At 40.7% G+C, this 1,074,642-nt stretch overlaps 15 protein-coding genes, 3 non-coding genes and 2 pseudogenes across 49 annotated transcripts; 9 read left to right on the top strand and 11 right to left on the bottom strand.

Moving 5' to 3' along the window:
- Positions 1 to 53,702: 53,702 nt before the first annotated feature.
- Crtc3 (CREB regulated transcription coactivator 3) lies at positions 53,703 to 162,985 on the bottom strand. 2 transcript variants are annotated; one of them, XM_027920047.2, is made up of 15 exons: positions 162,724 to 162,985; positions 152,239 to 152,337; positions 103,804 to 103,923; positions 93,444 to 93,505; positions 91,905 to 91,967; positions 89,872 to 89,972; positions 82,940 to 82,975; positions 79,408 to 79,493; positions 77,937 to 77,986; positions 70,979 to 71,196; positions 66,527 to 66,825; positions 62,048 to 62,248; positions 61,878 to 61,958; positions 57,971 to 58,073; positions 53,703 to 57,134 (listed from the first exon to the last, which is right to left on the bottom strand). In XM_027920047.2, the coding sequence occupies exons 1-15, from the start codon at positions 162,853 to 162,855 to the stop codon at positions 56,926 to 56,928; spliced, it is 1,860 nt and encodes a 619-aa protein (XP_027775848.1). In that variant the 5' UTR covers positions 162,856 to 162,985; the 3' UTR covers positions 53,703 to 56,925. The 2 variants fall into 2 exon arrangements, with proteins under 2 accessions (XP_027775848.1, XP_071464703.1); XM_071608602.1 differs by lacking the exon at positions 162,724 to 162,985 and adding an exon at positions 113,418 to 113,493 and having other exon boundaries at positions 152,239 to 154,319.
- A 17,082-nt stretch (positions 162,986 to 180,067) lies between these two features.
- Iqgap1 (IQ motif containing GTPase activating protein 1) lies at positions 180,068 to 287,179 on the bottom strand. Of its 2 annotated transcripts, XM_071608601.1 has the most exons (39): positions 287,017 to 287,179; positions 285,042 to 285,141; positions 250,643 to 250,799; positions 248,717 to 248,794; positions 247,175 to 247,207; positions 244,373 to 244,449; positions 236,943 to 237,010; positions 235,139 to 235,252; positions 234,042 to 234,220; positions 232,870 to 232,954; positions 228,298 to 228,461; positions 227,219 to 227,303; positions 226,050 to 226,213; positions 225,697 to 225,857; positions 224,139 to 224,263; positions 221,017 to 221,180; positions 211,796 to 211,886; positions 211,443 to 211,610; positions 210,052 to 210,194; positions 208,172 to 208,342; positions 207,398 to 207,481; positions 207,232 to 207,303; positions 207,066 to 207,135; positions 206,530 to 206,738; positions 204,785 to 204,940; positions 204,386 to 204,549; positions 203,706 to 203,930; positions 199,725 to 199,865; positions 199,547 to 199,631; positions 198,239 to 198,471; positions 197,527 to 197,659; positions 196,270 to 196,372; positions 195,653 to 195,788; positions 195,155 to 195,242; positions 191,719 to 191,931; positions 190,948 to 191,114; positions 188,546 to 188,668; positions 185,313 to 185,421; positions 180,068 to 182,497 (listed from the first exon to the last, which is right to left on the bottom strand). In XM_071608601.1, exons 1-39 carry the CDS (start codon positions 287,069 to 287,071, stop codon positions 182,384 to 182,386), a joined length of 5,007 nt encoding a protein of 1,668 aa, XP_071464702.1. In that variant the 5' UTR covers positions 287,072 to 287,179; the 3' UTR covers positions 180,068 to 182,383. The 2 variants fall into 2 exon arrangements, with proteins under 2 accessions (XP_071464702.1, XP_027775864.1); XM_027920063.2 differs by lacking the exon at positions 247,175 to 247,207.
- A 6,248-nt stretch (positions 287,180 to 293,427) lies between these two features.
- Trnal-caa (transfer RNA leucine (anticodon CAA)) lies at positions 293,428 to 293,500 on the top strand. The gene has a single exon. It is a non-coding gene; the product is annotated as a tRNA-Leu (tRNA).
- Positions 293,501 to 305,905: 12,405 nt separating this feature from the next.
- Znf774 (zinc finger protein 774) lies at positions 305,906 to 902,089 on the bottom strand. Its single transcript, XM_071608600.1, is given in 8 exon segments — positions 305,906 to 307,323; positions 570,669 to 570,675; positions 900,293 to 900,733; positions 901,048 to 901,170; positions 901,173 to 901,341; positions 901,343 to 901,398; positions 901,401 to 901,794; positions 901,796 to 902,089. Coding segments are annotated over 8 exon segments (2,448 nt in total). The 3' UTR covers positions 305,906 to 306,359.
- On the top strand, positions 309,437 to 309,540 carry LOC114081227 (U6 spliceosomal RNA). Its single transcript, XR_003580748.1, has one exon. It is a non-coding gene; the product is annotated as a U6 spliceosomal RNA (small nuclear RNA).
- On the top strand, positions 340,288 to 368,591 carry Zscan2 (zinc finger and SCAN domain containing 2). 4 transcript variants are annotated; one of them, XM_071608586.1, is made up of 3 exons: positions 340,288 to 340,396; positions 344,164 to 344,672; positions 365,876 to 368,591. In XM_071608586.1, the coding sequence occupies exons 2-3, from the start codon at positions 344,267 to 344,269 to the stop codon at positions 367,303 to 367,305; spliced, it is 1,836 nt and encodes a 611-aa protein (XP_071464687.1). In that variant the 5' UTR covers positions 340,288 to 340,396; positions 344,164 to 344,266; the 3' UTR covers positions 367,306 to 368,591. The 4 variants fall into 4 exon arrangements, with proteins under 4 accessions (XP_071464687.1, XP_027775921.1, XP_071464686.1 ...); XM_027920120.2 differs by lacking the exon at positions 340,288 to 340,396 and adding an exon at positions 341,061 to 341,155; XM_071608585.1 differs by lacking the exon at positions 340,288 to 340,396 and adding an exon at positions 341,061 to 341,155 and having other exon boundaries at positions 344,161 to 344,672.
- LOC139704739 (uncharacterized) lies at positions 374,160 to 388,161 on the top strand. 10 transcript variants are annotated; one of them, XR_011706713.1, is made up of 7 exons: positions 374,160 to 374,216; positions 375,327 to 376,035; positions 376,824 to 376,895; positions 378,461 to 378,586; positions 379,154 to 379,254; positions 382,416 to 382,508; positions 387,445 to 388,161. XR_011706713.1 is itself a non-coding variant. In XM_071608589.1 (5 exons), the coding sequence occupies exons 1-5, from the start codon at positions 376,721 to 376,723 to the stop codon at positions 387,532 to 387,534; spliced, it is 585 nt and encodes a 194-aa protein (XP_071464690.1). In that variant the 5' UTR covers positions 376,057 to 376,720; the 3' UTR covers positions 387,535 to 388,161. The 10 variants fall into 10 exon arrangements, 7 of the variants coding, with proteins under 7 accessions (XP_071464690.1, XP_071464693.1, XP_071464692.1 ...); XR_011706714.1 differs by lacking the exon at positions 376,824 to 376,895 and having other exon boundaries at positions 378,503 to 378,586; XR_011706712.1 differs by lacking the exons at positions 374,160 to 374,216; positions 375,327 to 376,035 and having other exon boundaries at positions 376,057 to 376,895; positions 379,154 to 379,262.
- Positions 397,633 to 411,494, bottom strand: Wdr73 (WD repeat domain 73). The gene is made up of 8 exons (XM_027920144.2): positions 411,403 to 411,494; positions 410,684 to 410,751; positions 410,285 to 410,373; positions 408,266 to 408,354; positions 407,618 to 407,682; positions 402,116 to 402,280; positions 401,426 to 401,791; positions 397,633 to 399,581 (listed from the first exon to the last, which is right to left on the bottom strand). The coding sequence occupies exons 1-8, from the start codon at positions 411,441 to 411,443 to the stop codon at positions 399,346 to 399,348; spliced, it is 1,119 nt and encodes a 372-aa protein (XP_027775945.1). The 5' UTR covers positions 411,444 to 411,494; the 3' UTR covers positions 397,633 to 399,345.
- On the bottom strand, positions 412,354 to 419,183 carry Nmb (neuromedin B). 2 transcript variants are annotated; one of them, XM_027920164.2, is made up of 3 exons: positions 415,190 to 418,256; positions 414,410 to 414,582; positions 412,354 to 412,626 (listed from the first exon to the last, which is right to left on the bottom strand). In XM_027920164.2, the coding sequence occupies exons 1-3, from the start codon at positions 415,344 to 415,346 to the stop codon at positions 412,495 to 412,497; spliced, it is 462 nt and encodes a 153-aa protein (XP_027775965.1). In that variant the 5' UTR covers positions 415,347 to 418,256; the 3' UTR covers positions 412,354 to 412,494. The 2 variants fall into 2 exon arrangements, with proteins under 2 accessions (XP_027775965.1, XP_027775974.1); XM_027920173.2 differs by having other exon boundaries at positions 412,494 to 412,631; positions 415,190 to 419,183.
- On the bottom strand, positions 424,877 to 463,801 carry Sec11a (SEC11 homolog A, signal peptidase complex subunit). 2 transcript variants are annotated; one of them, XM_071608584.1, is made up of 7 exons: positions 463,418 to 463,801; positions 446,518 to 446,627; positions 438,413 to 438,562; positions 432,422 to 432,541; positions 431,736 to 431,773; positions 425,883 to 425,940; positions 425,259 to 425,401 (listed from the first exon to the last, which is right to left on the bottom strand). In XM_071608584.1, the coding sequence occupies exons 1-6, from the start codon at positions 463,466 to 463,468 to the stop codon at positions 425,915 to 425,917; spliced, it is 495 nt and encodes a 164-aa protein (XP_071464685.1). In that variant the 5' UTR covers positions 463,469 to 463,801; the 3' UTR covers positions 425,259 to 425,401; positions 425,883 to 425,914. The 2 variants fall into 2 exon arrangements, with proteins under 2 accessions (XP_027775958.1, XP_071464685.1); XM_027920157.2 differs by lacking the exon at positions 431,736 to 431,773 and having other exon boundaries at positions 424,877 to 425,401; positions 463,418 to 463,786.
- On the top strand, positions 498,794 to 550,162 carry Znf592 (zinc finger protein 592). 5 transcript variants are annotated; one of them, XM_071608597.1, is made up of 11 exons: positions 498,794 to 498,880; positions 511,516 to 511,621; positions 519,688 to 519,762; positions 527,364 to 529,614; positions 534,571 to 534,749; positions 542,610 to 542,786; positions 543,066 to 543,225; positions 543,335 to 543,622; positions 543,901 to 544,013; positions 544,625 to 544,760; positions 546,242 to 550,162. In XM_071608597.1, the coding sequence occupies exons 4-11, from the start codon at positions 527,383 to 527,385 to the stop codon at positions 546,767 to 546,769; spliced, it is 3,813 nt and encodes a 1,270-aa protein (XP_071464698.1). In that variant the 5' UTR covers positions 498,794 to 498,880; positions 511,516 to 511,621; positions 519,688 to 519,762; positions 527,364 to 527,382; the 3' UTR covers positions 546,770 to 550,162. The 5 variants fall into 5 exon arrangements, with proteins under 5 accessions (XP_071464698.1, XP_071464699.1, XP_027775893.1 ...); XM_071608598.1 differs by lacking the exon at positions 519,688 to 519,762 and having other exon boundaries at positions 511,516 to 511,546; XM_027920092.2 differs by lacking the exon at positions 519,688 to 519,762.
- LOC114081317 (U7 small nuclear RNA) lies at positions 532,550 to 532,614 on the bottom strand. The gene has a single exon (XR_003580776.1). It is a non-coding gene; the product is annotated as a U7 small nuclear RNA (small nuclear RNA).
- Alpk3 (alpha kinase 3) lies at positions 561,834 to 617,583 on the top strand. 3 transcript variants are annotated; one of them, XM_027920083.2, is made up of 14 exons: positions 561,847 to 562,009; positions 568,444 to 568,482; positions 571,464 to 571,585; positions 581,772 to 581,889; positions 582,489 to 583,752; positions 602,032 to 604,117; positions 605,032 to 605,179; positions 605,543 to 605,670; positions 605,796 to 605,831; positions 609,186 to 609,466; positions 610,053 to 610,141; positions 610,899 to 611,122; positions 614,338 to 614,386; positions 614,919 to 617,583. In XM_027920083.2, exons 1-14 carry the CDS (start codon positions 561,867 to 561,869, stop codon positions 615,259 to 615,261), a joined length of 5,070 nt encoding a protein of 1,689 aa, XP_027775884.2. In that variant the 5' UTR covers positions 561,847 to 561,866; the 3' UTR covers positions 615,262 to 617,583. The 3 variants fall into 3 exon arrangements, with proteins under 3 accessions (XP_071464697.1, XP_071464696.1, XP_027775884.2); XM_071608596.1 differs by lacking the exon at positions 610,899 to 611,122 and having other exon boundaries at positions 561,834 to 562,009; positions 614,919 to 614,937; XM_071608595.1 differs by lacking the exon at positions 568,444 to 568,482 and having other exon boundaries at positions 561,836 to 562,009.
- Slc28a1 (solute carrier family 28 member 1) lies at positions 630,198 to 681,806 on the top strand. Of its 3 annotated transcripts, XM_071608581.1 has the most exons (18): positions 630,198 to 630,461; positions 632,363 to 632,474; positions 633,383 to 633,471; positions 634,685 to 634,776; positions 638,724 to 638,907; positions 641,516 to 641,657; positions 643,559 to 643,672; positions 645,582 to 645,659; positions 659,118 to 659,198; positions 660,630 to 660,710; positions 663,558 to 663,683; positions 670,914 to 671,044; positions 672,315 to 672,483; positions 672,601 to 672,798; positions 677,843 to 677,924; positions 679,190 to 679,288; positions 679,378 to 679,489; positions 679,759 to 681,806. In XM_071608581.1, exons 2-18 carry the CDS (start codon positions 632,379 to 632,381, stop codon positions 679,829 to 679,831), a joined length of 1,947 nt encoding a protein of 648 aa, XP_071464682.1. In that variant the 5' UTR covers positions 630,198 to 630,461; positions 632,363 to 632,378; the 3' UTR covers positions 679,832 to 681,806. The 3 variants fall into 3 exon arrangements, with proteins under 3 accessions (XP_071464682.1, XP_071464683.1, XP_071464684.1); XM_071608582.1 differs by lacking the exon at positions 660,630 to 660,710; XM_071608583.1 differs by lacking the exons at positions 677,843 to 677,924; positions 679,190 to 679,288; positions 679,378 to 679,489; positions 679,759 to 681,806 and adding an exon at positions 677,347 to 677,438.
- Pde8a (phosphodiesterase 8A) lies at positions 712,843 to 879,143 on the top strand. 5 transcript variants are annotated; one of them, XR_011706711.1, is made up of 22 exons: positions 712,844 to 713,689; positions 806,337 to 806,393; positions 807,915 to 808,105; positions 821,867 to 821,923; positions 823,025 to 823,079; positions 832,158 to 832,246; positions 837,515 to 837,593; positions 839,387 to 839,524; positions 845,822 to 845,910; positions 847,742 to 847,793; positions 848,109 to 848,151; positions 856,005 to 856,079; positions 858,924 to 858,994; positions 859,249 to 859,413; positions 860,583 to 860,631; positions 860,849 to 860,984; positions 862,165 to 862,363; positions 864,187 to 864,404; positions 868,208 to 868,340; positions 870,535 to 870,702; positions 871,192 to 871,448; positions 877,080 to 877,161. XR_011706711.1 is itself a non-coding variant. In XM_027955601.3 (22 exons), the coding sequence occupies exons 1-22, from the start codon at positions 713,483 to 713,485 to the stop codon at positions 877,907 to 877,909; spliced, it is 2,508 nt and encodes an 835-aa protein (XP_027811402.2). In that variant the 5' UTR covers positions 712,844 to 713,482; the 3' UTR covers positions 877,910 to 879,143. The 5 variants fall into 5 exon arrangements, 4 of the variants coding, with proteins under 4 accessions (XP_071464680.1, XP_027811402.2, XP_071464681.1 ...); XM_027955601.3 differs by lacking the exon at positions 871,192 to 871,448 and adding an exon at positions 877,803 to 879,143 and having other exon boundaries at positions 877,080 to 877,209; XM_071608579.1 differs by lacking the exons at positions 871,192 to 871,448; positions 877,080 to 877,161 and adding an exon at positions 870,898 to 871,169 and having other exon boundaries at positions 712,843 to 713,689.
- Positions 741,305 to 741,931, bottom strand: LOC114108039 (general transcription factor 3C polypeptide 6 pseudogene; annotated as a pseudogene).
- A 40,157-nt stretch (positions 902,090 to 942,246) lies between the features above and the next one.
- Positions 942,247 to 945,554, bottom strand: Rps17 (ribosomal protein S17). Its single transcript, XM_027921356.2, has 5 exons — positions 945,492 to 945,554; positions 945,073 to 945,224; positions 944,500 to 944,605; positions 943,968 to 944,033; positions 942,247 to 942,373 (listed from the first exon to the last, which is right to left on the bottom strand). The coding sequence occupies exons 1-5, from the start codon at positions 945,492 to 945,494 to the stop codon at positions 942,293 to 942,295; spliced, it is 408 nt and encodes a 135-aa protein (XP_027777157.1). The 5' UTR covers positions 945,495 to 945,554; the 3' UTR covers positions 942,247 to 942,292.
- Positions 945,555 to 947,426: 1,872 nt separating this feature from the next.
- Cpeb1 (cytoplasmic polyadenylation element binding protein 1) lies at positions 947,427 to 1,010,195 on the bottom strand. The gene is made up of 11 exons (XM_071607350.1): positions 1,010,027 to 1,010,195; positions 972,548 to 972,739; positions 961,600 to 961,820; positions 959,542 to 959,794; positions 957,549 to 957,662; positions 957,179 to 957,268; positions 956,267 to 956,403; positions 952,446 to 952,644; positions 951,089 to 951,183; positions 950,463 to 950,543; positions 947,427 to 948,902 (listed from the first exon to the last, which is right to left on the bottom strand). The coding sequence occupies exons 2-11, from the start codon at positions 972,699 to 972,701 to the stop codon at positions 948,792 to 948,794; spliced, it is 1,455 nt and encodes a 484-aa protein (XP_071463451.1). The 5' UTR covers positions 972,702 to 972,739; positions 1,010,027 to 1,010,195; the 3' UTR covers positions 947,427 to 948,791.
- Positions 978,726 to 980,038, top strand: LOC139704629 (septin-7 pseudogene; annotated as a pseudogene).
- A 25,320-nt stretch (positions 1,010,196 to 1,035,515) lies between the features above and the next one.
- Positions 1,035,516 to 1,070,481, bottom strand: Ap3b2 (adaptor related protein complex 3 subunit beta 2). 4 transcript variants are annotated; one of them, XM_071607347.1, is made up of 27 exons: positions 1,070,369 to 1,070,481; positions 1,058,918 to 1,058,993; positions 1,058,708 to 1,058,782; positions 1,058,288 to 1,058,383; positions 1,054,732 to 1,054,892; positions 1,054,240 to 1,054,306; positions 1,053,924 to 1,054,106; positions 1,053,540 to 1,053,823; positions 1,053,235 to 1,053,289; positions 1,052,810 to 1,052,881; positions 1,051,493 to 1,051,555; positions 1,051,035 to 1,051,167; positions 1,050,657 to 1,050,766; positions 1,049,852 to 1,050,028; positions 1,043,631 to 1,043,817; positions 1,042,437 to 1,042,555; positions 1,042,238 to 1,042,294; positions 1,041,857 to 1,041,965; positions 1,041,376 to 1,041,499; positions 1,040,790 to 1,040,973; positions 1,040,582 to 1,040,642; positions 1,040,249 to 1,040,355; positions 1,039,835 to 1,040,063; positions 1,039,318 to 1,039,402; positions 1,038,970 to 1,039,067; positions 1,036,067 to 1,036,205; positions 1,035,516 to 1,035,928 (listed from the first exon to the last, which is right to left on the bottom strand). In XM_071607347.1, the coding sequence occupies exons 1-27, from the start codon at positions 1,070,479 to 1,070,481 to the stop codon at positions 1,035,778 to 1,035,780; spliced, it is 3,315 nt and encodes a 1,104-aa protein (XP_071463448.1). In that variant the 3' UTR covers positions 1,035,516 to 1,035,777. The 4 variants fall into 4 exon arrangements, with proteins under 4 accessions (XP_071463448.1, XP_071463449.1, XP_071463450.1 ...); XM_071607348.1 differs by lacking the exon at positions 1,042,238 to 1,042,294; XM_071607349.1 differs by lacking the exons at positions 1,042,238 to 1,042,294; positions 1,058,288 to 1,058,383.
- Positions 1,070,482 to 1,074,642: the final 4,161 nt, after the last annotated feature.

The raw sequence follows: 1,074,642 nt of genomic DNA, 5'->3' as shown, positions 1-1,074,642 counted from the left end.
CTAAGATCCAGCAACAGTTAATTCTATAAAATTGAATGATTGTAATCTCAGCGGCTCTGGAGACTGAGGCAGGAGGATCTCAAGTTCAAAGCCAGCCTCAGCAATGGAGAGGCACTAAGCAACTCAGTGAGACCTGTCTCTAAACAAAATACAAAATAGGGCTGGGGATGTGGCTCAGTGGTTGAGGTCCCCTGAGTTCAATATCTGGCACTCCTGCCTTCCCCCTCCCCAAAATTAAAAGAATGTTCTAATGGGCCCAGCAGAAGAGGCTGTTTTTTCTTCAGAAGACTAATAATGGAACCACTATATGATCCAGCTATACCACTCCTTGATGAAGAATTAAAGTCATCATATTATAGTGATACATGCAAGCCCATGTTTATAACATACAATTCACAATAGCCAACTATGGAACCAGTATTCATCAGTGTATGAATGAATAAAGAAAATGTGGTAATATACACTCAAGTTTTATTAAGCCATAAAGACAAATATTATGTCATTTGTAGGAAAATGGATGGAACTTGAGAACATTATGTTAAGTGAAATAAGCTATACTCAGAAGGTCAAGGGTTGTATGTTTTCTCTCATATGTGAAAGCTAGAGAAGAAAAAGGAAAAGAAAGTTGGGGAGATCTCATGAAAACAGAAGGGAGATTAATAGAGGAAAGACACAAGGGAGGAGGGGAGGGAAAGGGGAATACTGGAGAAAGATATTGATCAAATTACATTGTAATATTTTGTGCATGTATGAATATGTAATAATAAATTCCACCATTATGTACAACTATAATGCACTGATATAAAATATGGAAAAAAATAAAAAATTGGTTTTATAGATAGAGAAAGACTGAAGAAAGCAGAAACAAACAACAAAAAGTGGATTGGTCTTTTCAAAGTAAATTTCCTTGTAAGGCAAACAAAGAAATACAACAATAGAAAAGAAGCTGATTCATTTTAACATCAGGTTACCTCAGATTATTTTTTGTAAGGATTAAAGGATTAAAGGATGAAAGCAGAGGGAACTTCAATTTCATGCCAATTGAAACTTGCCTGTTTAGGAAACTTGGCTGTTTCTCTTTCTCTCTCTTTCTAGCTCTCTGTATTTCCAGGAAAGTCAGACATAGAACCTCAGCATGAGTGACTTCATTTTGAGGCCCAATGCAGGAATTTACTCTGTTTCCTGTAATTTTTATTTAACAATGTCATATATAGAGAGAAATTATATGTGATACATGTGGGTTACAAGTATGTATCATGTATAATTTATTCTGTGTTTATGTTAAAACAGATATTATATACATACATGATTTTTTTACTTTTTATTTTCTCTTCCTCTACATAGGGCACCCCACACACACAAACACTTTTTTTCTTCCTATCTTAGCCTTTTATCAGCCTGACAGGATGGTTTTTAGTTTCTGTCTCAAGCTGATAAGAGGAAAGGGGAGGGGAAGGGCCTGGAGCCACAAGATGCCAGCTTCTCCTGAAGTGGCCCCTATCTCCAACGTATTCTGTCCTCTTTTTTTTTTTTAGTCTTAAAGAAAATCTTTTTTTTAAAATATTTTTTTAGTCGTAGATGGAAACAATATCTTTCTTTCTATGTGGTGCTAAGGATTGAACCCAGTGCCTCACACATGGGAGGCAAGTGCTCCACCACTGAGCTACAGCTCCTTAAAGAAAATCTTTTTTTTTTTTTTTTTTTAAAAAGAGAGAAAGAATTTTAATATTTATTCTTTAGTTTTCGGCGGACACAACATCTTTGTTTGTATGTGGTGTTGAGGATCGAACCCCGGCCGCACACATGCCAGGCGAGAGCGCTACCGCTTGAGCCACATCCCCAGCCCTCCTTAAAGAAAATCTTTTAGAATAAAAACAAAAGTTTTCATTCCCCCCACTCCAACTGTCACTTTTTTCTTTTTGTCTCCTGTCTGTCCCCAACCAATTCTTCCTCACCTTCCCTTTGAGTATTTACTTGATAAGCTCCAGTTTGTTCCAAGCAGCCTCAGTGGAAAGCATTCTATATCCAAAAGAACAATGATGCCATAGCCTCATTTGATGACAATTTGGCTTTGTCAAAAGACACACAACAAATTTAGTTTTAACTTTAATTGGTTTTTAAAAATTAGTTGTTAAGCAAGGCACCGTGGCATATACCTATAATCCCAGTAGCTCAGGAGGCTGAGGCAGGAAGATCACAAGTTCAAATCCAACCTCAGTGACATAGTAAGGCCCTAAGCAACTCAAGGAGACCCTGTCTCTAAATAAAATATGAAAAAGGGCTGGGGATGTGGGTCAGTGTTTAAGTGCCCCTGAGTTCAATCCCCAGTACAAAAAAAAATAAAGTGTCAATGAATATTAATCATACAAATTAGCCAGCCATGATGACACATGACACATGCCTGAAATCACAGAGACCTGGGAGACTGAGGCAGGAAAATCACAAGTTTGAGGCCAGTCTCAGCAACTTAGCACGACCCTCAACAATTTAGTGGGTCTCACTAAGCATGTTTAAAACTAAAAAAAACTAAGGATTGGGGCTGTAGCTCAGTGGTAGAGCACTTGCCTAGCACATGTGAGGCACTGGGCAATCCTCCATATCATATTAAAAATAAATAAAATAAAAGTATTATGTCCATCTACAACTATAAATAAATAAATAAGCAAACAAATAAATAAATAAGAAAAGAGGGTTAGAGATGTAGCTCACTGGGAAAATACCCCAGGGTTCAATCCCCAGTAGCAAAAAAAAAATGTACAAATTAGCGAATTTCCTAATTGACTTTTTAATTCAGAATTCACAAATAAAGCAGCATTCTACAGAACTAAATGATGGCTCCCACCGGGCAACAGCAGAATGATAGGTTTTGTAAGGTAGGAACAAGGAAAGAGAACAGTAGAAAAATAATTGGTTAACATCAGGTTACTTTGGATTACTTGTTGTACTTTTTGGTATTGGGAATGGAACCCAGGGTTGCTTACCCATTGAACCACGTCCCGGTCCTATTTATTTATTTATTTATTTAGGTGGTGCTGGAATTGAACTCAGGGATTTAGTGCATGCTAGGCAAGCACCCTACCAACTGAGCTGTATCCTCAACCCCCTTTTTATTTTTTGAGACAGGGTCTCACTAGTGGCTTAGGGCCTCAATAAATTGCTGAGGCTGGCTTTGAATTTGTGATTCTCCTGCTTCAGTCTCCCAAACCACTGGGATTACAGGCATGCATGGGCTACTACACTTGATTTGGATTCCTTTTTGTGAGGGTAAAACCGAAGGGACTTCTTCATTATTCTGACTCAGACTTTGCCCTCATGAATAAATTGATGCATTATCACCGAAGTGGTTTAATTATCATGAAAATGGGTTTGTTATAAAAGTTAATCTGGAGCCTGTCCTTGTGTTGCCTGCCAGTAATCCCAGCAATTTGGGAGGCTGAGACTTGAGTTCAAGGCCAGCATGGACAACTTGGAGAGACCCTAAGCAATTTAGCAAGACACTGTCTCAGAATAAAAAATAAAAAGGGCTGGGGGCTAAGTGGTTAAGCGAGCGTCCCTGAGTTCAATCTCCAGCACCAAAGATAAATAAATAAATAGGGCTGGGTTTGTGGCTCCGTGGTAAAGCACCCCTGGGTTCAATCCCCAGAAAAAAGAAAATAAGTGAATTTGGCCCTCTCTTGTTCTCTCTTGCCTTCTTTCCCTTCTGCCATAGGATAAGCACTCAACGTATATAGGCCTCTTGATCTTGAACTTTCCCCAAACTAATTATTGTTATCCCTTCTCTTCTTATCCTAATAGATTTATAGTTTAAAAAAATACTTTACTATAAACTACTTTAGCAGGGGTTTGGAGGGAACAATCTAGATGTCCATGTTTAATGTGCAAGGAACTCCTGTACTTCCTAATTCTTAAAAATGATTTACATAACATTCCCTGGAAACTGTTCTCATTCAATATGTTAGCAGCTTTCTGTTGGCCTCTCCCTCATTAAAAGGCCTCAAAAGAGATTTCTTAATCTGCCTTTCTTTGCCCTTAAGGGCCACAAAGCTGCTAAAATAAATTACAATTATGCTTGTCCCAAGCCCATTACTTGGACATGATAAATCAGTGAAAAAGAGACACTCACTTTCTTCTAGGGAACTAGCTATCCTCAAAGGACCTGGGCTCACCACAATTTCACAAATGCCTTTCACCTTCTTGGACATGCCTTGCCTTTGCTGACAGTCAATATTAAAATATATTTCAAATACAAGACCTCTATTACATTTAAAAAATTTTTTAGTTGTAAATGGACACAATGTCTTTATTTTATTTGTTTATTTTTATGTGTTGCTGGGAATCAAACCCAGGGCACATGCTAGGCAAGTGCTACTACCACTGAGGCACAACCCCGGCCCCAAAACCTCTATTACATTTTAACTCCAGCTAACAGCATTAAATAATAGCCTTGGTCTTAAAACCTAAGAAGTTTTTTCTTCACTTTAACAAGTCCTTGCAATCTGAGCAGTAGGTATTCCTGATTACAGAAAGGACTTTGTTCTTTTCTGCTGTTGGAAAAAAAGGGGGGGCGCTGGGGTTGTGGCTCAGCAATAGAGCACTCACTTACGACATGCGAGGTCCTGGGTTTGACCCTCAGCACCACATAAAAATAAATAAATAAATACATAAATAAATAAATAATGGTATTGTGTCCAACAACAACAACAAAAATAAATAGATATTTCTTTAAAAATATTTTTTAGTTATAGATGGACACAATATCTTTATTTATTTATTTTATGTGATGCTGAGATTGAACCCAGAGCCTCACACATGTGAGCATGTGAGGCAGGTGCTCTACCACTGAGCTACAGCCCCAGCCTTAAAAAATAATTTTTTTTTTTTAAAGGAGCTGGGCATGGTGGTGTAATTCTAGCTACTTGGGAGGCTGAGGCAGGAGGATCACAAGTTGAAGGCCAGTGTCAGCAACTTAGTGATACCCTGTCTAAAATAAAATGGGCTCAGTGTTAGAGCACCCCTGGGTTCAACAATCCCCAATACAAAAAAAAAAATTTAAATTGACCTTGGTCATACAGATCCAGACTAACAGAGCAACTCCCTATTACCCCCTTGTAACTTGCCCTTTTAGCATCTCCTGTGCCCTCAGTCTATGTTCTGTGGTGAAAACATCTATCCTGGTCCACTTCCCATTAGTTCAGTTTTCTTCCTGGATCCCCTCTAAATGGGCCTGCTTACCTTAAGTACATCTTTTCATCTAAAAATCAAAACATACTGATGTGATAAACAAACTTAGAGGTAAATTAACAGCATGGTTATCTTAGCCATTGCTGTCAGTTACCTTCAGACAAATATCAAAAAACTTATGATAAATTTTGTATTTCTTTGCACTGTATGATGTTTTTATGTATTAAAAAAGAAAACAAAAAGTTAAAAAAAACCAAAACCACAATTCTTATCTACTGAGTAAATAAATATTGCATTTTACTCATCTTTGCTGATAATAATATCCTTACGCAGGCACCAGATAAAACCAGCATCTTTACTGCTAATGCCAACTTATTAAAAACCTAAAAATTGTTTTGCAGATTTTTTCATATACTTCTACTTTCACATATCTTACCCCCTTTTGTTGGGGGAGGAGAGGGAGAGGGAGAGAAAGAGAGAAAGAGGAAGGAAGGAAAGAAAGAAGGAGGGAAGAGAGGGAGGGAGGGAGAAAGGGGATGAAACCCAGGGGTGCTCAACCACTGAGATACATCCCCAGCCCATTTTAATTTTTTATTTTGAGAAAAGGTCTAGCAAAATTGCCTATGCTGGCCTCGAACTTGTGATGCTCCTGCCTCAGCACCGGGAGCCACTGGGATGACAGGCATGCAGGCCACCACATTCCCATCTTTTTTGTTAACAAAATCCTGATTTTTGTCTGGACATCTATGTTCCCACCTCCAACTGAGGCTATCCCCAGCTAAAGGGCAAGTCTTTTTTGTTGGTACCGGGATTGAACTTGGGGCACTTTAACCACAGAGCTACATCCCCAGCACTTTTTGGTATTTTTATTTAGAGACAGGATCTCACTGAGTTATTTGCGACCTCACTAAATTGCTGAGGCTGGTTTGGAACTCACAATCTTCCTGCCTCAGACTCCGAAGCTGCTGGGATTACAGGCTTGAGACACCATGCCAGGCAAGGATTGGATAGGCACTCTCTCCTGGGTGGGGATTAGTCCAGCCTAGACATGTGATATGGTTCTAGCCAATGAGATACAAGAGCAATCTTATAGTGAGGCTTCCAAGAAAAGCTCCTACACTTCCATAAACAGACTCCCATTCTCTTTTTCTGATCAATGTTGGGTCTGAATATTGTCCCTGGAGCTGTAGTAGCATTCTCGTGGTTAGGACAGAATCTAGTCTGGGGAATATAGAGGAAAAAAGACAGGATTCTGGGTCCTCCACAACATCACTGAATATACCAGCCATGGGTATGCCCTGTGTCAGGAAATCTTACTCAATGAGGTAATAAATTGCACTGGTTTGTTTATTTATTTATTTATTTGGTATCAGGGTTGGAACCCAGGGGGGCTTAAACACTGAGCAACATCCCCAGCCCTTTTCATTTTCTATTTTGAGACAGGGTCTTGCTAAGTTGGTGAGGCTAGCTTTGAACTTGCAATCCTCCTGTCTCAGCCTCCCGAGTCACTAGAATTACAGGTGTGTGCCACCACACCCAGCTTGCTCTAATTTTTAGAAGCCAAGTTGAAGTTGAGAATTTTATATATATATATACACACACACACACACACACACACACACACACACATATATATATATATATATATATATATATTTTTTTTTCTGTTTGAATCTTTAGATTCTCTTTCCACTCCTTCTAAGAATTGGTAGGTTGGATTTGGCCAGTGGCATGCATATGCTGTAGATCAAAGGGTAGGAGCCAGGTCATGGTTCAACACTGACCACATCTTTGACCAAGGTTTAAGCTCTTGCCAGATCGCCTTTCTAGTATAGTTATGCATCTTAGTTTGTTTTATGTTTTCATAACAAAATACCGGAGGCCGGGCACTTTATAAAGAGATTAAAGCTGGATGAGGTGGCACATGCCTGTAACGGTAGCTACTCAGGAGGCTGAGGCAGGAGGATTGCAAGTTCAAGGACTGATGGCAATATAGTAAGACCCTGTTTCAAAAATAAAATAGAAAGGTCTGAGGAATAGTTTAGTGGTAGAGCACCCCTGGGTTCAATCCCCTGGGGAATGGGAAGAAAGAAAGAAAAGAGGTTTATTTAACTCACAGTTTTGGAGCCTGAAAATCCAGATCAGGCAGCCTCAGCTATTTGGCCACTGGTGAGTGTCCCATGGCTATGTCACAATATAGCAGAGAAGTCGAAGGGAAAGAGCCAAGCCATGGTGTGGTCTTTATAACAACTTGTCCTTGTGAGAACTAACTCTGTAAGGACCATCACTCATCCCTTTTGAGGATCATGCTTCCATGATCTAATGACTTTCCCTCAGGCCCCACATCTTAAAGGTTCCACCACCTAAATTCTGCCACAGTAGGGATGAAGCCTCCAGTACACGAACATGTGGGGGGACATGGTCAAACCATATACCACTCATAGCATTGTCCTTCTCATCGGATCCCAATAATCACTCCTTTCCTTTACCCTGTCAAGTGTGGTGGTAGCTTTTATCTATGACCGGTTCCATCCCTTTTTGATTCCTTGACCCTTTCTATGTATTTATAAATAACCCCTTCCTCAGGGGAAATGTCTTCTTTTGAGTGTGTCATCTGTTTTCTTCTAGGACCCTGACTGGTATGTTGGATTACTGTCCACCTGACTGAACCTGTACTGGCTTTAAGGTCATCTTACAATCATCTTTTACATATATGGATCTGTTCCTTGGTTTCAGGTCATGAGATTTCTTATATTCTGCACAGATGGTGAATTTATTGCTTTCATCAAAATATGTACCCTTCCAATAAATCTGTCAATATTTTTATTGATTTCAACTATAAATTTTGGGTTGCTCATGCTTATGGGAAAACAACGAGGAGAAACAGAGCCCCAAATATCTTTGGATTCATGACTTTTACATGCCTATAAGTGTCTTCTAAAGAAGCCTTCTGAGATGTCCCAGATGAAAATAGATCGACTAGGGTTTGATGATGACATTTTAGATATGACATCAAAGACATGATCCATGAAAGAGAATGGACAAACTGTGCTAGGTGTGGTCATGGTGGTAGAAACCTGTAATTCCAGCTAGGCTGGAGGCTGAGGAAGGAGTATCACAAATTCAAGGCCAGCCTGGGCAAGACCTTGTCTCAAAGTAAAAAATAAAAAGGGCTGGGGACATAGCTCAGTGGTAGAGCACTTGCCTAGCATGTGTGAAGCTCTAAGTGTAATACCTAGTACTGTTAAGGAAAAAGAAAGAAAAAAAAAATTCGGGCTGGGGATGTGGCTCAAGCGGTAGTGTGCTCGCCTGGCATGCGTGCGGCCTGGGTTCCATCCTCAGGACCACATACAAACAAAGATGTTGTGTCCGCCGAAAACTAAAAAATAAATATTAAAAATTCTCTCTCTGTCTCTCTCTTTAAAGAAAGAAAGAAAGAAAGAAAAAAAAAAAAACAAATAAGCTGGACTTCACTAAAATTAAAAACTTCTGTTCCAAGATCCAGACTGTATGCTCTTATAGTCTCTGATATTGAGGAGGCTGAAGCAGGAGAATCACTTGAGCCCAGGAGTTGCTGGCCAGCCTAGGCAGTGCTACAAAAAAAAAAAAAAAAAAAAAAGCTGCTTTGTGATAAAGATACTGTCAAGAGAATACAAAGACAAGTCACAGACTGGGAGAAAATATTTGCAAAAAACATATCTGGTATTAGATTGTTATTAAAAATATACAAAAAGGGTTGGGGTTGTGGCTCAGTGGCAGAGTGCTCATTTAGCACATGCAAGGTCCTGAGTTTGATCCTCAGCACCACATAGATTTAAATAAATAAAATAAAGGTATTGTGTTCAACTACAACTAAAAAATATTTTTAAAAAGTATACACAAAAAGCTTTAAAAAATAACAAAAAGAAAACAATCTGATTTTTTTTAAAGAGAGAGAGAGAGAGAGAGAATTTTAATATTTATTTTTTAGTTTTCGGCAGACACAACATCTTTGTTTGTATGTGGTGCTGAGGATTGAATCCAGGCCACATGTATGCCAGGTGAGCGCACTACCGCTTGAGCCACATCCCCAGCCCCACAATCCGATTTTTAAAATATTTTTTATTTTAATTTTTCAGTTGTAATTGGACACAACACCTTTATTTTATTTTATTTATTTATTATTATGTGGTGCTGAGGATTGAACCCAGGGCCTCGCACATGCTAGGTGGGCGCTCTACTGCTGAGCCACAACCCCAGCCCCAACAATCTGATTTTTTAAAAAGGCCAAAGACTTTAACAGACACCTCCCCTAAACAGATGGCAAATAAGCATATGAAAAGATGCTCCACAATATATGTCATAGGGAAATGCAAATTAAAACAATAATAACTACCACTACATACCTATTAGAATGGCCAAGATCCAGAACACTGACACTACCAAATGCTAGCAAAGATGCGGAGTTCATTCACTGCGGCTGGAAATGCAAAATGGTACTGTTACTTTAGAAGATAATTTGGCAGTTTCTTTTCTTTAGTTTTTTCTTTTTGGAGGGAGTGTGTGGGTCGGGGGAATGAGGATTTAACCCGGGGGCAATTTACCAGTAAGCTACATTCCCAGTCCTTTTTTAAAAAATTTGAGACAGGGTCTCCTAAGTTGATTGGGGGCCTTGCTAAGTTGCTGAGGCTGACATTGAACTTGCAATCCTTCTGTCCCAGTCTTCTGAGCTGATGGGGCTACAGGTGTGCACGACAGCTTCTTTCTTCTTTCTTTCTCCTTTTATCTTTCTTCTCTTCTTCTCTTCTCTATTCTCTCTTCTTCTTCTTCTTCTTCTTCTTCTTCTCCTTCTTCTTCTTCTTCTTCTTCTTCTTCTTCTTCTTCTTCTTCTTCTTCTTCTTCTCCTCCTCCTCCTCCTCCTCCTCCTCCTCCTCCTCCTCCTCCTCCTCCTCCTCCTCCTCATCCTCCTTCTTTTTCTTCTTTTGTACTGGGAATTGAATTCAAAGATGCTTTACCCCTGAACTACATCTCCAGTTCTTTTTATTTTTTATTTTGAGACAGAGTCTCACCCAGTTGCTAAGGCTGGCCTCAAACTTGTGATCCTTCTACCTCAGCTTCTTGAGTTGCTGGGACGTTTGGTAGTTTCTTATAAAACAAAACATAGTCTTCCCATACAATCCAGCAACTATATTATTATTTCATCCAGATGAAAAAAATATTGATCATATAAATAGAAATGTATGTTCAGTGATGTACAGAAATACCACCATATGCAAAATAGAATATGCCTTTGTCATCAAAGAGTTGTTAAAAGTTTTCATACCTCAGATTTGAAATAGCCTGTCCTTTAATGTAACTGGATGTACACTTAATAGGTCAAACAGGAAAGAAAGTCTGTGAATCCCCTCAGACATAATAAGACTTTCACTATACATTCAGCTAAGGTGGGAGGGAAAATGACAAAATAGGATTTTGAAAATTAAATTGGTTAAGTAACCTGATTCAAGCAGCCTAGATCTTGCCCAAAGTCCCTGCAAGTACAAGATGCATATTATCAAAGGGCCAAGACTTTTTCATCTTGAAATATTCATAGATTGGCCCACGACACTTCCCCACTATACTCCCTGGGGAAGCAACTTAAAAGAAATCACATATTAAATGACAGTCTACTAAATTACTGCAAAGCATTTTTTAAGAAGTGTGTCAAGGGCTTCTGTCCCCAAGTCCTGCTGTAGCAAATGCTGTTGTCACCCCTTTGCCCCTGAACCCTTTTACCACTTTTGCTCTGTTATTCTCCAGCTTCTGGGCCTTTTGATTCTTTTCCTTTTCACTCTTTTTCCTTAGTGCTGGGGACTGAACCCAGGGCCTCATGCACTGAACACTTTGTTTCCAGTGGCTTTTGTAGCCTTGGGCTACTTTGCTTTGCACACCAACACGCAGAGGAAGCTGGGATTGCCTGAGAATTTATGGGCCCAGCCTCCCAGTGTCCAGGCCCAGCTTCCTTGTTCAAAATGGAACAAACTCTGAAGCGTAATAATCCCTTAAAAGCTCCCCCAACCCCAATCAGACTGAGGTTAGGACTTGGCTAACATCATGTCCTTACTTGGTTTCTTCCCTTCTTCTACTTCTTTTCCCCATTCCTTTAATTGTGTCTCTTAGGAGCACTTCCTTACCAAATCATTTACACATGACTGCTGTCTCAATATTTGCTTTCAAGAACCAAACCTAAGAAACCAACCATCCCAGGTAAACCTTGCTGCTGTGTAGCCTAATGCTGGTATATACATCAAAGTTCTCCAGGAAGGAAAAAAAAAAAAAGGACTTCGTTGAAACTATACTATAGGGATCTCTGACCTTGACTCCATCACTGCAAAAGGACTTTTGTTCCCATATGGGGAGCGGGGAGTGTAGAGGCAGCACAGTGTGCTTACAGCTTTGCCCCTAAAAAGCAAAAAACAAAACAAAAACCAAGAGCAGCTGGGGAAACAACCACTGCTGTTATTTGTGCTTTGTGAGGCGCAGTCACCAGGGGCTGTCCGTGTGCCTTTACTCTTCCTTATTGCTATGGATGATCCCAGATCTTTATTTCAACTTCCAATTTGATTGAAGAGGATTTGCAACCTCAAAACAAAGATATTTTTGCTAGCCCAACAAGTTTGTGAAAAACCACTGTATCCTATAGTGTTGGCCACCCACTTGGTTATAATTCTCATTTTTCACTCATCACCTCATCAAAAAAAAAAAAGAAGAAGAAAAAAGAAAGAAAATGATGCTTTGCTTTGACTGACATACCAGCATACTAAGAACTTTGACATTTCTGCCTGTGTGTGCATGGGTGTGGTACTGGGGTTTGAACCCAGAGGTGCTGTACCACTGAACTCTATCCCCAGTCCTTTTTATTTTTCATTTTAATACAGGATCTCACTGAGTTGCTGAGGGTCTTGCTAAGCTGGTAACACTGGCCTCAAACTCCTGCCTCAGCCTCCTGAGTCACTGGCATTATAGTTGTGCACCACTGAGCCAGGCTATACATCTTTTCTTAGTGGCTGTGTTCACATAGGACTTACAGTTCTTGGATTCCATGACATGAAATGTAGACATTTTCATATAACAAAAGCTGAAAGAATTAATTCTTATCAGACCTGCACTATAAGAAGTGCTAAAGCTTGCTCATCAGGCTGAAGGGCAAGGATAACACAGAAAAACTTGCATCCACAGGAAAGAATAAAAAACATCATATATGGGTAATATAAAGCACTGTATATTTGATATTTTCTTTAAAAGATACCTAACTATTTCAAGCAAAAGTAGCAACTATTTATGATAGGGTTTAAAACATGTGAGAGTAAAACATGTGACAATAATAGCATTGCATAAGGAAGTGTAAATGAAATTTTTTGTTGTTGTTACTGAGGATGAACCCAGGGTACAGAGTATTGAACTCAGCGGCACTCTACCACTGAGCTACATCCCCAGCCCTTTTTATGGTTTATTTTGAGACAGGGTTTCATTAAATTGCTGAGACTGGTCTCAAAATTGCAATCTCCTGCCTCAGACTCCTGAGCCACTGGGATTACAGGCATGTACCACTGTGCCTGCAATGGAATTATTATTCTTTTTACTTACTTATTTATTTGTTTTGTTTGTTTGCTTGTTTGTTTGTTTTTCTGTGTGTGATATTGGGGATTGAACTCAGGAGTGCTGTACTACTGATCTACATCTCCAGCCCCTTTAAAAAAAATTTTAAGATACACCCCCCACCCCGCCTTTTTATTTTGAGACATGGGTCTTTTCTTTTTCTTTTACTTTCTTCTTCTTCTTCTTCTTCTTTTTTTTTTTTGTGAGACAGTGTCTCCCTAAGTTGCTGCAGCTGGCTTCAAACTTGCAACCCTCCTGCCTCAGCCTCTTGAGTACCTGCGATTACCTGGAAGAATCATTCTTTTTTAGGTTATAGATTTTATGGAAGTTGATATAAATTAATTGTAAGTAGAATGTGATAAATCAAGGGTTAATACTATAATCACTTATTGCTAAACTGATAATATTATATAAAGAGTTGGAGCTAAAAAACCAATAGAGAAAGTAAAATGAACTCTTAAAATATTTGATAAGTTGAAAGGAGGAAAAGGACAACAAAAAAATGTGAGGCAAGTGAAAAACAAATATCAAGTGGTAGATTTAAACACAATCATATCAATTGTTGCATTAAATGTAAGTGGTTCAAACGCTTAAATTAAAGGACAGAAGATTATCAAACTAGATAACAATAATCCAAATCTATTCTGTCTTAAGGAACTTATTTTAAATATATAGAGGCAGATAAAGTGAAAATAAAGTATGTTATATAGACCTAGTACAGGAAATAAAGAAATACAAAAGAATGAGAACAAATAAAAAATCAGGTGTGATTATATTTATATCAAATAAAGTAAGCTTCAAGATAAGGAGAGAGTTTTAATATTGATAAAAGGGTCAATTCACCAAGAAGACTTAACAATTATTGTGTACAATTATTAACTGTACTAGTTTTCTAGGGTTGCTATTACAAAGTACCACAGACTGGGTGGCTTCACTAACAGAAATTTATTTTTCTCACAGTTTAGACACTTGAGACTGTGAAATTGGCAGGGTTGGTTCCCTCCGAAGGCCACCTTCTCCCTGTACCTTCACATCTTTTCCCCTCTGTTGTTGTCTGTGTCCAGATTTCTTCTTCTTATAAGGATACCAGTAATACTGGACTAGAACCCATGCTAATGATCTCATTTTAACAATTTTCCCCCCAGTACTGGGATTGAATCCAGGGGTGCTCTACCACTGAGCTACATCCCCAGGCCTTTCAATTTTTTATTTTGAGACAGGGTCTTGCTAAGTTGCCCCAGAATGGCCTTGAACATGCAATCTTCCTGTCTCGGCCTCCTGAGTCTGAGTTTACAGGCATACACCACAGTGCTCAGCTTCATTTTAAACTTAATTCCCTCTGTAAAGACCTTTTCTCCAAATATAGTACAAATGTACTTGGATTTAGGACTTCAGGAATTTTTAGGGAGGGCATTATTCAGTCCATAACAGTAGTGGAGCTTCAAAATACTTGAGGCAGAGGGGTTGGAGGTGTGGCAAAGTGGTAGAGCACTTACCTAGCATGTGCAAAGCCCTGAGTTCAATTCCTCACAACCACTAAGACAAAATAGACAAACAAATAAATAAACAATAACAAAAACCCCACAAGATATGGGGTTTTGCCCCATGTGAGGCAAAAACTAACAAAACTAAAGAGATAACTAGACAATTCCAGAGCTGTGATTGGAGATGTTAACATTGTCAGTAAGTGATAGATCAAGGAAACAATAATCAGTAAGGATACAGAAGACTTGAAGAACCATAATTAACCAGCTGTTAGGTTCAGATATGAGGTGTCCCCCAAAAGCCCTTTTGTTGATGCAGGAATTTTCAGAGAGGAAATTATTGGATTGTGAAAGCTGGAACCTCGTCAGTCCCTCTTAAGTTTAAATGGACTGGGTGGCAAATGTAGGCAGGTAGGATGTGGCTAGAGGAGGTGGGTCACTGGGGTGTGCCCTAGAAGGGCTCATCTTCCCTGTGGCCTCTTGTCCCCTCCTTCCTCCCTGCTTCCTGGCTGTCATGAACAAAGCAGTCTCCCTCCACCACACCCTTCCTCCATGATGCTCTGCCTCACCTTGGGCCCAGAGCAATGGAGTTGGCTCACCATGGACTGAACCTCTGAAACCATGAGCCAAAATAAACTTCCTCTCCTCTAAGTTGTTCTTGTCAGGTATTTTGGTCACAGCAGCACAAAGCTAACACGGCCTACTTGACATTTACAAAAAAATATATATATATGCTCAATAATTGTAGAATGTACTCTTTTTCAAAGACAAATGAGTCAATATGCTGAACTACAAATGAGTCAATAAATATTAAAGGATTAACATTTTATAGATTATATTCAAAGACCATCATGAAATTATAGTTTCAAATAATAGCACACATCTAGAAAAGCCCCAAGTATTTGGAAGCTAAACAACACACTACTAAATAACTAATGGGTCAAAGAAGAAATCATAAGGAAAACTTAAATATCTTAAACTAGCATGGTAGCTCATGCCTGTATGTTCAGCTACTTGGGAGGCTGAGGCAAAAGGATCACAAATTCAAGACCAGCTTAGACAACTTAGTGAGACACTGTCTCAAAATAAAATAAAAAGGGCTAGGGATGCAGCTCAGTGTTTCCCTAACATTCATGAAGCCCTGAATTCAATCCCCAATACTGGAAAAAAAAAAACACTTGAACTAAAAGATAATAATAATATATTATGCCCATATTATGGAATGCAGGTAAAGCTGATTTTAGAAAGAGGTTTATAGCTTTAAATGATTATGCTATAAAAGTTTCAAATTAATGAATTTGATATTTCACCTCAAGTAGCTAGAAAAAGAAAAATAAATTCAAAGTAACAGGGGGAAAGGAAATAATAAAAGCAAGGGCAGAAATCAGTGAAATAAAAATCCCAATAAGATTAGGGAAAATAAAATTTGGTTCTTTGAAGATTAATAAAATTCATAAACCCTAGCAAGACTTAGAAAGAGAGAGAGAAGTGAGGGGTGGGGAGGGAGAAAAATAAAAGTAGGACCAGCACAAATGCTCTTCAGTGGTTCTTTGTACTGTTATTGCAATGTTTCTGTATGTTTGAAATTATATAAAAATAAAAATTTAAACAAAATGGGCGAAATGTGCAAACCTATACTATGATAGGCCTCCAATTTTGATCAAAGAGATTATCTTTTTCTGCTAATATGAAGACAGGAGTGGGAGAAGCGTGGGAAGGAGTTATGGTTGAAGAATTAAGAGGGCTGGGTCCTTAGATGCACCCCAGCCATGGCGGGGACTGATTTCATTCCAGTGCACAGCCTTCTGACCTGGATGCCTACATCAGCCAGGTGCGGCCCTTGCCACATGGAGTTTTCTGAGCTGCATTAGGGTTCCATGCCATTTGCATTCTCTCCTTGAAGTTTCTTAACTTAATGCTTAAGTTGCTCCTGCAGATCTAAACATCATGGAAAGCCAATTTTTTTTTTCTCCTACAATATTATGGAGGGAGAGGATTAAGTTTTACAGGGGGAGAAGGCAGGCGTTTAAATTTAGACATTGTGGATGAAAGCAAGTCTCATGTTGCATCGGAATCAGAGACAAGGCAGAGCCACTTCTTTATTCTAAAAACCAACAGCTGCTCAGAGACGAGCAGATTGAACCACTTCCTCCCTGCTCAGAAATTCTGGGAGTACACACACACTCACACACACACACACATGCACACTTACATACACATATGGTTAGAAGAACAAAGAAAAGGAGCAAAGAGAAAAATAATTCATTAATGATGTCACTTGCAACTTCAGAGCACAGTTCTGTATCCCATATCACCTGATTTCCTGCAAGGTCACCCACTTTATGAGTCCAGGCAACTCTATCAAAGCAAGAAGTTAAGGATTATATTGCACATAAGCATCAATCAATGAATCAAGATGAAGTGGTTAGTGGAGAAAAAGAAAACTTTTTTTATGAAATATCTCAAACATGCACAGAAGAATAGTGTGACAGACCACTCATATACCCACCACCCAGACTCAACAATCCTGTTCCACTGAGTGGGAAAGAATTATGAAAGAGGAAGTCTGCAGTAGGATCTACAGCAGGGCAGAGTTAAATTTAGCTTTACTGGGAGCTTGCTTCGACTCGATTAGTCAGCTAATCAAAGCTCTTTGTTTAATTCATTTTCCTTATCAGTAAAGAAAGGCTATTCACGACTCACCAGCTGCAGCAAGTTTCATAGGTCGTGGTCACATACTTAGGCCCTGTTCAAGATCCTTTGTTTTAGTTGATCCCTTTTTAATCAAGAGAAAAAAGAAGGCTTTGTATTATTTTCTACATTTTTCAACAAAAGCGAGACTTCTATTTTCTAATTCTATAATCTGCTGTGTTTAAGACGGTGAACAGGGCATCCACATGGAGACGATCATTGGGCAAATAGATCCATAAACCTGGATCACAAGGGAGAGTTCTGGGATTGGAGGTCTCTTAGAGGTGATAGTTCAATAGTCTGCATCAGGTGTGGTGGTGCACACTGTAATCCCAGCAATTCAGGAGGCTGAGGCAAGAAGATCACAAGTTTAGGGCCAGTCTCAGAAACTTAGTGAGACCCATCTCAAAATAAAAAAACACAAAGGGCTGGGAATGTAGTAGTAGTAGTAAAGCATCCCTGGGTTCAAACCCCACTTTGGAGACTGGAAAAAAAAAGTGCAGAAGGGGAGTAAGGCCTAGGTAGACCCCTGGGACACTCCCAGTCAGATTAGAGGAGGGCCGTGAAAGAACTAGACCACGGAACATATGGTCCTGGGAGAAAGGGGAACTAAAGAGGCTAACCAGAGAGAGAGAGAGAGCAAAGGTGCTGAAGTCTCTCAGAATGAGGCAGGAGAAGAATTGGCACAGCTGGGTGTAGTGGCATATGTCTTTAATCCCAGTGACTCAGGAGGCTGAGGCAGGAGGATTTCAAATTGGAAGTTAGCCTCAGCAACTTGGTGAGACTCTAAGCCACTTAGTGAGAACCTGTCTTAAATTAAAAAATAAAAAGTGCTGGAGAGTGATTCAGCATACCTGGATTCAATCCCTAATACCAAAAACAAACAAAAAACCAAACAAAGAGCTTGGAACAAACAGGATGGGACAGAGGTAAAAATCTAATTTCTTCCAGCTTGCCTCACCCTTCCCCCACTTGCCTGGGGCAGGTCCTTTCTACTCTGGAATCTCTTCCTTCCAATCCTTTTTTTTTTTTTTTTTTTTTTTTGCAGCATTGGGGATTGAAATTCAACCCAGTAGTGCTGTACCACTGAGCCGCATCCCCAGCCCTTTTTATTTTTTATTTATTTTTTTACTTATTTTTTATTTGTTCTGATTAGTTATGCATGACAGCAGAATGCATTCTGACACATCAGACACGAATGGAGTATAACTTCTCATTCTTCTAGTTGTATATGATGAAGGATCACACCAGTTGTGTAGTCATATATGCACATAGGGTATTAATGTCTGATTCATTCTACTATCCTTCCTACCTCCATACCCTCTCCCCTCTGCCTAATCCAAAGTACCTCTATTCTTCCCCAGCACCCTCACCCCTTTATTGTGAATTAGCATCACATATCAAGAGAAAACATTCTGCCTTTGATATTTGGGGATTGGCTTATTTTGCTTAGCATATTCCCCAGCTCCATCCATTTACTGGCAAATGCCATAATCTCATTCTTCTTTAAGGTCGAGTAATATCCCATTGTATGTGTACGTGTGTGTGTGTGTGTGTGTGTGTGTGTATATATATATATAAAATATTTTATTTATCCGTTCATCTGTTGAAGGGCACTGAGATTGGTTCCATAGTTTAGCTATTGTGAATTGAGCTATTATAAACCTTGATGTGGCTGCATCAATGTAGTAGGCTTATTTTAAGTCCTTTGGTATAAACCAAGGAGTAAGATAGCTGGATCAAATAGTGGTTCCATTCCAAGTTTTCTGAAGACTCTCCATACTATTTTCCATAGTGGTTGCACCAATTTGCAGTCCCACCAGCAATGTATGAGTGGGACTCACCAACATCCTCACATCCTCACCAACATTTATTGTTGCTAACATTCTTGATAATTGCTGTTTAGACTGGAGTGAGATAAAATCTTACAGTAGTTTTGATTTGCATTTCTCTAATTGCTAGAGGTGCCGAATATTTTTCATATATTTATTGATCAATTGTATTACTTCTGTGAAGTGTTCAGTTCCTTTGCCCATTTATTGATTGGGTTACTTGTTTTTTGGTGTTCAGTTTTTTGTGTTCTTTGTATATATTAGCAATAACAAAGCAATCTAAATGCTATGTTATACTAACATAACAAGTTGTGCTTTATAGGCTGCTATGAGATTGCATAGTTGGAATCCCCAGTATAGAGTAGTGTTATGGAAGACTTCCCAGATTAAATGATATTTGGATTGAGACCTGAAGAATTAGTAAAGATAAAAACAGTGAGGAGAGAAGATATTCTAAGCAGAGGAAAGTCAAAGATCCAGATGATGTATGTTCCTCCAAATAATTTTGCTCTAAGTTTCTAAGGCATTTTATGCACAAAAACAGTAGGATCTAAGTACTATCCTTAGGGGAAAAAATGAGAAAAAGTGACTCAAATAATTTTCCATAGGACTTAATTCTCTTACAGAACCCTAGTTGAGGAAAGTAGGGAGAAGAGCATGATGTGTTTGCTTTTGAGGCATTTGTTGGTGGTTCTTTTGTTATTGAACCACTCTTCTCCTCTTACTTTGATACCACACCCTTCTGGATGTTATGCCTCTGGTCATTTCTCATTAGACTACTTCAGCCATTCTTCCTCTTCTGGCCACACAGAAGTTTTGTTCCTCTGACTCTGTCAGCCCTCTCTCTTCTCACTCTACTTACCCCAGATGGCCTGGTTCATACCTTTTTTTTTATAGATGGGTGGAAGTAGCGAAAGCTTCTCAATATGTAGAGCTAGCCAAAGATCTGCAGCTAGAAAACTCAACTCCTCCAGATTAGACTGAGAGAGCAAGGGCCAGAGAAAGCCATGCATTTTCCCCCACATCCTCTCCAACCTGTGCTTTAAGTTTTTCTTCTTATTTAGGGACCTTCCTCTTATAGAGAGGAAAGGTTCATCTTGGCTCAGTTTCAGAGGTTTCAGTCTATGTTGCTGGGCCCTTTTGCTTTGGGAGCATGTAGCAGAGGTGACTCATGGCAACCTGGAAGCAGAAAAAGCCTTCTTTATTTTTTTTGAGACAGGGTCTCACTAAGTTGCTTATGGCCTTACTAAGTTGCTGAGGCTGGCCTTGAACTTGCAATCCTCCAGCCTCAGCCTCCCAAGTTGCTGGGATTATAGGCATGTGTCATTACTCCTGGTTCCTCCAATCCTTTTATCATCTCCTTCTCCCACACTCCTCCTCCTGGACCAGCTAATTTCTACTCATCTGCTACACCTCAGCCTAAAAATCTCTTCTCTGGCTTCCAGTCAGATCAGAGTCCACTGTATACACTCTGTACTTTTCCTCCATCAATCATCTCAGTTGTCATTGTGTATTTTTACGACTCTGACTCAACAGTCTATCTCAGTGTCTGGCCCAAGTTGTGCTCTATAAAGATATTCTGAATTAAGGAGTGAATGAATGAATGATATACAAATGAATGAAAGTGAGGAGATTCTGACACATTCCCAGTGTCCAGGTACTCTTTCTGGAACTCCTCAGAAGATCCATTTTATCACCTACAGTTCCCACTAATAACCCTGGGTGGCGCCAACTGCTACCTTCCCCTGCTGCTGCCCCCGTGGCCGGTTCATCCAGGGGTCTCTCTGGCCTCCTCCTCTCCAACCTCAGCTCAGCTTGCTGGAGATCACTGGCCATCTTAGTGAAAGCTGTTTCCAGGGATGGATGAGGGAGGAAGCCAGACTGGAAAACTGTGGGAGGTGAGGAAAAGAAGACCGTAGATCCAGACGGCTTTTTTACAAGTTTGACTTCGAAAGGGAGGAGAGATTAGGATGATGGCTGCAAGGAGATTTGGGGTCAAAGTAGTTCTTTTTAAATTTCAAGAGAGATTTAAACATGCTTGAATGTCAGCAGGAAGGTTCCAGTTAGGAGGGAGAGGTTGAATAAACAGGAGTGAGAAAGAATCCTGAGAGGAGAGGAGGTGCCTCTAATGAGCACTTAAATGTTAGCATGAGCTTCTTTCTGGTTCTTACTGCCTTGGAGTTGGCTGAGGCCCCAGACAAGTGGGCAGCCCCTCCCCAATTTCAACGCAGGATGCTAGACCACCTAAGCAGGATCTGGAAGGGAAACAGCTGAGAGCTCGGTTTGAGTCACTATCTTGACCACCCACCTCCAGCTTGTAAAGAGGCTGGATCAGCAGCCATGAGAGAGACGCAGAGACCATAAAGTCAATTTCTTTAGGAGAGACTTGGATGGTGGGGCTCATCCCCTAGCCACTCTTGTGGGAGGCATGCTAGGGATGTTCCTCAAATCACTGGAGAGGAGGGCACCTGGAGAACATGAAGGGTGGTGCCTAGACCCAGGGAGTCCCAGGGTGTCTCACCCACACCTGGATATTTACAGAGATGACGTGGCTGTGGCTTCCTGTCACAGCCCACTGGCTTTGAAAAGGGATCTGCTTGAGAGATGGGTGAAGATCAATCAAATGCATGCATTTCCCATGGAGCAGATGTGGACCACAAGTGCAGGAGAGAGTGGGGGTGGAAGTTGATCCGGAGCATTTGTTTCTTACCTAGGGTGATTTTACACCCAAGGAGACATTTTGCAATGTGCAAAGACATTTTTGATGATCATGAATAGGAGGTACTACTAACAGGGGTCATCTAGTGGGCAGAGGCCAGGGAGGCTGCCAGATATTCTCCAGTGCACAGGACAGGGCAGTGGAGAGGGGAGGAGAGTGTAGGGTTTGTGTCAGTAAGCTAAAAGAATCCTTTTTTTAAAAAAAAGTACTTATGTTTTAGTTATAGATGGACACAATATCTTTATTTTATATTTATGTGGTGCTGAGGATTGAACCCAGTGCCTCACACGTTTTAGGCGAGTGCTCTGCCTGTGAGCCACAATCCCAGCCCCCTGAAAGAAAGAGTCCTTGAATGATGGAAACTTTTTCATGGCACATAGGCTCATCTTCGGCTGGATGTGGGGATGGGAGGACCCTGGGGGCTTGAGAAAACAAAAAATTGAAATAGTCATTTTTAGTAGTAGTAGGGGAGCTAGATGACACGTGGTAGGGCTGCCAAAGTGTAGTGATGGCCACAGACAACATGTGAGAGAATGGAGGGGTGGGGAGGTGGAGCCAGAACCGATTTCTGAAGATCATCTGGGGAGGGACCTTCTATGGGACCTCATTGCAAAACCTCTGTGTACTGGTGTTTATCACCCAGGACCCTCAGCATAGCATGGCTAAAACTGGAGTGCCACTAAGGGTTCTCTCTGTTAATAGTTTCATCTTCTCTTGTTGAAGGTCTGAGTTGTCACTAGTCCAACTTCGGCATCCCTCACTAGCCCACATCAGATGAGTCAGTTCCTTGATTAGTGCTAACACAGTCACTGCAGGGGGCCCTCAGCCTCCTTTCCTTCATTTCTGCCTTTCCAAAAGGGGAGACCTTCTGATTTGCATCTCATCAGTGACACTGAGCATAGCTCTAGCTCTCATGTTCCCAACTGCTCCTGCATAAGTCTAGATGCAGCCGTGGGTGCCTTCTAAGGAAATGGAACAGCTTGATGTTGGGGTGGTAAGCAATAGACATTGAACCTCACCACAAGGAAAACTAGCTGGAAGAATGCGGAGTCCCTCATAAAATTAAAGAACCTGGTCTAGAAAGAACAGAGGAGGTCCCAAGGACCCAGAACCAGGAGCTGACAGTCCTGTCTGGCCACCTATAGGGACATGCTAGCTCCAACTTCTCTGCCTTTGCTTCTTTCCATTAGCATGCCTAGATGGGTCAGTGCTAACCCCACCCCACTTCCCCAGAGAGGACAGACAGAGCTTTGGATTCCTATAGACAATCAGAATGCCGTTCCCAGAATCCAGGGAAATAGAAGCAGGACTAAGAAAACAAATGTACAGGAAGCTCACGGACTTCTTTGACTTTATCAAAAGAATTCTAGAATGCTTGTCTCCTGGAAGACCTCCTACCATTCCCTATAGTCTCCTTCCTCCACAATGGAATTAAAAAAAAATTAACCCATTTTTCATAGCTATAATGAAATACCTGAGTCTGTCTGGTTACTTTATAAAGAAAAAAAGTTTATTTGGCTCATGGTTGTGGAGGTTCAAGAGCAGGGATGCCAACAATGCTTGGGCTCTGGTGAGGACCATGTGGGGGATGGTAACAGTGGTAAGAGTGCATAAGATGGGGAAGGAGAGATCACAAAGACAAACAGGAACCAAGAGACTGGGGTGTGGCCAGGCTTGTTCTTTTATGAGAACCCTCTCTCAAGAACCAACTGAAGGTCTCACAGAACTTCCTTAATCCCATCGAAGAACAGCACCTCCAATGACCTAGTGGCCTTCCACTAGGTCCCACCTCTTCTTTTAACATTGCCACACTGGGGACTAAGCTTCCCACACATGAACCTTTAGGAGATAAACCACCTCCACCACAGCAGGAGATCACTAAACTCTGAGTTTTAGACACCTTGGACGAAATCAGGACTGCACAATAGTTTCAAAGGCTCACTGCATCCTTGGTCTAGAATCCCTCCTTCGATAGCCTGTCAACTGCAGGTAACCAGCAGTTTAACTCTTTAACACTCTCTGATAAGCAGGACCCTAAGCCTCTTCTTAACCTTGTGTTTCTTTTTTTTTTTTTTCCCCTCTAAAAGGGCAAGACACTATTTTAGTCACTGTTTTGCAGGGAGAAAAAAAAAATCCTGTTTGTCCTTATGATTCATTTTGGTGGTTTTTGGGTGATGTTGTATTGATTCATGACAACTCACTCAGCATCTGGTATGAATTAAGTGGGACTTTCTCTTGGTGGCAGTAAAATGAAGATCTTAAACAAGGCTAACATTAAGCAGAGGCCTGGTGGGAATTTAGGAGTTTGAGCAATCTTTAGGGCCTGAGTCAGTTCAGTCAGATGCTGTACCGTCTCAGCAAAGTTAGCCATAAGCGACATGCGGCTGCAGGGTGGTGCTGCTTGTGACATAATGTCTGCTTCTCACTGTCACATGGATGACTCCTTGCAGGTCAAATAGCTTCCCATAATGAGGTTGTATACTCTGCAACCATTATCTCAATTAGACAAATGGAGAAACTGAGGCAGGAAGTTGTGATGAATTTCACATCAGGAGCCAGATTTTCTCTGGTTTATTCCAGGAAGTCTTCCACAGAATCCCAGAGGACATTCAGTGGTTTTTAATGAGGGATTATTTTGCCAACCTGAGGGGCACAGGGCAATGTCTGGACACATTTTTGGTTGCCACAGCTTGGGAGGTGCAGCTGGCGCCTAGTTTTGTGTAGAGGGCAGGGCTGCTGCTGGTCATCCTGTAATTCAAACATCAAGCATTATTAAGCCCACAGGTCAAGAGTGCTGGGATTGGCAAACCTTGCTCTAATCCAAACTGACCCCAAATCCCAAGTGATGTGATGATTGTCAGGCCACTGACTTAATGGAAAGGTCTACCTACAGTGAAAACATGAAAAATGATGTGATTTTATTCTGTTTAAAAAGAATATGTGTCTTGCCTAGACCTCAGTCTCTAAACACTGTTCTCCACTAAAAGGAACCAGGGCTCCTGAGCAATGGCTGAACCAGGCCTGGAACCAATGAATGACGAAGGCATCAGAGACCACAGGGCTCTGTCAAAAGGACACAGGGAGCTGGGTGCAGTGGAGTATGCCTGCCATCCCAGTGGCTCAGGAGGCTGAGGCAGGAGGATCATAGGTTCAAAGCCAGACTCAGCAATTCAGCAAGGCCCTAAGCAACTTAATGAGATCCTGTATCAAAATAAAAAAAATACAAAGGATGTGGCTCGGTGGTTAAGTGCCCTAGGGTACAATCCTTGGTAGCAGAGAGAGAGAGAGAGAGAGAGAGACAAAGGACACAGGAGTCAACATGAAGGGGTTTTGTCTCTGGCCAAACACAGAATTCCACCAGGCGACCAGCACACTGGTTTCATTAAAGAGGTTCGTGGCATAAAAGTTAACTAGTGAGATAAAAATAAAACACACAGACTCAGTTACCTTTTTCTATGACCAGGTCCAAGACGGCTCTCACCTCTCTGGTTTACACCTTGAACCACCCGGTAGGGCAGCAAGGCTTACTCAGGGCTATCAGGAGAGAGAAAGAGAGAGCACGCCAGGGAGTGGCCTTTTATTGGGGAACAAGAAATTCAGGGGAAAATTCCATCCAATGAAGGTCGAGGGGGGCAGCATTCCGAGGTCAGGGTCAGTGATTGGCCTCAGGGTCAGTGGTCAGTCACACCCCCACACGGACAGGCTCTCACACCTGGAGAGGGTGGGGAAAGCTCGAACACAGTTTAGCCAGAGCGCCTCACACCCAATCTGGGAGGTGCCCAATCACGTGCGAGAATGGCTTCCCACACAGAATGATTTGAGAAGCAAGAATAATGCAACTATGTTTTAAAATCCAAGTCTGCAAATTGAAAGAGGAGCTTGTGATAAAAAGGTGAAAAGCTACCTCAGAATCATATAACCTGTAGACTGTTTCCTTTATTAAAAAATAATGCTTCCATTACCCTTTTGTTTTTATTTTTTGGTACTGGGGATTAAACCAGAGGCACTTTACCATTGAGTCACATCCCCACACCTTTTTATTTTTGAGATAGGGTCTTGCTAAGTTGCCCAGGTTTGACTTCAAACTTATGATTCTCCTGCTTCAGCTTCCACAGTAGCTAGGGTGACAGGTGTGTACCACCATGCTCGGTTCCCTTTTAAACATAGGTAGTCTCATTTTTCTTCAGTATTATCAACAATGGAGGGAGTGAAGTCTGTATTGCCTCTGTTGAGCTCATGTAATTAGCTTCTCTGGAAAGGAAACCAGAATGAGGATGCGCATTGATCACGTAATCACTGTCAAACCATGATTGAACACATACTCTGGGATAGTTGCAGGGCTGGTGTGGGAAAGAGAAAGAAAGAGCCAGATCTGGGAGAACAGATGATTGCAGCACAGATGGACACTCCATGATAGGTTGCTTCAATTGGAATCTTCCCTTTATAACTGAAAACCCAACTCAAATAAATTTAAACAATGAAGAGAAATTATACACTCATATAGTCAAGAAGCCAGATAGTGCTATTCAAAATATGGTCCTCAGCCTCAGTGGCCCACAAACTGTTTTTCCTCCACAGTGAGAAAACTCCATTGTTGAAATATCCATTGCATGATCATCTTTCTATAAACTTCCTTTCCTCCATTTTTGATAATGCTAAAGAACAGTGAAAATACCTTCATTTAAGAGGTGATGGGAGTGGATTAGGCGGAGGGGAGTGAAGGGAGGAGAGGGGGTATGGAGGTGGGTAAAGATGGTGGAATGAGACAGACATTATTACCCTATGTACATGTAGGATTGCACAAATGGTGTGACTCTGGAAATAAAAAATAAAATCACTATTATCACAAATAGTTTAAAAAACAGTGGTCCAGGGTGGTTGGGCTGCACATTAGAATCCTCTGATGAGCTTTGACAACTCCTAATGTAGGGCTCCTTCCCAGAGATTTGGTTTAATAGGCCTGGTGTGGGGTTGAGGCATGGCTGTTTTTTGGAAGCTGATCAGGTTCTTCTAATGTGTAGCCAGAGCTGAGAACAAATGGTCTGGATTCAGGGTGCCCTCAGAGAAGCCTTGATCCAATGGTCAGGAATGTCATCAAGGCCCAGTGTTCTCATCACACTAAATGATTATACTAGAAAAGAAGAAAGGTCTCAAATCAATGTTCAGCCTCTACCTTAAGAAACTAGAAGAAAAAGAGCAAATTTAATATAAGTTAAGCAAACAAAGAAAACAATAAAGATCAAAGAAAAAAATCAGTGAAATGGAAAAACAGAATAATTGAGAAAATCAAAGAAACCAAAAGCTGGTTCTTCGAGAATATCAATAAAACTGATAACTCTCTAGTTAGACTAATTAGAAAAAAAAGAAAATACAAATTACCAATATCAGGAAATGTGTTAGATTTCTGTCACTGTGATTGAATATCTGAGATAATCAACTTGAAAAAAGGAAAAATTTATTTTGGTGCATTGTTTCAGAGGTTTCAATCTATGCCAGGTGCAATGGTGCACATCTTTAATCCCAGCAGCATGGGAGGCTGAGGCAGGAGGATCCTAAGTTCAAAGCCAGCTTAGGCAACTTATCAAGGCCCTAAGCAACTTAGCAAGACTCTGTCTCAAAATAAAAAGGGCTGCAGATGTTGCTCAGTGGTTGAGGATCCCTGGATTCAATCCTTGATACAAAAAGAAAAAAAGAAGTTTTAATCCATAGTCACTTGGTTCCATTGTTTGGGGCCTGTGATAAGGCAGAACATAATAGTGAGTACTGAGAAGTGAAACTGGGGAACTTGGACTCCACTATTCCCTTCAAGGGCACCCCACTCAATGACCTAACTTCCTTCCACTAGGCTGAAACCCTCTACTGAAATCTTCGCAGTAGCACCAGTCTGTCAACCAAACATTTAGCATGTGGGCTTTCAAGAGAACATATAAGATTCAAACCATACCAGGAATGAGAGGGGAGACATCGCTACAGATTCTACAGATATTGAAGGAATAACAAGAAACATAAACAACTTTATGTCAACAGATTGATAACTTAGGTAAAATGGATATCTTCCTTGAAAGACTCAAACTACCAAAACTCATTCAAAAAGAATGCCCTCTACTTATAAAGAAATGTAATTTGTAGTTTTTTCCCCAAACTGTCATTGAAACAAGTATTAACCAAGACACCCAAAACAAACACATTCAAGAAAATATATGGGAATTCTTAAAATCCCACTACCTGCTAAAAAGGAAACAGTTCTTAAGACATTAATCACTCATTGTTTGCCCCCACAGCTGTTTTTTGTTTGCTTGTTTTGTTTTGTTTTTATGTGCTAGGGACTAAACACAGGGCCTCCTCACACATGCTAGGCAAGCATTCTACCACTGACCTACACCTCTGGCCCCTTTACAGATTTTTTGAAAAATAATTGTCCTCACTCATAACCTGGCCCTTTAATAGCCTTAAACTATACTGTATGATCTCCATGGTTCCAGGTCTTTGAACCCAAGGGCAGCCATTTAGCCTCTTTCTGGAATTTGGCTTGAAAAGGTGTGCTGGAACTATTCAGATACTCTCTTAGAAGGTTGGTCTAAGAGATGCAAAGTGAAGGAATAGTTGACTATAGGAGCTGAGGATGGAGACTCTTATCAATCAAGTAGCTGTAGCATTGGAACCATGAGGAGAATAGAAAGGTCTGAAGAGATGAATGGAGCAGATGCATAGGTACGGGCAGAAACTGCCTGAGAGAACAAACTCACTAAGGATTGGGGAATACCTCATGGGTCTGTCTTGTGAGGCCTAGGGGTTGAGATTCTCTTGAATTTATTCTTTATAGCTGAGCTACACTGTGAGGACTTTTTCTTATAGCCAAAACCACCCCAACTAAACCATTTCCCTTCCTGCAAGTTAAATCCTTGGAGTTAGTTCTCAGCCTAAGGATACCATGGACTACCGTCTTCATTCCTGAAGGCCTCAGAGATTTAATTGGTTTTTCCTTTCTTCTTCCTTCCTCCCTTCAATCCTTCCTTTCTTATTCTCCTTTCTCTCTCTCTTTCATGTGTATATATTTGTTCATTTAGAAAAATTTAAAATGGAGGCATAACATACACATAGTAAAGTACATATATATGAAATTCATTATTTCAAGAATTTTTACGTACACACTACTGTGGTTTGGATGTCTCCCAAAAGCTCCCTGTGTTGATGCAGAAATGTTCAGAGGACAAGACTGGATTGTGAGAGCTGTAGCCCCATCCGTTCATCCTACTTTCAATGGACTGACTGGGTGGTAACTGTAGGCGGGGGTGGGGGTGGTGGCTGGAGAAGTTGGGTGGTTGGAGAGGTGCATCTTCCCTGAGGCCTCTTCCCCCCTCCTCCCTCTCTCTGCTTCCTGGCTGCCATGAACAGAGCAGCGCTCCTCCACCACACCCTTCTGCCATGATGCTCTGCTTCACCTTGGGCCCAGAACAATGGAGTTGGTGCACCATGGACTAAACCTCTAAAACCATGAGCCAAAATAAACTTTTTCTCCTCTAAGTTGTTTTTTTTTTAGGTATTTTGGATCACAGTGATGAAAAACTAACACGTGCATGTGCATGTGCATGTGCATGCACACACACACACACACAATTTAAGTACCACCCAGACAAAACATTTCCAATACTTAAAGGAGGGTTGCTCTTCCTTTTCTCTGTGGAATTGCAGATCATATTATAAACAAGTGGTTGGGTTGTCCATTCACTATAGACTGAATTGTGTTCCCCAGAACTTCATATGTTGAAGACTTAAGTTTCAGTGTGACTTTATTTGGAGATGAGATCTTTAGGAAAAATTAACTAAGGGGCTAAGTATGGGGTGTCCTTATAAGAAGAAAAGAGAATCCATAGGATTGGTATCCTTAAAAAAAAAGAAAAGAAAAGCCAGCACTGTCTCAAGGAATACACAAAGGAAAAATCATGTGAACACACAGTGAGATGGTAGACATCTACAAGCCAAGAGAAGAGGTCTCAGAATGAAACCTAACTTGCCAGCACCTTGACCTTGGGTATCCCTGTCTCCTGAGCCATAATAAAATAAACCATTTTATTTAAGCCACCCTTTTAATGGTATTTTGTTATGGCAGTCTAAGCATACTAACACACCATGTGCCCTATATCAAAAAGAGAGGAGAAAGAAATATGTAACATAAAACTACCCTTGCTGGGAGCTTGGGCATCTGACCCACAATCCACGCTGGTGATGGGTACCCAGCATGGAGTGGGAGGAGAGTGCTAGTTGACAGCCTGGAGGGCGGGCAGTAGAAGTCCAGTCCACTTCCAGGCTGACTTGGACAGATTGTAAGAAGATGTTTGATCCATTTGGAACTGTAGTTAAATGTCAACCAACAGCCTCTCACCCATCTGTCCTTGAGGAAGTGCTCCAAGACATCCCAACAATCCAATAGAGCCTCATTTTGCATTCTTGATCCAAGCGTGAGCCTGGTGGGTAGACCCATCTGAGCACTGACTTGTTAGGAAAAACTAACCCACACCTTGGAATGAACCACAGTAATGTACCAGCCAGCCAACAATGAGCCTTTGAAAACAACGTACTGGTATAGCCACAGCCTCCCTTACCTGAATATTGGTAAAACTTTGGACAGAAGTATCTCAGAGGGGTGAATCTTGGTACAGCCCCCCCCTTACTTCTTCATTGTCCTGTGCGTTATCCCCTTAGCAGCTTCTGTGTCCTAAAAAAGCCCTCTCCTCCCAGACTTGTCACTCCAAACTTGTCACTGTGTATTAATGTACTAATGATAGAAAGCTTTTCATCCCTTTCTCTGCAACTACATGTATTTTTATCTCTAAAGTGGAGTTTTCATTTCTTTTTTGTTGTGTCCATGATTCCTCTTATTTTTCTGCAATGTTGCAATGTAGTCTATTCACCCACCTGCAACACGATGCCCCAAATATTGGTCAGCTTTTTGTCTCTGTGATGAAATACCTGAGAAAATCAATTTAGAGGAGGAAAGACTTATTTTAGTTCATGATTTCAATCCATGGTTGTCTGGCTTCATTGTTTTGGGCCTAAGGTGAGGTAAGACATCATGGTGGAAAGGTGTGGCAGAGCAAAGCTGTCACCTCATGGTGACTGGGCAGCACAGAATGAGTCAGGAACAGCGACAAGATATATCCTTCAAGGACATGCTCCCAGTGATGGATTTTCTCTAGCTAAGCTCCACTCACTAAAGTTTCTACCACCTCCCAATAATATTATTAGGCTATGAATCCATCACTGGATTAATCCTCTGATGAAGGTAAAGCCTTTGTGATCCAATCACTACTCAAAAGCCCCACCTCTGAACATTGCTACATTGGGGACCTTCAACACATGAGCCTTTGGGGGACATTCCAGATCCAAACTTTAATACCCCCCATGGAGGACTTCTTCTTGTGCTGCCGTGGTAAGACCAGGTGAAAGGATGCAGTCAGGGAGACATTCTAGGGGCTTCAACTCTCCCCCTAATGTTTTCTTTAAATGGGGTGACAGGGATTATGTGGGTGTTTTTTATTTATTTATTTATTTTGGTGCTGAGGATTTGAACCCAGGACCTTGCATATGCTAGGCAAGCTGTCTACCACTGAGCGACCTTCCCAGTTCTCTATTATTTTTTATGCCTCTTTGTATATCATATTTAATAATAGCTCTTACCAGGTGTGGTGGCGCATGCTTGTAATCCTAGTGGCTCATGAGGCTGAAGCAGGAGGATCGTGAGTTCAAAGCCAGTCTCAGCAACTTACTGAGGCCCTAAGTAATTCAGTGAGACCCTGTGTCTAAATAATATATTTTTAAAAAGCTACGGATGTGGCTCAGTGGTAAAGCACTCCTGGGTTCAATCTCTGGTATAATAATAATAATAATAATAATAATAATAATAATTCTTTAAAAATTAATAGAAAGAAAAGTCAGTGTACAAGAATATCACAATGTTAAGCAACATTCACATTGTATTATGGTGCAGAGACCATCATCTCTCTAACTTGGCCAGGTGCTCCTCCTCTCCTCTCCTCCCAGGGGGGCCATGATACCAACAGGGGCAACTTACAGATTGGGTCCTTTGATGCTGCTGGAAACTCTTGGCAAGTGGATTCAGAGTCTTGGGAAATGCAGCCCCTGGCACAGAGAAGGAAGCTTGGGCATTTGCTGGAGTCCATAGTCTCCATCAGAAGTGTAGTGGGGCCTCTTGAACCCATCAAAAAGGAGGTCTGTGGTGGATATGGGGGGCCTGGGAAGAAGCGAAGTAAGCAACAAATAACAACAAACAAAAACTCCAAACCTGTCCCTGATCCTTGGGTGACAATGGAAGAAAGGGAGCCACCCTACTCTACCTCCCTGGTCAGTTCTTTTTTATTTTTATTAATTAATTTATTTTTGGTACCAGGGATTGAACCCAGGGGACCTTAACCACTGAGCCACATCCCCAGCCCATTTTTAAAATATTTTATTTAGAGACAGGATCACACTGAGTTACTTAGTACCTCGCTAAATTGCTGAGACTGGTTTTTGAATTCACAGTCCTCCTGCCTCAGCCTCCTGAGCCTTTGGGAGCACTGGGCCACCCCTCCACTGGCCCTAGTCAGATCTTTTCTCTTTCCTCACAAAAGCTTTGCAAATCTCTTAGCTCAACCCTTGCCCCCACCTCTCTGAGCAAACACTCCCTTTCCCATGCACCGAGCAAAGAGAACCCCTCTGGTTCTTTCCACTTCTCCTCTTGTCCCCACCCTGCACTTAATCCTCTGCACCTACATCCTTTTCTCCCTATTTAAGGCCAGTCCCTCCCCTGAGTTCTCCCATTTCCTCCTGTTGGTCTGGGACCACAAAACCAACATGTCTCTCCCATGTCTTCAACTTCTTTCCTCCAGACAGTGTCCTTCTCATTTGCATTTAAACATGCTCAAGTCTTTCCCATCTGGGCTAAGTAGCCCAGAATAGCCTGAAAACTTTTGAAAATACCCCATTTATTATTGTTGTTATTATCATCATCATCATTATTATTATTTTATTTTGTGACATTGGGAACTGAACCCAGGGGTGCTCTACCACTAAGCTACCTCCCCAGTCCTTTCTATTTTGAGACAGGCCTTGCTAAGTAGCCCAGACTAGCATGAAATTTGCAATCCTCCTGCCTCAGGCTCCTGAGATGCTGGAATTACAGGTATGCACCACTGTGCCCTGCTCCCTATATTAATTTTGAATAAATATGCAAGACATGTCTTTGTGAGAAAGAGTCATACATATTGTGGAGGGATTTTGAATCATGATCAAATTGTTCTGTTTCTTTTTCAGGGAGAGGAAAATCAAATAGTTGCATAATGGTATCACCCAGGCTTTGGGCTTTTGGAGGAAAATTTAATCAAGGCCCTCCTGGGATATCTTCACAGTAATTTCTAGAAAGTTTTGTGTCCTTTGTGCTTTTATGTATCTCCTATTTTTTTTAGTCCATTCATGCTGCTAGAACAAAATACTATAGACTCAATGACCTATAAACAACAGAAATTTATTATTCACAGCTCTGGAGGCTGGAAATGAGATCAGGGTACCCACACAGTCAGGTCCAGTGGGGATCCTCTTCTGGGCTTCAGATTTGCTGATTCCTCATTGTATCCTCACATGGTGGAGAGCAGAGGGAGGAGGAAGAGAGAGATACCTGGAATCCTTTAATATGGGCACTAACCCCATTCCTGAGGGTCCCATCCTTATGACCTAATCAATTCCGAAAAGTTCTACTTCCTAATACCTTGAGGTTAGGATTTCAATAGATGAATCTGGGGAGACAGCAGCTCTCCCCTCAGGCCCTGCCAACTCCTCACAAGAGCCATAAGACTCTCTTCAGTTCTTATCATTCTCAGCCTCTTTGTACCACTTAAATTTTGGGTCTTTTCTCCCTTGAAATCTTCCCTTTCCTCTCCATCTATGGATCTGCTCTCTCCGGGCAGCTCACACACACAGGCCTTAGATGGCTTAGACCTCCTAACCTTCTCTTTCTACCCCAATCTGGGGACCTTGTCCACTCCATGTCACGCTGGCACAATTCAGCTAGGGGTCCCTATCCTCTTGAAATCTAGGGAGTCACCAATCTCACAAATGGCAGAACTCAAGGCTTCTCCAGGTTACTTCTGATTCCTAGGAACTCGGGCCTCATCTTCTCTTAGTATCTGGCTTCCTTGTGTGCTGCCTGTTTGCACCAGATTGAGTCTGATGGACACCTCAACCTTTTCTTTTCTTTTCCCACAATTTAATCACACTCCACTGTGGGGTCATCAGATTGTGCCAAGGATTTTGGAGGAGGGTGGCATTCCAAGTCTGGAGGTCTTGTTGGGCCTTGCCCAGCCTCCCACCATCTTGCTTTCTTTCCTTCCAAGTTTCTCTTTCCTACCTTTCATTTGTTCTGGCAACTCCCAAGTCCTCCCCATCATCTGAAGCATCTTCATCTCCTCTGAATCTCAAGATCTGACTGGGCCCCTGGAGAGTGGGAGTTTCACCATCTAAAGCAAGAGCTTAGCAAGCTCTTAGCACGACATTTCCCACACAAAGTCAATTTCTTAACAGAAGTTCTGAAACCAACTATTAATTAAAAAAAAAAATCTCCACCTTGTTTCAGCCCTTCTTTTTTTTCCCTTTCAGCTCCAGCCCCACATATCCCACAGGAACCTCAGGCTCTTCTTCCTTCTGTCTAAGCCAGACTTTTCTCCTTCACTCTCATGATTGGCATTCTCCTCTGACCAGATGCTCGTGGCTCCCTGACTGCCACCTCCAGGCCAGTGTCATTTCTTACCCAGGTAACCGTTTCTGGGCCACCCCTCCCATCCATCCCCAAGGGGTACCATAGGCCTCCCCAAATACAAATCTGGTCTCCACACAACTCTGCATTCTCCTCCTCCAGGTTCCCACTTTTCTAAGCGCAGGTGACTCCCTGCTGACCTCCCAGCTGTCGCTCACTGCTCCCCAGCCACTGCCTCCCCTCAGCCTCCTCAGGAGACCTTGCTTTCCTGCATTCTCTGGGCCTCTGCACTGGGGTCTCCTCTTTTGCTCTACCTGTCCATGCACCCTCCCCCCATCCTCTTGCTATCTTAGGCTTGCTTGTTAAGCTCACATTCTCTGTCACTTGTTCTGGAAATGTGTCCCTGATTGCACACTTAGGGCTAAGTACCCTTCCCACGATGGTGTCTGTGTGTGTGTGTGTGTGTGTGTGTGTATTAATAGCACCTTCTATAGTACTGATATAAACACTATTGATTTAATTAAATATTGTGATATTTACAAGATGAGGAGAGGAAAGGTGTGTTTGTGTGGTGCACGGGAGTGTATGGGGGAGGGTGCCGCAGTCTGGCTCGGCAAAATAACCGGGAGGTGACAAGCAACTTGAAGGTTGAAGCGGGAACTGCTTTATTGCGGGGGAGACTCAGCAGGAACTGAGCGGGAACTCAAGGTAGCCGGCACCCAAGGTAGCAGGAGCCGCCTTATTGCAAAACCGCAGAGGTATATATACCTAACTGGTTACACACAGTTTGACTCAATTAGCATCATCCAGTTATGGCAATCAGCCAATAAGGAATCTCCATCAACTTAATGGCTTGGTGGCATTGTTTCACAAACCACTCCTCCTGGCAAACTGCCAGGCGTCATCTTGACTTGATTTGCGGTCCCCAACAGGAGGGACAGGGTATATGATAAGAGAGAGTTTAATCTTCATCTTCCATAGTAGGAAGTCAGAAGTTAGATGACGATTCAAATAAAAATAAAAAAACAATAGTCGTATAAGCATAGTATTTAGAATGACAGAAATAAATACCAAAATAGAAATTAAGAGTTTGACCTTTGCAGAACTGGATTAGGGAACCGTTACTATTAAACTGGTGTTTACAACACAACTAATGAAAGAATTAAATTAGGAAAATAAGTGAAACAGATTGAATTGGAGCTGCTTTGCTTAGAGTTGGAGGGCAGACCTTGGCCCCTGCCTATCCCTGAGACTCTCAGAGTGCCATGGGAAACTGGATGGATCCCATGGGTCTCACACAATTCTCCAGGAAGAGTGAGAACCATCCAGTGCCTTGGGTGAGAAATAGCCACTTAAACAACAGTCACTGTCTGTGGTTCAGGATGGCAGCACTTGGTTGCATTTAGTTTCTACAAAGAAGCCAATGCAGACTTCTCTCTTTTGTGGCTAAGTCAACAGTCAAGAATCTGGAAGCTGGAATCTCCCAAGGCCATTGTGCCTGAAAGCTATGAATCATCCCTTGCCCTTCACCTCCTGTGGGCAGCTGTGTCTTTCAGATGGTTTCTTTCTCCTCCCCACCGCTAACTCTTTTTGAATTTGTACTAGGAATTGAACCCAGGGGCCCTCTAATACTGAGCTACACCCCCAGGATCTTGCTAAATTGTTGAGGCTGATCTCAAACTTGCAATCCTCCTGCCTCAGCCTCCAGAGCAGCTGGGATTATAGGCATGCACCACAACACCAATCAGCCAGAGCGGTTTCGGCTGGCTGCTCATGAGCCTTCCTGGTTCTTCATAGAGATTCAGGGAGGGTATCTTCAGAAAGAGCCAGGAAAAGAGCTCTGTTCCCAGAGCTGTCTCTAACAACATGAATAATTTTTTTCCTGACAAAATCTTGGCCATATTAAATCAAAGAAACTGCATATTTTGATTAAGTTATTCCCAGGCCAAGTTTTTACATAGAGTCTCAGCAATGTCAAGCCATGATACATAATTATAGTATCTTTAAATTAAGAAGAGGCTGTGTGAGGATGCTAATGCAGCATACTTCACTTAGAAAACTTCCCAGCTTGAATTATGGAGAACAAGAACATCTTTTTACTGTATTATTTCCAGTCACATGTGAAGGTAATCTTTGATAAGTCTTAGGGATATATATGTATTTATACAATCTGCAAAAAGGAGCTGGGTGTGGTGTGTACACCTGTAATGCCAGCAACTCAGAAGGCTGAGGCAGGAGGATCACAAGTTTGAGCCCAGCCTCAGCAACTTAGCAAGGACCTAGCAACTTAGTGAAACCCTATCTCACAGTGAAAAATAAAAAGGGCTGGGGATGCAGCTCAGTGGTTAAGCACCTTTGGGTTCAGTCCCTGGTACAAAAAAAAAAAAGCTGGGGATATAGCTCTATCTGATAAGTGCCCCTGGGTTCAATCCCTAATAAAAAAACAAAACAAGACAAAAACTGAAAGAAAAAGAAAAGAACAAAAAAGGTTTTACAAAGCAATAGGAGAGTTGCATGACATGACTACATGCAAGTCTTCCCCAGACTTCTAGAACACCTCTCTTTGTGGAACTTTTAACATTGAAGGTTTTTCCTTTTTTGTGTGTGCGTGGTTTTATTTTTTATTTATTTTTTTTAAAGAGAGAGAGAATGTTAATATTTATTTTTTAGTTTTCGGCGGACACAGCATCTTTATTTGTATGTGGTGCTGAGGATCGAACCCAGGCCGTACGAATGCCAGGTGAGTGCACTACCGCTTGAGCCACATCCCCAACCCCCGTGGTTTTATTTTTAATTAATTTCTTTTGGTACTGGGGATTAAATCTAGGGGTGCTTTACTACTAAGCTCCATCACCAGCCCTTTTTATTTTAAGATGGGATTTTGCTAAATTTCTGAAGCTGGCCTCGTATTTGCAATTCTCTTGTGTCAGGCTCTCAATCACTGGGATTATGGGCAGGCATCACCATTCCTGGCTTAATTTAAATTTTTAAAGACTTTATTTAGAACAGTTTTAGGTTTACAGTAAAATAAAGAGGCAGGGGCTGGGGATATAGAGTGCTTGCCTAGCACGTGTAAGGTTCAGAGTTCAATCCTTAGCATCACATTAAAAAATAATAATAAAATAAAATAAAGGCATGCTGTCCATCTATAAGTAAAAATAAATAAATAAATAAATAAAATAAAGAGGCTGGTACGGAGAGTTCCTATATTCCCCTTCCCCAGATATGCATAGCCTCTTCCATTATCAACATCCCCCACCCAAGCCCATAGTTTTGGTGCATGCTTTGTAAAACCTTTTTTTGTTCTTTTCATATAGGTTTGGACAAATATATAATGACATGTGTCCACCATTATAGTGCCACACAAAATGTTCACTGCCTTATTTAGATAGAAGTCTTATTTTGATGTGTACCCCAGGTTTTCCCCCTGTATCTAAAAACTCTCACTCCAAGATGGGTATGGAGGTGCATGCCATAATGCCAGCATCTCAGGAGGCTGAGGCAGGAGGATCACAAGTTTGAGACCAGCCTCAGCAACTTAGACAAGGCCTAAGAAATTTAGCAAGACCCTGTCTCAATCAATCAATCAATCAATAGAGCTGGGGATGTGGCTCATTGGAAGAGCACCCCTGGGTTCAATCTTTGGTATGTCACACCCACTGCTACTCCCAGGACTGAGCTCTGTCCCCACTCTAAACATACTTGCCTAGACTCACAGCAGCCTTAGGACAAAAGGGACAACTGATCCAGAAGGAAATATCCCAAGGCTGGGCCAACTGCCCTCTGCCCTGGAGATTTGGAATGGGGACATGTAATGACAGGGTCAGTTAACATATGTAGGCACCGAACTTGTTAGGGATATGAGAATATTGGCTGGTCTGTAGAGCCAGTGGGGTGGGAAGCAGACGTTCAGGGAAGCAAGGAGATGACTCTGTCCTGAGATCCAGAGATGGCTGGAGGCAAAGTCAAAAAGAGAGAGACCAAGTGCTGGGCTCAGTGGCACACACCTATAATCCCAGCAGCTCAGGAGGCTGAGGCACAAGGTCGGTCAGTTCAAAGCCAGCCTCAGCAACTTAGCGAGGCCCTAAGCAGCTTAGTGAGACCCTGTCTTTAAATAAAACGTGAAAAAAGGATGGGGATGTGGCTCAATGGTAAAGCGCCCCTGGGTTCAGTGCCTGCTACCAGAGAGAGGGGGGGCCAAGTGATGGAGAGATGGGAGGACAAAGAGAGAGAGACATAGTAAGAGGAAAAAGAGAGAGAGATGATGCCAGGAAAATCAGAGAAGAGACAGAGGCACAGATTGAGAAAGACAGAGGGACAGGAAGACCCTGTTCTGGCTGCCCCACATCTCTGCCCTCAGCCCAGGATTCTGGGAGCTGGCCCTGCTGCCCCACTTCTTAACCTGGAGGAAGGGACTCTGTCCCTTGCATCTGCACATTCCCTGGTGACTCAGCCACCAGACAGTTCTTGGGCTCGTGGGGAGCTAAGCTGCTGTTGTGTGTCTGTTCCGGTAATTTATTTTTATTCTTTTTGAGGGTGGGGATGGGCATTCAGTGCTTTTTTTCCCCCCGAAGGGATGGGAATTGGCATGTCAGTCAGGATAATAAAACTTGCTAAGTATGTCTCTTTGTTCAGACACGGTTCCCCGCCATCTCCAGTTATGAAGTCAACATTGCTGTAGGAGTGACACTTAAGTGACTGGGTTTTTATTTTTGTCCCCAAGGTACAAAAAGTGCTGCCTACTTTCTTAGTGAGCACAGGATGGGAATGTGGAGCAAGGCTGGGGAGCACTCAGGAAGCTCAGAGCAGCTGGTCCCATGCAGAGGCTGCCTTGCTGATCTCTGTGGAGCGACAACCCCAGGATGACAGGTTTGATGAGTGTTTTGTCCATCAACTCATTGTCATAGTAGGTGCTCAATAAATACAGGTTGAAAGCATGAAATTGATGTCCCCAGGGAGGTATACCGGCCACAGCAACAGGAATGGATGGGAAGGTAGCAGGGATTGAGGATATGGGCTTCAGGTCTCCTCCACTTCCAGGTGTGTCTCTGGGGGCACCCCCCCTTTCATGTGGCTGACAATGAAACACGCCTGGGGAGGGTCCAATACCTGGACCCATCATGGACACTTGGGCTCGGGGGAAGAGAGATTAGGCCGTTCAGAGAAAACCAGCTCACTAGGCTGGGATCCAGAGAGGGGACCTGAGACAGGGACCCTGGCAGCCCTTCCCTCCTCATGATAAACACCATGCTGGGCTGATGGCCTTCTCTCCCTACTTCCCATCCTATACCCTTCACTTCCTGGGGGCTCTGCACGTACACATCTGTGTCTCAATTCTTCAGGGGGAGGTGTCCAGGCCGAGCCTTATCCAGTGGCATGTAGGGTCTGGGAAGAGTATTCTTTAGGTTACCAAGAGGCCTGCAATGTCCTAGAGCTGATGCTGCCCAAGGTGGTGAGGCTACAACCTCCCAGCTGCCCTGCCAGCCCTGACCTTACGGCAGGGGCCGAAGCTGCCCTCTGATCGCTGATGTTCATCTGCTCATTGGCCACCTGAGTCTGGGAGAGAACAGGGGCGGGCGGCCCACAGTAGGCGACCCAGAACCAGGGGTAGAACAGTGAAGTGCTCTTCCTTCCAGGGGTCCTTCATTCTCTGGGTGTCCCTGGAGTCTGAGAGGCATTTTTCTGAGTTTCCAGGTTTGAGATTTCCTTCAATTGTCTTCCTGTGAGGTTGACATCACTGCTGGCTTCGGGAGTCCTGGGAGACATTTTTCCCTTAAGGATTGGATACTTTTCATCCCATTGTCTCATGCATTGACTGCTGTTGTGTGAAGTTCAAGGCTGTCTTGATCATTATGCTTTGAATATGAGGTGTCCCTAAAAGCTCAGGAGACAATATAGCATGAGAGGTAAAACGATTAGATTAAGAGTGTAACCTCATCAGTGTGTTAATCCTTTTGATGGGTAAATAATTTGCATGGATTGATGTACTGGTGATAACTGTAGGCAGGTAGGGTGTGGCTGAGGAAGTGGGTAACTGGAGGTGTGCCTTGAGGATTATACCTTGTTCCTGGCTCCTCACTCTCTCTGCTTCCTGGCTGCAGAACAGATAGGCTTTCCTCCACCAGGCCCTTCCGCCAGGATGTTCTGCCTCATCTCCACTCCAGAGGGATGGAGTTGCCTGATCAGGGACTGAACCTCTGAAGCCATGAGCTCAAAATAAACTTTTCCTCCTCTAAATTGTTCTTGTCAGGTATCTTAGTCACCGCAACGAAAAGCTGACTAACATAATTAAGATCTTTAAAAATTGCCTGTTTTTTTTCTCTTTCAACTTTGGGAGAAATCTTTATTTTTATACCAAGCTCAAGAATTATAGGTGGCACATGCCTATAATCGTAGCATTTGGAAGGTGGAGGTGGGAGGATCCCTTGAAATCAGCAACTTGAGACCAGCCTGGGCAACATAGCAAGACTGTATCTCAAAAAGTAGATCAATAAAATAAAGTCTTAGGGTTGGGTTGCCTTCTTGATTGGTACAAAATGACCCATCTTAGTTCATTTGAAATATCTTTTACTCATTTATTTGACAACTGTTTACTGAGTGCTTACTATATGCTAGGTACTGGTTTAAGTTCTAGGGAGATAGCAGTAAGAAAACAGGCAAAACTTTGTCCTTGTGGATTTTACAATTATGGGGTGTGTGTGTGTGTGTGTGTGTGTTTGTGTGTGTGTGTGTGTGTGTGAGAGAGAGAGAGAGAGAGAGAGAGAGAGAGAGAGAGAGAGCAAGTGAGCAGGGAGGACAGAGGGAATAACCAAGTTTTTGATTACTGATTTTGTTCTATTTGGTTTATCCAGAAATTTAAGGTTTGTTTGCCCTGCCCCACATTCTATCTTCATGCTTTAATCTAAAAGCCTGGAATTGTCCCTGCTTTCTTTTCATCTCTTCATTAATATCCCCACTTGCCACAGAGGTTCCTCTTGTCTATCTTCTGTTTAATAATCCAATTTCCTGGGAGCCCGTTCATCATGGCTTCCAGGGACAATCTAATATGATGAAGCACCCACCTGCCCTGCGTGTCGTTCGTTGTCTGATCTTGTTGAGAATAGGAAATAACTGTGTTCTAAAATCACCTTGCATTTCATGTGAGAGATCTATCTCAGAGGATGGGATTATCAATATGGTTTTTCTGCTTCTTTTACTTCAATGCTCAGTGCTTTCTCGCTGGGATCAGATTAATTTTCTTCCTCTTTTATTTAGACTTCCTTGCAATTCACGTGTGAACCCAACAAGAACAAGTGGATGTTAAAAAAAGTTGCTAAACTTTGCAGTGTGTATGTGTTCAAAAGAGGAAGAGGAGAGGAGGAAAGAGAGGGAGGGGGGCAGAGCATTTAAATAGTGTCTGAGATTCTCCTCCCTGTTCTGCTCCTAGAGACAGAGATTTGACCCAACTCTGCATCTCTCAGTGGTTCTCACGTGGTTCCCATGTGCCTCTTACACTGGGTGTCTCATCATGAGACGTGTGACTCTAATGTCTAAAGAACTATATTTTTCAAACAACATGACCCATAAAACAAACCATCTACTTCATCTGGTGCTCAACCAAAGAAACAGCCATCTGTCCTCTTTTTGGAAGAAAAACTGGCTGAGCTGGATTTTTGATCGTTTGGTACTGTGTAGTATAGACATTTATGGGTAATTTAAAGAATTTGCATGAGTAACTCTGACCATATGGGATAAAGTTTTACACAGAGATGTTAGAATCGATCCTCAGATAAGATATGACCCCATTGTACTAGACTTGTTAACCACAGTGTCTGGGAGGCCGTACCCCTTCTGACTGACTAGTAGGCAGACATCTCCCCCCAGAGCCTCCACTTTATAGATCTCTGACAATCTATGGCATGACTTGGTACAAACAGAACAGATGAGCTAATCAGATTCCTCTTTTCTGGGATAGTACATGAAAATATCTAAACAATGAGGCCGTTAGCCATGGGAGCTGAGGCTTCAAAGTCACATATTGTCATTTCTGTAATATCCTAGGGTCAGCCCTATTCAGTGTGGGAGGGAATTTGTAAACACAGTTCATTAACTGAACATCCATTTGGTGAGGACACTCAAGCAGCCCTTCAGAGAAGCCCTCTGGTGAGGCGCTAAGGCCTCCTGCCAACAGCCTTGTGAGTGAGACATCTTGGAAGCAGATCCTCCAGTCCCCGCCAAGCCTTCTTCAACCACCATCTTGACTACAACTCCATGAGAGACCCGAGCCAGAACTACCCAGCTAAGTATTGCCAAATTCCTGACCCATAAATGTGTGAGATTGCAAATGTATGTTGTTTTAAGTCACCAAGTTTGGGACTGATTTGCTACCTCTCCCTATTATTCACAGCTAGAGTGTGGTCTGATTGGTGGGTGCCCATGCATTAGTAGTTGGTAGGTATTTTGACCATCAATCCTGCAGTTGAGTGATGACATAGGGTAGTAAGTGAGAGGAGACTAAATGGTGGAGGCAGAAAGATCAGCAGCAACCTGGGGAGGCCTGAGTCGCTCATGTTATTTGGAGGAAGACAGAGCAAAGATCTGCAGCCCAGATTAACTATGGTCTTGGATCTTACTGCATCCCAACTTCTATGTCCTCACTGTAAATACTACACAACTTGGGCCTACATAGGTGAGTTCTCTTCCTCTCTCCATCCAGAGCAATTCCAGACCTGAAGCTGGAGGGTTGGGCTGTTGTCCTAGTTATCTTAAGTGGGCTGGGCACAGGCCCTGGCCCACAGGAGGAGTCACTTTCTCTGTATCCTTAGTGCAGTGGTGGATGCACCCTGCCCACTATTAGTCTCTCCAGTCAGGTGGGATGGGGCTGTGGGAACAGAGCCCTCCTCTCTTTCCTTCCCCTTAGGAGGGGCTAGAATATATGGATTCAGGCTTCTGAGCTTGGTTCCTCCTCCTTTGTTCTGACTGTGCTTGAAGGTTGGATGTCCAGGGCATTTTCATGGGATTTAGGGATAGAGGTGCCAGAATCTCAGGTCATTCTAGAAACATCCAGAAAGTCAGATATACAGCAACTTTTTGGGTCATCTTCCCTTTTAGTATTAATTACAAAACCTATGAAATGCAAAACTATTAAAAAAAACTACCTAAACAATACAAAATATGAAAAGTGAATACCCTCTTCTCTTCCCAATCTTTGATTATTTAGATTACCCCCAATTTTTCTCTAATACAAATAATCCTTGATGTGGTATGTTTGTTCACATATCCAAGTCCAACTGAGCTGGGATTTCCAAAGGATGAACTGCTGTAAGTCTACATATTTGATGTTTGATAGGTTCTTTCAAATGGCCTTCAAAAAACTACATCTGCTGGGTGAGATGGCACATGCCTATATTCCCAGCAACTCAGGAGGCTGAGGCAGGAGGATCGTAAGTTTTAGGCTAGCCTTGGGCAACTTAGCAAGGCTCTATCTCAAAAAAATAAAAAGGGCTAGGGATGGGGCTGGGGTTGTGGCTCAGTGGTAGAGCACTTGCCTAGCATGTGTGAGGCACTGGGTTCGAATCTCAGCACCACATATAAATAAATAAAATAAAGGTTCATTGACAACTAAAAAATATTTTTAAAAAGGGGGGTGTGTGCTAGGGATTTAACTCAGTGGAAGAGTACCTCTGGGTTCAATCCCTAGTGCCTTAAAAAAAAGTCTGCAAAAAAAACCTACTAACATAGAATGCCAGCAGCATATGGGAGGTCTCTTTCTTTTGCCAGTGGTAGATATTATCAGTTTTTAAACTTGCATTTCTTTGATCTCTAGTGAGCATAAATCTCATTTCTCAACTGCTGACCATCTCAACTGTCTGCTCTTGTGAATTACCTGTTCTTATCCCTTGACCATTTATATATGGGGCTATAAAGCTTTATCCTTTGATATGAAGGGACTCTTTGTATTTTAGGGTTATTATGCATATTGCACATTTTGTCTATCATTTGTCCTTTATCTTTGTTGTAGTCTCTATCTCTCTAGAACTTTTCAATTTTTATGAGGTCAAATCTGCTTCCCCCCCCCTCTTTAGGGCCTCTAGATTTTGCTTAGAAAGGATTTCTGTACTCCACCAATATAAAAATATTTTAACTTGTTTTCTTCTAGGACCTCAATCATTCTGTTTGATAGTGATACCAAATTGTCCTCCATAAAGGTTGTGCCAATTTACATCCCATCAGCAGTAGAGTTCTCCGTACCCTTGCCAGCCCTGAGCATGGGCAATCTTTTAAAAATCTTTGCTAATGTTGAGCAATGTGACTCTCATAGTTGTTTAAATTAGCATATCATTAATTATGAGTGAAAACCAGGATCTTTTCATATGGTTATTAGTTATTTGTGTTTCTCTCTCTGTGAATGTCTGGTTATATCCTTGTCCTGGTTTTCTTTTGGCCTGTGAAGCTTTATCTAATTGATAAAGGGCTCTTTTGTTTATAAAGGAAATGGAGTCCTGCCTGAGTCCTCATCTGTGTGGTGAATAATTTCTCCCTCAGTTGGTCCTTATCTCTGCAACATGTTGCCAACTGGGTGGTGGGATGAGGGAAGAGCAGCCCTTGTCCCACCTCACCAGTCAGTCACCTCGCAGCTGCCAGGGCCTCTGCTGCTTCCTGTCCTGGCCCTGCTCTTTACAGGAGTCCTCTCCTGATCATAAGGGCCGGATCATTCACCTTGAATTTATTCCAGCTATTTGCCTTTCATTTTTGAAGGTTCTTTATTCCTCATCATTTCTGAACTGAAAACATCCCTCTGTGTTTTCTAGCCCCATTGTAGATTTTAAAGCTACATATTTTTTGATCATGTTTAGAGATTTGGGTTGAGATGGGAAAGCTGGAACAAGTGTTCAAGCTGCCATCTTGATTCACTGTCTCCCTTGTTATTTTTTTTTAATATACAAACATATAACTGATATCTCTTGTTTTTTGCAATTTTAAAATTTGTTTTTCTCCAAACTTATAATCTTGGAAACATGTCATCTGCAAACAATGATAATTTTACCAGGCATTTGACTAACGAGCTTGTATTTGTGAGTTATATAAATGGGATGCCCAAGCAGGAATTTAAAAAAAAAATTTTTTTTTTAATATTTATTTTTTTTTAGTTTTCGGCGGACACAACAGCTTTGTTTGTATGTGGTACTGAGGATCGAACCCGGGCCGCACGCATGCCAGAAGAGCGTGCTACCACTTGAGCCACATCCCCAGCCCAGCATTTTTTAAATTAAAAACCCAAAATCAGCTGAGTGTGGTGGTGCACGCCTGTAATTCCAGCAGTTCAGAGGTTGAGGGAGGAGGCACGCAAGTTCAAGGTGAGCCTCAGTAACTTACTGAGACCCTACCTCAAAATAAAAAAGAAAAAGGGCTGGGGTGTGGCTCAGTGGTTGAGTGCCCCTGGGTTCAATCCCTGGTACAAAAATAAGTAAATAAAAATAAAAGAATAAAAACAAAAATTGACTCCTAGCCTTTGGCTACCAACGGGTAGGTAGGTGATGGGCTGGATGCAGGGTAATGGTTGTTGCAAGGCAGAGAGAGGTCACCAGGGGGAGCTCTTCACTGGAGAAGCAACAGAACGGTCTCAAGTGTGCTTTCTTGGCCATTCATTTACATTATATTGACAATCAACAGATGAAGCCTAGGTCCATTTGGTCCTCCATGTTGGAAGCACTGTGGTGTCCTCTTGTCCTTTTCTTGTTTTTTTTTTTTTTGTTCCATCCTTTGGTCCTTTCAGAATCTCTAATTCTCCCCTGTCATGCCCTCATCCATCCCTACCTGTTTCCTTGCCTTTTCCTGTGGGTTCTACAGAAAGAATATTGGCCCAAGGAGGCATTCCAGAGAGAAAGGGTTGAAGGTACAAATAGGTTGAGAAACGTTAACAACCATGTCAAGGAGCCCAGATGGCAGGCCAGCCACCCAGGCCAGCATTCCCAGGCCTTTCCTTGGGGAATTCTGTCTTCCCAAGCTGGTAAGCTGAAGCAACTTGGCCCCAGGGGGACCTGGGAGAAAGTTAGTGGAGCAGCACCTAGACTCCCAGGAACTGCTGAACAATCAGGCCTTCCAAAATCTTCTTTCCAGGGCATTGCCATTAATGTGGTTCAGTTTTTATGACTCCTAGACTTTGGATCTCTCCCTTTCAAGCTTCAAACTCCTGGGAGACAATATCTGATTAGCCTACATGGACTGAAAAAGCATCATGAGGTAGGTTGACACCAGCCTGGCTTCTGGGAAGGGAGGGGCCCAGGCAGACTCATGGTTCCACCCTGGAACCAATAAAAAGGCCTCTGGAGATTTGCAAATCTCATTGAAAGGAAGCAAAGGCCCCTGTGAAAAATCAATGGATGGAGATTTAGTTCTTAGAAGATCAGGCTTAGAGCAAGTAAACAGTAAGAAGTTGATTGTGGCTCCTGGATCTGAAAGCTGGGCCTTGAGAAGATGGAGGATGCCTGTGGCCACCCCAACCAGACTGGCTTGAGAGGACGGGGTCAGGCTCTGACAGAAGCCTCAGTGTGTTCAGAAAACTGTGTTCAGTGCTCCTCTTAGAGTATCATGGGCTTGGTCCTTAACACATTCTATTCTTGTGTTTATGAGGTCTAGCAATAATGGACCCATTTAATAGAAAGCATAACAGCAAAAATGGTAGCCAACATTTAGGAAGTGATTCCTAGGGGCAGGCACAAACTCACAATGTGGGCATCCTCATCTACATTTTATAGATAAAGAAACAGAGGGCTGGGATTGTGGCTCAGCCGTAGAGTGCTCGCCTAGCACATGCAAGGCCCTGGGTTCGATCCTCAGCACCACATAAAAATAAGTAAACAAAATAAAGGTATTGTGTAAATCTAAAAAATAAATATTAAAAAAAAAAAGAAACAGAGAATCCACTGAGTTGCCTCTTCTTCACAGCCAGGAAGGGTGGGACCCAGATTTCTCTAACTCCAGGGTCTTGTTATTGTTAGCCAGATAGTCCCAAATTCCCAGGCTCAAGTGATCCTCCTGCTTCAGCCTCCCAAGTAGCTAGGATGACAGACATGTACCATGGTACCTAACTACAATTCATAAATGTAAAATAACTTTATTATAGTATACTGGTGCAACTGTTCTGAATTATTATTAGTTGTTGCTAATCTCTTACTGTGCCCACTGATAAATTTTTACCATATGCAAATATATTTTTACCATATGCAAATATAGCCAAAAGCAGAGTTTATATAGGGTTTGGTACTATTTGCAATTTCAGGTATCCACAGATTGTCTTGGAACCTACCCCTGGTGGATAAGGGGGGAATATAGTACTTAAGAAGGTCTTCCCTTGTTTTCATGCATGAGTTTGGTCAAGAAAATAGGCACTGTAGTCCCTGGTGAGGGAAGCAGTGCCTGAGTTGTTTTCCCCAGGGGTGATACCAAAACTCAGGAACATTCTTGACCAAATTTTTAACATTCTTGACTGAATTTGCAGGTAAGTCCTGGAAGCAGAGGCTCTCCTGGGCTCTCCACTCAGACTGAGCTGTCCTGGACAGGATGTAGACGGAAAGGATGGAAATCATGACACTGGATGTCTTTTAGTTGTGTACCAAGGAGTCAGAACTAAATCAAACATAGTCTTTGCCTCAAGTGACTCAAAAACCAGTGAGAAGGCAAACTAAAATAAAGTCAGCTCTACAGTTAAGAAAGAGAATCCTTGAGAATCCCTGAGAACAAAGTGAAACTCAAGCACAAAGAGGAAACAAACAGAAAGTGTATCAAACAACTATTTGCAGTGCTGCATAACAAATGGCCCTATAAATTCAGTGGCTTATTATTATAAGCATTTATTTCTGGCTCATGTGTCTGCAAATTGTCTGGGGAAGCCCTGCCAATTTCAGCTGGGTGTGACTAGATTGGCTCCTGGGCACAGGCTTGGTGGAGGTCTGTCCTGTCTTTCTCACTCTTCTGAAAATAAGAGATACACAGGGGGAAGCATTGCTCATGGCAATTGCAGAGGTACAAAAGGACAAGCTGTGCCACTGAGTCCACGTCAAGGCTTTGTCCTGGGACATGTCTCTAAATATCTCATTGGCCAAAGTCAGTCACAGAGCAAAAGGACCTGGAGGCAGCCTTTGGGGATTGCCATAAAGCCAGAAGATGCCTACTGTCTGGCTTGGGAATTAAGTGGATACCAGACTGCCAGATCTATTGACAGAAAATCTTTTAAAAAGATTGGGGGTGCCGGAAGGCTTGAGACACATTCTTCCCACAGTAAATATTTGCCAAACAATAATCCAAATCTCACAGAATGTTTCACAGAGGTGGCATTATTTGACATAGGCCTTGTCAGAGAAGTTGAATTTTTCCCAGTGAAGATGGGTTAGGACACTACCTTCAAAGGGGGTGTGTATGTTGAGAGGCGCTGTTAGAATAGCAGGGTGAGTCCCCGAAGTGTCCTTTCTTTGAATATATTATTCTCTAGGCCTCCACCCCTGCCATTTTCTTTTTCTCTTTCCCTCCCTCCCTCACTTCCTTTTTTTTTTTTTTTTGTACTAGGGATTGAACTCAGGGGTGCTCTACTACTGAGCTACATCTCCAGTCCTTTATACTTTTCATTTTGAGACACAGCCTTGCAAATTTGCTGAGGCTGGCCTTGAACTTGGGATCCTCCTGCCTCAGGCCTCCCAAATTGCTGGGATTTTATGTGTATGTCACTGCACCCAACTCCAGTCATTTTTTAAAAATTTCCAAATTCTAAACTTCCAACTCCATGTCACCAAATACAAGTTCAAGACTCAAGTTTTTTAAGCAAGTAATCATATTGAAAGGTGTAGTGTTGGTCCCTTTTATGTAAATTCCACTGGGCTTAAGTTAGTCAGTCTTACAGCCCACATACCAGGCTTCAGGGTTGTAGCCCAGTGACTGTGTCTAGCTCAGCCATTTTTGAAAGGGCTCTTTATGTCAAAGCTGCAGCTGTGGGGTGAAGAAGAATAATCAGGAGTGGGAGCCTGGGGTGATGGTGCATGACTGTAATCCCGGTGGCTTGGGAGGCTGAGGCAGGAAGATCAAGAGTTCAAAGCCAGCCTCAGCAATTTAGCAAGAATATGTCTCTAACTAAAATATTTTAAAAAAGAGTTGGGGATGTGGCTCAGTGGTTCAATCCCTGGAACCAAACAACAATTTTAACAACAACAACAACAATAATCAGGAAATCAGGATAGGCAGTGAGTAGGGAATCCACACACAGACCTGAGGTCAAACAATCGTGGGAAAGATGGTAATGGGACAGGATGTAAATAGTATAAACTTTAACAATGTAAAAATATAAACTCGCAAAATTTGGGAGGGGAAGGAGCTAGGAAGTGGTGGTGAGCTCATTTCCTCGGCCTAAATTGCAGGTTGTTGAGCAATGCCATCTACAGTTGAAACCTGTTGAAAGGACAAATCCATATAGCCACCTACTATTTTTTTTCTTTTGAAGAAAGCATCTAGAAACAAAAAAAGCAGCATAATTATTTGTGGCTTGGCAATTTCTTTAGTTTCATTTAGGTTTCCTTTTGTTCTATTTAATTTAAATACTTTTACTAAAAGGAGCATGTACTATAAGAGACCATTTTTGTAAAAACTTCCAACCATCTGTCCGTCCTTTTCTCTGAATATATGCATAGAGAGATGATGTTTCCATTGATGTTCTCTGAGTGGCAGTCATGATTATTTTGGAGGTGCTGGTTTTCTGGACCACTTAAAAATTTTGTTTTGGTACTATTCAGTATCACTTGCATTGCTTATAATGAGCATGCACTATTTTATAAAAGCAAAACTTTTTTTTTTTTTTTCCATGCTGGGGATTGAGCCCAGAGATTCATGCATACTAGGCAAGTGCTCTACCACTGAGCTACACTTCCAGCCAGTCGTAATTTTTTAGAAAAGGCTTTGAGGGACTGGAGTAGAGCACTTGCCTAGCATTTGTGAGGCCCTGCGTTCAATCCCCGGTTAATGCTTAAAAAAATTTTTTTTAAAAATTAAAAATTAGGGCTGACTGAGGATGTGGCTTGGTGGTAGAGTGCTTGCCAAGAATACACGAGGGGCTGGGGGTGTGGCTCAGTGGTAGAGCACTTGCCTAGCATGTGCGAGGTGCTGGGTTCGATCCTCAGCTCCACATAAAAATAAATTAATTAATTAAATAAGGATATTGTATCCAACTACAACTAAAAATATTAAAAAGAAAAAAAAAAGAATGCATGAGACTGGATTCAATCCCTATTACCCTGCCCCCAGCAAATAGTAGTTATGGCTGTGCACAAGGTTACACACCTGTAATTCCAGCTATTTGGGAGGCTGAGACCAAAGGAACACATGTTTGAGACCAGCCTTTGCCATTTAGCAAGATCCTGTCTCAAAATAAAAGATAAAAGGGCTGGAGATGTAACTCCATGTTAAGAGTCTCCCTGGGTTCTATCTCTAATATAGCAAAAAGGAAAAAAATAATAAAAATAGAAGTTTAAAAAAGTTAAAACACATTTTTGGAGAAGCAGGGGAAAATGCACTCCTTTGGTAGGCCCATCTCACTATTGCCAACTGCCTTGCCCAGAACAACACCTAGGGTGCAAGCTGAGCCTGCTCCATGGGATCATTTCCAGGCCTGCTCAGAGCCTTCCTCTGCAGGGTGAGGGGTACAGTTCATTTACTGGTGACCCAGTGGTAGAGATACTTGTTGACCAGGCAGAAGCCTCAAGGTGCACTTTTAAGTCTTGAGAATCAATGCTCTGGCAAGTGGGGAGGAAGTGTCCAGAGGCCTTGGAAGTCAGTGCTCCCTGGGTTCAGGGCTGTGTGACTCCATTCTTCTGCTCCTCTGGCCTGTTTCCTCATCTGAAAACTGACGGAGCCATCCTTGCCTGGCCTTACATTCATGCTGACGTGAGGGATGTGACCAGTGCAGTGCCACTGATAGTCTGTAATGGTCACTAAGGATACGTAACGACTTTCTATCATCACATTATTCCACTTTCACCAATACCTCTCTCAACCCCATCCAAAGTCTTAAGTTATGAGGGGAGGGTGGCTCTATCTGGTTGGTTTAGGGTCCTAAGAGCCACTGCTATAGTCTCAGCTCCATCTAGTGTCCACATCAGGACACAGCTATACATAAGAACTTGCTGCAAATCTTAATTTCCACACTTGCATTGAGCACTCATTAAGCAAAAGGGACAAAAATAATATCAGTTTAAAAAATTCTTCCCAGTACTAAGCTTTGGGGTGTCAAAGCAGGTATTAGAATGTCTAAGGTTTTGTGTATACTGTCTTTGAAAGGATAACAGATTTATGCAACAAATAATAGTTAAATATTATAATAATTGACATTTGTTGAGCACTTCCAATGTGCTGGATAAATTCTAAGTGTTTGAATTGTGTAAGTTTGTTTCACTCTCAAAATGCCATGAAATTGGGTGCTTATTGTGCTATTTTAGACATAAGGACACTGAGGAAAAGAGAGATTAAGTAAAAATTGTCATTTGGCTAACTCCCAAGGGAGGCAGAGGCTGCCCGGAGGGGCAGAAGATGAAGAGGGAGCTAGACAGAAAAAGAGTGCAAGACCTGAGAGAGAGGATGGGGGTCTGGCATGGTCCACAGGGTCTCAGACTGGAGTTGAGAGGTGAAGGAGAAGTGTGGAGTGTGGTTTGCTTTCCAGCTTGAGCAATAGGGTGGAAGCTGTGATCCCAGAGGGAGTATAAGTATAGGATCAATAGTCGGAAGATATTTATGGAGCATCTACTGCATGCCAGGTACTGGGATATAGGATTCAAGTACACAAGCATGGCCCCTGTCCTTGTAGATCCAAGCCCTATGGGGAAGGCAGACGTTAAAGGCTGCTGATGAATGCTTACTGTGTTATACAGATCTAAGCAGAAGGAAGGTGGGTGGAGTGTGGATGAGCCTGAGCTGACAGGCAATGGGGATTGGGGCTGGAGGTGAGGGTCACCACTTTGGAGGACTGGACAAGATAGTCAGGGAAGGATGGTTGATCCAAAGAAGAAAAGATGGTGGAGAAGGAGGATGCGCTGAGGAAACGTATGCCCTGAGTGGTGGAACAAGAAGAAAAAGTTTATTGGAGTCAAAGACAGGATTTGGTGGGAAAGGGAGTGGACAAAGGGTTCTTGTGTCAGTGAAGCATTGGGCAGGACAGGCACTGAAATTGGACAGGACTTGGACTTGGTCAGAGGAGTTCAGAATCGTGTTGGGCAGAGGGAGTTTGCAGATGGGGTGTGGGCAGGAAGGGACAAGAATGGAGTGGAACATGAGTTCCTCTTCCAGGAAAGGAAGGAGACAGCTTGTGGTCTGAAGAGAAGCTGAGGTGAGGACAGAGCTGTTTTCTGTTTTAGGAAGGAGGAGACTGAGACATATTCAAGGGCTAGTGGGAAAGAGCTCTTGGAGAGGGCTAGATAGAAGTCCTGGGGGAGTGGCAGCATGTCCTTGGAGGAAGATCACATCAATGGCAGGAGTGAGAAACGAAAACACCGGTGGGGCAGAGGGATGAGGGGAGGAAGAAGTACATTGGAGATAGGTTTGAGTAAGTTTATAGAGGAGAGGGAACCAAATGGGGAGCAGGCAGGAGGTGGGAAAGCTGGGCCTGCTTGGAGAGGACTTGCAGAGTTTGATGAAGGCCTGGAGGAGGGGGGGGTGCAGGTGCCTCAGTGGGCAGGAGATTGGATTAGTGGGCAGAGTGGGATTGCTGAGTTTTTCTGCAGGGAAAGGCCAAGGTGTGGCGGGTCAGAGCAGGAGGTGGGTCCTGAGGACATAATGGAAACCATTATAACCCAGTGGACCCCACTGGGAACAGGGAGAGGAGTCAGAAGAGGACAAACTAAGAGGAATAAGGGACAGAATTCACAGTAGGATCAGCAAATGAGGTATGTGTGGGGACTAGAGCAGAAATGGGAGCCTGGGGAATTTGGGTCAGGGGTGGGATTTCATTTATTTATTTATTTTTTTAGTTGTTGATGGACACAATACCTTTATTTTTTTGTGTGTGGTGCTGAGGCTCAAACCCAGTGCCTTCTACACACAGGCAAGCACTCTACAACTGAGCTACAACCCCAGCTCCAGGGTGGGATTTCTGAGTAAGGCTTTAGGAATCACCTTTACGACCAGTGCTAGGCATGGCTGAGGCAGAAACTCTGACGGAAATGAGGCTATCTGACTGGGGAGGGCAGGCAGGATGGGCAGAAAGTGTGGGGAAGATGTGTCCAACCAGGTCCAGGACAGAGCAGCTGGAAAAGAGGGGAAAGACTTCCATCAGAAGAAGGACGGAGGCAGAAGTCTGAGCCACCTCCAGGGTGCCCTCTGTCCTTGGCACCCAGTTTCAAAGGAGTAAGAATGTGTCATGTGAGAAGCTTCATACCAATTCACAGCATCTGAGGCAGGAGAAAAACACCAAATGCAGATACAACCTTATTGTGCTGCTTTTAATTACGAAAGATGTAAAATGATGCATTATAAAACTTGGAAGCTATTTTATACAAATTCCAATCTTTAAATATCGTTTAACAATGGGCCCTGGGATCCAGGACACTGGCAGGAAGTCTGATTAGCTGCTGTGATGGTCCCATCCATGAAGAAATGGAGACACACTAGGAACCACCTGTGCATAAATCAGAGGAGCCACCAAGGGTTAGAACCGAAAATGTCTTCAAATATACGCATGGACTTGGATACACAACATTTCAGCTCAGGTAAAATACAGTAGACTTAGGAGAAAGGAAATAGGACAAAGGAGAATTGATTTTTGTTGTTGTTGTTTTGTGTGTGTGGTGCTGGGGATTGAACCCAGGGCCTTGTGCATGAAAGACAAGCACTCTACCAACTGAGCTATATCCCCAGCCCAGAACTGATGAAGATCTTGATCTGACCAAGAAAATTTTCTCCTAACACCGTATGTCCTAAAAACCACAACCATACAGAAATTAAAAACGGAAACAAATAGGTTTTTAGTACTATGATTTTTAACTGCTAGTAAATGAGAGTAGTATGATTGATGTCTTGTGACAACACTAAATATTCAAAAATAGTTTTTTTTTTTTTTCTGAAGTCTGTAGCTATTTCCAATGCTAAGGACCAAGGCTGGCTTGTTACAAAGGCAGCAGTGAGTGCAGGCTTACATGCTGAGGGGCAGGTAACGCTGTCCCCGGTGTCCCTAATACCATCTAGGTAAGGCGGGCTTTATAATGCCCAGAATCTTTTCACAAGAAAAGACCAGACTGATGGAGCTAAGGGCAGATTTAATTCAGTGCTAAACCACATTGTCCTCATTACTGACTTCCCCTGGGTGTCTACACTTCTACAGTAACCTAGAAAATGTCCCAGGGGCAGTGCAACTCATCCTGTGGGTCTTGGGGTCTCTGTTGCAAGGCAGGGCTGCTGTGTAACATGAACTGGGACTCTGATGCCATGACTCCCATGAGTAAGGTACTATGCAAAGAGCGGATTACGTTGGGACCCCCCTCTCCTCAAATAACATACTCTTATGACATCTGTACCATTCTCTGTCTGAAAGGCAAGATCTGATTTGGGGGCCTCTGACGTAGGAGCTGGCTTCTATTAGCACACTGGGGTTTTGGGTAGCTTTACAACTGGAAGGCACTTTTATTTTAACAAAAAGTTACTCCCCTCTGAGATCTACATAAAGGGATTTGAAAGTTTAATTGGGAATAAGGCTTGCCAGGGGAGGCCAAGAGCCCCTTCCTGAAGCAGAAATCAGGCAAGGAAGACTTGGTTGGTTTCCTAATTTAACAGCAGATTCAGGGAAAATGGTAAAAACAGGAATTCTTGGGTTCCAAAGGTAGGTGGAGTGAAGGCACCGTCAGGGTTGTTTGAAAAATCAGAGACAAGGCCAAGGATTGAGGTCTGGAGAGCCACCCAGCCAGGGTCCTCTACCAGACTCTTCTTGCCACAGGCACAGAGGTGTCAGATTCAGACCCTCCTTGTGTAGTCTTAATTCTTCGGGTGGGAGCAGTCCAAGCAAAGGTTCTAGCATCTTATCCCTCCTCCAGGGCTCTCTTCCTCCCCATGCTGTCTTCTCATTGCTTAGCTCTTCCCTTTCAGTGCTCTGTGGGCAACGTCATGTTTTCCGTTCAGGGGCTAAGTTAGAGGAGGCAGATGGAAATATGATCAAACCATTTTATGATAAGGTATTAATGAATAACCATGAACCAAAACTTCATTTACTATAAAATTACTTCTTCTACCTCAAAAGCATGTTTGAAGCCATTTACAGAAAAGCATGGATCTGAGAGGGAAGATCTTTTGAGGTGGAGGCCTAGTCAGGATCCCTTAGGTACCAGCACTTGGGGGCCTTGCCACCTATCTGCTATGGAGCATGATCCCAAGTCTAGTGGTAGATTTGGTCACCTAGTGTTAAAAGCATATTAAAGTGCATGCTTAACTTAAGCACAGGCACAAGCATTAGAACAGCTAAAGCTCTGAGAAGATTTGGTAGGGAGTGGGGATAGCTATAGATTAGACTGCCTTACAGCATGGCAGATCTGTTCATTCATTCATTCATTCATTCATGCTCACGAACACACGTGCGTGTATTCAATACACAGTCACGAGGCACTTATTCCATGCCAGGCACTTTTTGGGTACTATGGGTTAAATAAGGAATAAGGCACAGCCCCTGCCCTCTAGGAGCTTATGGTCTAGACCCACAGAGAAGCCACTCTGGGGAGGACAGGGAAATTCAGTTGCTGGGTGAGTGAAAGAACCTCCATCTGCTCCTTCCAGCTGGTGTGTAGGGAGAACTGTGCTTGTCTGGAGTTTGTCTGGAGGTCATCCTGTGTCTGAGATACCTACAGTCCCCTCTCTTTCTTGCCAAGTCTCCAGGAAGGAGCATGTTCTACTCAGGCTCATCCATTACCAGGGATCTTTTTTCAGTGACTGAATAAAATAGTCTTCCTTTTCCTCCTGTCCATAAGGAAAAGGTGTATTGAAGCAGCAGTAAAGAGATTACAAACTGGGATAAAAACTAGCAGTTGGTTTGCTGAACTCAAGCCTGGCCTTGGACTTGTGGTTAAACTTCTTCATATTATAAGTAAGGCATCTGAGAGAAACATGGCTCTTGCCTAAGCCCTGGAATGTCCTCCAGCTGGAGGATGCCTGGCCTGAACAGCCAGATCGAAGAGGGCATTGTGGTGCTTTGGTACCGTTGCACAATGCTGAGCCAATGCTATGGGCCCACAGCCTCTGCCTGCCTCTGGTGTCTTCAGTCCCATGTCCTGTCTTCAGTGTTGATTGAGATCAGTGGTTCTGAGCACTACATGACACTACTGAGGCCTCCCATTACATGATATTTTCTACTTTTATGTATTGACCAACTAAACGGCCAATAAAAAGATGGAGGGGGTCACAGGATGAGCTTTCCAGTTCACTGGAAGCTCTAAAGCAGCCTGCCTGCAGCAGCACAACTTGTGCCACAGGCCTTGGAGGCAGGACATAGCTGTGTCTAGAAAAAGCCATGGAGTCTGAAACTGAACCTCAGCTGAAAGCCTGGAACCATGGGGTTGATTCCTTCCATGTCGAGATAACTGAAGTCCAGGGTGTTCATTGGCTCTGTTCTATTTTGCTTTGTTTTGGCCATTTCAGGGATTCTCCTGTTCTGGTGCTTTCTGCTCACAGTCGGTCAGCTCGAAATGTCTCTTCCACAGAGGGGTCCAGCAGACCCATGCTGGAGTCACTCAACATGCTGAGTCCGTCCAGGCTCAGGGGTTCAATTTGGAGCTCCTCTTCCAATGGAAATGGAGTGTCCACATTCAGGCTGACCTCAGGCATGCCTGCTAATGCACTGCTCAGGTCTTTGAACAGGCTGGTGCTTGAATCTTCTGCAAGGAGCAGTGAGAGAGGAAAAGAGTGCTGTTTAGGAGGCGTGAAAGCCCCAGGCTACTAGGAGAAGAACTGACAATAATCCCCAAAATGTTATCCTACCAACTTCCCAGCCAGGACATTAAACACCCATGTACCCATCATTTATAGGACCACACCTCTTGCCCTAGAATCAACATTCTTTGTTTTGGTACTAGGAATTGAATCCAAGTTGCACTACTACTGAACTAATCCCTAGTCCTTTATATTTTATTGGAAACAAGGTCTAAATTGGCCTCAAACTTGCAATCCCCTGCCTTGGAATTACAGGTATATGTCACTATACTCAGCTTGGAATTGACATTCTTCTTCTTCTTCTTTTTTTTTTTTTTTTGGTACTAGGGATTGAACTCAGGGGCACTCCCCAGCCCCCTTTTTTGTATTTTATTTAGAGATAGGGTCTCGCTGAGTTGCTTAGGGCCTCACTAAGTTACTGAGGCTGGCTTTGAATTTGTGATCCTTCTGCCTCAGCCTCCCAAGTTGCTGGGATTACAGATGTGCACCAATGCATCCGGCTTGGAATTGACATTCTCAACAGTTCCACAACTGGCAATTTTTGCAGATTTTCTCCTTTACAAGGGTTGTCAATCAGCTGAGACTACATATTTCTGAAAAGTTTTGACCAGTAGGCCCTTTCCCTACTATCTCACAAGGTCTGGGGCTGAACACCTGCATCTCCAAAAAGTAAAGCTGAGCAGGGGATTTTTGTTTTTTGCTTTATCTAATGTTAAATGGCTTAAACTATCTGTAAAAACCCAGCAATCAGTGTAGAAGCTGAGGGGTGGCTCACACTCACCTGTCAGGATTGTGTTGGGGAAGTTCCCGCAGTTGGAATATAGGTTAGGTCTCAAATGAAATGACTCCGGTTGTTCTCGATGACTTTGTTGCACCAGGGGCACCTGGAAGCAACAAAGGTCACATTGTGAGGAAGAGTCTCTGCTTCTCAGAGAGAGGGAACAGTGTTATGTGCTCAGAACAGCACCAGACATGCAAACTGACTCATAGTCCTTCTTTCTAGGATCCCAGAGCGCTCTGCTGACATGCTAATTAATGTAGGCATACTATTTTTTTAAACAATAACTCTATTTATTTATTTACTTTTTTAACAATGACGCTATTTATTTATTTATTTAAACCCAGTGCCTCACGTGTGCTAGTCAAATGCTCTACCACTGAACCATAACCCAAGCCCAAAGGCAGACTATTCTTGTCAGGTAGGCAGACCCTGCAGTGGTGGATGGATTCCTGAGGCCCACACTGTGGGTGACTTATTCCTAATCACAACTGCCCAGCCCACTATATAATCCCAAGAGATACCAATAGTCATGGTTTCTGCAGCACCTCTGGGTCTCAGACACCCCTTCTATTCATCCTAACAAAGGCCTTTGCAAACTGCCATTGGTGGAAACCCTTCAAAGGCTTCATCTGTAATCAAGGAAGTAATGTTCTCCTTATCTCACTGGGTTCTGGAAAAATGAGAAAATGGAAGCCTTTCCCTTTTACATAGAGAAGGAGGGACCTCAGGCCATTGCCTCTCTATGATAAAACCTCTGTGAGGATTGGTTAAAATTAGGATCTACTTTAGGTACCTTTCCTAAAATTAATTTTTCCAAATCATTTCTTAAAATGTCTCAAAAGGAGTTTCCATCGTTTCAGGAAAATGTTGATTTTCCACTGAAATGGACTGTTTAGAAAATAGGGAGACAGAGTTGGGGTGTAGTGCAATGGTAGAGCACTTTCTTGGCCCTGGAGTAAATCCCTAGAACCATCAAAATAAACCAACAAACCCCCAAAACAGAAAGGCAGGGACTACTGGTTCTTTCCAGACTTCACCATGGCCTACCTGGGAAATAGCTATCTTTGTTTTATTAAGTTCTGGAAACTGCTTAACTCTTCCTTTACTCCTTAATCCCTCCTGGAGCCTAGCCTGATCTATACTTCCCGAACATTAAAAAATCTCCGAATACTAAAAATGATCACTTAGGCAGAACTAACATCATCAAAATGGCGATATTACCAAAAGTTCTCTATAGGTTTAATGCAATGCCAATCAAAATCCCAACGGCATTTCTTGTAGAAATAGAGAAAGCAATCATGAAATTCATATGGAAAAATAAAAGACCCAGAATAGCAAAAACAATGCTAAGCAGGAAGTGTGAATCAGGCGGTATAGCGATACCAGACTTCAAACTATACTACAGAGCAATAGTAACAAAAACAGCATGGTACTGGTACCAAAACAGGCGGGTGGACCAATGGTACAGAATAGAGGACACAGAAACCAATCCACAAAACTACAACTATCTTATATTTGATAAAGGGGCTAAAAGCATGCAATGGAGGAAGGATAGCATCTTCAACAAATGGTGCTGGGAAAACTGGAAATCCATATGCAACAAAATGAAACTGAATCCCTTTCTCTCGCCATGCACAAAAGTGAATTCAAAATGGATCAAGGAGCTTGATATCAAATCAGAGACGCGCCGTCTGATAGAAGAAAAAGTTGGCTACGATCTACAGTCGGTGGGGTCGGGCTCCAAATTCCTCAATAGGACACCCATAGCACAAAAGTTAATAACTAGAATCAACAAATGGGACTTACTCAAACTAAAAAGTTTTTTCTCAGCAAAAGAAACAATAAGAGAGGTAAATAGGGAGCCTACACCCTGGGAACAAATCTTTACTCCTCACACTTCAGATAGAGCCCTAATATCTAGAGTATACAAAGAACTCAAAAAATTAGACAATAAGAAAACAAACAACCCAATCAACAAATGGGCCAAGGACCTGAACAGACACTTCTCAGAGGAGGACATACAGTCAATCAACAAGTACATGAAAAAATGCTCAACATCTCTAGCTGTCAGAGAAATGCAAATCAAAACCACCCTAAGATACCATCTCACTCCAGTAAGATTGGCAGCCATTAGGAAGTCAAACAACAACAAGTGCTGGCGAGGATGTGGGGAAAAGGGTACACTTGTACATTGCTGGTGGGACTGCAGATTGGTGCAGCCAATTTGGAAAGCAGTATGGAGATTTCTTGGAAAGCTGGGAATGGAGCCACCATTTGACCCAGCTATTCCCCTTCTTGGTCTATTCCCTAAAGACCTAAAAAGAGCATGCTACAGGGACACTGCTACATCGATGTTCATAGCAGCACAGTTCACAATAGCAAGACTGTGGAACCAACCTAGATGCCCTTCAATAGACGAATGGATAAAAAAAATGTGGCATTTATACACAATGGAGTATTACTCTGCATTAAAAAATGACAAAATCATAGAATTTACAGGGAAATGGATGGCATTAGAGCAGATTATGCTAAGTGAAGCTAGCCAATCCCTAAAAAACAAATGCCAAATGTCTTCTTTGATATAAGGAGAGTAACTAAGAACAGTGTAGGGACGAAGAACAGGAGAAGAAGATTAACATTTAACAGGGATGAGAGGTGGGAGGGAAAGGGAGAGAGAAGGGAAATTGCATGGTAATGGAAGGAGACCCTCAGGGTTATACAGTGGAGGAGGTAGAGAGAGAGGAGGGGAGGGGAGGGGAGAGGTGGGGAGGGGGGAGGGTGGAGGATGGGAAAGGCAGTGGAGCACAACAGACACTAGTATGGCAATTTGTAAATCAATGGATGTGTAACTGATGTGATTCTGCAATCTGTGTATGGGGTGAAGGTGGGAGTTCATAACCCACTTGAATCAAAGTGTGGAATATGATATGTCAAGAAATTTGTAATGTTTTGAACAACCCACAATAAAAAAAAAAAAAAAAAAAAATGATCACTGAGAGGGGCTGGGATTGTGGCTCAGCGGTACAGCGCTCGCCTAGCATGGGCGGGACCTGGGTTCGATCCTCAGCACCACATAAAAATAAAGGCATTGTGTTGTATCCATCTACACCTAAAAAAAAAAATGTTCACTGAGAGGGAGAGACAAAAAAATGGCTGAGGCACCAGGGTTGTGGCTCAGTGGTAGAGTGCACGTGTGAGGCCCTGGGTTCAATCCTCAGTACCACATAAAAATAAATAAAATAAAGATATTGTATCCACTTACAACTACAAAAAAAACTTTAAAAAAAATTTTTTTAAAAAGTGGCTGAATAAAAACATCTTACAGAGGAACTATCCCCTACTCCATCCCTGGACTGGGCTTGCCTAATGTGGTCACTTATAGTGCTGGGTGTTCCAACCAGGCCTGTAGGCACATTGCTGTGCCACTTTCTAAGTCTGTTATTGGAGCCAGGTGCTGCCTCTCCTTGTGCCTCAATTTCCTCAACATGAGATCAATCAGTAGCTATGGTCTTTTCCAGTATTACTGATTCAATAACCCTGCTGTGACTACAGTGTAATCAAAAGTCTCTGGAACTTGAACTTGTTTTTTTTTTTTTTTTCTTTTCCTGTGGAGCTAGAGATAGAATCCAGGGCCCCGCAAATGCTAGAAAAGGACCCTACCACTGAGATACATCCCCATCCCCAAGTCTCTGGCACTTGTTCCTCTGCTGAGTCCTGACACTGAACAAGTAGTCAGCATCAGCATTCTACGGTGAGGGAATGTTCCAGGGTCTTGTAGCCACAGAACACATCTGAAACCAGGGAAAGCAAGTACCACATTTATTTGGTTGTGGGGTCTACACATCAGATAGCCTAAATCATGCCATTTATGTACCAAGGAAGGGAGATGCAGGGGGTGATCACCTACCTGTTGAGGAAAGGCTGAGCCTGGCCTCACAGACTGCTGGTCAAAGCCCACATCTGGGAAGAAGTTGGTCAAAGACGAGCCCTTTAGGGAATAAGGAGGTGACCATTTAGCTTGGAACTCAGAGCAAAATACTCATTCCCTCCTCACCAATATTTCTGGCGAGGACTTACCTGGGACGTGAGAAGCTGGAAGTCTGATTGTGGCAGGGATGAGGCTGCCTGGGGCTGCTGGGCAGGGGGCTCTTGAGTGTGGGGCTGCTGTAGGAGAGGCTGGGTGAGCTCCTGGGGTGTGGGGTAAGGGGGTGGTGGGGATACTTGAGCTTGAGCTTCTGTGGGCAAGAAGGAAAGTGGGCTTCGCTCTGAGGACACCATCTAGAAAACACACAGACCAACAATGGCTTGAATTAGCTTCTGAGTTCTAGCAGTAAGTCCTTTGGGATTAGGAAATGTCAAGATGAGAGAAAAGTCTGAGATTGTCCTCACATAGCATTCTATGCCCTGCTGTGAAAAGCCTGTTCCTGATCCCTCAAGTATAACATCAACTTTTTTTTTAAGGCGCTAGGGTATATGTGTGGGCCTCACACAAGCAAGCACTGTACCATGGAGTAAATTCCCAGTCTTCCAAGTGTAACTCAAATCTCGCTTTTCCACAAAGCATTACCCATTCAATGACATTTCTATTGTCTTAAAAGATAAACAAGAAAGAATACAGCAAATTTAACCAATTTTCTCTTTGCTTTCTCTATGAAAATTGTGTTTTGTATTTAATGCTACCTTCTAGTTGAAGATAGAAGGTTGAAAAAGGCACTTAGCTAAGCTGTCTTCCAAACCCCTACTAAGTCAAAACTAAACAATAAACATTAAACATCAACAAAACAATAGTAAACAACACTAAAATGATAAATAACATAGGACAGGGATATCAGGAGAGAAGAAAATGGCAAGAAAATCTGGAAAACAGCTGAGTGACAAAGTCAAATGCTGAGTTGGCAGTGGGGAAAAAGTGAGAGTGATTTAATTTAATCACCAAATTCTTGAACAGCTCTGGAGCTGGGGACAGCAGGAAGCAGGAGGTGAGGCTCTACCAGGTGGGTCTGGTCAAAATTTCTATAAGGGGCAGAACTCTCACCTCATGGCCCCCCACCATGGCCTTCCTTCCACTTGCTAGGAGATTGGAGGGCTGGCCTCTGGAGAGAGTGAGGGTAGGGGACCCTAGAAGGTGAGGCTTTCTACTAAAAACACAGGGCTTGAGAAACATCTCACCATCAGATATTGAGACCTATGCCTTTCTTTCCCAGATCGGTCCTCAGGATGCTAGAATCTAGACATGCCCACATGTCACCAGTCAAGAGAAAACCCAAAACTTTATGATAAGCCACAATCAAGCTTACCCATCTACACATAGCTGCCAGTCAGCTTTTCTGTGCTATGTCCTTAACCATGAGCAGAGCCCAAGAACTATAAGGCCATGAGAAAAGCAACTGGAATGACAGAGACCAAGGTAGATACAGAGGGAGAGAAACCTAGAGAGACCTATTCAGGAGAAGTGGTCATGAAGAAACAAAATCATCACTATCATATTTAAGTTATTAAAAAATCCTTATCTGTTAAAGACATATATATTGAAATATTTATGATGTATGCCTATATACAGTTTTGGGGGTAGTTCTGGGGATTGAACCCAGGGGCACTCTACCACTGAGCAACATCCCCAGTCCTTCTTTTTTTTTTTAATATTTTGGTTTTAGTTGGAGATGGACACACAATATCTTTATTTATTTGTATGTGGTGCTGAGGATCAAACCCAGTGCTTTCCACATGCTAGGCAAGTGCAATACCGCTGAGTTACACTCAGCCCCACATTCCCAGCCCTTTTTACTTTTTATGTTGAGACACTGTCTTACAAAATTGCCAAGGCTGGCCTCAAATTTGTTGTCCTCCTGCCTCAACCTCCTGAGTCTCTGGGATTGTAGACTTCTGTGCCTGGCTCTATATCTACTTTTTTTAAAAAAATAGAGATGTTGATAAAACAAGATAATAATGTTGATTGAGGCTGGATGACGAGTATAGGAGGATTCATTATATTAAGTTCTCTACTTATATGCAATTTGGAAAACAATCCCATCATAAAAAATAAAAATAAAAGAAACTGAAACAAAACTACCACTAAAAACCTCAAAGACATGAAAGATGATGTTGCATTCATAGAACAGGTTATGATGCTATATATAAAAAAGGAACATTCAGAGAACAAAAAAGAATTCTTGTGAATTTAAAAATGAAAGCAGAAACGAAAAACGAGTATTAAGAAATTCTTCCAGAAAGCAGACCAAAACAAAAATGTAAGAATGTAAGGGGGAAAAAAAGGAAAGAAAAGAAAAAGGGGGGAGGAGAGAGAAGAAAATATAAGGAGTAAAAGAGGAAAATGAAGCATGATAGTCATATAATAGGAGTTCTAGACAGAACAGAAAACTAAAGGGAAGAAATAATTGAAGAAATAACTAAAGAAAATTTTCCAGAAATAAATGTTCCAGACTAAAGTAACCAGACAAACACCTAGTCTCATGCATGCTACAATATTTTGAAGTTTTAGAGCACTGAGGACAAAAGACCTGGCAGGGGAGGAAAAAAAGGAAATTTGAAGTATTAAGACTCAGAGTGGAATTAGCAACTCTCAGTAGCAACTCTAAATAAAAACTAAACAGCAATGAATCAACAACTTCAAAATTCCAGGGGAAAACTATTTCAAATTTAGAATTCTATATCCAACCAAATTAATTAAATGTCAAGCAGAATAAAGATATTTTTTTCTTTGTACCAGGGATTGTATTTGGGGCACTTGACTACTGAGCCATATCCCCAGCCCTATTTTGTATTTTATTTACAGACAGGGTCTCACTGAGTTTCTGAGGCTGGCTTTCAACTTGTGATCCTCTTGCCTCAGCCTCCTGAGCTGCTGGGATTACAGGCGTGCGTCACTGCGCCCCAGCAAAATAAAGACATTTTAAGTTAGGCAAAGTCACATGCACTCTTTCTTATAAAGCTAATAGAGGATTTACTTTTAAATTTTTTGAGAGGAGAGTCACTTAACTGCAAGAATTTGGAGCTGAATTAGTAATGCATACACAGAAAACCAGACTAACAACAATAATAAGTCAGATATTTATTAACTCCCAAAGGAAAAGGAAATGTTCATTTTATTTCATAGTATACTATATGGTTTGGTTCTGACTACATTAGAAACACCAAACACTGAGTATTATTTTAACCATAGTTATAATAAATGAGAAGGGTAAGTAGTGTGTGTGTGTGTTGGGGAAGATGAGGTTGTAGGACAGTTGAAAGAGAACTAAGTCCTAATCTTTAAGAGTAAGATGTCATTAGATAATACCTAACACCAAAAATTTAGAACAAAATAAGGATGAAATAACATGGTCATACCAAAGAGATTAGCTAATATGGTTGAAAGTAGTAATTTTAAGCAGCCATCTCTAAGCAGTGAAAAATATGGTTAATGGGAAAGGAGAAAAGACAGCTGTTATTTCATAACAAGTTCTTCAAAACTATTTGCCTTTTAAATCATGGGCATGAATAATATCACTTTAAAAAATCTAAATATTAATCAAATGAAAACAGTAAGAAGATTACCTTCATGTCCTAGAAAATAATCTTGCAAAATAAGACTAAAGGCAATCCAATAACAAGCACAGAATCTTCAAAAAACAGTTACAAAACAGCCTCTTTCCTTCCTTAAAATGGGATTACTCATATAGTCGAGGTCCCATAGCCAGTAACTGGTAAAGAGTGACTAATATGATCTTCTAACTTCTTCCCGTGTATTCTATCAACTCCTCCTTGCTAAACCATTATTCATTTACAGTGAAGTGGTGAGTAGTTAATGATGTTATAATGTATCTAAGGTGTGACCAGTAAGTTAAAAATATATTCATTGATGGTTACCGTAAGGAGAACCACCCCAAGAGTTTAGAAAGAAAACAAAGTCAACAAGTCAAAATGTGACATTTCAACTCCTGTATTTCTATAACAGGCTGTGACTTCAAAATGTGCCTCTTTCTAAACAGTCTTCTTTTAGTCCTTTTACAGAGCTGTAGTCCTCATTACATCTAGTATTTCACGAACAATAAAAGTATTGTTTCTCAAAATCTGTAGTTGTAATTAGGGAAGAGGTCTAATCCCATATTGAAGCTTCAGGAAGGTTTTAAGTGTTTTCATTGGCTCTCCCCTGTGGCTTAATGTATTTATACAGTCAATAATTGATTTTCCATACCAAATTTGAAATCCTAACCTGGTTTCCCTTAGCTGCCTCAGACATATCTGGACTGTATTCTCTATACCTTACTCTTTCCCTAACACAAAATTCATGAGTTAATAACTGAAAATTGTTCAATATTTGCTTAGGAGTAATCAACACAGTAAATCTGCTATTATACAGTCATTAATGCCTTCTGAATTATTCACACTTGTGTTCTCTCTCCTTTCACATATAAGAATGAACTGTGCATTTGAGATCTCATGGATGCTTGGACCTAATCCAAAATTGCCTAGAGAAAGCAAACAGCTCCTAGATACTTCAGCCTGTTGTGCTATAGTTTGTCTGTGTCTTTTTTTTTTTTTTTTTTTTTTTTTTACCTGGGAGGCAGGATATGGGTTCAGTGGGCTGGTTGAAGAGAGCTGTCTGCTGAAACCTTGATGTGCTTCAGGGCCAGGAGAAAGTGTGAGAGGGCTGACGGGAGGCTGCCTGCGCCGAGAAGGGCCACTTAGATTTGTGGTGGGGAGAGATGGGTTGCTAAGGGAAAATAATCGGAGTGAAGGGTGAAGAGCAGATGCATTGGCAACTGATGTCTGTGGGTGGCTATTTAGGGAAGAGGAAAGCGCGATCTTATTGAGCGTGGCTTGGATGGAAGGGTTACTCCGAGAACTCTGGAGACCTGGAAGACAACAAATTCACAAGTTACTTGTAATTTCAGACCAAATCTTTTGTTTTCCAAAGATGAAAGTTTTCTTCCCACTCTTTAGATGTGATGATGATTTTGAATGTGATGACATTACCAGAAATGTTTCAGATGTACCAATGACAAGGAAAAAATGCACCCATAGTTAAGAGGGTGCTTATCTAGCATGAGCAAGAAGAGAATTTTTCCAAAGAGGAATGAGATCTTGCAAACAACTGCTGGGAGAGCAAGACTAGGTAAGGAGAGGGGGTCGGAGGTGAAGGTTCAGAGTGCTCAGCTCCAATCTAGGGCCTGGAGACTAGGGCTGTACAACAAATGCTGTTTAGAGTCCTTAAATGGCTCTGTCTTGGGCACACTCCCTGGATCTTCTGCTGCCTTTGGAGAACTTCCTTTCACTGAAAGCTGTGGCTCTCAAGAAGTCTTCCCATTGCTCTCAGGAGTCAGGAAGGGACACTCTCCCATATCTCCCTTTCTAGGGTCTCTCTCTCTTTTGTTTTTCAGGCTCCTGGGAAATTGTTCGTCATAGTCTATTCCAATTCAGGGAAAGGAAAGTTTTGCTGGTCCCGTGTTTCTTTTTTCAGGGAGGGCGAATCTTAGCATGAACAAGGCAGTTTGGGAAAAGTGTTTCCATAGCACAGGCTGCTAGTCATGAGCTCCATAAAACCAGGACCCTATCTTATGCCCTGCTGGATCCTTAGCACCTGGCAGGGCTCTAGTCTGGAGCAGTTTCACTCCATGAATGAAAAATGCCGCTGTTGCTGCATATATCTCAACTGGCAATATCTATGTTTTAAGCTTCAGCCCATCATTCTTGTGCCAGCAGTTGAGGTGACCAGAACTGTGTGTTGTTTTGTATTGGTAAAAAATGAAGTGTTTGATAAAAGTTGGAAATGAAGAAATGACAAACTCAGGCATTTTAGCTGGCAAAATTATTTTTTAAAGATAGGAATTTGTCTATGATAAAATCCAGGTCATTATTCCACCACTCAACAATGCATGAAAAGGTCACAGATTGGGTTAGCTCAGGTAATAATTAGAGCTAAAGATTTGAATTTATATTTTAAAAAAAATAGTCATTTAGAAAAAAGCTCAAACATCTTTTAAAAATGTGTACTATGCATTTAAAATATTTTTAAAATTTTTATTTGTTCTTTTTTTATAAAATTTTTTCTAGTTGTAGATGGACACAATATCTTTGTTTTATTTATTTATTTTTATGTGGTGCTGAGGATCAAACCCAATGCCTCACGCATGGGAGGCAAGTGCTCTACAACTGAGCTACAACCCCAACCCTATTTGTTCTTTTTAGTCATATATGACAGTAGAATCTATTTTGATATGTTTACGCAAACATGGAATATCTTATTCTAATTAGGATCCCAGTCTTGTGGATGTACATGATGGTGAGATTCACTGTGGTGTATTCACTGTGGTATACCATGCATTTTAAGGAGTATATAGAAACTATAAAAATTTGACACTAGTTCTGTTGTGTTCTGGGAAAAAAAAATGATGCTTTTTCTTTTTTCTTTTTTTGGTAGTGGGGACTGAACCCAGGGGTGCCTTACCACTGAGCTACATTCCTAGTCATTTTATTTTGAAACAGGGTCTTGTTAAGTTGCTGAAGCTGGCCTTGAACTTGTGATTCTCCCGCCTCGGCCTCCTAAGTCGCTGGGATGACATGATGCTTTTTCTGAGGATAACAGCCTATGATTAAACATGAGATTTTCAGCTTGAAGCAAAGCATCCAAACTTATTCTAAAAAACGCCAGCTTCCTCAAAACCCAGGGCAATTATGGGTGATGTTGTTGCTTTATTTCCATGACCCTGGATATCCTTGTTCACTGAGAATTCACCCCAAAATAATTTCTTAATCCACAAATCCTAAAGATTTTGAGAGCTTGTATTATGAAATAAATTAAGTAACCTCAGAGCCGAGAGGCGGGGCTCTTTTCTTAAAAAAGCAGCGTGGGGGCTGGGGTTGTGGCTTAGTGGCAGAGTGCTTGCCTAGCATGTGTGAGGCACTGGGTTTGATTCTCAGCACCACGTATCAATAAATAAAATAAAGGTCCATTGAAAACTAAAAAAAAAAAAAAAATTCGGGCTGGGGATGTGGCTCAAGCGGTAGCATGCTCGCGTGGCATGCGTGTGGCCCTGGGTTCAATCCTCAGCACCACATACAAACAAAGATGTGGTGTCTGCCGAAAACTAAAAAATAAAATATTAAAAAGTTATCTCTCTCTTAAAAAAAAAAAAAAAAAGCAGCATGGGCCCCTCAGAACACATTCCCTGAAACACTCTGGATCTTTTTTTTTTTTTTTAATTTATTTTTTAGTTGGACACAATATCTTTATTTATTTATTTTTATGTGGTACTGAGGATCAAACCCAGGGCCTCCCATGTGCTAGGCAAGTGCTCTACCGCTGAGCCACAACCCCAGCCCCATACCCTGGATATTAAATAGTGCCATGTGGCTTGGCCACTTAACTTTACATTAGATTCACCCATACATGACTGACTTGATTTCTAAAAATTAAAACCCAGAATCAGTATATGAAAGACTTGTTTTCCCAGTACTGGAAATTAAACCCAGGAGTGCTCTACCACTGAGCTACATCCTTAGCCCTTTTTTCCCTTGCTTTTTTTAAAAAAATTCTAATTTGTTATATATGATATCCTCAGCTCTTTTTATTTTTTATTTTGAGACAAGGTCTGGCTAAGTTTCTGAGGCTGGCCTCAAACTTGCCATCTTCCTGCCTCAGTCTTCAGAGTCGCTGGGATTACAGGCATGTGCCACCACACTTGGCTCAAGACTCACTTATTACTTTTTTTCAAGACTAACATTATTATTATTATTAATATTAATATTTATTTTTTAGTTTTCAATGGACACAATATCTTTATTTCATTTTATGTGGTGCTGAGGATTGAACCCAGTGCCCTGAGCATGCCAGGTGAGCGCGTTACCACTTGAGCCATATCCCCAGCCCAAGACTAACTTATTATTAAAGATAATAAAATGATAACAAAAAACACCAAACAAAAGTAAAGGTGGTCTCTGAAATCAATTCTGCAAACCTGAAATTATGTTGTACAGAGCATTGCTGCCGCCACTAGAGAAGCTTCCAGGTTACTGCCCTGAAGAGGACCACTCTCATTTAAGTGGCAAGTTCTGATTTGCTTGATTAAGTCTCATTTTATTCAGAGCTGAAACCAGCAAACATTTCCTCCATCCAAACACCATTGTGAAGGGTTCCTTTCAAATGGAACGCTACACAACGTAAGAGGACCATTATGACCAGGGGCTGCACTGTACTGCTGAGAGTAGGAGGGGTTCAAATCTTCCCTAGACACTGACAAAAGTATCTGCAGGTTCTAGAAAATGTAGACAGGTTTTGACACTGAGCTGTGGGCAACAACCCATGCAGTAATACCCAAGCCACATTATGGGCAGCATTTTTAAAAAATATTTATTTTTTAGTTTTAGGTGGACACAATATCTTTATTTTACATTTATGTGGTGCTGAGGATCAAATCCAGTGCCTTGTGCATGCTAGGCGAGTGCTCTACCACTGAGCCACAACCCCAGCCCTTTGGGCAGCATTTTAATACAGCTAATGCCATATCTTTAAGCACTTCTGAAAATGCAAATGAATAATTTTGAACTGTAGATTTCTATTTAATATACACATACTAAGTATAAATAATTCTATCATATCCACTGTAAATTTTCTAAAATTCAAATACTCTCTTTTGAAATCCAATAGAAATTGGAAGAATCAATAGAGATAGCTTAAATGATAAAACATCACCATACATTGATAAGAGATGCTAACATTTTCCAGCCAACGTAGAGTGGATGCTTATTTCTTGATTCCCAAATCTTCTTCCTCAAGACCACTTAATACATGGGTTTGTGACAACAATGAAGAATGAGGTTCAGCAGAGCTACCCCAGAGCTTATCAAATAGAGCAGAAATAGAACTTCCAAAGCAAATTGTCAGCAGGGAGGCACACTACCACCACTCACATTCAAAGATGCATGGAACAGATACTACATAGCTGGAGACACAAGGGATTAAGCACCAGGGAGAACAACCAAGGTCCTTCCTAAGCAGGGAATACTTACCAGAGGAGCTTCTTATCCCCAGGTGAGTCACAGCAGCTGGGAGGTTGCCCACACTATTCCCCACACTCATACTACCAAAGAGGTTGTCACTGGTATCCAGGGAGGCAGGCAGGGGCACCGAGTAATGGAGGTTGGTTAGATCTGGCAATGACCCTCCAGTGTTCAGGGTCCCCAGAAAGGGTGAGAGGCCTATGTTTTGGCCATTATGTGGAAAAGCACTATAAAAAAAGAAAAGAAAAGAAAGATAAGCATTAATTTCTGCAATGCATTTGGCTGTTGTCAAATAAGAACAGTGGCTATCAAAGATCAAAGTCCTAGAGTAGGCTTTGCCTCTCCCTTGTTTTGAGAACTGGGAATGCGGGATTAATCTCTCTGAAATACAATTTCCTTACCTATTAAACAGGAGTAATGATGTCATCTATGCCTACTGTACAGGAATATTTTAAAGACCTGACTACATTATGGATGCAAAAGAATTTTGAAAATTTTAAGCTACTATATAAAATGTGAGGCACTACTTTATATTTATAGTTATTTTTATTAGATTTATAAATCATTTATAAATTGTCTTTCCTACCTCTTCCCATTACCCCCGCCAAAAAAAAAAAAAAGAAATTTATGAGCAACAAGTGACACTGGGAGCATGAAAGCATGTGTTGTCAGTGTCAGGATGGGTTATGGAGATGAAGGCTTTGCCAAGGACATGACATAATGTGTTCATGGAACTGCAACTGTAAGGAGTTTAGCATGGCTGAGGTGTCAAATGTCAGGGCAGAGTACAGGGAAGGGAGGGTAGCAGGAGATGGAGTGGAAGAGGCAGGTAGGTGGAAAAACAAGATATACTGTTTCAATTATAGTTTTCAAAACTTTAAAATGAGAAAAATCAGCCAGGCACACCTGTAAATCCCAGCAATTCAGGAGGCTGAGGCAGGAGGACTACAAGTTTGAGGCCAGCACCAAAAATTTAGCAAGACCCTGTCTTAAAATAAAATGGCTAGGGATGTAGCTGAGTGGTAGAGCACCCCTGGAGTCAATCCCCAATACAAAAAAAAAGGAGTGAGAAAAACTTGTTGCCATCCATCATCGATCGACATCTGTTGGCTGGTGACTGTGTGTCAGGCACTGGGCTCAGTGCTAAAGGTACAATTATGAACAAGCAAGGTGCTGTATTCACAGTCAGGCCTGCCCCTAACGTTTGCAGGCCTGGGGCAAGATTATAAATGGAGGCCAGCACACCATCTGTTCCAATTTGTAGAAGTTATAAATCAAATGAACAAACCCTTAAATGAACTTTGTTCTCTTTGTACCTTGACAAATAATACCTTCATAATAGCCAGATTCAAATATAGACTTCTCCAACTTCTTAGTTCTCTGCACTAGAACACAGAGGGAGAGGCAGTCCCATCCTCAGACCACACCCCTCTCTTCCTGTCACAGCCCTGTTCTATGCCTCAGGGCACACAGGTGGCTGGGGTGGGGGGGCAGCCTCCACAGCCAAGCTCTGGCCACACCCTGCATCCCCCAACCATTCGGATTAGGGTGAGTGCTCTGTGGATCTCTGTGACCCCTTGAACTCCATTCCATGGGGGTGGGACCCTCTAAAAGGCAGGGCCTCCAGCCCTGTTCTGAGAGGACACTATTCTTGGTGTTCACACACTGGCAGGAGAAACAGAATGGTCAAACAAGCAATTGTAACATGGTAGGAAGCATGCTGTGCCAGGTCTGAAGGGGGCCGGTACAACCAGGAGTTACAAATGACACTGGGAGCACAAAAGCATGTGTTGTCAGTGTCAGGATGGGTTATGGAGGTGAAGGCTTTGCCAAGGACATGACATAGTATGTTCAAGGAACTACAAGGAGCTTGGCATGGTTGAGGTGTCAGATGTCAGGGCAGAGTACAGGGAAGGGAGGGTAGCAGGAGATGGAGTAGAAGAGAAAGGTGGGTAGGAAAACAGGAAGGAAGACTATGTACTGTTATGGTCTGGGTCAGGAACTGTACAGCAATGAGGGAACCTAGGGCAAGCTAGAGAATGACACTGAGAAATTCTACTATGGTTATAGAGTGGAAGATGGCATAAGTGAGCAGAAAGAGTCAGGGAGAGAATGCTCCTGCAGTGGCCCAGGTCTGATCTAGGAAAAGAATGATGTAATTGAAGAAGCTCTGGCCACACCCAGAAAGCACCATCAGCCAGGAACCTGGGACTGAGGATACTTCACTCAACACAGTGACACACAGTAGAGCACCAACCAGATACAACCACTGGCATTAGAGCCTGTAAGAGACTCAGACAAAGGGAGATAGCCATAAAGAACGTGGTGCAGTGTAATACAACTCAGCAGTAAAATGACAGGCTGGTAGCACCTGGTGGAGGAGGCTTCCTGGAAGACTCTGAACTGAGTTTGCAGGCTAATCCAGGTGATCTAGGCAGAAAAATCACTCCAAGAAGAGTTCGCAGCATGGGCAAAAGCAGGGAGGCATGAAGCCAGCAGTATGCCCTAGAAACTGTGAGGACTAGGCCACCACAAAGGGTCAAGTTTAGAAGGGGTAGATAGTGATGAGAGGTGATATTGGAGGAGGAGGCCTTGAGCACCTGAGGCTGGAACTGAAAGCAAGACAAGAAGCCAGGGGAAGGCTGAAAGCAGAGGGGAGATGGATCTAGCCTTTTTTAGGGCAATGTGGCTAACAGACCTTGGGGGCAAGCACAGCCTGGAGGCAGAGAAAAGCTGTGACATGAGACATTACAACAGCATGGGGATGCAGAAGCGGGGATGGATTCTAAAGACATCTATAGAAGGTCAAGAATGGTCCCTGGGTTTTTGGCATGGGGACTGGTGGAACCACTCACTAAGATAGGAACCCTGGAGGCATACAAGTAGACCAGGTGTAAAGGTGGGGTATGGGTAATATGATTGCTATTTTAGGCACTTTTTTGAGGTTTTTCATATAGTATGATATGAGTGAACCTAGGGCAAGCTAGAGAATGACATTGAGAAATTCAGTGGGATGTCTCTCACTCAGTTAAGTTCTAGAGGAGGTAAATGACATCCTCAAGGACAGTTCCATTAGAACAGTGGAGGTGGAAGCCAGGCCATGATTGGTTGAAGAGCAGATACTGGGGGGAGGAGGTGTGTAAATACTGGTTGTAAATACGGTGTGTGTGTGTGTGTGTGTGTGTGTGTGTGTGTGTGTAAATACTGGGGTTGTGGCTCAGCGGTACAGTGCTAGCCTAGCCTGAGTTCTATTCTCAGCACCACAGAAAAATAAATAAATAAAAATAAAGGTATTGTGTCCAACTACAACTAAAAAATGAATATTAAAGAAAAAAAAGAGTAAATACTCAGGACTGGGCTATAGCTCAGTTGGTAGAGTGCCTGCCCCACATGCACAAGGCCCTGGGTTCAATCCCTAGAAACCCCTCCCTCCCCCACCACAAACATACAGTGAATATTCCTTTGAAAGGTGTGGAATAATAAAAAAATAAGCAAAAGGAAGATAAGTAGCGGAAGGAGAATGAGGGAGGGACAAGGAGAGAGAATGAGGGAGGGACAAGGAACTAATATGGAGTAAATCAAATTCTATGCATGTGTGATTTTTGTCAAAATGAACCCAACATAACTTAATGCTCTAAAAAAATAAATTTGTCTAATGTGGGAGGCCAGCCTTGCACGTAATTGAGTTACCTCCCTGGCTGGGTGTGAGGGGCTCAGACACTTTTCCTTTTCTATGTGTTAACAGCTTTCCCCACCCTTCTTGGGTCTGAGGGCTTGTCCGTGTGGAGGCGTGCTTAACCACAGCCCCTGAAGATCCAAACGTCTCACCTGACCTTGGAACAATGATCCCCTTAATCTTCATTGGATGGAATTTTCCCTAGAATTTTTTGTTCCCCAATAAAAGTCCTCTCCCTGGCGTGTTCTCTCTCTCTCACTGGCCTCTTCAGTAAACCTCGCTACTTTAATGGGTAGCTAGAGGCTGGGGGTTTGAGAAGCCGTCCTGGAGCTGGTTTAAAGGTAAATGGAGTCTGTGTCTTTAATTTAAACTCCCTTAGGATTTCCCACATAGCCGAACCTTCATATATATTGTCTGTGCTGGCCGTGGACTAAAGTCTAAGAATTTTGGGAAGCAGAAGGAAGAAGTAGTGGAGATACCTCAGAAGGGCAAAGGGGATAATGGTGGGGAAATAGAGAAAGCCATCCTTCTTGAATAGGAAGGACCTGTGTCCTGAGAGTAAAAAAGGAGGATGGTATACCCTAGAGTCAGCAGTAACATTCTAAACAACTTCTTGTGGGGCATGGTGGCACATGCCTGTAATCCCAGTGACTTGGAAGTCTGAGGCAGAGGGATCGCAAGTAAGAGGACAGCCTCAGCAATTTAGCAATGCCCTAAGCAACTTAGGGAGATCCTGTCTCAAAATAAAAAAATAAAAAGGGCTAGGGTTGTAGCTCACTGGTTAAGTGGCCCTGGGTTCAATCTCTAGTACCAAAACCAAACCAAAACAAAAACCCCAACTTCCCTGCAGATTAGAGGAAGAAAGACAAATGGTCAGTTTCCAAATATCGTTACTATCTATGAGAGTCATCAGTGGACCTGATAATAGGCAGGTAACATTCTCCCTGGCTCAAAATCCTCCAATGACTTTCATCTTCTCTGAGTACAGTTCAGGCTAAGCCAGCCTCATTGTGTTCCACATCCAATCCTGCCTGTGGTCTGCCTGGAACCTTCTTCTCCTCACTTCATTCTAGATTCTGGGCACATGTCATCCTACTAGAAAGTTCTTCCTTATCACTCATCATGGCCCATATCCTTATTTTTCTTTTTCTTCATTTCATTTCCCAACATATGACACACATACTATTGATGTGCTGATTTGTTTTTGCCTATCTTACTCCACAAGAACATTAGCTCCTTGTAAACAGGGACTTGATCTGCTTTGTTCATTGTTCTACCTGGCACCTGGAATTAGGAAGTCAATAAATATTGCATGAATAGGAGCCACTGAATGGAATGCTACCTCTAACAGAAGAGCAAGAAAGCAACTTTCTTTATCTAAGAAACACTGGCTTTAACACTTCAGGGTTAACATATCATAGCTCAGTTCCATGACATCAGCCTCCAGAGCCTGGAGCATCCATTTGTCTGAGGGTTTGGCCAAAACTGTTCTTGAGGAAAATCTTGGACCTCTCTGAAGACAGGTCCTGCACCCCGGGTGGGCTGGTCTCCTTGTCTTTCTGGGTGCTTGGCAAGCTTTATGACTTTCTGAAGAGAAGGTCAACTCCCTTTACAGCTCAGCAGGCTGCTAATTACTTAATTTATATTTAACCAGCCAAAAAGAATGTCTGGGTCCCAGGTATTCAGTAGGGAGTGACCTGAAGGCACTTCTGGAAAGCTTTTTTAGGGAACAATATTTAAGGATGGCCTGAAGTTGATTTAGTTCACCCACAGACCCCCTAACATGTGTTCTTGGACCAAACCAGATCATACCAGGGTCCCATTTTCACTTCACACTGTTTTGGCCCTGGAAAGACCTGCTGTTCCTGCTGTTTACCAAGTAAACAAAGAACTGTGCATGGTAGGCAAGTGCTCTACTCCTGAGCCCCAACCCCACCCAAGACTGGCTATTTCTGAATTGGCTTCAGTTCCAGACTGTGGAACTATACTGAGAATGCTGTGACAAAAATCCCTGCACTGATCTCTCAGTGTTCTCTCAAGACAAGCAAGTTCTCTCAATTGCCAAGCAAGTCCTAAGGGGTCCTCTCTGTAGACCCATGGCAGAGGGTTCTTCCAGTCAGCCACAGTAGCAAGAGGTGGCATCAGTCCTTCTTTGAGTGTCTGCGAATACCTGGATTTCATTAGTCTCCTTTTTCTTCCTTAGTCTAAACTTCCTCAAAAACCTCTTCTTTTTTTTTTTTTTTAATTTCTTTGTACTACATATATTTTTATAAATTGCCTCAATTTGGTGGGATGAGGTACTGGGGATTGATCTTAGGGGTGCTTTACCACTGAGCCACATCCCCAGCCCTTTTTATATTTTGAGACAGGATCTCCCTAAGTTGCTTAGGGCCTCACTAAGTTGCTGAGGGTAGCCTCAAACTTGTGATTCTCCTTCCTCAGCCTCCTGAGTCTCTGGGATTACAGGTGTGGGCCATCAAGTCCAGCACTGCCTCATACTTTTTAGAGAGTAAAGTTGTATAGTATGAAATTAATTAATTAATAGTTTCATAGAAAGTCTTTTTTTCATATGGCAAATCTTCCCATTTATTCATTCTCCATTTGTTTCTTCAAAATTATGGTATTTATGTACCATAAAATTTACTGTCTTACCCAGTTTTAAGGGCACAAGTCAGTGGCATTAAATACATTCACAGAACTCTCTTAATCAACTTCTATATAAACGATTTCCAGGATAACTGATGCTTTCTTTTTCTCTGGACAATGTGTCAGCTATGCCCATGTTGGGCCATAGGCAGGAGGCTGGTGGGTTCCCTTCAGCCCTTGCCTGCTTCTATGGCTGCCAGGCTAGTTGTATGCCTGCCCAGGGTCAGTTGTGTTATTCTCAAATATATATAAGGCCATTTAATTGCTATTGCAGTTACAGAATTGAATTAATGTACATGCAATATGAGTATCAAAAGAGATGGCTGTGCTGGGCGCGGTGGTGCATGCTTGTAATCCCAGCAGCAGGAGGATCTCAAATTCAAAGCCAGCCTTGGCAAAAGCGAGGTGCTAAGAAACTCAGTGAGACCTTGTCTCTGAGTAGAATATAAAATAGGGCTGGGAATGTGGCTCAGTGGTCAAATGTCCCTGAGTTCAATCCCCGGTACCAAAAAAAAAAAAGATGGCTGTTTTTATGAAAATGCAGTTGACTTTCAATTTACACATAGCCATAAGTTTCAGAGTTCTGTGACAAAGCAGTAAGACTTTCCTCTTGGGAAAACCTTCAGCAGAATGAACATTACTTACTTGCCACCTCCAACATCACAGGATCGAGGACGCCCTGACAAGGACTGAATCTGGGAAGAGACAAAGAAAACTGGGCTCACTTACCGCAACGCTGAATTCAAATTTTTGAAAAGTATCTTTGTGGGGATCTTGGGACTCCAGTCAGCACAGCTGAGAGCAGTGTTCACCAAAAGCAGCCTCACAGAGCACCCATTTGGGTTCTGAAGAGGCTTTTAAAATTCTTCAGCTTCCAGACACAAGGGAGATATAACAGTAATATATTCTCTTACTTTGATGATGCTTTATTAGTGTATATTCTAGATGAATATTATTTCCTTCAAAAAAGCCAATATTTTACATATAGAGCTTTTAAGTAAACATTTTTTCCCAATTGGCTTGAGGATAAGAAGGAAATAGAAAAGCAAAATATGGTAAAGAAAGATGAAATGAATGTCAAAAGAAAAAAATAATTCAATTAGATAAACTCTGGGGGGGCGGGATTGAGTACTATAAATCCATAAGAACTGAAAAAGATGAGCACCTCTTCTCAGAGACAGCAGCCCCTGGTCCTCAGGGGGAAAGCCAGTGCTTGCTTGGCTAGAGAAGTCAAAGCCATCCTCTGATAAAAGCCTCCAAAACCACTTGACCAAAAACATACCATACAACTGCTTCTCCTATGCTTAAATATGTAAATTTTAAATCATAGCTTTTTATCCCCCCAAAGATTAACATCAAATACACCTTGACTTTATTAAAAATTTGTTAAGCCTACTCTAATGCTAGCAGAGACTTTGGTATGGTTGGTGGAAGAAAACGGAGCTAGACCAAAGGGATCCTAACAGGTTAAGTACAGAGACAGTATAAGTGATTACAACAGAGCATCGTTAAGGGGTGGAACAGATGAACTTTTCTTTCAAAATCAAGACAGCTTCCTTACAGGAAGGAAGGTCATATCAAGTACTATGGGGCCTCCCTTTCGCCCACAGTGGGTGAACAGGGTGGAGGTCAGCTAGCACAATTTTAGATACAAATGCTCAAAGGCTCATCAAAATCACAGTAAAACAGATGACTCATTTACTGGCTCCTGGAGAATACAAGTCAAAGAAAGGATTATCTGCTGCAATAATAATTCTGGACATAAACTGGAGACCAGAAGAAGGCGATGGCTTACAAAACAGAGAGATCAGCTATGACTTGTTACCAGGTTTCAGAGCTTTTAACAACATGAATAAAACACATAGGGCTTAAAAGGTTTCTTTTTTTGAATGAATAAATTCCCATGAAAATCAGGAAGTCAAAGATCAGTGTACTGATTCATCAACACAAATGTGATCATTTTTACTTGAGAAATCATTCCCAACTATATTTTTCCTCTCTGTCTCCCCACTCTCTTTTTTCCACTCCTCTTGTTTCCGCCTCTGCAGGATTTTATAATACCTCTGGAGTGCAAACATCCAGTGACAACAAGCATAGTTAAGTACTGTTCACCCACCTCCTTGGTCTCCCATAGTTGTTTTGGCAGTGGCTTTGGAACATTTAACAGATTTTCTTCTTTCAATGGGCCAGGGAAAGATGCCACTAAAAGGGGGGAAAGAAAATTCATTGCATTAGAGGGCAGCCATCCTATCTTTGGATAAACAAATTATCTTTGTAAAAACACGATTTATTTAAAAAATATTTATTAACTGTTTACAAGGGAAAGTGCTTTCAGCATCACTGTGGGGTTGCATAGATAGTAAGCAGACATGGATTCAACTGTAAGGAATTTGTAACCTAGCCCATATGAGGTCAACACATAAATAACACCACTGAGAGAAGAAACCAGGGGATGCCCAGGAGAATCACTGGTACAGTGCTGCTGCCTTACAGGAAAGAATGAATCCAGGGAGGCTCTGGAGATAAGTGTTCTGGGCAGCCCTTTAAAGACCCTGGGAAGACATTCCAAGGAGGAAAAATTAAGAAAAAGGCCTAAGGAGAGAGAAAATTATGGGCAACGATAGCATCGAGTAGTTCTTATCATGTGGAACATAGGCTAGGTAAAAGAGTGGTTGGAAATAAAATGTAAAAGATTAAGACTAGGTAGGGAATGGCCCTGCAAGCTTGGAAAAAGTGGTAAGAAGAGGCACACAATAATCTAGGGAAGAATGAGACGGAAAATAGAAAGAGCATGTGGAAGCCATGATGGCAATGAAGGTGCTTGGTAATGGGCTAGGACAGGGAATAAAGAGGAATTAGTAACCCAGCAGATTTGAGGATGGTCAGCTGAGGAGTCCTAGCGGCCTCAAAAGCTCTAAAACAACCTGGCTGTGTGTGAAGGGCCCATACCAGGGCCTTCTGCTTTAACACTATCAGTCATTCCAGGTAAAATAAGAATGCTGATCCACAAAACAAATGAAAGCTTTCTGTTCTCAAAGACGGGCCAGAGGACGAGGGCTGACCCTGAGGAAACACAGGATCTGATGTTAGGAGGGGAATCAGCATCAGATGCTGGTTGACTGTTCAGAACGAGGAATGCTGTTATGTTCTGGTGACCATGTAGCTCCACTGTGTCAGGACTGTCTAGTCCTAACCCCACACAGCATGGATAATGGACCCCAGAAAGAAGTCACTTAAAACAGGAACCAGACTGTAAACCCAGCAACTTGGGAGGCTGAGATAAGAGGATTTCAAATTCAAGGCCAGCCTCAGCAATTTAGCAAGGCCCCAGCAATTTATTGAGGCCCCGTCTCAAAAAATAAAGAGGGCTGGCAATGTGGTTCAATGGTTAAGCACTCCTGGGTTTAATCCCCAGTGCCTAAAACAAAACAAACCAAGGGCCAAAATTTCAAAGTAATTTTGAGAAAAGGGTTTAAAATACTTTAAAATAAGTTTATTTCTATTTAATGAAACTTAGGATATAATTACAATCATGAATTCCTAGAATTAAGTATGGATAGAGTGTATAATTCCTCTGATAGCACCGCAAGGGAATGATACAATGATCTTCACAGTTAATCTTACCAGCATCATCACCACAATGTCATTTCTGCAAAAATAGCTCACGCTTTATCAATGTTCCCAGGTGTCTCTCAATCTTGATATTCAAATACCCCTCTCCCTCTCTTTTTAAATGGTGCTAGGGATTGACAGCCTGTGATGTATGTGCTCACTCTACAATTTAAGCTGCATCCTCAGACCAAATTACTCTTTTGAAGGGCTTATTTTGTCAACATCCTTGTGGATTTTCTTTTCTCCTGATGTTACCTGGTCTAATCATTAATATAAACTGCTTCAGAAACTTCACAAGGACAGGGCCAGATCTATGTTTCACTGGCTGTGGGGAGAAACTTAAAATAGTGCTTGGGAAATTTGGATCCTAAAACTGTCTGCCCACAAACTGGAGGACAAGAATAACAGGTCTTGAGAGCCTTTCTAAACCAGGACAATAGGAAATCAAGAAGAAAAAAGTGATCTGGGCATGGTGACACAGGCCTATAATCCCAGCAATTTGGGAAGGAGAGGCAGGAGGATTGTAAATTCAAGGCCAGCTTCAGCAATTTGATAAGTTCCTATGTAATTTAGTAGTACAGCAGCACCCCTGGGTTCAATCCCCATATAGACAAAAGGGGGTGGGGGAAAGGGAGGGAGGAAAGTGCTCTCATAGGTGTCGGGACACCAGGAGAAGTCCTAAGGGTTAGACTCAAGGCTACCAGAGAGATAACAGGGATTGTTTTCTGTGAGAAGCTCATTATTTTTTATTTGTTTTCCACTTTTTTTTTTGGTAGTGCTAGGGATTAAACCCAGGGCCTTATGCATGTGAGGCAAGCACTCTACCAGCTGAGCTATATCCCTAGCCCTCATTTGTTTTTCATCCAAAATTTGATGGGAATTCTTCAAAGAATCCACGGGATATGTGTATGTGTGTGTGTGTGTGTGTGCGCGAGTGCGCGCGTACGCACGCCTGTGTGCAAACAACCTTGAAGGCATTTCTTCATTTCTATCCTAATGGATTATATGCTTATTGATATTTTCATGCTTTCATTTAATGCCTGAAACAGCTTGTTCAGAAAAGGAGTTTGCAGGATGAGAGACAACTGTGTCTCTCAAGCAGGATTTTCCTCATTTATCATATTACCCATGAGCCTTATCTCTATGACATATAAATCTAATTTAGCTGTTCAGCTTCAGTTCATGAAAATTAAATTTCAATTTATGAAGATTTAGGGAAAAGAAAATACTGCCTGGTCCCAAATGAATAAATGAAGTGTTGGACTCTCATTTATCCAAGGCTTTGAGTGTCATTTCAGCAGACCTCCAGCATTATTTTAATTGGCTTTATAAAGAAACTCAGTATCGCTGTGCACAGTGGCGCATGCCTATAATCCTAGTGACTTGGGAGGCTGAGGCAGGAGGATCACGAGTTCAAACACAGCCTCAGCAACTCAGTGAGGCCCTAAGCAACTCAGCAAGACCCTGTCTCTAATAAAATATAAAAAAGGGCTGGGGATACGGCTTGGTGGTTAAGCGCCCCTTGGTTCAATCTCTGGTACCCCCCCCCCAAAAAAAAAAGAAGAAAAGAAACTCGGTATCTTCTGCAAAATTTATCATTTCATTTTGTGATCAATTTACATTTTCCTTGCATTTCTTATTTAAATCTGTCAATTACTGAATCATGAAGACTAAATGGGCAGAGACAATGTTGATGAGAGAGGGATATTGGAATAACTAATTATTTAACTGATGGGTTAATTCATATTTTTATGCAGTTAAGACTTTTGTTCTCCTGCACAACCTTATGACTGTGGGGACTTGGGTAACAATGAAACTTCACAACCTAATCACCTATTTCCTTTCTTAAAGTTTTGGTCATGGATACTCATAATTTTCTAGAAGAGCATATCAGAATAATATACAATCAGTGGTCATCAACCTTTGCAGGGGAGTCTTAAAAATATGAGTATTAATTAGTTCAACTGTTGAAAGAAGGTTATGCATATGAGGACCAGCATCCCACTCCAACACAGGTAAGTAAAACCGATTCATACCTTCCCGGTGTCCATCATTCTCACCATCACAGAAACCTGGTGGGAAAGAAAAAAACACTTTTATGTGGTGCTTTAATTTTCATTTATTCATGAATTAGTAACTTTCTGATTTGTAATACAATTTTTTGAAAATTCTAAAGCAGTTTTAATATATCAATGCTTGTTCAATGTGCTTTAGTGTTTATACTAAAATTAGATGTAGTCTGAGTCTAAAGTTGGTGCCTGTCTACTTTTCTTTTCCTTTAAGATTGTCTGTCTGAAATTTTCTTACTGCCTCTGTCCTGAGAGAACAACTTTTATGAAGCCTGAGAACCTCTCTTTGAATCAAAAAGAAGTCTGGCTTGAAACTCTTCCAAATGTAAGCTGGGGGAGGGTACGTATTTTTAAAAGACCATGTCACTGTCTTAGACTTAATATGGGTGTTTATAGGAACAAAGTGGAAACTCCATGCTGGATGTTGTTAATATATATTTCTTACAAAGTCAAGTTAACTTTTTAAAAAATGTACCTGGAGTCAAAGTCATTTTAAAGGGCACATGTGATAGCTATTTCCAAAGTTTTAAAAATTTGACTTGGAATAAGTTCTGGCTGAATAAAGAATATTTAATCCATGAATTATCTAGTGGAGCCTAAGGGCCAGGGCTACACTGAGAGTCCCCAGAAGCACTAAGAGATCCTTAAATTAAGCACACAAACAAAGACAGAATTTCTTTCCAGCCCATAGGAACAGAATCTAAGTTAGTGATTGAAAAGTTTATTTTAGTGCACAAAAGACCTTTTGGGTAAGCTTGTTAAAATGCAGGTTCTTGGGTCCAACCCTAAAAGACGTTGACTCCAAAAGTGTGAGAACTGGCTGAGGAATCTGTCTTCAATAATCATCTCTGGGGACTCTCCTGCAGAAGGTCATTGGCTCACTCTTTAGAGAGACTTGGACTAGGCTGCCACTTACTTCATCAGTAATTTAGCACCTCTAAAGAAAAGCCATGTGAACAGGAGAACCTTAAAAAGCCAAGTACAGAAAGACAAAAGATGTAGCCCTGCTGTCAGCACTGTCAAAAGGAGAGGAAGGAAAACTCTTGATTCACATTTTGGCTTTTTGGGAAAGGGCAGGGAAACTTGACCATTCTGATCAGTAAAATGTGATTGCCCTGGGGTGTGGTAGTGCATGCCTAAAAATAATCCCAGTTACTTGGGAGGCTGAGGCAAGAGAACTTCAAGTTCAAGGCCAGTCTGGCCAACTCAGTGAGACTTTGTCTTATAATAAAAACTACAAAGAGCTGGGAGCCAGGCACAGTGGTGCACACCTGAAATCCCAGCAACTCGGGAGGCTGAAGCAGGAAGAGTTCAAAGCCAGCCTCGGCAGATTAGTGAAGTACTTAGCAACTCAGCGAGATCCTATCTCTAAATAAAGTATAAAAAAAGGGCTGGGGATGTGGCTCAGTGGAAGCCTTTTGGGCTCAATACAAAAAAAAAAATGTAGTTATCCTACTAAGAATTTAAAACTAAGTTCTATATAGTAAATTAGTACGGTATGTGGAATAATATCATATTCAAGATACCGATTAAGACTGACTTGTCCTTGAAACATGAAGATGCAACTAAGAGCTACCACGTAAAACTGTCAGAGAGGCCATCAGATTCCCCACGTGACATCCCATTAGTGCCACCCTCTCCATCAGACTGGGGCAGAAGGAAGGCTTCATGTCTGAGTTAGGCATTGAAGGACAATGAGAAAGATGATAATAACAGCCAGCATTATTGAGCACTTATGATGGGTCAGGCACTTATCAAAGATGAGTTCCGGTAATTCTAGCAGGAACTCTTTGACATAGGCGCTATTATCATGTCCGAGACCACACTGCTGGTTCTAGGACAAGGACTCCCCTGCAAAGGTTGATGACCGCTGATTATATTATTCTTCTGATAAGCTCTTCTAGAAAATTATGAGTATCCATGACCATGTCCCAAGACAATTTGTTGAACCAGAAGGATTTAGACAGTTGGAAGTAAAGTTGATTATGAAATGGAGACAGGAGGAGGAGTGGGGAAGGGGTATGGAGAAGAGGGAGGAAGGGAAGAGGAAGATGTGTATGTAGGGCAAGGCAGAGGATGGGGAAGCCTGGCTGCAGCTCAAGGGGGAAGGAATGGGAGATAAGGCTGGAGTGAAGAGGTCTTCCAGTAATTGGACATGAGTTGGGGAATAAAAGATTTTAGACACTCCTCTTGCAGAAGAATGTGAGACCAACTGAAAAGAGAAAGCCTCAAGGCAGGGAAACCTGGCAGAAAACCAATATAATAGACACAAAGTGGGGTACTGGCAGTGAGTACAGAAAATAAGAAGAAGGCTTGAGATTCATTGCAGGGATAGAATGATCAGAATTTGGCTATTGTATGGGTGCAAGGGGAAATATAACTCTTAAGTGTTATCTTAAACGATTAGAGGATGAGGATGGTAATAACTGATATGTTAGCACCAAGTTAGCATAAGCAAAATGTCCAAGGCTGGATTCTTCCCACCAAATAAAAAATACCAGAAGATATAATTATAAATTAAGGGTTAAAAATTTAAAAAGGAACCAGTTGTGACTGAGTATCTGAAAACAGAGGGAATTAATTCACTTCAGTCCCACAGGGGATGGGACAGCAATGACTGAGGCTGTATCTGTGTTCCAGGAATTCTCACAGCGCCGGGGCCTCAGAGAGCTGACCTAAGTGCATCTGAGACCACGTTCCTTCTGCACGTTCCCATGCCTGGCAAGTCTAATATAACTCCTCACATGGTCTTGATTTGAGGTACAAGAGAAGTCAAAAGGCGGATCCCTTAATTAGAGTGAGCTCTGGAATTTCAGCCTCCACATCCTGGGCCCTCTTGCCACCTCAGCAACACTCCTTTTGCCCCTCTTCAGACCTGGGATGCTTGTGCCAGACAATCAAATGTCATTATTAGGCTTACATCTCTTAGGGTTATTTAAAACCTTCTTCTTAACTCTGCAGTCAAAGTTTATTGCCAGTTGAAAGGTCACTGAGGTACAAAGAATATCAGCCCCTCTAGAGTAGGAGCAAAGGACTGTACTCCCCAAAGATGGCGATATTCAACTCCTACTGCTCTGGGTGTGAAGACAAGTCACATGCTCTTCTGTGCTTGACCCTAGACTGCTCCTTGAGAGATCAAGGCCTGCTCCAGCTCTCTCCTCCATATGCTGGCCATTAGAGGAGAGGAGTCTAGGGATAGCCCCAGGCCGTGAAGCAGGGCAAGTGTCACAGAGAGCCCTAGTGCTTGCTATCTGCATGGGTGTGCAAAATGGTAATTAAACTGCACATGCTGCCAGGGAAATGGTCAGTCCTTCTCTTTATAGATTCTGCCTACTTAAACAAGAAGACAGAAATTATAAAAATCCCATTTGATTGTATAAAAGTTTATTTCTGGCATTTACCACTGCTTATCACTGCTAATTATCATGCGAGTTAAAAACCATTACGAAAATTACTAAACATGTATCAAACTAATGGCTTTATTTTCTGGGGACATGAACCTTCACTTACGAATGTATCAGAGTTTCCTGCTCATGTAGTTAAGCCATTGTGCAGATGCTCCCTTATCATCTGCTCCCGAAAATAACAACAACTAAGTGGGGTCCCTCACTACACTGAGCAAAGATTCCTAGGGAAACGTCGGTTATTATTGCTCCCACCACAGAACCTAGTTCTGGGCTCCAATTATATTTTCCCATCCCCTTTTTAATTTTTACTTTATTTGGTTGGTCCTATAAAAAGAAATACCTTTTTGTAAAGCTAGTTGATATTTTTAAAATCCTAAAGGAAAGAAAATGAAAAACTTCAATGAATTACAGGGGGAAAACACATAAAACTATTTAAAATAGCTCCCACCAACAAATAGAATTCTCCAGAAATAATTCCCATCCTTAGAGACTTGAATAATATTTTAAACACACTGGCTTTCCCATGTAAACACATCCATATTTGGATGTGTTTCTGAGTTCTGCTGTACTTGCAGGGCAATTGCAGGAGCAGGCACACGGTTCAGACATCCAAGCTGGAGAATGGCCCACCTTCCATGGTGGTCAGATATTGTGGCCCTTTTCTAACTTCTGATTTGAAAAGGTGAGATCATCAGATTCTCATGTCAACTCAGGAGCCCTGCTTCAGAATTTTCTCCCTTCCTGTCCCCTAACCCCACCTTTTGGAACTGAGAAACTAACCAGGAGTGCTCTACCAATAAGCTCCATCCCCCGTCCTTTTTTATTTTGAGACAGGGTCTTGCTAAGTTGCTGAGGTTGGCCTCGAACTTGCCTCAGCCTCCCAGGTATCTCTTTACTTCTTTTATTATTGTTCTGCCTATCTGTATCAACATGTTTTTTTCATTTTTCTTATTCATATTCACATATTCTGACTTTGTGTGTGTGTGTGGTATTGGGGTTTGAACCTAAGGGCACTCTATCACTGAGCTACATCCATAGCCTTTTTTTATATTTTATTTAGAGACAGGGTCTTGCTAAGATGCTAAAGGTCTCACTAAGTTGCTGAGACTGGCCTCTAATTTGCAATCCTCCTGCAATTCAGCCTCCCGAGTCATGTGGACCTGGCCTGGCCTGACATTTCTCATCTCAGGCTAAATCACCCTTAGTATAAATACTTCCAATTCAAGTAACCACTTTCTTTAATTACTTTCTTTTCTCTTTGCATGCAAGCCTCAAAAACTCCTTAAATTATCTATGGTTCCCTTATTCTCTTGAGGCCTTCAGTCCCTTCTAAAGAAGCATAAACTATGCTCAAAATGCAAAGGCCATGCAGATGTAGAAACGCATGAGTTCCAGGGCAAAGATCTATCAAGCTGGTTTGCTCCCAGTCCAGGGACACTAAGACCTGCTGTACCCACAGGTACTCCGCTGATTATATTCTTGGCTTTTTTAGGCTTTGTTTATATATTCCCATCTACCTACCCTGAAGCTAAACTGTTCCATCTTCCCACATATCCCACTTCTATAAGTAGGGAGCAATCGACCCATATCCAATTTCAACATCTCCTTCAACTTCACTCTCATATACCCATGTCCCACCAATTCTGAAAGACCTCATACTTTACAAGAAATCATTTAAGCAAGTGGAGTCTTTTCTAAATTGTACCAAGGGAACAAATACAGCAACAATTGTTATTAAAACCCATCCCTACGATATGCAAAAAATATAACCATGAATATTCTCCTTGGAAAGAACAGAGGCTATTAAGACTTTAGTCCAAAATAAAGAAAACTAGAAAAACTGGTACTTTAGTAAAAGAATATTTTTTCCCAATCCTCTTTCTCTCAGTCTGTAGATGGATTGGATAATTCAAGATAGTAGTTCTTTCTAGATTATAAGCCCCCCAAAGGTGGGTGTGGAATGTGACTAAATGAACCAGACTCATTTCAGGTGAGGGTCAAATGTCAGTGCCTAACATGTTTTAGCAAGTGCTCTGAATGTGTGAGCCACTGTGTGTTTTCTCTGCCCTTCTCCATTATGAGGATTCCTCTGTGCCAGGGACTGTTAGGTATAAGAAAGAACGTGACCAGTAGATGTTGCCTTTGAGAAATTTCCCCTAGGAGAGTGAAAGAAGCATGTGTATGAAAAAGCAGTCAAGTGTCCCAGGTGTTAAGTCCATCTGCAATTAATACTTCAGGATGTTAGAAAGACAGGGGTAGTTGGGGGCCAACAGAGATAGGAAGGTTCCAGAAGGCTACACAGAAATGCTGACACAAGTTGAAGTTCACAGTTGAAGTGTTGGCCAGGTGGACCAGGAACGAGTTACAAGAGGAAGAGATGGGAACAGGATGAAACAGCAGAACTCCAAGGCTGACTCAGGGAATGAGGCTGGGGAGCAGAGGGAAGAGGCAGGCAAGTGCCCAATCCTGGGGTACATGTCACTCCAGAAGAGAGATCTGGACTCTTTCTCCTAGGGGTAAGTAAGTGGCACTGCTGGCTTTCAGGACAGGAACAAGAGTAGGACTTGGGTTCAGATGGTGTGAGTGTGCCTTTACCCCACTCCTTCACTCTTGGCCTTTCTCTCCTGGACTCACTCTGGCCCAAAGGAGGAAGAATGGTGATCTGAACAGCAAAATAGGGAAAGAGGGAGCAGGTAGTGCTCAGCTCCAGTTCTGCTCCCTCTCTTCCTCCTTCCCAGGGGCAAGTTTTCCTGCACAGAGCACGAAAACTTCTCCTCTGCTCCTCCCTGCCCAAGTCTTGTCTGAATACTTCTCCCATAGGGGAAGATCTTGCACCAGGGCTGCCAGCCACTGGAGAGTCTGCCTCATCTTTTTTTTTTTTTTTTTTTTAGAAAGAGAGAGAGAATTTTTTAATATTTATTTTTTTAGTTTTTTGGCGGACACAACATCTTTGTTTGTATGTGGTGTTGAGGATTGAACCCGGGCCGCACGCATGCGAGGCGAGCACGCTACCGCTTGAACAACATCCCCAGCCCCGAGTCTGCCTCATCTTGAGCTTCAGTCATAAAAGGTCCAGGGATCCAGGAAAGGAAGCCATTTCCTCCAACCTGGTCTTATCAACAGAGGAGGACCCTAAGAGAACCTAACAGAAAACTGGATTGACAGGATATGAATTGGAAATAAAGAGACCAGTTAGTAAGTGATTACGAAAGTCTATGAAAAAGATAATCAGTGCCTAGAAGAAGGGCAATGCCATGAAGGAGGAGGAAGACCAAGGGCCAAGACATGCCACAAGGGACCATTTTTCACAGAAGAAGCAAGGAAAAGATACATCCTAACTTCATCATGAACACACCCACTTCCCCTGCCATGAGCTTCTCTGAAGACCACCAAACTAGGGAAGTATGTGCTCCTCATAAGCTTTTCACTCTCAGTTCCTACAGACAGAATGAAAAAGCACAGATACTGTTAGCAGGGCCCTGCGTGTCTTACCCATGTATGGGGCAGGCCAGGCTGACTGGCCCCCTCCTCCATAGGGGTCCTGGGGCTTGGTGCTCAGAGCACTCGTGTGAAGAGCAGAATCAGAATTGGTCCTAAGGAAGGGAGGAGAGAGTCTGGCTGAAATGCAGTATTCTTTGCTGAAGATTACCAACAGGAAAGAAAGGCAAGAACAACAGACTTATAATCATCCAAAAAAATGAAGGGTCAGGACCTACCTGTAATGCCTTACATCAATAGCAATCTAAGGATCGCCACTCCAAAAGATTTTAATTTATACTCACATAGCCTTATACTTTGAAGCTCAGCATGGTGAACTATTTCAACAAGGCAGTTCTCACATTCATGGCTTCCCTCTAAGACCTTCCTTTTCTTCTTTGCCACTCAGAAGATGGCTATGACGCATACAATATGCAGCTCCATTAAGTTTTCCCTATCTGAAAGTGCCCATTCTGAAGTGAAGGACCCCCCAGAAAAGGTTCTTTTAGGGTAAATGCAAGGTCAAGACTGTTTTCAAAATAACACTACAGAGTTCCTGGCCTTTCTGGTTCACCCAGTGCAGTTTTCCCAACAGCTGTGTGATATGTGAAGCCATCACAGATTGAAAGCACCAGCAGAGAAGCCCGCTGCTTTCAAGAGCTTTGTAAAAGGTATAATGATGTAACTATTCTCAGCAAATTTTTTTTTGTTTTGGAAAATATGATTGTGTTTCTTTAAAAGAGATATATTTATATTATTTTTGAATGCATTAACAGGTATTTTTTTAAATCTCTCAATTTAAATTTTAATATCAATACATATTCACATAAACAAATATTCTTTGAGGGCTTCCATATTTTTTAAGGGTATAAAGAAGTCCTAAGACAAGAAATATGGGAAATGCTGATCAATAGCAAATTTCTGAAATTCTCCTTTAGTTTATATAGAGCCTCTGTTTCAAGAGACAATTATTTATCTCACCCAAGGGTCAAACTGTCTGCCACAAGAAGTACATGTGAGACATGTCAAGTTAGTCTAAAATGGTTTTCTGTGGTCCAATCCAGGTGACAGCCTCATGTAACCATTAAGCCATGTGGTTTCAGACAAGGGACTAGACCAACAAGATAAGAACCCATGTGATACAACAGGATGAGCGTGGGCTCTGGGAGCAGAGACCCAGGTTCAGCTTCCATCTCCTTTACAGATTCAAAGAAACTCAAGAGTATATCAATCAAATGCAGACAGTTGTGAAAATGTGAATATAAACTGGATATTAGATGATGTTAAAGAATTATTGTTAATTTTGTTAAGTGTAATAACAGAATTTTTCTTTTCTTTTTAAGATTTCTCATTGGCCTTGTTCTGGTAAGAGATATTTGCAGGTAAAATATTTTATCTAGCCAGTTGTAGGTTGGGGTATGAAGTGGAAGGTAGAGAAGAAACGAGACTGGTGGAATGCCAATCGAGACTGAATTGAGGGATGGGCACAAGGGGCCCCTTACAATATTCTCTTTTGTGTATGTTTAAAGTTTTGCAATATTAGAAGGGATTTTGCCTTTTTAAAATTCCAGTCCTTCACATATTAGCTGAGGGAACTTGGACAAGTCATTTGGCCTCTTAAAGCAGAAATTTAATACTCATTCTTGCCATGTATGAAAAAAATGACCAGATAGAACATTTACTTACGGAGAAGAATCCAAAGTGATCATGACAATTGTTGATGCTACACTTATGCTTAAGCATACACTTATGCTTCTCATGTGTCTTTTTATCCTTTTTAATCCTCATAACCATCCCATGATTTATAATTATCTACAGTTTTCAGATAAGCCAATTGAGGCAAACCGAAGTTAATCTACTCCAGACCTCATGTTCTTACACTGTGCCCTGCACACTCAATAAATGGTGAACTTTTTGTTTTGTTCTAACACTTCATCACAATAGGCATAAACACACTTGGCAGCCAGATAATATATAAAGAATACCAGAACAATCAAATTGTTGGGCCTTCTTTAAAATCTACTTCTAGTATGAAACAGCCCACGTACCTGTTAAGTGCAGATGTTAGCCTGAACCCAGGATGCTTTTCTTCTTTCCAAGGAGGTTGCTGCCTTTAAAAACCAGAACAACATAAGCATACGAGGAAAAGAAGTTTAATCCACAGGAGCAAAAGAGAGCCTTGGATCTGGGTTTGAGAAAAGGTCTCTACACACCTAGACCCATAACCTGAGTCACTTAAAAATGCCCCAGGCCTCATTCACTTTCTCATTATTGTGAAAACAAGGCTAGACTAAATGATTTCTCAGTACCTAGGAGCTCTAATATCCAGTATAACCACCCCAAACCTACAAGAATAGGATTTGCTAGCTGAACATATAAAACATTAACAAAAGGGCAAATAAACATCTCTGAAAACTTTTTGAAACTGGCCAACTGCATGACTGAGTCCTCTTTAGGTGACATGAGGTCTTACTCTAGATGTGTAAAAATATTAATCCTTATCACATAACTTGATTATGTGTAGGGGGTGCATAAGCAATCCTGGATACAAATATTTTGCATTCCCATTTGGATAGACATGAAGAGAACTATAATTGTTATAGTCATCAAGAGAATGAAACTACTACTCTGACTAATCCTACTGCTCTGGAAAGCATAAGACACTTTATTTGTTTATTTATTTATTTATTCTAATTTGTTATACATTAAGATACTTTTTATTGGATACATGTAAGAAAAGTACCAGTTTGGAGATATGCTTTTTCTGATTTAAAATAATATGCTGTATTTATCCAAAAAACTTGAATCCTAAGATTCTTAAAAAGATTCTTAAAGGTAATTAAAAACCCGCTCGAGATTGGGGCCAGCTGTTCCTGTCTTTATTTCCTTTTCCAGATCGGGACTATATATCAGTAGTAAGTGCTTGGTCAAGATTTTCCCAGAGAAAAGACCTCAACCCAGAAAGCAAATTTTTAAAAATATATATGTACATTCCAAATGCCTCCTAAATGAGCCTTGGTGACCTGAGAATGATATCATGGGGCTGGGGATGTGGCTCAGTAGTAGTGTGTTGCCTAGCATGTGTAAGGCCCTAGGTTTGATCCTCAGTACACATAAACATGCACAAAATCTGAAAATGAAACCATACAAACAGATGCAGAAGTCCTTTTCAGTTAATTTTTTGTACACAAGTACTCAAAGAGATCCTAAGTCAAATCACTGTGCATATTACCATTTTAGGAGTTTTTTATTCCTTTTAGTTGCTTATGAAGACACCCTGAGAAAAGGCATTTATTTTTCCATGTCTCAAATAGAAGAATACCCAGTCTGAGTATTCTGTTGGCAAATATATCCCAAATGTGTTTTTATTTGATTTTTAAGTAGGAAGATCTAGATTTACTTAATTTTTCACTTTATACTTTCATACAAGCCCATGATTATACATCAAAAGACTTAAGTTTTATAAGAGAAAACCAGACTCTCTTTTATTCTAAAACAACATTCAAGGTGAATGAAATAAAGTAAAATCATTTTAAAAATAACATCTGTATATCTTTTAAAATATATTTTAAATGTAGCTTGCTTACCTTGGCCAACTCTCATCCAGGGGCTGTGAAGAGTAATTGGCTCCAAAAGTACTACCATCAAAGTAGAATTTTTAATAAAGGAAAAATAATGGAAAGTTGAAGCAAAATTAAGAAGCTGAAATTGTGAAGAGCTAAAAACTGTGTCTTTTGCTCTTATCTTCATCTCTACACCTGACAGTTCTTTCTTTATGCCTTCTCTTATCAACTTCCTCTAGGACAGTCTATTCTTTTTATCTTCTAACCAGTGTTTTCTTTGCATGATTCATTTGAGGCATTTCTTATTTTTCTGCATGCCCAGCATCTTCTGTTTTCAAGAACAACCTCCATACCCACCCCAAACCCAGTTAGGCTGCCATTCTGTGCAGGCCTCCCCATTCCACGGATGGACCCAGTCAAGGCACTTCATCTCCCTGGAAACAATGATTGGTTCAAGGATGGGCTTTTGACACAAGCAGGACCAAGGAAGAATGCTTTTTTGAGGGGGTGGTACTGGGGATTGAACCCAAGGGTGCTTAACCACCACTAAGCCATATCCCCAGCCCTTTTATATATTTTATTCAGAGACAGGGTCTCACTGAGAGTTGCTTAGGGCCTGGTTAAATTTCTGAGGCTGGCTTTGAACTAATAATCCTTCTGTCTCAGCCTCCTAAACTGCTGGGATTACAAACATAGGCCACCCACCTAGCTGGAAGAATGCTTCTGAAGGGGGAGAAAGGAGTGCCACAAATAAAGGTGGCAAACCCCCAGGCTATTTGAGTCTGACAGCTCCCTTTGGAGAAAGCCTGCCAGTGCTTGAAGTCAACACAGGGGTAGCACCACAGAACTACAGAACCCTGGATCTAGCTCTTGAGTTTCTAGTGGCAAGCCAATAAATCTCCTTCTTCCAAGTTAAGGTGAGTTCATGATACTTATAACCAAAGACAGGTGCATTAGACTTATGGAGATACTTTCATAAATTCTGTTTTGCTCCTTGGGTCTAGCATGCCTTAGAACATGTTCCAGATAGAGTAAAGAAATGGGATGCTGCACTGTACATACCAAGTATAGTAGAGCTATCTGCATTTAGTTAATTGTACCCAAGGGATTGTCTTAGGGCATTTTAAATCATATTGTTCTCTTGCATTGAAAACCTTTGATGATTCTCTTCCACCTGGAAGGCAAAATCAAATTTGGCTACACAGTACTTGTTTGCTCTTACCTCCAGCTGTCTGGGTTCCACAAATATATCCTGTCTTTCCTGCCTCTTTGCCTTTGCTAATCCATTTCCCTCTCCTCTGCTCCCATGTGGAACACAGCCTCCTCAAAGACCTGGCTCTCCTCCTTGTCACCCTCACCAAAATCAAGTCAATTCTTTTTGTCTCTTTTATCACTGATTGGATAAAATGCACCAATAATGCTTTTGATCCCAAACCACATCCCCAGCCCTTTTTTAATTTTCATTTTGAGACAGGGTTTCACTAAGTTGCTTAGGGCCTTGCTAAATTGCTGAGGCTGGCTTTAAACTTGCAATCCTCTAGTGTTGGCCTCCCAGACCGCTAGGATTACAGGGGTGTGCCACTATGCCTGGCTCCAAACTCTTCTTCTTCTTCTTTTTAAATATATATTTTTAGTAGTTGATGGACCTTTATTTTTATTCATTTATTTATATGTGGTGCTGAGAATTGAACCCAGTGCCTGACACATGCCAGGCAAATGTCTACCACTGAGCCACAACCTCAGCCCTCCAAATACTCATTTATTTTTTTTTAAAATATTTGTTTTTAGTTTTAGATGGACACAATATCTTTATTTTATTTTTTTTCATATTTATTCTTAAGCTTTAGGTGGATACAATATCTTTATTTTACATTTATGTGGTGCTGAGGATCGAACCCAGTGCCTTATATATGCTAGGTGAGTACTTTACCACTGGGCCACAACCCCAGCCCTATCTTTATTTTATTTTTTATGTGGTGCTGAGGATTGAACCCAGTGCCTCATGCATGCTAGGCGCTTAAGCACTCTACCACTAAGCCACAACCCCAGTCCCCAAACCCTTATTTCTTAAAGTAGAAATAATAAAGAAGATACAAGTGCATTAAGACATCAGCAATGTGAAAATGGACACAATAAGCTTATACTATGTGCCAGGCCTATGCTGAATTTGTCCTTCAACTTAATTGTAACCATCCTGGGAGGGAGATGATTTTATCTCCTTTTTATAGTTAAACAAACTGAGGCTTAGTCCTAGAAATGCTGAGCAATCCAAGGCAGCATGCATGGCAGATGAAGGGTCAAATGTACAGCTCACTGGCTCCAAAGTTCAAGAGCTCTTCACAAAGTCACACAGTAAAGACTGAACTAGCACCAAGTGCCCAGAAAATAAACTATATATACCTGGAAGGTTCTGGGAAGAAGGACAGGTGCTAGAAAAGAAATTATCACTGGTTTGGACTCAGGGGGGAATGGGATTCTTAATGGAGAAGGTACCTGTTGCGTATGCCTAGGCTGGGCATCTCAAGGGAATACAGAATCTGGAATTAGAAAGATATGGGTAATAATGAGTTCTTAATGATTTAGCATAAAACATTCCCTTTGCCAAGAGAAGCATTAAATTGCAGTTTCCTCTTCTAGGTATTCATTTTCTTTGTCATGTCTCATCATCTTCTTTCTTAATCTGACCCTGAGCTAATACAATAAAACAGATATTTTCAAGAAGGGTAGTTCTTCAACTTTTGCTATTAGGCTTAATGTATGTGAAGTAAAGGTTAGAGCAGATCACAGGAGGAAACAGAAGAGGAAAAAGTGATAAAGAAATCCAGGGCTAGGGTTGTGGCTCAGTGGTAGAGTGCTTGCCTAGCATGCACAAGGCACCGGGTTCAATCCTCAGCACCACATAAATATAAAATAAAGATATGTGTCCACCTAAAGCTTAGGAATAAATATTAAAAAAAAAAAAATCCAAAGGCCCTGTGAGACAATGAGCACAGCTGGCAAGGCCATTAGGGAGTCTCACAATCTGTGGTTAGCTGCTTTTTCTTGTCTGTAGGATTTGATGAATCTGCCCAGAAAAACTTAATTCCATGAAGCAAATGTTTACCATTTTCCTCACTACACTGCCATCCTTAAAACCATTAAGTCTGACTACACAGTATTGAGAATTCAAATTAGAATGTAGTGACATAATTATAATGACCCAATATTGGTTATTTCAATGTTGAGCTATTAGAGAGCATTTCAACCTTCCTGATGTCTATTAACAACATGAAAATGTAGTAAATTCCTGACATTTTTCACATGATTAAGATGAGGTATCAAAAGTTAAAAGATGTAGCTGGGCACAGTGGTGCATGCCTGTAATCCCAGTGGCTTGGGAGGCTGAGGCAGGAGGATCGAAAGTTCAAAGCCAGACTTGGCAAAAGCAAGGCACTACACAATTCAGTGAGATCCTTCTCTCAATAAAATACGAAACAGGGCTAGGGATGTGGCTCAGTGGCCTAGTGTTCCTGAGTTCATTCATCCCCAGTACCCACGCCCCCTGCCAAAAAAAAAAAAAAAAAAAGTTTAAATGTGTGACCTCTGAGCTCTATTATTTCTTACTGTCTCATTTATTTTGGTAGGTATTTTTAAAGCCCAAGTGTGGGTACCAAGAGAATCACTAAAATTACAAGCTTACAGTTAAACTCAACAAAAATAAAACTTAAAAAATATGGGGACTAATGAGTTCTTAATGATTTACCATTATTTGTAAACTTAAATTTGTTTTTAATTCAACAAGCAGCTTTGGAGGGCTTGCTAGTTGCTGGCATACAAACATAAGAGAAGCACAAGATACAGAGTGATATTTTGTTCTTTCTAGGGATAGAACACAGGGCCTTGTACATGTTAGGCAAGCACTCTACCATTGAGCCACCCTTGAGCCTCCCTGCTAGCCTCCAGGATATGATTTTTTGTTTGTTTGTTTTGTTTTTTGGTACCAGAGATTGAACCCAGGGGTACTTAACCACTGAGCCATAGTCCCAGCATTTATTTTTTATTTTTTTATTTTTAAGACAGGGTTTCACTAAGTTGCTTACGCTAAGTTGATGAGGCTGGTCTTGGATTTGTGATCCTCCTGCCCAGCCTCTTGAGTCACTGGGATTACAGGAATGTGCCACCATACTTGGCTAGGTTTTTTAAGAAGTCACACTGGCTCCTTCTTTAGTACCTCCTTCAGCAGTTAAGCTTAGTTAGCTAGTTAAGTCTTAAAAAGTAAGCAAGGAAGAGGTGGGTGCAATGGATAGAAATAGAAATTGAGTCTAAAAAAATGTCCCTATACCTACCATGAACATTTTATCTTCCCCTCCTTGGCTCTTACTCCTCTACCTTCCAACAGATGTTCCCTGAGGTCCTGCAGCTTCATTCTACAATGACTGGCATTACTTTCCAGGGACAGGATGGGACTACAGGGTACCAAGTAGTGTGGGAGCAGGGGGAAGCTAAAGCCTCTGACCAGTGCCCCCTTGGGTGGAGAAGCCTACCTTCACTGCATCCTTACCTTGGGAACTCTCAAATCCATGCCTCTAGCTCCCAGAAGTTCTTGTGAACCACAAGTCCCTATTTCCAACTGCCTACTTGGTTTCTATTCCAAAATCACACTGGAGGCTGTAATCCCAGCAACTCAAGAAACTGAGGCAGGAGGATCACAAGTTCGAGGTCAGCCTCAACAATTTAGTGAGGCCCTAAGCAATTTAGCGAGACCCTGTTTCAAAATTAAAAATAAAAAGGGCTGGGAGGGCTGGGGTTTGTGGCTTAGTGGTAGAGTTCTTGTCTAGCACACATGAGGCCCTGGGTTCGGTCCTCAGCACCACATAAAAATGAAGTAAAGAGAGGGGGGATAGTAGGGGATAGGAAAGGTAGCAGAATACAACAGTCACTAATATGCCATTTTGTAAAAATGTGAATGTGTAACCGATGTGATTCTGCAATTTGTATTTGGGGTAAAAATGGGACTTCATAACCCACTTGAGTCAAATGTATGAAAGATGATATGTCATGAGCTTTGTAATGTTTTGAGCAACCAATTAAAAAAAATGAAGTAAAGATATTGTGTTCACCTACATCTAAAATAAATAAATATATATATATATATATATATATATATATATATATATATATATATATTAAAAAAAAAAGGGCTGGGTTCAATCCTTAGTACAAAAAAAAAGTACATCAGACACCTCACATGCCACCTAAAATTCAACCAATTGCTACTCACCCTCTCCCACCCGCCATCTGCCCTTCTTCTTATGCTCCATCTTATTCAATGAGGGGCCATCCATTCAGTTGCTCAAGCTGGGATCTCAGAATCACCAGTCTCTCCTCCCTCTCCAAGTCTCTGTGGTCAGTTGAAGAAAATCCTTCTAAAGTTCAATCCATGGACAAGGAGACCCAACTCCTCACAACAAGAGGGTGTTAAAGGAAACAGCTCTCATTCCCTCTTCCCCAGAAGGGGAATAGCTCTTCTTTTTGTTGATAAGAGAGGCTCTGTTGGCCATTTACCAATAGTGGGCGGAGTCACTGAGCCACAGAATCTCAAAACAAGTTCCACCCTGTCTTTTTTTTGTTTGTGTGCTGCCTGACTAGTCAGGCTGACAAGGCCTGGGTTCTTCTCTTGGCTTCCAGTCTCCATTTGGTAATTGCACCTGGGGCAGACTTAGAACAGCCTTCTGGAGGTCAACCATTATCTCTTCTACCCTCTTAAACTCTGTTCTCCTAGGGACACACTTTGTGGCTGAGGCCTGTGACCTTCCATGCAACTGGCAAGGTCAGTGGACTTGGAATCTGCTTAAAAGAACCCACCAACCAAGACAAATTCCAGAGTCACATTTAATATATAAAACTGGTCACAATTTTTTCCTTTCTAATTTCTCAGCCATGTCTTTACTGTTACCCCACATCCTCTTGTCCCTTAACTTCTAACTATGTCCCTCTTGAATACAACTTAAAGTCAATTTTTTTAAAAAAATAATTTTTTAGTTGTCTATGTGTCTTTCTTTTATTTATTTATCTGAGTGCTGAGAATCAAACCCAGTGCCTCGCACATGCTAGGCAAGCACTTTATCACTGAGCTCCAACTCCAGCCCTTTAAAGTGAATTTTAAAGGAGGTATATGAGCAGAATCTTTTTGAGTCTTTGCATCTTCCTGTTTCCCTCCTCATGGGTGGCAATAGGCTTCATGTGGAATTTTAAGTCAAGAACATTTTTCCCTTAAAACTCTAAAGACTAATAATGTTTCCTTGTCCCTTGATATTATGTGAGTGTTAGGCGTATGGAATACAGCATGCTAACTGACCTCAGGGAACGGGAGCAAGAAGGGCTATTAACAGCCTGGCAGCTGTAAACAGGGAGAAGAGTTTGTAGTCTGAGCTTTCCTGCCCAGGCCCCCGGCCAGGAACAAACCCTGGTGGCACCTCTCTGCCTGTGGGGGGCCCAGCCAGGGCCCAGCTGTGGTGGTGCCCTGGCCTTTGCTTGTGGCAGCCACCATGTCAACAGCACAGCCCACTACTCTAGCCCTTTCTGCAGTATGGCCGCCCACAGTAGGAGGAATCTCTATGTCTGGGATCTGCTTGTTGTAGCTGCCCACTCTGGGAAGAAGCTGGATTATTTTTTGAACAATGTTCGTTTCATTTGTGATTATTATATCCCTAGATTGAACTCTTAGCTAAGACAGTCTGCTCATTCTATAACACCCAAACCAAGAAAACAAATGTGATAACAGAATTCTGAATACATTTTTTCCTATTTCTATCAACAAAGATTCAAAACAGTTTTCATATTTTCAAATGATACAACTTCATTAAAAAGGTAGCAGCTCAGTAGCAGAGCACTTGCCTTGAATGTGTGAGGCCCTGGGTTCAATCCTCAGCACCACATAAAAATAAATAAATAAAAATAAAAGATTTTGTGTCCATCTACAACTAAAAAAAAAAAATTTTTTTTTTAAAAAGGTAACAGAGGGGCTGGGATTGTGGCTCAGCGGTAGAGCACTCACCTAGCATATGCCGGGCCCTGGGTTTGATCCTCAGCACCACATAAAAATAAATGAATGGAATAAAGGTATTGTGTCCAACTACAACTAAAAAAATAAATATTAACAGACATGTGAAAGGCAACCATTTTAAGCAATTTATTTCATAAGCAACAGAAAACAGGCCATGTAAGTAAAGGACTTAGGCTTCTCTCCTCCAAGTTCTCCTGAATAAATTAACACCTTTGATGTAAAATCATAATCCTGCTTTTATATTTTACTTGAAGTTCATGGTCCCTTGATTCTTTAAGAGACTCACTGCTTCATCAGTGAGTAGCCGGACTAAAGAACTAAGCTAAAGAACTTTCTTTGTATCAGCAAATGTCCAGTCCCAGGACCCCAATTAGGGACCACAGAGAGAGACCTGATGATCAGTGAGTCAGACTCAGATTGTCTGCTGAACAAATTTACCTGTATATTAATTTGGTTTTGGCCTCTCCTTCCCTTAGGAGTCTATGAGCTTTGCTGATGCTTTCACAAATATGTCTTTTAGTCCTGAGTTCATTGAGTCGTTTTTGCTGATGCTTTCACAAACTGATTTGTATATAGAGTCAGGTTATCCCCTAGACTATATTACCTGGGAAGAGACAGGATTCCTTGAACATTCAGCACAACCCCTTCTGCAACTTTGTTCATTTCCGTTCCCACTATTGAACAGTCCCTGCCCAACTGCTTACTCTCATATATCACATTTCATTATCTGAAATCACTTTCCTTAATTTCATTTTTTTTTTGCCTCTTTGCTATCTGTCATCTCCCAAAGAACCGGAAACTCAAGAGGGTGGGTAAAGTTTATCACTGCATTCCCAGTGCTTAGGACAATGCCTGGAACAGGGAAGGTGCTATATTTATCTGTTGAATAAATGGACACATCAACCCCTTCTTATTCACACTCCAAGCCTCTGATTTCCCTCCTTCTCTGGTTCTCCAGGACATGTGAGCTGCCCCTCCTATGTATCCACACTGCTCCGGAGCTGCCTCAGTTCCAGCACCACACTGTGCTTTGGTCACCTGCTGGTTTCACTGCCACTCCCACTAGACTAAAAGCAGTTTGAGGACAGGGACCACAGTACTTCCACTGTTATGACTAAAGTGTCTAAAATGGTGCCTGTCCACTAGCAGACACTTCACAAATAATTTTGAAGTGAATGAACATTCTTCTCTTTCTCTTTTCTTCAATTCCCTCATCTATTCCTATGGTTAATAAAGCTATATACATATATACATACATGTATGTGTATAGACTACACATTTTTTAGAAAGTACGTGAGATGGCCATACACATACATATTTACACAAATACATACAACATATGAAAGAACACTGACAACAGAAAGAGGGGCCAGATGTGGTGGTGCACACCTGTAATCCCAGAGGCTCAGAGACTAAGGCAGGAGGATCCCAAGTTCAAAGCCAGCCTTAGCAAAACTGAGGCGCTAAGCAACTCAGTGAGACCCTGTCTCTAAAGAAAATACAAAATAAGGCTGGGGATGGGATGTGGCTCAGTGGTCAAGTGCCCCTGAGGTCAATCCCTGGTACCAAAAACAAAGAGAGAGAGAGAGAGAGAGAGAGAGAGAGAGAGAGAGAGAGAGAGAGAATATTAAGAAATTTAAGAAAAAAAATACACTGTGTGTTTTTTTTAATATTTTTAGGTTGTAGATGGACATAATATCTTTATTTTATTTATTTATTTTTATGTGGTGCTGAGGATTGAAACCAGGGACTCACATGTGCCAGGCAAGTGCTCTGCCACTGAGCTACAGCCCCAGCCCTACACTGTGTTGTTAAATCAGGCAAAGAAACAATATTTTGCCTGAGAATTCCAAGCAATTTGGACCAGCTCTGATAAACTACTCCATCCCCACATGCGCAATCAGCTGAATTGCCTCAGTCCCCTTTTACCTTTTGCATTTTGTGTTAAAGTTAGCACACTTTCCAGAAAGGAATCAAGATCATGTGTCACCTTCATGTTCCCTGGTAATGGCCATATAATGTACAAAACTAGAAGGGACCAAATGTGTTGTTCTGGGGATGGGAGAGAAGGGAGAAATCACATTCCCTGGAGTCATTATCCTCTATTCCAAAGACATTAAAAACCAGAAAAGCCTTGAGGCCAGGAAGTTGGGGATTTCTATGTATACCCACCACAACTCTTCACACCAGAGTCACTCTTGTACCAATGTAGTCCTCATCACCAGTGAACTTGGGTGGAGGGCAGGAGTACAGCTGGGCGTCAGCTGGGCTTCAGCTAGACCTAGATTGATCCCAGGCTCCTCCAACCACAGCAGTGGAATCCTGGACCAGTTACTACAACACTCAGTTTTCTCATGGGAAAATGGGGGTTAAAAAAATAAACGACTCAATGAACTCGGAGGACTAAATGACATATAACTTGCCCAGCACAGTGCCTGGTATGGGTAGGTGCTCAGTAAGCATAAGTGCCCTCCCCCACTTCCTGGTTTCTAGGCTTGTGAAGCCAGCCCTACCATCACTGCCAGGAATTCAGCTCTCTGCGAGATTCACCACGCCTTTCTTCTCTTTTCTCCACCCCTGTGCCTGTGTTCTGAAAAGAGTGAAGGGATACAGAGGCCCTCCTGGCACACCTTTGTGTCCTCTCCCAAAAAGTCCATCTCATTTCAGTATCCCCAAAACCCTCAGAACCATGCTGGTCAGGCAGCAGTACCTCCATCCTGTTCTTACGCCCACCAATAAGTACTAGTTAAATAAAACTATAAGGTGAATTTGCTTCTCCTTGTCTTTATTGCTACTTAGCAACACAGAGTTTGGTGTCAAGTATATATCATGATATACTATTTTTCCTAAATACCAAGTTTATATTTTTGTTGTCATTTATTGAATTTGAACATCTACAAATAGAAAATTGTATGAGATTTCTTCTTTCAGTTCCAAAATCAGGTCACCAGGTCAACAGAAATACAAATGAATCACAAATCTATCTATCCATTTTTGCTGGGTGGACCAAATCTCTCTAACTCAATTCAAAGTCAGGCTTAACTCTCAGGTTGACAATTTGTGAAGAAAATGCTGAGAAGTCTCGGGATTAAGCTGAATAAATCACATGTTGTTTATATTCAGTTATCTCATGAAACTGAACGTTATCAATGCTTTCATAAATTAAACACCTAAAGCTGTAGAGATGTTTCTAGTTTTGAATCATTTACTTTTATTGCCTCCATGCATCAGATAAAATGAAGATTCTGAGGTTGCAGGAGAACTATAGGGAAGATAAATTCTGAAAATCTTTCAAACATTTCAAAACTTACACTCCCTTCAGACAGTGATAAAGGATATTTGTCGTCCTGGCTTGTCCCCAGACCTTCGGTGAAGGGGGTGGAAGCGGTTTCTGGCTGGCCTCTCCACCAACCCATGGTGGCGGGTTCCACGTATGTTATCAACTTGATGAAATGATGGCTGTAGAGATATGGAAAGAAGAATTAGCCTCTGACTTTGGAATTGCCACTCACCCTCAAGAGCAAAAACTAGTAACAACAGATGAAAAGACTGAGATTATAACGTTCCTATTGTACACTGGCATGCGTTCAGTCAAGGTAAATAAAATAATGTAGTGAGTGGCACTATTTCTACCCAATTACAGAATAGTTTAAAATAATTTTATCAGGTTAAGATGAAAGCAGAAAGAATGATACATAAAATTGTCACAATTAGGAGGTGGAGAATTGGGGATTCATATACCCTGTATTATGAATTCATGTACCAAATCCCCAAAACACTGATGTATGAGACATGTAAAAGAAATATATTTAAGATAAAAATACACTGATAAGTGATGGGATATCAACTTGTTCTGCACAGTCTTTTAAATTTTTGATTGGATTCACAATGTTTAAAAATTTGGATTTGAGGCTTCTAGGGAAAACTCAGAACATTGTGGCCATATCGATCCACAGTCCCACATGGCTGAAGCTAACAGTAGTGGTTCCCTGTAGGTGGGACACCCACACTCCTGCTTTTAATACTCACACCAGGATCACCTCCCTGACTCATTAGGTCAGACATCTAAGTTTGCAACCTTGAGTTAAAGAGGAAAAAAAGGAATACTGCCTAAATATAAGTGGAAAACACGCAACTCTGTTTCCCAAAGGATACAAATGAAACTATAAAACATTTGAGGCAAATCCATGGTGAATAAATCCAAAATCCTTTGTTAAACAATGCTTGAGGTACATTGCTTGACATTTTTGAGGCTGCATCATAAAGGGCAACCTTTTTGGTTGTCCAAGACCAAATTCCAGGCTGCACCATTAAATATTACAGAACAGGGCAATGTGTATACAACATTACATAATAGATGTGTTGTTAACTATATGAAACCCACCCCTATATTAAAACCCTACCCCTAGTTTTATTAAGGTATAATAGTAAATAAAAATTATATAACTGGGCACAGTGGCACATGACTATAATCTTAGTTACTGGAAGGCTGGGGCAGGAGGATAACAAGTTAGAGGCCAACGCTGGCAACTGAATGAGATTCTATCTCAAAATAAAAAATAAAAAGGGCTGGGGATGTAGTTCAGTGGTAAAGCACCCCTGGGTTTAATCTTCAATATGAGGTAAGAGGACTGTATATATTTACAGCATATAATGTGATGTTTTGATACATGTATACACTGTCAGATGAATAAATCAAACAAATTAACAGTCCATTGGGTCACATACTTATCATTTAAAACATATTTTATTTTAGGTAAATTGAATCCTACATAAATTAGCTAGCTTACCAAGAAAGGAATTCTATGAGAGAATGTTTTTATAAGGGAGCTTCCTTAGTTAAGAACTAATTGCTAATGTTTCTTTGTTAAACATATGGATTTTCTCATATTGGGAATTACTCCTATTTCACTTAAGAGGGCTGATAAAGTCTAGGCTAATTTAGTTTAACAGTTCCAACCTATTTCCACAAAGCAAATTTATGATTTTGTAAAATAAAGAGATTGTAGTAAGGAACAATTTCAGGGCTAGAAGAAAAACATTTATTACAACAGATAAGCTGGATTTAATCTCATGTAACAGGGCATACTATTCTAAGAAATAACAAATTGAAATACCTATAAAATAATAGGACAAACCAACATCAGGTGCTTTGAGGAATGATGCCACGAGAAGTTCCCAGCATCACTCATGAACCATCAGACAAGCCCCCACTGAGAACTATTCTGCAGAACAAACAGCCTGTCTTCTTCTCAAATTGCAGTCATGAAAGACCACAACCAAAACAACCCCAAGGAACTATTCTGGATTAAAGGAGATGAGGATATATGGCATGTTATAAATGACAATACTGACATAGTTGGCAAACTCTGAATGTCTATACAGTAAATGATACTGACATTAATATAAAATATCATTTAGTTGATCATTATAGCGTGGCCATGGTTAGGTAAAAGAATTCCTTATTGTTAAGAGACACAGGAAATAAGTAGACATAGCATGTATACACACATATTAAGAGAATGAAAGAGAAAGAAAATGGGGCAAAATGTTAACAATTAGTGAGTTTATGTGAAGGGGTATACACAAAATCATTGTTCTATTCTTGCAAGGTTTGAAATTTTTTCAAAATGAAAAGTTTATAAGTCTAAAATCTGATAAAGGCACAGATACTGAAGCAGGACTTACCTCTTTTCTAAAATTTGAATGACTTCAAAATCAAATAAATCTTTAGATTGACTTAAAATATGATCATTACTTTTGTTATTTTTTAAAATTATTAAGTCTACCTTGAAAAAATAATTACAACATTATTGACTTGGGCAAAAATACATAATCTTTAGGCTACTGTCCACATAAAATTTATCCTTTTATAATTTTAGGTTATAGGGCCTAGTGATATGTGGGATAAGAGATGTTTAATGATTTTTAACTATGTTCATGTTGTATGGCAGGAAATATGACTTAAACAAAAATATATCTAAATAAAAATACTTACTATTAATACAAAAATGAAAACATAGAAATGTTTTTGCTAATTAAGAGGATTATGCCTGTAGCATATTTTATTATCAGAAACCTGATTCTCCATCAGGTGCAATGGCACATGCCTGTCAACTCAGCGGCTCAGGAGGCTGAGGCAAGAGGATCACAAGTACAAAGCCAGTCTCAGCAACCTAGAGAGGCCCTAAGCAAAAGTGAGACCTTGCCACAAAATAAAAAATTAAAAAGGCTGGCAGTGTAGCTCAATTGTGAAGCACTGCTGGGTACAATCCCCTGGTATCAAAAAAAAAAAAGAAAGAAAGAAAAGAAAAAGAAACCTGATTAAGCAAGATTGAAATAATTTTAAGAGACAGATGCTTCTATGCCGAAAAGCTGGAGAGGGTCCCTTTGTTAAATATGATGATATATTCACTACAATAGTGTTAAATGTAGTTAAAAATATAGAATTTTCACTGAATAGTCTCAGGGCACAGTTACTGACAGACTGGCTCTGGGAGGCCAACATATACAGCTGAGGGTCTTTAGAAGGGGTCTCCAAAAGCAAAGAGCTCTGAAATGTCATCTAGACTTCCTATCATGCCTATATTTTCTATTTACAGTTGCCTCTTTAGCATTAACTTCTGCTGGCTCAAATCCCTTATTACTACTTGGACTCAGTTTGCAGGGAATAATCTCGGTTGACATTTGATATTTTCTTCTCTTCCTCACCATGGCTCAACCTCAACTATCTCTGTAGTATCTGATCTTAATCCAATCTAAACTATATTTGGTTTTAGTCTTCTCAATTCACAGGGACCTAATTTGCTCATCAAATGAGGTAGAACAGTTGTTCAGCTAGGGAAAAGGGCACTGAGGAGGTTGAACAGTGAAGAGGAGGGAGCTGGAGGTATAGCTCTTGCCTAGCTTGTGCAAGGTCTTGGGTTCAATCCCTAGATTAGCACTGCAAGAAAAAAAAAAAAAAAGAATGAAGAAGTCTGTCAAACAGCATGGTTATCTGCCAGTTGGTCAAAGCCCCTAAGTTCTTTTTTTTTTTTCTCGGTGGTTTGGGTTTTTTAAATGTTTCTGCCAGTGCTCAGCCCCTAAGTTCTAAAAAAATATAGTGACAGACACATAATTCTCCTTTCCCCACCACGTTTCAATCTCTTGTTTACTGAAAGTTAAAATTTTGTTATTTAAAAATGTATTATTAAGTCAACTTTAAAACAAAATAAATCTTTCCTCCTAAAAAGAGAGAAAACTCTACCACCCCAAAAGGCCAAGTACTTCCAACTTTTATATGGTTATACCCACAGAGTATGTATTCTTTTGATATCTATTTTTGTACTTATTATTATATAAACAATTCCCCATATATTTCATAATACTTATATTTGTTAATTCAATAATTATATAGTATTCCATTTCTAATGTTCATAAGACCAACATTCCACGTTCAAGCTCAGGGTCCTCCACTTACAAACAAGTTACTTCATCTTCCTTATCCATAAAATAGGAAAGATGCTGATGATAACTTCCTCACAGTCTTGCTGAGAAAATAAGATGCCGTCTCCCAGGAATACCTGGGTATTAGCAGGAAGAAGGAATGTCAGCATTGTCCTCAGGTTGGATTTACTAGGAAGGATCATGTCAAAGTCACCCTGAAGACCACTTTTTGTGATCTGGAGGAGCAGCAGCAGCCTTGTTAGCTTCCCCAGCATTCAGAGCCGCCCCCCGCCCCACCCCCCCGCCCAATCTCCCTGAAGAGACCTACAGTGAGGCACTACTTGTTGCTCACACCTCATCACCTTGAACAGCTGCAGCCTGGAATGATGGCTGGAAAAAGTTGAGTGGGTTTTATGGTATGGATCTGGAACATTCCCCAAAGGCTCATGTGTTGAACACTTGATTCCCAGTGCAGCAATATAGAGAGGTGGGGATTTTGGAAATGATTGGATCTTGAGGGCTCTAACTTCATCAATCTAAGTGGATTATTGGAAGGTGGTAGAAACTGTAGGCCATGGGACCTGTTCATAGGGAGTGGGTTCTTGGAGGAATGCCCTTGGGAACTGTCTTGTCTGTGGCTCCCTCCTCTCTCCCTCCTGCTTCCTGGCTGCCACGAGGTGAGTCTCCACCATAATGTTCTCCCAACTATGATGTTCTTCCTCACCATGGTCCCAGAATCAACAGAACCAAGTGACCATAGACTGAAATCTTTGGAACCATGACACAAAATAAATCTTTCCTCCTTGAAGTTGTTTCTCTCAGGTATCTTGCCACAGCAATGAAAAGCTGTCTAACACAGGGAACCACATGACTTGTTTTGGTCAATGGCTTATGAACAGATATGATGTACTTTTTTTTTTTTTTTTTTTTTTTTTTTTTTTAGCAGTACTGGACATTTAACTCAAGGTGTCACATAGGCTGGATAAGTGCCCTATCACTGAGCTACACCCTCAGCCCATGATATATACTTGTTCAAACAGAAACTCATTCTCCTTTCCTTCTGCCATGAAAATGGCAGGTTCCAAATAGAGGATGCTCCTTCAGACTCAACTATAGAAAAAAATACAAGGAGGAGAGCTTCAGTAGGTGCTGTAATATGAGTGAAAAATAAATGTTCAAAGTCCCAGAGTTTTTGGATTGGTTGTTACTGTAGTCAAGCTGGCTGACAGAGCAGTGATGGCAGAGAGCGATGACACTGAGATGGAGAGCCAAATTTTTCTTGACAGGCAATAAGGAGGCATAAAGTCAAAATCAGCACCTATATACTTTGAGGAGGCTGTGGCCTCAGGCTCTGAAAAGCACTATTCTGTTTCAGAACATTAGACCCAGATACCTGTTAAGAAGGGAGGGAGGCCTCTGTGCTTCTGTATACAAAAGCTATTCCACTCAATGTCTGGGATGCAGACCACCCAAGGGAGACTGAACATGTGCTCAGAAGACTAACATGGCAGAGGCAACACTGAGGAGGAAAAGTCAATTTCAAAGAATTTCCAGTAATGGTCCAAGCATTCCTTGTGGGAAGAATAAGAATTTCACTGAATTTCTTTAGCTTTTTGTTTGCTTTTGAATGGCATTCTAGTTTTTATTCTGAAATACATATAGTGAGGGTAGGCCCAGTATATCTGAGAACCTGGGGCCAGCATAGGCCTTAGACATCAGAAAGGCTATGGCCCCATGGGAATAATGCTGTAAGAAGCAGCCTGAGACAAAGTAGAGATATCAGTGTCAACAGCCTGATAGGCAGGTTAGCACTGGGAGGCGCACACACCTTTGTCAAGGGCTGGCCTACTAGATTCTGCTTCACAACACAGCCTAATTGCTGGGACTGAACATGAAGTAATGACTGGGTGGTAACCCAAGGCAGGGAAAAGGTGGATTCTGGGTCTGAGTCACCAAATCTAAGGGAGGGCAGACTGAAGATAGAGAACAATTCAAACACCAAGGTTCGATGGAACCTCATGAGGCAGGCAATAGGGTGAGAGTGATATCAGGGTGGGCAATAGAGGGCTATGGCCAAATCTTTCTTTGCTTCTATGAGTGAGTTATGGGGGAAGAAGGCATGTCCAAAGTGAGAAGTAGATGTCGAACTGTTGAAAGCCCTTGTCTCAGGCTCTCCTTATATTACAGGATTACAGGCTCCTAGATTTCTGGTTTGTTTTTGTTTTTGTTTTGGTGGGGGTGGTGGTGGTAGTGGAGAGTACTAGAGACTAAACCCAGGGTGCTTTATCACTAAGCTATATCCCAGGCAGGCATACACACACACATTTTTTTTTTTTCCCTGAAATACATAAAAGGATGGTAGACCCAGTAATCCAAGAACAGGGTCTCCCTAGATTGCCCAGACTGACCTTGAACTTGTGACACTCCTACCTCACCTCCCAAGTTGCTAGGATTATAGGTGAGCCACTGTACCCAACCTTTTTTATTTTTGGTGTGGGGGAGTACTGGGGATTGAACTCAGGGACACTTGGTCACTGAGCCACATCCCCAGCCCTATTTTGTATTTTATTTAGAGACAGGGTCTCACTGAATTGCTAAGCATCTCACTGTTGCTAAGGTTGGCTATGAACTCGTGATCCTCTTGCTTCAGCCTCCCAAGCCACTGGGATTACAGGCGTGCACTACTGTGCCCAACTACAGTATATTCTTTTTTTTTTTTTTAACATTTTTTGGTAGGTGTTTATGGACAGCATGCCTTCATTTTATTTGTTTATTTTTATGTGGTGCTAAGGATCGAACACAGTGCCTCACACATGCTAGGCATGCACTCTACCACTGAGCTACAGCCCCAGCCCCAGTATATACTTTATGTGTGAACAATAACACTCTTTTCTTCTGTAGCAAAATAGAAAAAAATCAACCCTAGCATAAGGTTGTATCTCTATACAATTATGAGAAGCAGAAGAAATGTGATTTGCAAATATCTTCAAGTAAAATATGGGTTTCTAAGTGTTAATAGGATGACCAAATAACATTATTGCATATAAGGAGTTATATCAAGGTTGGGTGTGGTGGCACACTCCTATAGTCCCAGCAACTTCTGAGGGAAGAGTATTGCAAGTTCAAGTCCTGCTTGGTCAACTTAGTGAGACCCTGTCTCAAAACAAAAAGTGTTGTGGTAAAAGCACATCTGGGTTCTATCCACAGTACTGGGAGAAAAAAAACAAAGTAGTTCTATCAAGTTTTTAAAAATACATTGTACTGGGGCTGGGGTTGTGGCTCAGAGGGAGAGCGCTCACCTACCATATGTGAGGCATGGATTTGATCCTTAGCACTACATAAAAATAAAATAAAAATATTGTGTCCATTCATAACCCACTTGAATCAAAGTGTGAAATATGATATGTCAAGAACTATGTAATGTTTTGAACAACCAACAATAAAAATTAAAAAAAATATTGTGTCCACCTATAACTAAAAAATAAATATATAAAAAAATACATTGTACTCACTTAGCATGCATAAGTCCCTAGGTTTGAGCCCCCAGCACCAAAAAGAAACAGAAAAAACATGCATAAAACCAGGGTTAAGCCTACACATGGCTCATTGAAAAGTATGATCCAGAATATAACATAATATCAGTGTATTTACAGAGAGGTACCTAATCAATATTCTCGCACAGAAGTAATTCTATATAAGACAAATCTTAGTAGCTTAATTTATAGAAATTTTGATGAATAGAGGTCAAGAAAAATTTGATAAAACTCCTTCAAGGGCAACAGAATACCACTATCAATGCTAGAAACACATATTGGCATGAAGCTTCAATATTATAGAGAGTTGCACTGGATGTGATGTCACCTTTTTATGCTATGAGGACAATGTGTTAGCCTGACCTAGGGGGTCATTTATATGGCAACTTCAAACATCTCAGCAGTGAACCAGGAAGCAAATAAGTCTTCCAGAAAACAGAAGCAAAGGGGAAACCTAAAGGAGAGCACTGAGAAGGGAGTATTTTGTCACCTTGTTTTCAACTCACAGTCCAGAAAACTAAGGTAGGACAGGCAAAGCAAGGGAGCAGGGGCTGGTGGCTTTACACAAATAAGAGGAAGTACTGCTGACCACAAGAAAATTCAGTTCTGTTTTTTTTTTTTTTTTTTTTTCTCCTACAGATGAGAAACCAAGATCCAGAGGACAGTGATTTTTCTTAAGGTCACATGGCTAGTACATACCAGCCTGAACTCAGAGTCCTAAGCCTCATTAAACGTTCTCTTCACTTTGCCTTCTTTGCTAAGTAGGGTATAAAAATAATTATTGTTTGAGACTTTAAGGGGATATTTTGTTGATATATATGGAAGAAAGCAAAAAAGATGACTTTATTAAGAATTTTTCTGGGACAGGACTATAGCTCAGTCATAGAGCAGGTGGTAGGCATGCACAAAGCCCTGGGTTCAATCCCCACCACCACAAAAAGTTTTCTTTCATTTAAATTTTATTGTGTTCTTAAAAATTTACTGACAAGCTAAGATTCAAAGAAAGGATAATAGTCCTGTTATGATATGTGATGATATTACAGTTTATACAGCACATGTACAGCTTGCTATTATATCCAGTTATCTGATTTGGGTTAGTATCTAACTTATTTCATAAATGGTTAAAAATCACAACCTATGCTTCCTCCTTTAAAATTAAAACACTACCTCAGTCATTCTAGATTCTTCCATATACTTAGGCCCACATCTGTTTCTCACCTTCCTAATAGGTAGGAGGCTGGTGAGAGGTTAAGCTGGTAGGAAGGGTACCAGATAGAGTGAGTTGGGCCTGGCCCTAAGGTCATACTTGCACTTATTAGTAAGCTTTACCAGACAACCTCCTGCTCACCCAGAATGGTGTCTGTTTCTGTTTCTTTAGTTCTTGTTAAATGTCAAATATTGGCCCCTAGTAGTAAATAAATTTCTGTTCGGGAAGAGTAGAGACTTAACAAGTTTAGATTAGGCAAGTTCCTTAAGCAGGGCTTTTCACTGATACATAGACTAGTTAGTGGAAGATGTTATAGGCTATCTATTTTATTTTATTTTTTGGAGTAGCGGGGACTGAACTCAGGGGCACTGTACCACTGAGCTACATCCCCAGCCCTATTTTGTATTTTATTTAGAGGCAGGGTCTTACTGGGTTGCTTATTGCCTCGCTTTTGCTGAGGCTGGCTTTGAACTTGCAATCTTCCTGCCTCAGTCTCCGAGCCACTGAGATTACAGGCGCGCACCACTGCGCCTGGCTAGGCTCCCCCTTTTAAAAAGAGCAAATGTAACCAAGAAACAACTTTGCCTCTCTTGGGACCCCAGCAAATCATTCTAGCCACAGCCAGCACCTTTTACTTCCCAGAACAAGGTGGGGAGGGTAAGAAGATCTGGCCACACACACACACAAAAAAAAAGGATGCGTCTGGCAGAGGTAATTAGACTCTCAGAGCCCTGAACCACCTGGATAGGTAGGCTTTTTTTTTTTTTTTTTAAACATAGAAGGTATACCTTTTTTGACTGACTGAATTTGAGATCCATTCTTCTCCAAAATACCAAGGAGTCCTGCTATGAGCAATGAAAGGAGCTAAGAGAAGAGCAGACCAGAGAAGGGGTTAGCACCCACCTTCTGACTTGAGACCCTGCCTGTCATCATATTGGTATCCTTTGTGTTGCCCCTTCTTAGTTCTATTTTTATTGTTATTATTAGGTACTGGGAACTGAATCGATGGCACTTTACCATTGAGCTACATCCCTAGCCCTTTTTATTTATTTTGAGACAGGATCTTGCTAACTTGCTTAGGGTCATGTTAATTTGCTGACACTGGCCTCGGACTTTCGATCCTCCTGCCTCATCCTCCTGAATCACTGGGATTACGGGAATGCACCCTGCCTTAGTCCTATTTTTGAATGATATATAAAAGGGAAGCAGATTATAGGCACAAGCCTATAATCTCAGTGACTTGGGAGGCAAGAGGATCACAAATTTAAAGGGAAGTCTGAACAATTTATCAAGACCCTGTCTTAGAATAAAATAAAAGGGGTTGGGGGCATATCTTAGTGGTAGAATGCCCCTGGGTTCAATCCTGGTACCAAAATAATAATGATGATGATGATGATGATGATGATGATAAATTAATAAAAGGGAAATAAAGTTAAATAGATAAACTAAACTATAAGATTACTCCAAAAAATGACAGAGAGAAAACAGATTTGGGGGGTTAGTTGTTTTTAGGTTGTTTTATGGTCAAAATCAAACAATCAGAATGACGGCAGAGAGCCAGACCAAATACTCTGTCAAAATAAGAAATAACAACAAAGCATAAAGCATGCCCAGAGCCTGGGGCTCAGGTTCACACTGAGAGCTCCTACTCAAGAAGTGGAAGAGAAGAGGCCAACATCTCTGGGCCTCTTACCTGGAGAGATCAGATGATGTTCCCCTGGCTGTCAGCAGTGAGACCTCAGATCTTGTCTTCTGCATCTTCCCTCCAGCACCCCACACAGTGCTGCCACATAATGGGTTCCAACATATTTGATGAATTATATAATGTTTCTAGCTAATCAGGCTCCAAAGTGGAGTGTATGCCTTTCATGGGGGATGGGTATGGAGGAAACATTAGAAGTTCTGTTCTCACTTAGTTTCCTATTCTTTGTGTATATAACAGTAAAGAGGGATATGTATAAAATTTATAAACAAACAACATACAAAACTCTTAACACTCTTTCTCCCTCTCCCCCCAATCCCTCTCTCAGCACTGGGGATTGAATCCAGGAGCACTTAACCATTGAGCCATATCCCCAGTCCTTTTTAAAAATATATATTTTATTTTGTGACAGGGTCTTGCTAAAAGTTGCTTACCCTCACTAAGTTGCTGAGGCTACCCTTGAACTTGCAATCCTCCTGCCTCAGCCTCCCCAGCTGTTGGGATTACATGTGTGCCACCAAACTTGGCACAAAACTTACTGCTAAGATCATGATGAAAAAAGTACAAATGGCATTATTAAAACTGGCAATGCCTATGTATGAAAGATTATTCTATTCTTCTTACTTTTCCATCATGGTAAGAAGAAAATCAGCTGCCTCTAGAGATCAATGGACAGAACTTATTTACCCAGAACAAATTCCTCCAGTTGACCTATTAGTATCAAAGTTAAAAGAGGAACTACACTCAATGTTTAAAGGAAAGGCTTCCCTTACTACCCAGCACATCACCCCAGGCAGGCAAGGGTGACTATTTTCCATAATACAATGAAGAATTTCAACTCTGAATCCTCAGGGATAGCCAAAGCAGGGCAGGGGATAATGCAGACCCCTATCTTTAAAGGCATTTCACTCTCTTCAGGGCATGCTGCCCAGGCCCCCAGAGAAGTACAAGTTTTAAACTGCCAGTTCCCACCCCACCTCCTGGCCTGGGATAATGTGTTCTAATGAGGGAGGCCTTCTGTTGAGTGTAGTTCCCCTTTGATGCTAATAGGATAATGACCCGAGAAATTCGGTCAGGGTAAAAAAGGTCTGCCCATTGATATCCAGAGGCAGCTGATTTTGTTTCTGACAGTGATGGAAAGAACTGTGGAAGAATTGTTTTTTGTTTGTTTGGTTTGGTTTGGCTTGGTTTTGGCTGGGTTTTTTTGGGGGGTTCCAGGGATTGAACTCAAGGGCATATCCCCAACCCTATTTTGTATTTTATTTAGAGACAGGGTCTCATTGAATTGCTTAGCGCCTCACTTCTGCTGAGGCTGGCTTTGAACTCGAGATCCTCCTGTCTCAGCTTCCTGAGCCTCTGGGTGTGTGCTACAGCACCTGGTGGAAGAATTGTTTTTTGACATATAGATGCTTAAGCTGAGCCAGGGCAGGGCAGAAGAAGTGAGAGCTAGAAGTATATTAAAATAGGAAGGAGAATGGAATCCTGGAAGGCCCAAAGGTCAGGTGGGTACCTTAGGTCAAGAAGTAAAGCAGTCAAAGTACAGGCCTTAGGAAATGGGAGTAGGAGACAGTCATGGGGCACCTGTCCTGCTCCCCTCCTTCTGGTCCCACTGCATCCAAATCACACCAGATTCACCACTGTGATTATGCTTGGTGAAAGACTTCATTGAGTTTGTGAGAGATCTGTAATTTAGATAAAAAAAAAAAAAACTAAGGGGACAGATGAAACAAGAAAGGCAAAATGTCCTAAACTAGTGATGAGTATACATGGGAATTCTTTACTCAATTCTCTACTTTGAAACATATATATAGTATATGTGTGTGGTGCTTTAGGAATTAAACCCAGGGCCCAGGCATGCCAGGCAAGCACTCTACCACTGAGCTATATTCCCAGCCTTGAGGTACATTTTAAATTTCCAAATAAAAAGCTTATTTAATTAAATTTATAATGCTATAACAAATCAAAGGTATTTTTCAGCTTTTACCCACAATAACGTCTATCTACATTTTAGAGAGAGAAAGAGAGAGATGAAAGCCAAGTTTTCTACCATGTAGTCAACAACCTTTTCCTCCATACTATTAATGTCTTTAAAGAATAAAATAAGTATATAATTTCACAAAGTAACTATAAATGTTTAAGAGAAAATGTGTCTGGAAATAATAAATCTGGAATATTTAGTTAAATAAAACAGAACATAATAATTCTAAATAAAGCATATTGGATTAAAAAAACTTATATCCTGTTTTTCATTTTAAAGAGCATAGGTAGTTTTCCTCATTTGGCTACTTCATGAAGAGACATACAAGGTATCCTGCTGGATTCACACAGTTACGAGAATTAGGAATGACTTCCAAGTCAGCCAGGTCAACTACACAGCATCCTCACCAATGGTCATCCAGCTGCTACCAGAACCCTTTGAAGATGGGATCAGCCTATGACATTCCCAGCAGGCCACTTCTTTTTCACATAGCCATGCTTCTGGTATGTTCTTCAGGCTATAAAGTGTCCTTACAGAATTCATCATCTCTTGAGGGTATCTGCCCAGATAAGAGGATGCTAAAAATCCATCTCCATCAGATCATTCATCCCCATGAAGAACCAAGCTACCAAAAGTAGAAGAATTGGTCTGGAGAACCAGATTCTCCATTTAACTTGAGTCAAAAGAACAACTGGATCTGGCTGCTTGCTTAGAGAGAATTAAGCTGGTATGACAACTTAATTCAATTTCTTTTGTCAAACAAAGAGAAAAACTGGCAGAACCCATATGAGGGAGCTTTTTCCTCTCCTCTAGTCCCACTTCTGTCTGTAGACATGGAAGGGAAAGCTGACCATTCTGACTGTTGAGAGCTACTGTTCTGAGCTAGCCCTCTCTTTTGGATGGGCTAATGTGTTAACAAGCCTGGCTGGAGTGCAGAAAGCTTCTTGGTTCCTGACAGTCTCAGCAGGCTCTCTCCCTGGCAAAGAAGGTGGACATTCCCCAGCTCCTCAGCATGCAACTGAAGAGGGAAGCCCTGTTAGCCCAGCCTCTGCAGGTTTAGCTGGTTCACTTTGGGAAGAGGAAGGAGGGAAGACAGTTTCATGTTGATCACAGAGCCCAGCCAATGGGGCTTTCAGAGTTACTGAGCTGCCAGGAATAAAGCTAATAATTTGATTTTCTATGGGCTTCTTACAGACACCTTATCAGTGATAACCCAGACCAAGGAACAGTGATTAAACTACTTCTTCAAACTCTAGATTTATGATATTTATAGTTCAGCTGAGGATTTTAATCAGTGAAATTTGAAGTCAGATTAGGCACCATTAAATATAGTACAAACTACACATATTCTCCAAGTCAGGGGATCTACTTTACTTGGTATGCTAAAAATGGATGAGGAGAAATAATCATTAGTGAATTTGGTTATTTTTCATGGATTCTTTATTTGTTTCTTTTCTTTTTTGCAGTGCTGGCCTCCTACTTGTTAGGAAAGTGCTTTATCAGTGAGCCATACTCCCAGGCCTAGAGTTGAATGTTTTGAGGTTTTGTTTTGTTTTGTATTTTGTATTTTGTTTTGTATTTCTGCTAATGCTCCAAAGTAAAGGTATATAATCAGCATGGAATATACAAATTAAACTTTAAATGTAAAATGTTTAGTTCGTGCAATAATCTAGATATTTTCTCTAAAACCATAATGAAACTTAATGAGAAATGCTGAAAATTTTTAATCCTTTTCTGAATATCTTACTTTGATTTGTTTTTAGGGAAATTTTTGAGATTTTTCAGTTTCTGGGAATGATTTATAATAGTAATGGGAAGACCGAAAAATTGCAGGATTAACCATCACACACATGTGTCATAGCTGGAAGGTAGAAAACCAGCATGAGGTGTTAGCCTGCTTCAGGATAATAACTGCCCCCTTTCGTTTTTCATTCCCTGTAAGCCTTAGACCCACTCTGCCAAGCTACAGCTAACAGAACCAGTATATTCCAGACCACAGTCTTCTTCCTTAACCCAGATCCAACACTGTCTGTTTCCCCAAAGCTGCAAATCCCTATGCGGGGAGAGTGGAGCAAAGGTAGAAGTCCACACCTCAAAGGCACAAAGCAAAGGTTTGCTTCTTAGGAGCTCTGAGATGCATAAGAGCAGACAGATCACAGACACACTTAGAGTTATTAGTAATGATTCAGGCTCTAGAATCATTACTTTGAAAGATAACTAAGCCAGGTGCAAGGCACACAAGTGTAACCCTAGCAACTTGGGAGGCTGAGGCAGGAGGATCACAAGTTCGAGGCTAGCCTCAGCAACTTAGCAAGGCCATAAGTAACTTAGCAAGACCCTGTCCCAAAATAATAAATAAAAAGAGCTGGGGATGTGGTAAAGGGCCCTTGGGTTCAGTTCCTAGTACCAAAAATAAAGGAAGACAACTAGCTATTTTAATAAATAACATATTCACATTTGTTGTTGGTACTGGGGATAAAACCCAAGAGTACTTTACCACTGACTTACATTCATAGTCCCATCCCCAGCTTTTGCTTTAATTTTGATACAGGGTCTCACTAAATTGCCAAGACTGGCCTTGAACTCATGATCCTTCTGCCTCAGCTTTCCAATTTGCTAGGATCATATTTATATTCTTTTTTTTTTTTTGACACAATACCTTTATTTTATTTATTTTTATGTAGTACTGAGGATTGAACCCAGGGCCTCCCATGTACTAGGCAAGCGCTCTACTGTTGAGCCACAATCCCAGCCCCCATATTTATATTCTTAACAAACAAAAATTATAAAGATGGACAGTGACAAAGCAAACTTCTTGTTTCCCTTCTATCCAGTTCCCATCTCCCAAAGAATAACCAGAGTATTAGCTTTTTGGAAATCCTACTAACATTGATTATGTGTGTAAGCAAATTCATATTTATATTACTTCTGTTTCTTTTTTTATATATACAAATGGTGTACTAATACACCATTCCCATGCTTTTAATCTCCCATTAAATTCTTAAGGCTGATTCCAATGTCTTAGACACTCTGTGTATCTCAAAAATATTGGAAAACTCAAAACAAAATCTAGTCAAACCTGTCATGGCACACACACCACACTGTTAAGTGGATCACTCTCTTCAGACAGATCATGTTAGCTAATTTCTCTAAGCCTTATATTCTCCCCAGTATTATCCAACCCTCAAACAACAGGAAGACGAGCCTCTTTCTCCTCAGTTCTTTCCAGGTGCATTTAACCATGGCCAACCCTCCCCAGTGTAAAGCTCGGGGCAGGAGGGTAATGTGATTTGGGGAATGGTTCTCCTCCTCACCTTGTCTCTCCTACTCTGAAGAGCCAAGCTTCAAGGTAAAGGAGGAGCTCAACTCCTATTCAGCTCTCAACTCCCAACTTCCTATTCCACTGAAATTTCCTGAGGTAACTGTGGTCTTTCCTTGCTACTAAGTCCAAATGGACTTTTTCAGCTCATAAATCACTTGATCTCTTGAAAGTATCTGAAATTATTGGCAATTTATTCTCTTTTGAAAACATTCTTCTCCTGAATCCCAGGACTCCATGCTATCCTGTTTTCCTCTCTCTCTGGGTGTTTCTTTCTAGATTCCTTTGCCAACTCCTGAATGTCCTGACCATCCTTTAAATGCTGGGTTCTTTTCTGGGCTCTGTCACACAACTCTGTATTGCTTCCCCATCTCTCCAGAGTTGCAGACTTGTACATTCAACAGTTGACTGGACAACTCTTATAGGACTGCCTGCAGGCATTTCAAACTCAACACCTTTAGAAGTAAATCTGCCATCTTTCTCCTGAAATAATCATGCCTTGAAAGCTTTGAATTTCTGGGAATGGTACTGCCCAACTGCCTAACCCAGAGAGTTTAGGATTATTCTTAAATACTTTCTCCTTGCCTCCCTATCCCAGTCATCATCAAAGTCTGGTCATTTTGATCTACTAAATACCTCTCAAACTGACAATGATCCTCAATTACCCATCTATCTTCTTTCCCTTGGGTAACTCAAACTTGTAATTGATATTTTTGCTTCTACTCTGTGTCTTTCAACTTAGTTTTGCACACTGAAGTCAGAATAATCTTCTAAAACACAAACCTGATCACATCATTCAGATGCATAAAACTTATTAAAGCTGGGATTTCTTAGAAGACTCTAACAAGTCATTTTAAAGTTCATTTGGAAAAACAAACATGCAAAAATAGCTTGGAAAAATCCCTGAAAAGCAGCATAGAAACCAATTAACCCTTCTTGATTTTTAAAATGGAGTACAAAGCTATAATATTTAATTAAAATATAGTACTGGTACATGAGAAGACATATAGATAATAAAAGCAAATAGAAAGTCCCAAAATATAATCAAGTGTGAGAATTTAGTGTATCACACAATAATCTCCAAAGTAAAGATGATTATTCAATAAATGGTATTGTAAAGATGATTTTAAATTAGTAAAAATGATTATTCAATAAATAGTATAGGGACAATGAGCTAGGAAACAAAAAAAAATTTAAAGACAGAGCCACACTCCATATCTTATATTAGCATAAACTCCTAATAGAGCAAACCTTTGAATTTAAAAATAAAGGCATAAAGTGTTGCAAGAAGCAAGAGAAGACAATTTTCTAACTATGACCAAAAACTTAGGATTAGGGACATAGTTCAGTGATAAAGTTCTTGCCTAGCATTAGAAGGCCCAGGATTCAATTTCTAGCACTGTAGGGAAAACAAATAAAAAACTTAGAATGGCATAAAATTTTATTACTTGAAAATTTTGATACACAAATTTTTTTTAGTTGAACATGAACACCATACCTTTGTTCTACATATTTATTTATTTTATGTGGTGCTAAGGATTGAATCCAATGCCTCATTGTGCAAGGCAAGTGCTCTACCACTGAGCCATAAGCCCAGCCCCCAGATTTTGACAAAGTTTATATGTCTGCTTGGAAAAAAAAAAAAATCCTATGACAAAGAAAGTCAAATGACAAATGGCAAACTATGAAAATATTTACAACTCACATCACAAATAAATGATCACTTTTTTCAATATTTTAAAAGCTCTTTAAAAATACAAACAATTACGGGCAAAATACAGAAACAGATTATTTAATGTAAAGATAATACAAATGGCTCATAAACAGGAGAAAAAACTACCTCACTCATAAGAGGAATGCAAATTAAAACTACACACAGATGTGATTTTTCAACTGAATTAACAAAGATCAAAAAGTTTGACAAAATACTGAGTTGGGAGGATGTGGGCAAACAGGTATTCGCAGAAAGGGAAAGTAGGGATGTAAACTGGTACAACTTCTAAGGAGGATGAACTGACAATATGTAAATGCATATATTCATTGCCTCAGCAATTCCACTTCTAGAAATTCTTCTTGCAGCTATACCTGCAATGCATATACAGGTATATACGTACAATGTTCACTGCAGCATTGTGTGTGCTTGTGTGCATGTGTATGTGTTTAATCTGTACATAGAAAATTAGTTGAGTAAATTGTGGTAAATTCCTATAATAGAAGACTGGGTACTCATTAAAAAAAATAATAATGCTTTTTGTAAACTGATAAAGAAAGATCTCCAAAGTTTATTAAATGAAAAAATGCAAGATACAGAAATGTATATGGTTACACCACCTTCTGGGTAAACTAATGGATTATATATTCCCATCTGCTGATATGTACATAAAATATCCCTAAGGGAATAAACAAACATGACACTGGTTCTCTGCAAGGAGTGAACTGTTGTTTAGAACAGAGACAGAAAAAACGCTTTAGACTATACATTCTTTTGCTTATTTTTAATTTTGGATCACATGAATATGTGTGTGTGTGTGTATGTGTGTTCATATATATCTATCCAAAATGCATATAACAAAAATTAAAGTCAAGACTATATTACAAAGCTACAATAATGCAAAAATATGGAAACACAGTGGAACAGATTGCTGTATCAATGGAACAAAACAGAAAAAGAAAAGAAAAAAACAAAAGAACCATATTAAAAATAAATCATTCAAAAATTAAGATAATAATTTTGCCAGAGAGGGGAAAAAAGTGGGATCTCTGCTTCAAATCTCACATTAAAATACATAAATAAATTCTAAAATAATAATAGGATTAGAATAAAATATGGGTTATCAAAACAAGGTAAACATTTACAAAATCTTGGAGTGATAAAATCCACACTAAAAATACAACAAACTGTAACACAGCAGCTACAAAAAAGACCAACACATTTGACTCAAAAAGAGAGCAGAGTGGTGGCACATACTTATAATTCCAGCCACTCCAGAGGCTGAGGCAGGAGAATCGTGAATTCAAAGTCAGCCTCAGCAAAAGCAAGGCACTAAGCAACTTAGTGAGACCCTGTCTCTAAATAAAATACAAAATAGGGCTGGGGATGTGGCTCAGTGGTCTAGTACCCCTGAGTTCAATCCCTGATACCAAAAAAAAAAAAAAAAAAAAAGAGAGAGAGAGAAAGAAAGAGCAGAAAACTCCTCAATATTATTAATATGGTGAAAATATTTGGAATACCCCTGGAAGATTGTGATGAATACACACTAAGGTGTCCCCAGCAATCACATCTTTGCAGAATTCCCTGCCCTTGAGTGTAGGCAGGACTGCAACTTCTTTTTATTACTATTATTTTTATTTTTTAGTTGTAGATGCACACAGTACCTTTATTTTATTTGTTTATTTTTATGTGGTGCCAGGGATTGAACCCAGTGCCTTATGCATGCTAGGCAAGCACTCTACCACTAAGTCACAGCCTCAGCCCTGCAACTTGCTTTTTTTTTAGAGAGAGAGAATTTTTTAATATTTATTTTTTAGTTTTTGGCAGACACAACATCTTTGTTTGTATGTGGTGCTGAGGATCGAACTCGGGCCGCACGCATGCCAGGTGATCACGCTACCACTTGAGCCACATCCCCAGCCCTGCAGCTTGCTTCTTACCAGTAGGTTTCAGCAATGAGGGTGGACTGTCACTCCCACGACTATTATGATACTTGTTAAGACAATTCTTGCTAGCAGAGGCACTAGAAAGACACCTCTCCTCGATGGCTGTGAAGAAGTAAGCTGCCATGAAGTGAATGGACATACTGGAGAAGGCCACATGGCATAGGAATGTGAGTACCCTGTAGGAGCTAAAAGGAGATACCAGCAAAAACTGACCCTCAGTGTCACAAGAAAATGAATTCTGCCAATAATCCAAGGAAGCATGGAAGCACATGTCCAGTGGAGTCTCCCATGAGACCACAGTCCCAGCGAATATCTGAATGGCAACCTGGCAAAACCCTGAAGCTGAGAACCCAGTAAAGCCATGCCTGTGACTTCTTCCCTACTGAAACTGTGGATGTAAAATGTGTGTTACTATAAGCCATCAAACTAGTGGTCATTTAAACATGGTAATAGAAAATGAATACACAAAAGCCCATTTACTTAGCATATAATAAAGAGTTCTTATATGACAATAAAAAGATAAAGTACTCAATAGAAAAATGAGCAAAAGACTTACAAATTCAATCTACAGAACAAGAAATACAAAATGCCATAGAAACATAAAAGATGCACAAACTATCTTGTGTGCTAGCTAGATTGCAGCAATTTAAAACACTGTCAGACACGAAGGAGTCATTCAGTATTTATTTGTTGAATGAATGAATAATAAAAGAAATGACAATTTAAACAATAAGATGCCATTTTTAATCCATAGATTCTTGGCAAAGATAAAAATGGGTAAAACCTAAATAAACATTTCTTCAAAGATGGTACACAAATGATCAGTAAGCATGTAAAAAGATATTCAATTTCGGTAATGACTTGAGAAATGCAAATCAAAATCACAATGAATCACTTCATACCCAATAGGATAGCTACCATAAAAGACAACAACAACAAAACACAGTAACAAACAAACAAACAAACAAAAATAGAAAATAACAAGTAATAACAAGGCTATAAACAAATTAGGACCTGTATTCATTGTTGGTGAGGATGTAAAATGGAGTAGCTGCTGTGGAAGACAGTATTGCAGTTACTCAAAAAACTAAAAATCAAGCCAGGCATAGTGGCATGTGCCTGTAGTTCCAGCTACTTAGGAGGGCCATATAAGCTCAGGTGTTTAAAAGACCAGCCTGGGCAACACAGTGGGACTCCATCTCAAAACAAACAAACCTAAAAATAAAATTAGCATAAGATACAGCAACCCCTTTTCTGGACATGTATCCAAAATGATTGAGTCTCAAAGAAATATTTCTATAACCATTTTCATAGCAGCATTGTCCACAATAACCAAGAAATGGAAACCACCCAAGCATCCATCATCGGATGAATGGGTAAACCAAATGTGGTACATACATACAATGGAATATTACCAAGACTTAAAAAGGAAGGAAATCCTGTCACTACAATGTGGATGAACCTGGAGTACATTATGCTATGTAAAATAAAACTGGTCACACAAAGAGAAAAAATATATGATTTCACTTATGAGGCACCTAGAAGAGTCAAATTCACAGAAACAGGAGAATGGTGGTTATCAGAGACAGGGGCAGAGAGAGGAGGAACGGAAAGTTATTGGTTAATAGATGAAAATGTTATGGAGATCCATTTTGACCCATGTTAAGTATACTTAACACTCTTGAAATATACACTTAAAAATAATAAACATCTGGGGCTGGGGATATAGCTCAGTTGGTAGAATGCTTGCCTTGCATGTACAAGGCCCTGGGTTTGATCCCCAACACCAAAAATAAAAAATAAAAATAAAAATCTTAGATCCCCAGTATTACAAATAATGGTGATGATGATAATGATGATAAAAAGATAATGTTTTAAGTTATGTGTTCAATTAACCACAGTTTTTTGTTTGTTTTTGTAGTACTAGGGATTAAACATAGAACCTTGCATGTGTTAGGCAAAGGCAAGTACTCTACCACTGAGCTACATCCCCAGCCCTTTTTATTTTGAGACAAGGTCTCACTAAATTGCCCAGGATGGCCTTGATCTTGTGATCTTCTTAAGTCACTGAGATTATAGGCATGTGTCTCCCAATGTTGGTGAGAGTAAAAATTGGTATTAACTGTATAAGGGATAATTTGGTACTATCTACATTAATTGTAAACATATATACTCACTCAGCTCTTTTAACTCTAGGAACCTATCCTAGAGACACCCTTAGATAAATACCCCAAAATATATTATAACAAAGATGTTTGCTGCAGTTTTGCTTTGTAATAGTAAAAAACTAGACATAATCTAAATGTCTCTCAATAAGAGACTAGTTTAGTAAATGATGGGACAGCTATAGATACAGTGTTGCCATTATAGACCGCTGGGTATGGTGGTACACACCTGTAATCCCAGCTAGTTGGGAGCTGAGGCAGGAGGATTGGCCAGCCTGCACAATTTAGCAAGACTCTATCTCAAAATACACTTTGGGGATGGCTGGGGATGTAGCCCAGTGGTAGAGTACACACTTAACTTATGAGAGGCTCTGGTTTAATCTCCAGCATGGTGGGGGAAAAAAAAGAATATAGATTTTTATGTACTGATATGGAAAGATGGCGAAGATATATCAAGTTTTTCTTGTTTTAAGAGGGAAATTATTTAGTATGGCATGATTTCATTTGAGTAAATACAAAGTGTGTATATATACATACATGCCTGCATATACACAAAAACTTCTGGAAAGATACAAAAGACATACTCAGCAATAGATACTTCTGGGAATTAGAACTCAGGGAGGGTATGACAGAGAAAAAGGAAGATTTTTGCTTTTCATTTCACATGTTTCTATATTATTTGAGTTTTCACAATAGCAAAAAATAGGTTTTGGGCTGGGTGTACGCCTATAATCCCAGCAGCTTGGGAGCCTGAGGCAGGAGTATCACATGTTCAAAGCCAGCCTCAGCAGCAGCAAGGCACTGAGCAACTCAGTGAGATCCTGTCTCTAAATAAAATATAAAACAGGGCTGGGGATGTGGCTCAGTGGTACAGTGCCCCGAGTTCAATCCCTAGTACCAGGAAAAAAAATGGGTTTTGGTCCTGGAGATTGAACCCAGGAGTGCTTTACCACCGAGCTGCATCCCTACCTCTTTTTTATCTTTTGTTTTGTTTTGAGGCATGGTCTCACTAAGTTGCTGAGGCTGCCCTCAAATTTGCGATCCTCCTGCCTCAGCCTCCTCAGTCACTAGGATTACAGGCATGTGCCACTGTATTTAGCAACAAACATTTATTTATTTTTTTAACTTGGAAGAACACATAAATGAGCAAGCAGGCAACAAATTAATAAGTATTCTCCTATTAGCTTTATGTTATCCTTAAAGTCAAAATTTAAATTCCTTAATAAAAAAAATAAGTTTTTCATGATCTTGTTCCTGCTTTGCTCTCCAGCTTCATCTCTCACCACCCCCACATCACATATTCAATATATATTTGAGTATCATAAAACTTTCAGTTCCTCAAACAAGACACGCTTTCTCCTATATCCAGACTTTCTATGCCAAAAGCTGTTTCTTTTGCTTAGAATAGTCCCCATTCCATCCTTTAGTTACATAGTCCCCAGTTGCCCTGAGACATCTCTTCCCCCAGGAAGCCTTCCTGGGTCCCCTGGCCATGGTATGGGTTAGGACCATGCTGAGTGCTCCAGCCTCTCTCTGAATTCTTCTATTGTGGGGTTGTGACATGGCATTACAATAATTTGTAAAATCATCTGCTTCTCCCACTGCACTGAAGTTCAGCCAAGCAGTGACCATGCCTATCTGGGTCATTGTATCTCTAGCATCAAGCAGAGTATCTGCAACATAGATTGTGTTCAATAAATATTTGTTCAAGTATCTTCTATCACAAGAGAAACAGACAATCTAAGAACATAAAAAGGGGAGAGGGATTATATTCAAACTATCCAAATACAACCGCTGTTTGTATCCAGTGTTTTTGGTTCCCTGTTTGTGTTTTTTGTGGTCCAGGGGCTCAAACCTAGGGCTTCTCACATGCTAGGCAAGCACTATACCACTGAGCTACATCCCCAGCCCCCTGTGCATGTTTTTGCATAGCTGTATTCCCAAGATGGACATTTCAATAAAACCCTTCTGACACAGTCAGTTTGGTTAAGGAACATTTTGCTGCACCCCTTGAAGCATGAGCCTTTTGTAAACCAAAGTAAAGATCACTGTTTTCATCATCAAGTGACGTGTTCAATATACCAAAGGCAGCCCAGACCCATCCTTACTCTCATTTCTGGGGACTTTGTACTTCAGTAATTACTAGGGTGCTTGAACTCTCATGAGGATGCATTACAATAATAATATTTTTAAAGCAATGAATTAGTTTATAGCTTACTGAGTTAGCATCTAAAATTTTCCCAAAATGATCATGATAAAGGAGTGTTATTTGAACATTAAAGTAACGTGTGTGTTACTGAGGAAACCATTAGGAATTTCTTTAAAGATGTGGTGATATCAAAAGTCAGAGATCAAGGGCTGGGGATGTAGCTCAGAGGTAGAGTAATTGCCTAGCATGCATAAGGCCCTGGGTTTGATCCCCAGAATCATGGAGAAAAGACTTTAAAAGATTTTTAAAAGAATAAGAGATCATATTTACATCGATGCCCACATATCCCTCCCTATTTCCTACTTGTGTGACTTTTACAAAGAGAGGTTCAAGAATTTGAAAAGGCCAGGTGTGGTGGTGCACACCTGTAATCTCAATTACCTGTGAGAGGCAGGAGGATCACAAGTCTGAGATCAGTCTAGGGAACTTAGTGAGACCCCGTCTCAAAACAAAAAATAAAAAGGCCTATCGAGGTAGCTCAGTGTCAGAGTGCTAGTCTAGCATACGCAAGGCCCTGGGTTCAATCCCCAGTACTGGGGATAAAAATAAAAACACAAATAAAACTGAGAAGAAACCCACGTAAGATGCAAGGGAATCCTTAGAGTATCTCTGAGCCCTGCATCATCCCTCACTACTCCTCAGCCCTTACCACAATGAGGGTAAATTGGCAATGGGGATGAGATTTGGGTGTGGGATTAGGTTCATTACTTGACAATTATTTTAGCCTCATTTAAAAAATGAGTAGTGTCAGAGTGGCAGTGTCAAAAAGGCACTAGAGACAAATCAGTTATGTCCCAGCAGCTGGACGAAAATTTCATATACTCCCATAATCATCAGTTTATACAATTTTGTACACCTTTTTAAATGTTTTGCTTAATATAACAATACAATTATTTTTTCATGTAGCTGTAGAGTCTTTTCATTCGTAAATTTAAGCAGCACAGAACAGATATATTATACTGAAATCAATTATATACTATAATAAATAATATCGCAAGCTACCAGGCCTAAAACTTTCATATCTTGGATTATTAGGAGAGTACTAAAAGTAGAATCCATCAAAGAATACGAATATAGGGCTGGGGATGTGGCTCAAGCGGTAGCGCGCTCGCCTGGCATGCGTGCGGCCCAGGTTCCATCCTCAGCACCACATACAAACAAAGATGTTATGTCCGCCGGGAAAAAAAAAATAAATATTAAAATTCTCTCTCTCTCTCTCTCTAAAAAAAAAAAAAGAATACGAATATCTTAACATTCTTTATGCTAATATAAGCATAGTCCTAAATAGTTTTTAAAAATATGCATATCAATTTACAATGTTTGTAAAAATGTATACAAGAAGTTTCATTACTCCCTCACTAGCAGTGAGTATTAATTAAAAAATTTTCCTTAACTTAATGGATAAAAAAGTTAAGAAGGCTAAATTTTTACTTTGATAATAATTAAATTTTATTGGTATTTACAATGTTCCAGGCATAGTGCTAGATAATATACATTCATCTTTTTCTTTCTTTATTTATTTACTTTTTGGTACCATGGATAAAACCCAGGGGTGCTCAGCCACTGAGTCACATCCCAGCTCTTTTTATTTTTCATTTTGAGACAGGGTCTTGCTAAGTTGCCTAGTCCTTGCTAAATTGCTAATGCTGGCCTCCAACTTGGGATTTTCCTGCCTCAGCCTTCCAAACCACTCGGATTATAGGCATGTGCCACTGCGCCCAGCTACACATTCATTATCTTATTTAAATCTCACAACAACCTCATGAAGTGATAGTTATTATTCCCGTAATACAGATGGGGAAAATTAGGCTTGGAAAGCTTAAATTCTCAAATGTAAATCTCATGAAGGGTGGAGACAGCCTTTGAATCTTTGTTTAACTCCTGAGATCATACGCCAATCACTTCTACCTATGTGTTTCATTAAAGTTTTAATCCACGTGCCATTTCCAAAAGTGAGAATAAACAAACTCTCACATTTTTTGCTAGTTAAGCTTCCTATTTTCCAATTTTTTCTCTCCAAAGCAAATACCAAACAAATCCAAAGAGTCAAGGTAGCTTGGAAGTTAGGATTCCATAGTTAAGGTTTTGATAATGGGCAAGACAGCATTAATAGCAAAAGCTAATGTGACAGTAGCTAGTAAGGGTCCTAGTGATGGCACAAGGTTAACACATGAAGAAATCAGGAAATGGTTTCTTTTTTCTTCAAGAAATACTCTGGTTGAATTTCCTTAATGGGTTTCAACTTCTGCATTCAGAGAAAATAGTTGTTTCAGTAATCCAACAAAAAAACAAAAAACTGCTTGAAGGATAACTAGTAGTTACAAGAATGAATTCCAACATCAAAGAGCCCAGACTTGACATCTGACTTCACCACTTAGGACTTTGTGGTCTAGGAAGTTATTTAATCCTTCTTGTCCTCCCTCATGCCCCCTATAAGTAGGGACAGTAATAGTACCTACTCTGGGGTTACTAGGGGACTAAATAATGTAGGCAAAGCATTTAGCATAATGCCAGATACACACTGAGTATGGTGGTAGTGACATAAATGGTAGTAGCATTAAATACTAATAGTAGAAACCTTGTTTGAAAGAAAAGGAGAGAGAAGACAGAAGAAAAGAAGTAATTTTTTTTCTGTTCCATTCAGAAACAAAGGAAAATATAGTGATCAAATGGTCTGCAGGGTTTGAAAAACTTTAAATTAAGTGAGCAGAACTTGAGTTCTATGCTATTTATAAGTTGAATAACTTTAAGCTAATTACCTAACTTTTTCCCCCTTGCTTTCAGTTTTCTGACCCATGCATCCAAACATCCAAAGAGCTTCAGGATCCACTCTTGTTCTACAAATTGTAATTTGTCTTCCAGGGAAACAAGTCAAAATGGAAAGATGTTTGTGCCAAACTGGAGCCATTCATTATTGGCAGAAACCCAGTCAAGGCTATGCTTTGCCTCTCATAAATGCTTCCCTTTAAATAGTCTTCTTTCTGCTTCATAGAGTTACATTTTAAGCTATAAACTGCTTCGAAAGTTTTAGTCTTTTAGCCAGGCATGGTGGTACACACCTGTAATCCCAACGACTCAGGAAGTTGAGGCAGGAAGATTGCAAGTTCAAGGCCAGCCTGGGAACCTTAGCAAGACCCTGCATCAAAATAAAAAATAAAAAGGGCTGGAGGTGTAGCTCAGTGATTACCTAACATATATAAGGTCCTGAGTTCAACCCCTAGTACCACTAAAAAACCCCCTTTTTGTTTAATTTTTAATTTTATGGGTACTTTGCCACTGAGCTAAGTCCCCAGCCCTTTTTATTTTTTTATTTTCAGTCAGTGTCTCACTAAGTTGCTTAGGGTCTCACCAAGTTGCTGAGACTGGCCTCAAATTTATGATTCTTCTGCCTCAGCCTCCCAAGTTACTGGGATTACAGGTGTGTGCCACCGTACCTGGCTACTTACCAAAACTTTTAAATAATAGTTCTAAATTAATTAACTATAAATGAACCTCATTTATATATTACATCTGAGACTGAACATGCACAGACCAGTAGAACATGTTCTTTGAGCAATTTTATGAATGACAAGATGGCAGGTAAGAGATACTGAGAAGAGATAAAACAGAGATTAAAAGCACTCAAAAGCCAAAGCTTCGCAGAGTGATATCTATGTAGCTACATCTGCTCCTGTTGACCCAACCTCACTGGCCTTCTGATCTTTTGGACCTTGCTTGCCCTCCTGGTCTGGCTTGCTCCCTTTTGTGTTAATTGATCCCCTCTTCCATCTAAGCTATATTCTGGCCTTTCCTGACCAAGTTCCAGTATGAAATTCTAGAGCGTTCAGGGGAGAATTAAGTCTAAGCCAAGGACTGAGCTAGGCATGGTGGTTCATGCCTGTAATCCCAGAGATTCAGGAGGCTAAGGTAGGAGGATCCTAAATTCAAGGCCAGCTTTGACAATTTAGCAAGACCCAGTCTCAAAACAAAACAAACCCAAGGACAAATTTCTTTGGTAGTCAAGGAAGAAAAGTTTTCTTAAGACTAAAAGTAGGATTACACTAACAAAAAGATTTCTCAGAGGGCTGAAGGAGTAAATAAACAGAATATAATCTAAGAGAAGGAACTAACCCAAAGTGACACTGAACTGGGCTTCTGAAGGCCCCAAGGGACCAGAAAAAGGCATTTATCCACACTGAGAAAAAGAAGGAATAAAACCTCTTTCCTAACTGAAAATGAATTGATTTTGTTTATCTATACTTGTTTAATTTGCTAAATAAGAGCAAAGGCCTGGGAAAGATAAACCTCGGTTAGAATTCTGACGCTGTCACTTGCCACGTGTGTGACCCAGAGCATGCTACTTTTTAAGCATCAGTAAAATGGGGATGATAACAACTATCTCAGAGAGCTGAAGTGAAGATTATGTGACACAGGATACACAAAGTCCAGCTTTGGTCCTTAGAAACTGCCTACTCTTCTCACTCATGCTGAACGCCTGCCTCTTGGCTGGGGTGTGGCACAAGGGGTAGAGTACACTGGAGGCCATGGGTTCATCCCAGCACCAACAAAACAACTACAAGAAGGGGAAAAGAAATTTAAAACCTCCTAACTTCTCTGGGGAAGTATTCTTCCTTGTGCTCCAGAAATCTAGCATAAAAGAAGGTGGTTACTGTGGTGACTGCTTCCAGAGAGGTTTCCAGGAGAAGATGGGAGGGGAGAGCTGTCTGAATTCACATCCCAAGAGGTTGAGGGTAAAGACAGAAAAAAGCTAAGACATGAGCTATTTGTTGTCAGGGCAGCCAATTTCTATACCCAGGGAGCTCCTCAAAGTGCAGACTATTGTCTTTGAACAGGAATTAAGGCCTGTGTAGAATCTTCCACAGATGGTATTCTGATTCTTGAAATATGTCCAAAGTAATAATCAACAACTAAAGCCTTGCTTTAAAGTTTAAAGTATAAAAACTGACTGTTTCATAACATAGGGACCAATTCTAACTCCTGACTATTGTGAAATTTTGTAGGGAATTGGAACAAAACTTGTGCTTATTCAACTACCAAAACATGTGGCGACTTAAAAGTTTAGAGACAATCCCTACTTTAAAATGTAGGGCCTCGTTTCCCTATCTTTTATGACCTGACAGACAGAGACTGGGTTCAAGGACAGAGGCAAGAGTACTGCTTCATATTAATATGATTTGAATTTAAATGGACTAAAAATGTAAGTAATCTAGAAACCTAGTTTCCATCCTGGTCCTAGCTCTGCCACCATCCAGGTATGTCTTCTCTCTGGATATTTTCTCTGCTTCTCCTTGAAGCTACATGGTATCAGGGCATTAATATACAGCCTGGCTGACCTCAGCACAGGCCAATTAAGACTTCAGCAAAAAGTATTTTTATCTAGCCATTGAGGAATTACTAGGATGTAAGTAACTCGTATCAAATTTAAGAAGCTTTATATAAATAGCAAAAGCTTATTTCTCTACATGGGGGTACCTGCATAGAGAGGAAAAATTACATCAACATTCATTGGAAACATTAGAAAGCTAATATGCCCAGTGTTTCCCTCAATAGAAGAGTTTGTACAGGAAATTTGCAACATTTATTGGTAATAACTATGTGTTGAGCATTATTCTGGAAAGCACATGCATTAACTAATTTAATCTTCACAAATTTATCTTAGTAACCACAGCTTATAGATAAATGAGCCAAGGCACAGAGTGGCTAAGGATCTTGTCTAAGGTCCCAATGTTACCTAGTGGGAAGCTGGTAATGAGATCCCCACAGTATGTTTTAAGGATCCATTCTTTTTAAAATATATGTATATTTTTTTTATTTGTAGATGGTCATAATACCTTTATTTTATTTATAAGTGGTACTGAGGATCAAACCCAGTGCCTCACATGTGCTAGGCAAGCCCTCCACTACTGAGCCACAACCCCAGCCCCTTAAGGGTACCTTCTTTTTTTTTTTTAATATCTATTTTTTCAGTTTTTGGTGGACACAACATCTTTATTTTATTTTTATGTGGTGCTGAGGATCGAACCCAGCACCCTGCGCATGCCAGGCAAGCGCGTTACCGCTTGAGCTACGTCCCCAGCCCAAGGGTACCTTTTTGACCACCATTCTAAGACACCAAAGAAGAGAATGAAAATTTGATTTATTTTATGCACCAGATAGCAAGCTAAAAAGACTTATAGAAGAGATTCACTGAAGCTGCTTTACCAAGAAAATAACTTGTTTGGTGTTAAAGGCATCTGAGAGACCCATTTTATTGAACTCCGAAGTGGCCTACAAGACAGTTCTTGGGGGGCTGGCGATGTGGCTCAAGCGGTAGCACGCCCGCCTGGCATGCGCGCGGCCAGGGTTTGATCCTCAGCACCACATACAAACAAAGATGTTGTGTCTGCCGAAAACTAAAAAATAAAATATTAAAAATTCTCTCTCCCTCTCTCACTCTCTCTTTAAAAAAAAAAAGACAGTTCTTGGGGCTGGGTATATAGCTCAGTTGGTAGAGTGCCTGCCTTGCATGCACATAGGCTCTGGGTTCAATCCCCAGCACCACACAAAAAAGCAGTTCTTGCAGGAGACATCAGCACAAATCAAACTTAGACCTGGAGGGTGAAAAAACAGGAACGCTGGAGATTTATTCAAGAGCCTTTTATGTATTGTTCAGACTCAAACAAAACCCATAGCTCACTCAGGTAGGCAGCCTCGAGGTGCTACACTCATCCCCCAGTTCAGCAACAACCAGAAATTGGAGATCTGCAGAGCTGGTGGTCTGATAGGAAGCCACATGATTTCAAAAGAGCCTACCAGCTTTCAACCATATGTATTATGTGTCTAGATTCCGAGGCTGCCTTTGGAGTTCACCCCGCAGAGGACTGAAGCATTCATCATCTGCCCTATTCATGGCACACAGTTGAGGGAAAATAAAGCATGGTGAAAGCAAACTACGCACAGGGAAGACATTGTATGCCTGATCCTAGTAACTTAGAGCTGAGTCCATAAATTCCAGAACACTTTTGAAATTTCTGATTATGTGGCCAAAACCTGGGAAATGTTTGGGGCTACTTGGCTCTGAGAAAACACATTCTCTTTCAAGAATCTGCTAAAACTAAAGCTGAAAGCCACCATCAGTTATGTGAAGTAGAAGTCAGGATTTGAAGCTGTCCTGACTAAATGAATAGGCCACAAGTTCTGGCCTTCAGTAAATTTTTTGTGAATGAATAAATCTGTATTCTCACTGATTTGATTGATCCCTAATATAGGACCTCTACCTATATGAATAAAAAAATTTGCAAAACAGCATAAAACAATAAATTAGATAGTGTGAGGAAAACTTTTTTAAGACAACATGTATCTCTAATATTCAAAAAGCTCCTACAGGGGCTGGGGATGTGGCTCAAGTGGTAGCACTCTCACCTAGCATGCGTGAGGTGCTGGGTTTGATTCTCAGCACCACATAAAAATAAAATAAAGATATTGTATCCACCTAAAACTAAAAAATAAATATAAAAAAGCTCCTACAACTTAATTTTTTATAAAATCTAGGACAGTGTCACACTCCTATAATCCTAACTACTTGGGAGGATGAGGCAGGAGGATCACAAGTTCAAGGTCAGACTGGGCAACCTAGCAAGACCCTGTCTCAAAAAAAAAAAAAAAAAAAAACCTAAAATATAGCTCAGTGGTAGAGTACATACCTAGCATGCATGAGGCCCTGGATTTAATCCACAGTACTAAAAAAATAAGTAAAAGGATCACTCAGATGGCATTGTTGAGAATACACTGACATGGGATAGGACTCTCCTAATGCAAGTCCAGTAGGGAGGCTATTACAAGAATGCAGGGAAGAGATGATGGTGGGTCAGATCAGGGTGATCAGATTTTGGATATAAAAGCTCAGAAGTGGAGTATGAGAGAATGAGAGGAGTTAAGATGACTCCAAGGTTTTGGCCTGAGTAACTGGAAAAATGGAGTTGCCATTTACTGAAGTAAGTGTCCAGAACAGAGGCTTCCTGACTGCAGGCACTGCAGAACAATGAGAAATTTAAGGTGCTCTGGAATCCAATCAGAAAGGCAATCAGAAAAGCACATTGGACAGAGTTTCAAGACAGGACTTTAGTCCCTGGGAGGGAGGCTGATAAAAACAAAGCATAGAGAAATGAGGCAGGTTACCATGGGATTCTGGCACAGAGAAACCAGACAAGAGTCCAGTTATCAGAGCTGAGGCACAAGGCCAACACAGCGACTTGAGGCCAAATTACAGAGTGTGCAGTAGCCTCAGTCCATCTACTTCAGATCAGGCTGCAATCTAGAAATGGGAAAGAGGCTAGTGACTAGTAAGGGTTAGGAGCCTGGGGAAGAAGGCAACAAAAAAAGCCAGAAGCCAGAAAGAATTGACTCCATCTTCTCCAGCACTCATACCATAGCATAAGGGCGATATTGGATTATTATAGATTGAGACCATGCCTTGAACAAATCACTATATGAAAGGACCAGACAGACAGAAATGTGAGCCCCTCCAAGAGGGGTACCATTTCATATGTCTGATACCTTCAGAGGGGAAAAGATGGGTCTGGGATAGGAAGGACTTGGGAGTGTTAGTTGGCCAGGGAACTGTGAGATAAAAGCAAGAAACATTTTGGGACCAGATGGGAGGCAATGTAGCTACCATTATCTCCCTGTCAGCAAAGGGAAGGAAAGCAATCTCAAGAAGGATGGTTTTAAAAGTTGGGGAGGGGGAAGTTGCTCTCAAATTGGGGGCAGGCAAGGTGGGTAGTTCTTCTTAAAAGTGTAAAGTTGAGCAGAAAAACTAAGGTGAAATTGGACTAAGTAATGTCAGTTTGCCAAATTTGTTTTTGAATTTCCAAGACATACTTTTCTACACCCTTTCTTTCCCACCCAGAAAATAAGACATTTCCACCAAAATACAAAGAACTTCTTTTAAAATTAAAGCAAATAAGGGGAAAACATCTACAGTGGCTCACTGATATTTTCACTAGTGGATTTATTTTTTAATAAAGATACACCTATAAAACCATTTTATGATTTATTATGCAGAAAATAATTTGTTTAGTTGGCACTAAGAATGAAATTGGGTTTATTTTCTAGAAGTGACAGGTTAATGCACACTATCAAGCAATTAGAAAGCAGTAGACATTTGCAAACCTCTGGTTGGAAGTGTCTGTATAAACTCCTGACTTTTTTCTTGACCCACATTTCTACAACAGGCAGATTTCCTATACATATGCATATACCATAAATTAATAGCCTCCTCAACTTTCACAAAAGTTCTCTATATTCAAAAACGTTAGGTTTTAAAGTCAATATATGACAGGTATTGCAGAGAGAGCTATGAAGCCCAGTGACAACATTTGCTAGATAGTGTTGGTAACTCACCAGCCTCTTAGCCCGTGTGATTAAATTTTGTGCTTCAGTAAATATGCAAACTACATTATGTCATGAACTCTGGAGTCATTCTTGAATAGTCAACACATACTTTGAATGTTACATCTGAAAAGGCTAAGGATCTCCTGTTTTAAGAGATTTATTTGTCATAAATATATATATATATATATATTTGTCATAAATATACAAATTCATAAGTGTGAAAATTTTTGATAAGTTAAATATTATTGCCAAAAAGCAATGAAACCACAAAGTAATAACTTTGCAACGATTTCTACCCTTTGACTAATTCTACTTGTGGGAATCTATGATTAGAAATATAGATGACTCATGCATAAATTTGCGTATTATTACATTGTTTATAATAAAATGGCCCAAGCCTGTAATCTAGCTACTTGGGAGGCTGAAGCAGAAGGATTGCAAATTCAAGTACAGGCTCAGCAACTTAGTGAAACCATGTATCAAAATAAAAATTAAAAAAGGCTGAGGATTTAGCACAGTGGTAGAGCACCCCTGGATTTAAAGCCCAGAAGTGAGGATTGGACTTGTGGGGTTAAAGGTAGAGTGCTTGTCCAGCATATATGAGGCCCTGGGTTCGATCCTCAGCACCACATAAAAAGATAAATACATAAAATATAGACATTGTTTCCATCTACAACTAAAAAAAATAAAATAATTAAAAAAAACCTCAGAATCACCCAAAAAAAGAAAAATCAGAATCTAATGAGGAATGGTCATAAATTGTAAGTCAAAGATAGTAAAATATTATTGAGCTATTAAAATTATACATATAAGGTCTTTTAATGATGTGGGGAAATAATTATTACATAATGGCTGAAATAGAAAAAAAAATTACATAAATAGGGAGAGTGAGAGCTGGAAGTGTAATACAGTGCTAAAGTGCTTACCTAGCAAGCTCCAGACCCTAAATTCAACCCCCAGGACCATAAAAAAAGGCATATATAGACAGAATGATATCACCTGTATGAAAGATACATGACTAAAATAAAACACTAAAATGGTAATTTCCAGTTAATAAAATATGGCTAATTTTTCTGTTCCTTTTTAATTTTAAAGTATCTTCCAAATTTTATACATGAGCATATATTATTTATAATGAAAAACAAAGAATTAAAGATCAAGTTGTAAATGACCACAATGTAAAAATACAAAAGCAGTAGCTAAAAAGGTAAAAAAAAAAAACAAGAGTCAATGAGTTTTGTTTTACAATTATTATGTATGTACTCAGTCTATCATATTTGGCTAAAAGCTTCTTAAAGAAACATTCTCTAAATCATCTTCATAAATCAAATAATACTTATAAGAAGCACTTGATATTAATTAATAAATAAACCCATGGCAAATTATAATGGCTATTTAATGTAATAGAAAAAGTGAGTTTAATAGTCAAAACAAGTATTTTCCTGGTATATAAATATGTCTGGAAAAGAAAAACATTTGGGCTTTGGAGCATTATGGTGCTTTGGTCTGGCAATCAGTAGGAACAGAGGTATACCACATAGAAGAAAGTGAACATGGAAGCACATAGATAGTGTTGGTGGCAGAAATAACAGCACCCCAAGGCTTAAAACTCTCAAGCTTGTTTTCTGTCTCCACACAAAGCACTCTCCTATAGAACCCTTGTCCCCAGGGGTATAGCCAAGATGTGGCCAATCCTTGGGGGGTATAAGATTCTCAAAATGGAAGATAACAGCAATAACGTGATGGTGGGAACAGCTTTGATTTAGCTCTATTATTTTTGAAAATAATTCTCAAGTACTAGTACTTCATTAGTAAGAACAAATTATGTGTGACACAACTTAGAACAGACTGTAACACTATAGCATAAGTGACTCCTTGGTTGAGAGCTGCCACAGTGACAACAATAACATCACCAGGTACAGTGGAGCATACCTGTAATCCCAGCAACTCAGGAGGCTGAGGCAAGAGGATCGCAAGTTTAAGTCCAGCCTGAGCAACTTAGCTTAGAGACTCTGTCTTAAAATAAAAAATAAAAAGGGCTGAGGATATAGCTCAGTAGTAAAGTGCCCCTGGACTCAATCCCTGGTACCAAAAAGAAAAAGTCAATGCAATAAATACTTATTATAACAGGCACCATGACCACTTTCAAACAAGGAGTTGCCCACACCAGAGTGTTGGTGCATTTCAGGCTGGAGGGTATAGCTCAGTGGTAGAGTGCTTGCCTAGCATGTGTGACAACCTTGATTCAATCTCTAATAGCACAAAAAGACTGAATGTTAAACTGCCCATTTCAGGACACTCAGCTACTGAGTGGCAGCACTAGAACTCTAACACAGGGCAGGACTCCTGCCTAGGTTGCAGTAGCAGCAACAGAGGGAACAATTATAGCAGAAGCAATTCCAACAGTAGTAGCAGAAATAGTAGTAACAACTATAATCATAACAGGAAACACCTCTAACCTGCTTACCTCTTGCCTGTTCTAAAGGTGTTACGTATGATAATGTTTCATTTATACTTCAAAACAAAAATGCCAAAGATATTGGTATCACCACTATCTCCATTTTACAGGTAGGGAAATTGAGGCAGAGTTGCTAAATTATTTGGCCAAGGTCAAAACCAGAAAGTGACAGAGGCTGCATTTGAATTAAGAGTCTGACCTTTTGCCTGGCTTACTAGGTAGTGTATACTGCCGTATAGGTTTTATTTTAAAGCCAAACATATGTTGTTGCTTTAATCCTTATGGTATTTCTTTTAAAATAAGACACTGGTTTTATCCAATGGACAGACTTTGGAAAAGAACTTCCCATCTCTTCCAACTTTTCTGGAATAAAGATTTTAAATTAAGAGAACATAACCCAGTCCTTTCCCTTTCTCTCTCTCTCTCTCTCTCTCTCTCTCTCTCTCTCTCTCTCTCTCTCTCTCTAGAGACCAGGTCTATGTTGCTCAAATTCTTGGGCTCTAGAGATCCTCCTGAGTAGCTGGGATGAAAGGCAGATGCCACCACAACTGATTATACTTGGTCTTTTAAAGCACCCTGGCAAGTGACCTCAAGTACCTATGTCGTCGCTGACCCTATACTGCATTAAGTATTGTAAGCACATGGAAGGCAGAATGAAAATAGCTATATTCCATTTGTTCAATGTTCTGACTTAAGCTCTTATGGATACAGATGTTCCTAATTCAGTGTGTCGGGCCAACATTTCCTTGCTCCTTCTGTAATTTCAAATAGGGCTTTATTCCAGACTACTAAAGATTCATGAGTTGTCTGTTTTCTCCCTCATTCTATAAGTCTTTTATTCAACACATATGGTTAGATAAAAAGAAAAGAAGAAAAGAAGCACAATTGAAATTGGTATTAAAAAGATGACAAACATATTCTTGGTCACAGTTCCTATTTTGGGACAGATGTACATTCCAAAACTATTAAGTAAGTCACTAATTTTCTGTGCTTCTATTTCCTTAGCAGCAGAAAAGAACATGCTGCTGGATGCAGGGCACACGCCTATAATCTCAGTTACTCAAGAGGCTGAGGCAGGAGAATCACAAGTTGGAGGCCTGCCTTGACAGGTTAGCAAGACCCTGTCTCAAAATACAAAAGGGCTGGGGAGATAGCTAGGTGGTAGAGCACCATGGGCTCAATCTCTAGTACCACAAAGAAGATTTTTTTTTTTTTTTTTTTTTTTTGGTACTGGGGATTGAACTCAGGGGTGCTTGACGACTGAGCCACATCCCCAGCCCAGCTCTTTTTTTGTATTTTATATAAAGATGGGGTCTCACTAAGTTGCTTGGCACCTTGCTAAATTGCTGAGGCTGGCTTTGAACTTGTGATCCTCCTGTCTCAGCCTCCCGAGCTGCTGGGATTACAGGTGTGCACCACCGCAACATACTGCTAGAAGTAAAAATCAAAAGCAAATAGGGAGCAAATCAAACACAGAGACAGAAGAATCATACTTGCAAAGTACATATAGTTTGGGAGGTACAGACTCCTATGAAAAATTTAAGAGACAAGGTCAGAAAATGTCATTCTCTGGAAAAGAAAGTAAGACACAACATAAAATAGCTGACACCGGAAGTCAGTGGAAATCTTTCCTGGAAATAATTCATGCTAAAATAATTTATAAATGTGGTGTTCTGAGTCTCATGTAGAGACTCAAGGTCACTGCTCTATCTCATTTTATCTAATAGTATTTGGATGAAAAAGTATTGTTTCAGGGTTGGCAGAGAGCATGCTGTACCCAATAGCCGGGCTGGCTAAGGTTTATGACCTTGAGAACAAAATTCCCTCTCACTTTTAAGTTTTGAGCAGATGACTCTGCCACAAAAGCCACACACTATGACAAATGAACAAAGCCAGTTAGTGACTTGGTAAATATCAGTTATCTTTACACTCTAGTTCCCTCAACACACTCCAATTTCCAAAACCGTTGGTCAATGCCTCCATGTCTCCCATGACCTCAGTTTATTCTCTCACCCCTTCTATATATACAAAAAGGGGGCCTAGAGAGGTTGAAGAAATACCCAAAAGCATAGATCAAAGTAATGGTGAAGTACCCAGATCTGTGTGACACCCAGGACCACACTCTTCATCACACCATAGGTCTTCCTCAACAGTACAGAAGAAGTAGAGGCTTAGAGCAAGTCACTGCCAAAATTCCAGAAGACAAAGGAATTACATGAGAGATACTCAGGAGACACAAGGAACTGGGCGTCAACCCTAGAGATATAGACAGACTTTCTGAAGACCATGAGATGGCACAAGAAGCTATTCTGAGGTCTCTGGAGAGACTCTGAGCTATGACTCAACACAAAACCACTCTGGGATAGTGTCCGAGATTCCAAGGTCATTTGTGGCTTAAAGCAGAGCAGCCCTTCTTCAGTAAGGGGCAGTGGCTGGACATAGACTGCCTAGGCCTCTGATCTGGACACAAAGCTGACAATGTTAAATGAGGATCTAATATGCATAATATGAAGCCTGCCACTATAGCTGGTGCTTGAGAAACATCTGCAGCATTTATTTCTTTTAGAATGAAAGGGAGGGGCTGGGGTTGGAGCTCAGGGGTAGAGCGCTGGCCTAGCATGCATGAGGCACTGGGTTCGATCCTCAGCACCACATAAAAATAAAGGGGGCTGAGATTGTGGCTCAGCGGTAGAGTGCTCACCTAGCATGAGCAAGGCCCTGGGTTCGATCCACATAAAAATAAGTAAGTAAAATAAAGGTATTGTGTCCAACTACAACTAAAAAATAAATATTTAAAAGAAATAAAATAAAGGTATTGTGTTGACCTTTAACTAAAAAATAAATATTAAAAAAAAGTATTGTGTCCATCTACAACTAAAAAAAAAAAAAACTTAAAAAAAAAAAAGAAGAAGAATGAAAGAGAAAAGTAAAAGTACTTAACTCCTCTTTCAGAGGAGGGAGGGAATAGGAGAACTGAAAACCCTCACAGGGCAGTTTGCTCATCTTGACCACCAGTGTGTGTGGTGATACACAGGTGATCCCTGCCACACAACCTTACAGAACCACTGCTACCTTGACAGTGTGACAGTCTACTAGCAGCGATTTGATTTTGCAGGTGTCCTCTTTTGAAATGCATGTACCTGAAAGTACTTAGGTGCAACATAAAAGTTCTTGATATGAAATTTAATCAAAGCACTTATTAAGCTAAGATATAGAAATCTGATTGGCGCAGCTGGGGTTGTAGATCAGTGGTGGAACATTTGCCTAGCATGAGTGAGGCCCTGGGTTTGAACCCCAGCACTGCAAATAAATAAATAAAAGAATTCTGATTAAAAAAAGAAGAAGAAGAAAGAAAGAAAAAATCTAATTGGCTAAAGAAGGAAAGGAGGGAGAGAAGTATCACCTTAAAGCTCTGGGCTTTTAGGGGAAGGTGAGGACTTAATCTGTGGCTGAAAATGGGAACTAGAGTGCAGCACGAGAATGCTAACTGGGGCAGCTCCATCCAATACAGCAGCCACCAGTCACATGTGGCTATCAGCTCTTGAAATGCAGCTTATGCAACCAAGGAACTGAATTTCTAATTGTATTTAATCTTCTTTCTTTCTCCCCCTACCCCCATCTCTTTCACAGTGCTGGGGATTGAACCCAGAGCCTTGTGACTACTAGACAAGATCCCTACACTGAGCTCCATCCCCAGCCTGTTTTTAATCCTAATTAAATGTAAATAGCCATGTATGGATATCGATGAACATTGGATAACACAGGACTTGTGGGCGGGGGTGGGGGGTGGGGGGAGTGGGGTTAGGTAAGGAAAACACAGGAAGTAGAAAGTGATAAATACAAACTTTCTACTTCAAAACTGTTCCTAAGCCCTATTTGCATTACTATACTGCTAACTTGCTTAGGACTTGACAGTTTTCTAACATCTGCATTTATTCTACATTTTCAAGATCTTATAACAACCCTATCAAGTAATTGTCATTATCATCATTTATAAATGAGACTCAGAGAATTCTGAGATTTGCTTAAAGAGACTCAGTGAAACAGGGCTCTGGTCATTTAACAGCAAAGCTGTCCATATGGCAAGGATTTCACCTCTTTCTTTAGGAAAAGGGAAGTATAGGATGGACCAATACCTGTCAATCTCATCATTTTGTTCTACAAAATTCTGAAAATATTCAGGGGCTAGGGTTATGGCTCAGCGGTAGAGCACTCGCCTTGCACATGCAAGGCCCTGGGTTCGATCCTCAGCATCACATAAAAATAAACAAACAAATAAAGTTATTGTGTCCAACTAGATCTACAAAAAAACCTTTTAAAAAATTCCGAAAATATTCAGTGAGAGTCAGTCTCTTTTTTACTCCATAAGCTTCTCACCTACTTGGTATTCAGCTCCTTGGCATTAGGCATATTAGGCTGTGAGTGGGTAGAGGTCATTTCTCTTCCAAACCTGTTTCTGCTCCCCTTTTCCAAACTTGACCCCTCCACACACACACCAGTGAAGAGGACAGAAACCTGGAGAGTTCTAAAGAGGTTAGATTCCACTGTGGAAAGCAAAGGTGTCCCATATTATACATGCTGACATCTTCATGCCACTTACATTATAACTCTGAAATTCAAAATTGCAGGTCTCAAGATCTGACATGAAAATATGCATGTGGGACTGGGTTTTATCACGAGGACAACAGAGATTCCAAACGCTGCTTGACAATTAAGGGGGACAATGACAAAGACACAGCTATTTCAAACAAGTTCTTTCTGCCTATCATTGTACCAAGTTACTAAAATGTTTTCTGCAATCTTCCTTCAGATATTCTCTACAGACTCAGAAACCAGGTAGAAAAAATATAAGGGCAATGATTTTTTTATATTTAATATAAATTTGTAAATGTAAATCATCCTAGGCCGAGGGCTCTTGTCATGGGATAAAATATACACAAAAATGAGTGTAAATATATTTGAAATTTTCCTTAGTGAAAGGTGGGGGGAAGGGGTACTGGGGATTGAACCCAGGGGCACTGTGCCACTGAGCTACATCCCTAGCCCTTCCAATTTTTTATTTTGATATAGGTTCTTGCTAAGTTACCCAAGCTGACCTTGAACTTGCGATCCTCCTACCTCAGCCTCTCAAATGTCTCTTTACTTCTTTTATTATTGTTCTGCCTACATACATCAATATTTATGTTTTTTCCTTATTTATATTCACATCTTCTGACTTTTAAAAATATTGGTTCAGCCATCATAATCTGCGATTATGCTATTGGCATGTTATTACTTACCAGGAGTTTTTGTTTTTAGCAACTTATTGCTATGATATCTCATCACATTAAAGTCAAATAATGTTATGATAATTACCAAATACATATACCAATCCCAAAGGGATTCTGTGAAGATTAAATAATCTATGTAGAAAACATAACAGTGTCTGACACACAACCCGAGCTTAGTAATAGCTGGCCAGTAGAAATAGCAGCAACAGCAGCAGTAGTAGTAGTATTCTGAGATGAATATTCCTGCTTTTTTCCATTGTGTAAATTTTTTCCTTTTCTTTCTTTCTTTTTTTTTTTTAATGTTTGTTTGTTGGCATTGGATATTAAACCTAGGGCCTCCTGCATGCTAGGCAGGAACTGTACCACTGAGCTACATCTCCAATCCTCTTTTAATTTTATTTTGTGACAAGGTCTCACTAACTTGCTAGGCTGGCCTTGAATTTATGATCCTTCTGTCTCAGCCTGCTGAGCAGATGGGATTACAAGCCACTGCACAGCTCCATTTTTTTTGTTTCATTGTTTTTGTTTTTGAACCTCATAAAAATTTGAAAAGGCCTGGAGGTAGGGCCCATGCCTATAATCCCAGCAACTAGGGAGGCTGAGGCGGGGGGATCACAAGTTCAAACCCAGCCTCAGCAACTTAGCAAGGCCCTAAGAAACTCAGTGAGACCCTGTCTCTAATAAAATATTTAAAAGGGCTGAGGATGAAGCTCGGTAGTTAAGTGCCCCTGGATTTAATCCTTGGTACCAAAAAAAAATTTTTTTTTTGGAAAGGAAATGCAATAATGGAAAGTCACTGAGAGTCAAAGATTTGATTTTTTTAAGTCCTGGCTCTCTAATGTAATTGTTATGCAAATTCTGGCCTCATTATAGAGGTAGTGAGTGTCAGAAAAATCACCCTTTTGGATCTGGCCCTACAAGTCTTTGCTGCCATGTGAAAGAGCTTTCTCCCTTGGCCGCTATATTGTTCCCAAAATTAGTTAGAACTTGTAAACCCTCAAGTATAAAAAAGATCATGCAATTCTGTTAAAATGTAGAAGTCAAAAATGTAAAAAGTGCAATCGTTTTTCAGTGATATATTTTGAAAGGGCTAGACAGTTACAAGAAGGCTATGAAAAGTTAACAATTATACCCATATAGCCTTATGCAAAGAAAAGCACTCAGTACCTATTTCTGTGGCTGCCCAACAATCAGGACAAAGAGACAACAGGTACCCTAGCTGTTATTCAGGTTGGAACACACTAGTGGAAAGCTTATCCCTCCCCTAACCAAAAGGGACAATCCTAGCCCTCAGAGAAGGTACTGTGTACTTCCTCCTCTCTGTCTTCAGTGGGCATGTGCCAGGTCCTGCCTAGAGATCCAAGGGCTTTGACCCTAACCACCCCTTGACTGATGACCCGCCCCTTGCTAAAGATTCTCAGAAAATAGTCTGCAAAGCTTGTATTTTTTTTAAAAACTCATTTGTTAAGCCTGAGTTCTCTGTATAACAGCCCATTGAGTTAGAGGAAAAGAATGTGCTTTTAGATCCTCCATTAGGAATAGAAACAATTTTCTATAACCATATTAATTATAACCAAATTAATTTTCTTTAACCATATTTAAACAGTACTAACCAGCCAATGTTATAGTAATAATCAAGTAAAATAACAAGTGTAGAAGCATTCTGTAAACTCCAAATAGTTCTACAAATACAAAAAGAGTGGACAAGAGAAACAAGTTCATTGTACATCATGGTGACTAGAATTAATAGTAATATATATCATATTAAAACTTAAAAACTGCTAAGAGTAAATTCTTATCACAAAGAAAGGATAAGGACCAAGGTAATGCAAATGTTAGTTTAATTTAGCCATTCAACTGTGTATACATACATCAAAATATGTTGTATAATGTAAATATACATACGCAATTATTTGTCTATTAAAAAATAAATATAATAAAGGAAAAAACACGTAAAGAGGAGAATTGTATATAAATAATTATATGCAGATAAACTTGAATCAAAATCTGTGCTTCTGTACCCATGTTCAGATTTGGAACCATTTCAAGACTGAAGACTCCATATTAATAATAAGATATCAATTATAATAATAAGATATCAATTTCCCCAACCTGTCCACAGAGTCTTGTAAGCCCATTTGAAATCCCTGCAGGTTTTTAAAAATAGAAATCAACAAGCTGATTCTAAAATTTTATGAATAAGTAAAGGAAATAAAATACATAAAAGCAACTTTAAAAAAGAACAAAGTTGGAGGACTCTCACCACCTGATTCTAAACTTCCTATAAAGTTACAGCAATCAGACAGTGTAGTATTAGCAAAACGATAGACAAAGAGGCCAACAGAACTGAAGATAATGTCTAAAAATAGACTCATATGTATATGGTCAATTGATTTTCAACAAACATGACAAGGCAATTCAATACAAAAGGAAAGTCTTTTCAACAGACAGTGCCAAAGCAATTCAAAACCCTATCTGCAAGGCCTCAACACATACTTTATGCCACAGAAAAAAAGATAACTCATAATTATCTACATGCAAAACCTAAGACTATAAAAATTCTAGAAAACCACATAGGAAAAAATCATAGTGAGTTACACGAAGAATTCTTATATATGGCACAAAGAGCCTAAATCACAAAAGAACGACGAAAATGATAAACAGAACTCCATCAAATGTAAAAATTCTGCTCTTCAAATTTTTATTAAGAATATGAAAAAATTTGCCACACACTGGGGAAAATAAGTGCAAAACACATATCTGATTAAAGAGCTGGTATCCAAAATATAAAAAGAACTCTCACATCTCAATAATAAGAAAATTAACAATTCAATTTAAAAACTGGAGCAAAGATCTAGAGACATTTTACCATACAAAAAGATACTCGCCATCATTAGTTATTAGGAAAATGCAAAATTAAAGCCACAAGGAGATACCACTACACATGTACTAGAAGAACCAAAATATTTAAAACTGAAATACCACCATCTCACACCTATTACAATGGCTATTACTGGGGTGGGGGGGACAAAATACAAAACATAGAAAGTTAGGACTATGGGCTAGGATGCAGAGAAACTAGAACCCTGTGTTCTACAGGTAAGAATGTGAAGTGAAGCAGCTGCTATAGCAAACACTGAGGCAGCTCCTGAGATAATTAAAACTGTACTACCACATGATCTAGCAACCCCACTTATGGGTATATGTTTAAAAGAATTGAAAACAGAATCTCAAAGAGATATTTATACACCATGTTCAGAGCAACACTGATCACTAAAACCAAGAGATGGAAAAAATCCAAGTGGGTGAATGGATAAGCAAAATGTGCTAGACACACACAATGGAATATTATTCAGCCTTAAAAAGGAAGGAAATCCTGTCACATGCTACAACATGGATGAAACTTGAGAACATTATACTAAGTAAAACAAACCAGTCACAAAAAGACAAATAGTGTATGATTCACTCAACATGAGGCACCTAGAGTAGTCAAATTCATAGAGACAGAAAGTAGAACAGTGATTGCCAGAGGTTGGGAAAGTGGGAAAAAGAACTGTTGTTTAATGAGTGCAGAGTTTCAGTTTTGTAAGATCCAAAACTTCTGGAGAGAGTTTGCACAATATGAATTTACTTAATGCCACTGAACTGTACATTTTTAAGTGATTAAGATAACAAATATGTGTTTTTTTTCCACCATAATTTTTAAAAACTGATACAGGGGCTGGGTGGTAGCTCAGTGGTAGAGTGCTTGCCTAGCACATGTGAGACCCTAGGTTCAATCCTCTGCACCACATAAAATAAATGAATAAAATAAAGCTATTAAAGAAAACTGATACATTAAGTGCTGGAAAAGATACAGAGTCACTGAAATTCTCACACCTTACTAGTGGAAATGTGAAATAACAGAGCCACTTTATTTTGGGTTGGGTGTAGGTGGCTTTTTTGTTGTTGTTTGTATGTTTTGTTTTATTGGTACTGGGAATTAAACCCAAGGGCACTCCACCACTGAGCTACATCTCCAGTTCTTTCTAATTTTTTAAAAATTTTTTTAAATTTATTTTTTAGTTTAACTGGACACAACATCTTTATTTTATTTATTTGTTTTTTTATGTGGTGCTGAGGATCGAACCCAGGGCCTCACATGTGCTAGACGAGCACTCTACCACTGAGCCACAACCCCAGCCCTAATTTTTTTATTTTTATTTTTTAGTTTTCAATGGATCTTTATTTTACTTATTTATATGTGGTGCTGAGAATTGAATCCAGCCTCACACATGCTAGGCAAGCACTCTACCACTGAGCCACAACCCCAGCCCTAATTTTTTTATTTTTATTTTTTAGTTTTCAATGGATCTTTATTTTACTTATTTATATGTGGTGCTGAGAACTGAATCCAGCCTCACACATGCTAGGCAAGCACTCTACCACTGAGCCACAACCCCAACAATTTTTTTTTTTTTTTTGAGACAGGTTCTCTCTAAATTGCTGAGATTAGCCTCCCTTTTATTATTTATTTTGAGACAGGGTCCCACTAAGCTACTGAGGATCTCACTAAATTGCTGAAGCTGGCCTCAAACTCACTATCCTCCTGCCTCAGCTTCCCAAGAAACTGGAATTATAGGTGTGTGCCACCACACCTAGCAATAGTGTCTTTATTAATAATAAAAGGTGGAAAACAATCAAAATGCCCATCAACTGATGAATAGGTAAACAAATTATATACACCCATACCACATTAGTTGGCAATAGAAGGAATGAATAACTGATAAAAGCATGTAATAGGTTGAATTATGTCCAGCCCAAAAAAATGTTTCTGGAGAACTTAAATATGTTTAAGTCCTAACCCCCAGAACCTGTGAAAGTAATTTTATTTGAAAACAGAAACTTGGCACTGAGCACACCTATAATCCCACAGACTCAGGAGGCTTGAAGCAAGAGGATTAAAAATTTGAGGCCAGCCTCAATCACTTAGGCACATCCTGCCTAAAAAATTTAAAATAAAGCAGAGGTGGGGGCAGGGGATAAAGTATCCCTAGATTCTATTGGAAGAAAGAAAGGAAGGAAGGGAGGAGAAAATAGAACCTTTGTAGATGTAATCAAGTTAAAATGAGGTCATACTGGATTGGCATGAGCCCTAATTTCGTAAGAGAAGGTATCTTTGTAAGAGAAGAAAGAGGGAGATTTGCTAACAGAGACATACAAATACACACAGAAAGACTCACACACTTTTGATTTCCAGGACAATCTGGAAAAGGCAAAACTACAGATCAGTTGTCCCCAGAGACTGAAGGTTGGGGTGGAAGTTCATTATCAAGGGACAGAAGGGAACTTTCTAGGATGGCAGACAGTTCTGCTTCTTGATTATGGTGGTAAAGATTATATGGCATAGAGTTGTAAATTGTACCCCAAAGAGATTTACTTTAAAAAAATGGGGGGGGGGGAGGAACTCCCTTTATTTCACCAGTATGTCAAAATTTTTCTGTTTGGAAGAGAATTCCTATCATGTAAGAATTCCTATTATGTAAGCATTGAAATGAAAATAATTTTAGTTATAGACTAAAATCCATTGAATAAAATAGGAAACCCCCATAAAACCATACTGGGAGATAAATAAATAAGTGTAAATTGAAAGTTTAATGAAGATCAGGAGAATGTATTGCCTCGCAAAGATGTATCACCTCATTACAAAGGGGAAAAGAGTTACTTTAGAGTGGAGAAGCGTGACAGATTCACCTTAGTTGACAGATCCACCTCAGTTAACAGGACCACTCAAAATCAGGTGCCTACTGGATATAATAACAGAAGCACTCTATGTTATTCCTGCCAAAGAGGCATAATCTGGATCTAATCACAAAGATACAACAGACAAACCCCAACTGAGGGACACTCTGCAAAATAATCTTCAAAAGTGGCAAGGTCCACAACAGTCAAAAATAAATTTTTAATGTCAAAAATAAAAGACTCAAAACTATTCCAATCAAAGAAGACTACAGACAATAATAACTAAATATCTATGATTCTGCTAGATCTTCTTAGACCCAGTTATAGAGGACAATACGAGGCTATTTGGTAAAATCTAAATGAGGTCTGAGGATTAGATGGTAATAATGCATGGCTATTAATATTTTTTGATGGCTATATTTAGTTATATAGGACAACATCCTTGCTTCTAGGATACAACTTAAATATTCTGGAGTTACAGGGCATCACATCAGCAACTTATTCTCAAAGGGAAAATGTTATTAGTACTATACTCTCAATTTTTCTGTAAGTTTACAATTGTTTCAAAGTAAAAAAAAACAGTACAGGTTAAGTATTCTTTATACAAAATGCCTGAAACTAGAAGTGTCTAAGATTTCAGAACTTTCCAGAATTTAGAATGCAAATATAGATCTAGCCAGCTGAACATCCTTAATTCAAAATTCTGAAATCCAAAATGCTCCAAAATACTTCAGATTATCTCTGAAAAAGTGAGCACAGTTTCTACAACAAAGACAGTGTTTTAAAAATGGAAAGGCATCCAAAGGAATCAAGTTTTGCTTCACCTTAAAGGCTGACACCAAATCTTAAGTTATGTGATTAGAATGACAGGCTCCTACTTTTTCAGAGACTGAGATATCAGAGTGGGTCCAATTCAGATCTTAACAACAGTATCAGAATACCATTGTCTGAAACATTGATTCCACATTGTTTTGCATGAGGCTCTTGAAGTAAATGATTAAAGCATGTGATGACGCTGCACTAAGCTAGAGGCAATACAGACCACTTATCTATGCCTTAGACCTACCCTGTCCAACAAGGTAGCCATTAGTCACATGAAGATAGGAAAATACGGTTAATCCAGACTGAAAAGTGCTTTAAGTGTAAAGTACACAATAGATTTCAAAGACTTAGTACAAAAAAAAGCATGTGAAACATCTCATATTTTTTATGTTGATTTACATGTTGAAATGATCATATTTTGGACATATTAGGTTAAACAATTATTCAAATTATTTAAATGATATTAAAATTAATTCTATGGTTTATTTTTTTTTAGTGTGGCTATTAGAAAATTCCAAATTACATTTGTGGTTAATATTATTTTTTATTTTTATTTTTATAAGATTTTTTTTTACCTTTATTTACTTATTTATTTTTTATATGGTACTGAGGATCGAACCCAGGGCCTCACACATGCTAGGCAAGCACTCTATCGCTGAGCCACAACCCCAGCCCCATTATTTTTTATTTTTTTGCAGTGCTAGAGGTGAAACCCAGGATCTAGAGCATGTTTGATAGTGCTGTCTTTGGTCATTTGTGAAATAATATTACTTGTACTATAGGAACTACAAAAGAGAATATTGATAGAATTCCAAGAAAAAGACTAAACTGTATATAGGCCCAGTTTATCCTTCAAAATCTAATCTTTTTAGAGATAATCTTTGCCTAACTTTTTACACTCCATTCAGCGTCAAAAAAGTACATATCTGAAAGTACCTGAAACTCTGAGGCACTGCTCCGCAGCTGGCTCACATTTGGTAAGGATCCTCCATGATACTGTGTAAGGCGCAGTTGCTGAAGCTTCTGAAACTGAACCTGGAAACAAAACAATTTCAAGACTGTTCAGAGATGACAGCAAGCATCAAAATGCGTTATTTTGTAGTGGAAAAGTCCAAGAATGAGTCTTGGTTTCAGTTTCTTCTCTACTTAAATGAACATAACCTTCAAGTTTCCGGTGCTTTCTGGTATTTGATTACTTCTCCATTTTTGGAAAGAACCTACCCATGATCCAAATGTCACCTGCCAGGACAGTAAGGTACTCTTGCAAGGTCTTTGAGTGTATAAGTGTAGTCATTGAGGCATAATCTTTAACAATAACAAAGAATTTCTTAAAAACTAAGCCATTATCTACAACCCTTATTCCATGCTCTTTCCCAGTCTCCATTTACACTCATTTGAAGTAACTCATATTTGAGATCATAAGTACAATTTTGCACCCTTACATTACAAACTTTTCTATGTCAACAGATAATCTTGTTTTTTTTTTCTTTTCCTTTTTTGAGGGTATCACTGAAACAATACTCAGCCTTTTTTTTTTTTTTTTTGAAACAGGGTTTTGCTAAATTGCTGAGGTTGGCTTCCAATTTTCAATCTTCCCACCTCATTATCCCAAGAGTCACTAGGATTATAGGCATGCCCCTATATGTGCCTGGCTACACAATCATTTTTTGTAGCCATATAATATTTCTTCTTCTGAATCACTGCCTTAGAACATATTCCAAAGAGCAATTACTAAATCTCTAGATATGGATTGTTGGTTGTTTTTTTTTTTTGTACTAGAGATTGAACTCAGGGGCACTCAACCCCTGCGCCACATCCCCAGCCCTATTTTGTATTTTATTTAGAGACAGGGTCACACTGAGTTGCTCAGTGTCTCTTAGTTGTTGAGGCTGGCTTTCAACTTGTGGTCCACTTGCCTCAGCCTCCTGAGCCACTGGGATTATAGGAGCGCACCACCATCACACCTGGCCTGGATTTTTTTCTTTTTAACTTTCTTTTTTTTTTTTTTTCTTTACTGGTGCATTACAGTTATACGTAATCATGGGATTTACTATTACATATTCATTCATGCTCACAATATAATATAATTTACCAATATCACTCCCCAGTATCCCACCCCTGGTTCCCTCCTTGCCTCCCTCTCCTTGGTCCCTTTCCTCTACAGATCTCCAAATCTACCCTGAATATGGATTTTTGTGAAGGAGGCCAAGTCAGTAGGTATAAAATGGTACCCCACTGATTTAATAAGCCTTTCTTCTATAAGTTCTTTCTTATATTTCTTTACAAAAGGCAGTAAACTAATTACAATTCTTAAAAACCCCAAAGTAATCCAGTCTGGTCTTATGAATTCTATTTCTAAAGTAATAAATTAGCTCTGTGGTTATATAACCCTTGGTACTTATAATTCATATAGGAAGAAAGAGGTCATAGATGAGAGCCTGAGGCAGATTTTGACTCTTTCATTACTGTTTATTAATAATAATAAAAACTACCAGATCTGAGCTCCTAGGATGGATGGGGTGCTGTCCTCGTATGCTTTGCCCACTTCGTCCCTAACCTTCCCTAAAACCATGCAAGGGAGAGTGCATTACTCTGTTTTTTACTGACCTGGGGTCCCAGACTCAAGGAAGTTCAGTGACTTGCTCAAGGTCAAGCCACAGTTACCTCACTCAAAGCTCACGTTCCTATTTCGGCCATATTCTTTTCCTTTCTCCCATTTCTCTCAGCAACTTCACTACTTACAGACTCACAAAAAGGCCAGTGAACTAAATGTACTGCTGAGCCTATAAAGCTCTCTGATTTTAAAAAATATTTATCATGAAAAATTTCAAATACATACAAAATAGAGATGAATACAATGAAACCCCACCTGTCCATCTTAAAGCTTCAATGATTGTCAAGTTAGGTTCAATCTTATTTCTTCTTTACCCCATCCATTACCCACTGAAAGAAATCCCAGATAGCTGTCGTGGTGGGGCACACATGTAATTCCAGCAACTCAGGAGGCTGAGGCAGGAGGATTTAAGTTTGAGGTCAGCCTCAACAACTTAGTGAGAGCCTTTCTCAAAATTAAAAATAAAAAGGACTGGGGGTGCTGGGGATGTGGCTCAAGTGGTAGCGCACTTGCCTGGCATGCGTGCGGCCCGGGTTCAATCCTCAGCACCACAAACAAACAAAGATGTTGTGTCTGCTGAAAACTAAAAAATAAATATTAAAAATTCTCTCTCTCTCTCTCTCAAAAAAAAAATAAATAAATAAATAAATAAAAGACTGGGGATATAGCTCAGTGGTAAAGTGCCTGTGGGTTCAATCCCCAGCAGAAAAAAAGAAAGAAAGAAAGTAAGAAATGAAATCCCAGACATTTTATCATTCCATATTTCAATATGTACCTGTTTGGAAATTTTTTTTTTTTAAAGAGAGAGGGAGAGGGAGAGAGAGAGAGAGAATTTTAATATTTTATTTTTTTTAGTTTTTGGCGGACACAACATCTTTGTTTGTATGTGGTGCTGAGGATCGAACCCGGGCCGCACGCATGCCAGGCGAGCGCGCTACCGCTTGAGCCACATCCCCAGCCCTTGTTTGGAAATCTTAAAAGCATATAAAATTCTTTGGTATCTTTAACTTCCTTATACCCATAGTATCTGATTTCTCCAACATACGACAGAGGGAGATAGTTATAATATATTAATCAAAATCCAGATCTCAGAGTCAAATATGAGAAAGAGAACATGGCAAGCTTTTCCCACCTGTGAGCTGAGTTATAAGTCTCTCAGCCTTCAATCTTAACATTCTAAAAGCATTTACCAGAAACATTTGACTCCATCCATCCTTGAAATTCTCCAAACAAAACTCTTGAACACCTTGATCTAAAGCCTTTGATTCCTTCTTCAAAGGATCAATCAATCCATTTATTCACTTGTATAAAAACTTTAACTGTGTGTCAGTAAGTAGAATGCCAGGCACTGGCTTACTAAAATGATCATATGCCAAAGTTCCTGCCCTCAGAAAGTTCTCACAAAAGCTTCAACCCTTACCCCAAAACCTCAATACTTCAACCAAGCTAAATTCTAACTCCAGTTAAGTACCTGCCTTCAACTGAGCTCAAGGCCCTCTCACAGTGCCCCATTCCTGCTCTCCCTCTCAAGGGGCCTATTTCCAGAGACTGTTGCCCTATAGTATAAAGAACACTGAATTTGGAATCTAAATACCTGACCTTGTAACCTAGAGCTTTCATGTAGTTGGCCAAATTATTCTGGTGCCTCCTTCATAAAGAATTAAGAGAGAAAAGACATAGCCAGGCACAATGGTGCACACCTATAATCCCAACAGCTCAGGAGGCTGAGGCAGGAGGATCACGAATTCAAAGCCAGCCTAAGCAACTTAACAAGGCCCTAAGCAACCCAGTGAGACCCTGTCTCTAAAAAAAAAAAAAATTAAAAAGGGCTTGGGATGTGGCTCAGTGGCTAAGCACCCTGGCTTCAATCCCTGGTACCAAAATAAATAAATAAATAAATAACATGATATGTAAAGCCCTGGACAACTTCTCAAACCAGCTAAAACTTTGAGTTATATTTATATTTTCCTCTTTTGAAATTTAGAATCACTGAGCTAAAGAAACTTGAGTCTGTATTCAACATCTTCATATTCACAGATGATTGAAAATGAAGACTAAAAAATGATTAGCCTAAGATAGAGGTCACAGACTGACAGCCTAGACAGAGTTCTGCTTGAACCACAAGATGTTAACCCACTCAATGTTTTAAATTTCAATTTTTAAAAAGTAGAAGACTGCATAAAAATCTAGACTTCCAACTTCTCTTGACTGAAAGTTCAAAAACACTGAATCTATATGCTTGCATGGCAACACTGGATAGAGCCCCAAAGTATCAAGTGGCTCGGACAGGGCTTGGGTTGTCCTGTTTGCCCAAATCCAAGGCATACTCTATTATTCCTCCATTATGGCCAGGATAATCCACCATTTATCATCTCATTCCTGGCCCCTCTACTCATTTTCCTTACAGACCTCAGCTTATAACTTGAGTTAGGAACCTATGGTCACACACTTCAGCGGAATTTCTTTAAATACCTATATTAAATGAGTCCAAAGCCTCCCAAATTCCTTTCTAGAAAAGTCTCACAATAGGGCTGGGTTTGTGGCTCAGCGGTAGAGCGTTCATCTAGCACGTTCGAGGCCCCGAGTTCAATCCTCAGCACCACACAAAAATAAATAAATAAAATAAAGGTATTGTGTCCAACTACTTCTAAAAAAGTAAATTTAAATAAACAAAATAAAGGAATTGTGTCTAACCAAAAATAAATAAATATTTAAAAAAAAAAAAAGAAAAGTCTCACAATAGCAACACAATTCCAGTCAAAATTCCAGCAAGAGGGCTAAGGGTAGAGCCCAGTGGTAGAGCACATGCTTAGCATGCTTGAGGCTGAGGCCCTGAGTTCAATACCCAGCACCAAGATCAAACAACAACAAAAAGCAAATCTTTTTTATTGAAATTGATGAGATCATTCTAAAATTATAGATATGCAAATGATCTAACTAAAATAACCAAAGCAATTTTTAAAAAGAGCTAAACTGGAGGACAAACTGATTTCAAGACTTACTATAAAGTTACATAAGCAATCCAGAGAGTGTGCTATTATCAAAAAGAGAGATCTATATACCAATGAAACAGAAGAGAGTACAAAAATAGACTCTCACATATATGGCCAACTGATCTTTTACCAAACTGCCACAGCAACTCAATAGGGACAGAAAAGACTTTTCAACAAATGCTGCTGAAACAACTGAATGTCCTTGTGGGGGACATTTTTGAGTATACTGGCATTCAACATGACAGGCAGATTCAAACCCTAGCTCTGCCATTTACCAGCCATGTAACCTCTCCAAATCTCTAGATACTCCTCCACAAAACGAAGGAAATTCTCAATACAGACTAGAGGGTCATTCTCAGGACTATAGGAGATAACACAAAGGGATTAGCCCAGTGCCCACCAAAGGACAGCACTCAATATTTAGCCCAAACCTAATCTTTCTAGTCTTCTCTGTCCATTTTTCTCTCAGAGGCCTCACTATTCTATAATATTTCTATGGTTTATTTACTTTAATATAAAAATAATGGTTTTTCCAGCTAGACATGTTAGCCAACACCCGTAATCCCAGTGACTTGGGAGGTAAGGCAGGAGCATCCCAAATTCAAGGCCAATCTGGGCAATTTAGGGAGACCTTGTCTCAAAATAAAATAAAAAGGGCTGGGGGTGTGACTCATTGGCAGAAAGGCTCTGGGTTCCATTCCCAGAACCACAAAATAATGATGATGATGACAACTACAACAACAACAATGATAATGATGATGATGATGATGATGATGATGATGATGATGATGATGTTGTTTCCCAAATATTCAAACCAAATTAACATTCCATGTTGACGTGCTGAGTTTATCCTGTAGTTTTTTCAACACAAGCTGCCTTTCACAGCCAAACTTCTTGAACAGTTTCCAACCTGTCTCCATTTTCTCCAATCCTCAGAGCCTCACAATGAACCTTCTACCAAGCATCATGTAAATGCTGTGGCTCTCACCAAAGTTACCAGTGACCTCCACATGGCTAGACCAAAAGACATATCCTCCTCATGTCAGTTCAAGTCAGCAGCACTGGGCACAGCTGGCCCACTTCTCTCCTCTTCACAATAATCCTTCTGGTGTTCCCCACCCCTGCCTCTCTGGTTGTCCTTCAGTCTTCTTTGCTGGGTCCTCCTCCTCTACTTCCCCTTTAAATGGTGGGGCTCCTTGGGTTTCTCCTAGGTCCTCTTCTATGTTTTACTTCATAGGAAGGAAACAAATTCGAATGCCTACAGTTGCCAAGTAGAAAAGATAAGCAAGTAAAGAAGTCTGGAATCATGAGGAATATCATAGGGAGTGGCAGGTACTGTGGCAAACTGAAGACCACATACATGCCCTATCTAAAGGGGCAGCCAATATTCAGCTCCCAGCAATTGCTGCCATGTAGAAATGTGGGGTGTGTCACTAAATGATCTCATTTTTCAAAAGAAGCCAGAGTCTAGATTTTAATGTAAAATCCCAATACTCATTGCTGGTCCTAATAAAAAAAACAAAACACAACACAAAAACAACAACAACAAAAATCTACATTTGGGGCTAAAGAGAACAAAAATAAGAATACATGAGAAAGCCAGAAATAAGATGCAGCAATATCTGTTTTACAAATTCTTCATAGGCATCTGAATTTCCTGTGGCTACACACCAAAGACCCCCAAATTTGTATGGTTAACCCAGCCTTCCCTCCTGAGCCCCAGGACCAGTTAAACAACTGCCTGCTGAACCATCTCCACTTACTGGCCTCACAGGCACCGCAAACTCAATATCCCCTCACAGACCAACCCTGCTGCCAGTGTCCGCTTAATGAAGGACACCCTGAAATGGCTTATGCCTAAGGCTAGGAAATCACTCTTGAGCCCTCCTTTCTTACTTCTCCCATTCGTTCACCAAATCTGGTCCTTTGTACTTCCTAAGTATCAATCTGTTCCCCTCTCTTCTCATCACTACTACCCTAGTGGATGCTACCAACACATCTCCTAGACAAATATGGTAGTTTCTCTGCAGCTACCTCTTCCTTGATTCTAGCCACCATTATGGAGTTAGAAGGATCTTTTGAAAATGTAAATCTCCCTTGTTTCACCTCTTAAATGACCTCCCATTGTCCTTAGGATCAACTCCCAAATCCCATCTCTACAGTCTGATCCCTGAAAAGTCTCCAGTCCCATCTGAAATCACCCTCCTCATTCCCCCATGAACCTCCATTCTCTGTGCCTGCAACACTCCCTCCCTTAACACATACACCTTTGAATGCCTTCCCCATGCCCTCTGATCCTTCAGGCCATCAGAAGAGGCGAGGACTCTCATACCATACAAGCCCAGAGTTCTATCTACTTCCGTTTGTGTATCATTTATCAAAATGTGGCCTTTTTTGTTAAATGTCTTCCCCACTAGATCCTAAAATCCATCACAAGACTGATTTGCTCACTCACTACTATATATCCCCAATGACCATTATAATCTCTGGAACATACTAGGGACTCAGTATTTGTTGAACAAACTAATAAGATCTTTAAAGGGAAGCACCATGTCTTTACCCCCTACACACACACACACACACACATTATTAACTACATAATTATTACTCAAATGCTAACAAATAAATACATTAATGAATGAACAACACGATAAATAGTCTTTCCCCTGACATACCTGCCTCCACTTCCTTCCCATCCCAGGTACCATCTTGGAAAGAATCCTCCTACCACTCCCTTCTCAAAAATCTCCCAATATATCCTGGGCTGGGGATGTGGCTCAAGCGGTAGCACGCTCGCCTGGCATGCGTGCGGCCCGGGTTCGATCCTCAGCACCACATACAAAGATGTTGTGTCCACCGATAACTAAAAAATAAATATTAAAAAAAATATATATATATATTTAAAAAAAAAAAAATCTCCCAATATATCCTGATAAGGCTGAACCTCTAAAGCTAGAATAGAAAAAAATAATAATAATAATCTAGTTCATCCCACCTACTTGGAGAACAGGATTTAAGACCAACTCTGAAGGGATCGGCTATGATTATAAGAAGACAAACTTGAAGTCCAACACAAGCTCAGAGTAGAAATTAGAGTATTTAGATCAATTAGTGATGTCTATCCCCCTGATTACTGTGCCTGACATGGGTTAATAATAGAAGGTCAGGATATTGCCAACCAATTTATGAACTAGATAGATTCTTTTCTAGTTAGCATCTTTGGAGTTTTGGATGTTATAGATACATGCTTGGGGACCTGAGTTTTCTATAAGAAGTATTTCAGTTTTGTGATTTCTTTATGAAAATAACCCTTAAAATTTTTAAATCAGTAAAAATTAGTAGGCAAATTCAATGTAATCATTTGCATGTTTATGAATATAATGGATCCAACTACTAATATTTTTCCTGCAATTGGTGAGGGAAAAAAAACAAGAAGAATTAACATGTAAATGACTCTCTGTACTGAACAAAGGGTAAAGTAGCATCATAATTAAAATAAAATAATGACTGAATTATCACATGGGTCATAGTTATTTACGCGTGCTAAATTCACAATATTCACACTGATAGCTTCAATTCAGTATAGCAAAGTAGCTTTCGTCACATTAATGTTAATTTGGATTTACTGCATTTGTAACACACATTTTGGTTTATGGATGCTCACAGCTATAAGCAAAGGACTTTATATATGAGTTTATGCTTGAACATACAGGAGTAATATAATCAAACTAATTTAAATTAACACTGAGGATCTGTGGAAAAAAATTTTGCCTTTAGGAGTCTGAGCCAGACCAGGCACCATGATACATGTCTGTAATTTCAGGAAACTGGGAGGCTAAAGCAGGAGGCTTGCCAGTTCAAGGCCAGCCTCAGCAATTTAGCAGGAATCTAAGCAACTTAGTGAAATCATTTCTCAAAAAACAAAAAAGGGCTGGAGATGTAGTTCAGTGATAAAGGGCCCCTGGGTTCAATCCCTAGTACTAAAAAACAAGAGTCCGAACCAGGCTCATGGATACACACTATACTCCCACCCAGTTACTAGGGAGGCAGAGACAGGAGGATCATAAGTTTGAGGCCCATCTGGGCAACTCAGTGAGACCCAGTCTCAAAATAAAACTGAAAAAAGGATAGGGATGTATCTCTAGGTAGAGTGTTTGCCTAGCGTATGTGTGAGGGCCTGGTTCAATCCCTAGTTCTGCAAAAATAAAAAAAAAAGAAAGTCTATATATTACTCATGACCTCACCGATGAGAGGGGATTTATGAATTGGGTGGGAGACTGGTTTCAGACATGCACATTGCATGTATTTGTACATAAACTATATAAATATCTATATAACACATAACAGCACAGACCTCAGTCTTCATCTACCCAGTTTTTTCAATCTGCTCCAAGTTTGTCAAACACATCCCCCAATCTAACCAAGGTCACAAATGTAAATGCCTATGGATACCAGCCCATAATGAATGAAGCTGATCAGGGCATGAGAAAAAAATTTCTTGAAATACTGGGCCTTCTCTATCCATAGATAGATAGATAGAAGCTAGAGATATACATTATTTTTTTTTCTCAGTGTGATAGAAACGTAAGTACAGAAAATATTTTACTTTCCTCTGAACTTCACTAAAACACTATAATAAATATGATAAATGGCCTCAGCATGGGGGACCTGCTTGGGGGACTGAAACAGGGAATGTTGTGAACTATAACAAACTAGGGTTCATGCTCCATTTGAGAGAGAAAACCACCACCCAGCAGGGTATTGTCACAGGAGAATTCAGGATTAGTGTTATCAGCTCTTCCAAACTTTAATAGAAATAAATAAGTAAATTTAGATTTTATGTGGAAATCTCCCAATGAAAAAAAAATCTGGCAACAAATTCAAAGTTTTTCCCCAAACACTACGCTGACCAAAAAAAGTAACTCTTCAGCCAGAGATCAAGAGACCACCAGTTTGCAACTCTGCTGGCAGTTCTGCTTTGGGCTCCCCACTTCACCCCTGGCCCTCAGCATCTACACATCCTCCCTGTGGTCCTTCAAGGTCAGCACTCAGGATCCTCAAGGCCTGCACCGCCCATGCTGACCCTCTTCTGGCGCTGGCACTCCTGTTGGCTCTCCATCTTCCTCTGCTGCAATCCAGTCACCTAACCTTGCCAGGTGTTAGTCCTTGCTAGAGCCTTATTTATTCCTCTGGGTGCCTGTCATTCATCAGCCACTCTGTGCACCTTGTCAGTCCACACTAAATATCTAGTGCTGAACAAAGCAAACTGGATCTAATAAAATGCCTTCAAAGCAAAGGAGGAAAGTCACAAACTCGACAGACTCGCATCGTGGTACCAAGACCCCACGCTACCACGGGGTGGGCCCTGGATTTACTGCTGTGTGCACCAAGCTCCCCTGATGGAGCGTGTGGGACCCTCGGGCCCCGCGGCCTTCCACGCCACAGTCCAGGAGGGCTGGCTATGGTGGGTGACCAAGCAGTGAGAAGCCCCACTGCCCCGGCTCCGTCTGGCCTCCGCGCCTTTTGCTATTTCCTCTCCGCGCTCCAGGTCACCCTCCGGTTCAGGCAGCCCTCACACCGCCGCCGGACTCCACGGAGCCGGCCCCTTCTCCGACCCCAGCACCCAGGCGGGCGACCCTCCCACTCCTCGGAGATGGCAAATGGCAAGCGGGTGTCGGAAGGCTGGGTAGCGCCGAGGCCGCGGCCGCCCCGGCGCGGCCCCCGCGCGGCCCCGCAGTCGTCTCAGCCCCTCGACCTCTCACCCGCCGCGCGGGTCCCGCCCGCGCCCGCTTCGCTGCGCCGCCGGGGCCTCACCCGCGACAGGGTGAGGTCGGTCATGAGCTGCTCGAAGGCCCGCGTCTCCTCGGCCTGCCGCTGCGTGTGCAGCGCGATCTTCTCACTGAACTTCCGCGGGTTGGCGCTGCCCGAGCCCGGCGAGGCGGCCATGGCGCGGGCCCCGCGCTGGCAGGAGGCGAGACCGCAGGCGCGGGCCTGCGCCTCGACCCACCCGTCCGTCCGCAGGCCACCCAAGCCGCCGCCCGAAGCCAGTCGTCCGGCGCGACCCGGCAGAGGAGCCGCCGCGGCCCCGGAGCCAGCGAGCGGCAGCGAGCGCACTGAGGCCCGCCCCGCGCCGGGCCCCGCCCCGCCCTGCCCTCGGCGCGCCCGGCCTCCCGCCGCCCGCCTGCCTCCCGCCTCCGGCCGGGCCGCGCGCCGGCAGCCCGGCCCTGCGCGGGCGGACCGAGGGCCTCGCCGGTGCTCTGGAGCCTGGCTCAGGACCCGCAGCCTCTGGAGACCCGGAGAGCGGAGCAGAAGGGAGCCGGTGTGCGGCAGCCGCTGGGGACCACTCCGCTGCCACTCCCCAGCCTCAGGGATGGCCCTTGGATTGACGTGCCTCGTTTAGAAGAGTTTTGTCCGTATCCCACCCTCCTCGGGCGACCCCGATTTAACTTCACGGGTGAAACTTGGGCGACCTAACCTTGAATGAGCCTTTTCCTCAACCCTCGCGTTGGGGGCGCGCTGATTCAGCGCAGGGCCTAAAGTCTACCACCGGTCCTCCTCCTGTGCCCGCTTCCCTCCGTGTTTCCCAGGAAGGCCGCCTTGGAGCTGGAGCCACCCCACCACTACCACCAAATCTTCCCCAACCTGGATCTCACTTTTGCACAAACACCCTCCGGCCGGGCGCAACCCTTTCCGTCCGCAGCCCTGGCCCATTTCCCAGGTTCTTTCCCAAGTGACCCTATGGCCTCTCCAAACCCCAGCTTCTGCAACATGCCAACCTCACTTTTTAAAACCAGCCCAGTGGCCTCAGCTGATTTCCCCTTCTTCAGTACAGAAACTGCTCTCATAAATGTTGATGTGTATAAAAATGTCCTTGCGGGGGCGGGGAAGGGGGGGGATGAGGTCGTGGCTCAGAGGTAGTGCGCTTGCCTAGCATACATGAGGCACTGGGTTCGATCCTTAGCACCATATAAATATAAAATAAAGATATTGTGCCCACCTATAACTAAAAAATAAATATTAAAAAAATGACCTTGGGGGGTTGGGGATGTGGCTCAAGCAGTAACGCACTCGCCTGGCACTCGCCTGGCATGCGCGGGGCGCTGGGTTCTATCCTCAGCACCACATAAAAATAAAATAAAGATGTTGTGTCCACCGAAAACTAAAAAAATAAATATTAAAAAATTCTCTCTCTCTTTAAAAAAAAAATGACTTTGGGAGCCCTGACTGTGTATCTGAGTTTTGTAAATTAGGAAGGATTAGAGACATGCAGAAGAGTACAAAAATACACATCTCTGTCACAATTAAATAGATATCAGCCCGGCTTGGTGGCTGCAATGCCAGTGATTGGGGGAGGCTGAGGCAGGAAGAACCAAAATTCGATGCTAGCCTCTGAGCTGAGGCCCTGTCTCAAAATAAAAAATAAAAAAGGGCTGGGGATGTAGCTCAGTAAAGTGCCCTGGGTTAAATCGTCAGTACCAAAAATATAACAATAATAATAAATAAACAGACATCAAAACATTTTGCAAGGGCTGAGGATGCAGTTCAGTGATAGAGCGGAGGCCCTAGATGTCCGCCAGACACAACAACAATAAAAATTAAAGCCAGTGAAATCCTTTAATCTCAGCAACAAGGGAGGCTGAGGCAGGAGGATGGCAAGTTTGAGGCTGAGAAATTAAAAAGACTGGGGATGGAGTTCAGTGGTAAAGTGCCCCTGGGTTCAATCCCCAGTACAGCAAAAATTAACTAATTAATTATTTTAAAAAATTAAAATTAAGGACAGGCCTGTATCTTAGTGGTAGAGGCTTGCCTAATATCCCAATGCCCTGGATTGGATCCCCAGCAGTGCAAAAAATAATTTAGGGGCTGGGATTGTGGCTCAGCGGTAGAGTGCTCGCCTAGCACTAGCAGAAGGAGGTTCCATTCTCAGCATCACATAAAAATAAAGGCATTGTGTTGTATCCATCTTCACCTAAAAATAAATAAATAATTTATTTATTTTTTTTTAATTTAAGCCTGGGGCAGTGGTGTTTCCCTGTAATCCCAGCAACTCAGGAGGCTGAGGCAGGAGAATCGCATATTCTATGACAGCCTCAGAACATATCAAGGCCCTAAGCAATTTAAAGAGACCCCGGCTCAAAATAAATAAAAAGGGCTGGGATGTGTGGCTCAGTGGTTAAGCACCTCTAGATTCAATCCCTGGCACACACACACACACACACACACACACACACACACACAAATAATTAATTAAAAAGGCATTTTGCCAGGGCTAGCATTGTAGCTCAGTGGTACAGCGCTTGACTAGCGTGTGTGAGGCACTGGGTTTGATCCTCAACACCACATAAAAAATAAATAAAATAAAGATATATACACACACAGAGACACACACATACATACACACAGATGATTTTGCCACATAAACTTGGATTTATTTTTAAAACATTTTTATTTTATTTACTTATTTATTTATATGTGGTGCTGAGGATCGAAACCAGCGCCTCGAACATACTAGGCAAGTGCTTTACAGCTGAACCACAACCCCAGCCCATAAACTTGGATTTATAAAGACACTAAAATTAAACATAACTAAAGCTCTACCCTTTCCTTCTTTTCCAGAGGCTTGCTGTGCTCAAGTTGATATATATCACTTCTGTTCTTGTTTTTATGCTTTTGGCTCTAATAACTACATATAGAATACCAAATTTGAAATTTTAACAAAAAATTATGCTGAATAATCTTTTTGCAACTTTATCATTTACTGGTTTTCTTTGTGAGGATGGAGAATAGGGGAAGAGAAGGAGGTATTGTAGAATGAGCCCAGGGACTCACACATGCTAGACAATCATTCTACCACTGGGTTACATCCCAGTCCTTTTTATTTTGAGGCAGGGCCTACCTAAATTCCAAGCCTGAACTGGAACTTGTGGTCCTCCTACCTCACCCTCCCCATCCACTGGGATTACCCCATGTGCCACCATACCTAGCTCCTAAATTTAGTTTTTATTCAAGTAAATACATGAGAATTATTTAAAACAATTGTACAGGCTTAAAATTTTTATAAAAGAGCTAGGCATGGTAACGTGGGCCTGTAATCCCAGCTACTTGGGAAACTGAAGCAGAAGGATTGCTTTGAGGCCAGTCTTGGCAATTTATCAAGGCCCTATCTTAAAATAAAAAATAAGGGCTGGAGTTGTGGCTCAGTGGTAGAGGACTTGCCAGGCATGTATGAGGCCCTGGGTTCTATCCTCCGCACGGCATGTAAATAAATAAATAAATAAAAAGATCCATTTACAACTAAAAAATATTTTTAAAATAAAAAATAAAAAGGATGGGGAATCTAGCTCAATGGTAGAAGTTCCCCAGGTTCAAGCCCCAGTACTAGGGGGAAAAGAAGAAAGAAAGAATGAACCAACAAAAAAATAAATAAAAGAGGTGATATCTTGAGACTTAGTGTGTGCACAGATGTTGTTTGTGTGTGTGTGGTGTGTACATACCACATTTTTTTATTTTGTTGGTTCTTCTTAGTTATACATGACAGAATCCATTTTGATAAAATTATACAAGCATGGGATATATCTTACTCTAATTGGAACCCCATTCTTATGGGTGGGAACAATGGTGGGATTCACTTAGATATTTTAATATATGTACATAGAAAAATTATGTTAGATTTATTTGATTGTCTTTCCTATTCCTATCCCCTCTCCCATTCATTCTCCTTTGTCTATTCTATTGAATGTCTCTTCTCCCCCCACACACATTTTATTGCAGTTTAGCTTCTACATATCAGCAAAACATTTGACCTTTTTTTTTTTTTTTGAGATTGGTTTATTTCCATTAGCATGATATTGTCCAGATCTATCCATATACTAGCAAATTTCATAAAGTCATTCTTCTTTATAGCTAAATAATATTCCATTTTGCACATTATCACAATTTATTTATTCATTCATCTATTGAAGAGCATCTAGGTTGGTTCTATAGCTTAGCTGTTGTGAATTGTGCTACTATGAACATTAATGTGGCTCTATCACTGAAGTTTGCTGATTTTAAATTCTTTGGATATATACCAAGGAGTAGAATAACTGGGTCAAATGGTGGTTCCAGTACTAGTTTTTTGAGGGATCTCCATACTACTTTCCAGTGGGGTTGCACCAATTTGCAGTCTCACCAGCAATGTATGAGTGTTCCTTTTTCCCCACATCCTCACCGACATTTTTTCTTACTTGTTTTCTTGATAATTGCCATTCTTACTGGAGTGAGATGAAATCTCAGTGCAGGTTTAATTTGCATTTCTCTAATTGCTAGAGATGTTGAACATTTTTTTATATGTATTTGTTGTCCAATTGTATTTCTTCTTCTGTGATGGGTCTATTCAGTTTCTTTGTCCATTTATTGATTCAGTTGTTTGATTTTTTTGGTATTAAGCTTTTTGAGTTCTTTGTTTACCCTATCTAAATTGCAGGTGGCAAAGATTTTTCTCCCATTCTGTAGTTCTCTCTTCATGCTCTTGATTATTTCTTTTTTAAAGTTTTTTTTGTTATAATATGTGAAATACCTTTATTTTATTTTATTTTATTTTTATGTAGTGCTAACGATCCAACCCAGTGTGTCATACATGCTAGACAAGCACTCTACCACTAAGCTAACTCAGCCCCTTGATTATTTCTTTTGCTATAAAGAAGCTTTTTAGTTTGATGCCATTCCATTATTGATTTTTTATTTTATTTCTTGTGCTTCAGGAGTTTTGTTCAGGAAGTCAGTGCCTGAAGTTGAAGTGTTGGTTCTACCTTTTCTTCTAGTAAGTGCAGGGTTTCTGGTGTAATTTCTAGGTCTTTGGTCTGTTGAAGAGTTGATTTTTGTGCAGGGTGAGAGATATGGTTTAACTTTCATTCTATTACATATGGATTTCCAGTTTTCCCAGTACCATTTGTTGAAGAGGCTGTGTTTTCTTCAATGTCTGTTTATGGCACCCTTGTCTACTATGAATGTGGGTCTGTCTCTGTTTCTTCTGTTCTGTTCTGTTGGTCTTCAAGTCTTTTTTTGGTGCCAATACCATGTTGTTTTCTCTGTACTATGATTTAAGGTCTGGTATTGTGATGTATCTTGCTTTCTCAAAAGGGATTTCTCTGGCTCTTCTGCACCTCTTATTTTTCCAAATGAATTTCATGACTGCTTTTTCTGTTTCTATGAAGAATGTCATTGGAATTTTAATGAAAATTGCCTTAAATCTATATAGTGTTTTTAGTAGTACAGCCATTTTGACAATGTTAATTCTGCCTGTCCAAGAACATGAGACATCTTTCCATCTGCTAAGGTCTTCCTCAATTTCCTTGGTGTTCTGTAGTTTTCACTGTAGAGATCCTTCACCTCTTTTGTTAGATTGATTTCTAAGTATTTTATTTTGGGGGAGGCTGTGTGAATGGATTGTTTTCCTAATTTCTCTTTCAGCTGATTCATTATCGGAGTATAAGAACACAACTAATTTTTTATTTTACCCTCATACTTGATTGTCAGTTTGTCTAAGTAAGACTAGTTCTCTTCATTTGAAGTCCTTCCTAGTTAGATTTTTGAATGTTTCATTTCACTGTTTTCTCATAGTGTTGTTACTAGGAAGTCCATTCACACTTTGTTCGTGTGTGTGTGTGTGTGTGTGTGTGTAGGTAACCCGATTTTTTTTTTTAAATTGCTTATTTTTGTTCCCCACTCCAACCCCACATTGTCTTATATTTTTTATTATATTCTTTGCTCTTTCTTGAATTTTTTCCCTCTGAACTGAGGTTGGAACCCAGGGCCTCAGACATAGAAGGCTATATTCTCAGCTACATCCTCAGCCCTTTTTATTTTATTTTGAGACAAGTTCTTGCTAAATCCAGGAGGCTGGCCTTGAATTTATGATTCTTCTGCCTCAGCTTTCCAAATCTCAAATCACTAGGATTATAGGCATGTATCACTGAGCCCAGTTTCTTTTAGTTAGTTAATGGGTGTCCCAGATTGCTCTTCTCACTTTCTTATCTTCTCTTTTCTAGTCTCTATTGTCTTTATCTTTCCCTGTAGTTCTGTTTCCCAATAAACTTTCTCAACTTTATCTTCTCCTCTGTTGAACTTTTATCTCTGTCTCTGTCTCTCCCTTTTTTTTTTTGGAGCACTGAGGACTGAACCCACTAAGTTATATCCCCAACCCTTTTTATTTTTTATTTAAAAAAATTTTTTTTTAGTTGTAGATCAACACAATACCTTTATTTAAGCAGTGCTGGGGACTGAATTCAGTGACTCATATGTGCTAGGCAAGCATTGTACCACTGAGCCACAACCCCAGTCCCTCCCCAGCCCTATATTTTTTTTATTTTGACACAGGGTCTTACTAAGTTACCCAGGCTGGTAACTTAGTAAGATCCTGTGTCAAAATAAAATAACTAAGTTACTTACTAAGTTACCTAGGCTGGCTTTACCTTGCAATCCTCCTGCCTCAGCCTTCTGATTCACAGGGATCACACAGGGATTCACAGGGATTATGTGCCACCATGCCTGGCAGGGTGGTGGTTTCAGAGATTGAAGTCAAGGGTGCTTAACCACCAAGCCACATCCCAGCTCTTTTCATTTTTAATTTTGAGACAGGGTCTTGCTAAGTTGCTTGGTCCTTGCTAAATTGCTAAGGCTAGCCTCCAGCTTGGGATCTTCCTGCCTCAACTTCCGGAGTCACTGGGATTACAGGCATGTACCATCATGTCCACCTCAAAAAAATTTTTAAAAAGATATGCCTAAGAAATGCTGCCTTTGGAGGGCTGGGGTTGTGGCTCAGCAGTAGAGAGCTCACCTAGCACATGCGAGGCCCTGGGCTCGATCCTCAGCACCACATAAAAATAAATAAATAAAGGTATTGTGTCCAACTACAACTAAAAAATTAATATTTAAAAAGATGCTGCCTTTGGAGAATATAAAAACTACTGGGAAACTTTTATCCTCTACTTTATACATTCCTAAACTATCTGCATTTTTTAAAAGCAAATATTATTACTGTTAAAATGGGGAGGGAGGGGATAATAAAGAATGCCGTTAAGTCTAAACAACTGAGCAGCAGCTGTGTGTGTGTATGGTTGGGGTAAGGGGGAGTTCTTGACTGGTGAGCTTTGAGTAGAGACCCAGTTTTTTCATTGTTGTTCCATAAATAGCAGTATCTCTTAGTTTGTGACCTGTTTTTTGTTTTCTTTTCTTTTTTTTCCATACTGGGGGTTGAACCAAGGGTGCTTAACCACTGAGCAACAACCACAGCCTCTTTTTATATTTTATCTTAAGACAGGGTTTTACTAAGTTGCTTAGGGCCTTGCTAAGTTGCTGATCCTCCTGCCTCAGCCTCCCCAGTGGCCTGTTTTTTCATTTGCTTGATGTTTTTATTTGTTTGTTTTCTCCCCTGCCTGAAAAGCCCTTTAATCTACTACCCAGGAGAACAAGCCTGGCTGCTGGTGGTCTAGGTGCTATGGGAAAGAGAAAAGGGAAACTGAAGGTCTCACTATTCAATGTGCAGACTTTCTTTTGATGCCCTCACTCCAAGCTTTTGCTGTCTCACTTGAAGTCCTTTTTGCCCAAAATTCCCCCGGGTTGACCTCTTGTCTACTGCCAGAGAAGAAAGGGTGATCCCTGGTTTGTGGACTTGGGGAGGGGATCTGGACATCTAACTTCTCCTCACACATACCTCTCATTATTCTATGTGTTTTCAACCCTGTGGCTCCTGCCTTTGGGTTCCTCTGGGTCTCTTTCTGTAGTCCTTTGGTATAAATCAGCTTGCTGATTCTTACCTTTTCCCCTTCATCTTTGGTTTGGTCTTCTATGTTCTACTTTGTTGATTACTGACCTGGATGCTGCTGGGGAGGGAAAGGAGGAGCCATCTTAGAGTGGGCCACGACAGAGTGGGCCTGCCCCTGGGAGGCCTCTACTTGGACAGAGATTAAAAGCTAAGGCATAGGGTCAGGGGTCAAGCCCTGGAGCTCAGTGGTACAGGACTTGCCTAATATGCATGAGGACCTGGGTCCAGCCCCCGTCCTGCCAAAGTAAATAAATTTTAAAAAGTTAAGACATAGGCAAGGAGAAATTGCACAAGAAAGGCACATCGTGAATTTTAGGATTAGATCTGGCTCCTTGGCTCTGAATCAGGACCCAGATGACCTGGCTTACAGAGGGGAAAAATGATTTCCCTGTGTTACACTATAAGCTTAGTTGTTTTCAGGTATTAATGCGGCTGCTCTGGCAGAAGATAGAATTCAAAACCTGAGAGGTTTTTTTTTGGTTGTTTGTTTTGGTTGATTATAGCACCTGGGGCATCCCCCTCTGGGGAATTGAAAGGATATTCTGGGAATTCCTACTCAGATGTATCCTTTGCCTAAGCAGGGGCTGGTCAACTGTTTTTCTTTATCTTTTCTTTTTTGGTATTGGGGATGGAGCACAGGGACACTTTACCACTGAGCTCCATTCCCAGTCCTTTTAAAATTTCATTTGGTGGTGCTGGGGATTGAACCCAGGGCTTTTTGCATGCCAGGCAAGCACTTCACCATGGAGCTACTACATCCCCAGCCTTTTATTTTTTATTTTGATGCAGGATCTCAGTAAGTTGTTGAGGATCTCGCTGTGGTGCTGAGGCTGGCCTCTAATTTGTGATCCTCCTGCCCCAGCCATCCATGTCTGAGATTAAAGACATATGCCACAGCTCCCAGACAAATTTTTTTTTTTCTGTAAAGGATTATATAGTAAATGTTTTAGAGAAAATGGTCTTGTCTCCCAAATAACTACTCACCTTTGCCATTGTCACATGAAAGCAGACATAGGTAATAACATAAATAAGCAGATGTGGTTGTACTCTGATAAAACTTTATTTAGAAAATCAGGCAGACGGGCAAATTTGGTTCACTAACTAGCTTGCTGACTCTTGGTCTAAGTTGTTCTGATCCATTTTCATCCTTGATAAAGTTTGCAAGACAATTTTTCCATTATCTGTATCAGTTATTTGCAGGTCAAACTCAGAAGGTTATAGTTGATTTTTGTTCTGGCTTCTTTTCTGCTGTTAGTTTAATTAATGTTACTTTATAGATAATGTGTCTCTTGTCCTTGGTTATTTTGCAGTGTTGTTACTGTATATCAAGATATTAAACAAGTTGTCTCTGTTGTTGCAGCAGAGGAAAGTCAAAGTAGAGATGGTGGAAGGTCCGAACTCTGTGATCCAGCATTTTCCTAAATTGTCTGCCTTGAAGATTTGTGTGTGTGGGTGGAGTAGGGGAGTGGTACTGGGGATTAAAGCAGGAGCACATTAACACTAAGACACATCCCCAGCCCTTTGTATTTTGTTGTTGTTGTTCAGACAGGGTACTGCTAAATTGCTGAGATGGGCTTCAAACTTGGGTACCTCCTGCCTCAGCCTCCCAAAGTGAGCCGGGTGCACTGGCTGGGAGGAACTATTCTTTAATTCCCATCTCATCATCCTTTCTCCCTTATCTCCAGATTGTGGCTCCACTGTTCAGATCTCTATGCCTCTGTATCTATAGGAATTGGACATGTGTTTTTCTAACGACAAAGGCCAGCGGAAATGAGCAAGTACAGTAAACTTATGAAGCATACTTTTTTTTTTTTGGTCCTGGGGATTGAACCCAGGGGCGCTTACCTACTGAGCCATATCCTCAGCTTTTTTATTATTTTATTTAGAGACAGAGTCTCACTAAGTTGCTTAGGGCCTCACTAAGTGGCTGAGGCTGGCTTTGAACTCTTGATCCTCCTGCCTCAGCCTCCCAAGTCATTGGGATTTCAGATGTGTGCCACCATGCTCAGCAAGGAAGCATACTTTTCTTATTCTTATCAAAACTATATTCTAGATAAATAAGGACAAAAGTTATATTTAACCAGTATCTACAAATTTAGACCAAAAGAGTTTGTTACATTGTTCTTTGGTGTTGAGAATAGAATCCAGGGCCTCATGTATGATAAGCAAAAGCTCTGTCACTGAGCCACACATTCCCAGCCCAAAGCAAAATAATAATAATAATAATAATAATAATAATAATAATAATAAACAAATTAACAAATTTACCAAACTAGAACAAAGTCCAAAGTTCTAAAGCAAATGTGACACACAAATGCACATTTGTGCTTTTGTTTACTAAGTAATATTTACCATTTATTGAACACCTAGAGTCACATTCTGTTCTAGCCTCCTCTTTCTCCAGATTTCAGAGTTTGTTCAATGGAACATGAGTTTCACTGATCACTAACAGGAAGGATGTGGGGGAGATCTGGCTGCGACATCTGTTACCCTATTTTACCTATTGATCTCCAGGGTTGATGGCTAGCAGGAAGCTTCTGGAAGAGTAAGAGGGATGGGATTATGTGGTCAAATACATTTGGGAAAGCTAGGTAATAAGAAGTTCAGCAGGTTTCTCTCCAATAGGGCTTCTCAGATCTGCTGGAGTTGCTACTTCCTTTTCTTTTTGGAGGGTAGGGTGGGGTATGTACTGGGGATTGAATCCAGGGATGTTCTATCAGTGTGCTACAACCCCAGCCCTTTTTATTTGATTTTGAGACAGGGTCTTGATAAGCTGAGTAGGGCTTTGCTGAGTTGCTGATCCTCCTGCCTCAGCCTCCTGAGTTGCTGGGATTAGAGGGATGCACCACCATGCCCAGCTCAGAGCTGCTGCCTCCTCCTCCTCCTCCTCTTCTTCTTTTTAGTTGTAGATGGACACAATACTTTTATTTTACTTATTTATTTTTATGTGGTGCTGAGGAATGAACCCAGTGCCTCACACATGCTAGGCAAGTGCTCTACTACTGAGCCACAACCCCAGTCCTCAAAGCTTCTTAATGTGTTGTGACCTTCGATAGGGAATGATGAGATATACACCTTCCCAGTTGTTTTGGTCACACAATAGTCCCTGAGCAATGCTTGTTTGTTTCAGTGTTTAATTTTCTTTTCCAACATCCAGTAAATAATTCTACTTCCTAAAAATCTTTAAAATTTATTTCTTTGTATCCAAAGACACAACTGAGCTCACAAAATCCCTTGCTAATTGAGACCTTAATTGGTCCACTTGTGTATTAGTCAAGGTCCCAGCAGAAAACAGGTAGCACACTCAAACTCAGTAATTTAAGAGAAGTTCATTAAGAGATAGGGCAGGGATTAGGAACAACACAGTACCAGTGGGGCTAGTTCTAGCAGGAATCATTAGTTCTCAAGCCTGAGGGGACTTGTAGGGGGACTGCTTGCTACCATGAGAAGTGATTGTTTGGAAGGAGCTGCCTGTAGGAGCCGGAGCAGCCACAGCTTTGGTAAAGGCAGTCAATTCAGAGACCTGGCAGAACAAGTTCTAACCTCCTCCAGTTTCTTGGTGGTACCTCCCACTGGCCAAACCTAACAGGAAGCTGCAGGGAGACAGTGATGCACTGTCCATGTGGCCAACTTCCCTGGGCCGAGGAGGGGAAGGTATAGAGAGTGAATCCTAAGGGACAGATATAAGCTATTCAATATAATCTGTCTTAAGTTTTGACTCCCCACGCCCAATCCATGTGTGTATCTCCCTAAGGATTGAACCCAGGGGTGCTCTCTGAGCTACATCCTCCACCCTTTTGGTTTTTTGTTTTGTTTTTCTTTTTTGAGACCAGATCTCACTAAGTTGCTGAGGCTGGCCTGGAACCTGCACTCCTCCAGCCTCAGCCTCCTGAGTCACTGGGAATAGGTGTATGCCACCATACCTGGCCCATGCTCTATATTTCTAAAGCCCACATCTCTGAACCTTTCTTGCTCTTTAAATTAATTTATCAACTGCTCCCCATTATCCTTGAAATAAAACCAGAAGTTTACTAGTTCTGAAAAACTGTCAGTAATCTCTTCCCAATTCTACTTTCAGAGAACAAACTGATCTGTTTGGTATGTTAAAATCAGCTCTGGGCAAGAATTTACACTATAGACTTGGCAAAACTACCAATCAAGGCATTTTTTTTTTCTTTTAATGAGCTGAATATATTGATTTTCCCCCCCAGGAGTAGTACTGGGGATTGAACCTGGCGATGCTCTACCACAAAGGTATATCCCTAGCCCTTTTTATTTTTAAACAGGATCTCATTAATTTGCTGAGGCTGGCCTTGAACTTGTGATCCTCCTGCTTCAGCCTCCCAAGTAGATAGAATTAAATGTGAGTACCCCTGTGCCCAGCTCCTATATTCTCTGAATACTATTTCCCACTAAAAGTAATCATTACTCCTCAGAGAAATGGCTGATTCCAGGTCTGGGTGAGAAATAGAACATAGAATGAGATGAACTGGTTCTTATATTGGAAAAGAAGGAAACTAAGATTCCCAGGGTCAGGTAAAAAGAACTCAAGAGTTACCATGTAGGTATTTCTACTGGCCAAAAAGTGCACAATTTGAACATTCAAAAATATGTGTTTAATATAAAAAAACAAGAATATATATATATATATATATATATATATATATATATATATATATACACACACACACACACACACACACACACACACACACACACATTTATATTCATGTTTATATATATATAAAAACATGAATTGAAAAACATTAAATATATTAAATGTCTGGGAGCTCATAATGATTTTTAAAAAACAAAACCTCATTGGTTACCTTTGGAAGATGGATGCTAGGGAACCACTTATTCTGAAAACTGGTAAATAAAGAGAATCAAACATTTGCCATCTTTTTCTGTATGGATGTTTCACAAGATAATGAAATAGGTGATGAGAGGCAGGTTCTTTTTAGAAGAATTCTGATCAATGAAGAAGGAATGACAGGGTTTCACCACTTTGCAAACCCTGATGAAATCAGAAATCTAGGTGGTCCTTATTTGCTGAATCCATTTGATAAAAGATGAAAAGCTGATGGAAAAAAAAAATATATATATATTTTACTTATTTTTCAGTATTGGGGAATCAAATCCAGGGCTTCATACTTCTATGTAGGCAGGCACTCAACTACTGAGCTCCAGCCCTGATAAGAATCTTTATAATGAACAGGTCAAACTGGCAATATCTAAATCCAATGATCAGTCTTTACATTACATACAAACTGTGGCTGAGTGCAGTGGTGTGTGCCTATAATCCCAGCAACCCGGGAAACTGAGGCAGAAGGATTGCAAGTTCGAGGCCAGCCTCAGCAATTTAGCGAGGCCCCTTCTGAAAAGAAAAAAAAAAAAGGGCCGGGTAGGAGGGGCAGCACTGGGGATGTGGTTCAGTGGTGCTAGTTCAATTCCTAGTGCTGCAAATAAATAAATATAAAACCAAACAAAAACTGTTTAAACAATTTTAAGATAAATGGAAAAATCTCAACACTGACTGCATATTTGATATTTTTTAATTTTTAAAAAAATGTATAATAGTATGAGGATTTCCCCTCATCTGTAGAGTAGAGCTTCAACAGCAGTCACTACTAACATTTTGAACTGGATAATTCTTCGCTGTGGGTGCTATCTGGTTGTACTCTAATGTTCAGCATCACCCTTAAACCCTCTACCCACTAGGTATGCTAATAGCACTCCTTTGTGAGACCAGTGAAAGCTATCTCCAAACACTGCCAAATGTCTCTTAGGGAGTAAAACTGCTCTTTTTTTTTTTTTTTGAAATCTTGAGTCAGGGTCTTGCTAAGCTGCTAAGGATCTCATTAAGTTGCAGAGGCTGGCCTTGAACTTGCCACCTTCCTGCCTCAGCCTCCAGAGTTGCTGGGATTACAGACAAAATTGCCCCTGTGTCAAGAAACAGTGCTAGAAATATATACGGAAGTATTTATGATTAAAATGATATTATACCTGGGATTGTCAAAATAACCCAAGGGTGTTATAGGCAGAAGTAGAAGTGAAATGAGTCTGACCATGTGTTGACAATTGTTGAGGCTGGAAGGTGGACACATGGGAGTTCATTATATTGTTCCCTCTGTGTTTATGTTATTAGTTTTCCAGAATAAAAGTTAAAAAGTGTAGTGCCAAAGGAGTATTATTTTCATTTCCCCAAAGAAGCATTAGCATATTGTATAAAACAAGCTGATTTTAAATCAAAAGTAACTAATTTTTAGTTATAGATTATGACAGAATGATAAAAATGTTTTCCTCATGTAAAATTCATAGCCATTTTTTTGCCAGCTATGGTAGCACATGCCCATAACCCCAGCAGTTCTGAAGGATGGGGCAGGAGGAACTCAAGTTCAAGGGTAGCTTCAGCAACTAGCAAGATGGTCTCAAAATTAAAAAAATAAAAATGAAAAGTACTGGGGATGTAGTTCAGTGGTAAAGTCCCTGGCACCGCCCCCCTCCAAAAAAAAAATCTTTTAAAAGTCTTGGTCAAGACCCTTGTCTACTGCTCAAGTCCAAGAAAGGAATAATGACTGAATAATAATTCCTTTTCCAATTCTGATAATTTTCTTTTTTCTTTTGTGGTGCTGGGGATAAAACCCAAGGCCCCACTTGTGCTAGGCAAGCATTGTGCCACAGAACTACAACCTAAACCTTCATTTTTGCTATCAACAAAATTGGGGATTCTAATCAGGCTGTACTTTTTTTGTTATAAGTCATTAAGGGTCCCCCCCGCCCAAGGAGTCTTAAGAAATAAGTAACACTGCTATAATAAAACACCAACACCTCAATGTTTTTCAGGGCTTATATTTATAAACATGAAAAATTGGTCATAAACTTTCTCATTCTAGTAAGAATATATTTATTCATAAATTTCTTTTTTTTTTTTGCAGTACTGGGAATTGAACCCAGGGCCCTCAGACATGCTAGGTTAAGTGCTGTACACTGCACAACAACTACAGACTTTTTAAAAAAAATTTTTTTTAGTTGTAGTTGGATACAATACCTTTATTTTATTTATTTTTATATGGTGTCGAGGATCGAACCCAGAGCCTCGCACGGTGCTAAGCGAGTGTTCTACTGCTGAGCCACAACTCCAGCCCTCTAGTCCTTTTTAACAACTATTTTTTTCTTGCCAAGTTGCTGAGGCTGGCCTCGGAACTTGGGATCCTCGTGCCTCAGACCCCCAAGTTACTGGGATTACTTTTTTAAAACAACATTTCACTTTGAAAAAACCATTTATCTCAAGAAATGAATTCCAAATACTTTTTAGAATCCTTTGTTAAGACAATACACTGTTACTATGATCAAACATGTACTAACAATAATTGTAATGATGCAAAATATTATGATCACAAAATAAGTTTTTAGCAATTATGACAAGATGATAAAAAATGGTTTTGAAATATTACATTAGGGGGCTGGGAATGTAGTTCAGTGGTCAAGTGCTTGCCTAGCATGCTCAAGGACTTGAGTTCCATCTCTAGTACCCAAACAAAACTAGTATAAAAGTGTGAGGGAAGTGGAATAGAAACATGAATTTAAAAAGATACAAAATTTCTAATTAGCCAAGAGCTTTGTTTATGTACCTTTAAAAATGAATGATGGTGGGTTCCATTTCTTACTTCCAAGTAATTTTTATCTCAGAATTCACAATATGTTTGCAATGATACACTCATAATTTTTTTTTTAAGTTGTCACACTTAAAATGTATAGAGAACATGTAAGTTTTCCCAAATTCTTTTCAGAGCTAAATGGGCAACAATTGTGCAACCAGCACTGCTGTGATGGCTCTGGGCAGCCCAAAGATTCTGATCTTCACTTCCTTTACCAGTGTCACTCCCAGGTTCCATGCAACCTTCCTATTTTGATCTTCCCTGTCTTGTTTTCCTTATTGAATGTTAGCCCTGGATAAACACCTCACTCCCTTGAAGGAAAATGTAGAGCACAAGTCCTTAAAACCTACCTGAATTTTCAATAACAAACATACCATGCAACACTATCTCAGTTCCAGAAAAAGAAAACCAAAGATAGGGATAAATTCCTAAAGGTCCCCCAGCAGGGAAAGACAGGCTCTTTCTCAGAGCTGTCGGGAGTCATTGCCAGCCACTCACACAAACCATCACCTCCCAACTCTTCACATAGGCCTACTTACAGTGTGATTCAGTTTCCCTCTAATTTCATACTAATTTTCCAACAGTTTGGCTGGTGTTCAAAGACAACAGGATGCTTACATACATGCATTTTTAGGTAAGGTTGCCTTTTAACGAGGCCATTTTTTCCTTTTTATTATTGCTGTTTACTTTTTGTCCCCAACAGCCCCCAGTCTTCTCTGGTGACTTGCACTTAACTTAGCAGAAGCCCCCACCTGGAGAAGCGCATCATGACTGCATGCTCAACACCTGGTGTACTGCTGCCCGTAGAATAATGTAAGGTGGGCATGACGGCACATGCCTGTAATCCCAGGTACTCAGGTGACTGAGGCAGGATTTCAAATTCCAAGGCCAGCTTGGGCAACTTAGCAAGAACCTGTCTCAAAGAAAAAAATTTAAAAAGATGGTGGCGGTAGGGGATATAGCTCACTGGTATAGCACCTCTGGATTCAATCCCTAGTACCTGCAAAAAGGTGAAAACTTGCTGCAATTTAAACCTTTGGTCATTAATTAGCCAATCAGAATTTAAGTGGCATTAGTCTGCCCCCCACATTTTTTGACTTTTTTTTTTAGTTGTAGATGAGCACCATACCTTTATTTATTTATGTGATGCCTCACACATAAAGATAAACTCTACCACTGAGCCACAACCCCAGCCCATCCCCACATTCCTTTTAAGACTACTTTAAGTGTAATAAAATTTAAAAGGCTAAATTTGCACATTAAAAATCACTTAAGGAGCTGGGCATTGTGGTACACATGCTTGAAAATCCTAGCCACTGGGAAGTAAAGGCAGGTGAATCCAAATTCAAGGCCAATTTGGGCAACTTTGCAAGACCCTAACTCAAAATAAAAAATAAAATGGAGGGCTGGGGATTTAGCTCAGTGGTAGAGTGCTTGCCTAGCATGTGTGAAGCCCTGGATCCTGGTAAACTTTACTTTGAAATCTAGTGCTCAATCTATAATCCCAGCTACTGGGGAGGCTGAGGCAGATAAATCAAAAGTTCAAGACCAGCTTCAGCAACTTAAAAAAAAAAAAAAAAAAGGCTAAGGATGTAGAGGAGTTGCTTTTGTTGTGGTTTTTAATTATTAAATCTCACCCTAGTCAACACTGTTTAGCAGGAACTGCTAACAATGAAACTGAGAAAAATAAACATAAACAGGAACAAATGACCTTTTATTTCATACAGAGATATAAAGGCAATTGTGTGTAGTAACAATCTGATGGGCAGTTCAAATTCTTGGGAGGAAGTAAATTCATGGTAAATGTCATGATGGTTGGTCAAAGAGAAGGTCAAAGAAAAAGTGAGATGAGACAGGGAATGCTACCGCTAAAAAAATAAAAATGCTACATGGTGTCAGTGTTGCGACTTCAGAGCTTGTTGGAGTGATACCTGTGCTATTAAAACAGTAATTCTACACATCTGGCACCAAAACTCCTGAAGTGCATTTGGGTTACTTTGCATTAGAAATTGTTATTTTGGGAACAAAATATTTAAAATAATTGAGTTATCCTATTTTATTAAAGGAGATGTAAACTTTGTTCATTCCTGTCTTGGAAGCAGGTTTTGGGACGTATTTGGGATGGGTATCCTCTTTTAAGGAAACAGGGTTGACACGCTTTTTTAGTTCCAGTTTTTGAGGTGATGTTGGTTGTAAGAGCATCTTCTTTTCATCTGAGGAAAACATTTGCTAAAAAAATTGTCTTCCAAAAACAAGGACAGGGCAAGTGGCAGATCCCTGTGGGCTGTACCCAGGCTGCACAGACAGCCTGTCATGCAAAACACTTATCCAAGACTTAACATTTGTCATAGGGACACACCACATAACTTTCTATTCATCAAAACAGTTTATTGGCCTTAAATATACATAAGTAAAATTTTAAATGTTAGTTCATAATATGTTTTATGATTAAAAAAAATACTGAACCAAAACTTCAGAAAAAAATGGGAGGCTCAGTAGCATGATTTCAATATTTTTTCAGGATAAACAGATTAAGGTGGGGGGCGTGTAGCACTTATGACTTTTTATCCAAGAACCAAAAGCTTCCTAAACTCAATGTTTGGAATTGAATTGGTTTTAACTAAGCCTAGAAAATTGGGGTTCATAAAATAAAGGCACAATTGTCAACAGCAAGAGAAGAGAAAGAAATGGGAAGAAAATTTTATTTTAATCTCAAGTATAATATAGGTTTGCTGATTTTTATTTTGGCTATTTAAGGCAGGATTATCTCTCTGCAATACTGCAGATAAAACCTAGTGTTTTAGCTATAAGAAAGTTTCAAGAGTTCAGATATACAGATAAAACGATTTTAAAAAACCTTTTCTCAAGAGTATTCCAAAGACTTTTGAAGCATTATATAAATCTTTAAAATTCCTATCACTCACATTTTAAGAAATAAATGTATGCTTTAATAAGGCACGCTGAAGACAAAACAGTTTAAAAAATAATTACCTTCTACCCTAAGGCTAACCCATTCCTTTCGGATGGAGAAGACTTTGAATTAGTTAATCTCTGCACATGGGTGTACACAGGTGGGCACTCAGCCCACTCTGTGTCTACTTAGACAGCTGAACATTATCAGTGGGACTCTCTCATCCAATGGAGAAGGGGATGTACTAACAACATTGCCCAAATTTGATAGTGAAGTTTAAACACAATTTTTTTTCTAAACCTGTTTTATTTGAACAGAGAACAGTGATTTGTATTAGCTCCTGCCTACAAAGAAAAAAAGAATGGAAGAGAATCAATGATCCTCTATATCCTTTGATTTTACTGGTGGGACAGAAATATAAAGGAGCCTTACTTTTCTTTTTTTTTGGTACTACTGGGGATTGAACCCAGGGGCACTTTACCACTGAGCCACATCCCCAGCCCTATTTTGTATATTATTTACAGACAGGGTTTCACTGAGTTGCTGAGGCTGTCCTCCAACTTGTGATCCTCCTGCCTTAGCCTCCCAAGTTGCTGGGATTACAGACGTGCACCGCCATGCCCAGGAGAGAGCTTCACTTTTAAATGACAACCTAATAACTGTTGATAACCTGACATTTTGTGTATATGTACTTGTTATTGATGCTAATAACTTCCACTTCTAAATAACAATAATTTGAACTCCACTATCCTTATTACTAAGTAAAACAAACACCAAAGCTTACAAAATAGTAATACCACTTCAAAGGCTATAACAACAGCAAGGGATTTTGGTGGAGTTTCCACTCTTTCCTAAATGATGAAAGAAAACAAAGGAAGCAGAAGGGTCATACTAAGTCTGAAATACAATTTCTCTATGAAAAAATGGGCAACAAATGTCTCTTAGAGTGAAAGAAGATAAAATGGGGCATTGGGAGAGTACTGAAGTGGGCATCATTGTGGGGTGAGCCTCTGCTTCCAACGAGTAAAGAAGGATCCTAGAAAGAAGCGGTGAGGTGTTTCTTTCCTTCACCCTTCTGGGCTGGCAGCAAATGATCAATTACTTCCCGTAGAACTTTTTGTTGAGAAGGAAGATCAGGAGGTTGACATTTACTTTAGCTCTATCAAATAATTTCATGACGGCAACTCCTTCATACTGTAGCTGCAGCAGGTCCTAAAAACAAAACAACACAACCATTTTGACAGTCAATCAAATCTGTGGAACAAGAAAGGACACAATGTAGTGAGGGATCCAGAAGGAATAAAGCATGCCTCGTGTGCCAGATGCAAAGCGGGGTGATACAGAAGTTTCTAGATACAGAACTATCTGTCCCCTGCACAGCTACCCTGGGAGCAGGAACATATAGACAAGTTGGCCAAGGGACCTTCTGGTTAATCTGGCAATAGGGAGACATTCTGTTTATATTTAAAACACACCAAACATGAAAAGAAAAAGTATGTTCAGTTATCACGCATATGCTTTTAAGCCCTTTTTATTTCAGGGGGCTAGGGATGTGGCTCAGTGGTACAGCACTTGCCTACCATGTGTAGGACCCTGGCTTCCATTCCCAGCATTGCAAAACTCTTTTTATTTCAGAAGTTAAAATGACATTTTCCCACTTCATTTCATTGTGGGTCACCAGGTTTAATAAATCTAGAAAAGGTAGAAGCATTGCAAGACATGATGAAATATACTAATCATTGAAAGTGAGGCAAGAGGGGCTGGGGCTATAGTTCAGTGGTAGAGCGCTTGCCTAGCGGATTGGAAACACTGGGTTCAATCCTCAGCACAACATAAAAATAAATAAATAAGTAAGTAAAGGTATTGTGTCCATCTATAACTAAAAAAATATTTTAAAAGAAGAAAGAGGGGCTGAGGATATAGCTCAGTTGGTAGAGTGCTTGCCTTGCATGCACAGGCCCTGGGTTTGATCCCCAGGACCAAAAAAAAAAAAGGTGAGACAAGGCTAGTAATGGCTTCATAAAATCTATCAGATTCTTTTTTTTTTTTTTTAACTAGGGATTGAACCCAAGGTCTCTTGCATGCTAACGTGTGCTCTACCACTGAGCTATGCCCCCTGCCCATTAGATTCTTAATTAATTTCCGTTTCATGTGAGAAATTTTTTCTGTCTTGAAGGCAAGAGATAAAACATTTATTAAGGAGCCTACTCTGTGCTGGCATTGTTTAGGGACATTATATAGTATGTTTTTAAGTCCTCACAAAAAACCTATGAAATGAGATCACACCAGGTTTGAAGATGATCTCCTAAGGCTCAGAGATGCTGAATGATGTGCTCAGCAGAACAGAATTGGTCATGTTGACTCCAGACCTGATTTCAAAGCTGCTGCTTTCACTACTATTGGTGTAGTCCTCCCACCTGTACACTGTAGAGGAGTGGAAATGCAAAAGCAAGGGTCAAAGGGCTCAAAGGAACCCAAAAGTTCAAAATTCATCTTTTGGATAAATCTTAGCAGTTCCAGAGAGTGGGGACCATTGTGTCGCCTATGCCTAACATAACACCTGGCACCCCACATCAAGTCTGGAACTTGAGCAGGAATGAATAAACTACCTTAGGCAGACTGGTAGGCCTATATGCATTTGGTGAAAATGAGGGAAAAAGTGGATCCTTTTTGTGTGGAAACAGTTAGCTATTTGTATTACAAAATCATTTCACATTTGTTTGGCCAATATACTTTGAGAGGCTACTGGCTTCTGAGAAAGAAACAAAGATGACTAAGATATACTACCTGTTCTTAAGGAGTGGCACAGTTTTGGGGGTTGGGAGGGAAATGCGTCAACATGTACTATAAACAAAGGATGTCTCTCAGGGCTACTAAGGCAAAGGGGTGACCAACTATTGCAGTATGGCTGGGGACAAGTATTCATTATTAGATGGAGGAATAAAAGGGATGGGAAGGGGAGGAAGGGCGCCCAAGTAAAGGGAGCAACATGTTCATGTGCATGTTTACAGCAAGGCACCCGCCCAGTTGACAGAGTGTAGCACTATGAGAAATGGGACAGTAACAGCCTATAGAGCCTGGGGTGCAGCTTGGTGGCAAAGAGCCTGACCAGTATGCATGAGGCTCTGGGTTTGATCTTCAGCACAGAAGGAAAACAAAACAAAATTTATAAAGTGTTACACATTGCTAGAAATCCTCTCAAATGCCCTAATATATTTTTTAATATCTTTATTTTTATATGGTACCGAGAATCAAACCCAGTGCCTCACACATGCTAGGCGAGCATGCTACCACTTGAGCCATATCCCCAGGCCCCCTAATATTTTTTAAATGTGAAAATATTAGATTTTTAAAGTAAAAAATCAGGGAATCCCTGCTGAGTTCTTTTTGAATTTAAAATGGGACTCAATTTACAAAGACACAATTTACACACACCTCATCAGAAAACATCTAACCCTACCTAGCAGGGTACAGTGGTGCACGCCAGTAATCCCAGGGACTCAGAGGCTGAGCCAGGAGGATCACAAGTTCCAGTTCAGCCTCAACAACTTAGTGAGACCCTGTCTCAAAATCAAAAATAAAAAGGACTGGGGATGTAGTTCAGTGGTAAAGAACCCTGGGTTCAATCCCCAGTAACAAAAAAAAAAAAAAAAAAAAAAAGACAAAAACTAAACTTTAAGTACTAATATCAAATCAAAGAAGAAAAAAAATTCAAACTATACCATCAACCCTTACACCTAAGCCTTTCATTCAAGTCCAAGGTATCAGCTCAATTTATTGGCGACACTTAGATGGAAGATTCCTTTAAACACTTCCTGAAGATTTACACATCTTGGAAAGCTCTGCAGAGTACACAGGCCAAATCAGACACATTGAGATACTTGGCTTCTTTTGGCTCTTTCCCAAGCTCAACTGAACATAGACAGTTTTCCTCCAAAGGGGTCTTCTTTTTATCTCCTTCTCCCACCTTGATAAGAATATAACTTACCTCACAGAGAAGCTTTTGGTTCTACCTGTGCATACCCACCTGATAGTGTAGCATAAATGTCTCCATTTGAACTCCCATGAATTTGGCTTTCACTTCAAAGTCTCCAACTTCTTCTGTTGGATTGATTTCAAAGATAACATTTTTAAACCTGTTGAAACATAACATATGGGTGCGCTTTTTATGTTCTCATAGAACAATATTCTGCGAACTGGGAAAAGGGATGAATTCAGTCTTCATGGGTGAAAAGGGGCAGAAGTACAGGTTCAAAGTCCTGCTGCAGGTGAAGGAGCATGGACTGCCATTGCTCGGTACCCTTTGTTTTGGGACCTGGAGGGAAGAATGGTGACCTCTCTCCACAGCATTTGCATTCTACTCAAAGAGGAGCCACTGGGGAATACCACAAGAGACCTGTGAAAGGGTGACATCAGAGAATTCCTGGTCTTCCATATGGCCACTGCTGAAACTTGGTTATAAACGGAGAACCAGGAGGAAAGTGGCTGGAGGGAAAGCATCTGTGTTTGGGTGCAGGATGCATGCACATTTGAGGATTGGGAGAATTGAGTAAGTAAAGCAAAGGGAGTTAGTAATAGGAACAAGAGGAAGAGGAGGTTTTCTGGAAAGGGTAGGTGCTATATATTTAAATGCACTGAGAATGACCAAAGTAAAACTGCTATTATTGTATTACTCAGTCTAAATACCCACAATTTTAAGGAGATATTTTTAACTATTAAAATTAAAAAAACATAAAAAATTATCTTATTCATTATTCAGTGGTGGCAAGGAAATAGTGAGAGAGGTACTCATATATACTTCAGACACTAATGGGAAATATTTTGGCAACATGTGTTAAGAGTTTATATTTTTCCTTCAACCTCATAAATGAAATCAGAGTACACAGGCTAAATTAGACACACTGAAACACTTGGCTTCTTTCGGCTCTTTCCCAAGCTCAGCTGAACAGAGACAATTTTCCCCCAAAGGGGTCTTCTTTTTATCTCCTTCTCCCACCTTGATAAGAATATAACTGGAAAACGGTATGACAGCTCCTCAAAAAATTTAAACTAGAACTGCCATCTGATATAGCAATCTCATTTTAGGGTACATATCCAAAGAATTAAAAGCAGGATCTCATATCCACATTTGTTCCAACACTATTCACACTAGCCAAGAGGTGGAAACGACACATGCATCCATCAACAGATGAATGGATAAACAAAATGTGGTAATACATACAATAGAATATTAGTCAGCCTTAAAAAGGAAGGAAATCCTGTCACATGGATGAACCTTGAGACATTATGGTATGTGAAATAAGCCAGAAATGAAGATAAATAGTGTCTGATTTCATTTATGAGGTAACATGGTCAAATTCACACAACAGAAACTAAAACGGTGGTTGCCAGAGACTGGCAGGAGGGGGAAACAGGGAGATGCCATTTAATGGGTAGAATTTTGCAAGATGAAAAACTTCAGAGGTCTGTTGCACAACAATGTGAATACATTGAACACAGATAAACTGTACCCTTAAAAATGGTTGATAGCATTTTTTATAATAAAATAATTTTTTAAACTTATTTAACCAGAAATTCCATTTCTAGACATCTACTATTTAAAACAAATACTAGAGTGGTGGCATGGGCCTCTAGTCCCAGTTAGAGGGGAGGACTGCTTGAGTCCTGGAACCTAAGACCAGCCTGGGCAGCATAGCAAGACCTTGTCTCCTACTCCCCCCACCCAATATAACCAATTTAAGCAGTTTACAATAGGCTAAATTACTGGCATGTGTGCGGCCCGGGTTCGATCCTCAGCACCACATACAAACAAAATGTTGTGTCCGCCGAAAACTAAAAAATAAATATTAAAAAATTCTCTCTCTTGGGGCTGGGGATGTGGTTCAAACGGTAGCGCGCTCGCCTGGCATGCGTGCGGCCCGGGTTCGATTTCAGCACCACATACAAAGAAAGATGTTGTGTCCGCCAAAAACTAAAAAAAACTAAATAAATATTAAAAAATTCTCTCTCTCTCTAAAAACAAAACAAAAATAAAAAAAGATTACTTGATAATAAACAATATCATACTAATTTACATTAAGAAAATAAGTAGGGGAATGTGGCTCACCTAGTATGAGTGAAGCACTGGGTTCATTCCTCAGTACCACATAAAAATAAAACAGAGAATGTGTCCATCTACAACATACATATATATATGTGTGTGTGTGTGTGTGTAGGTAGATTAAGTGGGGCAAAATAGATATTCTTCATGTGAACAGGGGAACAGAAGAAAATATACTAAAATGATTTTCAGTGGTTCTCTCTCACTTATGGGAATAAAAATGCTTTTTCTTTTCCTTTTTGCTTTATCATATTTTCAAAGTTCAATAATGAATAACACATACATATATATGTGTGTGTATATATATTTATATTTATTTATTTTTTTAGTTTCAGGTGGACACAATATCTTTATTTTACATTTATGTGGTGCTGAGGATCGAACCCAGTGCCTCGTACATGCTGGGCAAGCGCTCTACCACTGAGCCACAACCCCGGCCCCCTGAATATATATTTTAGAATTAAAAAAAATATAAAAGTTTCAATTTTTTTTTGTAGTTGTATATGGACAGCACACCTTTTATTTTATTTATTTATTTTTATGCAGCTAATGATTGAACCCAGTGCCTCATACACGCTAGACAAGTACTCTGCCACTGGGGACTGAATCCAGGGCTTCATTCATGCTAGGCAAACATTCTACCACTGTTCTACATCCCCAATCCTTTTAATTTTGAAACAGGGTCTCACTTAAGTTACTAAGATGCTGAGATTGACCTTAAACTTGAGATCCTCCTGCCTCAGCCTCCTGCGCAACTGGAATAACAGGCTGGTGTCAACAAGTAAATGCTTCTTATTATTGTTATCTTATTTTTGGTCTACACAGAAGAAATGGATTCCTGCTTTAAAAAGGAAAAATTAAGATGAGGCACACACAGAAACAAGTGTGATTGTGCTCTGAGACAAATGTTCCACAAAGAAGAGAAATACATTTTCTTTTATGACAAATTAATTTTGTATGAGGCCAAATCCTTTGCACATAAAAAAATTAGGTGTATATATTTCTTTATATGTATATTTATTTGTATATGTATATGTGTATTAATACATAAAAAATACAAAGCAGCCACCAGGAAAGAGAAATAAAGGCAAGAAGAAGTGATGAATGCAAAAATTTAAAAACCAACAAAGTAAAAGGGGGGAAAAAAGATAAATACTCACTGATTCACTTGTAGGTCCTCAATCTCCAGAAGAACTCCTTTTTCATGAAGTCTGGCTGCTGTATATTTCAGAGAGATCTTTTTGCTTTTCTTTCCCTTCATTTCCCTAGGCTTTTTGGAGACTCTGTTTTTTTTGGGGGGGGAAGTCATTTTTTAAAAATATTATTTTTCAGTTGCGATTGGACATAATACCTTTATTTATTTATTTATTGGTGCTAGGGATTGAACCCAGGGCCTTGTACATGCAAAGCAAGCACTCTACCAACTGAGCTACAGCCCCAGCCCAATACCTCTATTTTTATTTATTTATTTTTATGTGGTGCTGAGGATCGAACCTAGGATCCCGCACATGCGAGGTGAGCACTCTACCACTGAGCCACAAATCCAGCCCATATGTCACTTTTTTATAAGTAACTATTTTCTATGGGTCCTAGTCACTGGTCATTCAGAAATGAGGCCAGAAAACTCATTACATAAGCCTAAGTAACACAGCACTTGTAGAATGGTGAACAGTGTTGGGATTTGTCAGGGTGGTCTCGGGAGGGGAAATATTACTATACTGCTTCTGCTTTAGTTTAAGTTATACTTGAGAATACTGTGATGGATCCAACAGTGTCTTAATGCTTCTATGTCCTTCTTGGAACCTAGACATCTAACTAGCAAGTAAGCAAGCCTGAGGCAACCATAACAAGTCCCTGGGTTAAGGAGTAACTCCAAAACCCTAGGATATATGGGGAAAATTTTTTCACACAAATAATTTTTAAGCATTTAAGCCAGCATAGCAATCACAGAAATGGGAGTAAGGAAAAACAAACAGGTATTAGAAGACTATTAAGATAATCAAGTTGTGATAATATCTTGATAATCAAGATATGAAGTTGATAAGTAAGCAAGGGAAGGAGAGACAAATGAGATCTATAGATTTGGGGCTCCCAAGGGGAAGGTTTTCAGAAATGCTGGTAAGGAGTGCAAATGGGAACAATTACCATGAAAGGTATATAGAAATATCAAAATTATGGTTGCAAAGAAATTCTGACTTGGCAATTCCTCTTCTAGGAATCAATTTTCAGAAATAAAGCTCACATTTGCAAAATGACAAACATACAAGTTTATCCAGAGAATTAATTAAATAAAGTGTTTTATCTGTCTACACAATGGATTAGTATGTATGTAGTCATTAAAAAAAGAAATGAAGACCTGGCTATGTCTGCTTAGAAGGTCTAAAAGCAGTGGCCACTTGGGCAATGAGCACATCTCATTGTTAGATATTTTTGGTTTCTAAACACCATTAACTAGAATTGGTGATGATGCACAAATAATTCATTCCAGGTCCAGGGAGGCAAAGCTACAAGTTGAACTTGAAACACCATGTGCCAGACAGGCAGGAAATGTACAAGGAATGACAGACACATGTCAAAAAGACACAGAAGTCAGCTCTGCAAGCTAGATTAGGTGAGTCTGGTTCCCATCCCTTAAATATCAGCCCTGCCTCATTCCAGAGAAACAACGAAAAGTATACCTATGTAAGAGTGAAGAAGTCACAGAGAAGCAGACGCAGCAAAACATGAAAAACTAGTGAATCTAGGTGAAGGATACATGGGTGCTTATTGTTCTATTCAATCAACCTTTCTGAAGTTTGAAAATTCTTTTTTTTTTGTACCAGGGATTGAATCCAGGAGCATTTAACCACTGAGTGACATCCCTAGCCCTTTTTATTTTTTGAGTCAGGGTCTTGCTTAGTTGCTTGGGGCCTTGCTAAGTTGCTGAGGCTGGCTTTGAACTCGTGATCCTCCTGCCTCAGCCTCCCAAACCACTGGGATTTTCAACATGCACTGCTGTGCCTGGCTGAAAAATCTTGAGGTTAGAGTTAAGGGTGAAAAGTAAACCAACCTCACAAGTAGAACCTGCACTCATCACCTCACTTCTCTGGGTGTTCAGTCTCTCCCTGTAATGAGTATGCTGATGGTTTGTGACTAGCTCTAGGAAAGCTGTACCAGATTTTCCTCAGATTCTGATCTTGTCCCCAGGGGCTAGGGAATCCAAATTTGTCTAATATTCCTTAAGAGACTTGAAAGCACACTTAGATTTTGAGACCACTAGATGACCAATCTTCATGATTCTCTAATTTTTATAAGCTCAAGGAGGTATTTTGGAACTAGGAATGCTCTGGTGTAAGCATCCTTGAAATTACCCCCATCCTCTGCATTATTTCCATCATACACTAGTGAATGGAGGTAGCCAATTATGCAAATAACGAGAAGCAAAATAGAAAACTAATGTGATAAACAGATCCAGGCTGTGTTAGGTAAAACTTTTCAATGTCACTTCAATAGCCTGTACTCTTTCCCCACTCAATCCTATTCTTTCCTTGGATTGATTTTTTTTTTTTTTTTTAATACTCACTTGCCCTTGCTGGCTAAGTTATCCAAGCAGGTTTTGATATAGCTTTTATAGTAATCCACCTGCTCCCCATAAAAGGTGGCTTTAGAATTCAGAGCAGCATATGTTTGTTGCAATTTCACCAGTTCGGCCTTTCTCCTTTGTCGGTATCTCCGCTGATTCCGAATGTCCTGAAACATAAGTATTAAGATTAGGAAAATAATGATACCATGTGCTTCTTGAATCATCGTGGTTTATTCAGCACTAGACCCCAGCAATGCTTAACTCTGTCTTGAGCATGAACACACATTCCTGACAGGCAGCAATCTGGGTTCACAAATTAATATATATTGTCAAGAGAGAGAGAAAAGAAGAACATCAATCACCGAGTTCTTAGGTGTGCCTGGTATCCTTAGTGCAATAACAGAGAATGCCTAAAATTCTCAGCTTACGTTAGAGCCCCTCACTTGAAATGAATCATACAAATCAAGGATCTGATGACCAACTTTATACTTCATAGTAACTATGAAAAAGATCTGAAGAATTCTTTAAGGCCAAGGACAAGTTTAGACCCAGGAAACTCTAATATAAGATCCTCTCCCTGTTAATTTAGGCTATGGAATAATCTATAGCAGGACAAGCAAGGTCCTCAAGTCAGAGTCAGAAACAGTTTCTCAGAGGGGAAGATGATAATTCGTGAACTGAAGCTTTTCTCTGAGCAACTACTATCCCTTTACGAGCCCCTGAAATAACTTTAAACAAGGCAAGGCCATTACTGTCCCCCAAATTCAGTACCCTGGCAATGTCGTTAATCAGTTCCTGGTATTTGTTCTTTGGGTTCACAGTCCCAAGTTCCGTTAGCTTCTTTAAGCCTGTCTGGATCTTCTCTTTCTTCTCCTGGAGAGTGAGGTTGTTGTCTTCCTTCACAGTCTTTGACTTTTTCATCTTATCAGGAGTTTTAGCATCACGAATAGCTCGTCTCTGCATGGCCCTCTGATGTTCTGCTTCCTACAGATGAGAAAAACAATTTCTTGGCAAGGTTGCCACACTGATTCTAAAATTGGATTTACATAGCTTATTTGTATCTGAATTTATACAGTTCTCAAATTTCATTCTAGAAACAGAGGGGAACAAGTTATGCCCCTCTACCAAATGACAAATGAGAAACTTCATGAAGCAGAGGAAGGTAATCATAGATACCATGTGCTTTTAAATTTTTCAAAACCTGGCTCCACAAATGTCATAACTACAATAACAACATCAGTGACCAGTAAAACCTTGCTAATCCTTTGGCCACCTTGTCTAGGCTGAATCAAGCCATCCCTCTGCTTTCAAACATACTGCAAATGACAATATCTTAAGAAGGGAAAAACCTTCCTTGGAGGGCTGAGGCTGTAGCTCAATGGCAGAGCACTTGCCAAGCACTCATGAGGCACTAGGTTTAATCCTTAGCACTAGGTTTAATCCTTAGCATAAAAATAAACAAGTAAAATAAAGACATTCTGTCCATCTATAACTACAAAAAACAATAACAACAACAACAACAAAACAACCTTCCTTCAATTCTGCCATCTTTCCTTGTTATCATTCATTTGTCAGTTACATCTCTGCCCAACAAATGATCTACACTTGCTATTCCAGTCTTTTAGCATTTTCTTCTTCAACAACTTCAGTATCTACAGCTCTCATCACCAATTACCATTCTTCCACCCCAAATCTAATAACTTTTCTTGGTTGTCACTTTGCTCATCTGCTCTTTATTTTTTCTGCATGGGTTTGATACTTCCAAGTGACCCATGACCATTTCTCTTTATATATTTTCAATACTTTAATGATCACCTTTATGGTGATAGAATCCAAATCTTTGCAAAAAAGGCTCTGGTGGCGCTTTTTGTTTTGTTGATACTGGGGATTTAACCCAGAGGCATTTTACCCCAGTTACATCCCCAGTTCTTTTTTTTTTTTTTTGAGACAGGGTCTAAGTTGCTTAGGGCTTTGATCTGCCTGCCTCAGCCTCCTGAGTCACTTGGACTACAGGTGTGTGCCACCATGCCCAGCCAGTATGTTTTGAACTGCTTATAATGGGAAGTTACATTTGCAGTGGCTTGTAGTTCAAATTTGTAATTCCTCCCAAATAGAGTGATTCCCTTTCCCCTTTCCCACTATCCCTCTTTCTTCTAATGTCAAGACAACTGTGCATCCCATAATGCAAAAGAATGCAGCCTCTGGAGTCAGACAGACTGGATCCAAGTCTGTTTTTTTGCAACAGGCTGGTGATCTTAACCTGTAAGGGTCCTGGTTTCTTAATTTGTAAAACAGGGATGAAAAGACTCACCTCATAGGGATAATGTGAGGAATAAATGAAAAACAAAAGATAATAGAAGTACTAACAAATAATAGATTTTCAATAGAGGATGGTTCCTGCTTTCCTACTTCAAATTTCCTTCCAGATTAAAGATGCTGCAGTTATTGGGCATACCTTTTCTTGTCCCTCATACACACCTAAGTAGTAATACATTGTTTAATAGCTGAGAATTCATTTAAAACAGTGGTTTTCAAACAGTTCTCTGTATAGCCTTGAGGATTTCCCAGAAGTACCATGAGTCCTGGAGGGCCAAGTTCCAGGTGCCCTGTTCTTGGAACTCCCAAAGTAGCTCTAGTTTTACTTGCCCTACCCACCCCACCCCAGTACTAAGGATTGAACCTTTAAAAGGTCCTCTACTACTGAGCCACATCCCCAGGACTTTTCAAAAATTTATTTTGAGATAAGGTTTTTATCAACTTTGCCCAGGATGGCGTCGAACTTGTGATTTTTCTGCCTCAGTCTCCTGAGTAGCTTGGGTTTCAGATGTTCCCACCATGTTTGGTTTATAGGGGGCTTTCCCTACCTCTTCCCACATTTTCACTGGTGGATTGTAGTTGTATATAATAATGGGGTTTGTTGTTACATATTTGTACATGCACATGATTTATCTATGTAATTTGATAATATCACTCCCCACTACCTCCCCCTCACTCAACTCTTCCCGTTCCCCCCTGGTCCTTTTCCTCTACCAATCTCCCTTTTATAGTGGGCTTCTAAGTAAGTTATCAACTTAATGAAGAAAATTCCCATGATTAAAACATGAAAAAAAAAAAAATGACTTGACCAACTTTCTCATCTGACAAATGAGAAACAAGTTTTAAACATGAAGTGGACCCACCAACCCTTCCCAAAGCCTACCTCCCCATTCCACCCCTCACTCTGAGACTTCATCACACATTTAGATAATTCAACCACCATCTTCCCTGACAACTTTGCCCAATTAATCAATATTAAATGACCTCAGGGTTTACAAACATGCTTTAGTCCTTATCTCTGCAGGGCTAAATTCCTGTCTAGCTTTTGGGTTCTAAATAATTTGGTCTTGTGTGATTTTTTTTTTTCTCACTACTTCCTTCCGCTCATATCTTCATCCTAGATATGTAGTCTGATCACATCACGCTCTTCCTCTCCTTTGCACCTTTGTTCATGTGGGCTCTCCTGCACAGAATGCCTTCTCTTGACTTAAATGCACATCCAGATCCTGCTCATTCTGCAAGTTCCACTTTTTCATGGAGCCTTCCTGATGCCCTCCTCCTCATTCACCTCTTTCCTCAAACTTATATCATTTTTATACTCTGTATAGAGTTAATTTTAAATGGTTTTATCACTGTTTCCAGTATATAGGTCACATTTCCCCAACAGAATCTTTTTCTTTCTTTTTTTTTTTTAGTTATCGGCAGACACAACATCTTTTTTTTGTATGTGGTGCTGAGGATCGAACCCGGGCCGCATGCATGCCAGGCGAGCGCGCTACCGCTTGAGCCACATCCCCAGTCCCAGAATCTTAAAATCATTAAATTTAGGAGCCACATTCTGTACTTTTCTTCTATATACCAAGGTTGATAGAATTCCAACTATAAAATATTCAATAAATTACTAAATGAACTCATTGATTCTGCCCCAGGTTAAAATGACTCACTCTCTGCATGTACGTGTCAGAGAGCTTTATGTCCTAAGAACATTTTCTGGATGTTCTGGAACTAACAACTTTCTCAAACTAGTCCTAATTACCACCATCCTCTGGTTAAATCCAGAGTCACCCTAGATCACAATCTCTTATCTGTGTCCACCTCCTTTAACCCTGGCATGCACTTACAGGAAAGCTTATCTACTTAGGAAGATGTTAAGTTAAACCTAAAATTTTACCTGTTCACTGGTGGCTGGTATTTCTAGGATTTCAGTTAAGGTCTCTCCTGGCTGGAATCGGATGACATCCACAATTAAACGTTTTGTGCTAAAATGAGATGAGAAAGCATTTAAACATTATACTGTGTATTTTGCTTCCTTTTAAGTGAACCGAAGCAATAGCAATACAAATATCATTTCACAGAGATGCCAGCAGACAGCTGGTGATACAAGGTACTTGAGGCCCTGGGCTTATTTACACAATTACAACACAGTAGGTACCAGGGTTATGATTTCTGAGATTTAAATTTTATTTTAGAACATTAGCAAAGTAAGATAGACAAATACTTATACAAATAAGGTATTAAAATGCCATGCATAACATAAGAGATAACCAGAATTATGATGGTTATGAAGGCCAGGAGGATCATTTCAGGTACAATCCAGTTTGTTCTCTCACCAAAAGTCCAAGGATCTTTGAATTATATTCACTTCATTCTTCCTACTTTCAATACTCACTTCAATAAGATGGTCCGAGCATCCATTTCTGCATTCTCATCTCCAGGCACATCAAACTTATTAGTCAATGTGAGAGACACTTCTGTCTTAGCCAGTGCCTCCTTATTTGGGTCATTTAAATTGCCAGCGCTTTCCCCTGAAGGTTTGGGGGTGGGGGGAGAGAAGAGAGTTAATATAATAAAAGGAGGAGATATTTGGGCGATAGTATACAAATAAAATATGCAAATCTAAGATGATACTTGAATAAGACAACATAGTGTGGCAAGAATATTTTTTACTCAGAAATAAAAGAAAATATTATGCCAAAACTAAAAAGGCAAAGGATCCATAATGAAATAATTTCATAAATAGCTGACAAATAATTTTAACACTGTAATATCACAATTCTCTCTCAAAATCTCTTCCTTACAGGACTTTCTAATTGTATGATTATTTATACTTAAAATGATCTCTTCCATTGGACTTCAACTTCTCACAGAAAGGGGCCACATTTGTTTTTGTTTCCCAATACATATCCAGAATTTGGTAAAGTGCAAAATAAGAGGAGGTGATGACAACACAACACTTTTCTGTCGTGTTCACCTCTCATCTTCTGGGCAGTTAAGTCAGAACATTACCTATCAGGGACTCAATGGTGGGCACCTCTCCAAGGTCGTCCAGCAGTTCATGGATTGGATCATTGTGCTCTGGAGCAATGGCATCCTGGTGGTCTAACAGGAGCTGAAAAGATCCTATTTTCAATGCCATTTTCATACCCAGCTGTCTAGCCCCTATCCCCACCCATGATGCCTACCAGTGATCTATACAAAGGAGGCCAGACAACAAAGCTCGTATGTTCAAAACACTGACAAGCTAATCCTCAGCCAATTAAATCAAATAAAAACAAAATATATTAAGTAGCACAATAGGCTCCATTGACTGATGTATGTTATGATGTATGGAGAAGAAACACTGATACTCTTTAAACCTCACGGCCCCAATGAAATCCATAGACTTCAATATCTAAATTCACCAATATAGCCTACTGCCAGTTCAAATAACTCACATTCAGACTGTAAATGCTTCCAGGGTAGAGTATCTTGTGGGCACCCTAACCCCCACCGTGGGAGATCAAATGCAGCCAGTGTATAATATCGGTTTTTTTTTTGTACCAGGGATTGAACCTAGGGGCACTTAGCTGGTTTTGAACTAGTAGTCCTCCAGCCTCAGCCTCCTGAGCTGCTGGGATTACAGGTGTGTGCCACCATGCCTGGCACAATATCTTTTAATTCAGTGAAAAGCACACCAAATGAATATTTCATTATCAAGCCCTCAAGATGGTATTATCATAGGTTATATTCTCAGAAATGACAGTCCCTGAAATTTCACTTATATTTCACATACATCCTCATTTTTTTTTCTGCATGTCCCCAAAGGGGAAAGAAATTATTTGAAAACTCTATGGAAATAGGAGCTTCCAAGGGTGGGGGAGTCACTCCAAGGCTACAGAGAGGAAGAAATTGGTATTCTAGATAATGTTTTAAAAAATACAATTTTTTCAAGCCACTAGATAAGTGCTCACAATGTACATTTTGGAGCCCAGGGATTCTGACTCACTCAGTCCACCTGTGGTGGGGTCAGGTAACTTGATAATTCTAATGTAGGTGACCTGGGAATAATTTCCAGAAACTAGGCATGCAAGAGGCTATAGTTTTGATACCCAGAATTGTCGGGGAGTAGGGGAGAAGCAAAGGAAGAAAGACAACAAGATTTGGTGTCATTAACATTACAGGATGCTGAGACACTTGACCACCAGACATAGTAAGCAGCAGCCAAGGAAGATAATTAATTAATGACAGAGTAATGAAATTAAGTAATTAAAGAAAAATACTTACAGTGTGGGTGTTGATGATTTCACCAATGGAAATGTAGATAACTGGTTTGGTGAGGGTTACTAAATCAGAATACTCATCCACATTAAATTTATCCTGCAGCTCTGGGACATCACAAGCAGTTTGGAAAAATCGTCTGAAAATAAACACAGGAGGCAGCCCCCCAACAAGTGACACACACATGAGAAGCTTGCAAGAAGACAGTCCACAAACCTTTCAAGCAATGAGTTCAGACAGAAGCTAGTGAAGAGAATTAATTCTAGAGAAACTACTGCATATTTGATGCTTTGGGATACTGGTTCAAATAATTCTGTTCTATATCTAGTTTTAGTTCTGCCCACAAAAACCACTCAACTACAATTTAAGACAGTTCTCAGACACCCATGCCATTTACCTGTAGGATAATACTCTGAAGCAGTGAATCCAAAACTGTTAATTAATCAAAATTAAGAGCACTCAATTCTTCTTTGATTACAAAGAAACATGGGCCTAACCTATAACTACTGTTTTTATATTAAGTACTGTCTATGTCATAAGAAAATCTTCTTCAAAACGAATGCACCATCCTTTGGAGCCCTGAGTATATCAAACATGTATCTTGCGATATGGCAGCTCAGTCCAGGGAAAGCTAGAGGTGGTATTTAACCTTTTCTTTTCCCTCAGAGATTAAAATATGCTCACAGAATCTTTCAGATATTTTGTGCCTTTCTCTTACCTAAATTTCTGGTAGGACTGGGAAAGATACTCATTAATGATGCTTAAGTGGGCATTATCTCCCAGGAACATCTTATTGGAAGCTGCATGTTGGAGCATCTTTGCAATGGAGCCCAGATTTCGGCGTTGGTCAGTGGTAAGTTGGCCTCCTGCTGACAGGTCAATGATGTCAAAGGCATCAGGAGCAACAATGGCTGGATTCATGTATCGGTAGTAAAGCAAGTTACCAATAATCTGGAAACAGATAAAAAATAATGCTGGCTATTAAAAACCATATCACCAAGTACACCACTAATGACTTTGCTAGCAACGAAAACGAGAAAATGCAATCCTGTGAGGAAAAAAATAAAACACATACACACACACGCACATGCACCATGCATAGATAAACTTTCTCTCAGGGCCTAGAATTAGAATAAAAATTATTTTGTTGGGTGTGGGGAAAAAAGGGAGAACCACTACCAGTAACTGATGAAAGAAGAGATTCGGAAATAAAAATGATAGACTTAAGGGCATCTTTTGTTCATATATCATGGTAGCAAATAGGGCTGCTGTCATTCACATGCACTTTTTACTTTCACACAGGTGGGCTTTTCATTATAAGAAGCTAATAAACATAGTTAAGATAAGTACTTAAACACAATCTACTTAGCATAGTGCAAGCTGTCCAACCCCCATCATCCTCATGCTGCAGACTTCAAAGGCAAACTTTATGCCTCTGAAATGAAATCACTCAACATACATCTCTATTGCAGAAGAATTCAAGGATAGTCACAGCATTTCCCCTAGAGGTTTCATTCAGAAAAAATAAAATTAATTCACCTGAACAGAAAGTCTAGAATCGAGGCCTCACTGTGGAAAAGCACAGAACTAGGAGAGAGAAGAAAAAAGCGTTCAGATTAAAAAAAAAGAAGAAGAAAAGAGTGTAGCTGAGTAAGAAAGTTTTTTCAGCAATAGCTTTAGCAGAAACAATTGTGCTTGCTATTTTTCACCTGGCCACCAGCAGAGGGAGCAATTCTTCAGCGAGAAGATAGAACTCAGAAATTTAATGAGACAGGAAAAAAAATCCATCTTTCTCTACTTGTGTTTAAGGTACACTGAGTGCCATTCAAATTGAATAGGAACTGTTTCATACCAAGAGAGCCATGATTTACTATTTACAATTGCTTTCAAGAGTTCACAATCAATGGTGAATTATGCCAGAAACTATGCTTAGGCACCCACTAATGGTCTGTCAGGACTAATTTTGTAACTTTTTCTTCAAAGGGCTATTAGAAGGGCAGGATTCTGTCGGTTTTCAGACTCTTACCTTCAGCAGCTCGTCCTCACCAGCATCAGGGAACTTCTCATGCAAGGAGTCCTTCAGCACTTTGGCAATGAAGCGCATCCCATAACTGTGGGATGGATAAACAGTGAGAAGGGTCAAACGAACAGCAAGACACTAACATTGGGCTATATTTGGGGTCATAAAAACTGATAGCACTCACGGGATTTTGTCGACAGAGCTAATGATGGCTGAGAGGAACTTGTCTGTCACAGCCCTCATGTTCCTAATAGAGTTGTCTAGCCGTGTCTTCACTTCTTCATGAGCCAGAGCCTGCTCAGGGGTCACATCATAGGGCAGTTTGCTGGAAAAGCAGAAATTCCCCCCAATTATGTTAGACTGACAGCCAGGAACCATGACTTTTATACACAGAAAGATCTAGAAAGGTTAGGTAACTTACACTTATGCTCACAGAGCTGTTAAGTGGTAAGGCTAGAATTTTTTTTTTAATATTTATTTTTTAGTTGTAGTTGAGCACAATACCTTTATTTCACTTATTTATTTTTATGTGGAGCTGAGGATCGAACCCAGAGTCTCGCACATACAAGGCAAGCGGTCTACCGTTGAGCCACAACCCAGCCCAAGGCTAGAATTTGAACTCAGTTTTTCAAATTGTGAATTAGGTGTCATGAATTTTGTGCCAGCACTATGATAAACACTTAGGATTAAAGACAAGATATATCTTCTCTTGATAATCTTCCAGTCCCGTGGGAGACACAGACAGGGATCAGTATAAACAAACAGAAGTTGACCAGAAGTGCTGCAGGACTACAGACTACCACTCAGACTGCAGAAAGCAAAGGTGGCTTCCAAAAGGAAGAGACAACTGAACTCAGGAAAAAGAGAGAAGGGTCTTCCAGGAATGAAGATCAAATGCAAAGAAAGGGAGGAGGGACCTGCATATACACTAACAAAATCTGGACTTGTTAGTAATCAGAAGCCAGTGGAAACTATCAAAAGTTAGGAGATATGCATTTTGAGGAAGACTGCTCTGGTAAGTAATGAATTAAATACGGACAGACACAGATGAAAGAGGCAGGAGATCAATGTCACAGCCTGATGAAGAAATCCTGAGCATGACCAAGGGTGCAGCAGTGGGGACCAAGAGAAAAAAATCTGATGGATATAAAGTAGATAAACTACATTTAATAGAATCTGAGGCCTTTTGGATGCTGAAGGGAGTAGACAGTTACATACAGGAATCGGAGCCAGAGGCACTAATGAGATTACTTAAGGAGAGGGCACTGAATGAGTCAGAACTGGCATGGGAACAGTAGATGTGCTAGAACGGCTTAACCAGAATGGGAGGGAGGACAGAGGAAGTTGAAACACAAAATGAAATGCAGAGATCATGGTTTTGGTACTTTCATAAAGTCAAAAAATAGTAACAATTATATTGGATTATCCAGATGAGCCCTAAGCCCAAGGGCCTTATGAGAGAAAGGCAGAGGCGGATTTCATATACCCAGAAGAGGAGGAGGCAGAGACCAGCAATATGGCCACAAGTAATGGGATACTAACAGCCACCAAAAGCTGGAAGAAGCAAGGAACAGATTTCTAACCAGAGCCTCCAGAGGGAACACAGCCCCGCCAGTTCCTTGATTTCAGCACAGCAATATTGACATCAGATTTCTTGCCTCCAGAACAGTGAGAGAATAAATCCCCCACTTCCTTCCCATATAGAGGATTGAACTTTACCATGGAGATACATCCCTAGTCCTTTTTATTTTTTTAATTTTGAGACAGGTTCTGGTTAAGTTGCTGAGGCTGGCCTGGGACTTCTGACACTCCTGCCTCAGCTGCCTGAGTTGCTGGAATTACACCCAACAAACCAGGCAAATTTCTATTGTTTAAGAAATCTGTGGTGATTTGTTATAGCAACCCTAGGAAACTAATACAAGTAGATAGGGTTATGACTCTGTCATAGTGTCAAATACTCCACAGGTAGACTATAATACATGAATTCAGCTCAATAGTAACATTCAGTGAGAAACAATAAGCAATTTGGAATTTATAAAAAGTTGTACTATGTATCTTACTATTTAATATTAGTAAAATCTATAATAGCCTTATTATAGTGGGGCTAGAATGTAGCTCAGTGGTAAAGTACTTTCCTAACTATACACAAGGCCCTGGGTTCCATCCCTAGTACAGAAAAAAAAAAAAAAAAAAGAAATATATATATATATCTCAAGTGCTCTGCCAATGAGCCACAACCCCAGCCCCCCAAAATATTTCTTTAATTAAAAAAATATAAACAAGGAAAACAAAGCAATGAGCAAAGGGAACAAAAGTACTAAAATCAATGGTTGTAGTCAGAGAAAAGATTAAACCTTTTAAGGTTTCAGAGGTGACCATTCTTCCCAAGAGGTGACAAGGTCATGGCCTGCTTGTGTGGTAGCTGCAAGAGGAAGGCTCTAGCCTTTGTGATGTCCACACATAGGATGGTTCCCACCACACCTCACAGTTACTGGTATCAAAAAAATATTAAAATCAATTTCCATTTTCTGAAAAGTAAAAGGAAACAAGAGTTTCTTACTGATAGCCATAAGAGAAAAAAAATGGCCACAGGAATTCTGATCTAAATAGCACTGACTCATGGACCATCAAGGGGAATAACTTAGTACCCTTGAGCCATTGTCCATGGGCTGTTAACCAGAGAAGCTCTAGGCTGCCAGCAAAACTTCCCAGACAAGGCTAGGGGTGTAGCTCAGGGCTACCATGTGTACCTAGTATGCATAAGGCTGAGTTCCTTCCATACCAGAAAGGAAAGGATAAGAGGGACAGAGAGGTGGTGAGGGAGAGAAGGAAGGAGAAAGAAAAGGGTCGAGAGGGAGACATAAAAGAGAATGAGAGGGAGAAGGAAGGAAGAGAAAACTTCCCACACAAGTATTTCATCACACCAAGCAATGATCTGAATCCTGGTGAAAGACTAAAAGTACTGAGAACAAAAATCAGATGCCAAATGATTCCCAGCAGGGATAAGTTCTTTCTAGGAGTCAGCATGTTCTGTTCTTCACGGAGGGTACACTTCCTCCTTTGCATGGCGTCCAGATACAAAGTAGAATGATGTAGAACAGTGTTATTCAAATTGTGGATCAGTGCCAGTCTTTAACCAGTGGAAGACAAGATGAGGAGATTGAGCCAGAATGAAAATCAATGTACAGTTTTCCTCATTGAGAAACGTCAGCTGAACTAAACTGTTACACACAAGATCTCCCATAACTGGCCTGCAAACCACACTTTGAATTGCAATGGTGTGGACTCCCGGGAGCTTTATGTATGAGCTAACCCTACTCTATAAGAAGAAAAACACCAGACATCAAGCTGCTCTTATCTCCATTCCTCACTCAAGCTCAATAAAACCTGAAACATTTTGGCTTTCTTTAACTTTGTTTTACCAGTATTACCCATATTTGACTGACAAACCTGTGCTTTAGGTAAGTTAACATTGGTGGTTAAACTATAGGCCTGGCACAGAAATCTCCTATAATAAATTAATTTAGTTAGTCTCTCAGTGTACCAGGGCAGCTGGCCATTCACCCTATACCATTTTTAAAATTTTACTTTAATCAAATAGGATGGTCTCACCCATCTGCAGCCTTCCTGTTCATTCAACTGAATCTCTAGTTATATCAGGATCCTTTCAGGTCCTAGACCCTCCACTGTAGGGCACTGAGGCATGAACACTCTGTACCAAGGCCTCAGCCAAATGAAATTCCACCTCCTCAGTCAGAGTCTCCCTAACCACCCTATCTACACTGCTTTCTCTTGTATTTTCTACTATAGTACCCTACATTAAACCTCCCAAAACTTCCCTCGATTTATCATTATTTTTATGTATCTATTTGTTGTCTCTCTTATCTAATAAACTATAAAGAGAGGGCAAAAAGCATGTTTGTTTCTCTCATTATTATATGTTTTACTATATGTGTATCTAACACAGTGCCTGGGACATAGTAAATACTCAATAAACATTTGTTAAACAAGCAAATTTGTTACCAGTTTAGCAGTTTAAAGAACAGGTTTTCTAAGGAAAAGCTATTAGAACCATTATTATTTTGTAAATCAAAGGTGATTACATTTTTTAAAAGGCAGAGAAAGTAATAAAAACAGGAAAGAAAAAGTGGTACAGCTATCATACCTTGCCTCTCCTGTCTGGGACTCCATCTGGTTAACCCAAGATTTGTAGATGTCCACAGGGTCAGTTTTGATGTTGAGAGATTTGTCATCCATAATCTCTTTCACGACAGGGGCCAAGATCTGTCTCAGTGCATTCTGGCCCCGGGCACCACGGTTGAAACTTACAACCATCTTAATAACTGTAGGATTTCCTGTCACAATCTCTTGAATCTGATCTACCTTTGACCTATAAAACATCAGATACAATTCAATTTAATCTCAGAATTTATCATCTTAAAGAGCATTCCTATTTATAGATTCCCATATCCTTGGGAACAGAGCAAGTTGAAAATTTTCCCAACACTCATGGGACCTTCCTGCAGCTATATACTGACTCATGGAGTCATGATGAGGGCCTCTTAGACAGACATATGGGGCCATTATGTTTGGATCAGCTTTATTTGGAATTGTATCTGACAATAAAATATTTCTAAAATTAATTTAGCAAATATCTTATTCTCCCAGAAGCAAAACTTTATATTATATACTTTATATATAATTTTTAAAAAGTGGATGCTTCTTTAGAAAGTACTTCTCACAAATTAACTGAGATAAAGAAAAGGCCTGGGCAGGACTGATTCTGAAACTATGAGCATCTGTGATGGTTGGAAGGGGCGCCACTCTGCAGCAATCCCTGCGTACTTGATCTCCTCCTGGAGAGCTGTCTTAAACAGTCGCAGTAGCAGGTACTCCTCTCGCTGATTGGATGCATAGTTGTAGAGTGTGAAGATTACAGAGTCCATGAACTTTGTGGACTTGTTCTGGGGCATCTGAAAAATCAGCTTGGCCAGATAGGTGGGGTTGGTCTGAAATAAAACCAAGGGATAAGTAATTCCTAGATAACATGAAGACTGACAAAAAATATTCTTTTTTTTTTTTTTTTTTTAATTTGAAGGGTTAGATAAGTAAAGAAAAATAAGACAGCCCTGCACATACCCTCGGTAGAAATCAGAAATACTTTCAAGAGATGTATGCGTAAGATTTCCTTGTGGGAAAGTAAATGAACTAAATGTTGCAATACCAATTTAAGGAGCCACTCACCTGCAGTAAATAAAACAGGTGCTGATAAGCTTCTAACTTCTCTCTCTTCTCCTTGCTCAAAGCCTTGAGACCTCCCTTCTGTTTATTTATCATCATCATATCAGACAACTGTTCCTTATTTTTTTTGGTAAGTTTTTTACTGTGGGAAACCACATCCTATAAACAGAAACCAACACACAGATTGAAAAGTTTTCTAAAAGGAAACTCTGGGCATGTGAAAAGGTCTTTTAGTACTTGCACACTTACATGAAGGTCTTCTATGCTGGCAGATTCCCACTAAATATTTTTGAACCACTAAAATATCCTATTTTAGCCTAGTATTCCAATCAACTCCATTCCAACTTCTGCCTTCCTATAAGGAATATGAGCTATATGGGTGGTTTTTCATATAGGCTCAGGGATAACAAAAAAACAAAAAACAAAAAAAGAACAGTCCATGGAATCAGGAAACCACCTTCTAGGAATTTATCATAAAAATATAGAGCACCCTGGTTCAATCCCCAGTACCTCCCCCCAAAAATAAAATAAAACAAAACCACCACCACCACCAACAACAACAAAGCATCTTAAGCCAGTCATGGTTAGTATATGCCTATAATCCCAGGTACTCAGAAGGTTGAAGCAGAATGGTCACAAGTTCATGGCCAACCAAGACAAATTAGCAAGATTCTGTCTCAAAGAAAGAAAAAGTAGAGAGGGCTGGGATGCAGCTCAATGGTAGAACACTTGCCTATGTACAAGGCCCTAAGGGGAATCCTAGTACAGAAAACAAACAAGCAAGCAAAAACAAAACAAAACAAAACAAAAAACCCACACACAAAAAAGAAAAACAAATCTTGTACACAGTGATAGTCCCGGCTACTTGGGAGGATGAGGAAGGAGGATTATTTGAGTCTAAGAGTTCAAGGACAGCCTGGGCAGCATAGTGTGATCCCATCTCAAAAAGAAAAATTCAAATATAATAAAAACATCATTTGAGATATTAACCGCTATTTTATTTATAATAAAAACTCGGGAAACAACCTAAATGTCAAAACAGTAGGGGAAAATGAGGCAAATCAAGTGTATCTTTTTTTTTTTTTTTAAGAGAGAATTTTTTAATATTTATTTTTAAATTTTCGGTGGACACAACATCTTTGTTTTTATTTTTATGTGGTACTGAGGATCGAACCCAACACCCCGCGCATGCCAGGCAAGCGCGCTACCGTTTGAGCCACATCCCCAGCCCTTCAAAGTGTATCTTCTAATGAAGTATTATACTGCCCTTAGATTACTTACAATATTTATCACATGGAAAAAGAGTCTTATCCTCTAACATTAAAATGTAGGAGGACGTATGAGGCACTGGGTTCGATCCTCAGCACCACATAAAAATAAAATATATTGTGTGCACCTACAACTAAAAAAAATATATATATATATCTAGGAGGCCTGGGCATGTAGCTGAGTGGTAGGGTGCTTGCCTAGTATGTGTGAAGCCTTGGGTTGATCTCCAGCAGCACAAAAGCAAACAAAAACAAAACAAAAAGTAGGATAAAAAATGATTACGGAGTAGTGGAATTAGGGGAGGATTTTTTATTTTCTAAAATTCCATTATTTTACTTCATATGAAACTTAAAAAAAAAATGTCATTAGCTGAAAAAAAGTTATAAGCCTCTATGCCCCCTGAGGATCAGAAAAGGTAAAGCAGAGGTGACAAAGCAGGACACAAAGTGCTGTAGGGTCCCACGGGCATTGGGTCATACCTGCAATGTAATTTTATTTTTCACTAGCAGTCCAATTTTGATATCCATGAGATTGAGGTCATTCTCTAGTTGCTGGTTGGAACGAATGAGGGTGATGACTTCTTCCCGCATCTTCATAAGATCAAGCTCCTCCTGAAAATCCTGGTCACTTTGGTCCAGCAGGTGGACAAATTTTCGAACCACAATCATAGGAGGATCCTCAGCATTGACTGACAGAAGGAAAAACATATATCACACAAAGAACAAGAGTTATCAAAAAAAGTTCTAAGGTCCAGGAAGTATCTGCATTATCTTGAAAATTTTTGAGACGTCTTAGATATATCAAGTGCAGTCTTCTCTATCATACTATTGCTATGTTACAACAATGGCTAACGCAGCAAGCAACAAGACATCTAGCCACATTAGAAAAGGGGCTTAAATCCCAAGTAGTACCTTCCCACCAAGGCTTGCCTTCAGGACAAGCAAAGAGATCTGTGGTGAACACCCAGAACCTGACGGCTCCCAAGCACTGACCCAACTCCTCCCAAGTTACTCACTGAGAGTCTTGTAGTCATCACGAGCTTTGTTTGCCCGAATAAAAGCCTGGATTTTGATAATGTCATTTATCTGAGAAGCAAAGAAAAAGAAATGCCTTTGCTCATTCTTCTAACAAATATGTAGTAGAAGCAATATAACTGGCCCATGTTACCCAAGAGTACTTACATGGTCTCGGAAATACTGTAGGCGATCTCTATAGCGCTTTCTAGCTTGATGCATCCTTGCCAGGGACTGAATCTGTGGAAAAGGGATCCTGGAACTTAGAAGAGTCCTTCTTTAAACATGCCATGTTTGCACCCCACCTGGAGGAACCTCACTCAGGCTACCATACCTTCACAACTTCATCTTTATGGGAGCGCAGGTAAGCTAAACGGTCTTGATATGCCTTCTTCTGCTTGTATCCTCTCCACTGCGACTGCAGTCATCAAATATTATAGGTGACATGTTATTTCCCAAGGATCAGTGGAAGTTAAAAAAAATCTCATCCTGACATATCATCCAAGTACAAGTTCATGATGAAGCTTTAGAAAGAACTGCTTCCAGCAGTGACACTAGAAGGAGGGCCTGGCCACACCTCCTCCAGGAGAACGGTGGCTACATTCCACTTCCTGGACATCGTTTAAAGTGCAGCATAAAGACTCGCTGACTGGTTCCTTAACAATAAATCTATTAAGGAAGCTAAAAATTAGTATTCCCATTCTACAGATGAAGAAGCAAACTTAAGATTCACCAGTGTCTGGTATGAGTGGCACCATAATTCCTAAGAATCCTAACTCAGGATTCTTTCTGTGATGACACTGTGCTACCATGTTATTGAAGCAAAACCAGTTTTTTCTCTCAAGATTCAAATTTTACACAAAGGCATAGTGTTAGAGAGAAGAAGAGGCCGCACAAGAACTGCCACTGTACCATCATTAAATACTAAGCACACATTAAACATTAAGCACACTGATTACAATGGTAGCAAAGAAAATGTATTTGTTAAGAGGAGAAAAAAAGGTCAGAAGTTAAGAAACACACTCACACCTTTGATTTTAGGAGCTGACAGTTTATTGCCCCTGATCTAGAAGCCTTCTTGCTGTGTGTATAATACACTCTGAAATACCTGAATGCAGGTGATGGCAGGAATTTGTTTCTTCAGGAAATTCATTCTGGACCGGAATTCCTGTCGAACTAAGTAGCCACGGCAGCAAGCTTGCAGCTTGGTGATCAAGCCTTCATTGGCCAACCAAAGCTGTTCTCGGTTATATGCAGCAGTCACCCCAGAGATGGAACTCTGAAAAAACAGTGGTTCACATTCAAAGATATCCAAAATTGAGAATGGACACTAATTTTACCAAAGTTTCATTCAAAGCACAAATCTAACCCTCACTGCTTCCTAAATCTCTATTAGATTTTCACCTGAGCAATAGAAATAAACCTCAGGTGTGTTTTTTCAGGGCCAGCTTGGTCTTCTTTTACAAGTTATCTTTTATCCACCCAACTATCTCCACTGTACTAGCCGAGAAGGAGTCACTGTTGACAGGAATATAGTGATTGGTACCACTACAGGGCTGTGTACTCTGCACAGGTGGCCCCCAGGATGCCAAAGTGTGGCATCCCTACACAGACTGCAAATGATCTTAAAAAGCAATCTAGGTTTTGGACTGTTGCTGTAGGAACTGGAGAACCAGAAAACCTTGAAGCAAAGAAATTAACGATCAGATTTATTTAAAAAAAAAAATAATACTATTAGAAGAAAAGCTGACAGAATGGAGTGAGGAGAAACTTTAAGAAAGTGAGTGAATCAGAAAGCTGCCGTCATAATGGAAGTGAGAGGACCTGGGCTTAATGAGGGCAGCAGCAGTGAGAATGGGGAGGAAGAGCTTCTGGTTACCCATTTAATACCTACATTCTCCCTTTTCTGTGGTGTTAGAGTCTTCTCCCCTCTAGCATCCCCCACACCCCCACAACACCATGAGCATTTAAACCACCCCTGCTTTGAGTAGGCATGGTTAGGTGAGACCTTTGGGAAAGCTCCTGAAGACAGGGAGCTGGCAGTATGCCCTGTAGCTTTTCTTCCCCTTCTTACATTCTGTCTGGACTGCTAACTTGATAGTTGGATCACTAAGGTCATGTTCATAAAGCCAGGTAATATCACCCCATCTTTAAATTCTTAGGTCCTGACATACCTGCAAAACACTAGACATGAGTGTTTCTCTGGAGGTAAGATTCTCAAAGGCACATGACCCAGCAAGGGTTACACACTACTCTGGTAGAAGATGGAGCCTGGATTTCTCAGGATAGTGCCTATTAGACTGTCCCCCTCTGCCTCCTTTAATGCAGTACCATCAGTATGCCAGTCAACAACACTAATGCATTAATCCTTAAATAGTCTATGTTCTTTCTCAGTGCCTTTCCCCACATGTCTTTTCTGCCCAAAAGGGCCTTTCCTCTTTTTCTGACCTGCTAAAATATTGCCTATAATATCTTTTTACAGCACAGAATTAACTTTTCCTTAACATTTCCATCACTGTATTATTAGAGCCCCTACTTTTCCCTGCCTTACACTGCTGGACTCAGTTCTGTGTCAGCTGTTTTCACAATACTGTGAACAAATGAAAGGCAGATAATCTCTGGATCAATCAAATTTCCTTTAATAAGCACACAATTTATCTCACTAAATTCTACTATTCAGATGTTTTACCTTTAGTCGTCCCCCAAGCCACTAAAAAACATTACTCTGGGCCTAGGGTTGTATAGCTCAGTGGTAGAGTGCTTGCCTAGCATGTGTGAGCCAATGGGTTTGATCCTCAGCACCACATACAAAAATATAAATAAATAAATATAAAAATAAAGGTATATATATATATAAAAATTACTCCAAAACATTATATAGCTGAAATTTAGTCTAAGACTTCTGACCACATGTCCTTCTCCCCTCAACTAATATTAGTTCTAAACACTTTCTCTCAGACCCTTCTCAAATGAAGAAATGTGACTTACCTGGATCTCTTCCCGAGAAAGCTGCACAGAATTTTGCACAAAGTCTGAGGGTTCATCCCATCCTCCTTTCCGGGTCTCCAGATTGTGGTAATAATAATATCCGCCTTTCACCCAATGCTTCACCCACTTGCTATTATTATCTCCTGGCAGAAAATAAAGGAAAGATAAGGAGTGGGGTTGTGGCTCAGTAATACAGAGCTTGCATAGCACGAATGAGGCACTGGGTTCGATTAGAAGCACCATATTAAAAAAAAATTAATTAACAAAGTATTGTGTCCATCTACAACTAAAAATTTTTAAAAAATAATAATAATAAAGGAAAGATAAAAGAAACCCATAGCCACACACACACACACACACACACCACATTTATATGTCTAATACTATAGGGTTATTCTAGTCAGGTTTTAACAATATGAATGAAAACCATTCCCCAAACTAGCTCCTTGGATCTTTGCAAGTAAAGGTTCATTCTAAGACTACATTAAATAATGGTTATATAATATCTAATTTAGTTTATTCAGATCTGTATTATAAAAAGAAAATACCTATGAAGTCAAATTATGAAACTAACCATGATTGGCTATCCTTTCCAATGTCTATGTCTAAGGCCTGTGTGCTGGAAAACTGTTCTGATAAAAGATTTGCAAATGCCAAGTGTGGTGGCACATGCTATAATCCCAACAACTTGAAAGCCCGAGGCAGGAGGATCAAAAGTTCAAGGCCAGCCTCAGCAACTTAGCAAGACTCTGTCTCAAAATTAAAAAATAAAAAGGCTGGGGATGCAGCTCTGTGGTAAAGCAGTCCTGGGTTCAATCTGCAGTACAAAAAAAATTTGCAACCATTCAACATATCCAGTTAAGAAACAAAGGGCCATAAAATTGTCTTATTTTTGTTTTCAGATACACTATTTTTAACTGCCTATAAGTTAAAGATAACCAGAGGTATTGAAATCCTATAATAGATAAATGGTCAAAAATCCTTTCCACATTCTCATAAAAATAACTAACAGCTCATTTGCAAGGAAAAAAAAGAGTATTTTCAAAAATTGGGATAATATTTGCTCTAAAGTAAGAGTAATCAGGTGTAGTGATGCACACCTGTTATCCCAGTGACTCAGGAGACTAAGGCAGGAGAATTTCAAGTTCAAGGCTAGCCTGGGCAACTTAGCGAGATCCTATCTCAAAGTAAATATAAAGGGGTGGAGATGTAGCTCACTGGGTTCAATCCACACTGCTGCAAAAATAAACAAATACATAATAAAATGAGCCTAAACACTGTACTTCTACATTAAAACATCTTTCCATAAGATTGTTCCCTTCTTCTATATCTGTCTCTTCACATACTGAAGTTCTTAGCTTTAGGCACATATGCACTTTTCCATAACGCACCTGCTGACAGTTTTTTCTTCTTGACTTCGGCAAGGTCACTCTGGTAAGTTTCACCACACTCAGGAATGACTCCATACAAGCCAACATCAGGGGAACGAAGGGCACTCAGTGTTTTGCCAACATCACCACTTTCTACTGCCTCATTAATGGCAAAGATTCCTAAGGCAACTATCCCAGAAAAGAATTGTTAATAACCTGAAACTGTTTGAGTTCAAACACTAGTTCACCTAATAATACCTACTGGCCAACTATTGCCCCCATATCTATCTTGGTCAAGCTGAACATGGAGATATGGAATACCTCACCACCCATACCCTCCACAAAAAAACAGAAATAAAATAGCTGATACATACACTTCTGTGCTTCTTGGGTGTCTTTGTTGGACTGCCAAATTCCACCTTGAATTTCATCCAACCATAACACAGCTGACTCATCCTGGGTTTCCTACATATCATTAAAAGCAAAACGAGAATCATGAAACCAATGTACAAGTGATGAGGGGGGCTTCTGAGACTCAATTAGATATGGAGGAAGAAGTTCCAAATATATTAGTCAGATGGAAGAAGACAGGCATCAAAAAACTGATAAAGGTTTTAAGGGGTAATGGCTCAGATGTAATGGAGGACAAATAAAAATGCACGGGGCTGAAGCTCAGTGGCAAAGCACTTGTGAGGCACTGGGTTCCATCCTTAGCACCACATAAAAATAAAAAAATAACATGCTGTCCATCTAAAACTACAAATAAATAAATAATGAACTCAAGTGGTTGAAGAAGTCAAGAGCAGCTAGAAGGTGCAAAATGAGCAGAAAAACTGGGAAAGGACCCAGGGACTTTGACAAAGACTAAAGCAAGTATATGAATATGTAGCACTTTCTTTAGAAAGTCTCCTTTGTTTAAAATATTCAGAGGAAGTTAATATTCTCTGTGATTACCAATGCCTGTCAAGTCTTAATTTAAACAGAACTTTTTAAATTACCACATTTAAAGAAATGAATTACTACAGGCAATCTAAACTTATCACCAGATTATATTCTAACATTTTCATGTTAAATCAGTTCTTGGGAAATTAAAAACACATTTTCAGAGAAACACACCAATAAATGATGATTAGTTTCCTTAATATGCTCAACAAAAGCTCATTACCCCACAATGTAGTTTGAGTTGACTACTGGGAACAGAGGTGATGTCATAGAAATGACTTATTTCCGTCTTTCTAAATATAGCTTTAGACCTTTCTTTCTTTTTTCGTATGTATATGGTGCTGTGTATCAAACCCAAGGCCTTGTGCATGCTAGGCAAGTGCTTTGCCTAGTCCTCAGCTCACAGACAATGTGTTATGGGTATACTTTTTTAAATAGGATACTGGTGATTATGAAAGGCACTGGATTACCAGAAATATCTTGCTCTAATACCTGCCAATTTTCACAAATCTGGCTAACAAAGTACGATTTAGTAAAGTAGTAGGTAGTAAAGTAGTAGGTAGTACTTCTGTTACTATTAGTTAGCACAATAGATATTCTATTGTCTACCTATTCTCAGTCTGAGAGTCAGAATTGGAAACCACCTCTGACACCTACTTAGATTTCAATGGTTGGACTTATATAGCTACATAAGCTACCTGTTCCAAAAGAGTGAGAGTGCTTTGTTTTATAAGATGTCTCTAAAATCTTTATACAGAGCATCAATTCATCAGATGACTGTGGCAGCCTTCTTCAGAATGGGCAAGACACCTCAGATTTTTAAATGGCCAGGTTGTGAGATGCACATTTATGGTGATCTTGGCAGGCCTAACAAAATTACCATGCTCCTGAGGATTGTGCTAATAGCAATTGGGATAAACAGTAGTTCAAACAACCAGTGAAATTACTTGATGTGAATATAGTTTGCCAAGGCACCAGTGAGGCAGAATAAAGAACTTAGTCAATAATCTTGACTGTGTGGCTAGATGAGGCAGTGTCTGGGCTTTGGGGCAAAGTGGAAAATTGTACTGCCCAAAAGCTGAAGCCACAAAATGTTAGGGGAGACTGGCTTTCTTCCTGTCTTATTGTAGAGAGTAACACAACATTTCACTCAGCAGAGCAGAGCAGCCATATCCCTGAAAGCTATAAAGACTGTTGCTGAAAGGGTAACCCACACCCCACCAAATGTGAAATTGAGAGCATTCATATTTCTCAAATATGGAGTTTTAGAAAGAAAGATCATGGGGCTAGAAATGTGGCTCAGTGGTAGAGCACTTGTTTAGTATGCACAAAGCCCTAGGTTCGAGCACCACAAAAAACAAAAACAAAAATCCCAAAGTTACAGAGAAGATCATTTAACCAAATTATGTGGGTGGCAGACCAGTCCCAATTTTAAAAAGTTCATAGTCTTGAGAAAGGAAAAAGAGTAAACTGATAAAGAGAAAGAAAAAAAAAAAAAAATCACCGAATAGCTACTAGACTCTCCTACCCACTAGCCACCTTCTGTTACTGAAAATAGAAAATGACCACACACAATCCCCTAGAGTCTTAAAAGTAAGTGCTGGAAATGTGAAACAATAGATCCAATGTGAAACTACTATGAGTCAGGAACAGGCTTGTGAAACTGCAAATTGAGAAGTCATAAGCAACAGGCTAAACCTCCAGTCTCCAAGGGAAGCAGCCTAAAAACACTTGCATTAAAAACAAACACACAAACACACACACACACACACACACACAGAGGCATTTCCACAGAATCAAGACACTTTTGGTTCACTTTTTGCCTGATCCCATAGTGATTATCCTTGAATAAAATGTGCTATAAGCAAAGCTCTTTCCCTCCCTTGCAGGGAGAGGAAGGCAGAGCTTTGGAAGAATTCTGTCTTTCCTGCCCCATGCAAACTAAAGTAAAGTGATTAAGGTAAATCTTCCATACATACTCCTCTAAGAAAGAAGCAATAGAGTGACACTGTCAAAAGCAAGAAAAAGAGAATGGATTAGTATCTCAAGTATGTTCAGGAAACATGTTAGAGAAATACCTTTCAGCAGACTGAAGAGAAGAAAGACAGCATATTTCACCTCATCCCAGTGTAAAGGAAGAGCAGGTTCTTATTGCTCCAAGTACATTGAATAAGATCAAGTAAGATCATAAAACTCATGATCAGTGAAGTTTGTTCTAAAGAGATAATCCAAGATTAACTCAAATCACTGAGGATGGTATTAAAACCCTGAGCTAGGTATCACAGAGAATACTGAGACAAAAAAGATTTAATGTGAAAATGCTATTCAAAATAAAATACAGCCCCCTAACAACTCTGATAGGCACTTAGGAACATGATTACATTTCAAAAGAGGTAAAGAGATAAGGACCAGGGTGTGGGGTTGTGACTCAATGGTAGAGCACTTGCCTAGCACTTGTCAGGCACTGGGTTTGATCCTCAGCACCACATAAAAGTAAATAAATAAAAGCATTTAAAAAAAAAAAAGTTTGTACCTTCGGGGGTGGGGGTGGATGGATGGATAAGGACCAGAAATAAGAATTTTTAAAAAGGAGTGAGCAATAACTGGAGGTGAAAGAGGTAAAGGAGCCAAGCATGGTGGCACACACCTGTAATCTCAAGCTATTTGAGAGGCTGAGGCAGGAGGATGGTTAAGTTCAAGGCCAACCTGAACAACTTGGCAAAATCCTATGTCAATTTTTTTTTAAAGGGGAGGTTGGACACATAGTTCAGTGGTAGAGTGCCCCTGGGTTCGATCCCCAATACTATTGGGAAGAAAAAGTGGTAAGAGAGCCAGAAAACATGGGGAAAGGAAAAGAGAAGGGTAAAAGAATGGCTATTTTATGTATATATGTATATATGTATGTATGTATGTATGTATGTGTGTGTGTATATATATATGGAAAGCACAAAAACACAACTCTATGGGGTACTTCTTACCCCTTAAAACTTTCTTTAAACCCTCTCTTTTATTATGTGACATGGTTTATGTGTGTGATAGTCAAAATATTACATATACACATGTACATAGCCACAGACCTGGACATAACACATACACATTAACACATATGTGACTCTACTTAACATTTATCAACTACACAACATAAACTATCAGAATAGAGCATAACCCTTTTGGTTCCTGCTGGTTAGATATTAATCCGTTAGTTGCTGCATAGTGGAAGTTTAGAGAAAGAGGTATAAAAGGAACAAATACAAGGAGAGGAAAAGAGAATCAAATTTTTTAAAAAACGACGGTGATTAATCAAAGGCTTGCAGCTATTGGGAGGGCTAACTCAAAATAGTAAATCTTGGTAAGAATATTCAGCTTTTAGTAGTAAGCTTTTAACTGTCATATTCCCACCTGTCCCCACCCTGACTTCAAAGCTCCCCCCAGAGAACTGTCATTAATTGGCCTGTTTGGTGGTTCCCTGGAGGATCACACTTGCCTGTCTGTCCTTATTTGACCTAACTAACTGTGCAGACTTTCCTCCTGGGGCAGTAAGAGGTAAATTCAACATCATGGAGACCTGCAGCAATGGATAAGAGTTTGGGCAAACATAGACTAACCAAAAAGCTTAGAAGGAAAAGCTTGATAATATATCCAGGGAGAACTTTAAAAATGTGACATATTCCTGGGATGGGAATCTAGAAGGTCATAGTGAATTTGTGAGATTTGCACATACTCAGAGAACATATGATAAAGCTACAAGTCTCACCTTGGGCGGACCTTGAGCATCTGGGCAATATGAAGTGAAGGTTAAGACAGAATTACAAACTGGTTTAAGTGTTGAAGTTGTGCTCCAACATGTGCACAGAGCCCCTCTGCAACAGCTGGGAGCCTTATTGGCTTTGGGATTGAAGGAAATGATTTAACATTAGTTCACCACTAGCTAACCCAGCTGACATCAGGGGACCCATGATAAGAATATGCCTTACAGAATTCAGAAAAGTCACTGAACAAACCCTCAAGAAGGAGTGAAATTTGATTTCCAGGGTTGCCACATTTGATTAATAAATTGTCTAGTTTCCAAAAACATAAACAAAGGGAAAGCATCCTTAAGGAAGCCCAAAATTAGACTTACAAAGGCTTAATTCAGCTATTTTAAGTATGTTAGAGAACTAAAGGAAATCATGTCTAGAGAATTAAAGAAAAGTATGTCTCACCAAGAGAAATCAAACTACACTAAAACTGAAATTCTGGAATTGAAAAGTACAATAGCTGAAAGAAAAATTCACTAGAGAGGTTCAAAATAGATTTGATCAAGTGAAAGAAAAAATTAGCAAACTTGGACTGGGGTTGTAGCTCAGTGGTAGCACGCTTGCCTGGCATGTGTGAGACACTGGATTCAATCCTCACACCACATTAAAAAAAATAAACAAATAAAACAAAGGTATTGTGTTCATATACAAATAAGAAGAAGAAGAAGAAGAAGAAGAAGAAGAAGAAAACTTGAAATAGGTGAATCGAGATGATCTGAGAATCAGCAAGAAAAATAATAAAGAAAAATGGACAAAGTCTGAGATCTGGCCACCATTATGCTGAGGTGCGCATGATGAAAAGAAGAAAAAGGGGCAGAAAGAATACTTCCAGATAATGTAAATTGACTGATGTCAAGCATAGAAGCAGAATTCATAATCAAACCCCACCCATCACCACCAAAAAAACCCCCTACAACCCCAGGGTCATATGGCTTTCCTGGTGAATTCTATCAAATGTTTAAAGAACAATTAACCAAACCTTTAGAAATACTTCCAAACTCTTTCTATAAGGAAATAATTCCTTATAGGATGATTTCCAAATCACTCTATAAGACCAGTATTACTCAATACCAAGAGTATACACAAAGATACTACAAGAAAACAAATGAAGGTATTTTGCTTACAAAATTTGGAATGCAGTGATATTTATTAGAATTTGCAGGGAAATGGATGGCACTAGAGCAGATTATGCTAAGTGAAGCTAGCCAATCCCTAAAAAACAAATGCCAAATGTCTTCTTTGATATAAGGAGAGTAACTAAGAACAGAGTAGGGACGAAGAGCAGGAGAAGAAGATTAACATTAAACAGGGATGAGAGGTGGGAGGGAAAGGGAGAGAGAAGGGAAATTGCATGGAAATGGAAGGAGACCCTCAGGGTTATACAAAAGTACATACAAGAGGAAGTGAGGGGAAAGGGAAAAATAATACAAGGGGGAGAAATGAATGACAGTAGAGGGGGTAGAGAGAGAAGAGGGGAGGGGAGGGGAGGGGAGGGGGGATAGTAGAGGATAGGAAAGGCAGCAGAACACAACAGACACTAGTATGGCAATATGTAAATCAATGGATGTGTAACTGATGTGATTCTGCAATCTGTATATGGGGTAAAAATGGGAGTTCATAACCCACTTGAATCAAAGTGTGAAATATGATATGTCAAGAACTATGTAATGTTTTGAACAACCAACAATAAAAAATTAAAAAATAAATAAATAAATAAAAACCATTCCCAAAATGACTCATAGAAACTTGGAAGAAAAACTGAAGCTTCAGGGCTAGAGTTGTGGCTCAGAGGTAGAGTGCTCGCCTAGCATGCATGAGGCCCTGGGTTCGATCCTCAGCACCACATAAAAAAAATAATAATAATAAAGATTTTGTGTCCACCTATAACTAAAAAATAAATATTAAAAAAAAAATCCTGAAGCTTCAAAAAGACAATTCCACCTACAGTGCAGTTGATGAAGCTGGGACCTGACAAAGTTAAGCAAATTTTTCTTCAACTCTACCCTTCCTCCACTTTGATGAACTCTGAAAAGTTATTCCACAGCAAAAGGAAATGCTTCAAACTCCACTCACATCCTCTTAAAGTTTAACTCCCATGATGCAAACAAAAGGAGTAAACAAAGCCAGGCAAAGTGAAGCAGACCTGTAATCCCAGGCTACTTTGAGGGGCTGAGGCAAGAAGATTGTTAAGTTTGAAGCCAGTCTTGACAACTTAAGGAGACCCAAAAATAAAAAATAAAAAGGGCTGAGGACATAGTTTGGTGGTAGAGAACCCCTGGGTTCAACCCTCAGTACCATTAAAAAAAGAGCAAACAGCCTTACAACATGAGTGAGGACTATGCACATTCTGTACTATCTACTTTCCTCTTTAGATATGGAGCTCAACCTAGTATATTCTCCCAAATTCCACTCTTCTGACAGTCCGATATAAGGCTCCTTTGGACATTCCTGAAAGCAAACACTATTACCTCCAAACTATACAGAATCATTGCAGCCAGGCCCCACAGCTGATATTCTAAATCAGTAGAATTAAAATTTAGAAATATGTATTTTTAAATTACTTTTCTGATGATTGGCAAGTTCAATGAATAAATGAAAGACTGAGACCTCAGATTCTAGCTTCTCCAAAGCCAACTCCTTCTTACTCAAATACATGAAATCAGATGATCCCTTAGTCTCCATTTCTTGCCTGTGAAATAGGAGTTGATTCAATGCTCTGCATGGGATCAGGTGACATTCTGCATAATAATGTGCCTCTTAAAGAAAACCTACAACCACTACACTCACGTGTTTAGGACATGTAAATTGTCAACTACTCTCATAGCAAGGGAATCAAAGGAGATCATCAGTTAACACTATAATATTACCCACAACTCTTTCACTCCAATCCAAATTTATAGTGCCTGCATGGTGTCAGTGTATAAGCAACTCCTCCCATACACTAGAGCCTTCAGCTATTTTTTTTTTTTTTAATCTCTGACTTCCCAGAAAGAATCCGACTCCTTGAATTAAAATTTCCTTTTAGCTTTTCAAGTCCCTCTAAGAATATCACTTGAGGGATTTTCTAAGACAGAAAAGGAAGCCATGGTTCTTCCTATTTAGCTGTTATTACTTAGAAAGAACTTAAAAGATCACAATTAGAAAAATAGATGTAATTATGTTTTAATCATGCAACTAATACATGAGGCCTACTACATACAAGGCAACTTCCTAGACAACAACAGCATAAAAAGAAGTATAAATTATTTTCAGTTTCCCCAACAAACTAGCTAGGAACCACAACCAATAAACTTTTTAAAAGATGGGTTTATACAATTAATTTTAAAAGCACTTTTATAGCAGCATTATTCCTAATAGAAATAAAGTAGAAATAACCTATACAGCCATTGACTTATCAATGAAAAAAATAAAATGTCTGCAACAGAATATTATTCAGTAATAAAAAAAATGAAGTACTGATACATATTACGGTTGAATAAATCAAGCTACATCTAAGAAGCTAGTCACACAAGACACAGTAGTGCATGCCTGTAAACCTAGCTTTTTGGGAGATTGAGGAAAGAGGATGGCAAGTTCAAGGCCAGCCTGGGCAACTTAGTAAGACCCTGTTTCATAATTGAAAAAAGGGCCTGATTGAAAAGAGTAGCCCTGAGTTCAATTCCCATTACAGGTGGCGGGGGAGAGCAGCCAGTCACAAAGGAACATATATAGCATGATTTGGTTCCTTTTTAGGATGATGAAAGTTTGAGGCCAGCCTCCACAACTTAGGGACACCCTGTCTAAAAAAAGTGTCAGGCATGTTCACACATGCCTGTAATCCCAGCAATTCAGAAGGCTGAGGCAGAGGAGGATCACAAGTTCAAGGCCAGCCTGGACAATTAAGCAAGACTCTGTTTCAAAATAAAAAGGATTAAGGATGCAGTCAATGGTAAAGCACCCCTGGGTTCCTTTTCTAGTATCAAAAAATAAAATCATAAAATAATTAAATAAAATGGCTGGAGAGAGAGCTCAGTGGTAGAGCATCCATAGGTTCAATCCCCAGTAATGGGAGAAAAAAACCAAACAAACAAAATTTCACCAATAATAGAATACATCATTGTACAATAGGATAGTGTAAAACAATGAGAATGAATAAACTATTATTACATGTGACCACACAGATGAACATCACTAACATGTTGGGCAACAGAAGCTCAATACCAAAAGAATACATAGTGTATGGTTCAATTTAAATATAGTTTAAAAATGGGCAAAAATGAGCTATGGTGTTAAAAATGAGGATAGTGGTTACCACCAAATGGCAGAATGGACAGGGCAGCAGAGGACATTAAGGAGATTTGAGGGGTGCTGGTAATGTTTCCTATACTCTGTATACCAATTACACAGGCATGTTAAGTTTTAAAAATTTATGTAACTTGAATACTTATATAGTTTGTGCATTTTTCTGGATCTTATATTTCTTTTTTTTTAATTTTTTTTTTTAATGTTTATTTTTTAGTTTTCTGCGGACACAACATCTTTGTTTGTATGTGGTGCTGAGGATTGAACCTGGGCCGCACGCATGCCAGGCGAGCGCACTACCGCTTGAGCCACATCCCCAGTCCTGGATCTTATATTTCAATAAAGAATTTACCCTAAGAGAAATGTCTACAACTAACAACAAAAACAAAACCCCAAATATGTGAAATAGCATGAACTTCAGGAAAGTGGAGTCTCTAATTCTCATAGCTCACTCTCTCCAGTGCTCTTAATCTATGGGGGACCAGAAAATTGTCAATAAATACATCAAAGAGACATCCCATCTTTACAAAGGATGAATTGCTCTAAACAAAAAGAATAAATCCAATACTGCTCACCTGGGCCTTTTCTCTCTTTGCTCTAATCAGTGTATCTTGGTAATGCTGAGCTACTTCTGCAAGAACTCCTTCAAGTTTAGCTGCAGGAATTTGCAGGGTCTGCAGAGTTTTTTGGGCATCACCTTCATCCAGGGCTTCATTAATTAAACCAATGGCCAAAATCCCTAGATATACAAAGAAAAAGGTTATTTTTTAAAATTACAAAATGTATAAACAAATCAATCCTATCCAAGCATGGTGGTGAACACTTGTAGTAGCAGTTACTCAGGTGTCTGAGGGGGAAGGACCTCTTGAATCCACAAGCTCAAGATCAGCATATGCAATATAGTGAGACTCATTTTCCATTTTTCCCCATTTTTATCGGTGCATTATAATAGTATATAATGGTGGATTTGTTATTACATATTAGCACATGCACACAATAGAATAAAATTTGGCAAATTTGGCTGAGACCTCTTTCTAAAAATAAATCTTGAAACATGCTAATCATATGTCCACCAGAGTAACCATGAATCAGACCACCATTTGTTACCCAGTAAGAAATACTTTTTAAAAATAATTTAGTGTGGGCTGGGATGGTAGCTCAGTGGTCAAGCACTTGCCTAGCACACGTGGGGCATTGGGTTTGATCCTCAGCACCACATATAAATAAATAAAATAAAAGTATTGTGTCCATCTACAACTAAAAGAAAATGTTTAAAAAAAATAATTTAGTTCTTATTTAATCTAGAGTCCCTCATATTCATTCCTATTGAAAGCCAAAGTTTTTTTTTTTTGTTTTGTTTTGTTTTTTTAATTCTTCTAACTTAAAATTGACAGGGAATTTTCATGAAACTGGCTTTATAGCTTTCAGGTACAATCAAATATGTAATAGGGCTGGGGTTGTAACTCAGCAGTAGAGTGCTCACCTAGCACATGAAGGCCCTGGGTTCGATCCTCAGCCCCACACACACACACACACACACACACACACACACACACACAAATAAATAAATAAATAAAGGTATTTTTTAAAAATTCAGTATTGTGAAATATTTGCATTTAAAAAAATGTAATCAACTACTCCTGACTCATAAAAAGTCAGAGTTTAAGGGTTCTTAGTGCTAGGTGAGCACTCAACCACTGAGCCACAACCCCAGCCCCTAATTAAATATTTTTATAGAAGAAAAGAGAAAGTTTAAGAATCTTTTCTCTTAAGATAATATATTAAACAAGAGGCAGATGGAAGATTTAAACCTAGCCCCCCACCACCACCACCACCATCACCACCACCATTCCAAGGCAAATCTCTTTCCCTCTGAATGAGCTGTTATTTCTTAAAGGAAAGTAAAATGAGAAGTATTTAGGCAACTGTGTATTTTGATAAGGACTCTTATACATGCAAAATTTGGCTGGTCTTTGTCCCTAGTTCCTGGGAGGGAGCCTCTAAAAGCCTTAGAATAACCTGAGTGACAGGTGTATCTGTGTTCTTTATAGTGGATCCTTACACCAAAACTGCCTTTATGCGAACCAACAACTGCTAGTGGGCCTCTAGGTAATTTGAGGATGGGAACTAGCCATGCTGGAAAGATCAATCACATTATTTTTAAGACTGGGGCTTAGAGTCATGTGATACCAGCCTGGCCTCCTGATTGCCAGGAAGAGAAAGCAGAATGGGTACTGAGTTTAATCACATGGACAATTAATTCAGTCAACCATGTGTAAATAATGAAGCCCAAATAAAAACTGCTCAGGTGAGCTTCTCAGGTGGGTGATATACATCAATATCAGGAGGAAGACACGAACTGAAGAGCCTTATATTTGAGACCCTCCCAAATATTGCCCTATGGGTCTCTTCATTTGATTGCCCTAATTTATATCTTTGTAATAAAACTATTATCATAAGTCTAGCACTTTTTCCAGTTCTCAATAGCAAACTATTGAGCCTGAGGGGACAGAAGGAACCCCCAAATTTATAGCCAGTTGTTCACAAGTGCAGTGACCTAAGAACCCCGCCTGGAACCTAAGACAGGTATCTAAAGCAAGAGGATTCTTGTGGAGGATAATGCCCTCGACCTGAGCAAAGCAACACACATATGTGTGTGTGTGTGTGTATATATATATATATATATATACACCACACACACACACAAAAAAAAACCCCACCAAAAAATAGCATTTAACAGTAACATATCACATTCAATTCACCTCCTGAAAAATTTATTTTTTAAAAAATATTTATTGTTTTTAGTTGTAGTTGGACACAATACCTTTATTTTATTTATTTATTTTTATATGGTGCTGAGGATCGAACCCAGGGCCTTGCACGTGCTAGGTGAGTACTCTACCGCTGAGCCACAACCCCAGCCCCAAATTTCTTATTCTTATTGTTTTGTTTTGTTTCTTTGGCAGTAGTACTAGGGATTGAACCCCATGCATGTTAAATAAGTGTCCTACCACTGGAGCTACATCCCCAGTCCCTCAAACTTATTTATTAGATTCATACCTAACTATAGCAATTGCCTAGTGTTTTGAAAACAGTATCCAATGTTAGCTTTTTTAAAAAAATATTTTTATTAGTTGTTCATGGACCTTTATTTTATTTACTTATTTATATGTGGTGCTGAGAATTGAACCCAGTGCTTCGTACATGCTAGACAAGTGCTGTACCACTGAGCCACAACCCCAGCCCCCCAACCTTAGCTTTTTGAGTTTTATAAATATTTTTCTCTCAAAAGTGATTCTAAGGGCTCAGTTGGTAGAGTGCTTGCCTTGCAAGCACAAGGCCCTAGGTTCAATCTCCAGCACCATACATACACACACACACAAGTTATTCTAGCAAGGTGTAGAGCACATGCCTGTTATCCCAGGAGCTTGGGAGGCTGAGGCAGGAGGATTACAAGTTCAAAGCCAGCCTCAGCAAAAGCGAGGCACTAAGCAACTCAGTGGGACTCTGTCCCTAAATAAAATATAAAATAAGGCTGGGGATGTGGCTCAGTGGTTGAGTGCCCCCAAGTTCAAGTTCAATCCCTGGTACCCCCCCCCAAAAAAAGTTATTTTTAGCAACGATATCTAGAACCAGTTCGTGGAAATTGCATCATCTTTAATAGTGACATTACTTGAGGAGCAGGATGATTACTCACGTTCATGTTCCTCTTGTACCACCAGGTTCACATGGTCCACACAAGCTTGGATATCATTCCATGTGATGAATTCATTATTCTCTGCATGTGCCTGAGCTTTCAGTTTCATCAACTCATCGAGATACCTGCCCCCAACCCCAATCAAGAACAAAAGACCTTCAGGATGATAATAGAAATGAGAAGACTAAGGAACAAAGTACTCAAAGAACAAAGGACTCTAGGGTACCCCAACTGTTTGATATAATCTATAGGCAAGTTTGGGGATTGAGGAGTTCCCTTAAACAAAATGTGAAAATGTAAGGAAGTCACTTATTCAATAGCTTGTTATATATAGAATCAAGGGCAACAACTGAAGCAATTCCTTTAATGACCAAAAAAAAAACTGGGTGTGTAGCTCAATGCTAGAGCATCTGCCTAGCACACATGAGGCCCTGAGCTAAATTCCCAGCACCTCCTCAACCAGACACATGAGCATGTAGAAGCAATGACAGTTGAACAAATCATTATTCAGCAACTTTTAAAGTGCTGATTTAAGCAAAAATTCTCTATTGGGTTAAAAAATATTCTGTGAACAGTTAATGGGAAAGGAGCACTTTGATGTTGTAAAAGGTTCAAAAAGAAATGATATCCTGGGGCTGGGGATGTGGCTCAAGCAGTAGCATGCTCGCCTGGCATGCGTGCAGCCTGGGTTCGATCCTCAGCACCACATACAAATAAATATATTGTGTCCACCGAAAACTAAAAATAAATAAATATTTTAAAAATTCTCTCTCTCTCTCTCAAAAAAAAAAAAAAAAAGTTTTTTAAAAAAGAAATGATATCCTGTTGTTAAAGGAAAAAATATGCAATGGTGTTTAAACTGTCTCCCTGACCCAAGGATAAAATCTAAGAATCTCAAATAAAAGAAAAAATAGATCTTATATGTCAATTTTGATATCATATCATATTCACATCACAAAAATGGTGAACTAAATCATGTTAAGCCTTTAGATCCAATTTCCAATTTATAAGAATAAGCAACATGAGAAAGCTCCTAGAACTATACATAAGATGAGAAATTTTATAGAACAACTAGCCCCATCTCATTAACAAGTCAGTGTCATGAAAAAGAGGACCTATTCTAGATTAAAAGAAACCTAAGGGACATAAGCCAGATGCCACACATGGTCCTGGTCTAGATCCCGGTTTGAATAAACCAGTTATAAAAGACAGTTTTGGAACAACTGAACAAGAATGAAAAAAAAAAAAAAAAACAAAACTAAGATTTAGAAGATATTAAAAGAAGTATTAATATTGCTGATAGTACAGTGTTATTTTGGCTATATAACAAATTTAGATAAGCACATGTATTTAGGAGAGGAACATCATGGTATCTGTAATGTACTGTAAATGCTTCAGCATAATACAGAATAAAAAGAATCAAAGCAGAACAACAACAACAAAAAAGAATGATTACACTATAGTCATAATGCCTGCAGAGAAAACAGAAGAGAAGATAGATGAAATGCAGGGATATCAGGTATGTAATGGACTCAATGCATTTACTGTGGGCACCCACCTCTGACAGTTTTCTTCCTCTATGTTGGTAAGGCCTGTAACTGAACTGCTCAATTGCTTCCACACTGTACTAATGTCTCCTGATTCCAGTGCCCTGTTGATTAGGGCCACTGATGATAGCATCTCCACAGCAACAGAGAGCTCTGGATGGGTGAGGTTATGCTGTACAGAAAGGGAGAAAGAAAACACAGTAAGTGGAGGTATTCTCCAATACCAAGAGAGACGGAAGTTTAAATAAACTATAAGAAAAGTAAGTTTCTGGAAAAACATTCTACCTAAGCTTACTAAGATGTGGGTATTAAATTTACTTCCACCCCATTTGGCTTACAAACAAGAGAGGATTGACTAACTTACTTCAGGACTCTGTTGCTGCAGAGTAGCAAGTTCCTTCTGATAAAGATCAGCAGCAAATGGATACACCTGGGGCAGCTGCGCTTCATGATTCATTAGTTCCAAAACAGTCTTCTCAGCAACACCCTTCTGGATTGCAGCATTAATTGCTGCCACTGCTGCCAATCCTATGCAGAAAATAGGAGGTCAGAAATGCAGCAGGCTTAGACAGCCCTATGGGAAAGGAGGTGACAATTTTCACTGAAGCTATGAAATATCAGGCTATGAAGCTTGAAGTGGATCTTTCATCTTTTAAATGTTGCTTCTTTTGCATGATGTATGACATGTGAACCATATTTCAATAAGGGCAGCCTCCTAATCATTCTCCTCATCAGTGTTTTCTTTCTACTCAACTCATCCCATATGCCAATATTATCTCCACCTAAAACATCTTTTCTTTCCCCTGGAGTCCAGCAAATACATCTTAGGCTACAATTCAAAGCATTCCACAGTCTTTTCTAACACTTTGTCTGACTTTATTCAACCCAAAACATATATAAAAATTTTATTCTAACCACCATTTCCTTAAATGAATTGCTCACCTTTTGCACCCCTGCTCCCACTTTCTTCCTTATTGTTTCACATAAGGAACATTCTTCTTTTCCTCATTCACAATTCAAATTTTACCAATCTAGTATCTCCTCCTCTAGATATTTCCCTGACTATAAAGTGCTTATTGGCCAAAGTGAGCCTGCATTAACTCTACTTCTACTCTTAAAACTGGAAGAACCCATTAGGCGCAGTGGTGCACGCCTGTAATCCCAGCAGCTCTGGAGGCAGAGGAAGGAGGATTGCCAGTTCAAAGCCAGCCTCAGCAAAAGCGAGGCACTAAGCAACTTAGTGAGACCCTGTCTCTAAATAAAATACAAAATAGGGCTGGGAATGAGGCTCAGTGGTCAAATGCCCCTGAGATCAATCCCTGGTACCCACGCCAACACTTCCCACCCCGCCAAAAAAAAAAAATGGAAGAACCCTACAGCCTCCCAAAGTACTTGGTAGTTATTATGGCTAGTAGGCTTGGGGCAGAGGGTGAGGGGAAATAGATGCTAACCTCATACCCTTATTGACATAAAGCCACAAATTTCCTCCCTTCCTAAATATTTCAGGGGACACCCAGCTGAGAGGATTCTTACTTCTCTGATATTGCTGGGCAGCAATGTTTGCAGCATCTACTCCAGATTGTAGCTCCTCTTTTTGCAGGGGATCAGTATGACCACTCTGAGAAAAGCAAAGGACATTTATGAAGACATTATTCATGCCTATGCCTCTAGACCTGATAGTTTTCATATCTTAGCAGCAGACACAGGGCGAACACAAGTGACATCTACGGGCTACATGGAGCCAAGTATCAGCTTGGCTAGAGACAAATCTGGACTAGAGTGACTTTCCAGATATCAGCACATTTTTTAAACTATTTTGTGAAAAGCATCAAAATGTTCTGAGAGAAAATGTTTATAGAATCATTAGAGCACATTAATGCTACTTTCTCTAACCAACATACAGAGAATTTGTAAAATGTATATTTGCCCTTATTTAGACAAAAAAGAAAGCCCTTCATGTTTGTTCTTTAAAAAAACAAAAACCCAAAACTCCACAAAATTTAATTCCACATAATCTACCCATAGAAAAAATTAAGTATTTTCCCAGTGTTGGCCAAGGCAAACTAGTGTGGGGTGTGTGTTTGTTTTAAAGTGGAAATTCCCAAGTAATAATGTAAAAAAATTCAGATTTTGTTTTCCTTCAAAGGCTTTTTCTCAGGGAGGAGCAGGAGAACTGAAGTGAAGAAGTGGTTAGATTCAGGGTATTAATTATTTTAAAAGAGGATTCACAGCTCTAAAAGCAAAAGAGGGCTGAAGATAATGTGTAATTTAGCTAAGGAAAGTTTTTTTCAACTAATGATGGAAAAGAAATTAGGAATAAGAAAAGGCCATATCTTTAAATGACAGCATGAAATTCAAATGGATGTAAATAGCTGGGTGCAGTGGTGCATGCCTGTAATTCCAGTAATTAGGGAGACTGAGGGAGGAGGATGGCAAATTCAATGCCAGCCTCAGCAACCTAGCAAGACCCTGTCTCAAAATAAAAAATAAAAAGGGCTGGAGATGTGTCTCGATGGTTAATGTACCTGAGTTCAATGCCCAATATCAAAAGACAAACAAAAATCAAATGGATGTACAGGAACTCTTGCAGGTTCCACCCAGAGTATGTTCACCTGTCTCTTCTGCTGCTTATCACTCAGGAGCTGCTTGAAGTACCAGTCACTGTTCTGTTGCTGGAGTCCTCGAAGACCCAGAGCAGGAGACTGCAGAGCCTTGAATAAGGCCAGGGCATCTCCCTGCTCTAAAGCCAGGTCAATATTTGCTAATGCAGAAAATGCTGAGGAGGAAGAAAAAGACAAAAGGCTTTAAAAAGAGATACCATATTAGTATAATAGCCTCAAACTCAGTTCCAGATTAGGGGAATATTATTTGGCCTTTATCTGTAATATTTCAGATTTTAGGATTAGAAGATAATATTTTTTTGCTTTTATTGGTGCATTATAGTTGTGCATAATAGCTAGCTTCATTTTGACATAATAATTTATGCATGGAATTTATATTTAGTCCATTTCAGTCCCCAGTGTCCCCCACTTTCCCTCTACCTACTCCCCTTCTTCTATTCTACTGATCTACCTTCCACTCATTTATATATTTAATTGGCACTTTATAGATATACATAAAGATAGAATTCACCTTCCACTCATTTATATATTTAATTGGCACTTTATAGATATAACCTAATTTTGTGAAATTCATTCTGTATTTCCTCCCCTTTCTAGTCAATCTCCTACTCTGCTGATCTTCCCTCTGTCTTTTTTTTTTTTTTTTAATATTTATTTATTTATTTTTAGTTTTCGGCGGACACAACATCTCTGTTTTATGTGGTGCTGAGGATCGAACCCGGGCCGCACGCATGCCAGGCGAGCGCGCTATCGCTTGAGCCACATCCCCAGCCCCCCATGCCCTTTTTTTATTCCCCTTACTTTGCTCTAGCTTCTGTATGTGGGAAAGAACATCTGACCCTTGATTTTCTGAATCTGGTTTATTTCATTTAGCACAATGTTCCCCAGTTTCATCCATTTACCAACAAATGCCATAATTTCTTTCTTCTTTATGGCTAAGTAAAATTCCATTGTGCATTAGAAGATAATCTTAAAGTTATCCAGTCCAGGGGGTCTTAACCAGGTTGTTCACCAAATTCCATACAGATTCCTAAGCCACACCCAAGCTTACTTAAAAGCTTCCAGATGTAGATAGCTTGGCACTAATAGAAGCCACCAATCCAGACTTTCTAAAATGCCCAGTAGTTGAGCAGATCATGTTTATAGACTATTAAACAGATAAAAGTATAGAATATGACAATTTATTACATTTTTGACAATTTTGTTTCAAAGACTTTATTTAAAGTTCCCATCCTAGAGTTCACACAGAATGTATTTAACTCCTCTGGCTTCCTATGACAATGCATTCCTTACCAAGAGCCTGAGTTTCTTCAACCATTTCTTATATAGCATCATTTTGAATCCATTCATTATCCTGATATTTCCTGAACACTCTCAAGCCATGGTAGTCAGTGTCCAGACATCAAGTGCAGAGTGGAAGGAGCTGTCTTCCCCTTCTCAACCTCTACTTCTAGGGCTGGGGTTGTGGCTCAGTGGTAGAGTGCTTGCCTGGCATGCATGAAGCACTGAGTTCCATCCCAGTACCACATTGGAAAAAAAAAACACTAAATAAACACTTTCTATTTCTAGCCATAGACTCCAATGTCACACAAGTTCTTTAATGTAACATCTGACAATGGAAACCCAGATATTCATTCATCTGAATGTAATAGTAAAGGGTGATTTTTTTTTTTTTTAAGACACGGTATCTCACTATGTTGCCCAGGCTATTTCAAACTCCTGGGTTCAAGCAATCTTCCTGCTTCAGCCTCCCAAGTACTGTGGAATATAGGCTCATGACATCATGCTGAGCTGATAGGGTGATTTTTACGATTAAATGAAATACTCATGAAAGCCCTTCATATATTGTAAAATGAATAAGGTGTTATTAAGTTCAAAGTTAGAATAATTTCTGATTTCAGAAATTATACCCAGTCAGAAATCATACTTACTTTATTGTTTGTGTTTTTTTTTTTGTGTGTGTGTGTGTGTGTGTATTGTGGTGCTGGGGATTGAACCCAGGGCCTTGTGCATGCTAGGCAAGCACTAAACCACCGGAGCTATACCCCCAGCCCTCTTTTTTTCTAAGTTCTTAGAAAGACAAAACAACTCATGGGAAAATAAAGTCTTAAATAAAATGGAAAATGGCGGCCCTTCTCCCCTCTGAGAGGACCCAGTATCTCCCTCGCAAGTGTCCCCTTTCCCTTTTCTTATTCCTTCAATAAACATATGCCTGTTACTATGGGGGTAGGGAGCAGGTACAACCAATAGGGGAGAAGCAAAACTAATAAAACCAAAAGGTAAAAGAAAGAAAAAACTGCTCTGGATTTATGATCTCATTGTAGGTTCCCGGGAGACTGCTTATTTCTTTCTAATGATTATGCCTGTAATTCAACTACCTGAGCCCTGAGCCAAGGTATACATAATCTTCTTGAATCACAGCTGAAGGTCTACATGGCCATTATTCCTTCCACAATATTCACCGAGGTCCTGCGATATGCTGTGAAAACAGCAGTTAACAAAACAAATATCCCCATCCTCACTGAGGTTTTTTTAAATTTTTATTATTTTTTTATAGTAGGGGCAGAAAATAAAATCAATTCAGAGAGCAACCAGATTTTGTCTAAGTATGAACTACAGAACCTGAGTATCTGCTACAAAAGCCTCTAGTCAATTATGCTTTCTTTGGAAGCATAAATTTACCATTTTCATAGGTAAAAATATGAATAGAACATTTAAATACTTTCTCTCACTGAACTTTAATTATTAACTTTAATTTTATTATCCTACTTAACAAAAAATAAAATATTTTCTGCTTTCTAACTACTCAGCCTGCAGATCTCCTCTGGGGCAGTGTTAATGAGCAGTGTTGCTGGTTCTCATACCCTAACAACAACAACAACAACAACAAAAAAAAACCCTCTATCTATAATTACATTAAGATGAAAAAGTCCCTATATCTTCGTAAGAACATAATATTCCTCATATTCTCAGTGAATATTTACATGCACTGAAAACTTACCCCAACCTTGAGAAGTTACCATTCCCTTCTTTATGACTGCACCTCATATATCTTTGCTACCTTGTTATAATAAAGCTGTCCTGAAATTATTCATTTGCATAGCTACCTTCCCCACTATATTGAGTTTATTTGAAAGAACTTCTATGACCATATCAGAACAATGTGCATAGAACACCGAGTACACACACTTATGATTATTTTCTTGCAAGTTTATAATTCTCATATAATTAGCAAGGAAAGCAATAAAGGTTATAAAACCCTGAACAATATTGTAGGAAAAACTCCTTAGTAAAGCAAAAAAATATTTTATATACTCTATGCAACAGGAAACATGCTGGACTTTCTTCTCATACAGAGTACTAAGTATAAGCACAGTCCAGTTTATATTTGCTAACCTAAGTATTCAGAGAGATACAGCACAAGAAATCAATCATACTTGAAGGGAACTATTACTCTGTTCAGAAGGTCATTATCCTAAATAAATGAACCATAATATAATAGAATACAAAGAATCTTGGTCAAGATTTAGATCTCTGTATCAAATGGAGTTGATGAAATTCTTCCAAACTCCTCTCTAGTTATCAAGAGTATTATTAGTTCAAACAACAAATTAGAACCTCCAATAAATAAATGATTAGTATATTATTATCTTGAGCAAAACAAATCAAAATGCGGTCTAATTGGTTATAATAAAAATTTTTGTTCTTTTGTTGAGTATAACACTATGCTGGGAATTATAAAAATTTCAAAAGAAGCAGAATAATCTCTAACTGAAGGAATTTACAAAGATGTTCAAAAAAATGAGGAGCTGGACATGGTAGTCCACACCTGTAATCACAGATACCTAGAAGGTTAAGGCAGAAGGATTCCAAGTTCAAGGCATGCCTCATTAACTTAGTGATATCCTAACTCAAAATATTAAAAGTAAACAGCTGGGGGTGTGGCTCCATGACAGAAGTCACTTGCCCTCCAACTTGTGATTCGCCTTCCTTGGCCTCTCAATCCTCTGTTGGGATTACAAATATGCTCCACCATGCCTGGTCAGAAAACATGTTTTTAAAATATTTTTAACAGGATAAAATAATCAAAAAAGAAAGCCCAGAAGCCCTTGCAGGTATAAGAACAAGGGTCATCTGAGGGCAATGATAGTTCAAACAGACACAAGAATACACAATACTGTAATAAATAATCATTCCTAAACAAATCCACTAATGTCTACAATTAAACCATGTCTTTTTTTTTTCTTTCTTTTTTTTGGGGGGATGTGGGTGGGTGTGAGTACTGGAGATTGAACCAAGGGGCAGTTAACCACTGAGCCACATCTCCAGCCCTTTTTTGAATATTTTATTTAGAGACAGGGTCTTACTCAATTGCTTAGGGCCTCACTAAGTTGCTGAGGCTGGCTTTGAACTCCTGATCCTCCTGCCTCAGCCTCCAGAGCCACTGGGATTACAGGCATGCACCACTGCGCCCAGCTAAACCATGTCTTAAGTCCAAGAGTAGAACAACACAAACATTATTCTGTAATATCCCCTTAGGTGCTTATTCAAGAACATACTTACTGTTGACTTTATTTATATTGCCTTGAATTTCAGCTTGAGTGAGTAGCTCCTCATAAACGTCCCTTTCTCTCTCGGAGTTTTCTGTCTGAGGATGAGTAAAAAGTATAATTAAATTAGTTCAGGTCTCTAAGAAGACCACAGAAATACATTTGTACCTCTCTACCACCATTCAACACAATTAAGAACAAGTGTGTATGTGACTTCAATCCTTTGTAAAAAAAAAAAAAAAAAAAAGAGCAGAATGCTGCGTGATTACAACTAAAAACCTGACTAGATCTACTTGTTAATAAGCACTGGGATGTTGCAGAGCTAGACAAGTGAAGGAAGCACTGGATAAACCCTGTGAGGTGGTGGGACTAATGACCCACATCTTGCCTCAGACATGAGCAGAATGGGCACACATGGGTACCAATCTTGAAGCTTCACTGGTGGCACAAACAGGGGCAGGGCTGCAATTACAAATCTGCAGATCAATTGGGCACCTGTTTTGGGGGTTGAAATCCCTGCTCAATGATAAGAGATTTAAAGAATATTCTGAGAGCAGAGTTGACTTCATTTTATCATCTGGATACTTTCCAAAGAACTGAAACATTTTAATCATTAATTTCAAGGGGTGAATAAATTTGAGTGAAGTCTTATAGGACATTCTTAGCCTCATTTTTCTTTTTCAAGTCAGAATCATTCAGCTAACTTCTACACAGTGATAAAATGGTTAAAAAAAAAAAATTCACTCCAGAGGGGCTGGGGAAAATGATTTGGAAATCATCTTTCCAAAGGATATAATTAATTTTTAATGGCCACAATCCAAAACTTCATTTGCACAAAACTCAAAAAGAAAACAAGAGGTCAAAATGGAACCTAATACCAAGAGACTACATATTGTATAACTGCATTTCAATGAAATTCTAGAAATGGTATGATATAGTGAGAAAAACAGGTTGGTAGTTGTCTGGAGGAGGGATGGGCAGATGGAGATTGACTGCAAAGAGGAGTCAGGGAACTCTTCATTGAAATAGTTAAACAGCCACATACATTTGTAAAACTCAAATTGTATACTTAAAATACATGGATTTTATTGTATGTAAATTATACTTTAATAAAACTTTTTTAAAGTGGAGTCATACCGAATGATAGAAGAATATAAATTAATTATAAAAATATTCCATTTTTACCCTGTTTTTAGCATTTGTCATTTTGTCTTGCTTGGCCTGATAAAGTATGTCCTGGTAAGTAGAAGCCAGAGGCTCTTCAAGATTTACAAGCATTGCGTTGGGGTTTTTCAAAGCTGCAAACGTGTCAGCTGGAATTCTACGATCAATAGCTTCATTAATAGCAATAACAGCAGCATGTACTAAAAAAAAAAAAATTCAAAGCATAGAATACTGAAATTACTAAAGGATATATACAGATACAAAACAACATTGCATCCCCTATTACAGAGAAAAACTTTTTTTTTTCCTGTACTGGGAATTGAACCCCAGTATGCTTTGCCACAGAGCTATGTCCCCAGCTCTTTTCTTTTTTCTTTTAGTTTTGAGACAGAGTCTCACTAAATTGCTTAGGCTCGCCATGAACTTGCAATTCTTCTGCCTCAACCTCACGAGTTGATGGGATTATAGGTGTGTGTGACCACACCCAGCAAAAGGTTCCTTTGCATAAATAAGAGTAAAAACACTTGGAGCTAGAGGAGTAACTCCCTAGATCCTGCAAACCTAGTCTCTGATGCACAAAGCCACAGCTCTGCCTATGATCCATGTTGAATTTACAGTCACACAGGGAAATACTCATGAGGGAACACTAGAAGGAACATTTATTTGGTATGGAAAATGTTCACCCTTAATGACCTAGTGAATACCATAAAGAAAAAAAGAAACCCTTCAAAAGGCAATGAAATGGAGGCTGGGGCCGGGGCTGGGACTCAGCATTAGCACACTTGCCTGGCATATGTGAAGTACTGGGTTCAATTCTCAGCCCCGCATATAAATAAATAAAATAAAGGTCTATCAATATCTTTAAAATTTTTTTTAAAAAAGAAAAAAAAGGCAATGAAATGTAGAACTCACTTTCTAAATGTTTTTCTTTTAATCAAAATTGATAATTCATTTCCAAATAACAATAGCATGGAAGACTATAGCAATGTTTAAAATCCCATCTATAGACTTAAACTTGATAGCAGAATTCCTATTGTCCAAGATCATCACCACAGTATTAATCACTACAAGTTGTAGTAACAATCCCACTTGAACCCAGAAAATCTCTCTCTTCTTACATGCAGCTTCATCCACAGACAGCTCATTAGCCAGGATGCCCCCAATCTTGCTGAAGGCAGGCATCTGGATCCCATACTTCTCTAGTTCAATCTTCATGTTGTTGATTTCTTCTTCTACAGAAAAGAATGAAGACCCAACCAAGCAAATTAAGTACCCTTTCACAACTCAGAGAAGGAAACGGATTCCTTAGCTATAAAATGAGAGAAAATGGCATCTACTCCTTAGGGTTATTAAAAGGATTTAATGAAATAATACATGGGAGCATGTAACATAGTACCTACTATATAATTTGTAATCAATAAACATTAATTAGGCATTGAACGTTAACTATAAAGTGAGACGACCCTATGGGAAAGTTTCCAAAACTGCTACTTATGGCATTTCCTACAATTAACTTACAAATGGAAGCTTTAAAGGGAGCTCAAGAAGTGAATCACAGTTATCTCAGTCTTTAAAATCCAAATCAGTAGCTGCTACTCAATAACTTTGTTTCTAAGACAGAAAGCCAAATGATAAAGAAAACAACATGTAAGGTTTGACCTTTGCCCCACATCTGGTCAACAACTTCCCTGGAAGGAAAAATGTCACAGATAAAAGCTTTCTTATTAATTCTTAAACTCCCAGGCCTAAAAAATAATCACTAGTTCAAAAAACTTGAATCTCTTTTACCCCTAACCAATATTAACCTCTGCTCTTTTTCTCCCCGAGCATCCTCTTCAAGCACCTGACTACAGAAAATACACATAATGCTACCAGTTTGTCTAAGGGGTTCATGTGTTAAAGGCTTAGTACTAGGTGCAATAATGTGAGAGGTGGTAGAACCTTTAAGAGGTGGCATCTACTGGGAGGCTCTAGGGTCACTGGTGATACTGCTCTCAGGACGCAGGTAGATCTGGAACTAACCTTGAGTTAGTTCTCAGAAGACACTGTTAAAAAAATTCTGGCCCCACCTAGCTCTCTGGCACCTCTCTTGCAAGGTGATCCCCTATTCACAGATATGCTTCTGCCAGAGGCCAAACCAAATCAGTAGGGTCACCTGATCGTATATTTTCACCCTACAAAACTATGAGCTAAATAAGCCTTGTTTCTTATATGTGGGGGGTTGGGGGGTACGGGTAACTGATGTCTGAACCCAGCTCTTATCACTGAGCTACATCCCCAGCCCCCCTCCCCTTTTTTTAAATTTGGAGACAGTCTCGCTGAATAACTAAATTGCCAAGGCTGGCCTTAAATTTGGGATCCTCCCTTAGCCTCTGGAGTTGCTGGAATTACAGGTGTGCACCAATGTGCCTGGTAGCCTCTTTTCTTTATAAAGCGTCTAAGGTATTTTGTAACAGGAATAAAAGACTAATATGTATAAAAACACCCACCCAAAGATGGTTAAACTTTAAAATTACTAAAATGCTATCTTTGCATCTTTTCACTTCCTATTCATTTGCCTTTGCTTTGCCCATAATAGGAATGGGAAGGACTTATAAACTTTCTTTTTACCATACATGAACATTTAACGTTAGATGTTAATACAATTATATGTTTTATATATATTACATATTAAAATTACTCAATTTACATATGAGAAAACAGATTTACTAATCATACCTAGGTTGTAAGTGAAAGAACACAGCCTGAAATTCCAAGTTTAGTGTTCTGTCCATCACATTAAGAAAGGCAAGTTATTTATATTTCTTTCATCATTTTTTCCAGAGTATTTTTAAAGCCCTAGTTCTTTAAAATTGGTGCTGCTGACTTTCCAGCCTGTTTCAAATAAATCAAACATTTCCTGCCAAGCATGTAGCTTCTTACCTGTGAAGTCAACTTTTCCATATAGGTCTTGAATCTGAGGAGCCAGGCCTAGTTTAAACAGGTACAAACTAGAAGACATAATATACAAGAGTTAGGCCTCCCAGCAGTACCTACCTGCTGCTCTTAAAGAAAACTGGCAGTCAGGGAAATCAGCAGACATAAATTCAAATCCAAGTTCTGGCATAAACATAATGTATAATTAGGTGTTAGTATTAATTTTAACATAACTAATATTAGTGAGGTCTCTTGGTTTCTGTTTATCTTCCTATAATCAATAACTTTTAGGTGACACTTTAAAAACTGTCATGAAAAATTGTCATTCTGAGACAGTAAATCTTACACTGAATTCATATTACTGATATAAAATTTTAATTCAGGTAATTCAAGAGTTTTAATAAAGTACATATTATGTACCTTAATCTTTAAATTAAACAAACAAACAAAGAAAAGAAATTCATTAGACTCTAAGCTCCATGAAAGAAGGAACAATAAAAGTCTCATTCACTAATATCCACTCAGAGCCTATAGATCATAAACATGAATCAATATCTCACAGATATAAAAAGTGTCTGTAAACTTGGGTAAGGTTAGTGTATTATAACACTATAGCAGACTAGATTTGATTAAGTTAGAAGAGATCAAATGGACAGTTCACAGACATTGACAGTTAACAATAAGGGAGAAGACAAAAAAATACATCAGAAACAAATCCTAGAAATTTAATTGTCTACAGATTTTGCAAATTATCTATAAACTTCAGCATCATTTAAATATATATAGGCATCATGCACACTGCATTCACAGAACTGATCAAAACTTAAATTGTATACAATAAACCCAAATGTAGAACTGAAAACACACTGAATTTTCTGTTTATATATCCACAGCAGTTAAATATTTTCTCAGAGAAGTGCCATGTATATGATTAAGTGCTTTCCTTTGGGGCAAAACATTCAAAATGAAACCATATAAAGTTGCTCTCTCAGAAGATTTTATAACTACTCAAGAAGTTTTCCAGAGCAAAATAAAAATAATCAATAACTTTCTATACATGTAATAGGTCCCCTTATATATTTTCTCCACTAATATGCCTGACTTATATTCTGATTAATAACAGTATTTAATCTTTTTTTGTACTGGGGATTGAACCCAGAGGAGCTTTACCACTGAGCTATATCCCTAGCCCTATCTATCTGTCTATCTAATCAATCTATCTATAGTACCAGGGATTGAACCCAAGGAGCCACATCCCCAGTCCTTTTTTACATTTTATTTAGAGACAGAGTCTCTGAATTGCTTAGGGCCTTTCTAAATTGTTGAGGCTGGCTTTGAACTTGCGATCCTCCTGCCTCAGCCTCCCAATCCTCTGGGAGTACAGGTATGCACCACTGTGCCCAGTAGTAAGGGTATTTTCTCCAGGAATTTCTTCCCCTTTTATTCCCATTATAAAATAGAAAAATGGTCGCCACATTTTATAAAACTTAAGGACATTACTTTCATAGCCCAAGAGACATAAAATGTCACTTTTAATGTCATCTGATGGTAAATTAAAAGTGTACAAAGATACCACTGGCTGATGAAAAAAGTAGGAGTGTGGGCACCATCTTTCTTGTACCTTTCCTTACTTATTAGGAAGTGTTTAGGAGTATTTTATGGAAACACTGGAGCTATAAATAGAATCATAATAGCCACTCAAATACTCTAATCCAGCACAAAAAGCACTTAGCTTCAAACTCAAAACTTAAAAACCCTACCAGTGAACATTACTTCCCAACCTTCACTCAGGCTGCTTCATGCTTCTAACTAAAAACACCTGTATCTGGTCAGCATGTCATTAAGCTTAGACTTTTCTTTTTCCCTATTTAAGCTACACTTTGTAGCAATAGCAAGAAGCAAGCTGTGTTGGCTAATCTTGATTCCAACTATCTTTGCTGACACAGAGTAAAATAGAAATCAATAAACTAATCTCAAAGATTATTAATAAAAACTCTTATGACAGTTAATTAGCAAACAGAATCCATACACAGTCCTTTATCTAAATTCTTTGAGCCAGACATGCATCAATGTAGAAATGTTTCAAATATTAAAAAGATTCTATAGTGTACATGGTATTAGAAGACATTCCCAGGATGTGCTGGGGCAGCACCCATAATCAATACATTGCTTTTCTGCAGAGAAACATACAAGTATACATAAATATTCTAAATAACCTCAATTAATCCTTACCAGGTTTTGCCAACAAAAGAGCTTGCACTAAAACTTTATTTTCAGAAATATTAAGGTTTTTTTGTTTTGTTTAAAAAAATTTTTTTAGTTGCTGATAGATCTTTATTTTTTTAATACGCAGTGCTGAGAATCGAACCCAGTGCCTCACACATACCAGGCATGTGCATTACCACTGAGCCACAGGCCCAGCCCCAATATTAAGTTTTGTTTTTTTTTTTTAATTTGGGATTATGGGCCTATTTGACCCCCAAATGAATTCTTTTTTGGCAATACTCGTGATCAAACTCAGGGCCTCCTGCATGCTAAGCAATTGCTCTACCACTAAGCTACACACCCCCAAGTCTCCAATGTATTCTCAGAATAGCAAAACTTAGGGGGAAATGGAAAGTATACAAATATATTAAGAATAATGAAGAATAGAGTGTTATCTTTAAAAATAACTATGACTGTGGAAAAAAAAAAAGCATCTTCAACAAATGGTGCTGGGAAAACTGGAAATCCATATGCAACAAAATAAAATTAAACCCCTATCTCTAACCATGCACAAAATTTAACTCAAAATGGATCAAGGACCTAGGAATTAAACCAGAGACTGCGTCTAATAGAAGAAAAAGTAGGCCCAATCTTCATCATGTGGGATTAGGCCCCAACTTCCTTTTTTTTGTTTTTTGTTTTTTGTTTTTAAAGAGAGAGAGAGAGTCAGAGAGAGAGGGAGAGAGAGAGAACTTTAACATTTATTTTTTCAGTTATTGGCGGACACAACATCTTCGTCTGTACGTGGTGCTGAGGATGGAACCCGGGCCGCACGCATGCCAGGCGAGCACGCTACCACTTGAGTCACATCCCCAGCCCCAACTTCCTTAATAAGACTCTTATAGCACAAGAATTAAAACCAAGAATCAATAAATGGAATGGAATCAAACTAAAAAGTTTCTTCTCAGCAAACAATCTGTGAGGTGAACAGAAAGCCTACATCCTGGGAGCAAATTTTTATCCCTCACACATCACATAGAGCACTAATCTCTAGGGAATATAAAAAAGCTAGGGAACTCAAAATGCTAAACACCAAAAAAACAAATAACCCCAATCAACAAATGGGCCAAAGACCTGAACAGATACTTCTCAGATGAGGATATGCAATCAATCAACAAATATATGAAAAAATGCTCATCATCTCTAGCAATCAGAGAAATGTAAATCAAAACTACTCTAAGATTTCATCTCACTCCAGTCAGAATGGCAGCTATTATGAAGACAAACAACAATAAGTGTTGGCAAGGATGTGGGGAAAAAGGTACACTCATACATTGCTGGTGGGACTGCAAATTAGTGCAGCCAATATGGAAAGCAGTATGGAGATTCCTTGGAAACCTAGGAATGGAACCACCATTTGACCCAGCTATTCCTCTCCTCGGACTATACCCAAAGGATTTAAAAACAGCATACTACAGGGACACAGCCACATCAATGTTTATAGCAGCACAATTCACAATAGCTGAACTGTGGAACCCACCTAGATGTCCTTCAGTAGATTAATGGCTTTAAAAAATGTGGCATATATACACAATGGAATTTTACTCAGCATTAAAAAAGAACAAAATCATGGCATTTGCAGGTAAATGAATGGCGTTGGAGAAGATAATGCTAAGTGAAGTTAGCCAATCCCCTAAAAAACAAATGCCGAATGTTTTATCTGATATAAGGAGGCTGACTCATAGTGGGGTAGGGAGGGAGAGCATGGGAGGATTAGATGAATTCTAGATAGGGAAGAGGGGTGGGAGGGAAAGGGAGGGGGCAGGGGATTAGCAAGGATGGTGGAATGTGATGGACATCATTATACAAAGTACATGTATGAAGACTTGAATTGGGTGTCAACATACTTCATATACAAACAGAGATGAAAAATTGTGGTATACATGTGTATTAAGAATTGTAATACAAAAAAGTACATGTATAAAGGCATAAATTGGCGTGAACATACTTTATATACAGAGATATGAAAAACTGTGTTCTATGTGTAATAAGAATTGTAATGCATTCCACTGCTGTTGTGTATTTTAAAAAAAATCAATAAAAGAAAAAAAAAAGATCTTCAGGGAAAAGTCCAAGAAGGGCAATAGCTGGGTCAAATGGTGGTTCCATTCCCAGCTTTCCCAGGAATCTCCATACTGCTTTCCAGATTGGCCGCACCAGTTTGCAGTCCCACCAGCAATGTACAAGAGTACCCTTTTCCCCAGCGTACTACAGGGATACTGTTACATCGATGTTCATAGCAGCACAATTCACAATTGCTAGACTGTGGAACCAACCCAGATGCCCTTCAATAGATGAATGGATAAAAAAAATGTGGCATTTATACACCATGGAGTATTACGCAGCACTAAAAAATGACAAAATCATAGAATTTGCAGGGAAATGGATGGCACTAGAGCAGATTATGCTTAGTGAAGCTAGCCAATCCCTAAAAAACAAATACCAAATGTCTTCTTTGATATAATGAGAGCAACTAAGAACAGAGCAGGGAGGAAGAGCAGGAAGAAAAGATTAACATTAAACAGATACATGAGGTGGGATGGAAAGGGAGAGAAAAGGGAAATTGCATGGTAAAGGAGGGAGACCCTCATTGTTATACAAAATTACATATAAGAGGTTGTGAGGGGAATGGGAAAACAAACAAGGAGAGATATGAATTACAGTGGATGGGGTAGAGAGAGAAGATGGGAGGGGAGGGAGGGGGGATGGTAGAGGATAGGAAAGGTAGCAGAATACAACAGTTACTAATAGGGCATTATGTAAAAATGTGGATGTGTAACCGATGTGATTCTGCAATCTGTATTTGGGGTAAAATTGGGAGTTCATAACCAACTTGAATCTAATGTATGAAATATGATATGTCAAGAGCTCTATAATGTTTTGAACAACCAATAAAAAGAAAAAAAGAACTCCAGAATATAAAAAATAATAATAATAATAATTTAATACATCTAAATCTAGTAGTAATTTCTGAAATCAATTTAACAAAACAAATGAAAAATTCTTTGTGACTTTACCAAATGCATTTTATAGAGCTGTTCAGTTTTATTGAAACAGCCAAATTATTAAAGATTTGAATTAGCCAATTTATTTCTTTGTTTAGAATCTGAATGCATGATTTTTTTTCTTACTAATTGTTTTTGATGAATTTCCAAAGCCTTGGGGGAAAAAAAGCTTTTACTTTCAATCTTTATTTTGAATAAAATTATTTTCATGTCAAAAAAAATAAAAAGAAAAAGAAAAAAAAAAGAATTTATTTCCATTATAATGAAAAAAAAATTTAAAAAAATAACTATGACTGAAGTACAATGATCATGCCTGGAATAATGCCTTAACAAATGACTTTTAAAGAGGGAGGGCGGGGCAGAAAGAAAACAGAAATAATACTTCTTTATCACAGTTGATCCAAAGGGAGGTGATGCCACCCCCAATACGTGTGAGGTGAGGAACATGCCTGGAACACTGTTGTGTCTTATGGTAAAAGAAGAGGCTCTGAAAAATTACACACACTTCCTACTTAATCATCAAGTAGGAAGTGCCCACCCACTTTCAGGAAAAACACCAAATGAGAGGAAAGAAACTATAAATCTCAAAGCAGAACACACTGCTCTGTGTAGACTTTCTAAGCATAGACTGCATATGCAAGAGAAATGGAAAACAATAGTGGACCTCCCCCTTTTGTCATTCTGACTCCATCATGAGAAAGGTACAGTTAATCCTCATCTGTATTTCAGAGAACTGAAGCCTGGGACCCTGGTTACATTACTGCTATAGTACTAGTAGAGAGAAATTCTGCCAATTTAGCCTCTGCATTTGCCAAGTTCAGAAAGCCATTATAGGTACAATTTTAATAAGGTTATTGACAAAAAATAAAATTAAAATTAAAATCATCAATACTGAGGACACTAAGCCAATCACAATCTCAGAATCAATCTGATTTTGGCTTAGACACACGCACATATGAAATTGCTATATTCTCAATACAAGAGTACACTAGTCCTTAGCTGTATTCATTCTTTTGTGTGTTTCACATTGGTTCCAATGATACCAGCATTATGTGTGGTCAACACACTGTAAACAGGCTGGAGTTGTAGCTCAGTGGTACAGTGTGTACTTAGCTTGTGTGAAGCCCTAGGTTCAATCTCTAGTACCAGGAATAAAAATGAAAGAAGAGAAACTCAGAAAAATAGGTTTCTTTTTTTTTTTTTGGTAGCACCAGGGATTGAACCCAGGGTCTTGTGCATACTATGCAAGCACTCTACCACTAAGCTACACCCCCAGCCCTTTTTATCTAATTTTATTTTTAATCAGGGTCTCTCTTGGTTGCCCAGGCTGACCTCAAACTTATAAACCTCCTATCTCAGCCTCCTGATGAATAGCTATGATTACAGAGTGCAGCACCCCATGGAGTGACAATAGGCTTCTTATAGATCAATATTATACAATACCTTCATTCATGTAATCAACATTTATTAAGCACACACATAAGATGCTATCTAAAAAGGTACAATCCAAACAAAGAAATCTTATATTCATGTCTCACTCACTTTTCCCATCTTCTCCTTTAGTCCTGTGGCCATCAAATAAGTCTACTAAAATACTACATTATTCTACATTACTGTAGTATATGATAGGCATCCCCTCTCTTCCCATTCCCCCCTCCCTCCAGAGATATCGCCTTTTCCTTCCAATCGAATACACCTGTTGATTCTAAGAATGAGGGATATGAAATTAAATCATGTTCCCAATTTACCATGAAGCTGTGCAAAAAATAATTTGTTTCAGTTCCTATTATCATATTTATGTTGGTATAAAAATTACTGAATGAGTGAACAAATAGCTTAATAAAGGCAAGGACCTAGATGACTAAACAAAAGACAGCACCGGCGTGAAATGCGGAGGTCACAGAGACACTAGATCAATAATGAAAGATTTTGCTGTGTTTTTACAACAAAACTATCTGTTATTATGGGAATAAATAAATCCATTCTCTTTACTCCCTGGAAAAACACAGCTGTTTCTCACCATTGTGTGAGGTTAGCAGCTTTCTATACTATTTGAAAATCCTGAAGCTAAAGAAAAAATGTGTTCACTCTTCCAATGGACAAAGACACACACTCAATTGAGATGTCACTCCTAAACTGCTTATTTTACCAAGAAAATCTAATTACCTGAGTGCATGAATACAGTAGATACATTTTGGCATGTTCTTTCGATCATAGATATCTGTGGTTTCTGGGTAAAAAATCTAGGAAGAAATAAAACAAGCAGAGTAAGTTATCCATCCACTGATTTCATGTAATCATTCACCAATCATCGATAAAACAAATAAAACTATGGACAATTAAAAAACATTGTTGGCATTCAGAAAATCACTTCATTAGGTTGAACAAACATTTCATCATAAGCACTGCAAGGAGTAAGATGTGGCAATACATAATGAAAAGTATTTGGGGAATCCTTATTTGGTCAACCCACTGAATTTCATTAGACGTGTAAAAAGTGATTTAGTTACTTCAGACCCAGACACAGGTAAAAGAAACCCAAGTTCTATTTCAGTTTAAATCAGTGGCAAGTGTATGAGGCGTTAAAGGACCACAATCTTTTTAGTTACTATGTCAGATTAATACTTCAACAACAAACACTACATGCTTTTTAGTGTATGCAAACTACTATATTTAGACACTAAAAAAAAAAACATTAAATATGAAATGTACTATAATACTTTGAAGAAGTAGAAAGATAGAAAAATAAAGTATATATAGTAGAGGGTGGATATGGGAATGTAGAAGACAGGTATTTTTCCCTGAAAGCACTTAGTGCAATTAACTAATTACCTATAGTTATCGGTAATGGCTACTCCAACAGACTAAAAGCCCCAGAAAGGCAGGGAACTAGGTCTATGTTACTGCTAATTTAATGTCAAATTCAGAGCCAGGGTCACTGAAACACCTCTATATTTGACAGGTTAACCAATGAGGTAGAATAGCAACAGCATTAGGTTTAGACTGGCAATAGCTTTGAATTTGAAGACCTATTCTCTCGTAGAGTGGCACCATACAACCCAATCTGTGATTTAGAGAAATAAAGGGTAACAGAGGATAGGAAGCAAAAGACTGAATAATGAGTTGATTAGAAGAATCTGGAGAGTAATAAAGACCTCTAGGAAAACAGACTATGAAGTCCTAAACTAATGAGTGAATCCTAATAGACAGTAAAAGATTTTCCACCAAGAGAAACTATAAGAACAAATGAAGCAGAGTTGGGTGTAATGGTACATGCCTATAATCCCAATTACACAGGAGACTGAGGCAGGAGGATCACATGTTAGAGGCCAGCCTCAGTAACTTAATAAAAAATAAAAGTAACTTAATGAGACCCTAAATAACTCAGACCCTGCCTCAAAATAAAAAATAAAAGGACTGGGGGTATAGTTCAGTGGTAAAGTGCCGCTGGGTTCAATCCCTGATACCAAGAAAAAAGAATAAGTTAAAGCAATAATAACCATATTTGTGAGTAAGGAAATATATAGCCCATTGCTTTCAAGAATATACAGAATATCTTCTAGAAAGTAATAGAAAAATAAGGTTGGGTCAGTATGATGGAATCAGATTACTATGAGCAACTTAAAAGCCAGACAATTTTGATCTTGATAAGCAGGACATAAAGAAAACCCCTAGCTTTGGAACTAAGGGTAAGGATAAAAACAGCTTTAGGAAGATCTGACTGGAGACAGGACATAGGATATATTGAATAATGAAAAGACTGGAGCTGGAGAGGCAGGCTGGGGAGTTCTTATATATATAAAACAGTGGATGGATAAAAGAGATAATCTCACATAAATGAAGAAGGTTTTCGAAATGACTGGTTAGACTAAGATCTCACCAAGGTTCTAAGCTTGGATGACTGTAATAATGATGACATGGTCTCACTTATCATAGAGAAGGGCACGTTTACTTGGGGAAAAGAAAGGTTTAGTTTTAGATATAAAAAATTCTAGGTGATAAAAAGCTATCCAAGGAGAAATGATCGCAACCAACTGAAGGTACCATGTTCTTCTTATAGCAAATGAATCTTAATAACGGAAACCACAAAAATGGGAGAAATAGCTTTAAAAAGATTGCATCTTTAAAAATGCCCATTGACAGAGTTAGACAAAAGTGGAAGAGTTCAAGTAATCACGACTAGTTGGGCAAATTAAAAACAATTTAAAAACTCAAAATCAGAAAAGATTTCAGGGAGAAGGTGGCCAACAATATCAATTACAATAAAAAATCAGAAAGGACAGGAAGAGGGGCTGAGGTTGTGGCTCAATGGTAGAGCACTTGCCTAGCATGTGTGAGGCACTGGGTTTGATCCTCAGCACCACATGAAAATAAAATAAAGATATTGTGTTCACCAATAACTAAAAAAAATATTTTTTTTTTAAAAAAAAGAAAGGACAGGAAGCAAAAGATCATTGTATTAATTTTCTATACTTATCATAAGGAGATTAAGAAAGACATCCCAAAACACTACATATGTACTGTAAATTACACACCATACATTATTTTATGGGTATCAATATATTTTTAGGCTGAAGTATCTTTAGTTCATGTTACTCAGAAGCCTTCTGGACCTACATCATGTATGGTAGATATTCCAAGGCTACAGACATGATTACCATGCTGTCCCTGAAAGCCTTTGGGGAACTCTATGTTTGTTACTACTGTTAGTAAACAAACAAACAAAAAAGTAATTAAAATTACATCAATAAGAAGGCATCTTATAGTAATAACACTACCAGCAGTAGCAAATATTAAAAAAGCTCTTAGTACCATTCAACAGAAGTTAAATTGTCATTGACCACTGGCGATACACTATATAAAAAAACAGGAACAGGAAGTTACAGGTGCACAGAAAGGCCAAGCAGCTGTAAACATTTTGACACATTGCATTTCCTGACATTTGTAGGGCCTAATTCTCAAACATACCAGTGGCAAGGAACAGAATTTCAGCACTCTGCTCTGAAAAAAAGAGGATAAAAGCTGGTCTTCTACAAAGACTCAGCTCTGGATTTAACTCATTTCAACAGACATGAGCTAATACTGAGCTCAGCAGTACACTAAATATCAAATATTCATTTCCAAGTGGTGTAAGCCACTTTCTGATACTTCACACATCACTATTCTTATTCTTTCTTTAGTTATAAACATTTGGACTCCACAGCTACATATAATGAAAATAAAAACCACCTCTTAATCCCAACACACAGAAATGAGTTAGCCGGACACAAGCTCTTATAACCATAAACTGGTTTCCTTCCCCCTACTTAATACGTGAAGACAGCTCCTTTGTCTACATAAGCGGACATATAATGGCACCCATATTTGACTTTAACACCAATAGTATCCCTAGTGAAGGAACAAGTGATTTGCTATCAATTTTTCTATTATAAGCAGGCTGGAAAATCCTTACAAATACATCTTTTGTGTTTTTCTAATTGTTTGAGGGGAAATAAATTCTTAAAAGTAGGTCAAAGACAAACTTAACCATGCCTCCAAGGACGACATGGCCTTTATGGGTATCTAGTGAGTAGCAATTTCACTAATAGCAGCACAAAAATAAACTCCTGAGAAAAAATGCAGAATATGCACATTGCTATACAACCACCACCAAAAACAGACACAGGGAGAAATGTCATTATATTGCCTTGACAATTTGAAATATAAAATAACCTATGGATTTTGGTTACTCTGAAGCTGGAAAATGACATCTCTAAAATACTTCCACATGTGTGTGTGTATATATAAATATATATTTTTTTAATTTTGGGGGGATGGGTACCGGATATATAATCCAGGGGTGCTTTACCTCTGAGCTATGACCACAGACTTTTTTCTTTTTAATTTGAGACAGGGCCTCACTAAGTTGCTTAGGGCCTTGCTAAGTTGCTGAGGCTGGCCTTGAACTTTTAATCCTTCTGTCTTAGCCTCCTAAGCTGCTAGGATTATAGATGTGCATGACCACACCTGGCCTAACTTCATATTTTTAATGTAATAACTTGTGAATAAATAAAAGCCACTATCTGTACACTTTAAAATGATGAAATTTAGAGTATGTAAATTCTATTTAAGAAAAAACACTTTAATATAAGTCTTAAAATTAATGTAGTAAAAGTAATTATCATCATAGGGAATTTCACTAGAGTAAAACAAAACAGGTATAAGAAAATAAAAAAAAAGAACAAATTGAAAAGAAAAAAAGAATCTTTAGCATTAAACAAAAAATTAACCACCAGTAAGGAGACACATTCCCATAATCCCCACCTACTCATGAGGCTGAGGCAGGAGAACTGAAAGTTTAAGGCAAGAGGCTATCTTAAAATAAAAAAGGCTGGGTATGAAGGTTAATGGTAGAGCACCCCTGGATTCAATTGCCAGTAGCACAAAACAAACATCCTGAGAATAATTTTATAGATAGAATGAGAACTATTTTACTGAAACAGGCAGAACTATGAATATCAGGCAAGTTACCTTAGGCAATCCAATATCATCCATGGCATTCAACCACTGAATTACATTATCAGTGTGTCTAAAGTGTAGGCCAGTTGCCTAGAAGAAATAAAAGACCATTAAGTACTATTGGCAAATACTAAATAAAAACTCTCCTGACAGAAGTTTCCTCCTGAGAGTTTACAAGCTCCCCTCAAATTTAAAGTCACTATATTCACATTCCAATACCAAGAAGCCAATTTATACATCAGCTCCTCTCACTTAGGAATCACTCAGAAAACCATCCTGTATACAGTGTGCTTCACAGAATACTGGCTTTGGAGTTTCACAATCCTGGATTCAATTCATGGCATCAACTGGTGACATAAACAAGTCACTTCACCCTTTCAGTCTGTGGTTCCCCCTCTATAACACCTACCTTATATATTTATTGAAAAGATTATGAGATAAAGTACATAAAGCAATTATTGTGTCATATAAAAAATAGAAGTTACCAATAAAATGATAAATATTATAATACATCAATCAGGGTTTTCACATTACACATAAAAATACCCTCTTCTAAACATCTTTTTCTTTTTAAAGTGGTATGGTTTGAACTCAGGGCTGAGAGTACATTAGTCAAGTGCTTTAGCATGGAGCTACATATACCCACTGTCCCTATGTCTGCTGTTTCTGAACAAGATTTACTTTCAAGAGTAAATCCTTACAAAGAGAGGATATTTTTTAAAAAATCATTGCTGTGAAGTTTCTACTCTCCTTTATTATCCTTCTATTTTGTCTAAAGAACAGCTCCAGAGTTGTCTTCAGAATAACTGCTTACTTAAAACTCAATGTGTTTTGTTTTTTGACTAAGAAAAGTTTCTGTTTAAGATATTAATTTTGGTTTAGGGTCTATACCTTCTCTATTTTCACCTGAATTTCAACACACAATGTAAAAATCTTTCTTCACATCATCTGTAGTCTGAGCTCATTATGATGTATGGCCCAATTCTGAGAGTTGACCACTCTTACATTCACCATTAGCTATGCTGTCCTCCGCCATTTTTTTCATACTCATGCTGTTACAAGTAAGAGCTGATGAGCAAAGTCCCTTTAGGAGTTCTGTAGACAACAAAATTTGCTCCTTATCAATATTCCAATTTAGTTTAATAGTCTTTTTCAGGGCCCTGAGTCACAGAAATCAAACCATTTTATTAATTTTAATTTTCTGAAATTGAGTCATTTTTGCATTTAACCTTGCATATTACCTGATATTACAGAGTAATGCTTTTGCCTGAAGTTGCTATGGATTTCTATTTGCCAATAAATCTCAGCACTTGGTTAAAATTAGATTTAAAGAGTAATTTCCTACTGGGCACAGTGGCACATACCTGTAATACCACCAGTGGCTAGGGAGGCTGAGACAGGAGGATTGCAAGTTCAAAGCCAGCCTAAGAAAGGCCATGTTTCAAAATTAAAATAAATAAATAAATAAAATAGGGCTAGAGATGTGGTTCAGTTTTTAAGTGCCCCTGGGTTCAATCCCTGGTACCTAAATAAATAAAAGTAATTCCCCTAATTACTTCCTCTACTTTCCAAGAATGAAAAATTTCATCTAGGATTAGGATTATGAAAATTTCTGGACACACAGCAACATAAGAATTCTACTGGGGCCAGGGTATATAGCTCAGTGGTAGAGTGCTTGTCCAGCATGAGTGAAGACATAGGTTCAATTTCTAGCACCAAAAAGAGAATTCTAACAGAAATACAGAGAGACAAAGTTCTTTTACTACTATATATTTCTTTTGCACTATTTCCTCCATTCTTCCAGGTATTTTAAAGGCCATACTTTATTGGAGCAAACACATCTTACACATACTTCTCAACTGCTCTCAGAATACAGTTCGCTAGCCTTCTTTCTCAACTTTATAGAAAAATCTAAGCACCAAGTAAAGTAGAACTCACCTTGTATCTGGTCTGCTCTCGATCATAGATTTTTTTCAAAGACACCACTTTCGGAGAGAAGAAGTTTCCTAGTTTGGCAAGGTAGACCCCATTCCGAAGCCCTTCCTCCAGTTCTGTGGTGGGTGGCAAACCCTCTCCTAGGCATGCTTCCATCCACCTGCACAAAAAGCAGGAGAGCACATGAAAAAAGAGAAGGCAAGTCAGAAATCTTTCTTAAGAAAGTTTATGCTTAACTTCCACTTTCTCTGAAGTTTTAAATTCAGTATATCAACACTCTCTGGTTTTGTAGTTTGTTTTTTTGTCTGTTGCAATGCTGGAGACTGAACCCAGGGCCTCACAAAAACCTTGTTAGACAAGAGATCTGCCACTCAGCTACACACTCAGTCCTAGCAACTCTTTTAAGACCCATTTCCACAAAGAGCCGTGAACCATTCAGATCTATGAAACAGAGCCAGGTACAATAGTCAGCAACTCTGGCAGCTGAGAGAGGAGGATCACAAGTTCCAGGCTAGCCTCAGTAGCTTACCAAGACCCTGTCTCAAAATTTAAAGGTGGTGGTGGGGGAGTGGCTAAAGATGCAGCTCAGTGGTTAAGTGACCCTGGGTTGATCCCCAGTACCAAAAAAAAAAGAAAGAAAGAAAGAAAAAAAAATCTGCAAGGCAGAGAACTTAGGAAATGCCTGATCACCAATGCCATCTTCTCTACTTTCACTTTCCCCTGCTACACCAATAGAGCCACTGACTCCCCATATCCTTACTATCCCATGAATGGCAGACTCTTTCCTGAACCTTTACTTACTTCCTGAAGAAGTTCTTTAAAAAAAAAAAAAAAAAGTATGACTGAAACCACCATTCTAACTGTTCAAAATCTCCTATCTGTTGCTTATGTTCTTTTTCAGTTTCAGAATTCAGAATCCAAACAGTGAATTTCTCAGTTCAGATTTTGAGGTGGCTTAAGGATTATCAAAACAGACAATTAGCTAAAATACCAAAAGAAATTCCTATGGAAGCAGTAAACAATTCTTGAAGGTGATTTTAAAGGCAGAAAAAAAGGTTGTAAAGAGAAAAGAAAACAAAACTTTATCTTTTCCACTCAAATATTCAGAAAAGCCTAAGATAAAACAAAGGAAGGTTTAGGTACACCTATCTATTTTTTTTTAATATTTATTTTTTAGTTATAAGTGGGCACAACATCTTTATTTTACTATTTTATTTTTATGTGGTGCTGAGGATTGAACTCGGTGTCCCAAGCACGCCAGACGAGTGCTCTACCACTGAGCCACAGCCCCAGCCCCAATACCTATCTATTTTCTAACAACAGAAATGTAGGTAACTAAAATTCCTTTACAGCAATGGTTTTTAAACCACTTTTTAAGCCACATTATCCTATGAATATCTATAGACTGTTCTGCAGAAAAATGTTCATACACTTAAATTTTACAAATAATTTCAGACATTTCATTGACTTTATGAAACCCAGATTAAGAACTCCTAATTTAGGGAAGAATGAAGGAACTTTGGTTTGTGTAGAGGAGAGTCAGGTGAGGGGTGGGGCTGTGGGGATGGGAAGAACAGTAGAAAGAGACAAACATTATTACCCTATATACATGTATGATTATAATAGTGGAGTGACATTGAACCGTGTATAGCCAGAGGAATGAGATGTGCTCCATTTGTGCACTTCATGTCAAAATGCATTCTACTGTAAAATAAAAAAATAAATAAATAAACCCCTAATTTAAAAAAAATTCCACTCAAATTTTATAAGGTTAATATTATTCTCACATTCTTTACCATACTAAGAAAAATGTTTCCAAAACACTGTGTTTTGATTTTGGACTGTTTGACCATTATAATAAAACTTTGAAAGCCAAATGAAAAAAACTCAAGTGGCTCAATGGTAGAATGCTTGCTTGCCTACCATGTGCTAAGCCTTGGGTTCAATCTCCACCAAAAATAATAATAATAATAATAATAATTACTGCCACATAAAAATGAAACATTTATAATGTTTACTGATACACAGACGTTCCCTGTTTTTGTTTTTGCAGTGCTGGGGACTGGAGCATGCACTCTCTACCACTGAGCCACATATATCCCCAGCTCTAGAATTTTAAATTATAAAGCAAATAAAACTGAAAAAAAAAAATCTAAATATGTCATAATCTCCGCCTTCACAAAAATTTGTAAAACACCGAGCCAATAGAAATACAGGCCAAATAACATGTAAATGCATTTATTATTCCATTTATGTTTTACATATTCTTTGTATTAATAAATTGTAGGACTATAGAATATGAATTCATCACACTTTTATTATAAGTTGTTACACTTAAATTCAGAATTCAATTTCCTTTATCAATTCTACCTTTTCAAATTGAAAAAAACGTTCAGAATCTTAAAGAAAAGCAACAACTTTCATTTTCAAATCTATTTTACCCTTAAGGCAGCTAGTATACTGCCTGAAACACAGTAGATACTTTTTTTTTTTTTTTGGGGGGGGGGGGGTATCAGTGATTTAACCTAGGGGCACTTAACCACTGAGACACATCCCCAGCCCTTTTAAAAAATTTTGAGACAGAGTCTCATTAAGTTGCTTAAGCCCTTGCTACACTACTGAGGCTGGCTTTGAACTTGTGATCCTCCTGCTTCAGTCTCCCAAACTGCTGGGATTATAGGTGTGCACCACCACACCCTCCATCCCACCCCGGCTCAACCATTTTAACTTTGAGATAAGGTGTCATTAAGTTGCTGAAGCTGGCTACTGGTAGGTACTTTAATAAAGGCTGGATAGACCTGTGAATAGAACTGATACTTTTCTAGTTGTTTCCTATACCCAATGTCAGAAAGGGGAGGGAAAAGAAACAAGTTTTCCAGAGGAGCTGCCAGAGTAACTAAATTATATACCAATTTGCAACAGCTACAAAATCTGAACTATCCCTCTTCAAGAGCCTAAAGACCAGAAGAGCAGTATTAAAACAATGGCAGTTGTTGGTAAGAAAAATAGCAGTAATCCAAAGACATGTATCATATAATTTTCTTTCCAATATTTTACTGCTAAAAAGGATATGGATAAAATCATTCTAGCAAACAACTGCTGGCAACCCCACATCTCAGGGGACAATCAATTCAGGTTCCTATTAACCTGAATGATAGTCTAAGCCAAAAACAGCCCTCCAGCATATAAACACACAAAGAAAAAATTATTTTTTTCTCAAAATGAGAATATGTAGGGAAGACTATGGTAAAAGGCACAATAGATATTTTGTCTTGAATCAGTGCCAGAAAGAGTTACCAGTGAGACCCTCAGCAACACAGATCCCGTCTCAAAATAAAAGGGCTGGAGATATAGGAAGTAGTTAGGTTCTTCTCTGAAATTATCAGATTAAAATTTTTTTAAAAAAGGAAGCAACCTAGATGCTCTTCAATAGAGAATGGATAAAGAAACTGTGATACATATACACAATGGAATATTACTCAACACTAAAACAGAATAAAATTATGGCATTTGCAGGTAAACAGATGGAGTTGGAGAATATCATACTAAGCGAAGTAAGCCAATCCCCTCCCCCAAAAAAATGAATGTTCTCACTGATAAGTAGATACAGATCCTTAATGGATTGGCGGGGGGGGGGGGGGGGGGCGGGGGGGGCATGGCGTAGGGGGAGAATGAAGCAATTTTGATTGGGCAAAGAAGAGAGAGTGAAGGGGAGGACATGGGAGTAGGAAAGATGGTGGAATGAGATGAACATCATTACCCTAGGTACATGTATGACTGCATATGTGGTACGACTCTACATCGTGTACAACCGGAGAAAAAATTGTGCTCCAGTTGTGTACAATGAATTGACATGCATTCTGCTATCGTGTATAACGAATAAGAATTTTAAAAAAGAAGGCAGTCATTTCTTCTGAAAAAAATTATTAATGTGATTGCTATTTTATAGCAATCAGATTAATAATTTGACTTGTAACTTTTCTATAGAGAGGTAGAATTCTTTGCACATCACATAAAAATCAGATCAGAACTGTGACCTGATGGAAGTAGATAAGCAGAGGAAGAAAGCTAGAATAAACAGGCAAAATACAGAAGGTGGCCTCCAAGTCACCACAAGTGTGGCTCACCCTCCAGTAAAAATGCCTCACAATGGAGTACCACCTGGCTTGTTTATAAAAATAAGTTAAATCAGGATAGAATACTTAGAAAAAGTAGGGTGCCATACTATATAACTTCAATGTTAACTTAATCACATAATCACAAAGTACAAGAGCCAGAAACCAAATGCACTTCTAGGGTAAATCCCTTTGATTTTGTTTCTTCATTTTTGTTTTTAAATATAATACAAACCCATTAAAAAATTATTTAACATTTCTCAAAATTGTATGATTATTTCCCATGTTATTATCTAGTTTCTGAAGAGTTTTAAATTACATGAAAATCCCACCAAGTGCATAATCAGTCACCCTTTGTTGGCCATTTATGTCATTCACAAATGTTTTGAACCATTAAATAATCAATATTGCAAGGAATATCATTGTGTACAATGTTCTTCTATATTTAGAGTTAATTCCTTAGGAGAGGCCCTAAGAAGTATAACTCAGCTGGGGAAGAGGGGGTGTAAGCTCAGTGGTAGAGCACATGTGTGTGGGCCCTCCAGTACTAAAAAATACATACAAATATGAATTATTAACTTTTTTTTTTTTAGAGAGAGAGAATTTTAATATTTATTTTTTAGTTTTCGGCAGACACAACATCTTTGTTTGTATGTGGTGCTGGGGATCGAACCCGGGCCGCACACATGCCAGGCAAGCGCACTACCGCTTGAGCCACATCCCCAGCCCCAAATTATTAACTTTTTAAAAGTGCTTTTTTATTGCCCCAAAGCCTACCCCAAAGCTGTACCTCATTTGCACAATCTCATTTACAAACAAGAATGAAGTTTATTCAAGGCTACCTGCTAGTTAAATGGCAAAGGTGGAGTAAGAAGACAGATTTCTCCTTTAAAAACCTCCTCACTATACCAGTGTGGTTCTTACCTTATCACGGTAAGTCCCTAACAGACTGCATTCCACAGGGTTGATTAAATGGAACAAATTTTCAGACAACCCATGCAGAAAAAGGCTGCTCCACATTCTGTCCACTTACTGGGGTTCTAAGCATTTTAGCTTAATTATGAATATACCACCAATTCTTAACTCAGATGCAAAACCATCTTATAAAACATAAGCATTTAATTCAGTTTTATAAATACATTTAAAAATAAATCTCAGCTGGGCATGGTAGTACACACCGTAATCCCAGTGGCTCAGGAGGCTGAGGCACTAAGAAACTCAGTGACACCCTGTCTCTAAATAAAATACAAAATAGAGCTGGGGATGTGGCTCAGGGGGCTGAGTTCAATCCCTGGTACAATCAATCAATCAATCAATATATTCACAAAAGAAAAAAAAATCATTGGCCAATCCAATTTTTTTTAATAACCATATTAAAAACCATTTTTTATAATGTATGGACCAAAGATATAATGTGACCAGCACTGGCCATAAACTTAGAAAGACCTAGATTTATATTCTGTCTCTGGCACCTATAAAGACAGCAAGCCATCTACCCATCTCTTCACCTTCCAAACAGTTTGCTGATGAAAATTAACACTGCAAGTAAAGCAGAAGGTAGTACAGTGCTTGATTGGTTATTGAAAAAATACTTATCCAGTCCCTCCTCCTCTATGATGCAGGCACGTCTGTCAAGTACAATAATTTCAGATCCTTCAAGTAGTATTCAAAACTAATAGTAGCATTTCCCCACAGAATATTTAGGAGGATTAAGGAGAACACAACAATATACTGAGAATAGTGCCTGATGCTCAAAAGTTTACCTGGGCAGGTCATAGTGGTGTATGCCTGCAATTCCAGCAGCTTGGGAGGCTGAGACAGGAGGATCACAAGTTCAAACCCAGCCTCAGCAATGGCAAGGCACTAAGCAACTCAGTGAGACCCTGTCTCTAAATAAAATACAAAATAGGGCTGGGGATGTGGTTCAGTGGCCAAGTGCCCCTGAGTTCAATCCCTGGTACCAAAAAAAAAAAAAAAAAAAAGGTTACCTGGTACTACCAGGACTGCAGGACATGACTCCCTGATCCTCATGTCTTTCTAACTCATCTCTGAACATTCTCTGACTGAACCCCAAGTTCCAAGTATGGTCCAACCAGCCCAAAACGGAAGGGGACTATCACCTTCTTCATTCTAAACACTCCAGAATCACAAACAAATCCTCAGATTAAATTATTTTATTAGACTTTTCCACTCAACAGAAATTCTTATTTTTTCCAAGAAGAGCTGCTTTAATTCTATATTAAAACCTCACTTGTAGCCAGGTTCTGTGGTACACACCTTAATCCCAGCTACCCAAAGGCTGAGGCAGGAGGACCATAAGTTCAAGGCCAGCCTCAGCAATTTAGGAAGGAATTAAGCAACTGAGGGAGACCCTGTCTTAAAATTAAAAAAAAATAAAAAGGGTTGGGGAAATAGCTCAGTGGCAAAGTAACTCTGGGTTCAACTTCCAATACCTGCCCCCTCCAGAAAATGTTCTTAGAATATCATACAGAGTGACGACATCAGAACACTTACATGTGACCAGGACTCTCAGCCACTGCCAGAAATAGAGCTTAGTGCAAAACTCATACTTGTGAATAAAGTGGAGAGTAGAGTTCTTAGTTCTTCTCACAAAGGATATAAACACTCAACAATTTCTCCTCCTGAGTTTAACCCCAAAACTGTTTTAGCAAATCTAACTAAAATGCAAATTATTTTTAAAGTGATATAAGATCTGAAACAACTACTGAACAGGAAAACAGCAACATCTGAATAGTTCATTTTCAACATAAATAAAACTTCAAACAATTTTTTTTTTTTTAAGCCAGCACAGTGGCACATACCTTCCAGCTACTAGGGTAGCTTAAGGTAGGAGGATCAAAAGTGTAGTCAGCCTGGTACACTTAGGGGGACTCTGTTCTCCAAATAAAATAAAAAGGGCAGATACATAGTTCAGTGGTAGAGCACTTGTCTAGCATGTGATCCGGAGTTTGAACCCAGAACTGGGGGGAAAAAAATCTAACACCATATAGCAGATATAATGCTACATATACACATTATCTCACTTGATGTTTGCAACAACCTTTTAAGTAGTAGTATCATTCTTATTTTACAGATAACTGGAGTTCAAAAAGTAAAATAACCTGTCCAAGATTACTCAACTAGTAAGCTCACCCTCGAACCTAAGTTGATTTAATATAATACTATATATAATAACATAATATATAATAATGTAATACTACATATTATTTGACAATATAATTTGCTATAATACACCACCTCCTTTAAAAATATTAACAGCTACCACCTACAGAAAGCTCAATAACAAAAGCTCAAGCTCTAAAAGAGGGTTCCTGAGGTATCCCACAGTGCAGCATATGACCACATTGACAACCCTCACTCTACCAAGCAGAGAGAGAGAGAGAGAGAGAAGCCTATTAATAGGTTGAGCTGACAGAATTAGTGTGAAAAATGAGTGCCTAAACAAAAGCCTATCTTTAATATAATTATCTAAGAATCTTACTTTCCTTTTATATTTGGTCTGTTTTTATAAAGTTTTGTTTATTTATACATCTTCTAAATCAATTATCAAAAAAAATAAAATAAAATCCAGTGACACATATTCACTCAGGAAACATTTGTGACTCCTCTGGGCAACACTTATCAGTGAAGTGATATGTGCTAAATAGCAGTCCCTTATCTTCAAGGAATGTACTCACTGGGAACAGAGATGCTTAAACAACTAGTTACAATAGAAGATATTTGAATTCGACTTTGCAAGTTAGATAAAAAATAGGGAAAGGAGACATCTAAGACAATAACAGCAAAAACAAAGAGCAAAAAAGTATGAAATCAAAGAGCATACTCTGGGAATGACAAATCAATGTAGTAGGGGACTAGGTGAAGATGTATTTGGACTATCAGTATTTTATCCTGCAGGCAGCAGGAACCACCAGAAGTTTTCCAGATTAGTGGCCTGGTCAGATCTGAGAATTAGAAGTTTAACTAGGACAGAACCATGAAAGACAGATTCAAAGGAGAAATATTATACAACTATTTCATAAACTCAAAAAATAATAAGGTCTTTGAGGCAACTACAGGGACAAAAAAAGGATAAGGAACAATTACAAAGTTAGAATTCATCCCAACTGACGGTCTGATAGGTGGAAAAGAAGGAGGGTAGTGAGGAAAATGGTTTCATAGACAACTGGAAAGGTGTGGGGTTTAGCTAACTCTTGATCTCACATTTTGCAATTAACATGAGCACTAAGTGGATTAGAGATTTAAATATAATAGAAGTGTGCATTTCTATATATGAATAGTTGTGGGAAAGAAATTTATTAAACACTGGAAATCAGAAAGAAAAAGATAAATAAAATGGCTATTTAAATTTCTGTAAGGCAAGTTTTATTTATTTATTTATTTTTGGGGGGGGGGTTGGTACCAGGGATTGAACCCAAGGGCACTTAACCACTGAGCCACATCCCTAGCACCCCTCCCCCCACTGGCGATGCTTTATTTTAGTTGTAGATGGACATAATACCTTTACTTATTTATTTTTATGTGACACGGAGCATCAAATCCAGGACCTCACACATGCTAGACAAGCCACAACTCCAGTCACCCCACCAGCTTTTTTTATACTTTATTTAGAGACGGGTCTTGGGAGTTGCTTAGGCCCTCACTAAGTTGCCAGGGCTGGTTTTGCCTCTCCACCTGTAATTAAAGCAAGTTTTAAAAACTAAAACTTTTAAAGAACTGGGCTAAGGATGCAACTCAGTGAGAGAGCCCTTGTCTAGTGTGAGGTAGACCCTGGTTCAATTCCCATCACCACAAAATAATAATAATAATAATAATAAAATAAATAAAAGGCAAGGAAAAGAAAGAAACTGAAGGGGGGAGGCAACATACAACAAAGAGCTAACAAACTCCTATAACCTTTATATGTAAGCTATATATATTTTAAAACTTTTATATGTATTTTTAAACATTTTTAAATATTCAAAATAAATGAAAAGACAAGGGCTGGGGATGTGGCTTAGTGGTGGAGCACTTGCCTAGCAGGCATAAGGCCCTGGGGTCCACTTCCCAGCACCACTCATTAAATAAATAAATACTGAAAAAAAAAAAAAAAAAAAAACCAATGACAAATAAAATCACAAATATTTCCTTTGAAAAATAGTCTAGAAACAAATAGACAACTCATAAAAGAAGAAACAAATAATCACATGAAAATGTCTCAATCTTACTACAAATCAGAGACATGCAAATTAAAATAACAATATAACTATCTTCAGCTATCAGATTACCAAAGGTTTTTAAAAGAATACTTTATTATCCAGTGTGTGTGGAAAACACACATTCTTACACTTCCAGAAAAAAATCTGGCACCACATACCATCTACAGCAAAATTACAGAAATTTCTATATAAGGAAAAGGAAAACGTTTTATTTTTAAAAACCGACTTGGTGGCTGGGGGCATGGATGACTAAATAAAAGATAATGCCATTAAACAAGACTGGGACACCCACAGAAGAAGATGATGCCATTGAACAAGACTGGGACACCCACAGAAGTAGAGGATGATAAATTCATGACTGAAACATATTCAGCTTGAAATGTCAAAAAGACATCTGGGTAATAACATCCTGCAGGCAGTTGGAAATACAAGTGTGAAACTCAAGAGGAAAACCTGAGTTGGAAAAATGGCACCATTTTCAAATCTGGAAAGGAGATGAGATCCTCAGGGAAACAAGTTAAAGAGAAAAATATCAAAGACAAAAGACTGTGTCTCAAAGACACCAATATTTGACAGATGAAAGTCACTGTGGTAGGTAAAATGAGAATCAGAGGAGAGTCACATAATGGCAATCAAGGAAGGAAAAAATTTCAAGAATCTGGAGGACAGTCATCATCTTTGAATGCTGCAGAAAGACAGGTAACAGAAAGAAAAGAATGTGGCAAATAAAATGGCCTTAGTGGGCTGGGGATGTGGCTCAAGCGGTAGCGTGCTTGCCTGGCACGCGTGCAGCCCGGGTTCGATCCTCAGCACCACAAACAAACAAAGATGTTGTGTCCGCCGAAAACTAAAAAATAAATAAATAAATATTTTTTTAAAAAATGGCCTTAGCTTCAAGGAAGCAACATACACACAGGTCCTCTAAATAAAATTGAAGAAATATGAAAAACAAATAAAATGAGAAAAAGGATGTGGCAAATAGGAAGTTCATCTGTAACCTCTGTAAGGGGAGCCTCAGTGGAGTGGTGAGGGAGGAATCAGAGTACAGTAACTAGACAAGTGATCCTAAGTAGAAAAATAACTAGATGTGGGGAAGGAGAGAGAGCAAGTACAATCTTCTTTATCAAGTTTAAGAAGGGAAAAAGAGTTTTCTGGTATGCCATCTGAAGTAGTACTGCAACCACAATGTAGAGTTTCATAAAAAGCTCATTGGGGATAAGCACATCTGTAATTCCAACCACACAGGAGGCTAGGGCAGGAGGATCACAAGTTTGAGGCCAGCCTCAGCAATTTAGCAAAGCCCTAAGTAACTTAGCAAGACCCTGTCTCAAAATTTTTAAAATAATAATACACAAAAAGGACTGGGGATGAAGCTCAGTGGTAAAGCACCCTTATTCAATCTCCAGTAACAAAACAAAAACAAAAACCTTACTGAGAAGCAGGGTTTGGTGATGTACTCCTATAGTTGTAGCTGCTCAGGAGGCTGAGGCAGGAGGATTCCAAGTTTTAGGCCAGCCTGGGCAATTTAGTGAGATCTTGTCTCAAAATAAAAAGGGCTGGTATGTAGTTCCATGGTAGAGGACTTGCCTAGCATGTACAAGACTTTGGGTTTAAACCCCAGTACTGGGGTGGAAGGTGGGGTACACATTCTTATTGAGAAGACCAATAAGAGAGCTCAAAGCTTAACTCTCAAATACTATAGAAAATGTAAAGGCCAAGACCCAGGATATAAAAGGCATTCCTCCTCATCAGCAAAGGCTAATCTTTGCTGGCAGGAAACTAGAAGATGGATGCACTTTGTCTCACTACAACATTCAAAAGGAGTCCACTCTTTACCTTATATTGAGACTTCGTGGTAACACTAAAAAAAGGAAAAAAGTCTTATACCACTCCCAAGAATGAGCATATGAGAAAAAAGGTTAAGCTGACTATCCTAAAACACTACAAGGAAGATGATAATTGCAAAATTAATCACCTTGTCAGGAGCACCCTTCAGAAGAATGCTGATAGAGTTTTTATGGCCAGTCACTTTGACACACATTATTATGAAAAATGTCTGGCTTATTGTTTCAACAAACCAAAAGACAAGTAATTGTGCATGAGTTAATAAAAGATATGACCTTAAAAAAAAAAGAGAGAGAGAGAAGAGAAATTAGGGGAATGGAGAATGGGTTAGTCTGAGATGGTGGCATGTCAAAGGGAAGGTGTTTTGTTTTGTTTTGTTTAAGTATTTATTTTTTAGTTTTACGTGTACACAATATCTTTATTTTACATTTATGTGGTGCTGAGGATCGAACTCAGTGCCTCAAACATGCTAGGCGAGCACTCTATCACTGAGCCACAATCCTAGCCCTGTTTTTGTTTTTAATGGCTGTAGAAGAAGCACATATTTGTACAGCCTGTAAAAAAAGAATAAGTAAAGGAGGTACCTAAAATACAAGAATAAAAAACAGGGCTGGGGTAGAGCGCTTGCCTAGCATATGTGAGTCACTGGGTTCAATCCTCAGCACCACATTAAAAAAAAAAATAGTGAATAAAGTAAATGCATTCATTGTGTCCATCTACAACTAAAAATATTTAAAAAAAAAAAAAAAAAAAAAGACGACGACGAAGACAAGGTTCTGATGAGCAGAGAGGTGGCAGCTTGCTACAGAAAGAAACATACCCCTACTTCTTCCCTGAGAAAAGAGGGAAGGAAATAAAAATGAGCAAGAATAACATGTTATCTAACTGACCCCTCTGACCTTCCATTTCCTGACTGTAATTCAGTACCAGGGTAACACCTAACTTCATAAAGTTGTAAGGATTAAATGAGATATGTGAAGCACTAGAAGGCTCTAAACAATGTTAGTCATATATATGTGCATGTACACATGAGTGTGTGTGCCAGATCCCCAGAAATAAACCTACCTCTAGAGTCTGACACACAGAAATTTACATAATACCTGTCTACCTTGTCCTGCTGATAACATTTCTCAAAGGGAGTAAAAACAGGGTCCTACCCACTCTGCCTCAGCAAAACAAAGAAATAACTATACTGAGAAGGTAAGCCTTAAAACAAGCCCAGGCCAAAGGCATATGTAGAAAAGAACTGGGTGGGAATCTGAATTAGGGGTCTGTGAAGAGGAAACCAGCTGAACGAGTTTTGCAGAGCACATGACTTCAGCGGTTTCCCTGCTCTGCAATACAGAAGCGGAACATACCAATGCCGGAACTGACTCTCCAAGCCACTGAGATTCAGTTCCTCCAGGAACAGCTCCTCTGCTACCACACCCATCCCTCAGTGCTTTCACCCTTCCCCCAACGTCAGGGTTACTCTATGCTAAAAAACTCCCAAATTTGGCTGTCTTCTCCCACAATTGGGACTCCACTAAACCACTAACACACCGGAGCACCACCGAGGTGGTGGTGCTAGCGATTTCAATATTGTGTGCAAAGTGCAAGTCTTGAGAGGAAGAAATGCAGAATACTCATTCTTCATCATATGATTCTTCATCATACCAGAGAGAATGGTATTTAGGCCTGGAGGGACTTTATGGTGGTGACAGAGGAGAACATATCACTCCAAAGAAGAATGTGTAGACCCTTTGGGGATTTGAAACAGGAAGGAACGCATAGCTTTGAGTTAAAAGATCATTCCGAGCTGTATGGATTAGGAGGAGCCAGTGGGGAGAAGAGGCACTAAAGAAAGTACTGCAGTAATTCAGGCAAGAGAAGATAAAAGCTTCTATTTCAACCCATCTAGCAAAATGAAAACTCTCAATAACATCAATTTTAAAAGAAATTTCTAAGTATCAATTAAACAGATTTGAAAAGCTATAGGGGGACAGGTTGTGGCTCAGTGGTAGAGCGCTAGCCTAGCACGGGTGAGGCACTAGTTCAATCCTCAGCACCACATAAAAATAAATAAATAAAATACAGGTATTATGTCCATCTACAACTAAAAATATTTAAAAAAAAAAACTACAGGAATAAGTAAAAAAACAAAACAAACAAAACCCCAGAAACAGTCTTTCTTCTCTTAGGTAATATAACTTCTGTGTTTATTTACACCTAACACAGGCCCATCCCTGAGCAAACCATTTCATTACTAGCTGAATTAGGTAAGGGTAAGTCTTCTTGCCAAAATTAATGTCTAGTTATTATCCAATTTCAATAGGGTCCCTGAACAATAGAATGAGACAGAAATTATTACCCTATATACATGGATGATTACACTACTGGAATGACTGCACCATGTACAGCCAGAGGAATGAGAAGTTGTGCTCCATTTGTATATAGTATGTCAAAATGCATTCTACTGTAAAATAAATTAATTAATTTTTAAAAATAGAGTCCCTGATCTTATTAATCACTAGACTTTGGTAATGTGAATTGTACATTAAAAACAGTTGAATTTTGTGATATGCAAATTAGGTCAATAAAGTTTTTAAAATGTTAACAGTTAATAGGATTAACAACTTACACCCAGATCAAGACTTACAGATCCAGAGTCTAGCAAAACATTACCATGTCCATTCTGTCTACCTATCCATCTCTGTCTCATTTAATATACATCATAAAACATGAAAGATCTTTTAATCCTAAGTGGAAAAAGAAACTGCTGAAATCTAGATGATAGCTAAGTCTCTGCAGATCCAGACTGGTCATTTTGAGCAGCTCTTATAAAAGACGTAAGTCCTCTACAAAATGGAAGACAGGTACACAGGTCTTTGCAAAGGCAATCCTCTGCTAGAGCCCTGAGGGGAATCTCTTGACATGCAAGTATATATCAAAAATTTAATTTCAGATCCATTACTTAGACTGTATTAGGCAGAGCCCTCTAAGGGTCACAGCATATTAGGAGAAAAAATATGTACAAGACACTTACACTATGAAAAATTATAATAAAGATAAATAGAGGGGGTTATAGAACACAAGAGAGGAGCATCTAACTCAGAGCTGGGTAAGGGCCGGTATCCAGTTAAGTTTCTTGAAGTAATACTAACTAAATTATCATCATAGGTCAATACTTCAATATACAGTTCAAACTTTAAAAAGTATGAAAAGATATTCACGTAAAGGAAGAAAATAGGGCTGGGGATGTAACTGAATGGTAGAGCATTTGCCTAGCATGTGCAAGGTCCTGGATTCATTGCCCACACTGCAAAAAAAAAAAAGAAAGAAAGCAAAAAAGAAAGAAAGAAAGTGGGAGTCAGGAAGACTTCACAGAGTGAACAAGTAAGAGTGGCACGTACAGCAGATATTAACTGACTACGGAAAAAGTCCTACAAAGCAATTAGTGGACAAAGCAATTAGTGATCAGGGTGAGAAATTTCATTGAGTGAAAGAAAGGTACAAGAGTCACACCCATGTGAATGAAGAAGTGAATATAGGAAGTTTTCCTTGAAGGAAGACATGGGTCAATAATCAGAACAGTTTAGAATTAACAGAGTATATCTTTAAAAAAAAAAAAAAAAAAAAACATTTTTTAGTTGTCAATGGACCTTTATTTTATTTATTTATATGCAGTGCTGAGAACTGAACTCAATGCCTCACACATGCTAGGCAAGTGCTCTGCCAATGAGCCACAATCTCAGTCCAACAGAGTATATATCTTGAATGGATGAGAATGTTTACATGCTGAGAAGAAACAGCCAAACAACACGTATGTTAAGTCACACTGGAAAAAGAACCCTAGAAGACAAGAAGGACCACAAATAGAAAGCCAAGTATTAAAAGGAAAGAGATTTCTCCCACTGCTAGAGGGAAGGAGGCCAAGATGGCATGTTAAATGAATTGTGATATATATTTTTAAGGCCCAAATTTGAAGAAGTTTGTAGAGAAAATTAGGTCAATGAGCCATTGACCTTATCACTGTAGGAAGCTAAGGATGGAGTTGTATATTTAATAAAAGTAGACATTGCTTATCAATTCAAATATTACCTTCAAAAATCACCTCCTCCATGAAATCTTCCATTATTTACCCCTGGAAATAATCCCTTCTTTCCCCAAAACTTTCTATAAATTTTCCTATGGCAGGTATTTCTTTACCTCCTAAAACAGCAATATGTCAACATATGGGTGGAATTATTTTCTAATTTATTTTTGAAGCATGGTGCTCTAACTTGGAAAGATACAAGCCATCATTCTCTCTCTTTTTATTTTTATTTATTTATTTTGCTCTTAATATTAGTTTTATCATTGCTCATTGAGGCATTATAAAATGTTTTAAAATAATATAATTGAGTTATTAGTGTTTCACAATCACAGATTTATTGAAATATTAATTCATAGAATTAACTATGGGATTAGCTATTGGGAAAATATGTGTGAAAATTATCATGTAAAGGATAACATTATGAAAAAAAATCTTGAACCACCTATACATTACCATCGTTCTCTCTCAAAGAACATACTACTCCTGGTCTCAATTCTAATCAAATAAGAAGAAAAATAATCATAAAATTATGCCAAGTTCTTATCACTTTACTACTGCAGTTACAATACCCACATTTCATACAACTTTGTGCTAATTCAACAGAACCATATTCCTGAGCATCTACTTTGTGAAAAGCACTGTGATAAGAGTTGCTATTGGGCCTAGCCCCATGGTACAGAAAGGCTGAGGGAGAAAGGTTCAAAGTTCTAGGCCAGCCTGGACAACTTAGCAAGACCCTGATTCAAAACAAATTAGAAAGAAACTACGAATAAATAGAAGACCAGTAGAGTAAAGGGAAGAGAAGGGGTGGGGGAGGAGGTGAGGGAAAGGGGAAGTACTAGGCACTGAACTTGAACAAATTATAATCCATGCTTGTATGTCAAAATGAATCCCGATATCATGTATAACTATTATACATTAATTTTTTAAAAACTTTTTTTTTTAATAGAAAGAGCTGGGGATATATCTCAGCAGTAAAACATACCTGTACCCAAAAGGAGGGGGTGGGGTGAGAGATACTATTGGGTACCAAGAAATAGAAAAAGATAGTCCCAACTCTTAAAAAACACAAAAGAATATGTAAGGTAGGCTTTTGCTTTCTCTCCCATACAATTTCAGCTTCTCTTGCAAAACCCAGTCATAAAATAATCTTTTCCTCATCTAAACTCTCACACAGTGACAGTTTGCATCACTTCTTTAGCAATCATATATATTGCCTTGTGACATTTTTTACTTTTCATTCTTTACTGCTAGGTAAATTTTCTAAAGTTTATGCTCCATCTGTCCAATTAATCTGGAAACCTCCCAATGGCAGGACTAGGATATAGTTTTGCATCTTTTCCAGTTCTACCAGGATGTTCTGAATAATAGAGAAACTCCAAAGTGTTTTTACTTGTTTTAAAAATAGTAATTTGTTTCACTGAAGGCATTTTCCCCAATTCTTTAATCACATCAGAAAAAATGAATAAAGGAATACTATCAAGTCATTCAAATTAAAAACAGCTATTAACTATGCAGAAAAAAAAGAAAATAAAAACTTACTTTTAAATAACTTGAGAAAATACTTAAAACATAATAATAACTTCCCATTAAAACTACAGTCAGTTCTGCTACATGGATTTTCCCAAAGCAGCTCATTTTTTGGCAATTTCTTGTTGTTATTAAGTTCTTCCTCATATTAAGCATATTCATATTACCTAGTTTTGTTTGCCTGGTACCACACAGATGATAAACTGAATCTCTCTTACATTCCACAGTAATATTAAATATTAAAGAACAAGTGAAAAAATTCTTATACTGGCTGAGAGGCTGAACTTCTGAGATTCAGATTCTATGTTCCCTCTAAATCTTGTTTTCTCATTAAATAGCCTCAGTCCTTTCAATTATTCTTTATAAATCACAATTTATAGACTCTTCATCATCAGGATATGCTCATCCAACCTGCTCTCATTTCTAGAGCAATAGTCAGGTCTCAACTAGCGGACCAACACCTGATCAGATCACTGATTAGAAGTGGCTCTTCCGATTCTATGTTGAAAAGGACTCTGATCTATCAGTAGTGTTGGCTGCAGGTAGAAGGAACCAACCTCAGATACACCAGTCCTGCTCTAGATTATCAAATTCCCCTTTGTGTGTATGGTACTAGGGATGAAACCCAGAGCCTCCCAGCATGAGGCAAGTACTCTACCATATGCCCAGCCTTCAAGTTCCCTCTTAAAGTATGGCCTCCAGAATTGAACACCAATTTCAGTCAGTTTTCTCATGAATTCAGAAGGCACTGAAAACATCTCTTTCTTTGCTGCAAATATCACATTTCTATTAGTGGTTAATAAACATACCATATTTCTTTCATTTTCTTTTCCCATTAGTGCTACCTATCCTGTAATTAGACATTTTTTGAACCCCAATGTAGAAATTCACATTTATCACAATACCTTTAAAACTATCCATTTTAGGGTATTTAAAAGCAGAATCTGTGGGCTGGGGTTGTGGCTCAGCAGTAGAGCACACCTAGCACGTGTGAGGCCCTGGGTTCAATCCTCAGCACCACATAAAAATAAATAAATAAAGGTATTGCATCCAACTACAACTAAAAAATAAATATTTTAAAAAATAAAAACAGAATTTGTCATGCAATTTATTAACGATCTCTTCAGCACCCCAAAGTCAAGTCCCACCTGGATCAACATATCACTGATGCCTTCATATTTCCCAACATTTTATATATAACAACATAACACATGCCAAAGATCTTTTTCTTGAATTAAAAACCTAATACTTCTTTTTGAAAATAAAATTCAAGTTCACCTTTTTAAACCATTTTAAAGCATGCAATAGTGACTTTTAGTATATTCACAATGTTGTAAGATCATTACAAATTCCAGAACACTTTCACCACTCCCATTAAGCAATCATTCCACCTAGCAGCTTTATTTGAATCTAGTTTATTCAGCCAGTTACAATTATCATTATTGTTGTTGTTGTTTTTATTATTATTGTTTTGGCAGTACTAGGGAGTGAATCCAAGGCCTTATGCATGCTAGGCAAATGCTCTCCCATTGAGCTGTATCCCTAGCCCGTTATGAATCTTAATTACATTGTAATCTAGTTCATATTTATCCAACCCTGTCTGCAACAGTATCATAAGACATGCTTTCAAATGCCTTGTTACAATCTAGACAGTACTGTGTTTTTCTCTTGACTCACAAATCTGATGACCATGTTCAAAAATAAATAATAATGTGACATGGTTTCTTAAGGAGTCCACGTTTTCTCCTAAGCATCATTTCTTTTCTCCTTAAGTGCTCATAAATTATATATTTGACCATACTCTAAAATTTTGCCAAGTTTTTGTTTTGTTTTTGTACTAGGGATTTGCCAGGGGTCCTTTACCACTGACCTATATCCCAGTCCTTTTTAATTCTTTTATTTTGAGACAGAGTCTTGCTAAACTGCTTAGGGCCTCACTAAATTGCTGAAGTGAGCCTCAAACTTGCAATCCTCCTGCCTTAGCCTCCCAAGTCACTGGGATTACAGGTGTGCACCACTGCATCCAGCTTTTGCAGGAAATTATTAAAAAAGAAAAGATAGATGTCAGAATTTGTAATATCTATTTTTCCTTTTAAATAATTACTACATTTGTATTCTGTTTTAAAAAAAAAAAAATACTCCTGTACTTTAGAGTGGGTTTTTTTAAGTTTTTTAAAATATTTATTTTTTTAGTTGTAATTGGACACAATACCTTTATTTTATTATTTTTATGTGGTGCTGAGGATCGAACCCAGGGCTCTGCATGTGCTAAGTGAGCACTCCACTGCTGAGCCACAACCCTAGCCCCTGTACAGTGTTTTAAAGATCACTGACTACGTTTAGCAATTACATCTAACAAATTAGGGCTTTAATATAAGCTATTAAACCCAGAAAATATGAGAACTCAGTGGAGAATTTTAAGAAATTACAAAACACTGAGTATGGTGACACATGCCTATAATCCCAGAGACTTGGAAGGCTGAAGAAGGAGGATGCCAACTCCCTGGCCAGCCTGCACTACCTAACAAGATCCTCAGCAATTAAGAGAGACTCCAGCCAGGTGCAGTGACACATACCTATGATCCCAGCAGCTCAGGAGGCTAAAACAGGAGGATCAAGAGTTCAAAGCCAGCAACAGCGAAGCACTAAGCAACTCAGTGAGACCTTGTCCCTAAATAAATTACTAAATAGGGCTGGGGATGTGACTCAGTGTTTATGTGCCCTTGAGTTCAATCCCCAGTACCCAAAAGAGAGAGAGACCCTGTTTCAAAATAAAAATAAAAAGGCCTAGCTAGGGAGGGCTGGGGATGTGGCTCAAGCCGTAGTGCATTCGCCTGGCATGCGCGGGGCGCTGGGTTCGATCCTCAGCACCACATACAAATAAAATAAAAACGTTGTGTCCACCGAAAACTAACAAATAAATATTTAAAAAAAAAAAAGGCCTAGGGATATATTCAGTCATAAAGCAGCCCTGAAATCTACCCTAACACTGAAGACAGAGAGAGAGCACATGTGCCAGTTGAGAGAGAACAGCATTTCCCAGCTTGGAACACTAGTACTAAGAGAGGCAATCTGTGAGAAAAGAGTCTGACAACTAAGTTTGAGGAATATTTACCTCTCCCTTAGAATTCAGAATGAATCCACCCATGATAAAGAGTTTTAGTAACCTGCCAGTAAAATAATCATCTTATTTGGTATATTCCAGTATTTCTGAAATTTATTTTACCACTAAATTCTTTCTTCTTTAATACTGAAGCATTCATCAATACAACATACTTCAAGCCAGGTCTGGTGGCACACACCTGTAATCCCAGCCATGAGGGAGGCTGAGGCAGGAGATCACATGTTGTATGCCAGCCTCAGCAGCTTAACTGAGGTCTGGTCTCAAGAAAAAGAAAAAACTTTTTAAAAGGGCGAGGGATCGGGATGTAGCTCAATGGTAAAGTGTCCTTGGGTTCAATCCCCAGTAATGCCAAAAGAAAACTGAGGCTAGCTTGGGCAATTTAGTAAGACCCTGTCTCAAAATAAATAAATAAAAAGGGGTATATAGTTCAGTTACAGACCTGTTGTCTAGAAAGTCAGTCACAGTTTCTTAAAGTCCAAACTTGTACTCTCCTTTAGCACAAAGGCTCTGTTCTGTTGGTTTTGCAAGTCTGCTCATCTCTTCAAGGTCTTCAGAAACTTTTAATCCCAAACCAGTTTCCTCAAGGCCAACTTCATTCCACACTATTAATCTGTTTAACATCACAATACAACTTGCTTGAAAGCACTCTAGAAAACTCTGGCCAATTTCCCTCAAAGGATGTGTAAACCATTTGTTTCAAAAATCTCAACAGCTGAAGTTGCCTTGTTGGGGGGAGGGGGGTGGTTAAGATATCAGTTCACACACCATACATAAGTTCACATATATACTGCACTCCAGACTTGCATTTCATAAGAAAGTTGCCACTGATGCTAAAAATTTTATACTGCCAGGTGTAGCGGCACAGGCCTGAACTCCCAGCAACTTGGGAGGCTGAGGCTGGAGAATGGTAAATTCAAAGCCAACCTCAGAAATTTAGCAAGGCCTTGAGTAACTTAAGGAGACCCCATCTCAACATAAAAAATCAAAAAGGGGCAGGGATACAGTTCAGTGGTAAAGCACCCCAGATTTGATCCCCAGTGAAAATAAATAGAGAAGTCTAAGATATTATCCAAAAATTATCTGGAGAAAAGTTAAACAATAGGATCTCTACCCCACTCCTCACATAAAAATAAATTCTAAATGGCTCACTGAGTGAAATGCTGAAACTCTTTTTTTTTTTTTTTTGGTACCAGGAATTAAACCCAGCGGCACCTAACCACTGAACCACATTCCCTTTTTTGTATTTTGTTTAGAGACAGGGTCTTGCTGAGTTGCTTAAGGCCTCATTAAGATACTAGAGACTGGCTTTGAACTAGTGGTCCTCTGCCTCAGCCTCCTGAGCCTTTGGGATTATAGGTGTGTGCCACTATGCCCAGCAAAATGCTAAAACTTTTTCTATCCTAGAAGAAAACTGAAAACATATGTCCAGAAAAAAAAAAAAAAAAAAAAGCAAATTTTTGGTTTTTGTTTTCTTTGGAGGGGCAACAGGGATTGAACTCAGGGGTACTCGACCACTGAGCCACATCCCCAGCCCTATTTTATTTAGAGACAGGGTCTCAACTGAGTTTCTTAGCGCCTCCCTTTTGCTGAGGCTGGCTTTGAATTCATGATCCTCCTGCCTCAGCCTCCTGAGTCACTGGGATTATAGACATGTTCCAGTGCACCTAGCATAGTTGCAGTTTTGATAAATATTCTCTAAAAATTACCTCTCCCCCTCCAAAAAAAATCCCAAATGCAAAACTAAAAAATTAATAAATTCAAATGTTTAAGAATTCTTCATTATTTCAAACAGCTTACACAAAATCAAGATTTAAAGAATAGACTGAAATATTTACAACACATATAGCATATAAAGGGCCAATTTCCTCAATATATAAAAAGCTCTTACTAATCAATACAAAATATTTAAGAATCCATTAGAAAAACAAGCAAAGAATTCTGCCAAAAGTTCACAGAAAAGGATATTCAAATGACCTTTAAACATATGCTAAGCTTCACTCATAAATAGATAATCTAAAAATGAAACTACTCAGGCCCAGTAGGGCAAGCCTATAATCCCAGCAGCTCTGGAGGCTGAGGCACAAGGATCCTGAGTTCAAAGCCAGCCTCAGCAATGGCAAGCCACTAAGCAATTCAGTGAGACCCTGTCTCTAAATAAATATAGGACTGAGGATGTGGCTCAGTGGCTGAGTGCCTCCCCAGTACCAAAGAAAAAGAATAATAATAATAATAATAATAATAATAATAAAACTACAATGAAGCAACCGTTTTCACCTATGAAACTGTCAGCTATTAAAAAAAACTATAATACTCTGGGTTGGTGAATTTATGTGAACTATAGTTATTTTATACATTTTTGATAGAGAAGCATGTAAATCAGTACAACCTCCAAAAAGTGCAAATTGGCAGTATGCATATTCCCTTTGCCCAGGAAATCCCACGTTTAGCTTACACATGCACAATGGTACATACACAAAGCTACTAAACACAGTATTGTTCATAATAACAAAAATTAAGGGAGAAAATGTCCATTGAGGTTTAAATCCAAAACTAAAAACTAAGCAACTGTGAAAAATAAAAATGAGGCACGACACTGCATTCATGTAGAATGAGTTTCAAGATAACAAGCAAAATGCGTAGTGTGCTTCCACTTCTAAACAAAGAAAAAAAGTGATTTGTATGTACATGCACAGAACCTCTCTGGAAGAGAGAGGTAACATAATCATAACAGTGGTGCCATATGGGGAAGATAACTGAGAGACTTTAGAGAACTAAAGATACAGACTTTTGGGTGTATGTGGTGATGGGAATCAAATCAAGGGCCTCTTGCATGATAGGCAAGCATTTTACCACTGAGCTATACCCTGCCTTGGAAGATAGATATTTTTACACTGTAGATAGATATTTTAACGCTGTATATCCTTACATAGCTTCTGAATTACACGTCATGTCCGGGTATGTATGTATGTATGTATGTATAGATATTTTTACACTGTAGATAGATACTTTTACACTGTAGATAGATATTTTAACGCTGTATATCCTTACATAGCTTCTGAATTACACGTCATGTCCAGGTATGTATATATGTATGTATTTATTTATTTATGGTGCTGGGGATTGAACTCAGGACCTTGTGCCTTCCACTGAGCTATGGCCCCAGCCCCATCTAGGGATTGAATCCAGGGGTGTTTTGCCACAGAACTATATCCCCAGCCCTTTTTTTTTAAATTTTGATACAAGGTCTTGCTAAGTTGAGGAGGCTAGCCTCGAACTTGTGATCCTTCTACCTCAGTCTTCCTCATTTGTTTTTTGTTTGTTTGTTTGTTTATTTGTTTTGGTTTTTTTGGCACTAGATATTGAACCTAGAAGCACTTAACCACTGAGCCACATCCCCAGCCCACTTTAATTTCTATTTTGAGACAGAGTCTCACTAAGTTGCTGAGTCTGGTCTGGACCTTGCAATCCTCCTGTCTCAGCCTCTTGAGTTGCTGGGATTACAGAAGTGTACCACCATGCCCAACTACTCATATGTTTTTAATTAAGGAAAAAATGCTTTAAATAAAATATTTTTTATTAAGACCAAATTAATCTAAAAAAAATTGCAGGGATTCTGAAATTTTTTAAGGAAATCCCCAAACCTTTATTAAGTACTACTCTTTACAAATTACTAATGTCCAAATATGTATCACCCAAGACACAGCATATGTCTTCAAGGCAGAAAAATATTTCCTTGTGAATCAGTTAAGTAGAAGGTAATTTTTATTTGATTATAGCTATTTTAAGAATCATCTGAAATATGTATATGTTATGAAATGACCTGTTATTAGTGACAACTGCATATCTGTGAGACTTTTTCTATTTACATTTTATCATTTTCCTATCTTTAATGATCCTATTTTTTCCTTTCCAACTTTTCTTTTTCTAAATTTCCCCATTCCTCTGTTATTCCTCTGTTTCTCCTATCTGGTGTTTAAGATAGTCAATTAAACCCAATCAAGAAATTTTTTTGTTTCTTATGTTGCTGATCAATGATTCCAAGCAACAATTTGATACTTTTTAATGTTATGGACAAAAACCTATCACAATAATAGTACTTCTTTCTACTACAAAAATCTCACAATTCTTAGAGCCCAGCATTCTCTCAGTCCCCAAATATCTGTCACAACAGCAGCCAAGCCCTGGGCTGGCAGCTACCTCTTCAGTGTTCCTTCTGCTTTTCATTATGATTTCCAATGAGTCAACAGGAAGGTATTCTCTGAGTAAAGAAGAAATACAGGCCTTTAGACAAGTCTTTCCTCCACCCACAATGCCCCCCCCCCCCAATACAGTTCTTGCCAAATGATCCCAGGCAATTTCCAATACAATTTGCCACTCCTGTCTGTATGAGGTCATTATTCAACAAATGAGAAAGTGATAGAAAAGAAAAGTCTAAGCGGAATCCAATGCAGTCAACTGGTTATGAAGAAGAAAAACAATCAGGAAAAGTCCAAAAATCTAATTAACACAAAAATACATGAGACAAATTGGAGACTTGCCCTCATGCAGAGTGGTAGGTTAGGAGATTCTGTAATAAGAGGCAGGAAACATCTCTAATTCCATCAGTCACTTGACAGCTAGACCAATTACTAATGTCTCTGGGTAACAGCTAACTTGATTGGACTTAAATCTTTCCCCTTCCATGCCTACAAAAGTTAAGAGCACTAGCATTGGTGTTACGCAGTCCTGGGTTTGGATTCCTCAGATAGTTATATAACCTTAGGATAAATGACATTAACTCATTTTTTCCTTTTAAAATAAAATGAGGAGGCTGGGGATGGGGCTCAAGCGGTAGCGCACTTGCCTAGCATGCGCAGGGCACTGGGTTTGATCCTCAGCACCACATAAAAATAAAAATAAAGATTTTGTGTCCACCAAAAAATAAATATTAAAAAAAAAAAAATTCTCTCTCTCTCTTTAAAAAACTAAAATGAGGGGCTAGGGTTGTGGCTCAGTGGTAGAGCGCTTGCCTAGCATGTGTGACACACTGGGTTCGATCCTCAGCACACATATAAATAAATGAATAAAATAAAGGTCCATCAATAATTAAACATCAACAACTTTCCTGCCTTTTATAAAAAATATATTTATATATAATTTATACATATATATATATGTGTGTGTATATATATACATATGTGTGTGTGTATATATATATATATATACACACACATATATATAGGGGGGCAGAGAGAGAGAGGAGCTCAATGGTAGGGCAGCTGCCTCGCATGCTTAAGGCCTGGGTTCAATCCCCAACACAGCATAACATCACATAAAAATCATGTCTATCCCACAGTACCGTTCTATGTACATTTATCATTCTGCCTAATTAATGATAGTTACTACTGTTGTCATTTGTAGAAACAGAAGCATTACTACAATAGCAGCAAATTGACATGGTAGTTAAGAGCATGGGCTTTGGAGTGCTTGCCAAACCTGAAATCTGGATCCACCACTTATGAGATGGGTGACTAACCTCTGAGTTTTGCTTTTCTATTTGTTAAATGTAAATAAGAAGCACCTCATGGCATATCAAGAGCAACTAATCAGATAAAAGCATATAAAGTGTTTAGCACAGGGCCTAGCACATTGTAAGTACTCAATAAATGGTGCTAATGATGACAATGAGGAAGAGGGGAGAAACAAGAGGAAGACATTGACTTTGGAACATGGGACATATTTTCAGTCATGATGGCCATGTAAATGACACAGTCGGGTGGTATTTGACTTTGGAGGGAACTCTGGCTTCCTTTTAACTACCTTAAAGGTAGAGGATTAAGGTTTCTATTAAAAAAAAAAAAAAAAAAAAAAAGTCTTACTGAAATAGCCAATTCTTCCTAACATACAGTTATAAGAATTTTTTCAATCAAACTTAAATAAGTAAACTCTTACTTTTCAAAATAAACCGCTAACCAGATTTTTTTTACTTATGTTTAATTTTTTTTTTTTTTTTTTTTTTTTTTTTTACTATCGAGCCACTGTTAAGAGCCTTGCAGAAGAAAAATATCAAGCAGTAGAGGTCTAACTTGATCAGGTAGGCTAAGAGCCCTAAGCATATTCAACTGGTACTTCACTCAGCTTGCTCAAAGATATGGTCTCTAAGCAACCAAGTCCCAAACTAAACAAACAGCCGCAGGAATATGAATCACTTCCGGAAGGTCTCATTTTGCCTACCAGCAATTTCTTACACAAATACTTGTCAAGAGGTTTATTTAGGCAGCCCTGACTGGAAACAACCAAAAGTCCACCACATAGCTTAAAATGTTCAAAACAAGACCTGCTCCCAACAGGTAGTCATTCCTCCATTGCTACATTGTGAAGCAGAAGAAATTATACAAAAATCAGAGACAAGTCCGAAAATGAAATTCCTAGAATTTGGCAAATTTGGACTTCAAATATATTTTCATTATTTTGTCATTAGGGATTTAAAAATATATGATCACAATTACTACTTTGATCTCTTAAGACCAGAAAACATATTTGCCAAATTAGGTCAAAACTAATGAGCCACTTAGCACAGGAAGACTTTCCCAACCTTGACTGGTGGACAATCCATACACTCAACTGGCCAGTTAATAGTAGTGTCTTGTGGTCAAATCCATCTTAACTCCTACTGATTGTAAGGAGAACTGGTAAAGTACTGAACCTAACACCCTTGATAAGCCACTCCTTCTTTCTACCTCAAATAGGATTTTTTATGTATCACACTATTCTTCATAAACTAAACAAAGTCACCTATTCTATTTACCAGAGTAGAGAGGGAAAAGAACTTAATAGTTCAAAATGAAAATTACAATAGGAAAAAGCAACTACCAATAACAGTAGCAAGAAAAAAAGACTATAGAAAATCAAATCAGTGAAACAAAAGATATACGTGAAGCACACATCTAGAATGAATGTTCTACCCAGCAACTCAGGAGGCAGAGGCAGGAAGATCACAAGTTGAAGCTAGCCTTGGGAACTTAGCAAAACCCTATCTTAAAATAAAAAATAAAACGGGGCTTAGTAGCACATGCCTGGAATCCCAGAGAGAAGGGAAGCTGAGGCAAGAGGACTGCAAGTTTAAAGCCAGCCTCAGTAACTTAGCAAGACCCTGTCTCAAAATAAAAAATAAAATGGGCTGAGGATGTGGTTCAGTGGTTAAGCACTTCTGGGTTCAATCCTTGATACCAAAAATAAAAAATAAAAAGTACTTCGAAAAAAGAAAAAAAAAGAGAATGTTCTAGATGATGGTTTATGTTAAATCATCATTGTTATGATTTAACATAAGCAAAAAACTGGAGAAACATAAAAGAAACAATGCAGACCTCACTCCCAAGACAGAACTAATGAGTCAAAACCAATTATTACAGGTATAATGAATAAATCCCTAGAATGAAAATAAACAAAAGATACTATAAATCAAGAAAGATCTTTGGTTGGGGATATAGCTCAGTGGTAGAGCACTTGCCTAGCATGCATGAGGCCTTAAGGTCAAACCCCAGCATCAACACACACACACACACACACACACACACACAGTAAACGCCATAAAATTTTAAGCCATAATGAAACAAAAAATGGAAAATCAAGGAACAATGTTTGCAACAAATATCAGAAAGTTAACATGCATATTATAAGAGAGATCACAACAGTTAATATGACCCTGGAAGAAGGAAATTTGCCTAAGAAAATAAAATTGGTAAACAAATGTGTAGGAAAATGCTTAATTTCTCCAGTAACCAAAGCAATAGAATTTTAAACTGAAATAAACCTAAACGAATTATAGATATTGAATAGACATTGAAAAGAATAATTAAGCAGTGCATGGTGGCACATGTCAGAAATGCCAGCTACTCAGGAGCCTGAATAGGAGAATCAAAAATTAGAAGACAGTCTCAGCAATTTAGGAAAGCCCTAAGCTGCAAGATCCTGTGAGACTCTGTCTCAAATAAAATAACAATAATAAATAAAAAGGAATGGAGATGTGGCTCAGTGGTTAAATTCACCTTTGGGTTCAAACCTCAGTACCAAAAAATAAAAATTAAGAAACAGCAATTTAGCCAGGCATGTAGAGCACATACCCATAATCCCAGCAACTCAGAAGGCTGAGGCCAGAGGATTGCAAATTCGAGGCCAGCCTCAGCAATTTAGCAAGGCCCTAAACAACTTAGTGAGACCTTGTCTCAAAATCAAAAGGGCTGTATATGTGGGTGAGTGGTTAAGCACTGCTGGATTCAATCCCAGATACAAAAAAAAAAAAATTAAATAAATGAAACAATAATAATTAAAATATTTGAATTTGTGATTATATTTTTAAATTATGTACTTACAGGTTTTCTCTTAATCCCTTCCCTTTTTCTTTATTATAACATTAATTATCATTGTAAAAAGCATTTTTACATAATAAATAAAAAGTAAAAGTCTTGGGATGGGGACTTGGTTCAGTGGTTGAGCACTTGCCTAGCACTGGGAGGTCAGGCATTCAATTCCTAATACTGCCAAAAAAGGAAGTCTTCTCACACCCTCCACCCCCATTCTACTCCTTAGAGGTATCCTGTTTCTGGTGCTTCCTTTCAGACTAAAGTTTAATTAAGTCTGAAGTGAAAAAACTAGGACTACCAACTTTTAGGATCTTGAAAATACACAGACTATTCCCCCCAAAAGTATACTAACACCTCATTATCTTAATATTAAATCTGCTTTTGCCAATAAATGTGTATAAAAAACACATTTATTGGGCTGGGGATGTGGCTCAAGCGGTAGCGCGCTCGCCTGCCATGCGTGCAGCCCGGGTTCGATCCTCAGCACCACATACAAACAAAGATGTTGTGTCCGCCAAATACTAAAAAATAAATTTAAAATTCTCTCTCTCTCTCTCTCAAAAAAAAAACACAAAAAAAACCCAAAAAACATTTATTGAATATTTCTGTATTAAACCATGCCAGGCACCTAAAAACCCTGCAGCAACTCTGTAAAATACATAGTATTCCCATTTTGCAAAGTACAAATGTAAGCTTACTTTTTGAGGTTAAGCAGCTTGCAAAACCAGAATCAGAAGGCACACCTGCCAAAACTGAAAGTCTGATTCTTTTCATTTAACCAAAATATCCCAACATTCAAGATTTGCAAGGACATTTTATTTAACTTTTTTGAATTTCTGTTTTAACTAATTATATGAGTGTAGTCACATGACTTTTGTTAGTAATAATGGTATCTACCAGCTAACAGACTGCCTTTTACCAGACTACTCTCCACCTTTTTGTGAGGAGGAAGAGAGGATTCAATCTAGGGCCTCTATACTAAGCATGTGCTCTACCCCTGAGCCACACCCCCAGCTCCACATTTCTTTCTTTTAAGTTTTAGATCCACATTTCTTAACCAAATTTTGCAAAATGTTTCAGCTATGACTTGGGGTAAAAAGCTTTTGATGACCACACTAAGAACTAATACTTAGATTTGTTACATTGTTACTATGTGAGAAAGCACTTAAGTTTCAAGAACTTTAACAAATAACACTTTTAAATGCAACCCATTTCTTGGGGTGGAGTTTGTTCAAGGCAACTGAACTAAAATGTTTCAAAAAAAAAAAAAAAAAAGAATGGTGGTTTCCTTCTACAACACAATTTCAAGAATTAAGGATAAGTGCTACTCCATATCTCTCCTTGCGAATGATGACTACATAACTGCATCCAGTTCCTAGTCTCAAAAAGGGCCATTAAGTAGTATATGCCATAGATTCTGAATCACACTACTTCTGTAGAAATGACTAGTTTTCTCGCTTATGAAAGGAGAGTTTGGGTCAATCTCCTAAAAATGATCTCCCTCAATATTTGCCCGCCCATACACACACACACACACACACACACTATACTTGCGATGGAACCCAGGGCATCACACATATTAGTCAAACACTCTACTGAGCTATATTTCCAGCTCTCATTCCCCAACCCCCCCCCCTTTTTTTTTTTTTTTTTTGTATTAGGGATTGAACCCGCAGGCACTTTACCAATTAGCTACATCCCCAGCCCTTTTTATTATTTTATTTTGAGACAAGTCTCTCTCTGTAAATTGTTAAGGCTGGCCTATAACTTGTGATCCTCCTGCCTCAGCCTCCCTGATTGCTGAGATTACAGGAGTACACCACTGTGCTTGGCCCCACCCCTTTTTATTTGAGACTGGGTATCACTAAATTGACAAGGCTGGCCTCCATTTGCAACCCTCCTGCCTCAGCCTCCCAATTAGCTAGGCTTACAGGGGTACAACTCGCTCAATCTTTAAGTGATGCTTCTCATCTGAAAATCCTAGAAGGTGGTGTCCATGGTATTCTTCCTAGTTACCTCACCTATTCATGTGTTCTTGCCTCTTAAATGTCTTAACTTCTGTTTCCATGATCACAGAGTGCCATGAGGGAAATATCAGATATTCCTGGATTCTAACACCATTTAGAGGGAGAGGAGATCTGAAGAACACAACCCAGAAAATGTTCTATGCCAATAAAGATATGTACACAAAAGAGAATTTGTTCTCAAGAACTGATTTCTTTCCAAGTACTTTTTCAATTTCACTTAATTACAGAGGGAAAAATGCTTGTATTTAGCGCTAAATTCTGTTAACTCTGTAGTTTCTGACACTCTCCAAAAAACCATAAGTCCGTACTTTCCTTTCTACAAGGGGAAGAAAGTAGAAGAATCCATAACTGCAAAGCAGGAGAAAGGTGATCCAAAACAGACATACCAAGTCTCTGAAAGAGGGAACCCTAAATGAACCAGCACAGCAGGTGTTATAATAAACTTTATCCCAACGACCTTTATCCTAACTGAATTTTCTTCCATTTCTAGAACCATTCATACTTCCTCCACACCTACAGTCTTCCCTATTCTGCTTTCCTGATGTGTTCTCCTCTTGGTTTTTTTTCTTTTCACTTGAACTTTCTTCTTCTGATCTTTCTCTATTACTTTTCTCCTATCTGAGATCTGAGCACCTACATACCTCACATATTTAAAGATCACCTCTTTCAACTGGGCAAAAGTGGTATTCATCTCTCCCATACAACTGCTCCAGAGCCAAACCAAATGTAAAGTTCAATCAGAACAAGCAAAAGAAGGAAAGCAAATTTATGTACATTTAAGCATAAATAATAACTTAAGATGTCTCTTTTAAGTCCTTGTTCCACAGTCAGCCCTTAGTAAAAAGCCTTAAATCTTAGAACAACAGCTTAATTTCTGTATTGAAACTACCTTTCAAACAATAAAGAAGCAGAAATATCTATATATTCTACTTCCCAACCATTCCCAGTATATACTTTTATGAAATAACTATTAAATTTTCCCACTTAACCCATACCCACAGTCTCCACATGCTCATACTCACTCTACACTCTCTCCTCTCTCTTTCTCAAGAAAGAGCTCTATTAAAGGTACAGGGGGGGGATTAAATTAAAGGTGAGTGCCCCGATACACAATGGGGCCACTGTACTAAAAGGTGGAATTTTTAGTGGGAGGAGTAGAGACATTATAAATAGAACTGAAGAAGGAAACCTTTTCTCCCTTGGATTTCTTTGATCTTTATTTCTGCCTTTGGAGCCGCTATAAATTCCAGGCCTTGGGGCTCCTTCAACTTGAGAGAAAACTAGACCAGGCCAACCCAAAAAGGCAACTTTAGGCCTTGTGCTAAAGAGGAAAGAGGAGCCCTAGGAACACATAATATGTGCAGCCCAGCTCCTCAGGGCAAACAACTAGGAGATGAAGCCCTAGCTAATAACAAAAAGCATGCCATTCACCAGTGGGCACCCAGAAAATTTTTTAGGAGTAGCAGCAACCACGTTAGGTAGCTCATAGGGCTCCTAGTCCCCCTTTTCTCACCACAAAATTCCCAGACTTCCTGGTACTATTTAGTTGTAAAATCTAAAAAGGTGATTTTCTAATCAAAGTTTTAAGCAAAAACAAACAAAAATCACATCCAGATTTTTATGATTGCCTACATGAAATAAAGCAGGGGCATTTCCACAATTCTAGGCCAAGAGCAGAGTGTGCCAGAGCAATATTGCAAGTATTATGACCTCCCTTTTAACCCAAAGTATAAAAAACAAAGACTATCATAAATGTCTCCACTACTTGAATCACTTCCTAAGCACCCAACTAAAAAACACACCACAGGATAATAGCCCTTAGATGGATTTTTTTTAAAGCAAATGGGCCACTTTTCTATACTGGAAAAAAAAAAAAAAAAAACTGACAGAAAAGAACATACTCTGGAGTAGATGCAAATGAAATGCCTTGCAGCACCTGAGGAGGAGAAATATGCTGAAGAGTATCATTCTATCCTGGCTAACATATCTCAGTATGAGGCAGAGCTCTAAAAAAACATATATTTTTTTTTTTTTTTTTTGAGACAAGGTCTTACTATGTTACCCAGGCTGGCATCAAACTTACAACCCTCAGCCAGGCACAGTGATGCATGCCTGTAATCTCAACAACTCAGGAAGCTGAGGCAGGAGAATCAAGTTTGAGGACAGTCTTGGCAACTTAGCCAGAACCTGTCTCAAAATAAAAATTAAAAAAAAAACAAAAAACTGGGGAGGTGACTTGGTAAAGCACCCCTGGGTTCAGTCCCCAGTACTAAAAAAGAACTTGCAATTCCTTTTCTTCAGACTCCCAAGTAGCTGGGATGGCAGGCATGCATCACCACACCCAGCTCTAAAAACATTTTAAATTCTGTTTCTCAATGAGGAGGAGGACCATCAGAACCACCAGAGGCTTTTAAAACACACAGATGTGGAGCTGGGAATATAGATCAGTGGTAGAACACGCTTGCCTAGCTTGCACAAGGGCCTGGGTTCAATTCCTAGCACGCAAACACAAAACAACAACAAATAAAATATATGAGTATAACCCACTCCAGACACACTGAACCAGAATCTCCGTGGTTAGACCCAGATATCTGTATTTTTTTAAATTATTTTTTTAGTTGTCAATGGATCTTTATTTTTCACTTGTGGTGCTGAGAATCAAACCCAGTGCCTCACTTCTAGGCAAGTGCTCTACCACTGAGCTACAATCCCAGCCCTCTGTATTTGTTTTAAAATTCTCCAGGTGATTTGAATGCACATACCTAAATAATTACTGCACAAAATGATGGAAACTATTCCCTGATCAAGAAACTACAAGTAGACCAAGAAAACTCAGGCCTCAGTTTTCTAAACTTCCATTTAGAAAAGTAAGCATCAATATCACTTATCCCAAGTTAAATCATTACTAATACTCCTACCCTGATTTCCTAGAAGGACTTTAAACTCAGAAAAGCAACCTAGATTCAAGAAGGCCCACCCAAATGCATGTTGGTGGTTACCACACAAAGGGAAGAATAGGACCAAAGAGGGGAACAAAAGACTATTACTTTTTTCTTATTTTTTTCATTTTTTTAGAGGAAGGGAAAGATCTGAAGGGTTAACAGGTTAGTCCTAAGATACAAATATGTTTGTTATCTTGTTCTCTGGACTATCCTGTAATATTTTATCTTCAGAATTAGCCAGGAGCAGTGGAGCACTCCTGAAATCCCAGCAACTCAAGAGGCTAAGGCTAGACGATTGCAAATGTTGAGGTCAACCTGGGCAACTAAAAAGAGACTCTGTCTCAAAATAATGGGAATGTAGCCCAGCAGGAGAATGCTTACACAAAACCCTAGGTTTATTCCCTAGAACCATAAAAAGAAAAAAAAAATTTTTTTCAGAATTATTAAAACAAAATATCCATCACCACTCTTGTTCATTAACCCCATTTGAAACATCCTTGATTTTCATTAAACTATGGTGACAAATACCTTTTATTATCCCTCACTAGACTTCCACCAAAGCTCACTTAAAGAATACATAATCTGAAATTACTTCTCCTGGGACATTACAAAGGAACATAAGCACCAGAACAAAAGAAATGAATTACTGATAGTAAATTGACACCCTTAACACAGGTCTTGGGCATCTGAAAATGAAAAACTGCAGTTGTACATTCACTTCACAAAGAATACAGATGATGTTGTGTGGACCAATATCCACAACACTACCCTCTTAAGCCTCCCAAATCTAATACCCACTCCATAAGACATGGTGGGAGGAGACTCATTCATATATAAATCAAAACCAGTGAAGAATCAGAAAAACATTAAGATCAAGAACTTCCAAATTCTAAAAATGCTATTTCTCTCAGATAGCTGACAATACCCAAAACAAGCACCATAAGCATAAATGCAAACAGCAAAATATAGAAAATGTTCAGGAAACATAAATGCTCATCACAGTGTTTCATGATAAGCTACCATCAAGGCGACTTGCTCCCACTAATAAATGCCCTATCTGTACTTATCCATCAACTAGAAGCCTCCCAAAATCCCACATACAAAATACAGAGAAATCTTTATCTCCGTTCACACCATATCCGTTCCCTTCTCCCAATCTTTTCTCCAGCCAGCCCATCTTTACCTTTTGGCTTCTTCCAAATGACAAAGGTACTCATAAGCCACATTCTGACGTCTCCTTTCATCCATCTCCTCTGCAGTGAGTCTCTCATTATCCAGGACAGCTAAAACATGAAAGAAAGACTGTAAATACCAGGCTCTGTAATCTTCCTCAGTGATAAAAGAATGCCACAGCCATCAAATTCCTGCTAGTCACCTTGAAGGTCAGGTGGTTGTGTGGATAGCCAGGTGTACAATGACTTTCCCAAAAAGAGACCTATGGGAGTTGTATGCAATAGTGCACACCTGTAATCCCAGCTACTCAACGTGGCTAAGGTAGGAGGATCACAAGTTCAAGGACAGACTTGGAAATTGAGCCAGATCCTATCGCAAAATAGAAAAAGGATGGGGATATAGCTCAGTGCCCAAGGCCCCAGCATGACAAAAAAAAAAAAATTACAGAAAGACGGGGAGAGACCTATAGAGTTTCAACTACATTCATCTTGCCCTTTTTTAAAAATGTATAGTAATATGAAAAATACAGACTTGAGATTTGGGCCTGCTTTTGTTCTTGTGTCAGAGCTCATTCTAAATACAGATCTCATCATATTTCCCCCTTTTATTAATAACCAAAACCAGCAGTTATTGAGAACTAAGTGGTAGTAATTGTGCTAAGCATTTTATATGCATTCTCTCCCTGAAGCCCACAACAATCCTGTGATTATCAGCTTTTATTTTACAGATGAGGAAATTGAGGCCTGTGAGCTCAGCCCCAGGGCTAATTAAGAAGAGGGCCCTGGGTTCAAATGCAGACAGCCTTCTATACCCAAGGGCTTAACCTTGAAGCTACCTGCCTCCTACACTAGCATCCAGGGTATTAAATTCCTAACTCCTTGGGAAGGCAATCAAGGCCTTTCGAATCTGACCTCCACTACTTTTAAAAACTTTCCCCCTTTCCTCCTATCACTGTGCACTCCACACCACTCAGTTCCACACACCACACACACAGTGTACCTGTACTCTTCCACACTCTACCTGGAGTCTGGTCTCTTGCTCCATCTGTCAAACTTTTCTGTACAGTTTCATTCAAGAAAATTCAAATGTCACCACCTATGTTTACAATGACTACCCTAAACCCATTTTCACATTACTCTGTATGCCTGTTATCGAACCTCTTGTCTTTATTGCACCTTATTATCACTAGCTTGTACACCTATATCTGATTAAAAAATTCTTTGAAGGCAGGGCCTGGTCTTACTCATGCCCAATTTCACAAACGTGGCACCACATTATAACTGTGATAAATAAAATCACCCTTTAAAAAAATACCATTATTTCCATAATGTAAAATAAAAATAGAAAACTTCGAGACCCCAAAGTAGATTCCAGTAGCCAATGGTAACCACCCCACCTGCAGTTCATTGATATCCCAAGGATGACGACAGAAAATAAAGAAGTCAGAGGTTTTCGGTGGCTTTTTTTTTTTTTTCTTTAACTTTTGAAATCCTGACGAAGGAACTAAGCCCGAGAAAGCCGAAGTGACTTGCTCAGGACCGTACCGCACCTCGCCTAGCATGGAGCCAGGGAGGTCTGGACCCTGAGTCGGCTCGCAGGCACCACTCGGGGCATACCTTTCCAAGAAGCCAGAGCAGAGCCCCAGTCTCCGGTCCCGGGACACGCCCTGCCCCGTCCTCCTGCCACCTCACCCCAGGCCATCTCCCCCAATCTCGGCCGAGCTGGGTGGCGAAAGGGGCCGGGTGGGCTCCTTCTGCCGCAGTGGGTGCCGAAGCAGTGAGACCTCCGGGGTCCTACCCGCCTCCAAGCCGGAGGGGGCGCGGGCCCGGGCCTCCAGCCCTCCACCCAGCCAAGCCGGCTCTTCCGGGTCCGCGCAGCCGACAGCCGCCCTGCCCCACCCGCCCGGCCGAGCCACCGGGAAAACCTCGCCTAGGAGGCAGGGAGCCCATACCCAAAGCCCTCGCGCAGCAAAGCCCCGCACTCACAGCCATAGTGCGGCCGAGCCACGCCCAGTCCATCAACCTCGTCCGCGACGGACATGGCGGCCGAGCCCGGGTCTCTGCTGAACGAGCGGTGAGACCTTGAAGACACGGGCGGCAGCAGCTGCAGCTCCTGCCGCGTTCGCGGGCTGTAGGGAACCTGAGGCCTCGCCTGGCGCTGTCAGCCCCGCCCCGTAGGCCCCGCCCAGCCGCGCTGCCCGGAGCTGTCGGGGAGGCGTGGCCAGAGCCTCTAGGCCCCGCCCTATATATGCCCCCCCTCACCTCGACCCTCCCCCGCATCCCTCAGCACCCTCGGCTGCCGGAAGGAAGGAGGCGGGGCCCGCCCGCCCGGCCCGCGCTCCCGGGGGCTCTACCAGGAAGGCTGCCCAGGCCTGCAGCCCCGCCCTGCCGGCCACCGCCCCATCCCCAACTCAGACCGCGAAGTCAGAAGCTTGAAATCAAAACCTTGGGCCGCCTCCCTTGCCCTGCCAGCTAAGTTAACTTCCGCTACAACACGGATCATGGAAGGCGTCTTTACAGATGGCTCAGGGTGTATTCTTGTTGGACACACTACCATAAGGGATTCCAATCCCAGTCAGCACAGTCTGTCAATCTGGCCTCAGTCCGCCCAGATTTGCCAGTAGTATCCAGAGTAGAACTGTTCAGTCTCTCACGTATTTGAAACGTTGATTCTTAAAGCAGAAACATGTTTACCCAAACTTTCTTTTGATTCCCTGCCGTTTTTCTTTGCAAGTTCTTGTTTGAAGGGGGTCTTTGCCCTACTGGGGATGCCTCTTTCCCCTGCACCTTGTAAACCTCCCTGAAAGCATGGTAATGCCCTACACCTTGTAAACCTCCCTGAAAGCATGGTAATCGAAGGAAAAATTCTTTCTTTCTTCCTCTCTTCCTTCCTTTTTTAAAATATTTATTTATTTATTAGTTGTAGTTGGGCACAATATCTTTATTTTATTTTATTTTTATGTAGTGCTGAGGATCGAATCCAGGGCCTCACACGTGCTAGGTGAGCGCTCTACCGCTGAGCTACAACCCCAGCCCTTTCCTTCCTTCCTTCCTTCCTTCCTTCCTTCCTTCCTTCCTTCCTTTTCTTTCTTTGTTTTCTTTTCTTTCTTTTTTTTCTTTTCTTCCTCTTTCTTCCTGTCTTCCTCTCTTTCTTCTTCCCTTTCTTTCTTTCTCTTTCTCTCTTTCTCCCTTTCTTTCTTTCTTTCTCTCTCTCTTTCTTTCTTTCTTTCCTTAAATATCTATCACCAAACCAGACTGTCTGGAAGCCCCTCCGTATATTCAGCTGTCTAATGAGCACTTTTATCTGTTTATCCTGCAGATACTTCAAATTCCATGTGTCAAACATTGATCAGCTTTTGCTATAGTCTCTATTAATGGAAGTACTCAATTCTCAGTGGGACACACCAGGCTCCTTGTCTCATGCCCTACATCTAACATGTGTTATTTCTGAAATGTCTAGCTTTTGTCTCTATGCCCCTGTGATTACACTGTTTAGATTATCATCATCTCTGTTTTCCCTTCTGCCAACTAGACCCTCAAAGTTATCACAGTGTTCTTTCCAAAGTGCAAATGCAATGTGTTCATCTTTCAAATCTATACTTTTCCTATTACTTCAGTCACAATATGGTCCAAGTTCCTTAACATACCAAATAAACCTCTTTACAAGCTGACCAGTCTTTTTGCTTTAGCCATTTTCAATTTGTTCACTCTTCCTTTAATTTTTTTGTTACAGTGCTGGGAATTCAACCCATGGCCTCACACATGCCAAGCAAGCACTCTACCACTAAGCTATACCCCAGCCCTCAAACTATGGAAGTGAAATACTTAAAATCCTATAAGAACAAAATATCCCCATAGAAATAAAGGGGCAAGGGTTTAATTTATTATAGCTACAAAATCAAAAGTTATTTATTTATTAAGGGTTTTTTTTGTTTTATTTTGGTGGGGATTTTGTTAGTTGTTTTGTTTGTTTTTTAAGATGGGTCTTGCTATATTACCCAGGCTGGCCTATCTCTTGGGCTCAAGCAAGCCTCCTGACTCAGCATCTGGAGCAGCTGGGACTATAAGCATGTGCCAGAGAGCCTGGAGCATTCTTCTTAGGCTTTTAGATTAAGCTTACAAGTTTTATTATTCTAAGTCTAGCACTTTTTACTAATCACTGTTTAGAAACCAAATCATTTTTATCCCATTCATTAACTTAACCCAGCATCATCAAACATTTAAAATTATGTTTATAACCTAAACGTAATTTTAACCTAAACCTAAAAATATTAGATTTTCTTTTTAATTCCTTCACTTGTCTGACCTAGAAACTTTTCAAAGTTTTGTTCCTTACAAATCAAATATATTTACAAATATAATGAAACTAGGCAAGTGAGGTAGCACACACCTATAATCACAGCAACTTTGGAGGTTAAGGCAGGGGATTGCAAGCTCAAAGCCACCCTCAGCAATTTAGTAAGACCCTGTTTCAACATACAAAATAAAAGGAGTTAGAGATGTAGATCAGTGATAAAGACTGTCTCAATGTAAAAAATAAATAGAGTCAGAGATGAAGCTTAGTGGTAAAACACCACTGGGTTCAATCTCTAGTAGCTCCTCACCCCCACCCCTACCCACCCACCCCCCCAAAAAAAAAATATATATATATATATAAAGATAATGACGTTAGCCGGACACATGCCTGTAATCCCACCTGCTTGGGAGGCTGAAGCAAGAGGATCACGAATTCAAAGCCAGCTTCAGCAATTTAGTGAGACCCTGTCTCTAAATAAAATATAAAAAGAGATGGGGATGTGGCTCAGTCGTTAAACGTACCCGAATTCAATCTACAATACAAAAAAAAAATATTATGAAATTTAGATGATCCACTTCCATGCATAAACTTGGTAAGGTTTCAACTCAAAAACCTAAGTCTGAAACTATGTATTTAAAATAGGTCTTGGGGCTGAAGTTGTGGCTCAGTGGCACAGTGCTTGCCTAGCATGTATGAGGCACTGGGTTCCATTCTCAGTGCCACATCTGAAGCTGCAGACTTTGAGAGCCATTATTATTTTTTCCTTTGGATGGGGGTCAGGTGGTGGATACTGGGGATTAAACCCAGGGGTGCTTTTTATTTTGAGATAGTCTGACTAAATTGGGAAGAGGCTGGCCTGTAAACTTGTGATCCTCCTGCCTCAACCTCCCCAGTCACTGGGATTACAGATGTGCTGTAATCCACCACACCCAGCCCAGAATCTTCTTTTCATTATGCCAGTTGTTTGGTTTTTTGTTTGTTTGGGGTACCAGGGATTGAATTCTGGGGCACTCGACCACTGAGCCACATCACTATCTCTATTTGGTATTTTATTAGAGACAAAGTCTTATTGAGTTCCTTAGCATTTCCCTAAATTTCTGAGGCTGGCTTTAAACTTGCAATCCTCCTGCCTCCTCCTCCTGAGCTGCTGGGATTACAGGCATGGGCCACCTCGCCCAGCCCCAGCTGTCATTTTAAGCTCCTCTTTATATTATGTTATGGACTTCAAAACTCATTGCATTTCCAGATGCCATAGTGCTCTAACTATTATAACTTGAGATACTTCTTCAACTCAGATCAGGAAGATGAGGCAGGAGGATGGCAACTTCAAAGCCAGCCTCAGAAACTCAGTGAGACCCTAAGCAATTAGCAAAACGCTATCTCAAATAAAAAAATTTAAAAAGCAGGGGGTTGGTGGGGAGGCAGGGGCTAGGAATATGGCTCAGGGTTAAGTGCCCGTGGGTTCAATCCCTGGTACTAAAAACAAACAAACAAACAACCTCATTGCCTCCGCCTCTGACTACTGCCAGAAATTTGTGTGGGGTGGTGTTTGCCTCTTTGAATTTACCAGTTTTTTACAATGAGCTACAAGAAATACTGTTTTTTCAGTAAATATAAATATGAATAAAATTAATAAATATGAAATGAACTAGTAAAAAAATGGCAAAATAACGAGCTATATGGTCATTCTGGGAAATCAAATTTGTTCTTGATCTCAAGGAATTTACAAGCTGGTGGGAGTGGAGCAATATACAGAATAGATTGAGATAAGCACCATAATAGAGGTTTCCCTTGGCTTGGAATACCCTTTAGCCTCTTATCTGCATGGGAAACTCCTACACAACTTCCCATACTAGACTCAAATGTCACCTTGTCATCCAGACAAAATTAATCACTTCCTCATGTGTTTCCCAGTAGCATTTTAAAAACCATATGTCTTCAAATATAAGTCTCAAGTTTTTTTCACATTTAAATGCTTCTGAAATCAGGATAGGCCTTCTTGTAATCAATATTTTAAAAACCTAGAACTTAGAAAAATAGATAAAGAAGTAATATACAGTGGCTTGGGAGGTTAAGTCAGGAGGATCCCAAGTTCAAGGCTAGTCTCAGAAACTTAATGAGACCCTAAGACACTTAGCCTCAGAAACTTAATGAAACCCTAAGAAACGGTCTTAAAATAAAAAATAAAAAGGGCTAAGGATGTGGCTCAGTGGCTGAGTGCCCTTGGTTTCTATTCCCAGTACCAACATAGAAGAAGAAGAAAGAAGAAGGAGGAGGAGGAGGAGGAGGAGAAAACCAATTGATATTGCTTGCAAATGTATGAACTTAGGGAACTTTCAGAGTTAGAATTGATATCAGATTCCCAGTTTAGGAGTAACCGAATTGAAATAGAATTAAGTTCTTCACAAAAACTTTGGGTGCTGGCTGGGGTTGTGGCTCAGCGGTAGAGTGCTCACCTAGCACGTGTAAGGCATTGGGTTTGATTCCCAGCACCACATAGAAATAAGTAAATAAAAATAAAGGTCCATCAACAACTAAAAAAATATTTTTAAAAAACCAATTTTGGGGCTGGTATTGTGGCTCAGCAGTAGAGCGCTCACCTAGCACGGCAGGACCCTGGTTCAATCCTCAGCACCACATAAAAAAATAAATAAATAAAGGCATTGTGTTGTGTCCATCTACACCAAAAAATAAATTAAAAATAAATAAATAAAACTCATAAAAGTTTAAAAAAAAACCAATTTTGAGTGCAACTTCAAAGAAGAAGCTGATAAGTAATTCCTGTAATAAATATAGGCTGATAAGTAATTCAGTCAAGTATCTTTGCTGTTGTTGTTTTGGAGTTTGTTTGTTTGGGGAGCTGGAGATGGAACCCAGAGGTACTTTACCACTGACCTACATTCCTGGTCCTTTTTATTTTTTATTTCGAGACAGAGTCTCCCTAAGCTGCTAAGGGTAGCCTTGAATTTATGTTCCTGCTGCCTCAGCCTCCTGCATGTTTGTGATTACAGGTGTACACCACTGTGCTTAGCCAATTTTTAAAAATATATATTTATTTTAATTGTCAATGGACCTTTATTTTATTTATTTAGATGTAGTGCTAAGACTCGAACCCAGGGCCTCACACATAAGAGGCAAGCCCTCTACCACTGAGCCACAACCCCAACCCCTACATAGGCAATTTTTAAAAATATTTTGTAGATGGACACCATAACTTTATTTTATTTATTTTATTTTTATGTGGTGCTAAAGATCAAACCCAGTGCCTCATAAATGCCAATCAAGCACTCTGCCACTGAGCCACAACCCCAGCCCCACATAGCTATTTTTTGTTAAACTTTAAAGTGTTATACATTGTTCTCCTTGCTTGAAGAAAATATATTTTGCCTTGTCCTTCAGGTACTCAGATATTCTGAATCTTATGGATCTGACATAGCTCCTGCCAATAAGATAACTTTAGATACTTCTTCAATTCTTCATTTTTTCAAAAGGAACAAAAGTTTTTAAACTACCTGTTTGTAATCAAAGCCATTTACTCACTGTTTACCGTGTTCCAGAACATGCTAGTGCTTTAGATATACTTTCTCACAACAACCCTGTAAAGAAAGCAAGATTATCCTCATTCGGCAAATGAGTGTTTGCTCACTCAAAACAGGTATTTTGCTTAAGGTCAGAGGTTTCAGGGCTGGGAATCAAGTCTAGGTCTTTCTGATTCTAAAATCTCTGGCAAATCATTCAACATCACCGCCTGGTTTATGGCAGCTTATCAGTAAGAAGAAGGTGTCCATTCTTTTCTGCTCATTCACTTCCCAGTTGTCTCTGGAAATCTCCTTTGAACATTTGCAAATACTCATGTCCTGACCTAGAGACAACTTACAAAAACAGAGAGGTAGAAGTTGCAGGAGGAAGCAAGGAAGTCACCCATAATGGAACTAGGGTATTAGTTTCATGATTGGGGTTAAAACAGCCCACAAGTTCCTATTGATGTCTCTAAGCTAAAGACACAAATCAAATCTATGATCCACCAAGAAACATGGTTAGGAATTGTGAGCTCAGCGGGTGGTCAGACCAAAGTATAAAGAAAAGAGAGGTTGGGGGCTGGGGATATGGCTCAGTTGGTAGAGTGCTTGCCTCAAATGCACAAAGCCCTGGGTTCAATCCCTAGTACCACCAAAAAGAAAAAAGAGAGGTGGGTGGGACAAGAAAAATCAAACTCCATGTTAAGATTTAAGATCTGGAGACAAGCCTGCAAAGGCAGGGTCGCCCATGGCATGCCTCTTAAACATCTATAGGAATGACAATGGGTCACAAGTAACAGTAGCTAACAAGGCACTCCGGTACATGGTATAACATCAGCAACTTGGGAGGCTGAAGCAAAAGGATCACAAGTTCAAGGTCAGCCTCAGCAATTTAGTGAAGCCCTAAGCAACTTAGTGAGACCCTGTCTAAAAATAAAAAATAAAGAGAGGCCAGGCACAGTGGCAAACGCCTGTAATCCCAGCAGCTCAGGAGGCTGAGACAGGAGGATTGAGAGTTCAAAGCAAGTTTCAGCATCAGGGAGGCACTAAGCAACTCAGTGAGACTCTGTCTCTAAATAAAATAAAAAAGGGCTGGGGATGTGGCTCAGTGGTTGAGTGCCCCTGAGTTCAATCCCTGGTCCCAAAAAAATAAAATAAAATAATAAAAGGGGTTGGAATGTGGCTCAGTGATTAAGTGCCCGGGCTCAATCCCTAGTACCAAACAAACAAGAAAGCAAGTAACAGTAGCTAACTTGTAATGAGTGCCCTGTAAACTCAGTTCTAAGTATGTGCATCGCCTCATTTGACCTTCACGATAGGTCTTTGAAGTAGAATTCTCTAATTCAAAGATAAGTCCTTAAGATTCAGAAAAGCTAACTAATTTTCCAAAGATTATAAAGTAGTTAGTGAATTAGCCAGCATTAAAACTGCACTTGACCCAAAGCCCATGTCTGTGAACCCTACTCTCCACTTATGTGCCACTTCCATCCAGGTATTAGCTACCTAGAAAGCCAAGTTGAAAGATTTGAGAAGTCACATCCACCAAAGAATGTAATGGACACAAAGATGACAAAACAATCTCCAGGAGCTTTCAGACATCAGGACATAGATCTGAAAACACAGATAAGAGAACAGTTGATGCATGACTATAATCCCAGCAACTCAGGAAGCTAAGGCAAGTGGAATGCAAGCGTGAGGCCAGCCTTAATGAGTTAGCAAGACCCTGTTTCAATATAAAAAATAAAAGGTTGTGGTAGAACCCATGGGGTCAAGACTCAGTGCCCCCCAACACCAAAAAAAAAAGGAAAGAAAGAAAATGGTCAATTTTTACTGGATCATACAAGGTTTCCTAGAAGAAGTATTATTTAAACAAGTCCTCCAGGGACAACCAAAGGAAAGGGTGAGAAAGGGCACAAGTTGAGGAAACAGTATAAACAAAGCCAGGAAGTCATGAAGAGGTATTTTGTGTGGGTGTGTGCTCATGTGATTGTGCCTTCTCTCTGCCTAGCTCCCTTCTCTCCAGCCTTCTCAAAGAGCGGAAACCAAACAACAATCCAAAAGTTCAAGTGGAACCTCTTTGGAAAAATGCCCCATCCTTGGTAGAGGATGGAACCTCCTCTTTCCTCAGGGACCAGATTGCTGGGTGAAGAATGGGTGAACACTTGGGGTGAGAGGGGTTGTAAATACCTTTCCTCTTGTTACTTCTCACTCTCTCTAGGATTGGAATTTGGATGACAACTGATATCCCTGTGGAGTGCCACTTTCCTATAGGTTCCTCCAGGTATAGAGTAAAGAAAAAATCTTACTGGGTCTCTCTCAGGAGATTATAGACAACTGGGGACATTTCTGCTACCACTAATATTGCCAGAACAAGGCAATGTAGAATACTGCAAGACTTTGTTCACCATTGAGATATGTAAAGACCAACACACAGACACACACACACACACACAAAGACAGGGGAGGCCTGGGGACAAAACACACCTATACAACAACATTCCTTCTTAAGACTCCAGTCAGTTTTCTTGGCACAGTGGTGCATGCTGGTAATCCCAGAGACTCTGGAGGCTGAGGCAGAAGCATCACAAATTTGAGGCCAACCTGGGCAATTTTTTTAAAAAAAATTTTATTTTATTTATTTTTTAATATTTATTTTTTTAGTTGTAGGTGAACACAATACCTTTATTTTATTTATTTATTTATTTTTACCTGGTCTGAGAATTGAACCCAGTGCCTCAGGCATGCTACCAACCTGGGCAATTTAGTGAGATCCTGTCCCAACATAAAAAATAAAAAGGGCTGGGGACATATATATATATCAGAGGTTGAGTGGCCCTGGATTCAATCCTCAGTTCTACAAAATAAGAAGACTCCAGTTAACTGACATATGTCCAGTCTGATAGGAAAATGGCCAGGTTGTAACTGACTTCTCACAGTACAGAACTCTGGAGAAATACAACATGGGGTTAGATCTGTATTCATATATTTTCTGTCTATGCTTCTGACTCTAAAGAGTGAGGACAGGCCTCATTAGGGCCTAGATTCAAGGATTAGGTGCTGAAGGTAGCATGCTTCAAGTTACCTTAATTAAGCCCAGATTAAATGACAGATTCTGGGGCTGGGGATGTGCCTCAAGCGGTAGCGCGCTCGCCTGGCGTGTGTGCAGCCCCGGTTCGACCTCAGCACCATATACAAACAAAGATGTTGTGTCCCCCGAAAACTAAAAAATAAATACTAAAAATTCTCTCTCTCTCTCTCTCTCTCTTTCTCTTTAAAAAAAAAAAAAAAAAAAATTCAGTACAAAAGCCCTGCTCAGTAAAAAAGCAAGTTTCTGGTTTCAGCATCTTTCTTTCTTTCTCTCCCCCCCCCCCCACCACAGATTGAACTCAGGGGCACTCAACCACTGAGCCACACCCCCAGCCTTATTTTTGTACTTTATTTAGAGACAGGGTCTCACTGAGTTGCTTAGCAACTTGCCATTGCTGAGGCTGGCTTTGAACTTGCAATCCTCCTGTCTCAGCCTTCAAAGCCTCTGGGATTACAGGCATAAGCCACCATACCTGGCTCAGCATCTTTCTTTTTAAAATCTTTTTATTATCTTGGTTTTATAAATTGAACCAAACCCAGGGGGCATTCTACAACTGAACTACATCCTCAGTCATTATTATTATTATTATTATTTTAAAACCTGGGAACATTGAGTCATAACCCCAGCTCTTTTTATTTTTTTTTATTTTGAGACAAGTTCTGTCTAAATTGCTGAGGCTGATCTCAAACTTGTGGTCCTCTTGTCTCTGGGATTACAGGTTAACACCACCATTTTTTATTAAATTTTAAATTTAAAAGATTGGGGAGGGGGACTGGTGCTCAATGATAGAGCGCTTGTCTCACATATGCAAGGCCTGGGTTCCATCCTCAGTATTTCAAAGAGAAAAAAAGAAGGGCTGGGGACATAGCTCAGTTGGTAGAGTGCTTGCCTTGCATGCGCAAGGCCGTGGGTTTGATCCTCAGCACCACCAAAAAAAAAAAAAAAGAGTGGATAATAGCTCATAGTAGTTCAGCAGGAGTAATTGAAGTAAGAAGTCCTTCTAGAGACAAGAAGCTGTACTCTAGACAGCAGGCTGTGTTCAGGGAACAAAGTGTCATCATCTGCTTGGTGGAATAAAGAGATTTTTTAAATTTTATTTTTGACATAAGAGTGGCAACTTCCACTTGAACAGCATCCTGTACTTTATAAAACATTTTCATACATGCCAGATCATTTAATTATCAACATGAAGGACCAGCATCCTCATTTTATAGATGAGAAAATAGGCTCAGAAAGATTAGATAATATATTTATGTATATTGCTGGAAGAGAAAAAAGTTTAAAAGGATATGCAACAAATAATAGTGGTTATATAGAATGAGAGATACAGGTGATTTTACTCTTTTGTTTGTTGACTTAACTGTAGTTTCTGATAGTTCTATAAATGTAGAAGCTTAGGAAGTAAGAAATTTGAAAAAAAAATAAAGGTGGGAGGAGGAAGATAACAGGAAAAATGTAAACAACTTCCTCAAAATCAAATGGTCAAGTTTTTATTTTTATTTTTTTTTTGAGAGAGAGAGAGAGAATTTTTTAATATTTATTTTTTAGTTTTCGGCGGACACAACATCTTTATTTGTATGTGGTGCTGAGGATCGAATGCAGTGACACGCACATGCCAGGCAAGTGCGCTACCGCTTGAGCCACATCCCCAGCCCCAAGTTTTTATTTTCCATCCTGCTCTGCGGACACACATGGTTAACGACAGAATACAAGAAAGTAGCTAAAGTAAGAACAAATTTCAAAAGTAATCACATCACAAGCAATCGAAGATATGCAAATTAAAACAATACACAAGAATCATCAATTATGTTAACAATACTGTTTCTCAAAGATGAGGGTGTGGTGAAATTGGTAGTCATTTACTGCTGATAACATTGTAAATTGGTACAATTCACTTAGAAAATGATTTGGCATCAAGTAAGTAGAACTGTAAAAATGTTCACACCCTGTGGAAATAATCTAAAATGTGGAAGCATTTTTTTCTGGAGGAAAATAAACATGTTTATATGAACATTATTAATGTAGCAGGGCATCCTCCATTCAGACAGCAGGTCCTAGTTTGGCTATTTATGGATGGGAGGGCCTGTAACCTTTTGAACATTTAATTTGCACTGTTACACATAAGTGGGTATGGCAGTGTAGTTAGTTCAGTGGTAGGGCACTTGCCTGGCATGCAAGCCCTGGGTTCAGTTACCAGCATCATATACACAAAAAGATATATACAAGGGGAGGGGATTTTGAAATTTTGTCTGAAAGGAAAATAAGAAGGTGTGCGTATAATCGAGAGAATGAAGGGTACTGGCCTAGTGTCTGTTGAGGGTTCAGACACTTTAGATTGTCTTTTTTTCACTATAACTCAACTTCATGAGATTTAAGAGGGAAAGATGAGTCTTTACAAGAACATCATTTTCTTGTGTTTTTTTTTGTGTGTGTGTGTGTGTGCGTGTGTATGTGTGTTTTGGTGTTAGGAATAGAACCCAGGGCACTTAACCACTGAGCCACACCCCCCTCCCTTTTTTGTATTTTATTTAGAGACAGGGTCTCACTGAGATGCTTAGGGCCTCGCTATATTGCTGAGGCTGGCTTTGAACCGATGATCTTCCTGCCTCAGGCTCCTGAGCCACTGGGATTACAGGCTTACAACACCTCACCTGTGTGTGTTTTCTTGTGAAATAAGAAAAGATATAGAAGTTATACACATTAATTAAAAGGATTTTTCCCTTTTTTTTTTTTTGTGGTACTAGGGATTGAACTCAGGGGTGCTCTAACCATTGAGCTATAACCTTAGTTCTTTTTATTTTTTTTATTTTGAGAGAGGGTCTTGCTAAGTTACCCAGCCTGTCCTGGAACTTGAAATCCTCTTATTTCAGAATCCCAAGTAGCTGGGATTATAGGTGTATGCCACCATACCCAGCAAACATGATTTTTGATGTTTATCTGTAGTGGTACATGTAACTAGAGTTTGTTTATTTTCCAGTTGTATAGTATTCCACTATCTGAATGACCAACTACAACAGAGGTAGAATTCATATTTGAATAAGCACCCCAGGTAAGACTGATGAAGGTGGTGGTTGTTTCACATTTTGATAATTAATGTCTTAGAGAATAAAGTCTAATCTCTTAACTCTCTGTCTCCTAACTCCCTAAGCCTTTTAATTTTAAACTGCTTCTCTACCTTTTCCAAAACCATTTGGTTATCTATCTTCATCTAGATAATTTTTATTCTTCAATTCTCCCATTAAATGGTAAACTCCTTCAAGGCAAAGATTATCATCTTTCTCATTGTTGACATTGACATTTACAGAGATACTGTACAAAGAGTTTTATGTGTATTATCTTATTAATCCTCACCCAGCCCTATGAAGAAGGCACTATGATTGTCCTCATTTTACAGGTAAGGAAATAGCAGTCAGAGAGAGGAAGTAACTTGCCCAAAGTTAAACAACTTTTAAATGTGGACCTCTTTATCTTACACATTTTTGTACCTCTGGGATTTGGTATGTGGAAGGCACTTCTTATATATTTGTTGAGCTGAACTGAAAGGAAAAGCCAGGAGACCAAATGGAAAATTGTGGAGTTCAGATGATGGCAGTGGGAATGGAAAAGAAGAGCTGGAGGCAAGACGTGGCATGCCAAACTGTTACAGAGCTGGAATCCAGGGAGAGGGACTAGAGGAGGGACAAGAAAGAGACAAGACCTTTGCATTCTTTTGCTTTGAGCACTTCTGTCTTTTTTGGAAATCTTTACAAGAACAAGGTGCTTTTGCAATTTAAAAGTGTGTGTGTAGAGGAGGACAGACAGCAGAGGCAGAGACTATGTGACTTGGTACCAGCAAAAAATAGGAAATGAGGGAGAAGAATCTCAAGTTGACCAGCAGTTTCTGGGAAGGCTATGTAGAAGAGTATAGAATCATTTGAAGAAAAACATCATAGGATGCTTTGGGAAGAGATATTGACTGTAATTTGGATATTCTGAGCTTGTGAATTGGTGGGTCCTCCTTATCTACCAAGTAGCTGAACTTATAGGTCTGAAGTTATAGAAAGAGGTTGGACCAGGCTCCTGTTCTGAGAGATGATAGTCGAAGATACAAGACTAGCATGCAAGCCAGGAGTGGTGGTGCTTGTCTGTAATCCCAGACATATGGGAAGCTGAGGCAGGAGGATTGCAAGTTAGAGGCTAGCCTGGGCAATTTAGTGAGACCTGTCTCAAAATAAAAAAATAACAAAGGGGGCCTAGGATTGTGGCTCAATGGTAGAGCAATTGCTTAGCTCGTGTGAGGCACTGGGTTTAAAAAAAAAAAAGAATAAAAAAATAAAGGTATCATGTTCATGTACAACTAAATAATATTTAAAAAAAAACAAAAAATAAAAAGAGTTTAGTGTGTAGCTCAGTGACCTAGCATCCCTGTCCCTGGATTTAATCCCCAATACTGAAGAAGAAAAAAGTACCTAAAAACAATAGCTCTGAGAATAAGTATGTGTGAGTACAAGTTTGACAAAAGGGAAAGGAAAGGAATATGAAGATAGGGTCTAGGAAGAATGCATGTGAGGTGGGGAGATAGTTTAGCAATCTCACCATGGTGCTTTGTGATAATGACCTCTTGTAGGAGACTCGCTATGTGCCACTGTGCTAACCCCTCTTCATCACGGACTGTCTCAAGTCTTCAGCTTTCTTCTCTGTACTATGACCCTGATGTAGCAGCCAAGTCATCCTTTTATGAAAAACCATTAGTGATGACATCTCATTCCCCAGAGAGTAAGATCCAAACTCCTCAGTTTGGCTATTTAGAGACTTGTTGGTGTGACTCTTCACATCTTCACCTCACTGTGCTGCCTATGAGCGTGTATTCATTCATTCATTTTTTTTTTTTTTTTTAGTACCGGGGATTGAACTCGGGGTCACTTGACCATTGAGCCTCATCCCCAGCCCTTTTTTTTTTTTTTGCATTTTATTTAGAGATAGGGTCTCACTGAGTTGTTTAGCACCTCACTTTTGCTGAGGCTGGCTTTGAACTCAGCCTCCTGAGCTGCTGAGATCCAATAAGTTTTTATTGAGCACTTACCATGAAAGAATGTGTTATGATTTGAATATGAGTAACCCCCACAGAACACCTGTTAATGCAGGAATATTCAGAGGCAAAGTGATTCGATTATAAAAGCTGTAACTTAATCAGTCTTTAGTTCAAATGAATTGATTGGGTGGTAACTATAGGGAGATGTGGGTGGTTGGGAGAAGTGGGTCACTGGGGATGTGCCCTGAAAGGGTGCCTCTTCCCTGCAGCCCCTTCCCTACCTTGCTTTGCTTCTTGACCCCACCACAAGTTGAGCAGCGCTCCTCTGCTGGGCCCTTCCCCCATGATGTGCTGCCTCACTTTGGGCCCAGAGCAGTGGACTCAGCCCTCTATGGACTTAGAACTCTGAAATCACAAGCCCCAAATAAGCTTTTCCTCTTCTAAGTTGTTCTTGTTGGGTATTTTGGTCACAGTGATGAAAAAAAGAGAATGGAAACAAGAGAAATGCTCCTTCCTGTCATGGAATTTACCAAAATAAAATAAATTATCTGGCAGGTACTAAGAACTTTGGTGAAAATGTGGTAGAGAGTGACTGTTGGGGGAGGAAACCTAATTTAGACAGGATCATAAGGGAAAGTCTTGGTAAGGAGTTGTGTTTAGGCTGAAACCTGGTTGGAAAAAAAAGAAGCCTCTACAAAGATCTGGGCAAAGAACATTCTGGGCAGAGAGAACAGTTAGTACCAAGGCTCTGTGGGTGCACACAACCTTGGCATGACTTAAGAACAGAGAATGCAAGTGTGCTGAGGCATAGCAAGGGAGAGGAAGGCGACATCAGAAGAATTTGAAAGGGGAAGAGTCCAAATGACAGGGGCTTCATAGACCTGGATAAGAGTTTGGGTCTTTATCTTAAAAGCAATGGGAAGGTGCTGATGTTAAGCAGATAGGTGATATGATTAGAGTTAGGATTTTCTGGCTTATGTAAGAGGAAATTTGAGCAAAAATAAAATTGAGATAAGTTAGTAGGCTGCTGCAAGAGTTCAGGTAAGAGACGTGGGTGGTTCATTGTGGGAGAGTGGCAGTGGAGATGGAAAGGTTTGATAATATGCTTGAGAGGAATCTAAGAGGTAAAACTGAGAGTGCTATGCAGTGACTTAGAATTTGTAGAGAGGACACAGGGAACATATGCAAGAAGCTGATTGTCCAGTCATAGGGATAGGAACTAGGAAAAATATTGAAAGACAGTAACCTCCACTCCCACCAATAGCATTTAATAGTTCCTGTTTGAAGTTGAGCATGGTGGTGCACTCAGAAGCTCAGGAGCCTGAGGCAGGAAGATCACAAGTTCAAAGCAACTTGGAGAGGCCCTAAGCAACTTAGGGTGACCCTGTCTCAAAATAGAAAATAAAAACAGGGAGGGGGATGTGGCTCAGTGGTGAGCATCCCTGAGTTCAATACCTGGTATAATAAATAAATAAAATAATAATAGTAATAGTAGTAATAATAACTCCTGCTTGGGTTGGAGATAGAGCTCAGTAGTAGAACTCTTGCATAGTATGTGAAAGGTGCTGGATTCAATTCCTAGCACTGCCAAAAAAAAAAAAATCTCTGTATTGGGAGTGGCACAGAGAGGACAGAGGAAGGTGGGTGGCAGGTTCATAAGTAAGTCACACATTACCACTCAAGAGCTCACATCTCACAGCATAAGTGCATCAGTAGATGTGCAATACAAAAAACAAACTCTTAGGAATAAGACTCAATATATGTGACAAACCATTAAGCTCTGTCTGCAAAATACTGTTAGGAAGTAGGAATAGGAGAGGCTAAAGGCTAGGTTGAAGTGGCGTTTAGTTGGGAAGGAATATGCCAACTCTACTGGCAGAAATAAATTTTTACCTTTCCTCTGAGAATATGGGGGCAAGCCAAGGAGCAGGAGAGGAACCAGAGATTCAGCCTACCTACTTCTGTCCTCTCTAAACATGAAACTTCACACATGGAAGAGCCTGCTCCCAACATGTGACACCAGTAGGATCTAATTTGTAAAGTTTAAGAGCCAGAAGATATCAGATATCTGGTATAACAAATACACTAAAGCCTAGAGTGATTAACTGACCTGAAAAGGAGAATTGGCTAGTAAATAACTGCACCAAAACTAGAAGCTGGATTGGACCCAAGGGTGCTCTACCACTGAGCTATATCCCCAACCCTTTTATTTTTTATTTTGAGACAAGGTCTCCCTAAGTCACTGAGGCTGGCCTTCTGAGTCACAGGGTTTACAGGCCATTATATCTAGCTAGAAGTTGGATCTTCTAATCCCTGGTTCTGTGATGCTCCCAGATCCTGCCAAAAATCTAGGGTCACTCACATAAAAAAAAAAAAAAATGCACAAATCAGGTTCCTAACTGGGTTTGTGGTTATGAGTCTTTGTGGTAATGTCTTGTTTCTCTTAAATTCCTCTAACAGGCTCCCTCTTGTGGGACACCCTTCCAGGACATCTTATATCAATCCACTGCAAATTCTCAAAATGGCTCTTCTGAGGGACATTCAATTCTGTGCTTTCTCATTCTAGCCTCTGGCCAAAACATTTCCATTTCTGGAGAGATGAAGCCCCTGAATCTCATGTAAATCACCCCTTACCTCTGCTTGCTGGGCTCCTCTTTTACCTTCTCATTTGATTTTTACAAATGTTGTTCTTTTATACATACCGATGGCATTTGATTTAGAACAACACTTGGATAGGCAAAATAAATGAAGATGGCATATTCTCAATTTACAAAAAAATGGGATGTAAAATCATTCCTAAGTAATAGGGATGTAGTTTTTCTCTCCTGATTCTGGCCAGGAAAGTATTAAGAAATATTAATTGGCAAGCTAGAGATTCCATCCCTAAGAAATCACTCTTTAGCACAATGTTTTATGAGGGACCTAGACAAACTAGAAGGAAGTACGGGAGGAAAATTATTATGAGATTTATGCATTTAGAAATTTCCCATCAGACAGGGTCTGTCAATGGAAAGGGGCTTAGAGATGTGGGTCATGGAGGCCAAAATTTAGATGGCAATATTAAAAAAGTCAGAGAGTTCTAATCAGGCAGCTACTTTTTTATTTTTAAACTGGGGATTGAAGTGGCCCTTTACCACTGTGCTAAGCCCCTAGTCCCCGCTTTTTTTTTTTTTTTTTTTTTTGAGATAGGATCTCACTAAGTTACTGATCACCTCACTAAGTCACTAAGGCTGACCTTGAATTTTCAATCCTTCTGCCTCAGCCTCCCAAGTCACTGTGCCTGGTTAATCAGGCAATTATTGTGCTATTCCTATGCAAACTATATTTCAAAGGAACCACATAGTAGATAAAGGAGAGTGGTCTTTATAGAAATATTCCAGCTAATAAATGAAGAAGAAATGATTGGAATAAAATGTTACCATTTGGCAACCCCAAATAAAATAAGGGATTACCAATGGCTACTAACATCATAAGAAGAGAGAAAAGAAGGAGGGTGTGGTGGTGGCACACACCTATAATCCCAGTGATTTAGAGGCAGGAGGATTGCAAATTTAAGGCCAGCCTCAGCAATGTAGCAAGACCCTGTCTCAAAATAAAAAATAAGAAGTACTCAGTGGTAGAGCAACCAAGGACTCAATCCCCATTATCAAAACAAAGGGCCCCACACCACCAAAAAAAAAAAAAAAAAAGCGATGAGCACTCAGTTCCCTCCTTAGCTCATTGCACCCTTAGCCCTCCATTCTTATTCCATCAGAATCAAAGACCCCAGCCTAGGATCCTGTAAAGCTCCCTCAGAATTGGACTACATCCCTCAGTCATTTCTAAATCCACAGTGCTTAATGGATGGAATATGGTTCCTCCAGTTCCGTGTCCCAGAGGCACTAACAAATCCTAGACCTGGTCTGGTCCATGTTGTTGAAGAGAAAGAACCGCAGATTGGAAACCTAGTCACCAGGAACCAGATCTGGCTCTTTTATAACCATGTGAACTAATGAGTCATGTCATTTAGCATTTTTGCACCTTAGTTTTCCAATAGATTAAAAAAAAAGTTCCTCATTATAAGACTGAGGGACACCTGGAGACATAGCCAGAATTTCCTGGAAAAAAAAAAGACATTAGTAATAGTAGTTTAACAAGAAACTCTAGAGACATTACATTTATAATTCAACAACAAAATGTGTGTGTGTGTGTGCACGAACCCGCATGTATTTCAGATAAATAAAACCTTGGGCAGAAGGTAAGTTAAGTATCACTCAGGCTTGAGAGGAGATAAAAGTCTAGCAAATTTAAGGGCCAGGGCTAGGACTCAAACACTTTACCTTCTCAATGAAGTCAGTGTTCTTTCCAATAACCTGACTTCCCTTGATTTATTTCAATTAAATATAGGAATGTTCTAGTGCATAAAATGAATGGCCCTACAAGGGTCAGAGAGTTGCATTAACCTAAAAGTAAAGGGACACAATGACCCAGCAAATTAGAAAACAAGATTGCTTCCTTTAGCTAAATGCCAGGAAGGATTCCTGTAATATCATTTGACATTTTCAGCAATTTTGCTTCCACAGTTTTACAGTCTTCCTCCAGGTCCTTCTGGCTTGTTCATCATTTTCTATGCCTCAAATGACAGCAAACCTATAGTGGAAAAACCTCACACACTGTCCTACAAAGAGATCTGAGATTCTTTTAGCCTCTAAGTCACAAAACCACAAACATCCTCTATGGTAATTCTGCCTTGTCATGGTGATGAGACATCTGGTGACTAAAGCCTGTATAGCACTAGTAAGAGAGAGTTTCCATTTTATTAAATTTAGGTGTTCAGACCCCAGACCTTGTAAGTTCTGAACTAGAGTGGCTTGAATTATAAATTTCTTATTGAGTTATAGACTGTATTATATATATTATATTATATTATATTATATTATATTGAATATCTTTTAAGGCCCAGACACTGCTTTTAAGGACTTTATATAAGAACTCAAAAAATATTTTTTTTGTTTTTGTTTTTGTTTTTTTAGCAGTGCTGGGGATCAAATTCAGAGGCCTCATAGACAGACTATACCCACAGCCCAAGACCTCAAATATTAATCATTGAGCACCTACTTTGTGCCAGGCACTGTACCAGATGGTTTACATGAGATCTCTAGGCCACATTCCTTTCACCTCTAGTAACCAGACATTAATCATTTAAACACATATTTCCCTAAGGGTGAGTTACATACACTGAAGTAATGTCTTTTGTGTTCAGAACATTATTTGGACCCTGTAAGTTCATCCTCTTCATTGTAACACAGAAAAGAAAGAGAACAGATTAGGGTCTGACTTGAGTCACCAATGCCCAGGTTTTCTCTATTTGGGGTATCTGAAGACAGTAGCAATGGAAATTTGAAAAGTAATAGCAGAACCACTAAAGACCATTTCCTAAATCAAATGGGTGTTTTGATGGCATAAGAGATGAGCTTTCTGCCGGAAGCTCTTATCACATTTACTACAGTGAAATGGTTTTTCTCCTGTATGTGTTCTCTGGTGCGTGAGAAAATGGGAACGCTGGTTGAAGGTCTTGCCACATTCGGGACAGGGGTAGGGTCTGTCTCCTATGTGAATGCGTTGGTGGGTAGTGAAATGGGAGCTCTGATTGAAGCTCTTTCCACACTCGCCACATTTGTAGGGTCTTTCTCCTGTGTGGATTCGTTGGTGCTTAATGAGGGCAGAGCTATCAGCAAATCCCTTCCCACAGTCTTTGCACTTAAAAGGTCTCTCACCGGTATGTGTCCTCTGGTGTGTAACCAGATGGGAACTCTGACTGAAACTTTTGTGGCACTCAGGACAACTGAAAGGCCTTTCTCCTGAGTGAGTACTCATGTGTGCTACAAAATGAGAACTGTCTCTGAAGCCCTTCCTACACTCTGGGCATTTAAAAGGCCGTTCTCCTGTGTGGGTTCGTTGGTGCTTAATCAAATCTGAGCTCTGGCTAAAACTGTCCCCACAGTCGTTACACCTGTAAGGCTTCACGCCTGTGTGAATCCTCTGGTGGGTGATGAAATTTGAGCTTCGACTGAAGCTTTTATGACATTCGAGGCACGTGTAGGGCTTTTCTCCTGTGTGGGTTCTTTGGTGCATTGTGAGGTGTGGCTTCCGTCCAAAAGTCTTCCCACACTCTGGGCACCCATAAGGTCTCTCCCCTGTGTGGGTTCTCTGATGTTTGATGAGAGTTGAGCTGTCGCTGAATTTTTTCTCACACTTGCTGCATTGGTAGGGCTTCTCTCCTGTGTGTGTTCTGCGATGAGTGACGAGGTCTGAGCTCTGTTTGAAGCCTTTCCCACACTCGATGCATTTATAAGGTCTGTCACCAGTATGGGTTCTTAGGTGTCTTATGAGATAAGAACTCTGGTTAAAGCTTTTCCCACATTCTGCACACATAGGCTTCTTTCCTACATATCCACGCAGGAACTTGTTTAAATCCCTGGCCTGTGCAAAGGGCTCCTGCTGGCCCTCTCCTGGAAGCATTCTATGTTGCTCTCCTACTTCAAGGGCCCTGTCCCAGTTTCCTCCCCAATTAGGAACATGAGAAATATTTTTATTGGTCCTTTCTGAGGATGTTCCACATTGTTCTGTTGTTTCAGAAATGTCCTGACTGAGTTTTGCCACCTGATGGTCAAAGTCTGAAAAATTAATGGAAATAACACAGAATAAAGTTATCAGTTGTAAGAAAAGAACATAAAAAATCAGTTAAGAATGATTAAAATTACAGTAGCAGTAGGCTACACTTAATTTGATCACTCTGCTTGTTATTTTATTTGCAAAGTTTGTTGAGGACTAAGTGTGGCTCAGGGTAAGGTGCTTGCCTACCATGCATGAGGCCCTGCATTCAATTCCTTGCAATGGAGAAAAAAAGGTATACCATATATTGTCAAAATTGGGCAACTTCCTTTAAAGATGTTATAGTATAGATAAAGTGAAATGCTTACTCAAAATGAAGTCAATTTCTGACTGACTGCCCAAGAAATCAAATGTAAACTTTGCTAATAAAAACAAAAGTCTAGGGCAAGAGTTTAATACTCCTGTGACTTAGGTTATTATATATTTTTGCATTTTTTTTCCTGGAAAAAAAAAGTCAGGGAAGCAGTCAAAATTTTTCATCTAAAGAAGAGCTAAAATTCTAGATTTCCTCCTACTAGGTAGCACTAACGTCTCACCTGTGTGACTTTTCCTTAGGATTGTCATTGTTTCAAAGTTTTGTAGTGGTAGAACCCATGGTGCTTCTTTCTGCTCCAGCTGGGAGATTACACTTGGTCTAGAAATCCTACACAGGAAGATGAATGAACATAGGATGTGAATATAAGCCAAGCATACAAGGCCTGACCAGACACCAAGCTCTCTACTTTCCCTAGGTAAAGAACATAAGTGGACTGTTAATGTGTGTTTGGGCTCATTAAAAGGGCAACCAGAGTGTGGGGCACATGCCTGGAATCCCAGTGACTCGGGAGGCTGAGGCAGGAGGATGACAAGTTTGAGGCCAGCCTCAGCAACTTAGTGAGACCCTGTCTCAAAATAAAAATTAAAAAGTGCTCAATGTATAGCACTTCTAGGTTCAATCCCCAGTAATGGGGGAAAAAAAAGCAACCAGGTGAAGTGCTAATAGAGAATGGTTGCTACAGGAGGCTAAAGGGGAAAAAGCTTTTTTCCTCTGATTAAAAACAAAAACAAAAACATGGGGCTGGGTAACTAGTGGTCGAGAACTTGCTTAGCATGCACAAGGTTCTGGATTCGATTCCCAGCCCTGGGAAAGCACATGCATGCATGCGTGCGTGCACATACACACACACACACACACACACACACACTCACTCACTCACACATTCACACAAGCCAGACTTGGATGATAGACACTCTGGAATAAGCACCATAATTCATTTCTGAAGACACAAGGTTAAACCAATGTAGAACGATAAACTCATCAGAAACAAAGCTGCCATAATCTAACCATTAAAAAGAATCAAGGGAGTTAACAATAATGTTTGGCTTTACAATTTTCCCAGAAAGGCAGCTGTTGATACAGCCATGAGAAAAAGACAAAAACTTGTTAAGGGGAAAAAAAATGGACAAAGAATGTGAATAGGGGGCTATAGTTGTAGCTCAGTGGTGGAGCACTTGCCTGGCATATATGAGGCCCTGGGTTTGAGCCAGCACCGCATATAAATAAATAAATTAAATACAGGTCCATTGGCAACTAAAAAAAAAAGAATGTGAAGAGGCAATTGGACGAAAGAAAAAAAGCAGCCTATAAATGTATGACAAACCCTTAACTTTACCATTGACTGAAAAAATTCAAATTAGAACAATGATCTACTTAGGTAATACAGTATAGAGGTAAAGAATACAAACTCAAGAGTCATATGCCTGAATATGAATGTTAACCCTGCCATTTACAAGCTGGTGACCTCGGAAATGCTATTTAAATTCTGTGTCTCAGTGTCTTCATCAATAAAATAGGGTTAGTGCTCACTTCAGCAGCACCTATACAAAAATTGGAATGATACAGAGATTAGCAAGGTCCCTTCCCAAGAATGACATGCAAATTTATGATGTGTTCCATATTTTTAAATAAATAAATTAAATATGAGCTGGATATAGTGACACATGCCTTTAATCCCAGCAACTATGGAGGAGGAGGAGGCAGGAGGACTGCAAGTTCAAGGCCAGCCTCAGCAATTTAGCCAGGCCCTAAGCAATTTAGCAAGACCCCCCCCCAAAAAAAAAAAAAAAAGATAATAAGGTCTACATTAGAGGATTTTTCTTGAGGATTAAGTTTAACTCTTTAAAACACCCTATCATTGTTATTTTACCCCAACTCTTAAATTAGAATATTCACTCTCATAGATAAAATAGAAAGAAATGAACATTTTCATTTACTGCCGTGGTAATATATAATTGATTCAATCTTCTTGTAAGGAACTTGGCAAACTACCAAATACCTTAAATACCTTAGAAATGTATCCACTCTCGGGCTGGGGTTGTGACTCAGTGGTAGAACACTGTGTGAGGCACTGGGTTCGATCCTCAGCACCACATAAAAGTAAATAAAAATAAAGGTATTGTGTTCATTTACAACTAAAATAATTTAACAAAATGTGAAGTGGTTATGTTAAGTAATGTACAGAAAGATATTATTACCAAAATATACATTCACAATATAGGCACAATTGAATGTACAGTATAATTCAAATATTCTTTTGTGGTTTTGGGGTTTTTTCCTTTCTCTCTCTCTCTTTTTTTTTTGTACTGGCAATGAACTTGGGGATGCTTTACCACTGAGCTACATCCCCAGCCCTTTTTATTTTTTATTTTGAGATATAGTCTTGCTAAACTCCCGGCTGACTTTGAACTTTTGATCCTCCTGCATCAGCCTCTAGAGTTGCTAGGAATACAAGCATGGGCCACCAAGCTCAGCTTTTATTTTTTTGACAAAGAGTCTCCCCTGTGTCTAAACTGCTCTTGAGCCATGATTCTCCTGTCTCAGCCTCTAGAGTAGCTGGAATTACAAGTATATGCCACCATCCTCATTTTTTATTTTGTTTTATAAATTTTATATATGCTTATAAAAAGGCTGGTAGGGAGCTAGGGATATAGCTCAGTTGGTAGAGTGCTTGCCACACATGCATAAGGCCCTGGGGTTCAATCCCCAGCACCACAAAAACAAACAAACAAATAAATAAATAAAAGCTGGTAGTTAGTAACTCACTAGTGATAGGATTAGGGGTGACTTCTGTTTTCATTTTGCCTGTCTTTTTCATCAGTGAGTATTAATTTTTTTACTGGGGATTGAATCCAAGGCCTTATGCATGCTATAAGCAAGAGCTCTATCAGTGACTTACTTCTCCAGTCCATTGGTATTTTAGAAAAAGCACTGGAAGTATTTTTTTTGTTTAAGTGATAGGTAAAAACCCCATGGGGACAGTCCTCCCTTTTCCACAAAGACCTGGGTTGGATTTTTACCTCTGCCCCTTCTGAGTGTCAGTGTTCTTCACTAGAAAAAGAGAACAGTAGCAGATCTATCAAAATATTATAGTGAGATAGTAAGAAAATGATAAATATCAAAGATATCTGTTGCCAAGCACAGTGGCCCATGCATGCAATCCTGGCTACTCAGGATGATGAGGTAGAAAGATTACAAGCTCAAGGCCAGCCTGAGCAATTTAGCAAGATCCTGTTTCAAAATTTAATTTTTTATTTATTTTTTTTTAGGGCTGAGGATGTAGCTTAGTATAATGCTGGGTTCAATCCCCAGTATCGTTTAAAAACAAACAAACAAAAAAAACCCCCAAAAAACACAACCCTGAAAAACATAAAGTGCCATAAAAATATAAAAATAGAAGTCACTCTTAGTCTTTTTCTGCCAAGGAGCAACAATTAATTTCAGATATGTCTAGGAATCTAAGAAACCAGTGTCCCCAGATACCACTCAGACTTGGGCCCTTTCAAAATATCTAAATTTTAAATTTTGGTGGGCAAGGCAGTCCCGGGGATTGAACTCAGGGGCATTCAATCACCAAACCACATCTCCAGCCATATTTTGTATTTTATTTAGAGATAGGGTCTCACTGAGTTGCTTAGTACCTTGCTTATTGCTGAGGCTGACTTTGAACTGGCGATCCTCCTGCCTTAGCCTCCCAAGCTTCTGGGATTACAGGCATGCACCATTGCACCTGGCTTAAGTTTTAAAGCTTAAGGAGAGTAGCATCCTTACCCTTTGAGAGCCCATTCTTCTAACTGTGCTGGGTGGCATCCCTGAAGAGAATTCTTTAAGCAGTGTCCAGGTAACCCACTCTTCCCTGAAGTCCCCAGCCACATCATTGAGGGTCATCAGTTCCTAAAGCAAGAAACCTCAATATGCATCAATAGCTCCCTAGATATTCTCACTATTGTCTGAAAACCAAAAGATGGACACTGTATACCCAAACCAAACAAAAAGCCCCTTGACTAGAACAGTCTTGAGGTAAATTCTGTCAATGACAGAAGAGTTGCCTTTCTTTCTTTCTTCCTTTTTTTGTACTGGCAATGGAATCCAGGAATGCTATACCAATGAGCTACATCCACAGACCTTTTTTGTGTGTGTGTGTGGGGGGGCGGTACTGGGGGTTGAACTCAGGGGGAACACTCAACCACTGAGCCATATCCCCAGCCCTATTTTATATTTTATTTAGAGATAGGGTCTCACTGAGTTGCTTAGCACCTCACTGTTGCTGATGCTGGCTTTGAACTTATGATCCTCTTGCCTCAGCCTCAAAAATCACTGGGATTACAGGTGTGGGCCACCATACCCAGCTCTTTTTATTTCATTTTGAGACAGGGTCTCTGGCTTCGATCTTGCAATCCTCCTGCCTCAGCCTCCTGAGTTGCTGGGATTACAGGTATGTGCTACTGAGCCTGGGGATTTCTTTTCTTATTCTGTTTTCACATAATCCTTCATATAGCCAACTTTCCCATCACTAAGAGAGGTCTGGACCTCCCAGATACGTCTACAAAACCCTCAATCTTTTTGATAGCTTAACTTTTTAAGGAACCTAGTGTTCATAATGGAAAAAGATAAAGGAGAGAGATTGCAAGTATAATTCAATTTCTGAAAAGCTTTCAGTTCTCTCCAACTACATTTTACTCAGCAAATTAGAAAATTGTGGACTTTTCTTATTTTAGTTTGAGAATAGCAGACTCTTCTTGGCTTATAGATTTGGGATCAACCTCAAGGAAAAGACTATGCAGAATCCCAAGGGGAATTTTGCTGGGAACCATTCTATTTCAAGGTTTAATGGCTTCAAAAATGAGATGTAAAAATATATGGGCTAAAAAAAAAAATGGATAAGTTGTAAAATAAGTAAAACTCAATGGGGAGAAGCACAAAACACATCCCTTAATGCTGAAAACTGTCATAACATTGACAGCAGTATCATGAAAAGATTATTTTGAGGGAGAATGGTAGGAGTTATTACTGGATAAATCTGTAAATCCTTCCGTAATTAACATAGTGTAAGGCAGTAGGAGTTCCCCCTACCGCTTAAAGAGTTTTCAATAGAAACCCCAAGTCAGCCAGCTGGTGGACCATCCCCTACAAAGAATTCTGCATTTCAGTGGAAGAAAAACCAGACTGGAGTGAGGAGGTATTAGTCTTTCACATCTTTTTGTTTTGCTTTTGTTTTTTGGTCCCAGGGATTGAATCTTGGGGCACTGTACCTAAGCTACTCCCCCAGTCCTTTATTTTTTTAATATTTTAAAGTTGTGGGCTGAGGATGTGGCTCAAGTGGTATCATGCTCGCCTAGCATGGGTGAGGCACTGGGTTCGATTCTCAGCACCACATAAAAATAAAATAAAGATGTTGTGTCCACCTAAAACTAAAAAATAAATTTACAAAAATATTTTAAAGTTGTTGATGGACCTTTATTTTATTTATATGTGGTGCTGAGAATTGAACCTAGTGCCTTATGCGTGCCAGGCAAGCTTGCTACCACTGAACCACAACCCCAGCCCCAGTCCTTTATCTTTTATTTTGAGATAGGGTCTCCCAAAGATTCTGTGGCTGGCCTTAAACTTGCACTCCTCTTGCCTTAGTCTCCGAAGTGGCTGGGAATACAGGCATGAGCCACTGTGTCAGGCTCTTTAACATCTTTTGTTCCACTAAACAAAGTACCTGCTTACTATTTGAATATACACCGTTTTAATAGAAATATTTAGGTATTTACAGACACTGCTATTGCTCATTTATATTTTTAAGGATCTAAACATTGTAGGAGTACACTTCATCTCTCTGACTTAAAACCTTATCAGAAATAATGTCATTAGGAAGTAAAATTTATAAGTTTTGACTACAGATTTTATTTCTACATTCATTACAAAACACATAACTGCAGAGCTCACTTGCAGTAGATAGTGTGATTGAAGGAGAGATCATTCTTAGCTATGTTTTTATAAAAAAAACAAAAACAAACAAACAACAAAAAAACTGTTTCCCACCCAGTCTCCTTTCTCCTGTACAAGTGACCCCAAAGGCCTTGGAATGCTAAGGTGCTATGACTAAGTGCCATTGTGAGATGTGCGAGTTTCCTCCTGGGTTTATTAATAGGAACATGACCGCACCGGTGGGGCTGACACCCGTTCTTCCTCGCGGTGCTCCAGGCCTTAATCAGGGTGCAGCGGTCATAGGGTCACAGAGATAAGCTGAAACCCGGGGACCACCACTAAGGAGCAAGAAAATTGACTAAGATGATGCACTATATACCGAGGGTGGTATAGAAACTGCATCTCCCCACAGCTCAGCAAGACCAGGGGCTCCTACAGGGCGAGAGCCTGGACCTGGCGTGAACAACGTCGGGTAGGCAGGCGAGCCCCCCTCCACGCCCCTCAGCAGCTGGTGAGGTGTAGCCTCAGACTCCCTCCCTGGATCACTCACCGCCCCAGGCCCAGCCGGGGATGGAGCAGGAAGCAGGAGTCCGCCGCCGAGCCGCACCCAGCCGGCAAAACTGAGCAGGTCCTTCCAGAACCTGACTGGGATTCGTGTCAGGGCTGTAAGGACACAGGTGGGACTCAGGGTTCGACAGCCAGCAGCCGGAAAACGCCGCCCCTGGCTCACTCCATTGGTTTCTCTGTTACCACAACTTGAAATTCTCCTGAGTTATTGGGCAATTAGCCGTCAATCATTGCAAAGCCTCCTGGGAAATGTAGTCCTTAACTAGCTCGCAAAGGATTCCGAGTTCTGTGGTGCTCAGTTCCAAGTGCTTGACAAGTACTAAACCCATTTCTCGAGCTACTGAACCACGGGAATCGCCTCTCCAGAGCCGAGGGCCAGATCTAAATGCTGTACCTCAGAGGAGGATCTAATGCGAAACTCCAGGTCTCACCGGACTACTATGGAGCAGCCTGGTACCCTGGCGGTATCTCCCTGGCTCTTACACTTCGCCCCTACCAAGCAAGAACAGCTCATCGCTCTGCCTTTCTGCAGATCCTTTCTGCCACGAGTCCTTCGCCTCACTCTGGGCAGCTAGAAACTGCAGAGGCTGTGTGTTGCCGGCCGAGTTCCACACCAACTCGGACTAGGCATAAGAAACCCCCGAGACCCGCCGGGGAAAACCGTTAGTTAACAAACAAACAAACAAACAACGAAAACAGACGTTCTGCTTCCTTCCATTAGCCTCATGCTTCCAGACATATTCCGTTTCCATTGATTCATACACCTATTAATAGAGAATGCAGACGAGGACGTCAATGGTAAGTATTGTGGGAAATGTGGTATCGGGTTCCAAACTGGAGAGGCTCCTGAGTCTTATGTGAGAGACAGTGAGCATTTTGGTGAGAGAAAAAGAAGAAGAAAAAGGAGAAGAAAAAGAACAAAAAGAAGGGGGACGGGGACCTGTCTACTCTGTTAACTCAATGCAATGAAAAATAAAGTGTTTTGGTTTTGTTTTTGTTTGTGAAGGACTCTAAGATACTTAGAATTACCAGACAAATGGCTCCTGTGGAAAATTCCTTTGATGCTAATTCCACCAGTCCTTCAACAAACAGGCAAGGTACACCCTCCAACAAACACACATGGTACATCCTCCAACAGATATTTATTGAGAACACTCTATAAACATTCTGTATTTAAGATCATTCTGAACTCTGTGGTTACCCACAGGAATCAGCATGGCCCTTGCTTTCATGAAACTCACAGCCTAACAGGGGAGATCAGCCACAAAACATATTAAAATCAACCTGGGGGCATAGTAGCATGTACTTGTAATCCTAGCTCTCTAGGAGACTGAGGAGGAAGGATCACAACTTTGAGGCCAGCCTGGGCAAAATAGCAAGACCCTATCTCAAAATAAAAAATAGAAAGGGCTGAAGATATAGCTCAGTGGTAGAGAGCTTGCTTAGCATGAACAAGATCTTGAATCCAATCCCAAGTACCACCAAAAATAAATAAATAAAGTAATAATAAAATAAAAGATTAAAATGCCAAGAAATGTTTTTCTTTCTTTTTCATACAGACAGTGGCATCTTAGTTATTTAGCTACATATTTATAGACATTTATAAGATAACCATTAGCATTTGGGGGATTTTGAACACTATAATCATATATCTGGTTTTGGTTAGCAGTTGTATCTTAGTTAAATGAAAGTGAGAAATTGTGTACATATATGAATATGTAACAATGAATTCCACCATTATGCATAATTATAATGTACCTGTTAAAAAACATGGGGAAAAATGAAAATGAGGAAAATGGAAATCTCACAGGACCTTAGGAGACCTAGAGATCACCAGGCCTCATGTGACTATAACATAGTTCAGGACCTGGAGAACTAAAGGCATCTCCAGGCCCCTAAGGAGTCTTTCTAATATTTTGTTGTCAGGTAGATTTTGTGGCTCTTCAATCCATTCACAGTGAATAGGAAATGGAGATGAATGAAGATTCACAAAATCTGGCTGTTGTCTATTCCCTGCCTCTCTTTCATTCCTTCTATCCCTATTTGTTCTCTCATCATTTCACCACAGAGCAATTATCCAGGAGGGGAAGCTTGATCTCACAACAAGTCAGTAAAGGAAATAAGACCTTGTATCCCAGGTGGCCACATAAAGAAAGGACCATGAGATAATGGAAGTTGAGTGCTTACTGGTGTGGAGAAGAGGAGAAAGTAGAGGAGAGAGAGAAAGGATTTTTTTTTTTTTAAGATGTGGTCTCACTATATTGCGCAGGCTGGTCTTGAACTTCTGAGTTCAAGTGATCCTCCTGCTCTATCCTCTTGAGTATCAGGGACTGTCATCTTATACCACCCTGAGTGATTTATCACTAAATTATGAAAGAGAGGGTATATATCAGTTATTTGTTGCTTTGTAACAATCCACCACCAAACTTAGTGGGTCTATTTATCTATCTATTTATTTATTTATTTTTGAGACAGGGTCTCACTGTGTTGTCCACGTTGGTCTTGAATTCCTGGACTCCAGTGATTTTCCCCCTCAGCCTCCCTGATAGTTGGGACTGCAGATGCACAGCACTGCACCCAACGATTTAGTGGTTTTATTTTATTTATTTATGTTTTGGTACTGGGTATTGAACCCAGGGGTACTCTACCACTAAGCTACATCCCAAGCCCTTTTTACACTTTTTAAATTTTGAGGTAGGGTATTAATAACTTGCTTTGGCTGGCCTTAACTTGCAATCCTGCTTCAGCCACCTAGTTGCTGTTATCACTGGCATGTGCCATTGGACCAGGATACTTAATGGTTTTATATAACAAACATTTATTAAGTATCACTTCTGTCAGTCAGGAAACTGGAACAGTTTAGTTGAGTGTCTATGACTGACAATATACCATGAGATTACAGTCTAGACACTGGTTGGTGCTGTAGTTATCTAAGGCTTGCTCAGAGCTGGAGGATTTGATTCCAAACTCCTTGGAGAAGCTGTTCCCACTTGTGGTCTCTTCTCACAATACAGCTAATTTCCCCAGAGTGAGTGATTTAAGAGAGAAAGACACAGAAGTTATCTAATCTTGCAAGTGATATACCATAATTTCTGCCATACGTGATTGGTCACACCTTGGTACAGTGCGGGAGAGGACTATAAAAGGACCAGGGGCCTCTTCCCAGGAACTACATCCCCAGTCCTTTTGCTTTTTAAGTTCTGAAACAGGGTCTTAAAGTTGCTTCGTTCCTCACTAACTTGCTGAGACTGTCCTCTAACTAACAATCATGTGCCTCAGCTTCCCAAGAGAGGGTATATATTAGTTATCTGGGATTATAGGCATGCACCACCACACCGAGCTATCAGAGGGTTTAAAGTGCCTTGCTCTGTCAGACTCCTGTGATACCTCTTTAGGAAACTTACAGTAAAAATAAATAAATAATAAAACCTATATGTATGAGGAGTTAACTCAGAATGTCTCTATAATTGAACTAAGATTCTTCAGGAGATTCTTATTATTGTGCAGTTGTTCAGGTTACCAGGTAAAAATAAGTCTCCTTGGGGATTTAAACAGACTAATTTGGGGTAAGTCTTAGTTAATTTAATGTTCAAAAGTCTTAGAAGAGGGTTGGGGTTGTGGCTCAGTGGTAGAGCGCTTGCCTAGCATGCATGAGGCACTGGATTTGATCCTCAGCACCAAATAAAAAAATAAATAAAATAAAGGTATTGTACCCATATTCAACCAAAAAACAAACATTAAAAAAAAAAAAAAAGTCCTATGAGAGTTGTCTCCTCCAAAGTTTCCTTTCTACTTCTTCCTTCCCATGACATTTTCTAGGTGTAAAGGGCCTGGTTCTCCACCCTGGGGGAAAGTGTCACAGGGAAAGGGGTCTGGGGAGGTCCCCAAAAGGAAGAGGGAGATCTCAACTTGGTCCTAGCAGGTTCTTATGCCTCAGAAAGGAATTTCTGGACACATCAAAAGAGAAACAAAGATTTATTTAAGAAAGTAAAAAGATTTGTTTAGGAAAGCTATAGAGCAGGATACATACTCAAAGGGAGGAATGTGGGCACTCAAGGGTGAGGTGCTATTTTGAGTCTTGGGCTCTTTTTTTTTCCCCCCATAGTTTTTTTATTGGCTGGGGCTGGGGATGTGGCTCAAGTGGTAGCGCGCTCGCCTGGCATGCGTGTGGCCCGGGTTCGATCCTCAGCACCACACACAAACAAAGATGTTGTGTCCGCTGAAAACTAAAAAAAAAAATAAATAAATATTAAAATTCTCTCTCTCTCTCTCTCAAAAAAAAAAATTTATTGGCCAGGTATGGTGGGGCACGCCTATAACCCTATCTGCTCTGGAAGCTGAGGCAAGAGGATCGCAAGTTCAAAGCCAACCTCAGCAATTTAGTGAGGCCCCCTGAGCAACTTAGTGAGATCCTGTCTTAAAATAAAATAAAATACATAAAAGGGATGGGGATGTTGCTCAGTGGTTAAGCACCCCTGGGTTTAATCCCAGCTGCAAAAAAAAAAAATAGTACATGATAGTTATATATAATATTGGAGTTTGTTTCAACATAATCATACATGCATAGAAACTCTGTAAACAGTAAACATGGGAAGCATGTGTGTAGGGGGGATGATGTCAAACTGATGAGTTCAGTTTTCTTAATTGTAGAGCACAGGGCAGGTCATGGTGGTCTGGTGCTTTCAGGATTTCGAGATTGATGTCATTCAGTCAATAGATAATGTTTGGAATATATCCCTATCCTAAGTTTCTAACAAATTTTCCATTGGTTTATTTAATCTAAAGACAATATATTATGTAAACTAGCAATGTATGTAGCCATTTCTTATCTGGACTCACAATTCAACCTAAGATTCAAGGTTTATTTATTTATTTATTTATTTAACAAATTCAGGCCTAGAAGTAAAAAGGCTTGGGGAGTAAAGGTAAGGGTGTTTGTGGAGCTTCTCATAATTAAATTACAGAGTTCCTCCCTTCCTTTCTACCTATCCTTATTATTTTTTATTTTTATTTTTTTTTCTACTGGGGATTAAACCCAGGGGCACTTAACCACAGGACTACATTCCCAGCCCCATTTATTTATTTGTTTTAATTTTTTTTTTTAAAGAGAGAGAGAGAAAGAATTTTCAATATTTATTTTTTAGTTTTCGGCGGACACAACATCTTTGTTTGTATGTGGTGCTGAGGATTGAACCCGGGCCGCACGCATGCCAGGCGAGTGCACTACCACTTGAGCCACATCCTCAGCCCCTTATTTGTTTTAATTTTGAGACAAAGTCTTGCTAAGTTGCTTAGAGCTTTGCTAAATTGCTGAGGCTGGTCTTGATTGTGATCCTCCCCTTTTAGCCTCCAACTGAGTTGCTAGGATTACAGGTGTGCACTATGGTGACCCACACCTCATTTATTTTATCCTCTCAGAGAAAACTTGGTTCTCTAACATCTTTTCCATGAGCACCCACTCACTCCACTTGAGATTCAGCTAAACTCGCCAGATCATTGCATGACCTCTGACCTCATCACAACCCTTATCGACCCATTTAAGCCTAGTGGCCTGTTCTCTTTGGTGCCCACTGAGGCTGTTACCCTGAAGCTGTGGTGACAGTTTCTTGGAAGGCCCTTAGTCATGTGGGGATCATTTGGGAGACTTCTTAGTTTTCAACTTCAGCTGTTCCTATTACCCTCATTGGGAGCACTTGGAAACTTGTAGAACCCTTCATGCTACATAGGATCAAAGAAATCTCTGATTTTACCTCTGACTTAATTCAGGCATGGCTGCCATGTCTACTCTGCTGCACATGTTGGCTCAGGGGAACTCTGTGGGCCCATTTCCTTTAACAGTTGAAAAAAAAGTAGGTGTTGGGGGGTGTACTTCAATGGTGGAATGCATTTGTAGCATGCCCAAGGCTTGGATTTGATCCTTAGCATCCAAACACAACAACAAAAAGTAGGCTACAATTTCCTTTATTTCAGCTTCTCTTTTGACTTCTCCCTCACCCTCCCCTTCCCACTGATAGATTTCTTGGCTTACCTTTAACAGTAGAAGACTGTCAGGAAATATATCAAGGTGGCACATGCCTGTAACTCCAGCAATTTAGGAGGCTGAGGCAGGAGGATCTCAAGTTCAAACCCAGTCTGGGCAATTTAGTGAGGTCTTGTCTCCAAATAAAAAATAAAAAGGACTGGGGATATAGCTCAGTTGTAGAGCACCCTTGGGTTCAATCCACAGAAGTGCAAAAACAAAAACAAAAGAAAATTGTATTTAGCCAGGTATGGTGGCACAGGTGCTTATAATTCCTGCTACTCAGGAAGTTGAGGCAAGAGGATTGTGAATTTGAGGCCAGCCTGGGAAACAGAGAAATCCTATCTCCAAATTTTTTCAATTAAAGAAAAAAGTATATCTATAATGAATGGCACCAGCTAGTGTGGTGTAGCCAAATCAGGGATTTTTTTTTTCATATGTATTAAGAAGTCTAGAAGTGGGTAATACAGGACTGGTATAGCAACTCCAGGATACCATCAAGGACCTGGATGTCCTCTGTCTTTCTGCTTTGCCAGGAAGGTGTGTGGCTCTTGTTCTTGAGGTCATATCCAATCATTGTGACTATATTCCAAAATAGAATATTATTCTGCCATTAAATACCATTAGCACCGAAGTTATATCATAGAACATAGACAAATGAAAAATGTAGAAAAGCATATGGCAAAACATTTACAGAAAGTATGGTCCTATTTGTATGTGGTGAATAGCTGTCATTTGTCTACCAGTATATTATCTTTCTATGGGAGATAACATCAGATTTCTTTCTTTCTTTTTTGGTACTGCAGATTGAACACAGAGGCACTTAACCACTGAACACATCACCAGCCATTTTATTTTTTTTAATTTTGAGACAGGATCTCATTAAGTTGATTAGGGTCTCACTAAGATGCTGAGGGTGGTCTCAAGCCTGAGATCCTCATTCCTCATCCTCCTGAATTGCTAGGATTACAGGTGAACATCACCACTCCCTGCTTGGCTTTTTCATTACAAATCAGCATCCTGTGGTCTGAATGGGAGTTGCCATCTTACCTGATTCTGTCTTTCCATCAAGTTTGGGTTAAAAAAGTGGGCAATTGACCCAGTTGTAGAACCATGCCACTTTGATCATGATGAATTGTCAGGGAGAGCAAGTGACTTGAACAGAGCCTGTCAGTGATTTTCCCTGGGATATTTTTTAAGAGAATATTGTTTTTAAGAGAGAGAGAGAGAAAGAGAGAGAGAGAAAATTTTTAATATTTATTTTTTAGTTTTTGGCGGACACAACGTTTGTTTGTATGTGGTGCTGAGGATCGAACCCGGGCCGCACGCATGCCAGGCGAGCGCGCTACCGCTTGAGCCACATCCCCAGCCCTCTCTGGGAGTTTTTTTTAAGGACTTTTTTTTTTTAGTTGTAGATGGGCACATCACCTTTATTTTATTTATTTATGTGGTGCTGAGGATCGAACCCAGTGCCCCACACATGCGAGACAAGTGCTCTATCACTGAGCCACAACCCCCATCTTTCCCTGAGACTTTTTAAACAGGAACTCTCTCCTAAGAAAAGGTATCTCTAGGAAAGAGTCCAGAGGAATTCCTTGGTGAGAGGAGAACTTGATTCAGGACCATCAGGATCCTTGACATATGTATGGAAAAAAGAATCTTAGCATATGTCAGGAGAGGCACAGAGATTTACTTAGGAAAACAAGGACTATACATTCAAAGGAGAATATAGGCCATCTTGAGAGTGAGAAATGTGCTTTCAGGGTTCCAGTTTCTTCTTTTAAAGGAAAATTGTTGAGGGATGGGTATGAAAAGGTATGTAGGTCTAACATCAGACTGGTGATTGACTACAAGATGGTTTATAGTGGTCTGGTCACTCTCAGGATTCTTAGACTAACATGGTCTCCATTATCTGATTTGTAGGTAACACTGGAAACTCCTAAATTATAGCTTTCTCAAAATATCCTATCTCTCTTTGCTTAATCTATTTATTGGTGGACTAATTAAAAGTGCAAAAGGTAATTATCATCAGTGAGTGAATTTATGGTTAACTTTAAGATTTATAGATTTCCCAGAAATTTGGGAGGTATAGGCCTGGAAAAATATGTGGAACTTAAAATTATATTTTCTTGTCCTTCCTGTATGTCTTCTCTCTACCTATTTTTTATCTCTTACATTCTACCTTAGAACCCAAAGAAAAAGATCTTTTTCTCTATGGAGGTAAAAATGGGCATTCATAAGGTGTGGGCTATGGCTGTTGTGTTTTTATTTTATTGTTGCTGTTTTTCAGTACTGGTGACTGACCCCAGGGGTGCTCTACCGTTGAGCTACATCTTTGGTCCTTTCTATTTTCGTTTTTATTATTATTACTTTTTTTTTTTTAAACTAGGATTGAACCCAGGGATGCTTAACCACTGAGCTACATCCCCAGCCCTTTTTTATATTTTATTCAGAGACAGGGTCTCACTTAGTTGTTTAGGGCCTTGGTAAATTGCTGAGGCTGGTATGGAACTTGCACTCCTCCTTCCTTAGCCTCTTAAGTCACAGGAATTACAGGTGCATGTTACCATGCCCATCTAGAGCAGCTGGATTTCCTGACAGCTGAGCTATAGTCTGAGTGAATGAGATGGACACAGAGAGGGGAAGTGGGGAGGAGAAGTTGAGAGAGATACCAGAGAACATTTGAGTTCTGGGTCACTGAGGCCAGAAATAACTCTTGACTTTTTCTTAGGTTTGTTTTATGTGTCATTAAACTTTCCTTCCTTACCTAAGCTTTGAGTAGTAAAATTCAGTCACTTGCATTTTTCTTTTCAATTTTAGAATTCCCCACTATGCACAATTTCTGTTTAAAAAACAAAATCCAACCATGTGTAACACACGCACACACGTAAACTCACATACATATATGTATACATGTATAGGAATAAGGTAAGATAGAAGACATAGGGATAGGTAGAAAGGAGACATGTGGGACAAAACAAGAGTGGCCATGATTTAAAGTCCACTTTCACAAGGGCTAAGAGTCAAGATTTAAAGGTCACTAACAGCACTGTTAAATCAGTTATTAGACCTTATCCACAGGCACACCAATGTAGTACTGTTTAAATTTACAAAGCAGAACACATTAAAAACAAAGAAGAAAATGACCCTTCATTCTGGTAATGGTCAACATGCCTAGTTACCAACACAAAGGAGAACTAAAAACACCTTCTTAGGTCATGTCTCTCCTGCAGATTTTACATGTATTTATATATGCCTAGTTAAGATATACCTAGCACATTCCTCTGCAATGCCCACGCCCCACCCTGTCTCTCAGAACGTGTGCATCTTTCTTTCTCCCAATAAAACCAATCCATGCCACACTTTGACCCATCCTTAAATTCCTTTTTCCAGCTATGGTCTGAGTCAAGGACCACCTTCATTTTAGGGGACCTCCTCAGGACACCCATCCTGGTGATAGGAATGTTTTTCTATATTTTTAGTCTTCTTCAATGAACACATTAGTTTTAATTCAGTTTAAAAAGAATTACCCACTTAAATCTACTCATTGTAAAGCATTTAGATAATTTACACAAGAAGGAATAAATTAAAAACAAAATGAACAATTTTTATTCTTGCTAATAATAAAATAATAGCAAAATTATTTTAAACCCTTTTTAAGCTGAACCACTTCCAGGATAATCAAGCAATTCAACTCCTTGGTAGAAATTCCAAACAAAGCATCTAATGCCTATGCCTGAGTGATAAAAATAACCAAGTGGGGATTATTATAAATTGGTACAATAATGGGAAAGTTATCTTAAAAATGATCCCTCTAAAGGCTGTGGTTGTGGCTTAGTGGTAGTGCGCTTGCCTAGCATGTGTGAAGCACTGGCTTTGATCTGCAGCAACATATAAAAATAAATAAATAAAATAAAGGTATTGTGTCCATCTACAATCAAGAAAACTCTTTTTTAAAAAAAAATATTATTTTTTAGTTGTAGTTGGACACAATACCTTTGTTTCACTTATTTATTTTTATGTGGTCCTGAGGACCGAACCCAGGGTCTCGCATGTGCGAGGTGAGCGCTCTACTGCTGAGCCACAACCCCAGCTCCCTCAAAACATTCTTTTTAAAAATGCTCCCTCTAGCCAAGTGAAGTGTCCCAGCCCTGTAATCGTAACCACCCAGAAGGCTGAGCAAGAGTATTGCAAGTTGAAGCCAGCTTCAGTAATTTAGCAATGCCCTAAGCTTAACAAGACCCTGTCTCAAAATAAAAAATAAAAAGGTCTGGGGATGTAGCTCAATGGTAAAATGCCCCTGGGTTCACTCTCCAACTCACAGACACACACACACACACACACACACACACCCCTCTAAACACATGAGATGTACTAACTGTTTGTAGTTCTAGCTGCTCTAGAAGCTGAGGCATAAGTGAAATGTCCCCTATGAAGTTGGGGGTCCTTCAGAAATGGAGAACAACTTGATTAAGCTGAGAGCAGAGGCTGAGGGGCTGCCTCCCTGGCCTGATAATACCAAGGAAGCTGAGAGTGGGAGATTGTCCCCAGCCCTGGCCTGTGTAGCACAGGCTAACTCCATTTGCACATGTATATTTCCTGTCTTTGGTCTCACTTTGCCAATTTTTCTCTTCCCTCAGAGCCTCTGAAGATGGAAATTTTATTCAAAACTGGTTTTTAATAAAATTCATTTTCCTGTCAATTTTACTCCAAATATTTGTAGAGCACCAAGTGATATAGCCTAGCATCCTGCTTCCCCAGCCACCATATATAATAGTCTGAGGTTAGCATAAGCAAGAAAGCAAGACACACAGCCCCCTTTAAGGGGAAATTAAAAAAGAAAGAAAGAAATTAAAAATAAAAAATAAATAAGAATGCCACCTCTTTGTAGATAACAGGTTAGTATGACATCATTTGATCATTTCAGGGAGGGAAGGCTGAGAAGATTTCTAGAGAGCCTCCCCACCAACTCCTGCCAAAAATCTTAAAACCAACTTCCTTTCCTGTCTCTGGAACCACACATCCCTATAAAAGACTTCTCAGTGTACTGAGGTCCCCATGAGGAACATTTTAGGACCTTCATGATTTTTACAAGACAGAAATGATCTGTTTAAACTTGTTTTTGAAATCACATAGTCCTTCATCATGGGGAGTTTCTCATTTCCTCTAACAAAATGCTTTATTTTTTATGATTTCATAAGAAATATAAATTCTGTGGATTTTTTTTTTTTTCAGTTCTAGGACTCAAACTCAGGGCCCTGCACATGCTATGCAAGCACTCTACTACTGAGTTACATCCCCAGACCCTATACACTCATTTAAAAAAAATAGAAGTAAGGTAAATAGAAATGAAAAATCCGACCACAGGGGGAGGGGAAACACCTCACTATTAAAATATCTCTCCTGTAATAGAAAACTTGGACTGAGCAGAAGCTAGAGTTCAGACACCTCTCTGGAGAAGGGGAGACTCCTTGTTTTCCCAACTTCCTTTGGAGCCCTCTTAATGTGTTGGTACCTGGCTTTTGTTATTTTGTCTTTCTTTCTTTCTCTCTCTCTTTTTTTTTTTTTTTTGATTTAAAGGAGGAGAGAGTTTTGGTGCAGATGTGCCAGGTGAGAAAGGAGGAGGATAATCTACCACATGACAGCAAATGAGAACAGAGGCTGCATAAGATGCTGGGTTCCATGGGATCTTTGGTACCATCTTGGGTCAATCTTGGCAGGCAATGCCATGCAACTCGGAACCTGAGGAAGAGAGGTCCTCTCCCAACCAGTCACAGACTGGGGTGGAACCAACATCCTTAAGGAAAATAGCTGTTGCAGAGGCAGCAGGGAGAAAGAAAAGAGACTGGGAAGAAGGACATGGTTTGTTTTGTTCTTCTTGTTGTTGCTTTTTCTTAGTACTGGGGATTGAACCCAGGGGCACTTTACCACTGAGTTAAATTCTCAATCCTTTTTATTTTTTATTTTGAGACAAGGTCTCTCTAAATTGCTTATGGCCTCCTTAAATTGCTTAGGGTCTCCCTAAATCGCTGAGGCTGGCTTTAAATTTTCCTTCTGCCTCCACCTCTGGACAAGTTGAAGACATTACAGGTGTGCAACACCAAGCCCTGCTGGAGGGACTTTCTTAATGTGTGAAATAGTACCACATCTGAGGATTCTCAGAAGAGGAAGAACTTTCCAGGTGAGGGTGGGGAAGGACATTGAGTTCTTGAAGATTGGGAGGTGGTGTTTCTCAAATTATTTCTCAAACTTTAATATACAATGAATCATCTGGGGATTTTGCTTTAAGGGGAACAAAACAAAACAAAACTTTACCTCACCCCGGTGCTGAGGATTAAATCCAGGACCTTTTTTTTTCTTTTTTGAAATCCAGGACCTTTTATGTCAGGCCAGCTCTCTACCACTGGACTACATCCCTACCCCTGATCATTTTGACTTTTAATGATGTCAATAGCAGCATTTAATTTATAGAGAATCTGTACAAAGATTTACAATAAATTCACAGGATTTTTGAGTGGTGCTACTCAGGGAACAATAAAAAACATGGCATTCTCTTTAGAATATGACAATTTAAGCTGTGGGAACAAAAGGAAGTGTATGTGTGTGTGTGTGTGTGTGTTCTTTTTTTTCCCCAAGTGAGTGGTGATTAAACCCTGATGTGATTTACCACTGAGCTACATCCCCAGCCTTTTACTTTTATTTGAAACAGGGTCTCACTAAATTGCCCAGGTTGGCCTCAAACTCATGATCCTCCTGCCTCAGTTTCGAGTAGCTGGGATATCAGACTTGTGCCACTGTGCCTGGTGCAGCACATTATTTTCTAAAGATTATAGACAAAGTACAATGTTGGTTTTAGTTTTTTTTTTGTTGTTGTTGTTGTTTGTTTGTTTTTAATTCACAGCATAAGATTAAAATTTGGGGGATGGACTAGGAGTGAACTCAGTGTTGAGCCTTTGTCTAGTAGATTCCCAGCACTGAAATAAATAAATAAATAAATAAATAGATAAATAAATTTCGATGTTTTAAAGCCAGCTGGGTGTGGTGATGCATGCCTATGATTCCAACAACTTGGGAGGCTGAGGCAGGAGAATTGCAAGTTGAGACTAGCTTCAGTAACTTGGTGAGACCCTGTCTCAAAATTTAAAAATTAAAAGGACTGGGATGTAACTCAGCAGTAAAGTACTCTGGGTTCAATCCCCAGTACAAAACAAAAAACAAGCAAGTGTACTAACTCAGTGATTTTTAGTTTATTCACAATGTTATGTAATCATTACTACTCTTGAATTCCAGAGTGCTTCTATCACTCCAAAAAGGAATTTTGTACCTATTATCAATGTCTCCCAATTTCCCCCTTCCTCTGACCCCTAGGCAACACTGCTTTCTGTCTGTATGGATTTGCCTATTTTGGACTTTTCATATAAATGGAGTCATGTAGTTTAGGGTCTACTATATCTCACTTTTTTGAGTTATCATAATATCGTCAAGGTTTATCCATGTCTAGCCTTTATCTGTATTTTGCTCCTTTTTATGACTTAATAATATTCCACTGCTTGGATAGACCATATTTTATCCATTAATGTGTTGCACCAGGTGCAGTGGCACAAGTTGATATGGGAGCTTGCATTTCAAATACATATTCTGATTCAGTAGGTTGAGGATGGGACCTGAGATTCTGCTTTCTAACAAATTCTCAAGTGTTGCCCAATAGTGTTGATTTGAGGATGACACTTTGAGTAGTGAGGATTTAGACTCTTTTTAAAAATTTATATATATATATATATATATATATATATATATATATATATTTATATATATTGGACACAATACCTTTATTTAATTTATTTTTTTATGTGGTGCTGAGGATTGAACCCAGGGCCTTGCACTTGCTAGGCAAGTGCTCTACCACTGAGTCACAACCCCAGCCCAGGATTTAGACTCTTAAGCCTACAATCTAGAGCATAGCGATTTAAGATATTAATGCAAACATGAACCTTTGACATACTGGTTAAACACACTTATATACATTAAAAAACAAGAGTAAAATCATGCTGTGAATAGTATTTACTAACTTGTTTCTTTAACTTAACCATATTTAAGGACAAAATGACTCACACAAATAAATGCATAAAAGGATCATGACCCATCAGGTCTAAATGCAGCCAGTCTCTGAATCCCAGCCCAGGCCCAGTAGAGGCCCTATTACAGTAACTTCTTTTAGAAAGGCTAATGAAGTATTAATCTTTAGCTTGGAGTTCTGCCTTCATCCAAGCCATTACTCATCATGAGCACATGAAAGAACTTCTGTTTCACAGCCTCAACTTGAATTTAGCAACCTTTTTTTTTTTTTTGTACCAGGGATTGAACCCAGGAGCATTAATCACTGAGCCACATCCCCAGTCCAGTACATTTAAAAATTTTTTTTTTTTTTTTTGAGACAGGGTCTCACTGACTTGATTAAGGCTTCACTAAGTTGCTGTGGCTGGCTTTGAACTCTTGATTCTTCTGCCTCAGCCTCCTGAGTTGCTAGGATTACAAGAGTGTGCTACCACACCCATCTTAGCAAACATTTTTTAAGCACTGATACCTACAAGCAACAATATAAAGTCATATTAATTGTCATGAATGCTTATTATAGACAATGGAACTATAAGATCCATGGTTTATGAAATTTGCTAATTGCTCTTCTTTATTATATGGATCTTTTCCATTGGAGATGTGGAGGCCTTTTTGTTTTGTTTTGTTTTTAAATATTTTTTTTAGTTGTATTGGACACAATACCAGGACACAATACCTTTATTTTATTTATTTATTTATTTTAAAATTTAAAAAAAATATATATATATATATTAGTTGTTGATAGACCTTTATTTTATTTTTTTATACATGGTGCTGAGAATTGAACCCAGTACCTCGCACATGCCAGGCAAGTGTGCTACTGCTGAGCCCCAGCCCCAGCCTTATTTATTTTTTTATGTGGTGCTGAGGATCAAACACAGTGCATCACATGTGTTAGGTGAGTGCTGTACAGCTGAGCCACAACCCCAGTCCCTTTGGAGGCCTCTTTTGTGAGAACATTTCTGGACCAAAGCTATCAAGAAACCTGTTGATACATATCAAACTAAATAAATTACATTGTTTTATTATGTGCCTAAATAAATTCCATTATTTCATTATTGTACCTAAATAAATTCCATTATTTCATTATTGTACCCCTGAGAAAGAGAACAGAACTGCTAATTAAACTGACACTTGTAAGATTAATCCTGATTACAGTAATGCCAAAAGGTAATAAAAGCCATGTCTTAGGATGAGTGAAACATGGCAATGTTCCCATATGTACCCGACATACTTTGTATGCCATTACAAATCCTATATTAGTCTTGCTTTTTGACCAGAACTCTGGTAATGCCTACTTTTATGGTGGCTGCTCCAAGTTCCTCATATCCTATGAGGGCATTTTAAAATAACAGCACCTGGTCTCATACCACCATCTCTTTCTGCCATGTGGGTTAATATATTACTATTGATGTAAGAGACCCCATGGACCACCTCAAAACCACACACGCATACTGGCTTGCCCTGCAAGTACATGCTTGGCTACAGAGGATTCCACTGCTATCTTGAGTTCTATCTTTCTCTGTGGCTGCTGGAGGACTCAAGCAGCTCAACTATGAAAAAGGAGGGCTAGGGTTGTAGCTCAGTGGTAGATTGCATGCTTAGCATGAGCTGAGGCCCCCTAGGTTCAGTTCCCAGCATCAAAAAAGAAATGAAGAGTTGACACCATGAGGGGCAAGTTTGACTGAGATGGCACACTGAAGATAAACTGATCCATCTCCTTGCTTTCTGCACACCTCTCTGTGGCCCCACACACTATTCACAAATGCGATACTTTTACCTGACTTCTCAAAGATACACACACACACACACACACACACACATATACTGGGGAATGAACCCAGGGGTGCTTGACCACTGAGCCACATCCCCACTCCCTTTTTATTTTTTATTTTGGAACAGTGTCTTGCTAAGTTACTTAGGGCCACTCTAAATTGCTGAGGCTGGCTTTGAACTTGCAATCCTCCTGCCTTAGACCTTTGAGCTGCTGGGTTTAGAGGCCTGCACCACTGTGCCTGGATCAAAGATATCTTGAGACTGAGGAAGAATTGTACTCACAGTTGTGGCCAGCAGAATGATGCTTGGTTTTATACTTTCCTTTCCTATTTCCTTGCATTACTCTCCAATTGACTTTCACTCCTGTTTTCCTGAGATTACATACCCCCATTAAATGTTAGTATTTCAGCAAAACTAAGCAAACAGGCTAAATCATCATCTGAACTGACACATTTTGTGAGGATGGAGTCAGGTACCAATGAACACAGGAAAACAGGGGTGTGAAGAGAGAAGACAGGTAGCAGGGGCATATTAGAATTTTTCAAGACATCAGTACCAGGACTGAATGATTTTTCATTCAAAAAATGTATTAGATATAGAAGACTTTTTTATGCTGAGATGAAAAGCTACAGTATTACTTAAGAAGGAAAGAATAGAGCCAATATCTGATCTCTTAAAGATTAATAGTAATAATAATTAATGATAATAATAGCTCCTTGGACCCAGCATTTCCACTTCTAGGAATTTACCTAACAGATACTTAAGAATGTGCGTTAAAGATGTGTATACAAGATGGTGACACATGCCTATAATCCCAGCAACTCGAAGGCTGAGGCAAGAGGATCACAAGTTCAAGGCCAGCCTCGTCACTTTAGCAAGACCCTGTCTCAAAAAAAAAAAAATCTGGGGATGTGGCTCAGTGGTTAAGTGCCCCTGAGTTCAATCCCCTGTGCCGACCTCCCAAAAAAATCAAAATTTTTTTTAAAAGGAGAGAAAGAAAGAAAAGAAAAAACCGGAAAAGAAAAAAAAATGTAAAGGATCTATATACACATTTCTAAAATTCACTGAGTATCCCTGGAAGGATTCATAAGAAGCTGCTAAGAAGTTGGGCACAGTGGTGCACACTTGTAATTCCAGCTACTTGGGAGGCTAAGGCAGGAGGATAGAAAGTTTGAGTCCAGCCTGGTGGACAGTTTAACATGACTTTGTCTCAAACTAAAAAAAAAAAAAAAGGCTGGAGATGTAGCTTAGTGGTAAAGTGTTCTTGGGTTGGATACCCAGTACCACAAAAATTCAAAGAAAATAGAGGAAAAAGGAACTGCCAACAATACTTACTTCTGGAGAAGGAAACCCGAGGCATGTGGCCTGAGGGACAGAGGTAAGAGACTTATTTTTTGTTTTGGTACTGGAGATTGAACCCAGAGATGCTTAACACTGAACAACATCCCCAGACCTTTTTATTTTGAGACAGGGTATTGCTAAATTGCTGAGGCTGACTTTGAACTTGGGACCCCTAGTGCCTCAGGCTCCCAAGCCACTGGGATTATAGGCTGCTCCACCTGCCAGGCAGGAAGATTTACTTTGTACTGCTTATTTTATCTTTATTTTTTTAAACCAAGTATATTATTACCTAATTGCCTAATTTTCATAGAGTGCTTATCTCTCTCTCTCTGAAGTGAGAACTGTTAGTATCATCATTTTGCAAGGAGAAAACTGAGGTGTGACCTGTTGAGGGTCACACAGCTAAATGGCTGAGCCAGGATTCAAAACCAGATCCAGCTTCAAAACTGTACTTGCAGTTTTCTTTTTCTTTTCCTGTGCTGGGGATTAAACCCCAGGTGCTCTACAACTGAGCTACATTCCCAGCCCCCTTTTTAAAATTTTGACACAGAGACATGCTAAATTGCTAAGTTTGACCTGGAATTTATCATCCTCTTGCCTCAGCTTCCCAAATCACTGAGATTAGCTTCCCAAATCACTGAGATTATCAGTGTGCACCACCACGCCCAGCACATTTGGAGTTATCAGTTTTTCCTTCAGCAAAGCATGGTACATCACCTTCTTCCAGTCTTTTCTCATTTTTGTCCAAACTCACCCCTCTGCACTCTCCATTCCATTCCTCTTCTCTGCTTTCATTTGTTAATTTTTTTTTAATAGTACTGAAGATTGAACACAAGGGGCACTGTACCATTGAGTTACATACCCAGCTCTTTTTATTTTATTTTGAGACAGGGTCTTACTAATTTGCAAAGTCTGGTCTTTATCCTCCTGCCTCCAGCTCTGGAGTCCTTGGAATTACAGGCTTGTATCACCATGCCTGGAGAAGCTGCTTCTAGTTTTTTTTTTTTTTTTTTTTTAATATTTATTGTTTAGTTTTTGGGGAACACAACATCTTTGTTTGTATGTGGTGCTGAGGATTGAACCTGGGCCGCACGCATGCCAGGCAAGCGTGCTACTGCTTGAGCCACATCCCCAGCCCCTGCTTCTAGTGTTTTTTTTTTTTTGTGTGTGTGTGTGTGTGTGGTACTAGAGATTGAACCCAGGGGTGCTTAAACATCCCCAGCCCTTTTTATTTATTTTAAAAAATATTTATTTATTTTTTTTTAGTTTTCGGTGGACACAACATCTTGTTTATATGTGGTGCAGAGGATTGAACCTGGGCCGCATGCATGCCAGGCGAGTGCACTACCGCTTGAGCCACATCCCCAGCCCCCCTTTTTATTTTTTATTTTGAGACAAGATCTCACTAATTTGCAGAGACTAGTCTTGAACTTGCAATCATCCTGATGCCTTAGCCTCCAGAGCCCCTGGGATTATAGGAATGCGTCACTGCACCAAGTGCTGCTTCCAGTTTAACCTCCCAACTCCACCCTCCTAGTCATATTTCCCTCTTTCTCTTATACTAACTAAAACTGCCTTTTTTTTTTTTTCCCTTGCCTCGACCTCTTCTGCTTCCTTGCTTATTGTTCCTTTTCTATCTTTCCAAGCTTGGGTCTTCAACCATGTTCCTGCTAGTGGCCAACTTTCAAATCTACCTACAGTATCATTCTCTAAGTGGGGGATTCCCGCCATCTACTTCTGCAACTTTCAGGCTGACAAAAATGGCCTCAACATTACCCAGGCAGAGGGGTGTGACCATCCAGCACAGCTCTCACCCTAGTACCATTCTCCATTTTCTTTCCTCCCAGCTGTCCTGGGCCTTGCCATCTGACTTGCCTAAGGAAGTAAGGAGGAGATGGGAAAATAAAAGAGGAATGCAAAATCTGGAGCTAAGATCAGAGCTCTGGGCCACCTGCCATGGGGGAGATAATTGTTCTGGATGTATTTCCCCTGCATTACCTTGCTTTGCTCTCTTCCTCTTTGAGACCTACTGGATTCTCTTATATATTCGTAAAGACTTCAGCGTCACTAGGGAAATTATTCACAAACATTTTGAGAGTAATTTAAGAATTTATTACTAGAAACTAATGAAAAAAGTGATTGGCCCCCAGAAACTCTCCAACTACTCATAGGCATCTCCAATGATAAGGCCTTGAAAAGAGGGTAGGAAAATCTCCACACAAATACAAACAGTAGCATGTTTCTGGGAAGCTGAGGCAGGAAACAGGATTCCAAGTTGGAGGCCAGCTTGGGCAACTTGGTGGGACCCTCAGCAACTTAGCAAGATCCTATCTCAAAATAAAATTTAGAAAAGGCCTAGGATGTAATTCAGTGGTAGAGCATGGCTCAGTAAGCATGAGTCCCTGGGATTGATTCCCAACACCCACAAAATAAATAAATAAGTAAATCAGCATATTGTCCTATATATAGGGTGTTCACGACTTTACAAAACTATATGCACAAGCTCCAGCACTGCAATACACACACACACACACACATTTTATATATATATATAAATATATGTATATATGTACATATACATATATATATGTATATATGTTCATATGTAGCACAGATATTTACTAAGCATGTAAAAATTGGGGGTTGCATTTTCCTTACTCTAATAAAAGATGCCAGAAAATCTTTTCCTGGGCAGTTGACTCCAAGAAAGGTCCTCTTCCTCTGGGGGAAAGAAACAGAATTAGCTGTTATGAAGACTAGGCTCTGCTGAGGGCAATCAGGTCCTATTGTCAGGGAAGGTGGGGGACCAGTAATGATCCTTTTGTGTGAATACAGCACGGAAAGAAGAAGGTATGGAATACCCCAAAACTTATTGGAAGTCACTCTTGGGGGGCTGGGGTATAATTTGGAGCTCTATGGCCCAGGAGGGAAGTAGAATAAACCCAATCTAATTTAACTGTTGAAAACCTCTAGGCAAGAAAGAGAAAAGTTGTTAATTGTCTGGAATTGGTGTTCACCTAAGCCAATACCGAGAAAGCACTGGGGGTAATGTGCAGGCTCAAAGGGAATGGGTCCTGAAAGGTTAAAAATTAAGCCTGGGAACTGGTAAGGATCTCTTTGTTATCTGGTACTAAGAAAGAGGAATTCTTCCCAAGGATCTCCCAGGCCTGTGACAAGGACTGGCGGCAGTCACTTCGGTGGGAATCAGAGAGTGATACCTTGTGGTGGTGAAGGGTAATGGCAGAAACAGCCACAGCCCAGCTTCTAGGATGTGAATGTCCTTGGGACTCCTTCGTGTATCACTCAAACTCTGGTCCCCCACAATCCCAGAGAAGAGGCAGCTTCAACAAGGAGGTAAGTGGCTAATTAGGGTAGTTTTACTTCCATTTATTTTGGAAAAAAATTTAAATGCATCGTGATAGTGTGATCACATTGGTCACACTTAAATGCATAGGGAAAAAAAAAAAAAAACAAAGAAAGGAAACATACCACAATGGTAACAGAAGTTATTTTGGGTGTTCAGTTTATGCATGACTTTTATATCTTTAAAAGTTTCTGTATTTTTAAAGTTTCAACATAAGCATGTGCTACTGCTTTTTAAAATATAATACAAAAAGTTTGAAGAAAAAAACCTCAATCCACTATTTTTGTTAAAAAAGAAAAGAAAGAAAGAAAAAGAAACCAAATCACCATTACCACTTTCTTGTAGATGCAACAAGAAAAATTTGTTAGAAATCTCTTGTATTTTGCTTTTTTCCTCCATCTGAAGATCTTTCTATATTAGAATATAGATTTTTTTTTTTGTGTGTGTGTGTGTGTGCTGGGGATTGACCCCAGGGCCCTGTTGTATGTTCTATCACTGAACTACATTCCTAACCCTCAATCCCTTTTTTTTAATTATTGTTGAATAGAATTCTGGAGGTATACATGTTCAAAATATTTTTAACTAGGCTTTTGTCTATGAACATTTAATTTATTTTTATTCTATTTGTTGTAAGTACTGCTATAATAAACATTCTTGTATACATCTTGGCATATTTTTATGATTATAAGATATATTCTTGGCAATAGAATTGCCCATCAAAATGACTATTCATTTATAATATCACTGACAGTATGAGAGTGAATTATCTTCCTATTAACTCCACTGTGTACTATCACACTTTTATTTATTTATACAGAAGATTGAATCCAAGCGTGCTTAAATACTGAGTCACATTCCCAGCCCTTTTTTATATTTTATTTTGTGACAGGGTCTTGCTAAGTTCCTTAAGGCCTTTCATTAAATTGCTGAGAATGGCTTTGAACTCACAATCCTCTTGCCTCAGCCTCCCGAGCCACTGGGATTACAGGTGTATACCACTACACTTGGTACATTAATTAGTGAGGCCAGGCATGGTGGTGAATGCCTTTAATCCCAGTAATAGAGGGATTGAGAGAGAAGGATTGCAAGTTCAGGGCCAGCTTCGGCAATCTGGCAAGGCCCTAAGCAATTTAGAGAGACCTTACCTCAAAATAAAAAATAAAAAGCACTGGGGATGTAGCTTAGTGGCAAAGTGCCTCTGGGTTCAATCCCCAGGACCTAAGTAAATAAATAAATAATTTTTTAAAAAATAATAAAATAAAAATTATTAGTGAGGTGAGCCCTTTTTTCCTCTCTCTTTGTGACTTTGTTATTATTATTATTATTTTAGATGTTGATGGATGTTTATTTTATTCATTTCTTTATATGCAGTGCTGAGAATTGAACCCAGCACCTCACACATGCCAGGCAAGTAAGTGCCCTACCACTGAGCCACAACCCCATCCCTGTGACTTTGTTATCATTATACTTTACCTATTTTTTTCTGTCCAACTTTTGATCTTTTTCATGCTCATTTATATAAAGTCATAGTTGATTAGGAAGTAGCCCTTTGTTACATGTGTTGTGCATATTTTTCCTATTTTTAAATTTTGCTTTTGATTTCATTTATGGCCTTTGATGTGGTGCAAATATTTTTTATTTTGTGTGTTCTAAATTATTGTTATTTTCTTCCTTATTTCTGAGTGCATCTGTTTTATAATTAGAAGAAAATTCAAGTTGCTTGTGTGAGTGTGTATGAAACAAATAGTAGTAGTAAAAGCCCATTAGGGGAAGAGTCTTTGACACTAAACAATTCCTTGAGGAGGTTTCAATTTCCCAGGCCATGTGGCTTAGTAAATCACATGGTTCTCGTGATTAGCAGCTTTAATATTTGTAATAGTAATGGCTTAGAAGCAGCAGTCTGGTTTGACAATCTGGTTAGAGAACTTGTCTGAAAGTTGCTTTTGGTTTGCCAAGTTCATTGCTTCTACTGAAGGTTGCAATATATATTTTTTCCTTTCCTTTTCAATGGCTAGCAGACTATTCTAGGCATAATTTTCTTCCTACTTACCAAACAATGTAGGGACTATGCCTATGTATTTAAAAATTCCACTTTTCCTTTTTCTTCCTGTCTTTATAACTAGTTTTTACTTGTAATAGGGCCATTGCAGATTATGGAGAAAAATTCCCTCTAGAGCACACTCTGTCCCAAGACACCCCTGATTCCACTCTTGTCTCTGTGTCTTGGCAAGGACCACCCCACCGGGGGCTGCTTCTGCGGCATTTTGTGCAGACCAGAACACACTTATGTCTTCCCACAAATATCCTTGAATAGAGCAGTTCAGAATAGGGCATGGGAACTGGCCAGAGGTTGTAAATGCATTCTCCTCCCTCTTCTTGGCACGAAGGGGGCTGGAACAGGGCCTAGGGTGTCCAGTCCCAGAGAAGCACAGGCCAACATAAGACAACTAAGAGAAAAGCCAGCAGCCCCCAAGGAATAACACAAGGTCCAAAGGCCCAAAGCCTAAAGGCCCTTCCTCAGTCGCACTAAATGCAAACCATTAAGAAAAAGCAGGAAAACATACTGGCCTTGGGGAATGGAAAAAATTTCACTCTTAAAAAAAGTTATTATTTTTACATGGGTATATGTCATGTGATACTTAATTTCACAATCGTTCAGTGATATTTTCTTGGACTGAATTTCACTCTTCCCTCTTTAAAATAAATATTTCCCTGATCTCATTCTCTAGTTTCCTCTTTCTGTCGGGGCCTTCATATGGTAAGAGGCCCTTTGGTCTTTTCCTTTTCTTTAAGCCAGTCTAACCACTTTTTCCAGATTGTTCATTTAGTCTTTCCCCAGTCACATTAAGTAGCCCATGGTCTATGGCCTAACTAGCAAAAATGAGATACCCCACTGTGTACAATCAGAAGAGACTTTTTTCCTGCTCTGAAATTGAAGAAGTAGATTGTATTAAGAAATGATGATGGAGGTCTTAGGTAGAAACAGGTACTTGCACCTTTTACTTACTGAAGGTGCAAGATATTAGGGAAAGCAGGTTCTCCCCATTCCTACAGTCATCATCTCTATCAATTCTGATTGAGCAAAGGGTCTGGAAAGTCTTAGGCTGGGCATTTCTTGGGGCAACGTCCCTTTGGCATCTAAAGATAAGTAGTGGCACACATAATTTTTGCCTGTCCAGTTTTTCTGAATTGGCCTTCAGTCTCTGGAATGGAGAATCTGTCTTTTTGTGATTTAGTAAGGAAAGTTAGGTGCCAAACTGAAATAGAAAACTTAAAATGCTCTTTCTTTGCATTTGGAAATCAGAATGAGGAAGACAGAAAAACAGAAATGGCTATAGTATCACCAGGGTTCCTAATGTGGGCAGGATGGACTGTTTATGATAAGAGGTTGTTGTTGTGGTTCTTAGGGCCTTATACTTTGTTTCATAGTTCCCAATTACTCTCAAGCTGGATCTTTCAGCTTCCATCCAACCTATGAATTTCTTGACAGTCATTCATTAAGTCCCTTTTGCTTAAATTAGCCAGAGTAGTTTTCTGAAGCTTTAACCAAGAATTTCCCTTGCTAGGACAGAGCTTCTGTGATTTGGCCAATATAGAAAGAAATTACTTGGAGAAGAAACCCTGAACTTGGCTGAGTTTCTGGGATTGCCCTACAGTTCTGGGCTAGTCTTGGTAACTGGCTTGGGTACCAGAGCCCTTCCCAATTGGATCATTATGCCATGAATTTGTCTGAAACACGACTTTCTCTCTGTCTTACCTAGGACAGTTGACATTGGCCAGGACCAGCTTCCCAGAAAATCAGGCCCAGAGCAGAGACATCTGGCTTTAGGACTCTCCTGTGGTGAGTTAGTGCCTGTTCTTATGGCCAATGGTTGACTTGGGATGGGAGCAGAGATAAATGGACTTGGGCTGCTGGAAATTTTCAGCTGTGCATCTCCCTATCCCCTCAAATCGTTTGCCTTTTGCGTGAAGTTCATTGCTCTTAAGGATAGAAAGTGGAGATACAAATCTTTGTTAATTCAAGGTCTTCCCCCAAAGTCATCATCCCTGATCATTTTTCAGATCTCCTAGGAATGCTGACAACTTGAATAAATGTTGGCCAGGAATTTGCTTCCAGAAACCTTAGTGTAGACTTCTCAGTGTGGCCTGGAGGTGGTGCTGTTTGCTTGTATCAGTTTGAGCTAATAAATTAAGATGCTACTAGAGTGTAGCTATTGGTGGCAGGATTCAATCCAGTCACCCAATGGCAAAGCTGAATGTTACTTTGCATCTTTGTATTTGAATTAATTAAGAAGGTTAATTAGTGAAAAACATGTGAATTTCAAATGATCTTTGGAGTGGGGCAGAGGACTAACACAAAACTCAGAATCTATAAAAAAAAACACACCAAGATTAACAAATTTGACCACATGAAAAATTTAAAAAATATATTTTTTTCTTTTTGAGTTCCTTTCTTCCTTCCTTCCCCTCCCCCCCCTCTCTCTCTCTTTCTTTCTTTCTCCTCGACCTCCTTCTTTTTCTTCTGTTCTGGGGATGCTTTGCCCCCCCTTTAACTTTTGAGACAGGCCTTGTTAAATTGCTGAAGCTGGCCATAAACTTGCGATCCTCCTGCCTCAGCCTCCTGAGTAGCTGGGATTACAGGCATACATGCACAACTATGTCTGGTGAAAAATTCAAATTTCTAAATTTAATAAACACCAGAAAGTAAACAGCAACCTGAGAAAAATAGCAGCAACTTCTGCAGCAAAGGAATACTTTTCTTAATATACAAAGAACTTTTACAAATAAACTTGATTTAAAAAGTGGAAAAGGATGTAATCAATTCACAGAAAATGAGATTAAAGTCACTAGTAAGAAATGAAACACTCTTAAATAAACAAAATTTAAAATCAAGCTGAACATGGTGGAAAAATGCCTGAAATCTCAGTTACTCAGGAGACTGAGGCAGGATAATCACAAGTTCGAAGTCAACCTGGGCAATTTAAGGAGATTCTGTCTCAAAATAAAGTTAATAGGTTCAGGGATATAGCTCAGTGGTAGAGTGCGAGTCTAGCATGCACAAGCCTGGGGTTCAAATCACAATACCTCAAAACAAACATACATAAATGCAGCATTTGATTGTGTGTGCCTCCAGTAATTACTCTGTACAAACACATACAATTATTCTATCACAGACCATTAAGAGTGTGTTTCTCTCCTTTCTTAGATTCCCACTTGGGTTTCCGGGAAGTATTTCCACTGTTTTTATGTAGTGTTGGGGCAATTATTTCTTCAGCAGCACCAACCATGGGAATACCAAGACAGAAGTCAAACTCTTACTCCTACACACCCACTGCTGAAATTAACAAGCAATTCTGTAAGAACGAAACGGAGCTGTCAAACAGGTATTCTTGGGAAGGTATCTCAGACTAGGTAGGTGATGATGGGGCAAGCTTCAAGGAGGATCCGAAAGATAGGAGGCAGTGAAGGCGGGGCGGGGCTTTCCCCCGACGTAGAATCACCACGTGTGACAACAAAGGGGTGTGCGAAAGCTGGGTGCATGTGCAGAGTTGCAAGTTGCGGGGAGAAGAGCCAGGGTGAGCGTTGAGTCCTTTTCCTGCACGGATCCCTTTCCTGTTCAGAGTCTGTACTCGCCTGTCTGGGGTGCCAACATCACTTGCCATACAGTTCTCTGCTGAAAAGGACTTTTCCCCCATCCAACTTTAACTTTTTATAGACAAATACAGGGAGGACTTAGAGAAGTGAAATAATGTGTCTCAGGGTACAGCCTTGGCACACTGGGGTACCGACAACCAGTCCGCGGATTTTTCTCTATTGCCCTTGGGCACCGTCTAGGCTATCTACCCCTAACTCGCTCCCGGAGGGCGATTTGGTTGTCTCCGGATGCACTACATCTCCCATAATGCCTCGGGCCCAGTCTCCCTCCCGCTGGTAGACTGAGCACTGTCTCCTCCAGTAGGAGAGCAGAGTTCCCAGGGGCCATCCTGTACAGCCAATGAACATGGCAGAGGGCGGGCCTCTCCCGTCCATTGTTCTCTGTGCCCCACGGGCTTGAGCTGAGGTGAATTCAGAGGGGCCGGGCGAGCCCGGGGGCGCTTTTGCGCGAGAAGCGGCCGCCTGAGCTGGACCTGGACTCTGGGGAGGTGAGCTGGAGAGGCAGGCCTGAAGCCGCGTGGACCGGGGAACAGCCCGCGGCGAGGATAACGGGCCTGCAGCCAGCTGCGGCAGCCTGCTGGGGGAGGGGCGTGGGTGCCCTGTTCGTGCCCGCTGCCGGGCGCTTGGAGTTACGCGCCCGGCTCTGTGAACGGACCGGGTCTTTCTCCCCGGCAGAGCTCCTTTCACATCCAAGCGGGAAGCGCAGGATTTTGAACTGAGAAGGGATGTTTGACCACGTCCTGCGCAGCCTCCTCATTGTACAAGTGGGGAAACTGAGGTTCAGAGGGGGCGTGTCTTGTCTTGGCTTAGACGGCGAATTGGGGGTCTCTGCGCATTGTACCCGGTTCCCAATTAAGAGTTCTGTTATATTTGCATTTCATCTAGTCATTTGGGTAAATACACGTTGAGAGCTTCGGTTTTCCCACTAGCTTTTCTTTTTGTTGTTGCTATTGTTTTTAGGTTTTCTTTTTATTATTTTCTTTAATAATTCCAGGGAGTGTTATTTGAGTCTTTATGATGTAATGCTTTTTGAAAATGTTTTTTATTGCTTTTAAAATATTTCATTTAGTTCTTTGTAATTCTAGTTTTCTCAGTATTTTCTAGAGTTGCTGACCAGGTCCTCCTTTTTCTAGTGTGTGTTTATTTTTAAAGGGAAGTGGGTTCTTACTGTCTATGGTGTTTTACCTTTCTGGTTTTCTTTTTATACGTTATTTTCATATCAGGAGAATTATCTGAAATAATTAATGATTAATAATCTTTGTCAGTGTAATTTTAAAAATATTGGGCTGGTGATGTAACTCATTGGTAGAGTGCTTGCCTACTTGTGTGAAGCCTTTTGGCTTAATTTCCGTTGAGCCCCTTCCCAGACAATACCACCTATTATCATGTTAGATGTATGTATGTATGCATGTATTTATTTATTTATTTATTTATTTATGTGATGCTAGGGATTGAACCCAGAGTCTTGCACATGCAAGACAAGTGCTTTACCACTGAGTTACTCCTAGAATACCTTTTAATATATTTTACTGTATAGAGGTGCTATTGATTTTTAACCATTTCCCTGCTGCTGGATTCCTCACCAGCTGGATGCTGGGGATTGAACCCAGGCCACTCTATCCCTGAGCTACGTTCCCCTGCTCTTTTTATTTAATTTTGAGACACTGTCTCACTAAGTTACCCACGCTGGCCTCTAACTCACAATCCTACCTCATCCTTCCAAGTGGCTTTTACCACTATGCCCAGCACTCCTACTGCTAGAGTTTAAAGGTTATCAACTTTTTGCAATTAGAAACAATGCCATGGTTGTGTATCCTTGCAAATAAATTTCTTTTTGCAAAGATGTTATTTTTAAAAAATTATTTATTTATTTATTTATTACATATATGACAATAGTGGAATGCATCACACTCATTATTACCCATTTACAGGACAAGTTTTCGTAACTCTGTATATAAAGTATGTTCACGCCAAATTATGCCATTATACACCTACTCTTTTTTTTGCATTACAATTCTTTTTTTTAAATATTTATTTTTTAGTTGTAGTTGGACACAATACCTTTTATTTTATTTATTTATTTTCATGTGGTGCTGAGGATTTAACCCAGGGCCTCGCACATGCTAGGTAAGTGCTCTACCGCTGAGCCACAATCCCAGCCCCTGCATTACAATTCTTAATACACATATATGCCACAATTTTTCATATTTCTGTTTGTATATAAGGTATGTTGACACCAACTTCAAATCTTCATACATATAAAAATGTTATTTTAAAATTAAATTCATGAAGGGCCAGGACTGGATGGAGAGTATGAACATTTTTCCCCCTCCCTGGACAGGGAATTGAACCCCGAGGCTCATGAATACCAGGCAAGCTTCTCTACTACTGAAGTACATGCCCAGCTCCTTTTAAATTTTATTTTGAGAAAGGCTCACTGGGCTCAAACTTGTGATCCTCCTACTTCAGCCTGTAAATAACTATGATTACAAGTCTGCACCACCATGCTTGACTGAATGTGAACATCTTTAAAATTTCAGTGGGCCCTCTGTATCCTCAAGATCAAAAATACTTTAAAAAAAACCTCTGTATTGGACATGTGTAGATTTTTTTCTTATCAACATTTCAGTACAGATAACAACTATTTGCAGAGCATTTACATTGTATTGGGTATTATGTGTAATCTGGAGACGATTTAAAGGTATACAGGAAGACGTGCACAAATTATATGCAGATTCTATACCATTTTATGTAAGGGACTTGAACATTCAGATTTTGGTATCTGCAGGGGTTCCTGGAACTAGTCCTCTGAGGAATCTGAGGGACTAATGTACTTTAAAATATGGTAATGAGGGCTGGGGATGTGGCTCAAGTGCTAATGTGCTCACCTGGCATGCACGGGGCGCTGGGTTCGATCCTCAGCACCACATAAAAATAAAGATGTTGTGTCCACCAAAAACTAAAAAATAAATATTAAAAAATTCTCTCTCTCTAAAAAAAAATACATGGTAATGATACTTGAGATATTGCCTTCCTTTCAGTTAAATTAAAAGAGCCTCAGCATCTGATCCATTGCTAATCCTTAAGATGTCCCCATAAGAAGGATGAATGTTATTATCTATATTTATTAGGTGGTCACTGAGATCAAGTGACTAATTTGTATGTTGGTCAGGTCAAGGTCACTTACTCTGCAGCAAGTCTGAACTGATGGGCAGGAAAAGTCAGTCCTTTTTTTTTTTTTTTTTTTAGAACATTGCATTTCTGATACTTTGGTTTTGAAAGAACAGTGTTGTATATTTTGTGCTGGTGATACTTCTTTACTTCTTACCATAGAGAAATATATTTTCAAGAATAAGGAATTCTTCTTTTAAGAGGGCCAGGAACTTCTTTTGGTTTAGGGCAGTAAGAATCAGTTGGTGGCCTGACCTGGGCTGCTATGAGTTAGATTGCTTTAGGACACTTACTGATTCTGGTTCTCTGTCTTATGTCTCAGCAGGTCTTTTTGTTGAAGGAGGGAGGTGTCTTCTCAGAGAAGTGTGGCTAGAGAAGATTGACGTTCAAGGCTTAAAAGCCTGAGTGATCACCCTAGAAGGTGGATAATGGCTGCAGACATGCCAACAGTGACCACTCCTCTCAGTCCTTTGGTCCAGGTGCCGCAAGAGGAAGACAATCAGGAGGAGGAGGTCACCACTATGATCCTGGAGGATGACTCCTGGGTGCAGGAAGCTGTACTGCAGGAGGATGGCCCTGAGTCTGAGCCTTTTTCCCAGAATGCTGGCAAGGGCATCCCTCAGGATGAGGCAATAGCTGGGGGACCACAGGGTGCACTTGGTCGCCTCCGAGAACTCTGTCGACGCTGGCTAAGGCCAGAGGTACATACCAAGGAGCAGATGTTGACTGTGCTTCCAAAGGAAATTCAGGCCTGGCTGCAAGAGCATCGACCTGAAAATAGTGAAGAGGCAGTGGCTCTTGTGGAAGACTTGACTCAGACCCTTCGGGACAGTGGTAAGATGCAGAACCTCATAAGGAGAGGGTGAAAGCACCATTCCTAGGTGGAGAAATGTGATGTTTGTGGAGGAGTAGTTGATATACAGGATGGTGCCCTCCTTCTGCTCTGTGTCCATGGCAGACAGGGTGTTCATTATCCTTTTAATGCCATCATTGGGTGCAGTGGTAGCTACAAAATTTCAGTACAGGAGGGGCTTAACAGACCATTCCTGGAGTTACATTTGCACAGTAAAGCCATTTTTTTTACTTACATGTTTATTTGGAGTGGTTGGGAAGTGGATAGAGGTAATGGGGAGAGGAGTTGACATATAATCCTTTGCTTGGCATCTTTACTAGGTTATATAACAAATATTCAGGTAGTTCCAACAATTAGAAAAGAATAATCTAATTTTTTCAAAGTGATTATTTTTATGAATCCAAGATAAAAGACAAGTAAACCAGCTAATACCAAAGGACTTTCTGTGGTATAAAGTCATCCTGGACTCTTTTAAGAATCATTCCAAATTTGAACTCTTTATAATAGTTACTGTTTGTTTCCTGTGTTGCTAGTAATTTCCAAAATCCTAACATGCCATTCAACTACTGTTTCTCCATTTGGCCTTCACTTGACAGGACATGATCACCAAATATTTACTCCAGGTCTACCTGTGCCATTAAGACAATTTCAGGGCCCAGGGAATATAACTGCTTTTGCATTGACCAGAACTTCAGGGGTTAAGAGTGTGGAGAGGAGAGGGGAGAGCTTAGGTCAGAGAAATCTTTACAGATGACATGAAAAGTGAGGGAAGGTTGCAGGATGAAGTAGTATTTGGAAAGTCATAGGGCAGGGAGGAGGCTGTGGCAACTGAGAAGGGTGGTCTTAAGCCAAGGCTTTAAAGAGAGGGAACCAGCATAGTGTCTTCCTTCAGACGACAGTGAGAAGGCCCGGCTGATGGAAGTGGAAAATGTGTTTTTAGGAAGTGGTAAGGATTTGGGGGAAGGGTAGATGGAGATTTGGACTGAAGTAGTTGGCCTCAGCAAGTTCTTGAACCAGTGGCCATAGGAGGAAGCTGAGTTTGGCAACCAGGATATAGGTTTGATTAGAGTAGGGAGAGCCTAGCTGGGCAAGGTAGTGTATACCGGTACTCCTAGCTCCTCCCAGCTACTTGGGAGGCTGAGGCAGGAGGAATGTAGGTTCAATGGCAGCCTCAACAAATTAGTGAGACCCTATCTCAAAATAAAAAATAAAAAGGGTTGGGGATGTAGCTCAGTGATAGCACAACTATGGGCTCAATCCCTAGTAACACACACATGCACGCACGCACACACACATAAAAACACAAAGAGTGGGAAGAGGTTAGAGATAGAGAGCAGCCAGGAAGTTAGCTAGTTATAAGGTATACAACGATGAGGGTCAGGCTAAGATATGAATAATAAAGGAAGTGGAGATTGGACACGTCGGAAAAAGAACTAATGGAATAATAGTAGCAATCACTGGCATTTATTGAGTTCTTTTTGTAGGCTAGGCAGTGTGCTTAACATCTAATAGGCAGAACTCTTATAAATTTCACCACCTTGGGAGATAAGCAGGGTTATTATCACCAGAGAGGTCAGGTGACTGCTTTAAGATCAGCAGCTAGTCTGAGGTAGAACCAGGATTCAAATTTATGTGCCTGAGAACGTGGTGCATATTCTTAAGCATTTCATCACATATCTGATAGTGACAGTTTTTAGTGGGGTGTTGGAAGGAGGGGATGCAGAATAGGAAGACAAGGGACTAACTCAATAGCATCTAGTCTGGAGGATTTAGAAGACTGGCTGGGAGGGAAAGGAGTGGTGGTTTGAGGCAAAGGTTCTGACAATCTCCTGGGATCAAGTGATATAATTAAAGTCATCTTCTGGTGAAAGGGACTGACAATGAAGGCCAGATGTGACCCAGTACTGCACCAGACACCTTACATGTGCCCATTTCACTAAGAATTCTTGTGAGTTGGGTGGATAGGAAATGGAAGCTCAGCAAGGTCATCGTTATTAAGTAGTGGAGCTGGATTAACTCAGGAGTGTTTGCTTCCACATGAGTTTGGTAGGTCCTGGATTTTATTTGAAGTAAGTACTGGATTTTCTTTGGCCCAGAAAAGTAACTTTGTTTTCTTTTTGTAGTGTTGGGAATAGAAGCCAGGCCCTTGAACATACTAGCCAAACACTTTTCCACTGAGCTACATCCTCAGCCCAATAACTTAGAATTTTATTATTTTTTTAAGAAGGTATTCCAGTGACTCAGAGGCTGAGGAGAAGGAGTTCAAGGCCAGCCTTGGCAACTTAAAGAGACCCTATCTCAAAATAAACAACAAAAGGGTTGGGGAGGTAGCTCAGTGGTGGAGCACTCTGGGTCCAATCCCTAGTACTTCCCCAAAAAGGAAAGAAAATCCTCTCATTCTGTTTCTGAGTTTTGTTACTTGCTTCTTGATGGATGGGACAAGTTTGTAATGAACTTCAAGATCTCCAGCAGATACTATAGAGAGACTGAGTGCTGAGGAGAAACTTCTGTGTTGGTTATTTAGTTGGGGAGATCACAGAGCAGAAGTGATTACAACCCTCAGCCCCTGGCTCATTGTAGGGTCTTTGGTGCCTTTCTTCTTTTACTGGACATCTGAAATGGGGACCCCTCTCCCCGCAGAGGAGTGGGTTTGTCCTCTGATTTCTGACTTTGAGATTGTCTTTGTTGGCCTTTCATTTATTTAACAAATTCTGCCCACTTTTCTCATAGTTGTTTACAGGAATATCTGTACTTTATTTCATCCCAGCTCAAACATTCACTCAGCATAGGATCACTTGACCTCTATTTTGTTTGTCCAGCTCAGGATCTTTGGACATATTTACCCAGCACAGGACATTTCAAGGCCTGGTTAGATGGTGGTGGCTTAATGTTTGACTAATAGGCACTTCCAGATGCTCACATTTAAAGTCTTTTAATTTCAATCAAGATCAGACTTGTAGTACTAGTTTACATGGTAAAGGTCATCTCTATTTTTGAATGTTTCTCAAGGACATTTTAATCTCATACCCAGTCCTAATTCAGGCTCTTAGGATTTCTTACCTGAATTTTTGCAGCAGCCTGCAAAACTAAGTTCAGTCCAAACTGAACTTGCCTTCATTCTTTTTCCCTTTCACTGCAGCTCTTCCACTCCTGCTGGGGTGATCTGTTAAAAAAATCTTCATGAGTTCACCAGTGTTTACCAAATCAAGCATGACCTCCTTGTTTTGTGTAGAACCCATGGCTCTATGTGACCTGGCCCAGTCCTCTGCAGCCTGGTTCCTTCCCTGATCCCTTTGCTGTAGCCCTTGTTCCATTCAGATAAGATCTTGCTGTTTCTTGAACATAGCGTGTACTTTCTAGCATTGACTTTTGCTCCTGAATTTTTGTTTGGAATGTCTTTGTCCCATCTCTATAGGGTGAAATCCTGGTGTCCTTTGAATTTATTTATTTATTTATTTATTTGTGACACTAGGGATCAAACTCATGGACTGAGAATGCTAGGTAAGTGCTTTACCACTGAGCTGTATTCCCCAATCCTGAATACTCACTCTTGGAGACCCTCTCCATAAAGTCATCCCTAATTCCTTTTCTCTCCCGTCCCCAGTTGCACACACATGGAAGTGTCTTTAATCATATCTCCCAGGAATTGGATTCTTCTTCTCTTTTGGCTTTTATTATTGTCCATCTTGTTTTCTATTTTCTATTCACATTTTCTATGTGAATACTCATTTCTTCTAGGAACCTGCAAAATCATGGAAAGCAAAGAATCTGCTTTTCTGCCTCCTCCTTTTCCTCCTTTTCTTCTCTCTTGTCCTCTCTAACAGTGCCCCACACATAATGGGAATTCTGTATGTATTCTTGGGATGAATAACTGAATCCTCCCCCACTGGAAGTTGGGAGAGGTTCATCTGCTCAGCCCATGAAAGAGGCAGACAGACAGCTACCTCATTCTAGCTTCATTGGTGGAAACAAGGAGCCTGACATCTGCTTTTTCTCAAGAAATCCAGGCTAAGCTTTTATTTTAAAGCAAAATGGGGTCAATCTCAAATTCAGCAACATATAACCAGGGATACTTCTGAATCTGCAAAAGGGAGTAAATAGACTTCAGTTTAGACCTAGGGAAATACTCAGGCCAGTAGATAAATCAGGCAGCTTAGTCCTGTAAAGGAGCACTTACTCTTAGCCTTCAGGGTTTTCATTTAAGAATAAAAGCTATATTTAATCATTTGTTTATATTCAATCAACCCAATGAATGTTATCATTTGTGTTAATATGTTTTTTTTTAAATAGGATATTTCTGAGTATGAAGGTGTGTGCTATTCCCACTTCTCAAACTGCAAAGGCTCATGAAAATCATTTTTACCTGACCTAAATATAAACCAATAGGTAGTCCTTTCATCTGTTGTTATCTATTCTGACTGCAGGCATTGTGTTTGAGTTGGACAGCATTTATTTGAATAGGCAATTTTTGAATTTGGAAACCTAGATTATGGTGAATCCACACTGGTAGGGGAGGACATTTGCCTGAAGCTCTCTGGGGTTGGGGGTATAGCTCAGTGATAGAGTACTTGCCTAGTAACCCAAGGCTCTAGGTTTGATTTCCAGCACTGGAAAAAAGAAAAGAAAAACTTAAGAACTTCACTGGCAAGCCTCAGGAGAACATCACTGCTCCTGTGGAGATTATTTTTCCAGTGACTTAGCCTTTGGGTTTAGACTAGCTGACCACATCATTCATGTCTGCCTGCTGTGTTTTCAGTCTGCTGGAGGTCAGTTAAAAGACCACTTATAAAAAGTCTTAGTAACTCTATTTTTTGGTTACAGGTTAACTGTTGCAAAAACCAGAATACTTCAGAGTGATATGGGAAATGACAACCCAGATTTTCTAGGACAATTCTGAATTTTAAATATTTGTCTTTGTAAATCATCAAAACCAGCCTCACATTTTAATAAATTAGCAGCTAACCCATACCATTCATACCTGTAAGCCTGGGGCAAGGAATCATTTATCAAATTGTATTTCCTGATTTTGGGTCCCAGAAATTTATAGAATTGAGACAGTTTGTCTCTGAACTGCTTTTTTTTTCTTTTTTTCTTTGGTGCTGGGAATTGAACCTAAGGGCACTCAACCACTGAGCTACATCCCCAGTCTTTTCTACTTATTAATTTTGAGACAGGGTCTCCCTAAGTTGCTGAGGCTGCCCTTGACCTTGTGATCTTCCTGTCTCAGCCACCCAAGTTGTTGTTATTGGTGTGCTTCTGGGGCTCGGGTTGTAGCTCAGCAGTAGCGCACTTGCCTGGCATGTGTAAGGCATTGGGTTCGATCCTTAGCACCACATACAAATAAATAAAGATATTGTGTGTCCATCTCCAACTAAAAAAAAAAATTTAAAAAAAAAGGTGTGCTTCTGCACTGCTAATTGCTGTACCCAATTTTATTCAACTTTTTTATATGAGGTAGCAGAAAAACACCCTCAGGGACCAGGAGATCAGTGAATTCATGCAACAGTGGCATCTCTCAAATTGCCCCAGACATCAGGGTTTTTGCATCATTATGATTATTTATTTATTTATTTATACTGGAGATTGAACCCAAGAGCTCTCCACCATGAGCCACATCCCCAGCCATTTCTATTTTTTAATTTTGAGACTGAATCTCACTAAGATGCTGAGGCTGGCCTCAAAGAATTTGCAATTCTCCTTCCTCACTCAGCCTTTAGAGTCACTGGGATTACAGTGTGCACCACTACATCCAGCTTATTTGCATCATCAGAGTGGAAGGGGAAATGATACTCTCTTAGCAGAACATTTGATATTATGGAAGCCCATTACCAAAAATATACTGCTGCCATCAGAGGGGGGAGCAAAGGTGAAATTTGGGGTCTCAAAATCGATAAATTCCTAGGAAGAATCCTTTGTTGGCTCCTTCATTTGGAGATCTGCCCATGGCCGTCGAGGGTACTTTCCTTCACTCCAGTCCAGGTTGCCATTTCTCCCATAGAAGGTTTGTCTTCCATTGATAGTACTGGAGCCTGGATCATGGTCTCTATGTTTCCCTGAATGTTTACACCTTCTTAGCTGCCAGGAGAATCCCACATTAAAGACAGACCCAGTATGGGGCGGGGCTGTGGCTCAGTGGTAGAGCGCTTGCCTAGTATGTGTGAGGCACTGGGTTCAATCCCCCACATAAAAAAACAAATAAAATAAAGGTACTGTGACCATCTACAGCTAAAAAAAATATTAAAAAAAAGACAGACCCAGTAAACATTCAGGGAAACATAGAGACCATGAGCCAATTTCCAGTACTATCAATGGAAGACTGACCTTCTATGGGAGGAATGGCAGCCTGGAATGGAGTGAAGAAAAGTTCCCTTGACAGCCATGGTTTAGGCCTGTAGCTGTGCAGATCTCCAAATGAAGGAGCCAACAAAGGATTAAATAAGAAAGCAGGTGCTGTGTCTTGTGAATTATACAAATGTAAGCTATCATTGTTATCCTCATAATTATTTTGTGGTGATTATTATAATGTGTATAGTGTACACATTATAATAGAGCCTTCCACATGGAAGACATTACTGGCAGAGGCTCAGGAAATTCACATCATTCTATTACTGTCAGTCTAAGATTCTGTGGCATAGGCTCCATGAACATTCCTCTTGCTTGTATGATTTAACCCCATGTTTCTAGGGATGCATTTTGGGAGCCTCTTTGCTTTTCCATTCTTCAGAAATCAGGTGTCTGTGTTCTCCTTGGATTGGGTTACCCTCCTTGTGTGTGATGAAAGATGACCTATATTTCAAAACAAAGTACTGTGTTGTAATAATTTGCCTGGCTTACCAGGCATCTTTTATCTAACTTGATAACAATGGTCATTAGCAGCCTTTGTTAATGATAACCTAAAGTGGTAATATGGTACTCATAAGCAATGTTCTGTAAGATAGAATAAACCATCTTGTGGCAGGGTGGGTGGGGAGGATGGGAATCATGTAGGACTCTTTCTCTGAGATTCTGATTTTCTGGTTTAATTGGACATAGGTTATGGCCCAGGCAAGGGATGTGTGTCTGTAAGTCTGGGCACCCATGTCACACGCTCTGGAGATTGAGCCTAGGGCCTTCCACATGCTAAGCAAATGCTCTACCACTGAGCAACAATCCTATCTCTAAAAGGCAAGGGGATTTTTTTCCCACCCAGGACTGAGGGCCACATCAGGGCCTTGTGCATCCTAGGAAAACACTCTGCCCCTGAGCTAAACTCTCAACCCCAAGCAAGGGATTTTCGAGAGTTCTCCAGTGACTCTATTATGCAGCAGAATTTAAAAACCACTTTTATAGAGCTTTTTAACTCAAAGAGCATTCCTAGGACCAACACCATTAACATCACCTGGGAGCTTGCTATAAATGTAATCAATCTCACCTCAGCCCCATGAAGTAGATCTGCATTTAACAAGATCTTCAGATAATTGTTAAGGACTTTTAAGTTTGAGAAGCCTATCCTAGACTAGAGAGGAATGGAGGTCGTCAACTTGAAACCTTCTCTTGTCCAATAGTTGAGCCAAAGAGTCACAGCTGACCTCCCGGCTATCCTGAGCATCATTTGGTGTTCAGTGGTTACAGCTTGCTGCCCCAGCAGAATGCTCCTTCATGACACACACACACACACACACACACACACACACACACACATACATATTTATTTTTCTTCGCAAGAAAGGTAATGGGCAGTATTGGAAGGCTGTAAAGGTATTTGTCTCTTTTTTAAATTTTTTATTTTAATTTGTTATAATATATGACAGCAGAATACATTACAATTCATATTACATATATAGAACACAACTTTTCATATCTCTGGTTGTATACAAAGTATATTCACACCATTCGTGTCTTCATACGTGTACTTAGGGTAATGATGTCATCTCATTCCACCATCTTTTTTACTCCCTTGGCCTCTCCCCTCCTCTTTGCCCTATCTAGAGTTTATCTAATCTACCCACGCTCCCCCTTCCAACCCCACTATGAATGAGCCTCCTTAGAGTAGAGAAAACATTTGGCATTTGGATTTTTGGGATTGGCTAACTTCACTTAAGCATTGTATTCTCCAGCTCCATCCATTTACCTGCAAATGCCATGATTTTATTCTCTTTTATTGCTGAGTAATATTCCATTGTGTGTGTGTGTGTGTGTATATATACACACACACACACACACACACAAACATTTTCTTTATCCATTCATCTACTGAAGGGCATCTAGGTTGGTTCCACAGTTTAACTATTGTGAATTGTGCTGCAATAAACATTGATGTGGCTGTGTCCCTGTATTATGCTGTTTTTAGTTCTTTAGGTATAGACCAAGGAGTGGGATAGGTGGGTCAAAAGATGGTTTCATTCCAAAATTTCCAAGGAATCTCCATACTGCTTTACACATTGGCTGCACCATTTTGCAATCTCACCAGCAATGTGTGAGTGTGCCTTTTCCCCACATCCTCGCCAACACTTATTGTTGTTTGTATTCTTAATAGCTGCCATTCTGACTGGAGTGAGATGAAATCTTAGAGTAGTTTTGATTTGCATTTCTCTAGTTGCTAGAGATGTTGAACATTTTTTCATATATTTGTTGATTGATTGTATATCACCTTCTGAGAAGTGTCTGTTCAGTTCCTTGGCCCATTTATTGATTGGGTTATTTGTGGGTTTTTTTGTATTTATCTTTTTTTAAAAATATATTTTTTATTTGTTGATGGACCTTTATTTTATTTATTTGTATGTGGTGCTGAGAATCGAACTCAGTGCCTCACGCATGCTAGGCAAGTGCACTACCACTGAACCACAACCCCATTCCCTGGTGTTTAGCTTTTGAGTTCTTTGTACACCCTAGAGATTAGTGCTCTATCTGATGTGCACATGGTAAAAATTTGCTCCCAAGCTTAGGCTCTTTATTCACCTCATTGATTGTTTCTTTTGCTGAGAAGAAGCTTTTTAGTTTGAATGCATCCCATTTATTAATTCTTGCGCTATAGGAGTCTTATTAAGGAAGTAGGGGACTAATCCGATACGATGGAGATTTGGGCCCACTTTTTCTTCTATTAGATGCAGGACCTCTGGTTTAATTCCTAGGTCCTTGATTCACTTTGAGTTGAGTTTTGTGCATGGTGAGAGATAGGGGTTTAATTTCATTTTGTTGCACATGGATTTCCAGTTTTCCCAGCACCATTTGTTGAAGAAGCTGTCTTTTCTCCAGTGTATGTTTTTGGCACCTTTGTCTAATACAAGATAACTATAATTATGTGCGTTAGTCTCTGTGTCCTCTGTTCTGTACCATTGGTCTATTAGTCTGTTTTGGTGCCAATACCATGCTGTTTTTGTTACTATTGCTCTGTAGTATAGTTTAAGGTCTGGTATAGTGATCCCACCTGCTTCAGTCTTCTTGCTAAGGATTGCTTTAGCTATTCTGGGTCTCTTATTTTTCTAAAGTTTTCTTTTTTCTTTCTTTCTTTCTTTTTTGAAATTTTCTTTCTTTGATGTGTCTTTGCCTGGTTTTGGAATCAGGGTGATATTGGCTTCATAGAATGAGTTTGGAAGTGCTCCGTCTTTGTCTGTTTCCTGAAATAAATTGAAGAGTATTGGTACTAGTTTTTCTTTAAAGGTCTTGTAGAACTCGGCTGTTTATCCATCTGGTCCTGGGCTTTTCTTAGTTGGTAGGCTTCTGATAGCATCTTCTATTTCATCACTTGAAATTGATCTGTTTAAATTGTGTATATCATCCTGATTCAATTTGGGCATATCATATGACTCTAGAAATTTGTCAATGCCTTTGATATTTTCTATTTTATTGGAGTACAAGTTTTCAAAATAATTTCTAATTATCTTCTGTATTTCTGTAGTGTCTGTTGTCATATTTCCTTTTTCATCACATATGTTAGTAATTTGAGTTTTCTCTCTCTTTCTCTTCATTAGCATGGCTAAGCTTTGTCAATTTTATTTATTTTTTCAAAGAACCAACTTTTTGTTTAGTCAATTTTTTCAATTGTTTCTTTTGTTTCAATTTCATTTATTTCAGCTTGATTTTAATTATTTCCTGTCTTCTACTGCTTTTGATGTTGATTTTTCTTTTTTCTAGGGCTTTGAGATGTAATGTTAAGTCATTTATTTGTTGGCTTTTTCTTCTTTTAAGGAATGGACTCCATGCAATGAACTTTTCTCTTAGCACTGCCTTCATAGTGTCCCAGAGATTTCAATGTTGTATCTGTGTTCTCATTCACCTTTAAGAATTTTTAAATCTCCTCTTTAATGTCTTTTGCAATCCATTGTTCATTTAGTAGCATATTATTTAGTCTCCAGGTATTGGAATAACTTTGATTTTTTATTTTATCATTGATTTCTAATTATATTCCATTATGATCTGATAGAATGCAGAGTAGTAGTATCTCTACTTTTTTATATTTGCTAAGGTTGCTTTGTGGCATAATATATGGTCTATTTTAGAGAAGGATCCATGTGCTACTGAGAAGAAAGTGTATTCATTCATTGAAGGATGTAATATTCTATATACGTCAGTTAAGTCTTAAGTTATTGATTGTATTATTGAGTTCAGTACTTTCTTTGTTCAGCTTTTATTTGGACAATCTATCCAGTGGTGAAAGAGGTGTGTTAAAGTCACCCAGAATTATTGTGTTGTGGCCTATTTGACTCTTGAACCTGAGAAGAGTTTGTTTGATGAATATAGACATCAATGCTCCATTGTTTGGGGCATATAAATTTATTATTGTTATGTCTTGTTAATGAATGGTTCCCTTAAGCAGTATGAAATCTCTTTCTTTATCCTTTTTGATTAACTTTGGCTTGAAGTCTACTTTATTTGATATGAGGTTGGAAACCCCTGCTTGCTTCTGCAGTCCATGTGAGTGGTATGATTTTTCCCATCCTTTCACCTTCAGTCTGTGGATGTCTTTTCCTATGAGATGAATCTCTTGGAGGCAGCATATTATTGGGTCTATTTTTTAATCCAATCTGCCAGTCTATGTCTTCTAATTGGTGAGTTTAGGCCATTAATATTCAGGGTTATTATTAAGACATGATTTGTACTCCCAGCCATTTTTGTTTATTTTTGGTATTTAACTTGACTTGGTTTCTCCTTTAATTAGTTTTTCCTTTAGTGTAATATCTCTCTTTGCTGATTTTCATTGTTGTTTTTCAGTCCCTCTTCATGAATATTTTGCCAAGGATATTCTATAGTGCAGGCTTTTGAGTTGTAAATTCTTTTAACTTTTATCATGGAAGGTTTTTATTTCATCATCAAATCTAAAGCTTAATTTTGCTGAATATAATTGGTTGGCATCCATTTTCTTTCAGAACTTAATATATGTTGTTCCAGGATCTTCTAGCTTTCAGGGTCTGGGTTGAAAAATCTGCAGATATCCTAATTGGTTTTCCCCTATATGTAATCTGATTCCTTTCTCTCATGGCTTTTAATATTCTCTCCTTATTCTGTATGTTAGGTATTTTCATTATAATGTGCCTTAGTGTGGATCTGTTGTGATTTTTGTACATTTGGTGTCCTATAGCCTCTTGAATTTGGTTTCCAATTCATTCTTCATGTTTGGAAAATTTTCTATATTATTTCATTGAATAGATTGCTCATTCCTTTGGTTTGGAACTCTATTCCTTCCTCTATCCCAATAACTCTTAAATGTGGTCTTTTTATGCTGTCCCATATTTCTTGAATATTCTGCTCATGGTTTCTTACCATTTTCACTATGTTGTCTACATTCTTTTCAAGATTATATATTTTGTCTTCATTGTCTGAGGTCCTGTCTTCCAAGTGGTCTAATCTGTTGGTGATGCTTTCAATTGAACTTTTAATTTGATTTATTGTTTCTTTCAGTTCAAGGGTTTCTGTTTGTTTACTTTTTTTATTGAAGTAATCTTTTGCTTCCTGTATTTGTTTATGTAGCTCTTTGTCAAAATGGTCTTGCTGACTATATTTGCTCTCTTATATCATCCTTTAATTTGCTTTCAGCGGTGGGCTGTTGGATCGTGTGCGGGAAGCCGAGTGATGGCTTGGACGATGAGTTCAGAGAGCTTTGTGGCATGCAATTTGTGGCTGTGGCTGACTTAAGAGCCTGTGTGAAGTCCCTGGGTGCAGTCAGGCTACTGTATGGAGTATCTCCACTGCTGCTGAGTTCCAAGATGGCAGTGACGGGGGAGCCCCATGTTGGTAGATGGGGTCCACACGGGAGTGGAGGCCGGAGTTCCTGCATGTGGGAAGCTGCTAGGTGTCCTGCATGTAAGTGGCTTCGGTGATTTCTGCTCCGGTACGTGGCCAAAAGTTCTATAGGGGTGTAGATGGTGCCCACTCAGGTACCCCGTAGTCCAGTGTGGGCAAGTAGTTAAGTGATCTACTCTGTTGCTGTGGCCTGGAGCCCTGGAAGGGCATGGTTGTCATGATTCCTGTGTGGGAGCAAGACTATCACTGACAGAGAAGTAGTATTCTCACTACTTGAGTCCCAGATCATGGAGCAACACAGAATGCTGCCTCTTTCTGTCCTGCCATCTTGGTATCTGTTTTTTTAAAGTACAGTTCTTACCTTCAAAACAAAATTTTAATTTTTTTTTTTTTAGAGAGAGAGAAAGAGAGAATTTAATATTTATTAGTTTTTGGCGGACACAACATCTTTGTATGTGGTGCTGAGGATCGAACCAGGGCCACATGCATGCCAGGCGAGCGCGCTACCGCTTGAGCCACATCCCCAGCCCCAAACAAAATTTTAATTCACTTAAAGTTTTGAAATGTAAACCATCCAGAACTCTTAGGGAAAGTTAACCTTGTAACAGTAAAATGTTTGTCAGTCATTCATTTACACACAACAGAGTTCACTGCTGTTTTTATCAGTGGTTAGTTTTTCAGGCAACCAGAGTTTAGTTGGAACACTGCTCCAAGTCTCTCAGGCAGGTTTCTGCCAGGGTTTCCAGGTTAGGGGAGAGCTCAAGTCAGAATGGAACCTACTTTGGGCCTACTTTGAGTCAGAATCACTTCTGTATTTTAAATCAGTGGTTCCAGCCATCGTGTATGTCACAATCTGGCAGGAAGGACTTTGGAAGGATTTTGAGCCAAACATACACTAAAGCATCAAAGTTTGTGACCAGTTTATTTCATTGTTATAGATTACAGTAGTCTCCCTTTATCCACGTGGGACTCATTCCACGACCCTTAGTGGTTTTCTGAAGTTACAGATAGTACCAAATGTTATATATACTGTTTTGTTTCTTATAAATATGTACACAGCTATGATAAATTTTAAGTATGGCAAGAGTTTGACCACAGTGACTAAAATAAAACAATTATAGCAATATACTGTAGTAAAAGTTATTTAAAACTTATGAATGACCTAATTCTGGAATATTTCATTTAATATTTTTGAACCTTATTTGACCAAGGGTAAATAAAACCTTGAAACCTTAGAAAGTAAGAGTGGGGATTAGAAGAGACTGTCCAGCAAATTCAAGTTTATCCCGCTACTGACATAAGTTTCTCTTATGCTCATTCTGGTATGCTTTCTATCGTGGGTCAGAAAAAGGAGGTCTGTGGCATGGCAGAAAGTACACAGAGCTCTGTGAACAGCCGTAGAAATGTGATGTGTCCTGGGGCTGGAGTTATGGCTCAGTGGTGGAGCACTTGCCTGGCATGTGTGAGGCCCTGGGTTAGATCCTCAGCACCGCATATAAATAAATAAATAAAAGAAAAGATCCACTTACAACTAAAAAGTATTTTAAAAAAAGAAAAGAAAAGAAATGTGATGTGCTCTTGAATACAGAGTGTGTGTGAGGGGTGGGAAAGTACAAAAGCTATTGATTTAGACCGTGCTACAATTGCAATTTTTGTGTACTAATTGATAAGAGCGCAATTCAAGAACTGTTTAGTGAATGCTTTTTGAACAGTGGTCTTATATTTTTGAAAAAACAAAAATTGAGTCTGCACATAGCAACTTAAACAGAAATAGACTCTGCTTCACAAGTTACACAAAAATAAATTCAAGTAGATTATAGCTATACTATACAAAATCTAAAATGATATATAGGAAAATATTTTTGTAATCTTGGGTTGGAAAGGACTTTATAAGAATTACAGAAATCATCAAAACTAGATTTGACTCATGACACAGAAGAAAAATCCTTTATATAAGAAAGATACCATGGGGGCCAGGCACAGTGGTGCATATCTATAATCCCAGCACCTGAGAATACCGAAGCAGGAGTATTCCAAGTCTTAGCAAATTAATGAGATCCTGTCTCAAAATAAAAAAGGTGATGTGATGGTAGAATGTTCTTGGGTTCAGTTTTTTCTACTTGAAAGAAAAAAAAAATTCTTGATCTACAAGACCTGTAAATTTATAGGTCAATCCAATAGGATAAAAGATGTTAACAGTCAATTTTAGAATGAAGAAATTTAGATTATAAACATATGAAAAGGTGTTCAACCTTATATTGGGGAAATACCCATTTAAGCAAGATACTATTCTTTTGCTTATTAGACTATTAAATTTGAGTTTTTCTAAGAATTCACTGCCCTTGTGAACTTTACACAATCTTTAAAAATTAATTTCATGGGCTGGGGGTTTAAGTTAGTAGTAAAGCAAGACTGGATTTTATTCCCAGCACAAGAAAAAAATTTTTTTTCAGAATTTTTCTAGTAGGCAGTGACATATTTTAAATTTGATAGAGTACATAAAATTGTATGTTGGAATTATATATTCTTTGTGTATTGTGATAAAATATATATAGCATAACATTCGTCATTTTTAGGTAGCCAATTGAGTGATATTAAGTACCCTCAGTTCACATCGTTAAAGCATCCATCTCCAGAACTGTTTCCTCTTCTCAAACTGAAACTCTATACCCTCTAAACAGTAACTCTCTGTTCTTCCCTCTCTCTAGCCCTTGGCAACCACTGTTCTATTTTCTGTCTCTATGATTTTTTTTTTTAAAGAATTGGGATCTTGCTATATTACCCAGGCTGACCCTAGATTCCTGAGCTCAAACAATCCTCCTGCCTTAGCCTCCTGAGTAGCTGGGACTGTAGTGGGCCTTCACACCTAGCTTATATTATGATTTTGATGACTCTGGGTACCTCATATAAGAAGAGTTTTTTTGTGTGTGGCTTATTTCACCTAGCATAATGTCCTCAAGATTCATCAACATTAAAGCATGAGTCAGAAATTCATTCCTTTTCAAAGATGAATAATATTCACTATATATACCATATTTTGTTTGTTTAACTGCTGATGGATATTTGGGTTGTTTCCACCTTTGACTGTCATGAATAATACATGAACACACAGATACACAATTATCTGTTCCAGGCTTGGCTTTTGGTTCTTTTGGTATACACCCAGAAGTAGATTTGCTGGATCATATGGTAATTCTATTTTTAATTTTTTTAGGAACTCCCATCCTGTTTTCCACACAGTATGTTGTACCATTTTACCAGCCATGCACAGGGGAAAACCATCTATATTTTTTAGTCTGTCTCAGGAACAGACTTTTGTTAATCTGTTTATGCTTTCTGCAACCTAAATTTAGTCATTGACGAGTATATATATGCTTCATTGTGTTATTGAGCAAGAAATTGTTATATCCAAGAACAAGTTTGTTAATTGTGTTTACAATTAAGCATAAGAATAAAAAAATGGATCAATATTGTGTGGATAACTAGTAAGATCAGTTAGAATGGCATTCCAATCTTGGCCAAATGTTATCTCCAAGGATGCCTCCAATTGTTTGCTTTTCACATTACCCCATTTTATTTCCTTTTAATACACTCTCTGAAATCAGATAACGTGATATATCTGTATTTTGTGTAGTAGAATGTATATTTTGTGAGGTTCATCAACTTTCAAACTGCACAGGACAGTCCAAAGCCCTTATTTAAAGTCTCTGGATAGATAAGCTGACTTCCTATCCACTTCAGTAGTTTGGGGGGAGGTCAGTAACATTTAGAAAATGAAACCTTTTCCTTTCCATTTCCTTAGTAGGTTTTCTCTACTGGAAATATGGGCCTCCCAAACAAGCCTGCCTCCCTATATCTAGTCTCATCTCTTTATAAAATATGCTCTTCCTGTTTGTACCTTGGGATAACACTATTTTTATCAGTAAAGTTCCTTAAAAAAAAAAGATTCCTAACTCCTACCATCTCATTCCATCTCCACTCTTAACACGTTGGTGAAAATACTTATCTCTGGGTTTATTTTATTTATTTTTTGGTACTGGGTATTGAACTCAAGAACACTCTACCACTGAGCAACATCCCCAGCCCTATTTTGTATTTTATTACAAAATAGAGACAAGGTCTCACTGAGTGCTTAGTGTCTCATTTTTGCTGAGGCTGGCTTTGAACCTGCGATCCTCCTGTCTCAGCCTCCCGAGCCATTGGGATTATAGGCATGTGCCACTGCACCCAGCTAAAAATGATTTCCTTTTGTGTGTGTGTGTGTGTGTGTGTGTGGTGCTGGGGATTGCCTTGTGCATGGGAGGCAAACACTCTACCAACTGACCTATATCTCCAGCCCTTATCTCTGACCCAAACCAGTTTTTGAGTTTTCATTTTCCTAATAATTGGCTACTAAGAAAGGAGGGAACCGAATGCACTTTAATGTGCTCTACTTTGTCCTGTTCACTTGAAATTCATAGTTGCCTGGCCTTCCTGAGTAGGCGTTTGGAAGGAGCCAGCGTTTCCTCATCCTTCCCAGCTCTGTGACTTTTTCCCATTTGAAGAACATCAGAAGGCTGCTCTTTTTTGTCCTTAGAAGAACTCCTGTGTCTCTGTTACCAGAGGCAACTTCTAAACTTTGCCCAACTTTCCTTTGGTTTTCCCTGGAGTACATGCTCTAACCATCTTTATATATATATATTTAGTTAGTTAGTTGTAAATACCTTTATTTTATTTATTTTTATGTGGTGTTGAGGATCGATCCCAGGGCCTTGCACATGCTACGTGAGCGCTCTACCACTGAACCACAAACCCAGCCCCAACTCTAACCATCTTGATGCTTTGTCTATGTAAAAAAATAATAGGATAGGCTTTTAGTGAGGAGTTAATTGGGGCAGGATTCTGCTCAGAAGATGATAGAAGATAACTCCACAATTTATCATATTTGAAGTGATTTCAAAGAAATTTTTATTTAATAGCTTGATTCTGTTATTTATTTATTGGCAATACTGGGGATTGAACCCAGGGACACTTTAACACTAAAGTTTCATCCCTGGCCTTTATTATTTTTTTAAATTTTGATACAGGGTCTCATTAAGTTGTTCAGTCTGGCCTGAAACTTGCATTCCTCCTTATCTCAGCCTCCCAAGTTGCTAGGATTGTGTATACATCATATTATGCTGTGCCCAGCTCTGTCATTTCTTTCTTTTACATTTAAATTTTTGATTCATTTGAAATTTGTCCTAATATAGGTCCAACTCGAATTTTCCCATTTGGCCTATCTAGCTTGATTGCTTTATTTATTTGTGCTGCGGATTAAATGCAGGACCTTGCATATGCTAAACACATGTTCTACTTCTGAGCTACACTGCCCCCACTCCTAGATTATTTGTTGAATGTTGGGTCTTTACATGGATTTGACAGACCAAATATGCTAAATTCCCCTAGTCATTATATCAATAACTTTTTCTGTTCGTGGTCTGCATTTATGTGTCACTGATATAAAATTCAATATTCATATGTTAGTTGAATCTATTTATGGTGTTTATGTTCAGTTTTTTTTTTTTCTTTTTTTTTTTTTGCGGTGCTGGAGATTGAACACAAGGCTTCACACATGCTAGGAAAGTGCACTGCCACTGAGCTAATCCCTAGTCCCTATTAATGTTTTAATTGCATTTCATGTTTTTTTTAATATTTATTTATTTGTTTATATGTGGTGTTTATATGGACCTTTATTTATTTATTTGTTTATATGTGGTGCTGAGAATTGAACCCAGGGCCTCACACATGCTAGGCAAGCTCTCTACCCCTGAGCCCCAGCCCCAGCCCATCATTTCATGTTTTAACATCTGACAGAGATAGTTTTTCTCCTCCCTCTCCCTCTGACTTCAGTTAATAATCTTTCCTTCTTAATATTTATTTTTGTACATTTAAAATTCAATTACATTCTCAACACCACTTAAAAAAACTAAATAAACAAAATTCAGTTACATGATTTATCAGTTTTAAATGTTATCCTTATTATAGATGAGTACCTTTTCTTGTGACAATAAACATACTATATCCTACCTTATGACCCCCACTCCCAATTTTAATTCATGTCATTTCTTTTCTTCTCTTTTTTCTCATTTGTTGGGGATTGGAACCCAGGGCTTCATAGATACTAGGTATGTACTCTACCACTGAAATAATTCCCAGCCCCAAGAACAAATTCTTAAAGATATAATTTCTAGGGACTGGGGATGTAGCTCAGTGGCAGAGTGCTTGCCTTGGGTTTGATCCCCAGCATCAAGAGAAAAACAAAAGAATTTATTCTGTTCCTTTGTTGTAGTTTTCTTCTTTGAGAACTCCAGTAAGTTTATTGATTTTCCTATTGGCTAACTTCTGTTTTATCGTTCTCTTTAACCGTTTCAACTCTTTCTTTGTTTCCATTCATTTAATTGCTTTTCTCATTTTGTTCCTCTTTTCTGTGCTTTTCAAGATACTTAGTTTCCTGTGTTCCTATCTTGTCTTTATTTCTCTGGATGATATTTCCCTTCTTTCCCAAGTCCTTCACATTTCATGAAATCTCTTTCTGTCATCTCACCATCTCTTCTTCAAGTTCTTTAGTTCTACAGAGGCAGTTGCTTCATTTACCTATTTTGGTTGGAAATGATCACTTTTCTCAATAATAATAAGTTCCCTGATTAATGTTGCAAGTCAAAGGCTCTCTCCTTCTCTGCTTTACAGAAACAACTTCCTGCATACACGGCCCATCTGTGTGATTCTGATTGTAGCCTCATCTCCTTTGCTTCTCTGAACCAAAGAAGCCAGCTCTGGTTACCCCAGTTTCCAAATGCACTGTTGCACTGGAGGGTGAGTCCCAAACCTTCAGGAAGTGATTTTCTGCCTGAACTTTCTGAGATCTGCTCCTGAGCACCTCTCACCCACTCCCTTCCATGCTTGTTCTCTACACTTCTTTTCTCAGTGCTTCTACCCAGTCTGCTATTTTTAGAAGCCTTGACATGTATTTTGGTCTCTTCAAATTATATCTTCCTTTTAATTTCATTGAAAATTAAGTTTGAATTTTTACTTGTTTTCCCTGTTGCTTCTTGAGTTCATACTAAAACCAATTCTGATTTTAAAGCATCAGAAAAGCATACCATCAGGCTACATCCCTATCCCTTTTTTTTTCTTTTGATACCAGTGATTGAACCCACAGGCACTCAACCACTGAGCCACATCTCCAGCCCTTTTTTGTAGTTTTATTTAGAGATAGGGTGTCACTAAGTTGCTGAGGGCCTCTCTAAGTTGCTGAGACTGGCTTTGAACACGCAATCCTCCTGCCTCAGCCTCCTGAGCTGCTGGATTTACAGGTGTACACCACTGTGCCTGGCCCCTATCCCTTTTTGTTTTTTATTTTGAGACAGAGTCTTACTAAGTTGCCCAGGCTGGGCTGGCACTTGCTATACTTTTGCCTCAACCTCCTGAGTAGCTGGGGTTGTAAGCAGGGCCACTGTGCCTGGCTTTTAAATAGGATCTTATCTTGATTAAAGGCATGACTGGAACCCAGGTTCTCCCTCAGAAAGGGATGCCACTAAGTATGTGGAAATTTACACATATAATCACTGAATTGAATATCTAATCCTAAATTAACTGTTATGTTAGTTTTATAAATGGAAATGTCATTATGAAATTATTTTAGTAATTGTCTTCCCTACATTCTTAGAAAGTCTGATGTTGGGGTTTAGGAATAATCAGCCTCCTGAGTCATTGGGATTACAGGAAAGTATCACGACACCCTGCTAAAAATTAACCCACTATTCTTGCTCTGAGCTTTTGGCTCTGAGCTTCCAAGCAGGCAAGACAAAAAGAAATCTACAACCACTGCCATCAGGAAAACCCAGATCAATCATTCAGGATAGCTCTTTTTGGTATTGAGGTCAAGAGGAAATCTTCCTCTTCGTGCTCTTCAAGAAGACATTGTGTGATGTAAGCAATGTCATCAACAACTTCCTAGCAACATTATTTCTAATGATACTTCCTTTGGTGTACATCAGTATCATCCAGGGCCATTAAATCAACATACAGTCCAGTAAACAGTTCATCTGGGGGTCAGAACAGAGTGATCCAATCTCATGGATGTCTGCTGATCTAGCTTCATCCTTGGGTGGATTTTAGAGTCTTTTATCTAAGGAAGGGACTATATTTATCCAGCAATCCTCCCTAATTACTTCTTTCATTAAAATGTTTGCCACACATTGGGCAGTAGAGGGTTGACAGGTTCAAGGTATTTTGTATTACCAATTAAAGTTCTTTCTACTGGCTTCCATTGTAGACAAATTTAAGTTCCCACTTGTTTTCAGACATTTATGTATAGACACATAGGATCCTTGTTGCAGGGGCTCTGTCATCTTGTTTGTCTAAATTAAATGTTAAAAAGATTGTAAACACCAGACATATTTTAATGCAAGAGATTATTATATAAGCTCTTTTGGAAAGGAAACGCTATAGGGATCTTTCTGTGATACCAATAAAAAACATTCATCCTTTTGTCAACTTTAATTGAACACCTACTAAGCATCAGGCACCATGGTGAGAGTTGGGAATCATTGTGTTTTTTATTGCTGTCCTTCAGTTAGGATTTTCAAATACCTTCCTGACCTCATTTTCAAGTGGAGAAACAGGTAGACATATGAAACCCAAATCTTTTAAGACTTTGGAAATCTGGATGATTACCACAAATATAGGAAGCCTGGCAACTAAATAAGCCTGGATTGATTGATTGATTTTTTTGGGTGCTGGGTATTTAACTCAGGGCCTTACAAATGCTAAGCATATGCTCTTCCGCTAAGATACATCCCCATCCCTAAACCTGGCTTCAGGAGTTTTGAGGATTTTCTAGCTTCTTTATTTTCACTAGAAATGTAATATTTTTAAAGTTCCCTTTGGTTTCCTTTTCTCGTCATGATAGGGAATTGAGTGGCCATTGTGTTTTTTGTTTCAGATTTTGAGATACAGAGTGAAAACGGGGAGAATTCTAATCAAGATGTGTTTGAGGAGGTGGAATCACATGAGATGTTCTTGGAAATGCCCGAAGGGGAAGGTGGTCAGCAGTCTGATGGGGAGAGTGACTTTGAGAGAGACTGTGGCTCCGGGAGGCCTCAGGGTAAGGACCGCAGGCAGATGCCATCCAAGGGCAAGGAAGTTGGCCAGCTCATTGGCCTTCAAGGCACCTACCTGGGCGAGAAGCCCTATGAATGCCCTGAGTGTGGGAAAACCTTCAGCCGGAAATCTCATCTAATTACCCATGTAAGGACCCACACAGGAGAAAAACACTACAAATGTGACGAATGTGGAAAGAGCTTTAGTGATGGCTCAAACTTTAGTCGACACCAAACAACTCACACTGGAGAGAAACCCTACAAATGCAGGGATTGCGGGAAGAGCTTTAGCCGGAGTGCAAATCTCATAACCCACCAGAGGATCCACACAGGAGAGAAACCCTTTCAGTGTGCCGAGTGTGGCAAGAGTTTCAGCAGGAGCCCCAATCTTATTGCCCATCAGCGCACTCACACTGGAGAGAAGCCGTACTCTTGCCCCGAGTGCGGAAAGAGCTTTGGCAACCGGTCCAGCCTCAACACGCATCAGGGAATCCACACTGGAGAAAAACCCTATGAGTGCAAAGAGTGTGGTGAAAGCTTCAGTTACAACTCCAACCTGATCAGACACCAGAGAATCCACACAGGAGAGAAACCATACAAATGCACCGACTGCGGGCAGAGGTTTAGCCAGAGCTCAGCTCTCATTACGCACAGGAGAACTCACACCGGAGAAAAACCCTATCAGTGCAGCGAGTGCGGTAAAAGCTTTAGCCGCAGCTCCAATCTGGCCACACACCGGAGAACCCATATGGTGGAGAAGCCCTATAAGTGTGGGGTGTGTGGGAAGAGCTTCAGCCAGAGCTCAAGTCTGATCGCGCACCAGGGCATGCACACGGGGGAGAAACCCTACGAATGTCTGACATGCGGTGAGAGCTTCAGCTGGAGCTCCAACCTCATCAAACACCAGAGGATCCACACAGGAGAGAAGCCCTATAAATGTGGCGAGTGTGGGAAGTGCTTCAGCCAGCGCTCCCAACTGGTGGTGCATCAGCGGACCCACACGGGGGAGAAGCCCTATAAATGCCTCATGTGTGGCAAGAGCTTCAGCCGGGGCTCCATCCTGGTCATGCACCAGAGAGCCCATTTGGGAGACAAGCCCTACAGGTGTCCTGAGTGTGGGAAAGGTTTTAGCTGGAATTCAGTTCTCATCATACACCAGCGAATCCATACAGGGGAGAAGCCCTATAAATGCCCTGAGTGCGGCAAAGGCTTCAGCAATAGCTCCAATTTTATTACACACCAGAGAACTCACATGAAAGAGAAACTTTATTGAAGTGGCAGAGAGGGAAAGTGAGGCAGAGACTGGCCTGGGAAAGGGAATTGTCAGTGCCCCAAATAGTGATTTCCCTCTAAAAGAGCCATTTTTCCTTGAACTTTCTTTGGAATTTTTTGCCAAAATCTTTTACCCCTGCTCACCCTCACATCTAGGACACTGTCATCTTAGTTGGTTGGAGTCAAGCCCCTGTTGGTTCAAGAACAGAGCATAGGAATGGAAGGTCCAGAAAGCTGGGTCTTTATCTGTTACATTTCATTATTTGATTGACTGTCTCCTGATTCCTCTGTGCCTCAGTTTCCTCTTCAGTAAAATGGGGAAATGTTTCTCCATGTGGAACTCATGTGGCCTCCAGGCTATCTGAGTCCTCAGAGAAATACTGGAAATCTGTATGTGTGGTTCTGGTTGTTTTTGTTGCCACTTTGTTGGGCTAAGGTGCCTTTACGCCAAGCTGCTAGCGTCCCAGGGCCCCTGCCCATGTAGTGTCTTGATTTCAGGTCAATATGATGGGACTTCTCCAGTTTTGAATCATCTACATGAAGGTAAAACTATTTTCTGTTTCCAGAAAGTGTCGGGAGCAGACTAGCTTGAGGAAGTATGGCCTGGAACCTGTGTCCCAATGTCTCTTCCATTATAAGAGGGACTGGGGTCTGCCAGGAAAGGTATAAACTGAGATTTGTGTGCTTGCTTTTGTCTCTGCTTGCTGTCCTATGGTGACTCAGCTGCCAGGGGAGCACACTTGTTCTCATGGGGTTTGGGTTTGGAGTGTGAAGCCTTCGACCCCCAGCTGTCCATCCATGGTGGGTAGCAGTTTTTGTACCATCAAGGGGAAAAGTCCTGCACGCTGCATAATTATTTTTCAGTTTTCTATGCACTTGTTTTATCCCTGTTCTTAAATTTTCTATATATGCAGATCTAGAATTCCGTCTGATAGCTTTTGTAATCTAAGAACATATTTTTAAGGAAGTGTTTATTTTGAGGATATCAAAATCCCCTGGAGAGATTTGGGTTGGAACCAGGAGTTTGCCCTGCAGTTACATACTTGATCTTGGTTGCCATCGTGGCTTTGTTCTTGGAATTCTGAGCCTTGAAACAGTGAAGATGAGAATGACAGCAGATGAGAGGGTTTGTTACAAGGAAAGAGGAGAAAATATATAAGGCATCTTTGGGAAATGTGAAACTGCCACCTCCTATATATGGAGGTGGCAGTTTCTGTGCTCAGAAGAGACCTTTTTCTTATAGGATGGATACTCAATATTGCCTAATAAAGTAGAGTCCCATTCTTTTCCTGGGTCTGCCTTTTAATGTGTGTTTTAAAACCTGCACTTGACTATTAACAAACATACACCTCACTTCCTCACCCCACCAGCCTCCTACCCCAGAACCTTCAGGAACTGAGTCACTTCAAAGAGCACACCTCTGGGTGAACCTATACCCTTCCCACTGCTCTTTGCAAAGTACAGTCTGTCGACAAGATTTGATGCCATGGCTTTGGCTGAGGAGTCACATGGCATCCTGAGGAGACCATTGGGAATCATCTCTATCCAGAGCTAGTAGAATTAGACACATGATAGAAGTTCTAGTCAGTGATGAGGGTCAAACTAAACCAAGTAGGCTATGAAATGCCAATTGCTAATTCCATTCCTTCACTTTTTTGGCAAATATTCATTGAGGACTCACTGAGCAAGGTACTGGGGAAAGATTGTGAATAAAAAAGTCCCAAGACTTGTCCAATCAGACAAGGATTCTCATCCTTCTGTGAAAATGCAAGAGCTGTCTTGCTAGTAAGAGAGAACAGATAGGATGGTTCCCAGCTGAGATTTAAGTTCTATAGCTTGATTATTAAGGAAACTTTCCCCCACTCCTCCTCTTCTGTTTCTTATGTCCATACCCATCCTGAAGATCCAAGCTCTTATCTTTAGCACCAGCTCAATGCATGCAATGGAAACTCAGTAAATATTCACCAATTGGTTCTCTTCATGGAGCTATTTCAATCACTGGGTGAAAGGAGTGTGTGTGTGTATGTGTGTGTGTGTGTGTACACACACACACACACACATATATACACACATATATATATATAAATATATGTGTGTATATATATCCCTTATATATGTATGCAAGAGACAGATGGAGCTCTCCCCTACATTTTCCTTTGGTAATATGATAAATATGTTGATTTTAACCTTAGTGTCTTCTCAGTATTTACCCACTTAAGTTACACAGCTAAAGACTTATATCCACGTAAGTTACACAGCTAAAGACTTATAAAAACCAACAAGTATACTAATGAAATGACTTATATTTTTGAAATGTCACAGATAATCAAAAGCTAGTGAAACCACACTTAATTTTTTTTTTCCACTACAGGGGATTGAACCCAGGGGTTCAATCCCCTGTAGTGGACCCAGGGGTGCTCTACCACTGAGCTACATATCCAGCCCTTTTTATTTTTTGAGACAGGGTCTTGCTAAGGTATTGGCCTTAAACATGTAATCCACCTTCTTCAGCTTCCCAAGTTGCTGGAATTACAGGTGTGCACCACAGTACCTGACTATACACTTTCATTATTGTAGCTGAGTCTGTGGTTCACCATTTGGATGTTTTGTTTCTATTTGGATAATCATTGAAACTTAAGACAATTTATATTATTCTTACTCCTTAATCCAGTGTATTCATATAACTATATCCTGAGATGGTTCCTTTTATTTTCAACTTTTTACTGAAATATAGTTGAAAAGTGCACAAAAGCGTCAACAATTTGAATTTTTGTAAATCACACATACTTGTGTAACCAGCACCCAGATCAAGAAACAACCGAGGGGGGGAAAAAAAACAAGGGGGAGAAATGAATTACAGTAGATGGGGTAGAGAGAGAAGATGGGAGGGGAGGGGATGGGGGATAGTAGAGGATAGGAAAGGCAGCAGAATACAACAGACACTAGTATAGCAATATGTAAAACAGTGGATGTGTAACCGATGTGATGCTGCAATCTGTATACGGGGTAAAAATGGGAGTTCATAACCCACTTGAATCAAAGGGTGAAATATGATATGTCAAGAACTATGTAATGTTTTGAACAACCAACAATAAAGATTAAAAAAAAAAAAAAAAAAGAAACAACCGAGCAGCTGGGCATGGTAGCGCAGACCTGTGATCCCAGTGGCTCAGGAGTCTGAGGCAGGAGGATTGCGAGTTCAGAGTCAGCCTCAGCAACTTAGTGAGACCTCAAGTGACTCAGTGAGACCCTGTCTCTAAATAAAATATAAAAAAAGGCTGGGGTGTGTGGCTCAGTGGTTAAGCGCCCTTTGGTTCAATCCCCACTACCCGCCCCCTCCAAAAAGAAACAGTTGAGCAGCACCCAGAAAAGCCCATTTGTACCTTCCCTCCAAGTCCATACCTTGTTTCTCTCCTGCCTTGCCCTGCCTTGCCCTGAAGTTTGTGGAGTTGTGGATGGGGTATAGAGAACTGGACAGACCTGGTTCTAGACTAATTTGTCACTAATTACATACCTTCAATTATTAGAGATTTTTGAGGTAGGTCATAATGTGATGAATTTTTTTCCCCATAGATCCTTTTAGGTTGTGTTTATAATTTGCAATAAGTCATAATAGCTTACAGTAAAGATATAAAGAGCAGTTACTATGTACCAGCACTGGGCCAAGGTCTTTAACATGCTATCTCAATCCTGACAACCACCCTGGGAAGTGGGTAAGTAGACTCATTGTACAGGTGAGAGAAGGGAGATTTAGTAAGTAAATAACCCAGGTTCTGTCACTTAACCACTCTGTTCAAAGCCAGCCTCACAGCCTCAGAAATTTAGCAAGGCCCTAAGCAACCTAGTGAGACCCTGTGTCAAAACACAAAAAGGGTTGGGGATATGGCTTAGTGGTTTAGTGCCCCTGGGCTCAATCCCTGGTATAAAAAAAAAAAATACAGTTTTTAGTCTTTTTCCCTCATTAGTAACAGTACTATCTACAACTGTAAATGGTCTATCCTTGCATGAGACAGGTGGTCACCTTTCCTGGCCCTTTAGCTCTGATGGGGTTGGTGAAGGGTCCTGTCTCATAATCAGGAAGTTCTATAGGGGTCCAGTGTGCTGGGATTGCTGCATCCAGTCTCTCAGATAGCCCTGGAGATTTTCACATGGAGAGCTCAGCTGAACTTTTTCAGATCTTTGACAAAATTAGTCTTTCCTTTTTTTATCCTCTTGACAAAATGACCCCAAACTCTAGGGAAAGTGGAAGAATTGTGTGGGTGAAAGGAAGATTTTGAGTTAGAGGGGTTCTTTTTGGCTTTTCACCAACAACTGTTGTTGCAACTGAGCTCATGCCTCGAATCTGAGCGAAGGCTGTGGCTCCAGGGCCCACCTTCCCCTGAATCCCTCCCTGCTTCTCAATCTTATCAGTGTTCCAACTCAGAATTTTCCATCCATCTGCCTGAGGCAGCTGCTGGAGAATCTGCTGGGAGTAAGAGGGTTTCTCACCAATGAGTACTTTGCCCTGGGTCCCTTGCGGCTCACAGATCAGGTGAAACACATAAAAGCAGAGCTAATCAGGTGACAGGAGGATGAAAATCCAAAGCTCTTTTCTAGGCCAGGCCTTTGCCTCACCCAGCTGGTGCGAGTCAGCTCTCTGAAACTTCTGGACTGGTCTAGAGGGAATGGTTTGGAAACTAGTTGCATGTGCAGGTCAAAAGTGCTGGCCTGAGGGTCTACATAAGATCAGAGAGAGGAGGAAAAATTCTCCATGCCCACTGACTCTCTGGAGAGTCTCTCCTATCAACCTGCCGGTCCCTCACTTCTCCACAGGCTGCTTGCTCTTCCTGTGGAGGGAAGAAAAAAACAGCTTCACCTATTCACTTATCTTCAACTGTGTTTTGGACCTGTTATCTGTTAAATGGGAAGTGAGAGGGATTTGGGAGTATCCCCAGTGGTAGAGCACAAGCATGCTGCCTAAGGCACTGGATTTAAAATGTGTAAAGTAGATACTTCCTTTCCCCATTCCTGAGGCTGCACCTTTTCCCCTTCTGGGCCTTCCCAGCATTTCTTTCCCAACATGTACTTTTTTTTTTTTAATTGTAGATGGACCCAATACCTTTATTTATTTTTAAGCAGTGTTGAGGATCAACTTAGTGCCTCACATGTGCTCAGCAAGTGCTCTACCACTGAGCTACACCCCCAGCTCCGCAACATGTACTTTGAATATGCCTGTATTTTGCACTAAGCATCCTGCATTGAAGTTATTTGAGTTGTTCATAGCACCATTCTAGAGGAGCACTCTGCCCTGGATTATATTCCTTAAGAGGGAGTGTTTTGCTTTTTTTTTCTCCCAGTCACCAGAGCACACTCCTGGTCCAATGCTTGGTCCAAAGTAGATGTCACACATTTGGTTGTTAAATGAATTGTCAATGTGTTGAACCCACAACACAAAGAAGAGACCACTGACCCCAATTTTAAACCAAATTAAAGCAAGCTTATATTGCGTACACAAAGAGAGCTGGCCAGCAACTGTCTCAACCGAAACCAGGGCCAGAGAACAGTGACAACTCCCAGGAAAGAAAGGTTTTTAAAGACAAAAAGTTACAAAGTGAGTGTTTTGGGAACTTAACAGCTAACAGGGTTCTGGCAAGCGTAATACAAAGGCAGATAGCAGGTTAATGATCTACATGGCTTAACATTTCATGGTAGGGAGTAAACTGAGGTTCCAACATCAGAATTTATGAGGAGCTGCTGAGGTTTTAGGGAGGGTTGTTATCTGGTCAAGGAGAGCCAGGCCTGGGTGAGTTCAGAACACAGGCAGGAATTCCAAACAAGTTTAACCATCAGAGTATGGTCAGGCCAAATAGAAATAAAACAGAAAGGAACTTTTTATGAGTTTGTGATGAGATGGCTCCCAATCTTAAAATGGAATCAGGGGCTGGGGTTGTGGCTCAGCGACAGACGGCTCGCCTAGCAGCGTGCCAGGTGCTGGGTTTGATTCTCAGCACCACATGAAAACAAATTAATAAAATAAAGGTATTGTGTCCAACTACATAAAAATAATTTTTTAAAATGGGTTCCTCAAATGGTATTCATCTTGGACCAACCTAAACAGTGCACACAATAGAAGGAGAAAGGGAGAGTGGGAGAGAGGAAGGGAGGGAAGGAGGGAGGGAGAAAGAGTGACTGACTATGTGTGTATGGTGGGCAAGGAGGAATATTGTGGGGATGAAGCATTACCATAGCAAGCATCCACGCCAAAGGAGGACACTGTCAAGTGACAAAAAAAAAAAAAAAGTCGGAATTGGAATCCCATTTCCATGCCAAAGGAACTCCCGCCCAAGTGACTTCGGTTTATTTACGCCCACAACAGGGATAACAGCCGCGCTTAACCCTAAGGGAAAACGTTTTGTAAAGAGAGGTTCCGAGCTGGGAGCGGTGGCGTGCTCCCCCATAATCCCAGCAGTTCGGGAGGCTGAAGCAGGAGGATTGAGAGTTCAAAGCCAGCCTCAGCAATTTAATGAGGCCTTAAGCAATACAGCGAGATTCTGTTTCAAAATAAAATATAAAAGGGGGTAGGGATGTAGCTCAATCCCTGGGTCCAATCCCTGGTAACCAAAGAAAGAATGATTCCTGTAGCTCAGCGCCAACAGGGCCCGGTAGAGCGAGCCAGGCTCCAAGGAACCAGGGCCCACAGACACCCACCGGGTCAATTATAATTGCAGCGTAGTGTGGGAAAATTCCGTCCCCTGTCAGTGATTTGTCTGAAGGTCATAGGCGCCAGAGACGTTCCCACACTTTATTGGTTAACGCTGCTGTCAGTCTAAGGGCGGAGACCTTTGGGAAACGTAGTTCCGACACACCGAGTCCTTCCGAGGCTCGAGTTTACGCCGCCGGGGTTTTGTGGCCCTCCGAATGCCTGAGCTTCGGGTAATGAGCTCGCATTTTTAAGTGTCACGGGGGACGTTGTGTGACTTCGGAGAAAGTGCCGCTTGGCCGAGTGCCCCGTAGCCGCCGGGCCTCAGCTAGCAAGAGCGGCTCTCACCTGGGCCTGGGCCTGGGCCGCCCCTGCAGGGTGAGCGAGGCAAGCTGACGCCTTGGGCGGTATGCTCTGGGCCCTGGCCCGGCGTCCTGCAAGGATGCGCCCCCTCGTGCTGGCGGCCTTCTTCTGCTCACCACCCACGGTTCGGAGGGCATGTCCCTGGCTCTCTAGCCTTCAAAGCAGCCCGGTTCACAAGGACTGCATTTGTTCCCAAAAAGCTTCCAAAGAAGATGCCCCGCATAGCAGAATAGTCTTCCAGTATAAGTTATGTTCTGCTGGCCACTCGTGCATTTTCCTGCGGTAAACCAGCTCTATGACCTTGGGCAAGTTTCTGGGGATCTCTAAACCTCGATTGTATCAGGTCCAAGAGTTGAAGGTAGAGTTAAATAATAACTTTCCTTCCAACTCTGACATCCTGTGACCCTGTATTTTTATTGTCCTTGCTTTTAGAGCTTGTAGAGTAGATCACACTGTTGGTAGAGAGTTATGATGCTAGGGCTAAGGGATCCTGAACAGGGTGCTAAGTAGAGAACCTAGCCAGGGGCGAGTTTGGAATATTAGAATTTCTGGACTTGGAGGCGGCAACACCCAGATGCTGCTCTCCAAGGTGCTGCTACATTATGCTCAGTCTGACTTTTACTGGACCTTCACTTTGTAACACTCTTATGATTCTAAAGCCCAGTGGCTTGGGAAGAGAGGCAGTTTATTGTCTCATGTATAATCTCCATAAACTCATCCTCATTCTTCAGTGTGGATAACTGGTATTTTCTGAGCCTTAAGTAAACTATTGTGCAAATACCTTTAAGCCCCCCTCCTTTCCCATCAGTTACCAGCTCTTGACCACTTTTATCAACCTTATAAAGTTGCCTCCTCAGTGATAGAGAGCCACATTCCACAGGCAGCAGGACATGGAGAGAGGCAGATAGGAAGGCTGCCTTCTTCAATTCTGTTAGGCTAGCACTTGTGATTTTCACTCTAATATATGTCTTCGGTTCTAGGATTTCAAGAGAAGGTCCACCTAGTGACTCAAGTAAGGGTGACTTCTCAATGAGACAAAGAGATTTGAGCTTTATAGTTGCAAGGTTCTCTGAGCTGAATAAGGGCTGTAGCTGTGACTCAACAGATCCAGACTCTTCAAGTGCAAGAAGGTTGCAAGTAGAAACTAGAAGATTCCTGCTGGGAGCAGGAAATTTCCTTTCAAGGGAATGACTCTGTGCTGAAGACCTCCTGCCAGAGCTTTTGGCATTTCCACTATCAAGAAGCATCTGGCTGTTGGAGGCTAAGGCAGGAGGATTGCAAGTTCATAGCCAGCCTCAACAATTTAGTGAGGCCTTAAGTAACTGAACAAGACCCTGTCTCAAGATAAAAAAATAAAAGAAGGACTGGGGATGTTGCTCAGGGATTGAGTGCCCCTGGGTTGAATCCCTGGTACAAAAAAGAAGGAGGAGGAGAAGGAGAAAAGAAGAAAGGAAGAAGGAGAAGCTGGACTCAAGGAGGCCCTTATTCAACTCTGGAAGATTTTTCACCAGTGGCTGAGACCAGAAGTTAATGAAAGAACAGATCCTGGAATTACTAGTTCTAGAACAGTTCCTGTCTTTCCCCCAAGAGATCCATATCTGGATTAGACAGCAGCATACAGAGATTGGAGAGGAGGCCGTGGCCCTGGTGGAAGATTTGCAGAAAGAAATGGGAAGACAGGGGTTACAGGTGAGATAAGGAAATAAATTTCTGACTGGCCAAAGTAGAAGAATGTGAGAGACAGCCTCCATGGATTGTCAGCTGTGTAGATGAGGCTAGTACTTTGCTATTTATGTCAAAATGGAGTTTGCTTGTTCCCTGATCCTGGTCACTGCAGCTTTTCTTCTCAGTGCAGACTATCTCTTCAAAGAATATGTACATTGGCTGCTCTGAGTATTGGTTTCTGCCATTAAATAAGAGAATTTCTGGGGTTGAGGATGTAGCTCAGTTGAGGATATAGCTCAGTGGTAGAGCACCTTCCTAGCATGTACAAAGCCCTGGGTTCGATTCCCAGCACTACACAGAATTGCTGAAAATGCCAGTTCTCATTTTCTGGGTGAGCTGGAGGAAGCAAGTTACTTTACTGGTCATTAGTGACACTATTGAGCTTATTGCAAAATAGTTGAATTATTGGTCATGCCTACATATTTTGCTTACATGTTGGCAAGACAAGTAGGAGCATGCTAAGGAGAGCTGGATGGTCAGGTTGCAGTGGGCTTGGGTTCTAGACCTTATCTCTGTGAAATCTTCCACATATGCACATTCTTTGCTGCTGCAGATATTTGTACAAGACTTACTTTTGCATTTTCTTCTTTGAATCTGGAGATGTTTCAGTTTTAGTTCCTACAGGATTTTGAGCACTTGCAGTCCTTGAATGGAGATTGTCCTTTCAGAGGAGAATGAACCCTCAGAATTAGTACTGAGTTCCCTAAACATCTACCATAAGCACAAACAACCCATGTGTCTGTTTCAAGCAGTGAAGAACTGGCATCCAGAAACAGAGGAACAGTCAAGCCGCAAAATAGAGTTCCCATCCTTCCATGGTAATGGTAAGCAGTAGCTAATGGGGTTGGAGGGGGCACTGACTATGGAGAGGGCGTGAAAGCACCCTCTGAGTGCAGGATGTAAGATATAAGATACAGCTCCCTTCCACCTGGAAGATGCAGCTTGTAAACTGAGGCTGATGGTGTGAATCTGTGAGAGCCTAACTAGGTACCTCCAAAGGGAAGGACTCCAATTGGCATATTTTGTAAAATCACTTAAGAGAGCCTGCAGCCCTTCTGTTTATATGAGTGAAGAGTGATAGTCCCATATTATGGTGGGGACATATTTTAAGGTTATTTGGTAGGAAAAGCAAAAGATAATGTTAAACTTAAGTGTAATAATCCTTAAACAGGTAATTATCCCCAGATGAATTCAGATGACTCAAGTATATTACCCAAACTGAAAAACAGGTCATAAAATCCTGACTGTCAGTGCCTGGATGAATATGGAAGAGAAAAAAATCTAGAACATTCAACTTAGAAATGTATCATTTTTTTAAGAGTGAAAGAAGTAAAATTCATTCAAGTGTGAAGAATAGAAACAGAACTCTTGCAGGGGCAAGATAGGGGTTGCCCTTATTTGGGGTTTTTGCCAGTCTTTCTTTGATAGGAAAAAGGAGATACAGAGAGTCTTCTGTTCCTGAACTCAGTCAGGCTTGTTTCTGAAAGGAATTAAGAACCATATTCTCTTAATGTTCTGATTCTCTTCCCTAGCCCTGCCTGATCCTCTAGCTTCCTGCAGAAAAGCACAATGGTGACCAGGGGACAGTGAGCAGCAGTTGATGAATCATATTTTTCTCTTATTTAGATTACCTTTTACTACTTGAATGGGGCTCTCTGCACTAAGAAATTCCCAAAGAATTTTACCGAGAAGGGAAGCCCAGTAACTTATACAATAGACTCCAAAATTTCATCAGACTACAAAAGGTTGCCCAAATCTCCATGGTACTGAGGAACTGTATTTAAATTGCTGTTTTTCTTGATTCTAAAATCATCATATTATATTGATTTGCTTGTTTGCTTTAAAGGTCCTGATTACTTCCTTCATTCTCTATCCAGATATTGTTCAATGGCTGAAATATTGTGTAGTGGGGAAAGAAACAAAAAGTTAAAAACTACAGTTAGTCCTGAGTTCAAATTCCAATAAGTCCTGTATTAGCTGTGTCACTTTGAGCAAATATGTAAAGTTTATAATATGAGTGTTCAGTAAAAATTAGCTTCTTTCTTTCTTTCTTTGTTTTTCTCTATTCCTTCTCCCTTGTCCTGTTTTCTTTATTGCATATAAAATCCAAAGTACTCCTTTCTGGTTTGTTATGTGTGTTTTGTCACTTGCCCTCCTCTGACTCAGGTATTTTGTCCCAATTTTGTATATGTGGGATATGGGGAGGTTGAAAATTCTACCACTGAGCCACACCCCCAGGCAAGGTTATGTGTTGTTTTTTGTTTGTTTTGTTTTTTAGTACTGTGGATCCATCCCAGGGCCTCACACATGCTAGGCAAGTGCTTTACCTCTGAGCTGCATCTCCAGTTCCCAGGCATGTGTTTTGAGGAGGGGTATTATGTTTCTTCAGGAGCTGGTGACATTTGGTTATGTGTCTGTGTATGTCTCCCAGAAGGCACAGGAGCAACCAGAACCTGGACAGAAGAGCCACCTAAAAATAACTTGGGAGAATTCTGCAAAGGGGGCATCCCACTAGGTAAGGATGTCTAAAGGAGTCTAAAGTTAACTGAAGGGTTTCTGTAGTATTCCCTACCTCAGACATTTTTGGGGTTGAATTTTTCAAATTTACTCCCTTCTTTAATTCTACTTGAAAAGAAACAGAAATCCAACATCATATTAGCATCTCTAGGGATGAATTTCTTTTTTTTAATTTTTATTTTTTTTAATTGTAGTTGGACACAATACCTTCATTTTATTTATTTATATGTGGTGCTGAGGATTGAACCCAGGGCCTTGCATGTGCTAGGCAAGCACATTATCTCTGAGCCACAACCCCAGCCCCTCTAAGGATGAATTTCTTGAGCCCAAAAAGACATTAGATTGGAAGCTCATCTTAGTTTTATTTATTACACAGTACGTGAGCATGGGTCTGAATTTTTTTTCTTATTGTTCCTTTATAGTCCTTAATATTATTTTCATTGAGGCTTTATAAGAATTCCCTTAGACTTTTTTTTAAAAAAATTATTCTCTTTCCTCCCAATTCTGTAATGTAGTTGGGATTAGATTCACCAAACCCTATGTCTCTTTGTCTCCCTACAAACAGATTTTCCAATCTACAGGCCTAGAGTGAGCAGGAGTAATTACAGAGCCCAGATCTTTACCACTGCAGAGAGAAGGAGAGAGGAGAGTGGGGGAGAGTGCTCGGTGAGTGGGTAAGAGCCAAAGCTGGCCAAATACCTTTTTTTTTTTTTTGGTACTAAGGATTTAACCCAGGAGTGTTCTACCACTGAGTTACATCCCCAGCCCTTTTTACTTTTTATTTTGAGACAGAGTGTCCTTAAGTTGCTTAGGGCCTCACTAAGTTGCCAAGGCTGGCTTTGAACTCAAGATCTTCCTGTGCTGGTGGGCTTGCAGGCATGTACCACCACACCTGGCCCAAGTGCCAATCTTGATAAAAGCCAAGGCCTGGAATAAGCAGAAGTGACAAGGCCTGGAGGATGGGACTATGAGGAAACCAAGATTTTTCTGGGAATTCTCAGTGAGTCAAGGGTCCATGAAAAATATTATATCTGTACCAGAACTGCTAGGTATGTCAGACTGTAGCTAAATGGCTTTGAGAATGTGGCTTCCTGTGGATCCTGGAGCAGTTCAAAAACCAACTAGTGCAAAGCCAGGAGCACCCATATGCCAGGCATCTGTACCTCTGTGATGAGATGGATACCTGGATGTGCCCACAGGTTGCCACCCCCATCCCAGAGGTGGCAGGTTGTCTTCTTGGGCAGTACATTGTGGAGCAAGAACTGCTCAAGGGTTGTTGGGAACAGGAGATGGCAATGCTGGATAAAAATGTGTCAGAAGCTGGGTCAGGGAAGCAGGGACAGAACCTAGGTCATACAGCAGCATTTTTAGAAGAATAACATGTGGGAGCCATGACAGCAGATTCTGAGGGGGAAGAAATGGGGGGCTGAAGAAGCCTGGAGAAGCCCTGGTTTCACAGCCCTGTTTCAGAGTCCTCCTGGTAAGACCTTGTTATCACAATATTGGGGAAGTAGGGTGTTAGTTAACAGGATTGGAGAGAACCTCATCCCAACCAGTTCTCTGCTGGGCACAGTTTGTAATCCCAGCTACTCTGGAGACTGAGGCATGACAAGTTTCAGACCAGCCTGGGTAGCTTAGCTGTCTCAAAACAAAATCAAAAGGGAATGTAGCACAGTGTAAGAGTACTTACCTCACATGGCTGAGGCCCTTATTTTCTCAGGGTACAACATGCATTCATGGCATATTGTAATGGTTTGGGAAGAGCCAGGAAAGACTATTTTTATATACAAATGGAAGAACCATTTGTTTGCCTGAACAATGGATAAAAAGGAGGAGCTGTGTTACATAAGAATAGTGTTCATATGTCTAAAAATAAATATGTGCATGTTGTCACATCAAGTCTTGTAATAGAGGGAGAAAACCCATTTGTTTGTTTCTTAGGAAATCACTGAAATGCTGTGGAAGGAATGTGGAAGAGTGTCTTCTGTCATCTTTATTATAAAACTGGGGTGTCATCCTGATTTAACCACTATCCCTTTCCCCTAGGTATGCATTGGGGGTATAAAGAAACTAAAATTTACCTGAGAATTCTTGTAAGCCCTACATTCATAAGAAACTTGCAGCTGCATCAGAGCCATCAGGTATACCAGATTGTGGCTGGGCAGCTGTGGGATAATGTGGCTTTTTGTGGACGCTGGAGCAGTGTTGCTACTGGTTCAAAAACTTTCAGAACAACAAAGCCAAGAACACCCATATGCCAGGCACCTGTGCCTTCTATGATGAGATGGATGTCCTGATGAGTCCCGGGACCCTAGCTAATACCCTTGATGTCTTAGAGGTGGCAGGAGGCCTCCTGCAGGATAGAGGGCAATCCCAAGGGATGTGGGAGACAGCATCAGAAGGTACAACAGGACACGGTCATGAAATAACAGAGGAGTCTCAAGATTATCTGAGAAGACTTAGTCCCTAAGGATTGAGGAAGGATTCCAGTGGCAAACTCTCCTCCCCAGAACACTTCAGAACAGTGGCAGAGATGAAGTCCTATGGGAGGCATTGGAGATTGGGAGTCAAGAGACATAAAATGATTATTGTCCTGGCTCTGCTGCCTCTAGTCTGGAATGACCTCATCAGGAGTAAAATGGACATGTCTTTGAGAAAATGTTGTTTACTTCCTATCCTCAAACATTATTCAGCTCAGCCCTCTGCTGAACTAGTAGTCCAGGCTGACTCATTAAGAACATTTTGTGTAGGAATGGGTTCTTCCCGACTACTTTCAGTAACAATATAGTAGATACAGAGAAGATAAAAGTTGGAGGTTCTTAAAGTTTTAGTCCTTTGTTTTCTTTTTCTTTTCAGTCCTTTGTTTTCATCTAAAGCACCCCATAGAGGTGAACTTTGCTTATATGTTGATCACTTAAAGACTTGTCTAGGGTTGGGCATGGTGACACACAACTGTAATCCCATAGGCTCAGGAGGCTGAGATAGAAGGATTGCGAGTTCAAAGCCAGCCTCAGCAGCGGTGAGGCACTAAGCAACTCAGTGAGACCCAGATTCTAAGCAAAATAAAAAATAGGGCTGGAATGTGGCTCGGTGGTTGAGTGACCCTGAGTTCAATTCCTTGTACCCCCCCCCCCCAAAATAAAAGACTTGTCTAGGGGCTGTGGGTATAGCTCAGTGGTAGAGTTTGTGCTTAGCATGCACGAAGCCCTGGGTTCAATCCTTAGCAGCGCCCTCCCAAAAAAGACGTGTCTGCTAATGTTATATGTAACTAATTAGAACTTAAATTAAAAAAAAAAAAAAGACTTGTCTGTTTTGGGGCAAACTGGTTAAACATTCTGAGCCTCCATTTTCTCATCTTTAAAATGGACATAATGGTATCCACCTCACTGGATGTTACTAAGACCTGACACATTGTTAGCGCTCAGAAAATGTTAGTTATCATCATCATTTTTTTTTTCTCCTTCTGGCACTAGCGATTAAACCTAGAGGTGCTATTTCCCCAACCCTGTTTATTTCTTATTTCGAGACAGGGTCTCACTAAGTTGTCCAGGCTGACCTTAACTTTGTAATCTTCCTGTCTCAGCCTTCTAAGCTCCTGGGGTTACCATGCCTGGTCATTAGAATTATTTTAAAAATAGATAAGTTCATTGTCATATACTCCTCAAGGGAATGAAAGAGGGAAAGTTTCCTGAGTTATTAACTTTTTCTTTTGAAAACTAGACCTTTCTGGGAGGTATTTCCATTCTCATTTCATATACCACTTCCAGATAAACAAAAAGTGAATTAACAGAAAAACTCAATGTTCCTTCTTGCTTTTCCTTGGATAGGACTTCCATTTCTACTCCAAGCTGAAGAGGAGTGAAGCACTTTGGAATGGTCATCTCCAGGACTTCAAGGAAATTTGGAAACTTCCTGCACAGGTAGAAAATGAGTGGGAACTAGCCCAACAAAATAGTTGGCTGACTACCAACAAAGTAGCCAGCCCTGGAATTCTGGACATGGACAAGCCAACCCTGGGAAAGGAATTGTTTTAGTCAGCTTTTTTGCTGCTCTGACTAAAAGATCCGACAAGAACAATTTTAGAGGAGGAAAAGTTTATTTGGGGGCTCACAGTTTCAGAGGTCTAAGTCCATAGACAGCCAGCTCCATTCCTCAAGGATGGAGGTGAGGCAGAATATCACGGTGGAAGCATGGTGGAGGGAAGTAGCTCACATGATGATCAGGAAGCAGAAGGAGAGACTCCACTCACCATATAAAAAATATATGCTCCAGCTGGGTGTGGTGGCACACGCCTGTAATCCTAGCAGCTCTGGAGGCTGAGACTGGAGGATCACAAGTTCAAAGCCAGCCTCAGTAAAAATAAGGTCCTAAAGCAACTCAGCGAGACCCTGTCTCTAAATAAAATACAAAATAAGTCTGGCGATGTGGCTCAGTGGTTGAGTGCCCCTGAGTTCAATCCTTAGTACCAAAAAACAAACAAACAAACAAATATATATATACACATACATGCACACACACACACTCTCCAAAGGCACACCCTCAGTGCCCACCTCCTCCAGCCATACCCTGCCTGCCTTCAGTTACCACTCAGTTAATCCCCAACAGGGTTAAGACTTTTATAACCTAGTCATATCAACTCTGAATGTTCTTGCATTGTCTTCCACATGAGCTTTTGGGAACACCTAATATCTAAATCATAACAGGAACCCAAGCTCTTAATGTTCTCTAGTTTATCATTAAAGAGTTGAGAAATGAACAGAGAAGCAAATGGCACCCAGATAAGCTTGTTTCCTAGGTTGAAAATTTAGTTTCCTTGGAAAAAAGATAAAACCAAATTCTGAGCTGTAATTTTCCTCTTAATGGGCTGTAGCTGTAGCTCAGTGGTAGAGTGCTTGCGTCACAAGTGTGAGGCACTGGGTTTTATCCTCAGCACCACATAAAAATAATTAAAGATATTGATACATCTACAATTAAAAATTATTTTTTAAAAATATTTCTTCCTTTCTCTTTCTTTCCTCCTTTATTCTTCCCTCCCTCTTCCTCCTCCCTTCCTCCCTCTTTCTTTCTTCTTCCCTCCCTCTTTCCCCCTCCCTTTCTTTCTTCTTTTTTTCAGAATACTGGGGATTAAACCTGGAACATCATGTATTCTAGGCAGGCTCTCTACCACTGATCTATGCCCCTAGCCCCTTCTTTTAAATTTCTGTCTGAATTTTATTGTATTAATTGGTCAATTGATTGATCGTAGTGCTGGAGATCGAACCCAGGACTTGGCACATGCTAGGCCAAGTGCTCTACCCCTGAGCTACATCCCTAGCCCTCTATCTGAATTTTAGCTAAAATTAACTATCACTTGACCAGGTCAGTGGAAAAAGTGAGCATGGATATGGTGGGGCATGCCTCAGCTGATTAGGAGGTGGGAGGATCAAAGCTTTTCAAGGGCAGCCTGGGCCATATAGCAAGACCCTGTCTGGAAATAAAAAGGACTGAGCATGTAGCTCAGCTGGGGATAATTTCCTAGCATGTGTGAGGCACTGGGTTTGATTCCCAGTACTGCAAGCACAAAAACAAAACAAAGCAAAGTTTAAGAAAAAGTGAGCATGGAAAACTCCAAATTAAAACTATAGTCAACCCTAGATTATTGATGGGATGAATTTCTTATTGTTAAGATAAGTTCCCCTCCCTAGAGGAGAATTTTAGGAATTTTGTTGGAATTTAGGGGGTATTCTTCTTCTCCTACCCAGAATCTAGATCAACTGGGAGAGATTTAAGAGTTAGACATTGAGATGAAAATGGCAGCTTTAACTGGGGAGACTGTTGAGAATGCAACTGAGGCCTGTGGCCACAGAGGGCTTCCTAATAACCCCAGGATCCAGCAGATTGACTTACTCCAGCCACTAGCAGTATGGACTACCCCAGCCTCATTCTTAAAAGATAAAGCCTTTGCTATTGGTCTCTGAGCCTTGTATGCCCAGCTCTTCATTAATCAAAGAAGCCATTTCTCCCACTTCTAAGTCAGGGGATGGAGAAAGGCCAGTAGAATTAGTCTAAGGAGTATCCTTTCACCCCAAAGACAGTATCTAGAAGAGAAAGGTGGCTTTTAGTATTTCCTGTTGATAGGTGGAGATGGGAGAAAAGGAGAAGCCATACTTGGGTCAGAGCTCCTGAGGAGGGGGTAGCTGCTCTGGCTAACGAGGAATGGTCTAGAATCTGGCTAATGAGGAATGGTCTAGATTCTGCCTCCCTCCTTTTCACAGATTTTGTCCATATGAACTTGTCTAGAAGCTGGAAAAATGAGTAAGACCCGTAAGTCTATCCACATTGACCATGGTTCCACTATACTCTGGTTTATTTGATCCTGGTGAATGTAAAATTGACCATATTCTGTCACCTTCAGTAGCTTATTTTTAAGCATCCAGTGAAGACCTCTTTCACCTTGTTTCCATTTTTCTGGTTTCAGAATATAGGTTTCAATTGTAGTTAGTCTCATTTCATTCTTTCAGCTCTTGGAGCAAGAACTGAGTATGAGGAAAATTCAAACCAGGGCATTTCAGGGAAGGTGGAACTACCGAGGGTATCATTAGAAAGCTCCCAAATGGATGTTTTCCAATACTGTAATTGCTGGAAAGACTGGGAAAACAGATATGGGGCAGAACAGCAATGGGGAATAGCCCTGCTGCAAGTTGGACTAGAGTCAGTCTCTCCTCCAGAAAGAGATGTAGATAAAGTCATAGGTCCTCAGGGTACCTATGCAGAAGAAAAATCCAGTATGTGTTTTGACTATGGAAAAAACTTCAACCATATCTAGCCATCCATAGGTCAGCCACACAGGAGAAAAGAAACCTTATGAATATAGCCATTGTGGGAAAAGCTTTGCCAAAGCTCACATCTAATCTGCCATCGGAGAATCTACACTGGGGAGAAGCCTTCCCAGGGCCCTGAATATGAGAAAGGCTTCTGTGATCATTCTAACCTCACAGGACACCAGAGAATCCACACAGGAGAAAAGCCCTATAAATGTGCAGAGAGCTGGAAGTGTTAACCAGAGCTCAAACATTATTATGCACCAGAGAATCCACACAGGAGAGAAACCCCATAAATGTAATGGGTATGGAAGAAGATTCCCCAATAGCTTGCACTTTGATTGGGGAAAGTTCACTAAGGGTTCTGTCCTCACCAGCCACCAGAGGATCCATAGGAGAAATCCTACAAGTATCTCGAGTGTGGGAGAAGTTTCAGTGACTGCTCAAGCCTCATTACCCACTGGTGAATTCACACTGGAGAGACCCTATAAATGTGGGGAATGTAGGAAAAGCTTCAATCAGAGCTCAAGTCTCATTATACACAAGGAGAAAAGCCCGATGAATGTAACAAATGTGAGAGGCAATTGGACAGCAAATTTTAGCCACATTGGAGAACCTATGTGGGAGAGAGACTCTGATGTGTCCGGTATATTGGGAAAATGTCTTTAAAGCACCAAGTCTGGCAATTCTAAGGAGTTTGTCCCATAAAAGAGTCTTTTTTGCCTTTAATTCTATAACCTGTCACCAACCTGAGATAAGAATTTAAGTCCCAGTCCAAAAGACTTTGTTTTGTTTCTCTCTCTAAATGCTTGGCTTATGGAAATATTCCTCAAGGTTTCCTTATCTATGCTGTTGCAATGGAAGCCAATTTCCAGAGAATTCAGAAACTAATTCTGAATTTGACTATGTCCCCATTTCAGTGTGTCTTCATTGTGATTCTGTGCCTTAATTTTTTCATCCCTGAGATCCTCCCTCACAGATAGACAGGGCACTGTCCTGCCCTGATCATGTTAATGGAGATGGGTCAGCTATGGATCCAGCAGTGTTTGGGCACTAGACAAACGTTTATAATAAAATTTATAATGTACCATTGTTCTCCCTGTGGGAGGATTGGGGCTCAGGATGCATACATTTCCCCACCCTCCTTAGGATTTGCAGGAATTTATAGAAAATTTCTAGATTCATAGAGGAAAGTGCTCTATTACATGGGGGAGGGAAAAGGAAGAAAGAACAATGTTAGGTTTGGCTTTCTAAACTATAACTTCCCTCTCCCAAAATATTAGATTGAACCATATGAGATTGCCATTGCTGATCTACAAACTAGCAATTTTATGATTCGATCTAAGTAGAATGTCTGCAATTGTGTTCCCAATGGCCAGCAGCTCATACTGAATCCTAAAAAGGTGAAGCTGGGTCTAGAAGATATGAAGCAGGATAAAGAAGTGGGTAAAGACCTTTCTCTTTGTAGATATGCCCAGAGCAAAAACTAAGAACCATGGTATTAAAAAGTCCCTAAAGGATTTACTTTTATGTCACATGCCTTTGACAAGCCCACTAATTCCTGTCTGTGCTTCAGGCTTCTCAGAGCCAGGGTATCCTGATCCTTCGGGCAACAGATTCCCATAGATTTCAGTCTCTGCACAAGAGCACAGCAGAGTCCCTGGATAGACTCTGACGCACAGAACAAATGGGGCTTAGAAAAAAAATGGAACACAGTTTCTTCCTCTTAAAATAGTACCCATTGTGTTTGATTTTTAAATATTTTCCCACAACCTCCCAGAAACTCATTATAAAACAAAGCACAATCTACACATATTACAATTGTACCTAATTAGATTAATAATTATTATAATAAGGCTAACTCAGTAATAAGGCTTCTTTTTAACATAAAAACACTTAGCCAAATAAATGTCTGTCAAAATTGGTTATTTAATGGGCTGTGGACTTCATGTTATTGTGGTTATTCAAGAAGTTCTTTTGAGTTTTTCTGTAGGATTTGACTACATGCCTTCCCAGCATGTAGGGTAGTTAATGTCTTTTTTTTTTTTTTTTTTAGTTTTCGGCGGACACAACATCTTTGTTTGTATGTGGTGCTGAGGATCGAACCTGGGCCGCACGCATGCCAGGCGAGCGCGCTACCGCTTGAGCCACATCCCCAGCCCCCGTAGTTAATGTCTTATACGCTAGAAAAGTTTAATAAATGCTGATGGAACAAACACCTTGTTTATCCAGCCTAATCATCTGTCTTATCCATGAGACTGGGCTCTACTCAGTTTTTGCTTTCCAAAAATAGAATCTCTTCAAAGGATGTCAATTCACTGCCATTAAGGAGACTTTTCAGAGTCTGTTGTTGGGAGACAATTTTCAAAGAGGTATTCCAGAAATTGGAATTTAGAATATTTGTCAAGGCCAGGAAATAAAATTGATATGGATCACTTGATATTATTTTACTCTTTCAATGAGAAATTCTTAGGTAGAAATTCATCCTACTAATACCTGAGGTAGCTCTGCATTATAAAATGACTTTGGAGACCAGGTGTGGTGGTGCATGCCTGTAATCCCAATGACTTGGGAGGCTGAGGCAGGAGGATCAAAAATTTGAGGCCAGCCTCAGTAATTTAGTGAGACCGTGTTACAACAAAAAATAAATAAATAAAGGTGCTGGGGATGGAGCTCAGTGGTAAAGTGCCCCTGGCTTCAATACCCAATCCCACCCCCTAAAAGACTTTGGGAACAACCAGATTCTCTTTTGAAAATTTTTGACATCATTTTTCTTTTGGATGGAATAAGAAGATTCAAATATATAGAAATATATAGTCGATTATGGGCTGGGATGTGGCTCAAGTGGTAGCGCGCTCACCTGGCATGTGTGCGGCCCGGGTTGGATCCTCAGCACCACATACAATCAAAGATGTTGTATCCGCCGAAAACTAAAAAATAAACATTAAAAAAAAATTTCTCTCTCTCTCTCTCTCTCTCTCTCTCTCTCTCTCTCAACTCTTACAAAAAAAAAGAAAGAAATATATAGTCATATAATGTCATCTCATATATTTTCCCCTTAATGAAATAGTGGAGAAATTAAGCTGGAAATTGTCAGTATTCCATAAGGATCTTAGAGGAAGACATGTTAGTTGCTTTAAATAATGTTTGCTATCAGTCTTCCTAAATGGGATACTTACAGCAGTGAATTGTGGCTTAATAGTTAACATGGAGATGTTTCTCATTGAATCATGTGATATGAATTTTACAGTGTCCTAATTTTTATTTGAAATGGTATCATCCACCATCTTATTCAAAAGTGTTTTGATTTACTTTTTTATCTACCACTCTATGGGATGAACAGAGTTCTGGAAGCTCGTTTTATTTATTTATTTATGTTAAGTTTTGGAACTGGGGTGCCCAACCACTGAACCACATCCTTATCCTTTTTTAATATTTTTATTTACAGACAGGGTCTTACTGAGTTGCTTAGGGCCTCACTAAGTTACTGAGGCTGGCTTTGAACTCATGATCCTCCTGCCTCAGCCTCCCAAGCTGCTGGGATTACGGATGTGTGCCACCATGGCTCTGGAGGCTCTTAGTTTTAACTCAGTACAAACTAACAGTTATGGCTTCTAAGTATGTGAACAAGACAAGCAGCAGTGGCTTCTGTAAGTCATTTTCTTGAAGATATCTCAAGATGAAGATGGTAATGATGAACCAAAATAAACCTTTCTTTCCTCTTTTTTTTTTTTTTTGCATATATGCACAAGTGAACCCATCCTTTTTTAAATTTACATATGACAGCAGAATGTATTACAATTCTTATTACCCATATAGAGCACAGTTTTTCATATCTCTGGTTGTATACAAAGTATATTCACACCAATTTGTGTCTTCATACCTGTACTTTGGATAATAATGATCCTCACATTCCACCATCATTAATAACCCCATGCCCCCTCTCTTCCCCTCTCACCCCTCTGCCCTATATAGAGTTCATCTATTCCTCTCATGCTCCCTTTCCCTATCCCACCATGAATCATGTGGCATATATACATAATGGAATGTTACTCCTCTTTTTAAAATTTTTTTTAGTTGTAGATGGACACAATACCTTTATTTTATTTGTTTTTATTTTTATGTGGTGCTAGGGATTGAACCCAGTGCCTCACGCATGCTAGGCAAGTACTCTAACACTGAGCCACAACCCCGTCCCCTAATCTTTCCCCTTTAAAAAAAAATAATGAAAGATACAGTTGAGAGTGTATAAAGTTCACTTATATTACTAAAATATTGCAATAGATTATACATTTTGTTTATCAAATTATACATTGAAAAAATTTTTTTTTACTCTGTGTGTGTGTGTGTGTGTGTGTGTGTGTGGTCCTAGGGATGGAACCCAGGGCCTTGTGCATGTGAGGCAAGCACTCTACCAAGTGAGCTATATCCCCAGCCCCTGAGAAATTTTTGTAGAAGAAACTTACAGCAAAAATATTGATTCTCCAGAGATATGTGTATAATATGAATTGTAAAGCATTCTGCTGTTATGTATAACAAATTAGAATAAAAAATTTTTAAATATTGATTCTCGCAGGGTGTGGTGGTACACACCTATAATCCCAGCAGTTCAGAAGGCTGAGGCAGGAGGATCGTGAGTTCAAAGCCAACCTCAGCAAAAGTGAGGTGCTAAGCAACTCAGTGAGACCCTGTCTCTAAATAAAATACAAAACAGGGCTGGGGGTGTGGCTCAGTGGTCAAGCGCCCCTGAGATCAATCCCTGGTAATCCCCCCCTGAAAAAAAATTGATTCTCATTTCCATTTACAGCTAGCAGGAAACACTAGCATTGGATTTCCAGGCACTAATCCTGCTAGCAAAAGCTGATGTAAGTATATTAACCCATTAGATAAATTAATTCCAAGTGAATCCTGTGAGTGGCATGGTCAGAGGAGGTGTTTTGTTTTAATCAGATTTATTATTAGACTCTAAGCTTCTGGACAGAGACTGGTATAAGACTGATATCTGCAAAGAATATAGAGGCCATGATGGGGACTTGCAAATACCACTGTTGGTGGTAAGCGTGATCCAGGCCTCCCCTGTGACTCACTCCAGAACAGGAGCCTCCCTCTCTGTGTCCCATGAATCTGCTCCAATCTCCCAAATGATTTTCTTTCTTTGTTCCTCTCCAGGGCTCTGATTTTCCAGGTTCTTCACCACAACACAGTTAATCAGTATTCATAGTGTGTCAGATTCTGTGCTAAGCACTTAATCCACAGGGGCTCAGTTAACCATGTCAGCCACTCCATGAGCTTGTACTCTGATCAGACCCATTTTACAGAATGGAGGGAACTGAACACAGAACTGGGGCTTGGGCCCTGGTTAGTCTGACTCTTCCACTGGTGTTTTAATCATTATGTTCTGTCAGACTCCTAGACTCCTCTTCCTCCTCCCCTTCTTCTCCTCCTTCTCCTTCTCCTTCTTCTCCTCCTCCTCCTTCTCCTCCTTCTTTTCCCCCTCTTCCTCCTCTTCCTCTTCCTCCTCCTCTTCTTCTTCTTCTTCTTCTTCCTCCCTCCTCCCCCCTCCTCCCTCCTCCTCCCCCCTCCTCCCTCCTCTTTCTTCCTCCTCCTTTTCCCTTTCTTCTTCCTTCTTCTTTTTTTTTGGTACCAGGGATTGAACTCAGGGGCACTCAACCACTGAGCCACATCCCCAGCCCTTTTTTGTATTTTATTTAAAGATAGGGTCTCATTGAGTTGCTTAGCACCTCGCCATTGCTGAGGCAGGGTTTGAACTCACCATCCTCCTGTCTCAGCCTCCTCAGCAGCTGGGATTACAGTCGTGCACCACGGTGCCTGGTTAGTTTATCTACTTAATTGCATTCCAACTCCCCTTGCTCCCTGGGCTGGGGCTGTGTCTTTCTCACTTCTGTCTTTTCATATGTTGATCCTTCTGCCTGGAAGAACCCACCTTCTCTTCTGCCCGAAGGTAGGAAACAACTCAGAGGTCACGTGACCTTCCTTGTTCATACATGGTCTCTAAGTAAGAAGTGTTCCCAGAACATATGACCCCTTCTCTCGCAGGGTTCTCCCCAATTGCCTGCCGGCAGAGTCATGTTTTATTTTATTTTTTAAATTTTTATTTATTTAAAAAATAAAATAAAACACATTATCACATATCTTTGCTCTTCCTGCCTAGTGGAATCAAATAATCCCAGTAACCATCCAGGGGCACTTAACCACTGAGTCAAATCCCCAGCCTTTTTAAAATTTTTGAGACAGGGTCTCACTGGGTTGCTTATAGCCTTGCTAAATTGTTGAGGCTGGTTTGAACTTGTGATCCTCTTGCCTCAGCCTCCCAGGCTGCTGCTGGGATTATAGGCATGCACTACCATGCCTGGCCAGAGTCATGTTTTATATAGCTCCACACTTCCCATGACCTAGCATCTGTGTGGTACATAACACAAAGCAACTCTCAGAGAGGCTACTTGAGAGAATCATAACCTATAGCATCACCTCTCCAACTGCCAGGGAACACCTGCCTCCTTCCCGAGCCTCCAGTAACTGGGTGCATTCACACATAATAGCCAGTTGCAGAGACTTCTGTGGTAGACTCTGTTCATTCCACTTTTGTTGCATCCATTCTCTTGTCCATTTGTCTCATGCTGCTGTTTTCTTTTTCATGGCTGCTTTTCTCTTCACATGCTCTGTGGCCTGGCTCTTTCCTCAGGCTCTGTTCCTGCTCCCCAGAAATCCAGCCTTATACTTGGTGGATTTGGAAAGTGGGCTGTGCCTGGCTCTGAGTTACTCCATTTTGTAAAGTAGTAGTTTGCCAGGAGTTAACTCCATTTTTCTTTTTCTGTGGTGTTGCTGGGGATTGAACTTAGTGTTTCATACATCATGCTAGGCAAGTGCTGTACCACTGAGCTACATCCCCAGCCCTGAGTTACTTCATTTTGAGTACAAGTGCTAAGGTAGAATGCCTCTATACGTTGTATAAGTAAACAACCACCAACAGGACTGTGAAGGTAGCTGAGTGGTAGAGCACTTGCCTAGCAATATGACACCTGGCTGCAATACCCAGCACTGTCTGCACAGCACAGTCATAGGCACAAACTGATAAATTAATTGTGCTATTAAAAATGGCCACCCGTAGCCAGGCGTGGTGGTGCACACCTGTAATCCCAGAGGCTCAGGAGGCTCAGGCAAGGGGACGGTGAGTTCAAAGCCAGCAATTTAGCGAGACCCTGTCTCAGAACAAAATATAAAAAAGGCTGGGGATGTGGCTCAATGGTTGAGCATCCCTGGGTTCAATCCCTGGTACCAAAAACACCACCACCACCACCAACAACAACAAAACAAAACAAAAAAACAGCCCAAAGCCAACAAACAAACCACCTGTGAAGTTACAAATTTAAATCAGAAGCAAAAATTAGGCCTGTGAGCTTATCAAATGCACCAGACCACTAATGAAGTAGCCCCCTCACCTGGAACACATTAAAGGAGAAGCATCCCAAGACTGTTTGTAGCAGCACACCTTGGCATCAGGTGAACAAGTCACAAGTTCCCCTTGAAAGAGTCACAAGGTCACAAGGTCAAGTCTCCAAAATTCTGGACTCTCCCTGGTCTTCAGCTTAGCTTGCTCTCCCTGCTTGATGTGGCCCATTTTGAAACCACATGCTGTTTTGAAATGCCTCTCACCTCCAGCTCTGCCACTGAACGGATTCTTTGGTTGGTTCCTAACATTATCTGACCACCCGCAGTGATTCTTTTGCATTTGTGTCAGCTCTCCAGGGCTCTCCTCCTGAGCCCTGGGGCCACTTTAACCCCTCCTTAGCCTTTTCTTACTTTTATCTATTGTTGTATGTGTGATGTGTAACTTGAGTGTTACAGATATTAGCAATTAAAATTGGAATAAGAGAACCTGTGATTGCCTGGCTTGTGACTACCAAGTGACACATGAGTACGTGGTGAACTGCAACCTATGAAAGTGATGTAGCTTGTGAATGTGTTGTTATTGAATAAATTCTGACATGACAGACACAAACGTGTTGGGTCTATGTTAGTGGCTTAGTTCGCTCAGAACAATGCAGCTGATCTTGGCATTTACTTCAGCTCTTTAACTTACATCCTAGTGAGTTAAAGATGTCAGATGTCCAACCCTGATGCAAGCAGCTCTGGCCAGGTGGACTAACACATCCCTTTAAAGGGTTTGTGTGAGAGGCAGTTCTAAGGAAGGGAATTTGGGCCTAGCCCCTGGAGATGGGGCCTTTAAGAACACCCCTCACTCCCTGTATAAGCCCCAACATGCCCCTCCCCTGATGACATCCTTCTTTACCTAAACATGTTCTATTCTAGAACTTCTTTATGAACACACACACCTGCAAGAAATACCCCAAGCTGAATTATTGTCGCTACGTGGCAGATTGCTGGATTTCTTGTGCCTTCCTCTTTCACTCCCTTCAAATTGCTGCTTAGTTTTTCTATTAAATTACCTTGAAATTTTGTGAGACCGAAACAGTTCCTGAAGTTTCTCTCATTTATATGCTGCTGCCTCCTCTGTCCCAGCTTGCAGCTGGACTGGAATCCGGTGTTGACATCATTGTGAATGATTTATTGGTTTTTTTTTTTTTTGGTTCCTTTTAGGATTCTCTGGGGCATCTTCCTAGAATTGCTGAGAAAACCTGTTGTGAGCATGCTGTCATTAACGTAGACCACACACGTTTGTGCCTTTCCATAACATTAAATTCATAACAGTAACTCACAGGCTAGACCACTCTCACCAGTGGCAGTTCACGGAAGACTTGTGGGTCACCTGGTAGTCTTAAGCCAGGCAATCACAGGTTCTTTTTTTTTTTTTTTTTTTGGCATTAGGGATTGAATCCAGGAGTACTTAACCACTGAGCCACATCTCTAGCCCCCCCTTTTTTTAAAAAAATATATTTTTTAAATTGTCAATGGGCCTTTATTTATTGATACATGGTGCTGAGAATCGAACCCAGTGCCTCACACATACTAGGCAAGTGCTCTGCCACCGCGCCACAATTCCAGCCCCCCCCCCACTTTTTTTGTTTTATCTTGAGTTAGGGTCTCACTAAATTATTTAGAGCCTAAGTTGCTGAAGCTGGCATTGAACTTGTGATCCTCCTATCTCAGTCTCCACTGAGATTACAGGCATGCCCTACCATGCCCAGCCCAGGTTTTGTTTTTAATTTTTGTTTTGTGGTTGTAGATGGACAGAATGCCTTTATTTTATTTGTTTATTTTTATGTGGTGCTGAGGATCAAACACAGTGCCTCACGCATGCTAGGCAAGCACTCTGCCGCTGAGCTACAGCCCCAGCCCCCAGGTTCTTTTATTACAATTTTAATTACTAGTATCTGTAATACTCAAGTCACAAATCACACTTTACACAATTTTATGTGTGTGTGTGTGTGTGTGTTTGCATTACAGAAAGGCTGGGAAAGGATTAAGGTAGCCACAGAGGTTTAGAGAGCTGAACACAGGGCAAAAAGTGAATGCAAAGAGTCACTGTAGGTGGTCAGATAAGATTAGAACTAGGAGCCTGGAGGTGGCCCCAAGTCTGTAATCGCAGTGGCTCCAGTGGCTGAGAGTATCAGTTCAAAGACAGCCTCAGCAACTTAGTGAGGTGCTAAGCAATTTAGTGAGATGCTAAGCAACTCAGTGAGATCCTGTCTCTAAATACAAAATAGGGCTGGAGATGTGGCTCAGTGGTTGAGTGCCCCTGAGTTCAATTCCCAGTCCAAAAATAAATAAATAAGTAAATAAATAAGATTAGAACCAGCCAAAGAACTTGGGGGGGGGGGCAGGGCGGGGCTGGGCAGAGTTGTCAAAGAGCAGGAACTTACTCAAGGCTATCCTTAGCCTCTTTTAGGTTTTATTTTGACACAAGGTATTGCTAAATTGCTTAGGGCCGCCTTGCTAAATTGCTGAGGCTGGTTCTGGTTCAGTGCTGGGGATATTACCCAGGCTTCACATGTGCTAAACATGTGCTTTAACCCTGAGCTACACCCCTAGCCCTTAATATCCCCTTTGATGTATCCCTGGAATGATTGTCCTTTCTTGAGTATTGGATAATTCTGATTTCCTGCCAAAAATTTATAATAAATTAATCTCTGAATTAATATGTAATTATACACATTCTTAAAATCCTTGTTCTATTTTCTACTTTGTTGTGTGTGTGGTATTGTGGATCAAACCCAAAGTTCCACACATTTTTTTTTTTTTCCTTTCTTTTGTAGTGCCAGGGATAGAACCCAGGGCCTTGTGTATGTTAGGCAAGCACATAACCAGTGCGACACCTTCGGTCCTTCCTTTTTCTTGGTTGTTGAGGTTTGAATGTGGTACTAGTCATTTGTCTTTTCTCCTCAGATTCATTCTGGGTCCTTCTCCAGCTCTGTTTTGTACTGCAGGGGACCGTCTCCTGCTCACTACCCTCCCAGAAGTCCCTTGCCAATAAGCCCCATGTAGGTTTGACCAATAGCACTAGCAGGATATTGAAGGGGAAGGAGAAAAGCCAGGTGACTCTGTGCTTCTTGTAGTCCTCAGATGTCTCTTCTGCAGTTTTAGCACCTTTGATGTAGCCCCCTGCCCCATGACCCCAGCTCTGGACAGATAGGGTTCTGCTGTTTGTCACCAGGAGGCCAAACCCTGGGTTCTGGCCACATCCACCACCTCTTTTTATCCTTGTATGGCAACTTCCTGCCATTGCTCACTCAGAGTGCCTCGCTTTGCTTCCTCTTTCAGATACCTCATCATTAAATTTAAATTCTCTCAACTAAATTACTTAGTGTGGGTTCAGTCTTCCTGACCAGACCATGACTACACGTTTTGTCAATACACTTCTGCAAAGCAGCTTTTAAATTCAGGCAGCAATTCTACTATTTTCTAAATTACTCACTTGTGATTTTACTTGGTGAGATTCTATAGCTTAGTCAGTGGCATGCTGGTAATTCAAATCTCTGAGGGAAAAACAAAAAGCTCTGCTTTATAATATTTGCCAATTTCTGATATGTAAATATTTCTGCCATGGCCAATTTCAAGCTGTCAGTGTAATATCACTGTACACACAGCTAGAAAGAGAGCTACAGAATCAATTCTTAGGTGGAGGGAGGAATGATTGAGGCGGCTTCAGGAAATGGTTAAGAATGATCACATCTTGAAATTGGAAAATTTAAATGTCCCCAAAATGTAATATTCCATCAACTTCATTGTTAAATTAAGTAATCAAAAAATTCATTTCTGAACTGTACATGGTGGCATATTCCTATAGTCTGAGCTACTTAGGAGGTTGAGGTTGGAGGGTCACTTGAATTTCCAAGTTGGAAGATAGCCTGGGTAACATAACAAGATTTTGTCTCAAAAAAGAATATATATATTTCTTTTAAAAAATACATGTTGGGAGGTTGGAGATGTAGTTTAGTGGAAAAGCAATTGCCTGGCATGAGTGAGGCCCCAGGTTCAATCCCTAGAACTGCTGAGGAAAAAAAATTCCCAGTGCTATGGACTGTTGTGCCCCCCTCACTTAAATTGGTATGTTGAAGAATCAACCCCCAGTGTGACTGCATTTGGAGATGGGGTTTTATGGAGATAATTAAGGTTAAATGAAGCCATCAGGATAAGGTTCTAATCCAGTAGGACTGGTGGCCTTATAAGCAGAGGAAGAAAGGCACTTGCCTAGCATAAGCCAGCCTGGGGTTTCATTCCAGTGCAACATGGTATGCACGCACCCCACACGAGTGTGCACACACAAACAAAAACAAAATCCAAATTGTGACTAATAATCAACTAACTTTCCACCAGGCGACCAGCATGCTGGTTTCATTAAAGAGGTTCGTGGCATAGAAGTTAACTAGTGAGATCAAAATAAAACACAGACTCAATTACCTTTTTCTATGACCAGGTCTGAGATGGCTCTCCCCTCGAACCACCTGGTGGGGCAGCAAGGCTTACTCAGGAGAGAGAGAGAGAGAGAGAGAGAGAGAACGCCAGGGAGTGGCCTTTTATTGGGGAACAAGAAATTCAGGGGAAAATTCCATCCAATGAAGGTCGAGGGGGGCAGCATTCCAAGGTCAGGGTCAGTGATTGGCCTCAGGGTCAGTGGTCAGTCACACCCCCACATGGACAGGCTCTTGCACCCGGAGAGGGTGGGGATAGCTCCGACACAGTTTGGCCAGAATGCCTCACATCCAATCCAGGAGGTGCCCAATCACGTGTGAGAATGGCTTCCCACATAACTTCAAAAGCAAAATTCATAAAAAAAACCCCTTTAATAAATGCAACAGTGAGATATTGTATACAATAGGGAGATGCATATAACTTTAATATTTGCTATGGATCCCCAAACAGAAATGTTTGTGGAGCCCCCAAAAGGAAATGCCCCTCATGTGGATTCCCCTGGGGAATAGCATAGAAAGTACCACCCTGGGGAAGGCTGTGTTCTAGTGAGGGACAAGAAGACAGCTAGGATCTGTTTGAACTTCTTGTGTTGTGGTTGGTGCTGAGCACAAACAACTATTTTCACACTTTGGCTTGGGATTGAACCCATTAGTTTTAACCACTGAGCCATATCCCCCACCTTTTTTTTTAATCTTTACTTTGTTGATTTATTTTTATGTGTTGCTAAGGATTGAACACAGTGCCTCACATGTGAGAGGGAAGTTCTGCCTCTGAGCCACAACCCCGGCCCCTCCCCTGCCCTTTTAATTTTTTATTTAGAGACAGGTCTTGCTAAATTTTGCTGAGGCTGGCTTTGAACTACTCATGATCCTATTGCCTCAGCCTCCCAAGTCACTGGCGTTATAGGCACACACCACCATGCCTGGCTGAAGAGTACCAACTTCTCAAGAGAAATGCATACTAAGGCTATGAGTAATGACTTTTCATTCATCAGACTGGCAAAGGTCAAAAGCCACTAAATAGACTTTGTTAGCAAGGATGAGAGAGAGGCATCAATGTTTGGGGGAAAATGACATACTCTCTAAGGAGGGCACCTTGGCAGTGTTTCAATATGCATATATTCTCTGCCTCAGCAATTTTATTTTTTACAAATTTATCCTAAAAACATATTGTTTATGGAAACAAAAGTTGTTCATCACACAATAAGAAAGGATGAGGAAAATGTAACTGCCCTTTAATAGGGAGCTGGATGTATGTGTTCTGGTTCAAATGCACAAGGTACAGTATACAGCAGGAATGAAGAGCCTGCCTCTCCTGCGCCCTTCAGAGTACCACAGAACCTCCATCAGCTGCTCAAAGCAATAAGGCTTTGATATTTGGCAATCTGACAGGCAAAAAATGGTACAATCTTTTCTTAATTTCTACTGGGGTTGATGTTTTCTTCATGTTCACTTGCCCTAATACATTTTTTTTTTCTGTTAAAAAAGTTCACATAACACAATTACATCCACAAGCTCTTCTGATTTTTACTCTGATACTGTGAAGAAGGGAGGGACAAAATACTGCCACTTCACACTGGGGAAAGTGGAGCCCTCAGCTACCAGGTAATTTATTGTGCCATGTGTCCTACAAAAACTATTCTTTATGTCACTTTTAACTTTCCCAATAACTCCGCAAAGTAGTCTTTTTTTTTTTGGTACTAGGGATTGAACCCAGAGAAGCTTAACCACTGAGCCACATCCCCAGCTCTTTTTAATTTTTTGAGACAGGATTTCACTAATTTCTTAGGGCCTTGCTAAGTTGCTGAGGCTGGCTTTGAACTTGTGTCCTACTGCCTCAGCCACCCAAGCATCTAGGATTACAGGTGTTTGCCACCAGTCCCAGCAAGGTAGTTATTTCTTTCCTCATTTTACAGAAAAGAAAACTGGGGGCAAGAGACAGACTGACTTGCCAAGGCCATACAGCTGGTAGCAGGGATCTGTAGTCACTCAAGAACTGAATCAGTGCCCCTGCCACTTCAGCATCTCCTTCTCTTCCTAATGGCCAAGGCAGGAAGATGCTGGTGTCAGCAGGAAGCACAGAGGTCCACCCAGTCCCACACGTGCAGGGAGGCATCACTTGCTGCTGATAACAAAGTCCTGGGTTTGCAGGGGTGCCAGGTGTGGGTGGTAACCTGTGGTGCAGTATCCATTTTGTTTTCATCGTGGAAGAGGTGACCTCTGTGAGTGAAGAGAGGTTCCACCTGGATCCCTGTTCCATCCCAAGATGTGACATCATAGACCTGAACAGTCCCATCAAAACCTGAGGAAGAATATAGAAAAGGAGCATCAACCCTGAATCCCTAAAACAATGCTATTTGCTCAATGGCACCAAAACAGGCTAAGGATGAGTTCTCACATAGTAGTAGCAAGATACTTAAAAGCCAACTACTGGAAATGCGACCTCTGCCCCAGTGCTGGCCTCCCGGGCATGTCACCATGATCATCTGTGGTTCACCTGTTACAGACCAGGTCCAGGGCTGATCCTGGACATGCCCTATCTCTTAATCCTTACAACCATTTGAAGTAGAGACTATTTTCCCCAGGAAATGGAGGCTTAAGAGACTTATCAAACCTTTCTAACTTGTCCCAAATTCCAATCTCCCCCATGCTTGTCCCTCTCAGCAAATGGCCTTAAAGAGGGAAGTAGAAGAAGCCTTAAGAGAGGCACACTCTCACGTCCCCCAAAACTGAGTTACATCTGCACTCACGCTATCCTGCCATCTTCCTGTTCCCTCCACAGAGCCTGGTTCTTTTTTTCTGCTCTTTATGAATCCTGGTGCTTTCTTTCCTGTGCTCTCTTCTATTCTTTCAGCCCCTCCCCCACAATGGATCCTCCCCATTGGCATCTACTGCCCTCATTCCATACTCCATGCAACTAGATTCCACCAGGCCCAGGAGCTTGACCTGGCTGGCTTGCATAACTTAAAATGAAAGTAGGTTGAGAAGCATCCTTGAAATCCTGTCCCTACACTCATACACTGCTGGTGGTACTGCAAATTGGTGCAGCCAATTTGAAAAGCAGTATGGAGATTCTTTGGAAAACTGGGAATGGAACCACCATTTGACCCAGCTATTCCTCTTCTCAGACTATACCCAAAAGACCTAAAAACAGCACACTACAGGGACACAGCCACATGAATGTTTATAGCAGCACAATTCACAATAGCTGAACTGTGGAACCAACCTAGATGCCCTTCAATATGTGAATGGATAAAAAAAAAAAAAAATGTGGCATATATATACAATGGAATATTACTCAGCACTAAAAAATAATAAGATCATGGCATTTGCAGGGAAATGGATGGCATTAGAGCAGATTATGCTAAGTGAAGTTAGCCAATCCCAAAAAAACAAATGCCGAATGTCTTCTCTGATATAAGGGGGGGTGACTCAAAATGGGAAGAAGATTACCTCTACATAGGGAAGAGGGGTGGGAGGGAAAGGGAGGGAGAAAGGGAATTGCATGGATGGTGGAAAGAGACCCTCATTGTTATACAAAATACATGTATGAAGACATGAGAAAAAAAAATAGCGTACCTTAGATTAGGTAGAGAGAAGTGATGGGAGGGGAGGGGAGGGATTGGGGGATAGGAAGGATAGTAGAATGAAACAGACATTATTATTACTGTGTGTATATATGTGAATGTATGACCAATATGTTTCTGCAACCTGTATACTCAGAAAAATGAGATATTATATCCCATCTGATTCAAATATATGATACGTCAAGGTCACTGTACTGTCATGTGTATCTAATTAAAACAAAACAAAACAAAAAAATCCTGTCCCCTTTCTGGTACAGCTTCATGGCTATCCCAGCATTTTACTATCTGCATTTCTCTCAAATGATCAGAAATCTGAATCCCTGCTAGGCTTGGAGAGGCTGGTGTTTGTGCATGGAAGTTTAGAGGCCAGGGCAGGGAAGGGCCTACCACTGAGGAACCTGAAGAGTTAATCTGGAGCTCTCTTGGGCAACTTCTAACTTTTGGAGCCAGATTCTTTTGGAACCAGATTGATTGTGGGGCTGCAGTCTTCTTCCTGAGCACTCTACCATCCTCAGGAAAAGAGAGATCTAATAAGACATGACAGCCTGTTCAGCAGTACCTGAAATGGCTAAGCAGTTGTCCAGGGCTGGGGCCCACGTTACTCGCAGCAACTCTGGGTTGGGGCTAGGTGTGGACACTGGGCACTGGACTGAGCTGACAGGATGGCAGAGATCCCGGGGGTCAAGAAGTTGGAGCTGCCCCTCTGAGCCAAGGCTTGCAATATAGGATCCTGGGCCTTGGCCCATGCCCCTAACTTTTGCACACCATCTCTCTCCACCAGACCCAGGGTTCAGGCTGATATTCTCCAATGGTGCCCACTTCTGGCGGGTATCGACAAGCCCCAGATGACCAGAGGTGCAGCAGAAAGCAAAAGTGTTTGCATCTAGGACCTGCAGGCTACTCAGCTCCTCACTGTCACTGGTGTCTGGAAGACCAAAGGCAAAGAAGAATTAGACAGGCCAGGCAATTTGGCAGGGCTTGCTGGTCACAACAGTCCTAAGCAAAATGAATCATTCCCCTCCTCCCACTCATCTTGCCATAGTCTGCTTCACTGGGTGGTTGCTGGTCCCTGGGACTGCCCCTCCCCACCCCAGAATGGGAGCCCTTCAAGGCCAGAGCCTATCTCTTATTCAGCAAGTTTCTCCAGCACATGGAACGGACAGTTTGCATTAGGTTTCAAATGTGCTGAGTTGGGCCGAAGGCCAGATGTTGGCTGAAAGAGCCAGCAAGAGGTGAACTACTGCAGTACCTGAGCTATACGTGACCTTCTGGGATTCCAGATCCACAATCTTCAGATCACTGAGCCGTGCCCCATGGAGGACTCCAGGAACCATTGAGGAGAAGACATCCACTCTAGGCCAGAGGTTTCTCTCTTTTTCATGAACTGCAATGGTGCTGACAGCCTTAATGACATCTAGGAGGAAAAGGGAAGTAATGAAAGCCCAGAATGTTAATGACGGTTTTGAAAAATGACATGGCATAGGCCAGCCATCTTATCCTGGACATTGAGAAGGTCAAGAAAGAGCTGGGCAAAGTGGCACATACCTGTAATCCCAACAGCTCAGGAGGCTGAGACAGGAGGACAGTGAGTTCAAACCCAGCCTCAGCAATGGTGAGGTGCTAAGCAACTCAGCATTGACCCTTAGACCCTGTCTCTAAATAAAATACAAAATAGGGCTGGGGATGTGGCTCAGTGGTTGAGTGCCCCTGAGTTTAATCCCTGGTACCCACTCACCCCCCCAAAAAAGGTGGTTAAGAAAGAAAGAGAAGCTGGGTGAGTGGCATACACCTGTAATCTCAGCAACTTGGGAAGCTGAGGCAAGAGGATGGTAAGTTTGAGGCCAGCCTTGGTAACTTAGGGAGACCTTACCTCAAAGTAAAAAATAAAAAAGGAAGAAAGAACTGACAGTTTGAGAATGTTGAGTCATAAACACTCTGGGTTATATTTACATTTTTCAAATAGTCAGAATCACTTTAATTTCTTTATAACTTATCATATGAATTATTTTTGCAAATGGGAAATTATGAGTCATTGAATTTCAAAACTCCACAATCAGTTCTTGCTCTTTATAATTTGGTAGAGAGCAAATAGAGGAAAAGGAATGAACATTCACTACTGATGTCACTTACACCTTTGGTGAAAAGTAACAGGTACAAAGTTAATGAGCTAGTATTATTTCTTTTAAAAACATAGTTCATGACCTGAAGCAACTTGCAAGTAAATGTTACACTGCAGATATCACTGACTTAAAATGTAAACTAGACAATAAGAAAGACCACATTTTTTTAAAAAAGTAAACGGAACAAAGACATATTGGGCCTCAAGTAGGAACAAGTTTTAGTTTTGTTTCCACCTGCTTGGTTAGCAGGCCAGTTCTCTTTTCTGCTTTCTGTATCATTTGATGCTTCTCTCTCTCTTTTTTTTTTTTCCTTGCAGTATTGGGGATTGAATCCAGGGGCACTCTACCACTGAGCTATATCCCCAGACCTTTCTATTTTGAGACAGGGTCTTGCTAAGTTGCAGAGGCTGGCCTTGAACTTGCAATACTCCTGTCTCAACCTCCTAAGTAGCTGGGATTACAAGTGTGTACCGTTGTGTCTGGCTATTTCCACCCCCTGGTAATGGGGACTGAATTCAGGGCCTAGCACATGCTAGACAAATTCTCTACCGCTGAGCCACACCCCCATCCCAGTTTCTACATTCTTTGAAGAAAATGAACATCTGTGTATTTTTTCAACTCTGAAGGAGAGGCATAAATCAGAATGATGAGGGCAGAATAGATATGAGGATACTCACATAGTTCATCAAGCCAATGTGTGGCTACGAGTTCCCTCATAACAGTTCCCACAAAAGACATGCCCAGAGGGACCTACATGGGCTGGGTTAGTACTCAGAGGGCCCTCCAGTACTGCTCCCAGGGCCCACAGGCCTCTCAGTGCACTTAATCAGACTGGCTGAATCTGACTGTTCCAACCACATGAGCTGTGGGGGTTTGTCACAGACACAACAGCTGGGCCTTAGGGTCAGAGTTTGTCTCTAGGGAGTGCTGATGAGGCTGCAGTTCAAGCCATCTGGCCAGAGCCTGCCTGACTCTCTTGGGTCACATTTAAATCAGTCCCTTCTTCCCCTTCCACAGACTCAGAAGAGTCTGGACAATTCTCCCAGAACCTGCTACTCTAAGCCAGAGGATGGTTCTCAGCTATGATCTCTCCTCTCTGGAAGGAAGGAGATCTATTTCAAAGATTCAGTGGAAAAACAAAGGCTTAAGGGCCTCCTAACTAGGAAGCTGCTCTATAATTATAGTAAGAAAGAAATCAGAGGGGTTGGGGGATATACCTCTGTTGTGGTGCTAGCCTAGCATGCACCAGGCCTTGGTTTCCATCCCATAGGTCTTCTTCTCTAGTCAGTGGTACAGTGCCCTCTCCTAGGAAATCTACACCAAATTTACCAAACTAGCCCCAACTAAAAAGGCAAACTACTCCAAATGAAGGCAAGACAGTGAAGTACCTCCAAGAACTTGGAAAGAAAAGGCAGGTTGTTTCTAAGAACCAACACAGAAAGCATCAGAGCAGAGGCAGGCAAAGGCCCTTAGGAATCAGGGCAGCTCCAAGTGTGATAATACAAGTAAAGAAAAGTGGTGTCCATGAGAGGGGGCTGTTGAGTCAGAGGCAAAGAAAATACTGGGCTTGTTCAGAAGAGAAGCCACACCATGAATAAGTTTCTTTATTTTTTTAATTTGGGTACTGGAGACTTCACCCAGGGGCGCCTAACCACTGAGTCACATCCCCAGTCCTTTTTATTTTTTATTTTGAGAGAGGGTCTTGCTAAGTTGCTTAGGGCCTCCCTAAGTTGCTGAGGCTGGTCTGGAACTTGTGATCCTCTTGTCTCAGCCTCCTAAGCTGCTGGTAGTACAGGAGTAAACCACCAGGCCTGGCTGCATATTTAAGTTTCAAGTGTTTCAAGTGGAATGAACAAGTGACATTCAGCTGAGACCCTAGCACTGTAATCATCCAACTCAATGGTTTCTACATCCCCAGAGCTGAGAGAAGAGGCTTTGGCTCCAAGAGCGGGGGCAGCATAAGGCTCAGGCAGCAACGTGTTCACAAGTTGTCTGTCTTATGAAAAAGCAATTTGGAAATCTCAAGAGCTGACTTCTCTTGTTCTCACTGCGTTTATCATGCAGACTCTGAATAGGCTATATCTTCTCTAAGCAAAGCTTGTTATAAAATAGAATAGTCCATAAAATATTTGCTTTTTCATTGTAAACTAATAAAACTGCATGCTGATATATACAGCAGTCTGGTGAGTCTAGTGAGCACTGCCTCTATTAGCTTGTTCTGTATGTGCTCACAAAATCAGCCTTGGGCTGTGGGTCAACAGCAGACTTCAGAAAACTTACCAAGATAACATGAAAGCTGCTAGAAAAATAGCAGACAAAGTCTTCCCTCAGCTCTGGAATATTCTTGCACTAATATCTAGAGAATAATGACTCTGACTTTCTACACACTTTAGTGTCAGAACAAGTCCCCTTGACCTGTTAACTCTCCTAGGTCTACACTACAGACTCTACGAGACACCAGTACTCAAGCATTATCAAATGATTAGTAAGACTCCTTCTCTCTTGTCTTTAAACCCTTGCTGCCCCATCTAGACAATTTTGGGGAAAAGATTAAAAAAAACAACTGTAACTTCCTGGCATAAGTTTGGACACATAAATCAATGGAACAGCACCCAGAGTCCAGAACTAAATCTTTGTATTTATGGTAAACTCATTTTCAACAAAGGTGCCATGGCAAATTAATGGAGAAAGGATGGATTTTTCAGCAATTAGTGTGAGAACAATTGAAAATCCACATGCAAAAAGAATAACTTAGATCCTTACCTCACATTATACACAAAAATTAACTAAAAATGGATCATAGATTCAAATGTTGGACCTAATAACAAGACTTTTGGGAAAAAATATAAGAGAAAAATTTATGAATTAGGTAAAGAGTTCGTAGCTATGAAAAAATAGTTCAGGATCCCCCTGCAACAACAAAAAACCATGGATAAACTGGACCTTATCAAAATTTAAAGCTTTTATGCTTCAAAGGATACCTTGAAAAGACAAGTAACAGACTTTGAAAAAATATTAGCAAAGTATACCAAATGAAGAATTTGTATCTAGAATGTACAAGGACCAAAGACCAACAACCCAATAAAAAATAGGCATTTTGCAAGATAAATGAATGGTTAATAAGCACATGAAAAGACACTCAACATTACTAGTCATTATGGAAATGCAAATGAAAACCACAAGGACACAAAAAGACAGCGACAAATGTTGATGAAGACATGGAAAAACGTGGACTCTTATACACTGTGATGGGAATGTAAATAAAGCCATTTTGGAAAATTTTGAAAGTTTCCTTAAAAAAGCAAACATAAATTTACCATATGACACAGCAATTTCATTCTTAGGTGTCTACCCAAGACACCTAAGACACATTTGTCCACATGAAGATTTGTATATTAATGTTCTTATCTGCATTATTCATAATAGCCAAAAATTGGATCCAATAACTGGTAGACAAAATATGAGATACATCCATACAGCCATAATGGAATACTATTCAGTCATAAAAAGGAACAAACTACTGATACACACTATAACATGGATGGACTTTAAAAGGATTAAGAGAAAGATGCCACATATATGTTCCCATTGATATGATATGTCCAGAAAAGGCAAATCTAATATATGGGAATGGGGATTAACAGTAAATTCCATGAAAGTATTACTGGGGTCATGAAAGTATTCTAAAACGAATTTATAAGTGATGGCTACAATATGTATTTTAAAAACATCCTGAACTGTACACTCAAAATGTGTGAATTAAATGACAGATAAAATACACCTCAGTAAAATTATTTAAAAAAATAAACCACTACAACTGCTAAGTAAGTGATATAAATAAGTAAAAACTATAGCATAGGACAGGTGACAAGGAAAACAATAAAGATAGCCCACAGGGCCAGTGACCTCAGAAAGCAATAAACACAAGAGTACTTTTCTGCAGCAGTGAAGCCTGGGGAGGGACCAGCAGCCACCAGGCTACTTCTGGGAACCTTCCAACTGAGGCAAAAAGGGGGCACACACACTTTAATGCTGGAGGAGGGAGGGAGGGGACTAAATCAGGTCAGAAGGCTGCCCGCTCTGGTGCCTGCCTGACAGAGGACCTGCAAATCTCCACAGCTGGAGGGAAGCCTATTCCCCATGAGGGAACTTCCTTCCACTTCGAGAATGGATAGGAAGCAGAGTGACTTCTCTGAGAAGAAAACTGGCTAGTCAACCTTGCTCATTAGCTATTTTCCTTCCCAGGGAACATGTTGTAGAGAGAAATAACTTCTTTTTTTTTCTCTCTCTCCCATCCTCCTCCTCCAAGAGGAAAGCACTTCGGATTAGCCCTAGTTCTGCCCTGGCCTCCGTCTTGCTTAATGGAGAGGCCTGTGGTTCTCTGGGCAGTCCATCTATGGCTGGGTTGGGTAAACTCAACTCTTGGAGTAAGTTCAGGGAAGATTCGTTTGGGGCTTGTCTGCCATGCTGTGGTTGCTAATTTGTCTTTTTGCCACCATAAAAGTAGATTCTATATTCTCCTGCCCCTGACTCAGAGTCTACATATTTCCTGACTCAAGAGTAGGAGGCAGGAGTGTGTAAGTCATATACTTTCCTTAAACCTCAACCTCCACCAGGTGAAATTCACTCACCACTGTCTTCTGCAAACTGCCACACCTGCAGATAACAACCTGGAAGGCCACTGGTCACCAGCAACCTATTCAGGATAGATAGAAAATCAGTCCAGATACTGGGGAGCTCCTCCCCAAACCCCAACAGCTTTCCCCTTTCCAGTCCACATAGCTTAGGATCTGTTCACCTCCCATAACAAAAATTTGTACTGCAGGATCAAAACCAGCCATCCTTATTTAACAGATGAGCAGCTTGCTCTGCTTTGCGGATGGGCCCACAGCTCATAGAGAGCCATGGGACTGAGCTCAGGCTCAGCCATCTAGAGAGGACACCAATGAGGAGCCTGAACACACAACTCTGACCTACAAACTTAGCTTCCTCTAACTGAGCTAGTTACACAAACTATCTAATACATCAGCTCTCTGAAAGATTAAGAGCATCCTTTTTATCCTGTATCTATCTAGTCCCTAGAGCAATTCCAGTGACCTGGTGGTTACATTAATCAAAGTAGGTATGGAGATAATGGTTTTATGTTCTAGATCTGTGTGCACATTCACATGTCTGTGTGCAGTTAGAGCTGAGGAGGCAATAAAAAAGCAGGACACCCCTGGGTATTTTCAGCCATCCCATCTTGAAATGGAAGGTCTGAGTCATAGAACTGACCATACCTGGTATCTGGCACATGCTTTAGATCAAAGACAGGTCCATCTGAAAATCCGCCATGGCGCAATTTAAAATCTCTTTCTGGGAATAAGCCCTAAAATACAAAGGGTTGGCCAATCAGATACAGTCTGCTCTTCAAAGGAACACTTGGCATTTTTCTGAGCTTTACCTCTTGAAATTCTAATACAATCAGTCTGGGAATGGGCCCAGGAATTTGCATTTTAGCCAGCAACCTTAATAGCTTGGATACAGGTGGTCTTCAGGCTACTGTGAGAAACACTGGGCTATGGCTGCCTGGGACTCAGCCTCTCCTGGTCTTAATAATCCCTTTATAGGTTCCTGTTTACCTTGTCATCTATTCTAAACCTTCAGCTTAACTATGCCATGGTTACCCTGTAAGATAACTTGGTTTCTTATTAAAGAATTTTAAAGGGCTAAGGGTGTAGCTCAGTTGTAGAGCATGTATAAGGTCCTGGGTTCAATCCCCAGTATTGCAAAAACAAACAAATAAACAAACATTTTCAAATTCCTGTTCCTACATGGCCTTTCAGTTATTTAACTGTATGCCTCACCCTTCCCATTTTGGGGAAGCAGGATCTTTTTTTATCACTGGAGGTTAGGATAATTTTTTTCCTGTTATTCCCTCACTCCTACATCTACATTCTCTCCTTCTTTAAGAGCTACTTCTCCTCAGGTTGTAACTCTGCTAACACTTCTGGCTTTAGGAAATCCTCCCTCTTCAAGTCTGTTTCTGACTAGTTATTGTTCTGATTTCTTCCCTTCCTGCATCTCCACTTCCTCCTTTCTCTCAGTCTTTGGCCCTGACCATCATTAAAATGCTGTGCCAGAGGTCACCAAGATCTTCCCAATTGCCAATCTAATAAACAAACTTCAATCCTCACCTGAATGATTTTATAGTAACATTACATAGTTATTGACTTTTCTTCTTTTTTAAAGAATTTGACCTTTATTTATTTGTTTTTATCTGGTGCTGAGGATCAAACACAGGGCCTCACTATACTAGGCAAATGTTTTACCATTAAGCTACAACCCCAACCCTATAGACTCTTCTTGACATGTTTTCTTCTTTTGCATTTGGACCTTTTCTGAAACTCCTCCTACATTAAAGACTATCCTTAGTATTTCTTGTGGGTTCCAATTCTTATACCTGTCCCTTTAACTGTGTCTCCTGAAGTTCTGTCCTTAGCTGTCTTCTCTTAATCTAATATAGTACATATTATTCTAGGCAATCTAAACTATTCTAAGGACTACAACTACTTTCTATACCCTAATGGCTTCCTAATCTATCTTTTTTGGTGGTGGTAGTGGGTATCAGGGGTTGAACCCAGGGGCACTTAGCCATTCAGCCACATCCTGAGCCCTATTTTGTATTTTATTTTATTTTTTTAAATATTTATTTTTTAGTTGTAGTCGGACACAATACCTTTATTTTTATGTGGTGTTGAGGATCAAACCCAGGGCCTCGCACATGCTAGGTGAACACTCTACCACTGAGCCACAACCCAAGCTCCCTATTTTGTATTTTAGTTAGAGACAGCATCTCACTGAGTTGCTTAGCACCTCGCTGTTGGTGAGGCTGGCTTTCAACTTGTGATCCTCCTGTCTCAGCCTCTCAAGCCATTGGGATTATTGGCATGCATCATCTGGCCAGCCCTAAATCTATTTTTTTAAAATGTCTTTATTTATTTATTTTTATGTGGTGCTGAGGGTCGAACCCAGTGCCTCATGCATGTGAGGCAAGTGCTCTACCACTAAGCTACAGCCCCACCCCCCAAATCTATTTTTAATAAAACTGACCTCTTCCTCTAGTAGCCCTCTGTGAATCACATGAGATTGTATAACACTTATCTCTGTTCAAACTTGTCTCCCTCTAGTAGACTGTAAGGGCATGACCACTGTGTGTGTGTGTCTCTCCAGCATCCAGGACAATACCTGGTGTGTAACAGGAGTTTTCAAATGCTTAATAAATAAAAATGAACATATATACTTATATTTCAAATTACCTGGTTTTCCTTTACAGAAAGTCTGAGAGGTAGTATCAGATGAAGAATCTCATTTTTTTTCAGGCTTTCATAGCCAGCAACAAAGACTCCTGGAAAAAAGAAGCAGCTGTGACAAATCATTAGGAAGATTATTATAGACAATGGGTGGATCTATAAATTCCTGCCAAATCCGCCCAATCAGGGATAAATTCCTTCCCCATCAGTGTACAGCCTTGAATCAGGGGATGGAGGGTCTTAATAAAAGGAAGGTAAATGCTGATGGGGCACCAAATTTCAACAAGTGACCAGTAGGTCCTCAGGCTCCCAGAAGAGTATCCTGGGTCCCTCTAGACTGAGCCCCTGACTCTCAGCCTGAGAAATGTGATTCCATTTCCTTTAGGGCCAGGCAAGTTTTATCACCTTTGTCACCAATCCATTCAAGGACTCGTGTGGCTCCTGAGAGGTCGAATGCATGGAAATCCTGGTACCTGCACAAAAGGGACATAATCACACGATGCATGGAACTGTATAGCTGACAAAAATAACAGAATTCGGTGGTTAGGGACCTGGATCTGGAGTCAGGCAGACAAGGGACTGTGTCTTTTTTTTTTTTTTCCAGTTTTCAGTGGACACAACATCTTTATTTTATTTTTATGTGGTGCTGAGGATTGAACCCAGCACCCTGCGCATGCCAGGCGAGCATGTTACTGCTTGAGCTATATCCCCAGCCCAAGGGACTGTGTCTTAGTTCCTATTTTACACCCCGTGTGTCTGGGACTAGGCCAAACACTAGGCCCTGAGCTTCGGTTTTCATCTCTGGAACTCCCAGGACACCCAAAGTTGATGTGAAGATCCAATTAGTTAATCTGTGTTCAATGTTTAACCTAGAGGATGGAGCAAAATAACTGATCATCTGTGTTGGTATTATTATCCATCACTAGCACAGCTCTTAACACCACTAGCACGCAGAACGGGCCATTTTCCAGATAAAAAATCCGAGGCCCAAGAAGAGTCATTCCGCATAGACCCAGCCACGCGTCCCCCTCATACCAGGATTCCCTAAGTGCCTCCACCCACACTCATCCGCCCACCAGACGCATTTCAGGCCCAGGCTCAGCTCCCAATCCCTCACGATTTACAAGCGCAAGGATTCCACAAGCCAGTCCTCCGCGGGATCCATGGCAACTGCCGCTTCCGGCACCCCGCTTCCGCTTCCAAGCCTTCCAGGACATCCGTGGCCCTCTCGCGAGGAGAGGGCGTGGCCTCCCTCTGGCGGGCGGGGCCCGCGGTGTCCCAGCTGGCTTGCCCTTGCGCCCCGCCCTCGCTGGGCTGTGCTGGGAAATCTTTGGGGAAAAGCTCCCGGAAAAGGGAAGAAAGACTCCGATGTTCGCTCGGAGCAGGGCTGGACGGACCAAATACCTGTTTTAGATCCAGGTATTTGCAGCCCAGAAAACGGCGGTCAGTATCCCAAGGCCAGGAATATTACAAAACCATCCGGCTAAACTGAAATTTCAGATAAACAATGAACAATATTCTTTGTGTGAGTATGCCCATGCAATTTTTAGGACATTTTACACGAAAATTTTTTTTTATCTGAAATTCGAATTTTACCTGGTGTCCATTTTTTATTTGCTAACTCTGGCAACTCTACTTAAGTTCAGAGAAGAGAGCAGGCAGATAGCGGGGTCTGGAATCTCACCAGGCTCTCTCTCTCCACGCATTAGGTATTCCTCTAGAAACTTGGCGTGGAAATGAAATATGATGAGATTAAGTAAAGCCCAGTAGTGTAGTGTTAGTATAGTGTAGTACCCTCGTTAGAGGCGAGGAAACGGAAGAGACATTTGCCTGCACCAGTAGGTGGCAGAGGCGAGAGAAGAATCCCGCAACTGGAAGGAGACCCAGCATACAGTGGGCATTGAGTAACTCCTTGCTGAATGAATGGAGTAAGAGCTCAGTCACTGCCAGGCTGATGCCAGACATGGGGGTGTCCCGGGCTTTTTAGAGCCCACCCCATTTCACTGAACACCCCACCCTCCAGTTCCCTTCCTCTTCCCTTCCCTTAAACGTGGCTGGAAAGAGAGGACCATGCATTCTATATATAAACAGCAGGGTTTTATTCACAACTTCATCAGAGAAGCAAGAAAAACAGCAGGAACATAGGTTGTGTTTGCAACTGCAATATTTCTGGCGAACCAAACGGAAATCACAGTAATGGAATAACAGATTCAAGCTCAGGATTTACATCCAGATGGGGCCACCACTAGGGTTCCATTCAGCAACTTGCCTGGGTGGGCACAATCTAAGCCATGTTGTGTCTGCCCCATTACTGGCATCACTTCTGCAGTATCTGCACCAGCAGCCTCCTGTACTGAAGGAAAACAAAGAGAAGAAATGACCTGGGGAGAGGGGAAAATGATAAAGCCATGCTGCCATTTCTAAGTGCTGGGTGTTTGCAGATGGGGGCAGAGACAGACTCTCAATTGAGGCAGGCCACGGAGCACTTTCTCTCTGAAAGTCCTGAGAGGAATTAGGGGTGGTGGTTTTCTCAGAACACAGCCCCAATAGCACAGGGCAGGCATGACAATTAAAGGAGATCATGGAAGTCAAGTAAAAGTATGGTGTCTGGCACTGGGCCATTGTCAGTGTCCTTATTCCCCCTACCCCAAGCTCTGCCCAGACCTCCCTCAAGTTCCCCCAGCCCCATAGCTAGGGATTCTCTAGTTAATCTGTACGTTTTAGGCCTTCAAATTCCATGGCCCTAGAGGTGATAACAGTCTTCCTTCAGATAGCCAGCCCAACCTCCTAGTCCTTATTATGTGAGGTTCCCAGGAGCTATGCATCTGAAAGTCAGGGATGTGGGCTGGGGCTAGACCTTTTCTAGGGAATGCCCCTCTCTTCTTTCAACATATGCATACTTTATGGTAGACACAGTGGCAGATACAAAAATGAGGCACCAACAGGTACTGCCAGAAAGTACTGGTAAGTGCTCCTGTTTACTGAGGGCTTTCTATGTGTCAGCACCATGCTGCACAAATGACATAATGGGAGAAGGGACTGTATTTCCACTTTATGGATGAGGAAGATGAGCCTTTGAGTAGGTAAGTGACATTCTAAGGTTATATAGCTATTGAGTAGCTAGGTTTTGAGCCCAGCACAGTGGCCAGAGCCCACATTCTGCCACATCACACTGCTTTCTGCACATGGTAACAGTACCAAGGAGGGTGTGTGCAGTAGGGATAGCACTGGGAGCAGCAAATGGAGGAGCAGCCACCCACCCTTGCTAGCCAGGAAGGGTGGCTTACTTCCAGCTTTAGGACCTTGAACCCCATAGATCGTTGGTTTACCACCAAGAGTGATTTGCCCCACTCTGGGAGACACTTGGCAATGTCTGGAAGTTTTTTTTTTTTTTTTTTTTTTTAAAGACAGGGTCTTGCTATGTTGCCCAGGCTGACCTCAAACTCCTGGGCTCAGGGGATCCTCCTGCCTCAATTTACCAAGTTGCCAGGATTACAGGTGTATACCACCACACCTGGCTCAGAAATAATTTTGTTTGTCACAACTTAGGAGAGGCAAGGTGCTATTGACATCTAGTGGGTAGAAACCACAGACATGGCTAAACATCCGACAATGTGCAGGGATGCCCACAGCAAAGAATTATCCAGCCTAGAATGTCAAGAGCACTGGTGAACGTGAACAAGGTTTTAATTCTGTCTTGGTTGCTGACTTCTCTTGCCCTCTCTGGTTCTCAGGGTCCTAGCTCTGGTCATAACCATATGTAAGGCACAGCAAATGTACACTTGGTTTATATAGTAGGGGACATCTGGAGTGGAACAAAGCTGTGTAGTTAGGGGAGAAGATTCTGCTGCCAAGAGGCCAGCCTGTGACTTTAGACTGAGGATGGGGAACTTCATTCCCCTACTTCTTGCTCCATGGAGTCTGGTGGGAAGGTCAGCTTCCTTTCTTTGGAGAGTGTCTCCTTTAAGCCTTGGGACACAGGGAGGGCCCAGAATCCTGGCTTTCTGGGGTTTATACCCATTATGCCCTGGCTGTGTAATCACACCCAATCCTGGGTGGTAATTCCTCCATGCTGGATCCTAGGTGGCCTTAGCTAAACCATCCTGGTATTGGGGTGGAGGCCTGGCTCACCTGGGTTTGGGGTGCTGGGCTGCTGAAGCTCATGCTCAGAGCTTTCTTTATCTGTAGGATCCTGAGCAGATCATGACTCAGCTGCAGTCTCTGGTCCCTCAGGGAGGTATGGGGAGTTGTCCCCAACGGGAATGCTCTGGGGGACTCCAGACTCTTCTTCCCCATGAAGTGACCTAGAAAGGAGGTGCCCAGGTACATGGAAGTCAGGGAGTGAGGATCCTGCCCCAGTGGGAAAGTTCCCCATCTTTCCCACTTTTCACTTCTCTTGGAAGGAAGACAGGAAACCTTCATTCTCTTCACCAAGGAGCCACAAAGACATTGGGGTGGTGACAAAGACTGCTACCTCAGCTTTTCCTGAACAGGTGTAGGGACAGCACAGTTGGAAGGAAGGTGGGACAAACTAGGACCAGGGGGAAACTGCCAGTTGTACTGCTTGCTTGGAGGAGGGTCAGAAAAGGGCAAGGAAAGAAGTAGGGAATGAAGAGGTGCCTGGAAGATGAATGTGCAGAAAGACACACCAGAGGTTATAAGCAGTCTTGCTTAAGGGAAGGACACCGGTTGGCAGTCGACCTAGGATTCAAACCCAGCTCTGCCTTAAACTTGCTAAGAGATCTTAGCCAAGTTACTATCTTAGCCAAATTACTCAACTTCTCTATCTACTAAATTAGATGATCCCCTAGTATCCCCACGTGCTCGGACACTAGGAGGGGCCACAGTGTTGAGAAAGAAACGGGGCCAGAGCGGGGTGAGGGACGCTTGCTGGGGTCCCCTAAGACTTACCGGTAGCCCAGAGGTTGCCCCGCGGGTGCACTCGGATCTTGCTTGTTCGGCCCCGGGATTCCGGAAGATCCCAGTTGAGCGGGGCGACACCGGCTGCCAGCAGCGCGAAGAGCAGGAGGCCACTAAGCCACCAAGCGCCCCCCGCGTGCCGGGCCATGGCCGTACCTACAGCTCCGTCTGCCAGCCCGCGCCCGCAGCTGGCTCCAGGGGCCCGCCTTCCCTCCTTTTAAACCTGCGCCTGGGGCGGAGCTGCAGCAGGAGCCCCGCCCTGCCGCCGGTAGCGGCCCCGCCCCGCACCTGCTCCTGGCGGGGTGGGCACTGCCTCCTCCATGGGTCCTGGATTGAGCCTCCTACCCTCCCGCCGCCCCCGCAGCAAGACAGTTCCGGGACCTTGCTCGCCACGGCCGCTGGCTTTTGGCCACCAAGTAATAACTTCAAACCCTGAGCTTCTCTAGGAGACTAAAAGTGGGGCAAAGAAGTCCTCCTCCTGCACAGCACGGGCATCTTTATGCCACTCAGGCAAGTGCCAGGCACCAGAGGAGCTCCATAATTAATTCTCGACACCCCTCATTCTTGGAGCATCTGGCTCGTCCCACTCCCGGGAGAAGGCATCCGCTGGAGGGCCCGCCTTAACCGTAGGCAGGAGGCAGACATCTGTGGGTCCGGGGAGAGGAAAGAGCATTGGACCAACTCTACTTCACTTTCAAGTATAAAATGGAAATAACCACATCGCCTTATTTTAAAATTTTTTTTTAGATGTTGATGGACCTTAATTTTATTCATTTATTTGTATGTGGTGCTGAGAATCTAACCCAGTGCTTCACACATGCTAGGCAAGCGCTCTACCACTTAGCCATTACCCCAGCCCTAAATCATCTTTTTTAAAAAAATTATTATTTTTTTACTTGTAGATGGACACAATATATTTATATATTTATTTTTTATGTTGTGCCGAGGATTGAACCCAGTGCCTGACATGTGCTAGGCAAGCGCTCTACCACTGAGCCATTACCCCAGCCCTAAATCATCTTTTTTAAAAAATCATTATTTTTTTACTTGTAGATGGACACAATATATTTATATATTTATTTTTTCTGTTGTGCCGAGGATTGAACCCAGTGCCTGACATGTGCTAGGCAAGCACTCTACTACTGAGCCACAACCCCAGCCCTCGCCTTATTTTTTATAGTTTTACATAAACACAATTATTTTGTGGCAGGAAGCAGCAGTTTTATAGGACCTGCCCTTTCACACCCAGCACTAACGTCCTCCTACTTGAAAAGAACTTTTGGATTAGTGGTATCACTTAATGAGAAGAGAAAGACACTATGCTCCAGAATAATCCCATTTATTTTTTTCTTTTTCTTTTTTTAAAAATATTTTTTAGTTTTTATAGTTGGACACAATACTTTTATTTATTTTTATGTGGTGCTGAGGATTGAACCCAGCACCTCACACGTGCTAGGCGAGGGCTTTACTGCTGAGCCACAACCCCAGCCCCCATTTATTTTTTCTTAAACATTTACTGAACACCAATAATCAGAGCCCCATGAATGCCACAGCAGGAGGGGAGTCAAATTCCCTACTCCCAAGAGAGCTATCCCTCTCACTAGAAATGGTACAAGGAGAGACTGATGGAAGAGTGGGGTGTGGGCCAAGCCCTGGGCTCCTTGCTGGACACTGGACAGTATGAATGTGACAGAGCTTACTACAATTATCTTTAAGAATTATTTTTTCTGACTTAATAATGACACCTGCTATTATTACTCTGGCCCTGGCATTTACACCTCTCTGCTTTCTTGTCACAGATCCCCATGGTGTGCAGATATAGCTCTTATCACCTTCCTATAATAATCATTCCCTTTGCATCCATTACACTCCCATCCTACCTTCTCTGGTCCATGGATGTAAAAATTAGTGGAAGCTCATATTTAGTGATTCTTACTTGCTTAAATGCTTGAACGAAATTATTTTATGTTTCTCTCCCTTAACTGGTGGAAACAGGATGAAAGAGTCACTTGCTTAGATATCTCACTGGAGTCTGGCTTCAGGTCTGTTGGGATCACTGTATCAGGTCCCCAAAGCTGTGAGGGCAGATACAGATCTCCCCAAATTCTCAGACCCACTCCTGTTTTACCATCCCATTTCAACACCAAGTTGGGCTTCAATTTCTCAGGGAGGAAAGGGAGTGAACACTGTATTTTTTACTTCTTTCCTGACAGTGACCTGTGACCTTTTCTTACAGATTTATTTATATTAAGCTAAGCTTCCTCTAACACAAGCCCAGGTTCACGGCTCTGAGATTGGCTCCAGAAGCCCTCAGGACTATTTGAAATGTCAGCCCAGCACAGGAAAAAAGGGTCCCTGAGGACCCAGAAAAAGCAGCAGCTCCAAAGCCAGCTATATAACACTGTCCAAGAGACTGGGCTTCCCTGGGGGAGTGGAAGGAGCTACCGCAGAAAGGATGGCTAGTCCAAGGCAGTGCTAGGCTTTGGGTTTAGCATGAGGACTTCAACTGCTCATCACATATATTCCCTATATACATGCTGATGACAAGGGAAGACCAAAGGTTTCATCCCACGGGGAGAGACTCACAGTGTGTTTTCATATCAAAGTATATGGGTTTCATCATATCTTCAGGGTTTACTCATGACCCTTCCAGAATTCTACAACATTCAAGAACATCCGTGGAAAATGGGGAGAAGATTCACAGGATGATCAAAGGATAACCAAAGGGATGAAAGCTATATGGCAAATCCCATTATAACTAGCATCAACAAAACATTTAAAGTAGCCAGGTGCAGTGGTGCATGCCTATAATCTCAGAGGCCTGGAAGGCCTCTGATACATTCAAAGCCAACCTCAGCAAATGTGAGACTCTATCTTTAAATAAAATACAAAATAGGGCTGGTGATGTGGCTCAGTGATTGAGTGCACCTGAGTTCAATCCCTAGCACCAAAAACCAAAAACAAAAACCAAACCTTTAAACTGCACCAAGTTTTAAAATCCAAAACAGTTTGAAATAAAGGACATAAATATTAATGTTTTTTCATGTCTTCATTACATTGAAATCAATTACAAGTAACACCTTTTCATAACTCAGTCTTTTTTGCCTGTTTTCTAAAAACACTTTCATGTCTGTTGATACATGATTGATTCTCAGCGTGGATTTGAAGTAGAAAAGACTAGTACCATGCCCATTTTATAAATGAGTTAACTCACATAGAAAGCAAGTTAGTAAGAGAGGGGAAACAAATGAAGAAAACCAGACTGTAGACTTGTAACACAAGTACAGAGGATGACAGAAAAGGGAAAAGCAGAAATTTAAATTAGACATAAATGAGTCTAGGTGAAGTCTCAGAAACTAGAGCTGTGTAGAGCAGGACAGTGTGAAGTCTGTCCTGGTAGACCTCTGCACACAGTTCTCCATTTGTGTGGCCTGCAGAAATGAAGAGAAACATCTTGGGAATGCTCAGGTCCTGCTCTTTAGTTTTACAATCAAAAGGAGTTTATAAAATCAGGAAAAGAATAGAATCTTCAAGAAAGGAGAAAGGAAGGGAGAGTCAGGGATTTGTGAAAGAATTTCCTGAAGTCAGGGGGAATACATAGGGGTTTTAGCTGTTCTGTAAGATCAGAACAGTAACCATTAAGAAGTACTATTAAGAAGAAATCCACAGATGGCCAAATGCTTGTAATCCAGCTCCCCAGGAGACTGAGGCAGGAGGATTGCAAATTTAAGGACAGTCTTGGCAACTTAGACCCTGTCAAAAAGGGTTGGGGGTGTAGCTCAATGCTTAAGTGCACCTGGGTTCAATCCCTAGTACTAAACAAACAAACAAACAAACCAAAATCAAAACCAAAACAACAACAAAAAACAAGAACTCAGGAAGGAAGGAAAGACCTACATCTAATGAAAAAGGATGAACACTTCAACAGTGGCTAAGAAGCTACTGTTCAGCTAAATGGCTCAAGTGCTCAGGGACACCATGAAAACCTAAGAAAGCAAGAAGCCCCAGGCAACATTAATAATTCATAATTACTTGCATGTAATATTCATGTATTTAAGGAGACATTTCCATAATTGAAGTAAATATGCGTTCAACTCCAAAGAGGGTTAAAAAGGCTTGGAAATCTGGTGGAGAATCTAAGTATTAATAATCTGAGCAAATCTGAGGAGGAAAAACCTTCGGCCAATCAAAAATTCCCATTTGACTTTACAGGGTAAAATAACCGGATTAAGACCTCCAGCATGGTGCTGTGGTAAAAGTAACACAGCTCAAGTCTGATTCTGCCATATATGCATTAGAAGATCTTGGTCAAATCCCTGAACTTCTCCTGACCTCTCTCCTTTGTAGGATGGAGGTTATTTTGAGATTTATAAAATGAGAGAAAGTGTTTGTTGTAAACTATAAAGCACTTAGCAGAGCATCTGGCACATTCTAAGTACTCAATATTATTAGCTGGATCCTAGGAAAGCAAAACCCGCTTTAAATCTGAAGCCCATGACAGAGGGAAATGTTCGCTTGCTAGCAGCAAAGACCACAGTGCTTACACAATAGGGCCTAGCTCTGGCAGCATGCCTATTATATCTTAAGGTGTTTGATAAACCAAAATGCCAGCACATCTACCTAAACTCTTGACCAATTTCAAGAAAAGAATTCTATACTCCACATATGGTTTGAAAGTCATACTCAAAATAATAACATAGCTATTGAGAAAAGAAGATTGTTTTTATAATACAAACTTAAGAAAAAGAAATTTAAAATATTCTTCATTGATGAGGATAAGAGGGAAGTACTTATCAGAATGAAAACGAGGTATGAGATTTTCATGTTTTCTAAAAGGCCATGAGTGGGCTTTTTTCTTTTTTTGGTGCTGGGGATTGAAGCCAGTGGTACAATCACTGAGCTACATGCCTAGCCCTTTTTATTTTGAAACAGGGTCTCAAAAGTTGCTGAGACTGGCCTCAAACTTGTGATCCTTCTGCCTCAGCCTTACAAGTTGAGATTATAGTTGTGCACCACCATGCACAGTAGCCATGAGGTTTTTAAAGATCACAAAACACATTGGGCTGGGGATGTGGCTCAAGCGGTAGCGCGCTCGCCTGGCATGCGTGCAGCCCGGGTTCGATCCTCAGCACCACATACAAACAAAGATGTTGTATCCGCTGAAAAAACTAAAAAAAAAATAAATATTAAAAAATTCTCTCTCTCTCTTAAAAAAAAATCACAAAACACTGTTCTAGAGAGAAGTTGAAAGTTCTTGGCTGATTAGATTATGAGGCTTTTTGCAGAGACTGACAAACTATACCATGTATGGATGAACTTTCTATGAAATTGCTCCATGAAAATCATTATGCTAATTAGAAAAAAAATCACACAACATCACAGTATGTTTCTTGGTTCTCAGGTATTATTACAAAAACAATTTTTTAAAATTCCACAGAGCACAGAAATAACTATTTCTCTCTTTGCATTAGATGCTAAGGATGAGAGTCAAATGTATGGATCTCTTCTAGCAGACAAAAGAATCTTCTGACATCTTATAGGTACTACTCTCGACTCCAATTCCATCCTTTTCTTTCTCCACACTTACTTCATCCCTGAATTCTTCAATAATTAAATTGTATTATGTTAATTTTAGTCCCCCCCCCACCCCAGCACAGGGAATTTGAATCCAGGAATGCTTTATCCCTGAGCTATCCCCAGCCCTTTTTGAAATTTTTTTTGAGAAAGGATCTCACTAAATTTCCAGCACTGGCCTCAGAATTGCCATCTTCCTGCCTCGGTCTCCTAAGCTCCTAAGGTGTGATCCCAGCAGCTTATTGCATCTACATAGGTTTCACCTGGCCCTCTTTAATTATTTTATATTTATCACATAGTGCTAGGTATATCTTTTATGAAACCAAGGCAGTGTATAAATAAATCTAAAATAAGTAAAGTACTATGATATATACAAAGATGAAACTGAAGCTGGTCTTGTCTTGATACCTTCAAGGAACTGGCCTTCCCTGGGGTGGGAGAGAGGGACAAACAGAAAGCAACCACTCTGAGGACAATGTTAAAGAGGAATATGAACAAAGTACAGGGCAGTCCGGAGGAAGTAGCACTATATAAATTTGAAAGCTTAATCAAGAATAAGAAACAAGCAGGGGGCAGGTGTGTATACCCAGGTACTCGGGAGGCTGAGGCAAGAGGATCACAAGTTCAAGACCAACCTGGGCAACTGAGTGAGACCCTGTCTCAAAATAAAAAATAAAATGGTCTGGGGATGTAGCTCAGTACCTTGGGTTTAACTCCAAGTTTGACAAAAAAGAAAAGAAAACCCCTTTTGGGGGCTTTCTATGCATCTATTATTATACTTATGATCCTATACTGAAAAATTTGTTTATGCATATTGCCTTATTAAGGCAGAGTTTCTGGCAAAGCAAGAAGGACTTTGCCTTACTTTTGTATCCTCAAAGACTAGCTGAAACTCTATACATTAAATGCTCAATAAACGTCTGCTGAATGAATTGAGAAAGTTTTCAGCAGGTGAAGTGAGCAGGGACCCCAGGCAGGGACTAGCATAAGCAAAGACAGGTTATGTCTGTACGGTGAAACCTATGTAGATGCAACAATGTGGGACCTGGGGAGAGCCGAGACTGGAAAAGTCCAGAATGACACTTGGAAGATAAGGTTTTTGCCATCTTTTTGGTAAGTCCTGAACATTCTAGTTTCCGTAATACTACTTGGCTACACAGTATTCTTTCCACACCCACTCATCTTGTGTATGAAGGATGCTGTTGTTTGACTTCTAAGAGCCCATGAAGGGAAGAAGGGAGATGAAGACATGCCTAGCCAGCAAACAGACTGAACAGGCTATAGCAACTGAAAGAGGATTGTGAGAAAGGTAGACAATCCATTTAACCAGATAGAATCAGCTGGATCATCTCTGACTCTTAACAATGTTAAATATATTGTCATGAGGAGGCTGACCTCAGGTGCTGAAATAGTCCCCTACTATGTTATGAAAGGTTAGTTGGTCTTGGTAAAACTTATGCAAACAACCACTTTCACAAATACCATCAAGAAAGAGGACACAAGAAGAGTCCAAGAACAAAAAAGAAACAGGATTAACATAAGAAAAATCTGGAAAAGGTACATGCAGCTTAAATGGAATTATGGAGAAATGAAGTTTTCAGATTCAAATTTGGCAAGATCAAGAGAATGTACTTACTAAATAACAGGAAAGCGCAAATCACTTTAATGATTCATATGCTCTACTCCAGAATAATAGTTCAGCAACAATGCTAACTGAAATTACTGCCTATGGTTCCAAAGCATGATTATACTGAACATTTAATATATGCTGCTTCATGTTACCAGGGAAATACAGCATAGTGTCTATAATATGAGACCCTTACACTGGAAAAGTTTCCAATCTGCTGGGGGATCTTGAGGCCATATCCATAAACTTAAACAGTACGAGACAGCCAATACCGAGTGGCAGTAGAATAATTAATTGTGAAGATGGTAAGACTCAAAGACTAGCAAAGATAAGGGTATATATACAATACTAATGTGAAAAATTGCTGGGGATGTAGCTCAGTGGTAGAGTGCTTGCCTAGCACACATGAAACCCTGGGTTCAGTCCCCAGCATGTCAGGGGGAAAAAAAAAAAGATGATAATGTGAAAACCCAGGGAATACAGAACAGGGATGCTTAATGTTAGCTGAATTCAAAGTTTCAAAGGTAGGAGACACATAAAATTTATGGTCCAAGCAACAGACATTTCTGAAAATAAAAAGTACACTGAAACTAATTAGCAGGTGGTAATTATCTAAAATAGGCATACAATGGAACACTGTGATGGGAGGTGAACAGATATAGTAGGAAAATGAAAAATCTAGGGAAGTATTCCTTCACTGAACATATGAACACTGAAGGGGAAGTTTGAGGGAATCACTACAAACTTGAGTTTAAAGATAGAACAATCAAGTGAAAGGGTCCAGGGGGAAGAGAGACAAAAAAACTAGGACTGAGGATAGGCAGTTGGTGTTATGAGAGTAGATAAGTAGCCAAGAGATGATCTCATTATCAAATTCTTAAAGTTTTATAGTTCTCATACTGTTTTCTAATTCCTTTCATTCACCACGTTGAGTCTCCAATTTGCCACACACTCTGCTAAATCTCAAAGAGCTGATACGTCCATTCAATTACCAAATTAAACCTCTCTGGCATTTCTTGCATTTTTCAAAGAGCATTTAAAACATATTTACTAATAAAATCTCATATATTTAAGTCTTATTTTTAGTGCTAATCTACACAATATATAATTAGGAACATAAAATACCTCTTCCCAAAAATAATCTTTTTCTGGTTAATGAAATGGTTCAAATGTTTTTAACAGCTTTGAATACTTTTTCAGAGAGTTTTATCCATTGCTTAAAACAGGAGCATCTAGTAAAGGAGAAAGAATGATACTTTTACTGAAACATGCAAGTGAGGAAAAGTATTGTTTTCCTCCCATTTAGTGTCTAAGGAGGAGAAATTGGAAAGGAAGGAGATACAAATCCAAGGGTGTTTATATCTGGCTAGACAGGATGGCAGAAGACGATGTGATCCCAACTTTGGCCAGGAAAGCACACTATCTCCAGTGGACTGATAGGGCTGAACAGCTATCTTTCTCTATAGATGATTAGGTAGGAAGAAAGAAGGTAATATAGTAATATTCTGCCATTCCACACAAGGAGCTGTTTCAGCACTCTCCTTTTCATGAGAAAATGTAAATATTATATAAGGACAGGTTCAAAAGAGCATTTGTTAACAGTGACTTGACAAATTTCACACACTGTTGAGACCATTAAGCACCCATATCCAAAGTTAGAAGGCTAAAGCCTAGTTAATGGATTCAAGGGTGGCACTGTGCTCTGCAGGGGAGGGCTGCAGAAGTGTGTCTCTGTTCTCATTCCATTAGCATAACAGCACGAACTGACTTCCACCTCAGTTGAACAAATAATAGAACTAGATCATGTAGCCCAAAACAGAAAACTTGCCTATTTTGAGACTTATGCATTAATACAAGAAGAGAATAGAAAGACTTAATGAGTATTTTGTGCTTAAAACATACTGGCTTACCCTACACTTCCTGTTTCCCTATCGGTCTCAATATTAAAAGAAAATGCACAACTGAGCTTTGCAGTCATTGCTTTAAACTCTGCCTTAAGTTTGCATTAGAGAAAAGCAGAGCCACGCACTTAAAAGAACACATTCAGGCAAATTAGAATTTAAAGACAAGTACAATGCTTGCCATCCACCACCCTGTCCTGCCTCCTGCACATGCCCTGGTATACAAAGGACTGAGAATGTCTGAAGTGTACAAAGGGCTATGAGTTTTTACAGGCCAGTGAGATTTTCTGAATCTCTCAGGAACACTAGTTGGGTTTATACACATCTGAGTCACGCCCTAGTGAAGAATCAATTTTATGACTAAGAGATTGCCTATGAACGTCAATGGCTACTTTTGCTTCACAAAAACAAAAGCAAAAACAAAACAAAACAAAAAAATAACAGTATTAGGGCAATCTTCTTAGCTGAAGGGCTCTTCAACCCAAAGCTTTTATATCCCCACAAGGAGTACTAAAACCATCCAAGGAAGGCAAATCTCAAGAGCTTTCTGGACAAACACAATCCAGGGATAAGGGGTTCAATGTGCAAAGTCTTTTATTTAAAATTCTGAAAAGTTAAAGACTTATGACCACCTCAGTATGTGCCATTCCCATTATAAGGAGGAATGACAGTTTCAAACTCGTGCAGAGCTGCATTTTCATTTACAGAACTCTGTAGGCACTTTAGAAGTGAAGCTTGGCTTCAAAATACAAACACTGGGGGCTTTGGCTCAACCTTTTAATATAAAAATTCACTGATGTACAAAAATGTGAAAGTGTGACAATGACAACATATGAAATTCTGTGATTGAAAGTCCCCTTGAGTGCACTCTAGTGCACACGCACCCGCCCAAACAGATTCTGGCGTGGAAACATAAACTAACATAAACCAGGGCTACTGAGAAGCGCCAACATGTGTGTTCTCCATTCCACCAATCACAGACCAACAGCTACTCCAAACATTCAGTAACAAAAAGTACGGCATCTTCCCAGGAACAGCAAGGCAGACTTCTTACTCACGATGGACCAGCACGAATAAACCCAGCAAAAAAAGTACTGCATACTACAAAATAAAGACAGAAACACAAGTCAGAGATGCTTTTAAAAGTTCTTAAGTTCTCAGAATCAATTAATAAACTAGACTTTTTGGCCATGATATATTTAAACTATTATTTTTTCATGTTTCAACCATAATCCACTTAAAGTTTCCGAAATTAAGCAAAAGATCACTGTTTAGAGGCTTTAACCCAGGACCTCATGCATTCTAGGTGCATAAACTCTACCACTGAGTTACATCCTCAGCTTGAAGTCACTTTTTTTTTTGGTGGTGGTACTGAGGCTTGAACCCAGGGTGGGCACTTTACTATTGAGCTACATCCCCAGTCCTTTTTATTTTGAGATAGGGTCTTGCTAAGTTGCCTGGGCTGGCCTGGAACTTGTGATCCTCCTGCCTCAGCCTCCAGAGTAGCTGGGATTATAGGCATGCACCACAATACCAGGTCCAAGATCACATTTTTAATGAAACATATGGTATAATCTCTCACCTTAAATTTAGGATAGTCATTCATGAGGATCGTCACAATTCCAATATAAGGAACAAATCTAAAATAAACAAAAACATGATCATCACAGAATTTCCTAAGCAAAGCAGCTGTTATCATTTACCAAACATCCATATCTTTCAGAGAAAACTAATTTTCAGTTCACAAAGATCCTTTGTATATATTATTCTATTTATTCCTTCCAATAGCTCATGATAGGGAAGTTAGGAATATAACCATTTTATAGATGAGGAAACAGCTGATCATGCCCAAGGCACATAGCTTCCTTGTGGTGAAACTGCTACTAGACATGAGAGGTCTTAGATCTCTAGTTGGTAATACTGATACAGGGTGTGTCTTAACAAGCTTTAGGGAGCTGTCAACCTAGTTGGGGAGACAAGGCAAACACAGCCAGAATATTACAAGGTATTTCATGTTAAGTGGCCACAAAGTAAATGTAAGAGCTCTTATATAGATGTACTTAGGATTTCACTGCCCTCTTATTTGAACCACCTGTAATTTGGGTTTGGCCCTCTTTAATCCTGAAATTTAAAACAGTTTAAAACACCATACAGAACAAACTAATCTCAGCCTCCATCTTTCTTTACATGTCTACAGCATTTGACGTCGATGACCACAACTTGTCTTGAAATCTCTCCTCCTTGGATATTTTTTATCTATCTATAACAAATTTGTTTCTCCACCTACCTCTGCTATCATACAGAAGAAAGCCAAAGCGGAAGCTGATCTTTGTACACTTTGTAACAGCCCACAGATTTTTATTCAGGGCACGGACAACCTTCGCACCTTTATCCCATGCCAAAGGCAGCCGAAACAGAAATTATCTCCCATGTAACACTTCCACCATCAAAGCCTAAGGTAAATTTCAAGAATGGACATTTTGTCTTTGGTGTATTTCACTTCCTAATTCCAGTGGCTTGGGAGGCTGAAGCAGGAGGATCACAAGTTCAAAGCCAGCCACAGAAACTTAGAGACCTTGTCTCTAAATTTAAAAAAATATAAAAAGGGCTGGGGATGTGGCTCAGTGGTTAAGTGCCCCTGGCTTCAATCCATGTTTTTTAAAAAAACCCACAAAAATACAAACAAACAAAAACGTCCCTTACTCCTGTCTCCTCTCCTCACCCTTTTCCTGTTCTCTCTTCCCACAAACTTCCCTTCTACATACATTGGTGTTTCTTAAAACTTAGACCTCCTTTGTCACAATCATTTGAATGACTTGTTAAAAATGCATATTCTTGCCAGGCACAGTGGCACATGCCTATAATCCCGGCAGCTTTGGAGGCTGAGGCAGGAGGATCATTGAGTTTAAAGCCAGTCTCAGCAAAAGTGAGGCACTAAGCAACCCAGTGAAACCCTGTCTCTAATAAAATACAAAATAGGGCTGGGATGTAGTTCAGTGGCTGAGTGCCTGAGTTCAATCCCTGGTAACCCCCCACCCCCACCCCCAAAATGCATACTCTTCAATCTTCCCCAGATTTACTGGGTTAGGAAATCTCTGAAAGATGAGCTCCAAATGATGTTCTTGCACACTCAATTTCAAAAAGTCTAGCTCTAGTGTGAGGTACACAGCACAGGTGTGTGGTGAAAAGAATATCAACTCTTGGGGCCTATGTCTTAGTTTCAACTCTGGGTCCTTCAAGAGCTGAAAAGTGACAGTCTCTATAGAATGGTATTGCTAAGCTCTAGGAGGGAAGATAGAGGCTGTCTATATTGTTTTATACATATTTTTAAAATTGCAATATATGTCTTGTCATTTTTAACCCTTCATAAAAGCAATCACTTTCAGTGAAGGTAAATCATCTAATTTAAGGACATAATGGCAAATGCCTCACAGTAAAATGCAGATTAAGACCTATAAAAACATCTGTTTTCTATAAAACATCAAGCTAATTCTGATCTGATGACCAGCAGCCATTCTCATAGGTAGAAGCTTTCTTCTGTTATCTCCACACAATGGTATATATGCCCAAAGAAACACAACCACAGACCACAATTTGCTTAGGAGAAATTCATGGAAACTTTTTTGTTGTTGCTGTTTTTGGCTTTTCCTTGTCCAGTATAGGTTAAAATGAAAGCAACCTCATCTTTTTTTTTTTCAATATTTATTTTTTAGTTGTAGTTGGACACAATACCTTTATTTATTTATTGTTTTATATGGTACTGAAGATTGAACCCAGGGCCTCGAACGGGCTAATGCTCCACCGCTGAGCCACCACCCCAGCCCCAAAAGCAACTTCATCTTTATGGGTAATATAAGAAAAACATATGGCAAGCCAAACCAAAGAGTTAATTACTTGTACCACTCCTTTCTGCCATAGACAGAGATAGCAGAATTAATAATGAAGTATATAAAGCGGTATCATCAATTATCTTAAAGGCATCAATCGTACTTTTTCCCTATTCTGCTCAGGTAAACTCATATATTAAAGGAGAGTTGATGATAAGCAGAACAAGGTTTAAAGTAAATAAAATAAATACCATTCACAAGGCCAACTCCAATAGCAGCCTTCGCCAAGTTAACACCTAAATGGTAGAGTATGGTTGAACATATTTCCCTGGGAACTCTTGGGATCAAAGGTGCTATTCAGAAATAGCCTCTTTGGCTGATGTTTTTTTGGGGAAAAATGATTAAAAAGAAAAGATCAAACAGTAAAGGAGATAAGCTTCCCAACCCTGAAAAAAAAAAAATTAAGAGGAGAACCCAGAACAGTTTTGTCAGATATTGAAAGGGATCTTAAGGGAATTTGGACCCCAGCAGCCAACTAAGAGAATATGCAATTATCCAAAATGGATCATTTTGTTTCTAGAATGATCTGTGACTTGTTTCAAGTAAAAATACATTTTAAAAGACTTATTTATAAAACTGATTTCAGTCAACAGAGAGCTCAGATACTCTGCTCCTTATATCTTATATCTATATATTTTAAATTTTGGCTTAACATGTAATACTGGTACATTTTTTCAACATTTTTCAAATCAAGGGAGTTAGCATTTCCATTTCTTTATCATTGCTTTGTTTGGAAACTTCAAGCTTCTCTATTATAGTTCTTCCTTATATTTTTGTTCTTTTCTTTTCATTATTAATACTTCTATTTCCTGATCTTCTGCCAGGCTTTTAGCCTTTTCTCTTGTTGCTCTTTGAAAAAGAGGTCCTCTTGTGTTTTTCAACTTCCTGAATTTAGAAAGAATCACCCCTACTAAATGCTTAATGGGGCCAATATCAGTTTCATTTTCTAAAATTGTTTTTACTATATGTTACAAGATGAATGAACCCTAAAAATTAGGACAAGTGAAAGAAGCCAGATATAAAAGACTAAAAATGGTATGGTTCTGTTATATGAAATACCCAGAACAGGCAAATCCATAGAGACACAAAGTAGATTAGTGGTTGTCAAGGGCTGCAGGGAAGGAGGGGATGGGAAGTGACTGCTAATGAGCATGGAGTTTTATTTTGGGATTGATGGAAATGCTTTGGAATTAGTGGTGATAGTTTCACAACCCTGTGAATAAAATAAAATCCACTAAATTGGATACTTTAAAATGGTGAATTTTATATCCCAATATATGAAAATTCTATTTCAATAAAAAATTTTTCTTAGATAATTTTGATTTGGGGCTTTAGGCCCCAGTGTACAACTGTTCAAAAAATCAAAACATTTTTTAAAATGCCTAAAGGGATGTTTGTACCACAGTCACAAACTTGTCTGCAGAAAAACTCTATTGTCAAGGTTTGGCATAGCCTGACTTATCAGCTTAGTGTTTTATAAATACAATTTCCACAAGAGAATGTGATAAATTACATTACATGTCAAAGTAAGTGGTGGTATAATCAATGGAAAGTGAATTTGTACAGTCAAGAGTCTGTCCTCCTGCTGTTCATGTACTGTATGTTTATACTTCATAGAAATTTACTTAATACAGAGAGTAACAGACTATTACTTTCTTTTCTTTTCCCTCCCTCCCCCCCTTCCTTCCTTCGTTCCTTCTCCCTCCCCCCTCCCTTTTTTGTGGTACTAGTGATTGAAACCAGGGACATTCTACCACTGAGCTACAGCCCCAGTTCTTTTTATTATTTGGCAGGGTCTTACTAAGTTGCTGAGGGTCTTGTCAAGTTGTCAAGACTGGCCTCGAACTTGTGATCTTCCTGCCTCAGCCTTCTGAGTCACTGGGATTACAAGCATGTGCCACCACAGCTGGCTGCATTGTTTAATTAAAAGCCACCAAAACATTGTATATTTTTAAAGGTGGCAGTATAGAAATATTGGTATGTATAGTTTGGGATTTTTCAAAACTTCTTCAGAAAGATAAGTTACTTCAGTGAAAGTCTGGCTTCCCCAACATTTTAGAACATGGTATCTTTTATTCAACAAAGGGCCAGAGTGAGAATACACAGCTGTAATAAATACTTTAGAATCAAGACCCACATAAAGGGAGACACATGTAGAAGCATACATAAAAGTATGGCAAAATTTGTTGAAAGACTTTAACATATACATGTTTTACCCAATAGTTCCACTGATTGGAATTACTGGCATTACAGTAATCCCAGCATCTTGGGAAGGTAAGGCAGGAGGGTTTCAAGTTAAAAAACCAGCCTTAGTAACTTAGCGAGGCTCTAGGCAACCCTGTCTCTAAATAATATACAAAAAGGGCTGTGGATGTGCCTTGGTGGTTAAGTGCCCTAGGTTCAATCCCCAGTACAAAAAAAAAAAAAAAGATTGCTCGGGCAGAGGCACTGAGATATATATAACAAGGATGTTCACCATAACATTGTTCACAATTAAACAAAAAACTAGATTAAAAATAGAAGCAAAAAACTAGATACAGTCAGAATATCTAAATAACAGGAGAATGACTAAATAATAGTATGATCTATTAAAATAGTTGTTCCTCCATACATGTGTTAATGTATCTAGAAACATATCTATTAATACCTGCATCTTTATCTCTCTATATAAAGACTTAAAAGAACTTAAACCAAAAGGCTAACAATAAATACTTATAGAAGTAGAGAAGAAGGACAGTAAAGTGACTTTGCTTTTTGATGACTGGTATTTCCTTATGTATCTACATCTATCTGTTTTTTTGCAATTAAAGGGAAAACAAAAATACTCAAAGGGGTTGACAAGTCTGAATAATATTAGGGGCATCTTTGGAATTGTGGGAGATGGGTACTATTATTTCTTGAAGCACTGATGACTTAATTTGGATTTGTCTGTCATAATAAATGAAATTCTCCTAAAGCAGGGGCATAAGTACATGTGTGTATGCGTGTACACATGCACACCAGCCCTGAAGGTTCTAAAATCTGATCTTTTTGGCTCAAAAAAGAGCATCTCTCATGCTATAACTGAGGCAACTTTCACTTGTAACCTGCACTTCAGTCTGTACAGTACAATTTTTCATTGTGGTGGCCTGCTTATCAGTGTAATAACTCTGGATTCACACAGTCTATTATAGGTCAGAAGGACCACAGATTGTGATAGCATTAAGAGTGCCATGAAGCACTGAAATAGTGAGAACCAGTAACCACCCTGTTCAGCAATGTTATGCCAGTAATTCTGGTGTGATGGTTAAGAGGGTAGGCCCTGGAGCTGCCAGCCACTTACTACTATCAGTGTGATTTTTGATAAGTAACCTAATTCCTCTGAGTTTCCTCATCTGTAGAATGGGAATATTAGGGTTGTTCCAAGGTTAAAATGAGGTAATACCTATAAAGCATTCACAATCAGTCTCTGATAAATAGTAAACCCTAATGAAGGTGAGTTATTGTTAATACTATTAATAACATTAAGGTAGTTAACAATTCCATACTTCTTTATACCAGTAACTTACAATTCCTGTTCTCCACTGATCTGTTCTCCTGATAAAATCTGAAATAAACAGGCTTAATATAATTTTTAAATTTCATATTACCTCATCAATTTCAAGACTAGAAATAAAACAGTATGGAATAAATGGACATGATAAAATTAATTTAGATGAACACTTTTAAGTTGTTGACTCAGTAAATTCCTAAGAAATTATTTCAGGAAGCAGGATTAATACTGTTCCAAATCCTCACAGCCTTACCCAATACAGACAACAGAGCATAAAAAAAGCACCCAATATTTCTTTTCTTTTTTTAAATTTTTTTTAAAATATTTTTTTAGTTGTCAATAGACTTTTATTTTATTTATTTATATGTGGTGCTGAGAATCGAATCCAGTGCCTCACACATGCTAGGCAAGTGCTTTACCGCTGAGCCACAACCTCAGCCCCGCACCTGATATTTCTTGAGCAAACTGAATAAATATGAATTTTTAAATTGTCACATCCAATTCACTATCTCTTTTATTGTACCCAAGTTCATCCCCATATGGGTAAATTTTAAGAAGCACACTTTTCAAATGACACAAATATGATATGGTGAAACCAGGGCCAAAATGCTACGTATTCAGTTGCAAATGATCAGATAATATGATTGAGAGGGCCATGTTTCAAGTGACATAAAATTTCAAGACGTTCCCCTCTATACTTACCCTCTGGCTCTCCCCACAACATCTTTTTTCTCTAGCCAGTGTTGTCCTTGTTTATAGAGGCCTCGGTCATCAACAGCATTATTATCTCCTTTGGTCAAAAACTTGATATGCCCATTTTGCCTTGAAAGAGTAAGGTGAACTCAAGTCATTACATACCTCTTCATGGCATGTGAAAGCACAAAATATGCTCTTGTTAACCCAAAATTCCTGTGGCACTGAGGTACATTATCACAATTCCTAGCATTAAAATAACTCTTTAACTAAAAAATATAATTACTGTGTTTAAAATAAAGATTAAAAACAAAAAGTTCAATTTTTTTTTAGAGTGAGAGAATTTTTTTAATATTTATTTTTTAGTTTTCGATGGACACAACATCTTTATGTTATTTTTATGTGGTGCTGAGGATCGAACCCAGCGCCCCGCATGTGCCAGGCGAGCGCGCCGCCGCTTGAGCCACATCCCCAGTCTCAAAAAGTTCAAATTTAGGAACTGAAATACTATGCAAGCATTAAAATTAAAAACAAAGTTGTAGAAGAATATTTAATGGCACTGGAAGATCATACAAATTTTACTAAGTGAAAGAAAGGTTACAAAACACCATGTACATACTGGGGAATGAAACTGACCAAATTATGTTATGTGCATGTATGAATATGCAACAACAAATCCCACTGTTATGTATAATAATAATGCACCAATTTTAAAAATAGCACACAGAATCCATCTCATTTTTAAATTTTTAAAAAATTATGTGTGTGTGTATGTTATAGATAGATAGATAGATAGATAGATAGATAGATAGATATTTAGTTGTAGGTGGACACAACACCTTTATTTTATTTATTTATATGGGATGCTAAGGATTGAAATCAGTGCTTCACACATTGCTAGGCAAGTGCTCTACTGCTGAGCCACAACCCCAGCCCCAGAAACATCTAGTTTTTACAATAAAATACATACAATAAATTTTCTAGAAATATTAACTGAGTAAAGCAATACAGGATGTAACTGACAAAATGTAGACTTTCGGAAACAACAGAATGACCTAGTTACTTCAAATAATTTGCAAGAAACAAAGAAAGTTGAAGAAAGAACCTCTAGATGAAATAAGACTATAAAAACACATCAACCTATTTAGCCAAGGACTTTATTTGAATCCAGATTCAAATAAATTGTTAAACTTATGACCTATTTGGGAATTTGAACAAAGATTAGAAACAATGATGTAAGCAATTACTGTTCTTTTTTTTTAAAGTGTAACTGAGATAGAATAGAATGAATAAAGAGGTAGAAAGGAGACAAAAGAAAACAGAGACTGTAGCTGTAAATCTAAAAGCCCCACGATCAGACTTTACTCCCCAGACCTGATTTTTCCTCTAGGACTATTACTCCCTAATTTCTGAGAAATCTATAAATCTTAGAGTTACTGTAAATTTACTCATGTATGAAAATTAGCTAATTTTGATTAAAGCTTTATTAAGTGCACATTATGTGTTTTTAGATTAGATAAAACAAAGGGAGATTCTGGTGGGGGGGGGGGGAGGAGACCAGGGATTGAACTCAGGGGCACTCAGTCACTGAGCCACATCCCCAGCCCTATTCTGTATTTTATTTAGAGACAGGGTTTCACTGAGTTGCTTAGTGCCTTCATTTTGCTGAGGCTGGCTTTGAACTTGTGATCCTCCTGCCTCAGCCTCTGAAGCCACTGGGATTACAGGTGTGTGCCACAGCACCCGGCAAGGGAGATGTATTTTAAGAAACCTATAAAACAGGCACATTCCAAATGTTATGTAGATAGAAGAGACAAGTGAAGATCCTGGAAAACCAGACCACCATAAATATCATGTAATTCATGACCAAAGAGCTGAGTTTGGCAGAATGTCCTTGTTACCAAACACCTACCCACTCTCCCGCAGAAGAGGTGGGGATGTAGCTCAGTGGTACAGTGCTTGCCTAGCATGCATGAGGTCCTGGGTTCAATCCTAGTATCACACACAAGAACAATAAAAAAGAAGTACCCAAGGGCTGGGATTGTGGCTCAGCAGTAGAGCGCTCATCTAGCACTTGTGAGGCCCTGGGTTTAATCCTCAGCACCATGTAAAAATAAATAAATAAAATAAAGGTATTGTGTCCAACTACTTCTATTAAAAAAAAAAGAAGAAGTACCCAAGACCCCCAAAGCATTTTTAACTCTTCAGAGGGTGGTCTTCATTCAGAATGTATCTTCAGCTTTCACTTTCTAATGAAGCTTTTTTATGGTATCAGGGATTGAACCTAGGGATGACTACAACTGAGCTACATTCCCAGACCTTTTTATTTTTTATTTGGAGAGAAGGTCTTGCTAAGTTACTGAAGCTGGCCTCAAACTTATGATCCTACTACCTTAGCCTCCTGGGTCCCTGGGATTACAGGTGTATGCCATGATGCCTGGTTCTAATAAAGCTATACTCTGCTAAAATCCAAATCTGTGACATGTCGACATGTCATGTACCTGGACGATCCCCATAGAGGTCTCCTTTGCTTCTGGAGAAAACTCTTCAGAACCCTTTATGGTGACATAACCACACTAATTGTTAAGTTTTATAAAAGTTTAGTAGTAAAGCTTGGTAGATACTTACTGAAATGCTTATACATGACATGATATGATATCAAAGATTTGATTCAAAATAATATAGGAGAGGGGGAAGAGGAGAGAATGTAGATGGGGCAGAATTGGTTCCACATTAATTATTATTGGGAATGGTGATAGATACATGGGGTTTATAATACTCTTCTGTGCATGTTAGAAAATTTCCAAATTCAAAAAACAGAATATAAAAAAGTGTATTAAACAATATATAAAATAACATACATAAAGGCATAAACAGTGGCTATCTATGACTTTCTGTAGATTACCATTCTTTTTTTCTTTCTCTAACCAACATATATTACTTTACTAGAAAAAGAAGCTAACTTTAAAAGAAAAAACACCCCAATTCATTTTTTTTTAAGAGGTGAGAGGGTGAGAGAGAGAGAGAGAGAGAGAGAGAATTTTTGATATTTATTTTTCAGTTTTTGGTGGACACAACATCTTTGTTTGTATGTGGTGCTGAGAATCGAACCCGGGCCGCATGCATGCCAGGCGAGCGCGCTACCGCTTGAGCCACATCCCCAGCCCCCACCCCAATTCTTCATGCTAGGATATACAGGAATAGAATCTTGCTTGATCAGAAACTGTTAATTTAATTCTACTAGAGAACTATGAGGCTGATAGTAATTTAAATTTTTAACTAAAAGCAAAGCATATTTTATAGTCCAGCCTAAAATTAATTCAAGTATTTGAGCTAACCACTATACTAGAAAAGAAAATAAGCTTCAAATTTCTACTGACTAATATTCACTTTAATTCTAAGTCAGAAACTGCCTCACTAGACACTAAATCTGCAGATGAAACTAAATTGGGAGGTGTTGCAAACACCAAAGACAGTTAAGTGCAAACTTCACATCAAAAATGGTATTCCAGTAATAAAAAAATGCAAATATATACAGAGAAAAGTAACCTGTAGCTTACAATTCAGTAAGTGAAAGAATGTCTGAGAAATCTTGGAGGGTAAAAGAGGGTAGGTAACAGAAGGGTCTGGCTGCTATAGTCCAAGTCAGGAGCATCAGGAAGAAAGAATCAGTTCAACCAGGAAAACACATCAACTGCATAGATGCTGAAAAGTGAAATCAGATATGAAGACAAAACAAAAAACAAACAAACAGGAAATGCGAAACTCTGCATGGAAGGAAGGGAATGCTACTGATCTGGGCTATTTCCAAAGACTTGATGTGTCAGCAAAACAATCAGATACAACCAATTTTCCTCTACTAGCCTGTAATCAGGAGAGATCACAATAAGTTTTTTTGAAAAATCATAGCTATCCATCTGCTTAATGGTGGAAAAAATATTCTCTGGTGGTGAACAGCTCTTATTAGACCTATTAAGACATACTCTAGCACTTCACAATTCATTGACTCAAAATAGTGATTGGAGGAACATTTATATAGGACTCCTCCCCTGCTAACACAGGGACCAAATATTTAATATGATCTACCATCAAGGAGCTCAAAAGCATTAAAATTTAATTCATTCATCACAATACTGTGACACTAGGAAGGAAGAAATAACCACTTCAAAGATGAGAAAAAAATAAGACCCCAAAAGCCAATTAGGGGCAGAATAACGAATCTGTATACAAGAGAAAACAAAATAAAACAAAACTAAGGGCTCAAATCAGTCATCCCAATGGCCAAATTTCCCCTTTGAAATAATTAACTGGTCTCATGCCAGTGTTCAATATTATCATATTATAATACTTCTTAAAGACTGAACTTACTTATATTTATATACATTTGGTTGTCAACTGACCTCACATTTAAAGACAATGTTAACACTATTAAACCAAATAATAACTGCCAACACCAAAAGGAAAAAAAAAACCCATGATCCCAACAGGTGTTTTCATCACCCCAAAAGAGGAAACTGAAAACTTCTGAAAATTAATAGAATCTGTTACCTAAACAAGATGGTAATTTGGGGGTATCTCATGAATATAAAATAAATCACCCAAAACCCCTGATTATAAGTGCCATACACCTTAAAATTTTCAGATTTCTGTTAAAAATTATTCTAAAATTTAAGGAACTTGTAATTAACATATTATCTGTCAATAAATCTGTCCTGAAACAAGATGAACTTTAAAAAATATATATTATTTATTTACTTATTGATTTATTATTTATCTGTTTATTTTACAGTACTAGGGGTTGAACCAAGAGACCCTTTACTGCTGAGCAAAATCCTATTTCATTTTATTTTGAGCCCTTTCTATTTTGAAACAGGGTCTTGTAAAGCAGCCCAGGCTGTCCTCAAACTTGCCATCCTCCTGCCTCAGCCTCCTAAGTCACTGAGATGACAGGAGTGCACCACCCCACCCAGCTGTAAAACCTTTAGAATCATGTCAGGATGGATGTGGGGCATAACATCTAGGGAAAAAATTTCACTCTGTGTCTCAACTGCCTTATCTGTAATATAAAGAGCTAACATTGAGCATGGTGGCATAGGTCTGAAATTCCAACAATTTGGGAAGCTGAGGCAGGAGGACCTCAAGTTTAAGGCCAGCCTCAGCAACTCAGCAAGACCCTGTCTCAACATAAAAAGGGCTGGGATGTAGCTCAGGGTAAAGTGCCACTGGGTTTAATGCCCAATATCAAACAAACAAAAACAATCTAAAGGTTTATAAATATCTTTTCTGGTTCTAAAATGTTACAATTCTATATTTAAAGACATAGTTCATACTTCAGAAATTTTGAGTTTTAAAAGTTGATGAATTTATTCTAACTTATTTGAAATGTATGTTATAGTTACATTGTCTTATAGTTCTTTTTTTTTTAAGATCAGAACTGCTTTATTCCATTATATCATAAGAATTTTTATAGGATCAATTTTTTATCATGATTATGGGAGTTATATCCATGCTTACTAATTGACAGGGAAGTAGAGAAGAACCAAGAAAAACCTCTGGAAAAATCAAGGAAATAAATAAATTAATAAATAACTACTTCAAGTTTTCCAAATGTTCAAATCCTCAGATGTTCATAAAAATGGACTGGGCCCAGTGGTTTCTTGTTCTATAATAATTGTTATGCTATCAAAACTAAAGACTAAAAATAATAATAATAATAATTAAACACTAATAAATGTTTAAAAACAGGAAAGAGCAGAGCATGGTGGCACATGCCTATAATCCTGGCAATTCAGGAGGCTGAGACAGAAGGATTGCATGTTCAAGGCCAGTCTCAACAACTTAGCATAGCCCTAAGCAATTTATTGAGACCTTATCTCAAAATAAAAAATAAAAAGGTCTGGGGATGTAGTTCAGGGATCAAGTACCCTCCCCATTCAATCCCCAGTCTCCCAAACAAATAAACAAACAACAAAAACCGAGAAAGACATAATGTGTACCTACTTTTCATGAATCTTTAAGACTCGGTGAACTATAGGAATTTCTCTTCCTTCTATTCTAAAAACAACAATTTCTCCCACTCGTATGGGATCTTCAACTCTATTTGTTAGAAAGAGAAGATCTCCTCTATGAAATGCAGGTTCCATGCTGCCGCTGGGAGAGAAAGAAAAAGCATGAGGTTAAATTTACTTTTTAAATTAGATATTCAACACTAAGTCAAAAGTATCAACCTTTTACTATACACAACACTTTAAGAACTATCTCTTGGGGCTGGGGATGTGGCTCAAGTGGTAGTGTGCTCGCCTAGCATGCGTGAGGCACTGGATTCGATTCTCAGCACCATGTAAAAAAAAATAATAAAGATATTGTGACCACCTAAAACTAAAAAATAAATATTAAAAAAAGAACTATCTCACCAAAATGCATATTTTTCTTAAAATACATTTTTAGAAACATTAAAAACTTTGCTGTACATTGAAATCACAGGGATCTTTAAAAAAAAAAAAAAAAAAGAAAGATGCCTGCTTCCCATTCCCAGACTTTCTGATTTTGGCATATGACCTAGGCATATGACTTTGGCATGGCCTGAACTAATAAAGAATTTTTAAATTATTGGTCTTTACTAACTAGTTCCATTTCAAGCATTTCTATTCAAAGGAGCTTAAGTCTTGAAAAGGGCAGTGTTGCTAATTCCTTAACCTTTTAAAATTTCAAATGACAAACAGAATATAAAAGAATGAACTTTAAAATACTGCCCTTATACCCACCTCATCTGAAAACACTAAACATATTCAAATATTCAAATGAGAACTGGATCATCTTCTTTTGCCTTTTATAAAGATAGAGACCAAGATGACCTTATGGGCTCAACCCATCATGGAGAAAAACAGCTCATCAAGTCAAAGAACTGTCAGCTACAGAGATAACACTGTGTTACCAATTTATTTATTTATTTATTTTTAAAAGAGAAACAAGAAAAAAAAAAGGTGGTTATGTCTGAGATTTTTAGTCAATTCTATGGTAAAAAGTAAGAAAATTCTACAGAACATAGTCTTAACTCTCACGTGTTTTACCTTACACCATGTTCTGATAAGGTCCTTAAATATTTCACTAATTAATAATCTCATCTCTGAAAAAATAGCACATCAGTATAATTTCAGGACACAAGCTTCAGTTTTTAATTTCAATAGTTCTGAAGTAAGACTAAAATAGGTAAGAAATAAAATTCAAAATAGGAATATCATTGAACATAATGATGCATGCTTTTAATTCCAGCGACTTCAGAGCTGAGGCTGGAAGATCACAAGTTTGAGACCAGCCTGGGCTACTAAGCAAGACTCTGTGTCAAAAATAAAAAAATAAAAAGGGCTAGATATGTAGCTCAGTAGTAGAGCACTCCTAAATGCAACTATTAGTACCAGGGATAGTGGGCAGAAATAACTTCAAAGTACAAACATTTTTGTTTGAAGAATTCCGTTCCTCTAAACAAGGGAACAATGGAAGTGATTCCCAAACTTTACTGCACATTGGAATGACCTAGAGAACTTTAAAAAAAAAAAAAAAAAAAAACATGTCCAGGTCAAACACCAAACCATTTATACCAGAATGCCTGGAAATGGGAGGTAGGTATCATTTTTCAGATCCCACCGATTCCAATGCATAACAAAATTTGGAAACCACTAAGAACATGGGTTTTTGTACGTTTGTTATTAAAGCTCTTGTTCAGGTTCCTTGAGGAGCAGTGAGTTCTCTTCTTCGGCAAATATCCAGTCAGAAGGAATGCGTGTCTGGTGAAAACATTAGAGAAGATATTCTAGACACAAAAACTTCAAAGTTTCACTTTGATTAATTTTTAAAATTAGTGACACTTTTTCTTCAAATAAAACCTTACCTGAAAAAGTATATAAATAAAACAGATAAAATTTGAGCTGCTCTGGTTGAATAGCTTGTCTTTATTGGGCCCTTATATACAAAGTGCTATTCTAAGTCTTTTTAAAGCAATTCTTTAAAACAGCTTTATGATATAGGTACTATAATTATTCCAACTTACAGATGGGAAGGCTGATGCTTATAAAAGTCCAAGAAGTTATACATCAATAAAATGAGAAGGGTGAGATTTGATTTAAAGAAATCCCATATAATCAAGTCTTGCTAAGCTAAATTGCCTCTGAACCACTCTAGAATTTTAAGCAGGGAGTACCATAATTGTATTTACATTAAAGAAAAATCATCTCAGAAGTTATACAGTATATAGAAGACACACAAATATTTTTAAATTAATAAGCAAACTGGAAAAATGATAAGACAGATTGGGAGAACAACTTTCTAGGTTATTATTATAAATGAATGCTTAGTTGTTACTGTAATTGGAACACTTGGTAACTGTTAAAAGTATCACTTAAAACTCTTAGTAGTGGGCTGGGATTGTGGCTCAGCAGTAGAGTGCTCAGTAGAGCACTCTCCTCGCACAGGCGGGACCCGGGTTTGATCTTCAGCACCACATAAAAATAAAGGCATTGTGTTGTGTCCACCTACACCTAAAAAATAAATATTTAAAAAAAAAAAAAACCTCTTTGTAGCTGGGCATAATGGCACAGGCCTGTAGCCCCAGCTACTTGGAAGGCTGAGGCTGGAGGAACTCAAGTTCCAGACCCTGGGTTCAATTTCCAACAACACAATAAAAACAAAAAAACCCACTTCTTTGTAAAAATGGATATAGGCAAATAATGAGAAAAAATAGACATTTTTAGACAAAGGATGCACATAGACAATTACCTCAATTATATTAAAAATATACATAAAAAGACTAAAAAGTTAACAGTTAATTATATCTCAGAATTACGAGTGACAGTTCCATCTAATTTTTTGTATGTTTTCAACATTTCCTATAATAAAAATATATTAACATTTTTCCTGATTATAAAAGCATTTTTTTAAAGGTCAGTACAACAGCCCAGGCAGGAAATGACAACAACCTAAAATAGAAAAACAGCAGGGAGAACAACTATAAAATGATAGAGGGAAAATAACAAATTTGGTGGCCAATTAGATATGGCAGAAGGAAGAATCAACAATGACTCCTAGGTTTTAACACTGGCAACTGAACAGATGGCAGTGTTAGTCGCAGAAATGAGAGAGTGGTTTTGAGAAAAGGAGATGTATTTCAAATTTATTTTGTAGAGATTTAAATGCCTGGTCAACATCCAAATAGAGATGTCCAAATATGGGGTGAAAACAAGAGTCTAGACTTCAGTGAAGCAAGCTGGGTGAGAAACAGACTTAGGAATTCAGATATATACAGCAATTAAAATATATGAAAGTATGAAGTGAGAGGATCATTTAAACTTTCATTATTATTTTTTGTAGTGCTGGGGATTGAATCCAGTCCTTTGTTCATTCTAGGCAACTGCTCTACTACTGAGCTACATTCCCAGTCCAAGAGGACCATTAGAGAATTAAACTGGGGGGGAGGAGGAGGGAAGAAAAGTTCATTGGATTAGACAAAGGGGAACGAAGGGAAGAGAGCGGGGATGGGAATAGTAAAGACAGTAGAAGGAAACGGACATAACTTTCTTATGTCCATATATGAATACATGACCAGTGTAACTTCACATCATGTACAACCACTAGAATGGGAAATTATACTTCATGTATGTATGATATGTCAAAATACATTCTACTGTCATGTATAACTAAAAAGAACAAATAAAATATTTTCTTAAATAATTAACAGGGGAAAGCTTTATTTTTATTCTTGTAGTACTGGGATTGAACCCAGGAGTACTCTACTACTGAGCCCACATCTCCAGTCCTTTTTATTTTTTGAGACAGGGTCTAACTTGCTCAGGCTGGCCCCAAACTTGAGATCCTCCTGCCTTAGTCTCCAGAGGCATTGCGATTATAGGCGTGTGCCATGGTGCCAAGTTGGGGAAAACTTCTTAAACATTAAATAAATCATTAGCAAACCTTACTATTATCTGATTTAACTATACTTTTAAATTTATTATATCAATCATGATACATTTTATTTATTTATTTTTTTTTTAGTTTTTCAGCGGGCACAACATCTTTGTTTGTATGTGGTGCTGAGGATTGAACCCGGCCGCACGCATGCCAGGCGAGCGTGCTACCGCTTGAGCCACAACCCCAGCCCAAATTTTATTTTTTAATTAACACATTCAATTGTACATATTTACAGGGTGTCATGTTTTGACATGGGTATATGCTGTATAATGTTCAAATTAGGGTTAATACATCACTTCAAACATAATTTCTTACAGTGAAAACATTCAAAATTCTTTCTTTTTGCCCTTTTGAAATACAGAGTACATTATCATTATCTATGGTCACCCTAATTATGTAATGAGACACTAGAATTTATTTCTCCTAACTATAACTTAGTACCCACAGATCAGTCTTTCCCCACCTTTCACTCTCCCTTACTCTGCCTAGCCTTTGCTACCCAGTATTTTACTTTCAACTTGAATGAGAAGTTGTCTTTCTGTGCCTGGTCATTTCATGTAACACAATGACCATTCAGCTCTATCCATGCAAATGGCAGGATTTCATCCTTACGGTAGAATAGAATTCCACTGTATACATGTACCACATTTTCTTTACCATTCTTCAGTTGATGGACACACTGAAGTTGTTTCCATTTCTTCATTACCATGAACAGTGCTGCAATAAACACTGGAGTTGAAGATGTCTCTTCAACATATGATTTTACTTCTTTTGGATATATAGCCAATAGTGGGATTGCTGGATCATATAAAAGTTCTACTTTAATTTTCTGAGCAACCATTTTTTAGAAGGTATATAAAAAAATGTTAATTTTTTTAAAAACAGAGTTATGCTTCATAAAGGAAAACATTAGGTTCTGAATATTACCTGAAATTTTAGTTAATAAAATAATATGGAAGTGTCTTTATAGCCAAAGCGTCACAAAAATCCTAAAAGTGGGGCTGGGGTAGAGCTCAGTGTTAGAGCACTTGCCTTGCATGCATGAGGCCCTGGGTTTGATCCTCAACACTACATAAAAATAAATAAATAAAAATCCTAAAAGTGGATATGCAGTCACCCTGAGTCCTCTGAGACATATTTGGTTTCAGGTAAAAATTATATTCCTTGAAGTTACACAAAACCCTGACCAGGTAAAACCTACCTGGCCTCCCTGTAATCATATAGATTACCTTCCTCTAGAGTTAGAGTGTAGCTCAGTGTTAAAGCTCTTACCCAGCATATATAAGTTCCTGGGTTCAATTCCCAGCATAGAAAAAAAAATTTTTTTTAATTTTTTACCTTTCTCTAATGACTACTTTCTTTCTAGTCTTGACCAAAGTCTTCTCTAATATAACCTGGTCTCTCTTAATTTCTTTTCTTGATCTTAGATTCGCAAACAAAAAAGCTTATTAATATATAAACACCCTAGCTACCTAACTGTCCAAATGTGGCTTTTAAGTACCAACTCATAAAACAAATTTTTCAGTTACAGAAGAATAGGCTACTTTCAGGATCACCAATATTTTGAGCAGGTCCTCTAGTCTAATTCCCTGTTTACTCCAGTACCCTCAGTTTAGAGGCTGATTTTCCTTAAACACCTCCACTGAAGGGAACTAAATCTGAAAGAGTCCCAGAAGAATCTCCAAAAGAAGGCTTCATTGGCCCTTTCTCTACAACTTTTCCCCAGAGTGCCAATTAGTATGGATTCTCCTTCTGTTGGTTGTTTAAATACTTTGCAAATTGAAGCTCTCTTACTGAATTCAAGGCTGGGAATTTAGGGGCACATAATTTCAGAACTAGAGAGGTCTTCTGACATCATCCCCAGGTCTAACCTTCATTTCTTTTAAAAAAAAAATTTAACCTTCATTTCTTTTTTTTTTAATATATTTTTTAGTTTTAGGTGGACATAATATCTTTATTCTATTTTTATGTGGTGCTGAGGGTCAAACCCAGTGCCTCACTCAATGCCAGGTGAGCACGCTACCACTTGAGCCACATCCCAGCCCCCTTTATTTCTTTAAAAAAAAAACAAAAAACTTAACCTTCATTTTATAGATGAGGAAACTGTGGTTTCGTGAATAAGTAAGTGATTTGCCCAAGGTTGTAGCTGGACAATCAAAGAGCCAGAGATCATTTTATAGACGAGGAAATTGTGGTTTAGTGAATAAGTAAGTGACTTGCCCAAGGTTGTAGCTGGACAATCAAAGAGCCAGAGATTTATACTCACAGAGTAATACATTAAATGTTTTCCTGGCTAACAAGATTCATACATTTCTTTGGATCTCTAAAATCATAGTTGCATTTGATTAATAAGGAGAGAATTAAAGTACAAGTATAAGTAATCAGAGACCTAGAGCTGGGGTTGTAGCTCAATGGTAGAGAACTTGCCTAGCATGTGTGAGGCACTGGGTTTAACCCTCAACACCACATAAAAATAAAGCAATAAAATAAAGGTTGAAAACAAAATCAAAGACCTAGCCAGTATGGTGGCGTACATCTATAATCCCAGTGACTCGGGGGGCTGAGAAAGGAGAATCACAAATTCAAGACCATCCTCACCAACTCAGCAAGACTATATCTCAAAAAAAAAAAAAAAAAAAGTGTGGGGTGCGGGGGCTGGGGATACGCCTCAGTAAAGTACCTCTGAGTTCAATTCCTAGTACTGAAAAGTAAAAAATAAACCAGAGACCTAATGTCTTCAACCTGGAAGTATGAAAAAATGAAAACAAAATAGTCAGGTTCATCTTGATAATGGTAATGTTAAACTGAGAGTGGTGGTGTACACCTATAATCCCAGCAATTTGGGAGGCTGAGGCAGAAAGATCCGAGTTCATGGAGAGCCTGAGCAACTTAGTAAGACCCTGCCTCAAAATAAAAAACCAAGCTGGGTGTGGTGGTGCATGCCTATAATCACAGTGGCTCCAGAGGCTGAGACAGGAGGATCATGAGTTCAAAGCCAGCCTCAGCAACGGTGAGGGGCTAAGCAACTCAGTGAGACCCCGTCTCTAAATAAAATATAAAATGGGGCTGGAATGTGGCTCTGTGGTTGAGGGCCCCTGAGTTCAATCCCCACTATCCCCCAAAAATAAAAAAATTAAAAAAAAAATAAAAAACAAAAAAGGGCTAGGGATGTAGCTCAGCAGTACATGTTCCTGGGTCCAAATTCCTAGTACTGCAAAAAAGAAAAAGGGGAAGAAAAAAACAACAACTGCTTTTTTAATATCAACTGTACCTCAGTAAAGTGGTTAAGAAAAAAGTGTAATGTACTATTATCTACATTATAGATAATGTTAATGATTCTATTTATTTTCTATTTGTACTCTATTATTTCCAGAAAAGATTTGAAATGATTATAAAATTAAGCCTAAAATAAGATAGAATATAATAATTCAATTAAATAATTGATAATTCTCCAAAAATGAGATACTAAAATAGATTTTAAAATCACTAAGAGTATAAATACAAAGATGAGAGTGGAAAAAGAAATTTAGTATTATCTTCACCTTAGAAGATGGAATTAATACCTCAAAATTCGTACAGTCTAGTTTAGAACTGATATTTAAAGGTCAACAGAAAATAAGAAAATAATTAGTGATGCTTCTTACTACATAAAAAGTTTTTTAATTTCTAGAGATACTATAAAATATAATGAACCAACAACTAAATTATCAAAGTAAGGAATGAACGACAGAATTTCAGGAAAATAAAGTACAGTGAAATTTTATTAAGGGATGTACCAAAAATAAAGCTCACCATAATATCCTTTTTTAAAATTGTTTTATTTTATTTATTTATTTATTTTTATGTGGTGCTAAGGATGGAATCCAGTGCCTCCCACATGGTAGGCAAGTGCTCTGCCACTGAGCTATAGCCCCAACCCCTCCCATATTAACCTTCTATAGAAAGGTCATGGGCCCTTTAAGGTTCTGATGGAGTGCCTGAGAAGGTGAGAATTTCTCATAATTGAGAAATAGTAACTAATTTTTTTCTAGGCCTTCTTCTGGGAAAGAGTTTTTCTAAGGGACTGAAATAAAAGTTACTCAATATCTCAAATTTTTTCCAAGTAATGCCATGCAATTTCATGCCTTGAAAAGAAAAATTGTTACCTGAGCACCACTACAATTGGACTTTCACTTCCAGTTATTACCATTAACCCCTTCCAGATCATTAGTGCCGAGGAGACAATCATTCCAAAATTTAGGACTTGATAATACAGCTGTAGGAACAAAAGAGAACAAATCAGATCCACTATTATCCCCAACCAGGAAAGCAAGTGAAAGTAGTATCCATTAATTTAAAAGTTTCAAGTAGTACCCTTAGGGCAGCTGAAGTTCTGAGACATTCTTTAAAATACTATAATAATTAAACCCTGAGCATCCCAGAACAATCCTCCTCTCACCTAAAGTACCCTGCTCCATTTTGTTTACTAAAACACTAATTACACCTTTATTACAACATAATATTTTCAGAACTTTTCACATAAACTATTTCATTTGGGCTTCATAATAACTTAGCTTAAATTCAACAGCATCCACATGCACTAACAGTGACAGTAATGTAGCTTTGCTTCTGAACTTTAGAACTTAATTTTCTATAGTACTTCTTCCTTGACAACCACAAGATAGTCAACAACATTTAACTCCACTTCCTCATTTTATACTTGAGAAAACTCAGAGAGAAAAGACTTCATAGAGTTCTAAGCTTATCAGACACATAGTTAAGCCTTGAAGACCAGTCTCTGTCTTACTAAATTTCCACTACTCTACAAACCTAAAGTTTTTATGACTTGAATAAGCAAATAGAACAGAAAGGCATTTCAAGTGAGCTAAGTGTGTTGGGGCAAGATTAGAAAATTGGTAAACGTAGAGAGGATAAATGTATCCCAAGGCAAATATTTCAAGAAATGAAAGAATGGTGCTGGAAAATACTAGAGAAATCTGACAAAGCATATTAAGGTCAGATTACAAAGATTCTTAAATGTAGGACTGAAATATGGGCCTGAAAAAGCATTCACAATATAAAGTTCAAAAACAAGTTTCAAAAATATATATAATATAGGCTCATGCCTGTAATCCTAACTACTTCAAGGCTGAGGCAGAAGGATAACAAATTTAAGGTCAGCCTGGGCAACTCAGTGACACCGTGTATCAAAATAAAATAAAATAAAAAAAGGTCTGGGGATATAGCTCAGATGAAGAGCACTCCTGGGTTCAATTCCCAGTACCACACACACACACACAAATTATTTTTACTTATTCTTATCAAGAATCTCTAGAGGTGCTGAGGTTGTGGCTCAGTGGTAGAGAGCTTGCCTAGCAAGTGCGAGGCATGGGTTCGATCCTCAGCACCACATAAAAATAATAAATAAAATAAAAATATTGTGTCCATCTACAACTAATATGTGTGTGTGTGTGTGTGTGTGTGTATATATATATATATATATATATATATATACACACACACACATACATACATACATATATATATAAATTAAAAAAAAAAAAACAAAACAAGAATCTCTAGAGGGCTGGGGCTGTAGCTCAATGGCCCAGTGCTTGCTCGCACACGTGAGGCACTAGGTTTGATCCTCAGCACCACATAAAAATAAACAAACTGGGGAGAGTGGCTGCCTCTGGGAAGAGAGACTAGGAGTCAGAGTGGAAGGGAAATACCTTCTTATACATAGTTTCATGTTTTTAAAGTTTCTACTTTATGCAAGTATTACCTACTCAAATATAACTGCTTAAGGGTCTAGAGGTGTGGATCTGTGACAGAGCACATATTTAGCATGCACAAAGCCCTAAGTTCAATCCCCAGCAATAAAAACACATAGATAAATAAACTGTTTATTTTCTTAAGTCCATACTGATAGCCAGGATACAATTTTTCTGGCATTCCAATTAACATGAATAACATACTATATCAGTATAATTAACAAACATCATCCACAAAGAATACATGGACATTTTCTAAGATACATTCGGAAATATTTGCTGTTCCCTGAATAATGGAATAGTAGGAACATATAAGTCATCTGACCAGTCTGACACCTTCCCTTCTAGTTGAGAAAATTGAGGCACAGAGAGGCTAAATGAGGTACTGATGACTGCAAAGCAACTGGCAGAAAGAGCAGCAACTAATACCATCTCTTCAAGATGGAGGCTTTCAAAAAGATAAAACCAATCTTTTTATTCAGATGACTAATTTCAGGAAGTGGAGGGAGAGATGATAAAAGGAAGAAAACTAGCTTCTGAGAAGTAACCATGGTCAACCAGGGGTAAAAAATCATGAATTCAGCTTAGTCTTCATTTTTCAACTTTCCATACAAAAAATATCATTTATAATACCAATTTGTAAATGATAGGTTGTAGGCCCCAATCCAGAACCTCTGAGGGAGGGGTTGGGGGATTTTACAAAAACTAGGAAGTTTAGTTCCATAATCCCTTATTCAAAATCCTTGGGAGATCAGATATGTTTTAGAATTCAGAATCAGCCAGATTTTTAAAACACAATACCTGCATGGACCACATATGCTATTCTAAGCAGGGCCTATGGCAACATCCCATAATCAAACATATTAATATTTCCTCATAAAATGAACATAAAAATACACAGTAAAACAAATAAGAAATCAAAATAGTTACACCCCTATCAAGTCAAGTATATTGTGTTGAGGAAAACTTTTTGTCTTCAGAAAGATTGAGACATAGAACTGTCAGAAGAGTTACTTAATAAGATACCCAAAAAGATTACTTTTTTTTAATTTTGAGACTGGCTTTGTTGCCCAGGGTGGCCAGGTTGTCCTGCTTCAGTCTCCAGAGTAGCTGGGACCACAGAAGCACTCCATTGTGCCCTCTGTAATCATTTATTTAATTTTTTTGCAGTGCTGAGGATTGAATCCAGGGCCATGCTTGAGCTAGGCAAGCGTTCTACCACAGAGCTACACCCCTATTCCAATGATTTATCTTTTAAGTGAAAAATAAATGACATAAATTTTATAATTTCCTATATCTCTGGCAAGGAACTCATTATCCCATCCATATTTAACCTTTTCCTTAGACATGTCATGCTACATTTACTATAGAATCATTATTGTGAAATTTATCAAGATCCTCCTCCTCTTCTTTTTTTTTAGGGGGGTGCCAGGGATTGAACCCAGGGGTGCTTAACCACTGAATCACATCCCCAGCCCTTTTTAAAATTTTATTTTATTTTTTATGTGGTGCTGAGGATTGAACCCAGCGCCCCGCATGTGCAAGGCAAGTGCTCTATTGATGAGCCACAACCCCAGCCCCCCTTTTTAAAATTTTGGTAAAGGGTCTCACAAAGTTGCATAGAACCTCACTAAATTGCTGGCTTTGAACTAGCATTCCTCCTGCCAAGCCTACTAGGCTACTGAAATTATGGGCGCTGCCACCATGCCTGGCTTCTTTTTAAAAATGGTACTAGGGATGGAAAGCCAGGGCCTTGCACACACTAGGCATATGTTCTACAACCCCAGACCACATCCTCTTCACCTTTCATACAAAAGTTAAATGTCCCTCACTGTGTTTAACTGGTATGTTCATTAAAAGGTGCCTGTGTATTACACTGCTAAGTCAATCTATGGGCAAAAACTTAGAAAGAAGCATATTATTTGCTAAAACAAATACCCTATCTAAAAAACAGTTTGAAAAGTATTATACTCTACTCCCTTTCTTTTTCCTCCTCTTTTCCTGCCAATGATCTTCACTCAAAAGTCAAACTTATTTTTTAAAAGTAGGAAAAAAAAAAAAAAGTGAAACTTACTGCCCCTCTAGTACCTGCTTTCTTTACCACTACATCTGAATGCTTATGAATGTATATTATCAGAAAAAGGTTTTATCTGGTATTGGCAGAAATAAAGTGGCAGCTACTTAAACTCATACCATTTGACCACATCAAGCTAACTATTAATAAGACATTGTGACATGTGTAGAATAACAACCACAGAATTGAATAGCCCTATTATTGTTTTCTAAGAAGTGACTAGAACAGTATGTTCCTCAATGTTCAAGGTGAAACTAAAAACAATATTATTAAAACCAATGAGGTGGGTGCAGTGGCATATGCCTGTTATCCCAGCCGCTTGAAAGGCCGAGGCAGGAAGATCATAAGTTCAAAGTCAACCACAGCAACTTAGCGGGACCCTTTATCAATATTATTTAAAAAAACAAAATTAAAAAAGAGCTGGGGATGTGGCTCAGTGGTTAAGCACCCCTGGGTTCAATCCCTGGTACCAAAAACAAACAAACAAACAAACAAACAAAAAACCCTCTATTATAAGACAAAAAAATTCAGCCAAATAATAGCTGAGATTATGGGCTGGGGATGTGGCTCAAGTGGTAGCGCGCTCGCCTGGCATGCGTGCAGCCCGGGTTTGATCCTCAGCACCACATACAAACAAAGATGTTGTGTCCGCCGAAAACTAAAAAATAAATATTAAAATTCTCTCTCTCTCTCTCTATCTTTAAAAAAAATAGCTGAGATTAATTAAAATACTATAATTTAATAGTCCATAATCTGGAAATTATATCCAGTTATATCTACTACAGTTATCAAACATACCATTATGTTTCCAATTCTTTTAAGAGATTATGTGAAGTTCAATACATAGGATATTTGGGAGCAAGGGACAAAGTTCAGTGGTAGAGTGCTTGTCTAGCAGGTATGAGGCCCTGGATTCAATTCCTAGCAGTGTAAAAAACAAAAACATATAGAATATTTTCACAAAACTTAGACTTATGGCAATTTCAAGCAAAGATAGTATTGACCATGGAAGCAAAAATGTGTTTTAGACTACAAAACAGTAGTTTGTGTAAGTCTTAAATTCCATTTATTTTAAGACCTCAAACTAAGAAACCATTAATCTATAAACACAATTCTGTTTTCTAACTCACAGGAACAGGAGTATTTAGAAACTGTGAAACTTGTGGTGCTGGCAAAATTGAAGTAAGCTCAGGATACCTACTTTTACTGTGACCCAATAAAATCACCAAAGACCCCAGCATGTACCTTAAGTGATAATTTTTAAAAATCCTTTTTAAACAAGCATAATATCAATAATAGTAAAGTAAATTTAAATTTAATTTTTTAAAAATCTGGGTTGAGGGTGTAGCTCAGTGGTAGAGTGTGTTTAGCATATACAAGGCTCTGGGCTCATTTCTGAGCACCAAATAAACAAATAAATAAATGTACGCTGCATCTTTCAAAAATCTGACCCATCAGCCCAGGTAAGGTGACTTGTGCCTGTAATTCCAATTAATTGTGAGGTTGAGGCAGGAGAATCACTTGAACCCAATAGCCTCAATGTTGAAATAACTCAAGTGTCCATCAACAGTGAGTAAATGAACTGCAATATTTCCAGATAATCAAACACTACTCAGGAATAGAAAGGAATGAATTGATACATTCAATATAGGTGAATCTCAAAAATATGCTGTTTTAGCCAAATTCACCTACCTGCCTAAAATAACTAAAACACCGAGCAAAACATATAAAACAAGGGTTTCAGGCATTGGACATGTGGCTGTGTCCAGGTAGCATATGGCTGTGATTACTTAGAAAGCAGAAACTAACAGGGGGAGACTAGTTGCTCTAACCTATAGACCAAATACAATTTCCAGACCACAGGACAGAGCTCAGTAGTTTACTTGAAGGATAAAGAAATGGTAGTTTATAGCGAGGAACAGTGGCAAACACCTTTAATTCCAGTGGCTTGGGAGGATGAGGCATGAGAGTCATGAACTCAAAGCCAGCCTCCATAACTTAAGTGAGCCCTTAGCAACTTGGTGAGACCCGGTCTCTAAATAATATACAATAAAGGGACTGAGGATGTGGCTCAGTGTTGAGTGCTCCTGGGTTCAATCCTTGGTATCAAAAAAGGAAAAGAAATGGTAATTCAAGGAGGTAAAGGCATCTAGAGACTACAAAACAGTGCAGAAATAAGAACTACACAGAGATCTGCAGAGGGTTTCTTCTCAAGTCTTGGACTAGGTGATGATCAGTGCATGCATGTGAGGAAACTGAGGATTTAAACCATTTAAAAGGAACAGACAGAATAAATCTCAAAGCTCACATGGGGTAGGAATAGTTTGCTTCTACCAGCTGGAGTGGAAATCTTAACAGATGGGGCTTTCAATAGAATATGCAGAAAGATTTTAGTCACTTATGGTACTCCTAGACTAAAGGCTGCTCTGAATCTACCTAAGGTTCAAAAGAGCCTTGAAAGGACTAAACTGTTTCCAAGTAACCTGCCTACATCTCTGAATAAAGCTCAAGAATATTTATGCAAACATGAAAATATCTAGTACCCAAAAAGGTAAAATTCACAAAGTTGGGCAACCAATAAAAAATTACCAGATGAAGGTTGGAGCAATAGCTGAGTGGTAAAGCACTTGCCTAGCATGTGTGAGGCCCTAGGGTTCCAACCCCTGCAGTGCAAAACAAAACAAAAACAAACCAGACATGCAAAGAGAATAGCAAATATGACCCAGATGAGAAAAATCAATGGAAACAGACCCAGAAATGACTGAGGTGGTAGGACTAGTAAACAAGGACATTAAAATAGCATGTTCAGAAAAAGATTGAGCATGTTAAGTAGAGAAAGAAATGAATATCCAAGACAGCAGGGCACAGTGGCATATGCTTGTAATTCCAGCGGTTCAGAAGGCTGGGGCAGGAGGATCCCAAGATCAAGTTCAGCCTCAGCAATTTAGTGAGACCCTGTCTCAGAAATCATCATCATCATCATCATCATCATCATTATCATCAAATAAAAGAGGGCTGGGGATGTGACTCAGTGGTTAAGTGCTGCTGGGTAATCCCTGGTATTAAAAAAAAAAAAAAGACATAAATCAAACTTCTGCAAATTAAAAAACGCAATGTCTGAAATAAAACTTACACAAGTAAAATAGCAGATTAGATACCACAGAAAAGTTTAGCAATTTGAAGTCACAGCAATAGAAATAATCTCAAATAAAAAAGTGATTAGGAAAGGAAAAAAAAGATCGGAAAAAAGGGAACAAAGCAATTGAAAAATAATATCAAGCAGTCTAACATAATGTAATTGGATTCCCCAGGAGGGGTAAGACAGAAAAAAAAAATTGAAGAAATCATAAACAAAATTTATCCAAATTTGACTAAGACCATAAACCCACCAATTCAAGAAGCACAGCAAACAACAAGCAAAAGAAACATGAGGAAAATTATAACAAAACACATGATCATCAAACTGCTTAAAATCATTGATAAAAAGAACATTGGCTAGGTCGGGTGGTGCATGCCTCTGATCCCAGCAACTTGGGAAGCTGAGGAAGGAGGATTACAAGTTCAAAGCAAGCCTCAGCAATTCTGCCAGGCCCTGTCTCAAAATAAAAAGTAAAAAAAGCTGGGGATGTAGCTCAGTGACAAAGTGCTCAGCATCAAAATAAATAAATAAATAAAAAGCAAGAAAAAAATATGTAAAAAGAAACAATGATAAAAAACATCAGCTTCTCTTTGAAAGCATCAAAAGCCAGAAGACATAGAGCAAAACCTTTAAGTACTGAAAGAAGTCAATTGTGGTGGTCTTGCCTGTAATCCAATGACTTGGGAGGCTGAGGCAGGAGGACCACAAGTTTGAGGCCAGGTTCAATAGCAATACCCTGTCTCAAAACAAAAAATAGGGCTGGGTTGTGGCTCAGAGGTACAGCACTTGCCTACCACGTGTGAGGCACTGGGTTCGATCCTCAGCACCACATAAAAATAAAATAAAAATATTGTGTGGGCTGGGGATGTGGCTCAAGCAGCAGCTTGCTAGCCTGGCATGTGTGCGGCTGGGTTCGATCCTCAGCACCACATACAAACAAAGATGTTGTGTCTGCCGAGAACTAAAAAATAAATATTAAAAAATTCTCTCTCTCTCTCTCTTAAAAAAAAATTGTGTCTACCTATAACTAAAAAATAAATCAAAAATAAAAAAACAAATAAATTGAGCCAGGGGTGTAGTTCAGTGAAAGTTTGTCCCTGGGTTTAATTCTCAGTACTGCAAAAATAAATAAGTAAGGAAAAAGAAAGCAGCAGTGGCTGCATTAATATCATACAAAGATTTTTCTGCAAAAAAATATTACCAGGGACAATGGTGGTCATTTCATAATGATAAAAAAGTAAGTTTGTCCATGAGGATATAACAATCTTAAATGCTTATGTAACAAACAACTTAGCTTCAAAATACAGCAAATATAGGAATTTTTATAGTCAGAAATTTCTTTTCTGTTTTTTTTGGATATTGAGGATTGAATTCAGGGATACTCTACCGCTGCACCACATCCCCAGTTTTATTTTGTATTTTTTATTTAGATATAGGGTCTCACTGAGTTGCTTAGCACCTCACTGTTGCTGAGGCTGGCTTTGAATCCTCCTGTCTCAGCCTCCTGAGCTGCTGGGATTACAGGCGGGTGCGACCGTGCCCAGTTATAGTCAGAAATTTCAAAACCACTCTGTTAGTAACTGATACAGCAAGAAAACAGAAAATCAATAAGGATATAAAAGATTTGAACAACACTTCCAATCAACTTGACTTAATTGATGTTTACAGAACATTCAGCTCAACACCCAACACCAGCAAACGCATATTAAATTCCTTTTAAGTACATACAGAACATTTACCAAGACAGACCATCAGGACTACAAAACAAATCTCAATTATATAATGTAAATTATACAAAGTGTATTCTCTGTTTACAATGGAATGAAAATCAATAATAGAAAGACATCTGAACAATCCCAAATATTCAGAAATCAAATAACACATTTCTAGATAACTAATGGTAAAAGAAGAAATTGGAAATTAGAAAGTATTTGAACTGAATAAAAATACAACATTGTAAAAAGTGTGGGATATGCCTAATACAGTGGACATAGAGGGAATTTTTATAGCTTTAGAGGTTATAACTCAGTGGTACAGCATTTCCCTGGCATGCACAAGACCCTGAGTTGAAAGGGTTTACATTTTAGGTTGTTTTTGTTAACACTATGCATTCTACCCATGGTTCCTAACCTTACTACAGAGAGAGCTTCCTCCCTCACCCTGCATTTACTATCTCACAGGGAGTTCCCAGATGACTATGGAAGACTCTAGACCTGGTTTCTATGTTTCTACATAAATCACCTAGCACCAACCCAAAGTAGACAGCTATGATATTACAACCTCAGAATTGATCATGAAGCCTGATGGCACGCTTCCTTGTCCTCAGTGTTCCTATCAAAATCACCATTCATAACGTTATGGAAGGCCTTATTCTGCATCACAGTGTCCCAAGCAAACTGCTTTTGATCACAAAACGTATTTTATGGCAACTAAACCACAGTAGTAAGCACAAGATTGTAAAATGTCTTACTATGTCCTCCACAGCCTTCAAAAATCTTGTGTGAAAGAACAGTGGAGGTAGGCCAGTTATCAACTTATTCTCTCTCAACTTCAAATACACCCTTGTAAGTGTTACTTGAGGTGATTTTATAACATTCTCCTTTGCCAGCTGGTTAAACAATGTCAGGTTTTATTAATAAAAGGTGGGGCACACCTGGATTCCCACCAATTTGGGAGGCTGAAGAGGAGGTGCCCAAGTTCAAGGCCAACCTGGGCAACTTAGTGAGACCTTGTCTCAAAAAAAAAGCAGTGGAGAGGGTAGAGAGGTTGGGAACATAACTTAGTGGTAGAGTGTCACTGGGTTCAATCCCTATTACTGCCAAAAAAAAAAGTGGGGGGGGGGAGCGCTGAAGGGCCACTGCTAGGCAACAGAGGGAGTAAGGGGATTCTCCTGGTTCCAGTGGTATTTATATACGACACAGTAGTAGTGGATCTGTGTCTAGGAGCCTAGTAGTGCTCACCTCAGGGAACATCATAGTTGGGCTCTAGATACTACCCAGTCTCTGGCAAATTTCTCAGCTTCTCATTAGGCCAGATCCAGCTTACTAATCTGAACCAGATCCAGCTTACTAATCTGTCAAATGTCACTGCCAAGCAATAACAGGTTGCAAATTCCTGTGGCAGTTACACATCTTCTTCAAAGAGGTCTAAATCTCAGTTTAGGAAGGGTGGTTGTAGGAAAGTACTTTGTTAGCTCTTTCCTTATCCTACTGGGTAATGCTATTTTCTGCCTATGATACCTCTAAACCCCTTAAGAGTTCTCTTTTACCTTTCTTGTAGTGAAGTATCTTTTACTATTTAACTCCCCCCCCCCCCAATGTTGGGGATTGAACCCAGGGCTTCACACATGCTAGGCAAGCACTCTACCACTGAGATACATTCCCAGCCCTTAGTTAACAATGTTTTATATTAAATATTCATTGCTCAATTCCTGGTGATAGCAATCCTCTGATGCCCATCTAAGGCTCCCACATAAAAGTTAAGAAAAACAAGTCAGGTGCTGTGGCTTGTTTGGGGGAGGTTCAGGCAAGTATAAGAAAGCTAAATACATCATCATAAAATTTTTAACCTCATGTATTAACTACCTATTATGAAACAAGATAAACAATTAGTTTTTAGATACATGGGGGTAAACCAGAAAAAAACAATTGTAAGAAATGAAAATGTTGGGCTGGGGTTGTGGCTCAGTGGTAGAGCACTTGCCTAGCATGCGTGAGGCACTGGGTTTGATCCCCGGCACCACATAAAAATAAACAAAATAAAATAAAGGTATTGTATCCATCTACAATTAAAAAAATAAAAAATAAAAAATAAAGAAAATTCTGCTATAGCTAGAATATTGCTGTTTTTTATTATATATCTCTTGTATATAAGTATATATAATATTTTGATGAAAATAAAAATTGATTTCAAGAAGAAAAAAGTAGGTCATGAGTGATGGCACAAGTTACTCAAGAGGCTAAGGCAAGAGGATCATAAGTACAATGCCAGCAAGAACAACTTAATGAGATCCTGTCCCAAAATAAAAAATAAAAAGGGTTAGAGATATAGCTGAGTAGAATGCTCCTGGGTTCAATCTCCAGTACCACACACATACAAAAAAAAAAGGCAATTCAGGTAGGACTGCTCATGACATTAACTCTTCAGTAAGGAGAAATTGAGTCACTGCATCAGGCAAGAAACCATGACCAATTTAGGTTCTTGTGGAGGGTACAGGAAGAAAACAGCCATGACCATGTGACCAATTACAGAAACAAAGGATAATTACAGCACCTTAGACAGAAATTAGCTTGAATTCTATCTTTCTTCCTTGAAATCAGAAGACAACCCTTTTGGAGAAGAGTTATACTGTAATCACAATTTCTGCTTAAGTAGAGCTCATCTCTATTGTACCGTCTACTGTTGAGAATAAATAACCATGCTTGTTTTTATGTCCATGGACAGAATGTTATGAGGATGTGAAGTATGAAGGGACAGTAGCAAGAAACATCTGTAATCCTTGCTAGGTGCTACATTCTGGATTTTTCAGTTACACAGGGCAGAAAATGATTTCTAGATGGTCAAGAAGAACATACCTGTGGATGGCTAAAGGCAGTTTAATTTTTTTTCCGTGTAATTTCCTTGTGTATGTAATGGAGATTGATGTTAATATTTCTACAATGAAATGTGGCAATTTGTTAAGGAATGCTGACACCCTAAAACTTTCCTATTCCTAAACAAGATCAGATTAGTTTCCAATCATCAAAAAAGAAAAAAAGGCAAAGAACAGTAATGGATTTTCTGTGTTGCATACACCTCCGATTTGCTGCACATTTACTCATATTAGGTCCAACCTAAGAAAAATCTGGGTGCAGCCATTACAGTAGTGCAACACACTGGTATTCCCAGCTATTGGCAGCGGGGGAGGGAGCGTGAGGCAGGAGGATAGAAAGTTCCAGGCCAGCCTTAATAATTTAGTGAGCCTCTGTTTCAAAGAAAAAAAAAAATATATGTGCACGTCTTAAGAGGGTCAATTCATTACAACAACAAAATTATCAAACATACCTTAAATTCAATCAGATACTGCAATAGCCATTAAGAGTTGGGTGGTCAATGATGGGCGTGGTGGCACACAGCTGTAATTCTAGCAGTGAGGCAGGAGGATCAACAACAGTTCAAAGCCAACCTCAGCAAAAAGAAGGTGCTAAGCAACTCAATGAGACCCTATCTCTGAAGAAAATACAAAAAAGGGCTGAGGATGTGGCTCAGTGGTTCAGTGCCCCTGAGTTCAATCCCCAGTACCTCCCCTCTTCCCAAAATGAGTTTGGCAATCTTAAGAGAAAGATATTAAAAGAATGATGGAGTCTATCAAGTTTTAAGGACTTTACATTTAAGCAGAAAAACACAGAAAACCCAAAGAAAATTCAATCAAGCAAGTAAAGTAATAGAAAATTCAATTAAATAATCAACCTGGGGGTAGCTAAGCAAACTTCTATTAGAGATTAGTCACATCAGGACTCAGACACAGATCCAATCACATTCTTGCCAATATCCCCTAGCCATTAAAAAATTTCAGCACAGAGAAGAAAATTCCAAAAATTATATGTGAAAAAGTGAAAGGACTCACACCTCTAATTCCAGATACTTAGGAGGCTAAGATAAGAGGATAGAAAATTGAAGACCAGCCTCAGCAACTTAGTGAGACCCTGTCCCAAAATTTTAAAAAGGGCTGGGGATGTAGCAGTGCTCTTGGGGGTTCAATCCCCTGTAATGAAAGTAACCATAAAATGAAAGTAAACATAAAAATAATCCAGCATGACATATTTATTTACTTAGTGAATAAACATCTTTTAATTTCAGGTGATTTGTAATTGAAAATGAAATTTTTAGCATGGTGTGATGATACACACCTATAATCTCAGTTACTTTAGAGGCTAAAGTAAGAGGACTGCAAGTTCAAAGCCAGTCTAGGCAAATCAGTCAGACTCTGTATCAAAATTAAAACAAACAAACAAAAAAGTCAGGGTGGGGGCTGGGGATGTAGCTCAGTGGTAAATCACACACTTGACTAGCATGCATGAAGCCCTGGGTTCAATCCCTGGTACTGCTAGAAAAACAAAATTGTTAAAATTTGCTACACTTGGGCTGGAGTTGTGACTCAGTGGTACAGCATTTGCCTAGCATGTGTGAGACACTGGGTTTGATTCTCAGCACCACATAAAAATAAATAAAGGTTGAGGCTGGGGTTGTAGCTCAGCAGCAGAGCTCTCACCTAGCATGTGCAAGGCCCTGGGTTCGATTATCAGCACCACATTTAAATAAAGGATTGTGTCCAACTACAACTAAAAAATAAATATTTAAATAAATAAATAAATAAATAAAGGTCCACCAACAACTAGTAAAAAAAAAATTTGCTACACTTTATATAGGATAACATTTGTGTATTGATTTGAAAAGCTTCAAAACTAAATTGTTGCTGTTTTTTGTTAATTTTTTAAATTTTTAAAATATTTTTATTTTTTGGTACTGAATTAAACCAACTGGGCATTTTACCACTGAGCTACATCCCCAGTCCTTTTTATTTTATTTTGAGACAAGGTCTCCTAGGTTGTCAAGGCTCGCCTCAAACTTTTGATCCTCTTGCCTCAGCCTCCCAGTGTTGTTGTTTTTAAACCCCATATTCCAAAACTTAGTTTCAAAATTTTAGCTTTTATAAGCTGGGGATATAGCTCGGTGGTAAAGCACTGGCCTAGCACTGGGGAAGCCCTGAGTTCAATCCTCAGCACTGCAATAAATGAATAAATAAAATTTAACTTTTATAAGTATTAATTTTTTAAAACTAAAGATAACACTGAATAGGCTTTTCTAACTATTGAGGAAAAAAAAGCCATCTCAATGTGCATCAGAAATGCTATTAACCAATGGTATGATGGAGTAAAAACGATAATATTTTTAACAATTCTCAAGCCAACTGCAGAATACACTGCTGTCAATAATAAATATAAAATCGGTGTGGTTGTGCACACCTGTAATCCCAGTGACTTGGGAGGCTGAAGCAGGAAGATCCAAGTTCAAGGCCAGCCTCAGCTCCTTTGCCAGGCACCAAACAACTTGGCAAAAATTTAAAAAGGGCTGAGGACTTAGCTCAGTGGTAAAGCGCCCTGGGTTCAATTCTCAGTAAACTCCGCCACCAAAAACAAAAACAAAAAAACAGAACACAGATGTTTATAGCAGTGCTATTCCTAACTCCCAAAACTGGTAAGTGACTAAGATGTCTTTAAGTAGGTGAATGGATACACTTTGGTACATCCAGAAAATGGAATACTATTCAGTTCTAAAAAAATTAGTGGGGGACCTTAAGTGCAAACTATTAAAGTGAAAGAAACCTATCTGAAAAGGTTATATACTCTTATGATTCCAAGCACATGACATTCTAGAAAAGGCAAAACTATGAAGACATAAACAGATCAATGTTGTCAGGGTTTGGGAGGATGAACAGGTGATGCACAGAGGACTTTTAGGGCAATGAAATTATTCTTATATACTATAGTGGATACATGTCATTACACATTTGTCCAAACCCATAGACTGTACAATATCAAGAGTGAACCTTAAACTATGGACTTTATGTGATTATGATGTATCAATGTAGTTTATCAAATGTTACAAATGTACCAGTATGATAGGGGATGTTGGTATGCCCAGAGGGTAGACACGTGTCAGAGGACAAAGTATAAGGGAAATTCTGTACCTTCCTCTCAACTTTGCCATGAACCTAAAACCCTCTTTAAAAAATTAAATAGAGGCCTGGCACAGTGATGCCTGCCTGCAATCTGAGCTATTCAAGAAGCTGAAGCAGGAGGATAACAAGTTTCAGGCCAGCCTGGGCAATTTAAGAGAGATCCGGTCTCAAAACAAAATTTTAAAAGGGCTGGGGATGTGGTTCAGTGGGAGTACTTCCCTGAATTTGATTTTTCATGACCACAGAGGAGGTTAAGGAGATTAGAGAAAAAAATTAATTAAAACTGTACATAATCTGTGATTCCATATATAAAGTGTAAACCCCTCCACACCGACAAAAAGCAAAGCAGCAGTTGCTTAGGGCTGGGTGAGATGAACTACAAAGAGGAAAAAAGGATCTTGGGGGTAACAGAAACATTCTGTATCTTGATTGTGCACCTAACTACAAACTCATTAAATGGCATGCTTTGTACTCAATGTACAGACTTTATTTAATAAAATATTTATCCATAACCTAATAAGAAAAAATTAAAACAAGACTAAATAATAAGACATTTGTTATGTGTGCCATATATAAATAGGCATAAATAGAAAAGTTATGCAAGTGACAGCAATTCTAGGAGGAAGAAGACAGATCAAAATCCTATTTTCCTTCATTTGATTAACTCAGTCTCTATAATCGCTGTCAATTCTTTTTTCCAAATAATATATACAGGTAAAACCTCATTTCAACTCTCCCTCACATCATCCTATGCTATCTAATCCTTCCCATCCATTCCTAACAACCTGAGAAGTTAGGGAGGACAATTTTACCATATACTCTTCCACTAATCCTGAATGTCCTGGACGTAATGGATTCTGAACCAGTCATTCCATAGTAGGGATATAAAAAGGGTAGCCTACTAATTCTCTCACCATGTTCCTGTCTATAATTTATTATAGAAGTTATCAATAGTTGACATTTTTCTTTGTTTTTCTTTTAGACTGGTAACCCACGAGCAGGAAGTATGCCCTGTACATGTCTGTGGACTCAAGAGCCTGCCACATAGTATGACTACAAGTATTCAGTGAATGTTCTCCCATTCTTTTTCTCTTGAATTATCAAAATGCTAAACAACCCACAAAAACGTTAAGGTCTTTCAAGGCAAGGTGTGTAGCTCAGTGACAGAAAAGTGCTTAGACTGTGTACAATCCCCAGCACCAAAAATAAAGATCTTGGGCTGGGGATACAGTCAGTTAGTTGGTACAGTGCTTGTCTTGCATGCACAAGGCCCTGGATTCAAACCCCAGAATACACAAACACACACACACACACACACACACCAAAAAAAAAAAAAAAAAAAACTTTCAAATTACAGTTTAAATGTCAGTTCCTCTTTAAAGATGTTCCTAATATCTGACTGGAACCTCTCAATTTTGTAGACACATTTAAGAGGTGATGATACCGAGCTAGCTAAAGTCTGAAGAAGAGTAAGGGAAGGGTGTATACCTACTTCCCTAAATGGCAATTATAAACCATGCGAAATACAAATGGGGGGGGGGCTTTAATAGTGACATCGGGATAATTCTTAACAGCAAAACGAAAAAAAGATTGACTTCAAGCAAAACTGATCTACAGACATACATGGTGTAGAAGACAAAAAGGAGCAACCTTTTTGTAATAATCAAATAACTGCAAAAGTACTCTCAGTACCTTTTGGTACTAACAAGATCAAGACAAAGTAAGCTTTAGGGGTAAAATCTGGAGACCTAAATTTCAAGATCCTTGTGTCACTGACATCGCACGGTAAAACCAAAGATTCACAAGAATGCCCACTTCTTGCTAAGTGGACTCAAGGACAAGTAGAGTAACTATTTCAACTCTAAGCTTAAAGTTAAAGTTAAAGTCGGTGCAGCCCGCTGGGGCCCAGCTGGACTGGAAAGATAGCGACTGAATGAAAATAGGAACGGCTTTTGTAGGGCCTACAATCACCTTTCCGAACTGCTAAATCTTATCTCCCTGGACCTTCTCCGGACCCCAGCGGCAGTGGCTTCTACTGGAGAAACCGAGTTGACTGCCTTCACTGTGTAAAACAATAAGAAATCTCAACTCCCATAAAGCGCTCCACGATTTCTATCTCACTGGGAAGAATGGCACATGAAGACACTGCGTCCCGCTGCGTCCCAGACAGACCCAAAATCAGTTAGGGGGTTAAACACAACTGGTGGACAAAGGGCGTCTGGCCACCAACTCCAAAGAAAGGGGATGATCCAGCGTCAAACCGCGCAGGCCCTCCACCCGGCTCAGAGCTCCTCCGGGGCCCGCAGAGCAGCTTCGAAACGACAAGAAGAACCCGAGGAAACAGGGGAGTCAACCTCACCTGCCTCTTGTTCATCCGCCGCACATCGTCCAAAAAGTCTAGAGACAGCATGGCGGGACCGACTAGCGGGACACCGGCAGCGAGGAAGCACTATTGACTACCCGGCGAAACCGCTGGCGCGCTGGCCGGACTCACAGTGGACGGGACCCCGCGGCGCCTGCACTTCCGCTTCCGGGGCGGGAGCCGACGCGGCCCGCCCTCTCAGTGCAGAGGGACGAGAAAGTCACAACCCTCCTAGTGCAGTCCGGGGTGCCTTTGCGGTGGGAGAGCCTTCCGGGTTTGGCCCTTGACGGCTGGGAACCGACGGGATCATGCGGTGTCCGGTTCAGCTTGGCGGCTCCTCGTGGAAGTGATGGCTAGACCAGCCTGCGACCTTTGGAGGGCGGGCCTCGTGTGCTCCTGGCCAGTCGGAAGCCGAATCTCAGTGCCGGGCGGGCTGGAGCGACCCGAGCTCCAGCGCGGGCTTGCGCTGGCTGGGCGTGGCCCTGGACGTGTCTCCTGGCAGGCAGTCAGTTCTCTGGTCGAGCACTTGCGGTTCCGTGCTCCTGGAAGCTGACGACTAAGCTGGTGTCAGTAGGTGCTTTTCGCGTAGAGGTAGCAGGCTTGAAACTTTCAAAGCACTGTCTGATTTCACAGTCCGAAGGCTGTCGGTGATTCGGTGATAGAACACTTGTATCATGTTCAGGACCCTAGGTTCCAACCCCAGCGCCCCTCAACCCCCAAATCGAATTGACAGTCAGGTTGGAGAGAAAACAGCCTGATGCAATTAGAAAATGACCAAGCTCTGCAACAGCATGATGAGACCACCGCTGATGACCCTGGTCAGGAAGTCCATTCCTCCCCAATCTTGACTCTTGCTAACAAATTGTGGTTTTATTTCCTTGAATTCTACCTTCTGGCACTTTGATACGACCTGTTTTTCACATCTGCCTTCTGTCTCCTTTCTATATAAACATCCTTTGTTTTGACCTTTGTAATCTCCTAGTGCCCAACTGATCTCATGCTATTACTTCTCTCTCTTTTTTTTTTCTTTTGGTACTGGAGATAGAACCCAGGAATGCTTTATCATTGAACCACTAGTTATTTTTAGATAGGGTCTTCTTTAGTAGGTGAAGTTCTCACTAAGTTAGTGAGGCTGGCCTTGAACTTGCCATCTTCCTGCCTCAGCCTTCCAACTCGCTGGGATCATGAGCATGCCCCATGTAGGCAAGAGGACAACTTAGCAAGACCCTATCTTCAAATAAAAAGTAAAAATGTGGCCGGGCGAGGTGGCGCACATCTGTAATCCCAGCGGCTCAGGAGGGCAAGTGGATCGAGAGTTAAGCCAGCCTCAGCAAAAGCGAGGCCCCAAGCAACTCAAGGAGACCCTCTCTCTAAATAAAATACAAAATAGGGCTGGGGATGTGGCTCTGTTGTCGAGTGCCCCTGAGTTCAATACCCGTACCCACAAATAAATAAATAAAAATGTGAGAGGTGGTAAATGTAACTCAGTGATAGAGTGCCACTGGGTTCAGCCTCTAGTGAAAATTTATTTTTAAATAAATAAAGCCCAAAAGTATATTGGATCACGGCTCTGATTTAAAAAAAAAAATCAGATAATAACTTTGGGAGAGGTCATAGGGAAATTGTAACCCTCAGAAAGATCTGATGGGAATGTAGCAGGCATTTTGTAAAATAGCTGCCCTTCCTCAAAAGGTTGAATATAAAGTTAAGCATATTAATCAGCAATTCCACACCTATGTGTTTACTCAAGAGAATTGAAAAAAATTGTCCACAAAAAATTTGTACATAAGGGACTGGGGTTGTGGCTCAGTGGTAGAGCACTCACCTAGGCAAATGTGAGGCTCTAGGGTTGATCCTCAGCACGATATAAATAATAATAATAATACATAAAATAAAGGTGTTGTGCCCATCTACAACTAAAAAATAAAATATTTTTTAAAATTCATACACGAACCAGGGGTGGTGGTACAGGCCTGTAATCCCAGCAACTGGGAGGTTGAGACAGGAAGATTGCAAATTTAGGCCAGCTGAGAATTTTTTCAGTGGTAGAACTTCCCTGGGTTCAATCCTAGAGCCCAAACAAACAAAAAACTTGTACATGAATGTTTATAGCACTATTATAGCCAAAAATAAATAAGCTGGATATGGTGGCACATGTCTATAATCCTAGCAATTCAGAAGGCTGAGACAGGAGGATTGCAAGTTAGAGACCAGCCTTAGCAATTTAGCAAGAACCTGTTTTGAAAGAAAACAGAAAAAGGACAGAGGTGTAGTTCAGTGGTAAAGCACAGCTAGGTTCAATCCCTGGTACCCAAAATAAAAAATAACCCAAATGTTCATCAACTGATGAAGAGAAAAAGAATATGTAAGGGCTGGGATTGTGGCTCAGAGGTAGAGCGCTCACCTAGCATGTGTGAAGCCCTGGGTTCGATCCTCACCACCACATAAAAATAAAATAAAGAACTGTGTACACCTACAACTAAAAAATAATAAATATTTTTTAAAAAGAACATACAATATATGTACAATGGAATGATTTGACAATAAAAAGAAATACTACAAAATGGATGAACCTTAAAAAAAAACAAAAAACAGTATATCGGCCTGGGGCTGTAGCTCAGTGGCAGAGTGTTTGCCTAGCACGTGTGAGGCACTGAGTTTGTTCCTCAGCCACATAAAAATAAATAAAATAAAGGTATGCTGTTTATCTACAACTACAAAAAGAATTTTTTAAAAAAAACAGTATATTTAGTGTAAAAATCATATAATACATGGTCATAAAGGACCAAGTATTATATTATTCCATTTATGTTAAGTGTCCGGAATAGGCAAATCTATAGGGACAAAAACCTGGTTGCACAGGGCTAAGAGAGTTGAGGGTAATGGGTGAATGTTAATGGTTATGGAGTTTCTTTTTATATATATAAATATTTATTTTTTAGTTGTGGTTGGACACAATACCTTTATTTCACTTATTTATTTTTATGTGGTACTGAGGATTGAACCCAGGGTCTCGCACGTGCGAGGCAAGCGCTTTACCGCTGAGCCACAACCCCAGCCCATTATGGGGTTTCTTTGGAGGGTAATAGTGGTACAACTCTGTGAATATACTGAAAACCATTGAATTGCACATTTACTTATTTTGCAGACCTGGGTAGTGAACTCAAGTCTTTGTGCATTCCAGGTAAGTGTTCTACCACTGGCTACATCCCTGGCCCAAACTGCACATTTTAAATTAGTGAATTGTACAGCATGGGAATTATATCACAATGAAGCTACTGTGAGAAAGAAAGAAAAACAAAACACTGGTTCACTACTAAATTCCCAATGGTATGTATACACATAGCCTGGCACATACCAGGTACCAATGAATATTTGTCAAATTTAAAATTGTGTGTGTATATAATCTCCAACTGCTACCACTAGTCATGATGCTACCATACCTGTATGTACTAACTTGAAAAATAAATTATTTTTTAATATGCTAGGCAAGTGCTCTACCACTGAGCTACATCTCAGCTCCAAAACATGAGTTCTTGATTTCTCCAAATTAGGAAGGCCTGTGGAAGAAAATACATGTAGACTCTGAGGGCAGGACCCTTATCTTGTTCACCTCTGTACTCCAGCTTCCGTAACAGTGCCAGTCTTGTAGCACAAACTAAACATTTGTTAATAATTGTTGAATATAGATTATAATCTAAATTCTGGCTAGTAGAACCTTTGTTCTATGCTTGCTAATGTTGAATTCAATCTAAAGGTGATCTTTGGATGTGGTGGTACACATCTGTAATTCCAGGGGCTTGGGAGGCTGAGGCAGGAGGACCTCCAAGTTTGAGGCCTGCATCAGCAACTTAAGCTCTAAGCAACTTAATGAAATTCTGTCTCAAAATAAAAAGGGCTGGGAGTATTTCTCAGTGGTTAGGCATCCATGGGTTCAATCTCTGTTACAAAAGAGAGAGAGAGAGAGATTGCTCATGCTGGCATTGAATTTGTAGTCTACCTGCTTCAGCCTAACAAATAACCAAGATTACAGGGATGTACAGTACCTGGCTCCACTTCTTGTACTGTGAAGAGCTCTAAGAGAGGCACAAATTCCTGTAGAAAAGGTCAGTTTAGTTTGGGAGCTGAAGAAAGATCTTGGAGAAAACATTTGAGGCATGCATAAAATTCGCTTAACACATGGGTAAGGTTGGCAGATGAAAGAATACACTGAATGAGGGGAATTGCAGGAATAGAGGTCCAGAGGCAGGAAACTGGAAAATATATTTTAATAATTCAGTTTGAGCCGGGTGCAGTGGCACATGCCTATAATCTAGCAACTCTAGAAGCTGAGGCAAGAAGATTGAGAGTTCAAAGCCAGCCTCAGCAAAAGGGGCATTAAGCAACTCAGTGAGACCCTGTCTATAAATAAAATACAAAATAGGGCTGAGGATCTGGCTCAGTTGTCGAGTGCCCCTGAGTTCAATCCCCAGTGCCTAATAATAATAATAATAATAATAATAATAATTCAGTTTTATTTTCCAACCTTACCCATCCCATAAAGAACCAGATTAGTCTGGCCTGCAGGTGTTCTCTAGTTACTGAGGAGGCTTGAGCAAGCTTAAAATGTCACTTGTTAGAGTTATACAATTCCTGCTCACAGCCACATCTAAGTACTGCTCTAAAGCTAAAACATTATGCTCTCATAACCCACCTTCTGATAATTACTTTTTTCCCTCTATATATTTTAAATTATACAAAGACATGACTATATTTTCATTGTAAAAGGTTAAAACAAGATAAGCAGATGAGGTGTGGTGCTATACATATATAGTCTCAGCTACTTGGGAGGCTAAGGCAGGAGAATATGTCATAAATTCAAGGTTAGCCTGGGCAATTTAATGAGATTCTGTCTCAAATAGAATAAAAGGATTGGGATGTAGCTCAGTGGCCCTAGGTTAAATCCCAGTGTTTATAATTAATGTTTTGTGAATTGAAAATAAAGTGGCACATGCCTGTAATCCCAGCAATTCTGGAGGCTGAGGTAAGAGGATCACAAGTTTGAGGCCAGCCTCAGCAGTTTAGTGAGGCCCTAGGCAACTTAGTGAAACCCTGTCTTAAAATAAAAATAAAATAGCTGGGGTTGTGGCTCAGTGGTTAAGCACCCTGGGTTCAATCCTTGGTATGAAAGAAAGGAGGGAAGGAGGGAGGGAGAAGGGTGGGGGGGCGAAGGGGAAGGAAAGAAAGAAACAAACAAACAAATTTGAGACCAGCCTGGGTGTTAGAACTTGCCTCAAAATTTTAAAAAAGGGGGCTGAAGATGTAGCTCAATGATAGAGTGCTTGCTTAGCATGTGCTAGACCTTATATTCAATTCTCAGTACTGCTATTTCTGGTCTAGGGACCATGTGTTGGAAAGATGCTGATAGGCTGGGGTGGCACCATCTGTAATCCCAGCAACTCCGGAAGCTGAGGAAGGAGAATCACAAGTTAGAAGCCAGCCTCAGCATCTTAGTGAGGCCCTAAGCAATTTAGCAAGACCCTGTCTCATAATAAATCATAGAAAAGGCTGGGGATGTGGCTCAGTGGTTAAGTACCGCTAAGTTCAATCCCTAGTTCCAACAAAACAAAACAAAACAAAAAAAAGTATAACACAATGAAATTTCAAAATTGGTCCATAAACAATAACACACATATAAAATAATATGGTGATTTAGATTAGCTACATCCTATTAACTATTAGCTGAGAAATGCTGTGAATCAATACAACCTAAAATTTCAAAGCAAAATGGTTATTGAGAGTGTAACATGTTTTCTGAGAAAGTTTAAAATAATCTGTCATTTAAATTTTGTGAAATAACTGGTGAGTTAGCACATGCCTATAACCAACCTCAGCTCCTTATGGAGGCTCAGGCAAAAGAATCACAAGTAGAATGTTGGGGATTATACTTCAATAAAGTCAATTTTTTTATAAATTTTTTTTAAGTGTAGATGGACACAACACAATGCCTTTATTTGTATGTGGTGCTGAGGATCGAACCCGGGTCCCGCCTGTGCTAGGCGAGCACTCTACCGCTGAGTCACAATCCCAGCCCCCTGAGCCACAATCCCAGCCCCCAAAAGTCAATTTTTTAAAGTCACAGGTTTTTGCTAAAGTTTTTAGATTATTTAAAGACAGTTTTGTTCAATGGTTTAATCATTTAGAAAGGATCAATTAGATTATGCAAACTTAAGACAAAAAAAAAAAAAAAAAAAAAAAGGAAGACAGAAGATTGTACTTTTAAACTCAGGGGAAAAAAAAAGTTATATTACCGGAAATCCAGTGCAAATAAATACACAGGGTGAATCTGACTGTGTTGGGTCTGGGTTATCCATAAGTGTTGTTTCCTGATGAGCAGCTGAAAAAGAAGTGCTAATAGGAAACATACTAAACCTCTAAGAATCAAGTTTTTTAAAACTGGTGATCTATTTGCCCATGGTTCCCAGTACATTATATTATGAACTTTGGTCAAACAGTGGTCTAAATTGGGTATAGTGACACACACCTGTGGTTCTAGCTACTTGGGACGTTGAGGCCAGAATTTGAGGCCAGCCTGAGAGCACAGTAAATGTTGTCTCTAGAACAAAGAAAAGAGAAAAATAATAGTATAATAATGGCAAAAAGGCCACTGAAGCTTTAGTGTTATTAGAAAACAATTAAGTAGCCAATGTGATAATTAAAACAGGTTTTTCAAGGGGAAAAACACAAAATAATGCTTTCTAACATATAATAGTGATTTTTTTTCCCTAAATATTAGAGAAGTGGGCTGGGGTTGTGGCTCAGCGGTAGAGCATTTGCCTAGCATGTGCAAGGCCCTGGGTTCGATCCTCAGCACCACATAAAAATAAATAAAATAAAGGTATGTGTCCAACTACAACTAAATAAATAAATATTGAAATTTTCTTTCCTCCCTCCCTCCCTCTTTTCCTCCCTCCCTCCCTCCCTTCTTTCTTCCTTCGTTCCTTTCTTTCTTTCTTCAGTACTGGGGTTTGAACCCAGGGACACTTAACCATTAAGCCACATCTCTAGCCCTTTTTATTTTTTATTTTAAGTAAGGGTCTTACTAGGTTTCTTAGGGCCTAACTAACTTGCTGAGACAGGCTTTAAACTTGAGATCCTCCCGCCTCAGCCTCCTGAGCCATTGAGATTATAGCTGTGCACCACCATGCCCACCAAAATTGTACTTTTCATAGCCAAAACAGTGACTAGTCATATTCTTGCCAAGAAATTTCTAAAGTCAGTGACAATGTTAATGATCAATATGCTTCCTAAAGCTGCCTGTGATCCCAGTGACTTGGGAGCATGAGGCAGGAGGATTGCAAGTTCAAGGCCAAACTCAGCAACTTAAACTTTTAACAACTTAGCAAAAATATGTATCAAAACAAAAAATAAAAAGGACTGGGGACCTAGCTTAGTGGTAAAGTGCCCTGGGTTCAATCCCCAGTACTTAGAGCAGGGGAGTGGGGAAAATAAGCACGCGCGCGCACACACACACAAACACACACTTCATAGGAAAGCAAAATAATCTGGCAAAATTCCTTTGCCAAAAAGATACTGTTAAAAAAAAAGATACTGTTGGCATACCAGTGGCATAGAAAGTAGATGAGCACAGAGTCTGAGTTGTCTAAAACTGCTGGAGAAGTTATCCAACTTTGCAAGGCCTGAGAAACTCATCCCACCACTTCGCTCATTTTCATTGATCTTCTGAATTTGTTATCTGTTTCTACAAAGTAACAACTTAAAACTTAACAACTTAAAACAATATTATCTAACAATTTTAGTCAGTCAGAAATTTGGAGCTAGCATAGCTAGATGATCTTTCATAAAGGGGCTACAGTCTCATTTGAAGGTTTGCATGGGAGAGGATCTTCAAGGCTCTATTCATGTGGTTAGTATAAGGTCTCACTTCTTTGTGCTGTTGGATTGAAGCCTTATTTCATGGTTGAGTTTTGACCTGAGTTTCGGGCCATGTGGGCCTCTCTATAGGACAGCTCACAATATAACCGTTGGCTTCCACTAGAGAAAATGATATGAGAAGGGACTAGGGTGACCAACTTGTCCTGATTTGCCCTGAACTGTCCTAGTTTTTGCATTGAAAGTTTCACATCCCAGGAAACTTATCACTTCCAGGTAAAACAGGACTTTTGGTGACCCTATCAAGACAAAAATCTGTGGGCCTCGGCCTGCCATCCCAAACATGATAGCTCTGCTGGGCAGTATGTTCTCCCAGCAGCCCTGGGGTTGCCATCATCCCTGCCGGGACTTCCTGGCCAGACCTTGTTTCTTCAGGCAGTGCCTGGCTCACCGAGAACTTGCAGCAGCACCTTGATGGGCGAGTTGGAGTCGTCATTTGTGGTTAGCTTGCTTCTAGTGTGAGTCAGGATTATGTCAGTGGCACCAATCAGGAAGAAATTTAAACTGATGTTGATCAGTGTATCCAGAAGTTTCTGGATATTGCAAGACAGACAAAATGTTTTTTTTTTTCTTTAATTTTTTTTTTTTTTAGGTGTAGATGGACACAACACAGTGCATTTATTTATTTATTTATTTTATGTGGTGCTGAGGATCGAACCCGGGTCCCTCCTGTGCTAGGCGAGCACTCTACCGCTGAGCCACAATCTCAGCATAGTTATCATAAAAGACCTAAAACCAAACTATTTACCCACCCCCATTCTCAGAGTATTAATTTCCCTGCTCAGATCATAACACACTAACAACTGGAAAAAAGAAAATAGAAAAAAACTATATAAAGTCATACAAGAAAGAATCTGTGTCATCAAACTCATAGTCTAAACCTTGCTACAAACAAAAACAAAACAAAAACCTCACTTCATTTGCCAAGCTATTCGCATTTCATAAAGTACTCAAGTAATTAACAGCTTATAAAAATTGGGAGAAATTGTTAGGTGGAAACAAAATTAACACCAACTCGTCTTTATCTGCCAAATAGGTCTTCTAAAATACCCCTACACACAGAAAGAGTTTTGTCAACACTGTCTACAGGGGGCTGGCTACCTTGTAGGCCAGACTCCTCTCAGGTCTACTTCAGAGGCACAGGGTTATTGGCAGACGCCTGCTCCAGGTAGGCCAAGGAGCCCTAGGGACTTGGCTGGCTTTTTGTGTTGCTCTTCGATGTCCTCCAGCACGTGCCGGCAATGCCTTTCAAGTGCTTCAGCACCAGGTATGTTTCTGCTGCAATTCATTCCTTAGTTCCCCGACGTCCTCTTTGATAACTTGCTCTCTCTTCGATAACTTGACCCTGCCTCCCTAGTGTGACAGCTGGGACATAAATGAAGTATAAGGGGGTCAAACTTGGCCTGATTATTTTTCTTTTGAGTTTTGTTTTGTTTGCTTGTGTTTTTTGCTTTACTTTTTAGAGAAAAGGCAGTTTACGTGAAGGAAGATTCTTGCTTATGGATTTGATTCCCAGGGACTAGGGCCTTGAGGTGGAGGGTGACCTTCAGAGTGATCTTCAACTACTTCACCTTCTTGGAGAGTATGTGGATCCTCTGTGGGGAAGGTATTTTGTCCTGTTGTTGGTGGAGGTTTTCTTTTCTGTTTTATGTATCTCTTCGATTATATCCCTTCAGCCAGCACACATACTCCACTGTCTTCTGAATAGTCAGTAGGTCTGTGGCTGTGTCTTGGTGTGTTTTGTCCTCTCCAGCCCTGAAGATTCCTCCCCATGTGCCTTGATATCCACTCATGTTCCTTGTCTGACCTGGATGCCTCCTGGCCCACAAAGCCTCCACTCCATTCCAGGGCACAGGAATTTTTATTCCTTCTACTGTCAGGGCTAGGTTCTCCCTTGTCGGCTAGTGAATGGTATCTGTTTCTATACCTCTTGCTGCAGTGTATACCTATGAACATATATTGATAAGATACTTTGTACTCACTGTGTATATACTTTTTACTCTTTTTGTTTGTGTGCTGTGAGGATGATATTTGGCCTGTGGAGCAATGACCTGTTATGACCAGCCTGAGACCAGCAGATCCCCTCTGTTGGACTGTATAGGTTATTTTTCAAGTGCTCCCCACTGAGCCACAACCCCAGCCCCAGCTTTAGGTTTCTTGATTTAAAACCTAAATAAACTAAGTTTGAGACAGTCTTTCAATGATAAAGTTGTTTTTGGTGAAAAGACTGGAAACTTGGTGCTTAGTGAAAATGTTTGAATTTATTTATATACAACTTATTGTCATTTCTTTTTTAATTCAGAAGTTATCTGTCAAATAAATAACAAATTTTCAATTAAAAAAAAAGACAAAAGTTACAGCCTTTAATTGTGAGCCGGGAATAGTGGCACCTGCCCTAATCACAGCTACTTGGGACGCTGAAGCAGGAAGATTGATTGATTGAGCCCAAGAGTTCAAGGCCAGCCTGGGCAACATAGTGACACTCCTATCTGGGTAAGAAAAAAAAAAAAAAAACTAATTGTGGAGGTAACATATCATTATTTCTTTCATATTCTTTTCACTAGAATCGTCCAGGACAGATTCAAAAAAAGAGGAAGGACTAAATTCCTCCTCCTCCTCCTCCTCCTTCCCCACTTTCTTCTTTTTAAATCAGGGATTGAACCCAGGGATACTTATCCATTCAGCCACATCCCAGCGCTTTCTATTTTTTTTTTTTTTTTTAATTTTGAGACAGGGTCTTTGCTTAGGGTCTCACTAAGTTTTTGAGGCTGGCTTTGAACTTTCCTTTTTTTTTTTTTTTTTTTTAAAGTGAAGGACTTGTCCATTGTTTGTTTGTTTAATATTTATTTTTTAGTTTTTGGCCGACACAACATCTTTGTATGTGGTGCTGAGGATTGAACCCGGGCCGCACGCATGCCAGGCGAGCGCGCTACCGCTTGAGCCACATCCCCAGCCCCTGGCTTTGAACTTTCGATCCTCCTGCCTCAGCCTTCTGAACTGCTGGGATTATAGACCTGTGCTACTGTGTCCAATTACATTCCATCTTTTGAAGGGATGAATATTAAAGAATTTGTAGACATTTTTTAAATACCACATCTGGGGCCCAGCTTTTCCCCCAGGGGAAAAGAAATAATTAAATACAAACTGTTTCGATTTCCTACCTTACTTCCTACTCACTTTATCTGCTTCAGTAAACTCCCTGTCAGTCAGACAGGATGGCACACACCTGTAGTTTCATATACTTGGGAGACCAAGGCAGAAAGATGGCAAGTTGGAGGTCACCCTGGATAATTTAGCCAGACATTAACTCTAAATAAAAAAGGACTAGAGATGTAGCTCAGTGGTAGTGCCCTTGCCTAATATGTGTAAAGTTCTGGATTCAATCCTGGTCTTGAAACAAAACAAAATACCTCCTTGCCTCCTTTTATTCCTAGATCAGTGAAAGAGACATCTTTCCTCCTGTCTAAACCAAGTCACCTACCTAAGCTTATCCATTCTACTTCCTTGGAACCTGTTTCCATTAAAAATGTCTTTTCTCTCTCACTTTGTCTTCCTTAACTTCTCTTTTTCTAATACATGATCATATTCAAATATTTTTTATAATATATATATATATATATTATATATATATATATGTGTATATATATATATATAATATATATATATATGTTGTAGATGGACATAATACCTTTATTTTATTTATTTATTTTTTTATGTGGTGCTGAGGATCAAACCCAGTGCCTTATGCATGCTAGGCAAGCGCTCTACCACTGAGCTATGACCCCAGCCCATATTCAAATATTTCTTACAAAGATTTATTCTGGATAAATTATGGAGGCATAATTTACAAACAATAAAATGCACAAGTGATAAATATATGACCCAATGAATCTCAACATTTAACCATAATCTACATCCTCTGTTTTTAACATGGGGTCTTGTTATGTTGCCTAGGTAGGACTCTAATTTATGGGCTCAAGTGATCCTCCCATCTCATGCATTCTTCTTTAATTTACTGAAATTTGGCTTTTGTCCCCATTCTACTGCTGAATTCGGCCTCCTACTTCTCTGGCTGATCATGCTCAGCCTCCATCATGGACTTTTCAGCTTGCTCCTTAAATGAAGGAATCTTGCAGTATCTTCTCACCTAACCCACTGTCTCTAGGTGATCTTATCTGTTCTCATGGCTTCAACTACTTCCTCTGTAATCAACTCTCAAATACCTATGCCCCTACTTGGGCACAGTGACACACACCTGTAATCTCATTGACTCAGGAGCCTGAGGCAGGAAAATTGCAAGCTCCAAAGCTAGAATGGGCAATTTAGTGATATTGTATCTCAAAATAAAAAATTTAAAAGGGCTAGGGCCAGGAACAGTGGTGCATGCCTGTAATCCCAATGATTTGGGAGACTGAGGCAGAAGGATTGCAAGTTTGAGACCAAACTCAGCAACTTAGAAAGGTTCTAAGCAATTTAGGGAAACCCTGCATCAAAATAAAACATAAAAAAGTCTGGAGATGTGGCTCAGTGATTAAGCACCACTGGGTTCAATCCCCAGTACCAAAAATAAAAAAATAAATAGTGCTGGGGATGTAGCTCAGTGGTTAATCACCCCTAGATTCAATTCTTCGTACAAAAAAAAAAAAAAAATCATGGGCTGGGTTGTTGCTCAATGGTAGAATGTTCCCCAGGTATGGCCTGTGTTCAATCCTCAGCACCACATAAAAATAAATAAATAAAATAAAGGTACTGTGTCCACCTACAACCTAAAATATTTTTTTAAAAAATCAACTATGGACGGGCTGGGGATGTGGCTCAAGCGGTAGCGCGCTCGCCTGGTATGCGTGCTGCCCGGGTTCGATACTCAGCACCACATACCAACAAAGATGTTGTGTCCACTGAGAACTAAAAATAAATAAATATTTAAAAAAAAAAAAAAATCAACTATGGAGCTGAGGTTGTGGCTCAGTGGTAGCGCGCTTCCCTAGCATGTATGACACACTAGGTTTGATTCTCAGCACCATATACAAATAAATAAAATAAAGGTCCATCAAAAACTAAAAAATATTAAAATAAAATAAAATAAAAAGTCAACTAGGCCCTGGGTATCAGACATAAACATTGTTTTTTCCAAATCTTCATGAATGCCACCATCCAATCACAAATATAAGAAGTCTGATTGTCATTTTTGATTCTTCCCCCTCCCTCACTTCTAGCAGGATGCAGTGGTATACACCCATAATCCCAGTGAGTCAGGAGATTGAGGCAGGAGGATTACAAGTTTGAGGCCAGCCTTGGCAACCTAACCAGGACCCTCAACAACTTAATGAGACCCTGTGTCAAAATGAAAAAAAAAAAAAAATTAAAGGGACTGAGGATGTAGCTCAGTGAGAGCACCTCGGGTTCAATTCCCAGTACCAAAAAAACAAAACACAACAAAAAACCTCTCTCCTTGGGGCTGGGATGTGGCTCAAGCGGTAGCGCGCTTGCCTGGCATGCGTGCAGCCCGGGTTCGATCCTCAGCACCACATACAAACAGGGATGTTGTGTCCGCCAAATACTAGAAGATAGATGTTAAAAAATTCTCTCACTCTCTCTTTAAAAAAAAAAAAAACTCTCTCCCAAATTGTCCTGAAGTCCAATTAATCCATTTTCTTTCTTTGTTTTTTTTCCTTTTCTAGTACTAGGGATTGAACCCAGGCCCTTGCACATTCTAAATAAATGCTGCTACTAAGCTATACCACCAGCCCTTTTTGCCCCTTTTTGTTTTCAAATTTTATTTTGAGACAGGGCTTCACTAAATTGATGAGGCTGACCTTGTGCGATCCTCCTGCCTCAGTCTCCCAAATTGCTGGGATTACAGGTGTGCACCACCATGCCTGTCTAGTCTACTTTCTTACTTTTGGGTACCAGGTATTGAGCCCAGAGGTGCTTAATCATTGAGCCACATCCCCAGATCTTTTATTATTATTATTTTTATTTTGAGACAGGATCTTGATAAATTGCTTAGGGCATTGCTAAATTACTGAGGCTGGCTTTGAACTTTTAATCTTCCTGCCTCAACCTTCTGGGATTACAGTCATGCATCACCACTCTCAACATGGCTAGTCTTCTTTCTTTCTTTCTTTTTTTATATTTTGTTTATTTTAGTTGTAGTTGGACACAATACCTTTATTTTATTTTTATGTGATGCTGAGGATCGAACCCAGGGCCTCGCACATGCTAGGTGAGCGCTCTACCGCTGAGCCACAACCCCAGCCCTAGTCTACTTTCTTAATGTCCACTTTCTTTATCCCCATTGTCTCTGCATTGGTTCTTGCTACTGACACCACAGTCAACTCTTAATAGGTCTACTGGCCTGTAGTCTTGCTCCCACATCTTGCCTCACTCCAATCTATTCTCTACCCTGCAGCTGGAATGATATATCCAAAGCATAAATTTGTTTTTTTTTTCCTTAAAAAAATGGGTATTTCAAGCTGTTTTGAAATTTTTCCTTTCTTTCTTTCTTTTTTTTTTTTTTTTTGTGTGTGTGATATTGGGAATTGAACCCAGGACCTCATGCATGCTAGGAAAGCACTCTACCACTGAGCTATACCTCCAGCCCAGTTATGGACCACCCCCCTCCCTTTTTTTTGGGGGGGGACTGGGGATTGAACCCAAGGGTGCTTTACAACTAAGCTATATCTCTATCCTTTAATTTTTTAATTTTATTTATTTTTAAATATTTGTTTATTTATACATGGGCACAATATCTTTATTTTATTTATTTATTTTTATGTGGTGCTGAGGATCGAACCCAGGGTCTCACACATGTGAGGTGAGCACTCTACCGCTGAGCCACAACCCCAGCCCCTATTTTTTTAATTTTATTTTGAGGCAGCTTCTCATTAAGTTGATTAGGGCCTTGCCAAATTGCTGAGGCAGCCCTTAAAATTGCAATCCTCCTGCCTCAGCCTTCTGAATTGCTATTATTATAATTGTGCACCACTACATCTGACTTATATTCTGTGGGATTGGCGCCAATTCCACCAAGCGGCCAGCGCAATGGTTTCATTAATGAGGTTCTTGGCATAAAAGTTAGCTAGAAGAGATCGAAATAAAACACACAGACTCAGTTACCTTATTTCTATTGCCAGGTCCGAGACGGCTCCCCTCTATATTCCTTAACTCAAAATCTTTCAGTGGATTCCCATGACTTTCAGGGAAAGGTCAATTTCCTTAGCATGCTATAAAAGGCACTTTACAGCTGGTCCCTGCCTACCTCTCTGACCAGGTCTCCTCTCCCGCTTCAGAGTTTGGAATTTCCTGAATGATGCATGCTCTCACTCTTGTGTAAACTGCTTCCCCTGCCTGAAGCCCTCTCCAGCCCCATCCCACCACAACATTTACTATTGCTCCTTCCTTTGAGTCCAGCTCATGCATCACTTCCTCTGGAATGCCTTCAATGCACTTTTCCTCCCAGCAAATTCACCAGACCCTGAATTTCCTGGGGGCATGCGCCTTGTTACTTATCTTTTTACCATCAGCATTTTGCTTGAATAAACACTCAAAGACATTGATGAGGCCCCCCATGGTGGAGCTTGCTACTCCAGCAACTCAGGAGCCTGAGGCAAGACAATCACAAGTTCAAGGCCAGCCTGGGCAACTTAGTGAAGCCCTGTCTCAAAATTAAAAATATAAAGGGTTGGGGAGGTAGGTCCATGGTAGAGTGTCCCCAGGTTTGATCCCAGCACTGTTAAAAAAAAAAAAAAAGAGCAGTTTGTTAGAAAGAGTGCTGGTTATAGGAGATGGTTGATATCCAGGTTGCCGTTAAGAGTTTTGTTGTGGTGGTGGTACTAGGGTTGAACCCAGGAACACTTTACCACTGAGCTATATTTCCAGGCCTTTTTTTTTTTTTTTTAATAGTGCTGGGGATCAAACCTGGGGACACTTTTTAATTTCTATTTTAAGACAGGGTTTTGCTAAATTACCCAGGCTGGCCTCAAACTTGTACTCCTCCTGCCTTGGCCTCCTGAGTTGGGATTATAGGCATGTGCCACCACACCCAGCAAGGTTAATAGTTTTGTGAAGACAGACTGAAAAAGAAATAATTGGGATTGTAAGAAAGCATTAGTAAGGAGCAGAACTAGGAGAAAGTAAGAGGGATCTGGAAAGGCTTAATGAGATTTCCTGCAGTTGTACAACAGATACAAGTGTGTCTTATGAAAATAATTCAGATATTTAGGACAGGTGATCCCGACTAGAAAAAGATGTAAAGCCTAAGGAATTAAATTTTCCAAATGTCGGACTCTGACATGCTATCTTCTCTGCTGACTGAGATGCCAATCTTCCTAACACATAAGTCTTTTGGACCTCATCAATCACAATGGCATGTCTGGTATTTTCTTTCAAAGATAGCCTGCTGCCTGTCTAAAGGTTAAGTCTGACTCACTTGACTTTGAACTACAGATCATCTTGGGCCAATCAGTTAACTCTATTTTATCCTCAGTTTTCTGGTGTGTAAATTGGGAATAACAAAGAATTCACATAATTTGTGGATGAAACAAAATAGTACATGTAAGTATGTCTAATAGCAAAAGAAAATAGACTCGACAAAAAAACTCTAATTTACAATAACTGTAGCTAGGCTTGGTGACATATGCCTGTAATTCCAGTAGCTCAGGAGGCTGAGGCAGGAGGATCATGAGTTCAAAGCCAGCTTCAGCAAAAGGGAGGCTCTAAGCAACTCAGTGAGACCCTGTCTCTAATAACATACAAAATAGGGCTGGGGATGTGATTTGGTGGTTGAGTTCAATCTCTGGTATCCACCCCGCCCCCCGCCCCAAATAACTGTAATCCTAGGAGTTGGGATTTAAGATCATGTGTTCAGTGTGCCTGAGGCCCTGGGTTCAATTGCCAATACAAGAATAAATAAGCTGGGATGTAGCTCAATGGTAGACCTCTTGCCAAACACATGTAAGGCCCTGGGTTCAATTCCGAGCACAGAAAGGAAGGAAGCAAAGAAAGAAAGAAAATATTATATCACTGGCTGCTGCTTGACCTTTTAAATGAAGGAAGTGGTGGGTAAAAGGGGAAAGTTTCCCTATAACCATCCCAAGAAAGGAAGTGGCCCAGGCATATCACAGTAAGCTGATACATAGACCACACGGGAGACGTGGCTCTTCCTGAAACAATCTGAGTTTACTGGGAGGGTCCATCCATTTCATCTCCTGGAGGTCAGGCCAGGGGCTGCCAAGATGCATCTTTCTGCTTACTGACTCAGGTTAATGGAATCAGATACTATGATATAAAAAGATGCAGCACCTCTGTACAGTATGGGGTGTTGGAGAAAAAGTTTAGTCTCCCAAATCAAAGGAACCTTCTGTGAAGAGAGATTACTAAAGTCACTCAAGTCTCCCTGGAAAGCTCTCTTTAAAAAGAAGTCCCAAACAGCTGCAAGAGCAGCTGAGAGAAGGAAGCACCAGGCTTCTGGATTGATATGTGTATATATGTGATGATGGAGAGAGAAAGTGAGGGGGACACATTGACACCACAGTTTCCTGTTTGGTAATACTGCTTTGGCTAAAAGAAGAAAGGGGCTTTGGTTTTATAAGGTCTTAGAAGAGAGTCTTGTGAATGTGGAATGCCCGCAGGTAGAGGGCCAAGAGTGGGAACCACATCACCCATCACTTCAGCCTCTCTTCTCCAACTGGGGATTAATTAACTAACTTATTTTTTGGTACTGGGGATTTAACCCAGGGAGGAATTACCATAGAACTACATCCCCAGTTCTTTTATTTTTTCTTGCTTTGAAACTAGGTCTTGCTAAGTTACACGGGCTGGCCTCGAACTTGTACTCCTCATGCCTCAGCTTCTGGAGTCACTTGGATAACAGGCATGTGCCACCTTGCATAGCTGTAATGTTCTGTTGTTGTTTTCTCTTTTCCAGGGATTGAACCCAGGGGGCTTAACCACTGAGCAATATCCCCAGCTCCTTTGCAAAAATATTTTATTTAGAGACAGGTTTTCACTAAGTGGCTGGGGCCTTGCTAAGTTGCTTGGGGCCTTGCTAAGTAGCTGAGGCTAGCTTTGAATTTGTAATCCTCCTGTCTCAGCCTCTTGAGCTGCTGGCATTACATGTGTGTGCTACTGCATCCGGCTGTAATGTTCTTTTAATGCAACCACATTCAAAGATTAGTAATCACTTATATATGGATTTAGTAATAAAAATTATTTACCTAATAATTGTGTTCATGCTGAAACTTTGGCATTTGACCCCTGCCTCCTTTATCCTTCATTGGCGTTATCTCTAATGTTTCTTGCCAACTCTTTACCCTATACTCCAGACGTATCCAATCATCTACAGGCCCTGGAAAGGCATAGGTGTTAATGAAGTGAACTCTGGAGTCAAGCTGCTCTAAATCTTACAAATGTGTGATTCTATACAAGTTATTTTATATACCTGTATCTCAGTGTCTTCATCTGTAAGCAGTGATTATAATGTCTAGGTTCCTCCTCCTCTTTCTCCTCTTTGGTCTTTGCAATACTGGGGATTAAACTAAGGGCCTTGCATGTGCTAGGCAGGAACTCTACCATTGAGCTACATCCCCAGTTCTTTTAAAATATTACTTTATTTTGATACAGTCTCACTAAGTTGCCCAGGCTGGCCTCAAACTTGGGATCCTCCTGCCTCAGCCTCTGAAGCAATCTGGAATTATAGGCATGCTCAGCTCCATTCTTATATTTTATATGCATTTTTGTATGTATTTTATGATATGAAACTTTAATCATGTTCAATTTTCTGAATCCAAAATAAAGGTTTAAGGCCTGATATAATCTGAAAAGAGAATAATTGCTATATCAGAGATTCATGCTTTTCTAAAGAAAAATTTGTTAATACATTTAACTCTGCAACTGGTGAACTTGAACTGAACTGGTGAAGGAATATTTTTGGGATGGAGTACTTCCTGTATTGGGCCTGTCTATTCCAGATTTGTCAACATCCTGCCTCCCAACTCCCACCATTAACTAGACTGCCCAGAGAATAATGTACAATACCAACCTCACCATTCACCCTGTAGGTCCCAACCACATTGAACTCTTTTCAGTTCCCCCTAAGCCATCTTGGTCTTTCCTTTCTCCTTTTCTTACATATATATATATATATATATATATATATATATATATATATATATATATATAATATATATATACACACACACACACACACACATACATTTAGATATATAATATACATACATATATATACATACACACACACACACACACACACACACATACACACACACACATACTGGGGATTGAATCCATCCAGGGGGACTCTACCACTGAGCTACATTCCTAGATCTTTTTATTTTTTTTTTAATTTTGAGACAGGGTCTTGATAAATTGCTGAGGCTGGACTAGAACTGGCCATCCTCCTGCTTTAGCCTCCAAAGTTGCTGGGATTATAGGCATGTACCACCATGCTCGGCTTCTGGGCCTTTCTTTCTTTTTAAAATTAAATTTCACAAATAGAATATTCAGAAACAGTAGAAAATATAGATTTTAAGCAACTTAAATTTGAGTTCCAATTCTGGCTACACAGTCTTGAGCAGATCAACTTTAGATTTCTTTTAAAAATATATATATATCTGTGTGTGTATATATATATTATATATTTTTTCTTTTTCCATGTTTTTTTATTGGTGCATTATAGTTGTCATAATGGTAAGTTCAGTCTTTCTTAAAGCCGCTATTTCTGGCATTCTCCAGCCCTCCCTTCTCCCTTTTCTTAGGCATCTTTTACTCAATCTTCAGGTTCCAATTTAGACATCATTCCCTCCACCCACCCCCAAGCCATCTCTCATCTACCAAAATGGATTAAATTATTCTTCTAGGTAGCCACTTCGCTCCTCATCTTCCCTCTATCAATATTTATCCCATTTTATTGAAAGTATTTGTGTTTTTTTCTGCTAAATAGTAGACTTGTAAACCAGGCAGTATGTCTGTACAGCTATCTCTAGGCAGAATCTCTGACCCATAGTTGATGTTTATTAACTATTAAGAGAAAATATGGGGCCGGGAATGGTGGCTCAGGCCTGTAATCCCAGTGGCTCAGGAGGCTGTGACAGGAGGATTTCAAGTTTAAAGCCAGCTTCAACAGTGGTGAGGCACTAAGCAATTCAGTGAGAACTTTTCTGTAAATAAAATACTAAATATGGCTCATGATGTGGGTCAATGGTTGAGTGCCCCTGAGTTCAATCTCTGGTAAAAGAAAGAAGAAAGAAGAGAGAGAGAGAGAGAGAGAGAGAGAGAGAGAGAGAGGGGGGGGGGAGGGAGAGAGAGAGAAGGAAGGAAAGAAAGAAAGGAGGAAAGGAAGGAGGGAGGAAAGGAGGGAGGGAGGGAGGGAGGGAGGGGAAAGGAAAGGAAAGGAAAGAAAGGAAAGGGAAGGAAAGGAAAAGACAAGAAAATGAAAATGTGGGGTTAGGGGCTGGGGAATGTTGCCCCATAGTAGAGCACTTGGCTACCATATGCACAGCCCTAGGTTCCATCCCCAGTACTGCAGAAAGGGATGGGGAGGAAAGGACAAAAAAAAATGACTAGAAGGAATAAATGTTTAGCAGCAGTCTGTATCACATTCCCCAGGAAGATGGCAGTGGGTGTAGCTGAGTGCTAAAGCAGTTGCCTTGAATTTACAATCTTTCCTGCCTCAGCCTCCTTTTTCTCTTCCCAGAAAAGTCTATGTACCCGTGGACTAGAGTTGTGGCTTAGTGGTAGAGTGCTTGCCTGGCATGTGTGGGGCACTGGGTTCCATTCTCAGCACTGCATATAAATAAATGAATGAAACAAAGATCCATTAACAATCTAAAAATATATATCAAAAAAATTTTAAAAGAGTCTGTATACCCAGAAGTTTTAAAAACAGAAAAACAAAACAAAACAAAACAAAAAGCCATCTCTCAGGGATAGAAAGAAAATTGACCAAGAGGGCTTTCTGTAACATTTAAAGTTTCAAACTAAAGCTGAGCTGGGTGTACACCTATAATCCAAGTGACCCAGGAGGCTGAGGCAGGAAAGATTGTAAATTCAAGATCAGCCTCAGCAAGATCCTATCTGAAAACAAAAGCTAAAAGGGCTCAGTGGTAAAGCACCTTGGATTCAATCCCCAGTGGCTTGAAAATTAAAATAAATGAATAAGTAAAAATTCAAACTAGAGACTCTTAGTATGAGAATGTTTTCCCACTTTCTTAAAAAAATCAGTCATACCAAAATCAGTCCTACCCAATTCAACCTGTTGAAAGGAAGATGGCAGTGAGTGTAGCTGAGTGCTAAAGCAGTTGCCTTGAATGTTCAAGGCCCTGCTTTTGATCCCCAGCTACTAGGGCTGCTGTGGCAGGAGGATCACTTGAGCCCAGGAATTCAGGGCTAGTTTGGGCAATATAGCAAGACACTATCAAAAAAAAAAAAAAAGAAAAGAAAAGAAAAGAAAGAAAAGAAAAGAAAGAAAAAACTAATTTGTTTTTCCTGGAAAAAGCTTTATTTTCATTTGGTCCAAGGCTTGGGAAGGGCTCCACAGTGATTAAAAATCTGCCTAGGTGTTGCCTCACTCATCTTGAGGTTTCTGCGAGTCCTGGAAAAGGCCCCTGCTTTGTTTTAACATCTTCAGGAGACTTTGCCCTTCTCCTCTGCCAACTTGAGGAAGTGGTCCACATCACCATGGTCAAAATAGTAGCCCAGAGGGAGGGGTGAGTGTAGGAGGTGTACAGATTCCTTTTTTTGTTTGTTTGTTTGTTTTTGGTACTGTGAATTGAACCTGGGGGTACCCACCGAGCCACATCTCCAGCCCTTTTTAATATTTTATTATAGACAGGATCTCATTGAATTGCTTAGTGCCACGCTAAATTGCTGAGGTTGGCTTTGAACTCATGATCCTCCTGCCTTAGTCTCCCTAGCCACTGGGATTACAGGCATGTGTCCCCATGCCCAGCTGCACAGACGCAAATTGACCAGGCGGTTGATAACAGCCTCCACATCAGTGGAATAATTCTGAATCTGGGAGATCATGGTTGGTGGGCAATAAGGAGCTAACCACAAAAAAACGGAGTTGCTGGTCTTGAAAGCAGGTGATGGGCGAAAAGATGGTCCTGGAGGTTGCAAATGGAGATCAGATTGGAAGGCAATTGGAAGCTAGAAGAAAGGGAGTCTCTGGGTCTGTGCAGTCCAAACATTGTTGAAGCTAGGGACAGATCCGTGGGACCATTTTTTTTTTTTTTTTTTTGGTGCTGGGATTCAAACCCAGGCAGGGCCCCACAATTGAGACATAAGCACTTTATCATTAAGCCATGCCCCATGTTCACCCCAATTTTTTTTAAATCATAAAATTTTAAAAAAGGTAGAAAAGAGGAAAGAATAGATATGGAAAAACAACAGCAAAATACTCTAAGGTCAAGTATGGTTTTCTGCATACTGTCCGACACAAAAGCCTCTAGTCACATGTGACCTGGGAGCACTTGAAATGAGGCTAGTTCACACTGAGATATGCTGTGTGTGATAAATATATCAAGATCTTGAAGACAGCATGAAGAAATGGAAACCAATCATTATATTGATTACAAGTAGGATGACAATTATTTTAATATGTTGAGCTAAAGTATGTTATTAAAATTAATTTCACTTGTTTCTTTTTACATTTTAAAATTGTGTATGTGGCTCCCATCATATTTCTTTTTCTTTCTTTCTTCCTTTTTTTTTAAAAATTCTTTCTTTCTTTTTTGTTTTGGTACCAAGGATTGAACCCAGGTGTGTGCTTTGCTTCTGAAATACATCCTAGTTCATATATATACATATATTTAAATTTGAGACAGACTCTTGTTCAATTGTGTAGGGCCAGGAGAATAAGGAGGAGGAGGGGGAGAACAAACAAACAAGCAAACAAAAACAAGAAAAGAAATTGTATAGGGCTTTTCCAGACTGGTCTCAAACTTGTGATCTTCCTGCCTCAGCCCCCCAAGTCCCTGGGATTATAGCTGTGTACCCCACAGCACCTGGCTTGTTTGTATTTCTTTTTTGTTTTTGTTTTTGTGTTTTTACTAGTGCATCATAATTATACATAATAATGGGGTTCATTGTGAGTTAGTCATATGTGCACATAACAAAATCTGTTTCATTTAAATCCCTAGGGATTCTCCTTTCTCTGAACCTCCCTCACCATCCTTTTCATCTACTCTACTCATCTCTTATTTATTTATTTATTTATAATTTGTGCCTTATAATTATACACAAAATATTCAATACCACATTCACACGTAGTATTATATTTCTATATAAGGAATAGGATTCTTCTGAGAAGTGGGTGAACTGGGCACATGGGGCTAATTTACAAGCTGGATCAGATGGTTATTTCTTTTTCACTTAGATTGGCTTTTTTTGGGGGGGGAGAGAGAGAATTTTAATATTTATTTTTTAGTTTTCGGCGGACACAACATCTTTGTATGTGGTGCTGAGGATCGAACCCAGGCCGCACGCATGCCAGGCGCTTGAGCCACATCCCCAACCCACTTAGATTGGCTTTTTCAATCATTTATTGATCTACTAAAAGCCCTTGAATCCTGGCATTTTCTCATCTACCTTTGGTGTGACCTCTGGGGCTGAGTCATATGTGTGGGGACAGGATCTGCTCATCATGTCCTGGACCTTGGGTCCTGTTTGCACAGTTTGCTCACCAGAGCTCCCAGTTTTCATGTCTCTGTCTCTAGCCTGTGCCTATGACCTGACTATGGACATTACACAGTTCTTTTGCTTTATGGTTTGGTTTGGTGGAATTTTTTTTTTGTGTGTGTGTGTGTGTGTGTGTGTGTGTGTGTGTATACGTGCACGTGCATGATGCTGGGGATGGAACCCAGAGTCACAAACATACTAGACAAATACTCTAGCACTGATCTACCACTAAGCTACATCCATGGCCCCTGTTTTGGAATTTTCTGCGTTCATTCCATGTGGGAGTTTGATAAAAATACATGGGTTTGTTCTTTAGACACACACATATAATATATATATATATAGAAATATATATAAAATATGCCTAGGGGCTGGGGATGTAGCTCAGCAGTAGAGCATTTGCTTGGCATGGGTGAGGCCTTGGGTTTGATTCCCAAGCACCAAAAAATTATATATACACATACATATATCTATATATGCATATATTATATGTGTAAATATCATACATTACATATATACATTGTATATACATGTGTACATTATATATACACATGTATGTATATTATACATATGTATATATGTAACATTTTTTGGTGCCAGGCAATCAAACCCAGGCCTCACCCATATAATATACACATATATGTATATTATATATGTGTATATATAATGTATGAACACACATATATGTGCATATTCATATATGTATAGAAAATGTATCACATGTAATGTATATATATTAATATGCATACACATGTATGCATGCATTATACATTTTATATGTATACATTATATATGTATGTGTGTGTGAATATATATACATATGTGTGTATATATGTATGTGTGTGTGTGTGTATATATATATGTGTGTGTGTGTGTGTGTGTATATATATATATATATATATGTAAATTTTTTGGTGCTGGGGGAAACAAATCCAGGGCCTCACACATGTCAAGCATATGCTCTACTGCTAAGCTATATCCCCAGCTCCTAGGCAGATATTTTGAAGACTTCCACCAGAAAATACTGATAGATGACAAATACATCTCAAAATCCTTATAATTGCCACAAACAACTTGCAGATATGTACAAACTGTTTTCCCCTACATTCTTTTGAATTAAAAGAGAATTAATTCTCCCATAAGGCATTCATTTGGATAGAGGGTTGGGTGAATGAATGGGCCACACAATTGTCCTGAGTCTTCAGCAGGAACTTTCTTGGCCATGTCTAATTCATTCTCTGACTACAGAAAAACTAAGCCAGATTCTTTGGCCTGAATTTACTTCTACATAAAATGAGACTTTCTCAATCATGCCAGTTTTAAAGGTCCACATGTTTATATATGCAAGAGGGAAGGAAAATAATTCCAAGCAAAAAATAAGCATAAATCATAAGTATATGAGCCTCTTCTAATTCTTCCTTCCTCAGTTCTTTTTTTTTTTTTAAAGAGAGAGAGAGAGAGAGAGAGAGAGAGAGAGAATCTTAATATTTATTTATTTTTTTTTAGTTTTCAGCAGACAACATCTTTGTTTGTATGTGGTGCTGAGGATCGAACCCAGGGCCTCGAATGTGCTAGGCGAGTGCTCTACCGCTGAGCCACAACGTCAGCCCCCATTTAATTCCCTTTCTTGCCAGTATCTACAATTCCTAGTTTTGTCTTAAGGGAAGAAGAAAAAATAAGTGTAGCTTTCTTTACCTTTAGAAAGAAAAATATTCCTCACTTGACTCTGGAATTCTCTCTAGTTAATGTCTTATTTTTCCTTTTCAGAGTTAGTTAGGAAGTCCTTGGCCACTTAGACAGTTCTTGTGTTCTTGGATGGCATGTGGCTTATAGCCTCACCTTTCTTTCTCTCCATTCTTCTCTGCCATGTATCATTTGCTTTAACATTATAGTGATCCTCAAGATTCTACTTCAGGGGCTGGAGATGTGGCTCAGTGGTAAAGCACTTGTGAGGCCCTGTGTTCAATCCCCAGGACTGATTTTAAAGAAAAAAAAAAAAAAAAGATTCTACTTCAGTCTATTGCCACACAGTTGGCAAATCCAGCAATCCCTTATTCAGCTCTATTCTTCCTAGCTTCATTATGATGACATTGGACACTCACTGCCCCTTTGGGGAATGATTTTTCTCCACTTATATCTCCCATAACCACCAGAACTTACCCAACTAGGCAGATCAGTGTCCCTATCAGTTCACTGTTCTGAAATCAATCTCTGGTGCTCTCATCTTTCCCTCTCCCCTCTTGGAAATGGTGTTTCACAAACTTTCCCCTCCCCCACTGGTAACATTCCTTCTCACTTGCCTGTGGTTACATGAGAGTCAGCACCTGCACCCACTCTGGACTCCTCCCCTCCATCTCACAAGGGAAGTGTCTTCAAGCTGGGCCTCCACCTTTTACTCAGATCTCTCCCCTCCTGCCATTTGGGCAGATCATCAGTGATGTGTCTTCAGTGACTTCTGCTCTGCTATATCCCCCTTGTCAGTATTTTAAATTCTTCCTGTTCTTACTTTCCCCACTAGTTGCCTCTCTCCTTTATTTCAGTCAGAGTTCTGGAAATCAAGCCCAGACTCTCTACACTTTCTCTTCTTGCATTCCACTCTGGTTTCTGCCCGAAGGCTCTGCCAGGGTTCCACTGCATGCCCTGAATTCTAAGTGCTTTATAGATGATTAATTTAATCCTCACAACAGCCCATGAAGGTGGTGAGAGTACTGCCCCTATAAAGCACCTGTGATGTACAGATGGCTTGAGTAAATTAGCCAAGGTCACCTGGCAGGGTTTTGAAGCCAGAGAGTTGGGCTCAGAGTTTGCCTTTGACTACCCTGCAACCCTACACAACCCTTCACCTCATGCCTCATACTGGATGGTGTCACTCAGTACAGCTCCTTGCCTGTAGGAGCTCAATAATTATGCCTGAATCAGTAAGCACATGCTGCAGCTTCTTCATTTCACTCTTCAAAATAGCCCACGAATCCAGGAGTTCTTGAAGAGTGCATGAGTTCAGGGTTATTTATGCCTATTGATTTAACATATTTACTTATCTATTGTTTGCACACCCCCACCAGGATGAAACTCCATACAGCAAGGTTAACTTTGTTTCCTCCTAATTCCCTAGGGCCTAGTAGTTCCTGGCACAGTATAGGTAGCAAATAATTATTTGTTGAATGCATAAAGTGTTGCTAGGAAAAAGAAATATATAGAGGCTGGGGTTGTGGCTCAGCGGTGGAGAGCTTGCCTAATGCATGTGAGGCCCTGGGTTCTATCCTTAGCACCACATAAAAATAAATAAACAAATAAACAAAGGTTAAAAGAAATATATAAGCTAATATCCTATACGGGAAGAATTTTTAATGCTCCAATCCAATTTAACTCACACGTCTCTGATTAACTCCTCCCCAGCTCAGACTCCAATTCAGTATTACTATTATTCTTTCTTTCTTTTTTGGGGGGGGTGAGGAGTGCTTAGGATTGATTACAGGGGTGCTTTGTCACTGAGCTACATCCCTGTCCTTTTTTAAATTTTGAGATAGGATCTCACCAAGTTGTTGATACTGGTTTTGAACTTGTGATCCTCCTGCATCAGCCTTAAGAGTCACTGGGATTACAGGCATATGCCACCCTGCCTGGCTCCAGCTCAATATTATAGTGAAACAATAAAATGGTCCAACTTCTGGTTCTTATCCTTGTTTCAGCATGAGTAAATAATTTACTTCCCTTTCTACCTCTCCTACCCACCTTATGGCTACCAGAGCTTTTTTCCAGGCTTCCTGGAAGTCCTTGGCCACTTAGACAGGGACACTTCTTGTGTCCAGCCTCTTGTGGCTTAACCATTGAGCCATATCCCAGCCCTCTCCCTGCGTTTTTAATTTTTAATTTTCACACAGGGTCTTGCTGGCCCCAGTTTTCACATTATTAGTTGATCATATACCTGCCGAATATTCTTTCCTTTCTTCTTGTTTTATTTTTTTTTTTCCAGCATTGGGGATCAAACCCAGGACCTCATACATGCTAGGCAGGCACTTTACCACTGAGTTATACCCCAGCCTCTTCTCTCCTTTTAAACAGGGATTGAACCCAGAGCCTCACATATACTGAGCAAGTACTCTACCTTTGAGCTACATCCCCAAGCCCACCTGCTGCATGTTCTGGGCTGAAGATATAGCTCAATGGAAGACTATTTGCCTAGTGTGTGTTAGGTCCTGGGTTCAATCTCCAGTACCACAGAAAGGAGGGGGAAAATGGAAAAATTCCCCAAACCTGCCAGCTATTCTGCCTTTGCCTCTTTTGATCCTACTCTCCACCTCCCTAGACTCTGCTCTTTAACTCCACAGGCTGGTCTTAAAGAGCAGTGTCATTTGGGCTTACTTGCCTTTAGGCTTCCTGTTTGGGCCCTACCAGTGGTAGGTACTGCAGGAGAGCTGAGAGAAAAATTAAGAGGTAGTGTTGTGTGTCCTTCACTTTCCATTCTGTTTTTCCTCAACCCTGCCCACATCTTTGTACATTGTTGCTTTTTAAATGTTAAGTTACACATTAAAAATGCCTGTAATCCCAGTGGCTCTGGAATTGAACATGGGCAGAATACCTTTATTTTTCTTATTTGTTTACTTTATGTGGTGCTGAGGATCGAATCTAGTGCCTCATGTGTGCAAGGCAAACACTCTACTACTGAGCCACAACCACAGCCCCACAATTGTATCTTTTTAAGAAAAATTGAGGTATGAGCCACAAAATTTATCCTTCAAAAGTCTGTAGTTCCATGGTTCTTGCTGGGTGTGGTGGTGCATGCCTGTAATCCCAGCAGCTTGGGAGGCTGCGGCAGGAGGGTGGTGAGTTCAAAGCCAGCCTCATCAACTTAGTGAGACCTTGTTTCTAAACAAAATATAAAAAGGGCTTAGTCTTGCTCATGTCCCATGTGGGTGAGGGAAGGGGTACCAGTCAGAGGGATGGGCTTGCTGTGAAATAAAAGCTATGAAAGTAATATATCAGAAATAAAGTAATATATCAGAAATAAAGGCAAAAGGGAAGGATATTTTGAAAGCAGGGCCATGACCAGTTGAGCCGACCCAAGGGGTCTGGCTTCTAATAAAGAAGCAGCCGGCACTTGCTTTATTTATAGCGATGCAGATCAAAGGGAACTGGTAGGTACAAGGTTTCAGTGTAGGAGGAGTCTTTTTTCGGTGCTTGCTTCTTGATGTGGCAGGGGTCCTTCAGTAAACAGGTTATTTGGTTCTTGGTGGATTACTCTCATCTCTGGGGCTGTGTTTGAATTGAAGCTATGAGCTAGGTCAGGGTGCCAGCATGATTTGGACATTGTCCAACTGGGGGGTTCTGCCCAGTTGTTCCCAAAAGAGCAGCTTCTCTGCCTAATAGTTCCAACATTGCCCAGTTCATACTCAGCTCATAGATGGCCCCCAGCAGCTGAGGATGTGGCTCAATAAGCACTCCCCTGGGTTCAATCCCTGGTACCCCCCCCAAAAAAAAAAAGTATAGTTCCATGGTTCTTAGTACACTTTAGTGAACTGTATCATATTTTTCATTTAATATGTAATCAAATGTTTTCCAAGTTACCTCCTTCTCTGTGTCAAGTTAAACAATGTTGCATAGTATTAGTTACTTAATCATTTATTATGTTTCCAAATTTTTACTATCACAAATAAGATTATAACAAATACTGTTGTGGTGGGGCTACTCTCTTTGGGGGAGGATTACTTCTCAAGAAAAAAGTTTCTAGGAGTGGTACTGATGAGTCAAAAGAGAGTCACTTCTCTATTTAGGCTCTTCAGAGTACTGTCAAATGGCTTTTCTAAAGGATTACACTAATTTACCCAGCCACAGCTTGCTCTGAATATACCAGTTGCGACATCTCATTAGCATTGGAAAATACTTATTCACAGTATATTTTGCTAATTTATTAGGTAATCTTATGATTTGAACTTCTTTGATAGTCATACAAACCCTAAATCATTTAAACCATTATGTAGTTGGGTGTGATGGCACATGTCTATAATTCCAGATACTTGGGAGGCTGAGGCAGGAGTATACTAAATTGGAGGGCAGCCTCAGCAATTTAACAAGACCCTCAGCAACTTCATGAGACCCTGTCTCAAAATAAAAATAAAAAATAAAAAGGACCGGGGATGTAGCTCAGTGGTAAATCACCCCTAGGTTCAATTTCCAGTACTGAATAAACAAAATTAGAGCCATTTTGGGATTCAGGGTATAATTCAGTGGTAGAGTACTTGCCTGAGGCAATAAGAGGAAAGCCATGGGTTTGTTCCCTGACACCTTGAAAACAAACAAACATATTAAAGCTACTTTTAGCTAAGTGACCGGAGGGACAGTGATTTTTTGAGGGAATGGGATAGAGAAAAAGTAAGTGATTTGCTCTCCAACATTCCTCTTTCTCATTAGCTTCCTTACCTTGTTTACATATCAGTTTCCCCTTCTTCTTTGAACTATTCTTCTTAAAGGCCAGTATGGCACCATCCTGGCCACCACCACAGCCCTCAACAAAACAGGATTTTTTTTTTTTCTAAAAAGAGGGAACTACTGTTTATATTGCTTTGTAAGAGGTTTTAACTCTTCATATATTTTATTTTATTGGTACCAAGGATTGAACCCAGGGGCACTCAACTTCTGAGCCACATCCTTAGCTTCCCCTTTTCATTTTTTGTTATTTTGAGTCAGGTCTCGCTAAGTTGCTTAGGGCCTCACTATATTGCTGAGGATGGCTTTGAACTTGTGATCCTCCTGCCTTAACCTCCTGACATGGCACCCAGCTCTTCAATTTTAAAGAAACAAATTGGAAATCATAGAAAATGCATCATTAATATAATTTATAGATGGTTCAAGAATGGATAAAGAAAATGTGGTATGTACAGACAATGAATTATTACTCAGCCATAAACAAGAATGAAATTATGGCATTTGCCGGTAAATGGATGGAACTGGAGACTATCATGCCAAGTGAAATAAGCCAGTCCCAAAAAACCAAAGGCCAAATGTTCTCTCTGATATGTGGATACTAACTCACAGTAAGTGGGAAGGAGGGAAGAATAGAAGTTCACTGGACTAGACAAATGGAAATGAAGGGAAGGGAGGCAGAGATGGGAATTAGAAAGACAGTAGAATGAATTGGATGTAACTTTCCTATGTTCTTATATGAATACATGACCAGTGTAACTCCACACCATGTACAACCACAAAAATGGGAAGTTATATCCCATGTATGTATGATGTCAAAATACTTCCTACTGTCATGTATAACTAAAAATAATAAAAAATTTAAAAACAAACAAAAAAACAAAACCCAACCTCTCCCCACCCCCACCCCCACAAAAGTAAAGAAATATGGTTCAGGAACCATAATCAGAAAAGGGATAGCCCACATCTAAAGAGTGTTAAATGGGCCAGGCCCAGTGGTGCATGCCTGCAATTCCAGTGACTTAGGAAGCTGAGACAGGAGGATCACAAGTTCAAGGACTGCTTCAGTAACTTAGTGAGACCCTGTCTCAATGAAAAATAAAAAGAGCTGGGGAAGAGCTCAGTACCAAAAAAAAAAAAGCTAAATGGGTGTTCCTTATAGTTTTCAAGTGAAAATTAAAGACTGGGTGTTGTATGTATGGCCTTTTGGGGGGTTGATTGATGGCTACTGGGGACTGAACCCATTGGTGCTTTACCACTAATCACATCCCCAGTCTTTTTTTTTTAGTTGTTGATAGACCTTTATTTAACTTATTTATATGAGGTGCTGAGAATCCAACCCAGTGCCTCACACATGCCAGGCAAATGGCTACCATTGAGCCATAACCCCAGCCCCTTTTTGAGACAGATTTTGCCAAGAATGCACTCTAGGCATGCACAACTGTGCCCTGTTCATTAGATCCAAATTTATGAGGAGGGGATGATACTTACTGTTCCTATAATTCTCCAAAAGTGTTGAATAAAACAGATTCCATGTATTGTCACAAATAACAGTCACAATTGGGATACATTTTTCTTTGAAGTCCATGATTTTTTTTTCATTTAAATGAAAAATTGTCTCTAGTCTGCATGCAATAGTTTGCCTTGTTTGAGGTTTCAATCTGTATCTTAAGTTGGACAAAATATTTACAGCCTCTAAGAAATACTGATAATAGGAAATATTTACTGAGAAATGAAGAGGAAGGAACCTAAACATGGTTCTTGCCAACCCTTCTATCACCTCCCCCACATCTTCTTGTGCGGATCTTGTCTGCCCTGTTGATTTCTGGGACATGTAAACATGGCAAGCTTAAGGTCATATGCTATAAGATTATTCAAAGTTAGAACTGGAAAATAGCAGGGGATAGTCTAGCTTCTTTTCAATTTCTTTAAGTCATGTTGTAATGTGGTAGAGGGTAATAGAGTCAATGGGATCAGTACTGATCAACATTTAAAAGGAAATAAAACTTAAAATATCATCATATATTGTATAAAATAAGGGTGATACTTCATGAAACTTTTGCTTTAGAAGTGTTTTTATGTGTGTACACATGTGTATATCCTGGGTTGAGATGTAGATGTGCATTTCTTATGGAGGGTCACAATTAAAAAGTTTTTAAACCCCTGGTTTCTTCTCTCTTTACTTGCTTTGCTAACTAACTCTCTCTCCAAAACTCTGCCATCATCTAGTGAATAAAAATTATAGTAATAACCAGAGATGTAAGACTCAATCTCACTCTATAAATAGCTGGAATGCAATGACTGTTGTCCCTACCTCATTGTTCAGAGTCAATCACATGTTCAAATATTAGGACTGAAGGGCGAAGACCTACCACCTCACTAAGTAAGAGATTATAGAAAAATCTACCTCAAGATTTATCATCTGTGGGCTAGGGATGTAGATCAGCACTAGAGAGCTTGCTTTGCATGTGCAAGGCCTTGGGTTTGATCCCCATAACTGGAAAAATAAAACAAAACTTATCTGCCTAGTCCCATTGGTCCTCTTGACCCACAAAGTCCAAAGGATTCACCTTGGCATTCAGGACCCTATTTGAACTTTCCAGACTGATCTCCCTCACACTAATCCTGTATTCCAGCCAAACAGATCTCTTGGTGTTCCCTAAGCACCCCATCAATTTCCTACTCTCGGGTTTTTCCCCCTTTATTTTATTTATTTATATGCGGTGCTGAGAATCCAAGTCAGTGCCTTACACATGCCAGGCAAGTGTGCCACTGCTGAATCACAGCCCTAACCCCTACTCTGGGTTTTTGATTGCATTGTTCCTTCTGCCTGGGAGAGTCTCCTGACCTCATCTATCTCTGCTTGCTAAAGTCCCACCCACACATCACAGATTCCACTTTCAATTTCCTTTTCTTGAATCCTAATATGTTTTCCTTTCCAACTTAATGAATATCTTTTAAAAATTCCTCCTAAAATACTTTAAAAGCATAGTTTAAAAAATTATCTTCTAGGGCTGGGGCTGGGGCTCAGTGGCAGAGTGCCTTCCTCGCACATGTGAGGCACTGGGTTTGATCCTCAGCACCACATAAAAAAATTAATAAGCAAAATAAAGATATTGCATTCATCTATAACTAAAAAATACTTTAAAAATTATTTTCTCTATGTCTAAGAGAAATATAAATGCACTGTAAAAGTAAGAAAATACAGAAGTCAGAGAAAATATAAAAGTCCCATTTTTAATCTATTCATGATACATATTATATTTCCTTACAGTGTTTTTTAATTACAAGTATTTCTTATGTCACTAAGTCTTTTTCTTCAACATGATTTTTAATGGCTACACATAAACTAATTTAACAGTCATAACATTGCCATTTTGTTTACATGAATGTACACAATGTTGGGAGAGAATATATGGGTGATATCCAGTGTATGGTGCCAAATTTCCTTAAAGAGCACAATACAAAATTTATAAACAAGAAACTTGGGCTCAAGCCAAATCTCAGCTCAAAGTGGTGGCAAAAACCTGTAATTTTAACTATTTAGAAGGTTGATGCAGGAGGGTCAACCGTTTGAGGCCATCCTCAGCAGCTTAGGGAGCCCTTGTTTCAAAGTGAAAAATTAAAAGGGTAGTGGCAAAGTGTTCCTGGATTCATTTCCCAGTACTGGAAAAAAGAAAAAAAAAAAAAAATGGGACCAGAGATAATTACAAGAAATACAGGGGCTGGGGTTGTGGTTCAGTGGTGGAGCACTTGCTTAGCAAGTGTGAGGCACTGGGTGTGATTCTCAGCACCACATATAAATAAATAAAGGTCCATTGACAACTAACTAACTAACTAACTAACTAAATAAAGAAAGAAAGAAATACAAGTTTACCAGGAATCTCTGGAGATACTGGCAAGTATGTGGAGTTTCCCATGATAAGTGGTATAGGGATTTGAATCAATTGTTCTTAAGTTTTAAAGGACAGCAAATACACACACAAAAAAAATCTCTTTTTTATTCTTACTAAGCCTTGGTTTTTTTTTTTTTTTTGCGGGGGTGGGGTACCAGAGATTGAACTCAGGGGCACTGAGCCACATCCCCAGCCCTATTATTTGTATTTTATTTAGAGACAGGGTCTCACTGAGTTGCTTTGTGTCTCGCTTTTGCCAAAGCTGGTTTAGGACTTGCGATCCTCCTGCCTCAGCCTCCTGAGCCACTGGGATTACAGGAGTGCATCACAGCGCCCGTCCATAAGCCTACTTTTATTATCTCTCCCTGCCAAACTTCTGGAAAGACTCCTCACCCTTTACTGCCTTCATTACCAACATTCTTCTTACTCCTTACCCAAGGCTCAACTGGGCTCAGGGCCTGGTGCACAGCAGGCCCGGTTGAGTGTCATTTCCAGTCTCTTGCGGTGTCCTGTCTTTCCGGGTTCTTCAAAAGGAATTTCTCCGTGGTTAGTTGGTTCTCACCGCGTCTCCAGAGCCTCGTACGTGCATTCCCACACCCTAACTTTCTTGCTGCTTTAATGGTGCAGACCCATTTCCAGGTATGTGGGGTTCTTGGAAGGTCCTGCCCGCCTCTCCGAGTTTTCACTTGGGCAATCATAGCTTCCCTGGTAAAACCCTTGAGAGCCTCCCAGTCTACAGTGAGAGGCACCCGATGCTAGTGCCCCAGCTCGGCTGACCGCGCGTTCCTCGGTCACCCCAGAGACAACGTTGTCAGAGCGCCCAGCGCCTCCAAGCCTACGTGCATGTCTTTATATCCAGCAATGGCCAGATGTTTAGTGAGCACCTGAGTGCCAGGCCCACGCCACCCCTGCTTCCTTTCACTTAACAGCTTTTACTAGGCCCCAGTACACGTCAGATCTAAATGAAGAGGACGCCGTCCCGGCTCCTGAGGCGCTCGCGGTCCTCCAAGGCGAAACAGTCGCGTGGGCAGGTTTGGTCCCTCTAGTGGGCGGCTATCACCCCACTGAAGGCCCCTGCCCCAGGCACGCCAGAGGACTGGAGGCTTAGGTTGCAGGCTGCGGCCGCAGGCCCTGACCCGGGAGTCCAGCGGACCCGGCGGGAGGGATCCGGTGGGGGCCGCGGGGTCGTTTGTAGCCTTGCGCGGCGCCGGCCCCGCCCCGCCCGCCGCCGTCGTCGGCCCCGCCGCGCATCCGCCTCAGGCGGGAGGCGGAGGCCGGCCCGCGCCGGGCAGCCCTTCGGCCGCACCGCCCTGGCCGGTGCCCAGGTCCGAGTCCCTTCCGCCCGCGCCCCGCCCGCGCCCGGCCGGGCCCTGCCGCCGGCGCCCGCCCCCGCTCCGCCCCCGGAGCCGCGGCCCCGCCCGCCGCCGCCGTCGCCATGTTGTGGCGCCCGCAGCCGGCGCTGGGGACGCGCGCGGCTGAGCCCGGGGCCTGCAGCCGCCGCCGCCGCCGCCAGGTAAGCGCCCCCCGGGCCCGGGCCGGGCGGGACTGCGCCAGAGCCGCCGCCGGGTCGCCCCAGCGCAAGCTAGGGTCGAGCGGCACTAGGACCAAGCTTGCGCCCGCGCCCGGCCGGGCCCTGCAGCCTGCGGACCCTGCCCGCCGCCCGAGGCGGCAGCCACTGCCCGGACGGTCGCCTGGCGGGCCCGGCCGCCACCCAACCCAGCCACTGGCCGCGGCTACCGGCTCCTTCCGCCGCCGTGATCGCCGCTCCGGGCGGGCCGGGCGCGCCGCTGTCCTCCCTGCGCGGGACGCGCGGCCGCCCTAGGAGACAGCCCGCGGCCCCCCGCCCGGGCGGGGATAACGGTGCCACTTTGCCCCGCCAGGACTCCCTGTCAGCCCGACTGTCCCTGCCGCCCGAAGAGCTGGCGCCGTCATGGGGCAGGCACTTCGAGGATCGACCCTCTTCGCGCCCCTCCGCCTCCCCTCCCCTCCCCTCCGCCCAAGTTCTGACCCGGAGAAGGTTCTCCCGGAGCAGACAGGTATTCCTGCTCCAGAGTTAGGGTCCTCTGGGGAGAACGGTCCTGTTGATTAGAGTAGAAATTGTCTCTCTGCAGGGACTCTTCTTGCCAACCTGGGGGTTGGGGGAAGGCTCAGTGTGACCCGAGGGAGGACAGGGGAGCGTCTGCTGGGCAGATGGCCTCCTGGCCTTGGATCAGCGTTTGTGAGGGGGAGGGGTCCATATGACCTTAGGTGTGCCTGCTCTTGAGAATCGCAGGATTATTAGAGCTGTTCAGGGATTTTTAACTTTTTTTCCCCCCAGTAGGCCGGAGGTGACATTAAAAGTGCTGGATTGGAATAAATCCGTAGGCCCACCCAGGGAGGCTTTTTTTTTTTTTTAGCATCCAGGACTATCCTGGATTTGGGGTGGGGGGCGGGTAGAATGATTTTTACCCCAGGGTTTTCCAACTTGCATTCAGTCCTCTGTTCATGTAGGGCCTGTAGGGCACTTCTGTCAAGTGTACAGTGTGGCTAAGCACACAGGATGTGGACACATAGGTGCTTGGCCTGGTTGGTACCCCGTGGGATTTCAGGGATCTATTTCCTAAAACTCACAGGTAAATTACACAGTGAAGGAGAGGAAGAAATGTCATGCTACTGGGACTATTTTGACCGTTTTCCAATTCTTCCAGTGATCATGACTGATTCATTTAGTTAAATTTTTTTTTTTTTTTTTTTTTGAGATGAGTTCTCATTGTGTGCCCAGGCTGACCTCCAGCCCCTGAGTTCAAGTGATCCTCTTACCTCAGCTTCCCAAGTAGCTGGGCCTACAGGCAGACACTACCATGTCTGACTGTAAATTTTTACTGAGCACTTATTACATGCCCATGACTGAGCTGGGTATTGAAGGTATTGAGGTAAACCAGAAAGACACCATCTTTTAGTTTTGGAGCTCTTAGCCTAGTGGGACAGTTCAATAATAAATAACAAAGAAAATTCATTCAGCAACAAATATTTGTCAACAAATGTGTGCAAAACATTGTTGTAGATGCAGTGAATAAAGCAAGCAAAATAACTGCCCTTGAGTTTTCATGCTAGTGTGTGTGTGTGTGGGGGGGTAGACAATAAAATATGTAATAATATCATGTTAAAAAGTGCTAACCGCTAAAGAGGAAAACAGGGAAAGAGAATCTGAGGTATCAGGGGTGGGGGTTGGATTTACACTTAAGTGGCCTGGGTTTTTTTTTTTTTTTTTTTTGGTTGTTGTTATCAAGCCAGGGCCTCCTGCTTCACTGTTGAATTACATCCCAGCCCCAGAAGGTGTCTTTGGAATAAAACTTTGAAGAAAGTGGTAAACTAATAATTTCAAACTGGGGAGAAGGAAGTAAAAGAGATTGATTTGAGTGGGGGGCTTTGGGGAAGGTTTCCCTGAGGAAGTGACATTTAGGCCAGAACCTGAGAGGGTTAAGAGTTAACCATGTGTGGAACAGTAGAGGTTGGCAAGTTGGAGGAAGTGAAAGAGGCCTGTGGGTCTGGAGGAGGAAAGGGAGTGGGGTGAGGGGAGAGGGGAGATAAATGTCTGCAGAGAGGTATGGCGGGTCAGAGCGACCAGGCCTGAGGGAAATGCTTTCCCTCTTTAGTTTGGATTGTGTCTCTAGTGTAATTAGGAACATTTACATTTTAAAAGGTCTCTGGCCCCATGCAGGGAATGTACTTTGAGATAAGCCGGTAACGCCAGGGTGGTTTCTATGCTGAGTGTCCTAACTACCTGATCTGTTTGAAAAAGTCTTAAGGAGTCCCTGGGAGATCCTTTTCCTTTGTGAGTGGGCTTTACCCAGCTTTTAGAAAGGGAAGGGAAAACTGAATTGGCGTTACGGAGTGCCTGCTAGGTTGGAGAACCGATTTTAATGATTTTTGTATATGCAATCATATTTAATTTAATCCTCTCTGTTCTCTAGGAGAAAGGTTATCATACCTATTTTACAAGGAAACAAGCCCAGAGGGGATAGATGATTTATCCAAAGTCACATTTGTTACAGTCTTGAATTCAAACCCATGTATCTCTGATTCCAGAACCCACTGGTGGCTCTGGACCCTGACCATTGAAGTTTGTATTTTATTTCTGCTACTTACTAATCAAAAGATTTTCAGTTATTTAATCTATCTGTCCCTCAGTTTCCTCATCTTAAATGCAAATAAAAGTCCCTACCTTATAAGATCATTGTGCAGATCAAATGAAGCCATGTAGATAGTTTAGCTCTTAGTTTAAATGTCAGTTGCTATTATTTAAATTTTTAAAATGTCCAGGCTAAAAATAAATAAAATATCCATGCTGCTTCCCAGTCATGTTGTGGTCATTTTGGATAAGATTAAATATATAGATAATTCAGTTCCTGAATTTTGTGTAGCTATCTTTTTCTCTCCACTTTTCTTGATAACTTAATGCTGTGTTCCAATGTGATCAATCATTCAACATTGATCTCTTATTTCATGCTTTGACACTGTACTAGAAGTTGTGGATACAAAGTGAGTTCCTTCTTTCCAGGAGCTGAGTATCCAGGAGAAGTCAAATAAAGAAAGAGCTACAGTATATATTTAAATTCTCTATTACAGTTGTGGTTAAAGAGCTGTTGGGAAAAGTAAGAATAAAATACCTGGTGAAGTCAGGAAGGCTTTCAGGGAGAAGGTGACTTTTGAAATGGGCTTTGGAGGAAGATAGGAGTTTTGCAGGCAAATAAGATTGAGCAAAGGACATTCTAGGCAGAGAGAGGCATAAATATGAAAATGCAGAGCAATGAGAGGTCCTTTTTGGGAATGAGGCTGGAAGGCTGACTAGGGGTTGTGAAAAGCAGATCAAGGATTTTGGACCATGGGGAGTACTGGAAAGTATTAGGTACATCAAATTCATTCTGTGAGGGGTGTTGCAGTTACAGAGTCGTTATAGGTGTCATCCTAAGGCAAATTTTTATCTGTGGGATCACTGTGCTTTGAGATCTGGTTCTCAACTTTGTAGACTACAAATTTAGTTTTGTAGGGTACTCAGTTGATTGGGTCCAGGGAGACTGACTCACTCACCAAACTTGGAAGAGACTGATGAATAAACTTAGGATATTAACTGACCATGAGAAATGAAACTGCTGAATGACAGATGTTTCTGTCCTTTGGCCATTCCACCCCTCCCCCCTTTTCTGGCCAGGGCTGGGACACTAACAAACTCTCACTCCTCAATTTGTTTGTTTCTCTCAGATTGCTTAAAAACGAACCCTTTCTCCGAACATAATCATTCCTTACGTACTATTCATACTATTCGATGTAGTCAGCAGTCATTATTAATGGATAGAATGAGTGATTGTGTATAATTGGGTGATTGTGAAACTTAAGAGGAGGAATAACCTCCCCCACCCCTGTCTCTGAACCCAGGGCCTCATACATTCTAGACAAATGCCACACCACTGAACTACCTCCACAGCCCTTTTTATTTTATTTTGAGACAAGGTCTCTCTAAGTTGTTGAGGCTGGCCTCAAACTTGTGATCCTCTTGCCTTAGTCTTATGAGTAGCTGGGATTTACAGTCACGTACCACTATAGGAATAACTTTTTAGAAATATCCAAAAAGGAGGTTCCTAGATTTGGGTTAATGGAGAAGGTATGCAGATTCTAAGTTGTATGGGTAATTTTGTGGTGTGGGACACATGTATTGAAAACTGTTCTGGGAGCAGAGGTCTGTGAACTCTTGGAGCTGGTAGGGAGTTTTTGGTTGCACTTGGAGAGATTATTTTAGAATCATTGTCTTTCCTACATAATGACGTAATAATTCATACCCTTAACCTGTTCAGTCACTGGGTGAGCTTTCCTATTGGACTGGAATTTTCATGAAGTTGAACTCTATGTTATATTTCTTCTGCAATGGTGGGAAGAGTAATATAGACCCCCTAGAGTTTAGAATCTTAAAAAAAAAAAAAATTAACCACAGGAGATGTGCTCGGCTACTGAGTTACATCCACAGCCCTTTTTATTTTTTATTTTGAGACCAAGTCACTAAATTGCCCAGGCTGGTCTTGAATTTGTGATCCTCCTGACTCAGTCTCCCTAGTTACTGGGATTACAGGTGTGTATCACTGTGCCTGGTTTAGAATCTTTATTTTTCTTTAGTGAAAAATAAGTCCAAATAGATTAACACAGATTTTGGGTTAATTATTTTGCTTTTGAAACTCTAAAAATAATTATGCAAGAAATACATATTCAAGCCAGGCACAGTGGCACATACCTATAATCCCAGTGACTTGGAAGGCTGAGGCAAGAGTATCATAAGTTCAAAGCCAGTCTAGGCAATTTTTTTTATATTTATTTTTCAGTTGACACACCATCTTTATTTATTTTTATGTGGTGCTGAGGATCGAACCCAGCACCCCACGAATGCCAGGTGAGCACGTTACCGCTTGAGCCACATCCCCAGCCTAGGTAATTTAGCAAGGCTCTAAGCAACTTAGTGAGACCCTGTTTTAAAATAACAAGAGTCCCCTGGGTTCAGTTCCCAGTAGAAAAAAAATAGAAATACATATTCCTTTGGGAGATTTAGGAAATATAGATGGCTATACAAAGGAAATAAAGCTCACTGATAAATTCTACAATCTAGAGCCATTGTTAACATTTCAATATTTTGGTATTTGTATTAGGCCTTTATCTCCATCCCTATTTATACATGTATGTTTAACTTCTTTTCTTACAAAAATAGCAACATCCTGAATAGGAGAAAGTTTTGACAGTTGATGTCCATGCAGTAGAGCAATTGCATGTACCCAGAATCTGAATGTTTTCATTTGTAGGCATCTGGTCTGGTACCTTCCCCTTTGCTTGCTGTAGGGATGCAGGATGTAATATTAATTATCTAATTACATTTGAGAATTTTTCCACCCAACCATTTGCTTTTACTTAACAGCAGGGAAATAAATGTATGTTGAAATAACAATAGATCCATTTTATGAGTCCCAAGAAAAGTTAATGAATACTTTTCAAGTTTGAGGTCACCAAAGTTTGGATTGTCTTCTGCTGTGACTTTGGTTAGGTTCTTTACCATCTCCATTTTAGATTCTGAAAATGTGTTTATCAAGAGATAATGGTGAGCCAGGTGCAGTGGCACACACCTGTATTCCTAGGGACTCAGGAAGCTGAGGCAGGAGGATCACAAGTTCTAGGCCAGTCTCAGCAATTTAGGGAGACCCTGTCTCAGAAGAACTGGGGCTGTAACTCAGAGGTTAGAGTATCTCTGGTCTCAATCCCCAGTTTAAATAAATGAATGAATGAATGAATCAATCAATCAATCCTCCCCCTTTCTCTCATTAACTTATACCAGGGAATGAAACGGGTGTGATATCTGTATGTATGGTTGGTTGTGGGAGGACTGCCACAATGTTGAGTGAAGAAGAGGAGTGTGTCTGATCCTGGTCAGGAGCAGATTAACTCCTGCTCTCAAATCAGTATGTGTTTGGGTGGTGGGGGAGGGTCTTGGGACTTTAACTTGTATCTGTTTTTAAGAGCTCCAGGATTATTGGGGCTCCTTTGAAGATTCTGAAACTTTAAAATGTTTTTAAATCTTTATTTTAACTGTAACTGCTCCTTCCAGTGGCGGCATTAAGAATCCTCCACAAAAACAAATTCACAGGCTTATCCAGAGAATGTAAGAGTGGCACCCCAAGTCTAACTCAGAATAGCCTTGATTCCACTCTGTAAGACAGAGTTTGCCATAAGATCTTCTTACCTCTGAGGGATGGAATTAGGATGGTTATTATGTTAACCTTTTTTTAAAAATTATAGATGGATACAATGCCTTTATCTTATTCATTTATTTTTATGTGGTGCCAAGGATCAAACCAAGTGCTTCATACATGCTAGGCAAGCACTCAACCACTGAGTCCCAACTGAAGCCCCTATTACATTAATATTTATGTATATTTTCACTATTATTTGAATTTTATACAGGCTTCTATTTTGTCTTTACAAAAACAAAGGTGTTTATAAAAAGCACCTGGTAAATCTGTTTTCATTTCAGAGACAAACATTGAAGGCTCTAAATAAAAAACTCATTGCCTAGAACTGTGCCCCTCTAGAAGAGGTATGATGTTGGAATTGCCTATACCTCCTAGGTCATTCTGGCGGGGCGGGGGGGGGGGGGCGGATTCTTTTGTTAGATATGCATTTGTGGCAGCCCAACCTGCCAGGTGCATTAGGCTAGCACCTCTGATTGGGATAGTCCCTAAATTCAGATGAGCAGAGTGTGACTTGGCTTCTAGGTTCATTTGTTGGGATGTTTTTATGTTTTTTTGTTTTGTTTTTTTGCAGTACTGGGGTTTGAACCCAGGAGTGTTCTACCTTGCAGCTATATCCCCAGCCCTTTTTAAAAATTTTATTCTGAGACAGGGTCTTCTAAGTTGTTCAAGGTCCAGGCAGGCCTAGATTTTGTGATCCTCTTGTCTTAGCCTTACAAGTAGCTGGATTATAAGCATGTGTCACGCACCTGGCTGGACACTTTCTTTAGAGGAGCCATGGGTCTTCTGTGGACCATTGGGTTCAGTCTCCCCCAAACCCATATGGAGTGGCTAGAGGTTTTGGTGTTATTACTTGGGGGCCAAGGGACTGTAAAGAGAGGCAGTTCCATGTAAGCCTCACATACCTTCCTGGGATTCCCTCCCTTTTGGGTCTCAGCCCATCCTGGGGTGAAGTGGGGTCTGCATCTTCCTTCTTCTAGTCTTTGGATGCAGGAACATTTTACCCACACTGTCCTTGGCAAGCTGGAGCTGAGTGGGAGGCAGTGGGATGGACTGTGGCTCTACTTTTATTTCCCAGGTTTGCTGCAGTTTACAGCATTCTACTCCTTTCTGCTAATTTAGTTTCTGAAGTTGAATGTGTTCCTTTAGCAAGCCAAAGGGCAGAGTGAGGCCATTGGGAGGGGTTTTGAAGGTATTTGTCCATTGTAACTGCAAACCATTTCCGGGCTGTTCCAGGGTCTGAAAACACATCTGAGGCAGAGCTTTGGCATTTTCAGAGGGGTGGGCACTGAGCAGCTGTTCAAATTCTTCTGGGCTTGGACGGACTGCTTACTGTCTTTTCCTTGTTAGACAGACCTCCAGGCCTAAATAGAACTAGCTGAGATTGTAAAAACTTCATTGTCTAATATTTCATTAAGGCTATAAATCTCAGGCCCTTAAAAATATTACATGTGTGATTAATATTACTGTTTTCTTAATTAGAATTACTTGTATTTAAAATTCTGCAGGGCCTCTTTGCAACTGGGCCATCATTGATCTGTAATCTACAGTTGGATGTGAAAGGCCTACCCTGGGCCCAACTCAGAGCTGATGCTCTGTGGAGCATAAAAGAATCAAGTGAGATGAACTTTGCCCTCAGGGGTTCTCCCACTGAAAGCAATTAGAGAACAATTTGCTTCTAGACCAAAAGTGTCTTAAGTGGGCTTTCTTTCTGAGGATGGTGGCTACTCACCACAGGTCACTCTTTGAGGTGACTGGGGTTACGTTTGGGGAACATTTTATAGTATAAAGATGGATTGAACAGCCGTTTGGGAGGAGTTGTGGCAGTGATGTAATCTCATCTTTCATTACTTCACTTATCTCTGCTTGACACTGTTTCCCATAGTGCCTGCACTCTGTAGTAGGAGGGATCCCCTGGTGCCAAAATATGAACTCCAGGACCTACCATTCCACCATTATACTCTATTCCTAAGTCTAAGACTTTTGCCTTTCCAGTTTAGAGATCTCTTTTAAAATATTTACACCCCTTGGGAGAGGTCATACTCTTAGTAGTTCATCAGCAATCAGTAGCTTTAATTACCAGGAATTAATTAAAGTCAACTGAAACAAAGACTGGGACCCAGGCAGACACCTCGGGGCAAGGGTGTCTGAAGGGACACACTCTTTCATGACAGGAGAGAAGTGAAGGCAGCAAAAGAAACTTTTCATGCAAATCAGTTTCTGCAGGCAGTGCTGCTGAGACACCTCCTTGCTGATACTGGGCCCATCTGATGGTCCTGTTGGCAGAAGAATGGTGTATAGAGTGGGCTAGCCCCAGTACAGGGGCTTTGTAACAGAGGTAGAATTTGAGGGGAGCCTGCAAGGGTTGGGAAGATTGTTTTTGTTATTTTTTTTCTTATTTAAAAAATAACATATGCCCAGGGTTAAAAAAAAAAAAAAGGAAACATTAAAGGAGAAAACAGATCCCTCATAATTTTTCCTGATTGATGGATGAGATGTAGAGAAGAGTAAATTTCTTTTCTTTTCTTTCCTTTCCTTTTTTTTTTTTTTTTTTTGATGGTACTGGGGATTGAACACAGGGCCTCATTAGGCATTGGCTCTACCATTGAACTACAGCCTCAATCCCTCTATCATCTTTTAACTTCATTTTTTGTCTTTCTGTTTCTCAGGATAAATTGTCTTCAACTCATAGGTCCGTTTGGGTTGGATTAATCGACTGGAAATACTTATTTCTGAATGTTTTCTCTTTTGTTAGAGTTCTAGGCTGTTTTAAAAAAAGGCTTTTCCCAAGATGGAATCAGTGGAGAAGAGCCTCTTTATTTTTTTTTTTTATTTTTAATTTTGTTTTTGGTACAAATCATGTCTTAAGATTGGTGTTTATGATGTATTCATTAATTTCTTTTTTTTTAGTTATAGTTAGACAATACCTTTGTTTTATTTATTTATTTTTATGTGGTGCTGAGGATTGAACCCAGGTCCTTGCATGCCCTAGGCGAGTCCTCTACCACTGAGCCACAACCCCAGCCCTTAATTAATTTCTTGAATAAATATTTGAGGGTTTGCGTGTACCAGGTGCTGTTCCAGGTACTGGGTAGGGAACAAAATTAAAATCTTCCTCTCAAGGAACTCATTCTAGTGATTGTGGGTTTATAGACAATGAACAAGAAAAATATTAAGGATGAGAGATGGTGAAAAATATATGGAGAAAAATAAAGCAAGGATAGTGGATGGGGGTTTAGTAGACAGATTTCCTATTTTATTGGAGAAGTCAAACTGGAGAAGATGGTGCACACCTATAATCCTGGCTACTCAGGAGGCTGAGGCAGAAGGATTGCAAGTTTAAGACCAGCCTGGGCAATATAATGATAGCACATCTGAAAAATTAAAATAAATAAATACAATAAATAAGTTAGAGAAAGCTGGATCTGGTGGCACATGCCTGTAATTACAGTGGTTTGGGAGGCTGAGGCAGGAGGCTCTTGAGTTCAAAACCAGCCTCCACAATTTAGCAAGGCCCTAAGCAACTGAGAGAGACCCTGTCTCTAAATAAAATATAAAAAAGGGCTTGAAACCAGTACTTTAAAAAGGGGTGGGGGGCACTGGGGATGTTAAGTGCTCTTGGGTTCAATCACTAGTTAAAAAAAAAAAGAGAGAAATATCACTGATGAAAAGATATTGAGTTGAGGTAAGAAGGAGGTAAGAGAGAGAGAGCCATGCAAATAGGGAGGACTAATCAAAAGCCCTGGAGGCCAGAGTACTTAAGGTGCTTAGGAATAGTGTGTGAGGGAAAGGAGGTACAGGAGCAGAGGCCCACCATGAAGATGGTCTGCTCCCTAGGTGTTTCTATTGTGCTTGCAGGGCTGAGGATCACTGGGTTGAAGGGTTAAATCAACCCTTTTCTGGATATTTGATGGAGAGATTTGAATGGGTAACTGTGAATAGGAGACTTCAACCCTTCTGATGGGAAGGTTATTTAGGGCCCTATTACTTAGGAATAACAGGAATCTTCCACAGTAATAAAAACTATTTTTTTTTTCAGTTTATGTACCGTTTCTAATTTGATTACCTCATGTCTCTGGGCCTCAGTTTCCTTGTTTGTAGAGTAAGTGGCTTAAATTCAATAGTTTCCTAAAGTCTTCTTGGCTCTGAAAGTCCTTGATGTTTCTGATCTTGGAAAAACCTCTAATCTAGAATACTGTTGTAGAACAATGTTTTCTAATCCCAGTCTTACAACATGCTAAGGTATGTCATAATTATGGCAAGGGTTAGAACAAATGTCTCAATACCAAATTGAAGGAAAATTTGTGCCCTATCTAGTATGGGAAGATGAAGGTATTGGGAAATGTGAAATGTGAAACTGACCTCCCAGTTTAGAGCATACAGGGCAACTTGGTCCTTGGAGGCAGGCAGGAGCCCTGAGGTCTCATTTGAGAGCTAGTCCTAGCTCACTCACTGGTAAGACCTTGTGAAATAGAAATAGTTGTAAACTGTAAAGCTCCCATACATCTACCCATGAGTATGTAATTAGTCTGGGAGAAGAAGCCTTCCTGGGTTAGTGAAGCCTGATGCTCAGGATTGTTAGCTCCTCTCTGCAGACTAGCTGCATTTACTATCTGCATAGCCTTACAGAATCCTATTGCTGGAGGCACTGAAGTGATCCTGGAGTAAATAGCCAGGTACTCTCTTTGGAGCACCTCTGAATTTATTTGCTATTGAACAATAGACCCAAGACACATCCAGGCTCCTCTCATTTAGACATTATAGTGTCTGCTCATTAGTTTATGTTTTGAAATGTGAAGATGTGAATAAGAAAAGGAAAACTTCAGAAAAGTTATCCCTATTTCCCTTCTGTAGAATTGGGATAACTGGCTTCCTTCTCTTACCTTCCAAATTTTTCTGTTAATATTTTCTATATCTCACTGGGAATGTAACTCAGGGGTAGAGCACTTGCCAGGGGGGTGGAATTAAAAAGTCTCTATCTCCAATTTAGAACCCAAACTAAATGCTAGTCTGGCAAGGTTAAGACAAAGATGAGGTTAAGAATGCAGGATTAGAATAAAAAAGGGCAGAATTAAAAGTTCAAGGGTAAGATTTTGATTCTGTTATTTGTGAATACATACACCTGACAGCATTAGCCTGTTTTTCTGAACATTGACCAGTTAAATCTGAATCTTTTTTTTTCAAAGAGAGAGAGAGAGAGGAGGGAGAGAGAGAAAGAATTTTTAATATTTATTATTCAGTTTTTGGCGGACACATCATCTTTGTTTGTACGTGGTGCTGAGGATCGAACCCGGGCCGCACGCATGCCAGGAGAGCGCGCTACCGCTTGAGCCACATCCCCAGCCCTTAAATCTGAATCTTGATAGATCGTTGGCAACCATTAGTAGTTTCCAAAATTCACAAGGTGATTCTCAGTTTGGTCACAATTAAAAACTACCTACTTCAGAAAAATGGTTTCTGCCATTCCCCATTTTATTTATTTATTTATTTTTTTTGGTAATGGGGATTGAACCCAAGGGTGCTTAACCACTGAGCTACATCCCCAGCCATTTTTATTTTTTATTTTGAGACAGGGTCTTAATAAGTTGCTTAGAGCTTAAGTTGCTGAGGCTGGCCTCAAACTTGTGATTCTCCTGCTTTAGTCTCCTGAGTTGCTGGGATTATATTATTATGCACCATGGTGCCCTGCAGCTTTTCCATTTCTTTTCTTATTCTCATCTGCTCAGTGCTTACCCCCTTTGCCTCTCCCCAACCTTATTTGATTTTCTCAGCTTACCTGCCACCTGTCCCTGTCCCCTGACTCTGTTTCCTCAGCTTTATCAGGCATCCTGAGCACTGGCGGAGAAGCTGTGTAGAGGGGTAAACTGGTTTCACTTGCCTTGCCTCTCTGTCCTCTGTGCATGCTTCCCATCAGTGAGCTACCAGGGCACACTGACGACATGTAAAGGAAAGCCTGCTGGCTACTGGGGTTGGTGGCAGAGTACTTCACAAACACATGCATTTGCTGTGTGAAAGGCAGTATGGTAAGAGCTTTACAAATATTAACTTACTGAATCTCTTTAATAGCCCCATTTTATATACGGGGAAGCTGACATACAGGTGCAGCATCTTGCCCAATATTAAATGGCTAGTAAGCGGTTGAGCTGGGATTTGAATCTAGTGGAGTCTGCTCTGAATTTCTGCATGATGATAGCGGGAGGGGAGCAGATCTGGGGCTGGGAAGAGTTTATTCTTTGACTGCCTTTGGGGCCTGCTTTTAATTTGTTTGGAGATTTTTCTCAGAGTCTTCCCTGGAATGATTATTATTAGTTTTTAAACTCTCTTTCCTAACTTTAACATTTACCTTCAAACTCATTTAAAAAACATTTTGTTTTTCTTCTTTCCGTAGGTGGTGTTTGGACACTAGACCATGTGCCTAGGTAGTTTTTCCTTTCTCCGCAGCTCTACTCCCCCAGCAACGCTCACCACACCCTTGTTTTGAGAACCTCACTAAGGTATGATGTCTAGGCTGACCTGAGCTGGCCTTGAAGAGCTGAGTTTTGGACACAAGAGAGCTTTTCTGTTCCTTGGGTTTTGTTTTGTTTTGGTGTTAAAATACAACAAAATTTGTCATTTTAAAGTATACAGTTCAGTGGCATTAAGTATATTCACATTTGTGCAACCATTACCATCATCCATCTCCATCCCATATTGAAACTCAGTATACATCAAACAACTCTACCCTACACCCCTGGCAACCACCATTCTATTCTGTTAGTTTACCTACTCTAGGGATGTCATATAAGTGGAATCATTCAGTATTTGCTTATTATATCACTTAGCATAATGTCTGCAAGGTTCACCCATGTTGTAATATGTGTCAACTTCCTTCCTTTTTTTAAAAAGTGGTGCTGGTGATTGAATCCAGGGCCTCACTCATGCTAAGGCAAGTGCTCTACCACTGAACCTTACCCTCAACCTGCTTCCTCTTAAAAGCTAAATAATATTTATGCTTATTCCACATTTTGTTTATCCATTGATATCATCCATTGATGGATATATGGGTTGCTTCTACCTTTTGTGAATAAAGCTTCTATGAACATGGGTGTTCAGATATTTTGAGACCTTACTTTGAATTCTTTTGAGTATACACCTAGGAACAGATTTGCTGAATCATGTGTTATTCCATGTTTAATTTTTCTTTTTTTTTTTTTTTCAGTACTGGGCATTGAACCCAGGGGTGCTCTACCACTGAACTACATTCCCAGCCCCTTTTTATTTTTTATTTTGAGACAGGTCTTGCTAAATCACTGAAACTGACCTGCCTCAGTCTCTTGACATGCTGAGATTATAGGTGTGTACCACCATGCACAGCTTTGTGTTTAATTTTTTGAGGAACTGCCATACCATTTTCCATAGTGGCTATACCATTTTTTAAAAATATTTGTTAGTTGTCAATGGATCTTTATTTTATTTATATGCGGTGCTGCAAATGGAACCCAATACCTCACACATGCTAGGCAAGTGCTCTACCACTGAGCCACAACTCCAGCCCCATGGCTATACCATTTTATATTCCCAAGAAAACAGTGCACAAGGGTTCCAGTTTCTCACATTCTCATCAACAGTTTACTATTTTCTGGTGATTTTTTTTTTTTTTTAAATAGCCATCCTAAAAAAAAAAAAAAAAAAAAAAAAATAGCCATCCTGATGGGCGTAAATATCCTTGGTGGTTATCTAGTTGGACCCATGGAGTCCACCCAATAGGCTGGTTCCCTGTTGTCCTAGAATGTATAAAGTAGAAAAAATAATTTAACAGAGACTTCCATGTATTCCTCACCCTAATTCAACAGTTAACAATTTATGACCAATCTTGTTTGATTTATGTTCCCTCCCTGTTTTCTTCTTGCCCTGTGTTATTTTGAGGCAAATCCCAGACACCATATCATTGTATCTGTAAGCATTTCACTATGTATCTTAAAAGGGGCTTTGTTTTGTTTTGTTGAGATGTGGTCTCCAGGTTGGCCTAGAATGCCTGTTTCAGTCTCCTGACTAGTTAGAACTATAGTCACATACCATTGTACCTGGTTAGGATAAGGGCTCCTACTAATAAATTTTTTTCTGATGATAGAAAGGCATATAGAGTTGTACCTTTGAGAAGATTATTCCCTATCATTCTCTTGAATCAACAGGGACATATGCAGAGGGCACACATGAACACATGTGAACATTAGATCTATTGCCATGCTGGGTTGTTCAGGGAAAGGCTGCCATGGCTGGGGCCCTGATTTCCTGCAGAAAACTGACTGCCCTTAGATTGAAACAGTCTTTTTGGAGAGGCCACCCAGGTCTCTGTGAAGAGAAGAGGGAGGAAGAAGGGAATGAGGAAGAGAGTGAGAATGGGAGTAAGTCAGTAATACACCATGGAGAAAGGAATAGGGGGAGAAAGGATGAGAAAGAGAAGAGTACAGATGGTTCCCAGCTTTCTAGTTTGACTTTACAATGGTGTGAAAGTGCTGTGCATATATGCACACTTCAGTTTTGAAATTTTGTTTGTGTCTCTGGCTGTTGATATGTGATTTGTTGCTGGGCAGTTCCCAGTCACAATTCCTAGTCAGCTATGAGATCATGAGAATGAACCACTGATATTCTTCAGTGTATTGTGTTGCTAGACTATGAGGTTTGATGTCTTAGTTTGTTTTCTGCTCATATAACAAAATACCACAGACTGGGTAATTTATAGACAATAGAAATTTATTTAGCTTATGGTTCTAGAGGCTGGGAAGTCCCAGGATCAAAGGGCTACATTTGGTGAAGGCCTTCTTGCTGTGTCATAACACTGATAAAAGGGTTAGTGCGCATATGTGTGAGATACAGAATCTGGCCGAATTCATTCTTTTTATCAGGGAACTCACTCCTGCCATCATGAATCCATTCCTGAGGGTGAAACCCTCATGGTCTAATGAACTCTCAGAAGTCCCACCCCTTAATGCCATTACAATGTGATTTCTTTTCTTTTTGTCTTTTTCTTTCTTTCTTTCTTTTTTTGTGGGGAGGCAATACTAGTGATCAAACCCAGGGGCACTTAACCACTGAGCACATCCTCAGCACTTTTTTATTTATTTTGAATTAGGGCCTCGATAAGTTGCGGAGGCTGGATTTGAACTCACAGTCCTCTTGCCTTAGCCTCCTGAGCTCCTGGAGGCATGTGCCATCATTCGCAGCCTAAGTGCATTTTGACTTACAATATTTTCAATTTACAATGGGTTTCTAGGGGTATAACCCCATCGTAAGCTGAGGAATATATTCATATATGAGAGGAGAGAAAGAGAGGAGAAGAAGAAGAAGAAGAAAGGGAATGAGAAAGCAAAAGACCTGGGAGAGAATTTCTCCATTAGCCCCTTGCTTCACCAGCTCCTAACTCATGTAGAAATCTAAAGTAACCTGAGATACCTGAAGACTAATGGCATGCTCCCTTTTCCCCCTACAATCTTTTCACTTTTCGAATCTTTGGGACTGTCATTTCCTTGTGGTAGATGAGACTAGTGGTGGCTCAGAGTCTGGCAGAATGTCCATTTTCTCTTCTCAGGAATTGAGGTCTGATTTCCAGCAGGTCTGAGGCTGTTAGGCTTTTTGGTTAAATCTGGGAGTCCTTACTCCCAAGAGATGATGCCCACAGGATGGCATGTGAGCAAGAAGAATCCTGTACCTCTTTCAAGACTCTGGGTCCTGTTCTCACAAATTGGAGTGCCCAAAATAATGATTAATCAGTTTCAAAGTAAGGAAAGGTGAAAGGAGTGAAGATTATAAAGTATCCATATTTATCTAAATTCTCAGGTCTGTAAACTTTGCTGCCTATACCTAGTTTCTACTTCTCTGTTAACCTTGTAGTTGGGTATAATCCCAACCCCCTCTAGTTCTCTTTTTTTCTTCTAATATAACAGCTTTATTGAGATATAATTCACATATCACACAATTTCCCCACTTTTTAGTCTGTTCACAGAATTGTATCCCCATGTCTTAAGATTCAAGACTCTGCCTTCTTCTTCCCTATGGTTCTTAGAGCTAGCTTTCCCACTCCACTGGTGTCACACTCATCAACACAGATCTCCTTATTGTGGGGGCCTTGGCCAGGAGGCATTTTCCACTGATAAAATATTTAAATCTAGCCAGGTACAATGGTGCCAGCCTGTAATGCCAGCAGTTTAGGAGGCTGAGGCAGGAGGATTGCAAGTTCAGAGCCAGCCTCAGCAACTTAGCAAGGCTCTAAGCAACTTAGCAAGAACCTGTCTCAAAATAAAAAATAAAAAATGGCTGTGATGCGTCTCAGTGGTTAAGAGCCCCTGGGTTCACTCCCTAGTACCCACTCCAAAAAAAAAAAAAAAATCTAATAAGCCCCTGAAGGGGCCCAGGGTACATAGAAAGGGCTACTTTTGTGTAGGTCCCTTCTCACTGGTGAGGTCCCATCAAGGTCTCAGTATTTATAAAAAATTTTAAAGGGCTGGGGGTGTAGCTCAGTGGAAAAGCATATGTTTAGCATGTGTGAAGCCCTGGGGTTAATCTCCAGTATATATGCTTGAGTGCGCATTTGCGCGAGTGCATGCACACGCAAGTTTTAAAAGCTAAACACAGTATGTTGCATATTTACCAACCGTTTAACCTGCTTGGGAATCTGTGGGTGTCCTTGAACAATCTTAGCTCTCAATAGATGAACCTGTCAAATTCTAATGGTGGATATCTTCTAGTAAACAGAATGAAACTTATAAACAGACAGTAAAGCAATGAACAATAATGTATGTCCAGTGGTGATTCATGCCAGGAAGAGAAACAAAGCATAGTAAAGAGCTAGAGATTGAGGGTGGGGATTGGTATCTCATGTAGGCTGGTCATGGAAAGTGCCTGATAAAGTGACATAGGATTAAAGACCTTAAGGACCTGAGGGAGTGAGCCACAGAGATCTGAGGCAAGAACCTTTCAAGCAAAGGAAATAGTGAATTCATTGGTCCTGAGGCAGGATGTGGCCAACATACTTGAGAAATGGTGAGGAGTCTTTGTGTGCTGGGAAACACTGGATATGAGGGAGGCATTTGGGAGACGGGCAGAAAAAAATGGCTTTTACTTGGGGGAAATGTGACAGCTTTGGAGGATTTTAAGGCAGGGTTGTCCATGATTTGATATAGGTGTATTTTTTTGTTTTTGTTTTGCAGTGATGGGATTGCATTCAGGGCCTCATGCATGCCAGGCAAATGCTCTACCATGAGCCACACACCCAGCTCCCTGACTTAGATTTTCAAAGCAACATTTTGGCTGCTTCAGAATGACTGGTTGAGGCAAGGGCAGAAGCAAGGTTACCAGTTAGCAGGCATTGGTGGGAATCCAGAAGAGATGATGATGGTGGGAGATGGTGAAAAGTGGTTAGATTCGGGTATATTTTGAAAGTAGAGTTGACAGATTTACTTGCGGATTAGATGAAGGGTTTGAAGGAAAGAAAGGTTTTGGCCTAAGGAAACAGAAGGATGGCAGATTAGTGTTTGGAGCCTTGGTAGGGCTGGGCTCTCAGGTATTCTTTAGTCAGGTGAAACAGCTTGGGCTCACACACAGAGGCAGGAGAAAGCGAGAGGCCCCAGTATGATTAGGATAAGAGGTACCCTGGGAAATGGCTGGAGTTGGGTGGAGACCAGATCAGAATGGAGCTCCCTGTGAGACTGAGCAGTTGACCTCTATCTTGATGATGGGGATTTTGAGCAGGGACATTTTTAATCCAATGTGTGTTTCACAGCAACCATTCTGGCAGAGTACATTGGAGGAATTAAACTGGAGCGGGGAGAAGACAACTGAAAAATGTTGTTTTGCCTGGGCCCATTGGGACAGCTATTTCCTGTACACTGCTGGGAATATTTTGGGCCATTTTTTGCTAATGGTTTTGAGCACCAGGTGTCTCATGAAATGAAACACTGGACACTGACTGACTAGGAACATCTGTGACTTGGGGCCACCTGACCTGTGAGCAGGCCTGGCTGTACTTGGGGTGGGGGAACTGTGATGTGTACATGGTGGACTTCTGCTTTTCCACATTAGGAGTTAGTATATGTGTGGATCCATTAGCACTAGGTTAATTTGCTCAGCTGTTGCGTCTTAACCGGTTCAAGAACTCAGAGGTTCTTAAAGATAGTTTAATTTTACATATTAATTCAAGACTTTCCCAAGGTCTCCATGTAGTCAATTAGTGACAGCAGAGGGAAGAGATTTGGTTCCTGTGGTTCACAATTCCTTATTATTTTGGCTTTGTCATTCCTGGTTGGGACTTCATTCTGAATCCAGGAACATGAGACTTTTTACGGTTTTATTTGATCTGGTCAAAGTTTCACTGAGCTCCCTTCATCACCACCTGTGGAAGCAATGCCTCCCTCTGATCAGTGTTTCTGTCAGAGTCCAGGAGCAAGTTCCTTCAGGTCTTGGGAGCAGAGGCATTCTCTGGACCTTGTTTGCTCATTCTGTCTTTCCTCTTGTCCAGCCTTCGTTTCTGGTACAAAAGAAGTGCCTCTGCCTGGTACCCAACTCAACAATGCTTCCCTCTGGTCAGCTACTGCTAAGGAACAATTGCCCCTCCTTCTGCCCTTCCTGTCCTGTGTGTGCGCCTCCCCATCCTTCTATTTCTGTTCTTCCATCTCTTTTTCCCTCTCCCTCTGTCTCCCTACTTCCTTATTCGCTGCCCTGCAGGCCCCTAGACCCTCTTTGCCTCCCATAACTTGAGTTATTTATTTATTTTTCCTCTGTTCTCTGGGATGCTCTTTTCTAGACAACTGAGGGCAACTTTCATTTACCCATTTAAAAATCCTTGACTCTTGGGGCTGGGGATGTGGCTTAAGCGGTAGCGCGCTCACCTGGCATGCCAGCGGCTCGGGTTCGATCCTCAGCACCACATACAAACAAAGATGTTGTGTCCACCAAAAACTAAAAAATAAATATTAAAAATGTCTCACTCTCTCTCTCTCACTCTTTCTTTAAAAAAAACAAATCCTTGACTCTTATAATACTGATGTCAGTATGTAAGCTGTAGGTAATCATGTGGGGGAGCAGAATTAAGAGTTTACCCACAGGTTGAAAAACATCCACCTTCTTCTCGCCTCATCCAACAAACATGGCAACATGTTTAACACTCACACGAAACTTAGTTTTGTTGTCCCCCAGTTCATTGTTCCTAAAACCATGCTGCCTTTCACTTTCCTTTTTTTTTTTTTTTTCCTTTAGTACTACTGATTAAACCCAGAGCTTTGCATATGCTAGGCAGGTACTCTACCACTGAGCTACATTTCCAGACCTTTATATTTTTTATTTTGTGACAGGATCTCACAAAATTGCTGAGATTGATCTTAGACTTGCAGTCCTCTTGCCTCAGCCTCCCAAGTTGCTAGAATTACAGGTGTGCACCATTGCACCAGACTCTTCACTTTTCTTATGTAAATCTGCTTCATGTTGTTTCCCTTAATAAACCGAATGCACTGAATAGAGATCAGACTTTTCATAATGCTTTTGGAGTGCTTCTACCTCCTTGATGTTCTGTTACTTAACTTTTATTAATCTGCTGTTACTGAATTTAACATTGCTAAGAAAAATAGATGACCAAGTTTAATATTATTTGAAATTTGAAGGTTTTGTTGCTTAGGGGGAAAGAAAGCTTAGTACCAAGTCTTTGTTCTTAGTTCTTTTTTTCTTTTTTTCAATATATTTTATTTTTTTAGTTGCAGTTGGACACAATACTTTTATTTTATTTATTTATTTTTATGTGATGCTGAGGATTGAACCCAGGGCCTCGCATGTGCTAGGTGAATGCTCTACCGCTGAGCCACAACCCCAGCCCCGTTCTTAGTTCTTTAGAGCCTTTTTTCTCTTCTTTTTTTCTTCAATATTTAAATATGTATCTATTATTACATTTATATTTATATAAATAATAACATAATGTTTTATAACCACATATATATATTTTGCACTGCTGGGGATTGAATTTGGGCATGCTGTGTAAAAGCTTTACCACTGAACTACATCCCCAGCGTGCGCATGTATGTGTGTGTGTGTGTGTATGTGTATGTATATATAATTTTTTTTTGCCCTGTAACAACTTCAGTGTATTTTCTGACTAATGGATAAACTCACTTTTTATTTGTCTACATTTTTAATTTAAAATTTTAAAATATTGCTCTTTCCTCTCTGATATTTTCAGATTTGATGAATAAACCTATTCATCAAATAAACAGAATAAAAAAAACAGAATAAAAAGTTATGATTTCCCCTTTCCCCTAAATCCTCATGTCTTCAAAATGAAATAGTTATATTTTTTTATATTTATTTTTTTAGTTGTAGTTGGACAGGTACACTTATTTTATTTATTTATTTTTTTGTGGTGCTAAAGATTAAACCCAGGGCCTCACTAGGTGAGCGCTCTACCACTGAGCCACACCCCCAGCCCCTAGTTATAATATTTTTAAAAAACTTTTTAAGTTTTTTATTAGGGCAGTTCATTTTTTTAAAATTAAAACATATTGTTACACTTTATTTATTTTTTTAAACATTTACTTTTTAGGTGTAGATGGACACAACACAATCCCTTTATTTTTATGTGGTGCTGAGGATCGAACTCGGGTCCCGCCCATGCTAGGTGAGTGTTCTACCGCTGAGCCACAATCCCAGCCCCTAATGCAGATCATTTTAACATGTTCATGAATGTATAAAACATAATTTGCTCTATTTGAAATAGTTGTAATCTTTAGGCTCTTGTTAGAAAGCTCTTCCATCTGCATGTATGTATGACTTCAAGAACCTCTTCCAACTCTGATGTCTTTATTTTATTTTTAAAACTTTTTTTCAAGTTGTAGATGGACATGATACTTTTATTTTATTTATTTATTTTTCTGTGGTGCTGAGGATAAAACCCAGTGCCTCATATGTGCTAGGCAAGTGCTTTACCACTGAGCTACACCACAGCCTCTGATGTGTCTTTCTTAAGGTGTGGGGAACCAAAACTGCCCAGTACGGGTAGCTGTGGACAGGGAGGTTTTGAATAAGGGCAGAATCACAAGTTTTAATTTTTTTCCAGTGTCCTTTCTGTGCCTTTTGTGATGAAACAAGCAATGTGGTATCATAGGGAGAACGTTCCCTATAAAACACAATCACATAGTCACAAACTGATGCTCTGGCCTCTTTATTGAACAGTTTAGATTAGAGCCCATAATTCTAGAAGTATAATTGGAATTGCTTTCCCCTAAGTGTTCTTTCACATTTGCTTTCATTGATGGATCATTTGCCATAATTTCTTCTATTTATTCTACCTCTTAAGAACTTGTCTTTTAATTTTGCATTTTTGCTTTGGAACAACTTTAAGGCAGTGTGCAAACTTGAAAGTTTTACTTCACTGCTTTGACAAATATTTATTGAATACCTAAAGAGAAATTTAGTGATGAATGAGACAGATAAGCCTCTTCCTTCATAAAGCTTACAGCCTAACTTTTGTTTCCCAAAGTGTTTTGAGTGTGATACTTCCTTTGTAAAATAAGTTATTCCTGACTTCACATGTGGTAGTGGTGTTTCTAGTGGCTAATCATTGAGAACTCATGTGTGTTAAAGTTGGGTCCTGTGTTAATCAACTTTTTTGTAACAAAATACTTGAGAGAATCAGTTTAAAAAAAGGAAAGGTTTATTTTGGCTCATGATTTCAGAGGGTCCAGTTCATAATCAGGGCCCTATTTCTGTTTGGGGCCTGTGGCATGACAACATATGGTGGGGAACACATGGTGGAGAAACCTGCCTGCTTCATGACAACTGGGAATTAAAAAGAGAGAGAGAAGAGGGACTGGGATCCAAACATTCCCTTCAAGTTCACACCTCTGTGACCTAATTTTCTTCTAAGTCCTACCTCCTAAAAGTTTTACTACCTCTTAATAGAACTATGAAATGACAACTAAATCTTCAATATGAGGCTTTGGGGAACATTCAAGACCCAAACTGTAGTTGATCACATTATGGGTTGATATCTATCATTCTAGGTAAGCTCTAGCCGAGAACTGGTCAATGGGTTGAAAATGCCCCTGTTCATAATTCCCTGTAAAACACAATCACATAGTCACACACAAACAACATACATTCACTCAAATTCTATGGAATTCAATTTTTTTTAATAGTTTTTGTTTTTGGTACCAGGGATTGAATCAAAGGGCACTTAACCACTGAGTAACACATCCTTACCACTTATTTATTAATTTTAAAGAAAATTTTGAGATAGGGCCTCAATAGGTTGCTTATAGTCTCGCTAATTGCTGAGGCTGGCTTTGAACCGTGATCCTCCTACCTCAGCCTCCCAAGCTGCTGGGATTACAGGCGTGCACTACCATGACCAGCTGGTTTTGGTAGAATTTTGACAAGTAAAATCTACAGAAATTCTCACTACTAGTTCTGCCAGAATCATATAAAATCATACTGTTTTTATCTCCTTGAAGAATTCTAATAGGCTGATTAGACCTGACAAGGCCCTTCCAGAGTTAAGATGCTCCTTCCTCCCACCCAGTTGATATGTTTACTTAAGTATTGTGTCAAATTTCTTGGATAAGTTAGTAGACCCTATAACAAACAATGGAAATTTGTTATTCACTATTAAAAAATTTATAGATCTTCCCTGGATTGGAAACTTATCCTAAGAAGAGGGTATAGTGTTAGTCTGTCAGTCTTGGAGTTGTTCTCTATCTCCCAGGGGGTTGTACATATTGTTGGATAGTTCCACTATCAAGGAGCTTGGGTGAAATTTGCTCTCATCCTAGGCCAAAGAGAACCAGTGATCTTGCCTTGCCTGTTGACCAGGCCACTCTAAATCAGTGAGCTCACTAGGCCTGGATCTAGTTTGTTCAGATGCTTCAGGGTGAACCTCTGCCAAATGCTCTGCATGGTGGACCATGGTTCCTAGGCTGTTATTTGCACACATGACTTTGGGCCCTGGGTGACTGTCCCCAAGCAAGGTAGGTAGATGCTTGCTCTTCCCAATTTTGCTTGTTGCTTTCAACAGTTTGCAGACACTGGTGTATGCTGAAGCTTTTTATTTTGACATGTCTTTTATTTTAAATTACTCCATTGATTTTCTAGCTAGCATTTCCCTACCAAGTCATGCCTAATATATATATTTTTAAACTTTCTTTTTCGTGGTTGTGAATGGACAGAATGCCTTTATTTTATTTATTTTTATGTGGTGCTAAGGATTAAACCCAGTGCCTCACACATGATAGGCAAGCACTCTGACACTGAGCTACAGCCCCAGCCCCACAAATGTGTTTTAAGAATTTTTTATTAAAAAAAAAATACAGTAAAGTATAAAATTAAGAAAAAGAATTTTTAAAAAATATAGTTTAGAGTCTTGTATAGGACCTTTTCAAATGTTTTGGCCTGCCTATTTTCCTCTTCTTTTTGTATATTAAAAAATAAACTAATAAAATTTTATAAGTAATAGAATCTGAAATAAATTTGAATAAGTTGAAAATGATGATAAATGAAAGAAAATAGTTTCATCATCTGGAGATACCTTTGGGAGTATTATTGCCTTTTTTACAAAAATGTATACTTTAAAATTTTTGTTTTAAGTAAATGTTATATGCTGCAGTATCGTTTTTCTCATTTTATATCAGGAGCATTGTTGTTGTTGTTATTATTATTATTATTATTATTTGTACTGGGTATTGAACTCAGGGTGCTTAACCACTGAGCCACAACCTCAGCCCTTTTTTATTTTTTATTTTTGGGACAGGGTCTTGCTAAACTGCTTAGGGCCTTGCTAAATTGTTGGGGCTGGCTTTGAACTTGTGATCCTCCTGCTTCAGCCTCCTAGATTGCTGGGATTTAGGGTGTATGCCTCTGTGTCTGGCCCAAGAGCAGTCCATAGCCTTAAATATTTATCTGTAATGTTATCAATACTGATGCCTAGTATTTAATTGTATTGATGTTAATATATTTACATATAATTATAAATAGTACTGTAATTTCTTGAATGTATTCTTATATTCTTATTATTGGATTTTTAGGCTGTGTGTCATTTTTTGTTATAAATTCTGTAATTGTCTTTTTCATAAGCATCTGTATTTCCTTAGGATATATTTCTGGAAGTAGAATTATTGGACTTTCTGTGTCCACTATTAAATTGTCCTTTAGACAAGTTATATTAATTTATACTACTTACAAATTTTATACTTCTTATTTTTTAAAAATATTTTTTTAGTTGTAGTTGGACACAATACCTTTATTTTATTTATTTTTATGTGGTGCTGAGGATCGAACCCAGCATCTCGCACGTGCTCTCCTGCCAAGCCACAATCCTAGCCCCTATACTTCTTATTTTGCCAAATCTCTGCCAACTTTTTAAAATACTGTTCAATTAAAGAAAAACTGGTCAATTTTATAAGCCAAAAGTAGTTTCTTATTACTTTAGTTTGTGTTTCTCCAATTTATTATGAGGTTGTCACTTTTATAAAAAAATATATATTATTTGTCCACTTGTGTTTCGTTTAAAAATAGCCTGCTCATCACCTTAACTGAGTTGCTTATTTTGTACTTATTGCTTTGTAAGTTTTTTTTTTTAACATATTAAGATATTAGTGATTGTGACTGTTTCTTTTCTTTTTTTAAAACATTTTTTTAGTTGTAGATGGACACAATATCTTTATTTATTTTTGTGTGGTGCTGAGGATCAAACCCAGGGCCTCACATGTGCACGGCAGGCACCCTACCACTGAGCCCCAGCCCCAGCCCCTGTTTCTTTTCTTTTCTTTCTTTCTTTTTTTTCCCTGATACCTGAAGATTTGAGGATGGAACTGAGGGGTGTTCTACCACCGAGCTGCATCTCAGATGTGTGTATTTTTATTTTGTCTTGCTAATTTGCTCAGGCTGACCTCAAATTTGCAATCCTCCTACCTCAGCTTCCCAAATTGCTGGGATTACATGTGTGTGCTACCATGCCTGGCATTGGTTGTCTTTTTCTTTACAGTTTCTTCTTTGCTTTTTTTTTTGTGCTGGGGATCGAACTCAGGGCCTAGTGCTTGCAAGGCAAGCACTCTACCAACTGAGCTATATCCCCAGCCCTCTTCTTTGCTTTTATAACAGAATACATTTTCTTTAATTTGTATTTTCTACTTATAAACAATGTGATGCTCACTTTAGAGCAAGGTTCAAAGAAATATGAACTTTTAGGTATGGTGAGTCTCTTAGTCACTGTTACTAATTTCTGCTGTTATAGTGTTCCTTACCAAAGCTAAATAGAAAACAGGATGTGGTCTTTGGCTTTTAAAACATCAGCTTTGATATTTAAAATCCTTATGGAGGTTTTTCCTGCTGCTGATATTGAGCTGCCATACCATTTACTAGCTCTGATTTTCTAGTAAAAGATACTTGAACCTCTGACTGTTTTCAGCTATCCCTGAACGTCTCTGAGAGGAGTACATCACGTTCTTCTGATGTAATATCTCTCTGCGTCAAGCCCCTAAAACTTTCTGTTAGATGACAACTGGCTCCCAGCTAATCCTTCTCACTCCACCAACTATTCCCCATCCTCTCTCACATGCTCTTACCGTCTCTTTGAAGGACCAATCTATTCTGCCCTTCAAGAGAGAGAGAGAGAGAGAGAGATGAGGAAGGGTGTGGAGAGGAGAAAGGAATAAGAGCATAAATACCAAGAGGTGTCTCTTCATAGTTATGATCACCCTGTATAATAGTCACTTGGTATTGGGATGTCAGTGCTTTCAGTGATATTCAGTATTTTCCCTTTGTTTATGAACTCTAGGAGCTGATTGTTTGTTCTATTATAAAATGTATCTCAGGGCTGGGAGTGTGGCTCAATGGAAAGTGTTTGCCAAGCATATGGGAAGCCCTGGGTTCCATTCTCAGCCCTGCAAAACAACAAAAATTCATTTTAGTCAGATGTCCTGCCAACTCGTGTTTAGATAATTGGTATTTCACTTTATGATTACCTACCCTAATTAAGTGTCTTCCCAGTGGGGAGGGGTCTATATTTCATTTTCTGTGGGAACATTTACAGGCAAATGTGTTTTTTGGGGGTGGGGTAGAAACCAAATCTGCAAACCTGATCATCCCATGGGGAGGTAAGAGATATATTCTGCCATGCCACCTGCTCTTCTTGTGGTCTAAGTGTTCTTTATTTTCCCTTTTAGAAATTGTAGAAGTAGTTGGATATGGTGGTATGCGCCTATAATCCCAGGTACTTGGGAGGTTGGGGCAGGAGGATCACAAGTTTGAGGCCAGACTTCTCAAAATACATTTGTTTAACAAAAGGGCTGGGGATGTAGCTCAGTGGTAGAATTCCCCTGGGTTTAATCCTCAGTGCCACCAATGGGGTGGTGGAAATTATAAAGCAGTCTGTTAGCCCCCAAAAAAGTTTTGAAAAAATAACCTAGCAGTAATCTTACCACCCTGCATTTTTCTTTTAATCATGGCTTAGATACATATTTAGTTTACATTGTTATCATTGTCTACATATATAATCTATCATATATATATTTCGTATTATTTATTTATTTATTTCTTACTTATTTATTTTGGTGCTGGGGATTGAACCCATAGCCTTGTGCGTGCTAGGCAAGATAGGGTCTCACTATTGCCCAGGCTGGTCTCAAATTCCTGAACCCAATTGATCCTCCTGCCTGAGCTTCCTGAGTTCTGTAACTATAAGTACATGCTGCCACACCTGGCTTTTTTGTGCTGTTTCAGCATAATTTTGTGTATAGCCTTTGGGAATTTTTGTTCTTAGGATAAATTTCTGGAAGTGGGATTCCTGGACTTAAGACTTTGTCACTTTCCTGGTACTGTGTAGTGACCTTACTGCCTTGTAACACTGTTGTGTCCATCTGCTTCCACAATGGTTTTTAGCATCAACACGATGTAAGAAATATGCAAGTCAGAAAGGCCTTGGGATGTTGAAACAGAAATTAAGATTTAAGGGCTGAATAAGGGAGATGATGGTTTTCTTCTTTTCTCCAGCAGGTTTGAGCCAGCCAGTTTCATCTTTCATCTAAGTGATGAAACCAGTAACTTCTCATATGGAAGGACTCTTGTGGGGTTTTTGTTGTTGTTTGTTTATTTTGGTATTGGCAACTGAACTCAGGGACTGTCCAACACTGAGCTACATCCTCAGTCTTTTTTAATTTTTGATTTTGAGACAAGATTTCACTAAGTTACTGAGGCTGGCCTTGAATTTGTGATCCTCCTACCTCAGACTCCCAAGTTGTTGGGATTATAGACGTGCACCATCAGCCTTTCTGGAAGGCCTCTTCTTAGGGCCTTAGTTTCTTTTGTCACAATGTTTCTGTAGTTCTATTTCCCTAGACTAAGAAGGAAACAGGTGTATTAAGTCAAACTGGAATTGTTATTCTGTTTTTTGTATATTAAGTTAAAATAGAATTTAGTCTTCCCCAAAACAGTCACCTGCTCAGTTTGATAACTATGTGGTACCTTGAGTCACTCTGTTTCTCAGGCTTAATGCTCCATTCAACCAATAACAATTTTAGGGTAAAAAAAAAATCAAGGAATCAGCCAAGTATGATGGCACACATCTGAAATCCCAGTGATTTGGAAGGCCGATGCAGGAGGATCATAAGATCAAGGCCAGCCTCAGCAACTTATCAAGACCCTGTCTTGAAATAAAAAATAATAGAAAGAACAGGGGATGTAGCTCAATAGTAAGAGCAAAATCCTCAGTACCACAAAAACAAAACAACCATCAACCAACCAAACAAACCAAAATAAGGAATCAAGCACATTTGCTGAATAGAGAAGAAACTACCAAGGAGGCGTACAAGGTCAAATCTCATATATGAATCAGAAGTTTTCTCAAGGAAGGAAGTGTTGAACAATGCTTTTAAAAAGGGGGGAGGGGCTGAGCATTTGGCTTTTGGCTAGTGCACATGACCATGGTGTTTGGAATGTGGTAGGAGTCTACCTTCTTTTTTGGCCATGCAGCTAGCCAGTTAATTTCTAGGTATTGAGGTTTAAGGTCTTCCAGATAGGCTTGTCATTACATATAAACTCTTTTAACCCCTCTGCTCCCTTCTAGAATTTCGTCTCAGATTTGTGACTTTCTATCACAGAACATGGGGTTCTGCTTTGGAATTCCAGCTGTTTATGTGTGTTAGTGTGACAGGTGTCCAGTGAAGATGATGCAGGACAGTCCAGTGAGGCCCTGGTGTTCACTGACTCTGTTCTCTGTTTCTGTCATAGCCCTTGCCAGCATCCAGCCATGGGGGATATGAAAACCCCAGATTTTGATGACCTTCTGGCTGCCTTTGACATCCCAGACCCTACCAGCCTTGATGCCAAGGAGGCCATCCAGGCTCCCAGCGAGGAGAATGAGAGTCCCCTCAAGCCATCAGGCATGTGTATAGATGAGAGTGTGTCCTTGTCTCACTCAGGATCAGCTCCAGATGTGCCAGTCGTGAGTGTCATTGTCAAGAACACCAGCCGCCAGGAGTCATTTGAAGCAGAGAAAGACCACATTGCTCCCAGCCTCCTCCACAATGGATTCCGGGGCTCAGACCTGCCTCCAGACCCCCACAACTGTGGAAAATTTGATGCTACTTTCATGAATGGAGACAGTTCTCGGAGTTTCCCTGGGAAGCTGGAGCCTCCCAAGTCAGAGCCATTACCCACCTTCAACCAGTTCAGTCCAATTTCCAGCCCAGAACCTGAGGATCCCATCAAAGATAATGGGTTTGGGATAAAGCCTAAACATTCTGACAGTTATTTCCCACCCACTCCTGGGTGCGGGGCTGTGGGGGGTCCAGTCCTGGAAGCTTTGGCCAAGTTTCCAGTCCCAGAGCTGCACATGTTTGATCAATTTTGTAAGAAAGAACCGAAGCCAGAACCCCTGTCTCTAGAGAGCCACGAGGAGCGCGAGCGAGTTGGGCCGAAGGTGGAGCCTCACGAGGAGCTGGATTCCAGTCGATTCTTTGGAGAAGCTCTGGGGTTCAATAGTCACCCTAGTAACAGTATCGGAGAGCCTAAGAAACTTGTCCCAGATCTTGGTACCCGCTCATCAGTCCCTCCTAGGCAGCGTCTTAAGCCCGCTCATTCCAAATTGTCCTCTTGTGTTGCAGCCTTGGTGGCCCTGCAAGCAAAAAGGGTGGCTAGTGTTACCAAGGAGGATCAGTCTGGCCACACAAAGGATCCCTCTGGGCCCACTAAAGAGGGTTCTAAAGGCAGCCCCAAAATGCCCAAGTCACCAAAGAGTCCCCGGAGCCCTCTGGAGGCCACTAGAAAAAGTATCAAGCCATCAGATAGCCCTCGGAGCATTTGCAGTGACAGCAGTAGCAAAGGCTCCCCTTCAGTGGCTGCCAGCTCCCCACCAGCAATTCCCAAAGTTAGAATCAAAACCATTAAAACATCATCAGGGGAGATCAAACGGACAGTTACCAGGATTTTGCCAGACCCTGATGATCCAAGTAAGTCCCCTATCGGGTCACCTGTAGGGAGTGCCATTGCTGAGGCCCCAAGTGAGGTGCCAGGGGATGAGGGCACAGCTGTGCCTGTAGAGGAGCACTTTCCTGAGGTAGGCATAAATTCAGGGAGTCCCCAGAGTGACAAGAAAGAAGATGAAAGCATGACAAAGGCTGTTGACTCTACATCTCCCTGCTGTAGCTCTGGGCCCCGGGTCCCAAAGGCGGCTGCCTCCAGCTCACAGGTGGGCAGGAAGCAACAGAGCACAGCACTGCAGGCATCAACCCTGGCCCCTGCCAATCTTCTGCCCAAAGCCGTGCACCTGGCCAACCTGAACCTGGTCCCCCACAGTGTTGCTGCATCTGTGACGGCCAAGTCCTCAGCCCAGAGACGGAACCAGCCTCAGCTTACACAAATGTCGGTGCCCCTGGTCCACCAGGTGAAAAAGGCTGCCCCTCTGATTGTGGAGGTCTTCAATAAGGTCCTCCACAGTTCCAACCCTGTGCCCCTCTACGCGCCAAATCTCAGCCCACCTGCAGACAGCAGGATCCACGTGCCGGCCAGTGGGTACTGCTGCCTGGAGTGTGGAGACGCATTTGCCTTAGAGAAGAGTCTAAGCCAGCACTATGGCCGGCGGAGTGTCCACATCGAGGTGCTGTGCACACTGTGCTCCAAGACACTGCTCTTCTTCAACAAGTGCAGCCTGCTCCGTCATGCCCGTGACCACAAGAGCAAGGGGCTCGTCATGCAGTGTTCTCAGCTGCTTGTGAAACCCATCTCTGCAGACCAGATGTTCGTGTCGGCTCCTGCAAACTCCACGGCACCAGCAACCCCAGCCCCTTCCTCCTCCCCCAAACATGGCCCCACTTTGGGCAGTACCAGCCCCAGCCCCCCACCTCCAGCCTTTCCTCTTTACCCAGACCCTGTGAGGCTCATCCGGTATGGAACCAAATGTCCTGAATGTCACAAGCAGATGAGGGACTACATGGTCCTGGCTGCACATTTCCAGAGGACATCAGAGGAAACCGAGGGGCTGGTAAGCACAGACCTGCACTATGATGTGTGTCAGGCCCCTGGCTTACATGGGTTCTGATTGAGCATGGAGAGGAAAGCTCATTGATGCAGGAGCAGATGTCTTAGAAGAGGACATCTGGCTTAATGGTTAGTGGCCCACCTGAATAAATAATGCTTTGTGTTTAGTGGGAAAGATGTCCTACCCATAACTAAAGGAGACCATGAAGATTTAGCAAATGTGTTTGTGGACGTGCCCCATGTCCTACTCAACTCCCACTCCAGTGGGCTCTCAGGTCCACTGTGGGACCTTTCAATGCTGGATGATCTTTTTCTGGTTTCTGGAAGGTATCAGCCCAGTCTTACATGTGCCTAGGGACAGAGGTAGGTGAGTCACTGCCCCTGCCTAACTCTGTTCCTCTAAGACCTGCCTTTACATTTTGTTCTGCCCTACAGTGGACACAGCTGTTTTGCAGAGTCCTTTTGGGGATACTTCAGTAGGACCATCAGTAGGGCTGAGGTGAAAGAAAGGAGGGTAGATGGGTATGTGGGCCTATGGCAGAGACTTTGGGGGCCCCTTCTTTGATCCATGTTCTCATCTCTTCAGGGAAGTAGTTGAGCTTGTCTGCTTGTTCTCATTCTTGGTTATACTTGATGAGGCTTGTTTTTTTTTTTTAAAGGCTGTCATATACCCATGTATATGTCATAAACATACCCTTTGGCACCTTCTGAAGCAGGTCCCTTCAGGAAGGTGGTCTCCAGACATGTCCTTGGTCTCTTCCTGACCTGCAAGGTTGAGTTTGGAGGAGGGAGAGATAGGGTACTCTGGGTATGGGGAACAAGTGCAGAGTGGGTTTGAGGGGCAGGGAGTTGTTGGGTATGAGACTGACCATCAGTGTGGGGGCAGAGGCAGGAGGGCAAGCGGGGTAGGTCTGCAGGGGTTCTGTAGAGAACTTGGCCCTAAAGGAGTTAGGGGGTACCATATGGGGGTCACTTTGTGGTCTCTCATCATTGCCTTCTCTCTGTCTCATTTTCCTTCTGATAAGTCAAATGGAGTGTGGTCACCTGGCCGCTTCCCCAGGGGATTCAGTGTTCTTGCTGTCCAGCATGTTTGAGTTTACTCAGGTCCTTTCTACAAGTCATGTGATTGAGCACCTCTGGCAGTGGACCTAGGGGCGTGTGGGTTTTTCATACTGCTTCTCATCCATCTTCTACAATCTACGTACACCAGGATCAGAGTGTAGGACCCCAGGCTGGCACTCTTCTTTTCCTATAGTTCTCTTTGTTATTCTCCCCTTTGTGGGAACCCCACAAGCACACCCCCCCAGACAGGAAGGGTGGGCAGGCCCAGGAAGGCTGTCAGGCTTCTCTCAGCCTAGCTCCAATCTTTTATAAAATTTCCTACCACTAAATGGAGCTTCTGAGTCTTGGGGTGGAGCTCTGGGTTCGAAAACTAGCCTTAGAGGCTGCTGGACTTGGGTTTCCCTGTGACAGTACTCAGGCTTTAGGCCACGTGTCCCGTGCAGGGTGTGCACAGATGGGATGGGGTAGGGCTCCACGCCAGAGCAGGGACTGAATGGACAACATGTTTGGGCTCTCCATCTTCTTCTTGGAAGTCTGCCCCTGAACTGAATCTGCCTCCCTCTGTGGTGACTGAAGGGGTCTTTTCATCCTTCCTCTTGTGTTACAAGTCACCTTGTTAGGGAAGTATTTCAGTACAGAGGGACTATTCTTTAATGTTTTAAAGCTTTTATTTAACTGTTTGTTGTTGTACCTAGTTAAAATTAACAAAAAATATATAATTTAGCTAAGTACATTTACATTGTTGTGCACTCAATCTCGAGAATGCTTTTGGTCTTGCAAAACTGAAAGCTGGTACCCATTAGACAACAACTTGCATTTTCCCCTCTACCTGAAATCCCTGGCAATCACCATTCTGTTTTCTGTGTCTGTGAATTTGACTGTCCTCAGAAACTCTTGTGAGTCACTTATCTTGCTTGCCATGACCTCAAGTTTGATCAATATAGCATGTATCAGAATTTCCTTTATTTATGGGTTGAGAGGGTTTGGGTATCTTACTATGTTGGCCAGTCTGGCCCCAAACTCCTGGACTCAAGGAATCCTCCCACCTCAACCTGCTGGGTAGCTAGGATTATAGGGTGTATACCATTGAACCTACCTAGAATTTCTTTCTTTTAAAAGTCTCAATAGTATTCCATTTTGTTCATGTGTATATGCATTTTGTTTATCCATTAATCCATTTATGGGTACTTGGATTTATTTCATTTTTAAAATATATTATTAGTTGTATTTGGACACAATCCATTTATTTTATTTTTATGTGGTGCTGAGGATCAAACCCATTCCCTCCCATGTGTGAGGTGAGAGCTCTACCACTGAGCTACACTCCCAGCCCTCTTTCATGAATTAACTAGTCTGAATACTGCTAAGATGAATATGGTGTAGCATTATCTCTTTGGGACTTTGTTTTCAATTCTTTTAGTTGTATACCTAGAAATGGTATTACTGGATCATATGGTAATTGTGTTTAATTTTTAAGGAACCACCATACTATTTCCCACAGCAACTATACCATTTTACATTCCCATCAACAGTGCACAAGGGGCCCAGTTTTTCTACATTCTCACATTATTTAAAAAATTTTTTTGTAGTTGTATATGGACTGCATGCCTTTATTTTATTTGTTTCATTTTTATGTGGTGCTAAGGATGGAACCCAGTGCCTCATACATGCTAGGCAAGTACTCTGCCACTGAGCTACAGCCCCAGCCCCATCACATTATTTTTAAAAATTTTATTAGTTAACCTAATGAGTGTGATATAATTGTCTCTATTGTTTTTAGTGTCATCATGAACTCATTGGTATATATTGAGTATGTTTATATATTCTATTATTATTTTTTGCAGGAAAACCAACTCTGTTGATAAGTACAAATTGCATGGGGTGAGCCTCCTGCCATAGCCAGAAATCCTGCTAGACAAATTCTAAAAGAGCTGCAGCATTCAGTATTCTTTTTGGATGCTCAGGTCATCCCATCTTTGGTCAGTTGGATCCCCTTCAAGCTGGCTCCTATGTTCTTTCTTGATAACTAGGGTTTGAGTCCAGGGGTGCTTAACCACTGAGCCATATCCTCAGCCTTTTTAGTGTTTTAGAATTTTGCTAAGTTGCTTAGGTCCTCCCTTAAGTTGCTGAGGTTGACTTTGAACTTGGAATACTCATGCCTCAGACTCCCAAGTTGCTAGGATTACAGGTGTGTGCCATGTGCCTGCTATTTTTAAACAAATGTTAGCATTATTGTGTCTGTAAATATTCTAGTATGTAGCTATGTGTTCTTCAAATTTATGTTTTGATAAAAAATACCTGAGATGATCATTTTATGGAGAAAAAATATTTTGGCCTATAGGTTTGGAGATTTTAGTCCATTACCAATTGGCCCCATTGCTTTGGTCCTGTGGTAACACATCATGGCCAAAGTGTGTGGTGGAATAAAATGATTCACATCACAGCCAGGATGTAAAAGGGGGAAACAAATAAAATACCAAAAAGGGCTGGGATGTGGCTCAGTGGTTAAGTGCCCCTGAGTTCAATCCCAGGTCAATAATAATAATAATAATAATAATAATAATAGTTATTATTATTATTATTATTAGCTGCAAGAGCAGTAATACACACCTATAATCCCAGCTACTCAGGAGGCTGAGTCAGGAATATTGCAAGTTCAAGGCCAATCTAGGCAACTTAGCAAGACCTGTGTCAAAATACACTACATAGGGGGCTGGGGATATATCTCAGTTGGTAGAGTGCTTGCCTTGCATGCATAAGGTCCTGGGTTCAAACCCCAGCACCACAAAAAAAAAAAAAAAAAAAAAAGAAAGAAAGAAAAAGAAAAGAAAAGAAAGAAAAAGAAAAGAAAAGAAAGAAAGAAAAATACACTACATAGACCTGGGGGTGTAGCTCAGTGATAGAGCAGTTGTCCATCATGTGCAAGGCCCTGGGTGTAACACCTAGCACCCAAAAGACAAACCAATAAAATAATAATAATTAAATTAAATCTTAATATTAAGAAAAGAAAAGAAAGAAAGAAAGAAAAATTCACTACATAGACCTGGGGGTGTAGCTCAATGATAGAGCAGTTGTCCATCATGTGCAAGGCCCTGGGTGTAACACCTAGCACCCAAAAGACAAACCAATAAAATAATAATAATTAAATTAAATCTTAATATTGTGTGAAATATCCTAATATTCTCATTCTTAATTTTAAATATCTTTTTAATTTAAATATTTTAAATGTTAATTTTTAAATATCTTTAATTGTCTCCTTTCTTTTTATACTTGCTTGTTTGAATCAAGATTCAAATATAGGCTGAATGTTGCAATTGGTTTAATTTATAAATTCCCCTTTCCTCTCTGTCCTTTTTTTTTTCCCCCTTGCAATTTTTTAAAACACTGGGTTGTTAGTCCTATAGAAGTCCCTCATTCTGAATTTTCTGATTAAAGCAGAGATCTTTTCCCATCTTCCCTATTAATTTGTCCCTCTGAGCATCTCTACCTCCAGGTCAGTGGTCCCCTTAGTGAGTAGTACAAGTATCCCCTAATCACTAAAAAAATAGAAAAGTCCCCTCCAAGATTTAGGTCCCAGCTCTGTTTGTTGCTGTTCCCTTCTGGACTGTCTGGGTTCTGCCTATTAGAGGAAAGAAACATGATCTTAGAGGTATGTAGAGAAAATAGGGCCAGATCTGTCACTGACTAATAAGGTGGCTGACAACACTTGCTTGGGTGTCAGTAGCAGCACTTGTAAGGAGGTCTGGAGATGTCACAATGTCCTAAAAGAGTTGGAAATAAGAATGATTGGGGAAGGAGGTTATTCTGACTGCTCTCTTGGGAGAGCCAGACAGCTCTGATAGGAAAGTCACAGGTCTACAGCACCTGCATGATCTGTTTTCTTGGTGTTCTTTCCTAGACCTGCCAGGTGTGCCAGATGCTGCTGCCCAACCAGTGCAGTTTCTGTGCCCACCAGCGGATTCATGCACACAAGTCCCCCTACTGCTGTCCAGAATGTGGGGTCCTCTGTCGCTCTGCCTACTTCCAGACCCATGTAAAGGAGAATTGCCTGCACTATGCCCGTAAGGTGGGCTACAGGTGGGTGCTTCCTGGATTACTGTCCTGGTATTGCCCAATGGTTGTTCCTTTTTCTGAGACTGAGAGATTTGGACTTGAAGCCTAATAAAATAAGAACATTGGTTGATATGTGGACAGATGTTTTTATTTTATAGAAGGCAGGATTAACAAGAGGAAAGAATGATTTTTTTAAATATTAAATATATTTTTAAAAAAGCTTTGAAGGGGAAGGTTTGGGGGAGGTTAAACATGTTGTCAACTTGGTTTTAAAAGGTATATACAGGGCTGGTGTTGTAGCTCAGTAGTAGAGTACTTGCCTAGCATGTGTGAGGCACTGAGTTTGATTCTCAGCACCACATATTAAGAAAAAAAAAGGTACATTGACAACTAAAAGAATATTTTTTTTAAAAGTTTACATTTAATTTGTTCACAAATTTCTGTGTTTGGCATACTAAATTTTAAGCACTGTTTCAATAAAAAATTTACTAATTATAGTACTTTGAAATGTTTCTGGTTTCTATTAACAAATGGGGCTGTATGACACCAACCTCAAAGGGCTCTCATGTCTTCATTTTAGTTAGTTTTTGTCAATATGTGAGAAACAGACAAAACCTGAGTATGGAAAAAAATGATCAGCCATATAGTAAAACCAAGAAAATTCTTATTTTGACTGAAATGTCTTCCATTATGTTAAACATTTATAGGCAAGAAGTCATTTTTAGGAAATAGATCAAAATGGGGGGAGAAAATTTATTGATCTTTAATGTTTTCATTGACCCAATTAGGTCTCCTAGTTAGGAGCTCCTACTTTATTTTCACTTTTGAAAATAATTTTGATCAAATTTGGTCAAGTTTCCTACTCTTTGGAATTTCAGGATTTTTTAATTTAGTTCATTTGACTTTTTGTTGTGTATATTTATGTCGTATGTTTTGGGCATTATTCTCGATACTCAGGATACAAAGATGATTATGAACAGCTCTTGCCCTCAAGCAGGCTTTCATCTGGTAATTGTAATTCAGTGCTCCCATAGTAGTGGAATGGTCAGAAAAGTTTTCTAAAGGAGATATTAGGGAGTTTTCTAGGCAAAAAAAGGGGAAGAGCATATCTGGCAAGGGTACAGGTAGGGAGTCCAACAGACATAAAAAAAAAAAAAAGTGTTACAGGAATGATAAACAGTTGCATAGAGATGTCAGGATGGACCTGGGAGTGATGAGACAATCCTGGGGAATTGGCAGAGACCAGGACATGCAAGACCTGTGCTCCTTACCAGACATTTGGATTTTATCCAGTGAACAGTGAGGAGCTACAGATATTTGTAGTAGAGGTATAATCTGGCTCATCTATTTTAGAGAGATCATTCTGGGAATTTGACACAGGAATTACACAAGGGAAAGAGTGGAAACTGCCTGAGAAGTAAGTGTAATGGTCCAAATGAGATGCTGAGGGCTTCAGCTAAGACATAGATAGCTGTGCTGGGCGCAGTGGCACATCCCATCCTGTAAGCCTCACTACTCAGGAGACAGAGGCAAGGGGATGGTGAGTTCAAGGCCAGCCTGGGCAACAATAGGCTCTGTCTCAAAATAAGGTGTGTGTGTGGGGGGGGGGGGCATAGCTATGGGGATATAGAAAAGGGGCTTAGGAATTAGAAGCATTAGGACTTGATAGTAGCTTTTATGTGGGAGAGAGTGGTGCGGGAAGGGTTAGTGATGACTCCCTGGTTGTTGACTTGTAAACAATTGCAAATGTAAGCTGATTTTTTTTTTTTTTTTGATTATGGAGTTTGGATTATCTAAAGTGTGTTAGAAACAAAACAAACTGAAGATGGGGTTATACAGAGGCCTTACCACCAGGGTTGGTAAGAGCATTACTTGGCAGCATCCCAGGATACATTTTTTATGGTACTGGGTGGATTGAACCCAGGGTGGCTTTACCACTGAGCCATGTTCTCATCTTTTTTTTTTTTTTTTTTAACTTTTTAAAATTTTGAGACAGAGTCTTGATAAATTGCTCAGGCTGGCCTTGAACTTTCAATCCTTCTATTTCAGCCCTCCTGCTTCAGCCTTCCAAGTTTCTAGGATTATAGGTGTGTACCACCATGCCCAGGTTAGAGCATGTGTTTTACAGTATTCTGTAACATTTAAAAATACCTTTCAAACTATGACTTGAACACACACTGCTTATTTGGATCAATAAGTAACCGTGCAGTCAATACTGAAATATTTATCTTTGAATCTTTTTAAAAATTTTTTACTTGTTCTACTTAGTTATACATGATAGCAGAATGCATTTCAATATATCGTACAAATGGAGTGCAACATTTCAATTATCTGGTTGTACCACCGTGTAGAGATGTATCATTCATGCAATCATACATGTACCTAGGGTAATGATATCCATCTCATTCCACCATCTTTCCTACCCTCTCAACCCCTCACTTTTGCCCAATCCAAAGTTCCTACATTCTTCCCATGCCCCCACCCCCAATTATAGATCAGCATCCACTAATCAGAGAAAACATTCCAACTTTTAGTTTTTTGGGGATTGGCTTACTTCAATTAGCATAATATTCTCCAACTCCAACCATTTACCTGCAAATGCCATAATTTTATTCTCTTTTAATGCTGAGTAATATTCCATTTTGTATATATACCACAGTTTCTTTATCGATTCATTTATTCATGGGCATCTAGGTTGGTTCCAGAGTTTAGCTATTGTGAATTTAGCTGCTATAAACATTGGTGTGGTTATGCACCATAGTATGCTGATTTTAAGTCCTTGGAGTATAGACCGAGGAGTGGGATAGCTCGGTCAAATGGTGGTTCCATTCTAAGTTTTCTTTGGAATCTCCACACTGCTTTCCAAAGTGGTAGCACCAATTTGCAGTCCCACCAGCAATGTATGTGAGTACCTTTTCCCCCACATCCTCTCCAACACTTACTATTATTTGTATTCTTGATAACTGGCATTCTTTCTGGGGTGAGATGAAATCTTAGAGTAATTTTAATTTGCATTTCTCTAATTACTGAAGATATTGAACACTTTTTCATATATTTGTTGACCGCTTGTATGTCGTCTTCTGTTCAGTTCCTTAGACCATTTATTGATTGGGTTTTTTTTTTTTGTTGTTGTTGTTGTTTTGGTATTAAGTTTTTTGAGTTCTTTATACATCCTGGAGATTAGTGCTCTGTCTGATGTGTGTGTGGTAAAACTTTGCTCCCATACTGTAGGCTCTCTCTTCACCTCAGTGATTATTTCTTTTTCTGAGAAGAAGCTTTTTAGTTTGAATCCATACCATTTATTGATTCTTGATTTTATTTTTTGTGCTTTAGGAGTCTTATTAAGGAAGTCAGGGCCTAATCTGACATGATGAAGATTTGGGCCTACTTTTTCTTCTATTAGATGCCGGGTCTCTGGTCTAATTCCTAGGTCCTTGATCCGCTTTGAGTTGAGTTTTGTGCAAGGTGGGCAATAGCGGTTTAATTTCATTTTGCTACATATGGATTTCCAGTTTTCCAGCACTATTTGTTGAAAAAGTTATCCTTTCTCCAATGTATTTTGATTTTTTTTTTTTTTTTTTTTTGCAGTGCTGGAAATTTAACCCAGGGCCTCATGCTTGCAAGGCATATAGATAAAAAATGTTAGATAAAAAAATGTTGTGATTCAGCTAGAGAAATTACTGAAGAGAATGACACTAAAATCTTCAGTGATCTGTGGTTGAACTCAGAAGACATACAACTAAGTCAACTATTCATTTTCTTGTAATTTTTATATAATTTGCATGCCATACTATTCACCCATTTAAAGTATTGTATATAATACAGTGGTTTTAAGTATATTCACAGAGTTGTACAATTACCACAGATAATTTCAGAACATTTTCAGCCCCCTAAAAGAAACTCCACGTTCACCAATATTTCCATCCCTTCACAAATTTACTTTCTGTCTCTGTTTCATAGGTTTACCTATTCTGGACATTTCATATAAATGAACTCATGTAAACATGGTCTTAGCATAATGTTATAAGATTCACACATGTTGTAACATATATCAGTATTTCATTCCTTTTCATGGCAGGATGATATTTCGTTGTATGGTTATACACATTTTTTTCCATTCATCAGTTGTTAGATACTTGGATTATTTCCATTTTCTGCCTATGAACATAAATGTACATATTGTGTGAACATGTTTCTTTTCTTTTTGTGATGCTGATTGAATCCAGGGTCATGAACACACTAGGCAAGTGCTCCATCTCTAGCCCTGTTTTCCTTTCTTTTGAGTGTGTACCTAGGAGTGCAACAGTTGGGTCAAATCATGTTTAATTTTTTGTTTTTTAGTCCCAGGGATTGAACCCAAGGGCACTTAACCACTGAGCTACATCCCTAGCCCTTTTTATTTTTTATTTTGAGATAGGGTGTCACTAAGTTGCTTAGGGCCTCACTAAATTGCTGAGACTGACTTTGAACTCACAATCCTCCTGCCTCAGCCTCCTGAGTCACTGGGATTATAGGTGTGCACCACTATACCCAGCCATGTTTAGCTTTTTGAGGAGATGCCAGATTGTTTTTGAAAGTGGTTGTATCATTTTTACATCCTATCAGGAATTCATGAAGTTTTTGACCTCTCTGTATCCTTACCCCTCTGTATCCTTACCAGTGCTCATTATTGTCTGACTTTTGGTTGTTAACTATCTTTATGAAAATTTACAATTCTCCTAATAGATAATGATATTGGGCATGAGCATCCTTTCAAGTACCTTTTGGTCATTTTATATTTTCTTTTGAGACATGTCTAGTCAGATCCTTTGCCCATTTTTAAAATTAGGTTATTTGTCATCTTATTGATTTTTTTTTTTTTTTTAAGAGAAGAGTGCTGGGCTTTAAACCCAGGGTCTCTGCAGGCTAGGCAAGCACTCTCCCACCGAGCCACATTCCTATCCCCTGTCATCTTATTGAGTTGTAAGACTTATTTTATATATTCTGGATATAAGTTCTTTGTTAGCTATGATTAGCAAGTATTTCTCTTCACTCTCTTGGTGTTAATGCTTTTTAAAAGTAGACTTTAAAAAGATACCTATGTTCCATTTTATTGAGCTGTATTAAAGAGTTTTACATTTTTTAATGTTTTATAATTTTTGCTTTTTCTTAAAGACAATGTAAAAAAAGTCTATATGTGTATATACATAATTTATATTATTATATATGTGTGTGTGTATATATACACATTATATTCAAATTTTAAAACTTTTTCTGTTCTTTGTTGATATTTGATTCTTTTTTTTTTTTTTTCCTGTGATACTGGGGATTGAATCCAGGGCCTTGTGCATTCAAGGGAAGCACTCTACCAACTAAGCTATATCCCCAGCCTCTTTGTTAATAATTTGGAGAATAGCCAATAATATCATAAGGAAGCAAGATTAGACTTTTTGAATTTTTTTTTCTTTTAATATTTTTTTAGTTGTCAATGGACCTTTATTTTTTATTGATTTCTATGTGGTGCTGAGAATCGAACCCAGTGCCTTACACATGCTAGGCAAGCACTCCACCACTGAGCCACAACCCCAGCCCACAGACTGTTTTAATAATATATTATTTTCTTATTTGTGATCATTAGTGAAGTTAAATATTTTACATTCTTTTTTCTGAAACTTCTCATATTTCACAAATATGATGCTGTTGTCTATTTTAAAATGCGGTCAAAGTTTGTGTCACAAAGTTGGATTTCTTTTATGGATGCTTTTTCATCAATTTGTAAACCCTGCTGGATTCAGTCCTTCACAGAGGCTACTTTGCTTGTGATGAAGGCTAGTACAGCCCCAGCTCTATCCTTTATGTTCTGCCTTTAGTGAGGTTTCTCAAAGAACATCTATTGGATAAATAGAACGAATTCTCTGTGGCATTTGTGAAAAGTACATTTAAGTTGTTTCTGTAGGAATTTAGCAAAAACTGCACTTAACACACATCAGGTTTGTCCATTTTGGATGAATTTGGAAACATGTGACTTTTTTCCTCATAATATCTTGCAGTGTGGAAATACTTCTGTGTGCTAGAAGTTGGTTTCACTTTCTTTTTTCTTGTTCTGAAGATAGAACCCAGGTCCTTCAATTTCATTATTTTGTTTCCCAGGAGAGAAAAGAAATAAATGAATAATTTGTATAGAATCTTTGTAATTTAAAGCATGTATAATTTTAGTACTGAATGGGCTTCATAGTTTAATGCAAATAACTTTCTAGTTCTACAGGTTGATCGTCATTGCTGAGATTTGCAGAAGTGATTCTATTCTCCTTTACCCCTCAAACCCTGCCCATACAAGGAAAAAAAAAAGAATTTATCAGAATTCTGGGATGATTATGTGGATTGTGGAAAAGGACTAATATAATAAAGGTTGACATTCAGGAGTCAAAGAATTCTTCTTCTTTTCTGGTACTGGTACTGGGGGTTGAACCCAGGAGCACTGCACTGCCAAACTACATTCCCAGCTCTTTTTATTTTTATTTTGAGGCAGGGTCTTGCTAAGTTGCTGAGGCTGGCCTCAAACTTGTCATTCTCCTGCCTCAGCCTCTTGAGTCACTGGGATTATAGGCATGCACCCCCCACCACCCTTTTTAAATTTTGAGGCAGTCTCATTAAATTGTTGAAACTGACCTTGAACTTGCCATCTTCCTGCCTGAGCTCCTGAGATTGAGATTACAGGTGTGCACCACCACACTAGACATAGGAGTAAAAGAATTTACTTAAGTGAAAGCAGGTCCTTTGAGTAAAGCAAGAATCTCTCTTCTAATGCCTCCTGGCAAGTTAAAGTCAGAGTGGCAAGCAACATTGCTACAAAAGAAAGATAAAAAGAAACAGCAGGGAGCAGAGAAGGTATTCTCTCATGAAGGGAAACCCCTATGTGTGTTTACAGATAGGAGGAAACACTCCTTTTCTCTAATACTGAAAAAAGAAAGACAGTATTTCTAGAGAGATGTTTTGAGGTTGAAGAAGTGTTTTACATGGCCTTGATTTTAGAAAAATGACTTAAGATGATTCCTTATTTTATTTTTTCATACATAATAAAAATGTATATATACCAAACAAAACTTAGAAAATACAAATTGGTAGGGAGAAAAATAAATAAAAAGTTAACTGCAGTCCTACCAAGGAGTTGTCACGACACTTTAGAGCTGCACTGTCCAGAATGGTGCCAGTCATGCGTGGCTATTGAATGCTTGCAATGTGGCCAGTGTAGCTAAGAAGTGGGACTTTTAATTTGATTTCATTGATTTAAATTTAAACAACCATGTGGACAGTACAGCACAGAACATTTCCTTTATCACAGTAAATGCCACTGGAGAATGCTGCTTTGGAGTACCTCCTGCTGATCTCTAAGAGTTGTTTGTTTTACTCTATTGATTATTAGGTGAGCAAAGCATTTCCTGACTGCACATTTCATTAGGTGGCATCCCTGCTAACTCAATACCAGCCCAGGGAAAGGCAAAGGCTTTCTGCAGCTTCCTTCTGGACTTCTACAGTTGGGTCACACTTTAAATCAATACTGTTTATGTGACTACTAAATCATTCTCCTCCCTTGCCACTCCCACCTTCTCTTTGGTGGGCTCAGGTTAATGGTCTGCAGAAGCATATTCTCTGGCCATTAGAGGGAGAGGTGGGGTTTCTCCCTCCTTCTCTACCAGGCATGATCTTGGGCTTGAGGAGCCATGGGTATCTGTGCTGTGCCTAATTGCAGCAAGCATGCTCTCAGGATGTTTGTATGGAAGATGGAAGCCTGAGTGCCTCAGTGAGGTAGAGAAAATTTCTGTGAGGTGGCTCTTTTCCTGTCCTCTAACCCTCCTCTTCCAGCCCCACCCCTGGGTCTAACATTCCCTCCCCTCTGTCATCCAGGTGTATCCACTGTGGTGTTGTCCACCTGACCTTGGCCTTGCTGAAAAGCCACATCCAGGAGCGACACTGTCAGGTTTTCCACAAATGTGCATTCTGCCCCATGGCCTTCAAGACTGCCAGCAGTACCGCGGACCACAGTGCCACCCAGCACCCCACACAGCCCCACAGACCCTCCCAGTGAGTGCAGCTCCAAGGCCAGTGGGTTCTGTGGGGCAGAGAGGAGTGGCCTGGGTGCTGTAAGGGGTGGTTTAGGGATGGACTGGGAAGCTGAGGCTAGAGGCAGAGATACCTGGAGACTGTTGAAGACATCCTTAGGCAGGGGAGTATCTACAGTGGCTCAGGGTAGTGCTTTCCCAAACCTAACTGTGGTTCAGAGAGAGCAGAGAAGGGGTGAGGGGCTGTGTGGTTCTGCAGCAGAGCCTTGGCTGCCTCATACCCTGGGGCTTGTCTCATCAGGCTCATTTATAAGTGCTCCTGTGAAATGGTCTTCAACAAGAAGAGGCACATTCAGCAGCATTTTTACCAGAATGTCAGCAAGGCGCAGGCAGGCGTCTTCAAGTGCCCTGAGTGCCCACTCCTATTCCTACAGAAGCCAGAGTTGATGCAGCACGTCAAGGTGGGCTGCCTTGGGGGTGGAGGCTGGGGAGGAGGGTACCTCAGGCCGGGGGTCTGACTCTGTGCATCTTTCCCCCTGCCCAGTCAGTAATCGCTCTCCCCATCCCCAGAGCACCCACGGTGTTCCCCGAAACGTGGACGAGCTATCAAGCCTCCAGTCTTCAGCGGACACGTCCTCCAGCCGCCCTGGCTCCCGAGTTCCCACTGAGTCCCCAGCTACCAGTGTGGCTGGACGGGGCAGTTCCCTGCCCTCTGGCCGCTGGGGTAGGCCCGAAGCCCATCGCAGGGTTGAAGCTAGGCCTCGGCTGAGGAACACTGGCTGGACCTGCCAGGAGTGCCAGGAATGGGTTCCCGATCGAGAAAGCTATGTGTCCCACATGAAAAAGAGTCATGGTCGGGTAAGTGCAGCCACAAGGTCACAGTACAGTGCAAGAGTCACTGGACTTTTGTCCTGTGAAGTTAAGGCCCCCTTATGTGGCTGACCCCATAGGGTTCCTGGTACTTAGGGCAGGTTGGTGCCACAGACCTTAGGGCAGGTTGGTGCCACAGACCTTAGGGCAGGTTGGTGCCACAGACCTTGAGGTCTTCCTTTCTGTCCGTATCATGTGAGAATAAAGATGCACCTAGAACTATCTTCTGGTTCTGATGCTTTGTGACTTGTCACCTCTTCCCTTAGACATTGAAGCGGTACCCGTGTCGGCAGTGTGAACAGTCGTTCCACACCCCTAACAGCCTGCGCAAACACATCCGCAACAACCATGACACAGTAAAGAAGGTCTATACTTGTGGGTGAGTCCCTGGAGGTGGAGGGGAACAGGCCTAAAATTCAAAAGATTGCCTGTGGCCCCTCTAGGGCTTTTCTCTGCTGCGAGATCAGGAGTCTGAGGCAGGAGATGAATGAGTTTCTAACTTGAAAAACACTGTCACTAATTCAGAAGTCAGGGAGATACCAGCTTCCAAGACCTGGTGGCTCCTGAGCTTTCTCTGTCTCCTCAGCCCCAGCCAACATAGCCAGTTGTGAGGGACCCTGAGGTTTAAAAAGAGTGACGTAATGTGATGCATTCTTGCCCCACTCCTGTGATCATCTGCCCATGCTTCAGCATGTACCCTGGTCCTTTCACTCTGACCACTAGCCCAGCCAGCACTGAGGCTTCTGGGCAGTGATATCAGGGAGCAAGATGGTGGCTGAGGGCCAGGTGGCAAGTGTGCAGGCAGGCTGACCTGCTATTGTCTGCCACCTTGACTGGCTTGCTGTCTGGATCTCACTGGGAGCACCCAGTACCAGGCCGTCTAAGGACACAGCTGTCTGCCTGCTTCATTCTTCCTGGTGTTCATTTGAAGAGCACCAAGGAAGCCTGCAGCCTGGAGTCTTACCCCAATTCTCTGACTGGCTCTTGCAGGTACTGCTCTGAGGACAGCCCCAGCTTTCCTCGGCCCTCACTCCTAGAGAGCCACATCAGCCTTATGCATGGCATCAGAAACCCTGACTTGAGCCAGACATCCAAAGTCAGACCTCCAGGTGCACATTCCCCTCAGGTGAGTGTGGGCTGCCTGCTCAGTTAGGCCTGGGGTTTGGGAGTCATTAGGAGGAGCACAGGGAGTCCATTGGTACTCACAGCCATGGAGCAACCTGTGATTACTTCCCTTAGTGTGGGTCACTCTAGTCTGTGACCTACATGGGCAATGCACACAAGTAGAGAACAGGACAACATGGCCTGTCAGCCTTCTGTTGCTATTGTTTCCCTGTCACTGTAACCACCCCCTCTTCAGTGTGTGTGTGCTCCGTGGACATTGGAGCATTTTCACAGACACCATCTTGCTTCTGTTTCATAGCAGTCCTGTGAGGCAGGGCTGCCCTGTCAGGTGAGAGTCATGACGTCAGTGTTAGTTACCTCCTTGTCTGACTAGTTATGGGAAAAGCCAGGTCTAGACCTGCTCTCTAGGCCCTTTTTCTGACTTCATCTCTATTCTGTGCCCTATTCCTATTTTTGCTAAGCTTTGGAGCAGCCTATATCCCCTCCTAACTGCAGACTCTTGCCATGTCTGAGAAACTCTGAGGGCTGCCTGGAGTTCCAAGGCATTCTCAAAACTTTCTTGGTCTATTCAGAGTGGTGCTTGATGGCAAAGGCCCTTTCACACATAGTAGGTAGGGTGCAATCGATATTTTCTTTCCATAAGGAAAATGTGCATTCTTCCTTCCCCCCAAAATGCACATACTTTCTGATCCAGCAATTCTGTTTATGGGGCTTATCTGTAGAAAGCTTTGGCCTTGGGCATAAAGAAGTGTGTTCAAGGATGTTCACTGCACTGCTGTGTGTAGTAACAAAGATAGAACTCAACCAATGTTTGCCAGTGGGGACTGTCATCTCCACAATGGGTCAGTGTGCTGCCATTAGAAGAATGAAGCCTCTGTGTGTGCTTTCATGGAGACAAGCTCCAGTATATGTTGTTAAGTAAAAACTGCAGGGTGAAGAGAAGTGTGCATGGCACATGATTCATTTTGTAAAATACAATAGCTTTATTTTTGTATGTGCATAGGATAACTTTTCCCAGGCACAGTGGCACACACCTGTAATCCCGGCTACTGGGAAGGCTGAGGCAGGGGGATCCTAAGTTTGAAGCCAGCCTTGGCAGCTTAGACTCAAAAACTAAAAATAAAAAAGGGCTGGGGGTATAGCTCAGTGGTAAAGCACCCCCAGGATCAATTCCCAGAATCACAGGGAAAAAAAAAATCTCTTGGAGAGGCTACAAAATGGTACTATCATGTTCTTTGGAGAGCAGGCCTGGGGAATGTGGTAGGAGGGCCTTAAAATGTTCATATATTTGGAATGTTTGTGCCACATGTATGTTACACTAAAAAATACACAAAGATTGGAAATGAACCAAACCAGTGTTTAGGTCTGGGTGACCCTGGCCCAGGAAGTGTCTTCTTTGAGGCCTTTGGCTAACCTGGTCATGTCTGGGGGCTCATGTCAAGGGCTTGGCCTTGATTCTGCTCATGCTCTCTCTCCTTTCAGGTGAACCATCTGAAAAGACCAGTCAGCGCAGCAGGGGATGCTCCAGGCACCAGCAATGGCACGACTGTCTCTTCCACCAAAAGGCACAAGTCTCTTTTTCAGTGTGCAAAATGTAGCTTTGCCACAGACTCGGGGCTCGAGTTTCAGAGCCACATACCTCAGCACCAGGTGGACAGCTCCACAGCCCAGTGTCTTCTCTGTGGCTTGTGCTATACCTCTGCCAGCTCTCTCAGTCGCCATCTCTTCATTGTCCACAAAGTGAGAGACCAGGAGGAAGAGGAAGAGGAGGAGGAGATAGTGGAAGTGAAGGTGGAGGCAGCAGAGCCGGAGGAGGGCTCTGGGGAGGAGGTGGCCATGGAAACTAGAGAAAATGGACTAGAAGAATACGCTGATGAGCCTTTGTCAGCTGATCCAGGGGCAAGGAGATCATTAGGTCTGGCCCCAGAGGAGGACAGTGCCCAAGATGCTCAGAGTCAACCCCAGGCCTCTCAGGACCAGGACAGCCATGCACTATCCCCTCAGGTGTGACTGGAAGCTTTGCAATGTGTGCGGTCAGGGTGGGCCACGGTATCCTTCACCTGCCGTGCAGACTGTGGGAAATAAAAGGCTCTGCCCTGGTGTGTGCGTGGCCATTGTGCCCTAGAGCAGTGTCTGCTCTGAGCTGTGGGTCCTGGGTGTCCCCTAACCCCAGGAAATATGGGGTCACCCAGGACCCTCACAGCTCTGAATTTGCTTCTGTTATTTATGCCTTTGTGCTGCTTCTTGGTACCCCAACTCTTGTCTGTGTCCTTCCAACCCCAGGCTGCTGTGTGGCCTAATTCCAGTGCTGTCAACTCAGCTCGAAACCCCTCTGCATCTGCTCTTCCAGGAGGCTCCTGCTTGCTGCCTTTAGCCAGGAGACTCCTCAGAGCTCTATTTGCCTGCAGATACTAGCTCTCCTTCCTTCCTTCAGAGCCTGAGAAGGAGCAGAATGAGGGGTGCTGACAGTCCCTCTAGGAGAGCTCTTCCCAGCCTGGCTTGGCCAGGGCCCTTGGTCACCTTGCCCTTCCTTCCTGTCTTTGATTCTTTTCCTCAAAAATAGTCTCGAGAACTAATTGTTATACTGGCTCATCATGTCTCTGTGGGTGGGAGAAACTTCAGCACACCCCTGTTTGAAACCAGGGACAGCAGGAGGTATGGCAAAGGCAGGTGCCGAGAGCCAGATCTCCTTCAGTAGGAGCTGTGGGTGGGTCTTTGCACTGCTGTTGTCTGCCTTCCTTGACAAGTGGGGTTCGGGGCACACAGACATTGGAATATTTGTATTCTTGCTCCTGTGCCATTAGAGAGGCTGCTGCCCCAGGCAGACCAGCCCTCCTCCTCTCGGCTATTCTCATGTTGCTCAGACTATATTTCAAATAAAAAAATCTTCTTACCATACAGGTAGGCTCTTGTATTCCTCTTCAAGTGAGCCTGGCCCTTCCCTGCTCCACCTGAGGGTCTTTCCCCCAGACTTCCGTTGTTTATTCCATCTCTGAGGGAAAATAATGCTTCCTATTGTCAGAGGAAGATCCTCTAGATTCTGGCACTTGTGGTGAGGAAACTGGGAACCCCATACTTCTTGGTTCTCTAGAGACCTTCTGAAGGAACAGGGGGAGGTCTCAATGCCAGTCAAAAGTCACCTTCCAGGTCTCCCCTGGGCTAATGCCTTAAGGCCTATCAAACTTCTCTGAGCGTCTCCATCTTTCTTACATAGTAATTTTCAACCTAGTGTAACCTTCTGCTGGTAAAGGGATGAACAGGAGGAATTCTGTAATTCTCTGGCAGCATTCGAGACCTTGGTCTGTCTTCTGCCACAGAGAACTCAGATGTGGCAGAATAGGGATTAGACTGGGGAGGTAGGTCTGTCCTTTCACTGATGATGGATTTAGAACCTGCCCAAGCACAAGGAGTAGGCTGTCCTCTGTCATCTGACCCAAGTGGCCTGGGCCCAGGCCCAGTAGGATCTAGTACTGGCTAGGTACTCAGAGGTGATCTTTAAGGGGAGGCAATTATAAATTAAGTCAGATAAATATGTCTTTCCACAATTGAAAAAACAACACATTTTTTTCTTCTATCAAATGCCAAATTTTTGATGGAAATGCTAATGGCAGTGGGAAAGGTTAGCACTTGCTCAGTTTCAGAGAGACTTTGGCCATCTGTACCATTTTAATGACTGCTCTTTCTGGCAAGTCCACCATGGTCCCTGCTTTCAAAGCTGGCAGTGAGGGCAAGTTGGGCCTGTTTCTGGCTGCCTGTAAAGCCAGAGCAAGCCCCTGCTTAGCTATTGTCCCTTTCCTAATTCCAATTGCAGGGAGCTAGCCCTGTGCCCTAGGTCCATTTGCAAAAACAGGTTCTGGAGGAAGGAGGCAGATAAAGGTGTTTGAAGTGGATGGCTGAATTCCTTCCTGCTTAGAAACATGGTAGCTAGAGCACAGGCAGAGACCCAGACCCATCTCTCCTCCTAGTGTGGAAGAATGTGAGCTGCCCACTGGGAATCCTGGGTCATGACCTGGATTCTGCCCTTAACCAACTCTCAACCATGGGCCTCTCTCCTTCAAAATGTAACTAGTAATTCTTACTCAACTCCCTTCACAGGCTTTTATGAGATCATGAATGTGCCCATACTTCTAGTTTATACAATGCTATATGAACATGGGGAATCCATACTTGAAGGCTTGGAGAGTGGCACATGCCTTCCATTCACAGCTGGATGCTGACTTTAGTTCAGAATTGGCCTGGCACAGCTCCATTATTTAGTAGTAGAGATGATAGAGTTGTAAGCCCCACTCACATGCCCAGCATGCTCGACACTTTTTGATGACTCTCTAAATTAACCCTCACAAAGATCTCAGTTATCCCCCATTTTACAGAGAAGAAAACTGAGACTCAGATTGAATGATGGACATGTCACTTGTGGTGACAGTACAAGCAAGTCAAACCTGTCAAACCACTGTGCTGCTTTAGTGACCAAAGCTATTTAGGCTGGCTGCCTGCTCATCAGTGGTTTGCAGACATCCTGAAGTCCACTTTTCTGCTTCCCATAGAGTTGGGGTGCCCCACAAGTGCCAGGTTCTCTTCAGAGTCCATCTATGCCTTGTCACCCTGTGCATCGCACCTGCTTGTGTGGTCCTAAAGTACATGCAGTGTCTACAAACATTCATTCTCATGGGGATTCACTTTGCCATTTGAATACCATCATTTTTTTAAAGGATTGTCTAAAAAATGTTGCCTAACCTTCATAGGGTACACATGGTTCCCTCAGAGTCCAATATCTTCTGATCTTCTTTTTCATGATTTTTTTTTAATGGTTGTGCTATCATTTGTCATCATCAGAGAATGCTTGCTATAACAGGCACTTAACTGCTGCAGTGAATGCTCTGCTGATCAAGTTAAACAGATAAGATGCCTGCTCTGTACAAACTATCATTTAATACACTCTGAAGCTTGACAAATGACTAGTATTTATTCTCCAACTGCTTTATCTCTGTAAAATGATATGCTGAACTACTATGAGCTAATTGTTGTAGAAAGAACTTTCAACTTATGTAAACAGTCTGGATTTTAAAACATACTAGTTGTGGCCCAGCAAGTTCCACATTTTGCCTCCCCCAAGACTAAGGAACTTCTGTCCTGTTCACCACTGTATATGCAGTACCAGGCTGTTTCTTTTATTTTTTGTTTGTTTTGAAAAATTAATACATATACATGGTAAGACATTCAACAATATAAGGGTATACAATAAAAAGTAAACTCCCAAAGGAGGTCAGCCTCCAGTCCCCTCTCCAAAGTTAATCACTGTTATTGATATCTTGTATATCCTTTCAGAGCAATTCTATGCATTTAAAAATTTATAAATATGTATATTTATATATCTATTTTTAATACAAATGGTAGCATTCTGTACACAGTGTTCTGAAGCTTGCTTTTTTTCACTTACACAGTAGTTTGGAGATTGTTCCAAACTCAGGCTGGGTTATCGGTTATCATAATTCTTTGAAAGCTTCTAGCACAGTTCTTTGCGTACAATAATGCTTCTAAAAGTGTATGGATGAGTGAATGAATGTGTGCATGAATGAATAAATCTGATTCAAATGGTAACTACAAAGTTCTCTCAGGGTCTGACCTGCTTTTATCCTCTTGTTTTCCAAGGAATTCAGGCTGTTGTTCACCTTCTCTGTAGATGCTACAGCAGCCCTAGGAAGTGGACACAGGATGACCTGGGCCCCTGGAGGAAAGAGCAGAGCCTAGAGCTCTGCTCTGGAGTATGGGATTTTTTTCCCCCAGGTCTCTATTTAAAATGTCTCCTTTTTTTTTTTTTTTTTTTTAAGAGAGAGAGAGAGAGAATTTTAATATTTTATTTTTTAGTTTTTGGTAGACACAACATCTTTATTTGTATGTGGTGCTGAGGATTGAACCCGGGCCGCACGCATGCTAGGCGAGCATGCGACCGCTTGAGCCATATCCCCAGCCCCTAAAAATGTCTCCTTCTTATTGGAAAACAGTGTAACATTGGAGAAGATAGAAAATATGCATATTTGTAATCTCGTCCTTTTACCATTGCAGTATCATTTTTGTTATATCACATTCCAGTCCTTGCTCAACACATTTGTTAGGTTAATTTATGGCATAATCGTTGTAACAACAGTGGTTCATATTGAACATTTCTATGTATATATCTATTTTAATACAAACAGTAGCAGACATTCTTACATTTTTGGGGGGGTAGGGTGGGGAGGAGGGTTCTGGGGATTGAACCCAGGGGCGCTTCACCATTGAGCCACATTCCTAGTCCTTTTTATTTTGAGACAGGGTCTCACTAAGTTGCTGAGGCCAGCTTTGAGCTTGTGGTCCTCCTACCTCAGCCTCCCAAGCCATTGAGATTATTGGCATGTGCCACCACACCCAGCTTACATTCATTCTTTTACTTAGCCTCATAACAATCCTATGTGATAGATACTACTAGTATTATTTCGGAGTCAGTGCAATTGAGGTTCAGAGTGGCTGAATGATTTCTCTAGAGCTACAAAGTTAGCAAGGGACAGAGCTGGGATTTTCGTACTCAGTGTTAGTATAACTAACACTCTATTGTCTCTAATTTCAAAACATACTTCTCTCCACTTAACGTTACGACATGAACATTTTCTGAGTTTCTACATAGCCTTGAAATATTTTCAATTATTTTAATTATTTCATCATGCCAAATCAACATAATTTACTTAACCACTTCCTGCTTAACACTTCCATTTCCCACTTCATCAGGGAAATGAAAAATGTTGGTCATACAGCCTTTTGCTTCTGCAGAATTATTTCCTCAGGAGTTTGTCCCTATTTTTCCTTGAGTAATGGCAATGTGATAGAATGGAGCAGGCCAGAGACTAAAAGTTAAAAGCCCTTAGGTTCCAGTCTCTATTGACAAAGTCATTTACCGTCAGTTCTCTCACCAGTCAAATGAGGAGATTGGTTTATATAGCTGGATATCTTGAGTTTGCCAAATTGTGTCTTCTTATTTCTTTATATATTCAGGTCAAAGTAGAGAAGACCTTCCCAAAAGCAAGAATTCTTACAGTATTTTCCCTTTGCTTATTTACTTTTGGCCTAGATATATAAAGAAATGGAAAAGACCTCCCTTTGCTCCCCCGCCCAGATGTATCACTTTTATTTCAATTTGTAATTTCAATTAACATCAGATTTATGTTTTTTCAGATAGAGTTCTAGCTCATCAGGCACAGTGTCATATGCCTGTAATCCCAGCAACTTGGGAGACTGAGGCAAGAGAATCACAAGTTCAAGGCCAGCCTCAGCAACTTAGCAGGGATATGTCTCAAAAAAAAAGAAGAAGGGTTAGAGATGTAGCTCAGTGACAGAGACCTCTGGGCTCCATCTGTAGCACCGGGGTGGGGTGGGGTGGGGAATGCGGATAAATTAGCTCTTTTATGACTATTTTCTTTGGCTTTTGTTGAGACTGTCTAAGTTTGAACTATGGATCATTCCCAAGCATCCCTAAACCCTTCCATCATTCAAGCACATTAGGCACCTATATTCAGATGAATTTCTTAGCAAGTTCATTGTGCTACGTACTGGCCCTTTAAAATGCTTTTTTTTTTTTCCTTTCTTTTAACCATTTGTAAATTTAAAGTGTGTTTAGTGAAGGAATAAAAAAAAAAATCAACAAAGAGCCCAGCGTGGTGACTCACGCCTGTAATCCCAATAATTTGGGAGGCTGAGACAGGAGGATCACAGGTTCAAAGCCAGCCTCAGCAGTTAAGCAAGGCCCTAAGCAGCTTAGTGAGAACTTGTTTCAAAGTAAAACATAAGAAGGGCTGGGATGTGGCTCAGTGATTAAGCACCCCTGGGTTCAATCCCCGTATCAAAAGAAAAAAATCAACAAAGAGCCAGGTGTGGTGGTGCATACCTGAAATCCCAAAAAAAAAAAACCTTCTGGGGATGTAGCTCAGTGGTTAAGTCCTCCTGGGTTCAATCCCCTATGTATCAAATAAATAAATAAATAAAAATCAATAAACATGTCATTGATCATATGAAAGATTGAAGGATGTGATAAAGCTATTTACAATTTCTGTCTGGAATGAGTCCCCATAATTGTGCTCAAATGATAGTGGACTGTAGCACCAGATCACTTCAAGGGTGGTCATGGTATTGCATAAACATCAATTGTCCAGACCTATTAGACTTTCTAAAATTGAAGCCCATCACCTTTGCCTCTGTTCTCTGTGAAAAAGGGGACTGCTGATTGTGCTTTTATTTGAGAGAGTGGTTAAAATTCTCTTCCACCTGCCATTCATTAAACTGGGAAACCCCATTGTTTCCAAGCCTCTCTTCTCAATTACAGCCCAGGACACACTGTAAACAATTATTCTACTCTGGGTCTTTCTAGTCCACAGACCAATCTGCTTAGAATTTCCCCCTAAATTCATTGTGCATAGTCAGGACAGAATATTTTGGGTATCTGAGGAGGGTGGGTATAGCTTTTTAAGAAGCTCTTTGTCAATAGAGAAAGATTCACATTTCTTTCCTTGACTGATTTTGAAGAGGGCTGGGGATATGACTTAAAAATGGGCAAAGGCAAAGACAGAGGTTGAGGGGTTGAGTGAACAGTATGGAGGTGATGGCAGAGAAAGGGTTAGAAAGTTGAGAAAAGCTGGGGAACAGCTCAGTGGTAGAGTGCTTGCCTAGCACACTCAAGGCGCTGTTCCATTCCCAGCATCACAAAAGAAAAAAGTGAGGAACAGGCAGGAGAGTTTGAACAAACAGAGTTTAAAGCTTGGAAAAAATGCACTTGACTCCTATGACAGTGAAAGAGGTGGTGGCTTGATTTGTCCATGGCATCCCTTGGGTGGGCAGTAATGATGGCAACTGAGGCAGGGAGGTATTCAAGTTTTTAGAAGAGTGAGAAAATACAGGTGTTGAGGAAAAGGAAGGCTGAGATACAAAACATTCCCTTAGTCAACCACGCATGGAGGTGCAAGCCTATAATCCCAGCTACTCAGGAGTTTGAGGCAGGAGGATCTCAAATTTGAGGTCAACTTCAGCAACTTAGGGAGACCCTCACTCAAAATAAAAAATAAAGGTCTGAGATGTACCTCATTGGTAATGTGCCCCTTCTCCACATTCAATCCCCAGTACTATTTAAAAAAAATGTTAGAGATATAACTCAATGACAGAGGCCCCTGCATTCAATTTCCCTGTGTGTGTGTGTGTGTGTGTGTGTGTGTGTGTGTGGTGGGGAATCCGAGAGGGGGGGGGTGGGGCTGTGTTCCCTTGGGAAAAAACCTGAAGGAAAAAGGCTGGTTCACTCTGGTTGGAGATGCATGGGTTGAGAACAACCTTTCTTAGGTCCTAAAAAAAGATGTGTTGTATCCTGGATCTAACTAATTGCTGCCCCTGACCACAGAGTCACCCTCTCACCTGGAAAGTGCCTAGATTTTTGGCAGTCTGATTGTGAAATCAGAGTAAGTAGATTGGGGAGGACCCCTAGCTGGGGTAGCCCTAACGTGAGCCCCCAACTCCCCTTTCAATCAAAATGGAATTAGGAGTGGTTTCTTGTTGCCAGCAGTCCTTTCATTGGTGTCCACTTACACAAGCACAGCTGTGGCCACATCACCAGTCCCTGGATTCAAACATGCCAGAGTAGCTAGCTCATCCCAGGGCAGCAGGACCTGGAGGCTCCACCCTCCAGGAACAGAGGCTCAGCTGTCTGAGCTGAGACCTCTGGCAGCTCCAGGAGGAAATCAGTCAGGCAGTCAAGAGCACTGCAGATCAGCCAGCAGAAAGGGTTGTTTGCAGTGCAGGAGAGTAGATTCCTGTGGGAGGGCAGGACCAGCAGAGATTTGGGTTTTGTTGAGCTTAGAGCCAAGACTTTAGAATAAATGGAATCAAGAGAAGGAGAACCGAAAGAGGAGATCTGGAGGGAGTGCACAGGTGTTTGATTTAGTCGGGGGAACTTTGAGGGCTGCAGTGGAAGCCGATGATGATGCATGAGGAGGTCCTCCCTGATGTCTCTCCTAGTCCTGTGCCACAGCTTATGGAACAAGCCACCTCAGTATGAGTCCATGTAGGTGCCAAAAAGAAAGAAAGAAATTAAAACCTGAAAAATCTACCAGTCATAGTGAAGTTGGTGATACTTGTGTCCATTTTGCCCTGTAAAGCTCACAGGGGAAGAGTAACCATTTATATAGCACAGTAGCCTGAGATGGACATCGGCAAAGCAGACATGTCCAGAGAGGAACATCCTGCATGGCATGGGGCTCACAGTGCCATTTAACATAAGGAGCTGTTGAAGGAACTTGATATTTCTTCAGGAAAAGAAATATAGGCACTCTTTTCACACCTTTGCAGGGCTGTTCTATCAAAAAGGAACTAGACCTCCATGGGACCTCTGAACAGAATTCGACTTCGAATAAAAGGAAAATCCTCCTAAAAATGAAACCAGATGCCTGGCAGAGAGGCATATTCCATCCTCTGGGGATGCCCTTGCACAGGCTGGGACACCTTTATAGGAGTACCCTAGATAGCGCTGAGACCCTCCCTGCAAGGGCAGGGTGGGGATTGAGGTGGGGAGTACTTAATGATGGCCAAGTTCCCTTCCTGCCAATACTGACTGCTTCTGCCTCATATCTCCTCTCTGGCACATAGCTAGAGCTATATGTTCTTCCCCTCACTTCCCCCTCTCCCCAGCCAGGAACCAAGTCTGGGCTTTGGAGTTCCATGTCAACTAACCCTCAGGGACTGGTGATTGGTCACTTTTGTTGGGCATGCCTGATTCTGACCTTATGTTACAGCTCCAGCCATTGGATTGCTTCTGCCTTGTTCCGAAAGCCAATGGTTGCACACTATAACACAATTCTGATAACCTATTACTGCTCGATATTGTGACTGGTTACCCTTGGGCTCTTTTGAGAAGTTTGGTAGTGAAGGGAAGGATAAATGTCTTAGGGAAAAATTAGCATTAGATAATCTTCACAGCTGTGGGGAGGAAAGCCAGTCAGGGGACAGAAGCTATTAGAGCAAAGTGGCTGAGAAGGCCAGAAGTTTGGGAGCTGGGAAAGGGAACAACAATACATTTAAAAGTAGAGGTTGAGGGGCTGGAGTTGTAGCTCAGTGGTAGAGTGCTTGCCCAGCATGTGTGAGGCACTGGATTCGATTCTTAGCACCACATATAAATAAATGAATAAAATAAAGGTCCATCAACATCTAAAAAAAATTTAAAATAAAAAGTAGAGGTTGGTGGGACACAGGAATGATAAAGCTAGCCTGTCCTTCAGAGTTGACATTCTTGCCCAATGACCTAATTTCTCCTGTGTGTTGAAGGAACAGTTGACCCTTGGAAGTGAGGAAGAGGAAAGGGAGGTTGGAATCTTCTTTGAAATATTTGCTATAGGGAAAGAAAAAGGTCAGCTTGGGAGAATGTCAAAGGATTGCCAAACTGTAGGAGACCAGCCTCAAATTGAACACTAGAAATGTTGGCCCTCTCCAGAGCAAGAAGTAGCCACAGCCAGATTCCAGATTCCACCAATAAGGTTAGTCTAGTAGAAGGTCAACGGGCAAGTGAAAGGAAATCCCTGAGGAAAGGGTAGTTGAAGCGACTGTCCACTCTCCACTATGTCCATTTGTGGTCAGAGTGGATAAGAGAAGTCAGGAAGGAATGTGAGAGTGTAGAGGTGAGGGGTGGGGAGTTGAGGCCTAGAGCTGGCCTGAAGCCAAGGACAGGCTTGGAAAGTAGAAAGATAACAGTGTGTCATTTTAGAGGTGATGGAAGACCTGGTGATAAGGTTCCAGTGGTGGACATTTGTTTTTTGTTTGTTTGTTTGTTTGTATTCTTTTTTTTTATTGGTTGTTCAAAACATTACAAAGTTGTTTTTTTTTTAATTGGTTAAAGAGAGAATCTTTTAATATTTACTTTTTAGTTTTCGGCGGGCACAACATCTTTGTTTGTATGTGGTGCTGAGGATCGAACCCGGGCCGCACGCATGCCAGGTGAGCGCGCTACCGCTTGAGCCACATCCCCAGCCCCAGTGGTGGGCATTTGATTGGATTACCAAAGGCTAGTAAGAGTGAAGGCCTTTGAGAGAATGAGGCCAAGGGACCTGCTGCTGGGGGGTTGACTAAGTCATCAGAAGAGCTAGAATGATGGTGGGGGGCCAGAGACTGGTGTAGCACAGTGGAACTTTATGTGAGTCAGTCATTGTTTTTAATAAGTTCAGGTGGAGGGTGGTGACAAATGTGGTATAATGTCCTGATAGCTAATAAATATTGAGGGTAAAAGCTGAGGCAGGAAAATCACAAGTTCTAGCAGCTTATCCTCAGCACAGCCTCAGCAACTTAGCAAGACCTTGTCTCCAAAAAATCAAAAGGGATTCCTGGGTTCAATCCCCAGTACCACAAAACCAACAAATAAATCAGGGGTAAGTATTGGGTAATGTATGCTCTGGTCAAAGCTTCAAAGGAGGATGGATTTATTATTATTAAATGTCCCTTTCACGGCTCCCAAACTTCTGGCCTTCTCAGCCATCTTGTTCTAATAGCTCTCCTGCCTGTTTCCTTCCCCACAGTTATGAAAAATATCTAATGTTAATTTTTCCCTAAGACATTTATCCTTCCCTTCACTACAATTTATTATTATTAAATTTATTATTAAATATTCCTTTGACATTTGTTAGCTTTGGGAGGGAGAAAACTGAGTAGGAAGGAGAAAAGATGCAATTAAGTTAAAATACAAGTCATGTTCAAATTCATCCAAACCTTGGTGAAAGGGGCTGAGGTAAGAGAGCCAGAGTATCTGGGGAGATTCCACTGTGCTCTGGCAGGGAGCAGCTTCCCATTAGGCTAAGTATGTTAACAGTAGCCCAGCATTTTCCTACAGTAAGCACCCAGTTTACTCTGGGCCCCCAGGAAGTTTGAAACAACTGGAAGGAGGGATGCTGGCACCAATAGCAAGTTCTTCCAGCTCTTCATCAGTGCTCATGTTTAATGACAAACACTGACTGCATTGTGCTTGATTATTCCTACCAGAGAACCAGAGCATGCACTCCTCTGGACTCTTCTAGCATCATGTACAAATCTCTAGCAAAGGATTTATGGCTGTTTTAATTTTTCTATCTTTCCTTCAGGCTTGAGAGATCGAGTCTCAAGGGCAGAGACTAGACCACATTAGTTTCTGAACCCTCAGCACCTGGCATAAAGCCTGGCATGGAGTAGTTAGTTGTTGCTTAAGTGCTTGTTGAATGAGCAACTATGACCTTCAGGATAATAAATAGAATGCCCTACTCCCTTTTACAAAGATGAAAGCTAGCCGGGCACAGTGGCACACATCCATGATCCCAGAGACTTGAGAGTCTGAAACAGACCGCCAAGAAAGTTATTAGTGGGTAGAGTACAAAAGCAGAGAGATGCTAATTTTGTTATAGCTACACTAATATAACCTCTGCAGGGTCCACATTAAAAAAAAAGAAAAAACTGATGAGCTGGAGGATATACCTAGGGTAGTTAGGGCTATCATACCCACTGTTACGTGAGAAATGGCCCAGGATTGCAAATTCAATCCAGTTTGGGCAACAATGGAGAAAGCTAAAGCCCAGGGATGGTAAGCCACTTGCCCAAGGTCACACAGTTGCTCAGTGGCAGAACAGGATTAGTTTCCAGACTCTTAACCTAGTCTTCCTAGGACAACACCACTTTATGTGTCCTCTCTCCTCTTGCTGGACTGAAAGCTCAGAGAGGAAAATATTATTGATCTCTCCATTTCTGCCATCACAAGCTTTACTCAACTTTGACCCTTCACCAGAAATTTGGTTGTCTTTCCCCTAACCACCCATTCTGGGGATGAAACCTAGAACCTTGAGCCTGCTAGACAGGATCTTTACTACTGAGCTCCATCCCTGGCCCTATAAATGTGGTTGAAGACAAAGAAAATCTGCTTGTTAAATCTGCAGATAGCAAGAACTGAGAAAGATGGATTATCCTATAGATTAACACTGGATGACAGGGCAGAATTCAAAAAGATCTAGGTCAGAAGGAAAGTGAGTGTGAGAAAAAGATGAGCTTTAACTAAAAACAAAACTGAAACCAGGGTAAGATTTTTGCACTTAGCATAAAAAGATTTTAAATAGGTAGGAGTAGGGAGACCTTAGGTGAATAGGGGTACATGTTGAAAACTTGTAGACTAAGGAATCAATGAAATAATGTGACCGCCAAGAAAGTTATTAGTGGGTAGAGTACAAAAGCAGAGAGATGCTAATTTTGTTATAGCTACTCTAATCTAACCTCTGCAGGGGCCACATTTAAAACAAACAAACAAAAAAACTGATGAGCTGGAGGATATACCTAGGGTAGCTAGGGCTACCATACCCACTGTTACATGAGAAATGGCCTAGAGGGAAAGTCCAATCCCACAATGTGCTACACAAGGCCTCCAGACTCAGTCTCCTCCATTTGTTCACTTCTGCACACTTGAATGACATGCATACTGCTATATGTTTATGCATACCATCTCCTCTATCTGGAATATTCTGCCAACAATCTAGTTGGTGAGTACCTATTTTCAAAATCTTTCTCAGTATTTACCTCCTTCCTTAAAAGGAATTTATTTATTTTTTAGTTGTAGGTGAACACAATATCTTTATGTGATGCTGAGGATCGAACCCAGGGCCTCACATGTGCTAGGCAAGCACTCTACCACTGAGCCACAACCCCAGCCCACCTCCTTCCTTTTAAGACTGTCCTAACCAGGGGCTGGAGTTGCGGCTCAGTAGTGGAGCTTTGGCCTAGCACATGCGAGGCACTGGGTTTGATCCTCAGCATCATATAAAAACAAATAAATAAAATAAGGGTATGGTGTCCAACTACAATGAAAAAATTAAAAAAACAAAACAAAACTGTCCTAACCAAATCCCTAGACAGAGCTAGAATCCTAGTGACTAAGGCAAGAGGATTGCAAGTTCAAGGTCAGCCTCAGTAACTAGTGAAACCCTATCTCAAAATAAAAAAATAAAAAGGGGTGGGATGCAGTTTAGCAGCAGAGCACCCTGGGTTCAATCTCCAGGATTAAAAGAAGGGAAAGAAAATTCCCAGGCAGAATTACTTTCTTTTCTCTTTCTTATTTTTTCTTTCTTTTTTTTTTTGGGGGGGGGCACTAGTAAAGCAACCAAGAGGGCCTCTACCACTGAGCTACATCCTTAGCCCTTTTTAAATTTTTTTTTATGTTGAGACAGGGTCTCTCTAAGTTGCTGGGGCTGACCTTGAACATGTGATCCTCCTGCCTCAGCCTCCTGAGTTGCTGGGATTACAGTCATACACAACCACACTCGGCTCTTTTCTAGTACTTTAATGTTCCCTTATACATAGTTTTGTAATTGTATGTTTCACCCTGTGTTGTATTTTATTTATATGCCGGTCTCCCCTATTAGACTTAAGCTTCTTGCAGGCAGAGATCATGTGATCCCTGTTTCTAACACAGCTGCCCTAGCCTGATACTCTCTTGATTTAAACAAATGAACCAAAACTTTTAGTGGTTTTCAAATGTTTGATGGACCACACTGTAGATGACTAAAGGGATGTTAATGCACACACCTTCAAAGACCCAAGAACAGGCTGAATGGAGGCATGTGATCAAGAGATGGATTTGGGCTCCTAGGAGAAAATACTTTAGTATTGATCAGTTCTTAGATTCCACCATAGAAGCCTAATTTGAAGTAGCTTGAGCAAAAGAGAGATTTTTTGGCACTCAGATTCCAAGGAAAAGTTGAAATGCCAACCTGCAGGAAGGCCAAGGACAAAGCTGACAAATCTGGGAATACCTGCAACAAAGTACCTGAAAGCTTTCAGGACCCTGTGGCCCTCCCCTCCTCTGAAGACTTCCTTCTTCTTCAATGAAGATTGGCCTCCTCCATATAGTAGGAAGTATGGCTGCGGACAGCTTGAATCTCATAGCTTTCTACCACAGAGACACCAGCTTTCACTCCCAATTCCAGCAAAGAATGTTTTGATGGAGAACTTTCACAGATACAGCTTGGTGTCTGTGGTCAGGAAGATGGGGTACCATGAATAGCCTGGTTTGGGTCAAATGTCAGTTGGCTGAGCTCAGGGATGGGATGCCATTTGGAACCATGCAGAGGGGGAAAACAATTTCCAAAAGGAATGGGGATGTGGGTGCAACCTGGAGAACTGAGGGGTTGAACTCCTTTATTCCCACTTTCTAACCATTATATCCACTTAGCTCCAAACACTTTCTGGTTGCACTCAGCGATATAGGAAAAGGAAGGACCAGCAAAAAGATTATGGTTACTCCTAATATTCAGCAACAGGTTTAGGCGGTGCTTAGCACTTCACTCTGGCAATTGTTGGATGAAACTTAATTATTCTTCTGGGCTTTATTAGTCCTCAACCCATTTCCCGCCCCTGGTACTGGGAAATAAAGGCTGAAGGGATGGAGGAGGTTCGATTACTCTAGAAGCATTTATTAAAGCCCCTGATTTATATTAGATCCTGGGAGAGATAGGGGAAGACACAAGACACACATCCAGAAGAGTTCCTGCCTCCAGGATGGGAGTCACCAATGGAGATGGTTGGGTTTGTGTAAGTGGATCAGCAGTCTAAGAGGTCATGAAGGTGGGGGTGGGGCTGCTGCCACAAGAGGCCTGGATCTTAGACCGCCTTGGCTCCTGTGGATCTAGTTCAAGCTCCCAAGCAGCATGCCTGGCTCCCCATCCCCGGGGCTGCTTCTCTAAATCAGCTTCGGGAGGTTCCTCACTGGCAAAATCCGAAGGGAGCAAGGAAGGAGTGTGGACAGAAGCGGGGGTCGTGGGGTCTCCATTGAGGGGCCCATTCACAGTTCTGTTTCAAGGACAGCGCTTCCCTCCTCCCTGGGCTTTGCGCCGCCACGCCAGCGCAGCTTGACAGCCGTCGTGGGTCAGTGGAGGGGTGGCCAAGGGACTCGGCGCCGGCCCCTCCAGGCATGCCGTGGCGGGCCGGCGGGGGAGGGACAGCAGCAGGTGACGGCGCGGTTTCGGGCTATAAATAGGGGAGCGTCGCGCTGGCTGCAGGGGCCGGCGGCGGGGCTGGAGGCCGGCTGGAGGGCGGGCAGGGCGACGGCGCCATGGGGTCGCGGAGGGTCCCCAGTCGCGGCTGGGGCCTTGGCGGGCGGGCGGGGACCGGGGCCGACGGCGAGGACGATGGGCCGGTGTGGATCCCCAGCCCGGCCAGCCGCAGCTACCTGCTCAGCGTGCGACCCGAGACCAGGTGAATAGCGCTGAGGGGCTGGGCAGCGCTGAGGGGCTGGGCAGCGCCGGGTAGGGCTCCTCTGGGGCGGGCGAAGCTCAGGGTGCCGCCTGCGCCCCTGCTGGCTCGGGGCTGCTCCTCCTTGGAGACCTGGGTGGGGCCCGCGCCCTCGAGCGCTCAGCCTAAAGCCTAAGGCTTGGAGACAGGGACAGGCCAGAATGCCCCTCATGGCTTCTCCTGACCCCTCGTGGCTCAAGGGCCTCAGGCCTCTGGCAACTGAGAGACCCAAGAGAGGAGCAAGACCCTATTTGGGGGATTTCACAGGGCCTGAAGGTTTTCCTTATCTCCCCACCCCACACCCGGCTACTCCCTGGGACTGGATTCCAGAGCTAGCGATAAGGAAAGTCAGAGAGGCTGAAATTCCTCCCTGCTGGTAGAGAGGGGGAGCGCACTGGTGGCAGGGAAGAGGGACGGGGGACTGCCCTGAATGGGACCTGATTAGCTCAGGGTGGGGGACATTGACCAGGAAGAAAGAAACCTTGTAATAAGTAAGGGTCCTCCTCTGGGCCCAGGGCATTGGTCTTCTTCCCAGGGTCTATGTCAGGGCTGGTGAGATGAAGGGGTAGAATCAAGGGCTGGTTCCTATCTGGGATACCAGGGATTGAGGACCTGAAGCTCTGAGGGAGCCAATTGTCCTGCCCTGTTGGGGGTGGGGGTGAGGTGCCAGAGGGATGGAACTGATGAGCCCTTCACTGGTCTTCCCAGAGATAAAGAGTATGGAGACTTTGTTTTAGGAGGAGGCTGCCCACAGATATAGGGACACATAGACAATTGACAAGCATACAGGCACGGAGAAGGATACATGTATTGCCAGGAAGACAGACACTTCCTGCCCATTCTGGGCAACTAAGTTTCCTTTCACTCTGGAGCCTGTTTTCAAAGGGGAATGTGAAGGTTTGGCTATGGGGATAGTGTTGTTTCCTGGTCAGAATTTGTTGTGTATTATGCAGAAATTAGACTTTACTGTGAGACACTGTCTAGAGATCTCTTATTCTCCTTTCATTAAACAGCATAAAAACAGACATCAAGGACTTTCGGGAAAAGTCCTGGGCACTTCCTCTAGGATTGGCTGAGTCCTATTGACCTTGGAGTTGGAAAAGTTCAAATGTAACCGGAACCTGTTTCTGCATAAAACACGTCAAATGGTGTCACATGTCTGGGGCAGGGCTGAGGGCTCCTGTTAGTGACTGAGTCAGACTTGAGAAGGTCCCTGGCTGCCAGGAAAAAATGCCCCTTCCTCTTAAGTACTGTCTCTACTTAAACACGGGAATGAAATGTGGTCATTTGTTCTGGTCTTTAATGAAGGGCACTCCCTGTGGGGGCCTCACATTTGTCACAGTGACTTGTCTGGGCTTTTAAAATTTTTTAGTTTTTAGTAATGGGGATTGAACCCAGAGGTGCTCTACCACTGAGCCACATCTCCAGCCCTTTTTATTTTTTATTTTGATATAGGTTTCCCTAAATTGCCCAGGCTGGTTTTGAACTTAAGATCTCCAGCCTCAGCCTCCAGAGGCGCTGGGATATAGGTGTGCACTACCATACCTGACTTATCTGGGGTCTGTCGCCTGCTTCTGGCCTTGTCCAATACCAGTGCAACAAGGAGAAAGAAAGCAGGATTCTTCTTAGAGCAGTGATGAGGAAGAGAAGGAAAGGTGCTTCAAAATCCAGGTGGATTGGGGAAGACTGTTAGGAACAAGGCTGGAGAGTGTACGCAGTGCTGCTGTCTGGCTGAGCAGTTGTGTGATGGACATTTTTATTGCATATTTGATGTACTCAAAGTTGAGTGTCAGCCAGAGAGCAGCAGGTGGGAAAGAAGTGGCAGTCTCAAGGCCCCTTGGGCTTGAATGGGGATGCTCCTAAAAGGATTGAACCTGAGGATTGAACCCAGGGCCTTACACATGCAAGTCAAGTGCTCTACCACTGAGCTACAGCCCCACATCCAAAAGGAGTCTCTTTGCCTTTAGAGGGACAAGATAGGCACAGTGGGAAAGAAGGTTTTTCAGTCTTAGATTTTGGACTATGTTATGCCCCTGTAGTTTTCTGTTTCCTGCCAACTGGACACAACTGGACCCCCACCCCACCCCCTTCACAGGTTCTGTGAGACAAGGAGAAAGAATTATTTGGCCTCTGGAAGAGCCTTTGGCAAAGAAGGGACAATGTGAATGGGACTGCCTGGGGAGGGCCAGCTGGATGAGGCACCACAGAGTCTGCTGTCCCTCAGAACAGCTTGACTGCCTGTGGGGACAGGTAGAGTGCCCAAGGGAGAAAGAGGGTCCTTTAAGGACTTGTCAACTATATCTGGCTCCGTCCAGCTGAGCCTTGACTATCCCAGGGTCCTAACTGTAAGGCAAAGTTCTGCCCCCCACTCACTCTTGACTCCACTCAAACATTTTCTGGGTATACTTTTACATGGAGCTCTTGAGGCATTATTCTCAAGGGTTCTTGTGAGTGTGGGTTCTCCCTGAGAGTCTATGAGCAGCTGGGCAATGGCTGAGGCTCCAGAAGCCTTGGTCCCGGTCTAGATGCTATGTCTCTATGCACATCTTCCTTCCCTCTGCCCCAAGACCCTTGGAGGGGTTTCCAGTCCAATGTCAGCTCAAGGATATTTCCAGTACTTACCGAGGTTAAAGGTGTGTAGAGAGTTCCACCAAGCTGTCTGGACTGAGAGGCCAAGCCTCTTCAGTCACCCAGCCCGTAGGACCTTGCTCCTATAGGAAAGTGGCATATGGCTACCTAGAATAGGATGAGGAGTGAAAGCATTTATGATGAATTTGCTTTTATGGGACACACAGACGTTTTATTTCAGATGAGATTGGGCACATTCAGGTTGGTATGGCTATAGGTAGAAATTTCATTTCATTTCATGGAGTCCCAGGTCCTGGTAGACTCAGAGGAACAGCAGAACTATCATGTTATTACAGATATCTCCAAAACAAGCTTTGCTATTCTTTAGGGTTGGATGTCTAGGGTTAGGGCAACTGAGGCATCAGGCCAGGACTTTCCATGTCTTTTATGAAATGCAGAAAGAACGGCAGGCCCCCAGCTTCTATGATACTCCTTGTTCCCTCCCCAGGTCTACTTTACTTCTTTATGCAGACACCTTTCTTTCCTGGGCCTTGAATTCCCATTCTAAAATATGAAAGCAACACAAAGAACTCTTTAAATAAAGTCTTTCTGTCCCAACATTTGATTTCTCTGATTCAAAACTCCTCAAAGACAGCAAATGTGGAGCTCCCTGCCGGGGCCAGAGCCAATGGGGTACTGGCAGGTCTTCTACCTTCTGAAGACAAGGAGCTCCATCACCCAGGATTCCTCCTGATCTAACATGTAAGAGCAAGACCTAGAGAAAGCAGGACTTGGGGCCAGGATGCAGAGCTTCACAAACAGCCTGGAGAGAGCTGGTGGGAGGGCTCATTATTCTAGTTCAGTCCCATGCCCACGTGCAGGTGGAACTTGTCATTTCCTCTCTAATTTAGAAAGCTGACTCTCCCCCTCTCCTTCCCAGGGAAGAAATCCAAACCCAAAGAAGGAGAAATATCTCATTTCTAAGGAGAGAGACAAAGGAAGTTTATGGTCCAGGAAAGAATGGAGTTGGCCAGTGCCTCAGAACCAAGGGAAGTTCGCCCACACAGCCTCCAGAGGATTTTTAAGGCTCTGAGCAAAAGCAGCTGCATTCTTGCTCCTCCTTACCATTTTTTTCTGGAGCAGCAGCTCCCTCTGGGGGACAGGACCCTTCCTGTTTGACAAATGCGTTCTTACACTTCTTCTCCCCTCCCTGTCTTCCCTTCCCCCTTCTTCCTTTCTCTCTCCTTTCCCCCTCTCTTTTCAGAGAACGTGGGTTGAATATGTATTGTCTGCCTGGCACTGTGCTAGGAGCTACAGAAACTACAAAAAGATCTAGATTTGAAGGCTTGATGGGTAGGACTTAGTTGAACAGAAGGAAGGAGAGAGGACTTTTGAGCTGGGAGGACAAAAGTAAAGGCCATGGACACAACCATGCCAATCAGGGACAGGTCTGGCTCCATGGAACCCGAGTTCCATTGGGAAAGTGAGAGAACCGTACTTGTAGTGTGGCTGAGAGCAGATCAAGGAGGGCCTTAAATACAGAGTCAGGGAGTTGGGTCTCAATATAATGCTGATTCTGCAGCATTTGTTCAGAGGTGGAGTTTGGGGTTAAAGAGGAAGGAGATTGAGGTGATCATCAAACATGGAGCCATGAGGATCTAGATCAGAGCCCAACAGTAGGAGCAGAGAGAAAGAGAAAAAGGCTGAGAATTACTGCCTGACTAGATTTGAGGCATGGAGGAGAGAAGGAGTCCAAGATGGTATATTTTGACCTTAGGAATTTGAGAGAATGCTTGTGGTATCTACAAACCTAGGAGTATCGGAGGGAAAGCCAGGTTTTAGGGAACAGGATACGTGGGTTTTGTTTGTTTGTTTGTTTTGTGTGTGTGTTTTCTTTTGGTGGTACTGGGGATTGAAACTTGGGTTACTCTACTACATCCCCATCCCTTTTATTTTATTTTTTGGTACCAGGGATTGAACCTAGGGGTACTTAACCACTGAGCCACATCCCCAGTCCTTTTTATCCATTTATTATCTTAAAAAAAAAAAAAAAATATATATATATATATATATATATATATATGGTCTCCTTAAGTTGCTTAAGATATCACTAAGTTGCTGAGGCTGGCTTTTAACTTGTGATTCTCCTGCCTCAGTCTCCCAAATCGCTGGGATTGTGGGTGTGCTCCACCATGCCCTTTTACTTTTGATTTTGAGGCAGGGTCTCACTAAATTGCCGAGGCTGGCCTGGAACTTGCCGTTCTCCTGCCTCAGCCCTGAGTTGCTGGGATTACAGGCATGTGCCACCATGCCCAGCTAAGATCATTTCTTTATGACCGCAAAACCAAACCCATGCCAAACGCAGTGGTGCAAACCTATAATCCCAGCTCTTCTGGAAGCTGAGGCAGGAAAATCACAAATTCAAGGATAGCCCAGGAAGCTTAGTGAGACCTGGTGGTTTCAATATAAAAAATAAAAGGATTGGGAATGTGGCTCAGTCCTAGAGCACCCCTGAGTTCAATCCCCAGTACGAAAAGGAAGGAAGGAAGGAAGGAAGGAAGGAAGGAAGGAAGGAAGGAAGGAAGGAAGGAAGGAAGGAAGGAAGGAAGGAGAAAGAAGAAAGAAAGTCAGGCACGATAGCTCATGCCTGTAATCCCAGTGGCTCAGGAGGCTGAGACAGGAGGATCATGGGTTCAAAGCCAGCCTCAGCAATAGCAGGGTGCTAAGTAACTCAGGGATTCCCTGTCTCTAAATAAAATACAAAATAGGGCTGGGGATGTGGCTCTGTGGCCAAATGCCCCTGAATTCAATCCCTGGTAGAGAGAGAGAGAGAGAGAGAGAGAGAGAGAGAGAGAGAGAGGGAGAGATCTACAAAACAAAAACAACAACAACAAGTTCACATGGGCACATGCTGTATGCAGTCTTAGAGCTTTCTGTGGTTAGAAATGTAGATCACAATTGCCATTGTACAGGCTGGGCTGTCAAAAAGGAAGGGAGAGTATTTCTGCAGCTGGAGGGGATATGGGCTGATGGCCTTGGCCATCTCCCAAAGAGCTGAGATCCAGGGCTCCACAGGAAATATTTGTGTTAGAAAAGGTAGAGGGAGAGGTAGAAGTCAGGTTCGTACCAAGGGCCTAGAGTTCCCTTGGAGCAGCCTTGTGTGGGGCCTCCTCCCTCGGTGCACAACCAGGCCCTGGTTAGTGCCCCAGGCAGGAGGGTGATCAGTGCCTCAAGGTTGGAGGGGCCTCGTGTTGGTCTGAGCAATCTGGGTCCCTCCGGGCTCCTGCTGGATTAACTGCTTTGTTTTTTCTCCTCTTCACTCTCCCAGCTGGTTTGCCTTGCTCTTTAACCAACTTTAACATATTAATAGTGGGTGTTCTCCAAGCCACCTGTCTTCTTCTTAGCTTGTGAAGGGAATTTCCAGGAATGAGGCTCTCCCTCTCAAAAGGCGGGAGAGTGGAAGCAGGAGCTGCCCCCAGCCTGGTGTGCTGTGTGCTGGGGAATTGGCATAAGGCTCTCTCTGGGAACAGAGACCCAAGTGCCCCAGGCACACCTTTCTCCCAGCTCAGCCCCAAGGACCTCCTTCCTGCCTAACCATTTTTCTGGACTCTGCTGCCTTTAACCAGCTCTTGGTTTCAGATACATTGGTGTCCAGTGGTGAGGCCACTTGCTAACTGGAGCAAGCCAACTAAGACAGCTGGTCCCTTTTAATAGAAAGGCCTCTGGGGCCCCAGATGGTGGCCGATTAATACTTCGCGAATGTTGTTGATTTTGCCTCATCCTCTCTTTGCTTTTTTGGCCTAATGATTCCATTTGCTGTTTTTGCTTAGCTTATCAAGCAACCGGTTGTCTCACCCCAGCTCTGGAAGGTAAATGCACATTGCATTACATTTCTCGGACTGCTTTTTTCTTGGGTCTGGGCCTTGAGGGGCCAATGGGTGACTGCTTGTGCACTAACCAGACTGCATGGGTTGAGGGGAGGGTGGGAGGTGAGAGGGTACTCACGTGAGCATGGTCAGGAACCAGAGATGATGCTTGCATGGGCCATTTCAAAGGGGCACAGGGACCCAGGAATAGAGATATGGGCAGGGCTCTCAGATGCCTGCAGTGACCTCTCTTTGCCTTTGGGACAGATACCGTGAGAACAAAACAGAGAGCCACCAGTTACATGACCCACTCCTTCCTCATCCTAAGTTTTCATGTTTTTTGTAACTACATATCTAGGTTTGACACCTTATTCATCTTCTAACCATGGCTCCTGCCTTTAACATTTATATTTTCCCACAGTCCCTTAAGTTCTTCTTTCACCTTCTCTTTCTCTGATTTTTTCCTTTTCTTGACTCATCTCCACTGCTGCAGACTGTGAACTCCGTGAAATCAGAGAATATCATATTACTGTATTCCTGCATTAGCTTGTTCTCAACCTGCTGCAGAGCCAGGGCAGGGCCTGAGCAAGCCCACGGTTGATGTTTACTGGTGGAAAGACTGTCTGTCCTCTTGCCTCCCAAGCTGGGGACAACTCTCTACCCCTGGTTAAACTGTTACCATCACAGTGGGAACATTTCCTGGCTACTTCCCACCCCATGGCCCCATCCCAGACTCCAGAAGATTCAGGGAGAGTGGCTACCTTTTCATGACAGAGGATGTTTTCTGAGTAGCTAACCATGTCTACAGGCATGGTTAGTGCCTACTAAGCACATGTCCTTGATGTTGATGAACATCGAGGAGACTTTGTTCTGGGTGGCTCAGGGTTGGAAAAGAGTATATCCCAACTGATTCAAAGAGTGTGGAAATGCTGAAAGAGAGAGGATCTGGGATTTATTCAAAGTAAGGTACCTACGAAATCTAAGAGCAAGGTTAGGTTCCATTGAACATCATGAAAACCAACGATTCCGATGTTCTTTGGAGACATGTGATCAGTGAGTGATGTCCTTATGAAGTCATGAAGTGGGAAGGACTCAGAGATGTCAGGGTTGGAAAGATCATTCCCAAATGTGCACAGACCTCCCAGCTTTCTAGGGGACCTGATGGAGCACACTCAGTCCATGCACATCTGAATGGTTTTGAGGATAGGAACAAGAAGCTGTAGACATTCAGCAAAATATGACAGTGTATACAGTGATTTTTCCCTGTCTCCCCAGATGCATCCCAAGCCCACTTCCCTAGAGGGAGGGCTTTCTAGCCACACTTAGTTTACCTATGGTTTTCTAATATAAACTATTTTATGATATAGTTTAGGTCTTTGTGTGGAAAATTCAAGAAAAGTTTTTATTCCATTCAAAATAAGTCTAGCATGAGCACTTATCTCTGCAAATTTTCTTGAAGCAGTTTACTTACTTATCCAGTAGTGAAATGATTTTCTTAGACATGCCCAAGAGCTTTCTCCCTAATAGTCTAAGCAGAATATTGGATCCAGACTTGTACACAGATGAGATAGGATATAAATTCTGTAGGGGTTCATACTTAGGGATGTTTTGAATTAGTTACAGAATCATAGACATTGAATTACATTTGGCCTGAAATTTTCTAGAAAGTGTTAATGGAAGTTTGGTATTTTCCCAGTCAGAAATTGCTATCAGTATGACAGCAGCAAGAAACATTTCTAGATGTTAATATTTTCTGAGTGTTCAGAGAGTTGATAGCTTCCGTCTCAAAAGACACTCTGAGTGACTTAGCTTATCGGACAGGTGAGTTCTAGGTGAGAGGGTATTGCAGAGAATGTTCAGAATGCATCTGACTGCAGCTGTGCAGTGTGCAGGTGTGTGAGAAGTTGGGATCCCCATCCTCAATAGATTTTTTTTGGGGGAGGCCTCCTGTCAACTCCCTGAATGCCCCAGTGTCTGTGGAGAAGCTACAGTAGACCCCCATCAATCCAGAAGTCTTTTTTGATTTGAGACGCTCTTCCTGGGTCTCAACCTTTCTCCTCAAACTCAAGTCCAGAACAATATTCACAGAAAAGATACACTGAATGTAGAGCTCCTCCCTGAAAAGTACTTAGGTTGCTTGTGCTCCCATAACTCACTCCACCCCTGATGAAGAGTCCTAGACAGATGACCGTTGCCCTTGGGGGACCACCTCTTCCTCCGAGACCTAGAAAAAGGCACCTTTGAATGTTTGTCTTCCTCCACAGTTCCTCCTGCTCTGCCCACTCTTTCCCCTCATTGTCCCTGCTGCTCACAGAGGGTGTGTGCCTGGGAGGGGGAGGGGGGCTGGGCACAGCTTGAGCACCACACCACCTGTCTATGTGGTTGCGCTTCATGCCTGGGAACGCACTGTGTCTGCTGGCCCGTGAAAGGGGTTGGCACTGTGGTTTGGTTTGCTTCCTGTGTCCAGGAAAGAGTGGACCATAAGCCTTGAGCAGTGTTGGTGAGTTTGTTCTGGACTCAGTAAGCCCATGGGTGACCCTGAATTCTGGGAGATGGACCATCACAGGGGCACTAAGAGTCCCTGGCTTTTGCAGGAGTGGGTCTGTTTGGCTTGGCAGCCCTGCTGGTTGGTCCTGGATTTGCCAGCCCTGTTTTCACTTCAGCATGTGGTGTCCAGGGATGGAGCAGGAGACTCATCCCTGGCTTTCCAGTGCTGGTCCAAGGCCCTGTTTGGGGACCAGGAGCCTATGGGCAGCAGCCTGCCTGTTGTGATGGGTGTGGGTCAAGATTCCATCCAACACCTTGGTACCATCCCTACCCCACCTGGCCAAGAGGCCCAGGCTTCCTTGAAGAAAGAAAGGGCTGGAGCTTTGGCCATAGGATGACAGACAGACATGGTAAGATTTAAGCTGTCCTGGACAAGTTCAGGCTATGGTAAGTTTCCTGGGGGAGGGCCGCTCTGAACAGCTCTTTGCCTTTCCTAGGAGCACCTTCTGCTCCATCATTGCTCAGCTAACAGAGGAGACCCAGCCACTATTCGAAACCACACTCAAGTCCCGGGCTGTGTCCGAGGACAGCGACGTCAGGTTCACCTGCATTGTCACAGGTAATGAGACTGTCTATGGTCCATGCCAAGGCCTCTGCATGGAGCAGGGTCCAGGGTGGCAGGGGGGACAGGTGTGGCGGGGTGATGGGTCATGTGTACAAAACTGTGCAAGTTGACATTTGCTTTCCAGCTTTGTCTCCAGTTTGATCTCTCTGTGTGGGCAAGTGTCCCTTTCTCCTCCCCTTCTGGAGTCCCATTTATACACTGTTATTCTTCAAAATCTGTCCTCAGTAAAGTTTCCTCACCCTCAGGCATACTTACATCCCTGATGAGTTGATCTTTGAAGCCATCTCTCTGAATGCCCCATTTTCACAGTTGAGCAGTTTGTGGCTTGCAAGTATCAAGCCTGAGAGGCAATGATGTGGTAATTCTGATTTCAGATCCTAGAGGCAAACTGCCTGACTTGGAATCCTGGCTCAGCTCCTTTGTAGTATATGGTATTAAGTAGCTTATATCACTTCTTAGCTGACTCGTCTGTAAAGTGGGAACAATAATACAATGAATTTCATAGGATTGTAAAACTGAGTTAATACATGGAAAGCATTTGGAACAGTACCTGGCATACAAGTAAGTACTATGCAAGTATTAGGAATTAAGACTACGGTTGTTTGTATTTCACTGAGCTCCATGGTAGAATTTGGAGTAATTTTGGCAAACTAGGAAGCAGAGTGATACCCTTAGAAGGGGAGAATGGGAGCTGGGAGCACTGGGAAGTTGGCTCCAGGAGTCATTCCCTCCCCTCACCAAAGCATAGCCTAGTTGCAGGGACTGACCTGCCTCAGGGCCTGCAGAATATCCACCTCCATGGGTCTCTACCCCTCCCAGCTACACAGCCACCAGGTCAAGGGTCCCTATCCCAGCTTCCTTTGAGAGCCCATTTTCTCAGTTAGTCAAGGGCATGGGTGATTTCCAGCTGTGACATTTCTTGATTCTGGGGCGTTCATCTACCCCACCCAGCTAAACAGCTTCTTTGGGATTGGGATTCCCATAGACAGTTCTCTGCCTTCCCTAGAACCCTGCAGCACCAGGCTGAGAACACTGCTCGAGGGACAGAGTTACCTGTGTCCCCTACCTGGGCCCAGCACAGTGCATTTTGCAATATTTGTTTCCATTGTCATTGAAACCTTGCAAAACCCTGTGAAGTAAGTGCTATTATATTAAGTCAAGTTTTGCAGAGTTGAAAACTGCCTGGGTGACCTGTCTAGTTCCACAGGACTGGTGAGGAGGAGGTCCTGCTTTTTCTCTGCAGTGTCCACACCTGCATTTCCTTGCCACTTCAGCACTAACAGTTTTCTAGAATAATCTGGTTCTTTCACCACTCTGTGGTTTCTTCTTCATTTAGGATGTTGATAATCCCTATTTTTGAAGAAAATTAAATTTTATCAAATTAATGCATGCATGTAGTTCAAATTATACTAAAAAACATTACCATAACAGTTCATGCCTCCCGCCGATTTGTCTTCCCAGAAGCAACCATTTGTAGTTTTTAGTGGTCTTTTGCAGCCTGTATACATTTCCACGGTGCTGAGTAATAAGTAAATACTTCTAACTCTTGAGTCTTTTTTTTTTTTTTGTGGTACTGGGAATTGTACCCAGGGATACTCTACCAGTAAGCTCAGTCCCCAGCTCTTTTTAAAATTTTATTTTGAGACAATATCTTGCCAGTTTGCCAGGTTGGATTCAAACTTGTGGTCCTCCTACCTTAGTCTCCTGAGTAGCTGGGACTATAGGAGTAAGACATTGCACCCTGCCAGAAATTATCTTTTATATCTTCATTTTCTCTATTTCCCTTTTTTATCTCTTCCATATAGTTATAATGTGATTTTTGCTTAAATCAGTATTTACTGTTTCCCTTATTATGCCTTTGTGCTATGAGTCATAACTGAATATTGCAGTACATAATGTTATACCATAATAGTGTACTATGTTATAATCACACTGCCAATGATTATATACATTGTATATACAATATATGAGCATGTATACATAACATAATAATTATGTATACATTGTAGACTATAATCATACTGTAGGTGATTGTATTTACTCTGTTTTTCCTGAAGTTAGTGCTTTCCTTAGTTTTTTATTTGTTTAGTTTTTTGGTATTTCTAATGTTTTATTTTTCTTTTTGTTTTTGCTTTTTGGTACTGGGGCTTGAATCCAAAGACACTTTACTACTGAACTAAATCCCCACCATCCTCCCTTTTTTTTTTTTTTTTTTTTGGTGGTGCTGGGATTGAACCCAGGGCCTTGTGCATGCAAGGCAAGCACTCTACCAACTGAGCTACCCCCATTACCTCCCATCCTTTTTATTTTGGGGAGGACATGGTCTCACTAAGTGGCTGAGGTTGGCCTTGAATTTGTGATCCTTCTGTCTCAGGCTCCTGAGTAGCTGGGTTATGGTGCACATCACAAGTCCCAGGATTTTTATTTGATGGTAGGAGGAGATGTGGTCTCACTAAGTTCTTAGGTTGGGTTCAGACTCCAGGGTAGGTGCATGCCCACATGCCCAGCAGCTAATTTTTCTTATACTTCTTAATATACATATTAGTTGTAGATGGACACAAAACCTTTATTTTTATTTATTTATCTTTTTATGTGGTGCTGAGGACCGAACCCAGGGCCTCACATATGCTAGGCAAGCGCTCTACTACCGAGCTACAACCCCAGCCCCTAAGAGCTTTTTTTTTTTTTTTATAACTTTATTTTATTTATTTATTTTTATGTGGTGCTGAGGATCGAATCCAGGCCTCACATGTGCTAGGCAAGTGCTCTACTGTTGAGCTACATTTTTCTCTTTCTTGATTACATTCTGGTTTGGGTAGTTTCCTAGAAATAGTACATGGGAAGTAAATGTTGGACTTTCTGTAAAAATGTCTCTTTTACTACTTTATGCTTGGTTGAAAGTTTGGCTGGCTATAGAATTCTAAGTTGAAGATACTTTTCCTTCAGAATTTTAGACACTACCCTCTTATCCTCTTGCTTCCAAAGTTGCTGCTCAAAGTAGGAAGACAGTTTGCTCCTAATTCTTTGCATGTGACTGTTTTCTCTTTCTGGAAACTTGTAAGAGTGTTATGATATTTCATAATGATGTATTTTGATATGGGTCTCTTCATCCTGCAACACGCTTGGATGCTTTTAGTTGGAAACTGAGAGCCTGTAGTTCTTGGAAATGTGGGATTGTTTTGATGTTGATTATGTTGATTTCCTTTTATTTGTTTATTTTTTGGTGGTGTTGGAGATGGAATCTAGGGACTTGCTATGCAGGCACTCTACCACTGAACTACATCCCCAGCCCCTTGATGTTGATTTCTTACTCCTTGTTTCTCTATTCTTGCTTCTCTTTGGATATCTGCTCCTGTGGACTTACTCTCTTCTTATTATTTTATTTTTTAATCATATTATTATTATTATTATTATTATTATTATTACACTGCTGGGGTAGAACATGCTGGGCAAGTGCTCTACCAAAGAATTATACCCCCAGCCCTTGTTCTGTTTTCTTATCCTCTCTCCTTTCATTTGTCTTTTGTTCTACTTTCTGGGAGATTTCCTCTGTTTTTGTTTTGTTTTGTTTTTTTGTTTTTGGTACTAGGGACTTATCCCCGGGGTGCTTTATCACTCACTGAGCTACAACCCTGTCCTTTTAAAAAAAATTTTATTTTGAGACAAGATCTTGCTAGGTTGCTGAAGATCTCACTAAAGTTGCCAAGGCTGGTCTCTAACTTGTAATTCTCCTGCCTCAGCCTCCTGAGACACTGGGATTATAGCCACGGACAACCATACCAGGCCCATTCTGCCTTTTAACCTAGGAGCCTACTGCTTCTTTGCCTGGCAAATTCTTCTTCTCCTTTAAGGTCCAGCTCAAAGGCTGATCCCCTGGAAAGTCATTCCAGCACTTCCAGGGGAGCCCCTGCTCCGTGGCACAGCTTGTTCACACTTCTGTTTCCAAGAAGATCATGAGATATGCAAGGACAGGTCACCCCCTGTCACTTCGTGCCTCTCTGGACCTGGTACAAAGAAAACGTTCAGTATATATTTGCTAGATGACCACAGTGAACCTTGACTCGTGCTGATGTCAAAATCAGTATCTTTACTTTCCACATTGTCTGTTTACCTCAGCTGTGGCTTGGGTGCTGTGGTAACAGCAGCTGCTCTGGTGTCTGGGGACCACTCAAGAGGAGCAAGCATCAGGCATAGCTCCCCCTTCTTTCCTGTCCTTTGAAGTCATGAACTCTGAGAGAAGTGTGGAGATGCCAGAAATTCATCTGGCATACATACTGGCATATATAATCTTGGATCATTATATTGAAAACTCCCAATGTCATTATGGAGCTAAGTTTTTCCTGTTTCAAGCCCAATCCAAGTAAGCAAATTATTTATTTACTCATTCATTTCAGTTGGGGATCAAACCCAAGGCCTTATGTATGCTAGGCAAGCACCCTACCACTGACCTATATCCCTAACCCTTTTTAAATTTTGAGACAGGGCCTTGCTAAATTACCCAGGCTGGCCTCAAACTTGCGATGTCCTTATCTCAGATGTGCTGAGTAGCTGGGATTACAGGCATGTGCCATCACACCTGGCCAGGAGAAAACTTTTATACCTATATCTTGTGACCACCAGCCAGGGCCTTCTGCTCTGGAGCACCTGCCTGCTAAGATCTAAGTCACTACCAATTGAGTCTACAGTTTCTAAGGTTCTGGCTGTCTTTCATATCCACCCCTTAGTCCATTGTTTCACTTTCCCTTTACCTGTCCCTACATACACCCAAAATCTCACGTTATGCTGGGAGAGGATAGCATATGCTTTATAATCCCAGAAACTTGGGTAGTCTAAGGCAGGAGGATTCCAAGTTTGAGGCTAACCTGGGTAATTTAGAGAGACACTGTCTCAAAATACAAAATAAAAAGGGCTGGGGATATAATTCAGTGGTAAAGTACCCCTGGGTTCAATTCCCAGCACTAAAACCAAAAACAAGCAAAAAACATTGATGATAAGAATGAACTCGGGTTGCCTGAGTTTTATGAGGCATATTAGGAAAGAGGTCTCTGTCACCACCCCTTGACTGGAGTGCTGCTATCTTCACTGAACCTGTCCATCTTGGTCTGGCATGGTGGCTTCCCTCCTCCACTCTCTTCAACCCTCGCTGGTTCTGTGTTGGGATATGTGTGCAAGTGCATGCGAGTACATGTATGTTGGAATGAGATGAGGAAGCATCAGCCATAGGCAGGCTGGACGGAGGGACTGAGCCTTTAGAAAGAACCAAAGTTCCAGAATAAGTCTTTTTTAGAGAAACATGTTTACTATGGCTGCTGTGAGCAAAACTCATATGTTGGTCTAAGAATGCCTATTGGAAAGGGCACTGGAAAAAGAAAAAGGAAACCTGGGGCTATGTCACATGCTGCCGTGTGACCCTGCACATTACTTAACTTCTCTGAGCCTCCTTTCCCTTTTCTGTAAAGTAGGGATTAAAACACCTGCCATTTTATAGCAGAGAGAGATTTAAATTCTGGCTCTTTTGCTTACTAGCCAGATGACTTGGGGCAAGAGCCTTAATTTCATGAGCCTTGATTTCCTCTTCCTTAAATTGAGGGTTTGTAATAGTGTACTCCTCACTGAATTTTTGTAAGAATTAGATATAATACACAAAAAGAGCCAGTCCTATAAGTACACACCTATAATCCCAGCCACCCAGGAGGCTGAGGCAGGAGGATTGCAAATTCAAGGCCAGCCTTGGCATAATTTAGCAGGACCCTGTCTCAACATTTACAATTTTAAAAAGAGCTAGGGATGTAGCTCCTGGGTTAAAAAAAAAAAAAAAAAAGTCCTGTATACGTGAAAAGCATTCATCTCAGTATCTGGCATACAGTAAGTCTTCAGTAAATGTGAACAGTTTTTTTGCACAGAGTTATTCTGAGGCCCAAATGAAATTATGTATTTGAAAGTTCTTTGAAAACTTTAAATTTTCATTTCCTTTTCTTCTTCTGAATCTGAGCTTCTCTTAACCAGGATCCATTGGGGTGAGACTGCAGATCTCTGAGTTGGCTTCCCCAGTCAAACCTGCTGGCTGTGAAACAGAGATCACGGAGTGGGAAAGGGCAGAGGGAGGGCCACATGCTCAGGAACCAACATGGTACTGCAGCCCTGAGCCAAATGTGTGTGTAAGCACCTTCCTATAAGCACACATGTGAAAGCATGCATGTGTGAGCAGCTGGGCGCAAAGCACCCAGACCCCTCCTGCTTTTGTTTATTTTAGAATATAGATGGGACAAGGCAGTATTTTCTCCCAAATAAATTTGCTTCCAAGTCCAATGTCACTATGAAGCCCTAAGCTGTTGACCTGCACTTTGTGTAGAGGCACAAGAGGGTGGCATGGGGGCTGAGGACCCAGCCATGGGGCCCATGGGGCTGCGCAGTCCACTCAACATCCCTCTCCTTGCCCCGCCCCTCCTCCCTTCCCCAGCTTCTCTGGACTCAGATGCCCTGGAGGCTGAGGCGTGCTGGGCAGGTCATGGGGGCAGGGAGACTGAGCTGGGCCCTTGCAGGGATGAGATCATTCCACGGGATGGTGAGGACACCTGTGATGGCCCTGGCCATACACACACACACACACACACACACACACACAGAGAGAGAGAGAGAGAGAGAGAGAGAGAGAGAGGGGGTGATGTAACCAGGGGCTTTAACCACAGTGGAAACATGGGGCTCACTTTACAGCCAGGGCTGCCTGAAGTTTATCCTGGTGGAGCCAGCTGCAGCCTTGCCTCCCTTGCTCCCTGCTCCTGTACACAGTTCCCCAGAGTGCCCTTTGCTTTCCCTCTCACACTCTGTTGCTGTTGGGTTTTTGTCAAGCACACCCTTCCCATCCACTTCTTGTTTGCTCACTCATTTTCTTACTCATTTACTCACTCATCCAACAGGTTTAAGTAAGTAACTACTATGTCCCAGGTACCATGTTAGGTTAACCAGGCTAAATTCCTGCCCACATGGGACCTGAGACTAGCAGGAGAAAGAGACAAGGAAATAGTCTATTACAATATTATAATTAGCTATGAAGGAGAAGTACAGATGGTGTTAGAACTGATTGGAGGTGCTAAACCCAAATTTTCTGAAATTCTGCCTATTCTTTAAGTCTAATTCAAATGCCACTTACTCCAAAAGCCTTCCCTGATTTCCCAGCTGGAGTTGATTGCTCCCTTCCCTGCACCCTGAGCTCTTTGTACGGTGCTTATGTATGCATCTATAAATATTTAATGAGTGTTGATTCCATATCAGGTGCTATTCTAGGAACTGGGGACACAGCGGTGAATAACATAGATAAATCCCTGCTGTCACAGAGCTGATATTCCACAGGGGATGGGAGACAGTGTTGGGCAGGATGCTCATAACCTAACAAACTCATAGTGTATATGAGGTAGCAATGTATTCTTTGAAGACAAATAAACATTAACCAGGATCAGAGCTGTGTGCAGTGTGCATACCTATAATTCCAGTTACTTGGGAGGCTGAGGCAGGTTGATTGCAAGTTCAACGCCAACCTGGGAAACTTGGCAAGATCTTATTTCAAAATAAAAATAAAAAGGGCTAGGGAGGTATCTCAGAAGAATATGAATACTCTTGGGTTCAATCCCCAGTACTGACAAAAAAAAAGTTGGGGGTGGATAGGAAGTTATAGGGGGGGGGTGCATATTTTTCCCAGGGCATAAGGAAGGCCTCTATCAGGAGGTAACAGAAGAACAGAGACCCGTGGGAACTGAGATGTGATGCTTTTGTGGTATGTTAGGTGAACAGTGGGACCACATGACTGGGGTGTGGTAGGAAATGAGGCACCCGGGCCCTTACCAGGAGAGCTTGGGTGAGACAGGAGCTGTCAGGTTTTGAGCAGAGGTATGCCATGAGCTGACTCTATTTCAAAAGGCTTATTCTGGCTGTTGTGCCAAGAATGAGCTGAAAAGAGGTCAGGATGGGAGTGGTGAGATCAGCTGAGTTATTGCAGATATCCAAGTGGAGATGATGGTGATATGGACCACACTGAGGTTGGGTGGGGAATGGCAAGGTGATCACACTTGAGATCTATTCTAAAGGGAGGGCTGATGTGATTTCTAAGGAAGTAGATGTGAGCAAAAGAAAGGAATGAAAAAGGATCAGTTGGGTGCAGTGGCTCATGCCTATAATTCCCAGCAGCTTGGGAGGCTGAGGCAGGAGGATCACAAATTCAAGGCCAGCCTGGGCAATTTAGTGAGGTCCTAAGCATCTTAGTGAAAAATAAAATACAAAATAAAAAAGGGCTGGGGGTGTAGCTCAATGGTAGAGCACCCCTGGGTTCAAGCCCCGTACTGCAAAAAAAGAAATAAAATTTTGTCTATACTTGCTATCTTCACTTCCCTCTTCCAACCAGGCGTTTCACTTATCACTGCATCAGAATTGCTCCTGCCAAGGTCACCCACTTGGCATTACTGAATATGATGGCCAATTCTTATGCCTACATAATGGCTATATCCACAGCCTTTTTTATTAAAAAAAAAAACACACTTTTTTAAGTTGTAATTGGACATAATACCTTTATTTATTTTTATGTGGTGCTGAGAATCAAACCCAGTGCCTTACACATGTTAGGCAATTGCTCTACCACTGAGCTACATCCCCAGCCCCACAGCCCTTTTCATTTTTTATTTTGAGGCAGGATTTTTCTAAATTGCCCAGGCTGGCTTTGAACCTGGGATCCTCCTGCCTTAGACTCCATAGTCACTGGGATTAGTAGGCGCCCTGTTGATATACAACTTTTAAAAATACTTTTGCTGTAAAGGAGAAAGCAGAGAAATGGGGGCAGGCACTAAGGAAGTTGTGGGACCAAAGGAAGTTCTTTTTAAAGAAGGACAACACTTCAGCAGGCTTGTATGTGGACAGGAATGATGTAATAAAGAAAAAAATTTGGATGATGCAGGAGAGAGCTGGAACGATTGTTGGAGAGATGGCCTTGATTGACGAGAGGAGGTGGAGTCCAGTGAGGGTCTGCTCTTGACAAAAGTGTGGTTTGTCCACAGACAGTAGGGAAGGCAGAGCGCATGCAGGTGCCAGGTACACTGCTCCCGTGCGTGGGCACATATCTTTTCTACAGGAAGATAAATTCCCTGAGAACAGAGTCCCTGGCTTACATGCTGTGTGTGTTTAAGTAAATGAATGTTAGGAGTCTTTGATTTCTAACAAGTGATGCTAATCAGTTGGAGGTAGCTCAAGAAATGAAGCAGAATTCACTGGTCAGACTGTGTGCAGACAAGGAATGGTACCAGTATTTGGAAGCAGTTTTTGGAAGCTCTGATTCTATCCTGAATGTCAATTTCATTTTCCCATCACACTGCAGACCAGCTTTATCTACTTCTTAGTTCATGTGGCAAAGCATAACTACTTTGCCCCTTTGAGATATATTTCTAGACACAATGGTAGACTGTTTCTTGGTCCTGTTTCTCAAATCCTAGGTCAAAGGATTGGATTCATTTAGTTCTTTTGATGTCTACTACTGGGCTGATCAGCTGTGGCCAGGCAGGCAAGAAATATTTGACTGTAATAGTTGGGATCTCTTCTCTGTGGGTGGCTGGGAGTCTTCAGAAAAGAGGGGCTGGGTAGACACCTCAGTCAGTCTCACTATTGTGACTGAGTGGGTAGATAGGTGTGGATGGGTGTATAGATGGGTGATGAATGAATGAATGAATGGATGGACAGATGGATGTTTTAGTTGTGTTGTCAAATAATGCAGCCCAGGAACTTGTAATGAAAAGAGGAGGACTCTTGGCATTGATGGTAGTAGTGGAATTTTGGGGAGACCTCTGAGGATGAAGCCCTTACTACAATTGAGGAGGTAAAATGGGCCACATAGAAAGAGAGCTCATTACTACCAGTCAACGATTTTTGGAAATTCTTCACTACCATTTCTACATGAAGCTAGGAAGTTTCTCCTCCATATTTCCCTTTTAGCTGGAAGTGTAAATGTTTTCAGCTCTCACAATTTTTTCTAATTTCTAAAAATAAGCTGAGTCACACAAAGGGCCCTGTGCTTCCAGAAGGCCTGAGGCAGGTGGTCCTGTCCAATTCTTTTCAGGTGCTCTGGGGAAATTCTGGCTTCCTTTTCTCTCCTCCCACTATTTTGGAACTCACCTTCCTGCAACCCAATCTGCTTCCTTCTCAGGATACCCAGAACCAGAGGTGACTTGGTACAAGGATGACATAGAACTGGACCGATACTGTGGTTTGCCAAAATATGAGATCACTCATCAGGGTAACCGTCACACACTGCAGCTGTACAGGTGAGGGAGAGTGGCCTGTTCTGCACTCTCTGCCCTCCTAAGGGTCCTGCACCTGGATTGTGCCCTCAGAGATGGAGCAGGCTGGGTGGAGGTACCCAGGCACTATCTGAAACGAGAGGCAGGTCTGCCACTGAGTTGAACCACCTGGATAACTGTTTGCCTGCCAGTGGCCGGGATCTCCTAAGGCCAGGGTGGGAGTATTTCTGACAGTCACAGAGCTGAGTGCAACCAGAGGAGATCCTGACCCACATTTTCCATGAGGTCAGCAGCCAAAAAAAGCAACTCTGTCATCGTGACTTCACAAGGGGCTGCACTGGTCACCTGCTTCTGAAGGGAGCTCTCCTGAGCCCCAAGTCTAATCTAATCCCTCCTGGGACAGCATGAACTTGGTCAGCTGCCACCTTCTTGTGGCCTCAGTTCCTTCAATTCTAACAGAGGGTGAGGGCTGTGGTGACATCTGAGATGGGATGTGGCACTCAGGGCCCATCTGGTGATGGGGAGAGGGTGCATGCTCAGCTCTGGAAGGTTCTGGCTGTGGGGAGCAGGGGGGGGCTGTCACCTCCGGGGTGGGGGGTGGCACCTCATGCTCCTACTTCTAGGTGTCGAGAAGAAGATGCCGCCATCTACCAGGCCTCTGCCCGGAACTCCAAGGGCATTGTGTCCTGCTCAGGGGTCCTGGAAGTGGGCACCATGACAGAGTACAAGATCCACCAGCGCTGGTTTGCCAAGTTGAAGCGCAAGGCTGCAGCCAAATTGCGGGAGATTGAGCAGAGCTGGAAGCATGGGAAGGATGCTACAGATGAGGTGGACACCCTGCGCAAGCTCAGCCCTGACCGCTTCCAGCGAAAGCGGCGACTGAGCGGGGCTGAAGTGCCAGTGTCCTCAGCCCCAACCAGGGAGGCTGAAGATGGGACCTCGGCAGCTTGGCAGGAAGGAGAAAGTGAATCTGAGCACCCTGGTCTGGGTCTGATCAACAGTTTTGCTCCTGGAGAGGTGCCCACCAATGGGGAGCCTGCCCCCGAGAATGGGGAGGATGGGGAGCATGGCTTGCTGACATACATCTGTGAGGCCATGGAGCTGGGGCCTCAGAGAGCCCCCCAAAAGGAGTCTGGGGCCAAGAAGAAAAGAAAAGATGAGAAATCTAAGCCAGATCGGCAGAAGCCAGAAATAGAGAAGGCAGCCGGAAGCCACCGCTCTTCAGAAAACTCTGTCTCCAGCTCAAACAAGCCTGGTCCTTGCGGGACACAGGGTCCCATGGACATGGAGGAGGTTCAGACCCATCCTAGAGGCAGGGTGGCACGGGGACCTGAGTCTTCTGGAACAGATAGCACCAGGCAGCCAGCCTCTACTGTGGGCACTCAAGACAAGGCCCAGGATGCCTCTGCCCTAACCCATTCCCAGCCCCCAGCCCCTGTCCCAGCCCCAAGTGCAGACCAGCAAGTGTATTTCTCCCTGAAGGACATGTACATGGAGAACTCTCAAGCTATCGGGCCTCAGGGGGAGGAGGAGTCCCCACCCCCAAGTGTCAAGGCATCTGGAAACAGTCCCTTGGGGAAGGTACCCATCAAGGCAAGAGGTGAGGGGGCACCTGCCACCTCTGGCCAGCCTACATCCTCCTTGGCTCCCCAGCCAGCTCGGCCTTTCAACAGGAAGAGATTTGCCCCTCCAAAGCCCAAAGGCGAGCCCACCGCTGACAGCAAGCCCATTTCTTCTTCGGGTCAAGCTCCAGAACATGAGGCCCAGAACTTAGGGAAGGCCCCGTCTCAGGCTTCTGCCCCCGTGCCAACACCCCCTGCCCGCCGGAGACATGGCACTCGGGACAGCCCCTTGCAGGGGCGAGCAGGCCACAGGACTCCAGGAGAGGTGAGTGTGGGTGTTGGGTACTTGGAGACTGCTCTGGGAAGCTGACCTCATGGAAACTCTTGCCGTAACAGCTTGGCAGCCAGTGAGCAGTGGACTATTTATAGAAGGGGGTGGGGAGGCAAGGGAGTGCCAGCCAGGAGCAGGGGACCATAGACATGAACCTTGCTCAGCCAATCTCCACTTGCCAGACATGTAGGCAGCACAGCTTGACTGTGTCTTTCTCTTCTGAGATGTGGGAGTTCACAGCCAAGGGGGCTGTGCCTCAGAAGAGGGAAGGAAGACGTTCTCTGGGGGAGGAATGGGCCAGTGGAGAGATGCCCCCCACATTCCATGGGTGGGGGGACTGAGCAGCAGGAGTGTGGTGGAGTGTCCAGTGGCAGGTCTCAACCTGAATGCTCATTAGATTTTTAAACATACTGAATGTCTAGGACATGCTGGTTTAATCTGGGCTTATGTAAGGTTTTAGAATCGGGTATATACCAAACTACCTTACCAACTTGTGATATTGGGCCCGTCATAAAATAATATTAACAATACGAACTTCATAGGGCTGTTGTGGGAACTAAGGTGCTTAGCCTGACACATTAAGAACTAAATAAATAGCAGTTGGTATAAAATATTAATATTCTGGGAACAAGAGTATCATCAGTTTCTGGGGAGAAGGTAGACAACAGAGAAAAGAGGAGGTTTTGTGTGAGGTGCAGGGGTATTGGGGTGTCCACTTGTTAAGGGCAGAGGCAAATGGGTCTAGACACTAAGGAACTGGAGGAGCAGGACTGATAAGATTAACAGTAGGGTTCATGTTTTATGTTCCAGGGGCAGAGGGTGGGCAGGATTTCCCAGGGGTTTAGGGAGCGGGTGTTGTACAGCATGATAGAAAGAAGACAATAGTTCTTATGAGTTTCAAGAGTGATGGTGAAGTAGATAAAATAAATAGAACATATTTATCTATCTGTTTATTTGTTTGATTAGCGGTACTAGGGAGGGAACCTAGGGCTTCATGCATGCTAGGCAAGCACTCTACCACTGAGCTCTGTTCCCAGCCTTTTTTTTTTATTTTAAAAATTTATTTACTTTTTAAATTTCATTTCTTGATACCAGGGATTGAACCCAGGGAGCTTAACCACTGAGCCAGTAGCTGGGTTTATAGGCGTACAGGGACATATTTATAATAAGAAATTATCGATTGCTTATCTAAAATTCTGATTGAATTGGGTGTCCTGTAATTCTTTTTACTAAATCTGGCAATCCTAAGTGGAGATAGCTTCTGATTTTGGCAGGAACTAAGATAGACTTTTTCTAAGGGTAGAGGAAGCAGGATTCCTGCACTGGGGAAATAGAGGCTTTCTGAAGAACAGGAAGAAGATTGGGCAGTAGTGTTTCACAAGTGTGTGGACAGAGGACAGATGGTTTCTTGAAACAGTAAACACACGAGGGACAAGCTGATACAGCACCTCTGGGAGAGCAAAGGGAAAAGAGTGCTTGGTGGAGGTTAAGGAGAGCCCATGTTCAAGGGTGACCAGGGACATGGCTTTATTTCAGTGGGTGCTAAGGTCAGACTGTGGAAACAGTTATTTCAGAGGGCTTTGGAGTGGGGCAAACCTCAAGGACCTCGGACTCTGGACCTCTGGACTCTATTGCTTACTTGACTCTTTGTGCTTGGTCTCAGGTAATACGGGGTGCTGGTGTGCCAAATTCTTGGGGGCCCAGGGAAAGCTTGCTGGGACTGCTCCACATGCCTGACAGCCTACATGTTGGACTGCAGGGCCTTTCTGGAGAGATGGCCCTTGTAGATCCCTAGGGATTTCACTTAGGAAGTGAGTAGGCTGATTGCCAAGTCTGTGTGTGAATCTCACTTCACTGGGTATGGGGAACCCCACACCAGGGTGGCTGCATCTTCCAGGCAGGTCCCAGGCAGGATGTGCCAGTCCCACCCCTTCCAAAGGTGGGGGATGGCAGGGGTAGTGCAGGCATCTGAGAGGTTGAATTGATTTCACTACTTCTGCAAAACCTTGTGTGATTTTAATTTTTTTAAATTAATTAACTAATGATTTTTTTTTTCTTTTTGTACCAGGGATGGAACTCAGGGACATTTAACTGCTGAGCCACATTCCCAGTCCCCTTTTTAGTTTTTATTTTGAAACTTGCTTATGGCCTCATTAAATTTCTGAGACTGGCCTTGAACTTGTGATCCTTCCACCTCAGCCTTCCAAGTTGCTAGGATTATAGGCATATCACCACGATCAGAATTTTTTTCTAATTTAAAAAGTTTTTTTAAAATATACACATGAAAAATATATTTAACATAGATGCATATTTTTAAGTTGTTGCTTTTTTAGTGAAGAAATTTGGTTTTTCATATTTTTATCCTACCAAATTAAAAATAAAATTAAGTCAAGGTGTGCTAGCACACATAATTCTGTAATTCTAGTTACTTGGGAGGCTGAGCAGCAGGATCCCAAGTTTGAGAACAGCCTGGGCCACTTAGTGAGACCCTGTCTCAAAATAAAAATACAAATGGCTGGTGTTGTAGCCTGGTGGTACAGCACCCCTGGGTTTAATCTTTTATACAAAAATCCTATTTTTTTAAAAAGAGTGGCAGAATAATCTGTCAGAACAAACCAGTTATGTTGGTATGATATTATGTGCTTTAACAAATCAAGTTTGAAGAGCAATCCTCAGAGTTGTTAACTTTATGCTAATACATATTAAAGATTCCAGCTAATAAAAAATCTTATTTTTCTGATTATAAGAGGAAATATAGAAAATATGGGAGAAGGGCTGTGCTTGTAGCTCAGTGGTAGAGCACTTACCTAGCATATGTGAGGCAGTGGGTTTGATTTTTCAGCACCACATATAAATAAATAAAATAAAAGTCCATTGACAACTTAAAAAAAAAAGAAAATATAGGAGAAACCCTAAAAATTAAAAGGAGAAAGTAAAATTCATCTATAATCTACTATTCAGAGAGAGCCATTATCCAAGAGATGGTGTTATATCATGGTGACTCTAACAGTCTCTAATATACACAGTTTTATTACTTTTTAATTTTTAAAATTTAATTTTCACTGTTACTCTGATTTAGTTTTTTTTAAAAAATTCATTTATTTATTCTAATTTGTTATACATGACGGCAGAATGCATTTCAATTCATAGTACACATATAGAGCACAATTTTTCATTTCTCTGGTTGTACACAAAGTAGAAAGTAGGATCACACCATTCGTGTCTTCATACGTGTACTTATCTGATTTAGCTTTATATCATTCTTTATTCTCATTTCATGAACATTTCACTAAGGTTTCTAAATACTTTCTATGTGTATGATTTTTATTTATTTATTTTTTGATGGCACTGGGGATTGAAACCAGGGTTGCTTCACCACTGAGCCACATCCTCATCCTTGTTTATTTTTTTATTATTATTTTTTTAATATTTATTTTTTAGTATTTGGCGGACACAACATCTTTGTTTGTATGTGGTACTGAGGATCGAACCCGGGCCGCACGCATGCCAGGCGAGCGCGCAACGGCTTGAGCCACATCCCCAGCCCCCTTGTTTATTTTTTATTTTGAGACAGGGTCTCACTAAGTTGCTTAGGACCTTGCCAAGTTGCCAAGGCTGGTTTCAAACCTGAAATTCTCCTGCCTCAATCTCTAAAGTTGCAGGGATTATAGGCATGCACCACCACACCTGGCCTTTACTTTATATCTCTATGTTCACCATTTTAACAAAATTTATCTTTAAAAAAGTGATGACTTACTTTTAATAAGATTATAAAGCCAATTAAATCCTTTCGTGAATAACTAAAGGAAGACTTGATTTTTTTTTTTCTTTTTACTGTCCTTGGAATTGATTTCAGGGCCTCTACCACTGAGCTATACCTTCAGCCCCCAGATTTGCATTTTGAATAATCTTTTGGAAAACTTGTTAGATATGTATTTTAAAATAGCTTTATTGAGATGTAATTTACATATAATGAAATCATTTATTTATTTTAAATATATAATTTATTTACTTATTTTTGTACTGGGACTTGAAAAGAGGGGCACAGTTTTACCACTGAACTACATTCCCAGCCCCATTTTTTTCCCCTTTGAGACAGGGTCTAAGATGCCCAGGCTGGCCTCAAACTCGCAATCCTCCTGCCTTAGCCTCCTAGTAGCTTGGATTACAGGCATGCACTACCCCCCAACTAGGTATATAGTTTAATGTACACAGTTCAGAACTGTATAACTATCATTCACAATCCAGTTTTAGAACATTTCCACCATGCCAAAAAGATCCCTCTTCCCTTTTGTAGTCCATTCCTGTTCCCACTCCAAACCAGGGCAACCACTAATCTACTTTCTTTCTTAATATCATTGATTTTTTTATAACTGTATTTTATTTATTTATTTATTTGGTGATGAGGCTCCAACTTAAGTGCCTCACACTAGAACACGTGCTAGACAAGTGTTCTACCATTGAACCCTCATTGATATTTTGATTGGGATTGCATTAAGTATAAGAATTCATTTGGGGTATTTATTTTCATTACTCAAATTTCCCTCCCTCCCTCCCTCCCTCCCTCCCTTCCTTCCTTTCTTTCTTTCTCTGTTTTTTTCTTCCCAGCACATCTTTTGTCAGGGCTGGGCACTTTAAGAGTCTCTGCTTCTGGAATAGGTTGCAGCTGCTTTTTAGTGCCCTAACCTGACATGTTTTCTGAGATTGCTTCAGATCTCTGGAGTCCAGGAATATGCAGACCTGATAAAATGCCTGGTCTGCCAAATCTTCAGAGGGGACAGGGTATGTATGGGAGAGCTCTGCTGAATTATTCGAGACCTAAGGATGTCTCTTTCTGCTGGTATCAGTGGCACACACCTACAATCCCAGTGACTCAGAAGGCTGAGGTAGGCGAATACAAGTTCAAGGCCAGTATGGGGAATAAAAATAAAAAGGGCTAGAGATGAAGGGAAAAAAATGTCTCCGACTGAGAAACATTGTAAGTCTTGAGGACAGTCATTCTGAGATATGGGAACTCCCTGCTCACACTAAGAGCTCTTTGGTTTTCAGGGAATACACATGTAAGTATTGTGTATATAAAATAGCCATCGAATGGAGCAGAGCTTGAAGAGAAACATGATCCTTGTCCTGAGAAATTGTCTACTAAATAGTGGGGATGAGACTCACACCAGACAATAGGATCAAGGAGGGTATCGAGAATGGTAACTGCAGTGCGTTTCCACACAGGGAGAGTGTTGTGATCTGGAGTCATCAGGGAAGGCATCTGGAAAGTGACCAGACTGTAGATAGCATGTAAAGGATTTAATCCTGGAAATGTCATATTAGAAAAACATTGAATAACTGGGCACAGTGGTGAATGCCTGTAATCCCAATGGCTCAGGAGGCTGAGGCAGGAGGATCACAAGTTTAAGGCCACTTTGGGTAATTTAACAAGGCCCTCAACAACTTTTCGAGAACCTATCTCAAATAAAAAGTGCTGGAGGTGTGGCTCAGTGGTAGAACACTCTTAAAAGAAAAAGACAAACATCAAATAGAATTTTAAAAAATATATATAAAATAATGCCTATAATATCCCCAGATAGACACTTTAGATAGCTGAAAGAGAGGAAGGAAGACACCTTAGAAAAGATGACTAGTATGAAGCATAGGTCAGGTGAAGCATAGACTACAAAACCAGCCTGTCCTAATTTAATGCCTGATGAATTAGAAGCTTCTCAACACGTTTTCTTCCCATCTATGTCTTGTGTTTTGCTTGCCTTTTTTGTTGTTGTTATTGTTTCTGCATCAATTCTAACATTATCTAGGGTTAAGGAGTGAGGCAGAAAGAAGAAAGAACTGGTTTATTGAATATTAGCTTCCATTGGTGCTAGGTTAGATAATTCAGATCAACTTTATCACTGAGGACAACTAGAAAATCTGGTCAAAATATAAACATGTCTTTTCAAAGCATTGGAAAGCTAACAAAATGAAGAATGACTGATCCAATGTCTAGGAGGAGGTGGGAATCAAGAATGGTGGGCCCAGTATTTGGCATAGCTTTTGTTCTAGGGGTGTTTACCACTCTAAAATAGGAGAATGAGACTGGGCAGTATTTTAGACATTCTTATGGGACTAAGGAAGCAAAAAATGGAGTCTATGATCTCAAGAATGGGAGCCCTGACAGGCCCCTTGGGCTTTGGGTTGGGACCTAGAATTTTGTACTATAGAAATAAGGGGAACCAGGAATTGAGGTATTGATGCACTCTGAATCATCTGGATGACTAAGAAGTATCTCAGTTTATGAAACTAGATCAAGGTGATTCAAGACATCTAGTATCAACAGACCCTGGCAGAAGCAATCAAAAATCATATCTGAAGGGTCTCAGTATCATCTTATTCCTCAAATTACTTTTAAAAAAAAGAGTTTCAAGATTAATATTTACCACCAAACTAAGATGAGCAGGAAAAGAAAACATGAAAAGAACTATCCCAGCAGACAATAAAAACAAGCCCACGGAGTTCCAACTTTTGGAATTATCAGACATGAGCTACAAAACTTGCCAGATATGGTGGCACACATTTGTAATCCTAGCTACTTGGGAGGCTGAGGCAGGTCTTGGCATTTTAGCGAGACCCTATTTCAAAATAAAAAATAGAAAGGGCTGGGGATGTAGTTCAGCAATAGAGTATTTGCAAGCTGAGGCCTTGGGTTCAGTCTCAAGTACTAAAAAAAAAAAAAAAAAAAAAGAAAAAGGAAAAGAAAAAAGAAAAAAAAACAAAACAAAAAATCTAAAACTCTACTTCTATATTCAAGAGGGTAAAAAATCAAGACTGGAAACTATTAACTACACAAAGTAGCAGAGAACTATTAACTATACAAAGTAGCCAGATATGGTAGTTTATGCTTGTAATCTCAGCTAGGAGACTAAGACAGGAGGATTGGAAGTTTGAGGCCAGTGTGAGAAACTACTTAGACCTTGTCTCAAAATATAAAAAGAGCAGGGGGTACAACTCAGAGGTAGATTACTTGCCTACCATGAGCAAGACCATAGGTTCAACCCTCAATACTGCAAAAAAGAAAATAAGCCAGCTAGAATTCCAGGAATAAAAAATTAAATTATTTACTCTGGTTATGGCAGCTATAATTCTCACACTTCCCCCTGTACATCCCATTGAATGAAGGTTAAAACCTTAGGCAAAATGCATGGTACAGTTATTTGATAATTTTGAAAAGCAAATAATAGTAATCAATTGGAGGAGTCCAGAATTTAAAGTCCTGCCAAAGCTGTGTGTGGTGGCATGTGGCTGTAGTCCCAGCTCCTCTGGAAGCTGAGGTAGTAGGATCACCTCAGCCCAGGAATTTGAGACCTGCTGGGCTACATAGTGAGACCCTTTCTTAAAAGAAAAGAAAAAAGAAGAAGCAGAAGAAGAAAAGAGAAAGAGAAAAGAAAGAAAGGAAAAAAATAAAAAAGGCTGGGACATAGCTCAGTGTTAGAGTACTTGCCTGGCATATTCAAGGCTCTGGGTTTGATCCCAAGCACCACATACACACAAATACCATTGATTGAATCAGCAGTGTTTACCTTAATTTCCCTGTTCTGGCATTTCCTGGCCTGGTCTTACTGCAATCCGAAACCCTAGGTAAGCATCAATATGGACAGAGAGTCTAGAGAAACCCTCTAGACTAGGCTTGAGGAATGGGAAAGGGATCTTCCAGTAAGGACAGTAGTAGCAGCAGAGGCCATAGATGCCTAAAACTTTGAAGGAGAAGAATCCTCCTCTTCGTTCAGAGAAACTCTGGGCCTAAGAGGGTGGATGAAACCCTGTTGTCTTGTTCTTGGTCCAGGGCAAGGCTCGTGTGTGAAAGTATGTGGTAGAGTGGGGTAAATGGAGCCCCAGCTATTTGGCCAGAGGATTGAAAAGAGAAGCCCTAGGGATCTATAAAGCATCGAGGAGATCATGGAGAGGGAGAAGCTTGGGAAAATGACCTCTGAGAGTCATTAATGACCTCTGAGTTTATAAGCTCTTTACAAATTTCTGGGCTCATTTCCAAAGCTGGTCATACAAGGATCTGATTCTGAACAACATATCAAAAACATTGAGAATGGAACTAACAGATCCTTAACCAAGTTCCAGACTGCCAACTGGGTGGCACACACAGAGGAAAGATCCAAATAGCACTGGAAAGACTTTGAAATTGGGAATGACTTTAAAACTACAACCTCATAGGGTTGCAGCCTGAACACAACCAGGTAGATTGCCTGCTAAGACAAAAATATGAACATTCTCCATAGGATTTAAACAAGAACCAGAGTCTTGTAATACTCAAAATGTCCAGGATGTAACCATAATTACTGGGCATATGAAGAAAATCTCATTTTCATGGGAGAGACAATCAAAGAATGCCAGTACCAAGAAGACATAGATATATTGGAATTATCTGACTTAAGAATTGTTATAGTAAACATATGACAAGTAAGGGTGAACATTGGAAATGAATGGAAAGATACAAAGAAATAAAAGAGCTGGGCACAGTGGTACACACCTGTAATCCCAGCTATTTGGGAAGTTGAGGCAGGAGGATAGAAAGTTCAAGGCCAACCTCGACAACTTAGTGAGACCCTGTCTCAAAATATAAATACATATAAATGGCTAATTAACTTGAAATTATAGAAAAAGAAATAATTTATTTCTGAACAATAGAGAGAAAAAAAATTAGAAAAATAAATGAACAGAGCCTCAGAGACCTAGGATGTAATATCAAAATGTCATTGAATAACCAGGAGAGGAGAAAGAGCATGGTACAGAATTTTAAAAAATATGTGAAGAAGTAATGGCTGAAAACTTTCCTAATTTGGCAAAAAACATGAACCTATAGATCAAGAAGTTTAATAAACCTCAAACAGGATAAGCCTGCATAGTTCCTCATCCAGAAACAATTGAATTGCTGGAAGAAATATTTAAATTAGCCAGAAAAAATAACAAAGAAGAGAAACAATGATTTGAATGACTGCAATTTCTCATATGAGACAATGAGTTCACAAGGAAGAGGAACAGGGCTGGGGCCGTAGCTCAGTAGTAGAGTGCTTGCCTTGCATGTGTGAAGCACTGGGTTCGATCCTCAGCACCGCATATAAATAAATAAATGGAGATATTGTGTCCGTCTACAACTAAGAAAATTAAAAAAAAAAAAAAGAGGAACAACATCTTTTAAATGCTGGAAGAAAAAGACTTACCTATAATTCTATATTTAACATAAATATCTTGAAGTATTGAAGGCAAAATAAAGTCATTCTCAGATAAAGAAAAAAATTAAGAGAATACACCAGCAGCAGATCTCATTTACTTTAGAAGAATTGCTAAAGTAAATGTTTAAGAAGGGAACTGAGCCAGGTGTGGTGGCACACACCTGTAACCTCAGTGACCCAGGTGGCTGAGGCAGAATTGCAAGTTTGAGGCCAGCCTCAGCAACTTAGTGAGAGGCCTTAAGCAACTTAGTGAGACCCTGTCTCAAAATAAAAGTGAAAAGAGTGCTGGCTGGTGATGTGGCTCAGTGGTTAAGTGCCCCTCGGTTCAATCCCTGATATCACCACCACCAACAACAAAAAGAACTGATTTTAGAAGGAAACTTGCAAAATGAAGAATGGAAGAAGAGGTCTGGGATTGTGGGTCAGTGGTAGAGTGCTTGCCTAGCAGGTATGAGGCACTAGGTTTGATCCTCAGAACCACATAAAAATAAATAAAAATAAAGGTATTGTGTCCTTCTACAACCAAAAAAAAATTTAATGTTTTTAAAAAAGAATGAAGGAAGAGGAACAGAAATGGTAAATATGATAGATTAGTCTTTTCCTCTTGAATTCTTTAAAATATGTTTGAAGCTACAAGTTGGGTTCAATCCTCAGTACCACATACGAATAAGTAAATGAATAAAGATGTTGTGTCCATCTACAACTAAAAAAATTTAAAATATGTTTGAAGCTAGAAACTACAGCATTGTCTGCTGGAGTTTTTAATATATGTGAATATATAAGTTAACTACAACATAAAGAGGGAGAGGGTAAGAAGTCCTTTATGGTGGTGAGATTACTACATGTCATTTAAAGTGGTCAAATATTGACAGTAAATAGACTGTGCAAGTTAAGTATGTATATTGTAATTCCTAGAGCATCAACTAAAACAATATACAAGAGTAAAAAGCACAATATATGTGAAAGTAGAATATTAAAAAACAAGCTGAGCGCATGGCACATGCCCATAATCCCAGCAGCTCCAGAGGCTGAGGCAGAAGGATCACAAGTTCAAAGCCAGCCTCAGCAATTTAGTGAGGTGCTAAGTAACTCAGTGAGACCCTGTCTTAAAATAAAATACAAAATAGGACTGGTGATGTGGCTCAGTGGTTGAGTGCCCCAGTACTTGCTCCTCCAAAAATTCATATAATCTAAAGAAGTCAAGAGAGGGGAAACTGGAAGGAAAAACAGAGGGAATTCTGTAGTTTGGATCTTAAAAGTCCCAAAAGGCACATGTGTGAAAGGTAAAAAGTCCCAATGTGGCACTATTGGGAGGTGGTAAAACTTTAAGAGGTGGGAACTAGTTGGGGTCTTCCAGTCATTGGGGGCATGCCCTTGAAAGGGACATTGGACCCCAACCCCTTCCTCCCTTTCTTTTTTACTTCCTGGCTGCCATGAAGTGAACAACTTATTTCATCACATGCTCCCTGCCGTGATGCACTGCCTTGCTGCAGGCCCAAAACCAACAGGGCCAACTGACCATGGACTGAACTCTTCAAAACTGTGAGCAAAAATAAACTAAAAAAGACATTTTTTTAGTTGTAGATGGACACAATATCTTTATTTTATTTATTTATTTTTATGTGGTACCTCATATGGGTAAGGCAAGTGCTCTACCACTAAGTTACAACCCAACCCTTAATTTTTTCTTTTTAATAAGTTGATTTTTCTCAACTATTTTTTATAGTAATGGAAAGCTAACTAACACAGATAACAAATACAAAACAAATAATAAATTGACTTTTTTACTGCTTGCCTAGCAGGTGTGAGGCACTAGGTTTGATCCTCAGAACCACATAAAAATAAATAAAAATAAAGGTATTGTGTCCATCTACAACTATGTAAATAATTAAAACATGTAAATAATTAAATACTAAATGTAAATGGTATAAATACACCAATTAAAAGACAAGAGATTATGAGACTGAATAAAAAAACATTCCCTAGCTAGGCGCAGTGGCACACACCTGTAATCCCAGCAACTTCAGAGGCTGTAACAGGAGGATTGCAAGTCCAAGGCCAGCTGCAGCAGTTTAGCAAGGCCCTAAGCAACTTAGTGAGACCCTGTCTCAAATTAAAAATAAAAAAGAGTTGGGGATGTAGTTCAGGGTCCCTGGGTTAGATCCCCAGTATGAATAAAAATTAATAAATAAAACAAAACATTCCCAACCCTTCATACAAGAAATTCATTTCAAATATAATGATATAGGTAATTAAAGGTAAAATAATAGGGTAAAATAATAAGGTTAGGGTTGTAGCTCGGTTGTAGAGCTCTTGCCTAGCATGTGTGAGGCACTGGGTTTGATCCTTAGCAACACATACAAATATAAAAATAATATAAAGGTATTATGTCCATCTATGTATTATGTATTATGTCCATCTAAAACTAAAATCATTTTTAAAAGTAAAATAATAGAATTATATATATTCTGTAAATACTAAGCAAACAAAAGTTGGAGTGGCCATATTATTATCAAGCAAAGACATCAAAGCAAAGAAAATAACTAGTTGATTTTCTAATAAAATAATAGTTGGTTTTCTCAACTATTTTTTATAGTAATTAAAAGCTAATTAACACAAATAACAAATACAAAACAATAAATTGACTTATTCAAGAAAGCATAATAACGAAAATGGGTATGTATCTAACAATATAGCTTCAAAATACATGAAACAAAAACTGGTAGAACTGAAAGGAGAAATAGACAGTTGGAAACTTTAACACTCCTCTCTCAGTAATTCATAGATATAGTAGATAGAAAATCAGAAAGAATATAAAAGAACTGAATAGCACTGTCAATCAACTGGAGCTAATAGACATTTATATAATACTAATTCAAGTGCATATAAAAATTCACCAAATAGATCATATCCAGAATCATAAAACAAACCTTAACAAATGTGAAATAATTAAAATAATAGAAAATATGTTCTCTGACCAAAATGGAATTAAACTAGAAATTAATGACAGAAAAATAATAGGAAAATCTCCAAATACTTTTAAATTAAAGAAAATAGTTTTATGGGTTCAAAGAGGAAGGTTTTTGATTTTATTTCTGTTGTTGTAGTACTGGGGATTGAACCCAGGGGTTCTCTACCATTGTGCTACATACCCATCCCTCTATTTTATTTTGAGACAGAATCTCTGTTAGTTGCCCAGGCTGCTCTCAAATTTGGATTCCTCCTGCCTCAGCCTCCCAAGTGGCTGGGGTTACGGATGTGCATTACCATGCCCAGCTCAAGGAGGAAATTTTAAGGGCAATTGGGAAACATTTTGAATTGAATGAAAATGAAAATATAAAAGTTTGGAATCTGCTTAATCAATGTTTTGAGGAAATTTTATAGCATTAAAGGTTTATATTAGAAGAAAGGTCTAAAACCAATTACCTAAGCCCTTACCTTAGAAAACTAGAGAAGAGGGCTGAGGCTGTAGCTCAGTGGTAGAGCACTTGCCTAGCATGTACGAGGTAATGGGTTCGATCCTCAGCACCTCACAAAAATAAATAAATAAGGGCTAGGGTTGTGGCTCAGTGGTAGAGTGCTCTCCTAGCATGCACGAAGCACTACTGAGCACCACATAAAAATGAAATAAAGATATTGTGTGTCCATGTACAACTAAAAAATAAATAAAATAAAGGTATTATTTATGTCCATCTTCAACTTAAAAAATATTTTGAAAGAACAGAATGAACCCAAAACAAGCAGAATAAAGGAAATAAAAGACAAATGAGAGGAAATAAATTAAACCCAAAGTTGGTTATTTGAAAAGATTGGTAATATTTATATACTTCTAGCAAGACTCATAAAACAAGAGAGGAGACACAAAATACCAATATTAAGAATATAAGAGAGGATATCACTGCAGACCTTGTGAACATTAAAAGGATAATAAGGGGCTGGGGCTGTAGCTCAGTGACAGAGCGCTTGCCTAGCATGCGTGAGGCACTGGGTTCGATCCTCAGCACCACATAAAAATAAACAAGTTAAAATAAAGGCATTCTGTTTATCTGCACTACAAAAAATTTTTTTAAAGGGGGTAATAAAAGTATGAAAAATGCACATAAATTCAACAATTTAGATGAAATAGACCAATTCTATAAAAATTACAAACTACCAAAACTGATGCAAAAATGAAATTGATAATTTGAATAATCATATAAGTATTAAATACATTGAATTTGTAGTATAAGTTTCCAGCAAAGAAATCTTCAGGACCAGAAGGTTTCACTGGGGATTTCTCCCAAACATTTAATATAATAAAACCCAGTAGCAGCCCTAGATCTGGCTTCAGGTCTTGACACTGCCCTGTCCCATGCCTGTTAAGCTCCTAGCTTTTACTCCTGTCCCCAAAAGTCAGTGCTCCAGGGTCATGCCTCTTGCAGGTTACCAGCCAGACTAGTTATTCAATTGTTCATTCCTGTGAACCCTGTATGTACTCAGGGCTGTGAAGGATGCAATATTGAATCAGACTAGGATTAGGAACCCTAATCCCTGAGAATTTACGAGCCAAGAGAGAAAGACATGACAGCAAATAAGACCTAATAATGTTATTTGTAGTGAAAAAAACTTTCCTAAAACCAGCTAGGTTCACTCTGCTCACATAATTTTTGTTTTTCAGAAATGCACCGTAGATGTACACACACACACACACACACACACACACACACACACATGCATCCCCTAGTGTGTAGAGGGCTTAGCCCTTGTAGAAGTGTACTGAAAGAATTCAGTCATCCATCAGATATTTGTTGATCTATAAATCTGACTCCGCCCTGTGTTGGGCCCTCTGCAGAGGGGTAGAGTTCCCAGATTAGCAGGTGACCTATACATGAGACAAATAACTACCACACAGAATGAGGGTTTAATGATGGAATTAGTTACATGTGCTATGAATATATAGGTTAGGAAGCCAGTAATGCTATTTGAGGTTGAGGAGTAATCTTGAAAAATCCTCAAGGAAAAGAATAAACTTAAATGAAATCTTCACGATCTTAAATGGATCTTCTCCAGCTGGGCAAAGAGAAGTATGAAAATGTCTGACAGAGAAAGAGCAAAGTAGTTACAAAATAGCACCAGTACAGTTACTTAGTGTCAGGTGGAGGGACCCTAGAGATGAACCTAGAGAGGGAGGTCTGGGATCGTTACTAAAGAGTAGGTCTCATTCATCACACAAGAGTTTATTCCCTTACTTTTTTCATTTTTAATTGAATTTTTGTTGAATATGTGCCATGTGTATGGCATAAAAATTTAAAAGTAGAAAAAGGTGTATAAAGAACATTACATCTCTCCTTTATCCACCTCCTCCTGAAGTTAGTTCCTTAGGTATCCTCCAAGAGCTATTTTCTTTGCATTTACAAATGTATATGTGTACTGGTATGTTTTCTAGACAAAGCTTGAATTCTGTACTCTCTTTTCTGCACCTTGCTTTATTTTATTTATTTTTACAGTCCTAGGGATTGAATCCAAGGGCACTCTACTACTGAGCTACATCCCTAGCCCACCCACCCCCTTTTTAAAATATATTTTTAGTTGTAGGTGGACACAATACCTTTATTTTATTTATTTATTTTATGTGGTGCTGATGATTGAACCCAGTTTCTCACATGTTCCAGGCAAGTGCTCTACCACCTAGCTACAGTCCCGGCCCCAAAGACCATAAGTATTTTTAATTTTAATAAATAACGCCACATTGCTGTCTGTAGAAGCTGTGCCACAGCCTGTTTCTCCACACCCTGGCTAATGGAGAGTATTTTTAACCTTTTGCTCTTTTAGGCTAGGGCTCTTAGGCTTTGTCCTATAAGCGCTGGTAAGATGCTGAGACATTTTCTGTTATTGTTATTTGTTTGCTTGTTTTTATTTTGCAGTGCTAGGACTTGAACCCAGGGCCTCATCATGCCAGGCAAGCACTCAATCACTGAGCCACATCCCCAGCCCCCACTGAGAGGTTTTTAAGCAGGGGAATGCCAAAGTCCAATCTGTACTACAGAAAGATCACTAGGCTGCAGTGAGGAAAAAAGTTTAGCAGAGGCAAAGATTAGCGTCCTGGCTGCCGATTTAGGAGGCTGTCCAGTAGTCCAGTCACAGCCGCCATGTGGGCAGCTTGAAAGAGGCACTTGGCAGTGGAAACAGGGGGAATGAATTTTGAGGTAAAGGGACATAGGCTCAAGGGACTGATCAGGCTGCGTGGGTAAGCAAGAGTGGAGGCGGCTTTAAGTAGGAGTCTTGCTACCAGCAGAAAGTAGGCTTGGGAACCAAGTTAGTACTTTCTTTGTAAATTTATAGATCCTAAAAGTCACAAGTTAAAAGAAGGTCCCCATGTATTACTACTTGTTGGCTCTAAGGCATTTTTGTCTGTTAGTATCTTCCTTGTTGTCGGAGAAGTTGGAAGAGCATTTCTATTAAAATTCTTTGGTCAAACTTATTCCTGATATTTAGAAAACTAATTTTTCCCACATATAAATATGGGAAAATTCATTCAAAATTCTATATTTAGTAAAGGAACTTTAAATTCTATACTTAATTTAAATATATGTTACATATATTTTTTAAAAGTCTTTCATTAATGTGATCTGTCTGCTTTGTGTGTGGCTTGAAATTAAAAACACTTGTATGTAGTGATTTAATTTATAATTTGAATTTTATGTAATACAGTTAATTCTTTGATCTGTTCAGTCAGTATCTACTAATTTTTTTTTACATGAGCAATAACAAAGTGTTTATATGTTCTTCCCATTTTCCCTGTTCATCTTCTATCTTATAGTAGCCAAAGATTTTATTTCTATATGATTATGTAGTTAAATATCCTATATTTCTGTTACTTGGATTCTCAGCTTTTAGTAATATCTCATTCCTGGCCTTTTATTTTATTTTTTGTGGTACTGGAGATTGAACCTAGGGGTACTCTACCACTGAGCTACACCCCCAGCCCTTTTTATTTTTTATTTTGAGACAAGGTCTCATTAAGTTGCTGGCCTCAAATTGGAGTTCCTTCTGCCTCAGCCTCCCAAGTCTCTGGGATTACAGGTGTGCACCATTGGGCCCAGTTCAGCTTGGCTTTAGTCTTGGCTTTATGTTAATATAATATGAATATATTTAGTGCTTTCCTTCAGCTCTTTTGCTTCCTTGATCTTGTTGGGTTGACTGAAGCTTGTTCTCTGTGCTCATGGGAATGAGATATTCTTTAAGTCTTTGTATGTTCAAAACCAGATTTCTTAGCTTAGCAATTTTCAGGTTTCTTCTGGAGTATATTTCAGTTTTCTTCTGGAGTATATTTTTCTGAGATCTGCTGCCACAGGGCCATTCCACTCCCCTGACCCTGCCTCTGCTGGACACTGTCCCCGTGTCTTCTGCTCAGCTCCCACCCAGTCCTCCAGAATCCTACAGCTGTGTTCATGAGCTCGTGGATTTGTCACCTCAGGGAGAGTCCCTCCTCTGCGGTGTGCGTGTTTTTGCTGGCATATTCTGTTTCACAGTTCACCCCTTGAACGGCTTCTCTAGTGCCCCCCGCCTCCGTAGCTTTGGTTCCTCCTCAGCCTACCAGTGCCCACATGGATTTGCTTCTGGCGGCCTTATCCTTGGTTTGTTTTTCGACACTATAGGTTTTATTTGCCTCTAGTTTCACTGAAGAAAAGTTTGCTTTAGTCTTTTCTTGTTTACTTTGTTAGTATTGGTGGTATCCAGGAGGAAAAGAGGCAAGTTACTGACTTATATCAACATTTAGGCAGTAAGTTCTTAATTTTATTTATTTATTTACTTACTTATTTATATTAGTGATACTGAGGATTGAATCCAGAGTCTCGTGCATGCTAGGCCTGAGCTACATCTATAGCCCTATTTACATTTTATTTGAGGCAGGGTCTTGCTAAATTGCCCAGGCTGGTCTTGAAGTTGGGATCCTGCCTTAGCCTTCTGAGTTGCTGGGATTACAGGTGTGACACACCACCCTGCCATGCCCAGCCCTTAATTATGTTTAAATGTGTGGCACTATGGTATAACAGCAAAGAAAATGGGGTTTGGAACTAGATATACCTGCCTTCTGATCTAAACTCTGCCACTAACTATCTAAAAATGGACAAATCACATCCCTTCTTTGACCATCATTCTTCTCCTCTCTAAAATGGGGATAATTCTCATAAGAATTTCTCATTGTGGCTGAGCATGGCGGCACATGCCTATGAGGAGGATACCAAGTTGGAGGCCTCCCTCAACAATTTAGCAAGGTCCTAAGCAACTTAACAAGACCCTGTCTCAAAATAAAATATAAAAAAGAGCTGGAAATGTGACTCAGTGGTTAAGTGTCCCTGGTTCAATCCCTGGCACCAAAAAAAAAAGAAGAAGAAGAAGAAGAATTTCCCATCATTATGCAGAGTAAGGTCATAAGTATAACACATAGGGGGCTAGCATAATGCTCTGCAAATAGTAGGTGTTCTAAAGGTAACATTATAATGTTTCGTTGATTTCTTGATATAGATGCCATTCACGGTTCCATTAACTCTGTTTGGATGGTTATCATGTTATTCCATGAGCCCAGTGTCCCTGGTGGATGCTGTCTTTGAGGCATTGTCAGAACACACTTTAGCACATTCCTACTTCATTCATAAGTCTATCTAGGGCAATCTGTACACTAGAGAAGAAAAGATTGATAGCTCTGGGAACCTGGAGGGTCACTGTCCTGCAGGTGGCAGGGCTGAGGGTGGGATTCCTCAGGAGCAAGATCTTTCGGGCAAGGCAGAATTTTTTTCAGGGAGAGGTCAGAAGGACCAGGGCTGGGCCTGGATTCTGGATAGTCCCTAGTCTAGTTTCTGGGATCAAGGATTATTGTGGGTGGGCATGAGGCTTTGGGACTTTGTCCTAGGTCTGCCTCCCAACTTCCAGCAGGCCTCAGAAACCAGGTGGTAGGATTTCCTTCAGAGCAGTTCTTCATGATCAGAGGAGGTCAGGATGGTATTTTGAAGAGCTCCTAGTGCATGTGCAGTTAACTCTTTGCTTTTGTCTGTGTGGTCCTCAGGTCCCGGAGTCCCAGGCAATCATGGCTCCTACCATATCTGCTAGCAGCAGCTCTGGAGGAGCCTCTGTTGACTGTAGCACCTCTAGAAGTCAAGGTATCATTGAGCCCATGGATACAGAAACCCAGGAGCATGGGAGAACATCTGCTGACAGAAGAACTGAAAGCCAGAAGAACACACAGACAGATGGAAAGATGCCAGCAGATGGGAAGACCCAGGGAGACAGATCACAAGTAGCCCAGAAGACGCAGGCAGACAGAAAGACACAGGTGGATGTTGTGACACAAGACAGTGAGAGGTTGCAGTTAGACAGGAACTCAGAGAAGGATGTGGTGGCACAGAGAAGGGTGGAGACACGGGTAGAAAGGACGCAGGCAGATGAGAGGATGCAGAAAGATAGAAAGACACAGGCAGATGGGACGATACAGGAAGACACAAGGATGCAGGAAGAAAGGGGGACACAGTCAGAGGACAGTGTTCCTGCAGCTATCAAAAATCAATCAGACAATCGGTCTGTGACCAGCCTCAGCCCACCATGCAGAGCCTCTAAACTCCCACCTTCAGAGCAATCTAGGTCTTCTCAGATTACTGAATGTTTTGTACAGACCCCAGAAACATCTTGTATCCTAGAAAAACCTAGCATCATGGTCAGATCTGAGGAGCCAGCAGTAACAGCCTCCAGGAACCATCCGGACACTGTATTGGATCCCCTGTTGGGGAATCTTGGGCACCCAGCACAGCTGCCTCCTAGGAGGAACTTGGAACAGGTGGGAGGAGAGAGACGTCAAGGGCCAGAGTGGTCAGGCCTGGTCAAGGCCAAGTCAGAGGACAGCCTGCTCCAGGGCCCCAAGGAGCAGTGGCCAGGGGATATGCTATGTGGGGGTCTAGGTGGCCCAAGCCGGGAGGTGTCCACCATGCCCTCTCTTCCTGGGACTGAGGAGGGGCTGCACAGTACCCTGACCTCTCAGCACATGAGCACAGCTGCCTTCCTGTCCTCTGGGGATCAGGCCTTGCTGAGTTCTGCCCCCGCACTGAACCTGGGGCCGAGGCCCCCCACTCAGAGTCACCCAGCAGAAGCCATGGCCACCAGTGGTGAGGGGGCCTGTGCCAAGGAGCCAGATATGGAGGGGAGGCCCTCAGGCACCCGGAGCTGTGACCCTGGCCTCATAGATTCTCTGAAGAACTACCTGCTTCTGCTGCTAAAGCTATCCAACACTCAGGCAAGTGAAGCAGGAGCTGAGTCCCAGATGGAGGCTGCCACGGGAGGTCTGGAGCCCTCATCCACTCTGGCCCCCGCCGTGGAAGTGGCTGGGCTGAGTCCCCGGACATCGAGGCGCATCCTGGAGCGTGTGGAGAACAACCATCTGGTGCAGAGTGCGCAGTCCCTGCTGCTGAGCCCCTGTACCTCCCGACGTCTCACTGGCCTCTTGGACCGTGAGGTGCAGGCTGGCCAGCAGGCCCTGGCTGCTGCCCAGGGCTTCCGGGCCCCCAGCCCACTCACGGTCCCCACCATTGTGGTGGGCGAGGAGGGCTCTGGGCTGACCTCAGAAGGATTCAGTGTGGGTGAGGGAGAGGTTTCCCTTGAGGGGCCTGGTCTCTGGGGAGCCTCCCAGGAAAGTGGTATGGGTGGGCCATTGGGGGAGGGGGGCAGGCAAACAGCAGAGAGCAAAACTCAGGAACTCTTCCCAGAGGAGGAGGTCCCAGGGGAGGCTCTGACAGATCTCCCTGCCGCCACACCCGAGGAACTGGCTCTAGGGGCCCGGAGGAAGAGATTTCTCCCTAAGGTCAGAGCAGCAGGAGATGGAGAGGTGGTCAAGCCTGAAGAAAGGGAGAGCCCTAGTGTTTCTCCCCGGGGATCCAGGAAGAGCCTGGCACCTGGGTCTCCAGGGACTCCAGGGCGGGAGAGACGCTCCCCTACCCAGGGCAGGAAGGCGAGCATGTTGGAGGTGCCCAGGGCAGAAGAGGAGCCGGCTGCAGGAGACCTGGGCTCCAGTACCAAGGCCAGTGGCCTGGACACAGAGCCCGCCCTGGATGAAGGCAAGCAGGAAGCTCTGGCCAAACCCAAGAAAGCCAAAGACCTGCTGAAAGGTGAGCAACCTAGAGGGTGGAAGAAGGCTTCCAAAAACCCGCAGAGAGGTGCTGCTACTCACAGGGGTAGCACATCCCTACTAGGGGTTTACAAATCATGTTCTTATTTCATGATCTATCTCTCAGAAAGGCCTGGTCCTAGCCAGGCATGGTGGCCCATGCCTGTAATCCCAGCTACTCAGGAGGCCGAGGCAAGAGGATAACAAATTCAAAGCCAGCCTGGGCAACTTAGCAAGGCCCTGTCTCAAAATAAAAATGAAAAGGGCTGGGGGTATAGTTCAGTGGTAGAGTGCTGCTGGGTTCAATTCCCAGTACCATAGATAAATGGATGGATGGATGGATAGATAGATAGATAGATAGACAGACAGACAGACAGATAGATAAAGGCCTGGCTCTTGCTTGGCTCTTTATCCCTGCAAAATGGAGATAATAATATGCAGTACCAACCTTGTAACGTTGTGAAGTAGATATACCAAGGACTTAGTACAGTGTCTGGCTTCAGTAGTATCCTCCTTCCATCACCATAATCATCTCTTTACAGATTTGGTTCATGATTGCAAAGTAGTGAAAAAGGATTCAGATGCGGGTTTCTGGAGTAAGGGGCCTAAAATGCACACTGAAGATCCTCTCTTGGTGGTTTTCTTTGTCCTCTGTGACGACATCCCTGGCCTGTGATGGGGTGGAGTTTGTGGGTTCATTCTAGTTCTGATGTGTGCTCTGGGGGTTGGGGCAGACACCTGAGGTACAGTGGGAGGCAGCTGGGACTATGAAGTGGTGGGTTTGTGTGGAGTCTGGAATTCTGTTTTCACCTTGCCTATTCTACCAAGGAAGCCCAGGGAAGCAGGGATATGGCCAGAGAGGGCACAGATTGGGGGATGTGGCCCCCTGCCACCTAACTGGGTTCCTGCTCTCAGCCCCACAGGTGATTCGGAAGATTAGGGTGGAGCAATTTCCTGATGCCTCTGGTAGCCTGAAGCTCTGGTGCCAGTTTTTCAACATTCTTAGTGACTCAGTCCTGACTTGGGCCAAGGATCAGCGCCCAGTGGGTGAGGTGGCCAGGAGGTAAGTAGCCTGGATTCCATCTTCAACTGACTTGGCTCCCTAATTACAATAATCATGTTGGGTATTGTCTTAATGCTTTAAATCTATACGGCATTTAGTCACCACAATAATGTTATGAAGAGATTCTGTTATTCCCATAGTAGAGACAAGGAAATTGAGGCTCAGAGGTCTTAAGCCACATAGCTAGTAGGTTTCATGACTGTAAACCAGACCCATATGATCCAGGGCCTGTTCTTGACCATGGAACCTCTTACTGCCTCCCAGGGGCTCCCAGAGCTGTGTTCCTAGCAGCCTCTGAGAGTGGGGTTGAAGGCCTTGTGTCACTGTGATGGCCCTCATGAGAAGGGTCTCCATTCTCTGCAGTGCAGGGGATGAGGGACCTGCAGCCCTGGCCATTGTGCAGGCTTCCCCCGTAGACTGTGGCGTGTATCGATGCACCATCCACAATGAGCATGGCTCCGCCTCCACTGACTTCTGCCTCAGCCCTGAGGGTGAGTGTGTCCTATGGGGTGAGGTGGGGAGGTCTGTCCAGCTTGGCCCCTTCAGGGTGGGGGCAGTCACCTGGGTAAACCAGTCTGAAGGCAGCAAACAGCTCCCTCTTCTTTTTCTCACATAGTGTTGTCTGGATTCGTCTCCAGGGAGGAAGGTGAAGGTATGTGGCCCCTCTGGGGGAGGAGGGACGGGTCTTCCTGCCCACCCCTGCCCTCTACAGACAAGATCTTCAGTAAAGGCTTGGACTCTGTCCCCAGTCCACAAGATGCTGCCCTTTACTGCCCAGTTTATGATATGATTGAGCGGGGTGGAATGGAGAAGGAAACTGATGTTTCAGAGGCTGTAGGAGAGAAAGTGGCTAAGGAGGACAATTCCATCAGAATTTAATTCATCTCTCGGCTCTCTGCCTATGTCAGAGTCCTTGATCAAGAGCAGGACTGACCACCAGGGCATGCCTTATCCTACCAGCTACCCACCCAGAGTTTCCTCACCATGCTCTATGGATTCCTGCATTAGACTCATACAAGGAGCCTGCTAAAAATGCAGGTTGGTCTCCACTGCAGACATCCTTAATGTCTAGGAAGGACCTAGGAGCAATGCATTTGGTGATGGTGAGACACCCCTAAAGTGTAACAAACACTTCAAAGCCTCAGAAATCAGGGGGAGAGTCCATGTTGCACCTGCAAGACTTACGCTAAGGCTTAGGCCCAGGAAGATACCAGTGATGGAGACACCCAAGGAGCTTCACTTGCTAACAGACGCATTAATTCTTCTGTTCATTCTATCACATTCGATCACATGTTCACCCAACCAGTGTTTTTTGTTCAGTTATCAAATAATTTAAAATTTTGGTGGTTTTTTTTTTTTTGTTTTGTTTTGTTTTTGTGTGTGTGTGTGTGTGTGGTGCTGGGGATTGAACAGAGGGCCTTGAGCATGCTAGGAAAGTGCTTGACCACTGAGCTGCATCACCAGTCCTGATCAATTCCTTTTTAAATTAGAAAAATAGCTGGGCATGGTGCTGCACACCTGTAATCCTAGCTACCTAGGAGGCTGAAGCATGAGGATCACAAGTTTGAGGCCTGGGCAACTTAGCAAGATGCCGTCTTAAAATAAGATTTTTAAAAAAGGGTTGGGATAAAGAGCTTGTGGTAAAGAGCTTGTCTAGTATGTGTGAGGCCCTGAGTTCAACTCCCAGCATGAAAAATAAAAAATTCTGACACAACCCCCTTTATTATCTTGGGGTTTTAGCAGTCACTAATTATTGTCTAAATCCATTATTTCATTAAGAGTGACAATATGGAGGTATTTTAATTCTATCATTTTGTCTTTAGTAGCTGGAATTTTTCTGTATGATTATTTGGTTATCCTGATACATACAGATCCAGCAGAAAATGAATAAGTACTTGCCTTTTTCCCCTCTGTACTCACTAGATTTCAGAATAGTGAGTTTGTATTCTAGCATCCTCCAGAGGTGACCAATGAGGTTTGTTTCTTTTGATAGAGGAAATTGTTTATTAGTAACAGGGATTGAACTTTATCACTGGGCTCCATACCCACCTTTTTATTTTATTTTTACTATTTGGGTAGTAAGGATTGAACCTAGGGGTGCTTTACCACTGAGCTATATCCCTAGCCCTGATTTTTTATTTTGAGACGAAGTCTTGCTAAGTTGGAGGATGACCTCAAATTTGAAATCCTCTTGCCTCTGCTTCCTGAGTAGCTGGGATTACAGTCATTTGCTACTGTGCCCTGCTAATTATTTTTTTTTGCCAGTTACCATTATGAACAAATGAACTTTAAACATGTATGATATGTGTACTACATGCAATAATTACCTTTGTGGCTAAGATTGTTTCAGTTTTGGTCAAAGTTTTGTTTGCAGTTAGTTCCTGTGGGCTTTTTTTTTTTTTGTACTGGGGATTGAATCCAGGTCTCTTAATCACTGAGCCACATCTCCAGCTCTTTTTTTCAGATTTTATTTTGAGACAGGGTCTCCCTAAATTTCTTAGAGCCTCACTAAATTGCTGAAGTTGGCTTTGAATTTGCAATCCTCCTGCCTCAGCCTCCTGAGCTGCTGGTATTGCAGGAGTGTGCCACTGTGTCCTTTTGACAAGTCTCCAGTAGCAGTAGTTTTTTTTCCCTCTTCAGTGCTGGGAATTAAATGGAGAGGGCCTTGCACATGCTAGGTGAGCTCTCTACTGCTGAGCTACATCCCTAGCCTATTTAAAAAATCTTATTTTGAGCTGGGCATGATGTCACATGCCTGCTATCCTAGCATCTTGGGAGGCTGAGGCAGGAGGATTGCAAGTTCAAAGCCAGCCTCAGCAATTTAGCAAGGCCTTAAGCAATTTAGAGAGACTCTGTCTCAAAATAAAATATATAAAAAGACTGGAGATGTGGCTCCGTGGTTAAGCACCCCTGGGTTCAATCCCTGGTACCAAAAAAAAAAAAAAAAAAAAGTCATTTTTTTGAGACAGGGTCTTGCTAAGTTGCCCAGGCCTCAAATAGCTTCCAATAGTTTTTTTTTTTTTAACTTGTTTATAGACCTTTATCTATTTATTTATATGTGGTGCTGAGAATCAAACCTAGTGCCTCACATATGCCAGGCAAGTGCACTACCACTGAGCCACAACACAGTAGTTTTTTTTTAATATTTATTTTTTAGTTGTAGTTGGACACAATACTTTTATTTCACTTATTTATTTTTATGTGTCGCTAAGGATAGAACCCAGAATCTCAAACCTGCAAGGTGAGCGCTCTACTGCTGAGCCACAACCCCAGCCCCGAGCTTCCAGTAGTTTTTGACAGTTTTCTTATCTCACAGAATATTTCAGATATGTTCTGTATACTTCCTACTAAGTGTTATACCCTACCATTTCTTTCTTTCTAAAAAAATATTTTAAACATATTTTTTAGTTGTTGATGGACCTTTATTTTATTTATTTATATGTGATGCTGAGAAATGAACCCAGTACCTCACACATACTAGGCAAGTGCTTTTCCACTGAGCTACTACCCCAGCCCCAGCCTACCATTTCTTTAGGGAGCTCTGATTCCTTTTGGTGGGAAATGGTCTTTAGCAATCACAATTTGAGCATTAGGGGTGCTCACTGCTACTGGATTGGTCCTTCAAAGTTTTTATTCCATCAAACATGTTGGTTGAGATGGAGTCTTTATTATACCTAAGTCTAGAACAAAGTAATTCTGGTATTCTGTATTGACTGCTACTGCCACAAGAACACTCCTGCCTACTTGGGTACTTTCTGGACACTTACTATAGAATGGGTACCACCTGAGATTGTTAAATGGCAAAGGTTGAATCAGATGCAATTTCTGCCCCAAGCAGCTTTCAGTCTGGTAGGGTCATCAAGGTGTATACAGCAGAGCACTTATGGACAGACAGGGAGCACACAGGTAGACAGGTGGGAGACTGTTCTGGCCTTTTTATCCCTGTGGATCTCACATTGTTCAGGCAGGGTCTTCTAGTTCCCACATTTCTCCTGTTCCCCTTCAGTTGGAGAAGAGATTGAGATGACCCCCATGGTGTTTGCTAAGGGTCTGGCTGACTCTGGCTGCTGGGGGGACAAGCTCTTTGGGCGACTGGTGAGCGAGGAGCTCCGAGGGGATGGACATGGGTGTAACCTTCGGAAGGCCTCCCAAGCCAAGGTCATCTATGGCCTGGAACCCATCTTTGAGTCAGGCCGCACATGCATCATCAAGGTGTCCAGCCTGCTTGTGTTTGGGCCCAGCAATGAGACTTCTCTCCTGGGCAGAAACTACGATGTCACCATTCAGGTACTACTTCCTGTCACTGTACTGTCTTACCTCCTTCCCTTTCCAAGCCTGGGTCCTGTTGGGAAGCCCAATGTGGAGCAGAAGCCACCTCAGTCTCAGCCTATGAGGTTCCTATAGTGGCCCTAGAGGAGAAGCTGAAATGTAGCCTGGAATCTAGACATGGCCTCAAAGAGCTTGAGAGCTTCAAAACCATTTGGGCCCTAGGTTTGAAACCTATATATAGTTTAATCTCTCCTAGAGGTCTTTTTTACATGGTAGATAAAGAAGGAATAATGTGGGTAGGGATGGTCTACCCTTCTTTCCACTGAGGGACCCCAGGGCACTGCCTCCTAGCATTAAGGCTCCAGGAAACATAGTTTAGAAACCATTTTGAAAACCTCAAACTGAAAAAAGTCCACAGCCCCTTGTGATTCAAATGAGAAGATGAGTCACAGAGTAGGGAACAGGAAGGAGTGAGCCCCATTGTACCCCAGGGTTGGCATCCTCCTGGAGTCCCTTAGCAGGTAGCCCGCCTACTTAGACTTAGGCATGAGAGAGAGCTGGGGAGGTTCCTTGCTAATTAGATTCGGTTTCCTCTAATCCACAGGGGTGCAAGATCCAGAACATGAGCAGGGAGTACTGCAAAATCTTCGCAGCTGAAGCCCGGGCAGCATCCGGCTTTGGAGAGGTGCCTGAGTAAGTGCACGGGAGGTGGGAAATGCAGTGTGCGGAGCTGTTGCCTCCCACTTCTGCAAAGACAGTGATTTCCCAACCCCTCATGGGGCATCCTATGGCCAGGTACAAATAGGCTCATGCTACCCCATGCTCAGCTCAAAGGTCCCACAAAATCTAGAAATGAAAACCTGAAGATTCACTCCCTACTTGAGAAAAGTCTCTGGTTGAGTCTCCTCCCACCCACCCTAATTCCTCACTTTTTAACCCAGATTTTACCAATTATGTGTTGTGCATACCAGATTCTGGGGCTCTGTGGAAGATGTGGGGTGGGCTCATCTAAATAAACTGGTCAGGACTCTCCTGCCATGGGCAGGCAGGGTCTGTGTGGACTTCCGTAGGAGTCAACTGTGAGTCATAATTGTTTCTGTTCTGAGACTTGAACTCTGACCCTTGCAAATCTGGGGTTTAACTGGTATTGGATCATGATCTGTTTGAATCTGCTCTGGAGGTAACCTTTCTATTTGACACATACTGGCCTCAGCCCTTACCCAAGCATGGTTGACCTGGGACCATAGCAGGGTTTGGTTCTGGTCCCATTGATCGTAGAGAATAGACAGGACTCTGATGTCAATGGCCTCCATTTCCTTTCCTGAACTCAGGATGGAGCCTCTGGGAAAGGCCCTTCTTTTAGATCCAAGAATAAATATAGAATGGGGTTGGAGAGAGGAGCTCTCTGGGGCCACATTTGCTGCTTACTGCAGAGTTCCACTATGTTTAGGATCATCCCACTCTATCTGATCTACCGGCCTGCCAACAATATCCCCTATGCTACCCTGGAGGAGGACCTGGGCAAGCCCCTGGAGTCTTACTGTTCCCGGGAATGGAGCTGTACTGGGGCTCCAACAGCATCCAGCAGCTCTGAGGCCTTGCAGAAATGCCAGACCTTCCAGCACTGGCTGTATCAGTGGACAAATGGCAGCTTCCTTGTCACAGATTTGGCAGGTATGAAGGTGTGAGAATGCATAGGTGCATGGATATAAAAGCATGCAGAAAAGGCAGAGCTGTAGTGCATGTTTGATAATTTATAAAGTTTGCACGTTTGCATTTTTTTCTCCTTTGCTTTTTAAAAAAAGTATTTATTTTTTAGTTTTAGGTGGACACAATAGCTTTATTTTATTTTTATGTGGTGCTGAGAATTGAACCCAGTGCCTCATGCATGCTAAGCAAGCGCACTACCACTTGTGCCACATCCCCAGCCCTCCTTTGCTTTTCATAACAGTCTTGTAATGTAGATTGGACAGGGACCATTTTGAATGCAATCCTAATATACACCCTTGTGTCACCCCATTTATAACTGCAGTTGCATTTAAAGGAGTCAGATCCAGCCCACTTAAAGTTAAAAGGAATCTGTTTCAAGTAATGTTACATAGGATCTATTTCAAAACCCACAATTACCCTTTCCCTTTTCAAAACTTCCTATCTCTGCAGCTTGGCTTTGGATTTTTTCACTCTCCAAATCTCCCAAACTCTCTTCCATCCTAGTACAAATAGCTTTATAGTCACTCCTCGTCTTCCTCCATTTTTGTTAGTCTTTAAATATAAGCCTGTCTGGCTTTCTTTTAGTTTTATCTTTTTTAAATATATTTTTTTAGTTTTGTATGCCTTTATTTGATTTTATGTGGTGCTAGGATTGAACCCAGTGCTTCATACTTGTGGGGCAAGTGCTCTACCACTGAGCCTCAGCTCCAGCCCCTTTGAGTTGTATCTCTATGTCCCTGTTACCCAGAAACTCCTTAACAAAAGAAGGCAGGAAGCATGAATTCTCCTTTATTGTTTGACCAATTCTCTCAGGCCAAGCTCTTTAACCAGAACTGGACAGGGGAGAGAAAAAGAAAAACTGCTGTCTACAGTGGGAGGAAAGGAAGCTGGGAATATCACACATTGTTAAGTCTTGTCTCTGAGGCAAAAAGTGAGACCAGCCAGGTGTGGTGGCACATGCTTATAATCCCAGAGACTCATGAGACTAAGGCCATAGGATTGAAAATTCAATGCCAGCCTGGGTAACAGTGAGACCCTGTCTAGAAATAAAAAGTAAGGGCTAGGGATGTAGCTCAGTGGCAAAGAGCTCTTGGGCTCAATCCCAAGTACCATAAATAAATAAATAAATAAATAAATAAATAAAAGTAAGAAGATCAAGGACAAGAGATATAAAATGGACTCCAAGTAGCTTTTCACTGGGGTTAGGCTATACAATAATTATTGTATATATAATTCCATATGTCAGACGAGGGGATCTAGATAACATCAAGCCACCATTATTCAATCTATTAAGTCACAAATTCATGCTCCCACTCTTCTATCCAATATTTATTAAATATTGGGAAGATACAAGATAAATTGGTAGTAGTCACTGTCTTCAAGAAGCTGTGAGAGATAGCTTCTACCATGAAATGACAACATGGTGTCATAGGAAAAAGACTTAGGAGTCAGAATAGTTTAAGACCAGACCCTATTACCACATTGTTTTCTCTGTTTCTCAAAGAAGAAAACCAAAGTTCAGACAGGTTATGTCTTTTAATTGCCTTTCCCTCTCTAGGAATACTGTCTTCTTACCTGTTTTCAGGATTAAATGAGATCATATTTGGGAAAACCTGCAAACTGAAATTCTGTGCAAGTGTGAGAGATCATTATTATAATACAAATGGAATGTGAGAAATGACAAAGAAATTGACATTTATTTCATAACTACTGTGCTTCAGACACCGAGCCAGAGTCCTACATGTATTGTGATCTTCTCAAAACCCCTGTAAGATGGGCATTATTATTCTCTCTTTCACAGTTGCAGATTAGAGGATTACATGACTTGGTAAATTCACATGGCCTAGAAATGAGAGAGCTGAAACATAAATCTAGATCTGTCTGGTTCTAAAGCTAACACTTGTGCTACTCCATCATGTGACGATCCTCAGCCCTGTTAGTGAAAGGCAGCCCCTTAGAAAAATCCTGGGCAGTTTGAAAATAGGGAAAGAGGGTCACAAATCTAATACATGAATGCTGAGATACTAGGGTGGACTGAGCAGGGTGGCAAATTTTTCTCTCCATCATCATTTTGCCAGGCTGTGTTCTTCCAAGGCTGTCCTAACCATCTGGCTTCCTGAAGAATTTGCCTGCTGCCTTTACGAGTAGGGTAGAAGACACTTTTTTCCAGTGATACCTTTCTGCTGGCCCATACCTGACTTTTCTCTCATTGCCATCTTCTCTATCTTGGATAGGCTACTAATCTAAGAGAAAGGAGGTTTTAGTCCAAAGCCAGAATCCAGTCCAGTTTGTGACCTGGTTTGATCTAGTAGAGGCAGGCTTGCATAGCTGGAAGAGTTTTGGCTTTAGGAGTCAGTAAAACTAAACATTTACTTTGACTCACAATGATCATTGCACAATCAGTGCTCAGTTATTATAAAATAAGCATGAATTTCCCAAGTCATTGAACTCTGAGCTATCTTAAAAATGGGAAGATGACTAACTACCAGGGTGTTAGTTAGGTTTTTGTCATTGTGACCAAATACCTGACACAAAATAAACAAAATAAATAAAAATAAACAAATACCTGACACAAAATAAACAAAAAGTTTATTTTTGCTCATGGTTTCAGAGGTTCAGTCCATGGTTGGCCAACTCCATTGCTCTGGGCCTGAGGTGAGGCAGAACATCATGGCAGAAGGGTGTGGCAGAGGAGAGCTACTCAGTTCACGGCAGCAGGGAAAGAGAGAAAGACAGACAGAGGTGCGGGGAGGCTGAGAACAAGCTAAATCCTTCCAGGGAACACACCTACTGACCTTCTTCTAAATAGGTCCCACCTCCCAATAACTCATTCAAATTATTGATCCATCAAGTGGATTAATCTATTGATGAGGTCAGAGCTCTCATGTTCCATCATTTCCTATAAGTCCCACCTCTGGACATTGCTGCATTGGGGAACCAGGCTTTACCACATGAGCTTCTGAGGGACATTCCAGATCAAAACCGTAACAACTAGTCATATAGAGGCTTGTGCAGTGCCTTTGAGTCAGGCTGGTGGTGATGACCTTTGAGAGGATGGCTGAAGACCTGCCTCCATTGAACTCTGGGAAGTTCCCATCTAAAGTGATGTCCTTGCTGAAGACATGGAAGCCTAGGACCCAGCCAGGCTGCCATCAACCCCTGACTTTCTCTCTTTTCAGGGGTTGACTGGAAAATGACTGATGTGCAGATTGCTACCAAACTGCGAGGGTGAGTGGTTCTTGGGGATAGCACACTCTAGTCTTCTCAGGATGTTGGGCATCCTAATTCCTTCTGATTTCCATCCCTGGGGTATGGGTGACACCCTGAGGCCATTAATTCCCCCCCACCCACCCTGGTGCCCTTGACCCCAGGTCTGGACTACCAGCTGTAATCAATACCCATATCTACGTTCTCCTGAAATTCTGGGCCTTCAGGGACTCCTCCACTCCTTCTCACTTGAGAATGTTCATCAGGATGCGGATGGGCAAGGGCCCTGGGATTAGACGGTTGACCTCAATTCTGCATCAGTTTATATTTAAAAGGCAAACTCTCCTCACACTACAGGATGGCCCAAAAGTGAATCCTGTGTGTCAAGGTGTAATGAGACCAGTTTTAAAATCAATGTTTAGGATGCTGCCACCTGAGGTAGAACCCAGGGGAATAGGGTAGGATATACCCTGGTGATGGCCACCCCAAAGTCAGCCCCCAAGGGCCTGTCACTCGGGGTGCGACCCACTCAGCTCTTACTGTTTGGCTGCAGATACCAAGGCCTCAAGGAGAGCTGTTTCCCTGCCCTGCTGGACCAGTTTGTCTCTTCCCATCAGTGCAACACCTACTGTGCGATGCTGGGGCTGAAACCCCTCAAGGCCCCTGAGACTGCCCATCCCCAAGCCAAGGCCAAAGGCTCTAAGAGTCCATCTGCTGGCAGGAAGGGCCCCCAGCTGAGTCCTCAGCCCCAGAAGAAAGGCCTCCCTAGTCCTCAGGGCACCCGGAAGAGTGCTCCAAGCTCCAAGACCTCTCAGGCTTCAGAGGCAGCCACTATCCAGTCATCGGGACAGCCTCCCATCCAAGATGGAGGCTCCAAGGCCCAGGGCATGCGGTAGCCCCAACAGGAGGCTGGGGGCCTCCACCCAGCAGCAGACCAACCAGGAAGCAGCTTGAACCGGATGGAGATATTCTCAACACAGAACAAACCAGAGAAGGTGACCTAAGGAGGCACTTCTTGGGGACCTCTCTGAGCAGCCTCTCCTCAGTCAACTCCTCATTGGATGGCTCTGGGCACAGCACACAGCCCATTGGCCTCTCCTGGTGCCATTGTTATCCAGGGCTTGCAGGCCTTAAGCAGGCCCCACCTCCAAGGGCCTGGAGATCTAGGCCCTTCTTGAAGTTTACACAGGCCACTGCTGGAGGCTTCCCCAAGTCCTCTGCATGATTTCTGTAGCCCGTCCCCTTTCCCCAGCCAAACCCTTCAGTTAATGTTGTACTCTGGGGGCCAACATTTGCTGTTTTGCCCCTGTTTGGCCCCTATCTCTCCCTGTCATCAGGGCTCCAGACTTCCTCTGGTGGGTCTGGCTTGGTGATGTTCAGGGGATCTTCTCCTTCCCGCTACTTAGCCTCATTCAGCCCAGCTTCTCCCTCAACTAACCTGTCCTGAGCATGCACAGTGCTCAGGGCCCTTCCGAGCCTGTCGTGTCCTTCTGTGGTGGTCTTTGATGATGTGTGTTCCTGCTGTTCCTTCCCATCACTCAGACACCCACTCCCCTGCTCCCATGTTCCCTTGTACCTTCATGCTTTGAGTTGCAGCCTGCTGACTGCCCTTCATCAATTCTTTGCTTGTCCCTTTGTCCCAGACCTTCCCTAGGCCTGACCCACAACCTGAGGCCCAGCCCCTCTGGCCTCTCCCTCCATCCTGGTGCCCTCTTCCTCTACCTCTCCCAGGTTCTCTGCTCATGAGGTGAGAACTGGCATGAGGGTGCCAGCAGCAATAGCCAGAGGGAGGGCGTTGACTTTGAGAGGCTTCATGCTCAATATTGAAAGGAGTGGGGTTACAGTGAGTTTTGCACCAGCCTCTCAAAGGGGTGGAGGGCTGGGACTCTTCCTCACAGGGGAGTCCACATGGGTGTTCTAGGAAGGATCCGTTCACATGCTTGGGTGGAGTGTGTCTCTATCTGGGAATTAGGACCCCTACCCCCCAACCATTGGCTCTTGATCCTGGGGCTCCAGCTCTGTGCCCTCATGCCTGGGCTTCTGAGGAAATTCTGTGCTGGGCCCAACACCCTGGACATCCCTCCTTGAGACCTGGAGTGGGGCAGGTCTGGAGCTAGCCTGCTCCCCTGGAATGCAATAAAGGCAGCAACCGTGTGTCCTGCTTGCCCTCATCTGGTGTGGTTATAGTCAGGACCCCTCTTCCCAGTGGTACTGCAGGCTGTCTAAGGTATCCTATAGTTCCTGGGTCTACTGGAAAAATGAATCAACGTTTTGGTTCCTAGCCTGAAGTTCCATCTCAGTCTTCTCTGGCTGCAGCTGGACAGTCTGTTGCACAATTCAGCTGATGGCTTGTGCCCCTTAGCAAGGTGTTTGGGGACTTGATGACTTTGGAACTGCACCTTCGTTTGGAAGAGAACATGAAAGAAGGAACCTAGAAAGGAAGAACAGAGCTGGGGACTCAGCAGAAACTCCCCGTATCTCTGGCCGCCTCTGCCACAACAGGACTGGTCTGGATGTCAAGCAGCATCTGCCCCCAGCTACCAGCTGACCCTTACATGCTTCTCAGTCCCACCTCACCCCACCCAGGGCTTTCCCTCACCTGAAGTTTCCTCTTCCATCCTCATGATTTTAACTTCTCTACCTCCTCTTTGCTCCGGTGGCTCCCTACTTCCTTCTCTTGCCCCAGGGGGCCCTTAGTTCTCCCAGCCTACATACCCAGCTTACTTTGGTGAACTGAGAGTTGGATATTGTTCATTCATTAATCATTCACTCATTCATTCAGCAGACAAATTGTGAGCACCTACTTTATGCCAGCCCCATTTATGCTGGGAGGAAAAGATGTATAGGCAGTCTTAGGAGAGAATGCCCATCCTTGGAGTTTGAATTTTGAGCAACAGAAATTAAATTGGACCAACTTAAGCAAAAGAAGGGTTCATGGGAAAGATGTTGGGGTAGCTCATGGAACCAAAAGAATTATTGAACAATTAATTAGCCTTGGAGAGAGCAGGAACCAGGGCAGCTCCAGTGCTTGCCCCCAGGAGCTGTTGCTGTAGGTCCCAGTGTCTCCCTCTATTCAGGATCCAAATTCCAGGTAAGAGAAGCTGGCCTGGAGCTCAGGGCCTCACAGAGTGAGAGAGAGGCAGTTTCCCAAAGGATGAGGATTCTTACCAGAAGAATTATGGAGAGTGGAAGGGTAGAAAGGGGTTTGAAGTATAAAACTAAGAGATATTCCCTGACACACACATGGTTATTCCCATCTGATGTATTGACTCTCCCAAATACAACCCAAAACAAATTCCTCTCTGCTTAAGAAACTCTAGGTCATATCCAACTACTAAGTCCAGGGGTAATGACAGGGCTATGGTTTCCCCCAAAGTCCAGTTGTCACTAGTAATAATCTACCTCTTTTAGTTTTTTCACACTAAATCCCACTTTGAAATCCTGTAGCCTGTGGATTAACTGATGAAATTAACCATGGTCAACCGAAATTATATAACCCAGCAAGAAAGGTGGTATAGGTAAAGACCATTTCTACACCATTTCTACAGCTGGTCATGAGAACTAGTGTCTATGATTAGGGCTTTTCAGCCTGTTGGAGTTCAGCTCTGAAGTGCAGCCCTTAGTGGTATTGCCTTTATGACAGGAACTGCTAGACATGGCAATACAAGGAAGCACACTAGGAATCTCCCATGTCCGTCTCTAGTCCTGGCTATGTAGCAGCAACCATATTTTCCCTCCTTGGAGTTCATCATCCTAGCTATACCCTCAACCTCTTGTTCTCTGTCCCTTAGAGGCATAAGGAGCCCGAAACTTCCTTTTCAGTTGAATCATTACTCTCTCTTTGAGGATGTGTTTCTCCCTTGGGGACTAAAACCTCTACACCAGACTGGTTCCAAACCTTAAGTATGAGAAAAGCAGTGAGATATGGTGATAGCATGTCCATCTCCTCACTTTTTTCTAGCCCTGTAGGAGAAATGACACCATGTCTGATTGACAGTTCACAAAGTTTATACCTCCTCCTGCAGGCCTGAATCAGCCTCTCAGGTTGTTGTATTTGGTGCCATGTTTTCAACACACCATTTCACCATGCTATCAAGTCAAATGGTCTGTGGGAATCTCACAAGATGAATGAAGGTCCTATATACTAACCCATGACTTTTGTTGTAAACTGAGTTCTTTGGTTGAGTGCAAGGTGTGAGGATACCACAATGATGTTTGTGGTATTTGATGCATATTGATGGTGGGAGAGGCATGATGGGTAAGGAAAACCAATCCAAATCCAGAACAAGTGACTGAGCCCTCTTAGGGCCATAGGTGTAGATGGAGGGAAGCTCAGCAATGTGGTAGGAGGTGGCATAGTGGGGGAGTGAGTGAGCCATCCACATGTACTGCTTGTGCCTTTAGAGTCCCATCCTGAAGTGACTAGTGCCTAGAACCTAGTGGAGAGCCAGAGGGGTATTTCTCAAAATACCTGTTGGCCTGAGCCTCGCTTGGTTCTGAATGCTGAATTCCCCTACCACATATCTCTTAGCAGGACTTATCACACGTTCCCTAGAGCACTCTGCTCTGTCACAGGCTCCACATGGCTTCCTGATGTGCCACACATAGACACATTGAATCTGGAAGTTCATATGACTTGGTGGCAGAACCAGTTGTACAAAAGGCTTTTCCAGTAGGAGAGCTTTCACTTGCTCTAGGAGCAGCCCAGAGCTGGCAACTTACTAGATCAGTCAGTAATTGGTTTGGAGTACGATGCCCCAAAGTGGCACACGTTGCCTGGACAATTCCAGGCCGAATAGCCTTAGTGGTAAGGAGTTTGGCCCATATTATGAAGGAAATAGTCAACCCCCAGAACATTTTCAAACATATCAAGGCAAAGCAATGTTTGTATTGTTTGTGTTTTCATGTGATTTATCTCTTACCTCTGACTTTCATATGTCTTACCCCTAAGGCACCTAGGGAAACTGTGGACCCCCAGACCCTTCTATAGACCTAGATAGATGGACACAGATCCCTTTGGGGGAAGGCTGCAAGGAAGGGTCACAATATGCATCAAAAGTTAAAATAAGCCTTTCCTTCAAAAAGATATTTGGGGGCTGGGGTTGTGGCTCAGTGGTTGAGCGCTTGTCTCCCATGCATGAGGCACTGGGTTTGATCCTCAGCACCACATAAAAAAATAAAGGAAGAAAGATATTGTGTCCATCTACAACTAAAAAAAAAAATACTTAAAAAAAGATATTTGGATATTTGACTTCCTCTCCAGTTAAAGCCTAGGGAAGGAGATCTTGACTTTATCTTGGCAGCTTGAAACAGACCTGTTGGCCCAACCAGGAATTATTGCTCAACCAGTTACAAGACTTACTAGGTGATATTTTAGGAACTGCCTGTCCTTTTTCATTCCCAGGACTCAGCGATTGATTAACCACAGCTCAAGGTCTGGTTTCCATGTTCATGGCTATTTTCCTGACCATCCAACTTTGTTCCTTCTGACTATCTCTGAAGCTGAAGTCAGGGAGTTTGTATTTATAGCAGCTCTTCCAACCAGCATTCCAGGCCTAGAGATAGAGAGGAAGCCAGCAGAGCCTCACTCATTTATTTCTCAGGGCAAGGAGGGAGCCCACCTTCCAATCCTGCTAGAGGACAATGAGAGGGCAGGTGGGTTGGATACATGCCAGGGACCCAATAAAGCATTTTTGTCTTCTGAAATCTTTGAATTCCTTCCTTTCTTGGACTTTTTTTAAATGATATGAGAGTCTTGATATGTTGTTCAGCCTGGCCCCAAACATCTGGGTTCAAGTGATATTTCTGCTTCAGCCTCCCAAGTACCTGGGATTATAGACACACACTACCATACTTGGCTTGTTAGGTCTTTTAATATAATCTAGCATGAGCCAACATTTAGTCTAGAATTATATTATCCAAGGCCCCCTAAATTAGTTAGAACCATATCTGGCTATGAGTTTCTATAGTGAGCAAAGAATCTCTGATAAGTGAACATATCAATAAATACAACCTAAACCAAAAGTATGTTCTGCTCATCTTGGTCAAACAATAATAAATATCCCTTTTTTTGGGGGGGGGGTACTGAGGATTAAACCCAGGGATGCTAAACCACGAGCCACATCCCTAGCTCTTTTTAGTTTTTATTTTGAGACAGGGCCTCACTAAATTGCTGAGGCTGTCTTTGAACTTGTGATCCTCCTGCCTCAGGCTCCTAAGCCACTAGGATTGTAGGTATGCGCCACCCACCTGGCTCTATATGTTTTTGACAACATATATTCTCTAATTGATAGTTTCTTCTAAGAATCTTTCTTTTTCATTACCATCCCACTGTGCTAGGTATCCAACCCAGCTTTGGGCATTCTAAGCAAGTGCTGTTCTACTGATCTATATCCCCCAGACCTGTGATTCTGCTTCTTATCCTCTGGGGTTATGTCAACTGTGGAGTTGAATAGTAGTGTACTGTGGGGCAGGAGGGAAGTGCTTTGCTTCTCCTACAAGAGTGAGGTATGCTTTCTTGCTAAAGTAAATGTTTCTGTGGGATTACATTCGGTGTTTTTATATCCTCTGAATATTCCCAGACATCATTGATCCAATTGACAAAATTCTACCCTATTCTGAGATGGGGTGAGATTGTGAATTCAGCTACTGGTGAATTCAGAAATTTTACAGAATTAATCTCTGAGTTTATTTTTAAACAAACTCAATGGATTTGAGCTGTAAGGAGATTCCTACACAGTAATAGAAAGGTCATCCATGCCCTGAGGTAAGAAGATTTAAACTATCTTCTTCTAGCTTTAAAAGGTGTCCACTGATGCACAAAGACTGTTATTTTCCCATTCCAGCACAGGAACAGGCATTTCAATGCTCTTCTCCAATCTCACCTTCATAACAACTTTTAAAAGAAAACCCTCAGTTCTTGGGGAGGGGAGAGCCCATCCATATCCTTCACCATTTTCTCTAGTGAGAACATCTGCATCTGTTTGGGTCTCTGACTGCTAGCAACAGAAACCAGCTCTGACTTGCACAAGAACCAAAGGTGCCAGAGTAGCTCATGGGTCTGAAGGAAGCCCTGGAAAACAGGGCTACGGGAAGATGGTAACTAGGTCAGCTAAGGACTGTGGCCTCGGGACCCTGCAGGCCATCACCCGAGATGTTCCCTTCTCATAATTCAAACCTGACTCCCTTGTGTGACTATGGTTTCTACTCCAGAAAGACAGGCTTAGCACTGGTCATATGTCTTCCTGAGGCCAGGGTAGCAGGAGTGTCATGAGACCCAGGAGGCGTGATTTCTTCTCCCCTCTCATCCCCCAAAAGAGGCATATACTTCTAAAAAATGGTTTGTAGAGAATACAAAGTAGGAGAGTCCTGGCTTTTTCTGTGTGCCAGATAGAACCTGCTGGAAATGTTACAGGCGGCTCTTAGCACAAGTGTTGTTGCCCTGGAGAGGCCTTACACTGGACCCCAGCGGCTTTGATGCATGTCACTAACCTGGCGAATCTATCCTAGGGCAGGCTGTGGGCCACACTTTTGTAACTTGATGCTCTCAGTACCTTGAGCTGATCAAACACAAGGAGACTGCCTCATTCTGGTTAAATTTACAAGAAAATGGAACTTGCACACTAAAACTCATTTTGCTCATTTTCAATGAGAAACGGAACCATTCCGTGGACTGGAACAAAATTCTTGGTTACTTCTGAACTGAAGGGGAGCCAAATTATCAGGTTTGGTGGGCTTAGAACAAGTCCAACAAGCCTCTGATGTTTTACTAAGTTGCCTCATTTTTTAAAAAAAATATTTTTACTAATATTTTTGGACTGCCTATAATATGTGATAATTGTATTGCTGTGTTTCTAACAGTGAACAGGACAGATATATAATCCTCCCTCAGGGAGCTTATAGTTTACTGGAGGAGACAAACATTAACAAATACACCAATAAATGTATGATGGCAAACACAGAAGAAATAAGTGCTATAAAGTAGAAAAAACTAATCAGGGTGGAATCTAATTCTGATTGGGGGGGTCTTGGGAGCCTCCCCAAGCTTGACATTTGAGCTAAGATCAGAAAGTTAATGGTCAGCCAGGCACATTGATAACTCAGGAGGCAGGGGGGTCACAAGGCTGAGACCAGCCAGAGCAACTTAGTAAGACCTTATCTCAAAATAAAAAAATAAAAAGGGCTGGGGGTGTGTCTCAGTGGCAGAGCACTCCTAAGTTCAATTCCCAGTACCACACAAAAAAAGAAATCACTCCCCCTTTGTTGCTCGCTTATTTGGACTGTACTTAGAGAGGAAATTCTCCTCCTCCTACTCCAGGCACTGCCCAAAGGGGCATATCCCACTCAACTGGGACAAATTTGAGCTCCATTGTGTGAGACTAATCGATTTTTGAGACCAAGTTACTCTCTTAAGGGAGGCTCTTGGGGGTACAGCTGCCCTGACTTCTGAGTGGGAGGCGCCCCCTACTGGTAGCCAGAGGTCTTGGAATCTCACCTCCCTGATTATCAGAGATGTCTCTATCTTATTTCCAAAGGGTGGGTCTCAGCCACTGTGTACACATAGTCTCAGGATGCACCACGCAGGGGGATGAAGGACCCTCACTGTGGAATGGAGGCACAGACATGGATGGTAAAGTTACAGCAGATCATGAATATATGGATTTCTAAGCTGAGGTAGTGGTCTAGCCAATTACTCTGGCCACTGGCTTTTATTGGTTACAGTACTATTTCCAGGCTCAGTTTGGGACACATCTCCATGAATTCAATCAGCTGACAGTTCTGACCAAATTAAATACCCTGGTTTCCCACTAAGCCTCTTTGGTTTCACCAAACCTCTGACAGATTCTTGGAACAGGCTGCCCTCCCCGGGCCCTCCCTGAGGCTCCTGAAGCAAGCAGATCCTATGGGGAAGGAACCCTACCTTGTCATGGGCCTATGCCACAGAAGCCTGTGCCTGCTTCCAGCAATCAGTCCTTACCAATAGTGCCAACAGTCCCTTGCTGGCACTCTGCCCAGACCCGTTATTGAGGACACTCATTTGCCAGGAGCTGCAAGAGAATAGGTAACAGCTCACAGCTGCCCTTATTTGAAGCATTGCCCTGGACCAAATGGAAATTACCTTACTTGGAGGCAAAATTCACTCCCATTGTTGGTACATGATTGGCAAAGAGTATGAGAGGCTGGCCTGGCCTGGTGTCACCTCAAGGAGGGACTATCTCCATGGCAAGTTTGCACTGCAAAATTTCCCTGTGGGATCAGACGATGAAAGCCAGGCTATAGCAGAGAACAAACTCTTGCTTCTTACCCTCTCCTTATTCTGTCTCCCTCACTCCCTCTGCCAAAGGCCCTCCCCTAATATATCACTTAAATAAGATTTCCCATCTCAGGCTGAGGAATCTGCCTCAGATCCATCAGATATCCTTCTATGTTGACTCTTGAGGACAAAATTTTCACTGCAGTTATCAAGGCAAAGCAAATGTTCTTGGAGCAGTTGGATTCCTAATTTAGGATATTAGCCTGACTGTCTAGTAAGTCAGCTACTGCAGCATTCACACTGGGTCTTATGCAGAAGTCAATCAGGCACTGTCCCAAGCTACAGGAATTTTGACCAGAAAACACAATTCCAAACACTGGCCCAGAATCCAGCTAGCCAAGCAGCCTGAGATGGCTACATGGGGTAGTCATATCAAGTGCCAGCTCAGAGCTTACAAATACCAGCATGTAGCATGGCACTTCCTAGTTCTACCTCAGTCTGTTCAATTTATCAATAGTTGCTTCTTTAAGGTACTGGTTCCCTTATCACACGCTTTCATGGAGGGCAGGTATGAAAAAGGGTGGCTGGTACCTACCTCACTGAGCTATTGTGAGGATTTATTGAGATAGTTCAGGTAAAGATTTTAGCACAAAGCCTGTCATCTACCCAGCTCTCAGATGTGCCAGTTGTGTCATCATCTCTCGGGACTTCAGGATTCGTCTCTGGGCCCACACACATTCTGCTCTTCTCCTCCATGCTGGGAGCCCTGCTGTTTCTCCATTCCCTGCAAGTGGGTGGTTGGCAAAGATCTCTGCCCAAACTCCTGAATACTGACTTCCCAGCTCCTGTCCTTTTTGAAAACAGTCATCTCTGCCCTTGGAATGGAGGACTGGTGGGATCCAATAGGAAACTGCTGCAGTGGAGGCTCCTGGCACATGAGCTGGCCAATGGTTTGCTCCTGTGATGGGGCAAATTCTCCTACAAATCCCCACAGTCACAGAACTCACGGAAATGCACACAATCTTTAGAATAATGAAACTTGCTTCTACAGCATGGTGAAGTGGGAAGGAGTGTTTCAAAATGAGTCATGGGATCTAACTGGCAGGTTCATAAGGAAGAACATATTATTATTGGTGGAATTCCACCAGGGTGGAAGGAGAAAGGATATACCTAGAAAGTTCCTGTTATGGTTTGGATATTAGGGTGTCCCCCAAAAGCTCATGTGTGAGACAATGCAAGAAAGTTTAGAGGTGAAATGATTGGGTTATGAGAAGCGTAACTCAATCAGTGTGTTAGTCCCCTGATAGGGATTAACTGGTGACTGTAGGCAAGTAGGGTGTGGCTGGAGAAGGTGGGTCATTGGGGGCCCACCTTTGGGATATATATTTTGTGAGCTGGGCTTAGTCTCTCCCTCTCTCTCTCTGCTTCCTGGTGGGATGTCCTGAGCCACACCCTTCTGTCAAGATGTTCTGCCTCACTTTGAGCCCTGAGGAATGGAGCCAGCTGTTTATGGACTGAGACCTCTGAAGCCATGAGACCCTCAAATAAACTCTTCATCATCTAAAATTATTCTTGTCAGGTCTTTTGGTTGCAGCAAAGAAAAAACTGACAAAGCAGTTACAATGCCTGTTCGATGTGACACTCAAAGGTATCCATTTTTGTCCCTCCTAACAATTGTATTTCATTTGTGACACCCACTCATCTATATATTCAGTGCGAACACTGCTGGCTTTAGGAACTTCATTTTCTTAGCTCTTCCCAGGTGCCTAAGTCCTGTTTATGGCAACCTTGGTTAAAAAAACAACAACAACAAAAAAAAACTTGGTTTTGCACTAAGGCTCAGCGGGTGTCGTCACATCAGATTACTTCTCTGATGGGAAAAAAAATGGAACAATCAAGAAAAATTTTCTTATATAAACTAAATCAACTTATCAACAGCGACTCTATGTTGAGTTCTTAGCCAATAAGAGAACTGGTCTTATTAATTTGGTAAAAAATGAATAGCCCCATATCCCTTGCTAATGGCTAGAGGAAAATGATGCACTCAGAAGGAGGATACGCCTTTGGTATAAACCCCATAGAAGCCAGGGACATCGTCCTGGAACCCAACAAGATGTTGTGAATTAAGACCTACCTGGGTTTGTAGGTTATCTTAATCTGGATCAAACTGAAAAATAAATATTTCAATGTCTCGCTCTGTCAGTCAGATTTTTGTTGCTATGATTTTGCCTGACAACAAAAACTTAGGGGAGGAAAAATGTATTTTGAGCTCATGGTTTCAGAGGTTAAGTCCATGGTCAGCCAACTCCCTTGCTCTAGTCCACAGTGAGGCAGAACATCATGGTGGGAGTTTGTGGCAAATGAAAGCTGCTCAGCTCGTGGTATCAAGGAAGCAGAGAGAGTGTGCAGAATGCCAAGAACAATATATAAATCTCAAGGGCACATCCCCAGTGACCTACTTCCTCCAGTCATGCCTCACCTGTCTATAAGTATCACCCAGTAGTCCATTCAAATTATTAATTCATCAAATGGATTAATCCACTGATGAGGTTACCACTCTCACCATTGCCTAAAAGCTTATCTCTGTTCCTCACTGTATCAGGGACCATGCTTCCAATACATGAGCTTTCTGAGCAATATCAAAGATCTAACCTTAAAATTCAGTATATACAGAGCAAATATGAGATGGAGAGGCAGGAGGGATAGAAGGTAAAACAAGAAGAACAAGGGAAATATTCTTTACAAAGCAGCAACCAACTAAATATTTGGAAATAGTGATGTCTGAACTTCTTGGGTAAACTTCCCTGATTGGTGGCCTTGAATTGTCATGGGTATGCAGGTGTCCTTATTCTACCAGCCCTCCACTGTTGTTGAGGTAGATGAGCCCCAGACTCATCCTTTCATTCTGTGTTGTATTATGGCCATTAATGTCCATCTGTTCCCAATGAGTAGAAAGGGTCAAGGGGCAGAGTACATCTGGGAACCCTGGGATAATCATACCAAGCAGGCTGAGAGTGGGGGGCGGGGGTCTGCCTTATGTGTATTATTAGAATGCTTCTTTCCCTGCAAACACCTGCACTTATATAGTTGCTAAAAGAGTATCATGCTGTAAGACTTGGAATAATCCATTCCTGAAAGAAAATTTATTATGATTTACAAGCAGAGAGTATAAAAGCCTAAGCTATTTCTTCAGTCTTTGTGTTTTGTTCATGTCATAAATTTTTTTTGAATAGAGGGATTGTATCTTGTCCCTGGCTCCTTTTGTACACTCTCTCTGCTTCCTAGTTACCCTGGACTGAGCAACTCTCCTCCACCCTGCCCTTCTGCCCTGATGTTCTGCCTGACTTCCAACCCAGAGCAATGGAGTTGGACAACCATGGACAGAACCTCTGAAACCACAAACCCCCAAAAGCTTAATATTTTTTAATATTTCTGCTATGTACTGTAGTTGAAATAGATCCCTTCTTGTTATAAGGCTCTGCTACAATGAACAGGATATTTTTCTAATTAGTAAGTGAAACATACTAATTTCTAGTTAGTAAGTGAAACTTCCTCTTTCATAACTGAAAGAGGCAGATTTTTTTTTAAATTTTTTTTTAGTTGTAAATGGACACAACACCTTTATTTCATTTATTTTTAATGTGGTGCTGGGGATCGAACCCAGTACCTCACATGTGCTAAGCAAGTGCTCTACCACTGAGCTACAACCCCAGGCCGAGGCAGACATCATTTTTAAAATGAGAACAACAAAATTGTACTAGGCTTTTATTCTGACAATATTCCCAGGCTTAAGGAGAGAAGAATGACAAGGTTATACTCATGAACTTTGAGCCTGTCTATTTGTCCACTGATAGGACACCTGAATCAACACAATGAAAGAGATGACACTGGCAAAAAGCCAAGAAATAAGCGTAGGCAAAGTCGTGAGAAGAAAATCAAAAGATGGCTGAACAATCCTGATGATGTCTGCCTCTTAGAGTGCTGAGTGTTTTATTCACTATTTATAAAAAAAATATGTATCCTGTTTATTAAAGCAGCCTGGTAAGGTAAAAGGATCCTTTCCAATTCTTTGGCTAAGAATTTCCCTAACACAGGAGATGGTCAGATAATCAGTCGCCTCTGAAGAGAGGCACAGGGATGGGAGAGGTGGAACAGCCCCTTCACTATTAACCCTTCTAAGTGTTGGGGTACTTGTTTGTGTTTTTGGTTTGTTTTTCTTTTTGTTCTTTGTGCTGGGGCTTGAAGCCAGGGCCTTGTGCATGCTACTGAACTATAACCCAAAGTGCTGTTTTGATGACAGGGAGGCTATATATATGCATTCATGTGGTCCTGTCCTCATCCTGGCCCTGTCCTGTACTTCACTAGTCCCTCTGGGTCGACTGGGTATCAGAGGTCATCTCCTCGGGAAGTATGCCACATAGGGGGTCATTGAGGTACTGAGGCCACTCAGCTGGATGGGTAGGAGCAGGACACCCACTTCAGCTCTTGGTCTTCTCCTGGGGAGTCTCAGTCCTCATCTCTCCAGCCTCCCAGTTGCCGGCGCTGGGTTTTCAGCCAAATGCTACCTAAAAAGAGTTTGGCTTCACAAGGCCTGGGATCCCTGCCGGCCACTAGTCCATGAGGGGAGAAGCAGGGAATAGGCACTGGTCCCCTGACTTGGAGAGGGGTCCAGTGTGTTAAGATGCCCTCAGGGGGCCGAAGGTGTAGCTCAGTGGTAGAGTGCTTGCCTTGCATGCACAAGGCCCTGGATTCAACCCCCAGCACCACAAAAAAAAAAAAAAAAAAAGAAGAAGAAGAAGAAGATGGCCTCAGGTGCTGGGCTCTCTCTCAAGCATGTCATTTAATTCTCCGAGGTACTTTACCTACCTTCACCAGCTCACAGATGAGGAATCAAGTTAACTTGGAGAGTCTGGAGTGAGTGAATCTCACTTAGAACATAGAACTTAGGGCACTGTGCTCCAGGTTCATCCCATGAACACATAGCCTGTTGGACTCTTGTTCTAGAGATCAGGCCCATGAAGCTGCAATGAATGTTTTGAAACCAACCTGGTTGCCACTGGATACACTGGCTTCCCTCTGAGCACCAACAGACACCAAGGGGGGACGGGAGGGGAGGATGACAGGAGGAAGGGGCGACAGGAGGAGCTGGAAGGGGCAGAGGTGGAGAAGTTAATTAGTATAGTCCTTTGCCCTTCATTGGGGCTCAAGGAGGCCCCCTCTTAGGCAGCTTTGAGTCCATCTGTGTCTTGCTCAAGGTAAACAATCGGTCTACCATCAAGGGGACATGTGGCCCCATCAATGTGAGTGGACACGTTGTGGATCTCTGTTGGAAAATGAATAACAGAAAATTGTATACAGTTAGGGGGAAAATAGGTGGGAAATTCCATGTACTCAATAATCCTTATCTGTGGAAGGCCTCAGATTAGGGGGATTTTAATGCTTTCTGTATTTTTCTATAAGATTTAAATGTATGTGTCATTACTTCGGTAATTAGATTTTTTAATTTTTTGTATTGGGGACTGAACCCACAGTGCTTTTCCACTGAGTTATATCTCCAGCCCCACCCCCACACACATGCCTTTAAAAATTTATTTCATTTTAAGATAGGGTCTCCCTAAAGTTACCCAGGCGGACTCAAACTTGCAATCTTCCTGCTTCAAAACCACCCCCCTCCACCACTCAGTCCCCAATAGCTGGGGTTACAGGTATGCACCATTGAGCCCAGCTAATGTTTTGGTAATTAGAATGAAAGAGAAAAAGAAGCCAGGTGCAGTGGCATGTGCCCAGCAACCCAGGAGGCTGAAACCGGAGAATCGCAGGGTTGAGGCCAACCTCAGCAATTTAGTAAGACCCTGTCTCAAAATAAAAAATAAAAAGTGCCAGGAATCTCACTCAGTGGTAAAGTGCTCCTGGGTTCAACACTCAGTACCGCAAAACAAACAAAAAAGGGCAAAGAAAAGGAAGTTTTTAGAGAATAGGGGTCCCTCCATCCATCCGTCATCTAAACTTCTAAAACAACTTGCGTACCTGTACCAGGTGCTCTGCTCTTATGTTACCAGGAAGTAGTTTTGTGCCATAAAGGATTTTGTCCTTAGTGTGTACTATTAATTATTAAAGAAATGTTTGTTAATCTTGTCAGATAAGCTTAATGCTTAGCTTGAAGACTGAAAAACTAAATTGTTTGTCCCTTGACTTTGCACAATGTTGCTTAGGCATTTAGTTTAAAGGGGGAAAAAAAGAAAGAAAGTAACAAAGAGGAAACAGTGGGATTTTGTTTTGCTTTCATGACTGTTTCAATGCTTAGACCTGCAACATGCTTCCTATTTGTGACAGCTACACAGCTTCCCTATCTTCCAGCTTAGGAAAATAGGTTGTTATACTAATTACTAATCCAGGGAGGAAGAGAGAGTGAGATGCAAAATGGAAGGTGAAATACAGGGGATGACAGATGGAAACCGGAAGGGGGAGAGCAGGAATACAAAGGTTGCTTCCTGGAGGAGGAGAACCAGATCTGGCCTTGGAAGAGGTCAGTTCAGGAGCAGGGAGAGTGGAGGGAGGGCATTTCTGGCGGGAGGCAGCCAGGTGGGGCAGAAGCTACACTGGGCCAGACCTCTGTAGGCTCCCTTTCCCACCCCCTTTTCCCCTCAATAAGGGTTGGGATCCTGCGGCAGCCTTGTGTCGCTGGACTCTGGGGAGGCCGAACCTACTGCAGTTCTGGACCTTGCCCAGGAATTTCCATTGAAAGGTGAAGACAGGCCAAAGCACAAGCAGGCTGGCTCAGCTCATCCCTAGAGAAACCTGAGCTTCCATCTCTTCCTGAGAACCACCTGTCACCACAAATATGTGAGTAGGAATAAGGTCCTGTCCTCTCTGTGCAGCTGTATCTGTGTGTGTGCTGGAATCAGGGCTTCTAAGGCTGTGTGTTTGTGTGTGTGTGCATACGTACTCAATGTGTGTCCCTGCTTGTTTGTATGTATGTCTGGGTGTGTTATCTTAACCAGTCTGCTGTTGGGATAGAGTACGGTAATCCCCAAAGGGAAAAAAGGAGGAGGAATGAGAATAGGGAGACAGGGTCGTACTTAGGACTTTATTTACAGATGAGCTGAAGCCTATGAATTGAGCTTCAGCAAAAAAGGAACTATAGACTGAGTGTAGTGGCTCACTCCTAGTAACTCCAGAGGTTGAAGCAGGAGGATTGCAAGTTTGAGGCCAGCCTCAATAATTCAGCTAGACCCTGTTTCAAAATAAAAATATAAAAATGACTGGGGATATAACTCAATGGTAGAGCACCCCTGGGTTCAATCCCCAATGTTGGGGGAAAAAAATAAAAGGAACTATTGGCTCTTGGCATGAAAAAGTCCAGGGGTAGTTATCTAGGGACCAGATTGTTGTCTTCAGGATATTGTGTCTCCATTTTTCAAGTGTGGGAAAGTATAATACAATAAGCATATCACTACTTTTTTCCCTTGAAATATTGCATTAAAGAGAAGGATATGCTCTTCAGTAGAGAATCAGAGGGCGCTGGGGCCGAGTGCAGGCAGGCAGTGTAGAGTTGAACCATCCAAGCCCTGCCAGAGCATGAGGAGATCTTTTATATTGCACAGTAAGTCCTCCAACAGTCATAATTTTTCCATGAAGAAGATTAAACCTTAAACACCTGCTTCAAAAAACCAAAACAAAACTACCTCCCTGCCCCCATCCCAGGGAGGGGGGGAGTGGAGAAAAAGAAAAAAGGAAAGAAAGAGAAAGGAGAAAAGGAGGAAACAAAGAACCTCTAATCCTAAGGGCTTTCAAATGAGAGGCATGGCCTTTTCTCTATTTTCTATATTTATATGAAAATAATTCATGCTTCATGCTAAATACATTATTTACCTTATAAGAACGTTGTTGTTTTTAAATTTTAAAAGTTTGTTTAATGATTGATTTTTTCTTTGAAGGAATCCATGCATTATGGATCAGAAATATCTGCTGGCTATACTGGCTAAATGTGGAAGTCAGATTTTTTGCAAAGATGAATTTTTTTGATACAAGGGATTGAATTCAGGGGCACTCAACCACTGAGCCACATCCCCAGCCCTATTTTGCATTTTATTTAGAGATAGAGTCTCACTGAGTCGCTTAGTGCCTCACTTTTGCTAAGGCTAGCTTTGACTTGCAATCCTCCTGCCTCAGCCTCCCGAGCCATTAGGATTACAGTCATGCACCACCGCACCTGGCACAAAGATGGATCTTGACTGACATTAATTGCAGATTCTTTTTTGAGGGCAGTATAGGAGTTATTTTTTTACCATGGTTTATTTTTTGTGTGTCCATCAACATGTGAGCATATCACTTAATGGCAAGTGATTTTAACCTGTTGTGTGGAGTGAGGCAAGCCAGGGCCTCTCTTCAGAAAAATGCCTGTATCAGATACATACTTATTTCCTTCCTTTCCTTCCCCATGAAATGGGCAGAATTTGTTGTTTTGGCCTGGAACTCCTGGAGCTTACAGGACAGGTTCAGAAGGGACTGTAAGAAGGGCCACCTCCTCCATGTGTTGGAGGGGCCCAGGCCGAGGTCCGAGGCACAATGAGGAGCCAGCTCTGGGATGGCTTATGCAACCCCCAAGCACCATGCTTCCAGGCTTCTGCTCCTGCCACCCTGCCCTCTTCCCCACTCCATCCTCTTCCCTTCCTCAACCCCCGCTCCTGGATCCTGCAGGCTCTCCCTTTAGCTTTTGGGCCCTCTCTGTCTTTGTCTTTCAGCTGGAAGATCTGGCCCATGGAGAAACAGACACCCAAACGAGGAGAGTTCATTTCTCTCAAACCTGCAACCCATGGCTTGGAGAACACGGAGGCTGAGTTCTTGAAGAGCCTGGTCTGTCCCCTTCCCCAGCCTCCTCAGTCTTTGGGTTTGAGTCCTAACCCACAGTGGGAGGGTCTATGCCCACCTTCTTACACATCCATCTTCTTTGGCCTCCTCAGCTATTTGCTTGCATAATTAAGGCAACTCTGATGAGCTGGAATCCCTGTATAACTCAGCCCCCTTTATTTCACTCATGAAACATTTATTGGGCACCTACTATGTGCCAATATAACCCATCCAAGTCTGAAAGGTCAGAGAAATTTCCAATGTGGAAGTAACATTTAAGCTCCAATCTGAAAGATGAGAAGAGAAACAAGATGATGGGGTGAGTCTCTGAGAAAGCCTCAGCCTTCCAGGAGCTCCCAATCTTCTCCTTCCTCTCCACTGGCCAAGTTGAGGATCACAACCTGGTCTTTGGAGCATAACATGGCACCCTTTCCTCTCCCAACCTTCTGTGACCAGACCCCTTCCCTATGCTGCCCTGTGCACCCCAGGAGGCAGCTTTCACAATGTCACCTTGCAAGAATGTCCCCCACCCAATAACTCCAAGGACTGTGGGGTAAATGGCATTCTTTAGACATACAATGAGGTAACCTTGCCTGGGACTTTCCTTAGAGGCTTCCTCTTGGCCCCCAACCAGTCAAAGTGTTCCTCCTTGATGCAGATTGCAAGCTCCCTGAAGGCAGAATATGTCTAACACAGAGCCCTGAACATAGTAGGTGCTCATGGTATGCTTTGCAGAATTTAATTAAGTAACCCTCTGATTATTTCTTGTGCAAAAGTCCCATTCTCACCTCAGTCTACTGATGAGGGCCTATGGGTACCTTGGGGTGGTCTGGGTCTCTCACCTCTCTGGGCCCCTCAGCTCTTCTATCTCTCAGGTGGGAAGGCTGGCCCTGATGTCTCCCTGATGGCTTTAGGAGGAAGGCCGGCTTCCTGGCAGTGACTCCAGCCCCATAGAGCACGAGGGCAGCTGGAGCAAAGCTGACCCGAAGTCCTTCTCTAGATGGTAGGTGATCTCTGTGAGGATTATAGACTAGTCAGGGAAATAGGATGGGGACCCTGGCCTCCTGGCACATGTGGGAGCTGGATACCTTTGTTGAAGGAGGAACCAAGGCACTTCAGCCATTTCTCGCACCTAGATGAGCCATGCTGTCCTCTCCCTCAGAGGTAAGCCAGGCCACAGGCCCTACCTGCTCATAAGCAGCCAGAAACCCCAACATGTACAGTGGGCTGCTCTGGTGGAAGTTGGGGAGGAGGCCCTGAACCAGTCAGGGCTTCCCCTTTAACCTCCCCCATCCCCCTTATACCTGGTTCTGCCTCTGAGGGAACTTAAGGGGAAAGCTGAAGCTCAGTTTAAAACTCTTGACTGACCCAGGTTCACATTTTATATGGAGGGAAAAGGACCAGCCAGAGTGTCCTCGGTGGCAGGATCCTGAACTGAGCACAGAATGAAGGATCTGGAGTGGCAATGGGGGAGGGATCCATCTATTGTCTGGATGGAGGGACTCAGGAAGATGCCTCACTTACCCTCCAGAGAGGGGACAGGAGGATAAAATTGCTCCTGGTGGTTGAATTCCATGAGCACTGCGTGCACATCTACTAGAGGTACCTATCGTTCCTCCAGGGACAAACAGATGACCAAATGACCAGGTAAGAATTAGCGTTTGGACTGGGTCTGAAGGTAGTCACAGTTGGGCAGGGGCCAGGCTGCCTCCCTCTGGAATAGGTAGTGCTACACTCCCTCCCTCTGGAATAGGTAGTGCTGACTTAGATGATGAGTGTCCTGATCCAAAGGGAGCAAATGAAGAACAGGAAGCTAATGTATCTTGCTCCATGGACAGGTGGAAATCAGGGATGTGAAGGCCGTCATCTTTGTATATTTCTGTATGTTGATAAGGTTCTTCCCTATCAATTCCCTCAGCTTGGAAACAGGGTTTATTCCTGGGGTAATGGGGCCTGCTGGAACTGCTCCAGTCCAAAGGCCCAACTTGTGTAGACCTAGAGGCAGGCAGGTCTGAACCATGGCTCAGTTTATTCTGGGCTGGGGTTGCCTGGCAACCCTGTGGAATGTCAAGGCCAGAGCCTGGCTTGCCCTCTTTCACCATTGTACTAGGAACATATTTGAGTGGTTTCTACCTGAAGGTGTTGAGGATCCATACTGGGATTACTTTTATGGGAGTAAAAGGTCCACTCATGAACACTGTTGGTCCTCTCCCCAGGAGGAGCCTGCAGCCAGTCCTGAGAGCACGAAGCTTCTACAGTAAGCACGCACAGTTGTTCCGATGGATCTATATAGGCCTGTTCTGTACTGGTGAGCTGGGGACAAAGCCCTACCCAGAAATCACTGCCTTCCCAGCCTCAGGACAGGGTCATTCACTTTACCAATCAGTCAACAAATGTTTGCTGAGCACCAACTCAGGGCCAGCTCCCAGGCTAGGAACTGAGGCACCAGTTAAACCAGACCAGATCTCATTCTGAAGTCACTCCCTCATCAGCTAGGAAGTGGCACCAATATGCCCACATGATTCAGTGAGCCATCTGGGAGCACAAGGAGGCATGGGGCGGGGAGAGTCAGGGAGGACTTTCAGGAGGAAGTGAACTTCAAGTCTCATGAGGGGTGAATAGGAGGTGAGGGAAGGACAATAAGGAGTGAGAGGAGTCACAGAGCAGAGATGAAAACCATCATGGTGTGGACTTTGATGAAGTCTAGTGTGGCTGGAGGATAGAGTTTATAAGGAATGCCAGTGCATGAGGTTGGAAGGCTAGGAAAGGGTCTGGAATTGGAAGTGGATTATGGGGGAGGATTCTCAGTGATTTTGATTTTACTCTCAAGAGAGCCATCAAAAGATTGAAAACACAGACATGTCCAGGTGGAATTCATACTCTGGGATCCTGGGGAGACAGAGGGAGAAGGAGACATTGAGGGCCATGATATGTTTGAGAATTAAGTGATGGAAGAGGGACAGGGCTAGATTTGAGAAATCCTAGAGAAGCAATGCCAGTGTAACTTGGGAGGTGACCAGATGTGCAGGATGAAGGAGACCTTGAATCAAGGTTGCCTTGGGTTTCTGCATGGGTGATGGGTGGATTATGGAGCTTCCTGCAGAGCTATAGAACACAGGTGGAAGAGACGGTCTTGCTAAGGAGGGAGGTGATTTGGACAGTCTATTGGAGGTAGCACCACCAGGTCATCCAGGGCAAGAGAAAGTTTCCCCTGGAGAAGTTACTTGGAGAATGAATTGAGAAGTGGGTCAAGGACAGAAGCCTGGGACCATCCACATGGAAGATCAATAACATCTCTGCAAAGGGTAAACAGAGCAAGGACAGAGTCAAGTCCATTAATTTAGGGGCAAAGAGGTGGTTGTGACTTAGAGCATAAGTGCAAAAACTAAATTGGAGTAAATGGGAGGTGAGGCAGTATAGACAGCAAGTATGGAAACTCTTTAGAGAAATTTTTATGAGAACAGAGAGGAAATATTAATGGTTAGGATTTGACAAAAGATCAATGATAGACATGTGTTTGTGATGGGAGACACTTGGAACATGTTTGTGAGCTGAAGTGGGGGCTTTGTAGAAAGAGGACATTCCCCAGAGAAGGTACCTGGGCCCAGGTGGAGGGACAGGTCTTTGTAGGCTAAGACTTATCTCTGTCAGGTTAGAAGTAAAGAGAGGAAGATGGGTGTGGATATAGAGACCATAATAGGTAGCTAGGGAGGGGAGAGGATAGTGAGAGAGAGGTGACAGAAATGGCCCTAGTTTCTTGAGGTACTTAAAAACAAGTTCATCTGCTGAGATGGGGTGGGTTCATGGTTTCTATATTAGTCAGTTTTCTGTTGCTATAATGAAATATCTGAAGCTAGATACTTTATAAAGGAAAGATTTATGTAGTTCATAGTTTTGGATGCTCATGGACATGGCACTAACATCAGCTAGAAAAGTTCATCACTTCTGAGGGCATATCCCCAATGACCTAATTATCTTCCATTAGGCTCCACCTCTTAAAGGTTACACTACCTCTCAAAATTACCACACATGAATCGAACTTCTAACACATGAACCCTTTAGAGGAAACACTCAAACCACATTCAAACCATAGAAGTTGCTCATAGTTTCCTTCAGAGATGGTGTCTAAGACTGTGAAGTCATTCTTTGGCAGGGTCTGAAATCAGGTCTCCTCTGCTTTCTATGCTATTAACTTTACTCAGATTCAGATATGCTTCCCTTGAAGGAGTGATTGCATAGACTCTAGTAGAGAAAGGACTAACATGGATGGCTTTATTGTCCCTGGTCTTAGAAGACTTTGCCTATCATTCTAGCCAAAGTCCAAGGGAGGTCTTTGATTGGTACAGCTTTGTTCATGTATCTCTCTCTCTCTCTCTCTCTCTCTCTCTCTCTATATATATATATATATATATATATATATATATGTTGTAGATGGACACGATACCTTTATTTTATTCACTTATTTTTTATGTGGTGCTGAGGATCAAACCCAGTACCTCCCAGGTGCTAGGCAAGTGCTCCACCCTGTCTTGGCCTTTCCAGACCCTTCCTTCCTCCCTGGCCTGCTACAGCCCACCTCTGAGGCACTAGCACCTAGGCAGATGGACCTAATTAGGGCCTAACATCCCCCCTGTGTGAGACATTTAACTTGTCTGGCCTGTTTCGTCACCATCTAAGTGGGCATCACCACAGCAATGACCTTGTATGATGGCATGAGAATTCATTGTGAAAATGTATATAAAGTGCTGATCTCAGCGCTTGGTGACCATGGCACCTCAACCTGTCCTCTTCCCCTTAACTTCCAGAGCCTACCTGCATCCCAGGCTGGGCTCTGAAGGGCTCTACCTGTGCCTCTAAATGCCACCCATACAACAGGAATCCCAGTCCACAAGCTTCTGTGTGGAAGGGAGCTTTATTTCTACAACTCGATTTATTTTCCGTTTTCATTTTATCATCCCGGGGAGTGGCAGGAACTTAATTTATGTCTATTTGGAAACTCCCTTCACCCCTTTCCCTGGCAGACCCCAGGAGGCCTTAGCCACGATCACTCCTCAGGTTTCTTCTGACCGGCCCACTTCTCCAGGTGGTCCTAAGTTCTCCATGCTGGCAGGGAGCCCTGGAGATGTCCCTTCCCCACCACAGGCCTGCCCTGGTTTCCCACCTCTCTTGTCTTCCTCACTTCCCCTACTTAGTGACTACAGAGTGTACATACTTACAAGCTTTCTGGGGCTCTGCCTGACCCCATACCATGCAGTGATGCTCTCTGAAGTCTTAGTGTCTCCCTGGGGCTCCACCCTGGAAGCAAGGCACATGGCTCTTCTGCTTACTGTGCCACAAACCCACTGGGTGCTGGCCACCTTGCCAGGCTCAGGCCTCTCTGGGACCCATCAGTGTCTTTGCTCTGTTATTCTCTAACTAGTCTGATAGCAGAGGGGGCAGGGTGGGACCTATTTCCTCATGATGATTCATTCCACATTTTTAATCCATGGCTCTAAGTCCTTTCCAATCCTTTAAGGCCATTTTTTTAATTAAAATTTTTTTTGTGTGTGTATTTATATAGGGGATTGATCCCAGGGATGCTCTCTACCACTGAGTTGCATCCCTTCCTTTTTATTTTTATTTTTATTTTGATACAGGGTCTTGCTAAGCCTGCTATCCTCCTGTCTCAGTCTCCCAAGAAGCTAGAATTACAGGAAGGTCCTACCACACCTGGCAAGGGCCCTTGATTTTGAAATTTGAAATCCCAAGGAGACACATTTCCCCTGTGGTCTCTGCTTGTTGAGGAACAAGCCCAGACTGGCTCAGCTGCTCACAGGAGAGAAAGGCAAAAGGTAAAAAAGGAAACTTCAGGAAGAAAATGGTCGTTGATTAATCATCAATGATTGATTATTTCATGGAGTCACTGATTCAGCTCCATCCTTCATGGGACATAGCATGGTTCTAGATGGTAGCAAGCGCTCCATTGATGCCCAGAGATTTATGCTGTCTTGTCTCACCTGCTCTATTTACATCTCCTCACATTTGGTTAGCACTTCACAGTTTACAAAGCCCATTCACACACATTCTACCAGCTAATTTGTAACAAAATCTGACATGGCAGGGATGAGTGTTCTCATTTCCAAATAAGGAAAGAGAAACCAGAGAGTCTGGGTGAATTTCCTGCCCTCTGTGCTTTGGATGGAGTGAGATGGAGCCAGCATGTGAGGCTGCAGGGCCTGGAAAGATGGTTGATCCTTTCTCTGTTCCATCCCCCAGCATTTGCTGCCTTCCTGCTCGTTGCCTGCCTCCTGGATTTCCGGAGGGCCCTGGCGCTGTTTGTCCTTGCCTGTGTGGTCTTTGTCTCCCTGGCCTGCAGGCTGCTGAAGAAGTTACTGGGGCCAAAACTGAGGAGGTGTGTGAAACTCCAGGGCCATCCCCGCCTCATCCTGTGGTTTAAGAGGTGAGTGAGCTGGCAGCCTGGGGCGGGCAGGAGGCAGCAGCCTCAGCCCTGGCCTACCGGGAGGGTTCCCATGTCAGAGACCACTCCCTACCCTGTTTGCCTTCTGGGCTTGGGGGCAGGAGTTGCGGGGTGGATTCAAAGGCAACAGCCATCTCTGTTGTGTTTTGCCAGTTCTCAGCCTCAGTTACAATAGGGACTGTGATGGCTGAGACAGGACTGGACTGTTTCTTAGGTTCCGAGAGCCCAGCCCATCCAAGCAGGGAGGGCCCTTCTCAGTGCCTCCCATAGGATCCCCTGGGGCAAGTGGGAGACATATGGCTGCCAGGGACCACCCCTGGAGTCTGGCTTAGCAGGCTAGATTGGGGTCCAGGTGCTAGTATTTTTAATTATCCCCCAGTCGATTCTGGTGTAGTCACTCATGTCCCTGGACACGTTTGGGGTGGGATCTCTTGATTCTGAAACAAGATTCCTTGGAGCTCTGGAAACAATGGAGACGCCATAATGTAGGTTAGGGAAGAGAACATCAAACCCCTGTCTTAGTCATTTTCTACTGCTATAACTGAATACTAGACTGGGTGGTTTATAAAGAATAGAAGTTTATTTTGGTCCTGGTTCTGGAGGCTGGGGAGTCCAAGAACAGGGTGCAGCATCTTAGCTTCTGGTGAGGCCTTGGGCTGCTTCAGCTCATAGCAGAAAGCAAGTGGGGTGCCTGCAGAGGAGACAAAGTAGAAGCAGCTGGATGTGGTGGCACAGGCCTGTAATTCCAGTGACTCTGGGGGCTGAGGCAGGAGGGTCGAGAGTTCAAAGCTAGCCTCAGCAATTTATCAAGGCCCTAAGCAACTCAATAAGAGCCGTCTCTAAATAAAATACAGAAAAAAGGGCTGGAGATGTGGTTCAGTGGTTAAGTACCCTGGTTTCAATCCCTGATTTAAAAAAAAGCAGCCTTGATTTAAAATGAATCACACTCACAGTGCTACCAGTAACTAATCCAGTCCTGTGAGAGCAAGAATTGATCCATGCCTGTAAGTATTACCCCATTCCTCATAGAAAAAACCTGATGACTTCTTAAAGACCCCACCGCCCAAACACTGCCACGGTGGCAGTTCATTTCATTATGAGTCGAGGTGGGAACAAACCATGTCCAAGTCATAGCATTTCATCCTGACTCCCTAAAATTCATGTCTTTCTCACATTAAAAAAATAAAATCATTCCATCCCGATAGTTCCCAAAGTCTTAACTTAATCCGACACCAACTCAAACTCTGAAGTCCAGTCTCATCTGAGACACAAGGCAAACTCCTTCCAGCTGTGGGGGAGCCTATAAATCAAGACCAATTATCTACTTCCAAAATTCAGTGGTTGGGATAGGCAAAGGGAAAACACTCAAAATCTCAAAAGGGAGAGAGAGGTAGAAAGAAAGGAACAACAGGTCCCAAGCTAGTCTGAAACCCAAGAAGGCAAGACCTTAACTCTTAAGATGTCAGAATAAGTTGGGGGCAGTGTCACACGCCTTAATTCCAATAGCTCAGGAGACTGAGGCAGGAGGATCGTGAGTTCAAAGCCAGCCTCAACAACTGAGCAAGACCCTATGTCTAAATAAAATATAACAAAGGGACGAAAATGTGGTTCAGTGGTTGAGCACCCACGGTTTCAATTAAAAAAAAAAAAAAGCCAGAATAAGCCCGGGGTGGTGGCACATCCTTATCCCAGTGACTCAGGAGGTTAAGACTGGAGGATTGCAAATTCAAGATGTAGTTCAGTGGCAGAGCAAACCTAGGTTTAATCCCCAGTACTATTGACCAAAATTTAAATATATATATATTCCAGAATAAATTTTCACACTGTGTGCTTCCTTCCAGACACATTGGGTTAGCTGGGCCTCTAAAACCTTAGGCAACCTTGCCCTATGGCTTTGCTGAACTCAGTCCACATGGCTGCTCTCATGGTTGGATTTGCATGCAGCCTTCAGCTCTCCCAGGTTGGCATCACATGCCACACGTGTCTCTACTGTTCAGGGGTCTCAAAGGCAGTCTCACCCTCCTGTGCAGGTCTCAGCATGGTCCTCCAGACTCTTCATAGCATTCTTTGAAATCTAGGTGGAGGAAACCATACTTCCATAGCCCTTGTGTTCTGCATGTCTGCAGAAAACACCACATGGTGGAGGACGCTGCCCAGGCTTATTGCCTGTGCCCTCTGGAGTAGCAGCACATTGCAGAGCATCAAAGAAGAGAAGCTGTCAAGAGTGACAATTCCAGAGATCTGCAAAAGCCCCCTGAAATGACCAGTTGAATTCTGATCAGCAAATATATCTGAGGAAACTACTCCTAATAGTTTACTACTAGGAAACTACTTCCTGGGCTATATAGGAACTACCCACAAGGATGAGAGGGAACTGTGCTTGGAATCAGAGGGCCAGGAAGAGTGTCTACTCCTGACAGATTGTGGGCAAACCCACAATCCATAGGGCATTGTACAGAGTACTAAGAAGTGTCTTGGCTCACCTTTCCTCTGGGGCCCTGGGTACTATTTGGTGTGTGTGTGTGTGTGTGTGTGTGTGTGTGTGTGTGTAAGATGCTGAGGGTGATGGATTTCTCCCTCTCTCTTGCAGAGGTCTAGCCCTTGCTGCTGTCTTGGCCTTGGTCTTGTGGCTGGCTCTAGACACCTTCCAGAGGCCTGAGCAGCTGGTGTCCTTTGCAGGAACCTGCGTGTTCATCATCCTACTCTTTGCCTGCTCGAAACATCACGGTGCTGTGAGTGCTTAGCTGACAGCTGGGGCTGGAAGCCAGTGTGTTCTTTCTTTTGCCCCTTGGCTGGTGCTGGGAACTGGGTGGGAGCAGAGGCTCCTGTTGGGAGAACACCCAAGGCTCAGAGCCTGGGAATGACTGTACATCAGGATAGGCTTCCTATGAAGCAGGTGAGGGACATCCTGGAACTGGAGACCCCAAGTGAGTAGTCACCTCTCTTAGCAGAAGTCCTCAAGCTCCCCAAGGGGGGGCAAGGACACTGGATAGACAGATCTGCTGCATTTCTCCAAACCAAGAAGCCACTGGAGGCATTTCTTTCCTTGGTGACATGTCCTCAAGTTTGTAGTCTCAGAAATCATCCCCATTACCCTGGAAAACACAGAATCAGACTCCAGAGTCTATGTGAAGAACCAAAGGTTTCTTGGTATTATTAGTATAAAACAGTGCTCCTCCTCCTCTTTTCCTTCTCCTCCTCTGTACTGGGGATTGAACACAGGGTGCACTACCAGTGAGCTACACCTCCAGACCCTTTTATTTTTTATTTTGAGATGGGATCTCACTAAGTCTGACGCTAGCCTTGAACTCATGATCCTCCTGCCTCAGCCTCCCAAGTAGCTGGGATTATAGGTGTATACCACTGCACACAGCTTAAAAATGCTAATTTTCATAGTCAAAAACTGGGGTGAGATACCACAACCCTCTCATCTCTCTTGGTCATGGCCATTAATCAAGGGAGATGCCAGATGTTCAGGAGTGATGAGGGGATAGAGAAAAGACAGATACACATAGAGAGTAAAAGTTGTAGCCAGGTGGGCAGCCAAGCCCTGGTGAGGCTTGAGTGACTCTAGAACCAGCTCAGCAAGTTTATTATATAGGTTTCATCAAAAAGTTATCTGTGGAAAAGTTTCAGCAAACAGGCAATCTGAAGGATGCTGGACTGGTGAGACATTAGGGTCATCTTGTTTTGCTCAGAATTCACTATTCCTGGGAGTTGGTGCTGAACTCAAGGCTTCAACTGATAGAGCCAGAGCCATGAGCCTTCACAGTAGCCCTCCCTGGCCAGTGTTACCATAGCAACTGGGGCATCTTGACCTGCACTTCACACAGGCAGCTCCCAGCTCAGACACAGCCACGAGAGTCAGACAAGCCATAATTCAAATCACTGCTCTCCACCGTGAGGCTCAGCTATCTTCATTTCAACAAGGCCTCTGGATAATTCTGATGCATAACAAAGTGTTCATCTGCCTATTTGGGAGGTCCCTGCCTACGCACAGCTGGTTGGCCCTACTGGATTGGTCAGATGGACTTTCTCTTCCTCTGCCTCCTTTTTCTCTCTCCCATCCTCTGGAATCAGGACCCCTCTCTGCTTCATAGTGTTGTTACTACTTTCCCCAGGCTATAGCCAAGTTTCAGAGCTCAGGATTCGGTAAGGAGTCTTTAGGTGCTGAGAGAGAATAGCAACCCAAAGGAATACAGCTCTCCTGTACAGGGTGGGCCTCAAGGGAGTGGGGTTTGGGAATCCTGCCAATGGAGGACAGATGGAGAGGGTTCAGGCAGATGGAGGTTACACAATGAGCTGGGCAGGCCGATGTCCATGTCCTGAGGCCATGACTCAGAAACTAAATGCCTTGGCATGTTCAAAGCTGGGCTGGCTTCTCAAGGGTCCTTGATTGGAATCTTGAGCCACCCCTGCTCACTGCCCACCTCATGGCCGCTAAGAGCATGGCCTATTCTGAATCCTAGGGAGGGAGTGACTATTGGCAGCAGGCTTAGGGCTCTGGCCTCCAGGCAGGGCAAAGCTCCCATCACCCCCAGCAGTTCTGTGCTCTCCACCCTCACCCCTCATCCTGTTCTCTGTGGACCACCCAAGGAGCGAAGCTCACCAAGCCCTTTTTATTGGGTGGCAGGTTTCTTGGCGGACCGTGTCCTGGGGCCTTGGGCTACAGTTTGTACTCGGACTCTTTGTCATCAGAACAGAACCAGGATTTGTAGCATTCCAGTGGCTGGGTGATCAGATCCAGGTTTGTACATGGGGCCTGACTGTTGAGAGCACCTTGGGTCATCAGGGAATGGGGGAGAAGCCACTTGGTTGTGGGGGAAGGTGGGTGGGGAGGCCATAGAGATAGTTTGGGACTAGAGGGTAGGTATGGATTGGGGCCCAGGCCGGGTGGACTGCTGAGGGCCGGCAGGGCCAGGTACTGCTTCCCTCAAGCCAGGAACTCTGACCTGAGGGACAGAGCAGAGTCTGATATGGAAGAGAGTCCCTCAGAAGTGTGGCCTGCCAAGGTCACCTGTGACTCAGGACTTATAGTGTTAAAATTGCTTAAAAACAAAACCCTGCAAATGATTTGCTCTATGTGTGTATGTGTGTGTGTTCTTAGAAATGTCTACTGAAATCATAATTTTTGTGTGTGTGGTACTGGGGATTGAGCCCAGGCCCTCACACATGAGAGGCAAGCATTCTACCACTGAGCTACATCCCCAGACCTCTTTTTTTTTTTTTTTTAAGACAGGGCCTCACTAAGTGGCCTCAAACTTGTGATCCTCCTACTTCAACCTCCCAAGTACCTGGGATTATAGCACCCGACTGAGGTTATAATATTTCATTTTTTTTCCTGTGGTAAAATACACATAAGACAAAATTTACCATTTTAACCATCATTAAGTTCATGCACATTGTTGAGCAACCATCATGATTTTACTTTTTTTCCCCCAGTGCTGGGGAATGAACCCCAGGCTTTTTGCATTCTAAGCAAATGCTCTACCACCGAGCTACACCCACAGCTCATAATTTACTGTTTCAAATATAAGTGATTGAGGACCCAAGTTTTGAACCTCTACTCACCCTCTTCTCACCAGCTCAAATGTCCACGTGCTCTGTGTGGGGTGGAGCCAGGATCATTCCTGGGGTCTGTGCCCACCTATTGGCTTTGCTGATGGCACCAGCCTAGGTATTATAGAAGAAAAGGCTAAGAGTTACTGCTCTGGTCATGTCCCCATTTTATTTTATTTTCTTGTGGTACTGGGGATTGAACCCAGGGGCAATATACCACTGAGCTACATCCCCAGTCCTTTTTATTTTTTATTTTGAAATAGAGTCTTGCTGAGTTGCCCACACTAGCCTCAAACTTGCAATCCTCCAGCCTCAGCCTTCCTAGTAGCATATCCTCAATTTATAGATGAGAACATTGACTCCTGGATAAGAGAAGTGACTTGTTCCTGCAGTCACAATGCCAGATCTCCTGCAGAAGTGAGTGTGGACTCCCACATTAAGGCTACGAGTCTGGGATGGAGACAGGACATGGAAACAGTATACCATTGGCTGTCAGGGGATGAAGCAGGCACAAAAGACACCCCCTTTAACAGCCTTCTTCAACACAGCTTAAGGTCTTGTTTCCTTATTATACCTTCTTTAATGTTTTTTAAAATATTTATTTTTTAGCTTTAGGTGGACACAATATCTTTATTTTTTATTTTTATGTGGTGCTGAGGATCAAACCCAGTGCCTCACGCATGCTAGGCAAGCGTGCTACTACTTGAACCATGTCCCCAGCCCTTCTTTAATGTTTTTACAACTCTCATATCAGGGTATTTAAATTTTAAAATTGACCAAAAAAGTATCTCTCCTGCAGAACATGCTCTGAAAGAACAATGATTGTCACTTTAGTGTCTGTTCCTAGGCAGTGCCCCACCCCTGACAGGGACGGGGCGGGTGGGGGGAGGTGTGTTTCAAGGGCAACCTGCCTGGGCCAGGGAGGGCCTGTGGCTTTGGCATCCCTCTCTCCCACCTGGACCAGGGCCAGGCCCCTGCTCACCCCAGCCTGGGACTCTGCCCACAGTTCCCTCTCTCCTTCCTTCCTAGACTCACCCCATGTTTTTCTTGTGTGTATGAGTGTACTTTTTTTTTTTTTTTTTTTTTTTGCCTTTCAGACCTTCCTGAGCTACACTGAGGCCGGCTCCAGCTTCGTGTTTGGGGAGACTCTGGTCAAGAATGTCTTTGCCTTTCAGGTCAGCCTCACTCTTGGTCTAAGGCAACTGCTGCCCAGGTCTCCAGCTAATGGGGAGTCTGAGCCAGCTGGGTGGGGCGAGGCTGAGAGGAGAGGGCAAGGCCCCCAGCAGGGAGGGTTCTTGTGGGCACAGGCTGGTTCTTGGAAAGTTAATGAAGCTTTAGCTCCTGGGCCCTGGGAGGGGCCCAGCAGTGCATTAAATTTAGGAAAGTCAACTATTCTGTATGCTTTTCCCTAAAGAAGAATATATGACAGAATTGCTGGGAGGCTGATGACAAGAAGAGGAGGTGGGGAGCACGGGGATGGCTCCTGCTGAGACACTAGCCCCTAACATGCTGCAGGGACTCTGGGCCTATAAGGGACAGTTTCCAAAGACTCGAACAGTCTTCTCATGGTGCTCTTCCTTCAAGGTCCCTCACAACCCACCTCTCTGCCAGGAAGCTGTTCTTCTTAGTTCAGCAGCAAACTATAGCTCCCTCCTCCCCAGGCTTCTCTCCTTCCCACTCTCTTTTTCCAACAAAAATTTATCGTGCATCTACTGTTACACAATTTTTTTCCTATACTAGGAATTAAACCCAGGGGTGCTCTACCACTGAGCCACATTTCTAGCCCTTTTTATTTTTTAACTTTGAGACAGGTCCGGCCAAGTTGCCCAGGCTGGCCTCAAACTTATACTCTTGCCTCAACCTTCCAAGTCTCTGGGATTGTAAGTATGCTGGCCACTGCGCCCAGCATACTGCCACACAAAAGATTATAGAGGAAATTGAGATTGAATACACTGTTCTGTTTCAAAGCACTTAATTTCTAATAGTAGACACTGGCCTTGATTTAAAACAGGGCAGCCTGTGATGAGGATGCTACTGGTATGACCCACTTTGCTGTACTGAGTGGAAATATGGTTGTATTTCTTCAGTTACCTCTTCAATCCCCTAAATACCTTGTTTATTGAGGACTCTAGTATTGTCTTTTTCTACCTCACACCCAAATTTTCTAGAGACACCTAGATTCACTCCAGGCTTAAGCTCCATTTCTAAATGCCAGGCTGAGAGAGAGAGAAAGAGAGAGAGAGAGACAGACAGACAGACCTGGGGCCCTGTTTACTTAGTACCTGGCTCCAGTTTTCTGCCACTAATGTCATAGTACCATGGAGGAAAATTGCTGCTGCCTACCTGGCATGTCCTGGACCACTGTCCCTCAGAGGGACTACACAGGCCCCTATGTGTAGGTCCCAGAGGTTTCTGCTTTTTATCATTACTCTGGCCACTTTTTCCAGAGCCTCCCAACTCCTATGGGAGTGTTGGATCCAGGAAGCTTCCAGCCTAAGGCTTGGACTTGGCCCTGGACTTCTGCACTGGTGTTGAGCCTAGATCCCCCTTCCCAGTTCTGACCCTGACCTCTGGTGGGTCCCCCTTGGACCCTTGGTGTTTGTTGGGCTAGCAGACTGTCTGAGGAATCTCCAGCCCATCTAAGGAGTTTTAATCATGCCAGCCCTAAAAGGAAAGGGAGGGGACATTGCTTATCTTCTCAGGAGTCTTGTCTCCTGTACAGATTTTCCTGTCATGATTTCTGAGGTCAGTTCTGTATAAGATAGATATATGGGTCACCCCCCAGAAGTCCCCTAACACCACCCCCTTAAGGCAGTATAGGCTGCTCCCTTCTTATCTGCATAACCAAGAAGGAGGCCACCCAAGCTTGCAAGAAGAACAGTGAAGATCTGCTTCAGGGTGACTTCTTGTGGCTACAACACAGAAGCTCCAGCAGTTTCTCAGATTTCAAAACACACACACTCTGCAATTCCACCACCCAGGGCAGCTGGGTTCAGTGCTGTAAGAGAGGCGCAAAGAAAGTGCTTGGGGAGCCCCCTGTAGGGAGAGATTGTTGGTAACTAGGATCAGCAAGGAAAACTCCCTGAGGATGTGGCATTTGACATGGAGCTTCAGGACAGGGAGGACTGGGACATGTGGAGCTAGGAGCAGGAGGAAAAAATGGCTTGGACAAAAGCATGGAGGTGAGAATATGTTGGGATGTCCAGGGTACAGGGTTCAGTGTGAAAGCTGTTTTGAGGGAGCATATGTCAGCAAGTTTGGTCGGGCTATATCTTGAAGGGTCTTAAATGCCAGGCTGGGACATCTGGGTTTTGTCTCCAGTAAAGGTGGAGCCATTGGAGATTATTTTATTGGAGTTTTGGATGGTTAACATGTCAATAGTGGGTAGAAAGGATTATAGCCATGATGCTGCAGAGAGAAAGAGAGAGGGACTGAGGTAGGGAGTGGGGGGGAGGGAGGGAGGGAGAGAGAGAGAGAGAGAGAGAGAGAGAGAGAGAGAGAGAGAGAGAGAGAATGAATATGTATGCAAGCAAGGAGGTTGTTTCATAATCCAGGAGAAAAAGTCACCCAGGGGACACGGGATGGGGGACAGAGACAGCTGGGTGGAGCTCATTGCTTAGCTGTTGTGGTTGCATTTAGCTATTTAGGAAGAGGCTTGGATCTTACTCATCTTTGTGTCCTTGCCCAATCTTGAACCCTACAAAGCCCTACCAGCTACTCTGCTCCTTACTCAATGACTGAACTAAGTGATGATTCTCATGTGCCCTGGGAAGCCCTCCTGCACCTTCTGGGGAAGCTTTGCTCCATGTGTCCCCTGCTACTAGTTGTATTCCATACAGCCAACCTCTCCAAGCTGGGCCATCATTATCTTGTGGAAAGACCTTGAGTGGCTTTCCCTGTGCCTTTCCCTGTGCTTCAGTATCAGAGTTAAGATCTTTCTTCACCCATCCCAGAGGGAGCCAGCACTTCTCAGCCTTCTAGGGCCACGAGATACACAGAGGATTGGAAGTAAATTCAGAGCCATTATAAACCATTTTGTCCTCCTCTATGCTTGACGTCCTGGAGGACCAGAGAAGAAAAGCTTAGGGAAAAAGCAAAGGTTAAAGAAATCATAATAACAGTTCCCGCTTACAGAAAGGGAATTTCTGCCACTCATTTCACCCTTACAGCAAACCTTCAGGGAAAATACTATTACTCCCCTTTTACAGAGAAGGTTCAGAGTGACTTTTGCTCCTACAAGATCACAAAACTGGTGAGGGCTAGAGTCAAGATTGGAGCCCGGATCCAACACTCTTGCTTATTAGATTCAATGCCCTGATATCAGAGCTCTTTAGTTAATGGTAACAAAGGTTCCTTGACCTGAGGAACATTCATTGGTTCCTCCAATTTATAGGAAATAATATTCCTTAGGTCTACTGAGTTATAAGTGACAGAAACCCATTTGCAACTCACTCTAAAGGCAGGATTGGGAAGGGCTGCCTCTTATAAGGCTCACAAACTGAAAGGGCAAGGTAGAGCTGGTGAACGCCAGAACTCAGGGCCCAGTTTTGCCAAGATCTCTGTTTACCTGTGGATGTCAACCCTATTCTCTCATACAAGATATGCTCCTGGCCCCCATATGCTCATTCTCAAGGTGCAGCCCCCAGGATGGGGGCAACTCTTTTCTCCCAGCTCAAGTCCTAGGACAGATTCTTATTGGTCTGACTCAGATCATGTGACCACCCTTGGACCAATCACTAACCGCAGAGCCTTGAGATACTGCAGTTGGAGCAAAAGGGGTCTTGTGCTCACCCTTGAGGAAAGACAGGGCCAGAGCAGGACTCCATCACTGCACTTCCAATCAAGGGACATCTCCTTCCTCACACTATGAGTAGAAATCAGCAGGATCATGTTTCTCCTAAAAAGTACCCTTCATAGCAAAAAATGACCTTTTGAAAAACATATCCATGGTAGCAAAAGACTGAGATTTGATATTCAGTTAAGAGAGAAATAATAAGTGTGGTGGATTTATCTTTAACCAGGCTCAGTATTTTGCAGTTGAACATGAAGAATTTTCTGGACCCTGGGAGATGATAACCTCTAGATAAATTCCTGGCCAATGTATTGGCCAGTGGCATCCTTAGCAATGCTAAGCCAGATGAGAGAGGTCTTAAGACAAATGCTTTCTGGCTACAGAATTCTCTTTCCTACCACAATAACTAATCACAAAATCTCATTCACACACTCTATCCATCTCTTTCTCTCTTTCTCTCTCTCTCTCTCATACACAACACACACACACACACACACACACACACACACACACAATATACATACACTTTTCACTCTTTGGACTTACCTTCAGGTGGGGATAGCTCTGTTGAGTGCCGAGTTGAATGGAAGACTCAGGAATTTTCCATCTGTTCTTGTGAATCATGTGGATCTAGTCCAAGGCCTATGGCAAACTTCAGCCTGGGGGAGTCCCTAAATTCACTCAGACTGTCAGAATCTAAGCTATTTCCTAGAGTGCCATGGTCCAGCAGATGTCTTCTCCAGAAAGGCGAGTCTTTTTGTGGGACTTCTGCCTTCAACCTACTCTGGGCCTAGAGTCTAGCACTGTCAACATGGCAGCCAGCTCTTGGCTAGATTAGCTTGATTAGTAATTCCACTTCCCTTCTAATGACTTTCCATCCATAATGCCACCCACCCCAGGCCCTGCATCCTTCTCATTCCTCACCAACCTAGGAACACACCCACTCATTCTCTCACTCTCCTGCGGCTTCTGAGACATGCTTCCATCTACTGAGCTTAGCAGTGCTGTTCAGTGCTCTCCCTGAGGAGCCCTTACGGTGAAGGAAGATGTTTCTGTCTCCTGAGAATTTTGTTGTGTTTGCCTGAGGCAGACTCCATAATCCCTAGTGTCAGAATGTACACATACACACACACAAAAGATAAAATAAGATATGGATTGAAAGGTGAATTTGTGATTAAGGGGTTGTGGGCAACCTTAGTGAGCATGGTTTTCAGAGGGAGGAGTGGGAAGTGAGCGGAGGCTGGAGCAGGACAGCTGAAAGGAGGGACATGGGACCATTGAGGCAAGAGAGCTCTATTGAGAATGTGGCATGAAGGCAGAGGACATGAGGGGGCCGTTTGGAAAGGTCATCCTGGACACAAACAGGAAATCAGGAGACATGTCCAGTGGACAGCAGTAACCCACTTTACCTGGACCTGGAGCCCTTCACCTTCATGGCAGTAAACACCCCAAGCATACTGTTTACCCATCTCAAAGGAAGAACTTGGAGGACTCAATAGGGAGGTCTTGGGTACTTTATTATTTATTCACTTCTTGATAGTGGCAGGCTGGGATATAAGGGTTGCACCATGCCTACAAGTGAGGGGATAGTATGGGTCCCATGCCCATTGAGCAGGTGGATTTCCTCATATGTTTTATGAGTGTATTCCTTTACTTTACAACTAGGGTCACTCTATCTCTTCTTAAGATTGGAGAAAAGTGGCCAGCTCCCTCTCTCTATTTCTTCATTATCACCTTCTTTAGAGTCTTTCTTATCTCATTGTAAGCTTTCCTAGGAACTGGTTAATGTTTAACCCAATACTCCACCCATTTAAGGCCTTAGAAGCCCCTTAATGTCCCTCACAATCTCAGACTGTCCCATATCTTCCAGATAGTTCTTGGGACAGGCACACTGCTTTCATATTCCATAATAGCAGTACGAAGAGCAAGAACCTGTCAGCAAGTATGCGTGGGTAATAAAGATAAGATTAATTTGTTTTGACACTGGAGTTAAAGCATGAGAAATATTGTATTTTAGTCCAGTTCTGTTTTGTTCAAATCTATCCATCTCATTTGTAAGTTGGACTACCCAGGAAAGTCCTTGTGTTGCAGTCACATGGAGTTCCGAGCAGGTCCAACAGTCAATCTGATTGGTGTGTGTAGCTTCCAATACTCAGTCCAGGAATAGATTACTTACTTATAAGCTCCATATACAGGAGCTTATATACAGGCTACTGTATGATCTTGTGTTAGTAAAGCAGCCTGAACAGTAGGCTTGCCTGGGTATAATATCAATCAATTTGTTTACACTTCAGGGATATAGAAAGAATAAGACACCTTGGGAATATATAATTGTCTTAAACTGATACACAGTATTCCTTGGGTGATGACACCCAAGAGTAACATCACCTGTACTTGTGAGGGCCAGGTTCCCAGCACAGTAGGACTTACTTGTAAAATCAGACATTCTCCCTCCCCACAGGGGTTGGTAAGGCAAACCACTGGGGGCTGACTTGTACAGTCCATGGTCAACTAAGTCTTCTTGTCTTCAATGTGGAAGTCAAGAAGACTCAGTTGTAAGTTGTTACTTGTTTCCCCTGGCTGGTTTAAGAAATGCTCAATTTATTATAGCCTAAGGTATAATAGCCTTTATCTGCAACCATAAGGCTGGCAGCCATGGGTGAGATGATGTATGGGTTTCTCATTTGGTGTCCTCTGTGCCTCAGGCTGACAAGCAGCCCACAGCTGAATAGAGTTACTTTCAATCCTTAAGGCTTATTTCAGCAAGTCATTCATTCTTTCACCTAATCCAGCTCCTGTTGGATTGTATGGCAGGTGGAAGATCCATAATATGTCCTGGTCTTGAGCCCACTGTTGTATGTTATGACCTGTGAAATGGGTTCCTTGGTCATTCTCATTTAGCTGTGGTGTGCCATACCTGGCACTCAGCTGGATCAGTTCCTTAATTGTTGTCCTTTGATTGGCTCTTTTGCTGAGAAAGACTTAGATCAAGCCTGTAACTGTGTCCACACAAGTCAATGCATATTTGGTCCCTTCTGAAAGTGGGAGAGAACCAGTACAATCTATCTGCCATCACTAAAGAGGGAAATCACCTTGTTTGATATGCCCCTCTGTGGCATTTAGTCATCATCATGGGTAGCACTGAGAGCAGGCAAGACAGTTCTGACACGCAGCAGCAACATCGGACCTCATTAGGGGCAGCCTCCAGAGTGTCACAGCTGCCCACATACTCTTCTGACCTGCGTGCTTTAATCCACCATGTAGCCAAGTGGAAGTTTCTTTTGCTAGGGCTTCCTCCAGCAATCTTTTTTTGTTTTTCTTTTTCTTTTAATATATTTTTAGTTGTAGATGAACATAACTTTATTTACTTATTTTTATGTGGCGCTGAAGATCAAACGTCCTACCACTGAGCCACAACCCCAGCCCTCCTCCAGCCATCTTATCTTTGCCAACTGGTGCTTTGTACAACCTTGCCTGGTGCTTCTTTGGTGATGGGCTCCTTGGCAAGAAGGGCAGCCTTAGTGGCACACAATTGTTTTTAAAAAAGCTTTAACATTCCTTTGCTCCCTTCCATAATTGTGACCCAAATCCAATGGGGGTCTTATGTCCCTTCATCTGCTGCCATAAGCCCCATCCAGAACCATCCAGAGTGACATGGATGGTAAGCTTAGCAGGTTTTGTTGTGCCCAGGGTCCCAGGAGCTTGTGCCTGCTTTACTGTCCATTTGGCCTGAGTAGAAGCCTCAGTATGCCAATCAGCCGAGTCCCACACTGCACCCCTCCTATACAAATTATCTAGGGGTCTTAATATTGAGTGAGATGAGGGATGAGAGCCTCCAATGACCCAATAGCCTCACACATTCTTGTATTTGTTTTACTATGTTGGGAAATGGAAAATTCCTGAACTTTATTATTACAGCCTGAAGTATAACCTTCGTCTTACCCAAACAACACCCAGAATTTCACCGACAAGTTGCGGCCCTGCACTTTGTCAGGGTTTATGGTCCATCCTTTCCTTGGAAATGAGTCAAAAGTGTGAGGGTAGCCTTGGTGAACACTTAACAAGAATCAGGTGTGATCGTTAGTTAAACATTTTTTTCAACTAAGGTTGGCATCAGGTTTATTATCATACCATGACACAAGGTGGGGCAATGGAGATACCCTTGAGGTAACACTGTAAATATCTACCATGGCCTTCCCACTTGAAGGCCAATGGGATTTGAACTTTATTTGTGATAAAGAAGGTATTAGCAAGGTCCAGCACACAGCAAGATGTTCTCAGCTGAGTACGTAGCTCTACTAGAATAACAGCTATGTTGGGAACAGTTGCATAAAGTGGAAGGGTCACCTTATTTAATTTTCTGTAATCCACTGTCATGTACCAAGTTCCATCCTGCTTTCTTATCAGCTACACAGGGGAGTCAAAAAGGTCTGTGGGCTGGGAAAATTATATTTACTTTAGCCAATTCATATATAGTCTCCATTATCTCCTAATGGCCACTGATATTGTTTGGTGGAAACAATTCAGCAGCAAAATAACAGAGAGTATTCAGGCAAAATAACAGAGAGTATTTAGCATGCCCCCTTAATATTGACTTTACAACTGACATGCGCTCAATCTCATGGCAATGCAAATGGAACTCCCCTGCAGTAGTCGATAGGCATTTACTGCACAAGATATCGCCACTCATTATATTTTCAGATGTGGGGGCTATAAACACTGGATAGGAGGTAAAGGGCAGGTGCCCAAACCACAGAGTCCACATTATGGCTTGGACTCTTGCTGTTTTTCCCCCATATCCTTCAACAGCAGTTAACTTGCTGAGAATTTGTTAGGATTACTGTAAATCAATGTACACTCAGCTCCCATGTCCACCAATGCTATTGCTATGAATATTTTTTTGTTTGTTCTTTTTAGTTACATAACAGTAGAGTATGTTTTGACATATTTATACAAACGTGTAGTACATCTTACTTAATTAGGATCCCAGTCTTATGGTTTTACATGATGTGGAGATTCACTGTGGTGTAATCATTTATATACATAGGAAAGTTATGTCCAATTCATTCCACTATCTTTCCTATTCCTATGAATAGTGGTCCTCCCTCCTCCAATAGGGAAGGCACCCCAAACCACATCAAGGTGGTAGCCAGTCTGATATCCCCTCCTACCCCCCAGACTTCATGCCCTTTCCCAATTCCAGAGTTACCTCGACGTAGCCTTCTTTGGGATCCTGGCCAATCATGCCAATTATTCAACCCCAAGGTTGAAAATGCCCCAAGCATACAGTTTACTGATCCCAAAGGAAGAACTTGAAGAACTCAATAGACATTTTATTACTTACTCCTCAGCGGTCAGGCTGGAATGCACTGGAGGGCCATGGCGTGCCTACGAGCCAGGGAAATACAGAGGATAGGTTGCATGACCACTGCACAGATGAATTTCCTCAGATGTTTCTTAAGTACTTTACCACCAGGGTTATCCTGTTTAGATCCTCATCTAAAGATTAGAAATAAGTGACCAGCTCCTCCTCTCCATTTCCGCTGTTATCACACTCTTTCAGAATCCTTTTTAATCTCACTGCAAGCTTTCCTAGGAACTGACCAGTGTTCAGCCCAACAAGTCCATTCTGCTTTTGGGTCATGTTGGTGTTATAACATTGCTACGGCCTCTGAGGGGCCTCTGAGGGGCCTTCCAGCTTTGGGTTTCTATGGTTCCTCATGGCCTGGGACTGGTGATGGCACTGTCTACAAGTGATTAGGTCGTGGGGTCTGGGGACATGGAGCTTTGCCCAGACAGCCTTAGGAAGTCATCAAGAGCCTTGGTTCAGCTCCCTTCAAGGAAAAGAGGGAGCTGGGCCACATCCCCAGTGGGCTTAGCCCTGTTCCAGGCCAAGTTCACTCAGAGCGTGTGGTCTGCACTCTGGAACAGAGGTTCTCAGGGTATGGTGTCCAGACCAGTAGTACCAAGAGTCCTGGAAAGACCCAAATATTAGACCCTGCCCTAAACTTACTGAATCTGAAATTCTGGAGGAGGGGCTCAAAATGTGCATTTCTAACAAATCCTCACATGACCACACTCTGAGCACCCACTGCTGGCCTGGAAAAGCTAGGAGTTCCATCGTCAGGACTTATTTGGCTCTTCCTCAAAGGGAATTGTCATAGTCTACCTGGGATGCTATCACAAAAAAAAAAAAAAAAAAAAAAAAACAGATTGGGTGGCAATTGAACAACAGAAATTTATTCCTCACAGTTCTGGAAGCTGGAAATGAGATCAGAGTGCCAGCATGGGTGGGTCCCGATGAGGGCCCTTTTCCTGGCCATAGATGGTTTTCTCTCTGGGTCCTCACATGGTGGAAGGACAAGAGAATCCTCTGGGACCTCTTTTATAAGGATATTAATCCCATTCATGAGGGCTCCACCCCCATGACTTAATCACTTCTCAAAAGCCCTCTTCCTAATACCACTGGGGATTAGGTTTCAGCATATAAATTTGTAGGGGGTGGAGGACAGACAACAACATTCAGTCTATAACAGGGACACATGCTGCCCCTGAAGACAGAAGTACAAGATCCTTCTTGGGCAACTCCTTTGGGTCACTGAGGACCAAAGCAACCTGTCTGGTGACCAGGAGGTCTCTGTATCTTTTCATGTAAGTGACTTTGGGCAGGTAGCCCACAACTTAGAGCCTCAGTGTGCCTATCTGTGAAGAGGAGACAGTTACTTCTACCTTAGTGGCTTTGAGGATCAACAAGTCACCGCACTTTGGTTACCTAGAACATAGTAGGACTTTATAATAAGCACATAGTAGGACTTGCTTGCACTTTTCTCGTCCTTCCATGACAATACTGCCCTGAGCTACCTGTTCTTCTATCATGTCATGTACTGCAGGTCCCAGAGGTGTTTCTGGGCTGGGAGATCATATTAGACACAGGGACCTTATTTAGTATTAAATACCCCACCTTAGAAAATTGGGGATTGCTTCTCTTCCATTTCCTCTCACACCCTAGAAAGTCACCACTTAATCCAAAACCCAGCTTCCTTTCCACCGAAAACCTCCATCATGCAGATAAAATATATCTCTTGGTGCTAAATCTGGATTTGGGTCCTGCCACCCTGAGTGCCTCCTTCCTGGCTTGTGTCCATCTCTGTGGCCCTGCCAGCTGCCCTGCTGTCCCTCACATGAGCAACTAGATGGGCAGTCTAGACAGTATGTGATCTTCTGTGCATCTCACTCCCAGGAAAACAGAATGATATCACCGCTCCACGCTGGTGGTGCTTCTAGCCCCCGGCAGTGGAGGAGTCACAGGGCAGGAAATGGATTTCTGGAGCCAGCGTCTGTGATCCCTGTCAGGTGACATCCGCAACTGCAGTGAAATTGGTGACAGATGTGAAGTGAAACAAGTCCAGATAAGAACTGGGGAGTTCTGGGAAAGGAGAGGATAGTCCCCCACCCCAGCCAGCAGGGCTTGCTTCTCATTTCCAGCCCAGCCAGCCAGAGCACAGGAGCTCCCTCTCACTAGGAACCTTCTTTGTATTCCCCTCGCCCCTCCTTTTTTTTTTTTTCTTTGTGCAGTACTGGGGATTGAACCCAGGGGTGCTCTACTACAGAACTACATCCCCAGCTCTTTTTATGTTTTTTTTTTTCTTTTTTAAATTTTAAGACATTGCTGAAGCTGGCCTCAAACTTGTGATCCTCCTGTCTCAGCCTACCTACTCACTGGAATTATAGGCATGCACCACGATGCCCCATTCCCATTCGTTTTGAACGAGAACCTAAATTTGATTGCTCTAGACTCTTCCTTCTTCAAAATCAAATCAACAGGGCCTTGATCCTCACCTGCTTCTAGCCAGGCTGCTCTTCCTGCACAGCCCAGGGTCTTGAAAGGGCTAGCTGGGCTCATTGCCTCTATGCCTTTTATTTTCTCCCCTCCTTGGGTATCCCCACCCTTCCTCTGATACTGCTCCCACCTAGATTGCCCGAGACTTCTGAATCGCTAAGTGCCAACAATTAGCCTCAGGCCTTATCTTACCAGAGCTCTGAGGCACCCCTCAGCTGACCGGGCATGCCCTCTCAGTTTGTGTCACATGCCTCTTTGGTTGTTTTCCAACCTCTGGCTATTTCCCCTCTTTCCCCTCTTATCCTTCTGTGATGATGACCCCAGGGCCCTGTCCTTAGCTCCTGCTCAGCTCACCCCAGGCAGTTTTCTCAGTGTATCACACCCCATCGTCTCACCCTTCACTTTTTATGGATGAGTCCCAACTTGATCTGACCCGTATTTCCCCTTAGCTCCTAACCCTTTTATCTAGCTTCCCACTTGATACTCTACTAGGATGTTCCATGGGCATCTCAAACCCATCAAGTCCAAAGTGAACTTCCCCCAGACCTCTCCTCTGCCTTTGCCCCTCTGCCTTGAGAAATGTCCATCTATTATAGAAAATTATAGGAAAGGCAGGGAAATTCAGAAATAGAGGAAAAAAGAAAACAAAATTCCTTCAGCCCCCACTCACAGAAGCCAGTCCTTTTACTATCAGAGAGCACTGCCTTCCAGGTTCCTTTCTATATTTTTAATATTCCAATTTTCCCATTTAACATTTTAGCACAAGAATGTTCCCAGATTATTTCCAGTTCTGCATGACTTCAAAATTGATTAGTTAACAACTGTTTGGAAGATAACACATGAGTAGAAAAAAGGCAAAAGATACAAAAAGGCAAAAGGGAAAAAGCAAATTCTACTCCTCTCCAAGGCACCTGCTGACGCTGGTCACACTCATGTCCTAGTGATGTCCCATGTCACACAAGACCACAACACAATGCTCTCTCACTTTTTTCCCCATAACAGCATGGCATACACCCCCACCCCTCAATAACCCCACCCCCCATATATCTTCTCTTTCTTTGCCTAACAAACTAACTTGGAAATCGGTCCACAAATTTCTATAGAAAGCCTCCTCATTCTTGTGTTCTGATTTAGTGCACCATTGTGTGGTCATGCCAGAGGTTATTAAACTAGTCCTCTGTCTTTTAGATATGTCAGTTTTTGCCAGTCTGAATTATAAATGAGACCACAATAAGAAAGCACTGGGGTGGGGCCAGGGGCCTGGAAAGGAAGGAATAGATGTGAGGGAAATTTTGAAGGAAGAGGTAGGTAATGAATCTTGGAGTGAATGAAGAGGCAGGTTAAGGATGGTAGTAGGAAGCGGGGTGACAGGACGAGGTGCTGGTTGCTGGTCCAGGATGAATCTATTCTGAGCTTGTTGGCGCTGAGTGGAAGTGGAACACCAGAATGCATTGGCCCAGAGTATGGGAAGGTGATAAAGGGCAGAGTTATAAGCCGACATTGAGCTCCTGGAGGAGGGGATGTGGTGCAAGTGCTAGGTCCCAGGCAAGCTCCTAATTTAACTTTCAAAACAACCCTGAGGAGTGAGCATTTTATCCCATTCTGGAAACAAAGAAGCAAGTGAGCAAGTGGCACACTCAACCCCTGCTCCCAGCACATGCAGGCCTGTATGTGGGGAGGAGAGAGGGAGTGTGGCCTGGTGGATGTTGCTATTGAGAGGAAATGAAGAGAATAGTAGTGCCTCCAAAGAGGCCCCACATGCATAGCACCTGGGGTTTTCTGCACTAAAAATAGAGCTTCTTCCCTAATTGACAATGGTGCAGGTGAACTCGGTCACTCCAGGTCTGCCAGCCATAGGGGACCCAGAGCTTCTGTACAATACTGGACTGTCAGGCCTCTGAGAAGCAAGGCCTTGGGATGGAGTGGGCTGTTAGGGCCCTGCCTGGCCTCCTGCCACCTCCCTTCTTCTAACCTGGGGTCTTGTGCTCTCTTTCCTGGCAGGTTTTGCCCATCATTATTTTCTTCAGCTGTGTCATGTCAGTTCTCTACTATCTAGGCCTAATGCAGTGGGTAATCTTGAAGGTAAGTACCCTGTACCCAGGCCTGGGCTCTTTTGCAGTCACCAGCTCCCAAGGTCCACAGCCTCCCCAAATCCTTTGATTCCAGGGTTCATACTTTCCCCAAATCCCCTGCCCCCTGGGCCCTCACCCTCCCCAAATCCTTTGCTCCTGAGGTCTATACCTTCCCAGAATCCACTGCTCCCATGATGCCACATTCTTCCAGGACCTACCACTAACCAAACATCTTTCACAAGCTCTCTGGTTATGATACTAAGGAGAAATGGCACCCAGATCCAATGTGGTTTCCATGGGAGAGAGGGTTGTAGTCATTGGGCTATACTGAGTTGTTAGGGAAAAAATAAAAGTGACATACTCAAAAGATCTTGAGAGGGCTGGGAATGTAGCTCAGTGGTAAAGTGCTTGCCTGGTATGCATGAGGCCTTGGTCCATCCCCAGCACTAATAATAATAATAACAATAATAATAATAACCTTGAGAGACTGTAACAGTGGGCCACAGTGAACAGACTTCACATGTAAATATGTCAAATTCTGTGCTTGTGTTCATAAAATCTGCTGCATAAAACCAGGATGTGGGAGACAGCATTGGGCCTGGCAAAGATTCTGAGATTTTAGCTGATTAAGCTCAGCATAAATCAGCACCATCAGGTGGCTGCCAGGATGCAAAAACAACCTGTGCTTATGTTAAGAGCACACATTGCATGGTGTGAGGGAGGTGATTGTCCCCAGATTTGGAGAATGTGTTCAACCTCAGGGCTGGTAAAAATAGATTTTTAATCAAGAGAGTGAAAGGACTTGAAACCATGCCTTCCACAGAACAGTGGAAGGGATAAGGAACAATGGGCCTGGAATAGAAGAAATTAGGGATAAGAAAGCCATCTTTAAATACTTACAGAAGAGAGACTTTGGAAAGGGCAGCCAGGGAGGTACTAGCAGTGGAGAGAAATTTCAAGGGAAGCAGATTTCATCTTGACTAGAAAGGAAGATCTTTTTGATACAGTGTTTTCTAGAACCTTTTCCACGAAAACTCTAGTTCCCTAGCATGTTAATAAATATTACTGAAGCTAGGTGCAGTGACATGTGCCTGTAATCCCAGTGACTTGGGAGACTGAGGCAGGAAGATCGCAAGTTCCAGCCCAGACTGGGCAATTTAGCAAGACCCCATCTCAAACTAAAATAAAAAGGGCTGGGGATATAGCTCAGTGCTAAAGTGCTTGCTTAGTATGAGTGAGTTTGGTTCCCAGACCACCAAAAATAATAAAATTAAACTTAAAAAGAGGTCACAACAGCAATGAAATTTCAATGTGAGTTTTGGGGAGGACAATCAAAATATATCAATGTCCTGTGCTGGGCTGACAGTTAGAAGACTTGCAAGACTCTCTGATTCTGGAGTTTGATAATTCAGCTCCCAAAAAGCAGCCTGCTTGCTTTTAGATTGCCTGGCTGATGCAGGTCACCATGGGAACCACAGCCACTGAGACCCTGAGTGTGGCAGGAAACATCTTTGTGGGCCAGGTGAGTACTATAAATTTCTCTAAGAGGGTGGAGGCCCTGAAGCCATGGAGCTCTGATTCAGTCCACTGAAGAGCCATTTAAACCTTCTCCCAAGGTCACCAAAGGCTGCCCCAAAGGTCCTCCATATGGAGGCTATGCTCTTTGCCTAGCTCATGCCAGAGAGGACCTGCCTGGCACCTGCTGCCACTCTAACCCTTGGCTGACTTCATTAGCTTAGAGACTCACAAATCCTACATGAGAAAACTGAGGCTCCTGGGATGGGAACAGTGTGGTCAGTAGCCCACAGTATAAGCCAAGACTTAGAATCCAGATTTTTTCCTTCCTCGCCAGTGTTCTTTCTGCTACACCATTTTGTCTTTTTTACCCCCACTCTCTTTCTGAAAGTGAATTTCCCAAAGTAAACATGACTCTGAAGGTGCCATGAGTCCCGAGTCCCTTCATGCCCAACCCTCTTGAGTGAGGAAGACTCTGGAGGCCTTTTCAGGGTCTATCCTGGCCCATCTACCTAACATTTGAGTCCCCGAGGGACACACTTGTCAAAAGATGCCATATTTGAATAGTTTATGAAACTTTGGAAACTATTTGCATCTTTTTTTGCTGTGGTATGTGTTGATTTCAAATATTTTTTGTTTATTTTTAGCCAACTAAGACAGATGTGCTGACAGGCAGAGTGTCCCAAATATTCCTTAAAATGTTCAAAATAAGGCTAGAAATGTAGCTCAGTGGCAGAGCACTTACCTAGTACGTGCAAAGCCCTGGGTTCAGTCCTCAGTACTAAATAAATTAATAAATAAATAGAGTAAGAAAGAATACACTGATATACAAAGGCATTTACATTATATGAGAGGCTGCAAATGCAATCTGTTTCTACTGATAAAATATAAATTGCATTGAATGTGTCACTGGGTGACATAAAGAGCTCCCAAGGTAAATTAACTTTGCACAAGTGGTTGGTCAAGTTGACCTAGATTTCTGCCTCATTTCCTTCAAGGGGAGGAGATGGGGAACCTTCAAAGATTACTGGCATCATTTCAACCTGTAAATGTGTCAGGCCTGGGTCCACTACCTCCCTAGGGGTTTGCACCAGCCCCGTTGCTTTAAATGTTTAATTAATTAATTATTTTTTTGAGCTACATTACCCAAGCTGGGCTGAAATTTGATCCTCCAGCTTCACTCTCCTGCATACCTGGGATTACAGGTGTGCTCCACCATGCCTGCCCTTAAATGCTTGAAATGTCTCTCATATCCTACTCTGGAGCCCTGAATTCTCCTCTGAACTTGACTGACGTGTCAACTGGTTTTTTATCCTTCCTCTTGGATATCTCAAATTCAATAGGCTAAATCGTAAATACAGGACGCTTGACTTTCTCCCTCATCACAGCTGTACCTCTCTCTAAGACTTTCCCTTCTCGGTAAATTATGTCACCTTCCACCACGTTGTTCAGACAGAATTAAGAGCCATCCTTCCTTCCTCTGCTTCTCTTTCTCCATGCACCCCCACCTGTCAGCAAGTCCTGCAGCTCTGCCTCCACGTCACATGCACACTTGCCCTCTGCCCTTCTTCCTTGCTACTAGCCACCCCGTCTCTCACCTGGATGGTGCTTTCACCTGCCTGTTCTCCCTGCTTCCATCCCACCTCTCCTATCCATCCTTTTTTATATCTGCCTGAGTGACCCATCAAAAACACCTCTAAGGGCTGAGGATGTGGCTCAAGCAGTAATGCACTCGCCTGGCATGCATGGGGCGCTAGGTTCGATCCTCAGCACCACATACAAATAAAAAAAATAATGATGTTGTGTCCACTGAAAAATAAATATTAAAAAATTCTCTCTCTCTCTCTCTATCTCTCTCTCTCTCTCTCTCTCTCTCTCTTAAAAAACAAAAAACAAACAAAAAAAAAAACACATCTAAGGCCAGGTACAGTGGCACACACTTGTAATCCCAGCAACTCAGAGCCTGAAGCAAGAGGATCACAAGTTCAAGGCCAGCTTCAGCAATTTAGCAAGACCTTATCTCAAAATGAAAATTAAATAAGTGGCTGGGGATGCAGCTCAGTGGCAGTGAGCTTACTTACCATGCATGAGACCCTGGGTTCAATCCCTACTACTATAAATAAATACCTCTAACTACTAAGCATGCTTTTATTCCATCTCTTTATCTCTAGTTACATTATTTATCTACTTGGCTCCTTATTGATTATCCATAACCTCTCTCCCTCCATAAAACCCCTCTCCCACCTTCCATTGCTCCCAGGATATAAACTATTTACCATGGTATCCTCATCCTACAAAACAGTGCCTAGGTGCTCCATAACTATTTACTTAATGGATAATGAGGGGCTCCAGGCTTCCCCACATGCTCTGAAATAAACCCACCTTGTATGCCCTGACTCGTTTCTTTACAACAAGCCTCATGGCTTTATGAGAAGCTCAGACCTGGAGTTAACCTGTGCTTCCCACCCCTTTGCACGAACACAGGTAATTCTCGGCACCTCCCTGAAACTCTCTTTGCTCTCCTGGAAATGGGATGCCCAGTTCTGCCTCAGAAGGTTGAGAGTCATGACAGTGAGGTGCTTAGTGGGGTGCCTGTCACATGGCAGCAGTCCACACATGGGAGCATTATCAAACCAAGAGGGAGGCACGGGGGACCTTTCATAGAAGTGGGCCAACACGGAGGTTCAGAGAGGCTCAGCCAAGTACAGACCACAGTTCTGACCTCACCCCCGATGTCTCTTCCCTAAGGACTCCTCAATGCTTTCTCTGACCTCCTGGCTCTCAGGGCAGAGGCTGGGCGGGGAAAGTACCCAATCACCCCAGCTCAGCCCTCTGCCATCTTTCCCATTTGTAGACTGAGGCTCCTCTACTGATCCGGCCCTACTTGGCAGACATGACGCTCTCTGAAGTCCATGTGGTCATGACTGGAGGCTTTGCCACCATCGCGGGAAGCCTGCTGGGCGTCTACATCTCCTTTGGGGTAGGGACAACTTTCCCTCTGCTTGGCTATACTGAGGGCCAGAAACCCACCTTTGGGGGCACCCCGTGCAGATCTGGGCCAGGGCATCCCTGGGATGTTCTCTCTTGGGCCTCAAGCTCAGTTGCTGGGCTGGTGTGAGGAGACACCTCACCAGAGTGACACAGGCCTGAAGGGCTGGACCACTTGTTCATTCTTCTTACATGATCACTGGAGACAAAGATTCCCAGGGTTCTCTTTACTGAGCACCTACTACATGCCAGGCAATATGCTAGACGTTTTAATATCCCCTTTTTACAGTGAGAAAATTGAGGCTCAGAGAACAAGTAATGCTTAAAGCTAGGATCTGAGTCCAGATATATGTGATTCCAAAATTCATGCTCATTTCTCCAAGAACTCACACCGAGGCTGTCCGTGGAGGTCTGTGTTACTCTCCACCAATTGCCTCCCTACAATCTTTGGGCTTAGGTCCTTCCTCTTCTCCTAAATTATTGCTGTGCAACTTACAGAGCACAGTGCATTCATAGGTTAAATTCCAGTGGTGTGAATTGGTCCCTTAAATCAACCACAGTACTACTTCCTGGTAGGTGGAAAGGAATCTTCAAATATGTTCCCTACAAATTGCTGAGTTAACAATGTTATATATTTATAATATACCTTGTTCTTATTTTTGCTTTCATATACAAATTGTCAAAATCTTATTTTTTTAACAATCAAAGAAATTCTTAGTTATTGTGGAAGTGAATAAAGTTTTTAGAAATTTCTCTTCCATGCAGTTGTGCATGCCTATAATCCTAATTGGGGAGGTTAAGGCAGGAGGATTGCAAGTTTGAGGACAGCCTAGGCAACTTAGTGATAGCTGCAGTAACTTAGAGAGATCCTGTCTCAAAATTAAAAAAAAAAATTAAAAGGACAAGGGAGGTATTTCAGTGGTAGCATGCTTTTGGGTTCAATCCCCACTACTCAAAATAAATAAATAATAAAATAAAATAAAAAATTAAAAACCTCTCTCTTCCTTACTGGTGGCACATGGCTGTAGTCCCTGCTACTAGGAGGCTGAGGCCTGAGAAACTGCTTCAGCAACAGAAGCTCAGAGCCAACCTGCACAACATAGTGAGACCTTGAGAACCCTGTCTCATTATAAAACAAATCCATGGTGACTGCTTTTAATTGCTTAAAACAATGGTTCTCAAAGTGTGGTTCATGGACCAGTATCATCTGAGAATTTTTTTAAATGTCTATACTTGGGCCCACTGCAAACCTACTGAGCAAGCCTTCCAGTGACTCTGATGCTAGAGACTCACTGACTTAAAATATGTCATTCCAGATCCTTCTGTGTAAATAATGATTTATCTACACCTGAATGCACACACACTTTATTTCTTTATAAAAGATGAGATACTTCTACCCATACTTTTCTGCAACTTGCTTTTTTCTAATATATTCTGAGCATGACACAAAAATACAGAAGTATAAAGAAGGTTGACAGAGCTAATAAAAATGGAAAACATTCTGTATGGACAAAATCATTACACACAGAAGGTAGGGAACATCTATATTTAAAAAATTATCTGGAGAAAATGGTTATTATAAAAAGTGTGCAGATGTTCAAAGAAATTAAAACAATATTTACTTCATGTTTTTTTCTAAATGAGTCACAATACTTTACATACCTCTAAATCGCAAGGATGTGGGGTGCTTATCCACTCGTTGTGGGAATAAAATTTGCCGGAGTCTCTGTGGAGAACATCTATCTATCAGTCAATTTAAAAATGTTCCTTCCCAGCTGAGTACAGTAGTACACTCCTGTGATCCCATTGATTCAGGAGGCTGAGTCAGGAGGACCACAAGTTTGAGGGCAGCCTCAGCAACTTAGGGAGGCCCTAAGCAAATTAGCGAGATCCTGTCTCAAAATTAAAAATAATTTTGGTTTAATGGGTTTAATACCAAGTAAAAAGAAAAAAGTTTCTTCCCCTTGATCCAGCTAGGGAGATTATGATATAGAAATGTTTTCACAAATGTTTTAAAATGCAAAATTTTGACATTAGTTCTAATAGCAAGAAACTTGGAAGCAACCTAAATGTCCAACTTATTGTTGGGATAATAATAATAATAATAATCCAATAATAAGCTGGATGAGTGAGTGAGTTAGTCCATACAATGTGATGCCATTCAGTGCTTGGAGTGAGAGAGGTTGTGGGTACCAACTGAGCTATCTTTGCTTGCCCCCCCTCACCCCTGTACTATGTGTATATAGGCACTGGAAGGACAGAATGACCCACTGTCCCATTCACAGTCCCAAATTCCACCTATCCCATTTATGATCTTGAGGTGGCTGGTGGGGATGGATGACAGGATAAGCCAGCCTACCCCCTAGTCCCTCTTTCACTCAGGACCTTTTACCACACCAATAAGATCAGCTCCATATTTCCATGAACTACCTGGGCAGAATTGGTGGTTGTGTAACTTTTAAAGAAGGCCCCTTGCACTCTGTGGCTTTGTCTTCCAGCCTGGCACCCTCCTGTTTAGTATTCCAGAACCATCATTTGATTTGCATCTTGTCTTACCAAGATCCAAATGCATCCCTGCCTACCTCACCACCAATGGTTTTTTGGAAGGAATTTGATATTTCAAATTGGGAACTCAGAACTTTGTTCCTAAAACCTTTTTCATGGTAAAATACTAGGGAAAGGGGATGACATAATATTTTTGGACTCAGGGCCTTTAAATGTTTTTATATTTCTTGGGCTCCGAGAGTTATAAGAACATGCCTGGTATTCTTTTTAGCACATGGGCAGTGCCGAGACTTCTACCGTTACTTAAAAGTTAACTATGGGCACTCCTAAACTTACAATGGGGCCACATCCTGATAAACCCATGGTGAGTTGAAAATGCATATACTTAACTATGGACCATTCTGACTTAGCCACATAGTGCGCTGCATGCAGAGCATTGAGATGTTTCCTAGACTGGACCATTTTGGCTCAGCTGCCTGGGAGCTGCTGCCACCAGCATTGCAAGAGTATCTTGCATGTTATTAGCATAATAACATGAATGTGACTAGCCTAGGAAAGATCAAACTTCAAAATTCAAAGTACAGGGCTGGGGCTGCAGCTCAGTGGCAGAGTGCTTGCCTAGCATGCATGAGGCACTGGTTTGATCCTCAGCACAACATAAAAATAAACAAAGAAAGTAAAGGTTACAAAAAAATTAAAACAAAAAAATTCAAAGTACAGTGTCTATAGTGTGTATCACTTTCACACTATCTTAAAGTAAAAAATCAGGCAGTTGAAACGTTGTTAAGCTGAAAATGATCTGTGCTGGAAGAACTCCCTCCCTTTTACACAATCTGGCTTAAAACTCAGTCCCCCTTCTTCCCTTTCTTACTCCAGAGTCCACCCAGTCCTGGGCAGTCTAGCCTCCTAACTGACAGGGCCTCAGTGCCCACCTCCTTTAGCTCCATAGAATGTGCAGAGGCACCCAGGATGAGCCATGTGATCACAGATTTCTGGGCTTGGAAGCCCCTGGCTACAGCCATAGTGGCCTGGGGAGGAAAAGGTCACCTAACACCTTCCTCCTTCCTTCTCCTTCCCTCCTCCTACTGGATCCACCTCAAATCTGGTTCTAGAGCAGCTCTCTTCTGTCCCCACCTGGCTCTGGGCCTCCTTTGCCCAGTCCTGGGCTTTCCCCATGGTTTCCTCTCAACTCCTTCTCAAGGCTAGTTCCTTGGGGTATCTCTGGTTCTTCCCTCAACCCCTGAATTCCAGAAAGATCCCTCTTGCTCTCTCCTCCAAGCTACCAGTTTCTTAAGACCTTTTTCTTTATGGCTCAACTTCTAACTCCCTTTTTCTCACCCTTCCTATGGCCCATATCCGCATAGTTCCAGTCCCACAGGGTCCAACACAATGGCCACTAGCCACACATGGCTATTGAGCACCTGAAATAAGGTTAATCCAAAATGAGATGTGCTGCAAAACTTAGCACAAAAAAATATTTTATTAATAAGTTGATACTGATTACATTGTGGAAAGAACATATTTGGATATATTGGGTTAATTAAAACATTGTTAAAATTGAATTTTAACTATTTATTTTTACTTTTAAAATGCAGCTACTAGAAAGTGTGAAATTATGGATGTGCTTCCCTTTATATTTGTATTGGACAATGCTGGTCTAGGCTTTCTCCCATAGTCCCCAGCTCCAAGGGGTCACTCAATGGAATTATTTCAATGGTGACCTCCACATATGGCTCCGTCTTCACTGTTTTCCCCAAGCCTCTGGAGTAGGCACCAGCTTTCTGTGCTGACGCCTAGAAACTCACATCTCTACTCTGGCTCAGAGGCCACCCTGAGCGAGAACCAGATGTGTACCTCAAGCACTGAAAACAGGCTGGCCAGTGACATGAATTAGTTGTCCATTCGAGTTCCCCAATGAGTTGTGCAAGAATGGCTGCCTCAGAGACAGGGTCTGTGAGCCTACTGCTTAGTTTCCACATCCCGCAGAAGAGCAGACCTACTGGCCACCTCCCAGCAGTATAATAATAATAGGCAGAAAACGCTTAAGAGCATGGTGTTAAAGAAGTAGTAGTTCTTTTCCTGACATATTAGAGTCAGAAATCTGTCCCACATGGCCCATTTTATGGTTTGTACTGGGTTTATTCCCTTTCTCAGTAAAAATCCATTCGAAAATTGAAGCAGAGTATTCTTATCCTCTCTCTCTCTACATGGGACTTTGTGGGTAGAGAGTGGAGGTCATTGGGCAGGGGAAGGCCTAGGATGCTGGGAAAGAGGAAATGGATTCCTAAGCTGGTGCCTGGGAGGCAAGGGACAGTATGACCCTGCAGAGTGGCTGGCAGTGGACGGCCACATGGGCTGAGCCAGCACCCAAGTTGACTGTCTGTACAAGACTCAGCCCTTTCTATGAAGAGCAGGGAATGACCAGCTGTGGTCACAACCAGCCCACTTAAAGGACGGAGTCCAAGCAATATGACAACGGCAGAGTGTGTGCCTGCTGGGAATCAAGTTTATAAGCCAGATGTAATCTCTAAACTGGAGGAAAAGGCAATGTCGTGTCTGGCAGAGGGGAAAGCCATGACAGATGTAACACTGTCCGCCTGGAGGCAGGCAGCCTAGGAGAAAGCAAGTGAAGTCCCCTGCCCCCAGGTAGGCTTTATCCTCTGAGTTCCCAAGTGCCTGGCCTGAGGAGGTGTCAGGGCTGCTGCTGGTTCTTGTTTGTATTTCAAGGGGTGTCTGCACTTCATTGAAAAGAAACAACTGGGGTTTAGAAAAAGAAGGCATAGCCTGTGTATCAGAGCCTGAGATGGTCTCCAGCCCTGGTTCCTCATCTGCACTTCCTATACTTCTCTTAGATGATGATAAGCTATCCCACCATTTCTTCTGTACTCTGCTTTTATTAGCAGAGCATATGTCTTCAACTTACCTCCCTACTTCTTTTACTTTTTTAAAAAATTTAAAAACTGAGATTGGCAGCTACTTGGGAGGTTGAAACATGAGGATCACAAATTCAAGACCAAATAAAATATAAAAAGGGCTAGAGATGTAGCTCAGTGGTAAGGTGCCCCTGGGTTCAATCCCCAGTACCAAAAAACAAAAACAAAATCCAAAATAACAGCTGTCCACAGAGGCATGTGCCTGCAATCCCAGCAGTGAGGGAGGCTGAGTCAGGAGGATCACGAGTTCAAAGCCAGCCTAGCAAAAGCAAGGCACTAAACTCAGTGAGACCCTGTCTCTAAAAAAAAAAAAAAAAAAAAAAAAAAAATACAAAATAGGGCTGGGGATGTGACTCAGTGGTCAAGTGCCCTGGGTTCAATCTCTAGTACCCACCCCACTGCAAAAAAAAATCCAGAACAACAGTGATTAAAAAAACAAACAAACATGCTATTGGCTTAATATAAACTTAAAGGAGAAAAAGACTATTTTGCTGTTCTGGGTATTGTAAAGATGTCAAAATGCACCAAGAAGAGAAAAATGACTCCTGGCCCCACTTGCCAGCCAGGGGCAATTTTGGAGTATTTCTGACCTTTTTTTTAATGACTATTTTTTTTTTTTTTAGAGCAACAAAATTGAGAGCAAGATAGAGAAATTTCCCATCTATCTCCTGCCTTCACCCTTGCATATTCTCCTTGTCACCAACATCTGCTCTTCTTTTTATGCATAGTTTTGGAGTTGTCTTTCTCCCATAGTTGTGGTTCTGCTCTATGTGCAGTTTTGTGGGCACTTCCTTGTGTCATCAGGAGACCTTGTAACTGTGGTTTGTGATGGCAGCCTGACTGCGTTTAGCCACTCTTCCAATGTTAGATGTTTGAGTTGCTTCTAGTTTTACCATTTGTAAACAACAGGTTGGGGCGGGGGAAAGTGCCTCATCTATCTCTGTGGAAGAGAACAGGGAAAGCAAAGGGTTTGGGACCACATTGAGGATAAAGCTTCTGGAAGGGAAAACTCTAGGAGCTGATGCTTCACTATCTTGCTGGGGAGGGCTTTTACAGAGTGGCTCCCAGAGGCAGACCCAGGACCACAGATGGCTCTTAGAGGAGGCAGATTTCCTAACAGTTCCCTAACTGCAAGAGAGGGTGTGATGAGCTGCCCTGAAGTGGTGAGTTCCCCATTATAGTAAGTATTCAAAGATGGATCCAATTCAGGGATTATAATCCCACACAGAACATAACCTGACAAGATTGAATTGGGTTACATCTTCCATCTGTCTCAACTCTCAGGTTCTGGAGCTTTGTTTGATCCATCACAAACCCTTTAGTTAATGGAAATCTCAGCTCATGGGCATGAGGGGTTAAAGAGAGACAGTCTGGAAAGGAAGGAAGAACCTTGAACCTGAAGCCAAAAGATATGATGAGTTTTAATTCTTTTATAGGTAGGGAAACTGAGGCCCCAAAGGATTAAATATGGTTTGCCCTCAGTTTCCCTAACTATAAAATGTGGGTAACAAACCTTCCCTTTCCCCACCTATAAATGGAGGGTAACAATACTTGCCATGCCCAGTTTACAGAAGTACTGGGAGGAAATATGTGGGCTTTTACATGTAGCCTGTGACCCTCTATATATAAAAGGTATAATTATTAGTACGATGAAAATGACAATGAGGACATTAATGACAATGAGGATATACCAGTGGGACTGAGTACATATTTCCCCTGCTGCCCTGGGTCACTCTCCTTGGCAGTGGCCCTTTCCTTTAACTGTCCTCTCTCTCATCTTGCAGATCGATCCTGCGTCATTAGTTGCTGCGTCTGTGATGGCTGCCCCTTGTGCCTTGGCCCTCTCCAAGCTGATGTACCCAGAGGTGGAGGAGTCCAAGTTCAAGAGTAAGGAAGGAGTGAAACTGAGTCACGGGTGAGAGCAGCAAGGGGGCTGGCAGAGAGGGCGGTGGTGCCCAGGACCCAGAGCAGAGGTGGAGGGCAACAGCACGTGTTCTCTCTGCCTATTACTGGCTTCCTGGGCTACGACCACCTCTGCGGTCACTGCCCTGATTGTGGCTTCACTTGCTAAAACAGACTCCAGTTCTCACATCTTACAACAGACTGGTCAAAGCCTGTGGGTGGGGCCCGGCTCCTAGGGGTGGGGCCCCGGTCCCTGGAGGTGTAGGAGGGCCATAGAAAGGCTCCGGGCCAAGTTCCCTGTGTGCAGAGCTCTGACCACCAGGTGGCACCACGTACTGATATATAAGAGCCAACTTGATGTCAGTGACTACTAACATGTCATCACCATGGTCTTAAAAACATTTAATCGGGGGGCCTGGGGGGGGGCAGGGGGTGTGTCGGAGGACCTCCTGAGTGCTAAGCAAATGCTCCACCCCTGAGCTACACCCCCAGCCTATATTAATCCTTTAAAAATGTTGGAAAGATCCAGACGCAATGGTGCATGCCTATAATTCCGGCCACTCGGGAGATTGAGGCGGGAGGATCCCGAGTTCGAGTCCTTGCCGCAAAATAAGAAGGACTTGGGGTGCAGCTCAGTGGTAAAGGGTCCCTGGGTTCAGTCCCCAGTACCAAAAATAAACAAACAATAAAATAAGATTAAAAATAAAATAAAGATATTGAAAGGGTACCACTTTGGATTAATATGCTTGAGGACACAATGGGTAGCCCAACCTCAAACCTCCTGAAGCTCTACAGCAGCACTGTCCTATGGAAATAACACTGCTAGCCATGAGGTCTATCGCTTTACATTCTCTAGTCACTGTCTTGAAAACAGTAAAAAGAAACTGGTGATTTTAATAAAATATTTTACTTAGCCAAATACATCTAAAATATTGTCATTTCATCATATATTCAGTGTAAAAAGTACTAAGGATATTTTGCATTCTTTTTCTTTAAAATATGAAATCCTCAAAAATCTATATATTTTGCACTTAAAACAGAACTCAATTTGGACCAGCTTCCTTTCAAGTGGTCACAAGCCATATGGGGCTAATGGCTGCTGCCATGGACAGTGCAGTGCTAGAAATGTGGGTCTTATCCCAGTGCTGGCTCCTTCCTTTGGGTCTCAGAGAAAGTAAGGATTCTCTGATTCTGAAACAACCCGTCCAAGGTTCCTCCTGGAACTTCTAGGATGGGGACCCTTGTTGGTGGGCAATCATGATCACTCTTCATCCCAATAACAGAGAGGCCCAAAACCTCGTGGAAGCAGCCAGCGGTGGGGCTGCCATCTCAGTGAAGATGATTGCCAACATCGCCTCCAACCTGATTGCGTTTCTGTCTGTGCTGGCCTTTGTCAATGCTGCCCTCTCCTGGCTGGGAGACATGGTGGAGATCCAAGGGCTCAGCTTCCAGGTGGGGTTCCCGGATGTGGAGGGGAAGATCCTGGGGTTGGGGGTGGTGGGTGGTGACCCAGCAAAGCCCAGGCTTTGCCCTCAGTCCTAATCAGTCTTCTTGCTCTTGTACCCTCAGCTCATCTGCTCCTACATCTTAAGGCCTGTGGCCTTCCTGATGGGCGTTGCCTGGGAGGACTGCCCAGTGGTGGCTGAGCTGCTAGGAATCAAGCTGTTTCTGAATGAGTTTGTGGCATATCAGGAACTATCTCAGTACAGGCAGCGCCGCCTGGCAGGGGTCGAGGAGTGGGTTGGTGCAAAGAAGCAGTGGATCTCTGTGAGTATCTTGGTCCCCTTTCTATGGTGGGGAATGACACAGTTGCTCCTGAGGGACAACCGCTCCACCACACACACACACAAAGCTACTTTCCTGGCTACCTGGCTAAGACACACTGTGGCGATGTTTAACCACCCATGTTATTTATTGTCCTGGGAGACAGGACAGCATCAGGCTTACTGCCATCTTCCTCAAGACCTCTCAGGAGGCTGCGGTGCTGGAGAAGAGCATTGTTTGAAGTATCTGAGACCCTGCTCTAGGTGGGCCACCATTGGCTGTGGCATTAGGCTAGCCATTGCACCGCCTGTCTTCTGTTGGAAAACAGGAGTCTAATACTCTGTCTACCCCAAAGAAATACATGTGAATGTCCAGTGGGCTACATACATGAGTGTGCCGAGTGACCTCCCATCATGGTCCCTGTTAATATATTGGATTCAGTTTAGGAATTGGCTCTTTCTGTGAAATTTTATTTTAAGAACTATAAGATGCTATAAAAATTAACCCTTCTAAAATAAAAACACTAACTCTGGTAACATTGAGAATGAAAAAATTGCCAGATGTGGTGGTGCATACTTGTAATCTCAGCAATTTTGGAGGCTGAGAAAGGAGGATGGCAAGTTCGAGGCCAGCCTGGGCAATTTATCCAGACCCTGTCTCAAAATTAAAAATTAAAAAGGGTTGGAGATGTAGCTCAGTGATAGAACACCCCTGAATTATTCAATCCCCAGTACCACAAACACACACACACACACACACAAGAATGCAAAAATTACCTATAATCTCATCATACTAAAACTATAGCTATTGTTTATCTATTTTATTCTACTCTTTTAAAGAGAATTTACATAATCTCTACTAAAGCATCCATACTATATTGTAGTGTGCCGGGTGACCTCCCACCACGGTCCCTGTTAATATATTGGATTTCCTTCCTTCCTTCCTTCTTTCTTTCCTTCCTTTCTCCCTTTCTTTGCTTACTATTATGAAATTAGCATCATTTCTTAAAAATGTGGCGGTGCCAGGAACCTAGTACCTAGTACAGGCTAAGTATGAGCTTTACCACTGAGCTACACCCCCAGCCCACATAATTTTTAAAAATATTTATTATTTTTTAGTTGTAGTTGGACACAATACATTTGTTTTATTTATTTATTTTTATGTGTGCTGAGGATTGAACCCAGGGCCTTGCATGTGCAAGGTGAGTGCTCTACCTCTGAGCCACAACCCCAGCCCCCACATGATTTTTGATGCGTGTATCCTCACGTATTTAACCAATCTCCTGCTGTTGGGCCATTCAGATGAATTCCATTACTTGGCTGTACATGCCATACAGTGTGGAAGTGAATCTTTGTGTATAGTACTGTTCCCACCTCTTGGGTCATTTCCGCAGGAGCTTTCCCAGATGTGGGCTGGTTGAATCACATAGCATGAGTCCTCCTGTGGTTGCTGCCAGTAATTTTCCCAAAGGGTTGGAACAACTGAAATTGCCACCAGCTGTGCCCCATGAGCATTTATCTCACCACATGCTGAATAGCACTAGGGAGTTTCTACTTAGAAACAAGTTTTGCTACTTTAATGGGCAAATAATAGCTCATTGTTTTATTTTTCATTCTTGGGTGACTGAGAAATTTTAGTAAGAAATTTTTCTTAACTTCAATTATTTTTAAGTCTCTCCCCACCCCACCCTCACCACACTTGGGACTACACCCAGGAGTGCTCTACCACTGAACTACATCCAGCCCTTTTTTTTAATTAATTAATTTATTTATTTATTTATTTTGTTTTGAGACAGAGTATCATCACTCAGTTGCCCAAACTGGCCTAGAACTTGTGATCCTCCAGCCTCCTGAGTAGCTGAGATTATAGGCATTATGCTTCCAGTAGCCCAGCTTCCAACTACAACTTAAAATAAGTTGTAAATGAATATGTTTTTTAGTTTTTTTTTTAAAAAAAGTGTATGAAGTAACAGCATGTTTCCCCTCACTCCTTGTCCTTGCTTTGATCTCACCATACCTCAGAGGTAATCAAGTGTCTGATTCTTCATAATTTTTTTTTTGGTAGGAGGTACCAGGGATTGAACTCAGAGGCACTCAACCACTGAGCCATTCCCCAGCCCTATTTGTATTTTTATTTAGAGATAGGGTCTCACTGAGTTGCTTGGTGCCTCGCTAAATTGCTGAGGCTGGTCTGGATTTAGGATCTTCCTGTCTCAGCCTCCTGAGCCACTGGGATTACAGGCTTGCACCACCATGCCTGGTCCTGTGCTCAGATTTTTAATGAATCTTATTCTTTCATCAAGTATTTGTGGAGATCATTTAGGTGCGAGGCACTCTGCTAGGCAAAAAAGGATAAAAAGGGGACTTAAACAACCATGATTCCTGGTCTCATTTCTCTCTTATTGAGAGACATAGGCAAAACACAGTAAAGCAAAGCAATGAAAGATTACCACAATTTGTGGTAAATTCTATAAAGGAAAAACAAGTAAAAACAGGGAGGGAGGTTCTCTTGGCTGAACTGGTTGAAGAAAGTCTCCTTGAGGTGTAACATTTAGGCCAAGACTTGAAGGGAAGAATATTCTAGACAAATGAAGAGACATGTGCAAAGGCCCTGAGATTGAAAGCACATAGTATGCTCAGAGAACTGAGGGTAGTACAGCTAGAGCATATTGTGAGAGTATGACCCAGGGAGTATAGGAAGTCACTGAAGACTTGACCTTTACATCTTAAGAAAGTCATACGAGCTGGGCATGGTGTTGCACACCTATAATTTCCAGCCATTCAGGAGGCTGAGGCAGGAGGATCACAAATTCGAGGTCAGCCTCAGTAACTTAGCAAGACCCTGTCTCAAAATAAAAATAAAAAGGACTGGGATGTAGCTCAGTGGTAAAATACTGGTTCACACTCTCAGTATTAAAAAGAAGAAGAAGAAGAAGGTTGTTTAGCTGGTCTATAAAGCACCATTGTACGTGAGCAAGCAGGAATAAGATACCTTAATATTTTTTCAATTAATATTTGCATAAACTTTTAAAATTAGAGCATTATAATTACACATAGTATTTGAGTTCATTTTAACAAACTAATACATGCAAGGAATTTGATTTCAATCCCCATTTCCCCATTTTCCCTCCCCTCGTTCCTCCCCCATTCTCCCTACTCTATTTTCTTCACTCCTTTATTTATCTAGTTTTGGTGCATAAATTAGTTATGTTATAATGAAATTAACTCTTTTCATATTTCCTCTATATATTTTTCCTGTTTCTTCTTTCTTTTCCCCTTCATTTTCTATATAGGGATTTGTTTTCTCAACATAGATTTTTACACCAAATCTTTTCCTTTGTGATTTCTCCTATTATTTCTGTAATTTATATGCTAAAATGATATCTGGTAAGTATTAAATCCCTGGAACAAGGCAAGGAAGTCATTAAGATAATGAATTTTATAGTTATAACTGAGTTCAAATTCTGACAAAGTCACCTTCTTGCTGTGTGAACTTCTTACTGAACCTGAGTCTCAGTTTGGTCCTCTCCAAAATGAGTGTAATACTATCTTGTAACTATAATTATTATTATCCTAAATTTTCTATCATTCTACATTTAAAATATTTGTCTGCTTCTATGATCTGAAGGGAATTTTATATACAATGTGAGATATGGATCTAAGCCAATTTTTTTTTTTTTTTTTTTTTTTTTTTTTAATTTTTTATTGTTGGCTGTTCAAAACATTACATAGTTCTTGATATATCATATTTCACAATTTGATTCAAGTGGGTTATGAGCTCCCATTTTTACCCCATATACAGATTGCAGAATCACGTCAGTTACACATCCATTGATTTACATATTGCCATACTAGTGTCTGTTGTATTCTGCTGTCTTTCCTATCCTCTACTATCCCCCCTCCCCTCCCCTCCCCTCCCCTCCCCTCTTCTCTCTCTGCCCCCTTTACTGACATTCGTTTGTCCCCCTTGTATTATTTTTCCCCTTCCCCTCACTTCCTCTTGTATGTACTTTTGTATACCTCTGAGGGTCTCCTTCCATTTCCATGCATTTTCCCTTCTCTCTCCCTTTCCCTCCCACCTCTCATCCCTGTTTAATGTTAATCTTCTTCTCATGCTCTTCGACCCTACTCTGTTCTTAGCTACTCTCCTTATATCAAAGAAGACATTTGACATTTGTTTTTTAGGGATTGGCTAGCTTCACTTAGCATAATCTGCTCTAATGCCATCCATTTCCCTGTAAATTCTATGATTTTGTCATTTTTTAATGCAGAGTAATACTCCATTGTGTATAAATGCCACATTTTTTTTATCCATTCATCCATTGAAGGGCATCTAGGTTGGTTCCACAGTCTAGCTATTGTGAATTGTGCTGCTATGACTAAGCCAATTTTTTCCCCCAAATTGTTCCATTTTGGGTCTTAATGCTTCTTTCTGGAAAATTAAAAAAAAACAAAACAAAACACTTCAGAACAAAACAGAAGCACTACCTTGTTTAATTGCCCACTCAATGCCTGGTATTTCCCATATATCATAATATAATCCTTATCACAGTCCTGAAGCTTCAAGAAGCTGCTGACCTGCCCATAGTGGGGACAAGCCTGGAAGCCAAGCTGGACGCCGGGTGCCTTACTCTTTCCAGTGGGGCCCACTGTCCCCTCTCAGCCTGACAGTTCCCCACAAGGTCTCTCAGCCCAGGGCTTTCACAGCCACCGGAAGCAGAAGACTATAGAGCACCAAAAGCGGGGCCCTTCTCCAAGCGCCCCCTCTGGCCAGAGTGAGAACCAGGCTGAATCACACCCCAAAAGGCTGGTATTTAAGAACAGAGGGTTGAAGATGAGAGGATCGAGGGCAGCTATGTTGTTGAAGTGGCAGAATTCCAGCTGACTTAGATGTGGGACAGCAAGACCAGGAAAGGGGCAGCACAGAGGGTTCCGAAGTCAAGGGCACATGGAAAGTGGGTAAAAACAAAGCCAGAGCCTGGGCAGCGTGGGAGTGCTCTTGTCCCAACTGAGGGCAGCCCGTCCTCACACACCGTCTGTATTTTCAGGACAGAGCAGAAATTCTCACGACGTACGCCCTCTGTGGATTCGCCAACTTCACCTCTATTGGGATCATGCTGGGAGGCCTGAGTGAGTCCTATGGGGACCCCTACCCCGCCCCAGCATCTGAGGGAGTCAGGAACCTGAACTCACTGGGGACTCAGGCCTCAGTTGTCCCACTTGTCTAAGGCAGGAGCCTGAACAAGATGGCCGTGGGGCTCAGCAGCCCAGTCCTAGAGTTCCATGATTTCTCTGCTGCAGGGGATGGCCCCTCTGCAGGTCCTCCTTCAGGAAGCCTCAGGGCTTAGTCCCACAGTTGAAAGGGGTGATGAAGTGAGTGAGCGGAGAGTGAGTTGGGGACATAAATAAAGGAAGGACACTTCCCACCCCTTCTGTTTCCCATTTCCTACTTCCCCAAATGTGAGTTCTCAGGGGCAATGTGAGTGCTTCTGCAAATGTGTTTTCTCCCTTTTCCCCTCCACATCCCAACAGTAGAGAGGAAGTTTCCACACTGTTCTCAGCTTTTTGCAGGGGGTGGGGGTTGTACTAGAACTTGAACCACGGAGCCACATCCCCCAACCCTTTTTATTTTGAAGTTGCTGAGGCTGAGGGCTGGGGCTATAGCTCAGTTGGTAGAATGCTTGCTTCACGTGCACAAGGCCTCTGGTGGCAATCCCCAGCACCACTCTCTCTCTCTCTCACACACACACACACACACACACACACACACGAGTTGCTGAGGCTGGCCTCCAACTTTTGATCCTCCCACCTCAGCCTCTTGAGTTGTTGGGATTACAGGCATGTGCCACCACAGCTGGCTGTTCTTAGCTCTTCAACAATAACATCCTCTTTTTACAGCCACCCTGTGGTGCAATCAGCCTGTGTGTGTGTGTGTGTGTGTGTGTGTGTGTGTGTGTGTGTGATTGTTTCTATAGTGCTGGGGATCAAACCTAGAACCTTGTATGTGCTAGGCAAGCACTCTACCATGAGCCTACACCCCCAGCCCTAATCAACCCATTTTACAGAGCAGGAAACTGGATCTCTGAGAGTAAAATAACAGCCCAATTCATTCAACTAACAAGTGTCTGAGCCTATATTTAGTCCCAGGTCTGCCAGATTTGATAGTTAAATTCTTTTTCTGCATCTGCCACTGATGATGCGTGGAAGACGACTGGATCATATCCTAGGGGGCAGGAGCCAGGCCTTAGAGGACTCCCAAACTCGGGTGACCGGCAGGGACAACATCTGTCCTCTGACCATGCAGAAGAGGAGAATCAGCAGATGAGCCAGACCACAATCTGTGGTCGGAGAGGCACATGGAATCCCTGGCCCTGAGCACTCTTGTCCCCTTGCAGCCTCCCTGGTCCCCCAGCGGAAGAGTGACTTCTCTCAGGTTGTGCTCCGTGCGCTCTTCACGGGAGCCTGCGTGTCCCTGATGAATGCCTGTGTGGCAGGTGAGTTCAGGCCAGTGGGCTTGGGACTTGGAGCCCTAATCTTCTAGCTGGCCCCTGGGCTGTGCCCACCAGTGACTTTCCCTCCACAGGAATCCTGTATGTGCCCAGGGGGGCTGAGGTTGACTGTGTGTCCCTCCTGAATAGCACCCTCAGCAGCAGCAGTTTTGAGGTATACAACTGCTGCCGCCAGGCCTTCCAAAAGTAAGATCCTGGGCCATGGGGGGAGTGGAGGAGCAAAATGTGAGGGAGCACACAGCACCCAAGTGCCTGGATGCCTTTGGCACAGGCAGGTAGGGTAGAAAATGTCCTGGCTATAGCTGATGTGACATGGGGAGGAGGAAGGGAAGACTTGAAGACCAAATCTGGGGAGGAAGTGTGGACCAGAGACGCAGAATGACTTTCCCAGGGTGCACAACCTGGCCGGCAGAGGTAGGCCTGGAGCTCACACTGTACCTTTGCTTTCTTTTCAGCACCAGTCTGGAGTTCAGCCCAGTGGCGCTGGACAACTGCTGTCGATTTTACAACCATACAATCTGTACATAGCGGGGACAAAACATCTTTGGGGCCATTCTTCCCAGGAAGCATCAGTCCTCACCCTTCCCATTCTAGGAAGCCACAGGGCTAGACCTGCCTCCGTCCCACAATTGGGAGGGTGACAGAGCAAGTGGGAAGTGAGTGGGGACATAAGAAAATGGAGGACACCTCCCACTCCTGATCTCCTTTCCACTCCTCTGTTTCCTAGCTCCCCAAACTTGAATTCTCAGAGTCACCTCTGCCTTCTCCTCTCTCGCCTCTACTTCTAACAGCACTATGGGCCTTTCTGTTTCTCTCTCCTTGGGGTCTCTCGTGTACACCTTCCCTTGTATCATCACAAGTGTGTCACACCCAAAGCCTCCTTCTCTCCCCTCTTCCCTCCCTGAGTGCCGGACTGTCTTTGTGTCATCTTCTGCTAGAAGTTGTCTTCTGGAGACCCTTCCTCTGCTTTCAGACTCCCGCACTCCCTTCCCCATGGCGTTTCCCAAATTGGTGTCCTGTGGAACATTGTCCCATGGGGCAGTCAGAGGATTTCAGGATCCACCAGGTTTGGAAATAAAGTTAGATAGGGTTGGGGGTTTTGTTGTTGTTTGTTTGTTTGTTTATTATTTTTTATTTTTTTTTACTGTGGACTTGTCCACAATTCATAGGGATATTATATGTTTTCCAAATTTATTTTATCATAAGAATTTTTTTTTTTTTTTGGTACTGGGGATTAAAGCCAGGGGTACTTTACCCAGCCTTTGTTGTTGTTGTTGTTACTGTTTTGAGACAGGATCTCACTAAGTTGCCAAGGCTGGCCTTGTGATCCTCCTGTCTCAGCCTCCCAAGTAGCTGGGATTTTAGGCATGCAATACAGTGCCCAGCGCATAAAAACTTTTTTGATGAGAGCATCTCCTGTTTGAAGTTTCATGGAATACATCTGGGGAAATATTGGTTAATGCTCAAACTACTTTACCTTCTTGACTAGCAAATGTTTACAAAGCCCTTTGTGCCAGGTACCGTTCTTGGTGTTTTATATGTTTTAACTCAATTCTTATAGTAATCCTATGAGATTAATACTACTCTCAGCCCAAGTTGAGGAATCAGAGTCCCCAAGAGGTTAAGTAACTTGCCCAGAGTGATGCAAGGAGGACAGGTAGGTTTCAAACCCAGGGCATCCAAATCTACTGCATGGTGTTAACCTCTGTTGGCTGCTAGTGTTGGAAGAGCTCTGTTAGGTATCTTGCCCTCACCTCCTCCCCCCTGCCTTTTCTTCCAATCCAAGCCCTCTGCTCCACGGGGGTCAGATGTTGTCACCTTTTTCTGGATCCTCTCCATCTCATTCCAGCCTGTGCTGTTCCCATTTCAGTGATCATTTTCCCCAGCAGCTTTGGCTTCAGTGACCTGCAAAGCACCTTGTCCCTGTGGTCACTGGGAATTGGCACCTTCACCCCCACTCACCACATCTCACTTCCTTTCCAGTTCAGCTGCCCTGGGTGGCAGCTACCAGGTTCAGCCACAGTGGGCCAAGTCCTGCATCTGTCTGTCAGTGGGTGCTGGCTCTGCCCCTTGACCACCACAGGCTGACTGACTCAAAGCCTGAGTCCTTCCCTTAGCCCTGCAGAACGGAGCTTGGCCTAATCCCACACCTGAGGGCTATGGTCCCTGCCTTGCTCTCCGCAGCTCCCTACTCAGCCCCTGCCCCTGCTCCAGCTCCCCTTGGGCTGTTGGTAGGATGACCACACAACCATCTCCCAGGATCACTACCTGCCCCTTTCCTACTATCTAATGGCTTCAGCCCCTCCAGTCAGATCTTGGAATAGTCCATGGATGCCCCCGTGCAGCATCCCCAGATTCCTGCACACCTCACATGGCCAGTGGCATTCCCTGGAAGACTATAAGTCCCTGGGACACCAGGATCACAATACTTCTGTTTTCTCCCCAGTGCCTAGCACAGTGCTGGACTCATGAAAGGCGCTGAATAAATGTTTGTAGAGTTGAATTGCAGCTTCTCTAAGGGGCTCCGTGTGTAGAACATGCTGTATAGGATAGATTGCTGTTGTGATCTGGGGGACAGGCAAGATTAAGAGCTCCTTCATCATAGAGCAGCAGATTTTTACCCTCTCCATCACCCACCATGCTCCTTCTTTCTTATCTTGCACCCACAGAAGTTGGGAGCCCCGTGAGGATGAGGCTGCAAATACATATGGTTTCGAGGAGGCCCCAGTGCTGATACCAGATGCCCAGGCTTAACTGTAACCCAGGCACAGAAGCAGCAGCTTTTAAGTCAGGGTTGACACAGATTCCTCTACCAACCCCTCCCACAGTCATGACAGGCATTGCTAATCTATCACAGAACTCCTCTCACTGCCTCTAGAAGAAACTTCAGATTCTGTAACAGCTCAGCATTAGATAAGCCCACTAACAAGTGGTTCAAGGTGCCTTTTCAGGAGATAAATATTTGCTACCTCTATGCTATGAAATAGATCCAAACTACCATTGAGTTTCTGTAAAAGGGATTGAAGTTTTTGTAAAAAGACTTTAGAAATTAAAAGAGGTACGAAACAGAGGGATTCCCACAAACAATGGAAGTCGTGTAAGTAATTCTTCTATTCTAAAACTATCACAAAATTCATATGTTGAAATTGTAACTTCATGATGATGGCATTAAGAGGTGGGGCCTTTGGGGTATGATTAGGTCATGAGGGTGGAGCTCACACAAATGGGATCAGAGCCCTTATAAAGGCTCTGGAGAGTTTCCTCACCCACCATGTGAGGTTAGAGTGAGAAGTTGTCACTCTGCAAGCCAGAATTCAACCATGCTGGCACCCTGACCCTGGACTCCCAGCCCCAAGATCTGTGAGAAATAAATTTTGTTTATGAACCACCCAGTTGATGATATTTTGTTTTAGAGTCTGAACTAAGAGCCCCCACCCTCATGATGTCATCAGAACCTAATTATCTGCCAAAGGCCCCACCAGCAAATTCCATCCCACTGGGGGTTGGAGCTTCAACATATCAATTAAGGGGGGATATAATACAGTCTATAAAGCCCTACTATGTGCCAGACTCTGAGCTAAAACTGAGAGAACAGCTGAGAACCAAACTCTAATGAGCTAAAGGAGTGGAATCTTCCTTAGAGAAGAGGGACTGGAAAAGGAAATCCTAAGAGCCTCTTGCAGTAAGCAGACCTTGAGAAGAAGGAGGAGGGAAATGATCTCTAGGAGGACTTCTCAGGTTTCCATTGGTAGATCTGCTAATGGCATTTTTGAGACTAATTAGATATTATAAAGTAAAAATAAGGCCAGGGTAGGATTATACAAATTATGGTTTATAGTGTTATCTACTTTAACACAGAATATACTGCAATATTGGGCTAACTAAAAGATAATGATTTTTTTACATAAAAATTTATTATTAATAATAAAATCCATTTTTATTTATATCAAGTATGTCAATGTGATCACACATTTTTACATAAATATGTTTCTTGAAACAAGTAGATTCAGGGCTGGGGCTGTAGCTCAGTGGCAGAGCATCTGTCTAGCACATATCAGCCACTGGGTTTGATCTTTAGCTCCACATAAAAATAATCAAATAAAATAAAGGCATGCTGTTCAACTACAACTACAAAAATAAAAAAAAATAAAATAAAAAGAAAGAAACAAGTAGATTCTGTGTTCTTCTATATTTAGTGTAATAATAATCAACATACAAGATTCAATTGTTATTTTATTTAATTTTTAATTTTTTTAAATGTAAACTTCTTTTTTTATATACCTTTATTCCATTCGTTTATTTTTATGTGGTGCTGAGGATCAAACACAGGACCCTGTGCATGCTAGGCGAACACTCTACCACTGAGCCACAACCCCAGCCCCTCAATTGTTATTTTAAATTAAGTTCTAGTGGGGTGATGTGTTGAATTCCTTTCAGACCTGTGACCATATGAATGACTTAATTTGGAGATATTAGCAAAAGTCCACATTGACATCTTTCATGGGCGGAAGGCTCCTGACCCCTCCTGTTGTCCCCTGCATAGTCTTGATCCCCAACAAAAGAACTGAATGGGCTTTGCTCATGGAAATGACTGGAGACCCCAAGCATGATGAGAGCAGAACCCATGCAGCAGGGCTGGCGGTGGCCATCCAGGGAGCTGCCTGTAGCCAGGCTCGGAGCAACTAGAGAGGGGCTATCCTGCTTCCAAGATGGTGCAGGGCCTGCCAGGGGAAGGTAGGGACAGCATGCTCTAAGGAGAGAGCCAGGAGCTCAGTGGGGTAAGGCTGGGATGTTGGCCTGTTGGTGATGGGCCCAGGCCTCATTGTCACATCTAGAGAACAAGGAGGACATATGGATGTGGGTAAGGTAAAGGAGAGCCCAAAATTCTAGTCTGTATGAGGCACACAAATCAATCAGACTGATCCACACAACTTCCTACAGTAGGCTTTCTCCACTTGGTACTGAATGCCATTTCCCCCTAATCTGTCAGAGGCCAATACTTTTATAAAGAAAATAAAAATGAATCATTGGAAAAAAAATAGTAAAGACAGATGAAGTACAGTCATCCATTGGTACCTGTTGGGGATTGGTTTCAGGATCCCTGGCAGATATCCAAATCATGGGTACTCAAGTTCCTTATATAAAATGGTGTAGTATTTACATATAACCTAAGTTCATCCTCCCTTACACTTTAGACCCTCTCTAGGTTATTTGTACTGTGACACCATTAGGCCCAAAGCAAAAGGTTGAAGTGATCATGAACTTATGAGCCAAAATAAGATTTTCCTCCTTTAAAGTTGATTATTTCAGGTATTTTTTATAGTAATGAAAATGTTCATGCTAAATAAATGGTGCTAGACTGTGTTTATTAAAATTTGGAAATGCTACATAAATAGTGTTGTGCTATATTGTTGAAGGAATGATGATAAGAAGTAAAGTTTGTTCTTGTTCAGTACAGAAAGAATTTGTTAAAAGAATATTATCTGTTATCTATGGATGTAGAACCCATAAATACAGAGGGCAGCTTGTACAAGCCTCAATTATTTATTGTTAGAGTCAATACAGTTACTATTTATTTTGCCATGAAAACTCCTAAATGTTGCTCTCAATTTCTGTACTTACATTATTCCTAGACCCATAAACAGATGTAAATCATGGTGGTCCATGGCCCACATTTTGAATAGTTCTGCCTTCATAGTACTTCTATTAATGAAAACTGCAGAGAATTATCTGCTCAGAGGCTTGCCCCACATTTCTAATTCTCTCAGGATAGATGGGAAAAGGCAGTAGGAGGCTTGTTAGAACCCATGAAACTTTGCCTTTCATATGAGATAAGGCATATAAAATTGTATTAACAATGGAAGAAGTCCAAATAATTTATGCAAATGATTCCCTCTCAGTGGGTGGAGCATTATTCCTACTGCTTAAATGTCCTCTAAAGACATCTGTATTTGGCTGGGGTTGTGGCTCAGTGGTATGGCGCTTGCCTAGCATGTGTGAGGCACTGGGTTCAATTCTCAGCACTGCCTATAAATAAAATAAAGGTCCATTGACAATATGTGTGTGTGTGTGTGTGTGTGTGTGTGTATATATATATATATATATATTTATATATATATATATATATTTTAAAGGCTTGGTTCCAAATGTATTAGCCATGTTCAAATGTAGATCATGAGGACTCTTATAGAAACTATAGGAGGAAGAAATTTTGGAGGTGGGCTAATTGGAAGAAATAGGTCACTAGGAGCATGGGCTGGAAGGGTATGTCCTGTGTCCGCTCCACCCTGCTTCTTGTCTTCCATGAAGTGAGCAGCTTTGTTCTGCCATGTGTTTCCACCATGATATACTTCCTCACCATGGGCCCAGAAACAATGGAACTAGCTGACCATGGTCAAAAGCCTTTGAAACTGTGAGCCAAAATAAATATTTCTTCCCTTAAGTAGATTCTCTCAGGTATTTTGTCACAGCAATGAAAAGCTGACCAACACAGCTGCTATAACAAAATACCACAAATGGCTTATAAACAACAAAAAATTTATTTCTCACAGTTCTGGAGGCTAGGAAGTTCCAGATCAAGGCGCTGGCAGATTCAGAGTCTGAGGAGGGCCCATTCCTCATGGATGGCTGCTTTGCTATGTTCTTACATGGTAGAAGGATCAAATGAGCTCCTTCAGATTTTATTTATTTATTTTGGTACTGGGGATTGAACCCAAAGGTGATCACTGAGTTATATCTCTAACTCTTTCCATATTTTATTTTGTGACAGGTTTTGCTAAGGTATTCATGCTGACTTTGAACTTGAATTCCTCCTATGTCAGCCTCCTGAGTTGCTTGGATTACAGGTGTGTGCCATTGTGCCCTGTATAAAGGCTCTGCCGTGGCTTACATATGAGGTGTTTCCCCAAAGCTCATGTGTGAGATAATGCAGGAATGTTCACAGGTGAAATGATTAGATTATGATAGATGTGACCTGATCAGTGGGTTAATCCATTCAATGGAACACTAGGTGTTAACTATAGGCAGATGAGGCTTGGCTATAGGAAGTAGGTCATTGGGGATTGTATTTTGTCCCCTGGCTTCTCTCTCTCTCTCTCTCCCCCCCTCCCCCCTTTCTGGCTGCCATGACTGAATCAGTGCTTTCCCACCACACCCTTCTGTCATGATGCTTTACTTCACTTCAGGCTGGGAATGGAGTCAGCCAATCATGGACTGAACTTCTGAAACTTGAGCCCAAGATAAACTTTTCCTTCTCTAAGTCGTTCTTGTCAGGTAGTTTTGTCGCAGCAGCAAAAACCTGACCTCACAAGGGGTCTGCTATCATGACTAAATCACTCCCCAAAAGCCCCACTTTAAAATACCACACCTTAGGGGGTTAGGATTTTGTGCAGGGACACAAACATTCACACTGCAGTACATGGTAATAATGTAAGATACTAATAATAGAGGAAACTGGGTGTGGGATACACGAAAACTGTGTTATTTTTGCAACCTTTCTGTAAATCTAAACCTGCTTGGATACAGGTGCAGGGCTACTTATGATTCAGTGCCAGGGTAGCTCTGTCCTAGGCTATGCACATCCCAACAGGTAGCTCACTGAAGTCTAGGACCTGACCAGGGAACTACATTTCTGCCTCTTCTTCCCATGGCCCTGCTCTCACCCCTGCTGTCTCCTCACTTTAAATTCAAGTATCCGCCTTCAGCTGAATATTAATTTGTCCTGAACTTTGTCCAAACCATGTGAAGAATATCATCTGCTTGAAATTATTTTTGACTCAGGAAATAGTGAGCCCTGCATTTGGACAGGACCTTTAAACATCATTTTGAAGGTGACTGTGCTCCCTCACCTCCGCCCCAGCTTTTCTGAGAATTTTTACACCCACTGCATGGATGGTGTCTGACACCACATTTTTATGTTTGAATCATGAGACTCTACTTCTAAGAGTAATTCACTGATTCAACCAGGACTGAATGCATGACCCGGGGCAAGCCAAGTCCATATTCTTGCCAAGTGCCTTTCAGACTCTCAAGAAATAATATGAATTATAAAACCCAGAAACAGAGAGCTGGGAGCTGAGTCACCATGGTGGGGCTGTCTTAGAGTTGATCTCATATCCACCCTTGTGGCAGCCTAGTTGTTCAGCTTTTCTTTGAATTATGTGAAAGCTGAATTCTTTCCAGAAATTTCCTTTAACCTGAACTAATTTGAGAAGGTTCCTCTTCATAGTCAAAAATACATTGCCGAGGATAGCCACTTAATTAAACTTTTCCTCCTGTTTTAGACAGCTTTTGCATCATTATGGCCAAAAGGCCTAACAAGAACAACATAAAGAAGGAAAAGTTTATTTTGGCTCATGGTTTTAGAGGTTCAGTCCATGGTCACCTGGCTTCATATCTCTGGGCCCAAAGTGGAGCAGAATATCATAGTGGAAGGGCATGGTAGAAAGAAGTGGCTCAGTCCATAGCAACAGGAAACAGAGAACTCTGCTCACCTGGAACAAAATATAACCCCCCGAGGCACACCCTCAGTGACCTACCTCTTCCAGTTTACAGTTGCCATTCAGTTGGATTAATATCAGTGGATTAATATACTGACTAGGTTACAACTCCCATAATTTAATCATTTAATAATTTCACCTCTGAACATTCTTGCATTATCTCACATATGAGCTTTTTGGGGGGATACTGTGTGATTAAACACATGATCCTTTTCTGCTTGGAATCAAGTGGCCATTTATCATTTGCTTAAATCCCACCAAAGACAAGAACTTCATAACTTCTCAGTGCAACCAATTTCATATTCATTAAAGGTGCTTCACTTTGATCCCACTTTTACCATTCTGAGCCATTCAGCAGAGGTCTCATCTCATGTATATAACACTGCTGTTCTTTTTTCTTACATACCAAAATAATAGTTGCTCATTATTTTCTAAATCTTGCAGGAATGTTCTAGTCCCTTTCTATACGACAGGACTTCAACTCTTTGAAGATGGTGACCATCCAGATTTCCCTTCTCTGAGCCAGGAACCCTTAATTCTTTCAGTTATTCCTGACATAATACATAGCAGAGTATCAAAAGTTCCCCAGACCTGAATTTAGTTGTTCTGCATTTGTATACAGACAGTACATGAGTCATGAGCAAGTTCAAGATGAAGCCAGAACACAGTGTGGTGAATATGATTTCATGGGTGTAACCAAGATGATGTGTTGGGACTAAACACTGGATGTAGCTTGGGAGGGTACTCAAAAGAGGCAGAGTTATTAGGAAGGAGGAGTGTCAAGAAGCTACAGGATTACTTCTAGAATTCTCAAACCTGAAGGTTTGCATATTGAGGGTGAAACGTGAGGATGGGTTGCCATAAAGGGAGAGAATGAGAGGAAGTTCTAGCCTAGATCACAAATTGGACCAGCGACAGGAGAGAGCAGGAATGGGGTAGGTAGGGCCTTGTCTACTGGGTCATCCTATTTGCCTACCATCAGGTTTGCAACCAGTTCCTAACATACCTGGAGATTGCTTCTCAGTCCCAGAGTTGGTAGGGAATTGTTGCTTTGGACCAAGTTCTGACAAAGAGGTGAAATGGTGATATAGGAGTAACTGTATCAATAGAGACTTTGTGACTGGAAGTGAAAGGAAGGCCAACACAGCCAAGCACTTAATCCACACTTTAGGATAAAGGCGATCAGAAAAAAGACTCTGAAACCAGGTGCAGTGTCACATACCTGTAATCCCAGGAACTCACAAGGCTGAGACAGGAGGATCACAAATTTAAGGGCAGCCTTGGCAACTTAGTGAGACCCTGTCTCAAAATTAAAAAAAAAAAAAATCAAAGGGCTGTGATGTAGTTCAGTGGTAAAGTGCCCTGGGTTCCTTTCCCAGTATCAGTACCACAAAAAGAGAGAGAGCCTCTGAAAGGAAAGTTAACTGTTAAATGGAACCCTGACTGTTATGACAAAACATTCCAATGAGGAAGAAAAGGAAATAAGATAAACCAACATGGCTAGAAATGAATATCAGAGTCTTCCTCGTAAGCACAGAATTTTAACAGGCACCACAAACTGGCTGAAAGACACTGACCCAGCATAGAAAAAAAGGCTGTTTGTTCTCCAATAATCATTGTCCCCCTTTTCCTTTAGTAATAGCTAATTGTCTTGCTAGGCACATGGCCTCTTAGGATGAAGACTATATTTCCCAAACTTCTTGTATCCAGTGACCATGTGACTAAGGTCTGGCCAATAGGGTGAAATGGGTGGGCAGATTTTTTTTTTCTTAAAGGGCCAGATAATACATATTTTTGGTTTTATGGGTCACATTATCTCTATTACAACTATTCAACTCTGCCCTTATAGTTTGAAAGCAGCCACAGACAATAAATACTTAAATATATAAAAAAAGTGTGTGTGTTCTAATAAAATTTCATTTATTAAAACATGTGGCTACCATGTTGGCTGTAGTTTGCTGATCCCTGCCTTAAGTAAAAGGCTCATCCCTATGTGTCCCTGATCCATTTCAAAATTTTGCTCTATACCATTTGGAATGTGGAAGAAAAGGTTAGCCAACTTGGACCATGAAGACAAAGATAAAGGCAACATCCTGGAGATGGAGCAGCTTCAAGTTACAGGGAGCCTGGGTCCCTGCTGCTTTTATATTGCAAGGTTGCTATAAAAAAAAAAAAAAAATCACTAAGGGCTGGGGCTGTAGCTCAGTGGTAGAGCACTTGCCTAGCAGGTGTGAGACTCTGGGTTCGATCCTCAGCACACATAAAAATAAATAAATAAAGATATTGTGTCCATCTACAACTAAAAAAAAATTTTTTTAAAAATAGACTAAGCAGGGCATGGGGGCGTACACCTGTGATCACAGCAAGTCAGGAAGATGAGGCAGGTGGATCACAAGTTTGAGGCAATTTAGTGAGACCCTCAGCAACCTAGCAAGACCTTGTCTCAAAATAAAAAATAAAAAGAACTATGGGTGTAGCTCAGTGGTAAATCATCCCTGGGTTCAATACCTAGTACCCCCACCACCCCCCACCACACCTCCCAAAATAGCCCTTATGGGGAAGGAATAAATTTCTATCTTGTTTAGGTCATTATTTGGGATCTCTGTTACATGTACCCTGCCATTGGAAGGAAGAACAAGACAGGTAGTGAGCAAGAGCATGTTTGACTCTTTCCTGTGGCTTCTAATGAACAAATGGAAAACAAGATTCTATTAACCAGGTGCCCATCACCCCTGAACTGCTGGTTTTCTGGCAAAGTGGGACTGGTGCAATCAACTGAAGCCCTAAATAGAATCATTCCCTCTGACAAATCCAAATCTTGAAATAAATTTTCCACCAGCCACCAGACCTTAAGAAGATAGAATGCTGGGGCTGGGGCTGTAGCTCAGTGGCAGAGTGCCTGCCTAACACATGTGAAGCACTGGGTTAGATCTTTAACATGACATAAAAATAAACAAAATAAAGGCATTCTGTCCATCTACAATAACAACTATATATATATATATATATATATATATATATATATATATATATATATATATATATTTTTTTTTTTTTTTTTTAAAGGAAGGATAGAATACACATTGAGGGGCAACAGAGAAAGAGACCCAGGGCCCAACTGCAAAATTTTCCAATTCAGCTCACAACAGGATTGTACTAGAGAGATAAAGAAGGGTCAGGATAAGGTTAAGACAACTTCCAGCCTCACAGTCACTGGAGCAGAAAGAGGAAGAGTCCAATCCCATGTGTAGAACCTTGATACCCTTGTAACTTGATCCATTTGTAAGCAAGTCTCAGGATAACAATCAGATCCCTGTTCCCTCCTCTTGTTCTCTCCAGAAAACAGTAAGATAGGACCAGAAGAACAAGTCACTGTCAGCAAACCAACCAGCTCCCCTCCTACCCACCAAGCATTGTACAGAGCAACGAACACAAGGAAGAGAGAATCCTACAAGGACTCTTTGAAAGAGGTTTCATGTTCTCTCACAGGTTGTGCTACTCAGTTCTCGCCATATAGACACCTTTCACATCTTTCCAAGGTGGGATTCCTTATTTCTCATGTATGAATAAGACAAGCAATCACCCCCAGATCAGGTCTGCTCCCAGGACTGCCACATGGGGATGCTGCAGATTCTCCTAAATGGCTGTCAATATCTCGCATCCCATGACTCCCAGTGCCTAAATAACTGAGCGTGGTGAAGCTAGCAGAGCTTCTACATGGGCTGCTTCTGCCACTCAGTTCCCCCTGACAAAGGACATATCACCTACCCTCCTCCCAGCAAAACTTTGTTTTTCTTATACAAGGAAAAAAAAAAAAAAAGAAAGTCATCTAGGGATGGGAAACTCTTTGTAAGTGAAATGTTTCTTTTATCCCTTCAACATTCTCTTCTACTTTTAGAGGAAGCCCTTGTTTATTTTTTTACTAAACTTTTCTTTTTCCCTCAAAGCCTTTATTAGATGAGAATTAAAGTGTATCAAAGCACACCACTTTCAAGGGATTTTTCCCTACCTTGGGCAGTTCCCAGAAGGCAAATATCTCTAATTTCCTCTCCTCTCATTTGTTTGTGCTTGGGGCATGTCATTATTTGGATGCCCACTGCACTGAGCCAGAATATGGCCCCAGGGTAGGAACTGAAGCCAGAGGTGAGAAAGTCTGCTGGGTAGTGCAGAAAAAATCCTCCTCATGAAGAGTTTTGAATTCAGTGAATTATCTTCAACTATTTAAGTTCTGATGAATTTCAGGAAGCTCATGTCAGCAGCTGTCAATGTGCTGGGGAGGGGGTTGTTATTAGATCACTTGCTGGGTGTTACAATAATTAATTGGTTCACCTGTAACAGTGCAAATACTGTAGTTTATGAACAATTTACCTTTTTGTAAATACATCTATGTACATATATATATATATATGTTTGAGTGGTATATTACTCAGGATTCTTCTAATTGCAAATGACAGAATAAAAATAAAATAGTTTGGAAGGAGGGGAATGAATGGGCACCATGGGGAACAAGGATAGCTACAGGCAACTGAACCCAGGGACTTCAGGATTTTGGTACTGTCTAGCTCTCAGCCTCTGCTTGCATTGGGTTTATGTCTTCTAGAAAATCAGAGATTCACACGTGAGCCTGCTTTCCTAACAGCTACTTGAGGAGGGTGAGTTGAGCAACCCTTCAGGAACACGATTGTTGCATGAGGATCAATCATGTGCCTTCCTCCAGACCAATCAACAAGGCCTAGAAAATAGGATGTGAAGATCAGTTCAGTCTGACTCTTCTGTCCTCCCCTGGGGCAATCACTGGTGAACAGGGAAGTAGCAGCTGGCAGCTTCTATTTGGGCAGCAGGGTTGGAGGGAGAAGAAGCAGTTCCCCCAAAGAATGGGGGTGTTGTTCCCTGAAGAAAGGCAACCATTCTTTCCATTTATCTATAAAGAATTATAATGGTAACACATCTTTGAAAGTCTGAGATAATAGAAATAATGGAAATGTTGCTTCTGAAATCACTTAGGAAAGAGGAATTAACATTTTCTAAATGCTTACTGAGGGACAAATTTTTTGCGTGTTGCTCTCTGAGTAATCTTCAAAATCAACCAATCAAATATTAGGAGAAGCTGAATACTGAGAGAAAGGAGGTGGTTGGCTCAAGGTCACACAGCTGAATGACTGAGCCAGGCTTTGAAACCAGTTCTGTTTAACGTTAATTCCAGGCATTTAGCCATCATAATACATTGGCTTCTTCATAATCAACCCAATGAACAAACATATGTATAAAGTACAGTAAATTTTTCTAATTCTGATTAATAATATTGGGTTTCTATGGTAGCTTTAATCTTGGGTGCACATTCTCTAATACTTCTTACACTGAGTAGTTAGGTCTATGTACCCTCCCTGTTCATGTGGGCTGGTTTGTTACTGCTTTGAATGGTATAGTATAGTCAGAACAATCCTGTGTGATGTCTGAGGTTGGGTCATAAAAGGGCGGACAAGTTTGGTCTTATTTACTGGGACAGTGGCTCCTTGCATTCTGATCTACCCCCATAAAAGATCTCAGCGCCGCCCTCCAGCTTGCGTACTGTGAGGCCCAAGCCACAAGGAAGGGTAATATGCAGATGCTGAGTCAATATTCCCAGCTGAAACCAGTCTTCCCATCATGTCAGCCCAGGGGCTAAACATGAGTGAAGATACTTCCAAGTGATTCCAGGGCCCAGCCACTTGAATCTTCCCAGTTGAGGCCTCAGACATGGAACATTAAAAAGTCATCCAAACCGGGCTGGGGATGTGGCTCAAGTGGTAGCACACTCGCCTGGCATGTGTGCGGCCCGGGTTCGATCCTCAGCACCACATACAAACAAAGATGTTGTCTCTGCCAAAAACTAAAATGTAAATAAAATATTAAAACAAAAAAGTCATCCAAACCATGCACAGTGGCACATACCTATAATCCCAGTGACTTGGAAGTCTGAGGCAGGAGGATTGCTAGTTTGAGGCCAGCCTGTTCAATTTAGCAAGACCCTGTCTCAAACTAAAAAAATAAAAAGGGCTGAGAATGTAGTTCAGTGGTAGAGCACCCCTGGATTCAATACCCAGGACCGACCGACCAACCAACCAACCAACCAAGCCATCCTACGATGCCCCCACATGAATTCCTGAAGCGTTGAATCCTTGAGCATGGTAGTGATTGTTTTAAGCAACTAAGTTTAATATGCTTTATTACTTAGCAAAAGATAACTGGAACAGCCCCACGATAGGAATCAAAGATGCCTGGCCATGGAGCATCTGGAATGAGAAGATGAAATCAAGGATTGTCTTGTCTCAATAGAGTAGCAAAGCAATGATTCTTCACAACCCAGAAGCCATTGGAAAAATTCTGGTTGCCCTGTGCTGCAATCTCGCTTCCTCCACCAGGTGGGGTGGATGCACCAACAGTTGCCTCCTCTGGGCTCCCCTTGGCCTTGGAAGAATGAGTTCCTCTGGTTCAACAGGATGGTGGCTGACTCACCCCAGCCTGGGTCCTGAGCTCCAAGGCTGTAGAGGGCACAGCCCCAGAAGAGCCTGGGTATAACTATTGCCGTGAGCCTCCCCCTTCTTTTGGGAAGATCAGTGCCTCTGAAGGAGGCGAGGACCTGAAAACAAAATTCCCCTGGCAGGCTCTGCCCTCCCACTGCACACCCACCAACCTCCCTTTATAAGGGGATTCGCTTTAACTACAATGGAGCCGCTCAGTGCTGCTCATTTTCCCCTCCCATCGGACCTCAGGTTGGGGTGTCACTCAGTTCTCTTCATCCTCACTGAGGGTTGAGATTCATGAAGAAGCTCCAATTCCCCGCATCCTTCCGCCACATCTTTTTTCCGTTCCATTCAAATCAAAGTATGTGTGCACTATAATATATACATGAGTTTTAAGTGAAACAGTACCATGAGGTTTATCACAGCAGCAACAACAAAAACATTTTAAGCAATTCTCTTCCTCTTCTAATTCTTACCTCCTTATTCCTCGCCCCCTCCCTTTTTTTCTCTATTTATTGGTACGATTTAACCCAAGGGTGCTTTGCTGCTAAGTACATCTCCAACTCCTTTTTAAAATTTTGAGACAGGATCTCACTAAGTTGCCAAGGCTGGCCTCAAACTTGCAGTCCTCCTGCCGCAGCCTCCCCAGTTACTGGGGTTACAGGTGTGTGCCACCATGCCCAACTGGATTTCTTTTCTTTCTTTCTTTCTTTTTTTAAGAGAGAGAGAGAGAGAATTTTTTAATATTTATTTTTTTAGTTTTCCGTGGACACAACATCTTTATTTTATTTGTATGTGGTGCTGAGGATTGAACCCAGCACCCCCCGCATGCCAGGCTAGCGCGCTAACGCTTGAGCCACATCCCCAGCCCCTGGATTTATTTTCTAATATTTTTACCTTTCTTCTGTTGCCTTCTCCACTCACTGTGATTTTATTTGCTTTTTTGGAAATTGTCTCTAAGCTTGTCTCAACTTTCTTTGAACTTTTTTCCTGATATCATAATTTTAATTTTCAAAAGCTCTTTCCTTCTGGTTAGATTTTCTTTGTTTCTAATATCCTCTTCCTGTTTTTTTTTTTGTTTTTTTTTTTTTTTTGTGTGTGTGTAATATCATTTTCCTGTCTCTGAGGATAATAATAGTTTTAAGGCATTTTCTCTGTCCATCTGCATCGCCTCTGGCCTCTCCATTCCTTTTTTTTTCTTAATTTGCTCTTTTTAGATATACGTGACAGTAGAGTATATTTGTTAACTTTTAATTGTAGGTGGACACAATACCTTTTATTTTATTTTTTACATGGTGCTGAGGACCAAACCCAGTGCCCCACATGCACCAGGCGAGCACTCCACCACTCAGCCCCACCCCAGCCCTAGAGTGTATATTTTGAGATATTATACATACATGGAGTATAACTTCCCATTCTTGTGGTTGTACATGATGTGGATTTACACTGGTCGTGTGTTCATATGTGAGCATAGGAAAGTTATGTTCGATTCATTCTACTCTCTTTTCTATTCCCATCCCCCCTCTCTTTTCTTCATTCCCCTTTGTCTAATCCAATGAACTTCTATCCTTCTCTCCCCAACTTATTGCCATTCCCTTTTCTGTTGTTTGTTTTAATCTGTCTTCTATATTGGATGCTTTCCTCAAATGTATAGTGATCTTTTGCTTCTTGTTCATTTACTTGTTTATTTACTGGAGTTGTTTGGATTTGGGTGGAGGGCAGCAAGGGATAGGGTTTTTCGGCTGGTGGGTCTCATTATGGGGTAACTGGGCTGGAGCACCACCATTTCATTGGGGGTGTCTCCCAGATGTCAGTATCTATAGATCTCTTTTCTGGGGCCCTCATGATTCTCCAGAGGAATATCTTCTAGTCTGCTACCTAGGGGTTTACTTAGAGTGATGAGGATTCTGAGGAAGGAGCAGACCAAGGAGTAGGAAGAGGTGCCCAACATTCAAGTTATAAGTTCTCACTTGACTTAAGAATACAGAAACTCTTCCCTTCACCATGCCTGCTGCCCTGGTTCCAGCTCTCCTACTATAAAACTGCAGTATCCTGTCAGAGAAGAGGCAGCCACCTGGCTGTAGGGAGACCCTCAACCAAGCTCCCTGTTTCAGCCTCACCCTTCCCCCCAGCTTTTGCAGTGACAGATGTTCTGATTCCTGAGCTTTGAGGTACTGCTCTCTCAGCTCTGCCACCAGTCCTCCTCCTGCTTGTCATCTTCCAAAATTTTTGTTATCATCTTTTGTGTGTGTGTGTGTGTGTGTGTGTGTGTTGCTGAGGATTGAACCCAGTGCCTTGTGCATTTGAGGCAAGCACTCTACCAATTGAGCTATATCTCCAGCCTGTTATTATCTTTTATCTTTATTGTTGCTGCTCTCATTCTCTTTGTCCATTTATATATATATATATATATATATATATATATATATATATATATATATATATTGCAAGGCTTTTTTATTGGGGTTTTGAGAGAATAGTGCTAAATACATGTGTTCAATTGATTGTGGTGTGTGGTTCCCCCCTCCCCCAGGGCTGTTTTACCACTAAGCTACATACCCAGCCCTTTTTATTTTGAAATTTTGAATTTCTTATTTTGAAACAGGGACTCACTAAGTTGCTGAGGGTCTTGCTATAATTTTCCCAGGGTGGCCTTGAACTTGCAGAATAGCAGAGGGACTCAGAACATAGGCTTTGGAGCCAGACAGATCTGTGGGTGAGTTTCAGTTGCACTTCTTCACATTCTTGTGTGTCTTTAGCCAAGATAACCTTTCTGAGCCTCAGATTTCTCATCCGTAAAGTGAGAAATATATTACCTTCTAACTCCTAGGAGTGTTGTGTTACTTCTGATAATACAGGGATTTTTGCACAGGATTATCTGAGTGGAAGGCTGTGTGCTGAACCATCAAAGAGTCTGCCAGGGGACCAGAATGATTCATGAAGAGGCTACTCTTTCAGCCTGGAAGACAAGGCTCAGAACAGAGTCACAACAACCCCTAGCCAACCCAGACTGAGTGAGAGATAAATCTTGATGACTGTAAACCACTGAGATTCTAAGATTGTTACTGCATCATCATTTGATTTATATTTCCTCCTCCCCAGGCTCTTTTAAGCAGAAAGTCAGTCAGTCCCTTGGTATTCCCTTGCTCCTTGGGTATTTTGGGTGGTAAGAGCCTAAAAGCTTCTGTCGTTGAATCTTTCTTCTTTCCTTCTTTCTTTTTTCTTTTTGAGGAACTGGGGATTGAACGCAGGAACACTCTACCACCGAGCTACATCCCTTTTTATTTTATTTTGAGGCAGAGTCTAACTAAGTTGTACAGGTTGGCCTCAAACTTGCCATTGTCCTGCTTCAGCCTCCCAAATTGCTGGGATTAAGGCATGAGCCACTGTGCCCTAATATTTTTTATCCTACAGGCAGAAAGAAGAAAGGGTAGTCCTTTGAGAGCAGCAAGGAGGAAGAGGGAAAGATTTTTAACCCAGAATAGGAAAAGGGCAGAGTTAACTAGGGCTGGAAGAAGTGGGAAAGGTCCCATGTACTGATTTTAGGCAGTGGTTGGAGGGGATGGTTGTATGGAACACTCCAGGAGTGTGGACCTTGAGCATAGAGTTTGTGTGTCTCCCCACAGTCCCACAAACCGAAGGGTTTCCAAATCAGTGGAACCATGCCCTCCTCCAAGGTAACCAATTTATCCTGGTTTGCCTCAGACTTTGCTGGTTTTAACATTGAAAGTCCTACAATCCAGGAAATCCCTCAGGCCTGTGCAAACCAATTAGTCACTTTCTTCATTACCTGATCCTTCCTCCTGGCAAGAATTTGAGTGTGATGGAAGCCATCTTGGGCCTATGAGGTAGAAGCCACCTTGAGCCCATGAGATAGAAGCCACACAATATGGTTTTTGAAAGATTGGGCTGCTGGAACAGTGCTGGCACATTGCTTTTAGGTCACTATGGAGAGGGGCACTGAGCCCCAATCTCTGATTACTCCCTATAAGCTTTGTTTATCTGAGAGAAAAATAAACTAGTTGAAGCTTCTGCTATTTTGGAGTTTCTGTCACAAACAGCTCCACCTAATCCTAAGTGATATAGAAACAGGACTAAAGCTTTGTTGACTCCTAGGGGTTCAGAATGCCTTGTTATGCTGCTTGTTGGGCATGTTGGGGGAGGGATTTTGGTCCTAAAAGTGTGAGACATTTTTCATAGAGATGCCTCAGAGGCTACACCTTGAAAGGAGTTCGTGACCAGCGTTATGGTAACGTTTCAGCTGGAGTGGCTGAATACCGGACTAAATGGTTCCTTCCTGAAAAGCAATTAGAAAGCCATAGGTTCTAAAAGGGATGGTGAGGACTCTGACCATTTCTTCCCAGCAACTTAAGTCACTGCTTGATCATGTACATATGGACTGCACAAAATTCATTCAGACACAATTATGAACATAAAGACCAAAAAGAAAGAGTTAAATCCTAGAAAAAGTTGCATAAGCCTAACCCTCCCCCTTCGAGGAGACCTGATACTAGAGGATGTTGCTGGCACGGGACTTGCTGCTATAGACACTTCTCTGGGGGCCACCTTGGGAAGGGAACCTACCAGCCCCTGGGAGTGTTGCATCATGCCCCAGGTGACCATTGTTTCTAACAAAACATAGCCTGTTCCTGGAAATACTGGTTTCAGGCACATTGGGCAACCTAGGAATCACATGGGTCTAAGGATAAGTCTGAGTGTGGTCTACAGGTCCAGAGAATGAGGGGTACACAGCAGAGGCATGTGCAGATGTATTTGAGAGGCTGGAAAAAAAAAAAAGGCAGACTGAAATTTAGTGATCCTGGGAGTCAGGCTTTCACTCTGGTTTTGCTGTCAGGTACCTTGAAAGGTCCAGGCAGAGCCTTATACTTGAGGAATAAATGGGGGTCTTGGCACCCAGGACAAGAGGCATAGATAAGGGAATTTGTGAAGTATATCTAGATAAGCAGAGCTGGGCTTGTTGTCCCAGCTCAACCCTTCAAGAGAAGGCTTTGTTGTGTCCCATCTCAGTCACTTTCTGCTTGTCTCAGTTTCCCCTTCTGCAGCATGGAGTAATTAATAATAAAATTTCTTTCATAGATGTCGTGAGGCCAGGATGTAAAAACTTAGTCCAGTGCCTAGTTGGATGTGGCTCAGTTGGTCATTCCAGTTCAGGGTCTCCTATAAGGCTGCAGCTGTCTGGGGCTGGAAGGGCCACTGCCAACGCGTCTTACTCATAAGGCTCTTGGCAGGAAGCCTCAGTTCCTCTATACATGGGCCTCTTCCTGGACTGCTTGAGTTTCTTCATAATGTAGCAGCTAGCAGAGTGAGTGACAAGGTAAAAGCCACAATCAATGTCTTTTATGACCCTTTTTTTTCAGCACTGGGTTTGGAACCTAGGGCCTTGCACATGCTAGGCATGTGCTGTACCACTGAGCTGCATCTCTGACCCTTTTCTTTTTCTCTTTCTTCCTTCCTTCCTTTCTTTTTCTTTCTTTCTTTCACTGGAGATTGAATCCAGCTATATCCCCAGTCCTTTTATTTATATTTTATTTTGAGACAGGATCTCACTAAGTTTTCCAGGCTGGCCTTGAATATGTGATCTTCCTGCCCCAGGCTTCTGAGTAGCTGGGATTAACAACATGTGCCACCACACCCAGCTGACCTAGCTATCTTGAGGGCTGCTACCATAGTGACCTCATGGAGCTGCTGAACCAAATTTGGCATAGAAGTCACTAGTCGACTTCTGCTACGTAGTCTAAGAAATCCTGGTGTTATTGAGCTACATATAGCCCAGAGGTATTCCTTCCCTCAAATTCCTTTTTTGTCCAAAGTTTCTTTTTTGCTAAGGTAACCAGTGTTGGATACTGTGACTAACAACCAGAGCCCCTGACTGAGGCCAGAGAGGTAGCCCAGACCATCATCCTGGGTTGTGGGCACTCTCACTCTGAACCTCACAAACCTGGCTTGGTTTTCTAGAGCTGAAGAACAAGCACTGTGAGGGAGAGGAAGCCTGGCTTTTACATGTGTAAAAAGCTACGGTTAGTTAAAATTAAAAAGAAAGCAAGAAAAACGCTTGCAGTAATGATATGACTGGTTCTGCTTGCTTCTCCAGCTGGATCTGTGGCTGAGCTCCTCCACAGCAACGGACTCCTTCTTCCTCTTTCTCTCCTTCCTTGGATTCCCAGATAAACCTGGGGGTTGGGCAAATCCCAGCAGATATGCCCAGGCATTGTCACTTGGATGGCCAGCATCTAGAAGAATCTCTGAAGTTCTGACCATGAGCCAGAAAGAGGCTGAGTTTATACAAATCTGGTCTCCTATCAAAAGTAGACTAGAAGATTAGGATTCACCGAGCTCTGTGTTGCCTGCATGTGGGCACTGGCATGCTTTCCCATTTCAGAAGAAAGAAGAACCTTTTTGAACTCACATTCTGATCTTCTGGATCAGCTGCAGCTGGGAGCAGAGTGGCTGGGTGGCCACAGAAGCTGGAGCATCATCACTGCCAAGCATGGCCATTATGTGCTGGGGAAATCATCATCCTGCCCCCTGCTAAACTTGTGTCATCTTCTGGGTCCCAATGGCACACTTGCAGTGGGGCAGGCTGTGGAGTGGAAAATTATATAATGATTATGTTCATTCAATCGTATGCTCTCTGAAACCCAGAGAAGCAACAGGTCAGTAGAAAAATTAAGCATTTCTTAGAAATAAGATTTATTTAGCAATCTTCTCCATCATTGCCTTGGGCTTGGGCAAAGGGGTGGAGTGGGAGAGAATGCAGCAGAGTTGAGATCCTGGCTCTGCACACATGTGTAGGTGTGATATTTGACAATTTCACTCTTGCTAAGTCTCATTTTTTTTTCTTTGAAAGAAAATAAATTGCTGGGAGCAGTGGCACATTCCTGTAATTCCAGCAACTTGGAAGGCTGAGGCAGGAGGATCTCAAGTTTGAGGCCAGCCTGGGTCACTTAGGAGACCCTGTCTCAAAATAAAATAAAATAAAATAAAAAAGAGCTGAGGATGTAATGCAGAGGTAGAATCCCTCTGGGTTCAACCAGTAAATCGATACCACCAAAAAATATAAAACTAAAAAAAATTTTTGAGAGAGAGAAGGAGAATAAATTGAATCACAAAATGTCAGATGTAAGAAGGACCAAGAAATTTGTCTGGTGACCTAATATGTAAAGTGGAATGCTTTTGGCAGCAGGTAACAGGATCCTACCAAAAATAGCTTAAACAACAAAAATATATTATATACCACATAATAAATCCGGATGCTGGGTGGTTCCAGAGTTGGTTATCTTTCCACTTTTCTGCCCTCAGATGTTGTCAACAGCGCCTCCTGATGGCTAGGTAGCTGAAATAACTCCAGGTATCACTTTTTCACCAAGCCAGTTGAGGAAGAAAATGGTTAGCTTCCTTCCTCCTTTCCTTCTTCATCTTTTTCCTCCCTTCCTCCCTTTTTCAGCATAAGGAAAACTTTGCCAGAAACCTCTATCCACACCATCCCCCCCGCACCGGCCATCCCCCTGCATCTCATTATCAGGTTATGTCACATGCCCATGGCCAAACCAATCCCTGACATGGCACATGGAGAAAGGAGTGACCATGGTTAACTGAAACCAGTCAACCTTCACCCCTGGGGTGTGGGAAAGGTTCCATGAAGCCCAGAAAGAAAAACGAGAAGAATGGGGTGGCAGGAGGTGGGCAACTGGATACTGGTTGGGTAGGAAACCAACTCTGCCCCCAGCTCAGCTCTTCTTCTCACAGAAGAGGACATGAGCCTGAGAGACATTTCCTCATACCTAGTCCTACAAGAATTGGTGGCAGGCAGTTGGAGTGAACTCAGTTCTGACTTTTGGATAAGCCACTTATCATAACCTGTTGCTTCTGACCTCAGTGGGCTCAAGCCAAGAACTAGAACTCTGATTCTCTGTGAAAACTTTTCCTTTTAGCATCATCTTAAGTCATGGTCTGAAAGCATTACCAAGGATTGAACCCACGGGTGCTGTACCACTGAGCTACATCCCCAGTTCTTATTATTTTTTATCTTGAGACCAGGTTTCCCTTTGGTACCCAAGCTGGCCTTGAACTTTTGATCCTCCTGCCTCAGTCTCCTGAGTTGCCGAGATTATAGGCATGTGCCACTGTGCCCAACAGGGACATGATTTTTTAGAACTGACTCAAGCTCCAAAGCTTGTATGTCTCTAAGCCCAGCAGAACACTAGTATGAAGTTGCTATGATACAGTGGAAAGAAGATTTTTCAGGCAGACAACAGGTTCAAATATTACCCCTCCCTTATCTGCTGTTGACTGATACCAGCAGAATTCCCTGGCAGACACAGGCAGTGATATTTCTGCTGTGGAGAGTAGCAGCTCCTAACAGGCACCTTGTTGGTGAGATTGTATCAATCAGTGGCCAGTCAGGAAAATGGAAACCATTGGAGATTTTTCCATAGAGCTGTTGTAGTAAAGAAGATTGGTCACAGAGATGTTGAAAGGGCTGGAGGAGCAAAAGCATGACAAGGGTGTAACCCAGAAATCAGGAAGTTATGTATCCCAGGAGCCCACACACCTCATTGCCAAACTGCTACAAGCCATTAACCCAGCCATAAAGTCTTAATTTATTTATTTTTAAAATAGAAATTATAATACATGTATTTCAGAGTGGTACTGTGAAAACTCAAGAAGAGGGCTGGGGATGTGGCTCAAGCGGTAGCGCCCTGGCCTAGCATGCGTGCGGCCCGAGTTCGATCCTCAGCACCACGTACAAACAAAGATGCTGTGTCCGCTGAAAACTAAAAAATAAATATTAAAATTCTCTCTCTCTCTCTCTCTTTAAAAAAGTGGTTTTATTGATATTAACATCACACCATTCTGGAAATTCAAAATAAAATAAGTGGATATTACATGGGAAGTGAAATTTAATGCCTTCATTTTCAGAAAAAAAAAAATTTTAAAAAAAAGAAACTCAAGAAGAAAATTACTCTGAAGGACTTTAGCACAGTATCCCGAAGCTTAGAATGATCACAAAACCCTTTCATCGTCACCGCCATCTTCAATCATCCCAAAGCTTCTGACCATACTACTCTTCTGGGGGCCAGTTGGGGCTTTCACAGGTATTTTACTAGGACCCCCTTTGAATTTCCCAAAAGTTCTCAAATTTCCACAATAACAGTTATGTTTTCAGTCTCATGAGAGGAAAGATAAAATGACAAAAGCTCACATGGATTCCATCACACTGGTGACTGATCTCATAATTGGCTGAATTCTTTAGAGACTAATGGATTCCTTGAGTGACTCTCCTCTGACCTGTGGCCACCTCCTTCAGACTGACAACCTTTCTGCTTATATGTAGATTCCCATTGTTCTCAGGCTAAAGACCTAGTAGTGGCTGGCAAGGTCCTGTATGCTCCCACTTTATCCCTTGCTCATCTCTCCACCTCATTTTTGCCACTTACCGCCATGCTTTCTTTTCTTTTCTCCTTACTCTCTTCCTCCCTTCCTCTTTCTTTCTTCCTTTCTGTTTCTGAGGCAAGGTATCACTTCCTTGCCCAGTCTGACCCCAAACCCTGGGCTCCAAAGATCCTTCTGCCTCAGGCTACCATCAAGTCTTTGGAATTACAGGCACAGTACCACTTTATCAGGCTCCAAGCTTTCTTTAGACATACATCTAGGTTCTCTTTCAGTTCCTTGTACTTTCTCTTACTTCTTCCTGGAATGTTCTTTAAATGTGTGTGTGTGTATGTGTGTGTGTGTGTATAAAATATTTTCTCAATATTTCTGAATCATCTTCCTGGTACCGAGTTGATGTTTTTGGTTATAGGAGATCCAAACATGGACCCAAAGTGACTTAAGCAAGAACAGAAGTTATTGCTTATTAAAGCTGAAACGTCCAACTATAATTTTAACTTCAGGTATGGCTTGATCAGGGACTCAACTAATGATTGTGATTTGGCTCAGATGCCCATCTTAACCAATTGATATGGCCACCCACACTAAACATCCCATCCAAATAACTTCTGTGGTTTCCCAGAAAACATCAGGGACAATTATAAGAAGGATGAATGGGTTCAAGGCATGAAAAACTGCTGTCTTCTCATGTCTCTGCTCTGGAAAAGCCTGCTGGGTGCTCACTCCTTCTTTATCCAAGATGAAGTCATTTCTTACTGTGATACATATTCACAGCTTGTACATCAGGCATTCATCAGCTTGTAATTACATTCTTGTGAACTTGGATGATGCCCACCCACACCAGAATATGAACTCCAAAAAGATAGGCTCTCTCTCTCTCTCTCTCTCTCTCTCTCTCTCTCTCTTTTTCTTTTTTCTCTCTTTCCTTTGTGGTTGTGGATGGAACCCAGGGCCTCACACACGCTTGGCGAGCACTCTACCCCAGCCCAGGTAGGGCTGCTGTGTAAGCATTGCATTCTTTGTGTTGGGCCTGGAACCTACAGGAAGGGATGAATTTGGAACCTAGTTGGGACTAGGCCCAGCCTATTTGAGTTTTCAACTGCATCATCACCTAGATATCAAGTTTTCCCTCCTCTACAAGCAGACTTTGGGACATTTAACCATTCTCTCCCCTGAGAGACAATTTTCCCATGGGATCTAGTAGGCCTGAGTTCCGCAACTTGGGACGTGTGATTCAGGCCAGTCGAGGGGACTCAGTGAATCAGAAGGGAACTGGGGGGAAAAAGGAGGTTAGTCTGGATTAAGAACTTTAAAAAGAGTGATTCATGATCATTGTGGCTGACATTTTAAAAGGCCCAAATACTTTTGGTAACCAGTGTGCTGCTTTGCAGTTTGCCTCCCGTTTATTCTGCGAATGAAGCTGCCCACAGTTGCTCTGGGGTATATCATATTTCATTTTCTGCTTCTCAACCCTCAGTGATGTTTGGCTCCTCAGTTTCCTGTATTTAACTTACCATTGCCAAAGTTTATTTTCATGGATGTTCTTGCACAGCGTAGACACACTGGGCTTTGAGATCAGATAGGCTGCAGTGGGCAACTTGCTTCTGACATCTACTGAGTAACTGAGTTACTGAACCTCTCCGAGTCTCCACTCCCTCCCCAATGGAGTGAGGACAATAATGTCAAGCTTGCAGGGCTTTGGGGAGATTTAGACACAGAGGTTTCTATGCAGCCTGTGCTATGGGGGGATGGCAGAAAGACTGAGAAGAAGCATGTATCTTGTATGAGGCAGGAGAATGGGGAAGCCAGCCCAGCTCTGGTATCTCTGTGTCCTGCCATGGTGTGGGTGTGAGTCTGAGTCCCCAAGAGGAAGTCTGTGGACAGAACTGGAAGGGCTACTTGCCCAGATATAAATTCTACAAGATCTAGACCTGCAGAGCCTAGGAGACACTGTGGGACTTCCACATAGGACTACAGGGGAGGAAGGCTGTGAAGAAGGTGTAGGATGGGCAGCCATCCTGGTTTGCCTAGGACTGAGGGGTTTCCTGAATGCAGGACTTTCAACATTAAAATGGAGACAGAGTTGGCCACCCTGTGAGTGTGTTATGTCTAAGTGGTGCCTGACACTGAAGAGCTTCAGGTTCTTGAGGACTATGGAGCCTCAGATTTCCCAGCATCAGAGTCAGTGCCTGGGGTCCAACCACTAACCTGGCATAGGCCACTGGGGTGGAGATAACAAACCTTACCTCTTCTCAGACATACCCAGAAATAACTGGCTGAAGTTTTGCAAGAGGTCAGAGACCTAGGTTAGAAGATGGGGGAAGAGCTAACAAAATATGGGTTATATGTCATCAGGTGAGGCCTGAGGAAACTTAGGTTCCATACAATAGTCCACATAGTGGTCCACATAGTACCCGGCATTTGCTGTGATTTAAAAAACTTTTTGGTACTGGGGACTGAACCCAGGGGCATCCTACCATTGAGCTAACTCACTAGCCTTTATTTTTTATTTTGAGACAGGATCTCCCTAAGTTGCAGAGGCTGACGTAGAACTTGTGATAGCAAGTGCCCTTTGTTTTATTTATCCCTGATTCCATTAGCCAAATGCTCCAGTGAAGTGTTTCTTGGGGTTGGAATACTCTTCATAAGTAGTCCTGCTGAGTTCCAGCTGTGAGAGTCGGTCTAGTGATTCCCTATTAATAAATATCTCAAAAGCTCTTAGCTGGAAGTAGTCCTCATTGTATTATTATTATTATTATTATTATTTTGTATTGGAGATTGAACCCAGGGGCACTCTATCACTGAGCTGCATCCCCAACCTTCCAACCTTTTTATTTTTTATTTTCAGACAGGGTCTCCCTAAGTTGCAGAGGCTAGCCTTGAACTTATGATCCTCCTGCCTCAGTCTCCTTAGTCACTGGAATTATAGGCATGCACTACCACCCCTGGCTATCTTTTCTGTATTAAAGGAGCCCCTTCCTCCCTCCCTCCCTCCCTTCCTTCCTTCCTTTACTGGAGATCAAACCCAGGGCATCCTGCATGCTAGGCAAATACTCTATCACTGAGTTAGATCCCCAGCCCTTTTCACTTTGAGACAGGGTCTTGCTAAATTGCCCAGACTGACCTTGAACTTTCAATCTCCCTGCTTGAGCTTTCCAAGTTTCTGGGGTTACAGGCCTGCACCACTATGACAAGTAACATCTTTCTGTTTTTAAGAGTCCTTATAGGGCTGGGGATGTGGCTCAAGCGGCAGCGTGCTCGCCTGGCATGCGTGCAGCCCGGGTTCGATCCTCAGCACCACATACAAACAAAGACGTATCTGCCGAGAACTAAAAAATAAATATTAAAAAATTCTCTCTCTCTCTCTCTCTCTCTAAAAAAAAGAGTCTTTATAAAGGGTGACATTGGATTTTTTTTTTTTAAATTAGTTGTTGATGGACTTTATTTATTTATATGCAGTGCTGAGAATTTAACCCAATGCCTCACATGTGTTAGGCAAGTGCTCTACCACTGAGCTACAACCCCAGCCCAAGGATATTGGATTTTATTAAAGACCTGCAGCATCCCTGGTTCTATAAAACCTCAGTGTCCTTCTCTACAAAATAGGGTAAGGGGAATGAAGGAGTGGGAGAGATAAGAACAATCACCTGACTGTTAAGAAGAATGAAATGAGGTAACACATGTGAAATGCTTGACAGGGAGTCCAATACTATCACACTGACAGGTGTCACTGCTGTCCCAGGTCCCATACTGGGGCTATCTTAACTTCTCCTCCAGGCCAGGAAACCCTGTGCCCCTACTAATACCTTCACAGAGGAGTGGCCAACAGAGAACCCAGTCCCAGAACCCAAACTTTTCAGGTAGCATTTGGTAGAAAGATTCAGGCTGGCCAGTTAGGAGACTGGAGAGGTGGGGAAGGAGATTCCTCCAAGAGGAAGACCAAGAGCTAGAGGAGTATGGGTGTCCTGCCTCTGTCCATCCAGTTATGGGGCCTCAGTGCCTCACTGGCCCCCCGTGTGGCATGTTTCCAGAGGGTGGTCTCTGAGGCCTGGCCCACACAGCAGGGTCAATTGAGTGAGGTGCAAGGACTGGGCCTGGTGCAGAGTGAGGAGAGAGTTCTTTTTTTTTTTTTGGTACTGGGGATTGAACTCAGGGGCACACGACCACTGAGCCACATCCCCAGCCCTTTTGTATTTCATTTAGAGACAGGGTCTCACTGAGTTGCATAGTGCCTTACTAAGTTCCTGAGGTTGGCTTTGAACTTGCAATCCTACTGCCTCAGCCTCCCTAGCCACTGGGATAACAGGCGTGCACCACCAAGCCTGGCTGAGAATTCTTGATATTAGATCCAACATGACCTGCCTAAGCAGACTCCATGAAGTTCTTCTGAACCACCACAGGAACTCCACACACTGCCACCCTGCTTCTCTTTCCTATATCCACCTGAGCAGTGCACTTTTGAGGGGGGGTAAGCTGGATCTGCTACATAATTTGTGGGGTCCGGGGCAAAATGAAGATGTGGAGCCTCTGTGTTCAATAATAATTATTGATAATAATTAATGATAATTAATAATAATTAATAATTACCATCCATTCCCAAGATGGTAACATCAAAACATTAAACCAAGAGTAGAAGTTCTTCTAAGTGCTCCCGACTGCATGGGAGTCAGCTCCAGGGGGGCAGTGATAGACATGTCCTCGAACATTACATATTAAGAACTTGGGGGCTGGGGATGTGGCTCAAGCGATAACGTGCTCACCTGGCATGCGCGGGGCGCTGGGTTCGATCCTTAGCACCACATAAAAATGAAATAAAGATGTTGTATCCACCAAAAACTGAAATATAAATATTAAAAAATTCTCTCTTTAAAAAAAAAAAAAGAACTTGGGACAGGGGCTGGGGATGTGGCTCAAGCGCGGGGCGCTGGGTTTGATCCTAAGCACCACATAATAAAAAAGATGTTGTGTCCACTGAAAACTAAAAAATAAATATTAAAAAAGTCTCTCTCTCTTAAAAAAAAAAAAAACACTTGGGACAGGGAACTTGTTTTTTGGGGTGGAAATCAATAGTATAGTCATGGGGCTGTGCAGGTGGAGGCCTGGGGCTCCTAAGCCCATGGAGAATTGGGCCCCCTTGCCTTGTAGGAAAGAGTAGATGGAGCCACAGAGCAGGGCCCGTTGGCAGGCATTAGGGACAGAGCCTTTTGCTGGAGGTGGAGAAGTCTGAGACTGTGGGAGTTAATAAGGCCATTTTGAGAAAGGGAGCCCACACTGAGTTGACACAATGGCTCTAGGTAAACAAACTATTAAGAACCAAGGTCTGGAGCCAAATAGAGGGGGGACTGCATATACACCCATGAATTTTGGAGATAGATGATGCATTCTCCTGGGGTCTCACTCTCTCACCATTCTGGCTCCCAGGGGGCACTGCTCCTTACTTATGGTTTGGCCTAAAGGTGGTCTCCCAGTCCTTCCTTTAAAAAAAATATTTTTAATTGTCAATGGATCTTTTATTTATTTATATTCGGTCTTGGGGATCAAACTCAGAGACTCACACATGCCAGGCAAGCACTCCACCACTGAGCCACAACTCCAGCCTTCCCAGTCCTTTCTTTACCTGAAAAAGGCTGGAACATTATAAAACACTTTATAAAGCTTTGGGGGATATCAAGAAGTAAAAATAAGGAGGCTAATGAATCTGAAGAAGATGACCAAGAGAGGCTTGCCCCTGGGTTTGGCTAGACCCCCTTTTCTAGGGGCAGAGAGGACAGGCAATCTCTCAGCTGCAGCAGGGCACTCTCTGATTTTATTTCCCTTCATCCCTTCTGGAGCTCAGAGGTGGGGTACACACCTTTAGATTAAGCAATTCCACTTTAAAGATTCCACAAAACAACATTCAAGGATGTTCACTGAAGTCTGGTTTGTAATATTGTAATAGGTACATATGTGTATGCATGGGTGGTGTGTGTGTGTATGTGTGTGTGTATATGTAAAACATATTTAATGTTGTGACAGGTCTGGAAGTGTATAGTCCAAACTATTAGCAATAATTATCTCTATAAGAGGGTGGGGGGAGGAGAAGGAGAAGGGAGAGAGTTTCCTTTGCTTCTGCACACTTAATATACCTTTGCTTAGTTTGAATGTTTTACTATTTGTTCCATCATGTATTCATGTGTAAATTGAAGGCTATGTCATTTAAAAACAATGACTTTTTAAAAATTTGAAACAGGGTCTAAGTTGCCCTAGTTGGCCTAGAATTGTGGTCTTCCCACTTTAGTCTCTCCACTAGCTGGGATTACAGGTGTGTACCACCATGTCCCACTTTAAAATGATGATCATTTAAAAAATATGTTATATAAAATTTTGAAAGTTAGGGAAAAGAACCTGATGAAGTTGGAAATCATAGATTCATGGGGATATTGATCCTCATGGTAATTTTATTCCTTCCATTGTTTTTTAGCAGTCTAGGCCAAAGAAGGTGATGTTGAATGTTCCCAAAGGGAGATGGGAAGCTGAGGCACAGGGGACTCAGTAGTTATTCTAGGCATTTGACATTGGTTAGCCCACTTAATCTCTGTGAGGTAGATACCATTAATCCTAGATTTAGGGTGGAGAAAAGCAGCTCAGAGAGATGAAGTTAGCAACCCAAGGTCTAGGAGGGGGCAGGGTGGGGATTCAGACCTTGGTGCCAAAGTTCCTCCTTGGGCGGCCTCCAGTACAGTTCAGTGGGGTGGGGGTGGGGAACAAGTGGCAACATAGGGAAGTAGAAGCCAAGACTGTCTGGGACCCAGCATTCTCATGTGTCTAATGATCTGGCAAAGAGGGCCTTGAGCACTGAGTCTCCTGGGAATGGACTGACCTGTAACATAAAAAACTGTGGCCATTAGCTAGGCAGGAAGGAGACTGGGCCTAGGCCCCGAGGTTTGTTTCCCTTCCCAGCCCCACTAACCTCATGCATGAGTCCTGGAGTAAGAACTGAAATAGATATTCAATTTATTTGTGGGGGTCCAGCTGCTCTGTTTGGAGTCCCCAAGTGAATGGATTGAGACTGCTGGTGGATTGTGCTCTAGGTGCTACAGGAGCCCAAGGCTACCACTGACAGACATGGAGGGGTAGGATTCTTTACTCAGCCTGGGAGGCCTCTGACTACTCTGGAGTCTGAGAAGCTGGGTGGTGCTACATCCAGGGAGGCTTGGGTTACTTTTGTTAGTGTGATTCTTTGTGGTAAAGGTCACTTTGTGGTAAAGGTCACTGAAGGCAGTGGAAACTCCTTTCACAGGGTAGTGTGCAGGGACCTCCAGATGCAATTTACAGCTGGGGAAAGAGTGGGTTGGGTTGTTTTCAGGTGGTTGGAGCTGTGATGTCTGGAGTTCCCCAGGCTAGGGTTCTGCATTTTTGTGTGTGCCCAGAAGCAGGCAGATGATTCCTACCTTTACTGTCTGGGATCCATACTCCAGAGCACGAAACAGTAAACACAGCTTTTGGGAACAGAGGGTCAATGACCAGCTCAAGAGGACAAGAAGGCAGCCAAGTGGTCAGTGAGGTGAGGGGCGGAGCACAAGCTGCCCTAGACCCTACCCCCATCATTAGCATAAGGCTCTGGAGAGGCAGGGAAGGAGGTCTGGCCTGAGAGGGGAGGGCCAAGAGGACTGGAGCTGTCTGGAGCCTCGGAGGCTGCAAGGTCAGCGCTCAGAGTTCTCAAGGCCAGACTTCTAGGGGGAGAGGGGAAAAGAGAGAGCGAGTTGGACTTCTATGAACTTAGGTGACTCAAAGCATTTTCTGCAGGAATCACTATTTACAGAGATCTAGACTCTATCCGGAAAAATTACCTTCTAAAATGACTGGTCAAGGCTGAAAACACTCTACTATATATATAGGTGAAAAAATGAAACGGGGTGACATTAAAAATCTTTTCCTATTTTTAAGACATCTTCATCAAGCCAATGGTAATTTTAAGATAGGGAGGCATAAATATTGCTTAATGTGGTTTAACTTGAAAAAGGAGCCACGTGCTGGTGGTTTGGGCCAGTTTGGCCAGTAAAGAGGGAGAATTGCACAGAGCTACCCTCGGGCTGACCTTTTTACTCTGCCGCCGTCGGGAAACCGTTCGGTGCTCTCCCCAGGCCAGGAAGAACCAGGCTCGAGTGGCGTCAAGTTTGCAGCGGGGTATCGGGCACCAGAGTCCTCTGACAGCCACCCCCACAGCAACTGTACTCCAGCCCGGCAGCCTCAGGGTCTTTACAAGAGTGGGTCTGGGAGGAAGCCGCAGCCTTCCACCGCGGCGCTGGAAAAGATGTGGACACAGAAAGGGAAGCAAGAGTCCGGGGCGGCGCCAGGGGTGGAGGGGTGGGGGGTGTTTCAGTGGACCTAGAGCGCCCAGAAGGCAGGAAGCTCCAAAGTAACTCGCTCTGAAATACGTGATGGACTTCCAGCAGCGCCGTCCTCCAGCTGGCAGGGGAGGAACCCCAGTCACAGAGAGGTTAAGTGACTTGCCCAGGGTCACACAGATGGTGGTAGCGCGTTGTTCTGACTATGCTCCTGGGGTCCTCAGACATCCCAGTCTTGCACAGCGTGAGCCCCTCCCCAGATTCTGATTCTGCAAATAAAGGAGCCCTGGGGGTCTCCTATGGCAGGCCTAGTCCTTTGGTTAGGAGAGGACCGCGTTCCAGCCTGCCACGCACAGTAGGTACCCAGTCCCGCGGCCGCCTCACGCCGGTGCAGCACCGAGCGTGGGGATCAGTTCTGGGCGTGCGGGGCAGCGGAGTAGCATTCAGGAACAGCATGCCGGATGACAGCTCCAAGGCTCAGTGACACGAACGTCATGCAGCCTTGAAGTTACAAGCGGGGACGGAACCTGCAGGTCTAGGTTCTAATGACCCTGAGTCAAAGAAGGCTGTGTATCCTTGGGCAAGTCTCTTTCCCTTCGCTGGGCTGGCTGCGCATGCTCAGTTGCGGGCGGAGCCCCAAGAAGCGGCGGGCGCCCAGCAGCTTTGCACTGACGCCAGCAGCCGCTGGAGGTCACCGCTGGGGGCTGGGCGCGGCGTACTGTCTGTAAGACCCGGCCCGGAACTTGAACCGGAGCCGGAGCCCGAGCCTCGCCGCGTGCAACTCCCGCCGCGCGCAGCCGCTCTGCGCTCCTCGACGGCGCGGCCCCAGGCCCCGCCATAGCCAGCTGCTTCGTTCACCGTCCGGCTGCCACCGCTGGCTCCTCAGTCCTGTCAGCAGGAGCAAGTGAACAGCGGTCCCCCACCGTCGCTAGACCCAGGGGTCCTTTTCGCGGGGCGGCGGACCGACAGGCGGGGTCGAACCCCGCTGCGGCGGCGCAGTGACCAGCAAGGCGGGAGAGCATCTCTTCGGGCCTCGCGGCGCTCCGGAGGGCGGCGTTGCCAGCGCGGCGCGGGCTGTCTGCTGGAGCTGGGAGAGCGCAGATCTCCTCCCCGAAATTCCCCGGAAGCGCGGCGCGGCGCAGCGAGCGCGGCGATGTGAGGGAGGCGGCGGCCCCCGCCTCAGGAAGGGCATGTTCGGAGGGGCGGCCGCGGAGCGCCGCCCGCCCCAGCGCCCCCTCCCCGCGGCCGCTGCCGCCGCCGCGCCCGCTCCGCGATAAAAGGGCGGCCGCTCTGCCTGACGCGAGACCCCGCTCGCCGCCGCCCGCCGAAGCGGCGATGACACGGCGCCCGCGGCGGCCCCGTGGCGCCGGGCGGGCCGTTTGCTGACCGGACCGCGGCCGCCGCCGCCGCCGCCAGCGTGTCCGCCACGCCGCCGCCAGTATGGGCTGCGCGCCGAGCATCCGCATTTCCGAGAGCCGGGCAGCACATCCCGGCGGCAAGGAGGCTGAGGACGCGCCGGTCCCTGCGGCGCCGCGGCAGCCGTCCGTTCGGCCGCTCCTCCCTCACTACTCGAAGAGGGACGCCCAGCCCAGGCCCCGCGGCGCCGGCCGCGCGGAGAACGAGGCTCGCGACGGCACCGGCGCGCAGGTAAGGGACGGCGGGCCGGTGCGCGGTGACACTCGGGCGGCGAGCGGCAGCTTCCCCCAAGGGTGGGTGGGCGCCGTCTCACGCCGCGGTGCCCCTGCCGGGCGTTGGATGGCCTCGACGGACCGCAGCGCCTAGAGGACCCACCAGTCCCTGGCCCCGGATCTACCGGGCTGCGCCTAGGACGCCATCCTAAGCGCGGGGTTGGTTCCTGGGTCAGACCCAACTCCTGGAGCAGCAGGGCCAGCGGAGGCACCAGAATCAGTTTCCCCCTGGAGGGAACACTCAGGGCATTCTGGCGCGCCCCTTGAGGTGCCGGTGGTAGGAAGGGAAGGGCGGCTGATCCTGTGTAGGGCGTAGAACCCTTGTCATCCGGAGTTTTCCCTCTGTCAGCTTTGGACGCGCAATTTTCCATTTTCTTTGGGACTATTAAAATGTAATCTGGAACAACATCAGTTTTGCTTCATTGCACATGTATTTGAGGTTCACGTTTATTAGCATACATATTGTATTTAAAGTGAATGTAATTAGAAAATGCTATCCGAAATGCGATTTTTGAAACATTCAGTAGAACGAAGTTGATCTTTTATTGAACAGTCTCTCTGGGACCTTTTGTGACAGTTTTTTCTTTTTTCCTTTTTTTAAATATTGCATGTCTTCTCCAGCACGTATTGCCTTGGCTTGCGCTTTGTCAAAGTTTTTAGACTTAGTTAAGGTTTTCTAAAGGAAATATAAAAGGTGGTGGTGGGGGGGCGAAGAAAGTTCATTAACATACCTAGCAGCAGTTTTCCAGTTCTCTGGTTTGGAATTTTAGAGCTAGCACTCATGCACTGGTTTATGTTTTATTAAAGTAGTAAAACAGAAAACTTTGGTGGGCTTGGCTGCAGATGGTTGAATATCATCCGTCTCATCATTACCCATTTTTAAGAGTCATTGGCAGAAATTTTTAGTCTCATCATTACCCATTTTTAAGAGTCATTGGCAGAAATTTTTATTTCCTTGATTACGGAGAACAGGTAAATCTCCCAAATTGGAAGGATGTAGTTTGATCACTTATTGTCTTCAATTTCTTTTTTTAAAATTTTTTTCCAGTTGTGTGTGGACTCACTGCTTATATATATTTTTTTAGTTGTTGATGAACCTTTATTTTATTTTTTTAAATATATTTTTAATTGTAGATGGACACAATACCTTTGTTTTATTTGTTTATGTTTATGTGGTGTGGGGGATCAAACCCAGTGCCTGTCACTGAGCCACAACTCCAGCCCCCTGTCTTCAATTTCTAGTACAAATTTCTGCTTTGTCTCTATGAAAAGGAAAAGTTTTTTTTCAGTGTTGCATAACTGAAATGATTTCTCACCTCTCCCTTACTATAAGTGAATATTCCACTTTGTTCTCATTACCAGAAGTTGAATTCCTTCAATAGATTCTTTGAAGAAACCTGTGATTATTAGATTATTAAGCCACACTGCTTTTAATTGTCAGCGGGAAACTTTTGCATTAAACCTAACTAGCTTAAAAAAGAAAAGAAAAGCATAATTACACAGGTGAAGCTTAACATGAAAACTTTAACAACTTTCAAGCTTTTGACCCAAATCTCACATTGATTATTTTACATTAAGTAATATTGAACTTTTAGACTACCAGAGTAACCCTTTTAGTAAGAAGGATTTGATTCTTACAGGTCTTTTTATGGCTGCCTGGATGTCCTTAAATTCACTTAGGTATCTTGTAAGCTTCTCCAGTGCAGCAATTTACTCCATATGCTGGTAGATCCCTGAGTTTCTAAGAGTCCTCATTTCAGATATTCTGCTACCTTGGCAGACCATTTCCTTTTTTGGGGGCCCAGAAAATAAATTCATCCTTACAGTGCCTAATCCAGTGGCATGCATATAGTAGGGGCTTAACAAATGTTTAGTACTTTTTAAATTGTTCACTGAACGATTATACTTTTTCAGTTACTATAATTTGATTCCATAAAGCCTCTAAGGTAAAAATTAAGATATTTCCAGAGGAAAAGTCAGATTATAAATATCAGCAATACAATCACAGACATAATAGTCCCTCCCATACTTGTTATTCATGAGTTGTACATCTGATACCATTTCTCAGTTACAGATATTCGTTTTTGAGTATAACAGGCAATATGGCAGAGGTAAATAGCTTTTTTAAAGTTTAGTATTTTTTTAAAAAAAATTTTAAACTGTAGATGAACAAAATGCCTTTATTTTATTTATTAATTTTTTTTTTTTTTAGAATTTTAATATTTATTTTTTAGATATCGGCGGACACAACATCTTTGTATGTGGTGCTGAGGATCGAACCCGGGCCGCACGCATGCCAGGCAAGCGCGCTACCGCTTGAGCCACATCCCAGCCCCTATTAATTTTTTTATGTGGTGTCAAGGATCACATGTGCTAGGCAAGTGTAATATCACTGAGCTACAACCCCAGCCCAAAGTTCAGTATTTTTTCAATTAAAATTAAGATATACATATACTCTGGAAATTGAGAATTACATGTTAGAGAAAAAGATAAACTTCTTGCAATCTAGCAAGCTCAAATTATTATACAATTGTTTTGAGTTTCTTTATATTATCACCCCAAGATCCAGTTTTTTTTAAATCTTTTTTTTAGTTGTAGATGGACATAATATATTTATTTTTGTTTATTTTTGTGTGGTGTTGGGGACTGAACCCAGGGCCTCACGCATGCGAGGCAAGCCGTCTGCCACAGAGCTACAACCCCAGCCCCCAAGATCTACTTTTAGTTCAGTAAAAGTTTCTTCTTGAAACTTCAGTATATATTTGAGTGGATTTCAACAAATTCAGTGGGAAAAGTTTTTCTATTTCTGTAGCATGTAGTAAATGGCAGTTCCTTAGTAGTGAGGAGATTGATAATTAAATGCATTTTCAGATTAAACAGTATGTGCCCTATACTATAAAGTATCTCATACACGGTCAATGGAGCAGTTTGTGACCTGTTAATAAGTATTACACACACACACACACACAAAAAAAAAAAAAAAAAAAAAAAAACAAAAACAAAAACAAACCGGTTCCATGGTCAAATCAGTTTGGAAAATACTGGCTCAAACTGTTTAGCTAACTTTTTTCATACAGGACTTGTCAGAGAACTTAATTTCTTAAAATAGCCCATGAATCTCAAGTGGTGTTTAGTGTGTACAGCATTTCCCCAACTTGTTTGATTATGGAGCACTTTTCTTGAGGTATATCTTGGGTAGGCCCATGTTAAGACCTGATTGCTTACTTGAGATACCAGTATTCAAAGTACAGGAAATACACCTAACAGTAAAACTCAACAAATGTAATTTACTTCTTAATGATTCCAAAGGTACTGTAGGATCTTGTAGTACATTAGGCTGGGATGGCTCTATGAACTTTTTTAAGTATTACTAAAAATACTCTCTGACTGTTTATTCATTTCAGGAGTTATAGTCTGTGTGGTTACAGATAATGAGTGCTGTGTTCAGTTTGAACACTCATAGTTTTGTTTATTTTTAATCAGTGTGAGCTTTAACTGTAACATTTCAATATTTTCTTGTCAGTCTGTGATTTACTCCATTTCCCTTTTCCTTAGCTAGGACTCAAATTGCCCTTGAAATGTTCATGTGTAGGGGAAGGCCTGCTAGAGGAAACCCTAGGCTTATCCTCCCTTGCTTTTTACAAACTCTCGGTGCACTGCTAAATGGTTAGTCACCCTGCTCAGAGTCTCACTGATCAACTTTATGAGGTGGCAGTCACAATTGTTTTGCTGTGTCCCCCAGGCCTGAAGCATAGTAGGCCTTCTATAAACATTCCTTGAATTAGAGGATTGTGTGAATCAGTGGAAAATCTACCTAGCTCATCTAAAGGAGAAAGAGAAACCAGTTTTCCTATAGTTTGGATTTGTTTTGTAGAAAACTCTCTTCAGTAAAATCTTTTATTCCACCCTAGTGAGCAGCATCAATTTCTCTATAAAGCTCTAAGGATTAGTGCAGCTGGGTGGGTAGTACACCACAGGTGACTGATAAGATGCAGCAATGCTAAACTCTGACCAAGTGTTCATATCTTTGAGGGCTCGCTGAGAATGCTCACTCATAGCTTGTCAGACTATGCTCCCTTTTGCTTCTTTGATTCTTTTTCTCCATTGGCTTTTCTTTTTCATTATCTCTTCCTCTCTTTCTCCAGTCTGCCTCCTTGCTTTTTCCTACCAGCCCCCTTTCCTCCATAAAACTAGCCAAACTAGCCATTTTAGAAACAAAGTTCAGTGGTTTCTCAGTATTTCTTAGCTATTGAATACAGTTTGTTGTCTGGTTTTTAAATTTTGTTTTATTTTGAGACAGGGTCTCACTAAGTTACCCAGATCCTCCTGCCTCAGCTTCTCCAATTGTTAAGATTGTAGGCATACACCATCATACCTGGTTGCCTATTCTGAATTTATAAGTAGATTAATCACATTTTTATATTCACCTAAACTAATTGTGTGTGTGTGTGTGTGTGTGTGAGAGAGAGAGAGAGAGAGACTGAGACTGATTTTGTTTCTCCACCTAGAGATCTTTTGACCTTTGACAGATCTATGGAATTATTGAAAGTTTTCTTCTGAAAGTATAATTGAGAAAATGAGACCTAACTTTCCGCTCCTATCATAAATGACTATAATGTATCTCTAGAGTTCATGGTGGTGAGTTTTATCATTGCATGGTGCCTTTTAGTATATAGGATCTTACTGTCTCAACATGCTTAACTACAAAGATTTTTTTTTTTACATTTTCTTAAATTCCAGTATATACATAAAATGTTTTGTATTTATATCATTCATATATATATATATATATATATATATATATATATATATATATATATATATTGCTATCATTACCACCATAACTTTAAGTGTGATTTTCAAGATGTACATTATGTCATAATTCTTTCACCTCAGACCCACCCCAGCACAACCTGGATGGACTCTTTCTTTGTTGAAGTGAGGGTGGTGATGGGGCCTGTGGTCCCTTCTTGAACCAGTGTTCCCTTTGAAGTGGCTTGTGACACTGGTTTCCTTTGGATGGCTTGCCCATTTGGACTGGGTTCTTAAACAGGAGAAGGGTCAAGATGTGAGGCCACAGAGCGAGACAGCTGTCTCAGAATAAAATAAAATGCATTAAAGGACAGAATATATATATATATATAAAATATATATAATTATTTATATATATATATAAATTAAACAAAACAGAAAGAGAAGTTACTTAGGATATGAGTAAGCCCTTAGTTTTGCCCAAGGGCTGTGGCTTCAGCCTGGTTTTTTAGTACAGTGAGGCAGTAGGAGGCAATGGACCCTCAAGTTCTTAGAGTGCAAACTATTTTATTAGTAATATCACCATTTCTTAGATACCCTTTATGTTTTAAGCACCCTGCTAGATGTATCTCAGATGTTCTCATTTAATCCTTGAAACCCTGTGGGTGGCTGGCATCATTTCCCCTTTTGCAGATGAGGCAGATACTAGGTTAGATACTTTCCCAGGGTCATACATTTAAGCTGGGATCAAATCCATTGTTCCTGGCCCTCATCATTTGGTTGTGCCGATAACTACCTAGGTTGCATTGCATCTTCCATTCTCTGGCCCTCTCTTAGGCTTTAGGTGACTGCTTAAAAAGCAGTCATTCTGAATTTGCATCACCAGGATTTTAAGTCTTTGTGAAAAAATTGGTTATAGCCCTATCTTAGGCTCCTGGGTTTGTGGAAGTTGTAACATCTTCAGCCCTATTCCAGTTAACTCCTGAAATTAACCATCTTGTGACACTCTCTGGTCTTTCCTCTTTGTTGTCTGAAACACCAGTTGGTGGGGAATCCTTGGGTCTCTTTCCCTTCTCCCTCCTGCTCAGGCTACAGACAGCCTTCCTTAGCCAGGAGCTGATTCTTCCCACTGACTTCTGCCAGAAGTGCCTTTTCCTTAGGCCTGCATGTTGGCATCCTCCAAGAGTTATTAAAGGCCAGCTGGAAATTTTCCTGAGCCCCTGGCTGGGCTTGCACTCTTTTCTGTGTTCTTGGGAACTTGACCCCCTGTAACCTTTGTAAGCCTAGAATTACTATTTGGGGTCTTCTCCTAGATTGTAGGCTACTTAAGGGTAAGGACTATGCCCTGGTTTTATTTCAGTTCCTAAATGCTTGGCATACTTAGCAAATACTTGGATAAATACATTAGTCTTTGAGGCTGTCAGGGCTTCATGTTCCCCAGGTCTATCACCTTGTTTATATTTAACAAAAATTATTAGGGTATTGTTGTGTGTATTTTAAGAAAAAGCCAGAATATCCTTGAGCCAGTGATTAATCTTTGGGGTTATTAGAAAAACTTTTGCCTCTAGTTTTGGCAGTGTTCAGGTTGAGCAGTGTTCCTAGGTACCCTCCTTCTGTTCTACTTTTGTTATGCTCTGTTTGGTAAGAAGAGTGGTGAAATATCATGTTAGAGCATTGTTTTGACAAGTTTTGTGCTGCAGTTTCTTAGCTACAGGCGTGATGTGCAGTTTGACCATCCACACAGACCAGAAGGATATTGCAAAGTTCCCTGAACTTTGAGCATGATCTCAAGGAACTCTAGGATGGTGGGCTTGCCAGTGCTTTCATTCTGTATGGGTTGAAAAATGCACCTTTGGTCTGTTGAGTTCATCTCTGTCACTACAGAATGGCTGCTCTCTCACTTTGCTAGTGGAAGAGCTCAAAAGTTCCCATGTTATCCTGGGATGTTTGGAGTTTGAAGCAGTTCCCCAGTGAGATGTTTAAGAATACAGGAATAGGAGCCAGAGACTTAGGTTTAGGCCATGTGATATTTGGTAAGTTCTGATCTTGGGTTTTCTCAAGTGTAAAATGAGGTTAGAATACCTGGATTGTAATGAGGATTACTTAAAATAATCTCTGTGAAAGTGTTTTGTGAATTCTAAGACATTATCACATGCAAGGATTGATCATTTTCTCAGTATCCTTTTTTTTTTGTACCAGAGGATGGTATTTCGTTGTGGTTTTTGTTTGCATTTCCTTGGTGGTTGGTGATTTTGAGTACTTTTTCATGTGGTTATTGATCATTTATTTATGTAACTTTCCTTTTGAAGTTTTTAACACTTTTTAATCAAAAGGAAATGTAAACATAATAATCTCTGGGTAGGGAAGGACTTATTAATGAGCAAGTTACACAAGGGATTAACCATAAAGGAAAGTGTCAATAAATTCAGTATATTAACTTTTCATCAAAAGAGAATGGAAAGGAGAGCCACTGACTGGAAGAAACATATTTTTAGTACCTAATGTCAATAAAGGATTAGTATCTAAAATATATTTGGAACTGCTGGATACAGTGGCCAACATTTGTAATGCCAACAACTCTGGGAGGCTGAGGCAAGAGGATTTCAAGTTCCAGGTCAGCCTCAGCAATTTAGACACTGTCTTAAAAAATAAAAAGGGCTGGGGATGTAGCTCAGTGGTAAAGTTCTGTCTTTAGTTCTAAAGTAAATCAATGAATCAGTTAGTAAATAAGGAGCTCTTATAAGTCAATAAGAAAAAGACAGCCAGTTGAAAAATGGATGCAGACTTGGAGAGGCATTTCACTAAAGAGGCAATCAAATTCCTAATACTTCTATGAAAAGATTGTTATTGGGGGAAATGCAAATTAAAACCACAGCAAAATAACGTTTTACATCTACCAAATTGGCAAATATTAAAAGCCTGACAGTATTTTGAGAAATTCCTGGACACTGTCCTTAGAGGTGTAAATTGTTTCAACCATTAAGGGAAACCCATTGTTGTTACTTAGTAACAACAATGAAAGTGAACATGTGACTCTGTGACCTACCAATTTTGCTCCCAGAAACACTTACACATCTTTACTAGAAATGTGTACTAGAATGTGCATAGTGGCATAGTTTTAAGTCTGAAACTTTTCCATAAACCAGAATGTCCATCAACAACATAAAAGATAAAACAAGTTGTGATACACTTTTAAGAAAGGAATACTTGAGCTGGGGTTGTGGCTTAGTGGTAGAGTGTTTGCCTAGCATGTGTGAGGCATTGTGTTCCAACCTCAACACCACATAAAAAAAAAATAAATAAATAAACAAAATAAAGGTATTGTATCTACAATTAAAAAAATATTTAAAAATAATATAAAAAAAGAAAGGAATACTTTACCACCGTAAAATGTATTATAGGTTCAGGTATAGCTATAGGTCAATCTCAGCTTAATGTTGAGAGAAGGTCAAGTTATGGAAGAATTTTGCAAAGTACAATTCTTTTTATTTAAAAAAACATTTTTATTTAAAACTTAATAGCTAAGCAATATATAGGAATATATGCACACCCAGAGATGTTAAAGCTATGAAGAAAATCAAAGAAACAATTATTATAAAATTCAGTTAGACAGGGAGCTGGGGTTATGGCTCAGTGGTAGAGCACTTGCCTGGTACATGCGAGGCACTGGGTTTGATTCTCAGTACCACATAGAAATAAATAAATAAAATATACAATTTGTTAAAAATTTTTTCAGTTAGACAAAGTTTAAGGATTTAAATGGTTAATGGGTTGAGTGCCTAATATAGAGGATATAGGAGGAATGTGCCAGACTCTGCCATTTTACTTTTTAGGGAAGTTGGATAGGTCTCTGACCTGAAAGTGACTGATGGGCCTTGAGGGATGGAATTGATGTATAAGGAGGAGGCAAGAGCTTGGTCTGAATTGGTCATGAGGTGCAGAGAGGGTTTTGACCTGGGCTGAGAAGAGGACTTGGGTGAGTGGAAAATGGGGGAAGAGGGTGGCAAGGGAAATGGTGGCTTGAGATCATGAGGAGGCTTCTGGGATAGAAAGGAAGGCCTGAAAACCAGGATGAAGAGTTTGAAGTCTATCTTGTAAACCTCAGAAAGCTCCCAAAGGCCTTTCATTTTCAGCAGGGTGGTTATAGGATAAACATGTTTTATGAAGATTAAGTTTTAGGCAGAAATTGCAGTGGTGAGTGAAGAAAAGCTAGAGGTGGGCACCAACCAGGTCCTGTGGCGGTGGTTCAAGCAGGAGGTATGACCAGGTGATTTGGGAAAGGAGGAAATGAGCAAAGGAGGAACAGAGGCTGGAACAGATTGGATTTGTGCAGTGAAGGGGTAGAGAAATGAAGGGTGACTCAGAGATTCGGGTTTACGGGCTTAGAAGGACTGTGATAACAGGCCACAATTTGTACAGTGCTTTATGGTTTGCCAGATGCTATTTTTGTACATCATCTCATCCCCTGTGAGGTAGAAAGGAGGGATTTTATTTTCCCTGTTTAAGACTTAAAGAAGCAGAAACTCTCCAAGTTTGTGGTGACCAACTACAGAAACAGGTTCACTTTAATAGCATAGGGTAAATGCCAGAGGAGAGAGAGTTTAGGGAGTTTTTTAGAAAACCTTTTTAAAAGGTTTTCTAAAAGTAAGCATTTACTTTTCCTCATTTCACTCATTCCACCATGTTTATTGCTGAAACTTGAAACATACAGGAAACAACAAAGTTCACTAAGAAGTTACTTGAATTGCATGGTCAGGAGACAGCCTCTCATAAAATGGTGGCGTGTTTCCTTCCATTCACGTTTATTGCTTTAAATAACTGTAATTAAAAACTTTTAAAAACAGATTTGTTCTTTAGTTCTAGGAAATATTTAGCTATTATTTACTCAAATATTTCCCCCCTTTTCTCTCATTTCTCTTCTTCCTTTTGCAGCTTCCCAAAAGAGAGGATTTAGACACAGCTTGATCTGCATGCCTCCTGCCTTTCTTTTCCTTCCTCTCTTGATGCTGTCTTTGGGATGCTGTCTTTGGGAAGATGTCTTGGTTCAGTCTTTTAGCTCACTAATCCATTCCTCAAGGCCTACACAGCTCCTTAGCCCATTGAATTTTTAAATTTGACTAGTTTTGTGTTCAAGATTTATGGTTTGTTCTTTTTTCATAATTGCTTATTCATGTTTTATGGTTACAACATACTCCCTTATCTCTTTGAGGATATTAATTATACTCACTTTAAAGTCCTATTCTGATTGCTGTTTATTTAAAACATTTTTTATTATGGTATAATGTGGGCAACAAAGTATACAAAATCCTTAAGTGTACAGCTTGATGAATTTATACCTATGTATGCTCCCAGTTGACCATCACTCAGATCAAGACAGAACATTTCCTGTACTTCAGAAGGCTGCCATAGGTCTCTGCAGTGGTTTTTAGAATTTTAAACATTTTATTTTGAAAAACCTCAAGCATACTGCATATTACTTAAACTATTTTTAGGTATACAGTTCAGTATACCTAAAGTATATTCACATTTTTTTAGATTTTTTAAGATGGAAACAATATCTTTATATTTATTTTATTTATTTTTATGTGGTGCTGAGGCTTGAACTCACTGTCTCACATGTATGAGGCAAGCGCTCTACTGCCCCATATATTCACATTTTTATGCAAGCATCACCACCATCCATCTTTGTAACTTTTTCATCTTGTAAAAACTGAAATTGCACATCCATTAACCAATAACTGCTAATTCTCTTTCCTGCCCCTGGCAACCTCCATTCTCCATTCTCTGTGAACTCAACTATTGAAGGTACCTCCTTTATGTGGAATCTTACAGTTGTTCTTTTGTGACTGGCTTATCTTACTTAGCATAATGGTGTCAAGGGTTATACCATGTGTCATATTTTAATAATCCAGTTGCTTATTTTAATATGTTTGACTTCATGATTATACCATTTTTATAATGAGTTCCTTTTGAAGACTGAATAATATTCCATTGTTGTATGTACCACATTGTATTTTTAAAAAATATTTTTAGTTGTAGATGAACACAATACATTTATTTTTTTTTATTTTTTTTTTTTGATTTGTACATTTTATTTTTTTTTTTTATTTTTTTTTTTTAAATGTTTTTTTTTTTTTTTTAAATTTTTTATTGTGGGTTGTTCAAAACATTACAAATTTCTTGACATATCATATTCCACACTTTGATTCAAGTGGGTTATGAACTCCCACCTTTACCCCATACCCAGATTGCAGAATCACATCAGTTACACATCCATTGATTTACAAATTGCCATACTAGTGTCTGTTGTGCTCTGCTGCCTTTCCCGTCCTCCACCCTCCCCCCTCCCCACCTCTCCCCTCCCCTCCCCTCCTCTCTCTCTACCTCCTCCACTGTATAACCCTGAGGGTCTCCTTCCATTACCATGCAATTACCCTTCTCTCTCCCTTTCCCTCCCACCTCTCATCCCTGTTAAATGTTAATCTTCTTCTCCTGCTCTTCGTCCCTACTCTGTTCTTAGTTACTCTCCTTATATCAAAGAAGACATTTGACATTTATTTTTTAGGAATTGGCTAGCTTCACTTAGCATAATCTGCTCTAATGCCATCCATTTCCCTGTAAATTCTATGATTTTGTCATTTTTTAATGCAGAGTAATACTCCATTGTGTATAAATGCCACATTTTTTTTATCCATTCGTCTATTGAAGGGCATCTAGGTTGGTTCCACAGTCTTGCTATTGTGAACTGTGCTGCTATGAACATCGATGTAGCAGTGTCCCTGTAGCATGCCCTTTTTAGGTCTTTAGGGAATAGACCAAGAAGGGGAATAGCTGGGTCAAATGGTGGCTCCATTCCCAACTTTCCAAGAAATCTCCATACTGCTTTCCAGATTGGCTGCACCGATCTGCAGTCCCACCAGCAATGTACAAGTGTACCCTTTTCCCCACATCCTCGCCAGCACTTGTTGTTGTTTGACTTCTTAATGGCTGCCAATCTTACTGGAGTGAGATGGTATCTTAGGGTAGTTTTGATTTGCATTTCTCTGACAGCTAGAGATGTTGAACATTTTTTCATGTACTTGTTGATTGACTGTATGTCCTCCTCTGAGAAGTGTCTGTTCAGGTCCTTGGCCCATTTGTTGATTGGGTTGTTTGTTCTCTTATTGTCTAATTTTTTGAGTTCTTTGTATACTCTGGATATTAGGGCTCTATCTGAAGTGTGAGGAGTAAAGATTTGTTCCCAGGGTGTAGGCTCCCTATTTACCTCTCTTATTGTTTCTTTTGCTGAGAAAAAACTTTTTAGTTTGATTAAGTCCCATTTGTTGATTCTAGTTATTAACTTTTGTGCTATGGGTGTCCTATTGAGGAATTTGGAGCCCGACCCCACCGACTGTAGATCGTAGCCAACTTTTTCTTCTATCAGACGGCGCGTCTCTGATTTGATATCAAGCTCCTTGATCCATTTTGAATTCACTTTTGTGCATGGCGAGAGAAAGGGATTCAGTTTCATTTTGTTGCATATGGATTTCCAGTTTTCCCAGCACCATTTGTTGAAGATGCTATCCTTCCTCCATTGCATGTTTTTAGCCCCTTTATCAAATATAAGAAAGTTGTAGTTTTGTGGATTGGTTTCTGTGTCCTCTATTCTGTACCATTGGTCCACCCGTCTGTTTTGGTACCAGTACCATGCTGTTTTTGTTACTATTGCTCTGTAGTATAGTTTGAAGTCTGGTATCGCTATACCGCCTGATTCACACTTCCTGCTTAGCATTGTTTTTGCTATTCTGGGTCTTTTATTTTTCCATATGAATTTCATGATTGCTTTCTCTATTTCTACAAGAAATGCCGTTGGGATTTTGATTGGCATTGCATTAAACCTATAGAGAACTTTTGGTAATATCGCCATTTTGATGATGTTAGTTCTGCCTATCCATGAACAGGGTATATTTTTCCATCTTCTAAGATCTTCTTCTATTTCTCTCTTTAGGGTTCTGTAGTTTTCATTGTATAAGTCTTTCACCTCTTTTGTTAGGTTGATTCCCAAGTATTTTATTTTTTTTGAAGATATTTTGAATGGAGTGGTTGTCCTCATTTCCATTTCAGAGGATTTGTCGCTGATATACAGGAATGCCTTTGATTTATGCGTGTTGATTTTATATCCTGCCACTTTGCTGAATTCATTTATTAGCTCTAATAGTTTCTTTGTAGAGCCTTTTGGGTCTGCTAGGTATAGAATCATATCATCTGCAAATAGTGATAATTTAAGTTCTTCTTTTCCTATTTTGATGCCTTTAATTTCTTTCGTCTGTCTAATTGCTCTGGCCAATGTTTCGAGAACTATGTTGAACAGAAGTGGAGAGAGAGGGCATCCCTGTCTTGTTCCAGATTTTAGAGGGAATGCCTTCAGTTTTTCTCCATTCAGAATGATGCTAGCCTGAGGCTTAGCATAGATTGCTTTTACAATATTGAGGTATGTTCCTGTTATCCCTAGTTTTTCTAGAGCTTTGAACATAAAGGGATGCTGTACTTTGTCGAATGCTTTTTCCGCATCTATCGAGATGATCATATGGTTCTTATTTTTAAGTCTATTGATGTGGTGAATAACATTTATTGATTTCCGTATATTGAACCAGCCTTGCATCCCAGGGATGAATCCTACTTGATCATGGTGTACAATTTTTTTGATATGTTTTTGTATCCGATTCGCCAGAATTTTATTGAGGATTTTTGCATCTAGGTTCATTAGAGATATTGGTCTGTAGTTTTCTTTCTTTGAAGTGTCTTTGTCTGGTTTAGGTATCAGGGTGATGTTGGCCTCATAGAATGAATTTGGAAGTTCTCCCTCCTTTTCTATTTCCTGAAGTAGCTTGAAAAGTATTGGTATTAGTTCTTCTTTAAAGGTTTTGTAAAATTCTGCTGTATACCCATCTGGACCTGGGCTTTTCTTAGTTGGTAGTCTTTTTATGGTTTCTTCTATTTCCTCAATTGATATTGGTCTGTTTAGGTTTTCTATATCCTCCTGACTCAATCTGGGCAGATCATATGACTTAAGAAATTTATCGATGCCTTCACTATCTTCTAATTTGTTGGAGTATAAGGATTCAAAATAGTTTTTGATTATCTTCTGTATTTCTGAAGTGTCTGTTGTGATATTGCCTTTTTCATCCCGTATGCTAGTAATTTGAGTTCTCTCTCTTCTTCTCTTCGCTAGCATGGCTAAGGGTCTGTCGATTTTGTTTATTTTTTCAAAGAACCAACTTTTAGTTTTGTCAATTTTTTCAATTGTTTCTTTTGTTTCAATTTCATTAATTTCAGCTCTGATTTTAATTATTTCTTGCCTTCTACTTCTTTTGCTGTTGTTTTGCTCTTCTTTTTCAAGGATTTTGAGATGAAGTATGAGATCATTTATTTGTTGGTTTTTTCTTTTTTTAAGGAATGAACTCCAAGCAATGAATTTTCCTCTTAGAACTGCTTTCAATGTGTCCCATAGATTCCGATATGTTGTGTCTGTGTTTTCATTAATCTCTAAGAATTTTTTAATTTCCTCCTTGATGTCTTCTATAACCCATTGATCATTCAGTAACTTATTGTTCATTCTCCAAGTGATGTATGCTTTTTCCTTCCTTCTTTTATCGTTGATTTTCAGTTTCATTCCATTATGATCAGATAAGATGCATGGTATTATCTCTACTCCTTTATATTGTCTAAGAGTTGCCCTGTGACATAATATATGATCTATTTTTGAGAAGGATCCATGTGCTGCTGAGAAAAAAGTGTAACTGCTTGATGTTGGGTGGTATACTCTATATATGTCAATTAGGTCTAGGTTATTAATAGTGTTATTGAGTTCTATAGTTTCCTTATTCAACTTTTGTTTGGAAGATCTGTCCAGTGGCGAGAGAGGTGTGTTGAAGTCTCCCATGATTATGGTATGGTGGTCTATTAGACTCTTGAACTTGAGAAGAGTTTGTTTGACGAACATAGCTGCACCATTGTTTGGGGCATAAATATTTATGATTGTTATGTCTTGTTGTTGTATGGTTCCCTTAAGCAGTATGTAGTGTCCCTCTTTATCTCTTTTGATTAACTTTGGCTTGAAATCTATTTTATTTGATATGAGTATGGACACTCCTGCTTGTTTCCGAAGTCCATATGAGTGATATGATTTTTCCCAACCTTTCACCTTCAGCCTATGTATGTCTTTTCCTATCAAATGCGTCTCCTGTAGGCAGCATATTGTTGGGTCTTGTTTTGTGATCCATTCTACTAGCCTGTGTCTCTTAATTGGTGAGTTTAAGCCATTGACATTTAGGGTTATTATTGAGATATGTGTTGTTCTTCCAGCCATATTTGTTTATTTCTGTTACTAAACATGGTTTGTTTTCCTCTTTGATTATTCCCCCCCCCCTTTATTGTCCTACCTCCCACTGTTGGTTTTCATTGTTATTTTCCATTTCCTCTTCCTGTAATGCTTTGGCGAGGATGTTTTGAAGAGATGGTTTTCTAGCTGCGAATTCTTTAAACTTTTGTTTATCGTGGAAGGTTTTAATTTCATCTTCCATCCTGAAGCTTAATTTCGCTGGATACACAATTCTTGGTTGGAACCCATTTTCTTTCAGTGTTTGAAATATGTTATTCCAGGATCTTCTAGCTTTCAGAGTCTGTGTTGAGAGATCAGCTGTTATCCTGATTGGCTTACCCCTAAATGTAATCTGCTTCCTTTCTCTTGTAGCTTTTAAAATTCTCTCCTTATTCTGTATGTTGGGCATCTTCATTATAATGTGTCTAGGTGTGGATCTCTTATGATTTTGCACATTCGGCGTCCTGTAGGCTTCTAGGATTTGGGATTCTGTCTCATTCTTCAAGTCTGGGAAGTTTTCTTGTATTATTTCATTGAATAGACTTCTCATTCCTTTGGTTTGGAGCTCTGTACCTTCCTGTATCCCAATGACTCTTAAGTTTGGTCTCTTAATGTTATCCCATATTTCTTGGATGTTCTGCTCATGGTTCCTTAACAGTCTTGCTGAGCTGTCTATGTTCTTTTCCAGTTGAAATACTTTGTCTTCATTGTCTGATGTTCTATCTTCTAAGTGTTCTACTCTGCTGGTAGTATTCTCCATTGAGTTTTTAAGTTGGTTTATTGCTTCCTGCATTTCTAGGATTTCTGTTTGTTTGTTTTTTATAACCTCTATCTCCCTGTATAGTTGCTCCTTTGCTTCCTGGATTTGTTTGCGTAGTTCGTTGTCGAAGTGGTCTTTCATTGTCTGATTTTGCTGTTTAATGTCTTCCTTGATACTCCAGATCATTTGGAGCATGTATATCCTGAATTCTTTATCTGACATTCCATCTGCTGCAGCTGTTACCTCTTCTAAAGTTGCGTTGACCTGCATTGCTTGTGGTCCTTTCTTTCCTTGTCTTTTCATACTGCTTGCGTATCTTTCCTGCAGGTGCGGGCGGCGGCTCTGCTCTCTCCTTATTCCAATTGGGGTTTCGTGGCTACCACGCCGGCAGGTCACTGGGCCTGTTCTGGGAGCTGGCGGCGGCTCTGTTCTGCCCCTGCTCCGTTTGGGGTGACGAGTGTACCACGCCAGCAGGCCACCAGGCCTGATCCGCCGGTCGGTTGCAGGTTTGCCTACCCTGCAGGTGCGGGAGGCGGCTCTACTCTGCCCCTACTCCAAATGGGGTGACGTGTCTGTCGTACCGGCAGGCCACTGGGCCTGTCCCGCTGGTCGGTCGCAGATCTGCCCACCTTTCGGGCACGGGTGGAGGCTCTGCTCTGCCCCTACTCCAATTGGGGTGTCGTGACTACCCCGCCTGCAGGACGCTGGGCCTGTTCCTGGCACGGGCGGTGACTCTGCTCTGCCACTACTCCAATTAGGGTGGTGTTTGTACCACGCCGGCAGGCTCCTGGGCCTGATCCGCCGGTCTGTTGTAGGTCTGCCTACCTTGGAGGCGCGGGCGGCGGATCTGCCCTGCCCCTCCTACCACGCCTGCGGACCCCTGGGCCTGATCTGCAGGTTGATCACTGGTCTGCTCGCCCTGCGGACACGGTTGGCGGTTCCGCTCCGCCCCCACTCCAATTGGGGTCACGTGACCACCACACCGGCAGGGCCTGATCCGGGCGTGGCAGAAGGATCTGCTCTGCCCCTACTCCAGTTGGGGTGATGTGTGTACCACACTGGCAAGCCACTGGGCCTGACCCGCCAGGCTGTCACAGGTCTGTTTACCTTGCCAGCGCGAACGGCGGCTCTGCCCTGCCCCACCTACCACGCCCATGTACCACTGGGTCGCGGGTCTGCCCACCTTGCGGGTGCGGGTGGCGGCTCCGCTCCGCCCCCTCTCCAATTGGGGTCACGCGGTCACCATGCTGGCGAGTCGCTGGGCCTGCTCTGGGCGCTGGCGGCGGCCTGGCTCCTCCCCTCTTGCTCGAGGACAAATTGAGGAGACTCGGGTGACTGTGCCTCACCCCCCCTACCAGGAGACCAACTGCTTATGTCACCGCTGGTATTGATGAAGTTCTCTCCTCCGCCGCTTTCTGCTGACATCAGATCTCTGCCATGTTGGTATCCTATGCGAATGGCAGCATTTCGTTCCCCTTGCCAGGCAACCAAAGCAACGGGTGAGTCCTGACCGGCCCTCAGCAGGACCCGGACCGAGAAGCAATTTCCGCGGGCTCCTAGCCCCGGGCCAGGGAAGTTCCGGGTGCCGGAACTCGGCCGCTCCGTGCTCTGTGTAAGCTCCTATAAGTGTAAGCTCCAAGAAGCAGTCCCGCGGGCTCAGTTCCGGGAGCCGGAATTCGGCTGCTTAGTGCTTGGTGTATGCTCTGATAGGCACAGGGTCCAAGAAGCAGCCTCCGCAGGCTCCGCAGCCCTGGGCCAGGGCGGTTCCGGGTCGGTTCGGGAGCCAGAACTCGGCCGCTCCGTGCCCTGTGTAAGCTCCTATAAGTGTAAGCTCCAAGAAGCAGTCCCGCGGGCTCAGTTCCGGGAGCCGGAATTCGGCTACTTAGTGCTTGGTGTATGCTCTGATAGGCGCAGGGTCCAAGAAGCAGCCTCCGCAGGCTCCGCAGCCCTGGGCCAGGGCGGTTCCGGGACGGTTCCGGGAGCCGGAACTCGGCCGCCCTGCGCTTGGTGTTCGCTCCGATAGGATCAGGTTCTAAGAAGCACCCAGGCGCTGTACCCTAGCAATCTGTCTGCAAGCCGCAGGCGAATTGCAGCCTGAAATTACCTGATCTATGGCTGAATGAGCTGCGGTCAGGCGAAAACAGGGGTGGTGACGTCAGTTTAGCAACATGGTGGCTGCTGGCCTCCTCTGTGGTCTGACCGGTGTGGAGAACCGAGATGGACCGCTTCCTTCCCCCGTCTCGAACCCAGAATTCAGCCCTGAGTACGGTGCTTGCGCGGCTGGCAGAAACTGCAGCGCTGTAACCCTGCGTCTCTATCCCAGTGCGCTCTGCAGACTTTAGCCGCGGGGCGATTTGCTGAATAAGCAGTGTTACCTACCGTGCAACAAACCTCTCGCGTTTGAGTCCCCGTAGCCGATCCTCGTGCGATGGAAATCCTTCCTCCAGGTTCCGGAGCACCCCACTATTGCTGGAAATTCCTAACAAAATATCCTTTAGCCGTCCTGACTTGTCATACTCCCACACAGTGAAGCAGCACACGGGGACAATGCACTCCCCTCGCCGCCATCTTCCCAATACATTTATTTTTAATTATTTATTTTTATATGGTGCTGGGGGTTGAACCCAGTGCCTCATACGTGCTAGGCCAAGTGCTCTACTGTTGAGCTACACCCCCAGCCTACCACATTGTTTTTTCAATCACTGATGGACACTGGGGTTGCTCCAACTTTTGGCTATTGTGAACAGTGCTGCTGTGAACATGGATTCCCTGCTTTTAGTTCTTTTGGAAATATATCCAGAGGTAAAATTGCTGATTTTAATTTTTTGAGGATCTATCATAAGTATATACTATTTTGCAATGTTTCAGCTAATTGTACATTTCTGTTTCAATAATAATAATAATAATAATAAGTTTTTGGTACTGGGAATTGAACCCAGGGTGCTCGACCACTGAGCTACATTCCTAATCCTTTTTAACTTTTATTTTAAGATAGGGTCTCACTAAGTTGATGAGGCTGGCCTCAAATTTACAATCCTCTTGCCTCAGCCTCCTGAATGGCTATATAATAGACATGTGCCACCATGCCTAGCTCCATTTCAGCAATTTATAAAATTTTTATCTAATATTCATATCATACTATATCAGTATTCCCTATGATCTCAGAAATGTCCTGCATTTCATTTGCTTACGATCCTTATGTTTCTTTTTATACACACCCTTTTTAAAGAGGCCTGGCCACTTGGGTCCCAGCTTGCTTCGTTGAGCTGTCATTTAGCTTTCTACCTGCCATCTTTCTTGTAAACTGGAAATTGTATCTATAATGGATTCATGGTAAGTATTTTGGTTAAAATATATCATTGGTCATTCATGAATGACATCAGAAGACAAGCCACCAGTAAAAGATGTTCAGATTGACTAGGTGAGTATAACGGTCTGATCCCTCTGTTGTTGGGTTAAGTTCCTCTATGGTTAGATAAGTGTCTCCACAAGGCCCAGATGTTAAAGTCTTGTCACAATTTGTGGTGCTGTTGGATGTGATGGATCCTTTAGGAGTTGGGGACTGATGGAAAGAAGTTAGGTCATTGGAGGCATGCCCTTGGAGAAATTTGACCCTGATCCCTCCTTTTGCTTTTTCTTTGCCTCCTGGCTGTTATGAGGTGAGCAGTTTCTCTTTCTGTGCATGCGCCCTACTGTGATGTACTGCCTCTTCTCCAGTCCAGAAGCAAAGGGGCCAACTGATCATGGATTGAAATTTCTCAAACTGGGAGCCAAAATAAACCTTTCCTCCTGATAAGCAGTTTAGCTCAAGGATTGTGTAAAATTGACAGAAAGTTGACTAATACAGTTCCTTCATTTGACCTGAAAGTGATCTATATGGCATTTGTCATCGTACAGATATTCAATTCACCATTGGCCCTTCACCTATGGCTGGCTGGCTGGTGGCTTTGTTTCTTTCTTTTATTCATTCATTCATTCATTCATTTTTTTTAAAGAACCAATTGGCAATCCTATATAAAACAACTCTCTGATTAGAGTTAACCAGAAATGTTTCCTCATCCATTTTTTTTTCCTATATTTAATAATTAGTGTTCTTTTTTACAGTAGAAGTTCCCCTGATCATTTGGGGTGGTTTGATGACAGTAAACTATCCATATTGAAAAGGCAAGATTAATAATTTTTTTGCTTTAATTAACATTTTAATAGTAAAGGGCTATTGCCTCAAATGGTAAAGAGTACTGTTTTTTTTTTTTACTGAATTTCACTTTTTTATAATTTTTTTTAGATGTTGATGAACCTTTATTGTATTCGTTTATTTTTATGTGGTGCTGAGAATCAAACACAGTGCCTCACACATGCTAGGCAAGTGCTCTACCATTGAGCCACAACCCCAGTCCTCACTTTTCTTTTTGACTTAATTGTGGACACAAATTTGTATTGGTTGCATGTATTTAGATCTATTACAGTTATGCATTTTTTTTAAGACTGAAATTGTATTAAACTACCTTTGGCTAGTCAGAGCTCCTTCAAATTGACTTCTGTGTTTTTTGACACAATCCTATTAAATTTTTTTTTTTAATGTTGTAGATGGACACAACACATTTGTTTAGTTTTTTTATATGGTGCTGGGGATCGAACCCAGTGCCTCATGCATGCTAGGCAAGCGCTTCACCACTAAGCCATAACTCAACTTACAGTCTGTTAATCTTTGAAAGCATAAACAATCAGTTGTTTCAGCCTCAACTTGTATCTTCCTTGTCCTAGGCCAAGAATGGACTTTTTCTCCAAGGTGCCCTGGTTCCTCTCAGGGAAGTGGTGTTAGAAACTACAGTCTAGGAGCTAGGGATACTCATTACTCTAGAAGTGGTATTATTTTGGGGTCATTTTAATGGCTAGATTTGGAAAATGTATATAGTAAGACCCTCCAGAAATACATATTTATGTTTCAATTTAGGTTTAATAGTTCAGTTGCTTATTTTAATATGTTTGATTTTTTTTGTAATGTATCATTTTCCTCTTACACCAACTTTGGTTTGTCTTCCTTTGCTTTTAAGCTTAAGTCCTTGTCTATCCAGATATATAATAGTTAAGTATTCAGTCATACATTTTACAGTTTTTATTTTATTTATTTAATTTCTTCATTTAGTTTTTAAATTTGAAATTTGAGCACATGATGTGAGGTAAGGATAATAACTAGTTACTTTAGCTGCTTTTATGTGAGCTATTCCTTTTTTTCCCAGCTGGTTTATACTTTTACATTTATACTTCTTTGGATTATCTATTCCTATACTGTTACTACACTGATTTCATTTTTATGACTTTATATCACATTTTAATTAAGTGTTTGGTAAGGTTAATCCCTTTCTTTATGCCTCACTTAAATTTTTTTCTTAACTCAATTATCGTTTATTCTTCTTCCATGCCAATTTTAATTATTTGATGCTGGAGATTAAACTCAGGGCCTAGTGCATGCCAAGAATGTGCTCCACCACTTGTACTCACCCCCTACCAATTTTATAATAATTTTATTTTACCTGCAAATTTGTTGTTGGTGAGGGGAGATTCTGATCATATTGTAGTCAAATCCACTGTAATTTGGGAAGAATGGATAACTTTAAAGTTGTTGTAGTAGTCCATTTTCCATTGCCAAAACAGAATACTCGAGGCTGAGTACTTTATAAAGCAAAGAGATTTATTTAGCTAACTGAATTTTCTAAGTCTTGAAAGTTTGAGATAAGTGGCTCCATTGATTCAGCTTCTTCTGAGGACCTCCTTGACTGTGTTACTTCATGGCAGATGGAATCATGGCAGGAGTGTATGTTGGAGAGATCACATGATAAGAGAGGAAGCCAGAGAGTAGGTGAAGACCACACTTGCTCTTTTATAACAACTTTCTTGTAGGAACTAACAGGATCCCACAGAAACTATATTGAAGGCAATGACCCCAGTGACCCAATTGCCTTCCATAGGCTCCTGCTCCCACTTTTAAAGGTTCTACTACTTCCCAGTATTACCACATCGAGGATCAAGCTACCAACACATGAACCCTTGCGGGATACATCCACACCATAGTCAAACCAATAATATTTCTTTTTTCTGTCCAGTAATGTGATATTTATTATTCATTTATCTTATTTTTATATATTTTCATATGATTTTGATATCTTTTTAGGAGGCTTTCATGTGGTCAGAGTAGTTTTTCATTAACTCTTGTCTCATTAGTTAGATAAAATATTTGATGTTGTTGAAAAAACTATTTTCTAAACATTCTTATAGTTTTTCAGCAGATTGGTTTTGAAATACATACATATTCTAAGTGTATGATATTTGGGATTATTGGGATAGATGTTTATGTTATTACCCGACTGATCGTTTTGGGTCTTTCTGAAGGAATACTTTTTAAAATTCTTTTCTTTTTATTATTGTATTATAGTTAATGTAGTATTGGGGTTTGTTTTGACAATTATACAAACATGGAATATAATTTACTCTGATTCAGTCCCCAGTACTTCCCTTTTCCCTTCCTACTTCCCTCCACCTGTTCCCTTCCCTTTACTTATTGGTCTTTCTTCTATTTATAGTTTTTTTTTTTAAAATTAGTGCATTATAGATACACATAAAGGTGAAATTCACTCTGGTATATTCATACATGTACTAAGGATAGTTTGGACAGTTTCATTCCACCATCTGAAGTTTTATTTATTTTTTATTTTTTGGTCCCAGTGATTGAACCCAGAAGGGCTTAACCACTGAGCCACTTCCATAGCCCTTCTTATTCTTTGTTTTAAGATAGGATCTTGCTAAGTTACCTAGGGCCTTGCTGAGTTGCTGAGGCTGGCTTTGAACTTGTGATCCTTTTGCCTCACCTTCTGCGTAATTACATGTGTGTGCCATCATACATATATACATGTAATTCTGCGGGAATTACATGTGTGTGCCATCATACCTGGCACATGCATAGGAATTTAAAATTTTAAAAAAATTTTTTCTGTTGTGTTGGAGCTCAAACCCAGGGCCTCAGGCATGCTAGTCTAATGCTCTACCACTGAGCTACAACATTATACCTAAATTTAAAATTTTAATCATGAATTTTATTTAAATTTTTTTTTTTTTAGTTACAGATGAACATAGTACCTTTATTTTATTTTTATGTGGTGTTGAGGATCAAACCCAGTGCCTCACACATACCAGGCAAGTGCTGTACCACTGAGCCCCGACCCCAGCCCCTTAATCATGAATTTTTAAAAAATAATTTCTCATATTATTTTATATCTTGACTCCTAAATTTTATAAAAAATTGCAGCTATTTTAAAGGTTATTAAAATTTTTTCAAAACAACTTATATGATGCTAATGCTGCCATGTATATCTTCCTACAAAAGTATGTACAAGTGTGATCATTTTCTTGAATTTATTCTTAGAAGTTGAATCTACTTTTAAGACTTGGTTTAGAAAACAATTCTGTTAGGTCAGGTTTTACAACATTTTGGGGTACTCTGCAAAGAAAAAGGATTATATTTTCTTAAAATTTATGTATAAATTTGACTCAGATTAGTTATATTTTCTTATTGAAATCTTTCATTTTCTGAATAGTTTTATTTCCTAATAGGATCTTTGACTTTACCATAACCAACTTCCTTGTTTTGTGGGGAAGAACTTGAAAGCCTCAGGCATTTGGGAAACATATCCAAGATTACACTGCAAGTTTTGGCAAAGCCAAGACAAGAACCCCAAGTTAGCACTTGCTCCTTATTTCCCTGGTACTGTTTATATTTGTGAAAAGTAGGCTAGAGATAGTTATTTTCTGTAGTCATTTCATGAGCTATCCAGGCATCAAACCAAATTGCTCTCCTAATTCAGGTTTGTGAGGTGTACTCTTGTCCCTTGGTTTTGCTGTATCAGAGGCGATAAAGAAATTGAATACATGGAATTTCTAAGTTTGGATACCATTAGGGAATTGCTTCATTATTGCAAAATGGCTTTGTTTTTACTTTAAAGACCATTATACATGTTTGTTTTTCCTTTTTAGTTTGCATCCTGAGTGTATGGAGTTGGAGTTGGCATGCAGTGAGACCTATATAGCATTTACATAATCACTCTCTGGATATTTGACCAGTTCTTTTACTGTTTTAACATTTTTAGATAAAAGTAGAAAGTTTTGGTTCCTTTTTCTCCTTTAACTCATTATGCCATGTCTTTTCTGTTTTTTCTAAAGTTAAGAAATAGGATCTTGAAAAGCCAAAAATTCCAAGGAAGGTGAGCTATAGTAGAACTTTGCCTTGAGATAAAGAAGGCAGGTGTGGCATCCAGTGTGGCCCTGCGGTTCAGCAGGATTATCAGAAGTCTCAGAAGACCTCTCTGGGACTCTGTGATCTCTAGAGATTAGTTTTCAGAGGCTGACAGTTAGGAAGTGTTTGAGTGGTCTTCTAAGTCTCACTTCTTGAATTCCATTGTAGGCATTCTTTCTTCAATTCTCCATCTACACAGAGAACTTTAGTTTGGTAAATGTTTGTGATAAGGAGGTCACTAATTCCTTATTGAACAATAAAATATTTCCTCAGTCATTCAGCATATATTCATTTAGTGCTTACTGTGGGCCAGGAACTTTACTAGTCATTTTCTGGCCACATGAAGATGAGTAAGATGTGGCCTCCCTTTTTAGATGATCTGCTCAGTGGAAGATGAGCTTGCCTCTAAATGTATGCGTCTCCCCTGCCCCTGGGTTCTAGAGTGCCTGTTCAAAATCTGAACATACTGTTACTGTCATATTGTCACAGGGGGCAGAGGAATTGGAATCATAAGATTTAGGTTTGAATTTTGACTTTGGTACTTTTTAAAAAATATTTTTTAGCTATAGATGGACACAATACCTTTATTTTGTTTATTAATTTTTATGTGGAACTGAGGATTGAACCCAGTGTCTCAACGTGCTAGGCAAGCACTCAACCACTGAACCACAACCCCAGCCCAGCTTTGGTACTTTTTTTAACTGTGTAAATGCATACAGTTCTTTGTATGGAAAATATGACTATGAGAGAATGTATGGAAACATAACTTCTAAACTGTTACGCATCATAGGAATGATAGACGTTTCTTGATTCTCATTGCTTGTTATCCAGAATTGTTTTCTCAATAAAGGGTCAATGGAGAAGGAAGCTCTGTTATAATTCTTTCAGTGCTGCTGAATATTCTGATAATGGAAAAATAAACAGGGGTATACTGCTTTTCTGGCCTGTAAACCAAAAAACAATTTTCAGTGCCAAAAACTTGTGTTTGTCTTGAGAGGCCAAGAATGTTTCTACAATGTAGGATAGCTTCAGATCCCACGGTGAATCTCTTGGATCATCACACGGTTTTGGTTTAGGTTGGGTTGTTTATGAGCTAGCTTTTGCTTACTATCCTCATTTCCTGCTGGGAGTGGTTTCTGGTCAAGGCTCCTAAGAGTTGAACCTGTCCTTCCCTTTTGCAGACACTTGCCATCAGGGTAGGGTACCTTTCCCATACCCAGGCCTGGACAGACCTCTGGTCGTGGCACTGCATCTGGGCCTTTCTTCTCCCCATCAGGTCGGTGTGGAGACACCAGCTTCTAAACAGTGGCTGTGAAGGCTTTGCTCCTGCCCTCAGCATTCTTAGCTTTTTCTACTTCTGTAGAGCCAGTTTGCTAAAATAATTCGCCTTATTTTTCTCTTTCATGAGAAAATGTTCTGGAATCTCAATTACACTTTATCTGTTTTTCTGAATAGTATGTTTTCAGATCTCGTTTCTGTAGTTCCCAGCTAACTAGAACCTGATACAGAAGTTCAGAAAAGGAGCAAAGTAAACAATGCAAGTATGGTTGTGCCATTGCCCTGCTTAAAGCCCTCTGTGACTCCACCTTGTCACATTCACTCCTGTCTTTGTCCTCTGGGGCCCAGGCTGCTTGGGCTCTTGCCCTCTCTCCTGCTTCATCCTGTGCTGTACACACTAAACACCTCAAGTACGTATATTCAGTGACTTCTGGACATTTCAACCATTCAGTTCCTTGCCAATGCTCTGCTGAGAAATTCTCCCCAACTTAGCACAACGACAGAAGACTCTTGATGAAGGTAGGGCTCTGAGAGAGAAGTAGGTAACTGTTAGAGGAAGGGTTTTATGTGTGGAACAAATTCCTCAGAATTTCGTGTTTGTGCTATTTCAGTACAGAAACAAAGCAAGACTAAAATGGGATAGAGGGTTTTTCCTGGCAAGGTCAAGCATACTCAGGATAGGGAGGGCCTGGGGGCTGTTCTTGGATGGTGTTCGGCCCTCCCAGCTGTTTGGCTATGGCCATGAGAGCTGAAGAAGGTCACCAGAGAGCAGATGGATGTTGTAGGGACCAGGGGAGGTTGTGGGTGGCATTTCTCTGAACTCCTGGTGGAGTCCAAGGCTGCTGCAGTGGCCTACTATGTAGGGTACCTGAAGAAGCTCTCCTGTCATCATAAATCAGAGGTCTTCTGGGGTTGATGGCATACTACCAAGGGTTGGGTTATGCGATCACTGCATGAGCATGTGGGACAAACAGACTTTTCTGTGATAAGCTTGGCACTTGTTTTTATCTAGTTGTGACAACTTATTAAAGCATAGACCACTAACCTGGAAATCTGCTAAAACTGAGATAATATAGCAATAATTTAGCTCCTTTTTTGGTTCAATAATTTGCTAGAGTGGCTCTCAGAATCTTGGAGAACACTTTTCTTATTAGGTTGGTGGTTGATTATATAGGAAATATTAAAGGATACACAGAACAGGCAGATGGAGAAATATAGGGTAAGGTTTGGAAAAGTTCCAAGCACAGCAGCTTCTGTCCCTGTAGACTTAGGTGTGCCACCCTCCTAACACATGGTGTGTTTTCTTTAAACAACTTGGAAGCTCCTTGACCCATCTTTGTGGATATTTACAGAAGCATCATTATATAACATGATTGATTAAATCCTCAACTCAACTTTTCTCTCTTGTCTTTTTTTTTTTCAGGGGGACCTGATAATTTCAGCACTCTAATCACCTGGTAGATTCCCCTGACAACTAGCCCCCCATCCTATGGTTGGTTATACAAGAGCTTTTCGGAAATCATTAATAAACTCAACTGTGGTTGAAAGGGACTTGTGATGGGGCTGGGGTTGTGGCTCAGCGGTAGAGCACTCACCTAGCACATGCGAGGCCCTGGGTTCGATCCTCAGCATCACATAAAAATAAATAAATAAAGGTATTGTGTCCAACTACAACTAAAAAAAAATTAAAAAGAAAGGGACTTATGATGAACAACAAAGGATGCTTCTTACACCTTGATTTTTCTAGAGATGCTCCAGAGTTGTTTCAGGACAAAAGGCATTGTAACAAAAAGAAGTTGTTAGCCAGGAACTGTACTTATTTCTTCTTATGTCCAACTATGCTTTCTTATTAATTCCAACTTGAATATGTTTCTTTAATTCTGACTTTGGTATGTTTGCATTTTTCATTTTATTTTTGAGTTTAGTAGATGTCACATAAATTTTTTTTACATATTTTAAAAATTTAATTCATATCTGGTCTTGAATGAATCTGGTGTATTAAGTTGTGCCCTAACTGGAAACATATGGCCAAGAAAAACAATAAAATATATGGAACTGACTGAAAGCTACACAGTTGATTATTTAGCATAAAAAGTCTTTTTTAAAAAGTTCATGATTAGTTATTAGGAAAATCATTTCATCTAGGAGTGATTTTTAAGGCAGCATCTTGGAGTTTCCATAAAAACTTAGAACCTTCCATCTCAGAAGAAGGGATATCGACAAGAGGACCAAATTTCTCTATATCCAAGTGCAGTGGTTTCTTCTGTTCATAAATCAGGTTTGAACTATTGTTCATTTACATCTCTTGCTCTTCTAACTCCAAAGGTTTATTGAGGCTGGAGTTACAATTCAACTTCATTTTTGTGTAGAAAGCTACAAATCATGTTGGGTCTATAGGAGAAATATTATCCTTCATTTGTAGCCATTCTGCCCCACCTATGTTTTCTTCTCCTTTCTTCTGTTCTGTCATAAGAGTTCTTGTCATGCTGAACTTCTTCATTGTATTGTATTATATTTTAGCGCTATTTTATTATTGCCTTCTGCATCTGCATTTTCAACATTTTCTTCAGATACAACATGAGTTCTAAAAATATTTTCATACTCCCCAGAAAAGAACATAGCTATCCAATTGTAGAATGGCCCTTTCAGTGTCAATTCCCAAAATCTTGCATTTATTTTCACATTTTGAGAGAAAGTTTGGATCAGTAACTCCCGATAATTCTACCAGAACTGCTTCTAAGGTACCTTTCCAGAACTTCTCCATTCTTACTATGGTGGGTTTTTTGAGACCCTTTTTCTAATTACAGTTGTCTCTCAGTATGCACAGGGGAATTGATTCTAGGATCCCCCCACCCATAGCATAATCTGTGTATGCTGAAGTCCTGTGTATGATATAATGTTTGCATATAATTAGCATGTCATTAATCATGTCTAGATTACTTATAATACCTGTACATGCTGTGTAATAGTTGTTTTACTTATTGTTTAGGGAATAGTGACAAGAATCTGTACACATTCAGTACAGATGCAGTATTTTTTCTGATTATTTTCTATCCATGGTTGGTTGAATTTGTGGACACGGAGCCCACAGATACAGAGGAGGCTGAATGTATGTTAGTCAGGATTCTTTGGACTGCAAGTCCAGTGTGCTCTGAGGCCAGAAGAGGAATTTGTGGGCTGTCATAGCCTGGCTTACATAAACAAACCAAGGAAAGGACATGGGTTTGCTAACCCTGAGACAAATGAAACCAAGATTTGTTCCATCTTTTTCTCTTACCAGTTACCTTCTTTTTCTTGTGCTGTTTTTTGCTGTTCACTAGGAAACAATGCCACTGGCTTCATTTTGTAGCTTATAAATGGAGATGTTTTTTTCATTAATTCCAACTTGAAAAGTCCAGGGGAGGAGCTAAGATGGGCCTGACCTGGAATACCGGCCTGTCTCAGTGGCCTGTGGGTGGCCTCCATGATAGGAAACAGCTTTCACAAAACTGGGCATTTGGAATGGGGAGGAATACCCAGATGAAGGAAGGGTGTTGGTCAGAGAGAACAAAGCTGCTCTTACACTGGGATTCTGCCCAGGCTTCTCAGCTTAAGAATTAATGCTACTTTTATATATAATGACAGTCATTCTTTATGCTGATTCTGAGATAGCTTGCATTCTGAATTATCAGAAACTTTCCACTCACTCTATTTGCCAAGAGAACAATGGATGATAACACATGGGAAAATTTCATCAATGTTTGACATAGAAAGGGCTTCCTATTTGACATTGTCTCTTATTCTGTGTATTATTGTGTGTATTATTGAGGCTGGAGTTACAATTTAATTACTCTGCTCTTCATTACTTCTTATTTATTTATTTATTTTTATGTGGTGCTGAAGATCGAACCTAGGGCCTCACACGTGCTAGGCGACTGCTGTACCACTGAGCCACAATCCCAGCCCCATTACTTGTTTTTGTACTGGTACTTTCATAGTTATTATTTGCTCATAATTCTTTTTTTTTATTCCAGTGATAAGATCACTGCATCCTGTGTTCTGATTCTTCAGCTATATATTCTTCACTATATCTTTGGTGGGTTATCTAACCTTGTGGATTTTAACCTGTTAAGAGAGGCTGATAGAAGAGTCTCGATTATGTAAAATTTAAAATGCGTATTTCAGGGGATCATCTGTGGCTCTGCTGTCTTCAACATATGGGTCCCAAGGTCACTGTGCTTATTGGTATGGACACACTCCAGAACCAGGTCTGAAGTGATCCATGTCAGTTTGTTCACATTCTGTTGGTCACATGGTCATACTGACTTCACCAGAGACTGGGAAATGTGGTCTAGCTGAGTGTCCAGGAAGAAGAGGAACTGGGTTTGAATAGCTAGACAGTCTCCACACTTCTTGGTAACTTTTGTTATTTTCCCCCTTTCCCATACATGGCAGTTGTGTCGTTTGGGTGGGATTGAGCTCACTCTCTGCCCCAGTTCTCCTTGCCCCAGTTATTGGTTCAAAAATAGAAACATGACCCAGGCCCAGACTGGGCAGGGCTTGGAAAGCCTCTGGTCCCGATTAATAGTTCAGGGACAAGCATATGAGGCTAACTGTCCCAATTGCTGTAAAATGGTGGAGGGAAAACCACTCCATCTTGATGGCAGAACCAACTCTTGGAGAACAAGCTTAGAGAATTGCAGAATCAGAGTTAGAGTCCTTTGAACCTTGCCTGAAGTGCACAAGAGCTGATGCGGACTTTGCATCAATAGGAGTCATTAAATTTACTTTATCGCATAATAATTTGAGGTTAATTTTCTCTGCTTGCAACCACAAGCATTCTGATTGATACAACTTATAAAATGGAAAGGGAGAAGGGAAAGAAAAAGGTTAGAACCTGGATCTTAAGTTCCTTTTCCTTTCATTGTTGACATTTATGTAGTGTTTCTTGAATATTTGAATACTCCCCAGCAAGGTCTGATTAGATGGTATCGAAGCTTGATTTCCCAAATCCTTAGAATTACAGCAGGGATCATTCTATTCTTTTAAATTCTTTTTTTAAAAAAAAACTCTTATACAATGATTTCTCTTTGAATAATACATAGTTCTTTTGAGGAATAAATTATGACACATCTACCAAAATGAATGGAATATAGACACATGATTTCTTTTCCTATATTTTAGCAGATTCTCTAAAATTTGTCTTTTCATCAAGCAGGTGTATATAATAGATATATCATACACATTTATAGCTGTATATTATCTCTGTTTTAGTAATTTTTAGTTGAATGTTCCAAACCCTTTTGAATAGTTTGTCAAATTTGTTGATTTTATGTAGCACCTTCAATTTGAAAAAAATGTCCCATGGGGTTCCTGAAAGAACATTTTAGGAGAATCATGTTGTATTCAGTAAGGCAGTTTGAATAACCTGCTAAGTATGCATGGACTGTTGTTTAAGAAGCTCATGTACACAACCAGAAGCCCCTGGCTCAACACAAAGACACCTCATACACATGTGGTAACAAATGTACAGCATCAAGATCCAATCTGAGCCAATTGTGGTGGTGCATGCCTATAATCCTAATGGCTCAGAAGGCTGAGACAAGAGGATCATGAGTTCAAAGCCAGTCTTAGCAAAAGTGAGGGCTAAGCAACTCAGTGAGTCCCTGTCTCTAAATAAAATACAAAATAGGGCTGGGATCTGGCTCAGTGGTTGGGTACTCCTGAGTTCAATTCCTGGTAAACCGCACCCCCCCTGCAAAAACAAACAAACCAACAACAACAACAACAAAACACCCCACAAACCAGCCTGATTCATTCCTCAGAACATAGAGAACAGCAGAGAGGTGACAGCCTCAGCAGTAGAACTGACTTTGTTTTCAGAAAGGCTTTGAGGTAACTTCAGAATACTTACAGTAGGATGAAAATAGAAAAAGGAATTGGGGTCAAGGGAATGTAAGGGGGTTTAATCAGTGAAGTCAAGAGTCAGCAGTTTGTAGACATATTGCCACAGGGACATGCATGGTTGTCACACATTTGGCTCTGAGTTTCCCATAGTCTCATCAAAGAGGGAATTTAGCAATGACTCAGGAACAGTTGTTTCTGAGCTGAGGCCCAAAGAAATTACTCTCCTGGGTCCTTTTTGAGAAATGGGGTGCTTACTAGTGTTCCCCTAATAAATGTGTGTTCATGAGGAGGAGAGGAGTGGTCAGGAACATGGGCTTGGTGCCCAGCCATCTTGGGACATTGTGCATTTATGTGCTGTTTTACAAAGTTGTGTGATCTCTTTCTTCAGCAGTGCTTGGCTGCCCTTTAGTGTGGTGGAGGTCTAATGTGAACAATTGGATGGATCTAGAATTGGAGTTTTGCATTTTGCAGAAGGTCCACTAGCTACTAACAAGGTGGATGAGAGAGTAGGAATGAGGGTGCTGGGTTTAACAGAAGTAACAGGCATTAGAGGAACCTGGGGAACTAGAAGAACAGGTGGAGATGAGGGCAAGGAAACATCATTTAAAGGGGACTGGAGGTTATGGGCTTAGCATAGTGCATAATAGGTGGAATTGCTGAACACCTTTAACTCAGTCTATGGTAGTGAAGACTGCCAGCCACAAAAGTGCAGAAATACGCAAAGCTGATCCGTGCTGTTGGAAGTTAGCATATTGGTACTGGAAAAGGATTCTGGGGGTACCTGGTGTGCTGGTGATTTCGCTTCTTTTTAAAAAATTTTTAGTTGTTGATGGACCTTTGTTTATTTATTAATTTATATGTGGTGCTGAGAATCAAACCCGCAGTGCCTCACACATACTAGGCAAGCACTCTACCACTGAGCCCCCAACCTCAGCCCCTGATTTTGCTTCTTGATCTGGGTGCTGGTTATACAGGTATGTTCAATTTGCAAAGATGCATCTACTAGTAAAAGTACATAAATATGTGTACATTTTCTGTGTATATTAATGAGGTGTAAAAAAGGAAAGAAAAAGAATGAATGTACACTTGGATGTCAGACCACTTGTTTTCATATCCAGGCTCTTGTCACCTTATAGCTGTGGGGCCTTGGGCAAATTTTACTTTACCTCTCTGCCCTCATATTTCAAATCATGTAAAATAATAATAATAACACCTACATCAGAGAGTGTCACGAGGATGAAATGAGTTGATACATGTCCAACAAATACTCCCTGAGTATTAGTGATTATTAGTGATTTTTGTTAGTAATGGTTATTATTATAAATGAGAATGTCTGAGGGAAAGCTGATGAATTGAGAGATTGTGGTCAGATTGCTCCTGGACATTCTGCCAATCAATATCTGGGGTGGGGCAGGGGTCCTCAGAGTGGGATTGGGCTGCAGGTCATAGTCACAATAAAATATAAGGAACTGTGAGGGGGTGGTGTCAGACTTGGGATGGAGAAGATGGAGCTTGGGGCACTGAGGTCCTTAGTGAATGTGAGTGGTCCAGAGATCAAGGGAAAGTGGTGAAGGTGGCATTCCTGGGTGATGTCACCTTATAGCTGTGGGCCTCAGAGGCCTAGGAGTGGAGTGCTTCTTTGAGAGCGGTAGTGGAGTGGTCTGGAGGAGTGTAGCTGTGGCCTTTGCAGAGTCCTGTTCCAGGGCTTTTCCAGGAGTCTCTGTGCCTGTGCAGTTAGTAGCCCAGAGAAGCGTCAGAAGCCAGGAGATATTTGCTGTTGTGTCATTGAAATATGAATTAATTACATCTGTTTCAGTGTTTTCAGAATTCTATTCTCAGTCTTCTGATACCTGTAATGGTCTGCTTGGCTCGCTGTTTCTACCTTTTCCTGGGAATCTTGCCTAGATATTTCTCCCCACCAGATCCTTTTTCCATACTCTGTAACTTCAGTGACACTGGAAGAAGTTTATTATCCCACCCCCTGGGCCTAGTGGCAGTTATTCTCTCATCTGAAATTCTGCCGCCAGGTGCAGGCCTTGTTTCTTACACCTTGTCAGGACTGCCTGATGCTTGCCCCACAGCTGGGGTCTTCTTTGATTTTGGCCAAACCCTTTTCTGACCCTTACCCCAAGGATGAGATCCTCTCACTTGACAAGGACTTCCTTTCATCCTCTGACTCTTCTGCCTTTGCTACCACCTTCACCTCATCCTTCCCCACCCCTGCCTGCTGAGCCATTGCATTTTCCTGACTCTCCCTGAGGCAGTCATGTCTGCCAGCATTGTCTGGGGGATGAAGCCTGCCTCTCCTGCCTCTGAGTAATCAGGTGGGACTCTACCTTAATGAGCCTCCGAGGTTTCCTGGGCACCCAGCTCCCAGGTCAGCCTGTCCTTTGTCTTCAGGGCTCCTGTTCTGACAGTGGGCAACATTATTAAAAAAGAAAGAAAGAAAGAAAACTAAAGGAAGTACTGCTTATGTAACTTCTACCCTTTTGCCTTATTCTTCCTGGGTGTATGTTGTATGATGTTAGTTAGGGAATGAGGACATTTAAAGTGGAGAAGGGTAGGAGAGTCGAAAAGTAATTTTTATTTTGGGACTAGGCAAAGATAGTTGAAGGAGCCAACCTATAGACTAAGTGTGGTGCTCTTCTACCTATTAATATGGTTATAAATCTAGGCCTCTTTTCTTTTGAAAGTGGTTTTTCAAAAAAATCATTTTCAGGGGCTGGGGTATAGTTCATCTACAAGTAAAAAATTTTTTTTAAAAAACCATTTGGCAGGGCTAGGTTGTGGCTCAGTGGTAGAATGCTTGCCTTGCACACGTGAGGCCCTGGGTTTGATCCTCAACACAACATAAAAATAAATAAATAAAAAATAAAGATATTTAAAAAAAATTTGGGTCTGTAGGTAATATAGAATGTTTTATAATTAGACCAGTGAAATTCTATTCCCACATATTTTCTATGACCTGAGAATAATGAGGTTATAAATCAATTTTTATAATGGGATTTGCTGTCCTAAAAGCTTACCCTTTGTAAAATTTAGGAATTATGGGGAGGGTAATGATGGAATTTATGTAAAGGAATACACATAAGGATTTTAGTTCAGAGAGGGACAACTGGCCGTCACTTTTTCTTGGCCAATTTTCATCAAAAGTTTAGATTTTCTCCAGACTGTGGTAGGTTATCTTGTCTATTAGGAGAAAAGCCAAGCATACACAAAACAAATGTTATAAGCTGTTAAGAATGTATATTAGTAAGGATTGGAAAGTTGTTGATAATATTTACTGAAGTTGAAAATAAGCATATTCTCAGAGGGACTTTATTACCCTAGGTACATGTATGATTGCACGAATTGTGTGACTCGGCTCTATGCACAACCAGAGAAGTGAAAATTTCTGCTCCATTTGTGTACAATGAATTGAAGAGTTTTCTATTGTCAGGTATAACTGATTAGAACTAGTAAATAAATTTTAATAAGCACATTCTCTAACCTACCAATTCTAGTTTTACCAAAAGTCATGTAGTACTAGAATGTTCATTGTACTATTTACTCATACTAACAACTAGAAATAATCTCATAATCCATCAAAAGGAGAATAAGTTGTGGTGTAAGCAAACAATGAAATACTTTATAAGAATGGAAATGAAAGTACCATTGCTAGGTGCAGTAGCATGGATGAATTTCATAAGTGTTGAGCGAAAGAAGCCACATATCAAAAGATTATGTGTTATATGATTTGGTTTCTATGAAGTTCAAGCTCAGGCAGAACTGTGGTGCCTAATTCAGGAGATGCTGACCTCTGGGAAAGAGGGAGGGGTAGTGATTTGGAGAAGGTGTGAGGGCTCTGGATACTGGTAGTGTGCTGGTTTATTACCTGGTGGTACTTATACAGGTGAGTTCACTTTGTGATAATTCACCAGGCTATACACTTATATTAATCTTCAATAAATATATCTGTTACCCACTCCCCACCCCAGTATGTACTATACTTGAGTTAGAGATGTATGTATGTCCCTTCCGGCCTTAGGGACTTGACATGTGCTAACTCTTCCTCCTTGTCACCCATCCTTTGGGCAGTCTTCCCTGAGCAGTTCTTTCCCTCCCTTCTCCACACATGCTGGGTCCAGTTTGCCTATTTGATGTGCTGTTAGTGGCACAGCTCTGATTTCACCCGTGTGAGTAGCTAATCTGCTGCTGGTGTGTGAGTTCCAGGAGAGTGGAGGCTGGGCCAGTCAAGCCACTCACTGTGTTTCAGGTACTGCCACTGTGCTTACACTCATTGGTACTGTCAGGTGAATGCACCAAATTGCCCAGTTCCAGAGGGAGCAACAATTCCTCCCCTGTCCTTTGACTTCTAGTTCAGGAAAGTGAGAGCTTGAAGGAGCTGTGAAGTTGAAGCCCTGTGAAGGTTGCCTGGAACATTTTTGAGATTATCATAACTTTAATAACTTTAGAGGGTGATCTGTAGGAAAACTCAGCTGAGAGATAGAAGCAGTGTTGGCTCATTGGTGTCCCTTAACCTAGTTCTATGTCCACTAATCATGTTCCTGAGAATGAGTAGTTTATATATTATGACTTCATTTGTTCTGGCTTTTCTCATGACAATCCTAAGGTCAAGTTTATTTTAAGCCTGAGAAATATGTCCTGGAAGTCAGTTCCAAAGTCCTTATTTCCTTTTTCTTTCCTTTGTATTGAAGTATTGGCTATCCCCTTCATCTCCTCCCCCAGAACAGCTTTGCGAGTATCATGAATATTCTCAATTTTGCTCTTTGCCTTAATGAAAGTTCTTTTCCAACCAGATTTAGGAAAATGGCACATTCTTATTTACCATGCTAATGTGACAGCTTTTAGCCAAAAGCAATGCTCCAGTTAACCCAATAGGAAGAAAAATTTAAGAAATACATTTACATTTAGACTTTATTCGTTGGATGATTTTTGTTGGGCTTTTTCCTTCTTGTGTAATGTGGTTAGGAGACATGTCTAGAGCCAGACACTATCAGTCCAAATCCCAGCCTTTTGGCAAGTCTCATAACCTCAGCTTTTTCTTATTTGTAAAATGGGAGTAGTTGTCAAGATTTAATTAACTTTTGAATGTAAAAATGGTCTGCCTAAAATATTATGAACATTCAATAAATAGCAGGTACCCTAAAATGGAAGATTCAACTTTATTGTTAGAAAAAGAATGGTTTAAATCTATAGTACCTATTAAGATTCTAAAAAGTTGATTAGGCCTTTTTGTTTAAGAATATATTTGGAAATTAATTTTGGTAACTTAAAAATGATTATGCATACCCAATATGATTATGTATACCAGTTCAATCCCCAATACCAATTATACAGTTTACCCTTGAGAATTAAGAAGGAGGTATAATATCATTATATTGATTTGTATAATTCTTCCCACCCCATTTTGTTTTAGAAACAAGAGTGGAGTGGGGTCGGGGTGGGGGGTGACAATTTTGGAGAACCTGATAAACTTCACCTCTTAATAATGTTTCCTGAAGAACAGCCCCATCCAGAATTTCACAGGAAGCTGGGAATGTTAATTGGAGCCATGAGTTCTTCATTTTTCCTTTCTCCAGCAGTTTTTATTTGCTCTGGTTTTAAGGGCTACACTAAATGACCCTGTATTTGTTATTGAGAAAAGGGAAGGCTGAGAAATGTTTTGCAAAGAATGGGAGATGGTAATTACATTAAAATGTATAGATTTGGACCTTAGCAACTTTGGTCCTAAAGGGTTTGATGGGGAAATTATAAGGTCATAAGGGCTTTGAAATGTGGTGGAAAGAACAGAGACTCTCGATATCCTGCCTCTGCCACTGTACACTGTGAACAAGTTACTAACTTCTCTGGGTGTTGCCTTCCTAACTTACAAAATAGAAATGATAAATTCTACCTTATTGAGTTTTTGAAAAAATGTGATAATGATACTTTTCCTATGAGACAGTGAGATAAATATAAAGGAGTGAGTTTTTATTAGCTCTTTTTTTTCCCCACTTCAACTTAACCAAATATATGCTCTGGCAGGAATAAAGGAATTCTGTTCAATAGACAGATTGCAGAAGGATTGCAGGTAGGATGCCAACCTAGGCAACCTAGCAAGACCCTGTTTCAAAATAAAATAAAAAAGAGCTGGTGACATAGCCCAGCGGTAGAGTGTTTTTGGGTTCAATCCCCAATACCAAAAAAAGGAAGATAAAAAGGATTAATTGCAATTAGTTTGTTTAGTATTATGAACCATTTCTTTGTGGAGAATTATAATATATGAAAGTAGAATAGTATTATATTTGTTGTATAACAATGACCCAAAAGTTAGTGGCTTATAGCAGTAATAGTCATTGATTTCTCACTGTTTCTGTGGGTCAGGAATTTGAAAGTGTCTGGCTCAGAGTCTCTGTGAGGTTGCAGTCAGGTGTTGGCAGGGCCTACAGTCATCCTAGGCTTGACTAGGACTTACTTCCAAGATAGTTCACTCACATAATTGACCAAGTTAGTGCAGGATGGTATGAAGATGGGTCATCATCTCAGGGCTGCTCAAGTGTCCTCACAGTGTGATTGTTGGCTTCTCCCAAAAAAGCAGTCCAAGAGGTCAAGGCGATCCTTACAATGCCCTTTCTGATGTAGTCTGGGATGTTAGATATCATCAGTTCCACCATATTCTGTTTGTTGTAGAAACCTTGATAACTCAGTGGGGGTGGAGACCATATAAAATCTTGTGATAATCATCACATCTGTAGTTCATTAGTGATGATGTGGTGGCAACTGATGATGTTCCAATATTGTTATTCTTTTTTCATTTAATACTCCCCTCACTAATTATTTGATAAAGTTTGAATAGCACAGGCAAGATAAATGCTTGTTTCTTGCTCTTTATTTACCAGTTGTTAGAATAATGATTTGGCTTGCTAGCATCCTTAAAAGAGGGCCAGCTAAATTATATTTAAAAATATTTTTTTTGGTAAATATTTATTTTTTGGTTGTAGGTGGACACAATATCTTTATTTTATTTTCATGTGGTGCTGAGGATCGAACCCAGTGCCTCACACATGCTAGGTGAGCAGTCTGCCTCTGAGCCACAACCCCTGCCCAAGATATTATTATTAAATCAAAAGATTTTAACATAATGAGTGTTTTAGTCTGTTGCATTTATCTATATTGATAGGTACATTTATGTATTTATATCCCTTTATAATGAATGGTAACACTACATGTTGTATTTTTTACTTTTTCTCATTTAACAATATATTCTTGATCACTCCATAGCCGGATGTGGAGGCATACATTAAAAAAAAAAAGATATAATTCATTATACGCACCCTTGTAATTTGATGGTATTTAGCATATTCACAGAATTGCACAACCTTTACCACTGATTCTAAAATGTTTTTTTAATCAAAGAAACGTTTTTTTAATCAAAGAAACGATGTACCCATTTGTAGTTGCTCTCTATTGCCTCCTGTTCCTGCCCTTTACTCAGGCCTGGCAACCACTAATCTACTTTCTGTCTCTTTGGATTTGCCAGTGGACATTTCATTTGCCAATAGACATTCATTTAAATGGAATCATTTAATTTCTGACCTTTGTGTCTGACTGTTTTCACTTTATATGATGTTTTCAAGGTTCATCCATGCTGTGGTTAGAATCAACTCTCCATTTCTTTTTAGTAGTATTAGGAGAATAGGAGTATTCCACTGAACTGATCTGTCTGTACTCTAGTCAGCCCACATTAGAGAACATTTGAGTTGTTTCCAAACTTGTTATTAAATGACTTTTTACATCATTATTCTTTCATTTTTCATGTGTAATATTGCTAAATTTTGCTGAATTCTTTATGGGCTTGTACCATTTTGAATTTTTACCAGGAGCATTTCAGAAATTCTATTCTTCACTGGTCTGTGATAGAGTAGTATTTTATTATATCTCACTGTAGTTTTAGTTGACATTTTAGTTTATATTTTTCATAATCAAGAGTAATTGAACATCTTTTCATGTGTTTAAAAGCTGTTTGCATTCTTTTTTCTGTGAATTATCTGTTTGTATTATTCTAGATTATTTCTCTAAAGGGTTTTCATTCCCTTTTTGGCTTCCCTTTCTGAATTTGCAAGTATATATTTTTCAGTTTCTTACATTCTTATTTTTACTTTAAGGTAACTTGTCATGCAAATTTAAATTTTTTATGTAATTAATTTTAATAATGTTTTCCTTATTGCTTCTGGACTTTGAGTCATAGTAGGCAACTTTTCCTTACTCTCACATTATAATATATTTACTGTTGCACTCAATGAGTTTTATTTTTCACATTTACTTCTCTGATCCCTTTGAAATTTATCTTGGCGTATTGATATGGCTGTGGAATTTTTCCCAGCACCATTTCCCCTACTAATTTAATATGCTTTATGATAAATTTCATACATAATTCTGTCCATATTTGGATTTTCTCTTCTAAGAGTCAGATATGTTTAGTGTACACCATTACAACATTGTTGTAATTATAAGGCATTTGTATATGTTTTAATAACTGTTAAGGCTAGCCCTCATTTATTTCCCTTTTCAGTTTCTCCTGCCATTCATTGCATGCTTTTTGTTTGTTTTTAACAGATGGACTTTTTAATCAGTTTGCCCACCTCCAAAAAGAAAATTGAGATTTTTATTGGGATTATGTTAAATGTATAAATTAGTACAGGGAGAACTAATACCTTGATGATGATGTGTCTTAGTATATCTTTGCATTTGTTTAGATCTGTTGTTTTAGGGGAGTGTTTTTACCATAGTTGTCCTTATTAAGCTTATGCTTTAGATTTTTTTTTTTTTTGCTTTTACAAGTAGGATTTTCTCTTCCATTAGATTTTTCTGATTTTCTTTTTCTAAAATAAATGAATCTTATTGATTTTTGATATGTTTATTGTATAACCTGCTAAATTTTCTGATTTATAGTAGTACTTCTTTCATCAATTCTTTAGGGTTCCCAGACATATTGTTGTAAATTGAGCTTACCTCTTTTCTAATTTTTAGATCACTAATTGTAGTCTCTTATCTAATTGCATTGGATAGTATCTCTAATACATGTTAAAAAGTAAAGAGGATAGTATTTTTAAAAATATATTTTTAGTTGTAGATGAACGTAATACCTTTATTTTATTAATTTATTTTTTATGTGGTGCTGAGGACCGAACCCAGTGCTTCACACAAGCTAGGCAAGCGCTTTATCACTGAGCTTATCACCTTAGCCCCAAGAGTATAATATTTTGATGTAAAATAGTCTTGTTTCTAATTTTGTCAAGAAAATTCTAGTTTTTCTCCATGAAAATTTACCAGATTTTTATGCTGAATAAAAGGAAACAAGGAAGGAAATTATATGGAGAAAGTATTTATTTATTCATTTTGCTTCTTTTCAAAGCACTGGGTGAGATATACTCAAGAATGGTAGAAATTAATTTTGCTGTTATCCATCTCTCAACTTTGTAGTGTAATATTTTCTCAGTAGTTGGTGAATTTTCAATAGTTATTATCAACTACTGATGACAGGGAAAATATTTAGTATATTGAGGTAATAAAAAATGTGGTAGGGGGCTGGGATTGTGGCTCAGTGGTAGAGTGCTCGCCTAGCACGTGTGAGGCACTGGGTTCGATCCACAGCACCACATTAAAAAAAATAAGTGAAATAAAGGTATTGTGTCCATCTACAACTAAAAATATGTTTTAAGAAATATGGTAGGATTCCATTACTGTCTAATTTTAATTTTGAAAATGCATAGAAAAAAAGAGGTTTAACCAAAGCTCAGAGGCATTACCTCTGAATTGCCATCTGAACACTTACTTAAGTGTTTATTTTGTCAGAGCAGGAAATACTGGAGGACTTGCACATCCTCAGTTAAATGCTTTAGTGACAGCTCAGGCTCTTGGATGAAACTAGTAACTGCAAGGGATGGGAAAGGGTAATCTTCCTGTGGGCTTGGGAAAGAAGAGAACCAGATATGGATGTGTTGAGAATCCCTGCCCAATAGAGTTTTTTTTTTTTTTTCCCCCCTGGATGGTGGTGGGGTGCTAATTCTTTAATCTTTTTAGTTTCTTCCATGTTTGGGTTTTATTCTACTTCTATAAATTTCAATTTGATTCCAGGCAGTTGTTCTTAAGATTTAAAATATTATTTGCAACATATCCCATATAAACGGTTTCGTGAGTATTTCAAAACAACCACTTTAGTGAAAAATGAATTATAGGGGGCACAGAAATAGCAGTAGGCTAAAGGGCTTTTGCAGCTGTTCAAAGAGGTAGTCTTGGTTTGGTGGAAAGATGTAAGCAAACTGGGGATGTGTTCTGGAGGTAATCTGTGGTCATGTAGACAAACTGTTTCATATAGTTTTAGGACAAAGTAAGGAGCCTATGTCGGATGTCTTCATCCAGAATGTCTAGCTATTAACAATTTTTTTGTTGTTGATTCACATTCTGGCTTAAACTCTGTATTTAATTGTAGACCACAACCCACCAGTTCAGGGGCCACACTTTCAGCAACACCAGTGTCTAGTATTTCCATCTTAGGGACAAGCCATGAATTATTTACTCATTCTCTTAGTTTTGGACATTTATGTGTTTAGCCTCCCTATCATCTTTATTTCTGTATTAGAAATAAATAATATTGGGCTGGGATTGTGGCTCAGCAGAAGAGTGCTTGCCTAGCATGAGCGGGACCTGGGTTCGATTCTCAGCACCACATAAAAATAAAGGCATTGTGTTGTGTCTATCTACACCTAAAAAATAAATATTAAAAAAAAGTTTAAAAAGAAATAAATAATATTGCTTAGAAATTCTTACTGATACAACTATGTATGTATATCTTATAATTTCTTTAGAGTAACTCCTGGAAACAGAATAAGGATTTTGGAACATATTGACAAATTGTTCTCTAGAGAGGTTGTATCCACTTACAGAGCCATATTTTTGCCATCCCAATTAAAAAGAAACTTTGCTTGGATAGCAAGTCATCATTTGAATATGTACTTATTTGATTATAGTAAAATATTTTCATATATTTTTGGAATTATTATTTATATTTTTGCCATATATTTTGTTTATGCTCTTTGGGAAAAAATTTCAGAAATTTTCTTGAAAATATTACAGGAAAAAATCTATGTAGCAAATGTGTCACAATTATGATAGTTGTCACACCATTTGGGTGATAGATATATGAGGGTTCTCAATACTATTATTTTCATGTGTGTTTGGAAACTTTCATTTAAACAAGACTGTAAGTTCTTTGGAGGGCTTTTTTTTTTTTTGGTGGGGGGGTATCTGTTTTCTTTGGCTTCTCTGTGGCGAGTGTTGTCTTCTTGGGCCCTTTTACTGGTACACTTTAGATGGTGTGATCTTTACCAGAAAAAGCCATAAAAGACAGGAAGAGGGGCTGGGGATATGGCTCAGTGGTAGCGTACTCGCCTAGCATGCGTGAGGCACTGGGTTCGATTCTCAGCACCACATAAAAATAAAATAAAGATATTGTGTCCACCTAAAACTAAAAAATAAATTAAAAAAAGACAGGAAGAAGTCAAAGGAGGAGGCTTATTATTACCTTCTTATTTAAAATGTCCATGGTCATTTGTAAATTATATGTTCTCTTTCAGGTACAAATTTTGAAGCATACCAGCTACATAAACTTGCTACTAAATCAACTTTCTACTCTTCTAGATCCTGAGTCCATGTTTTGTACCCCATCTTCCAAGGCATTTACCAGAGTTATGATTTCAGTCAATTTCTCCTTATAATATTCACAGCTCTGGGCTGTTGAAAAAACAAAAAAGAAAAAAAAAAACTTTTAAAATTTTGAATTAATTTTAGGCTTATTAGAAGAGTTTTGAAAAAATATAGTATAAATACTTCCTGCATTCTCTTTACTGATATTACTGAAATGGTATTTTACTATCTTTTATTATATCTGTATCCATATTATTATTTTGGACCATTTGAAAATGAATATATCTGATGTCCTTTTATAGTCCTTAAGTGTATATTTCTTAAAAACAAGGATATACTGTTATCAATACAGCTGTCAAAATCATGAAATTAGCACTGTTATCTAATTCACAGACCTTATTCAAATTTGCCATTTGTCTCACTAATTTCCTTTATGGCTCCTAAGTCTGAATATTTGTGTCCCCTCTGTAAAATTTATATGTTGGGCCAATGCAGTTGTATTAAGAAGTGCAGCCTTGGACTGTGGTTATAGCTCAGTGGTAGAGCACTTGCCTCACACGTGTGAGGCCCTGGGTTTGATCCTCAGCACTACTTAAAAATAAATAAAAATAAAGATATTGTGTCCATCTACAACTAATATATATATATATATATATATATATATATATATATATATATATATAAAGTATATTTATATATAAAATATATACATTTATATATTATATTTTTATATATTCTATTCTATATGTAATATATATAAAATATGTATAATAGAAGTGCAGCTTTTAGGAGGTGATTAGGAAATGAGGATGGGATTTGTGCCTTTACAGAAGAGACAGACCTTACCAGACTCTGAATCTGCTAACATCTTGATCTTGGATTTTTCCACTCTCCAGAACTGTGAGCAGTAAATTTATATTGTTTATAAATTATCAGTTTAAGACACAAGTTGAGCACCACTTATTCAAAATACTTAGGACCAGAGAAGTTTTTCAGATTTTGGATTTTTTTAAATTTTGGAATATTTATATAGACTTCACCTTTTTGAGGGCTGTTATTATTATTACTATTTGTATGTGTGGGGAGTATGCATGTACATGGTGTTAAGGATCAAACCTAGGGCTCTGTGCATGCTAGGCAAGTACTCTACTGCAGAGCTACAGCCCAAACCCTTAATTAAAAAAAAAAAAAGAATTTTTTTTTCTTTTTTCTTTTTGAGACAGGGTCTGTTATGATGTTCTGATGGCCTCAAATTCCTGGGCTCATGTGATCCTCCTGTTCCAGCTTCCTTAATGGCTTAGTGGCTTCCTTAGGCACATGCCACTAGGCCCAACTTGGATTTTAGATTCTTGGCTTAGGGATGCTCAGCCTGTATTTTGTTAAAGCAGCACAAACTAATATAATAGCAAAAGAAAAATATTATTATTTTCTGATCCAGGGTTCCAGTCCAGGATTATGCATTTAATTGTTGTGTCATTTTAGGTTTTAGTCTGAGACAGTTCCTCAGGATTTATCCATTGAGATCTGAGCATTTTTGAAGAGCACAGACAAGGTGTTTTGTATAGTTTTTCTTATGTTAGCTCTGTCTGATGTTTTCTCACTATAGATTCAGTTTGTACACTTTGGGCAGGAATGTCACAGAGGTGACATTCTGTCACCTCAATGTATCATAGCAGAAGGTCCCTTCTGTCTGTTGGTTCTGTTACTGATGATGTTCCCTGTGGTCACTGGATTAGAATGGGCTTTTTCAGGTTTCCTCATGTTTTTCCCTTCTGAAATGAATAAATATCTCGGGGGAGGGAATAATTTGAGACTATGTAAATACCTCTTAATTTTTTAAACTTCTACAACTAGTTTTAGTATTCATTGATTTTTGCCTGAAACAAAACCATGATGATTACCAAATGGTGAGTTTTAACTCCTGGGAAGCACTTTTTGACAGCTTGTTTTTTAGCTACATGGTGTCTGTCTCAAGTCTTTTATGGTTGAGATACACAGCAGCTTTATGGAAAAGAGCAGCGAGGTCTTAACAGTGGTTCAGACTCATGGTTGCTTCACCTGTCTTACATCTTCTTCGAGAAGATTTAATAATTGAGTTCAGGTCTCACCCCCTGCTTGATAGATTGGACACTGTTTGCCTCTGCCCATCTGCTGTCCTCTAGCTCACTCCTAATTTTGGTCCACTGCCAAGTTGAATGCAGGGCATTGGTGGAGGGGTGTGACTTGTTTTTCAAGTGTTCAGGAAAAGAGGAGAGCCCAGCAAGAAGGAACATGGTAATACTAAACGTGTGTGTGTGTGTGTTTTTTAAATGACATCTGTGACACAGATCATATCAAGTAGAATAAATTAGCCAAGCCTTCTTTTTTCAGAAGGGGCTTCAGTATTGTAGCGTGTCATGGAGTCTATATAAGAGTCAAGAGAAGATTTGTTCGTTTTGTTGAATGGAAAAATATATGAATATATTTACACACTAAAGGGGCAAAGTCATTAGAGGAAAACAAATGATCAAGATAGAGTTATTTTGAGGGATCTCTGAAAAGGTAAGCCTAGGTGGTAAGATTAACTCTTGAGCTAGAAGGAGGACGCTTATTTTAGGAAAACATTGTAAAGAAAGAATTGAATGCCGTTATTTTTGTAGGTGATACACAGGCAAGAAGTTACTGCATGGTTTCCTCATTTTTTTTCTTTGTGAAATAGGAGTGAGATCATATTCTTAGAGTAAGGAGTACAGGAGGACATCATTGGTTAGGGAGAGTGTTATGAAGACTAAGTACATTGTCTGGAGCTCATCAAAGGATTTCCAGGCAGCTGGTAACAGAGACCATAAATTCTTCATGGCCTTGGTCCATAAGGCCACGTGATTTTCTCCAGCAGTGCTCAGCAGCCTGGGTGTAGAAGCAGAGGAAATGAACAGGAAGGTTGATTGAGGGTTGTTGCTTTGCCACATATTGTGGAAGCAGGAGAGCAGAAGGTGGAACGAAAGAGTATGGGAGAGGTGGTTGAGTAAGGTATCATAGTTTGAGACTCCAAGGTCTATAAAGATTGGGGAGTTGGGCTGGGAGGAGAGAATACAAGTGAAAGAATTGGCCGTCTGAGAATTAATAGGGAAAGAATAGGGTTCAGGATTGTCAGCAGGATAGATAAGTTGGTCAGAGACTAGGATTTAGAGTTAAAATTTCCAGTGTGGGACACTTTTGGGTTGTGAGGGTTCCAAGTGAAGTGGGGTGGAGTTGAAGATTACTGAGGTGGGATGAAACTTGTTGACATTGCTGGCTGGACAGTGACACCACCAAGTTGATGGCAGGGCATTGGTGGAGGGGCATGATTGTTCCAAGTGTTCAGAAAAGGAGGAGAGTCAAATAAGAATGAATATTATATACAAATAGCACAAACAACCTTCAACACAGGTGGAATTTTGGCTGCCAAGGAATCAAGGATCATTGGATCTGGAGACTTGCTGGAGCTGGCTTTTGTCTATAGCCAGAAGTTGGTAATTGGGTAGTTATATCATTTCTTTTTCCTATAGCAGTCTTCCTTTCCCTCCCTTCTCTACCTGGCCCACTCCAGCTAGCCCTTAAAGAATGAGCTGTGAGATCACCTTTTCCAGGAAATCTTTCTTGCCCCCTGTGGTCTGTCTCTCTATCCCCATCACTCCTCATGCTTTCCTCTAACTTAGCAGGAAGCACACTCTGTCATCATCACTGTTCTTGCCTCATTGAGACTGTAACTTCCCTGTCTTTGCATTCTTTGCATATATTTGGCTAAATAGTATGAAATTGTCATTTAGTAAGTAAATTTGTTCCAGTTTGTTATCCCTCTGCCTAATAGGCAACTTTCCTTTGTCAGTTCATCTTCAGTCTTAGTTTCTGAAGTCTCATGCTCCATTCTTAGTTTTGCTTTAGCCAAGTTCCATGCAGATAAACAGAGAAGTTTCTTTCTCCGTGACCAACAAACATTCATGTGGAACAGTCAACCTATTCAACCCTGCTTAGGGTTTTGTTTTGTTGACTTCCTTTTCTTCTGCATTTTTCTCTATTCTGTAGAAAGGGCCAAAAGAAACTTTGTACTCAGTCTTCCCCTGTTGCCCCAGTTTCTCAGCTCTTTGTCCATGGGTTTCATCCTCCTGTTGATTCTTACTGAGTTATCTAAGTGCCACATAGAAATCAGGACTCAGTCTAGTATTCTCCTTCTGGTGTGTCCCATCCCATGCTGGAGTCTGTTGGCTTAAATGTCTTGATGGGGCTGCTGTTGCTTCTGTGCTTGTCATTCACTCTTTTCAAAAGTGACTTTAGATTACCAGTTGTTCTAGATACAGTTTTCCAGAAACTTAATCATCTGCATGCATTATACATTAAAAAGAGCACTGAACAACAGCATATCCAGATTTCAGGTTTATCTAAAATAATAGTAAAACATTTCCCTTTATTAGTTGGGGGAGACATGCTGTGTGTAAATCAGGTAAGTTAGTTTGGGCATTTTCAGTAGATTCCTGTTCCCCTTCCTAGCTGATCTTCTCAAGAGTTGTTTGTTCTTGTTTTTGTGGTCACCAAGAAGGTAATGTAAGAATGCTCTTCACTGTAAGTTATGCATCAGATCTCTTCTCCTTGAAGACAGATGAATTCTGGTTGCAGGCTTCTTCCCATCCCTCCTCCTTCTACCCCTCTGAATTGGACCTTCCATTTTGAGGGGCCCTCCCTGAAGTCAGTTCCCTGAGATGACCTACTTTCATGAGGAGCTTGCTTTAAGAATGTCCTCCTCTTTCGGGAGCAGGGTTCCTCAAAGCCACCATTTCCAGGTGTTCATGGGGCCCTGTCCTAGCCATGCATTTTTCTTTTTCCAGGGCCAATTCTATAATTGTAGCATGATTAGTGACATTTAAAGAAAGAAACCCCATGAACCGATTTCACTTAAGTTGTCTGGTCTGCTGAGCACTTGCATCCACCAGAAATGCTTCTTACTCCCCTCCTCCTCCCTTTTTAGACTCTGGTAATCCTTTAGCAGGTTAATCTGAGTTTATATTTAGATGAAAGTTATCCATTAACAGAAAAGTCTGAAACTGAAGAGGGGTTGACAGCCTTGAAGGTTCACAGGCCGTGTTTAGACCAAAAAGTCTTTCCAGAACATGGGGACTGTAAGTATCTATTTTGGTAGATAGTATGCAGGAGCATCAGATCAGCCTCAGAAAGCTGGGAACTTCTAGAAATTCAGGCCAGAACAATATGTCCTACCTTCATGCTTCAGGCTTTGACCCCAGTGGGTCTCAAACCTTTCTGATGCTGGTGTGTGTGTTTGTGTGTGTGTGTGTGTATCACAGAACCCCACAGTCTGCTTTGCCCCATTCCACCCTTCCCATCTGTTACCAACTGCAGAAATTCCAACCTATCTGAATATGTGCAGACTTTGTGGGAACTCTGTACCATTGAATGCCAGGCTCCAAATATCGAATTAGAGTCCTCTGACCAGTGTTTGTCAAACTGCCCACTAATGAGTCATGACATCAGGTTAGCAGGTTATATCTAGTACTATTGTTCTGGTTACTATTGCTACGAAACAAACCACCCCAAACTGAGTGGCATTAAACCATAGCTATTTTATTATACTCATGGATTCTGTGGGTCAGGAATTTGGGCAGGGCATAATAGGGAATAGTTTACTTGTACCATGATAACAGTGTGTGTGTGTGTGGGGGGGGGGAGTATTGTGGAATCATTTGGAGACTGTTTGATACACATTTCTGGTGCCTGTGCTGGGGAACCTTGAAGGCTGATTAGATCAGCTGGGACTGATGGCCAGTGCCTGTAGTTAGCCTCTTCACATTGTTGGGGCTTCTCATAGCTTGGTGGCTGGGTTCCAAGGAAGCCTCTAGAGAGCTAGCTTTTCAAGAGCCCAAGGTATATATTTACATGACACTTAATAACCTTGCTTAAGAAGTCACATGATCTTGATTGGTAGGAGCTTACCCATATTCCAGGAGAGGGACATAGGTTCCCACCTTTCAATGGGTGTAGGGTCAAAACATTTGCAGGTGTTTTGAAAACTGTTAACTTTATTTTAAAACAAGATAGAATATGAAATAACAGTGCTTCATGTGTAGTACAAATAAGTATTATAAGACTTGCATTTCAATTGTAATATGTGTCTGTATATTCCTGTTTTTCTTACTATCGACAAAAAAATTTTTAATTGCTTAACTATAGCTAATTTGGTTTATGAATGCCAGCTTTTAATCTCTTGGTACTTTAATTAATTGATTACAACCAAAAACCACTTAGTAGCAAAGATCATAGGTATTGATTGTTCTTACGTGTAAAGATGAGAACCTAAGGAATTGGTTGGATACTTTTGCTGGGACAAAAGAAGGACCTCTCTTTTTTGGACCCATTTTCCTTGCCCACTAGGAAGCCTTCAAGGCTCTGTTGGACCAGACTTGGAGATTCTTTGCACTGCAGAACAGGCTGGGGTGCAGACCAGCAGTCACAATGTACCTCAATTTTGGCCTAATCTTTGCCAGTTTCCTAAAAGCATTACAAACAGATGTGAAATAAGAAGGGCATAATTCTTTTTTGCAGGCAATCCACAATTCTGGAAGCATCTGGAAGCAGAATCATGACCCATAATAGACAGCACCCTGCCTGAAGAAGGTGGTGTTTGTGATAAAACAATTTCCAGAAAATTGGTGTGGAAACTGAAAGAAAATATTGAGATTGAGGTCTGTTAGAGAAGACATACTTGTTGTCAAAACTGTTGCCTACCATGTATGAGGCACTGGATTTGATCCTCAGCACCACATAAAAATTAGTAAATAAAATAAAGTTATTGTGTCCATCTACAACTAAAAATTTTTTTTAAAAAATGTTTGTCAAGTTGAAGACTATGCAAAGGTAATCTGGAAAGGACATCATTCTGGTATTTCATTTAGGCAACCTAGCCTTCAAACTCTTTGTAAACAATGGATGACATTTTGTCATTTTTTTTTTTTTGTTTTAACCATAGGTAGAAGGATTCTCCCCAAACCAGGATTCTTTTCGAATGTCCTAACTTTCCATTAAAAGACATTTTCCCAATAAGTTAGTGTTGGCTATAGTGAGAATCTTATATTTCTCTTACTGCCATTCTCTTCCCTGCATACCTTGTATTTATTTGAAAGTCCTTCAGGTCTGTTCTGTTCTCATGAGTCTTTGTTTGTTTGTTTAAAATAACTTTGTTTAAAACTTTAGAGTATCATTCAAAAATTTACAAAGACAATGGGCAGTTTCCTCCCTGCCCATTTTTTTAAACCAGAGACTATTTTCTGTGTTTATAACATCCATTATGTTTTTCCTTATATCCTTCATTTTCTTCCCAGATATATAGCATTTTACTTCCATTTACTGCTTTTGTGCTACTGAATTGTTTGTGTTTGTGAGAGAGAGGTGGGGAAGGGAGAGGGAGAGGGAGAGGGAGAGGGAGATGTGCTGAGTGAAATTAGAAGATACAGTAGTAAAATGCAGCATATAAAACCTGGAGATAGAAACTTTTTTGGTGTCTGGCTCCACTGGACAGTCCTGCCAAGCCGTTGCCAGAGCATTTTGAAGCTGCATATTCTGTCATTGTTCATCTCTGAGGGTTAGAACTGTCAGTGAGGACTCTTCAGCTACAACCAAAAGCATTTATTGCTAAGATGCTACTTACTTTTCTTACATTACAAGAATTCTTGAGGAGTGAAGTTAAGAATGGTGATTTGGGCACTCCTGGGACAACTTCTCTCTGGGTATCAGGTGGTAGTCATGTTTTCAAACATCATTTACTCACATGGCAATGTCAAAGGCAGGCAGGGAGACTCTTACTTTTAACAGGGAGGAAGAAGTTTCTCATAAAACCTTTTCCCTGTCAGCAGCCCTTCCCTCCTGTCCTACTGCCCAGGGGTTCTGCACACTGATGCTCTGCTGCAGAGAAGGCTGAGCAGAAGCATCTAGTGGTCTCTGCTGCTATCAAAGGTGAGGGTGAAGAAAAGAATGCAGCTAAGTGACCTTTAGAGGCTGTCACAGGTGTGATTCTCCCTGATGTGGGGCTCTAGCCTCTCCTGTTATTCCACAGGTGAGCTCTAGCTGTACTGAGCTCACATCTGTTTGAGCTCTTTCCTTTGTGATATCCTAGAGATGTTTCAGAATAGCTCCTATGACTCTGCCTGAGTTTTGGCTCCTGCTGTGTCTTCAGTTCTTTGAACCTGTGCTGTGGTTTTTCTTGCCTCCCTATCCCTAGCCACAGTCACTGGTTTTCCTCTCCTGTGACAGGCAAGAATTAGTCACTCACTTTCAGCACTGGCAATGATCAGAGTGGTGGATGTAGGATCAGCTCTGCCTGTGAGCTATCTAGGAGTATCCGAAATGAACTTTATTGTTTTAACCTGGCATTTGTGCCTGGACACTTAAGTGCTCACCTGACTGCAGCATTCTATCATCTGACCCCACCCGCTCTGCAGCCTCATCTAATATGGAATCTTCCATCTCAACCACACTTGGCCTTGTAACTGAGCTTCCCCCGAACTCCATGCCTTTGCACATAATGTTTTCTCTTTCTAGAATGTTCTTTATACCTATCAGAGCCCTGTTTTTTCTTCAAAATTTACCTCAATAGGCATCACTTTACTGAAAATTTTTGTGATTTTTATTCTTTCCTTTAGGCAAAGTTAATTAGTTACCTCTCAGTCTCATACTGTACAAGTTTTTGTTGTTAAACATTCACAAAATGTTGTAATTGTCTGCTTATTCTTTTAATCTTTCTATATTTATCTTCTGTAAGATGGGGATCCATATTTTTATTTCTATAATTTAATACTCTGTAGGCTTATTTCATAAAAGGTACTCTATAAGTATTTGTTGAAATGAATGACAATTTCACATCTGAATCTGCTGATTTAATAGCTTTTTATTCTCCTTAGATAGGAAGTTAATATATATTAAAATATTCAGTTATTTAAAACTGAACCTGATAGGCTATTACTTTCTTACTTGGCAGACTAGACTGAGGCCTACCCTGGATTAGCAGCTAGCCTAAGGCCACGTGATAATGAGAGGCGGGGCTGGGACCAGACTTCCAGATCTTCATCTCTTATCCCTTACCTTCCAGTTGTTAACACCATCTAACTAGCTAGATGAGGGAGATTTGTTATTAGAAATGGCGTGTGGTTGTCAAAGGCTTGTTTTTTTCCTTCCTCTCTCCTGTGCTTTTGAAACTCTACTGGACTTTTCTCTGCCTCTCTGCTTGCCAGAGTCCCGTCTAGCGTTCTGTTCCCAACCTGATTACTGCCTTTTCTGACCATCTCAATTAAAATCTCCTGCAACCTCTTCTGGGTTTCCACAGCTGGTTAACACATGAGGCTGTGCAGTACAGTGACTGAGTGAGCCTTGTGGGGCACCCACGCCTGGGTCCAAGTTCCATACCCCTGCCTACTAACAGTGTGACAGGTTAGCCTCTCAGAGTCTGTTTCCAGATCTATGATTAGGAGTAATAATAACAGCTCCTACTTTACAGGATTGATATACAGTAAACAAACAGACATCATGGGCTATCATTATTGGTGGTGACTTGCTTGATGACTTGCTGGAGGCTGATTACTGGCCTTGTCTCATTCCAGGTCTTGTGCCTGATTGCTGGTTTGCTGAATCAGGGGTTACCCAGTTTTGTAAGGCACATATCCCAACCCTCAAACACTTGTTAGAATATTTTTGTAAATAACATTTACTTATAATTTTGTTCCTTGGCATATGCTAGTGCTTTGCCATCTGGAGGTTTATTCATTTGTGTAGGGGATGTTTCTTTGAAAAAGTTGTTTCTAAGGTCTGCTGAGGGAAAGAACAGAATGTTTTCTCTCCTTGCTTCACAGCTACAACCAGCTTTGCAGTTCCTTGCTTGTATAGCTCTAAGTCTCTCCTAATTAAGGAAATGGATTAGAAAAGACAGCCTAATGAAAACTCAGACTGCAGGCAGTCTGTACAAGTCCACTTGCTTGACATCACAGCTCAAGCTCACCTGTTGATGTGAAAAGGAGTGGTCTGTAATTATCTTGACTGTCTCTCTGATTAATGACCTGTAGAGACCGTTCACCAACAGTATGAGACTGGGACCATTTTGTTTGGATTTTATCCATCTTGTAAATGAGAAACCAGGAAAATACAGCATATTTATTATGGAGGGAACAAAGGTCATGGAAACAGTAACTTTTAAAAAGAACCCTTGGTTACCTAACTTTTAAAGACCTATGTCTGCTTATTTTATTTCTAAAGGACTGTGGAATAAACCCCTCATTTTCTCTGATTTACAAGGAAACTAAAATGTGGAAAATTTGATCTTTAAGGGGCATGACTTCTGGTTTATGGGGTTGTTTATTTTAAAGTTTAACATTTCAGTGTCTTATGATACTCTTGGTTAAAAGGACGTTCTCTTGAATATCAGGAAGCAATTAAAATTGTAATTTAGATCTGTATGTCCAAGAAAAGACCCAGTTTTAACTGAGAATAAAATCATGGGGATAAATTTGATTTCTGTGCATTGAAAAAAAAGGGGATATGTGTTTGTATGTTAACAAGGATTATTTTAGAGTAATAAGATTTCAAGGAATAGCTTTTTATTTTTTCCTCTTCTCTGTATTGTGTGGAATTTTAAGTGACCATGTATTACCCTATATTCAAAATAATTTTAAAGACAAACATTTGAACTTGGTAAATTCAGTCTTTTTGTATCCTTCCTAGGGAAATTATCCCAAGTACCTAGGAGAAAAAGACACATGAATAAAAACTCCCATCTGTGAAGCAATTAGATGTCTAAAACCCCAAGCTGGAAAATAAGTAGAAAGTTTTTTTTTTAATATTTAGTTTTAGGTGTAGATGGACACAACACAATGCCTTTATTTTTATGTGGTGCTGAGAATTGAACCCATGCTAGGCAAGCGTTCTACTGCTGAGCCACAATCCCAGCCCCAGAAAGTTTTTTAATAGATTAAACCAGGAGTAGTAGAAGAGGAAATAGACAAAAACAAACAAACAAACAAAAAAACATTTGGAGCTACAGATCTTAGGAAAAAAGAAGCAAAAACAAAGACAAACTGGCACATAGCATTTTCCAAGGTGGGGGATATACTATGGAATTCAAAATCAAGATCCTTCATTCAAAATAAAGGAAATAAGTATACAAGTTGGTGGCAGGAGCTTTCCTAGATCCAGTTTGACTCCACAACGCATTGGAGACAGGACTGAATGAGGACTTAGTAGCATTTGCAGGAAGTAATCTGACCATGTGGTTGCAAGAAGGGAGAAAAACTTCTACATGAGCCTCAAGGCCCCCTGTGGCTTTAGATTGGGGAGAGCAGCTCAGGAATACCTTCCCCACCCTACGTGCACGAAGACTCAGTTCTGTCTGAAAAAAGATGGCCCTGGCTCTTCTCCCAAGTGAATCTTCTTCAAAGAATTGATCAAGGAAAAACTGTCTTCAAAAATGAGTAATCAGAAAATGCATACAAATTCAGGATCTAGTCAGACATAAGAAAAATGATAAAAAAAAAGAACATAAGAAACAAAAAGATGCCCAGGAACAGTACTAGAAAAGATGTTGGCACAGAACAAATGAAAATCATAACCAAATGCTTTACGAGTTAAAAAAAAGTGTTAACCCATTGACTAACTGTATACTACAGGGACACAGCCACATCCATGTTTTTAGCAGCACAATTCATAATAGCTCAACTGTGGAACCAATCTAGATGCCCTTCAGTAGATGAATGGATAAAGAAACTATGGTATATATACACAGTGGAATATTATTCAGCATTAAAAGAGAATAAAATCGTGGCATTTGCAGGTAAAATGGATGGAGTCAAGAGAATATAATGCTAAGTGAAGTTAGCCAATCCCAAAAAACCAAATGCCGAATGTTTTCTTTGATATAAGGATGCTTATTCATAATGGGGTTTGGGTGGGTAGAGCATGGGAGGATTAGATGAACTCTAGATAGGGCAAAGGGGTGGGTGGGGAAGGGAGGGGGCATAGGGGTAGAAAAGATGGTGGAATGAGATAGACATCGTTACCCTAAGTACATGTATAAAAGACACAAATGGTGTGTCTATACTTTGTGTACAACCAGAGATATGAAAAATTGTTTTCTATACGTGTAATATGAATTGTAATGCATTCTGCTGTCATATATAATAAATTACAATAAAAAAAACTAGAGTGTAAATCAAAAATACAAAACCTCAGGGACAAGACGTTAAGCTAGGAGGAAAAGGAACATGAGTTCAGGGAAGAAAGTGAAGGGGAAAAGAAAATCATTAAAGAAGCAAAGACAAAATTTAAAGTAACACAAGACAACATATCGAAAACAAGAATGAAGTAAGTGGTATGGTTGAGAAGCACAAAAATTTTAAGTTATAAACCAGGAAAGTTTCTAGATAGACGAGAAAGCATGAGTCTACACTTTGAAAGGACACAATGTGTTCAGAATGGCCAGCCTTGCAGTGTAGCTCAGTAGTTACTGGACTTCAAGTGAAAAGAACTATTTGGGTGTCCTGACTGAAAGACCAAGGCCCTATTCTAAAAGGGGAAATTCCCACTGTATTATCAGGCAACATGGGAGGACTCTGAAGGAACAGCGACAAAAATCCTTGTGACTCAATGATTTTATATTCAGTGAAATAGTTTCTAAATTTTTGTATTTTAGTTGTTGATAGGCCTTTATTTTATTTATTTATATGTGTTGCTGAGAATTGAACCCTGTGCCTCACACATGCCAGGCAAGTGCGCTGCCACTGAGCCACAGCTCCAGCCCCCAGTGAAATAGTTTTTTAAGTATAAAAACATCAAGTGAGTTTTTAAACATAAGAAATTGAGAAAGAATATTCTCATGAAATCCTTCTTGAGGAATCTATTCAAAGACAAACTTGAGTCCAGTAAGAGATAGCTAGAAAAATTATAGCAAAAGAATGATGATGAGCATTAACTCTATTTAACTGTGGGTCAAAACAAATGTGGAGCTCAGTGCAGTAGAACAGCATTTAAAGCTTAATGTGAGCTGCTGATGCCATCTTTAATAGTGAGGGTTCACAAGGTACCATTTAAAACTATCAGATAAACTAATGGAGGTGTAGATTTATTTAAGAGAACAAAACTGAACAGTAAAATATACCATATTGAAAAGTAAAATACTGAAGGGATGGTGCAGGAGAGGAAAATGTTTTGATTCCATCATTTTCATACAGGATTAAATAGATATATAATGAAATCAAAGTTTATAGTTATTAAGAAAAGTAATTACCAGACAAAAATGGAAACCAAATTTGAAAATATATATGAAAACAGTCTCTACAAAGGGTAACAAAAGTAATTGATAGAACTAAAGCCAATATTGGTTGTATCCAAAAGTATAAATGGGAGTTGGGGGTCATGAGATGCCATCCACCAGCTAAGTCATCAGGAAGTCAACTCACGTTTACTTCAGTGTGGTTCCTTGGCAGAAGGAGCAACTCAAAACCTAATGTTTCGGAAGCTTTGAGGTTAACAAGAGCACCATCTTATCTCCAGGTGTTCATTTTAAACTGATCTTTTCATTCATCTAGTTAAAGTGAATATACTTAGTGTTTGATTTTAGGTGATTAGCTTCATTTACTTTGAAGAATTCAAGACTAAAAATGAATGAATGAAACTAGGAAAGACTAAACTATGATTTATTTTGAATAGTTATGTTGGAGGTTTTAATGAAGTTCTTTTCTCTAAACTATTATGGGGAACAGAAAAATATGACATTTGGGGTTTAGAAGCTCTTGGAATATAAACAGGCCATCTGCCTGAAGTGTCAATAATATGTGGTTCAGTATAGTATTGTCTAATGTGTTCTTTGTTTCATTAACCTCAGAACTAAGTCCTTATCTTATCTAATCCTGGTTTCATGGGAATGGTGTATGTATTATGTATAGGTAGGTATAAATATACATGTTCTAGTTTAAATAACATCTAGCTATCACCTTCCTAAGTTATCATGTTGTATCTGAAGTTGGAAACTCATAATACCAAAAGCATAGGCCTAAGGGAAGTACCTATTGAGGGCTGATGGAATTGAATTGCAAACCCCCCATTTTAGACAGACTTATCACACCTGCAAACTTGAAAGAAAATAGTAAGACTTACTGTCTTCCTTGTGGTCTGCCTCTTGGTTAGTGTTGTAGCTATCCAAATCCCTTTACTTATGTGGGTGCTTCTTTTAACAGCAGTCAGGCTTGCTTTCCCTTTCTTTAAAAAACAAACAAACAAACAACAACAACAACAAAAAACTACAGCATAAATCAAAAGTACAAAAGCTCTTTTCACTTCCTTTTGGTTCTTTATGCTATATCCATCCATTCAGGTTTCAGCTCAGCATATAGGGAGCAGTGAATGGGAATGCTTTTTATAGCCTCCCACTAGTAAAAATGGTGGAATAAGAAGAAGCACCACATAGTTGACCATGAACATTGAAGGACAGAGTACTCAAGCCAGGCAGGCAAAAACACTTTACCCTACAGAACATGGGCTTGAACCTAGATATATCAGCCTTCCCTTCTACCACACAGTACACTAGTGCTCACTCAGAGCAGGGCTGTGAGCATGCACACTTGGCTTTGGGCATGTGCTGGACCTAGGTAGACTGTTGACATGGGGTTATTCTGAAAGAGTTCTTGCCTATTAACCTACCAGGTTGATGGGAACCCAGTACTAAAGGCTGTGGATTCTATATTTTGGTAGAAAATGTGGAAGGATTGAGGAAAGCCAGCTAGAAGAGAGGCACTGAACACCTGAATGGAGCTGTAATAGGAGGGACAGAGTAGGAGAATCTCCAGAGAAATCACAAAAATGATTTCAGAGAACATGTTTTAAACATTCATCAGTCCCCAAGAGTGACAAATCTTCATATTAGTCAAAAACTTCTTTGGCTCTTTCCTGCCCTTCCTGCCTCAGAAACAGCAGTTGGCAGGTGGAATAAGAAGTGAGGGAGTTGGAAGCAGCCCCTACCCCTTCTTCCCCAAAGGCAGGCTGTCCTGGTAGCTGGCCTTGCCCATGGAGAGAGAGGTTTTTTCTTCCAGTGAAAGTTGAAGAGCTCTTAAAATACTGAACTATAATCCCAGTTACTCAGGAGGCTGAGGCAAGAAGATTGCAAATTCAAGGCCAGCCTGGGCAACTTATGGAGACATGTCTAAAAATAGAAAATACAAAGGCCAATGGATGTAGCCAGTGGTAGAATGCCTCTGGGTTCAATCCCCAGTACCAAAAAACAAAAAATCTATTTTGAAAGTGTAACATAAGCAATTGATACATAAATTATAAATGTATAACTTAATAATTTTCAAAAAATACAACCATTACCCAGATCAAGAAATAGAATATTATAGGACCCCATAAAACACCCTATATTCTCTCTGTCACCCCTCCCACCTCACAAAATATACTTAAGATTAATTTTGCCCAGTTTGAACTTTACTTAAATTAACTGATCACTTTTAAATACTGAATGATTCTGTTTCTGTTACTTAATGTGTGTACTGGATTAAATAATCTCTCTCTTCCAATTTATTTTCCCCGGAACTTCAGAATGTGACCTTATTTGGAAATAGGGCCTTTGCAGATGTAATTAGTTAAGATGAAGTCATACTGGGTTAAATGAAGTCATACTGGCCTTAACTCAGTGAGTGGTATCCTCATAAAAAGGCAGTGTGATAACATAGGCAGAGGTTTGAGTGATGCAGCCACAAGTCAAGGAATACCAAGGATTTCTGGCAAACAATAGGAACTAGGAGAGATGCATGACACAGCTTCTTTCTCAAGATTTCAGAAGGAACCAGCTACACCTATCCCTTGATGTTTGGACTTCAGGTCTCCTCAACAGTGAGAGAATAACTTCCTTTTGTTTTAAGCCACCCAGTTTGTTATAATTTGTTGCAGCAGCCCTAGAAACTAATACAATGCATCTCTGGGAGGTTGTATTAAGAAAGAATGGGTAGTGGGATGTGGTGGTGCATGCCTGGAATCTTGGCTACTCAAGAGGCCAAGGTAGGAGGATCTCATTTTTGAGGCCAGTGTGGGCAACTTAGAGAGATGCTGTCTAAAATTAAAAATGGCTGGGGATGTAGCTCAGTTGTTGAGCACCCCTGGGTTCAATCCCTAGTTCTACACACACATAAACAAAAAAAAAAAGTGGGCAAAAAAGTTATGAGATTTGTTCAAGTTTCAATAGTAGAGGAAGCACTAGACCCATTGAGCAGGTTTAAAGTGGTGGGGAAATGACTTAAATTTTTTTTTGTTGTTGTTAGCTTGCAAGAGCTTTATTTATCTAGTCTACTAATATGGAAGCAAACTGTTGGCTAACACAGAATATTAGATCTTGAGTGTTCACTCTCCAAAGGGGAGAAGCAATGAGTGTAAAACTGACCCCAAATTTATTTCATGCATTGTCTTTCATTATCAAGCTTTTTTTTTTTTTTTTTTCCTAAGTGAGTCAAATGTCCTGAAGCACATTCACCTCCAAGTGGGGGAAGTTCAGTGATGCCTAAAGGGGCCTGATCCTGCCCTTATTCCACCACAGCTCAAATGCTGCCAAGTGATTGCTCTACCTGTTGAGTACATAGAGCAGAACAAAGTTAAAAGGTTATAAAAACAAAACTGCACATTTAAACTTCTTGTTCTCTTCTGTCAATGGTCTTTTTACATGCCACCTCTGACAAGATGAATTAAGTTAGCCCTTGGACTACCTTTCTCATGAGAAGTCATCACTGTGCTGGGAACCTGTGAACTTCCCCATTTCCTTCAGCCACCTGTTTGTAGAACACTGTTTCAGAAAAATTAGCATGTAGTAAGTGAAAACAGTCCCCTACAGAAGCCGTGTGCCATAATTTCTTTATCTTAGGGCAATTATAATTTCATGTATCATTTTTATTACTTGTCACCCCATGTATATTTGGTCCTCTCTCCATTTCTAATAACCCCTTTCTAGTGATTTATACTATTAAGTCTTCATGATGAAATTTAAATTTCACTTTAGTTTGATATATAAAGATTTTTAATTTTTTTAACTTTTTAGTTTTTGATGGACCTTTATTTTTTTAAAAATTTATATGCAGTGCTGAGAATCAAACCTAGTGCCTCACACATGCTAGGCAGGTGCTCTACCACTGAGCCACAACCCCAGCCTTGTAAAGATATTTTTAATGTATATGTACACTTAAGTATTTTTGCTTTATTTATTTCTGGTTGTATAAATTTTTCTACAAAACCATGTGGTCATATCCTAACATTTTTTTATGTGAAACTTGTGCCTTTAATTGAAACGGACAGCTTAAACTATATGGTGCATATTGTACTTTCTTTTCAGAGTTAGTTATGTATGCTCAAGACCAGTGCTGTTTTTCACTTATTATAACTTATAATTTAAATGGAAAGCTTTTTTTTTTCAAAAGGAGTTAAACACTTTCTATGATATCTAAACAAAACACAGTTGAAAATTTATATGGGGGCTAAAATGCCCAAGAGTAGCAACAAGATAAAAATCTAATCAATAGAACTTTGAATATTTGGTTAAGCAGAGGATATGCTCAACTGTAACAAAATTAAAGATTGCATCATTTCCTTGGAGACTTTTGAGAATGAGACAGAATATCCATTCATTGGGAAAGATTTCGCAGTGAAATTAGAAAAAGAGCAGAATGATTTATAATATAAGCTTGTCAGGAAATCTGGCTAGTCTTCATTTTACTCTAATAACTGGGATTGCTTATCTTTTTTTCTTAGACATTTCCTTTAGAAATGTTCATTATCAAAATATGAGGAAATGGCGGGGACTTCAGTTATTCAGTAATTGGTTCATTCAGCCGGCGGTTATGGAACACTGCACTTTACTAGAAAGCTTTATGCAAGTGAGTAGAACCTAGAATTTAGTCTGGTGGGAAAAATATGTGCTCAGAGTCCCACTGTGATGACAACTAGCCCAGAGTGCCTTGGGAACACACAGAAATGGCCCCTCATCTAGGCAGAGGTTGAGGCCAGAGGCATAGGAGCAGCTCCCCTATGCTTGACTCTTAAAGATTGAGGAGTTAGGAAAGAGGAAGAAAGCAGGAATTTGCCAGGTTCAGTGAGCCCCATGGCCATAGTACCATAGTGAGAGATAAGCTTTCAGGTTATAAGTGGTTTGGGGAAGTTGAGACTCAGGCTTCAAGGACTCTATGAGCATTGTATGCCGTATCAGGTCATCTTGGTTTTAGCCAGGGCAGTATGGTACCCCTGAAGGATTTTACCCATGCTTTATTTATGCATCATATGTTTTAATTATTTTCAAATTTAACAGCTCAGATATTTTTGTGCTTTGGATTAATAAATTTATGCATGTCTCCTCCTTCCCAAGTATACAGCTTGTCTTTTGAAATCAGATAATAGTGATGAAGGCAAACAGAATTGACTTGTCTTGCTCTTTAGATTATAAGAGAATGCTTAAATGTAATAGGCGTGAAATATGTCACTGTGTTTTATATTGGCTTTTTATGGTCAGTATTTTTGTAAATCCTGTAGCAATGTGTAATTCCCAGTATTTACAGGCACTTATGAGATTTTGGGGGTATAAATTCCTTTTAAGGATTTGTATAGATGTATTCTCATTATTCTTACTAAGTTGAGGAAATGATATCAGCAGATGAGCAGAGCTTTTATTCACACTGAATACACTGTTCATGTAGACAAAAAGATCATTTCTCAATTCAAATCAGAATATTCTAATTTAAGGCCTAAATCAGTTATGTCATAATCTCTATGGAAACAAAGCTTTCTACTGTGTAGTAGTTTCATGAGTAACCCTCTTCCCCCTGTAGATACACAAATTGTAGCTTCTTTTCCCAAAATTCTTAAAATAGAAGAGACCTTAGCCAGTGACATTTGTTTGTATGTTTTATAATATTTAAAATATCTGCTCAACTTCCCAGCTTACATACATTCTTATAAAATTGGTAAAGCATAAAATTTTTTTTTGAGCTTGCTTTCTTTTTCAAATTGAATCCAGATGCAGAGGATTGAATTGTCCTTCTCTGTTCTTGGCATCTTGGCATCATCTGTCTGCAAGGCTCTCTTCAGTGGGATTATCTATCAGTTGTTTATTTTTTCTTATTGATCTTCAGGCATTCTTCATATATTGTAGGTATGAGTCCTTTGTTGCTTAAATATTTTGTAGATGCCTTCTCCAAATTTGAGGCTAACTTTTTCATACTTTTACTAGGATCTTTTAGTGAATATGAATTCTTAACTTTAAAATCCAACTTATCCTTTCTTTTTTGATTAGTCCTTTTTTTTTTTAGAGAGAGAGACAGGGAGAGAGAGAGAGAGGGAGAGAATTTTTTAATATTTATTTATTTTTAGTTTTCGGCGGACACAACATCTTTGTTTGTATGTGGTGCTGAGGATCAAACCCAGGTTGCACGCATGCCAGGCGAGCGCGCTACCGCTTGAGCCACATCCCCAGCCCTGATTAGTCCTTTTTTGTGTCTGGTTAAGAAGATTTTTGCTGCATTGAAAGGAAAAATGAGACAAATGGGATTGCATCAAACTAAAAGTTTCTACATAGTAAAGGAAACAAACAGAGTGAAGAGACAACATGCAGACTGGGAGAAAATACTTGCAAATCCTACATCAGATAAAGAGCTAATATCCAAAATACACAAGGAATTCAAGCTACTCAATAACAAGAAAACAAGTAATCAAATTAAAATAGGCAAAGGACCTGAGTAGACATTTCTCAAAAGAAAATACTGGCCAGTAGATAAATGAACCCAAAATCTCATTATCTTGAATCATCAGAGAAGTGCACACTGAAACCACAATGAACTATCACATCGTACTGGTTAAATTGCCTATTTCCAAAAACATGAAAGGCAGCGTATGTCGGCAAGAATGTAGGGAAAAGGATTGTATGCTGTTGGTGGTATTGTGGATTATTAGTACAACCACTTTGGGAAACAGTATGGAGTTTCTTCAAAAACTAAAAATAGAATTACCACAGGATCCAGTGGTCTCACTTCTGGGCATATATCCAAAGAAATTGAAATTAGTATTTCGAAGAGATGGCTGCACTCCAATGTTCATTGCAGCATTATTCACAATAGCTGAGATATGGGAACAACTGAAGTGCCCATCATTAGATGAATGAATTAAAAATATACATACACACATATACGTGCATATAATGGAACATTATTTGGCCTTTAAAAAGCAAGTAATTCTGTCACTTGTGATAACATGGATTCACCTACAGGACATTATGCTTAGTGAAATAGGGTAGAGAGAGAAAACTGCTGTATGATCTCACTTGTATGTGGACTCTAAAAGAGTTGAACTCATAAAAATAGAGCAGAATAGTGGTTCCCAGAGGCTAGGTAGGGGTAGATGAGAAAAGGCCAGCCATTAGTCAAACTTATTTCTATTTAGTAAATAGGAATAAGTTCTGGTGATTTGTGGTACTTTATGGTGACTATAGTCAACAATAATATATATTTCATAAGAACTGAAAGAGGATTTTAAATGTTCTTACCACAAAGAAATGACATATTAAAAAAAGAAATGTTTGCCTTGAGGTTCCTCTCTTTCATTGTTTTATTTCTGTCTGATCCTCTCTGCTCCTTTTCCCTCCCGCTTCCCATAGGCCTCTGTTCTAATATGTTTAATGTATGTTATTTTGTTTTTATGTGTTTTTATAAAGTATATATTATGTGCTTGTGTATTTTTTAAATTTTTATGTTATTTTTAGTTATACATGACAGTAGAATCCATTTTATACAATTTTATATATACTTTTTATATATATTTATACAAGCTTGGAATATATCTTATTCTAATTAGGATCTCAGTCTTGTGGATATATGTGATGGGTGAGATTCACTGTGGTGTATTCATATATGTACATAGGAAAGTTATGTCAAATTCATTCCACTGTCTTTCCCATTCTCATGCCCCCTCCCTTCCCCTCATTCCCTTTTGTTTAATTGCTTTTGTATTTTTAATTTATATAAATGATATTATTAATATCATGGACCTCATTCTCTTTATTTTCTCACATAGTATATGTTTTTAAGAATCCATCATATTATTGTTCCCAATTAAGTATACACCAAATGCCTGTAATTGCCTGCTGCCACCCGTAACCCCAGACAAACATTTTTACACACATCTCCTTCTGGATCTTTGTGATTAGGCCCAGGCTTACTACTTCTGGGTCACAAGGTAAGGCAAATGCAGGCATTTTTTATTTAACCTCAATAACTGGTCCCTTAATATCACATTCTGTAAGTGAAAATTTCAACCAGTAGCCATTTCTTATTATTATTAAATTTTTTTTTACTTGTAGATGGACACAATACCTTTACTTATTTATTTATTTATCTTTATGTGGTAATGAGGATTGAACCCAGTGCTTCACACATCTAGCTGAGTGCTCTACCACTGAGCTACAACCCCACCCCCCCATTTCTTATTATTTTTAGTAGGAAGAATTGCAATTCATTACAAGTTAATTCAAAACCCTGAAGCTACTTCCTAAAGCATAACTGAAACTTAGTAAAAATTATACAAAAATAGCATCTAGCATTTTAAGATTTTAAGTGCTTAAAAATATCATTTTCTTATCACCAAACAATATGATTATTAACACATTGGTTTGAATCCACTAAGAGCAGTTTGCCTGCCCTTTCCTGACTGCCAAAGGTAGGCAGAGTCATTCCTTCGAGGATGGTGCCGGATGTCCCTCTCTTCACCGCATAGAACTTCTGAGATGCCTGTCTCCTTTGACACTGTGCTTTTCAAAATGCTTACGCAGTTATGATTACTATGATCATTTAACAAGTATATCTGGGTTATAATTTGAGACTTCCCTCCCATTGTTTTATTAAAAATGTATTGAGTGGTTTTCTTTGAGGATGTAAATATACATTTTCCCCACATAAACACCCAGACAACTTCTGGTCAAGATTTAAACCCTTAGGAAGAAAGGTCTCCCTTGGGAGAGCTGTAGGTTTCCTAAACCTGTAGTACAGACTGTTGCTGCTATCTGCAAGTAAGGAGCTGGCAGTGATTATCCAAGGCCATGGCCTTACCTCTACACTTGCCCTTAGTCCCCCATTCTTGAACAGAAGGCCTTCATATGCCCCAGGACTTCTAACATTCTCTGTTGCTGTTACTTCTTTTACTATATACTTTCCTATTTTTCCTGTAGTTTCTCCTCTGAAATCCAGTGTTCATTTTCCTATGACACAAAGAAGAACTCTTTGACTTTCTAAGATGATTTGAAATGTAATCATAATTAGTAGTGTTAAAAAAAAAACAAGAAACCAACATTGTTTAAAAAAATAGCATAGGCAAGTTGCTGAGAATACTTATGTATTTCTCATGAAAGAATATTGAGAGATGGGTTCAATAGCAGAGCCACAAGTGGGGGACTGCATTTATGCTTTAAAACAGGAGGGAGATTGGAACAAGCAGTTTGTGGTAGACTTTTTCAAATAGTATTCAGCCTGAAAACCTACTTTCTACTAAATGCTGTGATGAAGATAAAGTGTTTAGCCTCCACATACCTGGTCAATGATTTCTTCCCTGTTTTAGAGCCAAAGGAGGGACTTTGTGAATTGTCATGTCTTTCCTTCCACTAATAGTGTCTTCTCATAATGGAGCATTGAACTTCGAGCTCAGCACTGAGCCAGGAGCTGCATATCTGTCAAATCATGTAATCTTCTAAATCATTTTTCCAGGTGAGGCTTATAGCAAAGGGAAGAAATTTGCCTAATGTTACACAGTTTATCAGGAAGAGGGGTCCAGCCTGTGCAATGCTGGTTATGGAAACTCTCTCGATGATTTTAGATCATTCTGTTGTGTGGATTGTCATTCTCAGTGTAACCCTTTTGGATCTCATTAAGGTTTATTAGATAATCCAGAAAAACCTAGTCTGGCCTTTGTAGTCAGGATGCTAGAAATGACCAGAGAGGCAGGCAGGCTGCTGTAGAACCTCTGAATAAAGCTCCCTGCTGTCTGAATGTTATTTGTGTTTCATAAACATGACAGATCAATGTAAATATGCCTGAGAATCTCATGGATTGAGTTATCCTATAGTCATTCCCATTTTTTATGGGTTGATTGTTAGTAGTAAGTTTCACTTTCAAAGGTAATTTTATTTTAGCATTTCAGGAAAATATTTGTCCCCTGTATCAAATACAGTAATATGATATTATGAATTGGATCCTACTTTGTATAGTATTTCAAGTTATGAAGTTAATGGCTCTAATTAGAGATTATTACCTTAGTATTCTGAAAGAAATGGCTTTCTGGGAAAAGTAATTTTAAAAATGCCTGATAATGTGTATGCATATAAAATTATAGTTTCATAGCCAAAAGTATTAGAAAAATCTTTGCTGTAGATATTGGAAATTTATTGGGCATTTGTTCAGTGTAAGGTACAAGCACTTGACACAGCTCATTTTGTCCAGATACTGTTTTTTGCCCAACACTATGGGTTTGGGAAAAAAGGATCTGAATGGTTTCACCCTAGCAGGCAACTCAGTTTTGGCATTCAGTTGGGGTAACATAAAATGCTCTTAGTAAATATTTGCTATTTAAATTTATCTAAGGGAAAATTAGGAATAGGTGAGGGGAGAAAAAAAAAAAAAAAGACTAGGACTGTGGGTATGACTATCAGTGGGAGGTCCCAGGAAAGCTTTGCCTCAGAGTAGATCTTGGTGCCATCTTGTGGGTGGATCTGGAAAGGAGCAAGTAGACTCTCAACATCCTCTAGGGTGCCTTGCAGAGCCCAGCATTTCCACACAACACTAGTATCAAATTGCAGGGCCGGTATCAGAACTTTGGTCTAGGAACAGTGGGTCAGTTGGATTGTCTCTTGTTCATCAAGTCTTGATCACTCGGCCTCCAAAACACATCCCAAATCCATCCACTCATCTCCTTGGCCACTGCCCTTTTTTGCTTGGACTACTGCAGAAGCTTCCAGATTAAAAAAAAAAATCTATCTATCTATCTATCAATCATGTGCCTTTATTTTATTCATTTATTTATATGTGGTGCTGAGAACTGAACCCAGTACCTTACACATGCTGGAAGTGCTCTACCACTGAGCCACAGCTCTAGCTCTATTTGTTTATTTATTTTTATGGGGTGCTGAGGATTGAACCCAGGGCCTTACACCTGCAAGGCAGGTGCTCTACCACTGAGTTGCAGCCCCAGCCCTGCAGAAGCTTCCTTTCAGATCTCCTGCTCTCTGTTCTCACTCTCTCACAACCAAAGGAATCTTTTAAATAAATAAATAAACAAATAAACAAACAAACCAGATCATACTATCTTCTTGTATAATACCTTGTAGCTATTGATGAAATGTAGAATAAAATCCAAATATTTTTTCATGTCTTACAAAGCTCTCTATTTCATATGGCTCCTGCCTAGCCATGACCTCATCTCCTGATCCTCTTTCCCTTCGTTCCTTCTAGTGTCCCTTGTTTCAGTTTAAGTCCCTTAGAGCAGCTGTTCCTCTCCTAGTGCTCCTTCCTCCTGGTGTTCCTCTCCTGGCTGGCTGCTTCTTGTTTTTCAGAACTCATGGTCCAGTCTCTGCCATAGAGAGGCCTTCTTTGACTCTTTCTTTGAAATAGCAGCCCAGTTACTCACATTGGTCCTGTCTGTCCTAGGAAACCATTTGGCATACTGTGGGTGCTTGTAAAAGACTTGTCAAATTGATGAAGGCTGCTTTCCAGTTTCTTGATCTTATTTCAGCTAGATATAGATCAGAGTCAGGTGATTTTATACCTTTCCTAATAGAATATGAAAGGATCATAGAAATTAAATTCAGACAGAACCAAGTCCCATTCCACATTGCTGCGTATGAGCTGTTTAACCATTCAGTTCAGAGCTACAGTTTTTTTTAACAGTAAAATGGAGTTAACAAGCTTAGAGTAGAACTAAATTGCATTTAAATATGGTTAGAAACAAAGTATTTAACACATAGTAGGTACTTTTTCTGCATTGTCTTGTTAATTATATTTTTTTCCATCCTACTATTCAAGGACAGGGCTAGGTACCCCCAGTAGCCAGCAACGTGCTTATTTTCTCACATAGTAATAGGCAGTTACAGATGTCTGCATTAATTTAGACAACTCTTACACACCTAAGAACTGTTATCTCCTGACTCATCCAGGCTTGGGCTCTCTGATTAAGTTATTTCTCCTTTGAGAGATGGACAGACAAGATGACCACTGGCTTAACAGGCAAAACCTGAAGGGACAGTGTGGTTCAGGCCAAAATTATATTTATATATACTGTTAACCCATTTTTTCCCATTGTCTTAGATGTAGAATACCTACAAGAGCTTAAAGTGAGCAACAAATAAACCACTTATGGTAACTTTGAAATAATAATTGAATATTTATTATGTTTTGAGAATTAAAAATTTGGGACTTAACTTAAATTGATCCTAGCAAAACTTTTTGTTTCTAATAATGGGAACATTGGAAAAAAAATTCATAATTCCTTTGTGGTTTCTACTTATTGAGGTTGTCATAAAATTCTTTCCTTTTTGTTCCTAATGAAATAAAGTATATATGAAATTACTCTGTGCCGCAGTCTGGCTGGGCACAATTCAGGAGCCACTTGTCAAAAGAAACGAACTTTATTTTTAGAACCACACAGGCCTAACTAAACAGCTCCTCAGGAAAAACCCTCAGAGCCCAACTGCCACCACTGGCTTCCCACAAGCCTCTCTACCTCCCCCACTCCTCCTGCTCTTGAGGCCGATTGGCTGGGTCGCGTGGGCGGAGCCAAAAAAGTCCCCCAATGAGCAGCTCCGTAGTCTGAAAGGGTGGGGAAACAGCCCAATGAACATCACCGCAGAGGAGCCAATCAGCTAGATGTTGCTGGGGCTGCTGTGAGCCAATCATCAGCTGGCAGTCTGAAAGTTTGCTGGGGCCCCTTCGGCTGTGGCTCTCAACATCTCCCCCTCTCTGTTTAAACAACAAGCATGTGGCTTAGGGACCGTGCCTGCCTTAGGTTGTCCAATAGTACATATGGTCCTTACCTGTTATCGGATGAGCTGACCTCAAGGAGTCAGCCTCCTGTCTTAGGTTGGTACCATTGCAATTGGATCTTACCTGTCACTGACTACCGGTCCAGTATACAGCCACACCTGTGGAGAGGTCTTTGTACCAGCGGGGGGGTGAGGTTCTTTGCCTCACCTCTGTTGGCCCCCAAATTTTAGCTGAACGACCATGACAAGCAGAAGGGAGGAAGATACACCAAGCCAATTGACGGCTCCTTTTGGAAAAATTGTACCACCGATGACATCATCAGCAAAAATACCCCAACACTACCACAAGTCGCTGCACCAACAGATAGTTCACAATGCATGCAGGTGAGTTCACAATGCATACAAGTGATACATAGTCCAGGCAAGTTCTGCAAGCAGTTCAGTGATGGCTATTGCAGAAGCTGTAGATTGGTTTTATCTTTGTCTTCACCGGCACTGGGATGAAGATAGGAATTCTGGCAATAATGGCTAAAGAAAAAATTATGTAACATTCCAGAAGGCACTAAAAGAAAACAATTTTCTTAACAATTTACATTGTCTTGAAGAGAATTATTAAATATAATGAAAAGGAAAGGTGAAAGTAAACAAACAGATCTGTTAACCTCCTTTTTTGTTCACATTTTAAAACAATTCTCAACAGCTGTTTACCCAATTTAAATTAAACCATTTAAATCGCGTGAATAAAAAAAAATATTTGGATCCATTTTTTCATGAGCGCTCATCGTATATGATATATGGACATACGTACATTCAAACATATAACACAAAACACAAGTGTGCACACATAATATAATACATACAACACATAACATAATAGTAAAGGCCTTATAACTTTTTACAGGTGAAATCTCCATTGCAATGTTTAAAAACTCTATAGTCAAAAAAATAGAACTGATCAGCAAAACATTAACCTAGGTCTGTATGAGCTCAAAAAACAAAATAGAACTTCATGATATGGGAAAGGGCAATAATAAAATAGATATTGAAAAAAGCATCCTGGTTCTGTCGCAGATGTAAGAATAGCCAAACTGGAGTTCTGGATATCAGCTGTTATGGATTTGAGCCAAATCATCTTCTTTTTGGTCTGTAGAAATCGCTTTAGTTAATCTCTCTGGAATCCAAATTGGCTGCTGTTCTCCCTGTGGAAACACATAAACAGACCCCCAACTCCAGGCAATCACTGGGTCAGGACCTTAGTTAATCTCTCTGGAATCCAAATTGGCTGCTGTTCTCCCTGTGGAAACACACAAACAGACCCCCGACTCCAGACAATTACTGGGTCAGGACCTTTCCATTGTCCTGTTAGAATATCCTTCCAAAGTACCTTGGGCTTATGTACATTTTTTGGACACATATGCCTTTCCGCAGCACTAAGCCCTGATGAATCCAAATTTAAAAAGTTTAGAGTAAAAAGGGTTATTTTAAGTTTATCTTTGGGGAATATATACCCCTTCCCAATTCCTTCTTTTTGCTTTAATAAGTACATTTTAATAGTTTGATGAGCTCTTTCAACTATGCCTTTTCCCTGTGGATTGTATGTGATTCCTGTTATATGAGTAATGCCAAATGTTGAGCAAAATTGTTTAAAAGAGGTAGAAGTATAACCAGGGGCATTATCTGTTTTTAACTGTTTTGGAACGCCCACAGTGGCAAAATTTTGTAAGCAATGAGCTATAACATCTTTAGTTTTTTCTCCGGCTTGAAGGGAGCCCATCAAAAATCCAGAAGAAGTATCAACTGTAACATGCAAATATTTTAATTTTCCAAATTCTGGCAAGTGTGTGACGTCCATCTGCCAAATATGGTTAGGTATCAATCCTCTAGGATTGACTCCAGGATTAACTTGTGGTAAAAAGGTCACACAATTTTGACATTGTTTTATTATTTGTCTAGCTTGTTCTTTAGTTATTTTAAAACGCTTTTGTAAAGTATTAGCATTGACATGGAACTTTTTATGAAAATTTGTAGCTTCTTCTAGTGTAGAGAAAATATGTATGTCATGTGTAGTTTTATCTGCTAAATCATTGCCCAAACTAAGGGCTCCAGGCAATCCTGTATGTGCCCTGATATGTCCTATAAAGAACGGATCTTTTCTGTCCCAGATTAGACTTTGTATAGTGGAAAGCAAAGAGAAAACAGTAGAGGAAGGGGAAATCCTACCAGCATCTTCAAGGGATACTATAGCATTAACTATATTGCCGCAGTCCGGCTTCAGCAAACTAGCCGGGGGGGGGGGGGGGGTGACGAATAACTTGTGTACGTTGATACAGCAGGAGTAGGAGCCGTTTATTGCAGGACAGGAGCAGTATTTATACATCCCACACAGCTTATCTAATTAGCATAAACTAGATACATCAGTCAACCAATAAGGAATCTCCACACTTAATGGCTTGCTTTTGTTACTTCTCAAACCACTCCCTCTGGCATTTTGCCAGGCACCATCCAGACTTGTTTATGAACTCTAACATTCCCCTGGCAAAATGCCAGGTGTTATTTTGACTTGTTTACAGACTCTAACATTTCCCCCTTTTGTTTGATTTAAATAACGACCATAGTGGTTTTTACAGAAACACCATAAATAACCTGCTACAAACAGAAAGGGAGGATACAAAATGCCACAATACCAAGCCACTTGATGGCTCCATGCAAGAAGCCCTTGGAAAAATTATACCAGCAATGACACTGTTAGCAAAGATACAAAGAGTTACAATTTGTTGTAGATTACAGTTTGTTGTCTCAGTCCAGGTAAAGTAGTGTCTCAATAGATTAACTCACAGTCCAGGTAAATCACAGTCCAGGTAAGTTCTGCAGGCAGCTAGCTTAAATCACAGTCCAGGTAAATTCTGCAGGCAACTAGCTTGATCCGAAGTCTCGTCCCTTTCTCAGCTGAAGTCTCGTCTGGTTCTCAGCAACACTGGAAATTCTTCCACCTTCATCTTCACTGGCACTGGGACGAAGGCAGGAACTCCGGATGGCTAAAGAAAATCCTGTAGTATTCCACTAAGAAAACAACCTTTTGAACAATTTAGTACATTATCTCAAGGTTTTTTTTACATTTGAAATAGCATTAATAGTGCTCATTACTCATCAGCTTCCAGGTGTGGGAGAACCATTGTAGTTTAGTTATTGGCATTGAAAATGACCAAACATCAGGGACACCAGTAACATCTTCTGCTGGCTGTAGAGCCTGGGCAGCCCCAGATGGCCCTGGGGAGTGTCCCGGACTCAAACTGCTACTGGGCACAGGGAGCAAGAGCCTGGGAGACTGTGCCTCCAGGTCAGGTCTAGATTTGGGCTCGCGGCAGTGGAAGAGCCAGCTCCCCGGCCAGGAGGCGGGGAAGGGCCAGTCGCCGCTGCCTCTTGGAAAATCCTTGCTGCGCTGTGACCGGCTTGCACACTCGGCAGCTGCCTCTCCGCTTCACGCACCCTCCAGTAACGAAAAGTATTCAGTAATAGCCTTTTGCTGCAACTTTTTTCCTGATAATCCTTCCTCCTCTGATAATCTTTCTTCTTCTGAACTTTCTGTTTCTTTCTGACTAGAGTTCCTGGGCTTCTATCAACACACGCCCTAACTATTCTTGGTTCCACTGGGGTGCCTTCTTCCCTTAGTAATTTACTTCTCACCCCTTCCATATTTTCATCATAAAGACAATACAATACACTGAGACAAAACAAGACACAAACATACTGTATCAATCTTCTCCATTTTCTCGTAATGGTCATTTTTCCTCTCACCCTATCTGCCTAGGGACGAGCAGATTGCTCCCGTCCTATCTATGGACGGGCAGCATTTTTTTTCGTCACTTACCCCCGGGGCTCCCCGTAACAGGCCACCATCTGCCGCAGTCCGGCTTCAGCAAACTAGCTGGGGGGGTGACGAATAACTTGTGTACGTTGATACAGCAGGAGTAGGAGCCGTTTATTGCAGGACAGGAGCAGTATTTATACATTCCACACAGCTTATCTAATTAGCATAAACTAGATACATCAGTCAACCAATAAGGAATCTCCACACTTAATGGCTTGCTTTTGTTACTTCTCAAACCACTCCCTCTGGCATTTTGCCAGGCACCATCCAGACTTGTTTATGAACTCTAACATTCCCCTGGCAAAATGCCAGGTGTTATTTTGACTTGTTTACAGACTCTAACACTATATACTGACTATCAGAAAATAAATTAAATACAGAATCTTTAAACATCACAAAAGCTTGTAATACTGCATTAAGCTCTACCTTTTGAGCTGATTGTTTGGGTACTAAAAATGTAAAAGTTTGATCAGGTGTAACTATTGCTGCTGTACCATTATTTGATCCATCAGTGAATATATTTGGAGCATTTATGATAGGTGTTTTTCTTGTCATTTTTGGAAAAATTACAGGATGCAATGACCAAAAAGACAATAAAGGATTAGATGGTAAGTGGTTATCAAATGAAACATTAGATTTGCACGTGATTATTGCCCAAGTATTTAACTCATTAGCTAACGCATCAATTTGATTCATAGTATATGGAGTAATAATTTTATTGGGAGAAATTACAAACACTCCCTTTGCTGCTTTTATTCCATTGAGTATTAATTGTCCTACAGCCTCAGGATACCTAGTAAGAATAGTGTTAGGAGAATAAGATAAATGTATCCATAATAATGGACCTTCTTGCCAAAATACTCCTGTAGGAATATTTTTTGTTGGTAGTACAATAAATAATAAAGGCAAACTTATATCAATTCTATCCAAATGCATATTTTCCATATATGTCTCAATGATTTTTAATGCCTTTCTTGCTTCAGGCGTTAACATTCGGGGTGAATTTGGATCTGATGGACCTTTTAGGATATCAAATAAAGGTCCCAACTCTCCTGTTGGTATACCTAGATAAGGCCTTATCCAATTTATGTCTCCTAATAACTTTTGAAAGTCATTAAGTGATTTGAGTTGATCTACTCGTATTTGAATTTTTGGTGGATGGACCATGGTTGAGGATAATAGAACTCCTAAATAATTAATTGGAAAATTTAATTGTACTTTATCTATTGCTATCTCTAGATTATAATTTTTTAATAAGTTTGTAAGTGTGGCATAACATTCTAGCAATGTGTTTTTAGCTTTGTGTGCTAATAATACATCATCCATATAGTGAAATATTTGTAGTTCAGGATTTTGATTTCTAAGTGGCTGGATTACTTTGTTAACATAAATTTGACACATAGTTGGGCTGTTAGCCATCCCTTGAGGGAGTACTTTCCATTCATATCTCTGATCAGGACCTTCATGATTCAGTGCAGGGATAGTAAATGCAAAATGTGGACTATCCTCAGGATGAATTGGAATTAAAAAAAAAAAACAATCTTTAATATCTATAAGTAAAACATACCAAGTTTTTGGCAAAGCAGACAATTGAGGAATCCCCGATTGAGCAGGTCCCATAATAACCATCTCATTATTAATGGCTCTTAAATCTTGCAATAATCTCCATTTACCAGATTTCTTTTTGATGACAAAAATGGGAGTATTATGGGGAGATACAGAAGGTTGTATATGTCCTTCCGCTAATTATTGTTTGACCAGGTCATGGGCTGCTTGTATCTTTTCTTTAGTCAGGGGCCACTGAGGAACCCATGCTGGTCTTTCTGATTTCCAAGTAATTTTGATTGTCTCAGTAGCCCTTTCTGAAAACCCAATCCATGTCTATTTGTTTCTTGATCTATTTGAATTGGTGCTGTCATACCTTGTTCTTGTTCTCTTAATCTTTCTTCTTTCCTAAAGCCTTGTCTAGCCCTAGTAGTGGGCGCATTAGGATTGATGTTATTTGTTAATGTCAAACCTAATTGATCTAGGACATCTCGTCCCCATAAATTTATAGGAAGATGATCCAATACATAGGGCTGTATAGTTCCTTCACATCCTTCAGGATCCTTCCAATCTAATACCATTGCACTTCTATGGGGATTAGTCGCCACTCCTAGGCCTCGAAGCGTTCGAGTGGCTTGTTGTAATGGCCAATGTTTTGGCCATTCTTGACGAGAGATGATGCTAAGGTCTGCACCTGTATCCAGTAGCCCATTAAATTCATGTCCTTGAATATTTAGTTTTAGCATGGGGCGAGAATCTAAATTTAAAGAAAGCATAGCCCAATCTACACCTGTGGAGCCTAATCCCTTGGAACCTCTTTCTACAGTACGACTGGAAAAGTTATCATGTAGGCTGGGTATTATTAGTAACTGTGCTATTCTATCTCCTGGTGAAATTACTGATATACCCTTTGGAGAACTGGCTATAATTTTTATTTCACCTTCATAATCGGGATCAATTACCCCAGGACTTATCATAAGTCCTTTTAGAGTAGAAGAGCTGCGTCCCAATAATAAGCCTACTGTTCCTTTGGGAAGAGGTCCTTTTACCCCTGTGGGAATGATTTGAACTCCCATCTCTGGAGTTAGTACTGCTCTGGCGGAGGCGCAGATGTCCAACCCTGCGCTCCCTCTGGTTTGTCTGATGAGGGATCTGATGGACAATGTGTCCTGGGCACTACCCTGATGGGGTTGCTGGGTTCCTCCAGTGCTCCGTATGTTTGTGGTTTTGGGCCCCGGAGCATTGGGCCCCCCTGTCCATTTTTTGGCAATGGAGCCTGATGCCTTTCTCCACGATATCGTGGATAAACACCTGGTCCTTGTTCGTTTTTTGATAATGGAGTACCCTCTATGGTGGTTTGAGAACGGCATTCATTAGCCCAATGTCTCCCTCTACGGCATCGTGGGCAAATACCCGGTATTCTACTCCTTTGATACCTAGTTTTGTTAAACCATCCTCCTATGGGGCAATTCCTTTTAAAATGTCCTGTTTGTTCACAATTGTAGCATGTTCTTGGCCTGGCATCTAAAGCCTGTTTTACTGCAGCTGCCACAATTTGCCCTTGTTCATTAATGTCTCTGGCATCTAAAGCCTGTTTTACTGCAGCTGCCACGACTTGCTCTTGTTCATTAATGTCTCTACATAATTTAATGTATGTGTTAAACTAGAAATACTGTATTACATATACACAAATGTATAATAAACTAGTATAATTTCTAGATACATGATTGGCTCAAAAAGATTAGCTGTTGAGTAAACATTCATTTGAAAATATTTTTGAATGCCTACCATGTGCTAGGCACTGTTTTTTAAAATTTGTTCTTTTTAGATAGTCATGATAGTAGAGTATATTTTGATATATTTATACATACACAGAATGTGACTTATTCTAATTAGGATCCTGTTTTTGTGGTTGTACATTATGTGGAATTATTCGGGTCATGTATTCACATATAAGGATAGTTATGTCCAATTCATTCTACTATTTTTCCTATTCCCATCCCTTCATTCCCCTTTGTCTTATGTAATGAACTTCTGTTCTTCCCTTCCCCACCCTCCCTTGTTGCAGGTTAGCGTTCATATATCAGAGAAAACATTCAGCCTTTGGTTTTTGGGGACTGGCTTATTTCACTTAGCATGATACTCTCCAGTTTTCATTCACTTACCAGCAAATGCCATAATTTCATTCTTCATGGATGAGTAATATTCCATCATGTGTATGTGGTATATATCACATTTTCTTTTTCCATTCATCTGTTGAAGGACACCTAGGTTGGTTCCATAGCTTTGCTATTGTGAATTGAGCAGCAAAATTGATGTGGCTGCATCACTGTAGTATGCTGATTTTTAAGTCCTTTGGGTATACACCAAGGAGTGGTATAACTGGATCAAATGGTGGTTCCATTCCCAGTTTTCTGAGGAATCTCCATATTGCTTTCCATAGTGGTTGCACCAATTTGCAGTACCATGAGCAATGGATGAGTATACCTTTTCCCCCACATCCTCAGCAACATTTATTGTTGCTTGTTTTTAAGATAAAATACAATGATAATTGTCATTCTGACTGCAGTAAGATAAAGTCTCAGTGTAGTTTTTGTTTATATTTCTCTAATTGCTAGAGATGTTGAACATTGTTTTCATATATTTTTTTATAATGTTTATTTTTTAATTTTTTTTTAAATATTTATTTTTTAGTTTTTGGCGGACACAACATCTTTATTTGTATGTGGTGTTGAGGATCGAACCCAGCACTGCGTGCATGCCAGGCGAGTGAGCTACCGCTTGAGCCACATCCCCAGCCCTGTTTTCATATATTTTTTGACCATTTCTATTTCTTCTTATGTTAAGCAGGCACTGTTTTGGGTGTTGGGAAGACAACAGTAAATAAAGCAGATAAATTCCTATTGTCCTAGAACCAAAATTTACATTCTAGTGGGAGAAATGAATGATAAAGAAAATAATAAAATAGACCTTCTATTAAATGGTGAGTAGGAGCTAAGAAGAGAAAATACAATAGGCAAGGGGACAGGAAGGGTTGAAGAAAATGGGAATTTTTAAAGAGGTTGGAATTATACAGTATGTCTCTTTCCCACCTCCCATCTTCAGTCAAGACTCACAGTAGTAACTTTGCCTTTTTGTGTCCTATCAAAATATAAGGTTGGGGGGGCCTGGGGTTGTGGCTCAGCAGTAGAGCACTTGCCTAACATGTGCAAAGCCCTGGGTTCAATCCTCAGCACCACATATAAATAAATAAATTTAAAAATAAAGGTATTGTGTCCAACTATAACTAAAAAATAAATATTAAAATATGTGTATTTAGGGCTGAGGATGTGGGGATGTGGCTGAAGTGTTAGCGGGCTTGCCTAGCATGTGTGAGGCACAGGGTTCGATTCTCAGCACCACATAAAAACAAAATAAAGATATTGTGTCCACCTAAAACTAAAAAATAAATATTAAAAAAATGTATATTTAAAAAAAAAATAAGGTTGTGGCAGGGGTTGTGGCTCAGTGTTAGCATACTTGCCTGGCATGTGTGAGGCACTGGGTTCAATTCTCAGCACCACATATAAATAAATAAAACACAGTCTATCAACAACTAAAAAAATATTTTAAAAAATAAGATTAGTCAGATAATCAAAATAAAGTGGTTTATCAAAGCTTCTAATAATACTTTGTTTCCTATTTTATTCAGCCATATTCACAAAAAATTACTTAAAAGTATTAAATTGCAAATCAATATCCTTATTATCTGATAGTCTAATTTTATAAGCTTTTAAAAATAATAAATCTTAATACAGAAATATTTAAAAATCCAAAAGTCTAAACAACTTGTATCATTACTAGTATCCTTTGAACATATTGTAGTTTGTGTTATCTGAAAACATCAATTGCTTTTGATGCTGTAAGATTATATCAGAGACACATTATTAAAATTGATTTGAAAATGACTATTCCCTTCTAAATATTAACATGAAAAATAAATTATTACTAAGAGGGCTATGGCCTAAAGCATTAGGTTAGTTTGATTCTGATTTCATACACAATGGATGCTAGAATTCCAGTGGTTCCAATCCCCTTATCCAGAACAGATGGGAAATTGTTTACTCTTTGGAGGGCCCAGTGCTGACGTCTGCTCACTGAGTAATGTCATCAGATTTCCTGGTGGTGGTTATTTTGGGGGGACAGTGGTAAGTAGTTGTCCGGCTGTGCTGAGACTCTGTTCCACAGAGGTCCTGAGAGCCGGATATTTCCCGTAGACAGGATATGAGGCTAAATGCAATGTTGTTAAGTAAATAAAGTGAGTGTTCAATGATAAAATAGACTTGCTGAAACATGAACATTTTAAAATGATATTGCTAAAATTATACTATGGCAAAATTTGTTGTCTTAAATCTTATAAAAATGAATCTCTAGTTTTGTTTTCTTTTTTTAAAATATTTTTTTGTTGTAGTTGAACACAATATCTTTATTTTATTTTGATGTGGTACTGAGGATCGAATCCCAGGCCTCACACCGTGCTAGGTGAGCTCTCTACCACTGAGCTACAATCCCAGCCCCAATGGTTTTGTTTTCTTAAAGTAGATCCAATAGTGAGTCATTTTTATAAGCTGGGATCATAAAGTTATTTTTTCCTTTGTAAAAGTTTTATCTCATCAACTTTTAATGTAGACAGTGTTCTTGGTGGTGTTTCCTCAGCAGGAATGATCTTTTTGCCCTGGACTACTCATATTTATTTCATCCCTCAGCTGTGACCAACACTATACATTTTATATATGGATGTTTTTTTTTCTCACTCTCATCACTAGCATTTAAACCATTTATTAATTATTGCCTTTAAGTTTATTTTTCTACTGTTTTTTACTTTTGACTTCTTCAAACTTAATGATTTGAAAGCTTAGTATAGTTATTTGATTCTTGTTTAATGATAAAAAGTTTTAGACTGTGAATTTTGTGTCTCCCTATAATTTAGCAGTGTCTTCAAGTTTTATTTCATGGTATTCTCATGTATTTTTTCCAAATAATCTGTCACTATAGTTGACATTTCCCTCTTTGATTCAGCAATTGTGTGAGTTAATATTCTTAAACTTCTAGAGATAGGGAATTTTAAAGTTCTCTTTTTAATCTCTGGTTTGATTGCATTGTGACTGAGAAATAAGAACTACAATTTTTAATCTGGAAATTTGTTAAATGTTGAGATGAGCCCAGTTACTATGTAAAAGTTACTATGTATAAAGTTCTAATTAAAAAAGGGAATTTTTTAAGGGTTTCTTTGTGACCTAGTATATCATATTATTTTATAATATTCTTAAATAATTTCTCTTTCTTTCCATTTAGGCTTTATTTTTTTTTTCACTTGATCCTTCGTAGCAAATGAGTTTTCTGTCAGAGGCTGAAAACCCTAATTCAGGTGAAGGACTCAAGTGCTCTCTAACCACTGCTTTATCTTGGGCAGTAGCAGCTTTCCTCCTCTTAATTCTTTTTTCTTCTTTCTGTTATGAAACTGTGCTGCACCCCATAGAAAATCAGCAAAATTATTTTTCTTTTTTTTTGTCATTTTATTCCTTTCTTCCTGAGCAGTTCTACTGTAATCTCCAACACATAGGCCTATTTCCTTCCTTATTCTTTCATTCATGCATTGCTTTAAGTTTTGTTCATTTGAAAAAAAAAAAAAAAAAAAACAACTAACAGGGCTGGGGCTAGGTAGTGCACTTGCCTGGCATATGTGAGGCACTGGGTTCAATTCTCAGCACCACATATAAATAAATACAATAAAGGTCTATCAACAACTAAAAAAAAATATTAAAATAAAACAACTACTGACAAAGCCAGGTGCAGTGTGGCATATGCCTGTAATCCCAGCTACTTGGGAGGGGGAGGATTGCAAAACTCAAGGCCAGCCTGGGCAACTTAATGAGACCTATCTCAAAGTAAGATAAAATAAAAAGGACTGGGGATGTAGATCAGTGGAGAGCACTCCTGGTTCTGCAAAGTATGAAAAAAAAAAAAAAAGCAAAACTCAGTACCTCTTGCCTTCTTACTGCACTGTGAGAATATGATTACATAGGTCAGATCTCTCCATGCCCACCCTGATTTTTAATAATTTGGTAAATACACATAACACAATTTATGAACTTAAGTGTACAGGTAAATTCATTATGTGCATCTATCTCCAAAACTTTCGTTTTGTAAAGCAGAAACTCTGTTATATCTATTCAGCAATAATTTACCATTCCCCTGTTTGCCTAGACCCAGGCATCCACCCTTCTACTTTCTTTCTCTGATTAAATGTAATCATCTAGAATTTATATTTTTGTGACTGACTTATTTCATTAGCATAATGTCTTTAAGGTTCATTCATGTTATAGCATATATTTTATATGCTATTAAGTTCTGATTACAACATCCTAAAGCTTTTCCAGCCTGCATCTCCAAACTCCCAAACTTCTCTCACAAGCCAGTTCCCAAATGATTCCAAACCACATGGTCATATATATAGTATTTATAGCTGAAAATATTCCATTGCATGTATGTACCTCATTTTGAACCTTTTCTTGTATCTTTTCCATTCATCTGTTGACAAAAGGGTTGCTTGGGTTGCTTCCACATTTCAGCTATTGTGAATAATTATGCTATGAACTTGGGTGTCAAATATCTGCTTACAGTTCTTTGGGGCTTATACCTAGAAGTGGAATTGCTGAATCATTTGGTATTTCTATTGTGGGTTTTTTTGTTTGTTTGTTTTGTGTTTTTTTTTTTTTTTTTTGCTGTGCTAGGGATTGAATCCAGAGCCTTGTACATGCTAGGCAAGTGCTCTACTGCTGAGCCACATCCCCAGCCCCTATTGTTATTTTTTTTTTGCCAAATTACCATACTATGTTCTGCAGTAGCTATATCATTTTATATTTCTACCAACTATGCTAAGGTTTCTAGTTTCTCTGTATCCTTACACCCTCCCTCCCCCCCCTCCCCGTGTGTGTGTGTGTGTGTGTGTGTGTGTGTGTGTATGTTTTAATAGTAGCCATCCTAATAGGGTCGAAGTGGTGTCTCATGTGGCTTTGATTTGCATTTCCCTAATTATTAGTGATGTTGAACATCCTTTCATGTGCTTATTGGCTGTTATATATTTTCTTTGGAGAAATGTCTGTTTATTCAAATCCTTTGCCTCTTTTTGAAGCAGGTTGTTATTGAGTAGTGGTAGTTCTCCACATATTCTATATTGATCCCTTATCATATATATGATTTATAAATATTTTCTCCTGTTCTGTGGGTTGCCTATTTACTATGTTGGCATTGTCTTTTGATGCACAAAAGTTTTAATTTTGTTGTTTGTCTATTTTTTCTTTTGCTCCCTGTGCCTTTGGTGTCATATCTAAGCAATTATTGCCAAAATAAGTATTATGAAACCTTTGACCTATATAAAAAGTGGAAAAACTCTTAGAAAAAAAACTAAGAGTTTTGTATTTTAAGTCTTACATTCATGTATTTGATTTTTTAAACATATATCTTGTATGCTCTTTCTATTCCAAAAGGGAGAGATAGGGGTAAAGAAAAAAGGAAAGGGACTAAAGACAGACCAAAATCTAGCTGGCAAACAAGTTTTCCACATCTAGCATCTGGGGCATGTGGAATTGTGATTTTCTTTCCAAAGGGCTTTTGTAGCTTGGTCCCTATGGCCTTACTGGTTGCAACCCACATGACCTCTCTCTTGTTTTTTTTCTGCTTGATTCCTGCAGCTTTCCTCTGCAGATGCCCCTTGTTACTGGCATCTCTTAATCACAGGGTTCATACTGCAACTTCAACTTCCTTCTCACTTCTTCATAGATCACCCTGTTAGGGCCAGCCCACAGGAACTCCAACCTTGCTATACTTTGCCTGACCTCCCAGGCCTTCCTTTGAAATCTCAGTGAAAGCCTCTCGGACCCTCTAACTTCAGCATCCTGCATTCCTGCAGAACCAGAACCATGTGGTTAATATCAAGATCTGCCGCCATCTGGCAGAGTAGCCAAGCCGTCTGGGGCCATGGCTGAGGCAGTTTTTGAGTGCCTGGGTGACTGAACATGGTGAAGAAGCTTCCTAGGTCCTCCTGTGCAAGCAGAATGTCCCCATGGTCTCTTCTCAAAGGAAATTTTACTTTTACATCCTTGAGTCTGTGATGAGTGTGGTCCCAATTCCTGAGATGCCCTTGAGCCATCTTTTCTGTTGTCTCTGGGTAAAGTACTTAGCATCTTTTTTTCTTTTAATCTCTTTAACAACTACAACTACCTTAGTCTCAGTTTTACTTGCACTTTTCTGGCCAAAGTACAAGTTTTTCAAAACTTTCTGCTGTGTTTTCTCATTCTGATATCACAATAAACTTGACTAAATACTGCTAGCAATATCCATGCTGTTGCTGAATGCTATCCTGCCTTGAACTTTCCTCTGCCAGATTAATTAGTACATCATCTTTAAATTCAGCCTCACAACAAGTATTAAGACATGAGTAAAATGTAGAAAACTTATTTTCCAGAACATAACTTGAATAACCTCTAGTCCAAGTCCTAATAGGTCCTCCTCCTGTGAAAACTCATGAGCCCAGTCTTTACTGTCTGCAGTCTTGTCAGCATTCTGGTCTCTGAGCTCCCACCAGAATCACCTATTAAGTTCTGATTACAACATCGTAAAGCTTTTCCAGCCTGCATCTCCAAACTCCCAAACTTCTCTCACAAGTCAGTTCCCAAATGATTCCAAACCACATGGTCAGGTTAGTTATAGGAACAACCCTATTCTTTTAAAAAAAAAAAACAATAGAGTTTATTTTTAGAGCAATTTAGATTTATATTAATGTTGAACAAAATTTACAGAGTTCCCATATATTCTCCGCTTACTCCCATGCACAGTTTCCTTATAATTAACATCTTGCTTTATATTGTACATGTGTTATAATCAGTGAACCCATATTGGCACATTATTAACTGAAGTCCATAGTTTACATTGGGGAGGGGGGTTTCACTCTGTGTTGTACATTTCTATGACAGTTACAACCCCTATTCTTAATACCCTAAGAATTCAGTTTTTTATAATAATTCAGTTTCTATTTCAGTCAGCTTTTGTTACCGTGACCAAAAGACCTGACGAGAACAGTGTAGAAGAAGAACATTTTATTCTGGCTTATGGTTTTAGAGGTCAATCCTTAAGTGGTTGACTCCATTGCTGTGGGCCCAGAGTGAAGCAGAACATCCTGGTGGAAGGAATGGCATGACAGCTTAGGACATTGCAACGAGGGAGCAGAGAGATCTTTGATCCATTTTTGGTTAATTTTTTAATATGGTGTTAGGTAAATGTCCAGCTTCATTCTCTGAATGTGAATATCTGGTTTTCTCAGCACCATTTTTTAAAATGATGTGTTATAATTGTACATGAAGTGAGATTTGTTTGTGATATATTCATGCATGCATAATTTGGTTGATTTTATTTACCCTTTTTCTTCTCCCCTTTTTCTTCTTTCTTCTCTTTCCCTTACTCCCTTCTACTCTACTGGTTTCCCTTCAATTTTCATGAGTTTGCCTTTTTTATTCTCTGTACCCCTCCCTCCAGCTTCTACATATGAGAGAAAACATATAACCCTTGAGTTTCTGAGTCTGGCTTATTTCACTTAGCATGATCTTTTGTAGTTCTATTTACTAACAAATGGCATAATTTCATCTTTATGGCTGAGTAAAACTTGTGTGTGTATATATACTTATTTTCTTTCTTGGTGCAGTGCTGGGAATCAAACCCAGATCCTCATGCATGCTAGGTAAGTGTGTTATCACTGAGCTACATCCCCAGCCCTATATACTACATTTTCTTTATCCATTAATCTGTGGGCAGATACCAATGCTATTTCCAGAATTTTGGTATTGTGAATTGCACTACTTAAAAAACATCAATATACATGGATCACTATAGTATTCTAGCAGCATTTGTTGAAAAGATTGTCCTTCCCCCCACTGAATATTGTTGGCACCCTTGCTAAAGATTAATTTATCACATATGCAAGAATTTTGGACTCTGTTTAATCCCACTGGCCTGTATGTCTCTCTTTGTGCCAGTACCACTTTGCCTTATACTAGTTTTTAAAATATTTATTCTTAAGTTTTAGGTGGACACAATATCTTCATTTCACAAATATGTGGTGCTGAGGATCGAACCCAGTGCCTTGTGCATGCTAGGTGAGCACTCCACCACTGAGCCACAACACCAGCCCCTATACTAGGTTTTGAAATCAGGAATTGTGAGTCTTTCTATTTTGTTCTTTTTCAAGATTGTTTTGGATATTTAGGATCCCTTGTGATTCCATATGAATTCTATGATAGATTTATCTATTACTGCAAAAAACATCATTGAGATTTTTTTTTAAATACATGACAATAGTGGAATGCATTATACTCATTATTACTTATATCAGCACATTTTTTCGTAACTCTGTATATAAAGTAAGTTCACACCAAATTATGCCATTATACATGTACTCTTTTTTTTGCATTACAATTCTTAATACACATATATATCACAAATTTTCATATCTCTGTTTGTATATAAGGTATGTTGACACCAAATTCAAATCTTCATACATGTATTTTGTATAATGATGACCATTATTTCTAGATAGTGAAGAGGGGTCGGAAGGAAAGGGAGGAGGGGAAGGGAATAGCAAGGATTGTGGAATGTGATGGTCATCATTGAGATTTTAATAGAGAGTATAACTATGTAGATTGCTTTAGGTAATATTGATATCTTAGCAATATTATCTTTTCTTTTTAAAGAGAGAGTGAGAGGGAGAGAGAGGGAGAGAGAGAGAGAGAGAATTTTTAATATTTATTTTTTAGTTTTCGGCAGACACAACATCTTTGTTTGTAAGTGGTGCTGAGGATCGAACCCGGGCCGCATGCATGCCAGGCGAGCGCACTACCGCTTGAGCCACATCCCCAGCCCCTACAATATTATCTTCTAATCCATATACATTGGGATGTACTGCCATTCATTTGTGTCAAGCAGTTTATTCTTTTTGATACTATTGTCAATGGAATTCTTTTTGTAATTTCCTTTTCAGATTGATCATTGTTAGTATCTAGTAATGCATTTGATTTTTGTATCTGCTGTTTTACTGAATTCATTTATTAGTTCTGACAGCTTTTTATGTATAACCTTTAGGATTTTCTACATATGGGATTATATCATTTATGAGCAAAGATAGTTTTAATCATTTTTTTCCATTTTGATGCCTCATGTATTTTTCTTGCTTAATTGCTTTGGCTAGAACTTTCCAGTAATGTTTTGAATAGAAGTGGTGAAAGTAGTCTTCTTTCCTTGTTTTTGTCTCAGAGGAAAAGCTTTCAGTGTTTCACCATTGAGTTTGATGTTAGTTGTGGGTTTTTCATGTATGACTTTGTTGAGATATTTTCCTTCTATTCCTAATTTGTTGAGTGTTTTTGGTCATAAAAGGCTATTGAGTTTTGCCATATGCTTTTTCTACACTAATTAAAGTGATCATGTGGGGCTTCCCTTTATTCTGTTAATGTGCTGTATTACATTGATTGATTTTCATCTGTTGAACTATTTTTTTTTTTATTTCAGAGATATTTTCTTTATAAGGAAGGGGCAGGGAGACAAAACAATGCACAAACAACTGGTTGGTTAATATCAGGTTACCTTCTTTCTTTTTTTGGGGGGGGTTACTGGGAATGGAGCCCAGGGGTACTCTACCATTGAACAGAACTTCATAATTTTTGTAAATCATAAGTTAGTAAATCACTCAGGCTGTCTTTGAACTTATAGTCCGGCACCCTCAACCTCACTGAATAGGTGGAATTATAAGTGCACACCACCATGCCCAGCTCAAATGGAATATTAAAGACTGAAAAAGTCCTACAATCAAGAAATAATTTTTTGGGTGGGGGATACCAGGGATCGAACTTGGGGGCACTCAACCACTGAGCCACATCCCCAACCCTATTTCGTATTTTATTTATTTAGAGACAGGGTCTCACTGAGTTGCTTAGCGCCTCACCATTGCTGAGGCTGGCTTTGAACTTTTTTTGTTGTTGTTGAGATATGATTTCTGTATGGTACAATTTACCCTATTTATTTTTATAGTTACATGAATTTTTTAAAAAAATATTTATTATTAAGTTTTAGGTGGACACAATATCTTTATTTTACATTTATGTAGTGCTGAGGATCGAACCCAGTGCCTTGTGCATGCTAGGTGAGTGCTCTACCACTGAGCCACAACCCCAACCCCTATAGTTATATGAATTTTGATAACACAAATATAAAAAATGACAACATATATATGGATATATACCATCAAGATACAGAATGTTCCCTTGTTCTTCTTTACTTCTTTTTTTTAAACAAATAGAGTAATTAATTTTAATATATTTTCATTTAACCCAATGGATTACCAACATAATTTGCAAAGAAAATAATTGTTAGCAAGATATTTCATGTCCATTTTCTTTGTCCTAGTAATTCTTTGGAATCTAATATTTATTTAATACATAGCACACCTCAATTCAGACTAGACTCATTTCAGATACTCAGTGGCCTCATGTAACCAATGGCTGCTATATTGGCTCCTTTCTCCATCTTTCACCTTTTGTTGAGACATATGCTGTAGGCTGCGTGATAAGTCCCTTTGTTACGTGGTTTCTTGTTGAGTTCAGTGAGGTGTTTTATTCCTCCTCCCTATAAGACTCTATTAGAATGTCAGTTGGTTTTCACATGATTTTGGTGGGAATAACTTCAGTTAGGTCACTTTTTTCATGATGGCTCTCTTTTATTTCACTTCCTACCTCTCCAAGTTTACAGAGGAAAGGTGCTTCACAAAATTTGTTGGTTTCCCTCAACCTTGCCCTTACCTTTATAAATACCTTATTAAACAAGTTTTACTCTGATTGATCTTTTTTCATCCTTGAATCCTGAATAATGGATTTCAAATTATAAGAGAGTGTAAAATATACCTCATCTCATATGACAGGCAATGTATATACATATACCAAATTAATTATATATTAAAATATAGCATATAAAATATTAAAACTTTTTAAGAACATATTTGTATAACTTTGTGAAGATAAATGGAAAACAAAAAATATGAAATAAACAAAAACCTGAAAAATTAGATGATATTGTAGTTAAACTTTTTATGTGTAAAAATTTATCAAAAAGTTAAAGAGACATGAATTGTATTACAGGTCATTTTTGTTTATTTTTGATATTTAACTTGACTTTGTTTTTAACTTTTGGTTGGCTTTTCCTTTATTGTAGTTCTTCCCTTTACAGATTTTCATTATTGATTTTTATTTTCTCCTTGTGGAATATTTTGCCAAGAATGCTCTATAGTGCAGGCTTTCTTGCTGTAAATTATTTTAGCTTTTGTTTATCATGGAAATTTTTTAGTTCATCGTCAAATGTGAAGCTTAATTTTGCTGGATATAAGATTCTTGGTTGGCATCCATTATCTTTTAGAGCTTGGTATATGTTGTTCCTGGATTTCCTGGCTTTGAGAGTTTGGGTTGGAAAATTTACTGAGATCTGAATTGGTCTTCCATTATAGGTAATCTGATCATTTTCTCTTGCGGCCTTTAAAATTCTATCCTTATTCTCTATGCAGGGCATTTTCATTATAATGTGTCTTGATGTAACTCTGTTGTAATTTTGTACATTTGGTGCCCTATAGGCCTCTTGTATTTGATTTTCCAGTTCATTCTTCATGCTTGGGAAATTTTCTGCTATTATTTCATTGAAGAGATTGTACATTCCTTTGGTTTGAATCTCTGAACCTTCCTCTATCCCAATAAATTTTAAATTTGGTCTTTTGATGGTATTCCATAATTCTTGGATATTCTCTTTATGGTTTCGTACTGTCTTCACTGTGTGGTCAACTTTATTTTCAAGATTGTATATTTTTGTCCTTATTGTCTGAAGTTCTGACTTCCAAGTGATCTAGTCTGTTGGGGATGCTATTTATTGAGTTTTTTAATTGGTTTATTGTTTCTTTCATTTCAGGGATTTCTATTTGTTTTTTACCCCCCAAGCATCTCTATCTCTTTCTTGAAGTAGTCTCTAGAAACTTGTATTTGCTCTCTTGCTCTCTTATCTCTTTGTTGGAGTGATTGGTTTTTGCCTGTATCTGCTCACTTAGGTTGTTCTTTAATTCCCAAATCATTTTAATTATATATATTCTGAACTCCTTCTCTGACAGTTCACCTGCTTTGCTATCTACGAATATGCCTGAAATTAATCTCAATTTACTATCTAAGCTTCTTCTGGAAGTTGCAAGTCTTTAATAGACCCCAGAGTTCCCCAAACAGTTGAATTAGACACATTCTACTAGGACAGAGATTGGAGATTCCTCCATCTTCTACCTAGTTCTTTTTAGACTCCTCCAGGGCTCTTAGACCATCTTCTCTTTCAGAAATTCTATCTTGTGAGCCTGGCCAATACTATTGTTGTAGTATTTCGGTTTGTTTGGGGCACTTTCCGCCCTTGTTTTTTCATGATGTCTAAGAGTCTTCCTCTCTTACAGTGTAGATCTGAGGTATGACAGCTTCTGCCCTGTTGTCTTATAGTGTCACTATAGATTACCAATACCTTTTAAGGGAGAGAATCAGTATTCCAGCACTCATTGTACCCAATGTGCAGCCATATATTGGTTAGCTTCTATTTTTACATTTACAGTTTTTCACTAAAATCAAAAATGATGAGTTTGGTTATCTTCTACCTTATAGGCAATAGGTTTGCATAATGGTTTACAGTTTCTAATAGTAGGAGGTGGCCTAGGGGGTTGGCTGAGATGTGTATGAGGTAGGATGTTAGAATATGGAAGTATTAGATTATATGATAGTGAGAGGGTAATCATAAGAAGTTGGCTGTTAGTAGGAGAAACAAGAGATAGGCAACCCCATGCAAGACTCCCTGTTACCTCAGCAACAGGATAACTATTAGCACCCCTAGTAGGGACACCCATGGTGTAGCCAGGCCACAGGAACCTTGATGATGTCTTACCAGGTCCTTATTGTTGTCCCTTGATACAAGTGGTGATATCCCAGTTTTGTGGTGGTGGCAGCCTCAAGCCTATATGTACCCTGCTGTTGGGCTGTGGAGCCATGCTTTGGTGAATAAGGAACCCCAGTGCAGGGTGGCTCACCACGTGTCTCTGGGCCCGGGACAGGCCTCTCCTCCCAGTCTCTGGGCTGCATGTGGCGGACGGGCCTCTCCTCCCGATCTTGGGCCTTGGTTATTGAACTATTCTTGCATTATACACCATGACCATCATCATTTGGTCATATGTTATCAAAGTGTGATGCTGAATTCAGTTTGCTAGCATTTGTTGAAAGTTTTTGCATCCATTTTCTTAAAGGATATTGATCTATAGTTTTCTTAGTGTCTTTGTTTAGTCTTGATATCAGAGTAACACTGGACTTATAAAATAAGTAGGGAGGTGTTCCCTTTTCTTCAATTGTTGGAAAAAATTTGAGAAGGATTGGAATTAAATATTTAATAGAACTTGCCCATGAAGCCATCAGATCCAGGGCTCTTCTGTCATGGGGTTTATTATTATTATTAATATTACTGATTGAATCTTTTTGCTAGTTTTAGATCTATCCGGATTCTCTATTTTTTTGTGATTTAATCTTGACAAGTTTTGTATTTCTAGTAATTTGTCCATTTCATCCATGTTATCCAACTTGTTAGTATGCAGTTGTTCATAGGACCCCTATAAATATTATTTCTATGGAATTGGTAGCAATGTCCCCACTTTCATTTGTGATTTTTAGAAATTTGAGTCTAATCTCTTTATTTCCACCTAGTTAAAAGTTTTTTTTAACTTATTGTTTTTTTCCTAAGAACTTTTGGTTCCATTGATTTTTCTGTTATTTGTATATTCTCTTTTGCATTTATCTCTGCTGTAAATCTTTATTATTTCCTTCCTCCTGCTAGATTTGGGTTTAGTTTGTTCTTTTTCTATTTCCTTAAATTGTAAAGTTAATTTGATAATTTGTGATCTTGACTGATTGTTTTTAATTTTTAATTTTATTATTTTTTGGTACTGCGGATTGAGCCCAGGGATTTGAGCATGCTAGGCATACCCCAGCCTTCTTGTTTGATTTTCACTGTAAATGCTTATAGCTGTATGTTAACCCCTCAACATTGTTTTTGTTGCTGTCCACTTCTTGGCCACTGTATCTGATGAGAAGCAGCATTCAGTGAGCAGAGCCCAGATCTCTGAAATTTGCAGAATGGAGTCCTTTTTGCTATATGTGTTCAGGTTGTTTTGGAAACACATATACAGCTGCTTCCTGTAGGTTGGGCTGGGCCGCTGCAATGGACTAAGAGCTAACATTGCCTGAAATTAATCTCAATTTACTATCTAAGCTTCTTCTAGAATTTGCAAGTCCAAGAGTTCCCCAAACAGACACATTCTACTAGGACAGAGATTGGAGATTCCTCCATCTTCTATCTAGTTCTTTTTAGACTCCTCCAGGCTCTTAGACCATCTTCTCTTTCAGAAATTCTATTTTGTGAGCCTGGCTAGTAGTTCCATAGCCCAAGAGGATGTGCAGTGCCTCAAGCTGTCTGTTTTCCTTACTCTGCCTCCTTTCCAAGGAATCTTCTCCTAGTCTTAGATCTGAAACAGTAGAGACCCTCATTCTTTTTATGCCTTTTTTTTTTAAGTTTTAGATTGACACAATATCTTTATTTTATATTTATGTGGTACTGAGGATTGAACCCAGTACCTTATGCATACTAGGTGAGCACTCTACGACTGAGCCACAACTCCAGCCCCATTTTTATGCCTTTTTTAAAAAACATTTTTTTTTAGTTGTGGATGAACACAATATCTTTATTTATTTATTTATTTTTATGTGATGCTGAGGATCAAACTCAGTGCCTCAGATGTGTGAGGCAGGCACTCTACCACTGAGCTACAACTCTAGCCCCTTTTTTATGCCTTTTGAAAGACAAAAAGAAAAATCAGAAATTATCCAGGGGCCCATAATTAGGAGATTAGTAAACATCAGCTTCTCATGGTTCCCTTATCACTAAGAATTTTGTTACATGTGCTTACTATAGCTTACTGTTTGCAGATAGGAGTTGGTAGTCAAGTAGGAAATGTTTTGTAGGAAGTTTCTTATAGATCCAGTTCTTTGGTTGCTGCTCTAGGTATGAAACCTACCATCACCAGAGGACTAGGATAAGGTTCCCTTCAATACATGTAGATTGCAAAGTGTGACTGTTCCTACGTCAGAATCTCAGTGCCAGAGTTCATTACCTGGTACTGGGTTTCCTTTTCCCTCTTTTGGGCTCCTTTATGCAGAGAACAAGTTGCCCAAACCTTCTGGTAGCCCTAACTTTGCAGCACAGGGTATGGAACTAAATAGACCTGGATTAGAATCCCAGCAATACCACTTTCTAGCTGTATGGTCCTAAGCAAAATACTTGGAACCTCGGATCACCATGTTGCTGAGATAATTTAGTGAAATAACATGTTCAGTCCTAAGCACAGTGACAAGAACAGGCAATCCCTGATTTGGTTTATGGCTGCTCACTAGGGTTGGGTATGTCATGGTATGTTTTAATGATAAGTTCTTATATGGATAAGCACTTATTGTCAAGTGCTATTACCTGTCTCTGTAAAACAAAGCATCAACTATTTCTCAGAGGTTTCTTTGATATTCTGTGGTTTTGACTGCTGGATTGCATTATTCATATGCCCTTTTGGATATAAGATTTCATTGCTATCAGGAGAAAGGCAGAAATAGGTATCGAGGGCACCAAGGTTTATTTGGTGTTTATTTGGTGTCATTTGATATTTATAAAACAAGAAATCAAGACTGAGAATGGTTGAGTAATTCACTTAAAGTTGCACATTGTAAAAGGTAGCACCAAGATCAGATTAATTTTATTTCTCCTTTCCTGCTCCAGTTTTTCCTGGGGGCTATAAGGAAATCCTTAGGAATTTTCTTAATTCATCTTTAGGGAGATGAACATTTGTCTATCTACTTTATGTAATTGTTTTCTAGAGTAGACATTTTACTTTCATCTGTAGCACTGATTAAACAGAAAATTTAAGCAAGATTCTCCCTTGTTAAACAGCAAATCTCTTTCTTACAGGGAGCAGTGGCTGACGTACAATTTGGCCCCATGAGATTTCATCAAGATCAACTTCAGGTACTAATGAACCATGCTGTGATTTTCACATGTTGACTTTCATTAAAAAATAAAGTTATATATTTAAAATATAGCCAGGTGTGGTGGTATACATCTGTAATCCCATCAATTTGGGAGGCTGAGGCAGGCAGATCGTGTGTTCAAATCCAGTCTTAGCAATTTAGCAAGGCCCTAAGCAAACTTAGTGAGATTCTGTGTCAAAATTTAAAAAATATAAAAAGGACTGGGGAAGTGGTTAAGTGCCCCTGGGTTCAATCCCTAGTACAAAACAAAACAAGAACAGTATAAAATATAAAGTCTTCTCTGTTAGATAGCAATATTGGATCAATATTAAATTTCCTGGCCTTGACAACAATACTATACTTACGTAAGAGACCATCCTTAGAAATGTACATTGAGATATTTAGGGATACAGATGTGTCTGCAGTCCACATTAAGCTGGTTTAGCAATATCTATCATTTGTTTAATCATAAGCAGGAAACAAAGTATTCCATTAAAATTTAACCAGATTATTTGGGGCTCCCTGCACACATGCAAACACATGTTCACTGTTACGTTTTTAGAAATATGGAAAGGGCTGGTGGAAGTATATGCTCTTAGTTCCTTGCATTCGTGGTATTTGTGCTGTGGGTATACTTGAAGGAAGTAAACCGTGGGGAAGAGTGTTTCTGTTAGCTTTGAAGTCTTTGAAGAAACAGTCCATAGCAGGCAGGCATCCCCTCTAGGGAGATCTTTAGGGAGATGAACATTTATAATGGCTGCTCCATCTCCACCTGACCCATTACTGTTACCACATTAATGAGTCTGGCTCTGAAGAGATGGAGCCATGTTCTGGTTCAGGAGCCAGCTCTGGTTGGGCCCTGGATGGAGAGGGAAGAGGTAGTAGATCCAGGCCTCCCAGATCTGGGGATGGAGCTAGCATAGCCAGCTCTTGTCCTATCATCCATACAGATGTTGCCTATCACACCTGGTATTGTTCCTTTGTCACTTAAGTGGTAGGCTTTGAAATGTAATATTCAGTCTACCTATTGTTACTTTTACAATCAGAGTGATTTTTTTAACTTGAAGGAACTATATAAAATTTGGTGTCAAAACTTTTAAATACAATATTGAAATAATTGAATGTTTCTATAGTTTCACTGAAATATTAGCATTTGTCATCAGAGGCATACTCCATTAAGTTTCTGTTTACTAAATAAATATTGTGTATTTTAATTGATTCAGTTTCAATATAAAATGCTCTATTAAGTCTTTGTTGAGTTCTGCCAGTGGGTTTATTAGCAAAAGAAGTAAGTATATGAGCCATGCACTTGAACTTCTAGACTAAGAGTAGATAGATAATAACACTGATTCGGGGAACTGAATGAGAATGCTGTGAGTTATGGATAGAAGAAGGATTTGAATTTGATGATTATGTTCTTGTGTGACCTTGCCTGAAAAGAGTTGGGAAATCATAGTTAATAAATAACAATTCTAAAAACATCTCTGAAAAAAATGTGTATGTGCTCTTTTTGATTCAGGTACTTTTAGTGTTTACCAAAGAAGATAACCAGTGTAAGGGATTCTGCAGGGCATGTGAAAAAGCAGGATTTAAGTGTACAGTAACCAAGGAGGCACAAACAGTCCTTGACTGTTTCCTGGACAAACATCATGACATCATCATCATAGACCACAGAAATCCCCGTCAGCTGGATGCAGAGGCATTGTGCAGGTAAGCGCACTACTCAAGCCTAAATAATCCCACTGGCATTTGTAACAAAAAATGTCTCCTAGAAACATTGAGTTGAATTCAGTCTCTCAATGGAAAGTAAGCAAGACATTAGAACCTCATTATTTCTTAGACTAATCTCTCTTGTTTTGTGTGGCTTTGCTTTGTTTAAAAAAGTTTTAAAAAATGTGAATGAGAACCATTAAGGGTTAAGATGAAACTCAATGTTTAATTAAGCATAGTTATCAACTGCATGTTACTGTGACAAAAATTATAATAATTTTCCAGATTGTTTTTTAATTTAAAAAATTTCAGAATTGTTTTCTAATATTAGAGAAATGTACTTCATTTATAATGCATGCAACAATATTAATATCATGAGAAAATTTTGGGTTGCAGGCATAAATCTAAAAAAGTGCTTCTTTAAAATTAAAGAAATTTTTTTTGCTGCTGATAGATGCAAAGTGAAGTAAACTACCATTTTATTTAATAGGGGAAAGACAAATCATGACTTTAGTATAATATACTATATACCATAGTTATAGGATATTTATTTAATTATATAACATAGTTAGGATATTTAAAATCTTGACTTTTGATAAAAAAAGATTTAAGCCAAATATAAAGAGTTAAAAATTGACATGACAAATAGCATCATATCAAAAGGTTGTTTGCGGGGGTACCTAGTTATTTCTTCATGTGCTTGCTTTCTTGGTGGCAAGAGCCCACATTTCTGATAGTAAGACCAGGTGGCTTTCACCCTAGTATGTTTGTATTTGTAGTTTCCTCTCTGACCTTGATCTAGTAGCTGAAGTGCTGCCTATATTCCTTGCCAATTGACTCTGCAGCAAGGCATTATCACTATAGTACAGAACTATTTGACATCTTGTCTGGTCAGTCACCAAGGGAAATAGAGAAAGCTCTGGCCTGGGCAGAGGGAAGCAAACGTCCTAGCTCAGCTTTTCCCCTGTCCACCTGCTGGGCTGGGTAACTCTGCCTTCTCTGGAGATGTTTTATCTCAGCTGTAAATTATTTTTTTCAGCATTCTTTTTGTTGTTGTTGTTGTTATTTATACAAAATAACAAATACAAAATACAAAAAAGTAAAATGCATTACAATTCTTACTACACATATAGAGCACAATTTTTCATATCTCTGATTGTATACAAAGTATATTCACATCAATTTGTATCTTCATACCTGTACTTTGGAAAATAATGATCATCACATTCCACCATCATTTATAACCCCATGTCACCTTCCTTCCCCTCCAACCCCTCTGCCCTATCTAGAGTTCGTCTATTCCTCCCAAGCTGCCTCTCCCTATCCCACTATGAATCAGCCTCCTTATATCAAAAAAACATTCAGCATTTGTTTTTTTGGGATTGGCTAACTGCACTTAGCATTATCTCCTCCAGTGCCATCAATTTACCTGCAAATGCCATGATTTTATTCTCTTTTATTGCTGAGTAATATTCCATCTTTTTAATACATTCATCTATTGAAGGGTATCTAGGTTGATTTCACAGTTTAGTTATTATGAATTGTGTTGTTATAAACATTGATGTGGCTGTGTCCCTGTAGTATGCTGTTTTTAAGTCCTTTGAGTATAGACTAAGGAGACAGATAGTTGGGTCAAATGGTGGTTCCATTCCCAATTTTCCAAGAAATCTCCATACTGCTTTCCATATTGGCTGCATCAATTTGCAGTCCCACCAGCAGTGTATGAATGTACTTTTTCCCCCACATCCTCACCAACATTTATTGTTGTCTTCATAATAGCTGCCATTCTGACCTGAGAGAGATGAAATCTTAGAGTGGTTTTGATTTGCATTTCTCTAATTGCTAGAGATGATGAACATTTTTTCATATATTGATTGATTGTATATCATTTTCTAAGAAGTGTCTCTTCAGATCCTTGGCCCACTTATTGATTGGGTTATTTGTTTTTATGGTGCTTAGCTTTTTGTTGTTGTTGTTGTTGTAGTTGGACACAATACCTTTATTTTATTTATTTTTGTGTGGTGCTGAGGATTGAACCCAGCTTCCCTCACATGCTAGGCGAGTGCTCCACCGCTCAGCCCCAGCCCCAGCCCCGATGCTTAGCTTTTTGAATCATATCATCATTTTGAGTTCTTTACATACCCTAGAGATTAGTGCTCTATCTGATGTGTGAGGGGTAGAGATTTGCTCCCAAGATGTAGGCTCTCTATTCACCTCACAGATTATTTCTTTTGCTGAGAAGAAACTTTTAGTTTGAGTCCATCCCATTTATTGATTCTTGATTTTAATTCTTGTGCCACAGGATAAATTGAAGAGTATTGGTATTAGTTCTTCTTATTAAGGAAGCTGGGGCCTAATCCCACATGGTGGAAATTTAGGGCCTACTTTTTCTTTTATTAGACTCAAGGTTTCTAGTTTTATTCCTAAGTCCTTGATCCATTTTGAGTTGAGTTTTGTGCATGGTGAGAGATAGGGATTTAATTTCATTTTGTTGCATATGGATTTCCAGTTTTCCCAGCACCATTTGTTGAAGAGGCTATCTTTTCTCCAATGCATGTTTTTGACACCTTTGTCTAATATAAGATAATTTTAATTTTGTGGGTTAGTCTCTGTGTCCTCTATTCTGTACCATTGGTCTACCAGTCTGTTTTGGTGCCAGTACCATGCTGTTTTTGTTATTATTGCTCTGTAGTATAGTTTAAGGTCTCATGTAGTGATGCCACCTGCTTCACTCTTCCTGCTAAGGATTGCTTTAGCTATTCTGGGACTCTTATTTTTCCAGATGAGTTTCATGATTGCTTTTTCTCTTTCTATGAGGAATGTCATTGGAATTTTGATCGGAACTGCATTAAATCTGTATAGTGCTTTTGGAAGTATGGTCATTTTGATAATATTAATTCTGCCTATCCAAGAGCAAGGTAGATCTTTGTATCTTCTAAGGTCTTCTTTGACTTTTTTCTTTAGGATTCCATAATTTTCATTATATAGATCTTTCACCTCTTTTGTTAAGTTGATTCCCAAGTATTTTATTTTTTTTTTTTTTGAGGCTATTGAGAATGGGATAGTTTTCCTCGTTTCCCTTTCTGAGAATTTGTCACTGATACAGAAATGCCGTTGATTTATGGGTGTTGATTTTATATCCTGCTACTTCGCTGAATTCATTTACTGGTTCTAGAAGTTTTCTGGTGGAACTTTTAGAGTCTTCTAGGTATAGAATCATATCATCAGCAAATAGTGCCAATTTGAGTTCTTCTTTTTCTGTATGTATCCTTTAATTTCTTTCGTCTAATTGCTCTGTCCAGTGTTTCAAGAACTATGTTAAATAGCAGTGGTGAAAGAGGGCATCCCTGTCTTGTTCCAGTTTTTAGAGGGAATGTCTTCAATTTTTCTCCATTTAGAATGATGTTGGCCTGGGGCTTAGCATAGATAGCCTCTATGATGTTGAGGTATGTTCCTATTATCTCTAATTTTTCTAGCATTTTGAACATAAAGGGGGTGCTGTATTTTGTCAAATGCTTTTTCTGTGTCTATTGAGATGATCATATGATTCTTATCTTTAAGTCTGTTGATGTGATGAATTACATTTATTGATTTCTGTATGTTGAACCAACCTTACATCCCTGGGATGAATCCCACTTGATCATCGCGCACCATCTTTTGATATGTTTTTGTATTCAATTTGCCAGAATTTTGTTGAGAATTTTTTTTTTGCATCCATGTTCATTGGAGATATTGGTCTGAAGTTTTCATTTTTTGATGTATCTTTGCCTGGTTTTGGAATCAGGGTGATACTGGCCTCATTCAATGAGTTTGGAAGTGCTGCCTCTTTTTCTATTTCCTGAAATGAATTGAAGAGTATTGGTATTAGTTCTTCTTTAAAGGTCTTGTAGAACTCGGCTGTGTATCCATCCAGTCCTGGGCTTTTCTTGGTTGGTAGACTTTTGATGGTATCTGCTATTTTGTCACTTTAAATTGATCTGTTTAAATTGTGTATCATCCTGATTCAATTTGGGCAAATTATATGACTCTAGAAATTTGTCGATGCCTTTGATATTTTATATTTTATTGGGGTACAAGTTTTCAAAATAATTTCTAATTATCTTCTGTACTTCTATAATGTCTGTTGTGATATTTCCTTTTTCATCATGTATGTTAATGATTTGAGTTTTCTCTCTTCTTTTCTTCATTAGCATGGCTAAGGGTCTGTCAATTTTATTTATTTTTTCAAAGAACCAAATTTTTTTCTGTCAATTATTTCAATTTCATTGATTTCAGCTCTGATTTTAATTATTTCCTATCTTCTGCTTTTGGTGTTGACTTGTTCTTCTTTTTCTAGGGCTTTGAGATATAATGTTAAGTCATTTATTTGTTGATTTTCTTCTTTTAAGGAATGAACTCCATGCAATGAACTTTTCTCTTAGAACTGTTTTCATAGTGTCTCAGAGATTTCAATATATTGTATCTGCGTTCTCATTCACCTCTAAAATTTTTTTAATCTTCTCCTTGATGTCTTCTGCAACCCATTGTTCATTTAGTAGCATATTATTTAGTCTCCAGGTGTTGGAATGGATTTTATTTCTTATTTTATCATTGATTTCTAATTTAATTTCATTATGATCTGATAGAATGCAGGGTAGTATCTCTACTTATTTATATTTGCTAAGAGTTGCTTTGTGGCATAGTATATGGTCTATTTTAGAGAAGGACCCATGTGCTGCTGAGAAGAAAGTATATTCTTTCGTTAAAGGATGGGATATTCTATACATGTCCATTAAGTCTAAGTTATTGATTGTATTATTGAGTTCTATAGTTTCTTTGTTCAGCTTTTGTTTGGAAGATCTGTCTAGCCATGAAAGAAGTGTGTTAAACTCACCCAAAATTATTGTGTTGTGGTCTGTTTTACTCTTGAATTTGAGAAGAGTTTGTTTGATGAATGTAGATGCTTCATTGTTTGGGGCATATTTATTTATAATTTTTAAGTCTTGTTGGTTTATGGTTCCTTTGAGCAGTATGTAGTGTCCTTCTTTATCCTTTTTGATTGACTTTAGTTTGAAATCTACTTTATTTGATATGAGGATGGAAACTGCTGTTTGCTTCCACAGTCCATGTGAGTGGTATGATTTTTCCCAACCCTTCACCTTCAGTCTATGGATGTCTTTTCCTATGAGATGAGTCTCTTGGAGGCAGCATATTGTTGGGTCTTTTTTTTTTTTTTTTTTTTATCCAATCTGCTAGACTATTTCTTTTGGTTGGTGAGTTTAGGCTATTAACATTCAGGGTTATTATTGAAACATGATTTGTATTCCCAGCCATTTTTGTTTATTTTTGATATTTAATGTGACTTGGTTTCTTCTCTGATTAGATTTTTCTTTAGTATAATACCTCCTTCTGCTGATTTTCATCATTGTTTTTCATTTTCTCTTCTTGGAATATTTTGCTGAGGATGTTCTGTAGTACAGGCTTTCTAGTTGTAAATTCTTTTTTTGTTTATCATGGAAGGTTTTTATTTCATCATTAAATCTAAAGCTTAGTTTTGCTGGATATAAGATTCTCGGTTGGCATTCATTTTCTTTCAGAGCTTGGTATATGTTGTTCCACGATCTCCTGGCTTTGGGGGTCTGGGTTGAAAAATCTTCTGAGATTCAAATTGGTCTCCCCCATATGTGATTTAATTTCTCTTTATTGCGGCTTTTAAGATCCTTATTCTGTATGCTAGGCATTTTCACTATAATGTGCCTTGGTGTAGATCTGTTGTAATTTTGTACATTTGGTGTCCTGTAAGCCTCTTGTATTTGGTTTTCCAATTTGTTCTTCATGCTTGGGAAATTTTCTGATATTATCTCATTGAGGAGATTGTGCATTCCTTTGGTTTGAAAAATCTGTGCCTTCCTCTATCCCAGTAACTCTTAGATTTGGTCTTTTGATGCTGTCCCATAATTCTTGGAATGTCTGTTCATGGTTTCTTACTATCATCACTGTGTGATCAACTTTATTTTCCAGATTGTATATTTTGTCTTCATTATCTGACATCCTTTCTTCCAAGTGATCTAGTCTGTTGGATATGCTTTCCGTTGAGTTTTTATTAATTTGATTTATTGTATCCTTCATTTCAAGGATTTCTGTTTTTTTTTCAGAGTCTCTATCTCTTTCTTGAAGTAATCTTTTGCTACCTGTATTTGCTCTCTTACCTCATTGTTGGAGTGATCAATTTTTGCCTGTATTCGCTCATTTAGGTCATTCTTTAATTCACAGATCATTTTAATTATGAACCTTCTGAACCCATTCTCTACATTTCATCAACTTCATTCTCCATGGGTTCTGTTACTGTAGAGTCCTGGTTTGTTTGAGGCACTTTCCTCCCATGTTTTTGTCATGTTGTCTATGTGTCTTCCTTTCTTGCAGTGTGGATCTGAGATATTACAGTTTCTTCCCTACATTCTTGTAGTACCCATGCAGATTATCTGTATCTCACCTTGATGTTGGGCTTCCAGACCCTTCTGGTGTTCCTCAACGAATGCTACTGCATCCTAGATTAGGTTCTGTGCAAGTTGGAGTGGGTGGATCTGGACTGCTGGGCTCGACCTTCTGAGGTAGTCTGCTGTTGGGAAGAGGCAGTTCTGTGCCAGAGGTTAGGCTCTGGTGGGTGTCTGCCCCACTGGTGGAGGGGTGGACTAGACCTACTGTGAGCCTGGGTCCCGTGTGGACCATCAGCTGTAAATTTGGAACACTTATTTTCCAAGATCTCTTCTTTCCCTAACATCTGATGGGTATCACTCAAAGGAAGGGCAGGAAATATATAAATTATGTGATGTCTGAGTATGTTGGTGGAATGCTGCAAGGCAGGAGAGATATCTAAGGAAGGACAAAGGGATGCCAAGTTAGAAAAGCTGAGGCAGGGGATGGGAGGAAATGCTAAGGAAAACTTAGCCTCTTTCCCTGTCTTCTGCAGGCTCAAACATAGCCACTGGTATGTGCTGGACAATGGAAATTTATATTCATAAAGGTGACTGCTGGATCATCCTGTATTATGAAAGAAAAACTAAGTTATATTAGTTATGCTCCACTTTTTAAATCATGATAAAATATACATAACATACTCCACTTTTTTTGTTTTTTGTTTTTTGGTAGTGAGGATGAACCACCAACTAACTAAGCCACTACCCCACCACCACCTTTTTTTTTTTTTAATTTCAAGACAGGGTCTGGCTTTCTCAGGCTGGCCCTCAACTGGCTATCCTCCTGCCTCAGGCTCCCAGTTAGTCAGGATTATAGGTATGTACCTCTGCGCCTGGCCTCTGCTCCACTTTTTTTTTTTTTTTTTAATTTTCATGTGGTGCTGAGGATTGAACCCAGTGCCTCACGCATGCCAGGCGGGGGCGCTACCACTTGAGCCACATCCCCAGCCCACTTTTTAAGGGAAGAAAATACACTGTTGTGTATTTTGGGAATATTCTAAACACATAGGGTTAATTAATTTAACAAAATTTTATAGAGCCCTATATAAGAGAATTTTGTTTATACAAAAGTAAATAAAATTAAGCTACATACTACTGAGAAATTAAGTTACATACTACTGAGAAAAAATACAAATACCAAATTCCATAAATATTATAATCATTTTTTCATCATATAAAGGACTATTTTATATAATTTTTAAACAAAGAGTAGGAATTAAATTGCCTAACATGGTTCTTAAGAAATGCAGAATGTCATCTATGATATTCACTTCTACAGAGTACCCACCACCCTTTATCCAACCTCTTTTGGGGTCCTCCAGTTCCCCAAGGGAAAGCTCCTGAGTTTCAGAATTTCTCCTTCAGGTTGAGCCCAACTTGTCTGGATTTGGTTGCCAGATAGATCTGTTCCTCTTTCCCGGAATGAATCTCCAACATTTGAAGACAGAAATTGTGTTCCTTCAAGATATGTCTTTGCTGAATTGAGCACATCCTCATTGCTGTTAGTGGCCCCTCATAAGAGTGTGGTTTCAGATTCTCTCCCCATCTGGGGATCCTCTTCCAATTAATAGCTCTTGTAAACCTGGCTCTGAACTGAAAGTTCACAATAAGTTTGGATGGACCAGTGAAGAGCAAACAGAACAGTACCCTCCCTTCCCCTACCAGAGAGCAGACCTTTACAAAAGCAGACTCTGGTCACATTCCTTTCCTGATGGCTGCATTCTCACCTGGGCCAAGAATCTCAAGTCTTTCTCTCTAGCTTTTTCCTACCACAGCATCTTCATCTTATTGGGTAAGAGTTTGGGGTGGGGTTTGGGTCTTTCCTACCATTCATATTGAATTTTCTAGACGCAGGAGCAGGCCTTAATTTATTATCCTAAGTTAATTTCATCTTGATTCTGGCTCTTACCAGGTTCATCTCCCTGTACATCTCCCTAGAGGGATGCCTGCTTGCTATAGACTGCTTCTTCAAGAACTCTCTATAGACTCTGCTCCTTAATTGGCTTACTGTTTCTCCCAGGAGACCTGCACAACCAATGAGTCCTTAGCCTTGAGGGAGGATTGTCCTTCCCTCTGTCTTCCCTTTTAGGATGCCTAATTGACACCTGTGGTCTTTGAAGGATTTTTCATCAGTTGCTGACTTGTTCAAATAACTGGGGGCATTTGGAATTCCTTACACTCCTTATGAGTTGCCTTCCTGAAGGTCAAATATTCTGTGCTGTATTTCCACATTCATGATTTAGGGACCCTACTTTGCAAGTCTCAGTCTGCATTTGATACTAGAGCCATATAGATGAATAAGACATGATTCTCACCTTCAAGGAACTAATTTTCTAGCTGGAGTATGTCTTTGTTTTGTACTGCTATAACAAAATACTTGAGACTAGGTAATTTATTTATTACTATGCTTTTAAACTAACAAAATTGTACATACTAATGTGTGGTACCTTATGATATTCAATACATGTATGCATTGTGTAATGTTTAAATCAGGTTAAACATATTTATCTCCTCAAATATGCATCATTTCTTTATGGTGAAAACTTTCAGAATTCTTTCTTATAACTTTTTGAAATGTACAGTATATTACTGTTACCTGTAGTCACCTCACTATGCATAGTATATCAGAATTTCTTGAGAATGGTAATCTATAAAGAATAGAAAATAATTTTTCTCTTAGTTCTGGAGGCTAGGAAATCTCAGATCAAGGGGCTTGCAGGTTTGGTTGTCTGGTGAGTGCTGCATCCTCAAAGGCTGCATGCAGTCCCTCTTTTAAGAGCCTTGATCCCATTCATGAGAGAGGAACCCTTATGGCCTATGCACCTCTTAAAGACCCCACTCTTAATGCTGTCACATTGATACCACCTCAATTTTGGAGTAGACACATCAACTCATACAGAGGACAAGTGAGTGACTACAGTACAGAGTTACAAGTGCCCACAGAAGAGGTTTACACATAGTGCTCTGGGTACCTGTGTTAAGGAGGGCTACACAGAGGATATTTGGGTTGAGTGCTGAAGGGTGGATATAAACTTTGAAAGAAACTTTCTGAAAGAGGGAGCTTCTACCGGGTAGGAAAATGAGGGTGTCTGGGCTCCTCTGCTCAGTGCTGGTGGCTGCGAGCCAGTCAGATGAGGATCATGGTTTAGTAGACTGAAGCAGCAGACACAAGCCAGGTCTGGAGGCCCAGTGTGCTGAGCCAAAGGCTCTGAATTCTACCCTTTGGGCAATTAAGACACTAGCATATTCTGTGCAGGGCAGTTCCAGGAGAAGATGGAAGATCACTTGGCACAAAGTAGAGGATAGTGTGGAAGACAGGAGGAGTAGAGGCAGGTGAGCCTGTGGTGGGGCTGCTGGAGGCCATTTTGTGCAGTACCTGTATTTCCTGTCAGGAGATCCAAAAGATAGCAAGAGAGAAGATCACGCAATAAAAAAGCAAAGATAAGACAATAGAGATAGAAGAAGCTGGGGAAGCAGAAAAGGACAGGGGTTTCCACTCTGATCTGTTGTACTGGGGAAATATCATAAGAGTGTGCTCCACACACTTCAGTTTCTGAAGCTTAAGTACCGGTGGCCCTAAAGGAAGGCAGTGGGAAGAGGCTTTAATTCTCTCCCACTGCATCTGCTAAGTTTGGGATGTAGGAGTTGCACTAAAGAAACAGACAGCCAAGCCCCAGCTGGTCAGCAGGTCTTCTGTGAGCTTGCCAGAGGCCCCACTGCTACCCCTGTTGCCGCTTTGTTCTTCACATTCTGTGTGTTTAGAAACCTGAGATGGGATTGGAAAGAGCCATGGTTTTTCCTGTTCTGTTGTAGAAAGGAACAGAAGCACAAGGAGGCTGAAACAGTCCTTCACATACTGCAGTTTTAGAACAGCAAACTACATCAATTCTAAAATTTAGTTTGAGAACAAGGAGAGCAGTCCAGGAGTCACACTGTGCAGTAGATGCGCCCACCCACTGCCTGCACTCGCCAAGCCTGACTGCACCTGTCCACCTGACCTGCAGCTCGGAGCTCAGAAGGAGTTGCTGGCACCTAGGGTCCAGTGCAGGGGTGCTAAGGAAACTTTGACCCTCTCTTCTGACAAACTCTCAGCCTGGGTAGGTGCTGCTCCTTTTCAGTGGTGAGTGAACAGGATGAAGCAGGGGACCTATGAAGATCTGCCTTGGCATATCTTCAGGGAAGAATAGCCCTAAGGAGCATCATTTTTTTATAAGAAACTGAAAATCTTTTTGGAGACATACGCTGAGTGTACTCTGAAGAAGTGAAGAAATATTCCTTTGTGCTATAGGAGCATGGCTCTGTAATGAAAAGGAAGGTTTTGTAAAAGGAGATGGAAGAAACACTACATGGAAACCCAAAGCGCATTAACAAAATTAAAATCTGTGTTGAGTGCAGAAGCAAGATTGACTCGGTTCCAGATGCTTTCGTGTAATTTCTTGATTCACCTTGGTCTGCAGATCCTTTTTACCATTGGAAATTTCATTATTTTTTATCTGAAATTCACTCCATGTGGCAGAGAACAGTAGCAAAAGCACAATGAGTTGTGCTTATGCAAAATTTAACTCTATAAAGAGCTTTACCATGTTCGTATTGTGAGCCTCCATCATGTGGCTGTTTTTCCAATGTTTTGCCAAGACCATCAACAGAATTATTTGTAGGCGGCCCAGGTGACTTGAGACTGTAATTAGTTGCTCCCCATATCCATTTCTGATCTTTTCCTAGTAACAGAATTTCTGATATTTAGCTGGGCCTATGGCCACTGAGAAACAATATTGCATTTGCTAGCTTTTCTTGAAGGTGGCCAGTGGAGCTATCCTGAGATCATCTGTGGGTTGCCTATGTGCTATTCCTGCATACTTAGGTCTCCTGCTGAAGAGAGGGAGCACACCCTTTTTCCTGCTGTCTGGAATGTGGACATTATGACTAGCACTCAACAACTCTTGGATTATGAGGAAGAAACCATGTATAGACAATATTGGAAAAATAACTAATGGAAGAGGCCAGGTTCCTGGCTGTTCAAAGTACTATGGCAGCCCTGGACTCTCTTCCTCTGTATATCTTTTATGTGTGAGACGGGTACATATAGTTAAGTAACTCTTCTTTGGGGCTTTCTATCATGTGTAGCCAAGTTGACTCCTACTAGTACACCAGGTAACATGGTTTTCAGAGAATCACACTTTGCTCTCACAGAATCTCATTCTGCAGGATAGCGCTCCTTCTTAAATCTGCCTCCTATTGTCCAGGTGTACTTATTGACTGGGCCGAGTCATTTCTTTCCTAATTTTTATGATTCTAAAGGATGTCCCTTTTCTAGCAGTTCCTCCTCTAAATGCACTAGAAAAAGTCAAGAGTATGCCTCTACCTTCTTTTCACTTTTAGAGCTCCTTTGAAGGGCTTGCTCCAATTAAACATGGTCCTCCCTTCCACTTCTTCCTTAGCCAGAGCCCCTTGTTCTTGTATTTCCAGTTATGAGAAGGCCACCCAAACTTTCTTACTGAGATCATCTGTGTGGTTGCCTATGTGCCATTCCATCATTCAGGTATCTGTTTTTCTAAAAAGCTAGAGCTGGTTTAAATGGCTGGCTGGGTACTTAAATCTCCTTTTCCTCCCTCTAGATCTATGTGATACGATAGAAACATAAATACAAGAACAGATACAGTGTTCTTTGAAGTCATGAAAAAACGACTGTGTGACTGTGTCTCTCTTGCTCCTTGTTTTGAGATGAATGCTGGGATGGACATTAGCCTTCACAAGTGTCTGCCACTCAGCAACCCTTCTAGGCCTGAACCAGGGTTAGACACTTGGTCTGCAAGCCCTGCAGTGGCCTGTTTGGATGGTCTCTTCCTATTGAACCATGTAGTGTGTGTTAGGTTGGCTCTTTTTGAGAGCATAGGCAGGTGGGAGCTAGAGAAGTTAGTCCCTAGAGCTGCTTTCCTGTTCCTGAGCAACACTCCTACCACAGGATACTCTGCATCTATATTACAGCAATCCTTTCTCAGCCTGGGACCCCTAAGGAAATTTATCCTGAAGGCCCTAAGACACAGCCTTGCCCGTTCATTTGTGTATAGCCTGTGACTGCATTCAATGTCAGAGTTAGGTCGTTGGGACAGAGTTCATATGGATCCATATGGCTCACAAAACCTAAAATATTTACTTCCTGGCTCTTTACCAGAAAGTTTGCCAACACTGAGGCCCTCCAATGTATATGCAGAATCTCTGACACATCTAGAAAGCTTATGTTATGTACTGTCTTTAGGAGAATTGAGAAATAGTCATTCAAATAGTTTGTGTTTTGTAATTTAGAAATGGTTCTAGATCTTGAAGTTTTGTTACCAGCCTCAGCTCTCTGGACACATTCTCTAGGAGGCCAGCATGCTTCTCCCTTGGCTAGCACAAGCTGGGTATGGTCCTTACTATTCCTCTTCTTCTAAAGTCCCCCATGTGAGTCCTCTTCCTCTGTCTGGGCAGAGTTCCTTCCTTCTTTGGTCACCTGGACATTCTTCAGACAGCCCCACTGGAGGATGTATTCGGAGCTGATGCAGACCTCCAGCGGAGCTCTTCCTTTTCCTTCTCCTATTCCTCTGTGTCATATTTACATCCCCCCCACCCCCGATCTTTAAAGCTATATTCTTATCCCCAGGGTCTCTGAGCCTCATACTCTCTCAGTACCTTCAGTGGAACAGTCTTACTTTTCTCCACCAGGCCTCCATGATTAACCACTTCTCACAGGTGTTGATGCTCTTCATAGAATAATATCTTGCATTTCCTAGTTAGGATTTGTGGTGGTGTTAATTTTGCCTTCATTTTACCCAGGAACTCTTCAATTTTTTTTATTTATTTATTTATTTATTTTTTTCTGCTTAGAATAGAGTGAAGAGCTGGCCTTTGAGCTCTTTCATCCCCACAGTCTGCACAGCCATCAGCCTTTAATACACATAAACTTGCATTTCCCTTTAGTAGGAAGAAAGGGACTACAACTGTGTAGTCCCTTTCACATAAGCAGAGGATAGAGGAAATTCTCCATCCAAAACAACCAGTTAGCAAAACAAAAGTGGGTAGACGGCACATAACTTCATCTCTACTGTTAACAGTCATTCCATAATTTTATGGTTATTGCTATTTACTGATTAGGACTTTGTCCCCAAAGAGAAAAAGAAAAAGATCAAGTAGCTAAGAAGGTGAATCCAGAGTATGGAGTGACCTTTTCTTCCCTTGTATCCCTCACCCTGAACTTTTAATTGCTGTATCAAATTTATTTATTTGTTTTTTGAGAACTATTTTCATATTTAATTTTTTGTTTTTTAAGGTCTATCAGATCATCAAAACTCGCAGAAAACACAGTTATTGTTGGTGTAGTACGCAGGTAAATTTTTGTTGTTTTATTACTTTTTTTTTTATGTTGAAACCCAGGTATCAGTGTAATGCTTCCTCTTATCAGATAGTCAAGTTAGGGTCTCCATGCTGTAACTGGAAAACCCCTTTGAAATTTAACTTTTTATTTATTCTTTTGTATTTATTTTACTTCTCCAGTTAACTTTATGGAGCAAGTTCTGTTCTCAAGCTAGTCATTCTGATTTTGCTTCAACAGTAGGCAAACCCTGAGAGAATTCCATTCCTAAAAGTGTGGAGGTTTCTGGGGTATCTTCCTAGGTCCTCTACCTCCAGACCTCCCTGGGGATTTGAATTATACATAAATGGGAGCCTTATGTGGTGGCATGTGCAACTTGGGAGGCTAAGGCAGGAGGATTGCAAGTTCAAGGCCAACCTTGAGAACTTAGTGTGACCCTGTCTCAAAATAAAAAATAAAAATACTAGGGACATAGCTCAGAGGTAAAGTACTCCTGGGTTCAATCCCCAGTGTTAAAAAAAAAAGAATTCTATATAAATGGGGAGAATCTTAATAAATTGGAGTAAGGAAAGAAGGTAAGCATATAAAGAGGAAAAATATTCAGATAGTCATTTATAATGTATATTTTTATAGATAGAAGAAATATTTCTGTATCTTTTAATCTTTTTCTCTGAGCTATAGGAGGGAGGGTATATTTTAAAAAACTGGAAGTAAAAGAAAATCTAAAAGAATTTAATTTTGTTAAAAATTTTAACATAATAAGAAGATTTTTGGCCACTCCTATTTCATTTGTTATATTTCAAGTATTATAATAGCTGGGCACAGTGGTGCATTTCTTGTAGTCCCAGCTAAACCTGGAGGATCACTTGAATCAGGAATTCAAAACCAGCCTGGGAAACATAGAAAGCGGGGAAATAGTAGCATATATACTGCCAAAAAGGTAACTATGAGATTGAAACAGAAAATCATTTTCAACTTTACATTAGTGTATTAATCTAATTCCTCTAAAAGTACTTGTAAAATGACAGTGAAAGTATGTAAATTAGTGAATAGTAAAAGAAAAGAGATGTAATTGATAAAAACTTTTGTCTAACCCTTTATGATATTCTTCTGAAGGGTGGACAGAGAAGAGTTGTCTGTAATGCCCTTAATTTCTGCTGGCTTTACAAGGGTATGTATCCACTTTTATACACATATTGTTTATTGTGGAGAAATTACTTTATTTCTACTTTTAGTGCCCAGCAAAACTGTAGAGAATCCTGCACAATAAAGAAGAATTCAGTAAATATGCTATATGTGTAATACATTTTAAAGTGCTCATGACTCAGATGAGTCATGAGCACTTTAAATGAAATATCTATGGTTATTTATTTGTACAATTTATTTGGGGATTTATTGGATTCTCCATTTTTTCTTTTTCTCGTTCATCTTGAAAAAATATCTCTTTGAAAATAAGTTTTGCCACATTGACCACCGTTGTCTCTGGTTAACATAATTCATTAACAAGTTCTAATCACTTTCTATCAATTTCAGTTGATTCATTTTACTTAAAGAATATTTTCTTGCCTATTTCAAACAAACTAATTTAAACATAAATGGTTCTTATTTTAGGGGAAAAACTATGCCTATTAAGTCATATAAACATAATTAAATTTCCTATAATGGCATATTCATTAAAAATTCTACCATAGAAGTGTTGTTATGATACTTCAATGTATACATGCAGTTTTTAAAGCTCGGTCAAAGGTTCAGAAATTAGGAAACCCAACCATGACTCCCTTTTCCTCTACCCCTAGCTTCAGTCTGTTGGTTTCTCCTAAGCCAAAAGGTTGTGGAGGATTTTGATCAACTGGTTACAAATGAGGCCTTGGGAATTATGATGGAGACTTAAGTGATGCTGACCCTCAGGCTGATTTTTGGCCCTAGTTTGTATCAGTCAGGTAGTTCAGAAATCTCAAGCCATGACTTTATTTTTTTTATTTTTTTCAAGCCATGACTTTAAAGTGGTCTAAAATGGATGGTGCTCCTGGGAACTGACAGAATTAAATATAGATCCTCCCCAGAAGATCCTCATCTGTGGGAGGTTGCAAAATTAAATTTTGAGAAATAACTTAAATTTAGAAGGCAAGACAAAATTATTCAGCATGTAGCACAGAGATGCAACAGGTAGTAAGTTAGGTTAAGAAATATGGAAGATAGAATGTGAGCATTCAGTGTGTATAAAACTAAGTTCCAGGGGAAGAAAAGGAAGAATGGGGAGTAGGATAAATTTGAAGAGTAAATGGCTGATAATTTCCCAGCACATGATGAAAAACCAGTCCACAGATTTAAAGATTTCAACAAATCCAAACTTGAAGTGAATTAAAAGAAGAGGTCATGTCATAGTGAAACTGTAACAAACAAACAACAACAACAAAACCCAGCAAAAAACCAATGAGAAAAATAGATTTTAAAATCAACCAGAGAAAAAAGATGACCTTTAGAAGAACAAGAGACTAACAGCTAATTTCTCAGCAGCAAGTGGAAAGCAGAATTTAGTGGAATAATATTGTCAATATGATAAAAGAAATTAACTACCAATCTAGAATTTTATAACCACCATAAATATCTTTTTAAAATGAAGGTGAAAGAAAGATATTCAGAGACATGGAAACTGAGAGAGTTTGTAATTAGCAAATTTTCATAAGGAAATTCTAAAGGATGTGCTTCATCCAGAAAGAATGTGAATCTCAGGTGGAAGGTCTGCAATGCAAGAAACAAAGAGCAAAGAAAATGGTGAATATGGGGGTAAATATAAACACATATTTAATGCATAAAATAGTAATAATATGCAATTAGAGGTTATAGAGAGAAAAGGAAAATTATTGAGTAAAGAATTCTAACAGTGCAAGAAATGAAGTAACAATACTAGAACAGAAACACCAAGATGAGGGAAAATGAAGAGGACAAGAGGTAGTAGAGAGCAATAATCCCTGCCATGTGCCTGCTTCCCCTCTCTGACTTTCCCTCCCTCCCTCCCTCTCTCTCTCTACACACACACACATACACACACACACACACATATGTCTGTTTAATTTATGTCTGTCTATGTATAAAATAAGTCCCCAAAGAATAAATGTAGTCTGGAATATATAATACTCTCTGATAGAAGAAACATACTCAAAGAGAAAATTTAATAATAGCCTAATATGCAAACCCTAGACTGCGATAGCCAACCCCAGGTGTTTGCAAGTTTGTGGGCAGGTGAGAATAAATATATTCTTATAGCCTTATCTAGGAGTTATGGAATGAGGATGGGCCATGGGAATATTCTGAATTTTTCATCTTTGTGGGAAATATGCAGACTAGAGTATCATTCTGTGGGAGATACTTTGCTTTGGGAGTAGTGGATACCAGGTTTCCAAATAATAGTCAACAAATTTGTCTGCATTTGAGGTCAGTGAAAATGAAGGTAATCATTAATAGAACAGAAAAACTTAATAAATCTTTTAAATTAACCAAAGGAAATATGAAATTTATAGCAACTTGATCAAACTGGCGAACACAAGGAGGAAAAAACCCAACAATGTACAGTGGGTTTTAAACATAAAGTGAGATAGAAACTATGGACTGGCATTTCCCTTTAAAGATGGGCTATTAGATTGGGTTAAAAAATAACAATTATACAACACATAAAGTGATAAAAGGAACTTAATAAAAAAAGATCAACAAGGTAGCAAGTAAAAGTAGACCCAAAGTACACAGAAATAACAATATCATATCAGATAACACAGAACATTGTATGTGTATACACAATTTTATGTAAAATGATACATTAAATTATCATTGCATAGTTTTGTGGCTGTTTTGTCCCCCCCCCCTTTTTTTGACAACGTGCAACCTGATGTAGCACTGCCCCATCCCCTGACCTCCATTAATCCTTATTAAATTGTGTGAGAACAACCTAGTCCACCAGCATGAAGGTGACTCCTTTAAACAAGGAGTCCCAGGTTGGGAGTTGTTGACCACCTATTTCCTGTGGATCTTCAGTTCATCCCTTAGAAATGATTTTCTTTTTCTTTTTTTTTAAATGGTTTATAGGCTTTTATTTAATTTTGGTAAATAACAAACACCAAACAGTAAGGTGTTGTGGAGGGTTCTTTATTTTTTCGTTGTTATTGTGCTGGTGCTTGAATGGGGCTCCCACCAAGCTCCTCCCAGGCCCAGTAAGGTGATACTTTAAATGCAGCCTTGAGGGACACTTTAAATGGCTATGGGGGTGAGAAAGAGCTCGAGGGGACACCTGGACAAATGTTTCTGTCCTCCTCTGTCAATGACAGCTAGACAACGCGGTATGATTTCAAAGCACTGATCCTACTGGAGGATTTGTAAGGAGCTGGCATCCTCTCTGGGCCAAGTGGGTGACAGGATGCAGCATCCCACAGGTTAATCCAGATGGTTGTTCCTTTGAAAAGGGGAGGGTGGGGTTCAGGGAGGAAGGAGGAGAGGAGCAGGATGAATAATTGGGTGCCTTGCTGCACAGCCCAGAGCCCCCTCGGCCTCTGCAGGAGGGCCTTCCACTCCCAGGTAGCTGAAAGCAACAGCAGTGTGTTTCTTTCTTATGTGCTCCCACAAATCCTATCTTCCCAGGTTTGGGGCTCCCAGTTTGCTTTATGCAGAAGCTCTAGCTCCAGGGGAAGCCTTGCACCAAGCACCAGGCTCAGGGGGCACCTCTGGCTGCTGTTATAGATCTGCCTTCTCTCCAAACCCAGGGAGTTGGCGGGTGAGGGGCTACTGGTAAATCCACACCTGATTCTCAGGTAGGACTTAGGCGGACTGGATGCCATTAAGTGTGAATTCAGGCCTCTCACTTCCTAAAGCCAGGCAGATCCTACATGTGTCCCCTGTAGAAACCCTCAGCTGCTCCATACAGTACAGCCATAGGGGTAGGGACACTCAAGCTCTTCTTAGTTTACCAGGCTTGGTGACAGGGCAGGAAAGTCTTCACTGCCTGATTGGTTGTGTTGTATAATTCCAATCCAGATCTGTCCTCCTATTTCAGACCCCAGGTTCCTTCCACTGAGCTGGTGATGCTAATTCCCATGAAACAGAACAGGCAGGAACGAAAGATCCTTGGCGCTCACATATCCATCTTGTCTGCAAGGAGGCAGAACACAGGATAAGAGGTCCAAGAAAATGAGTAGAAGGAGCTAAGGAAAATTAAAGCTAAAGGCCAGGGTTGTGGCTCGGTGGTAGAGCGCTTGCTAGCATGTGCGAGACCCTTGGTACGATCCTCAGCACCACATAGAAATAAATAAATAAAATAAAGTAAATAAATAAATAAATAAAATACTGTGTCCAACTACAACTTAAAAAAAAGAAAGAAAGTAAAGCCATCATACAGGAAAAGGGTGGTTAGCATCCTGGGTCCTCAACAACCATCCCTCTTGCCCTCCTGGGTAACACCCAGCAAAGAGAATGGACATTAGGTAAATAAGCCACAGGTGACTTAGTAGTTTCTACTAAACTAACTGGTGTTGGGGTGTGTGTGTGTGTGTGTGTGTGTGTGTGTGTGTGTGTGTGTGTCCTGCACACATGCTGGGGATTGAACTTGGGGTCTCATGCGTGCCAAATTCCTGCTCTACCACTAAACCAAGTCCAAGTCCCCAACCCCCAATGTGACGAGTCTGGGAATTAGATTGGGGTTTAACATAATTGCTCCATGTCAAAAGTTGGTCAGTCACTAGCCAAGCATGGTGGTGCTGCCTATAACACAGCCATCTCAAAGGCAGAGGCAGGAGGATAACAAGTTCAAGGCCAGCTTGGGTGACCTAGGGAGACCCTGAGACCCTATCTCAGAATTTTAAAGTGAAAAAGAGTGGGGTTTAGCTTAGTATGGAGTTAACAGCTACGGTACTGGGTCCAATCCCCAGTACTGAGAAGAAAAAAAAAAAGTTGGTCATTCATAATTGTATTTGGCTAGTACTTGGCCTATATCAAACAGAAGTGGGAATACAGTTGTTCCTTGGTATCTTCAAGGGATTGATTCCAGGACCTTCTACCCCCATTAATGTCAAAGTCCTCAGATGCTTAAGTTCCTTTTACAATATTTTAATATAACCCCTGCACATCCTCCCATATAGTTCAAAATATCTGGAGATTACTTTTGATACTTAATACAACACAAATGCCATGTGAATAGTTGTTATGCAGTATCTTGAGGGACAAAGTACTGGGGATTGAACCCAGGGTGCTCTACCACTGAGCTACATCCTCAACCCCAGCCCCACAACCTTTTTTTTGGATATAGGATCTCACTAAGTTGCTGAGGCTGGCCTCAGACTTGGGATCCTCCTGCCTCAGCCTCCCAAGCTGCTGAGATTACAAGTGTGTACCACTGTGCCAGTCCACAGTATTGTTTAGGAAACAATAATGTGGAAAAAGGTCTGTAAACGTGTGATTTTTCTCAAAATTAAAAAAAAAAAATTTAGTTGTCAATGGGAGTTACTTATTTATATGTGGTGCTGAGAATTGAACCCAGTGCCTCACACATGCTAGACAAGTGCTCCACCACGGAGCCCCAACCCCAGCCCTCTCAAATATTTTTGATTGATAGTTGGTTAAACCTGTAGACGAAGAACCCATGGATATAGAGGACGGACTGTATTGTGACATCCCAGGTCACAGAGGATGGCTCTGCTGTTTATTCCTTTTACTTGTGCCCCAACGACTTTTCTTTCTGGATTGTTGATCCATTTTCCTTCTTCTCTAGGAAGACTCTTTTCATTCCTATTCGTTCCTTCATGCAACAAATATTAGCCATAGTACAACCATGTGACGCATGTGTTCTAAGGATTGTGGTGACATCTGTTGCCAGGTTCCTGAGAATGCTCAGGGAAAATGTGGGAGACCAGGGCACAGCACCAAGTCCTTCAGCTTGGTAGATTTCAAGCTTTTTTGACTGGGGCTGGCGCTGACATTTGGAGAGAAGCTGCTGTGGATGGCCGGAGCATTGTTTGGTTGAGTAGAAATGATTTTCTTAGAAAATCATTCACACGAAGAAAAATAAAAAGCTTTCCCAGGTAAATTTGAAGATCTTTTTATATTACCCTGAGGCTGCAAACTTGGCTATTGCCAAGGCCCTTAAAATCATCCATTTTCTAATGAAACTTAAGGAGATAGATTATTCCCACTGCCTTGCTATTAATGTGCTCACCTGCAGCCTTCTGAGACCACTAAACCTTGTATTATATGAGGTCTCTTTGAAAATATATAGATGCAGAGCTGGAAATTTCTGCGTTCAAAAGTCTGTGTTCAAAATTCTGTATAGAAAGTCCATCGGCACAGCTAGGTGAATGGGAAGGAGCATCCCAATAGAAGGTCCTGTCAACCATGGTCCTTGTATTTCTCAGTAAATTGAGTTGCAATGGAGCAAGCTTGAAAATTCATGAGTAACTCACACATACACTCTCTTCCTGTCCCCTTGCCTGTGTACCACTAGCCAGGGTGTTCCCTGAAGCCTTTATCTGTACCACTTTTAGGTGAATGCACTCATGAGACCATTCCATGCAAAAGCACAAAATCTCCCTGACTAGGGAGACCAGTAGATAATGTCAGGCCCACAGTTTTATAGATGAGGAATCCAGGTGGGTGGCCATTCCTCAGAGACCATGAGTACTAACTAATCTTCTCATCCAGAGTCCCTAATCTTCTTGTGACAAAAGGGTGTATAGGATGCAGAGAACAGCTAGAGAATGGGAAAGGGATTCTCCCAGGTCTCCTGCCCTAGAGGCAGTGGTGCTGAAGCTTGAACTGAAAACCAACACCACCATGAGCTTTGATGTTTGGTGTTTGGTGTTTTGTGCATTAGCCATGGCTTAGGATGGGAAAGTAAATGGAGGATGTCTTTCTGCCCTCGTATGGACTTGGTGATTGAGCATTTGCTGACTAAAATCTCTAGGGTTGGGATTTGGTACCTCTCATTGCTGATTAGAAGTCCCTGAAGAGTGTCTCTGGAGAGTCTGGGGAGGAGATTGCATGCTATATTGGTTTTCACATTGTGGGTTATTTTAACATACAGCCAAGTGTTGAGAGAGACTTGGAGAGGCCTACCAAGGTGGGGCTTAGGTCCAGCAGCTGTGTGATCTGCCTTGAGAAAGTGAGGTCCAATCATATTAAGAAGCCTGCAGAATTTATAGCCCCAGATCTCTCCTGGGATGGAACTGGGGAGAGGAAATTGGCTGCTCTTTAAGTTGAGGGAATAGCAGCCCGCTTCCTGAGGGATCCCTGCACCTTCTTCACCTGCTTTGTCCTGTGGGGTCCTTGGGACAGAATTGGAACTTGGAGAAGGGCAGTAAAGATGAGTTATTTAGATACACAGAACAAAGGCAAAGGTAATAAAAAGGAAGTATAGACAGAAGGAGCAAGATGTCAGGTTTTAAAACTTTGACTTTTGCCTTTTGGGTAAAAAAGTTTGGATATTTAATATTCATATCCAGTGAAACATCTGGTTGCATGGGAGGGCCTTTGTTGAAGTGGATAAATGCATGTGCCCCAACTATCCCAAGGGCTCACCACCATCCCTTGTCTGCTTAAGCAGTTCAAGCCTTGTGCTCAGAGATTCCTCCTCCCTGTCAGCATTGAGTGCCTGTGTGGACAGGCAGCATTCTTGGATGTTCCCATGGAGTCCTGACATGGGCAGCAGGTCCAGCACTCTCTGGAAGCTGGAAGGTGTGTCATGTCATCTCCGCTAGATCTCTTGGGTGAGGAGGACTGTTTTGGCCTACAGGCTTGGGAACCAGCATGCCTCTGGCCAGCAGTCTTCGATGTTCCTCCTGGGGGTTGCACTCACTATTCTGTACATTCATGCAGCGGTTTATAGGTGGCAGCGTTTTTTTCTCATTGTGGTCACAGCAACAGTATTACTTATTTGTTTTATTACAGATGAGGAAGCATGTTTAGGAAGACTAAGTGCTTAATTTAGGATCACATAGCTTTTTAAGGCATGAACTGGCTGAATATTTAAGTTGCTTGATACCCAGTCAAGACCCTGATTGCTGTTGAACAGGACAACTGCCTTCATTAGGGCAATAGAGGGAACTCCTTGAGGAACCATATGCCCAGATTGATCTGGCTGGGGCTGGTGATAGCGGCTTGTGGAGCTTCACTTGCTAGGCCTCGCTTCCTCCTCAGATATTGTTCATTTATTGTGTGGGTAAAAGTGAAGAATCCCTTACAGAAATAGGAGGTAATAAATGTTCATAAATATTTTAACATCTGCATAAAACAACAGTTGGCCTTCACTATCCATGAGTCCCTTATCTGCATTAGCAGATTTCACCATTTGCAGATTGAAAATATATGGGGAAAATATTTTTTCTGTACAGAGCACATAGACTTTTCCATCACTAAATCTAAACAATACAGCAAAACAACTGTCTATATAGAATTTACATTGCATTAGGGATTATAAGTATTTTAGAGATGATTTAAAGTAACAGGAGAATGGTGTAGGTTATATGTAAATACTGTGCCATTTTTAAATAAGGAATTTGAGTATGTATGGATTCTGGAATCCTGGAGTAGTGGGGGGGCATGTCTTGGAACTAATTCCTTGTGGATATTAAGGGATAACATGACAACACAATGATGTCTAAGATATTCTCATGAACCACATCATTTGATGGTGGACTTGGTCCAGCTTCTTAAAATTATGTGCTTTGCCTTGGGATGTTTCCAGCATGTAGAGGTTATTATACAAGCTACTGTCCACATCAGTAAGAGACACTGGGCAAATCCCTGGCTCCTGCTGTGGGGGATAGTCATCACCAGCCACTTTGGAGAGTCATGGAGGAAAGTATTGCCTGAGGAGGAGTTTCCTCTGTGAACTGTAGCATGCTTTTTCTCACCATGAGCTTGTCTGACTAGAGGACAAAATATTGTTCCTGAATTTACTCTGAAAACCTAACATAACTATGATATTGTTAACAAATTTCCTCCTCAATATATTCTAGCCTCTGCTTTGTCAGTGACATGCTACAACCAAAGTGCTCTTAAGGCCCTCAAAGAAAACCTTATTTTTTAAAAAGCTAATTTGATTTCAACAAATTTCATCTCTCACCTCCTTTTCACCATTAATGACTGAAAGTATTATTTAGATTTTAGTTGCCAAATTGAGAAATTTGTTTAGAAGAATTACTTTTTATTGGCATACATAATTATTTTAAAGTGCTTCTTTCTTTATCCACAAAATTCCCCTTTCTGTTTATAGAGGTATATAGAAAACCCCAGTATCATGGCCTGTTACAATGAACTGCTCCAGCTGGAATTTGGAGAGGTGCGATCACAACTGAAACTCAGGTAATTCTATCACTTCTGGAAAGCCCTCCAGGCCACGCAGGATGATGCTACAAGTGGAGACCTTTTGGTTATAACTGACCTGCTAAGACCAGATGGGGTGATCCAGTGGTGACTGCTTATCCAGGCTTTCTGGTATCTGCTTGGATATTTAGTAAAGGGTCATGTTAGTGAATGGAGACTCACATTTAAATATGGGGCCCTAAAGTAATAGAAAATGAGGAAAGGTAGAATTCAAAACTGCACATGCTGAATGTTCTGCTTTGTGTTTGAAGAAAAACATGTATTTTACATATATCCAACCTGTTAATAATGTTATCTCTGGTAGTGACATTTTTAACTTTTCTTTAATAGACATAATTTGCTCTTGATAAACAGGTTTTTGTTTTGTTGTTGTTGTTTTTTTTAATAAGTGAAATGAGTTCAAGCTTAGCTCTTTGTAGAGCAAGGAAAGCAGAAAAATTAGTAAAATTATGTCAGCTTGACATAAAGTCAGCAGATTTCTGTCATTCTAAGTTTATTACTTGGGTGTCCTACTGTTTAACTTTTCCTTTACCAGGGATCAAGGAGAATTGGATCATTCTGTTTGTTTATGCCCCAGGCAGAGAAAACAAGGATCAGAATTAGAGTATTAAGATTAGTAAGAACCAGTGCAGGGCTCTACACACAGGGAAAAAAAGTACTTCATAGATCAAGTGAAGTGAATGGCTAGCAGGCAGGGCGTAAGGTAGTGGAGAAGTGCTGCTGAGCAGCAGTTGTGTAGAGGCTGGTTTGACGTACAGAAGGACCCTTTTATTTACCTTTTGGTACTGGGGATTGAACCCAGGGGTGCTATACCACTGAGTTGCATCCCCAGCCCTTTTTAATTTTTTGAGACAGGGTATCACTAAGTTGCTTAGGCCCTTACTAAATTGCTGAGGTTTGAACTTGTGATGCTCCTACCTCAGACTCCCCAGGTCTCTGGGATTACAGAGTGTACCACTGTGCCTAGCTAGAAGAGCCCCTTTAGTTGCCAGACTTTTCAAAGAAACTTGAGGTAGCCCCATGCCCTTGGGCCTGTGAGCCTTCTCCCTGTTGAGCTATCCGCAGCCTAACAGGGCATGCTGCCACACATTATGCTACCACCCTCTCTTAGAAGAGAACAGAATTAATTTTGGAGCAGTAAAGACGTTGGACCTTATTTTATCCAATCAAGGTGCAGAAAATGAAATCTAAGGAAATGCACTAACTCACATATCAGATTTTTGTAAGTAGCAAATGGCAAAGATAGTTCACATTTTCTGCAGTTGTCTTTTCCCATTTCTAAATCTAACTAACCTCAAACCTTTCTAAATAGCTTAGTTAACACACCTCACCAACCTATGGACATATATTGAAACTCCTGTATCTCCTTCATCCATGCCTAAGGCCTATCCCTTACCACGTCCTATTGATCTTACCTCTGAGTATCTCTGGGTTTTGTCTACTTAACTTCATCTTGTCATTATGGTTACTGTTTTGTTTTTTTTTTTTTTTAACTTGGATTATTGAATCCATCAGTCTATCTCTTTATATCTAGCCTTGACTCCCTCTTGTTCATTCTTCAAATTCAAGTAACACATAACTCCATCTATTTCTATCCTGCAATTCTCCACTGCCTTCAAAATAAACTCCAGATTCCAAAATGCATTTCCAACACTCTCCACAGTTGTCTAACATTTACATCACTGTTCACATCTCCCATTATGCCCTCTCCAGGTGACAACCAAATGGAGATGTCCATTAAAAAGGGAAAGAGACAAATAGGAAGGGAAATGGAAATATGAGTTAGGGACTTGGGAGAAGTAGGAACTTGTTCTCCCAGTCACCAGAAAGCTATAACAAGCAACTTTGTATTAATGCTAGATTAATAAACTAGAATATAATGTCTAGAAATAGACTTGAGTATATTTAGTATATGATTAACATTGCAAGTCAACATGGGAAAGGGTGGACTTTTCAGTGAATGGCACTGTGATGACTGTTTTCATATAGGACAGGTACTAGGCCAGTGTCTTAAATAAGGAGCTTTGATGAATAAATTTAAAAATTGAAACACTCCAGTAGAAAAAAAAATTTTAAACACGCATAAGCAGATGATAAACATGGAAAGATGTTCAGCCACACTATTAATAAAAGAAAGCAAATGAAAATTATATAACATTTTAAAAATTTACCAGATCTGCAAAAGTTAGAAAAGAATGATAAAACCATGTAGGACTTCTCACAGATCTATCCCCTCTTACAATTGCTGTATCAGAGATGAGAACTAACTTCTCATTGTTTGTTTGTTTATTAGTACTGGAGATTGAACCCAGAGGTACTTAACCACTGAGCCACCTCCTCCCACTTTTTTGTGGTGCTGGGGCCTTGTGCATACGAGGCAAGCACTCTGCCAACTGAGGTATATCCCCAATGCCCCCAGACCCTTTTAATATTTTATTTAGAGCAGGGTCTCTCTAAGTTACGTAGGGCCTTGCTAAATTGCTGAGACTGGCTTTGAACTAGTGATCCTCCTGCCTCAGCCTCCCAAACCACTGGCATTACAGGTTTGTACACCAGGCTCAGCTTGTTTTTTAAGTTTTTTTTTTTTTTTAGAGAGAGAATTTTTTTTTTTTTTTTTTAAGACAAGCAGTCTTTCTTTTTTAAAGAGAGAGAGAATTTTATTATTTATTTCTTTTAGTTTTTGGCGGACACAACGAGAATTTTTTTTTAAATATTTATTTTTCAGTGGACACAACATCTTTATTTTATGTGGTGCTGAGGATAGAACCCCGCGCCCTGCGCTTGCCAGGCAAGTGCGTTACTGCTTGAGCCACATCCCCAGCCCCTGTTTTTAAGTTTTTTGAGGTATAATTCACATACTGTCTCTTGATTTTTACATTTCCAAAAACTAATTTTTACTGGCTGAGCTGTTTAATTTTATTTAACAACAGAGTTTAGTAATACAGCTGGGTGGTGGCGCACGCCTATAGTCCCAGCTGCTGGGGAGGCTGAGATAGGAGGATCATGAGTTCAAAGCTAGCCTCAACAATGGCAAGGCACTAAACAACTCAGTGAGACCCTGTCTCTAAATAAAATACAAAATAGGGCTGGGGATGTGGCTCAGTGGTCAAGTGCCCCTGAGTTCAATTCCTGGTACCTGGCCCCCCCCAAAAAGAGAGTTTATAATACAAAAAAATAATGTAAAAGCTTTGGTTTTTGTTTGTTTGTTTGTTTTTGAGTACGAGGGTTTGAACCTAGGTTCTGCCACTAGCTACCACTGAACTACATCCCCAGCCATTTTTATTTTATTTTGAGACAGGGTCTTGCTAAGTTGCCCAAGCTGGCCTCAAATTTGGGGTCCTCCTACCTCAGCCTTCTAAGTAACTGGGATTACAGGTAGGTACCACTGTGCCTATCTGTTGTTTAACTTAAAGTTTATAATTTATTTCTTAATATCACGGTACTTTATGAGCAACTAGCCAGGAATAATTTATTTCTTAATATCTCGGTACTTTATGAGCAACTAACCCTCTCAATCTGAGGCAAGAGAGCCTCCTAATTTGGGAGATTTCTTATATAGAAAAAAATCCAGATGCAGCATACATGTCTGATCATAGGGGATTTGTTGAACTACTTATGGTATGGCTTTTTTTAGTTGTCAGTGGATCTTTATTTTGCTTATTTATATACAGTGCTGAGAATTGAACCCAGTGCCTCACACGTTAGGCAAGCACTCTGCCACTGAGCCACATCTCCAGCTGTTTATGCTATGACTTTACAATAGAATATTCTATGGTTATTTAAAGTGATAATGGCACACACCTATAATCCCAGTGACTCAAAATGCTAGGGCAGGGGGATCACAAGTTTGAGGCTAGCTTCTGCAACTTAGTGTGATCTTGTTTCAAAATAAGAAGGGCTGGGGATGTAGCTCAGTGGTAGAGCACTTGCCTAATTTGTGTGAGCCCTGGTTCTCCACCTACCCCCCTCAAATAACTGTAATTATTGATTGAAAAGATATTGTCTGGGTATTGATTTCAGATGTTTTGATTTCTTTTGTTTATAAACAACTTTAAGATAATTTATATACCATACAGTACACCTATTTTAAGTGCATAATTTAATGGCTTTTATTGTATTCAGACAATTGTATACCTATCACCACGATTTTAGAACATTTTCATTAACCTCAACCCCATATCTACTTTGTATTTGTAGATTTGCCTATTCTGGACATTTCATATTAAATGGAATCATATAGTATGTGGGTCTTCTGTGACTGGCTTCTTTCACTAACACTGATTTTTTTTAAGGTTCATTCATGTCATGGTCTATATCAAGACTTCAGTTCTTTTTGTGTCTGCATAATATTCCATTACATGGATATACCACATTTTGTTTATTCATTCTTCAGTGATGGGCTGTTTATACTGTTTATACTTCTTGACTATTATGAATAATACTTCCCTGAAAATATGTGTTTACTTTTGTAAAGCATATTTTCATTTCTGTTGGTTATATATCTATGAGCGGAATAGCTGAATCATATGATAGTTCCTTGTTTAGCTATTTGAATAACTTCTAGATGTTTCCCAAAATGAGACTGTACCATTTTATATGCCCACCAGCAGTGTATGAGGATTCCTTACAGCACTTACTATTACCTGTCTTTTTTATTATTCTAGTGAAGTGATACGCCATCTTATTTGTTTTTATCTGCATTTTAAATTTTTTATCAGTAAACATTTGTTACTTGGATATTAGAAAATGCTCTCAGTATAAACCAAAGTGAAGAAATCAGGGAACAAAGCTAGTTGTTCCAGATGTCCCCAATTTTGTGAAAAATAATTTAAAATAATTCTATAATAGCTACAAATGTTTTATTGTCTCTTCTCTGACAGACTGTGGCACTTTTTGCTCAGTTCTCCTGACGAGGACTCTTGATACTGAGAAGAGACACTCTGTGGGGTTCGGTCCTACAGCTGTGAGAGCTGTGATCTGACCCTGGTGTGTGACCATCTAGGCCCCCTGCCCCTTCACAAGGGAAAGAAAGACAACAGCGTCTGCAGTGGTGATCCGAAGTGCTGGGGCAGCACTGGGTGTCGTCTTCATACTTTTATTATTTACCTTCCCTTTTCTTGAATGAGCACACATTAACTTCATACATCAGACAAAAACACAACTTAAATAAGCTAATATAATACTTCAAGATTGTATTTGATTTGGTAGTATTTGTATTAATCAGTTATTTTGTTTCTATCCATAAAGGGCTTGTAACTCAATATTCATTGCATTAGAGAAAAGTCAAGAAGCAATTGAAATTACAAGTGAAGACCACATTATACAGGTTTGTTATTTGGGAGATTTGTCCTTTGGATTTATTGTTTTGCTTGTTCTCATTATTAGTATTGAACCTCTCCAATTTGGTTGTTTTTTTCTTTTTGGAGTTTAAGAGACCAGATTTTCCTTAAGGGATTATAGAACAAAATGAATATTTAAAATAAGCTTTCTAGATAAGAAAATATATTAATTAAAATATATTAATAATTACTTATGGTTCTAGAAAATATCTGTAGGAATACCACAGTTACATTCATTATTTCTCACTGGAAAGAGGGGATGGGGGAGGGGACTGAGAGAGAGAGAGAGAGAAAGAGAGACACTCTGTGTATGTTTAGTAAGGAGAGGATTTTAATTTAATTTAATTTTATTTTATTTTATTTAGAAGTACTGGGGATGGAACCAGGGACGCTCTCCATTAAGCCACATCCCTAGCCCTTTTTACTTTTTTTTAATCTTAAGACAGGTTATCACTCAGTTGCTGAGGCTGGCTTTGAACTTGCGGTCTCCCTCACCAGCCTCCTGAGTTCCTAAAATTACAGGCATGTGCAACCGTGCCTGGCAAGGAGAGGCTTTTATTCAAGAGGATTGTTACTTGGGTGGGCAGGGCTACTGCAATAGGGGCAGTGCTCTGACCATAGGCCTGGAAGCCTTCCTCACTGTGCTTACACCTTTCACTGGTTTTGAAGATAGTTCATACTTACAGAAGCTTACTAGCAATAACTAAAAATGTCACAAACAAGAGACCTAGTAATTACAGAATGAAGACCCTAATAGCACAGTGGGTTTATTTGTCACTTAAGATAGCATAGCTCATACTTTGGATAACAGCAAAAAGGATAGTTATGGCAAAGAAACATTCATTTAGTATGAGAATCTGCCCCATTTTGATTTTACATCTGGGCACACCCTAGTCTCTCACTTTAATCTAATTTGTGACTCTCTTGCTGGTGCTGACTTTTGGGATTTGGTATCCCGAGGGATGAGGTAGGCCAGTGGTTGGGGGCCCAGGCTTTAGTTCCCATCCACCTCAACTGAGCAAGCAACCTGGGACAAGACCCTTAATCTGGCTGAATCTGCCTTCTCTGTGCAGAGGATAATATAAATAATAATAGTCACCTACATTTGGGAAGGTGGTTTTGAGAACTAAATGAGTTAATGTGTATGAAGTGTTTATTGTTGTGTCCAACAAGGAAAACATCTTGATAAACAGTATCCGTTACTGTCTTTATCATCATTATCAACACATCACAGCTTTGCTAAGTATTTTTCCTCATCTTGTAGTTGTTTTTGAAACTTAAACTATAAAGCATTGTATTTGTAAACCCTTCCTAGTTCATGGCCTGCTTTCTACACACATTATTTATTTGAATTATATGAGAGAAGCAAGATCAGGATTTCCTTCCTGTTATCCAGAGGAGGAACTAGAGATTCAGCTGTGTGAAGTAACTTGCAGAAGCCCAGCAGTGTGTGGAGGAGAGTGGAGCCTAATGCTACACGTCCCAGTCTGGTGTTTTATTCCACAGGGCACCATCTTGGCAGCCCCTGGACTGTCCCAGAGCAGCTGCCTTCCATGGTCCTTGCTGACATGTACAAGCCCAGCCAGATATCACTTTTCTCAGGGCTCCAGAATTCTTCTGGGGTTGTACTCTTGTGGCTCTAGAACCACCATGGTGAGGTCCTAGCTCCTGACGTTTCTGGGGAAAAAACAGGATGCCCAGATAAAAGACCTAGATTGTCCTCTTTTCAAAATGTTTTTTTAATTCACTTGATGTTTTTTTTTCTTTTGTCTCTCCCCAGTATGCAAATCCTGCATTTGAAACAACAATGGGCTATCAGTCAGGTGAATTAATAGGGAAGGAGTTAGCAGAAGTGCCTATAAATGAAAAAAAAGCTGAATTGCTTGATACTATAAATTCATGCATCAGGATAGGCAAGGTAAGTAGGAATCAGTACCTTTATCACTTTCGTGTAATAAAGAGGGAAGGAGTATGCATGTTCCCTGAATACTGCATGTGCCAGGTACTCAGTCTTTCGGAAGAGTAGTCCCAGGAAGTATAGATAGTGTTGTCCCTGTTATTCCCATTTTGCAGCTGAGGATCCAAGGTCAAGAAAGTATTTGTTATGATTGGACTATAAGCAGAATAACTTGAATTAACCCTTAAAATCATTGTTCTCACCTTTGTGATAGGTGAATAATTGATCTTTCTAATAATTGGTTTTATTTTTAAAAAATATTTATTTTAATTGTAGTTGGACACAATACCTTTATTTATTTATTTTTATGTGGTGCTGAGGATTGAACCCAGGGCCTCACATGTGCTAGGCAAGCAGTCTACTGCAGAGCCACAACCCCAGCCCCTGATAATTGGTTTTCTAATGGTAGATGTTGTCACATTGTTCTGGGTTAGAGGTGCCAGTGAAAACAGCACTTTCTCAGAGCATATCTGAGCCCAGCAGTTCTCCAGCCTCAGTCACTCATTCAGAATTTTTTAAATGCCTGCTGTATGTCAGGTATTATGTTAGATCCTAGTGTAAAAAGAATAACACAACGAGAATTCTTTCTTTAGAGGGCTCATTTTCCAGAGTTGGAAATAGAAGGAATCATTACATAATACTGTGAGTGGTCACATAATAGACAGAAGAAGGGCAGAGTCTATCTGAAAGATGTTTCTTTCTCTGATGTGCCTCACTGTCATGAGGCTTTAAGGTGAAATGAGAAGAAGAGTTTGCTGCTGCTCACAGTCGCTTTCAGTCTTTCTGCTGGACTTTTCTTCACTTTTAAATGTTGGGTAGGGACTATTAATCTGATTATTTGAAACATTTGCAAAATGAGTGACCTGTGGAGGTGCCAGGAGAAGTGATGCCCTCTCCCCGTTGCCATTAGCCAGTACATGCTCCACAGCACAACCTTGTAGCCTAGTATGGCAGGTGTCATGCCAAACTTACCGCCCTTGGCCTGGGCCTCTTTCCTTTGGCTTTCCCTTGTGGCTGAGCCCACAAGGTTGCCTTGACCTGAGAACAAGGAAGGGCCAATGGGGCACTGTCAGGATAGTGTCAAAAGCAGATGCTGTGTGAGTCCTGTTTGCCTTCAACTTTTCTGTCTAGGTTAGTTTTCTTACTAGAAGGAGTGGAGGGTCTTCTGGGAAGAGAGAAACAAAGGTTGAAATGTATGATGAGATACTAAGGTGCACTGCACAGGTCAGATAGAGTGGTTCCTACTGTGACTGAGAAAGATGTCTTCAGAAAGAAGCCACAGAGCACCAGTCCTCCCAGACCACAGTAGCTGTGAAAGGGGCTCTACAGTGGCTGTCCCAATTCTGGAATTTTGGGTCGACCAGTGGTTTTTTCACAGATAAGACCAGGATGACCACATGCACCTGTGTCCCTTTCACTGAGGAGGGCAGGTGGAGATAGGGAGGGATGTTGGGGGATTGGCTGTAAGCCCTAGGATGCACCTGGTGTCTGCTGGATGCATACTGTTGGGTACCAGGTATAGATGGCCTCAGACTTGACTAGCAGGAGACCTGTTTTCTAACCTCTGAATTTATTGTGAACAAAGACTAGGAAAGATTATCGTATTACTGCCCCTGTACTGCTTTGTTCTAAAAGGAGTCTTCCATTTGCATTGTATATTTCAGAGTTCTTGGGGAGAGTGAAAAGGCATCCCTTTCTTTATCCTTTGTCAGTGACCTGCTGGTTTTCTGGCAGCACTAGCAGGTCAGGCCTCTTAGGTTCCTGAGGTGAAAGGCAAAAGAATAGACAGTTTTCTAATTCAGTCTCTCCAGGAGAAGGGCTCATTTGGAGGGCAGCAACCTCAGGGAGCCACAGTGCTGTGATCCCTCCAGAGATGTCCGCTGAGGATTAACTAGCATGGCAGAATGGAGACTTTCAGCAAGTAGTCAGATGGCCATGGCTGTGGACCCTGGAATTTCAGATTCTAGGTGTTGGTTTTCTAAGTTGGATACTGTTGCGGGCAGAGGGAAGATTCTGGAGCTGCTCAAGCAGAGAACTTTGTAGACACTAGCCACTCTTCTCATAGCCCTCTGCCCATTTTTCCCAGCTGCCTCTCTCTGGGGAAGGAGTAGAAGGCACCTTGATTTTATCCCCCACACATGCTTCCTTGCATCCTCCATTTATATCCTTGATAGATTTTTCTCATTTTTACTTTTCCCCAAGACTGCTCTGTCAGGGTTCTAGGACCCATAGTCTCCTCTCCTCTCAGACACCTCGGCCTTCTTCTCTTCTAGAAATCCTTAATTTTTTCCCTTTTGTTGTTCTTCCTCTAGTATATACTAGATGCAGGATAAATGACTGCTTATTTACCTTTATCTAATAATGTGTGCAGATTCAGGGCCATTTGGCTGTTTTAAACTTTGACCTTCCTTAACTTCTGTGATGCTTCCTCTTTTCTCTCTTGCAGTTCCCCCTTTCCTACTCTGTACCTCCACTCAGTCCACCTTTTATTGTCATATGAATAGTCTTATTAAATCATCACATCACTCCCTCAATGTAGTGCTCAGATTCCTTAGCCTGGTGGCCAGGATTCTGTTGTTGACCTCAGCCTCTCAGTAAATAAAGCCCCAAGTGTTCCTTGATTGTTTACCATGTGCAAGCACTGTGCTGGCTCCGTGGTAGGACAGCTGGGTGACGATGATTTAATTCTCAAGGCACTGGGTGCCAAGAAGGGCTGCATCAGTAGCCAGAGAAGCCCAGCTTGGTTACTAGCTTGTACTGGAAAAAAGGGAGGTATGGGCCTTTACTGCTGTGCTGCAGAGGGTTCTCCTGGAGACAGATGCCTGTGCAGAACCACATGCATCTGCAGCAGGCTACTTACTGAAAGCTTCTGGTGCGAGAAGACATGGCTAAGAGCCTGTGTGCATTATTCAACTAAATCTTTTTGACAGCATTCTAAGGTAGTACTGTTGTTTGTAGGAATTAAAGCTTTCATGATATCCATAAAAAGTATTTTTATATGTTTATAAGTAAATATGGTTTATGCTAAGGAAATTTTTTGTTTCCATTGGCAACCAGAAAACTTAGAAAGAACTCTGTCACCTAACCCACATTATTGGCTATTCATCCTGCTCCTTTGGGGACCATGGAGTTTTGGCTGGTACAGCCTGTTATACCTTGGCTTGGGGTCTGTCAGCTGCATGATTATTCAGAAAGGACTAGAGAAGAAGATCCTGAATAAAATATATATATAAAATTTTTAATTGATTTTTTAAAAAAATTACAGCAGAATGCATTACAATTCTTATTACACATATACAGCACAATTTTTCACATCTCTGTTTCTATATAAAGTATGCTCACATAAATTCATGTCTTCATACATGTACTTTGAATAACGATGTCTATCACATTCCACTATCCTTGCTAATCCCCTGCCCCCTCCCTTCCCCTCCCATCCCTCTTCCAATCTAGAGTTCGTCTATTCCTCCATGCTCCCCCTCCCTACCCCACTATGAATCAGCCTCTTTATATCAGAGAAAACATTTCAGCATTTGTTTTTTTGGGACTGGCTAACTTCACTTAGCATTATCTTCTCCAATGCCATCCATTTACCTGCAAATGCCATGATTTTATTCTCTTTTATTGCTGAGTAATATTTCATTGTGGATATAAGCCACATTTTTTTATCCATTCATCTACTGAAAGGCATCTAGGTTGGTTCCACAGTTTAGCTATTGTGAATTGTGCTGCTATAAACATTGATGTGGCTGTGTCCCTGTAGTATGCTGTTTTTAAGTCCTTTGAGTATAGACTGGGGAGAGGGATAGCTGGGTCAAATGGTGGTTCCATTTCCAGTTTTCCAAGGAATCTCCATACTGCTTTCCATATTGGCTGTACCAATTTGCAGTCCTACCAGCAATGTATGAGTGTGCCTTTTTCCCCACATCCTCATCAACACTTATTGTTGTTTGTCTTCATAATAGCTGCCATTCTGACTGGAGTGAGATGAAAAATCTTAGAGTAGTTTTGATTTGAATTTCTCTAATTGCTAGAGATGATGAACATTTTTTCATATATTTGTTGGTTAATTGTATATCCTCTTCTGAGAAGTGTCTATTCAGGTCTTTGGCCCATTTATTGATTGGGTTATTTGTTTTGGGTTTTTTTTTTTTTTTTTTTTTTTTTTGATGTTTAGCTTTTTGAGTTCTTTTTTTTTGTTTTTAATTGGTTGTTCAAAACATTACAAAGCTCATGATATATCATCTTTCACACATTTGACTCAATTGGGTTATGAACTCCCATTTTTACCCCAAATACAAATTGCAGAATCACATCAGTTACACGCTCACGTTTTTACATAATGGCATATTAGTGACTGTTGTATTCTGCTACCTTTCCTATCCCCTACTATCCCCCCTCCCCTCCCCTCCCATCTTCCCTCTCTACCTCATCTGCTGTTGTTCAATTCTCTCCCTTGTTTCCCCCCCCCCTTTCCCCTCACAACCTCTTATATGTAATTTTGTGTAACATTGAGGGTCTCCTACCATTTCCATATGCTTTCCCTTCTCTCTCCCTTTCTCTCCCCCCACTCGTCTCTGTTTAGTGTTAATCTTTTCCTCATGCTCTTCCTCCCTGTTCTGTTCTTAGTTGCTCTCTTTATATCAAAGAAGACATTTGTTTTTTAAGGATTGGCTAGCTTCGCTTAGCATAATCTGTTCTAATGCCATCCATTTCCCTGCAAATTCTATGATTTTGTCATTTTTTAGTGCTGCGTAATACTCCATTGTGTATAGATGCCACATTTTTTTTATCCATTCATCTATTGAAGGGCATCTAGGTTGGTTCCACAGTCTAGCTATTGTGAATTGTGCCGCTATGATCATTGATGTGGCAGTATCCCTATAGTAAGCTCTTTTAAGATCCTCAGGGAATAGTCCGAGAAGGGCGATAGCTGGTCAAATGGTGGATCCATTCCCAGCTTTCCCAGGAATCTCCATACTGCTTTCCAAATTGACCTCACCAATTTGCAGTCCCACCAGCAGTGTACAAGTGTACCCTTTTCCCCACATCCTCACCAACACTTATTGTTGTTTGACTTCATAATGGCTGCCAATCTTACTGGAGTGAGATGGTATCTTAGGGTGGTTTTGATTTGCATTTCTCTGACTGCTAGAGAAAAAATGCTCATGTACTTGTTGATTGATTGTATGTCCTTCTCTGTGAAGTGTCTGTTCAGGTCCTTGGCCCATTTGTTGATTGGATTATTTGTTATCTTATTGTTTAATTTTTTGAGTTCTTTGTATATTCTGGATATTAGGGCTCTATCTGAAGTGTGAGGGATAAAGATTTGCTCCCAAAATGTAGGGTCTCTATTCACCTCACAGATTGTTTCTTTTGCTGAGAAGAAGGCCCCAACTTCCTTAATAAGACTCCTATAGCGCAAGAATTAAAACCAAGAATCAGTAAATGGGATGGATTCAAGCTGAATGTATATTTTTAAAGTGCTGACTGCTTGATTGAATTCAAAATCTTTTGGGATGGTGATAAGACCCAGCTCCCTTCCTGCCTTCCTTAAAACCTCAAAAGAAGTGGAAGCACCACAGCACAGCCCTTATCATGTCCCTGCTTCTGCACTGCCCTTCCCTACTGAGGGAATCACCAGGCCTGTCTGACCTTGAGGGCATGACAGACACAGTTGCACCCCTGCGTTTTGAGGTTTTACCTGTTTGTTCTACCCAAGTTTGGTACCCAAGTTCAGTCCTGGCTGCCTTCATTCTTCCCACCCTGTCTGCAAGAGGGACTGAAACCCTCCCACATCCCATGGAGGCCTTGAGTCATTCAGAGAAAGAAGCTGGAAGCAGTTCATGATGAAAGTAGCCACAGAATGGCTCCTTCCATGCCCCATCCTGAGACTTTTCTTCTCCAAAATCAAGGGCTGGGCCAAGCTCCCTCCTCTACTATAGTGGTAGGAGTTCTGAGGAGCAGGGAGTGCTCTTTATTTGGAGCCCAGGACCCCTCTTGCCAGCAGATGACCATTGAAAACATAGGACATCTTAGATTGAGGTGACTGACTTTCATCAGCAGTGTGACAGGAGGTTATTTTTGGATGTTTAAGGAAGAATTGTTGGATTACCTGAAATTAGGTTTGGGATTTGGAACCTAATTCTTTATCCTAATTGCTTTAGCAATGGTAAATGAATCAGAACTAAAGTGGAAAATGTTCTTGGGCTTATGTTTTGAACACAAAGAGTAATGATGCTTATATTCCACTTATAGGAGTGGCAAGGAACTCACTATACCAAAAAGAAAAATGGAGATAGTATACAGCAAAATGTGAAGATAATACCTGTCATTGGACAGGGAGGGTAAGTGGGGGGAAAATGTCCTTCAGTTAGCATTCCAGAATGTTTTGGGTTATTGCAAAATTTGCTTTCAATACTTAAGTTCAGAACTGCTTGCAGAACTTAAAAGCCTTGTAATAAGGCCAGGTATCAACCAGAATGATCTCCCAGGGTAGTGTTTCCTTTATGACTTTCTCACAGCTGCAGGCTGACCCTCCACCTGCAGCCCAGAGACACCAGATTTGGGACAGTCCGAAGTATTTAAATCAGCATGTCAGGTGTTTTATTTTTGTGTGGTTGGTTTTTTGTTTTGTTGTTGTTTGGTTGGTTGGTTTTGGCTTTTTTTTTTCTCAGTGTGGGTACTAAACCTAGGGGCGCTCTACCACTGAGCTAATCCCCAATCTTTTTTATTTCAAGACAGGGTCTTACTAAGTTACCAGGGCTGACCTGGAACTTACTGCAGGCTCCTGGGTAGCTGAAATTATAGGCATGCAGCACCACATCCATCTAGAATGTCAGTTTTCAAAGCTGTGTGATAAGAATGCTCCCTAATATTTAAAAGATTTGTATCTAATTTGATTATAACCTATATACCATTTCTGCAAAGGCCTATCAAATTTGTTAAAAATATTTTAAATGCTATCAGTTATGGAAATTCTTATGTAAAACAGATATGACTACAGATGGGAAATCATTATGTATCAGGAACCAAAACAAAAAATCAGATGGTTCATCTTAGAACCTAATTGAAATAATTTGGAAAGTGAAAAATTATGCATATGAACTGTGGAACACCCAATAGAAGACATGTAACCACTAAAAATGATGATCATAAAACACTAATTATACAGGGAAAGTGTATGATATCATGTTAAATGCAAAAAGCAAAATGTGAAGTCAGACCTAGTGTGTGGTCAGTCATAGATAAGAAAGGAGGCAAATAGGAGAAGCTTGGCTCTGGCAATTGCAGGTCTCCCACCATCCTCGGCGCCCCATGTTTGCCAGACGGGCCACTTCATCCTAACTGCAGCCCTGTGAGGCTGCCACCATGATTGTTTTCATTTTACACATGAAGAAACTGAGGCTTAGAGAGATTCAGTTTCTAAACCTAGTGTGGACTTCCGCGTGTGCTGGTGCCAGTCGCAGCCCTCAGCACTGACTGCACAGCTCACATGCTCTATGTCACCAGGCTGTGCTGCCAGTTGGCGATCGCCTCAGGGAACTGGATCTGTGTGGGTTCTCTGTTCTGATTCTATGCCCTTTTATGTCCTTTCCAATTTTTTTTTTAATGATAAGTGCATAGGGATTTGATTATCAAGGGGGGAAAAGTGAAAAAACTGAAGGAACAATAAATAAATGGGGGAAAGAGTCAGCAGCTTCTGAGCTCAGTTCTCAATGCTTTGTTTTAGAGTCTGGTTAACCAAGGTCAGGGGGAACCTTGGCCCCAGTGTTGGCCTCTGGCTGTTTCCATGAGTGACTATGAACAGATGGTTTGTCAGAAGTCAAAAAAGGGCGTCAATATAAAGGGTAGTGAGATCCATAGCATGTTGGGAAACTGAAGGCTCTTGGTTGGTCAACATGCAATACATTTTTAAAATATTTATTTTTTACTGTTTGTTGTCATGACTGGGGACAAATTTTGTTTTTACTGAAGTCACTTCTTTTCTCCAGAGACACCATAGGATGTTTGTAAACGTTTGTTCATTTATTGTTGACCTTGGCCACCAAAAAATAGAAATGCTCTTAAAGCATTTTGTGTTGTGAAAAGGAGGAGCTCTTTTCATAATGAAAAATTAACTACATGTCCATCAAATTCATGTCAGGAGAGAAATAATGCATTGTTTTGTATTTGCAGAAAAATTAGACACTATGTGTCCATTATCAGAGTATGCAGTGGCAACAATAAGGTATGTGAGAAGAGCCCTAGGACCCCAAGCTCACCGCAGCAAGATTTCCAGGCATTCAGAACTAATGGCTTTTTTTTTTGGTGGGGGGGCTACTGGGGATTGAACTCAGGGGCATTTAACCACTGAGCCACATCCCCAGCCCTATTTTGTATTTTATTTAGAGACAGGGTCTCACTGAGCTGCTTAGCACCTTGCTTTTGCTGAGGCTGGCTTTGAACTCTCAATCCTCCTGTCTCGGCCTCCTGAGCCACTGGGATTACAGGCATGTGCCACCATGCCTGGCCAGAATTAATGGCTTTTAAAATTTCTTTTTAGGCTGAGAAAATACCAGAAGGTGTTCAGTCTGACACTCATACAGGTATGGTATCTTATATTCTGTTGAGCTTTAGGAGAAAAAATAAAAACAGAACCTTCCTTTGACAAGTCTGTGGATATCGTGGTGGGACCCTATTTTTCTAGCACCATAGCATCCCCATGGTGGGTTAGGAGTTCAAGGACCCAAGCACTAGTGTGCATTCTGACAGATAGATGCTGAGGGTAGTCTCAGCCTGCTGACCGGTCAACTCAAACACGGGACTTATGTTAAGATGTATTGAATGTATGTTTTAAACCCAATCTGTGCTGTAAGAAGCAGACAGTATTGTTGTCACACCCAGAACTTTGGGGACATCTTCACCTGCCCTGACACAGTCCCCACCAGCCCATAGGATGGTCACTGGGCCCTTCAGACTTGCCTCATCTCCTGTCTCCCACCCATTCCTGGGATACCACGTGTTCATCCCCAATCTGTGTTACTACAAATGCTTCTCCCTGGCCTGGAGTCACCTGTTTCCTTCCTTCAGATATTTCATGGAGTCAGCAAACCCCTTCCTGCTCTATCCTCACAGATGGGGGTGGTGAGTGGCATTCCATCAGGTGCTTGTGTGGACACTGTACCACCCCGCCATGCCCAGGCACTGTGCTTTGGTTGCAACTAATCTATAAGGGCCTCCAGGGAGAAGACCACCTTCCATACCTTTGTGCTGTTAGTGTCATGCTTTCTACAGCACCACAAGAGTTTATTCATGGATTCTAGGAGTGTTTACTATGTTTTTCTGAGCGCTCACTGTTCCATGACACTGTGCTAAGTGCTTTATGTGTGGTTTATTTAACTGAGGTCCTGGAGTAGCCCAAGGAAGTGTAGTAATTGATAGATGAAGTTCCCTTTTCACAGGTAAGAAAATAGACAGGCTAAATAATTTGCCCAAGGATGTTCACGTAGGAGGTGGCAGGGGTTGATCTTGAATCTCGAAATGCTGGCTCCAAATTTCTGAAGCACATGCAGAAACAGTTCTTATAGGTGCCCCAAGAGCAACCAGAGCTTTCATCTGACAAGAAGAGACACCAGGCAAGTGATGGGAAGTGGTCAGCACGGATGGGGAGGGGCCAGTGGAGCCATGATGGCTCACAGAAGAGAGGATGTTCCAGATTGAGAGAGGCAGATTTGAATAAGAATAGGGGTGGGGAAGGGAAAAGCAATAAAAACAGGCACAGAAGAGGGAAAGTACAAGGTGTGTTCTAGAAAAACCAAGTACTAAATGTAGACCAGTATAAAGGGGTAATGGGGGGAAAGGAGTTTGGATCAATATGATCCTTAAATGGTAGGCAGGAAGTTAGCTTTTCATTTATAGGCATCAGGAGACAGAGGATGTTCAAGCAGGGGTGTGAGAAAACACTTGAGCTCTAGAAGTCCTTAGATTGTGCCTGTAACGCAGTTCACATGGAAGGAGGGACAGAAGTACTGTGGCTGAGAGGAGAGAAAGCATTGGCAAGGAATAATGATGTGATGGGGGTAGGAAGAGAGGAATGACCACATGTGAGGCCGGTGTGGAACCAGGGAGCAATTGAGAAGACCTGGCTCAGTCTGGAGACTTAGAGTGTGGTGACAGGGCTGGGGAGGTCAATGCAGAATGCTTTCCGTGTGAGTGGGCAGCTAGGCGGCTGTGTTTATTCACTCCACTGTTTACTCACGGTACACATTTCTTTGAGCACCTACCTGCTGGCCACTGGTTCCTGTGCTTTGCAGAGAGATAAGGGTTAGAGGTGCAGATGTTTCAGACCAGCAAAAGCATTAGCAAGCAACAGCCACGGAACAGATGAGGTGGAGTCCAGGAATGGTAAAGGGGAGTGGAAACTTTGAGGTTACTGTGGAAGAGAATGACAGGAAAAGGAGCAGAGGGGTGAGGCAGCATCCTGGAGACCACCTGCCTCAGAGAACGAGGAAGCCATGCCTAGGGGTGTGGAGGAGGGAGTGTGTAGGGTGTCACTGCTGCCCAGAACAGGGAGAAGGGAGGAGTGGTGAGGGCTGGATAGCATGGAGCAGAGCCAGCAATGCGGACTTTCATGTTCAGGAGCTCACGTGACCAGTATAAGTGTGGTTTCAGGAGAAGAGTAAGTGCAGAAGCCAAATTGCAGGAGACAGAATAATCAGAATAAACATGACCAATGTGGTCCTATATGCAACAGTCCTACACTGCAAGCTTACAGGGCATTTCTCCTGTTTGATTTTTTGTTGTTGTTTGTTTGTTTTATTTAAATTCTTCGGAATAGCCCTGTGAAGTAGGCATGGCTGTCATTAACACTTTATTACAGAAGAAACTGAGGCTCAGAAAAATTCAGTGACAGCCTGACTTGAACAGTCAGGAAGTGACAGCTGGCACTAGAAAGGAGAGTTAGTGAGACTGTTGTAAGAAATGTTAGGCCAGGGAAGAACCCCTCAAACAGCGCTGCTCTGCAGAGTCATTTAGTCATTTCATCTGAACAGCACTCACTTAGGAATCTTACCCATCACCCAGTTGAGCCACCCTCCTGCCCGATCTGAGTCCCCCGTGGCAGCATAACCAGCTTTATGTTTGAAGGGCCTAGCTGGCTGGCCTTGCCAGAGCAGGTGAAGCTCTTATGGACTATCTCAACTCCTCAGTAAGACACAACAAAAATTAATTCTTAAATAGAAATGGAATTCATTTGGAAGGAGATAGAGTAGCTTTCAGATTGGACAGGAAAGCTTAGTTAGTTTTGGAAAGGGGGTGGGAAAAAGAGAAACTGGGCAAATGTCCCCACTGTCCTAGGCATGCCATAGAAGCAGCATGGTTGCACACCACTGGCTCTGGTGGGGTGTGGGAGAGGTGTTGCTGCCACCATCATGGGCAAAATGGCTTCCTCACTCCCTTGCTCACCTCACTCCAGTGCAGACTAGGGAGAAAGCACTCATTTGGCTGGCGTGGGCCACCTGCTTCTTCATAACTTCCTTGGTGTGGAGCAAGGGAACCTCCAGCTCTTCCTTTCTGTGGTGGGAGCCTTGGAACCCCCAAACTGAGAAAGAAGGCTGATTCCAGGTGTCTAGAGAAGTAATAAAGCCCCAGCACACCCCCTTTCCCTGGTCTGTGTCTTGCTTGCACATGACACTGTGTCTCACTGATGGTCTAGTGACAGTGGTCCATTCTCTAAACCTGGATTTGTTCTGGGTCAGGCCCCCACCTTGGCTGAACACAGAATCACTGCCTGATGGAAGATGGAAATATTCTGAGCACACTTTACCTTGTAATACCACACTGGGGGGAAATGGGGACACTTCCAGTGATGATGATGGTTGAGCAGGTGTTTGGAAGAGAAGTGGGGGTCAGCCACAGGACAGAATGGAAGGAGCCACATGCATAAAGGCATGGAGTCAGGTAAGCGGGTGAGCCAGTTTGGGGAAGCTGCGGGGGAGGCCATGTCTTCATAAATGGGTGAGTTGAAGGGGTCAGATCTTAAAAAGTGTGATGGTATAGAGACCAAAGGCAAAGAGACAGTGGAGTGACAGTGTTGAAGAGCTCCTTAGAGTAGTCAGGGAACTGGCATACTGTGCAGGAGAGAGAAAAGATTTGCAGATGACACCAACACTTCCAGCTTGACCTGTGGATAACACTGATTAAAAATAATAAGTGAAAATAAGATGGTCATGAGAAATAGCAGATTTGTACAGGAGAAAATAGAAGGTTTAGGTTTGAATTTATTACAAATGAAGTCCTGTAACATTCTAGTGTAGCTGTTTGGTGGCATTCAGTGATAGGCAAAACTCTGGGCCCTGGGCCAGCTCTCCTAAAGAGAGGAAGTGAGGCAGGAAGAAAGTCCTAGGAATGGCACCTGGCAACAACAGACATTTAAGAGATGGGCAGGGAGCAAGATGTAGAATTCATTCACTCAGCCAGCACTGTCTGTGCTTGGGAAGAACCTGCATTGCAGCTGAGGGGTGAGATCCACAGTAAACAAATGGCATATCAGGTGGTACTAAGTTCTGTGCAGAAAAATGAAGCAGCACATGGGAGGTGGGCAAGGAATGCTAGTAACAAGGCAACCTATGGCTCTGTTGGCATGGAGTGTGGCCCAGGCCGCAGCATGCTTTTCATGCTGTGGTCTTGTCAATTGTTGCCAGGGTTGGGACCATTGCTGTAAGCCCCACAGATCACTGGAGACTTGGAACCTCATCCTGTACCTGGGGAAGTAAGCCTGCTCCAGAAGAGTGGATAGTCAGTGTTCACCATCCAGTAGAGAGGCCAGAGAGCACAGGTGGCAGACAGCTGTGTAACTGGCTGTCCACAGGTGGTGCTGATGCAGAGCAGCATTCCACATGTGCCTGCACTATAGAGAGTGCCCATGCAAGGGCTCAAGCAGTCGGCTGAGGTCTTGGCACAGTGACTTGGGGACTTGAGCTCTTCCCATTTCCATACTGAAACTCCTACTGCCAAGCTGCAGGGTTAATGCAGTTGGGAGGAAGTTGCTGCAGGTGAGGGGTGGTGGCTGGCTACCATCTCTCCCTTCCCCCACTGCTTCTCCAGCATTTCCTGGATTTACCCAGGGGGCCAAAAACATGCTGCTGATGTTTCTGTACTAAAAAAAAAAAAAAAAAAGGGCAGAATTTAACCCATTAAGTCCCAAATTTTCAATTCTGCAAATATTTCAATGAAATTGGCAGAGGTACATTAAAATGGGTTGGAAATCATAATCTACAGCTCATATTTCCTTTATATATTTTTCATATATATGAGTGCTCTAATCATTCACCTAATCGTTCTTTTCTCAAAAGAACAGAACTTTTAAAAAAAAATCTATTTCAAAAGTTACTGAGTTGTATATATTTTTTGCTCAGTTTGAGTTTTTATACATGTCCCACACCTGGGATGATGGGACTTAGCTGGTTAAGGATCTCGTTTTACAGAACAGGAAAACAAAAGCAGGAAGGTGAAGTGGCAGGTGGTGCTGGGCCCAGACTACAGCTACAGAGTCCTCTTCTGTGTTCTCTCCACTGACAGGCCTGGTACTTGAGGCGGGTCTGCATTTGTTGAGCATTCACTAAGTATGTGGCCCTTCAGGAGCCACAGTCTGTAGGAATTGAAGGTCACACTTCCTCTTTTATCCCCTGGTATTCAACTTCTAAGAACTGGGCAGACAGGGTTGAGGTGTGCATGGCCCATCTCCACCCACGGGGTAAAAATTGCTTAAGAAGCATTTATGACATGCTACAGGGACTGAAGGGAGCAAAAATCCTACCAGGGCTGTTGGAAACAAGAGGATCTAGTATTTACATAAAGTAGCTTTAAAATGTCTCAGTAGAAATTAAATTTACAGGAGCTGGGGATGTGGCTCAAGCGGTAGCGCGCTCGCCTGGCATGCGTGCGGCCCGGGTTTGATCCTCAGCACCACATACAAAGATGTTGTGTCCGCCAAAAACTAAAAAAAAAAAATATATATATATATATAAAATTCTCTCTCTCAAAAAAAAAAAAAAGAAAGAAAAGAAAAATTAAATTTGCATCTGTTTCTTCCACTCTTGACCACCTCTGATACACACACTGCTTGACTCCTCCTGCCTTCAGAATGGTTGCTTTATCTCTTGGTTTATCTGCCCTTGCTCTCCATTAGGCCACCCCTTTTGAGGACATGGACTACATCTTATTCATCTTCCATCCCTAGTGCTAGTAGTGTTAGCTTTCTCTCACTATAACAAAATATCTGAGGTAATTAACTTGCGACTGAAGCCCTCCCACTAGGCCCTAGTTCTTAAAGCTTCTACCACTTCTCAGTAATGCCACTCTGGGAACCAAAGCTTTAAACCCATGGGCCCTTGGGGGACATTCAGAAACCAGATTATAATACCAGTCTTAGGGCCTGACACAGCATAGGTGCCCAGTGAATATTTGTTGAATGGATAAAAGGGAACAGAACAAGGAACAAACGATAAGCTCACGGCCCAGTGTTGGTAGACAGCAGTGTGGACATAAGTCATCACGAAGCTCAAGAGAAAGGAGATGTGGCGCAGCATTGAGAGCATTGGTTGAGAGAAGGTGCCCTTTGAAGGAGTGAGCATCTAGGGAGGGTACATTTTTATCCCACAGGAGCAGCGGTTGTCAAGGCTGTTCCAGAGATGGGGCAAAGCAGTTGTGCTGATGCAACACATAGTTAAGGCCAGTGTGAGGGAGAGGCAGGCCTCTGCAGGCAGATTGTAGCTTGAAGCCATTCTTTAATCTCTGAGGTACTGGAGGATTCCATGTAGGGGAGTCACAGAATCAGAGTGGTTGTCTTTAACAGCACTTTCATTTGTGCACAGAATATGTAGGTGTTTGGCAAAGCAGGTGCATATTTATCGAGCATCTGTTAGTATATGCTAGTGCAGTGCTGGTCACCTAGGGAGGACTGTCCCTGCTCTCAGGTTGTTCACAGTTGGCAAGGAAGACAGTAAAGCCAGACATCTCCCTGCTCTATTGGGATGGTATGGGAAAATTTCCCACAGCTTATGGTTCCTGAACTGCCTCTTCACAGAGGATCAGAGTTGGGAAGGAGGTACATTCCCAAGCAGCAGTTGGTACCAATGTTTGTGAGATGATGGCTTTAGAGGGGAGTTCCAGATCTTGTGGGACCTCTGGGTGCCACACTGAAGAGTTTAAATCTTTTCCTAAATATTGGTGAGCCATTGAGCCCAGGCTTGTGCTGCCGGTAGAGAATGGGCAAGGTTGGGGTCTTGGAGGACACTTGTTATTACGATGAATGTCTGAACTAGGACAGGGACAGAGCATGGGTAGAGAAAGAGGTATTTAGGAGGTAGAGTTCATGGATTTGGTTGACCATTTGAGGGAGAGAAGGGAAGAAGTCATGGATGACTTGCCTCTACCTTAAACAAAAGTTAGATGCAGTTCTGTGACCTGGAATAAAGAGCAGCTTCAGAAAATGGGTCAGTGAGTCCATTGCAGTACCTGAAGAGTGTTCAAATGGAAGTGACTGGCATCTGTAAGTCGTAAGTCTGGACCTCAGGAGAGAGGCCAGAGGCAGACAGATAATGCAGGAATTGATTAAAACTGTAGGAAGGAGTAACATCTTCCACGGAGGTTGTGTTTCCTGAGAAGAGAAGAAAGGCTAAAGCTAGAAACTTTGGAAAGTAACCAGAGGGCCAAGAAAAGGAGCAAAGGAAGAATCAGTTAAGAGGTAGAAGGAAAACGAGGAGAGTGTGGATTTCACAAAACAGGACAATCTTAAGGGGAGCAGTTGTGTCTGATCGGGTTAAGAACTGAATTGTGGTCTTCAGAGTAACAAATAGGTCATTGGTGATCTTGACAAGTCACTGTGTCCACAGAGAAGACAATCAGGCTTCCACAAAGAGCAGGTGAGAAATTTCTTGATGGTACAGAAGGAGGACTAAGGGCCTGCACTGGGGTCTCGTCTGTGAGTAGGGGATTGAAAGGGTCGAGATGAAGATGCCAAGTGAGACGAGAGAAGCCCCTCCTTGAGCATGAGGAGAGCCCATCCAGAGTTCCTGCCCAGCCATGTGGACATCTGCAGCTGGGCTCCATTTCCTCATCTGTGAAATGGAGATACAAGGGTAGGCAGGAAGGATCCAGTACCACAGGGGGTACACAGCAAGTGCACAGAGGAGTGGCGGGAAGGATGGAAAAGCTTGCCTTGTATCATGGGACTGTTGAAGCTCTTATTTATGAATGCCCCCTCCAGGACATTTTGAGAATGTCCACTCCCTCAAGACTGGGTTCTTCGTTCTTCTTTACGCTGCGCTGATTTGGGGGGCATCTTAAACGGTGTTCTAGTTCTTAAATTTGATGTTGTTAAAAATTCAGCTTGATTTCCTTTGCTAATATGTTGTTAACATCTCTGAAAAGATGATTTATAATCAAATTGTTTCCACAGATAATCAGACAGGCAAACATAAAGACAGGAGGAAAAGCTCACTCGACATTAAATCTGTTGCCTCTCGAAGTGAAGGTGAGTGACAAAGATGGGAGAAGAAAATAGGATAATGCCCAACCCACCCTCCCAGTCTTATGGCCTGGTCACCTTGCACTAGGCTTCCACAGAAGGGGTCCATCCCCTCCCACACCCTTGCCAGTTGGCTCCATTTCAAGCTTTTAATAGTTAGGGAATAAGGAAAAAGAAAAGAAACATTTACTGCATATTCTATGTGGATTTTCTAAACTACAACAGCAGATGTCATTTGATCTCTTGTAGTTATATAATGACACCTGGTAACTCCAGGATTCCCTTACAACTTGCAGTTTGCTATGGAAGCTTACCTTTGGGGAAGGGGTGAACCGATTTGGAGATTGTGAGATTCTCATTAAGCAAATATTATTTAAGTTCTAAATGAATATAATATTTTTTAGTTGTTCACGTACTTTTATTTTTTATTTATTTATATGTGGTACTAAGGTTCAAACCTGGTGCCTCACACATGCTAGGCAAGTGTTCTGCCATTGAGCCACAACCCCAGCCCCATGAACTTTTTTTTAAGAAGGTCATGGAGATGCATAGCCTGAATGATGTGGCATTTTTAATGTACTAAAAATTGTTCATAGACTGAGGAGGCAAATATGACTGCTAGTTATGTACATTCTTTGGCCAAAAGATGAATAGGAAAGACACAAGGCTAGCTATTACTCATTCAAAAGATAAACAGAGTAAAGGAGATAGCTAGAATTATATCTGCCCTGGTGCCCTCCACAGGTTTGTAGTGCAGCTCAGATGACATGCTGTGGGTGCTTGCACTGGGAGGACTGTACAGATTACATCCCTGCTGCAAGGGCAGGGTTGGGGGCCAGCTGGGAAAGTGTGGTGCTATGGGAAGGAGAATGGGCTTTGGCATCAGAATGACCTTGGTTCAGTCCCAGGTTCATCTTGAGAGTGGACTTCTGTGCTTCCACTGCCATATCTGTATCCTAAGGATGATGGCACTGCCCAGGGACTGTCTGAGGATTAACTACCATCATCATCTTCAGTGTGGCTATCATCATGGCATTCCCATGATTCTCTGTTTGGGCCTTTGTACATTTCTGGGTTTTTTTATATGTATTTTTTAGTTGTAGTTGGACTCAGTATCTTTATTTATTTATATGTGGTGCTGAGGATTGAACCCAGGGCCTCACACATGCTAGGCGAGCGCTCTACCACTGAGCCACAACCTCAGCCCCATTTCTGTTTTTTTTAATCATTTGCTTTTTGAAATCATTTTTAATCAGATATCAAATTTTAGTTCAGTGGATTTTGACAACCTGTTTCTCTCATGTAACCTTCACACAAAATAGATACAGGAAATCTGTGTTTACACACACCTTTCACCACTGATCTCTAGCACCCTAAATCAATTCGGTCTCTTCTTGTGCTTCATGGAAATGGAATCATATCATACTTATTCTCTTCAGTCAAACTTCTTTCACTCATTTTAATGTTTTTGAGGTTCACCTAGGTTTATACCCTGGAAAATGACTAAATGGAGCTAATTAATACATACATTACTTCACATCCTTATTTTTTTGTGTGTGATGAGAACAATTACAATCTACTCTTAGCAGTTTTAAATAATTAAGACATTGTTATTGCTTTAATAGTAACATACAATAGATCTCTATTGTTTTTTTAATAAACTTGTTGATTTTTTTATTCATTGTATTTGTTTATTTTGGTACTATGGGTTGAACCCAAGGGTGCTTTACCACTGAGCTACATCCACAACCATTTTTGAAGTTTTTTAAAATTTTGAGACAGGGTCTCGCTAAGTTGCTAAGTCTGGCCTGGAACTTGTGATCCTCCTGCTTCAGCCTCCAAGTGACTGGGATTATAGGTGTTTGCCTTGCATCTGGCTTATTATAATATTTTAAAATTAGAACAAGTCCCTTTTTGACAATGATAAAATGGGAGTTGTTTTTTTGTTTAATGACTGATTGTATAAAATGGAAATTAGACAACTATATACTATAATTAGATTTAAGAAGTTTTGTTGGTCTCCAAAATTTAAAGCATTTGAGAACACCGGCCTGGTTAACTTTGAATAGCGTATCTCCTTGGGCCTCAGCTTCTCTATTGGTACAGTGAGACTGATGCATCAGCTGTGGAATAGGCCCTGACCTAGATGGCCTCTGGGAAAGCAGCAGCTGGCCTGACAGTGGGTGTTCAGATTTACAGTGGTCTCTAAATCAGTTTCTCCTGCCTATCCATTGCCCAGGCCTCTCCTACCTCAAAGGAGCCATATCTTGACAGGAGCAACACAAATTTACTTTGAGCCTAAGAGTTGCAACTTGCTTCATTTCAGTTATTAATCAGCCTAGATTAAGCCTAACAGTATAGAACATCAGAGAGACTTATAAAAATTTATCCAGAAAGTGATTTATTTCAGTTAATGGTGAATTTAATATTGTTCCTGCCATATATAAAACAAAGAGCCTGTGTGGCATTGTCTTCCAGAACATTTTTATTCCTGGAGAGCACCAGTCAGAAAAATTATAAAGCCTATTGTTACAGATACAAAAAAGGGGCTATTTGGCCTTGACTTGCTAGATTGTTTTCTCTGTGGCTGTGACATCAGTAGTTAATCCATGGGGACATGTGTGCATCCTAGTGCCTAGAACTGCAGGAAGCAGAGCGGGCTGTACCAGAATGCAAGGTTGTCAGGATAGGAAGGAAGCTCTGAAGCCCTGCAGCTCTAGTCGTGCCCCACCTCCACTCCCGTAATGCAGTTGAGCACACTGAGGCCTGGAGAGGGAGGGAGGTCAGGGATCCCTGGGCTGTCAGGGAACAAGGCTGTGCATACCCTGATTTCTGATCCTTCCTCCACAGTTAACAACCAGAGACGACACTCCTCCCTGGCCCGGATACATTCCATGACGATCGAGGCACCCATCACCAAGGTGAAGTGCGGTGATCAGTCTCCACTGAGCAGAGACCCCTGTACTCTCAGGGCATTGTTACCCTGACAAGACAGGGACCCACAACAATAAGATGGCTCTTATAGTTGTGTGGTGCTGAAGAGGATGTTTCAAGAACATTTTACCTAGTCTTAAGTTAGTGTAGTGGCATAGTTAAGCACTGTCAAGTTTGACTCCCCATTGCTGTCCAGTTGTTTTAAGGTTGGAAACTTTGATCTTTTCTTTCTATAATGTAGGTAATCAATATCATCAATGCTGCCCAGGAAAATAGTCCCATGCCTGTGACAGAAGCCTTGGACCGTGTGTTAGAAATTTTGAGAACCACTGAGTTATATTCACCACAGTTCGGTGCTAAGGATGATGATCCTCATGCCAATGACCTCGTCGGGGGCTTAATGTCTGTAAGTTTATTTGACCAGGCTATTAGCTAAGAGCTTGTTTTCTCAGAGATTATTTGTTTAAACAAAGAGGCAAACAGGGCATCATGTGTGGGGCTCATCAAGGACTAAACTCCCCCATATCTGGGTTCATCTGTTCTCCTGCCCAGCTGTCACCCACCTGCTGCTCACCTCCTAGGGAACCTCAGTCTGGAGCAGAGAAGGATGGACAATATTCTAGACAGTTTACTGGTCCCAGTCTCCAGTGTTCCTGAGGTTTTAATGAATAATTTATTTAAATAAAACTTTTTATTAAAGTCTTAGAAAACTGGGACAGAAAAACACATATTGAATGTTGCATCTCAAATTGCAAAACAGGAAGACTGTCTTTTTCCTGGCATATGTGTCTAAAAAGGTGCCGGTGGGTGGGGCAGTTTCCCCTCCAAAGCATTCCAGTTTGGATAACTACAGAGGAAAAAAGGCCATAGGAAGAGAATGTCACTAGAAGGGGGTTTTGTGTGTAAATTCCTGGGGGACCCTGGACGCCTCCTCTAGCTTGTCTAGAGTGGAGCTCTCACAAGAACATAGCTCATCCATTCTTCTCTGCCAGCTGTTTTCTTGGTTAGGAATGGAATTCACCATTTGATTTCATAAAAATAGGGTTTTAGGCAAACTATTGGAGGTAGAATGGCTCTCTAACTGTGGCCTTGTGACAAAGGCTTCTCCAGCCTGTAGGCCAGGAATGAGAATGATGGGAGCAGGGTGGGCAAGTCCCCTGGAAGTTAGATGAGAAGGACCATGGACTGAAGCAGATGGGTGCCTACAAACCAGGCCCCAAGCTCTGGGAGCAGTGGAGAGGAGCCCAGGAAAGTCACCAGGGGAAACTGAAGTTACTTAGAAGGCAAGAAAAGATCCAGTGTTCCATAGAGATACAGTGTCCTTAGGGTGAAGAGAGTAGCAAGAAAATGGTGGGGAAAGACTGAGGGCAGAGGGGAGTTGTCTCTAAGATACCAGAGCAGCCCCCGAGTGAGGCAGGAGAGCTGGGCTTCCAACGCCTGTCTGGAGCTAACCTCCCTGGTGTTCAGGAAGGGGAGGGCTGCCCTGAGCCATCCTCTGGGGCTGACCAGCTAGAGTTTTCACAGAGGAAAGAACAGCCATGACTTCTTTTTCTTGTTTCCTTGTGTTTTTATCAGGATGGTTTGCGAAGATTATCAGGGAATGAATATGTTCTTTCAACAAAAAGTAAGTTTTTTTGTTTTTAATTTTTGGATCACTTCCTATAATAAAAGTCAAGGTTTAAGGGATGAAAATAAATTTTCTCATCAGTAAGAGGTTTCTTGGTGTATCATAAAGCCTCAGAAACAAAGCAGCCATCCCTTGATGCAGTTCTGTCCTCCTTAAGAAACAGCAAATGCTATTAACCTACTAATTTTGGTCTCTACATTACATCACTTTGCAGACCTTCAACAGGTTTCACATAGTATAATCACTCCCATTTCCCTTCACGATGTCCCATCGCGGATAGCTCGAGGCCTGGAAAATGTGGAATACTGGGACTTTGATATTTTTGAACTGGAGGCTGCCACCCATAATAGGTGAGTGTGGGGAACTCTGCAGATGGAGAGCTGCGCTCCAGGGGCCTGCATGGAGGAGGCCTGCCAAGGAGCATGGGTTGCATGAAGAACGAGGCCCTGGTCTAGGGAGAAAAGCTGAGGAAGGAGTTTTCCGGAGGGAGCCCTTGCCTGGATACCACAGAGATGGCAGGTTAGTGGAAAGCACAAAACTGAGCAAGTGACTTCATGCCTCCAAATAGTGGAGGGTTTTTTCCGTGAAATAGGATACTGATTTATTTTGTAGTGTAATTATTGACAATAGCAGCAACACCCCACTACCATCACCCAGAGTCTTGAACCAACATTGATTAGGAACACACACACACATTTTTAAGAGCTGTCCATGTTGGTGACAGGCATGGGGACATTCAAAACCCCAGTTGTCCTCATCTGGGTTCAATTGCAGAGCAGGGGCAGGAATGGGATCTTGCTTCATTTTGTACCTTGCTGGTTGAGAGGTGTTAACCAAAGGGGTGAGCTTGGCATGCAGAAAGGGGGCATTCACACAGTTGATGCCACCAGGGCTGCTGGCAGGGATTTCAGGAGAGGTGTACTCTGGTGGGCTGTGGATGATTTATCAGGACTCATCCCAGTCTGGATAAACTGTCCCCAGGAGGCCTCCACTTTGCTTATGCAAAATCAGTTCACCTTCTGATATTTTCTACTTCCCTGGGCCCTAACACAGACAAGTGGAGTAGAGAAGGCCACTCAGATGTAATTCTCAGGAAATTTTCTTCTAGGCAGGACATCTGACATATGTCCAGCAAGTCCAGTGAGAGGATAGGGTTCAAAGTGGCATAAAAGTAGCCTGGACAAAGGATTATTTTGAGGAACCCAGTAGTGCAAGTAGAAATCTGAATAAGGAAGGGCAGGTAGCAAACCTCCCCCCAGCAGATGGGGAGACTCCAAAGGAGGCTGGGCCAGAAGTTGGCTATTGTGAGCAGCCAGCTCTCACCCATCTTGGCCCTCTGAAGCTAGAAGCTGCACAGGGTTGTCAACTGCTGCAGAGAGGATAGCACATCCGAGGCAACTCCAGTTGGCTGCCCTGCACACTCTGCAGTCTGGTTTGGATTTGCTTATTAGATCTGAATCTATTTGGGGCTCAGAACACTTAGCCTGTTTCTTTTCTTTGTTTATATTTGGTATATGTTTTTATCTGTAGACCTTTGATTTATCTTGGTCTCAAAATATTTGCTCACTTTGGAATCTGTGAATTCTTAAACTGCTCGGAGTCAACACTGAAATCGTGGTTACAAATTATTGAAGCAAACTATCATTCTTCTAACCCCTACCACAATTCTACACATGCTGCTGATGTTCTTCACGCCACTGCCTATTTTCTATACAAACAGAGGATAAAGGTGAGCCCATGCTTGTACTCCATTTTTAATGGCAGGAGCAGTGGGGGAAGAGTCTAGTGTTTCTGCCTCCACCAAGTGATAGGCAGAGTGACCACTCAGGTGCAGCCTGGCATACACATGGAGAGCTCACTTGAGAATTCAGGCAGGAAGCAACATTTGTATTTCTGAGGAATTACTATGTGAATTCATAACCTACTTCCAGCCATTCTGTGGGAGTACAAGAAACAGGATTTGGTCCATGGAGAGAGAGCCAGGAAGGACAGGTTCTTGTGGGGATCTCACCCTGAGTCTGTAGGCAGATGCAGCCAAATAGCTGTTGCATAGCACCTCTTAGTCAGTGAGGGTCAGAGCCCAATTCTGCCATCTTTGCTCCAGCACTACTCCCACCCCAGGTTATCTGCCTGGTCTAGGGTCCATCGTTCATCCAGATAACCCAAGTCAGAAATCTAGAATCATCCTCAGTTCTTCTGCTCCTCAAGCCCTCTCCCCCTCGACATCTGATCCTGCATCTAAATGGTATCAGATTCATCTCTCCCTCCTCCTGTCCCCATCATTTCTCATCTAGACAGTTATTCCTGACTGTCCTTCTCAAGAACTTGCTTGCATTGCTGCCAGATATTCTGTCTGAAGCAGCAGCTTCCCATCTCCTGCAGGGATTTAAAGTGGAGTGATGATTCCTTTCAGACACACAGGCCACATTTGGGCCTTGCCAAAGTAGTTTAGTGTCTGAAGCTTCTGCCTAAGACCAAGCATGGCCACAGTCCCACAGGATTTGTTGCCTTCTGGTCACATTTTGTGCTGCATAACACGAGACTAGTATGTGTAATTGAATAAGGTGAAGGATGTTGTTCTGGCATGTGGAGGGCTTGAGCAAAAGGTAATTCCTCTCTGAAAGGCAGACCTCAGAGCAGGATCTTTCAGTTTCCCTTACCCTTCATTCTTCTGTTATTTTAAAGATCAAGACCACAGGTAGAATAAAAGTCCAGAGAGAACTATTTTACAAATTATGAAAACAAGTGTCAAGGGACGTCTGTATCAGTATGACTTAGCATATAAAGACCACCCATTTTTACTATACTTATTGCTTTTGAACTACTCTATAAATATATATTCAGAGCTAATTTAAATTTACAAAAGTAGTTAAAAACATTTATTGAAGTATAATTCATACACCATACAATTCACCCATTTAAAGCTAAGAATATTAAATTTTAATTTAAGTCAAATTAACTGACAAGGCTGATTTACTAGATGCACACCTTCTTTTCAAGTATCTGTAGAATATTTTCAAATGTGATCTCGTAGTAGAACATATGTCTCAATAAACTTCTAAATTTCCTAGGTCAGTATCACAGAAATAAATGTTAAATTATCAATTTCTTCAAAATCTGCCTTTCTCCTGACTCACTTAACGTAATGTCTTCATTATGTTAAGTTCTTTGGCCCTTTGAAGAATTTTTCCATGTTTAAGTAATGTATATTTTGAAGTTATTTTTCTCTTATAATGTTGGCATATGTTAGTTTAAGTAAATATCTCTAAATATCTTTTTTGTGAGGTTTGGAGAAAGACTGGCTGAGGAGGTGACTTGTGTCTGTTGAGGACACCTTCCATTTGGTTAAGTCCTTAACTTGTTCATCCTGAGTATCAGAATGTTCTCTAGTAAACACATATGTGGAGAGATCGCTGTTTCAGAGTGGAGAGAGGAAAATGTATGTGCTTTTCTCAGAAATCTGAGGTATTCTTACCTTCAAGTAACAGGGCAGAGGAAGCTATATATGTCTACAGTGCCATACCCCAGTTTTAAAAAGATCTCTGTTTTCAGGAAAGTTTAGATCCAGTTGATGAGGTCGCTGCTCTCATCGCAGCCACCATTCATGATGTGGATCACCCTGGGAGGACCAACTCCTTCTTGTGCAATGCAGGGAGCGAGCTGGCCATTTTGTACAATGACACTGCTGTGCTAGAGAGCCATCACGCAGCCTTGGCCTTCCAGCTGACTGTTAGAGATGACAAATGCAATATCTTCAAAAATGTGGAGAGGTAAGAACAATGACATGTTGGTTGGGTTTTTTTTTTTTTTTTTTTTTTTGGTACTTGGGCAAAGAATGTAAGGTCTGCATGTTAGGTAAGTGCTCTATACTGAGCTACATCCCAGTCCCTGTCTTTGTTTTTTGAGAGAGAGAGAGAGAATTTTTTTAATATTTATTTTTTTTAGTTTTCGGCGGACACAACATCTTTGTTTGTATGTGGTGCTGAGGATTGAACCCGGGCCGCATGCATGCCAGGCGAGCGCGCTACCACTTGAGCCACATCCCCAGCCCTAGTCCCTGTCTTTTTATAAAAACAGTGTTATTAAAGAAAGTCCACCCATCTGGAGTGTACAGTAGGCTTTAGTGTAGTCACAGAACTGTAAAACCATCACCCAGTCACTTGAAAGCATTTTTCATATCCCTTACAAAACCCTCAAACCCACAGCAATCCCTTGACATCCAGTTCCCCACCCAGCCTCCTACCCCTGGACATCCACATCGATTTCCCAGTTCAGGACACTTTTTATAAATGGAATCATATGTAGTAAGTGGTCTTTTGTGACTGTCTTCTCTCACTTAACGTAGTGTCTTCAAGGTTTGGTCCCTTTGTATTCTGACATTTCATGAAAACAATATAACGCTGATGTCTTGAGCTCTTGGCAGTTCAGAAAGTGGCATCTTACACATTCGCCTGAAGCCACTCCTATGCCCACTGTGCCCGGTGGTTCTCCTCACCATTGTCTATTTATGTGTCATTTCTTTGGAGAGGTGATCTTCCTTCCCTGGTCCCTCACACTCAGTTAAGCCTTCTAATTATGCAATCCTAATTTCATTCATAGCATGTATCATATTTTTATTAAATAATTTTTAAGTTTATTTGTATAATATCTGATCAGATTTTCAAGCTCTGTAAGGTCTTGGGTGTCATGTCACTGTATCTTCCCTATCTAGTCCAGTTAGCACCTGGTACATAGTAGGGACATAGTACATATCAGCTGAAGAAAGAAAATGTTTCAGTTTGTGTTTTTAAGAAAGTTTTTTAAAAAAATATTTATTTTTTAGGTGTAGATGGACATAACACAATGCCTTTATTTTTATGTGGTGCCAAGGATCGAACCCGGGTCTCGCCCATGCTAGGCAAGCACTCTACCGCTGAGCAACAATCCCAGCCCTTAAGAAAGTTTTATATGGGATTGTAAGGATATGCCAATTTCCCAAAACTACCTCCTGCTCTATCCTAGGAATTTAGAGATGGACTTGGGTTTCATTCACATTCACCTGTAGATACATCATTTCATTCATCTTTGGAAAAATATGTAAAACCCTGCTAACTTTAGTTTCCAGGTAAAGGAACAGGATGACTGCAGAAAAGAAGTTGAACAGAGACTTTGTTCTATACTCTTTTATACCTTTTGAATTTTGAATTATATGGATTGCTTCTTCAAAAAATACAAATTTAAAAAATATTAAAATAAAAACAAGGGCTACAGGAAGAGCTGTCAAGTACTTTCTGTGATTTTCTCAGCTCTCAGAAGATCTAGCCTCTAAGTTATCTGGGTAGTAACATTTTGGATCACAGGGTACATTGTTTTTGTTTTGTTTTTTTTTAATATTTTTTAGTTGCCAATGGATTTTTTACTTTGTGTATTTATATGCGGTGCTGAGGATCAAACCCAGGGTTTCACACATGCCAGGCAAGCGCTCTACCGCTGAGCCACAACCCAGTCCCATAGAGTACATTCTTTTTTTTTTTTTTTTTTTTAATTTTTTATTGTTGGTTGTTCAAAACATTACAAATTTCTTGATATATCATATTTCACACTTTGATTCAAGTGGGTTATGAACTCCCATTTTTACCCCATATACAGATTGCAGAATTACATCAGTTACACATCCATTGATTTACATATTGCCATACTAGTGTCTGTTGTGTTCTGCTGCCTTTCCTATCCTCTACTATACCCCTCCCCTCCCCTCTTCTCTCTCTACCCCCTCTACTGTCATTCATTTCTCCCCCTTGTATTATTTTTCCCTTTCCCCTCACTTCCTCTTGAATGTACTTTTGTATAACCCTGAGGGTCTCCTTCCATTTCCATGCAATTTCCCTTCTCTCTCCCTTTCCCTCCCACCTCTCATCCCTGTTTAATGTTAATCTTCTTCTCCTGCTCTTCGTCCCTACTCTGTTCTTAGTTACTCTTCTTATATCAAAGAAGACATTTGGCATTTGTTTTTTTAGGGATTGGCTAGCTTCACTTAGCATAATCTGCTCTAATGCCATCCATTTCCCTGCAAATTCTATGATTTTGTCATTTTTTAATGCAGAGTAATACTCCATTGTGTATAAATGCCACATTTTTTTTATCCATTCGTCTATTGAAGGGCATCTAGGTTGGTTCCACAGTCTTGCTATTGTGAATTGTGCTGCTATGAACATCGATGTAGCGGTGTCCCTGTAGCATGCTCTTTTTAGGTCTTTAGGGAATAGACCGAGAAGGGGAATAGCTGGGTCAAATGGTGGCTCCATTCCCAGCTTTCCAAGAAATCTCCATACTGCTTTCCAAATTGGCTGCACCAATTTGCAGTCCCACCAGCAATGTACAAGTGTACCCTTTTCCCCACATCCTCGCCAGCACTTGTTGTTGTTTGACTTCATAATGGCTGCCAATCTTACTGGAGTGAGATGGTATCTTAGGGTGGTTTTGATTTGCATTTCTCTGACTGCTAGAGATGGTGAGCATTTTTCCATGTACTTGTTGATTGACTGTATGTCCTCCTCTGAGAAGTGTCTGTTCAGGTCCTTGGCCCATTTGTTGATTGGGTTGTTTGTTATCTTATTGTCTAATTTTTTGAGTTCTTTGTATACTCTGGATATTAGGGCTCTATCTGAAGTGTGAGGAGTAAAGATTTGTTCCCAGGGTGTAGGCTCCCTATTTACCTCTCTTATTGTTTCTTTTGCTGAGAAAAAACTTTTTAGTTTGAGTAAGTCCCATTTGTTGATTCTAGTTATTAACTTTTGTGCTATGGGTGTCCTATTGAGGAATTTGGAGCCCGACCCCACAGTATGTAGATCGTAGCCAACTTTTTCTTCTATCAGACGGCTTGTCTCTGATTTGATATCAAGCTCCTTGATCCATTTTGAATTAACTTTTGTGCATGGCGAGAGAAAGGGATTCAGTTTCATTTTGTTGCATATGGATTTCCAGTTTTCCCAGCACCATTTGTTGAAGATGCTATCCTTCCTCCATTGCATGCTTTTAGCCCCTTTATCAAATATAAGATAGTTGTAGTTTTGTGGATTGGTTTCTGTGTCCTCTATTCTGTACCATTGGTCCACCCGCCTGTTTTGGTACCAGTACCATGCTGTTTTTGTTACTATTGCTCTGTAGTATAGTTTGAAGTCTGGTATCGCTATACCGCCTGATTCACACTTCCTGCTTAGCATTGTTTTTGCTATTCTGGGTCTTTTATTTTTCCATATGAATTTCATGATTGCTTTCTCTATTTCTACAAGAAATGCCGTTGGGATTTTGATTGGCATTGCGTTAAACCTATAGAGAACTTTTGGTAATATCGCCATTTTGATGATGTTAGTTCTGCCTATCCATGAACAGGGTATATTTTTCCATCTTCTAAGATCTTCTTCTATTTCTCTCTTTAGGGTTCTGTAGTTTTCCGCATTCTTTCAAAGTGAGACTTACAGTGGCATTGTACTTGTAGCCATAGTGGACATGCATCCTGAATAACAGATTGTTTCCAGGAGTACCTGTCTGGATAAATAATCTATAGCAGCCTCTTATTTGTCATCTGAAACAGGAATGACTATCGGACACTGCGCCAGAATATTATTGACATGGTCTTAGCCACAGAAATGACAAAGCACTTTGAACATGTCAACAAATTTGTTAATAGTGTTAACAAGCCCTTGGCAACACTAGAACAAGATGAGGTAAGTGAAATTTATTTAAAGAGGACCCATATCTGGGCCTCCTGTGCCTATGTGTTGTGCATAACATGGATCACAAGTCCCTGAGCCATGTGAGGGGCTTCCTGCCTTCACTGAATTGGTTTTTGTTTTTGCAGTATGAGAGAGTGGAATAAGGGCCCCACATGTTCTAGGCCAGCGTTCTACAGCTGAACTACATCCCCAGCCCTAAATTGGTTTTCATTTGGTTAAAAAATCATTGAGTATAAAAACTTAGCAGAAAGAGTTGAGTGAAAACTCACCATTCCTGCTCCCTTTCTCATAAATATCTCCTCTCTTCTCCTCTTGGGCATTCTAGGGCCAGTTGGAGCCTTTTCTCGGACACTCCCCACGGAGGCACATTCATTCCATGGTAGCAACAGCTCCCCTCACAGTAGGGTGGGGTCAGGAAGGACCCTGAATTTGGGTCACAGGGCAACATTTTTGCTCCTCATTTGTGGATTTGAGGCATGAAATCCACAACTACTTGGCAAGGGTAACATTAAACATCTAGCCAGGCAGGAGACCCCAGCTGTGGAAACAGGCATGGCTCAGTGCTCGCCCTAGTTTTCAGTACCATTTCCGTTTCTTTATAGTGGGGAGGGGGAAGCTTAAGGCATAAGATGGATGGGCATCACACCAGATCCACTGTGAGAGCAGCAACTGAGGCCCTCAAGAGAGGGCCATCTCTGAGCAGAGAACAATAAAGGAGATAATGCTTTCTCCAAATTTATTACTGTTCTATGGTTGACTTGAAAATTTGGGTCCTCCTTCAGCAACCTTTGCCAGTCAGGTGTTCAACTCCTGAGTAGTGGAGTTTTTGACCTTAGTTCATCCTCTTCAGAACTGTCATGATAGCCATCCTATTCAGAGGGGCTTCATCTACTATCAATCCTGTGTTGATGTGAGCTGTGTTGATGTGGGGTTAGTAGCTGGTCAGAAATTACCTTAGTGCACCTGAACTACTAAAGGAATCTTCCTTCCCAGATAGATGGAGACATGTATGACCATAATTTCTAGCTTCACATCAACCTCAATGGACCCTGCCTGGCAAGAGTTAGTTCCATTAAACCTCTTATTCATGATGTATCTTCCAGTGAGCTCCTATGCTCTTATGTTTTTAACAGATTAACTGTCACCATTTTCTTTTTCGTCCACTTTGAGAATAGTTAAAAGAAGACCCTGAAGTAATTTAAAGAATACTTGTGACCTTGCCATGTATTTCACTGCTCATTACTAGTTATTACCTAACACCTTGATGGTAGATCTGTCCCTGCTGAGATGGGACTGTTGGGCCTCCTTCAACTGCTGTTGCACATTGAAATCACATGTCTAAATCAGTTAATAAGGGAACACTGCTCAAAAGGGAGTGATCGCTCTGTCACTGCTGACTACCCTGGTGCACTCTTCCAACCCAAGTTCTCTTCAAAGTGCCTACAGCCAGGTGGTCTGTTACACTATGGACCAGGGCTCCTCGTGAAGGAGACAGCATGTGAGTGGGAGGATGTGGGACTAAAAGGTAGAACTTAAGTTCTTATCCTGGCTTAGCTGGGGAGCTCTGGATTGGTTATTTCACCTCTGATCCCAGTGTTCTTTTATAAAATTTAATAGTAAAACTTTCCACGTTCTCCATAAAGTCTTCTTGTAAGTGGAAATTAAAAGAGAATGACTTAAGTCTTTTGTACATCAAAAATTTTATAGCAGCATAATGGAATATCACTATATCTGAATGATCTAGGTATACTGAAGGCTAAAAATTCCCCAAACACACACCTATCATCGGCCTGTGTTGTAGGAAGCAGGAAGCCTGAGGGACCACAAGAACCCCTTTGTTATGAGGATGGAAAAATTGTTTTATTTTTTTCCAGTTCATACTTTTTTTTAGTAAGTATAATAAAAAAATAAAACTGATCTTCAGTAAGAAAGAGGGAAAGAGAAATAGTGGAACAGAAAGAAAAAGGCAACTGTGAAAGATTTAGGAGTAAGAGGAAAAGAAGGAAGAGGCAAGGGGAAGGGTGTGTGCGCCAGCCCCTGGTCCTGCTGAGCTGTTTTGTGAGACCCTTAACTCTATGGATCCTGGCCAAAGCTTTTTTGTGCTTACAGTGGGGCCCTACCAAGTAAGAGGGGGCTTGGCACAAAGGACCCATTTTGATCACTTTGAATTCTTCTCATGTTTCAGGAAACTGAAAAAGACCAGGAAGCCGTAAACACTATGCTCAGGGCTCCAGAGAACCGCACTCTGATCAAACGAATGCTGATTAAATGTGCTGATGTGTCCAACCCCTGCCGGCCCCTGGAGCACTGCATTGAGTGGGCTGCACGCATCTCAGAAGAATATTTTTCTCAGGTAAGATGGTGCCTCGTAAGTACCTTGACACACACACAGATGGAAATCATCAGTGGTAAAGGACTTAAAACTAGGAAATAGAATTCTTAAAGAAATCCTGTCCCTGAAGAACATTTCTTGTATTGCATATTTACTGATAATGAGTTTTGTTTTCATTTATCTGAGAACTTGTTTATTCTGTCTTCATTCTTGCAGAAATTTTTGCTGGGTATGGAATCCTGGGTTGACAGATTTCTCCTAAAAGCACTTTAAGGGAGTCATCTGTCCTCCATATTGTCTTGGGTTAGGGGAAAAAAAAATCAGAACATATATTATCTAAGAATTTTCCAGATTTGATAGAGGACATGCATACAGATTCCAAAAGCCTGTTGAGGATTAAATTGTGAGGCAAGTCAAAGATACAGAAAAAAATCTTGAAATTGGCCAGAGAAAAATAACACTTGACTTATCAGAAGAAAAATGATCTCATGTTTTCTGACTTCCTGTCAGAAACCGTGAAGGCCAGAAGACACTGAAACATCTTTAAATTTCTATTAGAAGAAAATTGTCAACCCAGAACTTTATATCCAGTGAAATGTCCTTCAAGAATCAAAGAAAAATATTTCAAAAAAATTCTCAGATAAGGAAAAACTAATACATTACCTGTAAATCTACAATACAAGAATTGTTAAAGGAAGTGCTTAAGGCTGAAAGGAAATGATGTGCCAACCTGGATCTTCAAGAAGGAATGAAAAGCACCTAAACAGGTAAATACCTGGGTGACTTTTTTGTTCTCTAAATTTCTCTGAATTTTAAACCATTTTAAACAAAAAGGACCATTTTAAACAAAACTTCTAACACTGTATCATAGGATGTATAATGTATAGCTGTAAGGTCTATATGACAACTAAAACAAAGAATGAAAGAAAGAAAATAGACTTAACAAGGGTCCAAGGTTCTAGATTTTACACAAAGTGTTACAGTATTAGCTCAGTGGAGTCCAATGTGAAGGATACATAGTAATCCCAAGAGCAATCACTGTAGTCTAAAAACTAATAGACATACTATAATGGAATTGAAAATATATTAAAATAGAATATTTCAAGGGAGAAACAGGAAAAAAAAACAAGGGAACAAAGAAAACAGTAACATGCTAGCTCTGACAAACAATATCAATACTATTAAATTCAGTTCCATTAAAATGTTAGTGGACAAAACACTTCCCTTAAAAGGACATTCTTCAGCATTGGTTTAAAAAAACAAAACAATACAGAGTCTAGAAGACATATTTTAAATATAAAGAACAGATAGGTTTAGAATAAATAGATGGAAGAAGATATACCATGCAGATTTAAAGTATAAGAAGACTGGACTGGCCGTATTAATTTCAGACAAAATAGACATCAAAACAAAGGATATTTCCAGAGATAAAATGGGAGACTTTATAATGATAAAAGGTTTGGTTCTGTAAGAACACATAATAATTATAAATGTATAGAAACCTAATATCAGTTTCAAAATAAATGAAGCAAAAATGACAGAATCAAAGAGAGAAATAGACAATTCTGCAATCAGATTTTAAAACCCCCATTCATCTATTGACAGAACCAGATTAAAGTATCAGTGAAGACACAAGAGATCTAAATAAGGTCAGCCAACTGACTTAAGTTACTACTTAGAGAATACAGAGGCTGTCTGCAGGACACACAGCCTTTAACTAAAAGGGTGCACTCACCAAGATGGAGCATGGGCTGGGCCTTCAGAAAGGATTAAAATCAGATGGAGGCCAGGAACAGTGGTGCACTCCTATAATCCCAGAGGCTCGGGAGGCTGAGGCAGGAGGATCACAAATTCAAAGCCAGCCTCAGCAAAAGTGAGAGGCACTAAGCAACTCATGAGATCCTGTCTCTAAATAAAATACAAAATAGGGCTGGGGATGTGGTTCAGTTGTTGAGTGACCCTGAGTTCATTCCTTGGTACCCCCTTCCCGCAAAAAAAAAAAAAAATCAGATGGAGGAGCAGAGATTGGAAGACAGGTTGGGAAATCAGGTCCCTCGCCTCTTCCCTTTGTTGCTGGGGGTGGGTTCCAGGAGGGACCAGAAGATGAACCAAGACACATTCAAGGTGCACAGCCTTGACCTCTGAATCCCCATTATTAAACTTCTCTTGGAAAACTGACATAGAGAAATGGGGGATGGAGGCTCATTGCCTAATTCATGCTCTCATTTCCATGTGGTCTTCGGTGATGAGCTTCACCACTGATCTAATCTCCCTCTGGTCCTCCCCTTCATTGTGTACCTAACTACAGCAGTCCTGTGATCACCCCTTAGGACCACGTGTACATGCATCAGCAGAGGAGCTGGGTCTTGTTTAGAAGGTCTTGCAGTCCTGGCCCTCATCTTTATGTGAAATAATTGGCTTTTGGATTTTCTGAAGAAGAACAGTAGAGCTAAGGATACAGCCGGCAAATAGGGTGATGTTTCTTTCAGGGCCTTAAGTGCCAAACACAGGTATCCTAAAAGCTAGGACTAAACACTCAAGAGTCTGGTTGGTTGGTTGGTTGGTTTTTGCTTTTCACTCAAGGTTTCAAAGCAGAGGCTGAAGCTGGCATGGTGGTGCCTGTCAGCAATCCAAGTGACTCGAGAGGCTGAGGCAGGAGGATCACAAGGTCGAGGCCGGTCTGAAATAATTTTCCTATGTACATATATGAATACACATAGTAAATCCCAGCATTGTGTACATCCATAAGCATGGGGTCCTACTCAGAATAAGGTATATTCCATGCTTCTATAATTATATCAAAATGAATTCTACTCTCATGTATAATAAAAAGAACCAATAAAAATTTAAAAAAGGTTTGAGGCTAGCCTCAGGGGGGAAAAAAATCAGATGGAATATGTTCTCTGACCACAGTACAATTAAATCAGAAATAATTAAAAGTAAGATATCTAGGAAAATACCAAACATTTAGAAATCAAACACTTCTGAATAATTCATGGGTCAAATATAAGGCAAATGAGAAAATAATTAGAATTAAATGATAATAAAAATAAAATTTTGGGATGCAGCTTAAACAGTGCTTAGAGGAAGATTTATAATTTTACTTTATTATTGGGGAAAAAGAAATACCTCAAGCTACTAGAAAACAGTAAAAATTTAAAGCCAAAAGTTGGTTCTTTAATAAGATTAATTAATGAAATTGGTAAGTACACCCAGACTAATCAAGAGGAAAAGAGATCACAAATAACCAATATCAGAAATGAAAGGGGGATAGTCACAATAAGTCTCAGACTTTAGAAGGATAATAAATAATTGTGAACTTTATACTAACATATTTGACAACTTAAAGGACAGATTCCTTGAAACCTACCAAAACTAACCTATGTAAATCCTTTTTAAAGAAACCCTATTAAAAAACTCTCCCACAAAGAAAACTGAGGAATCTTTATATCAACCTTTTAAGGAAGAAATAATGTCCCTCTTACAGATTGTAACAAAAAATAGAGAATCTCATTTTATGAGGCCTGTTACCTAAAACTGACAGAGAAAATACCAGGAGAAAAAAAAATCACAGTTTATTATTCTCATGAGCATGGATGCAGAGCATTTAATCAAATTAATATGTAGAGGGGATAATATGTCATCACCAAATCGGTTGTTCCCAGTAATGCAATGTTAATTTACTACTAGAAAAACAAATTATTTTAAATTATCTTACTAAGTGAATGAAGGAGAAAAAACACATGAGATTATAGGTACAGAAAAACAATGTCAATTCAACATTTACTCATCATAGAAACTATTAGCAAACTTGAACAAGATAGAAATTACTTTTTTTAAAAAAATTTACAAAAACTTAGCTAACATTATATATTTAATGGTGCAGTATTGAATCCCCAAGATTGGATATAAGGCAAGGGTGCCTATTCTTGCCATGACAATAAACAAGGGGGAAAAAACAGTCATAAAGAACAGAAAATAGTATAAATGTTTGTTCTATTTGCAGGTGACACGTTTTATGTAAAAATTCCAAAGGAAGGTACAAAACTTACTAGCATTAATAGGTAAATTTGATTTAACAATATCAATATACCTCAGTCAGTTGTGTTTTATGTACTAGCAGCAATCAGAAAATGAAACTAAAAATACAGTCCTGTTTATAATAGCAAAAAGCAAAAAATTACTTACAGATGACTAGACCTTAACAATGAAAATCACAAAACATTGCTGAGAAATTAACGAACACCTGAATAAATGGCGAGGTATATACTATGTTCATATATCAGAAGGTACAAATGCTAAGATTTGATTTCTCCCAGATTGATGTCTCAATTTGATACAATCCCAGTTGGAGAATTTGAAAAAATGGAATCTGAATTGTATATGGAAATGTGAAGGACCTTGAATAAGTAAAGCAAACTTAAAAAAAAAAAGTTGGAAGACTTAATATCTGGCTTTAATACAGTAACCAACACAGTGTGGTACTAGTGTAAAGATAGCAGATACATCTAAGGAAAGAAATAGAAACAGATCACATTTATACAAACGGTAGGGAAAGCAAATTTTTTTCAGTAAGTGTTGTTAGAGTGAGAGGATATCTCTGTGCCAAGAAAACAAAAGAACCACAACTCCTCCTGTCTCATGCCATAGAGAATTATCAGTTCACAGTGAATCATAGATCTGTATACAAAAGATAAAACCATGAAACTTTTAGAGGAAACCACAGCAGAATGTCCTCAGTGACTTGGAAATGGACAAAGATGTCTTAGGTACAGAAAGCAATAACCATAAAAAGAAAATTGGACTTTGCTAAAAATTATACTTATCCAGGGATGGGGATGTAGTTCAGTTGGCAGAGCACTTGCCTAGCATGCACAAGGCCCTGGGTTCAAGCCTCAACCCCCAACCACTACCACCAAAAAAACCCTGTTCTTCCAAACACAGACAAGAAAATTAGTAGGCAAGTCACACTAGAAGAAAGTATTCACACGTCATTTCTGACAAAGAATTCTGTCCAGGGTATTTAAAGAACTACGACATAATAGTAAAAGACAAACACCAATTAAAAATGGGCAATTATTCTACTAGACAAAAAGAAAATACTATGAATGGGGCTGGGATTGTGGCTCAGCGGTGGAGCGCTCACCTAGCACTGGTGGGACCCGGGTTCGATCCTTAGCACCACATTAAAATAAAGGCATTGTGTTGTGTCCATCTGCACCTAAAAAGTAAATATTTTAAAAAATACTATGAATGGCCAATAAGCACATGAAAAAGTACTGCACATCATTATTCATCAGGAAAATTGAAATTAATATTACCACATATCCAGCAGAATGGCTAACAATTTAAAAACTGATCAGATGTTGGTGAAAATGTGAGGTAACTAGACTGCTATCAGTGACAGGTATATAAAATTCTGCAAGCACTTTGGGACACAGGTTTCTTTCCTTTTTTTGTGGTAAAATTTATATACATAAAATTTACTGTTTAGATCATATAGGGCTTTTTCTTTATTCTTTTATTGAAGTATATATGCATTGAGTTTCATGTGTTGAACCATCCTTACATTCCAGGAAAAAATTCTGCGGTCATGGTCCTTTTAATATACTAAATTCATCCTAGTATTTTGTTGAGGATTTTTATATCAACATTCATAAAGTATTCTGGCCTATAGTTTTTTTGGTAGTGTCTTTGTCTGGCTTTGTTGATACAGTGCTGCTCAATTTCAGAATGAGTTAGAAAGTGTTTCTTCCTGTCCAACTTCTTGGAAGAGCGTGAGAAGGACTCTTAATTCTTTAAATATTTGTTTTGTTTTTGGTGGTGCTGGGGATTGAACTCAGGGCCTTATGCCTGCTAGGCAGATGCTCCACCACTGAGCTACGTCCCCAGCCCCTTAATTCTTTAAAAATGTTTCATAGAATTCACCAGTAAAGCCATCTGACCCAGAATTTCTTTTGTATGAAGGATTTTTAGCTGTTGATCCAATCTCCTTACTAGTTAGAGGTCTATTCAGAACCTTTTTAAGTAAGATAATTCAGTGGTAGATAAGAAGCAGCCACTAGGTGCTTCTCTGTGAATGGGGCTGTTTCTTACTATGGAGCCCAATTAAGGGGGCCTTCCCCACAATGGAAGGATGGCAGTAGACAGCTGGCTGACTGCAGATACCATTTGAAACTCTTACCTAAAAGACTTCTAGATTTTGGATTGAGTTGGGGGATCCTCAAGCCCCTCAGCATGGAATCCTTCCCACTCAGAACATCTAGGCATCTAGTTTGCTTGATTAGCGCTGTGCGGCTTCTCCCCACAAGCTACCAGGGGACATCAGGGAAGGGCTGCTCAGAAGTGGGATGGAGCCAGACATGGATCTGGAGACCTGGACATTTTCTGCTTTGCAGACTGATGAAGAGAAGCAGCAGAACTTGCCTGTGGTAATGCCGGTTTTTGACAGAAACACCTGCAGCATCCCCAAATCCCAGATCTCTTTTATAGATTACTTCATCACAGACATGTTTGATGCTTGGGACGGTAAGAAATCTTATAGCATATCTTCCTTTAAAAAACAAGAAACTGCATATTAAATAGCAAATAGTGCATCTGAACCCAGAACACACTTTGGGGCTTAGACTTTTAAGAGGGGATGAGAAGAAATGAACCATCATGGAGGGATGGGTGTTCTTTGTGCATTTTCTCACTAATACCCCAACCTGCAGGAGGGGGCAAAAAGCCTATCAAATAAAAGATTATCAGAGAAAAAGACCCCACTGATATTCCCTGGGCTCCTTGTGCCCTGAGGGCTGCACAACAGATAAATGCCAGATCCAGTGAAGCTGATCAGAGTGCTAGGTAGGGCTGATTCAGGAGTTAATTTCATTCCAGCTTCTGGGTGTGTTTTCCCACATCTCCTTGGCATTATGTGCCTACTCCATCTGTCTCTGTTCCTTAAAATGCTCTCACTAAAACTAGGGGCTGGGGTGTGGCTCAGTGGTGAGCTCTTGCCTAGAATTGTGCAGGGTTCTGGGTTCCATCCCCAGTCTAGGGGAAAAAAAGAAAAAAAAGGCAAGCCTAAATCTGTTTAACAAAGTCACAAAAGGACATTGCATTCCTGTCTTTCTCTCCAGCCTTTGTGGACCTTCCTGACTTAATGCAGCATCTTGACAACAACTTTAAATACTGGAAAGGACTGGATGAAATGAAGCTTCGGAGCCTCCGACCTCCTCCTGAGTAGAGCAGGAGGCCTCATGGGCCCTGAAATCTTGTGCCTCCAGTCATTTGGAATTCCTGAGGGCAGCCAGAGTTCCTTAGGCCTTCAGTATTAAGCAGAACCATTCCCTCATCTGCAAAGCCTGTAAAACACATGGTGACATCAGTAACCACCTGCAGTCACCAACCGATACCATAATGTCAGCCTTGGCCACTAGCAAGGGCTGCAGGGGCTCTTCAGAAAAGCACCTGAGAACCAGTTTGCATCAGCCTCCTGTTCACATGAAGCCTCGGTCATACCTACAGAGGGGTACTGATGGATTTCCTGCCAGTGACAGACTGTCTGGCTGCAAACAGTTGCTCTCAAATATGTTCAGCACTTCAGAACAGCTAGTGGCAATCGGATCTTTAGCAACTTTTTTCACATCATAGAAGGTGCAATCACTCACTTTGGAACACTACTGAAAGTGACTTCTCTTTTAAAATTGAGTAGCAAATAAACAAAAGAGAAATTTTGTAGTTGATTATTAATCAGTTATTAAAATGTTTATTTATTTTATTGGAAGTCCATATTTTCTATGAGTTTAAAAACACTTCAAAGCCAAAGCCAACATCACATGCCATGACCAAATTTACACGATTGGTATCATTATGCATTACTTGGTGTACAGACTTATTTTCATAATGCAAATTTAAAAATGATACATTTTTACTTCACTATAGAAATATTTGTGTATGTTAAACTCCTTTCTGATTGATACTATTTGAAAAAAAAAATGGTTTGGTTTGGACTTATAGTAGAGAACTAAAGGAGAAGACTCCTTTCATCATATAGAATCTAGGCTCTGAACAGGCTGATTGATGTGCTTTGCAAGTGACATCCCAAAGTAAAATTACACCCTTCTTGATTTGTAAAGAAAAATTAGGACTTAATAACTTTTTCTTAAAATTCTATAATTGGATTTCCAAAAGTCTGCTTCATTTTGTACTGTTTCTAAAAAACATTCCCTATAAAAATAAAATGCAAACAAACATGGAATATTTAATGAATTGACATTTTATAACCAACCAGTTTTCATCTGCAGTGGGGAATCTTTGATTCCAGAAATTTATAAGGGTTCTGTATCTTCACATTTTGAATAAGCATAATGCCATAAAAAAATGACACTTGATGACAGGTCAAAGCATTAGTTGTTTCATTTTAAGCTGGTATGTTTTTTCCAGATAAAAATGAAATTAAACTTTTTGTTTTTAAGAAATCATTTGTTGCCCTTTCTTTGGGTTAATCTTTTTCTCAACAAATACATCTTTATTTTACAGACCAGATTAGTGAATGATTTTTCCAAGGTGGCATGAGTCCAGATGATTATATTGAAAATTATTGGAATTAACTTTAATTCAGCAGCCTAGGGCACATGAGAGGGATGACAGAGAGACTTTGCTCAAAGATGGGTCTTTGGGTACCTGGTACCCATTAAGAGATGTCAGAACAGTGGAGGGCCAACAGGGTCAGCCTGAAGGGGTCTCTTTGTCTAGGGAAACAAAGGATCCTTTTTTCTGTATTAAGGCAGTCTGATCATTGTGTACTGAGCTAGGTAGAAAGCTCTCTCCTCCTCCTCCAGGTGCCAAGAACAAAAAGAAAATGAACCACATGAGCAACTCAGCCATCATGAGGTTGGAGACAGCAGTGCATATAATATATGGAATTTTCACCACAAAGAGCCAATAGTAATTGAATAATCTGAAAGAGACACCAAGCTGCATATGCTTAACTTGTCTGAAGAGATAAAAGAAGCAATTAACTACAATAAACCAAGAGAATTTTTTAACAGAATAGATAAATTTGGAAAAGAACCATATAGACTATCAAGCTATGGATGATATAGTCAAACAGTGTATAGGTTTAATGGGAAACCAGATGTGACTAAAAAGAGAATTTGTAAATTGGAAAACAAGTCAAGGACTCACTTAGAGTGTAGTATAGAGAAATAAAAATGGAAGATACCAAAAGAAAACTTAAAATATGAGGGTAGAAAATATGTTTTAACAGATCCAGAAAGGAGAATAAATGGGGAGAGGCACTACTCAGAGGAAGACTGAGAGTTCCTCGTGATGAATTCCAAGTAGGATATGTGTTAGCTTTCCATTACTGTGACAAATATCTGATCAACTTATAAAGTGAAATGTCAGTTTTGGCTTATACTTTTGGAGGTTTCAGACCATGACCTATTGGCCCTGTTGCTTTGGACCTTTGGCAACCAATCATACTAGAGCAAGGCTGCTCATCTCATGGTAGGCAATTGAGGGAGAGGGAGAGGAAGAGGAGGGACTGGGGTCCCACTGTCCCCTTCAAGGGCAGTTCTCAATGACCAGAGGATTTCCTGACTACGCCCATCTGTTCCCAATAACACCAAACTGGGGACTAAGTTTTTACAACATGGGCCTTTGGAGTCCTTTATGTATTTCAATACATAAAATAAATCCACATAACACAGTTAAACCAGGTAACATTGAGCACAAAAAGTAGAACTTAAAAACTAAGACAGATCCCTGACAAAGGAAGTAGACTGCCATCAGACATTTCATCTGTAACAACCAGAAGACAAAAGAATAACATTTTGAAAATACTGAAGGAAATTATCAACCTAAAATTACTTACCTAACTGTAATTCAAGATGAAGGTAAAATAATTTCAAACATATAGACAGAGTTCATCACAGACTGCTGTGTAGAGAACTGCTAAGAGATGCACTTCTGTAAGATGAATCCCATAAAAAGAGGTAGGTTGCAGAAGGTGAGCATGCAGAGACTGGTAAACAGTTGGACAACACAGTATTTTGGAGAAAAAACTACCAGGGACAAGCAGGAACGAAGGAAAGCACATATACAAAATAGGTAAGCTAAATGTTTAGGAGGTCAAGAGAGATTTGTTTTAAGTTTAGGGAAATTATCAAAATAATAAGGTATGGAACTCAAGATCATTGAAAAGAAACCAAAGAAAAACAATGTTATTAATGCACCCAATTAAAGACAGATATAAAGAAAAGGCATGAGTTGAAAAAGATAATGGCAGAAGTACAAATAAAAGATGAGAAAAGATTTCTGTTAAAAAAAAATCCTTTTGACATTGAAATGTGGAGAACATTCTTAAAACGACAAAGATTTAACACAAAAGAAGTACAAAAATTCAGTCAGGCATGGTGATGCATGCCTGTAATCCCAGTGGCTCTCAAGGCTGAGGCAGGAGGATCACGAGTTCAAAGCCAGCTTCAGCAAAAGTGAGGTGCTAAGCAGCTCAGTGAGACCCTGTCTCTAAATAAAATACAAAGTAGTGCTGGGGATGTGGCTCAGTGGTTTGAGTGTCCCTGAGTTAAATCCCTGGTACCATCCCGCAAAAAAAAGTATAAAAATTCTATATGACAAAATATATAAACCAAGCTTTAAAAAAAATGCCACAGATTTGGAGATGACCTCTACAACTAGCAAAATATTCATAGCCAGAGTTTATATTAAAATGCCTATAAGTCAATATGGGCAAAACCCAAACTATTTTACACCCTTCAGATTAACAACAGTTTTAAAGTCTGATCATACCAAGTATTGATGGGAGTATGGGAAAATGAGAACTTTCAAATATTAATAATAGGAACAAATGATTGGTTCAACCACTTTGGAGAGCAATTTGGAAAAAGCTAAATTTTCCCAATCAGCAACTTTATTTTTTGATTCAAGAGGACCTTACAAAAATGCATTAGAAAACACATTGAAGGGGCTGGCATTGTGGCTCAGTGGTAGAGCGCTTGCCTAGCTTGTGTGAGGCACTGGGTTCGATTCTCAGCACCCAAATAAATAAATTAATTAATTAAAAGTCCATTGACAACCCTAAAATATTGAAAAAGAAAAACACTTGAAGAATTTTTACTCTAGAATTCTGTCATGGTGAAAAAGTAGAGACAGTATAAATATCTTCAGTAGAAGAATGGATAAAGAAATTGTGATAGGGTATTCAGAGAGGGGCATGGGGTGGTAGACAGTTCCTAAGATGGCTCCCAATGATCCCTGCCTCTTGGTATTTACCAACTTCCTTCTAGCTAAAGATATAGCAAACGTGATAGAATGCCACTTCCACTTTTGGCTACAAAAGGAAATATATTAGTTTCCAAGGGATACTTTAACAAATTATCACCAACTGGGTGTCTTAAAACAATGTAAATTTATTCTCTCCTTCTTCCTGCAGCCAGAAGTCTGAAAAGAAGGTAGACTTTGAGGGAGAAACCATCCCATACTTCATTTTTAGCTTTTGGTAATTGTCAGCAATCCTTGATGTTCCTTGTCAGGTAGATGCAACATTCTAATCTCTGTCTCCATGTTCACACTGCCTTCTTTTTTTTTTTTTTTTTTGATGGTGCTGGGGATACAACAGGGCCTGGTGCATGCCAGGCAAGCACTCTCCTGCTGAGCCACACCCAGGCCCATGAAATTAATAAGGTCTCTGACCAAGACCAAAAGCATACACTCCAACTCCACAATGGCAGTGACGTTGGCTGTTGGAGAGGGTACAGTACTGAGGAGACCTTCAGAAAGAACTACCTCTACATTTTTTGTTTTCAATGGAAAAAAACAAAAACAAAAAACCCTAAACTAAAACCAAACTAAAGCATATATATAAGCAAAATGATTTTAAGTCTGGCAGTGAGTACATTGGTTTTTGAGAGTATTTATTGCTATACTTTACTACATCCTGAAATCTTCCATAATTTTTTAAAAATATATGGAGACCATGTCTGGTAACAAGCATCTATAAGAATATTTTGTCTTTCAATATAGAAAGTCTGAGGGCTGGGGTTGTGGCTCAGTGGTAGAGCCCTTGCCTAGCACCACATTAAAAAAAAAAAGTTATTAATAAAAAGGAAAAGTCTTTCTGATTAGTATACATAAATGGAAGCCATATTTTGAAAACCTGAAAATTAAAATATTTTATATATCAATGGGGAAACATCTAATTCATTTTATAAAAAGCTTATTTTTACAATATTGATTTTTAGAAACTTTCTTCTCTCACTTCTGGGGATTGAGGGGATTGAACCCAGGACACTCTACCAGTGAGCTACATCTCCAGCCTTTTAAAGCATTTTAAAATTTTGAGACAGGTCCTCACTATTTTGCGGCAGGCTGGCCTCAAACTGTCAGTCCTCTTGCCTCAGCATCCCAAATTGCTAAGATTGCAGACATGTGCCACCACCCGTGGATATTCAGTAGGGGAAAAAAAAATAGGAAAATAACAAAAAGTTCATAGAAAATATATAAAAGGTTCTTAAAACTAAAGTTCATGCTGAAATTAATCTATAGCAAATTAGAACCAATTTGACTACATTTTTTCAGATTGAAGATAGCATGTTAATATGTATGGAAACAGGCGCTCTCATACTGGCAGGTAAGTGTAAGTTAGTACAACCTTCATGGAGGACAGATCTGCCAAACCTTTCTAAATTACAAATGTACATGCACAGTGATGCAGCAATTCTACTTCAAAAATTTTGGCCTAAAGATATTCACAGGGCTGGGGTTGTGGCTTAGTGGTAGAGTACTTGCCTAGCATGTGGTGAGACACTGGGTTTGATTCTCAGCACCACATATAAATAAATAAATGAATGAAAGAATAAATATACACCCAAAACTAAAAAATAAGATATTTTCACACATGTGGGAAATGATGTCCACCAAATTATTTACTGTTACTGTTTGTAACAGTAAAAGATTGAAAAAAGGATTAAATGCATATCATTCACAAAAAGCAAGAAAATTAGTTATGGTATGTCTATACAATGGAATACCATGCAACTATAAAAAATGAGACACTTGTTTTACATCTCCCACATTTAAGGAGCTCAGAGGTTCTAACAAGTGGAAAACTGAATAGACTAGCATAAAAACTTCTTGAATGTATAAAAGTAAGGACAGAACAAATGGCTATCTCAAAAACAGGAAAGACCAATAGGCAATACAAGAAATCATGGCTTTCTGGAACAGACTCATAACAGCCATAAGAACCAGAGCTAGGGCAGGAAAACCTGAACTGGAATCAAAGAATTGTTGGAGGCAGCAGACACTGAGGTCTCTTCTCTGGGCATGGCCTCTGTTACCTCCTCTGGGAATCCTGCTGCTTCCGCGGTGGTCACTGCTGCTGAACCAGAAGTCTCCTGTCAGTCAATTGCTGTCTGCACCGCTATCACCATGCTGCCTCTGATTCTGCTGCTGCCAGCCTGAGGTTGCCTGGAGGTTTTCTTTCTGGGTGCTGCTGTCACAGAAGACACTGCTGCCCTGGATGCAGCTGAAGCCAACACTGCTGCTGACCCCCCAAGATCGCCTGGTGACACTGCCACTGCAGCTGCAGCTACTGCTGACCCGTTGCCTGCTGCCAACAACCACAGTCACTATGGCTGCTACCACCCCCTAGAGGTCTGCTTCCAGGAAGACTCCAGGTTTGGTTGCACATGGCAGCACCCTTTTTGGGACACAGCCAAGGGCCTGGGGCCTGGGTGCCAGCAGGTTTACCATCACAAGAGCCTCTGTCTAGGGACTCCAGCTGGGACCTACACATCCAGGGTAGGGTGCCTGTAGGTTTGGAGGAACCTGAGATCTTCCTGCTGAGAGTTCTGGTGGCCCTTGTCTTGCTGCTGCATCTTGGGGTTGCACCTTTGCTTGAGTGTATCCTTGGTGATCTCTCTGCAGTAGGAGCAGCATTGAGATTTTGGGACTACAGCATGGCTGAGCCTGAGGTATCTGAAGCCCAGATTGGTGGGATAGAGACTGGGTCTGTGAGGGCTGATCTGGGTTTGATGATCCCAAGAGAGATCAGAGACAGAGCTGAGAAACTGTTGAACACTGACAGAGACAGTTCAACTTTCCAGCAAGATTTTTTTTTTTTTATTTTTTGATTCTCTGATATATCTATTATATTTGGAACAGGATGTTTTTATCCATCAGTATGTGGAGGACAATGATATATGAATGGTATTTTGCATTTTTGTTTTATTCTTATGTCTTTACATTTTTCTCTTTGTTCGTATTCTTCCTCTCTGTCGTCTATTTTCTTTCCAACTTTTCTCCAACCAACAGCCAATCTCTGTCAGCTCCTCTTCCACTCATCCTGTGAATTTTTACTTCTAGCTTCTCTCTTCCTTCCTCACGAATACTGCATATAGCACTACTTCTGTTCTCTCATCCACCATTTAAAATTGTAAATTGTTATACGGGGTAAAAATGGGAGTTCATAACCCACTTGAATCAAATGTATGAAATATGATATGTCAAGAGCTTTGTAATGTTTTGAACAACCAATAAAAATAAATAAATAAAAATAATAAAAAATTTTAAAAAATTGTAAATTGTTTTAACAAATATTCTGTTTGTACTATAGACAGTTATTGAACTCATCATGTTGGTTTAATGTGAGAAAGCAGTAGATGCCTCAGTGGGAGCTATTAGGTTTATGGCTATATATTGTGTACACTGTGTGCTGTTGATATTGATCTCATCAGTAAAGGCAAAGCACTGGAAACATTCAGGGACACTATGGATCTATAGGGTAGAATTTATCCTGCCTTAGATCCATACTTTTAGATGGGAAAACACACTAACAACATGAGAAAAAAAGGGAATAAAGTGTCCCAAACAAACCAAGATACTTCCAACAACAGAAGCCACTGATAACACAGTAGAAGAAATGTCCAAGAAGGAATTCCGATTGTATATAGTTAAATTGATATGTGAAGTAAAGGATAGTATAAGGAGTGAAATCAAAGAAAAGATACAGGAAGTAAAAGACCACTTCAATAAAGAGTTAGAGATTGTGGGGGGCAGGGGAAGCAGAATCCTCGAAATGAAGGAATCAGTAAACCAAAATTATAAATTAAATAGAAAGCATCACCAACAGATTAGACCACTTGGAAGACAGAACCTCAAACAATGAAGACAAAATATATAACCTTGAAAGTAGAGTTGAACATGCAGAGAAAATGGTAAGAAACCTTGAACAGAGCATTCAAGAATTATGGGATAACATGAAAAGGCCAAATTTAAGAGTTATCGGAACAGATGAAGGAGCAGATACAAACCAAAGAAATGCACAATCTTTTCAATGATATAATAGCAGAAAATTTCCCAAGCCTAACAAATGGAATGGAAAATCAAATACAAGAACCCTAAGTGTACAAAGGGACAGCAGACCCACACCAAGACACATTACAATGAGAATGACTAACACTCAGAATAAAGATAAAATCTTAAAGGCTGTGTGATAGTAGGAGCAAATGTGACTCCATTTTGTTTTATGACTTCATCCTGTAAAACAACCATGCCAAGTAGAAGCATCATGACTGGAGCAAGATGTTCTTTTCCTTTTGCTATAGAAACTTTTAAGAACATGGAACTACCTAATGGGGTATTGTTTCTATAACTAGGGTAACGGGCTCTGTTTCTGTAACTGGGGTGACTGGGATAACTGTGATTGGTCAGGCTTCCCTCCGCTTGACTGCACTGTCCCGCTTCTGTAACCTGGCTTGCTTGCATTGGCTAGACCCCCCGAACATCCCTTTTGCGGTTTTCAGGCTTATAAAGGAGTGCCCTTGCAATTGTTCGGGGCTGATCAGGGGAACAGCTTTATGTTCTGGTCAGCCGCCACCGGTGTGCTTCAATAAAGGCTTGATTCGATTATACATGAGTGGTCTGGAAGTCAGCTTATGAAACCCTGGGACGAAGCTTTAACTATAACATTTGGGGGCTCGTCCGGGATCCATTTCTTCCCTACCCTCACACCAAATTTTCCTCCAACGACGGGCCTTTGGACCTTGGCCCTGGAATAGAGGGGAGCTCCTAAGAGACGTTCCTCAGCCTCATTCCGAGGACGACTCCAATCCATCCTAGGACACTCTGAAAAGCCTCCTGCCGGCTGTCAGTTCTGGTGAGTCGACTCTTTGGGGGAAAAGGTCAGATTGGATGCAGTCGCTTACACCTTCCCCGGGACAGGACAAGACATTGTCACTGTCTCCCTGGAGGTCTCCCTGTGAGACCTCATCTGTATCTGGGGCCCACTGGAGGCCTCCCTGCAGGGCCTCATCTGTCTGGAGGCAGGACGAGACGTGGTCTCTGCCCCATTAGAAGTCTCCCTGTGTGACCTCAGCGATTGTTGCTTGTCCTGTGTCTGTTCTGCTGTTATTTCTCCAGTGTCTTCTGCCGTTGGTCATTTGTCCAATGTCAGTTCGCTGGCCGTTTGTTCTGTTTGCGGGGTCTCTGCCCCATTAGAGGTCTCCCTGTGTGATCTCAGCGATTGTTGCTTGTCCTGTATCTGTTCTGCTGTTTGTCGTTTCTCCAGCGTCTTCTTGCTGTTTGTCATTTGTCCCGTGTCTGTTCGCCGGCCGTTTGTCTTGTGTTTATCTGTCTGTGTGTTGTGCGCGGGCCCTTTTCTTGCTCTCATAACCGCTCTTCTTTCATCAGGACTCCTTCACTCCACCGACATCATGGGACAAGGAAGCGCTACAGAGCTCTCTACCTGGACCCCTTTAACTTGTTTTCTTAACAATTTTCAGGACTTTGTCTGTTGGTTTGTTTTTGTTTGTTCCCTTTGTGTTCTGTGTTAATTTCTACCTCAGTTTGTTTCTAATGAAAAAAAAATGGTTAAAATGGTTTTAACTGTGCTCACTACAGCTTGCATTAAAATGTAAAGTGCTATCAACAGGACTAAAAGAATTGTCAAAAGTAAAAGCTAAAGGTAAAAAGAAAAAGGCATTCTAGAGATTGTCTTCATTTAGGAACTGGGCCAGGTGGCCAATTGGGTAAATCATGTCAGTTCCTATAGAGGACAGATTAAAACTAAAGTGTTTAATAAAATTATTATTCCTAAATTGTATAACAAAAAACATAATTTTATCTAGAAAATTTGGCTTTTGTCTCTCAGTATTTGCAAGCATGAATAACTCCCAACTATAAAAAATAGTTCAAAGATTTTTCAACTAAAAGTTGGTGGCCGCTATCCAACAAACCAGAAAAACCAGTTTAAAATGGGACCTCAACCTGGGGGAATTCTCCTAAGGAGACCAATGAAGCTGCATCTTTGGGAAGTTCCTCCAGGGAAAAATAAGCCCCCTTCATTTGTCTATGTTCCCTCAACTCTTTTCAGCTTTCATGAACAGGACCACCTCAGGAAAAAGGTCAGAAAACTTTTAAAATTCTATATTTGTTAAATTCAAAATTTTGATCCAATATGCCTAAGTTAATATGTTTTTCTGATTATGCTCTGCTTTATTCTAAGGCCAATTTACAAGGGTTAACTCTCAATCTAATAGGTTTTAAAAAATAAGCTACAAGGCTTTTGTTTGTTTGCTTTGTGTGGGTGCACCAGTGTACTGTCTGTCTATATGTATTGCCATGTCTACATGTATTTGGTACAAAAAAATTGACATATGAGCTCATAAATTAAAATTTTAAAAAATGAATCCAAATACTTTTAGTTAATATAATTTAAAAGGTTCAATTCAAATTGGGAAAATAAATAAAATACAAATGTCTTTAAAGTTACTAATGCACAGTTTTGTTTCTAGATGGTTAAACAGCTGTTAAAATGTTAATGTCTATAAAGTGTCTGACATCCATTTTCTCTAGGATTTTTATTCAACAACACAAAAAAGATTGCTAATACTATTCAATACACTTGTCTGATACCTTGTTTTTTTAAAAAAAGATACATAAATTTCATCTAAAGGTATATGAAATTAATCATGGATGTGTTTGTTAGAGACATCGAATTGGTTTACAAAGTTAAAATGCTGACTGTTAAATATAATATCAAGTACTCTTAACTCCTTAAATTCCAGAAGGTAAAATATTTAAACAATGTTGGTGTTTTCATAAATTGGTAAACTAAAAAGGAAATTTAAAATTATCTTGTGTTATTATAAAAACAAGGTTACTGTAAATTACAAAGTCCCAACAGGTATAATTCTACATATAAGGAGTCAAGAGGTTTCAACTGTACTTCAATTAAAGTACTGTAAATTACAAATATTTCATCTTATTAAAATAGATTAATTTATCTAAATTAAAAAATTTATAAGTTTTATTTCAAGATACAAACAAAAAAAGGGTCAATGGATTAAAAATTCATTAAAAAGTTCTAAATATAAAAATATATTTAATGAAAAACATTTCCAGGTAAAAAGTCTTTATGTGGTAAAGTATAATTATAATACATCTAAGTAAACAACAAAAGGGTCTAATTAAGTTATATAAGGGTCTATAAATAAAAGACAAATATTAAAAGGTTTATATGTAACTAAGTTGGTTATATATGTAACACAAATAGTTAAAACTATTCAAGGTTGTTCCCTAAGGACAAATAATAATGTACTGATATATTTATATGTTAAAATTACAAGAACTTCTAAAAATATTAATTACATTATGTCTGTTGAGTTTTATCCCTTAGAGCAAGTAATCTTGGAGAAATTAAGGTTTGTACATCTGTGGCTAAACAGCAACTGTTATTTTAAAGTATTGTCCTACATTACAAAGTCTAGATTTTCCTTTAAAAGCTAACCTTGGTTAATATAAAAACATCAACAAAAGTGTGGTACATTACTCTTCTTTACAGATTAAATGTGTTCATATCTTTCAGGTATACAAGTCTTTAAGGTAAAAGCATTAAAGAAACATTTTATAAAGCTGGTATTCTCCAAACTAAAATTGTCTGTAATGGTAATTTAAACTTATAAAGATAATAGATTTTATTGGGGATTTATTTATATTATTTGATGTTTTATAACCAAATCTTATGTTAACTTTTACACTAAGATATAAAATTTTAAAGGTATTTTAAAAGATAATGAAAGCCTGGTCTGTTTCAAAATTAATATTATAAAACATTTTGTCACTTTTCCATATGGAAAAAAATGTTAAGGGCTCTCAGCCTTTCCTTAATTAATGTTTCAAATATATGTCATATTGTGCTAGCTAACATTCATACAGAGTAAGAAGACAATATATGTAAACTTTATAAAATGATATCTAAAAAGAGAGCAAAGATCAGCTTTAGAACTAAAACACTTTACCTAAGATTGTGAAGAGCCCTGCCTTACCTGAGATAAGGCTCTGCCTCCCACCTTACAAAATGTCAGAATAACTTCAAAGTAGGCCAGATTTCAGTTAATTTAAAGTTATATTCAAAGATTAATTTTATTACAAAGATTACTGTGATCTCAAATAGAAAATATAATGTATAACTCAGCCAAGGTTCAAAATTATATACAAGCTAAATATGTTTTTACTATTGTTAATTTCACTTTGTATTTTCATTATGACTAAAAAAATGTGACCACTACACTCAGAGCAACTAAGAGACCTTTACTGTGACAGTGTCTGATTAACGCAAAGAGAGGGAGGGAGGGAGGGAGAGAGAGAGAGAGAGAGAAGGAAAAAAGTAAATGAGAGGGAAAGTGAGAGAAAAAGGGGAGAGCAAGAGAGGGAGGACCTGGCAAGAGAGAGTTTTTATACCCAAAATCTAATGGGGTCTCTGGGTCTGCAAGCTGCCTTGTTGGCATACAGTGATTGGATCATACAGTAGATGCTAAGGTGTCATCTTCTGCCTTCAGGCAGATCTTCAGCATTACGTAAATTTATAAATAAAATAAGGATATTGTGTTATGAAAAAATAAACTGTAAAGTTATAAAGATTAAAGTTAAAGCCCAGCATTCTTACTTTAAAACTGGTAAAACTGACTTGCTGGATGTTTAAGGCCAAATTTAAATATTAAGGTTAAAATAAAGGGGCAAAAGAAACCAATATTTGGCCCTTGCCCTCTAAGTCAGCCTGAACCCAGGACAGGGGAAAAAGCTTTGCAACTCCGGGCCACATAACCTCCCGATAAGGGAGATTAATGAGACCAATGGAGAACAGAAAGCCAATGAGTGTACATGCTGCAAAACAGGAGGGTCATTTAAAAAGGAGACATGCCTGATGCTTCCAAGGGAATCCATTTGGTCAGCAAGACCTTGACCCATCCTAATGCAGATGACACTAACAGAACTAAAATGCTACTCACACGTTCCCCAAGAATGTCCTCCGAGGAAACTCAGCTGACTCTTACCAATAGATAGAAACAAGGTCAGTTTGGCCAGCTTGGTCTTAAACACCTAGCAAAAACAGTTAAAACCAAAAGGTACAGCCATTCCTGGACATTTAAAAAGAAACAACAGTTATTTTAATGTAACTTAAAATGTACACTAGTGTTAGCATCCACCAAAATAAGACTGGAGGCAATAAAAGAAAAATTCTTAGGCAAAAATGCCTGATAACTATCAATAAAAAACTGCCAGAAGTTTTTAGTCAGTTCAAGGCCTATAGATCTTCCTAACTTCCTACACAGGTAGATGTAATCAATATTTATTAATATAATTATCTAGCCTTAAGTAACAAAAGGATCTTTACTGAACACAGTGGTCATGCCAAAAAGGTATTTTTACAAAACTCAGATGACATTAACTAATTTAACTAAATAAATAATAAATTTAACTGATAATTCTGACAATGTTAAAGATCTATGTTCCCTAAAAAAGTGCCTTATTAGGCTTTGTTAGGCCTTGTTATGGGGACATTTTCTCAGGTCTTCTGCCTCCTGGTAAACAATTATTAGTTTCTGTCATTTTCATGATATTCATGGACAGGTTCCAGATGCTACAACTGCTATTTTGTATTAATCTTACTTCAGTACTCATGTCTTTCTGTTTCTCTCATAGAAGTGCCCACCCCAGGTGAATTTACATCCTGTTCTTCCTGAGCCAGATTTTTACCATGGACTCCTTGACCCACTCAGTTTCTTAAAAGGGACTCCAAACTGCTTGCCCACTGCACATCGCCCCCCTTTCAGCTGGAAGTAGCAAGAACAGTCATCGCCCTTTTCCCTTACAGCAGTTGGAGGTCCCTAATATTAGAGGAAAAATTACAGTCAACATAGATGTTCTCCAATATGTCTAGCTCAGGAAGATGTACCTGGGAAACTACTCCCAAGATCACCCTGGGTGATCTCCCATAAAGAGACACTTGCTTCCACAACCTAACTTATAAGTGGGACAACTCCCCCATTCACCAAAAATTGTGCTTCTCGGTTCCCACTTCTAACTCCATGCCTATATCTCCAACCTGTCAATAACTCTGAACTATGTAACCTACTATTTTGATGGAGTAAAGGGAAAAGAACACCTAGACTTTTTAAAAGGCCAGGCCCCTACTGATTTATCAACATAGACTGGCTACCCCCATTTTAGTTCCCCTCCTGGCTGGTTTTGGAATCCCTCAGCCATCAAATAGATATAGATTTAGGAAAACTAGAAAGATCAATCTCCAAACTAAAGGTTTCACTTTAGTTTGACAGAAATAGTCTTACAAAACAGATGAGGTCTAGATGGTCTCTTTCTGAAACAAGGAGGACTTTGTATGGCTCCAGGAGAAACTTGACTCTATGAAAACCATTCTGGGATAATAAAGAACAGTTTGGCGCTTGTGAAAAACAGGTTAAATGAAAGAGATGAAACACTAGAAACTTCAGGCAATTGGTTCCAAAACCTATTCTCATGGTCCCCTTGGTTGACTACCATCATTTCAGCCATAGTTGGGCCCCTAGTCCTTCTCCTGATTGTTATTACCGTAGGACCTGCCTCTTAAAATCCCTCCTAAACCATATACAAAAGAATGTAGGTGAGGTCAGACTTATGGTCTTGTGAGCCCAGTTTAGTCCCTTAGACACAGAAGGTTGGAACAAAAACTGAGGCCTAATGATGTGCAAGATTGACATCAAACCTACTAAAACCAGTGGGGAATGTGATAGTAGGAGCAAAAGTGACTCCATTTTGTTTTATGACTTCATCCTGTAAAACAACCATGCCAAGTACAAGAGTCATGACTGGAGCAAGATGTTCTTTTCCTTTTGCTATAGAAACCTTTAAGAACACGGAACTACCTAATAGTTACAGAACTATTGTTTCTGTAACTAGGGTAACGGGGCTCTGATACTGTAACTGGGGTGACTGGGATAACTGTGATTGGTTAGGCTTCCCTCCACTTGACTGCACTGTCCTGCTTCTGTAACCTGGCTTGCTTGCATTGGCTAGACACCCCCCCCCCCCGAACATCCCCCTTTGCGGTTTTCAGGCTTATAAGGAGTGACCACGTGAGTGGTCTGGAAGTCAGCTGTAAGAGACAAAGAAAATCAAACTATATATAGGGGAAAACCAATTTGGACCTCAACTGATTTCTCAACCCAGACCCTCAGAGCTAGAGGTCCTGGAATAATATATTTCAAGCTCTAAAAAAAAATGGATGTCAACCAAGAATTTTATATCCAGAAAAAATAAGTTTCAGATTTGAAGATGAAATTAAAACATTTTCTGATAAACAAAAATTAAAAGAATTCACAGCTAGAAAGCCTACACTACAGAGCATTCTCAACAAAATATTCCATGAGGATGAAGTGAAAAAAAAAAAGTGAAAACCAACAAAGGGAGGATCTGCACTAGAGGGACATTCAACCAAATGAGAAACTACGACAAATCGAAAACCAGAAATAAATCAAAATGATAGAGAATACAAGTAATATCTCAATAATAACTTGAATGTTAACAGCCTAAACTTATCAATCAAAAGACAGAGACTGGCAGATTGGATTAAAAAGCAAGGCCCAGCAATATGCTGTCCTCAAGAGACTTACCTCATGGGCAAAGACATTAAAGGTGAAAGGATGGGAAAAAAATATGTCACTCATTAATTGCTTCAACAAGCAGGGGTTTCCATTCTCATTTCAGATAAAGTAGACTTAAAACCAAAGTTAATGAGAAGAGACAAAGAAGAACATTCCATACTTCTTAAGGTTAGTATATATAAGCAGGGCATAACAATTATAAATATTTATGCCCCAAACAATGGAGCATCTATGTATATAAAACAAACCCTTCTCAATTTCAAGAGTCAAATAGACCACAATACCATAATATTGGGTGACTTTAACACACCTCTCTTACTACTGGTCAGGTCTTCCAAATAAAAACTAAATAAGGAAAAAACTAAATAAGGAATCTACAGAACTAAATAATACAATCAATAATTTAGACTTAACAGATATATATATATAGAATATTTCATCCATCAACGAGCAAATATACTTTCTTTTCAGCAGCACATGAGTCTTTCTCTAAAATAGACCATATCTTATTCCACAAAGCAACTCAGTAATACAAAAAAACAGAGATAATACCCTGCATTTTATCAGACCACAACTGAATGAAATTAGAAATCACTGATAAAATTAAAAACAGAAGATACTGTAATAAATGGAGACTAAATAATACATAATTGAATGATGAATGGATAGTAGAAGAAATCAAGGGTGAAATAAAAAAAATTCTTAGAGGTAAATGAGAACAATGATACAACATATCAAAATCTCTGGGACACTATGAAGGGAGTACTAAGAGGAAAGTTTATTGCATTGAGTGCATTTATTAAAAGAACAAAATGTCAACAAATAAGTACAATACTACATCTCAAAGCCCTAGGAAAAGAAGAACAAATCAACACCAAAAGCAGTAGGAGACAGGAAATAGTTAAAATCAGAGATGAAATTAATGAAATCAAAACAAAAGAAACAATTGAAACAATTGACAGAACAAAAAGTTGGTTCTTTGAAAAAAATAAATAAAAACAGATAAACCCCTAGTCTTGCTAACAAAGAGAAAACTCAAATTACTAAAATACACGATGAAGAAGGAAATATCACAATGGACATGTCTGAAATTCAGAAGATATAGAAACTATTTTGAAAATTTATACTCTAATAAAATAGAAAATTTCGAAGACATCAACAAGTTTCTAGAGACATAAGACCTACCCAAACTGAAGGAGGAGGTCATACATGCATTAAACAGATCAATTTCAAGTAATAAAATAGAAAATGCCATCAAAAGCCTACCAACCAAGAAAAGCCTAGGACTATATGGATTCTCAGCCGAGTTCTACAAGACTTTCAAAGAAGAATTAACACCAATACTCCTCAAAGTATCCATAAAATAGAAAAGGAGGGAACCCTTCCAAACTCATTCTATGAGGCTAATATCACCCTGATACTAAAACTAGACAAACACACATCAAGGGATATCAAACTAATATCCCTGATGAACATAATGCAAAAATTATCAATAAAATTCTGGCAAATTGCATACAAAAACATATTAAAAAGATAGTGCACCACGATAAGTGGGATTCATCCCAGGGATGCAGGGTTGGTTCAACAAAAGGAAATCAATAAACATAATTCATCATACTAATAGTCTTAAAAAGAAGAATCATGTGATCATCTCAATAGATGCAGAAAAAGCATTTGACAAAATACCGTACACCTTCATGTTCAAAACACTAGAAAAACTAGGGATAGTAGGAACATACCTCAACATTGTAAAAGCTATATATGCTAAACCAAGGCCAGCGTCATTCTAAATGGAGAAAAATCAAAAGCATTCCTGCTAAAAACTTGAACAAGACAAGGATGTCCTCTTTCACCACTTCTTTTCAACATCATCCTTGAAACTCTAGCCAGAGCAATTATACAAAACAAAAAAAATTAAAGTGATAAAAATAGGTAAAGAAGAACTCAAACTATCACTATTTAATGATGATTCTATATCTAGAAGATCCAAAAAATTCCACCAGAAAACATCTAGAACTAATAAATGAATTCACCAAAGTAGCAAGATATAAAATCAACACCCATAAATCAAATGCATTACTATACATCAGTGATGAACCCACTGAAAGATAAATTAGAAACTAACTACTCCATTCACAATAGCCTCAACAAAACAAAACAAAAACTGGGAATCAATCTAACAAAAGAGGTGAAAGACCTCTACAATGAAAACTACAGAACACTACAGAAAGAAATTGAAGAAAACCTCAGAAGATGGAAAGATCTCCCATGCTCCTGGATAGGCAGAATTAATATTGTCAAAATGGCCATATACTACCAAAAGCATTATACAGATTTAATGCAATTCCTATTAAAGTCCCAATGACATTCTTCATAGAAATAGAAAAAGCAATCATGAAATTTATTTGGGAAACATAAGAGACCTAGAATAGCTAAAGCAATCCTTAGCAAGAAAAGTGAAAACAGGAGGCATCACAATACCAGACCTTAAACTATACTATAGAGCTATAGTAACAAAACAGCATGTTATTAGCACCAAAACAGATTTGTAGACCAATGGTACAGAATAGAGGATAAGAGACAAACCCACAAAAATACGATTATCTCATACTAGACAAGGGTGCCAAAACCATTCACTGGAGAAAAGATAGCCTGTTCAACAAATGGTGCTGGCAAAACTGGAAAACCATATGTAGCAAAATGAAATTAAACCTCTATCTCTCACCCTGCACAAAAATCAACTCAAAGTAGATCAAAGACTTTGGCACTAGAACAGAGACCCTGCACCTTATAGAAGAAAAAATAGGCCCAAATTTTTACCACATCAGCCTAGGATCTAACTTCCTTTACAAAACTCTTAAAGTGCAAGAAGTAAAATCAAGAATCAAAAAATGGGATGGAATCAAACTTTTAAGTTTCTTCACATGAAGAGAGCACCCACAGAATGGGAGAAAATCTTTACCACATACATCTCACTTAAAGCACTAATCTCTCCAAGATATATAAAGTACTCAAAAAAAACTTAACATTGAAAACCAAATAACCCAGTCAATAAATGGGCAAAGGAACTTAAAAAACACTTCACAGAAGAATAAATACAATTGATCAACAAATATATGAAAAAATGGTCAACATCTCTAGCAATTAGAGAAATGAAAATCAAAACTACACTGAGATTCCACCTCATTCCAGTCAGAATGGTAGTCATCAAGAATATACACAACAATAAATGTTGGCAAGGATCTGGAGGAAAAGGTACATTTATATGTTGCTGGTGGGACTGCAAACTGGTGCAACCACTATGGAAAGCAGTATGGAGATCCCTTGGAAAACTGGGAATGGAACCACCATTTGATCCAATTCTTCCAACCCTTGATTTATACCCAAAGGACTTAAAGTCAGCATACTACAGTGAAGCAGCCACATCAGTGTTTATTGCAGCTCAATACACAATAGCTAAACTATGGAACCAACCTAGGTGTCCCTCAATAGATGAATGGATAAAGAAAATGTGGTATATATACTCAATGGAATATTATTCAGCTTTAAAGAAGAGTAAAATTATGGAATTTGCCAGTAAATGGTTGGAGTTGGAGAATATGATGCTAAGTGAAATAAGCCAATCCCACAAAACCAAAGGCCAAATATTTTCTCTAATATGCGGATGTAATTCACATTAAGGAAAAATAAGAGAACTAGAATAGTTAAAGCAATTAGCTAGGGAAAAATAGCATTACCTTAGATTAGGTAGAGAGAAGTGATGGGAAAGGAGGGGAGAGGATGTAGGGATAGGAAATATAGTAGAATGAAACAGACATTATAGGGCTGGGGTTGTGGCTCAGAGGTAGAGCGCGCACCTAGCATCAGTGGAGCACTGGGTTCGATCCTCAGCACCACATAAAAATAAAATAAAGATACTGTCTACACCTATAACTAAAAAAAATAATAAATATTAAAAAAGAAACAGACATGATTTACTGTGTGTGTGTATATATATATATATATATATATGACTGCATGACCAATGATTCTGCAACATGTACACTCAGAAAAATGAGAAATTATATCCATCTATGTATTATATATCAAAGTGCATAAATGCATTCTACTGTCATGTATAACTAATTAAAACAAATAAATTTTTTTTTTAAAAAGCCAGTCCCAGAGAACCAAAGGCTGAATGTTTTCTCTGATATGCAGACACTAATTCACAATGCGTGGGGAGGGGTGGAGAATAGTGGTATTTAGGACTAAATAGAAGGGAGGGAAGCGGGTATGGAGGTAAGAATGACAGTGGATGGATCATACATTATTACTCTATGTGCATATATGATTACATGACCTGTGTAACTCCATACCATGAACAACCAGACAAATGAAAAATCATACTCCATCTATGTATGATGTATCCAAATGCATTCTACTGTCATATATAACTAATTAGAACAAATAAAAGAGAGAAAAATAAAAACTGAAGAAACTTGTTGCCAAAAGACCTGCTTTGCACAAAGTTTTAAGAAGTTCTTTACAGAGAAGGAATATAATATAGGTCAAAAACTCGGTCTTCTAAGGAAAGACTATCAGGCTGGGCATGATGGCACAAACCTGGAATCCCAGTGATTTGGGAGGCTGAGATAAGAGAATCAAAATTTGAAGGCAGCCTCATCAACACAGAGAAGCCTCAGCAACTTAGCAAAACCCTGTTTCAAACTTTTAGGGCTGGGAATATAGCTCAGTGTTGAAGCACACCTGGGTTTGATACACAGTACAAAGAAAAAGGAGGAGGAGGAAGACAAAAAGGAGAGGGGAAAGGATAAGGAGGAGAGGGACAGGAGGGAGAGGAAAAAGATTCAAAGAAAGAATAAATGAAGGTAAATAAGAAATTATTAATCTGAAGGAACATTTTGCTCAAAATAGTAGAACAATGTATTCTATTATGGATGTTTGTGTGTATATAATATATATCATATGTATGGCTATATATGTGAAATAAGTGGTGGCAATGATACATGGCACAAGAAGGAGGAGTTAGGATAATTTTATTATAAGATACACTATCCATAAAATCATACAGTGTACTTAAAAATGGGCCTAGATTTGTGAATATAAATTTAAAAATCTAAGTACTAAAATGAGTGAAACGTGTTTAACCGATATTCTGAGAAAGGAATAAAAATGGAATCATAAAATGCTCAGTAAAAACCACCAAAGTCAGTTTAAAAAGAGTGAAAAACAAAAATAGAAATGAAGAACAAAGGCAACAAATAGAAAATAGTAAGAAACATGGGAGATATTAACCTTTGTGAATAATCGCTTCAAACATCAAATGAACAATCAAAGGATAGATTGTCAGAGTGGATCAAAATAAACACAACAGTATGTTGTCTGCAAGAAATTCACCTTAAATGTAGATACATATGGATTAAAATTCAAAATTTAATGTAATCTATCATATAAACAGACTAAGAAGGAAAATTCACACAATCACATTGATGTATGCAGAAAAAGCGTTTGACAGAACCTACTATCCATTCATGGTAAAAAAAAAAAAAAAAACTCAGTAAACTAGGAAAAAGGGGAACTCTTTCAGCTTGGTAAATATCTACCCCAAACTGATAACATAATATCATATATTTTTTTAAAGAGAGAGAGAGAGAGAGAATTTTAATATTTATTTTTTAGTTTTCGGCGGACACAACATCTTTGTTTGTATGTGGTGCTGAGGATTGAACCCGGGCCGCACCCATGCCAGGCGAGTGCGCTACCGCTTGAGCCACATCCCCAGCCCACATAATATCATATTTAATGGTGAGAAACTAGAAGCTTTCCCACTAAGAGCAGGAAAATAAGGATATCTCTTCTTGCCATTCCTGTTCAGGAAGTCCTAGCTAAGTAATAAGACAAGAAAAGGAAACAAAAGATACAACTGATTGGAAGCCAGGCACAGTAGCATGTGCCTGCCTGTAATCCCAGCTCTTGGGGGGCTGACTGAGGCAGGAGGACTTCTTTAGCCCAGGAGTTCAATATCAGTGTGAGCAACAAGACTCCATCTCACACCTGTAATTCAACTGCCTTAGGAGGCTGAGGCAGAAGAATTGCAAGTTCGAGGCTAGCTTCAGCAATTTAGCCAAACATGTCTCTTTTAAAAAAAAAAACAAAAAAAAAACAGATTTATATCATCTCTGAACTAGGTGAGATTGAAACAACTCTTTCCACAAAGAATTTAGTTTTGGGGTTGCTGCCACAGTGATTTCTAATGATTTTAATGACGGAAATCCCCTAAAACATTCTCGGACCATATTCCAGTGTAAATACAGAAGCAGAAGGCTATTATGCCCAAGAACTTTTAGCTTTTCCACTTGATTACACTTGTATGTTTTTCACAAGAGGATTTTCTAATTGTTTTCTGCTTTCAGAATTTTTTTCTAATAATTAAAAAAAAATTATCTATAGTTTTTCCACATTCAGTACATTCCTAAGGTTTTTCTTCCTTATGTTTGCTAAGGTGTAGTCCCCAACTAAACTTTTCCTACATTCATTAGATTTCTCCTACCTGTTATAATAAGTCCTATTTGAAGACTCTTCAAATAAGTCCTATTTGAAGTCCCCAAATTCCTTTCCAGTATGACGTTTCTGATGTTTCAGAAAAGCTGCACGCCCACTGAAGGCCTTCCCACAGTGGCTGCATTCAAAAGGTCTCTCCCCAGTGTGAATTCTCTAATGACAAATAAGGTGTGAATTCTGACTGAAGGCTTTCCCACATTCAGGGCACTTATAGGGCTTCTCTCCAGTATGAACATGATGGTGTTTAATAAGATCTGAGCTTCCCCTAAAGGATTTTCCACATTTATTGCATATATAAGGTTTTTCTCCACTATGAACTCTATGATGTCTCATCAGATCTGAGCTCTGATTAAGTTTTCTCACATTCTTACATTCATATGGTTTCTCTCCTGTATGAGTTTCCTGATATCTGACAAGGTTGGAGCTACCTCTGTAAGTTCTACTACCCTGATTACACTGTGATTACACAGTGTTTTCTTCTTGGTGAATTCTCTGCACTTCCCTAAGTTCCTCATCCTTGCTGAAGACTTTTTCACATTCTTCAAGTTTGTCTTCAGTATGAAGTCTTTTATGTTTTAGAAAGACTGTGTGCCAAATGAAGGCTTTTCCACATTCTTTACATTCATAGGGATTCTCTCTTGTATGAATTTTTTTGGTGTGTAACAAGGTGTGACCTCTGGCTAAAAGGCTTTCCCACATTCACTGCATTCATAGGGCTTCTCTCCTGTATGAATTATCCAATGCCGAATTAGATCTGAACTTGCCCGGAAAGTTTTTCCACATTCAGTACATTCATAAGGTTTTTCTTCCTTATGTTTGCTAAGGTCCAAGTCAGAAATGGAAGCTTTTTCACATTCAAGTTTCCTTCCAGTATGTAGTCTCTGATGTTTAAGAAAAGCTCTGCGTCCAGTGAAAGATTTCCCACATTCTTGACATGCATAGAGTTTTTCTCCACTGTGGAGTCTCTAGTGTTCAGAAGGCGAGAACGCTGCCTGAAGGCTTTTTCACATTCATTACACTTGAAGGGTTTTTCTCCAGTATGAATTCTCTGATGAGTAACTAGGTGTGAACTCGGACTGAACATTTGTCCACAGTGGTAACACTCATAGGGTTTCTCACCAGTGTGAATTCTGTGATGTATAGGGATGTATAAGATCTGAGCTTTGATTGAAGGCTTTCCCACATTCACTGCACATATAGGGATTCTCAGGTGTAGGAGAAGGTTTGAATTTCCCTTAAAGGCCTTTCCACACTCTTTACATTCATAGCGATTTTTGCCATTGTGAATTCTTTTATGTCTAACCAGATTAGAGCTCTGGTTGAAGTCTTTTCCACATTCATGGCATATGTATGGTTTCTTTCCAGTATGGATTCTCTGATGTATAAGAAGATTTGAACTCTAATTAAAGTCTTTTCCACATTCATTAAATACATATGGTTTCTTCCGCATGTGAATTCTCTGATGTATGATCATGTTTGAGCTCTGGTTAAAGATTTTCCCACATTCCTTACAATCATAGGTCTTGTTTATGTTATGAACTTCCTGATATTCAGTCAGTCTTGAGTTCTGTTTGAAGGTTTGGCCACAGACCTCATATCTTATGGGATCTTTCTCCTACAGAAAGTATTTTTTCTCCATGACATCCTTGGCGTTGGTCTCCTGCCATGGATTTCTTGGAGATGAGATTCACTTCCCTGATAACTCTCTCTTGGGATGGGAGATGTCTCACTGCATCTTCCAAGGGGTTTATTCAGTGCTTCAAAATCTGGTCCTCAGGTTCACTGGTATTGACTAACTCACATTCCTGGGAGATGAGCCTTTGAAGTCTTTCTGGTGAAGCTCTTGCTGAATCTTTTTCTTCAGATATTTCCATCTTTGACTTCCACTGTTTCATCTTATTTCTGGTCTCAGAATCTCCAGGCCACCCCAGCCTCCCGCTCGGCCAGGGTCCCCTCTGCGGTTGCCATCGCGCAGCCCCTCTCCTCTTGGAGGCAAGACATTGTTTCAAAATAAAAATTAAAAAGGACTGGGGATGTAGTTCAGTGGAAAAGCACCCCTGGGTTTAATGCCCCAGTACAGAAAAAGAAAAAAAACATATATATTGATTGGGAAAGGGAAAAAAAATAAAATTTTGTTTGCAGATGACATGATCATCTCCCCAACACTGCAAAAAACTTTTAATAAAAATAGTAACCATTTATGGAGATATCCTGGCACACAAAGCAGTGAGATGAGACTGTGGATCAATTTATGTATGAGGCCTGTATCCTTTGAAGGTAGTAACAAAGAAGATCAACTCTCTAATCTTTGACCTAAGGATTCAGCAGGAAAACCTACAGGTGGATAGAGCTGCCCATCCAAGGCTGAGGGAAGGCCCCTGAGATAAATTCATTCCAGAAAAGAAGTCTAGCTCAAGACATGAGATTCAGAATCTCCACACTCCCATCCATCTACCCACCCACACTTCCATCCATCTATCCATCCATTCAACACAGAGCATAGGCCAACTAAGAGCAAGGCAGGGTTATTTAAAAAAAAAAAAAAAAAAAACTTGATTGGTCTCCATCCCTTAAACTTTTGGGAGCCCCAACCTTATCACACATACCTGCTCAACTGCATCTATAGCTTACCTTGTGTAGTGTGTTACTGTAAATTTTTTTTTGCAAAGAATTTTATAGTTTTGCTTTTGACATTATTTGGTTTTACATTAACTCATTTAATTTTTAAATTTTTTTTTAGCTGTAGATGGACAACACCTTTATTTTATTTATTTATGTGGTACTGAGGATCAAACCCAGTGCCCCTCACTGAGCCACAACCCCAGCCCACATTAATTCATTTAACTTGGAAATTACTATTATTTTTTAAATAACAGTAATAGCAGTCATTTCATATCCTTCAGAGGGTTGTGGTTGAGAGAGAAATTCTAACCTACAAATCCTTCTCAATTGTACCAAAATGTTTATCAGTGTTAAATTTCATAACCGTCAATAAAATTAATTTATTCTATAAAAAAATATATCATTTGCATTGTTCCCCACTATCCAGAAATGAAATACTTAGTTATAAACCTAAAATAAATACATATAAGACCTATATGAAGAAAACTACAAAATTCTGGTGAAAGAATCACAGAAGAACTAGATAAATGGACAGATAGTCCTTGTTCACATGTAGGAAGACTCAGTGTTAAGTTGATCTATAGATTTGATGCAACCCCAATCAAAATCCCAGCAAGTTATTTTGTAGATATTGATGAACTGATTCTCATTTTATTGGAGGAGAAAAAGACCAAAATAGTCAACACAAAGTTGAAAGAATGGAACAGAACTGGAAAACTGATATTACTTGACTTCAGACTCACTATAATCAAGAAGGTGTGGTATTGGTGAAAAAAAATAGATAAAATGTGTTAATGAAACAGAATACAGAGCCCACATTCATACAATCTACTGATCTTTAACAAAGGAGCAAAAGCAATACAATGGAGCAAAGATAATCTTTTTAAGACCTTCCCTGTTTGTGGATAGGTAGACTTATATTGTTAAAATGGCCACATTACCAAAAGTAATCTATAAAGTAATCTACTTTATAGTGAAAATCCCATTAAAATACCAATGACATTCTTCACAGAACTAGAAAAGACAGTACTGAAAATCATATGGAAAAACAAGACCCAGAATTGCCAGTTGTAAGCCAAAAAAGAAAAACTGGCGCATCACAATATCCAATTTCAAATTATAGTACAAAGCCATAATAACAAAAACAGCATGATATTGGCATAAAAACAAGGCATGCAGACCAGTGTAACAGAATAGAAGACATAAAAACAAACCCACAGATAAAATCATCTGATCCTTGACAAGGATGCCTAAAACGTATTGGAGAAAAGATGTCTTTTTAACAAATGATACTGGGAAAACCAGATATTTATAAGTAGAAGAATGAGACTAGAGCCCTATTTCTCATCCTGCAGAAAAGTCAACTCAAAATGGATCAAATACCCAGTAATAAGACCAGAAACTTAGCAATATTTAGAAGAAAACAAGAGAAATACTCTATCATGTAGGTCCAGGCAACAACTTCCTCAGTAGAACTCCTATAGCTCAAAAAAAAAAAAAAAATACTAATTATCAACAAATGGGACAACATCAAATTTAAAAGCTTCCACACATCAAAGGAAATGATTAATAACATTATGAGAGAGCCTACAGAATGGGAGAAAATCTTTGCCAACTACTCTTCTGACAGAAGATTAATATCCAGAATACATAAAGAATTCAAAAAACACCAATTTTAAAAAAAATCAATAAATGGGCAAATAAACTAAACACATGTCTTAAAAGAAATACAAATGGTCAACAATCAAATGAAAAAAATGTTCTACATCTTTAGTAATCAGGGAAATGCAAATCAAAATTACACTGAGATTTCATCTCACTGAGCTAGAATGATAATCATTAAGACAACAAATAATAAATGCTGGAGAGGATATGGGGGAAAGAGAACTCTTAAACAATGTTAGTGGGATTATAAATTAGTGCTGTCAAGGTGAGATTGCAATACATCACCCAGTCAATCTTAAAGCAGGAGACGGAACCTTCATTTACCAGCCGGTGGTCTGGATCCACCAGCTAGCTGGCGGGCCAAGGGGTAGGCTGCAAATCTATACCCTTCGACCCCCTCCCGGGATTTGAATACATCTTTTATAGTCCAAAACCATATTAAAGCATAAATGGTCGTTGCTATGATTGAAACCATAAGCAGACGTGATCTAAAATCATAAGCAGAAAAGGGAATGGGCCAAAATGTCCCTAGCTGTGTACAAGTGGTTACTAACATCTGGACAATCAATCTCTGACAGGGTACATTATTCAAGAAAAACAGGAACCAAAAAGAGAACACTTTTACATTGTATAAGAATTGCCATTTTGTGTTGCCAAACATGCTATGCTAAGCAACTGTTGATGGTTGTACAGAAGTGGGGCTTTCCATGGGAGAAGCATTTCTTACATGATGTGGAGTCTCAGGGCAAAATGGAGTCTGTTTGGTCATTGCCCGTATAGCCTGGCCCATAACAGTGCAACCACTATGGAAATCAATGTGAGGCTTCCTCATAAGACAAGGAATGCAACCACTATATGACCAACTGGTATATAAATACCACTCCTTGGTATTTATCCTAAAGAATTAAGTCGGCATACTATAGCAATACATACATACCCATGTTTATAGCAAGCACAATTCACAATAGCCAAGCTATGGAACCAGACTAGGTGTCTGTCAAAAAATGAATGGATAAAGAAAATATGGCATATATGTACAATAGAGTTTTATTCAGCCATAAAGAAAAACAAAATTGTGTCATTTTCAGGAAAATGGATGGAACTAGAGAACTAGAGAAAGAAAATAAGAAAAGAAAGAAGGAAAGGATAAAAGGTACCCATGAAAATAAGAGGGAGACTAGGAGGACACAGGAAGGGCATTAAAGGGAAGGGCAAGAGGAGATTCTGAGGAACAGAACTGATCAAATTATGTTATATGCATGTACAAACATGCCATAATGAGATCCACTATTCTGTATAATTGTTAGGTGCCAATAAAATTTTTTAAAAGTCTTTTAATCAAATGGGGCTGGAATAGCTGGACATCTACATGCAGAAAAGTGACTCTAGATGCAGACATTACATCCTTCACAAAAATTAACTCCAAGTGGATAATAGACCTAAATATAAAATGTGAAACTATAAAACACTAGAAGTTAACATAAAAGAAAAACTAGATGGCCTTGGGTATGCCGATGATTTTTTAGTTGCAATACCAAAGACATAATCCATGAAATAAGTAACTGATAAACTGGACTTTATTGAAAACTTCCTACTTTGTGAAATATAATATCAAGAAAATGAAAAGAAAAAACACAGAATGGAAGAAAAATTGCAAAACACACACCTGAAAAAGGACTGCGATCTAAAATACATAAAGAATCCTTAAAATACTATAAGAAGGGGCTAGGGTTGTAGCTCAGGGGTAGAGTGCTTGCCTAGCACTGGGTTCAATCCTCAGCACCACATAAAAAATAAAATAAAGATATTGTGTACAACTAAAACTAAAAAATAAATATTAAAAAAAGGCCTTAACAGAGCCCTCACCAAGAGGTATACAGTTGACAAATAAGCATATATAAAGTGTGAAAACACACTGTAGAACAGCATATATTGAATGACTCAGGATGGAGAGGGAAGAAATAAGTGGTCAGGAAAAAGATGGGAAGGAAATACACTTATTTACACTGGTTTTTCCTAGAGGCTGAGATTTCAGGTGACTTATTTGCTGCTTTGTGCTTTTCTCAAACACATGGGATTACTTTTTGTTATGGTTTAGATATGAGGTGTTCCCCAGAAGCTCATATGTGAGACAATACAAGAAAGTTTAGAGGTAAAATGATTGAGTTATGAGAGCCTTAACCTAACCAGTGCATTAATCCATTTGACTGGATTAACTGGGTGGTAACTGTACTCAGGTAGGGTGTAGACGGAGGAGGTAGCTCACTGGGGATGCCTTTGTCCCTGGTGAGATGGTGGTGCATGCCTATAATCCCAGACATTTGAGAGGTATGAGCAGAAGGATCACAAGTTCCAGGCCAACCTCTGCAACTTAGAGAGACCTTGTCTCAAAAAAAAAAAAAAAAAAAAAAAAATTTTTTTAAAAGTCCTAAGTTTTAAAATCAGAGTAACTGAGAAAGCGGTGAGTCACATAACAGGGCAATGCTAGAGACCTATCCAACTTTCAAAGGAAGAAAATCAGTTCAGATTAGGACATGAGAGTAGAGCTTGTGGACATCCAGGGAGAGGATCCCATTTGGAAATAGATGCTGGGAGTCTAGTAGACCTGTGCTGTGTTTAGCCCCCCAAACGTGACACAAGCATTGAAATAGTGAAGTGGAAAGAGGGTGTGCTATATCCAGGGTGCACATGGCAGCCATGGAGGCCCCCAGACATCCCAATGTTTTAATGGAAAAGGCAATGGCAGCACCTCCTGGATGAGCACCCTCAGAGGCGTTTGAGGGCTGCTTGGAGAGGACAACAGTGAGTGAACTCTGCTAGTGTGTCCCTTATGAATGAGAGGCAGAGTAGTGACATTTTAAAAAGAAGCAAAAGCTACAAACCTGGAAAAAGACAAAGGTTTTTATGCCTACCTCACTTGGGCCGAATCTTTCCGAAGGAAAGGTCAAAAAAAAAGTAGGAAGCAGTTTTGCTCCCCCATTTTCTTCAAAGAAATAATTGGATGTGGAAGAACTGGCTTCTGAGTCACAAGGAAGCCTTTTCCCCATTGGGAGCAAAAACAATGAGGACAGGGAGTATGAAAGCCACCAGCTCACAACAAGCTCAGGAAGAAGCTGAATAAACTTTTGAACAATTTGTCTCATCCTGCTATACCAAGAGGAAATTTCAAAACATTAAGAACTATCATGTGTATGTAGTTACACACCCTTTTACTTTACTTAAATGAGCTTGAGTCGTGAAAGAAATGCAAAGAAAATACAAGAAAGCAAAGCCCTCTGATCCTCACTGCTCAAAGGAGACTGCAGAGCAGCAACACTGGCATCAGGGACCAGTGGAGCCTGGCATCTGGAGCCTGCACACACCACCACATGGGAAGCCTACCTTGCCCAATGCCTTCTCTGCAAAAGAAACAGCCTGGCACAGAGGTGTTTTCAAAAGCCACCCTTCCTGTTTCTTCCAACCCTCAACTCACCAAAGCCTCAAACCCCACCTGAAAAGCCCCATTCTTGTCCCATGGGATAGGTTCTATTTAATCTAGAAAGGGAGGAAGCACACTCGGCAAGCAGGAAGCAATAGCATTAGTGGAGAAGCCAAGAACAACACTGAGGCTGAGAACAATACAGGACCATTAGGATGGCTTCTCCTGTTGGTTATGGTCTCTAGGAAAGAAAGGAGACTGGAGTACAAATTCCACAAATGGGGAGTGGGTTGTGCAGTTTTCTAAAAATTAGAGTGATGGTTTAACAATGTATCTGAGGATTTGCCTTTATTAAAAATGATCTTCCTGGGCTAGGGTTGTAGCTCAGAGGTAGAGCGCTCGCCTAGCACGTGCGAGGCCCTGGGTTCCATCCTCAGCACCACATAAAAATAAATAAATAAAGGTATTGTGCCCAACTACAACTAAAAAAATAAATATTTTTAAAATGATCTTCCTTCTTTGACAGAAAGATTGGCCTTCAATAAGGTATCAATGTCTGACTGAATGGTTTAGCTCAAATCATCCCCAATGTATCAAGTGATATGGCCATGAACCTGGTTTAAAATCATTGCCCAAAAGTGGCAGGGAACCTCCAAAAGAAAAATGACTTTAGAAGAAAACAATTATTTTCCTTCCACATGATTTTATAAGGGGTGATTTTATGAGTGAGACTTATGTTTCCCTTAAAGGATCTTTTGAAAATTGAAAATTAAAAATATTACTTTTAACATGCTCTGTAGTCTACAGAATGACCCACAAAAAAAAAAAAAAAAGAAAACGAAAACAAGCTTATGCAAGGATTAAACTTGCTATAGAGTCCCAAAATTACTATAAAAGAGGACTACATTTAACTTGGAGTTTCCTAGCAGCCAAAGTATAAACAAAACAAGATCAATTCAATAATAATAATGATAATATAAGCCAGTTGTCTAGAAGTCTTATCTTGGTAGAGATTTTAGAAAATTTCCCCTATGTGGGATATTCTGTAAGGTAACTTTTAACTAAATTCTGTACTTGTACTGTGACATCAAGACCCGAAGAACAGTCAAACGCAGTGGCACGTGCCTGTAATTCCAGCAGCTGGAGAAGCTGAAGCAAGGGGATAACAAGTTCAAAGCCAGCCTCAGCAACAGGTGAGGCCCTAAGCAACTTAGTTAGACCTGTCTCAAAATAAAATATAAAAAGGGCTGGGGATGTGGCTTAGTGTTAAGCACCCCTGGGTTCAATCTCTGTTACCAAAAACAAAACCCAAGACCCCAAGAACAAAGATCCAAGGCTGGATTTATTATTGACACTCACAGCCCACTGGAAAGCTGCCATCTCACCAACTGTAGGTCACTGTCCCCAGATTGACAGGGAGCCTATAGACAGAAGAAGTAGGAACATGACATTAAGGGGATAATTCTATAGACTAGACCTGTGTACTGACACTCCCTATTTTCTCTTAAAAAGCAACTGACCCAAAAAGCAATTTACCTGAGACCAGTCTGGCCTTGTGCTGGCTTAAGTCAATAGGATATGTTAAATACTGTGGCAAACAACCTGTTATCTGTAGAACTACTGTTAGGGTGAAGGCATTTAAGACTCCTCTCTACCAATAAGAACATGAATTATCCCAAAGGGGGACATTAGTAATCTTTTTGTTGTTGTTGTTTTAAATTTTCTTAGTTGTAGATGGACACAAAACCTTTATTTATTTGTTTATTTATTTATTTGGTGCTGAGGATCGAACCCAGTGTCTCACACATGCTAGGCAAGCACTCTACCACTGAGCCACAACACAGCCCGACTTCTGTAATCTTTATACAGAGCAGACATTCCAAGACTCAGGAAGGATAATTAGAAGCAAAACTCACCAACCATAAAAGCTATAAAAACACAAGTTCTGATTAGAATCAGAAAGCAAGGGCCAATGACAGAGAGCTGCCTTTAGATCTTTAGCATATCATTTTAATCCTATTTGCCTCAGCCCCATTTGCTTGACTACCTATCAGTATCTAACAAGAACTTTCTTTACTTTGGCATGGATTATAAATAACTCTAAGGGGCTGGGGATGTGGCTCAAGCAGTAATGCGCTCGCCTGGCATGCGCGGGGCGCTGGATTCGATCCAGAGCATCACATAAAATAAAATAAAGATGTTGTGTTCACCGAAAACTGAAAAATGAATATTAAAAACTTCTCTCTGTCTCTCTCTAAAAATAAATAAATAACTCTAAGGTCAAATTTCATTATACATATCACATTATCAAATATGATTATACATATACATATACATATCTTGATTGATAGTTGTTACCCTAATAATCAACTTTGTATCTTCAACCCATTTGAATGTATTTCTGCTAATGACACATATTTCTTATCTTTGTTTTCTTAGCTCTTCTCCTACCCACTATTCTTCCTTTTACACATCTGCTACTAGTATAAATCCCCCATCTACCTTTTTCTCCTTTTGACCTTGATGTGTATCATTTTTTCTTTTTTCAGTTTTTTCTCTCCCTTTCGCCTAATCTTTTGTCTTCTTCCTTTTAATCCCCATAGAATGTTACAGCAGTTTCATATATATAATAACTAATTTTTCAACTTATTCCAGAACTTTACTATAAATTTATATCTGGATTAGAGGAATTGATGAGAATAATATCAAGGTTTTTTTTTTTTTTTTCCATAAGTCGAATACTACATGACTTGGCTCTGAAGTGATTGTAGAAGGGTTCAGTGGCTTCTCTCAAAGTGGTGCTGCTACTAGGATCAACAGAGGACATACACTAAGTTAAAGTGTGAATAACTGCATATCGCCCAAAGCAGGGCTCCTAAGAGAAAGAACCATTGCTTAAAAGAAGAAATGATAACCATCCCAATAAATGGGTAGACGTACCAGCAATATGAAAAAGCAAGGGAAAAAAATAATACGAAACAGCCCATAATACTTCAACAACTGACTCCATTGACACCACAGTGGAGGAAAGTCAGAGAAAGAATTTTAAAAGCTCACAGTTAAAATGTTCAATAAACTAAAAGAATATGTAAATTAGAGAGAAAATTCAGGAAGTGAAAGGTCACTTCAATAAGAGATTCTGAAAAAGAACCAAACAGAAATCCTAGAAAGTCTCAATAAATCAAATTTAAAATTCAATGGAAAGCATCACCAATAGATCAGACCACTTTGAAGACAGATTTTCAGGCCTTGAAGACAAAGTATATAATCTTGAAAATAAATCTGATCATAAAGAAAAGATGTTAAGAGACCATGACCAGAATACTCAAGAAATCTGGTATAACATCAAGAGACCAAATTTAAGAGTCATTTGAATTGAATAGATGAAGGATCTGAAATACAACCTAAAGGGATATACAATCTTTACAATGAAATAATAAGAAAAATTTTCAAATCTCAGGAATGATATGGAAATTCAAATACAAGAGGCATAAGAAACTCCAATTAGAATCAGAATACATTTTCTCCAATACACAAAATAAAAATGCCTAATATACAGAATAAGAATAGAATTTTTAAAGATGTGAGAAAAACAGCAAGTCATATTTAGTGGTTAACTGATTCAGATTTCAACTGATTTCTCAATCCAGATCCTAAAGGCCAGGAGGGCATGGAATAATATACACGAAGCTATGAAAGAAAATGGGTGTCAACCAAGCTTACTACACTTAGCAAAATTATCTTTAGAACTGAAGATGAAATAAAACTTTCCATGATAAACAAATCACAAAGCCTATACTACAAAACATACTCAATGAAATATTTCAAAAAGAAGAAATGAGTAAAAATGACAGCCAGCATAGGATAAATTGTACTAAAAGAATAGTTAATTAAAGGAGACTCTAGTCTGAATTAGACTTGAGAAATAAATCAAAATGGCAGGAAATAAAAATCACCTCTATAATAACATTGAGTATAAATGGTCTAAACTCTTTAATCAAATAGATTGGCTAATTTGATTAAAAAAGAAGACCCAACAATACATTGTTTACAAGAGACTCGCCTTGTAGACAAAGGCATTCAGAGTCTGAAGATGAAAGGATGGGAAAATATATACCATGTAAAAGGTAGCTATAAGCAAGCAGGGATAGCTGTTCTCAAGTCAGACCAAGTGGACTTCAAGGGCTGGGGTTGTGGCTCAAGTGGTAGAGTGCTCGCCTGGCACATGTGAGGCACTGGGTTTGATCCTCAGCAACACATGAAAATAAAATAAAAATATTGTATCCACCTAAAACTAAAAATTAAATATTAAAAAAGTGGACTTCAAGCCAAAATTAATAAGAGACAAAGAAGATTACTTCTATTTTAGTCAGCTTTTTTATTGCTGTGACTAAAAGACCCATAATAACAATTTTAGAGGAAGAAGTTTTATTTAGTGGCTCACAGTTTCAGAGGTCTCATTCCATTGACAGCCAGCTACATTTCTTAGAGCCCAAGGTGGGACTGAACATCATGGTGGAAGAGTGTAGCAGAGGGAAGCAGCTCACATGATGATCAGAAAACAGAGAGAGAGAGAGAGAGAGAGAGAGAGAGAGAGAGAGAGAGAGAGATTGAGATCACCACTTGCCAAAAACAAATATATACCCAAAGCCACGCTCCCAATGACCCACCTCCTCCAGTTACCACTGGATTAATCCCATCAGGGGTGTTAACTTACTGATTGGATTAAGGCTCTCGTAATCATTTATTTTCTGAACATTGTGGCATTGTCTCACACATTCGCTTCTGGGAGACACCTTACATCAAAACCATAACAACTTCATACTGGTTAAGGGAATCATCCAACAAGAATAAATAATTGTAAATATTTATGCCCCAAACAATGGTGTGTCTACATACATAAAACAAACCCTTCTCAATTGAAGAATCAAATGGACCACAATGCAACAATACTGGGTGATTTCAATATATCACTAGATAGATCATCCAGATATAAAGATTCTTCCAAACTAAAAACTACTATTAAAACAAATGACCCTAATAGATATCTGGAGAATATTTAATCCATCAATGACTGAATTCCCTTTCTTCTTCGCAGCACATAGAACATTTTCTAAACTAGACCATATTTTAAGTCACAAAGCAAAGCTTAGCAAATACAAAAAAAAAAAAAATAGAAATAATTCTTTGCATCCTATCAGTTCATGGTGGAATGAAATTAGAAATCAATGACAAGATAAAAAACAGAAACCACTCTAATACCTGGAGATCAAATAATACAGTTTTGAATAATGAATGGATAGCAGAAGAAATCAGCAGAGGAATAAAAAAAATCTTAGAAGCAAATGAGAATAATGATACATCAAAACCTCAGGGACATTAATAAGGCAGTTCTAGGAGGAAAGTTTGTAGCACTGAGTTCATACATTGAAAAACTAGAAAAACTGCAAATAATCTTACATTACATCTCAAGGCCCTAGAAAATGAACAAACTAACACACACATATCAGCAGAATACAGTAAATTATTAAAATCTGGGCCAAAATCAATGAAATTGAGAATAAAAAGAAATACAAAAGATCAATGAAATAGTTAGCTTTTGAAAGGATAAACAAGATTGATAAACCCTTAGCCAAACTAACCAAAAGAAATAGAAGACTCAAATTAACAAAATTAGAGATGAAAAAGGAAATATCACCATAGGCACTACTGAAATCCATAGGATCAGTACAATGGAGTATTACTCTGCCATAAAGAAGAATGAAATTATGTCATTTGCCAATAAATGGATGGATCTGGAGATGATAATGCTAAGTGAAATAAGCCACATGCAGAAAGTCAAAGGTATAATATTTTCTCTCATATGTTGAAGCTAGTCTAAAATAAGAAAAAAAAAGAGAGAACAGAATGGGAAGTGAGGGGAATTCCATCAAAATAAGAGAAATTAGTGGAATAGAAGAAGGAAATTGAGGGGGAGACTGGATAAGGGAAAAACAGTAGAATGGATCTGGGGTCATAGCTCAGTGGTACTTGCCTAGGATGTGTGAGGCACTGGATTCGATCCTCAGCACCACACAAAAATAAATAAAGATACTGTATCCATCTACAACTAAAAATATTTTTTAAAAAAGCCGCATGGTGGCAGTAACAGCGGTGGTAGCAATTTATGGGGCCAAAATCTAGCAGTGCAAAATGGGCACAGGCAAACAGGCCAATGGAATGAAACAAAACAGGGCGAAGGGCAGCAGGAACGCTTGCCAGGCAGCTCCAGGCTACTGGAGCCAGGCATAACTTCCTTGGGCCCAGCCAGGACTACCGATATTCTAACTTCAGATGGGCAAACATGGGAAGCCCTCAAGTCAGACAACGAACAGGGTGGGGACCCCATAGCTACAGGCAAAATTTCGGGTCCCATGGAAGGCACGGAAAGTCAGCTCTGAACACGCGGCTGGGGCAATGTGGCGGATTCACGGCTTCTTCTTTGACCCTCCCAACGTCATTAGGGCGGGACTTCCTGCCCTGCCTTCCAGCTTTGCTGAGCCTACCTGTTGCATCTCTGTTCCTTAGAGAGGAGCACCCAGCTACAAAACTTCCTTTCATGTTTCTAAGTGAATGCTAGTTGACAAAGTCTGAATGAACGAACTTCTGCATCTTCAACTAAAGTCTTTTGCTTAATTCTTTCCTGATGCTAAGAAAAATTGATTTCTAATCCTCTTTTCTTTATAGTTATCCTACAAAGGAAGAGTTATAAAAAATGTATTACGTTGATAAAAGATGTTCTACTTGAGTTTGCTCACACACTAACTTTCTTTTTAGGGATTTTAGAGATAGATTTGACCATTTGTGAGAACAAAAAGCCAGCATCTAAAGCGTTTGCTCACACAATGTTCTCATAATGGCCAAAATTTTTATTCTTCTAAGTATGTAAATAGAAGGATTAAATATATACATGCACAAAAATTCTATTTTAACTGCATTACATAATGTCAGAGTTTACACAGATAAGAGTGCACTCATATTTAAAGTAAAATAAAAATGGATCCAAATATTGTTTTTTATTTTTTATTTTTAGTTGTAGATGGACACAATACCTTTATTTTATTTGTTTATTTTTATGTGGTGCCGGGGGTTGAACCTAGTGCCTCATACATTCTATGCAAGCACTCTACCACTGAGCCACAACCCCGATGCCTGGATCCAAATATTTTTAAATCACATGATTTAATAAGATTCAATTCAGACTGGATAATTAAATAAAAATAAATTATGTCTTCATTCTTTATATTTTTCCAGCTGGTTTAATAATCTATATAATTTTAATTTATGAATAATTAATATGTCTATTTGCTTATAATGGTTTTTCTTCAACAGGAAACACATAACTCATATTATTATGTACATTTACCTAATGCCCTGCCTTTTACTGTTAGGGATATTCAAAGTAAATGTAATTCATTACATAAATACCTGTTTAAACACATATTTATTAATTTATAAAGTTAAGATGTAATCTTAACTCCTAACTACTGCTTAGATTTTCATAAAGTGGCAAACAAATATAATTCTCTATATAAAGGTGTCCAAAAACTTTGGCTGCATTTCCATTGAAATATTTCTTATTAAAATATAATAATTTATCTAGATTCAAAGATTTACAGGAATTTTTCCAAAATTTAACTAAAAATAAGAATTCTAGAAGGAAAGAAAGAAATGCTTCTACAAAAGGAAACAAAAAATGGAGAGTCCTAGAAGAAATAAAGAAAATGTCTTGGGCTGGGATCCTGGCTCAGCGGTAGAGCACTCGCCTAGCGCGGGCGGGACCCCGGTTGGATTCTCAGCACCACATAAAAATAAAAAGGCATTGTGTTGTGTCCATCTACAAAAAAGATTCTCTCATATTCTCTCTCTCTCTCTCTCTCTCTCTCTCTCTCTCTCCTTTCTCCCCTTTAAAAAAAAAAAAAAGAAAAGAAAATGTCTCTGGGTAAAAAGGTAAAATTCAAGACTTTAATGATAGGAAAAAAAAAGATTTTTCTAGTAGAGGAATCTTTATATGATTATATACAAAAGCTAAATAGATGTTGTAAAAGGTTTGAGTACATAGAAAACAGATTTGCATATGACTAATTGGTTGTAAATATATAAAACAGTCAATTAAAAATTTGAGGCTTCCCCTAAAAACAAATATTAATGTGCTAATATAAACCAAAATGTTAACCTATACATTTGAGATAACAGGAACTTCTTAAAATATTAATCTACCTCATTCCAACAGAATAATTACTTATGTCTAGTAATTTTATTGTTTAAAAAAGAACTAATTTTTATTAAGATTCACACATTTTACTTAAACGATAATTATTTTCAAATGCCACCTTACATTCCAAGTTTCAAACTACTCTTTAAAAGTTAAATTTTATTGATTTAAAAACATCAATAATTATGATAATTATTACTAATTTTTACATATCAATTGTATCTGTTTCCTAAGTATGTAAGTCTTTAAAGTATAAGATTTAAGAAAACATTTTACTAAACTGATGCCCTACATTTTTTTTATAATGGTCTCTCACCAACTCATATAATAACAACAAAATAATTAAAAAATCTAATCATGATTTATTCTTCTAATTATACAACATAAAACTTATATGTTACTTTATACTGGGAAGTAAACTTAGCTATATTTTTAAGACAGTTGCGAGACACTAACTTATTTAAAGGGTAACATTACAAGATATAAAAATGTTTTAAGACCTTCTCTCAAGAAGGGATTAAAATATCTCTTAATTTGTCCATTTCATATTCTAGATACAACATTGAAATGGATCAATTTTCTCATTACAACATCATATATGTATTCTGTTAAAATTCTAAATTTTTAAAAAATAATTCATTAGATCACTGTCCTAAGCAATACCACTGATTTGATTTTACCCATCAATATTTAAAGTACTGATTCCCCAATTCTTAGATCAACATTAGATTTAATGATAATAAAAATTTTTCCTAAATTAGTAAAAGACTATTCATTGTTCTATTTCATTTTTTATTATGAGTAATAGATAAAATATTTTTCCTATGCTCATTAAACATATTTCTTATTCTGAAAAAGAATGTTTATATCTTTCATGTCCTTTGTAAAGGCCACCTCTCCCAAGTTAAAACTCTGCCTCTCACCTCATTCCAAGTTAAGATAATCACAAGTCCATTTAAAGTTATGTTCAAAATATAAATTTTTTACTATAAATACTACATACATGGAAACAATTATACAAAATTATAATCTTTAATTCATAGATATTATAATAATTAAGTATATTTTTACTCTTATTAATTTTATATTTTTATATTTTCCCTACAAACCTTACAGCTACTGTTTATTAATGCCTTACAAGTATCAATTCTTATATAACAACTTAAGTTAATTCAGATAATAAGGCTATACATATATAACAAACAAGTTATAAAAATGGCTTTCAACATCTATACTGACTCTCTTTTATAATTTTATTGCTCAGCCTATTACTAGAGTCAAAATCAAATCATACATAAAAATTAAGCTTTCATTTACTATAATCCCTTTCAACTCAATATTATTGGCCTTTACATGCCTAATAAGTAACTCTTGCCAAGTTTCCTGGCCAACTAAAGATAGTAAATCTCTTATTATTGAAATCTGTACTAGGCCATTGTATACAACTTAAGGCTAATGATACTCTGACTTATATCAACTTTTTCTTCAATTTTAAAAATAAAAAAGGGGGAAAACAGGATCCTACATGTACCTACTAAATCTCACAAAAATATTTTTTAAAACTTGTTTAAATTATGATACTAAAAGTCTTACTGCTGCCAAGCAACACATGGTACAGTTGGATAAATCAGATGTCAAAGGATAAAATCTAAACCTGTCATTGTGGAAATGGCTGAAAAACCTGACACAGGAAGGTAAATCTCTAACCACAGTGCTCTATAGCTATGTAGACCTCGTGAGCTATCAGGTTAAGTAAAATCTATGGAGAAATTTCTATGACCTGCTCCCAAAGTTCACCTTTAATGTACCTTGCAATATGGACTGAGAGAATCCATCCCAGTGCTTATTAATGATACTCATATTAGTTCCATCCCTGTGACTAGATTTAAGCATATTGGCCACAGGAGGAACCTAACTACATGTTGGTCCATAAGGAACATACTGGCTATTTAAAAGTAACTTTTGAGGAAAGAATGACATGGGAAGGACTTAGACCATCCAATCATACTGGTCCTTAAAATTTAAGATTGTATTTATACAGTTGTTAAAATAGAATGATTATTGAAATAGAATTTTCTCATAACAAGCCAGTTATTTCCACACAATATCCTCCAATATTTTACTGCCTTAATCATTCTACAATAAATTTAGCATCTTTCCTGAATAAATAAAGTATACAAATGCTTTGCCAGTGCAACATAAAATCTCTAGAGGTGATAGATATGTTTTGGATTGATCTTCAAAAAATTGATAAAAGATAATTATTTCAAGATGCCATGGGCTTGGGATGTGGCTCAAGCTGTAGCACACTTGCCTGGCATGCGCAGGGTGCTGGGTTCGATCCTCAGCACCACATAAAAATAAAATAAAATAAAAGATGTTGTGTCCACCGAAAACTAAAAAATAAATAAATAAATAAATAAAAGATGCCACTTCCTACACGAAATACAAAGCCAGGAGGACTTAACATGGAAGTACTGTCACTAAATGTTTCACTTCTACTTCTTCTTTTTTTTTTTTTGTACTTTATTTATTTATTTTTTTTAAAATTTTTTATTGTGGGTTGTTCAAAACATTACAAATTTCTTGAAATATCATATTCCATACTTTGATTCAAGTGGGTTATGAACTCCCACCTTCACCCCATACCCAGATTGCAGAATCACATCAGTTACACATCCATTGATTTACAAATTGCCATACTAGTGTCTGTTGTGCTCCGCTGCCTTTCCCGTCCTCCACCCTCCCCCCTCCCCACCTCTCCCCTCCTCTCTCTCTACCTCCTCCACTGTATAACCCTGAGGGTCTCCTTCCATTACCATGCAATTTCCCTTCTCTCTCCCTTTCCCTCCCACCTCTCATCCCTGTTAAATGTTAATCTTCTTCTCCTGCTCTTCATCCCTACTCTGTTCTTAGTTACTCTCCTTATATCAAAGAAGACATTTGGCATTTGTTTTTTAGGGATTGGCTACTTCACTTAGCATAATCTGCTCTAATGCCATCCATTTCCCTGCAAATTCTATGATTTTGTCATTTTTTAATGCAGAGTAATACTCCATTGTGTATAAATGCCACATTTTTTTTATCCATTCGTCTATTGAAGGGCATCTAGGTTGGTTCCACAGTCTTGCTATTGTGAACTGTGCTGCTATGAACATCGATGTAGCAGTGTCCCTGTAGCATGCCCTTTTTAGGTCTTTAGGGAATAGACCAAGAAGGGGAATAGCTGGGTCAAATGGTGGCTCCATTCCCAACTTTCCAAGAAATCTCCATACTGCTTTCCAAATTGGCTGCACCGATCTGCAGTCCCACCAGCAATGTACAAGTGTACCCTTTTCCCCACATCCTCGCCAGCACTTGTTGTTGTTTGACTTCTTAATGGCTGCCAATCTTACTGGAGTGAGATGGTATCTTAGGGTGGTTTTGATTTGCATTTCTCTGACAGCTAGAGATGTTGAGCATTTTTTCATGTACTTGTTGATTGACTGTATGTCCTCCTCTGAGAAGTGTCTGTTCAGGTCCTTGGCCCATTTGTTGATTGGGTTGTTTGTTCTCTTATTGTCTAATTTTTTGAGTTCTTTGTATACTCTGGATATTAGGGCTCTATCTGAAGTGTGAGGAGTAAAGATTTGTTCCCAGGGTGTAGGCTCCCTATTTACCTCTCTTATTGTTTCTTTTGCTGAGAAAAAACTTTTTAGTTTGATTAAGTCCCATTTGTTGATTCTAGTTATTAACTTTTGTGCTATGGGTGTCCTATTGAGGAATTTGGAGCCCGACCCCACCGACTGTAGATCGTAGCCAACTTTTTCTTCTATCAGACGGCGCGTCTCTGATTTGATATCAAGCTCCTTGATCCATTTGGAATTAACTTTTGTGCATGGCAAGAGAAAGGGATTCAGTTTCATTTTGTTGCATATGGATTTCCAGTTTTCCCAGCACCATTTGTTGAAGATGCTATCCTTCCTCCATTGCATGTTTTTAGCCCCTTTATCAAATATAAGAAAGTTGTAGTTTTGTGGATTGGTTTCTGTGTCCTCTATTCTGTACCATTGGTCCACCCGCCTGTTTTGGTACCAGTACCATGCTGTTTTTGTTACTATTGCTCTGTAGTATAGTTTGAAGTCTGGTATCGCTATACCGCCTGATTCACACTTCCTGCTTAGCATTGTTTTTGCTATTCTGGGTCGTTTATTTTTCCATATGAATTTCATGATTGCTTTCTCTATTTCTACAAGAAATGCCGTTGGGATTTTGATTGGCATTGCATTAAACCTATAGAGAACTTTTGGTAATATCGCCATTTTGATGATGTTAGTTCTGCCTATCCATGAACAGGGTATATTTTTCCATCTTCTAAGATCTTCTTCTATTTCTCTCTTTAGGGTTCTGTAGTTTTCATTGTATAAGTCTTTCACCTCTTTTGTTAGGTTGATTCCCAAGTATTTTATTTTTTTTGAAGATATTTTGAATGGAGTGGTTGTCCTCATTTCCATTTCAGAGGATTTGTCGCTGATATACAGGAATGCCTTTGATTTATGCGTGTTGATTTTATATCCTGCCACTTTGCTGAATTCATTTATTAGCTCTAATAGTTTCTTTGTAGAGCCTTTTGGGTCTGCTAGGTATAGAATCATATCATCTGCAAATAGTGATAATTTAAGTTCTTCTTTTCCTATTTTGATGCCTTTAATTTCTTTCGTCTGTCTAATTGCTCTGGCCAATGTTTCGAGAACTATGTTGAACAGAAGTGGAGAGAGAGGGCATCCCTGTCTTGTTCCAGATTTTAGAGGGAATGCCTTCAGTTTTTCTCCATTCAGAATGATGCTAGCCTGAGGCTTAGCATAGATTGCTTTTACAATATTGAGGTATGTTCCTGTTATCCCTAGTTTTTCTAGAGCTTTGAACATAAAGGGATGCTGTACTTTGTCGAATGCTTTTTCCGCATCTATCGAGATGATCATATGGTTCTTATTTTTAAGTCTATTGATGTGGTGAATAACATTTATTGATTTCCGTATATTGAACCAGCCTTGCATCCCAGGGATGAATCCTACTTGATCATGGTGTACAATTTTTTTGATATGTTTTTGTATCCGATTCGCCAGAATTTTATTGAGGATTTTTGCATCTAGGTTCATTAGAGATATTGGTCTGTAGTTTTCTTTCTTTGAAGTGTCTTTGTCTGGTTTAGGTATCAGGGTGATGTTGGCCTCATACAATGAATTTGGAAGTTCTCCCTCCTTTTCTATTTCCTGAAGTAGCTTGAAAAGTATTGGTATTAGTTCTTCTTTAAAGGTTTTGTAAAATTCTGCTGTATACCCAACGGACCTGGGCTTTTCTTAGTTGGTAGTCTTTTTATGGTTTCTTCTATTTCCTCAATTGATATTGGTCTGTTTAGGTTTTCTATATCCTCCTGACTCAATCTGGGCAGATCATATGACTTAAGAAATTTATCGATGCCTTCACTATCTTCTAATTTGTTGGAGTATAAGGATTCAAAATAGTTTTTGATTATCTTCTGTATTTCTGAAATGTCTGTTGTGATATTGCCTTTTTCATCCCGTATGCTAGTAATTTGAGTTCTCTCTCTTCTTCTCTTCGTTAGCATGGCTAAGGGTCTGTCGATTTTGTTTATTTTTTCAAAGAACCAACTTTTAGTTTTGTCAATTTTTTCAATTGTTTCTTTTGTTTCAATTTCATTAATTTCAGCTCTGATTTTAATTATTTCTTGCCTTCTACTTCTTTTGCTGTTGTTTTGCTCTTCTTTTTCAAGGATTTTGAGATGAAGTATGAGATCATTTATTTGTTGGTTTTTTCTTTTTTTAAGGAATGAACTCCAAGCAATGAATTTTCCTCTTAGAACTGCTTTCAATGTGTCCCATAGATTCCGATATGTTGTGTCTGTGTTTTCATTAATCTCTAAGAATTTTTTAATTTCCTCCTTGATGTCTTCTATAACCCATTGATCATTCAGTAACCTATTGTTCATTCTCCAAGTGATGTATGCTTTTTCCTTCCTTCTTTTATCGTTGATTTTCAGTTTCATTCCATTATGATCAGATAAGATGCATGGTATTATCTCTACTCCTTTATATTGCCTAAGAGTTGCCCTGTGACATAATATATGATCTATTTTAGAGAAGGATCCATGTGCTGCTGAGAAAAAAGTGTAACTGCTTGATGTTGGGTGGTATACTCTATATATGTCAATTAGGTCTAGGTTATTAATAGTGTTATTGAGTTCTATAGTTTCCTTATTCAACTTTTGTTTGGAAGATCTGTCCATTGGTGAGAGAGGTGTGTTGAAGTCTCCCATGATTATTGTATGGTGGTCTATTAGACTCTTGAACTTGAGAAGAGTTTGTTTGACGAACATAGCTGCACCATTGTTTGGGGCATAAATATTTATGATTGTTATGTCTTGTTGTTGTATGGTTCCCTTAAGCAGTATGTAGTGTCCCTCTTTATCTCTTTTGATTAACTTTGGCTTGAAATCTATTTTATTTGATATGAGTATAGACACTCCTGCTTGTTTCTGAAGTCCATATGAGTGATATGATTTTTCCCAACCTTTCACCTTCAGCCTATGTATGTCTTTTCCTATCAAATGCGTCTCCTGTAGGCAGCATATTGTTGGGTCTTGTTTTGTGATCCATTCTACTAGCCTGTGTCTCTTAATTGGTGCGTTTAAGCCATTAACATTTAGGGTTATTATTGAGATATGGGTTGTTCTTCCAGCCATATTTGTTTATTTATGTTACTAAACATGGTTTGTTTTCCTCTTTGATTATTCCCCCCCCCTTTACTGTCCTACCTCCCACTGTTGGTTTTCATTGTTATTTTCCATTTCCTCTTCCTGTAATGCTTTGGCGAGGATGTTTTGAAGAGATGGTTTTCTAGCTGCGAATTCTTTAAACTTTTGTTTATCGTGGAAGGTTTTAATTTCATCCTCCATCCTGAAGCTTAATTTCGCTGGATACACAATTCTTGGTTGGAACCCATTTTCTTTCAGTGTTTGAAATATGTTATTCCAGGATCTTCTAGCTTTCAGAGTCTGTGTTGAAAGATCAGCTGTTATCCTGATTGGCTTACCCCTAAATGTAATCTGCTTCCTTTCTCTTGTAGCTTTTAAAATTCTCTCCTTATTCTGTATGTTGGGCATCTTCATTATAATGTGTCTAGGTGTGGATCTCTTATGATTTTGCACATTCGGCGTCCTGTAGGCTTCTAGGATTTGGGATTCTGTCTCATTCTTCAAGTCTGGGAAGTTTTCTTGTATTATTTCATTGAATAGACTTCTCATTCCTTTGGTTTGGAGCTCTGTACCTTCCTGTATCCCAATGACTCTTAAGTTTGGTCTCTTAATGTTATCCCATATTTCTTGGATGTTCTGCTCATGGTTCCTTAACAGTCTTGCTGAGCTGTCTATGTTCTTTTCAAGTTGAAATACTTTGTCTTCATTGTCTGATGTTCTATCTTCTAAGTGTTCTACTCTGCTGGTAGTATTCTCCATTGAGTTTTTAAGTTGGTTTATTGCTTCCTGCATTTCTAGGATTTCTGTTTGTTTGTTTTTTATAACCTCTATCTCCCTGTATAGTTGATCCTTTGCTTCCTGGATTTGTTTGCGTAATTCGTTGTCGAAGTGATCTTTCATTGTCTGATTTTGCTGTTTAATGTCTTCCTTGATACTCCAGATCATTTGAAGCATGTATATCCTGAATTCTTTATCTGACATTCCATCTGCTGCAGCTGTTACCTCTTCTAAAGTTGCGTTGACCTGCATTGCTTGTGGTCCTTTCTTTCCTTGTCTTTTCATACTGCTTGCGTATCTTTCCTGCAGGTGCGGGCGGCGGCTCTGCTCTCTCCTTATTCCAATTGGGGTTTCGTGGCTACCACACCGGTAGGTCACTGGGCCTGTTCTGGGAGCTGGCGGCGGCTCTGTTCTGCCCCTGTTCCAATTGGGGTGACGAGTGTACCACGCCGGCAGGCCACCGGGCCTGATCCGCCGGTCGGTTGCAGGTTTGCCTACCCTGCAGGCGCGGGAGGCGGCTCTACTCTGCCCCTACTCCAAATGGGGTGACGTGTCTGTCGTACCGGCAGGCCACTGGGCCTGTCCCGCTGGTCGGTCGCAGATCTGCCCACCTTTCGGGCACGGGTGGAGGCTCTGCTCTGCCCCTACTCCAACTGGGGTGTCGTGACTACCCCGCCTGCAGGACGCTGGGCCTGTTCCTGGCACGGGCGGCGACTCTGCTCTGCCACTACTCCAATTAGGGTGGTGTTTGTACCACACCGGCAGGCTCCTGGGCCTGATCCGCCGGTCTGTTGTAGGTCTGCCTACCTTGGAGGCGCGGGCGGCGGATCTGCCCTGCCCCTCCTACCACGCCTGCGGACCCCTGGGCCTGATCTGCACTGGTCTGCTCACCCTGCGGGCACGGGTGGCGGTTCCGCTCCGCCCTCACTCCAATTGGGGTCACGTGACCACCACACCGGCAGGGCCTGATCCGGGCGTGGCAGAAGGATCTGCTCTGCCCCTACTCCAGTTGGGGTGACGTGTGTACCACACTGGCAGGCCACTGGGCCTGACCCGCCAGGCTGTCACAGGTCTGTTTACCTTGCCAGCGTGAACGGCGGCTCTGCCCTGCCCCTCCTACCACGCCCATGTACCACTGGGTCGCGGGTCTGCCCACCTTGCGGGTGCGGGTGGCGGCTCCGCTCCGCCCCCCTCTCCAATTGGGGTCACGCGGTCACCACGCTGGCGAGCCGCTGGGCCTGCTCTGGGCGCTGGCGGCGGCCTGGCTCCTCCCCTCTGGCTCGACGACAAATTGAGGAGACTCGGGTGACTGTGCCTCACCCCCCCTACCAGGAGACCAACTGCTTATGTCACCGCTGGTATTGATGAAGTTCTCTCCTCCGCCGCTTTCTGCTGACATCAGATCTCTGCCATGTTGGTATCCTATGCGAATGGCAGCATTTCGTTCCCCTTGCCAGGCAACCAAAGCAACGGGTGAGTCCTGACCGGCCCTCAGCAGGACCCGGACCGAGAAGCAGTTTCCGCGGGCTCCTAGCCCCGGGCCAGGGAAGTTCCGGGAGCCGGAACTCGGCCGCTCCGTGCTCTGTGTAAGCTCCTATAAGTGTAAGCTCCAAGAAGCAGTCCCCGCGGGCTCAGTTCCGGGAGCCGGAATTCGGCTGCTTAGTGCTTGGTGTATGCTCTGATAGGCGCAGGGTCCAAGAAGCAACCTCCGCAGGCTCCGCAGCCCTGGGCCAGGGCGGTTCCGGGACGGTTCCGGGAGCCGGAACTCGGCCGTTCCGTGCTCTGTGTAAGCTCCTATAAGTGTAAGCTCCAAGAAGCAGTCCCCGCGGGCTCAGTTCCGGGAGCCAGAATTCGGCTGCTTAGTGCTTGGTGTATGCTCTGATAGGCGCAGGGTCCAAGAAGCAGCCTCCGCAGGCTCCGCAGCCCTGGGCCAGGGCGGTTCCGGGAGCCGGAACTCGGCCGCCCCGCGCTCGGTGTTTGCTCCGATAGGATCAGGTTCTAAGAAGCACCCAGGCGCTGAACCCTAGCAATCTGTCTGTAAGCCGCAGGCGAATTGCAGCCTGAAATTACCTGATCTATGGCTGAATGAGCTGCGGTCAGTCGAAAACAGGGGTGGTGACGTCAGTTTACCAACATGGTGGCTGCTGGCCTCCTCTGTGGTCTGACCGGTGTGGAGAACCGAGATGGACCACTTCCTTCCCCCGTCTCGAACCCAGAATTCAGCCCTGAGTACGGTGCTTGCGCGGCTGGCAGAAACTGCAGCGCTGTAACCCTGCGTCTCTATCCCAGCCCGCTCTGCAGACTTTAGCCGCGGGGCGATTTGCTGAATAAGCAGTGTTACCCTCCGTGCGACAAACCTCTCGCGTTTGAGTCCCCGTAGCTGATCCTCGTGCGATGGAAATCCTTCCTCCAGGTTCCGGAGCACCCCACTATTGCTGGAAATTCCTAACAAAATATCCTTTAGCCGTCCTGACTTGTCATACTCCCACACAGTGAAGCAGCACACGGGGACAATGCACTCCCCTCGCCGCCATCTTCCTTCTCTCCTCACTTCTACTTCTTAAAAGAAATTTGCAAACAACCATGTTTAATTTGGATTCTTAATTTAGAAAAATATCTAAGAAGCTAGAAATATAATTGACTTATCTAAAACTATTTTCAGAATACAAAAATAAGATTAGGTATACTATCCTTTTGACTCTTAATTTAAAAGTCCATATGATTTAAATTACTCCCTATTGTTTGGGAATTATTTACAGCTGTATAATGAAAGCCAAATTAAGCTGGCAAACTGATGTCACTGTAGAAAGGCCAATAACTCACATCTGGATTTATAACAGTCACTTCTTATTTGATGGTAATTTGGATCCTATATATCTTAATGTATTCTTTCAGGCTTATTATATCTGTCTCCATATTAACCTTGTTTATGGACATAATTCATTCTCTCATGATTCGATGACCCCTGAAAGTTTCATTGGTAATATGCTAACTTTCAGCAAGATGATATCCAGAAAAGATCTCTAGCATTTAATTGTTGCCTCATTTTCTCCATCTTACAAATGGCCTCATATCTATAGGCAGGAACCACAAGGAGGGTTCCTGCTGTGGCCTGTGAGCCTATATTTAATCCTCTTATGTTTTAATTGTTGGAGACATAATAGATATCCTGTAAATTTTTGTAAATTGTAAAAAAATGTAATCTAACTAAGCTAATTTTCTTAATAATTTGACCCAAAATATTTCTATAGTCGTATATAATCAGGTAAGTATTGATAAGAGTTTACGAGATTAAATATTCTAAAAGCCACTATTATAGGTATCAATAATAAGATTTCTGTTCTCAAATTTAAACAAAGGCTTAAATGCTGTGCTAAACATAAATATGTGTGTATTTCTGTAGCCAAATTTCATGCTTCCCCAAAATATTTGGAAAATATTAGAAATCATCTGATAGACGTTTAGCTTAACAATAATAACAGCTTAAACCTTGTAGGGATACATCTAAACACCCAGGCAGGATACTTTAAAAAAAAGCAGGACCAATCTCATAGGCCCTGCATCTCTAGCTGGTTGAATACTTTTGTAGATTGGCTCCTATCCTAAAAACATGTGGTATGTTATTGAAATGATATGTTTGCTACTAATTCTTTTTATGTCATAACAGATCATGACGCCCTCAGATCAAGGATCCAGTGACTTGAAGTTATAAATTAAGAATGGGGGAGCCGTCATTGGGTTACCTGTGGGTCTCCATGCACGGAAGCCTCATGGATGAAGACATCTGGTGTCTGGGAATGACCAGTGGACATTTCCACTGGCCAATTGCCCAGGGACAATGTGAATCTCTATCCCACTCTGCCAGGGACCACAGAGCATCCAAGATGGGTGTGACCTGCCAAGATGTCAATCACCTTGCTAACTGCAAGACATCAGGAAGCATCACTCTGCCCTTGAAACCTTATCTCTGCCTTTGATGTACCTACCCCCTTAAATAAACCACAGGAGCCATTTTTCCTTTGTCTAGTTCCAGAATCCATGTGGACTAGATATATCAGGGGCTTCACTTTCTGTAAATATATTTCTGTGTATTTGTGCTTTGTTATTTTACTAATTATTTGAGATTGTAGTTTTAGGGTGGCTTGGATTATTCTGGGTAGGAAGAAGAACCCTTTAATGAGATGCTGGCCATCGTCCTCCCCATACTGGGAACTGAATTAGAGCAAATTATATTCCATGCATTTATAATTATGTCAGAATGAATCCTAATGTTATGTGTAACTTATATGAACCAATAAGAAATAAAAAAATAATTGCTACAGACAAAGAAGGATATTTTATGATGTGTCAATCTACTAAGACATAATAATATATATATTTGTGTATACACACACAGAGATCTTATATACAACAGAATACAAGAAGCAAAAATGGGGCTGGGGATGTGGCTCAAGCGGTAGCGCGTTCGCCTGGCATGCGTGCGGCCTGGGTTTGATCCTCAGCACCACATACAGACAAAGATGTTGTGTCCGCCGATAACTAAAAAATAAATATTAAAATTCTCTGTCTCTGTCTCTCTCTCTCTTAAAAAAAAAAGAAGCAAAAATGGAAAGATCTGAGGGGAGATTTAAATAATTTTAACAGTAATTGCTGAAGTCTCTGATATCCCACTTTGTGTGTGTGCAGTCCTGAGGATTAAACTCAGGGCCTTGGACACTGAGTACACTACCACTGAATAACATCTCCATTCCTGATACCACATTTTTGTTTATGGATAAAATAACTAGACAGAAGATCAATATGGAAATAGAGAATTTGAACAATACCATAAGCCATATTTACTTAAAAGGGATTTATCAAACAACATAAGAATGTATATTCTTCTCCAGTGCATATTCTCCAGGATAGACATATGTTGGGCCCTCAATTCTCAGTAAGTTTTTAAATAAATGAATTCATACAAAATATATTCTCTGACCCTACTGGAATGAAATTAGAAATAACAAAAGGAAATACACAGGTTTGTGAAATTTAAACAGTACAATCCTAAATCATCAATAGATCAAAGAATATCACAAAGAAAATTAAAAAATAAAAATTAAAACATAATCAACCCAAATGTATGAAATCAGTGAAAGATTGCTCAGAAGAATTTACAGTTAGAAATTATATATTAAAAAAAGAAATCAATAATCTAAATTCTACTTTACTAAATTAGTTAAAAAGTGCAAACTAAACCCAAAGCAAGCCCAATAAAGAAAACAACAATATGAAAATGTGACAATGAATTCATTATTATGTATAATTACAATGGACTAATAAAATTTAAAAAGAACAAAGATTATAGCATAAATTTTTTAAAAATCAAAAGTGGGTTCATCAAAAGGATGAACAAATTAACAAACCTTGAGATAGACTGGCTAATAAAGAGAGAAGACTTATGTTGCTAAAATGAAATGGCAGATAGCATTACTATCTTTATAGAAATAAAAAGGATTAAATAAAGGATTAATAAAAGGGAGTGCCATGAGTAATTGTATGCCAATATATTAGACAACTTAGGTGACATGTAGAAATTCCTAGACAAAGGTAATGAAGCTGACTCAATAAGAAAGGCAAAACTTTTAACAAATAACTGATAGAATTAGTAATCAAAAGAATTTCCACAAAGATCCAGGACCAAATGGCTTTACCATTGAATTCTTCCAAACGTTTCAAAAAAGAACCAATACCATTCTCAAACTCTTCTTAAAAATCGAAGAGAATACTTTCCAACTCATTTTGGGAGGCCAGTATTACCCTGATACCAAAAGCAAAGAAAATTGACTATAACAATGAAAGAAAACTATAGACCAATATGTCATGAATATGGACATTAGAATCCTCTCTAGGCTGGGTGCAGCAGGCAAGCCTATAATCCCAGCAGCTCAGGAGGCTGAGACAAGAGGATCCTAAGTTCAAAGCAAGCCTCAGTAACAGGCACTAAGCAACTAAGTGAGATCCTAAATACAAAACAGCTAGGGATGTGGCTCAGTGGTTGAGTTCAATCTCCCTTACCCCCGTCCCCCAAAAATCCTCTCTAATATACTAGCAAACTGAATGCTGCAATATATAAAATGATCTTATACCACAGGCAAGTTGTATTTTTATCTCAAGAACACAGTATTGGTTCCACATACAAAAATCAATACAAGGGCTGGGGCTGTAGCTCAGTGGTAGAGCACTTGCCTTGCACATGTGAGACACTGGCTTCAATCCTCAGCACTACATAAAAATAAATATAGATATTGTGTTTATCTACAACTAAAAAAAAAATTTTAAAAAATCAATGCAATACACCATTGGCTATAGTTTTGAATCTTAAATGTTCCCTCAAAAGCCCATCAGGTAAAGGCTTGTTCCAGTGTGGTGCTAATGGGAAGTGACAGAACTTTTTAAGAGGTGGGGCCTAGGGCTGGGATTGTGGCTCAGTGGTAGAGTGCTTGCCTGGCATGTGTAAGGCACCGGTTTCGATTCTCAGCACCACATATAAATAAATAAAATAAAGGTCCATTGACAACTAAAAAAAAATATTAAAAAAAAAAAAAAAGAGGTGAGGCCTAGAGGGAGATCTTGGGCCATTGGGAGTGTGCCCTGGAAAGGAACTGTGGGATCCCAGTCTCTTCTTTCTCTTTATTTACTTACTTATATCCACCCATAAGGTGAGCAGCTTTGCTCCACCACATGCTCCTTTCCTCACCACAGACCCAAAAGCAAAGTCACCATGGATTGAAACCTCCAAAAATAAACCTCCAAAAAATGTAGCCAAAATAAACCTTTTCTCTTTATATTTTGATTACTTCAGGTATCTGTTACAGTAATTGAAAGCTGACTGATGCAACCATATATAAAGATAAAAACACTCCTTGCAAAACAAACAAACAAAAATTCCTGACCCATCCCAGTGGTTAGGAAGGCTAAAGCAGGAGAACTACAAGTTCAGAGCCGGCCTCTGCAACTTAACAAGGCCCTAAACAACTTAGCAAGACCAAAAAAAGAGAAGGACCAGGTTTGCTTCTGGGTTCAATCCCTGGCACCAACAAATAAATAAAAACACTCATGACCTAATTATAAACTATAATAGAAAGGAATTGTCTCAACCTGATAAAGACTTCTATCAAAAACAAAACAACATAGCTAACATTATAGGTAATAGTGAAAGACAAAAGCTTTCACCCCTTAAATCAGGAATGATACAAAGAGCAATTAGGCAAGAAGAGGTATATAGATTAGAAAGGAAAAATTACAACTAAATCTATTTGAAAATACAACGATCTCTTATATAGAAAACCTTAATAAATCTACATATAAAAACCATTAGAGTTAATAATCAGATGTAGCAAGACTTCAGGATAAAATGGCAACAGATAAATTTAAGTGTGGTGGTATAAGCCTGTAATCTGAGACTTGGAAGGCTGAGGCCAAGAGGATCACAAGTTCAAGGCCAGCCTGGGCAACATAGCAAGATGCTGTCTCAGAAGTTTAAAAATTTTTGAAAAGGGTGGGGGATGTAATTCAATGATAAAGCAACCCTGTATTCAATCCCAGTACTGGAAAAAAAAAAAAAGCAATTGGTAAAAATCAATTGAAGATCTCCTGACTGTTTTGTGCATGAGCCCTGGAGGGTCAGGGGAGAAGCCAAGGCTGCAGCTTGAAGGAGGTCCCAGCCCTCCTGTAAATGTAACTAAGTCTGGAAGAGCCTGGATGAGATACCAAATGATTATTGGTTGTGACAGAATAATTTAATAAGGTTAAAAGAATATTTGTGGTTAGTTATTTATCTCTCTTAATCAACAGATGTTCATAGAGCAATTTATTTTTAAAATTAGGTTGAAACTAAATTAAGCTATACAGAAATAATTTTGGCTCCCAATATTTTAATTGGGGAAAAGTGATTTTATTCCTTCTTTTCTCATTTTGAGCTGTTTTCCAAAAAAAAAAAAAAAATTGGGTTCCTCATTACCCTCTTTTCTTGGAGTTGTTTTTTTGTTTTTTTTTGTTTTGTTTTTATAATAAGCCAAATGTTTTCTTATGTAGTTTGAACTTTAAATTTTTTGTCCTATCTTTTTAATTTTGACTAAAAACATCTCTCCCCAAGAGACACTCCTTCCCTACCACAAGAATAATCAATAATCAAGAATTTCAGCCAGACATGTGAGCACACACTGGAATAGTGAAGAACCAGATGAAATGTACAGAGTATGACACTAAAATAGATGAATAAGGATCTTAGTGATTTGGTCTAAGATCAATACAATGCTCTGTAGGTCCAGTTAGGGATGTTGTTTTTCACTGGCAAGCCACAATTATGGGATCTAATGACAGTCCATATCAAGGCAGTATACTGATGTTGACAACTCATTTTTCTACAAATTATCCCTTCAAAGCATCTAAGGTTGCATTTATAAGAATTTATCATCCAAATATTATCAGTAATAGCAGTATTTGTCTTGATATACTAAGATGACAGTGGTCAAAAGTTCTTTTGTTACCGCTGTTGACCGGTGACGAGTTCTTGCTTCCCCAATGTTGAAGAATAACACCAAAGAAGCACGCCGAGGCAAGGTCAGAGTAGAAATTAGAAGTTTATTAAAGAACAGCAGAAAAGACTTCTCCCGGAGGAAGAAGGGGACCCAAGAGGTGGAATCCGTGGAAGGGATGTTGTCTCCCCTTTTTATAGTTTTGGTGATGGAATGTAGGTTGGAAGGCCCGAGGGGTGGGACACAGGTGGGCCAAAGAAGTAATCTGGTCAGGAAGGACTTCTGAGTCAGCACCTTTTTGCTGGGGGCTGTTCATTAACATTTCTTTGAGGTGGACTTTGGCCTAGGGCCTTTTCGGGACTTCATTAACATTCCATGAGTTGTCCTGTGTTTTCCCTGAGTCACTCTCCGCATGGTCTCCATTTTAGATTTCACTCGATATTAGACCCGATTTATCTAACTACACTGACTACCTAACTTTAAATCTGGCTTCACTTTTACCTACTTGTTCACTGCTATGTCATCCAAATCCAGATAACCCTTCATGCCATAGATTATAAAATGTATACAACAAGGTAATATCTTACAAATGGACTCAGAAGTGTGCAATGGACACTACTGTCAGAATAACTTGAACTATACATGTAATACATTTTGTTTTACTTAAAAAAAAAAAAAAAAGTTGTTATTTCTTTTCTTTTTTTCCTGATTATCAGGGATTGAACTCAGGATCCCTATCACTAAGCTATATCCTTATAAGTTGCCCAGGTTGGCCTAAAACTTGCAGTCCTCCTGCCTCAGCCTCCCAAGTTCCTAGGATTACAGGCATATGCCACCGCACCCAGCAAAAAGTCAGTTGCATTTCTATATACTATTAATGATCACTACAAAAATGAAATTAAGAATAATTCTATTAACAATAGCATCAAGATGAATAAAACTATTCAGGAATAAAGAAGTGTAAGACTTGTATAGTGAAAGCTACTAAACATCGCTGAAAAGAAATATAAAGACATACCCTGTTCAGATTGGAAGACTTAATATTATTAAAATGGCCATAATCCCTGATATGGTTTGAATTGTTTTGAATTTGGTTTTGAAGTTTCTACAAAAAAATGATATGCTGAAGTCTGCTGTGGTCTGAATGTGTCCCCATAGTTCATTTGCTAGAAAATTAACACCCAGTACAACAGTGTTGGGAGACAGAAACTTGGACAGGTAATTAGGTCAAGAGGGCTTTGCTAGATGAAGGGATAAATGTCATTGCAGGAGACAATGAAAGTGGGTTGTTATAAAAGCAAATTTGGCCTCCTCTTTTGCTCTTCCATCTTCCAACATGAAATGATGGATAAAGACTTTACCAGATGCCAGCATCAGGTTCCTGAATTTCCCAACTTCCAGAATCCTGGTCAAATAACTTTCTGCTCATTATAAATTACCTAGTCTGTGGTATTCTGTTACAAAAACATAAAATGGACAAAGTCCTAACTTCAGTATCTCTAAATGACCTCATTTAGGGCTATTTACACATGTAATTAGTTAAGATAAGCTCATACTAGAGTAGGGTGGGCTCCTAATCCACTATGATTAGTGTCCTCATTAAAAAAAAAAAAAAAAAAAGACCCATGTGAAAAAACAGAGAGACACAAGAATGCTGTGTGAAGACAGAGGTTGGCAATGATGCATCTATGAGCCAAGGAATATCAAAATTGCTGGCAAAACACCAGAAACTAAGAAGAAACAAAGATTCCCATACAAATTTCAGAGGGAGCACTGCCCTGGACATACCTTAACTGTGGATTTCCAGCCCAAAGAATTCTGAGACAATATATTTATATTGATTTAAGCTATTTATTTTGTGGTCTACTTTGCATCAACAGCCCCAGAATAAAGTTCCCAAATTGATCTACAAATCCAATGCAATCCCTATTAAAAGTCCGGTTTACCTTTATTGCAGAAATTAGCAAGCTAAACTGGGCACACTGTTATAATCTCAGTTATTCAGGAGTCTGGGGTGGGAGGATCACCTAGACCCACAAGTTTAGAGACCAGACTGAGCAACATGGCAAAACCCTGAGGGGAAGGTGAGAGAAAAAAAAGGGGTTGGGGGGGCAGGGGGAGTGGAGAGGGAAAGAAATTGGCAAGCTGATGCTAAAAACTCACGTGGGGAAAAAGGGAAACCCTGATTAAGAAAACAAGAAAAAAAGTTGTAGGACTCACACTGAAATTTCAAATTTTATTACAAAGCTACAGTAAACAAGACTTTGTGATATGGAACAGAACTGAGAGTCCACAAACAAACCTTGACATTATGGTTGGCTGACCATAATAGAGACCACTCAATGGAAAAAGGCAGTCTTCAATAAAGGGGCTGGGATAAATGGATATCACCCACAGAGAGGAGCTGGACTCCTATCTCACACCTCTTACAGAAATTAATACAAATGGATCAAGCACCCAATGAAAGAGCTAAAACGATAAAACATTTAGAAGAAAACAATTATAAGTCATAGTAATCCAAAGGAAAAATATCGATAAAATGGATGTTAAATTAAATGTTAAATGGAATAACTAAATGGAAGAGATGCAAAGGGCAAAGTATGAGAGAAAGAGTGCAGAAGCTTCCATTCACTCTCTAGGTATATCACCCTTTGGGAAACTCCACATTTGGCTGGATTTCCAAGTCCTTTGAGGTTTTTTGAAAGCTTCATTACATAGTCATAACTGATTAAATGCTTGGCCATTGGTGATCAAATTAACCTTCAGTCCCTCTCCCTTCCCTGCAGACTGGGGCATAGGGCTAGAAGTCCTACTGTGTGAAGATAGAGGATGGCAATGATGCATCTATGAGCCAAGGAATATCATGTCTTAGTCTTTTCTGTGACTAGCCCCATCCTGGAGTTATTTAGCGACCTTCAGCTACCAGTCATCTCATTAGCATACAAAAAGATATTCATAACTCCGGATGTTTCAAGTCTTCTGTGTGTTGTGGGGCTGGCTAGTGCTGGGCATTGAACCCAAGTGTACTATACTACAAAACTACATCCCCCAGCCCTTTTTATTTGAAATAGGGTTTTACTAAATTCCTGAGGCTAACCTCACACTTGCAGTCCTCCTGCCTCAGCCTCCTGAATCACTGGGATTACAGGCCTGTGCCATGGAACCTGGCTTCCAAGTCTTCTGGGAGTTGTATGTCAGGAATGGATCAAAGACCAAATACATATTCATAATATCACACAAGGGCTTCATCAACCCAAAGGAATACTGTACCCTAGCCCAGAAACTTAAAAAAAAGAAAAGAAAATTAGTCATGTCCTCCTCCAAAAGAGGATCTGCTAGCTATAATGAACACAAAAAGAAAAAAATCAAATATATTATGAACTAGCCCCGTAGGTTCCGAGTGATTGATTACTCATAGGGAATGAAAACATTTTAACTTATACAAAAATACTCACTGTATTTAAATTATATCTAAAATATTTATACCATAAGATAAATAACCTCAACGAAATACTCGATGAATAGTATTTGACTGAAAATAAAATTTTTTAAATAAAGAAAAAAAATAGAAAAGTTAAAAAGTCTTGGGTTGCAAATTTGTTGAAAGACATGAATATATAAATCCATGAATCTACAAGTAAAATAAACCACATTGAGACACATCATACTCAGTCTGCCAAAAGCCACAGATAGATTCTTTTGGGGTACCAGATTGAACTCGGGGCACTTGGCTACTGAGCCACATCCCTAGCCCTACTTTGTATTTTATTTAAAGACAGGGTCTCATGGAGCCTCACTTTTGCTGAGGCTGGCTTTGAACTTGCGATCCTCCTGCCTCAGCCTCCTGAGCCGCTGGGATTACAGGTATGTGCCACCATGCCCAGCATAACGTAGAATTGGCAAGACATGATGCAATCTTGATGTACAAGGGATCATATAAGATTAGCAGTCAATTTTTCATCAGATATATACACCAGACATCAGATATCATGGAAGCTGGAAGGCAGTGGGATGGCATATTTAAAGTACTGAAAGAAATCCTTCTACTGACATTTCTCTAACTTCTAGCCTCCAGAATAGTAAGAAAATAAATTTCTGTTGTTTCATTCACCAATTCTATAGTATTTTGTTATGGCAGTCCTACAAAGTTAATACAGATGTTTTAGTCAGTTTTTTATCACTGTGACAAAATACCTGACATAATTCAACTTATAGTATGAAATGTCTATTTTGGCTCACCGTTTCAGAGGTTTCAGTCCATGGTTGGCCCAGTTGCTTCTGGGCCTATGGTGAGGCAGAACATCATGGCAATGGGAGCATATGGCAGAGGATGCCGTTTACCTCATGGAACCTGTGAAGCAGAGAAAGAGACAGAGGGGCCAGGGACAAATGCACACCCTCAATGACCTCCAACCAGGCCCTATTGTTTTAAATCTCTGCTATTTCACAATAGTCCATTAAGCTATGAGTTCATAAATATCAATAGAATATACTCACAAAAGGAAATAAGGAAGGAATAAAAAATGATTCACTACTGAGAGTCAACTAAATACAAATAGAGGAGGAAATGAAAGACAAAAAGATACCAAAAAACATAGAAAATGGCAGAATTCTTTAACTATCCAAATCTAATATAAAGAATAACAGAATGGATTTTTTAAAAAAAGAACCAACTATATGCTGTCTTCAAGAAACACACTTTAGATTCAAAAAGATAGAAAAAGATATTCCATGCAGATAGTAACCAAAGGAAAGCTAATGTTGCTATAATATATTGGACAAAATAAGCTTTATGTCAAAAATTATTATAAGGGACAAAAGGACATTATATATTAATACAAGAGTCAGTTCACCAAGAGGATATAGCAATTATAAAAATATATGCACCGGACATCAGATTTCCAAATATGTAACAAATATTGACAGACTTAAAGGGAAAGGTGATTCTATAATAATTGTTGTAAACTTCAGTGCACCACTTTTTTTTTTTTTGCACTTGTGTGTGTGTGTGTGTGTGTGCGTGCGCGTGCGTGCAGGGGATTGAACCCAGGGGTGTTTAAACACTGAGCCACATCCCCAGCCCTTTTTAAATATTTTATTTAGAGTCAAGGTCTCACTAAGTTGCTGAAGCTGGCCTTTAAATCATGAGTCACTGGGATTATAGGAATGCAACACCACACCTGGCTCCCCACTTTTAATAATGGATACAGAAGTGAGATAAAAGGTCAGTAAAGATATAGTAGCTTGAACAATACTAAAAACTCACAAGGCTTCAAGATATATAGAGGCAGATTCAAGATGATGGGTTAGAGGAAGGCTGCATTCCTAGTAGCTCCATGGCTCCTGATTCAAGCAGCAGGAATACTACTTCTCAGTAAGAACACTGAGACCACCATATGAGAGTTCAAGCCACTCTGCAGGAGAATGAGAAAGAAGCCACATGGAAGCACACGGCAACTATTACATCTGTGCAGAAGCAACAGACCCACGGTGACTACCTTGGCAATGAAATGTGAATGGAAATTGTGTACATCCCTCTTGATTGGCAACCTTTGGAACAGTATATGTTCTGCCTTATTACCTTTCTCCTAACTCACCAATAAGAGACAGATGTCCCAGTTGATGTGAACAACCTAAACTATCCCATCTCATCCTAGGATGAGGATCTGATTCTCTTAATTAAACTTGATGTTATACACATTTTTTAAAAAGATATAAAAGAATTCCACCCAATAGCAGAGTACATATTTTCTTAAGTGTACATGGAAAATTCTCCAGGATAGACCAAACAAGTATTAATAAATTTTAAGTTTGAAATCATACAAAGTATCTTTTTTGATCACATTGGAATGAGGCTAAATATTAACAATAGGAAAAACTAGAAAATTCATATGGATGCGACAAATAAACAACATGTCCTAGGACAACTAATAGAGAAATCACAAAAGAAATTAGAATATACTTGGAGACAAATAAAAATGAAAACACAACATATCAAAACTTAGAGAATACAGAAAAGGCAGTATGATCAGGGGGACAATATGCCCACATAAAGAAAGAAGAAAGATCTCAAGTCAACAAACTAACTTTACACAGTAAGCAACTAGAAAAAAGGCAAACTAGCCAGGTGCTGTGGTGCACACCTGTAATCCCAGCAACTTGGAAGGCTGAAGCAAGAAGATTGCAAGTTTGAGGTCAGCCTGAGCAACTTAATGAGACTGTCTCAAAATAAGAAATAAAAAAGGCTGGGGGGTACAGATCGGTGGTTTAATCCCAAGTACCCATACCCTGACCCCCATACCCCCCCACACAAAAGGCTAACTAAGCCTAAAGCTAAGGAAGAAGGAAGAAAGGGAGGGCAAGAGTAAGAAAAGGATGGAAAGAGGAAGAAACAAAACAAAATAGATCATGGAAAAGCAAGAGAGATCAATACAACCAAAAGTCTATTCTTTCAAAAGATCAATTTTGACATATCTCTAGCTAAACTCTCAAAAAAGAAAAGATACAAATACCTACAATCAGAAATGAAAGCAGGGCTAGGCATGGTATCTCACATCTGTAATCCCAGCAGTTCAGAAGGCTAAGGCAGGAGGTTCACAAGTTTGAGAGGAAGGCCCTCAGCAATTTATGGAGACCATACCTCTAAATTAAAACAAACAAATAAAAAGGGCTGGGAATCTAGCCCAATGGTAAAGCACCCCTGGGTTCAATCCCTGGTACCAAAACAATTTAAAAAAAAATGAAAGTAGGGACATTTTTACTGAACAAAGAAATAAAAAGAATTACCACAGAAAACTATTAAGTATACACTAAAAACTTGAAGCTAAATGAAATGGACAAATTTCTAGAAATATACAAATTGCCTAAACTGTCTTAAAAAAGTAAATAGTCTTACAAATACTTCTTAGGAATACTTAGAAATAAAAATTAACATATGCCCAGCAATTCCACTCTGGGTCAAGGGTCAGTACCCAAAACATTGAAATCAGGGTTTCAAATACATATTTGAACAAGCAATACAAGAAAAATACAAATAAACACATTGTACTATACTCAGAGACAAAAAGAATATAATTTCAATATATGTTAACAACATTGATGGACCTTGAAAATATTTTATGCTTAGTGAAAGAATTCTGGCACTGAACGACAAATATTGCATAATTCCACTTATATAAAGTGCCTAGAATAGGAAAATCCATAGAGGTAGAAAGCACTAGAGGCTACCTGTGATTGGAGAGAAAAGGAAATGAGGAGCTATTTAGTGGATCAGTTTTTATTGGTGATGGGGAGAAAATTTTGAGTACAGCAAGTAATACCACATTATAAATGTATTACACTACCACTGAACTGTACACTTAAACTTTATCAAAATTATACTGTTACATATATTTTATTACAATTAAAAGTTATCATCAAATCCACAAATTTTGTTCAGTCTATAAGAGTGAATGAAGTTTATTGTTCTTTATACATAGAAGATTTAGCTATTTTCCTTAAAATATTTGCTGAATAATGAATCACCATAGGTTTTAACCACCTTACACTTTTACAAGTATAATTTCTCCAAATAAGCTTTTTTCTGCTCCACATAAATTTTTGCTACCATTAGTTTTAACACAGTTCAGCAGATTCCCACTTCAGGGTAAGTAATACTGAATTAGTGATTTATCAACTTTATTTTTTTATTTTGGGGAAGGGGGGTACTGGGGATTTAACCCAGGGATGCTCTACCTCTAAGAAGCTACATTCCCAGTCCTCCTCTGCATTTTTAAAATTTTGAGACAAAGTCTTACTAAACTACTAAGTATGTGTTGAACTTGCAATCCTCCTGCTTCAGCTTCCTGAACCACTGGAATTACAGGCATGTGTGATCATACCCGGCCTATTTCTCATCTTCAACAATATTCTGACTCAAAGCTATTCCATAAAGACCAGTTATAGAGGCTAATTTTCCATCTCTTCAAAGTTGACACTGACTCCTTGAATAAACACCTAAGCTGATCTAGTAACATCTTTTGATCTGTCAAAAGCAGTCAAAATAATTTGCCTCATTTTTTAATTGGCTATTATATTATTCCCAGTATTCTTAGCTCTTGAGGCAACCATTCTCCAATGGCAAATAATCTTAAGATGAGTTTATTTTCTCTGGTCAAATTTCTTCACCATCAGTAAATAGCTTTCTTTGCCTGTCCAACCAATAGTCCACTCAAAAGCTCATGACATTCCAAGTCCAGTTTTTTCCATTTTTGGTAGAATGATAAGGATTCAGCACTTTTTTTTTTTTTTTTTGGAGGATGGGGGGTACTAGGGATTAAACTCAGGATAGCATGCTAGGCAAGCACTCTACCACTGAGCTACACCCCCAGTGGTAGTTCATTTTTTTAAACTCCCTCGGTTTTTTAAAACTTTCAGAAATGGATAAAGCCATTCTTATATCAAAATTCATATATAAACCAGCCAGTTAGCTGACCTCTGCAGTTGTAAAAAAAAGGAAATGAGCATTAGTCATATTTCTCACTGTGACTTCTAATTATGTTTTTTAAAAAAACAACTTCAAGTTGAAGGTACTCAAGTAAAGGAGGGAGGAAAGAGGAGGGGAGAGGAAAAGAAAGGGGAAATGAAATGAGGTGCTGGTTCTTTGAAACTATCAAAAAATAGTCAAGCATTTGATTAATTTAGAAAAGAAAACATCAAAAAAATGATACATGAGATAGTCAATTACAAGAGAACACTATTTACTATTATAGTAAAATTAAAAGTCTTAACATAAGTAATACAGAGAGCAAATGTGAATTTACAAATATGGGGGAAACATGCTTCAGTGAAACACCATGCACAGTTAAACAATAACCTGGGTTGCAACTGGGATCCTATAGATCTGTACCTTTCATTGCCTTTGAGCTATTTTACAACTGTCAGTTGTAGATGATTCTTGCCTAGATCCATGCAAATAAAATTCTTCAGTTGGCGCTTCAGTTGACATCCTCATTGTGAATTTTAGTTGTGTCCACTACATTTATTTCTACATCCCATCCCTTTACTGTAAATAAGTTTGTCCTTCTCCTTGCCAGCTGCTTAAAATCCACTGGGGTGGGGAGGGAGCTCCAATGAGCATTATTAGTCCTGTACTACAGGTGAAAGAACTGAGGCCTAGAGAGGTTATCCATCCTGCTAGGGCACTGGTAACAGCTGCTTTGCCCTCCCCTAATGCAGTCACCTGGGCCCCTTTCAACTCCCTAACCTGCAGCCAAGTTATCCAGCAGGAAAGGTCTTACAGGTGGAGTCAAGGATGGTGATGCTGCCCCCCAGTGGAAGAGCAAAGCAAAAATAAGCAGTAGCTAATTTACCAGTTTCACATTTTATTGGTTTTTGTTTTGTTTTGGGTACCAGGGATTGAACTCAGGGGCAATCCACCACTGAGACACATCCCCAGCCCATTTTGTATTTTATTAGAGACAGGGTCTCACTGAGTTGCTTAGTGCCTTGCTAAACTGCTGAGGCTGGATTTGAACTCTCGATCCTCCTGCCTCAGCCTCATGAGCTACCTGTGGGAGACCCTAGTGGGGGAAGCTCCTTTATGTACAGGTGAGAACAGTTGACCTCCTCACAAAAAGAAAAAAATGTAAACCAAAGCTAGCTGTGAACAGGTAAGGGAAAAAGCTCATTACAGAATACTGTATAATGATGGAGTTGGAATATCAACAGGTACCAAAAATAGTAAAAGATGAACAGGATCATAAGCCTCAAAAATATCTCACAATTTATGTGTATCCTTAAAAGGGTAAAGAGCAAGGACCCAGGGCATGAAAGAGGAAACTGACAAAAGCATTGCAGCCTCTGGACATGCCCCAACCTCTCTTCAGGCTTCAGTACTCACATTCACACCTTTTCTTAGTACTAGGAATCCAGCTAACATTTTCTCCTTTACTGAATTCAGGTGAACCCACTCCTAAATCATAGGACATGGCTCCTTGAAATCTCAAGCAACTGCCAGCAGTTAACTCCATCCACACCCAACACCACAGATGACACAGGCAAAGTTGTTTTCCCAGGTTTATTGAAAATATTACAGCATAGCAGAAAGATTCAAACAGCTCCACGTGGTGTTTTGAAATTCATCCCCACGGTAGGCTGAGTGACCTGCAAGTTGGAGAGACTGCCAAAGTCCTGGAACAACAAAACGGATTCAATGTGAGCTGAACAGGCGAGATCTGTGGTCTGCCCCATAGCAACACTGCGAGACTGCTGCCAGCCCCCAACAGTATGTAGTGAGACTGGTGGGACGCGGCACAAAAAAATGTCTTCTGCTGCTAGGGCCATAACACTGAAGAAGGTCTAGGCAATATCTGAAGAACCCCTCTTCTTGAGCAGTTGGCTGTTAGGAGACTTCCACTTTCCACTAGTGACCTTTCTTCAACAATGCCTAGCTACTTAAAATCTCTGCTTAAACCACTGTTTCTAACTTTCACAAACCTGCCATGCAGCTCTTCTTGTTTTCACAACTCATTTTCATCCCAAAACAGTGCTTATTAAATTTGGTACTACAGATACACTGGCCTAGATATGTTAGAGGGTACTACTCTGCACTCTGAAAGTGTGCCAGCATCCCCTGGCTTCTACCCACTAGATGGCTGACTCGTGCCCTAGACAAGACCCATCCTTTGAGAATAGGATTGGCTCTCCATATCCATGGATCTAACCAAACATGGTTAAAAGTATTCAGAAAAAAACCCACAATCTGTCTGAACATATATGCTCATTAGGTCATTATTCCCTAAACAATACTGCGTAACAACTGACACAGATTTGACACTAGGTATAATCTAAGATGACTTAAAGTACAGGACAGAATGTGTAGGTCATATGCAAACATGCCACTGAGCATCCAGATTTTATTACAGTGGGGGGTTACTGGAACAAATCCTCCTTGACACAAAACGTCATTTTCAGGACCAGCTTCAGGCAAAAGTTCAACACCAGGAATACAAGTTACCAAGGAAAGTGGAAACAGGACCAGATTAGGGCCTGCTTCATTCTCCTATTTCATTCTCAAAAACCCATTTTACAGTTCAAACAAGGGGAAAAAAAATAAAAAGCTGCATTTCAAACAAAGGTTATTTCAGAAGGTAAAGGTTCACAGCCCACAGCAGTCTGTTTTTTGGAAACTGGGTGTTAGGTACATAGGAGTTCATTTTTTACTCTTTTTGAATGATTTAACATTTAAAGATAAGAAATGGAGAGGGGAGAAGCTTGAAGTCACCAACAGCACCATAGACTTTGAGGCCCATGCTATTTTCACCAACTTAATGTAAAAGGACAAAGATAAGCCAAAGAGAAACATTATCAAATTGTACTGAAAACAGCTGTCAACCATCTAAATAGTGCCTGGTGTGTATCTACAAGTGAGATCACAGCTCATTTCTTAGATGAGCATTCAAACATTCAGTAACCCAAGGAGTGAGGCAGGACTTCGACAAAGGGGGTGTATATGATAAGTCAGCCACAGAACCAAAAAGAAAATGGAAGAAACTAAGAAGGACATACTGGATACCACTGCATTGGGATTATCTTGTGATGAGTAATCAATCAATTCTCAAACCACCCAGCACTCAATACTAGCTAAACCACTTTAAAAGCAATCTGTTTAGTGCCATTTACTAGTTGTGACCTTGGACTTGATCTACTGCCATTACAAATAGTAGAAAGCTACTATGGATCTTGACCAAGGAGTTCTTACTTTAGAAATCTAAGGGACACTCACCAAAAGCTTCAGCATTTCCTTAGTGTCAGGATCTACTTCAATAATCTCCTGATCCAGGGCAGAGACCTAGAAGGGAGACAGACCCAAAATATCAACCACTGAGCTCTCCCTCACCTCAACTGTCCCCCATTCTTAAATTAGCAGATAGGAAGTAAAAACAAACCCCTCCCCATACCCAGAAGAGGGTACTGGGGCTGGAGAGAAAGGTTAGGAACCCATAACGTGATCAAGTCTGTTGTAGCAGTAAAAGAGGCCCCAAGAAGCTGTTCTGCTTTTATCTTCCTGGGCCCCATTGACTACCCAGAAAACCATTAAGACAGAACTTGCATTTTAAAAACACTGTTAGGGGCAAGAGGTCTTTCATGTGGAAAAACAGACTTAACCTGCTTCCAAGAGGTCACAAAAAAGACCACCAAACAGGAGATAATAGGCACCTACAAGTTGGTTGAGGGTGCATTGGTAAAAGGCCTCCTTAAACTCTCAGTGGAGGTCCCTTTGGAAGCCAGAAACCTAAAGATCCAAAAAAACTTACCTCAGGAACATAATTGTCTCTCCTTTCTCTCTCCTCTTCCTGCAGCTTGATGGAGATACCTCTCACAGGGCCTCTCTGTATCCGCTTCATCAGATGTGTGACATAGCTGTAAGTACACACAGTAAGAACACACTGGACTTTTACTGGTACCCAGGACATCTGGATACACATCAGTTTTAGTTCTTTTCACAAGAGAAAAGAGGATTCCCCATCGAAGAACCTCCCACTCAGAACCCCTTAGTGAAGTATTTCTGTTCCTTTGGTTTCTCGCACATAGTTCTACCAATTTTTTGAGTAATAGCAACAATGAGTAATTTTTATTAAAAGCAAATAAAAAACAAGTAAGACTTAAGTCCAGAGATCTGACTTCGATTACCTTAACCATGACAGCCAGTCATAACCCGAACATCCCAGCAAAATCTGCAAAAACAAACCTCCAACTCCCTCTAGAGTACCAGGGAGCTTGGCGCTAACAAAACCATCGGGGGGGGGGGGGGGGGAAGTCTTCCCCAAATCCGAGGACGGCAACTCCTGCGGTCACAGTTCTGCACCTTTTTCCAGGCCTTCACTCACCCTGCGATCTTGTTGCGGAGCTTCTTGCTGGGAATAATGGCGATCTCCTCGCACACGCGCTTGTTGGTATGAAAGTCGTTGCCCAGGCGCGTGTAGTACTTCTCGATGATAACCCGGGCGGCCTTCTTCACAGTTTTGGTGCGAACGCGGCCCTGCGGGCAGAGACGAGGTCACTAGCAAGCCGGCAAGTCCGGGTTAAAGAACCAGAATCACCGCAGGAGAAAGGTGAACCTGGACGGGAGGGAGTAACTAGCGCCGACCGCAACCCCAGCTCTACAGAAACCGCGCCCGTCGCAATTCCAGCCTAACGGGAACCCGCTTCCGACTGGCCCAAAGTCTCCCATTGTGGGCCAGGGTCCGGGAAAACTAAGGATGGACAACGATTGAGGAGGAGCGAGCACTCAAACGAAAACACCTACCATGTTGGCGGGTCCTGGCAAAAGAGGAAACAGGAAGTACGAGAGAGGCAATATAAAGCGCCGGCCAGAAAGCCACTTCCGCTCAGGCGAGAACTGCGGAATTCTCTCTGGAGTACCACAGCGGCCTCTGGCGGCATGGGGCGGAAGCGGGGTGTTTCGCGTCCGGCTCCAGTGGGCGGTGCTACCCCCTCCGTTCTGGCTTTACCTAGTGGCCCAGGCCCTTGTCATGCTGTTCCTGTTAGGATGAGCTCTGGACCAGGAGGGATGCCTCTCTCCCACACACTCCAGGTCGAAAAGAATAGGCTTTGAGGCTTGGGAAGACGAGAAAGGGATGGCACCCCTCCAAGGGACCTCATTGCGTCTGTGGATCAGATTTGTCATGTCTAATCTGGAGGAGAAATGGGTGTACTAAGAGAAATTGTCTGATTTCTTCGTTAGCTCAAACACACTATCAGTCTTTCCCTACAATTTATGTACAGTACTCCTTTAATACTGCTCTTAGTGCTAAGGCACCTGTCAAGAAACAAAGGCTGAGCCCCATGACAGCAAGGGCCCTTTTGTTTAGCTAATCCCTAGTGCTAGAACAGTGCCTGGCACAGAGCAAGCTCTCATTTAAATAAACAAGGGTCCTAGTTCACCTGCAGCACTCCCAACAAGTGAAAGTGCTTTCTCCTTCCTCCACCCACCACTGCAGTCTTCAGACTGTTCTGCCTTACCCATCCCCAAAATTAGGCCTTTCTGAAGCCACCAGCAGTTTGTCCCTTTTGCCCTTATCAGCTTAGGAAGGGGAGGGCCCCGTCCCCGCCCTCCTTCTCCAGGTCTGCTCCCTGGGCTGGAGAGTCTTAGGTCACACTTAACTTATAGAAAGGCCAGGTTAGATGTATTAAGAGTCCAGGACTATGCCACATTCCTCAACTTGTCTCAGCCACTCCAAATTTCCAACTTATTGGGGATGGAAGGATAAAGGGCAGGAAGCCTTCACCCTGAAAGTAGCATGTGGACAAAAAAAGGGGGGGGGGGGGCGGGGAAGGGATGCCTCTATGGTACAGGAAAGTTAAAAGAGGATACAAAAAGGGTCAGAATCTCAGAGTTGTAGGAACTTCCTTTATCAGTAAGCTTCCAATGAAGTTTAACCCAAACTGTCAGGCCCAAAGTACAAGATCAAATCTCAGTCTTGTTTGAGGGGTCTCCCCAGCCCTACCCAATATAAACTCTTCCACCTCACAGAGGTGATGCTTCAGTTTGCAGGACTCTATACCTCAGACTAAATCATAATCTCCTAAAGAATCAAACAGCTGGGCTCAGCCTACTCTACCTGAAAAAAAAAAAAGTCATGAGACTCTGTCCCAAGTTCTGGAAACCTGTTAAGAGTCCAGTGATTGATAGGGCTCCCTGAAGACCAGCAAAAAGCTGAATTATCAGCATAGACAAGTTCAAGAGGTTGAGAAGCCTCCCAGGAAGAAACCTGCAGAAGCTGGGGTTGTGACTCAATGGTAGAGCACTAACCTAGCATGTGTAAGACCCTGGGTTCTATCCTCAGCACCACATAAAGAAATAAAATAATGGTATTGTGTCCAACTAAAAAAAATATATCTATATTTTTTGTTAAAAAGAAAAAACATGCAAGGGCTCACAGAAGATGAGAACAAGTGGCTCCTGACACCTGGGCAGATATACCTGCACATTTTCCAAGCTTCATGTGGAGGCTGCAAGAAACTTCAGTGTGAGAGCTTCTTACATGAAGCAACCACCTACTGGAGAGGCATCTCCAAAAGTACATTTGGCTATGGAAGAGACCCAGAACTCACAAGAGTATGTCTCCCACATGGTTCCACCATCATCCTGGACTAGAATCCCACCACAGAAAATCCAAGGAAACAAGTTTTTCTTAGGAATCTATCACCCACATCTCAAGATACAAAGACAAAGCCAGAATTCTGCTGCAACGTGTTTATTATGTGCCAAAAAAACTACACCACAGCTTACTCCACACATCTGTTGTAGGAGAGTGCAGTCTTGCCTGCATATACTACAATGAGGTAGAGACTTCACACACAGCTTCACAAAACCCACAGAGTAGCTGGGATATGCAACAATGCAACATCAGCTCAGCAGGAGGGAGGAGGGGGTTATGACACTGGTTCTTTGGCACACAGCTTCCCTAAGAGGGGCAAGTAGTATTAAAATAAAAGAAGGAAAGAAAAGAGTCAAGTTTTCAAATTCCAGTAGCATTTCAGTCAACTGCAACTGTTGATTCATACATTCCTCAAATGAAATATATTAAGGAAGGGTACTTGTCCCCTCTAAAAGAAAGGGCTCCTGTGAGCCTTCATCTGCCCCCACCAAAAAAAGCAGCCCTTTTTTTTTTTTTTAGCTCAGTTACAAAAGAAAAAAAGTCCTGTGATTTTGTGATTAAAAACTTCTATCAACCCTCCCCCCCATGTAAGTGCAACTTAAGAAGGTGCAATAAACCATTTAAAACTATATACAGCAGCCACTCAAACACCGTTTTTCCGGTCCAGTTTCAAATAAAACAAATTTTTTTCTTGGTTGCAAATGCTTTGATTTGCAACTGTGAGAAACAGTGACCAGCAGTCCCCCCAGACACAAATTTGCTATAATGTTAAAAGCTGCCAGGAAAGAAAAAAATCTCTTGTTCCAAACGACTTAAAAACTGTTTTAAGGAGTGTAAAAAGGAACCGGTAAAAACCCTCGAGCGTAAAATATGAAATATGATTTTGGTTTAAATGAAGAGCAAAGTCTCCTTGTTGTTTACAGTAAAAAACACCAGCTGAACACTCAGTTTATGCCGTTCAGGTGGGGGTTAAATAAATGGAAAGGCACTGTATGGCAACTGCAAGAATGAAACCAATGAGACCTGCGCATCATCACCATCAGTATTGCAAGGAATGTAAAAAAGCGCTTTAATAAATAAACCTAGATGTAGGCATCCGTGTCAATACCTTCTGGACACATAGTTTTTTCTTCTTCTTCTTCTTTTTTTTTTTTGCTTTTCATCTGCAAAATGAGGAACTAAAATCTGGGAAAACTACCGAGTCGCTTGGAGGGTGGTCCAGAGGGCCCTTGCCCTGGCACACCCCCTGAAAACAAAACCCAACAAAACTCATTGTGCATTAATTAGTGCAGAAACAAAGACAGATTCAGCAAGTGCAAAGGTGACTACAATTTTCCCTTGTCCTCGGGAAACCAGCTCCCTGGTTGCCAGTGGCACAGTGGTACAGGCTGCTGCCTGACCTGCCAGCCTTGGGCTCCACAGGCCACTGGGCAAGGCCAGCTCCTCTAGCTGGAATCTCGGTTCTTCTGGTTCCGCATCAGGGGGCTGTGGTGACGCAGACCTTCCATGCTATGCCGCCAGTGCCAGCAGCTCCGGCAGAAGTACTTGAAGCAGACCTGGGGATAAAAGAGGAATGTCATGCCTATTTCAGCACTAGGCATAGGGGCTGTTTGCATGAGCTGCTTGTTCTGCTTGGAGAGGACACTGGAGACCCCCATGGTCTCTGTGAGGCTAGAAGAGATGGTTCCTGCAAGCCCTCTCAATCTAACAAAGCCCTGGACCAACCATAGCAAATCCAGTCTTATTTCTGTGGGTGCTCTTAAGTAAACATGTTGGGCTCCAAGTATGTACAAATACTGTGCAGTTTTCCTCTCTCGTAACAGCATCTGGTCTTCTATTCCCCTACCCTTCTCACCTCCCACAGAGTAGCTCTATCACGTGGCTGCTAATATGAGAGAATGTCTGAAAAGCTGACTACAGATTCTAATGCCAGGCTCATTTCCCAGTAAGTAAGGAGAGGTGATTGGGTTTGGACCTCAGTCTCAGCCCCAACTCTTGCTAGCTGGGTAACCTCAGGGAAGTCTTCTCCCATTCCTCCACCCCATACCAGAGAATCGACCATTGAGCCACATGCCCATCCCTTTTTGTATATTTTATTTCGAGACAGAGTCTCACAGAATTGCTTAGTGACTTACTAAGACGTTGAGGCTGGCATTGAACTTGCAATCCTCCTGCCTCAGCCTCCTGAGTCACTAGGACTACAGGTTTGTGCCACCACGCCTGGCAAAAGCTGTTAACTTCTAAGCAATTCTCTGAAAATGGGGACCACCTGTGAAAGATTTGGTCCATAAAAGACCTCCTGAGAAAGTTGATCAGAAAGTTACTCATTTTTAGGCTTTACCTAACTATCCAAACTTCAAACTCTCACTTGGGAGTCTTAGTTTGATTATCTAACCAGAGACTCCAAACTGAATGAAAAGTATCACTACAAAACAAACAAAGCTAAGCATGGGTGGACTACTAGTGACCTAAGAGGCCCCAAAACTTGTCAAAGTGTGATTCAAACCAGCAATGCAGATGCCACTTGGAAATGTGTTATAAACATGAAATATCTCAGGATCTACCCCAAACCTACTGAATCAGAATCTGCATTTCAACAAGATTCTCTGATGAGGCATATGTACCTTCTACTTTGAGAAGTAATGCCAAACACATCCAGATCCATCCACAATCCACCACCCAGAAACAGTCAATAGAAAGTTTCCATGCTGCTATTTCTGACAACTGTGGGTATGGCCCAGGCATAAAAATCAGAGCAGTCCAGAAGAGGGTCCTTGAGTTGGGAAAAATCCAAAGGGTCTCAGAGCCAGAGCAGCAGTACCTGGCTCACAGGTACCACTGAGCCAACCACACAGGTATCTACAAAACCACCAACCAACAATGTCACTGCATAGCAGCAGCCCAGGAAGAAGGCTGAAGTATCAAAATTCAATTCAATAAGCTTCCCCAAGAGCTCTGGTACAACTATCTGTAGTGTATCCCATGACTACTACCTATTCCTCTGTGTTCTCAGACATTATGAAGTACCTCAGAACTCCAACACTCAATGTCACAAACATGGCTTAATTTTTAATTGACACAGGGACTTCACAGACATCAGTGCCCAGGGGACTCACCTGATCTCGACAGAAGAAAGGACCAGGTTGAGAACTGCAGACATGACACAGAGAATCTTCTAGATAGGGGTCAATCTGAACCTGCAGAAAAGCAACAGAGGAAGATGAAATGGCTCTTCTCACCAGGAGGCTAGGTGAGCTGCAGGAACACATTATTGGGCACATTATTGGATATTTGTTTTAATGGCAACTAGAGAGAATTATGGGAAGAGAACATAGACAGCGAAACTAGATGGCAGATTCACACCATGTAGAGCCACATGGCTGCCTTGAGGACTCAGACAACCACACCCCTTATGGCCTACTCTTTTCAGAAAACTGTATCTTGGCCCTCTATAACTTAGTAATAGGCAAGTGTTCAGAGGATTCAGAAAAGGGATAAAGGGAAGTAAGCTATTTAGCAATACCAGATGAATATAACATTGAGGGAAACTGCCTGCTCTCTCAGGTGGCTCAATCATCTCAGTTCCTTTCCTCCTGAGCCTACGCAAATCAGGCCCACCTAATCGTCATGTTAATTCTGTGGTTTGGTTCACTTTCTCAGTCACAGTCCTGCCCTGGGTAGTAACTAAAAACCAAGTCCCTCTGAGATGCCCCAGAGTAAGGGCACACACCAGCCCACTTACCTTCTTGGTGAACTTGGTAGTTTTGATTTCCACAAAAGCAGCACTGACTGCTTTCAGGTAACTACGTTGGTTATTGAATGTCACACGACCAGACCCTAGGAATAATAGACATGGGCTTACTTTCTCGCCAAATTCTCCCAAATGCCATTCTTCGACACTCAAGAAATCCTATTTCTATAGCAGTGCTGTCCAACAAAAATATGGGGTACTTACATGATTCTTAAGCTATACTTAAGAAACCCTATTTCTATAGCAGTGCTGTCCAACAAAAATATCGGGTACTTACATGATTCTTAAGCTATACCAAAACAAAAATGGTGGAATTAATTTTTAATAATATATTTTATTTAACCCTGTGTCCAAAATATTTTAACATACGGAAGAAGCTGCATTTCAAGTGCTCAATCATCACATTTAGTTGGTGGCTACCATATTAAGGCAGTTATAGACCACATTGTCACAAATCATTCAGAAAAGGGACTCTTCCAGTATAGGAAAATGCACAGGTAGGGGTAAGGGTTCAGGGTAGAAACCAAGATGCAGACAGAATATCTCTCTGAAGAGGAGGCCCAAAAGACACACCCCTTCTGGCCTGGAGGTAACCTGGAGTCCTAGTAGAAGAACTGCAGAAGCCTCGTCTTGCCAAGTGCCGCCTCCGCCTCTACAGTCTCTGAAGTCCTTGTTCCCAATCTGTGGCACAGCACTGATGAGCACATGGTGCTCCTTCCTGACCAGATTCAGTGTGGGTGGGCAGACTAAGCATCTGGCGAGGTGGGTTACCATGTCTTGATCAGAGAGTTCAGGCTCTGCTCTACCTCCTAACCCATCAGAGGTTAGGAGTGGTCAGACTGAAACCTAGTGGTCAGACCCACAGACTCACCTACCTGGGACAGTCAGGCTATGACTGCACTGTTACCCGAGTCATCCAGAAAATCCTCCCCCAGCTTGACCTGGTTTCTGACCTGAGACAACACCAGAGCTTCTCAAGAATTTTTAATAAAGGAAACTGGGTAAGTTCAGAAAAGTGTGACCTTTTAATAAAATATTACCCATTGTCTATCCCAAACTGGTTTGGCTATGAACTTTGAGCTTCCAACAAAGTTCTTGTCTAATTATCACTAATCACCTTGCAGAGCTCTGATAACTTTTTTCTTCTTTGTGTGGGAGGTGGGGATAGAAGGCTGGGTGCAGAGGGTCCAATACTGGTGACTTGTCTAGAAAACATGCTATGCCACTAAAATAAGCTGATCCACAGACCTAGGTCAGGCCTCTTTTTCCACTCCCAAGAGAAAGTACCACAATCTTGGCCTATTCCCAGGGGCCACCAAGCTTTCCCACACAAAAATAGGACACTTACCAATGGGATACTTGTGCTTATCTGTGTCAATCCCAGCATACACGACTCCACCAAATAGGTCATTCAAGATGGCAGCCAGTGCCTCAGCATTGAGCATCCCATGCAGGGCACCAACAAACACTGTTCTGCTAGGGTCCAGCCTCTGAGAAGGGCTCCGGACAAAGTTGCTGTCAGCCAACACCCAGGGGATCACCTGCACCTGAAAACCCCCCAAAGGTATATCAGCCCTGGCAGAAAGCCACAGAGAGAGGCTCTTGATTGGCAGAGAATATGCTCTAAAAGTAGTATGGTTGGGGCTACTGAGGCCCATGCAGGGGTGAGAAGGCATCCTCACCCATTTCAAGCCCACAGGCATCTAGTAAGACACCCTTACCCATCCCAATTTGAATTTTACCAAGTTCATGTGTCTAGAATGCTGAAGGTAGAGGGAAGAATAGCACTCACTCATCCTGGAGAGTAAACAAAACTGTTCCAAAATGTCATACCCCAAAATCCAGCAATCTGTCATAATCTCCAACTGTATGTTCTAATCAAAGGCCACAAAAATTGATTAACAGAAAGTGTGGATCCTCAAGAAAGGAAGTAGGGGTCTGAAGAACAGAGGGGTGAGCATGCTAATGATATCTGTGAGATGGTCACTGGCCCAACATATGCACCAGAGGACTTGTGTCAGGAACACCTGAAATGGCAGAAAGTCACACACAGAGACCCGAGATCTTGAGTAACACCAGGTTAGGAGCTGACAAAGTCTTTTACCTCTGAATTCTCTGGGTCCAGAACAAAACCTGGTAGGAGGTCACATGAAGTGAGTTGACAGATGACCAGATGTTTTTAGAAAATTAATCTGTGAGGATCTTTTTTTTTTTCAAGTCTTGAAACAAGAAGAGATATGAAGCAGAAACCAGGAAGGAGGCAAAAACAGTAATTCAGATGACAGGTGATTAAGATCTGGACAAGGCTGGTGGCAATAAGCCCAGAACAGGACAAGACCAAGTAGATTTTTTTTTTATATTTATTTTTTAGTTTTCGGTGAACACAACATCTTTGTTTGTATGTGGTGCTGAGGATCGAAACCAGGCCGCACGCATGCCAGGCGAGCACGCTACCGCTTGAGCCACATCCCCAGCCCCCAAGTAGATTTTTCTTCAGATCTTCAGAACTCAGACCACCTGAGCATGGTAGGCAAACAAGGAAGAATCAGGATTGATGAGATCTAGGTCTATATGACTCCAGGATGAGAGGAGCCAGCAGAAGATGAAAAATCCCATTTTACATACCAAAGAGTTAGGAATTATAGAACACACAAAAGAAGGGTCCCCAGAAAAGTGGGACTCAGAACAGGAACCTAGAGAGCAGAGTGGATAAATTATCTGAGATGAAAAAGAAGTGAGCCGGGAGTCAAATACTGACTGTGTTTATGGTGGTGGTGGTGGTCACGGTGAAAACAGAGTCAGATGAGCTGGGGCCGAGTGGTAGAACGCTAGCCTAGCATGTATGAGGCACTGGGTTCAATCCTCAGCACCACATAAAAAATAAATAAGTAAAATAAAGGTATTGTGTCCATCTACAACTAAAAAATATTTTTTTAAAAAAGCCAGAGAAGTAGGAGAACAAGGACAGCCTACAGCCAATGCATCAGAGAAAAATACTAAATCTCTACAAGGTGACAAGAAGGGAATGGGAGATGGGGAAGGTGTCACAGAAACACTAGAGAAATGGTCTGTGGTGTGAACATCACAGTCTCGAGTGTGAAAGCAGGGCACACGGGAGAAGCAGCATGTGAACTAAGTCCTGGAATATAATGAACTCTTGCTTGCTGCCCGAGAGCCACACAGCAAGACAGGAGAGAAGGTAGGGGGACCAGGAATCACCATGGGCAGCCAGAAGATGAACATGCCCTGTCACTAAGAAAGTGAGTGACACAGGGAACACCCATAAAACAGAGTCAAATTTGTTACATGGATTATTTAAATGTGATATGTTCACCCCAGCAAAATAGGTATTTTTCTGATAAATAACTGAAAACAAAATATGAGGTGATTGGTATGCCACTTGACCTGATCTGATTATACATTATATACATGTACTAAAATATCACACTGAAGCCCATAAAAATGTGTAATTGCTATTTGTTGAGAAAAATTATTTGTAAATAAATATTTTATATCTACTAAAAAAATAAAAAATAGGGGCTGGGGTTGTGGCTCAGTGGTAAAGCACTCGCCTAGCGTGTGCAAGGTGCTGGGTTCAATCCTCAGCACCACATAAAAATAAATAAAATAAAGGTATAAAAAAATTAAAAAATAAATGGGTTGAAATCTGTTTTCCTACTGAAATAAAAGAAGAAATAGGTATTTTCCCCCATATCATACATCTTTAAAAAGTAGATTATACTTTTTAGAGTAGTTTTAGGCTCACAGTAAAACTGAAATTTGCCTAGCCTCCCTTACCATCACATTCTGCACCAGAAGATAGATTTGTTATGACTGATTAATTTCATACATCATCACATTAAGTCCCTAGTTTATATTAGGTTTACTCTTTTTTTTTTTTTTTGGTAGGGTTAAACCCAGAGGGGTTTTACTACTAAACCCTTTTCATTTATTTTGTTTTGAAATAGGGTCTCACTAAGTTGCTTAGGCCTTGAAAAGTTGCTGAGGCTAGCTGCAAACTTGCGATCCTCCTGCCTCAACCTCCCAAGAAGCTGGAATTCCAAGCAATTGTGCCTGGCTAGGTTCCCTCTTGATGTCTGTTGAACATTCCAAGTGTTTGGACTAACATGTAATGACATGTATCTACCACTACATGCTGAATTATATGTATTATCATACAGAATAGTTTTGCTGCCCTGAATATTCTTTGTGCTTTGCCTATGTATGCCTCTCTGATCTTTTTAATAAAAAGGTTATTCTAGCCGATGAGGAAACAAAATTTCAGAAACGTAATCTAATGTTTTAAAAGTGTTGTGTTCTGGAATCACATTTTTAAAAACCCTACAACAATTCCTGAACTCTAAACAAATGGTCTCAGATTCTATCCACTAAAACCAATGGATCGCCTATTATAGTCAAGATTCCTAAACTCCACCCAGACTACCCAGTAAGCCTGAGACAAGGATCTGCTACGAGATCCCCAGGTGAGATAACTCCATAATGCCAAGAACACCCAGGCTGAAACCAAAGAAGTATAAGGAAAGAGTTATATGGAGAAAACTAACTAATAAAGCCCTGAATGAGAATGAAGACGAAATGGTGGGGGATTTACCCACTAGATACTGGGAGGTCAGAAGAGCCAAACTAGAGAAAGTACCTGTGGTTTTACTAATTAATCCAAGAGAACAATGCTGTTCTCAATTTCATCTCTAAGGTAAGAGGTTTGGGATGAAAGTATAGGCTAGAAAAAGGGGAGGGTAGGAGGGCTAGGGACATGGCTTAGTGGTACAGCACATGCCTGGCATGCATGAGACCCTAGATATGATCCCCAGAAGGGCAAAAAAAAAAAAAAAAAAAAAAAAAACCTAATAAAAATAAGGGGGGTTTGGGGGAGGGGGAATGAGCTGGGAGATAATATGATCTCTATAGGCAAGAGTATATGTGTATGCATTCTTAGCCCATTAAGGTACATTAAGGTACAAAAGTTGGTTGTTAAAAGTGTAATTAGAAGATATTGTTCTATTTATTGTATGACAAGAAGAACAGATCTCTTAGCTCAATGGGAATACCTCTTGCCTCTTGCAGTCTGCAATATTTACCCATCCCAAGGAAATCCAGTGCCTCCATCTACCACCTGGACCCAGAAAGGACACAATGCTAATAACTCACCTCCTTACAGCGCATCCTTCGGCTGGACATCTTGAAGTAATATTCACTCAGGCCATCTGGGCTTAGTGGGTCATGAGAGCAAGCCTGAAGCAAGGCCCGGACAGACTTCTCTAGCTCAAAAACCAGATACACGTACCCTATTCCCAATGAGAGAAAAAATTACATTAACATTCCTCAGGTGACTACTCCTCAGCCTTGGCTTTACAACAGTGGTTTCTTCCAAGAGAGGAGGCCTTGAGTACAAGATAATTTTTGTTCTACTCCTGGAAAGTCTTGTGGAATGGAAGCACTTGCTGTGCCATATGCCAGGCCAAGGGAGAGAGAGATACCATCTCCCACCTGAAAGAATGGTAACCTAAGATAAAGGACCCCACCACTGCCCCCCAGCTCTTTATTCCAGGATAGAATATACTCTGGTCAGCAGAGCCAGGAGGGATGGCAGGTCTGTACCCAGTCTGCCAAGGGATACAAGTATTACTTTAAAAGCCTAGTTAAACCATTGGTTCAGTTTCATGAAGAGGGGCAGAGTTGAAAATAGCTCCTTCTCCTTTCTACAGGGAAGGGATCTCATTTTAGAGAACAGTGAGGAATCAGGTGTTTGGTCCTCATTCCTGCCAACTCCAAAGGGATCTCAGAATTAGGTCGGGCAGCAACATAACTGGGCAGCAAAGTCAGGCAAGGGAAAGCTTTTCAAATGCCTCATTCTGAGAGGGAAGGAGAGAGATACACATTAGCCCAGAAGAAACAGAGGGATGTGACAAATCAAAGAGGAAGTGCTGAACACTGGAAGATATGTGCCCACCATGTTACCAGCATGCAGCTGTGACATCCCATCACCCTTTGGTGAGATTATGTACTAAGGAGGGGAAATAAAAGTTCCTACCATGTCTTTATTACCTTTAGGCATATTACCTTTGGGAGGACACCGGGGGTGCTTGCCATCCTTACCAGGCCACTCCACACTTAGAGAGCCAAAAACACGGAAGGTGTTAACCAATCCAGCTGTAAAGAGATGGGAAAGAACAGTAGAAACTGAGGCACCATTCTCCCTAGGAAAAGCACAGCATAGGCTCATCTTTCTTGATGAACAATTTGGAACTGAACTCTGGTCTCAAGTGACAGATGTAAATACCAGAAACGAAGCACTAAGGGAGTCTATGAAATGCACCTGTCTCCTCACCCGCTCCAGTAACACACTGTGCTGAGGCAGAGATGCAGCCTCTCGTCTCCTGAAAGACATTCCCCACCTTCAACTCTGTGGCAGGTCTTGAAGGCATCTCACCTTCCGTAATATCCCAGGGAACACCTCCTAGGAACACCTTGCAGGAGTAGATGGGGTTCTTATAGTTGCGGGGAGGAAGCTGGCCACTCCAGGTACAGGTGGCTTCATTCACAGCTTTGGAAGAAGATGAAGAAACAAACAAAGGGTCAATGAATTGACAAAGTCACCAAGCTTCCTCGGAATGAACCTGTCCAGGAAGAAATAAACCAGCCACAATGCTAACTTGGCTGCCTGGGAGAATATCCACAACTATTCTGAAAGGCAAGAAATGTCATATCTCATAAATCTACTCAGTTTAGTTGGATAATCCTAATTTAACAATTTTGTCTCCACTAACATTGAAAGGAATGCCAAATCAGACATAGAAGGTAAACAATCATCACATCCCAAGCTATTTTCAAACATATAACTGATAGTGCTAACCACAAAACAGTTTTATCTGGATATTATGCTTATAGTATTAAATAAATTTCTAATTACTTGCAAGTAAATAGAGTATTTTATATAAATGTCCTATAAATATAAATGTCCTATAGGCTTATTGATCCAAATAGGCCCTCTCCCCAATGTTTGAATGAGAAACTATTGTTCTACTCTTATCCTGTCTTGGCTCTGAACTCAATCATGGAAGTCATAACACTGCCAATATACTACCACTAGCAACTCAAAAAATCAGAAATGTCACACTGTTCCCCAAGTCAGAACCATGACACAGGGCCCTCCTTGATGCCAATACTGAACAATAATGGATTTGGCACTTCCTATTTACACCAAACACAAATACCTTGTTTAAAAGCCCTTTTTGCTCTACAGGAACTTTCTTCTGTTTGGCCCATCCTTAACTATTTCTAGAGACATGTTCTTGATGACCAATTCAGTCACCTATCAGTACGTAATCCTGTCTCCACCCAGTCTGTGCCTTTCTTGATCAAAAAAACTAAACTAGGTGGGGATTGTGGCTAGTCCTTACCATTTTGCCCTATTTCTTCAATACTGAGGTAGACATCCAAATAAACCATCATTTTCATGTAAGACAAGGATATGGAAGCCCATTCCCTAACAGGCACAGGCCCAATGTCTCGCTACAGCAAGAAATTGGGCATAATGATCAGTAGATTTTAGGACCAAAGTGAAAATCAATATAATGGCCTCATTTGAAAGCATGGTAATATCAATTCACAGGAAAACAATGGCACCAGAGAAAGTACAAAGGTGGGCTGCCAAAACCATTAGATGACAAGGGCAGCAGCAGCATTGTTAGGAGAGAATGAGATCTGAACTAGCTCTCTAAGTAGAGAGAAACTAAAGCCTAAGGAGACAATTGGAATAGAGAAACTATCATGCACTTAGTCATCAACTCCAAGACCTCAGAACAGTGGTTGGTGAGCATTTCCCTGAAACATTAGTAGTCAATGGCATATATAGCTCATTTACTTCAAAGCACTGATAAAGAAAAAACAATTTAATATGTATTTAAGATCTCTTAAGAGACCAGGCACTTGATGACATCTCATACCTTAGACACTGCCAAATGGACCACCCATCCCCAGTGCATCCCTGAGTGTACCAATCAGAAAGCCTTAGGGAAGAAAGCCCCAGCATGTATTGTGGCTGGCAAGTCTTTGAATCAGAAAAGGGGTAGAGAGGTAGACAAAATCTCAGGCATCATTTCCAAAGTTTCTCTGGAGGCATCCACCCTTAAAAGAATCAAATCAAGGGCAGCACAAAGCTATCTCCATGGAAGCAAACAAGCAAGAGATGGATCTAACCCCTATGTTGTGGCACAGCTTTGTGTACCTGATTATCTGTCTCTTTCCTCTCAACCTCAAAATTGTTCCTTACTCCACAGAACAAATGATTCATTGTGTATCTAGAGAATTCACCAGGCAACCAAATCTCTTCTAGACAGTTCATCATGGTGTGAACCAAGGTTACTTTCTCTCTGCTCCCAGAATAAGGCGTCAGGCCCCAAACATTCTCAAGCCACACTCACCTGCAGCTTGCCGGTGCAGCCTGGCCTCTCTCTCTATGCTGAAGGGGTCTTTGGGAGCTTCAAGAAGGTCCCAGGATGGCCACACAGAAGCTCCTGGCCATCTCTTTGAAGCACTGGTTGGTGAGGGAGTGACTGCGGCTAGAGCAGCTTGCTCTTGGTCCATACGGGACCCAACCCCCATCTTTAAAGGGTCTCTGGGACCACCCCCAGTCAAAGACAGGAAAGGCAGAGGAGGGGAAATGCGAAGGCTTGACTAGAGGAAGAAAAAGGAGACAGTTTTTTTTTTTTTTTTTAAGGTTTTGTTATAAAGTAATACTGAAAAATACCTAACATACATTTTATCATTTGATACATTTTCTTAGACTTTCTTCCTGTGCATTTTTAAGATCAACTGTACTTATACTACAATTAAATTCTCTTCCTTTCCCCATTCAACATTTTTCCACACTGCCAGATAGTTCAATGAATTTATCATGTTTTATTTAGGAAACAAGCTACATTTCACTGACCCATTTGCCTACTGTTAAATATTTAGATTCTCTTCGAGTTTTCAAAATCATCAATAAAAATTTTAAGATGCTGCTTCTTCTGGGCTAGGGTGTTTAACTTAGTGGTAGACAGCTTGCCTAGCATGCACAAGGCCCTGGGTTTAATCCCCAGCACAGGGGAGGGTGGAGGCTGCTTCATTATCTTGTGCTTTCTTTGGTCAAATTATTAGAAGTAGAATGCCAAAGTGCTTTATACAAGGGACAAGTGTTCTATCAGAAAGGTATAGAAACATGAGTTATATAACATGCTTCTGTCAAGGCTTTTAAATTCTAATTTAGGGTAAAATGATACCATATTATCAAAAAAAGGTCAAAATAACTGATTGATAGAATATTTTAAGTTCTAATACTATCACTATATTCTCTTCTGGGTCATCCTTGTTTCTCCCCTAATTAGCTCTTGGAGCAGGGTAGCTAAGAAAGTTCTTTAAACAAAATCCCCAATATTAGTTCTGAGGTACATTCCCAAGTACTTTAGTTCCATCTAAAGTACATAAACAGAACTAGAAGCAGCTCACAGGGCAACAGACTGTAGCCCAGAGAAGGAAAGGGCCTATTGTGGCTGCTCTTCTAGAAATACACAGTTTGAAAAGACAAAACCAATGGGCAGTGTGAACACCAATGCCAGCTTTCACAGTCTAGGACAGGCTGACAGAAAACAGGATGGGCCATGAATGGGAAACCATGACCATAATAATATCGCTAAGCCTTAGATGGAAAAGAAGAGTCTGAGAAAACAAACCATTCTATATTCATTCAACATTCAGCTCAGGGGATTTGGAATTAGAAATGCAAGGCTCAGAAAGTACCTGAAACTGTATTTTATTTCAGGAAGATGTCTTACTGCCAATTCCACATATTTATTTCTATCCCTTTTCTATGCAATTCTATCTATACTAGCTATATCCTTGCTACCTACTCTAATCCATTTGCCAACTCTACTTATCATGGAGATCACACATATCATACATGAATAAGGAATATGAGATACATAAATTAACTCTGAAGCAATATTTCATAGATTTACCATCGTCTTGTATTCAGAGTGGGCAGGGGTCAGTGGAAAAAACATAAGAGCTAGAATCCAATTTGGATTAAAATCCTAGCGCTGTCAAGATTATTTTTAAAAAATTAATAAAATTTTTGAGATAGCATTCAAAAAGGTACAATAAATGTTATTGTTTAAAAGCTAACCACCCAAGTAGGTAAAAAAATAGAGCACTCCAGGATCCCCAAATTTACTTTTAAAATTAACTGTTTTCCAGCTTTTAGAGTAACTATTAAAATATCTTCAGCCTAGGATCTGAAATGTATTACTCATGGATACTCAAAGGATCCTTGGTTCTGTTGAGAATAAGTCTCTGCAAATATGCACACTGGCCTCCATGTCTCCTATCATCCTATCTTCCAGCTTGCATTCAAGCTCTAAGACAGACACTGCATCCTCATTCCCCTTGGACACACACAGGCAACACAACCCTCAAACTCCCTTTCTGAATATGTTACATACAATCAAGTCTGAGAGATGATCTGATCCAGAGCTGAAGCCACTCGTGTCTGAGTCAGAGGGGCTGCTAGAACGGGAATCCAGGATGGGCCGAGTGTCCAGGCGGGATCCTCTAGAAGGTGCTGGAAACTTGTCCAAATCAGACCCAAGGGGATCCAGAGGCAGGAAGCTCAATGGGGGTTTTCCTAGGACATTTCCCAGCGGATTATGAAGCATGCTCAGTACTAGGACCAAAAAAAAAAAGAAACCATATGATTTTTTAGTTTTTCCAGCCAAAAGTCCTTCTTTTCCCCTCCAACAGCTATCTAAGGTAGGACCACTGAAAGCATACCAGAAACACAGAATATAATTAACAAATTACCATCCACTTCTGAGACCTGAACCCCCACAGCTCATGAAAGGCAGTTAGAGGATACTATTTGAAGACCAGAGTTCCTGCAAAAAAGTCTGCTCTCTGTCACAAGACTTAATGATTAGTGCCAACATCTGGGGACCTTGATCTCAACTGCTGATAATACCTGGATACACCTATAGCACAATTAGTAATCCCAAACCATATTCTTTTCTGCCTGTCAATCTGCTTATTAGAAAAATTCCCAACTTTTTAATGTTACACAGTTGAAATTCAGGAATACATACCACATCCCAAAACTTTGGTATAGTACAAGCATCAAACTCCTAGCTTATACTCCTAGCTTTCTTTCTTACCCACAAATTATCTTCTATGCACCCCTTAATTTGAAACATTTAGGATGGAAACAGAATGGCATGGTTAAGCCCACTCTATGACTTAAGATGAACCAGGATAAAATCCTGGGCCTAATACCTCCTGCAGACGTTTCAAGCTCTGGGAAGCTCACTCGACTCTCTGAGCCTCCCCTTTCTCACTGGCATCTTCAGTGGAATACCAACTATTTCATAACATTGTTAGGAGGACTTAATCAGACAGCAGATGGAAAGTACTCAGTAGAGGGTGCCTAGCACACAATATTTAAATATCATACATTGAAAAAGAACAGTATTTCTCCACACATGGTCTTGGGGAAATGAGGGATCTGAGCAAAGCACAACCTTTGCCCATGAGAATGAAGAGTAAGAGGGCTTTGTTGAGCCATGGGGGCACTAAAGCTAGGATAGAACCCTTAATTTGGTATTTTTTTCATCTGAATAACTGATAAAACATTTTTCAAAATGGCCTAGGTGAATCCAAAATAATATAGGTGATCAATGAACAAGCCTGTTACTGGGTCTCCTTTAGCCTAGAGTAGCAATTAAGTGAAACATAGGCCACCTAGAGCTTATTTTTTCCCAGGCCTCCAAGTTAGACTGAATGCTTGGCTGGGTCTGGAGTGAGTACCAAGAGGCAGAAACCAACCAAAGTCAAGACATGGTCTCAAGAGTATCAAACACACTGCCATTCATGACAGAACATATGCGTGCACAAAATCCAAAACAGTTGTTACCATGGGATCAGACCAATCCAATCTCCTTGGCATGCGATCTCCCTTTCTAGATATAACTTTTTTTTTTTTAAATGCAGGAGACAGTGAAGATATATTTGCAAAATTATTATTCTATAATGGAAAAAATATTTTTAATTAAAAAAAGTAGATATACCATCTTACAGTCTCAACAGCAATGATGAGTTTCAGTCTCCCCAAATCCTGGCCAATACCTGGTATGGTCAGTCTTTTTAATTTTAGCCAGTCTAATATTTATGAAGGTGGGTGGAGCCATACTACAGCCACCAAGGAGCTTGTTTACTATTTTTTCAAGAAAACAGTGTTTTTTACCTTGGCCTTTCAAAGCAGTTTTCTAAGCACTAGCTTGGAACTGTATATATGCAACACTTTAACTGTATGGTGAAACTAAGTATCTCAAAAAACTTCCATTCTGATGCCCATCAAAAATAATCTTGACAAAACTTCAGGTAATCCTTGACAAACCCCTGCCTGAAAGAAGTGGAAAATCTGCCCTGAAAAGGCAGGATGTGTAAACATTTACTCAAGGTTCTTCCCTGATGCAGCAAAGCACCGAGAAACCCACAGATCACATGCATCAGTCTTAAAAGTGGTTCCAATGCCCTAGAGGGCCTTGTCCTCCTTCGAATTTTACAAAAAAAACGAGCTCAGAGAGGTGAACAATGAGGTAACAATCAAATCATAAAAAGTCTTAACAACCAGATTAGTGAATTTTGATTTTATCCTAAGGGTGACTGAGAGACACTGAAGAAATGATGTGAAAAACTGCTGAGGGGATAACAAAAGAGGCTGGCTAGGAAATCTAACGAAGACAGCCACAATTGCCTAGCTCCCAGCAGAGAGGGAGACCGAGTATTTAAGTTGGACTTAACAGAACAGCAGAGCTCAGGTACCTGAATGGGCACTGGACCCACAGAGGGCTGTGATTTTCCCCCCGAGATGGTGTGAAGGAGAAAATGGGACAACAGAGTTGATACTGACATCAAGAGAGGAGATAAGGAGAGGGTCAGATGTTATAGGCTAAAGACAGAAAAGAGACATTAGATTGGGAGCAAATATACAGAGAAACAGCAAGTTCCAAGGACTATGAGAAGATTAAAGAAAGCATTATAGGATAAACAGGAAGAGGAAGGACTGTAACTATTCAGAATTCCAAATGTGGCAAAGTCCAGAGTATGAAAAATACAGGTGGCTGAACTAGAATGGGTAAAGTCTGAAATATCAGACATTATGTTCAACATCCATATGAATATTAAAAGAATTCATGGTGATACTTGGGACCAGGGTTAAAAAAAGAAAGAAAGAAACCCAGGTATTGAAATCTTCAGGAGAAAGACTGCAAGCTGTAAGAAGGAACAAAAAGAATGACCCTGAGGTAGGTATGGTTTGGGAGAAAGAGTAGGTTCCACTGGGCAAAGCAGGATTTTTAAGAAAATCCTTCAGCTAAAGCAGAAGTTAGAAGGAGCATTCACCAGTGATAAACAGGATTAAAGGTAGTTAGTTAATCCTGGAAGAGGGGAGTTTCATGCAGCACAGTATTGACTAGCTCTGAGAGTTATAAGCAAGATCTAGCAAAAGGACTATGAAAAAAAATGTTGAAGAACGGCTGACTAATCCACAGGGTTTGACGTGGGGGGACCAAGGAGACAAATATGGGCTATGTCTTCACCTACATTTTTAAAAAGGTGCATTGAAAAGAGTCAAAAACCAACCTAGTAGTTGCTACAGGTCACTTTTTCTCATTCATGCCAATTCCTATTAACTATTCTATTGATACATGTCTATCTCAACTAAACTGTAAATTTCTACTGTACCTACATAGGGAACTTGAGGCTTTGTCAAGTTTCTGGCTTATAGCTAGGAATTTTATGTCTACAGCACTCCTCTACTATGGTAACAAGCCTGTCTAAATAGAAAATGGTATGACATCCCATGGTGGTCACTAATGAATTATACTTCCTCAAGTGCTGACAGCTCATGGTCAGTCATTTGTTCCACAATCTGCACCAGGTTCAATCAAGTCCCTAACACTAATGGCAACTTCCATTTATTGAACATCCAACACATGCCAGAAGTACTTTAGGAAAATAAACTTCACTGGATCCTAAAAAGTGGATATTACACCATCTTAACACAGGAAATCATGAGTCAGGGGGTAGTCAATATGTGTAAGTCGCAGTTCATGAGTGACAAAATGGGACCTGATCCTTTCTGACACCATGCTTCATATTCCATAGTACACCATTTATTTGTTAATTAAAAAAAAATCGTCAGGGGGATGGAGATGAAACTCAGAGCACTCAACCAGCATGCATGAGGCTCTGGATTGAATCCTCAACAAACCCTCCTCCCCCACTGATACAAACTGCCAGGATCCCATATCTCTTTGTCTTCTTGGTCCTGGCATCTCTCCTTTCTGTTCAAATTCTTTAAGACCATCAACTACAAATGAGCAATCTCACCTACCAGAAATTGGTGCCAGAGGACCAAAGCATGCAGGTCTCAAACTTTAGCTAGGGCTTTGCCATTGTAGGAACTCATTAAAAAATGCATCTTGGACCCCACGTGAATCAGAATCTGCATTTTAACAAGATCCCAAGAGATCTGCATCTACATTAAAATTTAAGAAGCACTAATCTAGAAAAAATGAGGCTTATTACTTCAAGTTCCTAATCAACCCCTTTACCTCACCCAAATATCTTTCATATATATTTCCTTTGATTTAAAGACTAGAGATTATAATATAAATACAGCTCTTAGGACACAACAGCAACCCACACTGGAAAGAAAAAATAGAAGGGAGGGTACCAAAGCAATCCAGGTGGCTGTACAGGACTCGCCCTCAAATAGTGTTAACTCTGATAACACTCGAGTGGGGTACAGGGAGAAGCAAAAAAGTGGCATAACACAGTACCAGGAACAAATAATACAAAAACAGTGGCAAGGAACAGTAATTATACTTTCATGAAAAAGTATGTTCAAGACAATTAAGGGACTTTGTAAGCTCATTCTGAGCAAGAACAAGAAGAGCTAGGGCCTGAAGTTTGGGCTGATGCATGTTAAGAGAGAAGGAAGAGAAAAATGCTAAAATTGGAATATAAATGCCAGTTTTTAAGTATTGTTATCAATTTTAAGGTAACTTAAATTCCTTTTTTGTAATATTCTTTTTAAAAAAAATTTTTTTAAGGAGAGAGAGAGAGAGGCAGAGAGAGAGGGAGAGAGAGAGAGCTTTAACATTTTATTTTCCAGTTATTGGCAGACACAACATCTTTCTTTGTACATGGTGCTGAGGATCGAACCCGAGCCGCACGCACGCTAGGCGAGCGCGCTACCGCTTGAGCCACATCCCCAGCCCCTTTTGTAATATTCTTAATGGTTCAGGAAAAAAACAGAGATAGAGAATGATGAAAGTACATGGGGTTAAAATGTATGTCAACAACAGAATTCTGAGATTTCCTTCAAACCACAGAATGAGCCAAGTTTCTGGAAACTCTGACACTGGTCAGATGCCCTAGAGTGACCTGACTGTCCCTCTATAGCCCAACCTGGCAGAGGGTTCCAGCTCATTAATGCTACCTCAGAGAGTACAAGAGACCAAATCAGCAGTAATATTTTTAGACTGATTGTTAACTTTCTCTACTTTCACCCTTCTATGCCAGCTCCTGTGGGTTTTAGAGCTGAGTCACTGTTCAAATTTTCTGAAGGCTTCACCAAGGGTACAAAGGCATCAAGAGTCTGATGGTAGCATTGGCAATGGCAGGGTCTGGCCCTGGATACTTGCATTGTAAGTTACTGTTTTAGCTTGCGCTCAGCTGAAGTGGAGATTAGGTCTAAGACATAAAGTCAAATACTTGTTTTTGACTTTATGTCAAAAATTCATACCAGGAGCCATTACTTCTAGCCTAAGAGGCCACATATGCTGTTCTTGCCCATCTCCATCCTTGATTCTAGACTACTTACTGAGAATCTATATGAAGGCATAGAGAGAGGAAAGAGGGGAGGCAGCATTCATTCCAGGTATGAAAACAGACCACATTTTGGTCTGAGACCCCAATTCTGCAACTCTAAAACATATCCTAATTCAAGTAGTTGACATATGAGGGCTAGGATTGTGGCTCAGTGGTAGAGCGCTTGCCTCGCACATACGAAGCACAGGGTTCAATCCTCAGCACCATATAAAAATAAATAAATAAAATAAAGATATTGTGTCCATGTATAACTAAAAATATATTTTTTAAAAAAAGTAGTTTACATATGAGTGTGAGCTCCCTCCACCAACTCTAGATCCCACAGGCCCAAGTTGTATAAAGCAAAGCCTTTTTCCTAGTATATCCCCAATCTTGATCACTGAGCAAGTTCCATTATTGCAAAGAAGACATACTTAAGTCCTATGTAAAATCAGCATACATCCAACCACCTCAACTTCTTTCTTAGATAAGAGGCACCGGCTGTTATACTGCTTCCTAGGTTTTCCCTCTTCTCTACACCAAAAATTGTTCCCAAATACTAGGTTCCATGATAGAATTCGAGCTCTGCTCTATGATAAAAATTTTGTATAAGTGCATTATCATGCCCTAGAAGTTACTGGGTCAAAGACACTAACTTTAAAGAATGGGCCCATCTAAGTTATCAACACAAGTAGGAGGCAGGATAGGAGAGACCTTGTTTGAACTATGCACTTTAAAAAAAAAAAACACCCAGTATAGGCTGGGTATATAACTCAGTGGTAGAGGGCTTATCTTGAATATATGAGGCCCTAGATTCAATCCCCAGCAACTGTGGGGGCGGGGGGGAAGCTACCCAGCATGAATGGAATAGAATACAGTGGCTCAGAATTCATCATTAATGCAGCAAATATTTATTAAGCAGACATGAGCCAGGCACTGTGTTATATGATGAGAATACAGTAATGGAGAATTAGAAGTTAAGTCATATTTATAAGGGAACTTGGTTGGGCGGGAAGTCCAAGTGCTATATAGGAGACACCTAACCCTATTCTAAATATTGTCTCAGAACTTCATTTAGAAGACACTGGAAGTAAAGAAGCAAAATGCTATAAGATTTCCTTCTCATTCCAGGCTGATCTTTCCCACACATCAATAGGGAGCCTGCAAGTGACATAGCACAGGGAACATTCTATTCACTGGTTAGGTAGAAACCTGAGAGGGCACACAGGTTAATTTCCATGGGACTCCTAAAGAGAGTGGGAAGAGACAGGATGTATTGGCAATTTTAGACTGAGCATCTGGTTTCTCCACTGGGATTCTGTTCATCAAGAGTCCTTGTTTCTAGATCCCTCAAAGTAGATTCTCAAAAGAGTTAGCCCCATTCTCCTGCTGAGTAACACTACACAGGGAAGACTAACAAGGGGGAGGCAAAAGACAAATCCAGCAGGTGGTACAGCTGATGAACTGAGACTGAGGGGTGGGAGGGACAGTGGGAACTGTATCCAATGCCCTCGCTGTTAGAGACCTTATCAAGGGAGCACCTAAGCTCTGGCTAAACAGTCCCTTGTACCGCATATGGAGATGATCTTAAGTCTTACTTGTCCAACATTAAGATTCTCCGTTGGAACACAAGTTTAACAGGGAACATGGGAGTTTTAGGACAGGGTTGGAAAGCTGGGTCTGTGTAGTTGTGTCACTTTGCAGCCTCTGTGAGCTTATTTCCTTATCTATGCAAGCATTAAAATCACATGACATGAGCTGGGATTTTTGTGGCTCGAAGGTAGAGCATTCGCCTAGCATGTGTGAGGTCCTGGGTTCGCTCCTCAGCACCACATAAAATAAAATAAAGGTACTGTGTCCAACTACAACTAAAAAATAAGTATTAAAAAATCACAACATGCTCAGCATAAAAAGTAGTTGATAAATTGTGGCTATTAGTCACTCCATCCCTATCCTAGGATATTGTGGATAGCTTCCACAGCCCTCCTATAGCATACAGGGCTTAAGATACTACAAGAAGGAAAAAAGTACCCCTGGACATCTGCCAATGAGGTCTTTTAGAAAAATGCACTTCTAACATTCATCTTGCTTTTATGACTTCCATTCCAGCAAGGGGTGTACAGACTAGACGGGAGGAGCTTGCAAAGGAGAAGCTGGCCTTCCTTACAGGGGCAACTCTCAAAAACAGACTCCATTGAGGGTCTTCCAGCAAGCCTCTGAGGTCAAAGAAATCTACATAGCAAAAGCACTCTACCTTCCATGAGCAGTGACCCCTGTAATAGCAGCAGTTCCAGAGGCTGAGGCAGGAGGATCAGGAGTTCAAAGCCAGTTTCAGCAAATTAGCAAGGCACTTAACAACTCAGGGAGACCCTGTCTCTAAATAAAATATTACAAAGGGCTGGGAATTCGGCTTAGTGGTTAAGCACCCTGGGTTCAATCCCCAGTACCAAAAAAAAAAAAAAAAAAAAGCACTCTAGCCCCTGGAAAATATTCTCCCTGTACCACATGTACCAGCCTCAAGCTAAGAATCCAGTGGAAGGGTATCTTAGTACAAAAAATCCTTAGGGTAAGGTTGAGGGTTGTGGCTCAGTGGTAGAGCATTTGCCTAGCACGTGTGAGGCACTGGGTTTGATTCTCAGCACCGCATATAAATAAACAAAATAAAGGTACATTGACAACTAAAAAAAAAAAATATATATATATATACAAAATCCTTAGGATAGAAAATGGAAGCCCCAATTACAGTAGTTATTGTGCTACATTTGGTATGCTTTCTCATCTGTTTTCCCTTGATACTCATGGAGAATCTTAATTTTATCCTATGATCGGGGTTAGGTACCTCCAGTGCCTAACACAGTGACTGGCATACTTTTTGGTGCTTAATACCTGCTGAATGAATTCAGTCAAAAATTTTTAGTCAAGAGTCCTGTTCTTCAACCTTTCCAAATACTTAAAAGTATTAAAGGATGATCAGATGAAGCCCTAGCTGCCTGGGGCAATATGTCAACAAGCAAAGCCCAAGAAATAAGTTTGCACTCTGGACTCCACACAGACACAAAAGGGTATGAGGCTGACTCTACAAGGAATCTCCAAGATAGCCCAATGTTGCTGAAATATCTCCTCCCTCCCTGAAGAAACTGACCTAGTTGGTTTTCATATGGGAAGGCAGTGTAGGCACTGGAATGTGGGCTGCATGTTCCCGCATTGCTGGCAAGGGTGCTCGATCTGGCACTGCAGCTGGTTGGTGGGAGGGCTGCATCCTACTCTAGGAGGCAGTACCCACATGTGGGCTTTCCAAGAAGGCCCACAGCTCAGGCAAATAAGAGAGATGGCTGCCACCACAGTTCCAAAAACCAAAGACAACATGTCGATTAGGGATGGGTGTGTCCTCAGTCCTCAGAGGGGAGAAATATTCAGGCTAACACTGCCCCCAACCAGATCATACTGCTGGGACAACCCTCCACTCCTTATGAATCTGAGGCTCAGACTGAAATCCTTCCCTGATCCACAAAATCATGTAATATTTATCACTAAAGTGCTTGAGATGCAAGGTGGAAAAGGAAAAAAAAAAAAAAAAGATGACTCCACAGACAAACAGCTACAAGCACAGTTTTCAAGTGGTGGCAGACTGGGGAAATTACGACTGGATACCAAGCCTTATTTTGTTTCTCTTTTTAAAGACTGGGTCTTGCTATGTTGTTCTAGCTGGCTGAGAACTCCTAGACTCAACAATCTTCTCCCCTCAGCCTCCTGGAGTAGCTGAGATTACAGGCATAATCGCACCTAGCCAAGCTCTTTTTTATATCCTAATTTCACAGTAACTGTCAGACCAAGCTCTCTAAGCCCCAAACGGGACACATCTGCATTTCTATGGATCCAAAGATATATTTCAGAATGTCCCTAGTAGCTACTAAAAAACCAGAGCCAAAGAAGGACCACACCCTAATTTGATACCAGTACAAGGGCTTGATCAAACACCAATTACCCACAGATAGGTGTCCATCTCCCATGTGAACTCTTCAGTCTTTTGTTCAGATCCAGTGGGAGGGATGACAAGACATGGTTGGCTTCAAAGAACACACAAAGTACCGTGGCGTCCAAGTCAAGGTGCAGCCAATGAACCAAACAGTGACACTATCTCCACTGTTCAAAGGAACAGGACAGTTACCAACCTTTCCAGAACAGCCCGAGTCAGCTGAAGGTCAGTACTTCGAGAGATCCCACCGTAACCCAGAAGTACTTACTTAAAGCAAAGCATCTCCCTACCCACATTCAAATTAAAATAAATAAATAAATATATTTATTTATTTATTTTATATATATCTCCAATCTCCTTCTCCCAAATGGGATTTTACCAAAGGAAATGTGCCTCAAAATACCTAACAAACACAACAGTCCCAGGCTTTGCAAAGCATTCTAAAAAAAAGACCTAGTCTAAAAAAGGTGGAGGCCAGAGAATTCAACATGACAGTACCTTGCTGCCATGACTGCTGGTCCCTGGACGGGGAGATAGGGAAGGACAACAGGCTCAGTGTATCCCATTGTCAGCATCAAGAGCAAATGGAATGCATGTTGTGCCTTCTATCTTCCTCCATAGAATTGTCACTACCTTTTATTATGTATAACTTACATAAAATAAAATATGTATACCTATAGTATTTAAGTTCACATTTCTTTCCAAGTACTCTAAGACTTGTATCTGCCAACCTTCCCCTTGTGTCACAAGAGGGAAATAAATGGGTAATGGGAAAGTCTGAGCAGAAGCAATTTAAGGGGTTGCCAAGAAGTCCCTTTAATTTCTCCCCATCAAAGACTATGAAGACAAGAAGGGATCCTAAAGGGGAGTGGCTCTTCTTTCCTCCCTCTGGTTACCCTCAACACAAAGAAAAGGGAAAAAAAGCCTCTGGAGCTGGGAGTTACCCCACCCTGCTCACTGCCTACCCCTTTTCAAAATCAATGCTCTTAACTTTACGTTAAGGCAATTCTAATATACCAGGAATGATACCTAGCCTAGTGTTAATACCCACTTGAGGTTAAAATTCTTCCCTTGCCATTACCCAGAGACCACCCACCCTTCATTCATAGCTCCCAAGTTTTAAAAGCCAGAGGAGGGGGGAGAACCTGGTCACCTAGTAGTAAATCCCTTAAGTCCCCTACCCCCACCTAAAAGTGTTTTGCTTCATCATCTCCAAGACAGGCCTGTGTTCCAGGGGGTTAGTGGATCTTTTCTGCATAAGGCTGCCACCTTGGGGACCCTTCTCACAGCCACCCAGGTGTAGACTAACAACTGCAGGGAATTATCAGGGTTAAGTGGAAAAGGCATGTCTGCCTTTACGAGCAGCCATCTGTCCTGCCAGGCTCACAGCTAGCATTTCCATCTCTTGCAAAACAGCTCCATGTTGTGTGTTTGGGGGGGGGGGGTGATGCAAAAGGGAAGAGAACAACTGTTGCTGTGGATATTTTCCTTTGCTACCCTACCCCATGCATCCCCCTCCCCCAGCCAACTCATTCTCTGGCACTCACCCGAGTGTGAGCTGCTCTGAGCTGAGGAGTCTGAGTCCTGGGTGCTCCAGGGTCGGTCCCAGCCCGTCAGACTGAGGGACTGCAGGCCAAGGCACAAGTCATTTGCATCTGGGAGGCCACGGGAAGATTCTTGCGCAGAGGTGGGGAAAAGCATCCTGCTTGTAACTGTTTCTTCGGAGTCCTGGAACTCTGCTTTGGATAGGAAGACAGCAGAAATCCCAGAGTTAACGGTTGTTTTCCCCAATATTATCAACAATAAGTATTATTAATAATAGTTTCTGCAGGCTCGGGGGCCAGACATCCAAGCTGGCTAGATGCTGCAGCGGCTGCCTCTGCACTTTTGGGGGCGTCGGAGCAAAAGCAGTTGCCATACAGCCCCCTCCCCACACACACACCCCTATCCCGTCTGCATTACAGACTGGGCCAGCATGTGATCAGGCTGCTGATGCTTCCCGCTGCCAGTGACATCAGCCGGCTGAGCCGTGCAATAGAGAGCGGCATCATCCCTCAGAACGGGGGAGGAGCAGGAGGGACAACGGGGAGGAGACTTGCCTCCCAGGGAAAAGACAGCTTCAAGAGCTACTTGGAATAGTCTAGGTGTAGTGCTGGTAAGTCCAGGTTGTGAGGCAGACCCTCCACTCTCCAGAAATGGTAGCCAAGTGGCCCTCAGCCACAATTAAAGTCCTATCTGCTGATGGCAAAGCCAAAGCAGCTAGCTGACTGCCTGCTTCTGTGGCTCTGCCCTCCTGCCCCTCCCTCTGCTCTCCACCCCCAAACCCAAAAACACTCTAGTCCTGGACTCTCTCCAGCTGCTGGCTCAAGCCCTGGCTTTGCGGCCCAATGCAAAGCTTCACAATCCTGCTAGCAAAAATCTATGTGCTCCAAGTGGCCCCTGAACAGCACCCTGACACAGCAATGTTTATTACTGAGGAATGGAGTAACCTTCAGAAAAACACTGAGCACTTGAACCCCGGGGAACACCACTAGTGCTTCAGGCTTGTCTGGAGCACCTTAAACAGAGAAAAGGGGTCAGCTTTGGCAAAGGGAGGGAGAGTCACTAGGCTGTTTCAGGTATCTCTCAAAGGACATGGTCCACAACCCAAATGCTAGAGTGAGATCTGCTCTCACAGGCTCCCCTTAGCATAACAGAAGGGGCACCAGTCATGAGCAGACATATGGATCCAGTGCCTCCCCTCCTTCCTGCAACTTAAGGCAACATTCCCAAAGCACTCATGGACACACCCAAACAAGAGAAACCATCTCAGAAGTATTTTTATGCCCTATCAGAAACACCATGTTCAGGAGCTCACAATATCTGGCTCTGTCAATACTACTTTTCTTGACTTTGACCTTCTAGAAGCCCTTGGGGTAATGCCAGCATTGAAGGTGGTCACTAGCATCTTTAATTACTGAGCCTTCTCTCAGGGTTGCTACCAGGACCAACAACCTATTTCTGTGACCACTCTCAGCTCCAGCAACAAAGCCTAAGAAAGTCCAACTTCTGGAGCCCCTGCCATTTCCTTTTCACCAATGTCTCCTCCTGTGTCAGGCCTTTTCCAACATGATCCCTTGTCACTGGGATTCTTCCTCATGTCTGTGTGTGGGGAGGTGCATGCGGGGGGCGGGCGGGGTTCATAGCAAGAGTCTCAGCCTCAGCAGGAAGACTGCTTACACCTGTATAGGCTGGTAGCACTTCATCCTCTTGTTCTCCCCTGTTGCAAGAAGCAAGCAAGCAGATACAGGAAGCAGTCCCACCTGGGATATGCCCAGGCAGGATTTGAGCAAGGCAGGACAGAGTGGGGTATAATGCTGTCCAATACATGAATAGTTGGCCAGAGCTTCCAGCAGCATACTCTCAGCACACTCAGGCACAGAGCCTGAGGGGGAAAAATGGTCAGTCTGTGGGAAGAACTCCTCCCTTTGGAGGCTTTTTTTTTTTTTTTTTTTTAAGCTTTGCTGCTGTGTCATCCATCCACGCTATTCCTGTCTGGCTGTAGACACTCTGCTTGCTCCTGTCTGTGTTTGTCAAAGCTGTGTTCAACACTGCACAAGCTAAGCAGTAGCTCACCCATGTGGGTATTGCCCCCCACCTCACACTACTCCTTCCTGAGATTCTATGTCCTCCCTTCCTCCAAGCTAAGGATATATTTTAAAATTAACCCACATGCATTCATTACAAAAGCAAAATGTTTCCTTTAAAAACATCCATATTTAAATATCTATTCCCTTCTAAATTATGAAGGTATATAATCCCCTCAGTCCTAGTCAGAACATCTGTTGTATGAACGGCTACTTCTGTACCCCAGGCAGAGAGAATTTAATCATCAGCTATGCCCCTGCTATTCAAAGACAATGTGGTAGACCAGTAAAATCAGCATACCAAGAGCCTGTTACAAATACTAAATCTCGGGCCCCATACGGACCTATGGAATTAAGCTACATTTTTACAAGATTTCTAATTAATATATATGAACATTAAAATCTGAGCAGGGCCAATCAATAAAACTACCAACCCTTCTCATCTCAAGCTCAAAGACCGCAGGCCTGAGCAACAAGTTGGCTAAACCCTTCAAGGACCAGATGAAGCCTGGAGGTCTACATATCACAGAACTCTACCCTCCCGCAATAGCCCCAACACAGGCCTCACCTTAATTTTTTTCCAGACTCCCAATCCACAGTTTCTTCCTAATCATTACAGGAATACCTTCACTAGATCTAAAGTATCAATGGAGGCCGTACACATTAAACCTTGGTGCATCAGGCTGGGAGAAGTCAAGTAGCTTTGGAAGTCTTGTTGAGACCTGGTGTGCAGAACAAGGACTGAACAAGGTGACAGTCCTTCCTCTGCTCATCAAGTCTGCCACCAGGAGATCTCAGTCAAGTCATTCAATGTTCCTGAGTATATTTTCATTTGTAAATTAAACTGAAACTGACAACAGTGGCTACCCTTTTCAGGCGTTTTATGAGGATTAAAGAAAAAAGCTGACACAGTGTCTGATGCAAAGCACTTTACCTGTGGGGGTGACTGGATCATTTATTACCCAAACCAGGACATTTTTGAAAGAAAAAGGGGGCACATATTAATACTAAGATCAGGACTACAAGCTTCAACAAAAACTGGTAGACAAACTGAGAGACACAATCACTCTATCCGTAGCCACAGCCACTGATGTTCAGAAACATTTCACTCAAAAAGCCTCCTTTCTAATGGCTCCCTGATCCCAGCTCTCCAAACTTACTCATTCTAAATATTCTGTCCTTTCATGCCGTACTGAAAGGAAAGTTAAGAAGCAAATGGTCAACACAGACTATCATGCATGCATGAGTCAAAAGGCCCAAGAAGCTGGGGCTGATGTTGTGGCTCAGAGGCAGAGCGCTTGACTACCATGCGTGACGCATCACATAAAGATATTATGTCCATCTATAACTAATAAATAAATATTTTTTAAAAATGTGTCCGCCTCTGTGCATTTGCATAACATCTAGAATTTCTTTAAAAGGGGGGGGGGAGCTAAGAAGCAAAGGCTAATTTTAGTAAACAAAAACCCACTGCACTTCTCAAATTCACATCTAAAGTCAGATAGGCACTTGGCCCTTTTTACTGAAAGACATTTTTTCTAATCCTTTGCCAAGAACCAACCAGACAAAAACTGGTACCTAATACAAGTTGAAGTGACAATTCACATTCTAAAGGCAATCTACTTGAACAATGTCTCAAATGCCTTTTCCTTCAAATTTCTTTTTATCAATACTTACTTAGACTTCCAACTTAAGTTGGAAATTCAAAATTTTAAAATTGTTTCCCTTTGAAAATAATTATTATCTTCTCTATAGTTAAGTATTCCAAATTCATGAACAACTGAGCAACTCAGGGAAATAAGTAAACTAACTTGAAGTTCAAAATTTGCTACAATCTTGCTATGGTTTGAATGTGTCCCTCAGAAGTTCATGTTTTAGGAATTTAATTCCCAAATTCATGTTAATGGTATCTTAAAGTGAGGCCTTTAAGAGGTAATTAGGGATAGATGAGGTAAGCCAGGTGGAACCCTCTGGATGACATTAGTGGCTTTATAAGGAGGAGAATGACTAGAGCTAGTCATGCTTGTTCTTTTTCCTCATGTGATGCCCTCCATTATACTACGATGTGGCAGATGTTGGCATCATGCTTCTAGACTCCCCAGACTGCATAACTGTGTGCCAAATAAACTTCTGTTCTTTAGAAATACTCAGCCTCAGTTATTTTGTCACAGAAACAGAAAATGGACAAAGACTAGTCTAAAATAGAGTACCCCTGCACAGACGCAAAATGCAGCTAGACTCATGTTCCAAGAATCAAAGTGTTACAGCCTCAACCCTGATTCTTTTTTCAGCATAAAAATCTTCTATCTTCTAATGGATCCTCTGCCACCAAAAATTAGCACAAAATTGTTCAGAGTCCTCTGCAAGTGTTATTCTCAAGCACCTGGCAAGGAGGGTAAGAGAGAAAACAAAACGGTGCCTTTAGTCCTCACCTGAAAAACCAATGAGGCAAGGCATTCTAAAGGTTGCCTTTAGAGATAAGGACAAATTTAGGGAAACCCGGTGTATGTCACATCAACAAGTGAAATAAGTTAAATGACAGACTAAGTTACATTTATACTATGATTATCACTATATGAAAACTGTATTTTTTTTTAGTTATAGTTGGACACATACCTTTATTTTATTCATTTATGTTTATGTGGTGCTGAGGATCAAACCCAGCACCTTGCAGGTGCTAGGTGAGTGCTCTACCACTGAGCCACAACCCCAGCCCTGAAAATTGTATTTTGATGGACAAGTTGATAAAGGAACATAAACTATGAACAGATAATGCATATGAGAGTAGCATGCTGCTAACAGATTTTTTCCTTTAGTTTTTACAAAACAAAGTAAATTCTGTCCTTTCCCGATTTTTTTTCTAGATTTTTAACAAGTACACTATTATAGTTTGTATATCAACGACATTTGGGCTCTTTTATAAAATCTCTACTTCGTCCCCAAATTCCAGTCCCTGGGAGTAACAAAATAGGGACACTGGGTCATTTGACCCCATTAGATTATTTCAGTTATATTTACTTCAGTCAGCTGAGATGACTGAAATCAATGATTTATGGTTCTTTTTAAAGTTCTGGCAAGCCCAAAGAGCAGCACTTCTAAGAATGTATTTCTAAAGAGTCTGGATATTATTTTCTCCCCCAAATCAAGAAAACCAAAATGCTAATTTGGATAAATCAGTTTTGGTGGCTTAAAGAGAGAAAATAAGCATGCAAAAAGTCTGACATCTGTCATGTGACCTGTCACTTCAACTACTGTTTGCCCTCTGGCCCTTACCCATTTACACACAATGGTGGCTCTAAGTTCCTCTAGAGCACTGCTTTTCCAACTTTAATGTGAATACAAATCTCATTTCAGTAGGTCTGGGTTTGGCCCCAGAATTTATCTAACAAACCTCCAGGTGATAGTACTACTGGTATGCTGACCACACTTGAAGGAGTTAACATTTAAAATAAATCCATTTTATTTTTAACTTTCCACCTTAGATTCCGTCTTCCAGGTTAATTTATGCCATCCTTCCACACCACCACTTTCTTCATGGTGCTCACTCTCCCAAGTTTAAACAGTTCCCTGTTGCTTCTCAGATCAAAGCCCATATGCAGGTCCTGGTTTCCTTTTTAACCTTATTTCACACTATTCATTGAACATAAAAGGCTAAATGTGAATTAAGCACAAGTCCCTAGAAGTTCACACTCTAGAGAAGGATTTACTGTTAATCTGTCTGTTAATAAGGGAAATAGTTCAGAAGGCAATGAATGCATGATGGTGAGGATAATCAAGGATCACTTCCTTACATTTGACTAGGATAATCAAGGATCGCTTCCTTACAAGTTTAACCACATATTAAATTACATTACAGATTAAGGTAGAGGGAAAGAGCATTAGGTTTCTTTTGTTCTTACCATTATAAAATATGATCGTTGGATTACTTTAATCTTGACTGCGTTTAATATTCTTCAAATTCTGTAAATTATTTCAATTATTTCAAACTGATTTCTATAATAGCCCTTAAAACATTAACATACTTAGATTCTAAAATGTCATAATAGCACAGTGCGGGGGCTGGCTGCAGAGGGATTGGGGGGGGGGTGCTGTGGTCAGCATGAGATCTGCTGTTGCTGAGGAGAGGCACATCAACAGTGGCACCATGCAGCACCACTACCCAAGAACCTTAAGGGTTATGTGGGATCTGCCAGTCACTCAAATCAAGCACTCAGAAAATCAGGGAAAAGAGGGTCTGCACTCACACTTATGTAAATCTGAGCTGGCAAAGTTGACATTACTCAATCAAGTCAATATTCCTTCCTGATTTGTATTCTCCAGAGTACCCGAGTCCTTCCCAAGGAATTAAAAAAAAAAAAATCATACATGAAACAATCCAGAGTTTTAATCAAACAAGGTGGTACTCAGTTACTGCTCACAGAAGTGGACACTCCAGCATCTGAAGGTGCACTGGCTAACAATAATTGTTGGTAGCCTACTACTGACTACACTGATAGTAAATCTGAGGACTGCCTAAATGCAGAATTGAGCAAAGAGATGTCAGATGCCTGATAACAGGGCACAATACTGTTTATACTATGTCGCTCCTTTAGGATATAGACTTAAACCACTCAATTTTGAGTGTATGAAGTCTTTGCATGAAAGAGCATCATTCTGCTTATTGCCAAAGCAGATGCACTCATACTGGAGGACACTAACAGTTGGACACCAAGAGTTTAAAAAAATGAAAGAAATTCAAGAACATAGAATATTTTATCTCACTGAATATTAGAAATAATAAAAAGTAAGCCAGGGCCTGAATATAAATTTCTAGAAAAGATGAAAAAAGTAAGCTTGTTAAAAAAATAAAGGACTGTTTCCTCTTGCTGTGGTAGGCAGTAATAACCATCACTGAAATTAATAGCAAAAGGGTCAGAAAGGCAGTATCCTTGGGGTGTTACTGAAGTTTAAAGTATTGAACACTGATTTTACAACTATAATATACTGATATGAACACACATGCAAGATTTGAACGCTGTTATCAATAATGAACACTATGAACTACAGAAACAAAAACTGGCAGTTGACTTACATTGGAATTGATAACAATATTAAAGGGTGGCTTACTAAGAACCCTCTGTCACAAAAGAAAGAAAGAAGGGAGCATGCAGCTAAGATGAAGATGAACATGAGCAGGTGTTTGAGATGAAGGTCAAAAGAAAAAATTCAAAATGTGAATGACTTTGAAGGTGAGCTTAAGAGCACCATAAACAAATGAAAAATAATTTGGAAGCACAGCAAAAAGGATTAAGAAAGGAAAATGTCATACAGTTTGAGAATGAGAAAGCCAACTAGGACATTTAAAATATCTTAGAACAACAGAACTCTCTGAGAACCTCAAAAACGAATAAAAAGAAAGGGAAGGTCTTTTAAACTCTCTACTGACAACCACTTATGTATAGTTGCCAATATGCCACCATGGACATCAGTGTTTGTTGAATCTATTTGACCAATGTGCACTAGTTAATCATGAATTTAACAGCATGACAAAAATTATTTTGTTGTTTTTGATGGAGACTATGATGCCTTGAACTGTCTGAGATATTGTGTACTCAGAAAGCTCTAAATACCTTTCTATATTCTCTCCCCTTTTTTAAATTAAATGTCTTCAATTTAATGCAAGAGAAAATTTTACTGTTGTATAATCATGCTGTGGTGATTTAATTGTTTATAAGATATTTCAAAATAAAAGAACTATGGAAGATTTTCATTTAGCATAAATTGCCATCACCTGATGGAAACTGTGTTATTCTATGATAATTATAATACAAAGGTTCCATTCAAAGCAGAATATACAATAAAAATTTAGTCTAACACTGCTGATCCTTTTTTTTTTTGACCCTTTCATTGTTTAAAAACACACAGGAAGGGCTGGGTTGTAGCTCAGTGGTATATCTCTTTGCCTTGCAAGTGTGAGGCACTAGATTCAATCCTTAGCACCACACAAAAATTAACAAATAAAATAAAGGCATTCTGTCCATACACAACTACAAAAAAAAATTAAAAACACAGGAAAAACCTATAATGCTTATAGTACACTTAGAGCTTTTTTATATTAACCTTTTATTGATGGCCTATTTTGGATTCTTTAAATATATATTATTTTCATTTACTATCCTTTTTAGCCATAATCTTTTTACTGTTTCATATTTGTAGTACATTTAGATATTTTCCATACATTGGCCCTGGCAAAGTAGAATATAGCATATTTCATATGGTAGAAACTAACAAGAAAACTTTTCTTTAACCCCCTTTTTACAACTTTATGGTAAATACCAGGGTGAGGGAGGTACATTTACAGATAGTTAATTTGCTCTTTATTTTACTAAAAATGAAGAATCATAAGACTCTTGAAGAGAAAAAAGTCACCAGTCTGTACTTCGCTGTACTCAAAAATTGCATCTGGTTTACTTTTGTTGGTACTGTTAAAAAAAAAAAAAAAACACATGAAAATGCTATAACTAAAAAACAAAACAAAAAAAAGAGACATACCACATTCACATACTAGAAGAACAAATATTGTTAACAAGTTATTTTCTACCAAATTAATACATATAGTACAATTCTAATAATAATACCTGCATTCAAGTAAGTCACTGGCAAAGATTTTTTAAACAAATGGAGCTGGAACAACCAGATAGTTCTATGAGGGTAAAAATGAACCTTGACCCTCTGCCTCATACCATATATGAACATTAATAGGGGTCTGAAAGAACTAAAAGTAAAAGCCAAATATAATTACAAAACTTCTATAAGAAATTATCTTTGTAACTTGGTGGGGGAAGGGAGATGAAGGAAAGCAAAGTTTTTTGTTTTGTTTTTTGGTACTGGGGATTGAATCCAAGGGTGCTTGACCACTGAGCCATATCCCCAGCCCTTTCTATATTTTACTTAGAGACAGGTTCTCGCCAAGTTGCTTAAGGCTTCATTACAGTGCTGAGGCTGGCCTTGAACTCAAGATTTCTCCTGCCTCAGCCTCCCAAGCCGCTGGGATTACAGGAATGCACCAATACACCTGGCTACAAAGGTTTTTCAATTTAATGATCCTGAGAAAAAAATTTGATAAATTGAAAATTCTATCACAATTAAAACTTCTGCTCAACTCCTGCCACTATAATGTCATCGACTGTAACATCTTCACCAGAGACCAAACAGATAGGGTCACTCAATCTTGGACTTTCAGCCTCCAAGTTAAAAAAAGAAAGAGACTTATTTAATTTTTATTTTTTTAGTTGTTGATGGACCTTTATTTCATTTATTTACTTATATGTAGTGCTGAGAATCGAACTCGGTGCTTCACACATGTTAGGCAAGTGATCTTCCACTGAGCTACAACTCCAGTCCAACCTCTTTATTTATAAAGCTAAATAAACCTCTTTTCTCTATTTAAAAAAAAATTTCGGCTCAAGACATCATTAATAACTAGGCAAGTCACAAAATGTGAGAAAACATTCACAACTATATCCAATGAATGCCTAGTATAAAATAGTATAGAAGAAAACTTAAAAGTTTATGAAATACTAGTTTTGCCAGGTATGGTGGCACACACCCATCCCAGTGACTCAGGATGGTGAGGCAGGAGGATCCTAAATTCAAGGCCAATCTCAGCAAATTAGCAAAACAATAACAAATACTTGAAAGGGTTACAAAAATCTGAAAAGCACTTCATAAGGACATATAAATCCTCAATAAGAACTTGAAAGAATGCTCAGAATCATTAGTCATTACAGAAATGCAAGTTAATAATACAATACATATACCAGATGGCTAAAATTAAAAGAACTTTTCCATATTTTGCCAACATTTGGTTTTGACCATAAGAACTTCCATACATTATCATACAATGGTACCACCACCTTGGAAAAATATCTGCCAACTTCTTATACAATTAAACACACAAAATCCTGTGACCCAGCAATTCTCCTATAAATTCAACTAAAAGGAATTGAAGTGCATTTCTATGAAAAGATCTATACAAGAATGGTGACAGTGGCTGTATTTACAACCATTAAATACTGGATGAAGTCCAAGTGAACACCAACAAAACTAAATGTGGTATTTGCATATATTGTCACATTACTCAGCAATAAAGGAATAAATACTGATACAAGAAATAACATGGATGAATCTCAAAATAATTATAAATGAAAGAAGTCTTAGGTAAGTGTACCTATTTATGATCCTATTTATATGAATTTCTAGAACAGACAAAACTAATAAATGGTGAAAAACATCAGGTGATTGCCCCTGTAAGGCAACATTTGGAACAGACTTGTAAAGGGCACAAAGCAACTTTTCAAGGAGATTGTAACTGTGTGTGTGTGTGTAATTTCTTTTGGGGGAGTACTTGGGATTGAACTCAAAGGCACTCAACAACTGAGCCACATCCCCATCCCCATTTTGTATTTTATTTAGAGACAGGGTCTCATTGAGTTGCTTAATGCCTTGCTTTTTGCTGAGGCTGGCTTTGAACTCTCGATCCTCCTGCCTCAGCCTCCCAAGCCAATGGGATTACAGGCATGCACCACTGCACCCAGCTGTAATAGTCTATATTTTGATGGGAGTCAGGTGCACACATCTGACAGGATGCATCCAACAATACACTTAAGATTTATGTGTTCCACTCCACATAAATTTGACCAAAGAAAAAGTTGTAAACAAATATTGTACACTAGTTAATGGTACATATGCTTAAGCATTTAGAGGTGAACTCTACCCATGTCTACAACTTATTTATATTGAATAATAAAATAAGATGTACTGATAAACAGCTAGGGTATAGATAAATAAATGGATAACAAGTAAATACGACAAAAACATTCATTGTTTAAGTGATAAGTGTTAAGAAGGTTCACTTTATAATTCTTTCACATGACTGCTTGAAATGTTCTTAACAAAATGTTGGAGCAAAAATGAAGTCAGACTTTTTCTGATAAAAGGTTAATCTGGCTGGATGTGGCGGCACATGCCTGCAATCCTAGCTACTCAAGAAGGCTGCACACAGAAAAATCCCAAGTTCAAGGTCTGCCTCAGCAACTTAGACTCGGTCTCAAAATAAAATTTAAAGAAGGTAGTGGGGATATAGATAGCTGAGTGGTAGAGTGCCCCTGGGTTCAATCCCCAAACAAATGAAGAAAGGAAAAGAAAAAAAAAAAGGGAAAAGAAAGAAGAGAACTAGGTCTCAGTGAAGTAAGTTTACTTTTCTGACAGTAAAAATTTCCAAAAGTTAGGTTGTATGTTGTACATTTTCTGTAGGTTAAGTTAAATCTATGGGCCCAAGGTACATGAAATGACATGATTAATGCAAGTGACAAGATAAGAAAACATTTTATAATATTTTATTGGGTAAGATATAGTTTTAGCTGTGCACAGCGGCACACCTATAGTCCCAGCAGCTCAGGAGGCTGAGACAAGAGGATAGCAAATTCAAGGCCAGCCTCAGCGACTTAGCAAGGCTCCAGGTAATTAAGCAAAATTCTGTCTCAAAAAAAGAGCAGGGGGAGAGCTGGGTTGTAGCTCAGGGGTAAAGCACCCCCCAGGCTACATCTCTAGTACCCCCTAAAAATATATTTTACATATATATATATTTTTTTTTAAATATTTTTTAGGTGTAGATGGACACAACACAATGTCTTTATTTTTATGTAGTGCTGGAGGATCGAACCCGGGTCTCGCCTGTGCTAGGCAAGCGCTCTACCACTGAGCCACAATCCCAGCCCCTATATTTTTTACTAACAATATTTAAATTTCCCCAATCCTTTAGGTAAAATGAGTTAAATAAGGTGTCTTTAAATCAGAGAAAAACATGGAAGTATTTTCATATGCTTCCAAGAAACTGTAATTTGATGTCTGTATGACTAGGTAACAATCTTTTCATAAATTAGATGGTTTCCAGTTTCTTTTTTTGTATCAAATATGAAGGAGGAATGAATGGAAATGTCATCAAGTAGATGACTAAAACTAATGATAGATGACTGATTTTTTTTGCAAAGAACTCAAAAGAGTTCTAGGAGTTGAGTGACACTGCTTCTACTTATGTGAATAAGTTTACTCAGAGTACAAGACCTATAAAATAAAAAAAAAGAAATGTAGTTAGTGTTGAAAACCCTGAGTCATTGCAGCAATCATAAAGTCATCCAAAAATTATGAGTTTTAAAAAGGTCTCATTTATCTCATTAAGAAATATTTTCAAAAAACAATTATTAAACAAAATTCCTATCAAAATGTATAACATTTAGATTGCTTTATCAATTGTCCTATCAATTATCATAACAATCCATGATAAGCATGTAAGTGTTTAAATAGGAAACTAAAGTTCAACTTATATACTTTGTTGTAGAAGATAAGTATGACATGTGATCATCAAAAGACTCTTTAGCATAAAATGTTACAGCAGGCTAAAACTCTGCAGAAGTGAAATAGAAATATAAGTAAAGGAGAAAAGAAATATTTTAAAATTTCCCACTGTTAAAGAACTGATTTGCATTTTTTAAAAAAATAGTGTTGAGGATCAAATTCAGGTACTCACACATGCTAAATACACATTCTACCAATAAGCTACATATTTTTAAACAGATGAGAGGTTTCTAATCTCCCTATTACAAATCAAGTGAAATGTACAAAGGGTATTTGAATTAAACTTCTTATTGTGGTAAAATACATATAACAAAATTTATCCCTTTAACCATTTTAAGTACATTATTCAGAGGTATTAAATACATTACATTTTTTAGTAACCATCACCACTATTCACCTCCAGAACCCTCTCATCCTAAAGTGAAACTCTAGCATTAAACATTAATTCATTACTACCTCTCTTCCCAAGACCCTGGTAACCACTATTTGTCTTTCTTTCTCTATGAATTCAACTATTTAAGGGATGTCATATAAGTGGACTCATAGTATACATTGTGTCTTTTCTATTTCACTTAGCATAATGCATGTTTTTGATGTTTGTGTTAAAACATGTACCAAAATTTCTGTCCCTTTTAAGGCTGATGGTATTTCCACTATGCGGTTATACATTTTATTTACCCATTCATCTGCTGATGGACATTGATCTTCTTCCACCATTTGTCGACTATGAATAGTGCTGTTATGAACTCTAAGGTACACATGTGTTCAAGTCCCTGCTTTCAATTCTTTTAGGTATATACCTAGAAGTGAAATTGCTAGATTATGTCATTCTACATTTATTATTATTTTTTTTTTTAGGAAGCACCATACTATTTTCCATAGTGGCCACAACACTTTATATTCCCACCAGCAAGTCATAAGTGTTCCAATTTCTTGTGATCCTCATCAAAACTTGTTATTTTCTAGAGTTTCTCTCTGCTGTTGTTATATAATAGCCATACTAGTGAGTGTACGTTAATAACTAATTGTGGGGTACTTTTTTTTTTTTTAAAGAATAGTAGGTTGTACATAAATATTCATATGGCTAATGCCTATTTCATGAATTTCCAACACTGTGTTTTCTAAAAATCTCCCACAAACCAGGTTTTTGTTAAATGGTTTTTTCCTTATGTCATTCAAGTTGTCCTAGAATCAAATGCCATCTTTTTGCAGGATTCTACCATACTTGTCACAGTTATGGTCCATATAGGTGGATGTACTGGTACATTTTATTACTGTATAATAAGATACCTGAGGCTGGTTATTTTATAAAGAAAAGAGGTTTAATTAGCTCACAGTTTTGGAGGTTCAAGGACATGGCACTGGCTCAATTCTGGTAAGAACCTCATGATGGATAGCAACATGGGAAGAGCATGTGTGTGTGAGAGAGAGAGATCCCATGGCAAGTCAGGAGACAAAGGGAAGAAAAGGGCAGACTAGGTCTTTTCATAACAACCCTCTCAGAGAACTATTTATGGTCCTATGATAACCACCTTAATCCCTTTCAAGGACAATGCCCCCTATAATTTACTGACCTCTTAACTAGGCCCCACTTCTTAAAAGATCACACCACCCCCCTCAAGATTACTACACTGAGTTCCAAGCTTCCAACACCAACTTTTGGGAGAAACACTCAAAATATATGACGATATTCCATTCCACAAATATGGGCATTTGACCCAAGCTAGACAAGAAAAAACAATTTCTATGACTACAGAGACCAGTCTAGGTATGAGAATGATTCAAAAAAAGCTAGAAGGGAGTCCTTCCTTGAGATTTCTCTAACTGCACACAGATAACAAAGGATCATTTCCTAATTGTTCATAATGCAGAAGATTTGAATATATCTTCTTCCTCCAATAACAGGCAAGTCTTCAAAAGGAGAAAAATCAAATCCATATTGTGAAATAGGCAGAGGAAAGATAGAGAGGCATGGTTTTGACAAAATTGGAGGCCCAGAATCCAGCATCCCTATCTTTTGAGTGATTCCTTCTTAATTCTATGAACTACATATCAAGAGCCTCCCAACATGACTCACATTTTGCTGAAGTTAGTTCTCATTAGGTTGTTTGATCATTTGAGAATAAGAGTGTTCTTAATTCAGGCCCTTTAATAAGGACTGACCAAATTATTACTACATTCAGGGTTAAGAATCTCTGGGACAAAAGCCCTTACACGTCCCAAATGAGAAAGTCAGACACAAAGGGAAGCAAGAAAGGAACTAAAAGTCCACTAGTCAAATTCCCTCACTTTACTAGAGAGAAAACAAGACCTAAAGAAGTTTAAAGTGGCAGCAGTAGGATCCAAATCTAGTCCTATTGGTCCTAAATCCAGGGACCAATTTACTCCCCTATTTCTTTCCTACTCTGGGACACTTCCTAGGCCCAGGTCTGTACTCATACATAACCCCGGTCAGATTTGTTTTATCAGTAAGCTATCAATAGATTTCTTCATCTTCACTTAGGTCCCAAAGGATCTATGTACTTAAACCCATCTGGTCCTACCAGAAGTTCAATTGCTAATACTAGATCCTTTCCCTTCTCCCCTACTCTTATCACCATTTTTCACTTACTCTATAAAAAGACAATTTCACATTCTGGTGTTTCTAAGATTTCATTGTCAAATCACATATTATTTCATCTTTGGTACTGAGATCCAGAGGCACTTTACCACTGAGCTGCATCTAAAGTCCTATTTTTTATTTTGAGAGAGTCTCACTAAGTTGCTAGGCTGGTCAGTTTCCCTGATCCCTGGGACTATGAGCATGATCAGCTGCATATTTTTAATTTTTCTTACTTGTAGATGCATACAATACCTTTATTTTTATTTATTTATTTCTAATGTGGTTTTGGGGATCAAACCCAGTGCTTCACACATGCTAGGCAAGCATTCTACCCCACACTGAGCAACAACCCAGCTCCTGCATATATTATTTTTGAGGTGACAGTTTTACTTCTTCCTCATCAAAAGCAAAAAAGCAGCCCAATGATTTAAGGCCAGCTTCACCCAGTCCATGGTATCTGGAATAGGGGGTTTCAAGAAATTATCTCGAGGCTTTTAGTCTAAGAGTCCTGGAGCACAACATGCTATCTAGTATTGTCCCACATTGTATGTAAAACCCATATAATCAAAACACAATGAAATATTATTTTACCTGGAAATACACTGTTCAGATTTTGAACATTACACAAAACTGGAGACCTCTATTGGTGATCCCTTACAGTGCAATGGACCTAGAGTGTATGAAAGCCCATAATCTAAAAAAGGAAGATGGGGTACATTTATAAACTACAGAGTTTAAACTGGTACGGCATTCCTGGAAGATAATTTATTCTTAGATCAAGAAAGTTACTTTTGGGGACCTTATCTCCAAATAATCACAAGATGTAGGCAAAAGCTTTAGCCACAGGTACTCCTCACTAGTGTACAAAACAGACACCTATCTGTATCTCTAAAACAAGAAACTGAATGCCTGTTTCTTAACCTTTTTTTTATACCATGAGCCATTTGGCAGTCTGTTAAAGCCTACGGACATCTAAGAATGTTGTAAATATATCAAATAAATCATTTAAAAATATTAACATTGCAATGCAAGTGCAAGGATTATAAAGGAATCAAATATGAACTATTTGACCATCATACTAATGTCAACAGATCAGGTCCTGCTAACGAAGTTATAATCAGTTGCATAAATTTACAACAGAAAGAAAAGTCATGGTTTAGTTAAACAGTGGTTAAAATAAAGATGCAAGTTTTTATCTGTCTAAATTACTGGACCCCCTGAATTCTATGCATACACCAAAGTTAAGAATCCCATATTTTATCATCTACACAGTAAAAAGCTATGCAAAGATATAAAAAATTAATGACACAAAGATAAAAGGAATACAAAGGAAAATTAATATATAGTATGTTTAGAAATATTTCATATATATGTTAGAAAAATACTGGCTAGATAGATCAAAATGCTAACATTAGCTATCTCCAGGTACATCAATGCTTACAGCAAGGCAATCCACAATAGCCAAGTTATGGAACCAGCCTAAGTACCCATCAACAGATGAACAGATAAATATGTTATATATACACAATGGAATTTTACTCAGTCACGAAGAAGAATGAAATTAGGGCATTTCCTGGTAAATGGATGGAAATGGAAAACATCATACTAAGTGAAATAAGCCAGAACTGGAAAGTTAAGGGTTGAATATTTTCTCTCATATGTGGAAACTAGAGCAAAATAAGGGGAAAGGGGGAGGAGGATCCCACAAAAATAGAGGGGAGATCAGTGGAATAAAGAAAAGAAATTCAGGGGAAAGAAGGATGGAGAAAACCAGAATAAAAATGACAAAATCATGCTATGTGTATATGTATGTGTGTGTGTGTGTGTGTGTGTGTGTGTATATATACACACACACACACACACACACAAATATACTAGTCAATCCCACCTATATATAACAACTATCAAGACACCAATTTTTAAAATGCAATAAATAAATAGAAGGAAGTAAAGAAACGGGAACAAGAGGGACAGCGGGGAGGAAGGAAAGAGGAAGCACTGGGGACTGAAACGTAGCAAATTATATTCCATGTGTGTATGAATATGTCCAGATGAACCCTAACATTATTTATAACTACAATGCACTATTGAACAAAAAACAATAGTTATGTCTAGGTAGTGGGATTACATGTGATTTTTCCCCTTCTATTTGTTTGCAACTTTTTAAAATATAATCAAACTATTACAATAAGAAAAAATACAAGTTACTGAACAGGGTAAGGTGACTTATTTAACAAATTCTAAATAAATTGAAATTTTTAATTTTTGCAAAGAAAATCCCTAAAGGCAAATTTCAAATCTTATATCAGGGGCTCAATGACAAAATGAAATTAGGTTTATAATACAACTGAAATACAATAAGCCACAAAACATTAAAAACAGAAGGGACTTAGACCAATCCACTCATTTCACAGCAGAAACATCCTCCCTAGAATGAATTCCAGAATCCTTAACCCTCGATCTCCGCACAGCCTCTTCCCTCTCTGATAACTGCACTCATTTCTTCTTTAGTCAAAAAGATATAAAATACCTCCATTTGGAAACTGGAACATGCACGCCAAAATGGAAGTAATCCTAACTGTGATGGAGATGCAATCAAGATTGCTCTCAGTAGGGAAGCTCTGGCATTCCAGCAGACGGGCAGGCAACAGGCAGACAAAATTTTTAGAAATTAAACATCATATTCCTTTATTTTTAAGTGAGAAAAGGGCAGAAAAGTTATTTTTGAAGTCTAAGAGGAGCTAGGTAACTTAAAAGCATCACCATAATCTTCAAAACAATCCCATCAAGCAGGAAGACATTATGCATTCTGTAAGTGTTGGGTTCAAAAGGGATAAAGCAATTTGATCATGGTCACACAGCTAACTCTCAGATCTCATTCCAAACCCATGTCCTTTTCCCATGATACCCTGTTTTATAATTTTACATTTTATTGCAAAATTTCATTTTGTTTAGAAGAACCTGGACAATATACAAATATGAGTAAAAGGTAAAAGATCACTTTCGTATTCCTGTAATACACTTCATCCTAAACCCTACTCTCCTCTGAATTAATGGTTGAAGAGATATCCATTCTACACCATTCAATGCAATTATGAATACCTTTTCCAACACTGATACTATCCAACTTTTAAGTTCTGCCAATGTGATCGATAAGGAAAGAATCTAATAAGCAAGAGTGTGGTGTGCTAGGCACTGACTAGGCAGGCAATGGAAACAAGCAAAAACAGCTATAGTTCTTGCCTTTATGGAGTTATAAGTCTAGTGATAGAGATAAGCCAAATAATCATACAAATGACAAAACTATATGTGGGTGAAGTGTTAAAAAGGAATGAGACATGATGTTATGAAAGTACATGAGGGAGCTTCTTAACTGAAAGGGAGAGTTGTGATTAAAATTTACCTGTGTAAGTATATGCTTTTCACCAAGATTGTTAATCTCATTTGTAATGTCCCAGATTATTAGAGAGTTGAAGTATTTTCCCCCAAAGAGTAAAAACAGCCAGGAGATATAAGTTTTCAGTTCATATCCTTTGCCATCTTTTAGCAATTCTTATCATATGGCATTTCCTTTACATTATTATTTTTTAACAAAGTTTATTTCTTGCAGATGCTATGGGTTAATGACAGATTATTATTTTTTTAATATTTATTTATTTTAGTTGACTTTTTATTTATTTATTTATTTTTTATGTGGTGCTGAGGATCGAACCCAGGGCCGCACACATGCTAGGCGAGCGTTCTTTCGCTGAGCCACAACCCCAGAGCCTTCCTTTACATTATTGAGTCGGTATTTATTGTCCTCTACAAGGTTAAGCACAACACTTGGAAAATAATTTGATTACATTTGCTAAGCGCTAGGTAATATTTGAAGCATGTTAAACCCTAGATTCATAGACATCCTAGTTTTAAATCTCATTCTCCTTTAAAAAAAAAAAAAAAGTTTGGGCTGGGATTGTGGCTCAGCGGTAGAGTGCTCACCTAGCACGAGCGGGACCCGGGTTCTATTCTCAGCACCACATAAAAATAAAGGCATTGTGTTGTATCCATCTACACCTAAAAATAAATTTAAAAAATTTTTAAAAAGTTATATTAAAAAATTTGATGTCTCTTGAGTTTTCGTTGGTTTTGGTTCAGTTACATTTTGCCCAGATAGCTGGTAAAAAGCAAAGCTCAACTGGTCTGTATTAAGCTGAATCATATTACTTAGACAAGAATGTATCTATTCATTAGACAAGAATCTAAGGACATAAGTTTAAGGTGGTTTCACAGCTATTCTAAATATGGATTCACAACTACACATACACCTTTATACTTAGGGATACAGAACTGCACAGGTGTGAATTCAAGATGATTACTATTTCTAGCCATCATTAACATTTCAAGAAGTTAAAGTTGTTAGTAAAAGATGTTTGCTGGTATAAATCCATTTAAAAGCATTTTCTCCAAGGGATTTTTATTAGGGATATCAATAAACTTAAAAACTATATATCTTGTTTTAACTTCAACAAAGGAAGCATTCACAACTATATTTAAGGCAATTTGATTTTTCAGTGTACCTGGTAGCTTTCCATTCCAATAGAGGGAGGAAAAAAATTCAACATGGAAAACAAATTCAACAAGAAATTCAACATGGAAAAAGATTAAAAAGAAAGCTGAAAAAAAATCCACTCATAAAGGAAATGGGAATTAAAATGAGAATTCTGCTAGAAGAATCAAAGTTGCAATACTCAGTGGTGATGAGTCATTTGATTAATTTTCTTCTCTACATATATATGGTGAGACAGCACTCTCTCAAACTGTAGAAGGGACTAAAAGAGGACAGCATTTCCACACAACATCAAAAGTTTAAACATTTTAGAACTACTTAACCCCATAACTGTAAGAATCTCTTCTAAATGAATACTAAAATTATAAGAAAGATTTTTCCCATACAGATGTTTGTCACAATGCTAGCAATGGTGAAAAACTGGGAATAGTTGTTTACCTGAAAGGTCTTGCTCTTCACTCAGTTTTTATACTCTTACCCTGGTCTTAAACCAGTTCCCATGTTGCTGGCTACATTGTCATTAAGTTATTCAGCTTAAATATCACTTTCTCAGAGAAATGGCCTTCCCTAAATTGTTTCCCACACACAAGAAATTGATGTAACCACTATCACTATTCTAATCCTTCCCTGTCCTGTCCCACTGTTTATTTTTCATAACACTTAGCATAGTTTTAGATGGTATTGGGCTGGGGATGTGGCTCAGGGGTAGAGCACTTGCCCTAGATTCCAACCCCATTACTACCAAAAACAAAACCAAAACATTAACAATTTTAGATGATATTGTTTGTACTATTCCCCATCATTCTCCTATAGTTACACTCACATGATTCATAGCTTCTCTACAGGACGGCAGGCACTGTGTCTGATCTGCTCACATCTGATTTCATACTACCTAGAACAGCTTGATTAGAGTCAACTAAAAGATCTTTTCCCTCTCCTTATTTTAAAAAAATGGGCTTGTTAGTCTCATTAATACTTTTTTTTTTCTCCCATACTATGGATCGAATCCAGGAACATACTATCTCTGAGCAAGAGTTCCAGCACTCCCCTATCTTTAATTTTACACTGAGAGAGAGTCTCTAAGTTGCCCAGCTGGGCCTTGAATTTGTGATCCTCCTGCCTCAGTCTCCTGAGTAGCTGGATTACGGGCATGCATCACTGTGCCCAGCTTAGTCTCATTAATTCTTAAGAACATTCTAATTTAAGAAAGTCAATCCACTGTTATGCATTGTGAATATTTTTTTCCTCTTGGTCACATATTCATCCATTCAAGTGGAATAACTCAAAGACAGATGCAGTGGTACACACCTGTAGTCTCAACTACTAGAGAAGCTAAAAGCTGAGTGCATGATTTAGACCAGCCTGGGCAACAACCCTGTCTCAACAATTTTTTTTTAATTTTTATATAAAATAAATTGTACAATTCAATAGTTTTTAATATATGTACAATTGTCTAATTGTTAAGTATAATATTTCATCACCTCAAAAAGAAATTCATATATTCGAGTCATCATTCCTATTTCCCTTTAACTTCTCCCTTCTTCCACCCTTAGGAAACCACTAATCTACTTTCTGTATTTATAATTTGCCTTTCTGGACCTTTAACATAAATGGAATCATACAATATGTAATTTTTGGGGTGCCATATGGGGGACTGAACTCAGGGGTGCTGAACCACTGAAACAAAAGGGTCTCTTTTTGAGACCTGGTCTCACTAAGTTGCTTAGGTCCTCATTAAGTTGCTGAGGCTGGCCTCAAACTTACGGTCCTTCTGCCTCAGCCTCCCAAGTTGCTGGGATTATATGTGTGTACCACCACACCTGGCCAGTATGTATTTTTTAAAAATTTTTTAGTTGTAGCTGGACACAATACCTTTATTTTATTTATTTTTATGTGGTGCTGAGGATTGAAGCCAGGGTCTTGCAAGTGCTAGGCAAGCGCTCCACCACTGAGCTCAACCCCAGCCCCAGTATGTGGTATTTTTAAAAAAGCTTTTTAAACCTGGCATGATGTATTTAAGGTTCACCCATGTTGCAACATAAATACATGATTCCTTTTTATACCTAATAAAAAATGTTGATACAATGGAGTGTAATCTACTCTTCATTTGATGGATATTTGAGAGTTGTTTCTGTATTTGGGATGTTATTAATAATGCTATTATAAATGGTCATGTACGAGTTTTTATGTGGAACTATATTTTCATTTCTCTAAAGTATATACCTAGGAATAAATCCTGGGTCATATAGTAACACTATGCTTGACCTTTTGAGTATTGTCAAACTGTTTTCCAAAGCAACTACAACATTTCACATTAACAATGTATGAAAGTTCCAGTTTTTCCACCTTCTAATCAGTCAATGTCACTACTTTTTTAAAAAAAGTATAGCATCCTAATGGATGTGAAGAGGTTTAGTTGTTCAAAGATCGGACCATATGAACAACAACAAAAAGAGGATAATTTATTTCAACAGATTAAGACACATCAAACATATTAAATCCATGAACTCATGGTGAAAATGAAAAAACAATTTGGACAATGATTGATAATATAATAATCTCAGTATTAAGAAATAAAGGGGAAAAAAATCAAGCATTTGCCTTTCCTAAATACTCTATTTTTTTAGGTTAACTAAACAGTTGATGAAAGAAAGTTTTCTTTTGTAAAAATATATCAGCTAATAGCTGAAAGGGAGAATTAGAAATCTATTTGGCAAATGCTAATGTACTAATGCATTAGTAGTTAGTATCTGTGGTTGCTGTTACTTGACAGGCATGTCCAATATCAGTTATAAAGTAGTCTTACTAAAAGTCTCTATATCCACCAGTTAATAGAAAAAACAGGGGACAGAGGGCATGTTAAAAACTGCCATGGGGGCTGGGGATGTGGCTCAAGCGGTAGTGCGCTAGCCTGGCATGCGTGCGGCCCAGGTTCGATCCTCAGCACCACATACAAACAAAGATGTTGTGTCCGCCGAAAACTAAAAAATAAATATTAAAATTCTCTTTAAAAAAAAATAAAAAAAAAACTGCCATGGGAATGCAGCCAATAAAATCAATACTGTAGATATTATACTACAGGACAAATGATCTGGTTTTCTCAACAAATACACTGCAGGAGGCGGGAAAGAGATGGAGGGGGAAAGTGTTAAGTAAAAGTGACTTGAGAAATATCCTACCCCACAAGAATGCCAAAACCAAATAGGGCTCATTTCCACTGAAGCCCAGAAAAATTATAGCATTCAGCACTAGCAAGTATGGGGCAAAACTTGGACTGAATCTTGATGGCAGCACAGCTTTCTTACCCAATTCATTTCAAATAAATTAAAAAAATTTTTTTTTTCCAGAGAGATCTCACTATGCTGTCTAGGCTGGTCTTAAACCTCTGGGCTTAAGTGTGCCTCCATTCTCAGCCTCCTGAGTAGCTAGGACTACAGGAATGTGCCCCTGGGATTAGAGGATCTCTTAAAAAATTCTTATGGATCACACCTTAAAAATATAACATCACTAACCGGTTGAAAATATATGGAAAAAAGTTATGTCATCCTCATACCAACCAAAGAAAGCTGGTATAACTGAAAACACATCAAAGTACTTTAAGGTAGAAACATGAGATATAAAGGAGGGCATCTCATAAATATCCAAAGACCAATCCACAACAAAGACAGAATTCTAAAATTTACTAACCATTTTTCAAAAATCTATAAAGAAATCCCCTCAATAAAAATAAATGCAACAAGAGAGATAATCTAGACTACAATAAAAACTAGACATTTTAATGAATTTCTCTAGTTAATTGATAGAACAAGTAGAATCCCCTCCCTCCCAAAAAAAGAATACATAAGATCTGAAATGTAAAATTAACAAATTTGACCCAACTGACACAATGGAACATAGCATCCAATATCTGTTAGATATACTTTCCTTATAAGTGTACTCAGAACATTTAACAAAGTAGAGCACATGTTGAAACATAAACCAGTCATATGAAAGATGTTCTATGATCATAGTGAAATTAAGATAAAAATACATGAAACAAAAAGACAACTAAGAAGTACCAAATATTTTGAAGCTCAATTACATACTTCTTCAGGAGAATATACTGGATATTAGAAAATATTTTCAACTGATTAATAATTAAAAAGACTTTAAAACTTATTGAATGCACTTAAATCCATGCTTAGAAGGAAATTTATAATCTTTGGTATAGGTACTAGGAATATTAAAAATTAATGATCAGGTGATACCAGTGAAATGGCAAGATAATTAATAATTAATTAATAATAATTAATGGCAAGATAATTAATAATAAAAACCAGTAAAATGTACCATATTAATAGAGGGGAAAAAAAATGGCACATGATCATCTTGATATACACAGAAAAATACTAGACAAAAATACTACACCTTTTTATGATGAAAAACATTCAATAAACTAGGAACAGAAGAAAACATCCTCAACCTGATAAAGGTCTTCTATAAAAAACCCACACCCGACATCATATTAACTGAAAGCTTTCAGCAACAAAACAAGGATGTCGCTCATTCCATTGCTATTCAAAACTGTACTAGAGGTTATAGTGGGGGCGATTTGGCAAAAGAACAAAGAAAAAACCATCTAGATGGAAAGGATGAAGTAAAACTACACTCAGAGACGACGTGACCCTAAATATAACAAATCCTAGGCAATTCACCAAAAAACTACTAGAGCTAATAATGAATTTGGCAAAATGTCAGAATAAAAAAAACAACATACAAAAATCAATTATATTTCTGTACACTAGAAATGACCAATATAAAAATAAAATTAATTGAAACAATTTCATTTATAATAGTATCAGAGAGAATAAAAATACTTATGAAGTGCAAAGTTTATATACTGAAAACTACAAAACATCTTTAAAAGAAACTAAAGTTGAAAGACATCCCATGTTCAGGGGCTGAAAGGATTAATATTGTTAATATATCATGTCTTCAAAATGATCTACAGAGTCAATGCAATGCCTAGCAAGGGATGAACTGCCTTTTCTGATTTTTCTTTTCTGTCTTTTTTTGGCAGAAGTCGACAAGCTGATCTTAAAATTCATATGGAATTTCAAAGGACCCAGAATAAAATCTTTAAAAAAAATAAAGTTAGAAGATTACACATCCAAATTTCAAAACTTATAGTAATTAAAACAATGTAGTACCAACCTAAGGATATACCACTAAATTAAATAAAATTGAGAGGCCAGAAACAAATTCTTAACATTTACAGTCAACTGATTTTTCTATAAGGTCAATGGGGAATTTTTTTTTTCCAAAAAAGGACTTGTGGACAACTGGATATCCACATAAAAAAAGAAGAAAGCCAAAAAATCCCTACCTCACATTATGTATAAAAACATACTCAAATGGATCACAGATTTAACTATAAGAGCTAAAACTGGAAAAAATCTTAGAAAAAACATACGGATAAACCTTTGCAGTACTGAATAAGAAAACGGTTTTGCAGAAATGACACCAAACCAAGTATCAACCAAAGGGCGGAAAAAAGATGAATTACATTCAACAAAATAAAAAAGCTTGTGCTTCAAAGGAGGATTCCATCAAGAAAGTAAAGAGAACACAGAGAATGGAGAAAGTATTTGGAATCTTGTATATGATAAGAATCTAAGCATCGAGATTATATAAAGAACTCATTACAATGACAAAATTAAATTTATTTACTAATAAAATTTTTATCTGAGCTATATTGCACATCAAAATGAATAAATACAAATTTATCATACATTTCAAAATAACCAAGAAAATAAATTTTAGATTTTCTTATCACAAAAATTAAGTATTTGAGGTGATAGATATGTTAATTAGCTTGACTTAATATTCCACATTGTATTGATAAAAATATAACATCACCATATTCCATAAATATACAACAATAATTTGCCAATTTACAAACGAAAACAAAATTTTGGGGAGTGGCAGGCGTGTAGCTCAGTGGTAAAGTGCACACTTAGTATTCTTAAGACCCTAGATTTGATCCCCAGGAGCAAACAAAAGAACAAAAAAAAAAAAACTGAATAAAAAATACATCCAAAAAAATACATACATGACCAATGAACTCAACTTCACTACAGAAATGCATACCAGTGGCTATGCATTGATGTTATTTCTAAGGGGCTGAGGATTTAGCTGAGTGGTAGAGCATCGTACTTTATTGTCAAGTGTATGAGTTTATGTGGAGTTGTGGGATGGAAAAGGTGCTGCTGGCTAAATTACTGAGGAATCTAGTAAATACCTGTACTGCTTCTCTGCATTATCAGGATGGAAGTGGTTGAAAAGCAGCTGCAGATCACAACAGTGTTTTTCCCCTCGTGTCTCCCTTCATATATTGAACAGCATAACTGGATGATACTTTATTTTCAAACTGATCATGCTTATGTTCGCCTTTAGTATTGTTTATTCTGCATTTCCTTTGAACAAACTAATGAATTCCATTTCCTTTTAGTCATATTCTGTTTGATCCATTTAGCTCTTTGAAGACTGTCAGTAGAGCTATGTAGAAAAGTGGTCTGTGGGGATAAATTTAGGTTTTTTTTTAAATGATAGGAGACTATCATGCTAGCACATATGAAGTCCTGAGTTTGATTGCCAGCACTACCCACCCACACAAAACCCACAATGAGATTGTATTTGGACTACTTTTGACTATAACAGACAATAAAATGTGTTGAGATGGGGAAACTCAAACCCTCATACACTGCAGGTAGGAATACAAAATTATATAATTACTTTGGAAAACAGTTTGGCAAATCCCTAAAAATATATTTTCACAAAAAATTGTAGGTATGTGTGTATTCATAATAGCCAAGAAATGGCAACAACCTAAATGTTTGTGAACCGATGATGGATAAACAAAATGTGACACATCTACACAACGAAATATTACTAAATCATAAAAAGGAATGGTGCATCTAGGTTGGTTCCGTTGTTTAGCTACTGTGAATTCAGCTGCTGTAAACATTGATGTGGCTGCATCACTGTATTATGATTTGAAGTTCTTTAGGTATATACTGAGGAGTGGGATAACTGGTCAAATGGTGGTTCCATTCCAAGTTTTCTGAGGAATCTCCAAACTGCTTTGCATGGTGTTGCACCAATTTGCAGTCCCACCAGCAACATATGAGTGTACCTTTTTCTCCACATCCTCACCAACATTGTTACTTGTATTCTTTTTAAGATTTTTAAAAATATTTTTTAGTTGTAGATGGATATACATCTTTATTTATTTTTTGTGATGCTTAAGATCGAACCCAGTGCCTCACACATGCTAGGCAAATACTCTGCTACTGAGCCACAACCCCAGCCCATTACTTGTATTCTTGATAAATGCCATTCTGACTAGGGTGAGATGGAATCTCAGTGTGTTTTTTTTGTTTTGTTTCGTACCAGGGATTAAACTCAGGGGCACTTGATTACTGAGCCACATCCCCAGCCCTATTCTGTTTTTTAGTTAGAAACAGGATCTCACTGAATTGCTTTGCATCTCGCTTTTGCTGAAGCCAGCTTTGAACTTGTGATCCTCCTGCCTCAGCCTCACCAAGCCACTGGGATTATAGGTATGCACCACCACACCCGGCTCAGTGTAGTTTTAATTTGCATTTCTCTAATTGCTAGAGATATTGAACATGTGTTTTTTTTCCCCATATCAGTTCCTTTGCCCATTTACTGATTGGGTTGTTTGTTTTTCACAATAGCTAAGCTACAGAACCAACCTATGTCCCCTCAACAGATGAATGGATAAAGAAAATGTGTTATATACAATGGAATATTACTTTGCCATAAAGAATGAAATTATGGCATTTGCTGGTAAACAGACGGAAGTGGAGACTATCATGCTAAGTGAAATAAGTCAACCCCCCAAAAACAAAGGCCGAACCTTCTCTCTGATGTGAATGTTAACACACAATGGGGAGGACAAAAGTTCACTGGATTAGACAAAGGGGAATGAAGGGAAGGAGGGGGGATGAAATAGGAAAGACAGTAGAATGAATAGGACATAACTTTCCTATGTTCATATATGAATACTCAAATCAGTGAAACTCCAAATCATGTACAACCACGAGAACGGGATCCTAAGTTACACTCCATAATGTAGTGGAATATGTGTAAACACACTCTACTGTCATGTATATCTAAACAGAATAAAAAAAGAAATAGTATACAGATTTATGGTTTAACACGAAGCTTAAAAACACTGCTAAAAGAAGCCAGATACAAAAGACCACATAGTAAATTATTTCATTTGTATGAAATATTCAGAGTAGACTACTTTGGAGAGACCAAAAGCAAGATTAGTGGCTGCCAGGAAATGGGAAAATGACATAGGGGAATGATGGCTAATGGGTATGAGGTTTCTTTTGGAGGTGATTAAAATGTTCTGGAATTAGTAGTGACAGTGTCACAATTTTGTGAACTTATTAAAATCCACTGATTTTACACTTTTAAATGGTGAATACATTGTATGTAAATTTTGTATCAATCAAAAGGTCAATGCTCTAAAAAATTTCCACCTCAAAATGTTTGAGAAAACAGTAAATTAGACCCAAAGAAAGCAAAAGAAGAATAAAAAAATCAATGGTATAAAAATATTATATACTAGAACAAAGAGGGGAATCAAAGCCAAAATTTTAAAAGATCAGTAAATCAGATAAGGGGAAAAAAAAGCAGCACACTACCAATGTCAAGTATACTGGTAATTCTAAACATCAGAAGAGGCCATTACACTTCTCAGAAGAAGTTATGCATTCGATCAACAAATATATAAAAAAAAAAGTTCATCTCTAGTGATTAGAGAAATGCAAATCAAAACTACTCTAAGATTTCATCTCATGCCAGTCAGAATGGCCATTATCAAAAATACAGACAACAATAAATGTTGGCAAGGATGTGGGGGAAAAGGTACACTTATACATTGCTGGTGGGACTACAAATTGGTGCAACCAATCTGGAAAACATATGGAGATTCCTTAGAAATCTTGGAATGGAACCACCATTTGACCCAGTTATCCCACTCCTCGGTATATACCTAAAGGCCTTCAAATCAGCATACTACAGTGATGCAGCCACATCAATGTTTATAGCAGCTGAATTCACAGTAGCTAAGCTATGGAACCAACCTAGATGCTCTTCATTAGAATGGATAAACTGTGGTATATACACACAATGGAATATTCCTCAGCATTAAAAGAGAACAAAAATTATGGCATTTACAGGTAAGTGGATAGAGTTGGAGAATATCACGCTAAGCAAATAAGCCAATACCAAAAAAACCAACACCAAATGTTCTCTCTGATAAGTGGATGCTGATCCATAATTGTGGGGGGAGCATGGGAAAAATGGAGGAACTTTGATTGGGCAATGGGGAGGGGAGATGGGGGCAGGAAAGATGGTGGAACAAGATGAACATCATTACCCTCAGCACATTAAAACAAATAAATAAAAGTTAAATTCTTTTTTTTAAAAAAAAAAGGATTAATAAACATATCCATCATTCCCTGAAGTTTCTTCATGCCCCTTGTCTTTCCCACCTATCCCTGGGGTTCTTACCCTAGGCAACCACGGCATTGCTTTCTGTCACTAAAGTTAGTAGGCATTTTCTAGAATTTGGTGCAAATGGAATTATATAATATAGACTCTCTTTGGTCTGGCTTCTTTCACTGACCATAATCATGTTGAGATTCACCGATGTTGTAGCATACTACTCAGCAATATTCATTTGTATGGATATACTATAATTCGTTTATCCATTCACCTGTTCACATCTGGGTTGTTTTCAGTTTGGGGCTCTTATAAGTAGACATTTGTGTATAAGTTTGTGTATGGATAAATTCAGAAGAAATTAAAGCGTCTAACTAATGCCACTCAAAACTGCTAAGTAATCAAAACCAAGAAGATTCGAAGAAACTGATGGGATCTATAAGAGCCTAATAAATAGTGATAACTAAATGTTAAATGATATTCTGAATGAGATCCTGGCACAGAAAGAGGACATTAGGTAAAAAGTAAGGCATCCAAATAAAATATTGACTACAGTATCAACCTGGATTCATTAGGTATGACAAACTCACCATATTAAGATAAGGTGTTAGCAAAAGGGAAAACTTCATGAAGGATACATTTGAAGTCTGTAACTAAGTTTTCTACAAATCGAGAACTACTCTAAAAGTAAAAATTCACCCTTAAAATATCTAAGAATCAGGCTGGAGTTGCCTAGTACATGTGAGACACTGGGTAGATCCTCAGCACCACATAAAAATAAATAAATAAATAAATAAGGTATTGTATCCATCTACACCTAAAAAAAATTAAAAATCCAAGAATCATTGAGTCATATGGTAGGTAAACATTTAAACTTTTTAATAACATGCCAAACTGATTTCCTAATATCTGTACCATTTTGCATTCCTACCAGCAATGTATGGAAGTTCCAGCTCTCCCATTTTTGCCAATTCTTGGAAGGTTTGTCTTCCTAATTTTAGACATTCTAATAGGCATGTACATTGTTAACTTTGGTGTATATTTCACTTATATGCATAGATACAGGTGATTATATACAGAAATCTATATGTATATGTTGTGAGTATGTATATATATTTTTTTCAAAAAAGATCAGACTTTGGTTCTTGCAGCTGCCCAAATCCAAATTTATCCAATCAGCCTTCAAAAGCTATACAGATCAACAAAAGCAATAAAACTACTCTCAGAAATACTGTGATCTTCATTTGGATGTTAACAAGTACCCAATTGTCCTAAACCTGCTTACCCAGTTTTAGAGCCCACCCAAGAGGACTGCCAGACAGCAAAGAAAAAAGAAAGACCCTAAAAAATATCAAAATCTATTTACATGGAAATGCAAAGGTCTAAGAAAAGCCAAGAATTACTATCAACTATCAAAACCAATTATAAAGCTATAGTAAGACATAAGGACAGATATGCAGATCAATGGAGAAAACAGAATATTCTGAAACAGATATGCACTATACTATGCACATTCGGTTTATGAGAAAGGAGACACAGTAGTGTGATTAAAAAGGAATTTTCACCCCTGAATGCTGCTAGGTCAACTGGTTATCCACACACAGAGAACAAAATGGATCTTGACTTTCTACCTTGCACCATGCAAAACTAAATTTCAGATGGGTTGCAAATCTAAGTATATAAGGTAAAGTATATTACCTTCATGACCTTGGAGTAGGAAAACATTTCTTAAACAGGACACAGAACATTTAAATAAAATGGAAAAGATCAGTAAATTGTTCAATTCAAAGTCAAAATTTCTCTTATTCAAAATATATCACTGAAGAATATAAATGAACACTGGGCATGCACACCTGTAATCCCAGCGGCTCAGGAGGCTGTGAGGCAAGAGGATCACAAGTTCAAAGCCAGCCTTGGCAAAAGCAAGGCACTAAGCAACTAGTGAGACCCTGTCTCTAAATAAAATACGAAATAGGGCTGGGGATATGGCTCAGTATTCAAGTGCCCCAAGTTCAATCCCTGGTACCCTCCCCAAAATAAAAAAGAAAGAAACAACAACAACAAAAAGAATATAAATGCTGGTGGTATGGACCTGTAGCTAACAGCTGCTCAAGAAGCTGAGTGTAGGAGGATCATTGGAGTGTGAGACCAGGGGCTGGGCAAAATGGTGAGACTCCATTTCAAACAAATACAAAAAGCATAAAGGCAAACCAGTGATTGGGAGATTGGCAGAAAATATACTGGAAGAAAATATTTGTAACATACATTTCATACACAGAACTCCCAGGCTTTAAATGCATATTTTAAACGCATACTTAAGTAATATTTAAGAAAACAAAATAACACAATTCCAGTGCTGTACATGTTGACAATGACAAAAATAAAACCATTTTGATGGTTTAAAAAAACCTCAGAATTCATGTGCAGAATATATAATGAACTACTATAATTAGAAAAAAAGTAGATAACTCTAGAAGAATGAATGCAAGACCTGAAGAGGCACTTCAGGAAAGAAGATAACCAAAGGTCAATAAACATTTAAAAATGCTCAATTTCATTAGTAATTAGGGAAATGAAAAACTACAATGGAGATACCACTACATACTAACCAAAATGATCAAAATGAAGAAGACAATTTCAGTTGTTAGTAAGGATGTGGAGTATCCCAAGCTTTCACATATTACTTCAAGTGCAAACTGGTATAACTGCTGTGAAAAACTGGCACCCCTTAAAAGCCTGCCCTATGACCCAACAATCCCTCTTCTAGGAATATACCAAACAGATAGAAATTCATCAAAAGACATGCTTATAACAGCACTACTAATAATGGCCCCAAACTGTGGAATACCCAAATGCCTATTAACAAAATAAATGAACATTCATCTATATTCATATAAGGGGATATTATATAGCAATGATCCACAACCACTGGTTGTAATATAGGTGAAATCTTTTTAATATGGGTGAATTTCATAGCTAATGAGTATGTATTGGTGATTCTATTTATACAAGTTCAAAATAATCTATGCAATTAGACATTAGTATGGTGATTATCCTTCATCTGAAAAAGATGTAAGGAGGGCTTCTGATAAATTGTTAATTTTTGGCTCTTTTTAAAAAATATTTATTCTTAAGCTTTAGGTGGACACTATATTTTTATTTTACATTTATGTGGTGCTGAGGATCAAACCTGGTGCTTGTGCATGCTAGGTGAGCACTCTACCATTGAGCCCTAATTTTTGCCTCTTTATGTGAGTGGTTACAAAAGATGTGTTCAGTATATGAAAATTCAATGCAATACACTTATATTTGCATACTTTTCTGTATGTACAAAATGTGTGTGAGAAAGAAAGAAAATAATGTACCTTTTCAAATAAAACTGTATTTTTCTGGTTCTTATAAGAAATTGGTAGCAATCTGTTAACACTTCAATAAAAAGTCATACTTTTTATTATGCTTAAATAAAATGTTAAATCTTTATCACTTAACTGTTAAAGTCATATATTAATGTTCCACAAAAATTTTCTGTTTTGTCAGAAGCTAGACTTGCTGAGAATAATTTCAATCACCTCATTACCTGGGACAAAATGATTAAACTCAATTTTGGAATAACTTTATGGATAATTTAATGATGACAACTGTTTATGATCCTGTAGAATAAAAAAGGAAACCAGAAATTCAGTATCAGGCTACAATTTTACAATTATTTTTGTCTCAAACTTTAGCAGACCATTTAGATATAAATACTGACTATGCTCGGTTTGAGAAAGTTGGAGCTCCTTGCCTATGATATGCACTTCCCATGTGTATCATACTTCAGGTAAATCAAAACAAAACCTTTAAAATCAGTCTTAAATCTTACTTTGAACTACTTTGGCTAATCAATCCCTTTTAACTGGTTACTAAGAAGTCTCATCTTAGTGAGTTAACATGAAATTTTTTTCGCCAGTTGGTGCCCCCAGCCATCCTATAGATTAAACGGCCCTAACTCATCTAGCAGTTAAATGATATCTTACCATACCCTTTATAGATAGTTACTAAAACTTACTTCTAATACTTTTATCACCTATCATTTACAGCTCATTTCCACCCTTCCCCATAATTCAACAGATTCATGCTTTAAGGACAGAGAATGTGAAGAGGCCCTCTAGGGTGGCAGGTAACCTCATAAGAAATGGGTACATCCCAACTACACTGTTGATTGAGTAGGAGATGCATACCTGGCCTGGTCTTTCAGCCCCACACCAGCTCCCACAACCCCTCATGCAACATGGGCTCTTTTCTTAGTGGGATAATAATTAAAAAGTTCAGACCTTTTGCAGATCTTTCCTGAACCATAGGTCATAACTTTCTTGTGTATCAACTGGGGGAATTCAGAAAACCCCAGCTACCCTATTCTGTCCCACCACATTTCTCAATTCATCTTTACTCAGTTGGGCAGATAACAAATTTGCTGTCCAAACAGGTTTGACCTTGCCTTTCTCCTGGAAGCACCTACAATCTATAAACATGCTTCATACTTCTCCTGAAAGAGACTCCCCTTGCTTGGCTTGCAGGGGGAAGTAGCATCCACTTTACTCTCCTCTTATTAAAAGGATGGGAATCACTTCAATTGCTGTCCTCCCTATGTGGTCTTCTTATACTGTGCAGTGCAGATCAGGGAAGGGCTGCAATGTTTGTGGCAGGAGAAACTATCTGTTCTCACTTTGTTTTTGTGGTGCTGGGGATCTAAGGGTCTCTTGATGAGCCACACCCAGAGCTGGCCCCACTTCTTAAGGGTTTTCATCACGCCACAGGTCACTTAACTTATTCTCAGCTTTGGGCTCTCATAGCCAATTCTAGGGAAACAAAAAAAAAAATCTACTCAATATCCAGCTATGCCAAAATAATTATAGTTATCTTTAAAGATATTTCAAATGTTCTGCTCTCAAAACTGTTTCCCAGTACCCTAAGCAAACTCTCTCCACTTGATTCTGTCACATCAGTTTTCCAAAAAACAGTTGGTCAACTGATTTTTTTTGCTGCTCCTGTTGTTGTTCAGTGCTAGAAACTGAACCCACAGGCGCTCTACCACTGAGCTAAATTCCTAGCCCTTTTTTGAGACAAGTCTTACTAATTGCCCAGACTGGCCTTGAACTTCTGATCTTCCTGCTTCGGACTCCGGAACTGCTGGAATTACACGTGTATACCACCACACCTTTCAAGCACATATTTCTGTTGTCACTTTCACTGCACAGTATGTCTTGAAATATTTTATCATAGCTAGCATACAGCCTTGCAAGTAACTTACACTCAACTGCTCAAATGGGAGAAAAAAACAGACAACTTCTGCAAAGTTAAATTTACCTATGTGAAACAAGTTAACTGTGCCATGTAAATTCTGACAGATGACCAAGTATGAACAAAATGTTAGCAAGACAGTAATAAAGAAGAACTTTTACCTTGTGCCAGAGCCTAGGAAAGAAATTAAGTGGGATCAATGCAAATAGCAATATAAAACACTGTGTTCAAAAGATACCATTTTTTAAAATTTTTATTATAAAATCTGTATTATAGAAGAATTAGTGAGGGAAAGTACACAGGGGGGAAAAAACAGTCCATAACAACTTCACTGTTACATGTAAATCCCTCTAGTCTTTTTTCTATTCATATGTATATCCTTAAGGCCAAACTGTTTGCTTTTTTCATAGCAGATACTGTGATTATCTTTCTTTGCCATTAAGTAGTCTTCTACGAACATCATAATTAGTGGTGCAGAAAAGCCCACTGCATGGCTGTGCTATGATTTCCTTAACCTGCTGATGCTGAATTCTCCTTAGTTATAATGCTGCCATAAACAATATTGTTCTTAAATTTTTACAATTCTGATCATTTTAAACAAAATTATTTTCATTGTTGTTGTTGCAGATGGACACAATACCTTTATCTTATTTATTTATTTTTTTGGATTGAACCAGTGCCTCACATGTGCTAAGCAAGCACTCTACCACTGAGCTACCACCCCAGCCCAACAAAATTACTTTTGATCAAGTTGTTTCTTAAAAATCTTCATGAAAAAATTTTCCCTAGTTAACCACAACAGTGGCATTTCTGCAGCCTGGTCCTTAGAGGATTTTTGCTGGAGAAACGCAGGGAATTTTCTGTAGGTCAGGCATTCCTGTCACCACACAAGAACAAAGGCCCATAGCCCTGAGTTGACATTTTCAGGAGGGAGGTAGAAAGCGTGCTAACCATACAGAAGGGCTAGGCCTATAGATAAAAAGGACTTGAAGGCAGCTTCCTTGACAGGAATTGTAATCCTGGAGCTCCCTTAAATCTGCAGTCTTACCTTTGCATCTAAGCCCCATAAGAAATCTGTGAAGCAGGTCAGGCAGGTATCTTTCTGAACTACAGGTAGGAAAACTGATCTCTTCAGACCTGAGAAAGGTCTGAAGAACCTCTTCCTTGTAGTTTGGCTGGCCGCTGACCTTAGAAGTATTATGAGAATACTCTCTCCAGAGTCTGACATTTCACCAGTGAGACCACTGGGCTCCCTAGCCAACTGCCAACATACAATCACTCCTGCAAGTTCTTTGCTCATTAAACATAGATCTTGTCCCATTAAGACAACATAGCACTAGTTAAAACATACTTTCCTATAAAATAGAAAGGTTTCTATGATGTCTGAAGTAATCCAGTTTAAGCCACTGTTGAGGTGGGGAACGAACCCAGGGCCTTGAGATGCTAAGTACATGCTCTACTACTGAGCTACCTCCCCAGTCCAAATGTCATTCTTATTGGGATGTAATATATGCAATTTTCTCAGACAAGAAAAATGGAACACATATTTGAACCAGGAAGACTAACTAAATACCTGAATTTTAAACTTGGCATAAGCTAACAGAGTAAAGCTCATTACTTACATCATACATATACTCTTTTTTGGAACTTAGAAAAGTCAAGCCCCCAACCCTTCGGTGGTATGCCCCTTTCTCATGTGCCTTCTCATAGAATTTAATTTTTTTAAAAAACATTCTATAGATGGAACACATGGGTCTTTTTTTTTTTTTGTACCAAGGATTGAGCCCAGGGTGCTCAACCAATAAACCATAGCCCCTTATTTTTTATTTTGAGATAGGGTCTCACTAGGTTACTTAGGGCCTTGCTAAATTGGTAAAGTTGGTTTTGAACTTGCAACCCTCTTGCCTTAGCTTCTCAAGCTGCTGGGATTGCAGGTGTGTGTCACCATGCCCCACTTAGTCTCCTTAAAGAGACTCTTTCAAATATGAAGCTACTTAATGATCACACATTCCCAGCCATCTTTGTGAGAATTACTTCCAAGGCTAAGTTAAAAACTAAATCAAAAGTAATTATCAGTCTTTGTACTGAGAAAACTCGCTGCTGCCAAATTTTTCAAGGTCCATTTTAAAAATTAAAAATATATTCTTTCATCTAAAATAATAGAAAACATTCCATCAACATTCTTATAACATGTTGCAACTCCCACTAAAACTACTGAACACTGTCAGAACATTCACATTTCTTAGGAAAGAATCTGCCCTCTCCCTCCACTATCTGTGCAGTATCTCATATACTATAAAATTAGATGCCTACTGACCTGTACTCATGTTTAAAAAGCTATTAAAGCATTCAAGAGCTACACTGTTCAACATAATAGCCACTAGTCACATGTGGCCAGCGAGCACCTGGAATAGTTGGTTTTGTTTTATGCTGTTTAGTGTAGAACACATACTGGATTTTGAAGTCTTAGTACTAATTAAAAGATACAACTTGGGCTGGGGATATAGCTCAGCTGGTAGAGTGCTTGCCTCACATGCACAAAGCCATGGGTTCAATCCTCAGCACCACAAAAAAATAAAAAATAAAAATAAAATGAGTGTGACATATATTTTTTAAAAAAGATACAACTTTTATACTAGTTGTATGTTGCCATGGCAATATTTTGTACATGTTGGACTAAATAAATTCATTTAATCTGTTTCCTTTTACTTTTTTAATATGGCTAATAGAAAATCTATAACGTGTGATTCACATTATATTTTTGTATGGGATTCGCATTATATTTTTGTACGTAAGTACTCTTGTTACTTTGGCCTATCCTTTTCCCTCAATCTTCATATGCATCATAAAATAGATTTCTATATTTTGATCATAAGCAGTCTTCACCCAGAGCAGAATCCAATCCAATCCAAAAAGCAAACTGTAAGAACAAGTGCTACCAGAAACCCAATATCATTCTCCAAGGCTTCCCAAGGAAGCGCTCCTACATGTACTGCCTAGAAGCAGTTCTGTTTATAAACCTAGCACACCCAAGTTTTCAAATCTAAATCACCTGGCAAATGATCATGAATTCCTCGGTTTAAGGGTGTAGTGCAGACTCTACTGAAATCCAGAGAATTGTCCAATATGGCATTTATCCTTCGAAAAATATTGGCATTGCTACACGTGGAGAGTGCAGGCGCTTCCTGGTTGTCCCAGCAATCTTTTATCCTTCCCACTTCTTCTTCCTGGACACAGAGAAAAAATACTTAGGTTTCCTACACTCCTTTATGGTAAACACAGAGACACTGTACTGCCCCCTCATAAGTTAAAGTAAAAAGGGCTTGAGTTTCTTAACTCTGTAGTAAAACACTAAACAAGTGTTTACTATGAACAAAGTACTCAGAGAACTGTAATAGCATTAACCAAAATATGAAGATCTCAGAAACTTCCTAGTCAAATGGGATACGTAGGAATTCACATGACAAGTTAGCAGCAGCATAAGTTACACAACTAGACAGACTTGATTCAAATATTGGGGGGGTATATGTATACACTGGAACATTGTTTGACATACAGGAATGCAGTACTGAAAGCTACAACATGGATAAACCTCAAAAACATTATACTAAGCAAAGAAATCAGTAACATAATACATGTCACTGCATAATGGTCACCACTAAATAATTGTCCCAGTTTTTTTTTCAGTTCAAAGACTTCTTTATACTCTTTCATCATGTAATTATTATATGGTATAATTCCATTCACCATGCCACTTAAAAGGTAAACAGAGCAGCAATGTATTCACCAATGACATATGGATGTGCATTCGTCTTCTCCTGCCCAGCCAGCCATGAGCCTAGAATTCTCAGTCCATGGTGACTGTCAGTGACCAACTTTTGTGATTTGTTTAGAGTGCTACAGTACTAAAAGTACTGTCACTCAATTCAATGAGGAGCAGTAAGCCCAGGGGAGCAGGTATATAGCAAAGCTGCCAAGAGTAAGTCATGTGATATGGTAAGACTCACATCTTTCCATGATAACTAAACCATATAGTTCATCTGCCAGCAATACATTATTAACAGGTGAAGTATTTCTTTTTTATTATGGGTCAATATAAAAACTATTCTGTAGGCTTCAAGATGAAAATGATTATGGTTCACTGAACAGCTTGGAAATACCTGTGGAAAGAGATTTCATGGAATGAAAAATTCTTTTTAAAAAAGGCTTCACATAATGGTCATGCCCCACTTTTTTGCAAAAAAAAAAAATGGCATAAAATCTGTAATGATTATGTGGTAAATATGGTACATGTTATGAATTCATTTAAATAAAATACCCAAAAAAACTGAAGATAGCAGTGTGACATAACTGTCCTATGTACAAATATGAGCACATCAAAGTGGAATCTCACAGTCATATACCTCCACAAGAAATTAATTTTAAAAAATAACTATGGGTAAATGAAAGATAAAAAGAGAGAAAGAAGCAGGATGTAGGGAAAGGGAAGGAGAGAGGTACTGGGGTCAGAATTAAAATAAGATATATACCATGCTCTGTAATTATGTCAAAATGGATTCTACTGTCATGTATAACTATAAAGAACCAATAAAATAAAATTTTAAAAATGAAATGTAAGACAGTTGGGCATAGTTGCGTATGATTAATCTTAACTTGGGAAGTTGAGGCAGGAGGACACCATGTTCAAGGCCAGCCTGGGCAACTTAGCAATACACTGTCTCAAGAGAAATATTAAAATAGGGCTGGGGATGTGGTTCAGTAGTACAGTACTCCTGGATTCAATTGCCAGTACCAATAGATACAAAGATAAATAATAAGGAAATCTAAAGATTACTTGCCCAGGGCTGGAGGGATGATTAGGGGGCAGTGGCTTATGAGTAAAAGGTTCCTTTTTGAGGCAACAGAAATATCCTAAAATTACATTATGGTGATAGTTGCACAGCTCTGTAAATATACTAAAAATAACCAATGAATTAATGTTGAAAGGTGAATTTTATGATGCATAAATTATATCTTAATACAACTATTTAAAAATTTTTGCTTCTACTATTTATTAACTATGTTATATCAGGTATTTAAACCTTGTGCCTTGGTTTCCCCATTTGTGAAATGGGAAAAGGGCACCCACAACTTTTTCATGACATGTATAAAGCATTTAGCCTGGCACCTGCCATACAGTAGCCATTATTTTTACATCTGAAGATATAATTATAAGAGAGGATGGGGTAAGCATCAAGCAACTCATGATGTTAAGATAGGAGGATCACAAGTTCAAGGCCAGCCCAGACAACTTAGCCATACCTGGTCTCAAAGTAAAAAAAAAATAAAAAGGGCTGGGGGGTATAGTTTAGTGGTAGAGACAGCCTGTCTAGCATGCTCAAGACCCTAATTTAACCCCTGGTACTGACCAAAAAAAAAAAAAAGTACATACAACTATTTACTGGCATAAGACATGTAAAACATTAACGAGAAGAAAAAAAAAAAAAAACTCCAAGATACAGAATCATGAATTAAACCGTATGGAAAACTGTTATTTTGGTTTTATCTTAATACCACTGCTATCCACCATGTGCCCAAAGACATACATTCTTCATTCTTCATTTCTCTCACTTTCCACATTCATTCCTGACATTGTAAATAGTGAAACACTGGTGGGACAGACTGAATTTTCTAAGGGGAGTCTGCTTTACCAAATCTGATCATTCCCAATTATCTTGGGGAAAACAAATAGAAAGCAGACCAAGTAAAGAAACTGACACTTATCTGACAGCTGGTCTCATTAAAAAAAAATAAGCCTGATATCACTTTGTTTAGCTTTTTAAAGTCCAGGTAAGCATGAGAAATGACCAAATGCATTTACAATTCATCAACTTTGCAGGAAGACTTTAGATGCACAACTTGAACCCCAAACTGGTATTCTTTGCAAGCCCTGAGGATAACCAAAATATCATTTAATCTTGTTTTCCCAAACCCTCTGAAAGGTACCATTATAAGGCCCTTTTTTACAACAGTTCATTTCTAAGATGATTCTCAATTTCACTAAAGTAATTTTATAAAGGCTAAGATGCAAGAATTTAGTCCACAATTTTTTTTTTTTTGGTACTGGGGATTGGACCTAGGGGCACTCTGTCACCGACCTATATCCCCAGCCCTTTTTATTTTTGAGTCAATGTCTGGCTAAGTTGCCTGGGCTGACCTCCAACTTGGTGTCCTCCTGCCTCAGCCTCCCCAGAAGTTTGAATTACAGGTGGGTGCCACCGGCTTTGGTCTGCAGATCTTAAGGCTATGTGCCTCGTTTATTCACTGACTAATAAATATTAACCAATTGTCTGCTATCTACAGTGAGCACCACAAAGGTCAGGAGATTTAAAGAATCAAAACAGTTTTGAAATTGGGACAAGGAACTAAGAACTGATTGTGTTGTAAACAACCACACTACAAGCTACAATGTGCTGTAAAAATATGTTGTCTGCTGGGCCAAGGTGGCTAGAAGTGGCTCCTGGAAGTGGGGAAAAGAGGAAGGTCTGAAGAATATAGACAGTAAAGAGGCATTAGAGTGTTCCAGTGTGGCATAGCATTAGGTATAGGAGTAAAGAACGACACTGGAAAGGCAGCCTGATATGCCAGGTTAAGGAGTTAGTTAGCATTGTTTTACAGATCAGAGATTACCAAATTGTTAAAAGCTCCTTAAAAGGAGAAATGACCAAATGCATTTACAGTTTATCAACTTTGCAGGAAGATTTTCGCGCGCGCACGCACACACACACACACACACAAAAAAAAAAAATTTACTTATTATAAAAGAAGTATTGTATATGTGGATTCCCAGATCCTGGCCACATCTGAAATCAAGTAAATGACTACTGTATGTAAGTCTTAGGAGACTATCCACAAAAATAGGAGAGATGAGAGAAGGACCGGTGAGAAAAGTGTCATAGTAATCTAGGAGCAAAGGCAGATTTAGAGGCCTTCTGGAAAAAATTTATTCCTCAGGAAGGTCTGAAAACCTTACCTCAAACAGCCTGAAAAAAAAATCCAATTTAGGAACATATCTGGCCACCCTGCCCTACTCCTAATCTCATGAAGGAATATGCATCTTATTCCCAAACTGGACAAATGACATCTGGCATTCTTCCCTTCTCCTTCTCACATATACCAAATCAGAGATCTAGCTTAAGATGACTGGGTAATTAGGATTATCCCAAACTGCTTGATCTTATCAGTAAATGCCAATGTTTGCCTTGAATGACCAATTTGGAAGCAAAAAAACAAAAACAAACCCAAAAAATCAAAGTCAGCACTGTCCAATAAAAAACAGTTCTCTCACTTTTCTTACAAGTACAATAGGGATAAAAGTAGTAATACCATCTCATAGGGGGTTCTGTGAATCAATACACACACAGTACTGGCACATAATTATGTGCTGAGCAAATTAATGTTGTTTATCAATAGTATTATTACTATACCATGGGATTAGAGGCTACCTCAGGGATCTTTGAGGAAAAGGATTTATTTGATCATTAAATGAAGGAAAAAAAAACAGTACACTACATAGGGCATCTACTCTTCTGATGATCCCAGGCCGTTCTATACTCATAACTCTTCCCACTACTTAGGAAGCTTAATTAAAATACTGGATACATGGTACAAATAGAACTGTCTAAAATCTGAAATCTACTACAGAACATACTGATCCTTATAAATTCTCTAGTTCAATGAATTCATTATTTCCAAAATGGAAACTATTATAGTTTCAAAATGGAAACTCCCTAAAATCTGAATCTACTACAGAATATATTGATTTTTGTAAATTCTCCAGTTAAATGAATTGTTTCTCATTTTCAAAATGGAAACCCACTATCCACTCCTATAATCATAGTTGCATTTACTTTGCACAGTTTGCTTTAACTTTTAGCAATATTTAGTTCTAAGATCAGATCAATGTTTTAATATGATGAAAAGTGTTTTTTCTTCTTGGTTGTTTTATTGCCTTGTAGCTTCTGCTATTACCTTTGACATATCATGTCATAAAAAGAGATAATTTTGCAGCTTTTATTTTAACCTTTAATTGATCTTTTTCAGTGATTAGGAAAGTAGCCTTTAAGACTGCACAGATGGGCTGGGGTTGTGGCTCAGCGGTAGAGCGCACGCCTCGCACCTGCGAGATCCTGGGTTTGGTCCTCAGCGCCACATAAAAAAATATATGAATAAAATAAAGCTATTGTGTCCAACTACAACTAAAAAATAAATATTAAAAAAAAGACTGCGCAGAGACTTAGAACACAGACTTTAATTCTACTGAAAATCACAGGTCAACAGGAAAAATTACTTTGCAGTGCTAGAAAAATAGTAATCTTTTCAACTTTAATGCCAATAGAGGAAAAAAAAAAAATAGCCTCAAGATAAAACTAGTCCAATCTACCTTTCTGCTATTAGAATGGCTCATGAGGAATCTTTTATATATATATTATATATATAATATATTTTAGTTGTAGATGACACAATAACTTTGTTTATTTATTTTTGTGGTGCCGAGGATCGAACCCAGGGTGTCGCACGTGTGAGGTGAGCGCTCTACCACTGAGCCACAACCCCAGCCCCTCATGAAGAATCCTGACATATTATTTTAGATCAATTTCCTCCTTTTCAACAGAGTTGATACTCCCAATGGTAAGAGAGTGATCTTCAACTGAGATGTAAGGTAGGTAGAGTGGGGGACACCGTCTATAAAAAAGCATTTCATTTTCCAAAAGAAAAAATTCCCCTGCCAAAAATGTGAATAACTATTTCAAAAGGCAAAAAGAATATATACCACATTTTCTTTATCCATTCACCTACTGAAGGGCATCTACATTGGTTCCACAGTTTAGCTATTATGAACTGTGCTGCTATAAACACTGATGTGGCTGTGTCCCTGTAATATGCTATTTTTAAGTTCTTTGGGTATAGACCAAGGAGTGGGATAGCTGGGTCACATGATGGTTCCATTCCCAGTTTTCCAAGGATTCTCCATACTGCCTTCCATATTAGCTGCACCAATTTGCAGTCCCACCAGCAATGTATGAGTGTGCCTTTTCCCCCACATCCTCACCAACACTTATTGTTGTTTGTATTCTTAATAGCTGCCATTCTGACTGGAGTGAGATGAAATCTTAGAGTAGTTCTGATTTGCATTTCTCTAAATGTGGTATATATACACAATGAAATATTACTCAGCAATAAAGGAGAATAAAATCATGCCATTTGCAGGAAAATGGATGGAGGTGGAGAATATAATGCTAAGTGAAGTTAGCCAATCCCAAAAAAACAAATGCTCAATGTTTTCTCTGATATCAGGAGGCTGATTCGTAGCGGGTCTGGGAGGGGGAACATGGGAGGATTAGACAAACTCTAGATAGGGCAAAGGGGTAGGAGGGGAAGGAAAAGAGCATGGGGGTAAAAAAAAAAAAAAAAAAGATGGTGGAATGAGATGGACATTATTACCCCAAGTACATGTATGAAGACACAAATGGTGTGAATATACTTTGTGTACAACCAGAAATATGAAAAATTGTGCTCTATATGTATAATATGAATTATAATGCATTTTGCTGTCATATATAACAAATTAGAATAAAAAACAATTTAAAAAAAGCAGGAAGAACACTGGCTCTGGAGTATAAATACCAGTTCTACCACTTGAATATCCATCTAAACCTTAGTTATCCAAGATATAAAATACAGTACCACCTACTTTGTACTAATTGGAAATAAGGTGCATGGAAATACTCAACAAATAACTTACTAGTGGCAGCTGTCCAATTCCATATAGGTGATCAAATCAATCTAGCCAAGTTCACCAAGAACTTTATTTACTTGTTCTAGCTTATAACTGCGTTGTTTCTTCTTCTTTTATTTTAATTTTTGGAACTATAACTCATATCACTTTCTTTAAAAATATGAAACCATCCGATGTGAATTTATTTGCTAAAAAACGAGATTCCAAAATTTTATACTTATTTGTGTCCAGAACAAATCTAGAATTGCCTAATTTAAAATCCCTGGCCTTACCTTCAGTTACCATACTCTTTAAGCTCAGCACGGAGATGAGATGGCCATTCCTCAGGTCAAAATCCTAGATTGGGGTTATTCAGTTGTCAAAAATAAATGCCAAATCTATCAATTTTTGTTTTTCTGACTGGGGAGTAAACTCACAGGTGCTCTACCACTGAGTTATATTCCCAGTCCTTTTTATTTATTGGGTTTTTCTTGTTGTTGTGATTGTTTTTTGTTTTTTGAGACAGAGTCATGCTAAGTTGCCCAGACTGGCCTCAAACTAGTGATCCTTCTGCCTCAGCCTCCCATGTAGCTGGGATGACAGGTGTGTGCCAATGTATCCAGTATCTGAATTTTTTTTCAGTTGCTTTTAATTAACATCATATCAACATTATAGTCTCCTTCAAGATTATTACAGCTAATCAACTACTGTGGATTCATTAAAACAAATGAGATTTATTATGGAAGATTGAGGGATACACAGTTTATTACTTCAGATAGGGTTTTAAAACTGGTATCCATAGATTGGAATCTTGTGAATCCTCTGCAAAATTGTGTTGACACTAAAAATCTGAGAAAAAGATTTTCTTCCATTTAGTTTTTTAGTTTAAAAAAATTTGTACTGAACATGTATACTTTGTTTTTTAATTAAGCCAGAGCAACAGAAAGCAATATATTAGATGTCCCCAAAGTACTGGTTCTACTAAGATGTAGTTTGGCAATTTGCCCTTAGTTTTATACTAAACAATACAGCTGAACAAAACCTCTATAACATTTGTATTCATGATTTTGAACATATTGTTTACTATAATTTTGAACAGCCCTTATATGAGTACCCATAAAGAGAAGCATGATTTGGACAAAAGATTATAAAATTCTAATTTCCCATGAAGAATTTTTTTCCTTATGGAAGAATATAGATCCTCTGGCCAAATTTCTGTTTGCTTTAAGTCACCAGATCACTCAATGCCAAGTTTCTGGCTAAACTTTTATTAACTATATATATTCAGAAATGCTTCTCGTGGCTCAGCAGTAGAGCACTCGCCTAGCACGTGGGAGGCACTGGGTTCGATCCTCAGCATCACATAAAAATGATAAAATAAAGAAATGCTTCTATATTTAACTTTTTCCTCCATTCTCCATCTCAAGTCTTTCACACAAAAATGTAAGAAATAACGTGTTCAGTTGCTCCATAAGAAATTGTCAATATTCCACCTTTTTCAAATAAGAAAATGGCAATTTCACATAGCTCAATCTAATATTTCAAGAACACTGAAAAACTGCTAGGTTAGTTGTTGAAATTACAGAAATGGATAAAACATAATCCTTGTCTCAGGAGACTTCATTAAGTGGGAGAAATAAATCCAGTTAAGTAAATGGAAAGCAAGAGAAGCACAAAATGCTGCATGAGAGAAAAAAAAAAAAAGCAAATCAAGGTGTCTGGAATGGTTTCACAATTAGAACTTCTAAGCTAGAGAATAATGCAGAAGCAGAATTTCAACAAGCAGGTATGAGGGAAAAAAACAGGCAGAGGAGAATACAGAATATAGTAAATTCAAGCAAAGAAGTGCTGTCACAGGGCTGGACAGGGAGTTTCACAAGGAATAAAGGAGATAGGGCTGCAGATCCTTACTTTCTGTGTGTATCAAAAGAGATAGTGAATCCTCAACAGATACAAGATATTTCTCCTTTCCTGGTCTTTCTTCTTTTCTCCACTGGCTCCTTCCCCTAACTCTTTTAAGTATGCTCAAGACTCTTTCACCTTAAAAGACATGCCTTCCTTAATGAAAACATGCTCTCCAAGCCACAGGCTTCTTTATTCTAAGATCAACCTTCCAAAAAATATGCTATCTTTATTTAACCTCCTGTTCACCCGCTCAATCCACAAGATTCTGCCAGCACACTCCCTGCAAAAACATTACACAACTACTCTTAAATTAATAACTTCCTACCTGCCAAACCCAACCAAGTCTATCTTACTTGGAATCTTTGAGATATCTGATCCTTATCCACTTTCCATTCAATCCAGAAGCTACTTTATCCTAACTTTCCCTTTCCTACTCTAGTTATTATTACATTTCTATTACCCAATATTATTTGAGCTCTATTAAGTCAGTCTGGAAAAGGAAATACTATTAGTGCCACAACAGGCTTATGAGAACATGAAAAGAATATTCAATAATGAGTCTGCTCAAGGGGTTGGGGTTATGGCTCAGCGGTAGAGCACTCATCTAGTGACGTGCAAGGTGCTGGGTTCGATCCTCAGCACCACATAAAAATAAATAAAGACATTGTGTCCAACTACAACTAAAAAAAAATTTTAAATGTATGTTAAATATACAAAGTTCAATAACCAGTTTTCTAGTTTTCAAGTAAGAAAAGGTGTTTCATGAAAAAGAGGCTTATTCTTCTTGAAACTCAATCACATAAGAACTTTTCTTTGACAGTCATTGTATTGAGATATGACGCATTGACTTCCCATTTGTCACACAGAATGTTAAAGGCATATACTCAAGGTTTGTGGTTTAATAAGATTAATTTATACTGCCTCCTTAAGGACATCTGTTTGTGAAATTGGCTATTGCCTTAATTCCTGCTAAGGTGCCAGCAGCTTCATCCACCCCCATTAATTCTTCACCACCATTGCAAATGTCAACACAGTTTACAAAGCAACTAATGTCTTAAAATTATGAAAATAGTTTTGACTTTGAATTATTAAAGGGTTTTGTGGATTTACAGGGGTACAAAGACCTAGCTTTGAGACCTGCTATCAGAATAAAGGTCAGGTTTCTAAGCCATAAATATTAAAACAACAACAAAAAAAAAAACTCTTCATGGTCTGGCTTCGGCTTAGTGACCAAGTTAAATCCCGACTGGTTTACTCCTTTTTTAATGGGAGGATAACATACTTGCAATAAAGGGTACTAGTTATACTTGATCAATATTCATGTTTATACCTACCTGAGTAACTACCACATGTGTCAAGATTCAGAACATTTTTATGATCTATAGGTTCCCCTGTGCTCTTTCCTGCTCCTGATACTCAACTCCTCCCCAAAAGAGCTTACTGGAGATTTCTGTTGTCACACTTTAACTTCTTATAAATGGAATCATGTAACAGGTACTCTTCTGGGTCTGGCTTTTCTTTCTACTTAGCATGAGATTTCTACATGTTGCAGTGCAGCTCAGTGGTTTTATTACTGCTTAGTGTTATAGATGTAATGAGGGGTTGGGGATTTAGTTCAGTGGCAGAGCACTTGCCCAGCTTGCACAAGGTCCTCTGTCCCAGTGGGAGAGAAGTAAGGGGGGAAAATCCAAAAAAAACACAAGGTAACAGATGTAATCATATAATTTATCCATATTTCTGCTTATAGGTGTGCAGAAAAGAGTTAATTAAATAGCAGGCCTTACTGCTGTCTTCTGGTTGACATCTGGGAACTTGGATTTTGACCCACCATTTGCATTACTGAAAAGCATGACCTACTATATGTAAACTGGACAAACAATATGGTTTATGCCAAATACTCTCTCCCACTGGAGCTTGGAATTTGGGTACATTCTAAGCAGAGGCTGCCTGGTTGACAAAACCAAAATAAAAAACACACACAACACCCTATACATCAAGTTCTAACAGGCTTTGTTGACCGACAACATTCTACATGCACTGTCAGCTGTGGGAATTAAATGGGGTCCTGTCTGACTCCCCTAGCATAGAACCCTAGGGAATTTGAACATGCTTTCCAGACTTTGCCCTATTTTCCCTTGGAATACTCTTGGGGAATCCCTGACACAATGGGCATTTGTTTTTATTTTTTAACATTTTGAATATTATAAGAATATTTGCAGCAATTTTATTTATATCTTTTTAGTGTGATTCTATACTAACTTCTCCTGCATATAAGAATACAGTGCAACTGGTAAGTCTTAGGATAGTAACCACTGCATTTAAAATTCTGTCAATATTGAAATTAGTTACTTAAATGCAATCCTCTTTCATACCTCCTTGTCTTTATTCGTGTTGTTCTATTGCCTAAAATGTTCTCCCTTGGTCTGTTCAAGCAAACCTTTAATTCTTTTACATGTCTATCCCCCATGTTATTTCTGTATATATTTAATTGTTGGATTTACAATATAGCACATAACTATTTTATGTGCTTGTGTTCCTATTAGACTATTAACTCCTTGCGAGCTGGATCTTTCTTATTTATTTGCAATCCCCCAAATGGTCCCAGTATATGATGAGAAAGCAACCAATAAATATAATGGTAATCTTTGGATCCCTAATTATATAATACTATTCATGTGGTATTTGAGTTTATTGGGCTTTTTCCCATGCTAAATTGTATTTGGTCCAAACTTAAAACCCCCAATCCTGAAATTATCGAGTACCTACAAGCTTTGACAACAACCGGTGGAACTGGTAATCGAATGTTTTATCTTTTTCTTCATAAGGGTGTGGGATGGCGATAGGAAGGATCCAGGAACTCATGTCCAGCTTGGGAGATGTGACATTCCATACAGACCAAGGGCCAAAGAGATAGGCCTAGTGAATAATGAGAACACTATTGAGGCAAGGCTCCACAGAGTGGCAGGTGTGAATGTATATGAAAAATTGAAGAGGATGATGGAAAAAGCAGATTGCAAACAATCATGCAACAAGACTCAAACTAGAGAATCAGCAATGAGCAAGGAGAAGTAATGAAAGGATACAAGAGCTACAGGAGACACAAAGGTAGGATCATATCAAGGCTTTGTAGTTACACAAACTGGAAGAGGTTTCCAAAGGAAAAGCTAAAACCATGTACTTATCTAGCATCCTTCTGTAGCAGAACCTCTGATGTGGAAAAAGCATAACACCCAAATGCAGTTTTTGCCCCAAAAGGACACTAGAGTCTAACAGGGGAAAAAAATTAGACTAATTGTGTACAGAGGATAGAATCAGATTAGCTCCAAGAAATGAGAAAAGGAAAGAAACTGATTCTGTTTTTAGAATCAAAACCTGCTGGGTTTAATATGCCTCAAACAAATACATGTATTCAGTGGCCCAATCAGAACTATAAATCTTGAGAACAATCAGGGGTGAAACGCTCAAACTAAAACTTAGTCACACAGATAACTGGTGCAGAATACATGGACCCTCTGAATAAAGGCACAGAAATGATCCAATAGACTGAACCATAGAGAATGTAGCATTGAGGGAGAAGAGGAAGCCTGCAAATATATCAATAAGAAAAATCAGAAATTCATAGTCTTGTGAACCAAACAGAAATTTTCAGTGAAATGAAATAATAAGACACCAACATTGCAGAGGTCAAGTTGTGTGAATTCTGAAAATAACACTAGCCTAGAAATGAGAAAATGAGCATTCCAGTTCTGGTTCTATCACCCATTCACTGTATAAGACTGAAATAATTATTTTAATTCTAAGCTTAACTCTCCTTTGTCTATAAAAAGAGAGAGTCAGAAATTAAAACTGGGCTTGGTATCAACTCCAAATTATACCTGGAAGACAGATCTCTTACACCTTTTAAGTTCAAAACAATTCCAAGATTATAGCTTTAAAAAAAATGTCTCAGGAGATAAGGCCAACTCATGAAACAGATGGTGTCAGAGCCAGAATTCAGGGGCACAAACCCAGAATGATGACAGCACAGGTGTTAAGTAGTAAAAGATTAAGTGTTCTGTCAAAAGACACACAAAAACCCCAACATGCTCTTCAAGATAACTGCTCTCTTCCAACAAAGAAAAGCTATGGCTCATGACTTTATTAAAGAAGATGTAGGCAATGGGGTTAAACCCATCTGTATGATACTATATCAGCATATTATACTGGCTAAGAATAAAGAAACCAGTAATAGGATTAGTCAAGTTATTCCCAGAATCAACAGTGGCCCATTTTTAGCACACAAATCTTTAGACCTGCCCTTCTGGGGATTCTCCAGTTACCTCAAGGGAAGTCAGCACAAAACACCTTACAAAATAGAGACAAAGAGTGTTAACTCACTATAATCTGAAAGGACTGTTCCAACCATACAGGAATACTTAAGGAAAAAAACAAGGCAGAATTCAAAGGTAAAACATGCTAAAATGTTTTCTTGAACTACCGAAGGTAAAACTCAGTCCAATTTATCCAGGTACTCCCCCAATACATGCCTGCTAGTTAAAAGCACATATCCATTAAAGCAACAAAATGATCCCTAACAGGTATCTTTTTAAATCCTAATAACAGGGGTTGGAGGTGCAGCTCAATGGTAGAGTGTTTGCATAGCATGCATAAGGCCCTGGGTTTCATCCCCAGCACCATAAATAAGATAAACCTGCATACAATTTCAATGTGACTAGTGAGTTCCAATTAGCCTAGCCCTGAATTTAATTTAAAAATAAATAAATTTCAGTAACAAAAAGTCACTGGAAATTACACCTATAATGATGGTTCAATATTATAAAATTTGGATACTTTTAACCAGATGCGGTGGTATATGCCTGTAATCCCAGCAGCTCTGGGAGGCTGAGACAGGAGGATCACAAATTCAAAGACAGTCTCGGCAAAAACAAGGTGCTAAGCAACTCAGTGAGACCCTTTCTCTAAATAAAATACAAAATTGAGCTGGAATAGTGGCTCAGTGGTGGAGTGCCCCTGACTTCAATCCCTGGTATGCACCCCCCCCAAAAAATTTGGAGACTTTTTATGGAAGGTCAGATATAATTTTCCTACAAAAATGTAAATATTATATGATTATGTACCTTTTAGTTCAATTTTTCAGCCAGTATACTATATTTTGGGGTCCTAGCAACATTAAAAACTTTCTGAGCTTGGAATTTGTGCTTACATGAGCAGTTTAACCAAAAACAGGATTCGATGATGGCAGGGGAAAAAAAAAACAAGGCAAATTTTCAAAGTTGCAACGTGGGGGGAAAAGGAGGCAGAGTTAGTAGCATCCAAAAAACTTAACATTGAAAGGGTCCAGTCCATGCTTCTTGGTTTTAAATCAAAAAAACAGAAGCAAAATTGTTTATGTATCCTCCCCCAACATGCATTCTGGCAAATTCCCAGTCAGTTCATCTTAAGATACTGCCTAGGAAGAGCAGATTTGCAGAACAGTTTGAGATTATAACAGCTCTTCCACAGCAGAAAAAATAATTTGCTATTTGATGCCATGATTCTTTTACTGCCTCCACCACTATCTACTGAAGACAATAGTCTAAACATTAATATCTGTGTTTGGTGTACAATCCTACCCAAATTTTAAACCAGAAGTATAAACCCCTTAATTAATTTGACCTTTAAAAAATTTTAGGGAATGGCCATTTCACAAGGGACCTGAAATCAGTGAAAGAGAAAGCTTGCACACACAAAATTTAACATAAAACAAAAAGACACCAGCAAAGACAGTAATCAACCTCCCCCACCCCATCCTACCTTCATACACACACACATAGTCCTCCCCACTCCTAGAATCTACAAACATTGAACTCATAGCTGACTACTTGGCTAGTAAAGATTGCTAAAGAAGTGGATAGGGAAACTTATCATTTTAAAGTTCCTATCTTTCCTAAAACTTTTCAGGCCACAGGTAAGAAAGCAACCCAGCTTGTACCCGAGTTGCATTCTTATAGAAAAATCCCTTTGGCAAAGACTTTGCCACATTGAATTCTTAGGAGGAAGGTACAGAAATGCTTATAGTCCCTTTATATCTACTAGTGTGGCTATGTATAAGGCTGAGATCCTAAGTTTTACCCAGAGTTAAAACTCTAGCCCTTTATTTTTCTGGGGCAGGATTCTTTTATGCTGTTGGGGCTTATCCCTGAAGATTTTACCACATACTGCCAAAAATCCTTTACTAGGGGAGGTGGGTGTTGTTAAGTGGTATAGCATATGCTCAACATGTGCAAGATCCAGGGTTCAATACCCAAAGCCTATAAATATACAAACCCTTTATTAATTCTTTTTAGAAATCTGAGATACATTATGGCAATTATTTAAGAAAAAGTGAGATTTAGTAAGCTTGATTCTATTCATATAGGTACTAAAACAATTATATAATTTTATGTTTGCCTTGTTTCCAAAGGAGAAAAAGACTATTGAAATTTTAAGTATGTTAAAAAAGGAAAGTCTTTTGTGCACAGGATTGGGAGGATCACCCTCATAATGGGAGGAGCCCGATTTCTCCAGACCTCTAGCTCTCAGGATCACTAACTGCTCTCACACACATTTGGAATGATAGACACAGCACATTCCTCCTGACATCAACACTGCTGCACTAATGCTCAGAAGACCCACACTGACTTCTACAGCAAAAGATTTCCAGGAATGCAGTTAAGGTTCACTCTATCTATAAAGAGGACCAGTTCACAGACCACTACTTTTTTTCTTATGCTGTCCACAACCAATAAAATCCCCATGCCCAGTGCTCTGATATACCATAATATATATCATATATTAATAGGTTAGGCTATGGCATCAAAAGGACCCCAAATGTTATTCCATTAATTAAAAGCCTTGAGACTAGACATCTGAGCTGTTTCCTCATTTGCAAAACAGGAGGGAAATCTAACAGGAATGACTTAAAAACAGATCCCAAACTAGCTCTCAGGTTAAATACAACACAAAAGACATATTTCAGCTGGTCCACATAGTTTATAATTTTTTAATTGCTACATTTAAAAGTCAGGAAATTCATCAAAATAGAAATGGCCAGCTTGACTAGGAAAAAAAAAAAAATCAAAGATCCATCAACATATTTGCTTGGAACCGGTCAGCTAGCAGCTACTTTAGAGAGCAGCAATAGGTATTACTCTTGCTTCCTTCCTCTTCCTTCAGGCTCCTGTAGAATTTGGTTTGCAACCCATTTTAATGATCAAAAACAAAATTAAGCCAGGCAAGGTGGCGCACACCTGTAATCCCAGAGGCTTGGGAGGCTGAGGGAGGATCTGGAGTTCAAAGCCAGCCTTAGCAATGGCAAGGTGCTAAGCAACTCAGTGAGACTCTCTCTCTAAATAAAATACAAAATAGGGCTGGGGATGAGGCTTAGTGGTTGAGTGCCCCCGAGTTCAATCCTGGGTATCCCCTCCCAGAAAAATTAATAGATTGGGGCAACCACTATCATTATGACAACTTTGGTTTGAGCCTGGAGTCCTACAACTTGATCATCATCCTCCATTTTCTGCCTCATGGACATTGTTATGTGTGCCTGGGAAAGACCCCAGAATCATTCCAAACCAAATTCCCATGATAATTCACCATATGCACTAGTTTTTTGTTTGGGGTTGTGTGTTGGGGGGGCAATACTTAGGGGACTGAACCCAGGGTTGTTTTATCACTGAGCTACATCAAAAGCCACATTTTTTACTTTGAGACAATCTCACTAACTTGCCAGGTTGGCCTCCAATATACAAGCCTTCAGCATCAACCTCCCCAGTTCTGTGGATTAAAGGCATGCACCACTATGCCATGCATTGCTGTACAGGTTAGCAAAATCGTTCTTCCACACAAGAAAGCCTAATTATAGTGAGCTGTATATACCACAACCACTGGGAAGGGAATGGTAAGTATTTTTATAAAGGAATACTTACATATAGGGTACTCAACTTCCAAATACTATTTCTATAAGTGGAGCATGCATTGCCCAGCCACCCAAATTTAAATTAAGTCACCATGACAAAAACAAAAACACCAAGCCCCAGCCCATAACCCCCCCCCCCAAAAAAAAAAAAAAACAACTCCGCAGATGCAATGCTCTAGGAGTAGAGTTTATAGGTCCAGGCAAGTTGGAAGAGTAAAGATAAATACCAGTGGTGAGCCCTGAACACTACTGTTCTTAGGAGCTCCCAAAATCACAGAGCACCACTGGGCTCCAGAAACAGAATATCCACCCCTTTTCTACTTACCACATAAACAAACCCCAAAACCAATCGCCAGCTTGTATTTCCAAGATTCTGTTGTTTCCATTGGTTACCATTTTTTAACCCAGGATGAATCCCTAGACTCAAAGAGAACCTGAATTTAAGGGTGAGTGTCTATCCTCAGTAGACACTCTGCCAGTTGGCACAGGTCAGCCCTATCACTAGAGGAGCACCAACCAGAGCTCCCAGTCCAACCCACTTGCCCCGACTCCAACAAATGACCAAGACCAGCAGTTTCCTTAGATGCCAGAAGAACGTGGGGAAACAGTGTGGTAGACAGGGAGACAAAGGAAGAAGTCGCCAGAGAAATGCCAATTCATCAGAGCTAACCAAGGCCGCGGCGGGGAGGGCAAGCCATCCTTGAGACCTGACACAGGCAGTAGGCTGCTCTGGGGAACTCGGGGTTTCCTGCACGTCTTCTACAGGCAGAACCCTGCTGGGGAACTCGGGGTTTCCTGCACGTCTTCTACAGGCAGAACCCTGCTTGAGCGCTCCGTGAACCAGAGTACAGCCTGCAAGGAGCAAAATGCCACCGCGAAAACACCACGCACACTGGGCTGCACATCCCCAAGCCAGGTTGCCCGCGAGCTCTTAGCATTCTTTGGCAGTTCTGGCCACTTCCGGGGATTGTGGTCTCGAGGAGTCCTTTAGGCAAGAAGCACAAAGTCATGATCAACTTGATCGAGAAGAAAAAACCTAGACAAGGACAACCAATAAGACACCAACGGCGAAGACCTCTTCCTGGTCTGCACCCCCTAACCCCATGTCCCCAGGCCGGCGCAGCCCTTCCATCTAGTATCTCCGTTAGCTGAAGCAACCGGTCAGACCCACCCTCAGCGCCCACCACTGCTTCCCAAGCCTGCAGCCAGGGCTGGAGGCCGCATCAGTCTCCCCTACCTCGGGGCTCAGGCACCTGGCCTTGTCCCGGCTGAGGAAAACGGCATCGCCAGCCAAACCATATGCACACATCTCCCCAGGACACGGGCCGGGTAGGGTGGGGAACCTGCGTCTCTGGGCCGCAGGGGTCCCTACCCGTACACGCCCCCCAAGACCCACCTCGAGTTGGCCAGACTTGCAGGCCTCCCGCTCAAAGTTGAGTCGCACGCGCGGGACCCTACCCGCGCGCTCTCCAAGACTCCTCTGGGAGCCTATCGAACGTGTGAAGCCACGTGACCCCCCGGGCCAGGAAGCGCGCGCCTGGCACGAGGGCCTGATCCCTCCGCCTTAAAGGGGCCGCGCCCACGCCGTCGCGGCGTTCTCCACGTGAGGCTCTTCACCCCCGCAAACCCGCCCTCCCGGTGTCCCCGCACCCTAGACGGAGCACAGGAGGCTCACGGCAGGAGAGAGGGGTCGCGGGCTGCCAGCGCTGGCTGGCTCAGGCCTCACGTGCGACGGCTGCGAAAGAAGCAAGTATTCTGGGCGCCGGGGCTTCCTTCCGTCAGTCTGCTCTGGTCAGGACCTATGCTCGCTGGAAACCACCAGCAGCGTAGCTCACAAGCCCAGGCGACAGCCCCCAAGAGTCGCGGCGCCTTTAAGCCCGAAGGCCCTGAGTCACGGGAGGATCCCTGCCCCCTCGCTGCACGCCCCTCCACGCGGCCCCACGCCCGCCGCATGTGACCCGCGCCAGCCCAGGACGCGGAGCGGGGGAGGGGCGCCGGGGCTGGCGATGCTGCGCGCGGACCGTTAGCTGCTGCGCTGGACCGGGCCCCGCCCCGGCTTGGCAGCGGCTCTTACCAGAGGGAACGCCATGGGGCCGGCACGGCCCTGCGGGACTGGCGGACGGGCCGGCCGGCGGGCGAGGGACGCGCACACACGTGGGCACTATTTTTGCAGCGAGCCGCGCGCAGCTCCGCACCCGGTGGCTTATAAAGCTCTGCGGAGCCGCCCCCCAGCCGGATGCGGAGCACCTGTGTCGGCCCCGCCCGGGCCCCAGCCCCAGCCCCGGCCCCCGCCCTGCCCTCCGGCTCCCTCTAGCAGGCGAGACCGGGCTCAGCCGCCCACCGGAGCCGGCGCCGAGGCGGAGGCGGGCTATAGAGCCGCATTCACTGCTGGCCGCAGCACCTCTGGAAAGCCAAAGGTTCACGCCTGAGAACGCCACTCACCTAGTGACCCTGGCCAAGTCACCATCTCTTCTGCGCCTCAGTTTGTAAATCGTGAAATAGGGCGCGATTTACAAACCCTTGCGACTCAGCGGTGTTGTGCTTTGTCAGGAAAGTGTCCACGCCCCTCTTCTTCCAGTGACTGCTCCAGGGCGAGAGACAGCCTTGCAGAGAGCCGCCACCGCTGTCAGAACCTTAGCCCCCGAGCTCCAGGAGGCGCGCTCACTTAAGCCCGATCGCTCCGTGTTCTGGGTAGAGGAGCGCTGGGCGTCTGGGGATTCCGGAAAGTTCCAAAGACACCAGTCATCCTCTTTGGACTATAGTTCTCTAAGGAAATCGCTTCCAACGCTCCCACAAGGCTGCGATAGGAAGCTTTACAGAGAAGGGACAGGGTGGAAGCCACGGGGTGAAGGGAACTGCTGTGGGACTCGCTGTTGGTGAGGACAAGCCTGGGGCAGCGGGGGCAGGAGCGGACCGGAAGCCCGAGTCAAGCGCCAAGGCGGAGGTGGCATTCCAGGCGGAGAGATCGAGAGAAGGCGGAGAGCGAGAACTGAACTGAGCTACTCTAACAAACCAGGGATAACGCGTGCTTGGAGCGCAGGAGGGAAGCCTGGTTTCAGTTTGTGAAGGATCTTTATTCTGCGGATAGCTGGAAGTTAGTAAAGAGTTGTAAACGAGTTGAGAGTTGTCAGTTGTCTTTTAAGGCCTGACTGGCTGGAGATTTTAGAAGTTGGGCCGGAAAAGGAAAGAAACAAAGGAGTGCGGGGGTGGGGGTAAGGGACAAGAATTTATTGAGCATTACTGTTTTACATGCTCTCTCATCATATTATTTTTAAGCATTTACTACATTCAAGGCTCCTCCTGGCACTTGAGCAAGATGGAGTTGCCATCTTGTTAAGAGGTTTGTGACTCTGGCCTGGTTCTAATGGCCAACGGGAGGGAAACAGGTAATTGTAGTTTTCTGTCCAGGGTAATGGAAGGAAAGGAAGTCTATGGCCTTAGTCAAGGGGAGAGAAGATGAGGAGGATGACACGAAGGAGTAGGAGTCAGTCTCCATCCCCCTACAGGTCCTCATGCAGGAGTTTCCTTGTTTTGTTGAGGTTTTGAATAGAAAGGTTGATGACTAGCAGGGACAAGGCAGGAGCAGCTTCACTGGGATGCTCCTTCCTGGGGCCTTTTTCTCAGGGAGCAGCCCACCCCTAGGTCTCATCTTGGTGAGCCAGCAGCATAAGACAGCTGTTTAAAATACCTTCTATTTTACTTAGAAATCTCAGGGAGATGCCACTAGAGCACAGCAGCCAAAAGGATGAGAGCGCTGAAGGTCCAAGGCATATCTAAAAGGGCTGTTGGCTGCTAGGCAACATAAAGGAATGAGGTCCTACCTCAGCTCATCTTTCAAAAAAAAAATGAAAATATGTATTCTTTTATCTTAATGCAAACTTTAAATCTAGGGGTCCGGTGCACTTTATTGGCTTCCAGTTTGTAATCCCTTACATCCTCCCACGTGACTCCAAAGTTGAGTTAGATAAGAATATGAAACCTGGAAGAGGGCCCAAAGGAAGGTGTCTGAGAGCTCTTTCACATTTCAGAGCTCTCATTAAAAAGTAAAGGCATTTTTTCAGGTGACTTGGAACAGGAATTTCTGCTGCTTAAAATTCCTCTTCCTAAACTTTCTGTTGCAAGTAACAATAGATCACCTTCACTAAGCACTCATTATTGCTAAACACAGCTCAAAGTGCTTTACCTATGTTAACTCATTTTGCAAACAGAGAAACTGAAGCTCAAAGAAATTAAAAGTATCTTGTCCAAGGACCGCCCCGCCTCTCCAGCCAACTGTGGCACAGCACCCATCCAAACCCAGGCAGTGTCCTAGTTCCATAGGCTGATGAGAACAAAACTTCCAGCACTTTCACTCCCTGTGAATGACCTCAGAGCTCACTGCAGATAGTGAGGGAAGAGGTGACCAAGTTCAAATATAGTCATAGCTCAGGTTTGGATGAATCCTTCACTCACCTAGTTAGGCTTGTCGGCCATACAGGAAAGATTATCCCTCTGACTAGGTGTCCACTATCCACAGGGCTGAATGGGGAAAGCAGCAAGGGTAGAGCTATTAAATAACTTGGTCAAATCCGCACAGCTGATCATTGGCAGGAATAGTCAGCATTATCCATTCTCCCAGCCAACAAACATCCTTTGAGCCCAGTTATACCTAGCAACATCTTTGCAGTCAAGCCCCAGATTTATAATACAGGTTTCAAATATAACTGTGAATTTGGCCAGATTAAATTTTAAATACATGTTGTAGGGGGACAGTAGTTTCTGTGTGTGTGTGTGTGTGTGTGTGTGTGTGTATTTGTGTTTTTGTTTGAATAGTTTGAATAGAACCCAGGACTTCACAAATGCTAGACAAGCACTTTGCCACTTAGCTTTATCCCCAGGCCCTGACCTTTAGTCTTATATGCTCAGGTGTTCATTTCTTCCACAGCAGAGAGCTGGAAGAAGAATGGAGACTGCTGGGAGAAAGTGATTTCTGGTTGCAAAAGATAAGAAGGGGGATTCACTTAGGAACTCAAGACCACAAGAGAAAGTAGACACATGATCTCTGCTCAGGTTTTGCCAAAAGAAACTATGCTCTTTTTATTCTCCTATGTCCTTTTAAGTGAAATAAAAGACAGTGGGTCAACCCCACTTTTCATCATACACAAATGTAAATTTAAAGGGTGTTAAAGATATAATTGTGAAAAGTTTGCTTGGATTTTTTTCAAAGAATAAAAGAACATTTTTATTACCTTAGCCTATGAATAAATATTATAAATTAGAAATTATAAGAAGATGTAAAGGAACATGATAAATTTGACCACAATGGAATTTAAATGTTTAGTTTATTGGGAGATAATATTTAAAACTTGAAAAGGCAAGCCATAGACTAGAAGATATTTGCAAATGTCTAGTTTCTCAGCTACCTAAGAACTTTTATGATAAATGCAGAAAAAATTACAATTCTGTAGAAAGATGGGTAAAAGACGAGAACAGGCAATTGATAGTGAAAATAACCTGTCAACAGATGCCCAACCTCACCAATAACCATAGATATGCAAATGAAACCATAATTGAATGTGATTTCATGTAGCTCAAGTGGGTGAAATGAAAAGGTCTCACTATCCTAAATAGCAGGATCACTGTTAGTGAGGGTGGAAACTGGTTCAGCCATATTCATTGGTGTTTTATTTTTCACACTTTTTATACCATACTCATATAGTAGAGTGTCTTAAGTGTAAATTTCAGTGACTTCTTATCTACATGTACACTCAGGTATCTACCATTCACATCAAGAACTAGACTTTTTCCACCCAGCCATCACCAACCCCCTGGGGCTTTATCATGCCTCTCCTCATTACTTGAGGTAATTGTTATTGCTCTCATCACAGACTTGTTTGCCTATTATGAACTTCACTCAATATATCTGTGGGATCCATCCATGTTGCTAAGTGGTATTCTGTTGTATGGAAATTATTTCTCCATTCTCCTTAGAATTTGAATTGTTTTCAGTTTGGAGACTATTATGATTAAAACTTCAATAAACATTCTTGAAACAGTAGTCTGGTGAGCAATTTGACATTATCTAGTTAAGTTAAAAAGGTGTATTACTCTGTGACCCACCAATTCTACTTCTAGGAAAATACATGAAAGAAGCTTTCATACGTGTTTAAAGAGACATGAGTAAAAATGCTCATAGCTATTTTGTTATAGTTGCAAAAACAAAACAAATTAACAGACTTAAATATCCACCAACAGGAGAGTGGATCAATAAATGGTGGTATAATCATACAATGAAATTATACACACACACATATATATATAAAAGAAATAAAGCTAATCACATCAGCATGTCTTGATATTGGGTGAAAAAGGCAAAGATTCAGGAAGTACATATTTTAAGATGCTATTTATATAAAAATTTAAAACATGCAGCACACTACTATCACAAAGTATGTATGTATGTATATATATATATGTGAGTGTATATATATATATATGAACACATTCATAAATTCATGGCATTGATAACAAAAAATGTAGAATGATAATTTAGTTCAGGTGGGAAAGGAAGAGCTTATGAAATGGTGGGGGGTGGGGTGGAGAGATGGGGGTATTGACTGGATTGATAAGTGCTTCAGTCTTAAATTGGGTGATCAGTACAAAGGTGGTTATTTTATTCTTTAAACTTAAAATATAACTTTTCAAAGCTACAAGGAGTAGGAGTCATCCAGGGCAATAAAATGCTGGTAAATGATAATTGGCTGGGGGAAGGAGGACTGGTTTGTAATATTTGACTCTTTCCCTGATGTAAACACTCTCACCATGGCTGATTTCAAATTGCCAGTGTGATGTCATCCGGCTCACAAATTCTTGAAAACTGTAATAACTGTTGGCCTCATGAGCCGAGATGAACCAGCTCCAGCACACCACTCAGACACTGACAGTGGAAGTACTTGCTCTGCAGATTGCAGTCTCAAGCTCCTTCTGAGAATTTTTCCAACATCCTTGGAGGTGGGTTGAAGGCTGGATTATATTAGTTATTTATTGCTGCTCCATTACACATTATAGCCAGTTTGGAGACTAAGTAGCTTAAAACAATAAAAATTTATTATTTCACCATTTCTGAGAGTCAGGAATCTAACAATGGCTAAGCTAGGTGGTTCTGGCTCAGGATCTCTCATGTTAGCCAGAACTACAGGCATTTTCAGCTTTACCTAGGATTGGAAGATCTGCTTCCAAGCTCATTCAAGTGGGTGCTGGCAAAGGCCTCAGTTCCTTGTCTTGGACTTCTCTGTTGGGCTGCCTACGACATGGCAGTTGACTTTCTCCAGAGCAAATGATCACAGAGAAAAGAGGGTGTGAGACTGAGATGAAGGCACAATGCCTTTTATAAACTAATCTTAGAAATGATATACCATTACTTGTATTCTGTTGTGTGCACATACCAACTCTGATAAAAATGTGGGAGGGAATGACATAAGAGTGCAATACCAGGAAGCAAGAATCACTGGGGCCATCTTGGAGACTGGCTACCACAGATCACAATTGAAGGTGGGTGTACAATAAAGACCTATAAGGAATTCTCTAATGGTCCTTGTTCACATTTCTTTAAAAAAATCTCCTCTACCATCTTAGTGCCAATTCAGAGGCAAAAGTGAAAAAGTGTCCACCATTCAAATCCCATCTCAGAACCTTCAGTTACAAAAATAGTGATCCTTGGGAGACTGTGGGGCCCCAAAGCTCTCAGGAAAGCAGTAGCTCCAGCTGCTCTCTGGTGCCACTATGCCCATCAATTCCCCAGAGTCAGAGGCAGGGCTGTTCCCTGACACTGCTTTTTTCTCTCTTCTTAAGAGGAGGCTCACATCTGCTTCACCATGGCTTATCCCTGAACATACAGACTCAGGGATACTTACATGACAGGGATGTGGGAAGGAATGGCCAAGGACCTAGAGCCTTGGTCATGGAGGATTAGAAGCTGAGGCACCACATCTCAAGCTGTTACTGGAGTGTGTGTTCCTTATAACTCAGTCAACCAAAATGTTCTATTGAAAAAATATTCCAAAGGCAAAGCCAGGCTTAGGTATACTGCAAACTGTAGCCCCACTTTGGGGAGAGGGGTGGTCATACGCACATTAGCATAGTAAAGGCTCAGAGAAGGTGCATGGAAATATTCACTTAAATTCATTTTATTTAAATTAATGCTTCATTCTAAACTTATTTGACCATAGACCTTTTTTCTTCTTTTTTTTCTTGTTTGTTTTCTTTTGGTGGGGCAGAACATATGGTAATGGAATGCTTCTTAATTGTTTACTCAACCTCTTCGCAACAGGAAATGTGTCAGGGAGGGCCACCAGGTTTGTCACAGGTGTGGAGGCTCTAATTATTACTACTCAAGTGTGACCATAGAACAGCAGCATTGGCAGCTGGTACCTTGTTAGAAATGCAGAATCTTAGGCCCCACCCATGAACTACTGATCAGAATCTGCTTGTTAATAGGACCTCCAAATGATTAATGCAAGGCAGTTTGAGAAGCATGGTTCTATATCTTCTTTTCTTTCCCTTCTAAGATGGCCAGTTCAGTCATCTCTCTAGTCAGGTGGGGCTTCCAGGTTCTGTATCCAGATGCAGTTTGACATATTTTGAGCTGCACACTTTTGTTTAGGGAATTTCCCATATTATGAGTCCTTTCTACCCAAGGGTCCAAGAAGGAAACCAAGGGACATGACAAACACTGAAGAGGACTTGCTTCTGCACTGAAGGACCAAAGAGTAATTCTGGTTTGGCTTCTTCATCTCTACCCAGATGTCCTTCCACAAAGATGCCTATACCCTCCTAACCTAGAGAAGGTCACCTTGAGGATCCAACCATAGCCTCCCTTACAAGATCACAAGGGCCAGCCACTCTTAGAAGGAAAGGTAAGTCAACATCTAGGGAGAAGACATTTTATTGAGATTTTACTATACAAATAGCTACAGAAAGCTGGAAGGGCTGAAGACAGCAGATACTGTCTCCCTCTGCACAGGTCACTGAGAAACCCATGAGGAAGGGTTTGGGGGAAGGCATAGTAAAGACTACTGAGGGAGAGAAGACCCCATTCCAGATGCTATCTGGCATGAGGAAGCTGATAGGACACAAAGAAAGAGAAAGAAAGGGACTAATAGCTTAGATGTCATGGAGGAAGGGTATGTGAGGACCAAAGAGGTCTCAGCATCACAGCATTTGGGAGTTACTGGGTGAGAGCTTGAATAACATCCTTCACCAGCATGGTACCAATTACCATCTTCTCACTGTTGACAATCAGCTGGGCAGTTCCAGTTGGCCGGGCATCCAGAGTCAGCAGAACCAGGCTCCCACTGGTCAGTGTCCTCCCTGCAAACCTGAGATAGGAGTAGAGAAAGGGGTTGGGGAAGAGCTGCTAATGGTGACTGTATTTGGAAAGGTCTTATCTCTAGGGCTTGGGATCCCTCCTTTAAGTCATACCCCACAAGAACCCTTTACTTCCCCTCTACCAGTACCTATACTCATCAGATGTCCCGCAAGGAACACGACCCAGGTTGGCAGTGGCAGTCACTTTCTGTACCACTATGTGGTCACTTCGACAGGCATCTGGCAGCGTGAGTTTCTCTGTGATCTCATTCATGCCAGTCAGCTTTCCTAGGGGTAGAGGTCATGATGATGACAGAAGTTGTAGTGGGCACTGATGCTGGCACCTGCATCTGCTTGCTGATTATTCTTATTCAGTTCTTCTAGGCTGGGCGGGGCTCATGCTAAGGGAAGTTCAGCATCTCCCTCTTTGACTTTGGGGAAGAGGTACTTCCCTTGGTGTCTGGCCTAGCCTCCCTGCCTCCACTCAGGGCTTTATCTATGGTGCTGACTAAAGACTGTTGGTGCCTCCTGCTGTCAGACATCTGGGCTTCAAGTCCCTTGGGAGTGGCCACTAAACCTGGGGGCCAGACAGTTCTAGAAGTTTCTTCCACCATGGACCCCACGCTTTTTGGTCTTTCCGATGTGACTCTCCAATCCAGTCAACTTCTTCCAGCTCCTGGAGGTTAAGCCCTCACAAAGAGATGACAGTGGTTGCTAGGCTCCTGACCAGAGTCCAGGAGTCATATGTAAGCCTCATAGATTGTGCCTTAATTGAACCTCTACCAAAGCAGTTCCTGAAACCCCCAGACCCTTACAGCATCCCCAGAACCTCTTACTCTACAGGGTGACCTCTCTCTTCACTCACAAGCTCTTGGTCAACTGTGAACACCTTTCTCTGCCTTCCTGCATACCACAGGGCTGCTCTTCAGTTTCTCCCCTATCCCATTATCCCTCTCCTTCAGACAACTGACATGCCCCTCCTGTTTCTTCCACCCCTTCCATTCTTAGCTATTAATATCTTGCCATGGTACCTCAGTCTGTCCATGTTCAAGTCTCTCCATTTCTAAAAAACTATTCTGGAAGAGAATACCTTCATCATGCCAATTCCTTGTCTTCTTCCTCATTCATGACCAAACTCTTCCAAAAAGGACTTCATTACCTCAAGGCCTTGGTCTCCCTCCTACCCACTACAACTAGCTTCTGGATTCCTTTAGTAGTGACTTGCTCTCTGTGAGGATGACAGTGGTCTTCTAGATGCTGGATCTGCAGGTTTTTGGTCATCATGGCCTGTAGACCAGCCCAAAGCACACTGCTGTCTTATCATGTCTCCTAATTCTCCCCCTTACTTCCCTCTGCTCTTCTTCCTATTCACCCCCCCCCCCTTTTTTTAAAGTTCTGAGTACACACTGTCATTTTTTTAATATTTTTTTTTTTTTTTTTTTTTTTTAGATTTAAGTGGACACAATATCTTCACCTTACATTTATGTGGTGCTGAGGATCAAACCCAGTGCCTCATTCATGCTAGGCGAGTGCTCCACCACTGAGCCACAATCCCAGCCCCCATATTCACCTCCCTTTTATCTGTAGAATAAAGATTTTCCTCAAGGTTCTATCCTTGGCTTCTTATCACCTCTCCCCAACTCTCTCTGCCAGGGTGATCTCATCCATACTCACAGCTTCCATTGTGGCCTCTATGCTCATGACTCCAGGATTTAAGTGTTTCCTGGACACAGACCCCCATGTTCAGTGGCATACTGACTCCTCTTGAACTTCCCAAATGCACTTCAAAATTAGCTTTCACAAAACTAACCATGATCTTTCCTCCTGCCTTGCTCAATCTGTTCTTTCTTCTAGATCAGACGTTGGTCAAACTATAGCCTCTAGGCCAAATCAGCCACCACCTATAAGGCCCACAATGGTGTCTATGTTTTTGAAATATTGGGAGAAAAAGTCAAAAGAATATTAGTATTTTGTGACACATGAAAATTAAATAAACTTGAAATTTCAATATCTGTAAGTGAGATGTTATTGGAATACTGCCACAATCATTCATTTATATCTTGTCTATGGCTATTTGTGTGTTACAACAGCAAAGCTGAATAACTGAAACAAGAGACCACATAACCCTGAAAGCCTGAAACAGTTACTTTATGATCCATTACAGAAAAAATTCACCAAACCCTGTTCTAGATGAAGGGCATTACTTATCTTCCTACTATCCAAGCCAGAAATTCTAGAATATGCTAATATATCACCTCTCCTCCCTCTCAGCTACCCATGGCTTCTCTCTTCCCAATCTCAACATTCACCCCCAGGCCTTCTTTCTCTTTGCCATAGCTCTGACCCTTGCCTTACCATCTCTCATCTGATCTACTGCAATAACTGTATAGTTACAGAATTTAGCCCAAGATTGTACACCAAGAGAATAGAAGTTCAGAAATAATAGCTAGGGCTCATGAAGCCCCTTATTTCCCTCATCTGTGCTGGGCTGCCTCTTTTTTTTTTTTTCTTCTCTACAGGCTCTTCCAATCCTAGCTGCTAGTACTGTCAGATTTCTCTTTTAAAGCCAAGGATTGAACCTGCACCTTCCTTCAGTGACTTCTCTACTACTAGGAAAATAAAGTCTGCAGTCATATCTCTCTAGGACTACTTTCAACTCCAAAATTCTAGAACTGCAATCCTTTAGCATGGCATTCGAAATTCCTAAAAATTAGAAACCCAACACATATTGCTTTTTAGCTTTGTTTTTACTAATCCTTTATGCCAGGGACTTCTATGCCCCAAACCAATCTGCCCCCAACACTCAACACCACAGTTCTGCATGTGCTGTTTCCCCACCTGGGATGAGGTCCTAGATGTTTCTGCCTGGCTGAGTCTTTCCAAAGCCTCACCAAAATGCCTCAGTATCTGTAAAGGCTTTTTTAGAGGCACAAATTATAAGGTCTCTGTTTGAGGGAGCTGAGATTTTCCCCACACGTCTGAACTGTGGAACTTAACAGTAGTGGGTGGTGCTGAGCTCCTCTTTCCTCACTCCCAGGGAGTGCTTGCTTACCCTGCTCCTTCTTGAATTCATTCTCACTCATGAATACAGGGGCCATAAGCTCCCCAACAGGTGGCTGAATGGAGACGTAGAACTGTCGGGTTTGGGTGCTGGGAAGAGTGGAAAGAGAGAAGAAGTGAGGCTAGCATCTTTCCCCCTCACCCATCCACCCCACTCCCTCAGAGGCAGGATGTGAAGGCAACAGAAGAGAGAGGTCAGACCTCACTCAGGGCTTCAGATGGCTGCCAGACCCACCCAATCCTGATGTAGCCCCACCTACCCCCACCTCCATCTCTGATTCACTTTGATGTTGCTTCTTTCCAGCCCACCCTTCCATCCCTATATGAGTTGGACACATACCACAGCTGGAAGTTGGCTGCCTGGGTTGAGTCACAGAAATTAATGCCCATTATAGCAGTGGCAGATTCTCCAGGTGCCAGCGACTCTGAGTGATGTGAGGAAGGGAAAGGGGGAGTGGAGACACCATTACCTGATAGGCTTGGAGCCCAGTCAAGCCCCATTCTCCCCTCCCAGTCAGAGCCGACCAGTTCTCTATGGAATCCTAGATTTCTGGGTCCCTGCAGATCATCTCTAGTTTCCTCCTTGTATCTAAATGTCTTCCCTCACCTACCTTCAGCCCATTTAATTCAGTTATAAAGCAACCAAGGCTTTAATCTTCTGCTGCAAGTACTTCCTGCCCTTATACAAACTTGCTTGTTTCCTAATCTATCTCATCCACCACGTTATGGATCATGTTAGATACAATCACTGTGTCCCCATAGCCAGGCCCCTTGCTTGTCCCAAAAATTATCAACCACAAAAAGACTGTCTCTGCCCAGAAGCCTCCTCCTCCTTCCTCTGCAAAGCCCTTCTGTACCAATTTCTGGAAATTCTTGGATGCTGATGCCAGCAGGCAGTTTGGGGGTGCCCACATGTAGGCCCTTGATGGGAGTCTCAGAGCTGTTGGAGAAGTAGATGTGCACAGACACCATGTGGGGATCCCCGGAGAAAGGTTGGCGGCTGAAGGCATAGTCCACAGCCAGCCCCTCGCCAGCTACTCTGTGCAGCAGCTCTTGTCTGCCAACACCCGGCACTGGACTCAGCAGCTAGAGTGGTGGAGGAGGAAGAAAAGAGTCTGTCCCAGCCTTGCCCCTACCAAGGGCCATCCTGCAAATGGGAGTCAAAGCTATCCCCTCTATCATATCTCCTCTCACATACAAATTCACACCACAGGATGCATCATGGAGATGGGTCCCTTCCCTCAGCTCAGTCCCTCTCCAGTCCTACTCACCGAAGGTACCAGAGAGGAGTCTGTGAGTGTCAGGCCCTCCAGGTCAGCAGCCAGACTAGTGGACACAACCGTGGGAGGAGACACAGGCTGGATGCTGGGAGGGGTGACTGTGGGAGACATAAGATTATGATGAGGCAGAGGCAAAGTTGGCTTGGGTTGAATGGGGAGCCCAGAGTGCAAGAAGCAATCATTTGGCACCATGAACAGTGATACACATGGCAGCCTGGAGGAAAATGCTCACCCACCCCAGACCTTAGGAACTTGATTCAGAGCTTAAGTGGCTCTGTATCCCTTGACCTCCTCCCTGATGTGACTTCCAACACCCAAACTCACAGTCCTCTAGATCAAGCAAGGAGATCTCCTTGGCTGCTGGGGCACTTTTGCTGCTGGGAGGCTAAAAGAGAAAAATAGATTGTGAGTGTGAGGAAGGGAAGCACCCTGGTCTGTAATGGGTTGAGTGAAAGAGCATGGCCTGTTTCAGATAACAGGAGATGTTAGGGTCTGGTCCAGAGGGTAGGGAGAACATTGGTAAGGCCCTCACTGTTTTCCTCTTCCAGGAGGCAGGTTCATCTTGCTCCTCCTCAGACTCTGAAGTCACCTCGGACTCTGAGGAGCTACTGCTGGAATCACTGCCCTCATCTGAGGATGAGTCTTCTCCATGTCCCTCTGGCAACTTCTTCCTCTTCTTTCTCTTCTTCTTCTCACCTTCCTCCTCACTCTGTTCACTGGAGGAGAGAGGGGGAAAACAGGCCTCAGGTCCAGCCTGGATACCCCCTTCTTGCCTCATAGAAGAGCAGAGGAAGTCCTGAAAAATGGCAGGGAGCCGGGGAATCTGGGTCAGTAGAACCCATACTTGGGCTCCTATGTCTGGCCCCTATAAGAGTTTTAAACCACCCTTACCAGTTAAGGCTCTGATTGCTTCTTACCATTTCCATGAGGTCTCAGAGGCTTTCTGCAGCTGACCAAAGCAACCAGCATGTGAGTTAACCCATGGGTGGTCTGCTGGCCCCCAGCACTCATGAGGAGCTCAGGACCTCATAGGAGGCTGACTAAAGCTAAGCATAAGCTTTTTATATCCAGGGGAAACCTGTGAACCTCACTAGCCATCTGACTCATTCTCCTCTTACCTCTCACTGCCTCTCCCTTTGTCCTCATCCTCATCCTGGTCTTCATTGTCAGACTCACTGCTAGACTCCCCAGAGCCACTCTCACTGCTGCTCTTACTGTCCGATTCACTCTCAGATTCAGGCTCTGTGGAGAAATGGTATTAGGTCTCTCTCCTTCATATGCAGGCCTCCCTAGGTCCAAAGCAGGTGCCCACGTTCCCAGCTTTAGACTCAGCTCTGAAGCCTTAAAACCCTCTGACCTGCTCCCAGCCCCAGATGCCAATTGGAATTGACAAGGGCACAGGTAGACACATATGAATAGATGCTGCTATTTATAAGCACATACATATATGGAAATGAATCCCTTAGGTGCACAAAAATACAAGCAGGTACACACCCCTAGGTCACTGACCATACAAATACACACACAGAGTTCCCTCGAACACACAGGCATGCATGTGGGCAGAAGCACAGAGGACTCCAGCTCTGCCTGTCTCCTCACCACTGTCTGCAGACTCTGTGGGGCCAGATTCCCCCTCAGAGTCTGAGTAGAAGGGCTTTTCCTTCTCCTTCCTTTTCTCCCGGTTTGAGCACTTGGTCCATTCAGGTACCTGGAGATGGGGGTGGGATGGAGGGTCATTTTCTCATTGTCAGAGAGGGGAAAGGAAAGTATAGGCTCTTTTGACCCTTCACCATACCTCTTTTGGGGGCCCTGGCTGATCCTGTCCCTAAAAGGGAGTAATGGGGAAGATGGGCACAAACCACAGAGGGATACTGCTCAACCCAAGGAAGAAACAGTGTAGAGAAGGCTGGGGGTATAGCACATGAGGACAGGGAGTACAGTATGGGGCAGAAAGGAGAGTACACAGCACACAGAGGGGACCTCAGTGTATTCGCCCAACAGGCCCACGTGGGTCTCAATAAGGGAGAGGTCTTCTTCCTGTGTATAGGGATGGTATCAGGAGGACTGGGCCAACACTGTCAGTACTCCCTGCTGCCTGCCTCCCCCAAATCCATCTCTTTCTCTCTTTTTCTCCCTCACACATACACACATATACAATTCCACCTTCGACCCCGCTGACCTCCACATTGCGCACAGACGGGTCAGGGGCTTCCTCTGGCCAGTCTGGAAGCTCCTGGTATCCTGTGGCCTTGGCATTGAGCAGGTGGGATAGTGAGCCCAGTTGGAAGTGGTCCCGGTCTGGAAACAAGTTTAGAAATCAGAAGTGGAAACTAGGAATGACTTAGGAATTGTCTTCTACTGGGACTACGTGGTGATTCTAGTCAGGACTCCCTAGCTATGTAGGAGAAGGAAATGGATGTGTCCTCTAATGGCTTCAGCACTCTAATTGCACCTTCAGGCCCACATGCTGGAAGAAAAAGCTGCCAGCCAGGCCAGTCGAGGGACTGAGGATTGCTACAGGTGGACCTGCAGAAGCAGGCAGAAGGAAACTCTGGGCCCAGAGATGCTGCTGGCCTGTCTGTTTGGATCTTCTCTGTGGGGAAGCAGAAGGGAGAGTATGACTTCACTTTCAGGGCAAAGCCAGGCTTTAAAGGGAGGCCAAAGTGGGATAAACTGTCTGACAGCTGTGAATAAGAGGCTGGTCAGGCTGGGCCAAGGGGGAGGAGGCATGTCTGGTTTAGCTCTGGACACAGTGGGGAGAGCTGAGCAGCCAGAATGGGAGTGGAAAGGAGTTTGAGTCAGAGGTAGGGCAGCTGGTGTAGGAAGTCAACCCAGAGACCTATGAATGAGCCAAGTGTTGGGGCAGAAAGGGACTACTGCCCTCTTGAATTCAGTCCCTGAGAGGCAGCTGGAGGACCCTTCCCAGACCAAACCCATGAACAGAGTCAAGCTGAAGGCCTGGGGCCAGAGATCTGGGCTGATCTCGAATGATTATGTACAGTTCTGGCAACTACATCTCAGAACCCCTTATAAATATACACCTCTCTCTTGTATGCTGTTTTTCTTCCTGCCTTCCTGTGTCTTTGGTATTTAGCTTCTGAATATAGATTCTCAAGCCTTCAGCATACTCAAGAAGGGCAGAAAGGGAGCCTGAGAGGATTCAGAACCCCATCCTGAGGGCATACACTCAGGTGAGATGATATATCTGGTGGTTGTGAGTGGGTAAAAGAGGTAATCCAGGGCCAGGACTGGCATTTCCCTGAAGTTCTGCCCACAGAATCCTAAGGCTGGGACCTCAGGGAAGGGTTGGGGCTGGGGACCTGGCCAATTCCAGCTTTCCCCTGGGGAAGTTTCTCTTGATTTCTGCTTTTACCTTTGAAGGATGACTCCAAGACTGGGGCTGGCTTGGGTGCCAGGAAGAGCTTCTTGGCATGGCGGCTGAGGGCCCCACCCTGCTCTGAAGGGACAATGAGCTGCCGGGTGAAGCGTGCTCGGTCTCGGATGTCGTAGTTCTGGTCATATTTGGCCAGACTCAGCACATATTGGGTCAGCAGCTTGGTCTGGAGGAAGAAGATGAGGTGGCTCAGCAGCAAACAGAAAGGATGGGAGCACAGGAGGCTCTGATTCAGCTTCTTTCAGCTGACATCTCCAAGTAGAGTTTCTCTCCTCAATTACAACGGCCTGCCCACATCCAACTTTTCCTCCCCATCTGTCATGGCCCCAGGCTTCACATTTCAGTTTCATTTAATCTCTCTGGCTCTGACTCCTACCCCCAACTATGACAACTACCTTGGAGAGGTTTCTCTTTTAGACTCTATTGTTTCTTGGCCCCAGACTCCATTCTTCCTCAGGTTTATGGTCCCCTCCACTTCAGTCTCTACTCTGGAGCAGCAGGGTGAGTGGAAGCCTGGAACATTCTGCTAGACCTCATGGTTTCCAGGCTCCACCAGCCATCGAAAAAGTAAACAACACAAAGAGGGGGGCATAAATGGAGATCACTTTGGCAGGAGCTGCCTACCTGCCCTGTCAACCCACATAAAAGTTTCAGTGCAGCCTAGGGGTCCTGGAGGCACCAATCTTTTCCTGGAAGGCTGTCATAAGATCAGAGCAAACAGCAGTTGCTTATGAGTTTGCTGAGATCACATGGAATTCATAGTGTGCAGTCAAGGACCTAAAGTCTCAATTTCCGCCCTGGTCTTGGCTTAATCTAACCTGCCTTACTTAACACAATGAGAGTGGTAGTGGTCATCATTTATGGAGTTCTTTCTGGTACTAGGCACTGTACTATGTACTCCAACTATCTCATGTAGTCTCTACAGCCCTTCTGCCTTATTTTATAGAGAAGAAGTAAAATCATTAGGTGACCTCCCAGGTTGAGAAACCCATCAGCTCTGCATTCAAACCTGTCCCACTGGAGCCCCACTTCCCCCTTGCTTATATGTTGACGTAAGGGGGCTTCCCTGACCTAGGTCTCCATGTCTCCATCTCCTGTGACCAAGATCAAAAACACCAAGGAGTCAATAGCCAAAGTTCCTGGGGGCAGTGGGGACCAGCAGGATGAAACCTGGAACTGACTCTGGTCTTGCTAAGATTTATGATGACATATTGTCACATCCATACTTGGATACAGCTGACCTAGCTAATCTAGCAGAGCTATCAGGCAGATGTCCATGAGGGGCAGAGCCCCCTAGATGCTAACCCAGAATGAGAGCAGCTGCTGTGGCAGAATTCCCCCCACATCACTTTAGGGAACCACTGTAACTCCACTCCAATCTACCTCATAGCCCACAGGGACTTTGATGGCCTGATGTTCAGCTCAGTCCCTTCCAGCATAACAGCGCCTGTAATACAGTTCTAGTCACAAATAAATATCTCTAATCTCATTCTCTCCCCTAATGCAATAGATCTTAAAAACATGAAAATAGGGCAATATCATAATGGATTTCATTATAGACTGCCCCTCCTTTTGCCAGACATTATTTGACCAACCAAGGATGGCAGATGTCCTTATCTGTGTAGTCCATTATCAAGATGCTGTCGATCCTATTTTTAGTTTAGGATGGTATCCTCTTTCACAGACTTCCCAGCTGACTTATCATAAATCCTCTTCATTCCTTGCCTCATTCTAGAAAGAATTGTTTTGGGATTTGGATTCATCTGTCCACAGCCTTAACTGCATGTCAACAACCCACATAAGAAGGGGCTGGTCCACCCTCTCACTGTAGGATCTGCTGATTACAATTCATTACCCTTCTCCACCCTAACAACCTATTCTCCAGGGATTATGGTATCTAATCTGCACCATTAGGACACCCACCTTAGCTCACCAGGATGTATGGGAATTACAAGGCTGCTCAAGAGAGCCTAGGATATATACTTTTAAGAACAGAAAAGTCTTCCACTGACCAATGGACCCCAGTTGCATGGAAGTGGGGAACACTGACTTCCTTTCAATAACCTATGTTAACATACACCTTGCAACTACTTATTATTCTGTGAAAATTGACCATACAAAAAATACTAAAATAGGGCTAGGGTTGTGGCTCAGCAGTAGAACACTTGCCTAGCACATGCAAGGCCCTGGGTTCAATCCTCAGCACCACATAAAAATAAATAAATAAGGGTATTGTCTACAGCTAAAAAAAATAAATGTTTTCTAAAAAATTACTAAAATAGCCAAGCATGATGGTGCATGCCTATAATCCCAGTGGTTCAGGTGACCAAGGCAGGAGGATCGCAAGTTCAAAATCAGCCTCAGCAACTTAGCAAGGCCCTAAGCAACTTAGTGAGATCCTGTCTCAACATAAAAATTAAAAAATAAAAACAGGACTGGGTATTTGGCTCAGTGGTAAAGTGCCTTGGGTTCAATTCTCAATATTAAAAATAAATAAATAAAGGCTCAGGCAGGAGAATCACAGGTTCAAGGCCAGCCTCAGCAACTCCTTGAGACCCTTAGCAACTTAGCAAGACCCTGTCATAAAATGAAAAACAAAAATGTGTAGCTCACTGATAAAGTACCTTTGGGTTCAATCCCTAGTTCCGAAAACAATTTAAAATAAAAATTAAAACACATCCTCAATTCACAAACTACACAAAAATACATTCTATATGGGTATGGCGCACCGACTTTGTGGTCTTTCCTACCAGTCCCTGCTTACTAGTATTTGTACCTTTGTGTAATTACTTCACCTTAGTGTAGGCAAGACCTGGAACTTGCTTCTGATAAACAGAATGCAGCAAAGGTGACAGGGATAGAAGACTCTGTCTTGCTAGCGGCCAGGTTCTGGTTTTTAAGAAAAAAGTGTCACACTGGGAGGCTTATGTGGAAGTAGTTGACAGCAGCCTCCAGAAGCTAAGGGTGAACACAGCTAACTGCCAGCAAGAAGCCAGGGCCTCAGCCCTATAACCTTGAGAAACTAAACTGGCTACCATTTGAGCTTAAAAGTGAACCCTTCCCTCCAGAACCTCTAAGTGAAAACACATTCTATATGGGTGTGGCTCTATGGTAGCCTTGCATAAGACCTAACAAAATCATTCATGGACCCTGATGTTTAGAAACTGAGAGAAAATAAACCTGTCTTGTCTGAAACAGTAGAAAACTGATATAATGGATTTAAAAATTTGAAACCAGAAAAAAGTTTGGAGGAAATTGTAAATGAAAAATATAACTGATATGTGAATATTAAAAACTTTCTAGGGCTGGGGTTGTGGCTCAGAGGTAGAGTACTCCCCTAGCATGCATGAGGCACTGGGTTCGATCCTCAGCACCAAATAAAAGTAAAATAAAGATATTGTGTCCACCTAAGACTAAAAAATAAATATTAATAAAACTTTCTAAACATGGAAGTACTGGAAGAAAACAGAAATGAAAAGATTAAAATATTAGACAATTTTTAAAATTATTAAAAAAAATTTTTTTAGTTGTTGCTAAGACCTTTATTTTATTCATTTATTTATATGTGGTGCTGAGAATTGAACCTAGTGCCTTACACATATCAGGCAACGCTCTACTACTGAGCCACAATCCCAGTCTCAAAATATTGGACAATTTACAAATGAACAACTCACCTGACATATAAAAGCACCTGCCAAAAGCATTCCAGGCAGTTATCCCACATGCTATAACCAGGTGGCTGAATAACCACTTTCTTTACCAGTCCCTCAAGCCCTCTGTCACTTTTATCTATTGAGTCTGTGTGTAACAGAACCTGATTATCTATAATGAATCATAGGACACAGTCACCATCTTGGTAATCCTCTTGGTCTCAGCCTGATCTGGACATGGCATGCAGCAGAATCAGGAAGGAGGGAGGAATGACTCGGATTGCTCTGGCCTTGTAGCAGAGGCAGACTGTTATTTATGGTACCAGGATGAGGGAAGGATCATTGCTGTATTGCAAGGATGGCCATGTGTACATCCAAGCTGCCTGCCTCCTAGTATGCAAAGATTCCCCATTCTCCACCACTTCCAGAACAGGCTGGGAAGAAAGAAAGGAGAAGGACAGGCCTCCCTGTCCTCCCCTATTCTATGGGGCCTATGCCTGAGAAGACCCACCTTTAACTGAAGCATAGTTTGGGGTCAGAGTCATTTGCCTGAACAGCACATACTGGGTGTCCTGGTGGGGGATGGGATCCCTCATATCTTGCCTAGGAGAGGGGTTTAGCTGTATATACCCACAGCTCTCTGCATTAACCCTGACTGTAATTCTTACTACTTTGTATTTAAAATGTTTATTTTTATGCTGTTTCTCTTATTTAGTTATGAGCGTTTAGATGCTAGTAAACATGTCCTATACATTGTCAAATCCCCCAGAACATGGCTAAGTGCTGGGTAAATAGCAGGCACTCAGGAAATGTGTGTTAAATTAACGAACAAACAAATGCACATGTAGTTGATAGTGACAACTTTTTAAGAGTCCCAGGACTTGATGGTTCCTCCTACCTCAGCTTGAGGCTGGGGCTCATGCTAGTCACCATGAATCAGAATAGTGACGCAGAAATCAAGTGCCACCATCCAACATGGCAGTGACAATGATCATATGGACAGGACCAGGCTTATGAAAACATGCCAACCTCTCCATAGATTAGTCCCTGGGTCTCAGGACTGTGGTTTAGTCCTAGGCATGTCAGACTCCCTCCACCCCTACTACCTGGGCAGTTCCCCACCCTTTCCACTTCATCTTTGGGAGGGTGTACCAGGGCCTTATGCATGTAAACATGTTCTATCACTGAGCTACACTCCACATCCCCAGCCCAGTTTCATCATTTCAAATGTTCCTTCAACCTGCTCCTTCCTCTCATCTGAACAAAGAAATAACACAAACATTTGATGGAATACTTCCCCAGGGTGCTCCCTCTAACTTTTCTCTCTCTAATCTACTTCCATACAATACCAAGACGCAGTACTTTGTTTCTTCCATATGGCAGCAACAACTGTGTAGATGTTATCCTTTGGACTTCTGACAAGAATCCCAATACTTGGGGACTCTATGTACCTCACTTGAGTCCCTGGTCTCATGATAGTCACCATGAATCAGAGGAGCTAGTGAAGAAGCCAAGTGCAACCATCCAAAGATTCCCACAGAATAAGAAGCCACCTTCAGGCCTGGCTAGGACGCTGCGGTCTCCAGGGAATGGCCCTGCTGTAGATCCCATTCACCCAAACATTTTGCTTCAAGGATTGACAAACTTTCTCTATAAAGGACCAGAAAGTAACTATTATAGGCTTTGGGGGCCTACAGTTTCAACTCATCGACTCTGCCACTGTAGCATAAAAACAGCCATTGACAATACATATTGAACAAACATGGCTGTGTTCCAAAAACAAAATTTTATTTACAAAAACAGGCAGCAGACAAGACATGGTCCATTGGGCAGTAGTTTGCCAATTCCTGTCTTGATGAACTGAATGGGATAGTGAAGGTAGGAACTTTCCTGGTGTTTGGTGTCTCCAATACCTTGAAAAAGATCTATCCATGACACTTTATTCTTAGAACCCTCTGGAGCCATCTCAGGGAATGCTAGACACCCATGAATCTTTTGACACCTGATATTCCATTTTAGTCAAACCTCATCCTTGGCTATGGTAACCCTCAGAATCTTTCACCTTGAGAATGAGGTTAATCACTAGTACCACCCAAGCCTGAGCAGTGACTTACTCCCTTTTCCCTAGCACAGGTTGGCCATGTATCATCAAGCTTTGGGAAGAAGCAAAGCCTGTACTTCCAAGGATGTATCCCCCATCAGTGCCTGTCACTGCTGGCCCCTTCCATTAGTTCCAATCAACTGTGGTTCTTCACAGCCCAGGGTTCCAAAGGTGGCAGATAGGGACACTTCTATTGGCAGACATGAATCACAGTCTCACAGGATAGCCTCTCCACAGTGAACACTAGCCCTACCAGGCTCCTGATTCCCCAGAATAGTAATGGATACTGGAGTAGCATTAGTTATTTAGGAAGACTAGCCACCTCCCCTGATTCACCTTTCCCCAAACAGAGACTGTAGTTCAAGTCTGCCTGAGGTATGCCAAAAGAACACTGCCTAAGGCCGTTTCTGAGGACTAGAAAATAGGAGGAGTGTGTATGAGTCTTTAACCTGCTTAGAGTTGGTCAGGTAAAGCTTGGCTGCCAGGTTGATGACCTGTAGCTTAACAATGTCCTCCTCTGCTGTGAATGACTTGGCCATTTTTCTCAGAACGTCAGGTGCCATCCTGGGGACATGCTCACAGTACTCTCCGATGAGCCACAGTATGCTGGCTCGTGCCATGGGCACCTGTAGGCATAGGAGAGGAGTTAGAACTGGGGTAAAAGTGGCAATGGGGACTGCTAAGGAAATGGCATCCCTCCTGTTTGTGCTGGCCTACATAGTCTTCTGGGTTCTCTGAAAGTGGGAGTGGGGCAGGTGGAAGAGAGGTTAGAGGTAAGCATTTTCTGGACAGCACTTTCCCTCTTCCCTAGGGTTTCATTAGAATGGGCAGAGACTCAGACCCCAAAGTTAGTCATGGTTTAAAAGACTGATTTTTGGGATTCATTGTCCCTCATCACTCTATTGCTATGTTATTCTTCAGGAATGTCATGTTTGGATTTTTCAACTCAGCAGTGACACAGAGAAACACAGAATTTGTCAGTCAGCCATCCCTGGCCAAAGCTTTAGAGAGAAAATGAGAGTGGTGGTAAAGGCTATGGAGCTCAGTGAGGGATCCCCAACAGGAGGCAAATCTTAGGCAACAGGGTAAGGATCACATGATCCAGCCTCTTTCTTCTACCTGAAGATCTTTTAGAGCCAATGTGGAAGTTTGCAGAGTTGAGTTTTTATAGGGCTAGAATATTTAGTTTATAAGGTCTTAAAATCATAGGGACAACATTGGGGTGGATTGGGAAACGTGGGATTACTCCCTCACCTGGATGTTGTCTGTGAGCTTTGCCAGGTGTTTGATGATCTCTCCATGCTGTGCTGGCTGCATCTGAAGCAGCTTTTTAATGACCACCACTGACTCTGCGACCACAAGCTCTAGGGAAGGAGAATGAGTATGTGGGCCCAGGGATAATCATATCGCCACACCTAGATGGACACATCTGCAATGCCTTTATGGCACTGGCTTTTGTCCTCAACCCCCATACTTCTCAGAGATATAGGAATACTCAGACACTAACTGAGCCAGACAGACCAATGAACACACATTGTGCCTAGATAGATAGAGAATACTCATTAGCCAGAGTCAGACATGCAGGCATACACTGATAATCAAAGTTGGACACTTAGACAGGCAAACACTGACCATCACGGTTGGATAGAAGCTGCACTAGACCATTGAGGCAGGTGTCACGAACTCGGCCTATGTTAGTTGCACAGCGCCCAATGGCCTGGATGGTGGCTGCCACAAAGTCTTTGTCCATGCTTCGAATGTAAGTCTGTGGGACATTGTGAGAGAGTAACATTCCATAGGTAGCAACCCTTCATGACTCTGCAAGTTTAGGGTGATTTTGATCTTTCATTTTGTGGCTTATCATGCCAAAGACTAATCTTGGGAGAGATGTCCCAACCCTATACCCATCTAGTCCTTCCTTAGCCCAAAGTCAGCAGAAAACATTGGAATGGGGACCCAAGATAACACTTTTTCCAGCTTTGGGCTCATAGGAAAGGCATAACCCACTGGGGCAACTGTCACTGAGCACAAGAATTAAAGGATACCTCCTCCTAGGACCCTCTGAATAGGAGTTGCTCTCTGAACCATACCTGAAATTCCCGTAGGACAGTAGGAATGTTGGTTTCATTGGCCAGGTTAGTCAACACTTCTAGCTGCAGGAAGGGGTAGAGGAGAAGAAAGTGGGCAGGGTGGCCAGTGGGGTTTCCATGTTTTCATTTCAAACACACCTCCCAAACCAGAAAACAATTCTCAGGACAGCCCTGCATCGTGCTTAGGTAAATGAGAAAACTGAAAGATGACAAAACTTGTCCAAAATGCAAGAAGTCCAGTTTGCCTCTTAAATAGATTCTCTGACGAGTATATTTATAGTATGAGCATGTTACCTCCTACCTCCTTTGAAAACTTAAAGCTTCCTATTGCTATTAGGATAGAAACTAAGGTCTGTAAGTCCCTGAAGGATCTGACTGTTACTGACTCACCTTTTCCACTATTCTCCCCCTTGTCCTCTATGCTCCAGTTATATGCCCTTCTCTACCTCAGGGTTTTTGTATATGCTCTTCCATTTGTTTGGAACAGTTCTTCTCTGCATTTACCTAGGTAGCCATGTTCATTTCTCAAGCCTCAGCTCAAGTCTCAACTTCTCAAGGGAAACTTCCTTAACACAACTAGAAAAAGTCCTTCCCCACATTTTATAATTTTCTACCCTCTTCTCACTTTACTATCTTTCAGGAACAGATTTTTCCATGTGTCTCATGATTAGCTACTTAATGTCTCCTCCTCTTTCCGAACAGACACAGTAGACAGAGACCCTACCCATCCACTAGCAGAGGGTCCTAGTGGAGGGTCCCTGATTAGCTTGCTCCATCTACATCCACTAGATCTAGGAATAAGACTAATACATAGTAGATGCTCCTAAGGGTTAGGAGGATTAATGAAATCACTCAATAATGACACAGCAGAGCAGGAATAGGATGGAGGTTCAGGCTCCTGCCACTTTCTGTTCATGTTTGTTTGCACAAAAGCCTGGGGGGAGCAGGCGTAGGGGTGATGCAAAAAATTGCTGTGGAAAAAGTATGGAGTCAGGAGAATTTTGTGACCTTGGGGCAGTTACTACATTTCCCGGAGTCTATGTTTTTATAAAATGGAGGTTATGTATACTTTATAGGGTTGTTATTAAAATCAAGTTACTTCTTATGTGAAGAGTAACTTGGGCATAGTAGGGAAAGGGCAGTCCCCTTCTCTTTGGCTCCCAGAGCAAACAGCTGCGGTATAGGAAGCCCTAGACTTAGCCCCAGAAACAGGTCACCACCAAGGTGGCCACTGTCAGCTGTTTGAATGAGTATGTGGGAATGAAGAGGTAATAGGGAGGGTCTAGAGAGGCCAACTGCACTTGGCCCATCACTCACCTTTAGGATCTTAATCTGGGTGGGATCAGTGGACCTGATGTAGAAGCTCTTCAGGTAAGGCTCAAACATACCCTGGTACAAGAGAGCATCCCCAGGGAGTTTCAGCCCATCCCCAGGCCTGACTCTTCCAGAGCCACCCTCCCCTCCTGACACTGAGCCTACTACCCTTCCAGCTTCACCACTGCCCTCCCCTTCCCAAGTCTTCACCTCCCCATCTCAGATCTGACTTGTTCTTTTTTCACTGGGCATCCCCACTCAGTGGTCCCTCAGGATCCAGGCCTTGTTCCTAGCCTGCATTTGGGGATCTTCCCTTTCCCACACTTTGCACAGCAAGAACAATCCCCCATCTTGCCCTATGCCAGCAATAGTGCCTCCAGAGCCCACAGGAGCCTTCCAGGCAGAGTCAGCTCAGATTGCATGCTCACCCGGCGCTTGATGGACATGGTGGCCACATTCTGGAGTACTACGTACTGCACCTCGCTGCAGAGAGGACAGGTGAGAGGTACCAGGGCCCCTCAGATGAGGCAAGGGGCAGTAAATAGGGAGGAAGACAAGTGGGTCAAATAGTTGGGAGGAGAGAGCCAGTAAGAGAAGGGCAGGATGCAGGGCAGTATGGGAATGGTGAGGAGGGTTGAGGTGGGTTGAGGAGGGTGCAGTAGGGTGAAATACAACCAGGACTACAGAACAGCCAGGGTATGGGAGTCAGGAGGCGCTGCGGGGTGTCACCAACCTGTGGCTTCGCAACAGGCGCACTAGTGCCTTGGCGATGACGCCCACCTCTGCCTTGGGTGCCAGGTGGAAGTAGAGCTGTGCCACCGCCATCACCACCGCAGCACTGCGGCTCTGCAGCAGTGGCTTGGTGTTGCGTAGCAGAAGCCGGTGATCAGGATCCATGACATAGGGCTTTCGAGCGGGTAGTGGAGTGGCAGTCGCCTCCTCAGACCCAGTGCCCTTGGCCTCGTCTTCCTCTGAGCCATAGAAGGCTTTCTCAGGGTTCTCCTCTAGCAGGGATTCCTGGAGGAGGCGACAGTAGCACCTGTGGGCACCTTCCTTAGGTGATCCACCTACTAGCTCTGCCCTAAGTCAGGGTTGGCTGGGATCCTGGCCTACTCACGTTCTGGGTGGGACTCAGGAACTGTGTGCGGGCATAGCGGGTGAGCATGCTGATGATGACCACCTGGCCCCATTCCTCCACGTCAATGAGCAAATTACAGAGTTTCCGGTAGTTTTTGTGAATCAGGTCTATGCGCTCTGGGCATACCTCCTCGAAAGCCATCACCACGCTGCCTGCCACCAGCTGGGAAACAAAGGCAAGAGAAAGTGAACAGGAAGGACAAAGGACCCTGGGGCAGCACCTGCCCCAACATTTTCTCCACTCCCCCCCCCCCCCCCCCCCCCCCCCCCCCCCCGTGTACCCATCACACACCCACCGTGGTCTTGTCAGCCAGAAGCTTCTCAATGACTTCTATTAGTTGGTCCTTCTGGTCAGAGTCCAAACTGAGGGAGAAATTGTTGATAGGATTTACTCCTTCCTATCCCCATTTTTTTCAGTATCTGCCCAAACCATGTTCACCTCCTATACCCCAGCCCTATTCATCCAGAGATGTGAGCCCCCACTGTCCTCCAACTCAGTTCCCATATTATTTTATTTATTTATTTATTTTTAAAGAGAGAGAGAGAATTTTTTAATATTTATTTTTTAGTTTTCGGCAGACACAACATTTTTGGTTTTGCATGTAGTGCTGAGGATCGAACCCGGGCCACACGCATGCCAGGCAAGCGCGCTACCGCTTGAGCCACATCCCCAGCTCCCGATATTATTTTAAACTCTCAGTCTGTAAGACTTGGGAGATGGCAGGGTGAGTCTGGGGTTTAAGAACCAGTGAGAACCCTGAGGAGAGAAGGCCAAGGCTGGGACATACCTGTAGAGTTTAGGGATGGCATGGGCAGCAGTTTTCCGCACATAGGGTGACATGTCTGAGGCAGCTTCCTTGATGGCTAGCATCATGATGGGCACTATAATGGGCACACGGATGCTAGAAAGGACGCGGAGGGCACTGGCACGAATCAGTTGGTTGGGATCCTAAGGGCAGAGGTGGAGGCAGAGCTGTAAGAGGGCACCAGTGCCCTGATGGATGGGGACACCACACCTCTGTAGGTCACTATCTCTGGCTACTACGACCAGTTCTTGAATCCCTGCCTCCTGAACTGAGCCTGGATAAGGTGCCAGTATTGGAGAATTTGAGGGCACTGCCTGCAGGCACTGACTCTTGGCTCCGGCTGAAGAAATATGACACCTGGACAGGTGTGGCAAGGGGCAGCTCTGCTTTCAGAAAAAGTGAAAAATCTTCAGAATCCCTAGAGTTCTTTAAACACCTCCTGTTCCTTTGGAGAGTCTTTTTATGCCTGAGGTACTGCCAGCAAATGCAAGTTGGTCTTTCTTCCAAAGAGGTCACCCTTAAATTCTTCTCTCCCAGCAACCTCTCAACAACTGCTCTTATTCCACAGTGTTTAAGACAGAGTAGCTGCATAGCACCCTCCTCTTTACTTCTATTGCATCCTCTATATATCTGATAATCTCTAGACACACTGTATTATAATCATAGAGCTTAGGGCTGTCTTCCCACTATTAGTATCATCAGCAAGAGCAGCAGCTAAAAATTATTAATCTTGAAGAATGACAATGGGAAAGACGCTGGAATACTAGAGGACAGATGTTACCCTGATTTTCTAAAATGGAGAAAGAGTCACAAAACCACAGATGAAATTGATGACAATCCCTAGAAAAATTCTGGAACTGATTTTTAAACAGGTGGTTTTAAAGCACTTATTTAAAAAACAGGAGTCTATATTTCCTTAGAGATAAATCATAACACATCAACTGCTAAAACCTGGTTCTCTTTTTTATTTTTTTTAATATTTATTTTATAGTTGGACAAAATACCTTTATTTCACTCAATTATTTTTTACATGGTGCTGAGGATCGAACCCAGGGTCCCGCGCGTGTGAGACGAGCACTCTACCGCTGAGCCACAACCCCAGCCCCCTGATTTCCTTTTTTAAAAAACATTTTTATTTTTGGAAATAAATGTAGAGTCACCAAAAAAAAAAAATCTGTTTGCCTTTTTGATAGTGCAGCGAGGCTAGTAGATGTCAGTAACTATATCTTGATTTCAGCCAGGCATTGGTGGAACTCTCTCATAACATTTTCTGCATTGCCATGTTTGATATAGCCCTTTTGTTTCACCTAATATGTAAACTTTTTTAAAATATATTTTTTAGTTGTTGATGGACTTTTATTTTATTTATTTGTATGTGGTGCTGAGAATCGAACCCAGTGCCTCACACATGCTAGGCAAGTGCTTTACCACTGAGCCACAACCCCAGCCCATATGTAAGCATTTTTAAGAACAGAATTCAGTTCTGTTTTATCTCTATTACCCACAGCCCTTTGTACATGAAAGATATTAAAAATTTGTTTCTTGCTATTGATTACGATCCTTCCTTATAAGACAGGAAAATGCTGACCGGCTAAACATAGTGAAACATTGTGAATCCACAACTTGTTAAAAAAAAATTGGTTGGGGAAGGTTTATTAACAGATTGGTGTCAACCTGGAAACATAATATGCCAAAGATTTGAACAAAGTTTGTGCTCTCCAAATAGCTTAACTTGGAGGAGGACATAAAGTTGAAAGGGACAAAATTAAAATTCAGAATCACCTTAGCTTGAATATTGTGTTAAACCAATAAAACAAAATGGTAGGGTTTCATAGGCGATTCGAGAGATTGTTTGCATAAAAACAGGATGGATTATCTGCTTGCCAGGTAGAGTCCCTCTTACAGGTATTTGAACTAAAAATGTGGAAAGAATAGGGAAGTTACAGGCTATAATTAGAGCTGAAAATCTGATGTGAAGAAAGAAGGCTGCCTGTACCCTGGAAGAATTTTTTTTTTTTCCTGGAGAGGGAGTGATAGGGATTGAATTTAGGGCCTGGCACTTGATAGGCAACTGCTCTACCACTGAGTCACACCTCATTGAAGATCCCTGGAGGATCCCTGCAGATCCCTGGAGAAATCTTAAATTAGCCAGGAAAGCACCCATTAAAGACTCATGCATGCACTTAATATACATGAATTCAATACTATATCATGGACAGAATAAAACTAAAGGTAAGAATATTCACAGTTTAAAACAGTATGGTGATTCAGCTCATCACTCCATTCTAGAGGACTTGAATTTTCCCATTGTCCTTCCCTTTTGGTGATTTCAACTTCTGCCTCCCTCAAATTACACAATAGATGTGATGCAGGTATTTAAAGATAGGCATTTTTACTACACTGGAACATCCATGACAAGCCAACTACTTCTGGTGCTAAACAGAATAAAGACTGATATGTTCCACCTCTTCAGAAACCATTGTCTGTACCAAACTTATTGAGAATGAAACTTTCAGGGTTAGTTTTGACATTATGTGTTTTTGTCCTTTGTGCTGACCTTAGAACTCAGCCTCTAAGTGAAGGCTACTCTCATGCATGATAAACTGTTGTTCTCTGTGTAGCTCATTTGTTCTCAGGAAACACCCTGTCCTCCCTAGTGAGTTCCAGGTAAAAAGGTTCTGACGGTCATTGTTCTCTATGGATACCAGAACCAGGTGAACCTATCCATGAAGGAATGAGGAATCCAGATTGTCACTCCCCCTGCAGAATTCTTCCCCAGGAGGTTGATTTCTACCCGGCCATGGCCACAATTCACATCTTTACACCAGTGGAGGCAGGAACTAAGGGGTTCTCTAGTGTCAGGGGCTCATGTGATTCATACTGGAGGCAGACTGATATAGTTGGATTGTCTCCACCAAAATTGATGTTGAAATTTAATCATCATTTTGAGGTCTTAGGATCAGGTGGGACCTTTAAAAGGTGATCATATCAGGAGGGCTCTAAATTCACAGATTAACGAGTTAATGGCTTATATAAACAGTGGGTCTGTTATAAAAGCCAATTTGGCTCTGTTATTTATATCTGCCCCTCTCACCATGTGTTGTCCTATGCCACCTCAGGATTTTGGAGAATACCTACCAGCAAGAAGCTCCTCATCAGACATGGCCCCTCAACCTTGCCTTCCAGTCTCCAGAACTGTGAGCCGAATAAACCTCTATTCTTTATAGATTACCCAGTCTGTGGTATTCAGTTATAGCGACAGAAAATGGACTAAGACACCATCATTACCAGAGGCTCCTAAGAGGTAGAAAGATATGGGCCCTGAGTACCTACTTGATCTATCATGCCCCTTCTGTGCTTGGCCTCCACTCTCTGAGTTCCTGGCTGGTCCTGTCCTCTGACTTAGACCCTAACTTTTGGCAGGTGGGAAGAAACTTCCAGAGCCTGCTCCCCTGCTCATAGCCTCTATATGGGCCCACTCTTCCCACAGAGTTCCAATGAAGCTAAGACCCTAGGAAGGCAAATGGAGATCTCTAACCTTTAGGCCACGTTGGAAGGTGGAGATAGACAGCAGAGCCAGGTCTTGCTGTTCCTCAGCGTAGCGCACCAGGTACACATAGACAAGCTTCTTCACCTGGGGGAGAGTGGGTTTCTCACCAAGAGATTTTTTTCAGCAGATGCTCGTACATCCACCTCCCAGGATGTCATCACCCCAGTCAATTGCAGTCCACTGGGACAAATTCTTCAGTGGGATATAGCATCCTTGAGAATGTTTCAGGCCCTTCACCCTGATCCATCTCCAATTCAGGGATATGTAGCCAATGTCTTCTGGATCAGGGATATTTCTGAGCATGTTGGGCCCTCAAGGGCTGACTCATTTCCTTTATCATTCCCAATCCAGCTTGAGTTTAGTCCTGGCACTGGGGGGATGGGAGGCCCCTCACTGGGTAGTGCTCACCTCTATATTCTTACAGGCCACGTTCTTCACCACAGCAGGAAACAGGTCTGAGGCATTCTTCCCACGGGCAATCATCTGGGTGGTGGGGTCAAAGCAGAGGAAGAAGAGAAGAGGCACAGCACTGATTAGGGGAATGTCCAAGAAGCTGAGGAGAGCTGCTCTTTAAACCCAGGACTCTCCCTATGGAAGGCCCCTTCCCTCCCCTCTCACCGCCACAATCCTCTTCATGGCCTCTAGCTTGAGGGAATCCTTGTTGGTGTCCAACATCTCTTTCAGATCATCATGCCTGGGGGAGGCACAAGAGGTCAGCTGAGGGCAAAGGACGGAGGTGGGGGTATCAATCACAAGGGTCCAGACAGAAAGAAGGGACACAGGCAAGGAAGGCTGAGACAAGACCCAACCAGAGGAGAGGGACTAGAGCAAAGGTGACTGGAAAGGGATAAAATATAGATTAGGGGACTCTGGGTATCAGGAGAAACATGTGGGCCAGCCAGTGTTATGACTCCTATTACCTCAGAATGTGAGCTTATTTGGAAATAGGTTTGTTAAAGATGTGATTACAGATGCTCTTTCATTTAAAAAAGGGTTACAGCCCCATAAATCCATTATAAGTTGAAAATATTCTAAGTTGAAAATGAATTGAATACGTTTCACCTACCAAATGTCATAGCTTAGCCTATCTTCCCTTAAATATGCTTAGAACACTTACATTAGCACAGAATTGAGCACTGAAATATCATATAGCATATTGCCCAGAAAAAGATCAAAATTCAAAATTCAAAGTAGTTTCTACTGAATGCTTATCACTTTCACACCATCATATAGTCAAAAACTCATAAATTGACCCATCATATAAGTCAGGGACTGTCTATTCCTAAGCTATTATAGTTTGGATTTGGAATGCTCCTCAAAGACTTATGTGTTGAGGGCTTGGTCCCCAATACAACAATGTTCAGAGATGGGGCTTTTGGGAAGTGATTGGTCCATGAGGGCTCTGACCTCATGAATGAATTAATCCATTGATGGGTTCATAATAAATGAACTATTGGGAGGTGGTGGAAACTGTAGGACTCCTAGGTCACTGGAGGCATGAAGGGTACATCTCGTCCCTAGCCACTTCCTCTTGTTCTCTGCTTTCTGGCTCTCATGAAGTGAGTAGCTCTGCTCTACCATGCCCTCTCTACCATAATTGTCTGTCTTACCACAGGCTCATAGCAATGGAGCCAGCCAACTATTCATTCATTCAGACTGAAACCTCTGACTGTGAGCCAAAATAAATTTCCTCTTTTACATGTTTTTCTCAGGTATTTTGTCATGCAATAAAAAGCTGACTAACACATAAGTTAAATGAGGTCATACCATAGTAGGGTGGGTTCCTAGTCCAATATGCTTGGTCATCTTATATAATATGACAGCCATGTGAAGAGACAAAGATAGAAGAAGAATGCTATGTGAAGAAGGAGAATTGAAGAGATGCATCTAGAAGCCAAGGAATGCCAAAGATTGCAAGCAAACCCCCAGAATCTGGGAAGAGGCAAGACAGTACTCTCCTACAGGATAAAGAGACATCATGACCCTGTGGACATCCTAGTTCAGACTTTAGGCTCCCAGAACTATGAGACAATAATATATTTTTTCTAAGCAACCGATGTTGTGGTGCTTTGTTACAGCAGACATAGGAAATTAATATAGCCAGAGACTGAGAGTTAGGAGACGAAGGAAGGGTGAGGGGTGGGAAAATATGGACTGTACTCAGAAAACAAGGTCAATTGAATGGATAAGAAAGACCAGTTAAAAGGAAGTGGGAGGACTGGGGATGTGGCTCAAGCGGTGGCATGCTCGCCTGGCATGCACGGGGCACTAGGTTCGATCCTCAACACCACATAAAAATAAAAAATAAAGATATTGTGTCCACCTAAAACTAAAAAATAAATATTAAAAAAAGGAAGTGGGTATTCAATAAGAATAGGATGCCTTTGCTCCATACCTAGTGTGTTTGCAGGTCCTGACCTCACAGACAACACCGATTCCAAGGACTAGACTGGTCCCAGAGACTTTACAGATAAATAGTCTTACAATAAAGACCAGATCTATCACTCAACATTCAACAATCATTCAAGGAAGTTATAAAATCCTAATGAGAGAAATATACAAACATTTGAATAAGTGATCCCTTGTGCTTGGTTGAGGAAAATAAACATAGTAGCAAAAGAAATACATAAATTTTACATGCTGTCTGCTGAATTCCAAAGCAATAATTTTCTAAAACTTTGTTAAGTAATAGTGAACATTATCTGGAAAAAAAAAATCAGTAGGTAAGCACTCCAAAAAATATTTTTTTGGGAAAAGAAGGATGGCAGACAGCTCATCCCTCTAGATATCAAAACATAAAACAAAAGACAATGATAAAAGCATATTGTACCAGGTTAAAAACAGAAGATCGAAAGTCACTGGGGAGGAGCTGTGGCTGTAGTTCTGTGGCAGAGTGCTTGCCTAGCATGTGTGAGGCACTGGGTTTGATCCTTAGCACCATATGAAAATAAACAAATAAAATAAAGGCATTCTGTCCATCTACAACTACAAAACTTTTTTTGAAAAAAGATGCTTGGGCTGGGGATGTGGCTCAAGCGGTAGCGCGCTCGCCTGGCATGCGCGGGACGCTGGGTTCGATCCTCAGCATCACATAAAAATAAAGATGTTGTGTCCACCGAAAACTAAAAAATAAATATTAAAAAATTCTCTCTCTCTCTCTCTCTCTCTCTCTCTCTCTTAAAAAAAAAAAAAGATGCTTTAGGGTTGAGGATGTGGCTCAAGTGGTAGTGCGTTTGCCTAGCCTGCGTGAGGCATTGGGTTTGATCCTTAGCACTATATAAAAATAAACAAATAAAATAAAGGCATTCTGTACATCTACAACTACAAAACTTTTTTTTTAAAAAGATGCTTTAGGGTTGAGGATGTGACTCAAGTGGTAGCGCGCTCGCCTAACATGCATGAGGCACTGGGTTCGATTCTCAGCACAACATAAAAACAAAATAAAGATATTGTGTCCACCTAAAACTAAAAAATAAATATTAAAAAAAGATGCTTTAAAAAAAGTCACTGGGGAAATTTCATGAAAGGATGTAAGTTGATACTTTAGGAACAAATAACTCCCCAATGTTGGAACAACTGCTATGCACCAAAGAATTTAAGTTGTGCACATACTTCACACCAAAATAAATACCACATTTACTTATAAATTATTTTTAAATATGGAAGGAAAGAGGAAATTTTATTTATTTTTATTTTTTAAAATATTTTTTTAATTGTAGATGGACACAATATTTTTATTTTTATGCAGTGCTAAGGATCAAACCCAGTGCCTCACACATGCTAGGTAAGCATTCTACTACTGAGCTACAACCCCAGCCCAGAAATTTTATTTTTTAAAATACTGTTAGTTACAGATGGATGCAATACCTTTATTTTATTTATTTATGTGGTGTTGAGGATCGAACCCAGTGCCTTACATGTGCTAGATAAGCGCTCTACCACTGAGCTACAACCCCAACCGAGAAATTTTATTTATTTTATTTTTTAAAAAATATTTTGTTTTAGTTGTAGTTGGACACAATACCTTTATTTTATTTTTATGTGGTGCTGAGGATCGAACCCAGGGCCTCACCCATACTAGGCAAGAGCTTTACCACTGAGCCATAACTCCAGCCCCAGAAATTTTATTTTTAAGGGCATAAAATTACCAGTAACAATATGGCTAGATTTAATTTTTTTTTAATTTAGGTATATAAAAACTAAATTTAAACCAGGCATGGTGGTGCATGCCCGTAATCCCAGAGATTTCACAGATTGAGGCAGGAGGATTATTGAGGCCAGCCTTAGCAATTTAGTAAGACCCTGTCTCAAAATACAATAAAAAGAGCAGGGTATGTGGGGATGTAACTTAGTTGTAGAATGCCCCTGGGTTCAATCTCCAGTATAAGAAAGAAAGAAGAAAAAAAAAAAAAAACACCTAAATTTAAAGAAAAAAATATGGCAACCAGAACCACTATTAAAAGTCCCATGCATAGGGCTGGGATATAGCTCAGTGGTGGAGCTCTTGCCTAGCTAGCATGCACAAGGCCTGATGCAAAAAGCCAAAAAAAAAAAAAAAACCCGAATAGTTCCACACGTGGTGACTTAAGCAACATAAATTTATTTTCTCATAATTCTGAAGACTATAAATCTGAGTGTGTCAAGGTGTCAATGGGGTTGGTTTCTTTCTCTCTCTGGCTTGTAGATAGTATGAAAGGTGGGTCAGAGAGTTTTTGAGAGTGGGTCAGAGTTAAACCCTAGGAAAGGGTTTATGGGAACTCCCAATTTATAGCCAGTTGGTCAGTTGCAATTGATTTCTGAAGCAGGGGGCAGTCTTATGGGACTGAGTCCTTGACCTGTGGGATCTGACACTCTGTCCAGGTAGAGAGTGTCAAAATTAAGTTGAATTCTAGGATACCTAGTTGGCATCTGCCAGATAATTGGTTGTTGGTGAGAAGAAATCCTTACACATTTTAGTTACCAGAGATGATATTTTCTGGTGAGTGGTGTGTATGAGAGCTGCAAAAACACACTTTGTTTTGTTTTGTTTTTAAACACGCTGTGTTTTTCCTATCTCTTGTCACTGTCCCTGTGTCTTCACATGGTCTTATCTCTATGTGTACATATGTCAAAGTTTCCTCTTTTTATAAAGAATCAAGTCATGGGCTGGGGCTGTAGCTCAGCAGCAGGGTGCTTGCCAAGCATGTGTGAGGCACTGGGTTCGATCCTCAGCATACATAAAAATGAAATAAATAAAATAAAGGCATTATGTCCATCTACAACTATAAAAAAAAATTTTTTTAAAAAGTCATGTTGGATTAGGGCCAACCCTATACTTCATTTTAGCTTAATTGCCTCTTTAAGGACTCTATCTCCAAATAAGGACATATTCTTAGGTACTGGGGGCTAAGCCTTCAACATATGAATTTGAGGGGGACACAATTTAGCCCACAGTAGGAACAAAATAGAAAATATTTGGTATATGGTAAATAAAAGTTTAATACTCAAAACTGATAAAGAATTGATATAAATTTATAAGATCTGTGTCCAGCATTCACTGTCAGGGATGCTATAGGCCCATCTGTCATCTGCTTGCCCCATCAGATAGAGAGAGCCCTGAGCTGTTGTTCTCCATTCACTGAGTAGAGCATGGGCCATTTTCCTTGGTCAAATACCCTTGAGTAGTAAACAACCCATCCATACTCAGAGGTCCTGGATCTGGTAGTCAAAAAGCAAAGATAGAACTGTGAATAAACACATGAAGAATGTATTTATATATAACTGATGGAATTGTTGGCAACCATACCCTCATGTTGCCAAGACAATTTCAAAATGTAGTGAGTAGCTGTGTGGGGGGGGACCTGCACACACTAATCTCCCAGATGACACTCTGATAACACTGATAACCCACAGGGTTTGGTGGGTTTTTGTTTTTTGTTTGTTTGTTTGGTACTGGGGATTGAACCCAGGAGTACTTTACCACTGAGTTACATCCTGAGCTGTTTTTATTTTGAGACAGGGTTCTCACTAAGTTGCCCAGGATGGCATTGAACTTGACATCCTCCTGTCTCAGCCTCGCCAGACACTAGGATTATAGGTATGTGCCACTGCACCTGGCTAATCGACAGCTTTTGATTCAAGTGCAAGAACCCAGTCCTGAGAAGTATCATAAAAGGAAGAAATTAAAAATCAGTGTATGCAAAGTGAGTCAGAGAAGTGAAGCATTTACAAACAATAGAAAATAGAAATTGAGGCCAAAAATGCTAGGAGAGGGAAGAACATAATAAGAGAGGTAAATGTGCTGAGTGTGGTGACACATGCCAATAATCCAGCTACTAGGGAGGTAGAGACAGGAGGTCTGCAAGTTCAAGGACAGCCTCTGAAACTTTAGCAAGACCCTGTCTCAAAATAAAAAATAAAAAGGCAGGAGATGTAGTTCACCACTGGGTTCAATCCCCAATACCAAAAAAAAAAAAAGGCAAATGTGACTGCTGTTGATACTGAGAAATGAAAAATGGCCAACACTGACAGGAAAAGAGCCCAACATAACATGTTCCCTAGTGCCCTAGTCACAGGGCTGCAGAGTTTATAAGTGCCTAACAGATAAAATGAGGAAGGACAGAAGGAACCCTAGGATGCTGATGGCCCAGTAACTTCAGAAAATGTCTTTCCTGAGAAGATTTTTTATAGAAAGCAAAGTAGAAAAATGGTACCTTCCAGAACACAGAGGCCTTTGCTAACTATCAGGTTAGGGGTGAAGAAGATACCTAGACCCGCTCATATTAAATCAAAATTAACATGAGCCTGGGGAATGCTCCCAAAACCAGAGAACATGGCCCAGCCAGGAATAGAATATAACCATCTTATCACCCTCTCAAACAGCCCTGGTTGTCAGTTCCTCACGGGTGTCAAGCTCAGAACATTTGGGGTGTCACAGACCATTCAGGTGGGTTTGGATAGCACTGAGGGTCACTAGCTTCCCCAAATACAAACGTTCACCCAGGATCCTTTATATATGCAGTCAATTTACACACTCCACAGACACTCACAACCAGTATGATACACACATACCTCAGACACTCCCATATCCCCCATCATGGAATACTTATACCCCCTAGATAGACCCACACACACCCAGATACATAAACAATCCATACATAAACACATATACATACAACCCCTGCTGACACACATCTATAGCTCCCAGAGAAACACACCCACACACCCAACATAAACACCTCCCTCAGAAACACTCCTCACCCATAACCCCCATACCTATGCACCCACAAATACATATTACCATCCCCATAGATCCCCCTACAACAAGATCTCTCTACCATATCCTCATAGGGACCTACATATCCCACACAGATATACTCATCCCATAATACATCCTGCAGTCACACATGCCATTAGGTCACACCTAATAAAAATTTAACTTTGACAAAAGTTAGCCATTCCCATCTCATTCATTAAAATGGCCAGTGGACCCCTTTTTGAATTTTTTTTAAATATTTTTATTTGTCAGTAGACCTTTATTTTATTTATTTATATGTGGTGCTGAGAACCGAACCCAGTACCTCACACATGCTAGGCAAGCGCTCTACCACTGAGCCACAACCCCAGCCCTTTTTTGAGATTTTTTTAAATGAAAAATTTAGGCTTTGAGGATCAAATACATCTAGCCTCAGGGCTGCTCTGACTTTTTCTGAGGACTCACCCTGGGGTGATTCTTCATTTGCCTTCTTTGGGAGGTGTAGGAGTTGCCCAGTCTCCTTTAATTCTGGGCATTTCCTAAAGCTGACTTCTTCACACTTGCTCATACCAACAAATGCCACAGACCCCTGTCAAATGCACACACCCAAGGGCAACACCCCCACCCAACCTCCTGCACACATTCCAGGCCCCTGAGGGAGAAGGGAGCTGAGGGAAGGGAGTGGTCACTGGCTGTAAAGCAGATAGCAGGTCAGTGGGCATCAAATGCCCACTGACTCAAAACAGCAGCACCCTCCTGGGGTGAGGTAGCCCTGGGTCCCTCACTCTTGCTTCTACCAGCGGATGTTCCCAAGAGGCAAAGGAAGGGAACATAGCAACACTCCAAAGCCATGAAACATTCATCTCCCACAGTCAGATCCCCTTACACTGTACTCACTCTGTCTTGACCCCTGGTCTGATCTGGCCTGGCCTGACCTGAGAGACTCTCCTGGAGTGGCTGGAGCCAGCCAGGGAGGTCAGACATGATGTTTGAGGCCAGTACATCTGCCTTCCCTCATCATCCATGTCCCAGTCTACTAACCAGGCAGGAGCTGGCCAAACAGTCTGTGATTTATCCTGCCCCCATCATCCATGTCCCATTCTACTAACCAGTCAGGAGCTGGCCAAACAGAGCCCAGTCCAACCAAGGTCTGCAGGGAGAAAAAACAGTCAAGGTGGGACACTGACCCTAAATATTTTACTGTCCTCCTTCCCTTAGAGCCTCCAGGGAGTTAAGCTCCTTATCCCCACAACATACTCATACTCTCAACCCATATATTCCCTTTGGGCTGCCACCCAACACCCAGCCCCTGAGCCTGGACCCTAAATGCCAGTCCAGAAGAAGCTGGGCTGTGTGATGGCTACCTAGACTTCCTGGATGTCCAGTTTTAGGGGCTCTAGGGGGTCCCTCTTTACCTTAATGGCTGGCTCTGGCCTTGGCTGGCCTCTGGGCTAGATCCTTCAGGGGATGCTTCCAGAGTTGTGTCTTCCTCTGGGGCTTGAAGCCACCGAAGTTCCTCAGGCTGCAGGGCCTGGTACCAGGGTGGGGGCCCACCTTCAGGGGCCAGCACAGGGCTAGAAGCCTCCTGATCTGCCCCACAGGTCCCTCTGGCCCCTGGGAGCTGCAGGAATCGCTGCATTGGGCATCAGGTCCTGCTCCAGGATAGGACTGAGCTGGTCAGTGAGCTGGGGCTTTCTGTCACAGTCACCAGGAGGCCGGCCCCAAAGTAACCTGACACTGGCCAGGAGGGAGGTTCTGGTTTCCTCTTCCCTACTCAGAGATGAGATCTCAGAAGGGACAGAAGGGCAGGGCCTGTGGACAAAGTCTACCCCAATCTCTGGGCAGGGAACTCCCCTCTGATACAGGCAGAGGCAAGGAATGCCCTCTTCACCTCCAATCCCACAGCCCAACTGGACCTCAGGTCCCTAAGAACTGCTTACCCCCAGAAATCTTGCATGTATGTCCCCCTTTCATGCTTCCCCCAAGCCTCTTGATCTTCACTGCCTTTCCAGAGCCAGTATCTTGAGGTCTTCCTTCCCATTAGCCTTCTCTGATTGATCTCTGCTTCTTCCCTCCCAGGCTCCAGGGTCCCTCTCTCCATCTGTTCTCTCTCACTCTTGTCCTTGGTCCTCCTGTCCCACTGCCCTCCACTGCCCCACCCTGCTTTATTCACCATATTTTAAACCCCTAGGACCATCAAGTCCCAGCCCTCAGCCTTGCCCTTTCTCTCAAAGCTATACTATCTGCCTCTCCCAGAATGAAAGTCTTTAGAAGAAACCCCCTACAGCTCCCCACCCCAGGCTCACACACTTCTGCATCTACAATATGTTCTCTCTTCTCCCTATGGGCAGAGCTGATCCTCCTTGCACTCAAGCTAGTTCATTCCTATCAAGGATGAGGCTACTTCATTCCCTTCAGTCTTTCTCTTGCTACTGGCTCCTTATCAGCACTCAATTTTTTTTTTCCTAATAATAAACAAACAAAAATAACTGCCAAAAAAATCCATGAACTGATAATCTCCTGCAGCCAACTCTTTTTCTTTTTCCTTAAAAACTACTTAAAAGCAAAATTCCCATTGTATATTATTTATTCACCTCCTATTTGTTCCTTTATTCACTTTAACCTGGCTTTAGATGTTGATTTAGAATATATATGTCATGAAGGGTCATGATCTCTGCAACTTACACCATTCAACCCAGAATAGACATGGAGAGATGGCTAGATAAAGCAAGCAAGTTATCAAGGATGTTTGATTCTAGATGGGATATATATATATATATAAAGCAATGAATATATATATATATATTATAAATTTTCTGACTGTTTAAAATAATTCATAATAGAATGTTGGGGACAAATAATCTGGCTCCTGTTGTCTTCACTTTGCCAGAACTGGTCTCACAGGGCAGGAGGTAGGGAGTGGAATGGGAAGGAGTTGACCTCTTTGTGAACCAATAGTCTCAAATTTCTTATCTTGTTTGACTTGGTCCTAAAGGGCATAGACACTACTGTTCACTTTCTCTTTCTTGAAATTGCATTTTATTTTCTTCCTGCCCTTTGGTTCACTTCTTCTCAGGTGCCTTGAAACATTCCCCTAGCTCTCTATTTGCCTTAACATTAGTGTCTTTGAGTTCAGACTTATGCCTGATCTGAATTTAGACCCTTTCCCTGATTACTTTCACTGCCTCCTATGGCCTTAATTAACATATATGTTAACAATGTCTTCATCTCTCTCCTAGGATACAAATCCTACTACATTTGAACTACTACATTTGAATACCACTCAAAGTCTACATTCAGTCTTATCATGTTCAAAGTTGGGCTCAACACTTCCACAAATTCGTTTGTAACATCATCTTTATTTTTAATTACACTGAATCCTGCTACCATCTATTTGGCTGTAAGAACTAGTAACCAGAGTATCATCCTTAACTTTTCCCAGCCACTTCCTCTTACCCCTATTTCCCAAATCCAATCATCGAGTCAGGTCTGCTCTTCTTCACAGTCCTTAAATTCTCTGTCCTTCTGCTCTAGACCACTAATGTGAACTGCCTGTCAACTTCAACATCCCCATTACTTATTTCTTGCTTGGTTCAACAAACCCTCTAATCTCTTCTCCACAGTCCATCCTGTGAGCCTTTGAAAATACAAACCTGATGGTGATAGTTTCTTAGAACCCTTCAATGGTCCTTCCTACCCTCATTTCTGGTCACACGGTACTAGAACATACAAAATTTATAACCTGGATTGACTTAATTCTTCAACCTTTCACTCTTGGCTCTCCACTTTCTCCTATGGCTCCCCACTTTTTTGCAGTACTGGGGACCAAACCCAGGAATGTTTTACCACTGAGCTACTTGTCCAGCCCTATTTATTTATTTATTTACTTACTTACTTTTGGTAGGGTTGGGGATTGAACTCAGGGCCTTGTGCATGCAAGGCAAGCACTCTACCAACTGAACTACATCCACAGCCCCCCTTTTTATTTTTTAATGAGACATTTTCTTGCTAAATTGCCCAGGCTGTCCTCCAACTTGTGATCCTCCTGCCTCAGCCTCCCGAATTGCTGGGATTACAGGTGTTCACCTCCATGCTCACACCACAGCCCTCTTTATACTGAATTGTCACAGACTGCTTCATCTGTGCTCCCTCTGGAGCAACTTGAGGAAAAGGACTTTCTCTGTGTTCACATCTGTATTCAGTGACTAGCATGGGACTCTACATGGTAGGCCTTTAATAAATGCTTGTTGCAGAATTTACACATAAACAAATGAACAAACGAGTCAAAGGTGGGAGGAAGTTAAGGTAGAATTGAACTGTAAGGGCAATGTGGGCAGCAAAGGTGTGTGTACCAGATGCCTGACGGCAGATGGGAGCCAGAACGAGAGAAAATGAATTTGTAGGAGGAGCCATGCCTGAGAATTTCTGCGTCTACATCCAAGGCCCACCTTCCTGGAGAGGCCCCAGGCTCACACTCAAGTTCACAGGCTCAGACCCCTCCCCCACTTTTTTTTTTAAGCCAATCAGCCCTACGCGAAAAAGACTGGGCGCCTATAAATCTGAGCTGAAACCAGGAGACACCTAGGACTGAACGGGACAGGTGGTCCTCCCGAAACCGAGCTGGCTGGCCCATCCCCCATCAGCCTACACTCCCACCCCGGATCCGGGTCCAGGTGGGTCCCTAGAGATTGAGTGGCGGCTCTGGGGCCCCGGGCCGCCGCGAGAGGGGGCTGGGCGGGCTTCCGGTCGGCTCGGCCGCAGCGGGCGGGCCCGGGCGCTGTCCATGGTGCCCACGACATCCGCCAAGTCCCGGCCCTCGCGGCCAGCTCCCTCACCGCTTGTAGTCGGAGGAGAAGATGCCGCCGCTCGCCGGGTCGTGGCCGTACTCGGGCTCTCCAGGGCCAGCGGAGCCGCCCTTGTCTTCACTGTATGCAGGGGCGGTCGACATGTGGGGGGGGGGGGCTGGGAAAAGGCTTCGCCAGAGAGGAGGCCGCGCGGCCGAAGTCCGGCGGAGGCCCAGGAACCGGGCGTAGGACCTAGGAGGGATCCGCGGCGCAAGCCCAGCTCCGCAAAACTGCAAACTGCAACGGTGGAGGCTGCGCTCGGATTTATCCCTCACCGCCGCGCTTGGGGGTTCTTAAAGGCACCAGCGGCCGCGGATCTCAGGGCGTGTCGGCTGGGGGCGGGTGGGGAGGGGCTGCAATGTCTGCCCCGCCCCAATCTCGCGGAAATCTCCCCCGCCCCAAGGCTGGTTCCGGCCCTTTAAAGGGACCTGAAGCACTCCACGTCTGGGGACAGGTGTGGCTGTGGCAAGGGGTGCACAACGTCTGTACCCATCCCTGATCATCCGACCTGAGTGGAAAGACCTCTAGAGGGTTCCACACGCTCCTGAAGTGGAGGGTGGGGAAATGGGTTGAAAGGAAGGCTACGTTCCCAGGCCTAGGGGAGAAGGAAGCACCACACAGAAGACCAGCCACAGCGACCTAAGGATGCTTCCTTTCCTGTCCTATCTTTTCTAGAAAATCTAGGCTCCTCTGATGTCGTTCTGCCTTTTAAGTGGGAATCTGAATAGCTTCCTGGAAGAGGTGGAATTTATGGGCAAGCACCGAGGAACTCTTACTGGGCTTCTGGCAGACAGGAGGGAGACAAACCAGAGAGGACAATGAACTCCCTAAATAAGCTTTGGAAAGTACTTTAATGATCCTTTCTGAAGCCCCCTCTGGCCACCCAGGAGGGCACAAGGTCATACCTAGCCCATGCTTAGCTTCAGGTCCACCGATGCCTAAGAAGAAAGGAAAATGGAAGAGATCAGATTAGGATCTGCCAGTACTCCTGGAAGTGATGCCTCTAGTTCCCAAGGCCTGAAACACCCCCAAGGGCCAAGCAAGGAGGGTCTAGTCAGAGGAAAAATAGTGAACCAGGCTGGGGAAAGGGATTGGATCTAGATGAGCATCAGGTTGGGAGACTGGAGTCTCTTGGCTGGACTTGGAGAGTGGGAGAGTTCCTAAGAGCTAAGTCTTGATCTGTGCACTAGGGTCCTGAAGTCTCCAAGGCCAGAACTGGTGGACCTGGTTGGAAATGAATGGGGCTTAGAAAGTTGGAGCTTGGCTCAGTATTGCGTGAATGGGAATAATGGGGGCTTGACCAGGACTAGGATGGAAGCTGGACCTGACTTGGAGGTTGGTAGGCTGAAGTAAATACATATGGCCAGGATCTGTGAGTTGAGGCCTGGGGCCTACTTGGAATGGGCACAAAAGGGTTTCAAAGAACCTGGAAGTTCAACAAATAGCCTAGGCCTATTTGGTTCTGGGGGCTTTGGACCTGCCAGACTAAAGCAGATCTTGAGTTTGGAGGAATGAGGCCTCAGTGGAATTGAGAGGAGAGGGCCTGAACTTTGCAGGAGCAGTTGATAAGGCTGTTAGCAGGCCCTATTGGGGTGGGATTCTGCATGAGTAGCTGGGCTGTGCTTACTGAGTTGGGGTTTCTGTCCAAGCCGAGCAGGTGCAGTGCAAAGTGCACACAGTTGTTGCATGTGGGATGATAGGGAGGTGGATCTGTATCCATAGCTTCGCGTACTCGGAGCTCCAGCAATGTGCGGTTAATGCCACCTCGTCGACGAAGCACACGCCAGAGGGACCGGGAGCGCAGCATTGGGCCCTGTCCCTGTTTGCATACAACTCCTTCCCAGGAGCCCAGAAACTTATGTGGCCCACAATTGCCAGGTATCTTGCCTGTGGGGATCACGGGCCAGGTACACATCAGAATCATCTTAGGTGCTATACTTAGCAGCTCCATACCTGTATTTCTTTGGATCTGGAAGCCCTGGTACCCATATGCTGGCTTCCCAATCCCCTATCTTCAGAGAACCACACCCCCTGCCCAGGACCACAGCCTGCATCACCATGTAGCCCACCCACTGGTGGGGTGTGCTTGGCTGGGCAATCTCTCTTTGCACATTTGAGCCTTAATTTCAGCTGAAGACACTCACCCTCAAAGTGGATGATTTCTTTGTGGCCACAATATACACCCACATGGGCCCCACACCAGCGTCCAGTTGGGGACTGCAGCCTAAACAGGAAGAGGTCTCCAGGCTCAGGATCACTTTGTTCCAACTCCACAGCTTCAAAGTGCTGACCCAGGAAAGCTTCTGAGAAGAAGAACTGAAAGGTTCTGGATGCCCCAATAATTGACTGGGAGGAGAAAGGAAATAGACTGCAGGGCATTTGTACAGACCTGGTTGAAGAGAAGCTGGATCATTCTACTGATCATAAATGGCACATGACTTGGGATTGGACCTAGGCAGAATGTCTTCATTGCCCCACATTTGCTTCCCTGACACTGGGACAGCCCAAATTATCCTGGCCTTGAGCCAGGCTGAGAACTGCTCATTTTACAGCAACTGGGACCTCCTTTCTATCCACTTATGTCTTCTCATCTCAAAATTTGGCCATTCTATTCTCTTCCTCTGCCCCAGGATCCCTTTCTCCAACCATTTCCCATCTTGCCATTCCTGAAAGCAATACTGGGGACTGGGTGTCAGCTGGTACCTGGACTGAGCTGGTGACCTGAAGAAAGAAGAAAACCTCAGTGAGATCTGGACCCAGGACAGATCCCTCCTCCCAAGTCCAACAACCTTTTTTTTTTTTTTTTTTCCCTAGAAGGTTTTATTTTTTTAATTAGTTGTTCAAAACATTACAAAGCTCTTGACATATTTCATACATTTGACAAGTCCAACAACCTTGACAGCAAATATCCATTGAGCAGTGGCTCACTGGATCCTTAATATAATCTTACAAGATGGGTTAAGTATCCATGTATTTATGTGTGTGCGTGTGTGTATTGCTGGGTATCAAACCCAGGGCCTTGCACATGCTAGGCAAGCACTCTGCCACTGAGCTACATCCCCAGTCCTTTTTGTTTTGAGATAGGGTCTCACTAAATTGCCTGGGTTGGCCTTTAACTTGGCAATTCTCCTGCCTCAGCCTCTAAAATTGTTGGTATTACAGGTTATGCCACCACGTTTGGCCATTATCACCATTTTCAGGATAAAGAAACTGAGGTTCACAAACTTTACCAGAGTTCACACAGCTAATATATGCCTACATGACTTTGTGTCCTGTGACCCTGGTATTAAACATCAGTCACATATTCTTCTTCCATAAAACAAAGTGAGAAAGGTAGTTTAGTTCAGGTTTCTCCTATCTCTACTGGGAACAGAGGGATTTGGGGGCTTGAGAGGATGGCTCCATTGCATGGGCTATGCTTATGCTTTGGCCTCAGAGACTGGGGAAGGGGGTGGGCCTATTGGGCCCCTGAACTCTCCTTGGCTGACAGAAGAGCTGGGAACAGGAAGTGACCCATGGTACCAGGTCTCTGGGCATCTTTGTGAAGAAAGAAAGGGTTGACTCCAGCATATCTGACTTGGGTAGGAAGGACTCAGATTCAAATGAGGCGCTGCCCAAGACCATGATGCATAATGCCAGCCACTATGTGGTTCACCATGTGTCTACCTTGACCCTTCTTTTCCCTCCTGGCCACAGCCTATAATATCCTTGCTGAGTGAGCCCCATTTTCTGACTGGACCTGTGGAAGACTCAGGTAACCAACTCATCCCAGTCTGTCTGACTTTGCATGTTTTAAAGTTGAAAGTCTTGCATCCCAGGAACCCAGGAAAACTTGGACAGTGGGTCACCCTTGACTTCAGAAAACCACAGGGAGAACTCTATCATGTGAACAGCACTTTGGTCTTGAGTCATACTCTCCCAATATCTACTAGGTAGGGAGTGCACCTTTCTTCCTTCTTCATTCTCCCTCAAAACCTAATGGGCTAAGCAGATGTTACAGCTGTGGAAGAGGATGGACTGTCCTAGCCCCTGTTGAGGCAGCAGGCACCTGTCTGGAAAGAAGACAAGATGAGCCAAGGACTTCTGCTTCAGTTACCTGGGATGTGAAGCTCATCTAGGGAGAAAAACAAAACAAAAAACAACCATCACTGCCTGACTCTCTGCTTCTATCGTCCCCCAAAGGCTGTACACTGTATCAGTGAGTTTGTCTGTCTATATGCTGGTGTATGGTTGTGTGTCTGGTGTTCCCAAGAGTCTGTGCTAGA

Source organism: Marmota flaviventris, chromosome 2, assembly GCF_047511675.1.
Source record: "Marmota flaviventris isolate mMarFla1 chromosome 2, mMarFla1.hap1, whole genome shotgun sequence".
In the NCBI taxonomy this organism is placed as follows: Eukaryota; Metazoa; Chordata; class Mammalia; order Rodentia; family Sciuridae; genus Marmota; species Marmota flaviventris.
This window is presented reverse-complemented; position numbering and strand designations above follow the sequence as displayed.

Coding starts and splice junctions, on each gene's coding strand:
- Zscan2 (XM_071608586.1), top strand. CDS start 344,267: ATGGCTGCAGACATGCCAACAGTGACCACTCCTCTCAGTCCTTTGGTC. Junction 344,673..365,875: donor TCAGACCCTTCGGGACAGTG/GTAAGATGCAGA, acceptor TTTTTGTTTCAG/ATTTTGAGATACAGAGTGAA.
- Nmb (XM_027920164.2), bottom strand. CDS start 415,346: ATGGCCCGGCACGCGGGGGGCGCTTGGTGGCTTAGTGGCCTCCTGCTC. Junction 414,583..415,189: donor GGGCAACCTCTGGGCTACCG/GTAAGTCTTAGG, acceptor CCTCCTTTCTAG/GTCACTTCATGGGGAAGAAG. Junction 412,627..414,409: donor GCCCAGCACCCCAAACCCAG/GTGAGCCAGGCC, acceptor CCTTCAGTACAG/GAGGCTGCTGGTGCAGATAC.
- Sec11a (XM_027920157.2), bottom strand. CDS start 463,468: ATGCTGTCTCTAGACTTTTTGGACGATGTGCGGCGGATGAACAAGAGG. Junction 446,628..463,417: donor GGCGGATGAACAAGAGGCAG/GTGAGGTTGACT, acceptor TTGTTCCTACAG/CTGTATTATCAAGTCCTAAA. Junction 438,563..446,517: donor CCAATTGTAGTGGTGCTCAG/GTAACAATTTTT, acceptor TTTCTCTCCCAG/CGGCAGCATGGAACCTGCAT.
- Ap3b2 (XM_071607347.1), bottom strand. CDS start 1,070,481: ATGTCGACCGCCCCTGCATACAGTGAAGACAAGGGCGGCTCCGCTGGC. Junction 1,043,818..1,049,851: donor ACCTGACCAACTCTAAGCAG/GTTAAAGACTCA, acceptor TTCTTCCTCCAG/ACCAAGCTGCTGACCCAATA. Junction 1,036,206..1,038,969: donor TGAATTCAAGAAGGAGCAGG/GTAAGCAAGCAC, acceptor CTCTACCCCTAG/GAAAGCTGACTGGCATGAAT.
- Crtc3 (XM_027920047.2), bottom strand. CDS start 162,855: ATGGCCGCCTCGCCGGGCTCGGGCAGCGCCAACCCGCGGAAGTTCAGT. Junction 103,924..152,238: donor GCAGTGCCTCAGAGTTTCAG/GTACTTTCAGAT, acceptor ATATCTCTACAG/CCATCATTTCATCAAGTTGA. Junction 66,826..70,978: donor GGGGATAAGAAGCTCCTCTG/GTAAGTATTCCC, acceptor GTTGTCTTCCAG/GTCTCCAGAGTTCTCGGAGT.
- Znf592 (XM_071608598.1), top strand. CDS start 527,383: ATGGGGGATATGAAAACCCCAGATTTTGATGACCTTCTGGCTGCCTTT. Junction 529,615..534,570: donor CAGAGGAAACCGAGGGGCTG/GTAAGCACAGAC, acceptor GTTCTTTCCTAG/ACCTGCCAGGTGTGCCAGAT. Junction 543,226..543,334: donor AGTTGATGCAGCACGTCAAG/GTGGGCTGCCTT, acceptor CCCCATCCCCAG/AGCACCCACGGTGTTCCCCG.
- Slc28a1 (XM_071608581.1), top strand. CDS start 632,379: ATGGAGAAACAGACACCCAAACGAGGAGAGTTCATTTCTCTCAAACCT. Junction 645,660..659,117: donor AGAATGTCTTTGCCTTTCAG/GTCAGCCTCACT, acceptor CTTTCCTGGCAG/GTTTTGCCCATCATTATTTT. Junction 671,045..672,314: donor GGAGTGAAACTGAGTCACGG/GTGAGAGCAGCA, acceptor TCCCAATAACAG/AGAGGCCCAAAACCTCGTGG.
- Iqgap1 (XM_071608601.1), bottom strand. CDS start 287,071: ATGTCCGTCGCGGACGAGGTTGATGGACTGGGCGTGGCTCGGCCGCAC. Junction 224,264..225,696: donor GAGGAAGAAAACTGTCAGAG/GTGGGTGCCCAC, acceptor GGTTGGGGGCAG/GTATCTCGATGAGTTGATGA. Junction 191,932..195,154: donor TACCAGCCACCAGTGAACAG/GTAAAATTTTAG, acceptor TCTCATCTGTAG/GAAGCAGAACATCAGAGGGC.
- Pde8a (XM_027955601.3), top strand. CDS start 713,483: ATGGGCTGCGCGCCGAGCATCCGCATTTCCGAGAGCCGGGCAGCACAT. Junction 806,394..807,914: donor TTCATCAAGATCAACTTCAG/GTACTAATGAAC, acceptor TTTTTGATTCAG/GTACTTTTAGTGTTTACCAA. Junction 864,405..868,207: donor ATCTTCAAAAATGTGGAGAG/GTAAGAACAATG, acceptor CATCTGAAACAG/GAATGACTATCGGACACTGC.
- Rps17 (XM_027921356.2), bottom strand. Junction 944,034..944,499: donor GAGACAATTATGTTCCTGAG/GTAAGTTTTTTT, acceptor TCTCCCTTCTAG/GTCTCTGCCCTGGATCAGGA. Junction 942,374..943,967: donor AGGAAATGCTGAAGCTTTTG/GTGAGTGTCCCT, acceptor TTGTTGTTCCAG/GACTTTGGCAGTCTCTCCAA.
- Alpk3 (XM_027920083.2), top strand. CDS start 561,867: ATGGGGTCGCGGAGGGTCCCCAGTCGCGGCTGGGGCCTTGGCGGGCGG. Junction 605,671..605,795: donor CTTCTGCCTCAGCCCTGAGG/GTGAGTGTGTCC, acceptor TTTCTCACATAG/TGTTGTCTGGATTCGTCTCC. Junction 609,467..610,052: donor ACTACGATGTCACCATTCAG/GTACTACTTCCT, acceptor TCTAATCCACAG/GGGTGCAAGATCCAGAACAT.
- Cpeb1 (XM_071607350.1), bottom strand. CDS start 972,701: ATGCTTTTCCCCACCTCTGCGCAAGAATCTTCCCGTGGCCTCCCAGAT. Junction 957,663..959,541: donor GCTGCACCGGCAAGCTGCAG/GTGAGTGTGGCT, acceptor CTTCTTCCAAAG/CTGTGAATGAAGCCACCTGT. Junction 950,544..951,088: donor CTACCAAGTTCACCAAGAAG/GTAAGTGGGCTG, acceptor GCTTTTCTGCAG/GTTCAGATTGACCCCTATCT.
- Wdr73 (XM_027920144.2), bottom strand. CDS start 411,443: ATGGATCCCGCGGAGGACTGGCTTGTGGAATCCTTGCGCTT. Junction 410,752..411,402: donor CTTGTGGAATCCTTGCGCTT/GTAAATCGTGAG, acceptor CCTTTTGTGCAG/GTACCAGGATTTCCATGCAT. Junction 408,355..410,284: donor TTTCTGTAAAGGAAAACCAG/GTAATTTGAAAT, acceptor TTTGTATTTTAG/GGCTTATTCCCAGAAAGAGA.
- LOC139704739 (XM_071608588.1), top strand. CDS start 376,721: ATGGAGATTGTCCTTTCAGAGGAGAATGAACCCTCAGAATTAGTACTG. Junction 378,587..379,153: donor CAAAGGGGGCATCCCACTAG/GTAAGGATGTCT, acceptor CCCTACAAACAG/ATTTTCCAATCTACAGGCCT. Junction 379,255..382,415: donor AGAGTGGGGGAGAGTGCTCG/GTGAGTGGGTAA, acceptor TTCCTTGGATAG/GACTTCCATTTCTACTCCAA.